The following is a 1,153,433-nucleotide window of genomic DNA, read 5'->3' on the forward strand; positions in this document are numbered from 1 at the left end:
ACTTGTGTGAGTAGAAAGTGTGAAGATTTCGCTTCTTAGATGGACAGGAGGTTTTGATTCCTGGAGGATATCTTAATGCAGGACTGGAGGGAAGGATTCCTGTATGTTTTCCCTGAACTCCTCATACCCCGTGGGTCCTCCAGATGGTCAGGGATAGCCAAGGTTGCCTAGTCATCTTTGACATTCTGGTACGGCTTTTCCCTAGTCTACTTCTTTGCTATACTCCAGGTACTTCGGAATGACCAAATCCGCCTCCCCTAGTGGACAGTAGGTTTGTCCCCTGGGTGCCAGACCTATTATCCCTGGAGGGGAGGGAGAGTCCTGCTCCTCTCCCTTACATTGCTTAGTTTTATAGTATGTTTCCTGAGGCTCTAGCATTTGAATACCTGGGCATCTCCGAGAGAAATAGCCGACTTTCTGGTAAAGGGCACTAGTGAAGAACATCACCTAGCTGAAAATGGAGGGCAGGTAGGCACGGTCAAGGCTGATCCTGCAGCAGTTTGAGCCTGCGGGAACAGGTCTGGCAAGATGTTCCAGTTATCGAGCCTTAAGAGTTCTTTTTGAAGCAATGCAAGGTTACACCAAACATTTCTATACAACCTGTTTGCTTAGATCTAGGCTGACATCTCTTTATTTTCTCAATCTCGCCTGCTGGAAATGTACTCACAGAGTGAGTTGAGTTAAGATTTAAGATTAGGTTAAAGTTACTTTTATGATGCCTACGCAACTGTCAGTCCACAGACTTTTTCCAATTATTAATGCCCTTTCACCGACTCCTCAACCTTTGGTCAGACACTTTTAGTGAAAGTGAAACCAGCGAGGGAGCACATGGGCTTGAGAATGGAGATATGCTGTGTATGACTACAGGCATGCAAAGCTCTGGATTGACTCCTATTGAATGAGCTGCTGATCTCATCACTAAACAACAGGCATACCCACAAGTTAAGAATGGAAGTAGCTTACTGAGTAGTAAAGGTAAAAGTTATAAGAAAGGTGACTTTATCCTTTTTGCACACCAAAGCTTAATATAAGTGTCCAAAAACATATTGTTCGATGGCATCTGTCGCTGTAGATACGCATGTTTTGCATAGCTCGCCATCTGGTGTTGGGTCGGAGTGTTACAAGTTGTTTTTCTTCAAAGAAGTCTTTCGAGTCACGGGACCGAGTGACTCCTCCTTTTGTCTCCATTGCGCATGGGCGTCGACTCCATCTTCGATTGTTTTTTTTCCGCCATCGGGTTCGGACGTGTTCCTGTCGCTCCGAGTTTCGGAACGGAAAAACAGCTAAATTTCGGAAGATATTCGTCGGTATTGTTGCGTTCGGGATCGGTGTAGTTAGAAGCAACACCGCATCGAAGATCGAAGAGCTCCGGAGCCCTTCGGGGTAGTTTTCGATCCCCCGTCGGGGCCTGCTCGGCCCGACCGCGTGTAGAAGAACGCCGATGGAACGGACCCCGTTCCGTTTCTGTCCCAAATGCCACAACAAATACCCCTATACAGACCAACACTTGGTCTGTAACCTGTGCCTGTCACCTGAGCACAGTGAAGACACTTGGGAGGCCTGTTGTGCGTTCCGGTCCCGAAAAACACTCCGAGACCGTCGAGCCAGAAGACTTCAAATGGCGTCCACGCCGACAGCCCACCGAGAGTTCGAGATACAAGAAGAGGAAGAAACCTTTTCGATACACGAATCGGACTCCGAGGAATTCGACGATCCACGAACCGTGAGTAAGACGTCGAAAACCACTCATAAGAAGATTGTCAAGGCCCAGGGGACGCCACTGCCACCAGGCCATGGCTCCACCCATAAATTCGGTGACCGACCGTCGGCACCGAAAAAGGCCCAAACAGTGCCAAGACCGTCCGACTCCGGTCGAGACACCGGCACGCAGCCTTCTCGGGACCGAGAAAGTGCTGGAGACATACATCGACACCGAGATAGCGGTGTAGACACGGCTCGACGCCGAGACAGCGGCACCGACGAAGATCGACGCCGAGATGTTTCGACTCCGAAAAAGAAAAAAGTCACCTCGGAGCCGAAAAAAGATGCAGACAGGGTTTCGGTGCCAAAACAACCTGCAACCGACCCAGTTTCAGGCTCTTATACAGAAGAGCAATCAATGACCTCACAAATGCGAAAGCATAGGTTTGAGGAAGACCTGCAATCCACCGATGTAGACCATACGCAGAAACATATTTTTATACAGCAGGGGACAGGAAAGATAAGCACCCTTCCCCCTATTAGGAGAAAGAGAATACTGGAATTTCAAACTGACCAAACACCACAAACAAAAATGGTGAAAAAGGTTACTCCGCCACCCTCTCCTCCACCTATAATTCATGTCTCACCAGCACAAACTCCATCACATTCCCCGGCTCACACCACCATGAGCCAAGGTGACCAGGATCAGGACGCATGGGACTTATACGACGCCCCTGTGTCAGATAACTATCCGGAGGCATACCCTACAAAGCCATCACCACGAGAAGACAGTACTGCATATTCTCAGGTGGTGGCTAGAGCAGCACAATTCCACAATGTAAGCCTCCACTCAGAACTAGTCGAGGATGACTTTCTATTCAACACCCTCTCCGCCACCCACAGCTCCTACCAAAGCCTGCCTATGCTCCCTGGTATGCTTCGGCACGCAAAAGACATCTTTAAGGAGCCGGTCAAAAGTAGGGCAATCACACCAAGGGTGGAAAAAAAGTATAAAGCGCCTCCTACAGACCCTATTTTCATCACTACACAGCTGCCACCAGATTCTGTCGTTGTAGGAGCAGCTAGGAAAAGGGCCAACTCCCACACATCTGGGGACGCACCACCCCCAGATAAGGAAAGCCGCAAGTTCGATGCAGCTGGAAAGAGAGTCGCAGCACAAGCTGCAAACCAGTGGCGCATCGCTAACTCTCAGGCACTACTTGCGCGCTATGACAGAGCCCATTGGGATGAGATGCAACATCTCATTGAACATCTACCCAAAGACCTACAAAAGAGGGCAAAGCAAGTGGTTGATGAAGGACAGAACATTTCAAACAACCAGATATGCTCCTCCATGGATGCAGCAGACACAGCTGCAAGAACAATAAATACATCTGTGACCATCAGAAGGCATGCATGGCTACGAACGTCTGGGTTTAAACCAGAGATTCAGCAGGCAGTTCTCAATATGCCATTCAACGAAAAAGAACTGTTCGGTCCAGAAGTGGACACGGCGATTGAGAAACTTAAAAAAGACACGGACACTGCTAAAGCCATGGGCGCACTCTACTCCCCGCAGAGCAGAAGAAATTACAGCACCTTCCGCAAAACACCCTTTAGAGGGGGGTTTCGGGGTCAAGCCACACAAGCCAGTACCTCACAGGCAACAACATCCAGTTACCAGGGACAGTACAGGGGAGGCTTTCGGGGCCAATATAGAGGAGGGCAATTCCCTAGGAATAGGGGAAAATTTCAAAGCCCCAAAACCCCTACGACTAAGCAGTGACTCACATGTCACTCACCCCCTCCACACAACACCAGTGGGGGGAAGAATAGGTCATTATTACAAAGCATGGGAGGAGATCACTACAGACACTTGGGTTCTAGCAATTATCAAAAATGGTTATTGCATAGAATTTCTACGATTCCCTCCAAACATACCACCGAGAGCACAAAATTTATCAAAACATCATTCCGAGCTCCTGGAGATAGAAGTTCAAGCACTATTGCAAAAGAATGCAATCGAGTTAGTACCAAACACACAAATAAACACAGGAGTTTATTCACTGTACTTCTTAATACCAAAGAAGGACAAAACGCTAAGACCAATCCTAGACCTAAGAATACTAAACACATACATCAAATCAGACCACTTTCCCATGGTCACACTACAAGAAGTGTTACCATTGCTGAAACTACACGACTACATGACAACATTAGACCTCAAAGACGCGTATTTCCATATACCAATACATCCATCGCACAGGAAATACCTAAGGTTTGTTTTCAAAGGAATACACTACCAATTCAAGGTACTGCCTTTCGGTTTAACAACCGCACCAAGAGTCTTTACCAAATGTCTAGCAGTAGTCGCTGCACACATCAGAAGGCAGCAAATACATGTATTCCCGTATCTAGACGACTGGCTAATCAAGACCCATTCGTTAATAACGTGCTCACACCACACAAATCAAATCATACAAACCCTCTACAAACTAGGGTTCACAGTCAACTTCGCAAAATCCAACATTCTGCCATGCAAGGTACAACAATACCTAGGAGCCATAATAAACACAACAATAGGAGTGGCCACTCCAAGTCCACAAAGAATTCAAAATTTCAACAACATCATACAACGCATGTATCCAACACAAAGAATACAAGCAAAGATGATATTACAACTCCTAGGCATGATGTATTCATGCATAGCCATTGTCCCAAACGCAAGACTGCACATGAGGCCCTTACAACAGTGCCTAGCATCACAGTGGTCACAAGCACAGGGTCACCTTACAGATCTGGTGTTAATAGACCGCCAAACTTACCTCTCGCTTCTATGGTGGAACAATATAAATTTAAACAAAGGGCGGCCTTTCCAAGACCCAGTGCCACAATACGTAATAACAACAGATGCTTCCATGACAGGGTGGGGAGCACACCTCGATCAACACAGCATACAAGGACAATGGAACGTACATCAAACAAAACTGCATATAAATCACCTAGAACTGCTAGCAGTTTTTCAAGCACTAAAGGCTTTTCAACCAATAATAGTTCACAAATACATTCTCGTCAAAACAGACAACATGACAACAATGTATTATCTAAACAAACAAGGGGGGACGCACTCAACGCAATTGAGCCTGCTGGCACAAAAGATATGGCGTTGGGCAATTCACAACCAAATTCGCCTAATAGCACAATTTATCCCAGGAATTAAGAATCAATTCGCAGACAATCTCTCTCGAGATCACCAACAGGTCCACGAATGGGAAATTCACCCCCAAATTCTGAACACTTACTTCACGCTCTGGGGAACACCTCAAATAGACTTGTTTGCGACAAAAGACAACGCAATATGCCAAAACTTCGCATCCAGATACCCACACAGGCAGTCCCACGGCAATGCCCTATGGATCAACTGGTCAGGGATATTTGCCTACGCTTTTCCTCCTCTCCCTCTCCTTCCTTATCTGGTAAACAAACTCAGTCAAAACAAACTCAAACTCATATTAATAGCACCAACTTGGGCAAGGCAACCCTGGTACACAACGCTGCTAGACCTATCAGTAGTACCCCACATCAAACTGCCCAATAGGCCGGATCTGTTAACACAACACAACCAAACGATCAGACACCCAGATCCAGCATCGCTGAATCTAGCAATCTGGCTCCTGAAATCCTAGAATTCGGACACTTACAACTTACCCAAGAATGTATGGAAGTCATAAAGCAAGCCAGAAGGCCATCCACCAGGCACTGCTATGCCAGTAAATGGAAGAGGTTTGTTTGCTACTGCCATATTAATCAAATCCAACCATTACACGCAACCCCAAAACATGTAGTGGGTTACTTGCTTCACTTACAAAAATCTAACCTAGCTTTCTCTTCCATTAAAATACACCTTGCAGCAATATCTGCATACCTGCAGCCTACCTATTCAACTTCCCTATATAGGATACCAGTCATTAAAGCATTCATGGAGGGCCTTAAAAGAATTATTCCACCAAGAACACCACCTGTTCCTTCATGGAACCTAAATGTTGTCTTAACTAGACTTATGGGTCCACCTTTTGAACCCATGCACTCCTGCGAAATACAGTTCCTAACATGGAAGGTTGCATTTCTCATCGCCATTACCTCTCTAAGAAGAGTAAGCGAGATTCAGGCGTTTACAATACAAGAACCTTTTATACAACTACACAAAAATAAGGTCGTCCTAAGGACTAATCCTAAATTTCTACCAAAAGTAATTTCACCGTTCCATCTAAATCAAACAGTGGAACTTCCAGTGTTCTTCCCACAGCCAGATTCCGTAGCTGAGAGGGCACTACATACTTTAGATGTCAAAAGAGCATTAATGTATTACATTGACAGAACAAAGAGCATCAGGAAAACTAAACAGCTATTTATTGCATTCCAAAAACCTCATGCAGGAAACCCAATATCAAAACAAGGTATAGCCAGATGGATAGTTAAATGCATCCAAATCTGCTACCTTAAAGCTAAACGACAACTGCCCATTACACCAAGGGCACACTCAACCAGAAAGAAAGGTGCTACCATGGCCTTTCTAGAAAACATCCCAATGCAAGAAATATGTAAGGCAGCCACATGGTCTACGCCTCACACATTCACCAAGCACTACTGTGTAGACGTGTTATCCGCACAACAAGCCACAGTAGGTCAAGCCGTATTAAGAACATTGTTTCAGACTACTCCCACTCCTACAGGCTGAGACACCGCTTTGGGGAGATAACTGCTTACTAGTCTTTGCAAAACATGCGTATCTACAGCGACAGATGCCATCGAACTGAAAATGTCACTTACCCAGTGTACATCTGTTCGTGGCATCAGTCGCTGTAGATTCGCATATGCCCACCCGCCTCCCCGGGAGCCTGTAGCAGTTCGGAGGGTACCTTCAACTATTTGTATATATATTATTTTTACCTTAAATAGGTACCTACTTAGACACTCCATTGCATGGGCACTATTACTACAATACAACTCCTACCTCACCCTCTGCGGGGAAAAACAATCGAAGATGGAGTCGACGCCCATGCGCAATGGAGACAAAAGGAGGAGTCACTCGGTCCCGTGACTCGAAAGACTTCTTCGAAGAAAAACAACTTGTAACACTCCGACCCAACACCAGATGGCGAGCTATGCAAAACATGCGAATCTACAGCGACTGATGCCACGAACAGATGTACACTGGGTAAGTGACATTTTCATTACAAGGGTAAATTCCCAACCCTTATTTGCTGAACTCGGATTGACAGTATTTTACTTTTGCATAGTAAATGTGGGAATTCTGCTATAATGATTGAATTTTGTCAGTCATTCATTTAGGATTAGGGATGAATTTGTTTGCTCCTCTGGTAGGGTCTACTTCTATAAGTGGGTGAAAATTCGTACTCATACGTTTGTGACTATTCACTTACCCCTTGCAGGTAGTTTAGTTCCTGAGTAACCAGAGGCGGTTTCTTCACGACTGTGGAGGAGTGTCGCTCCCCCTGCCTGGTGTGCAGGACCCTGCAGGAAGAAATAAAATGTCAATGAAAAGATTTCATTGCCATTTTATTTTTACCGATGTGCACTGCAGCAGCCCCGAGACATGCTGGGCATGTCTTCTGCTGCCGATTGGCAGCATGGAAGACTAAAGCAGGGCTGACTGGATGCTCCAAAGTGGCCATGTCACTTTGGCCTGCTGTCTTGCGCGGGCCAAAGTGACATGCAAACTTTGAAGCTCTCCACTCAGCTATATTAGACAGCTGGGTGGAGACTAAGTACAGGCCTCCAGGGCCTGAAGGAGCCTCCAGCCAGCCTGATGCATCCAATCCAAGCGCTTCTCTCATGCTGGTTAACAGCATGAGAGCAGTGTCTTGATTGGTTAGGGGAGCTCTTCGTGCAGCAGACAGCAAAAGAACACCTAGAAAGATGCCCAGGTCTGTGGGTAAGTACCATTTAAAAAAAATGTTATTTGAAATGTGTAATGCATGTAGGTGTAATGGTTGTGTTTTATTTTGTAGTTAGTGGTTATGTTTTTATTTGGGCTTTTTGAGGGAGGGGTGATTTCCTTTGGGGTTTTGGATGAAAGGGGGTGTTTTATTTTGGGTTTTTTTGTGAAGTGATGGGGCACTTTACTCAACCCACCACTTTCAAAGGGTACCCGCCACGCCCCTGTGAGTAAGACTTTCAAACTGTAACTGTGTTTCCAAGGTGGAAATTGGAGGGAACACCCCTATATGTTTGGATTGGGGTGTCCTTCACCAGGAAAAACGTTTTGTTTGTTTGGTAAAAAAATATAAATCTACAATTGAACGATTCCTTAAAATATACGCGTACATTCGTATACCACTGCATGTGTACATTTTATATTGTGAATCTCATGAAAGTCGGATTTGTAATGGGGGAAGTAGTACTACTGGAGCTAACTGTGTATCAGGATTTCAGGAGCTGTATACAATTCTGTAAACACATTAAAAAGGGAGTCACAGGTCGAATGGCCTTTTCGCAGCTACAAAGATTCTATTGGAATTGGGAAAATGCAGGGTGGACTAGCTTTGTTTACTGATTGAGACATTGCGGGCAGTGTGCGGCTAAATGTAAATCTTATTCAGAAACAGGCAAACACAACATGCCTTTCACTCACTAGCTTAGCTGCTTCTCGTTTCCCCTGAGGATATGGTTTGTATGCTTTTGGCATAATTCAGCTTTGGGAGTAACTTGTTACATCTTCATTTTGCGTGATTAGTACAGGGCATGAGAAAACTCCTTGTAGATAGGCAATGATTATGCATTACGGCAGTGGTTCCCAAACTTTTTCGACTTGTGACTCCCTTGACCTATTGGCCGTTGGCTGCGGCTCCCCCTTATGTCACTTTTTTTGACGGGTGGGGGAGATGTAAGCCAGGACTCAGAAGCACTTCAATTTTTCTCCCTGAAAACATTTGTGATGAAGCTGATAAAGGGCTTCTGCGATAGGGACTTGTTGTTAGTGACATGGAGTACGCACTGCCAGTAATCTGCTGCTGCAGGCCAGTGCACAACATTTTTGTCACGCTCTTTCTGCCTGCCATAGCGCTTTCTCCTTGCAGGTTAAAGAAAAAAAGCACATTACCATTTTTGATCTCAGATCCTGCAGCACCACACTTGGAATACAATAGACCTGATTCAGGCCTCAAGGGGAGAAATACATTCTCCCACTTTCCTCTTAAATGTTGACATGTTTGTAATTTCATGATTACCCACTTTTTCTGAGTAGCTTCAGAACACGGACAGAAATAACACTCCATCACTGTCCTGATTGTGCCTGTCCCCGCCTAAGTGGACACGCTCTTTATTAAGCAAGACGTCACACGCTGGTCCAAACCATTCCAGACACTGACAGCTGTGGCTTCCATAACTCCCCCACATGGCATTCCCACATGGGTTACTCCGGGCTGCCAATGCACATTACAAAACCCTAACAAGTTTGGTTTATTTGCACTGTGATTCTTTCTTTTTCATACTACTGAAAGGCTCCATTCAAAACTTTAGAATGGTGCCGTATGGTAGTATGAAAGAGAAAGAATCGCAGTGCAAACAGTGCTTAATTTGAGCAGCCAGTGGTTTCCGCAAAGCTTCATTTGAGCCGGTGGTTTCCGGTTTTCTGCATCAGACATTTAGTATGAGCAAAAGATACATATGGGAAATGTGGAGAAAAACTAAAAAGCATCACAAAGGGAGAAAGTAGAAAGCTGCCTGAGTGAGCGGAAGTAGTAGGGAGTGGCTGTAAATGGATTAAAGAGGCCATAGAAGGCTCGCACATTTAAATGCAGCATCTGTTTGTTTCAAAAGAGAGCTTTGAGCACCAGCACATTTTTATTTACAAATTAAGTATTGGTTTCGAGTGGGGGGGGCACCAGCACTTATTTTTAAGGACTGGCACTTAGTTTTCTGCATCAGACATTTACTTCGAGCAAAAGGCACATATGGGAAAGACGAAGGAAGAGAAGGACGGAAAAACTCCACATTGGGAGAAAGCTGCAAGAGTGAACTGAAGGGGCAGGAAGAAGCTGTAAATGGACTGAAGAGGCCTAAGATGGATTCAGAATTACCGCTGCCTCAATGTTCTGTGCAAGCATATTTAATTGCAGCAGCCGTGTGTTTGAGAGGAGAGCTTTCAGCACCAGTACGTTTTTATTTACTAATTAATAAACACTGAGTGGAAACAAATCAAACTTGATGGATTTTACAATTTACTACGTTACATTGCAAAACCCTAACAAGTTTGATTTAGTTCCACTGTGATTCTTTCTTTTTCATACTAACTACCTTATGAGAGAGGGCGAGGGAGAGAGAAAGGGAGGGAGGGAGGGAGAGAGAGAGAGAGAGATAGAGAGACAGACTCTCTATCTCTTTAAGCTACTACATACTGCACTTAACAATAATGGGTAATGTAAGAAATTGGGGTGTTAGTTGAAGGGATAGGTACCCCCTCCAATTATAACCACAATCCTTCACAGGCTGAACACGTGTTTCCCCTGGTAGCTCTGTCAGAGGGCAGATGTGCTTAACTTGGAGATAATGTGTAAAGTATTTATGCTGTACTAAAACAGTACTAATGTCGAAATGCAAATCTTTAAAAATTGCAAAAGCAATTAGAAAAATAGAGTATAATTAATAAACAAAATTTAAAAATCCAATAAGGACAACCAAATATATACATTTTTTAAGTTTTAAGTAAATTAAAATAGCGCAAAGAAGCATAAAGTGCCAATGATAGTCATTGCTGTGGTACAACAGGATCTAGATGCAATTTAAGGCTGACCGCGGTAGAGTGCCGGTTGGATACACTTCTAACTTTAGTTCTTTGAGTCCTATTCCACCATAGGAGTACATTTCTAAAGCCTCAGGGGAGGCACTAACAGACTTACAGGGCGGCTGACAAAACCCAACAGGAGAGGCCAGTCCAGGTCCAGGTCCAGTTGCCACTGGTCAGCGGGGCAGCTGCAGGAAAAGGCCTCTTGTAGCTTGTATCCCTGTGGCCTGAACATGAGGTCAGCCTTATGACCCTTGGAGTCCACTTCTTAGTCCTGGTTCAAGAGGGAGGACAGGTCTAGTCCTCTTGGCTGTTCTCAGGTCTCAGACAGCAGGTTCAGTCTTCCTAATACCTTCCACAGGTCCAGGAGTGTTCTGAAGAGAGTGCCTGGAAATGCCACATTTATGCTTGGCACAAGCTTTTAGGTGGGAATGACCCCTGGGGCCGCTCTAACCAATGGGGCTCTGTGGGAAGTGTACTATAGTAATCCTAGTGTCCTCCAACCTCTAAAACTAAAATCCAGTTTTATTCAGTCCTTGTACCCAAACAAAGACAGAAGTCTTGTAGGACAAAGGTTATGTTGTTTAAAACCTCAGCCAAACTGGCAAACAGCATGTGACATTCAAGCAAAATGTAAAACTCTAATATCGAAGAGGATGCTCACAGCCCTACCATGTTGGTCATTCTAATCCTTGACTGCTGTTCCACCCACCGGGCTTGGCACCTGGCTGACTAAAAGGACAGGCCCCTTTGAAGTGAACCAAAGGCCTGGGCACAGCCCCTAAACCACCCTGTTAGGGCAGAAGAACATCCCCACACCTAAGGCCATTGTCCATGCTCTGCGGGCAGGTCCCAGGTGACAGTTGAATATTTACAGAAAGACCTCCAGAGGCCGTAGGCAAGCAAAGGGTACCTTTTCCTGTAATAGACAAAATTCAACTTTACCATTAAATTGTATTTTCTTTAACTATTAACAAGGGTCCTTGAAATAGTTCTCAAACTGTTACCAATCCGAAATTAGCTTATAAAGTGTTATGAAGTAATCCAGCATTTCCTTATGGAAGCACCCAGCCTTGCTACAGTGAAAATAGATTTCATGCTTTCTGGCCATAATTATACATGAAATATTTTAACTTCTAAATTTCCTATTTTTAAATCCCATGCACCCTACTCTATGGGCAATGGGACTTACCTTAAGAGTCCTTGATTAATATTTAAAAGGAAGCCTGCACTGTCACGCTAGGGTGGTAGGCATGGGAGATATGCTTAACTCTGTCACTGTAGGGGTTGGCACAATGAGTACTGAAACCCACTGGTGAAATTTAACTTGCAGGGCCTGGGTACACTGTGGGTACCATATACTAGGGATTCTATATAAGTTTAATACAGCAATCAGGAGTATACCATTTTTACCACAATGAAACGAGGAGCACAAGCACTTGACAGTGGTTAGTAGGGGTAAAGAGTTCTGTATCCAGCAAAAATAGGGTTCCGCTAAATGGCACAAAACTTATTTTGTGTTATCCTGAAGAAATGGCAAATTACCAACAGGCGAGTACACTAACATTGCCACAATAATAAGAGGCAAGCTCTGACAAAGCCAATAGGCTTGCCATGAATATCCAGGTTGGGGATAAATTATTTGAAAATAGATTTCAGTTAAAAACAAAAATCAATTGCTTTTTTATACAGTGCATCTTTAGCTACAAATTGAATGTGTGATGATTCAGTGTACTTTTGATTAGTAAAACATACCCCCATACAGGAGGGGGTATACACTAAACAGCCAATAGCATGAGGTGAGGGAGAATTATCCTGTGGTTGGAAACAAAGCCTACTCTGCGTATAAATTAAAAAGTTGGTAACAGTACGTTTTGCCAGTAACTGCGCTCTCCAGCCAGACCTAAAAAAGCATGGTTGGATTATCTGTGCCAATACCTAGCAGCATCACCCAGCCTGTCATGACCATGCTTGTGCAGAACACAATCAAATTTATGGTTGTAGGTCCCCCCACCCTACAGTCCACCAAGTCTTGCTCATATTTCAATACGACCAACACAAAGCACATCCGCACCTATGATAAAACGAGCATTGGAAAAGCCAATAATTCCCTTGGGATCCATTGGCCTTGCTTGCTTTGCAGTATTGGCAAAAAAAGAAAACGTTTCGCACTATGTACTGTGCGTCACACTTACGATTAATTCCTACCAACCTGCCTCACCCCGGCTACTGTATCACTCTTATGACTGTAACTCCCACCAACCTGCCTTACTGGCCCCTCCCTCCACTGAAGCAAGGTTGGATAAAAGCAAATCGAGCCCAAAAAAATGCTTGCATCCAACAGCAATACTTCTTTGACCTTGATTCTGGTGCAAGGCCAGAGACTCAGATATGACTAATCTTTACTGAATTTCTGTAGCAGAAAAGTTAATTACACGTGACTTCAACATGGGTGACAGCAGTGCTTAATTTGAGCCGGTGGTTTCCGGTGCAGGCACCAGCACTTATTTTTCTCCCTCAAGCATTTACTGCGAGCAAAATACACATGGCAAAGATGGAAGAAGAGAAAAACGAAAAAGTGTCACAAAGGGAGAAAGGTGCAAAAGTGAGCTGAAGGAAAAGGGAGTGGCTCTAAATGGGTTAAAGATGCCCGACATCAGGGGCGGTTTCTCTTTTACGGATGTGGGGCTGCACACCTGAAATTCCTAGTCATTCATATATAGGCCAGTGATGCTTTTAGCGTCGTGATTTTGGGCGTCGGAGCCTTCATCCCTGTGTGAGGGCAGTCTTCCGCCATTCATAGCCATAGCCATTCTTTTCCCGTTTGTCATAGAAGTGTATGCAAGCACGTGATTTAGTGCCCTGTCTTCGGTAAGTGTTATAATGCTAATCTTGTTTTAGTTTATTGTACTGACAGCATTCATGCATGAACTCACAGCATTCATGCTGTACTTACTCCCATGCACTCATCCTTTTCTCCATTGAGGCACTTTACTGACTTCCAAAAGGCAGCTCATATTTTGCATCTTAGCAGTCCCTGACAGTTATCAAGTAGAGGGCGTGATGCGCAGCCACCACGGCATTGCTTGTGGCTGCCTGTCCTTCCCGAGACCTTCACTTTCTCATCCGAGACAACTTCCGTTTCACTGACATCAGTCGTGCCCCAAAGTCTAGCCTGCTAAGTGCCAATACGCTGGAGGCACGGGTGTGTGCGCGAGACCACAGTGCTGTCCACACTGTGTGTTAACCTGCTGCAGGGCAGTGGTTGATGTGAGCTGGTGAAATATGACCCTGTACTTAAAACTCCCAGATTCTATACTGAAGGAAAAACTTGGAACTGCGTTATTTTCAGAATACGAATAATGGTACATTTGTGGAAAATCTTTGTTTACGATAATAAATAACACAATAAAACTACCTTAAACGAGATCATCTTAATAATTGGTTATTCAAATATGAACAATCAACTGGTGTCCAGCTTTTATATATAGCAGAAGATCAAAAATCACAAAAAAATGCAGTAGCGCATTGTTAAAGCCGGAGAATCTTTTAAGATCAAGACCTACGTTTCCAGGAAAAGATGGTTTAGAGATAAACTACATTGTGTTTTGCGATTCTGACGTTTAATGGAAACCCTATTTTCGGTATTGAGTATTAACAAGACTTTTAACCTGGTGTGAGAGAGCTGATCTATTGCTTGAAATAATGCACCCTGAAAAGTAGACTAAAACATGAGCTGACGATTTAAACATAGACTATTTCAGCTGTTTAATATATCACTTTCGCGTGACATTAGATCAATGATACTAATAAAATGTGATGCTTGCTGCACTAAGAACTATCAGGAAATGCCCCAGTAACTTACTTTAACTCTCTCATTGCCACATTTTAACTTAGGCAATCTGACTATCACAAGCCCGATGTTTCCATTGGGCAGCGCCACATTAAAGTCCATGGCGGCAGGTCACAGAAAAGTATTTTACATATTCCCTTTTAGAGAGCCCCCACTTTTTTCGTCCCATTTAAAGATCTGACTGCATTTATTTCTGTATGATTTATTGCAGCCAGCAGCTATAGGTGCTTCTGATGCCTGGTTAGAGCATTTTCTTCCAAAGTTGATGTTCCATGCAGTGCAAGCACACGCTTTAAACGGCCTGAAGTTGCTGTGCTGTACAATTTGCACATTAAAGCAACTGTTAAACGTATTAATGCAGTAAGATATGGGCAGTTTTGAATGTGTTTAGTATTTCAAGTCTATACGTTCCCACTGCTTTATAAACCTTGCTTTCTCACCGTTTGTCAATCTTTTTTCATTTTGTTTCTCGGGAGAACTCACCTTGCACCACATTTGTTCATTAAGCTTGCTCGCTTCACTTTCTACATAAAAGTCATACCCAACTTTTACGCCTCACCACTTTTAAATGTCTCTAGCCACCACTGCCTAAGATGGCTTCAGGATTACGCTGCCTCAGTATTCTGTGCTCGCACAATAACTTGCAGCAGCCACATGTTTCAGAGGCGCGCTTTGGGCACCGGCACGTTTTTATTTACAAATTAAGCACTGGATGACAGTCATACAGTAAACACAAACATCCCCATTCTGTTGCACAAAATACGTCATCACATGTTACATGTCATCCCAGCCATGAGTAGTCCATTCAAGCCCCCTGTTCCGCTCTCTCTTCTTTGCAGCTCCAACAGGCGAGTATTTCACATGAACTCTAATGCTAAAAAACAAACATGCTTAAAGGGTTTAATTCCTCAATATGCTCACTGCCTATGTGTTTCGTTGGTAAGTCTTGTCACAGTTACAGAGATCCATAGGCAGGTTCTATACGGTGCGAGCAGCAGCGGGCATTCACTTCACCCTAGGTGTTCTTTGCTGCTTTTCCTGCAACGGTGTGCAAGATAGGCGCACGGCAGTGGAGTCCTGAAAGTGGCATTTCATCAAAGATTTTAGTTTGAAAAGAATTCATGCCCTTGGGGGAGCTGCTCTGTCTTTGGGTGTACGCCACTGTGATGCTCCCCCCACCACTGGTGACCTCTTGGTTCTTCCCGGTCACATCCTCCGAGTGTGACTTGGCAACTCGCTACGCACTCCTTTTCCACAGCAGCATCTCAGTCAGAGCTTTGTTTACACATTCTTGTAATGTGGTATACTGTGCAGAAAGTGGATGAATATGGAAGGCACACCTTTTGCAACCAGCTGCCCCTTAATTGTTCCTAAATTCTGAGGGCTTAGACACCTTAGAGGACTGCTCGCTTTTTATTTACCCAAGTTATTTTAAACAAGTTGTGGTGCTATAGTGATCACAGAAAATACTGTTTTGAGGAAGTTGGCCTTGGCAAGACCCAAAGTGGATTATGGTGTTTCATCCTCAGTTCCCTCACTAGAGGGGTAAAGGAACTCTTAAAGATTCAACGTCTACCTGATTGTAATGTTCAGACTACTCTGGTCCAGGCAGCCATAGATGCTATGATGCTTTCAACGAGTGATGCAGTTGGAAGCTCTATTCCAGCTTCTTGTGAGAAGCACATTTCATATTTATGTCCTTTGCCACACACGGGGCCTCTCCTTACAGAGGTCTTTCACTCTGCAGAAGAGTCAGATGGACATCCTTCTGTTGACCAAAGTGGATAGACATGTTTAATTAAAAGGGACCATTTAGCTGTGGATTCTTGGCGTTATGAGGCACATCTCTTAAGTTAAAGATGTATAGGAGGACACTCCTGCTGTTTGCTTCTGGAAGCCTGTCCATATAGACATGATGCCACTAGATACTACCAAGCATGGGAAAGTTTTCTATTTAGTAGGCCACATAGTTCCCCGGCTGTTGATAATACAGTGTCTCCAGCTTGAGAATCAGGATGTCTTAGATTTTGTCCCAGTGCCTCTTACTATGGGCAATGTCACCGTAGATAGTCCTGTGGCATATCCTTCGATCACAATACAGTCACGCATCCTAGGGTGCTGGATGTTGACCCGTCCTAACTCTTACAGATTCTGTGGCTCACTGGATTAGGACACCTCAGACACGGTTATTAGGGACAAATTAAGGTGTGAATCTTGTAGCTTAGTTCTCCTAAGCAAGTTTGCACACTTGCCAGATTTTGACAATGTATGACGCACTGTGCAAATTATGAATGGAGGAGAACCAGCTGTGCCAAGCAAGCCCTTGATCTACCACCGCTAAAAGGCTGGAGCTAGAGGGCTAACTGCCTTTTAGGGAATGTAGATTCTTCTCTGTCAGCAGAGCTACTGTAATCCCTCTTAATGAAGATAGACACTAATTGCCAGACCTGACATATAAGGAGCTGGGCCTAATGCAAGGGTTCATTTGGTGAAAAGTTCATAAAGAGAATATCTTATTTTGTTCATTCCTTCATGGCTCCAGACAAATCTCAGCAGAACCTCAAAAAGGCATGCAGCCAAAGGTTTTTTAAAAGGTTTGCCAAGATTGAGCTCTCTCCCCTGGCACTGTCCATCAAAGCTCCTAAAGGTCTACTACATACTCCATGGGAGCTGGACATTTCTCTTCCTATACTAACACTGGTGTAGGTGCCTTTCTAACCCCCCCACCCCCAGCTGATGGCCACTGGAGGAGTGGATTCCAGCATAGTATAATGCAAACTCACCCAATAATGGCAAGTTAAGTGCTATTTAGACATCAATTGAAAACGTGACTGTTTAACCAAGCCTTCATTGGTCCCCATAAAGATGCCTTAAGTACAGTGTGAGCCCTTTTGCCTTACTTTTTAAACTCCTATAAACTCATTAGGTAGCAGAGCACTGTATACATTTTATATAACATAAGTCTTTGTTCACGGGGAAGATAGGGTGGAACTTCTTTCCCCATCAAAGGAACGTAACAATATCAAATCCTTACATCAGTTATAATAATATTGTAAATAATGTACCTAGTGGGATGCTGGATGCCTCATATGTACCTAATAAATAACTATTTCTAAGCTCACTTCTTGTGTCTGAACATGTATGAGTCAGGGGTAGTTGTCATGCCACAATTCATTTTAGACAAGTTACATGTAGAGAGTGCTAACTTGGAGTTTCTGTGTAGATGTTTACATGCAGATCAATATGTCTCATCAACTCAGCCCACGACTTGTGGGAAATGTCCTGTTCTATAAAACTGTACCTTGATATTCTAAAGCTCTGCAGGGGTGTTGTGGAAGTCTAATGGGCTTTGATTAGAAAGAACACGGCATCCAGGAAGTTGTGGAATACCTGGAACAAGACACTACTGCACTCCACATGCTTCAGACAGAGGACCGGATTTACAAAATGATTGTGTTGCCCTTGCTTCACACAGGGTGTCTCAAGGGCAACACAAGCCTTAGGTGAGATTTACTATGCCATGCAGAGCAATCTTGAGTAAGCGAGATAGTAAATCTGGAGTAACGCAGTGCAAGCTGCTGCCTTCCGTTACTCTGCCCTGGGAAGGCGTTCCGTGGGTGGAGCGTGGGTGTTCTCACACATTCACCCATGGATTTTTGGTGCATTCACGTTTACTACCAGTACTAAACCTGGGAACGTGTCACAAAGGTGTGCTTTCCAGTGATGACAGATGCTATTAAAAAGTAGTGGGGTTGGTGGAGGGGGTGCCCAAGGGGGGAACATGTGGAGGGGTCATTTAATAAAAAAAACATACCTGGAGCTGCCAGCCGTCTTGCGCTCCTCTTCCTGGTCCCAGCAGCTTCAGAGACTCCCTGTGCAATCCCGCGCTGCTCTCATGCTATTACCAAGCATAAAAGCAGCGTGGGGATTGGCCTGAACGGGCTGGTTTACTGCTCGCTCAGGCACAGGGAGTCTGTACTGTTCATCCAACCCGGCTGTCAAATACAGCTGGGTTGTTGACACCTAAATGCGCATGTCTGTTTGTCTAAACTGACAAGCACACTTGAGTACTTTTAATACAATTGTATTTTGTAAGTTTGCGCCATTTTTGCGTAAAAAAATGACGCAAACGGCGCTAAAAAAGTATAAATATAGACCAAAGTGTTTGTAAATCTGGGCCTAAATGTTACAGCCAACAGACTTGATCTAGTGAGAGAGGACTTAATTCATATAGAAAGGAACCAGAATTAGACACAACTAAGCTGTCAGCACATGGTCAGAAGGACCTTTGTTTTGAAAACTGAAATTAATTGTTATAATTTTATCTACAAAGAAGGAGGCAATTTCATTGCAGAGTGCTTGTGAATGAGGTGTAGATTTAGTGGTCACCTGAAGATGTGTAAGGTCGCAATTGATAGAAAAAAGTTCCTGAGTAGAATTTTAGTTTTTTTCCTTCATTTTAGAGGTATAGTAGTCAGATTTAGCTAGTTTAATTAATTATTTATAGCCTCTGATCAAGTTCCTATATTCTAGTTTGGCAATAAGTTCATAGGAATGCCTTAATTTGGCTCTTAACTGTTTACAGTTGCGTTGAGCAGATATGATAGATTGAGAGGACCATGGGACCAGAGGCTTGCTTCTGTGCAAGATCTTGACTTGCTAAGGGTCAGTGGAGCCTAAAGCGGAAGTGACACATTTCTTAAAGATTTTGGTTAAGATTTCTATGTTATCTGCCATTTCAAGGCTATGTGCAATTAAGATGGCTTCCAGCTTAGCCTAACTGATTTTGTTTCAAGGATGGAATTGCATGCATTTGGGTGCAATACTCATTTTGATAGGCGTAGAAAGATCAGTAAGTTAAAAAAGAACTGCTGTATGGTCACATTTACTGACTCTAAGAGGTATGTTGAGAGTAATGTAGCTGTTATTAGTAAATATGGGTTGTAGGATGTGCCCTGCCTTGTGTGTGCTGTGGTGTACTAATTGCTTACTGCTGACAGACTTTGTGAATTCCTCCCAGGAAGTCTCACAATAGTGGGGTTAGCTGAGACTCAACTGGCAGATGGGGATGGGTGGAGCACAGCCTCACTTGCACCTGAATAGGCTGTAACCTCTCTCCTCACAATAGGCTTAGCGACCCTGTATTGGGCAGTGGAGCCAGGTGGGGCCAGGGCAGGAGAGGCAGGGAACTCCCAGAATGAATGTCAAAGGAACTTTCCAGAAATTTCTCCCACCTTGCAGGAGCAGGGCACCAGGATATAAAACTAGGACTCTCAGACATACTCTTCAGCTCACTACTGGACCTGCAGAAGGACTCTGAGGACTGCCTGCTGCTGTGACCTTCGGTGGACTCTGCCAGACTTCTTTGCTGCCTGAGCCTGCCTTGAATCCTGAGAGGCCAGCCCTGCTGTTCAGCCCTACATTCACACCTGCACCCAGGACTTCAAGGAATGACTCCAAGGGCTAGATTGCTGGCCTCCTGTACAGAGCTACAGGGACATAACAGGCTCCCACCATCTTGAACCTGCACCAAACCCACCAAGAGGTCTTCATCCACTCCTGGACCCTTGGTTGTGGTGCTAAATGTGCCCAGATGGGCATTTTCCAAAATTGACGACTTAAAATATGGCCAGAAACTGCTCTGAGAACCAGGAGGAGACCAGGACCAACCTGCTTGCCCATTCACCCGAGGTGCATCACTAATCTGATTGACTTTGCTGCTTCTCCTGCTACATTCTTCTCCGCAGCAGCAAATCTATTTCAGTGGTCCTTGGGCAAAGAGGTAACTGACCTGGTGGAACTGTCTTTGGTTACAGCCTTCTGCTTCATCCCGCTGCAGGCTGATCTTCGACTTCCATCTTGACGACTAAGTCTGAACATAAAAATTTTCAACACAGCTTTGACGACGAAGCCCCCTCCTCAGACACTCCTGCAGCCTTGCCCTGCTGAACTTCTACCTTCTCAGACATGGTCTCTTCAAATTTTTTCCAAGTTCAAAGGTAAGCGCTGACCAGGCCCAATCCACTTCTTGTGTCCGAACCGCGCTCCATCATGATCAGCCTTAACTTTTGCCTTAGCCCCAGGTCTAGCGTGACCAGATGTCCACGGTTGGCCCCTTTATCTTTTAGGTGCAATTTTAAAACACACTTTAAACATTCATAACTCCTGTTCTAATGATTACATTTTTGTTGTTTTGGTGTCAAATATGTTTTTGAATTTACTCTATTTTCTAAATTGGTTTGGCATTATTCTTGTGTTGTGTTTTCACTTTAGTACTGTTTATGTGCTCTATAGATATGTTACACATTATTCAAGTTAAGCCTGACTGCTTTTTTGTGCCAAGCTACCCAGGGTTGAGCACAGATTAATGTAGTGACTCTTTATGGTTCACCCTGCAAGGTAATGTGGCTGTTGCTTGATTAGGGCTCACACCCCAGACAACCAACAACCCAGTTTCTCACACATTGCAATTCTGGTTAAGCCAATTTTGAAATTGTTTGAGTGACTGAGACCCTTTACAAATCATGAAAATATGATCAACGTAACATTTCCAGAAGAAGATCTGGTGCCTAAAGAGGTTATAGAAGCTGTCAAAATGGCTGCAGGTTTGAGGTAATCCATGTATAAAATGGCAACATTTGGAGTAAAAATGGCCACAGAAGGAAAACACTCATTCCCAAACTGGAACACGTTTTTTCCTGATGTCAAATTAAGTAGTGAAATTATAAATGACACTGGCACTTGGTGGGGGTTTAGGTTTTGAGTTCAAAAGATCACTGATCACCTTTATACCACCTGTTTGTGGAGAATTGGTATAAAGGGTGCCAGTGTCTAGTGTGGGGCGTATACAATCCGAATGATCAAATTGGATATTTTCAATCATTGATAAAATGCATACTGTCTTGTATGTACACTGGGTCTGAGCACAGAAAGGTTCAATACAAACAAGTCTACGTATTGTCCTTTGGTTTCATGAATGGACCCACAGCGACATATGATTGGTATTACTGGTGTGGTATCCTGATTTTCGTGAATTTTGAGAATTGTGTTACTACTAGTTCTGGGATTCTTTACACTCAGATGTGTGTATTCATTTTTGCTAAGGTATCCCCCCCTCTTGGCTTCCAAACTAAGGCCCATATTTCTGTTTGTGTCGGATTTGCGTCATTTCTTTTGGCGCAAATTCGGCACATCTTAACCCCATATTTATACTTTGGCGAAAGTTATGGAGTGTGCGCCATTTTTTGTATGTGAAAACCTACCTTGCGCTAATGACATGCAAGGTATGCGTTCCCGTGCAAAAAATGACTAAGGCATGTGCGCCTTATTTATCCTCCGGCGTCAAAATGATGCACAGGAGGAGGCGGGCCTTAAAACATGGCAGCCAGCCGGATTTGCGCCGTTTTTAACGCCTGGATCAGGGCAGGCGTTAAGGGGCCTGTGGGCTCATTTCCATGGTGGGAGACCATGGAAGCAGTCCACAGGTGCCCTTCCCTGCACCCAGGGACACTCCTTGCCACCCTCGCCCCACTGGAGGACACCCATGGATGGGGGGGACCCATCCATGGTGAGTGCAGGTAAGTATAAGTATTTTTTTATTAAGTGGCATCCCCCTAGCTTGGGCCCCCCTACATGCCACTGTGCCCAATGGCCATGCCCAGGGGACAGAAGTCCCCTGGGCATGGCCATTGGGCAGGGGGGGCATAACTCTTGTCTTTGCTAAGACAGGAGTCATTTCCATGGGGGTTATGCTTCAAAAAATGGTGCTAGTCAGGTTAGAGCCAATATTTTTTACTCTAACCTGACTTGCACCATTCTTTGGTGCACAACCCCAAGACTTCCCTTTGCCTCTGCTGCCCGGTTACTGTCATTTATTTTGACGCTAACCAGGCCGCACAGCCGGCTAATGTAATTCCATAAATAAGGTGCCCGGCTGGTGCGTTGGAATGGCGTTAGCCGGTGCTAAACATTTTGACGCAAATCAGCGCTGGCGCTGATTTGCGTCAAAAGTATAAATATGGGCCTTAGTTTCCGAATTTCAACTTGAATCTCTTTGGTGGGATCCCTATTGGGTCTGGCATGATATGAGTTGTTGGACAATTGTGTTTCAATATCAGACATGTATTTGTCTATGTCTTGTAGCACTATTTCACCTCCCTTGTTGGTAGGTTTGATGATCAAAGTTTTGTTTCTTTGAGTTGGCCGAGGGTTTCTGTCAGGAGATGTTTTATGGTGTAAATATGATTTTCTGTTTGAGGGCAGCAATCTCTTTGAGGACTGTTTTTTTCGACAGTTAGGACTTCTGTAGAAATGCTGCTGGATGGTAGGAAAAAGTGGACCTCTGTACTGGGGACAGTATTGTGTCGTTCAAAAAAATACTCTTAGGTGGGCTTTACAAGAAAAACCTAAGAGTTCTGGGGCAGATTTACAAGCCCCTTTACCACCTTAGCGTCATTTTTATGATGCTAAGGCAGCGTTAGGGTGGCCATTCCCCTGTCCCATATTTACAAAGTGGCGCAATGCATGCATTGTGCCACTTTGCAATCCTTGTGCCACATTATGCAGGCGCCAGGCTTAATATATGCAAGGGGCGTGTTCCCATGCAGGGAGGACCGAAAAAAATGGCGCAGTGAAAATTACAAGATTTCACTGCACCATTTTTCCCGTCTTTTTTAACGCCTGCTCCGGGGAGGCATTGAAGTGACGCACTCCATAATAATCGATGGGCCTCCCTGCGCTTTGCTGCATTAGTACCAAGGTTTTTTTGTGCTAGTGCAGCAAAGCGTCACCACAGCATAAAAAATGTTGACACTGTTGTGATTCCGACCACGAAGGTGCGCTGTATTGTAAATACGGTACAACCATGGTGTCGGTAGGAGGGGCAAGGTGGACACAAGAAAAATGGCGCATCTGGATCAATGGGCCACTTTCTCGGAAATATGCCCCTTAGTGTGTAGCTCTAAAACCATTGGTTCTTTCCATGGGGACAAGGAAAGATCTATACTCAACATGGTAATCTCATCTGTATCTTTGTGACAACAGGTAAATATAGGGACAGTCCGTGCAAGTTTTATTCCTGTGGTGGCTCCCATTAATAATATTTGTTGTGTATTGGTCATTCCCCTGCGGTGTTGCTGTACCACCTCTGACCCTGTCTCCCTCTCAGTTTCTCCTGGGTAGGCTGGATAAATTCTAGATTGATGGGATGTTAAATTATGTTTTACAGTGACCACGCGTGACTTGCATGCTGGTGAGGCAGAATATACACACATATACACATGTTGTGGTCCCAGAGATAGTAGATTAAAATGCTTGAGTAAATGGCACTTGTTTTTGTTTATTTTCTGCAGATCCACAGATACTGGATTACGTGACTTCCTGACTCAGGGGGGTGCACCCTGGCGCTCTCTTTAATGGATTGTGGATAATATAGATCGGCATATCAAATCAGATGGAAGGTTACAATTAAATTATGCCCTGAAGAAAAGCTTACTCGCTTTACTCACTGACAAACACTCACTCAGTAGGGGGAGTGAAAAGATCTCCACCAAAGTGCCCCTGTTTGAGGGGCCCTGCTAGGCATTGCATCACTCACCTGGAGCGGAGCAGGACCCAATTATGATGCAAGCCACCTAGGTGGGTGAGGGTCCTTGCTTCCTTACTCCAAGTGGGCCCAGTAGAAAGAACATAGCAGTATTTTCTGTGTTTATTTCTCTACCTCTAAACCAGGATAAGGAACATTACTAATCATGGCAGAACTATAAAGTTTAAGTTTTAATGATGATATGGTGGCAGCTAAACTGTCAAATCAGTGTGTTCTTTGTCAGAATACGGGCCAAGTCCCCGCCCAAGTACAAGAAGATTGGGATACATTAACGTAGTTTAAAAAAACAAGTAAAGACTGCCCTACACGAGCTGATCCTAACTAGTCGCGTGTCAACACAGCCCTGAACAGGTTAACGGTAACCAATGCTCCACATCTTTTCTCAGAAGATTCACTATTCTCAATAGAATGCTCTCAAATTGTCTGAAAGTGCACAAAAGGTTAGCAGATTTTGGGAAAACATTTTATTAGGTTTTTCTCCATAATCAAGGTCACAAACACATAGCATTCTCAGATAAAGTAATCAACTGTACAGAAACCGTGCTAGAAAAGTACTTCTTTCCCACCCCCCTTCCCACTTAAGCTCCTAAGCCCATTTCCTGCATTGGGATCTAACAAAGGTTCAATTCTGCCATCTACAGACCCCAGTTGAGTTTTAGTGGGTTCCAGAAAGATTTCACTATATTGGGCCAATTCTCCATCCCTGATTCCCCCACCACTCCAAATCTTCAGATGTTTGTACCAGCAACCTCTGGCCACATAAACTGGGTCCCATAAACTCATGCAGGTGTCTAGACCTTTTTTCCCAGCCGTTCAAGGTGCTTTGTTTTTCCAGTGTTTTGGGATATCTCTTTTGGCAACCATTAGAGCAATCCAGAGCAGGGCCATCTTATATCTATTGCTGTCCAGGTCATCCTGTATATGGAGTAAATCTAACCTAGGGTCCCTCAGGATATGCCAAACCAGCAATTATCCAATTACAGAGAGCACCCTCTCCCAGAAGTAGGTCAGTGCCCAACATGACTACCCTGGATGTAGCAAGTCTCTTCCCGGCACTGCAAACATCTTGGAAAGGGCACCAGCTACTGCTTCTACAATGTACAATGGAGATAGTGCAACTGAATAAGCCTAAATTGTAATGCAATCGCCACTTTCTGCGGTGAAGAGAAGGAGTTTCTCTAGTCTTCTACTTCGAGTGGGCCCAGATCCACTTCCCAGACCTCCCTCAGTTTTAGGAATCTGTCAGGGGTGTTGAGTACTAGGGCCCTGTAGATCTGTGAAATCTTATGGGAACTTAGGGCCATATTTATACTTTTTGACGCACAACTGCACCAACGCAGTTGTGCGCCAAAAATTTTAATGCCGGCTAACGCCATTCCAAAGCGCCATGCGGGCACCTTATTTATTGAATGACGTTAGCCGGCGCAGCTGACTGGTGTGCGTCAAAAAAAATTACCCACACCAGGCTGTGCCGGCGTAGGGGACAATGGAGCTTGGGCGTCAAAAAAATGGGGCAAGTCAGGTCTGAGGCAAAATATTGGCCTCAACCCGATTTGCGCCATTTTTTTTGACTCCCAACCCCCATTGAAATGACTCCTGTCTTAACACAGACAGGAGTCATGCCCCCTTGCCCAATGGCCATGCCCTGGGGACTTATGTCCCCTGGGCATGGTCATTGTGGCATGTAGGGGGGCACAAATCAGGCCCCCCTATGCCACAAAAAATAAAAATAAAAAATACTTACCTGAACTTACCTTAAGTTCCCTGGGATGGGTCCCTCCATCCTTGGGCGTCCTCCTGGGGTGGGCAAGAGTGGCAGGGGGTGTCCCTGGGGGCATGGGAGGGCACCTCTGGGCTCCTTCCGAGCCCACAGGTCCCTTAACGCCTGCCCTGACCAGGCGTTAAAAAATGACGCAAAAACGTCTGGACGTCATTTTTTCAGGCCCGCCCACTCCTGTGCGTCATTTTTGCACGGGAGTTTAAATAAGGCGCACATGCCTTAGAATCATTTTTTAGAAGGGAACGCCTACCTTGCATATCATTAACGCAAGGTAGGTGTCCACGCTAAAAAATTACGCAAACTCCAAGATCTTTGGCGCTAGACGGGTCTAACGCCAAAGTATAAATATGGAGTTAGCTTTGCGTCGGATTTGCGTAAAAAAACCCGACGCAAATCCGGCGCAAACAGAGTATAAATATGCCCCTTAGTTCTTCCCTTCAGTAATTTATTCTCTGGCGGAGTAGTTGTCAATGCTTCGACAGTCCACCAGGTGAGGTGTCAGTGGATGGCGTAGTTGGAGGTACTGGAAGAACTGACTGCGATGGAGTTCAAATTAAGCATGGAATGTACTGAATGATTTCATAGTAGTCACGTCTCGCAACTTGGAGATTCTAATCATGTCTCATGAATGAAAGCCGTTCAGGCGGGTCTCCTGGGGGAGTTGGTTCCCCTCACACAAAGGAGTTCCCTCAGAGAGTCTGCTCTTCCAACCCAGTGATTTTTTTCATCTACTGTTGTGGCTTGAGGGAGATCTAGTATGTGTGTGCCTCCAAAGAGGAGGTGTAATAGTGACATGCCCTGCTTCATCATTCATGGAGAATTGTTCGCTGTGCAGTCCAAGATTGGCTGATTTTAATCATTGATACAACCAAAAGACTGTCTGGCTCACACTTGATTAAGATGCAAGTAGCAGAAACTGCACTTAAGGCTTCCATACAGATAACATCAACGCATAAGAAAAAACCTAGAAGAGGTGGACAAGGGGAACAAAGAGAATAAAGAATATTTGACCTAACAGTGATAGTTAACAAAGGTATAAAGAAGTTCAGCTGAGAAAAAAGCACCACAACAGGTAACAATAACTGTACAAAAAAAGAAGTCCAGACCACAGGGCTGGACCTCTAGTTTGGATGACTGGAACAGAGGAGATGAAATAGTAGGGCCATTAGATAGCTACGGACCAGAAAGAATGTGTTTTTTCCCCACATTTTTGGACACCACCAATAGGACCAATGTACCCGAATAATTACTTTCCTTTTTTTAGGACAAAGCCGGAGCAGAGGAAGAGGCAGGCAGCAAAGAAGAAATATACCAGTACGGTAGGAAGAGGAACCTCAAATGGTAAAAAGACAAGGAGGAAGTAGGCAATACAGAGCAGGATATAAAAATCAATGTGTCTGAGAAAATCTTAACAGAGGCTGAAAGAAAGGTATTGCACAAAGGTCTCCGGTGTTTACTCATACCCAAATTGGACCCTTTCAGACTACAGTGGGAATTACCAGAGTTCTTTTGCAAGATCAGGTTATATGTATTTTTCAAACACAAGCAGCAAGATGATGAAACTGACTTACGTACCACCTTCTGCACTCAATCTTTCAACAGCAACAACTCCAGCAGGAATACTAATGTTTGAACGAGCTGTTTCGCGAAAAATCGTCACTCAACCTCCAAACACACATTTACAATAACTTGAATATGAAGGAATACCAACCCCTCACCTCTTAATTAATTGTTGACAGAATAATCATAAAATCAGCAGCTAAGGGTCGAGGGAAAGTAATTATCACAACAAATGACTACAGAAGGGAATGCTTACTCCTTCTCGACGACCTCAAAAGTTACAAAGTCATGACAACTGATCCGGCAACAGAGACTGCAAAAGAAATAAGTAAATGAGGCTGAAGGTGGATTTTAAGAAAGATGTTTACATTTTGATGAAAGCAGATTTTGTGACACCCTATTTTACATCTTACCTAACGTACACAAAGGGAGGGTTCACAATAATGATTATAGCATTTGATGTAGAGGCACTCTATACCAATATTCCCTGGAACGAAACCCTAAAAGTTGTCTAAGAACACCTGACAAACACCACCTGGGAATACATCTCACCCATGAGCTTTGTGATTTCTTGTCGCCTTAACTTTGAAAATTGAACTTTTGCACATTTGAAGAAACATTCAAACTTCAAACACAAGGTTTGTCTGTGGGAAGTACCTTTGCTCCTACTATGGGAAGGCTATATATGCACTACCTTGAAACCAAGCGTATATATCCAGAAAACAACCCCTACAAAGAGTGAATCACACTTTGGCTGAAATACATCAACGACAACCTGATAGTATGGCAGGGATCAGCCGATCTGGCACACCCTTTTCTCACATGAATTATCCATCTGGAGATGTACCTAAAGTATGAATCCGTTTCATCACAGGAACATATCTCTTTCTTAGATCTAGGGATTAACATTGCAAATGGCAGTCGAGCACCAAAACTTACAATAAACCAACAGATCGAATAGTTTATTGCAGTTTGACAGCCATCATCCCCGAGCTTAACGGAAACACCTCCCAGATTTTGAATTTCTATGCTTGCTTAGGAACTGCAGTGAAATAGAGGATTCACAATGATCAAGCACGCAATATACCAAAAAAACTACAGCCAAGAAAGTATCCAGCTAGGATTATAGTAAGAGCCATGAAAAGAGCAGGAAATAATAACTGTGAATCCTTACTTGAGTCCACTCACCCAACTGTCTCAGTTTCTGGTGAGATCAAAAAGGACTAGCCTGAAAAATTGGCATATTTTAAACACGGGCAACCTGACCTTACTAAAAACACTATTTGCCTGTAAACAATCCCAGAACCTGAAAGACCAAATTATCAACATTAGACCGATGGAAAAGAAACAGCCAGAATGCCCTGCTATGAGATGGGGTTTACCACAAATCAAGGGACTTTTTTTAAGTAGCAACTGTAGCCTATGCCATTTGATGAAAACAACCAAAGAGTTCGATCTGGGCCTCAATACAAAGAATCACACAAACTGTAATACACAGAGTTGTGTGTATCAGATTATGTAGCAGTGTGGATAGAGGCATGTTGAGATGGCAACCAGACCAGTAAAAATTCCTGTTAACGAATATAGAAGTACAATTCCCTGTAAACAAACAACAATAAATCTTACCATGCATGCTTTGGAGGTCCATCACCTGCTAAGAGCTGGACTGTATTAGAAACTTCCAGTTCATTCCAAAGTAAAAACACAGCTCCTTCAGGAAAAACAAAGTTGGCTTTTGGGCTTGAAGTATCCACCGTTGCCTTAAATGGAGGGATACCATGGTACCAACTAAATAAATAGCTAATATATGGCATATATGACAAGGTCGTCATTTGCATGAGGTCTCGTAACATCTTACCTATGAGAAAACAGTAGTCACCATCAAAAGGGACCGCAGTTTCTCTATACTTTACGAGCAAGAGGTCATAGGTATAAACACCTTGTACATGCGCATCAAAATGTACACTACTTTAAATGACATCAGGTTGGTTTGTGACCCCCAGTGACCATAGTAAATGTGATTACAAACTCTCCCCTTCTATCAACAAATAATGACTGATATTACGAACTGTCATCATTCCGGAGAACTCAAGCACGTACAGCATCTGTTTACGATCAGATGGTAGTTGTCATCTACAGAACCCATGATTGTTTGTACTTATAACCAAGATAAATAGGGTATAAGCACATTACGAGAACACAACGAGTACAGCACTTTAGGATGGCGTCCAGGTGTATCGTATATCATTTGACCAGAATAAATTTGATTAGACACATCCCTCTCTAGTAAGAGAAATAACGGTGACATATAAACATGTCATAAATTTATGAGTTCTTAAGAGCCTACTTGATATTTAAAGCTAAGAGTAATTACAATTAGTTAATAGACCATACTTGCTAGTGTGGGATACTTAATAAGCACCCCCAGAACTCACTATCCCTTCCAATTGTAATTAATTCATAGGTCTGTGAACCACCTGGGGTTCCGAATTTTCCGTGTCCCAAAGGGGCCTTTTAGAATTGCTATAAGGATAAGACACTCCACATCCAAAAATCAATTATGTATGCATTTATAAGTTCTAGATTGACAGAAGTTAAATAATGCGTTGTTGTCACCACAAGTGACTTGCATGCTCGCTTTGCAGAGTATGCTTATGTGGTTCCACACAGGGGCGCAGCTACACTCAAACTTCGGAAGGGGGGTGTATCATTGGTCACTTATTTGGGGGGGATCCCTTCATTTGTTTTGTTGTAAACTGTATGTCCTTTGGATACATTTTTGGACAATGGCTAGTGAGTGGTGCATTTTTAAGCACGCTGGGCCAAAAAGTTAAGCATCAGGGAGCGTTCATAAATACACTGTGCAAACTGCATCAGTCTCAACCTCTTATACAGGTGAAGCATTTACATGATATTTGGGCATCCTTCTCCCAAAGTATGTTTAGGAATACTGATAGAAATGAGTGCAGGTCAGGAACATTTTTTAGTTAATATTCTGTTGCTACTGCATTTCCGAGTACATATGTTTAAATTATTTACACAACAGGACAACTCCATTCCTGTCTGGGGGATGGGTGCATCATGTCCAGGCTCTAAAGCACAGACTGTTGAAGCATTCATCCAGAGGTGGCTATTGGCATGGGCCTATTGGGCCAAGGCCCAGTGTGCCAGTCTTCAGAGGGGTGAAAATAACTGTCTGCATGAAGGTCCTGAAAACATCAATGCCCATGTACCTTGGCTCCTGTGATTTCATTTAAAGTGCTTCTAATCGTTAATAAAATTGCTGCAGCTGTTGTTTTTAGCACCCTATGAGCTCCCTGCCTTGCCTTCCCATCTACCTCTCACCCCCTGCAGCCACACATCAACACCCATCCCCTCCCCAACAAACAAGCTGTGGGTGATTCAGGTGAGCTGAAGGAGGTGCAGAGATGTGTGTTCAGAATCAAGTCCCTACCTTGATGTAGCCAGCAAGAGGCTGACCTGTGAATAGGGGCTGCTGCTTAATTTTATATACCAGTAGTGAGGGCAGTACATTTCTTTACGCACAGGCGTTTTTGAAGCAAGGGCCAGCTCTGCTTCCATCCATTGTATTACATGGTGATCTGGAGTTCCTGCTTCCAATAAATAGCGACAGTTTTAATATGATTAGGAGCTCCTGCAGCCTGAAGTGACACCCACTTTTGAAACGACTGTAGCACTAACAACATCTGAAGCACAGAAACTGGGAACAAAGAGTGATTATCCATGGTGTCCCCACAGTATAGACAGGCCACAAAGAGAGGTAAGAAAACAAGTTACTTACCTGTAACTACAGTTATCCAGTATTGGTATCTTTCATAAATTCACATGCTTGAATCATCCCCGTAGTCGAAGTGGGAGTCCCATGGTACATGAAAAGCAATAAGCACAAAAAGTTTTTCCCCATAGGCTATAATGCTAATCAAATGACTCATATAGCCTATCCTTGTCCTTTTGTGAAAAGACCCAAACGTGGCTCCTGGCCAATCAGGCACCAGCACCCTCTAGAATACTCTCCAGAGAGGCTCTTTCCCTCAGATTTTCTAGCACAAGATTGAAGACTATGTCCTGAGAAGGAAATGCGAGCATCTAAGGGGAGGAGGGTGGGTTGCATATGAATTTACAAAAGATACCAATACTGGATAACTGTAGTTACAGATAAGTAAATTGTTTTCTTATCCAGTATTGGATCTTTCATAAATTCACATGCTTGAATCTGAATAGCCAGCAGTACTCCTACTACACGTTATGCCCGCAGTGGATGGTGGGTGCGAGCATTGTAATCCTTTTAATTATAGTACTAAATAACATTTCTATAAATCTTGCTCTACACGTATAGTACAAACATATCAAACAAAATTGCATAGCAATTATAGACTATTGCATATAGAACAGGCATACACATTAAAGGAAAGATCTCACCTTAATGAAATAGATGACGTAGGACCCCTGTCCAACGAGGGAATCAGTTCTTTGTGACGAATGCAAACAGTAGTGCTGCACAAGAGTGTGTAATCTTCCACGTTGCAGCCTGACATATCTTATCCAAGGTAATCCCTCGAAACAAAGCAGCCGATGTGGAGACTGCTCGTGTAGAGTGCGCTCTCGGGCGCTTAGTCAATGGTTTTCCCGCTTTTGTGAGGCAAAACTGAATGGTGCATGCAATCCACCGAGCTATCGTAGCCTTAGTGACTCCTGTCCCTTGCTGTCCTTGAGCATATGAGACTAGCAGCTGGTCTGTTTTCCAGAGCTGCTTAGTACGCTGAAGGTAAAATTTCAAACATCTCTTGATGTCTAGTGAGTGAAGAGTTTTTATTGTTGACGGATTCAGGAAAAAGGTTCTTAATATTACTGGCTCGTTCAAGTGAAAGGAGGATGGCACCTTAGGAATGTATCTTGGGTTCGTTCTAAAAAGAACAAAGTCGTCTGAAAACATAAGGTAGGGTTCCTTAGTGGTAAATGCCTGTATATCGCTGACTCTTCTCATGGATGTAAGGTGGAGGACATGGACCACCTTCCATGTGATTTTTTCAGCTCCGACTGTGAATAGGTTTGAACAGGGCTTTCATTAATTGAGACAGAACTATATTTAGATGCCGCTGTGGCAAGGGTGGATGCACCGGAGGAAAAGTACGTAACAGGCCCTTCATGAACTGTTTGATAAGTCTGGTTGAGCCAAGTGAGGGCATATCCGCTGAGCGTTTATAAGAAGATAAAGCAGCCAAATGGATCTTAACAGATGCATGACATAGCGCAGCCTTCAAAAGGGTAAGAAGGTACGAGAGAATTTGCTCTGGCCCAATTTTTAACGGATGGAAATTGTTCTAATGGCACCAGACACAAAACCTCTTCCATTTGAGTCTGTAATGGAAGCTCGTGCCCTGGACAAAATCTGTTTGTATTCCTCGTCAATGTTCATACCCTGAAACTCATGGAACTCAGGAGCCATGCGTGCAATTGCAGAGATGCTGGATCTGGATGAAGAATCTGACCTTGACTTTTCGTGAGAAGGTTGTGCTTGCAGGGAAGACGTAAGGGATTGGTCACTGACAGGAGCAGGAGCTCCGTGTACCAAAACTGTCTGGGCCACTTGGGCGCTATGAGTATGATTTTGCAACCCTGTGACTTCATCTTCCTCAGAAGCCTGGGAATTAATGGGATGGGGGAAAAGCGTATGCAAAGATCCCGGACCATCTCATCGAAAGAGCATTCCCCCACGACCGGGGGGTGGGGGGCGGGGTTTTGTTATCGACTGGCGTGAAATTGGCATTTGGCATTCTGTATGGTGGCAAATAGATCCAGGGTCCGCCGTCTCCAGCATAGAAAGACGCTGTCCAGTTCCTTCTGGTTGAGTTCCCATTCGTGGCAGTTGTCCGTCCTGCTGAGAGAGTCCGCTAGGACGTTGTTGACACCAAGAAGGTGCTCCACTCTCAGGCAAATCTTGTGCAGCGGGAGCCAGTCACAGAGAGACTGAGCTTCTCTTGAAAGGGACAGAGATCTTGTTCCTCCCTGCTTGTTGATATAGAACATGCTTGTTGCGTTGTCTGTACGGACCAACACGGACGCACCTGCAATCCGTGGAAGGAACGCCTTGAGCATGAGAAAAATTGCTTTTAACTCCAACAGATTTATGTGCATTCTTCTCTGCGCATCCGACCATCTCCCTTGAATGTGCATGTCCTGTAGATGACTTCCCCAACCCTCCAATGAAGCGTCCGTTGTGATAATGAAGTCTGTCATTGGAGTGAGAAAGGTCAACCCTTGAGAAAGATGGTTGGTCTGAGACCACCATCGCAGTCTCTACTATTCTTGGTGTAATATTTATTAAATCCTCGAAGGATCCCTGGGATTGGGTCCATTGCAGCTGTAACTCCTCTTGCAACGGTCTCATTTTCAACCTTGCCAGGTGGACTAGGACGATAGATGAGGAGATCATGCCTAGAAGCGACTTGAACACTCGCACTGAAACTGACTTTCTTCTTGAGATCCTGATAGCCATGTTGGTTAGTTTCTGCTGCCGTGCCTTTGTGAGATAAGCTTTGTTCTTGATGGTGTCGAGTTCTGCACCCAAAAAGACTATCCTGCGCGTGGGAAGAGTGACTGATTTCTGGAAGTTTACTGTTAGACCTAGGTCGTCAAATAGTTCTAGGCAGACGTTGGTAGCCTTGGACGCCAGCTGCGATGTAGGGGCTTTTATCAGCCAGTCGTCCAGGTATGGGAAGACCTGAAAACCCCTGTTGCGGAGAAAGCCTGCTATTGGGGCAAGACATTTCATGAAAATTCGTGGCGCTGACTTCAAGCCGAAAGGGAGGACCTTGAATTGATAATGAGGACCGGCCACAGTAAGCGGAGATATTTGCGATGCTTTACATGTATCGTTATGTGGAAACAAGCATCCTGGAGATCCAGCGTTGTCCTGTAATCTCCAGGGTTCAAAAGGTGCAGGAGAATCGACAGTGTGATCATACGAAAGGACTGCTTCCTTAGAAACCTGTTCAACTTACTGAGGTCTAGGATTGGCCTCCATTCCCCTGACCTCTTCCTTATTAGAAAGAACTGGGAATAGAATCCGAGCCCTCTGTGTTGCACCGGAACTTCCTCTATCGCTCCCTTGGCGAGCATTAGGAAAACCTCCTGCTGAAGCAAGTGATGATGAAGTGGTTTGGATTTTCCTGGCGTATGGTGTGGTGGTTTTTGTATAAATTCCAGCGTATGACCTCGAGCCACTATATCCAGCACCCATTTGTCCGATGTTATGCCTTTCTAATTCTGAAGGTAATTGGAGATGTTCACTCCCACCTGATGGCCCTGCGAATACTGTGGAAGCGTAGCCGGTGCCAGACAAGAATCATTGCTTGCGAGGTTGATCCCGGGCTTGGGAACTGTTTTCTCCTCCCTCCTTGTCTAATGTAGGAAGCTGTGGATGGTTGCCTATAATGCTGCTCATAGGCCGGTCTATATTGAGGCTGTTGATACTGCCTATGGTAGGAGCCTCGAAATGTTGAAAAACCCCTACCTCTTTCTTGCTGCCCGAAAGGGCTGCTTTCGGTACTGCAAAGTACCCAGGGACCGAGCAGTGTCTGTGTCAGCCTTGATGGCCTATAATGCGTCATCTACATGCTTGCCGAAGAGAGAGACTCCGTCGTACGGCATGTCTAGAATTCTGGACTGTACCTCTGGTCTGAAAGAGGTCGCTTTTAACCAACCTTGGCGGCGTAATACAGCCGCTCCTGCCAGCTGACGAAAACCCGTGGAAGCTATATCCAGGGCACAGTCAATTATCTCCTCAGACGTACGCTCTCCTTCCTGCAGGATTTTCCATGCCTCCAACTGCTTGTTCTCAGGAATGAGATCTATGAAGGCATTCATATCAGACCACATCTGGCTATCATAGTGACCCAAAAACGCCAGGGAGTTGGCTGCACAAACAGTTACAGCCGACATGGACGAAAATCTCTTGCCCACATTATCCAGTCGTCTGCCTTCCTTATCAGGAGTAGATATAGGCGTTGACGGGGTCTTAGAATGCCTTTGCGCAGCTTGGGAGATGACAGAATCTGGTCTTGGATGCCCTGTCAAACACGCTGGAGAATCCTGTGTCACCTTATACTTCCTATCAAGCTTCTGTGGAACAGTCGCTGGGTTCTGCATGATCTTGATACCCTCACTCCAAATGAAGTCTATAATAGGAATTGCCCTCACAGACTTTCTTGCTTGTTCCTTGAAGTCATGGAGGAAGCATTCCGACTGTGAGACCGACGTTGGCAAGTGAAATCGTGTGGCTGCCCTATCCATCAAGTTGTGAAACCCTCCTATATCCTCCAGTGGAGAATCTGAAGGACGAGGAGGTGGTGGAGAAGGAGTAGGGGCTTAATAATCGTCTCATTCATCACTAGGATGTTCTGGTGTTGAAATCTCTCCTTCTCCTTCATCCCCAGAAACATAATCTCTGGGAGGTGCGGCTAATGTAGACTGGGGTGTCAGCCTGGGAGTTGCTGGAGGTGGAGGTATACTTCTTGGTGTAACCGGAGAGGTTGGAAGAGGCGGTGTTTCCTCCGCTGCAGCTGGGAACCTCCTCTTGTAATCCTGCAACATAGACTGCAAGTCCTGAATCAAGGAGGCAGGCATCTGCACAGTGTCTCTTGGCTGATGCTGAGGTTCGTAATAGCGTCTTTGATGAGAATAATAAGGTTGGTATTGATCGTACTCATCATCATCCTCATCCTCTTGATACTTAACATGCAACTGGGATGGGCTGTGTGCATCTCCAAATGGACCCACATCTGACTCTTCCCAGTCCAGAAGATGACTAGGCAGCAAGGTTGTTACTTACTTGGTGAAGTATCCTGTGGATACATTGTAGACCTGGACATCACTGTAATCTTAACTGTAGCGTGAAGATCAGGAGATCTAGGAAATAGGGATAACATCCTGGCTTACAGCGATCATTGGCATCGTCACTGGTATCAACGACGATGGTCCCATCTGCGGAATTGATGTGGTGGACGATTTCTCCATCAACGACGGTCTCGCCGACGGTGGTGTCGTAGACGGTATTCTCGTCGACGGTAATTTCGTAGATGGTGGTGCCGCCGATGGTACTCTCGCCGACGATGTCATCGTCGACGATGTCATCAACGACCATGTTCTCGTCGCCGATGTTGACGTTACCTTCAGAGACAAAGTCTTTTCTGGAAGAGCCTTCGTCCACGGTGGTCTAACTGAAGGAATAGTAGCTTTTACCACAGACGTCGACAACGGTCTTGCTGACTAGGCAGTGAAGACAGTAGATGTGAAAACCGTTATCGTCACTGTCATGGACGGTGGTGTTGTCGTCGACTTAAGTTTGAGAGATACCTTTTTAGAGGTGGAAGGCTCAGATGAACGAGAACGGTGTGATGCCTCCTTCTTTCAACGAGGAGAGGATGGCTCAGATGAAATTGAGCCTTGTATGCCCTTAGCACCTTCTTAATGGTGCATTTTGTGATGTTTCCTGGATCTCTCAGCCTGTCCCAGGTCCTCAGATCAGGACTTTTTATGCGGCCTTTCTGACTCACTCTCCTCACCTGAAGTACAGGATTTTGCCTGTAACCATGTCAACAGTCAACCCTCTCTGTCTCTGAGGGTCTTCGCAGAGAAAGTGCAGCATATCTTGCAGTCTTTCACCTGGTGCACTGGATATAAGCAGTCTTTATGTGGATCATCAACATGCAGCCTCTTCTTGCCACAGGTCTTACAAGGGCGGAAAAGGCCTTTACTGGAAGAATCCTACATTTTCAGAGTTTTCTGAGAAAAAATCTTCCTGTCAGAAAAAGAAAACTGAGCAGAGCTCAGGGAGACTCCCTTCACACGACGTACAGTAGAAAATCTGAGGGAAGGATCCTCTCTGGAGAGTATTCTAGAGGATGCTGGTGCCTGATTGGCCAGGAGCCAAGTTTGGGTCTTTTCACAAAAGGACAAGGATAGGCTATATGAGTCATTTGATTAGCATTATAGCCTATGGGAAAGCATTTTTTGTGCTTATTGCTTTTCATGTACTGTGGGACTCCCACTTCGACGACGGGGATGATTTAAGCATGTGAATTTATGAAAGATCCAATACTGGATTATCAGTGGTACCAGCTGCTCAATTAAGTTTAACATTAGGTATCCCTGCCCTTGCAACCCTGGACTCCAAGGACAATGAAGCAGAGGCATGAAAAGATAATAAATATTGGTCTAAGCATCATTTGCCTCTAGTTATATAGTGAGTAGTAATGAGGAAGGTGTTTAGAAGCTAGGGGTGAATCAAGGGCTCGACCATACCAAACTGTTGGTGGTCAAAGTGTGTGATGGCATTTTCACTGCCCTTGGCATTTTAGTGAATTGACAACCATCGCAGAACAGACCAGATACTCAAACATGTACACTACTATTGAATAATAGCAGCAGAATAATGTTCAAAGGGAATAGCCTTTATGAAAATATTTAGCAACTGAGAATGAAGTATTATGACATTTCTGAAATTTGCATGCAGTTTTTATTTGTAGTTTCTTGAGTATGTTTCAATGGAATTCCTGTTTGAGAAAAAGGGATCAAGTAAAAAGAATTCTTGGGGGAATGCTGCCTATTAGCATGACAAAGATGTTTGAAAAACAATGGTAAATGCATACAAACTGACTTGTTTCTAACAGGAATGACGGGCTAACTCAGAACACTTGAGAAAGGTTCTTGATAAGCAAGCCTAGGATGATAAAATGATGAGTTGTAGACACTCTGGGGCATATTTAAGAGCCCCTAGCGCCACCGGAGCGTCACTTTTCCTGATGCTCCGGTGGCACTATGCCCTGCACCATATTTACATGGTGGCGTTAAGCCACTTTTTGTTGCTTAACGCCACCTTGTAAATACGGCCCCTTCACACGCAGCACTTTGCGTGGAAGGGGCGTGCAATGGGTGTTTCTGTGAGCATGCCACAGCAACACCCATTGCATTATGACACTGTCCCAGATTTATGAGTTTTCGTAGACTTGAGGCAGTGCCAAAATCTAATGCCACCCCAGGGGTGACGTTAGCAGGGCGCAACAAGGAGAAATACTTTTATTTCTCCTTGTTTTTTGCTCCTTCTATGTGTGCTACATTCTGCAGCACACATAGAAAGAGCAAACGTTCTGTGTGCTGCATTTTGTAGCACACATATAAAGAGCAGATCACCTTTTAAGATTGTTTTTGTGTAGGAAGGTGTCCCTTCCTGCACAAAAACAATCTCCCCCTCAACGCAGCCATCTTGCACCATGGTGCAAGGGTGGCTGCGTTGGCGCTCTGCTGCAAATTTAGCACCGTCGCAGGGGACAACAGAGGAGTGCGCAGTATTCTATTACATACGGTGCATCCCTCCACTGTGAAAATGACAGAGCGCTGCACTGCCAATTTTGGCGCAGTGTCGTGCTCCGTCATTTTCTGTTAAATATGGGCCTCTATTGTCTGATGTGTTGCAGCAGGCTGAAACATGGGTTTGATATATGTGTTGCAAACCTAACACTGACCTTGTAGGACTTTCAAAGCTGGAGTAGTGTTGTTTCTGAGCAAGAACTTATTAGTCTAAGACAGTACATATCACTCGTTAACCTAGCCCTCTTTCCCACCACCTTAAACTGTTGTCAAAGCCCCTAACATGTGTAACTCTTATGGTCTCTTTCCTGCCATTAACCCAGTTCCCCTGCCCACCCTCCCTCTTTAGCAGTGGGCAACAGTTAAATGTAACTACTAAGAGTAGGCTCAAGGAGCAGCTGGGCAGTCTCCTACCTCAACAGGGCTGTCTGTTTTGTCTTACTATCTCATGTTCTGGTAACATTTCAAAACTCAAGGATGATGATGATGATGATTAGGTCTCGAGAACCTGTACTGGCACGGAGAGTTCAGTTAGACACAAGTATACAAGTTAGAAAATATTATAGTGGCATACTCACCTTTAAAATCATTGAGAGATAAAATGACTGTTTACAGATGTGAAGTTTAGCGAACATTGATGAAGGATTTAATCATTTAAATGTGTTCTTTTCATTCATTGTTTGAGCGCTACTATAATGTGGATGCCTTTGTAGAACTCATTAAAGCACAAATAGTTAAAAAATGTTTAATCAAACTTAAGCAAACTACATATGCACATATTTATCATTTTTGCTAGAGTACGTTTATGCACAACACGTTCCAAAATTAGATTAAGACAGTAGATACATAATTAGTGCAGAATTGATATACAACATGTCATAATCAAGGTCAAAGAAAGCAAAGGCAAGTGATATGATGGACAAATCCACAAACAGAAAACAAGTGTGATGAAACAGTTGAATATAAATAGGAAATACTCCCTCACAAAAATTAAGCTCACAAGGAATGATGCCTCCACTTCTTTTCAACAAATAAAAGGTATAGTAAAAGGCAAAACCTGACAGCTGGAAACATGGGAGGAATGGCAGCAGATTGCAAGGTTCACTTTCTAAATAAAAAGGCAGACAATGCTCAAAGATAGAAAGGCTTAGAGTCAGCAATAAGAAAGCACTAGACACACCCAAGTACTAGCAGGTGGTAAGTATGTTACAATCACCCCAAGTTCATCAACGTGTGAGAGGAATGGACCTAGATGTCATAAAATATCTGACAGCCAGAGAAATCATTGCAATTCCTTGTGCACAAGAGGCAAACTTGTGTGGAAACAATAGAATGAGCACCATGCAGTCAAAGAAGGGCTTTGATCTCAGTAAAATTCAGAAAGGGATTCAGTAGTGTCTTAGGAACAAGCTCAGAAGTACTGGACTTGAATGTCAGCAGGAAGACAGAGTAAATGATGGGTGTTGGAATAGGTATGTCTCCTGCATGACATGCAGGTGTATTCCCCTTTACTGAGTGCCCAACAGCTTGTGAATCCAATATTCTTTTATTTCGGCCCTGGAGGCACACTAATCTACCAAATACGGAGAGGCCCAGGCCTATCCCAACAATGAGAGATCTTGGACCTGCCTTGTGACCTGAAAGGATGCACCCAGCAAGTCCTCATAGAGAGAGTGGACTGATGCCCCCTTCAAGGGTTTAGCAGAGAAGATGGTGGTGGCAGTAGAGTGCGTATTGTAATTCATAGTGTGACTTGACCTTTGTATCTATGTCAGGGGAACATGGTCTACTGTCCACTCTGAAGTAAAGTTCCACTTTAATAATATGAGATTCAGAAACGTGTGCTTACATCCATTATGCATTTCAAGTGAATGTGTACAATCACCATATGGTTCATAAACAGCAGTAGCACGAAGTGGTGGGGGTTTGTGGCTGTCTGTCGGAGTACAAAAGAAGGTGGGATCCATTTTGGATGCCTCTCATTTGATATGGCACAAGATGAAAGAGGATGACAGCTCCCTCAGGCGGTGTAGTGCATTGCCTGCATTTCTATGGCTGCAGGGTGGACATCTAGACACTGAAGTGAGGAGGGTGGAGGAAAAGCTACCTATACTTTTTAAGTGAACGACTGAATACTTCTTCTTGAGCCCTGCCATTTCGGGACTGAATTTTCTGTTGTGCAAGATGGAGGAGTTTCTAGGTCAGGCCTGCCTTTTTGTCTACCCCCGACTAGTGGTCAGAAAATCTGGTGACAGACAAATGAGAAGCCTCACGTCTCTGTGTTCATGTTGTGGGTGCATCTGCTTAGAGACAGCACCATTGCCACCTGCTTTGAGAAGCATCACTTTACACAAATGATGTATCTTGTTCCAGTTCCAAGTTCTTTATGAAGGAGGAAGGCAACGCAGTGCAGGGTACTCAAAGGACTGCTATACGGCCAGGGCTGGTGTCTGCTTGATAGCGAGCATACCTGAGGTGTGGGTTATTACCTGATGTCTGCACTTTCTTCTGGAGGTGCTGGGAGTCTGCCTAGTAGCCTGCCTGCCTCCTGAGACAGGGGAGGAATGTCCCTGGCCCTGAAGGCAGAGCGACTGTCCAGAACAAGATGCCCAGCATGTTCTTGGCCTGTGCAACACCCAGAAACAGTGGTCTGCCTGAGAAAGCAAAGCCAGGAGTGACCCTTTCTGCAGTTGGACTCCTGGTCTGTCTCCAAGGTTTCCATTGAGAACTGCACCAAAAGACTACTGAAGCTTCCACTTCCACTGTTGCTGTGGGGCGCAATTTGGTACTATCACTGATGGCGTGAGAAGCTGCTATGCCGCCAATGGAGAGCCAATAGGTCTAGGAAGGCTGCAACTGCCAGTCACATACATTGGCTACACTGGCCTGGTAATGGGCTGCAACAACTTTGCCATGGGACCTACCTACACTGGCTTGGAAGTGGGCTGTGTAGGAAACTGGGTTACTGGTTGATGGGGTGAAACCCTACTTAAACAGCAACCACACTTCCTGTTAGGGTAAAACCACAAGCAAATCCCAAATGAACCTGTGCTCAATCCTCTGGTAGTTTGGCACCAAGCAGTTAGGCTTAACTTAGAGCAGGCTTCTCCAACGAGTAGCTCGTGAGCTACTGGGAGCTTTCCTGTGCGCAGCACAGCCTACCAGACTAGAAGCTTTTGTTTGATTGAATTAATATATGTATAGCTGAATTGAAAAAAAGTGTATCTGATCTAAAAAAGTTAATTTTTTTAGTCCATAATTTTCAAATAATATTTAAAGCCAATATTTGAATAATAATCTGTGCAGCATTGTGAGACATACCACCAAAATTATTACATGGGTGCCAGGGCAGTGCATCTGTGGCTGTTATGTATCACCGTTGTAGAGGCATTCCAAACAGACTAAGGACCTGATTTAGAGTTTGGTGAAGGGGTTACTCCGTCATAAGCGTAAGGGATATTCCATCTGCCGTATCACTATGGCCATAGGATATAATGGAATGGTAATGCAGTGGACAAGTTATCTGTCACATTTGTTATGGAGTAACCCCATCCGCCAAACTCTAAATCATGCCCGTAGTCTTTTTTTTTTACATTACTGCTGGCAATTTTGAACTGTTTTGACCATGGCTGGTAATCTTGCATATGGTGGCCACTAATATAATCTGATGTGAACAACATTGTTAATATGAGTAGCTCGTATATTTTTCGTTCAACATAAGTGGTTCGTTAGTGAAAAGGTTGGAGACCCCTGCCTTACAGGCAATGTATAAACTATTTATGCAGTACTTCAAAACACAAGACAAAAAAAAATCCCACCCCAATGTAGAAAAACAGAGTAAACTGAAATAAATAATTTGAGACCAAAATGACAAAAGTCCAATTAGTAAAATTGGAAATAGGTAATTTTAAAGATTTAAGTGAATATTTTGCCTAAAGGAACAAAGTGCCAGCTGTGGTTATCTGGTTGCGCTGCACCGAGACAAAGTCACAAGTTCAAGTTGACCGCGATGGAGCGCGAGTTGGGTATAGGGACAATAGGAAAGAGCCCTCTTCTTGGCATGGTTACCCCCATTTTCTGCCTGTTGTCAGTGTGTTTCACTGTGTCCACTGGGATTTTGCTAACCAGGACCCCAGTGGTTATGATCTCTCCTGTAAATTTAGCTAACTCTACCTTTTTCTTCCCACAATTGGCATACTGGTCCCCCCATGTAAGTCCCTAGTATATGGTACCAAGGTACCCAGGGCATTGGGGAACCAGGGGATCCCTATGGGCAGCAGTAGTTATTCTGCTACCCATAGGGAGCCCATGCAATTGGTTCTGCAGGCCTGCCATTGCAGTCTGCATGAAACGGGTGTATGCACCTGTTTTCACTACAGGTCACTGCACCAGGTCACTATAAGTCACCCCTCTGGTAGGCCCTCTCAGCCCAGAGGGCAGGGTGCAGGTACCTGTGTGTAAGGGCACCCATGCACTAGCAGAGTGACCCCACAAACTCTAGGTCCATTTTCCTGGACTTTGTGAGTGCAGGGACACCATTTTACACGTGTTCTGGACATAGGTCACTACCTATGTACAGCTACATAATGGTAACTCCGAACCTGGGCATGTTGGAAACATACCCCGATACTGTTGCAAGTATTGGAAGTATGATTCCATGAACTCAAGGTGCTCTTTAGAGGACCCCTCAGCATTGCTACCACCAGTCTTACAAGGATTTCCAGGCAGCCCAAGCTGCTGCCACCCCCTAAGACAGATTTATGCCCTCCTGCTGCTTGATCTGATCAAGCACAGGAAGGTAGAACAAAGGATTTCCTTTGGGAGAGGGAGGTAACACCCTCTCCCTTTGGAAACAGGTGTGACTGGCTTGGGAGGGGTAGCCTCCCCAAGTCACTGGTGTGCCTTGAAGGGCACATTTGGTGCCCTCTGTGCATAAACCAGTCCACACTGGTTCAGGGACACCCAGTCCCTGCTCTGGCACGAAACTAGACAATGGAAAGGGGAATGACCACCCCAGGGGTGGTACTCAGAGCTCCTCCAGAGAGTCCTTGGGTTGTGCCATCTTTCTTCCAAGGTTGACAGGGAACTCACTCTGGGAGCATCTGATGGCCAGGAGAGGCAGTGATGTCAAAGCCCCCTAGCTAGGTGACCAATCCCCCTTTTAGGGCTATTTAGGGTCTCTCTTTTGGGTGGGTCCTCAGATTCAGCTTGCAAGACTCCAGCAGGACTCATCTGCATTCCCCACTTCGTCATCTGGCCTCTGGAACTGCGACTGGAACCTCCAGGACCCGACAAGCTGCCTCCAAGAAGAATAACTCATCTGCAACATTGTTTCCAGGGCTCCTGCCAGCAACTGCAACATTTCTACCGGCTGTGCATCCACTGCAGGTGGCGTGTTTTTAGTCTGCACTAGAAGAAAGAAGGAATCTCCCTTGAAGTGAAGGAGTTACTCCCCTGCATCCGCAAGCACCTGCTGCAATGACGACCAGCTGCGTGGATCTCTCTCATCCTGAGCTGCGTGGATCCTGCATCACGGGTGGTGGTCTGCAGTAGTCCTCTTGGTCCTCTCTAGTGGCTTTTCAACTTTGGTGGAGGTAAGCCCTTGCGCCTTCCCATGCACGACAGTACCCCTGTGCACAGCATGTTTCGCAGCTGCCAAGGCTGTTGTGCATCTCCTCCAAGGATCTTCAGGTGACGTGTAGCTCCAGCCCCCAGCACTCCTTCCTGCGACGCAGAGTCCTCTGCGTGGTTCTCCTGTGGCACAGGATCATTTTCTGTAGCGCTGTGTGGGCTCCTTCTACTACTTCTGTGTACCCGTCCTGTGGGACTCCTGTGGATGCTGCCTTTGCTCCTGTGGACTCTCTGGGCCTGATTACAACTTTGGAGGAGGTGTTAATCCGCCCCAAATGTGACGGATATACCACCAGCCGTATTACGAGTTCCATAGGATATAATGGACTCGTAATACGGCTGGTGGTAAATCCGTCACTTTTGGGATGGATTAACACCTCCTCCAAAGTTGTAATCAGGCCCTCTGTGTCACTGAGGATGCCTTCCGACTCCCTCTCCTGGGTTGGGTACTCCTGGGCCTGCTGGTCCCGGCAGCACCACTTTTCCACTAACTGCGAATTTGCCTTTGCAAAGGCTTGTTGGTGGAATTCCTGCACCAACACCAGTCTGCAATCTTCACTCTAGCATGGGACATCTTCTGTATCCATCTGTCAACACCAGAACAGTACGCGCTCTATTGGCGTCAAAAAATGCAAAAAAACATCACTTTCAAAATAACATGATTCATGCATTTTGCTGATATGTTGTATTTTACCCTTTTGCATTGCAGAGTTCAATCCTAAACACTTATTCTTAATATGTTTACAAATACTGTTTCTTTGCAAGGTAGTGCTACAGGTTTTCAGAGTGGGTTAGGGTGTGGCCTCTTTCCAGGGCCTTCCAGAGACTTTCCCTGCAACATGCCTGGGCGTGGTTCTGGGCTGGGCCAATACTCTATATAAGGAGAGTCAGCCCAACTCCCAGTGCTCCCTATTCAGAGGTTCCAGTGCAGAAGAGCAGCTATTTCCAGAACTTCAGTTCCAGTGGCCTTTTTGATCTCCCAGTTCTGCTTTGAAATCTTCATTGGTGCATCTTGTTCCTGGGTGGTAAGACAGTAGTTGGGTTTATTCCCAATACCGTTTATTTTATCTAGAATTATCTCATTCTAAGATCTGATAATTTATTTATGTTAACAATTTTTTTTAAGGTCATAGTCATAAAAAGTGCCCTTGAGTATTTTTTTTAAATGTGTGTACATGGATGTTTATGAATCGGCAAGAAGCGCGATTCGTTTATAGTTTTGAAACTCATGTTACATTGCGCGCCAGCGTTTATTGACATACGCGTTGAGGTTTACAAATCGACAGGATGCGCGATTCGTTTGAAAAGCTTTAAAAAGAAAAAAACTGTGTTACATTGCGCGCCAGTGTTTATTGACATACACGTGGATATTTATGAATCAGCAGGAGGCGCGATTCGTTTGAAAAGCTTTTAAATCTGGAGTTGCATTGCGCGCTGGCATTTATTGACACATACATGATTGATCACGAATCGGCAAGAGGCGCGGTTCGTTTATGAAGCTTTAAAAGCTTGTGCATATTCTTGTTATTCTAATTCATGCTTGAATAAGAAAAGTTTTATTTCAATTAATCTTGATTCCATTACAGGTATCTGATCATCACAAAATCTGTTCATTTTTAAAACTGCAATTCAAGATTGCTCATATTTTCAGAAAGACTATGTTTATTAATATTTACTTCAGGTTATATTGTGTGTTCTAACCTTTTTTCCCATTAAAGGTCTCCTTCCCATCAGTACCCTTTCTATTCCCCTCTTGAACTCTCACAGGCTCTGTGAATTGTCTATCAGAGTCTTGGAGTTGTTCATTAGAGGACGTGTTGGGAACGTGCGCAAACCCCAAGGATCTGGTGACTCTGACAGAATAGTGAGCCCAAGAATTATTATCCTCCTGGTTTGTGTATGTTCTCAGCATGGCCACGCTAGACGAGTTAGTTAAGGCTATCACCCAGCTCCAAGCAGAGGTGGTATCATCCAAAGAATTGACAACCAGCTTAGCAGAGAGAGAGTGAGTCAGTTGCAAGATAAAGTAGAGAAGAAGGAGCAAAGTCCCACAGGGGTGTTTTGGCCAGGTACTTCTTCTCAGGCTTCTGGAAGTAGTCCAATTTCCCCAAATGTTCCTGCTGCTATTCCTTTAGCTCCCCCAGAACGTTTCTCAGGTGACCCATTGAAAGCGCATTCTTTCCTGGTTCAAGTGGAACTACACTTCACCTGCAGACCAAATACCTTTCCCGATGCCCAGTCCAAAGTAGCTTTCTTGTTATCATATCGGACTGGAGATGCAGCTACTTGGTCAATTCCTCTTGTGCGTAAAAATAGTCCCTTGTTGTATAATTGGAGAAATTTTGTTCGTGAATTTGAGAGAGTTTTTGATCGTAGAACTGTAACACAGTCAGCAGATCATGAATTATTAAACTTACGCCAAGGAAATCAAGACCTAGTGTCGTATTTAACCAACTTTAACTGGCTGGTTGCCGAGACTTCCTGGCCTGAAGAAAAACAAGCGGTCTTGTTTTACAAGGGACTCAAAGAGGAATTAAAAGATATCTTAGCGCAAATCGATCCACAACCTACAGACTGTCAAGAGTTAATAAATCTTGTCTTGAGACTTGACCATCGTTTAGCAGAACGTAAAGGAACGCACAAAAAGATTGAAAAATATTCACGGCGCGTTCATGATAAAAGAGATTCAAGAACTCCAAAAGAAAGAACGTCGGAACCGATGGAAATTGGAACCATCAGAAGACCTTTGACTAAAGATGAAAAGGACTTACGCAGAAAAAATGGACAATGTCTTTATTGTGGGCGAAAAGGTCATTTTGCCAAAGATTGTCCCATCAAACCAAAGAACAAGCAAGGTCCAGTTCAGAAGGTCGCAGCCAATGCACCAGTCGAGTTGGAAAACTAAAACACCCAAGATGCAGAGAAGGGTTGCTCTTGGGTGTCAGCGTGGACCCTTCACAATCTAGACATCTTAAACTGGAAATAAGAGTTCAGGTCAAGAAAGAGATCTATTTCAAAAAAGCTCTAGTCGATCTGGAGCTACTGGGAATTTTGTTGATGTCCAATTGGTTCGTGCATGGGGGATCCCATGTATTGAAAAGAAAAACCCAGAAATCATCCAGGCAGTCGATGGAAAACTCTTGACTGGTGGTCCGGTAACTCTTCAGACTATCCCCTTGTCAATGATTTGTGAAGATAAGATTCTAAGAAAGAAACATGAAGAGAAAATCATTCTAGATGTGATCCATGCTCCCCAATATGGGATTATCCTCGGCTTGCCATGGTTAACTCATCACAATCCAGAAATCAATTGGGCAGAACGACAAATCGTGTTCTCATCTGCGCTATGTAATGAACAATGTCTCCAAAAAAATCAAGTACCAACAGTTTGCAACTCTAACATAGCTACTGCTGCGGAGAAAGAAACTCAGTTGCCCAAACAGTATTCATCGTACAAAGATGTATTTGATGAGAAAGGAGCAGAGACTCTACCTCCTCATAGATCTTATGACTGTCAAATTGACCTAGCCCCAGGTGCGACACTTCCCAACTGTCGTGTATATGCTCTGTCAGAACATGAATACCAACATTTACGAAAATAACTAGATCAATTTTTGGAGAATGGCTTCATTCGCCCCTCTAAGTCTCCTGCAGCTTTGCCTTTATTTTTTGTTCCAAAAGCTAATGGAGAACTTCGAACTTGCATTGACTATAGAGGTTTAAACAAAGTCACCATCAAGAATAAATATCCTTTACCCCTAATTCCGGTTTTATTGGAACAAGTAAAGAGAGCAAAGATCTACACGAAGCTTGATCTTCGAGGTGCTTATCATTTGGTCAGAATGAGAGAGGGTGACGAATTGAAAACAGCGTTCAAGACAAGTTTATGGCCTTTTTGGATATACCGTCATGCCTTTTGGTCTGTGTAACGCTCCAGCAGCTTTTCAATTTTTCTTAAATGACGTTCTTAGAGAGTACCTCAACATATTTGCCATAGTCTACCTCGATGACATTTTGATCTACTCAGACAATGAAAACGAACATGTACAACATGTCAAGAAAATTCTTGCAGCCCTTCGAAAACACCATTTATATTGTAAACTAACCAAGTGTGAGTTTCATGTTACCACGGTTGAGTTTTTGGGGGTTATTCTTACCCCTCAAGGTATGGTGATGGCAGAAAAGAAAGTAAAAGCTGTATCTGAGTGGCCCATTCCAAAAACTGTTCGTGATGTACAGTGCTTCCTTGGGTTTGCAAATTTTTACCGGAGGTTCATAAGTCATTTCTCCCAGACAGTGGCTCCAATCACTAAGCTACTAAGAAAGAAAGAAAAGTTTGTATGGTCCCCAGAAGCTGATCAAGCCTTCTCGACTTTAAAGAAAGCTTTCTCCTCTGCCCCAGTTTTAACTCATCCTGATGCGAATCAACCTTTTATAGTGGAAGCTGATGCTTCAGATGTAGCAATAGGAGCCGTCTTATCACAACGAAATAAAGACACTGGTCAACTTCATCCTGTAGCTTATGTGTCTCGGAAGTTGAACGGAGCCGAACAAAACTGTCATTGCTGAAAAATAACTTCTGGCAATTCGGGACGCCTTTAAAGAATGGAGACATCATTTATTGGGTGCCAAATACACTGTTACAGTATATACTGATCATCGTAATCTTCAATTCATGAGTTCCGCCAGACTTTTGACCCCTAGGCAATTACGCTGGATGCTTTTTTTTTGCCGAATTTGATTTTGTAGTAACCTTCCGGCGTGGTAAAGATAATCGCAAGGCTGACACCTTGTCCCGTCAAGAGTCTACCACGTTGCCTGCATTTCAAGCCTCCAGAGCTATCATTGCTCCAGACAAGGTTCTATGTATCATAAAAACTGAAGATTTCTTTGAAGAAATTCGCAATTCCTTCACTGTTGAAAAATGGCAAACATGGGCCCAAGCTGATCCCAAAAGGTCAATCAAACAAGGTTTACCCTTTCATGACGCTCGTTTATTCATACCCACTATCAAACTTCGCAAGATAGTGTTTCATTGGTTACATGTTATACCTACGGCAGGTCATCCAGGTATTCCTAAAACTCTTGAACTGATCCAACGTTATTTTTGGTGGCCTACCCTAACAAAAGATGTAAAAGCAATGGTAAACAACTGTGAAGTTTGTGCTCGCATTAAAACAAGTCATTCTAAACCAAAAGGATTATTACATCCACTTCCAACTCCAAGTCGTCCATGGGAACACATTTCATTAGACTTTATTACAGGTCTGCCAGTGGTTCAACAGCATTCAGTAATTCTGGTGGTAGTAGATAGTCTCACAAAATATGGACATTTTATTGCCTGTAAAAAATTGCCCACTTCTAGTGAATTGGCAAACATTTTACTGAACAGAGTGGTTGGTTATCATGGACTACCAAAGGTTATCCTCTCCGATCGGGGGTCACAATTTTCCTCCAATTTCTGGAAGACATGGTGTAAAACACTCCAAGTGACATCTACACTATCTACTAGTCACCATCCTCAAACAGATGGTCAAACAGAAAGACTAAATCAGACTTTAAAACAATACCTACGTGCCTACACTGAAAAGGCACGTCATTCTTGGACATCTATGCTCTGGTTAGCTGAGTTAGCTTACAATAACTCATTCCACACTTCCATTGGCGTTACACCCTTTTTTGGTTTATTTGGTTATCATCCTGACACCTTGCCCATCACAATTCCTCAAGAAAGTTCTCTTACTCCAGCTGTGTCAGAAACCATTCAGCATTTACATTAAACCCAGAAGCTGATTCAACAGTATCTAGAAAAAGCCAAACAAAAATATAAAAGACATTATGATAAGAAACATTGTGAGGGACCGCAATATCAACCAGGTGACAAAGTGTGGCTTTCCACAAAACATATAGACTTCAAGAAGAAGCACATGTTTAACCCCAAATTCATAGGTCCTTATACTGTCCTTCAGCAAATCAATCCAGTGATTTATAAACTACAATTGCCCGGATCCTTACGGATTCATCCAGTGTTCCACACTTCCCTCTTGAAAAAGGCAGTCCAAAAGGTCCATCCTCATCCAGCTCCTGTTTTAGTACAAGGGGAAGAAGAATATGAAGTCAAGAAAGTGTTGGATTCTAAACTGAGAGGACGTAATCTTTGGTATTTAATCTCATGGAAAGGTTATGGTCCTGAAAGTAACTCATGGGTTTCCGCATCTGATGTTCATGCTCCAGTACTTGAGACACTTTCATCGTCTTAATCCAAGCAAACCAGGCCCTAGAGCGCGTCTGGGAGAGGGGAGTACTGTCAACACCAGAACAGTACGCGCTCTATTGGCGTAAAAAAATGCAAAAAACATCACTTTCAAAATAACATGATTCATGCATTGTGCTGATATGTTGTATTTTACCCTTTTGCATTGCAGAGTTCAATCCTAAACACTTATTCTTAATATGTTTACAAATACTGTTTCTTTGCAAGGTATTGCTACAGGTTTTCAGAGTGGGTTAGGGTGTGGCCTCTTTCCAGGGCCTTCCAGAGACTTTCCCTGCAACATGCCTGGGCGTGGTTCTGGGCTGGGCCAAGACTCTATATAAGGAGAGTCAGCCCAACTCACAGTGCTCACTATTCAGAGTTTCCAGTGCAGAAGAGCAGCTATTTCCAGAACTTTAGTTCCAGTGGCCTTTTTGATCTACCAGTTCTGCTTTGAAATCTTCATTGGTGCATCTTGTTCCTGGGTGGTAAGACAGTAGTTGGGTTTATTCCCAATACCGTTTATTTTATCTAGAATTATCTCATCCTAAGATCTGATAATTTATTTATGTTAACAATTTGTTTTAAGGTCATAGTCATAAAAAGTGCACTTGAGTATTTTTGTTAAAGTGTGTACATGGATGTTTATGAATTGGCAAGAAGCGCGATTCGTTTATAGTTTTGAAACTCATGTTACATTGCGCGCCAGCGTTTATTGACATATGCGTTGAGGTTTACAAATCGACAGGATGCGCGATTCTTTTGAAAAGCTTTAAAAAGAAAAAAACGGTGTTACATTGCGCGCCAGTGTTTATTGACATACACGTGGATATTTATGAATCAGCAGGAGGCGCGATTCGTTTGAAAAGCTTTTAAATCTTGAGTTGCATTGCGCGCTGGCATTTATTGACACATACATGATTGATCACGAATCGGCAAGAGGCGCGGTTCGTTTATGAAGCTTTAAAAGCTTGTGGTACATTGTGTGTTACTATTTATTGAAATTTAAAAGAAGGTTTTGAAGTGGCACGATGTATAATTCAATTTAAGATAATTTCAAAACCTGTCGCTATTTATTGTGCAACCATTTCTTGACTTTGCATGGTGGCATTCGAGTCAGCAGGACATGCAATTTTTTACTAGAGTTTATTTATGTTGTGAACTGCATATTACCATTCCAGGATAATTGCTTGGTACAATTCGAGTTGAAAAGTATGGGAAATATTTCTTGAACTATTGAACCCATTGAAAAATATTTCTTCTCTAGTGTTTTAAGAGTGTAATCTGTGTTGAAAACATTTCAAGGAAAATATATATAGGATCAGAAGTTCTAGATGCAATATTATATGCTCCTATTATGCATATTCTTGTTATTCTAATTCATGCTTGAATAAGAAAAGTTTTATTTCAATTAATCTTGATTCCATTACAGGTATCTGATCATCACAAAATCTGTTCATTTTTAAAACTGCAATTCAAGATTGCTCATATTTTCAGAAAGACTATGTTTATTAATATTTACTTCAGGTTATATTGTGTGTTCTAACCTTTTTTCCCATTAAAGGTCTCCTTCCCAGCAGTACCCTTCCTATTCCCCTCTTCCCCTCTTGGAGTTGTTCATTAGAGGACGTGTTGGGAACGTGCACAAACCCCGAGGATCTGTGACTCTGACACCATCAGGAACTCTTATCCAGCTCCAGGGCTGCAGTGCTGACCTGTTTTCCTCACCGTCGACCAACTCCTGCAAGTACAGCTGGATGGCTAGTAGCTCCTACTCCTCCTGGACTTCACTGTGACTCTTGGACTTGGTCCCCTCTCTCCACAGGTCTTCCTCTCCAGGAATCCACTGCTGGTTTCTTGCAGTCTTGTCTGGGTGTCTTCTTTTCTACTTTTTCCTCCTTTTGGGTGGTTTGGGGAAATTCCAGTGATTTACTCCTGCTTTATTGGTTGCTGGGGAGTACTGTGTTACTTACCTCTGTGGTTTTCTAGTACTCCCAGCACCCTTTTCTATGCCTATTACTGTTTACTAGTGTATATAATTAGTGTATTACTCACCTCCTATTGGAGGGTTGCCCTTCTAGTACTTTGTGGTATTGTGTTCCAAAAATAAAGTACCTTAATTTTTGTACAACTGAGTGTTTTTTTGCTGTGTGACTACAGTGGTTTTGCGTGAGCTTTGCATGTTTCCTAGATAAACCTTGGCTGCTCATCCACAGCTACTTCTAGAGGGGCTGGCTTCTAAAAACTGCCTCCACTTAACTAAGAGGGGATACCTGGACCTGGTATAAGTTGTAAGTAACTTGGGAACCCACCATACATCGGGCCAGCTTCCTACAGGGACCTAGTCAGGCGCGCTGAACAAAGTACCTTAATTTCTCTATGTGAGATCCAACCTCAACTATGGGGTTACGATGCGGAATGCTGCATCGTGGTCAAGTATGCCATTGATGAAGGGGTTGCAATGTGAAGGCCTGTGTTGGGGATGCATTACGCAGTGGCAGTTTTGAGGAAGCGGCAGGGCTGCAATGCGAGGTCCTGCGTTGGGGATGCATTGCACAGCAGTGGTTCCAATGTGGCTGCAAGGAGATGCGTCGCACTTGACCTGTTCTGCTCACAGGAGTACAGCTGGGCTCGAAGAGCACTTTCAGGTCCATTTCCAAGCGTCCAGGACTGAGATGGCACCATGTAGGGGGCAAGGCTCACAGCCAGGTGCTGGGTTCAGGGTAGTTGGAGCCTTTTCTATTCGTGAGACTCTGGTCAGGATGCCAGCAACTAGTCTTTGGAGTCCCCTCATGGTCCTGGGCTCAAGATACAGATCCTGTGCTTTTCACTCAGATAGCAGGACAGCAGAGTAGCACAGCACTGTTTATGATTCTTCCACAGGCCCAGAGTTGTACTCAAGAGTTAGGTCTGAGGGCCCAATATTTATACCTAGTGCCAGCTGTGAAGTAGACATTTCTGGAGTTTTTCACCCCTGGAGATGTCAGGGGTTTTCTGCCTTCCTGCCCTAGCATCAGCTTGTCTGAGGGCACAACAACTAGTGTCAAACTCTTTGTGAGTGTGCTCAAACAGGGTCTTTGTGATGTTTAAGTGTGGTAAGTGACACGCACCCCCCCCCCCACCCCCCCTCATCAAGTCAGAGATAGCCCATCATGCTAACACACTGCCAGCTACACCAAGTCATCCAAACAGGCTGCTGGCACCAAATGGCTAGGACACGAAAATGTCAACTTTCTGAAAGTTATAAGAAAAAGAACACCTACACTGACACCACTATGAACTATTTTCAATTGCAGGAGGCCACATCAAGTTTTATTGCAGCCAAACTTTTTTTAGTTTTGATAACTTAAATGTATCATTTTTTTCTACTGTTAGATAGTTAAAAAAAAAAAAAAAGAAGACATGTCATCCACTTCAGAGCGACAAGATTCCACACACAAATAATATAGATAACCACTGTGCTATAAGTGACTTAACCAACACAAATATGTTAGAACAACATTAAACCCTGACACGACAAATGGACGGTTGGCAAGACAACAAATGACCATCTTCCCACAAAAAAATACTCTCATAAAGACAGAGGGAATGGACGGCATATATCATTGCACATTTAAAGGGCCTATTTTAGAAAAGGGACCTAAATGACTTTTAAAATTCTTAACGGTTCCTTTCCATCCTGCCAAATTCCCAGTCAAAGCCGTGGATTGAGAACTGTTGAAGCGTTTTGAACCCTATAAATCAGGGTTCTCCTCAGGACCATGAACTGGATCAAGGCTACAACTTCTTGAGGTCCAAAAAAATAATTCAACCCAAATTAAACAATTCGAATGCTCACATTTTTCCAAAATAATTCCAGATTCCATCGAGTCAGAGAAAATCACTCATCAGCTTAAAATGAAACAGGGACTCACAAACCTGTTACAGAAACAACACCTTATAAGTCCGTCCTCATTTCAGTCCAACGGATCTTTCTGAAAGTGTTCTAACTAAACCAGCCTTTCCGGCACTCTCTCTCTCTCGTTTACCGATCGTATCAGTGATCAGATCTACCAGGACATGTAAAAGTTAATGGTACATGTCCAACTTTTTCCAATACACTGCTCTGCCCTATTAGCTGTTTAGGGCATATCTTAGGGGTGACATATGTATTAAAAAAGAATGTTTAGGCCCGACAAAGGATTTATTTTTCCAGGTTTAAATGGCAGTTTAGAACTGCACACATAGACTGCAATGGCAGGCATGAGACGTGTTAAAAAGGCTACTTAAGGGGATGGCACAATTAGTGCTGTACTGATGCAGATGCTTGCCGCTCAAGAGAATAGGAGTTAAGAGTCTGTTGAGTATAGACTAACACTAAAAATATTTCACAAACGTAATGTAATAATCAGTTAAGGTGTTTTTTTTTTTTAATAAGCCACGTTACTACACAAAACCTTTAATTCTGACCGGTCACCAGTAGTACTCTACTGCACTCTGTGCGTCTGCATTATTTAAGAAGAGTTATAATGCTTTAATTTTTTGTAATAAAATTATCTTAACTGATGTGCTTTTGTATTTTTAAGACTTATCTGCTGCAGTATTATATACTCGTTTTAACCTTGAACTTCCTGTGTACCTTTGATTTTCCAGTTAACAAATACATAATTTTGTTGTCTCTTGAGCACTTGCCATAGCAAAATTAGCAGTTTTACAAATCTGTAAATGGCAAGTGTTATCAACTCAGTGATATCTACTATGTTACTTTCAGAAGGATGAATGGCATAAATACGCTGCTTAGAATAAAAAATACAGCATGTTAAGAATGTTTGTAGGGGACGCAAACTGGCACATATAGGTACCTCAAAAAATGTGTATGGCATGCATTTAATAGAGCTATCAGTAGGGTATTCCATTTTACTTTAAACCCTATGTGAGAATTAACTATAGCTTCCGCTCTGCATCGTGCATTAGGAATTACATAAAATTTAAACAAATAAAACCAACCACATCTCTGCAGTGTGTTATGTTACATATGCAGTTTTGACTTCACATACTTTTCTTTTGGAAACAAAAAATTACTCTGCTTCCCATAGCACTAACTGTCTTTGGACTTTCAATGGGAGCTTTTTATTTGTCTGCTGTTGCAAAGGGGTATAGCAGGGAACCCTGGTTGTTTTTATGTAAATGGTGAGCTGTATCCCAGCAGCAGGTTTCGACGCCTGCTGTGATTAGACACTTGTACTCTGGACACTTTAATATATCCTATGTTACTCCTGGCTAGCCCAGAACAAAGGGAATTGAGCAGTGACAACATGTCACAAATTTCACGTAAAGTACTCAGAAGAAAATGACTTCAGGCTTGATTAAGCCTGTGGAACAAGTTACTTGTCTTTAGTAATGCCTTATCTGGTAGAGACTGTCTAGCTGTGGATTCCTTATCTTAGAATTATCCCATGCATCAGACTGGATCTGGAAGATGCTTTGCAAACAGTATCCCTGCCCGCCGGTAGGTGGCGTTGATCGGCTCCATGTGAGTCGTCCACATCAGAAATGACATATGTGGCACCTATACAGGTGTCACCCAGACTCACTGACATCTGTTAGTTTTCACAACTTTCCACGCCAGAAGCACAGAGCTATGAAGTACACTCACCACTGGTTAACTAGGACCCTTAAAGGAGATAGGCCTGTCCCTGGAAATCCGTTCGCAAAGCAGGGAGGATGGGTCAGTAAGGAATCTGCAGCTAGATATATTCTCTAGCAGATAAGGCGTTACTGAAGGTAAGTAACTTGTTCATTTGAAAGAGACTTCTAGCTGCAGATTCCTTACCTTAGAATAGATACACAAGCAATACAATCCCGAAAGGTGGGTCTGCAAACCAATTTCAGATAAGTAAGTCCTGCAGGAGCGAATGGGCAAAATGCCCGTCATGACAGACCTGACTGTCCAGGCAGTAGTGTTTGGTAAACATGTGCAATGATGCCCACGTTGCTGCCTGGCAGATGTCCAGGGCAAGAACTACGCATGCTAACTCTGTGGTAGCAGCAGTTGCTCTGGTTAAGTGAGCACACAAACCCTCTGGAGGTTGCTTCTTTGCCAAAGCATAGCATGTTTTGATGCAAAGAAGCACCCATTGTGAGATGGTATGCTTCGGCACCGCCTTCCCCTTCTTCGCACCCACATACCCAACAAAGAGTTTATCGTCCACCCGGAAGTCTTTAGTGCAATTAAGATATAACGCCAACGCTCTTTTTGGATCCAGACGGTGGAGTTTCTCTTCCTCATGAGAAGGATGTGGGGGTGCATAACAAGTAGGCAAAGTAATGGACTGGCCTACATGAAAAGGTGTGACAACCTTGGGAAGAAAGGAGGCCCATGTGCGTAGCACTACCTTGTTAGGATGTACAGACAAGAATGGAGGCTTGGAAGAGAGCCTGAAGCTCACTCACTCTGCAAGCAGAAGTGATGGCCACCAGGAAGACAGTCTTGAGGGTAAGGGGCCACAAGGGACAATTGTGTAACGGTTCAAAGGGAGCACACATCAAGTAAGTGAGGACAAGATTGAAATCTCACTGAAGCATGATAAATGGAGTGGGAGGATACAAGTGGGTTAGACCTTTAAGAAATCTATCTACAATAGGGGATTTGAAAAGAGAAAGTTGATCTGGCAATCCAAGAAAAGCTGAGATAGCTGATAAGTATCCTTTAAGAGTGCCCAAAGCAGAACCTTGACAGATTAGTGAAAGAATGAAGAAGAGAACCTCAGAAAGAGGAGCAGAGAGAGGATCAACTGACTTGTCCCTGCACTGTGCCATAAATTTGTGCTAACAGGATGCGTACACCGTTTTGGTGGAGGGACGTGTTTTGGTGGAGGAACACCTGGCTGGCAAGATAACATTGCAGACTTCGGGTGGAAGGTCCAAAGCCATCAACTGCTGCCGCTTAATCTCCACGCAAGAAGGTGGAGACTGGACAGGTTCGGGTGAAGAACCGTCCCCTGCTGCTGCGAACAGAAGATCCTCTCGAAGAGGCAGTCTGATTGGAGGATCTGTGGCCATGCTCAGTAGCTCTGGGTACCAAACTCTTCATGCCCAGGCGGAGCCACAAGAATTACTTGGGCCCAGTCATTCTTGATTTTCTTGAGAACTCTGGGCAGAAGTGGTATTGGCAGAAAGTCGTACAGGAGGCCTAAGCTCTACTCAAGACGAAAAGCGTCGCTGAGCGAGAACCACCCTGGAAACTCCAATGCACAAAACTGCAGACTTTACGTGTTCTCTGTGGAGACGAACAGATCTAACCAAGGCTCTTCCCACTGTTGAGAGACCTTGCGCCAGCTCCAGATGGAGATGCCATTCGTGATCGACTATGCATTGACGGCTGAGTTTGTCTGCTCTGGCGTTCAGAGAGCCCTCCAGATGCTGAACCACCAGGAAAATGCCCTGATGTTCCAGCCATGTCCACATGGCAGTGGTGTTGTCGGTGAACACGTTCACCACTTTCCCTTTGAGAGAGGGAAGGAATGATTTCAATCGCCCAGAGCTCCAAAAGATTGATGTGGAGCTCGGACTCCGAGGCCTCTGATCTCCGCCTCTCCCATGTGGCCGCCCCATCCCACAAGTGACACATCTTTCATGACTGTGAGATCTGGTTGGAAAAGGCAGAGGGATCTGCAGTTGACCCAATCCTGATTCGAAAGCCACCACTGCAGATCTTTCGCAGTCCCCTTTGAGATCTGGACCATGTTGACGAGATTCCCCTGGTGCTGCACCCACTGGAACTTTAGGTCCCACTGCAGAGCCCGCACATGCCATCTGGCATTTGGGACTAATAGGATGCAGGAGGCCATGTGGCCCAACAGCCTCGGAGTCATTCTCACCGAAACCCGGGATAGAGGCTGAAACATCGGAACAATATCCCGGACAGGACCTGACCCAAAGTGAGCATTTTGAACTCTCCTTCTTCAGCAAGAGACGGAGGGTTCTGAGGTCGAGGATAGGACGAAGGCCCTTGTCCTTAATGGGCACCAGAAAGTAGCGGGAACAGCAATCACAGCCTACTCCTGGCACCAGAACCCTCTCTGTGGCCTTCTTGGCCAAAAGAGCTCTATGTTCCTCACAGAGAAGTGCCAAATGAACCTCTGTTAGAGGGCTAAATGATGGAGGCATGACCGGAGGGGAAGTCTCAATGGGAAGGGAGTAGCCCCTTCGGACAATCTGCAAAACCCACCAGTCCGTCGTGATGGATTACCAGTGGGGCAGGTGATGGCTTACCCTGCCACCAACTGGTCTGATGTGGGGGGACGGACTAGGAAGGTTTGGAGGCTGCAGGCGGGGCAGGGGTGGACTGGGCAGACCTCTGGTTCCCTGTCCCACAAGCCAGTGGGATTCCATGTCCCCAGCCACACAGGGGCTGTACAGCATGTGTGGCATGGTGGCTCAGGAGGGGGCACGACAGGGAGCCCCTTCCGTGCCCACCAAAGGGGTGAAAGGCGGGGGCAAGGGGCAGTGGAAAGTCCAAGGGACTGAGCTGTAGCCCGGGAGTCCTTGAATCTCTCCAGTGCTGAGTCCGCCTTATCTCAGAAGAGATGAGAACCATCAAAGGGCATGTCCATGAGGGTCTGTTGAACATCCCCCAAAAAAACAGAAGTTCTTAACCAGGCATGGCATCGTAATGCCACTGTTGACGCAAACGATCTGCCCAGAGAGTCGGTCGTGTCATGCCCACATCTTATCGTGAACTTGGTTGCATCTCTCTCGTCGGCAACAGCCTAGGAGGCACTTGCACCGGCCTCCTTCGGGATCTGCGGCAAAACTTGTGCAACCCTGTCCCACAAAGAGTGGGTATAACTGCCCAAAAGGCATGTGGTGTTCACCGAACGCAACGCCAGACTGGAGGAAGAAAACATCTTCTTCCCAAGATTATTCAGTCTTTTTGATTCCCTAGCCGGGGGAGCGAAAGGGAATGCACCAGATGACGAGGATGCTTGAAGGACCAAGCTCTCAGGCATGGGATGCTGGGTCAGGAATTTAGGGTCGTTCAGGGCAGGTCGATTGCGGCGAGTGATTGTCCTATTCACAGGAGCCCCTGGGCTGGGTCTGGATCAGGTACCCAGTAGGACATCAGTGAGGGCTTTGTTAAATGGAAGGAGAGGCTCAAAAGCAGAGGAACCTGGCTGAAGCACCTCCGTCAGGAGATTAGTCGTGACCGCAACAGTAGGCAGCTCAAGGCCGAGGACCTCAGCCGCCCCACTGACCACCATGGAGTAAGAAGCTCCCTTCGTCATAGCCACGGTAGGAGGAAACAGCATGCCAGTGTCGGGAGGTATCAAGACTGCTGGAGTTGCCCAATTTCAGAGCCCAGTCCATGTTCTGCTCATTTTGCTGGTATTCATAAGGGTCCAGTGACCCCTCCAATCCTTCCTTATATTCATACCCAAAGTAAAAATGGTCTGAATCCAACCTTGGGTGGCTAGACCCCGTCGAAGTCCAGCTCCCGGTCGTCAGGAATTAGGATTGGGTCGAAGTCGATTGTGGGCCCAACTGACGTCAGGAGCGTCGACGACTTCGCCGGTGCCGTGGAAGGTCTCGATGGTACAACCAGCGCTGTCAGGGATCCGGACATGGATCCGGAGGGACCCTCGGTGGCTGGAGTCGGAGCTGCTAGTGCGGAACCCGAAGGGCCTACCCTCCGAATCCCCAGGCACCGTAGAGGGGTCGGACTACCCAAATATGAGGCACATGGCCTCATAAAATTCTTTTAGCTGGGCAGGGGTCGCTCTGGCTGCCGGAAATTCGGGGAGGTGTGGAGCAGACCCAGAAACAGGCTCAGCAGACGGAGGCCTAGAGTGTCGACACTGTTCCACCGTTGCGTCACCCGAGTGACAGGGTGAAGTTGAAGAATGCCTTGCCTTCTTAGACTTCTTCTTCCCCGAATGTCCTTATGATTTTGAGGACAACGAGTGGTGATGACTCCACAGTCAGTCTCGAGACCTTCCTCTCAAGCGAGACTGGGAATGATGCGGAGTTGAGCGCCTAGCCACCATGAGCTTTAGGGACCACTCCCTCAAAGCCTTCGGGTGCATGGCCCGGCACTTGGAGCACGACTTTGGGTCGTGGCTGCGCTCCAGCACCACAAACATACCCGATACAGATCCGTCGCCGACATCACTCGGTGACAATCCTCGCAAGGCTTGAACCTGGTCTTCGGGGACATCCTTGATGCACCAAAAGTCACCAGAAAATTCGACAAAAGTGTTGGGGCCGGTCAAAAAGTGACCAGGGTAGCTCTTTTCTGCATCAGCGTATAGCGCGGAAAGAAAAGAACTGACATCACTGAGCCGAAGCAGCGCCTATATTCGACCCCGCCGTCATCACAGTGGCCACGACGCCAACGATGGACGTGGAGTCAACCAACGCCACCTGACAGCGCACAAGGGTCTGACGCCTGGGGAAATTCTAAGGGAAATGATCTACAACTAGAAGTCTCTATCAGATAGTAATAACAGTCATTTGTACATAACATTTGTGATACCTTCTTTACTTACAGTGTTCATAATCAGTGTGATGTCAATGATAAAGTTGTGCTTGATTCCAATGCAGGTTGAAGCAGCTTGAATCAGTTCCAATGTAAACAACAAAAAGGGCTTAAAATAATCATTTGTTTTCTATTCTCTGGACCTATTAATGCTTTGTGGCACTCAGGGTTGGCTCAGGATACGGATGCCTATCACTTTATCATAAATGTAACACAAAGCTATTAAGTTGATGGAGTTATTATGGCTTTACTCTAGAATGGGAGGAAGGGCAAGGCTCACCGGCAAACATAGAAGCTGCAGCACAGAAGACCTACCTTCAAAGGATGCCTGGAGTGCTGCTGATAAGGTTATCCAACAATATGTGGGCTGGAGCCACAAATCGCACAGGTACAGTGTTTTCATACTGAGATGCTCAGCATATGGCATCCTTTCTGGAACCAATGCTTCAGATGTTCGTGCTCATAGTGCCACCTGCTTCTTTGGCCTTTCGATTTGCGTTGTGGACATCCACTCGGCTGCTGCGCTGAGCTCACCTTAGCCTGTAGGACAAGGCTCTTCCCATGATTGAGTTCAAAATGACGCCTTCAGTACCAGCCCTGGCACCAACTTGCTCAGATGCCTCTGTGGCCTCCACCCCCTCAGATTTGTGCAAAGTATCAGTTATGGTGCTCACTCTGGAGCAGGTAAGACGTGTCCTATTTGAATTGACAAGTAAACTGGAAGAGGTTAAAAGGGCTGTCTATGTCCACTAATTAGGGGTGTAGGGAAAACACTTCAAAACACAATGAGGTTAAAGACCAAGATGATGACACCTTCTTCCAATTAGCATGATAACTCTGAAGTAGACAAACCTAAGCTGCTAATTGGCACATATTCTGTGGGTCTCTGGGAAGAAATATCCATGAAAAGGTATTCTTCTGACTCCCCACTTCCCAGTCTACTACACCTCCCCAGCATAGAGGGCATGAGCATTGCCTCAGGCGGGTACGGCTATCTTTTCAGTTATGGGATGAGCTAGCCGCAAGGTATGATGGCTGGAAATAGACTTGACCCCTACCTCCGACCCACAAGGCAGCTAAGACCACGGCCCTGACGATGAGCTTTGCAGCTAAGGTCCTGCGCACCTTTTTTATTGCAAGCTAACCCATGTCAGCTGCCATTGAGGTAGCTAGCAAGGCAACAGTAAGGAAAGTAGTCCAAGAGCTCATGAGTACAGTGTACGACGAAGGGCCCAGATTGGTTGAGCCCAGCCATGAAAGTTACAGTTTGGAATAGATGATATTCACAAAGGAGCTGACTCCACCCTCCTTGGGCCAACAAAATGTTTCCCTATGGCAATTCCTGAAACCAGCCTTCACTAATTACTTAACTAAAGAATAGAGTAGACACATTATTGGCGGTCATGTATTTATTTTAAAAAAATTACGTTTTCACCAAGTGACTCCACTGAACAAAAAACTTAGGATTTTAAGTATTCAAATGAACACAAGCTCATTGGAAAACATACTGAAGCATAATACATTGACAAGATTATTTTATACAGAAACCCCAGAAGGTAACTGGAAATTTTTCACAAATGATAAAAAAAGATGACAAAATATGACAAACTGCAATAGTCTTAATTGCATTGTTTTGAAATGTCCAGTATGAAACAAATTTGTTTCTTCTAAAAGAAAAAATAATCCTTTCTGAAGCTTCCAGAAACCAGCAAATCTAAAATGGTCCATCAGTGCCTTATTTTTTAAATCTTCATATAATGTTCACATACACACATAGTTTTAACTTCATCTCGTGAAAGCGCGTACGTGACGCCCCCTTCCACCATTTCCACCCAGAAATTTCCCTCTCGAGTTGCCACCGCCGCCACCTCCACCACTGTTCGCATTTGCCCAGGAGGGCCCAATTCCACCACGACCTCTTGAAGCACGGTCACGAGGACTTGGTCGATATCCTAGTTAAAAACAACATAAACAAATACATAATTAGTATTGAAATGTTCAAACAGAGTAAAAAATACTCCATAATAGCGTCAAATTACCTTGAGTTGTGTAAGGATGGGTAGAAAGAGGATCGTCTGGCTAAACGGGGCTTCTGTGTATAAGTGAATTGCAAGTTGGGGTTCTCCAGGTGTCCACTTTCAAACTTAGTGGAGTTTAGCTTAGGTGTGGTCTTACTTGCTCTGCATACATTCTTTTCCCATGCACCTCAGCGAAACTACTTTCTCAGGCTCTACTGAGCATGCCCCTCGTTGGCCTATTAGACCTGCCACTACTGGCCCTACCTCAGGGATGATCTACTGAATCTGTCTGCCTTTTCCACTATCCATCTATTTCTATGGGAGAAGATCCCTGGTGTATGACTATTTGTTTTCTAGCTCTGGACATTCATTTAAAACGTCCCCTCTTACTCCAACAACCTCTTAACATCTAGCCTGCCTTTCGTAGTTCTCCCAGCCTGACTGGGCCTCAAGTCTTCCATGCATATGCCTTTAATTGCAAGTATTGCTCCCCACCTTGGTCTGCTGACGTTGCAGAGACCTTGAAGTAGTGTGCAAGGCTATCATTAGACACCCAATAACCTCCATCATTACATCTTTCCACGTGTGAAGAGACCAGTTACATACTGTTTACTTATATGATACAGACTGAATGTTTGGATCTGTGTTGAATTGGAATCAATGTAACCTTTCAGTTTGTAGCTAGTGCTACCTCTCCACATGCATTCTTCCAAAGGTTAGCCCAACACCCAAGAGAAATTAGTGGACATAACATTCCAACAATGAAGTGCACTTTACTGTTGTCTCTAGAACCTGTAGTTCTGATTGCTTTGCCACATTAAGAGCTCCACATTGTTGAGTCTAAAAAAATGCACTGTTCTGCACTGCCTGCCTGACACTCCCTGAAACATTTCAATTAGCTTTACTTGACATAAGAAAACAGGTAAATGTTATGAGGATAGTTACACCAGTAGACACCACCCAAACCCAATAGCACATTCCACTCACTCGCCAATACTCACTTCAGCTCCACCTGCAATTCACTTTTCTCAAACCGAATATGTTTAAAAAAAAAAAAAAAAAAAAGCCCCAACAATATTGTGTGCAAAGCGTGGCTCCAACGCCATACAGATGGCAGAGCATTGCCAACTCTAGTGTTTTCTCTCACCGTACCGACTGAAACCTTACGACCATTCAGTTAATGTACCATAAACATGCCATCCCTCAATGTCTCAATACAGCCACATAGCTATATACCTGGCTAGTGATGCCTTTGTGCAAAACTAACTGTAGAGGCTGGGCAATATAGAGAACTAACCACCCAGCTGAATGAATACAATGACCTACTCCACACACAACGTACCGCTGAGATCCTTATCTGGACCACTCATTTAACCTTTACCCAACACGAACTGCAGGTAAACAAAGTTTAACATGTCTCAGCACCATACATAGGTAAAGACACCCAGATCGAAGAAGCTATACAGTGCCACACTTTGGTATAAATGCTGGCAAACACATCGCAAGAACAACACTTGTTTTAGCATTGTCTTTCAGACATGCATAGGCATAGAAACACAAAATATGAACTCTGTAAGTTACCAAATTGACACAAAAGCTGGGTAGAAAAAAACCTGACAGGGAATTTTCAAAAATACCTTTATGGAATTCACAACTACGGTATGGCAGTAATTAAGCACTTGGACTTTCATTTTAAGTTAAAAGCTATACTCCTGTAGAGCATGAACGCTGACCACTTGAAGAAGCACGTTCTTCAACAAAGGCCTGTGCCAAATGAACTGACCTACTTCAATGCATTTATCTTCAAGACATACCATAGTCTTAAAAATATACTTCTAATTTATCCCACAAAGCTCTGTCGAACTGATTTATATGCTTCTAAATGGAGGGCCACCCAACACTACAATCTAGCTTCAGACAACTATTGCCACAACTAGTTAACGACGTGTGGTACCCAATTCATATACTGTAATAGCTGTTTGGTAGTCCATTGTTCCTACTAACAAATGCATTCATATGATCAAATACACAAATTCAAGAAAGGGAGGTAGAATGAGAATAATAGTTGGGATGAACTGACTATTGGCAGAAAAACTAGAAGGAGTAACCACAGAGAATACGATCCGTATGCTGTGACTGCCAAAGTTCCTTCCGATAAAGTACTCTATGTCATGTAGCTCCAGAATAAGGTTTACAACTGTACGTCTAGAAAAATGTTACAAATACGTAATTGTATTGTGACAAATGGGAAGGATTTTTCGGATCTCAGGAAAAATGATAATTTGCAGTTTTGTCCCCACCTCCATAGCAGCTGGTCTATAATTGAGCCCTTAGGTTGCAACCCTTATGGTCTCACTCTCTTAAGTGAACGACAGGTCTCACATTAATGTAGCATCGGCCTCATGTGTGAACCATGATACCCCTAACAGACATGTAATGTAAAGTAAGCAATGAATTACTTCTATTTGTTGGGTCTGGGAAGGTTTTCAAATGAATAATATATTTCTTTAGGGCGTCAACCAAAAGTGAAGCACTGCCTCCCTGAAGACGTTGCAGAAGTCCTCAGCCCTTTCGTACATGACTACTATCTATGTAATTTTCTATTCATCTTGTGAGAAACATACTTATCATGCTGTGAAACTACGTCTAATGCTGGATTACTCTATTTCATCAGAAGATGCAGAAGGCCACCCGTGAATCTAGACGTTTCAAGCTGCGAAAATATTGTTAGTTGGGTAGCTAGTTTCTTTTACGACATGATCCTGTTCTAGGTTCACATAATATACACTCATATACCAGTCAGCTTTAAGGCGGAGGGTGACAAGTCTGAGTAGTAGCAAACATGTTTTAATACAGTCGGTCAAACTTGTGTCTTCTTCCTTACCTGCACGTTTACACAGTACCATTTAGCAAATGTATGGAGAGAAGACCGCTGCGCTGCAGCACAAATGTCACAAATAGAGTTCTTCTAAAGAAGCACCTTAACAATGTGCTCTTGGTTTCTGTGCTATGTGTTCCTGCTCGCTAATGAACAACATAATTGGTTTGTTTCCACAATCTATCTTAGTACGATTCCTTTTGTGACTGATTTACCCTCTTTTTGGAAGTGAGCCACAAAGAACTGCTGTGCTTGTCAGTGACTGTACTTCTTCAGCACAATGCTCTTTCAGCTAATGAAGACAGATTTTGTGGAGGTCAAGCTATCCAAACTCAAAGTAGGCATGCTGTCAAAATTATATTCTTGGTACCTGGATAACATATTTGACCCGGCTGCATCACAAGAAAATGGGGTAGTAGTGGCATCTCTTATTGCCTCTTGAACATTTGTAGTAACTGATTTCCACTTATCACATGCCTATCAAGGCGATATTAGACTCAGGGTCACTTGTGATGTTCTGTATTTGTTGATGACATGTTGAACCAATGATATTGAGGGGAAAGCATCAACAAATGTGTTAATTAAGTCTTGCCTACACAGCGATTGTGGTGCAAGTTATTGTTTGAAATTACGTGGGCTTAGAACCCGGCCACAGCAAACCATTAGTTGTTTTCGATGTCCCCCTCATTTGCAATCTCTAAGTTGCTTTGCTCCTGTGGACTTCCTTTCATTTATTTTGTTAGCTCTTTCCTAGAGCAGTACATGTGTTCTTAGTCTTTGTTCTTCCACTTCTTTTTGAGACATACTATTTGCTTTTATTTTATGTTTTTTAGTATTCTTCTTGAACTTGCATTGTGCTTTCCTATTTTTAACACAGGCATACAGCTTATTTATGTTGCTTCCACATGGTCTGTTATCGCTATTAACGCTATAGTCACAATTCTGCTATTCTATGCCATTCCACTCAATTGAGCTCTACTCTATGCCACACCAATCCATTCAACTCTACGCCACTCCACTGTACACCACTCCATACCATTCCACTCTACATAATGCCACTCTACACTACTCCACCCCAATCTTTGCCACTCTCTCCTCTAGGCCGCTCCACTCCACACAATGCTACTTTGGCATAGTACGCTACTCCACCTCACTCCACTTTACGCTACCCCATTTTATGCCATTCCAATATATGCAACTCCACTTTACCCAAAGAAACTCTACGACACTCTACTCTATGCTAATCTACACTATGTCACTTCACTCCACACAATGGCATTCTGCGGCACTCCACTCTATTCTACTCTATGCCATTCTGCTTCACTCCATTCTACGCTACTCTACTCTATGCAAATCCATTCCACTTAACACCACTCTACTCCACACAATGGCACTCTACTCCACTCCACACAACGCAACTCTACGCCGCTCCAGGCTACTCTATTTTATGCCAAGCCATTCCACTCTATGCCTCTCAAATTGGATAACCAATTTTCACAGAAGCAGAATGGTGCGAAATCCCAATGCCTTTCCAGACACCTCCCAATCTCCAAAATGTAATCTAGAGACTCAAGAGTACTCTGGTGGGGGAGTTGGGGAGATAAAGAACTTTGGGGGTCATTACGACATTGCCGCCCGCCAAACGGTGACCGCCGTGCGGCCGCCAATGCGGCCACATTCCCCCCCATTCCCGCTGGGCGCAAACCAAGTTTGCGCCCGCCAGCCCAGCAGGGATGAGGCCGCAACATAGGAGCCTGCTCCTAATAGAGCCGGCGGTGTTGCGGCCGTGCGACGGGTGCAGTTGCACCCGTCGCGCTTTTCACTGTCTGCTATGCGGACAGTGAAAAGCTGGCCGGGGCCCCAGGACACCCCTTACCACCAGCCTCTTTCTGGCGGTGCAAACCGCCAGAAACAGGCTGGCGGTAGGGGTGTCATAATCCCCAGGGCAGCGCTGCTTGCAGCGCTGGCCTGGCGAATTATCACCGCCGGGGCTAAAACGGTGGGAAACCGCCGGCCCTGGCGGTGCGACCGCGGCGCTACCGCCGCGGTCAAAATACGCCGGGAGGCACCGCCAGCCAGTTGGTAACCGCCGTGCGGCCTCCAATGCACCCACACTCCCCCCCATTACGACATTCCCGCTGGGCCGGAGGGCGCAAACCAAGTTTGCGCCCGCCAGCCCAGCAGGGATGAGGCCGCAACATAGGAGCCAGCTCCTAATGGAGCCGGCGGTGTTGCGGCCGTGCGACGGGTGCAGTTGCACCCGTCGCGCTTTTCACTGTCTGCTATGCAGACAGTGAAAAGCTGGCCGGGGCCCTGTTAGGGGGCCCCTGCACTGCCCATGCCAGTGGCATGGGCAGTGCAGGGGCTCCCAGGGGCCCCAGGACACCCCTTACCGCCAGCCTCTTCCTGGCGGTGCAAACCGCCAGAAACAGGCTGGCGGTAGGGGTGTCATAATCCCCAGGGCAGCGCTGCTTGCAGCGCTGGCCTGGCGAATTATCACCGCCGGGGCTAAAATTATCACCGCCACGGTCAAAATACGCCGGGAGGCACCGCCAGCCAGTTGGCGGTGCTCCCGTCGCTTTGGTCCTGGCGTTGTAATACCGCCAGGGTCATAATGACCACCATAGTGCCTTGTTTATTCTTCTGGGTTAATTTTTCCTATTTGTCTTGTTCTCTCTTCTCTGATACAGAGATGACGTGGTGTTGCTTAAGAACTGTAAATAGAACACAATTATTAACCTTATCTCCTCTAACTTGCTACTGGCAAAAGTTTCAATGCAATTTATATATTTTTAATATAAATTCTTTTATCTAACATACCCCATAAGACAAAGACATTAGACACTCTTCTGTAGTATGGTAGATATGTTGTAAAGAGTTCTTAATGAACAATGATTTTTTCTAAAGGAATTCTCTATCTCAATTTGACAATTTCTAAATAAGTCTTTAAATACTCTTCAAGGAGTTCATTAACATTTTCACTCCACATAAATCGTATTTATAACTGTTATTAAACTTTTTTTCTCTCTCTATAGGATATGTGCGTAACCAGGAACTGTCTTAACAAATGAGCTTCACTCTTGGCTTCTCATCACATAGATAATTCTCATTAATTGAGGAGTAGTGGGTTTCTTTACTTAAACATCTTTTCTTACTCTTGTGTTTGCCACTGCTATATTCTTTTACATATGTCCCTGTAAAGAGCTCTTAAACTAGCTCTTGAAGGGAAACTGAGGAAACTGCTCTTTTAAATGAGGTGATGAGTAGCGTTCCAACATTCTTCTCTCAACCGACGGATATGAAGCGTCACTGAGACGCTATCCTCTAGAACTGAAGAGTAGCGTTCCAACATTCTTCTCTCAACCGACGGATATGAAGCGTCACTGAGACGCTATCCTCTAGAACTGAAGACACTATTGCGATGAAACAGCCCTAACTGACCTGATGTAACATACACCCACAGAGGCAGGACGCTACCCGACGGGAATCCTTCAGTGAAATGCGATGCTTAGAACGTAGCGCACATCTTAGAACCTCTTCACAAAAGCTATTGCACGAATCCAGAAAGAAGGCAAACTAATGCGAGTATGTTAGTACTCAGTGCAGCCATGTTGAGATTCCTTTTGTGTAGTATCGATCTACAGCTAAGTTATATGGTGTTCTTAGTAAGTTGGTTCAGTTTCACTAAACCTTCTAATCTTGTTTAACAAATAGCATGGGGTATGTTAATCTTGTTCTTTCTGTTAATCCTGACAATGCCACCCCATGCATTCTACTGTGCACCACTGTAGTCTATGCCACTCTGCTCCACTCTAAGCCCTCATTTCCACTCTATGACACGTCACACAATGGCACTCCACCCACTCTATGCCAATCCATTCCAATCTATCCCACTACATACAATGTCACTGTATCGCACTCCACTTTACATTACATCTATGCCATTCCACTCTATGCTACTTCACGCCACTATACTCTCCTTTACATCACATCAATAACTTTTATCCATGCTGAACAGCATCCATTCTGCTGTACAGCATGGCTAAAAGACATTGGCAAAGCAAACAGCTCTTAAATAGGCAAGACCTATTGGCTTTGCCAATGCTTACTTTCTATTGGTGTTCAGAGTGCACATACCACCAGTCCAGTGTCCAAGTTGTGTGTTGATCAGGATTGTGGAATGATCATACGTGAGCAAGTTGTTGATGTTTGTCAGTGGGCCGGGTGGTCGCCGCACCTCTGCTGCTGTTGTACTATTTGCTGCCTACTTGATAAACATACCTACCAGACCACGACGACTGCAGCATTGTGATTATTTGGCCACTAGAAAGTACCCTTCAGAAATTGACAGTGCATTTCCCACTGGCAAGCCTTTAACCATTCTTTTTGTGGTCTCGTGTAGATGAGAATATAGCACCAGATAAACGCTTGCTGCCATTATCCAAGTACCCTCATCTCTGTTCTCACTGTCAAAGATTATGACAAGTAGAATAGATGAGCTTGACTATGAAAGGCCAAAATCCATTTCTGATATGGCACTGCCTATGCCTTACTAATAAAACGCCTTTTTGATTGAAAAGGACTACGACTGACTTACAGTGAACCCTAACTGGTGTAGCAATGGAATCACTGTATTGAAACTGTTCTTCCATCGATGGAAGTAATTCCCATTTACCAGCCAGGGGGTAGGGCTACATGTGAATTCACTGATGTCCGAGATGCACTGCTACCGCCACCCAACTCCTTGTATTACCTTTGGGGCAGATTTTATGCCAAAGTGGAGATCTCTCAATGGACACATTTTATCCTGCTACAAACGTTACATAAAGCAGATGCCTGGGATACGGAAATATGCTTCTTGTATCTAGTGTTGCTAGGGTATCTTGATCCTTCAATGTAGAAATAATGTTTTGTAATGTTGACTTTTTAAACTTATGTGTCTTAATATACCAGTTCAAAAATCTTTGATTCCAATTATACTTCAAACCAGGTCTGCTTTTGGTATTAGCCAATATACAGAGAATACTCCATATCCATCTCATCTTAGTCCTCATCGTAACCTTTAATATCAGATATTGATCTATACTATAATTATGTTGTATTACTGAAACAACCATCCTGCTAAATTATCCTTGGCCTTTTCCAATGCTGCATGTGTTAAAATGCTGTATTTTGTGAATATTGTTGCCAATTTTGGGTTGCTGACTGTGGACCTCAGGGTGCAGCTGTCATAGCAAGAATTGCCCACAGTCTGTGGTAAAACTGGGAGGGTGGAGGAGTCTCTTTCTTCTTCCAGTGGAAGGCGATTATTAACTTGGCCGCTCCCAAGCACAGCAGGAACATGTGCCAGTGAGCGCTAAACATTGCCAGCATGAAAGGTTTCAGGCCAACTAACATCACTTCTGGCAAGACCAGTATTGGGTATCCCAAAAGTTTACTTTATCAGAACAGCTACCCACTCACATTGGGGGCGCACTCCAGGATATTACCACTAGATGTGCATATTTTCCTGCAGCGCCTCCAACAACTACGGTTTGCATTTGGGAACAGCTAGTACAGGTGGAGTGTATTTTAACACCATCCAAACCAGAACTTACAATGAACCCCAAATCCCCTCCAAGCGGACTTAGAGGGAGCATTTTTTTCCCTGCTTAGCCTATCCCATTGCTTCTGCGATATCTGTTTGTGAAGTACTTGCTCACATTCCTTATTGTGGGGCCAACTCAGAGAAGCTTCACTTGTTGTTTATTGCACCCACTAGTTCAGGGAGTAGGGATTCTAATGCTGTTTCTTCTCTGGCTGCACGTGCACAAATCACCAATTGGTAACCCAGTCACAGGTCTGTGCATATTATAGGTGGTCCTTCTGATAGAAGTAAGTCCCCTTTGCATTATATAAACGTCTTAGGTGTGTTAGCATATAATATGTCAGACAATATCCTGCATCCCCTTCGCCCTTTCCGTCCATGAAAAGCCATGCTCCCCAACGCAGGCGAAAAGTAGTTGTTATAAAGAACAGGACTGTACAAAGATGGGCAGGTCACTAGGCCTCAGGCTGCTATATAGGTGTCCCACATCTGAAGCATTGTAGTTACTTGTGTGCTAAGGTACGCATTTGGTGGCAGGAGTCTTTTGCCCAACCAGACAAGATCCCACTGAGGCCCGTGAACAATGGCATGATCCATAAGTTCCAATTGTTCTGTGATTCTGCTATTGACCATCCTACCACTATCTTCAGTTGAGAGGCTGCATAGTACAGTGAAATGTCAGTAAGACAGAATTCCCCCCTCTACTCTGCATCATCAACCTTTGGCAGACCTTGTTGGCCTTCCACTGCCATACAATGTGTATAATGTGTTGTATTTGTTTAAGGCAGCCCCTGTCGACCCAGACTAGAAAACCCAGGAACATGTGCAGTAAACTCAGAAGCACATTCATTTTAATAATGTTAGTTTTGCCCACCCAGGATATTAAGTGGCCCCATGAGTCTAGGTCACTGCGGATCACTGATAGCAACATAGGGTAGTTAGATTGAAATAGCGCCCTTGGACAACTGGTGATCGGCAACTCCAAATAGCCAAAAGATTTTGTGGTCCTAAACTACTGGAAGTCTCTCTGGTGGGCGGTCATGTCTTTAGGAGCCAGGGTAATATTCAATGCTTCGAACTTGTCATGATTAATCTTGCAGCCTGAGACTGCTTCAAATTGGTGCAGAAGGGCTATTATGACTGGGAGAAGCTGTTGAGGTGATCCCAGGATTAGCAACACCTCATCAGCATAGGGGTAAAGCTTGTGCTCCAGAGTACCAAAGTTAATTCCTACTACCTCTTTGGCTTTGGGTACCAGGCATGCCTGACGAGCTGTATGCACAAAGCCACTCTGCTATGGATGGACCAAAAAGGGGACTATCTAATTAAGCTGGGTGGCCAAAATTTTGGATAAGTTTAGTGTTTATATTCAACAGTGCGATGGGTGCAGAAAGAGCCACATTTGTGTACTTCCTTTCCCAGTTTAGATATAATTGAAATCAATATCTCTCCATCTGTAGCACTCTTAAACCCCAACCTCTGCACAGTGGCTGAACAGGGCCAACAGCTTGGGCACCAAGTTGCTCAAATAAAGTTTGGGCTGCAAACCTGTCAGGGTCTGGAGTTTTGTAAGTTTCCAACACTTTTACCGTGACTACTTCTTGTTGAATGGGACCTTCCAGGGCCCCTCTCAGAGTGTCAGTGAATCTGGACAGTTATATGTCTTCAAAGTAGGCAGATCGCTGGGATTCTGAACTATACTCCCCTGAGCATGCGTCTGTATAAAACTGGTGAAACTCTTCTAGCTTTGCTGTGTCTTCAGTTAACCTAGAACTAGTGGGAGTGAGGATTTCTTTCACACATTACTTTTCCTGTTTGCTACACAGCAGCCTGGCCAGCTGTGAGCTAACTGTATCCCCCATGACATAAGGTATTTTTTTTAAGTGCAAGAATGCATGTTCAGTCAAGTTACTGTAGTGTAGAAGAAGCTGCCATCTTGCAGCAACTAATTTCTGCATGTTCTAGAACAAGGTATTACTTACGCTTTTCTGTCCCTGTATCTCATCAGACTTCTAGTTTGTGAAGCCGCTGCCTAATAGCTGCAGCTGCAATAAGGTAGCTGCTTATAGTCTCTTTGTATGCATCCCAGACCCACCCTCCATGGGCACCCTGCTTCTCTCAATCAGTTCAAAATACTCATGGATATGGCGGCCTATTTCTTTGAGGGTTACTGGATCCCGAGCAAAGATGGTGCAAGCGCCAGTAGTGTCGGAGATCCTGAGGGCTAATACTGAGGCATGGTCGGAAACTGCAGTCATCCCTATTTCTGTGTCCCGGACCTCCAGGAGGATGGAGATGCTGACCACGATCTAGTCAATGAATGAGCCTGTCCTATGGACATGGGAGTAGTAGGTGTACTCAGATTTAGAGAGGTGTTGCTCCTACCAGGTGTCTCAGAGGCCCATTTCTATCAATTATTTTTAAGCATTCCTGAAAAGGCACCCATATGCTTCAGCCTGGAACCCTCCTTGTCTCTGTGAGGGTCCCATGCCTCACTGAAGTCCCCAGTAAATATTTAAAGAGGGACAGGCACTGCCACCTCACTGTTTGCCACCCTGGGGGGGGGGGGGGGGGGGGGAATGCTTGGTCTGCACCGTGTGTACCTGCTGTCTGTTGTAGATACCCCCATTTCACATTTGAGGGAAGTGCCACCTCCGCCACATGTCACAGCCAGGGCTTGATCAATTTCTTACTATTAGTGGGCCCTGGAGCCCATCTTCCTACCATTTGGGGAGGAGGGGAGGACACAGACACCGTTTTGCAATCCTATTATGGCCACTCAAGTATGTCTCCAAGGTGCCAGTGTGTCCTGTATCAGTTAAATGGTAGGATGGGGAGGAGGAAGCACTGCTTCCCCAATGTCACATACATGACCTGATGAGGTTCATGCACCAGCACTCTTCTTTTTCTTATGAAAGAGCCTCAGGCACCAATTTGTGATTTCCTCATGGCTGCTTGAGAGCCCATTCCTCTCACCCACACTTAGTGCACTGGACAACACAACTCTCTAGGTCTCAACAGGGCCTGGGACTGCTCATCACACTGGGGACTCTGAGTGCATTGTCCTCAGCACTGCGGGGACCAGCTCACCTCCATCTGGGCAGGAATCCCATCTCATGGCTGCTCAGCCTTGGCTTCTTATCCTCATGAGGGGCGGAAGTAGTGGTGGTGGTTGTATTTGAGGGAGGAGGGCAGACACCGGCATTGATTACCATGGGGGGGGGGGAGGCAAGGGGTGGGGAGGCGTCATTCTCCCTTGGTGAAGCGGCTGGATCTGTAATGAATGGGCTTGGCCTGGAGCAGAGACAGATAGTGTCCAGCTACTCAGCCATCATAGCCACTCCACCAAATCTTGACAATTTGTGTTTATACTTGTCTAGAACATTTGCAGTAAGAAGTCTCACCTACAACACAACATTTATATTCATGAAACACTCCTGCTTGATTGCAACCATATGACTGTCTAGACATCGTTAGATGGCTGCATAATGTAGAGGAAGTGAACGTGGAATAAGTTTAGGCTACAAAACCGGATTAGCAAAACCAACAACACAGAAAAACAAGCTTGATTATGAAGTGCAGTAGATTCATTGACTGACATGTGCTTCTAAATCCACAGATGGATAAAAATTATGAAAATTGATAAATCTACACCACCAGAGGAAATAAGGGTTGAACAAGTTTTTTCAGTTTTTTTAAAACTAAATATGGCAACAGGTCAGTGTGATGCTTTCACTACCGTCATAGTCATAAAATATTAAAACGCTTTAAAAAAAGATATTGTCCAACTTAACCATTTACATCTTGCCTATATGACTTCTAGCGACTTCAGGGTGCACACTGGACCTAGCACGTCCAGTGTGCACCCTGTTTCCTGGCAGAGGCTTTTTGTGCGAAGGTATGGGAGGAGCTCTACATGATTCTGGGTCACCGGACTGACCTTACCCTCAGGACTGCTCTGCTGGGTTCATTGGGAGAGACGGTGGGAGAAAGGATGGAACACTTGTGGCTAAACATGACATTGCTTGCAAATGGAAATTCCCAGAACACCCTTCGATGGCAGAATGGAGGAGGAGGAGGAGACTGGTGTGCCCAGCAGGGACACCCGATTTATGGGGCACAGGGCTGGCCCCAAAAACATGAGAAGATATGGGGCAAGTGGTGGGACTATCATGGTTTGGATGAGGGGGCTTAATACAAGTATGGTGGAATTGTGCCTACTGTGCAGAGTGTGGAACCAGTGATACTGTGTGTCATTAATGTTGTTAAAATCAATAACAAATGGTTATAAAAAAAAAAAAAGATAGGAAATATTTAGAGGGAAGCCAACAAGCTAAAGTTTGTATTACCTAAAAAGTGAAAAGACTAAACCCCTGTGCACACTTCTTTGTATGTATGTATACATATCATGTAAGTGGTATTTGTTTAGTGAAAACCTAGCTGAAAGGCAACCAAGCACCGTACAGAGTCAAAGATACAGCCAATAGGGTGGAGCTAATCACCAGTCAAGATGGCTGCTCTGTAGTGTGCTCCTGTTCCTGTGTTCCTAAATGTAGATTTTAAGTGGCTAAACAAATTGAACCCTATCTAAACCTATGGGTGAGTGGCAGGAATGATGTCGGAAGAAGCCTGAAGATTGCTGAAACAGCTGCAATACAAGGACTGGAACAGAGTGAAGAGACCACCCCAACTTGACTTAGCATATGATGTACATCTCTGGGTGGATTTCCCGGTTGCCTTGAACTGAGCTGTTATCACACTGGGGATTGCGGGAATGTATTCTATAAAGACTAAACATACTGCTCTAATACTAGTATTTTAACCCATCTACGGCACAAACAGCCTTCATGCATCCATGGAGTGGAGGCCTCCAGCCCTAACCATGAACTTTAACCTGTTGGTAGCAAGCACAATGGCCCCTACATGTACAAGGACTGTTATAATCACAGGGTCAGGAGGGGAGCCTTCATGGAGGACTACACCCATCTATGACTACAATAACGGCCGAAGCAGGAGTGACCGCCAGCTTCAGCAATCAACTGTTATAAGATAATGTAATGGTCAGATGTGTTGAAGCAAAGATGGCTGTGCACTAATCTAAACACAAGTGCAACACAGAGCACTGGTAGAAAGACTGGGTCTGAAATGAGACAGCTTCATTGTGGGTAAAACAGACACCAAGCAAGTTCTCTTTCGAGAACTAAAGATCAACAACTACCCACTTGTCCTGTCTCTCCATTGGGTCCTCCAGACAGAGGTGAATCCACAGCACAGCCAGACAAGGACATTAGAGCAATACTCGAAGTCCTGTTTGCAGGCTATATGCACTAAAATAGATCATCTGACTGCACGAATGGGCTTGATGACTGTCTGGATAAACACAGTGACCGACTGGACAAGCGGAGCGCTGTATCTCCAGATTGGAGGATAACAACCCTTACCTGCACACCTCACTTGCAACGGTTGGTGAAAGATCTGAACAGAGTAACTGAAGAATAGGAATCTTGAACCATGGTGACACTGGAATATTAAGATTCCTGGCCCTCCCAGAAAGAACCAATCTTGGAAAGCCAAAGTCCTTTGTCGAACAGCAGCTGGCTGAACTTCTGGGAAGATACCATTTCTCTGAGCTGCTGATTGTGAAATGGGAGCACAGGTCTATGGTCCCCAGAGGCACCCCCAGGTCACTGATTGCCAGGCTCCTAAATTACAGGAACGTGGTACATTAAAAGGTTCCCTTGCACTACCAGAGCGCAGGAGACACTCCAAGGGATTAACTTCAGACCAGAGGGTACACAGGAAGTCTTGAAAGGATTGCATTTGTCTTTGGCAACTGTAATTTTGCACATACTTGTCATTTTATAACAGTATTCAGTTTATGGGCCACCTTATAAGCACTTCAGCAGGTCTGTGTTGATTATGGTATGAAACTCATGGTAAATATTATACGATTATTGGTTTACTGGGAAAAGTTGTCTTTTGGTTCCATAGGTTTGAGCTGCTAATAAGAAACGTCATGACAAAGCCACAAGGCACACATTACTTATTGTTTTGTCAAATGTCATTTTGAATAACTTTTGTAATTTTATTACAGAATACCCAATAGTTGGTTTGTGAAAAATCTTAAGCCTAATACAATAGGTCTGAGTTTGTTATGGGTACAAGCCAATGATAAAGGCTATAGGCCTGAATGCTTTATTGGGAAAAGTTGTTTCAGATGCTATATTTTACATATAACTATTCTGAAATACATATGTTAAAGCCAATATGTTTTTAATTGTGAATTGCTTCTGCACCTTGTTAAAGCCTGCAAATTAACAAGTTACTTACCTTAGGTAATGCCCCACCTGGTACAGACTACCTACCCGCAGATTCCTTACCTTAGAATATTCCCCAGGCGTCAGACCGGATCTGGAAATTATTGAACAATACCCTTGCGCGCCAGTAGGTGGCGTCATGCACACTGTTAGTGATATACACAATGCCTACATAGCCTCAGTGAGCTGACCTCAGTTCTTTATTGTTTTTCCGCACCCGAAGGATGGAGCCAAGCTGAGGTGGAATGACTAGTGTGCCAAAGTGTGGTCCTGAAGGATCTCTTCTATTGTAAATGAAATCCAGTTCGCAGAACGTGGAGGAAAGGGGGGTCTGTAATGAATCTACGGCTAGATATAGTGCTAACCAGATAAGCATTACCGAAGGTAAGTAACTTGATCATCTGATAGAAACTTCCTGCCATAGAGTCCCTACCTTAGAATAGATACCAAAGTAGACTTTCCCGGAGGTGGGTCTGCGGAACTTGTTACACTAAGAAGGCCTGGAGGATCAAGCGGGCAAAATGCCCATCACGCCAGACCCAACTATCTAGACAGTAGTGTTTGGTAAACGTGTGCAGTGATGCCTACGTGGTTGCCTCACAAATTTCCTGAACTGGGACCCCTCTCAGCAGCGCAGCTGTTGCAGCTTTAGCTCTGGTAGAAAGAGCTCTTAAGCCCCCAGGGGCCTGCTTTTTAGCTATTGTATAGCAGATTTTAATCTCACGGATAGTCTATCAGGAGATGGTTATTTTGTGAACTGCTTTGTCTTTCTTCGCACCCATAAAACCAACAAAGAGTTGATTATCTACACAGAAATCTTTAGTGTGATCAATATAAAAAAAGACAGAGCTTGTTTTGGGTCCAGACTATGGAGTCTCACTTCTTCCTTGGTAGGACTGGGTGTGAAGAAAGTAGGCAGTGTGATAGTCTCCTCAACGTGAAAAGGAAGTTCGGGGTCTAACAACCAGCTTGTCTGGGAAGAAGGGTGTATATGAGGGATTAATGGAAAGTGCTTGCAATTTATTAACCTTTCTGGCAGATGTGATCACTACTAAGAAGACAGTTTTGATGGTCAGCAGTCTTAGAGGAGCACAAGAGGAAGGTGAGCACTACATTCAGGTCCTACAGGGGCATAATGAAAGGCGTAGGAGGAAACTTGTTGCAATCCTTTAAGGAAACCAGTCACAACAAATGACTTGTACAGGGAAGTTTGATTCGGCACCCGCAGGAGGCAGAAATGACAGAAAGTTGTTCAAAGGAAAGTGTTGCTGGGGTAGGGATACAACAAACAGCAGAGCTTCAGACAAAAGTTCAGACAAAGGATCAATAGATTTGGATGCACACCAAGCCACAAAACTGCCCAATCGATAGGCGTAAATCCCTTTTGTAGAGGGGTGTCTGGCTGCCAACATGACATCACACACTTCAGGAGTGAGGTCAAACACTCTCAACTGTCTCTGCTCAATCTTCACACAAGTAGGTGGACAGTGGGTAGGTTTGGGTGCAAATTTCGACCTAGCTGCTGCGACAGGAGATGCTCCCAAAGGGGCAGCCTGATCAGAGGACAGATGCTCATGCTCAGGAGTTCTAGATACCAGACTCTAGTTGCCCAACCCAGGGCCACCATGATGACATGGGCTAAGTTGTTCCTGAGAACTCTGGAAAGGCATGGTATTGGCAGACAAGTGTAGCTTCAGCATGCAGAAGTGCTGACATTGCACGTTCGAAGGTGGGGAATAAATCTGAAGAAAGTTCTCCCCAATCTCTGAACAGACCTTGCACCACCTCCAAATGTAAATACCATTAGTGATCTGTTAAGCATCGACAGCTGAATTGTGTCTGCTCTGGTGTTCAGAGAACCCACAACAATATGAATTTTGGTCCAGCCATGTCCAGAGGTGCCGGGCCTCTTGACACAGTCCATGACCCCACTCCACACTGCTTGTTGTAATACCACATGCGGTGTTTTCTGTGAACACCTTAATCAGCCTTGCCTTGATTGATGGTAGGAAGACTTTTAACGCAAATTGGATCGCTCTTAGCTTCAACTGATTTTTGTCAAGCAGAGCCTCTGCCTGAAAGCACAGTCCTCTGATCTCCACCTATCCCAGATGCCCGCCCCAACACAGAAGTGATGCATCTCTCTTGACTGTGAGATCTGAGTCAGGAAGAGAGAGGGGTCTGCCATTGATCAAATTGTGGTCTGTGAGGCACCACTGCAGAGCACAAGCTGTTTCCCCTGATATCTGAACAAGATAGGAAAGATTACCCTGATGATGTGCCCACTGGGTCTGCAAATCACCCTGCAGAGCTCGCATATGGCCAACGAGCATATTTCTTCTCCAGGTTGCAGGAAGCAATGAGCCCCAACAGCTTTAAAGTCACTTTCAGTGAAAACCAAGTAGTGAATGTAATCATAGCCTGAATATCCTGGACCCACTATCCCAGAGAATAAGCCTGAAACTGCACTGAATCCTGAACAGCTCCAACGAAAGGGAGTGTCTGAAAGGGAGTCAGGATTGATTTTGGCATGTTTATAGTGAACCACAGCGAGTGCAGGAGGTGAGAGATGACTGCCAGGGGGAGCCTGCTTCTAACTGCCACTCACTGAGTTAAGGGAAGACTGGAACCCCTGAACTCGGCAGACCTTGGCAACCACTGCCATAACCTTGGTGAACACAAAAGGGATGCTGGTAAGGCCAAGGAGGAGCACAGTAAACTGATCATGCTCTTGGCCCGCCATGAGCAACAGCCAATGCCTGTGGACAGGCAGGTCTAGGATATGGAAGTAAGCGTCCTGCAAGTCTAATGCTAACTTTCAGTCTCCAGGGTCGAGGTCAGCTAAGAACTGAGCCGATTAGAGCATCTTTCCCTTCTTCAAGAAGTAGTTGGGAGGGTTGGTCTAATACGGGACAGAGATCTCCATTCTTCTTCAACACCAGAAAGTAGTGGGAATAGCAACCACAACCTACTTCTGATGCTGGTACCCTCTCAAGGGCTCCTTTGGCCAGAAAAGCCAATAATGCCTGCTGCAAGAGTGAGAGTGAGGGGCCGATTTGAAGCACCCACTTGTCTAAGGTTATTTCCCGCACTGTTGAAGGATGTACTAAATCCTGCCACCACCCAGGTGCGCATGTTGTAACAAGGCCAAATTAACAAGGGGTTTGCGTTGTGATTGGCGGCAGAGAGGCAGCTTGGATCAACCTCTGGTTCCCACGAGGTCTGAGGGAGCCGCGTCCGCTCCTGGGAATGAATGTGGCTGACAGCCTCTACCATAGCCATGGAAGTGAAAGAAGGCAGAAGGGGGCTGTCGTGGAGCCACAGGGAGCCCCAATGGCCTAGTAGTGGCCATACTGTCCTTGAATCTTTTCAAAGCTAAATCTGCCTTGTTGCCGAAGAAGTGCGCCCTACCAAAGAGCATGTCCATAAGGGAGGCCTGACCCTGAAAAAACAGAATTTCTCAGCCAGGCATGGCATCGAAGCTCCACTGCTGAAGTAATGCCTCTGCCCAGAGTCAGTGGTATCCAATCTGCATTGTACTGTGAACATTGCTGCATCTCCCAATCAGTAATAGCTTGGGAGAGTATGGCCAAGCCTCATCTGAGACCACAGGCAGCACTTGCACAACCATTTCCCACACTGTGTGGGAATTACGGGCAAAGAACCATGCACTGTTCACGGACTGCAGTGCCAGGCTGGTGGAAGAGAAAATTCTCTTACTGAAGGTATCCAAGCTCTTGAATTGCCTATCTGGTGGTGTGGCAGGGAATGTGCCTGGATTTTGATGCCTGGACAACAAGCTTCTCAGGGGTGGGGTACTGGGAGAGGAAGGCATGACATCTGTGAGGGCTTTGTTAATGGGTAGCAAGGGTCCTGAAAAGGATACCCTAGGCTGAAGCGCCTCTGTCAAGATGCGAGTCTTGATCTCAACTGTGGGCAGCGTCACGTTCCGGACCCCAGCCACCCTCAGGACCACCACTGCGAAAGAAGCCCCTTCCTCCGTAGCCACTGTCGAGGAGAGAGGAGGCCAGTGTCTGGGAGCTGTACAGACCTCTGGCATCAGCCAAATCCTCGTACAAGTTGTCATTGCCCTTTGGTTCTGCTAGGGGGCGGAGTAACCTTAGGGATCCTCATATCGCCTCTATTATTGTTCCTCAGTGGGCCCTTCAAGGAAATAGGACTCCATGTCTAATGCAGTCTGTGAGAGCCTGGTCCACGCAGTACTGGCTCTATAATGGAGCCATCTGGATCCATAGTGATGGCACAGAAAAGAAGGAACTGAGCTCAGCGCACTGGAGTGGTGGCTTCATAAGTGAAGCGCAAGTCATTTCAGGCTCTGACGATGCCACATGGAGCTGAATGACACAACCTAACAGCACGCAAGGGGATTGCTCAAACATTTCTAGATCCAGTCTGATGCCAGAGAATTATTCTGAAGTAAGGAGTCTGCAGCTATAAGTCTCTATCAGATACGTATGTATGTGGTACTTCTTTAGTGTGACTCAAGCTAAAGGGCAGCGGAGAACTGTACATGATAAAAGACAAGCATAAAGTCTACGAGGCAGCTGGTTTGTGGATGGTTGATGCATTGTGATTTAGTGTTCTTTAAAGAGGTGAGTCTTTGGATTGGGGCACTCTTGATAGATGCAGGGATGTTATTCTAAATGCTTGGTGAATAGATGGAAAAGACCTGCTGCCCTGTCTTTTTCTTTTTTGAACATTTCTCATCCTGTAGTGCCATGGTGTCCTGGCTGCACGTGTGCAGAGAACCACCAGAAATGGAGAGCTTATATGCAAGATAAAGCAGGGTTCCATCAGTATGAGGATGTACCTTGATACATGAAATCTCACAAATTAGCTTTGTTGGGTAAGAATTATGGTGCGCATTAACCCCATTGACAAATCCTTGTGGTAGAAGATTTCCAGTGTAGTAAATTGTGCTAGAATCTCTTTAGCAGACCTGAGAACCTCAGCTGTCTGCCAGGATCCTGTAATCACACAAATTAAATAAAAATACAACCATACATTTATACATATACATACACAGAGGGCTTTGGGTCAGTCCTCTTGTGCCATTGGTCTGTAAGCATGCTTTTTATAATCTGCTTCTATTCATGACAGCATACAGCATTGGTTAATAGGTCAGCCCACATGGGATATCGTGCCCTGTGAGTGACGGCGTCTGATCACCTGTCCACATCAAAATGAAAATGAACGTGCCAGTGCTGGTGAGCGAGCCCTTTAGTTTTCCATTTTCTGCTTTTATAAATCCTGTTTTGCTTCTTTACTTCCCATTTTACATTTTATTTTTAAAGCACGCTACAATTCCCTAGACAATACTAACGAACTGCAAGCTTGAGGCTCATTTTATCTGCAGTGCACCACTTCACACATAGCCAATGTTGTTAAAGCAGGTGACCTTCATGGGATGATAGTAGCTATAGAGTATCATTGTTTCACCATTCCAAGATGGCCAACATGTTGGTTCTGTATGTTTCAGCCATGCTGGAACTTTGAAACAACGCTATACCGTGTACAATACCACTGCAAGACGGCCACCTCCTGCTTCGTTAAATTTTATTTGCTATTGCAAGCATATGCCCACCATGGTTACACAGCAGCAGGTTTTCTTTCTTCTATTTTAATTTGGGTACTGTATCCTACATATGTTGTAGAACCTGTGTGCTTTATTATGTGCGTGAAAGCAGGCCAATAAAAGAATGAGTTAATAGGTGGATGAATGGAGGCACGAGTGCAATGATGAGCAACAGGGTGCATGTATGATGACTTGCGGTTTGAGTAAACCCATCAATGACTGAAGAGACACTTTCATTAATAAGCCACACCTAATGGCATTGCCAAGCCTTATTAATTTTATTTTTGAAATTATGTAAGCCATGTCGCCCATTGGAGTGGCTTCTAGTCAGACCTCAAAATGAAACCAAACAGGGCTTATATTGATTACAACGTACTTCGAATTTACAGCTGTTCTATGAAAAGTGCATGAAGACAGAAAAGGGCCAGTGCTCAGCTACGTACGTTTACATGTAAACCATTCTAAAAGTTAAAACACACTAGGAAAGCACAACAAGAAATTTACAATGGGTGCAAAATCATGTTTAATGACTCAAAATGGGACAGGTGACTAGGGTCCCGTGCATTTCTTACACTCACCCGTAATCAATAGCGCAACAATGAGATGACAAACCAAACACAACAATAACAACCTTCCCCTTTTCCTGACTACGTTATCACCTGTTTATCTATCACCTGCCACACAGGTGAGTGTATAGTAAGAAGGCCCCTGAACATAAAGTACCTGAGCTCAACGGAGTTACTGTCATCAAGCAACCCGCTGGCTAGATTCCAATATTTATTTGTGGTTGCATACTACAAATTAAAAGTATCTGATACAATATGGATATTGTCTGTACAATTGGATAATATATTCTGTATGATTCGTAGCAAACCACATTTCAACCTATATCTTCCATATGCTAAACCTGCAAGTACGTTTTCATTCAACCGTTCACTGACTTCAACACGCAGAACATACCTGCTGAATTCTGTCTTAACTGTGGTGGGGGACCCCTGTTGAAATTACTCTGGCCACCTCGGTTCTCACTGTAATTTCCACGGGGTGTATTCTGAGCACTCCAGCTTAATCCGCGAACTCCTTCCCGACGGTTGTAGTTACCTACAGAAGTAATGCAACCGTTTTTTATTAACATTCAGTGGTTTCAAGTCACAAATATGTTCTTGTTTTGTAAAGGTAAAAAAATGATATGCAAACCATGCAATGAAACACAACACCGTAATTATAAACTTCTGTGACGGCTGAATGAGGGTAACAAGAGCAGTTGAGAAATGCAAGAAGTAATAATTAACAATACTCTGAAAAGAATATGTAACAAAACATTGGTCACCACACATTCATTACCTGCACCACGATACCCAGAAGAGACATGCAAGCTTCAATAAGCAAGTACATGCAAGCTTAAATAAACTGACTGGCCTCTACAGACAACCAGTACTACGGGTTTTTATATTATTATGCTTCAATATTTTTCATTCGGAAAATACAAGGCAGCGGAGAACATTATCGCCTATTATTAACTGGAGCATTGATTATAGATTTGGCACGCCACATGACATTAAAAAACAGAGAAGGAACGAAGATGGCGGCGGTGAAGAACGCTCATCGTGGAGCTCATCGCTCACACCAATCTCTCCCTCTGAAACTACAAGAAATCTGAGTCCCAACCAGAAATCGAGGCTGCTTCTAACTGCCAAAAACAGGAAGAGATGAGAAGCCATTTCTTGCGGAGTGGAGCTGGTGTAGAGGCACTGGTTTGGAGAGCCGGTGTGGCACGCCAGGTTAACAGGCTATGGCATCTGACTGACTGAACGCGCCTGTACAAGGCCACACAGACGAGGGGACACCCCGATGCTGGCCCACGGACCTCACCAGCTGAGGTAGAGATGCTGCACAGTGAGGAAGATGTACTACCGTAAAGGCGAGAGGGCGGGCCCCCGTGGACTGAGAGATCATGGCAGGGAGGCCCCACCAGCAAGATGGCGGCACGTGGTATAACCACCAGCACTATACCCAATATAATGAATATCACCCAAATTGGAGGCACTAACTTTCCTGAGAAAGGGTACTGAACACTTTCAAGCAATAAGCCAGCAACCACTAGAAAGACGCCGGACAGCACAAGATAACTGCTGTAAGTTATGGAAAAGAAGGATAAAAGACTTAATGAACATTCCTCGTGCATTAATCCATTTCACGGGCTCATAAAAAAACAGCAGACTGGCACCACTGAAGACTTTTAGGCCAACAAACCAGGGGCTGGGACTGATGCATCACAATCGTAGGAAATTGTGGTGAATGTTCCACAGCTTACAAAAGACAATCTTAAGGAGTGCCTACTAGAGATGAAAACGGACCTAGGATTGACTTTTCAGGTGAGCCTGAACACACTGAGAGCAAAACTCGGTAGAGATGTCGCTGACATTAAAAGTAAACTTCAGTTCACAGGACAAAGATTTGACCAAATGGAAGAGTTCATCCAAACCACTGCAGATAGAGAACAGGCTGTCCCGACAAATCAATATATGTCACCTAGAGGTGCAGACAAGTTGGCTCAGGGCCAAATGCAAACGACCTAGAGAATAGTATGTGCTGCAATAATATAGGAATTTGCTAATTAAAAGGAGGCACAGAGGGCGATGACATGGCCAAACGTGTGACAGAATTATTCTGAGCATTTCTACGCGAAGTCCCGATTCATGCGGATAGAGAGCGCTGACAGAGCAGACATGAAATCTACAGAAGCAAAAACAGGCAACATGACGGGGTGGTAAGATATCCTAGTGTCCACCAGAAAGAACACATTATAACAGAGTGCAAATGGAAGAAGATTCACTACTGCGACAGCAATGTGGCACACTATCGCGATTTCTCAGCAGCGACCAGAATATTTTTGGGAGATTTTGGCGCACCGAACTGGGGACAAATCTGTACAGGTGGCTCCTACCGGAAAGGAAACAGGTCGCCTACAAAAAAAACATGACAACACTGTCAAAACGCCAGAGGAAGCCCGAACCTTGTTGGGACTCAACAATTAAAGTAAAAAAAATGAAACTGAAACCACAATGAAGCACACTTACGCCCCAGAAGGACGGCAACCACAACTGATGGATTAACGCAGACTATGAAAGCCAAGATGACAGGGAAAAAAGATGAAATCACTGGTTTGCAAGACAAACGTGGGAGCAGCCACAGGCACGAAATTACTTTTTGCCCAGAAAGTCTTTTCTATTTGTCACATGTCACGAACACGACACAAGCTCCGAAATGCTTGAAAGGGGACAACTGATGAGCGTACGGAAAAACACACCAAGTGGGGAACTGGAAGAATGGCAGACTGAAACATTTTAGACAAACAGCTAAAGGTAACAAGGGGATGGGGAAAGAAGGGCAGAGCCCACAAAGGTAGACAGATGGTTCATTGCAGCTCTGCCGCCCCACTAAAGCATACACGTAGCCATCACTGTCTTAACTCGCCCAGGAAAAGGTGCAGAGGTATGGCGGTACTGGTGGCAACACGACGCTGACAATCTCTCTCCAAAAAAGGAATATTATATCAGCATCTTGTTATTGCCACTACCTCCACTGTCTTGTGAGAATAGATCAGTTTCTAATGAAACAAAGAATACCAAACAACTCTGAGCTTTAGGAAAGGGAAACACAGCTGGAGGGCCCACCCTCTCTAAATAAAAAAGACCTACCTCTACACATACATACAATTAAGCGTGCTACAGAAGGTAGAAGTTTGTCAATACAAGTCTCAATATGTGACTATCTATATACACTAATCAATACCCACGCACCCAATACACACACACCAGGAACACTTCCTGCAGAACATAATTCTCACATTGGTAGGTCGTGCATCTGGAAAAATTATATTCGGAAGAGGTTTTAATATGACATGGCAATGTCTTTGCAATAGGAAGCTAAATACCACACACGATGCAAAACGGCCTCTAAAAAACATAAAACACAGTCTACAGAAGTAGATCTGATATACTGCTAGAGATATTTCAATCCTGCGGCTACTTACTACTTATTTTTCCTGCAGGTACATAAAACCTATAGTCGCACAGACATCTTTGTGTCCAGTGACGCATCAGAAGGGATTCATTATGTAAAAATCAAAGGGGGCACCATATATGATCATAGTCAAATCAAACTCTTGGTGGCTCGACCCCTAACAACGGAGAGGGACGACCTAGAGGTTTCAGCCCCATTTACTTAGAGACAGGAGACAGACAAGAACAAGCCCAAAGCATAACCAGTTACTTCAAGGAAAATTACATTAAGGACACAACCCTGAACAACCACTGGATGCACACAAGGCGATAATTCAGGGGACTGCCATCTCTTCGATATCATCTAGCAGAAGAGAGGTGAGACTCAGAGAGCATAGAGGAGCTAGAGAAAATACAAACAAAATATACAATAGAGTCCTCTAGACAGATGAAAAGACAGAACGGCAGAAGAGCAGCATACAAAATCTCCACACAGGAAAAGCAGAAAATACCTTAATGAGACTAAAACAAACGATTATGCAAAAGGCCTTAACTCCAACAAACTATTAGGGAATAAATTACAAGTGCAAAGAATGAAGGACCATAAAGCTAAAATAAAAATGAAATAAGGCAAAGTGGTTCTAGATGAACAGGGTAAAAGGGAAATATTTTTAAACTTCTATAAAGACATGTATTTGACAGGAGGAGAGGACGGTGGGAAGATCTACTCCTTCCTTCATGAAAATCAACTCCCGACAATTCCTGTCGAGTGGCGAAAGGAAACTGACACTCCCATTTCATCATAGGCGGTACTGAACTCAATTAAGTCCCTCTAGCCAAACAAGGCTCCGGGCTCAGATTGTTTTATATGGGCTTTTAATAGAGAAATTGCACCACTATTACTGAGCCCTTTGACAATCCTTTTTATGTTATTTCGCGAAACAAAGAACATTACACCCACCATGAGAGAAGCCGAAATGATGGTGATCCCAAAGTCGGGAAAACCCATTGATAAATGCAAAGCATATTGGCCAATAGCACTACTGAATACAGACGTTTAGATCTTTGCCAATATTTTGACTAAATATCTGGGAAAGGTGTTTCCAGATCTAGAGGAATCTAATCAGGTGGGATTTGTCAGGATAATGTGAGAAAGAGTGCACATATAATTGAGAAATGTAAGAAAAAGTGACTCCGGGCTCTCCTAGTGGCTTTAGTCACATGAAAAAATGCTTGACTGAGTCAGCTGGTACTTCCTAAAGCCACTTTAAATGAAAGAGGGTTAGGCCAAAACATCCAGACCTGGATACTGCCAAACTATACCCATCCAGAGGCCATTATTAAAATACATGGGAGCACCAGCCTGTCATGCACAATTGTGTGACAGACACAGGTGTCTCTCAGAGGAGTGACTGGGATTCCATTCACCAGTAGGTGGTGGAAGTGTCTACTCCCCTCTGGAATCTCCAACTCACCTGTGGGGCCCTCTTTCCAGTTAAAGGCTATGAGGACCTCCACATCTGAGGAGTCCTCCCAAATGGCTATACTGGCTACCCCTGGGGGTTTGTTAGTGCGCTTATTTTTGGGACAAGAAGTGTCCTTGGTGTGGTGCCCTGTCTAGTCTACAGTTGTGGCACCATTCCTTAGTGACATCCCAGTTTTTACCCTGGTACCCACTTTTGTTTTGGGATGTGTCTTGGTGCCCACCCACCTGGACAGGTTTTTGGGAGCCTACAGAGGACTCTTTCTTTATTTCGAGGTGTGTCACCTACATTCTCCTGGGGAGGCTTTGTAACCCCTTTCTTTTGGTCACCCTCAGTGGAAGTCCTGGTCACCCTTGTTTTTACCCAGTGGTCTGCCATCTTTCCCAATTCTTGGGGAGAAATTTGACCTAGGTCTACCAGATATTGATGCAACTTTTCATCGAAGCAATTACTTAAAATGTGTGTTTCATAAACAAGTTATAAAGCCCATCATAGTCATGCACTTCATCTCCAGTTACCCAACCATCCCATCTTTTCACTGAGTAGTCTACAAAAACAACCTAGGACTGGCTCGAGATTTTGTGAGCCCCCCTAAACCTATTTCTATACTCCTCAGTGGTGAATCCAAAGCCCTCAATCAGGGTAGCCTTCATATGGTCATAGGATTCAGCAACTGCACCAGTGAGTGTGAGGAGCCTATCCCTACACTTACCAGTAAACAGTTCCCAAAGGAGAGCTCTCCAATGAGACTTTTGTAATGTTCGTGGTTCCAAAGGCCTTCTCAAAGGCTGTGAACCACTTGGTGATGTCATCACCAACCTCATATTTGGGGACAATACCTTTTAGGGGTGTAAGAATACTCTCATTCCCTAGTTCTTATGTTGCTGCCACCATTAGTGAGTGCTAACCCCATTTCTGTTCTCTCTCTCTCTAAAGCCAGGAGTTGTTTCTCCAAAGATAATCTTTTGTCCATCCTTGCTAAAAGGAGATTCTCTTCATTGAGGCTGCCCTCAATGTTCCCAGAAGAACTGGACTCCCCTTTGGGAAACCCAGATCCTATGAGTACTACCCTTGGAGACAGGGACCTTGGGGCCTGTCCTCCCCAGTTAGGGTAGGAGGGGAGGGGGTGGGAGTTCAACCTCCTGATCCCTAAATTCTGCAGAGAGAGGGTCACTTCAGCTCTAGACACCGTAGGGGTTGTCCCAGCTGAATGGTCACTCCTTCTTGTTTTTCCTAAGTTTCCCGTCAAACTTGCAGCCAAAAATGGGGCTTTGTCCAGGGGGTGGGCAGCTCCACTAGCTGGGGTGCCCTGGGGCACTGAAACGTGAGGCCTGAGCCTTTGAGACTCACTGCCAAGTTTTACAGTTCCTGAAGGGAGGGGTATGGGGGGGTGAAGCACCTCCACCCAAGTGCAGGCTTTGTTTCTTACCTATGCCACATACAGTGGTTTGTGGGCATAGCAGCCTTAGGGATATACCACGTCAACTTTACCTTTTTCTCCCCCATCAGCACACACAAGCTGCATTGGCAGTGTGCATGTTTTTGGTGAGTGGTCCCTTAGGGTGGCCCAATATATGCTGCAGCCCCTAGGGACCCTCCCTGGTTACAGGGCCCTTGGTACCACTAGTACTTTTTATGAGGGTCTTAGCTGTGGGCCGGGTGTGCCAATTGTGGAACAATGGTACAGTTTTAGGGAAAGAACACAGGTGCTGGGGCCTGGTTAGCAGGATCCCAGCACACCCTCACTTAAGTTGGTATCAGATATCAGGCAAACAAGGGGCCTGTTTCCTGCAGTCCCATTTGCAAAGCTACCTCACCTAAATACCATTGAGACATGAGCTTCCCTAAAATGCCTGGCAATTGGGGTTCTGCCAAACTGACTCACCTTGATATGTAGGTTTAAGATCTGTACCAGAACAATTGGTGGACTGAGAATGTGACATTAGGTAATGGGCGTGTAAGGTAACCTGATCTGGATTGGTTAGGAATGTGGAGAGTTGAGAGAAGAGGTTAGCTCATGAGGTTATTGCATCTTATTCTGTTTTAGGTTTCCGTATCAGAGCATGTATAAATCATGGAGTTCAAGAAAAGATAAAACTAACAAGTTGTATGTGAATTAAAACACAAAGATGTATGATGTGTATACAAAATGCCTTTAATTAAAACACAATGTAAATGTAAATGTAAATTAGCATTTGTATAGCGCACTACTCACCCGTTAGGGTCTCAAGGCGCTGTACTCATACCGCTATGGAACCCCTCCTGGCTTTTCCCTGTGAGGCGCCCACTCCTGAGCACCCCCAGGGTGAAGCCAGGCATCCAAGCGCTGTTGGGGCCGTTGTGGAGATTAAGCAAGCTATTGCCCAGAGTTGCAGAGTGGGACCCATGAATTAGATTAGGCACCAAGGCGAGAATTATCTGGTCAAGGGGAATTGAGCCCAAGACCTGCTGAAGCGGGACTTGAACCCTGGTCTTGAGCCAGATCTCTGCTTCAGGGTCTGCCGCTCTAACCATTGAGCCACACTTCTCCACTATACAAATGGAGTTCTCCACAATAAAATGTGTTACACAACAAAAGGAAAGACAATCAATAAAACGGCAAAGGAAAACAAACAGAGAGAAGGTGATGACTAGGGAAGGCCAGACAAACAAAAAATAAGGGGGCAGGTAAAACAACAGGACCACAGGAATGTGAGTGAGAGGATAACATGATAGAAACCTCAATTTTTAGTCACTACACAAGTCCTCCCAATCACAAAGACCCAAGTAGTCCATGAGAACATTCATGTAGTATCAAAGAACCAACATGTGTGACCACCCACTAGGGATATTACTCCTGAGTGCCTACATCATTGGATTCTCAACATCTAGATTCTGAACAAATATGTAGGTCTTGCTATCTATTGTAGTGCTTCACATTGCCAGATAACAGATGGTGGAAGGAAGCCCCAAATATACCAATCCTTGGCTTACACATTTCATATTCCTTCTCCTTGCCTGTCGTACATAGATCAGGAAAGAGAATCATACTTTTGGTGTCCAAATGCCAAGGAGTTTTCATGGCTGTAATCCCTTTCAATGTGTGGCCAGGAGAAACATGTATTCTTTAAAGTTCCGATAATGTAGACTGATCTCTGAGGTGAGAAGGCACAGAACAATTCAGATTGATTGATTATTCCAGAGTAGTGACAACTGCCATTCTGTCAACTGCCTTTGGATGGCCAACTGAAAAAAGGTTCTATCAGATCCAAAGTCCTTTAAAACTAACAAATCAAAGGGCCAAAATGACAGTCAGCAAATGGGCTAGAGAGTGGGTTTCAACTTGTTCTCTGAATCTCATTTATGAAAAAGGCGAGGTTGACCAATGAAGAAGTCATATGATGCAGGAAGAACAAAGAATCATGGGAATATGAGGCTTTCACCAAACACAGTGTGCAGACAGATTTAATAAACTTACACCTCAAGCGGTCTGCAATAGATATAAAGCCAGCAAGGATGTCCAGATGATGCTGAAAAGTTTCACCACTACAGCCTCAGGCTTCAAACATTAGGTATATCATTTGTTTTTGCCAGACTAAATGTCGAAATATGCATTAAAAATATATATATATTTGGTTTACAAACATTAATAACTGTTCACAGACTATGCTACACAGAGCAATTTATTCTACACCAACTGTCTCGGACATCAAGCCCATTGCAAGGTATACAAGTGTACATACTACACCACCCTCTGAGATGTGGCCTAGCTTCAAAATACGAATGGAATCCTTGCAAGGCGGCCATGTATCTGAACTAACTGCAAGCCCACAGCGCTGTTTTCTGAGAAGGGATCTGGTCAGTGGATCCACCTTAGTGACTGGTGCCAGCAGTAAAGGGATGCCCGGGTTGCTGGAGGAAGGAAAGCATGCCAGGAGGAAGTCTAGGACATTGTGCCGCTCCAGGGTCAGATGTTCAACAGCTACTGCTGAGTTCACCTGATCTCCGAGCATCCAGTCATCAATTAGGACAATGTGGCTGGCCCAGTCATATAGTTTAATGTCAGCCACTCTGAGACCTCTATCGTAGGCACACACACAACATATGGAAGGCTATGTGGGGTAGCCCCCCTTTCCAAAGGAACTTTATGAGTGCTGCTTGAAGTGTGCGGAAGTAAGTGAGTGGTATTTTGTGAGGATAGTTTTGCAGAGTGTATAGCATAATTTTGAACAGGGTCCCCCTGCCAGCTATCACCAATGGGAGGGTTCCACAGCCATCTATGTCTCAACGTACTTGGGCGACCAATGTGCTACGTTTTTATCCCAGGCCCTTTCTTTGGTGTGTGTAATGTCCACCCCAAGGTATTTAAAGTGGTGTTCAGCCATTTGGAGGGTGATGGTTGCTCAAATATTGTCGTGTATCCTAGTGAGACCGAAGTAAATGGCCTTGGTCTAGTTAGCTTACAGTTCAGAACCTTCTGCATAAACCCTCAGTATGTGCATTAAGCCTGGTAGAGATTTCTTGGGGGCACTGACGTAGACCAAGGTGTTATCGCTGTGTAGGAAGATTCTGTCTTCCAAGCCTTCAGACCATTGAAAGCCGCTAATTTGGGCATTCCTCCTAATCTATTCAGCCAGAGGTTCCATCATCAATGCGAAGAGCAGAAGTGGTCAGGGGCAACCCTGCCCTGTACCATGTCCAATGGGGAATTTCCAGGAGAGTGGCCCATTGACACTTTGTCTTGCGAGGGTTCAGAGTACAGTACTGCTACGAATCAGCATGCGGTTTAGCAGCCTGAATATGAACTACCACAGACAGAGCTGAAGGCCTTTTCAAAGTCTATCAACACCAGGGCCCGGCGCTCTCTGCTGGGTTCCATTAAAGCCATTGCATTATGCAGCTTTTGGAGGCAGTGGCGGGTGCTACGCTTTAGCATGAAGTTATTCTGGTCTGGGTGTATCACTAATCAGATCACTTTGAGTGCCCTGTTTGCCAAAACATTCGTGAGAAGTTTTGTCTCGAGGCTGATCAAGGAGCTTGGCCTGTACAACATGCATTCGTCCTTTGGCTTACCAGGCTTTAATATCACAGATATGGTGGCCCCTGCAAGTTGAGAGGTAAGTTGCTACATTCTAGTGCTTCAGAGTATAGTCCTATTAGCAACATGGTCAATCGGGAGGCATACTTTAAAAAATATTCTACTGCGCCCAGGGTTTTCCCTGCCAGTAGGTCTGGATGGCCGCCTGCGATTTTTCCTCTGCAAGAGGTACATCCAGTGCCATTCGGTAGAGGTTTGGCAGTCCAGGGACTGTAAGGTCCTCTACTACGGTGCTCATGTTCTGCTGCGGCCAGGGGGTATTCTACATAGAGTTTTGCATAGTAGGTGGCAAAATCATGCTCTTATCGCCTGGGGGTTGGTCACAAGTGGGTATCTAGATGACTGCTCATGTCACAGATCTTGTATTGGATGGCCGCATAAGAGAGGGTGACCGATTCTAAGAGCTGCTGTTGCAGGGTCAGGCACAACATGCCAAGTGTGTGCATCTGGTTGATCCCCCTCCCCCAACTTCTCAGAGATTGCTCCCTCAACCGCTCTCTATCTTTCAGTTTCTTTGCCTCTGTTTGAAATTATATGATCTGTCCCCTCAAGACCATTTTTAGCGCCTCCCAAAGCACAGAATGTGAAAGGACCTTGCCTTTGTTGGTATCAGTATAATCTTCGATCTGCTGCTCCAGAAAGTCACCAACGTGGGGCTCGTGGCCACTAGGCAGTCAATCTGCACAACCCAGGGCTTCTGGCAGTTGATCGCTTGGCCGATACCATGGTGTGGGTGTGGCCAGTTAGGGCCTTGGGAAGGAACTGGGCATCTGTGACATCACTGGCTTCCACAGATGGGAGGAAAATGTAGTTTATGAGTGTGGGGGAGCAGAGAGTCTGGGAGTAATGTGTGCATTCCCTAGAGGAGGAGGTGAAAAGACACCATGTATCAACCAGGGCCAAAGAGAGATCCCAGGCGGCCACGTGTATGGACTTATGTATTGTTGAGGCCATTTATATTGCACAAGAGGATTTGGAAGATGTTTTTGGAGTGTGCCATATGGGTTTCTGACATCCCTTTGGAGGGCTGGTGGAGACAATGTGATGTTGTGCTTGGTGTGAAATAACATATAAACAAGGGAATGTCCCAACTCCCCTCTCCCTATACTTCTAAACATGACGCATCCATTGCCCTTCCTCAAATGTGTTTGCATATTCTACAAGGTAGGCAGCTTTAGCCACTAGTACTGCACATAAAATTGTGCACAGCCGACCCAGCTAAATTCATATGATTCTCCATAACATACCATACACAGCCAATTCTGCCCAGCAAGTTGCTCACCTCCTATATCCAAAACACATGAGGCTCAAAATTTGTTGAAAAAAGGATATTGTAAAGTAGGTTGGTTATGTCATCTGGTAAGGCAATGATGGGGTGATCCCCCGCACTGGCATAGGCCTTCAAGTCACTATTGCCCCTTTGGCATGATTACAGCCTTCTCCTCTGTCTCGCCTCTATGACTTGGGGTGGTTCACTGGCTGTGAGTCACCCCTGTGTCCCTTACTGCCTCCCACTGGTGAGGGTTGTGGTCACTCCTGTCTTCCAGGTCTCCTGATATATAGCCAATCACACACTGCCTAGGGTGTTTCAAAGAAGTTTGTTTTGCTGTCATGTTTTACTTTCAGGCTGGTGGGAAACAGTAACTTGTACATCAGCTGCATCACCATTAGTTTCTGCTTCAATTTGGTGAAGGATTTCCTTTGTTGTTGCACTTGTAGAGTGTAATTTGAGTAGATGCTGACCCTCGCTGCGGCTGTCATTACATGGGCATGCAGGCAGGCTTGTCCTAGGATACATACTCTGTCCCCATAATTTAGAAACCATGCTATCACAGATCTTGGGGACGCTTTGGGTGTGGCCGAGCAGACAGGGATCTGTGTTCCTGTTCTTCACAAAGCACAAGGAAAGGACATCCACAATCGTAGCCATGTGCATAAAAAGGCCACGTAGGTTGCTTCCTCCGCCCATTCTGTTGAAGCGAAATCAGCTCAGCCCAATCTGTATATACAAACAATCACCAGCTTGCTCCTTAGATAAGTAAAGTAGTTTATTAAGTGCACACGGAGACTGAGCAGCCTAAGAGATCAAGCTTGAACAGTCGGAAGAAGGAAGTAATACATGATCTTTTATATCGTTAAACCAGAAGCAAATTCCTACATTTCATTGGTTCTACATATTGACATATGATCATTTCTGCAAGATTGCTAAAGTTGTTTAACATTCATTATTCATAACACACCATATATGGATAATAAACACAGGCAAGGAACTTGCATAATATGTCCTACATGTCTAATATCGGGTGATGCATCTATAAACTGAAATAAGAACAATAAGTGCACAGGATGCTACTTTCGAGAAGGAAGATTGCTTCAGCTAGCATGCGATGATATTTCATGATGGCCGTTCAAATAGCAAACCTTGAAATATAATGCGTTCCATGCAACATCAAAACATATCAAAAGCACATTTCATGATAAGTTATAAGTTGTTCAATAGAAACAGGCCAAGTTGTCATTGGGTATCTCAGGGCCCAACAGGCCTAGAATGAGTCTCGGGAAAATGCGATTCCACACTTCGATACACCAATAAGGGGCAGGTTGTTACTTCTCCATTGGCCCTCTGCGTCCTCCACTCTACGCTCAAGATCGCTCACTTTCTCCTGGAGCTTGGTGACATCCGCAGTCCATATGTGGATCATGTCTTCGGGTGGTGGAGTACTGGTGCTTGGTGTCTGTGACTCTTTCCGTGATGGACATCTTGACGGAGTGGCCAACCTCTGATCTGCTTCTCCATATCAGTGAGGAGGTCACAGATGGCCTATGGAATTTGTTCAGGATGACCTGCGGGTCAGCATCGTCTCCCTTGGTTCTGCTGGGGCCTCAGCCGTTGACCTGGTGTAATTTTCAATTGTGTTGTTTTGATTGGTGGAGGCCTTCTGCGGCTTCCCCTTTGTGTCCCCTCTTGCTATTCGTGTAAGGATGAATGTGCACAGGGTGTGGCGCCGGGCATGGGACTGGTCTGCAGCTCCATTTGGCATCGACCACAGGGCCAGGCTGCCCAAAACTGGTCATAAGGGTGGCCCCCCCGTACACGCACTCTAGAGAGGCTGGGCCATCGTTACCACAGCCCAATCACCTGGGGAGAGACACCAAATCCAGCGTAGCCCATTCCTTGCATCCAGATGCAGCGCCAGAGCAGTGTTGTCAGTGCAGGGGTCAGTGGGCACTCCTTCGCTGCAGCCCTCGGGCACTTTGCAGCACCATCTGGCTCTCCCCTGCTGGCAGGCAATGGTATTATGAGCAGGGAGGATGAAAGGGAGGGCAAGGAAATAAGGGCACGATAAGCCCAATCTGAAGGGATGCCCTGGTGTTTCCTCAGGGCCGTGCAGTCGGGGCGAGGAGCAGTCCACTTCAGGGGAGCAAGGCCCTAGTCCTCGTGCTGTTGGGTGCGATGGCCTGCACGTGGCATCTGCGACTCACCCCACATCTCCCTTCTGCTGCAGATGGTCAACAATTCTTCTGGAGAGCGGGTGAAGAAAGAAAAGAGGAGCGCCTGCCATGGGCAGGCTGGGCCTCCTTGCCGACCGCCTCTCTTTCGGGCCAGGTCCTGCACAGCCAGCCAGAGGTCTCGTCCTTGGAGATCCATCTCACTCTGGGTTGGCACCAGGCCTCAGCAGGCAGCCACTGTGCCACACGTAACAGGCCACAGGCATGGCGGCCTCCAGCAATGCGTCAGTGCAGCTAGGTTGGCTGTACTGTGGCAGGTATCTCGGAGGAGTTCGCCTTAGACATGTCCGCCATGATATGCGTTAAGTCTCACCTTTGGGCATCTTTGATTTATTTATTGATGATCTATTCTCACATGTAGACTTCAGACAAGATATGTGCTAAAGTTACCATACTGAAGCACTCCCTCGTCCACCATAATAAAAACAAGATTAGAAAACCAGAGTGAGTTCTGCTCATAGGTCCAAATGTTTCTGGATACTGAGCTGAGCTTGGGGTACGACCTGAGGAAGGCAAATACAAGAAGAATTATGAACAGGTGTGAGATACAAGAGAGTCTGAACTCAAAATACCTGCCTGACGTTGCTCCAAGTCTGAGTGAAGAAGATTTCCCTCCACCATTCCCTCTCCATTGAGGTGGGGCGTTTCCTGATCACTAGAATGGTGTAATCTGTCTGGCTAACTTTGCCCTGCAAAGATAGCACTGAAAAAAATTAATCCAGATGATAACTGTTCTTTGCATTCAGGTCAGTGGAGCATCATCAGTCCCATATGAAATAGTGACTTTTAAAAGCCACTGAAAGATGCGTAATCAGGAATATTAAAAAAGATCACCTGCTCTCATCATTTGGTGTCTTAGAAAGAAGCCTAATTAGATTGACTGAAGATGTTTATTGGCCATACTGGGAGATAACCTACTTCCCTTTACTATTATCGTTTGCATGATGGTGCCTTCCATAATTATTAAGTCACTGTGTTGGTGTCATGAAGCAAGGCCATAGCATGCCAAATGCCGAAGAGGATTTTTCATGTCTGCTTCAGCCCAAGGCAGGGGGGAATGATGCTGATGAAACAATATGTGCTCTGGTCCTTGATAGAAGCAGGCACAGAGGCCGAATGAAGGATAAAGAATCAGCTGCTGAAGAGGTACATTTTTAGAAACCATCTTGGCTGGCCTGTTTCCCTTCTGAAGTCAACGTTAGAAGAGTCTCAGAAATCCAATGTTAATTAACCAACGCAAGGAAATTGTCAGTATTTTAAAAATAAAAAAATAATTTTAAGTAGTTGTACCTTGTGCTGTGTAGCTGAACACTTTCACTGCCATGGTGTGTGCCTGTTACTTAATAGTCATCTGTATGTGCGGTAAAAACAAAAAAACAAGTTGCCTGCTGTATCGCTCTTTCTCGTGGATATTCCAACAAACTCCAAATTCCTTACCTCATGAATCTCTCTAGTTACCAACTGGTCACAACCCTGTTCCACTTCCAGACATGAAGACACTGAGCCACATATTGGTGCCACCCCCTATGCACTGACATCTATTATCTGTTACTCTTTTTCATGCCTTGGGTGCGAAGTGTGAATAATAAGACTGAGTTTACATTGGCAGTGTGCAAAAACGTAACTTGGTACCTAATTATTCTTACCAAAAGTCGAGTCCACAGAACAGGGAGGTAGATGGACAGTGAGGAATCTCCAGTGAGACAGAGTATTCAACAGAATGAGTGTTACCAGAGGTAAGCAATGTATTCTCTGATGGCTACCTCTAATCCCAGATTCCTCACTTTGTGAATTAGCACCAAAGCCATCCCCCCTTCCAGGAGCTCAGACTGAGAAATGTGCAGGACCAGGTCTGCAAAATGACCGTCATGAAGACTTTAGAACCAATGCAATTGTGTTTGGTAAAAGTATGGGTGGCTGCCCACTTCACAGCTTTACAGATGTCAACGAATGGAACAATCCAAGTTAGGGTTGTAGTAGTGGTTTTCAGTCTGGTAGAATGAGCCCTAGGGTAATCAGGAGGATGCTGTTAGGCAACGGTATAATGTTTAATACAGAGGGCAATCTATCACAAGGTCTGTTTTTAGAGCGTCTTTTCTTTCTTCCACTAGTAAATGCCACAAATGATTGATACTCAACACAGTACTCCTTAGTCCTATCAATACAGAAGCCAAGGGCATGTCGTGGATCCCAATGGGGGAGCATCTACTCCTCTTTATATGGAGGATGTGGAGAATGCAGGGATCACAATGGACTGCCCAAGTGAAAGTCTACACCCCTTCCGGAACCAAGGATACACATGTTCTAAGTACAAGCTTGTAAGCTTGTAAGAAAAAAATGTAATACAGAGAGGTTGGACTGACAGGGCCTGTATTTCACCGACGTGGCGCAAGGAAGTGATAGCAATGAGAAATACAGTTTTCAAAGTTAAGAGCTCCAAAGTACAGCTACAGAGAGGGTGGTCGGAAGCATATACCAAAAAGGGCAAGACCAAATGAAGGTCATAATAAGCATAATCAGGGGAGCAGGGTAAAAATATATGAAAGCCCTTCTAAACAACAAGTTATTTACCTTTGATAAAGCATTTTCTGGTAGAGCCCTTATCTAACCACAGACACCTCATCTTAGAATATTCCCCAGGCATCAGACTGAATCCAGAAAATCTTGAGAAGTACCTCTGCACAATGGTAGGTGGAGTTGAGCGGCTCCACGTTGACGGCCTTGGAAGTGATGTGTGTGGTGCCCATATAGGAGCCACCCCGGTGCAGTGACATCAGTTTCTTTCATGACTATTTCCAAACCAAATACAACGAGTCAGGACTGAATTATGTGTGACCAGTGTGCATAAATTAATAACCACACTTGTTTTTGGGTGAAGAGCCCATTTTGCAGTGTGTTGAGGATGAGAGAGTCAGTGAGGAATCTGCAGTTAGAGCCTCTACCTGAAGAAGCATTAACAAAGGTAAGTACCATGTTCTTCCGATAGAGACTCCTCAGATTCCTCACATTAGAATAGATAGCCAAGTAATACCTCAAAAGAGGTGGATCTGTGAACCAGCTTAAACCAAAAAGTCATAAAGAACTAAACAAGCAAAATGCCTGTCTTGACAGCCCTGACTGTCCAGGCAGCAATGTTTCGTAAACATGTGGAGTGACACCCACATCGCAGACTGACAGATGTCCAGGACAGGTACTCCATGCGCTAACCCAGTTGTGCCCGCTTGGCTCTGGTGGAATGAGCCAGCTAGTCTTCAGGAGGGTGCTTCATAGCCAATGGGTAGCAGCTTTGTAAGCAGAGTACAATCCAAAGGGAGGTGATCCATTTCTGCAAGGCCTTGCCCTTTTTCATTCCAGCAAACCCACTGTAGAGGTTATCATCCACTGCGTGTTCTTTGGTCCACCTGATTTAAAAGGAAAAGGCTCTTTTAGGGACCAGAAGATAAAGCCTCTCCTCCTTCGAGAGATGAGGTGGTGCAAAAAAAGTTGTTAGGGTTATGTTCTGGCCCACATGTAATGGGGTCATCACTTTTGGGAGGAAGGGGGCCGAATTCAATGAACTAATTTGAATGGTTAGATGCAGGGGTAAGTAGGGTTAACCGAAAGAACCTGAAATTCGCTTTCACTCATGGCTAATGTAATTGGCAGGGGTGGCCCCTCTTCTATGGCGGAGGAGCATCGCCCCGCTGCTGAAGGCAGAAAAATAAAGTGATAATAAAAGCACTTTATTATCACTTTATGTATCCCCTTAGTTAGGGCGGCGCCAGCATCCTCCGTGTCATCAGCAGCTGTGTTGCAGAGCCGGGTGGAGACCAAGCGCAGTCTCTCCCTCCCTCAGCGGCATTTCAGCCCACTCAGGCCAATCCCAACACTTCTCTCATGCTGGGTAATAGCATGAGAGATGCATCAGGATTGGGTGGGGGAGGAAGACGACAAGAAGAACCAAGGAGACATTAGCGGTGGAACACCAACGTGGCAGGTAAGTCTTTTTTTTTATTATTGCCTCCTGCCCCACCCTCTGCAATGCCACCCTCTCCTGGCAGCAGCTGCTAATGGTAATTGCCACTAAATGGCTGTCTTTAGCATCAGAAGCCTCAAAGGGGTAGCTGTGCATGGGTTCAAAAGGGGAACGGTTAGGATCAAATTAAGGTCCTAACCGGTCATGAAAAAAGGAGTAGGTTAGAAGAGATGCTTTAAGTCCTTAAGGTAATGTGCCACAATGGATGACTGAAATAAAGAGGACTGATCCAGCAGCCGCGAGAAGGCAGAGAGGTACCCTTTAACTGTGCCCAGGCTAGGGCCTTGCCAAGCTAAACATAACAAACAACAGAACCTCCGGACAGGGAGGCAGCAAGTGAGTGAACTTGTTGTGAGGCGCACCAACCCACAAACTTGTCCATGTCTGAGTCAGGAATAAGAATGGGATGGTGGGGTGCCAGAGGGTGCTGGAGGGGCTGAGAGCAGTGCCAGTGGGACCGGAGCTGGGGAAGTTCAAGGTGGCTTGAACAGCACTGATCTGGATCCATCTGTGGATCCAAGGGACCTAAATGGCGTTGAGGGTGGTCCTATTGGTGGGGAGCCAGTAGGGGCTCCTCCTGAACCTGCAGGGCTGAAAGGGGCTCCAGCAGGGATGGACCAATCAACTATGAGTGCTTGGCCTCATAAGAGTTTTGGAGTTTGGCAAGGGTTGCACCGGCTCCCGCAAGCTCTGAGAGGCGTACATACGGCTTAGGCACAGACTCACTGTGGCCAGGCCTCAAGTGACAAAGGTCCCTCGTCTCGTCAAATGACTCAGATGGATAGGGCGAACTTGAAAACCTCTTTGACTTTTTGCGCCTCTTCTTAAGGGACTTACCAGAATGGAATGACTTAAACTGCGACGGAGATGTATGGCTCCACGACCGATCCTGGGACCTTCTTCTCAACCAGGATCAAGACTGTTGTGGCATTGCACTTTGAGCAGCAAGGAGCATGAGGAATCACTCCCTCAAAGACTTGGGGAGTATGGTGTGACAATCGATGTAGGTCTTGGCGTCGTGATTGCACTCAAGACACCAGGAACAGACGAGGTGGGGGGCCCACCACTGACATTTGTTGGTGACAGATGCCGCAGGGCTTGAATCCAGCCTTCTTCATTCACATCCCTGCAACACCAGTCTCAAAAAACTTTGACAAAAAGTCGGAAAAAAAGAGTCAAAAAGTGACTGTGGGTAGCTCTCTCTGGATTTGCGATGACTGGTACAGAAAGAAAAGAACTGACATCAGTGTGTTGGGGTGGCACCTATATAATCACCGCGCACGATGCCACTTGGAGCAGAATGACACCACCTACCAGCACGCAGAGGTACTGCTCACAAACAATTTCCGGATCCAGATATTACAGATTTTGGGTGGAAGATTAAAGACATTTAACTGTCGTCGCACAAAAAACAGACATGGAGGTGGGGAGTGTGCAAGTTTGGGTGCAAGACCCTGCTCTCCTTCTGAAACAAGAAATTCTCACACCACCTCTGGATGCAAATGCCGTTTCTGGTCCGCAAGGCATTTACGGCTAAGTTTTTCTGCCCTGACATTCAGTGATCCCGCCAGGTGTTGTACGACCAGGAAGATGTCCTAACATTCCAGCAATGTCCAGGGGCGCAGGACTTCCCGGCACACTTCACCTTGTTTGTTGCAATACCCCATGGCGGGAGTGTTATCTGAAGCCAGCCTTCACCTGATGAATGAGAGAAAGGCTTTCAATGCAAAGGGGCTAGCCCTCAGCTACAGATGATTGATTTAGAGCTTAAAGTTCGCCGAAGACAACAGTCCTTTGATCTTCACCTCTCCAAAGTGGGCAACTCAAACTAGAAGTGATGCATCAGTCTCCAGTGTCTGCTCCAGGTGGGAAGGGGAGAGCAGTCTGCTGCTGATCGAACTGCAGTTATTCAACCACCACTCCAGACCTTTTCCCATTTCCCCCAAATTTGGATGTTCGGGGTCAGAGAGATTCCCCTGGCACTGTGCAGAGCCTACAAGGCCTAAACTGGGGTGGCATGGTGAGCAAAAGATCGATGGATTAAACACAGATCTATGACTGGGGGTGAGTGTTTGACAATGTTCAGCATTCCGTCCATCACTTGTTGTTTTTGCTTTGTCGCCCTAAGTGGGAAGGGTATGCCCAGACGTGGGTCCCGTGCTTCCCATGCCACTGGATTCAAGCTAGCCTGGCTGATGAGGGGTGAAACCCCGAAACCGGTCCCAGGATGCTTGTTTCCGGTCCAGTGAGGACCTGGCTTGGCAGTTCGGTCTGGACTGTTCCCATGAGGAACAGGGTCAAGACTGATTTGCACATGGCTGGGTCTAAACTGGGGTGGCATGGTGAGCAAAAGAACGATGGATTAAACCCAGATCTATGACTGGGGGTGAGTGTTTGACAATGTTCAGCATTCCGTCCATCACTTGTTGTTTTTGCTTTGTCGCCCTAAGTGGGAAGGGTATGCCCAGACGTGGGTCCCGTGCTTCCCATGCCACTGGATTCAAGCTAGCCTGGCTGATGAGGGGTGAAACCCCGAAACCGGTCCCAGGATGCTTGTTTCCGGTCCAGTGAGGACCTGGCTTGGCAGTTCGGTCTGGACTGTTCCCATGAGGAACAGGGTCAAGACTGATTTGCATATGGCTGGGTCTAAACTGGGGTGGCATGGTGAGCAAAAGAACGATGGATTAAACCCAGATCTATGACTGGGGGTGAGTGTTTGACAATGTTCAGCATTCCGTCCATCACTTGTTGTTTTTGCTTTGTCGCCCTAAGTGGGAAGGGTATGCCCAGACGTGGGTCCCGTGCTTCCCATGCCACTGGATTCAAGCTAGCCTGGCTGATGAGGGGTGAAACCCCGAAACCGGTCCCAGGATGCTTGTTTCCGGTCCAGTGAGGACCTGGCTTGGCAGTTCGGTCTGGACTGTTCCCATGAGGAACAGGGTCAAGACTGATTTGCATATGGCTGGGTCTAAACTGGGGTGGCATGGTGAGCAAAAGAACGATGGATTAAACCCAGATCTATGACTGGGGGTGAGTGTTTGACAATGTTCAGCATTTCGTCCATCACTTGTTGTTTTTGCTTTGTCGCCCTAAGTGGGAAGGGTATGCCCAGACGTGGGTCCCGTGCTTCCCATGCCACTGGATTCAAGCTAGCCTGGCTGATGAGGGGTGAAACCCCGAAACCGGTCCCAGGATGCTTGTTTCCGGTCCAGTGAGGACCTGGCTTGGCAGTTCGGTCTGGACTGTTCCCATGAGGAACAGGGTCAAGACTGATTTGCATATGGCTGGGTCTAAACTGGGGTGGCATGGTGAGCAAAAGAACGATGGATTAAACCCAGATCTATGACTGGGGGTGAGTGTTTGACAATGTTCAGCATTCCGTCCATCACTTGTTGTTTTTGCTTTGTCGCCCTAAGTGGGAAGGGTATGCCCAGACGTGGGTCCCGTGCTTCCCATGCCACTGGATTCAAGCTAGCCTGGCTGATGAGGGGTGAAACCCCGAAACCGGTCCCAGGATGCTTGTTTCCGGTCCAGTGAGGACCTGGCTTGGCAGTTCGGTCTGGACTGTTCCCATGAGGAACAGGGTCAAGACTGATTTGCATATGGCTGGGTCTAAACTGGGGTGGCATGGTGAGCAAAAGAACGATGGATTAAACCCAGATCTATGACTGGGGGTGAGTGTTTGACAATGTTCAGCATTCCGTCCATCACTTGTTGTTTTTGCAGAGCCTACAAGTGCCATCTGATTTGTTTCACCAAAAAGATGCAGGAGGCCATCAGACTCTAAGACTGAGGCTGAAACATCTGGACCATGGCCAGAATGTCCCAAAGAACTGCACAGTCCTGAATGGCTCTGATGAAAGGGATCATCTGAGAAAGATGCAGTTGTGACTTCAGCATGTTGATATTTAACCCACTAACCCTAATGAATGCGGAAGATGGGTGATGACTGCATCGGGCAAGACTGATTTCAGCAACCAGTCACTGAGGTAAGGGAAGACTGGAACCCTAACCTCTGCAGATGTGCGGCAACCACCACCATCACCTTTGTGTACGCCTGAGGGGCACTAGTGAGGGCAAACGGGAACACAGAGAACTGGAAATGCTTCTGTCCTAATGTGAACCACAGGTAAGTCCAGCGCTGCCGTCCAGTCTACAGGATCCAAGGCAGACAGGACCTGAGTCAAAAGTGAGCATCTTTAATTTCTCTTTCCATAGGAAGCCATTGAGAGGGTGAAGATCTAGAATCGGAAGGAGGTCTCTGTCCTTTTTCAGCACCAGAAAGTAGTGGGAATAACAACCACACTGTATTCTGATGCTAGCACTTGATGGTTCCTTTGAGCAACAGGGCATGCATTTCCTGATGAAGCAAGGAGAGATGGTCCTCCGTTAGCTGTTCAAAGGATGGTGGCAAGGTCGGCAGAGTTTTTAGGAATGGATGGGCATACCCCAACTGTATGATTTGTAACACCCACTTGTCAGAGGTTATTTGCCTGATCCTGCCGCCAGGGATGGGAGTGCTCTGTTGAGGGCCAATTAAAGAGGTTGTGGCAGCTGGAGGGGCAGGGACTAGATAGTATGCTGGGTGTGGGCTCCACCCCCTTTGGGGAGGTCCGGTTCCGCAACCACAAAAAGACTGGTGAGCCTGCGGGCCAGGGTGGTATGTTTAGATTTATGGGTGCACTTGGAAGCCCCGACAGGGGCCATGGACGGGGCGAAAGGAGAGGCCTAGAAATCTAGCAGTGACCCAACTCTCCTCAAAGCACTCGAGCGCTATGTCAGCCTTGTCACCGAATAGGCAGGAGTCAAAAAAGGCATTTACATCAGAGAAGATCAGACAACCCATGAAAACCCAGTCGATCTCAGTGAAGCGTGACGGCGGAGTGCCATGGCCCTGACTAGCAAGTCGGTGGTGTCCAGCCCACACCAGAATGTGAACTTTATTGTGTCCCCACCATCAAGCATTGTCTGGTTCAAGATGTCCGCCCTCTTTCGGGAGCATGGGCAGCAGCAGTGCAACAGAGTTCTACAAGGCGTGAGAGTATCAGCCCAAGGGGCATGCTGTGTTCATCATCCGCAATGCCAGCATGGTGGAAGAAAAGATCCTTTTCCCAAAGGTGTCTAGCCTCTTTGATTTCCTATGCAGTGGGGTACTAGGGAATGAGCTAAGGTTCTGTTTGGACATCGAGGCCTACACTACAAGGTTCCTGGGAGATGAAGGCTGGGTCTTCCAGGGGTTTCACGGTGGCAGTGGGCAATCATCCTGTTCATGTGAGCCTCTGTGCAATGTTTGGTCCAGGCACTCAGCAGAACGTCAGTGAGGACCTCATTAAAAAGTAGTAGGGGCTCTGTACAGCTTACTCTTGGTTGAATCACCTTAGTCAATGTGCTAGTCTTGACCTTGACAGACCGGAGAAACAGGCTCAGGGCCTCTGCTGCCCTACGCATCACCATAGCAAATGATGTTACTTACTCCGCAGTGGGGACTGGAGGGGTAACCAGCCCAAGTCTGAAGATGTGTCCAGACCACTTTTGTTGCCATATCAGTTTCTCCCCCTGGTAGAATTAATCCTCCAGGAGACAACAGCCCTCTGCATCTTCCCCCTCCCCTTTGGGTAGGTAGTACTGCCACGGGGTGGCAGGTCCAGGGTGAGTTTGTGCGGTCCGCCAATGTTGGCATCTATGCCAGGCACTATTTAGGAGGTGTCGACTCAGAGTCAGAGGGGGACAGATTCCTCATCATCAAGTGGCATTTGTGGTGCTGGAAATGACACTGAGGGTAGTGGAACTGGCGTAGGTGTAGGTGCCGGGGTCAGCGTCAGTCCAGATCAGGGGGCCAATCTAGAGGGCCCAGCTGGCGATGGGGGAGGACCAGTCAGCGGTAACACAGCAAAGAACCTCTTGGCTCTGTAGCGCTCAAAGGCACACCAATGGGAGCCATTAGCCCAAAGATGGAGTGTATGTCATTGTACAACTCCTTCAGATGGGGAGGGGTCACTCCAGCTCCAGGGAAGCGTGCAGTATATATGGCTGAAGGCTCTGTGGGTCAAGTATATTTATCTGCCCTAAAAGGGCAGATAAACATATCCTAAATGTGCCCACAGCGGACCAGAGACCTCTGCTCTTCATTTCGTCCAGGTGATCTCCTTCTCCATGAGACAACACATCTGTCACTAGCATGACTTTGAGTATGGCTATAGTGACAAGTCTGCAGCAGATACGATTGGTATCCAGCATCCACCACCTACTGTCTTCAGCTGCCTAAGAGATATAGGGCCTGATTTAGATCTTGGTGAAGGGTAATAGATATCCTGTCAGCCATAATACAATCCCATTATATTCTATGGAGATTGTAATATGACGGATGGGATATCCCTCAAGTTTCTGACTGAATGTTCAATCTGCTGAGATCTAAATCAGGCACATACTTCTTAGCCAGTGTTGGGCCCATTGCAGCCACAATTACCACTGGAGAGCATGCATTTGCAGACTATGAGGCACCAGCAAGATGGAAGATGCTGATGGCCTAAAAGCCTCAGAACCATTAGGGCTGGAACAGTAGCTCTCTCTAGAAACATGAGGACCACAGCCCGAACATCTCAGGCACACTGTGGAAGTGGAAAGGCAACAGTGTCCAAATTGGCCCCAATAAAAGACAGTCTCTTTAAAGGCTGAAGATGAGACTTGAGTTTACTGAAGGAAAATCGAAGGGTAGAAAATGACACCATTTCCAGCAGGTGGTCTGATAATAACTGAAGTGAGACCCCCTTCTACAGCCAGTTATCAAGGTATAGGAATACATGCATCCACGATCTGCAAAGTTTAGCAGTGACCACTAACCTGACCTTCATAAAGATCTGAAGGATCAATGTGAGGCTTAAAGAAAGGACTGCAAATTAAAAGAGGTCTGACCCAACCACAAAGTGAATATACCTCCAATGGGACTATTGGGCAGGCGTGTGAAACGACCCATCCTGCAGTACTAGGAACACCATCCAACCTTGTAGTCCAAGGCTGGCAGATCTTGTGGGAGGGTCATCATCTTGAAAATTACCTTCTTGAAGAATGTGTTCAGTAATCTAAAGTCTAGGATTGGTCTAAATCCCCTTCCTTCTTGAGGACCAGGATGTACGTGAGTAACAGCCCAAGCCACAGCTCTGCTTCAGCTACATCGACACATCTTTGTAAAGGATACTGGCATGGTTCACCAACACCTGTTTGTGGACAGGTGGAATGTGAGGAAGGGTGTTCAGAAGAGGGCAGGAATATCCAAACTGAAGAATATAGAGAACATATAGCTTTTAAAAAATTGATTTCCAGAAGCACAGACAGTGTTAAATTCAGACCCAGATACTGGTTCAATGACAAACTAGAGGCGTTTGAAAGCACTGCCTGGAGATGAATAGGAAAAGGATTGATGCTACTACTTTTGCTACCCTTAAGCTTTGGCACTGCCTCAGTCCTCAGAGCCATGAAATGTTTGTGCTGGTTGCTGGACTGGCTGACATGGCTGCTGTAGAGGGAAATCAAAGCACCTAACATCTCAACTTCATATACTGCTGATGAAACTGACGGACTGTTTTTAACTGCTCTGTAGGAAGTTGCTCTGTAGGAAGTTGGCTCTGTATATACTATCTCATAGAGAGCGAGAGTGTGCAAAGAGTCCATGGGTTCCTCTTAGAGGTCTTAGAGGTTGATAGTGGCAATAATAGATAATACTAATGCTCTATTTGTGGTCGTGTGGTCGAGCAGTTAGGCTTATCAGAGGGCAGTGTTAAGCATTTGTTGTACACACACAGCCAATAAATGAGAACACACACTCAAAGACGTAACTCCAGGCCAATAGGTTTTTATATAGAAAAATATTCTTTGCTTAATTTATTTTAGAACCACAAGATTCAGACTTTAGGTAAGTACATAAATTGTAAGGTACTTCACATAGGTAAGTATGCAACTTTGAATTAAAACAGTAATGTACACGGTTTTGGCAAAAATTGCAATAAGCTATTTTAAAAGTGGACACTGCAAAAATCAATAGTTCCTGGGGGAGGTAAGTATTGGTTAGTTTCTCAGGTAAGTAAAGCACTTACTAGCTCAGTCTCCTGGGAGTAGGCAGCCCACCGTTGGTGGTTCAAGTCAACCCCAAACACCCAGCACCAGCAACACAGGGCCGGTCAGGTGCAGAGGTCAAAGTAGGGCCCAAATAACATAGGTGCCTATGGAGAACAGGGGTGCTCCGGTTCCAATCTGCTAACAGGTAAGTACCTGCGTCCTTGGGGAGCAGAACAGAGGGGTTTTGTAGAGCACTGGGGGGGGGGGGTTCCCAAACAGGCACACAAAATACACCCTCAGCGGCCCAGGGGCGGCCAGGTACATTGTGTGAACAAGGCTTCTGGTTTTGTATTGAAGTCAGTGGAAGGACCCGGGGGTCACTCTGGCGATGCAGGCAGGGCACAGTGGGGCTTCTCGGGACAGCTACCGACGAGGCTAGGCTGAGGGCCACCTGCTGGTCACTCCTGCACTGCTGGTTGGTTCCTCTCGTGCTTCTTCCATGCATCGGGTTCCTTTGTTACCTAACAGTCACGGTCAGGGGGAGCCTCTGGATCCTCTCTGCAGGCATTGCTGTGGGGGTACAGGGAAGTCGACTCAGGATGTCCCTGTCAGTGGAGTCTCCTGGAGGTCCTCTCTGCGGTGTTGGTTTCTCTGAACTAGAGCCGGGGGCGTCGGGTGCAGAGGGTGAAGACTCACGCTTCCAGTGTGAGGCTGGAGTCTTCTTTAAAGATGGTTTCTTGGTTGTAGTTTTCGACAGAGCCGCTGTCCTCTGGAGTTTCTTGGTCCTTTAGGTGCAGGTCAGTCCTCTGAGTCGTCAGAGGTCGCTGGCCCACCTAGATGCGTCGCTGTGCAGGTTCTCCGAGTTGGGAGACAGGCCGGTAGGGCTGGGGCCAAGTCAGTTGTTGTCTCCGTCGTCTCTGCGGGGCTTTCAGGTCAGCAGTCCTCCTTTCTTCAGGTTGCAGGAATCTGATTTCCTGGGTTCAGGGTTGCCCCTAAATCCTACATTTTGGGGTGTGTTTAGGTCTGGGGTCAATGGCTACTATCCTTGAGGGTGGCTACACCCTCTTTGTGCCTCCTCCCTGTGGAGAGGGGGGCACATCCCTAATCCTATTGGGGGGAATCTTCCAAAACAAGATGGAGGATTTTCCAAGGCAGGGGTTTCCTCAGGGGCTGTCCTGACTGGTGGGTGACTCCTCCTTGTTTTTCTCATTATCTCCTCCGGACTTGCCGCCAAAAGTGGGGGCTGTGTCTGGAGGGGCGGGCATCTCCACTAGCTGGAGTGCCCTGGAGCGCTGTAACACCAGGCTTGACCCTTTGAGTCTCACCGCCAGGTGTTACAGTTCCTGCAGGGGGAGGTATGAGGCACCTCCACCCAATGGAGGCTATGTTCCTGGCCACAGAATGACAAAGGCACTCACCCCATGTGGCCAGAAACCCGTCTGGATGTGGCAGGCTGGCAGAAACTGGGCAGCCTCACACTAGTATTTGGACTGGTATATAGGGGCCATCTCTAAGATGCCCTCTATGTGCATTTTTCTATAAATCCCACACTGGCATCAGTGTGCATTTATTGTGCTGAGAAGTTTGATACCAAACTTCCTAGAATTCAGTGTAGCCATTATGGAACTGTGGAGTTCGTGTTTGACAAACTCCCAGACCTTATACTCTTTATGGCTACCCTGCACTTACAATGTCTAAGATTTGGCTTAGACACTGTAGGGTCATAGTGCTCATGCAACTATGCCCTCACCTGTGGTATAGTGCACCCTTCCTTAGGGCTATAAGGCCTGCCAGAGGTGTGACTTACATATGCCACAGGCTCTGAGGGGAGTGCCATGTCAACTTATTCATTTTCTCCTCACCAGCACACAAAAACTGTGAGGCAGTGTGCATGTACTGAGTGAGGGGTCCCCAGGGTGGCATAATACATGCTGCAGCCCCTAGATACCTTCCCTGGCCACAGGCCCTTGGTACCAGGGGTACCACTTACAGGGGACTTATCTGTGTGCCAGGGCTGTGCCAATTGTGGAGACAAAGGTACACTTTAGGGAAAGAACACTGGTGCTGGAGCCCGGTTATCAGGGTCCCAGAACACTTTCAATCATAACTAGCATGAACAAAAGGCAAATAGTTAGGAGGTAACCATGCCATGTGTGGCATTTTCTTACGTGCTCTAAAAGTGTATTCGCTTTTTCTCCAAAAATTCTAGCCCCACCTAGGAGCTGCCCATCAATAATGCCTGGACATCTCTGGAAAATCCAGTGGAGAGCACCCAGGTGTGTTGTTTGATAAACACTGGTACCAAATGCACAAGCAAAAACGTTAGTAGTGTCCACTTCAAAATGTAGAATCTGCTTATCTGCATCTTGTAGTTCTTTGACCATTTGTGTAAAGGCATTACGCAGGTCTCCAAGCAGCGCAGGAAGAACCTCACAAGCTTTATCTTCCAAGTTATGATGGGTTTGCCTTAAAAGGCAGAGATCATTCAACAGTGTAGTGCCAGACTGCAATAAGAAAATTTTTACCTGGCCATAGTATCAAGCTTCTTAGACTCTCCAGCCAGAGGGGGTGCTAGGAAAGGAGGTAGAATTTAATTTGCAAATGGAGGCCTCTAGAGTGGGATGTGTGTCAGGAACGTAGGGCCACAAAGTGGTGGTCTCTGGCACCTATAATGAGATGTTACCAATGGCACAGAAAATGGATCTGATCAAGCTGCTATAATGGGATAAGTCAGAGGCATGACAACAGAGGCTCTAAAGTAGAAGGTTTCTGTCACAAGGTTTTTGCCACCTTCCAAGCCACAACCGCAAAAGAGGAACTTTCTTGCGTTGGGAGTCACAAGAGGGAATCGGGGATAGTTTGTGGAAAGATATCTAGGTCACTGGAATTCTGTAAGTTGAGGTTAAAAACCAGCATCAGTATAATGAAGAGGTAACAAATTATCTGCCTCCTCATTATTACCCCTGTAATACTGGGTGTGTGGGAAATTGCCTCCATCCCTCTGAAGCACTGCGACAGAGGGAAAGAACCTGATAGTGCTTTAAATATGTCTCATAGTGATATTGGATGAACTCTATGGCAGATGGAGCAGAGTAAAGATATAGAACAGATGGCATTAGGAATGACTGGTGAGGCCTGCAGCACAGGAATAGATGCACAGCCAGGCGCTGGAGACTGCACAAGGTTATTTCGTTCAGGCCAGGATCCACCAGAGGAAGTGGAACTGGGGACTTCACTAGGTTTGTGAGGCCGAACAGCACACAGAAGGGAGCTGGGATAAATGGAGAGACCAGGAGCATGGACTGCTTGAACGCATCAACCTGATGGGGACTCAACACTGGTCTGGGAAACTCTGGATGCTTTGGCTCCAGATGTGAATCCAGCTGGCTGGCAGCTTGGGCTGAACAGTTCTCATTAGAGCAGGAACCTAGAATGGCACAGTAGGCGAAAAATGTCCTAGAATGCAGCCCACAGCGATCACCAATGGTGGAGATTAATCTAAGCAGTCCTTCCATCACCTTGTTGATTTCTGGGACACCCTGAGTGCATGACGAGTATGTCCAGACACGGGTACCGTGCTCACTGTACCATAGGGCTCAAGGTATACCTAAAAGACAAGACTCAAGTAGGTCAAAACCAATCTTGTGTTCCCATCTGGGAGGGCCTGGCAGTTTAGGCTGGTCTGTTCTTATTCCAGGATTAAGACTGATTTGCAAAAGGCTGGTCTCTGTATGGAATGGCACAGTGAGGGGAAAATTATGGTCTGGAATGATGTCCAAGCAATCGCTGGTAGCTGCGATTAATTCAAACATTCCTTCCGTCAGAGTGTGGGGGACCCTCATGGTCCCCAGTTCTCCTATTAGGAGTTTGTTTTATAGTTGAATAAAGTCAGGAACGTCTTCTAACCCTGTTATGCTGGGCGTAATTGCATGGCACAACTGAAGGCAGCGAAAAAATGTACTACAGTCCAGCTTATTTTGCACCTGAGGTCTTCCCTGCATCACATCTCCCAGGGACGAGATTCCAATAGCATCCCATATTTGGAATCCTTCTAATGTCGATACACCAGCATGTCTACCTTCTGGAGTGGTGTCTCCCCTGTCAGGCGTCCATCCCAGCCTAATGTCTTTATAGTTTTCTTCCAAATCTACAGCACTAATCTAATCGCTTTCAGAAGTGATGGGTTAACCCGTCCACCATACAATAAATGCTGCATGGATACCCTTACAGCCTCCATTTATCAGAAGCAAATGCTGGATCTCCCTTTGTATCATACCCCCATTTATTGATAATAAGAGGAAAGCTTTACAAAAGGACCCAATGTTTGCGGTTGCTATCCCACAGTCGTACGTGGACTTGAAATGTTTGGATAAGGCTATCACAGAAAACCCCTTAAATCCAAAGAAAGCTCAGAAGGATAAAATTAGTCTCAAAGCAATAGCATGCAGATCAAAGGTTTGCAATTGATACAAAAAATGTGGTAGATCAACCACGCAAAAAATTGCATATCTACCAGGCAAAGGCAATGGTGAACAGAACTTTGTATTTGCTAATAGTTTGAATCTTCTTTTCCTGGGTCAGAGTAAAGTCTGCCCCCAAATATCAGAAGCCACCATGAACCCAGGCAGATATATTTTGTTTTCTCTTTAAAGTGTAACAACGATCAACCAATGTTTTGTACCATGGCATTCAAAGTCTGTATGTCCATCCTATTAGAGTAATGGACAAAGCAGTTCCCTTAGGAGGCATAACACAGTTAAGTAGCAGGTTTAATTTTTACCCCTAAGATTTGCACTCACTCTTGGGAAGCAGCAAACAGCCAAATTCTAGGATTTCAGATGCCAAAGCACAAGACTTAGCAACTTAGGATCTAGATAAAGCAGCTACCCCATGTGTTGCCTGAACAGGTCTGCATGCAACTGCAGTTTCTCGTCAAGGTGAATGGACATATTGAGAACTAAGGAGAACCATGGCAGTCTCTCCAGGTGGAAGCAAGTATAGGCGCCATAGATGCTTTCCACATTTCTCTAAACACATATGGAATAAGTGCAATGAGAGAAAGGCACAGAGGGCCATCTGATCCACACAGCAGTGCTCAGGGACAACAGGTGAGGGTACCTGGTTGCAAAGGATGGGCATTTTGCAATCTGGTGTGTTGCAAACAGTTGATTTTTGGCCTGGCTCAAAGCTAGAGGTAGTGACTGAGCACCCATGAGAGGATCCCCTTTTCATGCATTTGCATCTGCTGAGAAATTCTGCAGTCGTTGTCCAGCCTGGTACATGTCCCACCAGTAGTGAGACTTCATTGCATATGGCTAAATACTAAATCTGTTGTGCGACCCGTGACGGTTGGAGCAAGATCCCCTCCTGTTTTCTTATGTAATACATTACCATAATTTTGTTTCGTGTTGATGGTGAATCCTAACTAATAAAGGAGGGAACTTATTTGCAGAGTGCCAGCAGGGCATTGTGCCGGACTGTTCCCCTCAACTAGCCAATCATTCAGGTACAGCAACACAGAGATGCTGTGCCAAGAAGTGACTGTGCAACAGACACTTAGTGAACGCCCCTGGGGCTGTTGTGACCTTGAAGGGTAGAACTTTAAATTAGTAATGAAATCCGCTTACCACAATCTTTATGCACTGGCAGGGTGCTTGTTGGACGGTGATGTGGAAGTATGCATCTAGAGATCAAGGATTGCCACATACTCCCATTAAAGGAGGAGAGGAATAATAACCTCTAGAGTTGCTATTTTGAACTGCCTGGATGTGATGGAGTGGGTGAGCCTTCTGAGGTTGAGGATGGGCTGCAGAGTTTTGCCTATCTCTGGAATTATGAGTACAGTGAGTACACTCCCATCGCTTTTTGATGTGTTGGTACTATATCGATGGCCCCCTTTCGAAGGGATGCCTGTACTTCCTCTAACAAGGGCTTGTGATGGTCTGCAGTCATGCATTATGGGCCTGGTGGTATACTGGGTAGGGTGGAGGGGATCTCAAGCAATATCCTTGAGCAAGAATGGAAAGCACAAACTAGTCTGAGGTTATACTCTGCCAGTCAGGCAAACATATCCTCAGTCATGTGTTAGATGGTCAAAGGGCTATTGTTTAATGGCAAAGGTGCTTTTACCCTGGGCATCTCTGACCTTACCGTGTCAGTTTTCACAGAAACTGAAAGGACTTCTGCTGTGCTTGATAATGTGTTTGAAAGGGGGGATCTATAGGGCTTCATCAAATGCTGTTCTGCATCCCACACAGACTTCCTGTTGTTAAAGCTTAGGTTCGGGCTGCTGGTGCTATAACACACCTATAGATTTCTCTGTGTCACTATCCTCCTTTATTTTTTCCATGTATGTCATCCACCTGAGGGTCAAAGAGATGCTCACCTTCAAAGAGGTGCGATGCACCTAAGGGTGAAAGCCAAATACACTCAACTATGAATAGTGGTCGCCAGGACACTGGTGGGGACTTGTATCCGCTGCATGAACAATGTATGCGTTAGAAACAATCTTGCCCACCTCAACAATTTTCCTAGCCCTTTTCTGGTAGGTGTCAGGAAGTGTTTCAGCAACTCCCTCATTTCATCACATTGATCCCTGCTCTACCTGGCTAGCTACATCAAGACATTGGCAATACCTCATTGTGTGCCAGTTACTAAAGAAACTAATTTCACTATTGTATCTATGTTTTCACTCTCCTTGTCTGGAGGATGAATGTCACCTGTGCCCTGGATAAGAGCTTCACTGAGTACAGTATGCACTAAGAGTGAGTCTGGTGGAACAAATAGAGAGAGCCCCGTGATGATGTTTTTGGGGAGTGTTAACAGCCTGCCCTTGTGGTGCATACCTGCTCTTGCTATGACAGAGTGCTATGCAGGTGTCATCTGACAGCCAAGTATGACAGGATATGGTTCGACCGATGTGTCATCCTGAGGATCCATCCCGTAACCATGCCAAGTTCCCTTCTGTTCATCAGTGGTCTCTGGTTACTGAAAAGGTGGTAATGGATCAAATGAAGGGTGCTGATCAAAATCTAAATGTGAACCATGTGGGAGTGGAGGCAAGACGTGTATCGGCTTCTTTTTTGGGAAGAAGTTAAGCCATCAGTTTTTATGTGGAACATGGGTGGGTAGTTTAAGGAATATGACCACTCTTGGGATCTATATATATGGAGCATTGTCTACTTTCAGGAAGTTCACCCTCTTTCCAAGGGTGGAGGTGCGGGAGGGGGGAATGGGAAATTAGGGTTTATATCATATTTCAGCACCAAAGGTAGATCAGCAACCTCTTGGACTTGAGCCCCTGGGTCTCAGCCTCAAGGATGTTCTGTCATCAAAAACAGTTTTGGTGCCGAATAGTCTTGAAATTTAGTTGGTGGTGCAGACTGGTGTGCATTTTTTAACGGCACTTGTTTGGTCATGGTATGTCGTGCTTGTGGCCATTCCTGTGTGTGGAGCAACGGCTTGAGTAAATGCTGAACCTCGGAAGGACGATCCTCAGTGGACAGCGGAACAGTGTTTATTCTAGGCCATAAGGAGTGTGTCTGGCTCTGGATCCTAATACTAGGTAAGGATTTTGTGGAGGGCTGTAGAGATTCTTTTCCTCACATCTTTGGTGACCATGGCAGACAGCTAGTCTGTAAAGTTTTTGGTGCAGAATCATGAGGTAATGTGCCTACCTACAACTGCAACAGTGACATATGGTTTTGTTTGACTGAAAGGCATTATAAGCCGAAAATGCACTTTTGTCATGCTACCTCAGCAAAGGTTACAGACCTGAAGCTGGATGAGTCCAGTAATTGAAAGGTATATACTTAATACGTTCCCAAACAAATAATTATCGTACATTCGGGCCCATCTGATGATGTAGTCCCAAATCCACCATTAAAAGGATCACCTGGTGGTTTTCCAGCAATGATGCCTCCATCCTTCAGTGTTAAAAGGTAGAGTTCAGTATTCAGTGGAATAAAGTACTCGAGAACACATTAAAACCCGATGGAGGAAACAACAATCTGTAATGTAACGGGTCTCTGGGCGAACTATCTCTGAAATCGAAACTCATCTAAGAAAACAAACTTGTGTTCCAAGTTCAACACTAGATGGCAGAAGTGTGCAAAGCATTTGTATCTACAGCCATATGAGCTTCAAACAGATTATTATAGAAAGTAACTATCTTCTGATGAATCTTTGTCCCTGCAAATTCCTCACCGTATGTCTGATTCCTCAGGCAGTACTCCTCCGGGGAATGGGACTGAGCGGCGAAAAATTAGCCGAGTAAGTTATGCAACACAGCTAGGGATAACATCAGTCACTGCAAACCTGAACTGTCTGACAGGACTGTTTGGAAAATTTATGCAAATAAGACCAAATGGCTGCTAGACAAATATCAGCCACTGGTATGCCGTGCAAGAACAGCAGCTGCTGCCCTTTTGGTATATAACACTACAGCTATTCTTCAACAGAAGCAACCATGGGTATATTGGAATGTACAATATCAATGGCTGATCTGTAGAATGACCCACTCACAAAAAACTGAATTAGCAATAAATTAAAAAATAAGTAGAATATGTAAAGAAAGATATACATATGTACTATAACAATTCATACAAACAGATAAAGTCACATCTCATAGCAAACTGGTGCTCATTAGTGTAATGCGAAAAAATAATATGCAACAGCAAGACATGCAGCAGCAGGAGGTAATGCAATTCAATAAAGCGAACAGCCCTCAAATGTTTTTTCAAGTAGGACCTTTCAAAGCTCTTTTTCCACTCCTAATATCTCGAAGCATTTACACTTTGTTCCTAAAAAGTCTGAATGAATGGATTCATACAGGGCATCTGCCAACAGAAGGTCCACTGAAGTGTCTCTAGTAGGCCCGTGAAGAGTGTGCATGAATGCCAGCTGAGAGTCTTCCTCCGGTAGGTACTAGCAGATCTTAAGACAAACGGTAATTCCGTGCGAAATGGTATGCTTTGTCTGAGCACCAGCAAAACCTACAAAGAGCTGATCATTCATGCAGTCTTGTCTTGAACAGTCTATTAACACGGAGACAGCACACCAAGGGTACTGCTGGTCTAATTCTCTTTCTTGGAAGGATGAGAACAGGTAAGTGTTACAGACAAACGGTTGTGAAACGCAGACAAAACTTTCAGTAGAAAGGATGGACAAGAACAAAAAACTTGCATGAGAAGAAAAGCGGTAAATGATGGCCTGGCCAACAGGGTCAGTAACTTGCCAATCAGGCAGGCTGAAGTGATTATCACCAGAAATACAGTCTTAAGGGGAAGTAGGAGAACAGAACAACTGAGGACTTACCAGAAGAAGTCAATGCTAATTTTAAGCTTTACTGTGGAACAATTAAGGGCGTCAAAGGAAACCAACACAGCAGACCTTTTAAGAATCGAGTCACTGAAGTCGACCTTACTAAGGAAGTTTGGTCAGGAAGGTACACAAAGGCAGTTAAATACCTTTTCACTGTAGAGACGGCCAACCAGGCCGAGCAAAAGAAAATGCATCATGAAACAAATCTGATCAGAGGCCCGCATAAACCAACTTGGACGCAGGCTTTTGGCAGCTATGATGACTTTTGCTACCTGTGGTGTGTACGTACATGAGGATTTGGGCATTCAGCTGCAAATGTAGATGTGATCTCTGGGGAAAGGGGGGGGGGGGGGGAGGACACTGGGTTCCAAAATATCAGTGCACCAAATCCTCCTTGCCCAATCGTGGGGGGATGAGAAACAGTTGAGTTTAATTCTCTTGCTCCTTTCACAGCGCCTTTGAAAGGAGAGAGAAAAGTGGGAAAGCACAGAAAAGGCCATATGATCACTTGAATCTAAAGGCTTTCCCTAAGGAACCATGTGGTTGTAAATGAAGCATTTCCTGTTCCGAGTCATGGCAAAAAGGTCAAGGCAAGGGCGTCCCATCAAGAAGAAGATAGTTCATCACTCCTGGGTGGAGCTTCAATTTGTGACCCTCTAGCGACAGGGAGCTCAAGCCAATTTCTTTCACATTCAGCATGTCGACGAAGTGCACCGCCACTGGGAAAATACTCAATTTCAGAGTTCACTGGTCCAGCACAGGGTCCATCCAAGAAGAGAGAATTTCCTGATGGCCCATGAACAAGTTACTTACCTTTGGTAATGCCTGATCTGGTAGAGACTATACCTAGCCACAGATTCCATAACTTAGAACTTCCCCAAGTGTCAGACTGGATCCAGGAGATTTTTTGTGAGCAGTACTCCTGCGCACCGGTAGGTGGCATCCTTCGGCTGTGCATGTGTCGTCAGCGCCAGAAATGTCTGTGGCACCTATATAGTCACCACCAAGGTGCGGCAACGTCAGTTTCTTTTCACGACTTTCTGTGAATACCGACCACCAGTGTGGAAACCAGGGCCCTGAAAGAGAAACGGTCCCATCCCTAGAAATCTATTTGCAGAGTGGGTGGGTCGGTAACGAACCTGCAGCTAGATATAGTCTCTACCAGATAAGGTGTTACCAAAGGTAGATAATTTGTTTATCTGATAGAGACTTCTAACTACAATTTCAAATGAGGAAGTCCTGCAGGACCTAAAGGGCAAAGTTCCCATCCCTACAGATCTGTCTGTCCAAGCAGCAGTGCTTTGTGAACGAGTGCAAAAAGGCCCACGTTGCTGCCTGGCAGATATCCAGGACCGCAACTCCAAATACTAGCGCAGTGGTCGCAGCTTTAGCTCTGGTAGAATGAGCTCGCAAGCCTGGAGGGTGTTGCTTTTGGTCAATGCATAGTGGATTTTAATGCAGAAGACAAACTATACGGAGATGGTCCGCTTCTGCACTGCCCATCCTTTCTTCACTCCAACATACCCCACGAAGAGTTGGTCATCCACCCCAAACTCTTCTGTTTGGTCAAGGTAGAATGACAATGCTCTTTTTGGGTTAGACTGTGGAGTCGCTCCTCCTCTTTAGAGGGATGTGGAGGATCATAAAAAATAGGCAAAATGATGGATTAGCCTACATAAAATGGAGTGGCCACTTTTGGAAGAAAGGTGGCTTTTCTGCAAAGCACTAGTTTGTCAGAATAGGTTGTGAGGTAATGCGACTTGTATGACCATGCCTGAAGCTCTATGACTCTTCGGGCAGATGTAATGGCAGAAGGGACCCTGAGGGGACAATTATGGAGAGGCTTGAAGAGAGCACACATCACAAATGTCAAAATAAAATTAAGGTCCCACTGAGGCATAATAAATGGTGAACGAGGAAGGAGATAAACAAGACCTTTCAGAACCTATTTACAACAGGGAATTTGAAGAGGGTTGCCTGGTCAGACAACAGCATAAAAGCGGAAATAGCAGAAAGGCAGTTCTTGAGAGTGGCCAGAGCAGAGCCCTGCTGAGCAAGAGAAAGTATGAAAAGGAGCACATGAGAAAGGGGACAGAAAGGGGATCAACTCATTTTTCTGCACACCATGCCACATTTGTTTCCCCAACAGTAGGCATATACCATCTTGGTGGTGGGATGCCTGGCTGCAAAGATGTTATCACAGACTTCGGAAGTTATGCTGCTGCTATGACAGAAGATCCTCCAGAATGGGTAGTCTGATCGGAGGATCAATGGCCATGCTCAATAACTTGGGATATCAGACTCTACGTGCCCAGTCAGGAGCTGCAAGGATTCTTAATCTTCTTTAGAACTCTGGGTAGGAGAAGTAAGGACTGAAAGGTGTACAGGAGGCTTCCGCTCCACTCAAGACCAATATTCTCGGGGCGAGAATGACCTTGGAAATTCCAGCGTGGAAACTGCTGACACTGCATGTTATCTGCAGAGGCGAACAGATCTAATCAAGGCTCTTCCCACTGCTGAAAGAGACCTTGCACTACCTCCGGCTGGAAATGCCATTTGTGATCCACCAGGCATCTTGAGATGAGTTCATCTGCATTCAGAGAATCCGCCATATGTTGAACCACCAGAGATATGCCCTGACATCCCAGCCATGCCCAGAGACGCAGGGCCTCTTGACAAAGGGTCCACAACTCCACCCTGCCCTGTTTGTTGCAGTACCACACGGCGGTGGTGTTGTCCGCGAACACCTGCACTACCCTTCCCTTGATGGAGGGTAGAAAGGATTTCCTTGGCAATTGGATTACAGGGAGCTCCAAAAGGTTGATGTGGAGTCTAGATTCCACTGGAGACCGGAGTCTTCTTATCTCCACATCTACTGCCCTGGCCGCCCCATCCCAGAAGTGACGCATCTGTCACTACTGTGAGATCCGGTTGGGGAAGGGAGAGGGGTCTGCCTCTGACCCAATCACAGTTTGTTCACTGCCACTGAAGATCATTCTCAGTTCCCTCAGCGATATGGACCACATTGGAGAGATTTTCCTGATGCTGTGCCCATTTGAACTTCTGGTCCCACTGCAGAGCCTGTATATGTCAACGCGCCTCTGTTACCAGCACAATGCAGGAGGCCATGAATTCCAACAGCCTGAAGGTCTGTTTCGGACGAAATCCAGGACAGAGGCTGAAACATCGGTCCCATAGCCTGAATATCTTGTACTTGCCGGTTGGGAGGACAGGCCAAAAACTGCACGGTGTCCGGAACAGCTTCAATGAAAGGGAGCACCTGAAAGGGAGTCAGGTGAGACTTCAGCACACTGATAGTGAACCCCAACGAATGCAGGAGGCCCATTGTAGTCTGGAGTTGGTAGACAACAACCTGTGGTGAGCCCGCCTTCAACAGCCAGTGGTCAAGATAGGGGAAGACTGTTACCCCTAAGCCTCTGTAGATGAGCTGCAACCACCGCCATCACCTTTGTGAACACTCAAGGGGCGCTGGTAAGGCCAAAAGGGAGCAAAGCAAACTGAAAATGCTAGTGGCTCACCGTGAATCGCAGATAACGCCAGTGAGCATCAGGATGGAGATGTGGAAATAAGCATCCTGCACGTCTAATGCTACCATCCAATCTCCTGAATCCAGACCAGACAGGACCTGCGATAACGTGAGCTATTCTGACTTCTTCTTGAGAAATTAGTTGGGGAGCCGTAAGTCTAAAATAGGGCAGAGACCTTCATCCTTTTTTGGCACCAGAAAGTAGCGGGAATAGCAACCACAACCCACTTCTGGCATCAGCACCCTCTTTATGGCTCCCTTGGTCAAGAGGGCTGTGACTTCGTGGCAGAGAAAATAAAGATGATCCTTTGTCAGCCTGTCATAAGATGGTGGCATGGGGGGGAAGGGTGGTCACAACAAAAGGGATGGAGTAGCCCCTTCGGATGATCTGCAAAACCCACCTGTCGGATGTTAAGGCCTGCCAGTGGGGCAGGTGATGGCGAACCCTGCCACCAACTGGATGGTCATGATGGTATGTGGGCAGATTAGGAGGGTTTGGTGGCTGCAGCTGCTGAGGAGGTGGTGGATTGACCTAACCACTGGCTGCCCGACCCATGAGGTCTGTGGGTACCGCGTCCTCGACCACGCAGAGGCTGTGCAGCATGGTGGCTGGGATGGAAATAGTGTCGCTGGAAGCCCCTTCCGTAGCCACAAAAGGAGCAAAGGGCATTTTGTGGGTGATGTGGGGCCATAGAAAGGCCCAAAGCCACAGGCCCACTGTCTATAAAGCGCTCCAGTGCCGAAAACGCCTTGTCACTGAAGAGACCAGAACCATCAAGGAGCATGTCCATCAGGGATGATTGGATATCACCTGAAAAGCCAGTCGTCCTCAACCACGTGTGGTGCTTCAAGGCCTCTGTCACCAAAACTGCTCTGCCCAGTGATTCAGTCATTTCAAGTCCACAACAGATACTGAACTTCGCTGCATCTTTCCCCTCTGCAGGACCATTGGCAGCACCTACACAACAGTGTTCTAGAGAATGTGGTAATGTGGCCAAAAAGGCATGTGATGTTCATGGACCTTAATGACAGGCTGGCGAAAGACAACACCTTCTTCCCCAAAATGTCCAACTGTTTGGACTTCCTGACCTGGGGTTTGGTAGGGAATGCGTCAGGATTTACATTGGACCACCAAGCTCTCTGTTGGGTGAAAAAGTTTGGGCCTCCTGGTGTGGGGCACTGCTGACGGGCAATAGTCCTATTAACAGGAGCCCCTGTGCTGGGTTTGGACCATGTCCCCAGAAGGACATGAGTGAGGGCTTCGTTAAACGTTGACTAGTGGTTCTGAGGGGGAGACTCCTGGTTGCAGCACCTTCGTCAAGATGTTAGTCTTGACTACCACCAAAGGCAATTGAGGGTCAAAGACCTGAGCTGTCGTTCGTACCACAATTGCAAATGAGACTCACTCCCCGGTAGCCATGGTAGGAGAAAACATACCAGTATCGGCAGAAATATCTAGGCCACTGGCTTCACTCAGTTATTCGTCCCGGGTTCATATTAGGGTCTTCATAGGGCTAGTATTTTTCAGTGCCCAGGAACCCCTCCCATTCTTCCCCGAGTCCAAGCCCACAGGAATAGGGCTCAGGCTCAGACCTGGAAAGGGTGGCTCCAGATGGCACGGAACAGTATTGAGCAATGCACCTCCAGCTCTGTATCGGAACTGGGGATCAAAATGGGGGCAGCCGTGCCACCATGAGTGTCAGCATCGGGACTGGTGCCGAGGAAGATCGAGATGGTACGACTGGCACCGGTCCAGATCCTCGGGCCTAACTAAAGTCGGGCTGGAGCTGCCAGTGCATAACTGGAAGGAGCCCCTGGTAACTCCTCTGGGCCCAAAGGGATGCCAGAGGAGTCACACTGCTAAATATGAGATGCACAGCCTCGTAGAATTCTTTCCGCTGGGTGGGGGTTGCTCTGGCGCCCGGAAATTCAGGGAGACACGGAATTGGCCCAGGTTCTACAGCAGAGCCAGACGTCAAATTCTGATGTTCAAGCACCTTGTTGGTAGATGGATGCATAGAAGTCGACTTTTTCTTCTTCTTCCTCTTCTTGTGGCGTGACTTACCAGAGTGGGCAGATGACTTAGAGTGCAACAAGTATCTATGAGTTTAAATCACCTCCTTGGATCTTACTCTCGACCTGGATCTCTAACATCGGGGGCGGCGCACACCGAGCCGCCAGGAGCTTGAGGGGTCTCTCCCTCAAGGTCTTCAGGTACATGGCATGGCAGTCAGAGCACAACTTGGGGTCGTGGTCGCGCTCAAGGCACAAAAGGCAAACAAGGACCAGGTCCATCACTGACACTGGTTGGGGACAGGCGCCGCAGGGCTTGAAGATGGCCTTCTTCAATCACATCCCTGCCACACCAAAAGGAAACCTCAAAACAGAAGTCGACAAAACACTGAAAATGTTCAGCCAAAAAGTGACTGAAAGTGTAACTCTTCACCGGATCTGTGCTGGCTGGTGCGGAATGAAAAGAACCAACGCCAGCGTACCATGGACAACACTAAAAATGCATATGGAGCCAAAGGAGACCACCTACCGGTGCATAGGGGTACTCCACCCAAAAAATGTTCTGGATCCAGTATGACACTTGGGAAAATTCTAAGGTAAGGAATCTGCAGCTAGAAGTCTCTATCAGATGTAATGGATAGAGCTGGTTGCGGTCTGAAAGATGATGCACAACAAACCCAGAGATGAAGGTAAGGATAGAGGACTAGGTGGGGGTCCCTCAATGTTACCACATGCGTGTGTAAGCACTGTTCTGACAGAGACTCTGGGGGTCATTCCGAGTTTGGCAGGCGGCGGTTGCCGCCCGCCAAACTTCCGCCGCCGAAAGACCGCGGGAGCCATTTTGACTTTCCCGCTGGGCCGGCGGGCGACCGCCAAAAGAGCGCCCGCCGGCCCAGCGGGAAAGGCCCTGCAACATTGAAGCCGGCTCCGAATGGAGCCGGCGGTGTTGCAGGGGTGCGACGGGTGCAGTTGCACCCGTCGCGATTTTCACTGTCTGCAAAGCAGACAGTGAAAATCCTGCTGGGGCCCCCAGGGGCCCCACGACACCCATTCCCGCCATCCTGTTTCTGGCGGTGAAAACCGCCAGAAACAGGCTGGCGGGAAGGGGGTCGGAATCCCCATGGCAGCGCTGCAAGCAGCGCCGCCATGGAGGATTCTCCCAGCCGGGGGAAATCCAGCGGGAAACCGCCGGACCCGGCTGGGCGACCGCGGCTTTACAGCCGCGGTCGGAATAGCAAAGGAAGCACCGCCAGCCTGTTGGCGGTGCTTCCGTGGTCGTCGACCGCCAGGGTCAGAATGACCCCCTAAATGCCTTGTTCTATTGTGTCCTCCAGATGGGTGGGTGCCAACCCAATGAGGAGGCACTTATAACAATGCTGGGCTGCCAAAGCAGGGCAGAAAGAGCGACCTGTTATGAGGCTGGAAGGAACGTCTGGGAGGGCTGACAGACGCCCTTGATTTTAGAGTCACTGTCTTCAGAGGAACTACTGCGGGGATCTCATATAGAGAGTGGCATCAACAAGATGAATGAGGCCAATAAAGGTCAACAGTTGAAAAACTGGGCTGAATTTGGCACCTGAAACATCAATATCATCGACTGAATTTCTGAAATCCACTGACATTTAAAATCTGAGCAAAGGTGAGACTTTTGTAGGTTGATGGTTAAGTGGTGAAGAAGAGGCACGGTAAACCACAGCCAGGCCTTGAATGCTGACACTGCAGCATCTGTGGCCAACACTGGGGCCTCCATCTTCATCCACCAGTCATCAAAGTTTGAAATTATGAAGACTCCTGACCTCCTTTAAGCTTACACTGGTACACTATGGTGACAACACCCAGTCCATCTTAAAACTGGCAGAACCTCTGAACTCAAGACCTGCAGATTTAGTGAATTCCTCTTAGCAGCAGTAGATACCAAATTACCATATTTACTGTATCTGTTCTAAAACTAAAGTATTCATTTGTGGATAGGGGCAAAATTATGACCTTAGCCTCTGGACGTAGAGCTGCCAGGTAAAAAAACATACCTTGGTGGGAAACATGGAATTTAACTCAAAACCTAAGTCAAGAAAGCCACCAAACATTAATTCAATGGAGTGGGAGCATAACAACGTTAGCTTTTGTCACTTATTCTTTTCACACAGGTTACATGCATCATTAGCCCTAGAGTTGTCATATCTTTATTACACTACGGGACTCTGCACATATTCTCTAGACACTTAATAAGAGACACGCTCGGAATGCTACATCCTGACAAGTGCTAAACTTCATCCCTTTACTTAAGACTATAACACTGGTTACAAAGCACGTTAAAAAACTCTTTCCCTCTCCATTGTTCAACAGGTGTTTCTTGAGGCAGGACCAGTCTTCTTACAATGCATACTAAAATTGTACAAAGGGGAAATCCCAAATCCAGAAAGACTCAACTGCAGATAATTCTCTTTTTCCAAAGAACCCACAAGGTGGATGAAGAAATTCTAAAAATATTTGTTCATGCATCATGCTCAAAAGACATGCTCTGCTTTAAGTGTACAAAATACAGTATGTTTCACAGAGATTTCAAGAATGTCCTAAGCAAGTGAAAGACTAAGGGCAAAAACAGACTGTTTGTTAAAAACTGAATCAACAGGATGGAACGTGCTAGCACATTACCAGTGAGAAGAATGAGGTGGGGGAAAGTAACCGCTCTACCAATGAATTTTTATGAAGGGATGTGAAAGACAAAAACAATCTTCACCTTGACTGCTGAGCCACTTTGTGGAAGTCTGTGTTCTGAATAAGGTTCTGAGAAATTGATTATGAAATATAACTAAAGTGTTTCCTACACAAACAAGATATTTATATACTCTTGATGAAAACCTTTAATGTTAAGCATGGCATGGTCTTCGGAGAGGCTCGATTCCTAAGAATTCATTTTTTTCGAATCAACTTGTTAAGTTGGAGCCTTGCACTGTTCTGTTAAAATAAGTCATTATACCAAGTGCCAAGATCTAGTACTGCACACATGAATATTGTATGGTAGCATAATTACCTTTGTAAAAGGTAGGGGCTCCTAGAGGGTCTCCAGGAGTCCTTCCGTTAAGTTGTCTCATACCTTGAGTACATATATACTCCATAAGCATTCGTCCCTTGTTTTCTGGTTCTGGATTGAATGAATAGGTAGCGTTAATTCAATTTACCATCAAATTCTTGAGTCCTTATTCCTAATCATTTTTGTTATTTTAATTCCAATTCTGAAGAAAAATCAGCACCTAGTCAAACAACTCACCAGCAAATAACACTTGTAAAGTTACTTTTCACCATATAGAGCTTTATGGATTTTGTTAAAAGCAAAACATGCATACGATTTTCTACTTTTTAAATGTCAACAACGGGGAACTCATCACTCCTAAGAATACCTCAGCATGATTTTAAAATGTTTAAGTTAGGTAACCAATCATCTTCATTTTCTGTGTGTAAACTACGAATTTGACAACTATAGAAATACAATTAGTAATCAACCCACATTTCTTAAAGCACAATTAATACATATTGAAAAAATTTATTAAACCAAATGGAGGCTTTTTCTTTGGATAACTGGGTCAGTTAGAGGTTAATGGGCAGAATACAGAGTGGATAAAGTTGTTTGCCTTTGGTGTCTCAGGTCTGCAAAATTAATGTACTTCAACTGAATTATTAGCTTCTCCTTTTCAGCACTTAACTCACTCAGAATACTCGGTTTGAGCAGTCACGGCTTAATCCAGGAGGTGAAAGAGTTAGAATTCATTGTAACACAGCATTTAGCAATTAATAGCCTAAATATCCAAGTCAGTACTTTACTTTTAGAAAAGGACTTTTATGAGTGGATAATTCAATAATACATTTAAAACTACAATCTGCAAGAAACCAGTGTCCTAGCAACTTCCAGGCTTGAGAACCAACCCCATATTCATATTTTATCCTATGAGACAATGTGTGTGCCTTTTCATTAGTGCATGGCTTTCTTAGAAAATATGGAGTGTGATTAGTGGGATACAGTTACATATTCTGGTAGACAGGCTCCTCCTTGATCTGTCTGTGTTATCTAAACATGCTGTAGCAATAAAGGTAACACCCTATAAAAATGAGATCGGAAATTTAAAGAATGGATACTTAAATGCTCACCCACAAAAATGTGTTAGGGAGCTCCAACTAATGTCCTAAGCTGCCAGTGCCTTGTTGAAAGATGTCAGTCAAGTTTACTCAAGTTCCAAGTCCAAGTGGACTTTGTTTGAGCGATAGTGGTTTACTAGTGATCCAGTTCTTACTAAATGTTCCTTTAGGTGGTGTGAGATGTGAGGGGTTCAGTATATCCAAAGAATGCTCTGCAAACACTGGGGACAAACCTCACCACTATTAACTGGGTAAGTTTATGGTAAGAATTGACTGTGTCTGTGACAGGGAACATTTCAGAAGTGTAACAACTAGAATAAGAAGCATCTTATTCAACCAACTGAATAGGATCCCATGCACAGGTTGAAGACCGGATGTCTTAAGGTTCAACTGGAGCTAAGTGGAGGTGAGTAGAGGAAACGTATAGGCTCATGTAAAGGCTGAGAACTGTGCAAGCTCACCCTTCTCGATTTGAAAAAGCAATGGATTAGCTCATTGATCCGGATGCTCCTAAGTACAGAAAGCAGTGGTTCACTGTGGCTTGTCTTAGTGAACAATAATTTTGTCAGAAGCAAGAATCATCCACAGTAGTGCCATTTCTTCCACTGGGCTTCTGAAAGGCAACTGAACTGTGGCGAATTTGTAGCTCCTGGGCAGTTTTAGTTCATTGACCAGATGTCTTCAGACCAGCTCCTGCAGACAGCTGGGCATAGGCACAGATAAAAAGGATCTGTTGAGGGACTAGATCACATCGCTATATATGTTTCGGCAGTGAGACCCACAGTGGCTGGGAAAGGTCCTGTTAACAGTGCTGCTGCTGGCGGATGGGAAGTCTCTAGGAATGCTGGCAATGTGCAGCACATTTCAACCTGGCCTTTGTGTTGGGGACAGGCTTGTCACTTCTGTAGGCTTGGCAGGGAAAAGTGTTAAAAGGCTGCTGCCAACCATTTGGGGTGGATCCAAGGCATAAAAGTGACACCACCCAAGACACAGTGCACACTTTGAAGGAAATCTGCAGCACAGGACTTTGAAGGATGCTGGGCCCAAGTTGCAGCCTCAAAGGACATTAAGGGGATTCACTGACTGGTCTTATGGTAAGGGCAAAGTACACCAAACATTGATCTGTTTTTTGGGCTAGTAAAAACAGCAGAAAAGAACAGCCAAAAGAATAAGTAACCTGTGGATCTTTCTAGAAGGTCGAAGTGTTTAGAAGGCACATTTTCCAAGGTCTAGTGGAATATTCTTCTTTCCTTTCACAAGAAGAAGGTATACCCTGTAGAGGAGCATACACAAATGCCTTGAAATATTAGAGAAGGGATATTTGTCAAGTCAGCAAGAGACTTTATGAGAAAGTACGGATCGCTGCCTAGTGAGACTTTGGTTTCTTCTTTATTAGGTAATTAAGAGGAACATATTATGAGACTGAATTACAGGAGGCAAACCGTGACTTTGGCTATAACAGCAAAACACAGAAGAAAGCTTGCATACATAATTGCACTATTGTCAAAGGGCTAATCCTTGTGAAAAGGTTCTTGTGGTTCCTTCTAACAGGGTATGGTGTGCGGTAAGCACTACTCTCAGTCAAGAGAGTGCACACCTGCAAGCGCTTTCCCAGTGAACTCTTGCCACTTGTGTGTGTGTTACATATGATGATGCAAATGTTGAAGGAATTATGTGTTAAGTATGATAGTAATGATATACTGTGATTTCACTGTGGAACTGAGCAAGCAGACAATACGTAAAACCGAAGGTCCTGAGTAGACTTGGTGACAACTAGTTCAAAGTAATTAAAGTTACTCAGGATGAAGTTAGTGAAAATATGTGTGACAACAATAGTCTTGTTTTTCTTTTCCAGGTTTCGCTCCCTACAGTCACCATCCCCCAAACCTTTTCCCTCGCCTACAATATTAATATTCTGTTCTATAACATTAGCATTAAAAATTAGAGCTGTTGGGAGGATGATCAATTTGATCATCCTACTGACCCAATCTACACCCCATGAACAGGATCATGTCCTCCACTTGTAGAACAACATCTCTTCCTTTTCTCCACAGTAAAAGCAGCACAGCCAATGTCCAATGCAGGCTTTCCAAGACTTAGACCCAGTCTGGAAGGAAAATGGCAACAAAGGAACCGTTCCACTACTAATTCTTTTTTGTGCACAGGTCTCCTAAGAGCTGAATCAATTACTGGCTGACAGGTCCAGCACTTTGTATTCCTTAGGTGGCCAAGGCAGCAAAACCTCAGCCAACCAGGGAGCCAATAGTTTTTCCCTGCTACCCATCTTGGTGGCCACCAAGAGACAAGTTTGTGCTATCTCAGTTGCAGATGAGCATTTGTCTCGCTGAAGGTTTTGGCTGCCAGGGTAGATGGCTGCAGTCACAGATGACAGGGAATGGGGTATGTTTCACTGTAGCATGGGAAACACCGACTACAACAAAGGATCTTGGCTGGTAACCTCCTGTACCACTAGGTCCACCTAGTTTTGTGGTGGGGGATAGTGGAGTGAGTCTGGCAGCGCAGTTGTCCATGAGGGACATGTCAGGTAAGCACAAAGGAGACAACTATATTGTGCAATGCATACTCATGTAGACCAATGGACCATTTCAGAGATGAAAAATTTAACACAAACGCACATTAGATACATAATTCATACATGTCCAAAACTACGGTGAAGGCCAAGGGCCACAGTTATGAAGACTGACTAGACCTTTATTGCAGGCAGCTGGTACACCATGCCTCACACCGGGTACAGATAAAATGGCCTGTGAACCTGACTGGAAAACACATTGCCAATATCATCAGTCCCCAAACAGCCAGGGTAGAGGGCAGTAGCTATATCTAGTAGTATGGGATAACACTGAGTGCTCCCTCCTGATATCAGAGCCCTATTGCAATATCTCTTAACAGTTAAACAGGGAGACCGCAAAGGGGCTCACATGTTCATCATGCTCACTGAGGAGGAAAACAAATTGAAGCACCCAGAAAACAGACAAGGGGAGCATGGCCTCACAAACCATACAGAGGACTTTTGCCAAATAGTAGCTTACACATCGGATTGGTTCATCAAACCGCTGCTTGTAAATAATATCTACATTAGGCATCTTATCCTCATGCACACAGTCACACAAAAATATAACCATCAATACCTTTTCTAACGTGCACATGGCTTCTCTGAAGAGGTAGATAGATGGCATAAACCTATTATTAGTCTTGGTGCATTTGTAATACAAATGCAACAAGGCTTCCACCGAACAGCATTTGGCGTGGGTAGACAGTTGCACATAGCTTCATAAATAAAAAAAGAATTGTAGTTACATAATGCAAATGTGTCAAATCCCTACTTGACGAAAGGCATCACTAATCATCTCACCCCAGTGATGTACAGCACTCTGTTACTACATAAACAACACATATTTGCTTACCTTATTTACTACAAAAAATTGTTCATCTGCTGTGCATCATGCCACAATGCGCACTGATGCAACAAAGTCAATTTGATTCTGATTCTTGAAAAACAATGACTAACAAGAAATTAAAACTTTGCTCCACCATTTTTGTAGATTAATCTTTCAAGCAAGATTGGCTACATTCCTCCCAAACAATAATCCATAAACAAAATGCATTCGTTAATGCATTTGTTAATTTAACATTGAAATATATACATATTGGCAGCAGCCTTCTGGCTTCTACTTGCCACACCTGCCTTCTTCCAATACACAATTATTTTTTAAAGGTACAGAATGGGCAAGTGAGTTTTTCCATTGGGACGTTCATTGAACCAGGTGATTTTTTAAAGGCACCTCTCGCAGATCAGAAGAACTGTACATACAATGTCATTAAGCAAGAGCAAATTAAAAAGCATTAATCTGATACTTTTGTTTAGTAACTGCCTAGTCCAGAGCATAGGGATAAAACTTTTAATTGCATTTGTCACAAACTAACAGCTTGAAAATAAATGTTCATGTGTTTATCTTTGGAGAATCTTGATTGCCTTCTATCTGCCCGCTCCAAAATATGAAGTAATACCATGTTTGTTATTTCTATTTATGACAGATATTTTTCCATGCACTTTGTATCGGCATCTGGCATTTGGTGGTAAGGGAAACAAAATCTTGAATAGAAAAGAGTGTAAAGTAGGAAGTATACATACACTGATATTACTGAAATTACTAAGAATTTGCAAGTGTGCAGCGCTTTCCTATGACAAGCGTACTGCATAGTCTTTTTAACATACGTACATAATCCTTTTACTAACTGTCAGCAACCAATATTAGATTCAGCATCCCCTGGCCATCACTGAGGACATGGATCAAGACCCTCTAGGTCTGACACCCATTCACTCCATCTCCTCCTCCCACGTGACCTAGCTTGACTGCATGTTAAGGATTAATGGAAATAGCCTTTGCTGTCCATTTTCTAGATTTTAAACCTCCCACAGAAAAAAATTTTTTTAGTACAATTTCATGATTTATTTTAGCTTCTTTATTAATCTGTGAAATTTAAAACCTAACTATTTAGCAAACATAAAATTTATGTCAGCTCTCCTGCCTCAAACCTTGTGTAAGTAAGCTTACATTTCACATGTTTTTGCCTTGCTGCTCCCCATAGCCTGTACTTGATTTGTATGCTAGTTATCCATTCGGGTCTGCCCTGTTTGTGAGGAAGGATGTAATGCTGCTGAATTTGAGAGTGTTTTGTGTGAAAAGCTTGCCCAGCTGCTGCACATGCTGTATTGCTTTTATGTGTATAGGTACACTTTCACTGCTACTGCTTGTGCTGAAACCGTCTCATGAGTATAATGAGGCTTGTCCTGCTGCTTGTTCTGTTTGTTCAAGTTTATGAGGACCTTGAGATTGTACCCCTTCTTTGAGAACATAGCTGAAAAAAGACCCAGTAAAGAAAAAGGGATGTTAATGGGCTTGAACAGTAAGAGCACCTTCATGGCACCCGTTAGTCAAAGTTTTGGATCCATTTGAAATTGTGAAGAAAGAATTTCAGCAGGCGTTTAATCTAGATTCTCAAAGTATTCTAACATGATTATCAATGTAAAGCACATTATAAGGATGTTTCCATATACATGAAATTAGCATCTAATCTTACAAAGAGATTTGCTAAATTATTACTGGACAATCTTGTAAAAGCTATGGCAACGGAGACAATCATGGAGGAAGACAAGAGGTATTTGGTCGAAAGTCATCCGAAAGTTCCTTATACCTACATGTTACAGAAGATCCACAAGGATTTACATAATCCTCCACTTAAACCCATTTTATCGACACATAACTCCATTCATGAACCTGTTGGAAAATATCTTGATCATCATTTTTTCAATTTCCTTTCTAGATGACGACAGCTCCATATTATGTACATTAGATGTGAAGTTGTTAGATACATCAATCCCACACAATTTAGGACTTGAGGCGGTTGAATCATTCTTGGTAAGTGCTGATATGAAAGAAGATCTGAAAGTTTTTTTACTTGAGCTATTGCACTTTATGTTATACCATAGCTACTTCATTTGGAAGGATTAATAACTATTTACAAAAGAATGGAACGTGTATAGGAAATTATGCAGCTCCCAGATACGCAAATTTGTTTATGTACAGGTTTGAACTAGATAACATCCTCAATAATCCTGAGTGGCAAGTCCACTTACACACGTACTGACGATACTTTGATGATTTTATTTTTTAATATGGACAGGTCCAGAAGCATTAACTGCTGCCATCAAAAAACTGAACTTGGTGGATAATCGTATCGGCTTCACCGAAACTATCAATTATCATCAGATTACCTTTTTAGATGTGAATATGATCAAAAGAGATGATCTTTTAGCCACGAGTATACATGTCAAAGCTACAGACCGAAACAATCTGTTACAATTCCAAAGTTTCCATCCAAATTCTTTAATACAACATTTGCCATACTCTCAACTATTACATGTCAAAAGAATTTTGTCGGAACCAGATGATTATAACCAATGCATAAACATGATGGCCGATAAATTCAAACAAATGGGGGGATCCGAACACTTTAGTTTCATTTAGTTTAGGAAATTTGTAAAGTGCGTGGCTTCTCGAAGGCCTCCCAGAGCTAGAGCGGAAGCAGAATGTGAAGAGGCAGCTTATGCTGTGAAGAAGGTTTTAAAATGTTTGCGAACCGAGGAATCATGTGAAACAGACTGCGATTGACAGGTTAACAGCAAGAACACAGCTCTTATTCTAACACCTTGTGGTAAAATCACAAAAAAAATCTGACAGAATGGTATTGTGTTAAAGTTTCCAACAAGAGTCAAACATTCAGGAAAGCTATATTGAAATATTGGGCAATGCTCCAGTCAGAGAGCGACATTCGTGGTATTTTCAATACCAGGAACATAAAAGAGTTGTTGGATAATAAAGACATTTCCAAAAAGGTCATTGTTTATAAAGGGGCCATGCCCCGTTTAAATTGCAGTTGTTGTAACAATATCATTAGGGGTACCATGATTATGCATCTTACCCTAGGTACTAACATTCTGTTGTACACCCCAGCCACATGTGACTCGAACATTATTTGTCATCTTAAATGCCCATATGGATCAGTATACGTGGGCAAGACCGAATTTAAGATTAAGGCTAGATTAATTGAACATAAAAGTAACATCAGGAATAAAAGTCCACTGTGGCTGTCCATTTCAATAACTCTGGCCACAACATCAACTAATTGAGGTTTCTGGTGTTAGAAAACGTAGCCATTAGAGAAGACTTTGATAACAGAAGAAATCTGCTGAGAAGGAAACTCTTTTGGATTAAACGATTCGATGCAGTTCACCCCGAAGGTTAAATGATCACATGGAGTTTAGCTGTTTATTGTAGCTATACAACTTATGTTTTATTGATTGTACACCATTAAACTTGTGTATCCCTTGTTCCAGTTTTTTTTCCAGTTTCATTTTCATTTTATTTATTCCGTTTTTTGAAAATGTGATATTATGTTTTCAGAGTTTAATTCAGTTATCTCGTTATTAATATTAGGTTTGTGTGCATTTGTTATTTTACTTTCCCAATTTCAACATGGTGACCAGTTATCCACTGTCTGGTCCGTTGTTAGTTTCATTCACTTTTTCTATTCAAGTATATGGCGTCCACTTTGAACGCCATAAAAGTTTTTGTTCACTATGAAATGCATGGAGATGTCTGGACATGAGCACCCAGTGAATGAGCTACAGCAGTGGTTTCCAACCTGTGGTCCAGGGAACCCTGGTGGTCCAAGAACGTTCCTCAGAGGGTGCGCAACTGCTTAGAAAATTAAATATTATTAACAGATTAGGTCCCCAGCTTTCAGTAATGATCCAGTGGGGCGGTCCCCGGATTCCAATAATGATTCAGTGGGGGTCCTCGGGTTTTAGTAATGATGAAGTGGGGGTCCACAGAAGTCCAAAGGTTGGGAAACACTGAGCTACAGGCTTTGTTGAGTATGTGTTGCACATCTTTTACTGGCTGCTATTTTTGTCGATACAAGCTTGACTCGCATCGTTTACTCACACGTATTCACTTGTTTTCTTATTTTGTTTACGTTTTGTTTAAGTTCATTTGATTTTCACATATTATTTGGTTTTACATTCAGTACTATTATTCATACATGTGGAGTATCTTATTGGATGTTTTTCCCTTCAGAGTGGTGACACTGGGCTATTGACCGCATGTTGATGTTTGTAACTCACTGTATTATTCATGTGCTTTTTCTTTACAGATTACCGATAGATACGTGCATGGTAATTGACACGATAGAGTGGCAACTCATATACATTGTCTTCAAATATTGCTGTCTGGTTCCACATTTTTTGCATTCTTATTCACGTTGGGGTTCTCATGGCTAGATTATTGAATTGAGTTATGGTCCCTGCTCTTTCCCCTAAAGCTTGGTCTTCTGTACATTTATTTCAGTAAATAATTCCCCCGTTGAAGGGCTTTGCCCGAAATGCATTGGGATTGGATATGAATTTTCATTAACAACATGATGAATAGGTTGGTTTTGCTTAAGCTCATTATGATATATAGTTGTTTTGAGAATCAATTTTGAAGGAACTTTGGAGACACCAAATGAACATTAAAGTGAAATGATAAACATTGTTTTGAATTGAGCAATCATTTGCAAACTTTATGAAAGCTCTCTATAGCATTTTCTGGGGAGTGCCCTAAAGGAACGTACACCAAACAGGACGAATGCTTTTGATTGAGCTGTCCACACTGTACCAGTAATGTGAGTGATGTGCCTATAATGAGTAGGGGGCATTTGAGCTCTTTGAACCTGCACAGAAAGTTTTCAAACAATTGTGGTCAGTAACAAACATACCATGGACTTGAGTAGAATGTAGTTTCCTGCTATTTGGTGCAAACAGGAAGAACATTATACAGCATTTGGAAGTGTAGGCAGCTGCTAGTCATACACGTCTTTACATGTTAATGGATGAAGCTTTGAAAACTTGACCTAGCATTGCACCTATTAACTTCCAAGTCTATTTAAGTGCCTGAAGATTTGACAACTCAATCTCTGGCTGTCCTCAAAGAGAAACAACAGATGAAAACAGCTAAACTACAGATGTCAACCTTTCCTTCAAGGAACTGAAATGAATGGGCACATGAAACACAGCAGTTCATTCTGATGGCAGTCATCATCTAATGGTTAAAAAAAAAAAAAAAGACATACCTTTAGGTGTAGGTGGCGTAAAGAATCTGTTTTGACTATGAAATGCCCCTCGTCCACCTCTATTTCCCAGGAAGCCACCACGAGAAGATATCTTTGGTGTTATTTTGGGTAATCTTTTGGGCATGGGTAAGCCAATAGGAGAGGGCACATCTTTGCACTCTGCAGCAACAAAGTCGTCCACGTGCATTGAGGGTGGCCTGCTTGTGTTCTGTTTCCTCTGACGAAACAAGTCGTGAGGCCGCATGCCCTGTCCAAACCCTCCACGACCTCTTCCTCTTGATGGTAGTCCCATGTGAGCTCTCTTTGCAGGTTCTATGTATTCAGATTTCCCACTAAAACACAAACAGGCCAAATATAAAAAATTAGAAGAGAAAAAAAAGGACATTTTGCTATGAAACATTACAGTCCAAATGCTTGTTCAAAGTAGCTCAATATCCACTTCTATGACATTCTGACAAAACACACTCAAGAAAGAACACCCATACAAACTATTCTATGGTTTCAATTACATGTCACAATTAAACAATATACACTAAATCATGTGACATAACTATATTTTTATTCAGAGTATGGGTCTGGAACACTTTGCTATGGAACATGGGAATAAATCTCAAATACTATGCATTCAAAACATCTGACCTCTTCATTATTTTAAAGTGTTGAATTGAAAAGAGGTTGCAAACCATAAATCATACTTAATAAAATACGTTTTTCAATTTTTGTTTTCTAAACTTCACAAACAAACATATCAACCCAGTGTGCTTAATACAACAGGTTGTCTATATACAGTCACATGATCTTTTATGTTTAAATTTACATCTCCAAGGCACATATGTCCATGATGTGATCTAATTAACCACACCCTTTTTTGTTCTCTTTCAGTTTCACTGTGGCCCTCCAACTCATGTCCGTCTATTGTGTCATCGCTCTTAGTTCTCTCTATAGCACTGGTCATTTTAATAAAGGTCGGCAGCAACTATCACCATGTACACAAATCCACCTTATTAGTTTGCACAAATGACGTTCTTCTTTCTTCAGCTAGTGCTCAATTATAATCAACACCCATCTCTCCATTAGAGGCATATTACATTGAAGTCAGTGTATCACGGCATATATGTATCATATGCAACAACAAACTCTACCAGTACGACAAATAGCCAATGGTTTTAGATCTAGTTAGTGACTGCCCACCATGGCATCCACCCAGAAGCCGTTCCTATTGGTTGTGATTTCATCCACCCAAGAAGGCGCAGCAGCTAGGCTGCCATACGGTAGCACTGCAAGTCCAGTAACACAAGGCCTCTCTTTTAGTATGTTAGCTTTATAGTCTCCAATGTAACTTTCAGCCTCTTGTTGATCCATATAAAGACATTGATCAGGCTGTTTCATTCCTTAAAGTACAAGTTACTTACCTTCGGTAATAAAATATATCTGGTAGAGACATATTCTAGTTGCAGATTCCTTACCTTAGAATTTTCCCCCAGGCCTCAGACTGGATATGGAGATTTGTTCTTTGAGCAATACCCTTGCGCGTTGGTAGGTGGCATCAGTCGACTCCATGGGCATCGTAGTCGCCGTGATGACATCGGGAGTAGTACATAGGTGTTGTCTCAGCGCAGTGATGTCAGTTTCTTTTAACGACTTTCCACGCCAAAGCGCAGAGCCACTATGAACACTGTGATTAGTGCGCCAGAGCTAAGGACCTCAATGGGGAATACCTGTCCCTAGAAATCAGTTCGCAAGCAGGGAGGATGGGTGGGCCGGTAAGGAATCTGCAACTAGAATTTGTCTCTACCAGATATTTCGTTACCAAAGGTAAGTAACTTGTACATCTGATAGAGAATTCTAGTTGCAGATTCCTTACCTTAGAATAGATACCCAAGCAATGCCATCCTCAGAGGTGGGCTGCAAACCACGATCATACTAGAAAGTCCTGCAGGACCGAACGACCAAAGCAGCTGTCCCGACGGACCTGACTGTCCAGGCTGTAATGTTTAGCAAACGTGTGCAGGGATGCCCACATAGCTGCCTGGCAGATATCAAGGACAAAAACTCTGCGCGCTAACGCGGTGGAAGCAGCTGCTGCTTTGGTGGAATGAGCAGGCAAGCCCTCGGGGGTTGCTTCTTGGCCAAAATGTAGCACATCTTGATACAATGAAGTACCCATCGAGAGATGGTACGTTTTTGCACCGCCTTCCCTTTCTTCGTACCCACATATCCAACAAAGAGTTGATCGTCCACCTGGAAATCTTTAGTACGATTTAGATAGAACGCCAACGCTCTTTTTGGGTCCAGATGGTGGGGTCTCTCCTCCTCATGAGAAGGTTGTGGGGGTGCGTAAAAAGTAGGCAAGATGATAGACTGGCCTACATGAAAAGGCGTAATAACCTTGGGAAGGAAGGAAGCCTCAGTGCGCAACACCACTTTGTCAGGGTAAACAGACAGGAATGGGGGCTTTGAAGAAAGAATTTGAAGCACACTTACTATGTGAGAAGTGATGGCAACAAGAAAGACAGCCTTGAAAGTGAGGAGCCGCAAAGGGCAATTGTGCATCGGCTCAAAGGGAGTACACATTGAGTAAGTAAGGACAAGATTGAGGTCTCACTGAGGCATGATAAATGGAGTGGGAGGAAATAAATGGGTGAGACCTTTAAGGAATCGATTGACAATAGGAGACTTAAAGAGTGAGAACTGATCAGGTAACCTAAGAAAGGCCGAAATAGCTGATAAGTACCTTTTAGGGGTCCCCAAAGCAGAGCGCTGCTGGGCTACAGAAAGAATGAACAAAAGAACCTCAGAAAGAGGAGCAGAGCGAGGATCAACAGATGTGTTGGTACATCATGCCACAAATTTCTGCCAACGATAGGCGTATACCGTTTTGGTGGAGGGATGCCTAGCTGCCAAGATAACGTCACATACTTCGGTTGGAAGGTCAAAACCCATCCACTGCCGCTGTTCAATCTCCACGCATGAAGGCAGAGATTGGACAGGTTTGGGTGGAGAACCGTCCAGTGCTGCTGCGACAGAAGATCCTCCTGAAGAGACAGTCTGAGTGGAGGATCGGTGGCCATGCTCAATAGCTCAGGATAACACTCTCCGTCCCCAGTCCGAAGCCACCAAGATGACTTGGGCCCGGTCGTTCCTGATCTTCTTGAGAACTCTGGGCAGAAGTGGTATAGGCGGAAAGGAAACCGGAGTTCCACTTGAGACGAAAAGCACCTCTGAGCAAGTGCTGCCTTGGAAACTCCAACGCGCAAAACAGCTGACATTGCGTATTCTCTGAGGAGGCGAACAGATCTAACCTAGGCTCTCCCCACTGCTCAAAGAGACCTTGCGCCACCTCCGGATGGAGACGCCATTCGTAATCGGCTATGCATCGAGTTCATTTGCTCTGGTGTTCAGAGAGCCCGCCAGATGTTGAACCACCAGGGTAATGCCCTGATGTTCCAGCTATGTTCAGAGGTCAGTGCCTCCTGACAAAGGATCCAAGACTCTACTCTGCCCTGTTTGTTGCAGTACCACATGGCGGAAGTGTTGTCCGTGAACACTTGCACTACTTTCCCTTTGCGAGAAGGAAGAAATGCTTTCAACGCAAGCCTGATCGCCCGGAGCTCCAGAAGACTGATATGGATCCCAGACTCTGCCGGAGACCAGAGGCCTCTGATCTCCACCTCTCCCATGTGGACACTCCAACCCAGAAGTGACGCATCTGCCACTATGGATAGATCTGGCTGGGGAAGAGAGAGGAATCTGCCATGCACCCAATGTGGATTCGAAAGCCACCACTGCAGGTCGTTCGCAGTCCCCTCCGAGATCTGGACTAGGTCTGAGAGAGATTCCCTGATGCTCCGCCCACTGAACTTCAAGTCCTACTGCAGAGCCCCCATATGCCATCTGGCATGTGTCAGTAGCAGGATACAGGAGGCCCAGCACCTCAGAATCAGTCTCACCGAAACTCAAGAGAGGCTGAAAGATCAGAATCATAGCCCAAATATCTTGGACTCGCTTTTCGGGAGGATAAGCCCAAAACTACAGTGTCCAGAACAGCTCCGATGAAAGAGAGCATCTGAGAAGGAGTCAGGAATTTGGCACGTTTATAGTGAACCCCAGCGTGTGCAGGAGGGCTCGCTGTAGTCTGAAGGTGGGAGATAGCCAGTCACCAAGGTAGGGGGAAGATTGAAACCCTTAACCTGTGTAGATGAGCTGCAAACACCGCCATCACTTTCGTGAACACCTGAGGGGCGCTGGTAAGGCCGAAGGGGAGCATGGTAAACTGAAAGTGCTTGTGACCTACCAAGAATCGTAGTTAACTTTCGTGGGCAGGCAGGATGGGAATTTGGAAATAAGCATCCTGCAAGTCCAACCGTACCACTCAGTCTCCTGGGTCCAAGGCAGACAGGACCTGAGCCAGGGTGAGCATTTTGAACTTCTCCATCTTGAGGAAGTAATTAAGGTCCCGAAAGTCTAGGATAGGACGTAGGAGCCTGGTCTTTTTTGGGCACCAGAAAGTAACAGGAATAACAACCACAACCTACTTCTGGTGCAGGGACCTTCTCTATGGCTCCCTTGGCCAAGAGAGCTGCGACTTCCTGGCGGAGAAGTGCCAAATGATCCTCTGGAAGATGGCTGATTGATGGAGGCACGGCTAGTGGGGCAGATTCGAAGAGGAGGGAGTAGCCCCTTTGAACTATCTGCAAAACCCACCTGTCCGTAGTGATGGATTCCCAGTGGGGGAGGTGATGGCGAATCCTGACGCCAACTGGATCAGAGTGAGGCGACTGACTAGGAGGGTCTGGAGGCTGCAGCGGGGGAAGGGGTGGACTGGGCAGACCTCTGGTTCCCTGTCTCACACCCCCAAGGGATTCTGCGTCCCCGGCCACGCAGCGGCTGAACAGCATGGGTGGCATGGTGGCTGGGATGGGGACGCGACAGGGAGCCCCTTCCTTGGCCATGAGAGGGGCGAAAGGCGGATTGTCGGGGGCGAGGGACAGTGGAAAGGCCAAGGGACTGAGCCGTAGCCTGGGAGTCCTTGAACCTTTCCAAAGTCGAGTCCACCCTGTCTCCAAAGAGACGGGAGCTATCAAAGGCATGTCCATATGAGTCTGTTGGCCAGCCCCCGAAAAACCAGAAGTACGCAACCAGGCGTAGCACCTCAAGGCCACTGTTGTCGCAACCAATCTGCCCAGAAAGTCGGTTGTGTACAGCCCACATCTGATTGTGAACTTCGCTGCATCTCTCCCATTGGGAGACAATAGCACAGGCCTCCTCCGGTATCTGTGGCAGAACTTGCGTGACAGTATCCCACAGAGAGTGAGTATAGCAGCCCAAAAGGCATGCAGTATTCAAGGACCACTTCACGAGACTGGAGGAAGAAAACATCTTATTCCCAAATTGTTCCAGCTTTTTTGATTCCCTATCCAGGGGGTGGAAGGGAATGTGCCTGAAGACGAGGAAGCCTGGATGACAAGACTCTCAGGCGTGGGGTGTTGGGACAGGAATTTAGGGTCGTTCGGGGTGGGCCAATAGCGGTGTGCGATAGCCCTTTTCACAGGAGCCCCTGTGTTGGGTCTGGACCAAGTACCCAAGAGGACATCGGTGACGGCTTCACTGAATGGTAGAAGAGGCTCAGATGTGGAAGCTCCTGGCTGAAGCATCTCCATCGGGAGATTTGACCTGACATGAACAGTAGACAACACAATGCCAAGGGCCTCAGCCGCCCAACTGACCACTATAGAATATGTCACTCCCTCCCCCGTAGCCACGGTTGGAGGAGACAGCATGCCAGAGTCTGGAGAAGTGTCCAGGCCACTGGCCTCACCCAACTCCTGTGCCCAGTCCAAATTAGGATCATCCTGGTATTCATAAGGGCCCAGGGACACCTCCAATCCTTCCCCAAATTCATACCCATAAGAAAAAGGGTCAGAATCCGACCTGGGATGAGTAGGCCCCATCGAAGAAAGAGATGGTGTCGGACAACGCTGTTCTGAGTCATCGGGAATGAGGACTGGGTTGACGTTGATGGTAGGCACCACCGATGTTGGGAGCATCGACAATCGAACTGACACCGGGGAATGTCTCAGTGGTACGACTGGTATCGGTGCAGATCCGGAGGGGACCTCAGTGCCCGGAGCGGAACCTGAAGGCCTCTCAGCCAAGCAACAGTGTGAAGTCGAAAGGTGACAGACTGCTTCGACTGCTTACCTTGGCCCGAAGATTTAGAGGAAGAATGGTGGTAGCTTCACGAGCGGTCTCGAGACCTTCCCCTTGAGCGAGACCAGGAACTACACAGAGTCAAGCGCTAGGCCACCATGAGCTTGAGGGACGGCTCCCTCAAAGCCTCTGGGTACATGGCCTGGCACTCGGAGCACGACTTCGGGTGTGGTCGCACTCCAGATACCGCAAACAGACCCGATGCGGATCTGTTACCGACATCATGCGGTGACAGTCCTCGCATGGCTTGAAACTAGTCTTCGGGGCATGTCGACGTAACAAATAAATCACCAAAAAACTCGACAAGAGGGTTAAAATTGATCAAAAAGAGACCAGGGTAGCTCTGTCTGGATCAGCACGTGGCACGAAAAGAAAAGAACTGACGTCACTGCACTGAGGCGACGTCTATGTACTACTCCTGACATCATCACGGCGACTATGATGCCAATGATGCCCATGGAGTCGACTGACGCCACCTCGACGTGCAAGGGTTTTGCTCGAAGATAAAATCTCCGGATACAGTCGGACGCCTGGAGGAAAATTCTAAGGTAAGGAATCTGCAACTAGAATTCTCTATCAGATAACCTCTTTAGGAACCATATACACATATGGGAGGGTCCTTCCAGTCCCCACTTGGTCAACAGGCTTGACAGAATATAGGCAAAGCCTAGGAATTGACATAAGAATGTCCAGAGCATTAAGAATACGAGGCAATTACATCTGGAGAATCTTAGAATATACTAAGGTGTCATCCAAATATAGTGTCACAACTTGCACAGTATTGCCTGTCTTTATTTCCCAGTCTTGTGTCCCCACACAGCAGCTCAATCAAAGACTCCACAGCAAGGGCTAGAAGAAGTGGACATCCCAGCATAGCACCCAGCTCCCAGATGTAATCCGTCCTGATGTAACTTCTGCTGTAGAGGCACTGTAAAGAAGTTAATCATCCATTTAATAAATTCTGTCCCAAAGCCAAACTTAGCCTGCACTGCAAACAGGTACTCCTAACCACCTGTATCTATTTCCTTCTTGAGGTCTTAGGCTACTGCCGAAAATTCTTGATTGCTTAGTTTTAATTAATAGTAGACATGTGCTAGAGTTTCAGGTTTCCCTTTGTATTTCTATGTGGCATGAACCCTGACTAACGAGGTTGAATAAGATGTGTCAGAATTCTGAGAGGGCAGTTGGACAAAACAGTCTTTAATATTTTAACTCCCACCATTACACTGAGAGTGCCCAATGTGATTGGCATCTGACAACTTGGGAACCAATACTATCAGACCTTTTCTCAAGGAGTCTGGGATCACACTCTTTTTAAGACCCTCAATACAGACCTGCTTTTGTCTGTCTAGCAGTAAGCCTGAGGCTGCCTTATATCATTTTAAAGGCATTATGTTCACTCCTCCAGACCAGGGGGTCTTTCCAAGGTTCATGGTCCTCAAGGGTCTCCCACAGCCATCACGTCTTTAAGGACACCCACAATTCCTGTATCAGTTTATGTGTTCAACAAGTGCTAAGGAACCCCTGATCATCTGGGAGTTCGGGACAATGGGGCTTTTTAGTATAATTGCTTAAGATGATCATGAAAGCCTTGTTAACAGAAAATTGGGTAAAGATCTTCGAACACAAGGGTATTTTCTCTGCTAGCATCCTTTTGCATCAGCCAAGAAAGCAACCTGACTGTTCTCCCAAACACAAGTGCCCATCTGCATTTCATATCAAGTACATATAACATTACCTCATTTTCCACTCGCACAACATCGTTTTCAGACATCGTTGTGTCTCGTTTTAGCTGCATTTGAACATCACAAATCCACCCAATACACACCTCCTGCCCCAGGAAAAAAAATATAATAGCCTCCAGTTGCATATCTGTCATTTTGCAATCGTACTGAAAAGACTGGACAAACCTTCACTGGCCTCTTGCCTAAGGTCAGGATCTGCCTGGGCTTCAGTTCAAAATCCTAAGATGGGCTTTCTATGGCAGTATAGCCTACAGTCCCAAGGAATCAAACCAATTTGAAGGTCAAGCCCATAAATGTCCCATTAAATAAATTGAGCTTCAAGGATACTTCCCACAGAAACAATCATGCCTGTTTCTTTTCCACCTGAAAATCTTGCAAAGAACTCATTCTTCACTTGAATGACATGAACATTTTAACAAAAAAAGCGAACACTTGGATACCGGGTCTCTCCCACTTGGCAGAGACAATCCAAAGTAGTGAGGAGCATCCCTTCTCACCAAGGATTCCATTAGGCAGGGAGCAACGGGGATAAATAGAGTCTGGGTCCACACCCCCATTGTATGTGTTGTCTCTCAGCACAACTGTCCTCTAAAGTTCAATTAAACATTTGCAAAATCAGACCACCCTAAATAACGACAATTTAATGTGCCATCATCATTAACTGTAATCTATTGCTCATGCTAGGGAGGAGCCCCTATCGGGGACCCCGAGGATTCCGCTCCTTGGGGTTACACCATCAGTCCTGTAGTCCTGTTTGCAATCTACGCATTCTCATCCAGCTATTTTTCCAGGCCCAGGCTGTCTCGGGAGGTAAAGTATTTCTGATTTCCACTCACGCATTATGCAGTTAGGCTGGAGAAGCACCTAGTTATTTTAATGTGTCAAAGTATTTTCTCAAGGTTTGCACTCACTTAGCATTACTGGTCACGATTTGAACCCTGAAGCATGAATAATTAAAGGGTAAGTCTGCAAGAAGTTGCTGAGTCTATCAGAACATAATACATATGGATAAATTACCTCCTAAAGTATGCAATTGCAGTACTGCAAGCTAGCATTAAATTTGATAATCATATAATGACACCACATCGCTAGCTAGGATCCATTATAAAATCATCCCTAAGGTGACTTCCAGTATGCTCATTATCCATACTTTGGGAATTTTATTTATTGCAATACGTAATCCCTCAATAACTGAGTACATAGAGAAAGATACATAATCAAAAATTTAGCGGGCTCTTAATATTTGTTCAGAGTTTATGAACCAGATTAAGTACAGCAGGGAAGACAACGGAAGAGCATTAATTATATGTATAGATAAGAGAACACTGTTGGAGTGTAAGACATTTGAACAGTTTCTGCTCTTAATTTGAAATCCAAAAAAACAGTGATGGGTCGAATGCTTGAGTTAATCTCAGCTACAGTTAATTTGTCTAGCCACATTTCAGTGCGTCTTTTTTCTCTACTAGGTCAAGCTACACAGAGATAAATCATAGACAAACCAGTATTGGTTCTAAAACTGCAAGGCCTTTTCCAGGTGGGAAAATAAGCAACCCATGCAAAGGTATTTACCATTTACAGTGTTCCCACGGAATACAGCATCATCTAATAGAACACAAACACATTATTTCACAAGCATCCTTACAGCACTGATATAATTACAGCTGCCCTGGCTCTCTATCATGTCACTACATACTTTCCAATGAGACATGCCACAAACCTTCAACAGGATATTCTAAACAGAACAATCATCATAAACCTACCATAGCACAGTTGCATCAGGGTAGGCCGGCACATCACTTCTAACAGTACATCATAACACATGCCACACCATCATACAATAGAATACGAGACTACTCTTCATACATCCAACACAGCACAAATTTGCTATATAGTTAGCTAATGAGGTGCTTCAACAGTATAAACCAAGGTGCATGATACAAAAACATCAGACAGAACACATTATACAGAATGTTTCACACCCATCAACAATAGCTCTTATATGCCACAAATTGGCTACCGGTAGAACAAGTTGCTAACCTTTGTGTAGGAAGTTGGCTCTATATGTACTATTTCAAAGTAAGAAATAGCATGCACAGAGTCCAAGGGTTACCCTTAGAGGTAAGATAGTGGCAAAAAGAGATAATACTAATGCTCTATTTTGTGGTAGTGTGGTCGAGCAGTAGGCTTATCAGAGGGTAGTGTTAAGCATTTGTTGTACACGCACAGGCAATAAATGAGGAACACACACTCAAAGACAATTCCAGGCCAATAGGTTTTTATATAGAAAAATATATTTTCTTAGTTTATTTTAAGAACCACAGGTTCAAGATTTACAAACAATACTTTAAATGAAAGGTATTTCACTTAGGAACTTTAGGAACTTTGAATTAGCAAAATAGCATATACAGTTTTCACATAAATGGCAATAAGCTATTTTAAAACTAGACAGTGCAATTTTCAACAGTTCCTGGGGGAGGTAAGTGTTTCTTAGTTTTGCAGGTAAGTAAACCACCTACAGGGTTCAAAGTTGGGTCCAAGGTAGCCCACCGTTGGGGGTTCAGGGCAACCCCAAAGTTACCACACCAGCAGCTCAGGGCCAGTCAGGTGCAGAGGTCAAAGTGGTGCCCAAAACCCATAGGCTTCAATGGAGAACGGGGTGCCCCGGTTCCAGTCTGCCAGCAGGTAAGTACCTGCGTCTTCGGAGGGCAGACCAGGGGGGTTTTGTAGGGCACCGGGGGGGACACAAGTCAGCACAAAAAGTACACCCTCAGCGGCACGGAGGCGGCCGGGTGCAGTGTGCAAACAGGCGTCGGGTTTGCAATAGGTTTCAATGGGAGACCAAGGGGTCTCTTCAGCGATGCAGGCAGGCGAGGGGGTGGGGGTGGGAGGGGGCTCCTCAGGGTAGCCACCACCTGGGCAAGGGAGAGGGCCACCTGGGGGTCGCTCCTGCACTGGAGGTCGGATCCTTCAGGTCCTGGGGGCTGCGGGTGCAGGGTCCTTACCAGGCATCGGGTCTTTGAAGCCGGCAGTCGAGGTCAGGGGGAGCCTCTGGATTCACTCTGCAGGCGTCGCTGTGGGGGCTCAGGGGGGTCAACTCTGGCTACTCACGGGCTCGCAGTCGCCGGGGAGTCCTCCCTGTAGTGTTTGTTCCCCACAAGTCGAGCCGGAGGCGTCGGGTGCAGAGTGCAAAGTCTCACGCTTCCGGCGGGAAACGTGTATTCTTTCAAAGTTGCTTCTTTGTAGCAAAGTTGCAGTCTTTGTGGAGCAGAGCCGCTGTCCTCTGGAGTTCTTGGTCCTTTTAGATGCAGGGTAGCCCTCTGAGGTTTCAGAGGTCGCTGGACCCTGTGGAACGCGTCGCTGGAGCAGTTCTTTAGAAGTGGGGGGACAGGCCGGTAGAGCTGGGGCCAAAGCAGTTGGTGTCTCCGTCTTTTCTGCAAGTTTTTCAGCTCAGCAGTCCTTCTTCGTCTTAGGTTGCAGGAATCTATCTTGCTGTGTTCTGGGAGCCCCTAAATACTCGATTTAGGGGTGTGTTTAGGTCTGGGGGGTTAGTAGCCAATGGCTACAGGCCCTAAGGGTGGCTACACCCTCTTTGTGCCTCCTCCCTGAGGGGAGGGGGGCACATCCCTACCCCTATTGGGGGAATCCTCCATCTGCAAGATGGAGGATTTCTAAAAGTCAGAGTCACCTCAGCTCAGGACACCTTAGGGGCTGTCCTGGCTGGCCAGTGACTCCTTCTTGTTTTTCTCATTATCTCCTCCGGCCTTGGCGCCAAAAGTGGGGCCGTGGCCGAAGGGGGCGGGCAACTCCACTAGCTGGAGTGCCCTGGGGTTCTGTAACAAAGGGGGTGAGCCTTTGAGGCTCACCGCCAGGTGTTACAGTTCCTGCAGGGGGAGGAGAGAAGCACCTCCACCCAGTACAGGCTTTGTTACTAGCCACAGAGTGACAAAGGCCCTCCCCCATGTGGCCAGCAACATGTCTGGTGTGTGGCAGGCTGCTAAAACTAGTCAGCCTACACTGGTAGTCGGTTAAGGTTTCAGGGGGCATCTCTAAGATCCCCTCTGGGGTGTATTTTACAATAAAATGTACACTGGCATCAGTGTGCATTTATTGTGCTGAGAAGTTTGATATCAAACTTCACAGTTTTCAGTGTAGCGATTATTGTGCTGTGGAGTTTGTGCATGACAGACTCCCAGACCATATGCTCTTATGGCTACCCTGCACTTACAATGTCTAAGGTTTTGCTTAGACACTGTGGTGGCATAGTGCTCATGCACTTATGCCCTCACCTATGGTATAGTGCACCCTGCCTTAGGGCTGTAAGGCCTGCTAGAGTAGTGACTTATCTATACCTATAGGCAGTGGGAGGTTAGCATGGCACCCTGAGGGGAGTGACATGTCGACTGTAGGAAGTTGGCTCTGTATGTGCTATTTCAAAGTGAGGAATAGCATGCACAGAGTCCAAGGGTTCCCCTTAGAGGTAAAATAGTGGTAAAAATAGATAATACTAATGCTCTATTTTGTGGTAGTGTGGTCGAGCAGTAGGCTTATCCAAGGAGTAGTGTTAAGCATTTGTTGTACATACACATAGACAATAAATGAGGTACACACACTCAGAGACAAATCCAGCCAATAGGTTTTTATATAGAAAAAATATCTTTTCTTAGTTTATTTTAAGAACCACAGGTTCAAATTCTACATGTAATATCTCATTCGAAAGGTATTGCAGGTAAGTACTTTAGGAACTTCAAATCATCAAAATTGCATGTATACTTTTCAAGTTATTCACAAATAGCTGTTTTAAAAGTGGACACTTAGTGCAATTTTCACAGTTCCTAGGGGAGGTAAGTTTTTGTTAGTTTTACCAGGTAAGTAAGACACTTACAGGGTTCAGTTCTTGGTCCAAGGTAGCCCACCGTTGGGGGTTCAGAGCAACCCCAAAGTCACCACACCAGCAGCTCAGGGCCGGTCAGGTGCAGAGTTCAAAGTGGTGCCCAAAACACATAGGCTAGAATGGAGAGAAGGGGGTGCCCCGGTTCCGGTCTGCTTGCAGGTAAGTACCCGCGTCTTCGGAGGGCAGACCAGGGGGGTTTTGTAGGGCACCGGGGGGGACACAAGCCCACACAGAAATTTCACCCTCAGCGGCGCGGGGGCGGCCGGGTGCAGTGTAGACACAAGCGTCGGGTTTTCAATGTTAGTCTATGAGAGATCTCGGGATCTCTTCAGCGCTGCAGGCAGGCAAGGGGGGGATTCCTCGGGGAAACCTCCACTTGGGCGAGGGAGAGGGACTCCTGGGGGTCACTCCTCCAGTGAAAGTCCGGTCCTTCAGGTCCTGGGGGCTGCGGGTGCAGGGTCTCTCCCAGGCGTCGGGACTTTAGGTTCAAAGAGTCGCGGTCAGGGGAAGCCTCGGGATTCCCTCTGCAGGCGGCGCTGTGGGGGCTCAGGGGGGACAGGTTTTGGTACTCACAGTATCAGAGTAGTCCTGGGGTCCCTCCTGAGGTGTTGGATCGCCACCAGCCGAGTCGGGGTCGCCGGGTGCAGTGTTGCAAGTCTCACGCTTCTTGCGGGGAGCTTGCAGGGTTCTTTGGAGCTGCTGGAAACAAAGTTGCAGCTTTTCTTGGAGCAGGTCCGCTGTCCTCGGGAGTTTCTTGTCTTTTCGAAGCAGGGGCAGTCCTCAGAGGATGTCGAGGTCGCTGGTCCCTTTGGAAGGCGTCGCTGGAGCAGGATCTTTGGAAGGCAGGAGACAGGCCGGTGAGTTTCTGGAGCCAAGGCAGTTGTCGTCTTCTGGTCTTCCGCTGCAGGGGTTTTCAGCTAGGCAGTCCTTCTTCTTGTAGTTGCAGGAATCTAATTTTCTAGGGTTCAGGGTAGCCCTTAAATACTAAATTTAAGGGCGTGTTTAGGTCTGGGGGGTTAGTAGCCAATGGCTACTAGCCCTGAGGGTGGGTACACCCTCTTTGTGCCTCCTCCCAAGGGGAGGGGGTCACAATCCTAACCCTATTGGGGGAATCCTCCATCTGCAAGATGGAGGATTTCTAAAAGTTAGAGTCACTTCAGCTCAGGACACCTTAGGGGCTGTCCTGACTGGCCAGTGACTCCTCCTTGTTTTTCTCATTATTTTCCCCGGCCTTGCCGCCAAAAGTGGGGCCTGGCCGGAGGGGGCGGGCAACTCCACTAGCTGGAGTGTCCTGCTGGGTTGGCACAAAGGAGGTGAGCCTTTGAGGCTCACCGCCAGGTGTGACAATTCCTGCCTGGGGGAGGTGTTAGCATCTCCACCCAGTGCAGGCTTTGTTACTGGCCTCAGAGTGACAAAGGCACTCTCCCCATGGGGCCAGCAACATGTCTCGGTTTGTGGCAGGCTGCTAAAACTAGTCAGCCTACACAGATAGTCGGTTAAGTTTCAGGGGGCACCTCTAAGGTGCCCTCTCTGGTGTATTTTACAATAAAATGTACACTGGCATCAGTGTGCATTTATTGTGCTGAGAAGTTTGATACCAAACTTCCCAGTTTTCAGTGTAGCCATTATGGTGCTGTGGAGTTCGTGTAAAACAGACTCCCAGACCATATACTCTTATGGCTACCCTGCACTTACAATGTCTAAGGTTTTGTTTAGACACTGTAGGGGCACAGTGCTCATGCACTGGTACCCTCACCTATGGTATAGTGCACCCTGCCTTAGGGCTGTAAGGCCTGCTAGAGGGGTGTCTTACCTATACTGCATAGGCAGTGAGAGGCTGGCATGGCACCCTGAGGGGAGTGCCATGTCGACTTACTCATTTTGTTCTCACTAGCACACACAGGCTTGTAAGCAGTGTGTCTGTGCTGAGTGAGGGGTCTCTAGGGTGGCATAAGACATGCTGCAGCCCTTAGAGACCTTCCTTGGCATCAGGGCCCTTGGTACTAGAAGTACCAGTTACAAGGGACTTATCTGAATGCCAGGGTGTGCCAATTGTGGATACAATGGTACATTTTAGGTGAAGGAACACTGGTGCTGGGGCCTGGTTAGCAGGGTCCCAGCACTCTTCTCAGTCAAGTCAGCATCAGTATCAGGCAAAAAGTGGGGGGTAACTGCAACAGGGAGCCATTTCTTTACACAAGCCCCCCCCAGCCCACAGGCCAGGAGACTCAGCCCAAGCTGGGAGAGTCTTCCTAGTCTGTCAGGCGAGGAAGAGTAGGAGAAATAGGCTGGTTAGTTGCAGGGCCTACTCTGCCTTACATCCTTCTGTTCAGGTCATTCCCTTTGGGGAACTGACCTACTTCCACAGTGATAGGACCTAGTCTGAATTGCCTCTTGTCTGCCTCTTCAATGTCTCCACCCATTCTTTCTATTTTGGTCTTAGAGGTATCCACCTCTGCTAACCTTATCTTGGCCAGGGTTACCCCTAGCTTACCCAGAGAGGTTACCCAGAGCTGGAGTAACCCCACCATGACCAATAGGGTCAGGGGGCCTAACTTGCTATTTGGCATGGGGTCAGACCACCATGCTAAGGATAGTGCAGCCATAAAGGCTAACACCCAGCAGAGGCCACTGACAGCTGTCAGTGCCCAGAACCACACCTTTAGCTCTTCACCTAAAAGGGAAGGGGCTAAGTTACAGGCTTCTTTGGGTTCAGGTTGCCTGTCTGCTGTATTAGAGTGGGGGGTTACCACATCTTGTAGTAAACACCCTTCTTCCACTCTTTCTTCTGTTAGCTGAGGAGCCACCCACTCAGGTTTAACAGTTGCCTGACTAGCCAGGACTTCTTGTGGGTCAGGTTGGACTTTATCAGGGCCATTTTTGGAGTTCTCCCCTACTGGAGCAAAATCTCCTTGGCTTGCTGTAACCTTGGCTAAAGGTTGTCCACCCTTCCTACTCTGTTTTCTTTTCTTCTTCTTCTGGGGCCTGCTTGTATTTACTGCAGAGGCAGGACTTCCAGAATCCTTGGGAGAGGACTGGCACTGGACCAGTTTCTCTCTTGGGCTCTGACTAACCTCTGGGTAGTCATTTCCAAGGAGACAATCAAGGGGGAGGTCTGTACTGACTACTACCCTTCTCCAGCTAAGAGTGCCACCCACTTCTATGGGCACTAAAGCCACAGGCCTCTTAGTGACCCTGTCTAGGCTAACTCTTACCCTGGCAGTCTCACCTGGGATGTACTGGTTTGAGAGCACCAGCCTGTCATGCACAATAGTGTGACTGGCACAAGTGTCTCTCAGGGCAGTGGTTGGGATTCCATTCACCAGTAGGTGGTGGAAGTGTCTACTTCCCTCTGGAATCTCCAACTCACCTGTTGGGCCCTGTTTCCAGTTGAAGGCTAGGAAGACCTCCTCATCTGAGGAGTCATCTCCCATGGCTACACTGGTTACCCCTGGAATTTTGTTCTGGGGTTTGTTTTTGGGACAAGAAGTGTCCTTGGTGTGGTGCCCAGACTGTTTACAGTTGTGGCACCATGCCTTAGTGGCATCCCAGTTCTTACCCTGGTACCCACCTTTGTTTTGGGTTGTGTCTTGGGGCCCACCCACCTGTTCTGGTTTTTGGGGGCCTACAGAGGACTCTTTTTCTTTGTTTCTAGTGTCACCCACTTTCTCCTGGGGAGTTTTTGTAACCCCTTTCTTTTGGTCACCCCCAGTGGAAGTTTTGGTTACCCTAGTCTTGACCCAGTGGTCTGCCTTCTTTCCCAATTCTTGGGGAGAAATTGGACCTAGGTCTACCAGATACTGATGCAACTTTTCATTGAAGCAGTTACTTAAAATGTGTTCTTTCATAAACAAATTATAAAGCCCAACATAGTCACACACTTCATTTCCAGTTAACCAACCATCTAGTGTTTTTACTGAGTAGTCTACAAAATCAACCCAGGTCTGGCTCGAGGATTTTTGAGCCCCCCTGAATCTAATTCTATACTCCTCAGTGGAGAATCCAAAGCCCTCAATCAGGGTACCCTTCATGAGGTCATAAGATTCTGCATCTTTTCCAGAGAGTGTGAGGAGTCTATCCCTACACTTTCCAGTGAACATTTCCCAAAGGAGAGCACCCCAGTGAGATCTGTTTACTTTTCTGGTTACACAAGCCCTCTCAAAAGCTGTGAACCATTTGGTGATGTCATCACCATCTTCATATTTTGTTACAATCCCTTTGGGGATTTTTAGGATGTCAGGAGAATCTCTGACCCTATTTAAGTTGCTGCCACCATCGATGGGACCTAGGCCCATCTCTTTTCTTTCCCTTTCTATGGCTAGGAGCTGCTTTTCCAAAGCCAATCTTTTGGCCATCCTGGCTAACTGGATGTCCTCTTCACTGGGGCTATCCTCAGTGATTTCAGAGGTGTTGGTCTCTCCTGTGAGGGAACCAGCATCTCTGACTATTATTTTTGGAGTCAGGGTTTGAGGGACCCTGTTCTCCCTAGATAGGACTGGTAGGGGGGAATTTTCCTCCAAGTCACTATCCTCTTCCTCTGAGTTGCCACCCTCAGAGGGGTTGGCCTTTTCAAACTCTGCCAAAAGCTCCTGGAGCTGTATTTTGGTAGGTTTGGGGCCCATTGTTATTTTCTTTATTTTACAGAGTGACCTTAGCTCCCTCATCTTAAGATGGAGGTAAGGTGTGGTGTCGAGTTCCACCACAGTCACATCTGTGCTAGACATTTTGCTTCTAAAAGTTGGAATACTTTTTAAGAATCTACAACTGGTTCTAGAATCTAATTCAAACTTTTACAAACTTTTAAACTCTAAAAGAAATGCTAAACAGGATCTAACACAAGGCCCTAGCAGGTCTTTTAAGAATTTAGAAAACTTTTCAAATTGCAAAAATCAATTTCTAATGACAATTTTGGAATTTGTCGTGTGATCAGGTATTGGCTGAGTAGTCCAGCAAATGCAAAGTCTTGTACCCCACCGCTGATCCACCAATGTAGGAAGTTGGCTCTGTATGTGCTATTTCAAAGTGAGGAATAGCATGCACAGAGTCCAAGGGTTCCCCTTAGAGGTAAAATAGTGGTAAAAATAGATAATACTAATGCTCTATTTTGTGGTAGTGTGGTCGAGCAGTAGGCTTATCCAAGGAGTAGTGTTAAGCATTTGTTGTACATACACATAGACAATAAATGAGGTACACACACTCAGAGACAAATCCAGCCAATAGGTTTTTATATAGAAAAAATATCTTTTCTTAGTTTATTTTAAGAACCACAGGTTCAAATTCTACATGTAATATCTCATTCGAAAGGTATTGCAGGTAAGTACTTTAGGAACTTCAAATCATCAAAATTGCATGTATACTTTTCAAGTTATTCACAAATAGCTGTTTTAAAAGTGGACACTTAGTGCAATTTTCACAGTTCCTAGGGGAGGTAAGTTTTTGTTAGTTTTACCAGGTAAGTAAGACACTTACAGGGTTCAGTTCTTGGTCCAAGGTAGCCCACCGTTGGGGGTTCAGAGCAACCCCAAAGTCACCACACCAGCAGCTCAGGGCCGGTCAGGTGCAGAGTTCAAAGTGGTGCCCAAAACACATAGGCTAGAATGGAGAGAAGGGGGTGCCCCGGTTCCGGTCTGCTTGCAGGTAAGTACCCGCGTCTTCGGAGGGCAGACCAGGGGGGTTTTGTAGGGCACCGGGGGGGACACAAGCCCACACAGAAATTTCACCCTCAGCGGCGCGGGGGCGGCCGGGTGCAGTGTAGACACAAGCGTCGGGTTTTCAATGTTAGTCTATGAGAGATCTCGGGATCTCTTCAGCGCTGCAGGCAGGCAAGGGGGGGATTCCTCGGGGAAACCTCCACTTGGGCGAGGGAGAGGGACTCCTGGGGGTCACTCCTCCAGTGAAAGTCCGGTCCTTCAGGTCCTGGGGGCTGCGGGTGCAGGGTCTCTCCCAGGCGTCGGGACTTTAGGTTCAAAGAGTCGCGGTCAGGGGAAGCCTCGGGATTCCCTCTGCAGGCGGCGCTGTGGGGGCTCAGGGGGGACAGGTTTTGGTACTCACAGTATCAGAGTAGTCCTGGGGTCCCTCCTGAGGTGTTGGATCGCCACCAGCCGAGTCGGGGTCGCCGGGTGCAGTGTTGCAAGTCTCACGCTTCTTGCGGGGAGCTTGCAGGGTTCTTTGGAGCTGCTGGAAACAAAGTTGCAGCTTTTCTTGGAGCAGGTCCGCTGTCCTCGGGAGTTTCTTGTCTTTTCGAAGCAGGGGCAGTCCTCAGAGGATGTCGAGGTCGCTGGTCCCTTTGGAAGGCGTCGCTGGAGCAGGATCTTTGGAAGGCAGGAGACAGGCCGGTGAGTTTCTGGAGCCAAGGCAGTTGTCGTCTTCTGGTCTTCCGCTGCAGGGGTTTTCAGCTAGGCAGTCCTTCTTCTTGTAGTTGCAGGAATCTAATTTTCTAGGGTTCAGGGTAGCCCTTAAATACTAAATTTAAGGGCGTGTTTAGGTCTGGGGGGTTAGTAGCCAATGGCTACTAGCCCTGAGGGTGGGTACACCCTCTTTGTGCCTCCTCCCAAGGGGAGGGGGTCACAATCCTAACCCTATTGGGGGAATCCTCCATCTGCAAGATGGAGGATTTCTAAAAGTTAGAGTCACTTCAGCTCAGGACACCTTAGGGGCTGTCCTGACTGGCCAGTGACTCCTCCTTGTTTTTCTCATTATTTTCCCCGGCCTTGCCGCCAAAAGTGGGGCCTGGCCGGAGGGGGCGGGCAACTCCACTAGCTGGAGTGTCCTGCTGGGTTGGCACAAAGGAGGTGAGCCTTTGAGGCTCACCGCCAGGTGTGACAATTCCTGCCTGGGGGAGGTGTTAGCATCTCCACCCAGTGCAGGCTTTGTTACTGGCCTCAGAGTGACAAAGGCACTCTCCCCATGGGGCCAGCAACATGTCTCGGTTTGTGGCAGGCTGCTAAAACTAGTCAGCCTACACAGATAGTCGGTTAAGTTTCAGGGGGCACCTCTAAGGTGCCCTCTCTGGTGTATTTTACAATAAAATGTACACTGGCATCAGTGTGCATTTATTGTGCTGAGAAGTTTGATACCAAACTTCCCAGTTTTCAGTGTAGCCATTATGGTGCTGTGGAGTTCGTGTAAAACAGACTCCCAGACCATATACTCTTATGGCTACCCTGCACTTACAATGTCTAAGGTTTTGTTTAGACACTGTAGGGGCACAGTGCTCATGCACTGGTACCCTCACCTATGGTATAGTGCACCCTGCCTTAGGGCTGTAAGGCCTGCTAGAGGGGTGTCTTACCTATACTGCATAGGCAGTGAGAGGCTGGCATGGCACCCTGAGGGGAGTGCCATGTCGACTTACTCATTTTGTTCTCACTAGCACACACAGGCTTGTAAGCAGTGTGTCTGTGCTGAGTGAGGGGTCTCTAGGGTGGCATAAGACATGCTGCAGCCCTTAGAGACCTTCCTTGGCATCAGGGCCCTTGGTACTAGAAGTACCAGTTACAAGGGACTTATCTGAATGCCAGGGTGTGCCAATTGTGGATACAATGGTACATTTTAGGTGAAGGAACACTGGTGCTGGGGCCTGGTTAGCAGGGTCCCAGCACTCTTCTCAGTCAAGTCAGCATCAGTATCAGGCAAAAAGTGGGGGGTAACTGCAACAGGGAGCCATTTCTTTACACAGACTTAGTCATTTTATCCCCACTAGCACACACAAGCTGGCAAGCAGTGTGTCTGTGCTGAGTGAGGGGTCCCCAGGGTGGCATAACACATGCTGCAGCCTTTAGAGACCTTCCCTGGCATCAGGGCCCTTGATACCAGGGGTACCAGTTACAAGGGACTTACCTGGATGCCAGGGTGTGCCAATTGTGGAAACAAAAGTACAGGTTAGGGAAAGAACACTAGTGCTGGGGCCTGATTAGCAGGCTCCACCACACTTTCAAATCATAACTTGGCATCAGCAAAGGCAAAAAGTCAGGGGGTAACCATGCCAAGGAGGCATTTCCTTACACTTTGGTAATCCTCTTTCTGGTACAGACTCTATCTAATCGCACATTACTCACCTTTTGAATACTCCCTAGGTGTCAGACTGGATCTGGAAAATCCAAGGCAGTACCCCCTGTGTGCCCACAGATGGTGCCAGTCGACTCTGAACCGACTGCGCCGCTCCAGAAGTGATGCATGGGGTCATATATAGTGCACTGACATCAGTTCCTTTCTTGACTGTCCGTGCCCGCAGAAGTAGAATCCATCGCCAGATTGGTAGTGACTAGTGTGCAGATTCAAATTGGAATATTTTCAAATGAGAAGAAACTGGTTCACACAACAGGGAGGACGTTAGGGTAAGTGAGGAATCTGCGGTCAGAGTCTCTACCAGAAAGAACGTTACCGAAGGCAAGTAACTTGCTCTTCTGATACAGACTTCTAACTTGAGATTCCTAATTTATTGAGTAGATACCAAAACCAAAGCAGTATCTCCTATGCTGAGGGTCTGTGAACTGACTTGGATCAAAAACTCCTGCAGGACTGAGCAGGCACACTGCCCTTCTCGACGTGATTATCCAGACAATAGTGCTTCATAAACGTATGGACGAACTCCAATGTCGCTGCCTGGCAAATGTCAACTACAGGTACTCCACGTGCCGACACAATGGTAGCAGCCTTGGCTCTGGTGGAAGGAGCCCATAAGCATTCCGGAGGTTGATTTTGGCTAGTCTGAGGCAGATCTTAATTCATAGTATGATCCAGAAAGAGATGGTGCTCTTCTGCATAGCCTTGCCTTTCTCTGCTCGAGCAAATCAGATATAAGAATCAGATACAGGGCTGATCATCCACATAGTGTTCTATGGTATAATTAATATAGAAACTACTGGCCCTTTTTAGATCTAATCAATTGATTCCCTCCTTCTCCTTGGAGGGGAGAGGTAGAGCAAAGAACGCCACAAGTGTGATGGTCTGCCCCACATGAAATGGAGTCACCACTTTAAGAAGGAAGGAGGCTGGGGTCTGTAGAACCACCTTATCGGGATACAAAGTGGTGTAAAATGGGTTGACAGAGGATTTGTAGCTCATTCATCCATTGTGCCAGTGTTAGGAGTATGAGACATACTGTTTTGAGGGTGAGCTGTTGAAGAGGACAGCTGTGGAGAGGTCCGAAGGGAGCATTCATGAGGAATGTAAGAACCAAGTTCAAATTCCTTTGGGGCACAACGAACGGCACAATGCGCGCAGAAAGAAGATACAGCAGACCCTTCTGAAGGGGCAGCCTGACTGGAGGACAGACGCTCAAGCCCAGGAGTTCCGGATACCACACTCTCCATGCCCAGTTCGAAGCAACCAGGATGAATTGGGCCTGGAAGGACTTCATCTTCTTGAGAACTCGAGGCAAGAGTGGTATCGACGTAGAGGTGTACAGGAGACCGGAGTTCCAGTCCAATTGGAACACGTTTTTGAGGAAGAGACCATTAAGAACTCCAACGTACAAAGGGCTGATATTGCACATTCTCTGTGGTGGCGAAAAGATCGAGCCAAAGTTTTACAAATTCACAAAAGGATCCCTGCACTACCTCTAGATGGCGCCAGTATTCTTGATTTATTAGGTACAAACGGTTGACTTTGTCCAGCCTAATGTTGAGAAATCCAACTAGGTGGCAAACCAGCAGGAAAATCTCCTGGCATTCCATCCATGTGAAGAGGTGCAGTGCCTCTTGCACAGGATCCACGACCCTACCCTGCGTGTTGCACTACCATATGGCGGTGGTGTTATCTGTGGGCACCTGTACATGGTTCACAGTCCAGCAGTCACCAAATACAGGTCTTCTGCAGTCTCCTTCAAAAAAATGGACCAAATCAGTGATTGTGCACCAGGGCCCACTACATGCCCCAGGGACCCCAGCCACTTTTTTTTTTTTTTTTTAATTAAGGGGAGAGGGTTACGTAAATTCCCTCCCTGAATCACTATGGGCCCCGGGGACTCCATGCCCTGGGGCCTTAGGTAGGCGCCCACCTGGGGCAATACACTGAGGGAAGCAGCCACAGGACCCCTGCAGCCCTGACAGCTCCAGCATGCACCCACACTGGGTGCGGCAGGAGCTGGCATTGCTCCCCCCCGGCACGAACAATCAGAGTTTCTGTGCTCACAAGGGCAAGGAAACAAATGTCTGCTCCCACATGCAGGAACATTTTGGGAATCAGACAAGTGTTCCCTGCCCATGCTCTTGCAGGCACGGAAACAGTGTCCAGAGAGTGGGCTCCCCACGACACCACAGAAAAACTGGCCCCGGGAATAGGTTTCCCCAGGGCCATAAGGGCTTTGCGGAGATGGGTCTCTGCTCTTTAATTTTAATGCTGGGCCCGAAGAGATGGGGTCCCCCAGGCCGTGATCGGCTTGGGGAGGTGGGCAGTGCACCCCTACCCTCTGATTATTATGTCAGGCTACGGGATATGGTATCCTCTGGCCGTGATGGACAGGAGGAAGGGGGCCACGTGTTCCTCTGCCCTTTGATTATTTTACTGGGCCCAGGGAATGGGGTCCTCCGGGCGGCATGACCCCTCTCCTATACTATTCATGTTGTGATCAGCTTGGGGAGGGGTGCTGCATGCCCTCCTCCCCTTTCATAAACATGTCAGGCCATAAGTTACAGGATTCCCAGGCCCCAATTGGCTCAGGGACAGGGCATCACACAAGTCTCCCCCCAATAATAAAATAATAAATACACTGACCCCCAGGTCTTGTTCCACCTTGGGGTCATATTTATTTAAAAAGATAAAATAGCTGCCATTTTTTTGCAATCCAGACAGAGTTCCGTGGGATCGGGGCAAAATAAATAAATGAATGAAAAGAAATTAATTAAAATAAAATAAAAAATAATAAAACATATATATAAATCATTTCACCAAATCGTCCCCTCCAGGTGCGCTCAAATCATTGGTGCTCGCGTCAGGGAAGTACCGATTCCCTGTATTAATTCTCCCACAAATTGACTCACAGTTAAATGCGGCACTCACAGGATTCTTGGAATTTCCCATTTAATCTGTAGATCAATTAACCCAACACCAATGCGTTTCAACCAACAATGTCTTGATCATTATAAACGAGTGATCCATTCTTAGCAATATACACTATCTCTCCCTCTTATGTCTTTATGTGGCATTATGGGATATGTAGTTCTAAGCTTACTATAAAAACACATCTTTAGGCTATGCGTTACTTTGGATGCAATGGTTACAAAAGAATTAAAAAAAACATTCTTGACTGCTTGTTTAGTAATAAAACATAGCACTAATCGGTGTTCAGTGGGTTTCCTAGAGCTTTAGGCTCCTACGCCACTGCACCTGCTGCACCATTCAAATAGTGATCCTTCCCCACCCTCCAGTGCCTGCAAGGTAGCTGTGCTTGTGAATGGTTGTTTAGTGGTAACATATAGTGTGGACCCTAATGCCTGCAAGGTACCTGCGCTTGTGACTGTTTGTTTAGTGGTAACATATAGCAATAATCGGTGTTCAGTGGGTTTCCTAGAGCTTCTGGCCTCTGTGCTCTGCATATGGTGCACCATTCAAATTGTGGCCTCCTAGTGTCTATAAGGTAACAGCGCTTGTGACTGCTTGTTTAGTGGTAACATATAGCTATAATAGGTGCTCGGCGGGATTCCTGGAGCTCTTGGCCCCTGTATCACTACACCTGCTGCACCATCCAAATCATGCGCTTGGAACTGCTTATCCAGTGGTAACATATAGCAATAATCAGTGCTCTAGGTTTCATAGAGCTTTTGGCCCCTGCGCCACTGCCCCTGGTGCACTATCCATATCATTGCCCTAGTGCCTGCAAGGTAACTGCACTTGTGACCGCTTGCCTAATGGTAACAGACAGCAATAATCGGTGGGTTTCCTGGAGTTGTTGGCCCCTGTGCCACTGCACCTGCTGCACCATCTCCACCATCCAAATCATGCCCTTGGGACTGCTTATTCAGTGGTAACATAGAGCAATAATCGGTGCTCTAGCTTTCCAAGAGCGTCTGGCCCCTGTAACACTGCACCATCTATATATCATAGCCCTAGTGCCTGCAAGGTAACTGCACTTGGGACTGACTGCTTCGTAATAACATATAGCAATAATCGGGGCTTGGTGGGTTTCCTAGAGTTGTTGGCCCCTGTGCCACAGCACCTGCTGCACCACCCAAATCACTGCCCTAGTGCCTACAAGGTAACTGCGCTTCCGACCGCTTGCCTAATGGAAACAGACAGCAATAACCGGTGCTCGATTGGGTTTCCTAGAGCTTTTGGTCCCTGTGCCACTGCACCTGCGGAACCATCCAAATCATTGCCCTAGTGCCTGCAAGGTAACTGCTCTTGTGACTGCTTGCCTAGCAGTAACAGATCTTGTGACTGCTTGCTAGCAGTAACTGCTCTTGTGACTGCTTGCCTAGCAGTAACTGCTCTTGTGACTGCTTGCTAGCAGTAACAGATCTTGTGACTGCTTGCCTAGCAGTAACTGCTCTTGTGACTGCTTGCCTAGCAGTAACTGCTCTTGTGACTGCTTGCCTAGCAGTAACTGCTCTTGTGACTGCTTGCCTAGCAGTAACTGCTCTTGTGACTGCTTGCCTAGCAGTAACAGATCTTGTGACTGCTTGCCTAGCAGTAACTGCTCTTGTGACTGCTTGCCCAGCAGTAACAGATCTTGTGACTGCTTGCTAGCAGTAACAGATCTTGTGACTGCTTGCCTAGCAGTAACAGATAGCAATAATCAGTGCTCTGTGGGTTTCCTAGAGCTTTTGGCCCCCAGCCCACTGCACCATCCAAATCATGGCTCTAGTGCCTGCAAGGCAACATGAGGAAATCGTTTATATCCACTAATGTATGTGTTCCGAAAAAGACACAGTTGCAGATGGAATATATAATTATTTTGTAGGTAAACACACACAAAACCCTTACTAAAAAGTGTCTTTAAACATATCCAGCTCTCTTAAATGAGTTGCCACACGTGTCCTAAATGAAGGATATGCTTTACACATCAAAGTGAACACCAAGCATTGTTAAACTGTGTTACAATGTGACTCGCACTTTTCTCTGAAAAGATCTTATCCTATGCTTGACAGTGAATGGGCTGTAAACGGTGTACATTGCCCAAGATCACCATATGTTAGGCTGACGCTGGGACTGCAATTCGGTTTTGTACTTTGTTCCTCAAAGGCAGTTTCACAAATTAAATGGACTCAAAGAAGAAGAATTTTGCAAAGGGATATTGTATCAAATGTGGCAGACAGATTGTATAGCAGAACAGCCACAAAATGACCCTTGTCTGTTGACATTCTTAGGTCACGAGAAACAGAGACTAGAGTGGTTTCAGTGCCGTGGGAAGGGCAAAACTAGACTGAACAGGTTTACGCAAGTTTTTGGTGGTGTTCAATATAGCTCGAGATCCGTCTGATAAAATATTTTTCCATATTTTTCATTGACAACTACAATACTGTCATAGGGTGAAAATTGCTCAAAACAGGCTTCATCAAAAATCGAATTACGAGTGTTCTCTTCCATTCCTTCAGCAATTAATCTTCTGACAAGGAGTTATAACAAACCTCTAAGCATGGAATGACCAAAAGAAGCAGATTTTTCACTCCAGATCCTAGGAGGAAGTGGATTCAGTGATAAGGCTGAAGACATGGAATTAGCTATTTTTTGCAACAATCCTGGATTCCACAGATCTAGTTCAGTCAAGGCAGGAACATCATTTTAGCTGTGCAATAATTCACTATGTTCCAAGATCTGAGCTGGGTCTTCGGCAGTTATTGGGAGAAAAGCAAATTGCACCCGACTGCCACAGATTTTGGAAATGTGTTCCTCAAAGTAATTTGACAAATCGCAAAGCTGTTAAGAGTGTTCTAAAGTCTGTCCCAAACAAAGAGGGCTAGCTATGGAGTGAACAATGAACATCATTCATGTCACAGAAAAAGAAGCAACACAGCACCATAGGAATCAAAAAGAGAAACTGGTCAAGTGCAGGCAGTACCTCTGTAAAACATCAGTCCCCCTCTTCACATGCCACAATTTACTTATCAGCACTATATACTAAATGTATATTTTACATGAAGCACAATGTTACAACTCAGATGAGCCTTTTCATTATTTCCATGTCTTCCAAAACAACAAAAGGCACAATTCTGTCATAGCCAACATGTCTTTTACGCGGCAAGCTACTGTCTAGACCTAAACTGCTAAGATTAATTATGCACTCATTTGCACCGGCAGACCCTCATACTCAAGGGCCTGGTCTTCACAATGGACAAATACCTCACATTAATAGACCTCTATCCTAATCTCAAAATAACTTGCAATTACATATATATGCTACATTCTGCTTATAGGTGAGTCTACCTTATCAGAGTGCACAATCTTAGCAAAACAGCTTTTTACTGGTAAGATTGTATGCTTGAAAATTGCTTCTGTACTCTATCTGTATGCTGGATAGTGAGTGACAAGTAGCAACTTGTCAAACCACGTGTGGGGTGCCAGATCACAGACCTGCACAGAGTACTTTGAATAACACTCAGTACTGTCGAACTGTACACTATTCATATGTATTGCGCTTTCATACCTCAATGGGTAAACACATTTGCGTACCATTCCTCTCACAAACGTAGTACCCAAAATTTGTGTTGTGGCCCGATTTTTTTTTTTCAGGTAATAGCTCACTCAAAGCCACTACTACACAGCAACAACTGGCTCACCAGCTTGTGTGTACTTGGCTTTGTTCCACAGCATAGCTGCTCAACACAGAGATGTATTCCCAGCTAAAGCTACCTGAGATGCAGAGGGGGCAGAAGGAACTACTACTTTCTAGCAATATGAGGCAGTGTTTGAGGCAAGAAAGGCTGAGAATCACTGGACATGGTCATGTTGGCTAAGCAGTCCCCTCACATGGTGAAGACCCCCCCCACCCCCACCAATACAAACCTAAATCATCTGCCAACTACCAGCCAAAGATCTTTGCAGCAGCAAATCTCACAATGCGTACTCTGCGGCATGATGGAGAAAAAAAGAAACATACAAGGATTCAAAGGCAACCCCACTTACGTAGTGAGGGGGTCACATTTGGCACTGGCAATGTTATTGCCATGGTGGCTATCACTGGAGACACTCAGACACCCCGTGGTAGCTAATCACACATTTCCAAATCCATTTTGCTTCTGGGGAGATATTTCTTAAGAAGAAGCATTTGATAGAAGAAGGTGTCCGTTCAACATGGAACGGTGGATACTATGCAAGTATGAACATCTACAGGTATTTGTTGTCCTATATAAAGAACCCTGCACTGACAGTGTGTTACTGATTATCTTACCTGGTTATAAAAGTCTCATGTTTATGTTTTCCAAGTTTGAAACCTTTCGTTGTCTTTGCTCTTCCAGGAGAGGTGGGCTCTAGCATGAACGATCTCTCCAATTCTGCCCTCAAGTCAAAGCCTCCACAACACTTTCCGGATAGCTCGATCAAGTCCACTTTTACCTACAAGCACAAAAAGAATATTTGCAAGTATTATACTCATTGTAGGAAATGGTTGAAAATGAATTGTTTGTATTTAAATCTTTTGTTCATGGTTTTACCAAAGGGGAATTTAAAAAATAATTTAAAAATCTTGAGAAATTATTCCATGTAACATATCAATAATAAAGATAGTATGTTCCAAGTAACCACAACCCAATTTAGGCAGGAGGGAGTGATAGGACCACTTGTCATATTGATTGGGTAGATGTCTCTAAAAGGAATTAGTACAGCTTGATCACTAATAGCCTAATTCTCTGGTTACATTAGGAGTAACCTAAATATAGAGGATTATTTGGTAAGCTTAAGCATATATTCATCCCAAAATTCACTTTCCTTCAACTTGGCCTGGGAATTTCACCATTGTCCCTTTTAGAGTGGATACAGAGTATATAGTTCATGTTGTTTCATTAGTTTCTATCACTTAAGTAATAGTGACTAAGCCGACTAAAGCTGACTATACTCACAATTTAAAATACATATTTTGGTGAAGTTGTAAGTTTGAAAATGCCACTTTTAGAAAGTGGGCATTTTCTTGCTTAACCATTCTGTGCCTCTGCCTGTCTGTGGAATACACGTCTGGGTCAGGATGACAGTTGGGCTGTTTGTGAATTCACTCTAGCCTGTCACACAAAGGGAACTGAGGTGTGCCATGCATATCCTTATGGGTCCGCATGGGCTAGAGTGGTGGGAGGAGCTGACACTTGTATTTTTTGTATTTTTTCACTATTCCTAGAGCACATTCAGACCACAAGGTATTGAGGCGCTAAGCGGTATGAGCGGATGCAGATACAGCCTAAGCCAGACTATTGTGTGAACATCCAGGTTTAGAGTTGCTTACGAAACCGTAAGAGAGGAGTAATTACTCTAATCTGGGCTGGTAAAGAATTCCAAAAGCTTTGCCCATTTTACTTTTTTACAGCAAGGCACCAGTGCTAACCTGAGGTCCGCAGACCTTAGAGAGCGACATGGAGAGTACCACTTAAGAACATCTTGCAAGAATGCTGAGCCCTGGGAAGGGAGGGCCTTATAAGTCATACACAGAACCTTAAAGGTGATTCGCTTCCTAACAGGCAACCAGTGCAGCTACCCAAGTCCCTCCTTAACTGACAAAAACTAAGGCAGACCGAGCACTAACCGGGCCTCCGCATTCTAAATAAGCTGAAGCTTATTCAGGGAAGAATGATTTATGTTTAAGTACAAAGCGTTGCAGTAGTCCAGCCTCTATATAATACGTGTCAGAACCATCTTCACCTTGAACTCCCGGGGTATAAAAGGCAAAACCTTTTTTAAGATTTTAACCAACCAGACACATGCACTCGCTACCCTGCTGACCTGCATGCCAAAGGCTAGGAAAGTATCGAGCATGACCCCCAGTTTCTTAGCTGCTTAAATGGGGATAGGTAAAGTCCCACAGGGCTCGGGCCACCAACGGTTGCCCCAAATAGAGGTACCTGTTTCGAAAGTCAAAATCTTTGTTTGATCCCCCTTAATTTTCAGCCTATTCTGACCCATCCAGCGACTAACTTCCCTCATGCAAGCTAGGAACCTGTCTGACACAGTTTCCCAGTCGTCTTTAATAGACACAATGTTTTGGGTCCGCGTACGAGGATACCTGAAGCCAAAAGAGCAAACCAGCTTTGCCAGGGGGGACCACATATTGATTAAAGAGGGTCGGGGTAAGAGATCATCCCTTAGGGACTCCACAGGGCAGCTGAACCGGGGCTGATCTAAAATCACAGCAGCTAACTGTGATAGTTCCACTATAGAGAAACGTTTCCAGTATCTCAAGCGCCTTATCCCTCAGACCTTCTTGACACAATCGTTGTACCATTAGCTGTTGCAAGATGGTATCAAAGGCTTGAGATAGGTCCAGTAAGACTAGAATAGCGGCAACCGACAATCAACATGCCTGCAAACTATATATGTAGTAGCAAGGAGTGCGGATTCCATGCTGTGGTTTTTTCAGAAACCATGCTGAGAAGGGTCAAGGCAACTATGTGCCGGCAGATAGCTGGCTAGCTCATGATTAATGTTTTTTTCCAGGGCCTAGGCAGGAGCAGACGGGAGGGCAATGGGACGTAGATTTTTTAGGTCACCCGGATCCCCTCCAGGTTTCTTTTCAAGGAAATGACAAATGTCTCTTTCCAAATTGGCAGATTCCAACATCTCGGCACACACTCTTTCTAGTGCCTCCATATTGTATTCAATCTCCATGTGTAGCACCCTTGGCAGACAGGTATCGTCTGGTGAGCCCAAAGTGATCCCTTTAAAAAGGGACTTGATCTTTTCGGCATCCAGAGAGGAAAATTCAGCCAAAGTCGGTCCTCCATCTGCCCCACCAGCTATCCCAACTTCTGGCCCAACCACCTCTGTACACATGGTGGGAAAATCTGAGTGAATTTTCAGAATTTTGTCTCTAAAGAACCCAGGAACCTTAACGCAAAAGAGTTGCAAATTTCAATAACCTGAGATATTGGGGGCTTGGAGGGGGAGGGGGGTCTACATTGACTGCACTCCTAATCTTCTGTGTATAGAACCTTAATTTAGCTTCTTTGATAGCCAGTTTGCATTTTTTTCCTTAATTCCCTTAGCTTCACTTTCTCTACTTTTTTCCGGATCCAGTTTCCATTTCCATTCCTGCCTTCTACCTACTCTCTGGGCCTCCTTAAGTTCCTTTGTATACCACTGTGCTGAAACTGTTTTATTTATCCTATTACTCACATTCACCAGTGGAGCCACTACTTCAACTGCCTCCCTGACCCAGTGATCAAAGTTCTCCACCAGTGGCCCTTGACCCCACAGTAACATATCCTGATGTTTATTAAGGGCTACCGTAGAACCTTCCCCTCTATTTTGCCTCAATTCCTGCTGTACTTGGGGTGTTCTGCTTAGGTTCCAACACCCTATCAGGCCTGACTTCAAAAGGGATCAGGCTATGATCAGTCCAGTCTAACTGCAGGCTTCCAGAAAGGGTAACCACCCCTTGTTTAGAAAAGATCCCATCCAGCACATGCCCTGCCATATGTGTAATGGCTTCAACCCCTTGACTCCAACCAAAAGAGGACAAAGTCCAGAAAGGTGTGGGTATCATTGTCCCTCTCCTCCTTCAAGCGAAAATTGAAATCCCCTAAAATTATACTCTAATCAAATACTGTCACAGGTTCAATAATCTGATGCCATGTATCCAAAAATGTCTTTTTGGATCAAGGTGGACGATAGACCAGGATACCTTCCAGCCATTGCATATTACCCTGTCTGACCTTAACATAGGCTCTGTCACATGTCTCTATGCTTGAATTGATGAAATCTAAGCAACAGTTGAAATCATTTTTAAACATCACCCCAACCCCCTCTCCTGCCTGATCTATGCACCCATCACCTCATATCCTGGGGAGTAGCTGAGACAATATCAGGATCGGAGACTTCCTTGGTCCATGTCTCAGTCATAAAAAGGCAGTCTAGCTCTAACTCCATAATGGTTTCCCTTATTTCCAGGGTATGTCTGATTAAGGAGCAGCTGTTTACCAACCCACACCTAAGAATGTTTTGTGTTGCCTTCCTCCTCTCACCTCCTGAGGCTCTCCGGGAGGGACTCAGAGGGATGGGTGACTTTCCTTTGGTAGCGGGGTTATCAAAAAGGTCCATGTGTAGAGCTTACAACTCCAGCCCGCCTCAGGAGGTAAAGAAACCGCCCACCTCCCATGCAACATTCCTTAGGTGCAAAGCTCCAGAGCTGATCCTTAGAGTAGTGTTGGCAAGTGTCCCCTAATTCTAAACTAGCAGCATCCCTAATTCCTTGTCTGGGTTGCGCGCAGATGGACTTGCCTTTGGCGTGCCAGAAGGGGGTCCGCTGGGCGCCTGTGGCCCGACTGGTTTAAATTCCGGTGGCCAGCACGAGAGACATGAGGGGGTGTGGCCAAGAAAGAAAGACTGGCCTGATACCTCCCTCCAACTAAAGGCACACTAAGTATGACCGACCAAAAACACCTCGGGCTCTAACAGGCCCTTTTCCCCCAGAGCGCAATTAAGAACAAAATAGCGAAGTGACCCACTTGGTCCGCTCTCCCTGTAATCTACGGTGCTGGTTATGTGACCCAGAAATTAAAAACAAACAATATATGGCCTACGAGAATTCCACAATTTTCAATAAAAGCATTAGTTTAAAAATAATCACCTCAATAGGGCTGTGCCTGTCCTTACACGAAGCAGTCTCCAAAGCCCCATGGAGTGTGTCTGGGACCAAGGCAGGAAATACAGGGTCTTGCGCACTACAAGGACTTTCCTTTTAAGTTTGCCTACTTCAAAGGCAGAAATGAGTAGAAGTACTGGGCTACTGAGACCACAACTTCAAAACTCTTCTGGACTGAGGACTTTCTGCCAGGAAGAAGAGCTGCATGCTGAAGGGGGAACTGCCACTCTGCCTGCTTTACAAGGTTCTCCAAGGGCTTGAACTGAGCTTGCCTCCTGTTAACAAGTCTCAAAGACATCAAAGACTTCATCTGTCAGTGTCGGAACTCTTCGGCTGAGTCCTGACTTGCCAAGTGGTGCCAAATCCAGCCCTTGGGCTCTTGGATGTAGAAACTGGTTTCCTGAGAAAGAAAATCCACACATCAGATCGGAGTGGCTGAAAATCGCCACATTGCTGGAATTGAGCCAGAGAATCGCTGCATCACCTGCCTTGTGGCTGCAGAATCGACGCAGTGCCCACCTTGGGTGGAAGGATAGACACAATTCCTGTAGGACTGACGCAGCACCTGTTCAACCACTGCTCTATCCTCACCGTGCGTCTAGATTTTCCCACACATCGTCCCTTGGAGTCATTTTTGCATCAACCAGCACCGCAAGGAACCAAGGCGGCGTGACTGGAAACCAATTTTTAAAAGTCATATATTTGTCGGGTATGTTGGATTTTTGATGTTTTGTTCTTGTTTTATTCAGATAAATATTGGCTATTTTTCTAAACTGGTGTGGAGTCCTTTTGTAGTGTTTTCACTGTGTTACCCTGCATGTGTGTGTACAAATACCTTACACATTACCTCTGAGATAAGCCTGACTGCTCCTGCTAAGCTACCAAAGGGGTGAGCAGGGGTTATCTTAGCTATGTGGCTCCTTTACCCTGACTAGAGCGAGAGCCCCTACTTGAACAGGATGCAAACCCCTGCCAACTAGAGACCCCATTTATAACATTTATAATGTTCTCTCATTTTTCTCTTTTTGCATTTCTGTAAACAGCACAACTCTGCATGGTTTCATGGAACATTTTTCACTAATGTTTTTAGTTTGCCAATATCTGCTATAACTGAAATTAAAACAATCTGTGTCTGATGTACAATGTTTTTTTCCACACCAAAGTTGGGCTTATGAAAATAAAATGTTTTCAGCTCCTTTAAAAAACAAAGTTGTGATTCACAAAACTAGATGTGCATGTGGGTATTTCATGAGCACATACAGATTTCCCTTGAGGTTGGTTAGAGAAATGCACTGTAAGTGAGACACACCCAAGAGTCAAAGGTTTTCGGTTACTTAAGTGCTTTGCAATGTCTTTTGCAGAGTTCTCTGCACTATTAAACCTAGACCAAGATGAGCCAGGCGTGCATAAAGCATAAAGTGTGTGAAGTGCACAGGACACTACAATTCTTCCTTGGTGGGAGAGAAAAAGCGTGGGAGCGAAATTCATATTGGCATTTCTTCAGTGTGAAATAAAACATAACTTTTTTGTGGGATTTCACAAATTACTTAACACACATTGATTTTTTGAGGGCGGGGGGTGCATGTGTGGGGAAGAAATAAAATCCAATGGACTTTTTAATGTGAATAAAAAGCTTAATGTTTTTGTGAGGATTAACAAACTTGATATTTTTACATGTGCTGATTATCAGCAAAGGCCTAAGTCCACTAACTGAGTAAAGTTAGGGAAAACAAGTAAGAAAGGTGTGAAAATTGTCAAATGTTCTCAAATATCCTCGGGTGTTTCAGAAGCTGTACATAGTCCCACTTTGCATCTGACTATTTATTACCATTTTTTTCATTTTGATTTATGTATTTTTTTTAAAACATTTTTTTAGGTTCAGGCCCAATAGCTGTAATTGCCACAGGCTTCTCATCAACCCCAGGGATGCTAAATATTAAAAAATAATCTATGATCACCAGCGACGTAGTTTCCTTTTCCTTCCAAGTTAATCCTTAACATACTTCCAGTAAGGGCAAATACATGAAAGCATGATAGAATAAATTTAAACAATGGGCGCCTATCTTAGTGGCAAAAATATGGGTCACAGTTGAAATAGGATTCTTACCATGTCCAATTCAGTGTCGATTTCATCAGCCTGGAACGGTGAGAATGACAAAGCCTTGAGCTGCTCATCCATGACATCTGCCAGCACATACACAGTTCTGAAAAGAAACACACATATTTGTCACTGCATTCCGCGAACACAGGCTATAGCTGTCACAATGAGGGCAATAAGTCTGGACTTTCTCACAAAATTTCCAAATGTTAGCACATGCTTGCCCAATCACAAAGTCACAAAACATAACAAGAGCACCTTAATTTATGTAAAGTTTAAAGTAAAGGCAGGTGGCATAAATATAAGGCAAACTACCCATTTCAACACCATCAATTTGAGATTGCTCAGGGGTATAGTCACTATTAGGGAGGTTTGCTTCAACAGCTTTTAGGACAGAATTAAGCGAATGATTTGTGCACTGGACACTCCAAAAAGACCATGTCATCTCAAAAGATAGGAAATAGACTTTAAAATACACCTATAGCATGTCTATGGCCCTCACTATGAGTTGGCTGCGATTTGATGTGTATATATCCGTGGAGGTGGTGGAGCTATATTAGGGACCTTGGCTTGGGGACAGAACAAAACGGTTACTTACCTGTAGCAGTAGTTTTGCAACTTGAAAGATTTTTTGGATTCAAATGTTGTGAATTATTCCACCATCTAGCAGCTGCGTATGGAATTGTCTTTCTCTTATTTTCTGTGGGGGCATCATTGATGTCGACCACCATATGCAGCCATGTCCATCTTCTAATTAAGTAAGACGCCTCGGTGCATGGTAGCTATCTTCAGATTCTTTTTTCCCCTGGCGACTTGCTAGTGTTGGTTGACTTCCAAGAGATTTCTCCATTTACATTCCAAAACAACTAATTTCTTGAGAAGGCAGAATGGTTGCATGAGAATTCAGAAACATCTTCAAGCTACAAAACTACTCCCTACGGGTAAGTAACCATTTCGTTTTGCAGCAAAAATCCATTCTGGATTCACATGCAGTGCAGAGATGTTTTAGTGATATTCTCTTCCTTTGGGAGGTTGGGTTCAATTGAGTGCAAATTTGTGGCAAGATGTTTAAGTACTTGTTGTCCTGCTTGGGCTTCTTTATTAGCTTGACACCCACACAATAGTGCCTGGTGAACGTGTGTAGGAAAGACTTTGCCGCTGCCCGGCAAATGTCAATAATAACACATAGGCAATGAAAGCTAGCATTGTCCTTTTCTTCCTGCACTTTTGGTTTTATACACTTTTGGTTTCTTTCCAAATGCCACTCTTGTAGCATATCTGGATTGTTTGAATTATCCACCAGACAATAATTCAGTCGGTTACCTGTGAATCTTTGCTAGCTGCTGCAAAGGAGACAAAGAAAGGGTTTCCCTTTCTATATTACAAATTAGTACATCACTGGCCTTCTAATATTCAACATATGAATGGCAAAATGCTGGTAGTTGTATAGCTTGGTTAGGATGGTAGTGTGAAATTACTTAGGGAAGAAATTTTGGTTTCATCCTCATGACTATGCTATCATTGTGTATCTATAAGTAAGGATCTTGTGTGGTAAGAGCTTGTAGTTTTCCTCACTCTTCATAACAATGGGAAAATATGTCTTCAGCATTAACTATTTCAGGCCCGTCTTGTGCATGGTTTCAAAGCATGGTAACATCAACTGTGCAAGTACCAGATTTAAATTCCATAAAGGAGTGGGTGCTGACCTTGGTGAGGCTATTCTTTTCACCACTTCAAGAACAGTTTGATTACAGGTGTACTGAAAATACTTCTTCCTGTAACCCTTCTTCAATATGCCAATAGGGCCGACAAAGGTTTTTTAAGAAAAGCAAAAGACCGTCCCTCATCTATAAGGTATGTGAGGTACATGCCAATGGTAGTCTCCTAAACCCAGCTGTCCTTGTGTTGTTTCTTTTGCACCAGTGAATGAAACTACTCCACTTGGCCACGTAACACCCTGTTGTAGCTCATCTGTCTTCATTTAAGGACTTCAATTGACCTTTGTGGCAAAACCTAGATGACCAAACTATGGGCCTGATTCTAACTTTGGAGGACGGTGTTAAACCGTCCCAAAAGTGGCGGATATACCACCTACCGTATTACGAGTTCCATAGGATATAATGGACTCGTAATACGGTAGGTGGTATATCCGCCACTTTTGGGACGGTTTAACACCGTCCTCCAAAGTTAGAATCAGGCCCTATATGTCTTGAGAAGGCATGCTGCTAGGCTGTGGGTAGCTGGTCCTGGGTGGTACACCTTACCCCTTTGTGTTCTGAGCAGGCCCTACTAGGCTGGTAGTCTCATTACACTGTCCTGTGCCATTTCTACTAGCTCTGTAAAACAGGTGTCTGGCCCACTGGGGGCTGTCAGAATTAGTGTCACCTTACTTTGTTTGTACCTGTTGACTACTAGTGGTACAAATGGAAATGGGGAAAGGTGCATGCAAATTTCCCTGATTAGCCTATTGACAAGGCATTCCCTAGTGACAGGTGGTGTGGGTACATGGATGTGAAGCTGTGGCATCTTGCATTCTCTGGGTTTGCAAAGACATCCACTAATGGGTTTGCCCCATAGCTTGATTTGTTTTTGTATCTGTTGATTTAGCTCCCACTCATGAGAGGTGCTTGCCTGCATGCTTAACCTGTCTGCCTGTGTCTTTTGTATCCTAGGCAGGTATATGGCCATTATGGTCATCTTTCTCTGTATGGTCCATTTCCACTTGGGAAAGTGAGTATGACTTTGTACCTCCTGTTCGTTGTGGTAAAACTCTGTGGTTGTATTGTCCGTTTGGATCTGTAATGTTTTGTCCCTTATGTGTGCTTGGAATGACTTAAGGTTAAACCGAATGTCTTCAGTTCCAACACATTTATAAACTGTATCGCATCTTTTGGGCTCCAAACCACCCCCGTCCCACCTCTCACCACTACCACCATCCACTTTTCCCATGCGGGCCCTCCACATTATGTTGGGTTGTGAAGGTTAGGTTACACAGGGAGTTGGGCACATAAGAAGCCTGCCTACAGTAATATAACATACTCCATCACCATATCTCCTCCTGTATTTTCTCTGTGACAACAACTAGCTCTTACCAACTCCTGAAAGTGTGTGTTCATTGATTGACTCCTGAAGTGACCTTGTGTGTAACTGTGTGGGCAATTAGTGGAATGCAAGACGTGTTTGTTTCCAGTAGTTCCCCAGTGTTATCACTGTCCGAGCTTTCCTCTGCTAGTAAAGGTACATGTGCTCTGTTATTCAACTGGGCAAGCGCCGGATTCTCTAGAATTTAGTCTCATCCCCAGAAAAGGTTTTTTCCTCTCTGGGGCTTGGGGATGATTTTTATGTTTAGGAAGAACCCTAGTCTTTGTACTTGTCTTCATCACTGTGTTTATGCTTTCTTAGTGCTGTCTGAATGAGCCCATTTTTACTACTCACTTGTCCAGATTAGGGCACACATGGATGCCCTGTTTCCTCAAGCATGCTGCTACTACTTAACTTAGTTTTCTTCCGTGATTTTAAATTCCCTTGTAGCTTGTTGACAGCTTGTTGATTTCTTTGACTACTCCAAGTTTTTCTTCAACATCTTGCTTAAAATTAATTTTTTCCTGCTTTCACAATGGAGTGCTCGATGGCGCATCCAGGCCCAACAAAGAAAAATCAGAACCTGAACATGGCAGCTATGCGCAATGGCTTTCAGGTCTGGATGATGGACAAAGCACAAAATAGAGTCAGACAGACAACCACATGAAAAGAAAGACAGAAATTTGTTTATCCAACCACTGGATGGCAGAATAATGCACAGCACGTGAATCCCAAAAAGATTTCAGCTGCAAAACTTATGTTACTAGCAATTACAAGTAGGCAGTTTTCACATATTTCTGCAAGAAAAATGCACTGACATTTCCTGCCTGCTCTGAGCAGGCAGAAAGTATCCTGAGGGGTCCTGGTTTTGGGGAGACGTTGTTTGGGGTGGGGTAGGGTGGAGGAGAGATGTGTGGAGGGGTGAGGTTGCAGGACATGCTTTTGTATGTCTAGGGGGGCATTGTCTGCTCAGACTGCTGCAGAAGGTTGCCAGTGGGGGGCCAACTGAGACTGGCTATGTATTACATAGTAAGAGGAGCAGTCTACAGAGTCACAGTCCAGTGAACGGCGGGCAGTGCACTGGAGGTCAGAGGTCTTGCTGGGGCAGAAAACTTAGTGTTTCTGCTCTGGAATCCTGTTCAGCAGAACATTCGCGTAGGGTGTGCCGCTTGTGGTGCTAGAAGTTGGCGACTCGCATCAGCGCCCCATCGCACATACTGCATCTCAGCAGTTGACGACCACTATTCCCACCTGGCCTCTGTTACCATCCATGTCGGTACTACACGGCAGGCACTTACCTTGATGATTTGAGGGCCTCGAAGCGCTGGTAGTGCATAGTCAAGCATCCGATATGATATGTGCTGAGTAGGCTGCCTGTTGTTGCTAAGAAGCAGAGGAAGAACTAAGCAACAATTTAACTTTTGGATAAGCATGATTTTAAGTCAAGCTTTGGACCAGGGACTGTAAAAAAGGAAGGGTGTGGCAGCGCCATTGGCCTCTTGCTTGCTAGTGCCTCCATCCCTGCCTGACCCTGCCCATTTTTGCTTGTTCGTGCCTCAACTGCGATTAGGATTACAGAACGAAATAAGTGAGGTGAAAAAGGTGAAGGGAGGGAGTACTGCGAATATTAAAGAGAAAATATTAAAATACTTAAGTATAGAAGTGAGCAGCAGTGAGGCATTGTGAGGCAGCGAGGAGGAGGAGGTGAGGCGGCACTTGAGGGGCTGTTTGCAAAACCTTGAGGTGGCTCATTAGGCATTGATTACCAGCTGCTTCTGCTACTCCTCCTTCTTTTTCCTGGCCTCCTGGACTTTCCTAAAAAATAAGCTGAGCTCAAATTAAATTGAACCAAATCGAGCCAATTAACAAAGGCTAATTGCCCCAAGTGTGCTAGCGCCCATCTTGGCCCTCTTTGTGTTCAAGTAACATCAAAAAAAGAACACGTAGAAGAACCACGACGACTGAGATCCTGGCCTAGCACATAGGTCAGCACACAGGCCCAGCACATAGGGATGGGAGGAGGGCTTGGTGGCCCCGAAAGGTAAACTGAAGTTCTTGGAGACCTGTGCTAGCACTGTAGGACTTTGCCCATCTGAAAACGGTGATTACATAACACCATCAACCCTGGCTACCTGCCATTAATATATCACTGAGATCTGAAATCACCAACATGATAAGATTCATCAAAATATAACCAATGTGACAGAAAAATATAATTAAAGCTAACATTACCTACTTGCCACTTAGCTGTTGATAATAAGATCTGGCCGGCAGAGGGGAAAGATGCTAGCCCCCAACAAGAGAAAGTGGGAGACAGCACTGGATGAAACAGCCCCAGAAAGAAGGCCCAGCAAGCATTTGCAATGCAATAGGTCTCTTATTTTCTTGAGTTAGAGCTATTGGCATTGTAAATTCATAAATGGACTTTTCTTGCCACATAAATTGGTCAACCCTGTCTCATAATTTTGTCTTTTCCTGACACGTTTTGGTGGTCACTGGCAGCTACTGACATCAGAAATCACAAGCTCTTGAGGAGAGACAATGGAAAATAAGGCTGGAAAAGTATTTTATTTTTATTTTAACAGAATAAAGTCTTGGAAGCATTCTTGCCTTGCATTTCCACAAAGCTCTAATGAAGTTAACAATAGCAGAGCAGACTGAGAAGATGTAAGGCTCCAGTAAAGGAGATAAGCAATGCCCTGTGTGCAATCTCCTGTGTGCTGGCAGGGAGGTGCACTGGAGGAGAGACTCCAGATGTGAGGTTTAGCAAGTTTTACATCATTGCTTCTGGGTTTAGTTACATTATACCAGAAAGGGCACAATGTGGCTTTTGTGAGCAGTGAGCTAAACAACAGGGTGTTTCTTTTGTAAAATAAGCTTATTTTAGGAGCCAGAGGTGAGGACAGCACTGGAATAAAGCCAAAACAAATGTCAGCAAAATGGGAGGAGGTGGAACAGAATGCTGCAATATAACCCAGTGGCTACCAGCCTAAAATACCGACAGTGAAAAGGGAGCACTAAAGAAATGCCAAAGTAGTCCATCACAGCAACAGATAAAGAAACCAAAGTGGAATAATACAGTAGTTGGTCTCTCTGAAACAGAAAAAGGAAGGAGAAAAAGGCAGAACTGACCACTAGCGAGCAAGAATTTTTAAAAGTCACTGCAACGAACAAATGAAATTGATTTAAGCAATAAGAAGTATGCTAAAAGTATAAATGAGGTTGAACGCTTCCGCTCAACCTAGAAATGCAAGGTCCAAGAGTGTATATTAGATAACAGCAACCTAGATATGGAGGGTGGATAAGAAGTAGAGGAAAACACAAAGGACACAAATTTGGCGGAAGATGGAATGGAAGATCGTAAAATTCAAGAGCAATTCAAGGAAGTGAACTCACTAAACAGGCCCCCTAAGACAACTGTTCTTATTTTCAAGCTCTAACAGGTTAAGTGTTCAGTTAAGGGTGATCATGATCTCTGAGAAGGACAAGGTGGGTTTTCTGCTCACACCCACAAGATTACCTCTTCAAGTGGTCTCTGATCTTGCAAGGGATGAGATTAATGGAACTATACGGCAGACTTCCATCTATGTTCCTCTACTGCCAACGATTGTGATCCAAAAAGGTCACCTACCTCAAAGCCAAATCATGGAGAATGACTTTCCTGACATCAGACGAGGCAAAGCTTGGCTGGCAGACCAGCTGGCAGACTGGATACCGTCAGCGCCACAATTGTCATGTGAGATCAATACTATACAAAAACAATGAACTGAAGACGACAGCTTAAACAATGCTCAGTATACATACCAACCTTTTCCTGAGTTGAGGACCAGCAGGTCAGGGGAGTAAGATACCCCAGATATACCAAGGTAAAGTAATGACTACAACAGAGGGAACCCACACTGCTGGCAATTATGAGAGGATGTCGGGACAACTCCCTTGGGACAGCAAATCACCCAAATAGATGGTGCAAGTGCAAAATAAGGACGGGGATACACAAACAACAGTGGGTTCAAATAATATGTGGGTGGCAATCCTGAATTCAATGCAAGCAACAGTTATGGCTCTCAAGCATCATGCAAATAAAATTTACATCTAGGTGCATCTTCTTAATACCATGGCAGTCTTTATTTCTGGAATCGATGATAAACTTGAAAAAATTAAACTCCTTAATCACAACAGTTAAAAAAAAAAACACCCTAATGATTTCACCATATGCTCATGTAAAGAGATGGGTATTAGACTGGCGCACCTCCCTGTGATCATAAAAGAAATCCTGGGGGAAGTTAAAACTGGCTTTGCTACAGGGAGTGCTCAAATCATGCCACCCTCAGTTACTTTGTTGGATGGAAGCAGTGACCGTATTCAATCATGCAAACAGGAGGAATGAGTGTGGAGAACAGAGTCCTGCTCGATTGTAGCTGAGGGAGAGGAGACTGGCCTAGGCCAGTGAGGAATTTATGCTGGCCAAGAAAGCATAGCCAGCACGTACCTGGGGCAGCACAGAGCCCTCCTCAAGAAGGAACCAACGCTCCAATCCATATGACAACAAGCATTTGCAATGCAATGGGTCTCCTGTTTGCTCGAGTTAGAGCTATTAGCATTGTAAGCTCCTAACCGGACTTTTCTTGCCACATAAACTGAAAATGAAAAGTAAAATAGTTTCACATAAGCAAGCCGACGGCCGCCATGACCGTGAAGCAGACAAACAAAAGGAAACAGAAGTTCACTTGCAATGAAACGTATCGGCAAAAGTGTAATTATCCCTGTAACCAGCAAAACTGCAATTATCCATGTAGCATGGTTGATGTAATGCAAAGCGCTCAACTACTGCCCAGTGAGAACGTGCTGCCTACGAAACAAAGAGAAAAAGTATTCCAGAAACCAAATGGAAAACAAGGAGCCTTGTATGTTTTCAGTAGATGGCCGGTGTGCTTGAGGAGGGCTAAACATCAGAAAAGGCAATATGTATCCATGCCTTTCACTAATGAAATCAAGCAAATTTTAAAAGGCAAGCCCACAAACCAACTAAACTGATGGGCGTAATATGAGCGTGGTTACAAGCCCATAGAAAGATTACAACAGGAACAGAGAGCTTTGTGCGCTCAACCCTAAAAAGCGAGCAGATACATGCAAGGAAGGGTAGAAATAAAGCCTTTCCGAGATGTGAAAGTCCCATAAAAGCACCCTCAACCACATGAAGATATAGGGCATGACAGAGAGGACCTTTCAGGTGCCAGGCCCCACTCACCTGATCCTAGTCCCATCACGAAAGCGCCGGATGTTGGTCCTGCCATAGTAGCAGGGCATCCACCGTAAGATAAGGTTACTATTGATTCTATCAAACAGGACCAAGTGAGAACAGGCAATCCTTTATTGGCGGAAGGGGTCCCTTGGCAAAATAAAGATGCTTATTCGGAAAACCGCAAGAAAGAAGTAACGCAAACCATAGTAACCTCGGATCTCCTACACCGGCGCTTGGGGGACCTGGGCGTCAGGGAAGCCATCAGGCGAGAAATCATAAAGAAGAAGCGTACCAAATCATAGACTCAATAAATCAGGATCCCGTGGAGACATTGTTACATCAGCCTGTGACTAAAACCCTGAAGAGGAAAGAGAGGGGCCCCGTGGGCAAGCAGAATCCTGGAGCCAAGTGGTAGGAAAGGACCACTGTGAAGTTGATGGCGGATATACTGGACCCAAAACTGTGCCCATTGATCACCTAAGATTGGCTGATTGCAAATATACACAAATGGAGTTCCCGCGCTTAAATCAAGGACATTTTAAATCGGTCAAGCATCTTAAAACTAATAAAGGCTCTTGCAGGCTTAGAGCATGAAGTTTCAGAGGATATCCTTGTCATTAATTTTTTTTATCAGCAAGAAGGAGGCAGCTTTCAGATCCCACCATTGTTACCTTCTCTAACATATATCCTCCTGCCCATATTCTAGAGAGGAACAAGTTGTTGAAAGCCTAGGGTATAGAAGCAAAAGCCTACCAGGCAGATAGATTTCCTTATCCATTTTTAGAGTAACAACAAATGGACAAGAACCTAGATACTACTGTGTCTGTAATAAGAGGAACGACTGAAGATACGCCACTATGGGCCATAACACCGGTGTCTCAGGCCAGCCAAACATCACAATTCAGTTAAGCAGAGGAGAGGGGCACCCTGAGCAGCAAGGATTAGAATAAAAGATGTATCTCAAAATGGCTGGAGTTGGTTACCTTCAGCTCTATCCCAGGCAGCAGTTTGTAAACATTTAACAGTAGCCCAGTATACAATCTCTGATTGGGACTACCTGTCCATCTGTTCTTGGAACATAGGGGGCCTTGAGACAAAAATTGAAGATCCTGCAGTCGTACAATATTTAGGCTCCTTCGACATATTTATGATTCAGGAGACCTGGGCTCGAGTCAATTTCCCTCTCATCGGATATGAGGGATTCAGGAAGTTGGCTGAAAAAAACAACTCTAAGAAGAGCAAAGGGTGGCTTGCCGATCTACATTAATACTAATTTATCAGCAGAGATCACAGAACTGCACACAGATGAGCCTGTTAGCCCCAAGAGAAGGACGATAATTGCAGAAAAGCTTGCGGCGCATATGTCTCTTCTAAAGAATGAGTATCACACATTATATTGGCTGGGTTCAGATGATTTTAACCTTTATCTAGTTTACAGTCTGAATGAGGAGCTTGCAGAAGTAGTGGGGCCATTACCAGAGCAAAAGATACCAGAAAACTTTGAGATAATAAAAATGGAGAAAAGCTAGTCAGGGCGTGTGAGTTAGTTGGCCTCTGGACCTTGACCTTGACCTTGAATAGCCAGAAGACACTCGTCCAGCATGGATGATGGCATCGGGTGCGTCGGTCTCTTTTTTAGACTACAAACTGGTGAACTTGCCACTATATAATCATGTGCAGGATTTTAAAATAGTTCATCGCCAGGAGAGCAATCACCACATACAAGTAATTATGATACCAACTCCCCTGTGTCAACACGAGGTGGTAACAGTTTTGCAAGGAGACATTGGCACAGAAAATTTTAAACGCTTAAAGTGGACCTCGCGTACAATCAAGGATCAGGCAGAGGAAGCTGTGGTCATCCTTTAGAATAAGGTTGCAGAAGGTTCTGACTCAATATCAGCATGAGGGGTATTCGTAGGGGTAGAAGCGCTCCTTGAGTGTGGAAAAAGAGCAGTCATGCCACAATCTATAAGTTTGAGAAGAACTTATGTAGACAGACTGCTCAAACAATTACAACAGGCTCCAGGTGATAAGAACATATTAAAAAGTCTGCGTATCGAGATGAGATTGCTAAAAAGATATATATGGGCATATCAAAAAATTAAACATGAAGTGCTCTGAGTCAAGTTGCTGCATGCCTTGAAGTCGAAAGACTCCAAAAAAGATTTCTGGAAATGTATTAATAACATCGAAAAGGTCCTACGGCAGCCCACAGTGCGGATATATGTTCGAGTGACTGGGTAGGACATCTGAAGTCCCATTTTTGAAAAAGCACCTACAACTTAACTGGCACAGAAAGATCCCAGAAGGACAGCTGGGTAAGTGACCCACTGACACCATTAGAATATACAAACAAGGAAATATGAAAGACCATTAAAAAAAATCTCAGCCTGACTGGACTCGAGGCCCCAACAGATTACCCCAAGCACTGTTTAAGCACTCAACTCCTGAGATGGGCAACCTTTTTGGCAGCAATGTTTAAATCCGTTTTAGAGAAATGTATTATTCTTGGAAGCTGGAATGGTTTGATCATTCATCCATCTTTAAAGTTGGGGGTCGCATCATCACCAAGCAACTATCACTTAATCGAGCTTATGGATGCAGAACGTAATTATTTTTCTACCTTAATAATACTTAATGATCTGGGAGCATGGGTTTCAGACACGAACAGGCTCCTAATTAATCAAACTGGATTTGCAAAGAGCCAAGGTACACAAAATAAATCTCTTGGCAGTAGGACTGACCCTTGGTAGACGTGAAGCAACAGGCAGCCACCTTTATATGTGCTTTGCTGATATTAAGGCAGCGTTTGATTGCATATCATGTGTTAGGCTATGGGCAAAACTCCAGCAGTGGTGAATTTCATCTAACATCTTAAATGCCATTATCCTGTTATACTTGTACACGTGGGTTAAGATCAAAATTGGGGATGGAGCCCACCTGTCAAGAGAAGTGAAAACGTCTTCCATATAAAACCATGGATGCGTTTTGGCACCCTTTCTCATATATTTCAGATCTCTCCACAGAATTGGACATAATAGCATCCCATGCTCTGAGCCTTGGTGGCCAGTCACTGCCAAATATTCTATATGCAGATGATCGGCTGCTGCTCAGTAATACAAGAATAGGCTTACAGAGATTATTAACTTGCCTTGGTTCATATGCAGAGGTTAATGGGCTCGAGATAAATCGTAAAAAGACAAAAGTTATTCCGTTTAACCGCCGTATCGTACTCAAATGCAAATGGCATGTAAATGGAGAAATGATTGATGAAACCCCAGAATGTGTGTATTTAGGAGTTAAAATAGATGTAAAAGCTACATTTGCCCATCATAGAGAAGCGATTAGAAATAAAGCTCAGCTTCCCAATCACACCTTTACCATGTTAGCAAAATCTATGCGGGGGCATAACCTCCAGCCACTGAGTGCAGTGATCAAAGCTAAACTGCTACCAGCCCTTTCATATGGAACAGAAATTATAGGTGCAGAGGCCAGCCTTCTAGATAAAATTATGGTGAGATCCTATAAGCATTCTATCTGTTTACCATCATCCGGATTGCCTGCCCAAGTTGAGTTGTAGTTTTCATTGATTCAGCAGACAATTGCCAGGCCCGCAGTAGCTGAGGGTACACTGGCCAATTTAGTCTGGTCTGAAATTAATCGTCGAAGAGGGAACGGTGAGTACAAATAGTACCTTGAAAAAAGTTGGTGCTGGGCGATTTATGGAATCTCAATATTACTGACCGTGCTTTTAGAAGAGCAGTAAATAAATCAATGCAATTACAAAACTGGCTGGATGATAAAAGTAGAGTGGCCAAGCCTTTGCATTGGGTGGCTGGTCTTGAGGTCCTATGGTGTTGAAAGAGACTCCCCTCTTCTGGGAGCTGCTTATCATTTGAAGATTTAACAGAAATTATTGGCTTTCAGGTTCGTGATATTCCAAAATTCGCATTTTTGCCAAAGTGGAGACAGGATAAACCAAGAGACGACTGGAAATGCCATTTATGTCATTAAGTGGATGAGTCATTGCAGCATATAGTTTGTATCTGTCCTGTTCTTGATCAGCAACGAAGAAGTCTGTTGAAAAAGGAATTTAATGAATTGGGGGTCAGATCCTGAGGATCAGCCATAACTGAGTCATTAGATACAAGAAATATAGTGCTTACTATTCGATTGATACAGTTTCTGAACATTTTTAAATTCTTGGTCAAAGTGGAATTACAAAAATACATGAGATCAGGTTGAACAGTGGGGAAAGCTCCAGATAAGAGTATTACTTTTCTGGAAAATGTATTAACTTATGGTAGGATGCTAGGGGCATTGTAGCTTGGTAGGTACCCGATCCCATCAGCTTTTACGTAGTTAGCCTGCCTATCTTAAATCAGTAACATAATGAAATATCAGAATACGTTGACTAACTTGTGCCTTTTTGCACACCATACAAGTTTAGCCAGTTTCTGTTCACTAAGAATATCAACATTGGCATTTTTGGGTATTTCTGCCTCTCATTTAGGCCTTTAATCAAGGCGGGCTGTTAGGGTCCGAGGAACGAGTTGGTTCCCTATCCCACCTTTGCAAACATTATATTGGACATGGTTTGTGACTTTTAATCTTAGATAGGATTTTTTGCCGGTATTTATCACATGTCTTGCATATCTGCACATCACATTGGTAGGCAGCACCCTTGTATATAGGATATTAAGACACCGGCACTATAGCACAATTGCACGTTGTATAACGATACCTCAATCATTCATTCATAGTGTCTGTACCCAGAATTAACAGGTATGGAGTTATCAAACTAGATATGTGCAGGCCCAGAGACTCTCAAATGCGACTTGTGGTGTTTCACCAAGAGTTATCACTCAGAGTAAAATAACCCAAATAGTAATGAGGGCCTGTGTTTCTATTAGTGTCATTGAATAGCTCTTTTAAGGGATACTACAGGTGCATTAATCAGCTTTCGATCAATTATCTCAAAGGCTCTTTGCTGAGGCTAAAGGCAGTGAGCACAATCCCTAAAACAACTGCTCTTAACTATATTGTAGTTAACTGGGACACAGCTGGGACAATAGGAGAGCCTGGGAGATGATGACTATAGCTGCAAAGAACAGCAGTGGTAGGTTTCAATACAAAACCGATTAAGTGAACCATGCCTGTAATAAATCCACCAATGTATTAACAACAAGGTCCAAAAAAAAAAAAAAAACACCCCACACAAAACAGGGAGGCACACAAATGAAACCTCAGACAAGCAAACAAATGACACAACCAGACCTCATTTGGAGTCTGGTGTGATTTGGGCATGTTGATGGCAATCCCAAAGTTGTCAGGAGGTTTGCTGTCATCTGGAGGTGGTCTACATCTGACTGTGGTAGGCTCATTTTAGCAGCCAATCATCAAGATAGGAGAAAAGTTGAATTCAAGAGATTTAAAGATGTTCTGCGACCACTGCCATCATGTTTGTGGACACCCAAGTGACTCTGGTGAAGCTGAACGAGAGCACAGTGAATTGGAAATACTCTTGACCCACCTTGAACTGCAAACAGTATCAGTGTGACTGCAGGAAGAATACATTAAAGTAGGCATCCCGCAGGTCCAACGCCACCATCCAGTCACCTGGATCCAAGGCAGACAGAGTGGGGCTAGCGTGAGCATCTTGAATGTGTCCTTCTACAAAAAGGTGCTTACAGGGCAGAGACCTCAGATCAGATGAAGACCTCTGTGCTTCGACCCGAGGAAAGAGCTGGAGTAACAGTCCCTATGTTTGAGGACCAGGACCCTCTCTAAGACTCCTTTGGTCAAAAGTGTCTGCACTTCTTTGCACAAGATGGACAGGTGCTCCTCTCAAAGATGCTCTGATGTGGGCAGGAGGTGCAGTAGGTCTAAAAGGAAAGGCAGGGCTTAAACTTGTTAAGCAGTCTGAAGGACTCACTTGATAGATATTATCTTTTGCCACCTTTGGAGCAAATGCCTGATCTTGCCTCCCACAGGTTGGCCGTGTGCCACTAAGAGCAAACTAAATCAGTTTGGAAGCTAATGTCGCAGGGGTGGGGGACTGGACGGTGATCTGCCTCTTATACCCTGGGTGTTGTCTGCTTGATACCTACCCCCAACCCTGAAAAGAATGGGTGTCAGCTGCAGGGGCAGTGCGCATTGGCATTATCAGTAAGTCAACCTTCTGAAGTAGCCACAAAAGGGATGAAACTGATGAAGATACAGCTTCACAGGGTGGAAAGGCCCAAGGAGCATACAGTGGGCACATCTTTCTTTAAAGTGTTTCAATGCAAATCAGCATTTGAGACTGAAATCCACAGGACAGCTTCATCACACAGCATGTCAATAAAGAGGTTTGCACGTCAACTGAGAAGATCATGGATCTCATCCAAGTGTTTTATTGAAGCGTCATGCTAGTTCCAACTGCTTTGCTCAAACAGTCAGTAGAGTCCAGACCAGACTGGATGATTTATTGTGAAGCATCCTGCCCATCCTTGATGGTTTGAGTCAGGTTGGTCCAAAATTAATTTGGAACTGCTCCAAAGATCTTGCCAACCATGTTTTATAAAGCAGGAGTATCTCTCCACAGCAACAGCAGATGTTGACCAGGGCGGCTAGAAAACGTCTGCTTCCCGAATGCTTTGATTTGTTTAGACGCTGTCTGGGGGGAGACGCAAGGAATAAATCGGAGTTCACTCTAGTGGTGACTGTCTGAACTACAAACATTTATGGTGTAGGGTGCTGTGTCAAAAAGTCAGGGTCATCTGACCTAGACCCGGTATCCATAAGAGTATCAATGAGGGCTTCATTAAATGGAAACTTGTCCAGGCTGCAAAACCACTGTCAATACGTTAACTCTGACTTCCATAGTTTAGCAGTTGTGAAATTAATACCTTCACTGCCCATCTCATTACAAAAGCAAATGAGGCCCCATTCATGGCTCAAGGAGAGAACACAACCCTGTGTCTGTGGAAGATTTCAACCAACTGTCCTCCTGCAAGTCTATTGTTAAACTGTCATCATCAAACTGTTGGGGTAAATAAGCCCCCTTATCTTCAATGTCATCTCTGAACTCTGATTGGCTCTGAACCTAAACATTGATGGAGCACTGGGATGTGGCACTGAGACAAAGGCAGGACTCTATATCTGAATCGGCTTGGACTATAGTTATGAGGGCCTTCCTCTTGTGCAGACGTCCATGTCAAAGGGATGTGCATGGATTTCTGTATCTGATTTAAAGACGACTCCAGTGTCGGAGGGGAACTCGAGGTGGGCTCAGGAGGCACAGACAGCCGTAACCTGACTGGAGGCCTCTGTGGGTCCTTGGGGCCCCAAAGAAGTGCCAAAGGGAGCCAGAAAAGTGCCAAATATTTGCAACATGGGCTCCCTAAAAGCCTCAATCTGCTGCAAGGTTGCTGATGGAGCAAGAGATTTGGAGTGTATCGGGATCAGTTGTGGGACCGGCTCCTGGGCGAGCGACTGGGAGTGAGACTATGAGGCACCCTGACGTCCGAGACTTCTCAGAGAAAGGTGGGAGTGGGACAAATGCCCTTTAGCCTTCTTGTGCTTTTGCTTTGACTTGCTGGAAGACTTGGCCCATGATAAGGACAAGCCACAGGAGTTGCCACAAGAGCAGGAACAAGTCCGTACCCTCAACTCTGCATGGGATTTTCAAGACTTATTTTGGTGTTCTGTGACATACAGCTTCACTTCACATTTCCAGATCACCTTCAGATTCATAAGAACACTGCTCGCAGGACTTGAAGTCCTGTCCTGAACTAAAAAAGCAGAGGCACACCTCGTGGGAAATCTGTCACAGACAAGGCATAAACCCTACAGAAATAGAAGGGGCATCATTCCCATTCACACTGACAAAAAGGATTTTCACAGGAAAAAACTCACCCACTGACGAGGTCAAATTTGGGAGTGGGCTTTGGACTTATATAGGTGGCACTAACATGCAGCTCCATCATCTCTTCTAGGACTGAATGAAATCAACTTAGAGCCGCACCGTGCCACCTACCAGCATATGGCAGCAATGCGGTTTAAAATTTTCAAGATCCAGCCTGGTGCCTAAGGATATTCCAAAAGTGAGGAATCTGTGGTTAGAAGTATCCATTAGAAAAATACAATTCCTGGGAGGGATGGGCAGAGAATAACAAATACGGCTAAGCTTTTGGAATTTGCCCAACAGTGTCCTGAGCTCAGTCGTGAAAATGGAAAGCAAACTTTCAAGGCTATGTCCATCAAGGTCACAATGTAGGATTTATTGGGACTCCTTGCATTATTGTTTGAGGAGAGGGACATGGAAAAGTGTTCAGTAAGACCTATATTAATGATAGGTGGTATGCTTTCCTCTGAACCCTCCTGGTAGGCTACTAAGAACAAACCAATGTCACAAGGCCAAACAGGAAAAGAAGGAAGAAAATAGCATCACCACAGTGTAATTACAAAATATTCAAAACACACAAGGAGTGCTTGGAAAAGCAGAACTAAAGAAAGTGTTACAGGTTGAGAGGTATTGCATATTATTTTTTGCCAATATTAGCCCAAAATGCTCAATAATCAGAGGGAGTTGCAAAATATGAACAGATAATTCTAAGCTCAGCCTCACTGCTGCATCCAGTCAGAATGCACATTTCTCACAACCAAAGGGTTTTCATGTTTTCACATACTAAGGCAGCTTGAAATTTAACAGTAACATTTAAAACTGAGGAAGCCCCTACCTGAATGTAGTAAGACCATAGAGAATAGAAACACCTGTCACTGCGTCCTCCCTCACCACCTGAATACACTAAAACGGATGAATTCTCACTCAGTGGCCACAATATACAAAAATCAATGCTGAGACCAGAGTTACTCATGAGGATACTGTGTAAATTGAAGGATCTTTGGATCTACCTCTACTACTAGTCACTCAAGGTTTTAGTGCTATTGTCTATGGAGTTTTTTACTGCATGAACAAAGTGAAGCTCATACATCTCAGCCCTCTTCCCAAAGCTGCTGCAAGAATAAAACACAAATCAATATAACTATGTTTTGTGCTAGTGAAGTAAGCAGGATTGTTAGGGAAATAATGTTGAACCTCTTACAAACAGACCAGCAGACTAAGGAGGCACCATTCATGGTCCAAGGGGAGAACCCAACCCTGTGTCTGAGAAAGATTTCAACCAACTGTTCTCCTGCAAGTACATTGTTAAACTGTCATCATCAAACTGTAGGGGAAAAGAGGTGAATATTGACCGATGAGAAGAATACTCGAGTAAGGCTTCACCAAGAACATTATCAAAATCACATAATGAAAAAAGTCAATGAGAGAGAATGAAGACCATCAGACTTATGTGATATAAAACAGAACAGTGCAATTACAAGAATCGTACCAATTAACAAAGCCTCAGGTGTAAAAGGGTAAGAAATATTAAAATAATGAGAAAATCAGTCTGTATCTTCCAAGTGGTATATGTTGCACAGAAATTTGCAGAAGGTCTGAGCTCCTGGAATTTGATATAATACGTAGCTCTAAGTTGTGACAGCCCAAATGAAGAGCTCCAATACAAAAACCAAAAGGAAAATGTTTCTTACAGTAGACATCTGTTTGGGCATACAGTGCGGTAGACTCACATGCTTTGCATTATCCTGCCATCTAGTGTTTTGTCTGGATTGTTACAAGTTGTTTTTCTTTAGGGAAGTTGGTTTTCGAGTCACAGGATAGAGTGACTACTCCCTATCGGTAATACTGCACATGGGCATCAAGTCCTTTGTTAGATTGATTTCCCACAGGCGGGTGAGTAAGAGTAAGGAGAAGAAAGTATAGAAAGAGAGATGTATATGCAATTGTATTTACATATGTACATAAATATATACAAGTCCAAATCAACTACAACGACCACAGGGGTCCGGCGAGGAGGGTACGCACAGGTGAATCTACAGCACTTCATGCCACAAACTGATGTCTACTGAGTAAGTATAATTTTTCATTTAATGGCATTTGTGGCTGTAGACACACATGCTTTGAATAGACTGTAAGGCAGCCCCTCCTAAAAGTGGTGGCTAGTTTGTGGGAGTTGTCTGAAAAAGTGATTTGAGGACAGCTTGTCCTACGACTGCTTGCTGTCGTGCTTGTATATCTACACAACAATGTTATGTGAACGTATGCCATGTAATCCAAGTAGATGCTCTGCAGATGTCAGCCAAAGGAATGTTCCCTAAAATTGCCACAGTAGCACTTTTTTCCTAGTGGAATGTGCCCTAGGAGTTTGTGGTAATTGTCTTTTTTCTTTCACATAACATGTTTGTATGTATCTAACAATCCATCTGCTATATCATTCTTTGAGACTGGTTTCCCTTTGAAAGGTAATGCAAAAGCTATAAAACATTCTGTTTTTCTAAAATCTGTAGTCCTGTCAATATAGTACATGAGTGCTCTCTTTGCATCTAAAGTGTGGAGTGCCCTCTCTGCTATTGAATCAAGTTTGGGAAGAACAATGGCAATTCAATGCTCTGATTGATATGAAATTGAGATATCACTTTTGGGAGAAACCTTGGATTTGTGCTTATTTTTATGTATTTGAAAGAAAGGTTCTTCTATGGTTAATGCCTGGAAATCACTGACACATCTAAGTGATGTGATTGCATCTAGAAATGCTACTGCCCAGGTGAACAAATGAAAAGGACAGGAGTGAAGTGGCTCAAATGAAGGGCCCATGAGTCTAGTGAGGACAATGTTGAGATTCCATTATGGAACAGATGGAAGTCGAGGTGGAATTACCCATTTGAGTCTTTACATGAAGCCTTTAATTACAGGTATTCAGAATAATTTGATATGTTCCTTGTTTTGTAAATATGCAGCTATAGCTGCAAGGTGTAATCTGATTGACGTTTAAGCCAATTTGGCTTGCTGTAAATGTAGCAAATAATTTCTTTAGTAGATGGTTTAACTGGATCAATATGTTTGGATTGGCAGTAATAAAACACTCCCATTTGGCAGCTTATCATGCTCTAGTTGTTGGTCTGCGTGCCTCTTTTAACATTTCCATACTTTCAGGAGGTAATTTAAGGTGTCCAAATTCTTGACTTCAGAAGCCATATCACTAAATTGAGCGATTTGGGATCTGAGTGTCTGATCTGTCCATGGTCCTGAGTGAAAAGATCCAGTCTGTTGGGGAGCTTCTTGTGAGGAACCTGGGAGAGGTCCAAAAGTGTTGTGAACCAAGGTTGACATGCCCCTGTGGGCGCTACTAGTATCATAGTTAGTGATGTTTGTTTGAGTTTGAGAATCAGAAATGGAACGGAATGGGTAAGGGAGGTGTAAAATCGTAAGCATTGCCCTTGGAAAGAGGGTGAGAGTACCGTAACACGAAGTTTGGGCATTTTGCGTTTTCAGCTGTTGCAAAAATCTAGCTGAGGTTTTCCCCACTTTTAGAAGTATGTTTCAAGGACTTGCGGGCGGAGTTCACATTTGTGGACTTGTTGATCCATCCTGATGAGCAAGTCAGCAAACTCGTTGCCCGCTCCTGGGAGATATTCTGCTAGTAGGTGAATGTAGTGGTGGTGAATCCATTTCCATATTATTTGTGCTAGTTGTGATAACGGGAACAACATGTCGCCTCGGTTTTTGCAAATAATATATCACTGTCATATTGTTATGTTTGTCCATTGTGTGTAGTAGTTTTGAAAATGTCCCCCAAATGGTGTGATATGGGGTTGTGGGATCCGTAAGTAGTCAATGTTTTACTGTTGAGGCTGAATCTCAGGAATTAAGGTTTTTGTCTCTGCCTCTGAAATTATTTCCTCTGAAAGACTTCCTAAATGTACCTCTGTTGTGAGAATGTGAGGTCTGTTTAATTTGGGAGGTTGAGGGCTCAGATGTTGAATCCAACTTTTCAATGCTCCTCTGAGAGATATTGGAGCAGATCCTATATTTTGTCCCAGTGGGCCTTGTTGTACCTAGAGAGCAAAGCTTGCGAATTGGCAATACGCCAATGGTTTGCAGCTTGTGCAGCTACTCTCTTCCCTACAACATCCAGGGTTTTACTATTCTTATCTATGGGAAGAGAATCTCCTGTGGCCTGGCTATTAGCTCTTTTCCTGGCTGTAGTAGCCACTATTGAGTCAGGTGGTACTTATAACTTGATAAAAAGTGGGTCTGAGGGTGCCAATTTATATTTTTTGTCTACCCTAGGTCTATTGATCCCGGAGCAGACAGGCTATTGAAAAATATCTGCCACATGGCGCATAATTCCAGAAAGCATAGGGAGATATTGTGTGTCTCTATGTGTGTTGGTCAGTGTGTCAAATAAGAAATCCTCTTCAATGGGTTCTTTATGCATTGTGGCGCTATGGTATGCAGCTGCCCTAGCAATAACCTGTAGGTAGCTGGTTGTACCTTCTGGCGGGAGGCCTAGCAAGATATAGATCTTTTCCGTATTAATGACTCTGTCTGGATCATAAGAATCCTAGGGTTCAGGATCTTGAAGTGTGACTCCTGGGTAGAGATCCACAAATATGGGTGAACTCTGTGGACTAAATTCTTCCAGAATTGGAGATGCAGGAGAAGAGACAGGCGAAGGTGAAGGGGGGAGGGGGAGGTGCAGGCTCAGTTATGGATCTTCTTTGGAGGCAGGGAGGTGTCCAATGCCGCCTGGAACGTTAGCTTCCATTTAAAAGTCACACAGTTGGTGGCGCTATTATGTGCCCTGTACCTTCTTGAATGTATAATCTGTACTGCTTAGTGTCCATAGTTTCAAGTATGGCTGAATAAGTGAGGGCGTGGAGGACAAATGTCCTGAGACCAGAAGTCCCGAAGTAACTATGTCTTTTTGTTTTGGAACCGTTGGTTTTGGACGATAGGCTTTTTTCGGATCCTCACCTGGATTCTGTAGACTCTTGGCTCGAATCTTGGTCCGAGGCAGGTGCAGTCAGTGCCGAAACCTTGCTCATACTTGGTTGGACCAAAGTGGCTATAGTCAATGCCGAAACCTGAGGTTGTTTCTTTGGTTTTGGTGAAGAGTCGGTAGGCAAGGCAGCCGAACCTTCTTTCCGAGACCAACCATGGCTTGTTTTCAGTGGTGGACCTGTGACCTCTGTAGGGGCTTTTTTCTGTGTTTTTGGGTGATGAGATGGGGCCCCAGTAATCAAGCCTTTTGCCAACGTTATAGTCTGACTCGATGTCGGATTCAATGTCAGAGTCTGAAACTTGAATGGAGGAGGCTTCTTCGTGAAGTGGCTGTTCTTGTGCATGTTCCTCCCCAAAAATATCTGGGGTGCCTTCTGGAGATCCACGTGCCATCTCTTACCTGCGAGCCCGCCAGTCCTGTCGAGTTTACTTTGATCAAAAAGATCAACACACCTTGCACGTAGCCTCTTGATGATCTGGAGAAAGGCACAGGTTACACATTCAAACGTGATCAGTGTAAGGAAACTTCAAGTGGCACTGAGAACAGAAATGAAAAAGTATCCATTCCATCAGGATTATGTTCTTTTTGAGCCCATTAGTATTTAAGCCCGAAGGCCGATTAGGCCACCTCAAAGGGCGTGCGGGCGAAAAACTTGTCCCTATGAGTCCAACAAATCGATGTGAAAAGTGAGAAATAAGATCGAAATTACAATACCGTAGAATATAGATAAGACGGAGAAAACGAGAACGAGTCGAAGACAGACCGAAAGATTACACGTCCGAAAACGACGGCAGAGAGAAAACAATCTATCAAAGGACTTGGTACCCATTCGCAGTATAAGAGAGAAAGAGAAAGAGAAAGAGAAAGAGAAAGAGAGAAAGAGAAAGAGAAAGAGAAAGAGAAAGAGAAAGAGAAAGAGAAAGAGAAAGAGAAAGAGAAAGAGAAAGAGAAAGAGAAAGAGAAAGAGAGAAAGAGAAAGAGAAAGAGAGAGAGAGAGAGAGAGAGAGAAAGAAGCCACTCGATTCGAAAAACAACTTGTAACACTCCAAATCCAACACTAGATGGCAGGATAATACAAAGCATGTGTGTCTACAGCCACACATGCCATAGAACTAGGTGTTTTTCAAGAACAAACATGATATAAAACGTAGTAACTAGGATGAGAGTGACTACACAACAAAAGAAAAGGTAGTATCTGGAGTTTGGAGTATTAATGAAGGTAAAAGCCATTAACCTGTTAGAAAAGATTATCTTGAGGGACAGCCTGACTGTCACAAAATTGCCTTTGATGTGAAAGGTTAACAGAAGAGATTTCCAACGACAGAATGTTTAAATATCAATAGTCCACCAACAAAATGTTTGAACTCTATGTCAGCATGGAGTTAGTTTTGGGCATCTGAATAAGAGTTTGGTAAGATGGTATGCTAGGGGCACATTTCTGAGCAAGGATGGCATCTGGCAATGAAGGGCCGTGGGTACACAACAGACAATCAGGCCTTTCGTTGCCACATAAATGAAATCAACGCAGGGGTAATGTGATCTCTGAGGTGCGAACCACAAAAATGAAGCAACGTGTATAGTACTATACTCTCTGGAAACTACAATAGTCTTGTCAAACACTTAAGTGATCCTGTGGGACAAGACCAACATGGGCTGAGCTGGTCAAACTCTTGTAGGTGGTAAAATGCTTTTTTTGCCTTGGACAATTTGACAGGGTACTAGGAGCAGGTGCATGGAAACAGGCCAGTCTAACAGTGGTTAGGAAAGGACTTCTGAATTGAGAAGCAAGGCTCATAGTGATGTATCCAGTTTGGATGCATTAAAAGCAATTAACTATTTGACAACAATCAACAAGTTTATTACAATCATGAGAAGCGAGATGTCATCAATATACATATATAACCCTAAGTTAAGGCTTTAAAAATATCTTCAAGTAGCATCATAGATGTTGTTGAAGGTAGGAGCAAGTGCAGACTTTGAGGATCACCAAAGGTGATGACAATGGAGGTGAAGACCACGTTCACCTTGTGAAATATACTGTCCAAAAAGGAGAAGAAGCCCAGGAGGGCAATCTGATAGTACAGTTGATAACAAGACCATCAAGGAGTATTTTTTTATTCAACCAGGTCAACAGAGGCTGAAAGATGAAGGACTATCAAAACAAGCCTGCTGCTGCTCCAGGGTAGCTGATGGTCTCACATGGACCTAATTGAGATCTCAGTCGCTAAATGGGATTGAAATCCAAATTCAAATCCAGAAGGTTGTTTTGTTCTAGGTGAGCATACATTTAAGAATTTACCACAGACTTAAGTACTTTGTCTCAGCAAGGGACAGTAGACAGTCTAAGTGCATATTAGGCTTTTTAAGCAGTGAGATACCTCCTTTAAAGCTGAACACGCACTGAAATTCACAAACCACCCAGTTAAGATCCGGACAATAAGGAGAATCTCAAGTTTGCCATCACTGAGCTCTGACCTCTAACCTTGGTCATAAAACGGCTACTAACAATTAGGCTGGCTAAATATGCCCATAGCAGCATCAAATAATGATCAGATAAAGAGTTATGGAACTGACTGAGGGATGAGTGCTTCAGGCTTGTCACAGAAGACAGTGCTATAATGACTCTTGAAAGTGGAACACGATTTTCACTAAAGGAAATGTTTCGCTTTAATTGATCCTTTGAAGAAAAACAGACATGGTAGGTTTGTGTCACACACATCATTTTACCAACAGGGGAAGAAGAATGATGTCAGAAATACAATGCTTTTCCCCTCAAAACCATGTATTTTTTCATTGCCACTTATTACAATGAAACATTAATGTTTATGAATTCAAAGACACCCATGAGAGACAACCATTACAAATATGTTATTTTTTCTTTCTGCATGTACTCCTTTATTAATGTTAAAATGTACAAATTACTCAAAAAAATCAGTTGAAGGAATGTTAAGATTACATTAGGCACTACACCTACACAGATTCAGAAGTCAGCATTTAAGACAAGGGAACTTATTTCTTATCTCTGACCCTCTTCTGTCACCCTCTTGTCAACTTTTTCATATCATATCATATACATGGTGATGATTTAATTTCCTCAGAATACCAGATTTCATAATGGGACTTACCTGTTATTAAATAGGTTTGAAAGAGAGTCTGGAGGGGAAAGTGCAGGCTCCACATCTTGGTCACTCAGAGGTGCCGGATTACCAGCTGCTTCAAGCATCTGCCTTAACCCAACCACATTGTCCATCAAAGACTCAAGACTGTCATCTTCTTTAGAGTGCTCCTGAACAAGAGATACAAACAGAAGTATGGGCATGGTAAACAGAGGGGACTATCATATGCAAAGTACTTTTGTGCAAAAGGGCAATAAAAATTATCTATTAAAAGTACTGGAAATAAAATATTCAATTGTGTGACTCAAGCTAGTATCCAGGTTAAACACTGACATTGTCAACTTGTTTTCTTTGACACTGGAATAAACAAGCAGATCACTTATCTATGCATCTGAAAGCTCCTGAGTTTTGATGCATTATTCCATGTTCGTTAAACTGACTTGGTAATCCACATATTAGACTGGCAGGTCCATATGAATTGAGAATGCACATGTACCAGCATGAACATAGCAGCCAGACTGACTGTTAAAAATAACTATGACACATTGTGGACAGTAGCTAGCAGGATTTATTTTCTCAGTGACAATAAGAATGACATGAGGATAATGTGCTCCTTATTATAGTAGCTACAGTATACATGAAAATTAGGCACTAGTTTTAATATTTTCTAAAGCAGTGGTTCCCAACCTTTTGACTTCTGTGGACCCCCACTTTATCAATAGTGGAACCCCCCACTGAACCATTATTGGAATCGAGGGACCCCCCCACTGGGTTATTACTGAAAGCTGGGGACCTAATTTGTTAAAGTTATTTAATTTTCTAAGCAGTCGCGGCCCCCCTAAGAAGGCCTTGTGGACTCCCAGGGGTCCCTGGACCACAGTTCGGAACCACTTTTCTAAAGAGCAGCACAAAATAGTATGTGTTTCTCAAGTTAGGAATACAGCTAGAGGTAGTTACTCTTTCATCCTTCCCTACTTGTCTACCGTGGGATTTGGGGAAAAACCTTTATACGGACTTTATTTTGTATCGAACATTGAGTATAGTGCTATATGTAGCGAATATATATTTTTACAAACACACTTTCAAGTTTACATTCCTTTATCTCAGCACTGAAACTCTCCTTAGTAACATCAAGGATCATATTAGGTGGGCATTTTGCAGAAGGCTGATGACCTCAATATTCTTGCTGCTAAAGTTTCAAAAACAAGAGGTAATACTGCATTTGATTTGGCATGAACCACAGCTCACATGTAGGTGAATTGCTCTTACGTGGAGGTGAGAGAGAATGGAAAAGTCATGAAACTGAACTCCTGGTGAACATGTGGAGTAGTATAAAGTGCGACTTTGGTGCATTTATGTAGCAATGTCTTTTATTATTCAGGCTGATTACTACAGAGAGACAGGATGAGAGATTCTTTGGAATACAGACAGAAGATGATGGGACCTCACGGGTTAAAGACAGACTGTCTTGATATAAAATATTGTTGATGCAGAGCTGTCTTCTGCTCTTCTCTGAATGTGGGAGATATTCCTCTATGTCCTAGATGTAGGCTCTTAATGATTTGCAAAGCCTGTGCCACGTACAGCAGTTGTCTTTCCACTTGTCCTAGCTTCATTTGTAATGGAGAACATAGGAGGTTTCACCTTGCTTGGCTAAAGGTGTAGGAAACTGGCTCTGTATATACTATACCAAACTGAGGTATAGTGTGTGCCCACAGTCCAGGTGTTCCTCAGAGGCTTAACAAAAACTAAAGTAGATAATACTAACGTTCTCTTTTGTGGTAGTGTGGTCAAGCAGTTAGGCTTATCAGACGGTAGTGCAACATTTGTTGTACACACTCAGGAAATGAGGTACAAACTCAATGACTAACTCTAGGCCAACTGTTTTTATATGGCAAAATGTATTTTGTTACTTTAATACTAGAACCAGAAGAACTTTGTTGCAGGAAAGTACAGTTGTTAATCGGTATTAAGCATATGTACCAAATGTACTTTAGTTGTTTTTTGTAAATAAAGCAGTTTATAAGTAAGTAGCAATTTCTATATCAACAGTTGACATTTAGTGCAATTTTCCCTAGGACTCAGAGTTCTGGGGTGGGGAGGTGGAGTGTTAGCACAGAAAACAGGTAAGTACACTGTAGGAAGCTGACTCTGTATATACTGTATCAAAATGAGATGTAGTGTGCACAGAGTCCAGGGGTTTCCCAGAGGCTAAAGTAGATAATAGTAATGCTCTCTTTTGTGGTAGTGTGGTCGAGTAATTAGGCTTATCAGAGGGTAGTGCAAAGCATTTGTTGTACACACACACAGACAATAGAAGAAGCACACACTCAATGACTTAACTCCAGACCAATGGTTTTTGTATAACAAAAATATATTTTCTTAATTTATTTTTAGAACCACAAGATTCAAGTTGCAGGTAAATACTTCAATAGATTCGTATTTAACACATGTACCAACAGGACTTTGTTTGAAATTGATAAGTTATACAGTTTTTGAAATATTGGCAATAATCTGTTTTAAAACTTGACAGTGCAATTTTCAGAAACAGTTTCTGGGGGAAAGAAAAGTTAGATCGTTTTACAGGTAAGTTCAACACCTACAGTTCCAGGATCCGGGGGTTATGAAGTCCACAGGTTGGGGTTCAAGATAACCCCAAACATCCACCACCAGCAACACAGGGCCGGCCGGGTGCAGAGATCAAAGTGTAGGCAAAATTAACATGGGCTCCCATGGAGACTGGAGGCACCCGGTTTCAGATCTGCAGGTAGGTAAGTACCCGCATCTTCAGAGGGCAAACTTGGGGTGTTTAGAGGAGCAAGGGAGGAGGGGGGTACAAGCAGGCACCAAACCTACACCCTCAACAGCGCTGGGGCGACCGGGTGCAGAGTGCAAACAAGGTGTCGGATCTACATTGATTCTCTATGAGGGGACCACTGGGGTCACTCAGGGGCTGCAGGCGAGCTCCAGGAGGTTGTCTCGGTAAAACCACAGGCTGGACAGGGCAGAGGGCCACCTGCTGAACGTTGCTGCACTGGGCGTCAGTTTTTCCAATGCCTGGGGGCTACGGGTGCAGTGGTCTTTAGGCGTCGGATCTCTTTGTCCGGAGCTTTCGCGGGCGGGGTGGGGGTGGGGGTGGGGGTCACTTGCTCGGCATCGCCTGGGAATCGTCTGTAGTTGGTTGGACCACTTGGACACGGCCGTGGGTGTTGGGTGCAAAGTGGTTAGGACTCACGCTTTTGGGGTGAGGTTGGAGTCCTTAGTTGTTGTTTCTTCTTGAACAGGGCCCCTGTCCACGGGAGTTCTTGGTCCTTTTGGGTGCAGGGCAGCCATCTAGAGCTTGTCCTGCTGGATGCGTCGCTGTTCTTTTGTAGGTTCTTTGAAGCAGGAGACAAGCCGGTAGGGCTGGGACCAAGTCAGTTGTCGTCTGCCTTCTTCTCTCCTGGGGTTTCAGCTTAGCAATCCTTTTTTCTTGTCAGGTCGCCAGGAATCAGACGACTTGGGTTCAAGGGAGCCCTTAAATCCTGGATTTAGGGGCTTTACACGAGTCAGAGGCAGTAGCCAATGGCTACTGCCCCTGAGGGTGACTACACCCTTCTTATTTCTACTCCCTCTGGGGAAGGGGACACAATCCTAACCCTATTGGTCCCTGCCCTCCAACTCAAGATGGAGGATTCTGCAGGGAGAGGGTTACCTCAGCTCTGGACGCCTTAGGGGTGGTCTTAGCTGGGGTGGTCACTCCTCCCTGTATTCCAGATGGACTTGCCACCAAAAGTGGGGCTTTGTCTGGGGGGCCAGCATCTCCACTAGATTGAGTACCCTGGGGCACTGTAACAGGAGGCCTGAGCCTTTGAGGCTCACTGCCAAATGGTACAGTTCCTGCAGGGGGAGGTGTGAAGCACCTCCACCCACAGCAGGCTTTGTTTCTGACCCCAGAGAGCACAAAGGCTCTCACCCCGTGGGATCAGAAAGTTGTCTGTTGGTGGCAGGCTGGCACAGACTGGTCAGCCCTGCACTAAAGGGTTAGGTCATCATCATCATAGCTTTAATTCGGTAATAAAAATACCATAAGAGCACATTTTACAATACACTTTAAGAAATATTACAAAGACAGTAATATAAAATCCTCTACCTAAACAGATTAAAATACAGAGGTAAAAGTGCAGTATGTGTGAGTTTAAAAATATAGTCAGGTGTTACAAGGAAGGCTCGAAAAGGGACAGAAGTCTAGTTCATACTTTGGCACTGGACATTCCAAAATTATCTGTAGAATGCTGCATTTGTGGTTATGTCTTCAGACTTGATTCAGCTTTAATGTAATGCATTATAAGTTGCTCCCCAAGCACTTTGCTCTTATATGCCAAATTGCATCTAAAAATGTTGCCAATGCACATGCCACAGTCCCATGGGGGTTTAATCTGCAAAACCTAAGAGCTAAGGGCCGATTACTGAAGCCCATGGATCTGCAGAGTAGTATAATCCATTGAGCCCTCTGTTTAGAATAAGCGGGACAATGGAATAAAACATGGGCAATACATTCAACAGTTCCACAACCCATTGGGCATGAATCTAAGTGACTGTCTTGTTGGGACTATCTACAAGCAAGAGCGCGTAGTGGTAGCGATCCTAACCTGAATCTAATGTAAAGTGCGAGTACTCGAGGAGATGAAATCAAATCCATGTATTTTTCAAATTCATAATGACAATTAACTGATATAAAACTATCTATCAGACTAAAATAGGGTACCTCTGCTAACTTTTCTACTTGTAGGTTTAGCCAATATGCATCCTTAACAGCCTGCACAGTGATTTTTGGGAGATGAAGAGGGTCTGACCAGAACACGCCCAGGCCTAGTTTGGTAAGAGTGTTTTCAACGTGATTGCACCACAGGATTTTTTTCATTGTATGTGTGCTCAGCAAGGAATTCAGCCATATTCTATATGGGCTAAAAATGTCCGCAGACCAGATCCTCATCCAGTACAATATTGGTCTTAGGGCAGCTATATGAGAGATGGAATATATGTTTAAATCTATCCGAATGGGCAGTGTAGGAGAGCTTACAGGTATTTTTAATAGTGCTTTTATGAAGAAAAAAAAATGTGGCTTGCTCTAGGTCCCTCAAGTTGCTGTGCCCCCATAACTCTGCTCCATACAGAGCCCCCCCCTCTAGTTTGGGCTTTATATATTTCTATCGCGGGAGAGTTGGCAAATCTCAGAACACCCCGAGTTGATATATGACTTTAATAAGTGGGCCTGCCATTTGTGTGAGTCCTCCAATATGACTCCCAGATAGTCAAAGTCAGTGACTCTTTCTAATGCTTCCCCATTCAAAAACATCAGCTTCCTCGCTCTGTGTTTTGTGTCACCAAAACCATATATTTGGTTTTGGAGGTATTAACTTTCAGGCCATGGTCTTTGCAGAAGCCCGTAAACATCTCAAGTAAATTGGTGAGTCCATGAGCAGTTTGCGATAATAACAAAGTATCATCCGCAAATAGCAAACACTGGGTCTTTATCCCACCTAATTTAGGTGCATCATTAACGCAATCCAGTAGGTAAGGAATACAAGCATTAATAAACAATAGAAAAGGTGTGGGGACCAACACACGCCCCTGCCTCACCACTCTGCGAATTGGGATCTCTCTCGTTACCTTCCCATTTGGTCCCCATTGGATTTTGGCATAACTCTCAGAGTACAATTCTTTGATCAAGTTTAATAGGGGTCTCAGAGTTCCAGCTCTGTCCAGTACCTCCCACAGTTTGCAGCGCTGGACCAGATCGAATTCAGACTTAAGGTCTACAAAAGCAACAAAAAGTTTACTTGCGTCAAGGTCCACCATCTTCCATTTGATTGTGAGAAACTGGAATATCTGGTCAACTGTGCTTATTCTCTGCCTAAAACCTACTTGGAGGTGGCTAAGGTCTTGGGTCTCTTCTATCCACTCTTTTAGCCTGGTCAGAACCTGATGGCAAAATATTTTTTGAAGGTTATCCAAAAGGCTAATTGGTCTATAATTCTCCGGGGCAAACCTATCCCCTTTTTTATAGATGGGTACAATAATTGCTCCCTTCCAGGAGCAGGGATAATTGCCACTAGCCAAAACAGCATTTGATACCTTATTAACATAGGGGCCCCAAATATCAAGATCAGATCTAAACAAATCAGCGGGTATACCATCTAACCCGGGTGCTTTTCCTGGTTTTCGGGCCTTAAAGGCCATCTTAGTTTCCTTGAGAGTGAAGGGAGTCAAGCTACCTACAGAGGAGGAGACATGTGCAGGTTCAATATTATTAGTAGTTGAAACATCGGACTCAGTAAAATGTCCGGCCCAATTTTCGGGGGGAATATGACAGTCAGGTCTGAGGTTTCATTTCGTACGTTTAGAGCCACCAGGGACCAGAAGTTTTTCAAGTTTTTCTCCTTAGCTGCTAACAACAATTCCTGCCACAACGACTTTCCCCAGTTGTTTTTACAGGTCTTCATTACAGATGCATACTCACGCCTAGCATGAGTTATCATGTGTCTATCTTTGGATTTTATTGCTTTTAAAAGGCTGCTCTTAGCCTCTCTACATGCCTTACCAAACCACCCACCTGTGATGGGATCCTACTTTTGGATAATTGTTCTCCCTAACAGTTCTAAAAAATAGCTCTTTCAGAGCAGAGAAAAGGCCTACATGCATGGCCATAACCTCGTTCGGGGAATTTAGGCAAGAGCCATCCATTAGTTGATGGGTTAATACTAGGTGTAAGGAAATGCCTCCTTGGCATGGTTACCCCCTGACTTTTTGCCTTTGCTGATACTATGTTTTGAATTGAAAGTGTGCTGAGGCCTGCTAACCAGGCCCCAGAACCAGTGTTCTTTCCCTAACCTGTACTTTTGATTCCACAATTGGCACACCCTGGCATCCAGATAAGTCCCTTGTAAGTGGTATCCCTGGTACCAAGGGCCCTGATGCCAAGGAAGGTCTCTAAGGGCTGCAGTATGTCTTATGCCACCCTGGAGACCCCTCACTCAGCACAGACACACTGCTTGCCAGCTTGTGTGTGCTGGTGAGAACAAAACGAGTAAGTCGACATGGCACTCCCCTCAGGGTGCCATGCCAGCCTCTCACTGCCTATGCAGGTATAGATAAGTCACCCCTCTAGTAGGCCTTACAGCCCTAAGGCAGGGTGCACTATACCATAGGTGAGGGCATCAGTGCATGAGCACTGTGCCCCTACAGTGTCTAAGCAATACCTTAGACATTGTAAGTGCAGGGTAGCCATAAGAGTATATGGTCTGGGAGTCTGTTTTACAAGAACTCCACAGCACCATAATGGCTACACTGAAAACTGGGAAGTTTGGTATCAAACTTCTCAGCACAATAAATGCACACTGATGCCAGTGTACATTTTATTGTAACATACACCCCAGAGGGCACCTTAGAGGTGCCCCCTGAAACCTTAACCGACTATCTGTGTAGGCTGACTGGTTCCAGCAGCCTGCCACAACCGAGATATGTTGCTGGCCCCATGGGGAGAGTGCCTTTGTCACTCTGAGGCCAGTAACAAAGCCTGCACTGGGTGGAGATGCTAACACCTCCCCCAGGCAGGAGCTGTCACACCTGGCGGTGAGCCTCAGAGGCTCACCCCTTTGTGCCAGCACCGCAGGACACTCCAGCTAGTGGAGTTGCCCGCCCCCTCCGGCCACGGCCCCCACTTTTGGCGGCAAGGCCGAAGAAAATAATGAGAATAACAAGGAGGAGTCACTGGCCAGTCAGGACAGCCCCTAAGGTGTCCTGAGCTGAAGTGACTCTAACTTTTAGAAATCCTCCATCTTGCAGATGGAGGATTCCCCAATAGGATTAGGGATGTAGCCCCCTCCCCTTGGGAGGAGGCACAAAGAGGGTGTACTCACCCTCAGGGCTAGTAGCCAATGGCTACTAACCCCCCAGACCTAAACGCGCCCTTAAATTTAGTATTTAAGGGCTTCCCTGAACCTAAGAATTTAGATTCCTGAAACTACAAGAAGAAGAGGACTGCTGAGCTGAAAAACCCCTGCAGAGGAAGAACAGAAGACACCAACTGCTTTGGCCCCAGACTTACCGGCCTGTCTCCTGGCTTCCAAAGAAACCTGCTCCAGCGACGCTTTCCAAGGGACCAGCGACCTCTGAATCCTCTGAGGACTGCCCTGCTTCAAGAAAGACAAGAAACTCCCGAGGACAGCGGCACTGCTCCACAAGAACTGCAACTTTGTTTCAAGGAGCAGATTGAAAGACCCCTGCAACTCCCCGCAAGAAGCGTGAGACTTGCAACACTGCACCCGGCGACCCCGGCTCGACTGGTGGAGAACCAACACCTCAGGGAGGACCCTCCGGCGACTCCAAGACTGTGAGTAACCAAAGTTGTCCCCCCTGAGCCCCCACAGCGACGCCTGCAGAGGGAATCCCGAGGCTCCCCCTGACTGCGACTGCCTGAACTCCATTTCCCGACGGCTGGAAAAGACCCTGCACCCGCAGCCCCCAGCACCTAAAGGAACGGAACTCCTGTGCATGAGTGACCCCCAGGAGGCCCTCTCCCTTGCCCAGGTGGTGGCTACCCCGAGGAGCCCCCCCCTTGCCTGCCTGCATCGCTGAAGAGACCCCTTGGTCTCCCATAGGAAACTATTGGAAACCAGACGCGTGTTCCCACACTGCACCCGGCTGCCCCCGCGCTGCTGAGGGTGTATTTTTTGTGTGGACTCGTGTCCCCCCCGGTGCCCTACAAAACCCCCCTGGTCTGCCCTCCGAAGACGCGGGTACTTACCTGCTGGCAGACTGGAACCGGGGCACCCCCTTCTCTCCATTATAGCCTATGTGTTTTGGGCACCTCTTTGACCTCTGCACCTGACCGGCCCTGAGCTGCTGGTGTAGTGACTTTGGGGTTGCTCTGAACCCCCAACGGTGGGCTACCTTGGACCAAGAACTGAAACTTGTAAGTGACTTACTTACCTGTGAAACCTAACAAAACTTTACCTCCCCCAGGAACTGTGAAAATTGCACTATGTCCACTTTTAAAACAGCTTATTGTGTTTTATGTAAAAAGTATACATGCTAATGTAATGATTCAAAGTTCCTAAAGTACTTATCTGCAATACCTTTCAAATGAGATATTACATGTAGAATTTGAACCTGTGGTTCTTAAAATAAACTAAGAAAATTTATTTTTCTATAACAAAACCTATTGGCTGGATTTGTCTCTGAGTGTGTGTTCCTCATTTATTGCCTGTGTGTATGTACAACAAATGCTTAACACTACTCCTTTGATAAGCCTACTGCTCGACCACACTACCACAAAATAGAGCATTAGTATTATCTCTTTTTGCCACTATCTTACCTCTAAGGGGAACCCTTCGACTCTGTGCATGCTATTCCTTACTTTGAAATAGCACATACAGAGCCAACTTCCTACACTAGGGCACGCATTTTTTACCCACAATTTATTGGTGCTTCTGAAAGAGTCGCATTTCAGGACGCGCTTATTGGAGGACACTCCGTAGGAGGAGGTGGACTTGTGATTATTTTGTGCGTCTGTTTTGGCAAAAAGCTGCCCATCATATGTTACCAAGATGGGGGCATGGTCGCTGTTGTATTGGTTGCCCACCCTAATATCTTTGATGGCGTGCCATATCCTCACATCAATGAGAAAAAAATCTAGTTTACTGATATAAGACCCTCTAAAAAACAAGGGTTTCGCAGGAGTGTCTGAGGGAAAACGCCCACTTCCTGGGTGAAGGCCATGTGTTATCATAAAATCTATGACCTGAAGAGCCCTGTTACTGGATTTAAGCTGTTTTTTAAGGGACAAGAATGGAGGGATGTTCCATGATAAATATTCTAACTGCGAGATCTCAGAGAAAGCAGAATTCGGCTCCAGGGACACATTAAAATCTCCAGCTCCAATAATAAAGTGCGAACTATAATATCCGACACAAGGGCATTCAGCATCTTGATGGTTTTAGACAATTGGTTAGGGGGGGCCTGGCGTAAACATTAACACACAATAACAAAGAACCTTGCTTTTGCTGTATTGATTAAGCCAATATGTCAGCCGAGTCCACATACATTTCCCTGATATTGCCCATCTCAGAATTTATTATCCACGTAATAAGACCCCCCGCGGCTCTCCCCGCAGGGGACGGATTAGCTTCTTTACAAAAGGAGTTCAAACCTTTTCTAAAGGCATTGGAAGTATCCCAGGTTTCCTGAAACAGGCAAATGTTAAATTTGTCAATGAACTCCCCCCAATCAACATCATCTAGTTTGCTACGAATTCCAGCCAGATTCCATGTCATAGACTCTGGAGTTGGGAAATCCTGGCCTATAGGGACCTTCTTGGGGGGGGCGGGGGGTACCCGTTCTGACATAAATCTCCCCAGCCGTGTTTGCATCGAACCCCAGAGCCAGACTCCTGGGGGGAGAAAGCTCTGGATCTGGATCACCGACCAGCTGCAGATTAGCGATGGGGGGGAGGGGTTTTTGGGGGGATGGGTGGGGCGGGGGGTGCACTGTTATCCTGAGTAGCTGGAGGAAAAATCAGTGAATCAATGTCTGAAACAGCATCTATTTGGACTATCTCCCCTAGGCTGGTTCTCTCAGTCGGGCAGACGTATTCCTTTTTGTGGGCCAAGGGAGGCATCTCTTCAGATGAAGCTGGATGTCCGGCTCTCTCAATTTGAGGTCTAGCATTCAGAGTGCCGTATCCAATGAGTAACCTTGTTTATTATTGAAGCTCTATCTTCATGCGGTAATGGAGGTACCTTGCACATAAGAATTGGGTAGCCACTACTTAAAGATTTGAGAGAAGTTTGCGCGGTAGTAGAGTCCCATGCACAGGGTCGAGAAGCGGGTGGAACTTGTGGGTGACTCTTTGTACCAAGTAGTCTAATAAGACTAGTCTGCGATCCTCTGTCACCCTGATCAGGCCTGCCAGTAGGGCATACGTAGCCCTCCTTCCTTGCACTGACTTGTTTTACGGAGATAGGAATGGTATTGATGGGCTCTTCCTTATGCATAGGTGCAATGTCCCTTGCCGAGCTGATGGGGCGTAAAATAGTTAAAGCTTCCGTCATTATTGACTTCAACTCCCTTACTTCTTCTTTTAGGCCAATGATAAGGGTGACAACTTCCTCCTGGGAGTGGGCTACAATAGGATGTTGACTTATAGGTCGTGGGCTTAGGGTGGGACTTCCCCGTTCATGGGCTTGGTCCTGTGATTTCAGCGGGAGAAAGCGATTAGTGCAGGGAATATCATGCACAATCACACTGCCTAATAAAGGGTTCTCTGGGCTTAAATGTGATGAGCTAGATCCCATGGGTTTTGTATTTGGTCCATCAACCTGAGCTGCCAATGTCCTCAAAGTAACATCACTAACGGAAGGGTTTTCTTTGCTCGGGAGTCTAGCCGACAGAAAAGGGGCGAGAGAGACGTTTTTCAGCCTTTTCTGTGGATCCTTCTCCTTTTTGCACAACAAATATTCTACCTCTTTGATCAAAGTGTCTATTTCATTAGTTACGCAATCAGAGAGGGTATGCAGCGTTTGATGGAACTTGGGAATTTTAGTTTGAACTGTGCCCACCGGTGGACTTCCTTTTGCCTTGCGCTTCCCCATTTTAGCAAACTTGCGCTGTATAAGTATCTGCTGCACGGGTCTAGAAGCGCCAAGCAACATCGTAATACAGGGATAGTTCCTACCTTAAAACTAAGAGGGGTTGCCCAGCCTGGCCTCAGACGGGCTCGGATGGGCCCGCCCTTGGCTTGGGCTTTGCCGGGCGCAGCCCGCGCTTGTCACGTGTTGTGGGGCGGCGCAATGCGCTTTTGGCGCTCGCGTTCCTGACTCCGCCCTCACACAGCAGCAACAGGATCCTGGGACAGGGAGTCATTAAGCAGCACAGCAGTATTTATCCCCCCAGGTTAGGTAAAATACAGGGGACATCTTTAAGATACCCTCTGGGTACATTTGACAATAAATCCAGCACTGTGTGGGTTTATTGTGCTGAGAAGTTTGATACCAAACTTCCCAGTCTTCAGTGAAGCCATGACTCTACCACAGACCAGAGTCCTCTGATCTCCATCTCTCCCAAATGGCCCCCCCAACCCAGGATTGACTACAGTCAGCTCTGAGTGGGGAAGTGAAAGGGGTCTGCAGCTGACCCAATCTGTGTTCTTCGGACACCACTGCAGTTCTTCTTTTGCAGCTCACAGGTAGGAGAGATTGCCCTTATGCTGCGACCACTGGGACATAAGGTCCCACTGCCAAGCCTGCATATGCCAACAGGCATGCAACTACCAGCAGTATGCAGGAGGCCATGAGGCCAAGCCGCCTCAGAGTGAGTCTCACTGAATTCCAGAATAGAGGCTGAAACAATGAAACCATAACCCAAATACCATGGACTCTCTGCTCTGAGGATAGGCATGAAACTGCACTGTATCCAGAACAGCTTCAATGAAAGCAAGCGTCTTAGAGGGAGTCAGGTGTGACTTTGACATATTTATAGTGAACCCTAGCAAATGCAGGAGGTCCGCTGTAGCCTAATGGTGGGAGATGACTTTCTTGAGCCAGAACACCTGCAACAGTCAATTGTCAAGGTGGAGGAACAATGGAACTCCTGACCTTCTCAGGTGTGCTGCAACCACTATCATCACCTTGGTGAACAACCGAGGGGCATGACCAAGGCCAAAAGGGAGCACAGTGAACTCGAAATGCTTGTGGCCCATCGCGGACTGCATGAAGGGTTTGTGGGCAGGCAGGACAGGAATGGGGAAGTAGGCATCCAGCAAGTCCAACTTTACCATACAGTTTCTAAGGTTTAGGGCAGACAGAACCTGGGCTAGCTTAGCCTGTACTTTCTGACGGAGAAGGGAGAGCAGTTGGTCCGTCAGCCGGTCTGAGGATGGTGGCATGGAAGGCAGGGTAACCCCGCTTAACGATCCAAAGTACTCACTTGTCCTCTGTCATGATATGCCAGTATTGAAGGTGATGTCAAATCCTGACACCAACTGGATACCAGTGATTGTATGAGGGCAAACTAGAGTGGTTGGGAGGCTGCAGGGGGCGGAGAGACGAAATCAGATTGAGTCTACCTCTGGCTCAATGACCCACAAGGCTTGTGGGAACCATGTCTGTGGTCAGGAAAGGACCGGGGAGTCTGTTGGCCATGGTAGCTGGGAGAGAATGGACATGGTTAGTAGCTCCTATCGTGGGCGCGGGAAGGGGCACAAGGAAGAATGGTGTTGGCATGAGGCCTTGATGATGTTCACAGACCTGGCTTTGGCTTGGCTGTCCTTACAGCACTCCAGTGCTTAATCTGTTTACATAGAGACAGGTGCCAGTGGAGGGCATGACTATAAGGGAGACCTGGACATTCTCCAAAAAGCCAGTTGATCTCAGCCAGATGTGCATCTAAGTGTCACTAACGATGCAATCACTCTGCCTAGTGAAGTGTGACCATGCATCCCTATTTTAGCGGGACAGTCCCGGGTTTTCACCAGCAGTATCAGCAGATTTCAAGAAATTTAGCTCATGTCCTGGTTTTTAGAGGGGGTTGACTGAAAACAGTGGGAGATACTTTTTTTATGTTTTCCTAAAGCAGGAATAGTTAGCAGCTATTATCAGAAAGCAATTCAACTAACAGGCATGATACTGGCTTTAAGAATTTCATTTTATGTTCTTAGTGCCTCTCCTGAAACTGTATGCTGATGAGCGATGTCATTTTGTGTACTCGGTTGAAGAAAATTGAAGTCCTTCTTCTGTTTTTACGAAATGTCCCTGTTTTTTCTTTAAAAATCTGGTCACCCTAGCCTAGTGAACCTTTCTTTGCAGTCTGCAGTAAACTTTGTGTGTCTCTGCCATCTGCATTAGTCTACGACAGAATGGCTTGGGCTACTGACATCTGCTAGTTCCTCATACCAGTTTGCGTTGGTCTCTTTCTGGGGCTTGTAGCCATAATGGTTCTCAGATACTTCCCAATCATACTCTTCTCCACACCTGACAAAAAAAGAAGGCCCCTGCTCTGACTCGGAAGGTCAAGTTCCGATGGGTGCCAGATTCAGCATTGGGCAACGTATTGGAATCTGGTATGATGATGGGGTGGCCCCAGGAACGCTGTCACTTGAACAGGTGCTGTGGAAGGTCAAGGTCTCGCAATTGGATTCACTCCAAACTTGCACTGGATCCAGGGGGCCGGATTGATGCAGAGGGCGGACCCCCCAGCAGAAATCCACTGGGGGCACCTGCCAAACTCATGGGGCCTGAAGGCCCTCCAGAGGGGTCAGCCCGCCCAAAAATGAAATGCATGGCCTTGGAGAACTCACAGAGTTGAGTGGGGGTTGCTCTGGCTCCAGGAAACTCAGGAATGTGCGGAGCGGACCCAGAGGAAGGCTCCACATTGGAGCGGGGACTAGAGTACCATTGTTTTTGCACGTCATTCTAAGATTTGGACAAGTGCTGTGAAGTCAAAGAGCACTTTGACTTCTTACATTTTTTTGACTTTTTGTGAGACTTACCCAACAACTTTGAGCTCAAGGACAAGCATCTGGAATGGGCCTGGGAACTTCTTTGTGATCTGGACCTGGAGTAACGTGGGGTCGGTCCGGGTCAGGTGACTAGGAGCTTCAAGGAGCACTCCCTCAGTGCTTTGGGATTCAAGGCGCAGCAGTCCTCATGAGTAAGTCGTGGCCTGATTCCAAACACCAAAGGCAAAAAAGATGGGGGTCTGTCACAAGAACTACAGGGCTTAAACCCCAAAGATTTCTTGGGGGAAATCCCCATCACACTAGGCTCGGAACCGAAAGGATGCGACTACCAGCACACAGAGGTACTTGCTTCATAAGTTTTCAGATCCACTTGGATGTATAGGGATTGTTCTAAGGTAAGGGATCTGCAGCCAAAAGTATCGACCAGATAGTACATGGAAATATCATTGATGGGAGGTGGTGGGGGGACTACAGGACTAAGTCAAGGCTTTGTCTTTTGTGAGTTATGCCCCTCTTCCCCACTCAACAAAGGTAATAAACAGCATATTACACTCTGTGCATCTGGGTATATTTTATTACTCAGTGGTTGTTGTCACTCTGTGGTTATATTTAAGTCAGATTTTTCATAGGAAGTGTATTTTTTGTTTTCCTATTAACTCTGGCACCATTTGACAAATCTTTGCAAACCTTTCCAAAAAAATAAATGAATCTACCTCAGCTTCTTCCTGTAAATTTCGGGAAGGTCCGTCGAGCAGAGTAGAGGGAAAAAAAAGAGGGCAGGGGTCCTAAAATGCATTTTCACCATAAAAATTCCCAAAGGGATTTTAGACATGACTACAGCCTGAACCGCTGAACAGAATTATACCATGTTTGGAAAGTTTGGCAGAAAGCTAGATCTTTGTCCAGAATTTTTTTGTAATTTGATGTAAATCTCTTGAGTAGTTTTGGAGGTATTAAAGTAAAAAGATGTATATACATTTAGAGACGCTGATTTGCGGATCTTCGTGCCAACAGCAATGCCATGATTGGCTGGCTGCAACTTGAGACGAAAGACGTAGCCACCATTTTGCTCATCGGGACTCGGTTCCCAGCAGGTAATTTGAAAGTGATAGAAGTAGTCAAGCTAGAGGTACCCTGACCCTATGGGACTGATGGAGAGGTCTGCGAGAGACCCTTCATGGGCAAAAAATTGCACAAAAAAGATTTTCTTTTTGGAGTGCAAAAGGGTCTGTAGATCCACTTGGATTTTCCTGGATTCGGGAGACAGATCCGAACACACCCAAAAAAAAACAAAAAAAAAAAAACACCCACTCACAGACCCACACACCTGCGCACACACACACATACAGTCTCACACCCATTTACACACTAATACAGCCATTCATGCACTGACTTACAGACCCACAAAAACTACTCACACCCCTAGTCACAGATCCACAACCCAGTCACTCACCCACACAACAACTCACACACCTATGCAGCCATTCACACAGCCACTCACAGACCCACAAAACCACTCACACACATACCGAGCCACCCTCACACACACACACACACCCAGCCACTCCCAGACCCACACAGCCATTCACACGTCCACTCACACACCCATACAGCCACTGACACACCTACTCACAGACCCACAAAGCCACTCACACACACCCACCCACTCACCCCCACACATAGTCAGTCCCTTACGCACTTGCACCCGCAACAAAGACATAAACACTGACACCCCTAAACTTACACAGCCACACAACTACTCACACGCCCACAAACACACCCAGGTAACAGGGACATTAACATTAGGAAACAGCATCAAAAAAAACATAGAACTTCACTGAAAAAATCAAAGGTTACAGGGCCGTTATAGTTAGGTTTACATACACAAAACCATAGAAATTCAGCAGTTATAGTTATCACAAGTAACTATAACTCGTGCCTTAAGGTACCTATATCTCGAACCCTTGCCATGCACTGCTAATTGCCCCACATATTACATCACTTATGACATTTTCTATGGCATCATTGATATTATCACAGCAACATTTGCAGTGACGTTATTGATGAGAAAACTGTGCAAAGCAGGGGCACAAGTTATAGTTACCTTATAACTCAGTCAAGATGAGCAGACCTATATTTCTCCATTCAGTCAACTGACAGTTGTATCAGATCCTCGTTTGTCCAATGTCAGTACAACTACAACTGACACAGCAATCTGTGCTATTAAGTTGCTTATAAGACCCTGCCTTACACATGTCCATTGGCCACAGAACAATGTTGCCCTATTTGTCTGAACTAGTAATGACCACTTCATTTTGACCTTATAGTTAGGTGCAATAAATCTATTACGTGCTGCTCAGTCATCCTGCAAGATAGCAGAGAACACTACAAAATACTCAACATCTTTTCACAACAAGCTATATAAAATCAAAGGATCATACAATTGCAAGACCGAATTTGCAGTCTACATCCTATCCAGTTGTGATTTGAAATATGCAGGCCGTACATAGCTACAAGTGCATAAATAAGTGTTGCAGCACACGAAGGCCATTAAGAATAATGATCACACATATCCAGTGGATGGACACTTTGCACAGAAGCACAATCAAGATGTGAATCAACTGAGGTATTTTGTGATTAATGGAGTTCACACCCCACAAGGGGAGGAGACCGAGTGAGAACCCTGAGACAGTTAGAGACCAAATTAATTCTTATGCTTCATTGTAAAACACATAACGGCTTGAACATGGATGAGGCATTACAAGAGTATTTGTAATCATGTTAGTCTTGAGGTCCCTCATCCTTTGTGCAATTGATGTGAATGCTAACTCCAGACGAGCTCCATTTCCCTCTCAGCCTTCCTGAATTTATAATTTTTACTGTTTAGATGTTATAACAATTGTTTCTTTTTTCTTAATTGTGGTACATGCAACTTCAAATATGATTTCTCATGGGAGGCGTGGCCAAGCAAGATGGACGTAGGGATGCCCGCCTTAGAGGCTCTCAACCAATCACAGTTAGACCTGACCTCACCGTATATATCCCCAATAACACCCCGATGTAAGGGGCCCCCAGAGCCAGCAGTGATCCTCGTGTAAGGTTCAGAACCTCTCCTAGGCTTCAAAGCCTGTGACGCCACGACTGAGGCCTGGTGGGCTGGTGCGCCGCGGTCTCAACTGAGACAGTACGGGTGTGCCTGTGGTCCCGGGCCTCCCCCCCACCACCCCCCACCTCTGCTGGAATGCTGGAATGTCTCGTCTGCAGCAATGGACCAGCACCAACTGCTCTGCGGCCCGTATGCCCCATCGGGGAAGGGCTCTTCATCCTGCAAGAAGAACTGGCCGGATTGGAGGTGGCGCCCTGGAGGCCTGCAGGGGGGTGGAGGCCCTGAAGCTGCACAAAAACGTCTGGTCCTGATACTGTAGAGCCTGTGAAATGAAAGGCTGGAGATCCAGGTGATGGCACAATGGCGGTGGCGCGGCGAGACCCGAAGGCGGGTGGGGCCTCAGATCATTGTATTGAAGCTTTGGAATAGGTTGATCCTGGACGTTTCCCGGATACCCTGGACAGTTGGCTTGATGAGCCAGCTTATGATCTGGTTATGTACTTGTTGTAAGAATGTTGAATGCTTAACAGTGCTGTGGGGTAATTAACTTCATATTCCTCAGCAGGGGCGGGGTTCATTCAACAGAGTTGGCACTTAACATCAAGTTTATGGTTCATTAATGTTTAAACAGCGCAGTCTCAGAGTGGGGAATTCTAGGAATGCCGTGAGTCGAGGGGGGGTGGGGGCTGAAAAGTGGGGTGGTGGAGGGGGAAGGGTGAGGTAGGGGAGGGGGTGTTCAATCTGGACTGGGTGCACAAGTTGCACTTTTATGATGTGCTAGGGCTACAGAGGAGTGGTCCTCATTATTCTTCTGCAAACTGGAGATAGACAACAGTTGGGCTGCTTCTACACACTAGGGGTAGGCTATGGTTGGGAAAAGGGAAGTTAGGCTGTGGGTCCTGGCAGCAACTGACATATGGGATTTGCAGTTTAGAGTGTTGTTAGGCTGTATGTCCAGGGTGTGAGGTTTAGTTTGTACATTTAGCCCCTGCTGGGGGACCTTTTGTTTGATGTTCTTTATAGTGCTGAATGCTCGAGGGTACACAGCTCTCAATGTTGGACGGTTCAATGTAAAGCTGCAGGTGGGAAGGTGCTTAAGGGGTGGGGCACAGTATTTACACTTTGGCGTCTATGGCAGAACACATTAATATGGTAACGTGGAACGTCAAGGGACTTTGTGGATGTGCCAAGAAATACAGAGTTAATTCGTTCCTCAAGAGACACAAAACTCAAATCGCCTCTCTCCAGGAGACATATTTTATGACAGACTAAACTCAAAGGCTCAGTAAGAAATGGGGAGGGGGTGGGGGGTCAATTGTAGGCATCCTTCTGTGCCAGGGGGTTGTCAATCTGGGTGGCCCTCGGAGTTCCTTTTAAACATACACACACACACACACACACACACACACACACACACAGTGAAGCAGACAGGGAGGGATGCTGCATACTTCTGCAGGGCACGCTAGACGGCAGGGAACTCACAATATTGAACTCATACGCCCCTAACACTGATGAGCACCACTTTTTTACGTGGATGTAGGACTTGCTGTAGGATAGCGTGGACACCCCCATACTTTCGGCTGAAGACTTCAATTTTACACTAGTTATGGCCCCAGATTGCTATCCACCCAAGAAGTGCACTAAACTGCTGATGTCGGCCTTGCTGCAGAGGGTGATGCTTAACTTAAGGCTGTTTGATGGATGCCTCTCATTGCACTCAGAAGGCAAGAAATATACTTGTCATTCTTGGACCCACAACACTTATAGCCGACAGGACCGCTTCTTATTAGGAGGTCTAGATCTCCCGGAGTGGCCGCAGTGATGCATATGGGGATGTTCTTGTCAAATCATGCCCTAGCACTTCTGTCTTTGTCATGGCGAGAGAAGCTGGGAGGCATTAGATCCTAGTGCATGCTGTCTGATCTTCTCACGGATACGGTGTGCTTAGAGGACGTGGGAAGAGCCCTGGAGAATCACCTAGAAGAGAACTGGGGGTCCACAATTAGCAGGGCGGTTGAGTGGGAAGCATTTAAGGCAGTATTCCGGGGGACTTGTATTGGAACTGTGGGCTGTGTCTGTCGGCGCATTACAGCGGAACTCAAGGATTTGGAAGGGCGGTTGGCAGACATTCAGAGGAGGGAGATTTTCTCAGAGGAAAGATGCGTGTAGAGGCTCTCAAGGTACACAAAGAAATGCATGGCCTCTGGGATTAACTAGATAGAACCACACTGAAGTCATATCGCCAGTTGCTACACAGGGAGGATGACAAATCTGGTAAGCTTTTAGCGTGGATTCTGCGAAGAGAAAATTAGATCCCCCCTCCCCCATCTTGCACATTTGCAATTTAAGGGGTTGACTACAGACCAGGCGTAAAGATATTCTTGTGGCCTTATTGGGGCATTCTAAATTTGTTTATCGCGCAGACCAACTGCATTCTGATGTTGAGTCCGATAGGGTACTGGCCAAAGTGGGACTGCCAAAGCTGTGGATTGAACTCAGAAGAATTGGAAATGAACCTGTCCATGGAGAGGTGGGTGAAGCTGTGAAAGCACTCAATAAGTCCAAGGCCCTGGGCAGTGATGGGCTCCTGGTTGAATCTTATCATACCTACTCTGCTATTCTCAAGGAGAAACTATTATATGTCTTCCGGGAGGCCAAGGGGAGTGGGCTCCTACCACGGTCCATGCGGGAGGGAATAGTATGCCTGATGCTCAAACACGGAGGCAACCTGGTGGATGCCTCTTCATATAGATCCCTCACCATGCTGAACACAGACCTTAAAATATAATGTAAAATCCTGGTGACCAGGTTTCAGGGGGCAGTTCAGGAGTTGGTTCATGAGGACAAATGCAGCAGACTGACACATTTTGCATGGTGCCCTGGATGCAGACTGGGAGATGGCTCTGACCGCCCTGGTGTCGCGTAGGCTCTCATTATTCTAGTAAAACTACTGGATTACAGCGGCAGAATTGCCTGCGGTGTGGAGGACTGAGTCTAACCCACTACATGTGACACCTGTCGGCCTAATCCGGGTTTTGCTCTGGCTAACTAGCAGTGCCTCATCTCTACCCAAGAGCAGGGATGATTGGGCAGCCAAGCGCATGACACAATTGACTCTTCAGGGAAATCGTGGTCACTCAGATCTCATCCGTTTCTCTCAGTTACATTAGTCTCACAAATACAAGGGCAAGCAGAGGCAGTGTATGTTTCAATACGGTTTTTAATGAAGCAACTGCATCTTAGATAATAAAGCATGAACTGCAATAACCAGGACTATAAAGCTTGACAGGAATAAAATTGGGACAAGGAGAGTGATGCATAGAAATAACGCTACCATATTGTCAGTAGTTAATAGACTAATTCCTACCTTGGCTATATTAGAGCACAGCATGTTAAGCTCTGGTTCTGCCCTTTCGCTTCCCCTGGGAAGATAGAGAGCAATTAAAAAAAAACGCAAATGTAGCTGTTGTTAAAATAATAACCGAAGCTGAATAAAATATATCTAGGTTAAAGTGCACAGCGGCAGGCCTAGTGTAAAATAATGTGCAAGGAGCTATAACTAAAATTGCTACACAACACTGGATCTTGAAAACGCATTCAACACTGTGGATAGCTAGAGTCAGTGATGTGGGGTATGGGGTTTGGTCCAACATATTGTTCCTGGATTCGACTCCTTTACACTGATCCCACTATTTGCATCAGAGTGGGTGGGAGCTCCCTTCACCCTGGAGGGTGGGTAGAGGAACATGCCAAGGTTGCCCCCTCTTCTATTCGTGTTAGCCATAGAGCCTCTTGTACTGCTGCTGCGCAAAGAGATGGAACCCTGGGGGACCAGAGTTGGAGCTGTCACTCATGGAGTCTTGATGGATTGGTATATGTTAATTTCCCCAGAGAATCGGTTCCATTGTTTTTAAGGCTGTTGAACTCATTCAGTGATGCCTTGGGACTGTGGGTCAATACTCCCTCTTGGGGGACTGATCGGGCAGAGCCTGGATCGCCTACTGAATTTGGGACTCAGGTGGGAGCTGGGGGGTTCCGATAATTTGGGATTTGAGTCACACATTTGATGCTTAAGAATGTGGACAGGGTGTTGACTTCCTCTCTCCCTGATCGTTCGAGCCGCTATTGCAAAGATGGTCTTTCTTCCATGGTCTCTGTATTTGGTCCATAATTCCCTTTACCGACTGAGAGAGGAGTTTTTTTTTTAGGAAGCTGGATAGGCAACCGCGTTCTTTAATATGGGCTGCAAAAAGCAGCAGAGTGTTGTTTGCGATGCTCACGAAAGACATTGTGGACGGTGGACTAGCTACTCCGGATGTGAAGTGTTATTTATGCCACTTGCCTACAACATGCTGCCAAATGCCTCACAGACTCAAGCAACTGGGAGAAGCATCGACTGGGGGCTGAGGAGGCTGGCCTGTCTCTACCACAGTTATTGATGTGATGGAGCAGGTCCGGCAGTCCAGTCCCATACCTTATAACGACCATAACTGGGATTTGGGAACAGGTAGTGCAGAGGGTTCTTTGGCGTGCACCCCCCCCCATACAGAAGGGAAATGCAATTGTGGGACCTGATACCCTTTAGGAATATAGATAGGGACTTATCCATGGAATGTTGAAGAGCGAGAGGATGCTAGGTTGCAGGGGATTTATCACCAGGGGAAACGTCTATTTAGTTTCAGGACACAGTTGAGGTTGGTCCAGCACATTTTTTGCACTATGCTAAATTAGAAAGGGTTGCAAGGGAAGTCTAGCTGGATTGTTCTGCAGAACCTATGCCCACTGGAGTACTGGATGGGCTGCTTAGTTGGGGAGATGGGCGACACCTTATCGGGTTGTTTTACAGAGCACTCACGGGTGACATGACTCAAACAATTTGTGGCTCGGGCCGCTAGGGACCAGGAATTGGACATGCCCTTTACCAACTCAGTTTGGACAAGAGCTGCGGGGTTGGTGCGCACAGTTTGATGCAACGTTAGATTTAAATTGCTCCACTTCCTACACCACACGTCGCGCCATATACAATCAATAAAATAGAGTACACGAGAGGAGCAAAATGTGAGCGCTGTGGGGAGGTTGGTGCATCCTTTATGCACTTGGCCTAGGAGTGTAGGCAGGTGCAGGAGTTTTGTAGTTTGTTGCTATCCCGCACAGAACGGGGTACCAGTCTCCCAATCACAAGGGTTGTAAAATGCAGCCTAAGCTTGCACAGCTGGCCCTACTGTTGGTGAAATGACATGTAGTCAGAAGGGCACATGTACCTGGTTGAAGGGCACCGTCTTTTGACCTGTGGGTGAGGAATTGCAGGAGTGGGGAGTAGCAGAGGAACATCAAATGAAACAAGCATGCACGGACAAAAAAGCGGCTGGAGAGATTTCACAGTGGGCCCAATTGTTGACTAAATTCCTGGAGGCTGGTCAGCATTATAGTCAGGATGTCTTCGAGACAACCGTTTGGGTATGTTATTAGCATTGGAGTGGTTAATACTGTGGTTCTCGATTTCTGGCCCGGCCTCATTTGATATCCTACAGACCATTTTTTCCTATCAGTTCCTAAAATATGCACACAGCTGCTCCCTTCCGACATATCTCGTTCAGAGTGTTACTGTGAGCAAAATGTAATTCAGGAAAATATATGTATGGTACAGGAATCTAGCACCGAATATTTAATTTCTTGCACTAATTAAAAACTAATAAAATACAGTATTAAAAAATTAGATTTATCGTATTATGAATACATGTCTATTCATAACAGTCTGCTGCATAATAATTTTTCCAGCATGTGACTGCATATGAGATCTCTGAACACTGAAATGAGCCCACTTGTTCACAATTGTGATGGTTCAATAATACAATATATTTGCTGAAAAAGATTCAATAGATGAACCACGTCTCACATCTAGGCATAACTGTGATTGGCCAACTGTATTTGTTATGACTTAATGAACTAAACATGACTCAGGTTCTTCAAAAGTGAAACTGGGTGAAGTATGTATGAACCCACTGAGATTTCAGTGAAATCGATGACTTATTATGCAGTTTGTAACTTTGATTTACATTTTAATGGCATGGATTTTATTTACCAGGTGATTTATGTTATAATATATAATGGGCCAAATTAAGACTACAAAAATAACTATCACTATTGAGAATGCCTAAGTTGCAATGTGTGGTTCGGCCGAAACGTGTCATGGCAGAATGAACAATTTGTAGCAAATAAATGAAATATAGGCATTTAATTTACAAGCTTCTGGATCCAATCCTTTGCCGAGGAGAGCGCCAATAAGTGGATTGGCTTCATTGTTGATATACATCACTAGCAATCTGGCACTAGCAATCTTCGGTTAACCCTTCCACCTCACTTTACACCCACTCTTGCATGTATGCATGATGTCAGCAGCTTTGTTCAATTTGAGAAAAGAGCCAATGAGGTTGTGAGTTCTGAGCAATGGCAGAGAGGCCAGGAAAAGTGCTCTGATAATTGGAGAGAGCTAACACAGTAATGGCAAGAGAATGACAACACCACCGTCATAGCAGAGGTGGACTGTGCCTTTGCATGGGATGGAGGTTGTGATCCATGTATAGTGCAGCTAAGAGCTATGTCTCTTGTTATCTAAATAGCAATGGTGGCTTTAGTGGCAGCCTTGCTGGCATTGTCGCCCCCAAAGATCACAAAAGGCTGGTCTGGCAAATGCAGATTCTCTTTTAATAAAGATAAAAGCATAATTTGCACTTGTCATCCAAACTGTGCATGACCACAGCGGAGAAGAGGTATGCTGTGGTAAGAAGGCCTTAAGAACCTAGCTAAAGTCACGTCAACTGAGAAGGCAGTATTCCAAATGTCACTGACTCAAAAGCCTTGTGCTCTAGCGTGATTAGAACCAAATTCTTTCTACTCTCCATTCCACTCTTCCCTTTAAACCAGGTGCCCATCATGTTATGAGTATATTCCCTTCTGTCCATGCCCTGTTTACATCCAGTAACAGGTAGCAGCATACCATGTTTTGTCAATCCATAGTGTAACCAGACTTTTAAATCTGTGTCCGGGTGAGTATGGTCTACTTACCTCTCTCTGGGAATGTTTCGCTGTTATGAGGAACATACAACCTTGCTCTGACATTTTTGCTCTGGCATGCTGAGTGTGTATGTAGCATGTAAGGAAATGCCTCCTTGGCATGGTTGCCCCCTGACTTTTTGCCTTTGCTGATGCTATGTTTACAATTGAAAGTGTGCTGAGGCCTGCTAACCAGGCCCCAGCACCAGTGTTCTTTCCCTAACCTGTACTTTTGTATCCACAATTGGCAGACCCTGGCATCCAGATAAGTCCCTTGTAACTGGTACTTCTAGTACCAAGGGCCCTGATGCCAAGGAAGGTCTCTAAGGGCTGCAGCATGTCTTATGCCACCCTGGAGACCTCTCACTCAGCACAGACACACTGCTTGCCAGCTTGTGTGTGCTAGTGAGGACAAAACGAGTAAGTCGACATGGCACTCCCCTCAGGGTGCCATGCCAGCCTCTCACTGCCTATGCAGTATAGGTAAGACACCCCTCTAGCAGGCCTTACAGCCCTAAGGCAGGGTGCACTATACCATAGGTGAGGGTACCAGTGCATGAGCATGGTACCCCTACAGTGTCTAAACAAAACCTTAGACATTGTAAGTGCAGGGTAGCCATAAGAGTATATGGTCTGGGAGTCTGTCAAACACGAACTCCACAGCACCATAATGGCTACACTGAAAACTGACAAGTTTGGTATCAAACTTCTCAGCACAATAAATGCACACTGATGCCAGTGTACATTTTATTATAAAATGCACCCCAGAGGGCACCTTAGAGGTGCCCCCTGAAACTTAACCGACTATCTGTGTAGGCTGACTAGTTTTAGCAGCCTGCCACAAACCGAGACATGTTGCTGGCCCCATGGGGAGAGTGCCTTTGTCACTCTGAGGCCAGTAACAAAGCCTGCACTGGGTGGAGATGCTAACACCTCCCCCAGGCAGGAATTGTCACACCTGGCGGTGAGCCTCAAAGGCTCACCTCCTTTGTGCCAACCCAGCAGGACACTCCAGCTAGTGGAGTTGCCCGCCCCCTCCGGCCAGGCCCCACTTTTGGCGGCAAGGCCGGAGAAAATAATGAGAAAAACAAGGAGGAGTCACTGGCCAGTCAGGACAGCCCCTAAGGTGTCCTGAGCTGAAGTGACTCTAACTTTTAGAAATCCTCCATCTTGCAGATGGAGGATTCCCCCAATAGGGTTAGGATTGTGACCCCCTCCCCTTGGGAGGAGGCACAAAGAGGGTGTACCCACCCTCAGGGCTAGTAGCCATTGGCTACTAACCCCCCAGACCTAAACACGCCCTTAAATTTAGTATTTAAGGGCTACCCTGAACCCTAGAAAATTAGATTCCTGCAACTACAAGAAGAAGGACTGCCTAGCTGAAAACCCCTGCAGCGGAAGACCAGAAGACGACAACTGCCTTGGCTCCAGAAACTCACCGGCCTGTCTCCTGCCTTCCAAAGATCCTGCTCCAGCGACGCCTTCCAAAGGGACCAGCGACCTCGACATCCTCTGAGGACTGCCCCTGCTTCGAAAAGACAAGAAACTCCCGAGGACAGCGGACCTGCTCCAAGAAAAGCTGCAACTTTGTTTCCAGCAGCTCCAAAGAACCCTGCAAGCTCCCCGCAAGAAGCGTGAGACTTGCAACACTGCACCCGGCGACCCCGACTCGGCTGGTGGCGATCCAACACCTCAGGAGGGACCCCAGGACTACTCTAAGACTGTGAGTACAAAAACCTGTCCCCCCTGAGCCCCCACAGCGCCGCCTGCAGAGGGAATCCCGAGGCTTCCCCTGACCGCGACTCTTTGAACCTAAAGTCCCGACGCCTGGGAGAGACCCTGCACCCGCAGCCCCCAGGACCTGAAGGACCGGACTTTCACTGGAGAAGTGACCCCCAGGAGTCCCTCTCCCTTGCCCAAGCGGAGGTTTCCCCAAGGAACCCCCCCCTTGCCTGCCTGCAGCGCTGAAGAGATCCCGAGATCTCTCATAGACTAACATTGCGAACCCGACGCTGGTTTCTACACTGCACCCGGCCGCCCCCGCGCTGCTGAGGGTGAAATTTCTGTGTGGACTTGTGTCCCCCCCGGTGCCCTACAAAACCCCCCTGGTCTGCCCTCCGAAGACGCGGGTACTTACCTGCAAGCAGACCGGAACCGGGGCACCCCCTTCTCTCCATTCTAGCCTATGCGTTTTGGGCACCACTTTGAACTCTGCACCTGACCGGCCCTGAGCTGCTGGTGTGGTGACTTTGGGGTTGCTCTGAACCCCCAACGGTGGGCTACCTTGGACCAAGAACTAAGCCCTGTAAGTGTCTTACTTACCTGGTTAACCTAACAAATACTTACCTCCCCTAGGAACTGTGAAAATTGCACTAAGTGTCCACTTTTAAAACAGCTATTTGTGAATAACTTGAAAAGTATACATGCAATTTTGATGATTTGAAGTTCCTAAAGTACTTACCTGCAATACCTTTCGAATGAGATATTACATGTAGAATTTGAACCTGTGGTTCTTAAAATAAACTAAGAAAAGATATTTTTCTATACAAAAACCTATTGGCTGGATTTGTCTCTGAGTGTGTGTACCTCATTTATTGTCTATGTGTATGTACAACAAATGCTTAACACTACTCCTTGGATAAGCCTACTGCTCGACCACACTACCACAAAATAGAGCATTAGTATTATCTATTTTTACCACTATTTTACCTCTAAGGGGAACCCTTGGACTCTGTGCATGCTATTCCTTACTTTGAAATAGCACATACAGAGCCAACTTCCTACATTGGTGGATCAGCGGTGGGGTACAAGACTTTGCATTTGCTGGACTACTCAGCCAATACCTGATCACACGACAAATTCCAAAATTGTCATTAGAAATTCATTTTTGCAATTTGAAATTTTTCTAAATTCTTAAAAGTCCTGCTAGGGCCTTGTGTGTTAAGTCCCTGTTTAGCATTGTCTTTTAGAGTTTAAAAGTTTGTTAAAAGTTTGAAATTAGATTCTAGAAACAGTTTTAGATTCTTTAAAAAGTATTCCAACTCTTAGCAGAATAATGTCTGATACAGAGATGCAGGTGGTGGAACTCGACACCACACCTTACCTCCATCTTAAGATGAGGGAGCTAAGGTCTCTCTGTAATATAAAGAAAATAACCATTGGCTCCAGACCTACCAAAATTCAGCTCCAGGAGCTGTTGGCAGAGTTTGAAAAAGCCAACCCCTCTGATGATGACCTCACAGAGGAAGAAATTAGTGACTTGGAGGCCAATGTCCCTCCTCCAGTCCTAAATAGGGAGAACAGGACCCCTCAAGTCCTGTCTCCAACTGTGTTAGTCAGAAATAGTGAGTCCCTCACAGGAGGGTCCCACATTTCTGAAATCACTGAGGATGCTCTCAGTGAAGATGACCTCCTGTTAGCCAGGATGGCCAAAAGATTGGCTTTAGAGAGACAGCTCCTAGCCATAGAAAGGGAAAGACAAGAGATGGGCCTAGGACCCATCAATGGTGGCAGCAATATAAATAGGGTCAGAGATTCTCCTGACATGTTAAAAATCCCCAAAGGGATTGTGACAAAATTTGAAGATGGTGATGACATCACCAAGTGGTTCACAGCTTTTGAGAGGGCTTGTGTAACCAGAAAAGTGAACAGATCTCACTGGGGTGCTCTCCTTTGGGAAATGTTCACTGGAAAGTGTAGGGATAGACTCCTCACACTCTCTGGAAAAGATGCAGAATCTTATGACCTCATGAAGGGTACCCTGATTGAGGGCTTTGGATTCTCCACTGAGGAGTACAGGATTAGGTTCAGGGGGGCGCAAAAATCCTCGAGCCAGACCTGGGTTGACTTTGTTGACTACTCAGTGAAAACACTAGATGGTTGGATTCAAGGCAGTGGTGTAAGTAATTATGATGGGCTGTACAATTTATTTGTGAAACAACACCTATTGAGTAATTGTTTCAATGATAAACTGCATCAGCATCTGGTAGACCTAGGACCAATTTCTCCCCAAGAATTGGGAAAGAAGGCGGACCATTGGGTCAAGACAAGGGTGTCCAAGACTTCAACAGGGGGTGACCAAAAGAAAGGGGTCACAAAGACTCCCCAGGGGAAGGGTGATGAGACAACCAAAACTAAAAATAGTAAAGAGTCTTCTACAGGCCCCCAAAAACCTGCACAGGAGGGTGGGCCCAGAGCCTCTTCACAAAACAATGGGTACAAGGGTAAAAACTTTGATCCCAAAAAGGCCTGGTGTCATAGCTGTAAACAGCATGGACACCAAACTGGAGACAAGGCCTGTCCCAAGAAAGGTTCCACTCCAAACTCCCATCCAGGTAACACTGGTATGGCTAGTCTCCAAGTGGGATCAACAGTGTGCCCAGAGCAAATCAGGGTCCACACTGAAGCTATTCTAGTTTCTGAGGGTGGGGTGGATTTAGCCACACTAGCTGTCTGGCCGCCTAACATGCAAGAATACAGACAGCAACTCTTAATTAATGGGACTAGAATAGAGGGCCTGAGGGATACAGGTGCCAGTGTCACCATGGTGACAGAGAAACTGGTTTCCCCTGGCCAATACCTGACTGGAAAAACTTACACAGTCACCAACGCTGACAATCAGAGAAAAGTACATCCCATGGCAATGGTTACTTTAGAATGGGGAGGGGTCAATGGCCTGAAACAGGTGGTGGTCTCCTCAAATATCCCAGTGGACTGTCTGCTTGGAAATGACCTGGAGTCCTCAGCATGGGCTGAGGTAGAACTAAAAACCCATGCAGCAATGCTGGGTATCCCTGAACTGGTGTGTGTGAAAACAAGAGCACAATGCAAGGCACAGGGTGAACAAGTAGAGCTGGAGTCTGGAAGAATGGCCCAGCCTACCAAGAGAACAGGAAAGCCAGTTGGGAAACCAACTACAACACAGCAAAAGAAAGGGAACCTCTCTTCTCAGGAAGAAGTTCTGCCCTCTGAGGGAACTGAGCCTTTGGAGCTTGAACCTTATCAGGTTGAGCTCTTAGGCCCAGGGGGACCCTCAAGGGAGGAGCTGTGTAAGGGACAAGAAACCTGTCCCTCTCTTGAAGGCCTTAGGCAGCAAGCTGCTGAAGAGTCCAAAGGCAAGAAAAAAGGAACGCATAGGGTCTATTGGGAAGATGGGCTCCTGTACACTGAGGCCAGAGACCCCAAACCTGGTGCCACTAGGAGAGTGGTAGTGCCTCAGCTGTTCAGGAAGTTCATCCTAACATTGGCCCATGACATTCCCCTTGCTGGACATTTGGGACAAACCAAGACGTGGGAGAGGTTAGTCAACCACTTCTACTGGCCCAATATGTCCAACATGGTTAAGGAGTTTTGCCTCTCCTGCCCCACCTGTCAAGCCAGTGGTAAGACAGGTGGGCATCCAAAGGCCCCCCTCATTCCACTTCCAGTGGTGGGGGTTCCCTTTGAAAGAGTGGGTGTGGACATAGTTGGTCCACTAGAACCTCCCACAGCCTCAGGAAATATGTATATCCTGGTAGTAGTGGATCATGCTACCAGGTATCCTGAAGCTATTCCCGTTAGGTCGACTACTGCCCCTGCAGTAGCCAAGGCCCTCATTGGTATCTTTACCAGAGTGGGTTTCCCTAAGGAGGTGGTGTCTGACAGAGGTACCAACTTCATGTCAGCATACCTAAAGCACATGTGGAATGAGTGTGGAGTGACTTATAAATTCACTACACCATACCATCCACAAACTAATGGCTTGGTTGAGAGATTCAACAAGACATTAAAAGGCATGATCATGGGGCTCCCAGAAAAACTCAAAAGGAGATGGGATGTCCTCTTGCCATGTCTGCTTTTCGCTTACAGAGAGGTGCCACAGAAGGGAGTAGGATTCTCACCCTTTGAACTTCTGTTTGGTCATCCTGTAAGGGGACCACTTGCCCTTGTTAAAGAAGGCTGGGAGAGACCTCTCCATGAGCCTAAACAGGACATAGTGGACTATGTACTTGGCCTTCGCTCTAGAATGGCAGAGTACATGGAAAAGGCAACCAAAAACCTTGAGGCCAGCCAACAGCTCCAGAAGTTTTGGTATGACCAAAAGGCTGCACTGGTTGAGTTCCAACCAGGGCAGAAAGTCTGGGTTCTGGAGCCTGTGGCTCCCAGGGCACTCCAGGACAAATGGAGTGGCCCTTACCCAGTACTAGAAAGGAAGAGTCAGGTCACCTACCTGGTGGACCTGGGCACAAGCAGGAGCCCCAAGAGGGTGATCCATGTGAACCGCCTTAAGCTCTTCCATGACAGGGCTGATGTGAATCTGTTGATGGTAACAGATGAGGATCAGGAGGCAGAGAGTGAACCTCTACCTGATCTTCTGTCATCAGACCCAAAAGATGGCACAGTAGATGGAGTGATCTACTCAGACACCCTCTCTGGCCAACAGCAAGCTGATTGTAGGAGAGTCCTACAACAGTTTCCTGAACTCTTCTCCTTAACCCCTGGTCAGACACACCTGTGTACCCATGATGTGGACACAGGAGACAGCAGGCCTGTCAAGAACAAAATTTTTAGACAGTCTGACCATGTTAAGGAAAGCATCAAGGTGGAAGTCCACAAGATGCTGGAATTGGGAGTGATTGAGCGCTCTGACAGCCCCTGGGCTAGCCCAGTGGTCTTAGTCCCCAAACCTCACACCAAAGAGGGAAAGAAAGAGATGAGGTTTTGTGTGGACTACAGAGGGCTCAATTCTGTCACCAAGACAGATGCTCATCCAATTCCAAGAGCTGATGAGCTCATAGACAAATTAGGTGCTGCCAAATTCCTAAGTACCTTTGACTTGACAGCAGGGTACTGGCAAATAAAACTGGCACCTGGAGAAAAAGAGAAAACAGCATTCTCCACACCTGATGGGCATTATCAGTTTACTGTTATGCCCTTTGGTTTAAAGAATGCCCCTGCCACCTTCCAAAGGTTGGTGAATCAAGTCCTTGCTGGCTTGGAGTCCTTTAGCACAGCTTATCTTGATGATATTGCTGTCTTTAGCTCCACCTGGCAGGATCACCTGGTCCACCTGAGGAAGGTTTTGAAGGCTCTGCAATCTGCAGGCCTCTCTATCAAGGCATCCAAATGCCAGATAGGGCAGGGAACTGTGGTTTACTTGGGACACCTTGTAGGTGGAGGCCAAGTTCAGCCACTCCAACCCAAGATCCAGACTATTCTGGACTGGGTAGCTCCAAAAACCCAGACTCAAGTCAGGGCATTCCTTGGCTTGACTGGGTATTACAGGAGGTTTGTGAAGGGATATGGATCCATTGTGACAGCCCTCACTGAACTCACCTCCAAGAAAATGCCCAAGAAAGTGAACTGGACTGTGGAATGCCAACAGGCCTTTGACACCCTGAAACAAGCAATGTGCTCAGCACCAGTTCTCAAAGCTCCAGATTATTCTAAGCAGTTCATTGTGCAGACTGATGCCCTCTGAACATGGGATAGGGGCAGTTTTGTCCCAAACAAATGATGATGGCCTTGACCAGCCTGTTGCTTTCATTAGCAGGAGGTTACTCCCCAGGGAGCAGCGTTGGAGTGCCATTGAGAGGGAGGCCTTTGCTGTGGTTTGGTCCCTGAAGAAGCTGAGACCATACCTCTTTGGGACTCACTTCCTAGTTCAAACTGACCACAGACCTCTCAAATGGCTGATGCAAATGAAAGGTGAAAATCCTAAACTGTTGAGGTGGTCCATCTCCCTACAGGGAATGGACTTTATAGTGGAACACAGACCTGGGACTGCCCATGCCAATGCAGATGGCCTTTCCAGGTTCTTCCACTTAGAAAATGAAGACTCTCTTGGGAAAGGTTAGTCTCATCCTCTTTCGTTTGGGGGGGGGTTGTGTAAGGAAATGCCTCCTTGGCATGGTTGCCCCCTGACTTTTTGCCTTTGCTGATGCTATGTTTACAATTGAAAGTGTGCTGAGGCCTGCTAACCAGGCCCCAGCACCAGTGTTCTTTCCCTAACCTGTACTTTTGTATCCACAATTGGCAGACCCTGGCATCCAGATAAGTCCCTTGTAACTGGTACTTCTAGTACCAAGGGCCCTGATGCCAAGGAAGATCTCTAAGGGCTGCAGCATGTCTTATGCCACCCTGGAGACCTCTCACTCAGCAAAGACACACTGCTTGCCAGCTTGTGTGTGCTAGTGAGGACAAAACGAGTAAGTCGACATGGCACTCCCCTCAGGGTGCCATGCCAGCCTCTCACTGCCTATGCAGTATAGGTAAGACACCCCTCTAGCAGGCCTTACAGCCCTAAGGCAGGGTGCACTATACCATAGGTGAGGGTACCAGTGCATGAGCATGGTACCCCTACAGTGTCTAAACAAAACCTTAGACATTGTAAGTGCAGGGTAGCCATAAGAGTATATGGTCTGGGAGTCTGTCAAACACGAACTCCACAGCACCATAATGGCTACACTGAAAACTGGGAAGTTTGGTATCAAACTTCTCAGCACAATAAATGCACACTGATGCCAGTGTACATTTTATTATAAAATGCACCCCAGAGGGCACCTTAGAGGTGCCCCCTGAAACTTAACCGACTATCTGTGTAGGCTGACTAGTTTTAGCAGCCTGCCACAAACCGAGACATGTTGCTGGCCCCATGGGGAGAGTGCCTTTGTCACTCTGAGGCCAGTAACAAAGCCTGCACTGGGTGGAGATGCTAACACCTCCCCCAGGCAGGAATTGTCACACCTGGCGGTGAGCCTCAAAGGCTCACCTCCTTTGTGCCAACCCAGCAGGACACTCCAGCTAGTGGAGTTGCCCGCCCCCTCCGGCCAGGCCCCACTTTTGGCGGCAAGGCCGGAGAAAATAATGAGAAAAACAAGGAGGAGTCACTGGCCAGTCAGGACAGCCCCTAAGGTGTCCTGAGCTGAAGTGACTCTAACTTTTAGAAATCCTCCATCTTGCAGATGGAGGATTCCCCCAATAGGGTTAGGATTGTGACCCCCTCCCCTTGGGAGGAGGCACAAAGAGGGTGTACCCACCCTCAGGGCTAGTAGCCATTGGCTACTAACCCCCCAGACCTAAACACGCCCTTAAATTTAGTATTTAAGGGCTACCCTGAACCCTAGAAAATTAGATTCCTGCAACTACAAGAAGAAGGACTGCCTAGCTGAAAACCCCTGCAGCGGAAGACCAGAAGACGACAACTGCCTTGGCTCCAGAAACTCACCGGCCTGTCTCCTGCCTTCCAAAGATCCTGCTCCAGCGACGCCTTCCAAAGGGACCAGCGACCTCGACATCCTCTGAGGACTGCCCCTGCTTCGAAAAGACAAGAAACTCCCGAGGACAGCGGACCTGCTCCAAGAAAAGCTGCAACTTTGTTTCCAGCAGCTCCAAAGAACCCTGCAAGCTCCCCGCAAGAAGCGTGAGACTTGCAACACTGCACCCGGCGACCCCGACTCGGCTGGTGGCGATCCAACACCTCAGGAGGGACCCCAGGACTACTCTAAGACTGTGAGTACAAAAACCTGTCCCCCCTGAGCCCCCACAGCGCCGCCTGCAGAGGGAATCCCGAGGCTTCCCCTGACCGCGACTCTTTGAACCTAAAGTCCCGACGCCTGGGAGAGACCCTGCACCCGCAGCCCCCAGGACCTGAAGGACCGGACTTTCACTGGAGAAGTGACCCCCAGGAGTCCCTCTCCCTTGCCCAAGCGGAGGTTTCCCCGAGGAACCCCCCCCTTGCCTGCCTGCAGCGCTGAAGAGATCCCGAGATCTCTCATAGACTAACATTGCGAACCCGAAGCTGGTTTCTACACTGCACCCGGCCGCCCCCGCGCTGCTGAGGGTGAAATTTCTGTGTGGACTTGTGTCCCCCCCGGTGCCCTACAAAACCCCCCTGGTCTGCCCTCCGAAGACGCGGGTACTTACCTGCAAGCAGACCGGAACCGGGGCACCCCCTTCTCTCCATTCTAGCCTATGCGTTTTGGGCACCACTTTGAACTCTGCACCTGACCGGCCCTGAGCTGCTGGTGTGGTGACTTTGGGGTTGCTCTGAACCCCCAACGGTGGGCTACCTTGGACCAAGAACTAAGCCCTGTAAGTGTCTTACTTACCTGGTTAACCTAACAAATACTTACCTCCCCTAGGAACTGTGAAAATTGCACTAAGTGTCCACTTTTAAAACAGCTATTTGTGAATAACTTGAAAAGTATACATGCAATTTTGATGATTTGAAGTTCCTAAAGTACTTACCTGCAATACCTTTCGAATGAGATATTACATGTAGAATTTGAACCTGTGGTTCTTAAAATAAACTAAGAAAAGATATTTTTCTATACAAAAACCTATTGGCTGGATTTGTCTCTGAGTGTGTGTACCTCATTTATTGTCTATGTGTATGTACAACAAATGCTTAACACTACTCCTTGGATAAGCCTACTGCTCGACCACACTACCACAAAATAGAGCATTAGTATTATCTATTTTTACCACTATTTTACCTCTAAGGGGAACCCTTGGACTCTGTGCATGCTATTCCTTACTTTGAAATAGCACATACAGAGCCAACTTCCTACATAGCACATATATAATAGCAGGGCACTGTGTGTTTTAAGACCAGTGGGCTAGTGCTGTGAAGAGGTTCCCCCTGCTCAGTTTACCCATAAAGTGCATTTAAGCCTGAAACAGAAAAAAGCGTTCTGAGCCTGTCTGACTGATGTGGGCTCATAGACTAGTGCTGCGATAATAAAGTAGTGCACTACCGCTGAACTAGATGCCCTAATTGGACCACATGCCACAACTGACAGAGGGCAGCTTTGCAAGAAGATCAGGCTGAATGCTGCAACTATTACCCCAAGATGCTGCCATAGCCAATCAGGAGAATCGCTGCTGCTGAGATCTGTCATTGTTGCACAGGCCCACCCTACTGATTAACTCAGAGGCCACAATACACAGTGGTGAAAGCCTACATCTTAGAAGAGACGACTGCGAGGACAGGAGCAGGATGCTGACAGAGCTGTAGAAGAAGCCAGTAGGTAAAATGTCAGGAACAATCCTACACAAGGGATTAAATACTGCAAACGTACGGATGGGTCCACAAGCTCATTTAGGCGTTTTGCCAAGAATGGATAAAGAGACACTGAACTGAAATTGTGCCACTCACTTGTGAGAGAAATGAAGCTATTTGCATCCGTACCTAATGGTTGCCTAAAATTTGTAGTGTACTGGGAACTCGAACATTCCAGGAGGAAAAGGGAGATACTGGAAAGACAAGGGGAAGTACGGAATGTAGTGCCTCACTGTCAATAGCAACAGAGTGTATGTCTCTTTCATTAACTGTGTAAATTTTGTTATGTGGTTTGATTACATTATTTTTTGCATAAAAGATTAACACTTGGCTGGATAATATGTTATTGTTTCTGTTGGTTGACTTTTGAGTTATGAGCTCTTCTACTCCACAGTACCTCCCTGAAAAGCCTGTGACTGCCCTCAAAACTAGTCAAGTGAAAAACTGAAAAACCCCAAGTCATTTTTCTGTCGAAGTCTATTTAAAAATAAAATCTGAATCTTATTTGGAATCTATAGAATAGAGAAAAGACATCAGATCTAACCAAAGCTCAACTCATGGGTTGGCATTTGAACGTCTTAAAACAACACTCTAAGTCCAGGGGGCGATGTGCTCGGAGGAGGTTCTCCAGGAGACCAGAGTCAGATGACTCATTAGAATAGCAACCATGGTGGGCTTCGCATTCCACAGACAGACACTATCCTGAAGCCAGCTGTGGCACTCCTCTCTGTTGGGCTTGAGATATCACTATGAGATCAGAATCTTTTGGCATAAGAGTTGGATTTTCTCAACCATCCAGAAATGTCCTTAGCTATCTATCAAAAGTCATTGGCTGTCCAAGTGTGCAGTCTCCCAAGCAGGCCCAGCTAAATATATTCAAAGACCTAGATGCAAACTGCTACTTGAAATGTTAGTACAGTGGGACACTGACCGCAGTGGTAAGCGAATAACCCATCCTTCCTTAATGGATGGCTCTGTGGCTACAGGTTTAAGGCCATTGGGAAACTCATCTATAAAACACAGGGTTGCAGTCGATAGCATTGCAAGACATGGGAGTCGTGGCAGGTACATTTCCAGTTGGAATAGTTTTTTCCTGGCAAGGGTCCTTCAAGACTAACTCAGTCCCACTTTCAAGAGCAGGTCTTCATGGCAACGGTTGTAGAAACCTTCTTGGTGCGTATAAAAGACTTACTATGTCCAGAAACAAACCCAGATGTCTGAATTAAATCCAGAGAGTGAGCAATTAAATAAGCATACTGCAATGCAATTGGACCCAAAATGGACGTCCCTCTTATAGTGCCAAACAGCAGGCAAGGTGTTCCTGGAAGAGGTTCGACCACCTTGGATTCGGAACACAAGATTGTAACATATTCAAACTATCAGTGATTGTCACAATACTTTTCAGAATTAAAATAAGAAAATGATATTAAGAAAGTATGTCCATATTATCATGGTGTAAAATTGCTGAAACTCCAATTGCTCTCCAACAAGCAGTATAACAGAGTAGCCTGCATGCAGGAGGAGAATGCCCCACTATGTCCTGTGCTGGCCCTATTGAGCCAAGATGCATACGGGTAATACAAGATGGCCACTGGGACAAGACGACATCCCCGGGCTAAGGAAAGCGGTTGCATGGGAGAAAGCTCGTAGAGGTGAGGCACTGTTGTGACCCAGTCTGCCCACAGATAACCAAGTAAGGGAAAACCCATTAACACACTTCATTATTATGCTTTCTGTTGTGCATTGCCTTTGCGACTTTTGTGTTTTATTTGTTTCCAAATATGCCTCAATGTTTGCCAAGTATGCCTGCCTCTTATTGCCTGATGTTTGTTTTCTGTGTTAGTTATGAAAATGGCAACAATTCTTTACTGAGAGAAACATAACCTAATTTGGAGAGGGGCAAAGGCTGCCAAAACTAACACTAGTTACAACCAATACCTGTCACAAAGGAAGTAGTACAGAAACAGACTTGCACAGTTCTGTCCCATAAATTGAAGTTGTTACGGACATGGAGTGAACAGCACCCAGTTCCCAGATGTTTAAATGATGAAAAACACGGAACGCCAATGTGACTAAGGTGGCATCTTTTTTTTGCACAGGGAACAAATACAAAGTAAAGGGAACAAAACTATGTACAAGCATAACAGATACATTTGTCGCCTTAAGTGGGTTGGGTATGCCCAGACATGGGCCCTGTGCTCCCCATGCCACTGGAGCCAAGCTAGCCTGGCTGATGAGGGGTGGTACCCGAAACCGGTCGCAAGATGCTTGTTTCAAGTACAGGGAGGACCTGGCCTGGCAGTTCGGACTGGACTGTTCCCATGAGAAGCAAGGTCAAAACTGATTTGCATATGGCTGGATCCAAACTGTGATAACATGTGTAGTAAAAATAACTATATGGATTTAGGCACAGATCTCTGCACTGGGGTGTGTCTGACATTGTTCAGCATTCCGTCCTTCAGTTCTTTCTACAAGCATAACAGATGGCCACATCAGTTTCCTGTAGGTCAGCTCCAAAGGCAAACTGACAGGATTTCCTGGGTGGGGGAATTAGCTGTAAATAATCCCATTCAAGACTAGCTGTGGCATATATTTTTGCAGTTATTAGTGGAAACACAGTTTTTCAGGGAGATGGTCATACTTACTGCAGGCACAGTCATTTTCTAGCTTCAATTACAAGCTTAGTTTGTGCATTTCCAAGACATGAACAAACCTTCATGTTGTGAGGATTCTGACAATGGATATTTGAAAAACAAACTATAATGTTACATTCAAATACAACTGGGGAAAAGTCTGAAGTTTACTCTAGGTAGAAAGGGTGGCGACAAGAAGGAAAGAATGACTCCTTATGATTATTTAATGAACAAGGAAAGGATAATTGGCAGATATGAGCTAGATATAGATGACCCAGTTGACAGTGGGTGCTTTCTCCTCTGGGGACTGGGAAGCTGCCCATTTTATGAGGTGGAGAGAAAAACTGTAGGTTATGGCACTGCATCTCGGTACAACAGGCAGAGGAAGTTAGAGCATTTGCTTCGCTCTTGCTCCTTTACCGTGAAACGACGAGGCAAACAAAAAGAAAAACAAGAGAAGGCATGTGAAAGATCATTTAAAAAAAAAAATGAAGGGTTTCTGATACAGGGGAATTTTGTGAATTTTCTTCTGTGAATGAAAACTATATTTTCTATATATAAAAAATATCAGTAGCTGACAAAATGCTAAAAACTGCTCTTAGGCACCAGTTTCATCTGCACACAATACACAGACCTATTATAAGAACAAAAAGGGAAAGTCTACAACCAAAGACGGACTTTGGGCTACATTCTTACCAATACATGTTTTTCCAGGTCCTGAAGCAAGTTATCATGGGTTTCCTCTTTTCTCAGAAGCAGTTGTTTGAGCTCTGCAGTAGTAAGACCAAGTGTCCTGGATGGGTGGGAACCCTCTACCTCCATTAGACTGGTTTCATCGCCACAGCATCCCTGCATAGATCAACACAGCTTTGTTACACAAAACTCACAAACATCAAGGGATGGCTCTCTGAAAACCTACAAAAGGCCATTTAGATGTGTTATGCTAAGAGTTCTCAAACCTCATTCAACTGTAAAGAAGGCCATGAGAACATGCACTAGCCAAAAAATAAAACATACTCGGAATAATAATTATTCATGAGATTTATACTGCAATCAGTAAAAGTAGCTGTACAAAATATGAGGCTGAATGTAAATCAACATAATGTTTCGATGACATACATACAATTACTATTCAAAAAAGGAATCTTTATTTGTAATATCACAATAATTCTCTTCTACAATATGCATATTGTATTCAGCATGAATACTGCTCTCATATTCGGTACAGCTCTTTTAATTAAGTGCAACCAAACAGAAATAATGACTCATTGGTATTCTTTTCATTTATTCCTGTGAATAACTGGATGTTGGGATTTCTTTTGCACTTGGATTACTTCTGATTGTTGCACCAATTAACACCAGAAAACGTGCTCTGTTGTGCTGGGATCTGCCACAGCTTCAGTTTGTAAACTGGTCATGGAACGTGTAGCTAGATTAACTAAAGTACATGTGTAATGTTATGGAGAATGTCACTTACCTAGAGTACATCTGTTCGTGGCATGTAGTGCTGCAGATTCACATGCTATGCATTATTCCGCCATCTAGTATTGGGCTCGGAGTGTTACAAGTTCTTTTTCTTCTAAGAAGTCTTTTTGGAGTCACTGGATCGACTGACTCCTCCTCTCGGTCATACTGTGAATGGGCATCGACTCCATTGTTAGATTTGTTTCCCGCAAAAGGGTGTAGGAAGGAGTGATGGAGTATAATAATATAAATGTTGTATAGAAATAGAAATAAGAATAGATGTTCATGCAAATGTAAATGTATCTACATATGTACAAAAAATAAAAAACTGCAACAACTATAGGCTTCCGGGGAGGAGAGAGGTGCATGAGAATCTACAGCACTACATGCCACGAACAGATGTACACTGGGTAAGTGACATTTTCCATTCAATGGCATGTGTAGCTGCAGATACACATGCTATGCATAGACTACAAAGCAGTTACTCTCCCCAAGAAATGCGGTGGCTAGCCTGTAGGGAGAGGGAGTAGGAGTTGTTTGAAATAATGTTCTTAAGACAGCTTGACCAGCATTGGCCTGTTGCTCTGAAAGGAAAATGTCACTTACCCAGTGTACATCTGTTCGTGGCATTAGTCGCTGCAGATTCACATGTTGTGCATAGTCCGCCGTCTGGTGTTGGGTCGGAGTGTTACAAGTTGTTTTTCTTCGAAGAAGTCTTTTCGAGTCCCGAGACCGAGGGACTCCTCCTCCTTTGTTCCATTGCGCATGGGCGTCGACTCCATGTTAGATTGTTTTCCCCGCAGAGGGTGAGGTAGGAGTTGTGTATGTTAGTAATAGTGCCCATGCAATGGAATGAATAAGTATGTACCAACTAAGGTTTAAGTAATATATTTACAAATGTACAAATGTTGAAGATAACTTCCAAACGGCTACAGGCTCCCGGGGAGGCGGGTGGGCACATGTGAATCTACAGCGACTAATGTCACGAACAGATGTACACTGGGTAAGTGACATTTTCCGTTCGGTGGCATGTGTAGCTGCAGATACACATGTTGGGCATAGACTAGTAAGCAGTTATCTCCCCAAAAGCGGTGGCTCAGCCTGTAGGAGTGGAAGTAGTCTGAAATAAAGTTCTTAGTACGGCTTGACCTACTGTGGCTTGTTGTGCGGATAGCACGTCTACCCAGTAGTGCTTAGTAAATGTGTGAGGCGTAGACCATGTGGCTGCCTTACATATTTCGTTCATTGGAATGTTTCCTAGAAAGGCCATGGTAGCGCCTTTCTTTCTGGGTGAATGTGCCCTTGGTGTAATGGGCAGCTCTCTCTTTGCTTTAAGGTAGCAGGTTTGGATGCACTTAACTATCCATCTGGCTATACCCTGTTTTGATATTGGGTTTCCTGTATGAGGTTTTTGAAATGCAATAAACAGTTGTTTTGTTTTCCTAATCTCTTTTGTTCTGTCAATGTAGTACATTAATGCTCTTCTGATGTCTAATGTATGTAGTGCCCTTTCAGCTACTGAGTCTGGCTGTGGGAAGAACACTGGTAGTTCTACCGTTTGATTTAAGTGGAACGGTGAAATAACTTTTGGTAAAAATTTAGGGTTGGTTCTTAGGACTACCTTATTTTTGTGTATTTGAATAAAAGGTTCTTGTATAGTAAACGCCTGAATTTCACTTACTCTTCTTAGAGATGTGATGGCAATGAGAAATGCAACCTTCCACGTTAAGAATTGCATTTCGCAAGAGTGCATGGGTTCAAAAGGTGGGCCCATGAGTCTTGTTAAGACGATGTTGAGGTTCCATGAAGGAACAGGTGGTGTTCTTGGTGGTATAATTCTTTTTAGGCCTTCCATAAACGCTTTAATGACAGGTATCCTAAATAGTGAAGTTGAATGGGTAATCTGCAGGTATGCAGATATTGCTGCGAGGTGTATCTTTATGGAAGAGAAGGCTAGATTTGATTTCTGTAAATGTAGTAAGTATCCCACTACATCCTTTGGAGATGCATGTAATGGTTGAACTTGATTATTATGGCAGTAGCAAACAAATCTTTTCCATTTGCTTGCGTAGCAGTGTCTAGTGGATGGTCTTCTAGCTTGTTTTATGACTTCCATACATTCTTGGGTGAGGTTTAAATGTCAGAATTCTAGGATCTCAGGAGCCAGATTGCTAGATTCAGCGATGCTGGGTTTGGATGCCTGATCTGTTGTTTGTGTTGTGTTAACAGATCTGGTCTGTTGGGTAACTGGACATGGGGTACTACTGACAGGTCTAGTAGTGTTGTGTACCAAGGTTGTCTTGCCCATGTTGGTGCTATTAGTATGAGTTTGAGTTTGTTTTGACTCAATTTGTTTACTAGATATGGAAGGAGAGGGAGAGGGGGAAAAGCGTACGCAAATATCCCTGACCAGTTCATCCATAGAGCATTGACTTGAGACTGCCTGTGTGGGAACCTGGATGCGAAGTTTTGGCATTTTGCGTTCTCTTTTGTTGCAAATAGGTCTATTTGAGGTGTTCCCCAAATTCTGAAGTAAGTGTTTAGAATTTGGGGGTGAATCTCCCATTCGTGGACTTGTTGGTGATCTCGAGAGAGATTGTCTGCTAGTTGATTTTGGATCCCTGGAATGAATTGTGCTATTAGGCGAATGTGGTTGTGAATTGCCCATTGCCATATCTTTTGTGCCAGGAGGCACAGCTGTGTCGAGTGTGTTCCCCCTTGTTTGTTTAGATAATACATTGTTGTCATGTTGTCTGTTTTGACAAGAATGTATTTGTGGGTTATGATGGGTTGAAATGCTTTCAACGCTAGGAATACTGCTAACAATTCGAGGTGATTTATATGCAGCTTTGTTTGATGTACGTCCCATCGTCCTTGGATGCTGTGTTGACTGAGGTGTGCTCCCCACCCTGTCATGGAAGCATCTATTGTTATCACGTATTGTGGCACTGGGTCTTGGAAAGGCCGCCCTTTGTTTAAATTTATACTGTTCCACCATAGAAGCGAGATGTATGTTTGGCGGTCTATCAACACCAGATCTAGAAGGTGACCCTGTGCATGTGACCATTGTGATGCTAGGCACTGTTGTAAGGGCCTCATGTGCAGTCTTGCGTTTGGGACAATGGCTATGCATGAGGACATCATGCCTAGGAGTTTTAATACCATCTTTGCCTGTATCTTTTGTGTTGGATACATGGCTTGTATAACCTTGTGAAAATGTTGAACCCTTTGTGGACTTGGAGTGGCTATTCCCTTTGTTGTGATGATTGTTGCTCCTAAGTATTGCTGTGTTTTGCACGGCAGAATGTGAGATTTTGTATAGTTGATGGAGAAACAGAGTTTGTAGAGGGTTTGTATGACATAATCCGTGTGGTGTGAACACTTTGTTAGGGAGTTGGTCTTGATTAGCCAATCGTCTGGGTACGGGAATACGTGTACTTGCTGCCTTCTGATGTGTGCAGCTACTACTGCTAGGCATTTTGTAAATACTCTTGGTGCGGTTGTTATACCGAACGGCAACACTTTGAATTGGTAATGTATTCCCTTGAATACGAACCTTAGGTATTTCCTGTGCGAGGGATGTATCGGTATGTGGAAATACGCGTCCTTTAGATCTAAGGTTGTCATGTAGTTTTGTTGCTTTAGCAGTGGTAACACGTCTTGTAGCGTGACCATGTGAAAGTGTTCTGATTTGATGTAGGTGTTTAGTGTTCTGAGATCTAGGATTGGTCTCAGTGTTTTGTCCTTTTTTGGTATTAGAAAGTACAGTGAGTAAACTCCTGTGTTTACTTGTGTACATGGTACCAATTCTATTGCGTCCTTTTGTAGTAATGCTTGAACTTCTAGTTCTAGAAGGTCTAAATGTTGTTTTGACATATTCTGTGTTTTTGGTGGGACATTTGGAGGGAGTTGGAGAAATTCTATGCAATAACCATGTCGGATAATTGCTAAGACCCAAGTGTCTGTTGTTATCTCCTCCCAGGATTTGTAAAACTGACTTAGTCTTCCCCCCACTGGTGTTGTGTGAAGGGGTTGAGTGACTTGTGAGTCACTGTTTGGTTGTAGGGGTTTTTGGACTTTGAAATTTTCCCCGGTTTCTAGGGAATTGTCCTCCTCTGTACTGGCCCCGAAAGCCTCCCCTTTGGTACTGTCCCTGGTAGGTAGACGGTGTTGATTGTGAGGTGCTGGCTTGTGTGGCTTGACCCCGAAATCCCCCCTCTGAAAGTTGTTTTGCGGAAGGTGCCGAAAGTGCCTCTGCCCTGCGGGGAATAGAGTGCACCCATGGCCTTGGCTGTGTCAGTGTCCTTTTTCAATTTCTCAATTGCCGTGTCCACTTCGGGTCCAAACAATTGTTGTTCATTGAACGGCATATTGAGCACCGCTTGCTGTATTTCCGGTTTAAAGCCAGATGTGCGCAACCATGCGTGCCTTCTTATGGTTACTGCGGTATTTATTGTTCTTGCAGCTGTGTCCGCTGCGTCCATAGAGGAGCGTATTTGGTTATTGGAGATGTTTTGTCCCTCCTCAACCACTTGTTTTGCCCGTTTTTGAAATTCTTTGGGCAGATGCTCGATGAGATGCTGCATCTCGTCCCAATGGGCTCTATCATATCGCGCTAGGAGCGCCTGAGAGTTCGCGATGCGCCACTGGTTTGCAGCTTGTACTGCGACCCTTTTCCCAGCTGCGTCGAACTTGCGGCTCTCTTTATCCGGAGGTGGTGCCTCGCCTGATGTGTGCGAGTTGGCTCTCTTGCGAGCTGCCCCTACCACAACTGAATCTGGTGGCAGTCGTGAGGTGATAAAAGCAGGGTCCGTGGGCGGTGCTTTATATTTTTTCTCCACCCTTGGAGTAATCGCTCTACTTTTGACAGGTTCTTTGAAGATCTGCTTTGCGTGCCTTAGCATTCCTGGAAGCATAGGTAGGCTTTGGTAGGAGCTATGGGTGGAGGAGAGGGTGTTGAAAAGGAAGTCATCCTCGACAGGTTCTGCGTGTAACGACACGTTATGGAATTCTGCTGCCCTAGCTACCACCTGTGCATACGCTGTGCTGTCCTCAGGTGGTGAGGGCTTGGTAGGGTACGACTCAGGACTATTGTCTGATACTGGGGCGTCGTATAGGTCCCAAGCGTCCTGGTCGTCTTGGCTCATGGTGGTATGAGCCGGTGAATGTGACGGAGTCTGTGCCAGTGATGTGTGAGTTACAGGTGGAGGAGAGGGTGGCGGAGTTACCTTCTTCACCATTTTTTGTGGTGTTTGTTCTTGTGTTTGGAACTCGAGTCTCCTTTTTCTCCTGATTGGGGGAAGAGTGCTGATCTTCCCTGTCCCACTTTGTATGAAGATCCGCTTTTGTGTGTGGTCTACATCAGTGGTCTGTAACTCTTCTTCAAATCCGTGTTTGCGCATTTGAGAGGACAGTGATTGTTCCTCTGTATATGAGCTGGCAGTTGGTTCGGTTGCTGGTCGTTTTGGCACCAAAACTGTGTCTCTGCTTGTTTTCGGCTCCGAGGAGAATTATTTCTTTTTCGGCGTCGAGCTTTCTCGGCGTCGATCTTCCTCGGTGCCGCTGTCTCTGCGTCGAGCAGCTTCGGTTCCGCTGTCTCGGCGTCGATCTTTTTCGGCAGCACTTTCTCGGTCCCGAGATTGCTGCGTGCCTGTGTCTTGACCCGAGTCGGACGATCTCGGCACCAGTTCGGCCTTTTTCGGTGCCGATGGACGGTCACCTACTTTATGGGTTGAGCCATGGCCTGTTGGCAGTGGCGTCCCCTGGGCCTTGTCTGTTTTCTTGTGTGGTGCTTGCTTCGACGTCTTACTCACGGTTTCTTCGACGTCGAATTCCTCCGAGTCCGATTCATGGATGGAGAAGGCTTCCTCTTCTTCTCCTTGTCCCTCGAACTCTCGGTGTCCTGTCGGCGTGGACGCCATCTGCAATCTTCTGGCTCGCCGGTCACGGAGCGTTTTTCGGGACTGAAACGCACGACAGGCCTCACACGTTTCTTCCTTGTGCTCGGGCGACAGGCACAAGTTACAGACCAAATGTTGGTCTGTATATGGATATTTATTGTGGCATTTAGGACAGAATCGGAACGGGGTCCGTTCCATCAGTGTCGATGTTACACGCGGTCGGGCCGACCAGGCCCCGACGGGGGATCGAAATTACCCCGAAGGGCTACCGGAGCTCTTCACGATTCGGTGTCGATTCTATCCTTACCCGATACCGAGCGAAACAATACCGACGTAGTTTTCCGAAGTTAAGACTATCTTTCCGTCCCGAAACCCGGAGCGAAAAGGAACACGTCCGAACCCGATGGCGGAAAAAAAACAATCTAACATGGAGTCGACGCCCATGCGCAATGGAACAAAGGAGGAGGAGTCCCTCGGTCTCGGGACTTGAAAAGACTTCTTCGAAGAAAAACAACTTGTAACACTCCGACCCAACACCAGACGGCGGACTATGCACAACATGTGTATCTGCAGCTACACATGCCACCGAACATAAATATACACAGTAATGTTCTGTAAATGTATGTGGTGTAGACCATGTGGCAGCTTTGCATATGTCTGCCATTGGTCTGTTTCCTAAAAATGCCATAGATGCTCCTTTTTTTCCTAGTGGAATGTGCTTTAGGTGTGAATAAAAGTTGTCTTTTTGCTTTGATGTAACATGTTTGTATACATCTAACAATCCATCTTGCTAATCCTTGTTTAGAGATAGGATTCCCTTTATGTGGTTGTTGAAAAGCAACGAAAAGCTGCTTTGTTTTTCTGAATTCTTTTGATCTATCCACATAGTACATAAGAGCTCTTTTAAGATCAAGAGTGTGAAGGGCTCTTTCTGAAACTGAATCGGGCTGTGGGAAGAAGACTGGCAATTCCACTGTTTGGTTTATGTGAAAAGGTGATACCACCTTTGGCAGAAAATTTTGATTGGTTCCAAGTACACATTTATGTTTGTGTACTTGGAAAAAAGGTTCTTCAAGAGTGAATGCTTGTATTTCACTAACTCTACGTAATGAAGTAATAGCTACTAGGAAAGCAACTTTTCAGGTTAAGAATTGAATCTCACATGAATGCATGGGTTCAAAAGGTGGGCCCATTAATCTGGTGAGTACAATATTAAAATTCCAACCAGGAACAGGTAGTGTTCTGGGTGGAATAATATGTTTTAGTCCTTCCATGAAGGCTTTTATAACTGGGACTCTAAAGAGTGAGGTATGTTGTACAGTCTGCAAATATGTTGATATGGCAGTAAGATGAATTTTAACAGATGAGAATGCTACATTTGATTTCTGTAAATGAAGTAGATAGCATACAATATCCCATGAAATGAGAAGGTCAGTATTTTTAGACTGACAGTAATAAACAAATCTTTTCCATTTATTAGCATAGCATTGCTTAGTTGTAGGCTTGCATGCTTGTTTGAGTACTTCCATGCATTGTAATGGAGGTTGTAAGTATCCAAATTCTATGACTTCAGAAGCCAAACCGCTAAGTTGAGAGCACTGGGATTTGGATGTCTGATTTGTCCTTTGTTTTGTGATAACAAATCAGGCCTGTTTGGAAGTTTGTAGTTAGGTACTACTGACAGGTCTAGGAGTGTTGTGTACCAATGTCGTGCCCACGTTGAGGCTATGAGTATCATGGTGAGAGAAGTCTGACACAGTTTGTTGACCAGAAATGGAAGTAGTGGGAGAGGGGGAAAAGCATAAGCTAATATCCTTGACCAGTTGATCTACAGAGCATTGCCTTTGGACAGACGGTGTTGGTGTCTGGATGCGAATATTTGGCATTTTGTGTTTTCGCTTGCTGCAAATATGTCTATTTCTCGTGTCCCCCACTTTTGAAAGTACTGATGAAGTACTTGAGAGTGAATTTCCCATTTGTGTATCTGTTGGTGTGTTCTGCTTAGGAGATCCGCTAGCTGATTGTGTATTCCTGGGATGTATATTCTGCTAGTAGGTGAATTTGATTGTGAATTGCCCATTTCCATTTTGTTTGGGCTAGAAGGGACAGTTGAGATGAATGTGTCCAGCCTTGTTTCTTTACGTAACATATGGTCGTCATATTGTCTGTTTTTATCAAGACAGTCTTGTGTTTGAGAAGCAGCTGAAATGCTTTTAGGGCAAGGAACGCAGCTAATAATTCTAAATGGTTTATATGATAATTTAGTTGTTTTTAATCCCATTCCCCTTGAATGGTAAGTTTGTTGAGATGAGCTCCCCAACCTGTCATTGATGCATCTGTTGCTACTGTGGTCTGAGGCACGGACCCCCCCCCCCCCCTTCATTAAACTGCTGAGATTCCACCATTTGTGCATTTGGCGGTCTAACAACACTAGATCTTGCAATTGACCCTGTGCTTGAGACCAGTGCTGTGAGAGGCACTGTTGTAGTGTCCTCATGTTTAGTCTTGCATGCAGTACTATTGCTATGCTAGATGCCATTAGTCCTAATACCTTCATGATAAATCGTACAGTGTATTGTTGATTTGGCTGCATTTGTGGTCTGAGATTTTGAAAAGCTTGTATCCTTTGTATATTTGGATAGGCTATGGATTTTTAGGTATTCAGAATAGCACCTAGGTAAGGCTGAACCTGTGCTGGCTGGGATTTTTGGTAGTTGAGAGTGAACCCTAGTGTATGTAGGGTCTCTATTGTGTACGGAGTGTGTTTTTGATATTGTATAAAATTGCTTGATTTTATTAGCCAATCGTCTAGATATGGAAAGATATGTATGTGTTGCCTTCTTAGGTACACTGCTACTACCGCTAGATATTTTGTGAATACCCTTGGAGCTGGTTGTATGCCGAATGGTAGAGCTTTGAATTGATAATGGTTTCCTGCTATCACAAACCTTAGGTATTTTCTGTGAGCTGGATGGATGGATATATGGAAATATGCATCTTTGATGTCTAATGCAGTCATTTAATCTTGTTTTGTAGTAGTGGAATGACATCCTGCAGAGTTACCATGTGAAGGTATTCTGACAGGATATATAGATTTAGTGATCTGAGATCTAGGATGGGCCGGAGAGTGCCATCCTTTTTGGGGATGAGGAAGTATAGTGAGTATACTCTTGTTCCTTGTAGAGAATGTGGGACCATTTCTATTGCCTGTTTTAGTAGTAGCGATTGTACTTCTTGTTGTAACAGCACATTGTGTTTTGGGGACAGTTTGTGATAACGTGGAGGAATGTTTGGGGGTGGTAGAAATCAATTCTAGGCAATAACCATTGCAGATAATTGACAATACTCATTGATCTGTGGTGATATTTTGCCATTGGGAATGGAATTGTTGCAGTCTGTCCCCCCAAAGGAGATGTGTGGGGTTGAGGGATGGTAAATAAGACATTGTTTAGATGGGGTAGTGGCTTGTTTTGAAGTCTGGAACTTGCCTCTAGTTCTGAAGTATTGGCCTCTATAAGACCCTCTAAATCCCAATCTCTGGTACTGCTGTTGCTGTTGCCCTTGTTTTGCCTGGGAGGTAGAAGCCTCTGTGGCTTGAATCCTCCTGTAAATTGTTGTCTGCGAAAGGAGACTCTATAGGGTGTTGTGAATAAGGCTTCCATTGCTTTGGCAGTGTCTGAGTCTTTCTTCATTTTTTCTATGGCTGTGTCGACTTCAGGGCCAAACAGGTGCTTTTTATTAAAAGGCATATTCAGCACTGCCTGCTGTATTTTTGGTTTGATACCAGAGTAACGAAGCCATGCGTGTCTATGTATAGCGATGGCAGTATTTACACTTCTAGCTGCTGTATCTGCAGCATCAAGGGCAGACCATTTTTGATTATTGCTTATGGCCTGGCCCTCTTCCACAATCTGTTGTGCCATTTTCTGGTGTTCCTTTGGAAGGTGTTGTAGGGGTTCATCCATCTCATCCCAGTGGGCTCTATCGTACCTTGCTAGCAAGGCTTGCAAGTTTGCAATTCGTCATTGGTTGGCAGCCTGTGTGGCTACCCTCTTGCCAGCAGCATCAAATTTCTACTCTACTTGTCAGGGGGGGGAGCATCCCCTGATGACTGGCTATTAGCCCTCCTTCTAGTCGCACTTACTACCACTGAGTCTGGAGGAACTTGTTGGGTAATATAAACAGGGTCTCTAGGGGCTGGTTTATATTTTCTATCAATAAGTGGCGTTATCACCCAGCTTTGACTGGCTCACTAAATATTTGTTCTGCATGTTTAATCATGCCAGGTAGCACTGAGAGGCATTGATATTTTGAGTGCGTGGAGGATAGTGTGTTAAAGAGAAAATCCTCTTCTAGGGGTTCAGTGTGCATAAGCACCCCAAGGTACGCTGCTGCCCTGGAAATAACCTGTGCGTATGCAGTAGTGTCCTCTGGCGGAGAAGGCTTAGACGAGTATAAATCCGGGTCATTGTCAGGAATAGGACCTGGATCGTAGAGATCCCAAGGATCAACCGTATCACCATGTGAATATTGGGAATGAGTTGGTGTAAGGAAATGCCTCCTTGGCATGGTTACCCCCTGACTTTTTGCCTTTGCTGATGCTATGTTTTGAATTGAAAGTGTGCTGAGGCCTGCTAACCAGGCCCCAGCACCAGTGTTCTTTCCCTAACCTGTACTTTTGTATCCACAATTGGCACACCCTGGCATTCAGGTAAGTCCCTTGTAACTGGTACCCCTGGTACCAAGGGCCCTGATGCCAGGGAAGGTCTCCAAGGGCTGCAGCATATCTTATGCCACCCTGGGGACCCCTCACTCAGCACAGACACACTGCTTGCCAGCTTGTGTGTGCTGGTGAGGACAAAACGAGTAAGTCGACATGGCACTCCCCTCAGGGTGCCATGCCAACCTCACACTGCCTATGCAGTATAGATAAGTCACCCCTATAGCAGGCCTTACAGCCCTAAGGCAGGGTGCACTATACCATAGGTGAGGGCACCAGTGCATGAGCACTATGCCCCTACAGTGTCTAAGCCAAACCTCAGACATTGTAAGTGCAGGGTAGCCATAAGAGTATATGGTCTGGGAGTCTGTCAAACACGAACTCCACAGCACCATAATGGCTACACTGAAAAATTGGAAGTTTGGTATCAAACTTCTCAGCACAATAAATGCACACTGATGCCAGTGTACATTTTATTGTGAAATACACCCCAGGGGGCACCTCACTTAGAGGTGCCATCTGAAACCTTAACCATCTACCTGTGTAGGCTGACTGGTTTTAGCAGCCTGCCACACTCGAGACATGTTGCTGGCCCCATGGGGAGAGTGCCTTTGTCACTCTGAGGCCAGTAACAAAGCCTGCACTGGGTGGAGATGCTAACACCTCCCCCAGGCAGGAGCTGTAACACCTGGCGGTGAGCCTCAAAGGCTCACCCCCTTTGTTCCAGCACCACAGGGCACTCCAGCTAGTGGAGTTGCCCACTTTGGGCGGCAAGGCCGGAGGAAATAATGAGAATAACAAGGAGGAGTCACTGGCCAGTCAGGACAGCCTCTAAGGTGTCCTGAGCTGAAGTGACTCTAACTTTTAGAAATCCTCCATCTTGCAGATGGAGGATTCCCCCAATAGGGATAGGAATGTGACCCCCTCCCCTTGGGAGGAGGCACAAAGAGGGTGTACCCACCCTCAGGGCTAGTAGCCATTGGCTACTAACCCCCCAGACCTAAACACGCCCTTAAATTTAGTATTTAAGGGCTTCCCTGAACCTAAGAATTTAGATTCCTGCAACTTACGAAGAAGAGGACTGCTGAGCTGAAAAACCCCTGCAGAGAAGAAGAAGATACCAACTGCTTTGGCCCCAGCCCTACCGGCCTGTCTCCCTCCTTCAGAAGAAAACTGCTCCAGCGACGCTTTCCCCAGGACCAACGACCTCTGAATCCTCAGAGGACTGCCCTGCTTCCAAAAGACCAAGAAACTCCCGAGAACAGCGGCCCTGTTCAACAAAGACAGCAACTTTGTTTCCAGAGGAGCAGATTTAAAGACCCCTGCAATCCCCGCAAGAAGCGTGAGACTTGCAACACTGCACCCGGCGACCCCGACTCGACTGGTGGAGAACCAACGCTACAGGGAGGACCCCCAGGCGACTCCAAGACTGTGAGTAACCCAAGTTGTCCCCCCCTGAGCCCCCACAGCGACGCCTGCAGAGGGAATCCCGAGGCTCCCCCTGACCGCGACTGCCCGACTGAAATCCCGACGCCTGGAAAAGACCCTGCACCCGCAGCCCCCAGGACCTGAAGGATCGGAACTCCAGTGCAGGAGTGACCCCCAGGAGGCCCTCTCCCTTGCCCAGGTGGTGGCTACCCCGAGGAGCCCCCCCCTTGCCTGCCTGCAACGCTGAAGAGACCCCTTGGTCTCCCATTGAAACCTATTGAAAACCCGACGCGTGTTTGCACACTGCACCCGGCCGCCCCCGCGCTGCTGAGGGTGTACTTTTTGTGCTGACTTGTGTGCCCCCCCGGTGCCCTGCAAAACCCCCCTGGTCTGCCCTCCGAAGACGCGGGTACTTACCTGCTGGCAGACTGGAACCAGGGCACCCCCTTACCTCCATTGAAGCCTATGTGTTTTGGGCACCTCTTTGACCTCTGCACCTGACTGGCCCTGAGCTGCTGGTGTGGTGACTTTGGGGTTGCTCTGAACCCCCAACAGTGGGTTACCTTGGACCCCAATTTAAACCCTGTAGGTGGTTTACTTACCTGCAAGAACTAACAATAATTTACCTCCCCCAGGAACTGTGAAAATTGCACTGTGTCCACTTTTAAAATAGCTATATGTGTTTTATGTAAAAAGTATATATGCTATTGTGATTATTCAAAGTTCCTAAAGTACTTACCTGCAATACCTTTCAAATGAGATATTACATGTAGAATTTGAACCTGTGGTTCTTAAAATAAACTAAGAAAATATATTTTTCTATACAAAAACCTATTGGCCTGGAATTGTCTCTGAGTGTGTGTTCCTCATTTATTGCCTGTGTGTATGTAGAACAAATGCTTAACACTACTCCTTTGATAAGCCTACTGCTCGACCACACTACCACAAAATAGAGCATTAGTATTATCTCTTTTTGCCACTATCTTACCTCTAAGGGGAACCCTTGAACTCTGTGCATGTTATTTCTTACTTTGAAATAACACATACAGAGCCAACTTCCTACAGTTGGTGAAGGCAAAGGTGGTGGGGAAAAAGAAAAGTTGTGGTGAATGAGGGAGAGAAGTATGAATATGTAATGGCTTCTTTTGTTTATAAATTTTGTTTGGCTGGTAGTGGAGCAGTTCTGTAAAGCCAATTTCCTCTTGGTCTGTAGAGGAGGTGCAGTCTCTTTATGGATGTGAATCCTTGATCGTCTCTCATCCATAACCTCAAGGATAGGTTGGAGCTCAGTGTCCTCAGAAAGTCTATAAGACTGTTCTTCCAGTGATTTGGTGCTCTGTTTAAGATGGCTCGAAAGTCCTTGCTCTTCTGTATAAGAAGACTTTTTCGGCTCCGAAGATAGTAGTTTTTTCGGGCCCGAAAACAGCGGTTGTTTCAGCTCCAAAGCAGGACGTCAAGGCTTCAACGCCGTGGAGTGAGGACGCCTGCTCGAGTCGGAAGTAAAACTCTCTGATGGAAACCGCTGTCTGCACCTGTTCTTCCTCCATGGTGTAAAGATGTTCCGTAATCTTCATTGCCATTCCTAATCTTCTGGCTCTCCGATCACGCAGGGTCTTCTTGGATCGAAACGATCGACAGGCCCCGCAGTCTTCTTCTTTGTGATCGGGAAAAAGACACAGATTACATACGAGGTGTTGGTCTGTGTAGGGAAATTTTGCATGGCATCGAGGAAAAAATTTGAAATGAAGTCCGATCCATCAGGCTTCAACGTGGTAGGCCCGAGTCGGGCGCAAGCGCCCAGAAGGGCAAAATTTAGTTTCCGACTGTACTATTGGTTCGAGGCTAGGTGAAAACGCGATCGAAACAATACCGACAATTAAGGGAGTTTTCTAAAGTTTTCCGATTCGAAATCTCGGCGCAAGAGGAAACACGTCCAAACCAGACAACGGAAAGAAAACAATCTAACAATGGAGTCGATGCCCATGCGTGGTATGACCAAGAGGAGGAGTCACTCGAGCCCGGACTCCGAAAAGACGTCTTAGAAGAAAAACAACTTGTAACACTCCGAGCCCAACACTAGATGGTTGAATAATGCATAGCATGTGTATGTATATATATGTGTGAGAATATATATATATATATATATATATATATATATATATATATATATATATGGAAAATGTCACTTACCCAGTGTACATCTGTTCGTGGCATGTTCCGCTGCAGAGTCACATGCTGTGCATATACTTCTGCCATCTAGTGTTGGGCTTGGAGTGCTACAAGTTGTTTTTCTTCGAAGAAGTGTTTTCGAGTCACAGGATTGAATGACTCCTCCTCTTCTGCTCCATTGCACATGGGCATCGACTCCATGTTAGATTGTTTTCCCGCAGAGGGTAAGGCAGGAGTGATAGAGTATAAAGAAAAGAGGTGTCCATGCTATGAATTGTTAAATATATATATATCTACATATATACAAATGTTGATAACTTAAATGACTATAGGCCGCCGGAGAGGTGGGAGGGTGCACGTGAATCTGCAGCGGAACATGCCACGAACAGATGTACACTGGGTAAGTGACATTTTCCGTTCAATGGCATGTGTAGCTGCAGATACACATGCTGTGCATAGACTACAAAGCAGTAATCCTTCCCAAAGCGGTGGTCAGCCTGTAGGAGTTGAAGCTGTCTGAAATAATGTTCTTAGTACAGCTTGACCTACTGTGGCTTGCTGTGCTGCTATAACATCTACACAATAATGTTTAGTAAATGTATGTGGTGTTGACCAAGTAGCTGCTTTACATATTTCAGCCATTGGTATATTTCCTACGAAGGCCACTGTAGCACCTTTCTTCCTTGTGGAATGTGCTTTAGGAGCAACTAAGAGTTGTCTTTTAGCTTTAAGGTAACATGTTTGGATGCATTTTACTATCCATCTTGCTATGTCTATCTTGCTATGTCTCGATTTAATGATTTCTTCCTGAGACCTTCAGTCCTTAAAATGCCATCTTATCTTCAGGACAATAAACATGTCCGCAAGGTTCTTAAGGATGTCACATTTGAACAGAAAGAATCTGCTGATAAGTTTGGCTGCATAGTCTCTCTGTACCTGCATCTCATAAGCTGACACAAGGCCTGTAGAGAACTTGATGGGAGAAAATCAATCAGTTTCCTGTACTCCCATCTCATTCATTATAAACTGTGCATATTTAGCCATAAAAGAAAAACGTTTTCAGATCCAGGACCAACTATACCTTGAAGTATGGAGACGTCCATGAGCAGGACATTTGCCCCAAGCATGGCTAATTTTGAATATGGACCACTTTATATATATTTTAAGTCAGACAATTCTTACCAAGGACATTTGAATCTCTGAAAATGTTATATCGGTAACATAGTCGTCATTTGGACTGAAGCATGGAAGAGATTTCTACCTTCTTGCAGTGGCTCAACGGTAGAAATACTTTCCTCGAATTCACATGAATACAGCAGAGTACAGTTACTTGTTTTAGACCTCCTGTTATGGCCTAAGGATCGCCAAGTACAGTGAGTTATACAGAAAAACAATTGCACAGATCTCCCTGTTATGCTATGATAGGTATCATCCCAGGTCCTTGTGTGACAATTTACCAGTGGGTCAGTTCCACAGGATAAGACTGAATTGTTCTGAAATAGTAAATTACAAGAAACATGCTGCGGCCCTAAGCAAACACTAGGCAGATCGGAAATATCTCACACACTTGAGATGAAGAGCATCAAGCCCACAAGAATAACCAGGATGGCCTACTAGAAGATCATTAATGGCTGGTCAATGAATGCTTGTTCTGTGTTGGCACTTTTTGCAGTCTCTCCACTTCGGTTAAAAAATCAATCTGGCAGAATAGGAAGATACTGAACAAGAGATCCATAGAGTTATCATACCCCATGTTTGCGCTCCAGCCTGGCCTCAAGGACCATTTGGTGCACACTAGACCACCTGTTATGAAACGAAGCAGTCAAGGCACGCTGTGGTCTCTTCTTAAAGTGATAGGACACTTTCCTTGTGGTGTCTGTTCTGTGTGCCAAGTCACTAAACAGATCATAGAGGTAGACCCTGAAATGATTAACCCATGGAAGTTAGGGCAAAATAGTAATATTAAAAGCAGTTGCCTGATATATATGATCATCTGCCCCTGTGGACTTTGCTATACTGGTCTCCCCTTCGGGAAGAATAAAATCAGGGTTTAAGAACATACTACTATGGAGGTGCAAACCTAATACTAAGCTTACCCAACAATACCTTGAGACAGGCCAGAGGAACCAAGAGATCTGGATTGTGACTGACAAACCTCATTTGAATTTCAAAGGTATTCCCCAGTTTTTAAGTCACATCTTGCGGGTCCTGTTTCTTTGACTTTTCTCTTCATAACTTTAAGAATTTTGTTTAAAAGCCTTAGATACGTGGCCACTGCATCCTTTTAGTGTGGCCCTGCCCTATCAGACTCACAAAAAGATGTGGCTGATTTGTCCTTCTGTGTGGAAATTCGGGGTCTTCACAGTCTCGACTTGGACAAGTAATTATTCATTTCATTCTCTTCGTCTTGATTTGAATTTCTGAATACTATTTTCAGCCCTGTCTGTGTCTATCGAAGTTGAGACTATCATATGTGGATCTTGTGTGCAAGCATTTTTTTCAATTAGACATCACTGTTGGGTGTCTGTTCTTATTATTTATATTAATACGTTCCCCTTTATTGGGGCTTGTGCTAGATCACATTGAGCATGGTAGCACACTTATAATAAGAGGTACTGGAACTAAGAGATTGTGCGGCTGCAGTGATTTCTGCATAATTATAGATTTGCCACATTTGTCAAATACACCATTGTCTGCCGCATAATCTGCAGATTTTAACCCCCAAAAAATGTTTCTATCTTAAGTGCTTCAAACGTTAGTAAAAATGAGGCAACGTGTTGTCGCGCAGTGAAAGGCCCTTTGCAAAACTGGACTTGTCACCTTTTAGTTGCTTATTGCTATATTTGGGTATTAAAATGGTACTAATGAGATGCAACCAATGCCAGACAGTGATACCCATTTTAAACACAATGAAATAATAATGTAATACTATTACAAAATGTGCTGCGTTATGTTGCCACATAATTTACTCAACCCTGCTGCATAATTTGGCCTTCTTCTGCCACCTAATTCCTACGGCCCTGGTTATAATGTTTATAGGTAGATATGGATGAATGTGTGAGGTGTGATGATTATTTTTTGCCTCTGTACTAATGTTTCTTAAACTTTTTCTGGTCTCTTGATTTAATTGTTTTACGGATGCTGAGCCAGAATGAGAGTGAACCAGCGTTTGTACCATTGAATTTATGTTTTGTTAATTTTTTTATTTTTTTTTAACACACACTTCACCTGGATACTGATAAGGTTCAGAGAATAGGAACTGAGGAATGCCATACACCTTTTTGTAGGGTCAATAGGATTGGCAGAAATACACTGACACCACTGCACCTCTGGGACAAGTCATTAAAACTACATCTAGGTCCATGTAGAGGCATTTTTAATCACTCCCTCACGTTTTTCTGTATTACAATATGTCTGCCCTCACCAATACAATACAGTTCACGTTGGCATAACCCCGTATATATAACACACAAGTGCTCCTCTCTAACTTTGGAAGAGCTGTAGCCCACACCACTGCCATTTATGTTAGGGTTGTGAGGAGGAACACGAGGATGAAGCATGCCTCCCAAGCGTCAGTGAGGAGTTTTCCTTCATATTTTTACTTCTGTGACAGAGACCTGCACACTGTAAGCATGAATAATTTGTTGGTTGCCCCTACTTGACCCCGTATCTCAATTTTGTGCTGCGGAAGTGACCTCTGAACAGACAAAGCTTCCTGCTGAAGGGTACTTATTTGGGGAAACATTTAGTTATGGGCCTGCACAAATATGTAATCAGAATAACTTGATGTTGCAGGAGCTGTTGTGATTTTGAAAAAAGAAAAAAAAAACTAGGTGGAGCTTTGCATCTCCACAATGGCTCTGTGCCGCCCTGGAAGTGATGGAGTAGAGCTGCATAAAAGAACCACCCCTGTAATCTGACTTTAGCATATTGCTTGTCTCTATTCATGCCCTCAGAAGTGCAGATACTTGTCTTACCAGCATGCAGAATCCTAAATTCTGAACTTTTTAGATGGTGAATGAGGCTATTCCATAGAACGGGGAGTTGGGAGGGCAGTGATAAATCTACAGTTGGCTACAGTATTCACCAGAAACAGCATTACTGAAGGTAGGTAACTTGTCCTCCTGACTGACATTTCTAACTGCAGGCTCTTGCCCTTAGAACAGACACCAAAGTAGTATCCCCTGGTTCTCTTGAGTTGAATCTGTACACAAGACTTGCAGGATTGAGTCACCAAAGGGCTTTTCCACTAGACCTGGCTATCAAGGCAGTAGTGCTTTGAGAAAGTATGCACAGACACCCACGTCAAGGCCTGGCAGATGTCATGGGCATGTATTCTGCTTGCAAATGCAGTGGTCGCTGCCGTAGCCTTGACAGGATGGGCTCTCAGACTGTCCAGCAGCCAAATCTTGGCCAGAGCATAGCCGATCTTAATGCAGAGGACTGCGCATCAATATGGTCCTCTTTTGCACAGCTTTCCTTTTTTTGCCCCAGAGAATCCCACAAAAATCTGATCGGTCCACAGTCTTCCTTAGTATGATCAATATAAAAAGTTAAACCCCATTTGTGGTCCAGTCAATGAAGTCTCTCTTCCTCTATCGAGGCATGAGAACGGACAAAGATAGCAGGCAGGATGATAGCTTGCCCAATGTGGAGAGAAGCCATACCTTTAGGCAAGAAGGCTGTCTGAATTGTAAACAACAGTTTGTCTGGAAAAAAGTTGGTGAAAGGTGGTTGGACCAACAGTATCTGAAACTCAATGCAATGGTGTAGGAAGCTGGCTCTGTATATACTATATCAAAATGAGACATAGTGTACAGAGTCCAGGGGTTCCCCAAGAGACTTGACAGAGGCAATAATAGATAAGTCTAATGCTCTATTTGTGGTAGTGTGGTCGAGCAGTTAGGCTTATCAGAGGGTAATGTTAAGCATTTGTTGTACACACACAAGCAATAAGTGAAAACACAAACTCAATGTCATAACTCCAGATCAATCGTTTTTTAAATAGAAAAATATTATTTTGTTAATTTATTTCTAGAACCACAAGATTCATTTAGCAGGTAAGTACATTAAATGAAAGGTACTTTGTAAAGTAATACTTAGAACTTTGAATGGAATCAACAATGTACACAGTTTTCTTTAAAATGGCAAAAGGCTATTTTGAAAGTGGACACTGCAATTTTCAACAGTTACTGGGGGAGGTAAGTAACAAACTTACAGGTTCAGTCTCCGGGGCATGGGTAGCCCACTGTTGGGGGGTTCAAGATAACCTCAAACACCCAGCACCAGCAACACAGGGTCGGTTAGGTGCAGAGGTCAAACGGGAGTCAAAATTAACTGGGCTCCTATGGAGACAGGAGGTACTCGGGTTCCGGGCTGCTTGTAGGTAAGTACCCGCGTTGTCGGAGGGCAGACCTGGGGGGTTTGAAGTGCACCGGAGGAGCCCCAAGTAGGCACAAAAACCACACCCTCAGCGGCACAGGGGTGGCCGGGTGCAGTGTGCACAGAGGGAGCTGGGTTCTCAACAGAACTCTATGGAAGGACCCGGGGGTCACTTAGCGCTGCAGGCGGGCACAGGGGGGCTTCTCGGGCAAGCCACCGACTGGGCAAGGGTGAGGGCTGCCTGCTGGTCATTGCCGCACCGGTGGTTGGCTTCTCTCAGGCCTGGGGGCTGCGGACGCAGTGCTTCTCCAGGCAACGGATATCTTTGTCCCAGGCAGTGGCGGTCAAGGGAGGTCCTCTGGATTCCCTCTGCAGGTGTTGTCGTAGGGGTCTGGAGAGGTCAGCCCAGGGTGGACACAGTCAGAATCGCCTGGGGATCCTCTCTGGCTAGTTGGTTTCTCTGGACACAGGCCGGGGGCGTAGGGTGCAGAGTAGGATGGACTCACACTTCTGGAGTGAGGTGAGAGTTGCTTTAAAGATGGTTACTTTGTCTTCTTGTTGGACAGGTCCGCTGGAGTGTCTTGGTCCTCAGTGATGCAGGCAGTCCCCTGGAGGCTTTTCAGGGGTCGCATGTCCTGTAGAACGCGTTGCTTCTTCTTTTGCAGCTTTTTGAAGCAGGAGACTGGCCGGTAGGGCTAGGGCCGAGTCAGTTGTTGTCTCCTTCTCTTCTCTGACGGGTTTTCAGCTCAGCAGTCCTTCTTTCTTGAGGTTGTCATCTGACTAGCTTGGTTCAGGGAGCTCCTAAATACAAGATTTAAGGGTCTTTTCGGGGTCAAAGGGCAGTAGCCAATGGCTACTGTCCCTGTGGGTGGCTACACCTTCCTTGTGCTCACTCCCTTTGGGGAGGGTGGCCCATTCCTGTCTCTATTAGCCCTGATCCTCCAAACCAAGATGGAGGATTCTGCAAGGAGGCGGTCACTTCAGCTCTGGACACCTTAAGGATGGTCCTGGCTGAGGGTGGTGGTGACTCCTTGTTTTTCAAAATCATCCCTCCGGACATGCCACCAAAAATGGGGCTTTGTCTGGGTGCTGGGCATCTCCACTAGCTGAAGTGCCCTGGGACATTATAACACGAAGCCTGAGCCTTTGAGGCTCACCGCTAGGTCTTACAGTTCTTTGTTTATGGCCCCAGAGAGCACAAAGGCTCTCACCCCATGGGGTCAGAAACTTGTCTCTCAGTGGCAGACTGGCACAGTCCAGTCCTGCACTGAAGGACTGGGTAAAATACAGGTGGCATCTCTAACATTTTTTAATAAATCCAACACTGGCATCAGTGTGGGCTTATTATTCTGATAAGTTTGATACCAAACTTCCCAGTATTCAGTGTAGTCATTATGGAACTGTGGAGTTCGTTTTGACAGACTCCCAGACCATATACTTAATATGGCTACACTGTACTTACAATGTCTAAGAATGGACTTAGACACTGTAGGGGCATATCGCTCATGCAGCTATGCCCTCACGTGTGGTATAGAGCACCCTGCCTTAGGGCCTGGTAGGGGGGTGACTTACCTATGCTACAGGCAGTGTTTTGTGTGCATGGCACCCTGAGGGGGATGCCATGGTAAATTTGCCTTTTTCTCCCCATCAACACACACAATCTGCAATGGCAGTGTGCATGTGTTAGGTGAAGGGTCACTTAGAGTGGCACAACACATGCTGCAGCCCTTAGGGGCCTTTCCTGGTCACAAGGCCTTTGGAACCACTGGTACCTTTTAAAAGGGACTTATCTGTGTGCCAGGGGTGTGCCAATTGTGGAAACAATGGTACAGTTTTAGTGAAAGAACACTGGTGCTGGGGCCTGGTTAGCAGGTCCCAGCACACTCTCAGTCAAGTCAGCATCAATATCAGGCAAAAAGGAGGGGGGTAACTGCAGCAAGGGCCATTTTCCTACAAATGGTCTGAAGTAGCTGCAATGAAGAGGATAGTCTTCAACGTCCGAAGACTCAGCAAGCAGCTATGCATTGGTTCAAAGTGTGTGACCATGAGAAAAATTAAGACCAAATAAAGGTCTCATGTGGAAGTACAAATAGCTTAGGTGGACACGTATGTCAAACCTTTCATACACCTCATCACAATAGACGATTTACACAAGGACAGTTAAACTGGTAAATGTAAACAGGACGAAAGGGCCAAGAAATAACGTTTAATAGTGCCCACTGCGAGCTCTGGGTTGGCCAAAGACAACATGAACATCAGACAGTTGGGCCTGTAAAGTGTTAGTACTGCAGCTACCACACTAAGCCACAAATATGGGCCCGAGTCTGGCATAAATAGACTTTGCTGAAGGGTGTCAAGCAGCTAGGATGACATTCACCACTTCAGGCAGTAGAGCAGACGCTGTCAATTGCTGGTGCTCAATCTCCATACATTGAAGGGTAGACTGAAAAGTTTTGGGTGGAGGATCCTGTCCTGTTCCTGAGACAGGATGTCCGAGCAAAGGAGCAGTCTGATAGGAACAGATGCTCAAGCCCAGAGTTCTTATTACCACATGCTCCTGGCCCAATTAAGAGGTATCCAGATGAACTTGGCTCAGTTGTCCATGATCATTTTCAAAAATGGCGGCAGGAGGACATGGAGGCATACAGGAGTGCTGCATTCCTTTCTAGCCGGAATGTATCTCCTAGTCAGCGTAACAACAGTAGAAACCTTCTCCTTTTTCAGAGCCTGAAACCTTCTCGGAGGCACCATTGAAGAGAAACACTTGTACCTCCGGTAACACAATAGAGAGGTGCTCCTCTGAATGTGGGGGGGGGGGGGAAATGAAGTGTAGCACAAAGAAATGGTAGAGCATAGTCATGCTGAATGATCTGCATACCCCATTTGTCGAAGTGACAGAATGACATTCTGGGAGGAAATACTGCATCAGCCTCACCATGGAGGGTTATCCACGGCTAAGGGCAAATGAAAGTGGCTTAGTAGCTGTAGCCGGAGGGGAAGAGGACTGGGGTGACTGTCGCTATCTATATACCAGCCCCCTGGAGAAGCCCAAGAATATTCTGAACTGATATGGGAACTGCTTTACAGAGGTCAAGACACAGGGACCATGCAATGGCTGTGTTCCAGGGCAGAATCAGCTTTTTCACCAAAAAAGATGTAAGTCATCAAAGGGCACATCCACAAGGGAGGCTTGTATACCTCTAGAAAATTCTGTGTAACGCATCCACATGAGGCGGCAGAGGACATCGCTGTTGCTGAGCTCCCTTCTCAGGCAATTAGTTGTATTAAGGCCAGCATGAATCACATATTTGGCTGCGTACTAACCATCATGAAGTTTTGAGCAAGACAGACCCTAAGCTCCTTCAGGATAGTAAGATTTTGCTGGCCATGGTACAGCAACCCATCAAACAGACTACACAGACTGATCTCAATGCTAGGATGGCAGAGAAGAACATTTTCCAAATACCGCAGTCCTCTTGGTCTTCATAACCTGAGGAGTCATGAGGAGTGAATGGGGTTACCCCTTCTGACTGAAGCCTGAACTACCAGGCTCTGGGCAGGGTGTTTAGTGAGAGAATCGGGGTTGCAAGTTGCGGGTCTGTGTTGCCTGGCCACCTGCCTATTTATCAGAAGGCAAAAACAAGGACAGGGCTTTGACTAACTGCCAGTTACTGTCTCGCTGAATGGGAGTAACGACTCAAGAAAACAACGATCTTCTGGTGGACACTCTAACCGCCGATATCCCCGGGTGCCAGAATGGATAAGGAAGATTTAACATCAGTGGTCCAGCGTGTGCTGCTAGCTGGCATTTTGTGGTTCTGTGTTTAGCATCATTCTGCCACGAACGTGACAGAGTGGAGCTGCATGTAATCGCCACCCCTGCATGCTTACACTGTGTTCGTTCCCAAGACTGTTTATGCTTTCAGAAGAGAAGCCCAACAATAATCAGATGTGCCAGTGTGGAGATCCATTATTTGCAACCTTTTTACATGGAATGGAAAAAGGGACAATTCAACCAAGTAGGGAGAGTCTGTAGTTAGAGTATTCACAAGAAAAAGAGTTACCAAAGTAGAGTATTTTATTCTTCGGATAGATAGTTATAACCGCAGATTTCTTACATTTAGAACAAATACCAAAGCAGTACCTCCCCATATTGTGGGTCTGTGGAATGGCTAAGTTCCAGAAGACCTTCAGGACCGCACACTGGCATTGGCCCTGGTGGAGAGGATCCTTAATCCTTTTGGATGATGCTTGTGGGACAATACGTAGCAGATCGTAATGGAGAGGATTATCCACCATGACAAAGTCCTCTTCTGCCCTTCCTTGTCTTGCTTTGCTTTGCCACAGAGAAATCAACAAGGACCTGATCATCCAACCGATTGTCTTTGGTGCAACTGATGCAACAACTCTTCTAGTGCCCAACAGGTGGAACCTCTGTCTCTTCCTTCAAGGGTAAAAGAAGCAAAGCATGTTGGAAAAGTATGAATTTCCCAAAGTGAAAAGCAGTCACAGCCTTTGGCAAAAAAAGGCTGCCATGCACCTCAATGTCACTTATTCTGGAAAAAGCTGCTGTCTGAAGGCATGCTGTGACCACAGCCATCACTTTTATGAACAACGGATGGGCACTGGCCTAACCTGAACTGCAAGTAGCGCCTGTGGGACTTGAGGACAGGCAGATGAAATTAAATGTCCTGCAGGTCCAAAGCCACCATCCAGTTGCCTGGATCCTGGGCGGACAGAACAAGGGCCAGCATGAGCCTCCTGAATTTGTCTTTATGCAAGAAAGCATTCAGAAGAAAGGTATATAAAATAGGAATAAGGCCTACATTCTTCATTGACATGAGCCAACCACTATTTCTGGGACTAGGACTTGCTCTATGGCTCCTCTACTAAAAAGAGCCTGCACTTCTTGGAGCAAGATGGACATATTCTGATGTGGATGAAGAATGAGGTGGGTTGAAAAGGACTGCCAGGGCATAGCCTTGTTGGACTATCTTTAGGAATAATTTGCAAGAAGTTATACTTTGCCACCCTTGGAGGAAAAATCTTATCCTCCTTGGCGGTCATGTGCCACTAACACCAAAAGCAGTTTGTTGGTCGTTTCTGTAGGGGTGGGACACTAGGACTTTTGTTGACCCTTTGTTGACCTTGGTAGTCTGAACACTGCTTGATCCCCATCCCTGACTAGAAAGGACTGGGGTGCCTGTTGTGAGGACTGTGGGCCCTGGCGGTACACCAACCCCCTGAAGAAGCCTTGAAAGGTACACAACTTTGAGGTGTACTGTCTCACAGGACTAGAAAGGCAGAGGGGCACCATGGCCTATCTTTCTTTAAAGCGTGCCAACGCCAAATCAGCTTTCTCCCCAAACAGGCGTGACCCATCACATGGTAAGTCCATTAGAGAGGCTTGTGTGTTCCCAGAGAAACCTGTGGATCTCATCTACATATATCACCAAAGCAACAAGCAAGTGCCAAATGCTGTGCCCTTGCAGTCAGAAGTGTCCAAACCAGAGCGTATAATGAATTTGCAGCATGCGGACCATCCTGGATGGTTTGAACCAGATTGGCCCATAATTCCTTGGGGACTGCTAGCAAGATCTCGGCAACCATGTCCCATAAAGCCAAGGTATATCTCCCCAGCAAACTGCTTGCAAGAGACTAATAAAGGCTAGATTGGCTGAGGAAAACATCAGCTTCCAGAATGCTTCAATTTGTTTGGACTCCCTGACTTGAGGAACGAATTGGGGTTCCCACTACTGATGGAAGACTGAACTAGCAAACCTTCTGGCATAGGATGCTGAGCAAAAACGTCAGGGTCGCCTGGTGCCTTCTCCTGGAGTGAGGCAACCTACTTGTTCACAAGTGGACAGGGACAAGGCTTACACCGGGTGCACTTAAGCACATCAGCCAGGGGCTCAGTAAATGGAAGCAAGGGTTTGGATAAAGTTTTCCAGCTTGCAACTTTTGTCTTTCATAGTTGGCAGCTGTAAATCAACTACCTCCGCTATTCAACGCATTACCACAGCGCAGGAGGCACTCTCTTCCGTTGATGGTTGAGGACACAGTCAAGTGTCTGGAGATGTGCTCACCCACTGGGCCTCCTGCACGTCCACAAATAAATTGTCATTATCATAGTTTTGCGGAAATAATCGCCCTCATCACTACAGGATGGATGGCTCTGATCAGGCTGCGAACCGAAAAAGTTTTGGAGTGCATAGGTGCAACTCCTAGGCAAAGGTATGGCCCTGAGTCGGACTGAACTGGGACTGAGTGTGTCAGTATGGCTTTGTGACGTGTCCTTGGTTGGGCCGAGATGGATTCAGCTTGGAGTTGAATAGGATTATAGGTACAGGGTCGTCCTCTAAAGGTGCTGGGCCAGTGACAATGCCAAAGGCACCCATGTGGGTTATGATGCTGGATTTGAAGTCGGTTCGGGCATCAGAGGAGGATTCACAAGATACAGAGTTCTCAAAGTTCAGACCCAACGCAGTAACCTGACTGGAGGCCTCTGCAGATCATTGAGGCCCAGAAGTACACCAGAGAGAGACGAACAGTGCCAGAAATTTGCAACATGGCTTCTCTAAAGTCCTCGACCTGTTGTGATGTCGCCAATGAACAAGGAAACTAATGTGCATTGGGATCACTTGCGAAAGCTAGCCCTCAGTGGGGACTAGGAATGAGACTAAGAGAAACCCTGACATCCTTGTAATTTCTCAGATAGAGTGGCATGACTACCTAGCCTGATCAAGAAGTCACTGGCCTTCCATGTGCTACAGACCTGGAAGGATGGCCTGGGGAGATAGTGTGAAATTTACAGAATAGTAAGGAGAGACACTGGCTCTGGATAATATATATGTCCCACCGGGACTACGAGTAGACATCTTACAGAAACTGGAACAGGTTCTTATGGATCTACCTAAAGCCAATTTTGGGGAGAACTTAATATGGCCCTTCACATACACTTAGGCAGAACACCCCTTTGGCAGACACACCACACATTAGCTGGGAAACTGGAGAGGTGTGTCGGGCGATGGGAATGAAGGATATCTGAAGGACACTGAATGGGACTTGCAAAGGTTATTCCTATCACTCAGCAGCGCATAACGTACAGCCATGCATAGATTACTTTTTTCCCCACTTACAACATAGGATAGATTCACAGAAGCTGAATACAAGGCAAGAGGTATAACAGACCATGCCTCACTCCCAATTAGGGTTACATACGGGGAAAATACAACAAAGCCTTTACTTGGAAAGGGAGATCGTTCACTTAGAGATGGACTATACATTTCCCCTCCTCAGGGATACACAAACAGGCATAACTCTTAAAACGGAGTAGCACAGGATGCTCACCACTGAGAACATTAAAGCAACTTATATGGAGAAGCAGAAACAGATGTATGAAGCATGGGACAAGGCCTGGAATCTCCTGGTGTGGTAAGTGGGAGAGAAAAGAAAAGGATCCATATTAGGGAGATTGTTGACCCGAACAGTACCAGAATTATAGGGAGTGAGGAAATAGCTGCATTATTTGCAGATTATTTCAGGAATTCTACTAGACGCCCACAAGACCGCCCACAAACGAACTTCAGGCTTTCATCCAAGACTGTCTCTGTAAGTTTAGAGAGAAAGAAAGGGCCCTAGCACTGCCTGAATATAATATACAAGAAGTGCAAACTACACGAGCACAGCTTCAATCAGGGAATACGCCAAGCCCGAATGGGCTCATGGTATAAGTAGCTACACAGATGCTATACTGAGGCATACTGTAAAGGAGAACTCCCTCAAGAATAGCGAACTGCAACCATAGTGCTGAATCCCCACATAGGCAAACCAACAGATAGGTGGGACTCCCATTGACTAATACCCCTTCTCAATGTAGACACCAAAGTAATGGCTAGGGTGTTGGGAAACAAACTATGAGGGGTAATCTCAGACCTGATACATACGGACCAAAATGGATTTATATTGACAGGGGTCTACCAAACTGAACTTCTGATGCCTCTACAATATCAGAACAGCAGAGGGGCTAGAGATACAATTAGTGTGTAAGGAAATGCCTCCTTGGCATGGTTACCCCCTAACTGTTTGCCTTTGCTGATGCTAAGTTATGATTTGAAAGTGTGTTGGGATCCTGCTAACCAGGCCCCAGCACCAGTGTTCTTTCCCTAAACTGTACGTTTGTCTCCACAACTGGCACAATCCTGGCACTCAGGTAAGTCCCTTGTAACTGGTATCCCTGGTACCAAGGGCCCTGATGCCAGGGAAGGTCTCTAAGGGCTGCAGCATGTTTTATGCCACCCTGGGGACCCCTCACTCAGCACATGCACACTGCCTCAGCTTGTGTGTGCTGGTGGGGAGAAAATGATTAAGTGGACATGGTACTCCCCTCAGAGTGCCATGCCAACCTCACACTGCCTGTGGCATAGGTAAGTCACCCCTCTAGCAGGCCTTACAGCCTAAGACAGGGTGCACTATACCACAGGTGAGGGCATATGTGCATGAGCACTATGCCCCTACAGTGTCTAAGCAAAACCTTAGACATTGGAAGTGCAGGGTAGCCATAAGAGTATGTGGTCTGGGAGTTTGTCAAACACAAACTCCACAGTTCCATAATGGCTACACTGAAAACTGGGAAAGTTTGGTATCAAACGTCTCAGCACAATAAATACACACTGATGCCAGAGTACAATTTATTGTAACATACACCCAGAGGGCATCTTAGAGATGCCCCCTGAATACCTACCCGACTTCTTGTGTATGCTGACCAGTTTCTTCCAGCCTGCCACACACCAGGCATGTTGCTGGCCACATGGAGAGAGTGTCTTTGTCACTCTGTGGCCAGGAACAAAGCCTGTACAGAGGAATAGCTCTTTAACACCACCCACATTCTTCTGTGACCGTGGTTATCCCCAAACATTGCAACTACTCAACAGAGAGATTGTAGAGGTCTGTAGCCTCACCCCCTAACTACTATTGCAACAACCTGTAACTTAGTTCAATGTGGTTGCGGCCAAACACCACCCAAAAGCAGTGGCCCAGTCGCTGTTGCAGCAGAAGTTTGTTCTGGTTCAGCCCATTGAGCCAGTACCGCTGGGTGGGGCGTGTCAAAGCAGCTTTGCCCCTGGATTGTAAATAATTTGGTGATCTATAGTGTCTCAATCTAGTCGGTTGCAGTGTTGTTGGGAGGCAGAGCCTCAGGCTCCATGGATTTTCACTCCAGGTTATCTATGGCCACCTCCAGTGGGTGCATAAAGTCATGGTAACGTCAACTTGGTGGTCACTTTACTTTTCTTTGTGTTGACTGACCTTCAAACACTACCAAAATCACCTCCCTCCTCTGTTTTCAGCTTGTTTCCAGTACTGTAAGTTCAGTGGTCATCAGCAGTGATAACCGCCAGGTACACATCAGATCTACTAGCACTGGTATATAAATCCAGTGTCAACTAGAGCAGCAGCAAACGACCCTTAGTTCCATTGAGATGTTAGGCTGCGAGATGAAAGCTGCAGCCCTCATTCTAGTGTCTCCAAGCCCTGGCCAGCAGCACACAGGTGGCCCTGCACCCCCCCCCCCCCCCACTCCCCCATCTCCCTGACCACCCATGATGAATGTGGTGGACTGTCAAGTTACACATCCTGGTACCCAGAGGGATGCGCTGCACCCAGGTGTTTCTGGTCAACACATTATGTTATCCGCCATCTTGGGAAGAGGCTGCCCAGACAGAGTCACAACTCCTCTTTCAATTCACAAGTGCTCCTCTGCTGTTGCAGAGCTCGTTCTGCACCTTGGACCATTCTGCCAGCTCCATCAATAGCACTGGGTGCCTTTATACCATTTCCAAGGAGGAAGATCACCAGGAGTACCAGAAGCAAACAAGAGTGAGGTGAGGCGTGTCTGCTCAAGCTGCTAGCACGGCAATATCCCCAGACTGATTTAAAAGGTGCAAGAGGAAGATGAGCTAGTAAGCACAGCACTCACTTAAAAAAAAAAAAAAAAAAATGTTTTCTAAGAGTGGAGGAGTGGGTTGGTACTTTGTAAGGCCCTGGAGGTGGCAAGAAGGAAAATAAGTTACATACCTGTAAGTGTAGTTCTCCAGCATTGGTATCTTTCATAGATTCACACGCTTGAATCATTCCCTGTCATCAAAGTGGGAGTATCAAGGTACCATAGAAAGCAAGAAGAAAAATTAGAATTTAAAGTTAATGTTAAAGACACTCACATTAATAGTTTATTAGTGTCATTAAAAAAGACGCAATTTCCAGCCAATGAAGCGACAGCACCCTTTATAACCCTCACCACAGAGGCTCCAGTCTCTCAGAATTTCGAGCACAAGTGAGATGTATATAACCTGTAAAGAAGGTTAGCCTATATGGGGAGGAGGGTGGGTCGCATGTGAATCTAGATGCCAATACTGGAGAACTACAGTTACATGTAAGTACCTTATTTTCATCGCCAGGATTGGATTGTTTATAGATTCACATGCTTGAATCAAAAAAGTCAGCAGAAAGCATTTGTAAATGCAACATATTATAATTACATTGCAGACAATGGGAAAATAGAACTGCTTTTCTACTTCCGCATTGCGTTTGTCAGTCGCATCCAGGCAGTAATGCTGGGTAAAGGTGTGCCTGATGGACAATGTTGCTGGCCGGCATATCTGATGAATGGGCACACCAGCAAAGAGAGCAGTGGTCGTTGAGACGGCTCTAACGCAATGAGCCTTAACTTTGCGTGTAAACGGTTTTCCTGCTCATCTGTGGCAGAATTGAATGGTGGAGGCAATCCCTCTTGCTATAGGCTGTTTTGATACTGTAGGACAGTGACCCTTTTTGCCTGGGATCTGATGCAATTCTGATTGAAAGTGCGCAGGGTTCCTGCTAACCAGGTCCCCAGTACCAGACCTCTTTCCTGAAAACTGTGCAACTGTTCCCCAATTGATCATACCTTTGACCCTGTGTAAGTCCCTAGTAAATGGTACCACTGGTACCTAGAGCATGGGTAACAAAGAGGGTCCCCAAGGGCTGCAGCATGTATTGGGCCACTCTCAGGGAACCCTCACTTAGCACATGCAGACTGCCATTGCAGGCTGCTTGTCTTGGTTCAGCTAAAAGTGAAAACCCAACATGGCACATAGTCTGTGTGCCATGTGTCCTAACACTGTATGGAATACATATAAAGTTACCCCTACAGCAGGGAAGCATATGTGCTGGACACTGGTCATTACGAGTTCCCCAGCTACATGATGGCTTCACTGAAACTAGGGATGTTTGGCATCAAACATCTCATATTAATAAACCCTCACTGATGCCAGTGATGGATTTATTAATACATGCACCCAGAGGGCACCTTAGAGGTGTCACCTGAAAAAACCTACCACTACCCGTGTGCTGGCTGGCTAGTTCTAACTGGCCTGCCTCCACTAGTCTTGCTTCCAAACCTCAGGAGTCAAAGTCTTTTGCTCTCGGGCAGACAGAAGCAAACCCTCACCTGGCAGGGGTATTTGCACACCCCTTCCAAATAGGATGACTTGCAAATGTGCATTCCAAGGCAGGGGGCTTCAAAGAAGCTCACTGTTCTTAATATGTAGATCAGACTTCCCTCAAAGGAGAGGATGCCGACCTCCTACCTCAGGGCTCATTTGACACCTGGACAGGTGGGAAAATTAGTATTCAGAAAGATGTGTCCACCTCTCAGGTCAGTCCTACCTTTAAGGTGAGCTGCCTGGTGTGAACACAACTTTGAAAGTCTGCCATATTGGTGATGGCAGAACTAGGAACTCTGGGACAGGGCTATGCCAACTATCCAAAGGAAGTGGTCATATAAGGGGTCTAGTGATCCCAGGGGTAAGTAGCCCATTAGATACTACCCTACAGTTCCTGAAACATCCCTACATGCAGTGTTTAGGGAAGAACCTGGCAGCTGGAAATCAGATTCTTGCTGACGTACAAAGAAGGACACTGAAGAGCCGCAAAAGCAAAGGAAGAAGCAGCTGACCTGTACCCAGGCCTGCAGGCTTGTCAGCTGCTCCTGACAAATTGCACCAAAGTTGTCTCGTCCTGCAGCTACTGAGCCCCCTAAGCCCGGGAGGGCTGCCTGCCTTCTAAAAGGATCCAGGAACTCCTGTGGAGCAGCAGAGTGGCTTCCCTGCATTTGCAGGCACCCCAACCTCAACCGCGGGCGCCCCTGTGGAGAAGACCCAACGTCTCAGGACACCTCTGCACCCGTCGCCCCAGACCCATGGAGAAGTGGACTGAAGGTGTTCCAACGTCCTCGGACACCCCAAGATTGAAACCCATTCAATGGTTCCCCCGTACTGGACTCCAAGTCCTCACCTGCAGCATCTTTTTGACCGAACCAAACCCTATAGAATAACATTGGGCACCCAACGCTGAACTGAACCTCTGGGACATGGCTGGCCCAGTGCCGCATGGTATGACCTGTTGGTGTGGTCCTTACTGTTGCCCAGTACTTACCCAAAGTCCAGGAGATTGGCCATGTAAGTCGCTGTACTGTACCTGATTTGCCGTCTTGGATTTCCTCCAAAGGAGTGCATTACAGGTTTCAGAAACTGCATTGTGTCAACATTTCAATACAGTAAAGATGTTTCTTACAAAATGTACTTACCTGAATGAACCGATTCTGGTGCTAAAATATATATAAAGATACTTGTTTTTTATGTAAATTGGTATGGTTCTCCTCCTTGAGTCGTGTGTCTAATTTATTAACTGTGTATTTGCAAGTGTCTCACACTCCTCTGTGTTAACCTTGAGGCTGCTCGCCCACACTATCCCCAAATAGAGCACTTGCTTAGAAAGTCCTGCCACTGGAAAGGGAACACCTGGACTTTTTGCACAATATATCTCACTTTGATATATCATATAAAGAGCCAGCTTCCTACAGTCGTCCAGGGTGACCATGCAGAAGGACTGTTTTTTCAGGTACTTGTTGAGCTTCCTTAGATGGGGCACCAGTTTCCTGTTTTTTTTCTCATGAGAAAGAAACAGGAGTAGAAACCTACTCCCTTCTGAGACTTCAGGACGTGTTCTATTGCACCCTTTGTTAGCAGGATAGAAATTTCCTTCAAAAGCTGTTTTAGATGGGGATGTGGGGTTCCTTTTGGGGTTCCTTTTGGTGGTTTATTGATGAATTTGACTGTATGGCCTGAGCTATGACGTCCAGCACCCACTTGTCTGTAGTGATGAGGGACTATTGACAAAGGTAATTGGATATTCAGCCCCCAAGCTGTTTTGAGTGGTAGTGGGAAGCAACCCGCACCAAGGAGTGGTCACTGTTTTCTAGTTGTATCCCACTTTCTAGGGGGCTGCTTGCATCTTACTGGTTGCGTGTACAAAACGCAGATGGAAGTTGGTGGTATTGCTGTGCATATTGGGAATGATACCGAGTCTGAAACGGTTGAAATTGTTGCTTGTAGCCACTCTCTGCCACTAGCTCCTCAAAAGAGACGTCTTTTCATCTGCAGCGTCCCCAAAAACTTTGCTTTGTCTGCGTCGGCTTTAAAAGTGTGCAAAGCATCATCAATATGTTTGCCGAACAAGTCCACTCCATAATATGGCATGTCCAGGATCTTACTTTAGACCTCTAGCCTTAAGGACATGGCTTTCAGCCAACCTTGTCTCTGAAGTACTGCGGCCTCAGCTAATTGCCTGATCCCCGTTGAGGAAATATGTATGGCACAGTCAATAATTTCAGCTGAGGCTTTTTTTCCTTCCCGGAGATTCTTCTTGGGTTCCACTCTCGTATTTTTTGGTAAGAGGTCTATAAATTGCCCATATCAGACCACATCTGTCTGTCGAATCTCCCAGGATTGCTAAAAATGTGGCTGCTCTAACTGTGATGGCTGCCATACTATAGAAACATTTGCCTATATTATCTAGGCAGCACCCATCACTGTCCAGTGGGGCACTGACAAGGGTAGATGGATTTTAAGAACGTCTATGGGCAGCTTGAGTAATCACAGAATTCAGCTTAGGATGGCTCACAAGATATGCTGGAGAGTCATCCAGAGCTTTGTATTTGTTGTCTATTGTCTATTCTGGGCATTACTGCTGAGACAGTGGCTGGGCTTTTCACTGTTTTTAGACCCTCTTGCCAAATAAAGGCAACAATAGTGATGGCCCTTACTGATTTTTTTCATTAACTCTTGAAAGTCATAGAGAAACAGACTGTTTGGAGGTAATAGGAATCTGAAACCTCTTTGCCAGTCTTTCAATTAATTAGGTTATGGAAACCATCAATGTTCTCAGGTGGTGAGTGTATTGGTTATGGTACAGGAGGATAAGGGGCTTGGATTAGGTAGTCATCTCACTTGCTGTGGATTGATGCAGAGCCTCTTATCTCCCCTTCCTTTGCATCATCAGAGGTAACTGGATCATCTGCTGGTGGGTCCCCCATAGTGTGTGGTACTGGCGATGAAGGAGCTTCCTGCAACTCTAAATTGAGTGGGTGAGGGATTGTTATTTGACCTCCTGGAGCTCTTAATGGGGTCTGTGGTTGTAAAACAGAGACACCTGTTGCTAGATCAGGAAACCTTCTATAATAATCCTGTAGCATATGCTGCAGAATAGAGATTCGTTCTTGTGGCATTTGAACTAAGTTTTCCTGTTGTTCGTGGTGTTCAGTGGGAGAACACTGCTCCTCAAAGCCTTCTGGATGTTCACCTGAGTGACAGTCATCCTCATAGTATTGCTCGTCATTAACATCCTGACATTTCACGTTTAATTCATAGGGGTTTTGAGCCACCCCAAAAAGACATTCCTCATCCTCATAATCTTGACCAAGCAAATGTGCTGGTGAGAATAGCAAAGCTTTGCTAGAAGATGTATGAGCGGAACGAATAACATCCTTATCTTCTGGTTCAACACACTGCAATACAGAAGCAGGCATTAATGGATTTAAAGGTTCTTCTGTGGGTTGTGATTTCCTGGGTAGTGTCGCTATCGGTGGTGTTTTTACTAAGGTGGTGTTCGTAGACGGCGTCTTCATCAATGGTATTCTCGTCATCGATGGTGTCATCAAAGATCGTCCTTTAAAAGGTGAATGCAGAAGCATAGCTGAAGATTGTAATGATTGAGGTACCCTTTTTGAAGATGGTGCCCTCGTTGACGATCATGTGGAAGAAATTATGTTCATTGACACTTCTCGAAATGAAAACAATATTATTGGAGACAGTGCTGAGGGGTAAATGTCATCCAATACGGTGTCGTCGGCGGTGAGAATGTTGTAAAAAATAGAATTTTGGTGTAGAAATTGTTTCTGAAGTTGCTGGGAGAGATTTTGAAGGTCTTCTGATAGAAACTTACCTGACAGATGGGGTTGAAGGTTCAGAAGGGACCTTACAGGGAAATGTAGCTGTTTTCGCCAGTGGTAATTCCTCAAATTTGTATATGGTGCTTAGAAGACTCATGAGGAGTTTACTTTGAAGCTTTTTAGGTGGTTCTGAAATCTTTCTCGTAAGGTCAACCCTCTTGCTGGATTTTATTGTTGTAGAAGAATAATCACTATCTTTCTCAGAAAGAGGATCTTCCTTGGATTTTAGTTTCTACAACAATAACAGCAATCTCCTCTCTCTGTCCTTGACAGCTATGTGAGAGAAAGTGCAGCAAATTTTACAGTCTTTGCACAGTAAATGCATTCTTTATGAGGGTTATCTGAGTACAATCTCTTTTTGCCACAAAGTACCACATGGCCTAAATAAGTTCTTCTTAGGTTTATCTGACATGGCCAGGAAATTTAAAGATGTATGAGATATATATGTAGATAGCTCTGACCTGAGGAGCAACCTCCCTAAAGGAGCTGTTCTGCAGAGAAAGCTAAGCAGAGCTCAGGGAGGCTCTCATCACACAACACGCAGTAGAAACTCTGGGAGACTGAGGCCTCATGGTGAGGATTCTAAAGGGTGCAGTTACCTGACTGCCTGGAATTTGGGACTTTTAAAATTACACTAATAAGTTATTAAAGTGAATGTCTTTAACATTAACTCTTGTATAGAGTTTTCTCTACTGCTTTCTATGGTGCTGTGGGACTCCCACTTCGAGGATGGGGAATGATTCAATTATGTGAATCTATGAAAAATCCAATACTGGAGGGGGGTTAATTTTCAAACTGTATTCCAGTGAGAAAGAGAACTGTGCTTTTATCAGAATCAAGTTACTTTGGAAAAGAGTAGAGCTGTGATCACAGCACAAGAGGCTACTGTAGGGTAAGAATAAGCAGCATCTGCTGTCACACAGCATTGTTAAGAATGCTGTAGAACATACTGTTTCAAGAGGAACTACGTACATTAGCTGTCCACTGGATGTAAACCCAGACTTTGCAGAAGCCACATGTGACCTGTTAGCTCTTCTTATCTGAAGCAGGATCACTAGTCTGTGACAATGCATTTTTGACCCACATTTACAGCAAGTATACAAAGAAAAGGATTAATAAATAGTTAATGCTTTGACTTTGATCCGCTGTATGATGAGATGGTCAACAGGGGGAGCACTGCAAGTTCTGGATTTCTACTTTGACTTGCTACCACATCTCCATCTATTAATTACACCTGTAGGTCTAGGCTGCTCAACTACATTGCACAAGGAGGGAAGAGTCATGTCAGATTTTTATTATAATCATGGCAAATTTTTATTGTAATCATGTCTTTTATACATTATTCTGCTTTAGAATATTGATATGTTAATTTATTTCACAGGAGCATACAGAAAAACATTTTATGGGCCAATTCTGGATAAACCTGCTAAAGAGTACTTTTGAAATGCCCCTATATTACTGTCCATAAATCAGACTTGGAAGAAAACTGAGGGGGTACTCAATGTGAGCACAGAGAAGACTGAGAATGCAAGATCTGTTTTTTAAATCAACTTTGCTGGGGTATGTTGACACGTTTCAGACACATGAGTTACGCTAGGTCACTGTCAAGGCAGAAGGATGTTAAGTAACAAAGCAATTGCTGAAGCTGTGGCAGTGATAAGTGAGCTAATACTGAAGACACATGCACGTAGTGAGCACTCTTAATGAGAACTGTCCTCAAAAGACACTACAAATAGAGACAGGATTAATTACGGCCCTAACGGAATACAGTTAGCTTAAATACCAAGTAATCAGTAGGATCTGGAAAGCAGATGAGAAAGAGTAATTAACTTAAAATGTCCCACAGCCTTTCACCAAGATCAGTGGGCTCACCTTAAACAAAGCAAAATAAAAGTACATCTTCTCATATTACATTGTTACAAATCTAGGAAACAAAATATTTTGGCTCACCATGGTATCAGAGTTCAGAATCTGTCTCATAAAATCAAGGAAAGAAGAGGCCAGTTCCCCACTGTCCTTGCTAAAGCCACGAACCACTCGCTTCAGTAAGCTATGCAGAGCACTGTTGTGTCTCCTCACAGAGCTATATATGAAAATAAAAAACAAAAGTCACACATTCCATATATATGTATCATCTTCTAAAATATATCTGTCTTTTAAGTATGTGATCATTATAAAAATTTCTGATCTTGGTCTTCTTTCATTGAAGTCAACTTTCATTTATCAGAAGATTTATGGAAAATGTTAGGAAATGGTAAGAAAATGTTACTTACCCAGAATGCATCTGTAGTGCTCTAAATTCACATGCTCTGCATACTCCTGTCATCCAGTATTGGATCCGGAGTGGTGCAAGTTGTTTTTCTTCAAAGAAGCTTTTCGAGTCACAGGATGGAGTGACTCCTCTCGGTGATACTGTGCATGGGCATCGACTCCTTTGTTAGATTGTATTCCCACAGGCAGGTGAGAAAAGGATTGTAGGAGAAGTACAGAGAAAGAGATGTCTATGCAAATGTACTACATATGTACAAACATAATGTAACTAGAATGGCCACAGGTGTCCGGGAAGGGAGCATGTGAATGTACAGCACTACATGCCACAAACAGATGCTTACTGTGTAAGTAACATTTTCCGTTCAATGGCATGTGTGGCTGTAGATACACATGCTCTGCATAGACTATAAAGCAGTCCCTCTGTAAAAGCAGTGGCTAGCCTGTGGGAGTTGCAGTTGACTGAAAAAGAGCTTGTAGCACCACTTGACCTACGTTGGCTTGCTGGCGTGCTAGTACACCCACACAGTAATGTTTTGTTAGTGTGTGTGTGGTGTAGCCGATGTAGCTGTCTTACAAATGTCAGCTATAGGGATCTTTCCAAGGACAGCCATTGTGACACCTGTTTTCTTATTAGAATGTGCTCTAGGAGTAACAGGTAACGGTCTCTTTGCTTTAGCATAGCAAGGCTGTACAGACTTAACTATCCATCTAGCTATGCCGTTTTTGGGTATTCAACTGCCTTTGTGAGGTAGTGAAAAGGCTACAAAGAGCGGTTTCTTTTTCGAATCTCTTTGGGTCTGTCAATGTAAAACATGAATGCTCTTTTAACATCAAGAGTGTGGAGAGCTCTAACCACAGCAGAGTCAGGATGCAGAAAGAAGAGTGGTAGCTCAATGGTTTGGTTTATATGGAATTGTAAAACCACTTTTAGAAGGAACTTCGGGTTTGTACCAAGGACATCTTTGCCTCTATGAATTTGGAAGAAAGGTTCTTCCAAGGTTTGGGCCTGACACCTGATGTGATGGCAACTAAGAAAGCTACCTTCCAAGAAAGGCAGTGAAGAGGACATCAATGAAGTGGCTCAAAAGAAGAGCCCATGAGCCTGGTAAGCACAATATTGAGGTTCCAGGATAGTGCAGGAGATACCCTGGGTGGAATGACCCTTTTAGGGCATTCCATGTAAGCTTTAATGACTGAGATTCTGAACAAATTACTATGTTGTCTGTTCTGTAGATATGCAGCTATAGCTGCAAGATGAAGGGGAATGGAAGTATAAGCTACATTTTATTTTTGTAAATGGAGCTGATAACAAATGATGTCCTGAACAGTAGCTTTAATGGGGTCAATATGTCTGGGTTGGCAGTAGAAAAAAAATGGTTTCCATTTTGCAGCATAACATGCTCTAGTTGTGGGTCTGCGAGCATCCCTGAGAATGTCTAGATGCTCCATTGGCAATCCTAAGTAACCAAACTTTATGACTTCAGGAGCCATTTCAAAAGGTTGAGTCACTTGGGGTCTGGATGTCTGATATGTCCTTGGTTTTGAGTGAGAAGACCCAGCTTGTTCGTAAGCTTCTCATGGGGAACTACTCATAGGTCCAGGAATGTGGTGAACCATGGCTGACACACACAAGTGGCAATTACAAAGTTCATGGTGACAAGTTTTTCTGATTCTCCGAACCAGAAAAGGAATGAGAGGGAGAGGTGAAAAAGTGTAAACAAATATCCCTGACCAGGATGTATTGGTTTAGTGGTCTGAGGTCCAGATTAGGCATGAGAGAGCCATCCTTTTTAGGAATGAGGAAGTATAGGGAGTATACTCCTGATCCCTGGGGCTGTAAGGGAACAAGCTTGACGGCCCCTTTGAGAAAAAGGGATTGAACCTCTTGTTTGAAAATGGTGAGGTGTTCATGGGATAGCCTGTGAGTGTGATGGTGAATATTTGGAGGAGTGGTAATGCGCTCCAGACAATTATCATGTTGAATAATGGGAAAGACACATTAGTCTGTAGTGATGTTGACCCATCCTGAATGCGTTTTGGAGCCATCCCCTAACAGGTGTGAAGTGAGCGGAGGGAAGACAGAGGTAGTCACTGCTCTGCAGTGGAGGAGGACGTGTTCTTACCTTGTTGCATATTGTTGTTACCTCTGTAGAAACCCTTGTAGAAACCTCTAGAACAGGAGGCTTGAGGCTGTCTGGATTGTGAAGTGGATGCCTCAAAGGATGTGGATTTATCCTTTGAAACTAAGGCGACAAAAAGTGCCCCTCTGTGTTGGGGATTGGAGGTCCCCTGTGGCCTTTGCCGTATCAGCGTTCTTCTTTAGCTTCTCAATGGTAGTATCCACTTGAAGCCCAAAAAGATGTTCCTTGTTAAAGAGCATGTGAAGGGCTGCTTGCTGAACTTCTGGTTTGAAGCTAGAGCAGCAGAGCCATGCATGCCTTCTAAGGAGCACACTTGTGTTAATGTTGCGTGCAGCTGTATCCAGCGTCTAGGGCACAGAGAATGGAATTACTATAAACGGTTTGCCTTTCTGCACCTATTTGTTGCCCTCTCTTCCAGTGCTCTTCTGGTAAAAACTGGGGGAGCTCTTCCATTTCATCTCAGTGAGCCCGGTCGTATCTGGCCAGCAATGCCCGGGAGTTGACGATACACCAATGGATGGCTGCTTGTGCAGCAACTCTTGCTAGCAGCATTCATTTTCTTGCTCTCCTTCTCAGGAGGAGAGTCCCCAGTGGCCTGGCTATTGGCACGGTTACGTGCTGTGATGGGGACAATGGAGTAAGGAAGAACCTGAGACCTAATAATATATTGGGTCAGAGGGAGCCGGTTCATATTTTTTGTCAACTCTAGGCGATGATAAACCTAGGGCAGACGGACTCCTTAAAGATTTCATCAGCATGACACAGCATGTTAGTGAGCATTGGGAGGAATTAAATATCCTGTGTAAGGAAGTCCTGTACAAGAGGGGGCCCTCTGAAGCTCTACATTGTAAAATGCAGCTGCTCTTGCCACTACTTGTTAGTAGGAAGTAGTGTCCTCTGGTGGTGAGGGGCATGTGAGGTACAGGTCAGGATCATTGGAAAGGATGGGGTCAGGATCATAAGTGTCCCAGGGATCTGGGCCCTGATGTGGCCCACCCAAATCTTCCCCAACAAATAAAAGAGATCCTTAAAGGGTGTAATCTCCTGGTATAGGTGAGGCAGGAGAATGAGGAGGGGAGGTAGAAGAGAAGAAGAGGTGGAGAAGGGGGTGTTGGTCTAGCAAATGGTGGCCTTGTATTTGATTCTTCTCTTCTGAGGTGGAGGAGTGTCCAAGGCTTCCAGAAAGGACAGCTTTCTCTTTAACAGTGCAGGAGGAGAAGCAACAATGCATCTTGCACCCTCTTGAATATGGAGGCGACGCTGACGAGCGTCCATAGTCTCCACCATAGGCTCCAAAGAAGAAGGAGCAGCATAGAGTCTCAGTGTTGTGGCCCACCCAAATCCTCCCCAGCAAATAAAGATCTTTGAGGATTATAATCTTCTGGTGTCGGTGAGACAGAAGAATGAGGCGGGGAGGTAGATGGAGGTGGAGGAGGGTGTTGGTGGAGGAGGTGGAGAAGGCCTGCGAAATGGACTGGTGGCCTTGCCCTTAGTTCTTCTCTTTTGAGGTGGAGGAGTGTCCAAGGCCTCCTGAAAGGACAGCTTCCTCTTTAACAGGACAGGAGAAGCAACCATGCATTCTGTACCCTCTTGAATATGGAGGCGACGCTGACGAGCTTCCATAGTCTCCAGTATAGGCTCCACAGGAGAATGAGTAGCAGAAAACTGGCTTGTGTATCTGTTATCTGAAGTTTTCAGTTCCGTGGATTTCGGCACCAAAGGTTTTGGTCAGTGTGATCACGTCTGCACCGATGTGAAGGCTGTGGGCGGTTGGCTCGGAGCTGAGGTTTGGACCCAAATGGAGACGATGTCTCGGTCCAAAGTGCACAAGGTCGAAGCCAAAGACGATGGCTTAGTCTTGGCTGTTTTCGGAGCTGGGCCAGACGGCGGGCAGCCGAAATTGATTTTCAGTTTCAACCATGGCCTTATGGCAGCTGCGGTCCGAAGACCTCTAGAAGTGGCCTCTTTAGAGTCTTGGGGTGAGTAGAAGGGTCCACGGTACTCGCAGGTTGTGCCAATGTTATCTTGTGACCTTCAATGTCAGACTGCACGTAAGAGTCAGAAAAGTCCTGGATAGAAAGGGCCTCTTCTTCTTGTGCAGGTTCCTCCTGAGTGTGTTCCTCCCCAAAGATGTCCAGGGTGTCGTCTGGAGTTTTGTGCCTCATTTCCAGTTGACATGCCCTTCAGTCTTGTTTCATCAGGTTGGCATACCGTTTGGTACCGTGTGGTAAGGTAGGCCCAAGATGGGTGATGACACCCAGAAAGGCATGTGGTCGGTGCCCAGACCAACTAAATGAGGTAAGCGCTTAGATGGAACGACGTGAGTGGAAATAATACCGTTGAAGAAGGTAAGATGGAAAGAAAGATTTTGAACCAGAACGAGATGAAAGACTGAGTGAAGACACACACGTCCAAACCTGACAGTGGAAAGAAAACAATCTAACAAAGGAGTAGATGCCCACATGCACTATTGTGGAGAGGAGGAGTCAGTTGATCCCAGGACTCGAAACGCTTAGTCGAAGAAAAACAACTTATACGACTCCGGACCCAACACTAGACGGCACGAGTATGCAGAGCATGCGTATCTACTGCCACACATGCCATTGTACAGTTACCTACCTCCATGAATTATCTTTCTGAAGGATACTCTACCTGCAGACTCCTCACCTGAAGAATAATACCATGCATCAGCCTGGGAGTTACTGTAAACATATGTTTCAGTCTCTTCAGATACCTCAACATGATGGGTGATCGGAAAGAGAATGGCTGGTCTGGAAGGCAGAGAAATCCCAAGAAGGTAGCACTGTATCCCTAGACAGTGCCCACTAAAAAGCACTGCTGGGCTAAGGATAGAGCAAACCTGATTACCTCACCCAGCTGCGCCTTCCTAGTGTTTACAATCTGTGCACAAAGCAAAAAATCTATTCCACCTCCCAGAGTAGACAGATTTTATGAAGGGGGATAAGCTGACAAAATAACATTGGCCAAGTCTGGAAACAGCTGCAAAGAGCTGAAGTGCCTTGCTTAATCTCCATGCATGGAGGTGGGGGATCTGAATATTGAGATGCAGAAACTCCCCCTCTGATTGGGAGAGGAGGTCTGGCCTGATATGTATATTATTTGGGGGGGGGACACAGGGACTGACTCAGGAGAGCTACATAACACACCTTTCATGGCACGTCCAGGGCAATAAGAATGACCGGGGTCCGGTCTTGGTGAATCTCCAGTAGACCTTGAGAAATCAAGAGTATGGGAAGAAATGTTTAGTGAACTGGAAAATTCCAACTCAACCAAAACGCGTTCCCCAAGACTCTTTGCGATGAATAGTGGAAGACACAGAACTGTGTGTAATGAGTGTTCCTACAGTGACAAAAATATCCACCTGAAGAGTGCTTGAGGACAAAGATGTTCTGGGACCACCTCTTCCTGGAGACGTGAGCAAGAAGTCACTGAGACCGTTGCCCCTGGTGTGAGCTGGTCAGATGGTTGACTACTAGTCATATCCACTGCTGGTATGTCCAGAGTCTCAAACAGAGAAAGAGAGACCCCTTTCCTGCCTGCTTGCTGGCATACCAACTAGCAGCCATATTGTATGGACAGACCGACCATGAATGGAAGAGGGGAATGCCTTCACAGCTGGGTGAATTGCCTGTGGTCTGAGCAGGTTGATGAAGCACTTGCTCCTCTGGTGGCCAGAGTCCTCATCTCCAGTTTCACCAGGTGCACACCCCATCCCAGGAGTGATGATCACTGCTGTAGAAGGGAAATAAGACATTCCTTGAGACCACCAGCACAGATCCATCAGTGTCATGTGAGCTGATGATGGTGTCCAACAAATCTCCCTTGTTTTAGAACCACTGACAACAAAGGCACCATTGGAAAGTCCTCAATGTGCCAGCATGCCGCTGTGACCAAAAGGATGCAGGAGGCCACCAGTCCTAGAAGCAAAGAAAAGCCTGGAGCTTGAGGTCCCTCCCAAAACATCAGACTAATACCCTGATGTCACGGATCCTCTGAGACGGATGGAAGGCTTGCTTTGATATTGTGTCCAATACTGCTCCATACTGCCTGCATGAAAAGAAGGCACTGAGAGGTTTCTAGTTGGGCTCTAAGCATGTTGATGGAAACCCAAAGCTGAATAGAAAGGCTGCAGATGCTTGTAGGTGATGCAACATTATTTGTGGTGAACTGGCTTTAAGTAGCCAGTCATCTAGGTACAGGAATACAGAGATCCCCGATCTCCTCAAATAAGCTGCCATCACAGTGTTGAAGACCCGTGGTGCTTATGTCAGTCCATACAGAAGGTACATTAACTGGGAGTGAGCAGAGCCTACAATGAAATGCAGGTACTACTTGTGCGACTGCCAGATGGGTAGCCTCCTACAACTTGAACACCATGCAGTCTTCCATCTCCAGTGCCAGAAGTACAAGAGCAGGGGGCATCATCTTGAACTTTTCCTTATGGAAGTAAAAGGTCAAGGACCAGAGGCCTTGGATGAGATGAAGACCGTTGTCCTTCTTGGGAACCAGGGAGTATCATTAGTAGCACCACGGCCCAACTCACTCCTCTGGGAACAACTGCATTGCTCCATTCTGCAATAGGGCTACCATCTCTTGCTGCTGGATTCGCAGATGTCCCTTTGACTGAAGAGACGGAGGGGCACAAACTGAATAGCAGCTTGTATGTATGGTAGGGAATAACCCCTGCTCCAATTTGTTAAACTCACTGTTCTGAAGCAACGGTTTTTCAGGTCTGCAGAAAGAAGGAGATTTATCGTCCAACTAGCTGCACTTGCTTCTTCTTGTGGACGCTAAAGTGATGCGGGGAGAACAAGGCTGCTGAGATTGACTACCCCTTTTTTTGCCTCTGGTCGCTATACTGACAAAGCAGATGGTTTTGTTGCCAGACTGGTTAGGTGGTCTGATGCATGCAGAAACTGAATACTCTTGAGAAGCCCAGATACTTCAGAAACTGACTGTAGTGTCGGGTAGGTGACTGCAGACCCAAAGAGTGGGCAGTCACCCTTAACACCATGAATTTCTCTTAGGCAGTTTAAGCCTTAAATCCAAAGAGAAGCATCCCATTAAAGGAAATATATTCATTCTGGACTTGCATCGGCATAAAACTCAGTTGCCTATGCTGCACGTGCCTTTGCATGGTCACCAACAAGCACAGAATTCATGGTTTCAAGGCCTACCATTATGATGTTCCTGGAGGCGACTTGTCCACCTTTGACTATTTCTGCAAAAGGGTCTTTGAGATGGTTTGGCAAGCTCACTACCACCATTGTATCCATGCCTAACGTGTCTCTGGTGGAGATCTAAAGAAAGTGCCATGATCCTACTTCGCGTAGGAAGAAGCTGCACCACTAAAGCTTTCTGATCAGGAGTGTAAAGAAAGACAGGATGGGTCTCCAGGCTTTGGCCTGTACCTTCTGTTGGTCAGGCAATACCCTGCTGGGGCAGTAGTAGACTTTTCCCATACAGTTATTACCAGATCCAATATTGCCTTGGTGATGGTCAACTAGGGCTCCAATGAAGTTGCAGTTGTTTGCATAACTTCTGGCAAGATGTTAGCTCTGGATTTCACAGCTGGCAGAGGCAATTATAGTATATTGGCTGCATTTCTCAGGACAGCTGTGTGAAATGCTTCCAACTCTGGGGGTTACTGGTCCTAAGGAACACTACATAGTAGTTTCAGGAGAAGCGGCTATACCCAAGAGATAGCCCACAGTATCAGAAGAAGGGTGTAGCAGCAAGGTGGTTATCTCACTTCTGTCACCCATATCGTGAGGTATTGTCTCCGGTATTTGTATGAGAGCCCAAAACAGTCTACAGTCTCTGCAGTTGGCAAGAAGAGATGTCCTGCTGGAGTTCCTGCCTATATCGGACATCTACCACTATCCTCTGGGCCTACCTCTTAGACCTCATTCAGAGAAGGTTCAACTTTGAAGGATCTCGGTCAGCAAGTGGTGCCGAAGTGTGTGTCACTGGTATTGGCACCATTGGAGGGGACACCGGTGAGGTTCTTGATTCTAGAATGGCTCCAGAGGTGTTCCCTGAAGAACAGTGGTGTCAAATGGAACCAGGGAAGGGCCCGCCTGTGGGAACCACACCGGATCCTTGAAATGGTCCTATAGTGCTGAGGTGCACCAGGAAGGACTGTAGCTTGTCGGAACATCTCCATCATCGCATAGAGGAAGAGGGCCAAATCAGCCCCCTTGCACAAAAGTCCAGGTAAAATGGACTTGGCGCTGTGTATGGTCGGGGCAAAGGTGGTGCTGGAAGAAGCCCTGTGGCAGGTGCCAGACTCTGTAGCACTGCAGGAGGGGTCTTACTGTACTGGATGATATCAACCAACTCCAGCTCAGAGGAGTACTCCTCTGGAGGCAGTGTGTGGAGGTGGCTTACCTCTCAACCTCAAATGGCTCCAAGGAAAGTTGTTGCCTAACTTCATCTTCTTTTTGTGCTTTCTCCTTTCTCCTTTTCCCCTTCAAGGACTTTGATGGAGAAGAGTAATTTCAATGGAGTCCTTGTGTTAAAGCGTGATCGGCATAGAGGGAAACGTTTGGTGCGGACCACAAATACCTTGGCTAGCGCTCTTTTATGCCTCTGGGGTGCATGACACCGCAGTTGTTGCACTATTTATAATTATACTTCTAAATAAGGTAGCATAGACAGACCTCAACAAACATTATTTCTTCAGTGGTGAAATCACTACTTGCTGCACTGGATAAAGGGCACTGGAAAAAGGGAACTGACGTCAATGTGCTGGGATGGTTCTAGTGACTTGGTCCCAGCCTTGGTTTCAGTGCCAAGATGGAGTCTACGGGCATAGGAAAGCTATGGAAAGTATCCGGATTCAGTCTGGCACCAGAGGATATTCAACAAATGACGAATCTGCAAATAGACATATCCTGCAGAAATATATGGAAAATGTCACTTACCCAGTGTACATCTGTTCGTGGCATGAGACGCTGCAGATTCACATGCTGTGCATTATCCTGCCATCTAGTGTTGGGCTCGGAGTGTTACAAGTTGTTTTTCTTCGAAGAAGTCTTTTCGAGTCACGAGACCGAGGGACTCCTCCCCTTTCGGCTCCATTGCGCATGGGCGTTGACTCCATCTTAGATTGTTTTTTCCCCGCAGAGGGTGAGGTAGGAGTTGTGTATATAGTAAAGGTGCCCATGCAATGGAGTAAGTATGTATGTACATAATGTGTCTAAAGTGATGGAAAATGTCACTTACACCCAGTGTACATCTGTTCGTGGCATGAGTCGCTGCAGATTCACATGCTGTGCACAGTCTGCCATCTGGTGTTGGGCTCGGAGTGTTACAAGTTGTTTTTCTTCGAAGAAGTCTTTTCGAGTCACGAGACCGAGGGACTCCTCCCCTTTCGGTTCCATTGCGCATGGGCGTCGACTCCATCTTAGATTGTTTTCCCCGCAGAGGGTGAGGTAGGAGTTGTGTATGTTAGTCATAGTGCCCATGCAATGGAATGAATACGTATGAACATAATAAAGGTTAAAGTAATATATTTACAAATGTACAATTGTTTAAGATCTACTTCTAAACGGCTACAGGCTCCCGGGGAGGCGGGTGGGCGCATGTGAATCTGCAGCGACTCATGCCACGAACAGATGTACACTGGGTAAGTGACATTTTCCGTTCGATGGCATGTGTAGCTGCAGATACACATGCTGTGCATAGACTAGTAAGCAGTTATCTCCCCAAAAGCGGTGGTTCAGCCTGTAGGAGTTGAAGTAGTTTGAAATAATGTTCTTAGTACAGCCTGACCTACTGTGGCTTGTTGTGCAGTTAACACATCTACACAGTAGTGCTTGGTAAATGTATGAGACGTAGACCATGTTGCTGCCTTACATATTTCGTTCATTGGAATATTTCCTAGAAAGGCCATGGTAGCCCCTTTCTTTCTGGTTGAGTGTGCCTTTGGTGTAATAGGCAGCTCTCTCTTTGCTTTAAGATAGCAGGTTTGAATACACTTAACTATCCACCTGGCAATGCCTTGTTTTGAAATTGGATTTCCTGTATGAGGTTTTTGAAAGGCAATAAATAGTTGTTTTGTCTTCCTAATTTGTTTTGTTCTGTCAATGTAGTACATTAGTGCTCTCTTGATGTCTAATGTATGTAGTGCTCTTTCAGCTACCGAATCTGGCTGTGGGAAGAACACTGGACATTCTACTGTTTGATTTAAGTGGAACGGTGAGATAACCTTTGGTAAGAATTTTGGATTTGTTCTTAGAACTACCTTATTCTTGTGTATTTGAATACATGGTTCTTGTATGGTAAATGCCTGAATCTCACTCACTCTTCTTAGAGATGTGATGGCAATGAGAAATGCAACTTTCCACGTTAAGTATTGCATTTCACAAGGATGCATGGGTTCGAAAGGTGGACCCATGAGCCTTGTTAAGACAATGTTGAGGTTCCATGAAGGAACAGGTGGTGTCCTTGGTGGTACAATTCTCTTTAGGCCTTCCATAAACACTTTAATGACAGGTATTCTAAATAGGGAAGTTGAATGAGTAATCTGCAGGTAAGCAGATATTGCGGTGAGATGTATCTTTATGGAAGAGAAAGCTAGATTTGATTTTTGCAAATGTAGTAAATATCCTACTACATCTTTTGGAGATGCGTGCAATGGTTGAATTTGATTATTATGGCAGTAACAAACAAATCTTTTCCATTTATTTGCATAGCAGTGTCTAGTGGAAGGTTTTCTAGCTTGTTTTATGACCTCCATACACTCTTGTGTGAGGTCTAAGTGTCCAAATTCTAGGATTTCAGGAGCCAAATTGCTAGATTCAGCGATGCTGGGTTTGGATGCCTGATCTGTTGTTTGTGTTGTGTTAACAGATCTGGTCTGTTGGGTAGCTTGACATGAGGTACTACTGACAGGTCTAGTAGTGTTGTATACCAAGGTTGTCTTGCCCATGTTGGTGCTATTAGTATGAGTTTGAGTTTGTTTTGACTCAATCTGTTTACTAAATATGGAAGGAGAGGGAGAGGGGGAAAAGCGTACGCAAATATCCCTGACCAATTCATCCATAGAGCATTGCCTTGGGATTGATGGTGTGGGAACCTGGATGCGAAGTTTTGGCATTTTGCGTTTTCTTTTGTTGCAAATAGATCTATTTGAGGTGTTCCCCAAATTTCAAAGTAAGTGTTCAGTATTTGGGGGTGAATTTCCCATTCGTGGACTTGTTGGTGATCCCGAGAGAGATTGTCTGCTAGCTGGTTCTGGATCCCTGGAATAAATTGTGCTATTAGGCGAATGTGGTTGTGAATTGCCCAATGCCATATTTTTTGTGTTAGGAGACACAACTGTGTCGAGTGTGTGTCCCCCTGTTTGTTTAAATAATACATTGTTGTCATGTTGTCTGTTTTGACAAGAATGTATTTGTGGGTTATCATGGGTTGAAATGCTTTCAACGCTAGAAATACTGCTAACAGTTCTAAGTGATTTATGTGAAACTTCCTTTGATGTATGTCCCATTGTCCTTGGATGCTGTGTTGATTGAGGTGTGCTCCCCACCCTGTCATGGAAGCATCCGTTGTTATGACGTATTGTGGCACTGGGTCTTGGAAAGGCCGCCCTTTGTTTAAATTTGTACTGTTCCACCATAGAAGCGAGATGTATGTTTGGCGGTCTATCAACACCAGATCTAGAAGTTGACCCTGTGCATGTGACCATTGTGATGCTAGGCATTGTTGTAAGGGCCGCATGTGCAATCTTGCGTTTGGGACAATGGCTATGCATGAAGACATCATGCCTAGGAGTTTTAATATCATTTTTGCTTGTATCTTTTGTGTTGGATACATGGCCCGTATCACCTTGTGAAATGTTTGAACCCTTTGTGGACTTGGAGTGGCTATCCCTTCTGTTGTGTTGATTGTCGCTCCTAAGTATTGCTGTGTTTGACACGGCAAAAGGTGTGACTTTGCATAGTTGATGGAGAAACCCAGCTTGTGAAGGGTCTGTATGACATACTTTGTGTGACGTGAACACCTCGTTAGCGTGTTGGTCTTGATTAACCAGTCGTCTAAGTAAGGGAACACGTGTATCTGCTGCCTTCTGATATGTGCAGCTACTACTGCCAGGCATTTTGTAAAGACTCTTGGCGCAGTTGTTATTCCGAATGGCAACACTTTGAATTGGTAATGTATTCCTTTGAATACGAACCTTAGGTATTTCCTGTGGGAAGGATGTATCGGTATGTGGAAATACGCATCCTTTAGGTCTAATGTTGTCATGTAGTCTTGCTGTTTGAGCAGTGGGATAACGTCTTGTAATGTGACCATGTGAAAGTGGTCTGATTTGATGTAGGTATTTAGTGTTCTGAGATCTAGTATTGGTCTCAGAGTTTTGTCCTTCTTTGGTATTAGAAAATACAGTGAGTAAACTCCTGTGTTTTTCTGTCGGCTTGGTACTAATTCTATTGCGTCCTTTTGTAGTAATGCTTGAACTTCTAGTCCTAGAAGATCTATATGCTGTTTTGATATATTGTGTGTTTTCGGTGGGACGTTTGGAGGGAATTTGTGAAATTCTATGCAATAGCCATGTTGGATAATTGCTAAGACCCAAGTGTCTGTTGTTATTTCTTCCCAAGATTCGTAGAATTGGCTTAGTCTTCCCCCCACTGGTGTTGTGTGATGGGGTTGTGTGACTTGTGAGTCACTGTTTATTTTGAGGGGTTTTGGGACCTTGAAATTTTCCCAGACTTCTTGGGAATTGGCCTCCTCTATATTGTCCCCGAAAACCTCCCCTTTGATATTGACCCTGGTAGGTAGGTGGTCTTGACTGTGAGGTGTTGGTTTCTGTGGGTTGACCCCGAAACCCTCCCCTAAAAGGTGTCTTCCGAAATGTGCCTCTGCTCTGCGGGGAGTAGAGTGCGCCCATGGCTTTGGCTGTATTGGTGTCCTTTTTTAGTTTTTCAATGGCAGTGTCTACCTCCGGCCCAAACAATTGCTGTTCATTAAACGGCATATTGAGCACAGCCTGTTGGATTTCGGGTTTGAACCCAGAAGTGCGCAGCCAAGCGTGCCTCCGTATTGTGACTGCAGGGTTTATTGTCCTTGCAGCTGTATCGGCTGCATCCATGGAAGACCGTATCTGATTGTTCGAGATACTTTGTCCCTCTTCCACCACTTGTTGCGCTCTTTTTTGGAACTCCTTGGGAAGGTGTTCGATGAGATGTTGCATTTCATCCCAATGAGCCCTGTCGTATCTTGCCAAGAGTGCTTGCGAGTTGGCGATACGCCACTGATTTGCTGCTTGTGCTGCAACTCTTTTTCCCGCTGCATCAAATTTGCGGCTCTCCTTGTCTGGAGGTGGTGCGTCGCCTGATGTCTGAGAGTTGTCTCTTTTACGAGCTGCCCCCACAACTACTGAGTCCGTTGTTAGTTGTGTTGTAATAAATATTGGGTCTGTGGGAGGTGCCTTATATTTTTTCTCCACCCTTGGAGTTATGGCTCTGCCTTTAACTGGCTCCTGAAATATTTGTTTTGAGTGCCTTAGCATTCCTGGGAGCATGGGAAGGCTTTGATACTGGCTATGGGTGGAGGACAGGGTGTTAAAGAGAAAGTCATCCTCAATAGGTTCCGAGTGTAGTGAGACATTGTGAAATTCGGCTGCCCTTGCGACCACCTGTGCATATGATGTACTGTCCTCAGGTGGTGACGGTTTAGATGGATATGAGTCTGGACTATTGTCGGACACTGGGGGGTCGTAGAGGTCCCATGCATCGGGATCATCCTGGCTCATTGTGGTATGAGCTGGTGAGTGCGTTAGTGGTGGAGTTTGCGCCGGTGATGCATGTGTTGAATGTGGTGGAGAAGGTGGTGGTGTTACTTTCTTTACCACCATTGCTTGTGGTTGCTTGTCCCCTTGTTGGAAAACAAGTTTCCTTTTCATCCTGATTGGGGGAAGAGTGGTTATCTTCCCTGTGTCTTCCTGGATGTGAAGCCTCCTTTGAGTGTAGTCAGTTTCTACAGTTTGAAGCTCTTCACCAAATCTATGCAATTGGGTGTTTAGTCCTTGTTCCTCTGTATAGGAACTAATTTTCGGTTCCGAGGCTTTTTTCGGTACCGAAACCTTTTCGGTAGGCTTTTTAGGCTCCGAAGAAGATTTCTTTGATTTCGGCGTGGTATCTCGGTGCCGAACATCTTCGGTGCCGCTGTCTCTGCGCTGAATTGTCTCGGAGCCGGTGTCTCGGCTCCGAGTTTGCTGTGTGGCGGTATCACGACCGGAGTCGGATGACTTCGACACCAGCATGCCCTTTTTCGGTGCCTTGGCTCGGTCACCTAGTTTTTGGGTTAAGCCATGGCCTGTTGGCAGTGGCGTCCCCTGGGCTTTTGTGGACTTTTCATGAGTCCTAATTTTCGACGTCTTACTCACGGTTGTTAGGTCTTCGGCGTCGGATTCCCCCGAATCCGACTCGTGGATGGAGAACGCTTCCTCTTCGTCCTCGAACCGATGTTGTCCTGTCGGCGTGAACGCCATTTGCAATCTTCTGGCTCTTCGGTCTCTGAGCGTCTTCCTCGACCGAAACGCTCGACAGGCTTCACACGTATCCTCCTTGTGCTCCGGGGACAGGCACAAGTTACAGACCAGATGCTGATCCGTATACGGATATTTGTGATGGCATTTAGGACAGAAGCGGAACGGGGTCCGTTCCATCAGTCTTGAAGTTTCACGCGGTCGGGTCGACCAGGCCCCGACGGGGGATCGAAATTACCCCGAAGGGCCACCGGAGCTCTTCAAGATTCGGTGTCGATTTGTTCTAACTAACCCGATACCGAACTAAACAATACCGACGATTTTTTCCGAGATTCTAACTAACTTTCCGACCCGAAACACGGAGCGAAAAGGAACACGTCCGAACCCGATGGCGGAAAAAAAACAATCTAAGATGGAGTCGACGCCCATGCGCAATGGAACCGAAAGGGGAGGAGTCCCTCGGTCTCGTGACTCGAAAAGACTTCTTCGAAGAAAAACAACTTGTAACACTCCGAGCCCAACACCAGACGGCGGACTGTGCACAGCATGTGTATCTGCAGCTACACATGCCATCGAACATATATTTACAAATTAACAAATGTACAAGTTTTATTAACATATAATATACAATTTTCATCAACTTATAATGGCTACAGGCTCCCGGGGAGGTGGGAGGGCGCATGTGAATCTGCAGCGTCTCATGCCATGAACAGATGTACACTGGGTAAGTGACATTTTCCGTTCAATGGCATGTGTAGCTGCAGATACACATGCTGTGCATAGACTAGTAAGCAAAAGCGGTGGCTTAGCCTGTAGGAGTTGAGGTTGTTTGAAATATTGTTTGTAATACTGTCTGTCCTACCGTGGCTTGTTGTGTTGTTAACACATCTACATAGTAATGTATTGTGTATGTATGAGACGTAGACCATGTGGCTGCCTTACAGATTTCTGTCATAAGTATATTTCCTAGAAAGGCCATTGTGGCGCCTTTCTATCTAGTGGAGTGTGCCTTTGGCGTAATAGGCAGGTCTCTCTTTGCTTTAACATAGCAAGTTTGAATATATTTCACTATCCATCTGGCAATGCCCTGTTTGGATATTGGATTTCCTGCATGAGGTTTTTGGAAGGCTACAAACAATTGTTTTGCCTTGCAAAATTGTTTTGTTCTATCAATGTAATACTTTAGTGCCCTTTTGATGTCTAATGTATGTAAGGCTCTTTTGGCTACCGAGTCTGGTTGTGGAAAAAAGACTGGGAGTTCTACGGTTTGGTTTAGGTGGAACGGTGATATAACTTTTGGTAAAAATTATGGATTTGTGCGTAGAACCACTTTATGTTTGTGTATTTGTATAAAGGGTTCTTGTATAGTAAATGCTTGTATTTCACTTACTCTTCTAAGAGATGTGATAGCTATTAGGAAGGCTACTTTCCAGGTTAAGTATTGCATCTCACAAGAGTGCATGGGTTCAAATGGTGGACCCATGAGTCGTGTTAATACAATATTGAGGTTCCATGAGGGAAATGGTGATGTTCTCGGGGGTATGATTCTCTTTAGACCCTCCATAAATGCTTTGATGACTGGGATTCTAAAGAGTGATGTTGAATGTGTAATCTGCAGATAGGCAGATATTGCTGTGAGATGTATTTTAATGAAGGAAAAAGCTAGCTTTGATTTTTGTAAATGTAATAAGTAGCTTACAATGTTTTTTGCGGACACATGTAGTGGTTGAATTTGATTATTATGGCAGTAATAAACTAATCTTTTCCATTTATTTGCGTTACAATGCCTTGTAATAGGTTTCCTAGCTTGTTTAATGACCTCCATACATTCTTGTGTAAGGTCTAAATGTCCAAATTCTAAGACTTCAGGAGCCAGATTGCTAGATTGAGCCATGCTGGATTTGGGTGTCTGATCTGTTGTTTGTGTTGAGTTAACAGATCTGGTCTGTTTGGTAGTTTGATATGAGGTACTACTGACAGATCTAGTAGTGTTGTGTACCATGGTTGGCGAGCCCAAGTTGGTGCTATTAGTATTAGTTTGAGTTTGTTTTGACTCAATTTGTTTACTAGATACGGAAGGAGTGGGAGAGGGGGAAAAGCGTAAGCAAATATCCCTGACAAACTCATCCATAAGGCATTGCCCTTGGAGTGAGGGTGTGGATACCTGCACGCAAAGTTTTGGCATTTTGCATTTTCTTTTGTTGCAAATAGGTCTATTTGTGGTGTTTCCCAGCTTCGAAAGTAAGTTTGTAGTATCTGGGGATGAATTTCCCATTCGTGGGTTTGTTGGTGATCTCGACTGAGATTGTCGGCTAACTGGTTTTGAATTCCTGGGATGTACTGTGCTATTAGGTGAATGTGATTGTGAATCGCCCAATGCCAAATCTTTTGTGCTAAGAGACACAGCTGTGATGAGTGTGTCCCTCCCTGTTTGTTTAGGTAATACATTGTCGTCATGTTGTCTGTTTTGACAAGAATGTGTTTGTGGGCTATTAACGGTTGAAATGCTTTCAATGCTAGAAACACTGCTAGCAGTTCTAGATGATATATATGAAGTTGGCTTTGTTGAACGTCCCATTGTCCCTGTATGATGTGTTGGTTGAGGTGTGCTCCCCACCCTACCATGAATGCATCTGTTGTGATCACGGATTGAGGCACAGGGTCTTGGAATGGCGGCCCTTGGTTTAAATTTATAGGATTCCACCATTGAAGCGAGGAGTGTGTTTGGCAGTCTATCAACACTAGATCTTGAAGTTGACCCTGTGCTTGTGCCCATTGTGTTGCTAGGCACTGTTGTAAGGGTCGCATGTGTAGTCTTGCGTTTGGGACAATGGCTATGCATGAAGACATCATGCCTAGAAGTTTCATCACAAACCTCACTTGATAGCGTTGGTCTGGGTGCATGTTTAGTATGACATTTTGAAATGCTTGTACCCTTTGTGGACTTGAAGTGGCAATCCCTTTCTGTGAGTTGATTGTTGCTCCTAAGTATGGTTTTATTTGACACGGTTGTAGATGTGATTTTTGGTATTTATAGAGAACCCTAACTTGTGAAGGGTTTGTATGACGTATTTTGTGTGTAGAAGACACTGTTGCTGAGTACTGGTTTTTATTAACCAATCGTCTAAGCAAGGGAATACGTGTATGTGCTGTCTCCTGATATGAGCAGCTACTACCACAAGGCATTTTGTGAATACTCTTGGTGCTGTTATCCCGAACGGTAACACTTTGAATTGGTAATGCACGCCTCGGATTACAAACCTTAAGTATTTTCTTTGGGAAGAATGTATGGGTATGTGGAAGTAAGCATCCTTGAGATCTAATGTTGACATGTAGTCTTGTTTTTTGAGCAAGGGAATCACGTCTTGAAGTATCACCATGTGAAAGTGATCTGATTTGATGTAAAGATTCAGTGTTCTGAGGTCTAATATGGGTCTCAGAGTTTTGTCTTTCTTTGGAATTAGGAAATACAGGGAGTAGACACCTGTTCCTTTTTGATGGTTGGGTACTAGTTCTATTGCTTCTTTTTGTAACAATGCTTGGACTTCTACTTGTAACAGATCCAAGTGCTTTTTGTACATGCTGTGTGCTCTTGGAGGCACATTTGGTGGTAACTGTAGAAATTCTATGCAATAACCATGTTGGATAATGGCTAGGACCCACGAGTCTGTAGTTATGTCTTGCCAATTTTGGTAATAATGTGTGTCTCCCCCCCACAGGTGTTGTGTGTTTGGGGTTTGTGACTTCGGAGTCACTGTTTAGTTTGTGGGGTTTTTGAGCTTTGGAATTTCCCTCTTGGTTTAGGGAACTGTCCACCCCTATACTGTCCTCTAAAACCTCCTCTTTGATATTGGCTCTGGTATGTGGGGCTGGCCTGTGAGGTGGAAGTTTCTGTGGTTTGGGCCCGAAACCCCCCTCTAAAGTGTGGCTTCCTAAAAGTGCCTCTGCTTTGTGGGGAGTAGAGCGCGCCCATGGCTTTGGCCCTGTCAGTGTCTTTCTTTAGTTTTTCTATAGCTGTATCCACCTCCGGCCCAAACAACTGTTGTCCGTTGAAAGGCATATTCAGCACAGCCTGCGGGATCTCTGGCTTAAATCCGGAGGTGCGTAGCCACGCGTTTCTCCGAATGGTGACCGCTGTGTTTACTGTTCTGGCGGCTGTGTCTGCTGAGTCCATAGCCGATCTTATTTGGTTGTTAGAGATACTTTGGCCCTCCTCTACAACCTGTTGGACACGCTTCTGGAACTCTTTGGGAAGGTGTTCAATGAAATGTTGCATTTCGTCCCAATGTGCCCTGTCGTATCTTGCCAGTAGAGCTTGCGAATTGGCAATTCGCCATTGATTGGCTGCCTGTGCTGCCACCCTTTTGCCTGCTGCATCGAATTTCCGACTTTCTTTGTCGGGTGGTGGTGCGTCCCCAGAGGTTTGTGAGTTTGCTCTTTTCCGGGCCGCTCCTACTACCACTGAATCAGGAGTTAGTTGTTGCGTAATGTAAACAGGGTCCGTAGGGGGAGGTTTATATTTCTTCTCCACCCTAGGTGTGATGGCTCTGCTCTTGACCGGGTCTTGAAACACCTGTTTGGCGTGTTTTAACATGCCTGGTAACATTGGCAAACATTGGTATTGGCTATGTGTTGATGACAGAGTATTGAACAAAAAGTCATCTTCTATAGGTTCCGAATGTAATGCTACGTTATGGAAATTAGCTTCCCTGGAAACCACCTGCATAAAAGCAGTACTGTCCTCTGGCAGTGATGGTCTTGCCGGGTAGCAGTCTGGACTATTATCAGGCTGGTGCATCGTACAGATCCCATGCATCTGGGTCATCTCGGCTCATCCCTGTGTGCGTTGGTGACTGCATCATTGGGGGTGTTGCTATTGGGGACAGATGTGGTGAGGGTGGTGGTGATGGCTGTGGAGAAAACTGTGGTGGTGTTTTTTCTTTAGCCACCTTTGCTTTGGGCTGCATTTCTGTTTCATGGAATGCGAGCTTCCGCTTCATTTTAATTGGGGGAAGAGTTTTTATTTTCCCCGTGTCTTTTTGTATATGGAGCCTCCTCTGGGTATGGTCTGGCTCTCCCATCTCTAGTTCTTGTCCAAACTTGTGGCCTTGTAGTTGTGAGGAAAGGCCCTGTTCCTCCGTATAGGAGCTTTGTTTCGGCTCCGAGGCTGGGTGTTTCGGCACCGAAACCTTTTCAGCAGTCTTTTTCGGCTCTGAAGAAACCTTTTTAGATTTTGGGGTGCCGATTTCTAGGTGCAGAGTTTGGTCGGAGCCGGTATCTCGGTGCCGAGTATATTCTGAGCCGGTATCTCGACCGGAGTCGGATGTCTTCGGCTGCTGTGAGCCCTTTGTCGGTGCCGATGCTTGGTCACCGTGCTTTCGGGTAAAGCCATGGCCTGTCGGCAGTGGCGTCCCCTGGGTCTTGATGATTTTCGAGTGAGTTTTTGACGGGGCTGTTTTACGCACGGTTTGTTGCCTCGTCGGCTGCTCACTCTGGGGCTCGTCCGAGTCCGAATCTGGGATGGAGAATGTCTCCTTTTCTTCGACATCGGGGTGTCCGGCCGGTGTCGACGCCATTTGAAGCCTTCGAGCTCTCCGGTCGCGCAGCGTCTTCTTGGACCGAAATGCCCGACAGGCCTCGCACATATCCTCTTTGTGTTCGGGGGACAAACACAGATTACAGACCAAACGTTGGTCTGTATAAGGATACTTCGCATGCCATCTGGGGCAGAAGCGGAATGGGGTCCGTTCCATGAGCTTTGAAGATGCAAGCGGTCGGGCCGACCAGGCCCCGTCAAGGAGTGGAAGCCCCGAAGGGCTACCGGAGCTCTTTTTTTCTTCGGTGTCGATGTGCTATCACTAACCCGATACCGATCGCAAACAATACAGACTAATTTTCCGATTGATAACTATCTTTTCCAAACCGAAACACGGAACGAAGAGGAACACGTCCGAACCCGATGGCGGAAAGAAAACAATCTAAGATGGAGTTGACGCCCATGCGCAATGGAGCCGAAAGGGGAGGAGTCCCTAGGTCTCGTGACTCGAAAAGACTTCTTTGAAGAAAAACAACTTGTAACACTCTGAGCCCAACACTAGATGGCAGGATAATGCACAGCATATGTATCTGCAGCTACACATGTGCACAGTCCGCCATCTGGTGTTGGGCTCGGAGTGTTACAAGTTGTTTTTCTTTGAAGAAGTCTTTTCGAGTCATGAGACCGAGGGACTCCTCCCATTTCGACTCCATTGCGCATGGGCGTCGACTCCATCTTAGATTGTTTTCCCCGCAGAGGGTGAGGTAGGAGTTGTGTATGCTAGTAATAGTGCCCATGCAATGGAGTGAATACGTATGTATATAATAAAGCTTAAAGTAATATTTTTACAAATGTACAAATGTTCAAGATCTACTTCTAAACGGCTACAGGCTGCCGGGGAGGCGGGTGGGCGCATGTGAATCTGCAGCGACTAATGCCACGAACAGATGTACACTGGGTAAGTGACATTTTCCGTTCGATGGCATGTGTAGCTGCAGATACACATGCTGTGCATAGACTAGTAAGCAGTTATCTCCACAAAAGCGGTGGTTCAGCCTGTAGGAGTTGAAGTAGTTTGAAATAACGTTCTTAGTACAGCTTGACCTACTGTGGCCTGTTGTGCAGTTAACACATCCACACAGTAGTGCTTGGTAAATGTATGAGGCGTAGACCATGTTGCTGCCTTACATATTTCGTTCATTGGAATATTTCCTAGAAAGGCCATGGTAGCACCTTTCTTTCTGGTTGAGTGTGCCTTAGGTGTAATAGGCAGCTCTCTCTTTGCTTTAATATAGCAGGTTTGAATGCACTTAACTATCCATCTAGCAATGCCTTGTTTAGAAATTGGGTTTCCTGTATGAGGTTTTTGAAAAGCAATAAATAGTTGTTTTGTTTTTCGAATTAGTTTTGTTCTGTCAATGTAGTACATTAGCGCTCTTTTGATGTCTAATGTATGTAGTGTTCTTTCAGCTACAGAATCTGGCTGTGGGAAGAACACTGGTAATTCTACCGTTTGATTCAAGTGGAACGGTGAGATTACCTTTGGTAAAAATTTTGGATTTGTTCGTAGGACTATTTTATTTTTGTGTATTTGAATAAATGGTTCTTGTATGGTAAAAGCTTGAATTTCACTCACTCTTCTTAGAGATGTGATGGCAATTAAAAACGCAACTTTCCACGTTAAGTATTGCATTTCACAAGAATGCATGGGTTCAAATGGTGGACCCATGAGTCGTGTTAAGACAATGTTGAGGTTCCATGAAGGAACAGGTGGTGTTCTTGGTGGTATAATTCTTTTTAGGCCTTCCATAAACGCTTTTATGACTGGTATTCTAAATAATGAAGTTGAAAGAGTAATTTGCAGGTAAGCTGATATTGCGGTAAGATGTATCTTTATGGAAGAGAAAGCTAGATTTGACTTTTGTAAATGTAGTAAATATCCTACTATATCTTTTGGAGATGCATGTAATGGCTGGATTTGATTATTATGGCAGTAATAAACAAATCTTTTCCACTTATTTGCATAGCAGTGTCTAGTGGTAGGTCTCCTAGCTTGTCTTATGACCTCCATACATTCTTGTGTGAGGTCTAAGTGTCCGAATTCTAGGATTTCAGGAGCCAAATTGCTAGATTCAGAGATGCTGGATTTGGATGTCTGATCTGTTGTTTGTGTTGTGTTAACAGATCTGGTCTGTTGGGTAGTTTGACATGAGGTACTACTGAAAGATCTAGTAGTGTTGTGTACCAAGGTTGCCTCGCCCATGTTGGTGCTATTAGTATGAGTTTTTGTTTGTTTTGACTCAACCTGTTTACTAGATATGGAAGGAGCGGGAGAGGGGGAAAGCGTACGCAAATATCCCTGACCAGTTCATCCATAGAGCATTGCCTTAGGATTGATCCTGTGGGTACCTGGATGCGAAGTTTTGGCATTTTGAGTTTTCCTTTGTTGCAAATAGATCTATTTGAGGTGTTCCCCAAATTTGAAAGTAAGTGTTTAGTATTTGGGGGTGAATCTCCCATTCGTGGATTTGTTGGTGATCCCGAGAGAGATTGTCTGCTAACTGGTTCTGAATCCCTGGAATAAATTGTGCTATTAGGCAAATGTGGTTGTGAATCGCCCAATGCCATATTTTTTGTGTAAGGAGACACAACTGTGTTGAGTGCGTCCCTCCCTGTTTGTTTAAGTAATACATTGTTGTCATGTTGTCTGTTTTGACCAGAATGTATCTGTGGGTTATTATGGGCTGAAATGCTTTCAGCGCTAGAAATACCGCTAACAGCTCTAAGTGATTTATGTGAAACTGTCTTTGATGTATGTCCCATTGTCCTTGGATGCTGTGTTGATTGAGGTGTGCTCCCCACCCTGTCATGGAAGCATCTGTCGTTATGACGTATTGTGGCACTGGGTCTTGGAAAGGCCGCCCTTGGTTTAAATTTATACTGTTCCACCATAGAAGCGAGATGTATGTTTGGCGGTCTATCAACACCAGATCTAGAAGCTGACCCTGTGCTTGTGACCATTGTGATGCTAGGCACTGTTGTAAGGGCCGCATGTGCAACCTTGCGTTTGGGACAATGGCTATGCATGAAGACATCATGCCTAGCAGTTTCATTACCATTTTGACTTGTATCCTTTGTTTTGGATACATGGCCTGTATTACATTGTGAAATGTTTGAACCCTTTGTGGACTTGGAGTGGCAATCCCCTTTGCTGTGTTGATTGTCGCTCCTAAGTATTGCTGTGTTTGACACGGCATAAGGTGTGACTTTGAGTAGTTGATTGAGAAACCTATTTTGTGGAGGATTTGTATGACATATTTTGTGTGCTGTGAACACTGTTTTAGCGTGTTGGTTTTGATTAACCAGTCGTCTAAGTACGGGAACACATGTATTTGTTGCCTTCTGATATGTGCAGCTACTACTGCCAGGCATTTTGTAAAAACTCTTGGCGCAGTTGTTATTCCGAATGGCAACACTTTGAATTGGTAATGTATTCCTTGGAATACGAACCTTAGGTATTTTCTGTGTGAAGGATGTATTGGTATATGGAAATACGCATCCTTTAGGTCTAGTGTTGTCATGTAGTCTTGTTGTTTGAGCAGTGGGATTACGTCTTGTAATGTAACCATGTGAAAGTGGTCTGATTTGATGTAGGTATTTAGTGTTCTGAGATCTAGTATTGGTCTCAGACTGCCGTCCTTTTTGGGTATCAGAAAGTACAGTGAGTAAACTCCTGTGTTTCTCTGTAGTTTTGGTACTAATTCTATTGCTTCTTTTTGTAGCAATGCTTGAACTTCTAGTCCTAGAAGGTCTATATGTTGTTTTGACATACTGTGTGTTTTCGGTGGGACGTTTGGAGGGAATTTGAGAAATTCTATGCAATAACCATGCTAGATAATTGCCAAGACCCAAGTGTCTGTTGTTATTTCCTCCCAATGTTTGTAAAATTGGCTTAGTCTCCCCCCCACAGGTGTTATGTGATGGGGTTGTGTGACTTGTAAGTCACTGTTTATTTTGAGGAGTTTTGGGGCTTTGGAACTTTCCCCTATTCTTCTGGAATTGGCCCCCTCTATATTGCCCCCGAAAACCTCCCCGCTGATATTGGCTCTGGTAAGTGGGCCTTGCTTGTGATGTTGTGGTTTCTGTTGGTTGACCTCGAAACCCTCCCCTAAAAGGTGTTTTGCAAAAAGTGCCTCTGCTCTGCGGGGAGTAGAGTGCGCCCATGGCTTTGGCTGTATCAGTGTCTTTCTTGAGTTTCTCAATAGCAGTGTCGACTTCCGGCCCAAACAACTGCTGTTCATTAAAGGGCATATTTAGCACGGCTTGTTGAATTTCCGGCTTGAACCCCGAAGTACGCAGCCATGCGTGCCTTCTTATTGTTATTGCAGTGTTTACTGTCCTTGCAGCCGTATCTGCTGCATCCATTGAAGACCGTATCTGATTATTTGAGATACTTTGTCCTTCTTCCACCACCTGTTGCGCCCTTTTCTGGAACTCTTTGGGTAAGTGTTCTATGAAATGCTGCATCTCATCCCAATGAGCTCTATCATATCTTGCCAAAAGTGCTTGTGAATTGCCAATGCGCCATTGATTTGCTGCTTGTGCTGCCACCCTTTTGCCCGCAGCATCAAACTTGCGACTTTCCTTGTCTGGAGGTGGTGCGTCCCCTGAGGTTTGAGAGTTCGCTCTCTTACGAGCTGCCCCGACAACTACTGAGTCCGGTGTCAATTGCGTTGTAATATTAACTGGATCTGTTGGCGGTGGCTTGTATTTTTTCTCCACCCTTGGAGTTATGGCTCTGCCTTTAACTGGATCTTGAAAGATTTGTTTGGAATGTTTTAGCATTCCTGGGAGCATAGGTAGGCTTTGGTACTGGCTATGGGTGGAGGATAGGGTGTTAAACAAAAAGCCATCCTCAATTGGTTCGGAATGTAAGGTGACGTTGTGAAAAGCAGCTGCCCTTGCGACCACCTGTGTGTAAGATGTACTGTCCTCAGGTGGCGACGGCCTTGCAGGGTACGAGTCTGGGCTGTTGTCTGATACTGGAGCGTCGTAAAGGTCCCATGCATCGGGATCATCCTGACGCATTGTAGTGTGAGCTGGGGAGTGCATCAGTGGTGGAGTTGTTACTGGTGATGCGTGTATTGATGGTGGTGGAGACGGTGGTGGAGTTGTTTTCCTTGCCACTTTTGCCTGTGGCTGCTTGTCCTTTTGTTGAAAGGCAAGTTTTCTTTTTATTTTAATTGGGGGAAGAGTGGTCCCTGTGTCCTCATGAATGTGGAGCCTTCTTTGTGTATAGTCTGGCTCTACAGCTTCAAGTTCCTCTCCGAATTTATGCTTTTGCATTTGGGAGGTTAATCCTTGTTCCTCTGTGTAGGAACCTGTTTTCGATCCGAGGTTGGATGTTTCGGAACCGAAACTTTTTCGGATGTCTTTTTAGGCTCTGAAGAAACCTTTTTTATTTTCGGCGTGGTCTCTCGGTGCCGAACTTCTTCGGTGCCGCTGTCTCAGTGCCGAATTTTTTCGGAGCCGCTGTCTCGGGTCCAAGGTTGCTGGGTGGCGGTATCTCGACCTGAGTCGGGTGACTTCGCCACAAGCGTGCCCTTTTTCGGTGCCGATGATCGGTCACCTATTTTTCGGGTTAAGCCATGACCTGTTGGCGGTGGCGTCCCCTGGGCTTTTGTTGACTTCTCGTGAGTCTTATGTTTCGACGTCTTACTGACGGTTTTTGGCGTTTCTTCGGCCTCGAGCTCTTCCGAGTCCGACTCGTGGATGGAGAAAGCTTCTTCTTCCTCCTCGAAACGCTCTTGTCCTGTCGGCGTCGACGCCATTTGCAGTCTTCTGGCTCTTCGGTCTCTTAATGCCTTTCTCGACCGAAACGCTCGACAGGCTTCACAAGTATCTTCCTTGTGCTCGGGAGACAATCACAAGTTACAGACCAGATGCTGATCCGTATACGGATACTTGTTATGGCATTTTGGGCAGAAGCGGAATGGGGTCCGTTCCATCAGCCTTGTAGTCACGTGTGGCCGGGCCGACCAGGCCCCGACGGGGGATCGAAAAAACCCCGAAGGGCCACCGGAGCTCTTCTGAATTCGGTGTTGATTTGTTCTAACTAACCCGATACCGAACGCAAACAATACCAACGTTTTTTTCCGAGATTCTAACTAACTTTCCGACCCGAAACACGGAGCGAAAAGGAACAGGTCCGAACCCGATGGCGGAAAAAAAACAATCTAAGATGGAGTAGACGCCCATGCGCAATGGAGTCGAAATGGGAGGAGTCCCTCGGTCTCGTGACTCGAAAAGACTTCTTCGAAGAAAAACAACTTGTAACACTCCGAGCCCAACACCAGATGGCGGACTGTGCACAGCATGTGTATCTGCAGCTACACATGCCATCGAACATAAATATATATAATTTATTTTATCCAAAAGAAATGACTACTTCCGTGTGAGCTGCTGAATTTCAATGTTTAATACTTATTCATTGCATGCGAGGCACGGAAGCATTAAAACTCAACAGATCGAGAGCGATAGAGAAAGAGATATCCAGTGACTTGCTTAATTATGGACCTTGGATGCTTATTTGACTGCCCATCAATTAAGGTGCATAGTCCCCCCTTGTTGAAATGTTTTCGGTTTTCAGCTTCTCCATGAAGGAGCGGGCGCTGCTAACTGTAGCAAATGCTGCAAGTGGTGGAAGGCAAGGCAGCAAAAGTGAGTGGGCAGTGTTTTTTTTTTCTTTATATCATGCTGGTCTTTGTTCTACCATAAGTGCTTGTGCATTGTGGTAGTTGAAGTAACTTTTATAGTTTTCCATGGGGGAAATGCAAACTGAAAGTCTCCAGGATCCTGTGTGCGGGTGGGACAATTCAGTGCTTATGATTATAAATAAATGGAGAGCCTCTGAAAGATAACGTATATTACACAACTGAGAAATGTACTGAAAAAAATTAAAGGACATTATTTTAACATGAAAAACTACTGAAATTGTAGATGAAAATTTCGGTCAGAAGCTCCATCTCCCCGATTCTTACCTCACAGATGACATCATAGGCAAAGCAGGCCAGAACCTATTACTCCATGTCTCTCACACATAGCTTGAACAGGACATGCTCTGAATTCTTAACTATGCAGCAGACACAAAAAATGAATCATGGTAATATCATATGTGTAATTCATACAGGACGGGCAGCAGGCCATTACATATATGCCATATGTCTCTGTATTTAGGGGGCACGAAGCGCTGTTGAAGTTCTTGTCCTGTTTTCCCCTTATAGAAGTGTGCCTTTTTACAAATATGTAGCAGTAAAGGAAAAATAAACAAAAGCTAAATCTTCAACATTAGGCTTCGCCAAAAAGCTACTCTACAAACTATGAGAATCCCTAAATGCTACATCCAATGGATTAAATGGAAGGATTTGGACATGCACTCATGACGCACTCAGACAACACCTTTCAATACTTTTTTTTTGACAGGATGAGTGATGCTCATAGATTCTTTATCGGTGTAAATCTTTTCCATGGGAAGAGACAACATAAAAAAAAAAAAACCTGAAGAAGGAGCTGGACCAAACAGAATGGGGCTTTTGGTCACTATTTTTGGGAGTTTATAAAATGACATTTATTTGTGTTCTTTCCCTAACCTGTACTTTTGCTTACACAATTGGCACACCCTGGCATCCAGGTAAATCCCTTGTAACTGGTACCCCTGGTACCAAGGGCCATGATGCCAGGGAAGGTCTCTAAGGACTGCAGCATATCTTATGCCACCCTGGGGACCCCTCACTCAGCACAGACACACTGCTTGCCAGCTTGTGTGTGCTGGTGAGGACAAAACGAGTAAGTCGACATGGCACTCCCCTCAGGGTGCCATGCCAACCTCACACTGCCTATGCAGTATAGATAAGTCACCCCTCTAGCAGGCCTTACAGCCCTAAGGCAGGGTGCACTATACCATAGGTGAGGGCACCAGTGCATGACCACTGTGCCCCTACAGTGTCTAAGCAAAACCTTAGACATTGTAAGTGCAGGGTAGCCATACGAGTATATGGTCTGGGAGTCTGTCAAACACGAACTCCACAGCACTATAATGGCTACACTGAAAACTGGGAAGTTTGGTATCAAACTTCTCAGCACAATAAATGCACACTGATGCCAGTGTACATTTTATTGTAACATACACCCCAGAGGGCACCTTAGATGTGCCCCCTGAAACCTTAACCAACTACCCGTGTAGGCTGACTGGTTTTAGCAGCCTGCCACACTCGAGACATGTTGCTGGCCACATGGGGAGTGCCTTTGTCACTCTGTGGCTAGTAACAAAGCCTGCACTGGGTGGAGATGCTTATCACCTCCCCCTTGCAGGAGCTGTAACACCTGGCGGTGAGCCTCAAAGGCTCACCACCTTTGTTACAGAACCACAGGGCATTCCAGCTAGTGGAGTTGCCCGCCCCCTCCGGCCACGGCCCCACTTTTGGCGGCAAGGCCAGAGGAGATAATGAGAAAAACAAGGAGGAGTCATTGACCAGTCAGGACAGCCCCTAAGGCAACCTGAGCTGAAGTGACTGACTTTTAGGAATCCTCCATCTTGCAGATGGAGGATCCCCCCCAATAGGGGTAGGAATGTGACCCCATCCCCCTGGGAGGAGGCACAAAGAGGGTGTAGCCACCCTCAGGGCTAGTAGCCATTGGCTACTGCCCTCCCTGACCTAAACACACCCCTAAACTCTGTATTTAGGGGCTCCCCTGAACCTAGGAACTCAGATTCCTGCAACCTAAGAAGAAGAGGACTGCTAAGCTGAAAAACCCTCAGAGAAGACGGGGACACCAACTGCTTTGGCCCCAGCTCCACCGGCCTGTCTTCCCCCTTCTAAAGAAACTGCTCCAGCGACGCTCTCCCCAGGACCAGCGACCCCTGAATCCTCAGAGGACTGCCCTGCTCTAGAAGGACCAAGAAACTCCCAAGGACAGGGGCTCTGTTCACCCAAGACTGCAACTTTGTTTCCAAAGAAGCAACTTCAAGACAACTGCATTTCCCGCCGGAAGCGTGAGACTTGCTACTCTGCACCCGATGCCCCCGGCTCGACTTGTGGAGAAACAACACTTCAGGGAGGACTCCCCGGCGACTACGAGACTGTGAGTAGCCAGAGTTGCCCCCCTTGAGCCCCCACAGCGACGCCTGCAGAGGGAATCCCGAGGCTCCCCCTGACCGCGACTGCCTGACTCCCAGATCCCGACGCCTGGTAAAGACTCTGCACCCGCAGCCCCCAGGACCTGAAAGATCGGAACTCCAGTGCAGGAGTGACCCCCAAGAGGCCCTCTCCCTTGCCCAGGTGGTGGCTACCCTGAGGAACCCCCCCCCCTTGCCTGCATCGCTGAAGAGACCCCTTGGTCTCCCATTGATTTCCATTGGAAACCCGACGTGTGTTTGCACACTGCACCCAGCTGCCCCCGTGCTGCTGAGGGTGTACTTTCTGTGCTAGCTTGTGTCCCCCCCCCGGTGCCCTACAAAACCCCCCTGGTCTGCCCTCCGAAGACGGGGGTACTTACCTGCTGGCAGACTGGAACCGGGGCACCCCCTTACCTCCATTGAAGCTTATGCGTTTTGGGCACCACTTTGAACTCTGCACCTGACCGGCCCTGAGCTGCTGGTGTGGTAACTTTGGGGTTGCTCTGAACCCCCAACGGTGGGCTACCTTGGACCCAAACTTGAACCCCGTAGGTGGTTTACTTACCTGCAAGAACTAACAAACTCTTACTCCCCCTAGGAACTGTCAAAATTGCACTGTCTAGTTTTAAAATAGATATATGTGATTTATTTGAAAAGTATATATGCTATTGTGATTATTCAAAGTTCTTAAAGTACTTACCTGCAATACCTTTCATTTGAAGTATTACATGTAAAATTTGAACCTGTGGTTCTTAAAATAAACTAAGAAAAGATATTTTTCTATACAAAAACCTGTTGGCCTGGAATTGTCTCTGAGTGTGTGTTCCTCATTTATTGCTTGTGTATGTACAATAAATGCTTAACACTACTCCTTTGATAAGCCTACTGCTCGACCACACTATCACAAAAATAGAGCATTAGTATTATCTCTTTTTGCCACTATCTTACCTCTAAGGGGAACCCTTGGACTCTGTGCATACTATTCCTTACTTTGAAATAGTGCATACAGAGCCAACTTCCTACATGACACATATAATAAACTATAAAGGCCTAACCATTTTCCAAGAACAGTTAATAATAGCTCTAATCTAATACAATGCATTGAAAATGCACACATTTTCAAAATCCGTACCTTTTTATATGGTAGAAGCCATAGTCATGTTCAGATAAGAACATCATTGTTCGAATGCACGTGAGCAAAGCGGAAAAGCTGCTCTCGCTGTTAGACACTGTCTCCATCAGGGAGTCACAGATGGAAGGCATCAGTTCCCGACTTGGTAGAGAGTTTGACAGCTGGTCCTGTTCTGAAATTGGCCCATCAAGAGAACCTGGCAAAATCAGAGCAATGTCCTGTAATGAAAGTATAACACCATTAAGGATATTTTACAAAACAAACATGAAAAGGTTTTTTTTTTTTTAATTTCACTTTACACAGTTTTAAACCTTTGACTACCATAGATGTGCCCTTTCTTTCTACATTTAAGTTCCCTTCTTCCAAATTGATAACTGTCCCAAGAAAGAAAGCAGCTATTTACCTGTATTAAAAGTTGTGCAGCTTGCACATCTTTTAGATTTGCAAGTGATGCATTATTCAACCATCTAGTTGTTGTATTCAGAACAGAATCCTTAACTTTAAAGTTTTAACTTTGACTGTCGACCATAGGAGGAGTCACTATGATTTACTGTGATACTGACCTTAAGACAAAAATGTCAATACATCCCTTCCACTATCACTCTATTTTTGATATCTCAAGAAACCTATGCTTCCAAATCAGCAATAACACCTCTCTTTCGCCAGGAAGTGTGGCCACATAAGAATCTCAAAGAGGTGAAAGCTGCAACAATATTGTGATAGGTAAGCAACCAGCTTCTTTTGCCGGGTGTACTTATTCAACTATAACACAATGCATAGATAATATGGCGCTGACTCCCATCAGGGGAGGTGGGTCTGATCAGTAGAGCAAAACAAACATTTAATAGCCATCCAATCAACTAAAACCTCATTTTGTGACTGGAAAGCTACACAACACTGCAATGTGAAAAAGTAAGTGGATGAGCTTGTAACCAGAGCACAGATGGCATTAATAGAAACATTTGGCGTAAAAGCCAATATAGCAAGGGGATGGGAGCCAGGTCTGAGACCAAGAAAGTTGTTCAACAGAACAACCCAGAGCTGCCGTCATGCCAAAGCTATTCCTGCACACACAGACTCTGGAACAGTGGACTCTGGTAGGGGAAGGACCTCTACCAAGATCGGGCTCCTCTGCAGACTGCTGGAGCCCCAGTGTGGCACAACTACAAGGTTGCAACGACGGACCGTGTTGGCTACAACAGCTGGGACCCTAGGCAAAGAAAAGGACAGCGGTAGCAATTGTAGCTACTGCGACAACCCATAGTGGTGCTCCCAAAGAACAGTGGAGGGCCAACTGCAACTACAGATGCAGAGGCCCAAATCTCCAGCTAACTGTGGCGCCCAGAGACCTTTTCCTCTGTGCTGCTGGTCATGTCACATGAGGTACGCCACATTCCCTCCAGCCAGTGCTTTAAATGGTCCGTTACTTAACGGTACTCAGTATGGTCTCAGTTTTCTCGAAGTACCAGAGCTTCTCCTTGTGTAAAGAAAGTACTGATACTCCTGTTGGCAAGCGGTGGTCTGCCTCTGGGGTATGGGTACCTGCAGAACAGGTGATGCTGAATAAGACACTTTCAAATGGAGCATGCCTGTGAGGTGCTCTAACAGTCAATGGTGGGTGTATTCCAGCGCTAGGATGCCGCTGCAGCCTTACACTCCAACGCGACGGGAATAAGATGAGGCCTGACGGCTAGAGTTTGTGTCATTGCAGCTGTTGCACGGTGTAAGCCTGCATCACTGGAAAACCCTCGCCAATGGCTGCCAGAGCACCTAATGCCCTTTGGCTAAATTCGGCTCATGTGTGTTGAGTGCAACTGGTACATTTTTTTCAGTTATTTGTAGCGCAAGCTGGGCACAAGGGCAATAAAGTGCTTTACATGAGAAGCTCAAGTTCTACATGAAGTAATACTTTTTGTTTTTATGGCACAGGGATGTTGAATCCCAGCTTCAGCTCAGCATTCTGTGATTCTCGGCAAATCAGTTAATCTCCCTGTGCCATAAAAAATTTATGCTTTAACATAAAATGTCTGCTTCTCATGTAAAATGCTTTCGGGTCAAATTCAGCTATCTAAAACTGCAACAAATACCAACTGCGTCCTGTACATATGACCTGAATTTGGCTGAAGGGCACTAAGCCACACCCCCAAACACGCCCCTACCAGACCCTCAAGACCCACCCATCCATTCAGTGAGTACCAGCACTTCTTTTTCCACTACCGCCAACTAAAGAGCTGCACTGTCCACAGACGGTTCCACTCAGCCGTGATCGATCTATGCGTGTATTTATTTCTCTGTGCTGCAGCAGAGGTTGAAGGGGTGTGATGAATGTGTTGATCACCGATCTTTCTACAGTACCATTTCTCAAAAGATAAAATCAGGGTTTCAGCAGAAAGTCCGCTCCGTTCGTCCATCTGTTAAAAGATGGCGACTGAGGGCAAATAAAAACGGTGACCTCAAAAAACACAATATGATGTAGAATGTACCACCCTGCCGTCTCCTACAACTGCGACATAGAAAACCGAAACCGAGACGTTGCTGAAAAAATACCCTTTTTAGACAAATGAAGCTGGTCTTTGAAAATGAGGCATTCCTGCAAGAAATACAAAGGCAACTAGAAAACTACAGTGATTTGACAAGGCGATTAAGAGTTTTGTGTGTAAATGTCACCTTTTACACCAATGTACTTCATGAAACAATTACACCTCAAAGCTTTGTAGCTTTGTAAGAAGCATATTTTACTGAACTTAACAGTACTCATTTTAGGAAGCAAGGAAGGAACAAACAATAAGTTAACAATCGATCCTCCGGGACCGCAGCAGGAACACTAGGTAAAGAAATTCAAGCCAAGGAAGGGCGGGAGCCAGGCAACCGAAAGGGTGAAGAGAGCCCACAAAGACCAAATGTGACCAAGATAACAGCCTGATTTATAGCCTTGTTTTCAGCTAAGCTAAACGCAGAGCAAAAATGCTCTGCTAATGAAAAGGGAAGCTTCCCTGGACACGAGCAAGAAACAAAGTAAAGCAAAAAAGTCCCCTACAGATCAGATGAACAGGACAAAGTGTAATTGTACAGTAGTTGTTCCCTGCTTCCACACAGAAGTAGGAGGGACAAAGAGGCATGACTGACCACTATCAAGCAGGGATTTTTAAATGACCCTGAAACTAACACATGAAGGAGCTGGAAGCTCACAGAAGAAGTAAACTTAAAAGTATACAAGAGGTGGTACACTTACGCTCACCCTAAAAAACAGGCTTTGGGCCAGCGGATAAATCACTTTTAATCGACCTATACATAAATCCATCACCTAAAGAGAAAAATATATCACCACAATCACCACTACTCTGACAGGTTTAAAACTTCACTATAAGGATTGCCAACCAAAATGAAGCAATGATTAAAGGAGCTCAAAACCACATGAGAAATGTCAACTGGGCTCACGTTCTGTCACATCTTTGTTTTATGCAGATAACATTGTGTTAACAAGTCAAACAGAGGAGGGGATACAGAACCTCCTTAAGGTACTTTTCCTCTATTGCCAAAAGCACCATATGCAGATAAACTATAACAAAACTAAAATTGTTGTTTTAACAGGTGGATCGACTAAAAGGGAACACAGCATATCAAAAATACACTGATAGCAAACACCACAAACTATAATATCTAGGAGTGCTGTTCGAAGGAGGTGGTTGGAGACTACAACAACAAACACTGAAACCAAGGGTCTTGTGTTTCTCATTCAATTCCATGTTAAAAAGACACAAAAAAACACTGCTAATTCCAATTAAGAGTTATTAAAGCCAAATTAATCTCTACTCTGACATATAGTGCTGAAACCTCCCACAGAAAGCTTAGTCAAACATGCAATATCTTACAATGCAACGCCTACAGACAATTATTTCAACTTCCAAAGAATTCCTACTGAGCACAAATAAGGCTGGAATTTCGCATCACAGATCAACAATTAGCTTTGAAGGCATATTTTTGAAGTACTGCTATAAACTAAAGAGAGTTGAAAGTCGCAATCTGAAAGCATATTTTCGGAACGAAAAGGCTACAGACCACGACACACCAAATAATCTATTGTGCATTTATTTAAACTCTAAACACTTCGTGCCCAAGACCTATGGGGTAAAAGCTTCCAAATGCTGGTTTTAAACAAGTCGTAAATAAAAACACAAACTAGCTTGCGCTGCAAAAAGACCAACAGGCACTCCAAAGAAGAAGTCATGCTTGGCTTGTCAACATTAGTTAAAAACAACTCCGCCTACAAAACTAGCTAGGAGAGACAAACCCAGCTTCTTAACATTTACATCTGTTGTACAGGGCCCATACCTACTACTCTTGAAAAGTGTCTGTAACCACTGCATGGCAATGCTACTCCCTTTCTCAGTAAGATGAAAGTAAGCTACATGACAACACTCCCACTCCAATGTACGCAACTGATGTAACTCCTCTATATCTCATATATCAGCTACATGAACATCCCCTTTTCATGTTTAAACTGACCTATGGGTCAGTGTTGCAACCTTACATTAGACTAGAGACACTGCATTTTTTTTGGGTGTGGCTGCCATTCACTAGGAAGCAGTACCTGACACACACAGAGTTAAGCTTGATGTTGGTCATCTGCGCTCACTGGAATACTATATCTCTTACCTTACTCCATCTCCTTTGATCTGATCCTTTGTGCCAGCACGCACAAGTGCGTGCACAAATACACAGTAACCCTACACTTTAAAAATACTTAAAAATACAGGAAGAGAAATAGTTTGATTTACATGAAAGGGTGCTACAACATTGAGCTGAAAAGATGGATGTGTCCTTAAAACTACCCTGCTGTGATAAAACGTACGGCTCAGTAAACGACAAAGCCTGTAGGTCACTCATTCTCTATGCTGATGCAATGGCAACTGAGAAAGCCTTACGAATAAGCTTGAAAGGCAGAGCCATGAGTTTAGAAAGAGCTAGATTTAGCAGCTATGGGAGGCAGGCATTCTTATTGGAGGATAGGTCCTTTTTAAGATGAGCCTAGGCAGCGCTTGCACTGTCACTTCGAGACATGTTGTGTACACATTGTGGTGTTACAGCCAGCCCACTGCCTTTTTATATGTCCCTTCGACTGTCCTCTAAAAATGCTTACTTGCTAGGGGTGAATCCTTCCTCTCTGTATCTCTTTTTTAAGTCAAACCTAGGCAGCGTGCATTCGCTGTCTCTGGACATGTTGTAATCTACTTCTGTGGGCTTTCACCACACCCAACATTTTAATTTGTTCCTTGGCCTGCCTTTAAAAATTCCCTTGATTTCGTAGGTAAATGCTTCACATTTGACCCGCCTTGTGGCTGCTTTGTTCCCATCTTGGAGACGGACCCTGCTGCGTGGATTATTGCATGATTAGACATATACGTTAGTGTGGTGCACTACTTTTTTCTTTTGCCTCTCTGCTTTGCGCTCTGTATATTGTTTCTTCCTCTTCCTTGTTTTTGGGCATGCCGCAGGTTCTTTTTTAACATTTTTATTTACTGGAACTTTCATATAGCAGAAATTCGATCGGAGGTTACGTACGTGAAGTTTCATATAGCACAAACTCGACAGAGGAGCGCTTTACATGAGTACCACTTACGTACAAGTTTAGCAGTTGAAAAATATACCAACTGTTGCGTTTTAAACAGAAAAAACACAGAAATCCTCAATGCGATACTACAATATTCACTGCAGTCGGGAAACTCGCACCATAATCCTTTGCGGGCCGTTCTTTTACAAAACATTTTGGGCCATAACTCAACCTGTGGTGGTCCTATGGCAATAGGTTCACCACCAAACCTTTCAGCACAATGCACCCTTTCTATCTAGGTTACCCCTGGGTCCTCACACAAGGTTGTGAGGGGGGAGGGGGGGGAGAGGAGCACCAAAATAGTAACTTCTCTTACCATTTAGTGTCTTTTTAGGCTCTCATGGCTGGAACTTTTGTTTTATGGCTCGGAGTAGTTTGTGTTTTCAAGGGCCTTGTTTCTAATATCATTGCAGTAGGCCTGAAAATGTGTAAGGCACTATAGTAGCTAAATATATGGTTACACTACATTACTTTCTGCCATTCTCTTTTGATGTGGTTATGCCCTCTTGCGACTGACTATATGGTTACATGACCAGGTTTCTTCCAAATGCTTTTTTTTTAATTGTGCTGTCCTCTATGGGCTGTTCTGAGCATTACAGTCAAGATTTTACAATATTTGATGCACTCTGAAACTCGCCCCAGAATGCTTTGCGGGGCATTCCATTCACAAAATATTTTGCCCATATCTCACTGTGTAGTGGTCTTAGGACAATGGGACCACCATCAAACCATTCAGCACAACACACTCTTTCTGTCTAGGTCTTTGGGTACCCAGACTAGGTTGAAGGGACCCCAAAAAAATAACCACTACTTCTATTCAGTGTCTTTTTAAGCTTTCTCATGGCTGGAAGTTTTGTTTTACAGCTGGGAATAGTTTGAGTTTTAAGGGCCTTTTTTTGTAATATTATTCTAGTAGGCCTGAAAATGTGTAATGCACTACGCCGTCTAGAGGCTAAATATATGGTTACAGTGCATTATGTTCTGCCATTCTTTTTTCATGTGGTTATACTCTCTAGGGGCTGACTATATGGTTACATGATCATGTTTCTTACAAATGCTATTTTTATTGTGGTGCCCTATAGGGGGTGTTCTGAGCATTACAGTCAAGATACTACAATATTCGCTGCACTTGGAAACTCGCCCCATAATGCGTTATAGAGCATTTCTTATATAAAACATTTTTGCCCATAACTCACCGTGTAGTGGTCTTAGGATAATGGGACCACCATCAAAGTGGTAAGCACGATGTGCTCTTTTTGCCTAGGCCATCTCTGGGTACCCACACTAGGTTGGAGGAGAACCCAAAATAATATTATAAATAAATATAATAAATAATGGCTTTTTTTTTTTTGCTGCATATAGAGGAAGAATGTAAATGGAAGTGCTTTAGTTATATGTAGGGCCACTGGAATTATGCGGCAGAGAGGACCAAATTATGCGACAGGGTTGAGCAATTTATGTGGCAAGAAAAGTCCTGTTATGCATTTACAACCCCAATAGCTTTAACTCAAGCAAATGCAAGACCTATTGCATTGGAAATGCTTGTTGTGTTTTGTTTGCTCCCACGGAGGGCTGCCCAAGTACTGGTATCTTTACACTTCTGTGTTTATACTTTTGTTTTGTAGGATTCTTTTTTCTTTGTTTCCTGCTTGTATTACACGTTTTGCCTGTCTTCAGTAGGCGCGCGTTCAGCTTCAGTGCCGCTTCCATTTTATTGCATCTTCTTTTCAGTTAATCTCCCCATGCCGTCCCCCCCACCACCACTTCCTGCCTGTCTCAGCTTGGTATTTGTTTTGTAGGCACTTAAAGAGGCGACGCCAAGACTCAAACCTGGTTCCCCAGTTCCAAAGTCGGCAGCTCTGGATGTTACGCCTTATTCTCTTGCCCAGCTGGTCCAGAGAAAGCACTGCATCCACGCTGAAGAATTGATCATTTACATCAGTACCCGCAGGACTAAGAGACAGGTAGACAGAAAAACATTAGCCAGGATTTCACCCTGTCAGCATTTCTTTTTGTTCTGTAAGTAGTTTACAAACAGCATTTTTTTGGCTTTTGCCACGGTTTCATTTACATTTTTCAGATCAGCATGTCTATATTTTTTTGTAGGATCGGTGTGAGCTGACGCCGAGACTCGAACCCAAAGTCGGCAGCTCTGGATGTTATGCCAAATCCTCTCACCAAAACAAACAGCATTTTTTAGGTTTAACCAGTGTTCCTAGGTTCCTTGTGCCAGCTTTAAAGTGTTGTGATTCTCCTTTGTATTTTTTATTTTGTTATGGTGTAATGTGAGTGTGCGTGTTTGCAAAAGCTTTCGGATAGATAGCCATTTACGTGCAGCTGGCTTTTCCCTTCGCCTCCCCTAACTGCCCCCTCCACAGTCTTTGTTTCATTTCCCACCCTGTTCCTGTTCCACTTGCCCTGGTGTGTGGTTTTTCTAGATCCCTCCCCCCCCACCTGCTCACTAACTGGGGTTTTACTCGAGACATTTGAAAGCATTAATTTGCCGATTTCCTTTATTATCTTGCTTGGCTGGTCTAGAGGATGCGCTGCTTCCAGGCTGAAGAATTTATAATTTGCATCAATAACTGCAGGACTGAGGTACAGGTAGAGAGCAGAAAGTAAACCTAGATTACCCCCTGTTGTTGCTGATGTTAAACCCCTCTCTGTTGTCCCTCATGGGCGAGATGACACCGAGGATATATTTCATTCATGAAAAAATGTCCCAATGCAGCTAGCAAGTTTACGGAGGCATAGCTGGGAGATATATGAAATACTGGTGTTTTATTTTTGTTCTTTGGATCCGTGCCGGGTTCTGGGGAAGCACACAGGCTGTTTTTAAGGATCTCTTGCCAGTTCACATGGGCCCCACATATATAAATTCAACTTCCTTACGAGAAGCGGCCATAGCGCCACAAATAATTGCATGCTGTTTATTCACTTGGTCACATCCCACTTTTCCATAGACTGTGCTACATTGCATCAACTCTCCCTCGTTAAATACACTTGTTTTCATCTGCATGGTTTAAATTTTTCTGTAGACATTTTGCACCCGAAATATATTCCAATTGCAAACCGCTACTATGCTGTTTTCACAAGTACTGATGGAATATAAACAGCCTGTGGGAAGACATATTTTATACATTTTGTGGGCTTACAGCCCATCCATTGCCTTGATTGTCCTTTAAAAGGTCTTGCTTCCTAGCGGTTAATCCTTTATCTTTGTCCCTCCTTTTTGTGTTTTGTTTCCTCCCACGGAGCACCACCCAAGTACAGCTATCTTTAAGATTTGGTGTTTATGTGTTCATTTAAGTATAGCATGCAAAAAGAATGGACTACTTCCATCAGTTGGTGACAACAGGTCCAAAGAAAAATGGCTGTGTTATGCTAATGATAGCGGACTACACTAATTATACACCTACACTACTGTAGAACAAGCCCAAAAACAAATACCACAATGCTTGTTTAGTCCTTCCAGGAAGTCTAGGTTTACTGGAATTGTGAAAAAAGATCTTTGGTTTGGGCATTTGTGATAAGCTGTTATTGCGGCTAGGAGCAGTTCTGGTATTTGCCTAGGGCAAGGATACTCAAAGTACGGCCCGCGGGCCTCATGCGGCCCCTCCGACCTTTACATGCAGCCCCTGGGGCAATAGGAGCACTGGGCTGCTGTTTGCTCGACTCCCACTAACAAATATTAAATACACACACAATCATTTATTTCAAACTTAATTGGTGTTAAAGGAAGTTACTAGGGACTCCTGCCCTTGACTTTAGAAACGCCTTCATGTTTAAAGACATCTTGCATCATAAGTGTAAAACTAAGACAGTCTCTTCAATATTAAGTGTATTTAGATAACATGCAGAACGTTTTCGCCTTAGTACAATTCATTTTATCAGTGCATTGAGATGTATTCCTTTTAAAGCGATAGTTTTCAAACATAAATTTGGAAACATTAATTATTTCCCTTACCCTGAGAACAACAATAGTAAATTAAAGAGGCAAGTCACTTGGTATGTGCACTTTATGTATGATAGGAACCCAGGCCACCCATAAACATTATAGTTATTTAAATCAAACATAGAAGCAGGTTTTTTACAGCACACACCATGAATCATGTATTTCAAGGTCATCTTAAATGTGATAATGCAGAAAAAGGAGGGTAAGTGACACTAAACAATTGCCTAGGATCACACAATTTGGGAAAGTGGGTAAGCCGGGATTCATTCACAGGTTTTCTGGTTTCTCATTGTTTATTTCAGCCACTAGATGTATATCCTTTGCTTCCCCCTACACCTACCTTGCCACCAATCCCCCTAGTCACCCCACCTGACTGGCCACCTCTCTGGCCTCAATGCGGCCCCCAGGCAGGTCACAGACCAAACTTTTTGGCCCCTGGGAAAATGTTTGCGAGTACCCCTGGCCTAGGGCAACACATAAGGAAGAATAAAATTTTCCTGGCAGGAAAGGGCATCATGACTTCTGTCAAGGCACCAAGACAGATATCTTTTTCATTTAAATGCACAAAGGTTTCTGATAGATGGTCTTTTTGCTTTCTTAAGAATTCTTATACATTCTAGTTGTAAATGTAAGCGTCCAAATTGTATTGACCTCAGGAGCCATGCTGCCAAATTCAAAAATTTCACGTTGGAATGGAGGATCTCTCCCCAACCATTCTGAATAATAGACTGTGGTTGCATGGTATCTGGTTTTGAGGTTTGAGCAATAGGCTAAGTAGCTCTGGAAACCACAATTACACTGGTCATTCTGGAGTGATCAGGATCATGGTAGAGGAAGACAGCTTGAACCTGATGATCACTGATGGTATCAGTGGTATTGGAAGAAAGAGGTGCAAAAATGTTAATGACCAGGTCATCAAAGAGCATTGCCCACTAACTGCGGGTCCACATTTGGGATCTGCAGTTTTGGCACTTTGTGTTTTGTTTGGTGGCAAATACGTTTCTTATTGGGAAACCTCAGATTTGGAAAACAGAATTCAAAACTTCATTGTCAAGCTACCATTTCTGGTTTACTTAAAATTGTCGGCTAAGTAGGTATGCTTGGTGCTTCTGGAGACCTGGCAGATATAATGCTTGAAGAGATAGATTTCTCACCAGGAACCAATGCCACATTATAAGCACAGAATGATACTGGAACACACATCAAACAGTCCATACAATAAATATCAATTGTTGTGTCAGAAATAATGATTCATGTGTCCTTCATGGTTTTATTGTCCCTTACTTAAGTGTTCAGGCAGATCTTGAGTGAAAGTCTATAAACCCATCAGACAGCTGACAAGTTTGGTCTTTTATAGATGTTTTCTAGGTTCAAGCTACACGTTTTGCAGAAAAACAAAATAACCAGGATTAAGTTTATACAAGTGGAAATAGACTATAGTTGTACTGACATCTCTTTATAGTATCTATTGTTGTATATTATCACTATAGAAAATGTCAATGTGTTTTGGACAAGGTCACTGAGTCAATGGTAAGAATTAATAGGTCATATCTAGGAATGCCAAAGCAAAAGCAAAACAAGTTTTTTAGTATTCTCCAGGACCAGGTCGGTAGTTACCAAGATATTATATAGCATGTAAAGGTGATGACAATCAAACTATACCTGTAAGTCTGCTAGAGAAATGGTGTTCTCTCCTGAGTTACAATCAATTGCACACCCTAATGATGGCAGGGTGTAAAATACTGTGGGAGCACCAGTGTGCTTATAGTAGATGCAATATGACACAGGACCCTGATGCTCCTGTTATTTTGGATGTGTGATTATATGTCAACACGGCTACCAAATATATTTTCCGTGTGAACCGATGCCAGATTGCCTATGCCTCTAACAACACTGTTTTCATTATTGTTCTTCCCCGTTTGTTGAAATAGTACATTGTTGTGGCACTGGCACTCTGCACTAGAACTCTGTGGATAGTGCTGGTAGGAAAGCATTGAGGGCGAGGTGGACTGCCTTCAGCTCAAGAACGTTGATGTTGTAAAGTCGTTGTTGCTGAGATTGTCTAAATGTTCTCCCCATCTACAGAACGAATCACAGGTGACTATGGTATGAGTTGGAAACTCCTGATGAAATGGGACTCTTCTGAGAAGATGTTTCTCTGATGAGCCAACTCTGGGAAAAAAAACTGTTTTGTCGATTAATTTTAGATTCTATCTTCCCAATTGCTTTAAATTTTCTTCCACACATTTTTTTTTAGATGTTTCATATGGAGGCATGCTTTGGATACCAAAAAAGTGGAAGATGCCATGAATCCCAGCAGGGAAGTGATTCTCCCCATTTTTGTTTTTGTAACATGCCACGAATAGTGACATTTTTTAAAACTTGGCAATGCTGTTCTCTGATGGTATTGACAGACGCGCCTAGATAAGTCAGGATTTGAACCGGGGATGAGGGTGATTTTTTAAATTTCACACAAACCCCGAAACGGTCTAACAAAACCCAGTGTAGAGAAATTCTTTTTGTGCTTGAGAAGTTGGGTGAGCCTTTATCCTCCAATTATCTAAATATGCAAAGAAAAGTTGCCACTGCTGCCCTGCATTTTGAGAACATTCTCGGCACTGACTTCAGGCAAAAGGCAGTACTTTATATTGGTATTGGATTCTGTCAACAAGAAATCTGAAAAATATTCTGTGTTTCACTGAAATGGAATGTGGAAATAAGCATCCCAAAGATCCACACTGAGCACATCCAGTCTCCGTTAATGAGATGTGGATAAATATGGTACAGTGCTAACATCTTGAATATGGGGCAAAATCCTTTCCAGAGCCTTTCTTGGGTATCAAAATGATGAAACCAGTGCTATTTTTTTTTTTTTTTTAAGACGTAATGATATTTTTCTTGAAGCTGGTGTAGGGGGGTGGTGGTGTGCTCCTTTTGGTGGAATCAAGGATGTTTGAGACTTGAACTGGATATTTTAAATGCTCTGAACATTTTGTAAGACCCAGCTGTCTGTTGTGATTTTCCTCCACTCTTCCAGATGTTCTGATACACTAACTCTCACTAAAGTAGTGAGCAGATTAAGTCTTGGAACCAATGTTTATCTTTTTTGCAGGAAGACCAAAGTGGAGGGTCTAAAAGAGTGTTGTGGCTGTTGATGTCTGTAAAGAGTTGCACTCCAAGAATACTGCTGTTGACTGTGTTTGATGGCTCTGTAACTGTGGGTAGAAGGGCTATTGAGGGGGTAGATCTCTGTCAGTGAAATTGCCTGGTGTCTGCGGCAAAACTGAGAACGATAAAAATGTTTCCTTTGTCCAGGTCTACTGCTTTAAGTGTCTCTGGCTGCTTTTTCATTCTCTCCATTTCCTCATCTTCATTAGGACCACAGGGGACGGAGTCTGAAAAAATTAAGGTTCGGATTAAGGAGAGAAAGAAAGAGAGAGAGAGAGAGAGAGAGAGAGAGAGAGAGAGAGAAAGAGAGAAAGAGAGAAAGAGAGAGAAAGAGAGAGAAAGAGAAAGAGAGAGAGAGAGAGAGAGAGAGAAAGAGAGAGAAAGAGAGAGAGAGAGAGAGAGAGAGAGAGAGAGAGAGAGAGAGAGAGAGAGAGAGAGAGAGAGAGAGAGAGAGAGAGAGAGAGAGAGAGAGATTTTTTTTTCTTCTGGGAACTATTCTACATTTATGAACATCAGTGAGATTCCGAGTTTAAAGTTATTTTATGCATCAGTTGAGAGGATGGCTTTGTTAACTCATCCAATTTGAAATGTAAAATCTATTTTGGTACCGGTGCCACATGTGAAGGATGCAATCGTTTAGCTCCTTCCAGGAATTTTTAAACTACAGGTAAATGACCGTCTGCCCCCGATTCTTACACTTTATTTAACTAACAGCAGCTATCAAATAGACTCTTGAGAGTGCAGATCTTAACCTACAGGCAAATAAAAACAGAAGGCATTGGATAAGAACTGTCTTAAGTGAGTTGTTCATTTAAATTTGTTTTTGAACTCAGAGTAATCTATTTCATTTGGTAAGATACCACCGTCCAGCTCAAGGTTTTCTGGTTTTCCTTATGACATTTATGCAAATTTTTGGTAAATTCAGGTGGTGAAATTCCAAAAACTTAGAAGCCATGCAACTAGCTGCACACTCCTACGAACTGGGTGGTGGACTGATTCCCTTGTCGTCAACATGCCCGACGGTGCCTGGTGTTTGACAACTTTACCAGATGTGATTATCAAGGCCAACATGTCTGTTGTGGTGTGATCAGAATCAACAGTCATGTTGGACATGTTGAATTTTTTCAACACTATCAGTGTGAGTGGAAATGGTGGAAAAGCAGAAGTAAATGTTCTGCAGCAACTTTTCAAAAGTGCATTCTACAGAGACAGATATTGTTGATGCAAAGTTTGGGCATTTTTCCATTTTCTCTTAACACAAACACATCTATAACTGGTGTACTGAGAGATTGAATATCCTGGTAACCAGTTTGCTTTAGGCACTAGTTGTATGACACACTGGCCAGCCTGCTTAATATCGTGGTGTATATATTTTCGTCATTTGGGAGATAATGTGCTACAGCCATCCCATTTCTTTGAATGATCCAATATCAAATGTTTGTTTCAGTCTTGAGAGTGGGTATGGTATTCTTCCTCAGTCCATGTTCAGATGGAACTTTGCTGGTGTGTTGTTTGTCATTATCTGTCAAATCTTGCCCTGACTCGGACTTTGAAATGTTTCACTGCTAAAAACACAAAACAGTGACTTTAACTCCAGGTAACTTATGTTTTTTTGTTGCTCGCTTGACAAATACTGACCCTTCCTCCTTAATGTCCCCAAAATGTGTTTGCCATTCTGAATACGATGCATCTGTGATGGGGACATCTGTTGGGTGAAGATGGATGTTGGGGCTCGTGGTTTGAAATGTCTTTCTTTTCTAATATTGCTCTGTCCATCTTTTAAAGTCTTAACTGCAATTTCTTTGTGACAACCAACAGGTTTACCCACTCCACTTTCATCTGTGGCCACCGGTTGTTCTGCCACTCCTGTACTGGTCTCATGTGAAGTCTAACATTCGTAATTAAATCAACACATGATGCAATTATCATTGCAATTTCAAAAAAGTCCTCAGTGTCAAAGTCTGAGACATTTGCTGAAGATGAATCTGTTGTTGTAATGCCAGTACCTTCTTGGGAGCTAGAGCTATCATTGCTAACTTCTGTCTTCAATTCTGCAACAGAAACATATTCAGTTTTTGGGTAGGGGCAATGATCGGATTTCTTCATACTGGCCATACATCTCAACGGGTATGGTAAAATCAGTACTTTCTGAATGCAGGTTTGGTACACTTGGAATGAACTAGACTTTATGAGACAATCACCCACATATGGACAAATGTGAATGCCACTGTGCATCATGTGTGCCATAAATATAAATACTAATTGTCAAACACCATAGGAGACAAGTTCAATCAAATGGTAACACTGCATTCCAAACAAGAGATATGTTTTGTGTGCTGGATGCATAGGAATATATACAGAAGGCATCATTCAAATTTATTGTAGTCATTAAATTGTTTTCCGCCAGGATAGTAGGGAATCATGAAGAGTGACCGTATATGATTAGGATACATAGGTCTGGATTCAGTCTCAAAGTAAAATCATGTTTCACGATGAGAAAATACACTGAGTACACTCCTGTATTTTCCTCTTGAAGTAGCACTTTTTCTATAGCCTTCTTCAAAAGGCGTTCTGTTAGTTTTTGCTGAAGCTGCTGTAAGTTACCTTTGTTATACCGTTCTCCCTTTGATTATACTGTGAAAATTGTTCAGTGGATCTTTATACACTACTTGTGTTTGGTTAAGATTAAAGCCAAATTTTCTGTTGCTATGGATTGCCCCTAATGTAGTTAGTCTTTTATTCTTTCCCCCACCAGAGTTTGATGTTGCGTGGAGCAGGGTGAGGAAGGCATTTGTGAAATGTGCCAGAGCATTGAGTGCCCTCTTTTCGTGTTCCAGATTGAAGCTAGGGTGGCTTTGCAGATTTGCTGGGTGTCTAACACTTCTCTTTAGTTTTTCAGAGTTGATGATCCCTCTGCCCCTTAATCTTCCTTTAAAAGTAAATTGATGCCTTTCAGCATCTCTGCGCTGCTTATCTTTGTCTTGGACCAACATAAACAGTTTTTTTTTGCAGTTTTATTACTGACTTGAATGTTTTCAACATCAAATAATTCAGCAACTGACTTGGGTGCTGTTTTCTTTAACTCCTTCCAGTATGTATTTTTGAGGCACTCAAGTATTGGAGTCCTTTATCTTGTTAATAAGAATCTTTTCTGGGACTGAATCCTAATGAGTATGAAAGGATACCTTCCAAGTTTAAAACTCAGTATGTTGTTCCATAAAACTCTTCAGATGCCCCAATGTTATCCTCTTCACAGAAATCCATCTCCTGCTTAGATGGTCCTTACGTTTTCTATTTACAGGTGTATATTTCCTCAGCAGGCCTATTTTGTCCATTGTGCTAAGTTTTAAAGTTTTTAGCTAGATAAAGAAAACACACTAACAGTCCTCCGAGTTATGGTCCTTGGGCAGGCATAGCAACATATCCATGCATCCCGGACACTCTTCACATAAGACAACTTTTCAGTTGCAATAGAATCAAATTTAGAATAATGGGGTCTGCATATTGTATCTCTAAATAGAGCGGAAGAAGCACCAAAATCAATCTTCCCAGCTACTATTATTCAACCTGGTCGAAGACCGATGTAAACACCTAATTTCCTTGACTTAATTCAGTTCTCTTCAAGCACATGCTGGCAACTTCTCTGACTCCACCTGTAGCCCGATCAATTCAATGTCATAATAACATTTTCCTCATCTGAAGAGGAAGTGATGTACTAAGGCATTGCAAATTTACAGTTAAGATCACAATGAGTCACAGTGTCTTCACCTATGATTGATGCCCAAAGTTAAAAATGTAAAGTTAGAGACACTTAAGCAATTAACTTCTAGATGGCAGACCAATGCACATCATGAGAAACTAGAACAGATTCATGCTACAAAAATCATCTATAACCTCCTGCCTTCCAACAAGCATTTCAAGGGGGGCAGAGCTAGCCAGCCAGCAAGATGGCCGGCACTTTGTGAGGCTCTGCTTCGGCTGGGGCCCACTACGCACATTTCTCCAATCAGGACGGAGCTGGCTGGGTAGCGAGGCAGCGGGGGCGCCTAGAGTTGGCGTCGTCCCTCGCTGCCGCTGAGGTGGCTGATTTGCAGCGGCACCTAGCTTAAAGGTGGCGGGCCGGCTGCCTTGTGGTGCGGCGTCCTCCTGGCCACCGCGCTCGCTGCGGGGCCGTCTAGCGCCGACCCAAAGGAGATTTGGAGACTCCGGAGGTCGCGCTCACCGGAGTGCGGCGGGGGGTCAGATTGGCGGTGGATTCGGACCGCGACCCCTCCTGCGCTTAGTTGTTTTTTTCCCCGCCACGCCTGGGGATCACATACGCACTTTGGGGGCCTGTACTCGCGGGACCTGGATACTGGGTGGCCGCGTGGACGGCTCCAGGCGTTGCCAGCCTGAGGGCCCCCTTTTCCTGGGGTAGAAGCCGGTCATTTTTGTGTCCACTTTCGCAACGTATAATTCTTGGTGCTTGCGAGTGCTGGTGGGCCGTTCGGCTGTCGGGTCGGACCGCGGCCCCTGGTGAGCAACGGAGAGGACGAGATTGTGGCGGGGGCCTGGGAGCACGCTGCTGCAGATAGGCCGGCTGACGGTGGTGGTGGAGGAGAGGACCGGATCGGAGGATGGCGCAGTAGTGCTCTGACCATTTACCTTTGGTGAGGTGGCCTGGCCTGGTGTTGGGCATTTGAAAGGTTGACAGAGCCGCTGGTGCCGGATCGAGCTGATTAGTGGAGATTGTGGTGAATTTTGTGACAGTGGACGGAATAGCTGGTTCCCTTTCCTGGATACTTACGGATATTGGTTGTGTGTGTCCGGCGACGGCCTGCTGACTGAGTGATGGGGAAGGCGGAGCAGACACAAGCAAAACTCTCATTTGAGGGGGGCCGGCAGAAGGGGGGGGGGGGGACACCTACTGCTCAATCTGAGGAGCTAGTGATGGAAGAGGGGCCTTCGGATGGGTCGGTCAAGGCTATGTTTCTGGACTTGAAGACCAGTCTGGCTGGCATAGATGGGAAGCGTGGATCATGTGACGGAGCAGCTTGATCGAATTAAGACTCGGGTGGATGATCATGACTCCCGCCTTGATCAGCTAGAGGCGCGCACCTTGGGCTGGAGGATACGCAGCGAGGTGAGCGTGAACAGTTGCTGCGCATGGAGAGGGTGCTGGAGGTCATCCGGGCTAAAAATGAAGATTTGGAGGCCCGGTCGTGCCGGAATAATCTTAGGCTGATTGGGCTTCCCGAGTCCACTGATATGGGCAGAATGGAGGATTTTGTGGAGGGAATGTTATCTGATCTCTTTCCCGGCCAGCTGTCCCATCTGCTGGTGGTGGAGAGAGCACATAGATCGCTGAGACCGCGGACCCTCTACACCCCCGGAACTGCCCCACGCCCCATCATTATTCGACTCCTGAATTATCGAGATACGATTCTGCGACTGGCCAGGGAGCGCCGCCCGGTGATCTATAAAAATACTGAACTGAGTTTTTTTCCGGACAACACCCCGGCATGCAGGCTGTGCGTAGGGCGTTTTTGCCGGTGAAGCGCTCTCTGGCCCAACGGCTGCTAGGTTCTCTCTCATATACCCGGCGAAGCTAAAGGTGCAACATGGCGGGATTCTTCAATTTCTGACGGATCCAAAGCTGGCAGCGAGATATGCCAAGTCTCTTCCTCGAAAGTCTGAGGCGGCGCCTGTGTAGGATCGTGTTGCAGAGCGGGAGTCGCTGAGTGATAATGACTGACTGGCATAGACATCATCTGGCAGAGGATGAGCCGCTGCATTTGGCTGTGGGCCTTTTTTGTGCCTCTCGTCCTGAAGACACTACTTTTTGCTGGGCCCCTGTCCTGTCACTGGACGGGTTGGGTGGTTAGCTCTCCGCCCTCTGGATGAGTCCCTCTTCTTTGCATATTTGGGTAACTGTGTTTTCTGGTGGGAGGGCTTTGGATTTGACCCGATTGGGGGGTCTGTGTGGATGAGGGTTGGGGGGGGGGATTTTGGAGCTGTTGTACTATGTTCCTTTATGTTTTCCTCTCTGTGTTCTATGGTTGCGAGGGGTTGGCCAGGATGGAGGAGTGACAGTACTGTGCTGTCGGTCTGCTGGGGGGCAGGGATGACACCGGTGGGAGCGGCTCTGATTTGCTGTTTAACATGGAATGTGCGAGGCTTGAATGACAGACGGAAAGTGCGTCTTATGTCGGCGTATCTCAAGAGGCAGAATATATATATATGCATGTTACAGGAGACACACCTAGTGGAGAATACTCTGCATTATTTAAAGGCGGGATGGACTGGGGAATGTCACAGTTCTGTATATTCGCGCTATGCTAGAGGCGTAGCGATTTTGATACGCAAGGGATTACCGTGGCGTACTAGTAGGGGAATTGTTGATTCTTTGGGGCGGTATGTTCTGCTTAGCGGATTGTTGTTGGACAGGCCGTGTCGCCTTGTGTCGGTGTATGGACCTAATTCGGATGATCCTGAGTTTTTTGGTGAGGTCTGGCGATTGACTGAGTCTCTGGGGGAGGGGGGACTGTGCTTTGGGGAGGGGACTTCAATGTGACTCTTGGCCCCATTCTGGATAGAGAAAGTGCGGCCCGGGTGCAGCGTTCTGCTGCAGCTCGTGTTTTGTCTTCGATTATGGAGGATGCATCGTTGGTGGACCTGTGGCAGATGAGGCACCCTGCGGTTCAGGAGGGTACCTGTGTTAATTATGTGCATAATAGTTGGTCTCGCCTTGACCGCTGGATAGGCTCGCGCAATGTGGCTTTATGGACCCGATCGGCTGATCATTTGGCTTGCACGCTGTCCGATCACTCCCCAGTGCGAGTAGAGGTACCTGGTGGGCCTGCTCAGACTTATATGTGGAGGTTGCCGCTCGGGGCACTTAGAGATGAGTTGTTCCGTGAGGAGTTGCGCCGCAAAATTGGTCTATATTTTGAACAGAATGCGGGCATGGTGGAATCTGCTGGTACGCTGTGGGAGGCCTTTAAGGTGGTTGCATGAGGGATATGTATTTCAAAGCAACACAGGGTGTTGCGTGCGCTGCGCTGTGAGTTGGCTGAGCTGGAGGCTCGGATAGCAGACCTGGAGGCTCGGCTAGTGCTGGACTGGTCCGGTGATACATTGGCGGCCTTGAGGGCTGCAGTCTCCGCGTATGAAGAGGCGTCTCTGAGAGAATTACATTTTTTAGGGAAATTTGCACGGGCTAGGCGTTACGGAGAGGGTGACAGAGCTGGACACACCTTTGCGAATTTGCTCCGCAGGCCGTGGGCTAGTAGTTACGTGACTGAAATGGAAAATCTGGGTGGGGAGCGAGTAACGGGTACGACTGAGGTTCTGATGGTTTTCACTACATTTTTTCAGGATCTTTACTCTGCTCCTTCTGCGGTGCCTGAGGAGGTGATTCAGGGATATTTTTCTGAAATTAGTCTCCTCTGGTTTGACGGAGCGCATAGGGAATATTTTGATGCCCCTTTTACTGAAGAAGAGGTGAAAGCTGCGATTCGAAGCCTTCCGGGAGATAAGGCCCCTGGTCTGGATGGTCTGACCCCCGCGTTTTATAAAGAATATGCTGACATTTTGGCACCCTATTTGTTAGAGGTGTATGATGAGGCTCTACAGAAACGAGTCTTTCCGGCTTCCCTGCGCGAGGCGCTCATTGTTACGGTCCTTAAGACTGGAAAGGCTGCAGTTAGCTGCGATTCGTACCAGCCTCTCTCAATAATTAACATCGACAACAAAATATTGGCTAAAATGATTGCGGCACGGTTGCAGCCGCTCAAGACGAAACTGGTGCTGCCGGATCAGTCAGGGTTTATTCCGGGACGGTCTACAGCGCATAATCTGCACACATTCTTTGCCGTTGCTGGTTCAGTCGCTGTCGACGATGTGGCTGTGGCAATGTTCCTAGATGCTACTAAGGCGTTTGATTCATTGCTGTAGCAATATCTGTTCGCGCTTCTTGAGAGAGTGGGAATGAGCAGGCGCTTTGTGAACTGGATACGTTTGCTATACTCGCAGTCAGTGGCTCGCTTACGTGTGAACGGGTGTGTGTCGGAGCCCTTTGCGGTGGTGCGTGGAACTAGGCAGGGGTGTCCACTGTCGCCGTTGCTTTTTGCGATTGCGATGGAGCCGCTGGCGGCCTATTTGCAACAGCACCATGGCGTGCGGGGGTTGCCGTTTCGTCAGAGATCGATTCTGATATCCATGCATGCTGATGACGTTGCGCTGTATGTATGTGATCCTGCGCGCAACTTGGACGTGTTATTAGATGAGATTGTCAGGTTTGGGGGTATCTCTGGGGTGGCGATAAATTGGTCTAAGTCCGTAGTGCTGCCTCTCTGGTCAGGAATGGCAGTATGCCGGTCCCGTTATCCTATTATATGGGCGGATGGGCCTGTTAAATATTTAGGACTTTGGCTGAGCTGCGATGTTGAGACGCTCTGGCTTGCCAATTATGGTAAAGCTATGACTTGGTTAGAGGATAGAATTGCAGCATGGCGCTCTTTGCGCTTGTCTCTGACCGGGCGGATTGCGGTGGCCAAGATGCTTGTATTGCCTAAATTTCTGTACTTGTTCATTAATCTCCCGCTGGTGCTTACGGCTGGTTTTTTGCAGCGACTCCGTTTCGCACTGATTTGACTGGTATGGGCGGGGGGTCAGCCTTGCTTAGCTTGGAGATCATTAGTGTTACCATTTGAGTTAGGAGGACTTGCGGCCCCTGATTTGGAGCTTTCTTATCACTGTGTGCAAGCCCTGTTTGCGTACTATTGGATCCGACCGATTTGTTATTTGCCACACCTGGCTCCTGAGAGTGATGCGGTGTTGCCGGACGGCCTTGAGCGAGTGTTGGGAAATCTGGCCAGGGCTCGGCCTTGTGGTATAGATACAGTGGCCTCTATGGTCCGGGCCTGGTCGATCTTACTGAAGCGCTCTGGGACGAATGTGCCGTTTGCGACATCTATGCATGTGGCAGCTGCCGGAGACGAGGCGATGTTTCAGGACTCGCAGCTGCGGAATTTCCTTCGGGCCTTCGATTTGATATCCCTTGACGATTGATTTGTCGATGGTAGATTGATATCCCCGGGGGAGCTCCTGGGGGATAGACCTGCCACTGTGCTTCACCGTTTTTATGTGTTGCGGATATGTGCTATGCTGCGTGCTCGTTACCCCAGCCTGCCTGCGCCTCCGACGACTTGCCGCTCACTGGAGGTGCTGTGGAGTGCGCAGTAGCCGGGGAAGCTTATCACAAAGCTGTATGGCTGTGTGCAGGAGTTGGGGAGGGGAGGGACAGGGCTGCCTGTAAGGATGAAGTGGGCGAAAGATGTGGGGGAGGACATTGCAGACGATGTTTGGAGGGCGTGCTGTGCGCAATTGAAGGAGTTGTCACCCAACTACAGGCTGTACCTTGTACACTTTAAGTTTCTGCACCGTTTGTATCATACTCCTCGAAGTTTATGCGTTATGGGGCTGCGAGCGGATGATACCTGTGTAAGATTCCGGACCCCTGCCGCTGACTTTATACACTTGGCGTGGAATTGTCCGGAAGTGTATGCCATTTGGAGGGAGGTTTTTTGTGTGCTTTCTGAGATGATTGGGCTGGAGATTTCTCAGTCTCCCTTGATGGCGTTGCTGGGTGGGGTGAGCGGAGTACAGACTATAGTGCGACGCTTGGTTGGCATAATGTTGCTGTTGGCTAAGCGCAGGTGGCAATTTGTTGGGCCGGGCCCGGTCTCCTCAAGTCTCAGATTGGCTGTGGGATGCTGCGTTCTGCCAGGAGCTGACACCGGTTGGCTCCAGGCCACATGATATCTGGCCGCCCCTTCGATCCTATCTTGAATCTGCGTCTGTCTGAAGAGTCTGTTCTGTGGGTGTGTATCTTGACATATTGAGTGCTGTCCTCGCTTCTATGGACTGCAGTGGCATGGGATGACTGATGAGAGTTCTGATTGCTCCTCCAGGCCTTTTCTTTCCTTCTTTCTTTTGGGTTTTTTGTTTCGTCCTCTCTGCCACATGTGTTTAGTGGCCTACCCTTGGACTCGACGGCCTGCTGAGACTGTTCGGTGGTAGGCTGCATGTACATGGACATTTGGTATTGTTATCGGACTCCACCTGTTTGAAGCTCGAGAACCTTTAGAGACATGTGATATGGCTGGTGCTCTGGAGATCCTGTGATCCAATGTAGCGGTAACTGCCTTGATCTACTGCTGTGCGGGCAGAAGAGGTGCTTTCGTTTGTATGTTGTTCACATAAATTCATAAATAAATTAAAAAAAAAAAAAAAAGCATTTCAATGTATACCCCATTAAATTCAGCATTTCTGTGAGAACTGGCAAATGCAATAACTCCCTGAGAGCTTAGCAAATACAGACCATGAAAGCCGGAGTGTCAAGCTGTGCTGTGTGAACTTAATCCCTGTACAACCTTCTATCCCAACCACAAATTTAAAATTCCTTATTCTGTTAAGAATTCTCACTCCCAGAATGCTTAGAGCTTAGAAGCAGTCTGACCCGATGTGTTAAGCTATATTGTATGAACATATTCACTGTGCAAACCAACACTCCACTAGGAAATTTAAAAGAACATATCTTAGTTAAGTGCATTCCCTATTTTAATTTCTTACATTACTCATTGCTTCAGTGCAATCTATCTACTGTTTCCACCACGATCATCAATGCTGATATTTCTCTTCTGAGCGGTTTGTGGAGCATACTAAGTGAGTGCTAGATTTATCTAAGGGGGTCCGGTGTCTGCTTACCTAAAAAGATTTATTTGAAAGGCTAATGCTCATACATATCAACATGAAATACGATGTTTAATGTATGCTTAAATGGTGGAAGTTTCTACAAATTAATATTTTCAAGGGCAGCAATGCATTACATTCACCTATGATCACTTTCTATACACTTTACATTCCAGCTTGTTTACGGCACCTTGAACTGTTTCCTAACTTTGGAAAAGAAAATGAGTGACATTGCTAAAAACGATTTTTAAGTGCAGCAGAAAGCCATCACACCCCCATCATGTACCTATAAATTTAATAACAGTATCTGAACCTCAATGATTCTTAAATGTACTAATTATGAATGTACATATTTGAAAAAAAGTACAAATATTTGTGGAGTGGACACTAATAGCAAGTGGTACTCAGTAGACTGTGGTTACCATAGTTTCTTTACATTTCTTCTTTGTGCCTCTTCTCGGTTGCAGATCAGAACAGGATCTTGTGTCAGGGGAGCCCATTAAATCCTAGATTTAGGGGGTATTAAGGGTGTGAGGGACAGTGATCAACGAGCTACTGGTCCCTGTGGTTAGTCTGCCCCTGCAGTGATGACTTAATGGGGTAGTACGTCACTTTTCTATCTTAAACCTACTATTCCAAATGTTTGCTAGGATGGCAGAACCTTCCCTTGGCTGTACACACCTCCTGGACCACCCTAAAGGTGTGGCTAGCCTTTTGGAGGTGTAGGCCTTCTGCATTGCTAATTTTCCCACCTGTCAACCTGGTCAGGATGGGAAGGGCTTTGTTCTCGAGTGGGGGGCAGGGATATGCACATCAAGGGTGGTTAATGCCTTTGAGGCTCATCGCTTTGATTACTATCACACTAGCCACCCTGGAAGGGAGAAGGTGTGAAGTCCTTCCTGCTTAGGCCTTTTCTACCCGTCCTGTGGAATTGCAAGCACAACCAGCATGAGGACAGACTTGTGTCTGTGGTGGCAGGTGGCTCAGGAGAGCCAGTCAAAGCAAGAGAGTGCTGGTAACTTGGTGGGAATCCTCTACGGATGCCACCAGTGTTCGTGCTAGTTAATCCTGGGCACGAGAATCATGCTCAGGGTTACAAAGCACAATGTTTGATACCAAACACAGGGGGAATGACCGGGCCATCATGGAGCTGGACATCTGGGTTTTTCCTGTGTGCCGGGCCATGTTTTTAGGCATACATAAACCTTCAACAACCTAACGGACAGGATCTACATTAGATGTTTTCCCAGTATTTGCTTAAGAATCCCTCCCCCCAACTCAGATTAGAAAAAAATGAAACGTGGTGGATATTAAACATTTTGCATTAATATGACTCAAGTCTTTGTGTCTTGTGTTCGAGACAGTGGAAACTACAACTAACTGCAGTGAATCTGTAGGGACAACTATATGTAGCAAACCAATCTGGAAAAAGGCACATTTTCAATGTTGGACCCCCGAATGTGCCAACGAAGATAATCCTGTTAAACAGTGCTCCGAACACCTGGATGTCCTGTGAAGCAACCAAGTGGGAATTACTTTCAGATGACTGAACGTTCTAGATGTTGACCACCACATGAATTCTTCACAATACAGTAGGAAGTCATACATGTATTCACACGCAGTTACCTTCATTCCTCCAAATACTCATTCAGGGACATGATGTTTATTTGTAGTAACTGCAAAAAGGCTTCCTTTCTTCATCTAGAACACAATAAAGTCTGACACTTTAGGGCAATGGCTTTCAAACTTGTAAATGCCGCGTCCCCCCCAGTGGGAAAAAAATACATTGGGGGGGGGGTGCCGCCTCAGAATTTGTCATAACTATTCTATTAAGTTGGCAATGTTTAAATAAGTCTGGATTTATTTAAACATTGCAGTTAAGTTCTGTTACCTTTTTACAAATGCAATAAACATTTTTCTGCTTAAAACAAAGCACTATTATCTGCATTTTCCCTCTTTTTAGCCAGAGCCTGGCGCCAGGGAGATGGGATGCAAGAAAGCAATCTTCAGGAGCTGAACCATGAAAGAAAATTAATGAAGGTAAGCAACTTGTTCTTCTAATGGATATGTGATCCCACAGGTTCTTTACAAGAATCAAAGTCACACCGAAAACTAGAATGGGGACAGCTTTACCAGAGTGAGGAGACTCTTGTGTCCAAGTTCAAGCAATATTAATAGAACAAAGGCCCATGTGGCTGCTTAACAGGCTTTCTGAATCGGGCCATCCAGTGATAAAGATGAAGTTGCTGCTCCCCCTTATGTAGAATGGGTATTAAAATTAGGAGGAGGGATTTTGTTAGTCAGTTCATAAAAGTGGTTATCACCTAAGGATATCCCTCGATATAACCAGTTTATGCAAACTTTTCCCCACTGTACTGCCTTCAAAACCCACAAAAAGCACCCAAAATAAGCTTCTTCTGTGGAAGTAGTGAATGGAAGTCCCTTCTTGGGTTAGCCATATGAAGAGTCACACCTAAGTGTGTTTATACAGCATGAGACAGTATTTCTTTTTTTTTTTCCAATAAAAAACCCAGCTCATGCAAAAGCACGATTGCACTGCAAAGATGGTTCACTTGAACCTTTAGTGAGGAGGCTGTCAAGAGCCAAACATCCAAATATGGGAAAGGAAGTGATCCACCTGGTGATAATAGACCAGAAGCACTGCCACATTCTCCGTAAACATCCTTGGTGCCGAAAACTAGCTGGTACGTTTGGAAATGAACACATTGAAGTAACCAACCAGTCCTGCTCCTGGCAGGCCTGCATCTTGTAAGTCTGAGGTCAGATGGTGACCTCCATCTTTCTTTGGGATAAATAAGTACTAGAAAAGACAACACTGACTTCTTTGATTCAGGAACAACTCTGATAATCGCAAGAAGGACAGCTCCATCAACATGTTTGGCAAAATATACCTGATGCTTGTTTTTTTGCCAAGAGTTATGTGAATAGGTATAACTGGCTAGTAAGTGTAAAGGGGAATGGCAAACATCTGTAACTGAACAGATATGTAATGGGTTTGTTCTACTAAATGTGAGGTGCAGAAGGTGTAACTGTGTCTCAGGAGATACATGTGAACAACTTGCATTCTGCAAGGCCATGAGCATGCAACTATCAGTATACTCATTAGGAAGCTAAGCTCTTGCCTTTTGTGTCAACACCATCAGCTAGATCCCCTGGAGAAAGATGGGGGAATAAATTGCTATCAAAGTCAGATCCAAATAGAAAGCTGTAAGGAAATGCCTCCTTGGCATGGTTGCCCCCTGACTTTTTGCCTTTGCTGATGCTATGTTTACAATTGAAAGTGTGCTGAGGCCTGCTAACCAGACCCCAGCACCAGTGTTCTTTCCCTAACCTGTACTTTTGTATCCACAATTGGCAGACCCTGGTATCCAGATAAGTCCCTTGTAACTGGTACCTCTAGTACCAAGGGCCCTGATGCCAAGGAAGGTCTCTAAGGGCTGCAGCATGTCTTATGCCACCCTGGAGACCTCTCACTCAGCACAGACACACTGCTTGCCAGCTTGTGTGTGCTAGTGAGGACAAAACGAGTAAGTCGACATGGCACTCCCCTCAGGGTGCCATGCCAGCCTCTCACTGCCTATGCAGTATAGGTAAGACACCCCTCTAGCAGGCCTTACAGCCCTAAGGCAGGGTGCACTATACCATAGGTGAGGGTACCAGTGCATGAGCATGGTACCCCTACAGTGTCTAAACAAAACCTTAGACATTGTAAGTGCAGGGTAGCCATAAGAGTATATGGTCTGGGAGTCTGTCAAACACGAACTCCACAGCACCATAATGGCTACACTGAAAACTGGGAAGTTTGGTATCAAACTTCTCAGCACAATAAATGCACACTGATGCCAGTGTACATTTTATTGCAAAATACACCCCAGAGGGCACCTTAGAGGTGCCCCCTGAAACTTAACCGACTGTCTGTGTAGGCTGACTAGTTCCAGCAGCCTGCCACACTAGAGACATGTTGCTGGCCCCATGGGGAGAGTGCCTTTGTCACTCTGAGGCCAGTAACAAAGCCTGCACTGGGTGGAGATGCTAACACCTCCCCCAGGCAGGAGCTGTAACACCTGGCGGTGAGCCTCAAAGGCTCACCCCTTTGTCACAGCCCAGCAGGGCACTCCAGCTTAGTGGAGTTGCCCGCCCCCTCCGGCCACGGCCCCCACTTTTGGCGGCAAGGCTGGAGGGAACAAAGAAAGCAACAAGGAGGAGTCACTGGCCAGTCAGGACAGCCCCTAAGGTGTCCTGAGCTGAGGTGACTCTAACTTTTAGAAATCCTCCATCTTGCAGATGGAGGATTCCCCCAATAGGGTTAGGATTGTGACCCCCTCCCCTTGGGAGGAGGCACAAAGAGGGTGTACCCACCCTCAGGGCTAGTAGCCATTGGCTACTAACCCCCCAGACCTAAACACGCCCTTAAATTTAGTATTTAAGGGCTACCCTGAACCCTAGAAAATTAGATTCCTGCAACTACAAGAAGAAGGACTGCCTAGCTGAAAACCCCTGCAGAGGAAGACCAGAGGACAACAACTGCCTTGGCTCCAGAAACTCACCGGCCTGTCTCCTGCCTTCCAAAGAACTCTGCTCCAGCGACGCCTTCCAAGGGACCAGCGACCTCTGAATCCTCTGAGGACTGCCCTGCTTCGAAAAAAGACAAGAAACTCCCGAGGACAGCGGACCTGCTCCAAAAAGACTGCAACTTTGTTTCAAGGAGCAGCTTTAAAGACCCCTGCAATCTCCCCGCAAGAAGCGTGAGACTTGCAACACTGCACCCGGCGACCCCGACTCGGCTGGTGGAGAACCAACACCCCAGGGAGGACCCCCGGACTACTCTACGACTGTGAGTACCAAAACCTGTCCCCCCTGAGCCCCCACAGCGCCGCCTGCAGAGGGAATCCCGAGGCTTCCCCTGACCGCGACTCTCTGAAACCTAAGTCCCGACGCCTGGAAAAGACCCTGCACCCGCAGCCCCCAGGACCTGAAGGACCGGACTTTCACTGCAGAAGTGACCCCCAGGAGTCCCTCTCCCTTGCCCAAGTGGAGGTTTCCCCGAGGAAGCCCCCCCTTGCCTGCCTGCAGCGCTGAAGAGATCCCTTGATCTCTCATAGACTAACATTGCAAACCCGACGCTTGTTTCTACACTGCACCCGGCCGCCCCCGCGCTGCTGAGGGTGAAATTTCTGTGTGGGCTTGTGTCCCCCCCGGTGCCCTACAAAACCCCCCTGGTCTGCCCTCCGAAGACGCGGGTACTTACCTGCAAGCAGACCGGAACCGGGGCACCCCCTTCTCTCCATTCTAGCCTATGCGTTTTGGGCACCACTTTGAACTCTGCACCTGACCGGCCCTGAGCTGCTGGTGTGGTGACTTTGGGGTTGCTCTGAACCCCCAACGGTGGGCTACCTTGGACCAAGAACTGAACCCTGTAAGTGTCTTACTTACCTGGTAAAACTAACAAAAACTTACCTCCCCCAGGAACTGTGAAAATTGCACTAAGTGTCCACTTTTAAAACAGCTATTTGTGAATAACTTGAAAAGTATACATGCAATTGAAATGATTCAAAGTTCCTAATGTACTTACCTGCAATACCTTTCAAACAAGATATTACATGTTAAATTTGAACCTGTGGTTCTTAAAATAAACTAAGAAAAGATATTTTTCTATAACAAAACCTATTGGCTGGATTTGTCTCTGAGTGTGTGTACCTCATTTATTGTCTATGTGTATGTACAACAAATGCTTAACACTACTCCTTGGATAAGCCTACTGCTCGACCACACTACCACAAAATAGAGCATTAGTATTATCTATTTTTACCACTATTTTACCTCTAAGGGGAACCCTTGGACTCTGTGCATGCTATTCCTTACTTTGAAATAGCACATACAGAGCCAACTTCCTACATTGGTGGATCAGCGGTGGGGTACAAGACTTTGCATTTGCTGGACTACTCAGCCAATACCTGATCACACGACAAATTCCAAAATTGTCATTAGAAATTGATTTTTGCAATTTGAAAAGTTTCCTAAATTCTTAAAAGACCTGCTAGGGCCTTGTGTTAGATCCTGTTTAGCATTTCTTTTAGATTTTAAAAGTTTGTAAAAGTTTGAATTAGATTCTAGAACCAGTTGTAGATTCTTAAAAAGTATTCCAACTTTTAGAAGCAAAATGTCTAGCACAGATGTGACTGTGGTGGAACTCGACACCACACCTTACCTCCATCTTAAGATGAGGGAGCTAAGGTCACTCTGTAAAATAAAGAAAATAACAATGGGCCCCAAACCTACCAAAATACAGCTCCAGGAGCTTTTGGCAGAGTTTGAAAAGGCCAACCCCTCTGAGGGTGGCAACTCAGAGGAAGAGGATAGTGACTTGGAGGAAAATTCCCCCCTACCAGTCCTATCTAGGGAGAACAGGGTCTCTCAAACCCTGACTCCAAAAATAATAGTCAGAGATGCTGGTTCCCTCACAGGAGAGACCAACACCTCTGAAATCACTGAGGATAACTCCAGTGAAGAGGACATCCAGTTAGCCAGGATGGCCAAAAGATTGGCTTTGGAAAGACAGATCCTAGCCATAGAGAGGGAAAGACAAGAGATGGGCCTAGGACCCATCAATGGTGGCAGCAACATAAATAGGGTCAGAGATTCTCCTGACATGTTGAAAATCCCTAAAGGGATTGTAACTAAATATGAAGATGGTGATGACATCACCAAATGGTTCACAGCTTTTGAGAGGGCTTGTGTAACCAGAAAAGTGAACAGATCTCACTGGGGTGCTCTCCTTTGGGAAATGTTCACAGGAAAGTGTAGGGATAGACTCCTCACACTCTCTGGGAAAGATGCAGAATCTTATGACCTCATGAAGGGTACCCTGATTGAGGGCTTTGGATTCTCCACTGAAGAGTATAGGATTAGATTCAGGGGGGCTCAAAAATCCTCGAGCCAGACCTGGGTTGACTTTGTAGACTACTCAGTAAAAACACTAGATGGTTGGATTCAAGGCAGTGGTGTAAGTAATTATGATGGGCTGTACAATTTATTTGTGAAAGAACACCTGTTAAGTAATTGTTTCAATGATAAACTGCATCAGCATCTGATAGACCTAGGACCAATTTCTCCCCAAGAATTGGGAAAGAAGGCGGACCATTGGGTCAAGACAAGGGTGTCCAAAACTTCCACAGGGGGTGACCAAAAGAAAGGGGTCACAAAACCTCCCCAGGGGAAAGGTGGTGAGACAGCCAAAAATAAAAATAGTAAAGAGTCTTCTACAGGCCCCCAAAAACCTGCACAGGAGGGTGGGCCCAGAGCCTCTTCACAAAACAATCCTGGGTACAAGGGTAAAAACTTTGATCCCAAATAGGCCTGGTGTCAAAACTGTAGTCAGTCTGGACACCAAACTGGAGACAAGGCCTGTCCCAAGAAAAGTTCCACTCCAAACTCCAATCCAGGTAACACTGGAATGGCTAGTCTCCAAGTGGGATCAACAGTGTGCCCAGAGCAAATCAGGGTCCACACTGAAGCTACTCTAGTCTCTGAGGGTGGGGTGGATTTAGCCACACTAGCTGCCTGGCCTCCTAACATGCAAAAATACAGGCAGCAGCTCTTTATTAATGGGACAAGTGTAGAGGGCCTGAGGGATACATGTGCCAGTGTCACCATGGTGACAGAGAAACTGGTTTCCCCTGGCCAATACCTGACTGGAAAAACTTATACAGTCACCAATGCTGACAATCAAACTAAAGCACATCCCATGGCAATGGTAACTTTAGAATGGGGAGGGGTCAATGGCCTGAAACAGGTGGTGGTCTCCTCAAACATCCCAGTAGACTGTCTGCTTGGAAATGACCTGGAGTCCTCAGCATGGGCTGAGGTAGAGCTAAAAACCCATGCAGCCATGCTGGGCATCCCTGAACTGGTGTGTGTAAAAACAAGAGCACAATGCAAGGCACAGGGTGAAAAAGTAGAGCTGGAGTCTGGAAAAATGGCCCAGCCTACCAAGAGAAAAGGAAAGTCAGTTGGGAAACCAACTGCAACACAGTCAGAAAAAGGGAACCTCTCTTCTCAGGAAGAAGTTCTGCCCTCTGAGGGAACTGAGCCTTTGGAACTTGAACCTTATCAGGTTGAGCTCTTAGGCCCAGGGGGACCCTCAAGGGAGGAGCTGTGTAGGGGACAAGAAACCTGTCCCTCTCTTGAAGGCCTTAGGCAGCAAGCTGCTGAAGAGTCCAAGGGCAAGAAAAATGGAACACATAGGGTCTATTGGGAAGATGGACTCCTGTACACTGAGGCCAGAGACCCCAAACCTGGTGCCACTAGGAGAGTGGTAGTGCCTCAGTCGTTCAGAGAGTTTATTCTGACCTTAGCCCATGATATTCCCCTTGCTGGGCATTTGGGACAAACCAAGACGTGGGAGAGGTTAGTCAACCACTTCTACTGGCCCAATATGTCCCAGAAGGTTAAGGAGTTTTGCCTCTCCTGCCCCACCTGTCAATCCAGTGGTAAGACAGGTGGGCACCCAAAGGCCCCCCTCATTCCACTTCCAGTGGTGGGGGTCCCCTTTGAAAGAGTGGGTGTGGACATAGTTGGTCCACTGGAACCTCCCACAGCCTCAGGAAATATGTACATCCTAGTAGTAGTGGATCATGCTACTAGGTATCCTGAAGCTATTCCCCTTAGGTCGACTACTGCCCCTGCAGTAGCCAAGGCCCTCATTGGTATCTTTACCAGAGTGGGTTTCCCTAAGGAGGTGGTGTCTGACAGAGGTACCAACTTCATGTCAGCATACCTAAAACACATGTGGAATGAGTGTGGAGTGACTTATAAATTCACTACACCATACCATCCACAAACTAATGGCTTGGTTGAGAGATTCAACAAGACATTAAAAGGCATGATCATGGGGCTCCCAGAAAAACTCAAAAGGAGATGGGATGTCCTCTTGCCATGTCTGCTTTTTGCTTACAGAGAGGTGCCACAGAAGGGAGTAGGATTCTCACCCTTTGAACTTCTGTTTGGCCACCCTGTAAGGGGACCACTTGCTCTTGTTAAAGAAGGCTGGGAGAGACCTCTTCATGAGCCTAAACAAGACATAGTGGACTATGTACTTGGCCTTCGCTCTAGAATGGCAGAGTACATGGAAAAGGCAACCAAAAACCTTGAGGCCAGCCAACAGCTCCAGAAGTTTTGGTATGACCAAAAGGCTGCACTGGTTGAGTTCCAACCAGGGCAGAAAGTCTGGGTTCTGGAGCCTGTGGCTCCCAGGGCACTCCAGGACAAATGGAGTGGCCCTTACCCAGTGCTAGAAAGGAAGAGTCAGGTCACCTACCTGGTGGACCTGGGCACAAGCAGGAGCCCCAAGAGGGTGATCCATGTGAACCGCCTTAAGCTCTTCCATGACAGGGCTGATGTGAATCTGTTGATGGTAACAGATGAGGATCAGGAGGCAGAGAGTGAACCTCTCCCTGATCTTCTGTCATCAGACCCAAAAGATGGCACAGTAGATGGAGTGATCTACTCAGACACCCTCTCTGGCCAACAGCAAGCTGATTGTAGGAGAGTCCTACAACAGTTTCCTGAACTCTTCTCCTTAACCCCTGGTCACACACACCTGTGTACCCATGATGTGGACACAGGAGACAGCATGCCTGTCAAAAACAAAATCTTTAGACAGTCTGACCATGTTAAGGAAAGCATCAAGGTGGAAGTCCACAAGATGCTGGAATTGGGAGTAATTGAGCGCTCTGAAAGCCCCTGGGCTAGCCCAGTGGTCTTAGTCCCCAAACCTCACACCAAAGATGGAAAGAAAGAGATGAGGTTTTGTGTGGACTACAGAGGGCTCAATTCTGTCACCAAGACAGATGCTCATCCAATTCCTAGAGCTGATGAGCTCATAGATAAATTAGGTGCTGCCAAATTCCTAAGTACCTTTGACTTGACAGCAGGGTACTGGCAAATAAAAATGGCACCTGGAGCAAAAGAGAAAACAGCATTCTCCACACCTGATGGGCATTATCAGTTTACTGTTATGCCCTTTGGTTTAAAGAATGCCCCTGCCACCTTCCAAAGGTTGGTGAATCAAGTCCTTGCTGGCTTGGAGACCTTTAGCACAGCTTATCTTGATGATATTGCTGTCTTTAGCTCCACCTGGCAGGATCACCTGGTCCACCTGAAGAAGGTTTTGAAGGCTCTGCAATCTGCAGGCCTCTCTATCAAGGCATCCAAATGCCAGATAGGGCAGGGAACTGTGGTTTACTTGGGCCACCTGGTAGGTGGAGGCCAAGTTCAGCCACTCCAACCCAAGATCCAGACTATTCTGGACTGGGTAGCTCCAAAAACCCAGACTCAAGTCAGGGCATTCCTTGGCTTGACTGGGTATTACAGGAGGTTTGTGAAGGGATATGGATCCATTGTGACAGCCCTCACTGAACTCACCTCCAAGAAAATGCCCAAAAAAGTGAACTGGACTGTGGAATGCCAACAGGCCTTTGACACCCTGAAACAAGCAATGTGCTCAGCGCCAGTTCTAAAAGCTCCAGATTATTCTAAGCAGTTCATTGTGCAGACAGATGCCTCTGAACATGGGATAGGGGCAGTTTTGTCCCAAACAAATGATGATGGCCTTGACCAGCCTGTTGCTTTCATTAGCAGGAGGTTACTCCCCAGGGAGCAGCGTTGGAGTGCCATTGAGAGGGAGGCCTTTGCTGTGGTTTGGTCCCTGAAGAAGCTGAGACCATACCTCTTTGGGACTCACTTCCTAGTTCAAACTGACCACAGACCTCTCAAATGGCTGATGCAAATGAAAGGTGAAAATCCTAAACTGTTGAGGTGGTCCATCTCCCTACAGGGAATGGACTTTATAGTGGAACACAGACCTGGGACTGCCCATGCCAATGCAGATGGCCTTTCCAGGTTCTTCCACTTAGAAAATGAAGACTCTCTTGGGAAAGGTTAGTCTCATCCTCTTTCGTTTGGGGGGGGGGGTTGTGTAAGGAAATGCCTCCTTGGCATGGTTGCCCCCTGACTTTTTGCCTTTGCTGATGCTATGTTTACAATTGAGTGTGCTGAGGCCTGCTAACCAGACCCCAGCACCAGTGTTCTTTCCCTAACCTGTACTTTTGTATCCACAATTGGCAGACCCTGGCATCCAGATAAGTCCCTTGTAACTGGTACTTCTAGTACCAAGGGCCCTGATGCCAAGGAAGGTCTCTAAGGGCTGCAGCATGTCTTATGCCACCCTGGAGACCTCTCACTCAGCACAGACACACTGCTTGCCAGCTTGTGTGTGCTAGTGAGGACAAAACGAGTAAGTCGACATGGCACTCCCCTCAGGGTGCCATGCCAGCCTCTCACTGCCTATGCAGTATAGGTAAGACACCCCTCTAGCAGGCCTTACAGCCCTAAGGCAGGGTGCACTATACCATAGGTGAGGGTACCAGTGCATGAGCATGGTACCCCTACAGTGTCTAAACAAAACCTTAGACATTGTAAGTGCAGGGTAGCCATAAGAGTATATGGTCTGGGAGTCTGTCAAACACGAACTCCACAGCACCATAATGGCTACACTGAAAACTGGGAAGTTTGGTATCAAACTTCTCAGCACAATAAATGCACACTGATGCCAGTGTACATTTTATTGCAAAATACACCCCAGAGGGCACCTTAGAGGTGCCCCCTGAAACTTAACCGACTGTCTGTGTAGGCTGACTAGTTCCAGCAGCCTGCCACACTAGAGACATGTTGCTGGCCCCATGGGGAGAGTGCCTTTGTCACTCTGAGGCCAGTAACAAAGCCTGCACTGGGTGGAGATGCTAACACCTCCCCCAGGCAGGAGCTGTAACACCTGGCGGTGAGCCTCAAAGGCTCACCCCTTTGTCACAGCCCAGCAGGGCACTCCAGCTTAGTGGAGTTGCCCGCCCCCTCCGGCCACGGCCCCCACTTTTGGCGGCAAGGCTGGAGGGAACAAAGAAAGCAACAAGGAGGAGTCACTGGCCAGTCAGGACAGCCCCTAAGGTGTCCTGAGCTGAGGTGACTCTAACTTTTAGAAATCCTCCATCTTGCAGATGGAGGATTCCCCCAATAGGGTTAGGATTGTGACCCCCTCCCCTTGGGAGGAGGCACAAAGAGGGTGTACCCACCCTCAGGGCTAGTAGCCATTGGCTACTAACCCCCCAGACCTAAACACGCCCTTAAATTTAGTATTTAAGGGCTACCCTGAACCCTAGAAAATTAGATTCCTGCAACTACAAGAAGAAGGACTGCCTAGCTGAAAACCCCTGCAGAGGAAGACCAGAGGACAACAACTGCCTTGGCTCCAGAAACTCACCGGCCTGTCTCCTGCCTTCCAAAGAACTCTGCTCCAGCGACGCCTTCCAAGGGACCAGCGACCTCTGAATCCTCTGAGGACTGCCCTGCTTCAAAAAAGACAAGAAACTCCCGAGGACAGCGGACCTGCTCCAAAAAGACTGCAACTTTGTTTCAAGGAGCAGCTTTAAAGACCCCTGCAATCTCCCCGCAAGAAGCGTGAGACTTGCAACACTGCACCCGGCGACCCCGACTCGGCTGGTGGAGAACCAACACCTCAGGGAGGACCCCCGGACTACTCTACGACTGTGAGTACCAAAACCTGTCCCCCCTGAGCCCCCACAGCGCCGCCTGCAGAGGGAATCCCGAGGCTTCCCCTGACCGCGACTCTCTGAAACCTAAGTCCCGACGCCTGGAAAAGACCCTGCACCCGCAGCCCCCAGGACCTGAAGGACCGGACTTTCACTGCAGAAGTGACCCCCAGGAGTCCCTCTCCCTTGCCCAAGTGGAGGTTTCCCCGAGGAAGCCCCCCCTTGCCTGCCTGCAGCGCTGAAGAGATCCCTTGATCTCTCATAGACTAACATTGCAAACCCGACGCTTGTTTCTACACTGCACCCGGCCGCCCCCGCGCTGCTGAGGGTGAAATTTCTGTGTGGGCTTGTGTCCCCCCCGGTGCCCTACAAAACCCCCCTGGTCTGCCCTCCGAAGACGCGGGTACTTACCTGCAAGCAGACCGGAACCGGGGCACCCCCTTCTCTCCATTCTAGCCTATGCGTTTTGGGCACCACTTTGAACTCTGCACCTGACCGGCCCTGAGCTGCTGGTGTGGTGACTTTGGGGTTGCTCTGAACCCCCAACGGTGGGCTACCTTGGACCAAGAACTGAACCCTGTAAGTGTCTTACTTACCTGGTAAAACTAACAAAAACTTACCTCCCCTAGGAACTGTGAAAATTGCACTAAGTGTCCACTTTTAAAGTAGCTATTTGTCAATAACTTGAAAAGTATACATGCAATTGAAATGATTCAAAGTTCCTAATGTACTTACCTGCAATACCTTTCAAACAAGATATTACATGTTAAATTTGAACCTGTGGTTCTTAAAATAAACTAAGAAAAGATATTTTTCTATAACAAAACCTATTGGCTGGATTTGTCTCTGAGTGTGTGTACCTCATTTATTGTCTATGTGTATGTACAACAAATGCTTAACACTACTCCTTGGATAAGCCTACTGCTCGACCACACTACCACAAAATAGAGCATTAGTATTATCTATTTTTACCACTATTTTACCTCTAAGGGGAACCCTTGGACTCTGTGCATGCTATTCCTTACTTTGAAATAGCACATACAGAGCCAACTTCCTACAAAAGCCATTTTCTGGAATGGGTCTTGTCTGGAAGAATAAAACTAGGAAAATATAGGCTCTTTCAGATAAGACAGTCTTCATTCTAGACAATTTTAGAAAGCATTCATCAGAGCTGGGACTGAACCGGGAAAAAATAACACTGGTACTCCCTTCAGTGCAATTGAGCTGGAAGAATGCGTACTACAGGGTGGGTGCACTGGACTTAGCAAGCTGTCGAAGCCAGCTGCTTAACAGCAGTAACAGTAATTAAGCTGGGGTGAAGCCAACAAATTAGAAATGGAGTCTGCTGAGGGTCTGCAGTCACTTTGTCAGATTTCAAGAGTGTGTCTGAATGTAGAGTGGCCAACATATCCTTCTGGAAAAGTAGAATTTGCTCCACAGGCGTTCCCTTCAGAGGAAAACCTACAAGGAGTTAGAATGGGTTCAGAAGAAAATGAAGTCTTGTGTGCTTTTTTGGGAAAGGACTTGGAAGAAGAGTGGTGTTCTTTTCTTGTACTTCTAGGGGCAGCTCATAAAGAAAATACAAGAGTGCTCACGCCATCTAGAAGGAGATTTAGATTTTGCTTGTTTCTTGAAGGAAGCAGTTAGGGGTTTTATTCTCTCTCCCCGTGGGACTTTGAATTCATTTGAATATATACGTCACATGATGAAGAAATATTAGACCTGCCTAAATACAAATAACAAAAGTAAAGACTATACTTAAAGTCTGAGGATTTATAAGTTGGTGTATCTCAAAAACACAAACTATTACAAGCAAAATCTTTCAACTGAAGAAACTGAAATAACAGTTCAGCTCTGAATCCCAAGTCGATGGAGGCACGTAAAGAAAGGCCCACAGATCACTAGCACCTTATATGGTTAGCTGATGTCACATCAGGTGAACATGTGAGCACTTATAAGACACCAATCAGCGCCACATGGCGCCTGTGTTAGCCTGCAATACCACATTTCAATAACTAAACATCTTCACAGAAATCACACACAAGAAAGGCAATTTTTCCAATACTTAGGCAATGCCTTTCTCTTTCACACTTATTGTACTTTTTGCATTGTATAACAAACATTAAATGATATTTAAGGGAAGCAAATCAGTAAGGTCTTTGAAGAGGGTATATCCCTCTTTTCCATCAGATTCTTTGCAATGTTTGTTTATATATTAATCTGGCAAGTGCATGCACAATGTACTAATTTGCATTAGACCGCCACACATAGACACTGTAATCATGCTTAATAGTATATTATTATGTACCTGGTCACAGAGGCACTGCAAGATCGAAGCCACATATTCAGCACACTGCAAATGAATAACATTGTCTCCAGCAGTTCGCATTAGAGTCAGGAGTTCCAAGAAAACTTCAGTGTATCTTTCATCTCCTTTACAGGTTCCGTTTATAAGGTATAACATCAGCACTTTACATGCTCTGTGGGAAGCGAGAGCATCAAGCAGACCAAGTAGGCGAGCAGTTTGCCCGGTGTACTGTTTTGCTTTCACCTCTGTACCACTAGAAATGCAAGACCAGAGTGTGGTTTTAACACAAAATGCTGCAGAAGCATAATACATGGACAGCAATATTCATCTGATAAAGCAATCCTACAAACTGATCCCGAAATTACATGACCAATCGCCCCCCCCCCCACCCAAAGCGATACTTTCCGTTTTACCTGGCTACAAGCACAACATTTAAAAATAAAGTAGGAGTTGTTCTGATAGCGCTATTTGATTGGTGCTGCCTTCAGCTTCTGCTGTAAACAGAACCTTCACATCTGTCCGCTTTCCCCAGCATCTACAGGCACAACATATTTTTCTAAAGGATTTTAAATAGTGCGAACCAGGCCACAAGTCCAGTAAAGCACTTCATAGGAAACATATAGCAAGGACATTAACAATAACCACTGAAGGAGGTCAGCTATTCTAAAATAGTTACAAGTATGCAGTATCTAGTTTGGTAGGTGCAACCTGAACACAACGTGCTCTTTCCTCATTAACATTTCAAACGATGAATATAATGCAATATAAAAAATACCTCTGTAAATCTTCAACAATGAGATCCAGTACCGTCCTCATGATAAGAAGCGCTGTTGGGGAGGCAAGATCGCACAGCTGGATACATATACGCCTCACCATGTGCTGGAGAGGCTGGCACGAAGACCCTGAGAAAGACCGCACTATGTCCTGCAGCAGTTTGGCTTGCACATGAAGATGCACGCTCCACAGCTTTCTGGTGTTCAGGGCCACAGCTATATCCGTAGGTTCAATAGCCTGGTGGAAAAAGGGAACCAAGGTACACTGCATTAGATTATCTCTATGGCTTGTACATTCCTCAAAGCAGATAAATAAAAAATGTCAAAGACCTGCGTAAGAAAATTGTTGTTCCTACTATACTATCACTTTATGATAAATGTTACTACAGAACTGGTTGAACATAATAGGTGTCATGATTTGTCTGCACCCAGGCAACATCTTGCATCCCTTATCGCCACTTTCAGAGTGCCTCACATATCTATGGTGGCTTACACCTCACTACGGAGGAGAGAAACCATAAAGAAGCACATCATGAGCAAGTGCTTAACAATGAAAGCTAAACTAAAAATTATCTTTCTAGAGCCTTTTTCCAATTCTAAGAGTCAGTTCTTTACAATTCAGACCCAGCAGCACATAATTTAAATAGTGCAGAGCATTCACAAGGAAGACATGAGCCTCTCTATGATAGATCAGGACAGCTGCTGAAAGAGAATGTATACATGGGCTGGTGGTAGCACCCAGTCGCTGCCAGTCAATAGAGGCATGTAAAGCAGGACTGTGCCACCTTCTCCATTTTCCCTTCATGGCGCCATTTGATATCACACAACTGAGTTTTTACCAAATAACTCCTGATTATTTACTTGTCTTATCATTACAATGGCTTTGTTAACATTTACCATCTAGGCTTGAGGACTACAGTTATTTCATAAGCCTAAACTTACTGAAAAAATATACTTTGCCGAAAAACGTAACAAACACTATACGCCGCAAAGTAAGTTATGTTTTCATCATTACTCCACTTTCTCATAAAGCAATATAAATATTCTGGTGAAGAATGTATTAGGGGTGAACGGAATGAGCCTTACTATCAAGTTTCATTTCTTTACAGATCATAGATATTTTAGTCACTGGAGATACTGAAGATTGTATTTTCTAAATTAATTGTTCAACAGGATTATCACAAAAGCATACTGACATTTTTTAGCCCCATCGACAATAAAAGTGAAGGCATTAACACCGGTCATAAGGTCTGATGTGGTCATCAATTTAATGACAAGGTCTATCAATATATTAAATAATTAGGGATAGAATAGATAACTTCCAAGTTTGGTTCTTTGCTACACTGATTGTTAAGCATGCATGTATTGTGAAAAGAGCTGTCAATAGTGGCCTCCGATCTAACACAGTACTGAACGTATAGGAGAAGAGAAAATAGCCAGAACGGAAAACACCTCACCGGATGCACTGCAGAACAGAAAATGACCAGAAGAGAAAAGAAATGTTGACGTCTATCTCAGTGAGGACACTCCATGCAATTGGTGGGCAGGCTCACAATCACAATGTTACGGTTATGGCATGTTTAATAATTGTTCAGTGTTCTTGGGCCCATAGGGCTCACTTTTTGTCATGGATGACTCAATCACACCCATTTTCTGATACTTCTTCACTAGAGCCCCTGGCTTCCCTCCTAATGTTGTCATACAGGAAGGGTCTCCTATTTGAGCACATCTGTGAGCGAATGGATACACGATATGAAACGACAGGGTGCTATTTTTTTCTTAAAAGGTATGATGTGAACAGTATGGACTGCACAAGACACGATTTTTCCGATATTTGCAAACGTGACACACTTTGGGGGCCCATATTCCTTAAGATACTCATCTCTCTGAATATAGCCCGCTAGAGGGTAAACTACTAACCGCGAAACTGAGGAAGAAAACAGTATCCCAAATTTATAAGTTACTACTCACGTATGCCCCAGATGGTTTTGTCCACCTGCAACAGAAATGGGCACAATGGGTTGGGGAACTACATAACGACGACTGGCGGGAGGCATTCCTATCCCCCAGGGAACTAGCCGTCTCAGCTAGGCTGCGGCTGATACACATTTTTTATTGTCTCCATGCAACTTACAAAACCCCAGCAAGACTATCAAGAATGTCATCTAGGATGCTTTCAACCTATGCCAGGTGTGGCCTCCCGGGGGGGTTGGGGGGGGGGGGGGGGGGGAGAGACTTTATACGTGATTTGGAGTTGTCCTCGGCTAAGGCCCTTCTGGGAGGGGGTCAGTAAAGAACTAGCAGAGGTACTAGACACCCTATAGACTTGCGTCCTAGGCTGGCAGTGCTGGGGCTACTGGAAGAATTGGGGGACCTCCAGAGCAGAATGGACATTCGTGGGGTGGCATGCCTTGTAGATAAAAGGGACATAGTCCGTATGTGGAAGCAACCCAGAAGTCCATCGTTGGCGTGATGGAGGGTGGGGGCGGATTGGTGTGCACACCAAGAAAAGCCAATCTATGCAGCCCAGAAAAACACAACAGAATATGGGGGAAATGGTGGACCCACCATGGAGTATTATTCTAATGTAAAAAATTAATGCTGGTGGTCCGGCAATGCAATGCGAGACTCGCTATGTAACCTCACTGTTGCTAATGTTGGAGCACCCTGTGTACACGCTTTTTCCAAATTTCAATAAAAATTTGATTATTAAAAAAAAGTTATGATGTGGCGTAGTCTAGTTACAGGAAAAGACACCTCACTTATGTGGAGGACACTAAAATCAGAAAGAAGTGGAGCGGCCAGTTACATTTGTAGACCTTTCCTATAAGTGAATGGTATTTCCCCTATGGCTTAGTCAGAAATTATACTGGAAAGATCAACGATCCTAAAACCTAAGTAGATCCATTAATTAAATGGCCGCAACCCCAACAATTGGTTCTACAGCAGCTTCAGATGACTACTAATCTTCTTCAGGAACTAGAGCTTATTATCAACAAGAGCAAATTGATTCTTTGTCCATCTCGAATCAAAGAGTTCTTGGGGTTTGTAATCAAGTCAGACACGTCTCAGCTGTTGCTCCCCAAGACCAAGCTACCGAACATCAAAAAGGAACTGAAACCAGTTCTGTCTCGCACCTCAGTGTCCCAGAGAATGATCGCTTGCATAGTGTTTAAGTAGTAAAGAAAAAGAAGTATAATCTTCGTGTCCTTAATAGAAATGAAAATTCTTGGCCCAAATGCTAGCAAGTTTTTTGTTCACATAAATCCTGTGGATTTGAAGCACACCCATACACGGGCACCCTTCATCTCTTTCGATAAGGGCACATCGGCCAGGGTTCAGCATGTACTTGCCGCACATGTCAATCTGATTGCAGATCTGTTCCAGGAAATAAAAAACATCATTCTAGAAGTTCTGGTTGTACCACAAGCCGGGTACAAGCAGACTACATACAATAAGTATGGGTAGGGACCCTTGACGGAGTGAGTACAAATTGGGACCTTTGAGTCCGCTTTGGCTATGTATATTTGTTCTCATTTACAGCAATGTATGCAGTTTCCCCGGCAGTGTAACTTTCAACGTCATCCAATTGGTGTTTTGTTTTTTGTCCGTTTTGGCCAAGTGGATATTGCAGCAAAAACAGACTATAGTTTCTCACCTCATGGGTGTCAGAGTTTGACTACAGGGTCATTCTCCCTCCTCTCCCCGTAGGGGCTTGAAAATACCAGGTAAGTTGATGTGCCCACACATGTCACATCAGTAGGATGTCACTCATGGCTCCCATCATCTACACATGATTTTAAAAGCATGTTCTCACACACCATTGATAAATGAGATGTATGTGTGTGTCTGTGAGTGATCTCATAATCATGACACTATTGTACCAATTATTGCATGTGCCAATTAGGCATGACACGCTTGAAAGATACCTGCACTATAAATTTGGAGGTAGGGATCTGGAAATTGAAGTAAGAGTTGAAATACACTGGAGGTTGTGTTTATGCGTATCACACAAGTTTATTTTTACATCATTTTAAAAAGGTTTTTCATTCATATCTCCATATCTGTAGGTACCACTAAATTGGCAAGTATTCGGCCTGGGCATGCCTAATAAAAATTTTTAATGTGCATGCCTCGTATGGCCAACAGTGTATGACAGAAATATGTTGGCACTGTAAGGGTCATATATAAAGAGCTCCTTGTAACATGGTTGAGCTCACCTTAACCTTTAGGACGCAGTGTGAACCTGATTATGAAGCGTGTCACTACTAGAGGGGGTGTAGGTTATATAAAACAAGCATTCGCAATGCAATAAGTCTCACATTTGCTTGAGCTAGAGCTACTGGCATTGCACTTTCATACCTGGACTTTTCTTGCAACATAAACTGTCAACCCTGCCTCATAATTTCATCTTTTCCTGCCATATAATTCCAGTGGCCCTGCATTTAACTAAAGCACTTCCATGTACCTTCTTCCTATATCTGCCGCAAAAAAATTAAAATGTTGCCATTTAGCATCCTAATTTAAATCTGCCATAATAATTCCAATGCTAATTCCAATAGAATACCACTTTCACCACCCCACCATCAGAGTTGCTGGCTGGCTAACACAATTCCCCAAAAAAGACACAAGACAGCCACAGAGAAGAAACAAACTAGAAGGGACACCCAAACATATCAAGAGTGTTCAAACAGTCAGTGAAATAACGATGTTAAGTTGGCCTAAATCATGATCATATTTGCAATAGGGAGAGAATGTTAAAACATATACAATTATCATATAAACCTTTATCATAAATAAACTTTTGGCATTAGACTGTAATGCTCAAAATAGCCCCTAGAGGGCACCATAACAAAAATATAACTTGTAATAAACATGGTCACGCCACCATACTGTTAGCCCCTACAGGCCAAAACCCATAAAAAGAACACAGGAGAAATGATTACAGTGTAACCATATACTTAGCCCCTATAGGGCATTTTTACGGTTAGCAGGCCTACTGCAATGATATTACAAACAATGCATTCAAAACAAAACTGCTACCAACTGTAAAACAAAAGTTCCAGCCATGAGAATGCCTTAAAAGACAATGGATGGTGGGAGGGGTTATTATTTTCGGGTCCCCACTAACCTAGTGTGGGGACCCAGAGATGACCTAGATAGAAAGTGTGCATCACGGGTGGTGGTCCCATTGTCCTAAGACAACGACAGGCTGAGTTATGAGGAAAGCAAAAATATTTTGTAAAAGTAATGACCTGCAAAGCATTTTGGGGTGATTATCCAGAGTGCCGTGAATATTGTAGTATAGGCTGTCCCGCTATGCCGGGAGAGCCGCTTTCGTTTGAGGATTTCTGTTTTAGGTAAAGCATTTACCAATTCCAAGTTTTTTAAAGAGAGAGCCACAAGAAATGACTCTGATAAAGTAACTGTGAACAAAGTGACCCTGTTGTGCCTGTTGGCGCTTTGAAGGGGAGAGACAAAAGAAGAAAAATAGTTTGCCCACGCTGAACTATATCGGCAATTGTGCAATAATCCATAAAACAGTCTCAAGGCAGGACAAACGTAAAGCATTTACCAATGAGATCAAGTGATTTTTGAAAGGCGAATGAAAGTGATGGGCATGAGATGGGTGGGGTTAAAAGCCCACAATACTTTTTAAAAAAAGGTCAACGCACTTGCACACTCGACCTACAAAGGATTCATTTTCCTTTTTCCTACTTCTCACTGAAGTATTATTTAGTCATGGAGCTCACACACCGCAATTTTCCTTATCAGGCAGAGGAATACTCATTTGTTCATTATATGTTTTTTTTGAGTATGTATTCCCCTGATTCCCTTCCTGTGCAAGATCTTCCTACTCTTCTGCTTATAAGTACTTCGGACCTCCAACCCCGTAGTTTGAGGATTTGTTTGAAACAAGCCTTAAACCACAGTAATATTGGGGTACTATAGTGAGGATACTATGGAGGTAATTGGAATGTGATATTCCTTTGATGCCACAGTTCATCTTGTTGGGAATCCCATGATGTTGATCTACCAAGAAAAAGAAAAAAAACGTACATTTGTACAGCTTGCATTTGTCATAGCAAACCGGGACTTAGCAAAGAATTGGGGTCCTTAAAACTACCAACCGAAAGGACCGGCTGGATGCTAAAGAACGCCTAAGGAAATTCTACATAGTATGGAGGGGGTGAAAACTATTTTACGGGTTAGGGCAGGGTATGCACCTAAAGCAAGATCCCAAAACACTGAAGAGACAAAAACAGAAGCAAGGATGGAGACTGCAGTGTGACAGGAATATCACGATTGGTAAATGGAAATTAAAATCTTCTTCATGCTATGGATGCATTGCTTCCCGTTATACAATGAGGATATGATGAAATGTAGGAATTGAGAAAGTACTGGTGATTAGAAACTGATGTGTATGTACACAACGAGTGAGACAGTAAAAGATACATTTTTAGTGCGAGAGAGATTTGAAATGAGAAAGCAAATAAATATTTGTGTAAAAGTAAATAATACAGAGAGTACAGATGAGGAGGGCTGCTTCAGGGAATGGAGAGAAGAGAGAGGAAGCTCCTGCATGTAGTTGAGGGGGAGAGGGATGGGAGTTATGCTGCAAGGAGCAGAGAGCAGTGTGGGGGGTCCTGCAGAATGGAGAGTGTAGCTGGGACAGTGGGTGAAAAGACAGACACCTTCAAAGAGCGGGGGTGGGGAGAGGACCTGCTGCTGTGGGAGACATGGCCGTAATGGGAAGCAGAGGCAGTGACTTAAGAAAATCAGAGAAGCTCTGTGCAAAATCCGTCAATATTTCAACCACAGTTCTATAAATGCAATCACCTTTTGTACTTAATTGAGTAATGTTTGTCTGCAAACTATTAGAAGGGCAATGAAGCCAATTGTCATATGCAGTTCCCCATTGACCAATGTAACATCTTTATAATACCAAACTTTCTCTTAAAACAACGAAACTACAGGCCTTCCGGTAACTCTTACACATGTGTACTTTTACTCAGCAAAGAGGTTCACATTTATCAAGCTGGTATATAGGTTCATAGTGAGCTGTCCATTACAGCAAGCCGCATTGCTCTTTTAGTGAACTGTCAGCAAACCATACTAGAATACATACAAAGGGAGGTTGTCTATTTACAGCTGCGGTTAAAGTACTGGTGGATTCTGCACAAAGCTTCTATGTTGTCCAGATTGAATTATTTTAATGTTCCTAAACAGTGGGCAGAAGTAACTAACCATATCCCAAACTATCAGCCCTGCAAAAAAGAAATTTTTACATCACAAACTAAACAGCAATATTATTTCGTTTTAGTAAATGTTATATTTGCTTTGGTATTAAAACGTGCTTACCTAATTACCAAGTAAAGTGACTGATTTAGTCTCAACAGTACCAGCCCTTTGATTTTACACACATTCATAGTAAGGATTTCTGGTTGTTTTACCTTACACTTAGTTACATTGCACTTGTAGTTGTCTGCCGCTAATGTTTATTCAAACAAATACACGTCGGTTAGATGTTTTTGAAAGTCAAAGAAAATGTACAATGGCAATCATATGGAGTTAACAAAAGTTAAGACTATCTTAGGTGCAATCTTTCTTTTCAATGTTTCCCAGTGAAATTGCAGTAATTACTGGACCAAATTGGTGTGAACAATTTACTTTAAAGTAAGGTGAGACTAAATACCAACACAGCTTTCGGCCACATAAAGCTAATGTTGATCTTGTTAAAAATAGAAATGGCTAGAGGCTGTGACCAAGGTAAATCATTTTCAAATAGGCAACCATGTTTTAATAAAAACTGAAATATGTAATTTTCAAATTCCAGCTTGTAATGGGCTACTGTCTACATTACGGGCAAAGATGAGTTCTGAAAGACTAGTGGGGTTGGCACCTAGTAAGTTACTTTGTACATCTAAAAAATGAAACAGAAATAATGTGCCCTATACTAACAGAGCTCCAGCTATTCCAGCCTTTTAGAAACAAAAACGTAGTATCTACTCCTTTTGCTAAACCAATGTGTAACAAAATGTAAAGACTAAAATGTGAAGCCATTTATTAAAAGGAAGAGATACCACGTTCCTATCACAGCTGAGACACCGTCTGAAAACCGCAAGATCTGCTTCTATGTGCAGCTCACTGCCACACTGAACATTTGGTACAAATCATTTACTATGTCCCAACTCTATCAGCCCTTCACAAACACCTTGCTTGTTTCTTCATGGACTCTTCACCAATATTTTTCAAATTTAGTCAGTTATTAAAATTGCTTTCTTGTTAAAGCGCTCTTCCCTAATTAATAAGTAACTAAGTACCAGACAAACCAGTCTTTTCTATTTAAAACATGATCAGAGCACAGATTATGGGGAGCTTTAAATTACGTTTAAAGTACTGCACTTATAGTTGTTTGCAGCACAACGTAATAAAAAAAAAAAATGTTGAATTTTTATACTTGCGGATGAGGTGTTATTGGGATATAACAAACAATTTAAGTATTTGTGCAAAAAACAATCATGTAAGGCTTTAACGTTGTGATAGATGGCATACAGTATTGTTTTTGCACAAATATTTTAACGTGCACTAAATGGTAAAAGCACCTTAATAGCTACTGTATACATCCAGCACACATCAGTAGTGTTTTAAATAAATATATTCCCCAATCAATTAAAAGTGCAATACGGCCAAATGTAATACAAATCCCCACATAAACTAACCAAGCACGTTCTGAATCGTAAGAGCTGTTATGGCTGGGAAAAAGCCAGTTACTTAGCAAATAGTTAAGTTTGAATGAAAAAGTAAATAAATGTTTGTGGAAAAGTAATTAATATAAGAAGTACAGTTGGGGGGGATTCTTCAGGGAGCAGAGAGAAGAGGGAGGAGGCTCCTGCATGAAGCATATCGAGGAGAGGGAAGGGGATTGGGGGTTATTCTGCAGCTGGGGCACTGGGTGACGAGATGGACGCTTCTGAAGCAACGTTACAATGAAGATAAGCTGAAAGCAAAAAACAAGCTCTCCAAAGACAAAAAGGCAGCTTTGGCAAACACAAGCAGGAAATCAAGAAAAAAAAATTCCACAAAGACCAAACAAACACAACAAAGCGTAATTATACCGTACTAGGTCACTGCTCCCAAACATAAAAAGAAGGGATAGAAAAGCACAACTGACCACTGTAGGAGGCTGGCCTGGTTTGTTGTGGGTACCTAAGGTACTTACACCTTATACCAGGTCCAGTTATCCCTTGTTAGTGAAATGTAGTCCGTGTCTAGAAGCCAGGCTCTCTAGAGGTAGCTGTGGCTGAACTAGGAGACATGCAAAGCTCTTGCAATACCACTGTAGTCACACAGTACTTACACACATGAAAGATAATACTCGGTGTTTCAAAAATAAAGGTACTTTATTTTAGTCACACAATACCAAAATACTTTGCAGACTATACTCCCTTAGGAGATAAGTAAATCCCATAATATATACCCTAGTAACCAAAAACAGGTAATTAAATAGTCATAAAATAGTGCAAACAGTGAAAATCACAATAGGTTGAAATGGGCCTATGGGGAACACAAACCATATAATAAAATAGTGGAATGTGAACGTCGGTTTCCCATCTAGGCAAGTGTAGTGTGCAGAGGGGCTCTGGGAGTGTAAGAAAACACCAAAGGTAAGTAAAATACCCCACCCCAATGCCCAGGAAAGCAGCAGTATAGTACAGCAAGTTTCCTAAAATACACTTGAAGTCGTGATAGAAGATAATGCAAGAACCTGAAGAGACCGCAAGACACCAACAATGGATTCCTGGACCTGAAGACCTGTGGAAGAATGGGACCAAATCCAAGAAGCACTGAAGAGTCCAGGGAGAACAGGAGTCCCTGTAACCCAGATGAAGGTGCAAAAGTGGAACCACCGGTGAGAAGACAGTATTGCACCAAAGAAGACAGACGCGGGTTCCTGGTTGGTGCAGAAGATGTCCCAAGCCGGATGGATGAATGCAGTCTGGTTTGCGTCATTGGATTCTGCCAACAAGCCTTGGCACCCGTAGAGCTCACGGTTAGCAGAAAATGGCGCTGCTCGGGACCAGGAGGGACCTGGTGGCCTCTACCCAGGAGCAGGAGACAGAGGGGGCTCTCAGCAACTCAGAGAGCCCTCAGAAGACCAGGCAGCACACACAGGAGTCCCACAGCACAGGGACAAAGGAGGTGTAAATGGAGGCCCATGCAGCACGAAACAAAGGAGTCCCACGCCGCAGAAGAACCACTCAGGAAGCTGTGCAGGATGGAGTACTGGGGACCTAAGCTGTGCTGTGCACGAGGAACTTCTTGGAAGGTTGCACACATGCCTTAGCAACTGTTAGTCACACAGTACACGGGGGTACTGTCGTGCGAGGGGAGGCAAGCTCTTACCTCCACCAAAGTTGGATAGCTGGACTGCCTGAGTCACTTTAGTCCAACACCCGTGTTGCTGGATCCATGCCTGTCGTCTGGAAAGGGGACCCAAGTCACTGGTTATCGCTGCAGAGAGGTGCCTGCTGAAGCAGGGAAGTTACTCTGTCACTTCACAGGAGATTCCTTCTGTTCTTCTGGTGCAGGCTGAAGATAGGCAGTCCTTGGAGGATGCACAACCTAGAAACTGTTGCAGTTGCTGGCAGGAGCTGGAGTTACAATGTTGCAGAAGTCATCTTTGCTTCTTTGTTGCAGTTTTGTAGAATTCCTGGATCAGTCAGCGGTTGATCCGTCGGCAGAAGAGGAAGTAAAGGATGCAGAGGAGTACTGCTGGAGTCTTGCAATCCAAATCTGAAGACACACCCAGAGGAGAGACCCTAAATAGCCCTGAGAGGGGGATTGGTCACCTAATCAAGTAAGCACATATCAGGAGGGGTCTCGGACATCACCTGCTGGCACTGGCCACTCAGATGCTCCCAAAGTGCCCCACCAACTTGGAATCCAAGATGGCAAAACTCAGGGACCCTCTGGAGGAGCTCTGGCCACCACCCCTGGGGTGGTGATAGACAGGGGAGTGGTCACTCCCCGTTTCTTTGTCCAGTTTCGTGCCAGAGCAGGGACCAGGGGTCCCTGAACCGGTGCAGACTAGATTATGCAAGGAGGGAATCATCTGTGCCCTCCAAAGCACTTCCAGATGCTATGGGAGAATACCCCTCCAATGCCTGTAACACATTTCCAAAGGGAGAGGGTGTAAAACCACTCTCCTAAAGGAAACGGATTGTTCTGCCTTCCTGGGCTTGAGCTGCTCTAGCCCCAGGAGGGCAGAAGCCTGTCTGTGAGGTGGCAGAAGCTGGGGCTGCCTAGAAAAGCTCAGAAGGCTGGTATGGCAGTACTAGGGGTACATAGTGGAGCCCCCAGAGCGCATGGGATTGTGCAACCAATACTGGAATCAGTATTTGGGTACAATTCCCAGTTGTTAGACACCTTATATGGCCATATTCGGAGTTACCATTGTGAAGCTGCACATAGGTATTGACCTATGTACAGTGCACACTTATAATGGCGTCCTCGCACTCACGAAGTCTGTGAAAATGGGCATGGACGACGTGGGGGCACCTCTGCTAGTGCAGGAGTGGCCTCACACACAGGTACTTTGCACCCAGCTTTCAGGTTTGGAAGACCTGACATACAGGTGACTTATAAGTGACCTGGTGTAGTGAAAATGGCTGTGAAATAGTGCATGCACTATTTTACACAGGCTGCAATGGCAGTCCTGTAGGACCATTCGTATGGGTTCCTTATGGGTGGCAAAAGAAAAGCTGCAGCCCATAAGGATGCCCTGGAACCCCAATGCCCTGGGTACCTAGGTATCATATACTAGGGACTTATAAGGGGGGTCTAGTATGCCAATTTGGATTGGAATACTGGGTTACCAGTATGTAAGTACAAATTTGGAACCAGAGAGAGCATAAACACTGGAGTTCTGATTAGCAGGACTCCAGTAACACAGTCAAGCATACTGACGAGAACAGTGAAACATACTGACTAATAGGGCACAAACCATAAGCACTGGGGTCCTGACTAGCAGTATCCCAGTGACACAGTCAAAACACACAGACAAACAGGCCAAAAGTGGTGGTAGCCATGCTAGAAAGAGGCTACTTTCTCACAATCACTAGCAAGCAACATTTTTTGAATGACACAAACTAACAAAAGAAATGGAAGCCCCCAGAAGTATACTTAAGAATACAAGAGGTCGAACGCATACACTCGACCTAAAAAAACGAATGCAGTGTCATTAAGTTATTGCAGCAAGGAAGGCTATCATGCAGGTGGGGGACTGAAGTGGGCAAGAATGTATCAACTCAAAAGAAGGACCTATGGGCCTGGTAATGACAAAATATTAAGTACGGTCCCACACTAACGCTGGCAGAATCCTGGGCAGAATGATTGAGACATTCTATGAATGCCTTGATTACAGGTATGTGGTAGAGGGAGGAATGCTATCAGTTTTGCATGTGTGGCTATAGCTGTGAAATTAAGCCATATGGTGGTGGAGGCTAAGCCTCACTTCTGGAGGTGGAGCAGCTAGCCAGTAATATATTTCACTACAGGTTTTAAAGGTGTAGCTTCACAGTGATGCAGTAGTGGACACACCTTTTCCGCTGCTACTTATCAGACCCGTGTGGTAGGTCTACTGGACTCCCCCAGGATGTCCATGCATTTACGGGGGAGGCCCAGGTTATCAAATTCTAAGACCTCACGTGTCAGATCGCTAGACTGCGTTGATTGGGATCTGGGTGTCTGATCTGCCCTTTATTCCTGGTGAGTAGGTCCAGTCTATTAGGAAGTATCTCATGAGGTCTGATGAACATCTCTAGTAGAGTTAAGTACCGTGTCTACCTGGTCCCGGTGGGGGGTCTAGGAGGAGCGTTTGCAAAGTTTGCTGCATATTCCGCACCACCAATGGAAGGAGCGGGAGAGGTGGAAAAGCGTAAGAAAAGATCCTTGATCCATAGGTCAATGCCCAAGGACCGTGGGTGTAGGTAACTTAAGGGAACGTTTTGAAATTTTGCATTCTTGTGGGTGGCGAACAAGTCTACATTCGGGACTGCCGAGGCCTGGAAGTACTGATGTAGGACCTGCAGGTGCAGTTCACACTCGTGGACTTGTTTATAAAATGAGTCCTGGTTAGTAGGGCAGCCACATCAATGCGATCAAGTGAATATAGTGCTGGAGCGCCCTTTGCCAGATTGTCTGAGTCAGCAGGGAAAGAGAGAGTGAGTGGATGCCTGCATTAGTAAGTATTACATTGTGGTCACTTTGTCTCTCCTGAACAGGACTACTTTGACTCGAATTAATAGAAGGAAAACTTTGAAGCTTGAGGTAACTGATGTGGTAGCTCTGCTGCTGGAGAGTCCACACACCCAACATTGAGTACTTATTGAGATGAACTCCCTACCCAGCTTGAGAGGCTTCCATAGTAATGGTGATTTATGGAATGGGGTCTGTAATGCCTGTACAGAAGCAAACCTGGCTTTCACCAGTGTTAGATCTTCCATCTGACCCTCCGTTTGTGATCGTTATTCTGACATGCAAAGCTGCAAAGGATGCGTGTGTACCTGGGCTGAGGGTACGATACAGATGCACGAGGCCATTATACCCAACAGCCGCATTTTCGTTTTTTATTTCAAAAGGAATTTATTGAATTTATAACAGTTAGGGTACATAATTTAACATAAGAAAAGGATATATTGAAACAAATAACATATAGGCTTCACATGTCACATAAGTATACATTATGTTGGAAGAACAATTTAGATACCGATTCGAGAAAAGAGGAAGGAAGGAGAAGGTAAGGAAGGAAGATAATTGAGGTCAGCACTGTTGGTGGTTATATTTTGACATACATAACAGGACAGGTGCGGGATATCCCTATCAGCTTGGTGTTTCAGTCCAGAATTACAGTTTATGGTGGTTTGTTGGAAGCAAATTAGTTAACTAACATTTTCCAGATGAGCGTGCGTTGTGGGTTCCGGGGTTATGTTGGAGGGGGATGTCATCAGCACCCCTAATGTGAGAGTTTAACCATGTATGGAATGAGACTATGGACCTGATTATAACCATGGCGGAGGGGGTTAATCCATCCCAAATGTGACGGATATCCCACCCCCCGTATTACGAGTTCCATAGGATATAATGGACTCATAATACAGCGGGCGGGATATCTGTCACATTTGGGACAGATTAACCCCCTCCGCCAAAGTTGTAATCAGACCCTTTATGTGTTTTCTTCAAATTAGTGATACTTATTTCAACCTGCGAAGGTAGTAGGAGATCAAGTAGGAGGCTATCTTCAGAGTTCTTAATCTTAGGATCTAGGAAGCCTTTGATTAAGTCCGACAATTCCTTCATGGGGTGTATGTCAAAAAGCTTTGAGGTGAATTCAAAGACATCATCCCAGAACGTGTTTACTGATTTGCAGTGGAGGATTAAGTGGGACAAGTCTCCATTTCTTTTGCTTCAGTTCCAGCAAGAGGGGCTATAGAGTATCTTCAGTGTGTAGTTGTGCAGGTGTCTAGTAGGTTTTGTGCAACAGCCAGAATTTGGCTTTGGTAGAGTACTGGTGTTACTGTATGTGTGGTGGCCGATTTTCAGATTGCATTCCAGTCTGTCTCTGATGTGGGCTTAGAGGACTGGATATTCCAAAATGATTTAATTTTGTTGATTAGTTTTGTTGATTTCATAGGAAGTGATAGCATTTGGATATTTGGTGACCTAGTGAGTCAAATTTGTGGATGAGTGACAGTTCTTTGTAGTGATGAATAGATTTGGTGGTAGCCGTCTCAATTTTAATAAAGTTGTTGAATTCTCGATCATCTAGATGGTATTCGGATTGTAGATTCAAGAATTTCAAGGAGAACATTTGGAGCCTAATTGTTTTGGGAAAATGACACCTTTGGAAGTCCATGACTCCCAGTAGAGAGTAAGTCCTTCATATGCGATGTTTGGATTGTGCCAGATAGAGGCTAAAAAAATTAGAAAGTTTCATTCGGATAGTTAACCTTTTCAATAGTTAGCAGTGCGGTGATGGTATTATTGAATATGTACTTGGAGGTGGTGAGGTATTTGTCGTTTGTGGTAAGCAAGGTTATTGGGTCTAGATTGTTCAATAGAGCCCCTTCAACATCTAGCTAAGTGGGAGTATATTGGTCAGATATATGGGGCCAGTATGATCCTTGTTTGACAAGAAACGCTGTCCAGTAGTGTCTGAAATTGGCGAGGCTGGCTCATGGTATCTATCAAGTAAGATCTGAATTTGATGCCTACATATTTAATATAATTGGGTTGCCAAGACAAATCAGAGTTTCCTAGTAAGTCCTTGGATCCACAGAGATTGCGGGATTTAACTTTTGACTTGTCTCTGTTAAACTTGTAACCAGAGACGTACGAATATTGTTCAATGGTTTCCATGAGAGCGAGGATAGAGGACTTAGGTTTTTCGGTAAGGATAAGAATATCGTTTGCATATGAGGACAATTTCACCACTTTCCCTTGGAAGTTGATCCCTACTATATTTGAGTTATTTTTATGTCTGTGATCAGTAGTTCCAGGGCCAGTAAAAAGAGGAACGGGGAGAGTGGACACCCCTGTCTGGTACATCTCTCGAGCTTGAAAGGTTGGGAAAGGGATCCAACCGCTAAATATTCCGGTGCTTGGATTAGTGTATAGGGCCATAATCAGTTTCATGAGTACAGTTCCTAAGTTAAATATTTTAAGGAATTGTTCGGGAGAAGTCCATGATACTCTGTTGAACACTTTTTCTCAGTATATCTAGTGTGATTGTGACAGATACTGAGGAGGATGTTTTCACTTTTTCCAGGGAACAGCATAGTTGCCGGGTATTGTCGTTGGACATGCGGTTTTTTAAAAACCCTACTTGTGTGTTGCTTAGTAGTTTTTGTAAGAAGGGGTTAAGACGTTTGGCTACAATGTATGTATATAATTTGCAGTCTCAATTTATTAGAGAGATGGGTCTGTAATTTTTGAATAGTAATTGATCTTTCCCTTCTTTGGGAATTGTTACGATGTTGGCCTCCACCGTGGTACCACTAACAGAGCCAAATGTTGCATAGTGTTTAAAGAGATCTAGCAAGGTCGTTTTGAGTGAATGTGCAAATGTTGTATAAAATTTGGTTGTTTAACCATCTGGGCCGGGAGCTTTGTTTTCTTTAAGAGAATCAATTGCGTTGGTGATTTCGTTTAGTGTAAACAGTTTGGACAGGGACTTCTTGTCTTCTTCAGCTAGACAAGATAGCTGTAAAAAATGTTTAAGTAATCGGAACACTGATCAAGGGTGCATTTTTGATAATTAGCAAACAATGCTTCATAAAGTTGTCTGAAAGTGTCTAAAATCCGTTGGGCGTTAGTGTGGGTTACATTTTTATCATCTTGGATTGCAGTTATCCTTTTCTAATTTTGTCCATGTTTAAGGTATGAGGCTAACATTTTCCAGGCTTTGTTACTTTCGCATACTTTAAGACCTTTAAACCTGTTAATCCACACACCCGCATTTTTTGCTTACAATCATCTTGTGTTCTTATTTTTAAGTGTGAGCCTTGAAAGAGTATTTCTGTTCAAGGTTTTAATATGTAAAGTCTCAAGTTATTTAATTTCTTCTTCAAGTGGTAGTAATGATTTATTATTCTTTTTCTTAATTTTAGCCTTCATGTCAATATTTCTTTGGGCATGTCCCAGAATGTTTGTATATTTATACCAGGTGAAGAGTTATCAGTAATGTAGGGTGATAGAGTTTCATTGATTTTGGTTATGTTATCTGGATTATTTAAGACATCATTGTTGAAACGTCAGATTTTTTTGTGGGGGCTTTGGAGTCTGTACCGACTTTAACTGTATTTATCCAGCAGTGGTCAGAGAGTAGTCTTGGTGAAATATTTGTCTGGTCTATCAAATATATACGTGTCGCAAATGAGTATGTAATCATTTCTTGTATACAAGCTGTGTGGAATAGAATAGAAGTTATATTTTCTTGAATCAGGGCATTGTAGGCACCAAGAGTCTTTGAGATCATATTTGGGGCACATGTTATTTAAAATTCTGTGTGATTTAGGCGGGTGGTATTTATAAGCGGATTGGGGATCTAGGGTTGTATCAAGCGGAAGACTGAAATACCAGCCTACAATAATACGTTTTTTGGGAGTAAGGCGACTTATCTGATAGTTTTGTCCAAAAGGAGGTGTCATCTTTATTAGGGCCATATACAATGATTACATGGAGTATTGAATCTTCTCTGCGTAGGGTAGTGATGATCCATCTGCCTGCCTTGTCTGTAAAGGTTGATTCAAAATGTGATGTTGGAATATTTGGAAATTAAAGTGATAACTCCGTTCTTTTTTGCACAGAAGGGAAGCAGTAAGCCTCTGTGATCCAATTATTTTTTAGAAGACTGGCTTCTTTATTTTTCTTTCTTGAAGGAGAATGAAGTCTCCTTCGGTTTTGTAAAGGTAGTCAATTATTTTATGTCTTTTGACCGGGTGGTTTAACCCTTTTACATTCATAGAAATAATGTTGAGGTTATGTGTTGTAAGCGGATCAGGCATTACATTAGGTTTAATGGTACTGAATTTGAGACCTAAGTAGGAGTCTATAACGTGTTAAAAATAAGCTTAGAAAAAGGGTTGTTTCATGTAGCATGGACCTTAGTTTTGTTGATAAGTCAAATAGAGTGTAATTCTCCCCAGCAGGTTTAAGTCCCTGTTTGTGTATCACTTAGGGAATGGTCATCTTAGGTGGTGTAGTCAGGGAAATTCTAAAACTTTCCAGTAAGATTTTGATTCGGTGTAGTACAAGAAGTAATTGGTAATGTGTTCATTTTTTGTGTAAGTGACATGAGAAAATGTTTGTGTAGGAGTTTCACAGAGGAAAAAACAAAAAAGTGAAAGAAAATGAAGAAGAAAAGGAAGATAAACCTCATCCCACCCCCTGTAGCTCACCCCCACCCTTCTCCCAAAAACAATCGAACCCAGAGGAAGTGACAATGAAGAGCGCCCATCCTCCAGCGGGAAACACTGGATTGTATCAGTACTTGTACAACATTACACTATATAGGAGAACTCAGTAAACCAAATAGTTCTAAGGCACTAGCAAGGTTAAAGACTGTGCTCAGCTAGCTATAACAAGTGAGTTATTTACCCAACACAACCTTATAATCTATCAGAGGTGGTTTGTGACCGAATCTTAGACGTAGTCAATTCACAGTGCATGGCCTCAGACATGGTCAGAAGGTGAACAAGTCAGGGTTTTACTACAGAAGGCAAAGGATTCAACTGCCTGGGTGCCTGCACCATAGAGACTAAGCCAGGAGAAAAGTTGTGTCTAGGCTTCATGGTGACTGGGTTGGTGTGCATAATCTCAAATCCCTTAATCTATCAAGGTGTTGACATCAAGAGCCTCCCCTAGGTCAAGTTATGATTTGATTCCTCATGTACAGTCATTAAACATATTGAAACGTGGTACGGCATATATATAGGGAACAGGTACCTAGACAAAAATAAAGTGGAGATGAGTCACTCATGATTTCCTTTTATTGGATGACGATCTGGAGGTTTCCATCTCTTGTTCTGTGAGTTCGTCCAGGAAGGTGGACAGATCTTCAAAAGTATGAAATTTGCCTTTGATCAGGATTTTGAATCTTGGCAGGTCCTGCAAAGGAAGACTGAAGGTTAATTTTTCTCAGTCTGTCTCGTAAGGCCAGGATCCAGAAGCCAGGAGCTTCCACCATTGTTTCAGAGTAGTCCTGCAAGATGGGGATTTTGTGTCCACTCCAGGTGATGTGGTTGTTTTTACGCATATAGGATAGTATAGATTCGGTATGCTGGAAGCATAGATGCTTGCAGACTATCGGTCTTGTTGTGTTTATATTTGCTGGTTTGAAGGTCGGGACTCCGTGAGCTCTTTCGAGATAAAATTATTTGGTGAATTTGATACCAGTAGTTTGTATAAGCCAGCTCTCAAGGAAGGATAAGCAGGACTTAGAAGCCTCCTCAGACCCCTCAGGGATACCAAAGATTCTCAGGATTCCTCTTCTGTTTCGATGTTCAAGTTCAGAAATATATCTTTTCATGAGTTTTGTAGATAGGTGAAGTGATTGTAGGTCTTTAATTGTTTGATGTGCAGAGTCTTATACAGTACTGATCCTTTGTTCTGCATCTATTATTTTGATATTCAAGGTGATGATATCTGCCCTTATCGCTGTCAGTTCTAGTTGCATAGAATCAGTGTTTTGTTTTGTATATATATCACCAAGTGGTGTATTTCAGCCAGTTTTTTTAGTATTGATTCTATTGTGGTACTGATGTCAGTGTTGTTCTTACCTGGATACTCAGGGGAAGGTGGATCCGTCTTTGACCATTTGAAGTGGGGTTCGGGTTCTTTGTCTGCCATTTTGCTCTTTGCTGGACTGATTCGTTGGGCAAATATAGAAGTTATAGATCTGGTCTGTAAGACTAACCTTTAAGTCTTGGGTCGCCCTGGTTTTCCTTAAATATGAGTTTGTAAGGTATAAAAAGCAAAAATGTGATTACTTAAATTTGCCGCCCTTTGCTGTAGCTTGCTATAGTTTCCTGGGTAACCGCTTCATGTCTTCCTGAGGTCTGGCTGTAGGACTTCTCATTCTGTTTATAAACACAGGCCCGACTGTGGGTGTTTTTTAAGATGTTTTAATATCTTAAACCCAAATAGCTGAACATCTTAAGTCACAGAAGACACACAGTTTGTTTAAGTATTCTTCAGTTATCGTTAGTTCAAATCAGTGCACACTCTCAGAACCATCGGGTACAGCCATCAATTTATGATTTTGTGTTGGCTCACGACAAGCGGATGAGGTTCATAAAGGGGCTTCTGAGAGTCCTTTTCTGAATACACTTGTTGAGTCAGAGAGACATCATGGCGTCTTCATGGTATCATTGCGGTTGTTTCTGCGTGGTATTCAAAGAGACCGGTGTTTCAGGGGTTTCAAAAGTTACCCTATGGGCCAGGTTCTTTGGGTGCCATGTTAGAGTCAAGCAGTCTGACTTCCTTGCAGTCCGACTTCCAGTCAGGTCGGGGTGACCAGTTGTTTATTATTATCTTAAAATTATTACTCACTTTAAGTAGTGGGCAGTTCCATCTAATTCCTTTGGTGTATTGTGGTTGAGTATCAGTCCCCGATTTAGAGGCTGAGTCTCTTAGATGAGTTTTAGGATCAGGCTCTGCTATGGCGCCTGAAAGTGATCAGAGCTTGAGGCTTACAAGTCTACAAGCTTAAGTTATGGAAGGTACACAGTTCTCACAAATACCCTCAGCCCTCGTAGAGGTTAACGCTAAGCTGCACCATCATTGCGGACGCTGCCATTGGTGCGATCACCATTTTGTTGGAAGTCTAGAGGGGAGCTTTCTTAATGTGCTTTCTGAGTGGTTATGTTGGGTCAGTGTGTCATCGTAGTACCATAGGGCAACAACACAGCACTGCAGCGTTTTCCGATGCCGGGAGTGCTTAGTCTTATTGCGCGGTGAGATACAATGCTTTAAGGGTCTCTAAAGATACTTTACGGGCCAGGACTGTGGTTGCCATCCTAGGTTCAGGCAGGGTCAGGCATTGCCGACAATCAGTCAGATCAGGGTGAAATGTGGTTCATTTAGGTTTATATGTTAGTTATGATGGGTCATATCTTTAGTTTCTTGGTGTATGGGCGTCCGGAAGATACTTTTTGTTGCGCTACTCGTCAGAACTTAAATGTATTATTCAGCGCATCTGCCACCATTTTCTGACTGTGGCCACAAGAAGGAATGTGAAGCCTCTGGTTTACTGTCATTCAGGAGGATTTCAACATGTTTGGAAGCTTGTTTCTTTATTGGTCACCTTTCCAATGCCTAAAACTTTCTTTGTGCTTCACAAGAGCATGTCTGGATGGTGACGAAATAACTGCTTTTAATTCCCCGAACAGGAATAACTTTAGCTAGGCCGCCATGCACTCCTCCATCCAAGCCACGCTCCCAGGCACATTTCAGTTTTGACTGCAGTGACGTTGTGAGTGAAAAAGAGATACAAGCTGGCTGAAAGCTAAAACCCTTTAAGGGCTTAGATAGGCTTTGCGTAGGAAGGGTTGGACCTGAAAGGGTTGCAAGTGGGACTTGGCCACATTTATGGTGAACCAAAGATGGTGGAGAAGTGAGATGGTCGCCTGTAAATACTTTAGACACAGCTGGCTACTTGCAGTCTTGATCGGCCTAATCATTGAGATTGTGGAAAATGTTAATGCCCTCTCCTTAAGTGAGTAGCGGTGACTGCCATCGACTTGGTAAAGACCCTTGGTGCAGTGGTGACACTGGAAAAGATGAAGGGAAGGGCTTTGAACTGATAATGCTGGTCATTAACCACAAAATACAAGTAGTATTTGTAGACAGGATTGGATGGGGATGTGGAAGTAGGCATCCATGAGTTCCAGTGACTCCGTGTAGTTGACTCCGTGTAGTTGCCTTGCTGAAGCAGAGGTATCACATCCTGCAGCGTAACCATGTCTAAATGTTCTGAGAGAACATACCTGCTGAGGGGGTCAGCGGTCCAGAATGGGTCTAAAGATTGGGAAGATAGGTAGATTGAGTACACCCGTTTCCCCTATTGGTGTATGGGCAACAGCTCAAAGGTGTACTTTTGAAGGTGCCTGTAGGGAGGAATGTTGGGTGTGGGAGAGAGAAGTTCTAAGCAATAGCTGTGCTGACCTATTGCCAAGACCCATTTGTCTGATTTATTTTCCTGGAAGCTGGGGGAGGAAATTATGAAGCCTTCCCCCTACAGGTCTTGTGTGATCATTTTGCAGGTGGAGGGTGGGGAGGGGGGGAGGGGTAGGGTCACTATTTGGAGATGGGAGGCCCCTTTGATTGAGCCTTCTTTGCCTGTCCTGAGTTATTGTTGCCCTTCTAGGCTCCCCTACACTAACCTTGTGGTGACTGCTGGGCGTAGGCCTCCCGCTGTCTCTGAGAGGAGGAAGGAGGGTTGCGGAGGTGGTTTTGTTACATGCCCTGCATTTGTGCCTACAAAAGAACCGCCAAGGAAAAGATGTCTGAAAGGCATCCATGACCTTTCTGTGTCCTTTTTAAGGTTATTCCAATATCTGGTCAACCTGCATGCCAAAGAGGTCCTTACCATTGAAGGACAGGTTGAGCAAATGCTGTTTTAAACAGGAGCCACTGAGCCACATGTTACGTATTACTAGGATACTGGTGTTAACCCCTCATGCTGCGGTGTCGACAGCATCCAGGGCACATCTGATTGTGGCGATCGAGATGCTTTTTCCTTCTGTAGGAAAGTACCCTTTTCGGCATGGTTAGCCCCTCATGTTTTGCCTGGTACCTGAGGTAATTTCAAATGTTAGTGCTCTGGGTCCATGCTAACCAGTTCCCCAGTGCCAGAACTCTTTTCCAAAACTGCACAGTAGCACAATTGGCACACTGTTTAGCATCCCAGTGCGAGTCCCTCATAATGGTAGCTAGGGCCTGGGGTACAAAGGAGGGTTCCTCAGGGCTGCAGCACCAGTTGTGCTACCCCAAGGAACCCCTCACCAAAAACACACAGTGCCTTCATTGCAGACTGCATGTATTGGTGAAGGTCGAAACTGAAAACACGTCCTGTCACACACCCCTGTGTACCAGGTCCCCTACCACTGCATGTGCCAAGTGTAAGTCACCCCTAAGTCAGGGTGCATCCTGACACATGTGAGGGCATATGTGCATGAGCACATATGCCCCTTTTAAGTCTCTGTTAATTGTTAGACATAGTAAGTGAACATGAAAGCCATTTCAGATTAATAAACCCTCACTGACTCCAGTGAGGGATCTATTAATAACTCCACCCAGAGAGCACCTTAGAGGTGCCCTCTGAAAACCTACAAACTACTAGTGTGTTGACTGACTAGACCTGACCAGTTCAGCCACCTTAGACATGTTTCTGACCCTCCCCCTCCCAAGGTAAGAGCCAGTACTCTTGAGGGCCAGAGACAAAAGTCTGTACTGGGCGGGGATTAGCAACTCACCCAGGCAGGATGGACATTCCATGGCGGGGAGCTTCACAGGCCCAGCTGCCTCTGTAATACGGTGTAGTCCCCCTAAAGGTGGTCAGCCCATTGGCTACCACCTGGCACTCACTGTAACGTCCCTAAATTGAGTATTTATGTGGCACCTCTGAACTCTAGAACTCAGATTGTGATGACCTACAAAGAAAAGGACACAGAGGATAAGAAGAAGTAGCTGACCTGGTGCCAGCCCCATTGGCCTGCCTACTGACCTCGATGGACTCTGCCCAAAAAGATTAAGCTAAGCCTTCAACACACCCAGGAGGAATGCTTGCCTTCCACAAAGACTCAGACTCTCGTGATCAGCAGATCTGCACTGCAACAAAGTCTCAAGAAAGGACTCTGCAGCCTTCAGAACAGCAAAGATCTGATCACTCTAAGTGACCAGTGCACCCGACATCCATGACCCAAAGTAGAGCAAACCAACGGTGCCAGCAAGGATCTCCAGCTGTCGAAAGTCTGAGTAAATCCTCTTGGACTCCCCCGAATTTCCTGCAGCCCTGCATGCAGGCCCCGTGGCCTTGTTGTGAGAGAAAAATGACTTTTTCAGCACCCGTCGCCCATGACCCAATCTGAGGTGGGTCACTGGTGCCAATGATGTCCCTCGGTTCCCCTGAGCTCAAGCCCACCCTGGGTCTCCTTCCCCAGCCCTTCCACCACCACCACTGCTGGACTCCCTGAAGATGTCAGCAGCAACAACACACTGGATCCCCTGACTGCGAGTGCTTCTGGACAGAGACACCAGACGCCTAAGGACAGCCTAGCGTTCATCCCCCCTGGGCACTGGAGAAAAGGACTAAAGGTGCACCTATGTCCCCGAGCACCCCACGTCTACAACCTACCTGTTTGTTTTACCTGAATGGCTTCCTGGCCAGACCCAGCAGTCTGTTTTCACAAGGGAAAATTCCCATTGAAAACCATTTGGCATGCAATGCCTTGTTGCGCCCCTGCACCCGGCCGCCCCAGTGCTGCCCAGAGTGACCTGCTGGTGTGGTTCTGATCAGTGCCCAGTAGTTACCTGAACTATCTAGATTGACCTTGTAAGTTGTTGTTAACTGTGTGTTTGCTGAACATTGTGTTCCTCCATTGGTTAAGACTGAAGAAATCTGAAATTGCACTGTCGATTTTTTAAACTAAAAAGTATTTATGCCTGAAAACGTACTTTCCTTATAACAAAGTTCTTGGGTTTAAAGTATTTATCTAAATTGGTCCCGGATCTATTCTTTGAGTGTGTGTCATTTATGGCTGCTTTGAGTACAACAAATGCTTAGCACTACCCTCTGATAAGCCTAACGGCTCACCCACACTACCACAAATTAGAGCATTAGTCCTTTCTACTTTTGCCTCTGCAAACTTATTGGGGATCCCATGGACTCTCTGCACGCTGTACTTCTTTTTAGTGCACCATATAGAAAGTTAGCTTCCTACACCTTCCACCACTATTTCCTCTCCCCTTTGTACATGCTCCTCTCGGAGGTGCTTAAGGAGGTAGTGCATCTCGTTCCAGTGCACTTTGTCATATCAGGAAAGCAGGCCAAGAAACTTGGCGATTCTCCAGTGAGTGGCTGCCTGCTCTGCTACTATTTTTTCTGCTGCATTATTTCTTGCTCTCTGTTAGATCGGACTGTGGTGAATCCTAGTTTGTTTTAGCGGGATAACAGGAGTTAGCTTAGCCGTAGGCTTTTAAACTCGTGCCCCTGTCACCCAGTGACTTTTAACCTACTTAGCTTGCTCTGTCTTAGATCATTTAATTATTTATTTCCTTTAAAATGGCGGGCTTGTTTATAGTTAGGCCACTTGTTATGGGTTCTATTATCAGTGTCACTGCGCCAAGGCGTCAAGATCAAGCACAAAAGACAAACATACAGTAGGCATTCACACTTAGGGATTTTCCCTCTCTATACTTTCGAGGGATTGTTGATATTAATTGCCGTCCCAAGCATGCCTGTTATCTATTGTTATGAATAACACTTATGTCAGGGGACCTTGTAAATCTGTATAAATACAACACACTTTTAGACAGATAATCAGAGGGATTCCGACCAGAGGGCATCGCCACCATCGCTGATACCGATGCTAAAGTCATCTTGACGCTGACCCAGTCTTCGTGTCCCTGCGGAGTCTGAGATAGAGACCTCATTCCGAGGTAACGAGGGTTGGGGGCTCCTCTCATGGACACGGCTTTGGCAGATTAGGTTTAAAGAACCCAGCTCTCCTTTTATAGGTAGGAGGTTAGACTTACTCTCCTTAGGGTATTAGGGCTTATTCCATTTCTTTTACATATACATATTTTTCTTTCATATATTGCATAATGGTGGGGGTCTTTATAACAATGACTCTCCTCTTCACAATACTGTTGCTGGGTATATTCATTATCCTAATCATTGCAGTTCATGCAACTTATCGCAAATTGCAGTTATGTTGAATAAAAACTATTATAACTTCACTGCATCTGTGTTATTGCCTTTGTTTGTATGAGACATAATAAATCTGTGAGAAAAGGGTAATTTCTGTTTAACCACGACAACCCTGAGAGATCTTACTTTGAGTCCATGCGTAAGCGACTGCTACAAATCACCTTTTACTATTGTGTTTCTGGTGAGGTACTGCTAGTAAGCCGGTAAGGTTTGGACAACAGTTACAACTAGTTGTAGGAAGGAACTTAGTCACCTACAAACGAAAGTACTGTCATCCTGAGACCAGCAGTCTTGCTCAGAGCAAGAGTCCAAACTACGACATGGCGCCACCAACGATGGTGTTTAGGCACTAATTTACGGATACCCTAACTATCACTGTCTCACAGACAACAGGTACCCTCAGTACCATTATACGGAGACGTCCGTGGTCTTTGGGAGAATCCTCCTCAGCCGAACGGGTAACCCCTAATTAGGCTGTAGGTTGTTCGAGCTCGAACTCACAAAAGGAAAAACTTCCCCTATTTTGGTGTTCCGTTTCTCTAAACAACTATGGTTAATACCATAGACATTCCTGCAAATGCTAGACATGCACTTACACAACATTTATTAGCGCATGGCCTTACAGAAGAGGGCGGGGAGGTTACTTTGATTATAGAAGCAACTGAAGCATACCAAACTGAAACATTTTACTGTTGGGTTGCCTTTCCTGGGGCTGACCAACGAACGCACACATTTCACACATATGACATTGCGGACGTTCCAGTACGATATGAAGCATACCAGTATCATGAAATATCGCTCACATATCAAGAGCATCAAAACTGGTTTGAAGGCACCCTACCACATGTACTACGACGAGTGAGGCTAGGTCCTTTAAGTAATGAAGGGCCTACATGGCCCATGTTTGCCACATATACACCTCACCCGGGCATACAGAATATGCCGGTTGTAGATTTAAGAATATTATATAAGGAATTAGTGACATTATACAGACGACTAATTCAGTTCGTAATGCGAACATTGAACACTACACCAGCGCGTCCAGCACCGCCAGTCGCTGGGGGATATCAATTGGCTACTGGGATTAATCCACAAACAGTACATACCATCATGGGTAAAGTGCCCTCGGAACGGGAAAAAATACCGTTCTGGATTTCTCAGAAAACAAATCAGCTAGAAGCTGTGTTCCCCCATACGGGGCCACAGGAAAAACATAGATTGCTCACTATGTGCTTGCCATTTGGGATGGTTCCCTCAGTGGATGATTGTGCCACTTGGGGTACAGTCTTCGCTGCCGTTTATACTACCACACATGGGACCCCTACACTTGCCAATTTACCGGAAGTGTTAAAACAAATACAAAATGAGCATGGGGCTGCACCGGCCCTGGATCTGGGGATGAAATTAATGCGTAACTTTGACGCTGTCTCCTCGATAATATTAAGTAATATTAAAGGGGAAGCAGTAGCACTGGCAATACGCCAACGTCTCCGAGAAACTCCACATGTGGAACAGGAGAGGCAGCTAACGAAAATAATATCAGATACCTATACTAGTATAGGACGGGATGGATTGGGGGCCAAGCCTAAAAAATTGGACATACCAAGTACTACCCATAAGGAAGGTACAAAGCAAGCACAAGAGGGCTCTAAGAAGTGCTGGGACAAACAAAAAGATTTCAAAGACAGGAGAAATAAAAGAGCTGATTCTCCACATTCGGAGTACTCCGAAAGGAGGTATAATCTCAGAAATAGGGATAACATTAGAACTCCAGACAGATATACTGATTCACGTCCTTCTCGTTCCTTTCAGGACGCACCGGATAGACGTAGCGAGAGAGGGGGCCGTCAAGATCGACGTCCGGAATACGTGAAAGAAAAGAAAGACTCACCGCAGTCTACCATTAAAAAAGAAGAAAAGCCTGCTCAACAAAAGCCACAATTTAAAAAGAAGAAAGTGGCAGCACTGACTATTAAAAATGCCAGTAATATTGAGAACGCTGTTGAGGAACAAGAGGTGGGCAGTGAGTCTGTTGGACAGCACGGCAGAGGTCACAATATGTCGCCAGAGTCTGAAAGATCATCTGGATGCGACAGCAACTAGCGATTACATCGCAGTTGAAACGGCGGATGGCCGCGTTCTCCCGCCCGATCGGGTTTATGATTTAACAATTCAGATAGAGGGAGACGTGGAACGAATTATTAGTGTAATATTCTGGGATGAACTAACAAGTGATATCCTGTTGGCCGAGAGAGATTGGCCACCTGAACATGTCCGCAAGCTCCCGCATGGGGAAGATGTCATTTTGCCTTCTTTCTCCGATCTTGTTCCAGAGGCTGACAAAAAAGTTTATGCTGCTGAATGGGCTTTAGCGCAGGCACCTGCATTATACCGTAATCATGAAGGTTGGGATAAGGACTCTCCATGTCATGTTATTCCCGTCCGATCTACACCTCACCCGCAGCCGCAATACCTTGTTGAACATGAAGCGAAAGCTCCGGTGACGGAGATACTGTCACAACTTGAATACCAGGGAGTAATAGAGCCCTGTACATCAGCAATGAATAATCCGCTATCTCCCGTTGCGAAACCTGATCATTCATATAGAATAGTGGTGGATTACAGACACTTGAATAGTCATACACGTACATTTGCTATACAAAATTCGCACAGCACAGCGCTGATTAATAATATAGTGCGTAAAAAATACAAAACTACTTTGGATATCTCGAATGGATTTTTCTGCCAGAATTTAGCACATGAAAGTAGGGACTTAAGTGCATTCTCCTTAGGCTCTCAGAAACGCTTTTGTCGTTTACCACAAGGCTATAAAAACAGCCCAGGGCTGTTTTCGGCCCGTGTAACATCAATATTGCAGGAGCTAGATCCCGAGGCATTGTCGTATGTAGACGATATCTATCTCAAAGATGATACCCTTGACATTCATCTTGCAAGGGTCGATCGGATAATTGTGGGATTTGCTGCCTTCGGATATAAATTTAATTTTAGGAAAAGCAAGATAGCTTATCTTAGTGTATTGTTCCTGGGATATGAACTATCAAATGAGGGAAAGAGCCTGGCCCCGCACTTTCTAGAAAAATGTGCTCAGCTACAGCCTCCAAACACGCTTAAGAAATTACAGTCATTACTGGGTTTCTTTAATTTTGACAGAACCTACATTCCAGATTATGCTGAATGCATCAAACCACTATATGATCTAATACAACCAAATTTTTCTAGCAGGCGATGGACAATTGAACACACACACATCCTTAGGGATATTCAACGTGACATGCTGGAAGCTAGACACTTATACACACGTGATAACAAAACAAACTTGGTCATCAGAGTAATAGCTGGTGCCTTTGGATTTACATATGTCACCTTTAATGAGGGTGACACAGTGCCTATTTCATACAAATCTCATTTATACTCCAATGCAGGGAAACGTTTTGCTCCTACTGAAAAAATTCTGACAGCAGTTCAGATGGCCGTCATAAAGGAGAGACCGCTTGCCCAGGGGAAACGCATAATTGTTGTCTCCCCAGTGCCGGCCTTAGAGGCTGTCACTAAAGCAAGCGTTCCAAACGCTAAAGCATTACATCCACGCTGGATTCAATGGGCAACGTCTCTGACCGCCACTGATGTTGATTATGTGTTTGATCCAAGACTTCAGACACAAGAATTTCTCCAGTATGAAGAGGAGTACCCCGCTCCCATACACATATTGCCAATTGACAGTTATGATACGATCATTTATACTGACGGTTCGGCACAACCGGCTGTGGGTACTAAACATCAATACTCAGCAGCTTGCGCAGCCGTGTGTGGGGTAATGGAAGACGGAGTTTTCCATCCTCATAATACCTACACTCAGACCTTAGGGGACTGCACAGCCCAGTTGGCCGAGCTTTAGGCTCTTCTTCTAGCGCTCGAACATTCAGAGCCAGGAACACTGACATTAATTGTCTGTGATTCATATTACTGCGTCCAGTCGTACAATGAATACCTCAATCATTGGAAACTGAACGAGTTTAGAGATTCTAAAGGGAACACCATTAAACACAAAATGTTGTGGGGAAGGGTGGCTGATCTTAAGGATAAGCTGCCATGTGTCCATATAGTTCATACATTGGGGCACCAGCGTGTAGGAATACATGTTGCCGGTAATACATTGGCTGATGAGGCGGCCAAAGCAACAGTAGCTACGGCTTCTGTAGCTGCAGTGACTCGTTCTCGGACGAGGTTGGATAATGAAATATTGCTTGCCGTTAAAGCATCGGCTGCAGGCAAGACCCTTCCGAAAGGATACCCTACGAACTATACCTATCATATCAGTGCACAGAATGTTGCTTTTGCAACAATTCCTGATGTTGGTGATCGAGTGATCCCAAATGAAGACCAAAGATTGGAGCTGATTACAGCTGCACATGCTGGTATACAGGCCACTATCACCATTTTACAACAACGATACTGGTGGCCTGGTCTATGCAGACGGACTAAACAGTATGTCCTTTGCTGTGACATTTGTCAGCAAATTAAGGGTTCTAATATCAAACGCCCTCCGCAGACATCTCTCTTAGTGTCAGACAAGCCACTTCATTGTGTGTACCTGGATCATTGTGGTCCCTTACAACCTGATGGTGCATACAAATACATTTAGTAGCTGTTGATTCCTGTTCTAGATTCCTGTGGGTATGGCCACAGCGGTCGGCTGACGCCCGGACTGTTATAAAAGATTTGCTGATCTTTATCGGTACATATGCGGTTGCAGCATTCCATTCGGACCAGGGCCCTGCATTTGCCTCTAAGGCTTTCAGGGACACCATGAGGACGATGGGTGTTGAACTCCATTACTCACCATACCATCCCGAGGGAAATTCGGTCGTGGAGAGGCGGAATCGTAATCTAAAGCAGTCCTTAACAGCTCGAGTTTTAGGTTCAGGCCGCAGTTGGTTACATCACCTATATGAGGTCCAGAGAGCACTGAATAATCTGCCAAGACGGTCCTTGGGGGGTAAGTCTCCATACGAGGTTCTCTTTGGGACACCTATGTATGTACCGGATCTTGATGCCCCTGGTATGGTGGCAGCAGAAACACCATTTGACATAAAAGAACATCTCGCTGTTTTACAGGAGCTTCAACAATTCCGTGATGATAAATCATCTGCAAGTGCTGCCACCTTGGGAATAAGGGACTTGGCGAAAACTTCGACTGGCTGGATTCCTAACATTGGGGATCTGGTTCGTGAGAAGATCGCTGTGAAAAAAGAGTTTGGTCCGTCATACAGAGCACCTGTACCGGTCTTGGGAATAAAAGGCACCAGGACTGTCATCCTTCCACCATTGTCTGGTTCTAAATCAAACAGGTTCATCTCCATTGATGACATCAAATTACACCATATGGCCAATTCTTCACAGTAGACCAGGAGGTCCCTTGGGTAGTTCCCGATCCCCTCTCACTACCCAACAGGACATCCCTCTACATAGTAGGATGACTATCGCTACTACTGATTATGCAACTATGTCAGCTGCTGTTCCGGACACTTCCTCGACCATGGGGAGGGCAGAAAATGAACTTTTGTTGGTTCCAGTAACAACTTCAGAGAACCCCCCGATTCAGGATTTGGCTGTATTTTACACGAACACTTCCACCACTAATAACGTTGTCTATCAAGAACTTCCAACAACAGTGGATGGGAATTCGATGGGTCCTGTATTTGCGGAGACTTCCTCTGGCTATTTTGTAGACATTGATGATTTTTCTTCAGATTCATCCTCAACTGTGACTGACACACTTTCGAGAGGTAGCAAATTCTATTGATGGCTTCAAAAGAACTATTTGATATATCCTTGGAACTATCTCTTGTTCTGTTTGACATTTATTGGATTATTTTTTTGGATTGGTTTTGTGACTGTTTTCTTTTTACTTATTAATGGTCACTATATCGCTGACCGCTCCTCTGTAGAGCCTGTTGATGTAATTTTGACACCACACCATTCATCACATAAGGTCCGACGTGATTTGTCCCCTGTCAATATTACAGCTATTCCGATTCCTGATGGAATTGTATGGGACAAAGTTCCGTTCGATATATATGGGCCCACAGAGATAATTCAAATACCATACATGTTCAAGATTTCTATGTCTGATGTTATTACACCTAATGTTGTTTCTGATGATTGGGATGTCCAAACAGTTGATTCGATGCTGACTGAAATGAAGGACTACTCCGCTTTTGGAAGTGATGATGTATATGATTACTCAATGAATTATGGGGAAATGTTCTGCTATAACAATTGGGGACATCATTACCTACACCGTGCAACTAGATATAGGACTCTCTTTAACTACACCCAATGGGAACACTGTTCTACGCCGCAGGTGGGGAGTCGAAAGTTTTACAGTGACAAATTCACATACTTTTCTGGGCATGATACAAAGAATGCTGAATCGTATTATTTTAAATTACCTCCAGCGCAATTTAGGAAACTTTTGCTAACAGATACAAAATTGATTTATTCAGATCCCTTTGTTTCCCAACTATCGATTGAGGGTTACGAATATTGGAAGAACACTGTCGATTTGAAGAGTGTATGGGGAACACAAGATTGGCAAATACAGGGTAGGGAGGCTTTGTTTCGCGCTTGCTTAATTCCTGTGCAAATGTTTTTTTTAAATGATACTGTAGAGCAGACATCATGTCTGGGGTTAGCAAAAATTAAAGATCTAAACACGCCCAATATCTCTACTCCGACAAAATTTAGAGATTGGCAACACTTTCTTAATATTTCAGAGGATAGGCTAGATGCATTGGTTAAGGCTGGTGCTTATAATTCTTCACTTTCCCGTCCCGGGGGATGGTTGGTATGGCCCACCGACACTGATGAATGTCAGAAGCGTTTTTTGAACTCGTCAGGGTTTTTTTCCATTCATAGGCCAGACCCTCGCTTTCTATCGGGTCAACATAGTGATATAATAACAACATACAGTGTGGGTAAGCTGTGCCAGCAATGGGTGCAGACAAATACTTTAACAGCGGTGAAACAACACTTGAACACTCTTTCTGACAGCATAGATCTACAAGATTTCCTATTAGGTCCTAAGAAACAACGTTCAAAACGGTTTTTATATGCTATGTATAATGAAATTTTGAAGCTTTCTCAAATTGAGGCTGCTGCACGTTTAAGGCAACTTGATAAGGAAAATTTGGAAAAAACATTGGCTGTTGTCGACAATGGCATGAACACGCTATCGAATCGGATTTATTCACTGTCGAATATAGTGTCATCTGCTATTGATATCACTCAGACTGATTTATCTCGGTTATATCATGGGCAAACACAGCTGCGTTCCATCATGCAGCTGGGTTGGACATTACAGACACTGAGAAGTGGCCACATTCCATGGAAATATATTAATTGGAAGTGAACTGTTCGCTGCTTTTAATTTTTCCAGGGAACAAGAGACAATGGTTAAAAGGGAGGCTCGTTTCACCTTGCTTCAAGTAGAGAAATTAGATAAGTTGCCCTTCACGGTTGCAGAAAGTCCTTCAACTATTTGGCTCTTACACGGCATAATTAATTTACTGTTTTCGACCTTTCGTTTCACAAGCTGCCTAAAACATCTTGCAGTGGGACGATATGAACGGCTAGGAGATGGCTTTATTAAGGAAGAGTGGGAGTTGCCCTTTGAATATCGATGTCTGAACGGTGAACAGGAGGTCTTTCTTAGCAGAAGTGAATGTGAGACTACTGTTCGTCATTCCATGATATGCAAACAGGTGTCTCTTCACGGTCTTTGCAATGCGGGGGTCGCGAATTTGGCCTGTTTTCTGAAGGGTACTCCCGTCCCCTTGATTCGTTCAGTGTTTCATGTACTTTCCAATGGAAGTTCTGTTCTACTGAGCGATGACAGCTGTTGCGGCTTACGACCTGGAATTGCCTACGCAATCTCAGTCACGAAGGTCGTTACGCGTTGTGGCCATGTTTTGTTTCCCCCCACACAAGAGATACAAGTATCAGAAATGTGGCCCCACATTGATACTATTAATGTGAACTATGACAAGTTGAGCAGACTGAAGGCGCTATTGTTTCAAAAACAGGTCGCCTTGACATCCGCAAAAGAGACGTATGCTCTCCAGATTGCGAGATCGTCAGCTGAGATACAATCCCTTTTAAATACCGATTTCCCCAAACACTTTGGAGAGTTGGTATCCAGAATATTCAATGCTTCGAGCACTACTGGGATTGTTCATTTCTTTAAGGCTGTCGGTCTGGTTTTGTGTCCATCTTCCAGACTGTCTTCGGAGTCATCCCATCAGCCATCCATGCTCTCTTTTCCAGTGTGTTTGGTGGCTTTCCAATTATTTTGGCTTTAATTGGCGGACTACTACTGCTATTTTTTCTGATTCGCAGTGGTTGTTTTTTTCCAGCGAGACAGAGCAATGGAGCCACTCCCGTCAACACCGCTGTGCCGTGAACGCATGGTTCGGATCTTCGGTACACCTTTGCTGGTGGAACTAGAATTTGACTGGTCATTGTCATTCCGGCCTCTACTATGGTGTGTACAACCAGTGTTCCGCTGCATATGGTGTCTCTTTGAACATCTGCCTATGGTCTGTCTTGCTGTAGCACCTACATCTCCTGTGGACTGAGAACTGCTGATGTCCCCGATGAGGGTTCATACACGGTCATGCCCCTTGAGACTACGGTTGCTCCGCGAGGCCACCTATGAGCCATCTGTTATACAATCTAACATGGATGAGGACGCTGCAGCAAGTGTCGATACACCGATGAATATGGCTCACTTTTGCTCTGTGGATCCGTTTGTCCGTCCAGCTCTCAATTTCACATCAGACGATGTTGACTCTTTTTTAAGATCGTTGAATGGTGACTTCGATGACATTCTTCAAGATCCTGCGTATAGCACATAATTTGATCAAATTTGCTTACCAGTTCCCGGTTCCAAAATTTGCAATTATATTAAACGTTTGATTTACTTGTCATGGTTGATATTAAAATATCTATTTGTTAAATTGGCTTTTTTAGTTCAGTAGCAGCTTTTTTAGCATTTTGGATTTCTTTCCCTTCATCATACCTGTTACGGCAATGGGGAGGGTGTGGTGAATCCTAGTTTGTTTTAGCGGGATAACAGGAGTTAGCTTAGCCGTAGGCTTGTAAACTCGTGCCCCCGTCACCCAGTGACTTTTAACCTACTTAGCTTGCTCTGTCTTAGATCATTTAATTATTTATTTCCTTTAAAATGGCGGGCTTGTTTATAGTTAGGCCACTTGTTATGGGTTCTATTATCAGTGTCACTGCGCCAAGGCGTCAAGATCAAGCACAAAAGACAAACATACAGTAGGCATTCACACTTAGGGATTTTCCCTCTCTATACTTTCGAGGGATTGTTGATATTAATTGCCGTCCCAAGCATGCCTGTTATTTATTGTTATGAATAACACTTATGTCAGGGGACCTTGTAAATCTGTATAAATACAACACACTTTTAGACAGATAATCAGAGGGATTCCGACCAGAGGGCATCGCCACCATCGCTGATACCGATGCTAAAGTCATCTTGACGCTGACCCAGTCTTCATGTCCCTGCGGAGTCTGAGATAGAGACCTCATTCCAAGGTAACGAGGGTTGGGGGCTCTTCTCATGGACACGGCTTTGGCAGATTAGGTTTAAAGAACCCAGCTCTCCTTTTATAGGTAGGAGGTTAGACTTACTCTCCTTAGGGTATTAGGGCTTATTCCATTTCTTTTACATATACATATATTTCTTTCATATATTGCATAATGGTGGGGGTCTTTATAACAATGACTCTCCTCTTCACAATACTGTTGCTTGGTATATTCATTATCCTAATCATTGCAGTTCATGCAACTTATCGCAAATTGCAGTTATGTTGAATAAAAACTATTATAACTTCACTGCATCTGTGTTATTGCCTTTGTTTGTATGAGACATAATAAATCTGTGAGAAAAGGGTAATTTCCGTTTAACCACGACAACCCTGAGAGATCTTACTTTGAGTCCATGCGTAAGCGACTGCTACAAATCACCTTTTACTATTGTGTTTCTGGTGAGGTACTGCTAGTAAGCCGGTAAGGTTTGGACAACAGTTACAACTAGTTGTAGGAAGGAACTTAGTCACCTACAAACGAAAGTATTGTCATCCTGAGACCAGCAGTCTTGCTCAGAGCAAGAGTCCAAACTACGACATAGCGGGCGTGGTGTTCTTCCAAACTTTTGACCTTCACTCCCTGATTTTGCTAAGCTTGATTTTGATTGCCTTGGGACTCTGAGCACTTAACCCTCGCTAACCACTGCTAAAGTGCTCTATTCTTCAAACATGGTCAAATTGGACTACATCTAATTGGCGTGCATTATATTTGCTAGTAAAACCCTAGTAAATTGTATTATCTATAACAACAGCCTGTAAATTAAATGCTACCAGTGGGTATGGAGCACTCATTGTGCCACCCACTAAAGTATCACTGTAAAATGTCCTCAGGCCTGCCACTGCAGTTTTACACTATTAATTCAACCTGCTAATATAAACCTTTTGCCAGGCCTAACCCTTCCTTTTTAATACTTATAAGTTACCTCTAAGCAAGGCCCTAAAGGCTCCTGGGGCAGGGTGCATTGGATTTAAAAAGTAGGACACATGTACTTATGTTTTACATGTCTGGACACTGAAAACTCCTAAAGTTGTTTTACACTGTTGTAAGACCTATCTCACCTATTTACTAACACTGGGTTACCTTATTATGTTTAATATGTGCTAACTTTAGATTGGGAACAGATAGAGATATGCTGTTTACACTCAATTTAATTGTAATTTTAAATCCTCTTTAACAGTGAAGTCAGATTTTAAGTTGCATTTTTTAAAATGGCACTTTTAGAAAGTTGGTATTTTCTTGTCCCTATCAACTTTCTGCCAGTGTCCTGGGTCACATGAATATGAATGGTACTGGTGTTGGGGTTTGTGTATTACTTCCAGACATTGATACAAAAGGGACTTAGGTTTGGACAGGCTAGCACATCCTAAAGGGATGGTCTGGGAGGGGCTGTAGCCAGCCCTACTTATAGTTCCAAAGGGCATTGCCCACAACACACAATAAGCAACCTGATACCAGGCCTGCCCTGCCTTTTATCACCCCATACAGTCTGAAGCCTTACCCAGGAGAAAGGGAAGAACGTTCCAAAACTAGTGTTGGGGTAAGACAGGGAGTTTCCCCACTCCCTACCACTCCCCTGCCTCCCGCACAAAGGCTGTCACCAAGTATAAATATGGGACACCCAGAGTCACTTAACAGAACACTCCTGGACCTGTGGGAGATTCAGAACAAGAACTGCTCTGCTGCGTGGACTGGCACCCTGTCTGAAGAAGGAAGACTGGACCTGCCTGCTTTCATGCCAGGCTACCCAGAGTAATTCCAAGAGCCAGCTGGCAGACCTCTTGTGCGACCTACAGAGTCACAACAAGCTTCAGAGACTTTGCTACAACTGCCCAGCTGACCAGCTGCAACTTGGCCTGCCCGAGCCTTTCTGCTGGATTAAGTCATAATCCCTAAGAGGTGCCCCAGGTTCTAGACCCTTCACCTGCATCAGTGGAAGCCCCTCCAAGAAGAAAAGGTAAATATCCTTAAGCTTGGGCTCCTCCCGACCATGAAACAGCTTGTTCGCGCTAAAACTCTCCCATGCGCAATGACCACAAAAGCGAAGCCCCTGTGATACCTGCTCTTCGCTGCAACAACGACCATCTGTGAGGTCTGGCAATGGGAGACCTGCAATTTGCACAATAGCAACAACAGCACATGACGACTGCCAACAAGAAATTTCAGAAACGACCAGATCTTTGCATCTACAGCAACGATAATCCATTACACTCAACCTGCTCACTGCGACAAAAGCCTCCTCCTCACAGCCTCCTCCAACACAGACAGAACTCTACACACTGGACTTGAGAAGAAAACTTTTCAGCAGGGCTAACCTGGTCTCTGTATCATACCTGAGCTCCATCGCAATCAACCTAAACTTCTGACTTTCCAGCGGTCTAACATGGCCAGATGACCGTGAGTGGTACTTTGCCCTTTTAGACACTATTCGCAGTAAAAACTTTAAAATGAAAAGTTTCTGGTTCTACTGATTGGGGTCTTGTTGTCCTGCTATCATTCCATTTATTAAAATGTACTCTATTGTTCTACACCACTTTGGGGGTTTCACCTTATTACGGTCTGCATGCTGCATAAATACGTTACACATTGCCTCTAAGTTAAGAGCAACTGTTTTGAGCACAGCTACCAGAGGGTTATGCATGGGTTAAATTAGTGACTTTTGTGGTTCACCCTGACAAGAACTGTGGTTTTGCCTGAGAGGAGCTTCCACACCCTAAACAAATAACCCAATTTCTTACAAACTCCTTGTGCGGACGGGGAGCATCTCCTGTTGCCTGGATGTCTGCACACTTAAGTGCAGTGTGGGCCATGAAGGGGTCAGGAGGTACATGGCCACGTATGTAGGATGGGTTATTGTGAGAGGGCTTGTATTTTTTTTCATCACCTGGGATGACACTATTCTTGCCTTCACAGGAGTGTGTTGTACATTTTAGCATATTGTAGAGCATAGGGTATAAATGTACTGCAAGTTTGGTCTTAGACAGTGTCTCAACCAGGAAGTCATCAACCTCCTAGAGGATGTGCATATCAGACTTTTGATATGTGGCCACCCTCTGAAGCACATCATCATATGCTGTGGTATCATAAAAAGTTAGCGTAGCAGGCTACAGATGTGGGTCTGTGTCATCTAGATTATTGACAGACCACATTGGTCATCAGTAGACATTGGGTCATACGGTGCATTGTAGGGGTTGGCAGGGTTAAGTGGCATACTTTCCCCATAAGAAGAGTGGGGTGATCCCTCTGTTGATTAGGGGAACAGGAGCGATCAGTAGTGATGAAGGTTGTCACCCACAACCACTCTCAATTCTATATCTGAAGGGTGCCTAGGAGGCTGACAAAAAAATCCAGTGCTCTAGTGTCCTCACTTCAGAGCCCAGAGGTGCTCAATAAATTATACATACAAAGTAGCTACGTAATCAACAATTGAGAAATCTAATTAGGACTCACAAGGTTTAAGGAAAGCCTTATATAAATGTAAATACCATACATATTTTACCAGCTACATTGCTGATGTTACCTTGGAAATGCTCACTTTTATTTGCAAACAGTAAATCAAAATAAACACTTATTTTGTTAAGACGTTACTTCGCTGCCAGGCCTTTTCCCCCTCAGGTGCCACGCCTTTTTTTGGCTATTTGGGGCACTTTATGCTTGGGCCCTCATAACTTTCTGTCCACATAAGCTACCCACGCCAAATTTGTGTCTTTTTTCCCAACATCCTAGGGATTCTAGAGGTACTCAGAGTTTCCCTGGGAGAGACCAAGAAATTAGCTAAAATACAGCAAAAATGGCATTAAGAAAAAATAAATAAAATTGGGAATAAAATCGCTGCAGAAGAAGGTTTGTGTTTTTTTGCCTGAAAATGCCATCAACAAAGGGTTGCAGTACAAAAATCACCATCTTCCCAGCTTTCAGGGCCAGGCAGACTTGAATCAGAAAATCACATTTTTCAACAAAAGTTTGGTATTTTACTGGGACATACCCCATTTTTTCTATTTTTGGTGCTTTTAGCCTCCTTCCAGTTAGTGACAGAAATGGGTGTGAAACCAATTCTGGATCCCGGACAGCTAAACATTTCTGAAAAGCAGACAAATTCTAAATTCAGCAAGAGGTCATTTGTGTAGATCCTACAAGGTTTTCCTACAGAAAATAACAGCTGAAATAAAAAATATTGAAACTGAGGTGAAAAAAAACCAGCCATTTCTCTCCACGTTTTACTCTGTAACTTTTTCCTGTCATGTCAGGTTTTCAGAAGCAATATACTCTTACGTCTGCTGGACTGTTCCGGTTGCGGGGATATATAGAGTTTGTAGGTTCATCAAGAACCCTAGGTACCCAGAGCCAATAAAGGAGTTGCACCTTGCAATGGGTTTTCATTGTATACCGGGTATGCGGCAAATCATTTGGTGAAATATAGAATGAAAAATAGGTATCAAGGAAACCTTTGTATTTCCAGAATGGACACAAGATAAGATGTCGAGAAGCAGTGATTACTTACAAATCTCTGAATTCCGGGGTCCCCATACTAGCATGTGAATGTTTTACACACTGTCTTACATTTGGAAGGAAAAAATGTAGAGAAAGACAAGGGGCAATAACACTTGTTTGTCTATTCTGTGTTCCCCCCAAGTCTCCGGATAAAAACGGTACCACACTTGTGTGGGTAGGCCCAATGCCCACGTCAGGAAACGAAACATGGACACAACATTTTTTCCATTGAAATCTGACGTGTTTTTTGGAAAGTGCCTAGCTGTGGATTTTGGCCTCTAGCTCAGCCGGCACCTAGTGAAACCTACTAAACCTGTGCATTTTTTAAAAACAGACACATAGGGGAATCCAGGACGGGGTGACTTGTGGGGCTCGCACCAGGTTCTGTTACCCAGAATCCTTTGCAAAACCTCAAAATTTGGCCAAATAAAACACATTTTCCTCAAATTTCAGTGATAGAAAGTTATGGAATCTGAGGGGAGCCACAAACTTCCTTCTACCCTGGGGTCCAAACAAGTATTTCCTCAATTCCTCTCCCCGCCAGTTACTGCCTGCCAGAGGTTGCAGAACGTCCACAACGGTCTTTCATTCCTGGAATGCCTTGCCACTCTAGTTAATGATGGGAAACCACATTTCTAAACGAAAAATAAATAAATCATTCCTTATTAATTACAGTGATGATGAAAACAAAAGGCTGTTCCACTCTTAGTAAAAAACAGCATAATGGGCACTCACTCAATGTTATTAAATTTCATTTTATTTATAAAACATATGCACTATTTAACAAATAGAACGTAAAGTTTTTGTTCAAATGGACAATATTTTCCAATGCACTTAATGTTTACCTTATTTACATACTGGTCCTTATTCTAAGTAGGACAAAACTCCTCTAGCAGAATTTTTTGCAATTGAAGTTATTTATACTTCAGGGATTGTCAACTCTGGGATGAAAAAATAATCAGGTATTTCCAATTTTCCTCTATCAATAATTTAACTATTGTGGAAAGTCGTGCCATTGTCCACAGGTAATTCCCGAATTTCAGGCCACTTACCTGAGGCATATTCTTCGAAGTAACATCTGCCAAACATGAACCCCTCTAAATCCTGAGGAATTGAGGCATGGTGAATCTGGTTTGGTTTGTAATGCTCAGTTAACCACAAAAAACAGCATTCAACATTTGCCATTATTACAGCCAGAGTTCCCAGTATCATTCCAATACATTATATACATAAGATGTATCAAGTCTGATATTATACATTCTCATTATGCAATATTTTCCCCAGTGTGTCACCGCTGTCGTCCAAGAACCCCTTGGCCAATAGCGTCAGGAGATATGCCGTCAGTGGTGCCCAACAGTGTTTGGACCGGATGTCTGGGTGAGTTCTTCTGCATATATCTCTAGCTGATCTCCACAGTAGGCGACATTTCGCAACAACTGTGTTACTGGTAGACATGTTTTCTTCCCCCAATGAATGGCAACCCTTCTCTTGGCCAATAAAAAGTCTATAGCTACCAACTTGCGATTTGCCAGTTGCAGAAGTTGCACATATCTCAATAAACATGTACTGGGGTCACAGCACACCAGTTCAGAGACAACCCCATTGAGCGTCTGTGTAACCAATTACCAATATTTATGTATCTTGCAACATCCCCAAGCTAGGTGTAAGAAATACGCCCCCACATCTGTCACAAATGTCCTCTTGCCGGAGCCAATAGCGGGAAAACTGCGCAAGTGTATAGTATACCTGATGCAAGAACCTGAAGTGTATGATATGTATATTCCCATTCACAGTCAGTTAGTGTACAGCAGAATTCCCACTCCTCTCTCGTAAGTGGGGTCTCAAGTACCCCATTTCACCCATCTACCACAGCAGTATCAGCCCTGTTCTCCTCTGGCTGTACCATATTATAGAGGTTCACGATCAACCCTCTAGGTGATGTAATGTACAGAGTACCAGTTGTAAAGTTCTAGAAATAGGAGGATTGCATTGTGTTCCCTCAAGGCTGCCTGCAGTCGCATGTATGTGAAATGGATGAGCGGGGAATCACGACTCAGCTGCGGCAATGTTGCAATGTTGCAATTTGAACAAAACGGTCCCCTGGAAACAGATCTCCCATCATCTTAAGACCTGCGCCTTTGTGTAGGCTCAGGGCCTTTGGCTCCTGTGTGACAGACAACTTGGGATGAGATGCTATCTGAAATGCAGGGGCATATACCGGCTGCCTAACTGTCCTGGCTACAATGGACAAGGTACAGTTGATTGTGCTAATACTGCCTCAAACCACATCCACTTGTCTATGCAATAGCAATGAAATCAGTGATATGGGGTGTGCTGCATCTCATTCCACTGCTAAGTGTGGTATATATTGTTCGGGGTGCACCCAATAGTGTGTGTGTATTGTGCCTTTGCATATATATTAAAGATAAAAGTCCCGGGAATGAAAGCCACGCCGTTTAAAAGGAAGTACCAGCTGCTTCCCAGACCAGGCCAATGTTAATAACAAGGACTGGAGCGCCTTAAAAAAGGTCTGCATGAGATGAAGTGGTATATTCACAAATATGTAGGACAATATCAACATTTTGATAACTGCAATGCGGTCAGTCAATGACAGCATGAGTCAAGACCTCCGGTACACTCGATCCTTCAAGTTGGTCACAGCCCTGCCATAATGCCAGCCAATCACCAGTTCGGGGTCTCTGTGCACCCAAACCCCAAATATTTTCCTGGGTCCTCACACCCTGCAAGGGATACTCAGTATGGAACACTACAGTTCCAACCATTAGCTGTAACACATATAAACTTCTTCCAGTTAATGTTCAGTCCTGACTACCATTCGAACTGAACATACTCCTGTATCATAGCAAGTAAATGGGTCTTGGAGTCCTGCACATAGAGTACCATATCATCCGTATAGAGTGATATGGCCAGCGGGGGTGTTGGAATCTTAACGGCGGCGCCGCCGCATGTCGCTGCCTACTGATGCAGGCTGGCGGCTCCAAGGCTAGAGCAAACAATATAAGAGATAGTGGGCATCCTGACAGGCCCCCAAACAGGGCCAATATCACTCCATCCACACGAATCATAGCTACCGGTTTCAAGTATAACAGTCGGTTAGAATGTAGCAGCTGCACAGGAATTCCCATCCTCTGTAGAATAGTGAACAGGTAAGGCCTGGCAAAAGAATCAAATACCTTAGCAGCTTCTACTGGTACCGCTGCCACCTTCATTGAGGGATCTAAATAGTGCAGCAGAGCAAATAGCGTGTATAGATTTTAGGTGGTGCAGCGGGAGGGCACAAACCCGGCCCGATTTGCCAGAACCATGCTAGTTATCAAAGGGAGAAACCGTGCCGCTATGAGTTTGGCCAGAATTTTAGTGTCTGTGTTAATAAGGGATAACGCTCTATATGATTCACAATGCTCCGGCAGCTCATCAGGCTTTAGAAGGATGATTATGACTGGCTCTCTCAGTGTTGCAGGAAGGCGCCATGTCTCATAAGCTTCCTCAAACATCTGTAGGAGATACAGGGCCACGAAATCAATATACTCTTTGGAAAACTCTCCCAGCAGGCCATCCAGCCCAGGGGATTTACCATTTGGTAATCCTTTACAAGCCTCCTTTACTTCCTCAATTGTAAATGGTTGGCCAAGAAATTCCCTTTGCCCTGCCGAAAGCCATACTAATGCGACATCATCCAAATAGCTATTCACATCAGCCAGCGGTACTGTCTCCCTGGGCCAATATAATGCAGAATAAAAGGCCACAAACTTTCCCAGGATTGCCTCAGCATCATAGCACAGATCACAGATCACAGATGTGATTTCCTATCGCCCGATGAGCGGGACATATTGTTTGGGGTCAAGGGCAACACGTTTCAATGTTTATTTTGCCCTTGAGACAAGCAGGCCGAGCCCCCTGCAGTATAAAGCCTTTGGCTGCCAGTTTACAGAGAAGGGCACTGTCTGCAGTTGAGGTAATATTGTATGTCCATAGGTTAATGCTGTTCGAACTTGTACTTATGGTTCATTAATAAAAAGCCTTCATTATTAGGGTGAGCGCTGTAAATAAACGTTTTAAGGTTAAACTGCACTACCGACAGTGGTTCTAGTAAAATAAAATAAAATAAAAAAGTTTACAAACATGTTTGAAAAGTTTGACAATATGAGGCTAAGTATAATGCTCCCAGAATGCTCTCTGATTAAAAGCAAATATTTGCAGAAGCTTGTAAGCAAGAGTGATGATTCTTTGCTTTCAAAATAAAATGTTCAGAAAAAAGTAGGAAACAAAAAATTGACATTTTAGGTGCTATTTCTTTGAAGAATCATTTTTTGAAATGTGTTGATGCATGTTAGTATTTCCAAAAAATATTCCTATTGGAAAATCAGTGTAACCAGTTTCAACACTATTATGGGAAGCATGAAAATAAACAAGCACTGGCAAAGCCAACCAATCCGACATTTTTTGTGCGAGTCCCTTGGTTTTCTCAATGCATGTTTTGACATGTCTTTTGTAACTTTTATTGTTGTGGAAGTTGCCAGGCCTTCACTATTGTAACAAACACTGTGGGCACCTGCCCTGTGTGAGTCTGAGGGAGTGGGGTACTCCATGTTCTTTGCAGGGGGCCCCCCTCCAGTTTCATTACACCACTGGTTGATATATTAGTTCTTGGCACTGAACAAAACTACTTTGTGTGCCAAAATGCTCTTTGTGGAAGAGCAGAATGTGATCACTCACATTAAAGCCAGCTGATAGCTAGAGAGAGAAATAGAAGTTTAATAAAAACAAAATGTCTTTGTTAACGCCAGACCTAATTGGGGACCCAATTCTTAAAGAAAGTCACAAAAGTGCACCAATGGTAAATGTCTTTGAATTAGTGGCTCACATGAATTCACAAGAGCTTACAGCAGTAGACCTGGAATCGTACTCCTAGAACATATGTGTAAACTGTATTTTAGCACGAGCAAATATGCATGCGTAGATTCGCTCATGTGAAAATCTACTGAGCATTTACAAGTTCAGTTACCCTCCAACCGCTTTTTTTCCCATCCCTGAAAGAACATTTACTTCTGCCATTGTCAGAAGTACATTTCCAACCTTTCTCATTATGAGAAAAGATTAGAGCTGGTGAAAATCCTTAAAACATACAAGTTAATAGGTTTGCAGACTCAAAGGCAATGCCTGCATCCCTGGAACTATTGCTTACTGCATCCTCCAGCCCCAGTATATAGATTGGTAGAAAGGTGGCAAAAGAAGGAAACCGCTATAGTAGGGATTGAAATTGCAAGTTTTCAAGCCCTACTATCGTAGTAGCCTGAGAGGCTATTCACTACATGGCAACAAAGGGACAAGTAGATTTATTTTACAAGAAGATCTAAGAAGCAACCTGTCCCATGGACAAGTAGCTATTTTAAATAAATTCCACACACCTGCCAAGGTTCATCTCCTGTCGCAAATAGCCGTTGTACATGAGTTGGGGTTCTAGAGCCCTTTAGTTTATGGGCGAATGTACTCCCTGGCCGGCATCCTCACCATAAGCAAGGGCAACCTGCTTCCTTGAGAGATGTCAAACCTCACTTTCAGCAGTCTCATTATATTCAGTTAGCTGTTCCTGTATATGTGCCAGGTATCAGGTGAAGGACTGCCGATATAGTCCCACTCCAGCTCCTGCAGTTTGTCTTTAATCCTTCTCAGCCTAGTCTGAATGTCTCCAAGGATACCTACTTGGGTGCCAATACAGACCCCCGGATATTTGTCAGATTTTGGGCAACTGTTGGCAGTCGCACTACAGTGTGACCATCTAGGTTCGGGCCCTCTAGCGTACATATTAGATGACAAGCGTTTATGAAATAAGAGAAATATTTGACTGTAAAATGGGCAACGTAGAGAATATGTTAATACCACTGTAACCATCTGTTCGGAGCATGGATTATTGAGATTAGACATTTAAAACTTGTTTTTCTTCAAAGAAGTCTTTCAAGACACAAGCTAGGGTGACTCCTTAGTTGGCAATGTTTATGGCCATTGGCTCCATTGGTGGACTGTTTTGCGCATAGTGTATGAGCATAAAGATGAAGCGTTAAAACAGGATGAAGTAATGACCATGCGGGAAGGTATATAGATAGAAGTTATGTAAAGAATGTAAATTGGCAACAACCATGCTTCTGGTGAGGTGGGTAGGTCCATGTGAATCTACAGGACCACATGCCATGGGCAGATGTCTACAGGACAAGTAACATATTCAGTTTGTGGCACGTGTGACTGTTGATACACATACCCTAGATAAACTGAAAAGCAGTACTCCCTTCAGTGGCGGGTAGTCTGAGTATGTTGCAGAGGACTGAAAGAGTTTTTAGGATGGATTGCCCAACTCTACATTGTTGACATGCCAACATATCCACACATTAGTGTCTCAGGAATGAATGTGGAGTGGACCATGCAGCTGCCTTACAGATATATATATGTTGCAGAAGAAAGCCACAGTGGCTCAGTTTCTTCAAGTGGGATGAGGCCTGGCAGAAGAAGCAAATTCCTTTTCGCCTTAATGTAGCAGGTTGAAATACATTTAACAGTCCATCTAGCCATGCCTACCTTTAAAAGAGTGTGTCCTTTGTATGGCTTGGCGAAAGTAACAAAAGTTTCTGAGTTTTACGAAAGGGCTTGGTCCTATTAATGTAAAACATGAGGACACGATTTAACGTCAAGGATGTGAAGGGCACCTTCTGCCACATAATCTGGCTTTGGGAAGAAAAAAGGCAACTCAACTCTCACCGTGGGGGAAAAGGGATACCACATTGGAAGGAATTCGGGGTTAGTTCTAATGAATACTGAAAGAAAGGCTCTTCAAGGGTGAGAGCCTGCAATTTGCTAACATGTTCTAGAGATGTGATAGTGACAAGGAAGCAAACTTCCAAGAAAGACAAGAAGGACATTTTATTGGGTACAAATGTAGGGGTTCAAAAAGAGGGCCCATGAGTCTGGTAAGAACAAAGTTAAGGTTACAGGCAGGGGGCATCCTGGGTAGAATAACCTGCCTGAGTCCTTCCATGAAAGCCTTAATGACAGGTATTTTGAAAACAGAAGAGGGTTTTCCCTGTTCTGCATTTAAGCTGCAATACCAGTTAAAGGAATGCATATGGGTATAGGCCTGGCCAGATTTCTGTATATGAAGGAGGTAGCAAACAATGTCCTGAACTGCAGGCTGAAGCGTATCTATTTGTTTAGAAATGCAGTAGTGAACAAATCTTTTCCTTTAGTGGCATACCAGGCTTAAGAAGTGGACTTGTGTGCTTCTTTGAGGATAGACATGTACATTTGAGGGAGGGTAAGTTGCCAAGCTCTAGGACCTTAAATGCCAAATCGCTAGATTGAGATGCCTGGTGTTAGAGTGTCTGATTGTGCTGTGGTTCTGCTTGAGGTGGTCTGGCTGCTGGGAAGCTTCTCTTGTGGAACCTCTGATATTTCCAGAAAGGTTAAGAACCATGGTTGTCTGGCCAATGTGGGAGCCACTGAGATAAGAGTGAAGGGTGTCTGCCAAAGTTTCCTACCACGTATGGAAAGAGTGGGAGAGGAGGAAGAGACATCAAATATCCCTGACCAAATTATCCACAGTGGATGCACTTTGGACTGTGGGTATGGGAAACTGGAGGTGAAGCTTTGGCCTTTAGTGTTTTGGACAGGTGTTGAGAAGTCGATTTCTGGGACCCCCTAGGGCGGAAGTACGAGAGTAGGACTCATGGGTGGAGTTCCCATTTGTGGATTTGTGCTGCATCCTACTGAGGGGGTCTGCAAAATCATTGCCCACTCCATGAAGTGACACCACCAGTAGGAGTACCCAAAAATAAAGTGCCAAATGCTTTGTGCCAATTTGGATAGCTGTGGTGTGTGCTGTCTTGCTTTAAGATAGCACATGGAGGTCATGTTGTCTGTTTTTATCCATAGAAATTGGTGCTGAACCTGGTGAAAGAAAGCACTGAGTGCTAGCTGGATAGCCAGGAGATCTGGGTAACTGATGTTTAGGAGAGTTTGGTCGGGTGACCACAAGCCCGGAATACTAAGCTGCTGAGGATGCACTTCCCACACGAAAGCAAGGTGCCTGTCGTGATAGTCACCCGCGGAACTGGGTCTGTGAAGGGTTGGTCCTAACAGAAGTTGCTGCTGTCCTACCTCTGCAGAGTGTGATGGGTGCTGGTCTTTATCAACACTAGATCCTCCCAGTGAACCTCTGCTTGTGATCACTGCGTTGACAATGCATGCATACAAAGTTTGCTGTGGGAAACTATAGATATACACTGTAGGAAGTTGGCTCTGTATGTGCTATTTCAAAGTAAGGAATAGCATGCACAGAGTCCAAGGGTTCCCCTTAGAGGTAAGATAGTGGCAAAAAGAGATAATACTAATGCTCTATTTTGTGGTAGTGTGGTCGAGCAGTAGGCTTATCCAAGGAGTAGTGTTAAGCATTTGTTGTACATACACATAGACAATAAATGAGGTACACACACTCAGAGACAAATCCAGCCAATAGGTTTTTGTATAGAAAAATATCTTTTCTTAGTTTATTTTAGGAACCACAGGTTCAAATTCTACATGTAATATCTCATTCGTAAGTACTCTAGGAACTTCAAATCATCAAAATTGCATGTATACTTTTCAAGTTATTCACAAATAGCTGTTTTAAAAGTGGACACTTAGTGCAATTTTCACAGTTCCTAGGGGAGGTAAGTATTTGTTAGGTTAACCAGGTAAGTAAGACACTTACAGGGCTTAGTTCTTGGTCCAAGGTAGCCCACCGTTGGGGGTTCAGAGCAACCCCAAAGTCACCACACCAGCAGCTCAGGGCCGGTCAGGTGCAGAGTTCAAAGTGGTGCCCAAAACACATAGGCTAGAATGGAGAGAAGGGGGTGCCCCGGTTCCGGTCTGCTTGCAGGTAAGTACCCGCGTCTTCGGAGGGCAGACCAGGGGGGTTTTGTAGGGCACCGGGGGGGACACAAGTCCACACAGAAATTTCACCCTCAGCGGCGCGGGGGCGGCCGGGTGCAGTGTAGAAACAAGCGTCGGGTTCGCAATGTTAGTCTATGAGAGATCTCGGGATCTCTTCAGCGCTGCAGGCAGGCAAGGGGGGAATTCCTCGGGGAAACCTCCACTTGGGCAAGGGAGAGGGACTCCTGGGGGTCACTTCTCCAGTGAAAGTCCGGTCCTTCAGGTCCTGGGGGCTGCGGGTGCAGGGTCTCTCCCAGGCGTCGGGACTTTAGGTTCAAAGAGTCGCGGTCAGGGGAAGCCTCGGGATTCCCTCTGCAGGCGGCGCTGTGGGGGCTCAGGGGGGACAGGTTTTTGTACTCACAGTCTCAGAGTAGTCCGGGGGTCCCTCCTGAGGTGTTGGATCGCCACCAGCCGAGTCGGGGTCGCCGGGTGCAGTGTTGCAAGTCTCACGCTTCTTGCGGGGAGCTTGCAGGGTTCTTTCAAAGCTGCTGGAAACAAAGTTGCAGCCTTTCTTGGAGCAGGTCCGCTGTCCTCGGGAGTTTCTTGTCTTTTCGAAGCAGGGGCAGTCCTCAGAGGATGTCGAGGTCGCTGGTCCCTTTGGAAGGCGTCGCTGGAGCAGGATCTTTGGAAGGCAGGAGACAGGCCGGTGAGTTTCTGGAGCCAAGGCAGTTGTCGTCTTCTGGTCTTCCGCTGCAGGGGTTTTCAGCTGGGCAGTCCTTCTTCTTGTAGTTGCAGGAATCTAATTTTCTAGGGTTCAGGGTAGCCCTTAAATACTAAATTTAAGGGCGTGTTTAGGTCTGGGGGGTTAGTGGCCAATGGCTACTAGCCCTGAGGGTGGGTACACCCTCTTTGTGCCTCCTCCCAAGGGGAGGGGGTCACAATCCTAACCCTATTGGGGGAATCCTCCATCTGCAAGATGGAGGATTTCTAAAAGTTAGAGTCACCTCAGCTCAGGACACCTTAGGGGCTGTCCTGACTGGTCAGTGACTCCTCCTTGTTTTTCTCATTATCTTCTCCGGCCTTTGCCCCAAAAGTGGGGCCTGGCCGGAGGGGGCGGGCAACTCCACTAGCTGGAGTGTCCTGCTGGGTTGGCACAAAGGAGGTGAGCCTTTGAGGCTCACCGCCAGGTGTGACAATTCCTGCCTGGGGGAGGTGTTAGCATCTCCACCCAGTGCAGGCTTTGTTACTGGCCTCAGAGTGACAAAGGCACTCTCCCCATGGGGCCAGCAACATGTCTCGGTTTGTGGCAGGCTGCTAAAACTAGTCAGCCTACACAGATAGTCGGTTAAGTTTCAGGGGGCACCTCTAAGGTGCCCTCTGTGGTGTATTTTACAATAAAATGTACACTGGCATCAGTGTGCATTTATTGTGCTGAGAAGTTTGATACCAAACTTCCCAGTTTTCAGTGTAGCCATTATGGTGCTGTGGAGTTCGTGTTTGACAAACTCCCAGACCATATACTCTTATGGCTACCCTGCACTTACAATGTCTAAGGTTTTGTTTAGACACTGTAGGGGTACCATGCTCATGCACTGGTACCCTCACCTATGGTATAGTGCACCCTGCCTTAGGGCTGTAAGGCCTGCTAGAGGGGTGTCTTACCTATACTGCATAGGCAGTGAGAGGCTGGCATGGCACCCTGAGGGGAGTGCCATGTCGACTTACTCGTTTTGTCCTCACTAGCACACACAAGCTGGTAAGCAGTGTGTCTGTGCTGAGTGAGAGGTCTCCAGGGTGGCATAAGACATGCTGCAGCCCTTAGAGACCTTCCTTGGCATCAGGGCCCTTGGTACTAGAAGTACCAGTTACAAGGGACTTATCTGGATGCCAGGGTCTGCCAATTGTGGATACAAAAGTACAGGTTAGGGAAAGAACACTGGTGCTGGGGCCTGGTTAGCAGGCCTCAGCACACTTTCAATTGTAAACATAGCATCAGCAAAGGCAAAAAGTCAGGGGGCAACCATGCCAAGGAGGCATTTCCTTACACAACCCCCCCCCCAAACGAAAGAGGATGAGACTAACCTTTCCCAAGAGAGTCTTCATTTTCTAAGTGGAAGAACCTGGAAAGGCCATCTGCATTGGCATGGGCAGTCCCAGGTCTGTGTTCCACTATAAAGTCCATTCCCTGTAGGGAGATGGACCACCTCAACAGTTTAGGATTTTCACCTTTCATTTGCATCAGCCATTTGAGAGGTCTGTGGTCAGTTTGAACTAGGAAGTGAGTCCCAAAGAGGTATGGTCTCAGCTTCTTCAGGGACCAAACCACAGCAAAGGCCTCCCTCTCAATGGCACTCCAACGCTGCTCCCTGGGGAGTAACCTCCTGCTAATGAAAGCAACAGGCTGGTCAAGGCCATCATCATTTGTTTGGGACAAAACTGCCCCTATCCCATGTTCAGAGGCATCAGTCTGCACAATGAACTGCTTAGAATAATCTGGAGCTTTTAGAACTGGTGCTGAGCACATTGCCTGTTTCAGGGTGTCAAAGGCCTGTTGGCATTCCACAGTCCAGTTCACTTTCTTGGGCATTTTCTTGGAGGTGAGTTCAGTGAGGGCTGTCACAATGGATCCATATCCCTTCACAAACCTCCTGTAATACCCAGTCAAGCCAAGGAATGCCCTGACTTGAGTCTGGGTTTTTGGAGCTACCCAGTCCAGAATAGTCTGGATCTTGGGTTGGAGTGGCTGAACTTGGCCTCCACCTACAAGGTGGCCCAAGTAAACCACAGTTCCCTGCCCTATCTGGCATTTGGATGCCTTGATAGAGAGGCCTGCAGATTGCAGAGCCTTCAAAACCTTCTTTAGGTGGACCAGGTGATCCTGCCAGGTGGAGCTAAAGACAGCAATATCATCAAGATAAGCTGTGCTAAAGGACTCCAAGCCAGCAAGGACTTGATTCACCAACCTTTGGAAGGTGGCAGGGGCATTCTTTAAACCAAAGGGCATAACAGTAAACTGATAATGCCCATCAGGTGTGGAGAATGCTGTCTTTTCTTTTGCTCCAGGTGCCATTTTTATTTGCCAGTACCCTGCTGTCAAGTCAAAGGTACTTAGAAATTTGGCAGCACCTAATTTATCAATGAGCTCATCAGCTCTTGGAATTGGATGGGCATCTGTCTTGGTGACAGAATTGAGCCCTCTGTAGTCCACACAAAACCTCATCTCTTTCTTTCCATCTTTGGTGTGAGGTTTGGGGACTAAGACCACTGGGCTAGCCCAGGGGCTGTCAGAGCGCTCAATTACTCCCAATTCCAGCATCTTGTGGACTTCCACCTTGATGCTTTCTTTAACATGGTCAGATTGTCTAAAGATTTTGTTCTTGACAGGCATGCTGTCTCCTGTGTCCACATCATGGGTACACAGGTGTGTCTGACCAGGGGTTAAGGAGAAGAGTTCAGGAAACTGTTGTAGGACTCTCCTACAATCAGCTTGCTGTTGGCCAGAGAGGGTGTCTGAGTAGATCACTCCATCTACTGTGCCATCTTTTGGGTCTGATGACAGAAGATCAGGGAGAGGTTCACTCTCTGCCTCCTGATCCTCATCTGTTACCATCAACAGATTCACATCAGCCCTGTCATGGAAGAGCTTAAGGCGGTTCACATGGATCACCCTCTTGGGGCTCCTGCTTGTGCCCAGGTCCACCAGGTAGGTGACCTGACTCTTCCTTTCTAGTACTGGGTAAGGGCCACTCCATTTGTCCTGGAGTGCCCTGGGAGCCACAGGCTCCAGAACCCAGACTTTCTGCTCTGGTTGGAACTCCACCAGTGCAGCCTTTTGGTCATACCAAAACTTCTGGAGCTGTTGGCTGGCCTCAAGGTTTTTGGTTGCCTTTTCCATGTACTCTGCCATTCTAGAGCGAAGGCCAAGTACATAGTCCACTATGTCTTGCTTAGGCTCATGGAGAGGTCTCTCCCAGCCTTCTTTAACAAGAGCAAGTGGTCCTCTTACAGGATGACCAAACAGAAGTTCAAAGGGTGAGAATCCTACTCCCTTCTGTGGCACCTCTCTGTAAGCGAAAAGCAGACATGGCAAGAGGACATCCCATCTCCTTTTGAGTTTTTCTGGGAGCCCCATGATCATGCCTTTTAATGTCTTGTTGAATCTCTCAACCAAGCCATTAGTTTGTGGATGGTATGGTGTAGTGAATTTATAAGTCACCCCACACTCATTCCACATGTGCTTTAGGTATGCTGACATGAAGTTGGTACCTCTGTCAGACACCACCTCCTTAGGGAAACCCACTCTGGTAAAGATACCAATGAGGGCCTTGGCTACTGCAGGGGCAGTAGTCGACCTAAGGGGAATAGCTTCAGGATACCTGGTAGCATGATCCACTACTACCAGGATATACATATTTCCTGAGGCTGTGGGAGGTTCCAGTGGACCAACTATGTCCACACCCACTCTTTCAAAGGGCACCCCCACCACTGGAAGTGGAATGAGGGGGGCCTTTGGATGCCCACCTGTCTTACCACTGGCTTGACAGGTGGGGCAGGAGAGGCAAAACTCCTTAACCATGTTGGACATATTGGGCCAGTAGAAGTGGTTGACTAACCTCTCCCACGTCTTGGTTTGTCCCAAATGTCCAGCAAGGGGAATGTCATGGGCCAATGTTAGGATGAACTTCCTGAACAGCTGAGGCACTACCACTCTCCTAGTGGCACCAGGTTTGGGGTCTCTGGCCTCAGTGTACAGGAGTCCATCTTCCCAATAGACCCTATGCGTTCCATTTTTCTTGCCTTTGGACTCTTCAGCAGCTTGCTGCCTAAGGCCTTCAAGAGAGGGACAGGTTTCTTGTCCCTTACACAGCTCCTCCCTTGAGGGTCCCCCTGGGCCTAAGAGCTCAACCTGATAAGGTTCAAGCTCCAAAGGCTCAGTTCCCTCAGAGGGCAGAACTTCTTCCTGAGAAGAGAGGTTCCCTTTCTTTTGCTGTGTTGCAGTTGGTTTCCCAACCGACTTTCCTTTCCTCTTGGTAGGCTGGGCCATTCTTCCAGACTCCAGCTCTACTTGTTCACCCTGTGCCTTGCATTGTGCTCTTGTTTTCACACACACCAGTTCAGGGATACCCAGCATTGCTGCGTGGGTTTTTAGTTCTACCACAGCCCATGGTGAGGACTCCAGGTCATTTCCAAGCAGACAGTCCACTGGGATATTTGAGGAGACCACCACCTGTTTCAGGCCATTGACCCCTCCCCATTCTAAAGTAACCATTGCCATGGGATGTACTTTTCTCTGATTGTCAGCGTTGGTGACTGTGTAAGTTTTTCCAGTCAGGTATTGGCCAGGGGAAACCAGTTTCTCTGTCACCATGGTGACACTGGCACCTGTATCCCTCAGGCCCTCTATTCTAGTCCCATTAATTAAGAGTTGCTGTCTGTATTTTTGCATGTTAGGCGGCCAGACAGCTAGTGTGGCTAAATCCACCCCACCCTCAGAAACTAGAGTAGCTTCAGTGTGGACCCTGAGTTGCTCTGGGCACACTGTTGATCCCACTTGGAGACTAGCCATACCAGTGTTACCTGGATGGGAGTTTGGAGTGGAACCTTTCTTGGGACAGGCCTTGTCTCCAGTTTGGTGTCCATGCTGTTTACAGCTATGACACCAGGCCTTTTTGGGATCAAAGTTTTTACCCTTGTACCCATTGTTTTGTGAAGAGGCTCTGGGCCCACCCTCCTGTGCAGGTTTTTGGGGGCCTGTAGAAGACTCTTTACTATTTTTAGCTTTGGCTGTCTCATCACCCTTCCCCTGGGGAGTCTTTGTGACCCCTTTCTTTTGGTCACCCCCTGTTGAAGTCTTGGACACCCTTGTCTTGACCCAATGGTCCGCCTTCTTTCCCAATTCTTGGGGAGAAATTGGTCCTAGGTCTACCAGATGCTGATGCAGTTTATCATTGAAACAATTACTTAACAGGTGTTCTTTCACAAATAAATTGCACAGCCCATCATAATTACTTACACCACTGCCTTGAATCCAACCATCTAGTGTTTTCACTGAGTAGTCAACAAAGTCAACCCAGGTCTGGCTCGAGGATTTTTGAGCCCCCCTGAACCTAATCCTGTACTCCTCAGTGGAGAATCCAAAGCCCTCAATCAGGGTACCCTTCATGAGGTCATAAGATTCTGCTTCTTTTCCAGAGAGTGTGAGGAGTCTATCCCTACACTTTCCAGTGAACATTTCCCAAAGGAGAGCACCCCAGTGAGATCTGTTCACTTTTCTGGTTACACAAGCCCTCTCAAAAGCTGTGAACCACTTGGTGATGTCATCACCATCTTCATATTTTGTCACAATCCCTTTGGGGATTTTTAACATGTCAGGAGAATCTCTGACCCTATTTATATTGCTGCCACCATTGATGGGTCCTAGGCCCATCTCTTGTCTTTCCCTTTCTATGGCTAGGAGCTGTCTCTCTAAAGCCAATCTTTTGGCCATCCTGGCTAACAGGAGGTCATCTTCACTGAGAGCATCCTCAGTGATTTCAGAAATGTGGGACCCTCCTGTGAGGGACTCACTATTTCTGACTAACACAGTTGGAGACAGGACTTGAGGGGTCCTGTTCTCCCTATTTAGGACTGGAGGAGGGACATTGGCCTCCAAGTCACTAATTTCTTCCTCTGTGATGTCATCATCAGAGGGGTTGGCTTTCTCAAACTCTGCCAACAGCTCCTGGAGCTGAATTTTGGTAGGTCTGGAGCCAATGGTTATTTTTTTGATATTACAGAGAGACCTTAGCTCCCTCATCTTAAGATGGAGGTAAGGTGTGGTGTCGAGTTCCACCACATTCATCTCTGTATCAGACATTATTTTGCTAAAAGTTGGAAGACTTTTTAAAGAATCTAAAACTGTTTCTAGAATCTAATTTCAAACCTTTAACAAACTTTTAAACTCTAAAAGACAATGCTAAACAGGGACTTAACACACAAGGCCCTAGCAGGACTTTTAAGAATTTAGAAAAATTTCAAATTGCAAAAAATCAATTTCTAATGACAATTTTGGAATTTGTCGTGTGATCAGGTATTGGCTGAGTAGTCCAGCAAATGCAAAGTCTTGTACCCCACCGCTGATCCACCAATGTAGGAAGTTGGCTCTGTATGTGCTATTTCAAAGTAAGGAATAGCATGCACAGAGTCCAAGGGTTCCCCTTAGAGGTAAGATAGTGGCAAAAAGAGATAATACTAATGCTCTATTTTGAGTAGTGTGGTCGAGCAGTAGGCTTATCCAAGGAGTAGTGTTAAGCATTTGTTGTACATACACATAGACAATAAATGAGGTACACACACTCAGAGACAAATCCAGCCAATAGGTTTTTGTATAGAAAAATATCTTTTCTTAGTTTATTTTAGGAACCACAGGTTCAAATTCTACATGTAATATCTCATTCGTAAGTACTCTAGGAACTTCAAATCATCAAAATTGCATGTATACTTTTCAAGTTATTCACAAATAGCTGTTTTAAAAGCGGACACTTAGTGCAATTTTCACAGTTCCTAGGGGAGGTAAGTATTTGTTAGGTTAACCAGGTAAGTAAGACACTTACAGGGCTTAGTTCTTGGTCCAAGGTAGCCCACCGTTGGGGGTTCAGAGCAACCCCAAAGTCACCACACCAGCAGCTCAGGGCCGGTCAGGTGCAGAGTTCAAAGTGGTGCCCAAAACACATAGGCTAGAATGGAGAGAAGGGGGTGCCCCGGTTCCGGTCTGCTTGCAGGTAAGTACCCGCGTCTTCGGAGGGCAGACCAGGGGGGTTTTGTAGGGCACCGGGGGGGACACAAGTCCACACAGAAATTTCACCCTCAGCGGCGCGGGGGCGGCCGGGTGCAGTGTAGAAACAAGCGTCGGGTTCGCAATGTTAGTCTATGAGAGATCTCGGGATCTCTTCAGCGCTGCAGGCAGGCAAGGGGGGAATTCCTCGGGGAAACCTCCACTTGGGCAAGGGAGAGGGACTCCTGGGGGTCACTTCTCCAGTGAAAGTCCGGTCCTTCAGGTCCTGGGGGCTGCGGGTGCAGGGTCTCTCCCAGGCGTCGGGACTTTAGGTTCAAAGAGTCGCGGTCAGGGGAAGCCTCGGGATTCCCTCTGCAGGCGGCGCTGTGGGGGCTCAGGGGGGACAGGTTTTTGTACTCACAGTCTCAGAGTAGTCCGGGGGTCCCTCCTGAGGTGTTGGATCGCCACCAGCCGAGTCGGGGTCGCCGGGTGCAGTGTTGCAAGTCTCACGCTTCTTGCGGGGAGCTTGCAGGGTTCTTTCAAAGCTGCTGGAAACAAAGTTGCAGCCTTTCTTGGAGCAGGTCCGCTGTCCTCGGGAGTTTCTTGTCTTTTCGAAGCAGGGGCAGTCCTCAGAGGATGTCGAGGTCGCTGGTCCCTTTGGAAGGCGTCGCTGGAGCAGGATCTTTGGAAGGCAGGAGACAGGCCGGTGAGTTTCTGGAGCCAAGGCAGTTGTCGTCTTCTGGTCTTCCGCTGCAGGGGTTTTCAGCTGGGCAGTCCTTCTTCTTGTAGTTGCAGGAATCTAATTTTCTAGGGTTCAGGGTAGCCCTTAAATACTAAATTTAAGGGCGTGTTTAGGTCTGGGGGGTTAGTGGCCAATGGCTACTAGCCCTGAGGGTGGGTACACCCTCTTTGTGCCTCCTCCCAAGGGGAGGGGGTCACAATCCTAACCCTATTGGGGGAATCCTCCATCTGCAAGATGGAGGATTTCTAAAAGTTAGAGTCACCTCAGCTCAGGACACCTTAGGGGCTGTCCTGACTGGTCAGTGACTCCTCCTTGTTTTTCTCATTATCTTCTCCGGCCTTGCCGCCAAAAGTGGGGCCTGGCCGGAGGGGGCGGGCAACTCCACTAGCTGGAGTGTCCTGCTGGGTTGGCACAAAGGAGGTGAGCCTTTGAGGCTCACCGCCAGGTGTGACAATTCCTGCCTGGGGGAGGTGTTAGCATCTCCACCCAGTGCAGGCTTTGTTACTGGCCTCAGAGTGACAAAGGCACTCTCCCCATGGGGCCAGCAACATGTCTCGGTTTGTGGCAGGCTGCTAAAACTAGTCAGCCTACACAGATAGTCGGTTAAGTTTCAGGGGGCACCTCTAAGGTGCCCTCTGTGGTGTATTTTACAATAAAATGTACACTGGCATCAGTGTGCATTTATTGTGCTGAGAAGTTTGATACCAAACTTCCCAGTTTTCAGTGTAGCCATTATGGTGCTGTGGAGTTCGTGTTTGACAAACTCCCAGACCATATACTCTTATGGCTACCCTGCACTTACAATGTCTAAGGTTTTGTTTAGACACTGTAGGGGTACCATGCTCATGCACTGGTACCCTCACCTATGGTATAGTGCACCCTGCCTTAGGGCTGTAAGGCCTGCTAGAGGGGTGTCTTACCTATACTGCATAGGCAGTGAGAGGCTGGCATGGCACCCTGAGGGGAGTGCCATGTCGACTTACTCGTTTTGTCCTCACTAGCACACACAAGCTGGTAAGCAGTGTGTCTGTGCTGAGTGAGAGGTCTCCAGGGTGGCATAAGACATGCTGCAGCCCTTAGAGACCTTCCTTGGCATCAGGGCCCTTGGTACTAGAAGTACCAGTTACAAGGGACTTATCTGGATGCCAGGGTCTGCCAATTGTGGATACAAAAGTACAGGTTAGGGAAAGAACACTGGTGCTGGGGCCTGGTTAGCAGGCCTCAGCACACTTTCAATTGTAAACATAGCATCAGCAAAGGCAAAAAGTCAGGGGGCAACCATGCCAAGGAGGCATTTCCTTACATACACGAGGTCATCATTCAAAGAAGTTGCATAGCAGCTCTCACTGCCAAGTGACAAGTTGGCTGAAAAAGAGGCAGCAGCTGGGAAATGTCTGAACTTTAGCCTGGTTGGGGTAAGCTTTGGCTTTGAACACAGCTCAGAGAAAGGGCTGAACCTGAAGTGGCTGCTGGTGGGATTTCACACTATTTACTGTGAGGCAGAGTGTGATGGAGGCACTGCTGCAAGAACTGCAGTTTGCAAGAACTGCCCCGGATTCGCAAGTCCTACCCACTCTGCATCAGACGCCCCAACCAGTATCCAGGTTACCCACTGGTCCAGAGCAGGTCCCTAGGTGATTCTGCCCTGGGTTGACCCCTCCTCACCAACACAATCACACCTGCAGCCTAAATCCGGAATAATCCTCCCCTCATCCTGACCGCGGGAGATCTGGAAGAAGATTCCCGATGCCTAAAGGTACCCCTGCACCCGCAGCCCCCTGGCCTTGGGGAATCCGACCACCGGTCCAGCTACATTCAGCAGGCAGCCCTCCTCCTTGTCCAGCCTGTGGTTTTCCTGAACTGACCCATGGACCTACCCTGCAGCATCTTTGTGACCCCTGGGGTCCCCCTACTGAAAAGCATTGGGAAGCCCGACGCTGTGTTTGCACCCTGCACCAGGCTGCCCCTGCCCTACTGAGGGTGTGTGTTTTGTGCTGACCTGACCCCCCCCGCCCCCAAGTGCTCACCAAGACCTCCCAGGTTTGCCCTCCAAAGATGCGAGTACTTACCCGCAAGCAGCCCTGATTCCGAGTGCCCCAATAGGAGACCATTTTAAATCTTGTATCATGTTTGATCTCTGCACCCGGCCGGCCCCGTGTTGCTGGTGGTGGGTTTTTGGGGTTAACTTGAACCCCAACCTGTAGACATCCTAACCCCCTGGAGACTGGAACTGTAAGTCTTGTACTTACCACAGAACTGTACTAAGTTTTCTTCCCCCTAGAACTGTCTCTGAAAATTGCACTGTCAACCTTTAAAATAGATATTTGCTATTTTTTTGAAAATCGTTTAATTTGCCAAATTGAAACAAAGTGGTGTTGATACATATGATTGATACTTACTTGCAAATGTACTTAACTACAAACTGAATCTCTTGGTTCTTGAAATAAAGTAACAAAATATATTTTAGCTATATAAAAACAATTGGTATGGAATTAGTCATTGAGTGTGTGCTTCACTTATTGCATGTGTGTGTACAACAAATGCTTTGCACTATCCTCTGATAAGCCTAACTGCTCGACCACACTATCACAAAAGAGAGCATTAGTATTATCTACTTTAGCCTCTGTTAAGCTGTAGGAAAGTACTCTTTTTTTTAGTAAGGTTACCCCCACTTTTTGCCTATTGGAAAGGGGAGTGACCAATCCCCTGTTCATCACTTGCTTCGTCCACCGTCGACCTGGTCCTGCATCCACAGAAGGGTGGGTAGTGGCTTCTGACACAACCGGACACGCCATCACGAACTGGACTTGGTCTCCTTCCTTTGCAGGTCCTCCTCTGTCAGGATCCCCCTTTGGGTTCTTCCAGTTTTGTCTGGGTCTTGCACAATCTTTTCCAAAGTACTCCTCTTGGTTTTGGGGAAATCCAGGTAGTTACCACTGCTCTCCTGGTCACTGGGGGTCACTCTGGTACTCACCTCTTGGGGTTCTTAGTTCCTCCAGCTCCCTTCTACTGATTCCACTTCCTTGGGTGGGGGATTTTCACATTCAGTTTGGCCCTCCCCTAGTGCCCTCGCTGTTTGCTATTGCTTTTACCATTGTCTATTGCTTTCTATGCTATTTACTGATTGCTAATTTGTATATATTAGTGCCTTTACTTACCTCCAGTTAGGGTATTGCCTGTACAGTATTTTAGTATTTGTGTTACTATAATAAAGTACCTTTATTTTAGCAACACTGTGTGGTTCTTTCATGTGTGTAAGTGCTGTGTTACTGTAGTGGCACTGCATACGCTTTGCACGTCTCCTAGCTAAGTCTTGGCTGCTCATCCACAGCAACCTCTGAAGAGCCCTGGATTCCTAGACACTGACTACACTTCACTAATAGGGGATACCTGGACCTGGTATAAGGTGATAACACCATAGGTGCTCACCACACACCAGGCCAGCTACCTACATAAGCCTCTGGGGAACTTCTGTACTCTGTGCACACTATATCTCCTTTTGATATGTATATATAGAGCCAGCTTTCCTACAGTATTCCAAAGGGTCCAGCAACGCCTCCCATTTCTCTCCGTACCCTAGCCCACAAGAAACAGGCTCAGGATCCGACATAGGATGCACTGCTCTTGTCGGCATCAAAGGACGCCCATCCGGCTCGGCGTAAGGAGCGACACCAGGGAACGTCAAGATGGTACGAGTGGCGCCATCCTGGATACAAGCATGGATTTCTGGGTGCCCCTCGGAGCAGAGGTTGAAGCTGCCAGCAAGGAACCCAAAAGGGCCCCTTCTGACTTTGTGGAGCCCAAAGGTGCTCAATCGGTGCCTGACTGCCCAAAAATGAGGTGCATGGCCTCATAAAACTCTTAACTGGGCAGTGGTGGCACCGGTTCCCAGAAACTCAGAGAGGTGCATAGTTGGACCAGATGCAGGCTCCGCAGATAGGGGCATAGAACTATGTTGCTCCCTCATCTCATCGGCCAACAGACTTACCCAATCGTCCAAAGGACTTGGAGTAGGATGACGAAGGAGGACTTCACAAACGCTTCCTGGACCTCCTTCTTGACCAGGTCCTTGACTTGCTGAGTCGAGCGTCAGGCCACCATCAGCTTCAGGGACCACTCCCACAAAGCGTTCAGATGAATGGCCTGACACTCTGAATAAGACTTCGGCCCTGGTTGCACTCTAAACACCAAAGGCACACGAGGTGCGGATTAGTCATAGACATCGCCAAATGACAGGATCCACAGGGCTTGAAACTGGTCTTCCTAGATGACATCCTCAATGCACCAGGAGTTAACGGTTCAAAAAAAAACTTTGACGAAAAGTTGCAAAAGGCCAATCAAAAAATGACTGAGGGGTATCTCTCTTCGGATCAGCACTGGCTGGTGCAGAAATAAAGGAATTGACGTCAGCATGTCAGGGTGGAACCTAAATAGGACCACTGACATTATACCTGACGAGAACGACACCAACAATGGACGTGGAGCAGATCGGCACCACTTAACGGTGTGCAGGGGTACTGATTGACAAAAATCTCAAGATCCAGACTGATGCTTGAGGGAAATTCTAAGGTACAGAATCTGCTTCTAGATGTCTCTATCAGATGAGGATTCTTCTTTCTCACCAAACAGCCTAGCCGCACCAAAGACCATGTCAACAAGTAAGTTTAGCTCTCTTACTCACTTTGAAAACAGCCTTTCTCGTGGCCATTACGTCTGCCCGCAAGGTGAGTGAGCTGCAGGAAATGTCATCTAAGCTACCCTATCTTTTTCTCTAGCCTGATATAGTGGTTCATATTTTTACGAAATTTAGTCAAAATCTTTTTTGTCTTGTTGCAGAAGGTGTGACTGTGTAGCGGCCCAAGAGAGACACAGCACTGAAGGAACGAAGCACAGCTGGCTAGAGAGAGAACTCTCTTGTTCATAGCATCTATTTTCTTTGACTCCCTATCCAGTGGTGCTATGGGAAAATAATTCAGAATGGCTACTCTTAAAAGGTCCGAAAGATAAGTCTCTTAGGGGTAAAGGTACTGAGTCATGAAGACTCTGTGACCTTGCATGGGGTCTGGGTCTTCACACAATAGAAGACTTGCTGGTGGGGTTAAACAAGGCTTGGACTAAGTTGGCAGGTGACAATCAGTAAGGACTCCAACGTCGATGGCCCAGGCTATACAATCTTGGTTAAAATTTTAGCCTTAGTCACCACTGTAGGCAGCTATAAATCGAACACTGCTGGGGGGCCAAGAGCGAATTAATCTACCTCTTCGTCATGTTAATTATGGGATTAAAAGGAACATCATCAAGGCCCTGAAGAGCACTGGAATGAGAGCCAGAAAGGAGCTCCACCTTCCTGAAATACTGCCTCTGAGGTACCTTCAATCTAGGTTTTCCTCCTTGGTCATAGAATAGAGAGTTCTGAGGCATCCCCTAGCTGAGACTGGGTCCCGAGCCGCAATCCAAGTCTATAGTGCCAGGGGCAGGGTTGTTACTGGAACAATTCACACAGCCTACAGCAAGGGAGTCCAAGTGTGGCGCCGGAACAGGCTGAGGTCAAACGGATTTGTTGGTGAAGGACATGTTAGAAGACGTCTGGCTGGAGGTCCTGAAAGATCTGTGGAGCCCAAAGGCACACCAAAGGGCTCCAGAACTATCTTAAAAATTATCAACAAAGTTTCCTTGAAGGCTGCAATCTGCTGCACAGCCGACAACAACCTAGGAACTCTGGGCACATAGGCCCCTAGAGCACGGATCAAGAATGTATGTATATATGCTTTCGTACTTCTAAAGCGCAAACCTATCTTGCTAGCACCGAACATGGGCAAGCCCCAGTGGGGATACACAGATCCTTTAGAGCATGGGTACTCGCAAACATTTTCCCAAGGGCCCCAAAGTATGGTCTGTAGTGTGCCCGTGGCCACATTAATGCCAAGATGGTGGGAGTGGGGAGTTGTAGGGGAAAGGGGTCTACGTGGTCATAGCGGAAGTGAATCATGGTATGGTTAGGGGGTCATGGTGTTATTTTGAGCGTTGCATTCCATACAGTCCTCTAAATGAAGCCCCTAATAGGATATAGATTTGACAGTACTGTGTTATGCTGTCTTTGAATGCTGTGCCTCTAACGCACTTTCGGGTAAGCCTTCTCTGCTTGCTATCATTACCTTGAGAGCCAAGTGTTATTGTTTGGAAATTAAATAGAATTGCACAATGTGAAACCAGAAAAACTAGTATCAATCCTGGCTTCCCCTCTTGATTAAACTATCTGATCTTTGAAATATAGGAGTTCAGGATATACACTGCACAAAACCTTCACTTGTGATTGATTTAATAAACTATAATGTTATCCATGTAATAACAACCCAGGCTACCCAGAGGGTTCTATGTGACAAATGACCTGACCCCTAGTTCACTATTTACAATGTTGTGCGGGTTGTAGGCGGCATGAATGTTTCTGCATTAATTTTTGTAAACTATCAGTTTTAAAAAATACTTCAGAATGCACTGTTATAATCTGATGTACTAATGTGAAACATATCTGCATGTTCATAAAATAAATTCTTTGAATTCTGAAGAAACTACATCATATTCTTACGCTTTTGTTTTAAGACTGCTTAAAAAAGGAATATGTTCATAAAGTTAAGTGGTGAAGGGCACTTTACTTGCTTCTTCTCTTTTACTTTGGTTAACATGGAAATACACACTTGGCCATTTAATATTTTTCTGAATGTTAATGCTGTCTCAAGTAAACAGCAATAGTTCAGCTGGTGGCCACATGTAGCCCACAGGCTGTACTTTGATTATCACTGCTTTAGAGCAAGGGTGATATAGTTGAATTTGTTCTGCCCTTTGATGACCCATGCTTGTTGCATGAAAGATGTCTTTTAGGGCCCAAGGGTGTTATGTTATACTATATGTTATGCTATTTGTTAACTTATATGTCATAGGGATTTATAATGTGCATAGTTGCCCCAGTACGGCGCTTCCCAGTGGCTGGTCACTGATACAAAAATATGCCAAGAAATGTGCCAAAGCACCTCAAAGGAAAGCAGGCAGAGACGCCTTAAACTGAAAACAACCAAGCCTTTATATGCTTTCGAAAACTTAGATGATTGAGTCTTCCTTAACTGTGGCAACAGAGTATTCCACGAGTCCAGAGCCCAAGCTCCGGTTTTATAGCATAAGTCTCTGGGATGATGTTGGGCAGAGCTTTGTCTCCCTCTAGGTGGGAGATGACTAGGTTTTGAGGCTTTTAGGGCAAAACTGGTCTTCTGTAGCTCTTTGTTTCAGTCTACAGAGGCCCTGGCCAGGTTGGACTGTTCCTACTGCAGCATGACAAAGGCTATGTATATGGCTTGTGTAGAAAAGTGCCTCTTTTTGACATGGTTAATCACCATTTTTGCCTGGTACATGATGTGATTTCGACTGAAAGTGCACTGGGTTCCTGTTAACCAGGTCTCCGGTGGCAGAGCTCTTTCCCACAACTGCACAGTTGTTTCCCCAATTGGCAAAACCTTTAGCACCCTCTGTAAGTTCCTAGTAAATGGAACCCCTGGTACTTAGGGCCTGGAGTATAAAAACGGCTCTTAAGGGCTGCAGCACGAATTGTGCCACCCTAAGGGACCATTCACCAAGCACATGACAGGCTGCCACTGCAGGCTGTGTGTCTTGGTGAAGACAAAAGTGAAAACACAAAATGGCACACAGCCTGTGTGCCATGACCCCTAACACTGCAAGCAATATATGTAAGTCACCCCTCTAGCAGGGCTTATAGCTCGAAGACAGGGTGCATTATATTACAATATGAGGGCACAACGGCACAAGCAGATATGACCCTGCTATGTCTTTGTCAATACTCAAACATAGTAAGTGACCAGGGAAGCCATTTTAAAAGTATGTGCTGGACACTGGCTAATAAGAGTTCCCCAGCTACAAGATGGCTTCACTGAAGATAGGGATGTTTGGTATTGAACATCTTGTATTGGTGAACCCACACTGATGCCAGTGTTGGATTTACCAATACATGCACCCAGAAGGCACCTTAGAGGTGCTCTCTGAAATCCTACCAGCCTCTGGTGTGCTCACTGACTGATTTCTTCCAGTTTGCCACTCTAGACACCGTTCTGACTCCCTAGGGTGACAGCCTTTTGCTCTCAGGAGGCCCAGAACAAAAGCCTGTTCAGGAATAGGGTGTAAGAACCCCTCGCACAGGTTAACCTGCTGATTAGCCTTCCTGAGGCGGCAAACCTCAAAGAGCTGCAGCCTTTGAAATGCGAACTGGCTCCCCTCACAGGAGAGAAAGCCCCTTTCAAGAGCCCATTTGGCACATGGACTGGCGGAAAAATTAGCTAGTCTGGTAGGCATGGCACCTCCAGGCAGTACCACCCCTAAGGTGGTCTACTGCAAGGGGGACAGGATTTTTCAGAGATAGCCATCTTTAAGATAGCATATCTAAGAATTCTGGGACAGGGTTATGCCTACTTCCCACAGGAAGTGGTCATGTAGGGGGCATAGTGACCCCAAGGATCAACAGCCCATTGGCTACCCTACACACCCCTAATGCCCCTAGGGGTACTAAATTTAGTATTTAGGGGAGACCCTGGCACCAGGGACCAGATTCCTGCTGACCTACAAAAATGGACACTGAGGAGCAGCAAAAGAAGAAGCAGCTGACCTGGACCCAGCCCTGCTGGCCTGTCTGCTGCTCCTGCCAAATTGCGCCAAAGTCCCAAAGTGGTCACGTCCTGCAGCTACTGTGCCCCCCAAGCCTAGGAGGACTGCCTGCTTTCTAAAAAGATCCGGAAACTCCAGTGGAGCAGCACAGCTGTTTCCCTGCATCTGCAGGCATCCCAAGACAACCTGTGAGGACTCAAGACCACCAAAAACCCAGCACATGGAAGCACCACCGCACCCGTGCCACACAGCTAGAGCTGAAGTGGACCAACGGTGCCAGCATGGTTCCCCAGCCTTCCAGAGACAAAGTCTACCCCAGACATGACCACTGAGGATCCACAGATGATGCCTGCAGCCTCTGCACGCACACCACCTCAACCGTGGGTGCCCGGGTGGAGAAAACCAGATGCGTCAGGACACCTCTGCACCTGTCGTCCCTAATCCGTGGAGAAGCAGACTGAAGGTGTTCCCACGTCCTCGGATATCCCAAGATTAAAACCCATTCAGCTGTTCCGCCCAACTAGACCCCCCAGTCCTCACCTGCAGCATGTTTTTGGCCGGACCAACCCCTACAGAGTAACGCTGGGCCCCCCAACGCTTAACTGCACCTCTGGGACCTGGTCCAAAGAAGGCCAAGGACACAGAAGAGCAGCAAAAGCAGAAGAGGAGAAAAGCAGCTGACCTGGTACCAACCTTGCCAGCCTGTCTGCATCACTCATCGATATCTGCACCAAAGTCGACTCGTCCTGCAGCTGTGACTCCAGAAACCCGGGAGGACTGCCTACCTTCGAAAAAGCTCAATATCTCCTGTGAACAGCGGACTTCAAACCCTCTGGAACCATCAAAACCTGACGCCGGAAGTCACCACTGCACCCGCCGTCTAGGACCAAAGTTGAAGTGGACCAGCAGTGCCAACAACGTTCCCCAGCCCTCCAAAGTCTGAATCCATTGTGGTTTCACACCTCCCTTGACTCCCTGATGAAGCCTGCAGCCTCTGCACGCAGCCCCCATATACTACGACCACTGTGGTCAGAAAAACCTGACACCTAAGGACACCTCTGCACCCGTCACCCCTTAACCAAGCAGAAGTGGACCAAAGGTGCCTACCTGTGCACAGCATCGTGAGGCCTGAGCCTCTCGGTTGGTTCTGCCAGACTGGCCTCCTGGCCAGAGCCTGTAGCCTCTTTTCGCACAGTCGATCCCCATAAGAATGCATCCAACGCTATTTTGCATTTGGCACCCAGCCGCTCCTTGCTGCTGGGGTGTACCATTGGTGCTGCCTTGGACCTTGCTCAGTACTCACCTTCACTCCTGGAAATTGGTCTTGTAAGTCGCTGTACTCTTCCTGTTTGCAGAGCTTGTTTTTCCTCCCATATAAATAACATTTTAGAACTCAGAAATTGCACTGTGTTCACTTCTTAAAGTGAAAAGAATTCCTATTTAAACATGTACTAACCTGAACAATTTTTCTATGATGCCTAAACATATATAAAGATACTTGCTATTTTTATGAACTGGTGTGGATCACTTTTTTGAGTTGTGTGTCTTATTTATTGACTACTGTATGTATTTGTAGATGTCTTGCACTTCTCTGTGTTAAGCCTAAGGCTGCTCGACTACAATACCCCTAAATAGAGCACTTTGGGATTGCATAGCAAGCCCTGTCCATTTACTGGGGAACTCCTGGTCCCTTTACATGGTATTCACGTACCACATAAAGGGACAGCTTCCTACAGCTTGTCTCCGTCTACAGTACCATCCTAAGCAAAAACAATATGGACTGGAATGTAGCCCCGAGTAACTTCAGGGGACTGAGATTAATTCAAGCACTCCAACCACCACCTTTTTGTTTTCCATAGGTTAATGGATATTGAATTCAGTCCAGCTATCGATAGAAGTTTCCTTGGAAATTGTTTTCTGGTCTTATTCTACTCTTCAGAGGTAACCCTCAATTGCACTGCATTCTTTCACTTTAAATGCACAAACCTATGGCACCTTCCTCTTAATGTGCATTCTCAGAGTGCCTGGTAAGCTCTGTACACCCTTACATAACTGCCCCAATTCTTTTAAGTGCCTTCCTCCTGAACATACTTTTGACATTACTCCCAACCCATGCTAGTGCACGAGTTTCTGAAATGGTCTGTAATCTATTTATGCATAGAATAGCAATTCAATTTTGAATTTGTTATAAAGAAACGTCTTAGGAGTGTACTCATATGAAATTGTAAGCAACACCTATCAGGTGTATTTCTTTCCATTTTCCACCACACTTTTATCAGGGACACTATTTAGTTTTAAATGAGTGCTTGCCATTATATGTTACAAATATTGCATTGCTTTGCTTGTGACATTTCCCTACTGTATGCCAAAAAACACAGTGAACACTGCAAAAAAACACATTTTGCATTGACAGAAGCAAGCGGTGGAACATCATCAAACAATACCACTGCATTTTACATAACCTGGAAATGTGGGTGCACAAATATTTGATTGCGCCCCCGAACTACACAGGCAATGGACATAGTCAGTCTGTTTGGCTTTTATGTGATAAAGCTTGCACAAGCTGGCATATAGAAATCTTTGAGTCATCTCTCTTTGCAATTTTCCTCTTTTTGTGCCTCCTATGTCTGTGCTGCAGGATTGGGGACACAGGAGGCCAAACGGAAAAAGATACAAACAGACAAGTCATAAATAGTTTAGCATATTTGTGCATGTGTGTATTAGCACAGTAAAGCCAGACCAAATAGCATTGCAAATGCTCCTTGAATAACTGTGTGGACAGTTTACTGCAGACAATCACTGGTTATAGACTAGCTAGAAACCTGGGAGTAAATTTCTCATTTTCAATAATGCTTGGGATTATACAAACTGAACATTTAACAGTAAGCAATAATTATAATGTGAGTACATTACCTCAGTGGTTTGTAAAGGCAGTGGAAAAGGCAACAGCTCTGATAGCAACACAAGTCCAGAGAAAAATCCTTCAGGAATTTTCAAAACAGAAGACAGAACCTCCTTCAACATTAGAGACCATGTGTTGTTGGCTAAGGTCTCTTCTGACATTGTCACTTGTTCATTCACACCCTGAGTGAATGTGAGAAGAATATCAACAATATCACTCTGGATTTTCTGTTCCTCTCCATCGAGACGGCCTGAGATTGGGATGGAACACAGCAGCATGTGTAGAGCAACAAGAGAAGAAGGGATGCGTGTGTCTTTAAACTCAAAAGAGCCACCTTTCAGAAGTTCCGTCAACATGGTTTTCAGTAGAGTGAGTGTACACCGTGCCACCGAGATGGTGGTAACCCTGTGAAGGGTGGTTCCCATGTTGACATGCAGCCTCCATGGCTGAATAAGAATGCTGTTCAGTTTTTGTAAGATGCGGATGAAGGTGTCCATTCCATCTGCAGAGAAAAGCTGAATGACAGCCAGGTTCCATTTCAGGTCTTTCTGTTGACCTTAACAGGAGACATGAGAACACAAGGACTATTAAACCATCATTTCACTTAATTTACTTACCAACACGACAAGCAGCATAAAAACATCTTTTAAATACAGTACTAAAACCAGTTTATTGATTATTTTGCACTGATATTGAGGTTTTTACATGTGCATGTTTTTTCTAAGAAGGGTCTAATTAGAGTCATTAAAAAGCTGTTTTTGTTTCCCTGAAAACACAATACACTACTTTGTAACAAAATCTATATGCTTTTAAGGAATGTTTCAACCAATTTGCATGTGTGCTGTTATAGTAAAACAGTTTTTGCAAGCAAAATTGTCTTTTTATAGCAGAATCCTTTTCACTTGAATGTTTCAACGACTCTAGACTTCTGTATATCAGTTACAAAAAAGGCCACTGGACCAGTGATTCTGTACCCCAAAGTCTGACAGTCATAAGGGAAATAACTCTTAAATTTCAGTAAGTATGCTTCTAGATAGATAAGGAGCATTCCTAATGAACTGCCATTCGATAATGTGATGCAGGATGGGTGCAACAATACTTGCAGTTCCAAAAACGACAAGCAGATAAGAGCAATAGTATTGTTTTTTGTATAGTAAAACATTTGCTTCCATTCATCTGTACTGGGATGAGGGAAGGTGAAAATGAGGTGCTTTCTAGAGAGGGGAAGGACCTGTGAGGAAGAGGGGGTACAAAGCAGATGAAAGTCCTACGAAAACCTAGAAATTGTTCAATGCTTGTTCTTTGGGAAGTTTTATAAGTGCAATCTTTTATTCTCGAAGAAAGTTTACAACAGCTAAGAGTGATGTATGTCATGGTTGATTTCAGGAAATCCTAAGAGATCAATAAGAGCCCCAGACTTTCTGGGAATTCTTGTTATTTGTTAAAAAAGTGTTTGTACTGCTACCTTTGCCTGTTCACTACAGGCTCCCTTAGTTTTAGCCAGTTTGGTCTTTTTAAACTGCTGTTTTTTACCTGTGACTGTTTGAAATTTCCCTCCCAGTTTGTGGCAAAAGACAGCATAAAGTCAAACGCCACAACGTCCCTCCCCCCCTATTTAAAAATAAAAAATAAAATAAAAAGCTACATACACCTCAGTGGCTAACCAGAGTGTGTTTAGGAGACTGCTTAATCTGCTTTAGTGATTTAAACTGTGTTTAGAAAGTGTCTGCACCACTTGTTTTTACCTTAAAAAAGACAAATATATAAGTGCGCGACAAGCAGTATTTCAGTGCTTTTCAATCTGTCCTTTACATGGAAAGTAGACTCTGCCAGCTTGGAAGTGTGGATTCTGCCTGTCTGTATCTAAGGAGATTCTGAATAGAGCAGCACCTCCCTCCTCCCTTCCACAGGGGCCTGGGCTTGGTGATTGGCTCTCTAGCTCCCAGGCAACATGAGCCCCCCACTAACACCTGTACTGGGCCTTTACGTTTGTGGCGGGAACCCCAAGACAGCCACCTCCATTTTCTGAGCCCAGCTTTCCCTGCACCCTAATACAGCCAAGTGATCAAGAAATCCTAGGAGACTGGTAAGAGCCCCGGACTATCTGGGAATTCTTGTTATTTGTTAAAAGGTGTTTGTACTGCTATCCATGCCTGTTTACTGTAGGGTCCATGTGTTTCACCCAGCTCGGTCTTATTAAACTGCTGTTTTTTTACCCAGGACCGTTTAAAATTTCCCTCCTAGTTTGTGGTAAAAGACTGCATAAAGCCAACCGCCAAGCCCCTCCTTTTTTTTTTTTTTTTTTTTTTTTTTTAAAGGCTACATACACCTCAGTGGATAACCACAGTGTGTTTAGGAGACTGCTTTTGTGATTTAAACTGTGTTTAGAAAGTGTCTGCACCAACTGTTTTTGCCTTGAAAACGCCAAATATCTGAGTGCGCAACAAACAGTATTTCAGTGCTTTTCAATCTGTCACTTACCTCGAAAGTAGACTCTGTTAGCTTGGAAGTATGGAATCTGTCTGTTGGTAACAAAGGTGATTCTGAATAGAGCAGCACCTCCCTCCTCCCTGCCACAAGGGCTTAAGTTAACTTGGCCCTTATATACGTTTCCATTGGTTGCTGCATATGTTGTTGTGATTGGTTGCTGAGTATTTCTATTGGCTTAGGGTTTGCGTTTTGATTGGTACTAGGGTTGGTATTTCTACTGGTACATGGTTTTAGGGCTTCTATTTTTAGTTGTACTAGAGTTGGGATTCCTATTGGTCCGTGGTTTTTGGGCTTCTATTTTGATTGGTAGTGGGGTTGGGATTCCTATTGGTCTGTGGTTTTAGGGTTTCTATTTTAATTGGTACTAGGGTTGGGATTCCTATTAGTCAGTGATTTTAGGGCTTCTATTGTGATTGATACTAGGGTTGGGATTCCTATTGGTCCGTGCTTTTAGAGCTTCTACTGTGATTGGTACTAGGGATGGGGTTCCTATTGGACTGAGGTTTTAGGGTTACTGTTGTGATTGGTAGTCAGGATTAGGGGTGTGATTAGTTAATAGGGCTAGGTGTCCCATTGGCTTTAGGGTTACAAATCTGATTGGTTAGGACTAGGTTACTATTGGCCAATAAGGCTATTTAAGCCTACGGCTCAGGGCAGCCCAGGTGTTGAGGCTAAGAGGGACAAGGGCAGTTGCCTGTTTCGGCTGGGTTGGGCCTAGGGCCAGAAATGCTGCCCTATTTTCCATTTATTAAAAAGAACCTTATTCCCTAAAAATTCTCCAACATCAAAACACAATATCAGCAAAGACATCCAACTCATGCACCACAAACAGACCTCAAACAGATTGCAATGTCTCATCAACCTGCACAAAAGCCCAAATCCCACACCTGTACGCATATCCACCACAACTACAACATTAAGACACCTTTATTTTCACACCAAACACAACTCTGTCTATTCCCACTAACACATCCTGCCGTCGCCCACACAACACAAAACCACATTATACATTACTTTCAGCCATCCAGGCACATACTCACTGTTCATGCAAACCAACAGCGCTATCCTCTATTTGCTCTTGCCACACCCCCTTTCATCATGACAATTCCTAAACCCAGCCTTCCATTACACCATTCACAAACACCCTCCCCCTCTCTTCACCAATTACACACAACCATACAATCCTTACCCTCCAACACACATATTACCTCTTCCAGTAATCAAAACTAACACAAACACCTCAACCCTCGCCAATCCCTTCTTACACACCTCATACACTAGTCTCCAAAACACATCAACACCCACTGTAATATTCTAATACCACTCACCAGCACTAACTCACATACAAATCCTTCACAGACAACCACTACAATATCTCCTCACTATTCCACAAAAACAAAATTAACCACACACACACACATCAGCACATCAAAATAACACAAACTTTCATACTTTCCATCCCACCCTCATGACTACACAAATAATACAAATCATGACCAATCTTTACTCCTACATTCTCACTCTTCATAAACATCTACCACAAGAACCCCAACTCAGCAACATTCATTCACCTGCCTCTCATCCATTGCACAATTTTGAGCCTTACATTACGATTAACATGCTCCTCCACCACCCCTACCCCATTCTCCTTCCACACTAAACAGACACAAACAAAATAAACAACATGCCACTCTTAACAACTGTGCATCCTCTTGCCTATTACACAATAAGGCTACTCTACAAAAAACAAACTACTCACGATGTCCACCACCAAAACACAGAGACACAAAAAATGCCTCCTAAGCCTTCTGAACGAGGGTCACTATTTAGAAAAATAGCACTATTGTGAACCTCATACAGTTATCACAACGAACAACACACCTGCTACAAGCTCACAATATACTGCTCACCCTTCTCCAAAACAAAATGACACTGCCACAAACACGCATTTTCTAAACTCCCTACTCATAAATGCTCGATCACACTCAAAAAACAAGCACCACGTCTATGAGCTGCTCATTAAGAAACAACCTGACTTACTATTAGTAACGGAATTATGGTTGGTAGAGGACATGGCTCCAGTGTTGCATGAAGCCGTTCCTCCAGGCTTCCAAACCATCAGAAAAAAATGTATAGGCAAAATAGGAGGTGGACTAGCTATTATATTCAAACAAGCAATACATTTCATTACAACAGACATTTCCTTACAAGGGTGTGAGGCCCTCCTCACCAGATGCAACCCTGCCCCAACTTCCTCCTGTTACTTTCTCCTCTTTTACCGACCTCCACCTAACAATTCAACATTCCCAGACACTTTTCTGGACAGTCTCAAACATCATAACATTATACTCAAACCTATGCATTCTTGGGGACCTAAACAGTGACAGTAAACCTATATCGGATTGTACACAATCCCACACACCTCGCTGGACACATCCTAGATGTCATTTTTGCAAACCCTGAACTAGTTAACGTTCACGCCAAACACATGGTCAGAACACCATTTGGTAACTTTCCGACATTATACACCACAAATCAACACAATCTATAGCACTTTACATACACACATATATCGACCATGGAGCAAAATCAATTGAAGACTTAGGGCCAGATGTATGAAGAATCCACTTTGCGATTCTCTAAAAGTGATTTTTAAGAAATCGCTATTTCTGATTCGTAAAATGGCATGTATCATATTTGCGATTCGGAGCCCATTCGCACCTATGGGCCTGTAGGCCCATATATGCGATTTTTTTGCATTCCCCAAATTGCGAATTCCTAACTGGAATTCGCAATTGAGGAAATGCAAAACCCCAGGGTGCTGGGGGCCTAAGGCCCCCTCTGCTGCACCCCAAAAAAATATTTCAGGACATGTAAGGCACACACATGCCAATGGGACATGTGTGCGTTACATGTTAATTTAAAAAATGCATTTATAATGCATTTTTAAAATTTGCACATGGTTACCTATTGCGATTTGTTAATGCCCATTTCGCATTAAGGAAAAGCTTGATACATGTGCATAAGAAATCGCAAATAAGGATTCCTTATTTGCGATTTCTTATTTAGAGAATCGCAATTTGCTATTCTCTAAACGGGGTCGCAATTTTAAGGAATCGCTATTCTAGCGATTCCTCAAAATTGCATAGCGAATGCCTTTCATACACAATTTTTGCCGGCCATTCGCACCGTTTGCAAATGCAAAATCGCTTAATACATGTGGCCCTTAGAAACACAACTAACAGCTAACACAGACATAGACACAATAAATTCTGTTCCAAAACTTTATGAGTGGCTACAGGAAGCTTTCGATATCCTAATACCACTCAGAAAAATTAAACAGGACAGAAAAAAAACAACACCTTGGAGAAATACAGAGCTTAAAAAGATAAAGCAACAAATCAGAAGGTTGCAACAGACCTGGCACAAAACAAACAACATTCAAGACACAGAATTTAAAATGCTAAATCCACAACTAAAGAATTTTATAAAATTCTAAATGAATTTCAAAAACCTAAATGTATGGAAGGAAGTCATCCCACTACTCAAGATTTCACAAACAAACAATTCCAACAATTCAAAGAAATTCATTAAACAACCAAGGCAGACAAACTGGACTCCTATTTAAAACAGAAAAAAACATCAGCACCAACCTGTTTCCTAAAATCCCCTCTAAGAGTAAACCAACCAAGCCTTGCACTCTTTCAAACAAATATCACAAGGTGAATTTATGAATCTGGTCAAAACAAGCAGGCCTTCCGGCTGCCCTTCTGACCCTTGTCCACCATACATCTTCAAGAACATTATTTTATCTACTTCTGCTGGCATGTCTGTAAGAAGAATCATCAAAAAGTCTTTAACTACAGGAACATTTCCTGAAGACCTGAAAAAGGCATACATTCGTCCGTTATAGAAGAAAAGAAACTTAGACCCGCATGACCCCGATAACTACAGACCGATTACAAATGGACCTTTCCTGGGAAAACTGATAGAAAGTGCAGCATTCACCCAGCTGTCACAATTAATTGAAGACCACTCCATATTTTCAGACTACCAAACTGGATTCCGCCCAGGAAGAGGCACTGAATCTGCAATCATAGCAATCGGGGATGATCTTAAAAACACAGTCGACCTGCTATGGAGTTGCTGCATTGCTTCTCTTAGATCTCTCAGCAGCCTTTGATACTGTTGATCATGACATTCTAATTCAAACACTCCACAAAGCCGGCATAGAGGGACTGCTTTCGACTGGATTACATCCTACCCTCAAAATAGAACTAATGTACAAGTTACTTATCTTCGGTAACAATAAATCTGGTAGAGACATTTTCTAGTTGCAGATTCCTTACCTTAGAATTTCCCCACAGGCGTCAGACTGGATCCGGAGATGTTTTCTTCGAGCAATACCCTTGAGCGTCCACGGGTATCGTTGCCGTTGTAGTCGCCGTGATGACGTCAGGAGCAGTACATAGACGCCACCCCAGCACAGTGATGTCAGTTTCTTTTCATGACTTTCCACCGCAAAGCGCAGACCCGCAAAGAATACGTAAAAATTGGTGCACCAGAGCTAAGGACATGCAAGGGAAGTCCTGTCCCTAAAAATCAGTTTGCAAGTGGGGAGGATGGGTGGGTCAGTAAGGAATCTTCAACTAGAATATGTCTCTACCAGATATATCATTACCAAAGGTAAGTAACTTGTACGTCTGATAGAGACTTCTAGTTGCAGATTTCTTGCCTTAGAATAGATACCCAAGCAATGCCAACCTCGGAGGTGGGCTGCGAACCAAGATCATATTAGAAAATCCTACAGGACCGAATGACGAAAGTAGCCCTCCCTACGGACCTGACTGTCCAGGTCGTAATGTTTAGTAAACGTGTGCAGGGATGCCCATGCGGTTGCCTCACAGATATCCTGGACAGGAACTACGCGTGCTAAAGCTGTGTAAGCAGCAGTTGCTCTAGTTGAATGAGTGCGCAAGCCCTCACGAGATTGCTTCTTTGCCAAAGCGTAGCACATTTTGATGCAAAGAAGTACCCATCGTGAGATGATACGTTTTTGCACTGCCTTCACTTTCTTCGCACCTACATATCCAACAAAGAGTTGATCGTCCACTCGGAATTATTTAGTACGATTAAGATAGAACGCCAACTCTCTTTTTTGGATCCAGGCAGTGGAGTCTTTCCTCCTCATGAGAAGGATGTGGAGGTGCACAAAAAGTCGGCTGGCCTACATGAAAAGGTGTAACGACTTCAGGAAGGAAGCCTTACTGCGTAACACCACTTTGTCAGGGTGCACAGACAAAAATGGGGACTTAGAAGATAGAGCATGAAGCTCACTCACACTGCGAGCAGAAGTGATGGCAACAAGAAAAACAGTTTTGAAAGTAAGGAGCCGTAAGGGACAAATGTGCATTGGCTCAAAAGGAGCACACATTAAGTAAGGACAAGATTGAGGTCCCACCGAGGCATGATAAACTGAGTGGGAGGAAACAAATGGGTGAGAGCCTTAAGGAATCTACTAACAATAGGAGACTTAAAGAGTAAAGGCTGATCAGGCAACCTAAGAAAGGCTGAGATAGCCGATAAATAGCTGTTAAGGGTGCCCAAAGCAGAGCCCTGCTGGGCCAAAGAAAGAATGAACAAAAGAACCTCAGAAAAAAGAGCAGAGATGAGATCAACAGATTTGTTGGTACACCATGCCACAAATGTATGCTAATAACAGGCATATACCGTTTTGGTGGAGGGATGCCAAGATTACATCACAGACTTCGGTTGGAAAGTCAAAAGCCGCTAACTGTCACCGCTCAATCTCCACGCATGAAGGTGGAGATTGGACAGGTTCGGGTGAAGAACCGTCCCTTGCTGCTGCGACAGAAGAGCCTCCTGAAGAGGCAGTCTGAGTAGAGGATCAGTGGCCATGCTCAATAGCTCTGGATACTATACACTCTGGGCCCAGTCCGGAGCCACCAAGATAACTTGGGCCCGTTTGTTCTTGATCTTCTTGAGAACTCTGGACAGAAGTGGTATAGGCGGAAAGGAGGCCAGAGTTTCACTCAAGATGAAAAGCGTCTCCAAGCGAGTTCCACCTTGGAAACTCCAACACGCAAAACAACTGACATTGCACATTCTCTGCGGAGGTGAACAGATCTAACCAAGGCGCTCTCCACTGCTGAAAGACCTTACGCCACCTCTATGCATCGACGGCTGAGTTTGTCTGCTCTGGCGTTCATAGAGTCTGCCAGATGTTCAACCACAAGGGTGATATCCTGATGTGCCAGCCATGTCCAGAGGCATAACACCGGCTGCTGAGAAAGCATCCAGGACCCTACTCTGCCCTGTTTGTTGCAGTACCGCATGGTGGTATTGTTGTCCATGAACACTTGCACAACTTTCCCTTTGTGAGAGGGAAGAAATGCTTTCAACGCAAACCTGATCGCCCGGAGCTCCTGAAATGGCACCGTATCCAGAACAGCTCCAATGAAAGGGAGCATCTGAGAGGGACTCAGGTGTGACTTCGTAACGTTTATAGTGAACCCCAGGGTGTGCAGGTGGTTCGCCATAGGCTGAAGGTGGGAGATGGCTTTCTGGGGCGAGTCCGCCTTCAACAGCCAGTCGTCGAGGTAGGAGAAGACTGAAACCCCCAACCTGCACAGATGAGTTGCAACCACCACCATCACTTTCGTGAACACCCGAGGGGCGCTGGTAAGGCCGAAGGGGAGCACAGTAAATTGCAAGTGCTTATGGCCTACCACAAATCGTAGGTAACATATGTGGGCAGGCAGGATCGGAATATGGAATAAGTCCAACGTTACCATCCAGTCTTCTGGGACCAAGGCAGACAGGACCTGAGCCAGGTTGAGCATTCTGAATTTCTCCTTCTTGGGGAAGAGATTGAGGGCCCAAAGGTCTAGGATAGAACGTAAGCCCTTGTCTTTTTTGGGCACGAGAAAGTAGCGAGAATAACAACCACAACCTACTTATGAGCAGGGACCCTCTCTATGGCTCCTTGGCCAAGAGGGCCGCGACTTCCTGGCGGAGAAGTGCCAAATGATCCTCCGGTAAACGGCTGAATGATGAGGCATGGCTTGTGGGGCATATTCGAACGTTCCGCAAAACCCACCTGTCCGTAGTGATGGATTCCCAGTGGGACAGGTAATAATGAATCATGCTGCCAATTGGACCAGAGTGAGGGGACACACTAGGAGGGTTTGGAGGCTGCAGCAGGGGCACGGGTGGACTGGGCAGACCTCTGGTTCCCTATCCCACGACCACGTGGGACAATAGCATGGGCCTCCGGCGGTATCTGCAGCAGAACCTGCATGACCATATCCCACAGAGAGTATAACGGCCCAAAAGGCATGCAGTGTTCACTGACCACAGGGCAAGACTAGAGGAAGAAACATCATCTTCCCAAATTATTCTAGCCTTTTTGATTCCTGATCTGGAGGTGTTAAGGGAATGCGCCCGAAGATGAGGATGCCTGGATGACAAGGCTCTCAGGCGTGGGGTGTTGGGACGGGAATTTAGGGTCGTTCGGGGTGGGCCGAAGCGGCGTGCGATTGTCCTGTTCACAGTAGGTCCTGTGTTGGGTCTGGACCACGTACCCAAAAGGATATCGGTGAGGGCTTCATTGAATGGAAGGGGCTCAGATGTGGAGGCCCCTGCTTGAAGCACCTCCACCAGGAGACCGGACCTTAACAGTAGGCAGCTCAAGGCCAAGGACCTCAGCCACCCTCTACTAACCACCATGGAATAAGCTGCTCCCTCCGCCGTAACCACGGTAGGAGGAGTCAGTATGGAGAGGTATCCAGACCACAGGCTTTGCCCAACTCCTGTGCCTAGTCCAAGTTAGGGTCATCCTGGTATTCATAAGGGTCAAGGGACCCCTCCAATCCTTTCCCGAATTAGAACCCATAAGAATAAGGGTCAGAATCCAACCTGGGGGGACTAGGCCCCATCGAAGAAGGAAGCGGCATCGGCCAAAGCCGGTCCGACTCAGAGTCAGGGATTAGGATCAGGTCTACGTTGATGGTAAGCACCACGATGACGGTAGCATCGACAATCAAACTGGCGCGGGGGCAAGGTCTCGATGGTACGACCAGCGTCGGTGCATATCCAGGAGCGGATCCAGAGGGGACTTCGGTGGCCAGAGCCGCCGGCGCAGATCCCGGAGGCCCCCCAACGGAACCCCTTGGGCCTGAAGGCACTGTAGCAGGGTCGGAGTGCACAAAATGAGGCGCATGGACTCATAAAATTCATTTAATTGGGCAGGGGTTGCCTAGGCTCCCAGAAACTCAGAGGTGCTGAGTGGACTTAAAAGCAGGCTCCAAAGATGGAGGCCTCGAGCTTCGACACTCCTCCCACGTCGCATCAGCCGAGCAACGGGGTGAAGTCAAAGGATGACAGGATTTCTTTGACTTCTTCTTACCTGGACCCGAAGACTTAGAAGACGATGAGTGGTGGGTGGCTCTGCGACCGGTCTCGAGACCTTCCCCTTGAGTGAGGCCGGGACTTAAGCGAAGTCGAGCGCCAGGCCGCCATAAGCTTGAGGGGCTCCTCCCTCAGGCCCTTCGGGTGTATGGCCCGGCACTTGGAGCACAACTTCAGGTTGTGGTCGCGCTTCAGGGACCACAAATAGACCTGATGCAGATCTGTCACCGACATCATGCAGTGACAGTCCTGGCACAGTTTGAAACCGGTCTTCGAGGACATCACTCGACGCACCAAAAACCTCACAAAAAGTCGACAAAAGAGTTGAAGCCATCAGTGACCAAGGAAAGCTCTCTCCAGATCAGTGTGTGGCACTTAAAGAAAAGAACTGACATCACTGCGCTGAGGCGGCGTCTATGTGCTGCTCCTGATGTCATCACAACGACTACGACGCCAACGACACTCACGGAGTCGACCGACGCCACCTATCGACACGCAAGGGTATTGCTTGAAGAAAAAAATCTCAGGATCCAATTTGACACCTGGGGGAAAAATCTAAGGTAAGGAATATGCAACTACAAGTCTCTATCAGATATAATTTCTATCCTCTCCCCTTCTCGTCCTAACCCTACCTCACAAAAGCAGGGGTCCCCCAAGGATCAACTATCTCACCTGTGCTTTTCAACATCTACATGATGTCATTACCAGAATTGATCAATGATTTTCAACTCACATGCCACAACTATGCAAATGACACACAAATACTACTTAGATTGGAATGCCCCAAAGACATTGAAAACTCACAAATCTTCAGTTGCCTCAGAGACGTTGATCAGTGGATGAGCCATCTCAAACTGAATGCTTCCAAAACAGAAATACTCACATGTGGCAAATGGAAAAATTATGACCCACTGTGTGCCTGGCCTTACAATATGGGACCACCTCCTCAAGTATCCAAGGAAGTTAAGAACCTTGGAATTACCATGGACTCCCAAGTTAACAAGGAATGCCCAAGTGGAAAATGTAGCACAATCAACCATCATCACCTTAAAGACTCTGCAACGCATCTTTCCCACCTCAGATTTCCACACAAGGTGCAGGCTATTATCTCTCTTGTACTATCTAATCTGGATTATGCCAATGGCCTCTACCATGGAACATCTCTATCTATTGTGAAAAAACTACAAAGTATTCAGAACTCAGCTGCCAAGTTCCTATTATATGTAAAGCCACAAGCCCACATCTCCCCCGCCTTGAGAGCACTACACTGGTTACCAGTTGCCAAAAGATCCACCTTCAAGCTGCTTTGTATCACCCACAAAGCTATACATGGAACAGGACCGCTTTCCATCAGAAATCATCCTTCTCTGTTCAAGCAGCCAAATTATGGAATTCATTACCCCCAAATATAAGCTCCATGGATAACTATCTTGTCTTCAGAAGACTACTCAAGGGTTGGCTCTTTCCTTCATAACCATCATGTCCAAACAACTATGGACTGCATATGCCTGTTCTGATAAATATTTATAATCTGATTATGTATATATTCTAGATATGACCCCTTCGCTGCCAGGCCTTTTTTTGGCTATTTGGGGCAGGGCGCGCTTAGGCCCTCATAACTTTTTGTCCACTTAAGCTAACCATGCCAAATTTGTGTCCTTTTTTTCCAACATCCAATGGATTCTAGAGGTACCCAGACTTTTTCCTCAAATTTCGGTTACAGAAAGTTCTGGAATCTGAGAGGAGCCACAAATTTCCTTCCACCCAGCGTTCCCCCAAGTCTCCCGACAAAAATGGTACCTCACTTGTGCAGGTAGGCCTAGTGCCCGTGACAGGAAATGCCCCAAAACACAAAGTGGGCCCATCACATTTTCTCAAAAAAAAACAGAGGTGTTTTTTGCCAAGTGCCTACCAGAGGATTTTGGCCTCTAGCTCAGCGGGCACCTAGGGAAACCTACCAAACCTGTGCATTTTTGAAAACTAGAGACCTAGGGGAATCCAAGATCAGGTGACTTGTGGGGCTCTCACCATGTTATGTTTCCCAGAATCGTTTGCAAACCTCAAAATTTGGCTAAAAAAACAAACACTTTTTCCTCACATTTCGGTGACAGAAAGTTCTGGAATCTGAGAGGAGCCCCAAAGTTCCTCCCACCCAGTGTTCCCCCAATTCTCCCGATAAAAATGGTAACTGACGTGTGGGTAGGCCGTGTGCTGGCAACAGGAAATGCCCCAAAACACTATCTGGACACATCAAAATTATCAAATAGAAAACTACCTGTTTATGCAAAGGGGGCGGGGGCACCTGCGTTTTCGGTCCTGGGATCAGCAGCCATCTAGGGAAACCTACCAAACCCAGACATTTCTGAAAACTAGACACCCGAAGGAGTCAAGGGAGGTGTGACTTGCGTGGATCCCCCAATGTTTTCTTACCCAGACCCCTCAGCAAACCTCAAATTTAGCTAAAAAAAAAACAAAACATTTTTCCCTACATTTCTGTGTGGGATCACCACACCGGGACAAATTTCCTACCACCCAACATTCCCCTCAGTCTCCCGGTAAAAATGATACCTCACTTGAGTAGGTGGGCCAAGTGTTTGTGACTAGGGAGGAGCCAAAAACACGTCGAAACTAAGGGGGAACCAAAGAGGGTCCAAAAGGGCAGTTTGAAAAAAAACATTTCTAGACTGACAATCAATCAATCAATCAATCAATCAATCAATCAATACATTTATAAAGCGCACTACATATACCCATGAGGGTCTAAAGGTGCTGGGGAAAAAAAAAAGGGGGGGGGGGTGCTGCTACTGCTCGAAGAGCCAGGTCTTGAGGTGTCTTCTGAAGGTAAGCAGGTCCGGGATCTGTCTTAGGTCGGATGGGAGGGTATTCCAGGTCTTGACGGCGAGGTAGGAAAAAGATCTGCCGCCGGAGGATTAGCGTCGGATGCAGGGGATGGAGGCGAGGGCGACGTTTGAAGAGCGGAGTTGTCGGGTGGGAGTGTAGAAGCTGAGTCTGTTGTTAAGGTAGGCTGGTCCCGTGTTGTGGAGTGTTTTGTGTGCATGGGTGAGGAGTTTGAAGGTGATCCTCTTGTCGACGGGGAACCAGTGCAGGTCTCTCAGGTGGGGGGTGATGTGGCTCCGGCGGGGAATGTTAAGGATGAGTCGGGCGGATGCGTTGGAGGCATTGCAGCTGTTTGGACAGGATGCCTGCGTAGAGTACGTTGCCGTAGTCAAGCCTGCTGCTGACGATGGCCTGTGTTACTGTTTTTCTTGTTTCGGTTGGGATCCATTTGTAGATCCTGCGAAGCATGCGCAGGGTGTTGTAGCAGGAGGAGGAGATGGCATTGACCTGCTTTGACATGGAGAGGGATGAGTCGAGGATGAAGCCAAGGTTGCGTGCGTGGTCAGTTGGTGTTGGTGGGGTTCCCAGCTAGGTTGGCCACCAAGAGTCGTCCCAGGCGGAGGGGGTGGGCCCAAGGATGAGGACCTCCGTTTTGTCCGAGTTCAGTATCAGCCAGCTGCCTCTCATCCAGTCGGCGACGGCCTTCATGCCCTCGTGGAGGTTGGTTTTGGCGGTGTGTGGGTCCTTGGTGAGGGAGAGGATGAGTTGGGCGTCGTCGGCGTAGGAGATGATGCTGAGGTTGTGTTGGCGGGCCACTTGTGCGAGGGGGGCCATGTAGATATTGAACAGCGTCGGGCTGAGGGATGAGCCCTGGGGCACGCCGCAGATGATGTTGGTGGCTTTGGATTGGAAAGGGGGGAGGCGGACTCTCTGGGTTCTGCAGGAGAGGAAGGATGTGGTCCAGTCGAGGGCTTTCTCTTGGATCCCTGCTTTGATGAGGCGTATTTTCAGAGTGTGGTGGCAGACTGTGTCGAAGGTGGCTGACAGGTTTAGGAGGATTAGGAGTGATGTTTCTCCATTGTCAAGTAGGCTTCTGATGTCGTCTGTGGCGGCGAGGAGAGCAGTCTCGGTGCTGTGGTTCCGTCTGAATCCGGACTGGGAGGGGTCGAGGATGTTGTTGTCTTCGAGGTATCGGGTAAGTTGTGTGTTGACAATTTTCTCAATGACCTTCGCCGGGAATGGGAGCAGGGAGATGGGCCGGAAGTTCTTAAGGTCTTTGGGGTCCGCCTTTGGTTTTTTGAGTAGAGCGTTGATTTTGGCATGTTTCCAGCTCTCCGGGAATCTTGCTGTTTCGAAGGAGATGTTGATGACCTTCCGTAGGTGTGGTGCGATGGCTGTGTCTGTTTTGTTGTATATGTGGTGTGGGCACAGGTCTGACGGTGATCCGGAGTGGATGGAATTCATGGTCTTGCAAGTCTCGTCTTCATTGATGCTGGCCCAGGAGGTCAGGCGGTTGGCGCGGGTGGAGTTCGTGGAGGGGGAAACTGGCTTGTTTGAGGTAGTAGGGGTGTTGAAGCTGTCGTGGATGTCAGCGATCTTTCGGTGGAAAGTGGTGGCTAGGGTGCGCACAGTTCTTGGGAGGGAGGGATGTCGTTGACGGTGGCGCTGGGGTTGGAGAGCTCCTTCACAATGTTGAAGAGTTTGTTTGCAGACATGAGCGTTGTTTTCCAGGCGGGTTTTGAAGGAGGATCTCTTTGCTAGCCTGAGGAGTTGGTGATGACTGCGTTTGGCGTTCTTGAGTGCTGTGTGGCTGTCGGGCGTGCGTTCGTGGAGCCACTTCTTCTTGAGGTTACGGCAGTTGCGTTTTGAGGCTTGGAGGTCGTTGGTGAACCAGGTGGCTTTCTTGTTGGTTTGGTTGTTGGAGGGCTTTTTGAGTGGTGCGAGGCGTTTGGAGCAGTCGTTGATCCATAGCCTGAGGTTGTGGGCGGCGATGTCAGGGTCGGTGGGCGGTTTCTGGGCTAGGGCATTGGTCAACTGATCTTCGGTGACTTTGCTCCAGCATCGACGGGGTGGTCGCTCGGTATGGTGGTGTTTGGTTTGTTTCTTGAAGGTGAATTGGATGCAGTGGTGGTCAGTCCAGTAGAGAGCGGTGGTGCGGTTGAAGGTGATGACAAGTGCATCAGAAATGTTATCGGTATAGATGAGAGAATGCTGGGTCGTAGGAATTTTGTGGATTCTTGCAGATTCCGGAAGGTTCCATCACAAAAATGTGGGAAAAATGTGTGCTTTCCAGCAAAGTTGCAGGTTGCAGGTTTGCAGGGCATTGTGGGTAAATGTGGGTAAGGAAATGGTGCGGGTGCATGTGAAGCACCCCACCCTGGAATCAACTAGATGTTTAGCTTTCAGATGCGTCTAGGTCTTGTGGATTTTTCTACATGCCAGCGTCCCAAAGTAAAAAAAAGAAGTGCAGCCCTCACCATTCCAAGTGGGATGATATTGAGAGTTACCAAGCTCTCATGGCCCAAATGTAAAACAAAAAACAAAGATAATCAAATGTCCTCATGCTTGCCATGGGATGAGATGTTTTAGTGTGCGGGGGAGAGCTGAAAGACTGTTAGCCCCTTCAGTTCGGGTGGGGGCATAACCAGGCTCATACTGGTTGGTAACCACCACCCCACTATTTTCTTTTATTTTTTTTATTCCCTGGCATCTAGTAGACTTTCTGTCCCCCCCGGGGTGTGGATCGGGGGTAATTGCCCAATCTGCCCACTGGTGGGCAGAACAACTTTGGCCCCATTTATTTGGAGTGGGGGTATGGCCATACCCCCAACCTCTTATTTTGAAAAAAAAAATCTTCCCTGGTCTCTGGTGGGCTTTCTGCCCCTCTTGGGGGCAGATGGGCCTTCCAAAAATAGGCCAATCTGCCCCCAAGGGGGGCAGTTATGGCCAACAGTAATGTGCCCCCATGGGGCGCGACCCTTGCCCAAGTGGCTGCCCCCCCAAACAAAACACACACGCCAATCCATGGTGTCTGGAGGTTTCTGCCCCCTTTGGGGGCAGACTGGCCTAACAAAAATGGCCTAAATACAATTTGTCCCCCCCAGGGGAGTGACCCTTGTCTAAGGGATCGCTCCCCATGCATGAAAACATAGTAAATAAAAAATATATATATATATATCCCTGCTGTCTAGAGGTTTACGCCCTAATTATATCAGACCGATCTGCCTCCGGGGGGCAGAAAAGGCCTAAAAATATTTTGCCGTTCCCCTTATGAGTTAGTATGAAAAAAATCAATAATCCCTGGTGTCTAGTGGTTTCTGCCCCCCCTGGGGGCATATCGTAAAGCCGATCTGCCCTCAGGGGGGGCATAAATGGCCTAATAATAATTTGCAACCCTACTATATTCTCCCTCATTCATAACACCTTTGACTCATCCAAAACCCCTTCTGTTACTATGATCTCCCTAATTGCTTTCCACAGTCTCCTCCATCTCTCCTTTACTCATCCCAAGCTTCATCCTAGTACTATAAACCCCCAATTAACACTTCTGGATTCTTCCCTCCTCTATCTTTCTATTACTTTAGTCAATCCAACTAACTCACATATCCTCCGCTCAAATTAACTTATACTAATACTGTACTCATATTTCCCTATACTAAATCACCACTAATTCCTCTTGGGTTCTGGAGTAGCGCTATATATATACAATTACAATTTGCCACTGGTGCCTGTCCTACTAGGCTCTGCAAACTGAGCCAAGTAGGCTCATTCAGCAGTTGACTCTCAGGGAAGTTAGAGCAAGCAATCAGAGGCTTCCTAAGGAGTACAGAGATCAGGATTCAACAAACAACATACAAAATGAACAAGTTACTTACCTTCTGTAACTCCTTATCTGGTATTGAGACATATTCTAGTTGAATGTGCTAACACAGTGGTTGCAGTTGTTGCTCTGGTAGAGTACGTGCCCAAACCCTCCAAGGGTTGCTTTTCAGCCAATTCATAGCACATTTTAATGCAGAGAACGAGCCATCTAGAGATGGTGCTCTTCTACACTGCCCGACTGTAGAAAACTGGCTCTCTATATAGTGCACTAAAATGAAGTACACTGTGCAGAGAGTCCAGTGGATTCCCAATTGGTACTGCAAAGTCAAAAGTAGATAATACTAATGCTCTATTTTTGGTAGTGTGGGCAAGCAGTAAGGCTCATCAAGGAGTCGTGTTAAGCATTTGTTGTACTCAGAGGCAATAAATGAGAAACACCCAAAGATTAAATCAGAGACCAATTTAGAAAAATTACGCTTTTATATAAACTTTGAACCAGAGAACTTCGCTTTAAGGTAAGTACATTTTTCAAGAAAAAATCTTTACAGTTTCAGAAGTCGACAGTGCAATTTTTAGAGTTATCAATGCTAACCTATGGAGAAAAACAAAGTTCAGCAAACACAGAGTTAACAACGACTTACAAAGCCATTCTCAGGTAGTTAAGATAAGTACTGGCACCGACCAGAACCACACCAACAGGTCACACAGGGCAGATGGGTGCAGAGGTGCAGTAAGGCATCAGGTGCCCAATGTTTTCCTGTGGGAGGTTGGTCCTCATGAAGACAGGCTGCAGGCTCTGGCTAGGAAGCCAGTCAGGGACGACAGGCAGGTAGGTCGATGACTTGAGATGTCCTGGAAGGTAGGTGCACAGTTGGTCCTCGTCTTTAGGGCCAACAGATGCAGAGGTGTCCTTTAGCATCAGGTTTCACAGTCAGGGAATATTCGCGCTCAGGGGTTTACTCAGTGTTGAGGCTGCCGTCGTTGTCAGGGAGTCCAGCAGGTGGTCAACCAAGGTGGACTCGAACTCAGGGGAGCCAGGGGACGTAGTTAGCACTGGTGGCTCTCCTCATTTGGCTTTATGGACGACGGGTGCAGTGGTTTTTCTAAGAGTCGAGTTTTCTCTCACCACCAGGCTGTGGGAGAGGGGTCCTCTGTGCAGGGGGTGCAGGCCACTTGAATGAGTCCAGGAGAGGTGACACTTGGGTGGACTCGGGCTCAGGACAGCTGAGGAGCCCTGCTGGCACAGTTGGTGGGCTTCTCACCAGGTCAAGGTTGTTGGGTGCGGAGGGCACTTCAGGTGTTGAGTCGCCAGGCTACAGAGTCCTTGTTGGATACTTTGCTGCTGAGCAGGTATGCTGCTCACGGGAGTCTTTTTAGAAGGCAGGCAGGATTCTTGGGTTCTGCAGCTGCAGGATGAGTCTTTTGGTGCAGAGTCTGTTGAGGTCAGAAGGCAGGCAGGAAGGGTTGGTACTGGTCTGCTGCTTCTACTTCCTCTTCTTCTGCAGGGGTGACTAATCTTTGTCCTTCTTCTACTTAGTCAGGATCTGAGTTCTAGGGTTCAGGGCTGTCACCTAAATACTCAATTTAGGGGCATTGCAGGGAGTGCCAGGAGGTAGCGAATGGACTGACCACCTTTAGGGTGACTACGCCCTTCTTATGACCACTTCCGCTGGGAAGTGAGCATAACCCTAACCCTAGTGGCCTTATTCCTTCCAAGCAAGATGGAGGAATTTGAAAAGTAGTGTCCACTTCAGCTTGTCCACCTTAGGGGTGGGACTGGCAAGAAGCAGGCAAACCTCCTACTCAGCCTAATTTTGCAGCCTGTGCTGCCACCAAAAGTGGCAACAGGACAGTGGGGCTCATGATCGCTACCATTTGGAGAGAGCTGGGTTGCATTACAAAGGCTGCAAGGCCTTTGAAGCTCCTCGTCCTGCAGATGGGGGCTGGAGGGGGGTGACCATGTCAAAAGGGCACTTTCCTACACCAACCTTTCTTAGCACCCACATACCCAACAAAGAGTTGATCATCCACCCAGAACTTATTTGTGCGATCAAGGTAGAATGGCAATGCTCTTTTTTGGGGGCAATCAGTAGAGTCTTTCCTCTTTCTTAGAAGGATGCAGGGTGCGTAGAAAGTAGGCAAGGTGATGGATTGGCCTACATGAAAGGACATGACCACTTTTGGCAAAAAGGAAGCCCAGGTGTGAAACACCACTGTGTCAGGATAGATGGAAAGGCAGGGTGGCTTAGATGACAATGCCTGCAGCTCGCTCACCTTGCACACAGATGTAATGGCCACAAGGAAGGCTAAAAGCCTGAGAGGACAGTTGAGAAGAGGCTCAAAAGGAGCACACATGAGAAATATCAGAACCAAATTCAAATCTCATTGGGGCATGATGAATGGTGATGGAGAAAACATGAGGGTAAGACCCTTAAGCAATCTACCAATTTTTAAGAGACTTAAACAAAGAGGGCTAGTCAGGTAATCTAAAAAAATGTAAATCCAATGATATCATGTAATCTCAGCTGTTTAGAAGATCGTAGATGTCTGACAAAGTAATCATACTGAAAGACTGCGCAGAAATGTGTTCAATTTTCCAGTATGGGCCCCCTTTCCCGTCTTCTTTCTCACCAGGAAAAAACAGGAGTAAAATCCTAATCCTCGTTGATGAGCGTGTACCTTCTATATCACACCCTTGGGCAGCATAATTAATGTCTCCTTCTTTAGCAAGCGAAGACGGGGGGGTGCTCCTTTCTGAGGGTGGTTTGGTAGGGTCTGCACAACCTCCAAGATATGACCGTAGTTTACTAAATCCAACACTGTAGGAGAGTGCCAATTTTGACATGGTCACCCACCTACTTTTTGCCTGGTTTCTTGTGTGATTTCGACTGAAAGTGCACTGGGTCCCTGCTAAACTGGTCCCCACCCTATCATGGAGGCATCCATTGTTATTACGTATTGAGGCAATGGGTCTTGAAAAGGCCGCCCTTTGTTTAAATTTATAGTGTTCCATCATTGAAGCGAGGTGTATGTTTGGCGGTCTATCAACACTAGATCTTGAAGTTGACCCTGTGCCTGTGACCATTGTGATGCTAGGCACTGTTGTAAGGGCTGCATGTGCAATCTTGCGTTTGGGACAATGGCTATGCATGAGGACATCATGCCTAGTAGTTTCATCACTAATTTTACCTGTATTTTTTGTTTTGGGTGCATGGCTTGTATTACGTTTTGAAATGCCTGTACCCTTTGTGGACTTGGAGTGGCAATCCCTTTTGTTGTGTTGATTGTTGCTCCTAAGTATTGTTGTATTTGACACGGTTGTAGGCGTGACTTGTTGTAGCTGAGTGTGAACCCTAGTTTGTGAAGGGTTTCTATGACATACTTTGTGTGTTGTGAACACCGTTGTTGCGTATTGGTTTTGATTAACCAATCGTCTAGGTACAGGAACACATGTATTTGCTGCCTTCTGATATGAGCAGCCACTACTGCCAGGCATTTTGTAAAAACTCTTGGCGCTGCTGTTATCCCGAATGGCAACACTTTGAATTGGTAATGTACTCTTTGGAATACAAACCTTAAGTACTTTCTGTGGGAAGGATGTATAGGTATATGGAAATATGCATCCTTTAGCTCTAGTGTTGTCATGTAGTCTTGTTGTTTGAGCAGTGGGATCACGTCTTGCAGTGTCACCATGTGAAAGTGATCTGATTTGATGTAGATGTTTAGTGTTCTAAGTTTTAGGTCTTAGAGTTTTGTCTTTTTTGGGTATGAGAAAGTACAGGGAGTAAACTCCTGTTCCTCTTTGATGAATTGGTACTATCTCTATAGCATCTTTTTGCAACAACGCTTGGACCTCCAGTTGTAAGAGTTCCATGTGTTGTTTGGACATGTTGTGTGTTTTCGGTGGGACATTTGGAGGGAATTGTAGAAATTCTATGCAATGACCATGCTGGATAATGGCTAGGACCAACGTGTCTGTTGTTATTTCTTCCCAGTGTTGATAGAACTTGCTTAGTCTCCCCCCCACTGGTGTTATGTGTTGGGGGTTAGTGACATTGAAGTCACTGTTAATTTTGTGGAGTTTTGGGACTCTGGAACTTCCCTCTACTCTTTGTTAACTGTCCTCCTCTATATTGTCCCCGAAAACTTCCCCGATGATATAGACTCTGATAAGTGGGCCTTGTTTGTGAGGTTGAGGGTTCTGTGCTCTGTCCCCGAAACCCCCCTCGAAACTGTGATTTCCGAAAAGTGCCTCTGCTCTGTGGGGAGTAGAGTGCGCCCATGGCTTTGGCCGTATCTGTGTCTTTTTTGAGTTTTTCGATAGCAGTGTCCACCTCCGGCCCAAACAACTGCTGTCCTTTAAATGGCATATTCAGCACAGCTTGTTGTATTTCCGGCTTGAACCCTGATGTACGCAGCCATGCGTGTCTCCTTATGGTCACTGCCGTATTTACAGTCCTAGCAGCTGTGTCTGCTGCATCCATTGCTGAGCGTATCTGATTGTTCGAGATACTTTGTCCTTCCTCCACCACTTGTTGTGCTCTCTTTTGGAACTCTTTGGGCAAGTGTTCTATGAAATGTTGCATTTCGTCCCAATGAGCCCGATCATATCTAGCCAGCAAGGCCTGTGAGTTAGCAATGCGCCATTGGTTGGCTGCTTGTGCCGCAACCCTATTCCCCGCAGCGTCGAACTTGCGACTCTCCTTGTCTGGAGATGGTGCGTCTCCTGAGGTGTGTGAGTTTGCTCTCTTGCGAGCTGCCCCTACTACCACTGAGTCTGGTGTTAGTTGCTGCGTGATGTACACAGGGTCTGTTGGTGGCGGTTTGTACTTCTTCTCCACCCTTGGAGTAATGGCCCTGCCCTTCACAGGCTCCTGAAACACCTGTTTGGAGTGTTTCAGCATTCCCGGTAGCATAGGGAGACTCTGGTACTGGCTATGTGTGGACGATAGTGTGTTAAATAAAAAAAGTCACCCTCGAGAGGTTCTGCATGCAGGGTGACATTATGAAATGCCGCTGCTCTTGACACCACCTGTGTGTAGGCTGTACTGTCCTCCGGTGGTGACGGTCTCGCTGGATAACAGTCGGGACTGTTATCTGATACTGGTGCATCATAAAGATCCCATGCGTCGGGATCATCCTGACTCATTGCAGTATGGGTTGGGGACTGCATCATTGGTGGAGTGGCTACCGGTGATGGTTGTGGTGAGCGTTGTGGAGATGGTGGCAGGGTTACTTGTCTTGCCACCTTTGCCTGTGGCTGCTTGTCTTTTTCTTGGAAGGCAAGTTTTCTTTTCATTCGAATTGGGGGAAGAGTACTGATCTTCCCTGTGTCTTTTTGAATGTGGAGCCTTCTTTGAGTGTAATCTGGCTCTATTGTCTCTAGTTCCTGTCCGAATTTGTGCCCTTGCATGTGTGAGGACAGGCCCTGTTCCTCTGTGTAGGAACTTGATTTCGGTTCCGAGGCCGGATGTTTCGGTATGGAAACTTTTTCGGCTATCTTTTTCGGTTCCGATTACACTTTTTTAAAAATCTTTGGCGTACTGATCTCTCGGTGCCGACTCATTTCGGTGCCGCCCTCTTGGTGCCGAGATTGCTCTGACCCGGTGTCTCGGGTCGAGTCTGCTCTGTGCCGGTATCTTGACCGGAGTCGGATGACTTCGACACATGCGTGCCCTTTTTCGGTGCTGATGTTCGGTCACCTATTTTCCGGGTTAAGCCATGGCCTGCTGGCGGTGGCGCCCCCTGGGCTTTAGTGGTTTTCCCGTGAGTTTTGTGTATCGACGTCTTACTCACGGTTTTCGGCGTCTGTTCGGGATCGAGCTCGTCCGAGTCTGAATCCTCGATGGAGAAGGTTTCTTCTTCCTCCTCCAAGTGTTTTTGTCCTGTCGGCGCCGACGCCATCTGTAGTCTTCTTGCTCTTCGGTCTCTTAACGTCTTCCTCGACCGAAACGCTCGACAGGCCTCACAAGTATCCTCTTTGTATTCTGGGGACAAACACAAATTACAGACCAGATGATGATCTGTATAAGGATACTTGTTGTGACATTCGGGGCAGAAGCGGAATGGGGTCCGTTCCATTAGCCTTGAAGATGCACGTGGTCGGGCCGACCAGGCCCCGCCGGGGAATCGAAAACCCCGAAGGGCCACCGGAGCTCTTCAAAATTCAGCATCGATCTATTGTAACTAACCCGATACCGAACGCAAACAATACCGTCGAATTTTCCGAGATTCTAACTAACTTTCCGAACCGAAACGCGGAGAGAAAAGGAACACGTCCGAACCCGATGGCGGAAAGAAAACAATCTAAGATGGAGTCGACGCCCATGCGCAATGGAGCCGAAAGGAGAGGAGTCCCTCGATCTCGTTACTCGAAAAAGACTTCTTCGAAGAAAAACAACTTGTAACACTCCGAGCCCAACACTAGATTGCGGGATGTGCACAGCATGTGTATCTACAGCTACACATGCCATCGAACATATAGATATATGTAGATATGGAAAATGTCACTTACCCAGTGCACATCCGTTTGCGGCATGTTCCACTGCAGGTTCACATGCTATGCATATTCTGCCATCTAGTGTTGGGCTCGGAGTGTTACAAGTTGTTTTTCTTCGAAGAAGTGTTTTCGAGTCACGGGACCGAGTGACTCCTCCTTTTCGGCTCCATTGCGCATGGGCGTCGACTCCATCTTAGATTGTTTTCCCCGGAAAGGGTGAGGTAGGACTTGGTGAAGTAAGGATACTAGAGGTGCCCATGCAATGGAGTAGATATGTATGTACACAGTGTGTAGTAAAGGAATATTTATTTACAATTTATATGCAACTAAAACGGCTACAGGCTCCCGGGGAGGTGGGAGGGCGCATGTGAATCTGCAGCGCAACATGCCACGAACAGATGTACACTAGGTAAGTGACATTTTCCGTTCGATGGCATGTGTAGCTGCAGATACACATGCTGTGCATAGACTACAAAGCAGTAATCTCCCCAAAATCGGTGGTTAGCCTGTAGGAGTTGAAGTTGTCTGAAATAATGTTCTTAGTACAGCCTGTCCTACTGTGGCTTGTTGTGTAGCTAACACATCTACACAGTAATGCTTAGTAAATGTATGGGGCATAGACCAGGTGGCTGCCTTACAAATCTCTGTCATTGGTATATTACCAAGAAAAGCCATTGTGGCGCCTTTCTTTCTAGTGGAGTGTGCCCTTGGAGTAATGGGTAAATCTCTTTTAGCTTTATGGTAACAGGTCTGAATGCATTTGACTATCCATCTGGCAATGCCCTTTTTGGATATAGGGTTACCTGCATGGGGTTTTTGGAGAGCTACAAACAATTGTTTTGTTTTTCGAAATTGTTTTGTTCTGTCAATGTAATACATTAGCGCTCTTTCTATGTCTAACATATGCAAAGCCCTTTCTGCTTCTGAGTCTGGCTGTGGAAAGAAGACTGGAAGTTCCACAGTTTGGTTTAGATCAAACGGTGATATGACTTTTGGTAAGAATTGTGGATTTGTACTGAGAACCATCTTATGTTTATGTATTTGTATAAAGGGTTCTTGAATAGTAAACGCCTATATTTCGCTAACTCTTCAAAGTGAAGTGATGCTATTAGAAAGCCTACTTGCCAAGTCAAAAATTGGATTTGACAAGAATGCATGGGTTCAAATAGTGGGCCCATGAGTCATGTTAATACAATATTAAGATTCCACGAAGGTACTGGTGGTGTCCTTGGGGGTATGATTCTTTTTAGTCCTTCCATAAAGGCTTTAATAACCGGGATTCTAAAAAGAGATTTTGTATGTTTAATCTGAAGATAAGCAGTAATTGCAGTGAGATGGACTTTAATGGAAGAGAAGGCTAGATTGGACTTTTGTAAGTGTAGTAAATAACTTACAATGTTTTGTGTGGAGGCAGATAATGGCATAATCTGATTAGCCTGGCAGTAACAAACAGATCTTTTCCATTTGTTAGCGTAGCAATGTCTTGTTGTGGGTTTTCTTGCTTGTTTAATGACCTCCATACACTCTTTGGAAAGGTTTAGATATCCAAATTCTAAGACTTCAGGAGCCAGATTGCTAGGTTGAGCGATGCTGGATTCGGGTGTCTGATCTGTTGTTTGTGTTGTGTTAACAGATCTGGTCTGTTTGGTAGTTTGATGCGGGGTACCACCGATAGGTCCAACAGTGTGGTGTACTACGGTTGGCGAGCCCACGTTGGTGCTATAAGTATTAGTTTGAGTTTCTTTTGACTCAGTTTGTTGACCAGATAAGGAATGAGCGGGAGAGGGGGAAAAGCGTAAGCAAATATCCCTGACCAGCTGATCCATAGAGCATTGCCCTGGGACGGAGGGTGTGGGTATCTGGACGCGAACTTTTGGCATATTGCGTTTTCTTTTATTGCAAACAGATCTATGTTTGGTGTCCTCCAGCGGTAGAAGTGATCTTGTAGAATCTGGGGATGTATTTCCCATTCGTGAGTTTGTTGTTGATCTCGACTGAGATTGTCGGCTAACTGATTTTGAATGCCTGGTATATATTGTGCTATCAGGCATATGTTGTTGTGAATTGCCCAATGCCAATTTTTTTGTGCTAAGAGACACAGCTGTGACGAGTGTGTGTCCCCCTGTTTGTTTAGATAATACATTGTTGTCATATTGTCTGTCTTGACAAGAATGTGTTTGTGGGCTAGAAGGGGCTGAAACGCTTTTAATGCTAGAAATACTACTAGCAGTTATAAGTGATTTATGTGAAGTAGTTTTTGTTGATTGTCCCATTGACCTTGTATGCTGTGATTGATGAGGTGTGCTCCTCACCCAATCATGGAGTGCGTGAGGCACTGGGTCTTGAAAAGGCCCCCCTTGTTTAAATTTACAGGGTTACACCATTGAAGCGAAGAGTGTGTTTGGCGGTCTTTCAACACTAGATCTTGGAGTTGACCCTGTGCTTGCGTCCATTGTGTTGCTAGGCACTGCTGTAAGGGACGCATGTGTAGCCTTGCGTTTGGGACAATAGCTATGCATGAGGACATCATGCCTAGTAGTTTCATCACAAACCTGACCATGTATTGTTGGTTTGGTTGCACGCTTGATCTTAAATTTTGAAACGACTGAACTCTTTGTGGACTTTGAGTGGCAATTGCTCTTTGTGTGTTGAGTGTTGCTCCCAAGTATTGCTGTATTTGGGATGGTTGTAAATGTGATTTTTGGTAATTTATAGAAAACCCTAGTTTGTGTAGAGTATCTTTTACGTATTGCGTGTGAACGTGACATTGTCGCTGAGTGTTGGCTTTTATTAGCCAATCGTCTAGATATGGGAATACGTGCATGTGATGTCTCCTTCTATGAGCTGCTACTACGGCTAGGCATTTTGTAAATACCCTGGGGGCTGTCGTTATTCCGAACGGTAGCACCTTGAATTGGTAATGTTTGCCTTGTATTGCAAACCTGAGGTATTTCCTGTGAGATGGATGGATGGGTATGTGAAAATACGCATCTTTGAGATCCAGTGTTGCCATGTATTCTCCTTGTTTTAGTAAGGGGACTACGTCCTGAAGTGTTACCATGTGGAAATTATCCGATTTGATGAAGAGATTCAGTGTTCTGAGATCTAAGATAGGCCTTAACGTTTTGTCATTTTTCGGGATAAGGAAATACAGGGAGTAAACTCCTGTTCCTTTCTGGTGATAGGGTACTAGCTCTATTGCTTCTTTTGCTAGCAGTGCTTGGACCTCTATTTGTAATAGGTTTAAATGTTGTATAGACATTTTGTGCGTTCTTGGGGGAACATCTGGAAGGAATCTTGTGAACTCTATGCAGTAACCATGTTGGATAATTGATGGGACCCACGTGTCTGTGGTAATGTGTGTCCAATTGTGGTGATATTTGGTTAATCTCCCCCCACCAGAGATATGTGTTGGGGAAGTGTGACATTGAAGTCACTGCTTGCTAAGGGTTGGCTTGGCACGCTGGAATTTCCCTCTTCCTTTTGGAAACTGTCCTCTGTAGGAACCACAAATCCCCCCTCTCTGGTACTGAGATTGGTAGGTGGGTTTTGTTTGGGAGGTGGATGGTTCTGATGGTTGCTGTCTAAACCCTCCCCTAAACTGTGGTTTCCTAAATGTTCCCCTATATTGCGAGGAGTAGAGCGCGCCCATGGCTTTGGCCGTGTCCGTGTCCTTTTTCATTTTTTCTATTGCGGTTTCCACTTCCGGCCCTAATAGTTGATGTTGATTAAACGGCATGTTCAATATCGCCTGTTGTATTTTTGGTTTAAACCCAGAACTTCGCAGCCATGCATGTCTTCTAATTGTTACTGCTGTATTGACAGTCCGTGCCGCTGAATCAGCAGTGTCTAGTACAGAGCGGATTTGGTTGTTTGATTTGGCTTGTCCTTCTTCAACCACTTGTTGGGCACGTTTTTGGTGTTCTTTGGGCAAATGCTGGATGATGTCTTGCACCTCGTCCCAATGCGCCCTGTCGTAGCGGGCAAGTAGGGCTTGTGAGTTGGCAATTCGCCACTGATTGGCTGCTTGTGATGACACTCTTTTCCCTGCTGTGTCGAATTTACGACTTTCCTTATCAGGGGGTGGCGGTCCCGTGACTCGAAAAGACGTCTTCGAAGAAAAACAACTTGTAACACTCCGAGCCCAGCACTAGATGGCAGGAACAGTGCACAGCATGTGTATCTGCAGCTACACATGCCATAGAACATATATATACATATGTACAAATGAATGTTCAACTTAAACGGCTACAGGCTCCTAGGGAGGCGGGAGGGTGCATGTGAATCTGCAGCGGAACATGCCACGAACAAATGTACACTGGGTAAGTGACATTTTCTGTTCGATGGCATGTGTAGCTGCAGATACACATGCTATGTATAGTTTACAAAGCAGTTTTGCCTCCCATAAGCAGTGGTCAGACTGTAGGAGTTGAAGTTGTTTGAAATAGTGTTCTTAGTACAGCCTGTCCTACTGTGGCCTGTTGTGTTGCTAACACATCTACACAGTAATGCTTGGTAAATGTATGGGGTGTTGACCAAGTGGTTGCTTTACAGATTTCTGCCATTGGTATGTTCCCTAAGAAAGCCATTGTAGCCCCCTTTTTCCTGGTGGAATGTGCTTTAGGTGTTACTAATAGCTGCCTGTTAACTTTTAGGTAACATGTTTGGATGCATTTTACTATCCATCTAGCTAGTCCTTGCTTTGAGATGGAGGTACCAGTATGTGGTTTCTGAAACGCCACAAATAACTGTTTGGTTTTCCTAAATGATTTAGCTCTATCAATGTAATACATAATAGCTCTTTTAATGTCCAATGTATGCAGGGCTCTTTCTGCTACAGAGTCTGGCTGTGGAAAGAAGACTGGCAGTTCCACTGTTTGATTGATATGAAACGGTGATATCACCTTTGGTAGAAATTTTGGGTTTGTTCGAAGTACAACTTTATGTTTGTGTACTTGTCTGAACGGTTCTTGAATAGTAAAAGCTTGGATTTTACTAACTTCTTAATGAAGTAATTGCAACTAAGAATGCAACTTTCCATGTTAGGTATTGAATCTGACATGAATGCATAGGTTCAAATGGTGGACTCATGAGTTGTGTGAGTACTATGTTTAGATTCCACAAAGGCACTGGAGGTGTTCTTGGTCGAATGATGCGTTTTAATCCTTCCATGAAGGCTTTGATAACACGGACCCTAAATAGAGAGGTGTGTTGTATATTTTTCAAATATGCAGAAATTGCAGTGAGATGTAATTTGATGGATGAGAAAGCTAAATTTGCTTTTTGCAGATGAAGCAAGTAACTTACAATGTCTTGTATTGATGCTGAAAGAGGAGCAATCTGTTTAGATTGACAGTAAAACACAAACCTTTTCCATTTGTTTGCATAGCACTGCCTGATAGTGGGTTTTCTTGCTAGTTTAATAACTTCCATACATTCTGTTGGAAGGTGTGGATATCCAAACTCTAAGACTTCAGGAGTCAAATCGCTAGATTGAATATTTTGGAATCTGGATGCCTGATCAGTTGCTTGTTTTGCGTTAACAGATCTGGTCTGTTGGGGAGTTTGATGTGTGGTACCACTGACCTAACAGTGTTGTGTACCAGAGTTGACATGCCCACGTTGGTGCTATAAGTATGAGTTTGAGTTTGTTTTGACGCAGTTTGTTGACTAGAAATGGAATGAGCGGGAGAGGGGGAAAAGCGTAAGCAAATATCCCTGACCAGTTGATCCACAGAGCATTGCCCTTGGACAGATGGTGTGGGTACCTGGATGCGAAGTTTTGGCATTTTGCGTTTTCGCTGGTGGCGAATAGGTCTATGTCTGGCGTTCCCCAGTGATGAAAGTATGTATGAAGCACTTGGGGATGAATTTCCCACTTGTGTGTTTGTTGATGATCTTGGCTGAGAACATCTGCCAATTGGTTGTGTATCCCTGGAATGTATTGTGCTACCAGGTGAATCTTGTTGTGTATTACCCAATGTCAAATCTTTTGTGCTAGAAGGGACAGTCGCGATAAGTGGGTCCCTCCTTGTTTGTTTAGGTAATACATTGTAGCCATATTGTCTGTTATGATAAGAATGATTTTGTGAATGAGAAGAGGCTGAATAGATCTGAGTGCTAGGAATACGGCTAGCAATTCTAGTCGATTTATGTGAAGTTGTTTGTGTTTGGTGTCCCATTGTCCTTCAATGTTGTGATTGTTGAGGTGTGCCCCCCATCCAATCACTGATGCATCTGTTGTAAGTATGGTCTGAGGTACAGGGTCTTGAAATGGCTGCACTTTGTTTAGATTTGTGGAATTCCACCACTGAAGTGATATGCATGTTTGGCGGTCTATCAACACTAGATCTTGAAGTTGACCCTGTGCCTGCAACCATTGCTTTGCAAGGCACTGTTGTAAAGGCCGCATGTTTAATCTTGCATTTGGGACAGTGGCGATGCATGATGCCATCATGCCCAACAGTTTCATTACAAATTTGACTGTGCACTGTTGGTTTGACTGAATTTGTGCTTATCCATTGTGGAATGCTTGCACTCTTTGTGGACTTGGGCTTGTAAGTGCTGTTTGTGTATTTAGTGTGGCTCCTAAATATTGTTGAATTTGGGCAGGTTGCAGGTGGGATTTTTGGTAGTTTATGGAAAACCCTAGGGTGTGTAGGGTTTGTATTACATAATGTGTATGGTTTTGACACTGTGTATGACTGTTAGATCTTATAAGCCAATCATCGAGATATGGGAAGACATGAATGTGTTGTCTTCTTAGCTAGGTAGATACTACTGCTAGGCATTTTGTAAATACTCTGGGAGCTGTTGTTATCCTGAAGGGTAACACTTTGAACTGGTAATGTTGTCCCTGAATTACAAACCTGAGATATTTTCTGTGCGCTGGATGGATGGGTATGTGAAAATACGCATCCTTGAGGTCTAATGCTGCCATGAAATCTTGATGTTGTAGCAGTGGGACTGTAAGGAAATGCCTCCTTGGCATGGTTACCCCCTGACTTTTTGCCTTTGCTGATGCTATGTTTTGAATTGAAAGTGTGCTGAGGCCTGCTAACCAGGCCCCAGCACCAGTGTTCTTTCCCTAACCTGTACTTTTGTATCCACAATTGGCACACCCTGGCATCCAGATAAGTCCCTTGTAAGTGGTACCCCTGGTACCAAGGGCCCTGATGCCAAGGAAGGTCTCTAAGGGCTGCAGCATGTCTTATGCCACCCTGGAGACCCCTCACTCAGCACAGACACACTGCTTGCCAGCTTGTGTGTGCTGGTGAGAACAAAACGAGTAAGTCGACATGGCACTCCCCTCAGGGTGCCATGCCAGCCTCTCACTGCCTATGCAGGTATAGATAAGTCACCCCTCTAGTAGGCCTTACAGCCCTAAGGCAGGGTGCACTATACCATAGGTGAGGGCACCAGTGCATGAGCACTGTGCCCCTACAGTGTCTAAGCAATACCTTAGATATTGTAAGTGCAGGGTAGCCATAAGAGTATATGGTCTGGGAGTCTGTTTTACACGAACTCCACAGCACCATAATGGCTACACTGAAAACTGGGAAGTTTGGTATCAAACTTCTCAGCACAATAAATGCACACTGATGCCAGTGTACATTTTATTGTAAACTACACCCCAGAGGGCACCTTAGAGGTGCCCCCTGAAACCTTAACCGACTATCTGTGTAGGCTGACTGGTTCCATCAGCCTGCCACAACCGAGACATGTTGCTGGCCCCATGGGGAGAGTGCCTTTTGTCATTCTGAGGCCAGTAACAAAGCCTGCACTGGGTGGAGATGCTAACACCTCCCCCAGGCAGGAGCTGTCACACCTGGCGGTGAGCCTCAAAGGCTCACCCCTTTGTGCCAGCACCGCAGGACACTCCAGCTAGTGGAGTTGCCCGCCCCCTCCGGCCACAGCCCCCACTTTTGGCGGCAAGGTCTGAGGAAATAATGAGAATAACAAGGAGGAGTCACTGACCAGTCAGGACAGCCCCTAAGGTGTCCTGAGCTGAAGTGACACTAACTTTTAGAAATCCTCCATCTTGCAGATGGAGGATTCCCCAATAGGATTAGGGATGTGACCCCCTCCCCTTGGGAGGAGGCACAAAGAGGGTGTACCCACCCTCAGGGCTAGTAGCCATTGGCTACTAACCCCCCAGACCTAAACACGCCCTTAAATTTAGTATTTAAGGGCTTCCCTGAACCTAAAACTTTAAATTCCTGCAACGAACAAGAAGAAGAGGACTGCTGAGCTGAAAAACCCCTGCAGAGGAAGAACAGAAGACACCAACTGCTTTGGCCCCAGACTTACCGGCCTGTCTCCTGCCTTCCAAAGAAACCTGCTCCAGCTACGCTTTCCAAGGGACCAGCGACCTCTGAATCCTCTGAGGACTGCCCTGCTTCAAGAAAGACAAGAAACTCCCGAGGACAACGGCACTGCTCCAAAAGAACTGCAACTTTGTTTCAAGGAGCAGATTTAAAGACCCCCTGCAAATCCCCGCAAGAAGCGTGAGGCTTGCAACACTGCACCCGGCGACCCCGACTCGACTGGTGGAGAACCAACACCTCAGGGAGGACCCTCCGGCGACTCCGAGACCGTGAGTAACCAAAGTTGTCCCCCCTGAGCCCCCACAGCGACGCCTGCAGAGGGAATCCCGAGGCTCCCCCTGACCGCGACTGCCTGAAATCCATTTCCCGACGGCTGGAAAAGACCCTGCACCCGCAGACCCCAGCACCTAAAGGAACGGAACTCCTGTGCAGGAGTGACCCCCAGGAGGCCCTCTCCCTTGCCCAGGTGGTGGCTACCCAGAGGAGCCCCCCCATTGCCTGCCTGCAACGCTGAAGAGATCCCTTGGTCTCTCATTGAAAACCATTGTAAACCCGACGTGTGTTTGCACACTGCACCCGGCCGGCCCCGCGCTGCTGAGGGTGTACTTTTTGTGCTGACTTGTGTCCCCCCCGGTGCCCTACAAAACCCCCCTGGTCTGCCCTCCGAAGACGCGGGTACTTACCTGCTGGCAGACTGGAACCGGGGCACCCCCTTCTCTCCATTGAAGCCTATGTGTTTAGGGCACCTCTTTGACCTCTGCACCTGACCGGCCCTGAGCTGCTGGTGTGGTGACTTTGGGGTTGCTCTGAACCCCCAACGGTGGGCTACCTTGGACCAAGAACTGAAACCTGTAAGTGACTTACTTACCTGTGAAACCTAACAATACTTTACCTCCCCAAAGAACTGTGAAAATTGCACTGTGTCCACTTTTAAAACAGCTTATTGTGTTTTATGTAAAAAGTATACATGCTAATGTAATGATACAAAGTTCCTAAAGTACTTACCTGCAATACCTTTCAAATGAGATATTACATGTAGAATTTGAACCTGTGGTTCTTAAAATAAACTAAGAAAATATATTTTTCTATAACAAAACCTATTGGCTGGATTTGTCTCGGAGTGTGTGTTCCTCATTTATTGCCTGTGTGTATGTACAACAAATGCTTAACACTACTCCTTTGATAAGCCTACTGCTCGACCACACTACCACAAAATAGAGCATTAGTATTATCTCTTTTTGCCACTATCTTACCTCTAAGGGGAACCCTTGGACTCTGTGCATGCTATTCCTTACTTTGAAATAGCACATACAGAGCCAACTTCCTACATTGGTGGATCAGCGGTGGGGTACAAGACTTTGCATTTGCTGGACTACTCAGCCAATACCTGATCACACGACAAATTCCAAAAATTGTCATTAGAAATTGATTTTTTGCAATTTGAAATTTTTCTAAATTCTTTAAAGTCCTGCTAGGGCCTTGTGTTAGTCCCTGTTAGCATTTCTTTTAGAGTTTAAAAGTTTGGTAAAAGTTTGAATTAGATTCTAGGACTAGTTTTTAGATTCTTAAAAAGTATTCCAACTTTTAGAAGCATAATGTCTAATACAGATGTGAATGTGGTGGAACTCGACACCACACCTTACCTCCATCTACAGATGAGAGAGCTAAGGTCACTCTGTAAACTAAAGAAAATAGCAATGGGCTCCAGACCTTCCAAACTACAGCTCCAGGAGCTGTTGGCAGAGTTTGAAAGAGCCAACCCCTCTGAGGATGGCAACACAGAGGATGAGTATAGTGACTTGGAGGGTGATTCCCCCCCACCAGTCCTATTTAGGGAGAAAAGGGCCTCTCAAGCCCTGACTCCACAAATCATAGTCAGAGATGCTGGTTCCCTCACAGGAGGGACCAACCTCTCTGAAATCACTGAGGATAACTCCAGTGAAGAGGACATCCAGTTAGCCAGGATGGCCAAAAGATTGGCTTTGGAAAGACAGATCCTAGCCATAGAAAGGGAAAGACAAGAGATGGGCCTAGGACCCATCAATGGTGGCAGCAACATAAATAGGGTCAGAGATTCTCCTGACATGTTGAAAATCCCTAAAGGGATTGTAACTAAATATGAAGATGGTGATGACATCACCAAATGGTTCACAGCTTTTGAGAGGGCTTGTGTAACCAGAAAAGTGAACAAATCTCACTGGGGTCCTCTCCTTTGGGAAATGTTCACAGGAAAGTGTAGGGATAGACTCCTCACACTCTCTGGAAAAGATGCAGAATCTTATGACCTCATGAAGGGTACCCTGATTGAGGGCTTTGGATTCTCCACTGAGGAGTATAGGATTAGATTCAGGGGGGCTCAAAAATCCTCCAGCCAGACCTGGGTTGACTTTGTAGACTACTCAGTAAAAACACTAGATGGTTGGATTCAAGGCAGTGGTGTAAGTAATTATGATGGGCTGTACAATTTATTTGTGAAAGAACACCTATTAAGTAATTGTTTCAATGACAAACTGCATCAGCATCTGGTAGACCTAGGACCAATTTCTCCCCAAGAATTGGGAAAGAAGGCGGACCATTGGGTCAAGACTAGGGTGTCCAAAACTTCCACAGGGGGTGACCAAAAGAAAGGGGTCACAAAACCTCCCCAGGGGAAAGGTGGTGAGACAGCCAAAAACAAAAATAGTAGAGAGTTTTCTACAGGCCCCCAAAAACCTGCACAGGAGGGTGAGCCCAGAGCCTCTTCACAAAACAATTCTGGGTACAAGGGTAAAAACTTTGATCCCAAAAAGGCCTGGTGTCGTAGCTCTAGTCAGTCTGGACACCAAACTGGAGACAAGGCCTGTCCCAAGCAAAATACCACTTCAAACTCCACTCCAGCTAACACTGGAATGGCTAGTCTCCAAGTGGGATCAACAGTGTGCCCAGAGCAAATCAGGTGTCACACTGAAGCTACATTAGTCTCTGAGGGTGGGGTGGATTCAGCCACACTGGCTGCCTGGCCCCCTAACATGCAAAAATACAGGCAGCAGCTCTTAATCAATGGGACAAGTGTAGAGGGCCTGAGGGATACCGGTGCCAGTGTCACTATGGTGACAGAGAAACTGGTTTCCCCTGGCCAATACCTGACTGGACAAACTTATCCAGTCACCAACGCTGACAATCAGACTAAAGTACATCCCATGGCTATGGTAACTTTAGAGTGGGGAGGGGTCAATGGCCTGAAACAGGTGGTGGTCTCCTCAAATATCCCAGTAGACTGTTTGCTTGGAAATGACCTGGAGTCCTCAGCATGGGCTGAGATAGAACTGAAAACCCATGCAGCCATGCTGGGTATCCCTGAACTGGTGTGTGTCAAGACAAGGGCACAGTGCAAGGCACAGGGTGAAAAAGTAGAGCTGGAGTCTGGAAGAAAGGCCCAGCCTACCAAGAGAAAAGGAAAGTCAGCTGGGAAACCAGCTGCAACACAACAAGAAAAAGAGAACCTCTCTTCTCAGGAAGAAGTTCTGCCCTCTGAGGGAACTGAGCCTATGGAGCTGGAACCTTATCAGGTTGAGCTCTTGGGCCCAGGGGGACCCTCAAGGGAAGAGTTGTGTAAGGGACAAGAAACCTGTCCCTCTCTTGAAGGCCTTAGGCAGCAAGCTGCTGAAGAGTCCAAAGGCAAGAAAAATGGAACACATAGGGTCTATTGGGAAGATGGGCTCCTGTACACTGAGGCAAGAGATCCCAAACCTGGTGCCACTAGGAGAGTGGTAGTGCCTCAGGGTTTCAGAGAGTTTATTCTGACCTTAGCCCATGATATTCCCCTTGCTGGGCATTTGGGACAAACCAAGACGTGGGAGAGGTTAGTCAACCACTTCTACTGGCCCAACATGTCCCAGAAGGTTAAGGAGTTTTGCATCTCCTGTCCCACCTGTCAAGCCAGTGGTAAGACAGGTGGACATCCAAAGGCCCCCCTCATTCCACTTCCAGTGGTGGGGGTCCCCTTTGAAAGAGTGGGTGTGGACATAGTTGGTCCACTGGAACCTCCCACAGCCTCAGGAAATATGTACATCCTAGTAGTAGTGGATCATGCTACTAGGTATCCTGAAGCTATTCCCCTTAGGTCGACTACTGCCCCTGCAGTAGCCAAGGCCCTCATTGGTATCTTTACCAGAGTGGGCTTCCCTAAGGAGGTGGTGTCTGACAGAGGTACCAACTTCATGTCAGCATACCTAAAACACATGTGGAATGAGTGTGGAGTGACTTATAAGTTCACTACACCATATCATCCACAAACTAATGGCCTTGTTGAGAGATTCAACAAGACATTAAAGGGCATGATCATGGGGCTCCCAGAAAAACTCAAAAGGAGATGGGATGTCCTCCTGCCATGTCTGCTTTTCGCTTACAGAGAGGTGCCTCAGAAGGGAGTAGGGTTCTCACCCTTTGAACTTCTGTTTGGCCACCCTGTAAGGGGACCACTTGCTCTTGTTAAAGAAGGCTGGGAGAGACATCTTCATGAGCCTAAACAAGACATAGTGGACTATGTACTTGGCCTTCGCTCAAGGATGGCAGAGTACATGGAAAAGGCAAGTAAAAACCTTGAGGCCAGCCAACAACTCCAGAAGTTGTGGTATGACCAAAAGGCTGCACTGGTTGAATTTCAACCAGGGCAGAAAGTCTGGGTTCTGGAGCCTGTGGCTCCCAGGGCACTTCAGGACAAATGGAGTGGCCCTTACCCAGTGCTAGAGAGGAAGAGTCAGGTCACCTACCGTGGTGGACCTGGGCACAAGCAGGAGCCCCAAGAGGGTGATCCATGTGAACCGCCTGAAGCTCTTCCATGACAGGGCTGATGTAAATCTGTTGATGGTAACAGATGAGGACCAGGAAGCTGAGAGTGAGCCTCTCCCTGATCTCCTCTCATCAGACCCTAAAGATGGCTCAGTGGATGGAGTGATCTACTCAGACACCCTCTCTAGCCAACAGCAATCTGACTGTAGGAAGGTCCTGCAGCAGTTTGCTAAACTCTTTTCCCTAACCCCTGGTCAGACACACCTGTGTACCCATGATGTGGACACAGGAGACAGCATGCCTGTCAAAAACAAAATCTTCAGACAGTCTGATCAAGTTAAGGAAAGCATCAAGGTGGAAGTCCACAAGATGCTGGAATTGGGAGTAATTGAGCACTCTGACAGCCCCTGGGCTAGCCCAGTGGTCTTAGTCCCCAAACCTCACACCAAAGAAGGAAAGAGAGAGATGAGGTTTTGTGTGGACTACAGAGGTCTTAATTCTGTCACCAAGACAGATGCCCATCCCATTCCTAGAGCTGACGAGCTGATTGACAAATTAGGTGCTGCCAAATTCTTAAGTACCTTTGACTTAACAGCAGGGTACTGGCAAATCAAAATGCCACCTGGAGCAAAAGAGAAAACAGCATTCTCCACACCTGATGGGCATTATCAGTTTACTGTTATGCCCTTTGGTTTAAAGAATGCCCCTGCCACCTTCCAAAGGTTGGTGAATCAAGTCCTTGCTGGCTTGGAGTCCTTTAGTGCAGCTTATCTTGATGATATTGCTGTCTTTAGCTCCAACTGGCAGGATCACCTGGTCCACCTGAAGAATGTTTTGAAGGCTCTGCAATCAGCAGGCCTCTTTATCAAGGCATCCAAATGCCAGATAGGGCAGGGAACTGTGGTTTACTTGGGACACCTTGTAGGTGGAGGCCAAGTTCAGCCACTCCAGCCTAAGATCCAGACTATTCTGGACTGGGCAGCTCCAAAAACCCAGACTCAAGTCAGGGCATTCCTTGGCTTGGCTGGGTACTATAGGAGGTTTGTGAAGGGATATGGATCCATTGTGACAGCCCTCACAGAACTCACCTCCAAGAAAATGCCCAAGAAAGTAAACTGGACTGTAGAATGCCAACAGGCCTTTGACACCCTGAAGCAAGCTATGTGCACAGCACCAGTTCTAAAAGCTCCAGATTACTCCAAGCAATTCATTGTGCAAACAGATGCCTCTGAACATGGGATAGGGGCAGTTTTGTCCCAAGAAAATGATGATGGCCTTGACCAGCCTGTTGCTTTCATTAGCAGGAGGTTACTCCCCAGGGAGCAGCGTTCGAGTGCCATTGAGAGGGAGGCCTTTGCTGTGGTTTGGTCCCTGAAGAAGCGGAGACCATACCTCTTTGGTACTCACTTCCTAGTGCAAACTGACCACAGACCTCTCAGATGGCTGATGCAAATGAAAGGTGAAAATCCAAAACTGTTGAGGTGGTCCATCTCCCTACAGGGAATTGACTTTATAGTGGAACACAGACCTGGGACTGCCCATGCCAATGCAGATGGCCTTTCCAGGTTCTTCCACTTAGAAAATGAAGACTCTCTTGGGAAAGGTTAGTCTCATCCTCTTTCGTTTGGGGAGTGGGGGGGTTGTGTGGGGGGGGGGGGGGGTTGTGTAAGGAAATGCCTCCTTGGCATGGTTACCCCCTGACTTTTTGCCTTTGCTGATGCTATGTTTTGAATTGAAAGTGTGCGGAGGCCTGCTAACCAGGCCCCAGCACCAGTGTTCTTTCCCTAACCTGTACTTTTGTATCCACAATTGGCACACCCTGGCATCCAGATAAGTCCCTTGTAAGTGGTACCCCTGGTCCCAAGGGCCCTGATGCCAAGGAAGGTCTCTAAGGGCTGCAGCATGTCTTATGCCACCCTGGAGACCCCTCACTCAGCACAGACACACTGCTTGCCAGCTTGTGTGTGCTGGTGAGAACAATAAGTCGACATGGCACTCCCCTCAGGGTGCCATGCCAGCCTCTCACTGCCTATGCAGGTATATATAAGTCACCCCTCTAGTAGGCCTTACAGCCCTAAGGCAGGGTGCACTATTGTAAGGAAATGCCTCCTTGGCATGGTTGCCCCCTGACTTTTTGCCTTTGCTGATGCTATGTTTACAATTGAAAGTGTGCTGAGGCCTGCTAACCAGGCCCCAGCACCAGTGTTCTTTCCCTAACCTGTACTTTTGTATCCACAATTGGCAGACCCTGGCATCCAGATAAGTCCCTTGTAACTGGTACTTCTAGTACCAAGGGCCCTGATGCCAAGGAAGGTCTCTAAGGGCTGCAGCATGTCTTATGCCACCCTGGAGACCTCTCACTCAGCACAGACACACTGCTTGCCAGCTTGTGTGTGCTAGTGAGGACAAAACGAGTAAGTCGACATGGCACTCCCCTCAGGGTGCCATGCCAGCCTCTCACTGCCTATGCAGTATAGGTAAGACACCCCTCTAGCAGGCCTTACAGCCCTAAGGCAGGGTGCACTATACCATAGGTGAGGGTACCAGTGCATGAGCATGGTACCCCTACAGTGTCTAAATAAAACCTTAGACATTGTAAGTGCAGGGTAGCCATAAGAGTATATGGTCTGGGAGTCTGTCAAACACGAACTCCACAGCACCATAATGGCTACACTGAAAACTGGGAAGTTTGGTATCAAACTTCTCAGCACAATAAATGCACACGGATGCCAGTGTACATTTTATTGTAAAATACACCACAGAGGGCACCTTAGAGGTGCCCCCTGAAACTTAACCGACTATCTGTGTAGGCTGACTAGTTTTAGCAGCCTGCCACAAGCCGAGACATGTTGCTGGCCCCATGGGGAGAGTGCCTTTGTCACTCTGAGGCCAGTAACAAAGCCTGCACTGGGTGGAGATGCTAACACCTCTCCCAGGCAGGAATTGTCACACCTGGCGGTGAGCCTCAAAGGCTCACCTCCTTTGTGCCAACCCAGCAGGACACTCCAGCTAGTGGAGTTGCCCGCCCCCTCCGGCCAGGCCCCACTTTTGGCGGCAAGGCCGGAGAAAATAATGAGAATAACAAGGAGGAGTCACTGGCCAGTCAGGACAGCCCCTAAGGTGTCCTGAGCTGAGGTGACTCTAACTTTTAGAAATCCTCCATCTTGCAGATGGAGGATTCCCCCAATAGGGTTAGGATTGTGACCCCCTCCCCTTGGGAGGAGGCACAAAGAGGGTGTACCCACCCTCAGGGCTAGTAGCCATTGGCTACTAACCCCCCAGACCTAAACACGCCCTTAAATTTAGTATTTAAGGGCTACCCTGAACCCTAGAAAATTAGATTCCTGCAACTACAAGAAGAAGGACTGCCCAGCTGAAAACCCCTGCAGCGGAAGACCAGAAGACGACAACTGCCTTGGCTCCAGAAACTCACCGGCCTGTCTCCTGCCTTCCAAAGATCCTGCTCCAGCGACGCCTTCCAAAGGGACCAGCGACCTCGACATCCTCTGAGGACTGCCCCTGCTTCGAAAAGACAAGAAACTCCAGAGGACAGCGGACCTGCTCCAAGAAAAGCTGCAACTTTGTTTCCAGCAGCTTTAAAGAACCCTGCAAGCTCCCCGCAAGAAGCGTGAGACTTGCCACACTGCACCCGGCGACCCCGACTCGGCTGGTGGCGATCCAACACCTCAGGAGGGACCCCAGGACTACTCTGATACTGTGAGTACCAAAACCTGTCCCCCCTGAGCCCCCACAGCGCCGCCTGCAGAGGGAATCCCGAGGCTTCCCCTGACCGCGACTCTTTGAACCTAAAGTCCCGACGCCTGGGAGAGACCCTGCACCCGCAGCCCCCAGGACCTGAAGGACCGGACTTTCACTGGAGGAGTGACCCCCAGGAGTCCCTCTCCCTCGCCCAAGTGGAGGTTTCCCCGAGGAATCCCCCCCTTGCCTGCCTGCAGCGCTGAAGAGATCCCGAGATCTCTCATAGACTAACATTGAAAACCCGACGCTTGTTTCTACACTGCACCCGGCCGCCCCCGCGCTGCTGAGGGTGAAATCTCGGTGTGGACTTGTGTCCCCCCCGGTGCCCTACAAAACCCCCCTGGTCTGCCCTCCGAAGACGCGGGTACTTACCTGCAAGCAGACCGGAACCGGGGCACCCCCTTCTCTCCATTCTAGCCTATGTGTTTTGGGCACCACTTTGAACTCTGCACCTGACCGGCCCTGAGCTGCTGGTGTGGTGACTTTGGGGTTGCTCTGAACCCCCAACGGTGGGCTACCTTGGACCAAGAACTAAGCCCTGTAAGTGTCTTACTTACCTGGTTAACCTAACAAATACTTACCTCCCCTAGGAACTGTGAAAAATTGCACTAAGTGTCCACTTTTAAAACAGCTATTTGTCAATAACTTGTAAAGTATACATGCAATTTTTATGCTTTAAAGTTCCTAAAGTACTTACCTGCAATACCTTTCGAATGAGATATTACATGTAGAATTTGAACCTGTGGTTCTTAAAATAAACTAAGGAAAGATATTTATTTCTATATAAAAACCTATTGGCTGGATTTGTCTCTGAGTGTGTGTACCTCATTTATTGTCTATGTGTATGTACAACAAATGCTTAACACTACTCCTTGGATAAGCCTACTGCTCGACCACACTACCACAAAATAGAGCATTAGTATTATCTCTTTTTACCACTATTTTACCTCTAAGGGGAACCCTTGGACTCTGTGCATGCTATTCCTTACTTTGAAATAGCACATACAGAGCCAACTTCCTACATTGGTGGATCAGCGGTGGGGTACAAGACTTTGCATTTGCTGGACTACTCAGCCAATACCTGATCACACGACAAATTCCAAAATTGTCATTAGAAATTGATTTTTGCAATTTGAAAAGTTTTCTAAATTCTTAAAAGACCTGCTAGGGCCTTGTGTTAGATCCTGTTTAGCATTTCTTTTAGAGTTTAAAAGTTTGTAAAAGTTTGAATTAGATTCTAGAACCAGTTGTAGATTCTTAAAAAGTATTCCAACTTTTAGAAGCAAAATGTCTAGCACAGATGTGACTGTGGTGGAACTCGACACCACACCTTACCTCCATCTTAAGATGAGGGAGCTAAGGTCACTCTGTAAAATAAAGAAAATAACAATGGGCCCCAAACCTACCAAAATACAGCTCCAGGAGCTTTTGGCAGAGTTTGAAAAGGCCAACCCCTCTGAGGGTGGCAACTCAGAGGAAGAGGATAGTGACTTGGAGGACAATTCCCCCCTACCAGTCCTATCTAGGGAGAACAGGGTCCCTCAAACCCTGACTCCAAAAATAATAGTCAGAGATGCTGGTTCCCTCACAGGAGAGACCAACACCTCTGAAATCACTGAGGATAACCCCAGTGAAGAGGACATCCAGTTAGCCAGGATGGCCAAAAGATTGGCTTTGGAAAGACAGATCCTAGCCATAGAGAGGGAAAGACAAGAGATGGGCCTAGGACCCATCAATGGTGGCAGCAACATAAATAGGGTCAGAGATTCTCCTGACATGTTGAAAATCCCTAAAGGGATTGTAACTAAATATGAAGATGGTGATGACATCACCAAATGGTTCACAGCTTTTGAGAGGGCTTGTGTAACCAGAAAAGTGAACAGATCTCACTGGGGTGCTCTCCTTTGGGAAATGTTCACAGGAAAGTGTAGGGATAGACTCCTCACACTCTCTGGACAAGATGCAGAATCTTATGACCTCATGAAGGGTACCCTGATTGAGGGCTTTGGATTCTCCACTGAGGAGTACAGGATTAGGTTCAGGGGGGCTCAAAAATCCTCGAGCCAGACCTGGGTTGACTTTGTTGACTACTCAGTGAAAACACTAGATGGTTGGATTCAAGGCAGTGGTGTAAGTAATTATGATGGGCTGTACAATTTATTTGTGAAAGAACACCTGTTAAGTAATTGTTTCAATGATAAACTGCATCAGCATCTGGTAGACCTAGAACCAATTTCTCCCCAAGAATTGGGAAAGAAGGCGGACCATTGGGTCAAGACAAGGGTGTCCAAGACTTCAACAGGGGGTGACCAAAAGAAAGGGGTCACAAAGACTCCCCAGGGGAAGGGTGATGAGACAACCAAAACTAAAAATAGTAAAGAGTCTTCTACAGGCCCCCAAAAACCTGCACAGGAGGGTGGGCCCAGAGCCTCTTCACAAAACAATGGGTACAAGGGTAAAAACTTTGATCCCAAAAAGGCCTGGTGTCATAGCTGTAAACAGCATGGACACCAAACTGGAGACAAGGCCTGTCCCAAGAAAGGTTCCACTCCAAACTCCCATCCAGGTAACACTGGTATGGCTAGTCTCCAAGTGGGATCAACAGTGTGCCCAGAGCAAATCAGGGTCCACACTGAAGCTACTCTAGTTTCTGAGGGTGGGGTGGATTTAGCCACACTAGCTGTCTGGCCGCCTAACATGCAAAAATACAGACAGCAACTCTTAATTAATGGGACTAGAATAGAGGGCCTGAGGGATACAGGTGCCAGTGTCACCATGGTGACAGAGAAACTGGTTTCCCCTGGCCAATACCTGACTGGAAAAACTTACACAGTCACCAACGCTGACAATCAGAGAAAAGTACATCCCATGGCAATGGTTACTTTAGAATGGGGAGGGGTCAATGGCCTGAAACAGGTGGTGGTCTCCTCAAATATCCCAGTGGACTGTCTGCTTGGAAATGACCTGGAGTCCTCAGCATGGGCTGAGGTAGAACTAAAAACCCATGCAGCAATGCTGGGTATCCCTGAACTGGTGTGTGTGAAAACAAGAGCACAATGCAAGGCACAGGGTGAAAAAGTAGAGCTGGAGTCTGGAAAAATGGCCCAGCCTACCAAGAGAACAGGAAAGTCAGTTGGGAAACCAACTGCAACACAGCAAAAGAAAGGGAACCTCTCTTCTCAGGAAGAAGTTCTGCCCTCTGAGGGAACTGAGCCTTTGGAGCTTGAACCTTACCAGGTTGAGCTCTTAGGCCCAGGGGGACCCTCCAGGGAGGAGCTGTGTAAGGGACAAGAAACCTGTCCCTCTCTTGAAGGCCTTAGGCAGCAAGCTGCTGAAGAGTCCAAAGGCAAGAAAAATGGAACGCATAGGGTCTATTGGGAAGATGGACTCCTGTACACTGAGGCCAGAGACCCCAAACCTGGTGCCACTAGGAGAGTGGTAGTGCCTCAGCTGTTCAGAGAGTTCATCCTAACATTGGCCCATGACATTCCCCTTGCTGGACATTTGGGACAAACCAAGACGTGGGAGAGGTTAGTCAACCACTTCTACTGGCCCAATATGTCCAACATGGTTAAGGAGTTTTGCCTCTCCTGCCCCACCTGTCAAGCCAGTGGTAAGACAGGTGGGCATCCAAAGGCCCCCCTCATTCCACTTCCAGTGGTGGGGGTTCCCTTTGAAAGAGTGGGTGTGGACATAGTTGGTCCACTGGAACCTCCCACAGCCTCAGGAAATATGTATATCCTGGTAGTAGTGGATCATGCTACCAGGTATCCTGAAGCTATTCCCCTTAGGTCGACTACTGCCCCTGCAGTAGCCAAGGCCCTCATTGGTATCTTTACCAGAGTGGGTTTCCCTAAGGAGGTGGTGTCTGACAGAGGTACCAACTTCATGTCAGCATACCTAAAGCACATGTGGAATGAGTGTGGAGTGACTTATAAATTCACTACACCATACCATCCACAAACTAATGGCTTGGTTGAGAGATTCAACAAGACATTAAAAGGCATGATCATGGGGCTCCCAGAAAAGCTCAAAAGGAGATGGGATGTCCTCTTGCCATGTCTGCTTTTCGCTTACAGAGAGGTGCCACAGAAGGGAGTAGGATTCTCACCCTTTGAACTTCTGTTTGGTCATCCTGTAAGGGGACCACTTGCCCTTGTTAAAGAAGGCTGGGAGAGACCTCTCCATGAGCCTAAACAGGACATAGTGGACTATGTACTTGGCCTTCGCTCTAGAATGGCAGAGTACATGGAAAAGGCAACCAAAAACCTTGAGGCCAGCCAACAGCTCCAGAAGTTTTGGTATGACCAAAAGGCTGCACTGGTTGAGTTCCAACCAGGGCAGAAAGTCTGGGTTCTGGAGCCTGTGGCTCCCAGGGCACTCCAGGACAAATGGAGTGGCCCTTACCCAGTACTAGAGAGGAAGAGTCAGGTCACCTACTTGGTGGACCTGGGCACAAGCAGGAGCCCCAAGAGGGTGATCCATGTAAACCGCCTTAAGCTCTTCCACGACAGGGCTGATGTCAATCTGTTGATGGTAACAGATGAGGATCAGGAGGCAGAGAGTGAACCTCTCCCTGATCTTCTGTCATCAGACCCAAAAGATGGTACAGTAGATGGAGTGATCTACTCAGACACCCTCTCTGGCCAACAGCAAGCTGATTGTAGGAGAGTCCTACAACAGTTTCCTGAACTCTTCTCCTTAACCCCTGGTCAGACACACCTGTGTACCCATGATGTGGACACAGGAGACAGCATGCCTGTCAAGAACAAAATCTTTAGACAGTCTGACCATGTTAAGGAAAGCATCAAGGTGGAAGTCCACAAGATGCTGGAATTGGGAGTAATTGAGCGCTCTGACAGCCCCTGGGCTAGCCCAGTGGTCTTAGTCCCCAAACCTCACACCAAAGATGGAAAGAAAGAGATGAGGTTTTGTGTGGACTACAGAGGGCTCAATTCTGTCACCAAGACAGATGCCCATCCAATTCCAAGAGCTGATGAGCTCATTGATAAATTAGGTGCTGCCAAATTTCTAAGTACCTTTGACTTGACAGCAGGGTACTGGCAAATAAAAATGGCACCTGGAGCAAAAGAAAAGACAGCATTCTCCACACCTGATGGGCATTATCAGTTTACTGTTATGCCCTTTGGTTTAAAGAATGCCCCTGCCACCTTCCAAAGGTTGGTGAATCAAGTCCTTGCTGGCTTGGAGTCCTTTAGCACAGCTTATCTTGATGATATTGCTGTCTTTAGCTCCACCTGGCAGGATCACCTGGTCCACCTGAGGAAGGTTTTGAAGGCTCTGCAATCTGCAGGCCTCTCTATCAAGGCATCCAAATGCCAGATAGGGCAGGGAACTGTGGTTTACTTGGGACACCTTGTAGGTGGAGGCCAAGTTCAGCCACTCCAACCCAAGATCCAGACTATTCTGGACTGGGTAGCTCCAAAAACCCAGACTCAAGTCAGGGCATTCCTTGGCTTGACTGGGTATTACAGGAGGTTTGTGAAGGGATATGGATCCATTGTGACAGCCCTCACTGAACTCACCTCCAAGAAAATGCCCAAGAAAGTAAACTGGACTGTGGAATGCCAACAGGCCTTTGACACCCTGAAACAGGCAATGTGCTCAGCACCAGTTCTAAAAGCTCCAGATTATTCTAAGCAGTTCATTGTGCAGACTGATGCCTCTGAACATGGGATAGGGGCAGTTTTGTCCCAAACAAATGATGATGGCCTTGACCAGCCTGTTGCTTTCATTAGCAGGAGGTTACTCCCCAGGGAGCAGCGTTGGAGTGCCATTGAGAGGGAGGCCTTTGCTGTGGTTTGGTCCCTGAAGAAGCTGAGACCATACCTCTTTGGGACTCACTTCCTAGTTCAAACTGACCACAGACCTCTCAAATGGCTGATGCAAATGAAAGGTGAAAATCCTAAACTGTTGAGGTGGTCCATCTCCCTACAGGGAATGGACTTTATAGTGGAACACAGACCTGGGACTGCCCATGCCAATGCAGATGGCCTTTCCAGGTTCTTCCACTTAGAAAATGAAGACTCTCTTGGGAAAGGTTAGTCTCATCCTCTTTCGTTTGGGGGGGGGTTGTGTAAGGAAATGCCTCCTTGGCATGGTTGCCCCCTGACTTTTTGCCTTTGCTGATGCTATGTTTACAATTGAAAGTGTGCTGAGGCCTGCTAACCAGGCCCCAGCACCAGTGTTCTTTCCCTAACCTGTACTTTTGTATCCACAATTGGCAGACCCTGGCATCCAGATAAGTCCCTTGTAACTGGTACTTCTAGTACCAAGGGCCCTGATGCCAAGGAAGGTCTCTAAGGGCTGCAGCATGTCTTATGCCACCCTGGAGACCTCTCACTCAGCACAGACACACTGCTTGCCAGCTTGTGTGTGCTAGTGAGGACAAAACGAGTAAGTCGACATGGCACTCCCCTCAGGGTGCCATGCCAGCCTCTCACTGCCTATGCAGTATAGGTAAGACACCCCTCTAGCAGGCCTTACAGCCCTAAGGCAGGGTGCACTACACAATAGGTGAGGGTACCAGTGCATGAGCATGGTACCCCTACAGTGTCTAAATAAAACCTTAGACATTGTAAGTGCAGGGTAGCCATAAGAGTATATGGTCTGGGAGTCTGTTTTACACGAACTCCACAGCACCATAATGGCTACACTGAAAACTGGGAAGTTTGGTATCAAACTTCTCAGCACAATAAATGCACACTGATGCCAGTGTACATTTTATTGTAAACTACACCCCAGAGGGCACCTTAGAGGTGCCCCCTGAAACCTTAACCGACTATCTGTGTAGGCTGACTGGTTCCAGCAGCCTGCCACAACCGAGACATGTTGCTGGCCCCATGGGGAGAGTGCCTTTGTCACTCTGAGGCCAGTAACAAAGCCTGCACTGGGTGGAGATGCTAACACCTCTCCCAGGCAGGAGCTGTCACACCTGGCAGTGAGCCTCAAAGGCTCACCCCTTTGTGCCAGCACCGCAGGACGCTCCAGCTAGTGGAGTTGCCCGCTCCCTCCGGCCACGGCCCCCACTTTTGGCGGCAAGGCCGGAGAAAATAATGAGAATAACAAGGAGGAGTCACTGGCCAGTCAGGACAGCCCCTAAGGTGTCCTGAGCTGAAGTGACTCTAACTTTTCGAAATCCTCCATCTTGCAGATGGAGGATTCCCCAATAGGATTAGGGATGTGACCCCCTCCCCTTGGGAGGAGGCACAAAGAGGGTGTACCCACCCTCAGGGCTAGTAGCCATTGGCTACTAACCCCCCAGACCTAAACACGCCCTTAAATTTAGTATTTAAGGGCTCCCCTGAACCTAAAACTTTAGATTCATGCAACTAACAGGAAGAAGAGGACTGCTAAGCTGAAAAACCCCTGCAGAGGAAGAACAGAAGACACCAACTGCTTTGGCCCCAGACTTACCGGCCTGTCTCCTGCCTTCCAAAGAAACCTGCTCCAGCGACACTTTCCAAGGGACCAGCGACCTCTGAATCCTCTGAGGACTGCCCTGCTTCAAGAAAGACAAGAAACTCCCGAGGACAGCGGCACTGCTCCAAAAGAACTGCAACTTTGTTACAGAGGAGCAGATTTAAAGACCCCTGCAACTCCCCGCAAGAAGCGTGAGACTTGCAACACTGCACCCGGCGACCCCGACTCGACTGGTGGAGAACCAACACCTCAGGGAGGACCCTCCGGCGACTCCAAGACTGTGAGTAACCAAAGTTGTCCACCCTGAGCCCCCACAGCAACGCCTGCAGAGGGAATCCCGAGGCTCCCCCTGACCGCGACTGCCTGAACTCCATTTCCCGACGGCTGGAAAAGACCCTGCACCCGCAGCCCCCAGTACCTAAAGGAACGGAACTCCTGTGCAGGAGTGACCCCCAGGAGGCCCTCTCCCTTGCCCAGGTGGTGGCTACCCCGAGGAGTCCCCCCCTTGCCTGCCTGCAACGCTGAAGAGATCCCTTGATCTCTCATTGAAAACCATTGAAAACCCGACGTGTGTTTGCACACTGCACCCGGCAGCCCCCGCGCTGCTGAGGGTGTACTTTTTGTGCTGACTTGTGTCCCCCCCGGTGCCCTACAAAACCCCCCTGGTCTGCCCTCCGAAGACGCGGGTACTTACCTGCTGGCAGACTGGAACCGGGGCACCCCCTTCTGTCCATTGAAGCCTATGTGTTTTGGGCACCTCTTTGACCTCTGCACCTGACCGGCCCTGAGCTGCTGGTGTGGTAACTTTGGGGTTGCTCTGAACCCCCAACAGTGGGCTACCTTGGACCAAGAACTGAAACCTGTAAGTGACTTACTTACCTGTGAAACCTAACAATACTTTACCTCCCCCAGGAACTGTGAAAATTGCACTAAGTGTCCACTTTTAAAACAGCTTATTGTGTTTTATGTAAAAGGTATACATGCTAATGTAATGATTCAAAGTTCCTAAAGTACTTACCTGCAATACCTTTCAAATGAGATATTACATGTAGAATTTGAACCTGTGGTTCTTAAAATAAACTAAGAAAATATATTTTTCTATAACAAAACCTATTGGCTGGATTTGTCTCGGAGTGTGTGTTCCTCATTTATTGCCTGTGTGTATGTACAACAAATGCTTAACACTACTCCTTTGATAAGCCTACTGCTCGAACACTCTACCACAAAATAGAGCATTAGTATTATCTCTTTTTGACACTATCTTACCTCTAAGGGAAACCCTTGGACTCTGTGCATACTATTCCTTACTTTGAAATAGTGCATACAGAGCCAACTTCCTACAGTCAAGTAATGGGAGGGGAAGCGGAGTTGTAGACTTCATTGTGATGTAGTGTTCTTTAAAGTTGTGAGTCTTCAACTCTCTCCTGAATTGCCACAGTGTTGGGGTGGGCCTAATGGATATGCAGATGTTGTTTCAGAATCGAGATGGAAAAGCAGTGTGGCCTTATTTTTTGTTCAAAATGTTTTAGTCTACAGTCTGATGGTGTTGTCTGATGATGTCCTGGTTGAGGGTGTACCACAAACCATTAGAGATAGAGAGCTTGTCTGCAAGATAAGCAGCAATGCTGGTCGTGATACCACTATGAATTATTCAGCTGGGTTTGAGGCCGGCAAGGAGTTCCATCTTTGGTGATGTGATCATATTTCTTTGGGCCCTGGATGAGACATAGTGCTGTATGCAAGATGCCCCTAAGTGTGCCAGTGTGGAGACTGGGGCCCATGAAGTAGGACATTTCCACCACCTAGATGCCAAAGTATGAGGGCTTGACCAGTAGTTCTGAAGTCACTTTTTGTAACAAATAGTTTCAGTTTCTTTAGAAGAGAGAGCTGGTCCCAAGGTATTTTCCTTTGGCAATGTGTTTTTTGAGGGTGAGGTTTGCGTCCACGTTAATCCATGTGACTTGGCATTTGGCACAAGTTGGGGTTTGCATTGTCTACAATATGTAAGGTAGCGGTCTCAAAGCTGCAACGTGATATGAAACCACACTGGTAGTCACGCAGGACATGGCTAGCATTAATGTCAACTTGGAGTTGGGCGCAGACTGCTTTTTAAATGATCAATGGTCATGAACGGCAGGGTGAGTGATGCCACAGTAGTTGATGAGGTCATCAGGATATGGTGTAGATTTCCTTAGGAGAGAGAAGATCTGACCTGTCTGGAGAGCTTCTGGGAAGATGCATTGAACGAGTGAGGGATTGACAGGGGTTAGCAAGGATAAGAGAGCATCCCCAGAGAGATTTGATGAAAGAAAATGGTAAGACATCATCTTTATAAGAAGTAGTTTTGAGGGCATTGCCTTTATGAGTGAGATTTGGGAGACATGGGGATTCGAAGGCTGACCACTGCAGGATTCTAGAGGGAGGGGTGGTTGTACAAATTGAAGAAACCTCAGGGTTGGACCTTCAGTATTTGATCACTGAAGAAGAGTTTGATGGCATTGCACTTTTTCTGTGCAGTAAAGAATTGGTGTGACCCGCAGGGAGTTGATGTAGTGCTTGTTTACCTTGAACAGCATTTTGCTTCTGATGGCAGCTTCATTGTTGGTGTTGGTATAGTACTTTGCTTTGGATTTGATAAGCTCTCTGTGTGTTGTACAGAGGGATTGCAGCATGAAGAAATCCTCAGAAGTTTTGTTTTTCTTTCCTATCTGCACATGGATCATTTATTGTCAGCAAGGTCTTCAAAGTACCTGGGTGCTGAAGGCTTTGGCATTTTGTAACTGGGGTGTGGGTGTTCACATAAATTTCCAAATAGGGTTTCATTTGTTAAAAAAAGTGCGGACATCAGACACAGAGCTGATAGATGAGAGATGAGTTCAAGCATTAGGTTGTCTATTGAGAAGTCATTGAAGGGTCTGAAGGTTTGGCCTTGATTTTTTAGTAGGACGTTGAAAAGGGAGATAGCAATAGCAAAGTGGTCAGTCCAGTGGCATGGATGGTTTGCTCTGGATGGTTGATGATGCTAAGAAGACAACGTCAAGGATGTGGCCTTTGGAGTGTATTGGTCGAGTGACATGTTGTACCAGGTTGAGTGTTTCAAGGAGTGTACCTTCAGCAGTGCACAGCATGCTTTGAGCAATTTTGCAAACTGTGTGCTGCCTTCAATAAGGAGTAGTTGGCTCTGGAAGCAGTGACTAGCCTCAATCCAGGCATGCACCATCCATTCCCCTTTGCCAGTGTGACAGATAATAAAACATGATATTCACTGAAAAAACAAAGTAAGAAATTGAGTTGTTGTTGTGACTCGAACACCCACAACCAATGAAATTCGCCAGCTATGTTTAGTAACACACATAACACACACCCTGACTTGCATTGTCTGCTATGTTGTTGTCTTGTTAACACTCTTCTTGTTTCTGCGTGATCAGCAAATTGTTCTGCGTATGCTGAACAGCACAAGTAATAGTGCATGATACTAAACATAACTGGTGAATTGCAGTGGTTTTGAACATTTAAGCCAGTAACATGACTCAGTTTTTAAATGTGTTTTCTTGAGTAAATCTCATGTTATTTTTTAAGATGTACTTACTTTCCAGTAAATGCCTCAGCGTTGGGCAGGGGTTGGCGGCAAGGCTTGGCTCTGTCCAGCCCCTCACCCCCCAACCTGCGGAGGGTGGGTAACCCCGGCTGCATATGAACACACTGTACCCACTTGCAGCAGGTGGTTACCCTCTGCTGTGCATAGTCTCATCTGCTGTGCGAAGCATCTTTTTTTCAGTTTTCTTCTTCTTTTATCGTTCCCATATTCTCCAATTTTTATTTTTTTTTAAACCGAGATTTGAATGAAATGTAGATTTTCAGCACAAAATGGTGCTTTTTTGCAGATCACAAAACGGCAGACCAAGACTGTGATTTTCACTAAAATCACATTGTTCATACTTTGAACCTGCATGTGTGTGTGTAAAATAACGGTCAACATATCTACACTTCTTAACTATCCCAAACCCACCCAATACAGTTTTGTTACACTAGTTTCTGAAGAACTATGTAAAAGATTTACACCAAACACAGGCATTGTTCCAAGTAAAGTCCTAGTTTCATGCAAAGTTTGGTATAATTTTGTTCACTGGTTTGTGCTATGAAGGAGAGCAAAGCATCCTATGGGAGTTAAAATGAGAACACCTCCCATTTTGTCCCACCAACTCACCCCTGGATGGATCTGTACTAAAATATGTCATGGTCAACGCAATGAGGACTTTAGTGGATACCATCAATACTTTATTTAAGATTAGTCAACAGGGTTTTCAGTTTTACTTTCTTGAAGATGGATACAAAACAGTTTGGAATAATTCAGAAATGTATATTAACATATATGGTATCGAAAAAAGAAACGGTTCACAATAGCACCTCTGTAGCATTACTAATAGGTACAGTAAAACACAGTCTGAACATCAGTAATGAACTGAAAAACTGAAAATTACTATACCTTCAACAGGAGGTGGTGGACATCCTACATGACAGAGTACACGCAGTGCAGTAAGAAGGCCAACTCCCTCTGGCGCCATGACATTATCAATATTCTTTCATAAAACAAAAGTAAGAGAATGAAAATTTAAGTTAAATGGCAGACAACATAGCAGACTATAGTTCAGCAAACCAAATCAGCTCTGCGACCTCAAACAACAACTTACTCATAGAAGAACTCCGCAAAGAAAGAGTAAAGCACAACAAGCATAATGGTTACTCCTGATAAAAAACATTCTGAACTGCATCACTTGACAATCATAAATAGTGGAGTTGCACTGCCAGAGAAATAAAATGTGAAGTCAGCTGTATACAGAGAAACCACTAGAAGGCCGGACAAGAATCTAATGCAACATCAGTCTACAATCTTGTTATAAAATAACCACAGTTGGTGCAATGTAATTACTACTTCCTATAGAAGACCACCACTAAAAAAAACACTTAAGTTCAATATTCTTTTGCGATTCCAAAGCCAGTGAATGACACAAATATGCCTTGAGACCGCAAAAGGGTATTTTGCTACATACAAAACTCTTTTCAGGAGTCTGAAACGTGGTATTCCCTTCCCATCTGGGAGTCACATTGAAATGCATAAGTGGTTTGCAACCACAACTGTGGTTGATCAGAAATAGACACCACAAATGAAGTAGTATCTATTTCTGAGACAATGGGACAGCTTCACTTTAGGAATCATGTTAGGCAGTGTTGAGGGGGTGGGGGGAAGACAGTGGTCAAAGGAACCAAAGCCAACTCCCCAATGTCTTCCTATACACAATATTTTTTTAAGCAGCGTGTGTCTCTTTAATGGACATGGGCTGCTTTGCCATAGATTTACATGCTATGATTAATCCTGCATAATCCTGCATAATCCTGCTATCTGGTGTCTGGCTCGGATGAGTGAAACTTGTTTTACTTCAAAGAAGTATTTACAGTCATGAAGTATAGTAACTCTACCTATTAGTGACAATGCTCCTGGGCATCGGCCCCATTGCTAGATTGTATTTATGCATGGAGGGTGAGGAAAGAATAGTCCATGCAAGACTAAAGGTAAGAAGATAGAAAAAAGGCAGGTCGACCACAGGCTTCTGGAGAGGAGGGTGGGTGCATGTGAATCTACAGGACTACATGCCACAAGCAGATGCTTACAGGGTAACATTTTCTGTTCGTAGCATGTGTAGCTGCAGAGACACATGCTACGCATAGAAAGTAAAGCAGTTCTCCTCTAAGCGGTGGGTAGGCACAGGATGTTACTGAGGAATGGAAAATTGTACAGTGTACAGCCTGGCCAACGTCGGCTTGTTGGGATATGAAGACGTCCACACTGTAACGTTTAGTGAAAGTGTGTGGAGTAAACCTTGTAGCTGCTTTGCGGATACCAGATATAGAGATGTTACCCAAAAACACCACTGAGGCCCCTTTTCCTATAGGTAGAGTGGGGTCTGGAAGAGGCAAGCACACATCGTTTGGATTTGGTATTGCAGGTTTGAATACATTTGACTAACCAGTGTGCTATCAAAGCCTTGGAGAAAGCACAGCATTTGTGTGGCTTTTAAAAGGAGGCAAAGAGCTGTTCGGTCTTACGGAAGGTTTTTTTTTGTCCCATCTACATAGCACTTGAGGGCTCTTTTGACATCAATCAAGCATATGAACAGCGTTCTCTGCTACAGAGCCTGGAGAAGGGAAACATACTGAAAGGTCTATAGTCTGGTCAAGGTTGAAGGAGAAGACCACCTTACACAGGAAGAGAACTGAGAGGTACACCCTCCACACCTTCTCCCAAAGACAAACCAATATACACAAATAGTTTGGCGGGAATAAGATACACAATTTGTGTTTCTATGGTTATTTGCTGTTCCCACTGTTGTATTGGAACCTGCGTATGGAATTCCTCCTTATTGAAAAGGTGGTCTCACAAACTTAATAGTGTCATGCTTCATCAAAGACCACCTATCCCCATCCTAGTAGGAGAATGCGACCAGGGCAGACTCAACCTCCCGGTGAACACACCCCCAGAGGGGGTTCTTAGATAAAGTGTTCTGGATAGTGAAGGGATCCAGTTCTATTCCCAAAAGATAATTTCTTGTATCATACACCCGGAAGTTCTGGTGTAAATCAGGACTAATGTTCTCACATCCACCTGGCTGTACCAAACCACCTTACACAGAAAGAGAGAGCTGAGAGGTACACCCTGCACATGTCCTCCCAAAGACGTACCAATATACACAAATAGTGTGGAGGGAATAAGATACACAATTTGTGTTTTTATATTTATTTACTGTTCTGACTGTTGTATTGGAACCGGTGTATGGAATTCCTCCTTATGGAAAATGTGGTCTCACACACTTAATAGTGTAATGCTTCATCACAGACCACCTATCCACACCCTAGTAGGACATCATACACCCGAAGGGTCTGGAAGAAATCAGGACTAATGCTCTCACAGTTCCTTCATTAAGGCTTTAATGATGGGGACCCTGATGAGCGACATTGTTCCCTGTTGTGAAGGTAGGCGGCCACAGAAGCCAAGTGAAGCCCAGTGGTAGTGTAGGTGAGGTCTGCAGTCAGCAGGTGGAGCAGATAGCAGACGATATCTTGAAAGTCTGCATGTAAGGGGTCAATGTGTATGGGGGAGACAGGACAAACCATTGTGCCTGCCTGATGATGGCCGTGCACTCAGGAGAAAGGTTGAGGTAACTATACTTAAAGACCTTGGGAGCAAAATTGCAAGACTGAGCTGCCTGGGGTTCGGATGCTTCACAGTCCTGTGGTTCTGAGTGTGCTATAACCAGTCAGTTGAGCAGCCTTCTCTTGAGGACATTGAAGCAGTGATCAGACTGCTTGGCCTAAATGGGAGCCACCAAGATGAGGGGCAGATGTCTGCAACTTCCACACTACGAACTGAAAAAGTGGTAAAAAAGAAAGAGTGTAGGCAAATATCCGTGACCAGTTGATCCATAGTGCATTGCCGAGGGACTGCAGGTGGGGGTACCAAGATGCGAAGTTTGGGCATTCTGTGTTTTCAGCAATGATTAAGAGGTCTGCGTTGGAACCACCCACCCTCCACTCCCAACGGTGGAATTATGAGAGTAGGACTTGTGGGTGGAGTTCCCACTTGTGGACTACTTGTTGCATCCTGCTAAGTAGGTCTGCAAAGTCACTGTCCATTACCGGAAGGTACTCCCCCAGATGAACTTCATGGTGGGGTGCGCACCGCCAAATGTGCTGAGCCAATGACAACTGTGGAGAATGCATTTGCCTTGTTTCTGGAGACAGCACGGGTGGTCATGTTGGTAGTGCAAATCCCAACTACTTTGTTGCAAATGTGAGGAAGGCCTTGACCGCTAGCTGGATAGCTCAGAACTTGAGGCAGCTGATATGTCGATCCTTGTGATGGGGTGCCCACAGACCATGGTCAGTGAGCTCGTGCAAGTGCATCTCCCCACCAGTGAGGAGTGTCCGTTGTGATGGTCAACTGCAGAAGGATTGAGAAAGGGCCATCCCTGCAACAGGTTGTTGGTGTTTCACTGCAGAAAGTAATGAGTGCAACATCTCAAAATCAACACTAGACCTTGTCAGTGACTCTCCGGTTATTATGATTGTGGACAAAGACACTATTGCAATGGGCTTCTATGTAACCTGGCATGGAGGACTATGGCCATCATGTTAATGAGGCACATGACTGTCCTGTCTATTACCTGGCGATCTGGCTGAAAAAGAGGGAGCAAGGCCTGGAAGGCCTGGACCCTTGCTGGATTGGGGAAGGCTTTCCCTACCACTGAGTTGAGGACCTCTCCATTAAAACGGAGGGGAGTTTGTAGGAGGTGTGCAGAAAGCTAGACATGTATGTGGTATGTGAATATCGTGTAGAGGGTCCAGGGTTTCTCCAGTGAGTGGATAGGGCTTGCTAGGCAATTCCAAAGTGCTAAATTTAGGGGTAGAGTGATCAAGCAGACTTAGGTTTAACACAGAGGAGTGAAAGACATCTACAAATACAGGTAAGTACGTTTTTAAATAGGAATTCTTTTCACTTTAAAAAGTGGACATAGTGCAATTTCTGAGTTCTGCAACGTTATCCTATGGGAGGAAAAACAAGTACAGCGACTTCCAAGACCAATCTCCAGGAGTTAAGGTGAGTAGTGGGCAAGGTCCAAGGAAGCACCCGCAGTACACCCTCAGCAGCACAGGGGCAGCCGGGTGCAGAATGCAGAACAGGGTCGTGTGTCCAATGTGTTCCTATGGAGATCGGCCACTGTGAAAAGAGGTTGCAGGCTCGATGCTCGGGCACAGGAAGGAACCTTTGGTACTCCTCTCCACAGCTCAGGGGTTACAGGTGCAGAGGTGTCGGGTTTTCTTTACCGGAGTGGTCGCGGTGGAGTGGGGCTGAGTGCACAGACTGCAGGTGTAGCCGGGGAGTCTAGGGGAGCTGAAACCACAATGGACTCGGACTCTAGAGGGCTGGGGAAGCTTGTTGGCACCAGTAGTCCATTTCAACTTCGGTCGGAGAAGGTAGGTGTAGTGGTGACTTCAGGTGTTGGATGTTGGTAGTTCCAGAGGCTTCAGGGCCCCTTCTTTGGAGTTTGTTGGAGATCAGCTTCGCTGTCCATGGGAGGTCTTGAGACTTTTTCGAAGGTAGGCAGTCCTCCTGCGTTTCTGGAGTCACAGCTGCAGGACGAGTTGACTTTGGCACATATTTCTACAATGGATGCAGACAGGCTGGCGGGGTTGGTACCAGGTCAGCTGCTTCTTTTCTCCTCTTCTGCTGTCACAGCTCTTCGGTGTCCTTGGTCTTCTTAGGTTGACAGGATCTGCTTTCTCTGGTGCCTGCCCCTCCCAGAAATACTGAATTTAGATGCATTAGAGCTGTGTACAGTAGTAGGCAATGGGCTACTAACCCTTGGTGTCACTTTGCCCCTATATGGGCATTTCCTGGCATAACCCTGTCCCAGAAGTCCTAGGTATGCCATCTCAAAGATGCCTACTTCTGAAAAATCGTATCCACCTCACAGTATCCCACTTTAGGGGCGGTACTAGGCTGGGGGTGGCACGACTATTTGACTAGCTAATTGTCCCGCCTGTCCAGATGCCAAATGGACTTAGGACGGGGGTGGGGGGTAGCTTCCTCTCATGTGAGTGGAGCCAGGTTCACATTTCAAAGGCGGCAGCCCTTTGAGGCTAGCTGACTTAGGAAGGTTAATCAGCAAGTCATCCTGTAGGAGGGGGTGTTACACCCTCTTTCCTGACATGCTTTTGTTCTGAGCCTCCGGAGAGCAGAAGTCTCTCACCCTAGGGGGCCAGAACGGTGTCTCAGGTGGCAGGCTAGTAGAAACCAGTCAGTCACACCAGAGGCTGCTTCAGGGGCACTTCTAAGGTTCCCTTTGGGTGCTTGTATTGGCAAATCCAACACAGGCATCAGTGTGGGTTCAAAAATACAAGATGTTTGATACCAAACATCCCTATCTTCAGTGAAGCCATCACGTAGCTGGGGAACTTGTATTGACCAGTGTCCAGCACATGCATTTAAAATGGCTTTCTTGGTCACTTACTATGTCTGAGAATCGACAAAAGACATAGTAGGGGCATATCTGCTCCTGTAGATATACCTTCACATGTAATACAACCAAACCCTGCCTTAGGGCTGTAAGGCCTGCTAGAGGGCTAACTTACATATATTGCATGCAGTGTTAGGGGACGTGGTACACAGGCTGTGTGCCATGTTGTGTGTTGACTTTTGTCTGCACCAAGACACGCAATCTGCAATGGCAGCCTGTCATGTGCTTGGTGAGGGGCACAATTCGTGCTGCAGCCCTTAGGGACCCTCTTTAGCACCTCAGACCCTAGGTACCAGAGGTACCATTTACTAGGAACTTACAGAGGGTGCTAAAGGATTTGTCAATTGGTGAAACAATTGTACAGTATAGGGAAAGAGATCTGGCACTGGGGACCTGGTTAGCAGGAACCCAGTGCACTTTCAGTCAAAATCACTCCAGACACTAGGCAAAAAGTGGGGGTTAACCATGTCTAAAAAAAAAAATAATAATAATTCCTACAAGCTGGAAGTGGGGTTTTGTGGCATAGATGGTGTAGGAAAGTGCCCCTTTTTGACAAGGTCACCCCAACTTTTTGCCTGGTATCTGATGCAATTTTGACTAAAAGTGCACTGAGTTCCTGCAAACCAGGTCCCCAGTGCCAGATCTCTTTCACTAAAACTGTGCAACTGTTCCCCAATTGACCATACCTATGGCACCCCTGTAAGTCCCTAGTAAATTGGTACCTCTGGTACCTACGGCATCGGTACGAAACAGGGTCGCCAAGGACTGCAGCATGTACTGTGCCACCCTAGGGATCTAACACAGGCAGACTGTCATTTCCCCTAACACTGCAAGCAATATAGCAATATATGCAAGTCACCGCTACAGCTTGCCTTACAGCCCAAAGGCTGGGTGTATTATATTATATGTGAGGACATATCTGCAAAGGCATGCCCCTGCTATGCCTCTGTTGATTATCAGACATAGTGAGTGAACAGGGAAGCCATTTTAAGTATATGTGCTGGACACTGATTAGTACGAGTTTACCAGCTACATGGTGGCTTCAATGAAAATAGGGATGTTTGGTACCAAACATCTCATTTTAATAAACCCTCACTGATTCCAGTGATGGACTTATTAATACATGCACCAGAGGTCACCTTAGAGGTGCTCCCCGAAAACCTACAATCTACCTGTATGCCGGCTGACTAGTTCTAATTAGCCTGCCACCACCAGACACGTTTCAGACCCACAGGGGTAAGAGTCCTTGTTTTTGGGTGGACAGAAACAAAGCCTGCTCTGGCAGGTATGTTAGTACATCCCACCCAACAGAATGACCTGCAATTCCGCATTCCAAGGCAGGGGGCTTCAAAGAAGCCCACCACACTTGATATGTATAGCTTGCTTCCGTCACAGGGAAAGGTGCTGTCCTCCTGCCCCAGGGCCCATTTGGCACCTGGAAAGGCAGGTAAATTAGTAGTCAGTGAAGCGTGCCCACCTTTCAGGTCAGTCCCATCCTTAAGCTGCGCTGCCTGTTGTGGTCATAACTTTTGAAAGTCTGCCATCTTGGTAATGGCAGAACTAGGAACTCTGGGAAAAGGTTATGCCCACTGTCCACAGGAAGTGGTCATATTGCGGTGAGGGGAGGGGTTAGGGGAGTGTGACCCCAGCAGTAAGTAGCCCATTGGCTACTACCCTACACATCCGAAACACCCCTAAATTCAGTATTTAGGGAAGTCCTTGGCACCAGGAAATCTGATCTCGCTGACCTGAAGGAGGACACTCCAGAGATGCAAAAGCAAGAACTGAAGTCCAGTGACTGAATCAGCGCCTACTCTGCCTGCCAGAGAACTTTGACAATCGAGCCAAAGCTGCCTCGTCCTCCAGCTTCTGAAACTTCCAGAAACCCAGGAAGACTGTCAGCCTTCCCCCTGTGCAAGTGAACGACCGTGGAGAAGTGGAGCTGCTCCCCTGCACCCTTGCAAGCACCCATGAACCACTGAAGAGGATTCCGGACCACCAAAACCTGCCACTGCACCTGCGCCTCCCAGCCTGTGTTGAAGTGGGCTAACGGTGCCAGCATGGTCCCCAGCCTTTCCATCGTGGGTTTCCCCACTGCACCCATCATATCGAAGCCTGCAGGCTCCCCTCAACCGCGACTGCCTCCAGTGACAGCAACCCCACGGTCCACTGCACTTCTGCATCGGGATGCCCCAGACCGAGGAGAAGAGGAATACTTTTGTCTCTGCGTTCCTCAGGCTCGTAATACTTGAGCCCACTTGTTGGTTCACCCGGACTGATCCCCCAGTCCAAACCTGCAGCCTGTTTCTGTGGGCCCCGCGACTGCGACCACCAGTGGTGACGGACACCTGAGAGTCCAAGAACCCTCTCTGCACCGGGGTGCCCGGGACCGAGGAGTGCCTCCATCCCTCAGCATCGCAAGACAGGAGCCCACTCGTTGGCTCACCCTGACTTGGCTCCCAGTCCTAACCTGCAGCCTCTTTTTAACTGGACTGATCCCCTTTGACTTACATTGGGCACCTGATGCTGTACTACACCTCTGCACCCGGCTGCTCCAGTGCCGCCCGGTGTGACCTTCTGGTGTGGCCCTTTTCCAATACTTCCCTTAAGTGCAAGAGATTGGTCCCATAAGTCCCTGTACTCAACCTGTTAGTCGGATATGCCGTTTCTCCATAGGATAAGATTGGAGCTTTCAAGAATTGCACTCTCTGCTTTTCTCTACTGTAAAGATTTCTCTTGCAAAACGTACATACCTGATCATCTTGTTTCTGGTGCCTAAGCATAAATAAAGATACTTGTTATTTTTGTAAATTGGTGTGTATCTCCTTAATGAGTCGTGTGTCTCATTTATTGTCGGTGTGTGTATATTTGTAGATGTCCAACACTCCTCTATGATAAGCGTAAGGCTGCTCAACTACTCTACCCCCTAAGAGAGCACCTTGGTATTGCTAGAGTGTGATGCTCTTAATTGTATTTGACCAATGACTTTGTGTTTCACCACTGCACATTTAGTTGCTCAATGTTCACCAGTAGCACATTACATGTATTCAGTTTAGCTGCATATTGGCTCTGACATGGCATTAGACATTACATTTGATATTTAGGTCAGCTGCCTATTGGCTTTGACATGGCATTAGACGTTACATTTGGTATTCAGTTTAGCTTCCTATTGGCTTTGACATGACATTAGACATTACATTTGGTATTTAGGTTAGCTGCCTATTGGCTTTAACGTGGAGTTAGACATTGCAGTTGAGACATTGCAGATGAGCTGTGTTTTTCCACATGGTAGACCAAGCTGATAAGAGCACGTAGATTTTGTGTTTACCTCTCAATCCAGTCTGAGAACGAGTGAGGCTCGGAGAATTGGCCACTCTCCAAGTTTCTTCGGTTCTCACACTGAGTTTGCTTTTAAGGATGACTCTGGACTACAGCAGAGTTAGATTGAATCTATCTTGACTTCAGACAGGAACTAGACATCAGTTGGCTGTCTCCCATTTGGGTAGAAAATCTCTTTCTCGCAGTTGAACTGGAGTCATCAACTTGAAGCCCCAGAAAGATGAAGTTGAGTTATAGGCCCTACGGTGATGCAATTTTGGATTTTATGCTTTGCTTTGAAGTTATGCTATAATATAATCACATGTATTTGCTGTGTACATTGTAACTGAGAAGTACTTTGATATATTTTGCTTTCATTGCGGCGACTACTTTTGAACTTGTGCTGCCAATCTACTAATTTCGTCTCTCCGGAACCTCGTGGTGAAGTAATAATAATAATAAATGTCTTCTTTAAACTCAGAAGTGCATTCCAGAGAGGTTCTGTAAGCTTGGTTATGAGATAAGAGCAGGAAAGCAGAACATAGAGCAAGCCCTGTTAACTAGCAAGGGAACTCCTAGACTCCTTGCATGGTACATCTCATTTTGATATACCATATAAAGAGCCAGCATCCTACAGAGGTTGGACTATAGGCCATGAACTAGGTCTACTGTGTCCTGTGTGTGAGTCAAGTACTGCTGATGGGTTGCGTTCTTGAGGAGTCAGGTGTCCAGGTAAGGAAAGATGTGGACCCCTGTGCGTCGGAGGTGTGCGGCCGTGACTGCAGGAAACTTGATGAACACTGTAGGAAGTTGGCTCTGTATGTACTATTTCAAAGTAAGAAATAGCATGCACAGAGTCCAAGGGTTCCCCTTAAAGGTAAGATAGTGGCAAAAAGAGATAATTCTAATGCTCTATTTTGTGGTAGTGTGGTCGAGCAGTAGGCTTATAAGAGGGTAGTGTTAAGCATTTGTTATACACACACACAGGCAATAAATGAGAAACACACACTCAGACAATTCCAGGCCAATAGGTTTTTATATAGAAAAATATGTTTTCTTAGTTTATTTTTAAGAACCATAGGTTCAAGATTTACAAACAATACTTTAAATGGAAGGTATTTCACTTAGGAACTTTGAATTAGCAAAATAGCATATACAGTTTTCACACAAATGGCAATAAGCTATTTTAAAACTGGAGACTTAGTGCAATTTTCAACAGTTCCTGGGGAGAGGTAAGTGTTTGTTAGTTTTGCAGGTAAGTAAACCACCTACAGGGCTATTTTAAAACTAGACACAATGCAATTTTCAACAGTTCCTAGGGGGAGTAAGAGTTTGTTAGTTTTTGCAGGTAAGTAAACCACCTACGGGATTCAAGTTTGGGTCCAAGGTAGCCCACCGTTGGGGGTTCAGGGCAACCCCAAAGTTACCACACCAGCAGCTCAGGGCCGGTCAGGTGCAGAGGTCAAAGTGGTGCCCAAAACACATAGGCTTCAATGGAGAAGGGGGTGCCCCGGTTCCAGTCTGCCAGCAGGTAAGTACCTGCGTCTCGGAGGGCAGACCAGGGGGGTTTTGTAGGGCACCGGGGGGGGAGGGGGCACAAGTCAGCACAAAAAGTACACCCTCAGCGGCACGGGTTGCGGACGGGTGCAGAGTGCAAACAGGCGTCGGGTTTGCAATAGGTTTCAATAGGAGACCCAGGGGTCTCTTCAGCAAAGCAGGCAGGCAAGAGGGGGGCTCCTCGGGGTAGCCACCACCTGGGCAAGGGAGAGGGCCACCTGGGGGTCGCTTCTGCACTGGAGGTCGGATCCTTCAGGTCCTGGGGGCTGCGGGTGCATTGTGCTTACCAGGCGTTGAGTTCTTTGAAGCAGGCAGTCGCGGTCAGGGGGAGCCTCTGGATTCCCTCTGCAGGTGTCGCTGGGGTGGGTCAGGGGGGTCAACTCTGGCTATTCACAGGGTCGCAGTCACCGGGGAGTCCTCCCTGTAGTGTTGTTTCTCCGCAGGTCGAGCCGGGGGCGTTGGGTGCAGAGTGCAAAGTCTCACGCTTCCGGCGGGAAACGTGTTGTCTTTAAAAGTTGCTTCTTTGTTGCAAAGATGTTTCTTCTTTGGAGCAGAGCCGCTGTCCTCGGGAGTTCTTGGTCCTTTTAGATGCAGGGTAGTCCTCTGAGGCTTCAGAGGTCGCTGGACCCTGTGGAACGCGTCGCTGTTGCAGTTTTTCTTGAAGTGGGGAGACAGGCCGGTAGAGCTGGGGCCAAAGCAGTTGGTGTCTCCGTCTTCTCTGCAGGGCTTTCAGGTCAGCAGTCCTTCTCCGTCTTAGGTTGCAGGAATCTCTCTTGCTAGGTTCTGGGAGCCCCTAAATACTCAATTTAGGGGTGTGTTTAGGTCTGGGGGGTTAGTAGCCAATGGCTACTAGCCCTGAGGGTGGCTACACCCTCTTTGTGCCTCCTCCCTGAGGGGAGGGGGGCACATCCCTAATCCTATTGGGGGAATCATCCATCTGCAAGATGGAGGATTTCTAAAAGTCAGAGTCACCTCAGCTCAGGACACCTTAGGGGCTTTCCTGACTGGCCAGTGATTCGTCCTTGTTTTTCTCATTATCTCCTCCGGCCTTGCCGCCAAAAGTGGGGCCGTGGCCGGAGGGGGCGGGCAACTCCACTAGCTGGAGTGCCCTGGGGTGCTGTAACAAAGGGGGTGAGCCTTTGAGGCTCACCGCCAGCTGTTACAGTTCCTGCAGGGGGAAGCACCTCCACCCAGTACAGGCTTTGTTACTAGCCAAAGAGTGACAAAGGCACTCTCCCCATGTGGCCAGCAACATGTCTGGTGTGTGGCAGGCTGCTAAAACTAGTCAGCCCACACTGTAAGTCGGGTATGGTTTCAGGGGGCATCTCTAAGATGCCCCCTGGGGTGTATTTTACAATAAAATGTACACTGGCATCAGTGTGCATTTATTGTGCTGAGAAGTTTGATACCAAACTTCCCAGTTTTCAGTGTAGCCATTATGGTGCTGTGGAGTTCGTGTTTGACAGACTCCCAGGCCATATACTTTTATGGCTACCCTGCACTTACAATGTCTAAGGTTTTGCTTAGACACTGTAGGGGCATAGTGCTCATGCACCTATGCCCTCGCCTATGGTATAGTGCACCCTGCCATAGGGCTGTAAGGCCTGCTAGAGGGGTGACTTATCTATGCCATAAGCAGTGTGAGGTTGGAATGGCACCCTGAGGGGAGTGCCATGTCGACTTAGTCATTTTCTCCCCACCAGCACACACAAGCTGGCAAGCAGTGTGTCTGTGCTGAGTGAGGGGTCTCCAGGGTGGCATAAGCCATGCTGCAGCCCTTAGAGACCTTCCCTGGCATCAGGGCCCTTGGTACCAGGGGTACCAGTTACAAGGGACTTACCTGGATGCCAGGGTGTGCCAATTGTGGAAACAAAAGTACAGGTTAGGGAAAGAACACTGGTGCTGGGGCCTGGTTAGCAGGCCTTAGCAGACTTTCAAATCATAACTTGGCATCAGCAAAGGCAAAAAGTCAGGGGGTAACCATGCCAAGGAGGCATTTCCTTACAAACACGCTCAAGCGGTGGCAACCCCAAAGGACAGCTCCTTGAACTGATAATACTGACTCCTTACCATGAACCACAGCAACCGGCGGAGCAGTAGAATGATATCCTGGAGTGTGACCATGTGTGATGGGTGGGGCAGGGTACATGTCCGGATCAGTGTCCCCTGGGAGTACGAAGGCAGTCATCCCAGGTGTCATTTTGTGGATGGAGCTCAAAGGCCTAGTCGTAAGGGTCGCGAGGAGAGCCTGGACTATGTTCCCAAACCCAGAATGTGGTGAACTTGTGGAGAGAGAGGAAAAGGGTGAAGAGGTGGTAACTGTGGGAGAGAGGGAGGAGGCAGTTCTGGTGAAGGAGGAAGAGGAGGAGAATGTAGTCGAAGTCAAGGTAATGAAGGTGGACTTGTTGTGTCTCTTCCGGGTCTTCGGCACCGGCTGAGGTGCAACATCTATGGCTTTCGTGAAGACAGGCATGCACTTCAGAGAGAGAGAGTCCTTCAGCAGGAGCTGCACAAAAATTTGACTGGCTATGGGTGAATATGCATTCATTCTTGTTTGAGTGTCTAGTTCCTGCAGCTACTGGTGGATGGGCTGTTCCTGGTCTTCTGAACCAACGGAACAAGGGGACCGATGGCTTGAGTGTTTCGGCTCTGAGGGGATCTTGTTTGCTGTCGATGCAGAAGGCTTCGAAGCTGAAGCACTTGTCGACATTGGTGCTAAAGGCTTCGGGTCTGCCGTCAGTGTAGCCTATGACCTTAAGGCAGTGGTGGACCTGAGGCCTGATGTGTGCCCTCAAGGCTCAGGGTCGGTGAGTAACCTCTGTTCGATGTCGATGTGGCAGATGAGGAAGGCTACTCACGGCAGCCATCTTTGATCTTTGACCCAGAGGAGGCGGCTCTACATCAGAGCAGAAGTCTCGGTGGAGGTTCCCAACTGGGGGTTGCTTTCGACATTTTGTTCACCATACATGGATCTGGAGTTTTGTCGCTTTGCCTGTGCGCCACTGATGTAGATGCGAGGTGAGGTGTCAATCTAGTTGATACCCGGCAGTTTTCTTGCTGCAAGGGGCGAGGCAAGCTTTGCCGGAGGTGTCATTGTGGTCGGAAACAGATTACACACCTCGTGTATGTCCTTCCATGGAAACATTGCAAGACACTTTGGGCAGTTTCAAAATGAAGTTCCTTGCATCACTTCCAAGTTCATTCAAATGCCTGGAAACTGCCCCAGAGAGGCAATGGCCCAATCTGGGAGTCAAAGGAGTCTTACAAGCTAAACTGGACAGAGTAGGACAATTCAAGATCAGAGAGGAAACACACCAGATACATGATAGCGAAGAGAGGATAGGATCAAAATGGACCCAAAAAGAAACACCACAAGGCATCAATCTGGAGCTCGCTGAAGTGCGTCCGATCCTTACGGTGGAAAAAAACAACCTAACAATGGAGCCGATGCCAATGCACATTGTCACTAATAGGTGGAGTCAATATACTTGTGACTTGAAAGACTTGTTTGAAGAAAAACAAGTTGCACATGTTGCCCACCACTAGATGGCAGGAGTATGCACAGCATTGGTATGTACAGCTACACATATCGCAAACAACATTTTTCCCAACAAGGAGGTATGGTGGACTCCTATCCCTAGCAGGCCACCTCTTCACATTTGAAGATATTCACTGGGTATGGTACATTACAACCATTACAATCCTGTAAAAGCACACTTTGAGAGAAAATCTGTTAGTGTTTAGGCCACACCACTGTGTTGCAAGTTTCATATCCATTTGAAACTCTGCTGCACAAATCGCACATCCTGCGTTAACAGATGGGTTCTTGTACTTTGGGCCTTCAGTTGCTGAAGACAGATTTACTGTGTGATACGCATAATGACTTAAGTCTTGCCAAAGGGGACACGTTTAGGTATTTTGGACTACTCTACACTTTTTGGGAAGGTAAAATGGATATGAGTATGGTAATTTCCCACACAATGGCATGGATGGGCTTTGCAAAATCCAGATACATGTTTAGTGGTGTAATAGTAATTTTTATTTTAAATAGATGGTTTTAATTTTAACTCAATTTTGCTACAAAATGAATAAATGCTTCACTTTTGCATCTCTATCCTCATAGTTCTCACTGCCACCCTCCAACTTACCTTTTGTTTAGGGATTGATATGAGCCATTTTCCATTAAAAAGGTAATTGCTGAACATAGGCCTCCAACATTTTCTTTAATGGCAACATAACAGATAGAACCTGTAGCTTCAGTGACTAGGCAACGAGTTGTCAGTTGATGCTGAATTGTCAGGGAACATGAAAAACATTCTTTCTTCCCCCTGTCTCTTTCAATTCACAAAGCTCTGTCTATCACAAGACTTTCAGTCTCTACATATATATTTAAAGATTCATCCCTTTTCTTCCTATTTTCCCTTTCTAAATCCACTCTTAAGAGGTAACAAAGTATCAAGCAGATGTTCAGACACAGCCACAATTTAGATGTTAGGAAATACAAATTTTCAACCAACCTGTTTTATGTACTCGATGAGACTTGAGATGCAACCGATTTCAAATTTAATATTCCTCAGGGGCTCAAGCCACTTGCCAAGCTCTAGAAGAAATATATTAACATTCTTTGATATAAAACAACTGGCAGGAGTAAATAAATACAATTTATCCTGAGACCATTTCTTACCATTTACACATGTTGGAGTGTGCAGTCAAGAAGGGCATTCCAGGAAAGAATCTCAACCATAAAGAAATGTTTACAAAGCAGGCCTCGAAAAATCATAAAATTGTTACTAGACCTGCAGATTGAGTAACTCAAATTGTGTGATCCTAAGCAAATATTTTATTTTACAGAGTTGCCTTTTCGTTCATTCCCACATATGAGTGCGCCTTCCAATACGTGAGCTCAGCATTTCTGCTATACAAAAAAACTCTTTTATTTGGTTAAATAGTCTAAGGCCTAGATTTATAAGCGGCCTGTGCCACCAATGCGGCACTTTTTATTGATGCACGGGTGGCGCAGGATGCTGACCCATACATACAAGACCACGCAAAGTCACTTTGCATGGCTTTACATGGCCTTGTAGATATGAAGTAAGGCAATGCAGCCAAGTTACTGCACTGCCTTACTTTGAGTTGGGGAGGCGTTTCAATAGGTGTTGCGTGGAAGCACCCAAGCAACACCCATGCATTTTAACGCATTCCCAGATTTACAAGGTTTTGTAAACCTAGCAATGCATCAAAGCCTTACGCCACTCCAGGGGTGGCTAAGAAGTGACGTACCGAGGAGAAACATCTTTATTTCTCCCCATTTTTTCATCTTTTTATGTGCACTGCACTTTGCAGCACACATGGAAAGAGGAAAACTCCTCTTGGGATTGTTTTTGTGCTATAAATGGTGCAAGGGTGCCTGCATTGGCGCATGGCAGCAATTTGTGTGCCAGCGCAGGGGAAAAGGACAGGAATGTGCCATATCTTCTACATACGGCGCATTCCTGCCCTTTTGTTTTGATGCAGGGCAGTGCAGCAAGAAAGCTGCGGTGCTGTCCTGCACCAACACATCGTAAATCTGGCCCTACATGTTTGCTCCATGTATAATAAGAATCTAGCCCACATGATCCATCACTTGCCTTAGTTTACTAATAGCATTGCCTTCAGGGCAGAAGTATTTCCCAGTTTATGTTTAAACACTCACTTTCAATAAATATTTTACTAAAGCATGATGTGGTAGCACACTTTCATTCAGAGACAGTAAATGTCCAAGTAATGTCCACAAACCTTCCCATTAACTTGCAGCTTGACTGATAAAACTATGTAGTGTATTAATAATCCATGAAAACTGGATTTCATATTTATCATTTGTACATCACCAAGCAAAGCGTCTTATTTGTTTTCATCTTATTAAAATATTTTTTTTATCAAACTGAAGAAAAAAAAAATTTCTTTCATAGCTAGTGACATGTATTTTGGAATGTCTGTACAGTTGATTTAGGGATTTAAATGCTGTGTGTTAGGAAAAACCCACCTAGTCTTTCATTTCACAGTTTTTTTTACAACAGGTCAGAGAGGTCACCCTAGACAATCCTGGAACTCTGCAGTCAGAATGGAAAAAAAAAAATACTTTTGACCTCAGTCTCTGAACACAGAGCAAATGTAACAAGAACATGATTTAAAAGGCATCTTCTTAACTTTCTGACCGAACAGAACATCTGTTCTTTGTCAATTCGCCAGAAGGGGCGAGTAGATCCTAAAAATAGCTCGACCTAATAAAAAAATGACTCGCTATAGCAAGTAGTTGAGTAGATTTTTCGAGCACTGCAAAGAGTAATCCTATTTTCACTGAAACTTCCAAGAAATTATGAACTTAAATGTTGGATTGTCAGTCAATCAGTAAATCTACAGTACTGTTTAAATAAATGAGAGACATAGAGGGAGAGCTACAGGCTACATTAATTTATGGTTGGATTTTGTAGTGTAAATCTGATTTAGCTTAATTGAATGGCTTGTGATTTCTATAGACTAGATATAGAATAATGCCATGTCAGTCTTACAGCTGCTAGGAAGTTTGTTTGTCCTCTCACTGACAAGTGTGAACAGATACATTTGCAGGGGAGAAGGTGAGAGGCACAGTGCATAATGCAAATCTTTATAAAATATTACAGATATATTACTACATTCACAAAGTACCAGTGGCTGTTAATGCTCAGTGGATGAGTCAGAGATGTGAACATTTGCTAATTGCTTACTAGAACTGGATTCTCCAGAGACCTTTTCAATGTTTGGAAGCAGGTGGGGAATTCCAGTCAAAGGAGGACTATGTTCCAGCACATGAGAGGCATGAAGGCTAAAATGCCAATTCCAGAAGCTGCACGTGGAAGGTGGATAGGGTGACAGCTCAGTGTGGGGTAAGGTGACTAAGAGTATAGATAATGGCATTGACACTGACAGAAACCACCTAGGCACCAAGGATTGGTGTATGTGTGTGTTTTGTTTGGGGGGTGGGGGGTTAAGCCGCGTGGGCAAGGGTCGCTCCCCATGGGGGCACATTACTGTTGGCTCCAAGGGGGGGGCAGAAAGCCCACCAGAGACCAGGGAAATATTTTTTTCAAAATAAGACGGTGGGGGTATGGCCATAGCCCCACCCCAAATAAATGGGGCCAAAGTTGTTCTGCCCAACAGTGGGCAGATGGGGCAATTACCCCTGAACCACACCTGGGGGAGGAGGGGGGGGGGGAGGTAAGGGGGCAGAAAGTCTACTAGATGGCAGGGAATAAATAAAAAAATAGTGTGGTGGTGGGTACCAACCAGTATGGGCATGGTTTTGCCTCCACCCCAATTGAAGGGGGTAACAGTCTTTCAGCTCTCCCCCGCACACTTAAACATCTTATCCCATGGTAAGTAAGAGGACATTTGATTATATGGGGTTTTGATTTTACATTTGGGCCATGAGAGCTTGGCCAACTCTCAAAATAGTCCCACTTGGAATGGTGAGGGCTGCACTTTTTGGACTTTGGGACGCTGCCATGTAGAATAATCCACAAAACCTAGACACATTTGAAAACTAAACATCTGGGTGAGTCCAGGGTGGTGTGCTTCACATGCACCTAGCACTATTTTCTTACCCACAATGCCCTGCAAACGTCCAACTTTGCTGGAAATCACAGATTTTTTCCAACATTTTTGTGATGGAACCTTCCTGAATCTGCAGGAATCCACAAAATTCCTACCACCCAGGATTGTCTCATCTTTAATGATACAAATTCTGCCCCACTTGTCAGCCTAAATTTTTTTTTTCTCAAACTGCCCTTTTGGACCCTGTAGGAAGTTGGCTCTGTCTGCGCTATTTCAAAGTAAGGAATAGGTAAGATAGTGGCAAAAAGAGATAATACTAATGCTCTATTTTGTGGTAGTGTGGTTGAGCAGTAGGCTTATCAAAGGAGTAGTGTTAAGCATTTGTTGTACACACACAGGCAATAAATTAGGAACACACACTCAGAGACAATTCCAGGCCAATAGGTTTTTGTATAGAAAAATATATTTTCTTAGTTTATTTTAAGAACCACTGGTTCAAGAGTTACTTGTAATACTTCAAATGAAAGGTATTGCAGGTAGGTACTTTAGGAACTTTCAATAATCAAAATAGCATACACAGTTTTCATATAAATCACATATAGCTATTTTAAAACTAGACACAATGCAATTTTCAACAGTTCCTAGGGGGAGTAAGAGTTTGTTAGTTTTTGCAGGTAAGTAAACCACCTACGGGATTCAAGTTTGGGTCCAAGGTAGCCCACCGTTGGGGGTTCAGAGCAACCCTAAAGTTACCACACCAGCAGCTCAGGGCCGGTCAGGTGCAGAGGTCAAACTGGTGCCCAAAACGCATAGGCTTCAGTGGAGAAGGGGGTGCCCCGGTTCCAGTCTGCCAGCAGGTAAGTACCCGCGTCTTCGGAGGGCAGACCAGGGGGGTTTTGTAGGGCACCGGGGGGGACACAAGTCAGCACAGAAAGTACACCCTCAGCAGCCCGGGGGCGGCCGGGTGCAGTGTGCAAACACGCGTCGGGTTTCCAATAGGTTTCAATGGGAGACCAAGGGGTCTCTTCAGCGATGCAGGAAGGCAAGGGGGGGCTCCTCGGGGTAGCCACCTCCTGGGCAAGGGAGATGGCCTCCTGGGGGTCACTCCTGCACTGGAGTTCGGATCCTTCAGGTCCTGGGGGCTGCGGGTGCAGAGTCTTTACCAGGCGTCAGGATCTGAGGAACAGGCAGTCGCAGTCAGGGGGAGCCTCGAGATTCCCTCTGCAGGCGTCGCTGTGGGGGCTCAGGGGGGGGGCAACTCTGGCTACTCACGGTCTCGCAGTCGCCAGGGAGTCCTCCCTGAAGTGATTGTTCTCCACAAGTCGAGCCGGGGGCGTCTGGTGCAGAGTAGCAAGTCTCACGCTTCTGGCAGGAAACACAAGTTGTTTTAAAGTTGCTCCTTCGTTACAAAGTTGCAGTCTTGGGTGAACAGAGCCGCTGTCCTCTGGAGTTTCTTGGTCCTTCTAGAGCAGGGCAGTCCTCTGAGGATTCAGAGGTCGTTGGTCCCTGGGGAAAGCGTCGCTGGAGCAGTGTCTTTAGAAGTGGGGAGACAGGCCGGTAGAGCTGGGGCCAAAGCAGTTGGTGTCTCCGTCTTCTCTGCAGGGTTTTTCAGCTTAGCAGTCCTCTTCTTCTTAGGTTGCAGGAATCTGAGTTCCTAGGTTCTGGGGAGCCCTTAAATACTAAATTTAAGGGTGTCTTTAGGTCTGGGGGGTTAGTAGCCAATTGCTATTAGCCCTGAGGGTGGGTACAACCTCTTTGTGCCTCCTCCCAAGGGGAGGGGGTCACATTCCGATCCCTATTGGGGGAATCCTCCATCTGCAAGATGGAGGATTTCTAAAAGTCAGAGTCACCTCAGCTCAGGACACCTTAGGGGCTGTCCTGACTGGCCAGAGACTCCTCCTTGTTTTTCTCATTATCTCCTCTGGCCTTGCCACCAAAAGTGGGGCCGTGGCCGGAGGGGGCGGGCAACTCCACTAGCTGGAGTGCCCTGTGGTGCTGTAACAAAGGGGGTGAGCCTTTGAGGCTCACCGCCAAGTGTTACAGTTCCTGCAGGGGGAGGTGTGAAGCACCTCCACCCAGTACAGGCTTTGTTACTAGCCACAGAGTGACAAAGGCACTCTCCCCATGTGGCCAGCAACATGTCTCTAGTGTGGCAGGCTGCTAAAACCAGTCAGCCTACATGGGTAGTTGGTTAAGGTTTCAGGGGGCACCTCTAAGGTGCCCTCTGGGGTTTATGTTACAATACAGTGTACACTGGCATCAGTGTGCATTTATTGTGCTGAGAAGTTTGATACCAAACTTCACAGTTTTCAGTGTAGCCATTATGGTGCTGTGGAGTTCGTGCATGACAGACTCCCAGACCATATACTCTTATGGCTACCCTGCATTTACAATGTCTAAGGTTTTGCTTAGACACTGTAGGGGTACAGTGCTCATGCACTGGTGCCCTCGCCTATGGTATAGTGCACCCTGCCTTGGGGCTGTAAGGCCTGCTAGAGGGGTGACTTATCTATGCTGCATAGGCAGTGTGAGGTTGGCATGGCACCCTGAGGGGAGTGCCATGTCGACTTACTTGTTTTGTCCTCACCAGCACACACTATCTGGGGTCCCCAGGGTGGCATAAGACATGCTGCATCCCTTAGAGACCTTCCCTGGCATCAGGGCCCTTGGTACCAGGGGTACCAGTTACAAGAGACTTACCTGGATGCCAGGGTGTGCCAATTGTGGAAACAAAAGTACAGGTTAGGGAAAGAACACTGGTGCTGGGGCCTGGTTAGCAGACCTCAGCACACTTTCAAATCAAAACTGAGCATCAGCAAAGGCAAAAAGTCAGGGGGTAACCATGCAAGGGAGGCATTTCCTTACAGACCCACTATGATTCCCCCTCAAATTCAACATGTTTTTGGCTCTTCCCTGTCACAGGCACTTGGCCCACCTACACAAGTGAGGTATCATTTTTACTGGGAGACTGACGGGAACGTTGGGTGGTAGGAAATTGGTCCCAGTGCGGTGATCCCACACAGAAATGTGGGAAATATGTGATTGCTTAGCTAAATTTGAGGTTTGCTGAGGATTCTGGTAAGAAAACACTGGGGGATCCATGCAAGTCACACCTCCCTGGACTCCCTCGGATGTCTAGTTTTCAGAAATGTCTGGGTTTGGTAGGTTTTCCCCCGCAACAACAGGTAGTTTTGTATTTGATCATTTTGATGTGCCCAGAGAGTGTTTTGGGGCATTTCCTTTCACGGGCACTAGGCCTACCCACACAAGTGAGGTACCATTTTTATCGGGAGACTTGGGGGACCGCTGGGTGGAAGGAAATTTGTGCCTCCTCTCAGACTCCAGAACTTTCTGTCACCAAAATGGGAGGGAAAAGTGTTTTTTTGGCCAAATATTGAGGTTTGCAAAGGATTCTGGCTAACAGAACCTGGTGAGAGCCCCACAAGTCACCTCATCCTGGATTCCCCTAGGTGTCTAGTTTTCAAAAACGCACAGGTTTGGTAGGTTTCCCCAGGTGCCGGCTGAGCTAGAGGCCAAAATCTACAGCTAGGGACTTTGCAAAAAAACAAGTCAGATTTCAATGTAAAAATGTGATGTGTCCATGTTGCGTTTCCTGTCGCGAGTGTTAAGCCTACCCATGAAGTGAGGTTCCATTAGTATCGGGAGACTTGGGATAACACAGAATAGCAAAACAAGTGTTATTGCCCCTTGTCTTTCTCTACATTTCTTCCTTCCAAATGTAAGACAGTGTGTAAAAAAGATGTCTATTTGAGAAATGCCCTGTAATTCACATGCTAGTATGGGCACCCCAGAATTCAGAGATGTGAAAATAACCACTGCTTCACAACACCTTATCTTGTGCCCATTTTGGAAATACAAAGGTTTTCTTGATACCTATTTTTCACTCTTGATATTTCAGCAAATGAATTGCTGTATACCTGGTATACAATGAAAACCCATTGCAAGGTGCGGCTCATTTATGAGCTCTAGGTAGCTAGTTATATATCCCCGCAACCAGAGGAGTCCAGCAGACGTAAAGATAGATTGCTTTCAAAAATCTGACATTGCAGGAAAAAGTTACAGAACACAACATTAAGAAAAATGGCTGTTTTTTTTTCACCTCAATTTCAATATTGTTTTTATTTCAACTGTTATTTTCTATAGGAAAACCTCGTAGGATCTACACAAATTACCCCTTGCTTAATTCGGAATGTTGTCTATTTTTCAGAAATGTTTAGCTTTCTGGTATCCAGCATTGGTTCCACACCCATTTCGGTCAGTAACTGGAAGGAGGCTGAAAGCACAAAAAATAGTAAAAATGGGGTATGTCCCGGTAAAATGCCAAAATTGTGTTGAACAATAGGGGGTTCTGATTCAAGTGTAACTGTTCCTGAAAGCTGGGAAGATGGTGATTTTAGCACCACAAACCCTTTATTGGTGCCATTTTCAGGGAAAATACCACAAGCCTTCATCTGCAGCCCTTTTTTCCAATTTTCTTTTTAAAAAAACGAAATCATTTGCTGTATTTTGGCTAATTTCTTGGGCTCCTTCAGGGGAACCCACAAAATCTGAGGTCCTCTAGAATCCCTAGGATGTTGGAAAAAAAGGACGCAAATTTGGCACGGGTAGCTTATGTGGACAAAAAGTTACGAGGGCCTAGGTGTGAACTGCCCCAAACATTCAAAAAAAGGCTTGGCACCTGAGGGGAGGAAAGGGTCTGGCAGCGAAGTGGTTAAAGCGGCATTTTCAATTAGAGTAAAAAACCTTTGCTCCTTTTTCTTTCTTTTTTTTTTTTTATAAAGCATAATTTGTTCCTTCATAAGTATCTCTGAAGTGAGCACTCAGGCCCTGCAAAGAGACATCTGTCACAATATTAACCAGCAGTCATACTGGTCTGAAGGTTTACACAACCAGGAGGTTATCTGCATATAATTTTTTTTTTTTAAAAGGAACGGTTTGTGTTCCGGGTGACTTCTATGAGAAACACAGGCCAACGTATGGGCAACCTGCAAGATCTTTGTCCTTCCTAAGCAGTCTGTTTTTTTGTTGTGTTGTAATGACAGTTGATGTGCAGGATGCTCTGACGTCACTGCAGTAAAAGTTAAAGTATAATTAGCTTATGGGCTCTGAATCAGTGCTCGGGGGCATATCTCAGCCCTCCGAGCACTGATTCTTTTGAAGGAGGTATCGTTGGAAAGGGGAGAATCTCTACTTTCATTGGTATCCCTGCCCAGTGGATCCATGCTTGGAGATCGCCACACTAGAGTGATCCTCAAGCAGGGATCCACCCACTATGCACCAGGGATAGGCAGCCCCTTAGACAAGGGCTTGTGACCCCCTCCAAATATTACCCTCCCCCCAATATTTCCCACCTGCAGTGCAGAAAGCACCAGAGGGGCTTTTACATACCTCCTCAGTGTCAACCAATGGCTGACAGACGCACTGGGGAGATAGTGCGGGTGTCGGCCATTGGCTGACAACTGCACTCAAAGGGTTAATGGTAATAAAAGCAGGGAACTCTTCATCCCACCCTTCGTATGTTGTAAACAATTCCTCTACTTTTGTGAAAAGATTTCCAAAAGATTTACAGCATTAACTAATTTTACATACCATATGGAGGACTATTAAACCACTGGACTTCTATTTTATTCCCTTCTTTCTCAGTCTTTCACAATTCACAAAGCAATCTACCTGACTGCTAACTAAGCATACCTCAAATCCATGCCAAGATGGCTCCTGCAGTTGGAGAATTTTACGTTCAGTTCATAGCCGGGGCCTAAAGGTGCAACAAAGTCTCTTTGTTGATATTCATGTCAAGACCTTCTTGGAAGAGTAAGGGCCTGGGACCTTCACCTCAACAAACTCATGGTCCCAGGCTCTGTTCTCTGGATACACCACACTCTCTTGCATCACGTGCTCACTTTCTTTCTCTTTGTATTGAGTCAGAGGACTCCAAACAGTAGCTAAACGGGAGCCTCTACTTCATCATCCTTCTGCCTGCTCTACCCAACGTCTTAATCATCCTGTGAAACCAAAGAGTTAGCATTTTTATAAGGGAGTCTCAAACCAAGATAAACTATATTTTAGATTGGTGCTTTGTAATACATATATGTAGTTAGATGTTAGGTGGGGCAAGTGAAGGGAATCAGCAAGGGCACTGTTCCTTGAAAGGGAGAGTTGTAAATTTCTTCCTAAATTGCAGGAATCTTGGTGTTGCATGATGTGGGTTGGGGTGTTGTTCCGGGTCCTGGTGCATAGGCTTCTTTCTGCTGCGTTTGTCTCTAATCTAGCGATGTCAGAGCGCCTTGTCTGGTGCTGACCTCCAGATATTGTTAGTTTATGAGCTAAGTAGATCAGAGTTGAGGATCTTGTATCATGAAGATGATCCAGGCTTGAGGGGGAACCAGTATAGATCTTTCAGTAGAAGCGTGATATGATTGATTTCTTCAGCCCCTTGGTGAGCCATGCCATTCCATAATAGATGTATGTCAGAGGACCAAGGCTGGTCTTGGGAATGACACTGAGCAGGGTGTTGCCGCCATTTATGTGGTAGAGGCCCAGGGCTTTACCTGCCAATCTGAAGTATTTTCCTCGGGAGAAAAGTTGTTTTATGCAGGAGGGAGAGTTCAACCATGCTGTTTTGGTGTTCTTCACAATGTGTTTTTGGAGTGAGAAGTATGAATCAAGACTGAATTTGAGGGAATTGGCAGCAGGGCCGGCTTTTGGGCGGTGCGACTGCACCAGGCGCTGACCTCATGGGGGAGCTGTGTTTAGCAATTACTTACGAAACTTGCGATTTAAAAGCACCTGCTGAAAAGTTCCTTGTGCGTTTAGCCTTCAAAAAACAATTAAAATGTCAAGATACCTCTTGTGATTAATGTTCCTGCTAGAGAGAGAGATGGGAGTTTTGCTTAGTGGCAGCTTTGACTCAACATTAAGTAGAATAGAGGGTTAATATGCCTGCTGTAAAAAACAGAACTATAGGGCATATTTAAGAAAAGTGGCGCTGGCTGCAGTGCAGCGCCACTTTTCTTGCACCCCTTAATGCCCCCCTAATGCCACCATGTGTGCGTCATATTTAAAATACGGCTTACCATGGTGGTAGTTAAGAGAGTAGCGCCAGAATATTTTACGCTAGTACGCCGCCTTGTAGGATTAGCGTAAAAATGTTTGAAGTTAATCTTGCAAAGCACCCAGAGGCCCACTGTAACCAATGGAAGCCTCCTTTTAATGCCTGCTCTGAGCAGGCGTTAAAAGTGCAGGAAACAAATTATGCAAAGAAATCTGTAATTCTTTTTGCCCCCCTAATGGGGGGATGCCCCCTTTGCATACATTATGCCTGACGCAGGCATAATATAGCGTAAAGGGCTACAAAGTGGCGCAATGCATGCATTGCACCTCTTTGTAAATATGACACATCGTTTTTGGCCTTCTAATGCCACATTAGTGTAAAAAAGTGACAATAATGTGGCGTTAGAATGGCACTAGGGGCTCTTATATATGTCCCTATGGCAGTGCTTAATTTGTGCATGTTGTTTTCCGTGAGGAGCACCAGCACTTAATTTTGAGGGCCTGTGCTGATATTTCTGCCTCAAGCATTTACTGCGAGAAAATGCCACATATAGGAAAGATGGAGGAAGAGAAAAACAAAAAAAAGAGTCATTATGGGGGAAAAGCAGAAATCCGCGAGAGTGAGCTGAAGGGGCAGGGAGTGCCTGTAACTGGACTGAAGAGGCCAGAGATGGCTTCAGGATTATGCTACTTCTGTATTACATGTTCACACATTTCATTTCAGCAGCCACGTGTTTAAGAGGAGGGCTTTGGGCACCGGCACCTTTTTATTTACAAATTAAGCACTGCCCTATGGGGCATATTTGAAAAAAGTGGTGCTGCACACACTGCTCCGCCACTTTTCTTGTTCCCCTTAGGGCGCCCCGAACACCACCACATGTGCGTCATATTTAAAATACGGCACACCATGGCAGTAGTTAGGGGATTAGCTTCAGAATTTTATATGCTAGTCCGGCGCTTTGCAAGATTAGCATTAAAAAAGTTGACGCTAATCCTGCAAAGAACCCAGTGGCCCATTGTAACCAATGGAAGCTTCCTATTAATGCCTGCTCTGAGCAGGTGTTAAAAGTGCCGGAAAAAAATGACGCAAAGAAATCTGTCAGATTTCATTGTGCCATTTTTTGTGTCCCACCTAATAGGGGGATGGCCACTTTGCATACATTATGCCTGGCGCAGGCATAATGTAGCGCAAAAGTTTACAAAGTGGCACAACTGCGCCACTTTGTAAATATGGCGCAGCGTTTTGGGACGTCTAATGTCACATTAACTTTAAAAAAATTACACTAATGTGGCATTAAAATGGCACTAGGGGATCTTAAATAAGTCCCTATGGGGCATATTTGAAAAAAGTGGTCCTGCACAAAGTGCTGCACCACCTTTTTTACACCCCTTAGCGCTCCCCTCGCCACCATGTGTGCGCTGTATTTAAAATACGGTGCAACATGGCGGTTGTTAAGGGACTAGTGTCAGAATTTTTGGCGCTAGTCCGGCGCTATGCAGGATTAGCGTAACAATTGTTGATGCTAATCCTGAAAAGCACCCAGAGGCCCATTGTAACCAACAGACGCCTCCTTTTAACGCCTGCTGTGAGCAGGCATTAAAAGTGCCGGAAAAAAAGATGCAAAGAAATCTGCCATGACGGAATCACAGACTTAGTGCTATTGGTAAACAAGAGGAATACGGTCTTTGTGTTGTTTAGCATTAGGTAGTTGGTTGACTTCTAGATTTGGAGGAGTCTGAGGCACGCTTTGAGTCTCTGCATGTTGTTATTTGAGGAGGTTGTGAGATAAAGGGCCATATGTACGAACACATTTTCCCATTGACACAGAATGGGAAAAACCCTTTGCTACATCTGGCCCATAGTTGGGTATTATCAGCATACTGCTGGATCTAGATGTTGCTCTCTGCAAGGATGGCTCCTAAGGGTTCCTTGTCAAGGTTGAAACTGATAAGTGACAGTATGAAGCCCTGTGGTATTCTGCAGGTGATAGAGAGGGTCAAGAAGGTGATAGTTCCTAACTGAACAAGTTACTGCCAGGTGGTGAGGAAGGATGTGAACCACTGTAGGATTGTGCCAATGAAGCCAAATGCAAGATTCAGGGTGTGGATCAACACTAGATAGCCAATAGTATTAAAAGCTGTGAAGAGGTCAATGAGTACAAAGAGGCAAGGGTCATTTATGTCATTGAGGAAGAAGGGGATAGTTGACAAATTCAGTTGGTGGCTATTTAAATACAGTAGCGTGGTCTGACACCCTTTTGATAGTTTTAAAGTAGGTTATTCTTGATGTGTTCCTGCCTTCTAAATGATTCTTGCAAAAATATGGCAAGTGGGTAATATGAAAGAAATCAGCAAAGTTGACTGGATCTAGTGTAGGTTTTTCAGCAGGGCAGGCATCTATTCGGTCCTTAGGCTGTACAGGATGTTGCAGTGGGTTAGTGTGGCACTGCCATTGTGGTGAAGGGATTATATGGCTTCTCCTTGCAGCAACTTGATGATGGAGGAAAGAAGCACATCATATTTCTTGGAGGTGGATTTGAGGTAGTTCAGAATGTTGGAAAGGTGTGTGTGGGAAATAAGTGTATAGGTGATAGTGTGGACTACATCAATGAATGGGTGATACTAGATCTGATTTTGTTGGCTATTGGTTGGCTAGTTTTGCCTCTTCACAATGAAAGAGATCAGCCCAGAAACAGTGTATCTCATGTAGCTTGTTATACAAAGGTCAAAAATGTATCAGACGAAACCCCCCACAGATTAAAAGTAGGAAAAAAATAAATCTATTAGAGGCTGGAGAACTAGAGAGTGTTTGTAGAAAAACTGTGCTTGCCATGGGATAAAAACAATTAAAGAGGATAAAAATAATAAACCTATATAAACTATAAAGACAACTGCCAAAAACATAAATAAATACAGAGGATCCACAAACTGAAATAAATCTGTACATTTGTATCCCCTGATATCCTGGTTTTAATTGTAATACTGTATTTGATGTCAAGAATCCACAATACAGATGAAGTTTGGAATCATCTTACTGTAGACTATTCAAATTAAGTAAACCTAAAGAGGAGGATGCATTTCACATGAATCAAATGCTTCTGTCCTCATGCCTCAGTTTTGTCAAGGTAGTATAGGTGGCAGATGGGATTATACTACTTAAAGGAGCCTGTCTTGTGCTGCTGTGAACATGAACTGAGAGAGATCAAGTTGTATGAACCAAGACATCAGACAGGCAAGACTTGCAAAAATAAACACTGATATGCACTGTATCTTACAAGAGATTCTATCCCCGCCCATAGAGACATAAAATTATGTGAAGGCATAATCGCCAAGTATTTAACTGAACACTGCAAGAATCACTGATATAAAGGTATAAACCCAGTAAAACAGTGGTGTAGTTCACTTAACATACCTTGTAGTTTGGTGTTATTTTCATCTGCTTTACAAAGCTTCAGCAGAGGAGCAGAGTGATGTTCCAACATCTGGACATCACTTGAGGACTGAACAACCAGCAACACAAGCATGCAGGCATAGTTATAGGCCACTGACTTCTTCGACTTTGTGTCCCTGTAAAAAGAAGATCATCTCACAAGTCTAGATTCAGAAGTGACAAATCAATTTTCTTTCAATAATAAAGGTGATGATTACATAGCAAGTCTACGGAAGTTACACCTCTAACTACTTTATACACATGTTCTTGAATATACTTCAGAAGAACTGGCTACAGGTGAAAATAAAGCCTGTACACAGTTTCTATTACTAGCATGACATCTGCTAGTTCAAAGATAGCAAAAATGTAATGCACTATATGAAACATGGGCTTAAATTACTTCTCTCTTCTATGTACTCTTGTGTGTGTGAGACAGTGTGGAGAACGTACAATGACAGAGTTGACTAATAAAAATAAAAAACAAGGGCAAAAGTAATTTTGTTGATGTGGCCACTTCCAGATCAAGTAAACAACTTTCTTTCATTTTGCTAAGATTTAAACTCACTCAAAAAAACACACAGAAAGCCTGCTTCAGGGTGCAGGTGATCCAGGTTGATTTTGTTAATAATGTTACTGTACAAATAAGATGCAATGCGGACAGAGGGGAAAATATCTCTGAGATAAATACAGTGCATTCTCCTTGACTGAGGAGAGATGCATTTTTGATTTGCCAGTTTTATTCCAATGCCTAAATTAGACAACTGCTAAATGATGTATGATAAGGGAACCAAAGTTCTTTAACATCACAGTTCTAATGTAAGCATATGCATGACCGAACAGAATAAGTTTCAACAAGCTTCTTTTGAAGAAGTTACTGGCAAATGAGGACAAATCAAGGACAGGGAGGAAAGAGTGAAAAGATGTTGTCTGACATCTATTGTATCTCAGTGACCACAAATACATTTTCAACAAGCAACAAAGAGGAATTCCTACCCTAAAGCATCTTTGGAATAAAACTCCATTAGAGTGATCAGACTTTGGAGGTTCTTGTCAAGACTGAACACATGGGCAACAGCTGATCTTCCAATAGGGTTGAAACTTATGAGGTACAGGCTGTGAAGGATACCCAAGAGATCAGCATGATCGGTTTCTTCGCTTGCTGCACCTTCCTGAAAATACTGGAACAGCTCAGAAGTGTACTGCAATGTCTGTGTTGCATGCAAGAGCCACAAGGCAAACGAGTCCTCATTGACAGCATCAGCCTGCAGAATCTCCTCCTGATCAGGGTCTGAAGCCTGGCAGAGTGCCCGTGCCAGAAGGTTTGTGCCCTCATGCTCTGCTAGCAGGAAGAGGAGTCCTTTCTGGGACTGGGCAAGGAATTTCAGTATATCTCTTGTCGCCTGTAATACACCAGGGTGTGTGTTCACTACTGGGATTGACAGAAGCAATGTTACAGACTCCTGGAAGTGCTGACTGTGAAGGTATCTGCACAGAGAGAGAAACAGATGTAATTGTAGCAGTACCAAAAACAAACATTACCATTTAGAATGATACATATCCAACACTGACCAAGAAATCAGGAGAGAATACATTAAAGGTACCTATTACAATTAATACTTCATTAACATGTTTAAATAGTAGATAATTGCTGTGCTATAGTGTAAACACCCTTTTTGTGCTATAGAGAAACCTCCCCCTTTCAGGAAGGCAGACTAATCTACAGCAACCCATTAGTGAGAGAAACATGCACTCTTTCCTTGGGTTAGTTATGAGATTGCTTACCCAAACTGTATATCGGTCCATATGCATCATAATATCAACACAGATAAAGGTCTCAAAAAGAAAGACCACTCCAAGTGCTTCCTATTGTTTCAGAAACCTTATATTTTGGAGCTGGGGACATAAGATGCTACCATATGTAATCCTTAGGACTGACTTAACGGTGCCAAATGTTTCAAATTTGAGGATTTAATACAAACCGGAATATACCAAACACTAGTACATAAGTACTCTTTGGAGTGGAACTTTGGCTTTTCAGGGCTGAAGGGTAGTGGGAATAAAGATGGCAACACTGACCTTTTCCATCCTGGAAAGAAGACTTTGCAAAACAAATCATTCAATATATAGTAAAGATTTCCAATTTCAAGTGTGAAAAGAAATATATTTCTCTGCCTGAACCAGTGTAAGGGCTTTCAGTGCCAATGCCTCGATCTCCTTTTTTGAAGATGACGGGAAGTCTGTTTAGCTTTATTTACTTTTGCCTATCTGATAATGTTTCACACCTATGGAATTCAGGCTCAGCACATTTCAAGAATATCAACCATCTACTGAATGGCCAGATAAAACAATACAGTTGGTGCAACTTAGCCCAGAGTCATAGACTTGAAATGTGATCTATCATGGTTAAACAAATCATTTCTGCACTAAAATCTTTTGATATAATTAGGTTTAATGTAAAATGATTAATAATAGTTGCTCAAATGATTGTTATCGGAGTTTCTAACAGTCCAAACATGAGTTAGTCAACCTCTTCCACAAAGCACTTGTGTGGTTGCTCCTCTGCCTTAGATCTTTGTAAATAAAACTCAAATTCATACAATTCCTTTTGATGCATATTCAATCAGTTTTCATTTCCACTTCTTATATCTAAATCTTTCATGACTTGCATGTAAGCAAACAAATCTTCGTATTACTTTACACAGTAAATGTTCTAATGCATTTCACACTAAAACAAAATAGATTTATGTAGGAAGTTGGCTCTGTATGTGCTATTTCAAAGTAAGGAATAGCATGCACAGAGTCCAAGGGTTCCCCTTAGAGGTAAAATAGTGGTAAAAAGAGATAATACTAATGCTCTATTTTGTGGTAGTGTGGTCGAGCAGTAGGCTTATCCAAGGAGTAGTGTTAAGCATTTGTTGTACATACACATAGACAATAAATGAGGTACACACACACTCAGAGACAAATCCAGCCAATAGGTTTTTGTATAGAAAAATATCTTTTCTTAGTTTATTTTAAGAACCACAGGTTCAAATTCTACATGTAATATCTCATTCGAAAGGTATTGCAGGTAAGTACTTTAGGAACTTTAAATCATAAAAATTGCATGTATACTTTTCAAGTTATTGACAAATAGCTGTTTTAAAAGTGGACACTTAGTGCAATTTTCACAGTTCCTAGGGGAGGTAAGTATTTGTTAGGTTAACCAGGTAAGTAAGACACTTACAGGGTCCAGTTCTTGGTCCAAGGTAGCCCACCGTTGGGGGTTCAGAGCAACCCCAAAGTCACCACACCAGCAGCTCAGGGCCGGTCAGGTGCAGAGTTCAAAGTGGTGCCCAAAACGCATAGGCTTCAATGGAGAAGGGGGTGCCCCGGTTCCAGTCTGCCAGCAGGTAAGTACCCGCGTCTTCGGAGGGCAGACCAGGGGGGTTTTGTAGGGCACCGGGGGGGACACAAGCCCACACAGGAATTTCACCCTCAGCAGCGCGGGGGCGGCCGGGTGCAGTGTAGAAACAAGCGTCGGGTTTGTAGTGTTAGTCTACGGGAGATCTAGGGATCTCTTCAGCGCTGCAGGCAGGCAGGGGGGGGGTTCCTCGGGGAAACCTCCACTTGGGCAAGGGAGAGGGACTCCTGGGGGTCACTTCTCCAGTGAAAGTCCGGTCCTTCAGGTCCTGGGGGCTGCGGGTGCAGGGTCTCTCCCAGGCGTCGGGTTTTGGATTCAAGGAGTCGCGGTCAGGGGAAGCCTCGGGATTCCCTCTGCAGGCGGCGCTGTGGGGGCTCAGGGGGGACAGGTTTTTGTACTCACAGTATCAGAGTAGTCCTGGGGTCCCTCCTGAGGTGTTGGATCTCCACCAGCCGAGTCGGGGTCGCCGGGTGCAGTGTTGCAAGTCTCACGCTTCTTGCGGGGAGCTTGCAGGGTTCTTTCAAGGCTGCTGGAAACAAAGTTGCAGCCTTTCTTGGAGCAGGTCCGCTGTCCTCGGGAGTTTCTTGTCTTTTCGAAGCAGGGGCAGTCCTCAGAGGATGTCGAGGTCGCTGGTCCCTTTGGAAGGCGTCGCTGGAGCAGGGTCTTTGGAAGGCAGGAGACAGGCCGGTGAGTTTCTGGAGCCAAGGCAGTTGTCGTCTTCTGGTCTTCCTCTGCAGGGGTTTTCAGCTAGGCAGTCCTTCTTCTTGTAGTTGCAGGAATCTAATTTTCTAGGGTTCAGGGTAGCCCTTAAATACTAAATTTAAGGGCGTGTTTTAGGTCTGGGGGGTTAGTAGCCAATGGCTACTAGCCCTGAGGGTGGGTACACCCTCTTTGTGCCTCCTCCCAAGGGGAGGGGGTCACAATCCTAACCCTATTGGGGGAATCCTCCATCTGCAAGATGGAGGATTTCTAAAAGTCAGAGTCACCTCAGCTCAGGACACCTTAGGGGCTGTCCTGACTGGCCAGTGACTCCTCTTTGTTGCTTTCTTTGTTCCCTCCAGCCTTGCCGCCAAAAGTGGGGGCCGTGGCCGGAGGGGGCGGGCAACTCCACTAAGCTGGAGTGCCCTGCTGGGCTGTGACAAAGGGGTGAGCCTTTGAGGCTCACCGCCAGGTGTCACAGCTCCTGCCTGGGGGAGGTGTTAGCATCTCCACCCAGTGCAGGCTTTGTTACTGGCCTCAGAGTGACAAAGGCACTCTCCCCATGGGGCCAGCAACATGTCTCTGGTGTGGCAGGCTGCTGGAACTAGTCAGCCTACACAGACAGTCGGTTAAGTTTCAGGGGGCACCTCTAAGGTGCCCTCTGGGGTGTATTTTGCAATAAAATGTACACTGGCATCAGTGTGCATTTATTGTGCTGAGAAGTTTGATACCAAACTTCCCAGTTTTCAGTGTAGCCATTATGGTGCTGTGGAGTTCGTGTTTGACAGACTCCCAGACCATATACTCTTATGGCTACCCTGCACTTACAATGTCTAAGGTTTTGTTTCGACACTGTAGGGGTACCATGCTCATGCACTGGTACCCTCACCTATGGTATAGTGCACCCTGCCTTAGGGCTGTAAGGCCTGCTAGAGGGGTGTCTTACCTATACTGCATAGGCAGTGAGAGGCTGGCATGGCACCCTGAGGGGAGTGCCATGTCGACTTACTTGTTTTGTCCTCACTAGCACACACAAGCTGGCAAGCAGTGTGTCTGTGCTGAGTGAGAGGTCTCCAGAGTGGCATAAGACATGCTGCAGCCCTTAGAGACCTTCCTTGGCATCAGGGCCCTTGGTACCAGAAGTACCAGTTACAAGGGACTTATCTGGATGCCAGGGTCTGCCAATTGTGGATACAAAAGTACAGGTTAGGGAAAGAACACTGGTGCTGGGGCCTGGTTAGCAGGCCTCAGCACACTTTCAATTGTAAACATAGCATCAGCAAAGGCAAAAAGTCAGGGGGCAACCATGCCAAGGAGGCATTTCCTTACACAACCACCCCCCCCAAACGAAAGAGGATGAGACTAACCTTTCCCAAGAGAGTCTTCATTTTCTAAGTGGAAGAACCTGGAAAGGCCATCTGCATTGGCATGGGCAGTCCCAGGTCTGTGTTCCACTATAAAGTCCATTCCCTGTAGGGAGATGGACCACCTCAACAGTTTAGGATTTTCACCTTTCATTTGCATCAGCCATTTGAGAGGTCTGTGGTCAGTTTGAACTAGGAAGTGAGTCCCAAAGAGGTATGGTCTCAGCTTCTTCAGGGACCAAACCACAGCAAAGGCCTCCCTCTCAATGGCACTCCAACGCTGCTCCCTGGGGAGTAACCTCCTGCTAATGAAAGCAACAGGCTGGTCAAGGCCATCATCATTTGTTTGGGACAAAACTGCCCCTATCCCATGTTCAGAGGCATCTGTCTGCACAATGAACTGCTTAGAATAATCTGGAGCTTTTAGAACTGGTGCTGAGCACATTGCTTGTTTCAGGGTGTCAAAGGCCTGTTGGCATTCCACAGTCCAGTTCACTTTCTTGGGCATTTTCTTGGAGGTGAGTTCAGTGAGGGCTGTCACAATGGATCCATATCCCTTCACAAACCTCCTGTAGTACCCAGTCAAGCCAAGGAATGCCCTGACTTGAGTCTGGGTTTTTGGAGCTACCCAGTCCAGAATAGTCTGGATCTTGGGTTGGCGTGGCTGAACTTGGCCTCCACCTACAAGGTGTCCCAAGTAAACCACAGTTCCCTGCCCTATCTGGCATTTGGATGCCTTGATAGAGAGGCCTGCAGATTGCAGAGCCTTCAAAACCTTCTTCAGGTGGACCAGGTGATCCTGCCAGGTGGAGCTAAAGACAGCAATATCATCAAGATAAGCTGTGCTAAAGGACTCCAAGCCAGCAAGGACTTGATTCACCAACCTTTGGAAGGTGGCAGGGGCATTCTTTAAACCAAAGGGCATAACAGTAAACTGATAATGCCCATCAGGTGTGGAGAATGCTGTTTTCTCTTTTGCTCCAGGTGCCATTTTTATTTGCCAGTACCCTGCTGTCAAGTCAAAGGTACTTAAGAATTTGACAGCACCTAATTTATCTATGAGCTCATCAGCTCTAGGGATTGGATGAGCATCTGTCTTGGTGACAGAATTGAGCCCTCTGTAGTCCACACAAAACCTCATCTCTTTCTTTCCATCTTTGGTGTGAGGTTTGGGGACTAAGACCACTGGGCTAGCCCAGGGGCTGTCAGAGCGCTCAATTACTCCCAATTCCAGCATCTTGTGGACTTCCACCTTGATGCTTTCCTTAACATGGTCAGACTGTCTAAAGATTTTGTTTTTGACAGGCATGCTGTCTCTTGTGTCCACATCATGGGTACACAGGTGTGTCTGACCAGGGGTTAAGGAGAAGAGTTCAGGAAACTGTTGTAGGACTCTCCTACAATCAGCTTGCTGTTGGCCAGAGAGGGTGTCTGAGTAGATCACTCCATCTACTGAGCCATCTTTTGGGTCTGATGACAGAAGATCAGGGAGAGGTTCACTCTCTGCCTCTTGATCCTCATCTGTTACCATTAACAGATTTACATCAGCCCTGTCATGGAAGAGCTTAAGGCGGTTCACATGGATCACCCTCTTGGGGCTCCTGCTTGTGCCCAGGTCCACCAGGTAGGTGACCTGACTCTTCCTTTCTAGCACTGGGTAAGGGCCACTCCATTTGTCCTGGAGTGCCCTGGGAGCCACAGGCTCCAGAACCCAGACTTTCTGCCCTGGTTGGAACTCAACCAGTGCAGCCTTTTGGTCATACCAAAACTTCTGGAGCTGTTGGCTGGCCTCAAGGTTTTTGGTTGCCTTTTCCATGTACTCTGCCATTCTAGAGCGAAGGCCAAGTACATAGTCCACTATGTCCTGTTTAGGCTCATGGAGAGGTCTCTCCCAACCTTCTTTAACAAGGGCAAGTGGTCCCCTTACAGGATGACCAAACAGAAGTTCAAAGGGTGAGAACCCTACTCCCTTCTGTGGTACCTCCCTGTAAGCGAAAAGCAGACATGGCAGGAGGACATCCCATCTCCTTTTGAGTTTTTCTGGGAGCCCCATGATCATGCCCTTTAATGTCTTGTTGAATCTCTCAACTAAGCCATTAGTTTGTGGATGGTAAGGTGTAGTGAATTTATAAGTCACTCCACACTCATTCCACATATGTTTCAGGTATGCTGACATGAAGTTGGTACCTCTGTCAGACACCACCTCCTTAGGGAAACCCACTCTGGTAAAGATACCAATGAGGGCCTTGGCTACTGCAGGGGCAGTAGTCGACCTAAGGGGAATAGCTTCAGGATACCTGGTAGCATGATCCACTACTACCAGGATATACATATTTCCTGAGGCTGTGGGAGGTTCTAGTGGACCAACTATGTCCACACCCACTCTTTCAAAGGGAACCCCCACCACTGGAAGTGGAATGAGGGGGGCCTTTGGATGCCCACCTGTCTTACCACTGGCTTGACAGGTGGGGCAGGAGAGGCAAAACTCCTTAACCATGTTGGACATATTGGGCCAGTAGAAGTGGTTGACTAGCCTCTCCCACGTCTTGGTTTGTCCCAAATGTCCAGCAAGGGGAATGTCATGGGCCAATGTTAGGATGAACTTCCTGAACAGCTGAGGCACTACCACTCTCCTAGTGGCACCAGGTTTGGGGTCTCTGGCCTCAGTGTACAGGAGTCCATCTTCCCAATAGACCCTATGTGTTCCATTTTTCTTGCCCTTGGACTCTTCAGCAGCTTGCTGCCTAAGGCCTTCAAGAGAGGGACAGGTTTCTTGTCCCTTACACAGCTCCTCCCTTGAGGGTCCCCCTGGGCCTAAGAGCTCAACCTGATAAGGTTCAAGCTCCAAAGGCTCAGTTCCCTCAGAGGGCAGAACTTCTTCCTGAGAAGAGAGGTTCCCTTTCTTTTGCTGTGTTGCAGTTGGTTTCCCAACTGACTTTCCTTTCCTCTTGGTAGGCTGGGCCATTCTTCCAGACTCCAGCTCTACTTGTTCACCCTGTGCCTTGCATTGTGCTCTTGTTTTCACACACACCAGTTCAGGGATACCCAGCATTGCTGCATGGGTTTTTAGTTCTACCTCAGCCCATGCTGAGGACTCCAGGTCATTTCCAAGCAGACAGTCCACTGGGATATTGGAGGAGACCACCACCTGTTTCAGGCCATTGACCCCTCCCCATTCTAAAGTAACCATTGCCATGGGATGTACTTTTCTCTGATTGTCAGCGTTGGTGACTGTGTAGGTTTTTCCAGTCAGGTATTGGCCAGGGGAAACCAGTTTCTCTGTCACCATGGTGACACTGGCACCTGTATCCCTCAGGCCCTCTATTGTAGTCCCATTAATTAAGAGTTGCTGTCTGTATTTTTGCATGTTAGGCGGCCAGACAGCTAGTGTGGCTAAATCCACCCCACCCTCAGAAACTAGAGTAGCTTCAGTGTGGACCCTGATTTGCTCTGGGCACACTGTTGATCCCACTTGGAGACTAGCCATACCAGTGTTACCTGGATGGGAGTTTGGAGTGGAACCTTTCTTGGGACAGGCCTTGTCTCCAGTTTGGTGTCCATGCTGTTTACAGCTATGACACCAGGCCTTTTTGGGATCAAAGTTTTTACCCTTGTACCCATTGTTTTGTAAAGAGGCTCTGGGCCCACCCTCCTGTGCAGGTTTTTGGGGGCCTGTAGAAGACTCTTTACTATTTTTAGTTTTGGTTGTCTCATCACCCTTCCCCTGGGGAGTCTTTGTGACCCCTTTCTTTTGGTCACCCCCTGTTGAAGTCTTGGACACCCTTGTCTTGACCCAATGGTCCGCCTTCTTTCCCAATTCTTGGGGAGAAATTGGTCCTAGGTCTACCAGATGCTGATGCAGTTTATCATTGAAACAATTACTCAATAGGTGTTCTTTCACAAATAAATTGTACAGCCCATCATAATTACTTACACCACTGCCTTGAATCCAACCATCTAGTGTTTTCACTGAGTAGTCTACAAAGTCAACCCAGGTCTGGCTCGAGGATTTTTGAGCCCCCCTGAATCTAATCCTATACTCCTCAGTGGAGAATCCAAAGCCCTCAATCAGGGTACCCTTCATGAGGTCATAAGATTCTGCATCTTGTCCAGAGAGTGTGAGGAGTCTATCCCTACACTTTCCTGTGAACATTTCCCAAAGGAGAGCACCCCAGTGAGATCTGTTCACTTTTCTGGTTACACAAGCCCTCTCAAAAGCTGTGAACCATTTGGTGATGTCATCACCATCTTCATATTTAGTTACAATCCCTTTAGGGATTTTCAACATGTCAGGAGAATCTCTGACCCTGTTTATGTTGCTGCCACCATTGATGGGTCCTAGGCCCATCTCTTGTCTTTCCCTCTCTATGGCTAGGATCTGTCTTTCCAAAGCCAATCTTTTGGCCATCCTGGCTAACTGGATGTCCTCTTCACTGGAGTTATCCTCAGTGATTTCAGAGGTGTTGGTCTCTCCTGTGAGGGAACCAGCATCTCTGACTATTATTTTTGGAGTCAGGGTTTGAGCGACCCTGTTCTCCCTAGATAGGACTGGTAGGGGGGAATTTTCCTCCAAGTCACTATCCTCTTCCTCTGAGTTGCAACCCTCAGAGGGGTTGGCCTTTTCAAACTCTGCCAAAAGCTCCTGGAGCTGTATTTTGGTAGGTTTGGGGCCCATTGTTATTTTCTTTATTTTACAGAGTGACCTTAGCTCCCTCATCTTAAGATGGAGGTAAGGTGTGGTGTCGAGTTCCACCACAGTCACATCTGTGCTAGACATTTTGCTTCTAAAAGTTGGAATACTTTTTAAGAATCTACAACTGGTTCTAGAATCTAATTCAAACTTTTACAAACTTTTAAACTCTAAAAGAAATGCTAAACAGGATCTAACACAAGGCCCTAGCAGGTCTTTTAAGAATTTAGAAAACTTTTCAAATTGCAAAAATCAATTTCTAATGACAATTTTGGAATTTGTCGTTGTAGGAAGTTGGCTCTGTATGTGCTATTTCAAAGTAAGGAATAGCATGCACAGAGTCCAAGGGTTCCCCTTAGAGGTAAAATAGTGGTAAAAATAGATAATACTAATGCTCTATTTTGTGGTAGTGTGGTCGAGCAGTAGGCTTATCCAAGGAGTAGTGTTAAGCATTTGTTGTACATACACATAGACAATAAATGAGGTACACACACTCAGAGACAAATTCAGCCAATAGGGTTTGTTATATAAAAATATATTTTCTTAGTTTATTTTAAGAACCACAGGTTCAAATTTAACATGTAATATCTTGTTTGAAAGGTATTGCAGGTAAGTACATTAGGAACTTTGAATCATTTCAATTGCATGTATACTTTTCAAGTTATTGACAAATAGCTACTTTAAAAGTGGACACTTAGTGCAATTTTCACAGTTCCTGGGGGAGGTAAGTTTTTGTTAGTTTTACCAGGTAAGTAAGACACTTACAGGGTTCAGTTCTTGGTCCAAGGTAGCCCACCGTTGGGGGTTCAGAGCAACCCCAAAGTCACCACACCAGCAGCTCAGGGCCGGTCAGGTGCAGAGTTCAAAGTGGTGCCCAAAACGCATAGGCTAGAATGGAGAGAAGGGGGTGCCCCGGTTCCGGTCTGCTTGCAGGTAAGTACCCGCGTCTTCGGAGGGCAGACCAGGGGGGTTTTGTAGGGCACCGGGGGGGACACAAGCCCACACAGAAATTTCACCCTCAGCAGCGCGGGGGCGGCCGGGTGCAGTGTAGAAACAAGCGTCGGGTTTGCAATGTTAGTCTATGAGAGATCTAGGGATCTCTTCAGCGCTGCAGGCAGGCAAGGGGGGGGTTCCTCGGGGAAACCTCCACTTGGGCAAGGGAGAGGGACTCCTGGGGGTCACTTCTCCAGTGAAAGTCCGGTCCTTCAGGTCCTGGGGGCTGCGGGTGCAGGGTCTCTTCCAGGCGTCGGGACTTAGGTTTCAGAGAGTCGCGGTCAGGGGAAGCCTCGGGATTCCCTCTGCAGGCGGCGCTGTAGGGGCTCAGGGGGGACAGGTTTTGGTACTCACAGTCGTAGAGTAGTCCTGGGGTCCCTCCTGAGGTGTTGGATCTCCACCAGCCGAGTCGGGGTCGCCAGGTGCAGTGTTGCAAGTCTCACGCTTCTTGCGGGGAGCTTGCAGGGTTCTTTCAAGGCTGCTGGAAACAAAGTTGCAGCCTTTCTTGGAGCAGGTCCGCTGTCCTCGGGAGTTTCTTGTCTTTTCGAAGCAGGGGCAGTCCTCAGAGGAGGTCGAGGTCGCTGGTCCCTTTGGAAGGCGTCGCTGGAGCAGGATCTTTGGAAGGCAGGAGACAGGCCGGTGAGTTTCTGGAGCCAAGGCAGTTGTCGTCTTCTGGTCTTCCTCTGCAGGGGTTTTCAGCTAGGCAGTCCTTCTTCTTGTAGTTGCAGGAATCTAAATTCTTAGGTTCAGGGAAGCCCTTAAATACTAAATTTAAGGGCGTGTTTAGGTCTGGGGGGTTAGTAGCCAATGGCTACTAGCCCTGAGGGTGGGTACACCCTCTTTGTGCCTCCTCCCAAGGGGAGGGGGTCACATCCCTAATCCTATTGGGGGAATCCTCCATCTGCAAGATGGAGGATTTCTAAAAGTCAGAGTCACCTCAGCTCAGGACACCTTAGGGGCTGTCCTGACTGGCCAGTGACTCCTCCTTGTTTTTCTCATTATCTCTCCTGGACTTGCCGCCAAAAGTGGGGGCTGGGTCCAGGAGGCGGGCAACTCCACTAGCTGGAGTGCCCTGGGGCATTGTAACACGAAGCTTGAGCCTTTGAAGCTCACTGCTAGGTGTTACAGTTCCTGCAGGGGGGAGGTGTGAAGCACCTCCACCCAGAGCAGGCTTTGTTTCTGTCCTCAGAGAGCACAAAGGCTCTCACCGCATGAGGTCAGACACTCGTCTCTCAGCAGCAGGCTGGCACAGACCAGTCAGTCCTGCACTGAACAATTGGGTAAAATACAGGGGTATCTCTAAGATGCCCTCTGTGTGCATTTTTTAATAAATCCAACACTGGCATCAGTGTGGGATTATTATTCTGAGAAGTTTGATACTAAACTTACCAGTATTCAGTGTAGCCATTATGGAGCTGTGGAGTTCGTTTTTGACAGACTCCCAGCCCATATACTCTTATGGCTACCCTGCACTTACAATGTCTAAGGTTTTGCTTAGACACTGTAGGGGCATAGTGCTCATGCACATATGCCCTCACCTGTGGTATAGTGCACCCTGCCTTAGGGCTGTAAGGCCTACTAGAGGGGTGACTTACCTATGCCACAGGCAGTGGGAGGTTGGCATGGCACCCTGAGGGGAGTGCCATGTCGACTTAGTCATTTTCTCCCCATCAGCACACACAAGCTGGCAAGCAGTGTGTCTGTGCTGAGTGAGGGGTCCCTAGGGTGGCATAAGACATGCTGCAGCCCTTAGAGACCTTCCCTGGCATCAGGGCCCTTGGTACCAGGGGTACCAGTTACAAGGGACTTACCTAGGTGCCAGGGTTGTGCCAATTGTGGAAACAATGGTACATTTTAGCTGAAAGAACACTGGTGCTGGGGCCTGGTTAGCAGGGTCCCAGCACACTTCTCAGTCAAGTCAGCATCAGTATCAGGCAAAAAGTGGGGGGTAACTGCAACAGGGAGCCATTTCTTTACAGTCGTGTGATCAGGTATTGGCTGAGTAGTCCAGCAAATGCAAAGTCTAGTACCCCACCGCTGATCCACCAATGTAGGAAGTTGGCTCTGTATGTGCTATTTCAAAGTAAGGAATAGCATGCACAGAGTCCAAGGGTTCCCCATAGAGGTAAAATAGTGGTAAAAAGAGATAATACTAATGCTCTATTTTGTGGTAGTGTGGTCGAGCAGTAGGCTTATCCAAGGAGTAGTGTTAAGCATTTGTTGTACATACACATAGACAATAAATGAGGTACACACACTCAGAGACAAATCCAGCCAATAGGTTTTTGTATAGAAAAATATCTTTTCTTAGTTTATTTTAATAACCACAGGTTCAAATTCTACATGTAATATCTCATTCGAAAGGTATTGCAGGTAAGTACTTTAGGAACTTTAAATCATAAAAATTGCATGTATACTTTTCAAGTTATTGACAAATAGCTGTTTTAAAAGTGGACACAGTGCAATTTTCACAGTTCCTAGGGGAGGTAAGTATTTGTTAGGTTAACCAGGTAAGTAAGACACTTACAGGGTCCAGTTCTTGGTCCAAGGTAGCCCACCGTTGGGGGTTCAGAGCAACCCCAAAGTCACCACACCAGCAGCTCAGGGCCGGTCAGGTGCAGAGTTCAAAGTGGTGCCCAAAACGCATAGGCTTCAATGGAGAAGGGGGTGCCCCGGTTCCAGTCTGCCAGCAGGTAAGTACCCGCGTCTTCGGAGGGCAGACCAGGGGGGTTTTGTAGGGCACCGGGGGGGACACAAGCCCACACAGGAATTTCACCCTCAGCAGCGCGGGGGCGGCCGGGTGCAGTGTAGAAACAAGCGTCGGGTTTGTAGTGTTAGTCTACGGGAGATCTAGGGATCTCTTCAGCGCTGCAGGCAGGCAGGGGGGGGGGTTCCTCGGGGAAACCTCCACTTGGGCAAGGGAGAGGGACTCCTGGGGGTCACTTCTCCAGTGAAAGTCCGGTCCTTCAGGTCCTGGGGGCTGCGGGTGCAGGGTCTCTCCCAGGCGTCGGGTTTTGGATTCAAGGAGTCGCGGTCAGGGGAAGCCTCGGGATTCCCTCTGCAGGCGGCGCTGTGGGGGCTCAGGGGGGACAGGTTTTTGTACTCACAGTATCAGAGTAGTCCTGGGGTCCCTCCTGAGGTGTTGGATCTCCACCAGCCGAGTCGGGGTCGCCGGGTGCAGTGTTGCAAGTCTCACGCTTCTTGCGGGGAGCTTGCAGGGTTCTTTCAAGGCTGCTGGAAACAAAGTTGCAGCCTTTCTTGGAGCAGGTCCGCTGTCCTCGGGAGTTTCTTGTCTTTTCGAAGCAGGGGCAGTCCTCAGAGGATGTCGAGGTCGCTGGTCCCTTTGGAAGGCGTCGCTGGAGCAGGGTCTTTGGAAGGCAGGAGACAGGCCGGTGAGTTTCTGGAGCCAAGGCAGTTGTCGTCTTCTGGTCTTCCTCTGCAGGGGTTTTCAGCTAGGCAGTCCTTCTTCTTGTAGTTGCAGGAATCTAATTTTCTAGGGTTCAGGGTAGCCCTTAAATACTAAATTTAAGGGCGTGTTTTAGGTCTGGGGGGTTAGTAGCCAATGGCTACTAGCCCTGAGGGTGGGTACACCCTCTTTGTGCCTCCTCCCAAGGGGAGGGGGTCACAATCCTAACCCTATTGGGGGAATCCTCCATCTGCAAGATGGAGGATTTCTAAAAGTCAGAGTCACCTCAGCTCAGGACACCTTAGGGGCTGTCCTGACTGGCCAGTGACTCCTCTTTGTTGCTTTCTTTGTTCCCTCCAGCCTTGCCGCCAAAAGTGGGGGCCGTGGCCGGAGGGGGCGGGCAACTCCACTAAGCTGGAGTGCCCTGCTGGGCTGTGACAAAGGGGTGAGCCTTTGAGGCTCACCGCCAGGTGTCACAGCTCCTGCCTGGGGGAGGTGTTAGCATCTCCACCCAGTGCAGGCTTTGTTACTGGCCTCAGAGTGACAAAGGCACTCTCCCCATGGGGCCAGCAACATGTCTCTGGTGTGGCAGGCTGCTGGAACTAGTCAGCCTACACAGACAGTCGGTTAAGTTTCAGGGGGCACCTCTAAGGTGCCCTCTGGGGTGTATTTTGCAATAAAATGTACACTGGCATCAGTGTGCATTTATTGTGCTGAGAAGTTTGATACCAAACTTCCCAGTTTTCAGTGTAGCCATTATGGTGCTGTGGAGTTCGTGTTTGACAGACTCCCAGACCATATACTCTTATGGCTACCCTGCACTTACAATGTCTAAGGTTTTGTTTCGACACTGTAGGGGTACCATGCTCATGCACTGGTACCCTCACCTATGGTATAGTGCACCCTGCCTTAGGGCTGTAAGGCCTGCTAGAGGGGTGTCTTACCTATACTGCATAGGCAGTGAGAGGCTGGCATGGCACCCTGAGGGGAGTGCCATGTCGACTTACTCATTTTGTCCTCACTAGCACACACAAGCTGGCAAGCAGTGTGTCTGTGCTGAGTGAGAGGTCTCCAGGGTGGCATAAGACATGCTGCAGCCCTTAGAGACCTTCCTTGGCATCAGGGCCCTTGGTACCAGAAGTACCAGTTACAAGGGACTTATCTGGATTCCAGGGTCTGCCAATTGTGGATACAAAAGTACAGGTTAGGGAAAGAACACTGGTGCTGGGGCCTGGTTAGCAGGCCTCAGCACACTTTCAATTGTAAACATAGCATCAGCAAAGGCAAAAAGTCAGGGGGCAACCATGCCAAGGAGGCATTTCCTTACAATTTATTTTACAATCATCTCACACTACATTAAAATGCTATTTTATATCAAAGTGTAATCAGAAATAAATTCATACTTTTCCAACCTCTTCTTCAGCTTTAACAGACTTTCAATGTTCATATAATGTATTCAACCTATACCATTATAAGAAACATTTGTGCCAATTATGAAGTTGTCTTATTTCCTTTACCTTCTCCATCAATAATATTTACAGTCTGATCATCATCTAAAGTCCCACAACTTGTTTATGTGGTCTGTTTGTATATAATTATTCACATTGTTTATGCTCATTCACTTTACACTGATCCAGCGAGAAAACCTATCCACTTTCACTATTAACGTGATATAATTAAAAACAGTGATAAGCCATCGTATTTGCTTTTCCATTTGCGTACTGCCCTCCTTTTTCAGAGTCTTAATCAATAATGATTGATCTGTTTGCCTCATTTTCAACAGTCTGAATACCAAAATATAATAATATCTGCATCTTATCGCACAAGTTCATAAAGAACATATTATGTTTCCTACTTAACACAATCCTGTGAGGGCAATTACATCTAATTGATTTATCCAAACAGACCCTCATTCACATAAATGTTGGTTCTCTCTCCTCTCAATAATTAAAGTGTTCTGTCAATGATTTACAAAACCAACTGATTGTGTTGATTAAAATGTCTTACAACTGATGACTGTGTTTTGAAATCAAATGTTTTATTGTGCCATCTTGTCCTTGTTGCTATTTGCTTGTACACTCCACACAGACAAATTAGAAAACTCACAACACTGTTCCAGATATAAAAGCCTCTTACTTCAATCATCTCTCCTATTAATATGTATTTGAACTGGCCAAATGACAGACACAGGATGGTTACCTTCTGTTGTTAAAAGCCTCTGTGCTTATTTTCCCACCACTTGTTTCAATATCATTCACCGTTTTACCATACTAAGAATAAATAGTCCTTTTTCAATTGTGGATCACTTTGTATTCATTTCCAATTATTTTGCATTAATTTCTTGATTTTCAGAATACAGTGGTGTATTTACTGATGTATGTATATCTTTATAAGGCATTTTAGGTTTAGAGTTACCAATTTACTGAAGGCTATATGTTGCACTTTGTATTTCTCCATTAAGTTATCATCCCTTGGAGGTCGATAAAACAAGTACAACTGAATTGGGAGAAGAAAAGGAATTCCGTCTTGGGACTGTCCATCACTAATAATATTTAATATAAGTACATAATTAAAAACCTTGAAAAATAGTAGAACCTACTAAAAAAAAACAAAAAAAGATAACACCCACCGTGTCCATAGACCCGCCTTGCGGCAACAAAGTTTATTCATCCTCCTGTGATCAAACTATAAAGTTGGATTTATGGTGGCACATGTACTCCTAATCACAGGCTTTCGTCTATTGTCAAGCAATAAGATTTCAAATCAATGGGTGGCCACCTGAAATCAACTTCTCAAGTCTTTCGAAAAACCACAGCAGTGCACATGCACATTAGTTCTCTGCTTCAAAATGGATCAGCTGAATGAAGTTAGTACACAAGAGAGGCAGAGGTTTTATATGCTGGTACAACAAGCATTGACCACTAATAAAGACATCAACATAAAACGTATTTATTTTACTCCTATACTAAACTCTCTCTTATGACCAACTATTGGAACAAATAGCCAAATACAGCAAGTAAAGAAAGACATACTATTAGTCCTCAATTTCCTTCCTTTACAACTGAGTTATGAAGGCCTTTTTCTGCAGGTGACTGAAAAGGTTTCTACAAAACAAGCTGCTACTTTAACCCTCTGTGTGCCCAGGATGAACCGGTGCCTTGGACGAGATCACCTAGTCTTGCTAGGGGCCCCCGGGGGGAGCGCTACCGCTCCCCCGATGGCCTGGCACACCCCTCCCCTAGGCAGGGATGGAAGGGGAATCACTTCCCCTTCCACCTCCGCAACCCTGCTGGAAGCTCAGCATTTCTCCTCCGATCATGTGGAGGGGGTCAGAGAAGCCTGAAAGGAGAGGAAAGGCCTTCTCTTAGCATTTCTGCTGCCCAGAAATGCCACTAGACACCAGGGATTTTTTTATTTTATTTTATTTACTAAATAAGGAGAGCGGCCCTTTGGGCAAGGGCCGCTCTCCAGGGGGGCAATTTGTTTTTGGGCTGTTTCTGCCCCCCCTGGGGCGCAAATCATTATTAGGCCATTTCTGCACCCTCTGGGGGCAGATCAGCCTTGCGATCACCACTAGACACCAGGGAATATTTTTTTTTGTGGGCTATTTCAAGTAAGGGGAGCGGCCCCATTGGGCAAGGGCTGCTCATCGGGGGCAAATTATTTATAGGCCATTATTAGGCCGATCTGCCCCCAGTGGGGGGGGGGGGGGGGCGGACCACTAGACACCAGGGATACATTTTTTTTGTTTACTTTTTATTTTTTCATGTTTATGTCGCTTGGGGGGTGGGGGGATGCAAATCCTTATTAGGCCATTTCTGCACCCCCTGGGGGCAGATCGGCCTTGCGAGGGGGGGCAGAAACCACTAGACACCAGGGAATATATATATTTTTTTTTATACTAACGCAAGGGCCACTCCCGGGTATTTTTAGGCCTTTTCTGCAAACACCCCCCCCGAGGCAGACCGGCCTAATATAATTAGGAGGAATGGCCCCCGGGGGGCAGAGACCTCTAGACACGAGGGATATATATATTTGTTTGTTTTTATGTATGGGGAGCGACCCCTTAGACAAGGGTCGCTCCCCTGGCGGCAAATTGTATTTAGGCCATTTCTGCCCCTTATTTTGTAAGGCCAATCTGCCCCCTTTGGGGCAGAAACCTCTAGACGCCATGGATTGGTGTGTGTGTGTATGTGTGTGTTTTGTTTGGAGGGGGCAGCCCCTTGGGCAAGGGTCTCTCCCCATGGGGGCACATTAAAGGTGGCCATAACTGCCCTATTTTGGAAGGCCCATCTGCCCCCGGGGGGGGGGGTAGAAAGCCTACTAGAGACCAGGGAAGATTTTCTTTTTCAAAATAAGAGGTTGGGGGTATGGCCATACCCCCACCCCAAATAAATGGGGCCAAAGTTGTTCTGCTCTGGGCAATTACCCCCGATCCACACCCCGGGGGACAGAAAGTCTACTAGATGCCAGGGAATAAAAAAAAAAAAAAAAAGAAAATAGAGGGGTGGTGGCTACCAACCAGTATGGGCCTGGTTATGCCCCCACCCGAACTGAAGGGGCAAACAGTCTTTCAGCTCTCCCCCGCACACTAAAACACCTTATCCCATGGCAAGCAAGAGGACATTTGATTATTTTTGGCTTTAGTTTTACATTTGGGCCATGAGAGCTTGGTAACTCGTCCCACTTGGAATGGTGAGGGCTGCACTTTTTTTTTTTTACTTTGGGACGCTGCCATGTAGAAAAATCCACAAGACCTAGACACATCTGAAAACTAAACATCTAGTTGATTCCAGGGTGGTGTGCTTCACATGCACCCTGCACCGTTTCCTTACCCACAATGCCCAGCAAACCTGCAACTTTGCTGGAAAGCACACATTTTTCCCACATTTTTGTGATGGAACCTTCCGGAATCTGCAGGAATCCACAAAATTCCTACCACTCAGCATTGTCTCATCTATACCGATAAAACTTCGGCTGCACTTGTCAGACCAAAAATGTTTTTTTTCAAACTGCCCTTTTGGACCCACTTTGGTTCCCCCTCAATTTTGACGTGTTTTTGGCTCTTCCCTGTCACCAACACTTGGCCCACCTACTACAAGTGAGGTATCATTTTTACCGGGAGACTGAGGGGAACGTTGGGTGGTAGGAAATTTGTCCCGGTGCAGAGATCCCAGACAGAAATGTGTTTTTTTAGCTAGATTTGCGGTTTGTTGAGGATTCTGGGTAAGAAAATATTGGGGGATCCACGCAAGTCACACCTCCCTTGACTCCCTTGGGTGTCTAGTTTTCAGAAATGTCTGAGTTTGGTAGGTTTCCCTTGGATGGCTGCTGAGCCCAGAACCAAAAACGCAGGTGCCCCCCACAAAAACAGGTAGTTTTCTATTTGATAATTTTGATGTGTCCAGATAGTATTTTGGGGCACTTCCTGTTGCGAGCACAAGGCCTACCCACACAAGTGAGGTACCATTCTTATCTAGGGACTTGGGGGAACGCTGGGTGGAAGGAAATTTGAGGCTCCTCTCAGATTCCAGAACTTTCTGTCACCGAAATGTGAGGGAAAAGTGTTTTGTTAGCCACATTTTCAGGTTTGCAAAGGATTCTGGTTAACAGAACCTGGTGAGAGCTCGACAAGTCACCCCATCTTGGATTCCCCTAGGTCTCTAGTTTTCAAAAAGGCACAGGTTTAGTAGGTTTCCCTAGGTGGCGGCTGAGCTAGAGGCCGAAATCCAAAGGTAGGCACTTTGCAAAAAACACCTCTGTTTTCTTTGAGAAAATGTGATGTGTCCACTTTGTGTTTTGGGGCATTTCCTGTCGCGGGCACTAGGCCTACCCACACAAGTGAGGTACCATTTTTATCGGGAGACTTGGGGGAACGCTTTGTGGAAAGAAATTTGTGGCTCCTCTCTGATTCCAGAACTTTCTGTCACCAAAATGGAGGGAAAAGTGTTTTTTTGGCCAAATATTGAGGTTTGCAAAGGATTCTGGCTAACAGAACCTGGTGAGAGCCCCACAAATCACCTCATCCTTGATTCCCCTAGGTGTCTAGTTTTAAAAAATGCACAGGTTTGGTAGGTTCCCCTAGGTGCGGCTGAGCTAGAGGCCAAAATCTACAGGTAGGCACTTTGCAAAAAACACCTCTGTTTTCTTTGAGAAAATGTGCTGTGTCCACTTTGTGTTTTGGGGCATTACCTGTCGCAGGCACTAGGCCTACCCACACAAGTGAGGTATCATTTTTATCGGGAGACTTGGGGGAACATAGAAAAGCAAAACAAGTGTTATTGCCCCTTGTCTTTCTCTACATTTTTTCCTTCCAAATATAAGACAGTGTGTAAAAAAAGACGTCTATTTGAGAAATCCCCTGTAATTCACATGCTAGTATAGGCACCCCAGAATTCAGAGATGTACAAATAACCACTGCTCCTCAACACCTTATTTTGTGCCCATTTTGGAAATACAAAGGTTTTCTTGATACCTATGTTTGACTCTTTATATTTCAGCAAATTAATTGCTGTACACCCGGTATAGAATGAAAACCCACTGCAAGGTGCAGCTCATTTATTGGCTCTGGGTACCTAGGATTCTTGATGAACATACAAGCCCTATATATCCTTGCAGCCAGAAGAGTACAGCAGACGTAACAGTATATTACTTTTAAAAAATCTGACATCGCAGGAAAAAGTTACAGAGTAAAACGCAGAGAAAGATTGCTGGGTTTTTTTCACCTCAATTTCAATCGTTTTTAAATTCAGTTGTTATTTTCTGTAGGAAACCCTTGTAGGATCTACACAAATTACCCATTGCTAAATTCAGAATTTTGTCTACTTTTCAGAAATGTTTAGGTTTCTGGGATCCAGCATTGGTTTCACACCCATTTCTGTCACTGACTGGAAGAAGGCTGAAAGCACACAAAATCGTAGAAATGAGGTATGTCCCAGAAAAATGCCAAAATTGTGTTGAAAAATTTTCTGATTCAAGTCTGCCTGTTCCTGAAAGCTGGGAAGCTAGTGATTTTAGCACCGCAAACCCTTTGTTGATGCCATTTTCAGGGGAAAAAACACATGCCTTCTTCTGCAGCCCTTTTTTCCAATTTTAAAAAATATAAATAATTATTGATCTCCTTCAGAGGAACCCACAAAGTCTGGGTACCTCTAGAATCCCTAGGATGTTGGAAAAAAAGGACGCGAATCTGGCGTGGGTAGCTTACGTGGACAAAAAGTTATGAGGCCCTAAGCGAGAACTATTCCAAATAGGCATAAAAAGGCCTGGCACCGCCGGAGGGGGAAAAGGCCTGGCAGCGAAGGGGTTAAAAGTATAACAGAGTGACCAGCTGAGCATCCGTCCACACTCCCAGAGCTCACCCCCATTAGTATGTTATCACAGCATCACCCAATTTTACATCTTTTTCAGAAATGAACCTTTGAGGCACAGAATATGCGTCAAGGGGACTCGGGTGAAGGATGGAGAGCAAGGACAAAATTCATTGGAGTTTACAAGAAGATAATTTTCCTATATCGTGTTGCTCCGATCTTCCTCATTCCTAAGCAGCTAGCCGAAGGAAGCAGCAAGTCATCCAGGGCACAAGTATCAGAGGGAGGAATACAGAGCTAGTCTTGGGGGATTTCAAACTTGTACCTGCAGGTCACATCTAGTGTCAGCAGTGAGAGCTTACTCATTCAGTGATACCGGTACCTACTCAATCTTCAATCTCCGACTGGGTATCTTATGAGCTTTGCTTCAACGAGTATCCATTTTAGCAATTCAAAATCTTAAACACCAAATATAAATTTTTGCTCACTTCTTAGGAATTAACAATGTTGTTAATTCATGTTAATGGTTATATCCTATGAAAGGCTGTCACCCATGATTATTTTTGTTAGTGTTTGAAGTTTAATGAAGTGCACTGTGGCCTAAACCAAAGTATCCTGTCACAAAAGCAATGCAAAAATAATGACACAGAGAAAGGAAAAGTACAGATTAATTAATGTTAATCCTAGTTTTTAAGGTTTTCTTAAAGGAAAGTTTGTGTTTCAGTTTATGCAGTAAAAGCGGAAGATAGTTCCAAAGTCAAGTAGCTCTGGTTAAAAAAAAAAAAAAGGATCTGCCTCCCAGACACTTCCTAACTTCTAACAGAACGTATCAAGGTCTGTCAGATTGTGTTTATTTGCCTGATGCAGCAACTAATAGACAGGCTTTAACCTGGGAATGATAGCTTTAACCCAGCTCCACATAAATCTCTTCTCAGACTACAGACATGTGGGGTCAAATGGGAGCTAGCCTTGATGACCTATAGAAACTTCAAACTCTAAGGGATAGTGGGAACCCTGAGTTCTGGTAGACACCAATAGTGCCCATCAATGAAGGAGACTGTTGTAGCTTTCAGCTTTGATAAACAAGGATAACAGCTCCTCACCTTACATTGATGGAGACAGAGCTCGACATAGATACATGGACCCCTGGACTTGAAGGACACCATGGAAACCTATTGTAAAGAAATGGCTCCCTGTTGCAGTTACCCCCCACTTTTTGCCTGACACTGATGCTGACTTGACTGAGAAGTGTGCTGGGACCCTGCTAACCAGGCCCCAGCACCAGTGTTCTTTCACCTAAAATGTACCATTGTCTCCACAATTGGCACAACCCTGGCACCCAGGTAAGTCCCTTGTAACTGGTACAGCTAGTACCAAGGACCCTGATGCCAGGGAAGGTCTCTAAGGGCTGCAGCATGTCTTATGCCACCCTAGGGACCCCTCACCCAGCATAGACACACTGCTTGCCAGCTTGTGTGTGCTGGTGGGGAGAAAATGACTAAGTCGACATGGCACTCCCCTCAGGGACACTTCTTGTCCCAAAAACAAACCCCCTAGCAAAATCCCAGGGGTGACCAGTGTAGCCATTGGGGATGACTCCTCAGATGAGGAGGTCTTCATAGCCTTCAACTGGAAAAAGGGCCCAACAGGTGAGATTCCAGAGGGAAGTAGACACTTCCACCACCTACAGGTGAATGGAATCCCAGCCACTGCCCTGAGAGACACTTGTGCCAGTCACACTATTGTGCATGACAGGCTGGTGTTCTCAAACCAGTACATCCCAGGTGAGATGGCCAGAGTAAAAGTTAGCCCAGACAGGGTCACTGATAGGCCTGTGGCTTTTGTGCCCATAGAAGTGGGTGGGACTTTTAGCTGGAGAAGGGTGGTAGTCAGTACAGACCTCCCCTTTGATTGTCTCCTTGGAAATGACTACCCAGAGGTCAGTCAGAGCCCAAGAGAGGAACTGGTCCAGTGCCAGTCCTCTCCCAAGGACTCTGGAGGTGCTACCCCTGCAGTAACTGCAAGTAGGCCCCAGAAGAAAAAGAAAAGAAAACAGAGTAGGAAAGGTGGACAACCTTTAGCCAAGGTTCCAGAAAGCCAAGGAGATTCTGCTCCAGTAGGGGAGAACTCCAAAAGTGGCACTGGTACAGTCCAACTTGACCCACAAAAAGTCCTGGCTAGTCAGGCAACTGTTAAGCCTGAGTGGGTGGCTCCTCAGCTAACAGAAGAAAGAGTGGAAGAAGGGTGTTTACTACAAGATGTGGTAACCCCCCCACTCTAATACAGCAGACAGGCACCCTGAACCCAAAGAAGCCTGCAACTTAGCCCCTTCCCTTGTAGGTGAAGAGCTAAAGGTGTGGTTCTGGGCACTGACAGCTGTCAGTGGCATATGCTGGGTGTTAGCCTTTATGGCTGCACTATCCTTGGCATGGTGGTCTGACCCCATGCCAAATAGCAAGTTAGGCCCCCTGACCCTGTTGTTCATGGTGGGGTTACTCCAGCTCTGGGTAACCTCTTTGGGTATGCTAGGGGTAACCCTGGCTAAGATAAGATTAGCAGAGGTGGATACCTCTAACCTCAAAATAGAGAGAATGGGTGAAGACATTAAAAGCACAGACAAGAGGCAGTTCAGATTAGGTCCTATCACTGTGGAAGTGGGTCAGTTCCCCAGAGGAAATGACCTGAGCAGGAGGATGTAAGGCAGAGTAGGCCCTGCAACAAACCAGCCTATTTCCTCTATTCTTCCTTGTCTGACAGACTAGGAAGACTCTCCCAGCTTTGGCTGAGTCTCCTGGCCTGTGGGCTGGGGGGGGGGGGGGGCTTGTGTAAAGAAATGGCTCCCTGTTGCAGTTACCCCCCACCTTTTTGCCTGATACTGATGCTGACTTGACTGAGAAGTGTGCTGGGACCCTGCTAACCAGGCCCCAGCACCAGTGTTCTTTCACCTAAAATGTACCATTGTCTCCACAATTGGCACAACCCTGGCACCCAGGTAACTACCTTGTAACTGGTACAGCTGGTACCAAGGGCCCTGATGCCAGAGAAGGTCTCTAAGGGCTGCAGCATGTCTTATGCCACCCTAGGGACCCCTCACCCAGCATAGACACACTGCTTGCCAGCTTGTGTGTGCTGGTGGGGAGTAAATGACTAAGTCGACATGGCACTCCCCTCAGGGTGCCATGCCAACCTCACACTGCCTGTGGCATAGGTAAGTCACCCCTCTAGCAGGCCTTACAGCCCTAAGGCAGGGTGCACTATACCACAGGTGAGGGCATAGGTGCATGACCACTATGCCCCTACAGTGTCTAAGCAAAACATTAGACATTGTAAGTGCAGGGTAGCCATAAGAATATATGGTCTGGGAGTCTGTCAAAAACGAACTCCACAGCTCCATAATGGCTACACTGAATACTGGGAAGTTTAGTATCAAACTTCTCAGAATAATAAACCCACACTGATGCCAGTGTTGGATTTATTAAAAAATGCACACAGAGGGCATCTTAGAGACACCCCCTGTATTTTACCCAATTGTTCAGTGCAGGACTGACTGGTCTCTGCCAGCCTGCTGCTGAGGGACGAGTTTCTGACCTCATGCAGTGAGAGCCTTTGTGCTCTCTGAGGACAGAAACAAAGCCTGCTCTGGGTGGAGGTGCTTCACACCTCCCCCCTGCAGGAACTGTAACACCTAGCAGTGAGCTTCAAAGGCCCAAGCTTCGGGTTACAATGCCCCAGGGCACTCCAGCTAGTGGAGATGCCCGCCCCCTGGAGCCAGCCCCCACTTTTGGCGGCAAGTCCAGGAGAAATAATGAGAATAACAAGGAGGAGTCACTGGCCAGTCAGGACAGCCCCTAAGGTGTCCTGAGCTGAGGTGACTCTGACTTTTAGAAATCCTCCATCTTGTAGAAGGAGGATTCCCCCAATAGGGATAGGAATGTGACCCCCTCCCCTTGGGAGGGGGCACAAAGAGGGTGTACCCACCCTCAGGGCTAGTAGCCATTGGCTACTAACCCCCCAGACCTACACACGCCCTTAAATTTAGTATTTAAGGGCTTCCCTGAACCTAAAGATTTAGATTCCTGAAACTACAAGAAGAGGACTGCTGAGCTGAAAAACCCCTGCAGAGGAAGAACAGAAGACACCAACTGCTTTGGCCCCAGACTTACAGGCCTGTCTCCTGCCTTCCAAAGAAACCTGCTCCAGCGACGCTTTCCAAGGGACCAGCGACCTCTGAATCCTCTGAGGACTGCCCTGCTTCAAGAAAGACAAGAAACTCCCGAGGACAGCGGCACTGCTCCAAAAGAACTGCAACTTTGTTTCAAGGAGCAGATTTAAAGACCCCTGCAACTCCCCGCAAGAAGTGTGAGACTTGCAACACTGCACCCGGCGACCCCGACTCGACTGGTGGAGAACCAACACCTCAGGGAGGACCCTCCGGCGACTCCAAGACTGTGAGTAACCAAAGTTGTCCCCCCCTGAGCCCCCACAGCGACGCCTGCAGAGGGTATTCCGAGGCTCCCCCTGACCGCGACTGCCTGAACTCTATTTCCCGACGTCTGGAAAAGACCCTGCACCCGCAGCCCCCAGCACCTGAAGGAACGGAACTCCAGTGCAGGAGTGACCCCCAGGAGGCCCTCTCCCTTGCCCAGGTGGTGGCTACCCCGAGGAGCCCCCCCCTTGCCTGCCTGCAACGCTGAAGAGATCCCTTGATCTCTCATAGGAAACCATTGAAAACCCGACGCGTGTTTGCACACTGCACCCGGCCGCCCCCGCGCTGCTGAGGATGTACTTTTTGTGCTGACTTGTGTCCCCCCCGGTGCCCTACAAAACCCCCCTGGTCTGCCCTCCGAAGACGCGGGTACTTACCTGCTGGCAGACTGGAACCGGGGCACCCCCTTCTCTCCATTGAAGCCTATGTGTTTTGGGCACCTCTTTGACCTTTGCACCTGACCGGCCCTGAGCTGCTGGTGTGATAACTTTGGGGTTGCTCTGAACCCCCAACGGTGGGCTACCTTGGACCAAAAACTGAAACCTGTAAGTGACTTACTTACCTGTTAAAACTAACATTACTTTACCTCCCCCAGGAACTGTGAAAATTGCACTGTGTCCACTTTTAAAACAGCTTATTGTGTTTTATGCAAAAAGTATACATGCTAATGTAATGATTCAAAGTTCCTAAAGTACTTACCTGCAATACCTTTCAAATGAGATATTACATGTAGAATTTGAACCTGTGGTTCTTAAAATAAACTAAGAAAAGATATTTTTCTATAACAAAACCTATTGGCTGGATTTGTCTCTGAGTGTGTGTTCCTCATTTATTGCCTGTGTGTATGTACAACAAATGCTTAACACTACTCCTTTGATAAGCCTACTGCTCGACCACACTACCACAAAATAGAGCATTAGTATTATCTCTTTTTGCCACTATCTTACCTCTAAGGGGAACCCTTGGACTCTGTGCATACTATTCCTTACTTTGAAATAGTGCATACAGAGCCAACTTCCTACACCTATACTAAGGGGAACAGAGAAATTGAACACTAATGGACACTGGAGAGCAGGATACAAATGCACATAGGCAACAACAGCAATTATGGGTGCTGGGAAACAGAGTACTATTGACCACTGAGAACAACTGGATCTATGGGACACTGGAGATTGGATCTCTAAACTAAAAGGCACTGGGGATCCTAGCAAAAATGGGTACTACACAATCAGAAGCAATGGGCAGCTGGCAACAATTACCAATGGGCACTTAAAGAGCACTGACAAACTCAATGCAATCAAGCATTAGGCAATAACATGTGGTTAAGTGTCAACAAACGCTGGGAGCCCTGACACTAAGCTTTGTGAACCATATTAATGGGCATACGCTACTAATAGGCACAGAAAATGCTAGAACTGGGGATCATGGCTTGAATGGACCGTACAGACCTATCACTTACATTATTGGGTACTAGATGCCATTTCAGTAATGTGAAATATGGACCACGAAGTTAATGACAACATTGAAACAGAGCACTAAAGGGAGCTGGGAACAGTAGCCTTTACTTAGTCTATTTATTTTTTGGGGGAATTTGTAAAGCACATAGCTTACCTGGACATATGTTGCAAAATAAATGTTTTCAGTATCTCGTTGATTCTAAAAAAGTTAGTTTCTTTTCATAAAACAAAAGCCAGATTATTCCAATATTTTGCAGGTGCAGAAGAGAACGCTCAGCCTTCAAAGTTGACTCATTTAAACTATGCATTAGTTAAAAGAACAGCCTTTCTAACTTCAAAGACTGTCCGGGTTTATAGAATTTAAATGTTCCGGCTAAAGGTGTGGACCAAGAGTCATGAAGGGCTTTCTGCACAAGTACAAGGTGTGAAATTTAAATCTTTTAGCTATTGGAAGACAGTGCAGATTTCTCAGCGTAGATCCCAGTGTGACAAACTTTAACTTCAATACCATTCTGTCTCCAGCATTCTGCATTAGTTGATGTTTCGGTACAGTTTTGGCAGGAATTGTAAGAATGCATTACAATGGTAATAGCTTTGATGACACAAATGCACTTAAGATCTGAATTCTCAGATTTGCAGTGAACAGATATAATATTGTTTTTAGGACTCACATCTGAAAAAATACATGAGCTAACAGAATTGACATGATCTTCCATTGTAGGGTGTTGCTCTATGCAAATACCTAAGCTATTCACCGAGTGCAGTGGTTCTGGTTCTTGGAATAGTGACAATGGCCAGAAAGGATGGCTGCAGATTGTAGTTTGCCAGAAAGATGCCAAGATATATGTTTTAAACCCACTTAGCTTAAGTTTATGTTGGGTCATCCATCTTTGCACATTGACTAGGCAGTCATAATTTTCTCGCCCTTTGGTTTGGGAGTACCATCAACTGCAAGCATAGATAAACAATGAAAAGCCGAATTGCTTGAATTAAATGTGCCACTGGAACCATATAAAGGTTAAAAGGTAAGGATGATCAAACTATTTATTGTATTGCACCATACTATTGTGCAATACCCATGAGAGCATTGGTAGATGCACGCAACCATAACTATGCAAATGTTATGCACGTTTGATGAAAACTGGAGGCAACACACTGATAGGCACTAGAAGCTGGATGACTGGAAACAGGGACTTTTGAAAAATAGACATTGCGCAACTGTCATCAATAGGCACAGCGAAAGGAGCCCCATCAGGCAACGGGTATCAAAGCACAAACTGGTCCCAGGATGCTTGTTTCCAGTCCAGGGAGTACCTGGCATTGCAGTTCGGGCTGGACTGTTCTCATGGGGAGCAGGGTCAAGACTGATTTGCATATGGCTGGGTCCAAACTGGAATGGCATGGGTAGCAAACAAACCATGCATTTAGGTCCATATCTCTGTACTGGGGGGTGAATGTTTGATATTGTTCAGCATCCTGTCCATCACATGGTCTTTTTGCATTGAAAGCACTCATGGGCACTCATAACAATGGTGCAAATAGGCATTGTGGGCCCCTGGCATTAATAAGTACTGTGGGACCGCAGCATCTTTTGGCACATACGGCCACGGAACCAATAGGCACTGGGGACACAAGCCCTAGCTGCACTATGGGCCAGTCGGTCAAACAGGCATTGTGAACCCCTAGCAGTACTGGGCAGGGAGGATCCTGGCAACAATGGGGACCCCAGCACGGATTGCACTGCAAGCTTCAACATTTTTATGATAAAGGGTGCTAGAGGAAACTGGCAACACGAAATTAATGAACACTGGTAACCATGACTACTTTAGTAAATGGAGAATTCTGTATCAATGGGAGCAGGCAGCCATGTCAATGAGTACTGGGGACCTATCACGGACTAGTAGTCAGGATACACTAAACCAACATACTAGAGAAAATGGGCAAAGGAGTCCCACCACTAAAATGCTTTGAGAATTAATGTGGAGCTTGGGCCATAATAGCTGGGGCACTAAGTCTTTGATGGACACTGGAAATACAACACTAAAGGTCGTATGGACCTCATTAAAAAGGACAATATTGAGTATTGAGCTATGGCACATTGTAGGAAACCATCCAGAAAAAAGTTACTACAAATGTAGCTCCATCAGTCTCAAGCTGTGGTTTTGGCAGTGAATCAGTGATCTGCTGCTAAAGCAACACATAGTCAAATCAGAAAAAAATGATGTAGAAATATTGGTGTACTCTTTCTGATCAAAGAATGGTCGCTCCAAGAGCAGATATTTAACTGGTACAATCATCACTCACTAAAATTTACAGCCCTGTGCTTTTCCTATCCACACCCAAGACCCCCAAAATAGAGGACTCTTTTTCTCAGCTTTCAATGTATGCCTATCAGGCTGCATTTCTTCCAACAAACTGTACACTCCTTTTATGCACCTCACATGACGCAACGCAGATTTAAAATTAGTTCTTTAACGTCTGAGATGGTATACCCAGAAAAAACATTTAATCTCATAAAGGATACTGCTCGGTCATATGGACACTGGTCTTCTGTATTTATAAGTCAATGGACAATATATCTATGAAAAGTACTCCTGGGTTCCCATGTGTAGCAAGGAATTATTCTAGCCTACAGCCTCTTCCTGGCAAGTAATTCAGCATGTGATTGGACTGAGGTTTCTCTACACACATCACATACAAAATCTATTCCATTAGAAGGCACAGTCCTTCCTGGATGAAGGTGCATTGAAACTTGAACCAAGCTTATTTGGTATTTTAATGTAGGTGGTGGTGTTCTGAAGCGCCTACTCAACCATTTGCAGACTATTAAGCAATCTTCAGTGTGGTTACCCTTGTCATGCTACAAGATACTTCCTAAACATCCGGCCCTCAGTGTAATGCTGGCTTTAATGACAAACAAAAAAAGCCCTATGTTTAAAAATAGCATGCAAAATGAGCAGGACAAATGTGCCTGGGAAGATCAGACCTGTGTAGTCACATACAGAGTGGTATGATGTTAACACAAATAGACATTTTCACCATTGCTTTATATTGTGCTGTTTATCTCGGTATCAACTATTATTGTTTCATTACAGAAGATGGAGATAAAGATGGATAAAGACGGACAGATTTGAATCTACAATTTAACCATTCTCTCATAAGCAAAAGCCCCAGCAAGGTCACTTAGCTATGACAACAGCAGAGATTAAGGTTATTAAAAAAACAAATGACTTCAAAAATTTTACAGCGCCCAAAAGCACATTGTTTCTCTTTTTCATACAGAGAATATGGTTAACTAACTCCAAATAGCATGGGGTGTCTTCTTCTGACTTTCACATTGTGTCTAGAATCACTTGTCTTTTCTCCAGTCTCCATCTTGCCATCCTTTCCACATAGTTTTTCTTTTTTTTAAGACAAAGAAATCTAAACACCGGCAGGTACTCTGATCTATGGGGATGAAGACAACAGTTACTAGTTTTCACATATTAAAGACTTACCTGTAAAGGACAGGGTATGGATCATCCCTCTCGGGTGGTCCTGTGATGCGGGCACATGTAGGAAAGGACTTAACTGGAGGCTGAATCATTGTGTAAGGTGCTACTTCTAGCAGATGCAAAACCTCATCCAAGAGGCTGACTAGTTTCTCCACCTCCACATCACCAATAAGAGAGGTTTCCAGGAGCTGGTCCATATCCATAGGAGCCTCCAAATCAGTTTCATACTCACGACTTGCCTTCTCATTCCCCGGGGCTGTGTCCATCTCTATTAAAGTTTGGCTGGTTATAGGAGGGGTGCTATCTGCCAATTGATCACCAAGTTTTTTGATTTCTGATAAAATTTCATAAAAATGGCATTTCTGCAAGACTGCAGAACCAGCGGTGACGACTCGAACTGTCTGATCTGACAATATTAGTTCCAATAGTTTCTGGTAACCACTTTTTTCAAGAGTTTCAGGTCTGTTTTTGAGGAACACTTCCATCCCTTTTGTCATACTGATGACACTGTCCAAAGCTCGGAAGGCATTCAGTTTGAGAGAAGATGACACATGTTCAGCAAAGAGCAACTCAAATAACTTGTCAATAACACCAGCCTGCAAAAGTGCTACAACTCCTTGGTTCCCACATTCTACTAAGGAAGAAACCAATTTTGTCCCAGCTTTGAGTTGTCTGACATTCAAAGCAATAGGCTGCCCAAGAGCCACCTGTAAACTTAAAGCTTGTATGGTCCAATCTACCAGCTGATTCAAATAGTCTTTGTTTGGTTCCTTAAGAAGAAGGTAACTTAACCCTTTTACAATCAAACCAGGGACTTCTTCTAACGCAGTCACCCACTTTGCACCCCGATCATCCTGATATAATTCCAACAGCTCTGTTAATTTTACTGAAAGCTCAGTCGCCACACTGTTTTCTTTATCCGGGTCATCTCTCAACCTGCACATTTCATTCTCAAATGCAGTTTTGTAGGGACAGTTAAAATACAACATGGGCCCAAGTTCTCTGTCATAAGGGTCATATGACATGGCAGGAACAGATGCAAGGTCCTCAACAGTATAGTCAATGTCGAAAGTTGGAAACTTAAATGATTCACGCTCCAAATCTGCAATTCCATCTTCATCACTTGAAATCTGCTCGTAGCCATCATCACCTGAAATGAGGATTCAAGGTTAAAGACTGCAAATGAGGTTTCAAGGTTAAAGACTGCATATGTGCAATCAATGACATCAACATATTCATAGCATACAAATGTTCCAATTATTTTTAAAACAATTGACAAACATTTGAAAAACTAAAATGAGGGCTATAAAGGACTTCAATGCATTTCATTATTCTTTATAATAATAATAATAATCCGATATTGGGATAGAAGCGAGAGAGAGAGTGTTATTGCAATTGTCTCTCCATACAAATACTACAAAGACTCAGACTAGCAAGATCTTCCATTGGAGTGTTACAGATACGTTTTGATGAAGTGCAGAACAGAGTGACTTCTGCCTTACTGGTAAAGCTCTTGGACTGTGCCTCACAAGGTGGAAGGTTTAAATCCTATTACGTCATTGCAGTGTGTCTCTTTATTTCCTTTTCTTTTGACTGTTAAACCTTTGTAGTGATTAAACATTCACGTCTCTATCATCATGAGGGTTCGATTGCAGTTGTGCTTGTAGACATTCTCCTCCTTCAATTTATTTTCAACTCCAAATGTTTAAGGGTCATACTGAAAGCAAATCTCACTTGTTTAATTAACAAACGCTGTTCTTTCTTTTCATTTTGTTCTAAAGTATCTCATTCTACGTATATCATTCATCAAAGCCTAAAAAAAACACTCACTCCCTCTCTTCCCCTCCCTCTCGCTCAAGCGCTCTGGTAATATATTTCCCATAATTTCTCTCCCTCTCTCTCAATCTGTCACTTTCTGTCTCTCGCTCCTTCTTCCATCCCATACGCCCCCTATATTACCACATCCTGTGGCAAGTGGGCAGGATCCTGTCCCAGAGTTCCTCATTCTGCCAACACCAAAGTGGCAGATTATTAAATGTGGTCTCCACATCAAGCACCTCACCTTAGGGGTGGGAATGACCTGAGGGGCAGGCATACTTTCCTGAATACTAAATTTCCAGCCTGTCCTGGTGCCAAATGGGCCCTGGTACAGGGGTTTAGGGGTAGTTGGTTTGCATCTCTCCTTTGAGTAAACCCATATCTGCATATGGAGGTGGGCTTCTTTGAAGACCCCTGCCTTGGAATGGAGATTCGCAGGTCTTCCTGTTGGGTGGGAAGTGTTAACACCTCTCCCAGAGCAGGTTTTGTTTCTGGCATCCAAGACCAAAAGCTCTCACCCTAAGGGGTCAGAATCATGTCTGGTCATGGCAGGCTGGCTAGAACTAGTCAGTCCACACACTGGTTAGTGGGTAGGTTTTCAGGGGGCACCTCAAGGGTGCCCTCTGGGTCCATGTATTAATAAATCCATCACTGACATCAGTATAATACCAGATGTTTGAAACCAAACATCTCTATTTTCAGTGACGCCATCATGTAGCTGGGGAACTTGTTTTGACCAATGTCCAGCATATGTACTTAAACTGGCTTCCCTGTTCACAGATATGCTGTCACATGTAATATAGTACAACTTGCTTTAGTGCTGTAAGGCCTGCCGTAGGAGTGAGTTACATATATTTCACGCAGTGTTAGGGGACAGGGCACACAGGCTGTGGGCCATGTTGTGTTTATGCTTTTAGCTGCACCAAGACACGCAGCATGCAATGGTAGTCTGCATGTGCTAGGTGAGGGGTCCCTGAGGGTGGCACAATACATGCTGAAGCCCTTGGGGTCCCTCTTTGGTACCCAGGCCCTAGGTACCATGGTTACTATTTACGAGGGGCTTACAGGGGGCAAAGGATTTGCCAACTGAGACCAATTACATAGTTTTAGGCAAAGAGGTCTGGCACTGAGGACCTGTTTAGCAGCAACCCAGTGCACTTTAAGTCAAAATTGCATCATGTACCAGCCAAAAAGTGGGGATGACCGTGTCAAAAAGAGGCACTTTCCCACAATGGGTACATGAATGGTTACCATATTTAAGTGGGATTACCTAATTTGGGGACAAGACTAAAAAGGAGGTGAAGTGAGCGTGGTCCTTTGTGTAGCTGTGCGTGCTGTGAGCTTCAGACTTACTGAAGGGCGGCACTACTCTGCACTACTCAATCCTGTCACAGTCTCCACAACCCGAGAGGCGGCTTGCACCTTGGACACATGTTTCTCATGACTAGCGGACACATAGAGCTCAGAGTGTATACATTTCTTACATAAAATGTACAGGGGATAGCTATGACTACTAAACAATACAAGGTGTAGTCATATGCTTGGCGCAGAAAGTTGCAAGCGGCTATGCTTCACAGGACAGCTGGCACACAGCGAGGAACTGAGGCTAAACATGGAGAGGACGAGTGATTTGCACAGGATAATCAACATTTGATCATATATGTAGGAAGCTGGCCCCTTATGATGTGGGTACCTAAGTTACTTACACCTTATACCACCTTATACTATTAGTGTAGTGTAGGCAGTGTCTAAAAGCCAGACTCTCTAGAGTTAGCTGTGGATGAGCAGCCAAGGCGTATCTAGTAGACAAGCACAGCTCATGCAATACCACTGTAGTCACACAACACTTACACACATGAAAGAAAGCACTCAGTGTTACAAAAATAATGTTTTAGTGACACAATTACCAAAAAGTACTTGAGAGGCAACCCTCCAATAGGAGGTGAGTAACACACTAAATATGTACACTAGTAATCAGTAATAGGCATAAAAAGTGGTAGAAAACAGTGCAATAGCAAATAGACAATAGCGACCCTAGTGGGAGCCCAATGCATATACTAAAAAAAAATGGAATGTGAATGCAGGACCCCCACTTATGTAAGTAGAAAGTGAAGAGGGGAGCTTGGGGAACTAGGAAACCCCAAAGGTAAGTACTACAGTGCTCCCCCCCGCCACCAGCGACCGGGAAGAAAGGAGTAAGTTGCTGGATTTTCCCCATACCACCCAAAAGGACAAAAAAGAAGAAAATGCTACATCCAGACAAGACTGCAAGAAACCAGCGAGGGATTCCTGAAGAGGAAGACCCGTGGAAGAAGGGAACCAAGTCCGGAAGTCACAGAAGTGTCCAGTGGTGGCAGGAGCCACTACCCACAAGCCTGCAGTTGCAGGAGTTGGTAGACGAAAGGACGATGACGGTCAGCACTGCAGCCCTGAGGTCGGTGAAGAGTTCCTGGAAGATGCAGTTGACAACCCACACCGGATGGAGGATTGCAGTCGGTTAGTGGTGTGGAAAGGCCACCAACAAACCTTGGCAAAGGCAGAAGTCGCGATGAAGCAAAAATGGAGCTGCCGGGGACCAATAAGGTGCAGAAGGACTCAACCTATGGGGCGATTCCTTAGGGGACCCTGAGCAAGGCGGAGAGTCCACAGAAGAAAAGGCAGCCCTCCACAGGAGACCCACTGGATGATGAACAAAGAGTCGCAGAGGAGCCCAAACAGCACAACTGGAGAAGGGTCCCACGCAGCAAGAGAAGCATGCAGAGGGCTGTGCATTGCAGGAAGGAGTGCTAGGGGCTGGAGCTACACGGAGCAGGAAGATCCCTTGGAGAAGATGCCAACAAGTCTTGGTAGCTGCAAGAGACGCGATGCACGGGGGGCACTGCCCTGCATGGGAAGGCAAGGACTTACCTTCACCAAAGTTGGACAGCTGGTAAGAAGTACAGAAGGGATCACTCCAGACCACAATCCGTGATGCAGGATCCATGTAGCTCAGGATGAGAGGATATCCACGCACTGGTATTTGTTGCAGTTGGTTCCTGTGGATGCAGGGGAGTGACTCCTTCACTCCAAGGGATATTCCTTCTTCCTTCTTATGCAGGCTGAAGACTTGCTGTCCTCAGAGGATGCACAGCCGAGGAAATGTTTCAGAAGCTGGAAGGAGCCATGAAAACAATGTTGCAAGCAGAGTCTTTGTTGTGGATGCAGACTGTCTGTTCCTGGAGGAATCCACAAAATTCCTACCATCCAGCATTGTCGCATCTATACCGATAAAAATTCTGCCACACTTGTCAGCCTAAAAACTTTTTTTCCCCCCAAACTGCCCTTTTGAATCCGCTTTGGCTCCCCCTCATTTCAGCATGTTTTTGGCTCTTCCCTGTCACTGGCACTTGGCCCACCTACACAAGTGTGGTATCATTTTTACCGGGAGATTGTGGGGAACATTGGATGGTATGAATTTGTGCCAGTGTGGTGATCCCACACAGAAATGTGGGACAAATGTGATTTTTTTAGCAAAATTTTAGGATTGCTGAGGATTCTGGGGAAGAAAACACTGGGGGATCAACGCAAGTCACACCTCCCTAGTTTTCAGAAATGTTTGGGTTTGGTAAGTTTCGCTAGAGGGCTGCTGAACCCAAGACCAAAAACGTAGGTCCCACCTCCCCGCAAAAACAGGTAGTTTTGTAATTGATAATTTCGATGTGTCCACATACGGTTTTGGGGCATTTCCTATTGCGGGCACGAGGCCTACCCACACAAGTGATGTACCATTTTTATCTGTAGACTTGGGGGAATGCTGGGTGGAAGGAAATTTGTGGCTCCTCTCAGATTCCAGAATTTTCTATCATCGAAATGTGAGGAAAAGGGGTTTTGTTTGCCAAATTTTGAGGTTTGCAAAGGATTCTGGATAACAGAACCTGGTGAGAGCCCAACAAGCCACGCCATCCTGTATTGCCATAGGTGTCTAGTTTTGAAAAATGCACAGGTTTGGTAGGTTTCCCTAAGTGCCGGCTGAGCTAGAGGCCAAAATCCACAGATAGGCACTTTCGATTTCAATGTAAAAATGTGATGGGTCCATGTTGCGTTTCCTGTCGCGGGCATTAGGCCTACTCACACAAGTGAGGTACCATTTTTATCCTGAGACTTGGGGGAACACAGAATAGCAGAACAAGTGCTATGGACCCTTGCCTTTCTCTACATGTTTTCCTTCTGAATGTAAGACAGTGTCTAAAAAAGACATCTATTTGAGAAATGCCCTGTAATTCACATGGGGACCCTGGAATTCAGAGATGTGCAAATAACCACTGCTTCTCAACACCATGGGCCAGATGTATCATCACAGCCCATTGCGATTCGGTAATTGCGATTTTTAAGAAATCCCTATTACCGACTCGCAAAGGGCCATGTATCACATTTGCAAATCGGTAATAGCGATTTCTTAAAAATCGCAAAATGCTATTACCGAATCACAAATTGCGATACCGGCCCCATTCACAGCTATGGGCCTGTTGGACCATAGCTGCTAATATTTAGCATTTCCAAAATTGCGATTTCTGAACCAGAAATCGCAATTTTGGAAATGCAAAAGGCCAGGGTGCTGGGGGCCTAAGGCCCCCTCTCCTGCACCCCAAAAACTTTTTTTTCAACATTCAAGGTACACACATGCCAAAAGGGCATGTGTGCTTTACATGTTTAATTTAAAAATGCAGTTTAACTGCATTTTAAAATTTTGCACCAGGTTACCACCTGGTTGCAAAGCATGGTATTTTGCAAGTGCAAAATGCAATTTTTGGAAAAATCGCAATTTTAGATTTTTTCTAGCATAGCCTTGCGACCTGGAAATTGCGAATCGCAAATTGCGACTCGCAATTTCCAGGTCGCAACGCAAGAAATCGCTATTTTGGGATTTCTTATTTGTGGTCTGCGAATGCATTTCATGCATCGCAGACCACGGTTTTGCAATCGCAAGCGGCCGAATTTACCGATTCGCACCGTTTGCGAGTGCAAAACTTTTGAATACATCTGGCCCCATATCTTGTGTCCATTTTGGAAATACAAAGGTTTCCTTGATACCTATTTTTCACTCTTTGTATTTCAGCAAATGAATTGCTGTATACCTGGTATACAATGAAAACCCATTGCAAGGTGCAGCTCCTTTATTGGCTCTGGGTACCTAGACTTCTTGATGAACCTACAAGCCCTAAACATCCCGCAACCAGAAGAGTCCAGCAGATGTAATGGTATATTGCTTTCGAAAATCTGATATTGCACGAAAAAGTTACAGAGTAAAACGTGGAGAAAAAATGCAGTTTTTTTTTTTTTTTACCTCAATTTCAATATTTATTTATTTTAGCTGTTACTTTCTGTGGGAAAACCTTGCAGGATCTACACAAATGACCCCTTGCTGAATTCAGAATTTTGTCTACTCTTCAGAAATGTCTAGCTGTCTGAGATCCAGCACTGGTTTCACACACATTTCTGTCACTAACTGGAAGGAGGCTGAAAGCACAAAAATAGTAAAAATGAGGTATGTCCCAGTAAAATGCAAAAACTGTGTTGAAAATTTTGGCTTTCTGATTCAAGTCTGCCTGTTCCTGAAAGCTGGGAAGATGGTGATTTTAGAAATGCAAACCCTTTGTTGGTGCCATTTTCAGGGAAATAACCACAGGCCTTCTTCTGCAACCCTTTTTCCCATTTTTGCTTTAATATTTTTTTTTAATAAAATGTTTGCTTTATTTTGGCAAATTTCTTGGTCTCCTCCAGGGGAACCACAAACTCTGGGTACCTCTAGAATCCCTAGGATGTTGGGGGGAAAAAAGAACGCAAATTTGGCATGGGTAGCTTATGTGGACAAAAGGTTATGAGGGCCTAAGCGCGAACTGCCCCAAATAGCCCCAAAAAAAAGGCCTGGCACCTTAGTGGGAAAACGCCCGGAAGCAGAGGGGTTAAAGAATCCCACAAATAACCTTTAATTTAGATCCTTGTTACATGTATTTAATAGCAGTTATGCCCCTTTTTGAAGATGAGACCTCTACATATTGCAGTTAACAAAAAGGCAACACTCAATGCATCTGAAAAGAGCGTCAACCACACCCATCTTTAGCCATAAGGGAAATGTATCTGTTACTTGGTTATTTATTATCTTGCTATAAATGAATTACACAGATTACTAAACACACGTGAGAGGACCACACCGACACAGTTCTCCTGCCATCTGGACTATCCATGAGCGCAAACAATAGGCTACACTTCATATTGTGTACACAAACCACGTATCTGTAAAGAGGACTTGAAGACTGTAAACTGTATTCATTAACACAAATGTACTAGAAATGTGTGCACAGAACTATTTAATTGTATGTAACAAATTTAATAAACACAGATTAGTAAAAAATATAGAGCATTAAGTAGCGCTGTAGGAAGCTGACTCTTTATATAGTAGACCAAAAAGAGGTACACTGTGTAAAAAGACCAAGCGAACCCCAAAGCAATTACCTAGGCACAAATCACACCCCAAAAGCTCTCTTTTGTTGTAGAGTGGGCAAGGAGTTAGGCATATGAGAGGTTAGTGCTACTCATGTATTGTACACACAAAGGCAGTGAAACACACTCAGAGATCCAACACCAATTTATAAAAATAATATGTACTTTTATAAAAATTTTGATACCAAGATCATTGGAATCAGGTGCGTACTTTTCGTATTCTGAATTGCTTTTACAGTTTTCAAAAGTTGACAGAGCAATTTTTGGAGCTGTAATGTTATCCTAGGGGACAGAAGGGGGCATATACAGCGTACTGGCACTTTGCAGAGACTGACAGGACCAATCTTCTGGAGTTAAGGTAAGTTTGGGGCAAGGTCCAAGGCACCACCAACTGGTCACTTCGTGAAGAACTGGGACATCCGGGTGCAGGGGTGCTTTCCAGCGTCGGGTGCCCAATGTTATCCTGTGGGAAAGAAACAGACACTGTGTACAGGCACTTAGCAGTGACTTGAGGTAAGTATGGGGTGGGTCCAAGGACCCACCAACTTTTCACCTCGGAGGCCTCTGGGGCATCCCGGTGCAGAGGTGTGCTAAGGCGTCTTGCGTCCCATTAACTTCAATAGGAAATGGTCCAGTCACAAATTTGCTGCAAGCTGAGCCTGGGAAGTCAGCTCAGGGGAACTCACACAGGGGCTCGATCCTTGAGGTACTCTGGCAAGTGGGACACTATTGGTCCACTCCTCCTCGGGCTGAGGGCCTCGGTGCAGTGGTGTCTTTTGGCGTCGGGTCAGGTGCTGGGGTTACTTGCAGTTGGAGGGGAGTCTGCAGAAACAGGCTAAAGATGCCACTGAGAAGTCCACAGTTGGCAAGCACAAGGTGGGCTTTGTCTCTAGAGGACCTGGGAACCAAGCTGGCATGGTTCGGCCACTTCAGCTCAGGCTAGGCTGCTCGGGTGCAGTGGTGATGTACGGTGTCAGGTTTTTTGGCACTCCCAGTCGTCATAGTTCGTTCCTGGGTTGCCTGCGGATGCAGGGAAGCAGCCCCTCTGCTACAAAGGAGTTCTTCTTGATGATTTGCAAAGCAATGGCAGCTCTTCTGGTTTCTTGGAGGCTGCAGCAGCAGGACAGGTCAGTTGCTCCTCAAGGGCCGGGTGCAGCATGCAGGCTGGAATGGTTGGCGCCAAGTCAGTCATGCTCCTCTGTTCTCGAGTTCAGCGGGTTTCTTGTGCACTCCTTTTTTGTGTCCAGCAAAGATCTGAGGTCCTCGTATCAGGGGGTCCCCTATTTACTCAATTTATGGGGTGTGAAGGGTAGTAGTCAATGGGCTACTTACCCTTGGGGTCACTACACCCTCTAGAATGCCCACTTCCTTTGGGGAGTGGGCTTCACCCTGTCCTAGAATACCTCATTCCACCGCACTCAAGATGGCAGAATTCCTGAGGCTGTGTTCATTTCAGGCTGGTCACCCTAGGGATGTGCTGCATTTCTGACCTCCAGACAGCAAAGGCTCTCACCCTAGGGAGTCAGATTTTCATCTGTTGGTGGCAGACTGGTTAGAACTAGTCAGTGAGATCACCAGCAGTTGGTAGGTTTTCAAGGGGCACCTCTGGGCGCATGTATTAATAAATCCATCACTGGCCTCAGTGAGGGTTTATTAATACCAGATGTTTGTTACCAAACATCCCTATTTTCAGTGAAGTCATCATGTAGCTGGGGAACCACTGTCCAGCATATGTCTTTCAAATGGCTTCTCTGTTCACTTTCTATGTCTAAGAATCGACAAAGACATAGTAGGGGCATATCTGCTCTTGCAGATACGTCAACACATGTGATATGGTAAACCCTGCTTTAGAGTTGTAAGGCCTGCTGTGGGGCTGACTTTGACTTACAAATATTACATGCAGTATTTAGGAGACAAGGCAGACAGGCTGTGAGCCATGTAGTATTTTCGCTTTTAGGAAGCACCTTGTCATGCAGCCTTTAAAGCCAGTCTGCATGAGGTTGGTGCTGGGTCCCTTAGAGTGACACAAATTCTGCTGCAGCTCCTAGGGCCCTAGTTACTAGGGATAACATTTACTGGTTACTTACAGAGGTGCTAAAGGGCCTTGACACTTGGGGATCAAGTGACCAGGTGTCTTGTTTTGGGGGCAGGAACACTGGCACTGGGGACCTGGTTAGCAAGAACCGAGAGCACTTCAGTCAAAGTTGCATCAAAGACCAGGCAAAGGTGTGTTTGGGGGGGCTGCAACCACAACCCAGCTTCCTACAAGGGTGCAATTAAGTCCTCAAAAGGGATATGTGGCAGGGTGAGATAACTATGAATTTAGACCTGTGGGATTCTGACGGTGGTAGGGGGTAAACTGACAGTCAAATGGATAAAGGCATAGTCCAAGGGACACACAAAGAATGAGAGTAGTTATGCAGTTAAATGTGTATTACAAGTTATAAGGCCTGCTGGGGTTTTTATGTGAGGGCATAATGGAATTGCAAGAATACAGTGTTTGAGTTTAATACTTAAGGCTGAGGGTTATGTCACTAAATTTCTTACTGTGGAGATGGGAAGCATTTGGTCGATTTGGAGTTTTAATAGTACCAATATGCTCCAAAATGAGTAATTCAGAGGTTTGAAAGAATTATTCAATAAAATGTGAGATTTCACTGTTGGTAAGAAGGGCATGAAGCCATATACAACTCGCCTGCCTGCTGCGTCATTCTAAAAGCTTTGTAAAATGGTACTGGGTTCGGTTTCGTGTCTAATATGAGTTTTTATACATGCATTAGGATATAACGTGTTGAAACATTCTTGACATCAATTTCTCCCAATATTACATGGCGAAAATCGAGCATACAAAAAAACTGGAAAATAGCATTTTGTGAGAACCCCATTTATAAAAAATTGCACTTAGATAGCACGTGTGCTACTCGTGATGAGACTGTTAGTCCCTAGCTTAAGCCTGCTTCCACTCTAATAACTCTTACTGCCGTTTGATATTTGAATGCTTTTGCAAAGATGCACTTTCCATTTAGTGCAAGTTCTTTTTCACGGACTGTCAGGCCAATACTTCAAGGAAAATTAGTGTGCATTGGAGCACTTTTTTTTATTTTCTGTAAATTTACAGCTCCAAAACAGGTGCCTGCCACCTAGACTGGTAAACTTGAAGAGCTGCCACTATGCATGTGTATGTTACTGTGCTAGAGCCACCTTAGATTTACAACGTGTTCGGGTACAGACTATTTTTTTTTTTTAATTTCTGCTGATGCTATTCATCATTGGCAATAACCATTTTTTCCCCAATTACCAAACGTTTAACACGAATGGCAAAAAGTGCTGTCAAAGCCAACAGGTATACCATGGCAAAACCTAGAGGCAAAACCCATTGGCTTGGTCAGTGCTTGATGTACATCAAGCGATCTGCTTTAGTGCATCAAGTGTTCTAGTTTATTATGTTGCAAGACGTGTGCTACTGTACATTTCAAACACAGCAGACAACTGCATTCAGCAGCTGCATTATGGGGATGCCAGAAAAGGCTTTACAGCCACGTTGCGGCAAATGGCTGAAACATAGCCTTATTCCTAAGGAAGGGTGAGTGACAAATGGGAAGCAGTTACATTTACCTAGAGCACCTAAACGTCATGCATGCATTAAAATGTATATAGTACAAATCCAGCTAGGTGGAAAACAGACAACTGTACATTAGTCACTCATTTAAATACACAATAAAATTTCATATATTTACATTTGAATTTCACACAGGGGGGAGGATGTGGCATAAAAGCCTGAGTTGGCAACTTCGGAGCTGGGGGAACCAGGTTCGATTCTCGGCTCAACATCCTGTGATTCTGGGCACATCACTTAATATCCCCATGCCTGAGCAGCACCTTGAGACCCTCTCACAGGCGATTTGCCACACTTTCTAATTTCTGGATTTATTTATAGTTAGATTTTAGGCACAGGAAGATTAAATGATTTGTCACGAATCACACAAATTTAGATCAAGTACCAAGGTGGAATTCAGAGTCAGATTCCCAGGTTCAAAGTTGGCAAGTTAACCACTAGACCACATCTCGTCCGGAGCTGTTATGATGCTAGGTAATGAGACATTTTGGAAGGATGTTCCATGCATTGTGGCAATTGCAGCGTAAGTGACATTCTTTTCCCCTAGTCTCAATATGTTATTAAAGGAGACATACCTTCAACCTCCTCCTCCTCGTCACCTTCTTCTTCATCCTCATCGTCCTCCTCGGGAATACTTTCTACAGTATTTCCATCATCCTCTTCCTCTTCATCATCATCTTCCTCATCCTCTTCCTCTTCTTCTGCATCAACATCCACATCCTCTTCTTCATCACCTTCTTCTGCAGGCTCCTCTGGTGGCTCTCCTTCATCCGAGAATGTCTCTTCTTGATGAACAGAAGTTCGGTCTGGGGAAATGGGTTCAAAGAAATCTTCTCTGGGATCAACTTCTTCTTGCTTTTCACCAACAACTGAAGGAAGTGCTGGAACTAAAAGAATAATGAAAATCTTGAGGGGAAAAAGCAAACTACTGCTAGCAATTCCAAACAATACAAATGTATTTTTTATGAAAAAAGCAGAATAACTATAAAAATAATATTCTTTATTGGAGCAAGAAAGCATCAGTGCATTCATATTCAAACCCACCATTGCTGTAAAGGCAAAATCACCAAGAGTTCTGAGCTTTTGAATGTTAACTTTGAAACAAACAGAGGTAGCCAGTGTAAAATGAATATCTCACAATGTATGTTAATATGGAGGAAAAAATAAGTTTGGATGGCAGGAAATAAGTACAATACTGTACTTTCCTCAACATCTTCTGGTAATGCTTGTGATTTTTTCCCGAGTTGACCCAACAGTCTCTGCTGGAGAGGCTCCACATTTTCTTGATGTTCCCTAAAGCTGCAAATGGTTCTGCTAGTCAACAGGTGAACGCAGAGTGGGCCGCCATAAGCCTACTTTACTGCTCCCTCATACCGGGCTCTGAGACACTGACAGTATCAGCTGTTTATAAGTGCTGTGGGGCATAGGCCCTGTAAAAATCTGTTACGTTCTCCATGACATGCTTTTTTCCATCCCACGAGTACTGTGGGTGAATTACGTTACACATGTTGTGAAGCTGCCAACTTTGACATATTCAGGCGTCTGGGTAAATCTGTAGAGTTGTCAAGCTTTCCATAGAGGGCCAATGACAAATCATGGCATAATGGCAGACACATCTCAGCCAACTAGATACTCTACAGCATTCTCTCTGCTACCTTTGTCACTGACTAGAACTAAACATAGCCAGTACCAAAAGACTTGATATTCAAACACTACTGAAGTAAAGCAAAATAGTCCCAACCTTTTCCTTTATGATTATCCTGGCCAGTGAATGTCAGGCTTTCTATTATAATACTTACAACATGTGTTCTAATTGTGTCTGGAGTTGTATGTCAGTCCAAGACGATGTTACATCCTTCTACTTTTGTTATTCACAACTATAATGGCCACCACTTTAAGAGGAGTGATTAAAGGCATATTTCTTTCAATGAAATAGCTCTTGCTGAACATAGGGTATACTTGGACAGAGAGTACCTGAGTTCCAAACTCCTCTTATGCCTCCTTACTGCTCAACCCACTATCCTTTGAGTCAAGGGTAGAAAAGGAGTAACTGGGTTCTCCGACTGGAGTGCCTAATATCAAATGCTCTGTGACATCAGTAGTAGATAATAGAACCCACAAAAGACACTGACCAATAGCCATTAAGTACTAAGGACGGGAAACAAAGCTGCCCTGAATGTAAAGAAATGAGTTACTTACCTGAACATCCAGTTCACCAGTGTTGGTAGCTTTCGTATATTCACATGCTTGAATCATTCCTCTTCTTCATGCTTGGAATCCACTGTAACTTTACATAGCACTAAACAGTGCTAAAAATGGTACAGGACACCACAACTGTGAATGTTTGGTTGTATATCCACTGAAATTCAACCAACGAGGAAGAAGTGTTGAGCTCGTTGTAGGAAGTTGTCTCTGTATGTGCTATTTCAAAGTAAGGAATAGCATGCACAGAGTCCAAGGGTTCCCCTTAGAGGTAAGATAGTGGCAAAAAGAGATAATACTAATGCTCTATTTTGTGGTAGTGTGGTCGAGCAGTAGGCTTATCAAAGGAGTAGTGTTAAGCATTTGTTGTACATACACACAGGCAATACATGAGGAACACACACTCAGAGACAAATCCAGCCAATAGGTTTTGTTATTGAAAAATATCTTTTCTTAGTTTATTTTAAGAACCACAGGTTCAAATTCTACATGTAATATCTCATTCGAAAGGTATTGCAGGTAAGTACTTTAGGAACTTTGAATCATTACATTAGCATGTATACTTTTTACATAAAACACAATAAGCTGTTTTAAAAGTGGACACAGTGCAATTTTCACAGTTCCTGGGGGAGGTAAAGTATTGTTAGGTTTCACAGGTAAGTAAGTCACTTACAGGTTTCAGTTCTTGGTCCAAGGTAGCCCACCGTTGGGGGTTCAGAGCAACCCCAAAGTTACCACACCAGCAGCTTAGGGCCGGTCAGGTGCAGAGGTCAAAGAGGTGCCCAAAACACATAGGCTTCAATGGAGAGAAGGGGGTGCCCCGGTTCCAGTCTGCCAGCAGGTAAGTACCCGCGTCTTTGGAGGGCAGACCAGGGGGGTTTTGTAGGGCACCGGGGGGGGACACAAGTCAGCACAGAAAGTACACCCTCAGCAGCGCGGGGGCGGCCGGGTGCAGTGTGCAAATACGCGTCGGGTTTTCAATGGTTTTCAATGAGAGATCAAGGGATCTCTTCAGCGTTGCAGGCAGGCAAGGGGGGGGCTCCTCGGGGTAGCCACCACCTGGGCAAGGGAGAGGGCCTCCTGGGGGTCACTCCTGCACAGGAGTTCCGTTCCTTTAGGTGCTGGGGGCTCCGGGTGCAGGGTCTTTTCCAGCCGTCGGGAAATGGAGTTCAGGCAGTCGCGGTCAGGGGGAGCCTCGGGATTCCCTCTGCAGGCGTCGCTGTGGGGGCTCGGGGGGGACAACTTTGGTTACTCACGGTCTCGGAGTCGCCGGAGGGTCCTCCCTGAGGTGTTGGTTCTACACCAGTCGAGTCGGGGTCGCCGGCTGCAGTGTTGCAAGTCTCACGCTTCTTGCGGGGAGTTGCAGGGGTCTTTAAATCTGCTCCTTGAAACAAAGTTGCAGTTCTTTTGGAGCAGTGCCGCTGTCCTCAGGAGTTTCTTGTCTTTCTTGAAGCAGGGCAGTCCTCAGAGGATTCCGAGGTCGCTGGTCCCTTGGAAAGCGTCGCTGGAGCAGGTTTCTTTGGAAGGCAGGAGACAGGCCGGTAAGTCTGGGGCCAAAGCAGTTGGTGTCTTCTGTTCTTCCTCTGCAGGGGTTCTTCAGCTCAGCAGTCCTCTTCTTCTTGTAGTTTCAGGAATCTAAAGTTTTAGGTTCAGGGAAGCCCTTAAATACTAAATTTAAGGGCGTGTTTAGGTCTGGGGGGTTAGTAGCCAATGGCTACTAGCCCTGAGGGTGGGTACACCCTCTTTGTGCCTCCTCCCAAGGGGAGGGGGTCACATCCCTAATCCTATTGGGGAATCCTCCATCTGCAAGATGGAGGATTTCTAAAAGTTAGAGTCACTTCAGCTCAGGACACCTTAGGGGCTGTCCTGACTGGCCAGTGACTCCTCCTTGTTATTCTCATTATTTTCTCCGGCCTTGCCGCCAAAAGTGGGGGCTGTGGCCGGAGGGGGCGGGCAACTCCACTAGCTGGAGTGTCCTGCGGTGCTGGCACAAAGGGGTGAGCCTTTGAGGCTCACCGCCAGGTGTGACAGCTCCTGCCTGGGGGAGGTGTTAGCATCTCCACCCAGTGCAGGCTTTGTTACTGGCCTCAGAGTGACAAAGGCACTCTCCCCATGGGGCCAGCAACATGTCTCGGTTGTGGCAGGCTGCTGGAACCAGTCAGCCTACACAGATAGTCGGTTAAGGTTTCAGGGGGCACCTCTAAAGTGCCCTCTGGGGTGTAGTTTACAATAAAATGTACACTGGCATCAGTGGGCATTTATTGTGCTGAGAAGTTTGATACCAAACTTCCCAGTTTTCAGTGTAGCCATTATGGTGCTGTGGAGTTCGTGTAAAACAGACTCCCAGACCATATACTCTTATGGCTACCCTGCACTTACAATGTCTAAGGTATTGCTTAGACACTGTAGGGGCACAGTGCTCATGCACTGGTGCCCTCACCTATGGTATAGTGCACCCTGCCTTAGGGCTGTAAGGCCTACTAGAGGGGTGACTTATCTACACCTGCATAGGCAGTGAGAGGCTGGCATGGCACCCTGAGGGGAGTGCCATGTCGACTTACTCGTTTTGTTCTCACCAGCACACACAAGCTGTCAAGCAGTGTGTCTGTGCTGAGTGTGGGGTCTCCAGGGTGGCATAAGACATGATGCAGCCCTTAGAGACCTTCCTTGGCATCAGGGCCTTTGGCACCAGGGGTACCACTTACAAGGGACTTATCTGGATGCCAGGGTGTGCCAATTGTGGATACAAAAGTACAGGTTAGGGAAAGAACACTGGTGCTGGGGCCTGGTTAGAAGGCCTCAGCACACTTTCAATTCAAAACATAGCATCAGCAAAGGCAAAAAGTCAGGGGGTAACCATGCCAAGGAGGCATTTCCTTACACTCGTCCACTCCCCTTACAGGCTACTATAGATCATAATTCGCAGCACACGTGTGAGGAGTACTCATCATAACATTGAGCCTATAACTGGGGAGGATAACTTACGTATATAGGAAAAATACTAAGGCTAGATAACTGTAGTTACAGGTAAGAAACTAGCATTCAGTTGTTTATATACTCACCTTCATGGATCAGATTAGCAAGCAGGATATAATGCTGTACAGAGGGAAGCAGTTTCACCTTATTGAAACAGGTTGCCTAGAACTGCTGGTCTCCCTGCTGAGTCAGCTAAAGTATTCACATAGAGACAGTAACGTCTGGTAACGGTACACCTGCTTTTCCACATGGCTGCATGACAAATGTGCTGTAAAGACACTACAGCATACAGTACTGCACTTGTTGCCATGCTTCTGGCAGAGGGTGCCCTCATCCTGCCCTGGAGTGATGATATGCCTTGCGACAGAATGTGATGCAGACAGACAGCTAACGTTGAACACCTTGTTCGGACATCATTATAAACACAAGAAAAGCCCTACCAGGTATCATTAAAGATCGAACAAGAGTTTAATTTTAGAATGAACGCTGAATACTATCTGTTAGAAATGGGGTCCTTGGTTGACAGTCAGGTTACCCCCTGTTCAAGCAAAGACCCTCACTCTAGTCAGGGTAAAAGAGAATCACCCTCAGCTAACCCCTGCTTACCCCCTTGGTAGCTTGGCAGAGCAGTAGGCTTAACCTCAGAGTGCTAGGCGTAAAGTATTTGTACCAACACACACAGTAACTCAATGAAAACACTACAAAATGACACAACACAGGTTTAGAAAAATAGGAAATATTTATCTAAACAAAACAAGACCAAAACGACAAAAATCCACCATACACAAGTCAAGTTATTAATTAAAAATCAAAAAGAGTCTTTAAGTAGTTTTAAAAACACACTAGCGCTGCTAGAGTGAAAATGTACCTGGTGTGCGTCAAAAATAACCCCGCACGGGCGGGCGTGCATCGAAAATAACTCCGCACGGCGGTACTCGAGTCAAAAATCCAGCCGCACGATGAGTTGACGATCCAGCCGCGCAGGTTGCGATCTCCCAGCCTCCGTCAGCGATGCTGCGCGTCGTTTCTCCTGCTCCGTGCGTCGATTCTTCGGTCGCGTTTCCTGCGAGCGTCGTTTCTCAGCCGCGGAGCTGGCGGCGCGTAGTTTTTCAGCCGCCGATCGGATTCGCGTCAATCTTTTCCCCGCACGGCGCTCTGTGCGTGGATTTTCTTGTCTTTAGGCTGCCAGCTTCTCCTTTCAGGGTCCCAGGACTGGATGGGCACCACAGGGCAGAGTAGGAGTCTCTCCAGAGGCTCCAGGTGCTGGCGGAGAGAAGTCTTTGCTGTCCCTGAGACTTCAAACAGGAGGCAAGCTCTAGATCAAGCCCTTGGAGATTTCTTCTCAAGATGGAAGGCACACAAAGTCCAGTCTTTGCCCTCTTACTCTGGCAGAAGCAGCACTGCAGGAAAGCTCCACAAAGCACAGTCACAGGCAGGGCAGCACTTCCTCCTCAGCTAACAGCTCTTCTCCAGGCAGAGGTTCCTCTTGATTCCAGAAGTGTTTCTAAAGTCTGTAGATTTGGGTGCCCTTCTTATACCCATTTTAGTCTTTGAAGTCACCTTTCTTCAAAGGGGACTCACACCTACTTGTGAAATCCTGCCTTGCCCAGGCAAGGCCTCAGACACACACCAGGGGGTTGGAGCCGGCATTGTTAGAGGCAGGCACAGTCCTTTCAGATGAGAGTGACCACTCCACCCCTCCCTCCTAGCAGAGATGGCTAATCAGGAAATGCAGGTTACACCCCAGCTCCCTTTGTGTCACTGTCTGGTGTGAGGTGAAAAACAACCCAACTGTCAAACTGACCCAGACAGGGAATCCACAAACAAGGCAGAGTCACAGAATGGTTTAAGCAAGAAAATGCTCAATTTCTAAAAGTGGCATTTTCAAACGCACAATCTTAAAATCAACTTTACTAAAAGATGTATTTTTAAATTGTGAGCTCAGGGACCCCAAACTCCACATGTCCATCTACTCTCTAGGGGAATCTACGCTTTAATCATATTTAAAGGTAGCCCCCATATTATCCTATGAGAGAGACAGTCCTTGCAACAGTGAAAAACGAATTTAGCAGTATTTCACGGTCAGGACATATAAACCACATTACTATATGTCCTACCTTATCCATACACTGCACCCTGCCCTTGGGGCTTCCTAGGGCCTACCTTAGGGGTGCCTTACATGTAAGAAAAGGGAAGGTTTAGGCCTGGCAAGTGGGTACACTTGCCAAGTCGAATTTACAGTGTAAAAATACACACACAGACACTGCAGTGGCAGGTCTGAGACATGATTACAGAGCTACTTATGTGGGTGGCACAACCAGTGCTGCAGGCCCACTAGTAGCATTTGATTTACAGGCCCTGGGCACCTCTAGTGCACTTTACTAGGGACTTAACAGTAAAACAAATATGCCAATCATGGAGAACCAATTACGTACACATTTTAAACAGGAGCACTTGCTCTTTAGCACTGGTTAGCAGTGGTAAAGTGCCCAGAGTAACAATAACAATAAAATCAGAGTCCAGCCCACATCAACAACCTGGGGAACAGAGGCAAAAAGTTAAGGGAGACCACGCCAAGGATGAAAAGTCTAACACGGGTCCCCCCCAGCTAAAAGTGGGGAGCAACTACCCAACCTCATGGGAGTTCTCATCACTATGGCGGAAGAACCTGGACAGACCATCAGCATTGGCGTGCTCTGTACCAGGACGATGTTCCACCGTAAAGTCCATCCCCTGTAGGGAAATGGACCACCTCAACTGTTTTGGATTCTCACCCCTCATCTGCATTAACCATCTGAGGGGCCTGTGGTCGGTCTGAACTCGGAAGTGAGTCCCAAACAAGTAGGGTCTTAGCTTCTTCAGTGCCCAGACCACAGCAAACGCTTCGCGTTCTATAGCACTCCACCTACGTTCCCAGGGTAGTAACCTCCTGCTAATGAAGGCTACGGGTTGATCTAGGCCCTCTTCATTAAGCTGTGAGAGCACTGCTCCAATACCATGCTCTGAGGCGTCTGTTTGCACAACAAACTCCTTGGAGTAGTCAGGTGCCTTCAGCACAGGTGCTGTGCACATGGCAGCCTTCAGGACATCAAAAGCGTTCTGGCAAGCCTCTGTCCAGATCACTTTCTTGGGTTGCTTCTTGGAAGTCAACTCAGTTAAGGGGGTAACAATGGTACCATATCCCTTAACAAACCTCCGGTAATATCCTGTGAGACCTAAAACGGCTCTCACTTCAGTCTGGGTCTTGGGAGGCTCCCAAGCCAGAATTGTATCAATCTTAGGCTGTAGGGGTGCCACCTGGCCACTCCCCACCTGGTGTCCTAAGTACACTACAGAACCCTGCCCTATTTGGCACTTGCTCGCCTTAATAGTGAGGCCTGCCTTCTGCAGGGCCTCTAACACTCTCCAGAGGTGTTGCAGGTATTCCTCCCATGTGGAACTAAACACAGCAATGTCATCCAGGTAGGCGGCACTGAACTCATCCAGTCCTGCCAACACCTGGTTGACCAACCTCTGAAAGGTGGCAGGAGCGTTCTTCATCCCAAAGGGCATCACATTGAAGTGGAAGTGCCCATCTGGGGTAGAGAATGCTGACCTCTCCTTTGCCCCCTCAGTTAAGGCAATCTGCCAGTACCCAGATGTTAAATCAAACGTACTGAGGTACTTGGCAGCTCCTAACCGATCAATGAGCTCATCGGCTCGGGGGATGGGGTGTGCGTCAGTCTTGCTGACCGCATTGAGACCCCGGTAGTCCACACAGAACCTAAGTTCTGGAGTGGCACCAGGAGCAGCAGCCTTTGGGACCAAGACCACTGGGCTGGCCCAAGGACTGCTGGAGCGCTCAATAACCCCTAGGGTTAACATTTTGGAGACTTCCTCCTTAATGCAAGCCCTGACCCTGTCAGTCACCCTGTAAACCTTATGTTTAACAGGTGTACTGTCCCCAGTGTCCACATCATGTGTGCACAGGTGTGTGACTCCTGGGATCAGGGAAAACAGCGAGGCGAACTGTCCCAGCACGTGGCGACAGTCCCTCTGCTGTTCCTCAGTCAGGGAGGGGGAGAGGATCACTCCCTCCACAGACCCATCTTTCTCTCCTGCAGACAGGAGGTCAGGAAGAGGCTCACTCTCTTCCTCCACCCCGTCATCTGTCGCTAGGAGCATGGATAGCTCAGTTCGCTCAAAGTGTGGTTTGAGGCGGTTGACATGTAGGACCCTCAAAGGGTTCCTGGGGGATTGCAAGTCTACCAGATAGGTGACCTCGCTCTTTCTTTCCACCACCTCAAAAGGCCCAGTCCTCTTATCTTGGCGAGCCCTAGGCTCCACTGGTGCCATGACCCACACTTTTTGTCCAGGCTGAAACTCAACCAGAGTGGCATTCTGGTCGTACCACCGTTTCATATCCTCCTGGCTTGCTTCCAGGTTCTCCTGAGCGAGACTCCTGAAGCGGGCAGTCTGGTTTCTTAGTGCCAGCATGTAGCTAAATACATCATGGGGTGGTTTACTAGGAGCTTTCTCCCAAGCCTCCTTCACCAGACTGAGCGGTCCCCTCACAGGGTGGCCATAGATGAGCTCAAAGGGGCTAAAGCCAAGTCCCTTTTGAGGCACCTCCCTGTAAGCGAACAGAAGGCATGGCAAGAGGACGTCCCACTTACGCCTCAAGGGCTCTGACAGGCCCTGAATCATGCCTTTCAAGGTGCGGTTGAATCTCTCAACCAGACCATTACTTTGGGGGTGGTAAGGGGTGGTGAACTTGTAGGTTACCCCACACACCTTCCACAGAGACTTCATATAAGTGGATATGAAGTTTGTACCCCTATCAGATACCACCTCCTTGGGGAACCCCATGCGGGTAAAAACTCCCATCAAGGCACGTCCCACCACGGGGGCAGTGATCGTCCTTAGAGGAATGGCTTCTGGGTACCGCGTGGCATGGTCCACCAAGACCAGGATGAACCTGTTGCCCATGGCTGTCTTGGGATCCAGAGGCCCCACAATGTCAATTCCTACCCTTTCAAAGGGAGTACTGACTACAGGTAAAGGTTTGAGGGGAGCTTTGCATTTCCCCCCACTCTTGCCACTTGCCTGACAAGTCTGACAAGACCTACAATAAGCAGCTGACTGCTTGTGCATTAAGGGCCAGTAAAAGTGGGAGACAAGCCTCTTATAGGTCTTGTCCTGCCCTAGATGTCCTGCCAAAGGCACATCATGAGCCAAACCCAGTAGGAAGGCCCTGAAGCACTGGGGTACCACCAGCATACGAGCTGACCCAGGCTCAGGAACCTTAGGCTCACTATACAGGAGGCCATCCTCCCAGTAAATCAGGTGAGTACCTGGCGCCTCGCCAGCCGCCTGGGCTGCAGCCTGCTGCCGCAGCCCCTCAAAAGTAGGGCACTCCTTCTGCGCTGTGCAGAATGCTTCCCTGGTGGGTCCCCCTTCCTGCTGCCACTGTGACAGCTCAGGGACCTCCCCCAGTTCAGCCACCTGTTCCCCTGTAGGCTCCGGGGCATCACCCTCAGGCTCTGCCTCCTCCCGGACCGTGGGAACTTCTGGGGCCGGTTTCCCGCGCCCCCTGCCCTTCCTCTTCTTGGCGGTCCCCTGGGCCACTGTTTCAGGCTCCAGGGGCTCTTGACTACCCTGATTGGCTGCCATAGACCGGGTGGATACGCATACCCACCCAGGCAGACCCAACATCTCCAAGTGAGACCTGTGTTCCACCTCCTTCCAAGGGGAATCCTCCAGGTCGTTACCTAGCAAACAATCAACAGGCATGGTTGGACTCACAGCTACTTTCCAGGAACCCGAGACCCCCCCCATTCAAAGGGAACCTGCGCCACTCTGCAGAGGCGCTCAGAGTTGTCTACCGCAACTACTTGGTGAAGTACCCGGGGATCAATCTGCTCTTCAGACACCAGGTGACTCCTCACTGTAGTCACACTGGCTCCTGTGTCTCTCAGAGCCTCTACCCTCTGTCCATTGATGGTCACCCATTGCCTGTACTTCTTAGTGTTATCAGGCACTAGGTTTCTCTGGACCATCTCACTGTCCCCTAGTGAGACAAGGGTCATTTCTGCTGGTTCCCACCCACCTGAAACCAACTCCTCCCCAAGCGCTACACTGGCCAAACCCTGGGACGGTGCACCAGTGGGTGCCGGTGTACTTCTGGGGCATTTGGGGTCCCCCCTCACATGACCCACCTGGTCACATGCATAGCACTTACGTGGGGGACCACCTGCCACTGGCTTCCCTTTGGACAACCATGGCTTCTTTTCACTGGGGGGTTGGGAATCCTTACCCTGGGAATCAGTTTGGGGCCCTTTAGAGAACTCCCCCTGTTTGCCCTTACCCCCCCTTTCTTCTGAGAGGGACCCTGCCCATCCTTGGCGTGGTCTCCCCCATACCTCTTTTGGACCCTGGTGCTCTCCCAGCGGTCCGCTTCCTGTGCAAGCTTCCTGGGGTCAGTCAGCTTGCTGTCAATGAGGTGCTGGCGCAGCTCTGGAAAACATAAACTGTACAAGTGCTCCCAAGCAATTAAATTGTAAAGCTCCTCATACGTGTTTACCTTACTGCCCTTCACCCAACCATCCAGTGACCTGCAAAAAGAATCAACACATTCCAACCATGTTTGGGATTCCTTCCTCTTGTAGGATCTAAACTTCTCCTTGTACTGCTCAGGGGTGAGACCATACCTGGTAAGTAAGGCCTCCTTCATGACAGGGTAGGTGAGATCCTGAGCATCCCCTAAGGCTGTCAGTGTGTCCCTCCCCTCTGCCTCAAAATGCTTCCACAGGGCTGCCCCCCAATGAGCTTCAGGGACCAGGTTCATGTGGAGAGCTGACTCATAACCCTTGAACCACAAGCAGATATCATCATCCCTCTTATAATCCCTCACAAGGTCTTTTGGGATGTGTACCCTTCTCTCAGGCTGCACTGTAGGATTGCTGCCACCATCTCTACTGGACTGACTCCTCTGATCTATCTCTTTTAAACTGAGCTCATGAGCCATGGCTAACTTCGTTTCCTCAATGGCCAGCTTTCTCTGTTCCACCTCTAGACTGAGCTTTTTCAACTCCAATTGGTACTCCCTCTCTGCCTGTCTGCCCTGTAACTCTTCAGGTGTCAGACCCTTGGAGGATACACTGCTACTTGCCCTAGATACTCCTTCCCTGGGAATAACAGCCCCCCCCCAATATACCATTCTGTACTGATTGCTCTCTCTCCTCATCCTCATCCTCCTCATCCTCAGTGTGCCCTCCAGTGCTTCTGGTTGTCACCCAGGCCCTCAGCGCCTTTTTCAGCTCATCCTTCTTGGAAGAGCTCTTAATGGGACAACCAACATTTTTACAAAACTGCTTTAGCTGAGCCTTGTTATAACTATCCAATTGCTTCAGGTCAAAAACAGCTTCAACTGGTGCATCTCCAAGTAGAGACATGATAAAAGGTTAAAAGAGTGCAAAGTTCCAAATGCAGAAAAGCAAGTTCTCAAATGAAGTTCCAGAAAAGTCAATCACCGGATCAGCGAAAAAAGAAACTGAATGCAGAGCAAAAACAGTCCAAATAGAAAAAAACAAAAATCACAAGACTAGTAGTATGTGGTCACGTAGTGGTCTGAACTCAAACAGTAGTGTACACTTAATCACTGTATGTCAGGCACAAATACAAGTCCAAATCCCGACCGCTGATCACCAATGTTAGAAATGGGGTCCTTGGTTGACAGTCAGGTTACCCCCTGTTCAAGCAAAGACCCTCACTCTAGTCAGGGTAAAAGAGAATCACCCTCAGCTAACCCCTGCTTACCCCCTTGGTAGCTTGGCAGAGCAGTAGGCTTAACCTCAGAGTGCTAGGCGTAAAGTATTTGTACCAACACACACAGTAACTCAATGAAAACACTACAAAATGACAACACAGGTTTAGAAAAATAGGAAATATTTATCTAAACAAAACAAGACCAAAACGACAAAAATCCACCATACACAAGTCAAGTTATTAATTAAAAATCAAAAAGAGTCTTTAAGTAGTTTTAAAAACACTAGCGCTGCTAGAGTGAAAATGTACCTGGTGTGCGTCAAAAATAACCCCGCACGGGCGGGCGTGCGTTGAAAATAACTCCGCACGGCGGTACTCGAGTCAAAAATCCAGCCGCACGATGAGTTGACGATCCAGCCGCGCAGGTTGCGATCTCCCAGCCTCCGTCAGCGATGCTGCGCGTCGTTTCTCCTGCTCCGTGCGTCGATTCTTCGGTCGCGTTTCCTGCGAGCGTCGTTTCTCAGCCGCGGAGCTGGCGGCGTGTCGTTTTTCAGCCGCCGATCGGATTTGCGTCGATCTTTTCCCCGCACGGCGCTCTGTGCGTGGATTTTCTTGTCTTTAGGCTGCCAGCTTCTCCTTTCAGGGTCCCAGGACTGGATGGGCACCACAGGGCAGAGTAGGAGTCTCTCCAGAGGCTCCAGGTGCTGGCGGAGGGAAGTCTTTGCTGTCCCTGAGACTTCAAACAACAGGAGGCAAGCTCTAGATCAAGCCCTTGGAGATTTCTTCTCAAGATGGAAGGCACACAAAGTCCAGTCTTTGCCCTCTTACTCTGGCAGAAGCAGCACTGCAGGAAAGCTCCACAAAGCACAGTCACAGGCAGGGCAGCACTTCCTCCTCAGCTAACAGCTCTTCTCCAGGCAGAGGTTCCTCTTGATTCCAGAAGTGTTTCTAAAGTCTGTAGATTTGGGTGCCCTTCTTATACCCATTTTAGTCTTTGAAGTCACCTTTCTTCAAAGGGGACTCACACCTACTTGTGAAATCCTGCCTTGCCCAGGCAAGGCCTCAGACACACACCAGGGGGTTGGAGCCGGCATTGTTAGAGGCAGGCACAGTCCTTTCAGATGAGAGTGACCACTCCACCCCTCCCTCCTAGCAGAGATGGCTAATCAGGAAATGCAGGTTACACCCCAGCTCCCTTTGTGTCACTGTCTGGTGTGAGGTGAAAAACAACCCAACTGTCAAACTGACCCAGACAGGGAATCCACAAACAAGGCAGAGTCACAGAATGGTTTAAGCAAGAAAATGCTCACTTTCTAAAAGTGGCATTTTCAAACGCACAATCTTAAAATCAACTTTACTAAAAGATGTATTTTTAAATTGTGAGCTCAGGGACCCCAAACTCCACATGTCCATCTACTCTCTAGGGGAATCTACGCTTTAATCATATTTAAAGGTAGCCCCCATATTATCCTATGAGAGAGACAGTCCTTGCAACAGTGAAAAACGAATTTAGCAGTATTTCACTGTCAGGACATATAAACCACATTACTATATGTCCTACCTTATCCATACACTGCACTCTGCCCTTGGGGCTTCCTAGGGCCTACCTTAGGGGTGCCTTACATGTAAGAAAAGGGAAGGTTTAGGCCTGGCAAGTGGGTACACTTGCCAAGTCGAATTTACAGTGTAAAAATACACACACAGACACTGCAGTGGCAGGTCTGAGACATGATTACAGAGCTACTTATGTGGGTGGCACAACCAGTGCTGCAGGCCCACTAGTAGCATTTGATTTACAGGCCCTGGGCACCTCTAGTGCACTTTACTAGGGACTTAACAGTAAAACAAATATGCCAATCATGGAGAACCAATTACGTACACATTTTAAACAGGAGCACTTGCACTTTAGCACTGGTTAGCAGTGGTAAAGTGCCCAGAGTAACAATAACAATAAAATCAGAGTCCAGCACACATCAACAACCTGGGGAACAGAGGCAAAAAGTTAAGGGAGACCACGCCAAGGATGAAAAGTCTAACACTATCTAATAGCAAAAACTGCTCTTATGCATCTTTTTTAAGGAGACTTTGTTGCAAATATTGTTATGGAAATAATTCAAGATTAGGATCAAGGTCTAAATGAAATAATAGAACTCATTGAACGAGGTGATCACACAGTGCAAGTGAGAAAGATAACAACTGTTATCAACTAATTATACTTATACATGCTCTGCGGACGCATTATTAATTACACTTGGTTGGTCATTTTTGTCTATTTTTTGTTTCTGATCATGTTACCAGGCTTGCTTGGTTTGTTGTCTTTGTCACTTGCAGTGTGTGGTCACCTCATTTACAGATTACTATTGTTTCATGTAGACCTTATGCATATACTTTAGGATTGCAATTTTCCATTGTTTCTATAAAATTATTTGCAAAAAACATGGTCTCTTTAAAAGAGTTGCATATGAGCATTTGTTTTCAATTAGATAGTATTCTACACTATCTCTTAAATATAGCAAACTCTTGTTCGATCTTTAATGATACCAGGTAGGCCTTTTGTTGTATGTATAACATACCAGTCCTTCTTAGGTTTAAGAGTAGCTCCTACTGTTCATACTGAACATTGTTTGGAACACAGACAGACTCTTCCTAGAAGCCAGTATGAGAAAAATAATTGATCTGAAGAACATAAGTCTTTGGTTTTGTTCATGCAGAACCTGATGCATCTAAAGAAATTTGCACAGTGCACGGCTCTCTCCAGAGAAGATCATGGATGGGAAAGAGATCATGGGACAGGTTGATTGACATTAAAATGTGTAGGTACTTTGTCATGAATCTTGATTTGTTCCTTATAATCACCTTGTCTTTGGTTAAGTGGAGATATGGCTCCTTCGCAGTGAATGACTAATTCTCCAAAGCTCATTGTATAGGTGAAAGCAAGCATAACTGTAACCGTGGCTTTTCATGAAAGCAATTTCAGGTGCCCTGTATGGATAGGTACAAAAGAAGGCAGCACAAGAGAACTAAAAGACATATTGCTGGAGAAACAAGCCCTGAAGAGTCCTTTCATGATTTGTTTTTTAAATTCTCTGTGAGAATCAGGATGAGGAAGTGTCTTCTGTCCTTTGGAATCTGGAAACTGCAATCAAATTAAACCTGCCCAATGAATACATAAGACCAATATTGGCTAGTTCTAGCACATTTAGTGCCACCTGCCTTCCAGAATGATGTTTGGTTAATATCGTCATGACCTTGTATTCTCCTCTTCTTTGCAAATTCGCAGGAGACAGGTCCTGGATAAGGTGATCTCACTGATACAGAAGGTCATCTTTTTCAATTTGCCTTCCACCACCATAGTTTTTTTCTTTCTGAGGTTAAGGAGACAGCTTATCACCTATACCCATGGTTTTGTCCTTATTCTCCACTGCATAATATCCAATTCTGTGGGTTCTTTTAATGTCTTGGTGTAATAAAACACTTCCTTCTGAATGATTCTGAAAAATTCTGTGACATCTGTAAATGCTTACCCTTTTCTCAGGTTTGTGATACAGATATTTTCCAGTCTGGACCTATTTTCCAGGTCTCTGCATTTTGTCATTAGCCACCTGGTCTGTGCTTCCAGATGGCAGGTTGTTAGTAAGTGTATGTTCTGAGGCAGCTTCATTTTAGGAAAATGCTTCCACACGGTCTAGCCTTAGCCCCTTATCTGACAGGTCCTTCCCAAGATCAATGCTTAGTTTTGTCAGTCCATTTTGGAGGTTTTTTCCAGATAAGTTTTCATTTTCAAAATAAATAATTTCAGGTGATCTTGTGAATTTAACCGTTTTTATCGCCATGGAGCTTGACCCAAACTGGGCTTGGTCTCCGCTACCTAATGTGTTGTGGAAGTATTCTGTGATTGTATTAAATGTTTTTCTATTATCCGCCTGGCAGTTTTGGAGGATGCCCTCCTTTGACCCCTTGCAGTCAGCTTACCTTTCTATTCCGCCCCAGTTTTGCTTGCTTCATTTTCCACATATATGGCTGATCTCCCGATTTGGGATTGTGTCTTTATGGACTATACACTGTTAAGGCCAAAGCTAAGGTGCAGTTAAGGCCACCACCAGGTCAGCCAGTCTTGCAACCACAATTATACTATCAGGAAATTGCACATTTCTGCTACAGTGTGTAATACTGGCTGATAAGAGAATGATAAGTTGGTTCACATTTTGGTGGCTCTCCCCACCCCGGTCTGTAACCTTCTTTGCGTATCTTGTCTCCATTGTGCTTGCCTCCATCTTGTATCTACCATGGACACCGTTGAATACCGTCGACTCGAGGCTCTTGACGTCCTTCCTCTTGGTTCCAGTGCCAATGCTTGGGCCTCTCTCGCTGTCTCCAATCATGAGGGTGTCTTCTTCAGCAGAGTTGGAGTGGCCTGTCCTTTAAGTTTAGGCTCCACCAAAGTCTTCCATCTGGGAGAGCCAGCTGCTTGCTGCCCTCCCTGGTGGTTCATTACATCTCTCTGGCCCTTCTGGTTGTAGTCAGGGAGTGGGTTTGCTCCCGAGGATGCATGTGTGTTTCCGGGGCACCCCACGGTGTGTCCTAAGTAAATGCCATCTTAACTTGCAGTTCCAAAATGGCTTTTTGATCTTTGTTGAGCTGTCACTACCAGAGACTGGCTACTCGTGGCCATTCAAGCATCCTGGTACAGATTCTGGGGCCCTGTAAACCTTTTCCAAGTAGGATATGACTGCTAGAACTGTGGCTGGTGTACGCATTAGTTTGAAACCCTCTGACCAGATGAAATCCAGGATCAGCATGGATACTGTGGTTTTCTGAGGTTGTTCCTTGAACTCAATTGAAAACCATCTTGCTTTGCATGAACATGGGAATTTCAAACTTTTTTGCTGCTCAATCAGGCCAGGAAAGCAGGTGATGTCTGCTGGAGGTAAATCGGTTTGATGCCATCTTCAAAAGGAACATAGAATGTAGTCATTCCACTTATCATGTTCATCACAATTATCATCTTCTGGCCCTTTCCCAAACCATTTGATGCCTTCTTCCATATCTTACGTATGGTCAGAGTCAGATGTGCTCTATTCCTTCACGCTCATAAGTGTTGGAGGGAGATTGCAAGGAAATGAGCTGTTAGAGAAGGCAGGGGTGAGGAGATAAGTAACTCAATTTGCAAAGGGGGCCGCGGCAAAGGTGTTGGCATCACAGAACAAGCAGGTGACACTGGTACTGTTAATGGTTAAGGTTGCTGTGGAAGTAACCTCAGGATTGTGTCTATTGTTCAATGCAATGTAGTCATGAATTCCAGAGAGACTGCATCATGATTGGGTCCCTGTATGTATGCCGTGGGTAAGGATGCTCATAAACGCTCTGCGGTGCTGTGGCTTGCACTAGATCACTTGGCTACAATGCAGTGACAATCACTTTGAGGTCACAGCATTCCAGGAAGTGTCAAGCTTCTGAGGGATATTTCAATGTGGTCAGTTACGATTGATTTGTTGCCTGAGGAGGTTGGATAAACATTCTACGAATCTAGTAAAGGTTTATGAAGAACGTTTGAAGTGAAAAGGGTATTCTTAACACTGGTGACAAGGGAGAAACTGTTGCCAACCTCCTAGATGAATTAGAACCCACGCCACCCATATTAAGCGTCTTTTGAAATGATATTGTGGACATTGAGGTGAGAGGGGAGCTGCCAAGAGAGTGGAATACTGACCCGAGGAATGGGCGGAGCTTTGGTGCATTTTGCAACCAGTTGAAGGCAGTGAACCGAGCCGAGATATGAGCGGAAACTTTGCACGTGTGCAACTGGTTAAAGGCACCGAGTCAGGAGTGCACTTTTTGCTGTCTGCGAGCACAATGATGGCGTCATGAGCACCAACCATGAACGTTCCATCCAGCGTGACTGACGTTATGAGCATGTGACGTTCCGTCCAGCGTGATTAGATAAAGCTGGGGAACATGAGTACTGGAGAACAGGCAGTTTTGTTGCAACGAGGTTTCTTCAAGAGAAAACTTGATCATAAATGGCTACACCCATTTTTGATGAATCCTTCTTACGTGGGTCACTCTACGACAAGTGATGATCTGCACACAATTAATTTTTAACTATTTATTGACACGCGGATCACTCTGAAACAAACAGTGATCTGCAAACCATTGATATTATTTGCCGACAATAAATGATGCAGAACTTTATATGGTATATATATATATATATATATATATATATATATATATATATATATAGATAATGTCACTTACCCAGTGTACATCTGTTCGTGGCATGAGACGCTACAGATTCACATGCTTTGCACATCCCGCCATCTAGTGTTGGGCTCGGAGTGTTACAAGTTGTTTTACTTCGAAGAAGTCTTTTTGAGTCACGAGATCGAGGGACTCCTCCCCTTTCGGCTCCATTGCGCATGGGCGTCGACTCCATCTTAGATTGTTTTCCCCGCAGAGGGTGAGGTAGGAGTTGTGCATTATAGCAATAGTGCCCATGCAATGGAGTAAATATGTATGTACATAATGTGGTTAAAGCGATAAATTTACAAATTTACAAATGTTCAAGATCAACTTCAAACGGCTACAGACTCCCGGCGAGGCGGGTGGGCGCATGTGAATCTGCAGCGTCTCATTGCACGAACAGATGTACACTGGGTAAGTGACATTTTCCGTTCGATGGCATGTGTAGCTGCAGATACACATGCTTTGCACAGACTAGTAAGCAGTTATCTCCCCAAAAGCGGTGTTTCAGCCTGTAGGAGTTGTAGTTGTTTGAAACAAAGTTCGTAGTACTGCTTGTCCTACTGTGGCTTGTTGTGCTGTTAACACATCCACGCAGTAGTGCTTGGTAAACGTATGAGGCGTAGACCATGTGGCTGCCTTACATATTTCAGTCATTGGAATGTTTCCTAGAAAGGCCATGGTAGCACTTCTCTTTCTAGTTGAGTGTGCTTTTGTTATAGGCAGTTCTCTTTTTGCTTTGAGATAACAGGTTTGAATGCATTTAATTATCCATCTGGCAATGCCTTGTTTGGATATTGAATTTCCTGTATGAGGTTTTTGGAAAGTAACGAACAATTGTTTTGTTTTTCAAATTTGTTTTGTTCTGTCAAAGTAGTACAATAACGCTCTTTTTATGTCTAATGTATGTAGTGCCCTTTCAGCTACAGAATCTGGTTCTGGAAAGAACACTGGCAGTTCTACTGTTTGATTCAAGTGGAATGGTGAGATGACTTTTGGTAAGAACTTAGGATTAGTTCGTAAAACTACTTTATGCTTGTGTATCTGAATAAAGGGTTCTTGTATGGTAAATGCTTTTATTTCACTCTTCTTAGAGATGTGATGTGTAAGGAACTGCCTCCTTGGCATGGTTACCCCCTGACTTTTTGCCTTTGCTGATGCTATGTTTTGAATTGAAAGTGTGCGGAGGCCCGCTAACCAGGCCCCAGCACCAGTGTTCTTTCCCTAACCTGTACTTTTGTATCCACAATTGGCACACCCTGGCATCCAGGTAAGTCCCTTGTAACTGGTACCTCTGGTACCAAGGGCCCTGATGCCAGGGAAGGTCTCTAAGGGCTGCAGCATGTCTTATGCCACCCTGGAGACCCCTCACTCAGCACAGACACACTGCTTGCCAGCTTGTGTGTGCTGGTGAGAACAAAATGAGTAAGTCAACATGGCACTCCCCTCAGGGTGCCATGCCAGCCTCTCACTGCCTATGCAAGTATAGATAAGTCACCCCTCTAGCAGGCCTTACAGCCCTAAGGCAGGGTGCACTATACCATAGGTGAGGGCACCAGTGCATGAGCACTGTGCCCCTACAGTGTCTAAGCCAAACCTTAGACATTTTAAGTGCAGGGTAGCCATAAGAGTATATGGTCTAGGAATCTGTCAAACACGAACTCCACAGCACCATAATGGCTACACTGAAAACTGGGAAGTTTGGTATCAAACTTCTCAGCACAATAAATGCACACTGATGCCAGTGTACATTTTATTGTGAAATACACCTCAGAGGGCACCTTAGAGGTGCCCCCTGAAACCTTAACCGACTATCTGTGTAGGCTGACTGGTTCCAGCAGCCTGCCACAACCGAGACATGTTGCTGGCCCCATGGGGAGAGTGCCTTTGTCACTCTGAGGCCAGTAACAAAGCCTGCACTGGGTGGAGATGCTAACACCTCCCCCAGGCAGGAGCTGTAACACCTGGCGGTGAGCCTCAAAGGCTCACCCCCTTTGTTCCAGCACCACAGGGCACTCCAGCTAGTGGAGTTGCCCGCCCCCTCCGGCCACGGCCCCACTTTTGGCAGCAAGGCCGGGGGAAATAATGAGAATAACAAGGAGTCGTCACTGGCCAGTCAGGACAGCCCCTAAGGTGTCCTGAGCTGAAGTGACTCTAACTTTTAGAAATCCTCCATCTTGCAGATGGAGGATTCCCCCAATAGGGATAGGATTGTGACCCCCTCCCCTTGGGAGGAGGCACAAAGAGGGTGTACCCACCCTCAGGGCTAGTAGCCATTGGCTACTAACCCCCCAGACCTAAACACACCCTTATATTTAGTATTTAAGGGCTTCCCTGAACCTAAAGATTTAGATTCCTGCAACTTACAAGAAGAAGAGGACTGCTGAGCTGAAAACCCCTGCAGAAGAAGAAAGAAGACACCAACTGCTTTGGCCCCAGTCCTACCGGCCTGTCTCCTGCCTTCTAAAGAAACCTGCTCCAGCGACGCTTTCCCCAGGACCAGCGACCTCTGAATCCTCAGAGGACTGCCCTGCTTCAAGAAAGACAAGAAACTCCTGAGGACAGCGGCACTGCTCCAAAAAGACTGCAACTTTGTTACAGAGGAGCAGATTTAAAGACCCCTGCAAATCCCCGCAAGAAGCGTGAGACTTGCAACACTGCACCCTTTGAACCCGACTCGACTGGTGGAGAACCAACACCTCAGGGAGGACCCTCCGGCGACTTCGAGACCGTGAGTAACCAAAGTTGTCCCCCCTGAGCTCCCACAGCAACGCCTGCAGAGGGAATCCCGAGGCTCCCCCTGACCGCGACTGCCTGAAATCCATTTCCCGACGGCTGGAAAAGACCCTGCACCCGCAGACCCCAGCACCTAAAGGAACGGAACTCCTGTGCAGGAGTGACCCCCAGGAGGCCCTCTCCCTTGCCCAGGTGGTGGCTACCCCGAGGAGCCCCCCCCCCTTGCCTGCCTGCACCGCTGAAGAGACCCCTTGGTCTCCCATTGACTCCCATTGGAAACCCGATGCTTGTTTGCACACTGCACCCGGCCGCCCCCGCGCTGCTGAGGGTGTACTTTTTGTGTGGACTTGTGTGTCCCCCGGTGCCCTACAAAACCCCCCTGGTCTGCCCTCCGAAGACGCGGGTACTTACCTGCTGGCAGACTGGAACCGGGGCACCCCCTTCTCTCCATTGAAGCCTATGTGTTTTGGGCACCTCTTTGACCTCTGCACCTGACCGGCACTGAGCTGCTGGTGTGGTAACTTTGGGGTTGCTCTGAACCCCCAACAGTGGGCTACCTTGGACCCAAAACTGAACCCTGTAGGTAGGTTACTTACCTGCAAAAACTAACAATACTTTACCTCCCCCAGGAACTGTGAAAATTGCACTGTGTCCACTTTTAAAACAGCTATTTGTGTTTTATGTGAAAAGTATATATGCTACTGTAATTATTCAAAGTTCCTAAAGTACTTACCTGCAATACCTTTCAAATGAGATATTACATGTAGAATTTGAACCTGTGGTTCTTAAAATAAACTAAGAAAATATATTTTTCTATACAAAAACCTATTGGCTGGAATTGTCTCTGAGTGTGTGTTCCTCATTTATTGCCTGTGTGTATGTACAACAAATGCTTAACACTACTCCTTTGATAAGCCTACTGCTCGACCACACTACCACAAAATAGAGCATTGGTATTATCTCTTTTTGTCACTATCTTACCTCTAAGGGAAACCCTTGGACTCTGTGCATACTATTCCTTACTTTGAAATAGTGCATACAGAGCCAACTTCCTACATGATGGCAATTAGAAATGCTACTTTCCATGTTAAGTGTTGTATCTCACATGAGTGCATGGGTTCAAACGGTGGACCCATGAGCCGTGTTAAGACAATGTAAAGGTTCCACGAAGGAACTGGTGGTGTCCTTGGTGGGATAATTCTTTTCAGACCCTCCATAAAAGCCTTTATGACTGGGATCCTAAAAAGTGATGTTGAGTGCGTAATTTGCAGATAAGCTGAAATTGCGGTGAGATGTATTTTAATGGAAGAAAAAGCTAGCTTTGACTTTTGTAAGTGCAGTAGGTAGCTGACGATGTCTTTAGCAGATGCGTGTAAGGGTTGTATTTGTTTATTATGGCAATAATACACACATCTTTTCCACTTATTTGCATAGCAATGCCTTGTGGTTGGTTTCCTAGCTTGTCTTATGACCTCCATACATTCTTGTGTGAGGTCTAGATGTCCGAATTCTAAAACTTCAGGAGCCAAATTGCTTGATTCAGCAATGCTGGATTTGGGTGTCTGATCTGTTGTTTGTGTTGAGTTAACAGATCTGGCCTGTTTGGTAGTTTGACATGAGGTACTACTGATAGGTCTAGTAGTGTTGTGTACCAAGGTTGCTTTGCCCAAGTTGGTGCTATTAGTATGATTTTGAGTTTGTTTTGACTCAATTTGTTTACCAGATATGGAAGGAGTGGGAGAGGGGGAAAAGCGTATGCAAATATCCCTGACCAACTCATCCATAACGCATTGCCTTGAGACTGATCCTGTGGGTATCTGGATGCGAAGTTTTGGCATTTTGTGTTTTCTTTTGTTGCAAATAGGTCTATTTGTGGTGTTCCCCATCTTTGGAAGTAAGTGTTTAGTATTTGGGGGTGAATCTCCCATTCGTGGATCTGTTGGTGATCCCGAGAGAGATTGTCTGCTAACTGATTCTGAATCCCTGGAATAAACTGCGCTATTAGGTAAATGTGGTTGTGAATCGCCCAATGCCATATTTTCTGTGCCAGGAGACACAACTGTGTCGCGTGTGTTCCTCCCTGTTTGTTCAGATAATACATCGTTGTCATGTTGTCTGTTCTGACAAGAATGTGTTTGTGGCTCATAATAGGTTGAAATGCTTTCAACGCTAGAAATACTGCCAGTAGTTCTAAGTGATTTATGTGAAACTGTCTCTGCTGAGTGTCCCATTGTCCTTGGATGCTGTGTTGATTGAGGTGTGCTCCCCACCCTATCATGGAGGCATCTGTCGTTATTACATATTGAGGCACTGGGTCTTGGAAAGGCCGCCCTTGGTTTAAATTTATATTGCTCCACCATTGAAGCGAGGTGTATGTTTGGCGGTCTATCAACACTAGATCTTGAAGTTGACCCTGTGCCTGTGACCATTGTGATGCTAGGCACTGTTGTAAGGGCCGCATGTGTAATCTTGCGTTTGGGACAATGGCTATGCATGAGGACATCATGTCTAGTAGTTTCATCGCCATTTTCACTTGTATCTTTTGTTTTGGGTACATGGCCTGTATTACATTGTGAAATGCTTGTACCCTTTGTGGACTTGGAGTGGCAATCCCTTTTGTTGTGTTGACTGTCGCCCCTAAGTATTGCTGTTTGACACGGTTGAAGGTGTGACTTGTTGTAGTTGAGTGAGAAACCTAGTTGTGGAGGGTTTCTATGACATACTTTGTGTGTTGTGAACACCGTTTTTGCGTGTTGGTTTTGATTAACCAATCGTCTAGGTATGGGAACACATGTATTTGCTGCCTTCTGATATGAGCAACCACTACTGCCAGGCATTTGGTAAAAACTCTTGGCGCAGTTGTTATCCCGAATGGCAACAATTTGAATTGGTAATGTACCCCTTGGAATACAAACCTTAAGTACTTTCTGTGTGAAGGATGTATTGGTATATGGAAGTATGCATCCTTTAGGTCTAGTGTTGTCATGTAGTCTTGTTGTTTGAGCAATGGGATTACGTCCTGCAGTGTCACCATGTGAAAGTGATCTGATTTGATGTAGATATTTAATTTTCTGAGATCTAATATAGGTCTTAGAGTTTTGTCTTTTTTGGGTATGAGAAAGTACAGTGAGTAAACTCCTGTTCCTCTCTGATGAATTGGTACGAGTTCTATTGCATCTTTTTGTAACAACGCTTGGACCTCCAGTTGTAGAAGATCCATGTGTTGTTTTGACATATTGTGTGTTTTCGGTGGGACATTTGGAGGGAATTTTAGAAATTCTATGCAATAACCATGCTGGATAATTGCTAAGACCCAAGTGTCTGTTGTTAATTCTTCGATTGTTTGTAGAACTTGGTTAATCTCCCCCCCCACTGGTGTTATGTGTTGGGGATTTGTGACGTTGAAGTCACTGCTTGTTTTGTGGAGTTTTGGAAGTTTGGAATTTCCCTCTACTTTTTGGGAACTGCCCCCCTCTGTATTGTCCCAGAAAACTTCCCAGCTGATACTGGCTCTGATAAGTGGGCCTTGTTTGTGAAGTTGTGGGTTCCGTGCTTTGTCCTCGAAACCCCCCTCAAAACTGTGTTTTCCGAAAAGTGCCTCTGTTCTGTGGGGAGTAGAGGGCACCCATGGCTTTGGCCGTATCAGTGTCCTTTTTAAGTTTTTCGATCGAAGTGTCCACCTCCAGCCCAAACAACTGCTGTCCGTTAAATGGCATATTCAGCACGGCTTGTTGTATTTCCGGCTTGAATCCTGATGTACGCAGCCATGCATGTCTCCGTATTGTCACTGCTGTGTTAACAGTCCTAGCAGCTATGTCTGCCGCATCCATTGCTGACCGTATCTGATTGTTTGAGATACTCTGTCCTTCTTCCACTACATGCTGTGCTCTTTTTTGGAACTCCTTGGGCAAATGTTCTATAAAGTGTTGCATTTCGTCCCAATGAGCCCTATCATATCTGGCCAACAAAGCCTGTGAGTTGGCAATACGCCACTGGTTTGCTGCCTGTGCCGCCACTCTTTTCCCTGCCGCGTCGAACTTACGACTCTCTTTGTCTGGAGGTGGTGCATCTCCTGAAGTGTGTGAGTTCGCCCTCTTGCGAGCTGCCCCTACTACCACTGAGTCTGGTGTCAACTGTTGTGTGATGTACACGGGGTCTGTTGGTGGCGGTTTATATTTCTTCTCCACCCTTGGAGTAATGGCCCTTCCTTTCACAGGCTCTTCAAACATTCGTTTGGAGTGTTTTAGCATTCCAGGTAGCATGGGGAGGCTCTGGTACTGGCTGTGTGTGGACGACAATGTATTAAATAGAAAGTCATCTTCAATTGGCTGAGCATGCAGGCTGACACTATGAAACGCCGCTGCCCTTGACACCACCTGTGCGTAGGCTGTACTATCCTCTGGTGGTGACGGTCTAGCTGGATAACACTCGGGACTGTTATCTGACACTGGCGCATCATAAAGATCCCACGCGTCTGGATCGTCCTGACTCATCCCTGTATGAGTTGGGGATTGCATCATTGGTGGAGAGGCTACCAGTGATGGTTGTGAAGAGCGTTGTGGAGATGGTGGCGGGGTTACTTGTTTATCCACCTTCGCCTGTGGCTGCTTGTCTTTCTCTTGGAAGGTAAGTTTACGTTTCATTCGAATTGGAGGGAAGAGTACTTATTTTCCCTGTATCTTTTTGGATGTGGAGCCTTCTTTGGGTGTAGTCTGGCTCCATGGTCTCCAGTTCCTGTCCAAATCTATGTGTTTGCATTTGTGAGGACAGGCCTTGTTCCTCTGTGTAGGAACTTGATTTCGGTTCCGAGGCCGGAATGTTTCGGTATCGAAACCTTTTCGGCTGCCTTTTTCGTTTCCGACTACACTTTTTTGCTTTTCGGCGTACTGATTTCTCTGTGCCGACTTGGTTCGGTGCCGTTCTCTCGGTGCCGAGATTGCTCTGACTCCGGTGTGTCAGGGGTCGAGTCTGCTCTGACCCGGTGTCTCGGGGTCGAGTGTGCTCTGTGCCGGTATCTCGACCGGAGTCGGATGACTTCGACACATGCATGCCCTTTTTCGGTGCCGATGCCCGGTCACCTATTTTTCGGGTTAAGCCATGGCCTGTTGGCGGTGGCATCCCCTGGGCTTTACTGGTCTTTACGTGAGTCTTGTGCATCGACGTCTTACTCACGGTTTTCGGCGTCTGTTCAGGATCGACCTTTTCCGAGTCTGAATCCTCGATGGAGAAGGCTTCCTCTTCTTCCTCCATGTGTTTTTGTCCTGTCGGCAACGACGCCATCTGTAGTCTTCTTGCTCTTCGGTCCCTTAAGGTCTTTCTGGACCAAAATGCCTGACAGGCCTCACAGGTATCCTCTTTGTGTTCTGGCGACAAACACAAATTACAGACCAAATGCTGATCTGTATAAGGATACTTATTGTGACATTCTGGGCAGAAGCGGAATGGGGTCCGTTCCATTAGCTTTGAAGACGCATGCGGTCGGGCCGACCAGGCCCCGCTGGGAAATCGAAAACCCCGAAGGGCCGCCGGAGCTCTTCAAATTTCGGTGTCGATCTGTTGTAACTAACCCGATACCGAACGCAAACAATACCGTCAAATTTTCCCGATATCTAATTTTCCGAACCGAAACAAGGAGCGTAGAGGAACATGTCCGAACCCGATGGAGGAAAGAAAACAATCTAAGATGGAGTCGACGCCCATGCGCAATGGAGCCGAAAGGGGAGGAGTCCCTCGATCTCGTGACTCGAAAAGACTTCTTCGAAGAAAAACAACTTGTAACACTCCGAGCCCAACACTAGATGGCGGGATGTGCAAAGCATGTGTATCTGCAGCTACACATGCCATCGAACATATATATATATATATATATATATATATATATATATATATATATATTCTGTAGTCCTTTTGAACAACTGAGAAGTAGGTTGTAGCCCAAAGTACTTCTAGTGTTACTAACAATTCAAACATTCAGACATTTTGGCAGGTGCTAATATGTCTGAATCTCCTCATTTCCTTTCAGATAAGGGCGATCCTATTCTGCCAAGGAAAAGATGGAGGCATCTTGATTCATACATACTTGTGAATGCAGAAGAAAAATGTTCATCTGTTTGTAAACAAGCTGTATTATTACATAATTTAGGAATAAAAGGAAGAAATGTGTATAAGAGTTTGGAGGAAATCATCATTGGTCATGGGGAGGATGAACCAGATAATGTTTTTGACATGTCTGTAATGATGTTGAAGAACCATTTTGGTGCACAGATTAATGGGGCACTAGAAAGGCACAAATTTTTCATGAGAGTGCAGGGGAAACAGGAAAAAATCGGCACATATGATGCAGCCTTGAAAACGTTAGCTCATACATGCAAATTTGAACAACTGGCTGATTTACATTGTTCTTGCACCTGACAATCTGATCTCTGACAAGTGAAAGTACAAGAAAAATTATTAGCAAAAGATCTCATTTTGAAAGATGATAGTTATTGTTGAAGGCAAGGAGAATACTAGTATGTGGGAGCATAAAATGCGTGATGAAAAAGAAAAAGGCAACAAGCTTGTGGATGAGTCAGTGAATGACTTAAGAGGAGTTGGTAGAAATGTAGAGAAGGAAAACATGAGAGAATGAAGAGCAAGGATGGAGATAGAAAGTTTGAGAAGAAATGTTCTCAAAATGATACTCTAACAAACAAAAAGTGGAGGTGTGAGATGTTTCAGATGTGGGCGCAAAGGACATCTTTTCAATAGTCCTGGATGTTTCGCAAGGTTAGCAGTCTGCAAGAGATGTGGTAAGAAAGAGCACTATGCCAGATGTGTGTAGATGGAATAAACAACAGGCAGTGAGTTGTATTGAAGAACAAAAAATATTTGAAGAAAAAATTATTTTCAGTATAAGGGTTGCTGGCTGTGTGGATGCAGATCCAATAGAAATGCCGGCATGTGAAACTGTGGTGGAAGGAAAAAAAAAAAAGTTGTTGTACTTGCTGATTCGGGATCACAAACCGCAATGATAGGTGGCAAGAACTGGAACTCAGTACTTGAGAATGGAGAAATTGAATTACTACCACCAGATATAAATCCTGTTGAGTACGGAGGCAAGAAAAAATATACTTTGGGTTATTCAGTGATGAGAATTCAATTTGATAAGCGGGAAACCACTGTCAAAGTGTATGTAGCGAAAAAGGGTGATAACCTTTTCGGTTAGACATCAAAGGGACATATGGATAATATCAAATCCAAATTTTAAACAGAAACTGTTAATAATAGAGAATGACGGATTCTCAGATAAGATAGTTTCTAGGTTCCCTAAAGTGTTTGGAGATGATTTAGGGTTACGAAAGAATTTTAAATATAGAATTGTTCTCAAGAATGGTGCAATACCATGTGTGTCTAAAATTAGGAAAGTTCCTTGTGTGACATTAGTACAACTCGAACAAGAATTAAAAAAGTTAAAAGAAAGAGGAGTAATTGAAGAAATTGGGTGCTCAGAGTGGTTTGGCCCCCATAGTTCTAGCACCAAAGGATGGGGTAAAGAGATGTGTATATGTGTTGACTTGAGAGGATTAAATAAAAAACATCTGGGTTGATCGTCAACCATTAGTAAATATTTCCGAAAACAATGGCTTTAATCAAAGATGCTAAGTTATTCAGTGTGATGGATTTGTCCTCTGCTTACCACCAGGTCATTCTCCATCCAGATTCTAGGCCATTAACATCATTTGTAAACCCTCTGGGAACATTGACTGGCTTCTGCAGCAGCAAACTTTCAGAGGGTCATGAAGAAAGTGTTAGAAAGGATGGACAAAGTTTTGTTTTTCCAGGATATTGTTATCTATGGACAAAACCAATGTGAACATGATGAAATATTGTTGTTTTTGGAGCAAAAGTGTAAGTTCAGAGTATCCACTGTAACTTATCTGGGACACACTATCTCAAGTGAAGGTATAAATCCAAAAATTGATATGGCAAACAGTACCATGGAAGCTCCCAAACCAGAAAACTAAGACCAAGTATGCTCATTTCTTGGTTTGGAAGAATTTTGTTCAAAATGTATCGACAGTTTTGCTAGTGTTTCTCAACCACTGAGGTTGCTGCTAAAGAAGTGTGCCCTGTTCAACTGGACTGAAGAATGTGATCAGTCTTTCAACAGTATTAAATGCAGCATTGGAAAATTGCCAACATTGGGACATTCTGATGTTCACAGGAAAACAATTTTATTGACCGATACCTGTGTGAAGGGTTTGGGTGCAGTTTTAGCCCAAATGGAGACTGGTGAAATGAAGGTGATAGGTTTTGCTTCCCGCTCGTTAAAAGGTGCTGAAGAGTGTTTTTCAGTTATTGAATGAGAGACCTTAGCTGTATATTGGACAATTATCCACCTTATGTTTTTTTAATGGGGAATACCATTTGTGGTCAGATAAGATCATCAACAACTTACTCTTAGGAAAGGAAATTGAGAATGTACCCCCTATGATCAGGAGGTGGTCAGATGGATTGACCAGTTATAATTTTACAGTTGAGTATATACCTGGAGCAGGGAGTACAATGGCAGATTGCCTCTCTAGACTGTTGATCAGCCAGAATGTAGAAGTGTGTGAAGAAGTAGCTGTAGATTGGGTATGTGAATCAGCCCTGGAAGAAAGTAAGTGGGGAAAATGCTATTTCAAATGACTTAGAATGTCACAATTTTAGACTCAGGGGATGTCCGGAGTATATCTAGATTAACAAAACTAAATGGGGTTGGTTCAGAAACCATGCTAAAAGAGAGCCATGGGGTGGAGGATTTGAATGATGATATAAAGTTTTAGTTAAGAAGAGAGACATATAAACCTGTTTGGCACAAGGACTCCGTAATGAGGAATGTTGCAAATTACAGACTTAAGTCATGAAATTGAAGAATTATTTTTAAATAAGGGAACCTTCTACTGTTAAACATAAAGTGAATGTATGTATATGTATATAATATGTTTCATTTTCTTTTTGTACACATATGATTTCCATGATGTAATTTGTTTCATTAGAAGCTTACTATTTTGATATTGATTTTTAAATGTTGTGTTCTGATATGGCATTATAAGGGAGTGGGATGTGTTGTGGTTTGCAATAGATCACAACTGGAATGCGGTGACAATCACTTTGAGGTCACAGCCTTCCAGGGAGTGTCAAGGTTCTGGGGGAGGTTTAAATGTGGTCAGTTACAATCTGTTCACCGCCTGAGGAGGTTGGATAAACATGCTACAAATCTAATAATGGGTTATTGTAAGGAAATGCCTCCTTGGCATGGTTGCCCCCTGACTTTTTGCCTTTGCTGATGCTATGTTTACAATTGAAAGTGTGCTGAGGCCTGCTAACCAGGCCCCAGCACCAGTGTTCTTTCCCTAACCTGTACTTTTGTATCCACAATTGGCAGACCCTGGCATCCAGATAAGTCCCTTGTAACTGGTACTTCTAGTACCAAGGGCCCTGATGCCAAGGAAGGTCTCTAAGGGCTGCAGCATGTCTTATGCCACCCTGGAGACCTCTCACTCAGCACAGACACACTGCTTGCCAGCTTGTGTGTGCTAGTGAGGACAAAACGAGTAATTCGACATGGCACTCCCCTCAGGGTGCCATGCCAGCCTCTCACTGCCTATGCAGTATAGGTAAGACACCCCTCTAGCAGGCCTTACAGCCCTAAGGCAGGGTGCACTATACCATAGGTGAGGGTACCAGTGCATGAGCATGGTACCCCTACAGTGTCTAAACAAAACCTTAGACATTGTAAGTGCAGGGTAGCCATAAGAGTATATGGTCTGGGAGTCTGTCAAACACGAACTCCACAGCACCATAATGGCTACACTGAAAACTGGGAAGTTTGGTATCAAACTTCTCAGCACAATAAATGCACACTGATGCCAGTGTACATTTTATTGCAAAATACACCCCAGAGGGCACCTTAGAGGTGCCCCCTGAAACTTAACCGACTGTCTGTGTAGGCTGACTAGTTCCAGCAGCCTGCCACACTAGAGACATGTTGCTGGCCCCATGGGGAGAGTGCCTTTGTCACTCTGAGGCCAGCAACAAAGCCTGCACTGGGTGGAGATGCTAACACCTCCCCCAGGCAGGAGCTGTGACACCTGGCGGTGAGCCTCAAAGGCTCACCCCTTTGTCACAGCCCAGCAGGGCACTCCAGCTTAGTGGAGTTGCCCGCCCCCTCCGGCCACGGCCCCCACTTTTGGCGGCAAGGCTGGAGGGAACAAAGAAAGCAACAAGGAGGAGTCACTGGCCAGTCAGGACAGCCCCTAAGGTGTCCTGAGCTGAGGTGACTCTAACTTTTAGAAATCCTCCATCTTGCAGATGGAGGATTCCCCCAATAGGGTTAGGATTGTGACCCCCTCCCCTTGGGAGGAGGCACAAAGAGGGTGTACCCACCCTCAGGGCTAGTAGCCATTGGCTACTAACCCCCCAGACCTAAACACGCCCTTAAATTTAGTATTTAAGGGCTACCCTGAACCCTAGAAAAGGAGATTCCTGCAAACTACAAGAAGAAGGACTGCCTAGCTGAAAACCCCTGCAGAGGAAGACCAGAAGACGACAACTGCCTTGGCTCCAGAAACTCACCGGCCTGTCTCCTGCCTTCCAAAGAACTCTGCTCCAGCGACGCCTTCCAAGGGACCAGCGACCTCTGAATCCTCTGAGGACTGCCCTGCTTCGAAAAAGACAAGAAACTCCCGAGGACAGCGGACCTGCTCCAAAAAGACTGCAACTTTGTTTCCAGAAGCAGCTTTAAAGAACCCTGCAACTCCCCGCAAGAAGCGTGAGACTTGCAACACTGCACCCGGCGACCCCGACTCGGCTGGTGGAGAACCAACACCTCAGGGAGGACCCCCGGACTACTCTACGACTGTGAGTACCAAAACCTGTCCCCCCTGAGCCCCCACAGCGCCACCTGCAGAGGGAATCCCGAGGCTTCCCCTGACCGCGACTCTCTGAAACCTAAGTCCCGACGCCTGGAAAAGACCCTGCACCCGCAGCCCCCAGGACCTGAAGGACCGGACTTTCACTGGAGAAGTGACCCCCAGGAGTCCCTCTCCCTTGCCCAAGTGGAGGTTTCCCCGAGGAAGCCCCCCCTTGCCTGCCTGCAGCGCTGAAGAGATCCCTTGATCTCTCATAGACTAACATTGCAAACCCGACGCTTGTTTCTACACTGCACCCGGCCGCCCCCGCGCTGCTGAGGGTGAAATTTCTGTGTGGGCTTGTGTCCCCCCCGGTGCCCTACAAAACCCCCCTGGTCTGCCCTCCGAAGACGCGGGTACTTACCTGCAAGCAGACCGGAACCGGGGCACCCCCTTCTCTCCATTCTAGCCTATGCGTTTTGGGCACCACTTTGAACTCTGCACCTGACCGGCCCTGAGCTGCTGGTGTGGTGACTTTGGGGTTGCTCTGAACCCCCAACGGTGGGCTACCTTGGACCAAGAACTGAACCCTGTAAGTGTCTTACTTACCTGGTAAAACTAACAAAAACTTACCTCCCCTAGGAACTGTGAAAATTGCACTAAATGTCCACTTTTAAAACAGCTATTTGTGAATAACTTGAAAAGTATACATGCAATTGAAATGATTCAAAGTTCCTAATGTACTTACCTGCAATACCTTTCAAACAAGATATTACATGTTAAATTTGAACCTGTGGTTCTTAAAATAAACTAAGAAAATATATTTTTCTATAACAAAACCTATTGGCTGGATTTGTCTCTGAGTGTGTGTACCTCATTTATTGTCTATGTGTATGTACAACAAATGCTTAACACTACTCCTTGGATAAGCCTACTGCTCGACCACACTACCACAAAATAGAGCATTAGTATTATCTCTTTTTACCACTATTTTACCTCTAAGGGGAACCCTTGGACTCTGTGCATGCTATTCCTTACTTTGAAATAGCACATACAGAGCCAACTTCCTACAGTTATCCATAACCTTTGAAGTGAAAAGCATATTCTTAACATGCGGCCTGCGAAGGTCAGAGGTTGGTAGCCAGATACTCCTGTTGATATTTACCCTTCTCAGAGTTCATCTTCAAATTCAGGAACATGAAATATGTCCAGCTGGGCAGGACTTGGTCAGATGCCAGTTCTTGGTTGACATTATCGGCTTCCAGTTTGGAGTCAAGAATGTGCACCTATCGGTGTGTAGAAATCTCCAGCAGCAAGAAAGTTAATCGAAGGAAGGGAATTCCTGTGATCCACAGGGTCATCTACTTCAAGGAGGGCACCACCGTCAATGGTAGATACATGTCGAATTCAAAGTTGTCATCATCGAGGGCCTTGCCATCAATGGGGTCTTCTTGCTCGTTGACGTCATGGCACTTGCCTAGTCTTAAGACTGGTGAGGTGCCCTTCAATGGATTGGTTGTCGGTGACAGGTCTCATCTCAACAAAGGTATATCTTTGATATTGAAGAGCTTGGCTGGCTTGTCTAACTGGATGTCAGAAGCACTAGATTTTTGCACAATATTTGTGCAGGCTGTTCTTTGCTCTTTTTTTTAGCATTTTGTGCAGGAAAATACTTTTTCTGATGGTTAAAAGAGGAACCCATGGACACCTTTGAAGGAAACGCCAGTTGGGAATGCTCCACATTCTTCTTTTTTGTCACCTTCATAGAAGTGCTTGGTGGGGCACTGTACATGGGGTGGGCATCCTCTCTAAAAGGGGGGTTAGGGAGCTGTCCCTTTACAGGAAGTAAAGTGCCAATCTTCTTTCCAGTCCTTAAGTGAATTCCAACGGACTCGCATAGATGTCACAGCAAGACGGTTTATGATTGGGTACAGGCAACACTTATGAGAATCAACACTATAAATTTACCACTGACCGCAGTCCATGCCGGAGTTGAAAGCAGATCTTTTTGCCTTTGTCACTCATAATAGCAGTTAGTGACCATGCCAGGCCCCATGGACAGGACTGAGGTAAAAATTCCATAAATCCCTGAAAAACCATTCACAGTCTAATGAAAGTTGAAGATGGGGCTAGCTGAAGTTCAGAGATGACCAAGCCAAGGCTCAAAAAGTAATCAAACTAAGGTCAAACACAGGTTAGAGCAGAGTTCTTTTCAGGCACTCCCTACCTTACAACATGAGGAGGAAATATGAGCTATGGTGGCCTCTAGGTGAAGCAATAGAACTTACCACTTCTGCATCATTGTTTACGTTCGGATTATTTCAGATGAGGTGGGTGCACTAACAAAGGCAGATGGACATTTTAACACTGTTTACCGCTTTATAGAGTTACCAGTGAATCCCAGACTGACAACAGGAAATTATTCATACATGTGAAAGATACGGTTCTGGAGAACATCAAATTCTACACCCTCAAGCCAAAGGGAGTTTGTATATCCCCAAAGGATTCACTGAAAGAATCTGTGTCCTAAAGCGTAAAAAGTTACAAAAATAGCAATATCCAACTTCTGAAACACAGAGTCATGCTTCTTCAAATTACCTAGCGTATTACTTGCTAACTGAAGAGCAATTATTTGAACTTGATATAGTAAAACATTGTTTTTGACAGTATAGCTTGAACACTCTCAACATGACTGGTGAGCAAATGTAGAGAAGAGTGTAGAAAGAACAATAATTACTTACTTGTAATCCTAGTTTTCCAGGCTGTGTGTTTTCTTTGAATTCATAAAAACAAGAACATCTCTGTTCTTTGTGTTTGATGCCACAACACATTAAACACTCAGACTTCAATTTTTGGAAATGTTTTTTGCAAGGACAAAACATGTATACGGGGCAACATTTTCTGTAATTTTTGATATGGCAAATTAATTCAATACAGCCATTTATGAAGTTCATTTCAAGGAAATTAACACTCCAAAAAAGCTCTAAGAATATGAACAATGCAGCAAGAAATTGGGCTCCTATTGACAACCTCCACACACAAAGTGCCTGGAAAATTGTATTCCATTGGCCTCACTGACCTACTGGCTCGCCTCACCTCTGAAGGTACCCTTTGGATTGTCAGTTTTCTACATATAGATAAATCCCATTCTTTCCTCCATTGTAAATCAGAAACAAAGTACGATTTTGGTATTCGTACATTGTTTATTTCCAGGTCCTCAAAAAGGAGTGCTAGTCTGAGCCTGCGATCCATTATAGGACAGAGAAGCTCCGAGAATCCTTATTGGGCAGTGTCAAAAATTCACACATGGGAAGTCCTTACAAATCATCCATTATGTTTCCATTTTAGGTGTCACATAGAGACAGTGGGCTTACAGCACACCCTCTGCTTGTCATTGGTTGGCTTCCATGTCACTCATTTGCTTGCTTTTTTTTTTTTATTCAATGCCATGCTATCCACTTCTTTTGTCTATCCTTCTCACTGGAGAAAAGCCTCTTTGCCATCCTTATGATTGGCTGACATATCCTTTCACTGTTCACAATGACTGAACTACTTTGTTTTCATTAAGCACTCCATGAAATGGAAGATGCTTTCATGGCCCCTTTCGTTTGCTGTGTAAGCCCTCTCAAATATTCATCTCCCTGTTGCTTGCCCTTGAACTGCCCACCACTTCACACCCACTCCTTTATTAGGCCTGCACCCCTGGCAGTACTCAAAATAAAGGTTTTACCTTGACTTTATTTGAAGGGCATTGCAGCTGCCATTTGCTGCCAGGCCACATTCCAAAAACCACTTTAGCGCTTAAGTTCCTTCCTCACCAGCCCAACCCACTTCACACTGTCCCCTCCCTATCCACCCACTCCTCTTTTGCTCCCTATCTCCATTTGCAGTCATGTGTATATATATATATATATATATATATATATTTTTTTTTTTTTTTTTTTTTTTTGTGAGGGCACAGCACCTGCTATATGTTGCTAAACCACTCCGCTGCCCAGGAAGTGTTTACCCAAATAAAATGTAAATTTTATTTACCAATCTAGATGATGTCTGTCATTTTGATTTCGTAAATAAAAAAAATAAAAAAAAGAGGAAGAAAATGGCACCTGCGTTCCATGGGCACACTCATGGCTGGTGATGAATGCACTACAGAATAATGTGGCCACATCAGAGCCCTTTGTTTAATCTCCTTTTTTGCCTATGCTGCACATCATTCCCATTCTGCACATCAGCAAGGTGATATTCATTGGCCTAGCCAATGCTCATTCTTAAAATGTAATTGTCATGCTGACGCAACCAAATGCATTTTAGTGGTGAGTGAAGTGCTTTCAATTTGCATATAAGAAACGACAGACAAATGTTGCAGATCTCGGACATATACTTAAAACCATTTTTGAAAATGTGCTAATTTCAAATTTCCCGACACGCTTTTGCCCAGACATACTGTTTAAAAATATCAGAGAAAACATTGTGACAGAGAAACATCAATGCTTGTAAATGAGGAACCATGGTAAGTACGAAATGAGTAGAAAAAAAACAAACTACTTTATGGGAAAATGCAAAGGGCCACTGCATTAAAATAAAAAAATATAAAAAAATGAAAAATGAAAGCTGAAAATAAAAAAAATGGCAATTAGGCTAGGAGTTGGGGTTTGCATAAGGGCCAGGTCCATGCTTAGATTTAGAGTTTGAGTTGGAGGAAAGACTATTCTTAGGTTTATATTTAAGGTTAAAGTTACAGATCTGGCGATTCTTGATTGACTTTCATGTTTTAGGGTTAGAGTTCGGGTTACTGCATTGTTTTACCTTTGATGTAATAATTATAGCATAAGCCCACAGGTAACATATTGAATGCATGCTGTGGAAAGGTGGATTAAGAATGAACATTTAACTAAAGCAGCTTCATAAAAAAAATGTTTACCTTGTGCTTAAACTATTTCTTATTCAGTAATAACAGAATTCATTCACTGCCTTCTTTTAATTTGTGGTGCTACATGACATTGCCTGCAGCAACCAGGAAGATGACAGAGCTCCAACGCGAAGGCTAACGAAACAGTTACAATGTAAAGCCTCTCATGTCTCACCCTCAACTGGCATAGGCTCCTCTTCATCATCGTCAGGCGGGGGTGGTCCTGGAGGAGTTCTCGGTCCTCTGGGTTGTGGTCTTGGTGGGCTTCCACTATAAGGCTCTTCTTTCACTGCTTCAGCTGGATGTTTCATTTAGAAAAAAGGACACCGTTAATAGCTTCATACCTTTATTTCCCTGAATTAAAATATATATATTGGTATACATCACTTCATCATTTCACATAGAGATGGATTCTATCACATGGCTTCTACTTTCAAACCAACATACACAATTGTATTTCCTGAGAACAGAATTTATAAATCAAAAGAATAAAAGGCAAAACATATAAAAAGAAACATTAGAATTAGTACTACAATGAAGCCTACAAATAGGTTGTTCATATCACTGTTTTGAACTATTCAAATGTATAAAGGTACTGCTGTGTATGTAATCCCCTCCCTAACACTCAACCCTCAACATGGCTTGCAAAAATCACAGAAAATTGAAGAAAAAAGAAAAACATTTCAATAAAATTATATGAAATGTAAAGGCAAGCTTAGAAGGGCTTTTATGTGGTGCTGACACTTATGAGTAATACTTAATTGTTTAGTTAATTAAAACCTTCACAAAGTTAAAATCAGCTCTTATTAAAGTATAATAAAATGCTTATAAAGTGCTAAGTGCAATCCAAAGAGAGCTTTTGAAACAAAAGTTAATGTAATGCGTAACTATTACTAAAAATGAGTGCTAACAGGCCAAAGTCTGTATACTGGAGTGTGCAATCAGTGCATTATAGGGCAGTTACAAAGACACAGTCAGCAGACATAACTCTGTGAGCAGAAAAGGTGCAATGGCGGCGCAAGTTCCATGTTACCCAATGTTACGTCACTGGTCCTATGCACTTTATGTATGATGTTATTAGATCTTGCAAGTGATCAATTGCTTTTGGGGGGGGGGGGGGGCAGGGGTGTGTGTTGCCTCAGTATGCTGACAAATTTGGCACACCTCGCCAAAGTCCAAGGGGCAATACTGTCAAAGCAGATAGAAGATGCACCCAGGCAGGATTAGGGTGCAAGTTCTATGTTACCCAGTGTTAAGTCACTGCTTCCATGCACTTTATACATGATGTTATTAGATCATGCACTTGCAAACAATCAATTGATTTTTTTTGTGGGGGACAAAGCCAAAGGGGCAACACTCTCAAAACAGATAGAAGATGCATCCCAGGCAGTATCGTACCAAAGGCCCAGGAAGACAGGTCTAATAAATATTCTCCTCTCCTGAGCTAGCACAGGATAATAGCATAGCAGATGTAACCATGATACGTATCGATAGGAACACAGCCTGCACTCCTTTTTTACTCCAATTCTGGCCCAGGCAGGATTAAAGTTTATTATTGTCAGTAATAACAGTCTCATGTACAGTATTTGCTGAATGATCTCTCCATTTATTGTGTCATGAGGCCTGTGCATGGACTCACTATAGTTATGCCTAATTTTTTGGCAATCTGGAAATCACAGTGTCTTTGCCTAACATAGTTGTAGATTGCACATTTTTTCTTTCGTGCCATTGTTTTGAAATACACTGTAATTTCACTTGCTGTGCCACCACTTTCTGTCTGCACATTCTCCGCCTGTGTCAGGTGTTGTTTTCTGTTCATCCAGCAATCGCTCTCAGGCTTTTATAGACATAAAACAGTAGCTTTTCACTGTCTCAAGCTAGTTGTTATAAATTAGGTCCCGAAGTTTTATTTTTTTAGAGAGGAGGATTCCAGCAGAGCTGACACGTCTGAGGAACAGATGCTCTCCAGGGCATACAGCCTGTGTAAAATGGGTTTACACTTCCCTATGAGGACCACTTGACAACGCAAACAGAGATATGGAGTTCTCCACGCCCAGAGATCATAAATAATAATAAGCCTTCCTTTGCATACACATACAGGGCAGGCTCAGGCCACTAGATTTGCATTATGGTGGCACTGTTTGGTTAGTACAGTTTTCTAACTGTTATTCTGATTATCATCATTATTGCCAGTATTGTAATCCCATCTAATTTGCTTCATAGTAGACTATGTTAGTTGCAATAAATGTATTGTGTACTTTCATTGTGTCTTTTGTTTCTATTGTTATGGATATGTATGACTGGGATAATGTAAGAAAAATAATTGACCTGTTTTCCACTGTTCCCTGAGAAAGGAGGCTAGAGTGTCCTGTCTTTTGGGCTTCCACAATTACTTGTCACACTGTAATGTTAGGAGGACAAGTAAGGCACTGTGACCTAGTCAGGTAATTTGGTTTGTCAGTACTGATTTAGCAGAAATGTTGCAGCCTCTGCATTCTGACAGTCTGCAAATCCAGACTTCCTGCGACATTGCTTCCAGAAAGTACAGTTGTGATCTTCCTAGGAAGCCGGACAAGTGAAGAAATGTCTACGGATGATAAATCTTGCTCCGTTGAGGGCTCTTAATTGCTGGTTAATGGCTTTCCTCCAGATGTTGAATGGGGCATCCCCTGTTTGAAGCCAGATTTCATTATCTTAAGGGATGTTATTGCTTCTCTTACGTGGGTATGCCAAGGGTTTCCTGGTGTTTCAAGGATAAATTTAAGGTGAGCTTTTAATGAGTTAGACTGTGCCCTCCTGGTTCTGATATACTATTTTAACAAGCAGGCTTGACAATCTAATGATTGAATCTACAGTCCCAGTTCCAACCTTAACCTGGACCAACATGCTTGTTACGGCTGTTGAATAAAAATTCTGCATGCTCTTCAGTAGATTTATTCCATTGTTGATTCCAGGCCCCCTGGATAGGCATGATGGCCGTACTGTAATGCTGGTTGGAGAGTCATCTTCATTACCCTTAGTATAGGCACCGTCGAGGCGCTACATAGTGCCGATAAAGTTGGCCGATCCTGTAATTGGTAGCAGCTCCCTTTTTCTTTAAAAGCATTTATCTGTGTGGCTGGAGAGGTATTTTCACTGAACCACATGCCCAGGCAATTATACTTTCTAGTGGTGCTGATTGTTTTGCTACCCAGCAACCAAAAGGCAATCCTTTTGTTCCTGTACCTTCCAAATATTAGGATCTTTGTTTAATCCTGATTTACCTGCAGATGGTTCAACAAATTAAAGGTGTTCAGGACATTCAGTGCTTGTTTCAGACCAGCTTCCATGCAGTCCATAATCACTATATCATACCACATACTGAATTATTTTTATTTTGAGGTTTCCTAATTTAGGTGGGACCAGGCCGCTGGACTGCAAAGCTTTTCCCAAGTCAGCTGTATACAGGTTTAAGAGCAAAGGAACCAAGACACATCCCCGCTTTACGCTGCAATTTGTTTGGATTTTCTGGGTAACTGTACACTGGCCCGTTTGCACTTGAACCCATGTACCAGTATACATCAAAATTACAGCTCTTAGCAATGTAGATATGTTTACCCCATGCATCAAGCTTGCGCCATAGGTTTGGCCTTTCTACCCCGTTGAATGCCGCACTATAATCGATGAAGCAGCAAAAAAGTGACATGCTGTTGTTCTGTACCACTTGTTGCATTAGGAAAGATACTGCAAGGATGTTATCCATGGTAGACCCTTCTGCCCGAAAGCCTGATTGAAAGAATAGTAAGATTTCTTGCTGGTGAACCCATAACTTTAACTGGAGAGTAGGCTTTTGCTTCTACATCAAGAAGTGCAATTAGACGGTGTTGTCCGGTGTAGGAAGTTGGCTCTGTATGTGCTATTTCAAAGTAAGGAATAGCATGCACAGAGTCCAAGGGTTCCCCTTAGAGGTAAAATAGTGGTAAAAAGAGATAATACTAATGCTCTATTTTGTGGTAGTGTGGTCGAGCAATAGGCTTATCCAAGGAGTAGTGTTAAGCATTTGTTGTACATACACATAGACAATAAATGAGGTACACACACTCAGAGACAAATCCAGCCAATAGGTTTTTATATAGAAAAATATATTTTCTTAGTTTATTTTAAGAACCACAGGTTCAAATTCTACATGTAATATCTCATTCGAAAGGTATTGCAGGTAAGTACTTTAGGAACTTCAAATCATCAAACTTGCATGTATACTTTTCAAGTTATTCACAAATAGCTGTTTTAAAAGTGGACACTTAGTGCAATTTTCACAGTTCCTAGGGGAGGTAAGTGTTTGTTAGGTTAACCAGGTAAGTAAGACACTTGCAGGGCTTAGTTCTTGGTCCAAGGTAGCCCACCGTTGGGGGTTCAGAGCAACCCCAAAGTCACCACACCAGCAGCTCAGGGCCAGTCAGGTGCAGAGTTCAACGTGGTGCCCAAAACACACAGGCTAGAATGGAGAGAAGGGGGTGCCCCGGTTCCGGTCTGCTTGTAGGTAAGTACCCGCGTCTTCGGAGGGCAGACCAGGGGGGTTTTGTAGGGCACCGGGGGGGACACAAGCCCACACAGAAATTTCACCCTCAGCGGCGCGGGGGCGGCCGGGTGCAGTGTAGAAACAAGCGTCGGGTTTTCAATGTTAGTCTATGAGAGATCTCGGGATCTCTTCAGCGCTGCAAGCAGGCAAGGGGGGGATTCCTCGGGGAAACCTCCACTTGGGCAAGGGAGAGGGACTCCTGGGGGTCACTTCTCCAGTGAAAGTCCGGTCCTTCAGGTCCTGGGGGCTGCGGGTGCAGGGTCTCTCCCAGGCGTCGGGACTTTAGGTTCAAAGAGTCGCGGTCAGGGGAAGCCTCGGGATTCCCTCTGCAGGCGGCGCTGTGGGGGCTCAGGGGGGACAGGTTTTGGTACTCACAGTATCAGAGTAGTCCTGGGGTCCCTCCTGAGGTGTTGGATCGCCACCAGCCGAGTCGGGGTCGCCGGGTGCAGTGTTGCAAGTCTCACGCTTCTTGCGGGGAGCTTGCAGGGTTCTTTAAAGCTGCTGGAAACAAAGTTGCAGCTTTTCTTGGAGCAGGTCCGCTGTCCTCGGGAGTTTCTTGTCTTTTCGAAGCAGGGGCAGTCCTCAGAGGATGTCGAGGTCGCTGGTCCCTTTGGAAGGCGTCGCTGGAGCAGGATCTTTGGAAGGCAGGAGACAGGCCGGTGAGTTTCAGGAGCCAAGGCAGTTGTCGTCTTCTGGTCTTCCTCTGCAGGGGTTTTCAGCTAGGCAGTCCTTCTTCTTGTAGTTGCAGGAATCTAATTTTCTAGGGTTCAGGGTAGCCCTTAAATACTAAATTTAAGGGCGTGTTTAGGTCTGGGGGGTTAGTAGCCAATGGCTACTAGCCCTGAGGGTGGGTACACCCTCTTTGTGCCTCCTCCCAAGGGGAGGGGGTCACAATCCTAACCCTATTGGGGGAATCCTCCATCTGCAAGATGGAGGATTTCTAAAAGTTAGAGTCACCTCAGCTCAGGACACCTTAGGGGCTGTCCTGACTGGCCAGTGACTCCTCCTTGTTATTCTCATTATTTTCTCCGGCCTTGCCGCCAAAAGTGGGGCCTGGCCGGAGGGGGCGGGCAACTCCACTAGCTGGAGTGTCCTGCTGGGTTGGCACAAAGGAGGTGAGCCTTTGAGGCTCACCGCCAGGTGTGACAATTCCTGCCTGGGAGAGGTGTTAGCATCTCCACCCAGTGCAGGCTTTGTTACTGGCCTCAGAGTGACAAAGGCACTCTCCCCATGGGGCCAGCAACATGTCTCGGTTTGTGGCAGGCTGCTAAAACTAGTCAGCCTACACAGATAGTCGGTTAAGTTTCAGGGGGCACCTCTAAGGTGCCCTCTGTGGTGTATTTTACAATAAAATGTACACTGGCATCAGTGTGCATTTATTGTGCTGAGAAGTTTGATACCAAACTTCCCAGTTTTCAGTGTAGCCATTATGGTGCTGTGGAGTTCGTGTTTGACAGACTCCCAGACCATATACTCTTATGGCTACCCTGCACTTACAATGTCTAAGGTTTTGTTTAGACACTGTAGGGGTACCATGCTCATGCACTGGTACCCTCACCTATGGTATAGTGCACCCTGCCTTAGGGCTGTAAGGCCTGCTAGAGGGGTGTCTTACCTATACTGCATAGGCAGTGAGAGGCTGGCATGGCACCCTGAGGGGAGTGCCATGTCGACTTACTCGTCTTGTCCTCACTAGCACACACAAGCTGGCAAGCAGTGTGTCTGTGCTGAGTGAGAGGTCTCCAGGGTGGCATAAGACATGCTGCAGCCCTTAGAGACCTTCCTTGGCATCAGGGCCCTTGGTACTAGAAGTACCAGTTACAAGGGACTTATCTGGATGCCAGGGTCTGCCAATTGTGGATACAAAAGTACAGGTTAGGGAAAGAACACTGGTGCTGGGGCCTGGTTAGCAGGCCTCAGCACACTTTCAATTGTAAACATAGCATCAGCAAAGGCAAAAAGTCAGGGGGCAACCATGCCAAGGAGGCATTTCCTTACACAACCCCCCCCCAAACGAAAGAGGATGAGACTAACCTTTCCCAAGAGAGTCTTCATTTTCTAAGTGGAAGAACCTGGAAAGGCCATCTGCATTGGCATGGGCAGTCCCAGGTCTGTGTTCCACTATAAAGTCCATTCCCTGTAGGGAGATGGACCACCTCAACAGTTTAGGATTTTCACCTTTCATTTGCATCAGCCATTTGAGAGGTCTGTGGTCAGTTGAACTAGGAAGTGAGTCCCAAAGAGGTATGGTCTCAGCTTCTTCAGGGACCAAACCACAGCAAAGGCCTCCCTCTCAATGGCACTCCAACGCTGCTCCCTGGGGAGTAACCTCCTGCTAATGAAAGCAACAGGCTGGTCAAGGCCATCATCATTTGTTTGGGACAAAACTGCCCCTATCCCATGTTCAGAGGCATCAGTCTGCACAATGAACTGCTTAGAATAATCTGGAGCTTTTAGAACTGGTGCTGAGCACATTGCCTGTTTCAGGGTGTCAAAGGCCTGTTGGCATTCCACAGTCCAGTTCACTTTCTTGGGCATTTTCTTGGAGGTGAGTTCAGTGAGGGCTGTCACAATGGATCCATATCCCTTCACAAACCTCCTGTAATACCCAGTCAAGCCAAGGAATGCCCTGACTTGAGTCTGGGTTTTTGGAGCTACCCAGTCCAGAATAGTCTGGATCTTGGGTTGGAGTGGCTGAACTTGGCCTACACCTACAAGGTGTCCCAAGTAAACCACAGTTCCCTGCCCTATCTGGCATTTGGATGCCTTGATAGAGAGGCCTGCAGATTGCAGAGCCTTCAAAACCTTCTTCAGGTGGACCAGGTGATCCTGCCAGGTGGAGCTAAAGACAGCAATATCATCAAGATAAGCTGTGCTAAAGGACTCCAAGCCAGCAAGGACTTGATTCACCAACCTTTGGAAGGTGGCAGGGGCATTCTTTAAACCAAAGGGCATAACAGTAAACTGATAATGCCCATCAGGTGTGGAGAATGCTGTCTTTTCTTTTGCTCCAGGTGCCATTTTTATTTGCCAGTACCCTGCTGTCAAGTCAAAGGTACTTAGAAATTTGGCAGCACCTAATTTATCAATGAGCTCATCAGCTCTTGGAATTGGATGGGCATCTGTCTTGGTGACAGAATTGAGCCCTCTGTAGTCCACACAAAACCTCATCTCTTTCTTTCCATCTTTGGTGTGAGGTTTGGGGACTAAGACCACTGGGCTAGCCCAGGGGCTGTCAGAGCGCTCAATTACTCCCAATTCCAGCATCTTGTGGACTTCCACCTTGATGCTTTCCTTAACATGGTCAGATTGTCTAAAGATTTTGTTCTTGACAGGCATGCTGTCTCCTGTGTCCACATCATGGGTACACAGGTGTGTCTGACCAGGGGTTAAGGAGAAGAGTTCAGGAAACTGTTGTAGGACTCTTCTACAATCAGCTTGCTGTTGGCCAGAGAGGGTGTCTGAGTAGATCACTCCATCTACTGTGCCATCTTTTGGGTCTGATGACAGAAGATCAGGGAGAGGTTCACTCTCTGCCTCCTGATCCTCATCTGTTACCATCAACAGATTGACATCAGCTCTGTCGTGGAAGAGCTTAAGGCGGTTTACATGGATCACCCTCTTGGGGCTCCTGCTTGTGCCCAGGTCCACCAGGTAGGTGACCTGACTCTTCCTTTCTAGTACTGGGTAAGGGCCACTCCATTTGTCCTGGAGTGCCCTGGGAGCCACAGGCTCCAGAACCCAGACTTTCTGCCCTGGTTGGAACTCAACCAGTGCAGCCTTTTGGTCATACCAAAACTTCTGGAGCTGTTGGCTGGCCTCAAGGTTTTTGGTTGCCTTTTCCATGTACTCTGCCATTCTAGAGCGAAGGCCAAGTACATAGTCCACTATGTCCTGTTTAGGCTCATGGAGAGGTCTCTCCCAGCCTTCTTTAACAAGGGCAAGTGGTCCCCTTACAGGATGACCAAACAGAAGTTCAAAGGGTGAGAATCCTACTCCCTTCTGTGGCACCTCTCTGTAAGCGAAAAGCAGACATGGCAAGAGGACATCCCATCTCCTTTTGAGCTTTTCTGGGAGCCCCATGATCATGCCTTTTAATGTCTTGTTGAATCTCTCAACCAAGCCATTAGTTTGGGGATGGTATGGTGTAGTGAATTTATAAGTCACTCCACACTCATTCCACATGTGCTTTAGGTATGCTGACATGAAGTTGGTACCTCTGTCAGACACCACCTCCTTAGGGAAACCCACTCTGGTAAAGATACCAATGAGGGCCTTGGCTACTGCAGGGGCAGTAGTCGACCTAAGGGGAATAGCTTCAGGATACCTGGTAGCATGATCCACTACTACCAGGATATACATATTTCCTGAGGCTGTGGGAGGTTCTAGTGGACCAACTATGTCCACACCCACTCTTTCAAAGGGAACCCCCACCACTGGAAGTGGAATGAGGGGGGCCTTTGGATGCCCACCTGTCTTACCACTGGCTTGACAGGTGGGGCAGGAGAGGCAAAACTCCTTAACCATGTTGGACATATTGGGCCAGTAGAAGTGGTTGACTAACCTCTCCCACGTCTTGGTTTGTCCCAAATGTCCAGCAAGGGGAATGTCATGGGCCAATGTTAGGATGAACTTCCTGAACAGCTGAGGCACTACCACTCTCCTAGTGGCACCAGGTTTGGGGTCTCTGGCCTCAGTGTACAGGAGTCCATCTTCCCAATAGACCCTATGCATTCCTTTTTCTTGCCTTTGGACTCTTCAGCAGCTTGCTGCCTAAGGCCTTCAAGAGAGGGACAGGTTTCTTGTCCCTTACACAGCTCCTCCCTTGAGGGTCCCCCTGGGCCTAAGAGCTCAACCTGATAAGGTTCAAGCTCCAAAGGCTCAGTTCCCTCAGAGGGCAGAACTTCTTCCTGAGAAGAGAGGTTCCCTTTCTTTTGCTGTGCTGCAGTTGGTTTCCCAACTGACTTTCCTGTTCTCTTGGTAGGCTGGGCCATTCTTCCAGACTCCAGCTCTACTTGTTCACCCTGTGCCTTGCACTGTGCTCTTGTTTTCACACACACCAGTTCAGGGATACCCAGCATTGCTGCATGGGTTTTTAGTTCTACCTCAGCCCATGCTGAGGACTCCAGGTCATTTCCAAGCAGACAGTCCACTGGGATATTTGAGGAGACCACCACCTGTTTCAGGCCATTGACCCCTCCCCATTCTAAAGTAACCATTGCCATGGGATGTACTTTTCTCTGATTGTCAGCGTTGGTGACTGTGTAAGTTTTTCCAGTCAGGTATTGGCCAGGGGAAACCAGTTTCTCTGTCACCATGGTGACACTGGCACCTGTATCCCTCAGGCCCTCTATTCTAGTCCCATTAATTAAGAGTTGCTGTCTGTATTTTTGCATGTTAGGCGGCCAGACAGCTAGTGTGGCTAAATCCACCCCACCCTCAGAAACTAGAGTAGCTTCAGTGTGGACCCTGATTTGCTCTGGGCACACTGTTGATCCCACTTGGAGACTAGCCATACCAGTGTTACCTGGATGGGAGTTTGGAGTGGAACCTTTCTTGGGACAGGCCTTGTCTCCAGTTTGGTGTCCATGCTGTTTACAGCTATGACACCAGGCCTTTTTGGGATCAAAGTTTTTACCCTTGTACCCATTGTTTTGTGAAGAGGCTCTGGGCCCACCCTCCTGTGCAGGTTTTTGGGGGCCTGTAGAAGACTCTTTACTATTTTTAGTTTTGGTTGTCTCATCACCCTTCCCCTGGGGAGTCTTTGTGACCCCTTTCTTTTGGTCACCCCCTGTTGAAGTCTTGGACACCCTTGTCTTGACCCAATGGTCCGCCTTCTTTCCCAATTCTTGGGGAGAAATTGGTCCTAGGTCTACCAGATGCTGATGCAGTTTATCATTGAAACAATTACTTAACAGGTGTTCTTTCACAAATAAATTGTACAGCCCATCATAATTACTTACACCACTGCCTTGAATCCAACCATCTAGTGTTTTCACTGAGTAGTCAACAAAGTCAACCCAGGTCTGGCTCGAGGATTTTTGAGCCCCCCTGAACCTAATCCTGTACTCCTCAGTGGAGAATCCAAAGCCCTCAATCAGGGTACCCTTCATGAGGTCATAAGATTCTGCATCTTTTCCAGAGAGTGTGAGGAGTCTATCCCTACACTTTCCAGTGAACATTTCCCAAAGGAGAGCACCCCAGTGAGATCTGTTCACTTTTCTGGTTACACAAGCCCTCTCAAAAGCTGTGAACCACTTGGTGATGTCATCACCATCTTCAAATTTTGTCACAATCCCTTTGGGGATTTTTAACATGTCAGGAGAATCTCTGACCCTATTTATATTGCTGCCACCATTGATGGGTCCTAGGCCCATCTCTTGTCTTTCCCTTTCTATGGCTAGGATCTGTCTTTCCAAAGCCAATCTTTTGGCCATCCTGGCTAACTGGATGTCCTCTTCACTGGGGCTATCCTCAGTGATTTCAGAGGTGTTGGTCTCTCCTGTGAGGGAACCAGCATCTCTGACTATTATTTTTGGAGTCAGGGTTTGAGGGACCCTGTTCTCCCTAGATAGGATTGGTAGGGGGGAATTTTCCTCCAAGTCACTATCCTCTTCCTCTGAGTTGCCACCCTCAGAGGGGTTGGCCTTTTCAAACTCTGCCAAAAGCTCCTGGAGCTGTATTTTGGTAGGTTTGGGGCCCATTGTTATTTTCTTTATTTTACAGTGACCTTAGCTCCCTCATCTTAAGATGGAGGTAAGGTGTGGTGTCGAGTTCCACCACAGTCACATCTGTGCTAGACATTTTGCTTCTAAAAGTTGGAATACTTTTTAAGAATCTACAACTGGTTCTAGAATCTAATTCAAACTTTTACAAACTTTTAAACTCTAAAAGAAATGCTAAACAGGATCTAACACAAGGCCCTAGCAGGTCTTTTAAGAATTTAGAAAACTTTTCAAATTGCAAAAATCAATTTCTAATGACAATTTTGGAATTTGTCGTGTGATCAGGTATTGGCTGAGTAGTCCAGCAAATGCAAAGTCTTGTACCCCACCGCTGATCCACCAATGTAGGAAGTTGGCTCTGTATGTGCTATTTCAAAGTAAGGAATAGCATGCACAGAGTCCAAGGGTTCCCCTTAGAGGTAAAATAGTGGTAAAAAGAGATAATACTAATGCTCTATTTTGTGGTAGTGTGGTCGAGCAATAGGCTTATCCAAGGAGTAGTGTTAAGCATTTGTTGTACATACACATAGACAATAAATGAGGTACACACACTCAGAGACAAATCCAGCCAATAGGTTTTTATATAGAAAAATATATTTTCTTAGTTTATTTTAAGAACCACAGGTTCAAATTCTACATGTAATATCTCATTCGAAAGGTATTGCAGGTAAGTACTTTAGGAACTTCAAATCATCAAACTTGCATGTATACTTTTCAAGTTATTCACAAATAGCTGTTTTAAAAGTGGACACTTAGTGCAATTTTCACAGTTCCTAGGGGAGGTAAGTGTTTGTTAGGTTAACCAGGTAAGTAAGACACTTGCAGGGCTTAGTTCTTGGTCCAAGGTAGCCCACCGTTGGGGGTTCAGAGCAACCCCAAAGTCACCACACCAGCAGCTCAGGGCCAGTCAGGTGCAGAGTTCAACGTGGTGCCCAAAACACACAGGCTAGAATGGAGAGAAGGGGGTGCCCCGGTTCCGGTCTGCTTGTAGGTAAGTACCCGCGTCTTCGGAGGGCAGACCAGGGGGGTTTTGTAGGGCACCGGGGGGGACACAAGCCCACACAGAAATTTCACCCTCAGCGGCGCGGGGGCGGCCGGGTGCAGTGTAGAAACAAGCATCGGGTTTTCAATGTTAGTCTATGAGAGATCTCGGGATCTCTTCAGCGCTGCAAGCAGGCAAGGGGGGGGATTCCTCGGGGAAACCTCCACTTGGGCAAGGGAGAGGGACTCCTGGGGGTCACTTCTCCAGTGAAAGTCCGGTCCTTCAGGTCCTGGGGGCTGCGGGTGCAGGGTCTCTCCCAGGCGTCGGGACTTTAGGTTCAAAGAGTCGCGGTCAGGGGAAGCCTCGGGATTCCCTCTGCAGGCGGCGCTGTGGGGGCTCAGGGGGGACAGGTTTTGGTACTCACAGTATCAGAGTAGTCCTGGGGTCCCTCCTGAGGTGTTGGATCGCCACCAGCCGAGTCGGGGTCGCCGGGTGCAGTGTTGCAAGTCTCACGCTTCTTGCGGGGAGCTTGCAGGGTTCTTTAAAGCTGCTGGAAACAAAGTTGCAGCTTTTCTTGGAGCAGGTCCGCTGTCCTCGGGAGTTTCTTGTCTTTTCGAAGCAGGGGCAGTCCTCAGAGGATGTCGAGGTCGCTGGTCCCTTTGGAAGGCGTCGCTGGAGCAGGATCTTTGGAAGGCAGCGACAGGCCGGTGAGTTTCTGGAGCCAAGGCAGTTGTCGTCTTCTGGTCTTCCTCTGCAGGGGTTTTCAGCTAGGCAGTCCTTCTTCTTGTAGTTGCAGGAATCTAATTTTCTAGGGTTCAGGGTAGCCCTTAAATACTAAATTTAAGGGCGTGTTTAGGTCTGGGGGGTTAGTAGCCAATGGCTACTAGCCCTGAGGGTGGGTACACCCTCTTTGTGCCTCCTCCCAAGGGGAGGGGGTCACAATCCTAACCCTATTGGGGGAATCCTCCATCTGCAAGATGGAGGATTTCTAAAAGTTAGAGTCACCTCAGCTCAGGACACCTTAGGGGCTGTCCTGACTGGCCAGTGACTCCTCCTTGTTATTCTCATTATTTTCTCCGGCCTTGCCGCCAAAAGTGGGGCCTGGCCGGAGGGGGCGGGCAACTCCACTAGCTGGAGTGTCCTGCTGGGTTGGCACAAAGGAGGTGAGCCTTTGAGGCTCACCGCCAGGTGTGACAATTCCTGCCTGGGAGAGGTGTTAGCATCTCCACCCAGTGCAGGCTTTGTTACTGGCCTCAGAGTGACAAAGGCACTCTCCCCATGGGGCCAGCAACATGTCTCGGTTTGTGGCAGGCTGCTAAAACTAGTCAGCCTACACAGATAGTCGGTTAAGTTTCAGGGGGCACCTCTAAGGTGCCCTCTGTGGTGTATTTTACAATAAAATGTACACTGGCATCAGTGTGCATTTATTGTGCTGAGAAGTTTGATACCAAACTTCCCAGTTTTCAGTGTAGCCATTATGGTGCTGTGGAGTTCGTGTTTGACAGACTCCCAGACCATATACTCTTATGGCTACCCTGCACTTACAATGTCTAAGGTTTTGTTTAGGCACTGTAGGGGTACCATGCTCATGCACTGGTACCCTCACCTATGGTATAGTGCACCCTGCCTTAGGGCTGTAAGGCCTGCTAGAGGGGTGTCTTACCTATACTGCATAGGCAGTGAGAGGCTGGCATGGCACCCTGAGGGGAGTGCCATGTCGACTTACTCGTCTTGTCCTCACTAGCACACACAAGCTGGCAAGCAGTGTGTCTGTGCTGAGTGAGAGGTCTCCAGGGTGGCATAAGACATGCTGCAGCCCTTAGAGACCTTCCTTGGCATCAGGGCCCTTGGTACTAGAAGTACCAGTTACAAGGGACTTATCTGGATGCCAGGGTCTGCCAATTGTGGATACAAAAGTACAGGTTAGGGAAAGAACACTGGTGCTGGGGCCTGGTTAGCAGGCCTCAGCACACTTTCAATTGTAAACATAGCATCAGCAAAGGCAAAAAGTCAGGGGGCAACCATGCCAAGGAGGCATTTCCTTACATCCGGTCTCCCTTTTTAGGCCGAGCATAGCAGTGCACCAGAGCTGCTCTCTCGACCTGTTGTAATCTATTCTGAGGGCTTTACCATGCCAATCTCACACCCATCACTTTTATTCGTTCCTGACCCTTCCTTTCAAAAATCCCCGGATGTTGTTGGTAAATGCTTTATGTTTGCCCCACCCTGAAGCAGTTTTGTTACCACCTTAGAAACTGACCCTGTTACACGGATTATTGTATGATCGGGAAGGTACCTAACTGTGGAACACTATTTTTTCTTTTGTCTTGCGGCTTTGCTCATGCCGGTATGTTGTTTCTTCATCTTCCTTGGTTTCAGGCATCTTGCTACTTCTTTGCGATGTCTGCGGGGGCTTTTTAATGAATTAATTTTTTTGCATTTTTATATAGCGTCAACTCAGCGCAAAGGTATTGGAATGTTTAATTTATTTTTTGGGCAGTTTTATATAGCACCAACTCGCTACAAAGGCATTAAAGTGCTTTACATGAGCACTGGGTACATTATACAAGAGCATATTCCTTTTTGATAGCAGGGGGAGATTAAGTGATATGCCCAGAATCACAGGATGTTGAGCCAGCGCCGAGACTCGAACCGTGTTCCCCAGCTCCAAAGTATGCAGCTCAAGCCCCTACGCTAGATCCTCTCCCCTAGGGTTCTTTGTCTGGTGCATGCTTGGGCAGTCTGGGAATAACTTTTTTTTTTTTTAATATAGCGCTTAGTAATACAGGTTTTGCCATTTCATAGCGCTGCAGAGCAGGAGCCATTCTTAAGAAAATCACTATCATTCTTATGCATTGACCTTGCAGAGATGAAAAGGTGAAAAAGCTATGTCAGAATTGTAATCTGTGACATTCTCTTCTGTCAAGACCTCTGCAGTGCATTAACCATCGGACTTAAGTAGAGCTGAACACTAGGCAAAAGCACTTCCTCTTGATAACCTCCGGAGGGTCTCCAACTAAGCACATAAGTAAGTTCTAGGCAAGAAGATGGCAAAAGATGTTGTCTACAAAATGGTGGAAAAGGACTTGTGACTCCAGACCCCAGAAATTCACGGCATCAAGCTTGATAGCAAAAACATCTAGCCTTTGGATGTAAATTGGGCCTCTTCAAATAGAGTTCAGTTAGGGCGAAATCAATACAAAGGTATTACAGGGCTTTACATGAGTACCGGTTACAGTACACATTCATTTTTGGGAGCAAGGGGAGATTAAGTGATTTGCCAAGAATCACAGGATGTTGAGCTGGTACAGAGACTCAAACCATGTTCCCCAGCTCCAAGGTCGGCAGGTCTGGCCCTTACGCCACATCCTCTCCCCTAGGGTTCTTTATCTGGGGCGTGTTGAGGCAGTCTGAGAATAACTCGTTTATTTTTCCAATATAGCGCTTGGTAATACAGGTTCTGCCATTTTATATCACTGCAAAGCAGGTGCTATTCTTAACAAAATTGCTACAATTCATTTGCAGCCAACCTGCCTCTTCTGTTAATTTCTTTGCATACAATCAATGTTTTTAAAAATAAGGCTGGTATTGTGAATGTAGAGGAATAATTCCTTTAAAAGTTTAACTTACACAAATATATGGTGGCCCCCATTTTCTTTGCTCATAACTCTTTTGAGCCCCCTCATTCACTGGGTTAAATGCCACGAAGGTGCTTCTTTGTGGCTTGTTTGGCGCTACAAAGGTTTAGGTAAACAAACTAGAAAGGGTTGTATCTCTAGGGTATCACAGCCAGTCTGAAGGAATGAGGCAAAAACACTCTGACGATAGCCGCCTTGTTGTGTCCTCTCTCCTGCAGCAACAGGCCTGGGAGGGTTGCTGCGGCACCTGGCATATATCCACTACACTCCAAAGCAAAACACATAGGTAAAAGACACTGTAATTTATAACCACCAATAGCTGTCTCACAAATGCGAGAACTGGTGCACTGCAAATGATTGTTATATATTGGGCAAAGAATTGATTCTCTTCAGGTATCAGGGACTGTCGCTGTTTGTAGTGCGCAACTGAAAAGAGGAGTTAGCAACTTAGCCCAGTTTCGGGGGCACATTTGAATAGGCTTGCCAGAAGGCCATTCGGGTCGGGCACCCATCCTTTCATTTACCTGATGACGTTTTCAACATTCTTGGTACTTATTTCTGCCGTTACTGTCCTCTGGACGTTTTCTGATTGACTTGCTATGTCTTGCCTTTTGATGACGCTACCCACGCCCCAGTGGCCATGGCCCCAGTGGAAGCTAGCTGGCGGACCCTCCTAGTGCTGGTTTCCATGAGGGATGAGCCCCAGTGAGGGCTTGTTTGTGGCCAAATACTACTGGGTGGCTAAGTACTGGTAAGGCTGCCTGATTGTTCCAGTATAGGTCTAATAAGTGGATTATCCACGCTGCTTCCTAAACTCCATTCTTTTGTTTCCATACTGTTCTTCAATTTGTTGACATACTCCCAGAAGTGCGCTTGGTTCTGATCTTTTAGCAAATTAAATATAGTAGCCCATTCCTTTTGTTTTCTTGCCTCCTTATAATCCCAAACTGTTTTCTTATTAATAGAAAGCATTCTTTTTACAGTTACCACAGTAGTTGCTGATGGTTTTTGTTTAAAAGCCCAGTGGGCTCAGCAGAAGTCTATACTTGTAGGAATTATGTATTTGTCGAACTTAATTTGTGCTGTTCTTCCCCAACCCCCTTCTCCCCCGAGCTGTTTTGTAATAAGCCTGTTTTCATCTTGTATCAGAAGAGATATAAGATTTTCAACACAGATCGCCCACCACTGGATTGCTGAGTCCTGATGTGTTGTTGCTGCCAGGTCTTGCTCGCTTATCCAAGTGATAACTGCAGGTCTATACTTTAATCTTCTAACTAGTTTTGCTTTTTCTTCCCCCATCGATCTACCCACAAGATTGCATTCCATGGGGGATTGAACTAACAGGTTCAAGACAAACTTTAAGGGGTTATGATTTCTCTCTGGCCTTCTTCGCTGTTGAAATTTACTAGCTGCGAGGCAAGGCCTTCAGAGAGAAAAACATAATCAATTGTTGATTGACCTTTAGAGGCAGAAGAAGCAGACATTCTTTCTCTACTATCACTGGCACTCGCTGAGCCAATGCCAGGCTATAAATTGACCATAAATTCTGAATAGTGTACCCCACTCTCCCATGATTGGCACTGTGTGGCATTACCCCCAGGCCACAGATGTTAAAGTCCCCCACAATTATAAACTCATGGTCAGGCTAGTCCAAGATGAGTGATCCCAGGCTTTCAAGCAGCTCTCGGACTAAGATCAGCTTTGATTTCTTTGCAAAGTAGCAATTCACTAATATTAAGTTGGTGGCTTTCTGTTTAAATGTCAAGCCTTTGATGGAGATAGCTTGGGCAACAGTGGTAGTAAAATCTTGTGGCAACCCTTAAGTTTCTTGAGTATTTAATGAAAGTTGATAGCACCCCCTGACGGGCGGACAAACATGTGCAACCGAACTGCAGGTTAGAGGATTTTGCAGAAGCCTGGCAAGATTGTGGGCAAGTGCCCAGGTCTCCTGAAGGCGCAGTATGTCACTTTTTCCAAACAATTAATTGCTTCTTTACTCATTCTAATACTTTTAAAGCCAGCTATGATCCATGAGACAACTGTTAGCGAGGACTTTTATCCAGGGGTTGTGAAGGTCAATGCCCCAGTCATCACAAGTGGCCATTTCTACCGACGTAGCATCCCATTGGGCCTCTCTTTTTCATACTGCCAGGGTCACCTCCCCTGTCGAATTTAAGATGGGTGGGCCAAATTTAACCCAGCCCAAGTCCTCCAAAGGTATATTTTTTAATGTGAGTTTATGAACAAACAGACGGAGAAGGTTTCCTCTACTACGAGTGTCCATGGTACCTTTAGGTGTGTATCGAGGGATAATGAGCAATTCTCAATTTGAAGGCCTGTCCTCCTCATTTGTGGGCTTAACGTTGGGTAGCGGCCCATCTAGATGACCAATGGGGTGATCTTTACTAAAGTAGCCAGACTCAGCTAAACGGTAGTTGATTACTGGACTTTTAACACATGATCCCTGTTCTGGACAGCATAAGGCATCCAGACAGGAAAATTCCAAATGTGGCCAGGTCTTTACTGTGCTCATTAGTTGTTCCTCACTTCTGCCCACTGTAAGTTCGATTGCACTCCTTCGTCTTGGAGGGATCCTGGGTAATCCCACTTGATTATATCCTGGAATTGCCTCGGTTTCTCCATCAACTTGGGTGGCCTGATCTGACCTTTCTCTATGAAAGCTGGAGGACCCCGCCATTCTAGTCCCTCCTCTGCCTTGTGTTGAGGGGAGGGCCCCAAGTCTGGCCCCTACAGCCTCAGAGCAGACCACATTGCAAGGGAGCATCTGTCTGGCAGCCTCCAGTATTCCCTTAGTCGGGAGCTCCTCTGCTCCATTGTAGGGTACTAAGAAGGTTCAGTCAAAGAATATATCCCCGATGATCAGGGTCTGAGATTTTGTCTGTGGCGATGAAGTGAAGATTGGAAAAAGTTTGCCAGACTTCATGTCTTCTTGTACTTTAATATTTTTGGGTACTTAATGCAACAGTGCTGATCTTTTTAACAAACTTTTCTTCTCTGTTTTTTTTGTTCTCCTTCCTGATAGACTGGTTGTAGAGAGAGGCCCAGGAACCGTCCCATTATTGAGGGGCCTTGTGTCTTCCACCACGATACATGCCTGCAAGCACCTCTCATTAGGCTCCCTTAGCCAGTCAATTGTCTTTATATCTGGTGAGCTGCAGGTTAGCTGCTCGATTAGGCCTGTTAGTTGCACCAAGAGTGTCAAGGGTGTGTTAGCTGAGTGATGCAGTGATTGGTTTGACTCACTTCCTCTGCTGTAGCAACTCAAGTACCTTGGCCTGTGGGGCTTTGCTTTTTGCATACTCCTTATCTGTGCCCACTAATGCCCCCAACGTCTCAGACAGGGAGCTTAACTTGGCTAGATTGGCAGGGTCTTCCAGCTTTCAAATAATTGGGGCGCATAGGTAAGGTTTGTCCTTTACAAGGGACTTTATTCCAAAAGGATTAGTTTGGACCCAATTTCAGCCAGATGTGTTGCCAATGATTGGATTCGGTCTAGTTGGAGTTCCATTTTATTTGATTGCCAGAGGAGAGCCTTGGCTATAGTGTTCTGTGAAGCTTTTATTGCCACCAACTCTTGTTTAAGGGAAATAGCCAGCTCGAAGGTTGCCTGGTGATCCCGCCCCACTAACAGGGTTTCCCCGAGTGTTTCATTTATTTGTCTCTCTATATTGTAAAGGAAGCAACAAAATCTCTCTTCTGGGCCGTGACCAAGTTTTGTTTAAGTTTGAGGGATTTTTGTTTATTTGGGGTGTCAAAGCCAGGGGACCCACCGGTTCAGGAGACAATTACATAGCTTGAGGCACTTTAGCAGCAATCAAAATACTATTTGTATTAGATTCTGTGCTTAAGTCCATGGTGTTGATAAATTTGGAGGGAGGTCTAGTGCAAGTGGTAATCAGCACCCTGTTCGTTATATCAAGCCCATTATCTGGTGCATTCATTGGCTCATATGGTTGTAATTGTGGCTCCCCCATTAGATCCATTACTGGTCGGTCTGACTGTGATCTAAGCAACCTGGAGACGTCCACAGTCAGTGCATCACTGCTTGCCTTTAATGTGGCATTCTGAGAGCTGCTACTTGGCTACTGACTGAGAGACCTGAAGTGTTTATGGCATTGTCTGTAAAGGTCCTGTCCAAAGATAGATTTTGTGCAGTTTCTGTTGCTTTTTGTAGATATTGCTTAATAGTGTTCTTTTTAGAGGGCAGCTCCATAGGCCAAGGAGGAATAAAGCAAAATGAAACACCTTGGCACAAACTGAGGCATTGCGCATGGAAATGGAGCTGACGAGCATCCTTGAAAGAGGGTTGGCATCCTTAGTACGTTGGGGCTTTCACCTCATGCACTCAGAAGGTAACTCCCTGAGGAAACTCATAAGCACTGAATGTTTTCCCTTGTTAAGAGATTACACCTACTGCATGCACTTGAGCACGTTAGCTTTAAGTTGATAGACCTGCAAGATATGACTTACAGCACCCTTAAATGCTACTTAAAAAGTTCCACTAAAGATAGATCAATGGAACTAGACAGTCGCCATTGCAGGAGTCTGAAAAGGCTTGAGGAAAAAACTAAGACTACTAGAGTCTCAGCTCCTCTCTCTGATGGAACCTGGATCATGTGGTCTGTCACTGTATGCTGATGTTCGGACTAAATTGTCTCCCCTTGAGTAGTGTTGTGGATGCGTGGCACCAGATAAAGTGTGATGATAGAAGGTGTACTCTGTGCATGTGTGCAGTGCAGACGATCAACCATGTACTCTTTGCTTGCCCTGTTTTAAAGCTAGTTATATCGTCGTTTTTTAAAACCCTTGTTTTTGAAGCATGGTATTAACACAGCTAAAGCAGCAGCTCAGTTCCTTTACATCACGGTCAATAAGTTGATGTGTTATAAAATATTCAAAATTGTTAAGAGTTTTTTAAACAGGTATTAATAAACTTTTAACCATGTAACTCAATTGAATATTGATGGAATGGAATAGTCCCACATGGTATTAAGCCAAATTGATGTACTGTGATTTCTTTTATCAAATCAACATTTTTTACCAATGGCATTACTGCGGAACTTGCTGTTGTACAGTAGATCTCTTTGTAGATCTAAAAACTTTAAATAAAAACCTTTAATAAAACGCCTACCAAGGTCCGCGTTGGGTGTTGCTTTAGACGAAGCGGCCGAGTCCAAATGCGACCACATGTCTGCTATGTTACGCCCCCCCCAGCCCTCTTTTGCATATAGGGGGCTTTCGTTTCACCATCACCAAGGTTATTGTGCTGACTGTTGTACAGGACCAATGATCTCTGGCTTATGGTTTCTTGCCTGTCTTCACAGGGAGTCATGCTGTAGCCGCACTATCTTAAATGATTTGTCTTAAGGGCCCCAGCTGCGCCGCCACACCTCCTCAGAATACTGAAGCAAGGGTGGGGCACGAGCACACAGACAGGAAGCTTTTGTCTGTTCTTCTGACTTTCGTTGTTGCCGTGCACCTTTTGCAGATGTGGTCCAAAGCCTGGCACAGGGGTGGAGGGCACACCCTGGCCACAAGCCGCACCCACTTAAGACGGCCCCTTCTGCAGGCCACGGTGCTCAACCATGACCGTGAGACCTAGCCCAATGAACCTGCAGATAGGCTAGAAAGGCTGCTACGGAGTTAATGACAATGTTGACAACACGTCAGCCGTTTGCCGTTCGCTTGAAATGTCACTCTAGCATACTCACTCATCCCTATGCCTCTGACCGCAGTACAAGTCACTTATAACAAAGTGAGAATGTGCTGGCCTAGCACCTACACTAATCTGACTTCAATTCAAACGGTCTTTTATTTGTTCAAACAGGATTCCTTGCCTACAGTCCTATTCATGCCCCCGAGACATGGAAAATCTCATGTCCAAACAGCCCTCAACTGATTTCCTTTGCATGCCATAGGTAACATGACACCCTGCAAATGCTAGGTAATATTACAAATTGGAAGCCTTTGGAGATCAGTTTGTAAACCCCCATAGAGAATTGTTACAATGAAGATATAGTGTAAAGTGTTACATTTAAACTGCTTTAAGCACAGGGACTTAGTTACAAAGACAGGTGATTTTAGATTACACACTTGGCGAGCAGCACTTATACAGAGAAAACCTTCCTTTAACAAGCACTAGTGAAAAACAAGGGGTCCAAAAAAAGAAGTTTGTTCAACTCGAACTCTGACAAAAAGTGAGGAAAAACTTAGTGATTTGAAGTTTGCAAGCAAAGGAGTGTTCAATCAAGCACACCCGTGGCCACTTAGTTCAGGCTCCCATCAAAATTATTGGTTCACTCTTCTGACCTGGGAAAATATAGGGAATAAGTCTTCACTTTCAGGAAATTAGGTATGCACATTTACTGTCTTTGCGATTTCCAGTGTGCCATAAAATTTTACCAGCAAGCATAAATAATGCAAATTGTTAGAATGCGAACAGATGTTGCTCGTGCCGCTAGTGTTTTTGTGCAATTTATTTTTCACCATGAAAGGCACCCTTATGTCAAATCGAGGCAAGAACATATTTCAAAATAGGGTGCTAAATGACAGATTTGCATTTTGCATAATGCTGTGCAATTTTCCCAAAACTTCACATATGTATGTATATGTTATTTCTACTGAGCGAACCAAAAAAAAAATGTCAGTGGAGCACTGTACAAGGTCCAAGGCAAACAAATTCAGCTAGTAATGGGAGAAAAAGCAGAGAAGTGGATGATTAATGCATTGTGATAAAATGTTCTTTAAAGAGGTGAGACTTCAACTGTTTCCTAAATTGGAGTAACGTTGAGTTGGGCCTGATGGATATGTGGATGTTGTTTCAGGTACTGAGGACACGCATAAATAAGGCCTCTTGTCTTGTTATTTCTTTTTTAAACTCCTTTGCCTTCACTCTGATGGTGTTGTGGCTGCCTGTGGCAAGAGCCACCAGAAATGGGGAGCTTGTCTGCCAGTTAGGCGAGGGTGTTGGTTGTGATGACTTACTATTGATGCTGCTAGTTTTTAAGATGGTGCGAGCAAGAGGAGCAAATGGAGTTCTATCAAGATGGGAGCAATGTGATCATATTTCTTCAGTCCCTAAGTCAGACATGCTGTGGTGAGTCTGATGCCCATAAGGGGTGCTAGTGTTTTAAGTCTGGGAGGCCATGGAGTAGGGTATTACCACCATTCAGATGCAAGAGAACAAAGGCTTGAACAGCAATTCTGAAGTTACTCTCTGGAAGAAACTGTTTGATTTTCTTTCTAAGAGAAAGCTGGTACAAGACGGTCTTTTTTTTGGGGCAATGTGTTCCTTGGAAGAGAGGTTGGTGTCCAGGGCGAATCCAGTGATTTGACATTCAGCAAGAGATGGGGTTGGAAATTGTCAAGTTTCATGTAATTGAGCCATATCTTGTTTGTTGTCCTTGGCAAATAACAGGAATTCTGTCTTGATTGGGATGAACTTAAGGTAGGCACCGGACATCAAGGTCTGGATGATGTGCAAGAAGTATATGAGGCACTGAATGCCTGAACCATAGGATACTTTTAAGGAGAGTTGTGTATCATCAGTATACTGATTAATCTTGATGCTGTTATCTGTGAGTAGAGCACTAACCAGCTCCATGTCAAGGATGAAGATGACAGGATACCTGTGATAGGATCGTTTGTGGCTCTAGGTGCCCATGTGAATAAACCAGTGTCGGTTGGAAAGGTAGGAGGTAAAAAACAAGTCAAGGACATTGCTGGTAAATTCGATTTGAGACACAAGTGTGTGCCTGAGGGTGGAACAAGAGATTGTGTCAAAGGCCGCTAAAAAAGCCCAGCAGTATTAGGAGGTGGAGATCATCTTAATCTATGGAGAAGAGGGATTTGCTTACGATGTGTAAGGTGGTGGTCTAGGGGCTTCAGTGTGATCTGAAGCCATACTGATAGTCGTACAGGAGCTAAATATTTTATAATCTCGGAGTTGAACATATACTGCTTTTTCCAATGATCATACTAATAAATGGTAGGTGAGTGTTGGACAATTAGTTGGTGAGGTCATCAGGGTCTAGCATAGGTGTTTTAGGAGTTGAGGATGTGGCAAGCCTCAGGGAGTATGCCTTAAAGGAGGAAGGCAGTGATAATTATAAGTAGTGATAAGCAAGGTTCCCCAGAGAGGACTTTGATGAAGGACGATGGGAAGACAACATCTTCATAAAAAGTTGCATTAAAGGAGTTGAGTATGTCCCCCAGATCTGGCAGAGATAGGAATTTAAAGGTTGACCATTGCGAAGTACTACAGGAAGGGTTGGGTGTGAGAGATTAAGTAGGATTGGTATTATGGATGTTCTGTTGAAGCTTCTTTATTTTCCCACTGAAGAAGGGATCGATGGCATTGCACATTTCTATGGAGTGAGGTACAAGTGGGCCTGGCACAGCGTTGATGCAGTGCTCGATTGTCTTGAACAGCATTCTGTTTCTGGTGGTGGCTTCATTTATGGTGATAGTATAGTCCTTTGCTTGGCTAATGTGATGAGCTGTCTGTGTGTTGAGTGGAAGATTTTAAGTATCAAGAGGCTCTACTGTTTTTCTTCCATTTTTTCCTGTCTGCAGAAGGATCATTTGTTGCCACCAAAGTCGTTAAAATACAAGTGTGCTTAAGGCTTTGGCTTGCACTTGTATGTTGTAACTGGGGCATGGGTGTGCACACAGCTTTACAAAAAATAATTGAAATTGTTTAGAAGAGTGTTGGCAAAAGATGTGGAGTTGATGGAGTAACAGATGTGTTCACGCATTAGGTTGTCTACGGACAAGTCTTAGAAGGATCTGAAGACCTAGTCTTCCTTTTGTGTTGACCCCGATTTGTTGGTAGTACGATCCACAGGGAGATAGGGATAGCAAAGTGGTCAGTCTAGTGGTATGAGAGGATTGCACTGGATTGTTGGTTATGTTGAGAAGACAAGATGAAGTTTGTGGCTTTTGGAGTGTGTTTTTTTTAGTGACATGCTAAACCACATTGAGTGTATCGTTGTACTTTCTTATGTACATGGCCTACAGGATGGTAAATGTAGCCAGTGGGAAGAAAGAAGCCTAGGATGTGTGAAGATGTGGGGGTGAACCGTATTGCTATGATGAAGAACGCAATAAGCTTATGATAGGTGATGAGGTCTATGATACCAGAAGTACAGTAGAGAGAGAGAATTAATGAGCTTGAGTTGGAATGTAGTAGTTAATGGGATGTTTATGAGGTTGGGTATGTATGAGGTGTGAATGCTATGCAGTGTTTGGGCTGTCTACATCTGAGTGTGATTGTGCGAAATGGCATTATGTGGTGCTGGGTGAACCACAAAATGCCAATCTGTCCCAGTAGGTTTCACTGGAACAGGGCTCCTGGCTGAAGGCCTTTCCAGGCCAGAACAGGCAATGATCTTGTCTGTGTCTGCTGTTTGCTGGGGACGCCTAGGCATAATTATATGAAAGCAAATTAAACAAATTTCACACATCCCTAATTACAACAAGCTCTCAGAGTATTTTATCAGTTGGATCAACCTCACATCAGTTTGCATGTCACATAAAAAAGTAATGGGACCTAAAAAGGTGTTATGCTGAAAGAAGCCTGAAAATGACTCTTGAAGAGTGAATGTCAAATAAGATAACATATATACATTTTCACTGATCTATTAAGAATATTTGAGCCTGGAGTGGCTGCATTAACCCAGGATAAGGAAATCTTCTCTAAGAACAAGCATGGGGATAAGTCACCTCGCCTCTAATCTAAAAAACCATTTAGTTAGAAAAAAATGAGTAATCAGAGTACAAAAGTTCACATCTAACATTTCAACACACTCAATTTATAGAATTCGAGAAACAGGCAATCAAAGAGGCTGAATGATTTCCTTTGGTAAATTATGTCTCAAGGCTGCCTTGCCAGCTTATAGTTCTTGTAATGCTCTGTCTTGACAGATTATTTCACCATAAATCCCATGACTCAATTCCTTTCAACATTTTTGACCTTCAAACATGCATGTCTTATTTTGAGGACATTTTTCAGCACACTTCAGATAACAGCTCTCATGATGCCAGGAGTTGCCACACATCAAACTTTTCCAGAAGTAGAGGACTATTAGAGGGATGACATCAAGTGTTATCCTGCCTGAGGTGGAGGACTAGTTGGACAAGCCCCTTGTACACATACATATGTTGGTGGTCTGGTGTAATATGGAGCGTTGCACTGCCATGGTGAGTCCAGCTAGGAAAGTCAGAAGAGCAAGTAAAGAGCAGGGAAGTCTCTGATCCAGGTGGGGCTTGATATTACCTAAAGCTTTTATTTTCAACCTGACGAGATTCCTTATTATCCTAATAAAGTGCCTACAAAGAGAACTTGCAGAATAGAGTCTTTTTATGTCATTTCTACACTTTTCTTGTTGTAATAGGAGCTGTTTATGAGGTAGTATTTTGTTTCCAAGAAAAAGGCTCATAAAGAACAGGCAGAATAGCCTTGTGATGAACATTACTTACCACTGTAATGCCTTTTCTGGTAGAGAGTGTATCTGACCACAGATTCATCAACTTACAATATTCCAAAGACATAACATTTGATCAGGAAAATCTTGAGTAGTACCACTGCATGCCAGTATACAGTACTGATCGCCTCCATGACGTAAATGGTGCTGCAGTGCACAGATAGGTGCCATCCCAGCACTTTTGTGAGTGCTTCCTGCCAAAAATGCAGAGTACAATAATAAATACAAAAACCAGTGTGCAGTACCTAATGGGATCATTAGGATAAAGAGCCCAGGTCCTAGAGTGGGGAGGACTGGAGGGTGGGTGAGGAATCTGCAGTTAGATATAGTCTCTACCATACAAGGTTTTATTGAAGGTAAGTGACTTTCCCTTCTGCTGAAGAATTCTAAATGCATATGCCTCACCTTAGAATAAATATCCAAGCAATACCTCCCAGGAGGTGGGTCTGTGAACTTGCTCAAACCAGAAGGTCCTGAAAAAGCAAAATGCCCGTCTTGACAGACCCGACTGTCCAAGCAATAATGCTTCGTGAATGTGTGGAGGGACACCCACGTAGCAGCTTGGCAGATGTTCACCATTCAGCAGCTGAGGTGAATAGATCACGCCAAGATTCTCCCCAGATGCAGAAACTACTGTGTGCCACCTTTAGTGTAGTTTCCACTTGGGATCTGCAAGGCATCAATAACTGAGTTTGTTTGTGTTGGTGTTCAGTAAGCCTGCCAGGCACTGCACAACCAGGAAGACGCCCTGGTGTTCCAACCAAGTCCAGAGGCGAACAGTCTCCTGCTACGCGGTACACGACCCCCAACCTGCCCTGTTTGTTGCAATATTACATGGCAGTAGTATTGTCCATGAACACCTGAACCAGCCTTTCTTTTATTGATGGATCAAAGGCTTTCAATGCCAACCAAATCACCCACAGCGCCAGAAGGTCGATGTGGAGCTCTGATCTCCACCGCTCCTAGGTGGCTGCCCCAAACCAGAAGTGATGCACTGGTCACCACTTTCAACTCCTTGTAGGAAAGGGAGAGGGGTTGGTCGCTCGGCCAATTGATGCTAGTCAGCCCCCACCGCAGATCTCATGCAGTCCCTCCGATATCTGGACCAGGTCAGAGAGATTTCCCAGATGCTGCTCCCGCTGGGACTTCAGGTCCCACTGCAGAGCTTGCATGTGACATCCGGCATGCTTTACTAGCAAAAAGCAAGAGGCCATGGGACACATCTGCCTTGTTGTCAATCTCACCGTAGACAAGGATACAGGCTGAAATGTCAGAATCATACCCTGAATATCCTTGACTTGCCGCTCCGGAGGATAGATATGGAATTGCAGTGTGTCCAGAATGGCTCAGATGCAAGGAAGCATCTGAGAGGGAGTCAGGTGTGACTTCAGCACATTGATAGTGAACCCCAGAGAATGCAGGAGATCCACCTTAGTCTAGAGGTGGAGGACTACTGCCTGGGGAGAGCTTGCTTTCAACAGCCTGCTGTCAAGGTAGAGGAACACTAAAAAAAAACCTGACCAACACAGATGGGCTGCAACCACCGCCATCTTCTTGGTGAAAGGGCACTGGTAAGGCCGAAAGGTAGCACAGTGAACTGGAAATGCTTGTGGCCCACTGTGAACTGCAGGTAATGCCTGAGGGAACGGCAGGATGGGTATGTGCGAATACACGTCCTGCAGGTCCAGTGCTACCATCCAGCCTCCAAGGTTAAGAGCAGACAGAACTTGAGGCAATGTGAGCTTCTTTTACTTTTTCTTTTCTCAAAGTAGTTGCAAGGGTGCATGTCTAATTTGGGATGCAGGCCTCCAATCTTTTTGAGCACCAGAAACAAACAACCATGCTCCACTTCTGGTGCAGGCACCCTCTCAATGGCGCCTTTAGCAAGAAAAGACTGTACTTTCAGACAGAGTAAAGAGAGGTTCATATGTCAGCCAGTCTTGGGATGGTGGTAAAGGGGGAAGGGCTTCCACGAATGGGAGGGCATTTAAAATGGCTTCCCCAGTCACTTATTATGTCTGAGAATCGACAAAGACATAGGCGGGGCATATCTGCTCATGCAGATATGTCTGCACGTGTAATATAATGCTTCCGGCCTTAGGGCTGTAAGGCCTGCTCTAGGGGTGACTTGCAAATAATACAGGCAGTGTTTAGGGGACATGGTAATATCTAGTAATAGAACTAGACAGCACAGGGGAATATCTGCTCATGCAGACATACCCTCACATACATTATAATGCACCCTGCTTTGGGGCTCTAAAGGCCTGCTTGTAGGGGTGACTTACATATAATGCAATGACTTTGGCATGGCACACAATGAGTGTGCCATGTTGTGTTTTCACTCAAGGCTCACACCCTGACATGCAGTCTGCCATGGCAGGCTGTGTTCAGTTTGTGTGTGGGCCCCTTAGGGTGGCCTAAGATATGATGCAGCCCTTGGGGACCCTCTTTAGTAACCATGCCCTGGGCACCAGGGGTACTATTTACTAGGGAATTACAGGGGTAATAAAGTCCTGGGCCAATTGAAAACAATTAGACATACCTTGTTTTTAATAGAGACTTACCGGGGTAATAAAGTCCTGTGCCAATTGTAAACAATTAGACATACCTTGTTTTTAAGGAAAGTGCACTGGCACTGAGGTCTATTTAGCAGACCTCAGTGCAATGTCAGTCGACACCAGCATCTAGTAGTTCTAAATGGGGGGAGGAGGCAAAAAGCAGGGGGAAAGAAGCCAGCTTTCTACAGTATAGATGCGTGAAATATTTAGAGGGGCTTTATTTGTGCACCTAAGCAATCTGAGGGGCTGATAGTGACAGCCTAGAACAGGGGTCTCCAACCTTTTATGTAGAAAGAGCTACTTTTGATAATGGAAAATCATTGTGCACTACTGAAGTCTAAGTAATGTGTGCACTGTCACAGGCACTCCCACGCTCAGCTTCATTGACTTCAAACCTAACGTCCACAGAGCCAGACACTATAGTTTGAACAAAATACTTTGACTAGGGGCAATCGGACAGTGCTGCCATGTGTGTCAGTGAGAACATGGTCTTCAGGGATGAATGAAAGTGTGGGCATATGAATAGGATATATGTGTGTGGGTGACTGAAAGCCTGTGTAGTATGTACTTGTGGCACAGGACATACTTTTCACCTCATGTAGCACTGTTACATGTACAACACAAACATACAACCATTTTCTTTACATGGGAGAAACAAAGTGCAAACATTTTCATAACATGAAACATGTTTCTGCACTTCAAATTTCTCCCATTTAATCAATTTCTGTATTTTTCAGTTAGAATTATGGCACAGTGTTCAACTGGCCATTATGAAAAGTTAACGTAATCATTAAGGTAACTCAATTTTAATTCTCTGTTGATTTAAAAGCACTGAGAAACATTTTTTTTCACCTCTGATACTGAGGTGAGAAAGACTTATTTGAGAGTTAAATAACTTAGTGCTTCAATTCTTCACCTCTGTTTCTCACCATGTGTCGTAAATCTGACTCCAGCACTGCTGATTATCAGGCCCTTTTATCTACAGACTGATGATAATAATGTAAAATAAAAACAGTTTAACCTTAAAGGTAAAAGGAAAATGTGACCCTGTGCGTATTTAAAAATGAACTCAAGGCTGTGAGCTACTCTGAAGGTGTCTGGGAGCTACTGGTAGCTTGCTATCGACTGGTTGGAGACACTTGGCCTAGAATGTAAAGAGGCAGAAAAAGACTTGTTTAAAGCTTTATGGGTCAGACAGCATAGCTTACAAATTGTCAGCTTCCTAATGGGAAGCCAATGTAAGGTTTTGAAAATAGGTGCAGAAGAAGAATGTGGTTGAAGGTTACAAATTAGCTCCACAGCCATATTCAGCACAACTTGCAGTTTGGACAGCGGAGTGACATTAGCTACTATTAACACTGCATTCCGGTAGTCTAAGTGTCTCATGATTACATCCTGGACTAAATATTCTCATAAGGTGGATGGAAGCCATGGGAAAACAAATTCTTAGGAAGCACATTATGGCAAAGCAGAAACCACAGATTGTGTGGACTTGATCTTTCATGGATAATGTTTAGTCAAATTTCATACCAAGATTGTTGACAACCTGTTTTGGGGAAGAGGCTGGACCAAATTTTGCTGGCCACCAATCAGTCAACCAGAGCTCCTGTTCTTTGCCGAACAGCACAACCTCAGTTTTTTCATCATTTAGTTGGAGGCAGTTTTTAGTCATCCAATCAGCGATTTCCCTCATGCAGCTTTCAAACTGAGATTTCACTTTCACTGGATCAGACCCGAAAGAGATGAGAAGTTGGGAGTCGTCAGCATATGATACGATCGCAAAACCACATAATCTCACAATTCGTGCTGGAGGTGCTGCGCAGATGTTAAAATGTGTTGGGCTCAGACATGAACCCTGGGGGACTCCTTGTTGATCAACACCGTTCTCGATTTAAAGGAGCCAAGACAGATGGTTTGGTTTCAACTGTCAAGAAAATCCATGAGCCAATGTAGTGCTCTGCTGTATACTCCTGCAGTCTGCACATAAAAACTGAGTGAGAGACCATACCAAAAGTCGTGGATAAGTCCAGTAGTAGCAACATGACCAGCGTGCCTGCATCAAGTGACAGTCTGATAGTATTAATGACTGCCACTAGTGTGGTCTCTGTGCTATTTGGCGCTTTGAAACCAGCTTGTGAAGGGTCTAGGATCTTGTGTTCTTCTAGGAAGGTTGCCAGTTGTTTATTGATGTGACTTTCTAGAATTTTTCCTATCAGAGGGAGCAGCAAGATCAGTCAGTAGGGCGAAGGGATCTTAGGATTGGCAGAGGGCTTTTTGTGAACAGGACCTACTTGGGCGCACTTCCACTAGGTCAGACATGTGGCTGAAGCTATAGAGAGGCTGTGGAATGCCACTACTGAATGAAGAAATGGGATTGGCTAAGCAGGACGTTATCCTAGGGGGCACAGATCCAGAGGGGAGCCTGATTTAGCAATGGCCCAACATCTCCTGCCCCTGCTCCAAGAGCATCGCTCAGGTTTATCCAGGACATTGATGGCATCGGGGTGACCGGCTAAAATCAGGTTCTATCCCCTGCAGTTCCTGGTTGAATGGAAAATTCCTATAAATGATGTTATTTTTTTCTATAAAAAAAGTCAGATAGGTAGTTGCACATTTTGTGAGGCCGGATTAGTACGAATACTGACTCGAAGGTTTACAAAATTGCTCAGAGCTTTGTAAAGATCCTTTGAGGAATTTCCAGCCAGGTCATTTGTTGTGGTTATTTAAGACTTGCGAGCTGCTTTAATCTTATACTAACTGTACAGCAGCGACCTGCAGGCTTCTTCATCAACAGTGGATTTAGTTGAGCGCCACCTTCATTTGAGCAGTTTGCATTTAGATGTTTCCAAGCGAAAGTTATCTGTGTACCAGGAAACTTGGCTTCTAGATGAAGTGGAAGAAATGTTTTTTGAAAGGAATGATTTGGTCAAATGCTAGCTCAAGGGAGTCATGTTAGGCAACTAAAGCAGCTTTAATATCAGTATCTGAGGTGGTTATGATACACATTAAGATTTGGAAAAAGAAGTGGGTTAAACAGTCTTCCGTTGATGTCTTGGTCTGCTAAGCCTCTTTACTGGGCTTGGTAGGCGCTTTATTACGTGGGATATTAAATTTAATTACATAATGGTCTGACCGTATGATAGGAAATGGGGATTCACTTGTTATTTCCATAGATTTAGTAAAAATAAAGTTGAGGGTGTGCCCTGCCTCGTGTGGGTCCTGTCGCTACTTGTTTAAGCCCCAGCATCTCCATGTCTGCTAGGAGTTGGGCCACACTTGAGTTCTCAGTGTTCTCTCATGGAAATTGAAATCACCCAGGAATAGAAACTTAATAGCAGACAGGATATGAGGTGCAATATAGTCAATTAATGCATTGCTAAAAAATGTTGCTGCTCTAGTTGGGCGGTATACCAGGGCCTCCCTCCCCAGCAGTCAGTAGGGGAAATTGAAATTTTAAAATATACAGATCTAAACCCAATCAGTGAGCAAGGTGTCTACATTTGGAGAAACATGAAAGGCGATGCCCACACCACCTACAGGTCTCTCCTCTCTATCTAGTTTAACCAGATAATAGTTTTCTTGTATGGCATTGGAATACAGCGGAGTGCTACAGCATTTAGCCAGGTCTTAGTGAAAAAGTATATCTTGGGGTAAAGAATTGTAATAAGGTCACATATTGCTGTTGAATGTTGGACTATGGACCTGACATTACAATAAAGTCCATCAATCTCCTGGACAAAAACTGCTATAGGTGGAGGAAGTGGTCTCTGTATCCTGTTTCAAAAACCTCAGAAGGTATTACCTTTGCTGAGTCACAGGAGACGGGAGAGAAAGCGAACATATCACTAGCCCCTAGTATAGAATGGGTGAATCTACATTTCTTGCAGGCAGTCGGACCCTACAGAGTGGGAAACACTGCCTACAGCACCAAAATGAACTGTTAGAAGTGATGAGGTTCACCTGTATTTGATATATCTCTGAAAAAAAAAGAGTAATACCTTGCCGTATGGCTTGCCATGATAGTGAGATCTCTGGTAAAAAAAAAAGGGAAGGGTATATGCAACAGGTGTCATCCTGGCAGTGGCTCGCCCGCTGCATGACTGCGCTCTGCTTCAGTTTTTATAAGTGTTTTAGAATAAAGCTAAATGCCTAGACCGTCGACCTAACCAAGGTGGCAGTGGACTAATTGCCCCAAAGGTAGTGCTGCCTTGCACAACAAGCTCTCTCTGCATCAAACAGCAGAGTGCTGCAACAGACCGGAGAGCAGTAAGCTAAGTGTCTATTCAGTATTCTCCCAAAACTTTATAAGAATCAGCGCAAAAGGTTAAAACAATTTTAGTGAGAGTGCCAACAACAGAATGGCTGTGCTGGTCAGAGTGTGCACTAAAAAGGACTCGAGGCTGCAACAGCTGGAGGTGTGGGGGGACTGGACAGCATGCTAGGTTTGGCTCCTGCATTCGGTTTGGGACACGCAACCCCACCCACGTAAGGACGGAGCTGGTGGGGACAGATGATACCACGGACGCCCATTTGTGCCCTAGCAATGGACTACTGCTGCTACCAGCAGATAAGGAAGGTCCGAGAGTACCGGCAGTGACCGGCTCTCCCGAAATTGCTTGAGCGCCATGCCAGCTTTGTCGTCAAAAAGGCAGGAGCTACTGGAGGACATGCCGATCAGGAACACTTGGACACCCCACAAGAACCAAGCCGATGGCAACCAAACAAAGTGATGCAGCGCCACCATTGAAGCCATGGCTCTGCCTATGGAGTCTGTGGTATTCAGCCCACACCATATGGGAACTTCACTCCATCCCAACCATCCAGTAAGTCCCATAACAGATAAGAATATCAGCCAAACCAAAAGAGATAGCACAGGCCTGGGGAGCATCTAGGTCACAGGACGTTTCCGCCTGTAAGGAAAACATGGATTGATGCCATCATGTAGAACGGATTATCTATCAGAGTAGGGGGTGCCCACTGAAATTCAACAAGATATGGTCACACTGGAGTACATATAGAGGCGAGGGAATACTAGATGATGGGTGTTGGGGGCTGGATTGGTTGGGTATAAGTCTTTTATTGGGGTTTCGCTGAGGGAGCGTTAGAAATGCATAATTTTTAATAGGGTCCATTTGCAGGATTTGGTTTTCTACAATGACACAGTTTCGACTCTGCAAGCTCTCACTTCTGACCTAGGTTCATATTCTGTGAATGTATTTGTTTCCAATGTATTGCACAGAACAACAAGTTTAATAAAAATAATAAACATTAAAAACAAAACAAAAACTATCAGAGGGCATGTGGTGTTCACAAGCTAGCCTGGTGGAAGAGAAAATACACTTTGCAAATGTGTCCAGCCTCTTGGATTCCCTGTCCGGTGGGGTGGAAGGGAACAAAGTTGGGTTGATCTTTGATGATGAAGCCTGCACAACCTGAGGGAATTTCTCAGGGGAGGAGTGTTGGGAGAGGAATACTCGATCTCCTGGTCCAATCTGATGGCGTTGGGCAAACATGCAATGCACCGGAGCCCCTATACTAGGTTTGGTCTAGGCCCCCAGGAGAATTTCAGCAAGAGCTTTGTTAAAGAGCAGCAGTAGTTCAGCGTAACCAGCTCCTGGGTGAAGCACCACATCAAGACACTGGTCTTGATTTCAACAACAAGCAGCTGAAGGTCAAGGACCACTGCTGCCTTGCGCATTATGGTTGATAAGACTGTGCATTCCTCAGACAGGGGGCTTGGAAAAAAAAGAATAACCGAGTCCGGTGAGGTGCCCAGCCCACTGGCATCACCCAGTGCCTCATACCAGTTTTCCGCTGGCTCAAGGTCCTCCCCTAGAGGACCAACCCCTTCCTCCACATCTCTCCCTTCAGGAAGGAAGAGTTGAATCAGGAGTGGTAAGTCGAGTAGGTTAGGCCAGGACAGGGGCCCGCATCAATGCCGGACAGCGTTCGGTCAGCACAGGGTCAGAGTTGGGAACAGCGATGGGCTCATTGCAAGCAGTGCCACAGGCATCAGAAATGGAGCAGGCATGGAAGGCGCTGGGGTGGAAGGAGGCACCTGTGATGGCATCAGTCCAGATACAGGGATGGATCCAGAGTAAATGGCTGGCATTGGGGGCAAACCCGCCAGCAGTAATGTAGCAGGGGCACCTCTCGGCCCCATGGAGCCTGATGGCATTCCTAAGGGAGTGGCTGGCTCAAAGATGGAGCGCATGGCATCATAAAATGCTTCAAGTTTGGCTGGCATTGCTCCGGTTCCAGTGTACTTGGGGTAGCTTGGAGTGAGATCAGATACTGGTTCCGCAAGTGGAGTGCGGGGCGTAGAAGCACAGTGTTTGGACAGTAAAACTGAAAAACACTTTGACTTCTGCTTCTTGGGCTTACCTTGTCTTGGACAGAGGAGGCGATCATCCGCGGGAACGGCCTTGCAATCTCCCACAGGAGAGAGACTGGGATCAGTGCACAACCGCCTTCTGTCATGCCTCGAGGACCTCCAAGGCCCCCTGGAGAATAGCTTTCAAATTCCTTGGCTTGCACTTAGAGCAGGTTTTTGGGGCCGTGGCTCAACCTCAGGTAAATCAAGTGTGGGTCAGAGAAATACATAGTTCGGTGATATCCTCCACATGGTTTTCAAACTCCATGGGTTGTTTGGGAGATATGTCCCTAGCATACTGGGAGCAAAGTTCAACAAAAGATAGGCCAAAATGTCAAAAAGAGTTGCCAAAAATGACTGTGGTAGTCCTCCAGATCCTCGCTGGTGGTGGAAAAAGAAAGGAACAGGAGTCAGTGTCACCTCAATGGGCACTGAGACGTCACTTCCGACGTCAACATGGGGCCGACCGATACCACCTACTGGAGCAACCAGTGCTGCTCAAGATTTTCCAGTCGGACACCTGGAGAACATTCCAAGGTGATGAATCTATGGTTAGAAGCCTCTAGCAGAAGTTAAGGTTCTTTGTGACTTTTCCAGCTTTTATGAGGTCATGCGCTGTCATTTCTATATTGTGAGCTTCTAGCATCTAAGTCATCTAGCATCATGGCAGCACTCTGGAATCCTTACCTCCCTTGACATGCCTTTTGACGCAATGATTTCCGATGCAATGGTCCATGCTGATGTTCCTTTTGACATCACGACCCCTTGATGTTCATAGTCTAGTTACTTCATAATCTCTTAATGTCTTTGTTTGTCTCATCTGATGTGATGTCTTGAGAACGAGAGTTGTTTTCATAGGTGTAGGAAGTTGGCTCTGTATGCACTATTTCAAAGTAAAGAATAGTATGCACAGAGTCCAAGGGTTCCCCTTAGAGGTAAGATAGTGGCAAAAAGAGATAATACTAATGCTCTATTTTGTGGTAGTGTGGTCGAGCAGTAGGCTTATCAAAGGATTAGTGTTAAGCATTTGTTGTACATACACACAGGCAATAAATGAGGAACACACACTCAGAGACAATTCCAGGCCAATAGGTTTTGTATAGAAAAATATCTTTTCTTAGTTTATTTTAAGAACCACAGGTTCACATTTCACATGTAATATCTCATTTGAAAGGTATTGCAGGTAAGTACTTTAGGAACTTTGAATAATCACAGTAGCATATATACTTTTCACATAAAACACATATAGCTATTTTTAAACTAGACACTTAGTGCAATTTTCACAGTTCCTGGGGGAGGTAAGTTAATGTTAGTTCTTGTAGGTAAGTAAACCACCTACGGGGTTCAAATTGGGGTCCAAGGTAGCCCACCGTTGGGGGTTCAGAGCAACCCCAAAGTTACCACACCAGCAGCTCAGGGCCGGTCAAGTGCAGAGTTCAAAGTGGTGCCCAAAACACATAGGCTTCAATGGAGAAGGGGGTGCCCCGGTTCCAGTCTGCCAGCAGGTAAGTACCCGCGTCTTCGGAGGGCAGACCAGGGGGGTTTTGTAGGGCACCGGGGGGGACACAAGCCAGCACAGAAAGTACACATTCAGCAGCGCGGGGGCGGCCGGGTGCAGTGTGCAAACAAGCGTCGGGTTTGTAATAGGAATCAATGGGAGACCAAGGGGTCTCTTCAGCGGTGCAGGCAGGCAAGGGGGGGCTCCTCGGGGTAGCCACCACCTGGGCAAGGGAGAGGGCCTCCTGGGGGGCACTCCCGCACTGGGGTTCCGATCCTTCAGGTCCTGGGGGCTGCGGGTGCAGGGTCTTTTCCAGGCGTCGGGATCTTAGAGTAAGGCAGTCGCGGTCAGGGGGAGCCTCGGGATTCCCTCTGCAGGAGTCGCTGTGGGGGTTCATTGGGGACAACTTTGGTTACTCACAGTCTTGGAGTCGCCGGGGGGTCCTCCCTGAGGTGTTGGTTCTTCACCAGTCGAGTCGGGGTCGCCAGGTGTAGTGTTGCAAGTCTCACGCTTCTGGCGGGGATTGCAGGGGTCTTTAAAGTTGCTCCTCTGGAAACAAAGTTGCAGTCTTTGTTGAACAGGGCCGCTGTTCTCGGGAGTTTCTTGGTCCTTTTAGAGCAGGGCAGTCCTCTGAGGATTCAGAGGTCACTGGTCCCGGGGAACGCGTCGCTGGAGCAGTTTTCTTCCGAAAGGGGGAGACAGGCCGGTAGGGCTGGGGCCAAAGCAGTTGGTGTCTCCGCCTTCTCTGCAGGGTTTTTCAGCTCAGCAGTCCTCTTCTTCTTAGGTTGCAGGAATCGGAGTTCCTAGGTTCTGGGGAGCCCCTAAATACAGAATTTAGGGGTGTGTTTAGGTCTGGGAGGGCAGTAGCCAATGGCTACTGTCCTTCAGGGTGGCTACACCCTCTTTGTGCCTCCTCCTAAGGGGAGGGGATCACATTCCTATCCCTATTGGGAGAATCCTCCATCTGCAAGATGGAGGATTTCTAAAAGTCAGAGTCACCTCAGCTCAGGACACCTTAGGGGCTTTCCTGAGCGGCCAGTGACTCCTCCTTGTTTTTCTCATTATCTCTCCTGGACTTGCTGCCAAAAGTGGGGGCTGTGTCCAGGGGGTGGGCATCTCCACTAGCTGGAGTGCCCTGGGGCATTGTAACACGAAGCTTGAGCCTTTGAAGCTCACTGCTAGGTGTTACAGTTCCTGCAGGGGGGGAGGTGTGAAGCACCTCCACCCAGAGCAGGCTTTGTTTCTGTCCTCAGAGAGCACAAAGGCTCTCACCGCATGGGGTCAGAGACTCGTCTCTCAGCAGCAGGCTGGCACAGACCAGTCAGTCCTGCACTGAACAATTGGGTAAAATACAGGTGGCATCTCTATGATGCCCTCTGTGTGCATTTTTTAATAAATCCAACACTGGCATCAGTGCGGGTTTATTATTCTGAGAAGTTTGGTACCAAACTTCCCAGTATTCAGTGTAGCCATTATGGGGCTGTGGAGTTCATTTTTGACAGACTCCCAGACCATATACTCTTATGGCTACCCTGCACTTACAATGTCTAAGGTTTTGCTTAGACACTGTAGGGGCATAGTGCTCATGCACCTATGCCCTCACCTGTGGTATAGTGCACCCTGCCTTAGGGCTTTAAGGCCTGCTAGAGGGGTGACTTACCTATGCCACAAGCAGTGTGAGGTTGGCATGGCACCCTGAGGGGAGTGCCATGTTGACTTAGTCATTTTCTCCCCACCAGCACACACAAGCTGGCAAGCAGTGTGTCTGTGCTGAGTGAGGTGTCCCCAGGGTGGCATACGACATGCTGCAGCCCTTAGAGACCTTCCCTGGCATCAGGGCCATTGGTACCAGGGGTACCAGTTACAAGGGACTTACCTAGGTGCCAGGGTTGTGCCAATTGTGGAAACAATGGTACATTTTAGGTGAAAAAACACTGGTGCTGGGGCCTGGTTAGCAGGGTCCCAGCACACTTCTCAGTCAAGTCAGCATCAGTATCAGGCAAAAAGTGGGGGGTAACTGCAACAGGGAGCCATTTCTTTACAATAGGTTTTCTTCCAAAGCTGTAGTCTTCATTTACTTCCCTTGCTAGCACCAGTACCATAAGAAACATTGCTACACATGAAAATCATGGGCCTCCCTCAAAATAATTTACTTCACCTATTAACTCCAGTACCATAAAGTAAAAACACCTCCTCTAAGCAAAAAAAAACTGTAATTAAACTGACTTGGGTTTCTGTCAGAAATAGGGTGTCTATGGGAGTGAAAAGTGATGAAAAACTAACTAAACCAGTCAAAAACGCTTTAAAAAAATGGGAATGTAAAGTATGATGTGTGTAGTAACAGGTTTTTAAGTATCTACTGTTTGTCAAATGAACAGACACTAGATGAAAATCATCTGCAGTCAGTGCTACATTTATTGTCCTAAGCACTAAACCTTTTTCCACTGCAGATGAAATCATTGGTCTACCTTTTATCACAGTTTTTTGAAAGGCGTTTGTTGTCGCTGCTGCAGGTGCTCCTGGAGCTCTTCCACTTTCTTCCTGCACAGCACTCTGACCTGCAGAAAAAGTGAAAAAAGTATTTAGGTCACTGCAATCATGAAATAATATTCTCCGTTTTTTTGCACAATATAAAAAGTATACCAACATATTAGATCATTTTCAGAGTCCTGAGACTACCACACACTGTTTTCATCAGCTAACAAACATCACAGAGTAAATCAGAAAACACACATCTTGCTCACTTGAAAATGTTGGGATGGCCCAGCACATTCCAACCCTTGTTTCCACTCAGTCTCAGATTCAAACAGCTTTTTAAACAGTACTTTTTACTTTCAACTTCAAATGAAAAATCTAGAATCCCATTTAGGTAAACTCCTTAACCTTAAATCTGACCAGAGAGGTTGACTAAGAACAAAGATTAGAATTAATTGAGGATATCCGACTCAGAGATATGGAGTCACTTAGAAAATGCTTAAGGATTTCACACTAAGTGAGAGCTTGTCCATTTCCCAGTCAAAACCTGCAATGACTGGCTAGACAATCCATACCCCGGAATTGACAAACCCTGAAACACCCAAGTAAAGTACCAGTGTACCAACCCTGAAATGCATACTCCCAAAACTGCTGTCATTCACATGGCCCTAGACTCAGCTGATACTACTAAAGGACATGTTGGCCATTTACAAAACTCAACCAGATTAAGATAAATGCTCTTGCAAAGATGTGACAAACTTTATTACAAGGCATTTCAAGAAAAGACAAACTACATGTTGATGAACCCAATGCCAAAGTACCCTCCAGGAAGTCTCCAAATAGTTTTATGGCACTTACGTAGAAAGATGTGATGATTAAAATATTTCATATTCTGTTGCTAATATTATCCTATTTGGACACATGAAGAATCTAGCAGTGAGATTTTCACTGTGGAGAATGTTTTCCAATGACTCTAGGCGGGCCAGTCAAAATATTTGTCAAGTGAGCTATGATATGTTGGTCTTTTATCATAGTTTATAAACACACCTGCATTCAAGGGAGGCAACTCCTATTTGCCTCAGCCCAGGTAGATGAGAACCTCCCTAAAATAAATACATAAATAAATCCACTACCTAATTGTGAACTACGATTCTCAACTGATCAAAAATGATAATGATGGCACCTGCTCAAAAATAATCGCGCGAACATCAAATTACCAGTTCTTAGATAACAGACAAGCAGGAATCTGATATTCTTTAATAGGGGCAATCCACAGGTTAGTGGTACTACTTATAGCTCTAGTGAGTCCAACATCTCATTGTTCCCACAGCATTACAGAATGGCGCTTGGAAGGGACTCTGCACACAAAGTAGGGCTCCAGTGGTAGCAAAGCACATGTACAGTCATACAGTGAATGTCGGGTCTGGGTTGACGCTTTCAGTGGCAAAGTCAATGATATAACTTACACCCACTGGATAATGTGGGTCCCAGATTTAGTGTCTAAATACTGGTAAGAGTTAGGACCCCACCCCAGCCCTTACCTTTAAAATCACCAGCACCCTACATCATATATGGATGGTCTCCTGAATCAGGTTCATCAACCTTGCCCAAAGGGGACACACAATGTTCTAGAATCCAAGCAAGAAACATTTGTTCCCTCTGAGGGGGGAGGGAAGCGTGATAAAGACATCATAAAGACAGGTGGGTCAATAAGCAATGCAGATTCGCAGACAGGCACAGTTCTTTGGAAGTCCCAGCCGGCTCTCGGGCTTTGTGTCATGCAATTGGCCACTGAGGCTTACTAGATTCAGAGGACAGGCTCTTCCACTTAAATATTGATCCATGCAGATCTAATTTCTGTTTAGTTGCGTCTTGCTTTAGATTACCATATCAGGGCTGATCATCATCTCCACAGCAAGTCAGTTCACAATCTTAAACAAAACAAAAAGGCTCCTCGGGCTTCTACACATCTCTGTATGAGTGGGATTCTCAGACTTCTTCCAAGTACCATGGAACAGGAGTACAGGGCAACACTACAAAGTTCTGGACACACAGATGTTCTCAGACAGGATGCAGAGCTCCTTTTATGACAAAGCAAATAAATGGAACTGGATCTGTAGTGCCGGTTCGTACCCCAGGAAGGTAGGAAGCTGTGGCCCTCCAGGTGAGCTACTTTCACATGATATTTTCAAGGCATCCACTTCAGTACGGGTGGATCAAAGGTACACTTTATTCCCCTTTCCAGGGTCACTCATGTTACCAGACAGCTCACTACAAAATGGGATGACTCAGAGGCATGTAATTAAGGAGGCACAGTGCAGCCATCCTGAGTAGGGTAAGCTGTCTCCGGGCATATAGAAACAAGAGTTGCAGAGTGTAAGGAAATGCCTCCTTGGCATGGTTGCCCCCTGACTTTTTGCCTTTGCTGATGCTATGTTTACAATTGAAAGTGTGCTGAGGCCTGCTAACCAGGCCCCAGCACCAGTGTTCTTTCCCTAACCTGTACTTTTGTATCCACAATTGGCAGACCCTGGCATCCAGATAAGTCCCTTGTAACTGGTACTTCTAGTACCAAGGGCCCTGATGCCAAGGAAGGTCTCTAAGGGCTGCAGCATGTCTTATGCCACCCTGGAGACCTCTCACTCAGCACAGACACACTGCTTGCCAGCTTGTGTGTGCTAGTGAGGACAAAACGAGTAAGTCGACATGGCACTCCCCTCAGGGTGCCATGCCAGCCTCTCACTGCCTATGCAGTATAGGTAAGACACCCCTCTAGCAGGCCTTACAGCCCTAAGGCAGGGTGCACTATACCATAGGTGAGGGTACCAGTGCATGAGCATGGTACCCCTACAGTGTCTAAACAAAACCTTAGACATTGTAAGTGCAGGGTAGCCATAAGAGTATATGGTCTGGGAGTCTGTCAAACACGAACTCCACAGCACCATAATGGCTACACTGAAAACTGGGAAGTTTGGTATCAAACTTCTCAGCACAATAAATGCACACTGATGCCAGTGTACATTTTATTGTAAAATACACCACAGAGGGCACCTTAGAGGTGCCCCCTGAAACTTAACCGACTGTCTGTGTAGGCTGACTAGTTCCAGCAGCCTGCCACACCAGAGACATGTTGCTGGCCCCATGGGGAGAGTGCCTTTGTCACTCTGAGGCCAGTAACAAAGCCTGCACTGGGTGGAGATGCAAACACCTCCCCCAGGCAGGAGCTGTGACACCTGGCGGTGAGCCTCAAAGGCTCACCCCTTTGTCACAGCCCAGCAGGGCACTCCAGCTTAGTGGAGTTGCCCGCCCCCTCCGGCCACGGCCCCCACTTTTGGCGGCAAGGCTGGAGGGAACAAAGAAAGCAACAAGGAGGAGTCACTGGCCAGTCAGGACAGCCCCTAAGGTGTCCTGAGCTGAAGTGACTCTAACTTTTAGAAATCCTCCATCTTGCAGATGGAGGATTCCCCCAATAGGGTTAGGATTGTGACCCCCTCCCCTTGATAGGAGGCACAAAGAGGGTGTACCCACCCTCAGGGCTAGTAGCCATTGGCTACTAACCCCCCAGACCTAAACACGCCCTTAAATTTAGTATTTAAGGGCTACCCTGAACCCTAGAAAATTAGATTCCTGCAACTACAAGAAGAAGGACTGCCTAGCTGAAAACCCCTGCAGAGGAAGACCAGAAGACAACAACTGCCTTGGCTCCAGAAACTCACCGGCCTGTCTCCTGCCTTCCAAAGAACTCTGCTCCAGCGACGCCTTCCAAAGGGACCAGCGACCTCTGCATCCTCTGAGGACTGCCCTGCTTCGACGACGACAAGAAACTCCCGAGGACAGCGGACCTGCTCCAAAAAGACTGCAACTTTGTTTCAAGAAGCAGCTTTAAAGAACCCTGCAACTCCCCGCAAGAAGCGTGAGACTTGCAACACTGCACCCGGCGACCCCGACTCGGCTGGTGGAGAACCAACACCTCAGGGAGGACCCCCGGACTACTCTACGACTGTGAGTACCAAAACCTGTCCCCCCTGAGCCCCCACAGCGCCGCCTGCAGAGGGAATCCCGAGGCTTCCCCTGACCGCGACTCTCTGAAACCTAAGTCCCGACGCCTGGAAAAGACCCTGCACCCGCAGCCCCCAGGACCTGAAGGACCGGACTTTCACTGCAGAAGTGACCCCCAGGAGTCCCTCTCCCTTGCCCAAGTGGAGGTTTCCCCGAGGAAGCCCCCCCTTGCCTGCCTGCAGCGCTGAAGAGATCCCTTGATCTCTCATTGACTTACATTGCGAACCCGACGCTTGTTCTAACACTGCACCCGGCCGCCCCCACGCCGCTGAGGGTGAAATTTCTGTGTGGGCTTGTGTCCCCCCCGGTGCCCTACAAAACCCCCCTGGTCTGCCCTCCGAAGACGCGGGTACTTACCTGCAAGCAGACCGGAACCGGGGCACCCCCTTCTCTCCATTATAGCCTATGCGTTTTGGGCACCACTTTGAACTCTGCACCTGACCGGCCCTGAGCTGCTGGTGTGGTGACTTTGGGGTTGCTCTGAACCCCCAACGGTGGGCTACCTTGGACCAAGAACTGAACCCTGTAAGTGTCTTACTTACCTGGTAAAACTAACAAAAACTTACCTCCCCCAGGAACTGTGAAAATTGCACTGTGTCCACTTTTAAAGTAGCTATTTGTGAATAACTTGAAAAGTATACATGCAATTGAAATGATTCAAAGTTCCTAATGTACTTACCTGCAATACCTTTCAAACAAGATATTACATGTTAAATTTGAACCTGTGGTTCTTAAAATAAACTAAGAAAAGATATTTTTCTATAACAAAACCTATTGGCTGGATTTGTCTCTGAGTGTGTGTACCTCATTTATTGTCTATGAGTATGTACAACAAATGCTTAACACTACTCCTTGGATAAGCCTACTGCTCGACCACACTACCACAAAATAGAGCATTAGTATTATCTATTTTTACCACTATTTTACCTCTAAGGGGAACCCTTGGACTCTGTGCATGCTATTCCTTACTTTGAAATAGCACATACAGAGCCAACTTCCTACACAGAGGAAGCCAAACTGATCTGTATCACTCCTTTCCTTCAAGCAGAGCACTGGTATGGCAAAAAAGTAATATGAATTCTCCCAACAATCCCAGACAGGCTACAGAGCTTGAAGAGGAAAAGCATTATGCAGGTAGTCCAATAAACAAAAGTCAGCCTGAAGGGCTACCTCAGTCTTGTGCTCCAACTAGTGTGGCTGCAAAGGACACCAAACACTTAACACACAAAGCAAACATGCCACACACATTGTAAACAACATATATGCAAGGGTAATGAGCACGCCTAGTGCTGGGGAGAATACATACGTTATCAAACAGTTAAAAAGTGGCTGTGTCCTGCAGCTCAGCTGCCTCCAGCCACTCACTTACACACTTAAATATCAATGAGAAAATTTAGACCGCCATCCATTTAGAAGACTAGAGATGGTCATCTACAAAAAAATCAAGTCTAGGACATTCTGTTCTCCTATTATGTTACAGTTAATAAGAATCAAATGATCAAAACTGATTACTTAGGGCGCTACAGTGAATGAAGTGGCTCTGAATGTATGTTTTTTCACTAAATTATTGCTGCTACATGATCCACCTCAACCAGGTAGTCTTATTTTTCAAACAAACTAGTAACATTTTCAACTAAGCCACACAAGCCAATTTTTCCATTGTTGCATGTCCTTTTACGCAAGAGCAACCAAGCAATATGGTAGAGGTAAAACATTTGTAATGTCATGACTAAAGATCTTCCACAAAATATAAAATATTACCATTTTTCAAGGTTCTTTTTAAGACATTTTGCTGCTGTTGAGGGGGTGGTGGTGGAGGCGGAGGCGGCGGGGATTCTCTCTCATGCTTTACCACACGGTCTACAGACCCGTAAACAGCCAGAGTCAGGCAGTTGTACCAGCCTTTCAACACCAGCCCATCTGTGTTGACCTTGAATAAAAAAAGAGAGGACATATAGAGGACAATGAATAGTGAATCTGCAAGTGAGAGAAAACAAATAGCTTCAATGTACCCTCACACATGATTCCCATCATACGTACCATGACGACTGAAGCATAAGTGTATATATTTTAACAAGCCTCCCAGACTACAGTTCTAAAGTGACACTGTTAATGTATCTATGGGTCTAACACATAATATTACACTATAGGCAGTAAGAAAAAAGTACTTACCTATACCTAATTGAATTATTTCATTATTCTCCATTATCATGAGAGGAATCCTAGTACAATGTTAAACAAAGCAGTAGGAAGAAACACATTAATAAATTGGTGCTTTTGAGCTCATCTACCTGATTAGAAGATTTGCCCTGTAGGCAATGATATGAATAACCTCTGAACTCTTCTTCTCCGAGAGGCTACAACACTCTTGAATTTCCATAGTGGAAGTATGCAATTAATGCAACATGGACTCTTAGGCAGAGGAGGGAGGATTGCATATCCATGTACGATAGATATCGGGAATGAACTAAAGTTATAGATAAGTAACATTTTCATCTGCAGTACTGAATCTTAGATTCATAAGCATTCATTATTATTAAGCAGTACCAACAAAAATCGGGATGGGAGAAGGGAGGGTTGCTTTACTGAAGAAGATTCCTCAGCTGTTTCTCTCGGGAATCAGTAATGAATTGAAAGTTCAAGAATCTTCACAAAGCAACAGGATACAGTTGGAGCCAAACCTTTATCAGCACATTAAGATCAAAGTTGTGCTTGGAGACAGCAAGAGACTGTGATGGAATTAGTGCATTTACCACTATAAAAATGGTAAATTAAAATGACCTATTGTTTGCAGGAAGGAGACTCCAAATAAGAAGTCCCAAAATGTCAAAAACTAGTCTAAAATGGACCTATGAATAAGATGCCGTGCTGGACTTTTGGAGAGGACTTCAGGTTCCAGGAAGCAGTTCTGACACAGAGGAAAGGGTGGAGGAGGTGGATACCTTCCACCTAGTATCTACTACTTAGCGCGTCTGCTTCACTCATCCTACAGCTCTCCCCCCCCTCTTGGGAGTCATGACCCACCCCAGGTACAGTCTTCTTCTTGAAGTGGTTCTATTTGCCTCTTTTTTTTCTTTCACACCATTCCTAACCTTGGGTTGAGAGTCGTTGCCCAATTACTCTCCTATTATGAAGTGCTACTTAAGCCCCTGACCATGCCCTTATCTGTGGTGCTCAAACAGGATGTTGGTATCCCCTCAAAACTGCAACTTGATATTAACTGTCAACGATCAACAATAAGAAGAGGCTGGGTAGGTTCCTCCTTTCTTCGACTTTAATATTGTGACAATGAGAAAACAAAATGTGGGAACCTATAAGCCCAACACTACCAAAAATCGTACAATAGATGGCTTCTTTGAGGGAGCTATGGGTTGTCATCTCCAAGAAAATCGAGTTTGCAGAGAGCCGTCCTTCTGTCTCAAAAAATACACTGGAGTTATTGATTGCGCCAACTCTGCAACACCCACTTACAGTTGAGGCACCTGTTCATTAACGTGTTCATTTCACTGGCAATGACCCTTTAGGAGGGCCCTGTGAACTTTGTTTCCTTCAAATGCTGCTACCACAATCGTTGTACCATCTGTAGAGCCTGCTTTCGTGGGCACAGGCCCAGCAGTAAAGCATCAAGGATGTTTGCCAAAGTACAAGGACATAGAGGAACGGCCTGAACCGGCACACCCATAACATATACTAGAGCCTCATGTGGCGGGGATTACAACACCCTCATTGAGACACTAGGTGTCAAGTTTAATTCCCTTTTGGAAACAGCCTTCATCCCCTCTTTGAAAACCTGAGGAATTATGAAAACCATATGGCCAAATTAGAGATGGGAATTTCGGCTGAAGGGCCCCACACCCTGACCACACCTACCCCTAATATGGCGTCAAACCAGACTTTACTGAGTAAGAGCACAGACACTTATGGGTAAAGGGAAGCTTTAATTTTTAATAATTCTACCTATGAGCACCTGACAGATCAGCACAGAACTGGGGGACAGGGTCGGCTCAACAAGCATTTTGTTAGTGACTGTGTTACTGTTAATTTTAGATACTCCCATATCGCATACAGTCCTTGCTCACCAATCCCGTTTATGGTCACTAAATTCAGAACTGGTGAAGCTTTTGCTCTGGGGAGGCTTCTTTAGACACCTCAAACTAACTATGTAGGCTTCAGTTCCTCATCACCCATTTAATCTCTCATTGGCTAATTCTGCTTCCCAGCCTCCAGCTGCCAATCGTTTCTCAGTACTTTTTGATCTAAGTGAGAATGACTGACAGTTAGAGCCTGAGCCCCGCATCACATTTTTTATTTCTCAGACTTTGGACTGGGTCACCAACCATAACCCTTCTACACCTAATAATCAGATGCCTGAGCCTTTGCCGTAACTTATTAAGGTGGAGCCTTTCGAAACGCTTGCCGACTCAATAGACTCCAGCCCTATATCATCTATTGTCCATGATTTAACATTTTTAAGTAGAACACAGCGTGTGTAACCTCCAAATTAAGCATGGAAAACTGGGCATACTGTATTAATTTGTTTGATACTGTCTTGTTACAAGAAACGTGGCCATTATTGATCTATGTTGTGATGGATTTATTTGCCATATGGTCCAAGCATTTCCTTCTGCCTCCAGCCGTGCAAAGGCAAGTTTAACAACTTGGTTGAAGGTAGCCACAGTAATCTCCATTTCACCGATTGCTGCTAAAAGCGTGATGATTCAGCTTTTCTTCTTAAAGTGGTTACATAACTTTGGTCTGATTTTAATTCACTTTTATAATGATATTTCTGTTGGGGGCAATAATAACTATTGTCTTTTGTTTGACCTTATCGATGAGTTGGATAATAGATATACAAGGGTGGGCAAGAATTTAAATTTGTTACTGGTAGGACATTTTAATGCTATGTTAGGGGGCACAAATACAACTGTATTAACATTACTTAGTCCTTTTAATCTTGAAGATTCTGTGGCAAATGCTTAGATCTAGGACCTTGAGAAAAATGTTTTGTACAAACCTTTGCTAGCTTGTGATCTATGAAATGCTTTAGATCTGAGAAGCACCTCTGATTCCAATGTAACAACATTCACTGGGAAGGAGATGTAGCTCTATAACTGATTACATCTTTGTTTCAAGGAATCTAACAAACTATATTTGTGAGGAGGTAGTCAACCTACTATTTACAGCAAAAAGCCCCCTTGTCATTACCCTTGCAGCCGTTATGGGAAGACCGAAAGAAGTGGCAGACAACTGCACTAAAATCTCAACAAAATATAACAAGTGCGGACAGGAATGGAAATGTACTAACAGGGGCCATATTCTGCACACCTTGACTGCAAGCAACCAGGATTTGGTATTTTGTTGCCTCTCTTTAGACCTTATGTCATTGCTGGTTATGGAGACCTTTGTAAGGCTGGAGAAAAATACAAGAGAATATTTTTTAAACCTATGGGTACCTTAAAAGATAGCCAGGACATCTGTTTTGACACAGTGTGCAGTAGCAGGAACAGGATGTAAAGAGAGACTCTGAAATCCACCCCAAGAACTAGGGAAGAAATTGCAGTTTGTACAAGGAAATATAAAACGGTAATGGAGAAGGAAAGACTGACCTCCAACTAGATATGTGGGAGAGGTTGGTGGACTCCTGTAAGACCAAAGACACCCAGATCTTCTAGAAAATAGCACATTCAAATACATTTTCAAAAACCTCAAAGAAGGCCTTGGGCTGGAATACTGGTACGGATCAGTGGACAGTACATTCAAAAAATATCTACTGCCCTTTAGCCAGTAATAGTGACACCTTTGGATCGGAGTCACTTCTTTTCCGTATAAAATACAGTATTTTTATTGGAGCAGGGTAACACCACAACTAATAAAGGTCCTTCTAAAAAATTACATTGCCCGAATAGGGTCACAATGGACCTATAATTCCTTGCAAACTGTATAAATGCCACTTGAACATCAAGACTTCCTCAGGCTGGGTGATCATCGTTCCAGTCCTTAAAGAGGGGAATGGTCAGAACCCACAACGTTACCATCCTATTTCTCTTTTTAACTGTATGGTTAAAATCATTAGTAGAGTCATTCTTGAAAGGCTAATGCTCTTTACCTCCGAATCTAACAATGTATCCGAGGTTCAGTATGGATCCAGGATTGGGATCTAGAGCAATGCCTTGACTTATATCTGTTGCATGCAAAAAAGCAGTTCATTACACCTAGCCTTTCTGGATCTCTTGTGCACCTTCAATAGTGTCAATAAATCAAAGTTGTGGGCCGGTCTGTAGTCCAACGGCCTGGAAGGGGACTGGTGAATTTTCTGTTTGCCCTTCATTTTAAACTTTTTGCCTCCATTAAATATGGCGAGACTGACAAATGTACTAATTTCTTCTGTCTGGCCCTTGGTGTGTAGCAGGGTGTTCGCTACAATTCTGTTTTTGTTATATATTCATCAATCGTCTTGAGGAAACCGTAGCAAAGAAAGAAAGGGATATGCCAGTCATAAAAATAAGCAGGTACACGTTCTAATGTACGAAGGCGATGCAGTCCTTATAGCAAGAGGCTTTAATGGCCTTAAAACATTTATTGACGCCTTTACATATTTCACGGATCTACTGAGTTTAGAAACCATTCATTAACTGTAGTGGCTGAAAAAAACCTTAAGTTCTGCTGTCTATCGATCAAGGAACCCTTAGAAAATATCAAGCAGTTCCCTTAGTTGTGGGTAACTTTTGGCCATTCGGGCTCATGGGTCCCTTGTCTTTTAATCAGGAAAGAGCAATTCACTCAATCTGTTGGGTTTATTATTAATGTGGCCTCCAACATAAACAGAAAGCCACATGCTCCTCTAATGGAGACCTAGAAAAGGAAATGTATTCCAGTCTTGACCTATGGCACCGGTATAGTGACTTAGCAGCATGCAGGTATAGGAAAATCAGGTTTGTAAGCAGATTTGGGGTGTCTCTACAAGTATTCCACATTGTGCCGCACACCAAGAGTTTGGGCTTGGAATTTGTGGAAAAGCAAATCGTATTAGGCTTCTTTTTACTATGGTCTTCTATCTGGTGAAATTATCATGCCTTGTTAAATAAAAATATGATAGGAGGATTGTTTATTATGTGATTTGGGAGCCCTGATTTCTTGACTTTGATACATTATGACTACTACTCATAAATTGGGCAGACCATCTTTCACAAGCCCCTGGATCTAAGGAAATCATATAGACATTGGATTACGAATTTGCTTTCAAAGAAAGGCTTAATGACAGAGAAAGGGTGAAGCTGCCAAACCATTCTGTAGAAGATTATGGGGGTCATTCTAACATTGGCGGGCGGCGGAGGCCGCCCGCCAATGTTCCCCCGTCAAAATACCGCTCCGCGGTCACAAGACCGCTGAGGGTATTTTGAGATTTGCCCTGGGCTGGCGGGCGGCCGCCAAAAGGCCGCCCGCCAGCCCAGGGCAAATCTACCTTCCCACGAGGGCGCCGGCTCTGAATGGAGCCGGCGTAGTGGGAAGGTGCGACGGGTGCAGTTGCACCCGTCGCGTATTTCAGAGTCTGCTTTGCAGACACTGAAATACACAGTGGGGCCCTCTTACGGGGGCCCCTGCAGTGCCATGGGCATGGGCACTGCAGGGGCCCCCAGGGGCCCCGCGGCACCCCCTACCGCCATCCTGTTCCTGGCGGGAGACCTGCCAGGAACAGGATGGCGGTAGGGGGTGTCAGAATCCCCATGGCTGCGGAGCGCGCTCCGCAGCCATGGAGGATTCACCCGAGCAGCGGAAAGTCGGCGGGAGACCGCCGACTTTCCGTTTCTGACCGCGGCTGAACCGCCGCGGTCAGAATGCTCGAGGGAGCACCGCCAGCCTGTTGGCGGTGCTCCCGTGGTCGGTGACCCTGGCGGTCACCGGCCGCCAGGGTCAGAATGACCTCCTATGTCATGATCCAGACTTTCCCAGGGTTGGAGCCCTACTTACTTTCATCTTTTGAGTATAGGTGGTTGATATTATTAGTATATTTGACTGTGACAACATGATGATGTTTTTAATGCTGCACCATCGGTAAAACTACAGTCTTTTTTGTCTTATCTTATATAAACATTTCCTTTCATGCTTCTTAATGTTTGTAATCTTTTTGTTTTAACTAGACTATACTTTTGTATTCATTTTACATGCATGAACTTAAAGGAAGGAAGGAAGTGAGGGAGGAAGGAAGTGAGGGAGGAAGGGAGCGAGGGAGGGAAGAGGATTTCTGTGGGACAGAGACACTGAGTTACCAGTTCTGGATTTGATCTAGTAACGAATAACACAGGTGGCTATCCTTGTTAAGAGACTGGGTGCTCTTTGTTGGATCATTAGAAGAGATGAAGAGCTGTCTTCATTTAGACCTTCCAGTGTGGATCGCCACCCAGTCAAGTAAACCATATCATGAGAAACAAGCCTGTTTGGAAGGTATCTCTCTGCCTCTTTTCCATCTGCAGGTGCTGCAGTTCCAAAAAGGCAGATAAGTATGCTGTGTAGGTGCCATGTTATTTTATTCCTTATCAGTATTTTTCTTTTGTTGCTTGGGTTTGTTTCTGATAAACAAAACAAAAGTGACCATTTCTCCCAGGACACACAATTTACTGGTATTGTTACCTGTTGTTTAAAGCCAGACCCATTTACGTACATGGGTTTATGCTCTAAAATTAATATTATAGGTCTTTGCTTATTATCAGAACAAGTTTAATCTTCATCTATACTAATTCAGATTGTATATATGGTTCATTATATGAAATATAATGTGGATAGGGTTGCCAACCTAATGGGTAGTAGCTGGCAAGGACATTGGTGGAGGGCAGCCTTTCACTCCCAATTCTTCTAATGATCCCTAAATTTGGTCCATGTCTGTGGGTGTGTCAAAGATAAAGGAGAAGTCCATCCATCAAATATTTCTGTCATTCGCTTTGCTGTTGTCTGGAAAAAAGTCAAGAAATGTAGGATTCTTGTGAAATCTTTGCCTCTCTCTCCTGGGCATTTCAGCTATTGAATCAGATTATTTACTGCTGTCATGTATATTTTCTTCCCAATGTTCCTTCTCATACTAATCTATGTAACATGTGTTGCACAGTGATGGGAGAGGTTGGATTTCTTGATCTCCTCCATGCAGCAGCTGATATCACTGAATGTGGTTTTGTCTGCACAGTAAGATATGCAGGTAACCAGTGATTTTGTCTATAGTGAGACATTCAGGCAAGATGTTCTGAAAAGACTCTCCTGAACAACTGAAGAAGGTGAAAGCAAGGCACAGCAGTGGATTCCACTTGTTGGACGACAAATATCAGAAATGATTATCATATCTAGATTCCTAAGGCAAATAAGAGGAGGAAGGCAAATTTGGAGTGAAGACAGCCACAATTTGCAGTCTCAACAATTTAGGCAAATAGGAATTACCTCATTTTCAGGTTTTACTGTATTCAGTTTGAGAAAATTCAGGGACATCCACAAGAGGACTCACATTTTGCTAAGTATGGATCCTTTCCTTGAAGCTTAAGAAGGTTTAGGTATCATCACAATACACATAACAGGTAAGTTTTAAATGTTGTAACAAGTTGGACAGGTGGTGCATACATAAATTAAAAAGAGGGACAGGACATCCCTGAGGAACTCCAAGCATGACTGTTTTAGGATGAAAAGTAGAAAACGTAAGGAAGACTGACTGTGACCGGTCACTTAAAGAACACTCAAGCCACTTCAGTTACACAGATTATACAAAATATATAGTCATAAGAGGAGCGGATGGTCAGCTGGTCTACCAAAATCAGTGCCATTGACAATCATCCTCAGATCATCTATCGCAGAAGTGACCACTGACCCCGTAAGTGGTCTAATATTGAGATTGTTTCTAATGACTTTCTGGATTTTTCATTAGCATAACAAAGGGAGCATTTATTTGACTTTGAGGTCTTAGGTAGAAATATTTTCCCCTGAGGAAGTGTAATTTCACATCTTTATCTGGTGGGGACTACACTAGTTCAGTCTTCTGTGAGAGCCAGAAGGAACCATGTGGTTGCCTCTGAAGCAACACCACCTATGAAATAGTGTCCATCCGCTAGGCCAGGACACAATTATCTTAAAAAATGTTCTCTAGGTCAGGTTCTCCAACCTTTCCTGTAGGGAGAGCTACTTCTGATCACTGAAAACAGTAATAAACTGGTATAAAAGATAGGGATTTGATAAATGTAAACAGTGGCCAAATAACTTCTAACAGTAAACCTAGATTACTCCAGTCCTGCTAAAGGGAGCATACAGCATTAACGGCACAGGTGCTGTATCAGAAAAAGTTCACATTTAATGTCCTTAAGGATAAGTTTTGTCCTTTGCTCTTGAAACAGGGAATGGCAGAAAAAAAAAAAAAAAAGAGCGTGAAATAGAAACAGAAGAAGAAAGAAAATGGAGAGGAAGAAACAAAAGAGAGGAAAGAATGACATTATAAGGGAACGAGCATTGGCAAACTCAATAGGTCTCATCTATATGAGATCTACTGGTTTTGTTAGGAGTGGCGTGGCGCAGCACTGAGTGGAATGGAGTGGCACTGTAAATGTGATGAAAAGAAGGCTGTCATTCACGAGTTCTCTTTGGCAACAGCATCATTGATGAGTGTCTCATCAATTAAAATGATAATCAAACATAATATGCCCAATGCATAATTAACCCGTGAACAATAATGTGTTCACAGGCTGTGCACCCACCTTACAGGACTCAGTGACTACATTCCATGGTGCCAGATCAACTCTGCATATTAGGAGTATAAAGATACACATTCTGGATGACCAGTTTGACTCTGATCTTCTTTTTAGTATTGCTTACCAAATCCTTGATATTGAGTTTTTGGTACTAAGGATACATATGAACTGCCCCTAACACAGTCTAATAGGGAATTTGTTATTTTCCCTGGGGTATTTTTTGTCATTTTGGGCTGTACTACCAGCACAATCGGTTTCTAAAGAAAACGTCTTTTAAAAATATACCATTTTGAATAAGGAATACAATAAACACAAACCCATGCAATCAATAAGTATGAAGGGGACGATATAAATTAGACAGATAGGGCTCTATTGCTTATTAATATATTCAAACACCTATACTGACAAGATCAGTTAAATTGACAAAGAAATACTTAGCGACTCGCCGGCCATTTGTACCACATTTCCCATTAGGCTCAGCAACGTGTACTGAACTCTGAGTGCTTTGACGTCATTACACCTTGACAAGACCTTGCAGGATAAGAACAAGCTTGCAAATACCACCTTGCAATGGTGGGGAAGTGAAACTCGGACCAAGTCGTTGAATAGGAGACATGTTACCCTTGACAAAGTAAGTAAATTACGGCATACTGGGGAGACAATGACTTTCAATGGATGGCATTAATGCTCACTCTAATTGTAATGTGCGTTTCTTTTTTCCCCCCTCATTTTACGTCTTGTTTGCCTCACACCCATGTTTTCGAAAACACACTGGAATAGTGCATGTGAAGCAAGTCCCAACAAAATCCTATTAAAAAAATGAGGGTTGTTTTTTATCTTTTCTTTCACAGGACCCCAAAATAGAGGCACTGAGCAAAAACAAAAGCACTATTGTCCTTGACGCAGGTCAGATATATGTTGCTTGTTGTCCTGACTAAATATGTTAGGGTTGACTGAAAAACAAAATATGACATTATCAGGCATATTTTCAAGACCTGACAAAAACCTTGGACCTTTTGACCTCTCTGACATAGGGCTTAAACATGTTGATGCTTAAAGATAGAGTGAAGGACCATTACCCCCAAAGACGCCTCCATATATCTTTTAATCACAGCCGGAACAACACAAATAAAATAAATACTTTGGTGTTGCAAGGTATTTTTAATTCAAGACCCCGGCATGAATAATTATCCAAAGTGCTCCGTGGAACATGGTCAAGCGCATCCTGGTTTTTAGGGACCAGGATAAGACCCGATGATGAAGCATGACACCAACAGGGTGTGCTAGGGTCGACCTAACAATACAATGTGATGTCCTGATCACTGGTATAGCTCCACTTTACATACTTTAAGAATCATCCATTATCTACAGAAGGCAAACCAGCACATGTAGCATACCTTGTATGGTTTCTTGGGTTTACTAAAACAACTTATTAACATGTCAGTGCAATATGAAACTAACATTTAAAAGAACATTGGAATTCTCTGCAATGGAGTTGATCTTTAATAAAAGTCATCAGCTTGGAGACAGGAGGATTAAAACCTTTAACTGTCACAATGAAAGGCGTATACATTATCCTGTAGGGCACCAGTGACTCATCTTTGAGATTTGTGAAAACAGGGCTATGACAGTTAGGGCCTGATTACAACTTTGGAGGAGGTGTTAATCCGTCCCAAAAGTGACGGTAAAGTGACGGATATACCACCAGCCGTATTACGAGTTCCATAGGATATAATGGACTCGTAATACGGCTGGTGGTATATCCGTCATTTTACCTTCACTTTTGGGACAGATTAACACCTCCTCCAAAGTTGTAATCAGGCCCTTAATCTTATATGTCACGACAATTAGGTTTCATGAATCACTGTTAACATCATTGACAGAACAGGGAACGTCGTTCAGCGAACTGAGTGCCTAGATGTTTTGTAAATCCTAGCCTGGCATATTTATTAAAAAAAAAAAAACCTTTATAAGCATGGTAGCGGAGCAAGAACATAATTAATATTTAAAAGAATGCTGAAACTATTTGCAATGGCGCTGACCTTCACTGAACAGCATGAGCTTAAAATACAGGAATATTAGACCTTTTGTCCTTCAGATTGAAAAATCTGGATCTTAACCACTTGGCCACTAGTGACTTTCTATTGAGATTAGTGAAAACATAGCTTTGACATTCAACCTCTCATCTCAAGGTCAATAAACATCCTTACAGCACTGCACAAACCCTATGTGTAAATTTGCCATGTATGGGTACAGAGTAATGACGATATAGTGGCCCTTAAAGCACATGTAAATTACAATAGTTTGGCTTTGTAATATCTCTTTTAGAAGCTTTACTTGAACAATAGTGGGATAGCATTGACACCTCTACAACCACAAGTTAGAAAGGTTTAACATACTGGATCTTATCACTCAGGAACAAGGCTCCACAGCTCCTGTGGTAAGGCCCCAAAGACAATCAAACTAAAATCTACTTGAAATCCAATTAAATAAGGATCGCTAGACCATCCATGACCAAGAAGTAAACGTTCTTCTGTGCAGTCCATGTGATGAGTCAAAAATCAAATCGATTGAAGAAGTGACACTAGCTGGTTGGTAACAATCTCTACCTAAGCACTCTAAAAGCAAGCAGAGTGGCATGAAATATACAGACAATTGTTACCTTATTGGCTGCAGGTCTAAGCAGCGGGAGATACATTAGAATGTAGATTTAAACAGCCAGAGAGAAATCAATGTGTGCGTACTCTCACTTACGGCCTCCTAAGTGCTTTACAAATCAATAATGTAAAATGTGAAGATCTTCAATTTCCTAAGTCTTGTAACAGTAAGGAGTTGTAAATAAGAGATGTTAACACCATAATCTAATAATATGTTTGTTATCCACCACAGAAAAGAGAGATCGATCCATCTGTAAGTCAAAGCTATTTGATATGTTAAAAATGATTTGTAGAGTGCACTACTACCCGAAGGTCTCTTGACACTACTGGTTAAAAATACATAATGAATGAAACAGTAAGTAGTAATTTATTCTCATCTGGATGTGCATTGAAAAACAACAAGTAAATAATAATGTGCACACAATTCTTAAAGCATGTTCTAAAAACTGGATCCTTTCCAGACCTTACCTTTGAATTGGGCCTAAAAATAATTGAGTTGTTCTCATCGTAGTCCAGGCTGTAAAAAAACAGAAAACAAAATGAAATAATCATTTTTGCACAAATGCAAAATAACAGAGTACTACAGTATTTTTTTTTTTTTATAGAACAGGAGAAGTTACTTATTTCCAATCCTTGATATCCATCTTGGTTCCTCAATTAATTAAAAGAAACTACCATACTCCAACTTTGTAAGGGGTCCCAAAACACCTTCTATAAATACACGTCTTCCAAAAATAATCTTCAATGAAATTCCTGATTCTTTTTTTATTTTACCTTAATATTTAGAATTAAAGATGGCTTGAAAAATAGCTGGACAGTTTAAGCCCCGTTTACCTTCACTTCAAGAAAAAGAGAAGGAAAGAAAATGGGTGCTACAGAGTGACAGTAACATCACAGAGTAGTCTTTGACAATTAAGAGGAAGGTATTCTACTTCGCAGTTCCGCTTTGCATTGCAGTGTAAGAGAGTCCTCAGTTCATTATGACTGCTAATGGTCTTAGAATTAATGTTCATATGCCCTTTGTGTGACTTTCCCGGGGAAATGGGTGGATAGTTTATGAATACAATGACAAAACCCACAATGGTGAATGAGGATCAGTAAATAACTTTTCATTCGCCATCGTGGGTTCTTCACTACGTTTAAAAAACACCACAATAACATAAGAAATTAATTAGCTCTGAATGGAAGTAATCAGGAAATTGGAGTAAAGACAACATCAGAAGATGCCAATTAAGCAGATTCCAAGGTGTGGCCTAATCCATCTGCATATCTGCTCTTGAGTAAGACTCTGAACAACATAAAGGTAGAAAAAGATTTCCATAGGTTAGTCTACCAAAAGTCGTTAACGACAGCATTTCGAAGAAAAAAAAAAAGGGAAACATAATTGGATTTACATGAACATCGAATATTACATTCAAAAGGATAGAAGCACAAGTTCTCAGAGACACTTTACCTTTAAATAATGTTTAAAATTCATGAGAACAGAAAGATTATAGCTAGCAAACTGTCCACACACTTGCAACAAACTTAACATTTAAGGAACATCTATAGTCAGGGTCTCTTTTACACAAGATATTGCATCATCAAATTATTCAAACAACATAAAGCACATGAAGGCATAAAAGCAAAAAAGTAGTATGTGGTCGGAAATGTGGCTTCTCTCAAAGTGTTTATGCAGTCCAGAAGATAAGTCCAATGCTTGTACTGTAGGTGCTCAGGAACCAGGTTGACTAATTCAGTGAGGAAAGATTGTGATTGAGAATCCTGCTCTTTACCCAGCACAGTAGATCCCATCTTCAAGGCAATATTTACTGTGTACATGACAGGAGGAGGTCTGGAATTTACCAGAGTTGTGGCCAATCTGGAATAGAAATGGATCACACTTACCTTCCATTTCTTGAGCAGATGAATGCCCTTTGGCAGAAGAGAAATAAGGCAAATGACTAATGAGTTAATCAAAAGGCATAGTCCTAGGATTTGGAGGTAGGGATATTTGGATACCAAGCCACTGCATTCTGCTTTCTTGGTATGGCAAAGAAATCCTGGATCTTATTGCTTTATGATTCTTGAGACAGTAAATGGTTATTGTGTTGCCTATTTGCTGAAATATACTTTCTGGTGTACTTGAGGGAAAAGATGACTGCAGAACCTTGTAGACAGCCTTCAGCTATACCATGTTTATAAGGTAGGACTTCTCTGCCACCACACTCCTTGAATTGGCATATCATTAGCCTGTGCTCCCCAACTTACCACGGGAGCATCTGTTATACATGTCAATGGGGAGGGAACAAGCTGGGAGGGTTTGCTCTTCAAACTGTTCTTTCTATGACACCACCAAAAAACAGATTGAAGATCTGTAAGTTTTAGATTCAAATATGCCTCCCTCCCCTCTGACCTTGGGGACCACTGATTCTCTATACATTGCCAAAGGGGTCGCATAGAGAAGCTAGTTTAGTGTACAAATAAGTTGCAGGAAGCAACAAGTCCCATAATGGGCAAGATCTGTATGACTGAAGGAAGAGGACTATTTTGAAGAAAGGGACATTTCTGGTGGCAAGATTACAATCTCTCTTTCAGCTGCAATCCCTGAATTAAAGACAGCCTTTTGTTTCAGATCTTCTGAAGTGGCATGGAAGTTGATTGTTATGGTTTATGGTGATGTCCCAGATTCTGAAAAAATGTAGAGGTCACTAAAAATCTTGCAGAAAACTGACATAACAATTTGCTTTCAAGTTATCTCAGTCTCCTTATTGGTAGAGAATTCAGTTTTCCTTAGATGGAACCCTACCACTACCATGCATGTGGAGAAAGAATGAGGCACTAATTTCAGGCATTTAAAGTCTCCTCAACACATCTAGTCTTTTTATTACAAGTGTGGATAGAACCAATGCATTTCTACCATCATTAACCTTTTCTTATACACCCATCTGTCTGTGGTCTAGAATGTTTCACATAATTGTTGTGGACATTTTTTCACTAAGAAGTAAATAATTTTGCAGATTTCAGCACCCTTTTTCCACACATTTCTCTAAAGGAATATTTTGAAATAGTGCTCCAGGTGTAAGGGTCTGCATGACATGGGAAGTGGGCGAGTTTGAACAAGTTTTCCATTAAACTTTAGTGCACATTCATTTTGAGCAACTCTGGTCACCTAAAATGCATTTGATTATGTTCTGCCACTCTAGAAGATGGTTCATCATGTCCAGAGCTTCATCAGTAAAAACTTCCTAAACATTTTTATTTGAATTACATGCTGATCTAAAATGTTCACTTTGGGGTCGGTCTTCTAGGCAGCCACATCATAAATAGGTTTAGTCAGTGACCTCTGCACGACTTACCAGTGAATTGCACAGGCTGAAGACCAAGTTATCTTTGCTAGTACATGTGGCACAAAAATGCACCACATGTACTAGCAAAGTTATATAGCTGGGAACACTCCGAGAGGTATCTTGAACTCTAAATCATGTCTCTCGTTGCCAGGAAGTGGAAATAAAATAGTGCATAAACTTTGGAGTAGATATACTAATATGCCAACAGGATTAGTAGACATGTGGGCTTTAGCTGTATCTATCCACCAGATAGCTGGGGTCATCTTTAAACATATGATAAGTATCTACTATGGAGTAGTGCATAGGGTGAGCCAAAATACTGGTCTGCTTCAGGAAGAGCTTTTTGAGTAATCTGTGATTATCTTTGATAAATGTGAGTTCTGCAATTTAAAAAAAAAAAAAAACCTTAATGAAAAAGAAAGGTACAGCGGTGCAAAGGAACACATGTAAATAATTTTTAATCAATTACAGTTCAAGCAAGCTCAGAGAAAAAAGGAGCAAGTGCAACGTAACAAATGTTAGGTACAATAGTGTTCATGCTTAGCCAAACCTTCTCTCCAAACCCAGAACAGATATGTCGATTCCTTTGCTAATTTCCAAGTTATTAACGAAGGATCAGGTAAGGTGAAACCGAATACATTTGTAAATGCTTGTTTTTTTTATTCTTGTTCTGCCATTGTGCTACCGGTTCATCCCTATTCTGTTTTGTTTTATGCGCACACAACGCACCTGACAAGTCCACAGCATCGCTTTTACTCCACCATGGACACTTACAAATCTTCCAAAAAAATCAAACATGTTAATGATTTAGCATTCAGTTAATTCAGCAATGACTCACCTTCCCAACCTATCGAAAACAGTGGCAGTTGGTTTACTGACATTGTTGAAAAACAGGTCCAGCTGAAAATTATGGGGTGAGGTCTCCCTAAGAAGAAAAAAGGCAAAAGGAAAAAGGGCAAATGTTAATCTATACTATCAAATTCAGTTTCAAAAGAAAGGCCAAAATACTTTCCTGATCCCACAGTAAAAACGACAAAAATGTTTAACAAAAAAAATATATGGGTGTTTTCACTGGTCTTATTCGAAACAACGAATGACAACTATTATAATTTTACAGTGCTGTACCCCGGGCTTCCATTTTTCTCTTAGTAGTGGCAACCTCAAATGCATTTCTCATGAATGGATGGATGGGGCCCTGTGTGGTATGTTAAACTAAAGAAAGAACACTGTGCTCCAGTCCATGCTAGACTGATCCCACAATAAGAAATCAAAAACATCAATGTAATCAGAATTGTTTCCACATACCCATCAAGCAGCTGTCATTTTATAGGTCATCCTAGGCAACAAAGAATGAATTGAGAACTTATGTATGTTGAAGTTTTCAGATCTAGCTTGACAGCACAGCTGTTGCCAGACATTACATGATCACTAGGAAAAGAAGTTAAAGAAGCACTACTGATAGGGAAGCTTATGCTCCAGCCACTGATCTTCCTTTCTACAAGATTGTGGATTATTACACTCCATTAAAGCCTACAGTTTAGATACGTCGACTAACACGATTATCGTAGTAAGCAAGCGTTTTGGAGTTGGTTATCTACTCTGACAAACCCTCAGGGGAGATTTGCTGTGATAATCCGTGATAGGCTCTATTAGTAGGTCATGTATATTGTTTTGTCACATTTGCACATATTTGTAATTTTATGACTGCATGCCTTGTGGAAAAGCTTACACATAATACACAATACAGTATGCCTGATTGGACTGTGACAAGTCAATGATGAAGGCTATGGGTCTCACTGGCTGACTAGGACAAGTTATGTCAGATGCCACAGCTCTGATCTGTTATTATGAAAAGGTACAACAAAGGCAGTAGGCCTGCATATTTATTTTGAAAAACATGCAAAGTCAACAGGCCTTCCAGAGGGGATTACTGTTACGCTGTGTTAAAGCCTGTGGATAGGAGTTTTGTTGCATGGAGTCTCACACATCACCGTTGTAGGCAGGGTTTTAGTGCTGGACAAGCCACAATACCAGCTAACAAACTAGTAGTGTATAAGACCACAAACTAGTTATCCAAGACACTTTGATAGCATTACACTGCTATGTGTGTGCCCCTGAAAGTTCAAGCTTAGGCAGCTGAATAAATAGAGTGATCACAGCTGTGTGGAGGAAGCACTTTTTTGTGGAAGCATACTACTTCTGTCCAATCCTGGCTCCAAACATGTGGACAATTAGTAAACCAATCAGCAATTCGCTGTATTAATATCTGCCTGAAAATGAGTGTGCTTCAGAGCCAGTGCTTGTGGCCCAGTCCTTCAGGTTTTTATTGTCTCCTTTTATTGGTCTCTGTAATTGCTTTACTTTTCTTTTTTAATTTTGCTTAATCATTTATTTATTTTAAGAGGGCCCAGCAATTCCTCAGGCAGTTCCAAAAGTTACCCTTTCTTGCCACTCATTTAATCTGTGATGCACCTCATCTGATATGTCTACTGCTTCTACACCACCAGTTAGCTATCATAGCATGGTATTATTCATAGTCTATCACTGCTTTACCGTTTCCAGATGGATGCCACTTGTAAAATCAACATATCAGCCATCTTGGATTGGTACAACGCTAATATACAAGTTACTTACCTTCGGTAAGGAAATATCTGGTAGAGACATATGCTAGTTGCATATTCCTTACCTTAGAATACTGTTGATTCCTTACCTTAGAATTTCCCCCAGGCGTCAGACTGAACCCGGAGATTTTTCTTCAAGCAATACCTTTACGAGTCGGTAGGTGGCGTCGGTTGACTCCGTGGGCGTAGTTGGCATCGTAGTCGCCGTGATGACGTCGGGAGTAGTATATAGATGCCGCCCACGCGCAGTGACGTCAGTTTCTTTTAACGACATCCACGCCAAGGCACAGAGCCGCTAAGAACACTGAGAATGGTGCGCCAGAGCTAAAGACCTGAAAGGGAGAATCCCTGTCCCTAGAAATCAGTTCGCAAGCGGGGAGGATGGGTGGGCCGGTAAGGAATCTGCAACTAGAATAAGCCTCTACCAGATATTTTGTTACCGAAGGTAAGTAACTTGCACATCTGATAGAGACTTCTAGTTGCAGATTCCTTAGCTTAGAATAGATACCCAAGCAATGCCAAGCTCGGTGCTGGGCTGCGAATCAAGATCATACTAGGAAGTCCTGCAGGACCGAATGACCAAAGTAGCTGTACCGACGGACCTGACTGTCCAGACAGTAGTGCTTAGCAAACGTGTGCAGGGACGCCCACGTAGCTGCCTGGCAGATATCCAGGACAGGAACTCCACGTGCTAACGCAGTGGAAGCAGCAGTTGCTCTGGTGGAATGAGCACACAAGCCCTCAGGAGGTTGCTTCTTGGCTAAAGAATAGCACATTTTGATGCAAGGAAGCACCCATCGAGAGATGGTTCGCTTTTGCACCGCCTTCCCTTTTTCCACACCCACGTACCCAACGAAGAGTTGATCGTCTACCCGGAAATCTTTAGTACGATTGAGGTAGAACACCAATGCTCTTTTTGGGTCCAGACAGTTGAGTCTCTCCTCCTCATGGGAAGGATGTGGGAGTGCGTAGAAAGTAGGCAGGGTGATGGACTGGCCTACATGAAAAGGCGTGACTACCTTAGGAAGGAAGGAAGCCTTAGTGCGCAACACTACTTTGTCAGGGTGCACAGACAAGTATGGAGGTTTTGAGGAAAGGGCCTGAAGCTCACTCACCCTGCGAGCAGAGGTGATAGCAACAAGAAAGACAGTTTTGAAGGTGAGGAGCTGCGAGGGACAATTATGCATCGGCTCAAAGGGCGTGCACATCAAATAAGTAAGTACAAGATTGAGGTCCCACTGAGGCATGATAAATGGAGTGGGAGGAAATAAATGGGTGAGTCCCTTTAGGAATTTACTCACAGTAGGAGATTTAAAGAGTGATGGCTGATCAGGTAACCTATGGGAGGCCGAAATGCCAGACAAATACCCTTTAAGGGTGCCCAAAGCAGAGAGCTGCTGGGCCAACAAAAGAATTAATAAAAGAACTTTGGCTAGAGGGGCAGAAAGGGGATAAACAGATTTGTTTGTACACCATGCCACAAATTTATTCCAACGACAGGCGTATACACTTTTGGTTGATGGACGCCTGGCTGCCAAGACAACATCGCAGACTTCGGGCAGAAGTGCAAAAGCCTTCAAATGTCACCACTCAATCTCCACGCATGAAGGCGGAGGTTGGACAAGTTCGAGTGAAGAACTGTCCCCTGTTGCTGCGACAGAAGATCCGCCCGAAGAGGCAGTCTGAATGGAGGATCGAACCAAGGCTCTCCCCACTGCTGAAAGAAACCTTGCGCCACCTCCGGATGAAAACGCTATTCGTGATAAGCGGTGCATCGACGGCTGAGTTCGTCCGCTCTGGCGTGGAGGGATCCCACCAGATGTTGAACCATCAGGGTAATGCCCTGATGTTCCAGCCATATCCAGAGGTGTAGTGCCTCCTGACAAAGGGTCACTATAGAGAGATCTGGTTGGGGAAGGGAGAGGGGTCTGCCGTGGACCCGATGCGGATTCGAAAGCCACCACTGCAGGTCTTTCACAGTCCCCTCTGAGATCTGAACCATGTCGGAGAGATTCCCCTGATGCTGCACCCACTGGAACTTCAGGTCCCACTGCAGAGCCCGCATATGCCATCTGATTTGTGTTACTAGCAGGATGCATTAGGCCATGAGGCCCAGCAGCCTCAGAGTCTGTCTCACTGAAACCCAAGACTCAGGCTGAAAGATCGGAATCATAGCCTGAATGTCTTGGACTCGCTTTTTGGGAGGATAAGCCAGAAACTGCACTGTGTCCAGAACAGCTCTGATGAAAGGGAGCATCTGAGAGGGAGTCAGGTGTAACTTTGGCATGTTCACGTTTATAGTGAACCCCAGCATGTGCAGGGGTTCACTATAAACAGGAATTTAGGGTCCTTCAGAGCAGGCCAATGGTGTGATAGCCCTATTCACAAGAGCCCCTCTGTTGGGATTGGACCAGGTACCCAAAAGGACATCGATGAGGGCTCCATTAAACAGCAAAAGGGGTTCTGAAGTAGATGCCCCAGGCTGAAGCACCTCAGTCAGGAGACTGGACTTGACCTCAACAGTGGGAAGCTCAAGACCAAGGACCTCAGCTTCCCTACTGACCACCATACTATAAGTCGCTCCCTTCGCCGTAGCCACAGTAGGAGGAGACAGCATGCCAGCTTCAAGAGAAGTATCCAGACCACTGGCGTCACCCAATTCCTGAGCCCAGTCCAGAGAAGGGTAATCCTGGTATTCATAAGGGTCCAGGGGCCCCTCCAATTCCTTCCCATATTCGTACCCATAAGAAAAAGGGTCCATATCTGACCTGGGACGAATAGGCCCCATAGAGGTCAAAGGCTCTGACTTAGAGTCATCGGGGTTAAGAACTGGGTTGACGTCGATAGTGGGTACTACAGACATCAGGAGTGTCGACAATCGACCCTGCGTCGGGGGAAGGTCTCAAGGGTGTGACCAACGCCGGTGCGGATCTGCGTGCGGATCCAGACGTAACCTCAGTGGCCGGAGCCGAAGCCACTGGCACGGAACCTGAGGGCCCCTCATCCGAACCCCTTTGGCCCGAAGGCGCCGTATCGGGGTCGGATCGCCCAAAGATGAGGTGCATGGCCTCATAAAACTCCTTAAGCTGGGCAGGGGTCGCTCTGGGTAACTCGGGGAAGCGCAGAGTCAACCCAGACGCATGGACACTCCTCCCTCGTCACATCAGCCGAGCGATGGGGCAAAGTCGGAGAGCAATGGGATCTCTTCGGCTTCTTATTCTCCTTACTTTGACCCGATGATTTGGAAAAAGACGAATGGTGATGGCTCTGCGACCGGTCTCGAGACGTTCCCCTCGAGAGAGACCGGGACCTACGCGGAGTTGAGTGACGGGCCGCCATGAGCTTTAGTGACTGCTCCCTCAAAGCCTTCGGGTCCATGGCCCCGCACTCGGAGCACGACTTCGGGTCGTGGTCGCGCTTGAGACAGACAAACCCGATGAGGATCCGTCACCAACATCGTAAGCTGACACTCCTCGCACGGCTTGAAACCGGTCTTCGGGGACATCCTCGACGCACCAAAGTTCTCACAAAAAAACTCAACAAAACGGTCGAATTCAGTCAAAAAAAGGGGCGAGGGTAGCTCTTCTCCGGATCAGCGCGTGGCGGGGAAAGAAAAGAAATGCCGTCACTGTGCGAGGGTGGCGCCTAAATACTACTCCTGACATCATCACGGCAACTACGACGCCTGCAGATTTGACAGACGCCACCTACCGACATACAAGGGTATTGCTCGAAGAAAAATCTCCGGATCCAGTATGATGCCTAGGGGAAATTCTAAGGTAAGGAATCTGCAGTATTCCAAGGTAATGAATCTGAGGTAAGGAATCTGCAACTAGAAGTCTCTATCAGATATACCTTGCACAACATCATTCTAAGACGGCAGCCAATGATGGTGTTTAGTGAGTGACCATCTTGGAACAGTACTGCATGTAGTACATGATTATTTTACCATTAGAGGATGGTCGACAAGTTGCTTCTAAACGGCCACCATGATGGAACTTTTAAACAATTAAACGCCATGAAAATACATTCCAAGAAGGCTGTCCTAGTATATGTTTAATTTTTACTTATTTTTGCTATGGCAAGCACATGCATAACACTTTTAGGCAGCAACATTTTTCCATTCTGAATCAGTGAATAGATGAATGGACGAGTACAGTTATGACTGACAGATTGCATGCATGCTAAGTTCCTAAACGCAACAGTGACTGAAGAGTCACTTTCAGTTACAATCCAGACCTATTGTCACTGCAAAGTGTATTCACAGTCAAGTCTTGCTTCCATCTCAGAACTGTTTCCTTTCATTTGAGTTCCAGGCCTCAAGTTTCCCTTAAGCACTCTGTGATTGCATTTGATTTCTTCTACTTCTCAGCCCCTCATGTCCACTTTCCCACTTGTTTACCCACTCCCCTTCGTGTTCATGCCCCTTTACCCACTTCTGTACCTTTACTTCCACCATGCTCTAACTCATGTCCTTGGTCAGGTATCTGTAACTGCTCCAGGAAAATATTCCACAAATACCTCCTATATTGACTACTGCTTGTCTCCTTCAGGCTCACCTAATGACATCTCCATATTTCTATTCCTGGTGCCCTCGTGAAGTGCTAACTCAAAGTTTGTTGTACAACCTGAACATGCTAACAAGGTAATCCAACAAAGAGCAGCCTATGGATTTCCAATCCATTACTGCACCTATTCACTTAATGTCAGGAGGTTCAGAAGGTCTGAAAAGGCATGCTGTTTTGTAATCACTGCTTGTCACTGAGGTGGGCTGGTATGAATCTCTAGTAGCTCTTGTGGGTTGTTTTGCACTACATGACCTTACATCCCTGGCCTTTCTCCCTCCACTCTCCTGCATAGTTCCAAGCTTAACTGTGCATCTGTGGGCAGAACCAAAATGGATGAAAGAGGAGTGGCAAAGAAGGTGAAGGGTGAGGCAAGAGTACAGGGCAATCATTGGGGTAAAGCATGTCAAGAAGAACGAGTTACTTACCTTCGGTAACGACTTTTCTGGTGGATACATTAGCTACCTGTGGATTCCTCACCTCATGAATACTCCCATGGCGCCAGCATTCGACGGAAATCTTCTTACTAGTCTCTGCACGTCGACGAGGACGTCACTGTCTCGCACGCGACGCCGTCTGACGTCATACAGGCAATAAGAGGTCCTCGACGACGTGCGGACGTCAGTACCAATCATTTTTTACGTGCATGAGAACAACCAGGCAATGCAATGAAAGAACAAAGCAACATCCATTATATTGTAAAAATACACCACATTGTATGAATAACTGTAAATCTTTTTTATGTACATATATATATATATATAAAACTCTTTCTTTTAAAAATATATACACACACCAAGTATATACATAAAGATATATACACATATACCCATATATATATAAATATATTATATATATACATCTATTGCACCCTCAAAGATCAAGAGGAGCGCACTCAAGGATTACTTGGCAAGACCATAAAGGCAACGGGGAGGCGGGTGGGACCGTGAGGAATCCACAGGTAGCTAATGTATCCACCAGAAAAGTCGTTACCGAAGGTAAGTAACTCGTTCTTCTGATGGATACAACTACCTGTGGATTCCTCACCTCATGAATAGAGTCCCAAAGCAGTACCACGCCCGGCGGTGGGTGCCTAAATGGTCAAACCAAGAAATCCTGCAGCACTTACCGTGCAAAATGGCCGTCCCTTCTAACCTCAGAATCTAAACAGTAATGTTTTGCAAAAGTGTGAAGGGACGACCAAGTTGCGGCCTTGCAGATGTCGACCACAGGAACACCTCTGGCTAAGGCCGAAGTGGCCGACTTAGCTCTGGTGGAATGAGCTCTAATGCCCTCAGGAGGATCCTTCTTTGCCAAAGAGTAACATATTTTAATGCAAAGAACAACCCACCTGGATAGTGTTCTCTTGTGGACTGCCTTTCCTCTCCTCTTGCCCACGTATCCAATAAACAGCTGATCCTCCAGCCTGAAATCCTTTGTTCTATCGATAAAGAAGCTCAACGCTCTCTTTGGATCCAGACGGTGCAGTCTTTCTTCCTCTTTGGAAGGATGAGGCGGAGGATAGAACGTGGACAAAGTAATTGCCTGAGCCAAATGGAAGGGTGAAACAACCTTCGGGAGGAAAGCAGCCTTGGTCCTCAACACCACCTTATCCCCATAAAAAGTTGTATAAGGGGGTTTTACTGATAAGGCCTGCAACTCACTCACTCTCCTTGCTGATGTTATAGCTATCAGGAAGACTGTTTTTAAAAACAAATACCTCAAGGGGCAAGAATGCATAGGTTCAAAAGGGGACCCCATAAGGAAAGTCAGGACTAAGGACAAATCCCATTGCGGCATAACGAATGGCTTTGGAGGATATTGATTTAGAAGACCTTTCAAGAATCTGATAACAATAGGGGATTTAAATAAAGATGGTTGGTCTGGAAGACATATGAAGGCTGACAAGGCCGATAAATAACCTTTAATGGTAGCCACTGCACAACCTTTCTGCGCCAGAGATAGAGCAAAAGACAAAACGTCCGATAGATGAGCTTGTAAAGGATCAATCTGCCTCTCTCCACACCACGCAACAAATTTAGACCACCTATTAGCGTAGATAGATTTAGTGGAGTGTCGCCTGGCCGCTAATATAACATCCACTACCTCAGGCGGGAGAGAGAAGGAACTCAGGTTGCCCCGTTCAATCTCCAGGCATGTAGGTGCAGACTCTGGAGGTTGGGGTGTAGAACCTGCCCCTGCGACTGCGAGAGGAGGTCTGCCCTGAAAGGGAGACGGAGCGGCGGGCACGTTGAGAGTTGGAGAAGGTCGGAGTACCACACCCTCCTTGGCCAATCCGGAGCTATTACGATTACTAGAGCCCGGTCTTGGCGAATCTTCCTCAATACTCGAGGAATCAAGGGTATGGGAGGAAACGCGTAAAGCAACTGGCCGCACCAGGTCATTTGAAACGCGTCCCCCAACGCTTCCTGCATCGGATACTGAAGGCTGCAGAACAACAGACAATGCGCGTTCTCTCGAGTGGCGAACAGATCTACCCGAGGAAACCCCCACTTCTGGAAGATTAAACGGACTTGATCTGGATGGAGACGCCACTCGTGGTCTGCCGAGAAGTGGCGACTGAGACTGTCCGCACGCACGTTCAAGACTCCGGCCAGATGGTTTGCTATCAAGCAAATCCGATGGTCCTTTGCCCAGGACCATAGTCGAAGAGCTTCTCTGCAGAGAAGGTACGACCCCACTCCTCCCTGCTTGTTTATGTACCACATCGTGGTAGTATTGTCCGTTAGGACCTGTACCGACTGACCACGAAGGGAAGGGAGGAAGGCCTTGAGAGCCAGACGTACAGCCCGTAACTCTAACAGATTGATGTGAAAAATCTGTTCCTCTGGAGACCAAAGACCTTTGATCTCCAGATCCCCCAGATGAGCTCCCCACCCTAGAGTGGAAGCATCCGTTATGACTGTGGCCACTGGTGGCGACTGCTGGAACGGTTTTCCTTGTGAAAGATTGTTGCTTGCAATCCACCACTTCAAATCCACAGCAGCATCTCTGGAGATCTTGACAGTACCCTCTAGATCCCCTCTGTGTTGAGACCACTGCCTTCGGAGGCACCACTGAAGAGCCCTCATGTGCCAGCGAGCATGCGTGACCAACAGAATGCAGGAGGCAAAAAGACCGAGCAGACGAAGGACCTTGAGGACTGGAACTACCGCTCCGTTTCGAAACATTGGAACCAAATCCTGAATATCTTGAATCCGCTGAGGCGGAGGAAAGGCCCGACCCAATGTCGTATCCAGTACTGCCCCTATGAACAGGAGGCGCTGAGAGGGCTCCAGGTGAGATTTGGGCTCGTTCACCGAAAAGCCCAGGTCGAACAACAACTGGGTTGTTGACTGCAGATGACGCAACACAAGCTCCGGGGACTTGGCTTTGATCAACCAATCGTCCAAGTAAGGGAATACTGCTATCCCCTTCCTTCTGAGCTCTGCCGCAACCACCGACATCACCTTCGTGAAGACTCGAGGTGCTGAAGTAAGACCAAACGGAAGGACCGCAAACTGGTAGTGTTGCGATCCCACCACAAACCGGAGATACTTCCTGTGTGACTTGAGTATCGGGATATGAAAGTAAGCATCCTGCAAGTCGACAGACACCATCCAGTCTTCCATGTTCAACGCCAAAAGCACCTGTGCTAGGGTCAGCATCTTGAACTTTTCCTGCTTGAGGAACCAATTCAAGATCCTCAGGTCCAGAATTGGTCTCAAACGACCATCCTTCTTGGGAATCAGGAAATACCTTGAGTAAACTCCTTGACCCCTTTCCTGCTCCGGGACCAACTCCACCGCGCCCTTTAAAAGGAGGACTTCTACCTCCTGTTCTAGCAACAGGAGGTGTTCTTGTGAACAATACGAAGGGCGGGGCGGGATGAGGGGCGGAAACTCCCGAAAGGGAAGGGTGTAGCCTTTTCCCACAACACTGAGAACCCAAGTGTCCGACGTAACAGTCTCCCATTTGGTGAGAAAATGCTGTAATCTTCCCCCTACAGGAGAGGAGTGAGTGGGAAATGGTGGAAGCCTAAGGCTGCTTCCCCTGCTGCACCCCGCCAGAGGATGAGGAAGAGGCAGAGTGCTGCTGAGAGGCTCCCCTGGTGCGGACCCTACCCCTCCCCCTAAAAGATCTATAGGGGTGGGAAGAGGCAGGTTGCTGATATCTTCCCCGAAAGGAAGAGGAGGAAGAGCCACGCCCAAATCCACGAAACCTCCTGAAGAATCTGGAAGAGGCCGTGGAAGAAGGAGCTTGGAGTCCCAACGACTTAGCCGTGGCCCTGCTCTCCTTAAAACGTTCCAAGGCCGAATCAGCCTTAGCCCCAAACAGTTTGTCCCCATCAAACGGGAGATCCAACAATGTGGACTGTACATCTGCCGAAAAGCCCGAGTTACGTAGCCAGGCCTGTCTCCTTTCCACCACAGTTGTGCCCATTGCTCTGGCTTCCGAGTCGGTGGTATCCAGTCCCGTCTGGATAATTTGGGTCGCAGCAGCCTGGGCATCAGAGACAAGATCCAAAAGACCCTGGGGAAGCTCTGTAAACGAAGAGGAGATGTCATCCATCAGAGCATGAATATACCTCCCCAGGATACAGGTCGCATTAGTGGCTTTTAACGCCAGACTGCAGGACGAAAAAATCTTCTTCGACTGCGCCTCTAGCTTTTTTGAGTCTCTGTCCCCAGGCACCGTCGGGAAAGAACCAGGCGCTGATTTGGACGAACAGGAGGCCTGCACAACCAAGCTCTCCGGCGTATGGTGCCTAGATAGGAAACCAGGATCAGTTGGAGCCGTCCGATACCTCCTGGCCACGGCTCTGTGAACTGCTGGGGAAGATGCCGGCTTCTTCCACACCTCTAAAACCGGATCCAGCAGAGCGTCATTAAAAGGTAATAGAGGCTCCGCCGCGGCTGAGGCCGGATGCAACACCTCTGTCAAAAGGTTTTGTTTCGCCTCCACCACCGGCAAAGGCAGGTCCAAAAAACTAGCTGCCTTCCGTACCACTGTATGAAAGGAAGCAGCTTCCTCGGTATATTCCCCCGGGGACGAAAGGTCCCACTCAGGGGAAGTGTCCAGCCCACTGGCCGACTCCAGTCCACGCAGCCCATCACCCGAGTCCTCTAGCTCTCCTTCCTCTAGGGCTCGTTGGTACTCCTGCTCCTCTAGTACCCGGAGAGCACGCCTCCTTGAATGCAGTCGTTGCTCAATCCGCGGAGTCGACAACACCTCCGCCGAAGTCGGAGATCGGCGCCGATCTTCCGAAGCCACCGACGCCGCATCCGGCGCCACAGGTAACTTCGGCGCCGACTGAAGAGCAGATGAAACGGATGGACCCACCGGAGTCACAGGCCGAAATCTCGACGTCGACGGGATGGAAATCCCTGGGGCCAATCCCTCCGAAGCCATCGGAGCGGCCACCGGCGCCGACACTGGCGCCGAGCCCACGTTCCCAAACGGGAGAAAGGGCATAAAGGGTGCCGGCCGAAGAGGCGCAGGATCACCCAAAGAAAAGGCCAAAGGCCCAGCCGGAGCACCCCCTGGAGCCATCTGTTGGAAGATGGCATACATCGCATTCAAGAATGCGGAACTATCGGCTCCAGGGGTGGGAAAAGCCGGATACTGGGGTGCCTGACTCGGAGGCGACCCTGACGCCGGCCTCGGCGTCTGCGCCGGAGAAAACACCTGAGGCTCCAATACCTCAATCACCGACGCTTGTCCAGGCGAAGTTGGAGACGTCGGAGAGAGCAACGGCGTCGAAGGATGCGGCGTCACCGTGGGGCTGACCTCCCATGTCCTCCGGCGCCGATCCGGAGACCTGGAACGAGCCTCCCTTGAATGACGCCGAGATTCTCTACGGCGCCGGGAGTCTCGATGACGCCGATGTCTTGGAGAAGACTTTTTCTTGTGATGCTTCTCCTTTGACTTGGCCATAAACAGCTTCGCCTCGCGTTCTTTAATGGCCTTCGGATTCATGTGCTGACACGAATCACAAGTCGAGACGTCGTGGTCGGAGCTCAAACACCAAAGGCAATCGGAATGAGGATCCGTCACCGACATCTTGCCTCCACACTCACGACAAGGCTTAAATCCAGACTTTCTCTGCGACATTATTTCCACAGAGAAGAAGTACGCAGCAAGATATACACTGTAACCGCAAGAGTAACAGTTGCTCCCTCGAAGATAACCATTTCGAATGCACGGAAAAAAGGGAACTGACGTCCGCACGTCGTCGAGGACCTCTTATTGCCTGTATGACGTCAGACGGCGTCGCGTGCGAGACAGTGACGTCCTCGTCGACGTGCAGAGACTAGTAAGAAGATTTCCGTCGAATGCTGGCGCCATGGGAGTATTCATGAGGTGAGGAATCCACAGGTAGTTGTATCCATCAGAATGTGAGATTACTCAGAAAGGGGCTTTCCACATTGATAAGGAGTTGAGGAAAAGTGTCCCACTGTTGGTTGGTTGCCCAGTGTCAGAGAATAACATTAATGTGGTTATAGGAAGTGAGGGCCGAGGTGTGGCAGAGCTAGTAGAAGGGATCCCAAGAGTTTAGTTAATTAGCTAGTGTGTGTTCTGTTGTGCCCTTTATTTGTTATAATGTATGTTTTTTGGGTTAACATCTGGAATTATTTTAAGGAAGTGGAAGTGTTGGGCTTTCTCTGATTTCAGTCACATCATGGTCAGTGTAATCTTGTACATGCACAAGACCATGTACCAAATTGTGGAATTCGATTTGCTAGTGTATTTATTAGCCAGCTATCAGAAAGAAACATGCATTGTTCTTGTGGCAGTATTTTTCCAAATAGTTTATTATTTTCCAAAAAAGCACAACACCATTTAAATGAGTAAAGTATTGGCTATGTAAGTTATCATTATGAAAGTATTTACATCAGCAGAAGCTACGATAGCAAACTCAAATAATAACGCTTTTGCCTTCACTTATTTTGGGAAAGCATTGGCAAGGCCTCTACCATAGGGTGGCTATAATGAAATTCTATTTTTCTATTGTTTATTTTGTGGTGCAAGCATTGACAAGGACATTACCACTTTGCAGCTTTATTGAAATGTAATTTTTCTATTGCTTGTTATATTAATACCATTCTAAGATGACCGCCATCTTAGGTCACATTGGGTCTTGATGCAATGTGGTGGCCATCCTGGAATGGATCACTACAAATATACAATTATCCAATCAAGAAATGTGATAACCAAGAAATAGTTCAAGGGCAAGGCAAACAGAAAAATAGAGAGACAAGCCACCCAATAAGAAGCACATAGTGAAGATGCACAAGAAAGCATGTGAATCAGAAGTAAAGGACAGACCATAAATCCACTCTAAGTATACATTAAAGTATTGAATACAATACCATCTGCACAACTAACAGCTAAATATGTCTGTACTGAGAATGAAAAAAAACATTTCCACCACCCCACCATAAACAAAACAGGCACACCCACCACAACATCAGGCTGCTACAATCAGACAGTGACATACATGGGGGTGAATGTCTGAAAAAGACAACCTTCACATTCAGTCATTATTAGATGTCTAGGTCCCCAGATAGTTGCTAACAATATTGTAACCCCTGCCTTTGCAACTGGGACAGTTCCTCATCATCAATTCAAGCAAGTCTGTAATCCAAGTCCCTTATTCTGTGTTGTGCCTGTAACTGCATCGTCCGTTATGCTGCAGATGACACACAGGTATTGAGTCAGCCAACAGCCATCTTCAAAGAAGCATGCTTCCCATTCATACCAGCAGATGTCAAGTCCAGCTCCAAATACTCGGGCAGAGTGAAGACTTCTAAGCAATTGAGATTCTGCATCTTGCCATCAATGCCAGCTCTACAACGTTGCAACATTATGCTAGGATACACAGTAAGCAATCTTTCCAGCAGAAAATATTTTCCCTCCTGTCAGGTACACAAAATGGATGAATCAGCAGACATGACTAAACCATGTGCACGTAAGCTCCTCCCCTAAGTTGGGCACCAGTCCTGTGTGTTGTTGTATATTTGATTACATTTTGCTACCGTCAAGAATACGAAGGTAAATAAATTGTTTTAGAATACAGTGGGCACTGTAGGAAACCTTTGTGGGATAAGCTTCTATCCTAGCCCACGTGACATATTTTAAGTCACTACCTATGTTCACAGCTCATTTGTTTTGCACAGCGGTCTCCAACATTTTTTGTAATAGAGCTTACTTATGTTCAGTGCCTACCATCACAAGCTGCTAATATTATTAGTGTTGCAATAGGGTCCAAATCACACAAGATTAAGTTGTTGACAACCTTATTCAAGATTGCCTGATGCACTGAGGTGATTAGTGCAAGTAGAGTTGGCAGAAGTAATGTAAACAAGCTATGGCAATGCCAATAGGGCTGACTTCAAAAGGAATGTTGTATGGTAATGTGAAGCATTTCAAGTAAATACCATGGAAATGGATAGGTATTTGTGTGGAAGCAAAGAACTTTAGAGTAATATTAGTGTAGGTTATAAGGTCAGGTGACAGGCCTAATCATCATTTAGGTAATGACTGCCCTCCTCCCATCTGTGCTGCTGCCAGAGGCTAACACCATAAACTATCTAGTTATCAAATACACTTTAATAGCATTACACTGTCATGTGTGTGGCCCTGAGGCAGCTGGGTAAATACAATGATCACACCTGTGTGGAGGGTAAGCACTTTTTTGTGGAAGCCCACAACCTCTTTCCAATTCTGGCTCCAAATACGTGGGTGGGGCTAATGCACCTCTCTAATGATATTCACATAACTGTGTGGCAACAGCTGCACTGTCATAACAGACCATAAAAATACTGTGACAATTTGGAATGCCTTTAGATGAGTAATAGATAACAGCCATAGATGAAATGCCATTTCCACCAAGGTAATAATATTGCCTAGTCCCTCCAATGCCACATGATTTATCAATCACATATCAGTTTTAAATACATTTTGGACATGTAACAATTTTTTCCAAACATCACCTATGAATTCTGAAAATACATGCATTTTTGTCTCCGATACACACTTTTCATTGTTGGTATACATATATTAATTCAGCCAAGCGAAGATTTTAATTTAGTAGGCTGGGCTGCAAATAGGTGAGCGTCTTGTAAGTAGGTGGAGCACTACCAGCAGCTCACAAGCTACTCGTGGGAGAAGTCTGGTCTAGCAAATACTAAAGTTTGTGGCTCACAACAGACCCCAGTACAGGAATGTGACTGTATTATAATGTGCTATTTTTGAGCTAGTGCCTGTTTAATATTGAGGACAAGTTCCTGTCCAGATTAGATGGCCAGATAGCCGTAAAGTACAATCAAACCACTGGGATCCCGAAGGCTATCTTCATTGTGGAGAACACGAGTCACTGATTAACATAAAACCAGTCCATTACCATAATGACACGTCTGTACCATGGGCTACTCTAGAAAAAGAGCAAAATCCCAAAGTAAAACTACTGAAGATTATAGAGTCCTCCTTACTACTCAAATACACCAACACAGCATCTCAACCAATTTCAAGAAGCCTACTCTTTGGCTGCAGAGCAGCGGCTATATGACTGATATCACCTATAAACCTTTTATTAGTGGTAACTTCTGCTGGGATGTGACACTGGACTGCCACTTACCTGGAATTGATGCAAATGTTCTAACACTGTTCTATTACACTCAGATAAAACACCTAAAAATAAGAAGCACAACTCAATCACAATCGCCATTTCTAAGCAACTCCATGAGGAAACATTTCTATTCCTTAAAAGAAGAGCAGTGTTAGGGAGGACCAGGACATTTTGGAGCAAACTGGGAAGTATTACCTTCTTTGAAATGATCACAGAGACCAAAATCCTCTTTCAGAACATCACCAAGCATGGAAAGTTCTTAATGTTAAGGTGAAGTTCCCTTTGAGGAGGTGCTTGCCAGGGTGATTAATATACACCCATTTTTGCAGAACCAGTACTGGAGCGGGAACCAGTGAGATTTCATCCCATGCTCATCCTTGGGGAGATGATGGGGCTCCTGTAGGAGGCATATGTCACAGCCAGACTGTTCAAGGAAAAATAGAACAGCAGCCCACTTAGCCAGGTTACTAAGACCTCGAACATGGAGGAAGATCAATGTAACCTCCAGGGGATCAGGAAAGGATTGAAGCCAAGCACCCACCCCCTAGGGTAACACCTGTGGTACTGGAGAGGTGAAGCCGAACCGAGGGAGGACAGCTGGGCCCCAGCGCATGTGTGAAGATGTGATCAGGCAGTGATGTGTGAAGGAGTAAAAAATAAACCCCCAACAACATCAGAGACAAATCTGTAAAATACTGAGTCCATTAATAATGGAAAACTGTAAGCTGAGCATTGTCCGGTCCAGAAGGTAACACACGTTCTTCACTGGGTGCAGGAGTGTTGCAATCCTTCCACCACCTCAGGAAATGGCAAGAAGGAGTGACCTCTAGGTGCATATACGTGTTTTAGTCAGTAAAGGCAGATGGTGTTGGCAATCAAGCAGGTATCTTGCCGGTTCCATAAGCCAAACTGCTGAGTACTGCTTGACACTCCCAAGCGCACTCTTTCGGACCAGGGCAAGAGTGTTTTTGCGTGTTTACCAGCCTTTTGCCAGAACTGTGTATGGATGGGGATGGGGGTGTGGGATGGTGGCCCGGGCTGACCAATTGATCGAACAGGCAGGATAGTCTCCAGGCACATCTAAAGTGTGGTGGGCTTCCCCCATTGTCTTAGGTTGATACAGTTGGCCCTCCCAGCGAAAGAGTAGTACAAAGGGATGACTCCATCTGTAGGACACCTCTTTGGAGAGCAAGAACTCAGTGATCAGCTTAAAGTATCTGCTGCACTGTGGCGGTGAGCACCGATATGTTGATTTGATGCCCATGGAAGTGCAGAGGCTGTGAGGTCGTGGTCTTCTTCACAATATCTTCTTTGGTCTAGAAATCATATACACAAGCCAGGATGTCCGGGGGCTTGGCGCTGGAGCTGCCAAGGCAGCCAACTCGAGGCACCCTGCCGATTCACATCACAGTGTCCTCAGCCCAACCCAGGACAGAGTGGAACAGCGCTTGGACTTAGTCTTGGATGTCGGAGCCCTTGGAGTCCAGTAGTATGCCTCGGAGGCAGACTTTTCTGCGGCAGGATCAGTCCTCAAGATCCTCCACCTGGGCCCGAAGCCCGTCATGTTGTTCGTACAGATGGATGACCTCTTGCCTCGGCATCTCCATCTCCTCCTCAGCTTGTGTGTCCTCCAAGGAGGATACCCGCTCATCCACAGAGTTCAAGTCCTGCCACACGTCACGCAGTTCTTGATAGTGGTTCCTCCTGAGGTCCTGAATATCTGCCTGGAGGGAATTGAACAGGGATGCCAGAAAGGCTGGGTCACCGGGGCATGTTCCTGGTTGGATCTCCCTCTGCATCCATCGTGGGGGTCGTTGCGAGCCCGATACAGGGTCCTTGGAGGTAGCTGGGGTGGAGCTGGTGAGCATGTCCCTCACGTAGTGCTTGCGTTTGCCTTTTGTTGCTGCCATGAGGAGTTATGGTGGGTACAGACTATGGATCTATGGCCACACTGCTGCAGAGCCCTGCCCGAATCTCCTCTGAACAGGCCTCCTTCTGTTTTAAATGTGCCAATTAGTGGTCGCCGCAAAGGGCGGGAGGCACCAAGCATACGCCCCTGCCACCAATGGGCTGTCTGGCCAAGGAACGGGGTTGGGGGAGGCTGGCATGGGCCTGGGTGTGGCCGGGCCCACAGAAGACCCACTAGGTTTGCCTGATCTGTATCTGAGAAATGCAGCCCGAGGGAACTGCACCGTTCAAACGATCCCTGTACTCACTGCACCTTGTGTATCAAGCAGAGGTCTACCAGGGAGGGAAGAAGAGGGACCGCGGTGTCAGTTCCAATGTCGCTGGAGTTATTACTTCACCGAGAGAGGGGTCCTCAGCCATGGTTGCAAAGCAGCAAGCAGGCCCACCAGCATAGGGGATCCGATGAGCAATGGCCACTCCAAATGTCTGGACCTGCACTGGAACTCCACTCTGAGCCCAGGGCACTTGCAGGTTCAGGGGGCGTATCGGGCCAACCAGGTCTCAGGAGGGCAGGAGGGCCCACTCCGATTCATCGGTCGAGCTGGGGCCACAACAATCAGAGCAGGGTTATCCTGGGCCTCGAGCTCCTCTGCGTTGCCCCTCTGACCTCCCTCTGCCCACCTCTCAGTGAGCCATTGCCGCAATGGGGAGCTGAGTAGCAAGGTCAAACAACCTTAAGCACCGGTAGCCACCATTTTGTCTCTCCAGGGCCGTTGCAAATAACCAACAAGTGCCAGTGGGAGGCCTCTCCACATTGGTGCAAGCCCCTGGAAGAACTCAGGGGGCAATATTATGCCTGCATGTCAGCAGGCCGTAGAGACATAGAAGGCGGTGATGTGGTGTGGGTAGCGGTCATCAGGCATGGGCAGGCACCATCTTGCCTCAATTGTGGCTGGTCACGAACGTCGCAGAACCGTTGCGGTGACACCTCCAGGCCTGAATAAGCCCTCTGCTGAAACCTGGCACTCACTGCAGCATGGGGGTAAGTTTAACAGCGGCAGCTTGCCCCGAGAAACCGCTGAATGCAGTGATTTATGGTCCGGGCAATGGAGTGGCTATCGGCACGTCTTACACTGCCGCCATCTTAAAAATCAATTACTTCTGAACCAAACTAATTTATTGAATTTAATTTAAAATCAAATATTCTAATACAAACCAGAAGTTTATATCCAAAGTACTCCCTTACTTTTCCACCACCTGTATCCTTGCCTTTATCAATCTACATTTCTAGTATGCAAAAACCCCAGAAACATCTATCCGCTTACCCCTTTAATTGATTGGGGCTTCAAAACACCATATACTCATAAGTCACAGTTGTGTTAGTTCATCAGAGATCCTCACCAACAAAGCTTCCTACCTCATATTGTTAGGCTTATGTTTCCGTATATCATCTTGGACGAACCGTGGGGGTGAGGCCCCCTGGTCCCATCTTTTCTATAGTATGTGGGTCTATCCTTGAAGGCGCTCCTTTTAACAGATATTTCAGTAGTGAACCTCAAGTTTCCTCAAAGCCAAAGGCACTCCCAGACATGACGCAAGCGTGTTTTCCAATGGTCCTACTGTTCCAGAGGCAGGAGTACCAATGTGTAATAATTAGGGGTTCTGATCTTTTTCCAGAGTGCTGCTACAGTGTTTTTCTCTTCTCCCAAGCAATTCCATTGTAGCAGTATATCCCCTTTGGTCTGATACTGTAGATTATGCGTCCTAGTCCCCAGGACGGTTCAGCGGAGAGTACCTCTGGGATGGGACACCCCGTATGCACATGAGACAAGCTACAACTTCACCCCAGTAGTGCTTGATTTTGGGACATTCCCACAGATATGGACAATATATACCCCATCAGTTCACAGTCTCGTCAACACATAGGTTTGGCTGAGGGGTGAACTTTCTACAGCTTGCCAGGATACAGATACCTACCTAACAGTAGATTGTAAAGAGCTTCTCTCCCCAGTATGCCAAGTGTGGCCTTGTTTAGGTCTTTACATATCAGTGTCCACTGCCTTCCCATAAGCTTCTTTGCTGTGAGTTTCCCCACTTGTCTGTACATGGATGGTGCACATTTATGGATACTTCCACGAGGAGCTCATATAGTGTTCAAATCATACCTTTTCTCCCAATGGATTGGCAAAAATATTTCTCAGTTAGAGTGAGTCCCCTCAGCACTGCTTCTTTGACTAAAGGATGGGAGACCTAATGCCTTATTTGTGCATACAAGGCTTCTCTCTATGCCCTCTATTTGGCATTCTCTTTTACAGACACAGAGCCCTGAGACCCTATGGGTGATTGGCCACGCTATATAAATCCTGGATTGATTGAGTCAATGAATGTTTGAATTCTCCCACTGTTGTACATGTCGGCCACCATGAGACAACCTCTCTTACGCCAGGTGTCAAAAGATACTAGGACAGGGGTGAAAGAGGGGATGAAATGAGTTGGTATTTCTAGGGATGGGTTGGTCATCAGGTTTAGTCACCTGTTAACTCGAGTGGTGAGATGCACTTTAACATGTCTGTCTTGTTTAGGTTTCCAGATTAGGTCCTACAGTGCAGGTCCCACTATGGCTCTGTCCATGTATACCCATATAGTCTATGAAACTTGTGCACTCCATCTGCCAACATAGACAACAGAGTAGCCCTACAACACACATCCATGATAAGCAGGGCCAATCCTCAATTTCCCCTGGATGTTGCAATACTTTATTGAGATCCTCTGTCTCTCTTCCTCCCAATACATACTCCAAAACTATATACTCTTTAGAGTAGGAGAAACCTCTTTCTAGTATTGCTACAGGAAGGTCTCAAACAAGTAGAGCACCACTCCTTGCAGCACATTCAGTTTGTAACATTGATCGTGCTGATCCTGCCCACCCGCGAGACAGGTAAGGTCATCCATTTTTTGGGAGTTCCTTGTGAACCACTGATAAAAGGGGAATCATGTTAAAAATATGTAATTCTGATACAAGCTTGGAAGATGTAACAAACTCGGTTTTTGATTGAGGTGGGTTAAGCCCCTTCTCAAGCAACAAACAAGGGCCCTGTCAGGGTGAACCTAAAAAGTATCTAAATTAAGCTGTACTTTACCCTCTGGTAGCTTAGTGCAAGTGCAGTCCAACTTAACTTGGAGGCAATGTGTCAAATAATTTTGCAGCACTCAGACAGTAATAAGATGAAAACACAACAAAGAAAATCACACACCTATTTAGAAAAATAGATAACATTTTAATAAATCAAATTACTCTAAAACAGATGAAATCCTATCAGCAGAACCAGAGTTACAAATTTTTCAAGTTTTTAGTGAAAAATAGCATATGAAAGGTCAAAAGAGAGCAGCATCTAGTCACATGAGACCGGGGCAAAGTAGAGGGTTATGGCCGACCATGATGAAGCGTGGTTCACATACACATGGTGGATTGGGTCAAGTCTCGGCTTACCTTCAGACTTAGAAAAAAAATCTGAAGTGCAATATCTGAGAAGGTAAAGTTCAGCTTGGAAGGCAACCAGCAGTGTCCAAGGAGGTGGCACAGTCGTCAAGAAGCCAATGGATGGAGTGGACAGGAAGATTTCTATGTTCGGACGTTGTCACTTTTTGGAAGTCAAAAATCTCCAGCACAATGAAGCAGCAGGCCATAGCTAACATGGGCCCAATAAGGCCAGATACCCCTTCCAAGAGGAGCCACTGAACAGGTGTTGCTGCTGCAGGGAAGAACATAGCGGAGCTACCACAAAGTCAGGTTGGCCAGCCATGCACCTTGGGCTAATCGGCGAGCATGTAGGTCCCAGTCTCCTGTCGGCTCTTAAACTACTTTCTGGTGGAAACATTTTTAAGTCTCAGGTTTCTGCTTTAGGCACTTACAGCACCACTTCCAGGGACCCAGGACTAGATGGTCACCAATTGTGGGGAAGGACACACTTCAGACTGGGTCCAAGTGCAGGGTTACAGCTCACACATGAGGGCCGCAAACTAGCCCTTGGAGTCACTCTGATATTCCTGGGATTAAGCATCAGGGTAACCACTCTGGTGGCAACAGGGCAGACCTATGAGGTACAAAGTTGGCATCAAGCAACTGGGCTGTTCTCTGAAGTACAAGGCAGTCCTTCTAGGGGTCCTCCGCAGGTCCAGGAGTGAACTGAAGAGTTCATCAGAGAGCTCAATATTTATACCTGGTACCAACCTTTGGAGTGGGAGAAACTTCTAGACTTCACCCACATCTAGGAAGACAAAAGACTGGTGTCAAGTTCTTTATTAGTGCTAGAGACAGCCCCTTTGAAATTCGGGTAGCTCCACCCCTCCCATCCTGGAAGGATGCCCATCCTTCCATCTGAGAGGAATGCGCACAGGCCATCTGCCACAGTCTCTTCTTTGGCTCATTGTGTCTGGCAGCAATTCACAGAGACCAGCTGCTAACTACACCTAGTCATGTGACCAAGGACAATGGCTGCAGGCTCGAAATGGTTAGGACAAAAAAATGTCAACATTCTAAAAGTGGTAGTTAGAATGGACAAACCAATATGTCCTTGTGAGCTTGGGTATCAATGAGATACGGTAAAGGTGCCAACAAGGGACTTATTTAGACCAAATACATGTTAATTAAATCATGAATAATTTCAAGATGTTCAAATCCTAGTAACATCTATCCGGAATTAAGCGAAGAACCATTTACTGTGACCCAATCACAAAAGAATGAAGCCACAGGTGTATAGCTACAGAAAGTTTTTGTATTTCGTGCAATGAGACAATGTGGCAATCACTGAACAAAAACTCATGGCAACTTTCTAAAAGTGGCATTTTCAGAACTGCAACATTAAATCTGACTTTACCACTTAAGAGGATTTGAAGTTACAACTTGAAACCAAACATGACATTCTTACCTGTTGCAAATCAAATGTTAGTGCCTATTAAATGTAATAAGGTAACCAAATATTATATTATGGGAGAGGTAGGCCTCAAAATAATGAAAACCAAATTTGGGAGATTTTCACTACCGGGACATATAAACCTTAAAAGTACATATCCTACTTTTTAAGAATACTGCACTCTGCCCTGTGCGCTGTTTAGGGCCTACCTTAGGAGTGATATATGAATTAAAAAAGGAGGTTTAGACCGGGCTAAAGGATTATTTTGCAAGGTTGAATTGGCAGTTTCAAAATGCACATAGGCTACAATGGCAGGCCTGAGACATGTTTCAAAGGGATAATTGTGTGGTTGGCACAATAAGTGCGGCTGATCCCCTAGTAGCATTTCAATTATAGGCCCTCGGTAAATGTAGTGCTGATTTTCTAGGGACTTACAAGTAAACTCAATGTGCCAATTCGGTATAAGCCAATTTTACCATTTTTAAAGGAGTGAGCACAAGCAATTTTGCACTGGTTAGCAGCAGCAAAGTGCACAGAGTGCTTTAGCCAACAAAAACAAATTTCAGCAAACAAGAGATGACAAGGCAAAAGGCTGGGAGGGGGCGGGGGACACCACATCAAAGGATGTTGGGTATAACAATAGAGAACTCCTCTCTCTCCCAAAAAAAAAGCAGAAATACAAATCACACGCTGGGCTGGAATCTAAACTTCTCCACCCATCAACATAAACAAACAGCTATGAGTTTTCACATTACATTTTGTAATCGCAACTGGATGAGGAGCGATAAGTGACCTTATCCATCAGTGGTAAGTCAGAGACACCTGCACCAGAGGCAAAGCAGTGCAGGTCTGCCGCTCAGGTGGAAGAGGTGCTCACAGGGTCCTCTACAGGTCTGGACGAGACTGTAGATTCAGGAGACCTGTGCCGGATTGTGCTAGATAGTTTTCAAGATTATTTTGGGAATATGCATGACTACCAATGGAACAGTTAGGGTTTCCAAAAATATTTCACTTAAAGCCCCCAGGTGGTGCTCTAAAAACACAAGTCTATTTGTTGTCCATTTATTAATAGCCAGATAGGCCAGACCCGTAGTTATCCTCTGGAGTAGTGCTGAAACCAAGTAAAATGTAATGTTGAATTGGTAACTTTTGCCTAAATTAGGGTCAAAAAGTGAGCTGACATGAAGTTGTTTGCATGAATATTTCAGCTTTTTTTTTTTTCATATCAGTTTATTAAGATTATTACATCCATATAAACTGATAAAATATATTAAATTTATCACAGCCAGGCATTACACCAGTTACAATAAAAAGAGCATACAATAAAAAATGAAATTTAAAAACAACTATTACACTACTTGCATTAAAAAAAGCCAACTGCCAAGCATGCTGCAGCCTAACGCATCGAAAATAAAAAAACTTAACAGGGGTACACCAGGGGTCCCCCATGGGCTGCAGCATTTTATTATGCCACCCATGACAGCCCATGAAAACTGTGTCTGCAGGCCTGCCATTAAAGCCAGCGTGAAAAGGTGCAAGACACTTTCACTGCTGGTCACTGCGCCAGGTCACTGTAAGTCACTCCTATGGTAGGCCATCCTAACACAGAGGGCAGGGTGCAGGTCCCTGTGTGTGAGAGCACACCTGCATGAGTAGAGGTGCCCCTACGAACTCCAGTTCCAATGCACTGGACTTCGTAAGTGCGGGTAAGCCATGTTAACCATGTACCCATCAGACAGGTTTCAGCCCTCCTGCTGCTTGACCAGCTCAAGCAGGGGAAGGCAGAACAAAGGATTTCCTGTGGGACAAGGGGGCAACACCCTCTCCCTTGGAAATAGGTGTTACAAGGCTGGGGAGGGGTAGCCTACCCACGCCACAGCTTGCTTGGAAGGGCACATTTGGTGTTCCCCTTGCATGTTCCAGTTTGCATCTGTCCAGGGACTCCCGGTCCCTGCTCTCGCACAAAACCACACAAAGGAAAGGCGAGTGACCACTCCCCTGTCCATCACCACCCCAGGGGTGGTGCCCAGAGTTCCTCCAGATGGCCATTTGATTCTGCCATCTTGGAAACATGATGTGCAGAGGCCACTTGGTGCATCTGGTTGGTCAGGACGTGTGACTGCCGTCAGTGACCCCCTCGGATAGGTGGTCACCCTGCAGAGTGGCCAAGCCCCCTGTTTGGGCTAGTTAGGGACTCCCTTGCAAGCGGGTCCCCAGATTTGGTGTGCAAGATTCTACCAGGACTCCTCTGCATTGACTTCTTCTGCTCCTGGCCACCGGAACCGCTGCTGGACTTCACAGGAACCAAACAAGCCTGCAACTCCTGAGACAACCTCACCTTGCAACATAGTTTCTTCGGCTCCTTCCAGTATTTGCAAAATTTCTATGGCTGTGCATCCTCTGTGGTCGGCAAGACTTCATCTGCACCAAAGAAGCAAGAAGGAATCTCCCTTGGAGTAAAGGAGTCACTCTCTTTCATCTGCAGGCACCTAAGGAAACAATGTCCGGCTGTTGGGATCTGTTCTCAACAGGGACTGCATGGGTCCTCCAACACAGGTGGTGGTTCTGAGTGGTCCTCTCTGCCCACCTTTGGAGATGGTGAACTCTTGTCTCTCCTTGCAGGACAGTACCCCTGTGCACCACAACTCTTGCACCAACCAAGGCTTGTTGACTCCTGCTCCAAGGGATCTTCAGGCTCCAAGTGGCCCAGTCCTCTGGCACTTCATCCTTGCAAGGACAGTCTTTCCTCTGCTGCTCCAGTGACGTGGGACTCCTCTCCAGGTGCACTGACTGGGCCTCACTGCAACTTACTGTGGCTGCTGCCAGTGGGTTGCCTGTGGGGGTTACGACTGCCTCTGCTGGCTCTCCCTACTTCTGAGGGTCACCCCAGACTCCCCTCTAAGGTTTGAGTCCCCTGGACCTTGCTGTTCCTCTTCTTCAAATCCTCTATTGCCTGGATTTGCATTTGCCAAGGCTTGTTGGTGGTTCTCCTGACCACTGGGCATCTGCTACCGGATGACCAGCGTAGGACATCATCTAAATGGCTCCTAGGACCTCTCTGCAGCTCCTAGGCTCCACAGATGATCTTCATCTTCCCTCGTGGACCAGGATATTCATCCACAGAAGGGTGAGTAGTGGCTCCTGCCACACCTGTACACTCCTGAGTGGACTGGACTCTGTCCCCTTCTCTTGCAAGTCCTCTTCTTCCAGAATCCACCATTGGGTTCCACTGGACTGGTTCTGGTCTTGCAATCTTCATTTTCCAAGTCCCCTTGTTAGTCTTTAGGAAGACCAGGTAACTTACCTCTGCTCTCCTGGTTGCTGGGGGTCACCTAGGTACTTGCCTTTTTGGGTCCCGTGTTTTCCCTGCTGCCTTCTAACTACTCCACATCCTTGGGTGGGGGGGGCCTTACTTCGCATTCCACTATTTTAGTATATGGTTTTGGCCCCCTATAGGGCCCTGGTTATTTTCTGCTATTTCTTGACAATGCTTGTTGTTTTTCTATCCAATTCCTAATACTTACAGTGTATATATAGTGTGTACTTACCTTCTTTTGGGGAACTGCCTGTAAGTAATCTAGTTCAGCGTTACTTTAATAAAGTACCTTTGTTTTTGCAACACTGTGTGGTTCCTTTCATGTGTGATCATTCCTCCTAGATAGGTCTTGGCTGCTCACCACAGCTACCACTAGAGAGCCCTGGCTTCCTAGACACTACCTCACTAATTAATAGGAGCTACTGGGCCTGGTATAAGGTGCAAACACCATAGGTGTCCACCACACACCAGGCTAGCTTCCTACATTTGCCATCTATATTATTCTGAAAAGCCCCTTGCTCATGAGCAAAAGCTGATGCCTAATTCCTGGTGCTGCCATTAAATGGAATTCATATTTTAAACATAATCTAGTCAAGTTATAATTATAAGAGTGTGTTCAAGAACTCACAAAAAAACATTTTTAAAACAAAGGTCAGCTATCAGTCGGGTGCTTTCTCTCACTAGTCTAGACATAAATTTGTTCATCAAGGTCTTGGGCTCATAATTAAATTAATACAATTCAGGTTCAAGCTGCAAGGCTTACATTTTCACAGTATGTGGCATTGAAAACACCCTTTTCACATACTTCCTTCAATCGGGTTAATATGCAAGGGTGTTTTCAATATGAAGGCTACAATTCCATATAATGTACTGGGGGAGACCTTATAAAAATATGTTTTCAATAGTGGTCTCACAGACACTCAACCGAACAAATAGTAACGCAAAACATTCATAGATATGAAAGCATTAGCAAATTTATGTGCTTTACAATTTACATTTACACAGAAGGTAACACCCAAACATCTGTAGGAGTCAACCCAGGTATCCTCTGTGCCCCTTAGATGCCAGCTGACACTCAAGCACCTATTTTATAGTGCTTCTTCTTGATAAAAAGGATAAGACAAGAACTTAATCAAAAAGGAAGTTAACTCTGTGCAGTGCATTTTTTCTAACATTCACCCTAAAGCTTGATGTATGTACTCAGTATTGCACCAGAAATAACTGTCAAAATTTAGTGAACAAATCAGTGACTTGTGGTCGATTTATACTTGTTTAGAAATCAGTTATTTTAGGATTTAAGATTATGCCAATGCTGATCACCTGTTGAAATGGTGCCTTCCTTTATTCAAACAGAGGAAAAACGGTTGTGTTCAGCAAAGAAACATCGCTCAAATGATTAACAGTCAAAGGTTTGTTCCACTCCATTAAGGGCATGTCAACATGAGGTAGTTTCAATTTTGAGGGAAGTCAGGGTTATGTAGTGGGCGATAAATACCTATCTCAAAGTCTTATTATGCATGAAAAACAATCATGAAAAAATCCATCTTTGTGATCATCTGCACCTACTGAAGTGATGAGAAGTAAAATGCTAGAAGTGTACTTATACGCTCAGTGACAGTATAGTACCCGGGTGGGGGAGTAGGGAGCCAATGCAACAAGCAGCCAGATGGGAAATGCATCAAGTGCACCCAAACTGTTGCATGTATTAACATTTCGGAAAATGTAGTTTCCAAAATAAAGATTGCAAAAAAAACTCTTTAATCACTGAAACTTACCACAGATCCTAAAAGAATGACTAATTTAGAACACAATTATTCCTAATCTAATTTCTTATCTATAAGTTTACTAAATTTGAAGGGGAGGGAAGTCGAAACCCTGAACTGTCACCTTTTTTTCCTCCACACAATCCCTCCAAAGTTCTCTTTTGTCGAACCATTACTGCTCTTTGGGTATCAACGGATCGCTGACTTGCAGTCTTTCTTCCAATATGGTTGAATGTGAGAGCTGACCACACTGCTCCAAGTTCAGCTGCCACACCTATGGAGGATCTTCTGTCCACTTCCTGAGTGGGGGCCAAAGATGTCAGTACTGCTTCTCCTCACTGCCATTACATAGATGCATTACTGTATGCTGGCTTGTCATTCAATGTGTGTTCTACTAAAGAGAGGCCATAAAGAGGATGACAGACTGGGGCTTAAAAGGAACCTGCTTCTTCATTCAGTGGTCTTGCCCTAACATTACTTCCCCGTGGTCCATCTTTACCACCTCTGCACTGAATCCTGCAACCCTGCAAGGGTACCTGTCATAAGATCTCAGCATTTTACAAAATGTCCTTAAATTAACACATACTGTTTAACATTTTAACCTTATATATTTATTTATAAATTGTCACTTGTCGAAATCATTCTTAAAACCATTAAGTAAGCTTGCCAGGTAAGCTGAAGGAAAGGAGTATTAGTGATATTTCACTCATAAGATGACAGAAAGATACAGACATTAGAAGCCGTACACAAAACACAAACGTCATCTCAAGATGAAAAGGACTGCAACATAACATAGGACTTATTGCAAACATACACAAAAGGACTCCCCATAAAAAAGTACTTTGTACTTGGCACTCACCCATAAGCCCTATTTTCAGGTAGACTTGTATGGGCTCGAACTCCTGGAGGAATAACTCGAACTTCACTTATGTAAACCACGCAAGGAAAACGCACAACATCAACATTGGTGCCTTTCTGTGGGGAAATAAATGTACACACTTGGTTAGGAACCACATTTTCTTTACTAAAGCAGCAGCAGACACTTCTTACTCACCCCAGCAAACACAAGTTCTCAGCTGGAGATGTCTACTTACAATAGGAACTCTACCCTAACAACTATTCTTTCCCACCCAAACATGTTAAAACTGAATCAAACTACAGATTCCTGGCAAAACAATGAAGTGCAACAATTTTTAAGCATTCTGTTGTAAACATACTGGGGTCTTTTTCTTTTAAGCCCTCTTACCATATCATTATCATAGCCTACAGAAATGTGCAGACACATTCTCACAAAAAACAAAACTGTATTTGCACCATTCAGAAACCTCTATAGAATAAATACAGAAACTGAAGAATAAGGTACTTAACAGGAAATTTTAAATTCTTTATTCTGTGAAATAAAGACTGTGAAAACATCATACTTCCATTAAATTACTGATTAGCCCCATTCAATGGAAAAGTTTGCTTTGATTTAAATAACATCTTCGGAAAAACCTGGTTTATGCGTTTTTTCAGTAAGCCAGCGGGTGCCACCAACACTAACATTCCTATATTGAAAGGATGAGCCACTCACTACTTATCTCGATTTAACACACCAATAGTACAAGTCAACAAAGTTATGTGGACCAGGTCCTGCTTTTGCCAGAGGAGCAATATTATTCCTTTGTAAGTTTCGAATCTCATACTTAGGTCCCTGGTGTCAATAAGTGCAAAAAAGGTATCCATTGGTTGCTGTGAAGAGCTTTCAATACTACAATTTAAGTCAGAAGCAGACACATTACATAAAGATGGTGTAAGCAAGAACAAACTACCATGTGTAACCGGTTTACAAGGAAAAAATACATTGAAAAGAGCCTAGGTTCACCAAACTAAATCTTATTATACCTAAATGTACTTCTGCATTCTTTCCCAAAATGCCAGAGAATGCGTACTTAGTAAAGGTTAGGTGATGAGGCAGTTAAACTAACACTGTGACAACTTAAAACCCAGTTACACGGTCCCACTACAAGATTTATTACATTTGAATGGATTGACATCCAATAGAGTTAGAAGTTGCAACAATAAAAGACACAGCTTGGACTGATGACAAGACTTACTGCTACTGTACTCCATAAATTCAGTACTACCAAAGCCCATCAAAGCCCCACGAAAACAATGTAACTTCTGCCACCGGAGAAAACACTGCCTTCAAGGCTAACTACAAATGGAAAACTAGCATAGGGAAATTGATAAGAGGCATAAATACCCACTGGGTGAGTAGCACATGTGTCAAAGATGTCAACCAGAGAACGGAGGAATGCAGGGAATATGCATTAGAGAGCATCCGCCCTCACAGAAGCCGGAAGAGCTGTGTTGAAACCAGTGACCAACGATAATAAGTGTGTGCGATTCCTATCAGGTGTTTCAAATCAAGAACAATGTTTATTTTGTTGAACAGACGAGTAGACCTACCCCCTCCACCACATAACATTTGAATAACAGTTTACAATACCACAGTATAGATGTGTGAAAGAGGATTGTCTACCACAAAGACAAGATTTATATCAATAGTTAAGCTGTGCAAGCATGTGTATATATAGGTGTGTGTATATATATATATATATATATATATATATATATATATATATATCACTTGTTAATGGAAATTCTTTACTATTAGGATGAGTGCTCTAAGTAAATGCACGAAGCTGTGAATTCAGTTTGCCTTATTCACAGTGGCTCCCACTATAGCCTATACATGTTTGCACAATTTAACATTTTGAGACAATTATAATTCTCCTAGAATGCTCCCCTATTCCATACAATTACATGCAGGAGCCTGAAAGGCAGACTGATGATAGTTTGATTTAAAAATAAAATGTTTACAAAAAAAGTTGCAACTTTAAAAAAAAAAAAAAAAAAAGTTTTTTAAAACTTGTGTACTTTAAACGCAATTTCCAGGAGACGTAATTTAGTAAAGCGTGTTTGATGCATGCCAATACTTAGAAAAATGATTATTTTCATTAGTAATCAGTATAAAACAATTATAGGCAACATGAAAACAAATTAAGGGCCCACGTCCTTGCACGTGTGGAAATTTACGACTTTGAGAATTCACAGGTTTACAGAAATAGGCTTGGGAGGAGAACTCCTAGTTAATTTTTGTGAATCTCATTTCCACATGAACAAATATATGTATATATAATATAAATCCGCTTATTGACTCCCAATTCACTTTCTGTACACTACCCCACTCCCACCCAGGAAAAAGGTTTTACTCCTGCCATTGCCAGGAGTAAATGTCTAATCTTTCAAGTGTGGTAAAGGATTGGAAAAGGGCATTCAAGTTTGAGAATATACACAGGTATACAAGGCATTCCAGAGGTGGAACTACCACGTGCCGCTTACTCTTAGTCTCTGTATGTAGATTTTCAGAAAGTTGACAAAATCAGAGCCTTGCTTTAATCAGACTGACTGTTATCAGAGCCAAGGTATAATAAGAACACTGCCATAATTTGTTATCTCACTGCATGGCGCCAAAAGGAATGAAATGGATATTTCTTTACTGAAGAAGTACATTTCTGAAGCAATCCATCCTTTGGACAAATAGATATTTTCTAAGATTCAAAGCCACTGGTATTGTATGCTGCTTCACCATTGAAATACTAAAGGCTAATAGGTTTTTCCAGTGGCTTCTTGTGCTGCCCTCTTATAAACTAGTTCAAGTGAACGCAGTTACTGTTAAGAAAGGTTTACGTGGCACGCACATCTGGTGAAAAGTCATAGTACTTCGCAAGTTAACTGGACATTCTCCATCTGGGGGTCCAGGTGCTCTTAGGATCTGGACGTTTTCAACTCCATGCACCTCAGACACCTAGAAGCATGTTATCTAGAAGGAGAATTGAAGCAGATCAGGCTCTTGTGATCTCGGAAGTGTAGTGAGCATTGCCTTCCACAACCCTGTGGCACATTCTTGGAAGTAGAAATTCAAGCCAGCAGTTTGGCAGCTTGCCCAATTTTCCACCAGTAAGCAGAACATGAATTCTCCTTTGACGAAAGCAGGATGTCTCCTTCCCCAATTTTGTCCTAGAAAACTTTGGGCTGTGCATGAATCTTAAATGACACATATAGACTAAATTATGTGGCATGCATATTCCTACAGGACTCTTAACTGTCACTAATGTGTGCCCCACTTCCCCTTTTCTAAATATCCTATTTTGAGAGAGTGCTCTATACAGTTTACCTTATGTTGAAAAATGAATAAGTGGGAAGGCTCTTGTGAAAAGAGACATCTCCTATATTTCCATTTCCACTAAGTTGCAATCAAACCAACAACTTTACACAACAATGAAAGTCCATCCTTTCACAAACAAGACCTCCAGCCAAGTGAGAGAGGTGGGGCTAGAAGAAGCACACACCTGAAGAGAGATAGATTATAGAAAGCTATCCTCACTTGTAAGAAAGTGAATTAACAACTGGGGTAGATGGTAGTCCAACACAAGTAATAAAGTGACTAACCTGTAAAGTCTAGACAAAGATTTCAGTAAATTTATACCAGACCTGGTACCTTTGGCACAGAGCAGACAGGCTTAACTTACTGAAAACATGTAAAGCGTTAAAAAATATTACAACACTTAAAAAAAAATAACACTTCCATTTTTTTTAAATTGAGAATACATTAATAGACAAAAGAGACCAAAAGGACAAAAATCCAGAAAAATGTGTTATAAGATTGAATGGAAAAGCACAAAAAAAAAAAAGTAAGCAATGAGAAAAGCCAAATTTTGTATGCAGGAAAGTTCTCTCCTTGATTCCTATCTTTTAACTGCATCTCTTTTTTGGAGCTCAAATTCCTCCATGAGAGCAGATACAGGGCTGTATCTGGGAAGGTTACACCAAAGTCAAAGACTTGCCATGAGGGTCCACTTAACTAAATTTAAGGTGGCATAAAACTCTGAGAAGGAGTAACCCGATGTTCTTGCTCAGCAGCGTCACAGGTTGGGTGGACTGGCTTAGGTAGTTGTTCCCAGTCCTTCACAGTCCAAGTCCACATTTTCTGGAGATTTCAGAAAAAGTCCTTCTGGTCACCAGTAAGGCTCCCTGGACCTCAGGGACTGCATTTAGAAGTCAAGTCTGAACTCACTCCAGCAAAGGCCACTTTGCTGGGTCCTGTCCTTTTCCAGTTGCAGTTGGTCACCCCAGGCAAAAAAGTCCTCTTGCACCATGTGTTTGTTGTGTCCCTGTAGCCATACAGGGCCACCAAATGACCACCGCAGTCCATTTTGTATTCCTGGGAGCAAATCCAGCGCATCAGGTCTCCTCACAGACCTCAAACAGCAGATTTAGTCTTTTTTCTGTTTTTCCATCAGTCCAGAGAGTGTTCTGAGGAGCTGGTGGTGAGGTACATTTTTCCATAGTTCAGTAATCAGTGGATGGTGGTGACTTTTCCCAAGCTGCACCCAAGTGGTTCTGGGACTAGCTTTCCCTTCCGCTGGGCTGATGCCCATATAAATACCTTAGGCCTAAACAACAAAGGCTTCTTCTCCCTCAGGTCTCCTCTTACAATAAACAATGAATGGGCAGGCTTCACCTCTGTCCCTTACAAGTTAATGAAGTTCTTGGAACCTTCCTAGCTGCTCTTCTTGAGCTGACGTGTATCACACTCTCCATGCCCAGCCCATCCTATTACCAAGGGTAAGCAATTATCTCTGCTCTGGGAGCAGTTCACACCTTGTTAAGGTCAATAAGGTCAAGCACTGTCAGGGCAACTGCTGTCAAGCTATGTAAATGAGCCCCCAAGAGATTTAGACAGGGAAAAGTTAACTTTCTAAAAGTTACTTTTCCTAAATATGTATTCAAAAGATGAACTAGATTTTTACTATTAAAAACAGTGCTAGACCATTTCTCTAGCCTGTCCAAAACGAGAGATAGCAAAATTAGTATATTAACCTGCACTTTTGTTTTCCACACTGGACAGCTGGTGCCTTCCACAGTGAAAAATATTTTAGGGAATTGTCACAGTAGGGACAAGAGAATTATTACATTTATAAATGTCCCACTTTTAAATACAATGCTTCCTACCTCATGGGCTACAAGGACTACATAGGGATGACATATTCATATGTAAGAAGATTTTTCCATTGTCATATGAGTTATTTGGACATGTAGGGCTGCAGGTTAAAAATGCAGCAGTCAGGCTACACTGGTAGGCCTGATGCCACGTTTTCCTTGCAACACTAGTGGGTTGCACAATAAGTGCTGCAGTCCATAGATAACATTTAACCTTCCATGCCAAGGTAGTACAGTCTCTTTGGGTGGAAGAGTACTGAACACTGCATCTCTCATTATCTCATGCATTACAGGTGAGAACTAAATAGTGTTTTTAGATTTTAGCATTTCAGGTCAAGTTAGAAAAGTGTTGCAAATATGTACGTTGAGGCAGCCACCAGGCCTACTTTAGTAATCTTAAATGTCCTAGAAGCCAAATATTTTGCATTTATGTATTTTACCTGGAGAAATCTACCCAAAATTAGATAAAATCACATAAAGTTGGCTATGATCGACCTGGTGTATTTTATTAATACTATTGTGGTGTTGGGCTTTTACGTTATTCAGGCAAGACAAAACAGCATGTTGGTGCAGATTTATGAGGGGCTTGTAAAGTGGAGTAGGCAAGACCCTGATGCTTGCTTTCGATACTGCTTTGATTCCATATGAATCCTAGACTGTCAGACTATAGTTTGAAGAGTGTAACATTTTGAATGTTTGCTGAGGTGTTAAAACAGGCCACCCATGCAGTGTCCAGGAACGCTGACCACAGAGCACAATAAGTGGGTTTACATATTGTACTTTAATTTTGCTGCTAGTGACAATTTCTCCATACATCTTGAAGTGGTAAATAATCTGACGCCCAGAAGATAATATCTGGTGCTAAAGAGTAGGTCAGCATTTTTCTTCATTTCCTCTCTAGTATGGTAACTTCAAAATAGCAGGTAATGCTGAATTTGCAAAATGTGTGCAAAGAAAAAGAAAAACAACTTAAGTTGCCTAACATATGTATTCATTCTTTTTTTTTTTTTAGGTGCAGCGTTGCACTGGCATTAAGAGGACTTTAGGCACTTTATAAAATCTAACCACTCGTTATGAAATCTTAACCCAGGAAATTAAAGGTTTTGAAATTATTCCTGAATGCCAGCAAAATCGCCTTGTGCAAAGAGGGCATGAATTTTCAGCCCTTAGGGATCTGACTCAAAAGACACTACCTCCTTGTAGCTGAAGATGTAATCTACATAGAAGGGATCACACAACTGAGATCAAGTGGGAAAACCAGGATTAGACACCAGCTTTTCTCATTTGAAGTGAACAAGTGTTATTTTGTGAGTTTACCGATAAGTTATGCACTTGCTTGCTGTTTATGTTGTACTCCTGGCAACCAATGATGAACATTCTATCAGCTTCCATCGCTGGAAACTTGGTGGGTGAGGAATGGAGAAGTGAGAGCTGGGGAACAGGTGAGGTTGGTAAAACAGAGATGAGGAAAGTTACTTGTACAAGTGAAGAGATATTAACCTTGTTTATAAATCACATTTAAAACACCAGGTCTGGCTTTGAATGCTAGAAATTAGCAACATGGATAGAAATGAGAATGATATAGGAAGTGGACTCAAAATAATTAAATAAAAAGCACTGTTAATGGAAGATATGCAAGTCATTACAATGATGTTCCTAGTGACACGAATTGTGATTGTTTCCAGTATTCCCCAGATCATGTGACCCAATAAGCTGTTGGAGGTCGGCATGAAGAGAATATCCTCATTGCTGAGAGGAGGAAAAATTAAACTTAGATCAAGAAATCTTCATGAAAATTGACACAAAAATGACATTCTTACACAGACTATTTTCAAAATTCTGACTGTATATATATTTTCAGTGTATATAGCAGGGCCACAGAAATTATGCAATTGTGCAGCCGCAGTGTTTTCCACAAAGCTATGTATTTGCCAATTAATCCATCAAATGCTGCATAATCTGCAGAATTTAACCAAAGAAAAATGTTTATAGCTCAACTGATTCAAAGGTAACTAAAAATGTAGCAGCAGGTTTCCCACGCAGAGGAAGGTCTTTTCAGTTGAGGTAAAATCTTTGTCCAGTGTTACCATGTGTAAAAAAACACAAAATAATGAAGCAATACTATCACACAATGTACTGCATTAAACTGCATAATTTGCCTTTCCATGATGCCATAATTTAATCAAGCATGCCACATAATTTGGTCCTTTATATATATATATATATATATATATATAATTCTAGTAGCTCTGGTATACTATTAAGTTGTCCTTGGAATACTTTATATTTTGATTTTAGCTGCTTGATTATTCATTTATGCATTTGCATGCTATTTATGTGTGCTGCTGTCCACCAATGCTAAATGTTCTACCTATTTACAGTATTGGAAATTTGGTCAGTGAGAATTTCAGAAATTAAAGTAAAGGAACTGTGAAGTTATGACGACGGTGATGAGGAAGGATGCTTACATATGAAGAGATATTAACCTTACCTAAAAAAAAAATCATTTTTAAAGCAACATGTCTGGCTTTGAATAGCACAGCAGTTTCACAACTATCCCTAATTCTCCTCTATTGTTTCCCTGCCACTCCATAACACTATGTTTCTAGTCCTTGACTTTTATGGTACAAATTATGGTGATCAAGTATGTTATTTTATTGATAGCAAACGAAGACTTCACACCCAGAAACAATAGGTTTTCAAATGAAAGCCCGGAACGTAACCATGGTGTGACATAGATATAAGTGGCACCCCAACTAGCCTCTATTTTTCCCTTTCATGTCATCCCCTCATGCAATGATTTTTATGGTCAGAACATACTTTCTAAATTCTTTCTCTTTCTCCCCTTCTATTGATTTTTGCTGTTTCTGACGCTCTACGTCCTTCCTAGCATCATATCTCAATTGCCTTTTTTCCACTACTTTACCCCTTTCTTTCCCTTTTGCTTTCCTTTTTTAATGTTGAAATGTTTTCTTTTTCCAGAGACAACAAAGAAGACAATTATGACTTTGCAGGACCATTCTCTTTAAACAAGCTGTGCTAGCAGCGAGAATTATCACATGTATATCCTACAATCAGAGTTTGCCACCAACTCAATTTCTGATGAGACCAACAAGCGTTTTATTCTTCTGAGGTTGATAAATAACCATTATTTACTTGGCTTGGCGGTCACGCTCAATCAGTATTTAAGGTGCGCCATACAAACTTCCACAATTACCTGGAGTAGTTTTAAAACCACTTAAGCCACAAACTGCCAAATAATATTTTCTCAAATACACTGTGCTGGAGCTTTTATTAATGGTATGTTTCCAAATAAAATTAGCATCTTCACAATAAACATTTGTTTGCTGACAACAAAAATGCCCTGTTCAAAGGTACTAGTAGCACCGTGTGTGTACTAGGAGTTTCAAACCAAACAACCGCAATACCCCTATCAGCCTCTTCTTTTTTATTCTATGTAACAGCAAGGACAGCCAGTCCGCCACCATCCTAATCCTTAATGTTGCTCATGCTACACCAGACCGAGCAGGCATGATATGTCTGTGTATACAACAGCTAACTGGGAATGCTATAGAACGGTAGTTCCCAACCTGTGGTCCAGGGACACTGGGGGATCTACAAAGCCACCTCACGGGGTCAATGACTGCTTAGAAAATTAAAAAATATTAACAGATTAATAAAGTGTATACAAATAAAGTGGCTAAATGTGCAGCAGAAAATTCGAAAATGTACTGTAAATGTCAAGGAATTTGAACGTGGGGGCTAAAAATTAAATTAGTATCCTCAGATTGATTTGTGGGAGCAGTGCAGGTGCATCAAACAGAAAACAGTATGGTCGATGTGTGGCTTGAATTGAACTTAAAAAAGCTCCAACCTTCCCATTTACTTTTTTATTTATATTTGTCTGCTAATTAAATAAGATGTGTTATGATTTGGGTATGTTTTTGATTTAATTCTTCTTCCTGTATTTTTTGTGTATTGTTTTGCAGTCAAATCATCCACAATGTTTAGGCCAGAGTCCCCGGCTTCCAGTAATGAGTCAGTGATGATAAAGTGGGGGTCACAGAAGTCAAAAGGTTAAGAACCACAGCTGTAGAATGTTGAGTGTGTACGCTGTGGGAATGTGAGGATGCATGGAATGTTGGCATCTGTGCTCTGTGGGGAAGCCTGGGAGTTGATTATAGTTGGAGGGAAGATGAAGGCTTAACAGAAGCCAAATGACTGTGTCTGTAAACTAAAGGCTTAAAAAGAAATAAACAACTTATGTCCTACCAGAATGGCTCCAGACTGCTCTGCGAGAACCCTGCCATCCAACTAGAACATGTTGGAGGTGAGTTACTAAAAATAACCTGTGTGGAGATGCAGCAGGCCACTGGTAGTGGCTGGGAGCTGGTCCTGACAGAGGAGAAAACCATCTAAAGATGAAGAGAGGCCATGTGACATTACAGGGATACGTCTGGGACCGCCCACCCTCAAATTTAGTAGCCAGTGGGGTCAGCATGGCTGCTGTGTAAGGGGAGTCCACAGAGGAGGGTGGGAATGGACCAGGTCGAGAGGGCAAGAAGACAGCTCTGTGGTGATAGAACGGTGGTGTTGCATGTCACTGAAGACTCTAAAGAAGGTGGTCTGAACTATGAGGTAGTAAGAAGAAGTGGCATGTGTGTCACAAAAGTTATCAGTCAACAAAAGCATTGTACTTTTTGTGATAGGAATGCCTTGAGAACTGAACATTAGCCATACAGTGCTGGTGGAAGGCATTTTCACTGGAAAAATGCAGTGCTTCTACACATAATAGGAACAACAGTGATAGCTTTAAATATGGACTGCTGCTTGGAGTGGCTGCCTGTTTGAGATCTGCTTTGTGAGCCCATGAGCTCCCTCACCACCTTGTGGTGGGAAGCGCACAATCTCCCTTCGTCGCCATTTCGATAAGCACAGAAGATACAGAGTCCTAGTATGTCAGCATGCTGCCCTTAGAATGCCAAAGTATGGTGTTCATTTGTCTTGTGAGTCATTGGTGACCGGTTCCAGAGAGTCACAGCTGTTGATGGGGCCAACCTACTTAGCCAATACAGAGGGGCTGTGTTCCCAAATTCTTCAGCACCCAGTGTAAGTGAAGTAGAGAAAAGATCATGCATGTCTACATTGGCCATCTGCACAGTGAAACATGAGGAGTTAGTTATCTGGGTTGTCAGTTTGGCTTCTAGGAGCACTGCCATGGAGGCATTTGAAAATGATGAATAGGAATGTTGTCATCTGTGTGCTGGGGGAAGCGTGGGTGGTGACTACAGTTACAATGAAGATGAGGCCGTAACAGGAGCTGTAAGGTTGTGTTTGTACTATAAGGGCCTACCAGGAGATATAGAACGTATTCCCTACCTGAGCGGCTCCAGACTCTTCAAAAGAATGTAATATTATGAATTAGCAATATCAATAGTTAAGTGAATTTTGACATATTGCTAACCAAGGGACCCCCAAATGTTGTTTTACTAATAATGGGTCCATCAAACGCAAATAATATGTCAAAATTAAACCATTCGAGATGAGTGGGACTTTTGAAAAAAGGTAACTGAGATGCCAGAGTACAGTGGAATTGATGAACAGTTGATAAGCAAAGACAAAAACAAAGTACACCCAGGCATTATAAATCAACAATGCCAATTAAATGTTTAGAGTAGAAAATCATTGAGATGAGAACCAACATTGGTGCAACAGTGGAAGAGAGACAAAAATAGGCAGTTATTGCTTCAAATGCAGAACAAAAACAATAATTCTACTGACTTACTGAGAATCTGCGATTTCTTTGGCTACAATACCAAGAAGCAACTGGCATGGGACCTTCACGTTACAACAAACTCTTAGTTTGTTGCAGAGCAGCACAGCTCAATAACAAACCAAAATGGATCCAAGTAAAAACACAAGTTGTACACTTATTTTTCTACCTGGACACATTTATGCAATAGCACTACCATTCAGAACAGGGCTTTTAAACACACCCGCTGCACGCCCATCACTATCACTCATTCATGGGCTTGCCTTTCAAAAATCCTTTGTTATCATTGGTAAATGCTTTATGTTTGCCCCTCCTTGGTAGAGTTTTGTTACCGACTTGGCCATCAACCCGGTTACACGTTTGCCCATACGTTTTACTGCGAGTAAACTTCTTTTTCCTTTTGTGTCTATCCTTCGCACTCATGCGCATGGCAGCCATGGCGCTTTGAATCGGTTTGGTTATGTCAACTGTTTAACTTTTCATTTTCAATTTATGTGGCAAGAAAAGTCAATTTAGGAATTTACAATGCTTATAGCTCTAACTCGAGCAAACACGAGACCCCTTGCCTTGCAAATGCTTGTTTTCAGACTGTTTCAGCAATCTGTGTGTAATCTGAACGTCACAGGTTTGAATGCTGGGTAGTTCAAAGAAGGAAGGCATGCAGCAGTGTTAGTGATAGGGCACTGTTGACAAAAGTGTGCATTCTGGGAGTTGTAGTCGGTCTGCTTTCGTAGACATAATTAGATTAGTATTATAACACGACGGGAAAAATCGTGTCCTCCTGACCTGGAAGTGAACTAGTGCCCAAGCCTATGTTTCCGCTGCAGACTTCTATCTGTAACATGAATATTGCAGATTTGAATCCTATGGAAAAAAACAAACTGTATTTTTTGATACAAGCACTAAAAGTTTTGCAAAGTTTGTAAGTTTCTACCTTTAAAAAACTTTCCAAGCTTGCTGGTTTGTGCTTGCCGGAGCCTGTGCTAAGTATTATGAGTTAACTTTCATTATCATCAAACCCAGCCAAAAAGAAAAATGTCTACAGTTCTCCACCAGCTTTTGTTGGGCTTTCCAATGCACGATTGCAAATGCATGCAGACTTTGTGTCTGAAAGCTCAGCCCCTACTTCTGCGAAATGGGGACTGAAGGCCAGTAAACGGAGGGCTGAATAAACAGAAAGTGCTGTGCAGCAGAGGCGCACACTGGAGATACAGCACAGTGGAACGCTGCCCTTTGTAGGCAACTAGAGGTGAGCTGCCTCGACAGTAGTACCGTCTGCTTTATGGAACAATATGGAGTCTGCGTTCTATTCACACAGAAGCCCAGAGATAATTTGAGGCCAATCTGAAATGTGTGCCGCATTAAATTCTCCACTGTACGCACTTGCTATTTGCACAAACAACTCAAAACGTGCAACTCCTAATACTTTTAATAACCGTTACAGTAGGAATAGTACTAATCAAACACGTTTGCTCGCAAATAAAAGAGAGTGGGAGGGTGGCAGGAGTGCAGATGGAGTGCTCATGTGTAAATAAATATTTTTTTTTTTTTTTAAAGAGTACTTTCAAGGTGAAGTAGCAAGTGGAAGGAGACTGGCCATTAGCGAATGGCAGTGACCGGAAGGAATACTTGGTCCAGAATCCACCTGAGGGCATGAACGACAGGAAAGCAGAGCAGCAGAGAAAAGGAAGTGAAAGCAGACAACATTCTGGCCATTCAGAAGCACGTAAATTAGAGTGACGCAGACTAAGCCAATAATAAGTTCAGGTAAGTAAAGGACGGGTTAGAAGCCCCTTTTAAGATTTGTTTTTATTCACTAAAGATTTTGCAAGCACACCACGCAAGCGCGCATGTGCAGACAAAGCATAAAAATTGATAACTATATGAAGGCTTTTGTATACTGCCATTGTACCTAATCTCTCACACGCATACAAAGATTTCTAAAAAGGCCAGTGGCATACATCTTCCCAACACCATCCACAAGTATGGTATTAGACAGAACTACAGACTGCAGACAGGGAGAGCCAATCAACCACAGGACAAAACAACCGTCAGTTCTAAGGTAAATTCTCATATACAGAATCCCGAACTTGACTGAGACAAAAATAGGGCACAAATCGCAGTGACAAAAATAGCAACAGAGTGGCGAAAATCCAGCAAGCAAAAGAAACCAGAAACATTAGGACTCACAGTTATCAGATCATAGTGCCTGTTTATACTGAAGAAAAAAGCCATAAAAAGATACTATCTTGTATTGGGACAGTGGCCAGAAGTTCCACTTCCAAGATGGCATAACTTTGTAACCAAGAGATATGCCACATGGGGGTTCTCCTCAGTATTTGTCACCAAAAAGCAGCACGAAGGCAGCACAGACCCACCTTCTTTTCTAGTGTAGCATAAATGGGATTGCTGGCATACATCAGGGAGAAGTGACCCGAAACCGGTGCTCCGCTACAGCCATACAAGAACTCACTTCTGTGTTAGTCATCACCTGGATCCACAACCCTCCCCTGTGTAAATACAAATTCCTGAGACCAACCCCCATCTGGTAATTTGGTGGCTAGGAAGGAGCTGAAGCTTGAGGGAGAGTCCCTGATTTGGGCCCTGGGGCTCTTAAAACTGCAGGAAACTCAGTGTTAATCATACTCATTCTTTGCAAAATTACTTCTCAGCACACGTAACAGTACTACTCCAATACTCCTTCTTCATAATATGCTTCTGCTTTTTCGCCTGATGTGGCCCTTTGTTCACTTCAGTAAATTGTGGCTACTCTGCAAGCATTCTGCAAACAAACATTATTTTGTATTTTCCCCCACTTTGTGCTCAGCTGTGGATCCATGCCGAACACTCATTTCTCTGCAAATTTCTAGTGGTGTTGCTTCTGAATAAAAATCTCTTGAGTTTCAAAAACGTGTTGTACCTGAAAATAAAACTTTTATTTTCATCCTGCCTAAAGAGCCAGTAGAAGCTTCTGGGACACACCACCACATTCCAATTCTGTGCTATGAGGAGTGAGCTTGCACTGTCTTTATTCAGCAGCAAGTGGACTAACCATATTATCAACAAGCATTGGCAAATCAACAGTTTTCACCTTTCGGACCTATTCACTTTGGCAATGGTTCTTAGATGTGAAGCAAGGCAGCAAATAATGCAAAAAAAAGAAAGGAGATACGATGTGGCTGTTGTGTCATTTTGCAGACACACGCCAGCACAGTTGCGAATGCCGACAAAATTAGGTAATTCACAGTTTATGATGAATTCAATAAGAACTCGATCATCTTCTTGGATCTTACCATTAAAATAACTTCGGCATTTTGTATACGTCTTTTTCACGAAGCAACAGCAAGGAATATACTTTTTAAATATAACAGCCACCACCCCAGAAGCCTCAAATACAACTCAACCTTTGGAAAATGTTTGTACATAAGGCAGAATTGTACTAAAAAGGATGATTGTGTTAAAGAAGTCAAAATGTTGGCATCTAAATTGGTTGCTAGGGTATAAGGGGGCTAACCCTACCGTCACGTAAAGGTATCCATGAAACGAGCATGGTATTAGGAAGGGAATTCACTTCTGAAAGTATAAAAAAAAGTGTAAATGATTCCAGTCTGGCATGTGAAACTACGCTTGGGATTGAATCCAATAAGCTAAAAAAAAATCGTATTAAAAAAACTGGCACCTTTTCAACTCATAAAATTTCACTTTAGAAAATACCATGTCTTCTTTGAAGAAGGCCATAAACCTGAGAGATTTTTAAAGGCATATATTGAACCACAAGCAACTACCATGACTTAGCCATGGGGAATTGGACAGTTACTGGACACCATCCTTGTGGAAATTGTACAGCATGTGCTACTATGAGTATAAAACGTGATTTGAATGGAATAATATGGCAACCTAAGCAGTTAGTGCCTCAAAGAATGTAATGTTCTGTACTGAATGTCCTTGCAGCCTCATGTATATTGGCAAAGCGACTCAGGAGTTTGTCGTGGCATTCTACAACACCAATCTAGAGTTCAAAGTAATGTTCAGAATGCTACTTTAGTTGACCACTACAGAACATTCAGACAAGTTGTCAATTACATGGAATGGTTTGTACTGGAAGTAACTAGCAACTTCAAGAGAAAACATGATGTGGATTGGTTGCTCACATTAAAGGAGAATAGATGGATTTTGCAAGTGAATGCTGTTAAAAAAAGGTCTCCACCAACAAGTGGAGTGGGATTCTTTATCCACCCTCTGATTTTTATGTTTTGTCTTGTTTGATATGGATAGGCACCCTTTTTCTATGATGCCAGAAGTAAGCTTTGGTTTACTCCCTAGGTGTACTGATGAACTGGCCCCTTTCCAAGATGGCAGCTGTTCTGGTTTGTGACGTTGTCTTTGAATAATAACTAGAAGACATGCAGGTTTTATCAACGTCATGGGTCCTACTTTATGGATAATTTTTGATAATTGTTTTGAGACTATGTTGCAGTTTATAGCCTTTATAGCGTTCTGGTACCAGAGTCTGCAAAGACTCTTTCATTTACGGAGATTAGAGACAGACAGATTCTTCGTGACCACATTTTTAAGTAAGTGGTGATTTTGCTAAGCTGGAGCTTTATTTATTTATGGTGTATTTTTAGCTTGAATTTTGTACATTTACCGTATATATGTTTTTCAGATTTTTCAAAAGATTGCCGAACTTTGTGCTCCTAGCTTTTCATACGAACTTTGTGGTAAGCACGGACTATCTCTTGGAACAAAGGTCTGATATTGGACTTTTGTATATGCTTTTCTAGAGAGAATGACTTTCCAAAAGTAGCAAATGATGAATTTATTCGGTATAGTTTGTGTTGATGCATTAGGGTTTTTGTGCACTTTTGATATGTAGGCACATTTGTGGTGTGGTTTGATCGCATATCTATGGTGACTTATCCACATCTACAATTTTCATTTTGGCGTACTGATTATTTCTTTCTAGTTTTAATGATGTTTGTTAACATTTAAGTATTTTGTTAGGTTCATCAGGAGCGTGTTCTTTTGGCTTTGTTTCACCACTCAGTTCTCAAGATGATCTCACAGAATCGTTAGCCATCTGAGACTGAAATGTCAACACTATATCCTGTCTGACTTATTATTCGACTTTGATCATCTGCAACTAAAATCTCAATCTTTGATGGACTTTGGTTAGAAAGTCTGATGTGTTAAGTGAATATACAGATCCTCATTAATCACCAGTAATTATATTACAAATTGATTTTTTAGATTACTGTGGGTCGGCTTATTTTAGACCCTTATTGAACATGTATTTAATAGACTATGTATAAGCATTAATACTTTTGGCTGTAATCTTATACACACGATACAGGTTATTTTTGGAACGACTTACATTATTATTATATATTTGTCTTTTGTGTTTAATTCAACATAGAGTGGATTTTTATACGCACTCAACTCAAAGTATTTGTAAGTGACTCCTTCAGGAGCCTTTTGTTTTATGACCACAAATGAGCTGAGTTTTTTTTTCTATTTAAGGTGGATTAATAAATAAAACAATTGTGCTTTTTGAAATAGCGCTAATGTACTGGAACGGATGATGGTGGGAAGATTGCGGGGGGATGAGGCAACAAGGAGGGCGAGCAGGAGAGAAAAATATGTGTGGGTGAAAAGGACAAGCGATAGACAATGGGGGAACACTGACAAGTAGGGTGGGCAGGGAAGCACACTTAAAAAATAGAGCAGGTGGGGATGTGAAAGCACGTGGACTACGAGGAGAAGGGATGGGGAAGCACAAGAAAAACAGATGGTGGGACTGAGAAGGACACGATGACGGAGGGTTGGCATAGCGAAGGGGAAGTAAATTGACAAAGCAAGGTGGGTGAGGAAGCAATAATGGCAACAGAAGATGGGTGGGTGGGGAGTAAGCAAGAATGGTAACTAAGGGAGGGAGAGTGGGGAAACACACTTGCAAGAAATAAACACAAATTGCAGGAGGGATACATCAGGAAAACTAACCAAACAGGAAAAGGTAGCGGCTGAAAAGGGAGTTATGGAAGTACATAAGTAATGGGCCCATGCGCGAGGAGAGGGAAAAAAAAAAAATCAGCAAAGGAAGGAACGTGCAAGGAAGCTGATGAATCAGAAGTTCAAAAACAAACGCCAATAAAGCCAAACAATGGTAAGCAATGGGCGGGCTCTAGGCCGACAATGAGCCAAAAATGTCTTGGAACAGATACTGCAAGCACTCTCTTATGCAAAACCTAACACAGACAGCACATGCTTTGTCTTAGGCAAGACCTAAAAATGTCCCATAGTACACTGCAGGGAGCAGGGGACACTATCAACTACTTTCTACAGTTAGAATGTGAAACCAAAGAATATATGTCACAGAAAAATGAGAACTGTGCTCATGTCCGTACTGGTGTGGGGCTGAATACAGCCTGTATGAATTTCAAGAGGAAGCTGTTTTACAGCACCAGGAACCAGACCTTGTTTTCCTTCCCTGCAATATCAAAACATGTGGCTGCACAGTAATGTTAATTCAAACATTCTACAATACTTACTAGCTTTATCTCTGTAGCATTCCAACACGATTTTGCACATTTTTACCTAAATAAATGTAAATTGTTCTGGTTTTGGTGAAGACCGTTTTGAGACCAGTCTTTAAAAACTTCAACACAATTTGCAGTTCAACAATAAAGATAAAGGATTTCCAATCATAATTAGGGCTCTTGGTTTCATGGCAGTTATTTAACATTTCTGTCTGTATTTATCCATTTTTATTTTAGGTTTTCTGAAAAAAATGAAGCTAAAACTGGTATATTTCCATACTGATTTAACTGAAAAATGTACATTCTTATCTCAATGTCAAACAATTTTCAATTATATTAAGACCCGTAAATGATAAATCAATACACTTTTAAGAAATTATGAAACTTTTAATATCAATCTTAGGCATGTATACTGCTCTTTAAGCATCATTATAAAAATCTCTATTTTGTTCTACCTTATCTGTCATACCACACAGCTATTGGCCTGACACTCATGACTGACAGCCTTTACAATTGTTACGAAAAGATCCTAGTTTCCATTTTTATCCACATTTAAAAATAAATACAGGCAGGAAAATAAATGGTTTTTGGTCTGTTTTTATGCATAAATAAAATATGTAAAAACTGAAAATATGGAGCCTTAATCATAATTAACATATGTTGACAAACCTAATGAGTCTTACAGCTTTGTGGTGAGGGAAAATAAGCCTATAATGATGAAACACTGTGTTGTGTTAACTTAACTGTCAAGAACTCATTGATTAAGCAGCTGGGAGATGTTTTGGATTTAAGATCATATTGTTATCTTTGCGTCACCCAGGATGGTAAAATTAAGTCAGTAAGATAGCTAAGTGGGTTGCATTCTCGCTTTACGGATGTTTTATTAGTAACCTTTATGTTAAGGTTTGAATCGCTACAGTGCCAATTATCTATTTTTAAACATCAATAAAATAGGACCAGCTGGTCTAGATAACAGAATGTTGCAGTCTGTGATGTTCCCTGTATAAGCCTGTATAAACCACGGTAATTAGCAAATAGCAGCTTATTGCCTTTTCCATCTCAATGGGACTCCAGGTATTGATTAGAAAGCTGTTCGCTAGCTACAATCTGCCCTCCTATTAAGGAATCTGTGGGGACTGCCTAAAGAGAGCACTAACAATCATAATGCATTCAAATACATCATAATTGTAATGGGATTCTCCTGCTCTGTCTCCAAAGGCGTTATATGTCAGACAGGCAGTCTTGTACAAATCCACTTGCTAACGCAGATTTAAAACAGAAATATACACAGAAAGAAGAGAGTTAAAACTACAATTGCCTAATCCTACAGACAAATACATTTTTAATCTGTAGGGGGAAAAAATCTTGACCTAATGTAAAATTGCATTTGAAACATAAGGTAGTGTGCCCCTGCTGATGTTGCACTAGCAGCAGTACATCTTGGGTGAGCAACATTATGTATCAGTGTCTTTTTTTATGTCCCTGTGGGTATCAATCAAAGTCACATCCTGTTCTCATTACAGAACTAAAACAAGAGGGAGGAGGTATAGAGGTTAGGGACAGACCCAAGATTGACAAGCTGGGACACAAATAAGAAGAAGGCAAACAAGAGTTACAAGAAAAGTCAACCAATGATAAGCAATGGGCGGCCTCTAAGCCCCTCAATATACTTGGTAAGCCACAATATGCCTCACAACAGACAGCACATGAGCTATCTAGTATGTCTGACCTAAAAAAGGAGCAATGAATAAAGAGGTTGAAAAGCCTGCCTAATAGAGTTGATTGCTGGTGATTGATTTAAAAGCTACAGGGATGTATGGTCACATAATGAAGATGTTTCTTCTGGCACTCAAAGACCTCATGCAAGGTTCAAAGTTTATTAGGAGAAAAACAAAAAAGATAAAGATGACTCACTTCAAGATCAAATAAATGGGTCACTGGAAAAGAAAAACCTAATAGCGCACCATATGCACTGGTTCAACCCCTACCTACTCAGTACAGAAATGCAAATTTGGAGGTTTGCCAACTAGTACCCAAAATAAGGGCATGCTACTAAAGAATTAGTGAGTTATACTGTAGTGAATGCAGAGGCATTAGTGACCGCTTTTCTAAAGAAAATGTACAACTAAAAAATATAAAAAGCTTAATTTAGTAAGAACGTCAGTGAAGCACTGAATTGGAAAACTCAGGAGAGCAACAAAAAACATTTGGAGCATGACACTCTAAAGCATAATCTACAGATGCATGTTTCAAAATAAAGCAGGCTTTGAAAAAATCATAAAAACGTTACTAGACCTGCAGGTCCAGTAGCTTGAATAATCTACTTGACCTAATTGTAATGTACTTGAACGGAAACAGGTTTCAAATTCTGTGGTCCTAGGTAAATATTGTATTTTACAGTCGCCTTTTTCTTCATTCTCACATATGAGTGAACCCTCAAATATGTGAATTCAGCATTTCTGCTGAAAAAAAAAAAAAAACTCTTGTTTGGTTAAATACACTAAATGTTTGCTCCATGTATAATAAATCTAACCCACATATGGAGTACTCAAGATTCTGCATGACTTGCCTCTTAGTTTAATAACAGCTTTGGCATCAGGGCAGGAGTGTTTCTCAGTTTATGTTTAAACACTCACTTCTAATAAATATATTACTAAAGCATGATGTGGTAGTGCACTGTTATTTACAAACAGTAAATTTCCGGGAAATGTCCAAAAACCTTCACACTATCTAGCAGCTTTACTGATAAAACTATATAATATATATTAACAATAATCTGTGAAAACTGTGTTTCAGAAAACATGTATTATTTGCACATCACCAAGTAAAGTGTTCTGACTTTTTTTTCATCCTAATAAAATATTTTTTTCATCACAAAGTACACAAAATTGTCTTTCACAGCTTCTGAAATATATTTTGAAATGTTTGTAAAGTTGACTTAGTTATATTTAGGAAAAACCTGATACGAAAAGCCTTTCATTTCACATAGGTCTGAGAGTTCACCTTACAAAATCCTGGAACTCTGAAGTCACAAGGAAAAGTATTTGCATTGTAAGAAGACAAACTGACTTTTGACCTCTGTCTCTGAACACAGAGCAAATGTGACAAGAATGAGATTTAAAGGCCTCTTAATTGCTAATTTAGTTTCTGACTGAACAGAACACCTGTTCTTTGTCCACTCAGGGTCCAGTGGAATCGAAAATTAGCTCAACCTCACAAGATAAAACTCGCCACTGCGAGTAGATCTTTCAAGTCCTGTAAAGGACATAATACACTCATGATAGTAAAAATAGAAAGTGATAAAAAGGAACAAGAATTGCAACACATTAAACAATAAAAAAGGAAACCAAATGTGATTATGCAATGCAAGCATGTTCAAGACAAGCAATGAAAAAGCCAGCTGTCCAGACTTGCATTTTGAGTTCTTACTAAAACATTTTAAAACGCTTGCCCTAGTGAAAAAGAAAATGCATTTACAAAGCCACTAGATCTAGCTTTGTATGCACAAGCAACGTTAAAGCCAATCAGACATGAATCTATGTTGTAGCACTTGTAGTACCTTGCGCCATTATGAGAGGTACCCGAAGTTATACACAATTTTTAAGGTTGAAGCCTACCAGACAGCACAGCTGTCTGGTTGTTAAAGACTTCTTGGTGACATTTTGAAAATGTTCCTGGGAATGCATTCTGTCCATTGCTTATCACTAGCTTTTTAGTTTGTAACTCACATTAGCTTGCTTTCTATTTGCTGGATTTATTTGTTTCAGGCCGTCAGACATTCCATTGTCCCACTCGTGGAGCATAACCTGTTTACCGCCACTCTGATTGCCTGCCTGCATGCTGCCACAAATCCTCGCTTTCTGAAAACCCTTTTTTGTGAGGCACTCCACAAGAGCAGATGTGTTTTCAGTTATCTCCCTTATATGCTAGTTCAGAAAGCAGTAAAGTGCTGTATTCTTTGAAAACGTTTCTTGCCTCTTTCGTTTCTCCTTGACTGGTTCTACTTACCATTGCCAGTACCACTTCATCAATCTCACATGCAAGCGAGGAACAATGTTCTGTTGACGAGTTTGTTTATTTTGGTCAGTACTCTTTACTGATAGCATAACTTACACAATACTCTTCCTCAATTTCCCACTCATGCCATAGGCATTGGAAGTAGAGGACCGGGGGTGCTGCAAACACCCACATAAGTAACCATGATGGAGTACAGAAGTGAATGAGCAATAAACAGTTTTTTATCTTGTCACATTTGCTGTGCATTCAAAGACAACGATCAAATGTTAAGCTGTCTTCCAAGGAGCTTGGTGTTTACTTTTCTTTCTCTGAGAGGATTTATGTGACAATCTTTCTGGCTACGGGAATGTGAAAAGGCATCAGGATGTTCGTTTTTTCTAACACAACAAAATGTAAATGCCTGCAAATGAACTGTACAAATATTTCTGAATATATTGGAATTAGAAAAGCACAAATGAAGCACACTTTTTGTAATTCCGGAGTGTGGTGGAAACAAATACATTTTTAGGATTAAACCAAATCAATACACTGGGTGATGCCGATTTCCACACATTATCGTCTGTGTGCTGTATGGTTGTAATAGTAGATCTGTGCAAATGTAATGGTCATTTCAACTGAAAATGTGTTCACTATAATGCCAGTGTTCTACCACACTATGCATACTCCCCTCTAAAACACTCCACTTAAAGAGGTGGCCATAATGGCAGGTTTCCACCTGGTTCAATTGAAGGTCCTCCATCGCTCATACTATGTCCCAACAACGATGGTAAAGATGGGGAAGATGGCGGATGGGCGTTGTTTGCGGGGTGTGGGCTGACTGGGCCGTTTTTCCACATCCTCTGGAGTACTCTAGGATACAAGGATACTAGAAAGAGGTGGGGGCTGTGAGTGGCGGACCTATGGCTTTCTCAGCCAGGTGTCTGGAGAGAAACAGAGTAGACCGCATGCAACAAATTTGGCCGACATTGGGTTTAGCCACGGTTAATAGAAATGTAGCGCGACTATTGGGAGACGACCTGGTGCTTGAGGAGAGATATGGACTGGTGCATGCTGGCGGAGAAGGTGGTTTGCAAGGGCAGAGGATGTCCCTAAAAATGGGGTAAAATTTGAAATCAACAGAATGCCTACAGGGGTAATAAATATAGTGAACCTAGCATACACAATGTTGATGAGACTTTACCAGAAACTATCACCCATACAGTCCATGTATGGAGGGCAGGGAAGGGTAATGAGGGGAGGATTGTAACATGATGAACAATCAAGATGTGCAACAGTGCAAAGCTACAAAATGTGGTATCTAAAATGCCAATAAAAAGATATAAAAAAGTGATATGTAAGGTGCAGTGTGTATTTACACCACCCACATATATGACACAACTATTTTTCTGCCAAGAGTACTGCTGTGCTCCGGTTAGTTTGCAGTTTAAAACCACAGCAATGACACATGGCAGGAAAAACTGCCTGTGCAATGTAGAAAAGGTATATTTTTACATATTCATAAGACTCCATATGTGCGTTGTAAGCCAACAGGTCAGGGTGCTAATATATAGAAATAGGGCACACTACACAATGTAGTTAGTGTACACTCACAGTGAAATAAATGCCACCTCAATGTGCCTTATAAGCCCACAGGGCGGGGCGCTAATATATAAAAATTGGGCACACTACATTTTGGGATTTGTGTGCCTTCACAGTGACATAAATGCAAAAGCTATTTCATTTGGTAGACCTGCTACATCTTTCTATTAAGGTGCTTGGTGGTATAAAAATGTTTATTTATCACCTCCACTAATACAATGGCTAGAAAAATGCTTCAAGAAGTTATTTCCTGCTTAGCTTTCAAAATATGACTCAATGGTGAAATGAGATACCTTAAGCAGAAAAGTAACTTTGCAAAAATGTACTTTAGGCTGCCTGATCCAGAACTGGTATATACATCCTTGGTTGGGAGGCTTAAAGACCCTAAGTCAGAGGACAGTGGCTTTCTTCTATGCCCAGGACAGACCAGTGGATGTTAACTGCTAACCACTTAGCAGTGTATTAGCTATCTGAGAGTGGACAGGAACACTTAGCGGAACAAACAGCAGCTTTTGATGCATCTCTATACTTGGAGTTACCAAAGGGGAGTTCTTATATTCACCCCAATGATCCTCCTAGAGCCACAGTAGGAGGGAAGATCAGTTTTGGCCCTCTCAAGTATGGGAGTGACCAAAAATCTGAAGGAAGACCTGTCAGGTGCTAGCTGGGTTTTGCCATCCTGATACAGGGGCTTCTGGGAAATTATACAGTAAGGCAAAGAGGAAGTGCTGCAAAAAGGGGTGCACGACTGTAAAAATTGTAAAATTGTGCAGTAGAATTCCTCCAATCACTGGCTAGTGCACAGGCTAAATCTGGTACCTCCTCAGAACATTCCCAGACCTGGGGAGACTCAACCTGAAGAAGGTGGCCCAGCTGGATGAAGAATTCTGATTTCTGACTCCACCTGATGGAGAGGACGCATAGGAGGATCCCCAATCCTACAGGATACCCAGCTGGAGACATACCTGGTGCCCAGACACCTGCATGAGGAGCTAACAGCTGCAAGACTGTCCAGAAAAAGATTTCCCAGCAGTTGGAGACGACGTCTGAAGCTAAAACCTTTGACCAGGACAATCTGCTTGATATAGCCGACCTCTGCTTTATTTCGGTCAACCTGAAATTTAACCTAGGTCCTGACCTCATCACATCCAGGATTAATGCCTCAAAATAGTAGTCTTCTAGCCAACTGAGAAATACTGAAGAAACAAACGACGAACCTGAAGGTTGTGGGTAACAAATGGCCGGCCCACCACCAAACTAGCATACACCAGCAAGATCTCGCTAAGGGATTTAACAAGAGAGCTTCAAGCTTATGACAGACAAAATCATGTGTTAGGACAATACCCTGCATTCAAGTCTGCAAAGGGCACCAAATCCTCTCTTGCTAATATGAGAGACCTCTGTGTTTCTTTGGACAGGAACATGCAATCAATTTTCTTAAAGCTTGATGTCTCGGCATCCTGTAACACTGTGTACAACAACATGTCACTTACAGGGCTTGGTGGTCTGGACTGTCTGCATTCACCCTGCAGTGGATTCAATCCTTCCTTTCTACTATGGAAACAAGTCTGGATTGTGTGATTAGAACTATCATCACCTGGTGAAATATATAATGGCACTGGTGTCATTTGTTTCCTGTCTGTTCTTCTTTATCTAAAATGTAAACTTTGACAACTCCTACAGGAGTACCAGATGCACCTCAAAATGTATGTGACAAATCTATATCCAATCCGAAAACAATCCAACAACACAAGCCAGCAGCTACTTGTCTGGTAGCTCCAGTTGATGAAAGAGGGCTTCCTATGCATGAATTAAGCCAAGACAGGAGCCTTGGTCCTAGAAGGACCAGACTTTGACCTGCTACCCTTTAATAGCTTTATAATGAAGCATATCCCAAGCTCCTCTGGTGTAAGCCAGTGGTGTAACAAAGCTCCATGGTGTCCTTTCAGCACAATACACTGTGCATGTGCAGCAGGCCTCTGACTGGGTCCGGGTGGGGAGGGTATGGGGGTCACGTTTTGTTACGCCTCTGCAGTAAGCAAGAAGCAAGGAAGTCCATTTTTACCATAAGCTCTCTCTCAGTCACCAAATCAATGCAGTGACCAAGGACACAAAGCTCCCAAACCTCGATGCCTACTATGAGATGAGGCTGAAAAAAGCTCTAAGCCAACCTAGCTCACAGACACTAGAATCTGGTTATTTTGATTTGTGTAAGCACAGGCATATAAAAACGGTCTGAAAACTCTCTGATGCCCCCTGCTAGACGCAAAAGTCTAGATTTAAGATCACTCTACCATAGAAAGCACCTACTAGTACTGGGGAAATGGGAATGGGCACCTTGACCTCTAACAGGTACCTGCGCTCTGCAACTGCACTCCCCTTAAATTGAGTAAGAAGATGAAGTATAAATGCCCAATTCCGGGGAGTAGATGGTCCCAGGAAATTGAATGAATCGAAGACTAAAGTGATAGCCAAGTCAATCTACAAGCTCTCAAGAAAAATAAAAAAACCGGCTCAACAACTGAACTCTATGTAAAAATTAGCCGTGATACGTGATTTTGAACATTCCTTTCCCGCCTCCAAAACATTAAAACTCTAGTATCGCTCTAAACTGGCGAAAAGCAAGAGGCAGTCCTCTTCTTTAAGCAATGTAATTAATACTGTGCATACAGCAGTGGAATCCTGCGAACTGAGATACAGTTATTTCGCGTGAGACACTCCATCCAGTTCCAGCAGTCTTTTCCTACAGCCAAGGTACGGCCGTCTGTGGATCATGTGTTCAATTCCTCTACGCTACAAATTGAACACACAGACTGTCACTCTGGACCGGAGAAACAGCATATCCAGGTGAGCTGCAAATCACAATGGGCCCGAACAATTCTAAAAACTGCTATGCCTTCTCTGCCACAGCCTGTAATCGCCTGCCCAGCATCTTCGCCGTCCCCGGTCAATGATCTCTCTGTGCTTACCTCGCTGTTCTGGTGTTTAAATGTTTCCAGGAAGAGTAACTCCACAGCAGCATCCGCCGCCATGTTCTTCAGTACAGCACTCTGGTTGTTGTCAATACTGGGTCACAGGGTTGTACATCCGGAGCACCCAGTGCTCTAGATTCTTGGGAAAGGGAATGTGATAGACATAGAAAAGGGGCAACGTTAGAAGTTATGTTTATCCGAAACGGCGGCCATCTTGAAGATGCAACGTTTCAGCCAATCGGTGAATATTCTTCTTTGTAACTCGTATCAAATTAACTTTTGTTTCATAAAAAAGACACCGTATATATGATAGCCTCTTTACTTCCTTTTTGAAGTAACTTCTTAAGTCTGGCTTGTCAGCACTTGACCTGTAGGAAGAGAGCTTTAAGGAGGAACATTGATCGGGAGAGTTTTCTCTACTCATACCTTAAATATATTGAAATATACCATTTGGGCAGAAGTTGTGTGTTTCCAATGAAAAACGTGCTTGAATTTCATTTTTAACTCGTGAGAAAACCTACGCTCAATACAGCAGGACTAAATTAGTTATGATGACAAGCCAATGGCTGTACTTTTTTATCTGCTTGCTATGAAAAGGTGACAAAGGCAAGAATCCTAATGTACTTATTGTGAAACCATACATGCTAGATGGGAAACTCCAGATTTTTTAAATCTGAAATTGCTACATTTTGTCTTTCCCTGCCTAAAATTTTATGACAAGACCGGAGGCTCCTATTATGCTTTCTTTTCTTGCTTTATTTTCAATAGCAGCTGCAGTCAATAAAAAACAACCAATCCCATAAGGTTTGCAGAACGAGCAACCAATGGGAAACAAAGGAGAAGATATGACCAATCAGGACACAATACACTTGAAGATATACCAATCTTGACTGCAAGCGGCCCTCTTTTCTTGCTACTCGCAGTCAAGATAAGTATATCTTTTTGGTGCTCTGAATATGTTTATTGCTTAATATTTATATAATGTTTCTGAATTAATGTTATGTTTTTTCATGTGTAAGCTTTGAACGCGCGATCGGGCGTTTGCCTAGTTTCATTCCATTATTTATTTTTCCCTGCTTATGCCACTCGGAAAACCCGACCGCCTCCCTCGCGCTGAGATTTCGTTCTCAGCATTCTATTGTGGATGCCTTTCACACTCGTCTCACCGGCTTCGTGCGCGCTTCTCTCTTAACACGCAAACGTTTTCAACTAAAATGAGACTTTTTATTGACTTCAAACTGACGCTTATCAGCTGTTTTCATTCTCACCGGCTGTTTCCTTGCGTCATTCAGAATTCAACTTGCCTTCACTGCTCTTTCCTCACTGAAGCGTGGCTTCATAATTTCTGCCTTCTGGTTGGCAGACAGTTCGTCAGTCACTGAAATCTTGTTTTAATCCTTCCCCTTACAAAACTTAACCCTGTGTTTACCAGTTTTCCTTGTTTCTTTCAGTAATATGGATTTTTTGGCATTTTTCACTGAAAATTATGACTCTGAAGAGGTTTTTTCAAATAATCTAAATAACTTCATTCTATCCTCTGTAGCAAAGGCAGTTTCTGGCTCTATGTCAAAATTTTCAAAGCAAATTGAAAATACTGACTCATCTTGTCTTTTTCAATCACAATTGGCCCATTCTGCGGGGGAAAGCAGAATGCACAAAGCCACGGAGGCTTCTATTTCCAAACAGCCCAACACCTCTTCTGCGCTAATGAACAGTGAGTCAAACTCACACAGGATGGAGGACGAAGTTCCTCACAGGCCTCCTACTGTGGACAGGAAAAATACCATGGGTTTAAAAAGTAAAACAAAAACAAAACATATACCCACAACCCATAAGATTGTGATAGAAGATATTAAAGACACAGATGATGACATGGACGATATTGAGTCCGATAAAGATATTGATGAAATCAGTACTTCTGATTTTTGGATTGGGCCTCCCCCTAAAAGAGCAAAATCAGCGTCATCCGATCAGCTTCCTTCACCCCACTTAGACGCTGAAGGCAATCCTATGTTTGATCCCAAATTAATCCACCACCCTAATTCCATGGGAGGGCTGCCCTCTGAGCACGTAGCAAATTACATGACTGCTAAATGAAGGCTCCCTCTAGACAAACAAGTACGTTCCAAACTCCGCTCTGAGTGCCCTAGGCCCTCGCTTCCTCTATATATCATGTCCACACCATCAATCGACTCATCGATGATAACCTTCTTCTCTAAATTCGGAAAAGATCCTCGCAAGGGAGTAGACAGAGCCTGGTCAGTCTGCCATGACAAAGTCCTCGACATTGTTGATCCACTAGCCCGTATTTTTGATATGGCTGAATCCGCCAGGCTCAATGATGATTCTATAGATCCCGAAGAACTATCTCTCTGGATTCAGCAAGCCTTCTGTCTTCTCGGCAACGCAAACCCCGCCATGATGCACGAACGTCGTAAAGGGCTACTGCTGAAATTGGATCCTAAACTTGCAAATCTGGCCGCTATGGATCCAGGTCCTAAAGCTGATGGACTTCTTTTTGAAGATTCTTTTATTAAAGAATTAGGGGCCAGATGTACCAAAGGATTTTACCCATTCTGTGTCTATGGGAAAAAGCTTTCGTACATATGGCCCTAATTAGATACGTTACAACTTTTGCCTCTTTAGACAAGGCCCAGCAATCTCTTAAAAAAGTGTTCAACATGCAGGTTTTTGCCAGGGCCGGTAGAGGAAGGGGTCGCTTTACCGGCCAGTTCGCCAGAAATGAAGGCTTCAGAGGCTCCTATAATTCAAAGCAACAAGACTTCCGTCTGCAATTCTATCCCCAACGATCCAGAGGATTCAGAGGCAGGAATCAGTATAGCTCCAAAGCATATAATAACACAGGTAAACCAACTTTCTGGCCATCTTTCTATAGTGGGTCATCCTAAAACTTTTCTCCACAGGTAGAAAGAGATCATCTTAGATCCTTGGGTTCTCAACACCATCAAGGGTTATCTAATAGAACTTTACGACACACCTTTTCAAATGTCTCGTCCCCCCTCTCAACTTCTCATCAGAAACGTCAAATCTTATCTCCTTTGAAATACAAGAACTTCTTCGAAAACGTGCCATTCAATGCGCCCAACCTCATCAATCAAGCTTTATAAGTTAAATTTTTCTAGTCGTAAGGAAAAAAAAAAATCAGACCAGTCATCAATCTCAAACAGTTCAATCAATTTGTCATTTATCGCCATTTCAAGATGGAAACAATTCTACATCTCAGAGATTCACTTCTTTTGAACAACTGGATGGTCCGTCTGGACCTTCAAGATGAGTATCTAACAGTACCCATTCACTACTCTCACAGAAAATGTCTTCAGTTTCAATGACTCCATCAAACCTATCAGTTTACTTGCCTACCCTTCGGTCTTTCTTCAGCCCCTTGGTGCTTCATCAAGCTAATGAAACCAATTGTAGCTCATCTCAGAGCTCAAGGTTTCAGACTAATAATTTACCTAGACGATATTCTCCTTATGCACCAAGACATCACCATTCTTCATTCTCAATTATCCTACACCATTTCTCTCCTCTCAGATCTAGGGTTCATAACCAACAACGAGAAATCGTTTTTCATTCCATCACAAGTCATGGAATTCCTAGGTTTTCTAGTCAATTCTACTCAAGGCACTCTTCAACTCCCAGAATCAAAAATAAAATCCATCAAATCAGAAATAACCCTCTCCTTACGGCAGACTTTTCTCTCCCTAAGGTCTCTTGCAAGAATTGTAGGTCTTCTTTCTTCCTTGATTCAAGCAATCTTTCCAGGTCCCCTCCACTACCGAGCTCTACAGAGACTAAAGATTTGTCATCTGTGCAAGGGTCTTGCTTATTCAGATTCCATCCCCCTTGATCACGAATCCCGTACAGAACTTCAGTGGTGGCTAGATCATCTAAAAGCCTGGAACGGCAGGACCATCTTTGCATCAGCCCCAGATCTTGTCTTAGAATCCAATGCAAGCCTGACAGGTTGGGGCGCAACGTGTGGTCAAATATCAACTGGAGGCACATGGCCGTCTCAGGAGTCTTCATTGCACATCAATTGTTTAGAGATGCTTGCAGGCTCCTTTGCAATCAGAAGCTTTACCAAAAACAAAGTTCACTGTTCAGTCCTTCTCTGTATGGACAATCTCTCTGCGGTCAAATACATCAATCATCTCGGCGGTACCAAATCCAAGCCTCTAGCCGAACTAGCCAAAAACTTCTGGGAATTCTGCCTTCACCGAAAAATCTCAGTTCAAGCAGATTACTTGCCAGGTTCTCTCAATTCAGTGGCAGACTGGTACTCGCATCATCTCTCCGACTCCAGCGACTGGAAACTTAATTCTTCTGTTTTCAAGTTGCTACATCACAAATGGGGTCTCTTTCAAATAGACCTCTTTGCATCTCGCCTCAACTCCGTCTGTCTTCAGTTGGAGACCAGATCCTCAAGCTCTAGCTACTGATGCCTTTCTTCAAGAGTGGTCTCAATCAATAAATTATGCTTTTCCTCCTTTCATCATGATCCACAGAGTCCTTGCTCATCTTCGGCACCAGAAAGCCACTGTAGTTCTGGTAGTTCCGTTCTGGCAATCCCAAGTTTGGTATCCTCCACTTCTCGAACTATCTATCGACTTCCCTGTACTTCTCCCTTCCTTCCCATCCCTCCTTCTCAACCCCAAGGTCTTCCTCACAATCTGATCCTCAACAAATCCCTTCTTCTGTCAGCCTGGAAAGTGTCAGGTCTTCCTCATCTTATCCAGGAATTTCACTCGAAGCTTCAACTTATATCAACAACTCCTGGGCCCCAGGTACATCCAAGGCATACAAATCAGCTTGGTCTATCTGGTCTAGCTGGTGTCTGGGAAAAGCTAGTGATCCCTTTTCAGCAGATCTAAGCCTAATAGCTAATTTCCTTGCTTCTCAAGCTAGTTCAGGCAAATCCTATAGGACTATCAATATGTATAGGTCAGCTATTTCTCTCCACCACCCTTTCATAAACGATGAACCTCCTATTATCTGTCAGCTCTTGAAGGCAGTAAAATTCTCCAATCCTCCTCTTCCCAAGTATACCGCCTTAAGGGACTTTAATCTTGTTTTACAAATGTTTTTATCTGGCAAGATAATGACTTGTTGTCTTTAAAAATGTTTGCTGCTAAGTTAACCGTGTTACTTTGTCTCGTCTCTATTAAACGTCTTTCTGATGTCAAAGCTCTAGATATTTCTGCTCGTCATTTTACTCCTACAGGCATACTTTTCAATGTTTCTAGATGTACTAAAACTAATATCTCTTCTGTTTTCTATCCTTTTTTCCCCAATTACCCAAAGTTATATGTTGGAAACTGTTTAAAAGTATATGAGCAAAAGACTGCTGATCTCAGAACGTCTTCAGCCTCCCAACTTTTAATTTATTTTAGGAAACCCTATAAATCTGTCTCTTCCCCTACTTTAGCTCGTTGGGTCAAATGGATAATGTCACTCGCAGGCATTAATACCTCACAATTTGGAGCTCACTCTTCTAGAGGAGCTATGGTGTCCAAAGCCTTCTGGGCCGGTTCCCGTTTGGAAGACATTCTGAGATCGGCAGATTGGTCAAATGATTTAACTTTTCGTACCTTTTATTGTAAACCGGTTAATACTGCAACTTCTCTAGTAATTAATATGCTCCACTTTTTGAAGCCAAAGATGGCTTTATTTTGTCTGTCTCCTGCCTGAAATTGCCTCTTTTCCAATAGAACTCAATAAGGGAAGTACATTTTCCAGGTTATTTTCTTTTAAATCTTCCACTTTCCCCTCTTGAAATGTTCGCATATATGGAAACGCATACTATTCAAATGCTGCTTGCCGCACCAGTCCAACTGTCGCAGGGTCAAAGGCAATTATCCCTCACAGTAAGGCAATTATTTAAATTATATGTCCACAGGCTTGCTGTAAAAAGGCCCATAATCAATCTGATTTAGTGAGGTTCAGCCGCAGCCCGTCCTTTAGGGCGGAGGGGCCACGCCCCCCCATCCTTTTGCCCCTCATGAGAGTGCCTGTCAGGCCAAGCAAAGTTCAGCCTGACAGACACTCTTCATGTTCAGATCAGGCAGCCAGGAGTGAGACATGCGCGATTTGCGCAGACTCCTGGCTGCCTGAGCTAAACATTGCTGGGCTGAAGGGGTCACAGCTCCTGTGGGCGTGACCTCCTCAGCTCAGCAAAGGTGCCTTGAGGCCCTTCCCCTCGGTGACGAGGGGAAGCGTCACCCACTGACTTTGACCTGGGCACTTCAGGTTTAAGCCCTGAAGCACCCAGGGAGAGTGTCAATCAGTGACATCTAGTCACAGAGTGGGGTGGAGTCAGAAGTCTCACTGACGCCCATCCCACTCTGTGATGAAGTTGGGACTGCTGCCTTCCCTCACTGGCTGGTCATAGGTCAGCCAGTGAGGGAAGGCAGCAGTCCCAACCCTCATGGGATCTCCAAGCCTGACGGTAAGTGTGTGTGTGTGAAGGTAAGTTTTTTTTTTTTAAATGAATGTTTGGTGCGTGCGGGTATGTTTGAATGTTGATGAGTGTTGTCAATGGATGTGCGTGCGTGTGTGAATGCATGAGTGTGAGAGTGCTGCCCGCCCCCCTCCCTCCTAAAATTACCGTCCGCCACTGGTAAGGTTGTTGGATGGAAATGTTATTAGCTGAATATATTTTGCTTAGTTGAGTTACTCTCGAGTGGTACCACGGACAATCTACCTTCACCACGTAGGTCTGTCAGGTGTTTTGATAACTCATCGCCAATTGTAATGACTTGCTTTCTAACTATAGCTACTGTGCCTTTAAAAGAAGCTGGTCAAGAAGCTTTGGATGGGGGCTGAGCCAAGATGGCGATGGAGACGAACGCTCCTTGAGCGAGCTTCCTACCAGCTTCTTCTTAAATCCTGTTGGCACATCCTTGCACCTTCCGGTCTGGGCCCGTGGCCGGAAGAAATGCCTCTGGGCTGATCGGCCAGGGTGAGCTGCTGATTGCGGCCTGTGGAGGGGCCACAGCGTCGTTGGAGTGCTCCTGGGCGCTCGCACGGCATCCCGGCCAGCGACGCCCTCGAAGTTGGCCTCAGCGAAGGAAACAACTTGGCTGGTATAGTGGAAGCCTGCAAACTATGGGCAGCTCAGCTTGTGGCGGCAGCAGCTAGAATGTTCAGACAGAACTGAACAGCCGGATGATGCATAGAATCTGAGCTCGGGGGAGCTGGCGGGAGCTTAAGAGGTAAACTGTCATCACGCAGTAACGAAAATAGAGGACACTGAGACCCGAGAGTCGGGCTGGGTTCCCCAGCTCAGAAGGATTGTGTGGGCTCCCGCTGACTGGTGTGTGGGCACTGGAGGCTGCCTGGAGTCAACAGTGCTCCACACGAAGAGGGAGTGGAGCACGATCAGTAAGGACCAGTTTCACCGGTGGGATCGTGCTGGGAGGGGAAGGAAAGCTGAAGGGGTTGCTGAAGTGGGGGTATTCCTCCTCCTCCCTGAGGAGGGAGATGGAGAGGGAGTTGTGCTCCCCACAGCAATCCATACCAATTTGTGCCCTGTAGAACTGAGGTGCTGGTGGTCGAGAAAGACAGAGCTGACGTGGATGAGGCACCCCATGGGGGTCAAGTAAGCCATCTGGAGACCCCACCTCTGCCCTGATAGAGACTGAAACATACTGCCTGAGAGGCGCGTCGCTGTGCGGACAGACAGGGTTTTAAATACTGTCCATTTCTAGAGATGAGGAGACCAAGCCGCCCCGGCAAGGCAAAATGGATCGCTACACGAAAGTTAAGATCCCCCGCTGCCAGCCTCGGACTCCCAGCAGCCCCCAACAATGCTGCCCTCCTCTCTGCGATAAAAGCCGCTAGAGAGGCCCTGGAGGGGTGCATGGGGGAGGTACATTCGGAGGTCTCCCTTCTGCGACAGGACCTGCGGAATGTGGAGTAGCAAGTTAAGATAGCGAAGACAAGGATCTTGGATCTTGAAGACACTGTCCGAGACCCGCACAAGGAGTTGTCGGCGACCAGGGTCCTCAACAAAAATATACTGTGTGGCAGCTGAAAGACGTGGAAAATCAGGCTCAAAGGAACAATCTGCGGAATGAGTCAAAGGGACAAACATGAACCGGTTTCTAGACACATGGCTCCAGAGAGTCCTCCCACCTGAGAAATTCTCTCCTTGTTTTGTGATACAGTGGAGCCATAGGTCACTGGGGGGTAGGCCCCATCCAAGGCCCTCCCCCCTGAGACCTGTGATTGCCGCTTTCTAAATTTTCAAGACTGAGACACGATTCTGACAGAGGTACGCAAAGTGGGGGAAGTCCGGAATAAAAACTCTAAGATCCTAGTTTTTCCGGATTATACCAGAGAAGTTCAGCGACAGAGTCGCACCTTTGACTCAGTGAAAGCCAAGCTCCGCAGTCTTCAGTTGCAGTACATGCTCCTTTTTCCAGCTAAACTGAAGGTCCTGTTCCAGGGAAAAGCGTCATTCTTTGAGTCCCCGGAGGAGGCATTCTGTTCAGGGGGGCTCAGTTTTTTTCTTGTTCATGGCTCACAAAGTTAACCCACAGACACATGCAGCCAATAGGTCTATCCATTGTAAAGCTGGTTTCCAGTCTTCCCCTTCTCATTCCTGGGTGCCTTGGATGCCAGGGAACTCCTCCGCTCTTGCTATTTCTCCCTTTAGCTTACAATGGCCCCCATAATTGGTGGAATAGGGCCTCCTTTGGTGGAAACGCAGGGCCTCATGGTTCTATCTTGGAATGTGAAAGGACTGGGCGATAAGGTCAAGCGTGGCTTGGTGTCCCGGTATATAAAGAATCTGCGAATGGATGTCGTACTCTTACAGGAGACACACCTCAGGGGCACGAAGTGTACGTTTCTAGGCAGAGGGCCTTATGTCACGTTAACACATGCAGGTTTTACCTCTGGCTCCAGAAGGGTGGAAATCTTGATTCGTAGGTCCCCCCTCTTCCGCATCACCTGACAATGGCTAGATCCAAATGGTAGATATGTGGAAGGGAAAGGGTTCTACGGGCGGAGAGGGGTCCTGTTGATGAGCGCGTACGCGCTGCCCAGGCTCCAGGCCCCCCGTTGGAGATATTGGCAAAGATCTTGCTAGAGGTAAATTTCCCACTTCATGTCCTGGGGGAGACTTCAATGATGTGAAGGTGTCGAACATAGACCGATCCGGAATGCTGGGACAGTCGTGCCCTTCCACTCCAATTTACGAGTTTGCTACAGCCCTGGGGTTGTCGGACCTGTGGAGATGGGCCCATTCCGTCCTACTTATCTGGGGCCCATAAGATTTTTTCTAAATTATATATTTACCCCTGCAGGAGAGGTGGGAACTACATATCAGGCGGAATACCTGGTGGGAGGTTTGTCTGACCACTCCCCTCTGGTGGTGCGTATAGGGAGTCGAGGGTGGAGGGATCAGAGGAAGAGATTGGGGACCTACAGGACCGAGAAGTGGCACATGGGCTCTGGGTAGACACTGAACCATATGGCTGGGAAAATGTGGGGTCAGTCAGGTCTGCAGTGGTGATATGGGAGGCATACAAGACAGTGCTTTGGGATTGTGCCCAGAATTTAGTAGCCCAGAAGTGAAGGAAGGAGAGGGAAACCTTGATTAAGTTGGAACAAAAGTTGCTGGCACTCGAGGAGGCTTTGGGACAGGAGCCGCCCCTCCCTGCACTCTGCCAACGGGAGTTAGTGAGGGCTGAGTACCAGGAAACTGCAGCGAGAGAGGCTAAAAGTCAATTGCATGCTGCCCAACATAGGCTCTATGAGGCAGGGGACAAGGCCGGGAAACTCTTTGTTTGGTTGGGGAGAGGGGAGATGGAAGTAAGGTGGATACAGGAGATAGAGACTCAGGAGGGGGTAAGAGTGTCCTCAGATAAAGGCATTGCGGAGACCTTTGCCTGCTATTATAGTGACTTATATGAGGCAAGGCCACTGGAAGACGCTTGTCGGTTTTCTGAATATTTGCAGAATATAGTTTTCCCTGTCCTGGATGCAGAGACCCAAGCAGATTTAAAAGGGGATATCACCTTGGAGGAGGTTACAGCCGCTTTGACACGGATTCGCCCGGGCAGAGTCCCTGGACCCAACGGGTTTCCGGCTGAGCTATTTAAGACCCTACGCGATATCCTAGCGCCACATCTTCTAAATATGTTCCTGGAGGCCAGAGGACAAGGAGTTCTCCCATCGGATTTGAAAAGGGCTGAGATAGTTGTTATATAAAAGGAAGAGAGGGCCAAATTGTCTTGTGCATCCTACAGACCAATCTCCCTCCTTAATGTGGAGGTGAAAGTTCTAGCCATGATATTAGCAACCTGCCTTCAAAGTGTTATTTCCCCTCTAGTTCATAAAGGCCAATCTGGCTTTATGCTGGGACGCTCTACATGGCACAATCTGAGGCAAGCACACAACTGGTTGAATACCATACTGGGCCGCCCAGATCTACACATGTTTTTGGCCCTTGATGCTGAGAAAGCATTTGACCCGGGTCACTGGCCATTCTTGGAAGCCACACTTGAGCGATTCGTATTTGGCCCTTGATATAGGGAACGGGTGAGGCTGCTTTACTGTAATCCAGTAGCAGCAGTGGGAGTGAATCGGGTCCTTTCTTCTGAATTCCCCACTGCACGGGGTACTAGACAGGGATGTCCCCTATCCCCTCTGTTGTTTGCCCTCACTATAGAGTCCTAGGCGTGTAGGATCCGTACACATCCCGGGATGCATGGCTTCAAGCTTAGAGAGGAGGAGACTGATGGGGAACGCATTTCCCTGTATGCGGATGAGATACTCTTATATGTCGCGCAGCCCAAGGTATCCCTACCGATACTCTTTAATTTGTTTGAGGAATATGGGAGATACTCGGGGTATCAAATTAATTGGGGCAAATCAATACTATATGCCCCGCAGAGAGAACAAGCGATTCTTTCTTTTCCAGTTTACCTGCAAAGCTCAATTGAGGGATTCAAATACCTCGGTATTTATATGACACATAGGGCAGACCTCTGTCAGGCAAATCATTTGGGGAGGGTGATGAGAGAATGCCGAGCTGATCTGGAGCACTGGAGACGTCTTCCTCTCACGTTAATGGGGTGGGTGGCTATGTTTAAGATGATCCCTCTTCCGAAACTCCTTTATGCTGTGCAAAACACATATTACCAAATCCCTCCGGGATTCTTCATGACTATAAAGCAAGACATGGGGCTCTTCTTGTGGGAGGGGAAACACCTGAGAATAGCCCTCAAGACGCTGCAGAGCAATCAATATGCGGGAGCTTGTCTCTCCCAGATCTGGTGGCGTATTATTGGGCAGTGCATCTGATTAACATAAATGACTGGTTATTTGCCCCTGAGAACCATCCCACCTTCCTCTTAGAGAGACTGCAGTGGGAAAGGAAATCCTGTATACACTACCCATATGGAGGAGGGAGGAGTCAACATCCCCTGTTGGCCACTCAGGTGTCCCTCAGGGCACGGACTAGGGCTACCACGGTACTGGGATAGCACCGCCGTCCCATGAGAGAGACCCCCCTCTAGGAGGGGTGCTGGATGCCGGGAATCGGTAAGTTGACAGTTCTTGAGAGCTAGGACTGCATTGGTATCTCCAAGGCGGGAGACGTGATAGAATGGGGTGACATTATGCCTTTTGCATCCCTCCAGGCCAAGTATGAGCTTAGTAAGATACGATTCCTCCGATATTCATTCCTGCGACACGCGTGGAAAGCAGAGGGCCTCCCGGGAGAGGGAATACCTGACTACTCCCCATTAGAAGGTAGACTATTGATAGAAGGTTTAGACACAAAAGGAACATCTATGACGTATAAGACTATCAATAATAATAGTATGCCAAACTCACTTCTAAAACTGCTTAGGCAGTGGGAGGCCGAGCTAGGGGAACTAGAGGACATAGACTGGGAGGCAGCACTGATGTTTCCAAGAGAAGTGGCTATCCGGTTGAGACTCAGATTAATCCAATTTAAAATCCTTCACAGGATATATTATGATAGACAACGTTTACATATGATGGTAAGGGCGCAGCAACCAAATTGTCTTCGATTTCGTGGGAATATTGGAACCTTCCTACATACACTTTGGGACTGCCCTGTGATCTAGGAGTATTGGAACAGGATTGTGGGGGAGTTGAGTGGGGTGGTTTCGGAGCAGATCCCTCTTGATCCCAAATTTATTCTATTGAGAATTCCCAACGATAGTGATCTGCCCAGAAGGAAGCTTTTATTCTGCGGCCTCAGGCTAGTGGTGGCCAAGAGGGATACTGCCTGCCTCTGAGGCTCTGAGATGTGTCCCACTGTGGATGTGTGGATAAGAGGAATCAATGGGTTTATGATGGGAGAGAAGGTGACCTATACGAATAGAGGCTGCCCATGGAAGTTCGGGAAAGTGTGGGGGGACTGGATGACATATTATTCCCTGGATGTATAAACCCTCGCCGAGTATTGACCCGTGGGCCATATTGAGGGCTATATGCTACCGAATACTGAATGGCCTCTGGATTATGAGGTGGATAGATGAGGAATGGGACTGAGGATTGCTTGGATTAACTGTGGGTTCATGTGTCTGGGGATGATGGAGGGTGGGGATTGTTTGTTATCTCTTTCTATTTCTGGTGCTTTGACGATATACCACTATGTAAAGCTTATTTGGGTATACTATGCACCTGTTGAAAACCAAATAAAAATATTTATAAAAAAAAGAAGCTTTGGATGATGTGAAAAGAAGGAGAGTAGAGGGAGAACAATGTGTGGATGAAGAGGACAAACGGGTGGTACATTTTGGAGATGAAGTGTCTGAGGTCAATATGAATGAGGTAGAAGAGGAAGGCGCTGCTAGCAGCAGTAGTCCTGAAGTGAATGATGGTGTACTAGCAGCAATAGTTCTGAAATTAATAGTTCAGATGGCTTTATTAGCTTCGATGGTCCATGAGTAAATAGCAACACAAGAATACAGAAAAGACCAAAGTGATTGGCAGGTTATGTGTGTGAGGAAGAAGAGAAGGCTGAGCGAATGGCAAGAAATTAATATTGTTGTACATGGTTATAGATTCTTTGTGTGAATTTTGGTTATAGTTTTAGGTATAGTTTCTAGGGGTGAACATTTGTTATACTTATTTATAATTAATTTGTTGTGTATTTTATTAGCATTGTCATTAGCATTATTCAGAGGGGAAGATGTGTTGTGTTATGTTGCTTTAAGCTAGCCTGTAAGCATCTGCTTCTGATTCCAGAATGATAAATGACCTGGAATTATTTCTCATCTCTCCCACCATTCCTCAGAAGTCACACCATCAGCTTTCAGCCCGTGGCCTCGACCCCACCCAGGGCACTCCACCCCACAATCACCCAACCCCGACCCAAGGCTCTCCATCCCACCATCACCCTACCCTCACTCAAGGACCTCCACTCCACCATCACACCACCCCACCTAAGACAATACATTCAACCATTACCCCACCCCGCCCAAGGCACCAGTGCCCCTACACTCCACAGCTCCTCAAACATAATTTGGGCCCGCAGAAGGCCCAGTCATCACTCCCCCACCCAAGGCACTGCAGCCCACCATCTCCCACTCCATGTCACTCCATCCCACCATCACCTCAGCCCCACCCAAGGCACTTCATCCCCATCACCCTTCCCCCACCCAAGGTATTCTGCCCTACCTTCACTCCACCCAAGGTATTCTGCCCCACCATCACTCCTGCCAAGGCACCAGTGCCCCTCCCACCCACACAACCCCTCAAACTTAAGTTGGGTCTGCAGCGGGCCCCAGTCACCACTCACCAAGCCAAGGTACTCCACCCCACCATGACTTCACCCCGGCTAAGGCACTCCACCTCACCCTCACCCAAAGCACTCACCCCACAATCAGCCCACCCCCACCCAAGGCACTCACTCCACTGTGGTATCCTGGTTGTCAGATTACCCAATGATGTCCTGGAATGTCTGGGGTATGATGGTTATCTGATGGACGGTTGAGCCACACAGATCATGGCGGAGCATCTAACTACATCTGCTCATGGTGGGTAATTTATGTATCCGTTCTTACAATAACCCTCTCTTTTTCTACTGCCATTGTCTTCTTATTTCTACATGCCAACGTACATCATAACAATGGTAACAAGATTTAAAGGACCCAGCGATGTGTAAAACAAATTTATTCTACATAGATTTGAAGTGTAAGAGACAAGGACGTACTCTTCATAACTTAAAAAAGGGCTGCTTTCCTAAGTATGAACCCACCAGTGCCTTTCCAACTTGCAGCCTTGTGATAGATATATAAGCAGCCCTGCGAAAAGAGAAAAACTGATTTTGCAAGTGACATTTCCGTTACGGTCTTTGGTTGCCAGGAGGTTAGAATACTGTCGCCGCAAAACCCTGGAAGGTTATGTTATTGCTAAGATGTGTTGAATTGGAAACTACTCCTGTGAGAGCCTTTCTGTGATCAAATTCAAAATCACAGGGGTATTTGAGGATACATGAAAGTTACCTTCCTGTCCAGTGGGAAGTGGTTTTCAATGAAAGCTTTCCACTTGGAGAAACTATGCCCAAGATAACACCGCTGTGTGCCAGTTAACAAATACGTTTTTTAACCAGGAGGAAATCTGCTTCTGCTGTGTGATACCAATTCAGAACACTATGTGATAAGATCTATGAAAATGGTTAAAGATTGTTTATTTTAGCAGTGATTAATGTGTGCAACAGCTATATTCCACTTCTAACAATAACATTTCTTATTGACTTTGTTCTCGAAGAGCGCCTTGCAGTACCGCTGCTTTGGGCAGTCTTTAGTGCGTCATTTCAAATATATCAAGGTTCTAGTTAACTCTGAAAGATGCTCCGTGTTTTCAGGTGTACGCTTACCCTATTTTCAGTGCATCATCTCTCCTCTTTCCACGGCAAGTGCTGGCTGCAGGTTTGTTTCTCTGACGAGTTGCAAAAAATAAGTGTTCTCAAGACCAATACGTCTTCCTCGTGCACAAATCCTCATGTCGTATTCATGGTCTATGGAGGTATTGTGGGCTGTGGCTACGGTTGCTCATGCAGCCAGTTTGGCACAACAAAAAATATAAAAGAAAAAATACTGTGATTTGCTTTCACTTTCACTTAGTGGGAACCTTCATCGCCCGGAGATAAGTTGTTGGATAGCGAATTCTTTCCCCACTGATGGTGTTTGACTTCAACCAAGCTGCTTTAGAACTTATAGGATTACACACTACATTAATTGGATGAGTTGAGTACTACTGACTTCTCTGTGCTACTAATGAAATTAATGGCAAGTCAGTCCAAATATATCAGCGCATCGCCATTGTTAGGAAGAAGCTGCCTGCAAACACTTTTTGTATTTATGTCTTCTTATTAATGATTTGAATGTATAAGATGATTCAGAAGTATGGGGGTCATTATGACCCCAGCGGACGGCGGAACTATGGCCAACAGGCTGGGGGTGTCCAGCAGTGTATTATGACCGTGGCGCATTCGCCACGGTCATACCGCCAGTCTCGCCAGTCACCAGGCTGCAGCCGGGCGGTCGTAATCCGCCAGGGCAGCGCTGCCCTGGGGATTATGCGTCCCCAACCGCCAGACTGTCCATGGCGGTAAACACCGCCATGGAAAGGCTGGCGGTAAGGGGGACTCAGGGTGCTCCTGGGGGGCCCTGTACTGCCCATGCACATGGCATGGGCAGTTCAGGGGCCCCCAGGCACAGCCCCATCGCGCATTTCACTGCTCGAATTACACGCAGGGAAATGCGCAACGGGTGCTACTGCACCCGCTGCACATCAACATTGCCGCCGGCTCTATTACGAGCCAGCTTCAATGTTGATGTGACTTTTCCGCTGGGCCAGCGGGCGGAACCACTATTTCCGTCCGCTGTCCCAGCAGAAAAGTCATAATAGGGTGCCACAAATACTGCCAGCACTGGCGGTATTGTGGCGCCTGCGGCTTCGATGGTCTTTAGCAAAGACCGCCAAAGTCATAATGAGGGCCAATGTATTTTAGCGTGTGTTCTTTGTACTATTGCACCAGGTAATGTCCAATGCTTTCTTTCAGATGGACTTTCATTGGCAAACAATATGATTTTCAAGCAAGTTTTCATTTCTTTTTCATCTGATTGAAATTCAAGCATTTAATAATTGTTCCTATGGCAACAGTTTACTATGTTCTAGAGTTTTTTATACACATCTTCTAATGTTGTGCATTTGGCTAGCATATACTGCAGCTTTTGTCCCCGGTTTTGTCTTCTATTGAATTCTCACCCAAATTATACATCATGTAGCTTTTTGCAGTATTTTCATTTTCCTGTTTTTTGTCCAGTTTTAGACTGAATATTATTTCCTTATGGTATTGGTATGGCTGAGTGTACTATTACATGATTAGAAGTGCCAGTATTAGGGTCGTTTGCAACCTATTTCATGTGAAACATGCTTGCTATGTGTTGCAACATATTTATTTCATTCTCCCTCACTGGTTGGCAAGTTGCTTCCGTTGTGTTGAACCCTATTCCATTTGATTCTCCCTCAGTGGTTGATAAGTTGTTCGGGTTGTATTGAACTCCTTCCATGGGTTATGTTGAACCCGGTTCAGTGGATTTCACCTCAGTGGATAAGAAGTTACTTGGGTTGTGTTCAACCCTGTTCCATGTGATTCTTCTCAGTGGTTGAGAAGTCCTTGGGTAATGCTGAACCCTGTTCCATATTTATAATGTGTACCCTGTTCCATGAAAACATGCAAAAATCCTTCCTCTGTTATTAAGGATATGTTTTTCATGTTGAGTAATAGTCCTTGGGAACAGCGGGTAAGTGTGTGGGTTGAAATATACCTGTTGCTAAACAACAAGAATCTCTTACCAGGGATGAGTGTGTGTGGTGAAAGATACCCTTTGTTAAATCACAAGATGCCCTTATAGGGCATGAGGTTGTGGGTTGAAAGAGTCCCACTGCTAAAACATAAGATGCCCTTTCGTGGGATGAGTGTGTTGGTTGAAACATATCACATGCCTGTTTCTATGTTTTTGTTGTTTCTTTGGTTGGGTAAATGGTTTTGTCAGTGTTTGTTGGTCTGTTATGGTACTCAGGTTTTGGTATTCTCTGTTCTACCACTAACTTATGCTTGTCTGGCCAACTGGTGCAGTTTGGTGGTGGTCATAATAGCATCACATTTTTGTGGTGTCCTTTTTCCATGCATCATTGATGAAGACAGAGATGTGTGGTATCTTGCTTGTCAGATTAACCAATGATGTAATGGAATGTCAGAGTTGTGAGGGTTCTCTGATGAGCAGTTAAGCTAGATAGATCAGGGCAGCGCATCTAACTACATCTGCTCATGGTGGGGTCATTTATGTATCCATTCAATTTACAATACCTTTCTCTTAATCTACTGGTGTTGTGCTTATTTATACATACCAACCTACATCACAACATCCACCCCACCATCACCTCACCCCAAACCAAGTCATTCCACCTCACTCCCACCCAAGGTACTCCACCCCACCATCACCCCACGCAAGACATCTGTGCCACTCCCACCTCACAACCCCTCAAATGTAAGTTGGGCCTGCAGCAGGCCCCATTCACACTCCCCCACCAAAGGCACTCCCCCCCACCATCACCTCCACCCAAAGCACTCCATCCCTCCATCCCCATGGCACCTCAAAGGTAAGTTGGGTCTGCAGCGGGCCCCAGTCCCCTCTCCTCAACCGAAGGTAGGGCACCCCACCATCTCACTATCCCCACCCAAGGCACCAGTGCCCCCCCACTCCACAGCCCCTCAAACCTAAGTTGGGTCTGTAGCAGACGCCAGACTTGGCTCCCCCACTCAAGGCACTCCACCACCCCATCACGCCCTCCCCACCAAAGGCACTCCACCCCACTATCATCTGATGCCCATCCAAAGCACTCCACATCAACATCACCCTACTTCCACCCAAGACACTCCACCCCGCCCCCACCTAAAGAACTTCATCTCACCATCACCACTCCCTCACCCAAAGCACTCCACCCCACCATCACCCTACCCCACCCCCACCCAAGGCACCAGCGCCTCTCTCCACTTCATAACCCCTCAAATATAGGTTTGGCCCGCATCTGTGCCCATTCACCAGTCCCCCACCCAAAGCACTACACCCCACCATTACCTCACTATCACACCAACCCCCTCAAGAAACTCCACCCCACCATAACCCCACCCTACCCAAGGCACCAGTGCCTTTCCCACCACACAATGCCTCAAACATAAGTTGAGCCTGCAGGAGGCACAAGTCTCCAGTCCCCCAGCCAGGGTACTCAACCTCACCATCACTCCACGCAAAACACCAGTGCCACCCCCACTCGACAACCCTTCAAATGTAAGTTGGGCCTGCAGCGGGCCCCAGTCATACTCCCCCACCCAAGGCACTCAACCCCACTATCACCCTACACCCACCCAAGGAAACCGAGCCTCTCCTGCCCCACAACACCTCAAACATAAGTTGGGTCCACAGCAGGCCCCAGTCACCACTCCCAAACCCAAGGTACCCCACCCCACCACCATCACCACCCAACCCCCACCCAAGGCACTCCACCTCACTCCCACCCAAGGCACCTGTGGCCCTCCTATCTTAGAACCCCTCAAACATAGGTTGAACCAGCAGCGGATGCCAGACTCATCTCCCTCACCCAAGGCACTCCACCACACCCTCACCCCCTCCCCACCCAAGCACTCTACCTCATTATCATCCGACCCCCATCCAAGGCAGTCCACATCACCCCACTTCCACCTAAGACACCTTACCCTACCCCCACCTAAAGCACTCTACCCCACAATCACCACTCCCTCACTCAAGGCACACCACCCCCACCATTCATCACCCTACCCCACCACCACCCCCTCCCAAGTCACAGCGTCCCGCCCCACCCCATCCCACAATCCCTCATTCATAAGTTGGGCTCACAGCTGCCCCCAGTCACCAGTCTCCCACCCAAGGCACTACATCCCCATTACCTTACTATCACACCACTCCCACTCAAGAAACTCCACCCACCATCATCCCAACTCTACCCAAGGCACCAGTGGGTCTCCTACCCCACAACTCCTCAAACATAAGTTGAGCCTGTAGCATGCCTAAGTCACCAGCCCCCCACCCAAAGTATTCCACCCCACGCAAGACACCAGTGCCACTCTCATCCCACAATCCCTCAAATGTAACTTGGGCCTGCAGTGCGCCCCAGTCACACTCTCCCATCCAAGGTACTCTACCCAAGGCACTCCACCCCACCACCCCACTACCCCCACCCAAGGCACCCGTGCCCCTCTCATCCCATAACACCTCAAACGTAAGTTGGGTCTACAACCACTCCCCAACCCAAGGTACCCCGCCCCACCATCACCGAACCCCCACCCAAGGCACTCCACCTCACTCCCACCCAAGGCACCAGTGCTCTTCGTACCCCACAACCCCCCAAAAATAAGTTGGATCTGCAGCAGACGCCAGTCTTGGCTCCCCCACCCAAGCCACTCCACCGCACCGTCACCCCATCCCCACCTAAGACACTCCACCCCACTATCATCAGACCCCCATCCAAGGCACTCCATATCACCATGACCCCACCCAAGACGCTCCACCCCACCCACACTTAAAGCAATCCATCCCACCATCACCACTCCCTCACCCAAGGCACTCCACCCCACCATCACACTAACCCACCCCCACCCAAGGCACCAGTGTCTCCCCTACCCTACAACCCCTCAGACATAAATTGGGCCTGCAGCAGGCCCATGTCACTAGTCCTCCACCCAAAGCTCTCCACCCCACCATCACCTCACCCCCACCCAAGGCACTCCACCCCATCCAAGGTACTCCACCCTACCATCACTCCACTCAAGGCACCAGTGCCATCACATCTCACAAATCTTCAAATGTATGCTGGGACCACACCGGGCCCCAGTCACAACTTCCACACCCAAGGTACTCCACCCAACTGGCCCTCTACACCTACACAAGGCACACCACCCCACCCTACCCACCATCACCAAACCCTCACCCAAGGCGCCAGTGTCCCTCCCACCCCACAGCCCCTCAAATATACATTGGGCCTACAGCGCACTAAGCCCCACCATCACCCAATCCCCACCTAATGCACTCCACCCTGCACTCACCCCACTCTCACCCAAGGTGCAAGATCCCCACCCACCCCACAACCCCTCAAACATAAGTTGGGCTTGCAGTGGGCTCCAGTCACCACTCCTCCACCCAAAGTACTCCACCCCATAATTTTCCTACCCAAGACACTCCTCCCAACCATCACCCCACCCAAAGCACTCCTCCCCTCAAGGCACTCCACCCCACCACCATCCCACCCCCACACAGACTACTCCTCCCTTAAGGCACTCCACCCAAGGCACCAGTGCCCCTCCCACCCCACAAGTCCTCAAACGTACGTTTGGCACACAACAGGCCCCAGTCACAACTCCCCCACCCAAGGTACTACATCCCACTATCTGCCCACTTCCACCCAAAGCATGTCACCCCACAGGGCTCTCCACTGCACCATCATCCCACCCCCATCCAAGCACCGGTGTCCTGCCACCTCACAACCCCTCAAACATATTAAAGTGGAAATGCAGAACAAAAAAAATTCCAGACCACATTTGAAAACTGGAATACAATTTCATAAACAGGGCACCAAACTGACAGAAAACAATAACAGGAATCAGAGATATGAACCATTAACAGATTAAATAGAAATAGAGCCAAAAAACTAAGTGGCAATAATAGAGAATGGTCAGGGTAGACTAGGACCTAGATGCAATTTGAAGTTGACCCGGTTCAAGCGTGTGTACACCCAACAAGGTTTGTCCTGGTGAAAAGATTTTACCAAGGTAAAATCTTCACCAGTAATTTTCAATCCATCATAGGAGTACAATTCTAAAGCCCCACAGGACATCACAGACTCACGGGGTGCCAGGCAGAAGCAAATAACCCAGTCCAGATCCAGTTGGCACTGGTCAGCTGGGTATGTTCAGGAAAAGGCACCTTGCAGCTTGTTGGCTCCCTGTAGCCACACAGGAGGTCAGCCACCTGACCCTTTATTTCACTTCTATTTCTTGGCTATAAGAGGGAGCAGTTCCACTATTTCAGGGCTCCTTTCACGTCACTGAGAGCAGGTCAAGCTCTTTTCTGTTCTTCCTCAGGGCCAGAGATGTTCTAAAGTTGTAGCTTGGAGGTGCAACATTTCTCACTGGTACCAGCTACTGGATGGAAATGACTCCTGGGCATGCCCTAACCAATGTGGTAGAGGTTCCCAGGGCCAACACTACCCATGTTGGACATTTTCAAGATGGTGAAAGTCTTTGGACACTACACTTGGCCTCAGAGGGATAGGGGTGTGTGTGGGGAGTGCTAGTGCCCGTCCACATTCAACACTAAAATCTGATTTGGGGCAGGCACTTTACCCACAACAAACCCAGAGACAGGTTTGGTAGGATAAAATCAGAGTTTGACAGCAAATAGACAGTGTATACACACAAATTGTCTTGCCACTTTAGTGCCTGTTCCCTTCCCTACCACTCTCCCTTGGCCTGGTATCCTACAACTGAAGCTCTGCCTCCTACCCTGGCATCCTCCTCAAAACACTGCCACCTATCACAAAGCACTGCCCACTACAGTGCCCTGCGGGAGAAAGGGGTGGAAATATGGGTTTGGGAGGCTTGGTAGACCGGTGAATATTGTCTTCTTATTTAACTTTAGTACATAATAAGCGAATGAGGGAAGTTCAGGGTTAGGTGAACAAATAAAGGGTGTATATAGACTTCCAACAATCTTAAGATTGTTCCAAGTTTCTTGCTCTTCCCGTCTAATTAGGTGTGGTGTTTTTGTTCTTCTCTTCTCCCTCTCCTTGCAGGTCATTGGATGAAGGTTTGCCGCCAAAGCTCTCCGGGAAAAATAACAAAAAAACAATTCAGAGTATTCCAGGTCCTATTTATCTCCCGTCACCGTTTCACTGACTGAAAGCTGCCCCAAGATTCTATGAGCATCCTTTTTGTGTCTATTTGCCAGATTGAGTAATTGAGAAAAGAGACCTCAGGTTGAAGTATAGAAGGTATCTTTCTGTGGTCAATGTGATCGAAAGGGAAGAACCAATTATGTGATAGAGAGAAGGTGAGTCAGCAATGAGCCATTTGGAATAATAATTTAATCACGCCCGCCTCATGCCCATCAATTTTAAAGTGTTCAGTGGCCATTTGGTTAGTAGCCCCCTTCTGTGTCTAGAACAATTCCCTCCCCTCCGTCTTGTTGTGACCCAAATAACTCCTCCTCGGCCTCTTGCATTCACCACACAAGCCATAGTCTTCCTAGACTGTGGCGGGATGCAGCGGCGTTTCCAGTGGCCTGCCCTCTTCCTCGTAGAACCATACGCCGGTGTTGACCTCCTTGTTTCCTGGGATGCTGGGTGGTTGTATCTCCTAAGTTCCCATCTATATTTGGCAGGCGTTGTCCCACTTTGCTCCTTCTTGATGCTCCTGCCAGCCGGGCTCCGTGTCACGCTCTCTTCCATCTTTCTCCTCCGGCGCTCTCACCTGCCTCCTCTCTTAGCCAATCAGTGGGCCTTTTGTGAGGGTTGAACCCACCCCTTTGATTCTGTGAAGAGAAGTCCTCTGTTACTGTTGGTGGCATTTTTCCTCCGCCCACCATGCGTTCGTTTAATGGGTTTCCCTGGGTTCCTTTTGCCATGCGTGATTGTGTTTGACACTAGGAGGATGGCGAGCTTCCATTTCAGGTAAGGAGACTGCTGGGGAGAGTGTCTGATCATATGCCCCCTTCCATTGTACCTCAAAGCTGGTCCCTACCCCTTACCTTGCCACCCCACTGCAAAGAATTCTGAAGGGAGCACTAGAGTCTTGGTGAGCTAATAGTGACTGGGGTCAGCTGTTGCCCCAACTTACTTCTAGATTATTGTGGGGGTACATTGGAAGCTCAGGTGACTGGGATCTATGTTTAGGTGGTGGCGTGAAGAAGGCACTGGTACTTTGCTTGGGTCCAGGGTGACTGGGGCCCACTGCAGTCCATCTAATACTTTGGGTGGCGGTGGCCTGGGATGGTAGTATTTTTGGGGAGAGTGAAATGGTACAAGGCAGTATTTTCAGGGAAGGAGCAGTGTTTCAGCAGCGGGTGGCAGAGTATTGGGGATGTGTGGTAGGTAAAGGGATTAGCCTGTTCTAAATTGTTTGTTCTATTGAAGAGTCCTACAGGGAAGAATCTGCTGGTTCTGGAGCTGTTGGGCATTCTGGTAACTGCGCAACACACTTCCTGCTAGGCTGACAGCATGCTTTTAGGGAGCTGGTGCACATATGAAAACCCAGAACATTTTATGGTCTGTGTCCAGATTATTGAAGTGTCACTTTGAGAGCAGCCAAGGTGCCCTACAACGTTTGTCCTGTTGTGATCCTGGGTTTTCTTAGCACGGGTTAAACGGGACCGCAATCTAACTTCAACTCACGTATCCATATTTTTTCTTGTCTTTGCAAAATAATTTACATATTTTCGGCTCTAAATTGAATCAAGATTGATTTTGTAATAGTGTGCTACAAAGCCAATTTGAGTAGAAACAATTTGTTTCTTGATCCTGTTACAATTATAGGTCCAGGCATTCCTGTTTCATCCTTTTACTGCTTCTGTTTTGGTGATGTCGGCATTCAATTAAAAAAAAAAAAAAAACTGCCTCCTTATAACGTAGATTGTAAGGTTTCTATTTTGTTTCTTTTCAATTGACTTTTGTTTTTGACCTGTGCCAAACAGTTCCATGCTTCATATTTTTTGGCGTTACCAATGTTCATTGCTGCAGTACTTCAATTTTACTCGTCCTTTTGGTTGTGTTTACTTTGAGACATACTTTGGAACATGTTAATTTGAATTAACCTTAAACGTTTTCACTTTGATGGTTTTTCCCTTAATAAAGTTCAGTTATTTTGGAGCAGACTTTAAATTGTGAGCTCTGTTTCCCATAAACTTTTTTATCTGACCATATTTTCAGGGTATGTGAAGTGACACAGAGTATATTATTTACAGACGAGTCCAACAACAGTGTATCAACTCCCAAAAGAGGGCTCTAATTTGTCCAGAGGTACCAATCAAGGGTGCCACCTGACTGCAAGGGACGTCTTTCCTCTGTTTGAAATCTACAACCTCAACTTTAGTATGAAAGTTTACACGTTTTCCATTTTTACCCCCGCAGACTTGTTCTTAAACTACATTTGCTCAATTCCATCTGGATTGCCTTTTATTTTCCATTGCAATTTTTGAAGCTTTTTTCGTAGTTTTTTTTTTAATTTGGATGTGCTTTAGATAGACATTTGTTTGTTTTCAAATCGCCTGTTCCTCAACAATTTTGACTTAGCTTTTTTAGGTCGAGCGTTAGCGTTCGACCTGGTGTATACTTAAGTATACTTACACTGTGGGTTTAAGCAATTTAATTTGTTGGTTGCCATGTCCTTTAAAAATTCTTGCTTGCTAGTAGTCAGCTCTGCCTTTTTATCCCTCCTTTTTCTGTTTCAGAGCAGTGACCTACTACTGTATTGTTCCACTTTGGTTTCTTTATCTGTTGCTGTGATGGACTATTTTTGACATTTCTTTGGTGCTCCCTTTTAGGCTGGTAGCTGCCTGCATTTTATTGCAGCATTCAGTTCCTCCCACCTCCTCCCATGTCTCTGACATTTGTTTTGGCTTTATTCCAGTGCTGTCCTCTACCCTGCTCCTAAAATAAGCTTATTTTACTAAAGCCCCTAAAGTAAGGTTATTTTACTAAATAAAAACACCATGTACCCTCGCATCACATCGCAGAGAGTTGCTCTCTCCAGGCCCCTCTCTGCAGGCACTCACCACATCGCACACAGGGCATTGCTTATCTCGTTTATGGGGCCATAAATCTTCTCAGGCTACCCTGCTAACTTCATAAGAGCTTTTTGTTTGTTTTTGCTCATGGGCGCTGTTGCCAAAAGATGACAATTAAACTGTTTTTGTTTTGGGAGGATTTAAATGACTATAGTGAGTATAAACGATCAGCACGCTGCCATGTCAACAAGATGACTCCACATCTCTGACATCACATGTTTTCTATACGTAGCAAATCTCAACAATGTATACAAATCTATAAATCGAAGAGTATTTTTAATTTATGACTGCCACGGGCTTCCCTTTCATATACTATAATATACATCAAATGATGACTCTTGTTGAGAGCAGTCGCTGTTTGCTAAAAACTAATATGATTATTACAATGTAGGAAAACCACAGAGAATAACAGGGAAATTAAGTAGTTGTTCAGTCTATGACTAGACAAAGGACGAATGGGGTAATGAAGGAGCAGATTCATTTTCAGAGAGGGTTGCCAGTTATGCTGTTTTTGTGTACAGTGTGTGCACAGTGCAGGCCACAGCAGAATAACACTGCACCGCGCATGCGCGAGGTGGCACCGATAATTTCCTTGATGGCTGTTAATAATCTGCATCCTTTTGCTGCTGTTTTGCTTCCTCTACCGAAGTGGCCTGTGAAGAGTTAACGTCTTCAACTCTCTGGGGGCCTCCTGTGTTTAAAGTTAGTTCTGCTTTCATTATTCAGCAGGTTTCTCTCAAACCTGACAGTCTGCTGACAGAGTCCCACAGTCACTGTCTGTGAGGGGCTTGGCAGTGTTTGCAGTCTGCTGAGGCAATGTGCAGCGGCAGCTGCTGCACCCCTGAGCAGCCGTGTGACCTTAAGCATTAATTTACCCGGTAGCACTGATGCTGGGCCGGCTGTTCTGAAACATGTGCATTAATGCACTGATTAAAAATGCATCCTCCCAGGGGAAGAGGAACTTAAAGCAACAGTACGTACAACAAATACATGAAAAAAGTTGTTTTTTGCTGCACTATTAGTTACTGAATGTTTCCTCCTAGGTGTTTCTCCTCTCTTCCTTACTCCGCTCTTATCTCCACACAAGAGATACTTACTTTATCCGTCATTCAATTTCTTTGTTCTCCCCCACAATCTCTGTCCATTCCCTGGGACCGGAAGTGGTGTCCAGGCCCTGGCTGTGAACCTTGGAGGGCACTGTCCTGTAGAGTCACCACCTGGCAAAAAGACAAATTCTGGGCAGTCACTGTAAAAATTCAGGCCAAAAAATCAAGATAAAAGTTCAATTTTATGGAAGCAACTCATGAGGTTGTGCAGTGCTAAAACAGTGGCTGACAGAAGTGCTAGTCAAAGTAGGCTTATGGTCTTTCAGTTCTGTAACACATAGGAATATTCAGCAAGCATGCACATTTAGCCAGACTTGGTTAAAGATGAAAAAACTAACAAACAGATACACTCCAGGCATCAGGGACGGTAATCAGGACTTTGCCCCCCTACCACTAATGATAGAGCCTGATGCAGTGCTCTGTTGCTGAACCTGGACTTAGGCTTCATAGGCAGTAGTGCCACTATTTTTCATTTTGAGGGAGAGCGCGCAAGCGCTTTGACCTGTTGTAAGTATTGTGGGCTTTTAATCACGCCCGCCTCATGCCCATCACTTTCACTCATTCATGGGCTTGCCTTTTCAAAAATCCTTTGTTATCATTGGTAAATGCTTTACGTTTGTCCCTCCTTTGAGTGGTTTTGTTACCGCCTTGGCCATCAACCCTGTTACATTGCACGTTTGCCAATTCGTTTGACTTCGAGCTAACTTCTTTTTCCTTTTGTGTCTCTCCTTTGTGCTCATGCTCATGGTGGCCATGGCGCTTTGAATCAGCTCGCTTATGTCAACTAATGTTTTACTTTTCATTTTTTGGTTGAGAAAGTCATGCAAGCGTTAAGTCCACCATATGCCTCACTAGTGTGGTACTTGGTGGAAAGCATACTTGTCATGTCTTCTACTGATTCTTACTGCAAAAAAAAACCCACGCTGCTATGTTCAAGTGTGTTGCATATTGGTAACAATCCCTCCTCTCTTAGGTGTTTTTCATCCAGCTAGACACTACCGTGTTCAATTTATGCAACAAGAAAAGTCCAGGTAGGAATTTACAATACCAATAGCTCTAACTGGAGCAAATGCAAGACCCATTGCATTGCAAATGCTTGTTCTCCAGTTGTTATGACTTTTTTCCTCTTTGAGTACGTGAAATAATACATTTTATTACATGGAGGCCCATTAATAGTGCACCACTTCCCCAACATAGTACCCTAACCTGCAGCGAGGAATCCAACAAGTGCAGCACTTAACTGCAAATAACGTCTTTCCTCTATTTCAACTCTACAAGCACAATTTCAGCTCATAAGGTATCAGGTTTTCCTTTTTTTTCTTTATCTTATGTTTTTAAACAACATTTGCTAAATCCAATTTAAATTAAATGACATTATTCCATTGCAATTATGTTTCTTCTTTATGTATGCATTCATGTATTTATTTATTTATTTATAGCAAGTGGTTTAGGCAAAAATGTATTATTTGAAATAGGACTTTATTTCAACATTTGGACTCTGCTATTTTCTCCATCCGTGGCGGGTTTCTTTTTCTTTGGAGTATGTGAAGTAACACTTGATATATTTGCAGAATAGTCAAGTGATAGTGACCCATACCTCCATAGAGGACTCAAACTTGACGAGAAGAATCTAACAAGTTCTCCTCCTAACTGCAAAGGATTTCTTTGTTCTGTTCCTGTTTTTTGTTTTGCAATTCTTTATTGGATACGTCATCATAACTCAGTACATTACATGGGGGGAGGAACAGTTGTGCAAGAGTGAAGGGCAACAACATTACATGTTCAGAGCCCATACATGGCTATAAGGCACAGTACTCATTGTAGATGGAGGAGATATGGTCCTGTACACCAAGTATGACAATGATTTAAGGCATAACCAGGAGTGTAGATTCCGTGGTGAGGAGAAGGGTCGTGGCACAGTTAGTCAATGCCCATGGAAGGATCGCTTCGGGCCATGTTGAGATGTGTGGGGGCCTACTCACAGCAACAGTGGGGGCTATCATTGGACCGTTACAGGCGTTCACTCGAGTCATCATGGGGGTGATAGGGGGAGGAGGGAAAAGGGACGAAGTGACAAAGTGAAAAACGTGAAATAACAAAGCTAACACGGGACAAAGCGACAGAGTGACACGGTGACAAAGTGACAGAGTAAATGGAGGAGGAGTTGTGAGTGGGGGAGGGTACAGGAGGCGGGGAGTGGAAGGTTGGTGTACATCTGCCTGGAGGAAAGGCACCCAAGTTTGATGAAAGGCCTCAGCCCTATCATGTAGGTTGTAGATAATGCGTTCATGTGAGGCTGTCTGATACATTCCCATGAGCCATTTGTTGTGATAGGGAGGTGTGGGGGAGTGACAATGAAAGTATTCAGAGCTTGGCCATGGTGAGCGCTGTGTGGAGGAGGCAGGCCTGTGGACGAGTTAGGTCCGGGGTCCCCTCTGTATCATGTAAAAAGATCATGGGATGGGGAAGGGGGGTTCAGGAGTGGCAAGGTCTCTTGCAGCGTATTACCCACCACAGCCCAGTAGGATTGGAGGGACGGGCAGTCACATATAATGTGTAGGAGATCGCAATGGTCATGGGGGCAGCCCTTGCAGTTCCCGTGGGGCAGCAGGCCTGCAGCCCTCAGTTTCACAGGTTTCCAGTATCATTCATGGAGCGATTTGAAACGGCAGAATTTCAACCGTGCCTCTCCCGTGCTGCAGTCATGCGCTTCCAGCAGATCTGCCCAGTCTTCCATTTCATATGCAACCTGTAGCTTTGTCTGCCATATGGTGCAAAGGTTGTTTAAAAGAGGTGGGGAAAGGAGCTGACAGATCCAGAGATTGTTAAGGCCAGACATCACTCCATGGAAGTGGCCCCAGGCACTAAGATAGAAGACCACAGGAGAGGTCTGCAGGGTTCAAGGGCAGGCTCCCATAATGTGAAGAAGACAGTGTTGGAGTTGTAAGTGTCTCCAGACCTGTTGCAGGGGAAGTCTGAACTCATTTCAGAGTGTTGTGAAAGGTTTAAGAGCACCGTCAGCCAGGATCTGGCCCAGGTGAGTGATCCACACGAAGTGCCAATTTTCGCAATACAGCGCCTTACCACCGATCCGCAGCCTGATATTGCCCCAGAGCGGTGCATGCTCATGGAGGTGGGGGTCCACCCCGAAAAGGCGATGAACTTGTTGCCAAGATTTCACCATGGCCTGCATCATTGAGTTGACAGGGCGTGGCATGGAGCCCCCCATCCCCATAAAGTGGGCTCAGTCCTTGAGGGCACTGCAGTAGCATTTGTTCCAGCTGAACCCACAGCAGGGGGTCTTGTGTCTCAGAGAGCATGTAGGCAAGTTGGGAAAAGTGTAGAGACAGTGCATAGTGTTCTACGGAGGGCAGGCCCAGGCTGCCGCAAGAGCGATGGGCCATCAGTTTGGTGTAAGCTATACAGGGACGAGAAGACCCCCAGATGAAGGAGCAGATACTCTTATTGACAGAGCATAGCACAGAGAGGTGGGCCAACAGGGGTAGCATGCCAATGGCATAGTATACAGTGGGAGCATCACCATGTGTACTGCCTGTACTCTTCCCCATAGAGAGAGACCCAGTTGTGATCATTTCTCAAAGTCTTGCTTCGTGCGTGCAAGCAAGGGTTCAAGATTGTCTGCAAGCATGTGACCCAGGCCTCTATTAATGTAAATCCCCAGGTATTTGAGTTGCAATGGTGTCCACTGTATGGGGCAATCCACTACAGCTGCGCACATGGTCATACGGGAAAGGGGTAATGCTTTACTCTTGTCCCAGTTCACCTTATAGTCCGACAGTGCTGCAAAGTCATCTAGGATGTCGCGTAATGTCGGGAGTGAGCATGGAAAGTCTGTGAAGGTAAGGAGGACATCATATGCATAAAGATAAATTGTGGACTCTCCACCTGGTATGGGGATTCCTGATATGAGTGGAGCGTGTCAGATGGAGGCTGCCAGCAGATCCATAGCTAGAAGGAGCAGCAGTGGGGACATCGGACAACCCTTGCGACTCTCACGCCTAATGGGGAACAGCTCGGATAGGAAGCCTCCACAGTTCACCTGTGCCCACATATAAAGCCAGCAGACCTTGGCTCTGAAATCATCGTCCAGGCCAAAGTGTTGCAGAATCGTGAAGAGGTACAATCATTCAATCCTGTCAAACGCCTTTTCGGCATCCAGGGAGAGAGCAAAGGCTTTGTCCTGTAAGTCTCCGGCCGACCTCAGGGTGTGTAAAAGGGTATGGAGATGGTTCCTGGATGTGTGACTGAGCACAAATCCCACATGAGTGTGGTGTATGAGGGTTGGGATCACTTTCTGTAGGCATGCCGCTAGGACCCCCACCAGAATCTTGATGACCCTATTCAGTAGGGAGATGGGCCCATAGCTCCCACAGAGCAGATGGTCTATTCCCTGCTTGGGGAGGATTGCTATAATTGTCTTGCTGGAGATGGAGCCTAAGGAGCCTATGCATGCTGTTTCTCAAAAGTCCTCATACAGGGAGTCAACCACATCCTCCACTGCCCACTTATAGATTTCCATAGGGAATCCATCTTCCCCTGGTGCCTGTGATAGGGAGGCCTATCACAAGGCCTGGGCAATCTCCGCTTTACTCATTTTGCTCTCTAATAGGCTCCTGCCATCATCGTTGAGTCTGGGTATGGGTATGCCATCAAGGAACGTGGCAAGTAGGGCGGGATCCTCAACCATCTCCGGAGTGTAAAGAGTCCAGTAAAAGTCTTCGAATTTGCAGGCTAAGTCTTGGGATCGGGTGAGGGTAGCACCATCAGAGGCTTTGATAGCTGGTATGGCCAGCGCTTCCTCTTGTTGTCGCAGCTGTGCCACCAAGAGGCGGACTGCTTTTTCTCCCTGCTCATAATGGCGTCCCTTCATCCGTTGAAGAGCGTATTCTGTCTTAGAAGTGTAGAGGGCATTCAGATCCATTTTGATCCATTCTAGACGAAGGTGGGTGAGAGAGGAGAGGTCCGTGGTGTAGTGGCAGGTGAGTGTCGTAATCTTACCCTCCAGATCCTTCTGTTAGGAGCGCCGCTGGGCATTGGCAAGGGCTGCGTCCCTCAAGAAATGGCCACATATGGTCGCCTTCACAGCTGTCCACTCTGTGTGAAGAGAACAAGCCCTTGTTATTTTCTAAGTAGGTAAAAACATGGGAGCGTAATTGGGCTTTTCCCTGGGATGTGAGGTACTATGAGATGTTCAGGCACCATGGTTTGCATCCTGGGGTGGTCTGAAGCAAGGAGAACAAGGAATGGTCCAAGAGCACAGCCTCTATGTTCCGGGATATCCTGACTAGGGGTACTATACTCTGGGAAGTCAGAAAAAAGTCTAGCCTAGATTGAGTACCGTGAACCAATGACAAGAAGGTATATTCCCTGCCTACATGGTGGGAAAGATGCCAATGGTCCACCAGTCCATGATTCATCAGAGCATCATCAAGGAGGGCCCTGTTGGCATTATTGCAATGATATAGGCAGCTGGTGTGGTCAAACACTGTGTCACGGGCCAGGTCCCTTCCAGAAGGAAATGGGTGGCTCCAATCTCAGTCAGGAGGCAATTGATTTGAAGGAAAAAAGATTATTTAGTGCCAATGGGGGCTTATATGGAGCCGATGCACAAGGTGCGTTCACCAAGTTTTACTTTGGCAAGGATGTAGCGGCAATCTGGATCTGACCAGGTCTTGAGGATGGTGAACGGTAGTGATCTGCAGAGAAGGATCGCAATGCCGCGTTTTCTGGATGGTTCGGGGTTCAATGTTGAGTTCGCCGGGCAGCTGCTGTATAGTGCCCCCCCACTCAGTCATGACACAGTTTCTCAGATTCTACGTGGAAAAAGTGGGTTTCCTGCAGAACGGCAACATCCACACGCTTAGATTACAAGTAGGACAATACTTCTTCCGTTTGATATAATGCGTCAGGCCGTTAACATTCCAGGAGATGGCTTGCAGTGCAGAGGCGGCTTTGGGCCCTGGGAAAGAAATCCCGTTGATGGATGGGGCAGCTCCAGCGGGAGTGAGTCATAGGCTAGGGAACGAGGGTGGAAGTGGGGGTAGAAAGCAAGGGGGAGGTGTGGTGTGGTACGAGACCCTCAGTCACAGTGGCAAGCTAGATATCCACTGTGAGTGACGTGGACAAAAGCGAGGAGAATGGGAGTGAGGAAGGAATGAAATAATAAGGGAGAAGTGAGGAAGGAAGGAGGATGGGAAAGGAAGGAGAGGAAAGTGAGTCGACCCTAAGACAAGGAGTAGGTCTTAGCAAAGGCTGGGAACTATGAACCACAGGTCTAAACTTGCCCGACTTGCGTGATGGGGGCCCCGGGGTGGGCCAGTCAGAGGGAGGTGGGCAGTGCAGGACTAAGTCAGCGATGGAGCTCATGGGGAGGAAAGGGGGGAAGGAGAAAAAGAGGGCGGGACTAGGGACACTATAGCGCAAATCAAGTGTACGCAAATGCACCATAACTTAGGCGAGGGTAACTCAGTGGTCAATCTGTATGTTGGGGGTGTTGAAGCCCTCAGGTGAACCAAGATGGTAGGCTGGTGGAGACGGCAATGACGCAAAGGGCAGCCGATAATTGGGCCTGGCTCTCCCCTTCGTGGGGTGGGAGTGAGGAGAGTTTAGATAGTGGCTGGGGCCAACCGATCTAATCTGTGCAACAAGTAACACAAGGTAATGCAACAACGGCAAGTGGCCTGCCCAGCACTGGTTATCGCACAGGTATAAGATGCCTTATTATCAGGCCCCACAACGAAACAGAGACAATGTGGCAGAGGATTGAGAATAGCAGCATATCCATGAGACATGCAAGTAGGACCTGCGGCATATTATCACAAACAATCAATGTTAAACAGAACAGCAGGCACTGCAAACTACAATGGGACAACACTGTATGGGAGTCTAGGGGCTAGCCCCAGTTGGTGTGTTAAGGCACATAAAGATGCAGTCCAACTATGTAACAGGGTGGAGAGGCAGGTCTGTCCGTGTCCGCCATAGGCTCCCTAGTATGGATTGCAACTATATAGGCACGCTGGATGGATTTATCCGTCCGTCAAGCAGGCATCAGAAGGTCTAAATGGCAGCAACAATTACAGTAGGACAGTGCACCTTGGTCGCTCCAGGGACCTGTCTTGTTTTCGGTCCCCACCAGTACCTCAGCAGCCACCGGAGGCAGAGGGAGGAGAGGATGCACCTGATGAGGGAGGAACAGTTGAAATGTTCTATTGGCTAGACTAGTAGGTCTTCCACGAAAAGACGCAGTGCTTCTGGGTTGAAAACGTCTCTGGACCTGCCGTCCTTCGTTATCCACATTCGAGCAGGTTCAAACAGGCCAAATTTCATGCCTAGTTTTCGCAGTTGCGGTTGAAGGGCCAGGAATGCCTACCTTTTGTCATTGGTGTCACAGAAGAAGCCGGCAGTGATGTGGAGTTCACGTCCCTCAAAGTCGTATGGGCCATGGGCGTGGGCAGTGGTCAGTAGCTCTCACACCTGTTTATGTAGTAGGAAGCAGGCTATTATCGGGTGCGCTCTCCCGGATGCATCATTGTATGGGGGACCCATCCTGTGTGCCTGTTGGAACTCTAGGGAGGGGAAAATGTGAGGCTGGTGAGGGTAGGAAGGATAGCCTTGAGGAAGGCCCTGGCATCTGTGCCCTCCACCCATTCCAGGAATCCCAAAAAACTGACCTCGAGGTCTGTCAGCTTGTTCCAGAGGAACCTGTCCTCCACTGTCATGAGGCATTGTTCCATCCCTGTCACCCTATCCTGGACTTCATCAATGTCAGTTCGGATGGATCGGGATTCCGCAGCAAGATCCAAGATTTTGGAGTCCATGCCCTCTAACCGTCTGCCAACAGCTGTGATTTCCTGCAGAATATGCTCCATAGTGATTTCTTGACGTGGACCTGCAGAGGCATCTGGAGGGCCTGAGGTGGGTGGTGCCTGTTGGTAGGACATGGAGTGTTGTTGAGAAAGGGCCTCTGAGAAAAGCAGCTGGCATGCAGGTTTTCAGGCAGGCTTGCCTGTGAGCATAACTGATCCAAGTTCCCATGTCCAGCAGGGGTGTATCCATTATAGAGGGGGGGGGGAGGGTGAGGGTGGTGTGGTGGGCAGTGCACTTCGTGGTAGTGGTTAGCAGTAGGAGCAGTCCGGTCAAGCGCAGAGAAGTTCCCCACTGGCGTTGGTCACACAATGACACAAGAACCAGGTACCAGGGACGGTCACCCTCTAGATGTGTAATCCTGATGCACAAGGCGAGTCTCCCAGTTTTAAGGGTGGCAGAAGCAAGAAGAAAACAGTGAGGCCGAGCGCGTTGCTGTCTGCCCTATACAGAACTCCTGGGTCCAGCAACATGGGAGCAGGCAGAGGATAGTCGACCCCCTGCGGTGGTCGTGCGTGGTGGGGCCCGTGCCTTTGCCACCTATCGAGGGGGGCTACTCGCGTTGCAGAAAAGCCCACCTCAGGATCCATTGTGAATTGCACAGGGGGGTAGCACACACAGGAGTAGAGAAAGTCAAATCCTACCTCCTCAGCAGTGTTCAGTTCGCTATGGGTGGGTGCAGGGAGGGGCTTCGTCCTCAGGTTCAGTTGCCTAGGAACAGTGATAAGGCGTGTGCCAGATATGAATCAGGCATGCTGGCGTAGTGCACATGAGTGGGCCCAGGCTGGCTGAGGGCCAATCTGTCAGCAGGGTTTCCGATCATGGTTGGGCAGGCCCTTGTAGTCAATATGCAGACATGGGGCCTCCCGTCAGGGCCAGCGATAGTCCACAGTTCACCCCAGCGCATAGTCCACGCAGGCTGCAGAGGCGGCTTTTCCCCCTGTGGCACGACGACGTGTGCTGAGGGTCGGAGAGACGTGGTGAGTCCCCAGTGCCCCCCCGGCATCCATTGCGAAGGAGAGGGTCAAGGTTCTTTGTGGCCACCTACTCTAGGCGTTGGCCATGGGCAGACAGTAGGTGTCATGAGGCAGCGCAAAAATAGAGGCTGTGGCTTTCCTCACTGCCGCAGGCCCATTTCTGAAGAGCTGTCTAGGACGCTTGCGGTGGGTGCCACAGGGCAACAGTGGGTCAGAGCCTGCTGGTGCCTCAGGGGTCATAGGTGTGGCGGGTAGGAGTGCCCCCACAGCTCCTTGGGTGCCGCCGTCGTCCCTTGGTGCACACCGGCAAGCAGAGCTCGATCAGCAAGTGGCCATTATTGCTCATGGCCAGACCACACCCGCCTCTTTCCTCTATTCCAACTATGCAACCACAGCTTCAGTTTGAAAGGTTTCAGGTTTTCCCTTTTTTGCATTAGACTTCTGTTTTTGAACTACATTTGCTCATCTACATCTAGATTGACTTCTGTTTTACATCTCAATTTTATTTTAAGTGTTTTTTTTTTTTTTTTTTTTTGCAAGGGCTTTAGACAGACGTTCATGCATTTTCTATAAACATTTTTCTTTTGTTTGGAGTATGTGAAGAAAGACTCAATGTATCTACAGGCTAATCAAAGTAGCAGTACACCACACCTCCACAGGGGACTCAGACTTGGTGACAGGAATCTGACAAGTGCTCCACGTCACTGCAGAGCTTCAGGCTTTCCAGGGAGCAGCAAGTCGCTACACCTAAGGCAAGATGGAGAAGTTTGTGCAGTCTGCGAAGATTGTAAAGAATCAATCGTATTTGCTCACCGATATAACAAAAGCAGACCGGGACAGAGAGTACAGTGGCATGATGCTTGCAGATTGCAGAGTCATATTTTCCTCTTTATGCAACGCGACATTGGTCCATGTTCAGAAGTATACAGTGGATATGCATTTATGATCCTAAAATCATATGAAGAGCTGCACTGATTCTGCAGAGCCTCACTCTTTCCTGAAACATGTCCATCAAACAACCCTGAACTCACTTTTTACAGAGTACAGCTGCTGGTGCATCAAACCACAAACGTTGGTCAACTTCTGTACTGCACTAGACATTCCACTAAACAATAATGACCACCCTGTGTTGCACAGCTTCTTTCAGGACAGAGTCCGAAATGGTGGAAGAAATCCTAAGAAGTCACCAGCTTCAATAACATTATCTCCCCAAAATATATTTAGGAGTTGAAGATGACTTACAAAAAGCAACTGCAAGATCAAGAGATCAGCATCATATTTGATGAGACATCTCATGTTTAGAAACACTGTGACTGACTGTTTTATTTGCTCACAGACTGTCCATTAAACCCAGAGCCATATAGTAGACTCAGTGTTCTTACCCCAATGTAACAATGGAACTATACAGCAGGCAGTTGTGAGGGTCCTCACAGATTACAACATTGCCTTCCACAGTGCTATTTCCTTTAAAACAGACAATGCTGTGTAAATGCTGAAGACATAACACGCACACCCGCCATTCACAGTTTTTTTGTCAAAAGTTTTACTGCAAATATTACATTGATATTATCAATGAGGTTTTGAAAGATGGCATGATTACCGTAATTTGTGGTGTAATTGGCAGTGCATGGTGAGGGCTCCAGTTATGGTTACTCCAGGGCACAAGTTATAGTTACTTGAGGTAACTCTAACTATAACTGGTGAATTTCCATGGTTTGGTATGGTTAAAATCTGAGCCTGACTATAATGTCCCTGTAACCTTAGTTTTTTTAAGTGAATTTGTATTGTTTTTTAACTCTATTTCCTAACTATAACATCCCTGTAACCTCTATTTTTTTCAGAAAATTTCTATAGTTTTTTTAACATATAGTAATTTTTATTATAATACGTTAAAGCACGGCCGAAGGTTATGCGCGGTAGCGGTTGCCCTTCCAAAGAGGAGGTTGCCCACAAAACCTGGCTTGCAGCAAGACCCTGCGGCCAACACCCTCTAACCACTCAACACCACGATGTGCACAGCGCTTTGGCTGTGCACGGTGGGAGTTCACCACAGCTTCTCAGGGTGTGAGAATAGGTCTGAAAGGGTTATCCAGTGTGAGAGTGGCTTTCAGATTGTCTGTCTGGGTGTGAGTGTGTGTACATCAGTGTTTTTTTTTTTTTGTGATCAATTTTATTGGTTCTGAGAAAAGGAAACAGTGAACAAAATCATAAAATATATAAGCACAACAAGCAGGTCGGACAGAGCGATCATAAAACATTATGGGGGTCATTACGACCCTGGCGGCCGGCGGTAAGGTGGCGGTAACACCACCAACAGGCTGGCGGAGTACCACCAGCAATTATGACCGTGGCGGAATTGCCACGGCCATACCGCCGGCCCCTCCAATATCCCGCCAGGATTCCGCCTGGCGGTCATAATCCCCAGGGCAGTAGTGCAAGCACCGCTGCCCTGGGGAGTAGGAGTCCCCCGACTGCCAGCCTGTCCGTGGAGGTACACACCGCCATTGAAAGGCTGACGGTAAGGGGACTTGGGGTGCCCCTGGGGGCCCCTGCACTGCCCATGCAATTGGCATGGGCAGTGCAGAGGCCCCCAGGCATAGCCCCGTCGCGCATTTCACTGCCCGAATTTCAGGCAGTGAAATGCGCGACGGGTGCTACTGCACCCGCTGCACATCAGCATTGCCGCCAGCTCTATTACGAGACGGGAGCAATGTTCATGTGACATTTCCGCTGGGCCAGCGGACAGTAACACTGTTACCGTCCGCTGGCCCAGCGGAAATGTCATAATAGGGAGCCAGGAATACCGCCGGCAATGGCGGTATTCTGTCTCCCGTGGCCTCGGCGGTCTTTTTACAAGACCGCCGAGGTCGTAATGACCCCCTATGACATTACAACGAGTGTTGGGGTCTATAGTAGCAATATTGATCACAATTGCCTTTATGGTTGAAGTCGTGTTCCCCAGGTAACAATGGCAGTGGGGTGAAGGTTTGAGCCAGAGGGTGGAGTCTAGTATACGTTTCAGTACTACTATATTATAGTGTAAGGCCCGTCCCCATTACCATCTACTACATCATGTCTATCCATTTCCCCCATATCTTTTCAAATTTTCGGGGGCAACCTAGATTCATAAACCACTCTTTCTTGACTCGCACACCAGTCAACTCCCCTTCTCCATTTTCGTAGTGATGGGCCTTCGGGAGAGCTCCATGCCGCGGCTATGTCTCTTTTGGCAATCAACAGGGCTGTGGCCACTAAAGCCCGATGTGCCCATGGTCCACCCATTTCATCCATTACTCCCAGCAAACCCATTTTTGCAGAGCTCTGTATCGTCTTCCCCAGGACTGCACCTAATTCCCGGAGCACCCCATCCCAGAAGGGTCGTATCACTTGACAGGACCAGACCATGTGGAAAAAATCTGCAGGCCCATCCGGGCATCTTGGGCATGGGGATGAGGGGCGCAAGCCCGCTCGGTGCAGCCTATTCAGTGTTAGGTAGGCATTGTGTAAATAATAGAATTGCACTGTGCGGAGTCTGGCTGATATTGCCAGTGACCTCAGTGTCATCATGGCTTCTCTCCATTCCGTCTCATCCAGGGGGCCGACCCAGGACTCCCATTTAGTTCTAGTAGCCCCCAGGTCCCTGGCGTGTTATTTATCAGTGTTTTATAGCCTTTCCCACCCAAGTTCCCCATAATTAATTTAGCCTCTATTGGGTTGAATTCCGGGAGGGGGCCCGTTATTGGTAGGTGAACTTTTAGGGCGTGTCTAAGTTGAAGGTATTTAAAAAATTGTGTTGAGGGTGAGTTGGAACTCCCTTTGCAAGTACATCAGTGTTTTACTTGGTGCGACAGTGTGTGGGTGGGTCCGGAGTGGGTGCATGAGGGTGTCAGTGGGTCTGTGAGTGGGTGTGCGAGTGTTTGAGTGGGTCTGTGAGTGGGTGCATGAGTGGATCTGTGAGTAGGTGCATACATGTCTAAGTGGGAGAAATTGATTGAAAGAGAGAAAAAGAAAGTGAGATGGAAATAGAGTTTTTAAGGCTTTAATATCTCATACTTCGAATGAGATATTTGTGTTCAATTTAAAATAATAAATGTATTTATTATTTTTAATAAAATTATGTTTTTATTTTAAAAAATGGTAATGAATCCAGCTGGACTGAAACCCCCAAAGCTCAGTGTGAATGTCTGTGACCTTCACACTGAGTCACGGGGTTTTTCTTTTTTGTAACTTTTTTTTAGCCCGTTATTGGCTCTCTGGGACTGGTCTCTACATATTTTTTATCTATTTTATTTATTTGTTGAAATAAAATGCCCTTTACGGGCTACCTGACACTGGCCTTAAAGCTTCCCCTGCAGTGCCATTGCTTCAGCAAGCACAGAGCAGCACCGTGCCCTGCCCACTGCCCTGGGGACTGCCACCTCCCCAGGACTTTCATGTAATATGTGTGGGGGTGCGACTGGCCTCCTTCCGCTGCCCCGGGAACCACCAACTCCCCGGGGTGTTGAGCTACCCCGGACCCTGAGGACCACTACCCCCCAGGGCAAAATGCATTGTATGGAAAATGTAACATTTTTTTAGCCCCCTTTTCTCGGCCCCCGTTCAATGGATTACCCCAAAACGTTCCACGTGCAACAGTAATAAACGCAACACTTTTTTTAGGAACATTTTGTGAAGATTCATCAAACGGTGCCAACGATATAGACAAGTCAAAAACTATTTTTTTATGGAAATATGGTCCTAACTACAACTACCTAGTGAACCGCCACTAGGTAATATATATATATATATATATATATATATATATATATATATATATATTACCTAATGGCGGTCAGTGTCACAGTAATTCCTGTTCACATGGGAAGATTTGGGGTGATCTGTCAAGCGGGGCCGAGAAAAAGGGGCCTACATTTTTTTTACATTTCCCATGTTAATTCCCATAGGATTCTTTAGACACGATTACAGGACGAACCATTGGACAGAATTACACCAAATTTGGCAAAAAGCTAGCTGTTGGTACGCAGATTACGCTTTCGATTATTTGCTGTGAATCTGTTCAGTAGGCTTTCTGATGTTAAATGAAAAATAAATTTGTAAATCTCTGCCCGCAAATAATTCACGAAATTCGCAACCTTTTCATGCATACTCGTACAAAAAGAAGCGTTGCAATTGGCTGACTATTATGGCTGCCATTTTAATTTATGGGATACATTCCCCAGGGGGTGAAAATCCAAACTGAAAGTGGCATAAGGGGTCCGGGTGAAGGAACCCTGACCCATAGGGTGTGATATAGGTGTGTTTTAGGTGCAAATTATGTGTTTAAAATAATTTTGCATCACCATGTGCAATATTTGCACAAATTTATGAATTTTTGTGAATATGGAAAACTTTTAAAGAAAAACCACAGACTCATTCATACACTAATTAATTCACTCATACATGCACTCAGAGACTCATGCATCCACTCACACACCCATTCAGACACTCATGCATCCACTCACACCCACTCAGACTCACACACCCACTTTCAGGCCCACTCAAACACTCACGCACCCACTCACAGATCCACTGACAGGTCCTGTGGCCAACCTGCGCTGCCCACAACCAAGGGAGGTGTGTGGCATTGTGTGGTTATAAGGGCTTGGCCTTGCGACCAACCCTCGTGCGCACTGCCAAAGGGTGTGCGCAGCAGTAGTTGGAATAACGCATAGTAATTAAAATTGCTTTACGTTAAAAATCAATTGAAATTCACTGAAAAAATAAAGGTTGCAGGGACGTTATAGTTAGGTTCTGAATTCACTCGTACAGACCCATAGAAATTCAGCAGTTATAGTTAGAGTTATTTTAAGTAACTATAACTTGCACCCTAAGGTAACTATAACTCACGCCTTTGCCATGCACAGCTAATTACTCCACATTTTATATCATTGATGAGATCTTTTATGGTATTTTTGACATTATCACTGCAACATTTGCAATAACATTATTGATAAGAAAACTGTGCATGGCAAGGGCGCCAGTTATAATTACCTTAGGGTGTGAGTTCTTGTGAGTTCTTGTTTTGATTGAACACTTAGATTAGCGCTCTGCCCCCTCCGCTGTCAGCCTGTCAGTGTGTGGCGGACAGAGATACTTACACATCAATGACCCTTTACCTGCCCCTAAACTGCAACCCTGGGGGAAGAACTCATTTTCTGGGTGACTGGAGAAGATAAGTCCCTCCTGAAATCAGAATGACAGGTATGTCTGCCTGCTTCATCATATGTGTCTACAGGTCAAAGCTTACATTTGCACATGTGCTGGTGTTTAACCTGGAATGAGAGGGACACCTGCAAATTCCAAGTGACTGGACAGATTTGCCACCCTTACCCATTTCTTTGTCCTTTCTGTGATGTTGCATGATGCTAACACACAAATCATTATGTCCTTCATTGATTGCTAGAAATGGGGTCCCTACTTGGCAGTTGGTTTGCACCCTGTCCAAGTAGGGACCCTCACTCTAGTAAGGATAAGGGAGATACCCAACTCATATAAACCCTGTTCACCCCCTTGGTAGCCTGGCACGAGCAGTCAGGCTTATCTCAGAAGAAATGTGTAAAGCATTTGCACATAACACACAATAATACAGTGAACACGCTACAAAAGGACACCATACCAGTTTTAGAAAAATAACCAATATTTATCTTTGTAAAACAAGACCAAAACGATAAAAATCCAACATACAGTAATAAAGATATGAATTTTGCAAGAATTTACCTAAAAATACAGTTCCTTGAAGTCAATAGCTCCATCTGGGGCTATCACGGCGTCGTGAATAACAAATCGAACAGTTCAGGCCGGTTGCAGCATCTAGAGCCAGCTACGGTGTCGGGAAGACCGCAAACAGTACCATGGAAATGCAGGGAGTTGTGATCCTTGCCATGAGATCTGGTGTGCGGCGTCTCTGGCGTCGGTTCCAGAGGTCGGTTCGGGGGTCGTCGAGCCCTTGAAGTCACACGTGTTGCAGATCAAACTCCGGGCTGATGACGAAGTCAGGAGCCCTGGCATGGAGGGCGTCAGGGGTGCGGTGCAAAGTGGGATGATGCGACATGCGGTGCCCACAGGTCACAGTACAGGCAGCGGTTCGGTGATGGCGTCCTGAGGTGTCGGTGAGACCAGAGCTATGGTGTGAAGTGGGGTGGTGCGAGGTCCGGTATCTCAAGGTCACGGTGCAGGCAGCGGCATCAGCATGGCTGAAGCTCTGTCATCGGTAGGCCCAAGGCGGCAGTGCAGTGCAGTACAGGCTCCGTGCGGCGCCCATGGATCGCTGTGCAGACAGGGGCGTCTTTTGTCGACACTGGAGTAGATGATGCTGGCATCGGTGGATTGGGCTGCAGTGTGGGACAGGACAGTGCTTTGTGTACCTCACGAGTTGTGTCCACAGGCCATAGTGCAGGCAGCGGCGGCGGTATCAGCGTGGAGCTGCGACGTTGGAGATGCCAAGACTGCGATGTAAGCAAGGCAATGCAGAGTGTGGGGCCCACAGGTCACGGTGCAAGCAGCAGCTCGGTGATGGCATCAGGTGGCGGCAGCGATGAGATCAGGGTTGTAGAGTGACATGGGCATGGCTCCGTGTGGCGTCGTCAGGTCATGGAGCAGTCAGCGGCTTCGCAGTGGTTTTTCTTCTGTTGCAGCACAAAACACACAGCTCCCAGTGCTGTGGGCAAATTAAGCTGAAGTCTTTGATATTCCTGAGACTTCCAACAGGAGGCAAGCTCTACTCCAAGCCCTTGAAGAAACTTCAGAATCAGGATATACAGCAAAGCTCAGTCTTTGTCCTCTTTAAGGCAGAAGCAGCAACTGCAGGCCAACCCACAAAGCACATACAGCAAAGGGGCAGTACACCTCCTCTAGCTCTTCAGCTCTTCTCCTTCGCATAGGCTCCTCTTGATCCAGAAGTGTTCTAAAAGTCTGGGGTTTTGGGTCCACTACTTATACCCAGTTCTGCCTTTGAAGTAGGCAAACTTCAAAGGAAAGTCTGTGTTGTTGACAAGATCCTGCCTTGCCCAGGCCTGGCCCCAAACACACACCAGGGGGTTGGAGACTGCATTGTGTGAGGACAGGAACATCCCTTTCAGGTGTAAGTGTTGGCTCCTCCCTCCCAACTCTAGCCCAGGAGACTCATCAGGATATGCAGGCTACACCCCAGCTCCCTTTGTGTCACTGTCTAGAGGGAATTCACAACAGACAAACTGTCAGTCTGACCCAGATGTGGAATACACAAGTAAGCAGAGGCACAGAATGGTTTAAGCAAGAAAATGCCCACTTTCTAAAAGGTGGCATTTTCAAACCGACAATTTAAAAACCAACTTTACAAGATGTATTTTTAAATTGGGAGTTCAGAGACCCCAAACTCCTAATCTCTATCTGCTCCCAATGGGAAACTACACTTAAAAGATAGTTAAAGGCAGTCCCCATGTTAACCTATGAGAGAGATAGGCCTTGCAATAGCGAAAACTGAATTTGCCAGTATTTCACTATCAGGATATGTAAAACACAGCACTACTTGTCCTACCTTCTACATATACTGCACCATCCCAAGGGGCTAACTAGGGCCTACCTTAGGTGTGCCTTACATGTAGTAAAAGGTAAGGTTTTGGTCTGGCAAGTGGGTACACTTGCAAGGTCGAATTGGCAGTGCAAGACTGCACATACAGACACTGCAGTGGCAGGTTTGAGACATGTTTGCGGGGCTACTCATGTGGGTGGCACAATCAGTGCTGCAGGCCCACTAGTAGCATTCGATTTACAGGCCCTGGGCACACATAGTGCACTTTACTAGGGACTTTTTAGTAAATCAAATATGCCAATCATAAATAAACCAATCACCGGTACAATTTACATAGGGAGCACTTGCACTTTAGCACTGATCGGCAGTAGTAAAGTGTGCAGAGACAATAAACTAGCAAAAACAAATAAAAAATATGTTCTGAAATTGCGGAGAGATGAAGAATCATTCTTACCCGATTTGTGTCATAATCTTGAAACCATATTAAAGCATGTTCCTGGAGAGTGGACACAAATGAGTGTTGTGTAGCCATTTTAGTTATAGCTTCATGCACGTTATTTTAGCGAACTAGGCCTGCCGCTGTGCACTTTTACCTAGACATATTTTATTCAGCGTTGTCCATTATTTTAACAATAGCCACATTTGCGGTCTTGTTTTTATTTTCCCTATCTAGCTATTCTTTGCCTAGGCCAGCACTGCATTCTTTAACAAGACATTTCTTTCACTCTATGCTTTTCTCAAGGCTGCAGTAGGATAGGTTGCCAGCAAACGTAGTAACGCTTTATCTCTAGTGTTCATAGAAACATACACACTCTTACTTAGGGACCCTTTCTTGGAACATCAGCTGTTTTATTATAAAAACACTACTTTGACCCATGTACGTTAGAGAGTGATTACAGCCAGATGACCATGAATGTATGCTGATTGCTGACGGCTTCGCTACAGCTGCTTATGTAGACTACAGGCCTCTTCCTCAGAAATTAGGGATGATGTCTTCCCAGAGGAACCTGAAGGGCAGAACTAGAGCTTAACATGCTGTGCTCTAAACATAGCCTAGGTAGGAGCTATTTTAATGAATCTAGTGACAATATGATAGCGTTATTTTTATGCTTCACTCTCCTTGTCACAATTTTAATCCTGTCATGCTTTATCTCCCTAGTTATTGCAGTACATGCTTTATAATCTGAGATGCAGTTGCTTCAATAAAACCCTATTGAAATATATTCTGCCTCTGATTGTTCTTATATATGTGAGACTAATGTAACTGAGAGAAACGGATGTGATCTGAGTGACCACGAGTTCCCTGAGGAATCAATTGTGTCATGGGCTCGGCTGCCCAATCATCCCTGCTCTTGGGTGGAGTTGAGGAACTGCTAGTTAGCTGGAGCAAAACCCGGATTAGGCCGACAGGTGTCACCTGTAGTGGGTTCTGACTCAGTCCCCCACAGTGCAAGTGATTCTGCTGCCCGAATCCAGTAGTCTTATTAGGATAATGAGAGCCTACGCGACAGGAGAAGTGATAAGAAATTAGGTTAGCAGTTGTCACAAGATCTGCAAAATCTAATCAAGATACTAGGTACTCTCGTACTTTGATACAACAATCATTAATTATTTAATTTTAGAGCTGCTCAGTAATGGAATCTCACTAACTCTGAATCTTATGAATGGGTTCTCTGGAAGGCTTCAGGAATAATGAATAAAGGGTCTTTCCTCAAAGAGTTAAGGCATTCATTACAACCCTGGCGGTCGGTGATAAAGCTGCAAAAGGGAGGGGGGGTGGAAGAGAGTGACACACACACGCAACACACAACACCCACAACACCATACACACAAACAGATGCAAAAACATCATATATCTACCCTGTACCCCTCAGGAATAATGCAAGGACAAAACAAATTGATCACAGTGAGTGTAATAAGAGAAAATAGTAGACATTTGTGCTTCAAAAAAATCAAAACAGTACATACATATATACAAATGGAGGGACACTGCCCAGTCCTCAGTGTCCATGGTCCACAGGGCCACATCACATAGGTCAAGGCCCCACCTTACTCCTGCGACAACACAGAGAGAACACTGCAGGGGCATCAGGTAGAAAATACACAGGCACCTCAGGGGGACGGGGAAAGTGGGGGCACCTCAGCCGGGAGATGGGACAACACCACTGGTGCTGGAGGGGGCTACATGCCCTGTGCGATGTCCTGGGAAGTGCAAGGCCACAGTCTTTCAAGTGGGTGGTTTGCCCACTGCTTGGTCCTGGGGAGTGCAAGGCCACAGTGTGTCAAGTGGGTGGTTTGCCCACTGCTTGGCCCTGGGGAGTGCAAAGCCACAGTCTCTGAAGTGGATGGCTTCTCCACTGGTTCTGGGGGGCCTTGTGCCCAGTCTGCTTCATCCTGGCAAGGAGGGGGTGAGTGGATGGCTTCTTCCACTGGTTCTGGAGGGGGCCTTGTGCCCAGTCTGCTTCATCCTGGCAAAAATGGGGTGAGTGGATGGCTTCTTCCACTGGTTCTGGAGGGGTCTTTTGCCCAGTGTGCTTCATCCTAGCATGGATGGGGTGAGTGGATGGCATCTCCACTGGTTCTGGAGAGGGCCTTGTGCCCAGTCTGCTTCATCCTGGCAAGGAGGGGGTGAGTGGATAGCTTCTTCCACTGGTTCTGGAGGGGGCCTTGTGCCCTGAGATGCAGATCATGGGGATTGCAAGGTCACAGTCTCTCACCTGGGTGTCAGACCTACAGGATTTGCAGGGGCCAGGACGCACTACAGCCCATGGAGGAAGGACTACACACTGTCCGCCAGCGGTGACGGCTGCTCAGTGGTGGCAGTGACAGGGCTGGTGTCGGGGCTGGCAGTGGTGGGGGAGGCTCCAGCCCACCCCGCAGCCTCAGATGGCTGCCCACTGGGGCTGCTGCTGCTGGCGGTGGTGCTGATGTTGGTGCCCGCAGTGGTGGGGGGAGGCTCCAGCCCATCCCCTGCAACCTCAGATGGCTGCCCACTGGGGCTGCTGCTGCTGGTGGCGGAGCTGGCAGTGGTGGGGGGAGGCTCCAGCCCATCCCCTGCAGCCTCCGACAGCTGCCCACTGGGGCTGCTGCTTCTAGTGGCGGTGCTGGTGTTGGGGATGCCAGTGGTGGGGGGAGGCTCCAGCCCATCCCCAGCCGCTTTGGATGGCTGAACCACCATGGTTGGGGCTCAGAATCAGTCCCAGCAGCAGGCCTCCTGTCCTTCCTGCGTCAGGCCCCTTGCCCTTCCCCATTGCAGCTGGTGGTGCCTTCTTGCCCTTCCCCTTGGCAGCTGGTGGTGCCTCCTTGCCCTTCCCCTTGGCAGCTGGTGGTGCATCCTTGCCCTTCCCTTTGGCAGCTGGTGCAGGCACACTGTCAGTGCTGGTGGCTAGTTCCCTGGAGCCTCTCCCACCTGCAGTAACTGCCAACACTACTGTCGCTGTGGACTGGGTGGCTGAGTTGCTCGCCTGGGTTCTGACCACCCTGGCCCAACGTGAGGGACAGGGGGAGAGGGATAGTGAAGAGGTCAAGGGTGGAGAGGAAAAACCTCTTAGGGACACTGGGGAAGGAAGAGGGTGAAGGTATGGGAGTGGAGGAAGAGGGAGTGGTTGTAGGAGGTGTCTGTCTGCTGATTTTGGGTGCAGGTGCATGGGCTGCATGCTGTTGTGAGGTGGATTGCTGTTGGGTGTCTGAGTGCTTGCGTTTGTGTACTTTGGGAGGAGGGGGCACAGACACAGTGGGAGTGGACACAGGGGACGTGTGCAGGGATGTAGGGGTGGTGACAGCCAGTGAGGGGTATGCAGTGAAAGGAGTGATGGTGATGGGGGTAAGGGATGAGGATGTAGTGCATGCAGGTTTGAGTGGAGATGCTACTGGGAGGGTGGTGGACGAGGAGGAGGTAGGGGACACAGTGGAGGCAGTGAAAGTTGGTATGTCTGCATCTGGATGGTGCTTGTGTTTGCCTGAGCCACTCCTGTGTGTTGTCTTGGGTGCATACTGGTCTGAATGTGTGCTTGGGATAGGTTGGGGTTGAGGGGAATGGGACTGGGTAGAGGAAGTTGGAGGGGGGAGGCTAGAGACAGGGACAATGGCGGCCATCAGGGAGGAGGAGGCCAGAGCCTGGATTGATCTCTGTTGGGCCGCCACGCCAGAGTGAATGCCCTCCAGGAATGCATTTGTTTGTTGCAAATGGGCTGCCAGACCCTGGATGGCATTCACTATGGTTGACTGCCCAACAGAGATGAATCGCAGGAGGTCAATAGCCTCCTCACTCAGGGCAGCAGGGCTAACTGGGCAGGGCCTGAGGTGAAGGAGATGTCCACCCTCCTGCGTGAACGGGCACGGGAAACTCACTGAGGGGCTGCTGGGAGGGCGGTGCTGGTACCGGGGGTGACGGTTGTACCTGTAGTTGGGGTGGCCACAGAGGTGTCCGCCACCACCAGGGAGCTTTCCATCGGAGGAGGTATCACTGTCCGAACTGTCCCCTTCTGTCTCCACTATGGTGCTCCCCTCACCCTCCGTCCTCCTGGTGTCCTCACCGTCTGTGGATTCGGCCTCCTGGGCCATGTGAGATGCAGCTCCCTCTGTCGCCGTACAGTTGCATTGCAGTGTTTAAACCTTGTTAAACAAATACATACTTGAATCATTTGACCTACTCCATACCTGTTTTTTTTCCAAAGGGTGCTTATTGAAGTGCTAATAAGTACAGGGGTATGTGCAATGGGTTGGGATGATGGTGGAGTAAAGTCCAGGATAGAGTCCAGTCTATTTGTATCACAGGTGAATTGTCCAAGGGGGCATAGGAAGTGGAGCAATGGCAGTTCAAGGTGGACAGGGTGACAGAGTGGGACACAATGGTGACATTCAGGAGAGCCTTATTTCCTGGTGGGGGTCTTGGCAATAGTCTCTGGCTTGTGCCTGGATCTCAGGGACCGTTTGCGTGGTGGTTCTCCTTCTGCAGGGGGAGAGCTGCTTGTGGCCTGTTGTTCCTGTGGTGGGGCATCCTGTCTACTAGTAGCAGCGGAGGTGGAGGGTTGTTCATCAGTGTGGCTAGTGTCAGGGGCCCATTGGTGTGCCACTGCCTCCCTCATGCTTTTGGCCATGTCTGCCAGCACCCCTGCAATGGTGACCAGGGTGGTGTGGATGTCCTTCAGGTCCTCCCTGATCCCCAAGTACTGTCCCTTCTGCATCCGCTGGATCTCCTGCAACATGTCCAGTATCTGCCCCATCGTCTCCTGGGAATGGTGGTATGCTACCAGGATGCTGGTGAGTGTCTCCTGGAGAGTCGGTTCCCTGGGCCTGTCCTCCCCCTGTCGAAAAGCAGTCCTCCTAGCTTCCCTGTTGTCCTGTGCCTCTGCCCCCTGAACAGTGTGCACTGCCACTGACGCCAGGTACCTGATCGTCCTATGTTTGTTGGGTTGCCTGGGGTCCCTGTAGTGGTGGACACTGCTGATTGACGTGTCCTGGGGACAGAGGTTTGGGCCCGCTGGGCAGGTGCTATGGTGGTGTTTCCTGAGGGGGGAGGCTCTGTGGTGGTATGGGACTGGGCCTGGGTAACCGACTGTCCGGAGATCCCTGATGGGCCAGGTTGGTCATCCAGATCCAGGTGTCCAGAGCTTCTGTCATCACTGTAGGCTTCTTCTGTGGGGGGGACTGGATGTTGCTGGCACCTTCTCTCCGGTGACGTTGTGTGGGGGACCTGTGGGGATGTAAATGCAGTGTTATTGTTTCTGCATGTGACATCTTGTGCATGGGTGTGTTGCCGTGTATGGTTGTTATTGCCCTGTCACCTTTGCCTTGTGTGAGTAGTGATTTTGTGGGCTAGGTGATTCTCTCTAGTGTGCATGCTTTAGTGATGGGTGTCCATGCAGGGCTGTGATTATTTCCATGCATTGGTGTTGCATGCAGGGCTTGGTATTTGGATGAGTGGGTTGTGATGGTGGGGTATGTGGGAGGTAGTGATGTGATGGGAGTGAGGGTAATGGTGAGGGTATGTGATGGAATGCAGGTAGGGGGTGATGGTAATAGAGAGTTGACTTACCAGAGTCCAGTCCTCCTCCTACTCTTGCCAGGCCCTTAGGATGCATGATTGCCAAGACTTGCTCCTCCCATGTTGTTAGTTGTGGATGAGGAGGTGGAGGTCCACCGCCAGTCCTCTGTACAGCTATCTGGTGTCTTGCAACCACGGAACGTACCTTCCCCCGTAGGTCGTTCCACCTCTTCCTGATGTCATCCCTTGTTCTGGGGTACTGTCCCACAGCGTTGACCCTGTCCACGATTCTCCGCCATAGCTCACTCTTCCTAGCGATGGATGTCTGCTGCACCTGTGACCGGAATATCTTTGGCTCTACCCAGATGATTTCCTCCACCATGGCCCTTAGCTCCTCCTCTGAGAATCTGGGGTGTCTTTGTGGTGCCATGGGTGTGGTGTGTGTGAGGGTGTGTGGGGTGATGCGTTGGGGTGTGTGCTGTAAGGTGCCATGATGGTGTATGGGTGATGGTGTTCTGTGGCTCTGGTTCTGTGGGGGCTCTTGGTGTCTCTCTCTCTCTCTGTTGTCAATTTCTTTGAGTCGTAAAGGGTTGTGGGTAGTGTGTGTGTGTGTTTTATAGTGGTATGGGTGTGGCGTGTGTATGTGTGTCAGGTGTGTGTAGTTTGAATTGTCCATTGTGGTGTTGTTTTGTTTGTGTGTGTCAATTTTGAGTGCGGCGGTATGTACCGCCAATGGTTTACTGCAGTTGAATGTCCGCTGCGGTGATTCATGGGTCATAATGCTGTGGTTGTAGTTCTGTTGGCGTAACGGTTTGGGTTTTGCTACCGCCAGTTTATCACTGACCTTTGGGCTAGCGGACTTTTGTGTGTGGCTGTATAGTGACAGATTGCTATGTGTGGGTCATAATATGGGTGGCGGTAAACCGCTGCTGCGGCAGGGTACTGGCAACAGTCAGCATGGCGGTAAGTGGGCCTTACCGCCATTGTCATAATGAGGGCCTAAATGCCTTGCAATAGACAGGCAGACTGAAAATCATGATGACTTAAAGCCAGTCATCTAACACATTCTGAGCTACCATAGCCAAGTAGTACTTTGCAGCAGAAGGTGCCTACACCAACCTACTCTTTCAAAAGCTCCCACTCTATCAACATTATTTATACAATAAAAATTATCGAACACTACCATCCAAAAATACCTCACAACAGAAGGTGATTCCTGGCCAGAACCAAACATAGGGTCAGATTTCCAAGGCCTTAGCGCCTGTTAGCCCCACACTAGCTTAATTTATTTCACGCTAATGTGGCATTAAGGAGCCCATTCCCCTTCACTGTATTTACAAATGGTGCAATGCTAGCATTGTGCCACTTTGTAACCCTTTGTGCCACATTGTGTGCAAGGGGGCATTCCCACACAGGGAGGCTGCAAGAAATGGCGCAGTCTACAGGATTTCACTGCAACATATTTTCCTTCATTTTTAATGACTGCTTGGGGCAGGCATTAAAGTGGCAGGCCCATAGTAGGCTATGGGCCTCCCTAGTGCTTTGCTGCACTAGCTCCATAATTTATGGCGCTTCTCCAGCAAAGTGCCACAGTACCATCATAAATTATGATGCTATTGTGGAAACAAGTACCATGGTGTGCTATATTATAAATCCCGCACACACGTGGTGTTGTTAGGTGGCGGTGGGGGGGGTGCAAGAAATTTGGCGCATCAGTACTAATGCGCCAGATCCTTGTAAATCTAGGTCTTAGTTGACTACAATCAATACAACAGGAAACTGCTTTAACCCACTCAACACTCAGATCTAGATGCCTTAAAAAACATAGGGCAACCAGAGTTGCTGACCAATAAGGTCACCGAATACCGTAGAAGCTGCAACATGTGGTACTAATCGCAGAATACACTGGAGGCCTGTCACACAGTTTTCCCAAACAAACGCTGGCCAAAAACAATAATGTATTGGTGGAGATATACATATGATGTGCCCGGAATAGCGTTCAGGATACGTTTGCCGAGTCCAGCTCTAAAAACACACACATGTATGCAACAATACGGCAAGGACACAAAAAGACAACGGCCACACCTACCCTCCATGAAAAATAAATATCCTCGAACCCCCATGCTGCTTTCTTCAGATTGTCATGCACCGTAAAACAGGAAGTTCCGTCCTGTCATGGAATATTAAACTGGCAACCACAACATCATGTTTCCGTTTGGAAAGCCAGAATTTACCAGAACACACTACACATGTGAAGGCACACCCGACAACCCTTCTCAGAACTGTTCAAATCCCTGGTGTCCTGCTCATTATTATTAAAGAAGCAGTATGATTGCAGGCATGAAGAATAAAAGAAGACTCTGTACTGCAAGCTTAAACACACTGAAAAGTATATAGCAATTTGTTGCAACAAAGATACTAGAATCAATTTAATATAAGTCAGATTAAAAAATGCTGTTTCTCATAATGTGTAGAAACTCATCTCAACAAAATCATACCAAATTTGCATCATGGTTCACTCCGGAACTCAAGGAAGTAAAAACTATGGCGGTCATTATGAACATGGCGGGAAAGACCGCCGACCGCCATGTTGGCGGTGAACAGAATCCCGCCGGCGGCGAATGGAAACCCACCATATAATGATAGAAAAACCCAACACCGCCAAAAGTTCCCAGACCACCACTCCCGCCAGGACCCTGTCGGCAGGAGTCCTGGCCCACCCCGCCACCGCCAAGCACACCCACATCCCGCCCTCCAAATAATGATGCATAAATCACCTCGGCGGACAGCGGAGGCCGGATGACCATTGGCGGCTGCGACCGCCACGGGCGGCAAGTGGGCCCAACAGCAACAAGTGCACACATTGGCTAGGCCTATCACCCACACACCTGACACACATCCAGAACACCATAAAACACCCCCAGACTCACTCCACAATCCCTTGCAACGAAACCAGGACCAGACGATGGACAGCACCAGAGCCAGACAGAGAACGACAGCAGATAGGACACGCATATTGACCCACACAGGAGCACCCATACCCCGTCCCCAGTCCCAACGCCATCCACCACCCTCACCATGTCCCCCCCAAAACTCCATGCTTCACCGAAAGGGAGCTAAGGACCATGGTGGCCGAGATCCTGAAGTTGGAGCCACAAATATTCGGGTCTGAGGTGCAGCACACACCAATTGCGCGGAAATTGGAGCTGTGGCAGACCATTGTCAACAGGGTGAATGCAGTGGGACACCATCCACGCACCAGGGACGACATCCACAAGAGATGGAACGACGTGCGGGGGAAGGTCAGGGCCATGGCATCCAGGCACCACATCGCAGTGCAGAAGACTGAGGGAGGACCGCCACCAACACCACCCGAATACACCGACTGGGAGGAGAAGATACTCACCATCCTGCACCCAGAGGGACTCAATGGATTCACTGGAGGAATGGACTCGGGTAAGTAATCTACAATTACCCCATATACAACACATCTGCTATGCATGCAGCACACCACCACACCCACACCCACCTAGACACACACCCCACCCAGCCATTTTCCACCACATCCACCACCCTGCATTACCCACAACTCACTACCAGGCCCACATCACTCCAGCTGTGCACAGCCACCCACCCCTGCACGTACCCACAATGGAATAATAACCCCCACCACAATGTAACCCCACCACTGCCACTAAATGCAATGTCCACCTCACAAAGGCACCCTGGTAGCCCACTGAAAGCCACACCAGCACAAAATTGCACAGTTCTGTACACCTCAAACCCTCATGCATATGTAACAGACATGTCTATGTCCCCCAACAGGCACCACCACCCATGCAAACCTAATAGAGGGGACAAGGAGTGCCACAGCACTCCAGGGAGACAGAGGCACATTACAAGACCTTGGCGAAGGATCCCTGGACACTGATGAGCAGGCAGGCCCCTCACACAGCCCTGGATGCTCACCATGCAGCAGCCCCACCTAGGAAGACACTGTCACCCCTAACACCCAGTCAAGACCAGCAGGCCAGCGTACCTACACCAGTGGAGCCTAGGGCACAGACAGGTGAAACATAGCTACAGAGGCCACAGTCTCCCACTCCCAACATGCAGGAAGGCGATGGCCCAAGTACAAGTGGCACATCAAGACCTGCGCAGGGGACACAGGCACAAGGGGCCAGGGCAAGTTCAAGTGCCCCAGTGGGTCAGGGGGTAGGGCACCGGATGGATGCAGCAGCCCAGGACATCATTGCAGAGGTATTGGGGGCCTACCAACATACCCAAGACAGGTTGGCACAGATTGTGTCCACCCTGGAACAAAGTCAGAGGATGCAGCTGGAACAACACCAACAGGCCATGGAGCAGTGGAAAGAACACAATGCCACAATGGCCACCATTGCTGGAGCACTGCTGCAGTTGGTCAACAAACAGTCAGACACCCACACCGGACAAGAGGCCCCCACAACAGCCCTGGACAACCTGCAACAGATGACCCAAGCAGCAGAAACAGCACAGGAAATACCCTCCCAGGAATCACAAGGACCAACCATGCCACCCCAAGAAGCTCCACAGCAGGCGCCCAAACGTAGTCTCAGGCCAAGATATGCCACTGGAAACCTAGCTAAGAACAAGCCCCAGCCAAACAATTGACACTGCTATTACTGCAAAGCAATCATCCCACGCATTCACCAACTACACTTAGCTGAGGGCTAAATAAAGTACTATACTACAGATAGGACCCACCTATGACATCCAACAGGGCTGCCACCGAGTCGTTTTGAGGACACCCAACCCTTACGACTTCCATCACTGTACATAGCACATTTCATTTATTCGACCAATAAACAACATTTCTCACCTGTAACACTGTCCCCTGTCTTCAATGTTGAACAAAGTGGAGTATGGATGCAACTGGCAGGGAACAACTTTATTGTCAATTTGTGCTTGGTGGTGGTAATGTCTGTTCAAAATTATGCAAGGAAAGAATGCATATATTGTCCGTCAGTAACATGCTGCAGAGGTCCACGCCTGGCCTATCATGACCAATCCCCCCTATATGACATAGCACACTTACAGTATCAGTCACTAACCACAATTGCAGGCTTAAGTCCCAGACAGTTATTGAAAGTAGAGTTGTATCAGTTGGTTCCTGGAATTGACATCTTCCCCTTCCTCATTCTCACCATCACTCTACTCACTTCTCTGAGGTAACTGATCAGGACCTATAGAAGCCTCCACCTTCAAAAGGGGGATAGAATGTCTCACAACCACGTTGTGCAGCATGCAGCAGGCCACCACTATTCTACACACCTTATCAGGCTCATAAGCCAGGGAAACCTCAGAGGTATGTAGACACCGGAATCTAGCCTTCAGGAGACCTATAGTACGCTCTATCACCCTCCTAGTACGTCCATGGGCCTCATTGTATTTCCTCTCTGCATCCGTCCTGTGATTCCTCACTGGTGTCAGGAGCCAACGCAAGTTTGGATAGCCAGAATCACCTAGAGAAATGGTCAGTACAGAGTCGTCATTGTAATGTCCCTTAGTCAGACAGGCTGGTTTTCTGCAATGTGTCAGTTAGTAACAGGCAAACTTACCTATGATCCACCCTCTGCCCTCTTGTAGTTGTTCCATCTTCTGTGGCACACTACTGTTCCTCAAAACAAATGAATCATGGACTGAACCCGGAAACATGGCATTCACACAGCAAATGTACTAGTCTGCAGTACATAACAATTGGATGTTCATGGAGTGAAAGTTCTTCCTGTTTCTGTACACCTGTTCACTCACTCTTGGGGGGATGATAGCTATGTGGGTGCCCTCGATGGCACCTATGACATGGGGAATGTTTGCAAAGGCATAGAAGTCAGACTTGATGACAGGGAGGTCATCACTTTGGGGGAATTGCACATAGGACTGCAGATGTTGTACAAATGCATTCAGAAACCTTGCCAGTACCTGGCTGAATATACTGTGAGAAACCAGCAACCATGCCCACTGTCACTTGAAATGAGCCTGTGGCCAGGAAAGGGAGTGCGGAGAGCACCTGCACCTCAGTTGGAATGGCATGCTGATTACGATTTTGGGGAGTCAGTGCAGGTTCCAGTAATGCACATAGGTCCTGAATAGTTGCACGTGTGAGTCTGTAAGTGATAATGATATGACGCTCCACCCTGGTCCCCATATCAACATGTGGTCTGTACACCGATGGTGCCCTTCCTCGCCACAAGGGTTGGTACCTATGAGGGGTAAGAAAAAGGAGTGATGTGCACACATATATTTGCATATTTGCTAAAAACATGCAGTGCATTGTTCATAGTAGTGCCTATACAATAACTGCAACCTGACAGATCTACATGTGCATCACTAGGAGGGAACAGAGTAAATCATGTGTGATCATATACTCAGTGGATAGAGGCCTAGGTGCTTCATATGGCTAGTAGGCCCAGCATTGTGAGTATAATGAATTTCAAGATGAGTAGGTGATGGCAAAATGTCTGCCCACTGTAGTTCTGCCCCTTCGTTGTGGAAGTGACCTTATACCGGTAGCGGTTGACGTCACAGTGTACGGCGGTGTTGACCGCTATTCGCACCCTCATTGGCTAACATGGATGCCAATGGGGAATCCTGGCGTATCATGATCCCCACCGGCGGTGACGGTGCATACCGCCACGGAACGTACGCGCGTTTGGCATCGTTTGATCACTTGACTCCCTGATCTTGTGCGGACAGGTACTCCACTCTGTGTACTGCTGTGGCCTGCCTCTGGCTATGGATGTTCCACGTGGTGCAGGGGAAAGGGCCCTGGCCTTCACCCAGGAAGAACTGGAAAAACTTGTGGAAGGGGTTCTGCCCCTGTACGACAGACTCTACGGCCGGCCAGAGGTACAGGTGAGTCAGGGTTTGGGGGGCACTGTGTGAGTAATGGATAGAGTGGATTGCACAGATGTGTGCTCATGTGAGCCAGGATGGGCCTTGGTGCACGGAATGCTGCGTACCACTGTCCTGCATGTCTGGAAGTATTGTCTATCCTATGTTTGACAATCTGCCAGCTGTTCCCATCGTGCAGGTGCCTGACCTCTGTGTTCCATTTCTGTGTCACCCTACTAGGTCAGCGCCCACCAGAAGAGGGCACATTGGTATGCCATCGCCAAAGAGGTACGGATGCTGGGGGTCTACAACTGGCGGAGCACCCACTGTCGAAAGAGGTGGGAGGACCTGCGGTGCTGGGCGTGGAAGATCACTGAGGCCCAGCTGGGAAAGTCCTCCCAACGTGGAAGGGGTGCCCGTCGGGCACTGACCCCCTCATGCGAAGGATCCTGGCGGTGGCGTACCCAGACCTGGATGGGCGCTTGAAGGCTGCACAGCAGTCACAAGGGGGTGAGTACTCACAGGCCATACTTCAGCCTGGAAGGAAGAGTGTGTGTGCGATAGGGCTCATGGTGCTTAGAGCAGGGAATTTGACTGGTGTCCATCTACTGTATGTTCCCCAAAGGGTGTAGGGGGGTCCCTGTCAGGGTTCACCTACCTCAGCTCCAATACAATTTCAGGGGATGGGTGTAGGTCAGTATACTGCTTTGTAGTCAGGGCCATGGCCATGGGCATAGTGCACTGTGCTGCCTGTTGGGTGTGTCTGCTGGGTAGATGTATGTCTGGCCATTGTGTATCACCATTCAGCTATTTACAAGTGTCTCTCCTGTTTTGTCTCCCTATCCCTGTTCTCTTGTGTTTGTTTGGTACAGCATCAACATCAGGCGAGGGAGCTGAGGCACTGGCAAGTGGGGAGGCAGCGGCCCACAGATCCTCCGAGGCAGAGACAACGGACGCCCCGGGGACCAGTGGGTGGGAGGGCGAGGGGACTTCCACGGGAGAGGCTAATACTACAGGAGGTAGTGACTCAGAGACCTCCTACGATGGGGGTCCTCCAGCGATGGCGGACCCTAGTGGACACACCACTACCGTGAGATCTTCCGCCACCACCTATACCATCAGCGCCCTCCCTTCTGCTCCCCAACGAGTTGCCTCTGCCCGCCCACCCAGAAAGGTGGGCGTCTCCTTCGCCCCAGGCACCTCCTCCCCTGCCCCAGTCAGCCCTACTGCCCTCACACAGGAGGCTATTGACCTCCTGAGAACCATCTCTGTAGGGCAGACAACCATCCCCAATGCCATCCAGGGTCTGGCTTCTGAGGTGCAGCAGACCAATGCCTATCTGGATGGCATTCATGGTGCCGTGTCTGCCCTACAGAGATCTTTTCAGGCTCTGGCCTCCTCTCGGACGGCAGCCAGTTTCCCTGGCCATTCCGTCCCCCCTCCAACCTCCTCTAGCCCTTCCAGCACCCTCTCCCTTTACCCGTCCAAAGCACACAATCAGACCCGCTTACAGGCACATCAACACACAAGAAGCACACTTCCAAACACAAGCATCACACCTCCCACCACAAGCATTCACACAGCCAAAAGACACCTGTACACACAACAACGTCCACTTCCCCCAGTGTTCCCGCCTCTTCCGCTTCCCTGTCTGTCCCCTCTACATCCACACCCTCATGCACTGCACCTTCACTCACTGTTACTGCTCCTCTTCCTGCACTCACCACAATAGCAGACAGCCATACATGCACCCCTTGCACTCACCACCTCTACTGTAGTTGACACATGCAGCACACTCACCAGACTTGCAGACACCCACTCAACATACATCCACACTAGCTGGCTGTCTTCTCCCACTGTGTCCACCCCCACCTTCCAAAACACTCGAACGCACCAAGACACCCACCCATCAGACATCCACCACACCACAGCTTACTGAGCAGTCTCCTGCCCCCTTACACGCACACCTACACCCCATACATCAACTCCCTCTGCCTCCACTCCCTCGCCCTCATCCACACCCACCCCAATTGCTCCCAAGGAACTTTTCCTCTCCCGTGTAGACTGTGATGGGCTGGTGACACCAGTCCCATCCAATGTGGCAGCCCATGCTGACACTGACACTTCTAACCCGGAAGGGGATGGATCGGTAGCCAATCCCCTTCAACTTCCGGGGCCAGATGAGGACCGGCAGCAATGGCGCGCTTTCCAGCCATTTAAACAATGGAGAGCACGGCATCAGGGGAAGGAGGCGAAAGCAGAGCTGGTGAGAAGAGTGTTGTCGACGGAGGACGCGAGGAACAACAGCTGAAAGAATAGGAGACAAACGGAGTTGAGGAGCGAACTGAAAGCAGCCCGGAGAGGAGTCCCAGGTGGTGCCGGCGGCGTGGGAGGCGCCCTGCGAACTTCCAAGCCACGCTTCAGGGGAAGTCTGGCCATTCCAGGTGCGTCCTCTTTGCTGGGGCGGGAAAGGCAAAGGGGGCTGGGAGGAGGGTGCAGGGCAGGACTGAAGGGAGGAAAAGAGGGAGGAGGAGGGGGGAAAGCAAGAAGGGAGAAACGCAGTACACCCAAGCCACAGAAGGGGTAGTACCCAGATCAAGGAACACAAACAAACAAAAAGACAGGCAGAGACCACTAAAAAGAAGGCGGATAAAAAAAAAAAGGCGAACCAGAGAAATGTAACTACGAAGATCACCCAGGGCAGTACAGGAAAAGACATAACAGAAGCAAAGGAAGGTTGGAAAAATGAGAGAGGTTATAGAAGGGTAGACTGGAAAATAGGCAACAAGAAAAGAAGAAAGGAAAACAGGGAAAGAAGGGCGGGAAGGAGACAAAAATAAATCCCCATGAAAGCAGGGATAGGAAAAGGAAGAGAAAAGAGGCAGACAGACCAAAAAGGGACAAAGGAAGACAGAAAGAGGGAGAAACGAGGTAAATAGGATAAGCAACTTACCGGTGCTTGATCTTGTGTTTCCTCCCATGCGCCTCCCGGGTGCCCTGGAAGACAAGAGAGACGGAAAGGAGAACTGAAGCATAGCGGTTACCAAGAACAGGATATCATTCAATACTCACCTTGCGCACCAAGAGCAAAAAAATAAAACTCACCTGAACCAGCAATCCTCTGTCTGCGTGTCCTCATTGAACCACCCGGTCACACAGACCTGTTCCAACCCACTGGCCCACCCCGTCTTGTCCTGAAACGTGCCCACCTCCTTGCCCTTTCTGCTCCTTCCAACTCACAGCCCATCCCGGTCCGGCCTTCCCATTCCTGTGCCCCTTCTCCGGTGAAGAAGAAGGCCCGCTTAGAGCCTAAGGCATCCAGCTTCGCCCAAGCCAAACAGCCCTCACCCCCTTCAAAGGAGAAGCCCACCACCCCTCCAACCTCCACACGCAAGTCTAAGACCCACCCCTTGTGTCGCAGGTTGCGGTACTTACCATCGTCATCTTCGTCTGCGGTCTTGGTCGTGTAGATGTATGGCAAGGAGCAAGGCTGGCATGATCAGCAGCTCTCTGTCCATGGCTGCCGCTGGACATTTTGTCGAACTCCGGTGAGTCTTTCCTTCTATTTGTTTCTTTTCCACCTGGCTTTGTGTGGCAGTGGTTCCCGCCCCAGAACTGGCGGCGGAATGGTGGTTCATAATTTGATGGGTGGGTTGGGCCTTTCCGACGGCCCATGGGCGGACTCTGCCGTCGTCAGCGGGACTCCTTTCCTGGTGGTGGGTGGTGCGCGGGATGCATGTGTTTCGTTTGGTTAATGTTATGGCAGTCCAGCCCGCTCCTCTGTTGGCGGTTCCTACCGCAACCGCCGGCGGGGCGGAACGGACCGCCATGTTCATAATGAGGGCCTATGTTTTGATGCTTAGAATTGAGACTAAGGGCCTCATTACGAGGCTGGCGGTCTCATAACTGCTAGCCTCGCCGTGGCAGTCCTTCCGCCTCAGACCCAGCGTTAAGGACCTCTACATCACGAGTTGTGGGGGCTTGGCAGACGTCAAGCCTCCACAACTCCACCTGGCCCACCGGTGCGGTCACACAGCTGCGGCGGGCGGTGATCACCTCCAACTTGGCGGCAGGCCTCAGTCTGCCGGCCGAATTACATGGCTGAAAACCACCAGGCTTTCTGTGGCGGTGAACCCCGCCACGAAAACCCTGGCGGTCACGCACCCGGTGACAGGAATCTCTATTCTTGTTGCCAGTACACACATGCACACCTGTCCCCACAAATGCACACGTCCACCCACTCACAAACACCCTTAACTCCTTCATGCACGCATGCATTCACATACATACCCCTCAGCATACGCATACATCCACACAGACACCCCCACTCACTTGCAAACATGCACACAGACACCCTCATACATGCACACATGCATCCACACACACAGGCATCCCCCACCCTTTCGAACACCCACTTATCTTCTCCGTCGAGGAGGATGTCCAGGAGTGCATGGGTCCTGGCGATCTTCCACTTGTAATATGGCGGGCAGAGTCCTGCTGCTGTGGCGGTGCTGTTGATGCACCTGCCACTATGGAATCGAACTTCCACCCAGAATTGGGCGGAAGTCCTCCAAGGACTCCTAATATGGCAAATTGGCAGGATATTGCCTGCAGCAGTTTCAGCAGTCCTGGAAAGTCGTAATGAGGCCCTGATTGAGAGTAATGATGCAAAAAGATAAGAGAAACTACAGTCAATTTTTTCAGACCAAACAGATGTACTTCTATGATAAAATCACTAGCCCTAGCAATAACCAATAAACAATTTGTTAAATCAGATAGTGCAACCTAGCCCTCTTTTTATTTTCATGGACGTATAAGATGTCATCAATGTAAATAAATCTGGCTTGACACTTGACCCTTGCCCGGTTGCCATCTTCAAAAAACTCAGCCATGTCATCAGTCCTGCTCTCTTTTCCCGTCTCAATTCATCATTGAGTTATGTAAGCAAACTGTCTGCATTTAAGTGCACAACAATTATTCCATTACTGAAGAAAGCTGGAACGTATCCGTCAGTCTTAAAAAAATATCATCCTATATCACTTCTACAATTTGCTGCTAAGATGTTGGAAGGACTTGTAATGGAACAACTGTATAACTACTGGAAAATTAATAAACTACTTGCTAACTCACAAGCAGCCATTGTCCAGCTCACAGTACTAAATTAGTAATACACTATGCATGACACATAGTTACATAGCAGGGGATGTACCTCTACTGATCAAAAAGTGATTACAAATCTACAGCCATAAAAGGACCTTGCATTCTTCAGAAGCCAACTAAATGATTGTGTCTAGATTGCCTAAATTCAAAACTGGTAACCACTGCTTCTCAATCTGTGCTACCACATTATGGTATACACTCCTGGTTAAGTTGTGGTTGCAAATTTCCATTCTAATCTTTAAGGGGCATCCAAAAACCTGGCATTTTCAGCAGGTATTTATCACATGTTCCTACATTGTCATGAACCTAGAGACCTCCTGTGCTAGTCAAATAAATATTAACATAACATAAAGGAGATTCTATCTTTCCTGTAAATGACATTTATCATGAAAAAAGAACATGTTGCAGTGAACATTTCCTTTCTGCTGGTCACATTTTATTGTTTAGAAAAATAGATAACTAGATCATAAGGACAAAGAGACAGTTCTTGTTTTAGTTGTTTAAATTGCAGGTGCAATTATGCTCCATGGCCTGCCTTTCACCTTGGCTGATGGCTGTGGTAGGAAGCACTATGATGTCACAAATCAACCGTAATGACATGTTACAATTCAGCAGCTATGTCATTTTGGTCTTGCAGGTGACTAGAGATGTTACACCTGTCATGAGAAAATCAGAGATTGGACTTTATACAGGAATTTCAGGCTCCCATGTAGCTTATATATATACATATTATATGTACAAGGTATTAGTGTTTTAAAGTTCAAGTATATACGTACATTCATTAGGTGTTAAGAAAAAAAGGACATTAACGGAATTGAATAATTTGTGCTTCTGGAGAAGGGGCACCTATAGAAGTAAATGATGAGTACGCCTCTGTCATCAAAACACTGGACAAGAGATGTAGGAGAGTCTCACATTTTAACAAAGAATGCAACAAGAAAGAAAGTCAACTGAAGATTTTGTATCTGCATTGAGGAAACTAGCTCTTACCTGTAACTATTGTGAGTTCAAATACGAGATCATATAGGATCAACTGATCAATAAAACCAACAATAGAAGATTACAAGAATGATTATTTACCAAAGACCCAGATCTTGAATCTGTGGTAACTGTCACAAATTAAAGTAAGAATCTGTGCTCAACCAGAGGAGTATGATGGACTGCTGTACAATAATTCAGTCCACATCCATCGTAGACTCCCACCTAATGCTAACCTTGATTTAAGGAGGCACACTACCCAGTTTTTCACTGTAGCACTAGACAATGGTTCATTACCCAAGGAAACAGAAATACACTGATTACTACAACTATCACAGTTGATGTGAATTTTACACACACAAAGACTCTCACTACTAACCTTAGTGCTATCTGAACATTATTGACTGTCTGTACTCCGTTGACATTTATATATTATTTCCAGTAAACACTAAGGGCCTCATTACGAGTTTGGGGCTCCTGTGACCGCCATGTTGGCGGTCCGACGGCCAACAGGCTGGTGGAGAAGACCGCCAAATTATAAGTGTGGCAGTGGTGCACACAGAAAACTTCCAAAGCACCACCTGCACTGCCAGGCAGGACAGACCACCGTGGTCAAATGGAGGCACCAACGGTCCGGCAGAGACCATGGTTCCGAGGGACCCATTATGAGGTTGCACACCGCCAAAAAGGCTGCCGCGGTCGAACCACCAGGGAGCACCATGTGAAAATGAACAGTATAAAAGGAGACACTCACTTCCAGGAAGCCATACATGTCCAGAGCCGTCAAGGAACCACAACTAGACGTCATCCTTCTGCTCATGCTCGCAGAAAGACAACGGAATCATTGCTAACGAAGACGACAACAACCGTAAGTACACGCACTGACCTGTTACATTTGTAAATTGTAATCATTTATACAGTTACATAACATACCATTTGGAGAGAGGTGCGAAGGGCTGCACTCACATGTAACAGTACAGTGACATACACACTCACAGGTTGTATGTTGGAACACCGCATGCCGGAACAACGAGTGCCTGAACAACGAGGTTGGAACAACAACCTCGTTGTTACCACTAATGCCTTTACAACGAATCCATTAACAACGATATTTAGTTGTAAAGGCATTGGTAATAGGCATCTGTAAGGAAATGCCTCCTTGGCATGGTTACCCCCTGACTTTTTGCCTTTGCTGATGCTATGTTTTGAATTGAAAGTGTGCTGAGGCCTGCTAACCAGGACCCAGCACCAGTGTTCTTTCCCTAACCTGTACTTTTGTATCCACAATTGGCACCCCCTGGCATCCAGATAAGTCCCTTGTAAGTGGTACCCCTGGTACCAAGGGCCCTGATGCCAAGGAAGGTCTCTAAGGGCTGCAGCATGTCTTATGCCACCCTAGAGACCCCTCACTCAGCACAGACACACTGCTTGCCAGCTTGTGTGTGTTGGTGAGAACAAAACGAGTAAGTCGACATGGCACTCCCCTCAGGGTGCCATGCCAGCCTCTCACTGCCTATGCAGGTATAGATAAGTCACCCCTTTAGTAGGCCTTACAGCCCTAAGGCAGGGTGCACTATACCATAGGTGAGGGCACCAGTGCATGAGCACTGTGCCCCTACAGTGTCTAAGCCAAACCTTAGACATTGTAAGTGCAGGGTAGCCATAAGAGTATATGGTCTGGGAGTCTGTTTTACACGAACTCCACAGCACCATAATGGCTACACTGAAAACTGGGAAGTTTGGTATCCAACTTCTCAGCACAATAAATGCACACTGATGCCAGTGTACATTTTATTGTAAACTACACCCCAGAGGGCACCTTAGAGGTGCCCCCTGAAACCTTAACCGACTATCTGTGTAGGCTGACTGGTTCCAGCAGCCTGCCACAACCGAGACATGTTGCTGGCCCCATGGGGAGAGTGCCTTTGTCACTCTGAGGCCAGTAACAAAGCCTGCACTGGGTGGAGATGCTAACACCTCCCCCAGGCAGGAGCTGTCACACCTGGCGGTGAGCCTCAAAGGCTCACCCCTTTGTGCCAGCACTGCAGGACACTCCAGCTAGTGGAGTTGCCCACCCCCTCCGGCCACGGCCCCCACTTTTGGCGGCAAGGCCGGAGAAAATAATGAGAACAACATGGCTACTAACCCCCCAGACCTAAACACGCCCTTAAATTTAGTATTTAAGGGCTACCCTGAACCTAAAACTTGAGATTCCTGCAACTAACAAGAAGAAGAGGACTGCTGAGCTGAAAAACCCCTGCAGAGGAAGAACAGAAGACACCAACTGCTTTGGTCCCAGACTTACCGGCCTGTCTCCTGCCTTCCAAAGAAACCTGCTCCAGCGACGCTTTCCAAGGGACCAGCGACCTCTGAATCCTCTGAGGACTGCCCTGCTTCAAGAAAGACAAGAAACTCCAGAGGACAGCGGCACTGCTCCAAAAGAACTGCAACTTTGTTTCAAGGAGCAGATTTAAAGACCCCTGCAAATCCCCGCAAGAAGCGTGAGACTTGCAACACTGCACCCTGCGACCCAGACTCGACTGGTGGAGAACCAACACCTCAGGAGGACCCTCCGGCGACTCCGAGACCGTGAGTAACCAAAGTTGTCCCCCCTGAGCCCCCACAGCGACGCCTGCAGAGGGAATCCCGAGGCTCCCCCTGACCGCGACTGCCTGAACTCCATTTCCCGACGGCTGGAAAAGACCCTGCACCCGCAGCCCCCAGCACCTAAAGGAACGGAACTCCTGTGCAGGAGTGACCCCCAGGAGGCCCTCTCCCTTGCCCAGGTGGTGGCTACCCCGAGGAGCCCCCCCCTTGCCTGCCTGCAACGCTGAAGAGATCCCTTGGTCTCTCATTGAAAACCATTGTAAACCCGACGCGTGTTTGCACACTGCACCCGCCCGCCCCGGCGCTGCTGAGGGTGTACTTTTTGTGCTGACTTGTGTCCCCCCCGGCACCCTACAAAACCCCCCTGGTCTGCCCTCCGAAGACGCGGGTACTTACCTGCTGGCAGACTGGAACCGGGGCACCCCCTTCTCTCCATTGAAGCCTATGTGTTTTGGGCACCTCTTTGACCTCTGCACCTGACCGGCCCTGAGCTGCTGGTGTGGTGACTTTGGGGTTGCTCTGAACTCCCAACGGTGGGCTACCTTGGACCAAGAACTGAAACCTGTAAGTGACTTACTTACCTGTGAAACCTAACGATACTTTACCTCCCCAGGAACTGTGAAAATTGCACTGTGTCCATTTTTAAAACAGCTTATTGTGTTTTATGTAAAAAGTATACATGCTAATGTAATGATACAAAGTTCCTAAAGTACTTACCTGCAATACCTTTCAAATGAGATATTACATGTAGAATTTGAACCTGTGGTTCTTAAAATAAACTAAGAAAAGATATTTTTCTATAACAAAACCTATTGGCTGGATTTGTCTCTGAGTGTGTGTTCCTCATTTATTGCCTGTGTGTATGTACAACAAATGCTTAACACTACTCCTTTGATAAGCCTACTGCTCGACCACACTACCACAAAATAGAGCATTAGTATTATCTCTTTTTGCCACTATCTTACCTCTAAGGGGAACCCTTGGACTCTGTGCATGCTATTCCTTACTTTGAAATAGCACATACAGAGCCAACTTCCTACAGCATCCATCGATCCTGCATGCGTCACCCCGACCCCCCACCCCGCCCCAAAACCTAAAACCTGATGCCGCCCAACCCCCACCCCCACCCCAAAACCTAAAACCCCCAACCCCCCACCCCAAAACCTAAAACCCTCCAACCCCCCACCCAAGCCCCAAAACCTAAAACCCCATGACCCCCAACCCCACCTCAAAACCTAAAAACCCCAACCCCTGCCCCAAAAACTAAAACTCCCGACCCCCCACCCCACCCCAAAACCTAAAACCCTCCGACCCCCCACCCTGCCCCAAAACCTAAAACCCCGACCCCCCGCCTCAAAACCTAAAACCCCTGACCCCCCGCCTCAAAACCTAAAACCCCCCACCCCGCCCCAAAACCTAAAAGCCTCTGACCCCCCACCCCGCCCGCCCCAAAACCTAAAACCCCACGACCCCCCACCCCACCTCAAAATCTAAAAACCCCAACCCCCCACCCCACCCCAAAAACTAAAACCCCCACCCCCCACCCCAAAACCTAAAACCCTCCGACCCCCCACCCCGCCCCAAAACCTAAAACCCCCAGACCCCCTGCCCCAAAACCTAAAATCCCCCGCCCCCCACCCCGCCCCAAAACCTAAAACCCTATGACCCCCCACCCCCTCCCCAAAACCTAAAACCCCAACCCCCGCCCCAAAAACTAAAACCCCCGACCCCCCACCCCACCCCAAAACCTAAAACCCTCCGACCCCCCACCCCGCCCCAAAACTTAAAACCCCCGGACCCCCCGCCCCAAAACCTAAAACCCCGACCCCCCCCGCCTCAAAACCTAAAACCCCTGAACCCCCGCCTCAAAACCTAAAACCCCCCACCCCGCCCCAAAACCTAAAACCCTCTGACCCCCCACCCCGCCCCGCCCCAAAACCTAAAACCCCACGACCCCCCACCCCACCTCAAAATCTAAAAACCACAACCCCCCACCCCGCCCCAAAAACTAAAACCCCCGACCCCCACCCCAAAACCTAAAACCCTCCGACCCCCCACCCCGCCCCAAAACCTAAAACCCCTAGACCCCCGCCCCAAAACCTAAAACCCCCCCACCCCTGCCCCAAAACCTGAAACCCTACGACCCCCCAACCCCTCCCCAAAACCTAAAACCCCCGACCCCCGCCTCAAAACCTAAAACCCCCCACCCCACCCCAAAACCTAAAACCCCCTGACCCCCCACCCTGCAACAAAACCTAAAACCTCCCGCCCCCCCACTTACCTGAGTCGTCGCCTCGTCATCCGCGCCATCCTCCTCAGCCGACTCACTTGTTTGTGCCTTAACCACGCATGTTCGTTGTTCAGGACATGTGTGGTTAAGGCACAAAACAACAAAGTCGTGGTTAAGGAAAGCGTTGTTCCACTTTCGTTAACCAGGACTTCGTTGTTACAGAGTCGGTGTAGAGGACGTTTCCCACTCTCACATACTGCATCAAGGACAACCACACATACACAGCACGCACAATGCAGCCATCACGCACACGCCACATGTCAATACCACACAGTTACGCACAGCAACACAGTACAGGCCCAGCCTCACAGATTCCCATACAACAGACAAACTTGTGACAACAACACAACAACTGCACAAATACAAACACATGTCACACACTCACAACTAACTCTGGCAAGGGACTCGACACACATACACCACAATGCACAACCATCTGTGGTGGAACACACACAGCAACACCATCAGGCAACCTAGCAATCGACACATACATCACACACACACAGCACATCAAACCTATTATGCCATGCACAATACACACAGAATTAAACAGTCAAAACACACAAAGCGACACAGCACAACAACAAACACATATCACCACAAACACAACACAAAACCATAACAACAACATTTCTGCTACATACACATACCCATCACACAGTACACACCCTATCCCTGGGGAACAACAGCACTGCACACAACCTCACATACTGCTCAAACAATACATGAAGCTTCAAGCAGCACATACACACAAATACTGGTATACAACCAATGTTAGCCAGGAACAACTCAAATCTAGGAAAGGAAATGGAGGACAAAGATGGAACCAAAAACACAAACAACTGGTTGGCTTTAATTGGGGGAAATTATGCAATAAGTATGAATGTACAAGGCATAGGCCAGTCCACAGTCCTCAATATAAGCACCAAAGCCACAAAATGGTGCCCCTACTTTACTCCTGACTGCCATGTAACATCCACAGGTAGGGGCATCAAGGCGGCAAGCTTGCACCTCAGGAATTCTTGCAGGGTGGCGAAGGAGAGGGGGATTGGGCTTTGGAGGGGGGGTTTAGGCTTTGGTTTGGGAGGGGGTTGGACTTTTTTGGAAGGGGTGGACTTCTTTTTGGTGGGGGGAGGGGCATGGGTGCTGGCAAGGGGGTAGGGGAGACCTTGGAGGTGAAAGGGATGGCCTTGGGGAGGAAAACAGATCTTTTGGGGGTGTCACTGGGGAAAGAGTAGGGAAAGGGACAGGGTTACAAAGAATTGTCTTAGATACACAGGGACAGTCATCAGAAGGGGATATGGGTGTGGAGGGTGAGGTGGTGGTTGTTTGACGTTTATGTGTGGATGTCTTCTGTGCATGTTTGTGGCAGGTGTGCTTGTGGGTGGTGGGTGACTGTTGGGCGGGTGAGTGAGGGCATTTATGTGTCGGGCTGAGGGTGGTGGAGGTGCTAGGGGATGCCTTGGTGGTGACTGCAGGCATGGTGGATGCGCTGCATGTTGGTGTGTCAGTGGTTGTGGTGTCTGTGGGAGTGGTGACTGGGGTAGATGTATGAGGGTCTGCAGGGGTGCTGTCTGTGGGTAGGATAGGTGTGGTGGCTGGATCAGTGAATGTTGGTGTGGTCTCTACAGGTGTGTCGGGTGTTGTGTCTGTAATGCTGCGGGTGGTGGGGTTGTCAGGGCAGGTCGTGACTGTTGCTGTGTCTGCAGGTGGATGTTGTTTGTTTGCATACCAGTGGTGTGCCTTGTGATGCTTATGTTTGTGTGCACTTCCCTTGTTAGTTGAGGTGGATGCATGCAAGTCTGTTTGTGTGCTTTGGCTGGGTCGAGGAAGGGGGGATTTGGACTGGGAAGAGGAAGGTAGAGGGGGGATGGTAGACAAGGGGTAACTGGCTGTCATCAGTGTGGAGGCCAGAGCCTGAAAAGATGTCTGTAATCCAAGCCTAAGAAGAAGGGATTTTTGATAAGCAGACAGGGAGGTTTGTACCCCAGTGTACTGAGTGCTACAAGTAAGGGATCTCCAAGGGTGACTCCAAATGTCCCAAGAGGGCACAGCTCCCACCAGTGGAAAGACATCTGGGTTGGCGAGTGTAGCACTCGGAGAAGGGGGAGGTGGTCCCAGTTAACTTGGGGGGACAGACAGAGGTGACCCTAGTTTCCCTGGGGGATAGAGAAATGGTGTCAAAAGCCCACATGCCTGTAGATACTTCAAAGTATAGATAGTGAGTCACCATTAATGGGCAAAATGTAGAGGTTCTGCAAGACCCAGGAGCCAGCATGACAACTGTCAAATGCCAGCTGGTGTCTGCAAAGCAGGTCCTACCAAACACATTCCATCAAGTTGTAGTGCTGACACTTGTGAGAGCCATCTACCAGAGGCTCTGGGTTCCTTTTGAGTTGAGGGGGGTCTCAGGTTCTCTGAAACTTGCTGTAAGCCCTGCCATGACCGTTGTTTGTCTGTTAGGCAACGACTTTGAGCATGCTGCCTGAAAGATGGTAGAGCTCAGGCCTCACTTGGAGATGATGGGATTGCCTGAGTGGGTCTGTATGACTATATGGCCCATAGCTCCCCAGGAATAGAGTTAAGGGCATCTGTAGCTTGGAACAAAGGCCCAGACAGCTGATAAGGAGAGGGGAAAGAGGTGTGGGAAAGGAGTCCCTGGAGTTCCGTGATGGAGGTTGACAGGATCCCTGAGGAGGAGGCCCTAGAGCCATCGGGGAGGACATTGCTCCCTAGGTTACATAACTGAGCTTGCCAGCTGGCAGGTTGAGAGTGGGCACACCAGGGAGGAATTCTGCCAATTGCAGAGACAATGTCCCACTCTTGAGGGCATGAGGCAACAGGCCTCAGCCCATGAAGCAGGTGAAGCCGTTGGGGATCACTTAATCTACTGGGAGTATGGTTGACTTTATAGCGAACCTAAGGTTCCTAGTACTGGGCCAGCCCAGGTGCTGGTAGTCCACCAGTGTTACAGGACCTTCTTACTGGGTTTGGCTCATGACATAGCTCTGGCAGGACATTTGGGGCAAGAAAAGACCTTAGCCAGGCTTGTTTCCCACTTTTATTGGCCCAGAATGAGGACAGTCTCAGGTGCGTAATGTAGGTCCTGTCCTACCTGCAAAGGCAGTCATAAGTCAGGGAAAATGACAAAGCTCCTCTGACCTCACTAGCAGTCATTGGCACTTTGGACCCCAATGCAGACCTACGCAACAAGTTTGTCCTGGTCTTGGTGGACCATGCTACACACTACCCAGAAGCAATCCCTTTGAGGTCGGTGACTGCACCCATGGTGGCTAGAGCTCTATTGGTGATCTTTACCCACGTGGGGTTCCCAAAGGAGGTAGTGTCTGACAGAGGCACAAACTTCATGTCTGCATACATGAAGTCCATGTGAGATAAGAATGGTGTAACCTACAAGTTCACCACACCATATCACACCCAAACCAATGGGCTTGTGGAAAGGTTCACCAAGACCTTGAAAGGCATGAATATGTTCTACCTGAACCCATGAGGTGTAAGTGGGACATCCTCTTGCCATGCCTTCTCTTTGCCTACAGGGAGGTACCACAGAAAGGAATAGGGTTCAGTCCCATCAAACTCTTCTATGGCCATCCGGTTAGAGGAACTCGGAGCCTTGTTAAGGAGGGGTGGGAGAATGCTTCCAAGAAGCTTCCTCCCCCAGGATGTGGACAGCTACATGCTGACCCACCACAACCAGATGCATCGCTTCCGAAAAAAGCTGATGTCAGCCAAGATGTAATGAAGCTCTGGTATGACCAGAAGGCCACTCTGGTGGAGTTTCAACCTGCCCAGAAGGTATGGGTCTTAGAACCAGTACAGCCACTGGCTCTCCAGGACCCCTGAACTGGCTCATACCAGATCAAGGAGCACAAGGGGGATACCACCTACCTGGTGGATCTCCAAAGCCCTAAAAAGCCCCTAAGGTTGCTCCATGTGAACAGTCTCAAGTCTCACTTTGAGAGGTCCGAAGTGAGCATGCTCCTTGTTACAGATGAGGGGGTGGAAGAGGAGAGTGAACCTCTCCTGGGCCTCCTCACTGCACAAGAACACGACATGTCAGTGGAGGGTGTCAAACTCACTACCACCCTGAACCGAGAACAGCGGGGTGACTGCTACCAGTTGCTGGGGCAGTCTGCCTCCCTGTTCTCAGTCACCCCTGGACTCACACTTCTGTTCGTCCACGATATTGATATGGGAGACAGGGGGTAAAGAACAAAATTTACAGGTTGTCAAACAGGGTGAGAACCAGCATCAAGGAGGAAGACTCTAAGATGCTGGCCTTAAAGGTGATTGCGTCCTCTAATAGACCCTGATCCAGCCCTGTGGTGATGGTACAAAAAGCAGCCCCATTGAGCACTACACCAGAACTCCAGTTCTGGGTGGACTACTGAGGACTCAACTCAGTCCCAAAGTGATGAAGCTGTTAGTGATCCCACCCTGATTACAGGGGGATCCAGCTATGGTTCCTGGGAATAGCCTGTAGCTGGAACAAGTGCCCTCGCTCACCAATAGGTGACATGCTTCATCATTGAGCTTTGCTCCTCGTCAGATGGCACTGCAATATCTGACGGGCCCCACGAAGAGGCTCTTTAAAGGAGATCTTTTTATAGAAGAAATTGCCGAAGATAAATGTAAGTAATGTGGGGCTAGTGAATATCAACTGCTTAAAATTGGCTAGCGCGACCATGTGGTAGATTGTTTAATGAAGATATGGGCCTCTATCAAGGTTAAAAACAATTACTCAGGGGGAAAAAAAGAACAATGTCTATCTCACCCTTGCACAAAAGAGAATGAAATCCTAGTAAACCCTATAGTCTAGGGGTCAACTGTTTAATTAGAAAAAGGTCAACATGTTTCTCGCTCCAAAAATGTCCAAAAGGATCTGGTTGCGATTCGTCAGGTCCTTAAATAGAAACTACCTAATCCTCACTACTTTAGTCCGTGTATGTTGATGGCCAGGAACCTAAAATTAAAAAACACAGAAACAAAGAGAAACTATAAAGAAAGATAAGTACAGATCCCAAATTTCGGTATCTTGCCAAATCAGAAAGAACGTGTCAATGAACACTCAAGTGAAAAACTCTAGTAGTGCTCAAGTGACCTGTGAATTATCACTTCTAAATCACACCAAAACTAAGGGGGTCATTACAACATTGGCGGTAAAAGCTGCTTACCGCCGTGCAGAAGACTGCCAGCACACCGCCGCGGCAGCGGAAATCCACCACAGCTATTACGACCCACATCTCGAAATCCGACAAAATTCAGACACCCACACAAGTCCGCCACACCAAAGGTCAGTGATAAACTGGCGAAAACAAAACCTCCACCGTCACGCCAACAGAAAAACGCCCATGCTATCACGACCCACGAATCCACGCGGCGGTCTTTCAACCGCGGTATTCCATTGGCGGTACACACCACTGCGCTCAAAATACACACACACATACAAAACACAGCCACATTGGACAATTCGAAATACACACACATGATACACATACACACACCATACCCACACACCCAATACAATATAAAACACACACCCACATCACCCACAAACCCCTACGACAACATTTTTTCCGAAAGAAGGCCAGAGACAGACACCACCATCCACAAACTGGCAGCAACAGGCACTCAACACCATCACCCACACAACTTCCACGCACAAAACACCACACACCACTACATATCACCACACTTATGACCACACACACCACCCCACACATCACCTACACCACCCCATGGCACAGCAAAGACACCCCAGGTTCTCGGAGGAGGAGATCAGGGTCATGGTGGAGGAAATCGTCCGGGTAGAGCCACAGCTATTTGGATCACAGGTGCAGCACACCTCAATTGCAAGGAAGATGGAGCTATGGCAAAGAATAGTTGACAGGGTCAATGCAGTGGGACAGCACCCAAGAAATCGGGATGACATCAGGAAGAGGTGGAACGACCTACGGGGGAAGGTGCGTTCCGTGGTCTTAAGACACCACATCACGGTTCAGCGGACTGGCGGCGGACCCCCACCTCCTCACCCACAACTAACAACATGGGAGGAGCAGGTCTTGGCGATTCTGCATCCGGAGGGCCTCGCAGGAGTAGGTGGAGGAATGGAGTCTGGTAAGTCAAACCTTTAACTATTATATCCCCCACCCTACCTGCATGCTATCACAGACCCCCACCTTTGCCCCCTCCCCTATCACTCCAACTCCTCACAAATGTACTAATAACACAAACCACACATCCCAACACCAAGCCCTGCATGCAACAACAAAGCATGGACACCCATCACTAAAGCATGCCCATTGCACATACCCGTAACACCCCCCTCAACCATCATCAAACAAGCCCCCACACAGGAATGCTAGCACTGGGGTACACGGTCACCCACCCATTGCACACCATGACACACACAGATGCAATAATCATGTTTTTACACCCCTGCAGGACCCCTACCCAACGTCACCAGACAGGAGGGTCCAGACATCTCCACCCCACCCACAGAAGAGGCCCATAGTGATGACAGCAGATATGTCCAACTGGATCCAGATGACCAGCCCGGACCATCGTGGGCCTCGGGACAATCGGTTCCCCTCACACAGGCACAGCCCACCACAGACATTCCACCCTCTGGTAACACCAGCACAGCACCCACCCAGCGGGCCCATACCTCCGTCCCCAGGACACGTCAATCAGCTGTGTATCCACCACTACAGGGAACCCATGATAACCCACCACCCCAACAACAACAGGGACCTGGGGGCAGTGGCAGTGGGCACACGGTCCAGGGGACGGAGGCACAGGAACACGGGGGAACTGGGAAGGCTGCCGTGCGACAGAGGGCGGACAGGCCAAGGGAACCCACTCTCCACGAGGCCCTCTCCTCCATCATGGGAGCATACCACCACTCCCAGGAGACGATGGCAACGGTCCTGGCCAAGTTTCAGGAGACCCAGCGCATGCAGGAGGAACAGTATTTGGGGTTCAGGGAGGAACTCAGAACCATCAGCTCCGCCCTGGGCACCATCGTAGGGGTGCTGAATGAAATACTTAACACCAGGAGGGACACTGTGGCACTACCAGGGGCCCCTGACACGATGAACTGCCCACCACCTCCGCCGGTGCTAGTGGACAGGAGGCACCGCCACAGGACCACCACACCAGCACCCCACCCCCTGCAGACGGAGAACCACCCCGCAAGTGGTCCATGAGATCCAGGAACAAGACAGAGCATGATGCCAAGACCCCTGCCAAGAAATGAGACCACCCTGATTGTCAAACCTTGTCCATATTGGAACTGCCCCAGCTCCACTTCCTATGCCCAAATGGGCAATACACTTGTGAGACTAATAGACTGGACTCTGCCATGGACATTCCTCCACCATCCCCTCTCACCATTTTACAACCCCCTTCCAATATTGAGCACTTCAATAAACACCCTTGAAGCACAAAACAATCTGGAGTCAGTCTTTGATTTCGAAAATGTGTATTAGCAATGACAGTGACAAAATGCTGTTTCAAATGTAATGTCAACATACCTATGTCACACATCTCAAGTCCATGAGGAATCTAAGCAGATGACACATGTTGGAAACCACACCTGTGAAACCGTAAGGGAAATGTACAACTCAGTGACCATATACTGGTTGAAATCGACAGACAGGATAGAGGTAGAAGTGTGAAAGTATTTGTAGTAGGCAGGAATGTTTTCTCAACTGTGTGTCACTGGAAATATTGCTGGATAACTGAGTCCCTGTTGTCAATGTCTTCTTCCTCTGCTTCCTCCTCATCACTGTCCACAGGCTCCACAGCGGCCACAACACCGCCATCTGGACCATCCTCCTGCAGAAAAGGCACCTGTCGTCGCAAAGCCAGGTTGTGAAGCATACAGCAGGCCACGATGATCTGGCACACCTTCTTTGGTGAGTAGAATAGGGAACCACCTGTCATATGGAGGCACCTGAACCTGACCTTCAGGAGGCCGAAGGTGCGTTCGATCACCCTCCTAGTCCTCCCATGGGCCTCATTGTAGCACTCCTCTGCCCTGGTCCTGGGATTCCTCACTGGGGTCAGTAGCCATGACAGGTTGGGGTAACCAGAGTCCCCTAATAGCCACACCCTGTGCCTCTGGAGTTGACCCATCACATAAGGGATGCTGCTATTCCGCAGGATGTAGGCGTCATGCACAGAGTCAGGGAACATAGCATTTACCTGGGAGATGTACTGGTCTGCCAAACACACCATCTGTACATTCATGGAATGATAACTCTTCCGGTTCCTGTACACCAGTTCACTCCTGTGGGGGGGGGACCAGAGCTACATGGGTCCCATCAATGGCACCTATGATGTTGGGGATATGTCCAAGGGCATAGAAGTCACCTTTAACTGTAGGCAAGTCCTCCACCTGGGGGAAAACGATGTAGCTCCGCATGTGTTTCAGAAGGGCAGACAACACTCTGGACAACACGTTGGAAAACATAGGCTGGGACAACCCTGATGCCATGGCCACTGTTGTTTGAAACGACCCACTTGCCAGAAAATGGAGCACTGATAGCACCTGCACTTGAGGGGGGATTCTGGTGGGATGGCGGATTGCTTACATCAGGTCTGGCTCCAACTGGGCACACAGTTCCTGGATTGTGGCACGGTCAAACCTGTAGGTGATGATCAAACTTCTTTCCTCCATTGCCGACAGGTCCACCAGCGGTCGGTACACCGGAAGATTCTGCCATCTCCTCACATGTCCCAGCGGACGGTGCCTAGGAAGGACAACAGCGACCACAGAGTCAAACAACTCAGAGGTATGTACCCACAGTCTACACAGAACACCATTCATACACAAAATGTGGCCTGTATTTGTGTTGTGAGACTAGGCCTAGGTATGTGTGACGCAGTTGGTAATTAGGCCATGTGGGCCCCTGAAATGGTGGCTGCCTGACCTCTAAACTGGGACAATGGGATGTGAGGTAACTGTGCTGGCGTTGTACACCGTCGCGGTAGGCGGTCAAAGACCGCGGCGCAATGCTGCATTGGTTAACATTGGACCCTATGGTTCCCAGGAGCCAATGACGATGTACGCCGGCGGTGATGGTACGCACCGCCGCGAACGTGACTGCCGCGGACGTGACTGCCATTTTCTAGCTGTTTAATCACTCAATACCTGATCTTCGACAGGAGAGGACCTACACTGCAAGTGCTTCTGTGACCTCGGTCTGGAAGAGACAATGGCTCGTGCGTCTGGGGAAAGGGCCCCTGCCTTCACTGTAGAGGAGTTGGAGAAGCTCGTGGACGGGGTCCTCCCCCAGTACACGCTACTCTACGGTCCTCAAGACCAACAGGTAAGTACACAGGGAGCACGTTGTATGGGCTTTGCCTGTGTGGAGAGGGCTGGTTGTAAGAATGAAGGGGGCACAGTTCTGCGTGCATGAAGGACTGTGAATGCATGTGCCACATGGCAAGGGTAGGGATGTGGGCCACTCACTTAGACGGTGCAGTTGTTAATGACTACTCTTCTTCCCCTGTACATGTCATGTAGGTCAGCGCCCACCAGAAGAAGGATATTTGGCGTGCCATCGCCAAGGACGTCTGGACCCTGGGGGTCCACCACAGATGGAGCACCCACTGCCGGAAAAGATGGGAGGACATTCGCCGCTGGAGCAAGAAAACGGCAGAGGCTCAGCTGGGGATGGCCTCCCAACGTGGGAGGGGTGCCCGTCGGAACATGACCCCCCTGATGTTCCGGATCCTGCCGTTGGCCTACCCTGAGATGGATGGGCGCTTGAGGGCATCACAGCAGACACAAGGGGGTGAGTACAACATCATTCAGCTGACTTTTCGTGCAGTCAAGGTGTCTGGGTGGGGGAGGAGGGCTGTGGGTTTCCCTAGGCTAGGCTCCTCCGTAATGCAGGCCATGTGGCACCCCACCCCACCTCTGTAGAGTGCCAAGTACAGATATTCATGCCCCTGTGTCATCTATGTGTGCAGATGTCGTCCATAGCCTTGTAGGCCATTTCCCAGGAATTGCATCTGTAGAGCCCAACTGCGCGACGTAGTGCAGGGGGCTGCTGTTTCAGTATTGTCCGCCAAAGGTAGCGGTAAGCCATGGACTCAACCTGTCTTTCTTCTGTTGTCCCCCCCTTTTTGTGGTCTCCCTATTCTTGTGTGCATCAGCATCATCAGGCGGAGGCACAGTGGCACCGGAGCACGAAGGAGCTGCATCCCACATGGTCATGGAGGGCCACACCACGGACTCAGAATACACCAGTGGGGCGGAGGGTGAGGGGAGCACCACGGCGGTCACAGGATCTGCAACCAGCGACACAGACTCATCCTCCGATGGGAGCTCCCTTGTGGTGGCGGCAACATCTGTGCCCCCCACTTCTACAGGTACAGCCGCCACCCCCCCTACCAGCACCGCCCTCCCAGCAGCCCCTCAGCGTTCGCCTGTGCCCACTCACCCAGGAGGGTGGGCATCACCTTCGCTTCAGGCACCTCAGCCCCTGCCCCTGTCACCTCTGCTGCCCTCAGAGAGGAGGCCATTGACCTCCTCAGGTCCCTCACTGTAGGGCAGTCTACCATTTTGAATGCCATCCAGGGTGTAGAAAGGGAATTGCAACACACAAATGCATTCTTAGAGGGCATTCATTCTGGTCAGGCTGCCCATCATCGAACCCTGCAAACTCTGGCCTCAGCACTGATGGCAGCTATTGTCCCTGTGTCTAGCCTCCCCCTCCAACTTCCTCCACCCAGACCCAATCCCCTGTACCCCAGCCTATCCCAAGCACACCATCAGAACAGCCTGCACACACCTCACCACACAAGGGAAGCTCAGGCAAACATAAGCACCACACATCCCACAGGCACTCACGCAAGCATCACACACATACAGACACACCAACATCCACTGCCTCCACTGTGTCCCCCTCCTCCTCGTCTCCCTCCTCCCTCCCAGTCTCGTTTACACTCACACCTGCATGCACTACCAACTACAGCCACTACGTCCCGCACCAGCACACCCACCACCACACCCCGCTCACGTGCACTCACCACCCTCACTACCATTTCCACGTCCCCTGTGTCCTCTCCCAGTGTGTCTGTGACGCCCCCTCCCAAGATACACAAACGCAGGCACACACCCATCCAACAGCCATCCACCTAACGACAGCTTCCAGCCCATGCACCTGCACCCAAATCCACAAAAGTTACACCTCCTACAAACACCACCTCTTCCTCCACTCCCAAAACCCCTCCAGCTACCCGTCCCAGTGTGTCCAAACAACTTTTCCTGTCCCCCCTTAACCTATTTCCAACCACCCTCCCCCTCCAACTCATAGGTCCCGTACTAGCACCTCAGCCAAAAAATCTCCGGGACCAGTGGTGCCTGTTGTTACAGGTATGTGGAGTGCACCGGCCACCAGGCCAGCCAGTGTGGCACGGAGCCAGAGCACAGCCAGTCCCCCCCCGTGAAGCACCAGAAGTTGGACAGTGCCCGGCGGGAGAGGGGGAAGACTCCAGCCAGCAAAGCCGCTCACAAGGGTCCCGGAGCGAGTGTTGACTCAGCTGTGACTCCTCCCAAGGTGGGGAAGGGCCAGAAGAAATCTCCAAAGTCTGGGAGGAGCAGCACAGCGGAGAAGACCGCCATCATCCCCGCTGCCCACGAGGCCACCGCCAGCCCCATCGTCACTGGCCAGGAGGCCACCACCAGAGTCACTGCCCAGGAGGCCAGCCCCATCGCCAGGAAGCCACCGCCAGAGTCACTGCCCAGGAGGCCAGCCCCATCGTCACTGGCCAGGAGGCCACCGCCAGCCACAGCCCAACTGGCCAGGAGGGCCCCGCAAGCCACAGCCCAGCTGACCCATGAAGGACCGCCAGCCACAGCCCTGCTGGGCAATGAAGGACCGCCCTGGCAAGGACCGCAGAACAGGACAAGGTCCGCTGAACAGGGCAAAGACCGCCATGGAATGCACCGCTGAACAGGTCTGACACTGGCAACTCAAGCACCACTGAACAGGCCAGGGACTGCTGAACAGGGCAAAGACCGCCATGGAATGCACTGCTAGCCCATTTGCGGCAGGGGCAGTGACGCAACTGGGAACGTCACGGGGTATGTGCTGCACTCTGGGCACCAGTCCCCTCCAGAACCAGTGGAGACTGTTATCCACTCCGTCTGTCCTGCACAGAATGAAGCACTCTGGGCACAAAGCCCCCTCCAGAACCAGTAGAGTATCACATCCACTACCTCAGTCCTTGGCAGGATGAAGCACTCTGGGCACCATGCCCCCTCCAGAACTAGTGGAGACTTGCATCCACTCCGTCTGTCCTCCACAGGATGAAGCACTCTGGGCACCATGTCCCCTCCAGAACCAGTGGAGAAAGGCATCCACTACCTCAGTCCTTGGCAGGATGAAGCACTCTGGGCACAAAGCCCCCTCCAGAACCAGTGGGGAAAGGCATCCACTACCTCAGTCCTGCACAGGATGAAGCACTCTGGGCACCATGCCCCCTCCAGAACCAGTGGAGAAAGGCATCCACTACCTCAGTCCTTGGCAGGATGAAGCACTCTGGGCACAAAGCCCCCTCCAGAAACAGTGGAGAAAGGCATACACTACCTCAGTCCTGCACAGGATGAAGCACTCTGGGCACCATGCCCCCTCCAGAACCAGTGGAGACTGTTATCCACTCCGTCTGTCCTGCACAGGATGAAGCACTTTGGGCACAAAGCCCCCTCCAGAACCAGTGGAGTATCACATCCACTACCTCAGTCCTTGACAGGATGAAGCACTCTGGGCACCATGCCCCCTCCAGAACCAGTGGAGACGTGCATCCACTCCTTCTGTCCTGCACAGGATGAAGCACTCTGGGCACCATGCCCCCTCCAGAACCAGTGGAGAAAGGCATCCACTACCTCAGTCCTGCACAGGAGGAAGCACTCTGGGCACCATGCCCCCTCCAGAACCAGTGGAGACTGTTATCCACTTGAGAGACTGTGGCTTTGCACTCCCCAGGATGGTACAGTGGGCAACCCACCCACTGTAGAGACTTGAGAGACTGTGGCTTTGCACTCCCCAGGATGGTACAGTGGCAAGCCACCCACTGTAGACACTTGAGAGACTGTGGCTTTGCCCTCCCCAGGATGGTACAGTGGGCAAGCCACCCACTGTAGAGACTTGAGAGACTGTGGCTTTGCACTCCCCAGGATGGTACAGTGGGCAAGCCACCCACTGTAGAGACTTGAGAGACTGTGGCTTTGCACTCCCCAGGATACATCAATGGGCATGGAACCCCCTTGTGCATCTGGCGTGGTGCACTCATCTGGCTGAGGTGGCTACCCCTTCCTTTCCCCCTGAGGTGCCTGTTGTATTTCAATCTGATGCCCCTGCAGTGTTCTCTCCGTTTTGATCGGGTATCTTGTGTGGGCCTCGCCCATGCATTTTGGGCCCAGTGGTCCACGGACTATGAATGGTGCAATACCTGCACTACTAATCGTGGTGTATATTTTGTTTATTGTGTATGTATATGTAGATATTTACTTACTGTATTTTGATATATTACAATGGTTCAACTCATTTCCTTTTGTCTTTGCATTCTTCTGGGGGGATTGGTGGGTGTTACTGTAATGTATAGATAAGCATTGGTGTGTGTGTTGTAGTGGGTGAGGGTCGGGGTGGGGGTTGGGATGTTGGTTGTGTGTGTCCCTGTGTTTTTGCCTCCCTCCTCCCCTATGTCGTAGGTGCAGTACTCACCGTGGTCTTCGCCGCCGGCGTTGATGATCCTCGTATAGGAGCAGGAAGACTGTCGCAGGGAGAATATGGAGTTCTGGGTCCATGGTGCCCTCCTTCCTCGTGGAGTGTGTAGAGGTGAGCGTTTTCCCTTCTAAATTCCTGTTTCCGTTGTGTTTTTATCCACGGTGAATCCGCCCCGGAAAAGGTGGCGGATTGGTAGGTTGTGATACTGTGGGCGATACATTGTCCTCCGCCTGACTGTTGGCGGTGACCGCCGCGCTGTCTGTCTGTACCGCTGTGGCAGTCGGAGTGTTAAAGTGGCTGTCTTTGTTTTGGCGGTTTCCGCCACGGTCGTAATTGCTATTTTTTTACCGCCGGCCTGTTGGCGGTCTTACCGCCGCTTTAACACCGTCCGCCAGGGTTGTAATGACCACCTAAGTTTCTTACCCTCCTCCTATTAGAGAATGGGCTCCAACGGAAAAATGCAGAGAACTTACGTACTCACGCCAATATATTCATCAGCAAATCTGGAGTATTAGGAAGACCAAATGGTTACTACAAGTGAAAACAAGAATACACGATAAGACTGAAAATACCTCTATTACATGTGAGACCACTGTCTCAGAAAACAAAATATGATATTGTTCAAAAACTTCAATGGTCACCTAGCTTATGGCAGAACCCTTTATCTGCGTGATTAGTCCGAAACAGCCAAAAACTGGGACTATACCAAGGCAAACTGTTGTAATAAATGAAGAATTTAGGAGAATGCTTTCACCATAAGCTAACAAAACCAGTTGAAGAAAAATAACGTCAACCGGCTTCAACATAATATAAATATCACGTAAACTACTCGTTATTGTCTCATATCATAGACACACACCATAAATAGATACATCACTGCGCACAGCGTGCCATTGTGCGAGATAGTCATGAATATCCATGTACGTAAGCAGTGAAGCGCGTGGGTGCCAACATTCATTGGGAGGAAAAACTCTCTGTGGCTTTTATCCCCCCCATTAAGGTTCAAGTCGGAAAGGTGATGTAGCAATAACTACCTCTGGCCAGCTCATAAGAAATACAGTTAATCCAACAGGGCTCGATAAAAAGGTGGAGAAGGAGGGGGTTTACTTACTCGTTACGTGAACCGTAGCTGCCATCCGCAACTACTCCTGCTCCACGCCTCCGGAAACATACTCCGGTGCGCGACGCCCAATTACTTATAGGTAGGTAGAGCTAGTTAGGCACACATAGAAGTCAAAACCGGACTCAGTTAGTAATACAAAGATCGTGGTAGCCATCTTAGAAAAGTGACTCCGGATTAGGGTTTAAGAGGCATAGATAGAGGACAGGGCCAATATTGTGCTCATTTGGGGAAGCGGTCACCATCTTGAAAAGTAAAAAAAATATATAGTCACATATTAATTCAAAAGACATGGCTAACAACGTAAAAATTGTTGCAGGGGGAACAGTATCTTATCCTGATATTAAAGTTTAAGAATACTGAGTCCCCAGTGTGTAGAAGGCTATTCTGAGCCCCAACATGAGTGAACAGATAGATAAACATTTCACGGATCTATCAAGATAAAAATAGTTCACAAATCTATCAATGAAGAAGTAGTTCCAGGAGGAACAGAATCTACACCATGATTTTTAAGTTAAGAATACTGAGTCCTCAATGCCTAGTAGGCTTATTCTGAGCCCCAACATGAGTAAACCAATAGATTGACATTTCACAAATCTATCATTAGTTAATAACTGATTACAAGAGAAGAAAACCTTGGCCATATCTTCATTGAACCAATACCAACATGTTGAATCAGTATTATATTAATTCACACCAAGGTACATCATCATTGAGGCCCCTGATATGGGTTCCCAATCTGTACACCCAACGTTGTTCTTTCTCAAAAAGTCTCTTGGTACATTCCCTATTGTCTAATACACACTCCAAGATGACCTATCTCATATCATCCGGTGAGTGTTTTTGTTCAATGTAGTGTGTTTTAAGCTTTGTGGAGGCTCGTTGGCATCGGATGGTACTCTGATGTTCATTGATTCTTATTTTTACCATTCTTGTAGTCATACCTATGTAACGAAGGTCACAGGGGCATTGAATCATGTAAATACTATTTTTAGTGTGACAGTTTGTGTGCCTAATCAATTGCCACTTAGATCTCCCTCCCAGCTCTTATTCTGTGGTACTCATAGATAATGGACAGATATTACAATGCTCACATGGGTGATGTCTTTGGACCTTCAGCCAAGATTGTGGTAAATTGGTGTCAAAAGATCTTTTTGATCTGGGTCTGGTGTGAATGATAAGGCCCCTGATGTTCTGTCTCCTCTTGAAAGCACACAAAGGGTTTTTTAAAGATTCCCCTGTGCTGGTCAAAATAGACCATTTCTGGTAAATGATCTTCTTTACCCGATTGCTCAGGGGAGTGAATGAAGCCACACAAGTCAGTCTTGTATTTCATGTTTTCATAGGATCAGCCAACAAGGTTACCATCGGAATATTATGAGCTTGTTTTCTAGCTTGTGCAATAAGCTTGTGATGGGTAGTGTCGGTCCTTCAGTTTCTGACTGAGCATAGCAGTTTGTGTGTGAAAATCATGACTGTCACTACAATTACGTCTCAGTCTGAGGAATTGTCCAAAAGGTAGATTAGTGCTCAAAGATTTTGAATGATGGCTGTCAAACAGTAAAAGACTGTTTTTGATAGTCTGTTTGTGAAAGATGGATGAGGGTATAAGTCCATCCTTAAGTATAATCCGTAAGTCCAAAAAAGGTACTTCCTTATCGGAAGTGGTAGCACTAAAGCGTAAGTGTTGGTCTAGAGTATTAACCCATTTCACAAAAAGACTAGCCTCTTCTGTAGTCCCTTTCCATACAATAAGGATGTCATTGATGTATCTACGCCATAATTGAATATTTGAAAAAAGGGTTGTGTAGGTTCTAGAATATAATGCTTCTCAAAGGAGTACATACACAGACAGGCTAGACTAGGAGCAAAGGTGCTACCCATAGACGTGCCTTGGATCTGATGATATAAGTAATCCTCAAATTGAAAAAAGTTCTCTTTTAAGGCTAATGTAGCACATGCTAGAACAAAGCTAATAGAGGTATTATGAGACCAAGTGTCATTAGTGAGAATCTCCTCTACTGCTTCTAAAGTGGCATCTTGCGGTATGTTGGTATACAGCACCTCAACATCAAGGCATATCAGCATATCTGTTGTTCCACTGCTGTTGATAAAGTCCAACAATGTTAAGGTGTCTTTAGTGTCTTTTAGAAAAGTGGGAGTTTTCTGGACAATAGGTTGGAGAAAGAAATCACAGAATTTAGATAGGGGCTCCAAAATAGGTCCAATCTCTGAAACAATAGGGCAACTTGGGGGTGGAGATCCATTATGTATCTTAGGGAGACAGTAAAATTAAGGTACTCTTGGTTCCTCAGTATACAAGAATTGTGCTTCTTGATGTATAATCCAGCCTACACCGGCTGCTTCCTCTATCATGTTACGAATAAGTTGTTTTTGTGGGGTCAGCCTTATTGAGTTCATAATATGCACTATCACTCAGAAGTCTCCAACATTCTTGAGTATAAAAGGCGTTGTCTAAAACCACAATGGCTCCTCCCTTATCTGCTGGTTTTATAGTAATGTTGGGATCTTGAGATAGGGAACGGATAGCCTGTCTCGTCATTAGATACATTTTGAAATGGTTGTGTAGGCTGTAATAAACCAATTTCATGTTGGACTGCCTTTCCAAATGTCAAGACTTCGATAGGTACAAGATTATGAGGAGGCATCAAAGTAGAAGGTTTTCTCAAATGTGTTGTCACCCATCAAGGTAGTCACAGGATGGTCCTTGAAGAAAAAATGCAAACGTATCTTCCGAAACAGGGCAGTGATCTCACAGTTCAATCGGAAATAATCTTCTTTTGGGGTAGGAACAAAACCTAAACCTTGTTTAGAACCCTAAGTTATATAGGTGATAACACTTTGTCAGATAGATTGACAACTAGGACTTCTTTGCCACTACTCCACTCCGGCTCCTGGTAATCATCTGCAGTTCCTCTGTTGCCCAATGTACATTTTTGCCTCTCCCTGTTTCGTCCTCTGCCCCTGGCCCGGCCTCTTCCTAAAAAAGGAAGAAAAGGTGCCTGAGGGTGGGATTAGAAGTAGGGGTATGGAGGTTGGTCCACATTGGAAACTGTGGGTAAGCGAATATGGGTACAACGTTCATTTGAGGAAACTGCTGATTTGGATTTCTCTTCCGTTCACCATCACTACTCCAATCATCTGAGCTGGAACTGTGTTGGTAGGAGTGTGGTTTTCGAGGAAGATCCCCAGATTCATCTGACGATACTGATCCAGCGTCATACTGATAATCCTCTTTCGTGTAGGGATATATTTTCTCTGTGCTAAATCTCTTAATATCCTTCTGTAGTTTGGTTATTTTCTGTCGAGTCAGGTGTTCCTTCGTATCATTCAGTTCCGAATGAATCTCTGCTAAACGGGCTTTAAACTGGGCAAGTTGTATAGTCGCCTTGATGGACGTCTCTATCAGGGAAATCTGGATAGTAATTGAGACGGTCAGTCTTTCTGAGGTGTTAATAATCAGTACCAACCAATCGCGCGTACATTTCCAAAATATCTGTGACCAATCGTTCCTAAATTATAAATCTTGTAAGAATATACGCGGTACATTGGTAACGATTAGCTCATTAGGGGCAATGTTAGCCCTGAGGTATTCTGTCATTATGGTGCCATGTAACAACGTCTTGATCAGTTCCTTTTTCAAAGAAGTTAAATAGTCCCAGTCTTCCTTGGAACAACCAGAGGGGCCACTATTATACTTCCCCAAAATCGAGGAAGTCTGAAGAATTGCTTGATCCATGTCATCATTAAAATTCAGCCCCTGAAGGTCTGACATGGTTGCAAAAAAGGTTCTAATAAACCAGATATAATAGAAGAAATGCCCTACAGCTAGCTGCCGTGCTCAAACATCAACAACATATATTGAAGGGCTCAAAAAAGTGGGAGATTTTAAAAGAAATTGGTCCTGTGCATATACTCCCATATATATTGCGAAAACCAATGAAAGCACAGTTCCAAAGTAATGAAGCTGTTAGTGATCCCACCCTGATTACAGGGGGATCCAGCTATGGTTCCTGGGAATAGCCTGTAGCTGGAACAAGTGTCCTCACTCACCAATAGGTGACATGCTTCATCATTGAGCTTTGCTCCTCGTCAGATGGCACTGCAATATCTGACGGGCCCCACGAAGGGGCTCTTTACCGGAGATCTTTTTATAGAAGAAATTGCTGAAGAAAAATGTAAGTAATGTGGGCACTTGTTCCAGCTACAGGCTATTCTCAGGAACCATAGCTGGATCCCCCTTTAATCAGGGTGGAATCACTAACAGCTTCATCACTTTGGAACTGTGCTTTTATTGGTTTTCGCAATACATATGGGAGTATAATCACAGGCCCAATTTCTTTTAAAACCTCCCACTTTTTTTAGCCCTTCCATATATGTTTTTGACTCAACTCGGTCTCCAGGGCTGATGTGCACCCTATCCCTCGAGCTGATGAGCTTATTGACAGGGTTGTGGCTGATAAGGTGGCCTTTTGTGCCACATACCTAGATGACATTGCTGTGTGTAGTTCCAGCTGGGAAGAATTCCTGCACCACCTCCATGAGGTGCTTCAGGCCTTGCAACAGGCAGGCCTGACCATCACGACTAGTAAGAGGACAGATTGGGCAGGGTTCCATGATGTATTTGGGATACTTGGTAAGTGGGGGCAGGGTGCAGCATCTCCAGGCCTAACAGGCTCCTACAGAAGATCGGTTAAGGGTTATGGCATTGTTGTTACCCCCTTAACTGAGCTGACTTCAAAGAAGCAGCCGAGATTCATGATCTGGATAGAGGCTTGTCAAAAAGCCTTTGAAGCCTCAATGAAGCCATGTGCACAGCACCTGTACTCAAGGAACCGGACTTCTCAAAACAATTCATCTTGCAAATGGACGCTTCAGAGAATGGCACAGGAGCAATCTTAGCAGAGCTAAATGATGAGGGCTTAGACCAATTAGAAGCCTTCATTAGTAGGAGGTTACTTCCACAGGAACAGACTGTAATACTATGTGTATTTAACTACCGACTCCATCTTGACCATTGACTACATTTCGTGCCCTGCTTCGGTTGACATCACGGCAGCACAGGGTTTTTCCACACAAAACTTGTTTTCCATACAAAACTTGTTTTTGCCTCCTTTCTCACCAGAACAAGGTCATACCATGCTGAAACATATTATGTGGGATGCGGACGAGATATGAGTGCACAATGTTTTCATCAGAGGAAGGTACAGCGCTGTCTCCGGAAAGCGCATTAGGGCCTGGCCAGTTCTTTTGTGTATTTTCGAAACAGACCAAGTACAGCCAGTGTTTGATTTCAGAACAGGGGGAGGGTGTTTTAGAATGCTCTTCTAGTTTGTTTAAGGTATAAGGAACTTACCTGTGGAGCGGACGCGCTGTCTGGTAAATTTTTATCCCATGTGTGGTCTCCTGCCTTGGCTGTTTGAGGGTTCCCCGGTCGGTTGTGCTGGCGAGGATGGTGGATTTAACCACCATGGTGATGCATTTTAACTTTTGATTATTTAGCATATATATATATATATATATATATATATATATATATATATATATATATATATATATACACCACACACACATATATGTATATATATATATATTCTCTGTTGATGCATTGCACATTTCTGTCTGTGATTGTTTAACTGCTATGATCATTCTTGTATATACAGATGTTTTACTTAATTTGTCCTAAAAGCTTATTTTCTGAGTTAAATGCATATTTTCATATATTCATGTTCTTTTATTTGATATCTGGAAAGAGCCTTAACCCCTTCACTGCCAGGCCTTTTCCCTCTCTTGCGCCAAGCCATTTTTTGGCTATTTGGGTAGTTTGCAGTTAGGCCCTCTTAACCTTTTGTACATATGCGCTATCTATGCCACTTCTGCATCCTTTCTTTTCAACATTCTGGGGATTCTGAAGGTGCCCAGAGTTTGTGGGTTCCTCTGGAGGAGACCAAAAATTAGCCAAAATACAGCTAGAATTTGGGCTTTTGGGGAGAAATTGGGAAAAGGTGTTGCAGAAGAAAGCATGTGTTTTTTTCCCTGTAAATTGCACCAACAAAGGGTTTGCAGTGCTAAAATCATCATCTTCCCAGCTTTCAGGAACAAGCAGACTTGAATCAGAAAACCACATTTTTCCACACAGTTTTGGCATTTTACTGGGACATATCCATTTTTACTAGTTTTTGTGCTTGCAGCCTCCGTCCAGGTAGTGACAGAAATGGGTGTGAAACCAATGGTGGATCCTGCACAGCTAAACATGTCTGAAAAATAGACAACATTCTAAATTAAGCACGGGGTCATTTGTTTAGAACCTTCAAGGTTTTCCTATAGAAAGTAACAGTTGAAATAAAAAATATTGAAATTTAGTTAAAAAAACAGCCATTTCTGTCTACGTTTTCTCTGTAACTTTTTCCATCTATGGCAGATTTTTGAACACAATATACTGTTATGTCTGCTGGACCCTAATGGTTGTGGGTATATATAGGACTTTTATTGGTACCCAGAGCCAATAAATGAGCTGCACCTTGCAATGGATTTTCATCGTATACCAGGTGTACAGCAATTCATTTGGCAAAATATAAAGAGTGAAAAATAGGTATCAAGGAAACCTTTTTACTTCCGAAATAGGCACAAGATAAGGAGTTTAGAAGCAGTGGTTATTTGCACATCTCTGAATTTGGGGTCCCCCATACTAGCATGTCCATTACAGGGCATTTCTCAAAATGTCTTACATTTGGAAGGAAAAATGTAGGAAAATACAATTGGCAATAATACTTGTTCTTCTATTCTGTTTTCCCCCAAGTCTCCCGATACAAATGGTGTGGGTAGGCCCAGTGCCCACGACAGGAAACACCCCAAAACGCAACATGGACACATCACATTTTTACTTTACAAACTGATGTGTTTTTTGGAAAGTGCCTAGCTGTGGATTTTGGGCTGCAGCTTAGCCGGCACTTAGGGAAACCTACCAAACCTGTACGTTTTTGAAAACTAGACACCTAGAGGAATCCAGGATGGGGTGACTTGTGGGGGCTCACCTGGACCTGTAGCCCAGAATCCTTTGGAAACCTCAAAATTTGGGAAACAAACACTTTTTCCTCAAATTTTAATGCTGCAAAGTTCTGAAATCTGAGAGGAGCCACAAACTTCCTTCCACCCAGCATTCCCCCAAGTCTCATAATAAAAATGGTACCTCACTAGTGTGGGTATGCCTAGTACCCACGACAGGAAATGCCCCAAAACACAACGTGGACACATCAAATTTTTCCAATGAAAACGGATGTATTTTTTGCAAAGAACCTAGCTGTGGATATTGGCCTCTAGCCCAGCTGGCACCTAGAGAAACCTACTAAACCTGTGCATTTGTGAAAACTAGACACCTAGGGGAATCCAGGATGGGGTGACTTGTGGGGCTCTCACTGTGCTCTGTTACCCAGAATCATTTGCAAACATCAAAATACGGCTAACAAAAAAAACCTTTTTCCTCACATTTTGGTGCTGCAAAGTTCTGGAATCTGAGGGAATCCAAAAACGTCCTTCCACCCAGCATTCCCCCACATCTCCGGATAAAAATGGTAACTCACTTGTGTGGGTAGGCCTGGTGCCTGCGACGGGGAAGGGTCCAAAACGCAGCATGGACACATCAAAATGATCTATTACAAAACGACCTGTTCTTGCAAGGGGGGCTCCTGCATTTTTGGTTCTGGACTCTAGGGAAACCTACCAAACCTAGACATGTCTGAAAACTAGACACCAGATGGAGCCCAGGGAGGTCTGACTTGCATGGATCCCCCAGTGTTTTGGTACCTAGAAACCCCTGCAAACCTCAACGTTAGCTCAAAAAAATCACATTTTCCTCACATTTCAGTGTGGGATCACCGCACCAGCACAAATTTCCTACCACCCAACGTTCCTCTTGGTCTCCCGAAAAAAATGATACCTCACTTGTGTAGGTGGGCCAAGTGTCTGTGGCAGGGCAGGGCCAAAAACATGTTGAAATTGAGGGGGAACCAAAGCGGGTCCAAAAGGGCATTTTGATCAAAAACATTTGTAGGCTGACAAGTGGGGTAGAATTTTTATCGGTGTAGATGCTACAATGCTGGGTGGTAGACATTTTGTGGACTCCTGCTGATTCCAGAAGGTTCCATCACAAAAATGTAGGGAAAATGCATGATTTAAAGCAAAGTTGGAGGTTTGCAGGGCTTTGTGGGTAAGAAAAGAGTGTGGGTGCATGTGATTCACACCATCCAGGACTCACCCATATGGTTAGTTTTCAGATGTGTCTAGGTCAGGTAGGTTTTTCCAGGTGGCAGCGTACCAAAGTCCAAAAAGTGCAGCCGCTCACCATTCCAAGTGGGACGATATTTGGAGTTAGCCAAGCTCTCTTGGCCCCCAATATAACATCAAAACCCAGAAGAACCAAATGTCCACTTGCTTGCCATTGGGATAAGATGCTTTAGGTTACGGGGGGCTGAAAGACTGATACCCCCTTCAGTTGGGGTGGGGAGCATAACCATACCCATGGTGGTTGGCAGCCCATACCCCTCTATTTGTTTTGAATTCCCTGGTATCTAGTGGGCTTTCTTCCCACACTGGGGGGGGGGGGTGGACCATGGGTAATTACCCCATCTGCCCCTGGTGGGCAGAACTATTTTGTCCCATTTATATGGGGTGGGGGGATTTAAAAAAAAAAATCTTTCCTGGTGCCTAGTGGGCTTTCTGCCCCCACAGGGGGCAGATAGGCCCTACAACAATAGGCTGATCTGCCCCCAGGGGAGAAAATATGGCCATCAGTAATGTGCCCCCATGGGGAGTGACTCTTGCCAAGGGGCCACTCCCCAAACAAAACAAACACACACAATGATCTCTGGTGCCTAAGTGGTTTCTTCCCCCCTTGGGGGCAGACGGGCCTAATAAAAATAGGTTGAGCTGCTCCCTAGGGGGGCAGAAACAGCCATCAGCAATATGCCTCCATGAAAAGCGACCCTTACCCAAGGGCCGCCCGCTCAAACAATACACACACACACGACAACCCCTGGTGTCTAAGTGGTTTCTGCCCCCTTGGGGGCAGATAAGCCTAATAAAAATAGGGTGGTCTGCTCCCAAGGGGGACTGATGTCGCCTAAAATATTATGCTCCCATGGGGAACAGCCCTTTCCTAAGGGGCCGCTCCTCTTATGTAAAACTTTTTTTAAAATCCTTTGTGTCTAGTGGTTTCTGCCCCCACCCCTGGGGGCATAATAGCCTAATAAAAATAGGCTGATGGGGGCAGAAATTACCTAATATAATATGCCCCCCTTGCCTAGGAGCCGCACCCCTTATGTAAATTATTTTTAAAAGATCCCTGGTGCCTAGTGGATTGGCCTAACAAAAATAGGCCGATCTGCCCCCCAAGTGGGCAGAAATGGCCTAAAAAAATATACCCCCCTGGGGAGCGACCCTTGACTAAGGGGCTGCTCCCCTTATGTAAAAAAATAAAATAAAAATAATCCCTGGTGTCTAGCAGTTTCTGCCCTCCTTGGGGGCAGATGGGCCTAACTAAAATAGAGCTATCTGCACCCAGAGGGGGGCATAAATGGCCTAAATTATAACGCCCCCCCCCCGGGGAGCAACATTTGCCTAAGGGACCGCTCCTCTTATGTGAAATGTAAAAAATAAACACTCTCTGGTGTCTAGTGGGCATTCCTACAGCACGATCGCTATGTTTCCAGCTCATCAGGGGTGACCGCCGACGAAGTCAGAGCGGGATGCTTGCTGATGTCATCAGATGTCACCGGGAGGGTCAGGAGTGGCAGCGGAAGTGCTTCAGCTGCCTTCCCTGCCCGGGGTGAGTGGGTTGCTGGGCCACGGAGGAGCTCTAGCGCTCCCCGTGGCTCACATCCAGGACGTAATGGTTATGTCCATGGCACAGCAGCTCTGTGCCACCAGATGTAACGGTACGTCCGTGGCATAGAAGAGGTTAATAAATTCATTACTCAGACTAGGAGTGCTGCATTCTTTGGCATCATTCACTCTTAGTTTAAGCAAGAGAAGTACACAGACGTGGAGTGCCATTGAGCAAGAAGCTTTTGCTGTGGTCTGGATACTGAAGCAGCTGGGACCATAACTGTTTGGGACTGACTTTGTGCTTCAGACAGACCACAGGCCCCTCAGGTGGCTCATGCAGACGAGGGGTGAAAATCCCACACTGTTAAGATAGTCCATCTCCCTATAAGAATTGTCTTTACGGTGGAACACCGTCCGGGGTCAGGCCACGCCAATGATGATGGTCTCTCTAGGTTTTACCACCTTAGTGAAGAGAACTCTCAAGGGGTTGGGTAGCTCTCCTCACTTTCAGCTGGGGAGACATGTGTTAGACCTGGCAGTCTTAGGGTGGTCTTCCCTCCCAACTTTTTTGCCCACCTCCCTCCATTTTCTGACCTTGTTTTTGCTGGTTTTAGGATTCTGTGCACTCAACCACTACTAACCAGTGCTAAAGTGCTTGTGCTCTCTCCCCTAAATCATGGTAACACTGGCCTAACCCCAATTGTCATTTTTAATTGACTTGGAAGTTCTTAGGAGAAGTGCACTACATGTGTCCAGGGCCTGTAAATTAAAAAACGCCTCTCTTCCACAGAGTTTTGGCATTTTACTGGGACATATACATTTTTACTAGTTTTTGTGCTTTTATCCTCCTTCCAGGTAGTAACAGAAATGGGTGTGAAACCAATGGTGGATCCTGGACAGCTAAACATTTCTGAAAAGTGTACAACATTCTAAATTCAGCAAGGGGTCATTTGTGTAGATCCTTCAAGGTTTTCCTACAGAAAGTAGCAGTTGAAATAAAAAATATTGAAATTGAGTTAAAAAAACAGCCATTTCTGTCTACGTTTTCTTCTGTAACTTTTTCCAGCTATGGCAGATTTTTGAACACAATATACTGTTATGTCTGCTGGGCCCTTCTGATTGTGGGTATATATACGTTTTTCATTGGTACCCAGAGCCAATAAATGAGCTGCACCTTGCAATGGATTTCCATCGTATAAAAGGTGTACAGCAATTCATTTGGTCAAATATAAATAGTGAAAAATAGGTATCAAGGAAACCTTTGTATTTTCCAAATGGGCACAAGATAAGGAGTTTAGAAGCAGTGGTTATTTGCACATCTCTGAATTTGGGGGTCCCCATACTAGCATGTGACTTACAGGGCATTTCTCAAAATGACCTCTTTCTTACACACTGTCTTACATTTGGAAGGAAAAATGTAGGAAAAGACAATTGACAATAATACGTGTTCTTTTTGTCATTGTCATTTTTAATTGACTTGTAAGTTCTTAGTAGAACTGCACCACATGTGTCTAGGGCCTGTAAATTAAATGTTACAAATGGCCCAGCAGCACTCATTGTGCCACCCTCTCCAGAAGCCCCTTAACCATGGCTCAAGCTTCCAATTGCAGAGTCTATGTCTGCAGTTTTACTGCCACCTCGACTTGACATTTAAAACCCTGTGCCAAGCCTTAAACTCCCCTTTTATTGTACATACATCAATGCTAAGGTGGGCTGTAGGTAACCAAGAGGGCAGGGTGTTATGCAAGTAAAAGGTAGGACATGGACTTTTAAGTTTTGCATTTTTGCATGTCCTGATAGTGAAAAACATCTACATTTGTTTTTCACTACTGTGAGGCTTACTTTTCTCATAGGTTAACAATGGAAATTCCTCAATACACTTTTAAGCTGTAATTCCTGATTAGAAAGGGATGACTGTGTCATGTTTCATCTCTTTAGAATGTTTGGAATGGTAAAGCTAAATCCTCCTTACTGGTAGATTTGGGCTTGCTGGCTTGCCTCCTGTTTTCTGAAGTCTCAGGGACACAAAAGACTTCCAACAACCCTGCTACAGCCTGTGGACTCTGCCAGCTGTGAGTCCTGCCCTGCCAAGTGGTGCCAACCCAGTCCTGGGCCCCTGAAAGTGGGCTTTTCTGGCTGCTCCTGCAAAGGAACCATGCATCGACCTTGTTGCGCCAATCAGAACTGATGCATCCCTTCCCTGCTTCACTACTGTATCGCTGCTGCTGCAAGGGTCGAGGACACCGCATCATGGTCAACAGTGTGCAGCTGCTACGAGGATTGGAGCACTGCATTGCTTACTGTGTGATGCATCGCCACATCTGCGCAGCCAGGAATCGACGCATTGCCTTCATTCTCCTGATCACTGACTATGCATTGCTTCACTGCTTTCCTTAACGTGGACCCAGAACCGATGCATCAACATCGTTGCGCCGATCGGAACCGATGCATTTCAAGGACCAAGGTACTTTTGCTCAGCGGTCCCTGCGTGGGTCTTGTAGCTGGCGTGTGCTCCATCATGATCAGCCTGAGCTTTTGACTTTATCCCAGTCTAGTGCGACCAGATAACTTAGTTTGGCGCTTTCTGCTTCTAAGCACTACAGTTTCATTTATTCTTTAAAAATTCATATCTCAACTTCTACTTATTGGATTTTTTTATTTTGGTCTGGTTCTGTTCATTACATTAAACTCTATTTTTCTAACCTGGTGTAGATTATTTTTGTGTGGTGCCCTCACTGTGTTACTGTTTGAAGTGTTGCACAAATGCTTTACATATTGCTTCTTATGTTTAGCCTAATTGCTCTGTGCCAAGCTACCAGAGGGTGAGCACAGGTTAACTTCTAGTGTGTATCTGACTTACCCTGCCTAGGACTGTGCTTCCTGCTTAGACAGTGTGTATACATCTGCCAACCAGAAACCCAATTTATAACACGTATCACCAATTTTGTGGTCAGCTTTTGTAGTGTTTTAAATACCATGTATTACTGCTCCTTCCATATACACTTTTACAGAGTTTTACCAAATTCAGGTGAACAGAAAGTTAAGTCTGCCCCATTGATATTTGAACCTCTGGCTTTCTAATTATATTGGTGGTCATTACGACTTTGGTGGTCTTTTTCCAAGACAGCCGAAGCCGCTGCTGCCCACAGACCGCCAGTGCTGGAGTTCCGAAGACCATCATATTTCGACTTAGGAAGGATTTCAGCCTGTTTACGGGCGTAACTCTGACCTTGTCAGCCTGGCCGACAGAGGAAGAGAGGCGGTTCCGGCACCAGCCCCGCCGAGCCAACAATACTCTGCCTGCCATATTATGATACATAATACAGAGTGGCGGAGTACTGTTGGCGGTGCAGTGCTGGTGGTGGAAAATGCCAGGACCTGTCCCCTCCCGGACGACCACCTCACCAGAAATGGTAAGTTGATCGTCCGAAAGAGGGGGGTTGTTGGGTGCACGGGGTGTGTGCGTGTATGTGTGCGAATGGAGGTGTCTAGGTGCATGACTGGATGGGGTGTCTGGGTATGTGCATGAATGCAGAGAGGGGGAGTGTGTGAATGGATGCGGTGGGGGTGGGGATGTGCATGATTGCGGGGGTGCACATGTGTGAGTGCGAGTGGGGGTGAATGCATGTGCGGGGAAGTGGAGGGAGGGTGTTCGCATGTGCGTTGAAGTGGGGGGAGGGTGCGTGCATGTCTGTGGAAGTGATAGTGAAAGTGAGGGGGTTGTCGGCGACAAGAATGGAGATTCCTGTCAGCTGGTGTGTTACTGCCAGGGTTTTTGTGGCAGTGTGACCACCGGCGTTCTCACGGCTGTCGCCAGTACCGTACTGGAAGTACTGGCGATGATGTGGCTGTGCTTGGGTCGGTTCTCCGCCGCAGTCGTAATATGGCGGTCTTCACCGCCGGCCTGGCGGCAGACCGACCACCACCACCGGCATGGCGGTCAGGTGACCACCAAAAGCATAATGACCACCATTGTCTTTTGAAGATGCCGCAAAAACCAAATCTACTTTTTTGTCAAAAGACTACTTCATGTAGACATGTGGATGACATTAACATATCATCAAAGACTTTGATGGTACACAAAAACAGCCTTCTGTCTTTCCCTTTTCTTGCATTTTTCTAACAAAGGGCACCACAAAGTCTCCAGATTGACCAGTGTTCTCTGCATTGCACCCCTGCCCACCTGCTTATGTGTCAAACTATCTCTTTAACTTACTGCTCTGCTGCAAGAATTCCTGTTTCCAGATTTTACAAACACTATCCTGCAATCCACTAAAAGTCAGATTTCTATGAGGCCACCGTTGGGTGGTTAGTGGCACTTTACACAAATACTAAATAAATAAAATACAAATAAATGTGTTCAATTCCCTTTCTGGTGTTATTTATTTTTTAACAACGTTATTGCCATGCTTTAATGCAGAAACAGCTACATTGAATAACCAGCAATTATTTTTTTTGCGCTGCTCAGGATCCCCATGCAAACTGTAAAATCCTCCTTCACTGCAAACCACTTCCTTTTTTGTATGTTTCTTCCTTTGATGGCTCTGACATAATTACAATAAATCATTAAAATCTTGGCAGGCTTAAAAGGTGGAAAGTAGGGGAATTGTGCCAGATCCTGGTTCCAGCAGCTATTTCTGGGACAGATCTGTGATTCAGTCGACCCAGGGAAATATGCTAAATTTACCTTAATGTAATTTTCTGACACCAAGACATAATTCAGCAGTGCCTGCATGTGGTCTGTATTCCATTTGAAGCAGCAACCTGCAGGCAGCAAGGTGGGGGGCTTTCTTATTTTCACTTCCAACCTCGCACAAAGGCCTACTTTAAAGGACCATCAGCCCTTTTTTTTTCAAGTATCATCCTGGATGGGAGTCATCTGCAGACCAATACCTAGATGCCAATGCAATGGAAGGAAACAATGATGCACAATTTATCATTTAATATACTATGAGTTGGAGGCAGGTTTTTTAATTTGTTCAGCCCCCCATGTAAGTGATGTGCATTCAATATAGGAATGTAAGATTTGTCTGTGTGTATGAGTAATTACACTAATAATGATTAAAATGGCACTATCTAATTTATTTTTATTTAGTTATTTTATAGCACTACTCATCCAAGAGTAGGGTGTTAGAGGACTTTACATAACTTACAGAGACACAATAAGTCATTCAAGTGTGTAAATCAATGTACAAGAAATGTTGCTTTTGATAATGATAGTTATAATGTGTAGGAATCACATATCATAGGTACTTGCAGACATTATGGCCCTCATTACAACCCTGGTGGTAAATCCTGCTTACCGCCGTGCAGAAGACCGCCAACACACCGCTGCGTCGGCGGAATTCCGCTACAGCTATTTCGACCCACAGCTCGGAATCTGCCATAATCCAGACACCCACACAAGTCTGCCACACCAAAGGTCAGTGATAAACTGGCGATAAGAAAACCTCCACCATCACGCCAACAGAAATAGGCCCACACTATCACGACACACAAATCCACGCGGCAGTCTTTCAACCGCGGTATTCCATTGGCGGTACACACTGCTGCGCTCAAAATACACACACATTTACAAAACACAACCACATTAGACAATTTGAAATACACACACCTGATACACATACACACACGACTCCCACACACCCAATCCAATATAAAACACACACCCACATCACCCACAAACCCTTACGACCAGAATTGCGATAGAAGGCCAGAGAGAGACACAACCAGAAACAACACTAGCATCCACAGGCATACATCATCACTCACACAACATCCACGCGCCTCAGACAACACACACAAACACATCCCCTCACACATCACAACCGACACCACCTCACACATCACCCACACCACATCATGGCACCTCAACGACACCCCAGGTTCTCTGAGGAGGAGCTCAGGGTCATGGTGGAGGAAATTGTCTAGGTAGAGCCACAGCTATTCGTATCACAGGTGAAGCACACCTCCATTGCTAGGAAGATGGAGCTATGGCGCAGAATTGTCGACAGGGTCAACGCAGTGGGACAGCACCCCAGAACACGGGATGACATCAGGAAGAGATGGAACGACCTACGGGGGGAAGGTGCGTTCCGTGGTCTCAGGACACCAGATTGCTGTACAGAGGACTGACGGTGGACCCCCACCTCCTCCCCCACAACTAACAACATGGGAGGAGCAAGTCTTGGCAAGACTGCATCCTGAGGGCCTCGCAGGAGTGGCAGGAGTAATGGACTCTGGTCACGCAACTCTTAACTATAATATCCCCCACCCTACCTGCATGCCATCACATACCCCCACCCTCACCCCCATCACTCCAACACCTCACATATGTCCCACTATCACAACCCACACATCCCAACACCAAGCCCTGCATGCAACACCAAAGCATGGACACCCATCACCAAAGCATGTCCACAACAGATACCCACACAGACCCCAAACCAAATATCACTCAAGGACCTAGACAAGAATGCAAGCACTGGAGTACAGGGTCACTCACCCATTGCACACAATGGCACACACAGATGCAATAATCATGCCATTACACCCCTGCAGGACCCCTACCCAACATCACCGGACAGGAGGTTCCAGACATGTCCAGTCCCCCCACAGAAGTGGCCCACAGTGATGACAGCATTTCTGCACAACTGGATCAAGATGACCAGCCCGGCCCATCAGGGACCTCGGGACAGTTGGTTCCCCTGACACTGGCACAAGCCACCACAGAGCCTCCCCCCTCAGGAAACACCAGCACAGCACCCACCCAGCAGGCCCATCCCTCTGTCCCCAGGACACGTCAAGCAGCAGTGTGTCCACCACTACAGGGAACCCAGGCAAACCCACCACCCCAAGAAAATCATGGACCTGGGGGCAGTGGCAGTGGGCACACGGTTCACGGGACAGAGGAACAAGAAAACAGGGGAACTGGGAGGACTGCTGTATGACAGGGGAGGACAGGCCCAGCGAACCCACTCTCCACGAGGCCCTCTCCAAAATCATGGGAGCGTACCATCATTCCCAGGAGATGATGGCAATGGTACTGGCCAACTTTCAGGAGACCCAGCGGCTGCAGGAAGAACACTATCTGGGGATCAGGGAGGAACTCAAGTCCATCAACACCACCCTGGTCACCATTGTAGGGGTGCTGCAGGACCTTGTCAACACCAGGAGGGACACTGTGGCACAACAAGGGGCCCCTGACACTAGCCTGGACAATGAACAGCCCTCCACCTCCGCCGACGATAGTGGACAGGAGGCACCGCCAGAGGACCACGACACCAGCACCCCACCCCCTGCAGATAAAGATCCACCCCGCAAACGGTCTCTGAGATCCAGGAACAAGACAGAGAACATTAACAAGACCCCCGCTAGGAAATGAGACCCCCCCTGAATGTCATCCTTCTGTCCCACTTTGTCACCCTGTCCATCCTTCAACTGCACTTGCTCCACTTCCTATGCCCCTTTGGACAATGCACCTGTGAAACAAATAGACTGGACTCTGCCATGGACATTCCTCCAAGATCACCCCTGACCATTTTACAACTCCCTCCACTTATTTGCACAAAAATAAACACACTTCAATCACAAAAAATTCTGGAGTCAGTCTGTGCTTTCACAAATGTGTAATTGCAATAACTATGGAATATAGCAATGTCAATTTAAATGTCAACATACCGATGTAACACAGCTCTAGTCCATGAGGAAATATAGCAGAGGTCACAAAGTGGGACCCACATCTGTTAAATGGAAAGGCAAAGTGACAAGTCAGGGTCCATACACTGGGTGAAAATGGCAGACTAATGATAGGTCAAACAATAGTATGAGATGTGGGAGACAGTGTCTTACCTGTGTCTCACTGGAAGTATTGCTGGATAACGTTGTTTCTGTTGTCGATATCCTCTTCTTCTGCCTCCTCTTCTTCACTGTCCACAGGCTCCACAGCTGCCACAAGACCTCCAGCTGGACCATCCTCCTCCAGAAAAGGCACCTGTCGTCGTAAAGCCAGGTTGTGCAGCATACAGCATGCCACGATGATCTGGCACACCTTCTTTGGTGAATAGTAGAGAGAACCACCTGTCATATGGAGGCACCGGAACCTGGCCTTCAGGAGGCCGAAGGTTCTTTCTATAATCCTCCTAGTTCACCCATGTGCCTCATTGTAGCATTCCTCTGCCCTTCTCCTGGGATTTCTCACTGGGGTCAGTAGCCATGACAGGTTTGGGTAACCAGAGTCACCTGAAAATATTGAGGGACAACTGTTAGACACACACTAACCCGTAGGGACAACCCCAGACCCAGACAACTATTCACAGGGTATAGGGTCCTTGTCCTCACCTATTAGCCATACACAGTGCCTCTGGAGTTGCCCAATCACATAAGGGATGCTGCTATTCCTCAGAATGTAAGCGTCATGCGCTGAGCCAGGAAACTTGGCATTCACATGGGAGATGTACTGGTCGGCCAAACACACCATCTGCACATTCATCGAATGGTAGCTCTTCCGGTTTCTGTACACCTGTTCACTCCTGCGGGGGGTACCAAGGCCACATGTGTCCCATCAATGGCACCTATGATGTTGGGGATATGTCCCAGGGCATAGAAGTCACCTTTCACTGTAGGCAAATCCTCCACCTGAGGGAAAACGATGTAGCTGTGCATGTGTTTCAGCAGGGCAGACAAAACACTCTTGACAACACGTTAGAGAACATTGGCTGGGACATCTCTGATGCAATGGCCGTTGTTGTTTGAAAAGACCCACTTGCCAGGAAATGGAGTACTGACAGGACCTGCACTAGAGGGGGGATCCCCGTGGGATGGTGGATAGCTGATATCAGGTCTGGTTCCAACTGGGCACACAGTTAATGTATTGTAGCACCATCAAGTCTGTAGGTGACTATTAAGTGTCTCTCTTTCATTATTGACAGGTCCACCAGCGTTGTGTACACCGGAGGATGCCGCCATCGCATCACCTGCCCCAGCGTACGTGCTCTATGGATGAGAACAGCGAGCAGAGAGTAAGCCAACAATGAGGTATTACAAAATGTCATTTGCACACATTTATTAATCTGCAATGTGCCTGTTACTGTGTCTATGCAAGGCCTAGATAGGTGTGACACAGTTATTATTAATGCCATGTGGCACCCTGAAATGGCAGCTGTCTGACCTGTAAGGTGGGACAAGGGGATATGAGGTAACTGCGCTGGCGTTCAACACCATCGCAGTAGGCGGTCGAAGACCGCTGCTCAATCCTGCATTGGTTAACATTGGACCCTATAGGTGCCGGGAGCCAATGACGATGTACTCTGGTGGTGACGGTATGCACCGCTGCGGATGTGACATCCATTTTCTGTCTGTTCACTTACTTGAGACCTGACCTTCGACAGGAGAGGACCTACACTGCAAGGGTCTGGAAGCGACGATGGCTCATGTGTCTGGAAAGGGGCCCTGCCTTCACTTAGGAGGAGTTGGAGAAGTTAGTGGATTGGGTCCTCCCCCAGTACACGCTACTCTATGGTCCTCCAGACAAAGAGGTGAGTACACTGTGAGCATGCTGCATGGGCAATGCCTGTTTTGAGTGGTGTGGATGGAAGATACATGGGGGGGAGGACTGGGGACTGAGGCCTGCATGAGCGGACGGTGAGTGTATGTGCGTCAGGGCAATGGTGGGAACGTGGGCCAATGAGTAAGATGGTCGGACGGGTAAAGATTATTCTTTTCCCCTGTACTATTCCTCTAGGTCAGCACCCACCAGAAGGCGGCTATTTGGCGTGCCATCGCCAAGGACGTCCGGACCCTGGGGGTCAACCACAGACGGAGCACCCACTGCCAGAAAAGATGGGAGGACATTCGCCGCTGGAGCAAGAAGACGGCGGAGGCCCAGCTTGGGATGGCCTCCCAACGTGGGAGGGTGCCCGCCGCATCACCCCCCTGATGTCCCGGATCCTGGTGGTGGCGTATCCGGAGTTGTATGGGCACTTGAGGGCATCACAGCAGCCAAAAGGGGGTGAGTACAGTCACAATCATCTGACTCTGCGCGCATTACGAGGTGTCTGGGTAGGGGAGGCGGGCAGTGGGTTCCCCTAGGCCAGGGCGAGCTTGGTAGGCAAGGTCCCTTGTGAGGCAGGCTCAGTGGCACCCCAACCCCACTAGTGGTTAGTGCCATCTACACCTAGTCAGGATCCTGTGACTTCCATGTGTGCATCAAGTGGGCATAGGCCTTGTACCCCATGGCCCTGTGAATAATCTAGGAACTATAAGTGCATGGTGTAGTGCAGAGGGCTGCTGTGTCTGTAGTGTCCGCCAACGGTAGTGGTGTTGCATGCACTGAACATGTCTTTCTTCTGTCTTTCCCCCCCTTTTTGTGGTCTCTCTGTTCTTGTGTGCAATAGCATCATCAGGCCGAGGAGCAGTGGCACAGGAGCAGGAGGGAGCTGCATCCCATTTGGCCCTGGAGGCCTAAACAACTGAGTCTGAAGCCACCAGTGGGACAGAGGGCGAGGGGAGCTCCACGGCAGGGACAGGAGGTGACAGCAGTGACAGCGACTCCTCCTCTGATGGGAGCTCCCTTGCGATGGCGGGCCCCTCTGTGCCCCCCGCATCAACAGTATAGCCGCCACCCCCCCCTACCAGCACCACCCTCCCAGCATCCCCTCAGCGTGTGTCCCGTGCCGGCTCACCCAGGAGGGTGGGCATCTCTTTCGCCCCAGGCACCTCAGGCCCTGCCCTAGTCAGCCCTGCTGCCCTCAGTGAGGAGGCTATTGACCTCCTGAGATCCCTCACTGTTGGGCAGTCTCCCATTCTGAATGCCATCCAGGGTGTTGAGAGGCATTTGCAACAAACAAATGCATACCTGGAGGGCATTCATTCTGGCCAGGCAGCCCAACAGAGAGCATTTCAGGCTCTGGCCTCAGCACTGATGGCAGCCATTGTCCCTGTGTCCAGCCTCCCCCCCCCCCAACTTCCTCCACCCAGAACCAATCCCCTGTACCTCAGCCTATCCCAAGCACACCATCAGACCAGCATGCATACACCTCAACACGCAAGAGTGTCCCAGGCAAACATAAGCAACACACATCCCACAGGCAGTCACACAAGCACCATACCCATGCACACATACCAGCATCCACTGCCTCCACTGTGTCCCCCTCCTCCATGTCTCCCTCCTCCCTCCCAGTCTCATCTCCACTCACACCTGCATGCACTACATCTTCAGTCACTACCTCCATCACCAGCACGGCCATCACCACACACCGCTCACGTGCACTCACCACCACCACTACCATTCACACATCCCCTGTGTCCTCTCCCAGTGTATCTGTGAACCCTCCTCCCAAAGTACACAAACGCAGGCACACACCCACCCAACAGCCATCCACCTCACAACAGCCTTCAGCCCAGGCACCTTCACCCAAATTCAGCAGATGTACACCTCCTACAACCACTACCTCTTCCTCCACTCCCAAACCCCCTCCATCTTCCCGTCCCACTGTGTCTAAAAAACTTTTCCTGGCTAATATTGATCTCTTCCCTACCCCTCCCCGCCCCTCAGTCCGTCCCCTAGGGCCAGGCTTTCCAGGTCCCAACCCAACAACTCAGCCACCACATCCCCCGGCACAGTGGTACCAGCAACTTTGGGCTATTAGAGTGCGCCAACCATCAGGGCTGCCAGTGTGACATGGAGCGAGGACAAGGACATTCTGCCACCTGCAAAACTAAAAAAGTTGCCCACATCCCGGAGGGAGAAGCAGAAAACACCTGCCACCAAGGGTTCAGGGAAAAAAAAGGCGATAGTGGCAAGACAGCTGAGCCACCATCCAGGGTGGGGAAGGGCCAGAAACTAAATGGCAGGTCAGGAGAGGGCATGGTGGCACCGACTGAGGGACCAGTGTCACACCTTCTGTCCATGTCGACGCCAACCTGTACAGCGGAGAAGACCGCCACCTGCACCGCCACAGAGCCCGCAACCAGCACCCCCGCCACAGAGCCCGCAGCCAGCACCGCTGCCACAGAGCCCGCAGCCAGCACTGCCACCACAGAGCCCGCAGCCAGCACCGCCGCCACAGAGCCCGCCGCCAGCACCACTGTCATTGAGCCTGCCACCAGCACCGCTGCCACAGAGCCCGCAGCTAGCACCGCTGCCACAGAGCCCGCTGCTGCCACAGAGCCCGCAGCCAGCACCGCCGCGACTGACACCGCCACAAGCACCTCCAGCGGCCCGTGACATCCTGAGCCAGTGGCACCACCGCAGACATGGCTGCCATCCCCAGTGGTCATTCGTCTGATGAGGCACTCTGGGCACCAAGCCCCCTCCAGAACCAGTGGAGAGATACATCCACTACCTCTGTCGTTGGCAGGATGAAGCACTCTGGGCACCAAGCCCCCTCCAGAACCAGTGGAGATACGCATCCACTACCTCTGTCCTTGGCAGGATGAAGCACTCTGGGCACAAAGCCCCCTCCAGAACCAGTGGAGAAACACATCCACTACCTCTGTCCTTGGCAGGATGAAGCACTCTGGGAACAAAGCCCCCTCCAAAACCAGTGGAGAAACACATCCACTACCTCTGTCCTTGGCAGGAAGAAGCACTCTGGGCACAAAGCCCCCTCCAGAACCAGTGAAGAAACTCATCCACTACCTCTGTCTTGGCAGGATAAAGCACTCTGGGCACAAAAATCCACTCCAGAACCAGTGGAGAAAGGCATCCACTTGTGATACTGTGGCTTTGCACTCCCCAGGATAAAGCAGTGGGCAACCCACCCACTGAAAAGACTTGAGAGACTGTGGCTTTGCACTCCCCAGGATAAAGCAGTGGGTAGCCCACCCAATTGAGACACTTGAGAGACTGTGGCTTTGCACACCCCAGTATAAAGCAGTGGGCAACCCACCCACTGAAAAGACTTGAGAGACTGTGGCTTTGCACCCCACAGGATAAAGCAGTGGGCAATCCACCCACTTGAGACACTTGAGAGACTGTGGCTTTGCACTCCCCAGGATAAAGCAGTGGGCAACCCACCCACTGCAAAAGACTTGAGAGACTGTGGCTTTGCACTCCCCAGGATACATCAATGGGCATGGAGCCCCCTCGTGGAGCAGTGGCGTTGTGCATTCATCAGGCTGAGGTGCCCCCCTACCGCTCCCTCTGAGGTGCCTGTTTATTTTCAATCTGATGCCACTCCAGTGTTCTCTCCGTTTGGAGTCAGGTATCTGGTGTGAGCCTCACTCATGCATTTTTGGCCCAGTGGTCCACGGACAATGATTGTTGCACTATCCTGACTTGTGTAGTTGGTGTACATAATTGTATATACTGTATTTAGAGTTTTGAATACTGGATTTTTATTGATTACAATCGTTCAAGTCAATGCCCTTTGTCCTTGCGTTATTCAAGAGGGGGGTGTGGGGTGTATGTGTAATGTTGCAGCATGTATTTGTGTGTATGGTGTTGTGGGTGACGGTGGGGGTGTTGCGTGTTGCATGTGTGTGTCACTCTCTTTTCCCTCCCCCCTGTGTTGTAGGTGCAGTACTCACCGTTGTCGTCACTGCCGTCTCTGGAGCTCCTGATAGAGGAGCAGGAAGACCATCGGCGGCAGGATGTGAAGTTCTGGCTCCATGGCGTCCTGGTTCCTCATGGGGTGTGGAGAGGTGAGTGATTTCCCCTTCTGTGTACTGTACTCAGCCGTCTTTTTGTTTGCGTTGGTTTCACCCCGGAAAAGGTGGTGATTGGCATCTTGTGATAGGGCGGGTGGTACATTGTCTTCCGCCTGTCTGTTGGCGGTTGCCGCCGTGCTGTTTGTTTGTACCGCCATGGCGGTCGGAGTGTTAAAGTGGCTGTCTATGTTGGCGGTTTCCGCTGTGGTCGTAATCCCATTTTTTTTTTCGCCGCCCTGTTGGCTGTATTACCGCCGCTTTATCACCGACCGCCAGGGTTGTAATGAGGGCCTATATATTGAAAGTGAGCGGTCTGGGGGGGGCGTGGCTTCAACGGCGAACATGGCGGATGCTCTCTAATTGAGCTCTGCCGAGATTCCCCCGTTAATCCTACTTAATCTGTCCACATCAGCACTCCCTTGAACCAACTTTGTGTCGGTCGTAACCTGCGAGACAGGGAGGCACGGAAAAGCTGACCAGTTTGCCCTGCCCATATCAGCTGCTGCAGAAAAAAAGCCCCTGACGTTGTGTAGCAGAAGACGGGTCCGAAGGGGATCACACACGAGGGCCACCTGATATGGAGCGAGGAGAGAGGGCGCATGAATCTGCTGAGGCCGCCCTCCTGGTGATGAACCTGCCCCGAAGGGATGGTGAGCTGGCGGTGAACTGGTGTATGGCGTGCTGAGGAGCTGGGAGACAAACTGGCCTCCAGGGCCCTGCGGGGTGGAGCCAACGATTAGCGGGGGCCCGCAGCAACTGATGGCCTGCAGGTGGGTAAGGGCACCCCTGTGATCTGAGGAGGAGAAAAGCCGGACCTGTGAGGTAGGGGCTCTCCACCTCAACCCCCACTGACTGCTTGCTGGGGCATGTGGGGAAGAGGCAGACTGGAGATCCCCGTGCTGCTGTGTCCCTGAACGACGGAGGCCTGCGGCTGGAGGGCTGTTGCTGGAGGTGGGCCTTGCTTGGGCTGTGGCCGTCCGGTCATCAGGCCTGAGCAGGGCCCAGGCTCCCCCTCTCGCCTCGTTTTGCCCCCCTTTGTTGCAGGAGGCCCTTCTCAGGTGCTCTCCTGGGTGGCTGCTGATGGTGGGGGGAGCAGCGAGCGGACGGCAACCCCGGTACCAAGCGATGGGGGTACTGGAGGGACATGCCCTGCCCTGGTGATTCGAACCCCCCTCAGCCCTGCCTCGAACACTCAATCAATCAATCAATCAGATATTTGTAGAGCGTGCTACTCACCCGCTAGGGTCTCAAGGCGCTGAAGGGGAGGACGGGGAGGAGCTACTGCTCGAATAGCCAGGTCTTGAGGCATTTCCTGAAGGTCAGCAGGTCCTGGGTCTGTCGCAGGTGGACGGGGAGGGAGTTCCAGGTCTTGGCGGCGAGGTAAGAGAACGATCAGAGTTGGCGGTTGGGAGCGTAGAAGGTGAGACGCTCATTGAGGTAAGCAGGGCCAGTGTTGTGGAGCGTTTTGTGAGCGTGGGTGAGGAGCTTGAAGGTGATCCTCTTGTTGATGGGGAGCCAGTGTAGATCCCTCAGGTGGGCTGAGATGTGGTTACGGCGTGGGAACTCTAGCACCGGAGAACCCCGCAGAACAGCACTACAACATGCGTCCCCCCGCAACAAGTCCCCTTAAAGGCGGCGACACCTGGGAGTGGCACAGAACAGAAGCTCTTCCTCCTGCGGCCTATAATTCAACCCAACTAAGGCCAAGAACAGAGAGATTAAACACCCTAAACAGGGCAAAATAGACAAACATGCAACCATCTCCAACGCCTCGTCAGAACCCTTGGGCTCCAGCATGCTGCATAACACGGCATTACTACAGGCTATAGAGGCCTCCAGAGAGGCACTTGAAGGTGGAATCGGGGAGGTGCAATCAGAGGTGTCCCTGCTTTGCTACGACTTCCGCAGGGTCTCAGAGACGGTCAAACACAGCCGAAACAAGGATAACATAGGTGGAGGACTCTACTGTTGGCCTACGCCAAGAGGTCTCAAAACTCCAGATGCTGACCAAAGATCTACATTGGAGGGTGAAAGATGCAGAAAATCGTGCCAGGAGGAACAATCTCCATTTTGTGGGATTCCCAGAGGGTGCCGAGGTATCAGATGCGAGGACCTTCCTGGCGAAGTGGCTGCAGACCACTCTCTCGGAGATACAATTCTCCACATGCTTCATAATCAAACGGGCACACAGAGCATTGCTGGGTAGGCCCATGTCTGGCGCTGCCCTGTGACCCCTGATAGCACGCATTCTCAACTTTACGGACAAGGACCTAATCCTTAAAGAGATACGCCGCAAAGGGGAGGTACATCATGAAAACGTCAAAATCAGACTATTCACGTGAAGTTCAGGCCCAGCGCCCAACCTTTGACTCAGTCAAGACCAAATTGAGAGCCCTTCACATGGATTACATGCTATTGTTTCAAGCCAAATTGAAGGTCATCTTTGAGGGTAAAACGCATTTCTTTTTAACACTGGAAGAGGCATGGGGTGGCTAGATGAACACCTCCCCCACCCATGAGGCACCTATATGGGACCTCTTCGCAGGCTGGCTCCAAGCCACGAGGGGAGACTGGTCTGCGAACCCCCGCTCCACTCTCTGAAAGCGGGGGCAGAGGGGTGGGTATGGGTACCAGATGGACATCCCACCATATTGCACCACTGACGACAAATCCCCCTCTGGCCCACTGTTCTGAAATGTCGACCGAGCCTAAAATAGAGAAGAAATAGTCCAGATCGGGTGGACGACAATCATTCTACAGACTCTGACATATCCCACCCTCTACTCCAGGAGCTCTTATGGCTGGAAAGTACTGCGCCAGATGAAACCCTCACCCCCAGCACTAAAGATATAAGAACCCCTGATGAACCCTGAGACTAACAGCTGATGTGGACCACAGACACCGGACGGAGGGGGAATCAGGGAATAAGTACTTAGTTCAGTCTACACCTTAGTCTTTCCCCCTCTCCACACTCGCTGCCACGCCATCTGCCTCTTTTTCTCTCCCTTCTTTTCCTCTTTCATCCTTCCCCCCTTCTCTTCCCTTCCCCTCCGTCTGCTTTGAGGTGGACAGTTTGTTAATCATTATTGTTGAAGTTTAAACTTGTTTGTAGGGGGGGTGGGCTATAGACCTCTCGTACACTTTCCCTACCATGACACAGTCACCTACAATGCACTGTTGCACAGGAAGTTCCATGGGGTGGTGGGGTGATGGGATTGGAATACCAGTTGGGGCTAGTTTTGTTCTTGAATACCAGTTTGCTAGTTCATGTTTATGCAAGGTTAAAGCCGAATCACAAGGTTGACATGTGGGGATACATCAACAGTTGTACATCACTGGCCCCGTCATGGACTCAAGGGCTACAGCAGAAGAACCCCCCTGGAACGTGAATGGTCTAGGTAATAAGATCAAGCAAGGGCTAGTGATCTAATACCTTAAGCGCGCTCACCCTGATATTGTTTTCCTCAGGAAATGCATATGATAGGATCTCACTACAGATTCTTGGGCCACGGCATATACATTACCTTAGCACATGCAGGATTCTCCCAGGCACAAGGGGGGTGGCTATATTGATTAGAAAACACATTCCATTTCAACTCTCCTGCATATGGACGGATGCGGGAGGCCGATATGCCTGGGTTCAAGGGTGCAAGAGCCACACTGATATGACGCTAATTTTCATATATGCCCCTCCTTAATTGCAAGCCCCTACACTGACAGGAGTAGCAGATACACTGTTAGAATCCACTGCCAAAGTTCATATAATAGGTGGGGACTTTAACAACATGATGAATCCCACTCTAGATAGATTGGGAACACATGAAGGGTAGCCACACGCAATGGACCTGGTGCAGTTTGCCACAGGCCGGGGGCTGATGGATCTCTGGAGAGAAGCACACCCAGGTGTTGGTAAATACTCCTACTACTCCGGAGCCCACCAAGCCTATTCAAGGTTAGACTACATCTTTTTGCCAAGAGGGGCGATGTGAACTGTGAGAGAGGCCGAATTTCTGGCCAGGGGTTTATCCAACCACTCCCTTCTTTTGCTCAAATTAGGGCACACTCAGGTCTGGAAAACCTCTGTATGGAGACTCCCCACTTGAGAACTGCAAGATCAAAGTGTAGGCAAAGGCCTTGGATCTGACATACAGCCCTACTTTCAAGCAAGAAAACCAAGATACGGTAGAGTCCAAGGTGATCCTATGGGAGGCCTTCAAAACAGTGCTCCGAGACAGGGCGCAAAACAGGGTAGCTTATAAGAAGAAGGCAGAGACAACAGAAATTGAAAAACTGGGAACGATCATCTTAGAACTAGAGGGCACCCCTGGTACAGAGCGAGATCAGCTGCTTCTCCACTGCATTGTGGTATTCCAAACTGAATATAGAGACCTGGCCCAATAGAAGGCCAAGAAACAGATGCTAGCAACCCTACACCACTTGTATGAGGTGGGGGACAAAGCTGGGAAACTACTGGCCTGGCTGAATAAGCGGAAGAGGAAGGCATTATGGATGGCATCTCTACAGGGACCAGAGGGAGATACTTTCACTGACGATACCCTCATTGCGAGATAATTTGCATGATACTATAAAGAACTCCACAGGGCCCAAAAGCTCTGCAATACCGCGGCCATTGCACACTACTTGGATGACATTCCCACACCCATCTTAGATGAGGCAGCTCAGGAACTCATAGAGGAGGAGCTGACCCTCAACAAAATAACTGCAGCAATAGCTAAACAACACCCCAGGAAAACCCGAGGGCCCAACTGGCTCCCAGCCAATTTTTTAAGCGCTATGCTAACCTACTGGGCCCTCACCTTTTTGGCTTTTACACACAAACTTTGGCAAATGGGGAACTTCTCCCAGACCTCCGAAAAGCAACCATAGTGGTTATCTCTAAAGATTGCAAACCCAAAGACAAATGCAGCTCATACCGCCCAATATCATTGATTAATGTGCAGACCAAGATATTGGCGCTTGCCCTAACTGCCAGACTCATACAGGTGATCTCCCCACTGATTCACTGGGACCAGATAGTCTTCATACCCTGCAGGTTGACACACCTTAATCTCAGACTATGTCACTTGTTATCGACCCACCCCCCCATCATTTCCTTTCCTTGGACACTGAAAAGGCATTTGAAATGGTCCATTGGCCCTTTCTTGAACAGGTACTCGTCAAACTGGGTTTGGCCCATGTCTTTTGAAGTGGATAGCTCTACTTTACAAAAACCCCATGACTGCAGTCAGAGTGAACGGAACAACTTCGACCATGTTCCCGATAGGCAGAGGCATGAGACATGGCTGTCCCCCCTCCTCTTTGCCCTAGCAATAGAACCCCGGGCATGTGCCATTAGACACCACCAGGAGATAACCAGCTTCTGCATTTCAGAAGTGGACGAAGCAGATGAAAGAATCTTGCTAAATGCAGATGACATTTTGCTTTTTATCACCAGCTCTGAGAGCACAGTCCCAACTCTCCTCCGGATGCTGGGGGAATACGGCACTGTAGACGGGTCTCCTCGACCACGCCTACAGCTGCCGCGGCCTGGCACCTCGCGCACGCCGCACCGGAAGGACTCACGCGTTCCCATGGCAACATGGGGACGCCGCCTGACGCGCGCGAGGCCGATTTCCGGAGCCCTGCGTTGAAAGGGATGACGGACTCGGGAAGAGGGGGAGAGGAATCCTCCTTCAAGACGCCGAAGAAGGAAGACGCAAGAGAGACGCCGTGAACAGAGAGGGAAGACCGGCAAGCCCTGGAGAGACGCGAAGGAGGGGGAAGTCGAACCCCCGAGACAAGCACTTGCCGCCGCGACACCGGAGGGTCGTGGCTTACTAAGGTACGGTCCTTGTTACAAGGACAGGGTAAAAACTGTATGAGATCTAAAATGCGAGGGGGAGGAGGAGAAGGAAAGGAGGGGTGGGAGGAAAAAGGGCATGTCTGAAAGCAGACCCAGAGGGGAAAATACATACAGAAAGAAAACTCTATGGGCCAGCACTAGCAAGGAAATATTTATCACTAGTTTTTTCCCTGCCCTGCACAACCTCACTACTGGGCTATCTTTAACCACACCTACCCCTTTCTTCCACAAATCCCACCCCCCCCCTGCATGACTGCACATAAACAACCCCAGAAATACCAAAAGACTTACCTTTGTTTCCTGCTGTATTTTGTGTTTCCGGTCCCCTTCTGAGGTCCCAGGAACTGCCACCATCAGAAGACCTTGGGAACGCAGGAGAGAGACAAGAGAAGAAGAAGAGGAAATTAACCGAGCGGACCATCATCATTCACTGCTAGATATTCACTATTTAATAAACCCTTACTTTTACACCCTACGTACGTCTCCGACCCTCAGTACTGCCGACCCCCAACCACAGTGGTGTCAGAAGTGGGATCATGGATTAGCCCAGGCGGTACAACGAGGTGCACAGGATGGGGGAGAAACCTACGCTGGAGGATATGATCAAACAGTTGGCAGAAGGCCAACAACACCTCCAATTGGTATGGGAGGCACAGCAAAGGGAAGCAAAAGTGGACTGGGAGGCTCTTTAGAACGGCTTAAAAAGTCAAGCCACCATTATGGCGAACAATCAGCTGGTGCATGAGACTGCAATCCAGAAATTAACAGACACCATCGCTGCAAGTAAGGTACACCCTAATGTCCCGAGCTCAGTCCTACAAAAATTTCAAGAAGGAGAGGACCCTGATTCCTTCTTCACAAATTTTGAACGGGTGGCCTCCTCAGCCCAATGGCCGGAAGAACGCTGAGGACAATATGTTGCCCCACTCTTGACAAGTATCCTTCAACCTGCATACCAGGCAGCGAATCCAAGGGGCACCACACCCTACAAAGACATTAAGAGTAGTATTTTGGAAAGAGTGGGTCACAATACTGAATACTATAGGATGAAATTCCGAAAAGTGAAATGGGGACAGAGTGAGGACCCCCGCACATTCTATTTTAGAGTAAAAGACTTGGGTCTAAAATGGCTGGGTCCATTAGGAACCGACCGAGAGGATGTCATTAAAGCAGTTATCCTTGAACAATATCTAGATTCCCTCCCAGGCAGTACTAGGAACTGGATAAGACAACACCCCAAGATAGGCACGGAATTGGCCATAGACCTCGCCTGTGCGTATCACAGATCCACGGACGTTAAGGCCTTAGGACCCCGAAATAGTGTCAAACCTCCCGTGGGTGTTTTTAAATATCCACCTCGACGAACACTGGAAGAACCAGGAACATCCAGACCCGGAGAAACAAACCCCATACAACAGCCACAATGTTTTAGCTGTGGGGAATGGGGACACATTGCAAGAGTGTGTCCCAGAAAAGGTGACAGGGTGGAACCTATGGAAATAGGAGTCACCCGGGGCCGGGTACTCTGCACTGGAAGAGGGCATCATCAGTTCAAACAGGTCATCAGAATAAATTGAACTGCAGTAGAAGCCCTAATTGATTTGAGCTGTAGCCAGTCCGTAGTCCGTAGCAACCTTGTAAACCACCCTGAACCGACCACGAGTCAGTGGGTTACTATCTGTTGCATTCATGGGGACAAGGAGAATTATCCACTAGCTTTGATTAGGATAGAATGGGGAGGATTTCATGATTTCCTCCCGGTAGGAATTATGAACAGATTAGTTGAAGACTGTGTCATTGGTACAGATTACGTCCACTTCAATGCTCTTTTGGAAAAAGTCAAAAATCAGGGACCATCTTCTGATTGGTGGGCGGAAGCACCCTTTTCCAACCGTCCCATTGAGAGTTCCCCAGTGCGCACTAAACTGTCGAGGAGGGAGAGAAGACAGGAGAAGCACAAGTACCAGACTTCAAGGACCGAATCATTGCCTGAGAAAATAATAGCCAACAACGACAAAATGACCCTCTTCTTTAGAGCTAGCCAACATGAGGACCCTACTCTATCTCATGCGTGGAAAAACGCCAAAATGGAGCCCGTAGAAGAGGTGGGTCCTTATTTTCTAGTACATAAGAACCTGTTGTATAGAATCACTTCATCCGCCCAAGGAGAAAAGAGACAACTAGAGGTACCAGAACCCTATAGACAACAAGTCCTCTTTTGGGCCCATAATCAACCGGGCGTGGACATTACGGTCGAGAAAAGACTGAGGAATACTTGTTAAGAAGATTCTTTTGGCCAGGGGTATATGCTCACATTAGAAAATATTGTACACAGTGCACAAGATGCCAATTAATAGAACCCGGAGCCCTGAGGAAGGCCCCTTTACAGCCCTTGCCCATCATCGAGATCCCCTTCAGTCGCGTGCGTATGGATCTGGTAAGGCCCTTATTACCCTCCTCCAAGGGTCACACCTACATACTTGTTTTGGTAGATTATGCTACTAGATACCCTGAGGCAATCCCTTTATCCAGCATGACCCCTAAGGTAGTGGCACAAGCCATGATAAACTTATTTTCCAGAGTCAGGTTTCCACAGGAGATCCTGACAGACCAAGGTACTCCCTTCATGTCCTTCCTCATGAAACAAATTTGCAAAATACTAGGGATCACCCAGATAAAAACCTCTGTATACCATCCTCAAACTGATGGGCTAGTAGAACGCTATAATCGCACTATTAAAAATCTGCTGAGGAAAACAGTGGAAGACTGGGATTAGAAACTCCCTCTGGTTCTCTATGCCATCCGGACTCATGAACAGTCCTCCACCGGTCACAGTCCTTTCGAGTTAGTTTTCGGGAGGCAGCCCCGTAATTTGCTTGATATGGCAGCAGAAAGGTGGGAAGAAGAGAATGAGGAGGAAAAACCGTTGTTAGACTATGTCAACACCTTAAAAAATCACCTACACACGGTCTGGGAGGATGTCCGGAAACACCTTGAAAAAGCACAGACTAAACAAAGCTTATTACGATCAGGGGACTAAGTTACGGTTCTTTGACCCTCGGGTAGGTCGCTCCCCTGCTCACGCAGCGCCTTCAGTCCCTGACTGCCTTCCTCTCCTGTGAGTGTGCTCCCCCCTTCTTGCCCGTGTACCCCGAGTGCTTGAGCTTGTGCTGGTGCTGACTGAAATCCCTTTTCTCTCCTTGTATCCCATGCGTGTGCCCCCGAGTGACTGAAATTCCCCTTTTCTCTCCTTGTATCCCGTGCGTGTGCCCCCGAGTGCCGTGCGCCGTCCTCCCCTCTCAGCCCCTCCTTTTTAGTAGATTTTAGTAGGCTCTTGTTCCCTTTTCGCCGTCTTGCCGCTTTTCCCGCCGCTCCTACCGCGCTTTTCCCGCCGTTTTTTGCCGCTCTTTTTTGCCGCTCTTTTTTGCCGCTCTTTTTTGCCGCTTCCAGCTCCCCTGCCCGCCCACCTCCCGCCTCCCAGCTGACCCCGCCTCCCCACCTACCCCTTAAATGGCAGCCGCTGCGAGGCAGAGGTAGCGACCACTGACCCTCGGGTAGGTCGCTCCCCTGCTCACGCAGCGCCTCCAGTCCCTGACTGCCTTCCTCTCCTGTGAGTGTGCTCCCCCCTTCTTGCCCGTGTACCCCGAGTGCTTGAGCTTGTGCTGGTGCTGACTGAAATCCCTTTTCTCTCCTTGTATCCCATGCGTGTGCCCCCGAGTGACTGAAATTCCCCTTTTCTCTCCTTGTATCCCGTGCGTGTGCCCCCGAGTGCCGTGCGCCGTCCTCCCCTCTCAGCCCCTCCTTTTTAGTAGATTTTAGTAGGCTCTTGTTCCCTTTTCGCCGTCTTGCCGCTTTTCCCGCCGCTCCTACCGCGCTTTTCCCGCCGTTTTTTGCCGCTCTTTTTTGCCGCTCTTTTTTGCCGCTTCCAGCTCCCCTGCCCGCCCACCTCCCGCCTCCCAGCTGACCCCGCCTCCCCACCTACCCCTTAAATGGCGGCCGCTGCGAGGCAGAGGTAGCGACCACTGACCCTCGGGTAGGTCGCTCCCCTGCTCACGCAGCGCCTCCAGTCCCGGACTGCCTTCCTCTCCTGTGAGTGTGCTCCCCCCTTCTTGCCCGTGTACCCCGAGTGCTTGAGCTTGTGCTGGTGCTGACTGAAATCCCTTTTCTCTCCTTGTATCCCATGCGTGTGCCCCCGAGTGACTGAAATTCCCCTTTTCTCTCCTTGTATCCCGTGCGTGTGCCCCCGAGTGCCGTGCGCCGTCCTCCCCTCTCAGCCCCTCCTTTTTAGTAGATTTTAGTAGGCTCTTGTTCCCTTTTCGCCGTCTTGCCGCTTTTCCCGCCGCTCCTACCGCGCTTTTCCCGCCGTTTTTTGCCGCTCTTTTTTGCCGCTCTTTTTTGCCGCTTCCAGCTCCCCTGCCCGCCCACCTCCCGCCTCCCAGCTGACCCCGCCTCCCCACCTACCCCTTAAATGGCGGCCGCTGCGAGGCAGAGGTAGCGACCACTGACCCTCGGGTAGGTCGCTCCCCTGCTCACGCAGCGCCTCCAGTCCCTGACTGCCTTCCTCTCCTGTGAGTGTGCTCCCCCCTTCTTGCCCGTGTACCCCGAGTGCTTGAGCTTGTGCTGGTGCTGACTGAAATCCCTTTTCTCTCCTTGTATCCCATGCGTGTGCCCCCGAGTGACTGAAATTCCCCTTTTCTCTCCTTGTATCCCGTGCGTGTGCCCCCGAGTGCCGTGCGCCGTCCTCCCCTTTCAGCCCCTCCTTTTTAGTAGATTTTAGTAGGCTCTTGCTCCCTTTTCGCCGTCTTGCCGCTTTTCCCGCCGCTCCTACCGTGCTTTTCCCGCCGTTTTTTGCCGCTCTTTTTTGCCGCTTCCAGCTCCCCTGCCCGCCCACCTCCCGCCTCCCAGCTGACCCCGCCTCCCCACCTACCCCTTAAATGGCGGCCGCTGCGAGGCAGAGGTAGCGACCACTGACCCTCGGGTAGGTCGCTCCCCTGCTCACGCAGCGCCTCCAGTCCCTGACTGCCTTCCTCTCCTGTGAGTGTGCTCCCCCCTTCTTGCCCGTGTACCCCGAGTGCTTGAGCTTGTGCTGGTGCTGACTGAAATCCCTTTTCTCTCCTTGTATCCCATGCGTGTGCCCCCGAGTGACTGAAATTCCCCTTTTCTCTCCTTGTATCCCGTGCGTGTGCCCCCGAGTGCCGTGCGCCGTCCTCCCCTCTCAGCCCCTCCTTTTTAGTAGATTTTAGTAGGCTCTTGCTCCCTTTTCGCCGTCTTGCCGCTTTTCCCGCCGCTCCTACCGCGCTTTTCCCGCCGTTTTTTGCCGCTCTTTTTTGCCGCTCTTTTTTGCCGCTTCCAGCTCCCCTGCCCGCCCACCTCCCGCCTCCCAGCTGACCCCGCCTCCCCACCTACCCCTTAAATGGCGGCCGCTGCGAGGCAGAGGTAGCGACCACTGACCCTCGGGTAGGTCGCTCCCCTGCTCACGCAGCGCCTCCAGTCCCTGACTGCCTTCCTCTCCTGTGAGTGTGCTCCCCCCTTCTTGCCCGTGTACCCCGAGTGCTTGAGCTTGTGCTAGTGCTGACTGAAATCCCTTTTCTCTCCTTGTATCCCATGCGTGTGCCCCCGAGTGACTGAAATTCCCCTTTTCTCTCCTTGTATCCCGTGCGTGTGCCCCCGAGTGCCGTGCGCCGTCCTCCCCTCTCAGCCCCTCCTTTTTAGTAGATTTTAGTAGGCTCTTGCTCCCTTTTCGCCGTCTTGCCGCTTTTCCCGCCGCTCCTACCGCGCTTTTCCCGCCGTTTTTTGCCGCTCTTTTTTGCCGCTCTTTTTTGCCGCTTCCAGCTCCCCTGCCCGCCCACCTCCCGCCTCCCAGCTGACCCCGCCTCCCCACCTACCCCTTAAATGGCGGCCGCGCGCAGCGGGCGCGCCGCTGGCGTGCCGAAGGCGCGCCTAAGGCAAGCCCGTCTGCGCCCGTCTGCGCCTGGACCGCGCCTAGTGCCCGAACCCCTGGCCCCCGCACCCCCCGCTTGACCTATGACTCCGCCACCCTCGCCAACCTCAACCCCGGCCGCGCGCCGGGCTGCTACCGCGCCACCCCCAAACGTACCCACGGACCCTTCACCTGCAGCAACTGCCGCTTCACCTGCCTACGGACCCACACCGCCACCACCAAGAACGACGCCCCCGGAAGCAACCTCGAATGCATCCTGGTCAACACCCGCTCCGTCCACAGGCACGCCATCGAACTGTGGAACCTCATCAACTCAACGAACCCAGACATCGCCTTCCTCACTGAGACCTGGATGAACCCCTCCTCGGCACCCGACATCGCCATAGCCATCCCCGACGGCTACAAAATCATCCGGAGAGACCGCTTCAACCGCACCGGAGGAGGCATCGCCATCGCACACAAAAGCTCCATCAGCATCACGACCCACACCGACAACTCACTTCCCGACGCCGAACACCTCCACTTCGCGATCCACATCGACCCCAAGACAACCCTAAGAGGCACCCTCATGTACAGACCACCAGGACCCCGCACCAAGTTCAGCGAAGACATCGCAGACTTCGTCAACCCCCACGCACTCTCATCCACCGACTACATCCTCCTAGGAGACCTCAACTTTCACCTGGAGAACCACACCGACAACAACACCACCGCCGTTCTAGACAACCTCGCCAACCTGGGACTGAAACAACTGGTCAACACCCCCACCCACTACGCCGGACACACGCTCGACCCCATCTTCTCCTCAAGCAAACACATCACCTTCAGCCACACCACCGAACTCACATGGTCGGACCACAGCTGCGTCCACTTCAGCTTCAAGAAAACCACCGTGCATCACCACACCCGGCAACCACCAAAAAGATACTGGAACCGAATCACCACAGAACAACTCGCAGCAATGCTCTCCCTGAACCAACCCACCAGCACCAGCAACCCCAACGAGGCCGCCAACAACCTCACCAACTGGATCTCCGACTGCGCCAACCTCCTGGCCCCTCTGAAGACCCAAACCAACACCAACAACCACAAGAAAAACTCCTGGTTCACCACCGAACTCAAAAACTCCAAGAAAGAATGCCGCCTCCGCGAGAAGACATGGCGCCTCAACCCAACAGAGGAAAACCTGACAGCTCTCAAGGACACCACCCGCCAACACCACCAACGCCTCCGCACCGCACGAAAAACAGCCTACCAGAACAGACTTGACAACAACGCCCACAACAGCAAGGAACTATTTGGCATCGTCAAAGAGCTCTCCAACCCGGACGCAGAAACCAACCCCATCCCTCCCTCACAGGACCTCTGCGACTCCCTCGCGACCTTCTTCCACCGTAAGATTGCCGACATCTACAACAGCTTCACGACCACCAACATGAACCCGCCCCCGGAAGCCGCAAACGACATCTCCACCATCCTCGCCTGGAACCCTACCACCACCGAGGAAACCACCCGCGTCATGAACTCGATCCACTCGGGATCACCCTCCGACCCCTGTCCTCACCACATTTACAACAAGGCCGACAACATCATCGCACCCCACCTCCGAGACGTCATCAACGCCTCCCTCACCACTGCTACCTTCCCTGAAAGCTGGAAACACGCAGAACTCAACGCCCTCTTAAAGAAACCTACAGCAGACCCCACCGAACTCAAAAACTTCCGGCCTATCTCCCTCCTACCGTTCCCCGCCAAAGTGATTGAGAAAATCGTCAACGCTCAACTCACCGCCGCCCTGGAAACCTCCGACTCCCTCGACTCCACTCAGTTCGGATTCAGGGCCAACCACAGCACCGAAACCGCCCTCATCGCAGCCACGGACGACATCCGAGCCCTGACCGACAAGGGTGAAACCGTGGCCCTCATTCTCCTGGATCTCTCTGCAGCCTTCGACACGGTCTGCCACCGCACCCTGATAGACCGCCTCTGCAGCGCCGGCATCAGAGGCAAGGCCCTGGAATGGGTCATCTCCTTCCTCTCCGGAAGGACCCAGAGAGTCCGCCTCCCCCCCTTCAGATCCGCAGCCACGGAGATCATCTGCCGCGTACCCCAAGGATCCTCCCTCAGCCCCACCCTATTCAACGTCTACATGACCCCCCTGGCAAACATCGCACGCAAACACGGACTCGACATCATATCCTACGCCGACGACACCCAGCTCATCTTATCCCTCACCAACAACCCCACATCAGCAAGGACCAGACTGCACGACGGCATGAAGGAAGTAGCGACATGGATGACAGACAGCCGACTGAAACTGAACACAGATAAAACGGAGGTCCTCATCCTCGGCCCTACCCCCTCCGCATGGGACGACTCCTGGTGGCCCCCCGCCCTAGGCAGCACTCCCCAACCGACCAACCACGCACGCAACCTCGGCTTCATCCTGGACTCCTCCCTCTCGATGACCAGACAGGTCAACTCGGTGACCTCAGCGTGCTTCAACACCCTCCGCATGCTCCGCAAGATCTTCCGCTGGATCCCCATCGACACCAGGAAGACCGTCACCCACGCCCTCGTCACCAGCCGCCTGGACTACGGGAACACTCTGTACGCCGGCATCACCACCAAGCTGCAGAGGAAACTTCAACGGATCCAGAACGCCGCAGCACGACTCATCCTGGACATACCTCGCCACCACCACATCTCCGGACACCTGAGAAAACTCCACTGGCTCCCGGTCAACAAGAGGATCACCTTCAGACTCCTCACCCACGCACACAAAGCCCTCTACAACCTCGGACCCAAACTCATCAACTCCCGCGTCTCCTTCTACACCCCTCCGCGCACTCTGCGCTCCACCGGTCAGGCCTTGGCAGCCGTTCCCCGCATCCGCAAAACCACCGCCGGAGGAAAATCCTTCTCTTTTCTGGCAGCGAAGACCTGGAACTCCCTGCCCAGTCACCTTCGCGCCATACCCGAACACCTCCCCTTCAGAAGGCAGCTCAAGACCTGGCCCCCTCCCCCCCAGCGCCTTGAGACCCTTATGGGTGAGTAGCGCGCTTTATAAATGTGATTGATTGATTGATTGATTGATTGATCCGAATGATCAGGTCCTGATAATGCGACCTACTTCCGATAACAAATTATTAGCTAAATGGCAAGGACCCTACAGAGTAATAAAAGCAGTTTCCCCTGTCACATATCTTATTGAACTTAATCAACACCCAAAAAGGACACAGATATACCATGTCAATTTACAAAAAAATTGGGAAGCAACGGAAGATGACAATAATGTTTCTGCTTCCGGCTTCTTAATTACCCCAACCCCTGGGGAAGAGATGGATCTATACCCCCACGAGACCGAAGAACTATGGGAAAGACCATGTATAAATGAGTCCCTTACTGAGTTCGAGAAAAACCAACTAGACGCCCTGTTACAACACATTCCCTATTGTTCTCTGGGAAACCAGGGAGAACCACATTAATCCAACACTGTATCAGAACCCCAGAAGGCAAAACCGTCCGCCTACGACCCTACAGAATTCCAGAAGCCCGAAAACACCTTATTGAAGAAGAAGTAAAGAAAATGCTAGCCTTAAAGGTTATCGAACCCTCCACAAGCCCGTGGTGCTCCCCGGTGGTTTTGGTTCCTAAACCAGATGGGTCGGTCTGTTTTTGTATTGATTTACGTAAGTTAAATGACTTGTCCCTCTTTGATACATACCCTATTCCTCGAGTAGACGATGTATTAGAGAAATTAGGGAGGGCCGCTACATGTCGACCCTAGACTTAACGAAGGGCTACTGGCAAATTCCCCTTGCCGCAACAGACAAGGAAAAAACAGCCTTTGCAACCCAGTCAGGTCTGTACCAGTTTACTGTCCTTCCCTTCGGGCTCCACGGGGCACCCGCCACCTTCCAACGCCTAATGGATTGGCTTTTAAAACCGTTCCAAACGTATGCAGCAGCTTACCTGGATGATATTGTGATTTTTAGTGACTCTTGGTCTGAACACCTTCACCATCTAGAAACTGTGTTCCACACCTTAGAAAATGCTGGCCTTACCACCAACCCAAAAAAATGTATTTTAGGGAATACCCAAATCGCTTATCTCGGTTACCTTATTGGTAACGGGACTCTACGACCACAAAAAGATAAAGTTGAGGCCATTATGACGGTACCAGTGCCCACAACAAAGAAGGAACTATGGTCATTCTTAGGTTTAGTGGGATACTACCGGAGGTTCATTCCCCAGTACTCTACGATTGCCTCCCCTCTCACCGACCTCTTAAAAAAACAGTATCCCTCTAAACTACCCTTATTCAACAAGGCACAGTTACTCAGCTTTGAGCATTTGAAACGGTCCCTCACAACCAAACCTGTCCTTAAATGTCCAGACTTTTCCAAGTCCTTCCACTTGTACACGTACGCCTCCAACGTTAGTTTAGGGGCGGTTCTCACACAACCCGATAGTGAGCAATATGAGCATCCCGTTGTCTTTATAAGCAGGAAACTACTTCCTAGAGAATGTCACTACCCCGCTATTGAGAAGGAATGCCTGGCGATTAAGTGGGCCGTGGAAAGTTTGAGGTATTATCTCCTGGGACGTCCTTTCTTCCTTTATACTGATCATGCCCCATTGACCTGGTTGGCCTCCCATAAAGACACGAATTCCAGGGTGTTACAATGGTTTCTGGAGCTCCAACTTTTTACCTTTCAGGTCCGCCACATTCCTGGCTCCCAACAGGGCCCTGCTTACTATCTATCTCGGCTTCCCAACTCTTCGGTCCTCTACCAGTCCCGATCATGGGATGGGGAGTGTAGACGGGTCTCCTCGACCACGCCTACAGCTGCAGTGGCCTGGCGCACGCCACACTGGATGGACTCACGCGTTCCCATGGCAACATGGGGACACCGCCTGACGCGCGCGAGGCCGATTTCTGGAGCCCCGCGTTGATAGGGACGACGGACTCGGGAAGAGGGGGAGAGGAATCCTCCTTCAAGACGCCGAAGAAGGAAGAGGTGAGAGAGACGCCACGAACAGAGAGGGAAGACCGGCAAGCCCTGGAGAGACGCAAAGGAGGGGGAAGTTGAACCCCCGAGACGAGCACTTGCCGCCACGACCCCAGAGGGTCGTGGCTTACTAAGGTACGGTCCTTGTTACAAGGACAGGGTAAAAACTGTATGAGATCTAAAACGCGAGGGGGAGGAGGAGAAGGAAAGGAGGGGTGGGAGGAAAAAGGGCATGTCTGAAAGCAGACCCAGAGGGGAAAATACATACAGAAAGAAAACTCTATGGGCCAGCACTAGCAAGGAAGTGTTTATCACTAGTTTGTTCCCTGCCCTGCACAACCTCACTACTGGGCTATCTTTAACCACACCTACCCCTTTCTTCCACAAATTCCCCCCCCCCGGCATGACTGCACATAAACAACCCCAGAAATACCAAAAGACGTTTCCTGCTGTATTTTGTGTTTCCGGTCCCCCTGGGAGGTCCCAAGAACTGCCACCATCAGAAGACCTGGGGAACGCAGGAGAGAGACAAGAGAAGAAGAGGAAATTAACTGAGCGGACCATCATCATTCACTGCTAGATATTCACTATTTAATAAACCCTTACTTTTACACCCTACGTACGTCTCCGACCCTCAGTACCGCCGACCCCCTACCACAGGCACATTCTCAGGATATACCATAAACTGGGACAAGACATGGCTATATGCCCGACAGACCTGACAGACCCACCCACACTTACACTGGGACTGAGGGTGGTGACAGAATGGTTTAGATACCTAGGGATATTTATCACTATCTTGCCTGAGCTATGTATGTGCCATAAGGCCAGGCGAGTCCTCCAAGACTTCAAAGATGACACGGACAGGTGAAGAACCCTACCCTTGACACTGATGGGTAGGTCAGCCATGGTTAAAATGATCACACTTCCAAAATTCCTATATGTGCTCCAAAACATATACCACCTATTTTGTCAGACTAAACAAGGTCCCTTGGACCCTACTATGCGGCGGCACCCGAGAATATCCCTAAGAGCACTTCAATGTAACCCATAAAATGGGGGCCTGGCCCTCCCAGACGCTGAAGGATATTGCTGGGCATCCCACCTAATTGCCATTAATGAATGGATTCACCCATCCCAAGACCACCCCACATATCGCCTGAAAAGGGCCCAATTCTCACCCAGCTCATATATACACTACCGGTATGGGCTTAAGGGTACCCATTCCTCCTGCCAGCTAATAATGCAGCTTTGGAGGCCTGGCATAAAACGGTGAAAGCTACTGGTGGCACCACAAAGTCACTAGAGAGAAACCCCTCTGGGAAGGCAGCTGGCTTTGACAGATTACTGAATTCACTGTTTTTGAGCAGTGGGATGCCATAGATATCCTCAAGCTCGCTGATATCCTGCAGCGGGGTGAATTAATGTAATTTACATCCATGCAGTCAGAATGCCACCTTTATCACACAAAGTTTCTTTAATACACTCGCCTGAAACATGCCTGGCAGGCGGAGGGAATACAAGGGGGAGATGTACCGGACTATGCTACCCTGGAAGGTAGTGTCCTCATGGAGGAACTGGGGCGGTGGGCGGTCTCCGCCATATACCGCACAATCAATAACAACATGCCAGACTCCCAAGGCCCTTTAAGGGACAAATGGCATTGAGATCTTGGTGGCATAGAGGACATACAGTGGGAGGCTGCTTTGATGCACCCGCGAGAAGTAGCCATCAAGTCGAGGCTCAAGCTGATACAATGCAAAATACTACATAGGGTATACTAGGACCGCTACAAATTACACAAAATGGGTTGGGCACCAACACCATACTGCTTATGCTGCTGTGCGGCAATTGTAACATTTATACACACACTCTGGGAGTGCCCTCCCATAAGACAGTACTGAGATGCCATTATTACCGAACTCTCAAGCATCATTGGGACTCCACTGTCCACTGACCTGAGGTTTATCTTACTGGGGATCCCAAGCGAAGTTGGCCTGCCATGCTTTCAGCTTCTATTTTGCTCCCTTGCCTTGGTGGTGGCCAAGAGAGATGAGGCCAGACACTTGGGTGCCAAAGACCTACTCACGAAACAAGAATGGCAAAGGGGGCTGGACTGATATATAGCCGCCAAAAAAGGCAACTTACTGCAGCAGGGGATGCCCCTGGAAATTTTATAAACTGCGGGGTTGGTGGTGAGAATACTACTATGACTTGGAGTTCATATGCAGCTCCTTGACCCAGGTAAATAGAGCACTGTGCTATATTAAGAGGACTGTAACTTATGAACTGCAAGTAACAAAATGATCTCAGTGTCAAAAGCAGTAGCCCACTTATCTATCTACATAAAATACAAATTTGTGATATGAATGTTACACCACGTACTTTGCAGGAGGCACGTTAATCCTCTATGCTACTTTCTGAGTCAAAACTGCTATTGGACAAAAACAGCCCTGCCAAGTTTCCAAGGTACACATGTGATGTTCTGCTCCACTCCAAGTTTTTTTCTTTGGATTCTGGAACTTGTAATATTGTTTATGTCATTTAAAAATGTGACTACAAGTCCCAGAATTCAAAGAAAAAAACCTTGACTGGAGCAGCACATCACGCATGGACCTGGGAAACTTGGAAACTATGCAAAACACAGGACTCTCCAAGAACTGCATTAACCACCGGATCTTCGTTTCTGCTATTATAAACCCCTCATAATTGCAGGGCACAAAGAAATCTCTGCAGCAGGTGTCTCAAACCTGTCAGATATTTTAAAATGCAGCCTCTTTGTAACCAATAATGTAAGCTAGAACAAATTTGCAGTCTCGTTAGTCCTTTTTGCCAATGTCTTTGCAGCAAGTTTTTTTTTAATACATATATAAGCTGATTGACATACTCTGCTTTTGAGCCTCTGCCCCTGGTTACTCCGTCCCCTTCACTTTGCCACACATTGACCCACATTTTTAGATTTCCTGAGTAATGTTTTCCAATTTCAGCACTGAATCCCGGCCCGCTGATATACCTCCATAAAAAAACTGTTGTCCACAGATTTCCATTTTTGGTTTCTGTTTTTGGATCATTAGAGAATTAATGTAGCTTGGGTAGACATTGCTGATCCAGGCAAAAAATTTCTGGACAATATTTTAAAAAAATGGCAGATGTGTTGCAGTGATAATGTAATATTTTAGGATTCATGAGAACTTTATACTTCATTTTGGTGTTGAAACATAGGTTTAGGGGGTCAAGTAGTCTTATAGAGACAGAAAATAACTCCTCAGGGCAACCCTTCCACCATTTTCCAAAATGACAGCTATAATAGAGGAAGTAGAGACATATATAGAAATGAAACAAATAATAATGTTTTTAATCCTTTTATGCATACATTAAACAATGTTTATGTTCTAAATATGAAAAAATATAATGTTTAGCACTCCTGTCTGTTTTAGACACATTTTTATAGTTTGTTTTATTTATTTATTTCGGCAATCGCTTGTAGTACATTTGCAGAATGTTGAACATTTGAGAAGAGCATATCGACAGGGACATCTTTTTGTAGCACAGGTTTTGTAAGTACATGTTCATGTAAGTTCTGTGGGTAGAGGCTTTAGAAATGTCATAGGTTTTAGCAACCCATCAATATCTTCCCAACCAAATTCACATGGATCTTTCTATACATATGCATGATCCAAAACATTTACACATCTTATGATCAAGTAGAACGCTCTTTTAAGGTGTCCACGCACAGAATATGATGTTGGTGGAAGGTCGCTTAGTGGGACTGATATCTTGAACTCACTTTACCGAAGATCTTCAAATGTGTGAAAATTGGAACTTGTTTTCCACACATGCACACAGTATTTTTCTACGTCTTTAAAGTCACATTCTTCTTCTGTGTCAACAAATCCTTTTTAGAAACTTCACAAGTTCAGCAGTTAGAGCTCCAAGCTTTGTTCCACTTTTGCTCATAGTGTCATCACCTGTAAGAATATGTGACTTGATAAGAACACTGGGCATCTCTGGGTCAGGTTTCTTGTACAGAATATGAAGCGGGATTAAGCGTCTTTTCTCGCCTGTTCCATAATGTATCTATAACTCTGACAATCTTTGATTTATGAACATTGCAACAAATTTAAGTAGCACTGTAATAACATCCGTGTCATTTGACAGTACAATGACTCGATTGGAACCATTTCAAACAGCCCACCCATCATGTGGAACAACACGAAGGTCAGCTTTCCCCAATTTGCTGTTAAGTTCTTGAACAATATGACCCGTACCTTTCAAATGTATCCCTACAGGCACCAACTCCTCATTGACAACCATTCCACTTCCAATAATTGGAAATTCAGTGTTCACTGAAGCATCAGCAATGTTTTGGTGAGTTAATATCTCCAAGTTCATCTTGTTCGATGTTGATGACCAGAATTTCTCAAATTGCACAGGTATAGGTGTCGAAATGTTGATGCAGGCAAGGTCAATTGTTCTACTTGTAGACATTCATCTGATTCTCTCACAGTCTTTGACAGATAGTTCAAGATAACTGTCAAAGACAAAGTCTGGATGACCTCTCTGAAGTTTTGCATGGATGAAATCTTGACCATTCGCAATTGTGACCAGGGGCGGCTCCTTCTCAATGGCGAAGGAGCGTCGGCCCCCTGGCTAAGCCAGCAGCTGAAAAATAAAACAATAGTTTGCTATTGTTTTATTTTTCATCTGCTGGCTCAGCTAGCAGCACATGCAAGGAGTGGCGGGCTGGGTCATGGAAGGGGAGAGGGAGAGTGGAGTGCACTTAAGTGTGCATGTGTGTTTCGCCGGTCCTCTTAGGCTGGCCAAACACACATGCACACTTAGGTTTCTCCAATCAGGCTGTGTTACACAGCCAGATTGGAGAAACTGCACAGACTCCCATGCAGTGTCTGAGTAGCGGACCAAGCCACACAGACCAATCGCATGAGAGCAGCACCAGGATTGCATGGGGAGTCTGTGCTGGTGTCCCAGGGACTGCTGGGACACCAGCACCATTAAGAGGCAATAAGAATGAGGTGCCCGGCGTCAGAAAGGTGAGGTTTTAATTTTATTTATATTTTTAATTTTTTCACACACATCCCCATTCCCTCCCCTCCCCCACCTACACCTCCCCTTGAGATTTGTGGCAGCTGCAGCTGATTGTGACATATAGCCCACAACAACAGCAGTTTTCAATGAGGACACCTTTTCGATTTGAAATTCTTCAGGTGAAAGGCTTTTTTCGTGCTTTTGTACAAGTTTGAGCTTCACTGGTTTGACTGCAGCATCTCCATCAAAAAATGTGTTTGTTGGAAGAAGATCATGCAACAGAATGTCCTTGATAAATTCACCCCTTTCTTTTGCTATTTGCTACATTAATCTCTGTATGTGCTTGCGAAAGTTGTTTTTTTGTAACCCGTTTTGTAGTGGCTAGTTGGACGAAACTCTTACAATGGCAATTAAACCTTGGAAGTTTAGCTCTAGTGATTATGTCAAACAGTTGTTTTCTCTTTCAATACAAATCTCTCCTGCTTCAATCCTGCGTACAGTTTCGATCCATGTTCCAGGACATCTAGTAGACGTGTCTTTATATCGTTATCCACGTATTGTTTGGTCACGAAGTTGAGTAGTTGCACATACCCAGTCATTTCAAAGGGGTTCCCTGCTGCTGCATGAAATGAAGAAGGCTGACAACATGTTCATTAAAATGTCTCCTCTCTTTCACACAAGTTTGTGGTGAGGAATAGTTTTACAATGGTCCATTCATTTTGAATTTGTAATTTCTCTGAAAACATTGCAAATAGAAAGGACTTCATAGTAAACTAGCTGCCGTTGAGCAACATATTCACTGTTATGTGTCTGACCAACAATTCCTTTGGAGCTTTTCTGTGATCACTAAATCGTCTGTTCCAGTTTCATATATGGAGCCACAGCATTGGACCTTCCCTCTCTGCCTTTCATCACAAAATATATTTGGATTAATTTTCTGTAGAGGTATGTTTTTTCTACCTCTGGCTTCTTCACTCTTTCCAAATACCAGGACCCATATCTCAGGTAGTTTATGCAATCAAATTCACGAAACACCGTAATCAGTGACTCCACAGTCTTCATATGCAGCTCCCAATTACCTTCCCAATCAGCATTACAAAGTTTTCACTAGAGCTATCATGTGTAAAACATTTCCCCAGTACTTGCAAAGTTCAGATTTTTTTCTTCACATTCTTTGACCACCTCTATGAACTTGGTTTTCAGGTTTTCTGAGTTTGGACTGAGTGTATTGAACACTGCCTGGCTTTGCATTATGTCTTTTGAATGAAGAGTACCCTTTGCCTTGTTCACTTGGGATAAGGTATGCAAAATCTAATGTGTCATTCTTGTTCCAGAAAGCACTCCAACACAATGTTTCTATAGCTTCAGATGTGATGAGCATGCCTTGTAACGAACAAACATAATGAGTTCCACTCAATACTGACTACTGTTTTGCTTCCAAAGATTTCAACCGCAATAAGTGCTTCGTCTAGGCCACATCCTCTGAGATAAATTCCTGCACAGTGCAACACAACTTTTGTCACATGGAAAACACCCATCATTGGTTAAAGATCATCAAATTCTACTGGACTGCTCATAAAAATGTCAGCTACAATACGGAAAACACCTTCATCGTAGAAAATTGGTTAAGACACCATCAGGCATTCTTATGGATTCCCTTGATTTGCAGAGCTCTGTGGCATCACAAATTTCTCATTAAATCCAAAATCTAAATCTTTCAGGACGTTTCTTAAAATGGTTCCTGCTGGCTTTACTGCATCCTGTGATCCTATTTTGGCAGCAAGAACTCCAGGAGTCAAATTAATTGAGAACACCAGAAGTGGCTCCCTCTTTTTGTTAGACTGACAAAAATGGATTCTGTCATTGTACATTCTCACAAGGTAAAAATCTTAGTTTCATTATAGATCAGTACAGTTTCATTAGTGTTGGCCATTATTTCTCTGATCTCACTGAGTGTGAACCTGTAGCCAGGGCTCAAGAGTGGCATTAAAACTTATTTGCTTTTCCAAAGAGTGCAAACTTAACTGAGCACCTGAGGCCAAAATGCTGCTGGGAGCTCATTGTGCATTCCTATTTTCTAATGTATGCACGATTGCAGTTCGGGAGGGGCATATAAATCAGCTGCAGATACATTCACTTCGCTGTTTAGATCTGCTACAGAGCTGAAAACTTCATCTTGGAAGAAACTAGCTGCAGATAAAAACATGTTTGCCCTTTGAGACTCATATACTCTGTACTTTATTCTTTCATCAATCTCTTTGGCCAGTGTTCTGGCTAAACCACAGATAACACATTGAAGATCCTCTGCTTTCTCATTAGTTGTTAGAGATGGAAGAGGGATAGCCATCCATCTATTAAGTGGATGGGCATTGGGTTTGGTTGTTGTCACTTTCTCAGGAGACTCAGATTCTTGTTGTGATTCACTGGTTTCTGCTATATTTTGACAATTTTTTCCAGGATTTTTCCATTGTATCTGAATTGAGGCGCTTGTTGTTACAATGATAAAATATTTGATCCTCTTCACCTATCAGTTTCAATCTTTTGTGAATGTTATCTTGCCGTATTTCTGCAGCATCTCCAACTTTCTTCTGTCCAGCTGCAGTTGATGTTAGCATTTCTTTCGGATTATTTTGGCATGAAACATTTTTGTTTGTTGGAGTCTTCAGATTTTGTAGTTAGAAACCTCTGTCAATCAGAAGGTAATGTTCCTCTGCTACCACCTGTTTCACTCATGTTTACTGTTAGAAATGGGGTCTCTAGTTGGCAGTCGGTTTGCACCCTGTCCAAGTAGGGACCCTCACTCTAGTCAGGACAAATGAGATACCCGCTCAGATAACCCCTGCTCACCCCCTTTGTAGCTTGGCACGAGCAGTCAGGCTTATCTCAGAAGCAATGTGTAACGCATTTGCACATAATACACAGTAATAGGTGAAAACACCACACCAGTTTTAGAAAAATAGCCAATTTTTATCTATATAAAACAAGACCAAATATGATAAAAATCCAACATACAGTAATAAAAATATGAATTCTGCAAGATTTACTCAAAAATGCAGTTTCCTTAAAGTCGATAACTCCACCTGGGGCTATCACGGCATCGTGATCAACAAAACCAACAGTTCAGTCCTGCACCGCAGCCCCGGTCCACCGACGCCAGCACCATCGACTCCTGTGTTGTCACCAGGCATCCTGCCTGCACTGTGGCCTGTGGCCAACGCTCGTGAGGATCACGAAGCACCGTCCTGTCCCGCACCGCTGGCTTTGGCCTGCCGACGACAGCAAAAACAATATTAAAATAAATTACCAATGTGATGGCTAAAACACTTCATTAAAGAGCAGCCATTTTGAAAAATGGTGGAAGGATTGCTCTGGGGAGTTATTTTCTGTCTCTATAACACTACTTGACCCCGAAAACCTATGTTTTGATACCAAAATGAAGTATATTGGTCTCCCTATTTCTGATATAATACATCATCTTTGCAACACATCTGCCACTTTTAAAAATGTCGTCCAGAAAAAAAAAAAAAATCTGCCCGGTTTAGTAATGTCTACCCAAGCTAAATTACTTATCTAATGATACAAAAACACAAACCAAAAATGAAAATTTCTGGATAACAATTTTTTTAGTGAGGTATATCCAGGGCCAAGACTAACTGGGCATAAACAACAACAACCCATTTTTGTAGGAGAGTACAAAAAGCCAGCTGATATGAGCTGAGAAAGGTTAGGTTTCCTGCTAAAATATGTGAAGTTGGTAGTTAGGTGGATAGACGGCGCCAGCTTGCCTCACATCCGTCAAAAGATAAAACATTTCACTAAATCCATAAGGAAGTAGCCTCTAGATGAATCAGAAGAGGGTGCGGCATCTTTCTGGCTGGGCAGGTACAACAGGAATGGTGCAAGAGATCTTCGCAGGAGGAGGAGGCGTGCTCAACGCGAGCTGACAGAAGAAGACACCACGCGGCTTCCAAATCCGCCTGTGCTTTACTCTACTCTTTTTGTTCGCGTATTCTCGGCCGTTTCCGGCACGGGTTCGTAGGTGGAAGCCACTTTCACCGGTACGTATAGCATCCTGCAGGCGGAAATAGCCGAAAGATGCCGAAGTTCCCAGACCAGGTATTCTGCTACCTGCAGTACCACGTGGGATGGGCTGGGCTTGGAGAGGTGGGTTTGGGCAGTTACGGGATCCTTAGACAAGTCACCAGCCATTACCACCGGGCTTCCAGGGGTGCAGCTTTTTAAACATTAGATACCACACACTCAGCAAAAAAGTTCGAGCCTGCCGCCGCCCTGGCTTGTGTGCAGGTGTGCCTGTATGCTGGGCGAGGACAGACTGGCACGTCTGCTGGAGGCCAGGTACCTGTCTGTGCCCAGGTCTGCGCGCCGAGACGGATGCGGCGATTCTTACACTGATTTGTTTCGAGTTTCGGAGACTTTGACGCTTCCCTCATCATGACGACGACCTGTCCTGACTACCTGGTGGTGCTCTTGTGTGGCACGGCGGGCGCCAGCGGCAGCAGTCTGGGGTCCGATGAGAAAGAGGTGACCCTGCTGCTGTGGAAGGTGGTGGACCTGGCCGGCAGGAAGGTAGGTGCCAGCTGCCTTCATTATAATTACAATAATGAGATTGGGCCCACTGTGCCCGGGGAGAGAGTTAGTCCACACTTTTGTTCTGTGTTCTTTAACGCTTCGCTTTACCAGCTTAGTGGCTCAGTGTCATGACTATTTCAACAATCCTGCTTTTTAGTCAGCAGTTCGCATCCTGCTTTTATATTCAGCGTTACGTGTTTTTGCGAAAGCGAAACTACAAGACCCAGAATGCAAAGCGCTGATGGCTAATGCGCCAAGGCCGCCTTTATATGTCACACTTCACACACAAGTACTTGGCAGATGTGCACGAAGAACGTTACTGACCGACATCAATCACAGTGCTCGCTCTATTATACAGAGATGTGCAGGCCACAAGAAAACGCACGTGTTGAAAGTAACTGAGGCGCGAGTGGCCAATCAGTTTATGTCGGAGACTACAATCTGGGTACTTCTGGTAATTCTCGCAATTTCGTTTTTTTTTTTATTTTTTTAAGGTAATTAAGAAGTTGTGTGAATTTTCATATGCTTAACATTGCTAGCCCTTTAATTGCTGGAACAGGTTACAACTGACTAACTCGACCCCCACCCTACACGCACACACTTAGGAGAAAGACGCCCACTTCTTAATTGGAGATGTTTGTGAAGCCGTCGCGCCCTGTGTAACCTTGCAGGCTTCGCCCTCGCCCGGCGAGGTCAGGGTCACGCCAGAGTCACGCCAGAGACACGCCGAAGCAGGGACAGAAGCCAGACACTGTGTGGACGAGTGCCTGGGAGTGAGTGAGGCCTACACGTGCCTTCCCCGGGTCAGCCCCACCGCGCAGCAGCTCCTGGGCCGACCCGCCCTTTAAAGGGTGTGATGTCCTGCAGACTGTCAGTGCGCAAAGGTGGCTGCGCTTTGTGCTGGAGCACAATTTAATTGAATTGTTGTCTGCACCGCACGGCGAGGTGGGCAGTATTTATCCATTGCTGACAAGTTTCCAGACTGCTCATGTGTTACACTTTCTCTGTTTCATTGCGTGTATGCGTGACAATTCTTTGCGAAATATGTGACACTTGGAGTGACACTTTCTTGCAAATAAAACCAGTCAATCTAGTCCATATAAAGAGCTAAGTCTCAGAATGTCAATCATGAGAGGCTCTCGAAAAGGCCTTGTAATTGCCACACCTGCGTGTAAAGCCTTTCTGACCTTTCATGCTTGGGCACTTGGGTTACACAGTGCGGCAGAGAGCTTTGTACAGGCCAGACATAACCGGCCATCCTCTGACGCTAAGGAGCGCCCCTGCGGTCGGGGCCTTCACTTAAGGGGTAGACAGTTGTTATGCAGATTTTTAGAGCATATCACCCGGCAGAGTATCCTGGCACTAAGTAGTTGTGAGATTAGATACACCCAAGACCTAGCGTGACCACTCGAAAAGCCAGGTGTTAAGCTTCTTGCGGATTTCAAGAAGTGAGGCTCTTACCTGTAGAGGAAGGTTTTTAGGAGCGATGTAGGAAAAGGCTTGACTGCTAGATCAGTTTTTTTTTTTTTTTTTTGTATGCATGGGATTTGTGCAAGTCGGAGTCCGGACGAGCAGAGGTGTCTGGAAGTTAGTGAAAGCAGATGAGATTGTTGTGGTAGATTGGGCTAGTGTTATGTAGTGCCTTGAAAGGATGGGTGAGGAGTTCGAGTTGTGCTCCTTGTGAATGGGGGGCCAGTGGATTTCCTTCAAGTGTGGTGTGAGTGCACAGTGGAAGGTTGGGAGGGATTCTGGCTCCCAAGTTCTCAATGGTCTGCATCCTTCTGGTGAGACAGACACAGTTTGATACTAAATTCTGTCCCTGCATCTGAGAAAGTGAAGCAGAGCAGCCTCAACCCCAAGGCAGCCTGCACCCTGGAGTGTTAGTTGAGGCAGCAGAGATGGGGTATCCGCAGTCTGTGCAGGACTTTCACACTGAGCTTTTCACCGAAGCAGCCGAAAGTTGGTGTTAGCAGCGCACCAGCCTTACACAATTCTTCTCAGCCTTACACAATACTTCTCAGCCTTACACAATACTTCTCAGCCTCACACAATACTTCTCAGCCATGTCTTCTCCAGGAGCAGAAAAGGGGCCCAGGCTGAATACCTGCCAGACTGAGGATTTCACTCTGATGAGCGAGATTCGTTTCACTGAGTGACAATGACGGTTGTGCGTCGCAGAGCTGATGGGGTCAATGATGGTAATCCGTGAAAGCTCCCGAGTGGGGTCTGCATTTCAGGAGCCCCCCATTTACAGGATGGGCAGTCAGGCCTGGGCCGGCGGCATCGCGTGTTTCCCGGTGGATGGCAGGTGGGAGGTTGGGTTACTGCTGATGCAGGCCCGTTTTGTTACCGGGCACCGCGCCTGCTGCGTCTCTTCTGTGTAGTGCTTCAGCACTTGGCAAACAATAATGAAAAGTACATGATTTTAACGTGTGTCCAATCAGACCACACTCACTTCAAAAGCATTTGTTTTTGCGTCTGGTCGGTTCCTGCCTCCTGCGCTGGGCTTCAGGGGGAGGAGTGCGGAGTCTGCTGTTGCTTGGCTGAGAGAATACAGCACAAGCTCTTCTAAACAGTGTGTTTAGTTATAACGTGACAGTTTCAACACATTTCATTTGTCTATTAAATGGTACCAAATCATTGAGTGACAACTGTTAGAAGTGATTCTAATCATGAACATAGAAACATTCAAGAGCCTCTGCTCCAAAAACTCTGCTATTTAGTGAACCAAGAGGAAAGTTAATTTTCTCTTGCTCTCGTATGTGGCTTTGCCTGTTACTACGGATGGAGTAACATTATAGCCTTTTGAGTTTAGCAGCGTACACCCTGAACTGCTGTATTTCAAGGAACTCGTGATGATAAAGGAAAAAGAGACACCTGGAAAAAAAGTATTACACAGTGTGGTCACACTGAAGCTAGGACTGATCCAAGGTGTCCTGGTTTCACATTTTGGCCACTATGTGGCTATCTGTTTCTCTTTTCCTTTTTAGATCAAATATTAATGCTTTGTGTCTAATAATTTGAAGCACTAAAAACTGCACTGTGTTAAATAAATCCGGGCCATGCGTGTTTCAAAATAATTGGTGATCGTAGTGATCGGAGAGGGTGATGATTTACTGTAGAATCTAAAATGAAAACCAAAGCATCCATCTTTAGTCAGTCCATTGAGATAATTTGCTCCATGTAGCTAAAAGTCTTCATTCATTGTCATTCTTTCTTGGAGTTTATCCTCCAACTCCTTACTTATGCGATTCATTGTGCCATGCATCCATGTCTTCAATCTCTACCAATTATTTCAATGACTGGACTACGTTTTAAAATCAAAAATGTGTTTTACAACAAACCACATTTGCATTTTTTTTCAAAATTTCTTGGGGGAGAGCCGTGAGAAAACCACCCTTACGTTGATTAGGCTTGCGCACTGCACTCACTACGTGCAGTATGAAAGTTGGTCTGACAATTTGCCAGGGCTTTTTTGGTTCCCAATTCAATCCTGTGGGCAGTCATTTACAATGCCACTATCTTTTCATTTTAAGAAAAGTTCTGCTTCAGTTTAGTTTAGGGAATATCACAATGGAAAAGTAACAGCTGAAGTTATTCTAGATGTGCTGTGCTGGGCTGGGCAGATTCTCACAGACTGAACTGTAAACTTACTGGTTATCCATGGTCGACCTGACCTAGGGAGCAATCAGGCAGTGTCTGACGGGCTGGTCTGACAGGTCACTATGTGGTTTGTTTGCGGGCTTATTTTATGGTCCGTTGGACCAGATTTTAATGTAAATTTCTCTGAGATCAAAACAAACATTGCCTGCAGCAAGCTTAAATCCTTGCAGTCTTCCATACCTTGCAAAACACTTGTAAAACTTGTCTTTACAAGTTCAAAACTGCCCCAGTTTGCAAACATGGGCCACTTTTTAAGCTATGTAATTCTCTAATGGGGGCTGCTTTCTTCTTGGTGCCCGGGCCTATTTAATGACCTAGTCCAAACCTGTTGGTACATACTTACTTTAGTAGCAGGCAGGCTGTCTTTGTTAGTGACAGGTTTACTCTCTCCTGGATTTGCGGATCTCTGCTGGGCTGATGGGGGTGTGTGATGGAGGTGTGTGGCTAGAGGTGGCTACTCTGCTATGGCAGAGCTTTGCCAACCCCCCCCCCCCCCCAGTTAGCAGCCCCAATAGTTGAAAAATGAAACCATAATAAAACAGGTTTATTATAGTTTTATTTTTCAAGTTCTAAGGGGTGGGCAGAGTCTTGAGGGTGGGGCCACCACAGGGGGTGTGCCCTGCTATCAGTGTGTCTGGCCGCCATCTCAGGAGGGCCAAACCGACATGCTCACTGAGCTATCGTCAACCCGAGCTGCGTTGCCGGATTCGAGACAGCAGGCACAGGCTCCCAGTCTCTCTGGGAGTGCAAAGCCAGGGTGCTCAAGCCAATCCTGATGCTGCTCTCATGCTGCCAGCAGCATGAGAGCAGTGTGGGTTGGCCATAGGGAAGTCTGGGAGCCTGTGCTGCACTGGAGAAGAACGTCGATGCGGCAGGTAAGTTATTTTATGTTTTTTGTTTGTCCGTTTGGTGTTTTTTTTGTTTGTGTGTTCATGTTGTGTGTCCATAATCACTTCCCCCCCCCCCCCCCGCCTTTCCACACACACACACACACACCCCCGCCCGGCTACTCTGCCCTGACACCAGCCCTGCTGTGTGTGGCTCATGATGATCAAAACAAGCTGGGACTACATCGATGGAATCATCTCACCTCCCTTTGACCCCAGCTCCCTGACTGCCTCAGGTCATTGCAGCGGAGGTCACACTGGATGTAACCTACTGTGCGCTATCAAGCGCCTCGAGAAATGAGTGCCGAAGCAGAGAGGCATTGGAAATGTGTGACACTGCATTTCAGAGCGGTGGTGCTGGGACCGGCACTGAAATGCGTAAATCTAACCTGTGAGGCATGGCACTTCTCAGAGCTGTCTGTCTGTGCATGGAGCGCTTTATCCCTGTGTAACGGGGGACTGGTGGCGCCTAGAGCTGTAGGAGGCTAGCTAATGAAGACCTAAGGCCGCTGGCACTTCTGCCATTTTCTCGTTTAGTTGCAGGAGGCAGAGTAGGAACTATTTTTGGGAGTGGAGAGATGAAAGTGGATAGGTGCAGGAATGAGCGAGACAGGATGGATAGACCGAGGAGGAAGGGGATTGGGCTGGTTTGAGCATTTCTTGCCAGGGTTTCCTTTGGTCTTCAGCCTAGCCGTAGTAGGTGGGGTCTATGTGAGCGCCTGCGAGTTGAATAAAGCCTGTATTTATGCCAGCAATGGGCGCTTTATGTATGCGAGTAGGGTTTAAGAAGAAGTGTATTTGTGCAGAGGAGGCCTGTACGGGTGATGGACTGAAGGAATGCACTTGTACAGGCGAGGAGCAGAGATGGGAGGTTTTTAGGGAAGTGGTGCAGACGGGAGCTGTATTTAAGTAGGCGAAGGAAAGCGGAGGCCGGCTGTACTTATGATAGAGAGATGCAGGGGAGATGTGTGTATGCTGGACGGGAGCTGTATGCAGCAGGTGCGGGGCTCTGCGAGAGTAGTTTATGCAGTCAAGGGTTTGTGTGGACTGTATTAAGCAATGAAGGAGCTGCTGCGCGAGGGGGGCTGTTTGAAGCTGCATTTATGCAGATGAAGGGCAGACGTAACTTTTCTTATTTTTTTTTTAAATATAAACTTTACTCATATTCGAGACTCGGAATACGTATTTTAGGGTTCGCCACGTGCTTTATAAATCCTGTAAATAGAAAGAATAGACGGGAGGTGTATTTATGTAGGTTTGGGAAAAACATGTAATGAATGACCTCTTGAAGCAGCTTTTCGTGTATCTTCGAACAGCTCTTCAAAGAGGAATGATGTATTTTCAAGCACAGGTTGACGTTTCACGCATTTTCTGAGAGGGGTGGGGGGGGGGGAGATAAACCTATGGGAATATGTAGAATACTGTTAATGTTTTTGGGGGTGCCGGAGACTATCGAACAAGCAATTGAGGTAAGCAGGGGCTGGGGAGTCAATCAAAAAGTACATGGTAGAATGAGCAAATAAAAAGGGCGTTTTGAAATAAATTAGAATATTGTAAGTTGGGCAGTTGAAAAATTGCGAACTTGAAAAAATACAGAGTTTTTCGCCGTGGGTGTTGGCTGAGTATGAACAATGTAATGGTTCTCGGAATTTGTGGCACGTGGTAACTAATAACGATGTCACATTTTGTGCAATCACAGCCAGATTTTAATATAAGATTAGGTAAATTGTCAGAAATAATACTACAATATCACTCGCGAGCCTTTGCAGAAAGGGGCTTTGAGGATACGAGACGACGTGATTGGAAGAGTTTATTTCTTTGAGCAATATAAAGTTTACCAGAGAAGCCATTGAGGATATCCAGGCTTTGTTATTAAATATATGTCCCACAGATGCCATTACTGGAATGATGCTGCAATAGAAGAACAAACTCTGTGGCAAAGCTTGTTTGGAAACGTTTTATTATTATTTTTTTGTTAATATCATAATCATTGAAAATAACTGTTTCATAAGAATGGATTTTCAGAATGTGAGAACAGAAGAATGTAAATAGAGTAAAACGAAACAAGTTAAATATCCTAACTGCGTTATGGACAGGGTAACCTTTTGATTCCGGGTGACTACGAGTGGCCATTATCATGGCATACAGGGCCACCATTCTGAAAAGTAGACATGACACTCCCCACATTGACAGTTGACAATTCACTGTGTCCAACAATCTCACTCACCAATTCATTGCAAAGCCGTGGTGGTTTATATATCCTCCCCATATCTTGTCAGACCGATTGGGGGTGGGGGCAACAGTGTCTCAGGTGGTGCTCTTCTCGGCCATCGTCAAACAATCCACATTTGCACATCATGTTCCAAAGTCTGGGATTATTTGACTGCCCCGCAGATCGATGCTAGAAACCATCAACCCAAATCTGCAAAGACAAGGAGGTCATTTGGATGGACCCTCATCATCTAAAGCAGGCTTCTCTAGCAAATAGCTTCTGAGCTACTGGTATCTCTGCAGCTACCCATAAGAAGCTCCTCTGTGCACAACCCAACCTAATAAATTGGAAGATTTTGCTTGGATGAATAAATAACTGATGGATATCTTGAATATGGTGGGCACTAATGTAATCTTTTCTGATGTGGTCATTTTTAAAACTCTAAAAATATTAATAGCTCAGAGATGGAATGAATAATCAAGCAGGTTACGGCAGCATGGGAATGACTGGCAGTTTCGGTGGAATGTATGGAAATCCCGATGGCTTGGGTGGATACGGTAAGCATTTACAAACTTTCACTAGTCGGAGTAGTCATTAGACCTCAAGTCTAGGCTTGCAGGGCAACTGTCTGCATAGTTATTAACACATATTTAAAATGACTTTCTCAAAGTTTAGGTTATTTTATGTTCTATGGTGTGCTTGCATGGTAATGCATGGAGTACATCTCAAAGTATAGTCAGCACCAATTAAATTATGATAGATACTTTTTGATTGATACTTAGCTGCAAATTTTGCAGTGTGATCTTTTCTGAATTCACATGCTGTGAATTATTCTACCATCTAGGTTGGATACCGAATCCTCCTCTTAGAGTAGTTTCCAACTGACATGGAGAACACACCTGTAGGAAGTTGGCTCTGTATATACTATGTCAAAGTGAGAGATAGTGTGCACAGAGTCCAAGCGTTCCCCTTAGAGGTTGATAGTGGCAAAATTAGATAATTCTAATGCTCTATTTTGTGGTAGTGTGGTCGAGCAGTAGGCTTATCAGATGGTAGTGTTAAGCATTTGTTGTACACACACAGCCAATAAATGAGGAACACACACTCAGACTTAAATCCAGGCCAATAGTTTTTATATAGAAAAATATATTTTCTTAATTTATTTTAGAACCACAAGATTCAAGATTTGAAGTAAATACATAAAATGCAAGGTACTCCACACAGGTAAGTAAGGAACTTTGAATTAAAGCAGTAGTACACACAGTATAGGTTAAAATGGCAATAAGCTATTTTAAAAGTGGGCCAAGTCAGTTGTCGTCTCTGCAGGGCTTTCAGGTCAGCAGTTCTTCTTCTTTGTTTAGGTTGCAGGAATCTGATTTCCTGGGTTCTGGGTCACCCCTAAATACTAAGTTTAGGGGTGTGTTGAGGACAGTAGACAATGCCTACTATCCTGGAGGGTGGCTAACCCCTCTCTGTGCCTCCTCCCTGAGGGGAGGGGGGCACATCCCTAATCCTATTGGGGGAATCCTCCAATCTCAAGATGGAGGATTTCTAAAGGCAGGGGTCGCCTCAGCTCAGGGCACCTTAGGGGCAGTCCTGACTGGTGGGTGACTCCTCCTTGTTTTTCTCATTATCTCCTCCAGCCTTGCCACCAAAAGTAGGGACAGTGGCCAGAGAGGTGGGCATCTCCACTAGCTGGGATGCCCTGGGGTTCTATAACAAAAGGCATGAGCCTTTGAGGCTCACCACCAGGTGTTACAGTTCCCTCAGGGGGAGGTGAGAAGCACCTCCACCCAGTACAGGCTTTGTTCCTGGCCACAGAGTGACAAAGGCACTCTCCCCATGTGGCCAGAAACTCGTCTGGTTGTGGCAGGCTGGCAGAAACCGGTCAGCCTAGCACTAGGAGTCGGACTGGTATTCAGGGGGCATCTCTAAGATGCCCTCTCGGTGAATTTTACAATGAATTCCACACTGGCATCAGTGCGCATTTATTGTGCTGAGAAGTTTGATACCAAACTTCCCAGATTTGAATGTAGCCATTATGGAACTGTGGAGTTCGTGTTTGACAAACTCCCAGACCATATACTCTTTATGGGTACCCTGCACTTACAATGTCTAAGGTTTTGCTTAGACACTGTAGGGGTATAGTGCTCATTCACATATGCCCTCACCTGTGGTATAGTGCACCCTGCCTTAGAGCTGTAAGGCCTGCTAGAGGGGTGACTTATGCCACAGGCAGTGTGAGGTGGGCATGGCACTCTGAGGGGAGTGCCATGTCGACTTAGTCATTTGCTCCCACCCGCACACACAAGCTGTGAGGCAGTGTGCATATGCTGAGTGAGGGGTCTCCAGGGTGGCATAAGACATGCTGCAGTCCTTAGAGACCTTCCCTGTCATCAGGGCCCTTGGTACCAGGGGTACCATTTACAAGGGACTTATCTGGGTGCCAAGGCTGTGCCAATTGTGGGAACAAAGGTACAGTTTACGGAAAGAACACTGGTGCTGGGCCCTGGTTAGCAGGGTCCCAGCACACGTTCAGTCATAACTGGCATCAACAAAAGGCAAAAAGTCAGGGGGTAACGATGCCAAGGAGGCATTTCCTTACAACACCCTTCCGTTTCTGCTTGGAGTTCCACAACAATTGTGTTCAGGATAGCCACCAGGTAGGTAATCTGTGTATCGCGCGGTGACAGTACAGAGCGCTGTGAGACTTGTGCAGCGTTCAAGCCCAAAATGCTGAACAAGGGGTAAGCAGACAGGCACCCTGCAGGAATATAAGGAAACTCCATCGCTAAGGGTCCTCAGATTGTCCAGTTAGAAGTAAAAAAAAAAATGCAGAGAGACGGGTCTTGGACATCGAAAAGGAATTAATCAATATCCAGTAGAAGCATTCACTCCATACCTGCAGCAGCTTTTCTAACATTAGACTCTAGAATCTAAAAGGCTGCCTAGTCACTGTTTTGCTGACCGAAGGCAAGCCAAGATCAAAAGAATCCCTCGGGTCCTATGAGAAGAACTCCGCAGATGGACGAGACTCAGAAAATACCCCATTCTTGAAAGATGACCGATGTTGAGAGACCTCCGAAGGGTACCTTGATGCAGAAAAAGAACAGCGCAAGATTGAGTTAAAAAAGAAAAAAAGACAGCTTGAGGCAAAAATGGCTGCATCCTTAAGAAAAAAGATTTAGATGCAGCCTTGTGAGATCTCTATCCAATCAAGACCTCCTAAGCGTGTCTCCTTCAAGAAGAGTGACACTGGAATTGAGACCTCTATATCCTCAGGTGGAAGAGTAACAGATTTTCTGAGAGAGGACCTAGAGCTTTTTCAGGGTCTGTTTTGTAGCATGAATCATCCCTCCAAAAAGGGCACCAGCCCCAATGTGGAGCTTCAACAGTGTTGTCACAACTGATGACAAAACCATTTGAATCCATACATAAAGTTGAACTGCAATTTACCACTTTTACTTTGAAAACTGCCTTTCTGATAGCTCAAATCGCTGCAAAGAGTAAGCGAGATTCAAGAGCTAATACAAGAACCATACATGCAAATCTACAAGGGCTAGGTAGATCTCAGAACAAACCCCCAATTCCTACCTAAAGTTGGGAGCAAACTCCACGTCAACCAGACCAGTATTCTTTAAGAACCCACAAACTGAATTTGAAAGAAAATTGCATACCCTGGACGTAAGAAGGGCACTTCTATACTACTTGGAGGAGACCAAGCAATTCCGTAAAGTGAAAAAACTGTTTGTTTCATATACCAGATCAGTAAGGGAATCCCACGTCACAAAGGGTAATATTTGTGGATCATGGAGACAATCCAAACATGCTGCGCATCAGCTGGCAAACACCTTCCTCACTGACCAAAAGTACACTTAACGAGGAAAAAGTGCGCAATACTAGCATTCATGGCAAATGTGCCCATATACACTATCTGCGCAGCAGCAACATGGGCATCACCACACACATTCACAAAACATTGTGTGGACATCCAGATGCATAAGGAAGCCCAAGTAGGACAGAAGGTACTACGGCACCTGTTTGCGAGATCATCATTTCACCCCAACCAATCCAAATAAAGGGGAAACCACTACACACACTAATGCATAGCATGTGAATCCAGAAAAGGATTCATGCTGCTAAACAAAATGGTTGCTATGGAGTGGTCTTGCATCCTGAAGAGTTTTCTGGATTCACATGCAACCCTCCCACCTCCTGAGAAATTAGATCAGGACGAGCGGGGGAAGGGGGAGGAAGTGGTCTCATGTACATAAAAGAAGAAAAAAAGGGAGAAAGAAAAAAGGACATAACGAAAAAAGAATCTGAAGATGGCTACTTTGCACAGGAACATCCGGGGCGCTGTCTGGCGTCATGCAGGGGAAGAACCAAACAAAATGGTGGTCAACGCCCCAAAAGACCATTGCAGATCCAACCACTAGATGGCGGAATAATGCACAGCATGTGAATCAAGAGGACTCATCGGGCTGCAGGGCTGCTCCTGTTGGTAAGTAACCATTTCGTTTTGAGGTACACTTGGCAGGCTCTTGATGCTGAATCTCCAGCGAAGGGATTCAATATTTCTCCAGTATTGGGTCTTTCATAGATTCACATGCTTGAATCCTTCCCTGTTGTCGAAGTGGGAGTCCCAGGGTAGCAGTAATTTAAAGATTTTACATTGAAGTTAATGCAAAAGACATTCACTCTAATAGCTTATCCGTGTTAGACATGACCCAAAGTCCAGCCAACCTGGCGACAGCATCCTTTAGAACCTTCACCACAGAGGCTTCAGTCTCTCAGATTTTCTAGCACAAGTGAGATAAAGAATGAGAATACATTAGGGGAGCCTCTATGGGGAGAAAGGTAGGTTGCATGTGAATGAATCTATGAAAGATACCAATACTGGAGAACCACATTTAAATGTAAGTAACTTATTTTCTTCTCCAGAATTGGATCTTTCATAGATTCACATGCTTGAATCAGAATAGTTAGCAGTAAGCGTCATAGCATGAAAATACCATGTTATACGAAATGGTGGAAGGTGGGAAGAATAGTCTCAACTTACTGAAATAGATTTTGCAGAACTGCTTGTCCCACTGCTGCATCTGTTCTTTCTGTGGCATCGAGGCAGTGGTGCTGAGAAAAAGTGTCCCTGCTAGAGCAAGTTGCCGCTCTTCATATCTTTTGTAAAGGCACACCTGCAAAAAGAGCAGTGCAGATAGCTCTGGTGGAGTGGGCCTTGACTTTTCGTCAATGGTTTTCCCTGCTTGCTGATGACAGAACTGTCTGATGGAGGCAATCCACCTTGCTAAAGTCTGTTTAGCTACAGGAAATCCCTTTCTGAGGTCCCCATAGGCCACAACTGATATGCTTTGCGGAAGTTATTCCTGTGTATGTATAATTTGAGATCATTTGATATCTAATGTTTGCAATGACCTTTCTATTGGAGTTTGAGGCCTCTGGAAAAATTCTCAATATGACTGGTTCATTTAAGTGAAAGTCTGATGGGACCTTACGGATAAATTTAAGATTAGTCGTGAGAGTGACACTGTCAGCCTTGAACTGGAGAAAAGCATGTTTGACTGTAAACACCTGGATGTCGCTGACCCGCTTTGCTGAAGCGCTATTTCAACTCTGCCTTATGAATTAGCTCAAATGGGTGTTATATCATTTGCGATAGCACAACGTTGAGCTGCCGAGGAGGATGGATTTTCACTGGAAGAAACAACCTGAAAAGTTCCCTAAGGGATAGTTTTCTTATTCTTGAGGACCATAATGATGGAGAGTTACCGGTACAACGAAATCTAGAAATGGCTGCCAGATGTACTTTGATGGACGAGTGAGAAAGACCAGATTTTGCTAGATGAAGATGCGGAAGTGTCTGTTTTGGTGAAGATGAGAACGGAAGGACCTTGGAAAACCTACATCAGATAGAAAATGTCTTCCAGTTAAGTTATTTGTGGTTTGAGCTCTAGCATTGGTGAGCACATCTTGACAATCAGAGGGAATATTTAGGTCTGCGAATTCATGGAACTCAGGAGCCAGGCCGAAAACTATTCTGTTTGGGGTGATGGACCTGCCCTTGGTTCCGTATTGGTTGCAACAGAATGTAAGGCTGTTCCGAGAGGAGCAGGAGCTATGTAAACCAAAACTGGTGAGGCCACTTGGGAGCTATGAGCAGCACTCAACAATGCTCTCCATCTTCTTTTGAACTCTTGGGATCAGCAGAAAATGTGGGGGGAGACGGGCGTGGTCTTGGTTAAGAAAGATTTGAGTGACCCGAAGATGGCCTTTACTTCTAGGAAGTTGATGTGGAGCACTGTTTCTTGGGTGGTCTGTTTTCCTCTCATTGTCAGGTCTTGAGATGAGCTCCCCAGCCCTTGAGGAATGAGTCTGTGGTCATGACATATTCCGGAATCTGTCAGGAAAGAGACCCTTGGAGAAATTGGATGTTCTGTGACCACCATTTTATGACCTGTCTCATTGTGGGCATTATCTGAACGACATTGTCGAAAGATCCGTTGACTTGGAGTCATTGACCGTCCAACTTCTCTTGAAGTGATCTCATGTGGAGGCTGCAGTTTGGTGCAAGGGGAATGCAAGAGGAAAGCATCCCCAGGAAAGACTTGTAGGTCCGGACTGAAGTGTACCTTCTTTTGGCAAGGTGTAGTGCCAGGTTGCGAATCTTTACTTTTCTCTCTTGGGAGGCAAATGCTTTTGCTTGCTCTGTATCCAGTAGCGCTCCCACAAAGGTGATGCCAGCTGTAGAAGTTAGATGTGACTTTTGGTAGTTGACTGACTGGGGGAAGTTACGAAAAGAGGCATGTTTCTGTGTCCTTGGTTGCTTGGTGTGCTGCATTTGCCTTTATGAGCCAATCTTCCAGGTGCGGAAGTACTCAGACTCCTCTTTGTCTGAGATATGCTGCTATTGGAGCTAAGACCGTGGTGAATACTTGAGGTGCTGATCTCCGGCCAAATGGTAACACCCTGAATTGGTAGTGGGTACCGGTTACCCTGAAACGAAAATTTCATGTGTCTGGGGTGTATTGGGGTATGAAAATAGGAGCCTTGGCGATTCAAGGCCATCTTATGATCCCCTTGATTCCGCAGGTGTATCGGTGGCCGGCACTTGCTTGGGGGGGGGAGGGGAGTCAATGTTTTTTGGAAGAGTCTTTGCCTCTGTAGGAAGACTTTCTTCTGGAAGGGTGTCTGTAGGTTGCTGATGGTGGTTGCCTATAGGGCTGCTGGCATTGTTGGCTAGTGGTTTGACTGTATTGGCCCTGATAGGGTTGGTACTGTCAGTACTGATGATAACCTTCTATAGGGGAATACTCCAACCCCTGGCTGCTTGAAAGGGCTGTTTTCTATAGTGGAAGGTGCCCAAAGATTTAGCTGTTTGTGTCAGTCTTTATAGACTGGAGTGCTTCTTCAAAATGCTTACCAAATAGCAATTCACCATCGTATGGCATGTCTATTATCTTCGTTTGACCTTCCAGGCGGAAAGAGGTAGTTTTTAGCCATCCTTGGTGTCCTAGTACTGTGGCTCTGGCTAGCTGTCTAGCTGTCAAAAGCCTGTGGATGACACGCCTATAGCACCATCTATGATTTATGCAGAAATCTTTTCTCCCTCCTGTGGAATTTTCTGTGCTTCAGACTTCACATCGTTGGGAAGGAGATCAATGTATTGTGATATGTCTGACCACATTTGGCAGTCGTTTTGCCAAGGAGTTCACCGCTCGGCCGGTTGTACCCACGGTTGTAAATAATTTCCAGATAGTGTTGAGGCGTTTTCCCTTCCTTATCCAGATGTGGAGAAGATGGATTTCTCAACCTGTGTTGGGTCTCTTTAACCAGAATTAAATACATTGTCCTCGAGCAATGCCTACTAGGCATCTGAGACTCCCAGAGGAAGCAATGTTAGCCCTCGGAACAACAAGACTGACAACACGGACAGGTTAAACAGCCAAATAGGCAAGATACTCAAGGTGGTTTCAGAGATCTGTCCAAGATTATTAGTCCTCGGAGATCTTGATCATCTGTAAGACAACCTAACCTAAGTCTCTAAAGACGTTTATTGTATGGAGAAAACAGTTCTTTGTATCATTCAGATACTAAGGGAAACAAGCCACCAAGAATACATCTCAAGGTGGATAACTCACAGTCCAAATGTGTTGCAAAAGAACTGGCATGCAGCTAGAAACCAAACCAAGAGCACACAACAAAGACGTGAGCTACAGTAGCCTTCCTGGCAAACGTTCAGCTGAGTGACATACGTATGGCAGCCACATGCTTGACAGTATACACATTTAGAAAACACTGCTGCATCTACGTCCAAGTGAACATAGGAGCACAGAACTGAAGCATTTGCTTACAAGCTCAATTTAATCTCCTGCCCGCGCCCTCAGTGAAGAAACTGCTACAAAATTGATGCACAGCATGGGAATCCAAAAAAGATGCACACTGCAAAACAAAATGGTACTTACATGTAGGAGTAGTTTTGGAGCTTGAGAAATGTTCTGGATTCGCATGTGACCCACCCGCTTTCCTAGGTACTGAGGTGAAACTAAGTGAGCAAAGACCAAGTACAATCCAGAGGAACATTAAATGGACAGACCATTTCCAGGAATTATACAGCTAATACCAGAATTGATGTAGTTGCGTGATTTCAACATGTTTGATACCAAACATGCCTAGGTTTGGAGAAGCCATTGTGTAATTAAACCACCTGTGTTGACCTGTGTCCACTACATACTCAAGGTGGCTTCCCCTCACTTGGAGTCCAAGGAATGGCCTGCGGTCTGTAGGGGTATCCTGCTCATGCAGGGATCCCCTCACACGTGGAGACGTGCACCTTGCCCTTAGACACTAAGTCACCCCTCTGGTAGGCCCTTCAGCCCAAGTGCAGTGACCAGGTTTGGTGGTGAAAGGGTGCATGCACTATTAAAAGCAGACTGCAATGTCAAGCCTGCAGACCCAGTTTACATGTGCTCCTATGGGTGATGCAATATATGCTGCAGCTCATGGGAGGCCACTGGTGTACCAGTGTCCTGGTTACCAGAGTTCCATATACTAGGAAATTACATCGGTGCACCAGTATGCCAGCTGTGGGTGTAAAGTTTACCAGCAACCAAATTTAGCGGAGTGACCACAGTCACTGGGGGTTCTGATTAGCAGCATCCAAGTGAACAACATTCTGTCTAAACACAGACAGGCAAAAAGTGTGGGGGGGGAGGGTAACTATGGTAGAAAGATGGCACTTTCCTACAAAATAAATCATATTTAGGGAAATAGCACTGGTACTGGGGCCTGGCTACTTGGCTGCAGCGCACTTTCAGAGTCCTAACCATCAGCATTGGGGCAAGACGTGGGGGGTGGCCTTACAAAAACTGCTCTTTGCTACAACCTCTCATGGTCGGAACCAAACATCTGTGTTGAACAAGGCACCCAGCCACCGCTCTATGCAGAAGAAAGTTCTGAAGCCTATTCGTTCAGTGCTAAACACCCCCCACCCCAGTGTAGAAACACCCTTTGGATTTAAAGCTCTCGGGATAGAAGCACCACTCTGTGCTGACGACCCATGCCCTGGTTCAGAACTCCTCAGCGCAGAAACCTACGTCTTTTGTCGGCTCTGCAAAACCGGTCTTCCAGAAGCTGAAGGATGAATTTGAAGCATGCCAGCAGTACATTATGATCCTCAATCAAACAGGGCAGATCCTTCCCCAGCCAGTGTTGTCCACGTGGGCATGGAGGAGGCAGTTTGGCTTCAAGGAAGCTCTCTAGCTTATGCTACCACCGAAGAAGCAGCAGGGCAAGGCTACCAGCCCTCTACCACCTTTCCTGTGTGTGTGTGTGTGTGTGTGTGTGTGTATATATATATATATATATATCAAACCAAGGCCCTTTCAGGGTTAGAGTGACGCATAAATTATGCAAAAAACAAAGGAAAACTCTGGGAAGTTCCCAATTTTAGGTGGAGAGCTGCTGCTCTGCAACACTAGCGACACTCTAAATTTGCTCACCTCAAATGTCTGCTTATCTAGCAACGTTTTTAAGCATAGGATTAGCACAGTGCTATCCACGCCGAGCTAGATAGTGACAAAGTCTTTTGCCATTTGTACAGCAAAATCTTTAAGCATAGGATTGACATAGTGTCATCCTCGCCGAGCTGTAAAATGACAAAAGCCATTTACCACTCCAGGCACAGTATTACAGCTTTGGACTGGTCAAATACCGTCCAAGCCAACCTGGAATGAGTAAAGCAACCCCTGACACCTGTTTCGCTCTCATTAGAGCTCTTCAGAGGGGTATAGCTTTGTCCAGACACAAGGGAGCACCCAGTATAAGTCAAACCAAGGCCCTTTCAGGGTTAGAGTGACGCATAAATTATACAAAAAACAAAGGAGAACTCTGGGAAGTTCCCAATTTTAGGTGGAGAGCTGCTCTAGTAAGGAGCACCCTGCAACACCAGTGACACTCTAAATTTGCTCACCTCAAATGTCTGCTTATCTAGCAAAATCTTTAAGCATAGGAGTGGTAAATGGCTTTTGTCATTTTACAGCTCGGCGAGGATGACACTATGTCAATCCTATGCTTAAAGATTTTGCTGTACAAATGGCAAAAGACTTTGTCACTATCTAGCTCGGCGTGGATGGCACTGTACTGATCCAATGCTTAAAAACTTTGCTAGATAAGCAGACATTTGAGGTGAGCAAATTTACATTTTGCAGCAGTTACCACCTGACTCTACTGTGGTCAGTGCAGCCAGGAAGCACACCAATAGTCCGTCCTCTGGGGATACCTCCCCCCCCCCCGACAAGGAAAGCCGTAAAATTGATGCAGCAGGGAAAAGGGTAGCAACACAAGCAGCCAATCAATGGCTCATTGCGAATTCCCAGGCCCTGTTAACAAGATACAACAGGGCACATTGAAATGAGATGGAAGAATTCTTGCAATATCTTCCCCAAAGAATACCAAAAAAGGGCACAGCAAATTGTAGAGGAAGGTCAGGCTATACCAAACAATCAAATTAGGTCTGCTCTAGATGCAGCTACAGGAATCAATACCAGCAATACCATTAAGTGACATGCTTAGTTGAGGTCCTCCAACCTGAGATACAGCAGGCAGTCCTTAATATGCCATTTAACAAACAACAGCTTTTTGGACGAGAGGTGGACAGAACTATAGAAAAACTTAAAGATTCAGACACAGCAAAAGCCATGGGAGCCCTTTATACCGCACCATTTTGGGGTTCCTTTAGAAAACCACAATCTAGAGAAGGATGTAAAACCCAAACTACAGAGGCTTCCACCTCCCACTCAAAACAAGAACCGCAGTATTACACATGAGGGTCTTTAAGGGGCTCTTGCAGATCACAAAATTTCAGGTCAAGAGGTAAATTCCCTGCCTCAACGGGTGCTTCTAAATCCACAAAACAATAACTTCCCAGACATTCCACAGCAACATACATCTCTTGTGGGAGGAAGACTGCAACAATTCCATTCTCACTGGCAACCGATTACTACAGATCAATGGGTACTCTCAATTATCCGCAGTGGTTATTGCCTAGCGCTCATCCCTACTCCAACAAACATTCCACCCTGTTCTCACAGGCTCTCTCTAGAACACACAACTCAGCTCAAACAAGAGGTACAATCTCTACTACTAAAGGAGGCAATGGAAATAGTTCCCATCACTCAGCAAGGAACAGTAGTATATTCCCAATACTTCCTTATGCCAAAAATGGATGTTACTCTCAGACCCATTCTCGATCTCTGTCCTCTAACTCTTTATATCCTGCCAGAGCATTTTCACACGGTCACTCTGCAGGATGTCATTCCCTTGCTACAAAAACAAGATTATATGACAGTGTTAGACCTAAAGGACGCTTACTTCAACATTTCAATACATCCCGCTCACGGCAAGTATTTAAGGTTTGTGATAGAAGGCAAGCACTATTTTATTCAAACTACTACCCTTTGGAGTAACAGCAGCACTAAGAGTGTTCACAAAATGTCTTGCTATAGTTGCAGCATACCTCAGAAGACAGCACATACATGTCTTCCCTTATCTAAACGACTGGTTAATCAAAGCCAGCCCCATTTGAAATTGTCAACAGCACACACAATACACAATAAATACCCTACACAAATTAGGGTGCACAATCAGTTACCAGAAATCTCACCTTCAGCCAGCACAAATTCAACCTTATCTAGGAGCAGTTTCTGAACACTCAGTCAGCATTAGCCTACCCAAAACCACAATGTAAACAAGCGTTTCAGACTCGCATATCCCAAATGCAGGCCAATCAAACTTACACAGTAAGGTTTGTCATGAGACTATTGGGAATGATGGAATCACGCGTAGCAATAGTGCCCAATGCATGTCTAAACATGAGGCCACTGCAACAGTGTCTCTCGCAGCAATGGTCTCAGGCACAGGTCAGCTGCAGGATCTAGTGTTGTACCGCCAAACTTACAAATCTCTGCAGTTGTGGAATCACACCAACTTATCAAAAGCACAGCCATTTCAGGACCCTGTACCACAGACCATAATCGCAACAGATGCATCACTAACAGGTTGGGGGGGCCTCATCTCACCAATCTTACAATACAAGGGGAATGTAACTCGATACAGCAAACCTACCACATAAACCACTTGGAATTACTGGCAGTCTTAATAAGGACAGAAAACATGACAACAATGTGTAATCTGCAAAAACGGGGGAGGGGACTCTCATCCCAATTGTCCCTTCTGGCACAGACAATATTGAAATGGGCAATTCACAATCACAGTCGGCTACTAGTGGAATACATCCCAGGGATACACAACCAGCTAGCGGACCTGTTAAGCAGGACGCAGCAACAAATACACGAATGGGAAATTCACACACAAGTAATTAAATATTACTTTCAAATGTGGGGAACAACAAACATAGACCTTCTCGCAAAAAAGCCAGAACTTCACATCCAGATACACACACCCTCAATCCAAGGGCAATGCTCTGTGGATCAATTGGTCAGGGATATTTGCTTACGCTTTTCCCCCTCTCCTGCTAATTCTGTTTCTGGTCAAGAAAATGCGTTGCACGTCCCTCACTATGATACTCATAGCTCCTACGAGGGCACGTCAAAACTGGTATGCAATACTGTTGGATCTCAGTACTACCACATCACAAGCTTCCAAACAGACCAGATCTGTTGATTCAAAACAAAGGTCAAATCAGGTATCCCAATCCCAGTATGCTCAACCGGACGATTTGGCTCCTGAGGTCATAGAATTTGGATACCTACAGCTTCCATCAGAATGTATGGACATTCTAAAACAAGCATGTAAACCTACAACCAGGTAGTGCTACGCTAATAAATGGAAGCGTTTTGTATATTACTGCCAGCCTAAAAACATTGATCCACTTAAAGCATCAGTACAGGATATTGTGTGTTATTTGCTTCATTTACAAAAAGCAAATCTTGCATATTCATCTATTAAAATTCATTTAACAGCAATATCAGCCTACCTCCAAAACAGACAGCATACCTCTCAGTTTAGAATTCCTGTCATAAAAGCATTTATGGAAGGGCTTAAATGAGTTCTTCTACCTAGAGTACCACCATCTCCTCCCTGGAATCTTAACAATGTGCTCACAAGACTTATAGGTCCACCATTTGAACCTGTGACTCTTGCGCTATTCAGTTTCTCTCATGGAAGGTTGCTTTCTTGGTAGCAATTACTTCCTTAAGAAGAGTAAGTGAAATTCCTTTAGAAGAACCCTTCTTCCAACTGCACAAACACAAAGTAGTATTTCGGTCAAATCCAGAATTTTTTACCTAAAGTGGTTTCACACTTTCACATTAATCAGTCAGTCGAGTTGCCAGTCTTCTTTCCACAGCCAGATTCTGTTGCTGAAAGAGCTCTCCACACTCTTGTTCTCAAACGAGCTCTAATGTATTATGTAGACTGGACTAAAGACTTTAGAACAACTTAACAACTTTTTGTTGCTTTCCAACAGCCTCATAAAGGTAATCCTATTTCCAAACAAGGATTAGCTAGATGGATTGTTCAGTGTATTCAAACTTGCTATCTCAAAGCTAAAAGGCATCTATTAGTAATTCCAAAAGAACATCCCACTAGAAAAAAGGGTGCCTCAATGGCATTCTTAGGAAATCTACCAATGGCAGACATATGCAAAGCAGCCACATGGTCCACACCACACACATTTACTACACACTACTGTGTGGATGTGTTAGCTTGACAACAAGCAAATGTTGGTCAAGCAGCACTTAAAACACTATTTCAAACTACTTCAACTCCTACGGGCTAACCACCTCTTATTCAGGAGGGGAACGGCTTTATCTGCAGCTAAACATGCCATTGAACGGAAAATGTCACTTACCCAGTGTACATCTGTTTGTGGCATGTAGTGCTGCGATTCACATGCGCCCTCCCTCCTCCCCAGAAGCCTGTAGTTGTTGTAGTACTTAATTATGTAAATACATTGCATGGACATCTTTACTTTCTATATATTTTTCTTCATTCACAATTCTTCACGCCTTACTTCAACCTCCTGCGGGAAAGCAGACTAGCAGGGGAGTCTGTGCCCATGCGCACACTGTTGCAGAGGTGGGAGGAGGGGAGGGGGAGAGTTGCTCAGTCCCATGACTCGAGAATTGGGGAGGGGCTTCTTCAAGGGGGGGAGGCAGGGGGCGCTTGTTGCACTCCGGGCCCAGCGCTGGATGGCGGTGTGTGGGTCTGCTGCACTACATGCCATGAGCAGATGTACACTGGGAGAGTTACATTTTACACACACACCCTCCCCCTTCTGAGACCGCCACTTGCAGCATCCATTCCAACATGCTTGTACGTAGACATGCTTGACTGTCTTCAAGCCGTACATTCGATTGCATCTCCTCAACATGTCCTTTTGATGGGGGGGAAACACCTACTCAGGCCCTAGGTTGAGATGTGAAAAAGATTTTATTAGAAGAAAAGAGATGGAGACCACAAAAGCCATGGGTGCCCCCACCTTGTGGATCCTTTGACAGGTAAGCCTACCATGGCAGCTCCAAAGCCACCTCTCCTGACGTCTATATTTCCTTCCAGCATTAGCTGTCTCAGTAACACTCCACAAGGGACTACTTCCAAGTGGTATAGTGGGGCAGCAGCTCTAGAGGCAAAGGTAGCTCTCCCAAAAGAATCGCCCCTGCCAAGCAGTGACTTGCTACAGCAAATCAACTTCATGGTGGCCTTCTACCTCAAAGACTTAACCGGACTGTTGCACAATGGGCTCTACATAACTTGGACGTTGAGCAAGCCCTAATGTGGTATGTAGATGAAACAAAACCCTTTTGAAAAACCCAACCGCTGTTGCCTTTTCTAAAACCATAAAAGGTGGGGTAAGGAAATTAGGTGTATTATATGGTGTGGTTGTGAAACCTTAGTGTGTAATACACTTATCATTTCATAGGCTTCGATGTTTAATCTTACGTTGTCCTTGTGGTGGGATGGGGATTCCTGTTGCTGCTGCCACCATGGGGTGTCGACTCCAAATGTTAGGCCTCCCTATCTAGAACTAACTCTTGCATTTTTTGCACTTTTGCTTTGATGGGTTCTGACATGGTCAGACTGCCTATAGATCTTACTTTTTACAGGCCGACTGTCACCTGTGTCAATATCATGTTTGCACCTGGTAGTTTGACCACTGGGTCAAAGAAAAGAGTTCAGAGAGCAGTCAGCTTGTTGCTGGTCAGAGGCAGTCAGCAAGAACTACTCCCTCCACTGAACCATCAACTGGGTTGTGGGGGGAAGAGGGTCCCTTTTTTTTTTTTTTTCCTGACCTTCATCAGTGGCCATGAGCAAAGTCATGTCAACTCTATCATAATAAGATTGTAGGCGATTCACATGAAGCACCCTGTGGGTCAACCAAATAGGTGACCTCACCTTTCTTTTCCACAGTGGTGTGGGGGCCACTTCACTTGTCTGAGTGCCCTGGGAGCCATACACTCTAAGACCCACACTTTCTGTCCTGGCTGACAAACAATCAAAACAGACTTTTTGTCATGCCACTGCTTTGCAGTTCTTTGCTTTCCTTAAGGTTCTTGGATGCCCTCTTCGTGTACTTAGGCCTAGTACATAATCCACTATGTCTTGTTTAGGGTGTTTGAGAGGTTGCTCCCAATCCTCCCTTAAAAGGGCAAGTGGACCCAAAACTGAATGGCCCAAGAGAAGTTCAAATGGACTGTAGCCCACTCCTTTCTGAGGAACTTCCCTGTAGACGAAGAGGAGGAGGCAATAGGACATCCCATCTCCTTCTGAGCTTTTATGCGAGTCCCATAATCATGCCTTTTAAGGTTTAGTTGAACCTTTCAACTAAACCACTTCCCTGTGTGCAGTGAGGGGTGGTGAATATATAGGTTACACCACACTCCTTCCACATAGCTTTGTTGACAAATATTTTAATCTGATATGCATAGTTCTTTAGGAACTATATTTTGCTACTATGTCATAACAATAAATTGCACACATACTCTTTAAACCTGTTTAACAATGTATATTTACTCACGATTAAATATGTATATGAATGGGTACACACATATATCTATATATATATATATATATGTATATATATAGATAGATAGATATATATATAGATATGTGTGTGTGTGTGTGCATATACATATATGTGTATGTTATTTCTATGCTTAACATGTTCACAGATAATTGCATAGCTCCTAGATAAGTTATTATATTAGATACTTATCCCTGCTCTCGTTTTTATGTCACACTAATCAAATGTTTTATTATCATAAGCATTTCACTATTCAAAAATTGAGGAAAGAAATAAATATTAGAAAAGAACACTTCTTAATTAACTTCAAATATTACAAATCTTGAAAGTCTGTGTTTATACAATACTAATTTTCTTTTCATATTATTATACCCATTATTATATTCCTTGAACACATATTCCCATACTATGTATTTACATATCTATTTATTTATTACTCTAGTCCTACTGTACTAGAGAAAAATGTAATACAAAAACAAAAAAATGCAAATTATAAATAAGTAAATTAAAGTAAGAAAATAATACTAATTGAATAAATAAAAATAATGATTAGAAAAGTTAGAAAGTGTGTGTGTGTGTGTGTGTGTGTATGTATATATATATATATATAATTATAAATACAAATAATATAAATGTAATCTCTTGTAAGCTTTACTTTGTCTACCTATCAGCATGTCATGTCTCTATCAATCTATCCTCCATCCCTACTCTGACTCATCCCAAACCCATTCTACTACTTTCATCTCCAAACTGACCCTGCCTAAGCTCTTCCCTCCTCTTCCACATCTAGCTCACCCAAACCTCAGCTCCCAAACAACCCTACTAAATTCTCATTTATCTCACTTTTGACTCATCCAAAACCCCTCCTGCTACTATGATCTCTCTAACCCTTTCCACAGACTCTTCCCTCCTCCATTTCTCCTTTACTCCTACCAAGCCTCATCCTATTACTATTAACTCCCAATTAACACTTCTGGATTCTTCCCTCCTCTATCACTCCATTACTCTAGTCCATCCAACTAACAAACGCACGTATCCTCTGCTCAAATTAACTCATAATAATACTAAAACTGTACTCCTATTTCCTTATACTAATCCACCACTAATTCCTCTTGGGTTCCAGAGTAGCGCGCTACTCCCCGAAAAGTGCTTTGACTTGTCAGGGATAGTAAGCGCTATATAAATAATATTACAATACAATACAATTTTCACCCAGAATGAGTAGCTCCTACTCCAGAAAAGGTTGGCGACCCCTGATGTAAAGGGATTTTTACCAGCTAGTGTTGAGATGCTGCAATGTTGACAAAATCATGAAGCAAACGAAATAATTCACGCTTCCTGTTATGCTGCACATCCTGTGGCATTATTATCTAACCATTTTGATATTTTAACACTTCTTGCTACAAAGGGATTTCAGTCCAATGGACATTATATGTGTTTCTTACGAAGTGAAAACGAGGCGCACTTAGAAAATCCTATTTGGATTATTATTCAGCAAGAGTTAGATTTTGTTGTGAATTACAGTAAAGGGGTGCCATTGTATTAACGCTGCCCCTCCCAGAAAATAAAATAGTTCACGTGAAATATGTCCTTTGCGTGCAGTAGAAAGCAAGCACCTGTGTACATGGTGTGGTATTAAAGTGTGGCTATTTTATCTGGTGTATCCCAGTTATGTTCAACACTAGTTATGTTTCCAGTTTACTTGTGGTTACCCTGCATGTCCTCTGGTGTCCCCTTTCTCCATTAATAAACAGCCTGGCCGGAGACATTGTACATTTAATATTTATTCTTTAAGTGCAACATAAAGAGGCACTTTAGCAGGGGCGGCTGGTGTTCAAGGGCTAAGGGGCTGCGCCCCTAGCCTTTTCTGGCCTCTCTAGTGAAGCATATATTTAATTACATGATGAAAGTAAAACATTTTCTGCACAACATTTTCCGAGTGAATGTTGTGCACTTTGAAAAGCCCCATTGCGCCTGCGTCGGTATGTGGCTGAAAGCTGCACAGTAGGGCCCACGCAAAGCCCTTACGTTTTCTCAGAACGCAGTGACGTCCCTGGCTTATCTCCTCCTCCACCAGAAGCACTGATAGTAAACAGCCTGGAGCATTTATTGTTCAGCCCAGGTTTCTGAAAACTTCATGTCACTCCGATATTATTATCCACCATTTCCTATTTACTCCACTGGTGGGGTGTGATCAGAAGGGGCTACATGCCAGAGGTCACATTTTATTAAAAGAATGTGGCATTGTGCAAAGAAAATCCCCTTTTCCTGCATTACAAGCAGTCTGTGGCAGAGAAATTGAATAAATACAATAAATAACTCCATCCAGGGCTCTCTGGGAGACAGGAGTGTGACCTGAAGACCTCAAGTCATAAATATGCCAAAAACAACCCTGCACACAAGTAAGTTGGAGCTCTATCTTTTTTTACAGACAATAAGAAAAAAATCTGCTCTCTCAGCTCTCCCTTCACTGCCTCTGTAGGTGATTTCGTCTCTCAAAGGCAGTAATGGTTCCAGTAATTTATCATGGCTAGTTATGCTCGTTTTATTTCTTCTGCAGATTAATGACGTGATATGTCATATTAAACATGTAATCTGCAGCTCAAATAAACGTGTACCTTTTATCACTGAAACTGCTGGATACTGGATGGGTGAGGCAATGTGTGTTTGTTTGAATAAGTGTTTGCAGGGCTTGACTGAGTGGCTGAGAAAATGTGGGTGTCTGTGTATAAGAGTTGTGTGAATGGCAGTGGATGACAATGTGGATGAGTAAATGGGTAGGTGACTAAAGGCAGTGGGTGAGTAGGTGAATGGAAATACGTGGGTAGTGAGGCTCACTCACAAGGTGCAATTCCGTCTTGTATTTGTGCCCCACCACTGCTTTCAGTCACCAGCCACCACTGCAATTTAGGCTACGAGATATCAGGCATTAAAAAGAAACTCTGCGTTCGGAAGTCCTGAAATACACCCTCTTTTTAATGTGTGCATCAATTTGCATGAGTAGTGAAGGAAAGTATTTTCATGACAAAGAATCCCCCTTTCTACTTGATTTTAATTCCATGTTAAGCTTATCTTTCCTGTTGCTGACAGAACGTTCGACACCTCCACTCCATCATATGGAAATGTTGACATGACCTAGGCCTCATTGTCACCTAATTAGATGGCTGAGTAACTTAATCAACGTGACCAATTTACCTTTGCAAACCGTTTGGCATTGAGTGGCCTCAGTTAGGCTGTCTCTCAATAATTTCTGCTGTCTTTGCGCTAGGAACAGTTTTCTGTGTTTAAAAACAAAAATAAAAAAATTAAAAAAATTAAAATCTTTCAGCACAGATCTGGGCCATGAATGGCAGGTGTACCGCACCCCACTTGGCTTTTGTATATTTGTCAATCAACAAGTAAAAGTTGAGACATTGTTCAGTAGTCCCCACCCCTTGGCAGAAACTCCACTGAACATCCGAGACAATTGAATTCTATGTGTCCCAGGTTCCCAGTCTTCCTAGTATCATTATCCCTATGATCTTGATTGTTGACTCAAGCTGGGAGACTGGCTGATGACAGGGTTTTTCTCTTTTTAAAAATTGGGACAATTAAGGCCTCCGACCAGGAGGGAGGAATTTTACTGACCATGGCAGCTCTGACTAAGTTTGTTAGTATCGGGGCCCACAATGGAGTATTAACTGGGACACAGTTTGGGGTCGGAGCTTTACCACTGAGGCTTTCTTTTATTCCACGAATGATATCAGTGATCTCATTGGAAGGTTTACGACGCAAGCCTAGTTTGGTCAGTTGTGCCACCTCGAAACCCCTTGAACTTATCTTTGTGGGATACAGAGTAAAACTTTCTAAAATGATCTACCTACTTTTCTGCTGTGATTACACATACTACTTTTGGTCTCTGAGATTCCTTAAAGAAAGGAAAATCAACTCTGTTTCAAAGGTGCTGCTATCCCTGTTTTTGCTTGCAGTCATTAGATCCTTCCAAGCTTTTTAGCTGATCTTTCTTTCTATGATCCAGGATCACCTTATAGGTTGTTCTACACCCCATTACTTCATAGCCCATACATGGCTTATTTTTTAGAGTTCCCTTTAAGGTCTTGTGGGCTAATGAACAAGCCCAATTAAACTACCTAATTTTTTTTGTCCCAAGTAGGGTCCTGGTGGATGTCATCAAATCTTTTTAAAGAGCTGCATACTGATACAAAGGTATTTAGTATCATTTCAGGTTCTGCCCCTTGTCTGAACATGCCTCACAAGTTTTAGAATTAGAACTAAATAGATCCAGAATTAGGCGGGTTGGATCAACTTTACTCCACTTCACTGGTGAACTGTTGTTCTTTTGTATAAATGTTTTTTAGCCCTTTAGCTTTTTTTTTTTTATTCTCACCCAGCACCTATAAATGATGCAAGGAGGTTGTGATCACTTTGGCAATGGGATATAAACTTAAAATCTGCTATCTACGGAGATAGTTCCTTGGAAGAAAGTATGACGTTGATAGTATTTCCCTCTCCATGACCTGTACAGGTTGGTCACAGTGGGCTGTTAGGACAGATCTCGGATGTGAAAACCAAATTGTATTTTGACAATAAATCATTTAGGGCCTCGCCATGGGAGTTGCATATGAAGTGAATTTTCCATTCCCTTCTTATATCCAAGACACCACATGAAGAAGGTAACCAGTTACAGTTATGAACCTAGACAATTTTAATTGTGCTTGTAACTTCAATAGAAGTTACTAAACCACTGTTGGCCTTCCCTGCTACAGGGAGGAGAGCAGGATTTGGAAAGGTGCTATAACCTTTGTGAAAAGAATCTAGAGCCCATGTCTCCTGGCAACCGATTATATCAAATTCATTTTGAATTTCAGCCAGTCATGGTTGCTTAGCTTGGACCCTAAACCAGCAGTGTTCCAAGAGTAGGTATGGACTACATTGCCATGCCTCCTCTTAAACACAACCTGGTTAATATGCGTTTTTGGTTACACTTGGTGCATCAGAGTTCTTTCTAGTAGGGTCTTTATCACGTCTTGTATGGGGAAGGAATCAGTCATTTTCACCTAGCGCCCTGAGTGGTGCAAAAAAAAAATTCTGGTTTCAATGTTGTAGTCAGTCAGTATTATGCTGGGTGCCCCACTGCACGTCAGCGGGCATTAATACCTCCTTGGAGTCTAAAACGCTTCCATGTAGATATCTTTTGCCCATTCTCTATCTAAGGCAGTCTTCTTCTCGCAATTAATATTTTGTTAAACGGGTGCTCCCTCCCATGCTTCGACAGCCAATGGATGACTTTGTTTTGCAGATCCCATCACTCTTTTCTTTGTATTGTATGTAACATGGGGACATTCTCAAGTAATGTTACATATAATGTGGTGGCAGAAGGCAATTGAAGATAAGTTTTGTGGCACCTTGTGCGACTTAGGGAAGATGTTGGGCAGGCAAGCTAGTGTCATTTTGACTAGTGGGATCTCCAGACAGACCAATCTTCTCCATATCCAGGGTGAACGCACTATGTATACCCTAATATTCCATTGTCGTCCTACCCTCAGAGCTGGTGTGAGCTGTTGCACTCGACTTAGATTCTACATCTTGACTGCAGAATCTTATATTCTGGTCAGCTCTGACACTTACAGTCCCTTTCAATCCAGCCTGTATCTTCTTTGTCAGGTTTTCCTTGAAATTTGAGTTCACCCTGTACTATACCACAAAAATCTATAAGCTTACTTTTGAAACTTTTTTTTTTAACAATGTTGCATATGGAATCTTTCAACTCTGCCATCCTCAAAGGAGCTGCAAGTTGCTCAAACTCATTTACCCCATGCTGCAATGATTGGGGTGAACCACCCAAAAAAGCAGAGTCCACAGGTTTTGTTACCCCATTTTTGGGTTGCAACCGATAGAGCGACTTACATCTTTTTTTCTTTTTTACTAAAGGGGTACTGGATGGCTGTGGAGATTAATCTGAAACAACAGCCAAGGAATGTGGCTGTGGCTACTAAGCTCATTAGGCCCACTACCACCTAGGGGACCCACTGATGATGGTAGGTACACAACTGGTTGCATATTTGCAGTCCGTTGGGGTAAGTACTGATTAGATTTGCCGGATGGTGATGTACTGCATCCAGCCTTCCTCAACAAGACTACTCTCCTCATTGATAGCCCCCACTTGTAAGTTGCCTGGTGATGAATACTGAAACTTTAGACAGGCCTTTTCTTTCCAATGGGTGCCGGTAGATTTCCGCGTACCCGTTCCTTTGTCCGGTTAAAAACCACTATGGACATTCTATGGATAGAGCAGTTGTTCTATAACATTCTGGCCCAAAGGGAGGTGGCCCAGCCGGTTCCAGGCTCTTACAGGCCAATCTTAGTCTGGTCTTGTCCAATGCACAGTGCTGCGGGAGTGATGACCTTGCTTTACGTGCACTTCACCCTCCTCCTTGGGAGCAGAGGGGTGTCCTGGGCAATGTAGTCATGTCCCAGCAGGCTCCTTATCTCTAATTGAGTGAATCTCTTCACATACCAACCACTGTGAGGCTGTTAAGAAGGAAGTGTGTGTCCTCTTGTGCTACCAAATGTGCGCAGGAAGAGGGCTAATGGAGACCAATGGAGACCATCAGGATAGAAATAGCACAGCCATAGTGCTGGCAGCAAATTTCCCACTGGATCCAGTTTGTGTGGGGGGGGGGGATCCAATAGAACCAGTCACCTCTGAGAGGCTGTATGCTGCATCGTCAGTGGGGATGAATGTTTGCCTTTTAATTGCAGTGGGCTTACACCTGAGCCAAACCCACCCAGCACAGAGCCTGCAAGAGTGTGCACAGGTAAGTCTGCCTCAGCGGGTGGGAACCACAGCCTCTAGGTCTGTGTGGCTTCAACTCCTGGCAGGGCAGCCCTATTGGGTCTGTTCAAACTGCTCCCAGCTACAACGATCTGTCCACCAATGTTTATGCATTGAGGCTTCCAAGACATCATCAGTGCGTAAATTCCATGCCTAATCAGATCTCTGGATGAACAGCTAGACTATTCTGTTTTATCCATCATGCATTGTAAGATTCTTTCCTGCTAAGACAACCACTTGGGCCGCCTTTTTATTATCAAGGTATTCCGTTATTAGCATGAACCAATAAAACAGCCTATGTATATTTTCAGAGGCCTGTGCTCCATCATAGGGCGGGCACAGTGAGGATTTGCTAATGCAGACAGTACTTGATTGAGAATCTTTGCTAAGCCTAAGCACTGTCCTGCAGCAGTTATTGCAGAGGAGTGCCAGAAGCTAGGCGGGAGCAAGCAGGGATGGTGTCATGATGAGACTTAAAGCTGGGAATGGTCTCTACTAGGTATGAGTGGTCCAAGTAGCTCCAAGCAGATTTACTGGGTCCAAACACATATATGCATATGACATATATCTGAAAGGGGGCAGGCAGCCAGTTCTTAGTGTGTATGCCCCTCCTGCCCCCCAGGTTTCTTTCACCTTGTTTGTGAAGTATGAGGAAGGCACCTTTTAGAAAGTATTGATCTGCTTACAGTGGCTTTAGTGTCCACTTTTAGTTTTACGGATTGTTACCTGAAACTAAATTTGACACCTTATCAAGTAAACATGATAGGCAAAAGGTAGAAACTGTGAAAGGCCAGGTCCTACGAGGACCCTTGTATTTATGCAGTTTATGCATTTATAAGTTGCACTTATGTGGGTGAGGGCCGAGGTCAAAGTGCATTAAAACAAAAAGGTAATGGAACTGTGATGCTGCAAACGGGTTGTGGTGAGAGAGTGGGGGTGGGGCAAAGGTGTGGCTAAAAAAAGTTATTCTGTACGTTTTTTAAATTTTTTTTTTAGTCTTTCGCTTCAGGTAGCTACATATAAAATAACATCCAGCTTAAACGAAAAAGAAATTATAAAAAGAAAGTTGCTACTTATTGGGAAATGCACTATTGTACATTATGAAACCTATGTTAGTTAATGCAAATGCAGAGGTCTGTGTGTAATCGGAGAGCCACAGAATTAAGTCTTGGTTACTGCAGTGGAGAAAAGTGCCTTGTGTATTTTCAGTGCTATGAGGTCACAGCCTGTGACAGAAATCACTGTGAATATGTAATTCATTATTTTAAACTTGCATTACACACAGTATAAGAGAGACTGCTACAAAATGCTCAAAATGTTTAAGATAAAATGATGCTTCCAAAATAGAGATTTTAGTAATACCCAGAGTGTACTTCGTGTAATTGTTTTACATTACTGTCCCATCAATACCTCCAGGTGTAGTAAGCGAGATATAAAAATACAATTAAAAGCACACACTTCACAGCCCAGTTGTTAACTCTTAGCACGACCACTCAGAATGAAAAAATGTTTGGCATCACAAGGCTTCCAGTGATTAGGTCAATTAAAGCTAGTACCAGCTCCAAAGTATGCTTTTCATTTGCAGATTAACTGGTAGCGCTCATTTGCATTTCCTTCATTCGAGTAGCCACCCTGGCAGGAAGGCTTGTTTAGCTGTCCGCCTGGCTTCGGTTTCACTGCACAGGGGACTCCCTGAATGACACTTCAGCTGAGGCATTTAAACTGCAACTAACCATCCCAGGACTGTTTGTTTTTATATACAAAAGTTACAGTGTATCATAAAAGTAAGCACGTCGTGCCCTTCTGATCCCACCCACTTTGACCACTGGGTGAGGGGGGGATGTCAAAGCTGTTTATGCTTGGGGCAGGTGCATTTGTGCAGGTGAGATGAGCTGGGTTTGTGCTGGTGAAGAGCACAGGCTGTTTGAAAGTGGGTGAGGGGGTATAAGGGAGTTTTATTTATGGGCCTGAGAGGAGTGACGGAGTTGCATGTATGCAGACGAGGGTGGAGTGGAGTTAAAAGTATGCAGGGCATGGCCTTTTTTAAAGCAGGTGAGCAGCAAAGGGAGCTGCAACTGTAGGTGGAGGGGAACTTTATTTAGGTAAGAAACAGAGGCAGGTGTGCCAATGTATTATGCATAGCATGGATCAGTGGAGCTCTATTTTTGTAGGCGACAGAGTTGTTTTAAACAGATGAGGGTCAGAAGTGGAGCTACATTTACGGAGGTCGGTGCCCGAATAAGGCTCTGCTAGTGCAGGCCACAAGTGAGCGGTATAAGAAAGCTGCAGCTATGCAGGTAAATAGAACTGGCTTCTGCAGGCAAGGGGGTTATGGGCTTGGGGTGCCAGGCGTTGTAGTTGTTCAAGTAAGAGTCGCCCTAGTCATGTTTCTTGTGTGTGTTTGCAGGTGGGAGAGCTGCACGAAATCGTCATCCGCCCGGAGGAGCCGGAAGGGGCCGAGGAGAGCTCGGAGGAGGGCTCCGAAGAGGACCGGCTCACCTGCGTCCCTCAGCTGGAGCAAGCCCTGCAGCAGGTGAGCGCCTTGCTGCGCCGTTTCATCCCCTGCGCGTGCGCAGATTCATCGCCTCGCGCCCGGGATCTTGCCCGGTCCAGCAGCGGCAGCTGTGGAGGCGCGCGCCGGGGCGGGTTCAGTACTGCCCCGGGCACCTCCCGGTCTGTGGGGCTCCTCAAGAATGAAGGGGAGGGTCATTGGGGAATGGGCGGGCCGTCTGGGGCTGCACATTAAGTGCTGGTTTCGCTTTCTTGTATTCCTTTATATTAAAACCGGACAGTTTCACACTGCAGTGCATTTTGCAAACACTGCCACATGTCAGCTCTGCGGCTTGTAACCCCCTTAAAATGCTTCTTACATAACTTGGGCGGCGGCCTGCCCGAGACTCTGCAGTCACCCTAAATGTTATTTAAAACCTGTTCCTCATGTTTTCTAAAACATTCTATAACTTTTCTCCTTGGCATAAAGATACAGAACACCCGATTGCGAGACTGTAGGCTGTTCGGTTAACGCTGCGCTGCATCCCTACCCTGACTACAAACAATTCGTTCACAAAGGGGATGCTCTTGCGAGATGCTCAGGTGGTTGGTGTTCCCTAAATCAAGATGTCACGTAACACATATTTGTAAAGCGCACCGTCACCCCACCAGCATCTTGGCTCTGAATGAACTGATACTTATTGTTACCTGGATCAGTGGTGTCTGCTTGCTTATATTCTCGTTCTATACCTCATGGGGACAGATGACGTCACAGGGACATGCTATTTTGTCTCCGAACCGTTCGGGAAGGGCACTAAAAAATGGATGGAGCTCAACTGCGCCAACCTATCGGTGACGATGGTTTATGACAGACTCAAGCTATAGTTGTAAACCCCGCCCTTTCCGGCACGAACTATAATTGGTGAGGCAACGGTTGGTTTAGATAGTTTTTATACCCATATATACACACACACACACACATATATATATACATTTATGGGCATTTCACTTCCTATTGAAACAATCCTATTCCAGATGCTGTGTCTGCGTAATCCTTAGTGATGCCAGCTGTTTATGGGTGGTCGTAATAAAATTCAGCCAAGGTGTATTGAAAGCACTGTCCAAGTACAACAAATCTTTGGTGAGAAGTCTAGTAAATCCCCTTTTCCTTATTGAGACATGTGCGGGGCCACAACATCATCGGGCACGTCCTCCTGAGATCTTCTGAAATAGGAAGTCCCAGTTCCGTATGGCAAATAAATCGAGAGGTAGTACTAGGGACTGCAAGCAGTCTTCTAGGGAAAGAATTCTCTGCGGATTGCAACTGTTTACATGGGATGTGACCTCCACATTCTGCACCATAGATGGCAGTAGGCACACACTTACTGTTATACATTCTCAACACTTCCTTGACTGGTTGCTAGCCCAATTGGGTGACAAATCCAAACACTGCCTCTGTGGTTTTATTATATTTTTGTCATCACCAGATGATTGCACTTACCAAAAATGTATTCCTAGATCCGAGAAGGAAATAACCTTGGTTAAAAGTTCACCCTTCATTATAAAGGGTCGCAACTTTGGTGAACCTTTACCACATGTCATTGTGAAAGATTTGTTAGTATAAGAATTCAACTTTTCGGTTAAGTTCTACTTTATAAAATAATCCAGCAGCCTTTGTAGACCGTTTGCTGTTAAGGCCATGAGAACGCCGTCGTTGGCATACAATAGGGCGGGGACTGGGCTGGTACCTATTCTGGACAGATCCAAACCATCCTTGGCCAGTGCTTGCTCAAGACCATTTATGTATAATTGGAACAGGAAAGGGGCTAGAACCCCTGTCTTACTCCACTTTTGACTCTGGAGGGCTTGGAACATTCTCTATTAGGGCCATATCAAATTCTAGCAGGAGCACTCTGATATATGTACTTAGAAAATGGATGCTGACCTCATCAGCTTCAAGCGATTTCATGATTTGCCAAAATTTAGCATGATCAACACAATGGAATACATTGCTAAGGTTCACAAACCCCCAAAATAAAACTTCTTTGCCATTTTGTATTTCCCAATGAAGAGCTCAAGACAGAATGGAATTGTCCTCTTCCAACATTCCAGTTTCTGCAAAATATCTTTATCTAATATCTTAATGGAAGAATCAAGTAATGCTAATGAGCAGTAGCACTTAGAGTCCATCTTATTCCCCTTTTAAAAGCTGGGTATGATCATTGATTTAAACCACTTTTGTGGTAAAGCTCCCTTCCCTGCTTCTTAAAAAAGGTTAATTAACGGGGGCCAGAGATTCAAATTAGCCTTACACATAACTTTAGTGACCCCGACTGCCTTCCTTGAACATCTCTTATTCATAACCATTTCGACCTCCTTATCTGGAATCTGGAGTTGGCCACCTGTATATATCCTGTTCTGTCTTTCAGAGTTAGCGTAATAAGAATATCTTTTGAGGCTAAGAGGGACACAGCTAAACTCTGAAATTCCTCTGGTGCTTCATCCATTAAGCCCTGGAAGAGAGGTATGGATTGGTGTGCGAAACTGGAGGATACTATATTTACTGCGCATGGGTGTTCCCGCAAGTATGGCAGGGTCTGGAACACGTAGTGGGCTTTTTACAGATTGGAGGGGACAGGAGGATCCAGGTAGTGGAGGATGCTCTGCTTTTTAAACCTTTGAGATTGAACTAGGAAGTGGGTAGCCATGTGATATTCTGTTTACAGTGTGCCTGTTTTGTGAGAGCCATCATTGTTGTATTGAAAATCATTTTAAAAAATGTTCTTATTAAAAACAGTCTCTTTTGTCAAACTGAAAAAAGCCATAAAATGGTAAGTTCACATCGACTCTGGTACCCTGATTTCTATTGTAGGTGGCTGAATCTTATGCGAAGGCGTAGTTAATGATTCATCAGAAGAGTATTGTGTCTTTAGCTTCACTTGCCCCAACCAGATTCTCCCACACACCTTCCCTCATTTTCTGCCTCATGTCTTGGAGGCCATTGTTGTTTCTCGCTTTACAATGTGATATCAGATTTTTGTCTCAAGGCACAGTAAGCATGGCGTCTCAACTTATTGTGCGCCTGCTTACAGCAAGTGTCAGTCCACCCTTTAATTAGACGAATACTAGTTTTCAAAACAAATATTAGTAATTATTGAATTCATTGAGGCACATATGACTTGAAAGTAAGATCTGATTTCAGGAGAACTCATTCATATATGCCAGAGGCCGCTCCAACTATATGGGGTATTTGTTATACAAGTTGTATTGACTCCATTGGATGAGTCAAAGAGAGTAGTTTGTCTCATGTGAAAATGGGAAATTTTGTGTTCCTGATCCACTAATTTCATAGTGTCGACTTAAGCAGTTTTTCTTCTCTGTGGAACCCCTTATGATGTGGATATCTTCCGCTTACTTATGCAGCTTTCTCCCTTTGTGACCTTTTTCAGTCTCTCTTCCTCCATATTTCCCATTAGTGTCTTTTGCTCGCAGTAAATGGTGGATGCAAAAAAATAAGTGCCAGCCCCCCAAAATAAATGCCAGTGCCACCACCGGCTCAAATTTAGCACTGCATCAAAGGTACGTTATATTTTTAAAACTTGTCGTTGTATATTCATTTGTGATGTAAAAGACACCTAGTTGGTGCTCTTTCCACAGTTTAGCGCATACCGCCTCATCAGCTTCTTTCAGCTATGCAGTCACTGCGCTGGGTCTCATGAAGTATTGTATCAGTGTAGTTATTTGGGGTACCAAATTCTGGTTGAACATTTTATAGAACTCCCGGTAGACTTGTTAGATGTGGGGGTTTTGTGGGATTGATATTCTCTAATAGCTGAGTATATTGCTTACTCTGAAAAGTGGGAGATAACCATAGTGACACAGAATAAATGTTAATCTTTAAAGGGCAGGGTGTCCAAAACCTCCTTTTGGGTATGGACTGCTTCATTTCTGTATGAACATAAAGAATTGTTGAAATTCCTAAATAATGACTTTTTTTCCCTCTGAATTTGGTGCTGCCACCTGGCTTCTAGACTTGAACTGCTTTCATGAATTCACCTTGTTTTCAGGGCATTTGCCAGCACCCGTTGAACCTGATTTCCAATTAGATATCACTTAATCTGGGATCACGGTCTCATGAGAGCCTTGTTTCATTCACCACTAGGACTTTTAGCAGCCCCCTAATGTTCATGACTCCGATCGCTTTAAACCCTGATTGCACTCTGCACTCTGACTACCTAATTGTTCCTCCAGTTTAAGTTGTGCAGGATCTGCTTCTCTTAGCTAAGATTACCGGTAACTGCCCCCCCCCCCCCTTCTCACTGTTTTGAGTGTGTCCCATAACAGTGCCTGGGGTGTGTCAAGGGTATAATTAATTTCTGGGCAATTATTAATGCCTTGTTTCCCTTCCCTTGAGCCCTATTAACCGTGTCATGCCATATAATACCAAATTCGTTTATATGTCTTGTGTATGGGTTTCATGCTCGTCACTTTAAGCACAGCTTTCAGTCGGAGTGGTCAGGTATTGTCAGACTGTGTAAATGTTCTGTGTGAAATCCTTGGAGACAAAAAGTATGTCTATCCTCTAGCATGAGCAGTGTGAAAAGACCTATTGGCTTTGCCAGTGCTTGTTTTATTTTTGCTGTTAAGCAGCTCTCCAGTTTGGTCTTGAATGTATTGTAACTTCAAGGTATTCAGTTGGTTTAATGTTAGAAAATGCTCAGTTTTTTTGACTTGCAAGAAGCAGCAGGCTTGAGTGAAATGAAGGCGGTCGATTTGTTTGATGTATCATGTTATGTTTCGCACTTTAGGTCATTTTGTACGTATAGTTCACGTTTTAAGGCCAAGTTAGGCCACTTTTTTGTTTTCTATATTTCTGCTTCAGCTCACCCGCCTGTATGTCTTGTCAGGCTTCTTTTCCATCCACCATCCACACTGATAGGCCTCAGCAACCCGCGCTCTGCTTTCACATCCCAACACTGCACTCCTGCCAGGCCATGTGCCAGACACTAAGTGCTGCTGACCTTTGCCCCACCCCAAACACTATCCACCCTCCGCCACAATCCCCAACTCAAAATAATATAATATACATATATAAAAGATCATGCTTTTAGCACTCCTCCCTTTATTGTTGTTTTTAAAATGGTCAGCTAGTTCCATTGTTCAGTTAGTTCCATTGTTCAGTAAGCAGTCGTTGAAAAACTCTGTTTGTATATTTTTTTTAACGTTTTGTGTGAATACATTTGTTGATTTTCCTCTAGATCAGTGGTTCCCAACCTTTTGACTTCTGTGGCCCCCCATCTTTATCATTACTGGATACCGGAGACCCCCGCTTAATCCTTATTGTAATCTGGGGACCTCCCAGTGAGTCATTACTGAAAGCTGGGGACCTAATCTGTTAATATTATATAATTTTCTAAGCAGTCACAGACCCCCTGAGGAGGGTTAGCGGACCCCCATGGGAACTTGGACCACAGGTTGGGAACCACTGCTCTAGATGGATAGTCTGTAGCAAACTTGCATCAGCAACGACGGCTTAAACATTTTTGATGATTTGAACCTCAAAACAAAGACCAGGCTGAGGTGACCTGAGAGTTTGGAGATGCAGGTGTCCATCAGCAGAGTGGACCCTAAAGTATTTCTGACTATCCCTCCTGACAGGGAGTCACAATTGCCATTGCCATTCAATGAAGCCCTCACCGATGTCCTCTTGGGTACTTGGCCCAAACCCAACAAAGGGGCTCCTGTGAACAGGACTATCGCACGCTGCCATCGGCCCGTCCCAAACGACCCTAAATTCCTGTCCCAACACCCCACGCATGAGAGTCTTGTCATCTAGGCTTCCTCTTTCTCAGGTGCATTCCCTTCCGCACACCTGGATAGGGAATTTAAAAAGGCTGGAACAATTTGGGAAGAAGATGTTTTCTTCCTCCAGTCTCGCGCTGTGGTCCGTGAACATCGCATGTTTTTTGGGCCGCTCTACCCACTCTCTGTGGGATACGGTCGCACAAGTTCTGCCACCGAGACCGGAGGAGGACTGTGCTATCGTCTCCCAAGCTGTCACCGATGGGAGAGATGTGGCGAAGTTCACGATCCGATGTGGGCTGGACACGACCGACTCTCTGGGCAGATCAGTTGCTACAACGGTGACCTTGAGGCGCCATGCCTGGTTGCGTACTTATGGTTTTTTTGGGAATGTCCAATAGTCTATTATGGACATGCCCTTTGATGGCTCCCGTCTCTTTGAAGACAAGGGGGACCTGGCCTTAGAGAGATTCAAGGACTCCCGGGCTACGGCTCAGTCCCTTGGCGTTTCCACTGCCCCTCGCCTCCAACACTCCACCTTTTGCCCCTTGCCTCCCTGTTGTGTCCTCAACCCAGCCACCGTGTCACCCATGCTGTTCAGCTGCTGCATGGCCGGGGATGCGGAATCTCACGTGGGTATGGGACAGGGAACCAGAGGTCTGCCCAGTCCCCCGCTGCATCCTCCAAACCCTCCAAACTGTCTTTCTGGGTGCCATCACTCCAGCTCGCAGAGTAAGTGAGCTTCAAGCTCTTTCTTCAAAGCCTCCATTCTTGTCTGTGCACCCTGACTAAGTGGTGTTACACACTTTAACTTCAGGAACTTTTCCTGCAGACCTGAAAAAGGCATACATATGACCATTATTAAAGAAAACAAACCTAGACCCGCAAGACCCCAACAACTACAGACCAATCACAAATGGACCTTTCCTGGGCAAATTGATAGAAAGAGCAGCATTCGCTCAGATGTCGCAATTCATTGAAGACAATTCTATACTTTCAGACTTCCAAACTGGATTCCGCCCAGGAAGAAGCACTGAATCTGCACTCATGGCAATCTGGGACGATCTTAAAAACACAGTCGACCAAAATGGAGTTGCTGCACTACTTCTCTTGGACCTCTCAGCTGCCTTTGATACGGTTGACCATGACACCCTAACTCAAAGACTCCACGAAGCAGGCATACAAGGGATTGCTCTCGACTGGATTACTTCCTATCTTCAAAAAAGAGCAAATATCATCCACTCACCCCCCTTCTCGTCCGAACCCTACTTCACAAAAGCAGGGGTCCCTCAAGGGTCAATCATCTCACCTTTGCTTTTCAACATCTACATGATATCTTTACCAGAACTGATCAATGATTTCCATCTCACATGCTACAACTATGCAGATGACACACAGATACTACTTAAATTAGAAGACCCCAATTATGACCCTCTGTGCGTCTGGCCTGACGATCTTGGACCACCTCCTCAATTATCCAAGGAAGTTAAAAACCTAGGAATCACCATGGATTCCAAGTTAACTATGAATGCCCAAGTAGACAAATTAGCATGCACAAGCTTCATCACCTTAAAGACTTTACGACGCATCTTCCCCCACCTCGGATTTCCACACAAGGTGCAAGCTACTATCTCGCTTGTACTATCCAAACTGGATTATGCCAATAGCCTCTACCATGGATCATCTCTATCTGTTATGAAAAAACTACAACGTATCCAGAATTCCGCAGCCAGGCTACTACTACATATAAAGCAGCAAGCCCACATCTCCCCTGCCGTTGCCAGAAGATGCACTTTCAAGCTGCTTTGTATCACCCACAAAGCTATACATGGAACAGGACTGCTTTTTATCAGAAAGAAAATTACCAAATACATCCAACAAAGAACCCTCCGCTCAAGATTGGCACCCCGCCTTAGAACACCACCATACAAGAAAAAGACTATAGGTGGTACATCCATCTCCGTCCAAGCAGCCAAACTATGGAATTCATTACCCCCAACTATAAGAGCCACAGATAACTTTCTTGTCTTCAGAAAACTACTCAAGAGTTGGCTCTTTCCTTCATAACCACCTTTTTCAAACAACTATGAACTGCATATGCCTATGTGGATAAATATTTTTTTCAGATTATATGTATATTTCTATTTATTTATAGTTTCTTTGGAAAATATGTATTGCTACTATGTCATAACAATAAAATACACACACACTCTTTAAACCTGTCTGACTAAGTATTTTTTACCCATGATTCTAATTATGTATTGTATGTGCATATGTGTGTGTATTCGTGTGTGTGTGTGTGTGTATATATATATATGTATGTGTATATGTTGTTTCTGTGCTTGGCATGTTCGTGGATCATTGCATGGCTCCTGGTTCTTTGGGTTGTTATACTAGATATCTATGAATTCCTGCTCTCATCTTATCACACTTTTCTACTCATCACTCTTATGTCATGTCTCTATCAAACTATCCTCCATTCTCACTCTGACTCATCCCAAATCCCTTCTACCACTTTCATCTCCTAAATATCTCTGCCTAAGCTCTTCCCTCCACCTCCACATCTAACTCACCAAACCTCACTCTACCTCTGTGACCTCCCACACAACCCTACTAAATTCTCCTGCATTCATCTCACCCTGCTACTATGCTCTCCCTAACCCTTCCACATACTCTTCCCTCTCCGCCCCCCTTTACTCATCCCAAGCCTTTGGGTTGAGTAAATGAAGGATATACTCCTAATTAACACTTCTGGATTTCTTTCCTCCTCCACCCCTCCATTACTCCAGTCAATCTAACTAACAAACTCTCATATCCGCGGCTCAAATTAACTCATAATAATACTAAAACTGTACTCATTATTTAATGATACTAATCCATCACTAATTCTTGTTGGGTTCCAGAGTAGCGTGCTACTCATCGAAAAGCGCTTCGACGCCTCGTCAGGGGTAGTAAGCGCTATATAAATACGATTACAATACAATTACAATGTGGCAGCAGCACAACCCAGGCCCCTGACCTACGTCGTCATACAGCACAGATGAACAATGACCATGCTTTTAAGGAAGGTGCTTACTGTTTGTTGCCTCTTTAAAAGCAGTCTGGCGTGCACTCCTTCGGTATGGAGTGCAACACGTGGTTTTACGTAACCCTATTTCAAGATAATTTCAGTAAACTTCTATATCCTCGAAGGAGGTGAGGATATGCAAAGCCAGTAAGTTCGCCTTTCTGACCTAGGAGCTTTGCTGATGCTAAGCATCATCTGCAACTAAAGAAAATAAGTGCAATGACGCAGCTACCCCTGGTAGCCATGTCGTTCAGGTGGTGCTTGTATGTATGATGTATGGGGGTGGATGAGATATGATGCGGGCACCATTTTATATTTTTAATTTTCAGATCCAAGAAGGTGCACACCACTTGGATCGGTAAATATAAAAAAAGAAAAATGTTAATTGTGGAAGTCCTTTTTTCAGTGCAGAGTAGGCAATGCAGCAAATGGGCCCTCAAAACATAATAGAGTAGAAAACGAAATATTTGATAGACTGCATGGGTGGGAGAGCAACAGAGAAGTGGGAAGGGCGTGCGAGGGAGCAGCAGAGGCATGCAAAAAGAATCTGTGGATTGTGGAGTGGTCCAACAGCAAATGGCACCTGCTGAGCCCTCCAAAAACATTTAAATTAAAGCATATGATTTTACTGCAAAGGGTAGGGGAGCAACATAGGAGAGTGTGGGGGCAGATAAAGAGGATGCAACGTGGGGGAAGGGAATGCAGCACTCGAAACAGCAAGAAAATGCATGCACGCTCACAGAGTCCTTAATGAACAAGAAAAAGAAAAATAGTTGACTAAATATGACCCCTTGAAGGATCCAAGTCTACTAATCGGATCCATGGTGAAGAGGCTATACTCCCGGGGAGGGACCAACACAAGAAAAGAAAGGCAAGCCATCGATTAAGAAGCAAGCAAATGAGAGTAATGAAGTCCAGCACTGGTAAGAGGTGGACGAGCTCTCAGCCCACTTTGAGTTCTTGGTATGGTCTTCAAGAAGCTTCCTCAGACAGCTAAAAGCGGCCTGTAGGCGACACCTTAAAGACCTTCGGGTAACCTTATGGAGACTTTGATGAACTGTTTACTGCCAAGGGCACTCTTTGTGACCTTTGAGCACAATATGTTCAACTGTTACTTGAAACAATCCCAAGGACAGCCCTCCTACATAGATATTTTGAAACTATCCTCTACACTATTGATCATTAAGCAAAAGAAGCTCCTCAGTTGCTCTAGTATGGAACTGGTCTGCGTATATTGTGTGGTTTCAGTTCATTCATTGATGTTGATTTGTACAGTGGTATATGCGACCACATGTTTTTCTGTGCCTTTGTCGTGCTATGGTAGTATTAGTTAGTGTTATTTAGGTATAAGTGCATAGTTTCAAGAGGTGCCATGATGGCACATGCCTGTATTTCTTCCTAGCAGAACTCCAGTCTTCTGGTGGATCACGTGCTGGAGGGATAAAGTGGATAAAACTGCAATAGGTGTAAATGGCTCGGTACATTCAGCTTAACAGTGGTTGAGTCCTGTTTTTTTTTTTTTTTTTGCAATAGTAGCCAACATTTTCAATGAAGAAAAAGGTTTGCATGTGCTCTTTGAACAAGTGATGACACTCGAATTGTTGTTGCATATGAAACCAGCAATATCAAAACCAGTATGTCTCACGTTTTTGAGCTATAGGCTTTGTTAATGCTTTATGGTGAAAATGTTCAGTATCGATTTAAAAAAAAAAAAAAAAAAAAAAAGCTATGATTATATTGCTGATGCTGAATAGCACCAGCAAAAAAACAAAAAAAACAAAAAAAAAACATGACTACGCATATGCGTGCATGTGCCGTTATGCACATGTGTGCATCATAATTCTGTTGTGGCTCCAGGGTCAATATAAATGCACACACATCATGATGTTGTGCACATGGCTGCTTAATGTTGTGACAGCCATTTTATTATTTGCTTAGTTAACTGTTCCAAAATGTCAGATGCATATCTTACAGCTGTAAATTTTGAAAATCCTTAAAAAGCTGAAGCACATTTTTTTATTGTTTAAAATGTATTTAGTAAGGACCAGCTTCGCAGACATCTCAGCTACAGGACACTTCAAGTAAGACGTATGAAGAACATGATGGTAGGGGTTGGAGGTTGTAATTGTGTGGAGGGGGTGGGCAAAGGGGAAGGGAAATAGAGTAATTAAAGATGTGTTGTGAGAATCCAGGCGTCAGGTGGGAAAGCAACAGAGGAACATTAAAAAAACAAAAAAGGGCCTGGAAGAGGCAGGGACCCAACAAATGAGCTGGGAAGGGGATGAAAAAGAGCAACATGGAGAGGGCAGGGACTGGGGTTGAGGATTTCTGCCGGAAAGTAGCGCATATGAAGGAGCGAGCACAAAAATGCATGGACTCACAGTAGGTGCAGTAAGGAAAAGAACAAAGTAGTTTCCTGAATGTAAATAGTGGAAGGATACAAGTAATCCAGTCAAAAGGATGGTAAAGAAGTTGGGCTTCGGGGTGAGACAAACATAAAAAAAACTGATCTTTTAAACTCTGTTTGCGAAGGTACGGCCATACTGTCCACCTTTAAGGTGTCTGTAATAGTTAGCTTTTTGAAGAAAGGGAAGCCCCCTCTCAATGTGAATTCTTATCTCCTGAATAGTCTGTTAAATACAGATTATAAACTATTTGCAAAGGTTGGGCATCGTGCATCAATGATGTGGGGCAAACAGTGGTCCACAAAAACCAGAATGTTTTTCCGCCGAATAGATTGATGGCAGCAAATACACACTTTCTGATCCAGGCCATTGATTTATTTTTTTCTAATCACCAAGATCCTGTTTCTATTATAATGTTCGACACCGAAAAAGTGTTCAGCCTAGTAAATTAGGCCTCCTTGTTCTTCACGTTGACCAAGTTTGGGTTCTCGGATACTGTGGTAAACATGATCCGTAACTTGTACCAGGGCGTGGAGGCGCGAGTAATGATTAACACCAAGGAAACTGGGGCAGTTAAGGTTAATAGACATCCGTCGGGGGTTGCCCGATGTCGCCATCTTTTTGCTCTTATTATTGAACCCTTGGTGACAAGAATCCGTAGCTTTACCTCCATTAAACCCCAGTCGAAGGCATGCCCAAGGTAAAGCTCTTTGCTGACGAGATGGTTCTTTATCTAAAAGCTGACAGGAAAAATATTGAGTGTGCAATTGAGTTAATTCAAGAATATACAAAGGTAGGAGGTTACGAGATCAACCCTGGGAAAACCGTCTCTATTATTTAATGCCTTGTCAACAGTGTTGCCTTTAAGTTTACAGGACAGATACAGCAGACACCATCTGGTCCGGTATCTAGGGGTGCATTTACAAATCAGTATTCGGACCTGTTTTTTTCGTAATTATAAAGCTATGCTAGATGATTTAAAAACCCTGTTGACAAGATGGACCATTCTCCCACGGACATTAATTAGGAGAGTGTTATAATTAAGGTGTCTATCTTGCCTTTATTTCTTTTTTCAAATCTCCTTATGAAAATTAATAAGAGTTTCTTTAAGGAGTTAGACACCCTCATTAACATGTTTGTGTGGAATGGTTGGGCCTCACAAGTAAAATATTCATTTATGCAATTAGATAAAGATCAGGGAGGACTGGGCCTGCCTGATTTTTTTAATCTTATTACGAGGCGGCATGGCTAGACAATATAATTTGTAAAAGGAAGGACTCTTGTGGGATAGACAATTTCCTACTATCTAGAATGGCCCATGACTTAGAAATCGACCTTCATGTGTTCTTCAAGATGGCCAGGTTGTCGAAACGGACAAGATAGAAGGTGCTAGTCGACAAAGATTCAGTGCTGAAACATTTCCTTCAAGAAAGAAAAGTGCCGTCCTGTCATAAGTTTGTTTGACTATAGGACTGTGATTGTTTAGGCTTGGTTATCTTCAAGCCTTCGCACAGATTTTGGAGCTTTCGCTGTTATGTAGCATTCTGTGACTTTCTTATTAGAAATCAGCCATTAATCTGGGAAGATATGCAACTACGTTTGGGACCTGAGTGCCTTCGATTCTGGCATAGTTTTCTTTTTGCAGATTACACAATGTCTTATTAGTAGTCAAGAGATGAATGAATCCACCCAGGGCCTTGTTCACTTGTTAGTTCGAACCAAATTGTTGGGGATTATTAATTTGGTACAGGACTCTAAGGAAATCTTCTGATTCACCTTTGATTAGAGATCATCTGAATAAACTTTTAGCGGTCAGGTGCCAGGTGTTCTCTGGTGAATGGGAGCACATTTCTTTGGTTGAGTATAAATCCCTTAGAGCTGCAAATTCCAATGAATGGGATTCCTCTTGACATGGATGGCCTATTTATACCCCATTTGCTATCCATAATATGTTTCTGAACATCTTGAGCCAGTGTTTTAGGTGTTTACAGCAGGATAAAGGGGACTGGCTCCATACCTATTTTTTTGTGCCTTAACTGGCTGGCTTTTCGCAGGATGTATTTCGCCTCCTTAGTGAATGTTTACTGATTACGAATATGCCTGAGGTCTTGAAGGTTTTATTCGGCGTATCCCCTGCTACTGGGAAACTTAATGTGTATGTACAATATTTTCTGTCCGCTGCCTTATCCATTGCTTGGTCATTGAGTCTTCAGTGCTGGAGGTCCACTAAGGTTCCTGCGGTTAAAGGCTGGCTTAAGAGAACCCCATACTTTGAGGAGGCACATGCTAGGCAGATCGGTGCCTTAACAAGGTATACATCTGTCTGGGAACCTTTAGTAGTGTATGTCATTAGCAAGGGTATATGATGGCCTTTAGGTCTGGTAATGCAGTGATTGTAATGTTTTGTAAATATGTTTAGGCAAACTGATATAAAATTATGCACTTTATTCCTTTAAATGCTGCCTTTTTTTTATTATCTGGGTTGGGTTAAGGAATACTAGTGTAAAACATTTTATGGCCAGCCCCACATACAGTCTGAAATGGTGTTTATCTGCTGTACTCCTGACTAGGCCTTGCATGACGGATCATCTGGTGTTGCCTGGGAGCCATTTGAAGATCTTACGGAACATGTGAAGAGTGAGGAAGCAGGCAGAGGAGACATCGTTAATTTTTTATTTTTTTTGTGGTGAGCTTGCTGTCCAGGATGATGCCAAGGTTGCCAGCTTGGTCTGTCAGAGTGAGTGCTGGTCCTAGTTCGGTAGGCTACCAGGAGTGGTTCTACACGGAGGTGTTGTTTCCTAAGCTCAGCACTTCCGTTTTGTCTGCGTTGAGTTTTTGGTAGTTGTTAGTCATCCAGTATGCGAAGCCCGTTGTGCACCCACGAAAGTTGGCCTTTCTGGTGGATGGGGGCTTCTGATAGTGAGAGGATGAGCTGGGTGTTGTCTGCATAGGACATGTTTATTCCGTGGGTTCTAATGATGTTCTCCAAGGGGGGGTCATGTAGTTGTTGTAGAGTGTATGGCTGAGGGACACTGTAGCTGATGTTCATGGGTTCCGAGGCGAAAAGTGGTAGGCAGATTCTCTGGGTTCTTCTGAGGAGGAAAATATGATCCTTTTGAGTGCATCTCTTTGGATTCCAATGTGATGAAGCCTCTTGATAAGGGTGCGATGGGATACAGTGTTGGATACTGATGAGAGGTTGAGGAGGACCAGTGCTGCTGTTTCTCCCCGGTCAAGGAGGGTTCTGATGTCGTCAGTGGTGGCGAGCAGGGCAGTTTCGCTGCTGCGGTAGGTGCAGAATCCAGATTGGGAGGGGTCCAGAAGATTGTTGATCTTCGGGTTTTCTGTGAGTTGGCTTTTAAGGCCTTTTCAAGGTCGTTTGTTGGGAAAGGGTGGCAGAGAAATGGTACAGGATGGGAAGCCTTTGAATAAGAAGCAAGGAAATGAGACTGACACGAAAACCAGCCAGTGGTAATCACAGGGCTGGCCCAAAGTTTTCCACAGTAGGTCTTGAACAAATGAGGGCTTAATTGTTTCTTGGAGTGACATTAAAATACCACTAGATTTAATATTTTAATATCATAATGAATCCTATATCATTAAGAGCAACTTCTTATACTACACTATGTGAAAAAATAGAACTGGTTCAGTGGCCATAGCATAGTAAAATAAGCGAGGCTGAGGTTTGACCAGGCCTCCATCTGACCGCATTTCAGGGGCAGGAAAGGAATGGTGCGGATGCAGACTTCTGTGCAGTTGTTGCTGAATGTGAGCACACTTGTAGGGAGTCTTGGCCCCTAACCCGTTTGGGGAATACACTGTATTAATTTTTCACCCGTGCCTCTCGTAATCCAAAAATGTTTCAGTGAAGTGTTTGTAAGTGCAGTGTTCCTTGGCCCTTACCGACTTCCTGCCTCCCTTACACCCAGGGGGTGCGGGTAGGGTTGGCGGGGTTCCTTGGGGACAGGGCGGAGGTGGGCTGCCTGACAGTGAGGTGTCATTGTTTATTGTTTGGAGCTGTTGGGCTCTGCCCTTTACTGTTAACTATGGAATACAGGAAGCCACTGTGCTTCAGAGTAAATCCGGAATTTGAAAACTGCTGCCTAAAAACGTTTAACTTGTTTACAAAACACACTTGTAAATTAGGGAGCACTAGTGACCGTGTACGGTGAAAACAGGTCACTGGTCACTGTGTATCTTCCAACTTCAAGCGGGTGTTCGGTTCTGAGACTTTTGTGTTTTGTTTATTTTTTAACTATTTGTTTTGGGGAGCTGAATGATAAATGTAGCAGACGAAATATTTGATATCAGTTTGTCAGGAAAAGCAAAGGTAACTATTTTACCTCATATGTACCGGCACCTATGACCCATCTTTTTACATTCTTGACTTTATGAACAGCCTTGCATGTAGAGTAACACGTTGTGCACAAATGGGCGGGCAGTTGTGTGTTGTTGTAGGGGTCTGAAGTTGTACCGTGTCGGGTGTGAGTGGCACACACCGCTTACTCTGTCTTTATTTCTGGAGCCTGGCACGTGTAACTTTGAGGTTTTAATGACGGAAATCAAACGTTGCAAGTACCAGAACTCGGTGGAATTTGTGGTGTGAGCAATTTGGGGACGCTGACTGATGCACCACTGTCACATAACAACTTGCATCAGTGAACACTGCGACTCTTCTGCGGTCTTGCATCTTTAAATTGAATGCTCCCCCCTCCCCCCCCACTATGGCATGGCCCACTGAAATTATGCGATTCTGCGGCCAAAATATTTTCCGCATAACTATGGATCTACTGTATTTGTCACACAATTCATCATCTGCTGCATAATCTGCAGATTTTAAGAAAGAAAATTTGTGTTTTTTGCACAAACAGATCAAAAGTTACTAAAATCACTGGACTCGTGCTGCCGGGCAGTGGAATGCCCTATGCAAAAGTTGGCGGGTCATATTTTAGTTGCTTATTACTATATTTGGATGCTAAACTGGAATTTACTTCCTTCTTCCCATCTATCTTCTGCAAACCTTCTCTCTGAGCAGAACATAGTCTGCCAGACGCATGATTGCCATAATCTCCATTAGTATATTTTTGCAAACTTCCCGTAACTCATTCACAAGAGGACAGCCTCTCCTCTGAAATTAATTCCCCTGCAGTCTAACCATACCATAATAATTCCACCAGACCACCCCTTAATGATCACAGGTAACTTCGGTTAGGGCCACCACAAGGAAACCTGAGTGAATACATGGGATGGTTTGCTTGGGCAAGCTATAACCGATATTACTCGACTAACCACTAACCTTTGGTTTCTGGGGTATCATGCTACACTGTAAAGTGCTTCAATGCCCCATCAGGGTGCGATAGAGCAATACAAATGCAATTATAATTACGATATTCTTGTACATTCGACACCAACAGAAACTAGAAGCTAGCCTCAGACTTACGATTGCTAACCTTGGGTATGTCAGTTACCTCTACCTTGGCATCCCCTATTTAATCATACTCGAAATCCAACAATGCTGAGCCACGGCAGCAATCCTTCTCCAGTGTCTTCACCCGAGCAAACACATGATGCCAATGCTGCAAACACTCCAGTAGCTATCTGTGGCTAGATGATCAAGGTTCAAGGCACTTTGCATCGTTCATCGATCCTCAGAAGAAAAGGACCACCGTGCTTACAAATTAAATTTAAGTAGTGCAAAATAGGACACTGCACTCCAAGCTAGCACGGTCTACTGTCATTTCATCTTAGTCTAAGAAATCCATAGGAGGCTCTGCCTTCTTGAGAGAAGCTGCCAGACTCTTTACCAGCCAAGATTTAAAGCATCAAGGGGCATTTAAAGCTAAAAAATCTGGCTGTTCTCGAGATGATTAAGTCAACCTCTGACCTGGGATCGAACCTAGAACAATGATCCCGTCTATCTCTACAAGTATGGTCTAGACATATGAAAATGCCTAGCCGACACACCATGCTAAGAAGACTGATAAAGGCATGCTACCCAAACTGGGGAACTCTGTACAACATACCTCCCAGCGACCTCAACATACATATGGGATAGAATACCTACGCCATCCTACCCATAAGATATGCTTTTCAACTGAATATTATGAGTACCTTCTTCTACTCAACACCTGAAGACCCGCATCCTGTCTAATGAGATGGAGGACTCTAACCACCCCCTCCCCAACACACACACATATCACCCCAATGTGGAAACTAGTGTCTGCCCTACCTCATATCACAATATGGAGGACAGTAGCTCTAGTATTTTTGACCTCCTAGCTTCAATTCTATATAATCCATGTCACCATACGATAACCTATACCAATTCCCTACCTGATGCCTCATTCGTCAACGGGGCAGGCATATAATGTATGAAAAGGCCCATGGAACTCTATTGAAAACAAGCATTGGCAAAGCCAATAGGACTCGCCTATGCAAGAGCTATTGGATTCGACAATGTATTTAGCCATGTTGTACACCAGAATGGCTGCTGTTCAGCATGACTTAGTTAGTGGCTTAGGGGAAAGTGACATGGAGTGAAGTGGTATAGAGTGAAGCAGAGTATCATGGAGTGATGTGAAGGGGTGGAGAGTGGAGAGGCATGGAGTAGCCTGTTATGTAGTAGAGTAGAGTGTGGTAGAATGTCACAGAGTATAGTGTCATAAAGTAAACTGAAGAGTGAAGTAGAGTTGTGTCGTAGTGCAGGGTGAAGTAAAGTGCGGTAGAGTGGAGTAAAGTGTTTTAAATTAGAGTGGAGTGTCGTAGAGTGGCATAGGGTTTACTAGAGTGGAGTGTCATAGAGTGACCTACTGTGAAGGGTTATATAGTGAATGCCGCAGAGTAGAGTGTTGTAAAGTGGAATGGAGTAGTGTTTTGGAGTGAAATGACATGGAGTAGAGTGGCATAGAGTGCCGTGAAGTAGAGCACAGTGGTGTAGAGTAGTGTGGAAAGGCATATAGCGGCGTGACATAGCATAGAGGAGAGTACAGTGTTGTAGAGTCATACAGATAACACATTTCCAATTGAAATCACCATTAAATTTGCACAGATGCACGGTTTATTGCTAAAAATATACAGCGCACAAACAATAATGTGTGGAAATGGCATCACCCAGTGTAGTGATTTGTTTTGATCATATTAATATATTTGTTTCCACCACCCTCTAAATTACAAAAAAATTTACTTGGGGAATCGAGCCATCTTTTCTTAGACTTGTAATAGAATTAAGTAAAGATGTGTGGATACAAATTAAGCTTTGTGACGGAATAGGTTCAACCCACAGAATTAAAACTAATAGCTGACTTAAGCAAGGTTGCAGCCTATTTCTACTTTTCTACTCTCTATATACCCTAGACCAAAAAGAAGAAAATGCACCAGAACCTGGCTATGCTACAGTAACCCATCTAGCCTGCGCAAATGTTTTGTTTATCTTATCGACAATTGAAAATGGCCACAAAAGCGAACTATTTTGGCTTGAAAATGATAATACTCAAAAGCAATTAAAAATCAGTTTCAATTAAAAAAACAAAAATCTTATGCTGCGGAAAATCTGCAACCAATGATATTCACTTATTAAAAGAAGAAAGGCTTGATATTGTAGATAGCTATCCATGTCTTCAAGTGGAAATTCACAAGCAGCTCAACTAGTTCATACATTTAACCAATTTCACAAACAATAGCTACAGCATCGCAGGCACAGTCAAACACTTCTCTAAGAAATATTGTGGTGAGGCTATCGGTCTAACCTGCACAGCTATCCACACACATTTCCTGTCTCCACCCATATGCTATAGGGTGATAGGGATGAAGAACCAAGTTGTTTACAAATCCAATGGTCTGTTTTATAAGCTGTATTCAAAGTGTCCTCGATTTAAAATCTTCACTGCACACTCTAGAGTAAGGTTCGAGGCAAATGCTCTGTTGCTGGTGGCAATGAATATCATATACCTTCTAAACTACTTCTGTAATTATTTTACATCTGGAGAGAATACATTGAAATTCCTAATCAATAAGGACATTTTGACCTGTTCAAGAAATAAACATCATTTGTAAATCTTATTGAGATGTCTAAAACAAAACACCAGAAGCTAATAAAATATACTGTCAAATTAATCAATTTAAGTCTGATATAGATCAAATGTTGAAGCAGAAAAGTATAAGCTATCTATTGTCATCTCACACTATGAAATGCCAAAGATACATTGGCTTCAATGTAAACATGTTAACTAATAAGATGTTTCCCAGAATTAAACTTTGCTACATACCTTTGTTGCGTTTTGAAGGATACCAGCACAAAAATAGTGAAAAAGAAAGTCTGTGCTGCCTCTGCCATTCACATAATGAACCAATTGAACATATACTATGTGCTGTTCTGAATAATTGAAGGCTTGTAAGAAATACCTTAAACCTTTTGTTAAGGTAAATGAAATTAGGACAATGCATAGTTGTACTGCTCTATGTTTTAAAGGATAGACTGGAAAAATCATCGGGTGCACTGAAATTCATGTCTGTCACTGAGAGTTCATTAAAATCACCAAAGTGTTATGTTACAGTAACTTTTTCCAATACTGCAACAGAAGACTTCAGAAAACCTTGTGCTAGCTGTCCCATTTACAACAGGAGTTTTATCCTCTAAAATGTTACTCTCATCAAATGAAATGGATCTTATAGGTATGATTAGTATTATAGTTGTTTTTTATAGTAATTTCATATTTTTATTATGTTTATTATTATTTAAAGTTTAAAAAAAACACCACATATATATATTCTGCTAATACTTTAGTGGATATCATTACCATTACCACTATTAACTATTTGTTTCTAAGCTCCCTTAATATTTTTATGTAATGGGGGGAAACAATACATTGAGACCTTTTTGTTGGGTTGTGGGGCAGTAGGTGGTTACTTTGCAACATCCATGGTGGATACTGCTGTTATGATGGGTGTTTCAGAGTTACAAGCTCCCCCTTTTTCAATGTTATGGCCTACATGTTTGAATGCTGAAAGGTCAGGAGATCCCTGTGGCTTATTAACCCTATGCCTGATACCAAGACTACTCTTTCTACCTGGCGATGCAGTTGGACAGGCTTCTCTTTCAGGAAATACTGAGGATGACATTGTGGCTTTTTTTTTCTTACACCATCCTCACAACTTGATGGGGCGGAATGTATGTTGTTGTCAACTAACTCAAGGACTATTTTAAAGCAGTTGGTTTCTCCACTACACAAATGAGAAGAACCATCACAACTACTTGGGTAGAGTTTTCCTTAAGTTGATTCTCTGTGGTCGCCCCTGTCACCATCATGGTGCATTTCCTGCCAAGCTCCAGCTGGGGATTTGTCATTTAACCTCGTGACTGAGATTTTGCCCCATATTGTTTAAGTTTTCTTATGCTTTGATACATTGATAATCAAATTGCAAATCTTTAAAAAAAATAATTGAACAGTTAACATTTTTTGTCATATGTCCGATCATTAATCATGGGCTGTGGTTTTCTGATGACTTGATGCAATAAAATGACAAACTGTGATGTGTACTTTTTCAAGCAGTTGCAAAGAAAACTAGAGATTTTCTTCCAACAGAAACACAATTTACAGAATTGGTAGTATTTGAGATTTTCAAAATAGATTTATTAAGCAGATAACGACTTTTGTGATGCAGTAATTTCCAATTTTTTACAGTTTTATACATGCCTGCTTTACAGTAATGAAGAATAGGAAAATGTATGGACTACTAAAAGACCTTTTGTCCTGGGGTGTTAATGATCAGTGATTGTGCTAGTGAGAAGTACAAGCGTTGTAGGTGAATATGCAAAAATAACTGGTTTAGTCCAATATTTATTTAGGTATTGTGAAAACATTTTCAGCATGTAGTCTTGGTAATTGGAAAACGCCTACACACCCTCTGTAAAATAATTTAGCACATTTCACTTACATTTTAACCATAAGTACAATTCACATTTTCTCATAAAAAAGAGGAGCTGCATATCACAGCAGACAGACTGTTCAGCCAGGAAAGTAATATGGTTTCTAATAACTGAGTTACTTTGTGTTACCAGTTTACATCTCGTGTGCAAGATGTGAATTATTCAACAACATCTTCTTGTGCTACATTCAGTAAAACATATTTGTCATAGGCTGACACCTAGAAGGGGACAGACCAGGCAGGTTTCAGGGTGGCTACCATGTTGCAATTGCGTTTGGAGGGCCAGTTTGTAAAGGAGACAATCAGGAGGGGCGAACCAGGGGCTTTGTGCTTAGGGCTGTTTCTGCTGTTGTCGTGTGCCACAAATGAGGCATCTGTTGTGTGCTATCTCTCCACTCCCTGAACCTCTCCCCCCCCCCCCCCCCCAAGTTTTGGTCTGAACCCCTCCTTGGTGTTCTGTTGGCAGCCAGTCCACAAGTGTTGCAACTTTACTGTACCCTCATAATGCATAATATCTCTCTAGCCTTCTACTGCCCTGCCATTGTCATCAGGCCCCATGTTGAATTGGTACATGACAATAATAATGTGTAGAAAAAAAAACAATCATTTCACACAAGTATTGTCAAAAATAGTGTGATGACAAGAAAAACCTAGGACAGAATATTGCAGATCAGAATATCATGTTTTAAGTGTTTAAACATTTTAAATATAGTTCAATATAACATTGATTACATTCTTTACATGTTTTTTTACTATGATGTTAACATCTTATGTTGTATTTTCTTTTAACGTTTTATATATATATGATTTTCCAACACTTTCCCTACTACTGCTTTGGTTGGATTGGGAATAATAAATCTAACTCCTCCAACATGCAAGACTTTCTCTGCTCTTGCTTCTAATTTGTAATTGGGAGGAAAACAATTTACTATTCTCACACCAACTTTTGATTAAAAAATAAATGTTGAAGATGGAAAGTTAATTTTGTTTTATGCATTTATTTGGCTTATTATTTAAATGGAGTTTAATAGTTTTCACTGTTGTATGTTAATTTGCATGTAGAATTTTAAATATTTCCCTTTTTTGATTTAAACTTGTATCTATCATATTTTGCAGATTTTGTTATGATAACTTTGGTTAGTTTTTTTTTTATTCTGATATACTTTTGTCATTTTATTTTGAAGAATGTTTTATTATGTTTCATTTTTTTAAAAAACATTTTTGAATAACACAAACATTATTCATCCATTTTAATGTTTTAATAAGTTTATTGTATATTTCAATTTTTTGTAATATTTTTTATTATAAATAATTATCTATATTTTGGGAAAGGTGGGAAATTCAGAAGTTTAACCCCTGTCCATGATAGTAGTGGTGACGAAATTAACTCAATTGAAGACCCTGGGAAGCACTTCAATAAGAACGAAAGAATATATGCGGGAGCTTTTCTTTATATGACGGCCTGTATTCGCCACTATTTCTGATTAATCTCTTGCAATGTAAGTTGTAGTAAGCGTATGTCAGGAGCTGTCTGGTGTGAGATAGACACCTGGCTATCTTTATTTGGCTCCATCTACCCATCCACCCTCCACCACTTGCCAATTGGAATTTTTACTGTGACAGTTTCTATATCACACTTTTTGTTATTTAAGTCTTACTGTGTTGTGCATAGGACGTTTGGTAAAAGTCCACAAAAATCAAGTTTTTAATATCTCCTTCTATGCATGTGGCAATATGTAGGAAGCGCAAACCTAAGTGGAGAGCAAAATTGTAAATCATTGTATTTGGTAAGACCAGCTAGCACACTGTATAACCTGAAAAAGGATGCACATTTTGCTTTAATACATTTTCCATAATTGTTTGGCCATTATGCCCTATAGCTTATGATCAACCATTTGACATCCCTTTCATATCTCCTTTTTCTATTTAGTTCAACCAGTCTGTGAGCAATGAGCTCAACATCGGGGTCGGTACGTCATTCAGCCTTTGCACTGATGGGCAGCTTCACATCCGGCAGGTTCTACACCCAGAAGCTTCAAAAAAGGTAAGGCTTCTGGTACCTTTCGGATTCTAAAGAGGAGTTGTTTTGAGACCTAATATGGGTGGTTATCATCTGATATAAAATACTGACATTGGTTCAGCTAATGTGACTTTTCCAAGATTTAAAGACGGAATGTCCTTATTGTATTAAAGGCACTGTGACACATATTATACTTCTTCCATACTATTTATTTTAACATCAGCATTTCTGGGAAAAAATACGAGCATTTGAACCAATCTATTAAAATGTCTTGCTGATTGTTGTAAGACCTTTGTGATGATAATATAGTATTAACTTTTAAATATGTAACAGAACCAGGAGGAAACACAGGATGCATAGACTATAGCAAGAAGGATGACAGTCCTTGAGGGACAGATACTCTTATTCATTAACCAGTGGCGGTATTAGTGTAGATGGGACTGTACAGCAGTGATATGTGTATATATAACTAGATAAATAAAGGGGTAGTATCTGTGAAAGGATCAGATAGGTTAACACTTTCCTTGATGCCGTTAATAAAATCATGACCTTCCCTCATTAAATCTAGGAAAATCAAGATGGGGCTCATCTTACGCTTGCTTAAAGCATGAGGTACAGACTTGTAATATGAATGTTTAAAAGTTGAAGCTCAAGAGCAATTGGCAACTTTAAGAGTATCCTTCAGTCTTCTTCCAGGCCAATAAACATTTTAGGTCACAGCCCCACAAGCAATGAAAGACAGATGCTGATCAATTGCATGACTGATTTGACACACCTAGCTATGGGACAGGAAGAGATGAGAACAGGTAGACTTTGGAAAGAGATGAGTAACTGAGAAAACACCAGTCTCAAAATTACTGTTGTAGATTCATATTCCTTTAAACAGTGAATAGCACACAGTTTTGATTGGGAAGGAAACAGAGATATTCTACTGACCTGATTTAAAGGTTTAGTTCTGATGGTGTAAAATACCTACCTGTTATATCGAGGCCTTGGATTTCATAAACTCTTTTGAAAGAGATAAGGGAAGTAAAGTAATCAGCCTGGTGAAGAGATGTTTTAAGGAAAGTATCATTAGCTCTCCAGATCAGAAATGAATTGATAATCCAGAAAGTAGTCTTTATTTTAAAAAAAGACTCTCACCCACACAGATATGTGGCACGCTTCATTATTGAATCTTGTGTCCAGCACTACTACTGTTGCCGGGCGGGTTCAATACTACTCTTGGAGGAAGCACTTTAATGGTAGCCCTAAGGACCTGAAAAGGGCCTGGCTTTGAGAGGTTAAAATAGCCTATGGTTGTACCCATAATACCTTCACTAATAGGGCACCTTTGGCAGGTTAAAAACAGGGCAGAATATTGGAGGAGACTTTAATTGGCCAGATAGATGTAGCCCTGAAGGTCGACTGGCTTTCATCAGGACCAAACAGATACCCTACGTTTTACAATGATTTATCTCCGTTATAATTTTGTTACTGTTGTGGGTGTGTGCCATTCACCCACCCCATGCTCATTTTCACACTCACTACTTCACCATCCTTTCCTGGCTTGGTTTGTCACCTACAAGTCTGGATATTACCAGTTACTATAGGTACCACATGTTATGAGAAAGTATTAATTTTGAAATGCATTGAATGTTGTTGTGTGCTCTAAATAGGCAGCATTCTCAGAGTTCAGCCCCCACCATGTCTTTAACATGACGCATTCACTTGGGGAAAACTCTGCGCTCTAACTACAACTATTGTTGATTGTGTTGACATTCATTTGCATCCAGTGGGAGATAAGTGACTACCACAATTATATTTTGCTAGTACTTAAAGTTGAGCAAACCAAAGGGATATCCCACACCCTAGCAGAAGAAGACTGATCGCTGAGGAGACGACAGTTCCTTCATAAAAATAGATCTGGCAACAAAGGGCAGCTTGGACATCAAATCCTATTATGTGAAGTCCAGGGAGTCAGGGTGACGGCGGGCCCAGGTACCACTAAACAGAACAATGACCAGAGATGTAGTACAGGCTCAGGGAAGTCTATCTTTGCTCATTGAAGACCTAAAAGAAATATTAAAAGGCTTGAGGCAAGAGTTTAAGGTGGACCTCAAACAAGAAATGGTAGAAATTATCTGACAAGGCTTAAAAGAAACCCTGACAGACCTAATAAGAGACAGTGGATCACCTTGGACACTAAGTAAAAGCAGTGGATGAGAATACGTCTTTGTTAGGACATGATAGAAAAAAGACATTGGGCCATATATGACCATATACCCTCTGTGTCTGAAAGATATGATGACCTCGAGGACAGAGCTAGAAATTACACAAAGTTGCCACATTTTAAAGAGGGAGCGGAAGAGGCAGATTTTTTAAGCTATGCCAAACCACTTTTCACCCATGTTCTAGGCCTCGAGGGAGGGGAAGAAGTGACCCTTGAACGGGTGCTCCAAGTGAGACTCAGAATAGCTCAGTCAGACAGGAAACTTAAAGACGTCCTGGTCATGCTTACTTCATAAAGTTAGGAGGAAATAATCATCAGAGAAGCCAGGTGGAAACATCTAATGATCTTCAATGGGGGCACTGTACTTCTACTTCAGGGCATAGCTCAGGATTCCTTCCTGAGGAGGAAATGATTCTGACTATTGATGGAGGCTCCAACCAAGAATGGCATAATGTTCATAATGACATTCCCTTGTCGGGTTCTCTTTCAGTTTGAGGACCCCATCCTCCTCGTTAAGGAGGTCCACAAGGGCTTTGGGTGCTACGGATGGAACTTCCGAACGTACCAAACATGAACTAGAGAGAGAATTCCAAACAGAATCAAAAGAGGAGCACCAGAACGGCAAACTTGATGAATAGACTTGAGGATAATGCAAGCAAAAAAAGAGGAACCTGGAAAAGGGTGAGTGGAGCAATCCGCTCCTCTCCCAAAGATAATGAACAACAGTGAGAAGATGACCAAACACTAACAGATAAAGACATTTCTCTTGGACATGATAGAACAAATGCAGACATTTCAGAGGCTGCTCCACACCAGGGCAAATCAAAACGGGTTTTATGAAGCCCTAGAGGTGAGCAGTTGAAACCATTGATTCATTGGTTACTGAAGCTCAAGTCTAGAGCTTGATTGAAGGTAACAAAATTTGCAACTTTATTTTAATGTGTCGAAATGCTGAAATTACAAATGAGGGGAAAGATGGAGGATTAAGATGAAAGGATTCCGAGTAATAGGTTGAAGGACTCTTGGCAAAAACAAAGACCAAGAGCATAAATGACAGCGTAACAATAATAGCCAATATAAGCAATTTGAGTGGTATTAAATGTTGGGAGACTAAGTGCAGCAATAAAAAGGGTAAGAGTATTAGCATTACTAAGCGAAAAGGAAAAAAAACAATGAACTCATTTGATACATGCCAACATGCTGATAAAAACATACAGAGTTGCGATACTGTTGAGGCAGTAGTTGGGAATTGCTAAATCAGAGCCACTTGCGGACAGGCAAAGCTGATCTGCTTTCATGAATGGAAAGGTGGGGAGAATGATATTCACTAAAGAGATGCTATATGCTCCTAATTAAGATTAGAAATGGTTTATACAAAAAGCACTTCGTAAGTTTAATAGGTTTGCTGAGGGGGTGATTTTCCTTTACAAGTGGCTTCAATCAAATAATGACCAGCAGCTTAGACATATGAGGCCCAAACATGGATATCACCAGTAAACTTGCACAGGAAATGGGACCTTTTATGGCTAGCCAAAGATCCAGGCATGACAGGCTTTATTACAGTGAAATAAGTAGCACGTTACTGGACACATGGGACACAAGTTCTCTATCCAAGGGTCTCGGCTCGTACCGTCACATTACAACCTTTTAATTGTAATTCTGGCCTTTCAGGCAGGGGTGTGTGCCAGATGGTGGGAGGGAGACTTCTGTGTATGCTAGAAGACCTGTTTGTGAAAAGATAGATAAGGTTGTCTGAGAACTGCAAGAAAACGTATTGCCTTCCAGAATAGGAACCTGAAGCTACCTCTCACCCCAAGCAGAGAAGAGGCAAAAGGGCAGAAAATGCCTTTGACAACAGATCCAGAGAACTGCTCACAGCTAAGGGGATAATTCCCATCCATTCATGTCTGGTGGGTGTGCCCCAGAATTACAAAATATGCCAACAAATCAAGAGACAATTATAATGGAGTGTATCTGGAGAGATGATCTTGCTTGCCACTGGGAGACAGAAGAGTGACATCCCTACTGCTAATTGTGGTACAAATGGCTTTGTCACCCTTTCAAAAGACCAGTGGTATTGGAAAAGGAGGATTCAATAATGATGGCAAAAATGTTATTTAATAGAAGCTGAAGACAGCTTTTCACAAAATTTTACTTTCATTTATTTCACTAACAGTAGGTGCAGGTTAATACCAATAAGACATGCCACACTCAGCAAGTAGGCAGCAGCTAAGGTTGAAGGCTATAGCCTTTTGGGACTCTGGGGAAGGGATTCAGTTAGTTAACAAGTGGCTTGATTGTGTACTATTACCCTGAGAATGTAAAATGAAAGTACATCTCTTGTAGCCAACAGCATGAATATATACAAAATGTGACTAAGAGAAGGAATGCAAATCAAAATGTGAAATACCCTATCATTATGTATACTGTTATTAAAACACAATCCAAATGACTTGGGTTATGATTATGACCTAATGAGGCTTTTCAGTAAAAGTGGGTTTTCAATTTTAGATTTAAAAGGACTTCAAGATTTTTGACCAGGTACTTTGTAAAGGAAGGAAAGGGAGAAATGAGGGGAGTGGCCACTACACCCTTGGGGGTGGGGGGATGTAATGATTCAAGGCATGTGGAGAGGTAGGATGAAGAGGCAGATGCATTTTTTATATTTGCCCTGAGTATGAAAGGCAAAGTTAAGAAATCCATAGGATACATGTAGAAGAACTATTTGAATCGGGTAGAACAGCTTAAATCTTTTCGTCCTATAAGAAAACCATTTAAGTATTTACATCGCACAAATAAGTGCAAGATGTGGCATTACGTTTTAGAAATAATATGATTTTTTACAATAAACGAATAGTGAAATGGCTTCCCCCTTTTGCTTTGTAACATGTACCATATTGTCTGTCTTCCAACAGAACATTTTGTTGCCAGAATGTTTCTACTCTTTTTTTGATCTTCGAAAAGAATTCAAGAAATGTTGCCCTGGGTCTCCAGATGTCAGTGAACTGGATGTGAAGGCAATGGTGAACTGTATCCTTTATCCTAATTGTATATGTGTGAAGAACGAGCTCCTAGAACAGGAAAGCCCATCTCCTTGTTAGTCTGCATTTGATGAGTAAAACTGTAAGCAACAATCATTAAGAAACCATCCATTGTAGTGGAACAGGAAGGCAACAGTGGGTGGGGATTGCTCCCTGTTATTGCTTCTGTTTTTTCTTTGCTTATTCTTAAGTTGTGCTTCAAACACAGGGAAACATTTACTTGGTTTAGCTTACTTAGCTTCTCTTACCTTCTTAGTTTGTGTCTTGCACATTTTGGAATCTGGAAATGACTGAAGTCTATGACACAAAGTTATGATAAAGGCATGAAAAGTCATAATTGCATGCAACTCACACCAATAATTGTTGATTATATAACAGGTTGACAGCCTAAGAGAGTAATTGTGCAGGGCTGGGCAAGGTGGATGGGAAGCGCTAAATTACAAGGCTTGTCTGTTGTTTTTGCTTCCTTTCATTTAGAGAGTGGAAGCGTACCCAAAGGAGAGTGATCAAACATTTTGGAGATTGTGGGTCTGTTCCTTCAGTGATGCTCTTTGCTTAATTGGAGTTGCTGTTAAGTAATTTCAGTTGTTGTAGGGACTGGTTACAATCACCCATTCTTTTAATTGACTCATAAATTAGAGTTTGTGAAAGAATATGAATGTTCTGAATATATTCTTTGAAAAGGTCATACAGACTTCATAGTCTATATAGAAACATTCATGTGTTGTACATGGGTAGGGACCCTTAAGAATTATGCCTACTTGAGGTGTGACGACAATCACACATATACAGCAATGCTCTAGACTGTGCAGGCCCCTTCACTCCCTAAACCTCCTGCATAGTGGAAACCCCCTCAGCCACAGGTACTAACTTTATGCCCCAGTGCCACATCCATATTGTGGACTTACTTTGGCAATCACAGCACAGTTATAGGCTTCACCCTGAACTGTTGATGATTTGCCTGCAGTACAAGATTAACCATGCACAGACAGCAGATAGATATTCGACAGATCTCAGATTTAATTTATTTTTTTATTTCAAGAGTAACAATAGGCTGACAAAGTGGTGTGCTTGAGTGGGGTCACCTGAAGTGGAAATATAAGGCATTTAAAATGATCAAAACCAGTCAAACTCTAAAAAAGTTTTTTCAGTACAATTTGTCCCTTTAACAATGCAGTGTCATCATTTGTAGTTAATTATGAGACGACTACCGTCGAGATTGATTGTCACTCCTGGAATATTTCAAGGATTTTTCTTGTTTACTGACATCTACGCATAAAAGGATGTATGTTTCTTCTTGTGTTCTTTAGTTGCCCTGATGATCCGAAAATGTCAAGTTGTGTTTTTTGTTCTGTTGAAGAGGTGACAGCAAGCTTGAGAGACAAAAAGTATTTTATTAAGCATTTAAGAAAAATATTAACATTCTCATCAATTGAGATTACTTAGTGAGCTAGGAGTGGCGAGGAACCAGGGTTTAACGCTGTGGTCTTTACGGTCTCTCTAGTCCATCCTTCTGCTGGACATTAGTGCCTGTTGAGTGTCTGAGTTTGTGCAGCCTTCTGTACCTAATTTTTCTGGGAGTTTCCTCTTTTTAAATCTGCAATTGGGAAAATAGCTTATGCAAAGTAGGCAGGTTTCAAAATTGCGCCTCCATAATGCACAAGCTAGGTTCCCCCCTTAGGCTAATTTCTGAAAATGTTTAAAATCTTTGTACAGTCCATATAAAGCTCTTAGCTTGACTAGAGACATATTTTAGCCACACTTGGCTCAAGTGGCAAACAAGCTGTTGTGGGTGTACTGATGGTCCACCCCTTAGGTGGCCCACAGTTAGTAGAGAGCCTTTTTGGAGTGACCATGGCGGTCTGATGATCACCAAGCCCTTGCTACCACCTACATTCCTGGGGGGTGCCATTTCCCCAGTTAAGATACAGCTGGTCATCCACCTGCACTGTCATGTGGGGAGTGTAATTGAAAGTGCTGCTACATATGTCACTTAAGTACTGTCCCTTGCACAGGTGAGTTTAATTTTTTTTTTGTCATCTGGTGCAGTGTTTACACTGTGTGCACACAGTAAAGGTGTATTGTGGCAGTGCCTGGGGTAGTGTATCCGATTACATAATATTGGTCTATCAATCTGGATTCATAGAGCTTGGATAATCCCCCAATAGGGTATCCAGGTGCTTGCAGGTCTCTGCAGCTCATTCAAATAGCAAGGTCTTTAGGGTTCTTCGGAATTCCGGGAGTGAGGTGATGGTCTGGATGGTGAGGATGTCTTTGCTGCGATGTGGGAGAAGAAGTGTTCTCCACTTCAGCTACGGTAAATGCAGGGAGTATGGGCAAGAGACAGGAAAGTGGAGCATAGTCTTCTTGATGGTTGGTGGAAGTTCAGGCGCTGGTTAATGTGGACATGTCCTTGGTTCTCTAGAGCCTTGTGTGCATAGATTAGCAGTTTGTTGGCATCTCTTCTGTACGGGGAGCCAGTGGAATAGCCTGAGGTGGGGTTTGATGTGGGTTCATTGGATGAGGTCGACGATGAGTCTGGCTGCAATGTTCTATATTGTCTGAAGTTTCTGTAGGAGGTGTATAGTGATTCCCACGCTGTCGTAGTCCAGTAGGCTGGTGGTGAGGGCCTGTGTCACATTGCGTCTAGTGTGCAGGGGTAGCCATTTGAAGATCTTACGTAGCATGCACATGGTGAGGAAGCAGGCAGATGGCAAGGCATTGATCTTTGATTTCAAGTTGCTTGTTAATGATGATTCCAAAATTTCTGGCATGGGTGTGGGTCGTAGGTACAGGAGTCATTCCATGGGTTTCTGTTGTTTCCGAAGATCAGTACTTCCATCTTGTCCGTGTTCACCTGCAGGAAGTTGTTCTTCATCCAGTCCCGACGCTAGTCATGCATCTGTAGAAGTTGATACTGGTGGTGGTGGTGTTGTGGTTGAGTGAGAGTTGGGAGATTATGTTGAGGCAGGCTGGCAATCGGGGTCATGTATGTGTTGAAGAGTGGAGGGCTGAGGGATGAGCCCTGCGGGGCTCAGCAGGCGATCTCCTTAGGTTCAGAGGTGAAAGATGGGAGGTGGTTCCTCTGTGTTCTACCGATGAGGAAGGAGGTGATCCATCTGAGCGGGTCTCCTTGGATGTCGATGAGCATGTTGTGGTATACAGTGTCGAAGGCTGCTGAGAGGTTGAAGAGGATCAGAGCTGCTCTTTCTCCCCTGCAGTCTAGAAGGGTTTGGATGTCGTCTGGGGCTGTGATCATGGCAGTCTTGGTGCTGTGATTGCTGTGGAAGCCGGACTGGGAGGCGTTGAGTAGCTGGTTCTGTTCCAAGTGCCGTTAGTTGCATGTTGATAAACGTTTCCAGTACCGTGGCTGAAAATAGGAGCAGGAAGATTAGCCAGTAGTTTTTGTATTTGTTTCGGTTGGCAACCGGTTCTCTGAGTAGTGGTCTAACTTCAGAATGTTTCCAGACATCTGGTAATGTTGTGGTGAGATTGAGGTGTTGAGCATGATGTTGAGTTTCTGGATGATTCTTTAGTTTCCGAGTTGGAAGATGTGGTGAGGGCATGGGTCTGTGGAAGCTCCAGAATGAATGGATTTCATGATGATTATGATGGTGGTGATGCCTTCGGCAGAGAGGAGGTTCCAGGTGGTGAGTCAGTGGTTCACGTTGTTTGCAGCTGTAGTGAATCTGTTGTTTGGGTTGGAAGTTTCTGTACATAGTTGCGATCTTGTCATGGAAGAAGTCAACGAGGTTGCCGCATAGCTCTTGTGAGGCTGTGATGTTTTCGCTGGCAGCAGATTTGGAAAATCCCTTTACAATGTTGAAAAGTACCTCTGTGGTGTTGGTGCTGGTTTTGATGCGTGTGACTAATGCGGTTTACTTTTTGGCTCTCAGCATGTAATGGTAGAGCTTGAGGGAGGCCTTGAATGCTGCCCTGTTGGAGGTGTCCTTGCTGGCATGCCATTTCCTCTCCAGCTGCTTGCTGTTCTGAGTTCTTGGGAGTACCAGGTGGTCCTTTTGTAGTATTTTGGCCGGTTGTTGCTCTTGATGGTGGCAATGCTATTGGCACAGTAGGTGTTCCAGGTGTTGAAGTCCTTAATTCCCTGTTTGAGTTTGGTGGTGGTAGTGGGGTTGGAAGTGTTGAGGGTACCTTCCAGGTTGCCTCAGAAATTTTGATCCATCTGCAGTGGGGGAGGGTGGGGTGTGCTGTAGATGCTGGACGATGGAGTGATTGGTTCATGTGAGTTCTGTGACATGTCTGTAACTGATGTGGTTGCTGGAGGTGAAGATAGGGTCCAGCGTGTGTCCTGCGGTGTCCGTGGGATAGTGGATGATCTGGGTCAGTCTGAGGCTGCTCATACTGTCAAGAAGATGTGTGATTTTGTCGTTGGGGTTGTTGTGGAAATTTCAGTTGCTGAGGATGATGTAGTCCATGGAGTCTAAGGCGAGGAGCTCAGTGAAGTCTGTGATGGTGTTGCAGAAGCTTGTCATGGGGTCGGTATGTGAAGGTGCCTCTAATGATTGTCTTGTCATTGGTGTGAATTTGAGATGTTCCAAGAGGGTCGTGGTTTTATCGGTGACGGTGCTGCAACGTATGATCTCTTTGTGTATGGTGGTTATTCCTCCTCCCGGTTTGTTGGTGCACTCTTGGTGAGTGATTTTGTATCCATTCGAGATCTCTGTGGCAATGTCTGGGGCAGATGTGGGATTGAGTCGGGTCTCGCTGAGGAATATGTCGGTGCAAGGGTGGTGATGAGGTCCCATAGTTCAGTGGAATGCTTGCACATAAAGCACTTGTTGAGGAGTAGGGAGTGGAGTTGGGTTTTCGTTTCTGATGTGGTGTGGCAAAAGGTCAGCGTGGTGTTTTTGTAGTTTAATGGTGGACTCACTTGTACAGGAGAAGGTGCATCTGGTGCAGGAGAATGGTCCTACTAAAGAGTGCAGTGCAGTGTGGAAGCAGTGTTCGCTGGACCATCTAGTGTTCAGGGCACGGAGGATGGTGGCGTTGTACATGTGGGTGGGCTGGAGACCAGGGGTTCTGGAGCTGGGTGCAGTCCAGGCATGGATGAGCACAAATGGACTTTCCTTTGGTGGGCTGGCAACGCATCCGCTGCACGGTTGCGCTGCAGCCTTCAATAAGTAAGTCCTGTGGCGAAGGAGGGGTGCTGAGAAGCAGTGGGTAGGGCTAAGTGGGAGGTGGGATAAACTGGCAGTAGGTGGTGGTAATGGATGAAAAAGCAGATAAGCAAGACTAAACCTAGACAAAAGCAGAAAAGCAAGGTAAAATAAAGACAAAAGCAGAAAAGCAAGGTAAAATACAGTCAAAAGCAGAAAACGAGCAAAGAAACACGGGAACAGGCAATTAGGAAGAGCAGGTTAGGGACCTTGTCCCTGGTTTTGTTCTGTGACCAGGGCAAAACCTTTTCCTTTGCAGTATTCCATTATTTTCAGGCTACACTTCTGGTAGGAATGTTGGTCCATATGCTTGTTGTTTGACTAGTACTCCTACAAGGTCATGTTGACATTCTTACACTCCCAAATGATTATCAACAACTCTGAGGTACTCCTCGTCAGATAATATTATCTGTCTGGCAGTATGTTGAGCATATTACCATTAACCTTGGCTGCTTTGACAAACTTGTAAAATCTAGTGAAGTATCTGGATAACCATTAGACCTATGTATTATCTGAGTTTAGGAAAGGTGTTTGTAAATTGCTCAGAAATTATCTGGTTACTCAGTATAACAGTTTCTAACTGCTCTTCACAGTGTGGAGGACACTGTCAAGAGGATCTCTGAGAAGATGTATTTGGGTTGTAGGGTGGAAAATCTGCATTGCAATTGTATTGTAATATTAACTGATCATTGTGGGAAAATTGGTGGGGAGGGGTATAACATAACACATGATGGAAGAAATGCACATATATTGGGACAATAGGCATGCCAGCGGGACCCCAGAAATTAATGATAAAGGGAATCATGAATGAAATCTATTTTACGGTCATTATTGTATGTCCCTGATCCAATACAAGAGGCTTTGCTTAATTTAACTCGTAAAATAAATTGATAGTCTGTTGGAGTTGGAGGTAATATCAAGAGATAACCTAAATGTTTCCATAGAAGGCAACAAGTCTGGAGTCCAAATAACATCAAAAATGCCTCATCACATGTTTTTTTTAGAGAATTTCCATTTGTAATACTGCTGGACATATTTTATAATCAAGGCTACTAAATCTTTTATCATGTCCAAGGAAGGATCTTCTTTTCTAAATTGACAGAAGCAATGATTAACAAATATCACTATATAATACTGTGTCCTCATCAACATTCACCTAGACTAGAGGCAAGCACCACTTGACATGAAGCATGGGTGGTTATTAAAGACTCAGTCCATAATTTGTAAGTTTAAAGCAGTTACCAAATGTTTCAAAGATAATTCTGGAGAGACTTTGATATCCACTAAGGGGTACAATTATAGGACTGTTATCAACTAGGAATTAAATTGACCTGGAAGCTAACTTGGAGAGAAAATGGAATAATGTCTCAAGTAGTTTTAAAAGAACTACACAAGGTGGAGGTCTTGCAGTCTGAGGCTGAATGTGCACAGTGTACATTGAGAAACATTAACAGAGAGAATAATGAGGTGTTTGAGGACAAGATGAAAACATTTTCAGAAATATTGAATAAAGCAGACACTCACCTATAGAATAAAGTTAGAATGAAAATAGACTGGATTGGCGAACAGTAAAATCAGTGAGGGGCATGTTGCAACTGTTACTAATGTTTTACCAATCCCCCTTAAACTGATAGACTGTGAACTGTAGTGGACAGGGGCATACCTGGCCTCACATAAGTAACTTGCAATATCCACAACCCAGAAATAACTTTAATTGCCTTTACAAAATAAGAGAAAACCTGGGTGTTAGCCCCTACTTTGAGATGGGTTTATGGGTGAATTCTGCAATTCATTTTATCACTTTATTTTTAACCCCTGGCTGACCTTCTCAGTTTGTTTCCTTTTTAGACATGTCAAAAGCCATGTTTTCAGTAGAGACAGTCTACAAGCATGTGGTTAAAGTTTATAAGTAATTTTGATACAAGTATACACCTTAAATATTAGCTTCTGCTGCTTTTTCTTCTTCCCTTATGATATGGAGGCAGACATTTGTCAAAATAAGAGTAAAAGCTATTGTCATGACAACTGATAGAGGAGAATCAAACATGCCCATCAGCTTTCTCTCACATCAGAGTAAGACTTTGGTAGGACTGTTTGGAATTAATGTTGCCATGAAGTTCACTGGTTGGCTGAAACTGTACAGATTTGCCAGTTTCTGACAATGGTGTGCTTGCAATAAACACACATTTGACAGTTTGGAATATCTAATAACCCACCTCGAACTTCACCATCTGCTAGACAACACTCAATCAGGATTCAGAAAGAACCGCAGCACTGAAACACCACTCATTGCGGCCACCGATGACACTTGAATCATCCTCAACTGAGGAGAATTGGCAGCCCCATCCTGCTCTTCCTCTCTGCAGCCTTCAACACTATCTCCCTTAAAACCCTCTTTGGAAGACTCCACAAAATTGGCATATAAGCATCCTCTATCAATTTGATCTGTTTCTTCCTCCCAGGAAGAACCCAAAAGGTCAGGCTGCCACCCTTTCACATCAGAGACCAAGAAATTGATATGTGGAGTCCCAGAGGGATCCTCCCTCAGCCCCACCCTTTTCAACATATACATGACACCCCTCGTCAACATCATCTGATCGCAAGACATCACCTCTATCTTCTATGCCGATGACACCCAAGTCATCCTCTCCCTGACGAACAACACTGCCGGAACCAACTTCACCAACTGCATGACCACGGCAGCAGAATGGGTGTGAATCAGCTGCGTGCAGCTCATCTCTGACAAGACGGAAGCACTGGTCTTCACCAGCAAGATCTCCTTGTTGGACTGTAGACGGAGGTGTTGAAGCTAGGACCAACATCCACGCAAGAAATCTAGGGATCAACCTGGATGACAAGCTCAACATGATGGCTCAAGTAAATGCAGGGTGCACCTCCTGCTTCCACAACCTACACATGCTGTGAAAGATCTTCAAATGGTTGCCTAGGAGCACCAGACCAGAGGCATAACAAAACGTGAAAGCCCCTCTTCAAGATGGGCCTAAGGGACCCCCACACTCACTTCAGTTGGAGTTAAGGGGGCCACCTCTTAGATGGGTAAGCTTAGGCCACTCCCTTCCCACCCCCCCAAAGCACCTCGGGAAGCTTCACTGGCTCCATTCACAAGCACAGCCAATTCAGACTTTTCACACACATACAAAGCCCTACACAACACAAGGCCAGAATACCTGAACAGACACATACTTTCACCAACCCACTAGACAGCTATGCTGTGCCTCACACACTCCCCACATCCGCAAAAGCAAAACTGGAGGTCGCTTATTCTTCTACATCGCACCCAAGAAATGGAAGGACCTCCTTCAAGATATCAGAGCCTCCTCCTCACTTCTTGAGTTCGGCAAGAAGCCGAAGACATGGTTCTACGTATAAGCACATTGGGGACCACAAAATTACACACATACCCAAGTGCCTGGATATTCTCTCAGGTGATTAGTGCGCTATACACATAAATATAACATAACATAATATTTCTGCCATTCTGTGAGCACCATTTAACATCATTTTACCCCCTGCTTTTCTGCTTAATTACTGTGATGAGATAACTGTTGGTATAAATATCTGATGACAATAGCACTGCTGCCTAATGACATGTCCATGATTAAGGTAGGCCAACTCCCTTTATAAACTCTTAATTTCCATCAAAGCTAACGCAGTGTGAATGCTATTGCTTAGATTCTCTGTGATATTTTGCTGCATGATAACATCAGTGTGTTCTACAAAGCTGCACAGTTGAGGTCTGTAAGATACATGGACCGGGCCTATGCGTGTGTATCATGTGTATGTGAATGAATTAGAGTACACTCCTAGCTACTAGATTACAGAACACTGCACATGATTGTGTATTAATGGGTTGTGGTGAAGCTGGGGGATAGGAATACAGAAATGTAGTGTTAAAATGTGATTTCTTTACATCTCTTGTATTTTCTTTACTTGCTGATGCACAATGAAAAATATTCGTTAAATCACGATGGCTACATATTATTTGTGTGTAATGCAATTTTATCTATAAAACTTATATCTGTGCAAATTTAGTGGACATTTTAATGAAAAATATGCTGTCATTTGTGCATCTCCAAGTAAAGTGTCTTGATTTGTTTTGATCCTATTAGAATCTTTGTAGCCATCACATTTCAGAATTACAAAAAATGTGGAAGCCTGTAGGTGTCCTGCATTCACATCCCTTTTCAACTTTAAACATAATCGTGTTACTATAAAGATAGATTGGTGTTGCCGTCCATTCTTCTGACACTCTCTTTTTGAGGTAACAACACAGTGAAAGGGAATACATACATCTTATTTGTGTTCCCATTTGAGTCCTGATTTGAAGGTTTAAACTCACTATTTGCCTTGCTTAGAATATTACAGTATGGAGTTTTTTTTATTTTTTATTTATTTTTTTAAGTTTTCAGCACTGTGATCGAAGTGCTGCAGTCAAGTGCAAAGAGCACAATTTATTTTGGTAAAGTGCATGACTTCATGCCCAAGTCTTCAAACTGATGACTGAGTTTGTTTTGCATGCCTGTACTTAAAATGTTATGTTCAATCATCACATGTGAGGCTAGATTCCTAGCAAAATATACAGTCTGGACTGAGTGTGCGCTCCAAATAGTCTAGTTGAACTTGGTTCAAATTCTCTTTAAATGGTGACTGTGGACTAGGTGTGGTCACTCCAAAATGGGGAGGATGGAAGCTAGTGGTGCATACATCCAAAAGTAGTGACTTTGATCTGGACAGAAGAGCTGTGTCAGCGTGTCATCCACTTTGGAAAGTGGGACAACACCTTTAGGAAGTGTGCCATCCATCAAACTGTTGTGACGTCGTTGAGTGAAGATGTCTGTTTCTTTCACTGTTATGTTTCTTTTGTAAATTTGCAACATCTCTATTATGTTGTTTGTTATTAAGCATTTGTCTATATGCGTTACTTACCTCTCTGCTTGTTTGTTACGTGCACTGTTCCACTCTGGTGATAATTGACAAGGCAGCAGAAAAGTGTTCCCACTGTTAGACCTCATGGCTCCCTCGAACAGTTGTCAGGCAAACCCTGGCAAACTCACCTGTGATACACTGCGTGGATCCTACTTTACTGTTTTTAATTTCCAGTTTAACCTTGCCCCCGGGCTCCCCTCCCCAAACCCTTTACCTCAGATTTTGATCTGCCGTTTGAATTCTGTGCAGATGACACAACAAACATGATTGGCTTTTAGCGTATTTGTGGCCAACATATGTATGCAATCCTTGTTTCTATGAAATTAATAGATAAATGGCAGGAAGCTGGTTTCTTCACGATAACAGTTGAATAGCAACTCTTGCTTTTTCTGTCTCCCAATGACCCTGAGTCACCCTAATGGATCCTAAACATGGTAGTGAGTTGAGAGAATGGTGACACCAACCCCACGGATTAACACTGCAGTGAAAATATCTGTATTGGGGAGTGCAGAGCTTTATGCTGCGGAAAAGGGCGGCGTTTTGTGAGAGCTCCGAGGATGGAGGCGAGGCCGTGGACCATTTCCTATATTCCCGTTTGCCTCACTTCACTGTTGGGTTCCACTATCAGAAATGTTGGTACACCTTTACCAACCTGAATACCCGACCACGGCTGCATGGATCGCCATGGACCTTGCTTGCTTGCTAAGGGAGGCGTCTAACGTCACAGAAGATGGTGGCTTGTTGTTTGATCTGCACAAATGAAAACTGGACCGCAGAATGTTTATTCTTTTCCTGTTTGACACTTTTGATCATATGACCAGTGTTCCTTTAATGATCTGACAGAATATCCATTGCCACAGTTATTGTGATTTTAACTATGCCAGAGTCAAATGGACAGGGAAACTCTGGGAAATGGCCGGAGAATGGAACTGGATATTGCACAAAATGGTAGTTCTTTATTAGGACCCAGCGGATGGAGATGAAACCGAGAAATATTTACCCCCTTCACGCTTGCCTCATCTCAAAATAATATTGGACTGGGCCTACTTTTAAGAGCTGAATTTACACCCAAGGCCAGCTCCTTCATCATGGATTGGGGCCATTAGAGTAACAGGGCGTTTAATATCGTGAAAGATGGTGAGCTAAAGCTGGATTCTTGTAATCAAGGATGACTGTGGATTATTTTTCTCTACGCTTTGCCTCATCATATGCCGTAAAAGAATCTTTCCAACATTGGTAACTGTACTTTTACAATGATCTGCGTACTCATTCATTCTCATGATTACCATATTTTTCAACTATTTGTGTCTGTATGGGCTGTTAGGCCCTAGAAAATAGCAATTAATCATTGTAATTTTGGGAGAGAAGACTAAATTGCGGATTCCTTTCATTATCCTTAACATTATCTGAATCCTTTTTTTTGGTGGGGGGGTTATAGTTGAATAGACGTATCGTAAATAAGGATACAAAAAATAAAAGGAAGTTCAACTGTTTGATTAAGATATATTTTGTGAACTATTGTTATTCTGTCACTCTGGACATTTTATATGGGACAAATTGCCATTTTCCTCCAAGAACTACTTCAGTATTGTTCGTCGCACTAACTATATTTATGGTCCCAATAACTTTGATCTGCTGAATATTATGTTACTGAAAAACTTTTTTCCCATTTCATAAATAAAATAAGGATTGTTTCCACTGATCATTTGGCTCAGGAATATCATTTAACTTGCTTTATACCTTGATCAGACACATACTCCAGGTTTTTCTTGTTTCTTGTCTGCTGCTGTTTTCTTGCCTCAATTTAGACACACTAGGCAATTATCATACTGTGAGACTTTAATGTCTACTCCTATAAATAATAATTTAGAGGATCGCAACAGAAGAGATGATATTAGAATTATTGGCCCTCCCGAGCAAGTAGAGAAAGACGAGATCTTATAATTTTTGACTAACTTAATTCCCACTCTAATGAATATATTACCCTTGCAACTCAGCTTGAATTCCAACATGCATGTTCCAGAAGCTCAGATCATACTACGCAAACTTGTCATATCTTCGCCTGTTGTCTAATACATCAGCACGCTCATCAGAGTATTCCAGAAGCCAGAAAATATGGTCCTTTCAGATACAACAATTCTCAAATTAGAATTACAGAGGACTTGTTGGCACCTGGTAATCTCAAAAGGAAGCAATTTTTAGCACTTCTTCCCAGGCTGAAGAAAAGCGACATTAAATACGGACTACTAGAACCAGCATTCATGATTATTAATTTCAAGGGAAAACTAAAGAATACACTGACACTCATGACTTAGAATCCTTTCTGAACTATGTAGATGAAAATGAATCAGAAATGGAACATAAAACTTCTTCATCTCTACCTGCATGAGATCCGCCAAGTATTTCTGCCTCAGAATCAGATGATCAAAGGAGATGGGAAATTGTTATACGCAATTGGTCTCATGGCGGTAAACGTTCTCAATCTAGAGATAAATCTAGATCGCCATTGAAAACTTGAATCTTACTGATCATGATTCTTAATGAAACAAACACTATTATTTTGACAGATTGTGTTATATATTATGTTTCCTTTTTATTCAGCATATAAATTGCTCACATATATTTTTTTTCATTATTTTCTTTTTAGTGATGCTGGGGTATCTGAATTTATGAGTACTCTTTTTCTCTTTTGTTATGGTACCGATGTCCTCACTTCCCCCCTCACTCTGTGACGTCTGTTACTTAATCCCTCAGTCTAAAGTTTTTTTTTTTAAGTGTACATTGTTGTCTTATATTGTGTTGGACATATTATTATTGTTTGCTAATATTCAATACACTTGTTGTTCGTATATTTGATTAGCTAGCTATATTCTGATACTTTTGTCTTTTTTCCTTTTTTATTTATACTGCACTATATTAATAGTTCGCTTTCTACATATATAGCTCCCCTATTGTCCGAAATAGAATCAATCTTAGATTGTATCTCTGAATGTTCATGGTCTTACGAACTTTATCAAGAGGAAAATAATACTTACCTTGGTCAGAACAAACCTGACATAGCATTGCTACAATAAACCCAAACCCATCCTACTGCAATAGAAAGTGATGAATTGATAAGAAATTGCATTGATCATGTCATACAGGCATGCATTGCTTCTAATAATATATCTACACACTCTACCCCTTCACGAAAATATGGTGTTACTATCCTTTTTAACAAAAATCTACCTTGCAAGGATTTACAAACCTGGGGAGATTTGGAGTGACTGAAACTTTTTGTTAAAATATGTATCTATAATACTTTTTGATTGTAGGATCTATATATGCCCCCCACTGATTCAAAAACGACCTCCATTTCCCACCTTAGTAGACTTTTACCATCCTTTTGATCTACTTGTGTATTAATAGGGCAGACTGGAATTTTACCATTGACTCATTTATTGACAGATCAGGGAAACCTGATTCTCACCATACTAGTGTCAGATATATTCTCCATGATTTTATCAAAGATTATGCACTTCAAGAACTATGGGGACTATTAGATCCAAATGATAGGGATTATACTTTCACATCTTGTTCACGTTCAGTCCAGACAAGATTTTTTTATTTTTACTTCTCCTTCAATACTACTCAATTAGTAACAAGCTCAAATATAATCCCTTGCAGTATCTCCGATCATGATCTGATAGATATTTAATTAGATTTAGGTCTGTCACAACCTCCGGAATCCACATGACGATTTAGTCTTTCTCCTTATAAAACAACTCAGGAAAAAGTCAAATTGTGCCTAATCTGTCTCTAGTGCAGTTTCATTTTTGGGTGCAGGTAAATGTCATAAGAGGGTTGATAATGAAAGATTCTGCACTTCTTTAGAAACAATTAAACACTGTCAGATTAGGCCTTGAAAAAAGAAATGTTAACTCTTACAGCCAAATACTCAAACAGAATCCCAAGTTTTATTGAAAATCACATCATATGCTGTGAAATGTCTATTCCATATCCACCAGCACCATTTTAAACAGCAGAAAAGCTGGGAGACTTTTAGCTTACCAGCTGCATCAACGAGGATCTTAGACCAATACCCTCTATTACAAATTCTAGAAGATAACTACTTACTTTCCCTTATGAAATATTATCAAAGTTCCAAAATTATTATGAATGACTTTATATATCCTTAAACTGTGTAGACCAAAAGTATGAAGATGCATTTTTTTCAAAACTCGTATCTTCCTAAATTATCCCTAGAATAAAGAGATAGTCTAGAGGGGGGAATCACAGCAGAGGAGATGATTAAGGCTATTGACTGTTCGGCTGTGAGTAAGGCTCCTGGGTAAGATGGATTTCCCATTGAATTCTATAAAACTAAAAAAAAATACACAGTCCCAATTTTGAGATCTGTCTTCAATAAAGCATTAAAATTGGGACATTTATCTTCTGATTTTCTACGTGCACGTATTACTGTAATTCCCAAACCTGGTAGAAATCCTTTAGAATGGTACAGTTATTGACCAATCTCACAAATAAATTCAGATGTCAAAATATTGGCCAAAATTTTAGCTACCCATCTTAGTTTGGTTATTACTTCTCTCATCCATCCTTGTCAAGTTGGTTTTGTCTCAGGCCACTCATCCACTAATCACCTCCAACCTATTTTACATTTATTATGGCAAGTACGTAATAATACATAGGAGAAGATCCTCCTTTCCTTAGATGCGGAAAAAGCTTTTGATAGGGTGGAATGGGGAAATTTGTTTCACACCGTGGAAAGGATGGGACTTGGAAAATATTTTTATCACATTAACTAAAGGTGTGTATTAGTCACCTACTGTTGCTATTGGGTGCAATGGTTTTACACCCCCATACTTCAATATTTATCATGGTATAAGACAAGGTTGTCTGTTATCTCCGTTGCTATTCCTCATAGTCCTTGAACAATTAGTAATTGCTATACGACAAGATAAGGATATAAAAGGTATTAAACTTCGGCTGGTGAAATTAAAGCAGATGATATTCTTTTGACTCTATCTTATCCAAAATCTTTAGCTAGTTATTTGATTTCACTATTAACTACTTTCTTATCTTTCTCATGGTACATAACTAACTTGTGTAAATACAAAGCTCTACCAATGACCACTATTGCTTCCAATGGTGACCTTTTTAAATGGTTCTACTCCAAACTAAAATACTTAGGGATATTTTTTAACCCTGACCTAAATAATAAGATGATAGATCATCTCAGTTACACTCGTCTTCAATGAAAGGTGGTTTACTCCTTCCACATTTGGAATATCATTGGATAGCATATCAATTGACTCATTCTATGCTTTCAACTCATAGGAACATTCTGTTCTGGATTACACTTGAACAGTCTCTACTTAAAAACAATACACTACTTGCCAGTTATTGTACTAAATGTTCACTTTTACAAAATCTTTCAATCCCATAATTTACTCCTCTCAACCTGGCAAAACACTTGTAATATTACAAAAACTCATGTTTGATTACATTCACAGGTTCCATTGTTGAATAATGCAGACATCAAGTTTAAGGGGGAAATTATTTAAATGGCATATCTGGATCAAACATAAAATAAATACAGTGTCTGATATTTTTACACAACAAAACTCTTTAAAGTCTTTGACGACTCTGCAAGACGAGTTTAATCTTCAATCATCTAATAATTATACCCAATTAATTTCTGCCCTTAATTCTAACTTGTCCGAATTTCAGGAAAAGATATCTCACTTGCCAATTGTACAATATATTCATAGTTGCAAGAATTTCAAAGATACGGTTTCAGGTATATAAACCATCCTAATTGAACATTCTTTTTCTATTGAAACATCCAATAGTTTGAGATCTTGGTGGTCCTCCCATTTAAACACAACTTTTTCAGACAAAGAATAGGTGACATTACTGGAAAATTATTACAAACTTCTTAGAGACTCATGCCTTAAATTTAACTACTTTAAAATATTACATTATTGGCACTAGTCTCCTGCCAAACTTCACACAGCAAACCCCAGTCCTAACTCCCAATGGTGGAGATGCCCAGCATCTGATTCTGAAATAGTACATATATTATGCGACTGATCGAAAATGTGTCCTTTTTGGTCACAAGATGAAAGCTATTTGCGGAAATACCTGTTCAGCTCTCTTTTACACCTCGGTTATCATTGTTACATAAAATATCAGGTTTGACATCCATTCCTGCTCATACTTTTAAGTGGCGTTTTACAACTCTCAGTTTAGCGAAATTAATATTTTAAGTTTGTAGAAGGGTGACACAATCCTGACAATTCATGGTTGAAAGACATGTTTGATGTGGCACAATTTGAGAAGCTGATTTATAAGTTAAATGATAATTTTCAATATTTTTATTATATATATGGGGCCTTTATCATAAACCTAATTTTACATATTTTTACATGTTATATTGTCAGATTTTCTTCTTAGGATACTTATATGAACTAATATTGACAACTATTGTAATATATTTAACTATGTTGACGAAATATTTTATAATCTTGTATGCAGAAGCAACTCCTCAGTCAATTGTTAATGTTTTTCTTCTTTCCTTCTCTTGATACATGCTTATGACTACTGCTATGTATTTTTTATTACTTTTCTTTTTTATCTTATGTATAATATGTACACTTTACGTTTTGTGTATTAGTATACGTAAATGACTTTTTTTTCGCTCTGTGAAAATGTAAATAAGAATTGACATGAAAAAGGTAATATAAGAAAAATATGAGTCTTCAGATAGACTAGATGCATCATCACGTTCCCACTGGTCTTGGAAGAACTGTGAAATGATCTGCCATCACATCTAGAAGACAACCACTATATTTAGACGTGATCGGTAGTTCAGAATGTGGATGTGTGAGATAACTGCTGACTTTGAATCAAAGATTTTCTTAATTGTAAGTGCTAGTAAAATTCTCAAATGGGGCTCTAACATCTGTTCTGCATGGCTCACTTGCTGAACACACGTTCTTCATACTCAGATATTGGCTTCCAGTCAAAAACGGGAATCTAATCACCAAACATCTCAGTATGCCATTGGAAGGCTGGGTTCACAGCAGTGTCTAATTCTCTGTCCACGTCACCTCTTTCTTGGTGTCTGTTGGAGTAGGTGCAGGTCAGGGAAAGACGGGAATACCCTCACTGCAAAGTATGTGGATGATCACCTCCAACCCTGCACCCAGGCAGTCTTCAGAGCAAAGGTGACTGGTGGGACCCATCAAGACACTGTTCTACCTCACCTAGCGGAATACGTAGGTTTGTGTTACTCCCTTGTGTCAGAGCAGGATGAGGACAGTGGCTGGAAGTGGCTAGATCTGTCTACCTGACTGTCTGTCTGATTATCAGTCTGACTGTCGTATGCAGGTGTGCAGAGAGTAATATGCTATTTATCTTCATTATTGAGAGTGGGGAAGGGCCTGGAATCCAGAGAGGCAAAGCCTCAAATCGGTCATGATGGCCTTCCCTCTGCTGTGGTAATCAATAGCGTAATTATGTTCCACATCTCCCAATGTAGATTATGCAATTGCATTTTTCCATTTGTATTTGCTTTTCTTTTATTGAAAAATGGTTTAAACAACACTGGGGCCTGCACAGGAAAGTAAAATCACATTGAGGGGCCTCTATAATTGGAGAGTTGTTTCCATGTGTAAATCATCACATTAAGCAGTCTGTGAGGCAGTAAACGTTATTTGCTCATGCCAGTTTTGCTGTATTGTTTTCATAGCATTTACGTTGACCTCTGCACAAGTGTAATAAATAAATTAGTGAAAGTACATTAGTGCAGTTGTTCTTAAGAACGTGTCATTGGACCACATTGATTTTCAACTGCCTTAGCATAAGTGTGTGTGTTCTGATTCTTTTTAGAGGTGTTCTGCTGTATGCTGGTGTTTATATTCCTAATGGTCTATTAACTGGTTCATCACCATGAAGTATTTGTTTGCCTTCTCAAGTAGCAATAGTAATAATGTTCATTACAGCCAATTGAAGTGCCTCTGGCTCACAGGAGAGTTTCCACCAAGTCAGCAAATATTGTCCATTATTTGCAGAAAGCTCGTAAGTGTTTATATTGTATCTTTCAAACTCATCTGCACTACTAATCACTTGAAACACTTGCTCAACCAGCTTTTACAATTCATAAGAATGCCTGGAAGCGAAGGCTTGGCTCACTTGTTCTGATTCAATAAGTCTGTATGACTTGACACTTATTTCTCCTTTGAATAAGGTTTCATTGAATGCTTGATTTCATCCTTGTTGCATGAGGTGTACAGTCATTGATGCTGGAGAGTGATTGTTATTTGACGTTATCCTTATGTGGGAGTAAACATAATGCTTTTTGATAGTGTAAAATAGTGGGGTTTCTGTGATCATCGCTTTAGTGATTCCCCCCTCCCCCAAACTCCCCTAGCCCTAAAGTATGTTTAAGAATGTTTATTTAGCTTAAATGAAAAGGCAGATATCTAGGTTTAATATACAAGCTTAAATTCAATATTGGACATTCTAGTCTGTATCAATGATTGACGAGAGCAGTGAATGAATTTCCTCCAAACAATAAATATAGGACCAGCTGTAGTATGGCTTTTGTGGTCACAAAGGGTTTGATTTGCAAAATCTGATATTTTGCAACCTCAAAATGTCCTCCTTGTATGTACAAAACCTAAATTGCATTTCAGTAAGGCTTTATATATTCACAATTTGGGTTTGTGACTACATTACCCATCTGTATTTGGAAGGGGATCCTTTATAGCATCCCTTCCAAATAGCAACTCCAGATAGGATAAATAAATGTTTTGCAACTGAAATCCGATCTCGAACCATTACTATTTTACAGACTACTCAAATGTAATGGTAACCCATTTGCAAACAGAATGGGGTCCCTAAGAAACCCCTTCCCATTTGTGGAGGTTGATAAAAAACATTTTAAGAGTAGGCATTGGTCCCTTGGCATCATGTGATCACATGCAGACACTTGTGCGGGCTGAGGGAGTGGGACTGCTTTTTAACTCTGCCTGAGTATCTGTGCACCGGTAACCTGCTACAGAGGAGACCTTTAATACCTTGTTTATGGCCTGTGCAGGCCTTACGATTTAATTGGCCATTCAAAAACAAATGTCCACATTTCTTTTTAACTTTAGTGTGAGACTGTAGTGCTTTACTGTAAGTGTTTTACTATATTCACACCGAAAGTGGAAGCTTCACCAAAATAACAATTTCACATTGCCTTGACCCATCAAGAAGTTTATTGGGTGCCTCCCTATGTAAACAACGGTTTCATGTGCAAATATAATGTACAATTGGCCACATTTGTCTTCTTTCAAGTACTTTGAGCTTTCGGCATATTTCTCAGTCAGCTGTTCATTAGGTTCAAGCTTTGAACTACCCTGCTGGGCCAAGTTAATTACTCTGCTGGCCGACAGGTAGATCAAATCCTTTGCCACCCATCTGGAGGGATTAAGCCTTTTTGTGGGAGTGGAAGATGGTGGGGAGGAATCTGCATAGACTAATAGCATTTAAACTTCTCGAGAAGCCTGGGCATGCCTTTCACAGAGAAATAGTAAGGAAGCAGTCAGACGTCTGGCTGCCTTTTTCGAGGTTTTGGTGGGATGTGGCAGCTGGGAAAAGCTTTCAGGCTGTCAGTGAGCTGTGACCATTGACACCACTTTAAGGCACCAATTGAAAGTCCCAAGATGCTGTGGAGAATGGGATGGAAAGAATGGAACAGGATGGAATGGTGATGTGTGATCTTTGGGACTGGGCAGAAGTGCCCACCTCCTGGAACTTTCCACCCCACTTAAAAACCCTTCCATGGTTCTTCACAGAAACCTTTGGTTGCCCAACGACCTCCTGCTAGACACTCTTTATCCAGATGTGTTAGTTGTAGGGCTAAAGACTTGCTGTCCAAGTCTCCAACAAATTGAACAAGATAACTACATAAGAGCTGTCCTTACTTTCCTGTCGTTCAGATGTTGGCTGCCATGCTAACACATGACAGTAAGTTCTGCCATTTTATTAATGATGAGCTGTCAAAAGTTTAAATAGTAGTGTGCTTCTTACAGGTTACATTATTGAAATATGCTGAGCGCCCTTTAGGCAAAAGCATCCGAGTGCTTTGCTGTAAAGACTTATAAAGCTGCGACTGAAAATACTACAGTAAAACATCGCTATATAACAAATATATCAGGATTATCCTTAAATAACCAAACATGTGAGACTCTCCTCAGTCACTGTAGGTAAGAACTAAAGGAGAAATATATTAATGCCCATTTTGAGTGAAGTAAAAAATTGTTTTTCAGAAATCGAAGTCGCAGAAAATTGCATAGCACCTGCAAGTGAGAGTAAATCCTTCCGGGGGTAGCACCTCACAGCCTGGAATTACTGCTGCATAGAGATTTGTTTCCCAAATAAAGACATGTTAAGCCTTAAAATGACTGCTTCTTGATCGCAAGTTTCACAATGCTCTGTTTTATTTGTTGAACATGTTACATACGGGGCCTCAATATGGTCATCCGTGTACATTGAACCAGTTAGAAGTGTGGTTTTACAACTAATGGTAGCCTCAGCACAGGGGTGGTGTGTTCAGATGTTCAATTCTTTGCTGCCTGGAACTACTCAAGCCACAACAGAAATAGCAACCTTGAAGCCAAATTTGATTGTAGAGATCACGTTACCTGGCTGCATGCTAGAGATAAGAGCCTTGGCAACATTTTGAGAGTCCTGTGCGGTTTTAAACTCCTAGGTTTCCCTTACATTATACTGGTAGTTGAAATTCTTATCAGTCGCTTATACCAGAGCAGTACATCACCTCTACTAATTCTACAGAAAGATCACTTTTTTCTGTTGAGACCAATCAGTACTAAAAAACCCTTACTATTATTTAACATAATTTTATATCAATCTAGTTCAACCAGGCTTGTAACGCCTCAGCTGAACCCCTTCTTGATTATTCATAATGAAAGCTCATATATGAATACCATTAAATCCCTGCAGATCATATGTGGATATTTTTGTTTCAACCAAAGAGGTGGGAGAAAACCTCTGATGTAGCTGCCTTTATAGATATAATGATCATCGTTGTTAATATCTGTGTCTTCAAGAGCCACGCAAAGCAATTCTGGAGGATAATATTTGAGCCAGGATTATTATTCACAATATTAGTTTACTGTATACATTCATGAGGATAAACAGAAATATAATAGCAGTTTGTTTTCCAGTTTTCTATTAAAAATTGCAAACTCATGAAGTATACAGTCCAGCCATTAAGTTAGTCATCATTTGGTGAATTTACCTCTACCCAGTTTGGGTGATTCTGGTGCTACTACAGTCTCTAGGTTATTAGTGACTGCCTTGCTATTGTGTATTTTGCTGGGTTCAGTGGCCCATGGCTTGCTCATCATGTCTCTGCTGGCCTAAATCATTGGCCAGAACCAATGGAACAGATGGATGTTAATAGTCTCATTAGCAGTGATCCTAGAAAAGTAACCTGTATCCAAGCCAGACTCAAAAACGTTCTGTGTGTTTATGGTGACTGAAAAAGGTATATTTCCATCCTGCTTGTATTATTACATATATTAGATAGATAAGCAATTTAGAAACAAGGACTCACCAAACTAATTTTAGAATTCAGACTTTCATGCACCAGGATTTAAGTATTCTTGTATTTTGCAACTGCATATTGTGAGATCCTAATATTAATGTATTAAGAGGTTTGTTAGCAGTGAAGCCTGTAAGTGGCAGGTCTTGTGTGAGCAAAGACCAGTAATCAGTCAGACAAACAAAAGAATGATTATATCGCATTTTCTTCAGTATCACAATTGTGGCGTTTAGGGGGTCCCCATGGCACAATTTGGTCACACTTGTTTATACCAGAGTGTAGGGTGCTGGGGTGAAATGGAGTGAAAGGCACAATTATATCATAAATGATATCTATGTATAGCTTCTTTTAACCCCTTCCCCCAACATCATGGACCCTTTAAATAAACTTGGCTCTTAACAATGCTGAAATATTTTTTATACAAGTATTTAATAAACATTTTCACTTCCTTCTTGCAACTGCTGTCACTTACCTGGGTAAACCTCTGCTTAATCACTATTAAACCTGTCGGTGCATTCAATTTTGCATCTGTGTAGCTGCTTTGATGTGGGACCTTCTAACACGTACAGAACTTGTAATTCAAGCAGTCCTGTCATTGTTTTTGAGACGTAGTTTGGCAGACAATTTTTAAAAAAAGCTTGAGACATAGATTACCCTCCTTGGCACCAAAGGTTAAGATACCAAAGAGGAATTTCTCTGGATGCTTCTGATGGAGAAGAGGGCTGTGTACATAGATATGTAAAGAGTGAGAACATATTTGATCTAATGCAGAGTTATAAGGCACCTGAAGTTAAGCAGTTCACCAATATTGCAATATGTACAAAAGTTACTTTAAGCGTTATTGCTCCTAATTTAATCTTATCTCTTTCAAGACTAGGTGAAGCTGCAAATTCTCTCAATTGGACAGAGTACTTCATGGTGACCAAAGCGAATGGAAAGTCTGGATACCTGCTTTCTTTATAGGTTTTAGACCCTTACTCTGCAGGAAACCTAAGATATCTTACCCATAGGCAATTGGGATGGAGGATTTAGGCCATAGGGAGCTACATAAACAATTTCCTGACTTCGGATTGGGTACATGAGAAGAGTCTACTCTAAAATACTTTTTCAGGAATGGTTTCCTAAATTATTTAATCTATGGCCTTGTGTTTTGCCAGACCACAAAAACTGAACTTCAGAAAGTAGAATTTTATGGTAATTGACTACCTGAGGGTACTAATACTGAAGTATACACCTTAAAGGGGAAGTGTTCTGTGAAGTAATGCTCATTTCCCTTCCTGTTCTTTGCCACTGTCCCCTCCCCGTGTTACTGTTCTCGGAATACTCTTTAGATCTAGCCAAGGCAGCAAAATGTGTTCTATGTTTGTCTTTCGAATTTTGCTATTCTTATAAAATATTTAAATATATTACTTACGATAGAGATATATATCTCTATATATATATACACATACGCACACACACGTTTCAAATTGAATTAGGAGGTGAAAATGAATTAGATGTTAGCCATGAAAGAAACGAATAAAGTGGCCTGGAGGGAGGACAACCCACGCACAGCAGTTGAGGTAGAAGCACCAGGTGTATGTTTCATGACAGGATATTGATTAATCATTTTACTGACTATTTGCTTTAGAGGTAAATATACATTCACACCCTGCAAGCATGGGTTATGTATACCATGTTCTTCAATGTACATGAATTACACTGATGGAGCATCCTCTGGTGTACCTAGATGTGGATAAAAGGATATCCTTCATGTCTTATGCAATGATTCTTGTGCATTCTTGCTTGTAACTAATGTTTCCTATTGAACTTTACGTTTGTCCTTAACTGAGGTACACAGATTTAAATCTGGAAGAACATAGTTCAGTGGATCAATTTGGGGCTTCAGAAGTTGAAGATATGGGATATATTATCCTAAAACTGATTTCTGAGTCTTATAGTAAGTTGTATTTATGTTCTACTCTTCTACTGAAATGCTTGCTTTTATTTGATGTTTATTATGATCAAAGCTTTGCAGAGAACCTTTAGTGTGTACCAGTGCTAGTCTAGAAGATTAATCATTGTAAACCACCTATGTGCATCGCCTGCATTGTAGCAGTACAGCAAACAAATGTTCAGCCCCCCTGCAGTCCAGACCCTTCATATCCCATGTGCTTTATCCACTCCACCATGTTTCTTGATGACATGTTGGTCAAATGCAAAGTACCTGCACGTGTTATCATAAAATAACTATCTTAGGTTCTCTGGTCTGACAATGCTAACAAAATTAAGAGCATCTTTTTGGAAGTTTAGAGCCCCAAAAAGAACGTAACCTGTAATACTTGTGACGTGATAGAATTTAAATCACTCTGATGGCTGAAAAGTCATTGTTTTTTCAGACACAATCCACCCCAGTGCTAATTGAATACTTGTTCAACTTTCTCTCCAGCTAAGTTTAAAACATGATGGATGCTCTGAGCAAGCATACTTCTGTACCTGCGCAGGTATCGAGAGCTCGTAAAACCTGATAAACTGCTCTTACTGTAACAGCAGGCCCCACTCACACTTCGTTTCGTTTATAGTTTAGTACACCTGACCTCTCCCTTACTACATGCATCAAACTTTACTTCTGTGTTCTGTTACTACAATATCCCTACACCTTTGTATACAGTGCATTTCTGCATTGCACTATATAGTCTTTCACACTGAGCTTCCAACAATACAGTGTGTCCTCCTAAATATATACCCACTTCCAGACAGTATTATCAGTACAAACACTAATTTCCTCTCATGTGCTGTTGTTAACAAATTGTACTTCTGTGATACTCTTTTTTTTATACAAAATGCCTATCTGACCCAGTGGCGTAACAAAACTAGTGCCCCCCGCATAGTACATGGAGGGCCCCCCTCCCTGGACTCACTCAGGAGGTCTCAGGCCACTGTACTGTGCTGAAGGTGCCCCAAGGAGCTTGAGGGCCCCCCGCACCGCAGGTGCTGTGGGGGACTTTGTTATGCCACTGACCGTACCCTTCATATACTAGACATTGTGCTGTTACTACAATACACCACATTACTGTCACACCTGCTGTGCTTGTAAGCACAGAATGCCCTGAATTGCTTACTCTTTATGCTCTTGAGAGTGCTCGCCATTCTGGTCCCTTTTGCCCAACTCTATGCAAAATGAACTGTAGTGACAATGGACAACATCACCTCCATTGTGCACTCGTATTGCAAGGAGCGTGGTTGTTTAGGTTTAAGAGGCTGTAGAGGCTACTCCAGAGCAGTTAGTTTGAGCAGTGTCACAGTATGCGTCATGAAGGGCCTCATTCCTGCACTTGTGTTCTAATGCACATCTCCCTTACTGCCTTTTAAGCAACAGTTGACACCACCAGTAAACTAGGCCCATACATCTGCTGTTATTGTAGAAAGGGATTGTTGACTTACACTGGGGAATAAGAAGCTACTTAGATAAGATAAATCAGTGATCAGAAGTATGAGGGGCACATAAGACAAGCATAAAGATCTAAAAATGAATGCAATGGTTCTATTGTTACATTCTGAGGAGTTATTCTTTAGTCTTAGGTTCATGTGATGGGAACATGGACTTCCAGGCTGTTGCTTGGTGGGGAAGTCTAGAAGAAAGCCAACTGTGCCTTCCGCATCTCAGGTGCTGATTGGGGATCTCTGAGCCACATCATACCAGTCCCTGCTACACCCTATCATATGGTATGTAAGGAGTGAGAAAAGAAACTGAGGGATAGTAGAACTCTCCTGCAGGGTCTTTTGTCCTTGAACCCTGCATGTCATTTTTCTTCCCCTCCCAAAAATGCCTTCTTTAGAAATGTGAGCAACATATATTGTAACCCATAAAAGGTCTTAATTCCAGTTATTGGACCAGTTGCTCACTGTCAAGCCTTGACTTTGTGGGTGTGCTTATCAAAAGAGTGGGACAATCGTTTGTGAAATGCTTCTCTCCTGAGTCCCAACACGAGTACACACGAGGAGGTTTTTGTTACCCATGGGCTGGGGTGGCAGGGTTTGTCATGCAAATCCTTTATGTGCCATACAAAATTAGTTCTTATCTAAATAAGGCATTGTTTGCATTACAAAGGCAAGGAAAATGAAAGAAAATGAACAAGACATGGGAGGGAGTTTAAGAGAAATAAGCAGCCTTGAGAAACAAACCAGATTGATAGATAATGTTGACTTTCTGCATCACCGAAGGACTGGAATTAGATCTGCCACCCTAGTTCACATAACAGCATATTGCAAAGGACTAAGCCAGATGTTGACTGAAGAATTTACCCCAGAGAAACTGATGTTGGATTGAATGGGATTTTGCAAGGAAAGCCTGTCCTGAAAGCAAAAAGGCAATTGACCAGCCATGACCTACAAAATAAAACACAAATCGAATGTGATCAGAACATGATTGGTGACCCCCCCCCCCACTGGACCACAACTGGAAGGTGGAGACCCTGCCTAACCGATTTTTACGATTTCAGGTTCAAAGCAATGCACAAAAATACACACAAGTACACATGATGAAATATTTTTAAATTCACTTAAAAGAATATGACAAATCTAAATTTTAATGGGATTTGTGAAACTTTCCAACATTTGCTTTTATTTCTAAAAGACGAAGAGATGTTGCAGAGTGTTGCACATCACTTTATCCCTTTTCCTTCTATGCATGCTTTCTTTTTTCAGCGCATACCAGTGCTTCAGTTGAGTCTCAGACAGCCATACCAGTTTCTGTTTGCTGTAGACTTACTGCTCTATCGAATCAAACTAAGAATACCAACATCATTTTTAACCTCAATTTCAAATTTCTCACATGTACAGAATGCTTATAAAGCTTATCTTTTACTTTGTTATGTATATTTTATTATTATTTAATTTTCTAAAGTGCCGCAGACTCTGGGGTAGGCGTTGTCGACCCCCAGTGGTCCTCGATGGTCCTGATTAGCGTAAACAAGTGGCAGAAAGTCTCTTGAGGGTATTTCTGAGGTGATAACGCATTGATGCTCATTTTTCATAATTGTCAATGTGTTATTTTTTTCTAGCTAGCACATACAGCTTTTTGGATTGCTCATATTTGTGTGTGCTAGCTGAGCTGTCGGTGGAACTGCATTCGTAGGTTGCATGCTTACGAAACAAGAACCGTCATCCGGTTTTATTGAGAAATATGAAATCAATCATTACCTGCCAAGCATTAAGTGAGGGTGAGAACCTGCCAGTTACATAACTCAGCATCAAGGTGTATTATTAGCCATGGCTTTGCTTCAGCCATTCACTGTGACATAAGGGTGTGTATAACACTGCCTACTTCTACTAAACACAGCCTTCTTTCCAGCCTCTGCTCAGAATGTCCATGCTGCACTGCCTGGGGATTTAGAGGAAATGTCACAATGAAATTACGGGTTATTCTGACATTTTCGTGCTTGCATGAACTATGTTTGTTTTTTTGAAGACATTAACTTATGTGTGTTTTAGATCACAGGTTTTCCGATCCGGAAAGAGTGAACTACAAATTTGAAACGGGTACTTGGTAAGTTAAGATATTGGTTTAATGTGTGTCTGTGAAAGTTCCAAAGATGTTTGAAAATAATGTTGCCTTGTAGTTTTTTCAGACTGTGCCACTGAAGACCCAAAGCTTTGCAAGTCTGTTGGACTGGTAAAGACTAAGAAGTTGATCATTTGTGATGTGCTTGTTTAGAAAATTAATGGTATAAGAAGACAGCACCAATTATGAATAGGCAGCTAAATTGTTTGGCAAGGAATCCAGTCCATTACAAAACTGGTTCAACTATACAGAGCGTTTACTGACCCAGAGGGCATCTCAGGAACTTCTATCACAGCCATCAACAGTGTCCAAATAGCAGAATAAACCTTCTGTTTCTCAAATGTGTGGATGTTCTGAGCCCAGATGTCTGATAGGAAAAAACTGTTTGTCAAATACAAACTCAAAAGTTAGAATTGTAAAAATACAAAACGATGTATTAATTTAAACAAGTTTCAAATTAATATGAACAGTATACCCAATTCATAACATACCTCCAAAACATAGAACAAAACACTAATCATTTACACCCATTTCTTTCATGTTTCACCTTCAGCCCAAAAGATTCACTATTAAAAAAAAAAAAAAAATGCATACATGTTTTGTTCTTGCTGTACCGCTTCTTCAGGGCTAACCTCATCTGATCAAAAATAATAAGTATTCAATGATTCCAGTCATATTTTGTTTTTCAAAACATGGTATTAGGTTTTCTTGTTTCAAGGGTGCAAAAAGAAAAAGAAGGGGAGATAAAGATGGGTATTGAATACAATACACAAAGGAATTTGAGAACAGATCTTACAATCGGGAGTAAGATAATGTAAAATCAAGTGGAAAAGGATCCACATTACTAATATTTACACATTAGATCTTGTAAACCCCGAAAAGGGGTGGGAGAAAGATAGAGAGTAGGGGAGAGGGAGAAAACATATGTGTGTCCCGGGGGGAAACGGAAGTGTAGAAATCAAAGGGAGGGAAAGAGATAGATAAGGTTGAAGTTAAGTCAATGTGTTGCTAGTGTCAAACATTATTGTTGCAGGGTCTGAGAAGTGGATTAGTTAAGGCATTTAACTCTTATACTCTTATTCAGTCATAGATTAACAGTAAATCATCAGTTAGCTCATACTTGGCCATAAGGGTTTGCTGGGTGTGAAGTATTAAAAGTGGGAGGCTTGATTTTTTTTTTTTTTCAATATATGTATGATTTGTTCCATAGTTTCTGTGATATCTGGCAATTGAAATTGCTATTGGATATTGTTTTGTTAGCACTTTTTGTAAAACTGAGCCATGCCCACCAGGTGGGATGTGATAACTTTTGAAAAGTTTTCATTCACGTAAAATGTTTTTATTCCTATTCTTAGAAGGAGGTCCAAGAGACACATGTCAGTGGGGTTTAGTCTCAGGAATGGGGCCTAGAGTGACTAAATGGAAGTATAAAATGTATTGTAGTTCTAAATATATCATTTATTACTTTTTGATTCTCATTACAGAATTGCTGAAGTTTTTTGCAATTAAATATCATGTGGCTAAATGTGCCAGTTGACTCTTGACAATTCCAGCATTTTCCCGAGTCTAGAAGTCCTAGTTTAGATAGTTTCTCCTGGGTCCAGTAGGTGTTATGTAGTTGGCAGTACTTGCATTGTGATAAAGTGGGAGATATTTTGCTCTTGAGGGCAAATACCCAGATGTTTTTCCAGATGCCATGATTTATAGCTAATGTAATCAGGTTAGGAGCACTTTCAATCTATTTAGATTGAATTTCGAAAAAATATCATTATTGATGTTGGAGGAATTTAATGTTTTATATATTGAAAATGCAGTATGTGGTAATTTGGAGAGTTTTAATAACAGGGGTATTTGATGACTTATGTGGGGTAGGAGCCCCTTTTATCAGAACCTTTAGTTTAAGAAAGTTATAGAATTCAATGTTGTTTAAGTTATGCAGATTCTCTAATTCTGCCATTGTTTTAGGATAAGGCTAAGACCTAAGGTCTTTGAGAAACAGGAATCTTTTCGAGGACCAACGGATCCATGAAGGGGTTGTGCCTTCTATTTTTCTTGGAGTTGCTCCAAAGGGAGGTATATTCTGAGTTTTGGTTTTTATTGGGAAGCGTTTTGTTCTGAGGGTGAAAACAGAATCTTTAAGGATGCTGAGTGAATGAGGTAATGGGAGACTTTCCATGGTTAATAAAGATATTAGTGAGTATGGTTTGGCTAAAGATTTTTTGATATGCAGACATAATGGTGCACCCTGAGGATGAGGATCGTTCCAACAGGTGGCCTGTTTGTTTAGGGAAGCAAGTTGATATTTATAGATACTAGTGACGGTTAGTCAAAAGATCAATAAAATGACCAGATTAGTGAAAAAATCAACATCCCAAGGTTGCATCCAGATTCAGAAATCTCTTACCCTAGGAATTTCAATAGTCCTGCTAACAATACCGTTGTTATGGAACACAGTGTGTGTCCCCCATGGTATAACATTAAGCAGGATTTCTAATGCATCCACTGCTACTCCATGCAATGTCATCGCTGCCAAACAAGATGAGGATGGTTCTGTAACCTTTTCAGGAAATCTATTGACTGATGTTTTTCACCCATCATTAAATTGCTAATCATGCACACAAGAAGAAGTTGGCACTTCCTTTTCCAGTATATTGCTCTTGTGAGACCTCAAGGATTTTTTCTCGCAAATGTCACCATCTACTTAACTATAGTGATGACTACATTTTGGAGTACCAAGATTTTTCAAAAATGCAACTAACACAATTTCCCTGTGGCCACATTACCTGTAAATGCTGGGAAATGTATGTTTTCCTAACCTGTGGATCTAGCAGCCCACATTTCGGTGTCTCTCCCACTGAAGTTAGAGATAATAAAAACTGGCCTACTGGTATTTGATATGACTGTCTTAGGTCAGTAAACAGTTGCAAGATGCCTTCTTTGAATAACTTCCCTATTTCATGAATCCCTGCCTCTGACCATGCTATGATTTTAATGAGAGAATTCCACAATGGTAATTTTGGGGAGTACGTACCCTTTGCTTTGATTTGTGTTAGGCTGTGCATCCAGCAGTAATTGTTTATGTTAAAACTTGTTTGTGCTTTCAACTCTCACTTGATTGTCTTTTGAAAAACTCATGTTTTTAAAATTTTTAACTCAGTTGTCAATTTGCTACCTATAGTTGTACAGATGAATACTACAATTCATACTTTGGAGTGCCTCATCCTCCTGCTGTCCCAGACAGTTAAAGATTTCTGATGGCCACCATATGCTTATTCGTAACACATATCAGATGTGGTTTAAGTGATCTAAGGGCCATAAAATATATAGTGAGGTAGAATCCAGGGTATATTTCTAAAGAAATATAAAACCTGTGGTGAGATAACAATTCCTGACCTGTCAGATGACTGCAGGGTACTTTATTGAGCAGGGCATCTTGTGTACCCATGTGCATCGATCATAATTGGTTGTTTTCCTCTCCCCCCCCCCTTATTTAGATTGTTTAAGTTTGTAACCTGTTAGCGAATCTACTTTGTTAAATTCTGTTTATACCATATTATCATCTACAGTCGTCAGACTAACTATATTTATTCATAGAAGTATTTCTGACAGACCAGCTCTATGTTCTCACATGATTGAGTAGTACATTTTAATAACTCTACATAGGATCACATAGAAACAAAACACCTGTTCTTGACATACCCATGCCTGTGGTTGACATTTGAAGAGTATGAAAGTTTGGCAAGCTAAAGTACCTTGTGCATTGAAGTACCACCTTCACCAATGATCACAACATCCTTGAGGTGTTCAACTTGAAGTTTATTGCACATAACAACCTGGCATCAATCTGCTTCTCCCACTCGGATTATCTCTTCGCCCTAACTGCCTTTTTCCTCTCCCGTATTCTTGAATCTCCCCATGAGATCACCTGCATTCTACACATCACATTGTAACACATCTCCTTCCCTTCATAGTTATAATATCAGTGAAACACAAAGAAATATACAATTTGACATAAACGAAAACTATAAAAACCTAACTACTGAGCACCCAAAAAATGAGGGGGGAAAAAACTATAATGCAAATAAGGAGAATCATGTGAGTTTCCCCAACAATACAATAATAGATGTTAAACATGAAAAAAAAATCCAAGTACGTTATGATCTCAGTTTTCCATGCAATACAATAATAAATGTTAAAAATGTAAGGACAATTTTAAAACATTATGATCTCATGTAGTCCTTACGATAAGTAGGCGGTTTGCGAAAACTCTGGCATTAGAATCATCCGCTCCTACACTTGTCTCAGATACCCTTCATACCTCCCTGTCACTCCTCACTCTCAATTCTTCATCACTCATGAACATCATACCTGAAGAACTCATTTAAACCCTTTCCACATCACACTCACCCCTTTCTGATAAAAAGCCACTTTCCTCAAATTCCACCTATCACCCCCTTCAGGAATAACAGAATATCTACTTACTTTATGAACCCTCAATGGACCCATACATGTAGTTAATCCACCTCTCACTCGCCAGACTTGATTTTTACCCAGTCACATTTCTCTATTTTGTGAATTGGTTTATCAACCCCTCTTCCAGACTTCTACCTGATGAGTTTACCCACTCCTTCAACCATGTAGGTACTAGTTTGGTTCCTGGGACTCTCCCTCATCTCCTGAAAGGGACATTTTTGAGAAACACTGTGAAATCATATCATTGACCAATTCCCTGACATCAGTGTTGCCTGCCAATGCCAGTTGAATAGTACCCTTTATCAAACGATTAGCTCTCTACCATTCCATTCCCCTGTGGATTATATAGAGAAGTGCGAGAGTACTTAACTCCACACCGCTCAAGAAATTTCACCATTTCAGTAGACGTCAACTGCGTACCATTATCAGTGATCAATGTTGCTGGAATTCCTTCTTCCTGAAAAATATTCTCTAACTCTTTTATGGTTGTTTTAGTGGTAACACCCCTAATGAACCTCAAAATAAGCCATTTGGAGTACACATCCACTTCAACTAGGGCATAATGCATTTCACCCGATAACTCATGCATAGGACCTATAAGATCTAGACAAATGGTGTGCCATGGTTTACCCATATCGACCATATGACTCTCAACAGACTCACTCCCAACAGTCAGTCTCTTCTCCCTTTCCTTATAAACTGCACACTTCTCCACCCACTCAACCACTTGATTGATCCAAAACCAGGCCACCAGAATTCGCGCTTCAATCTTTTCTTCGTTAAAATTTGTCCCAAATTACCTTCATGACACATTTTAATCAATTTGTTTCTTAGTCCCATAGGTGGCACAAACAGATCTCCTCTCATAACCACATAGATTCCAAACACACTGAGTTCATCCAAAAATTTTAAGTATGGTCTTGCAGCTAACGGAATTACGCTCTCCCATGTGGCTCCCTCACATATCATTTTCATTACAACTGATAATACTACATCTCTTTCCCTTTCTTCTTCCCAATCACACCTAGTAAAGGCACCCAAACCTGAATGTACAGCATCCTGTACCCATGCTACAGCCCCATCGCTCTCATCTTCACCCATGATGCATGCATCCTTATACGAATCCATAGGCATCCTTGACATTTCTCCAGCCTTGAATGAATGCCCCAATATACATATACTCTTGCAACCTAGCAGCCAACCTTGCCAATCCAGCTGAGCCTTTTCCTGCCCCTCCAGGTAATAATACTTTTAACAAAGGTTTATGATCTGTCCTTAAAACAAACTTCAAACCCCACAAATACAGTCGAAAATATTCAACACCCCAGTCAGCAGCTAGGGCTTCCCTTTCAATCACCGAATAATTAGATTCAGATTGTGTGAGTGAGTGAGCGAGAGGCAAACGCAACAATCTTTTTTGTCTTCCCATGAACTTGTGACAAAACTGCTCTTTTACCAGAAGCGCTCGCATCAACTGTGACAATAGATTTCAGCCATGTGTCTAATGTTGTTAAGATGTTTGCTTCACAAATTTCTTTCTTAATGCACTCAAAACATATCTGTTGATCTTCATTGCACACGTATTTGTTCCCTTTTCTTAACAGAATTTTGAGATCTTCAGTCCTAACAGCAGACTTTTCAACGAACTTTGCGTAATATTCTATCAAACCTAAAAATGATCTTAATTGATCTTTATCTCTAGGGCATGGCGACAATCTGATGGAATCAAGTAAATGCTGTTTAGGTTTGATTCTCCCTTCGGTGACTGAGTAACCTAAGTTGTCTATGCTTATGGTCATGAACAAACACTTTTCTTTACTCTGCGTTAAACTTGCCCCCTCCAATCATTTCAAAACTTTCATCAGAGCATTATAATGTTGACACACCGTATCCCCAAAAACCAAACTATTGTCTTGAAAGTAGACAACATTCTCCATTCCAGAAAAGTGTTTTGCCATCATGTGTTGAAATACACTTGCTACAGATAACCAAATGGCATATGAGTGAATTGTAAAGTACCTTCTATAGTGATAAAGGCAGTAAGACGTTTTGAGCTTTCATGTAACTGAACCTGATGATAGGCATTTTTTAAATCTAGTTTAGAAAAATATTTTCCCCCTTTTATAGTCCTCATTAGTTTGTTAATATTAGGTAGTGGGAACGCACCAGCCAGTGCTTAATTTGTGCTTGTTGTTTTTCTTATGCTGAGCACCAGCACTTATTTTTGAGGGCCGGCGCTTATTCTTCTGCCTCAAGCATTTGCTGCGAGCAAAAGACACATATGGGAAAGACGGAGGAAGAGAAAAACAAAAAAGCGTCACAATGGGAGAAAGGAGAAGGCTGCAAGAGTGAGCTGAAGGGGCAGAGAGAGGCTGTAAATGGATTGAAGAGGCCCGGGGTGACTTCAGGATTACGCTGCCTCAGTATTCCGTGTTCCCACATTTAATTGCAGCAGCCACATGTTTAAGAGGCAGGCCTGAGCACCGGCACGTTTTTATTTACAAATTAAGCACTGGCATCAGCTACTACATTATGATTCAAGGATCTTTAGTCCACACAAAACCTCAAACGTCCATCTGATTTCTGCATGATTACCACAGGAGAAATCCAGGGAGATGCTTCTATGGTTTCGATCACTCCTAATTTAAGAATGTCCGCCAGCAGTTCTTTGACACTTCCTCGCACTGCCATAGGCACACGCCTCACTTTATGCTGAACAGTAACAGCTTTAAAAAAAAATCTAATTAAGTTATGCACATAACCTTTTAAGCATCCCAAACCGTTCCTAAATAGCCCTTGTGTACTTCTCAGCACGTCATCCAAAGAGATTTCCTCTAGTACTGTTACCTGGGTGGAAGCTCTTGGATTAACAATAATATTTAAGTCACACCGATGTACCCATCCTAAAATGGCTGGACCATCAGTTGATACATAAACGTTTCCTTTGACTTCACGTGAGCCAAACTTAATGATCCGTTCCATATATCTCAAAATGTCAATGGTTTCTCCTTGGTAGCCGCCTGGATTTATGTCTTTAGGGATTAGATTAATGCCACTCCATAGTGTTTTGAAAGGATTCTCTGAAATTATGGTGTACATTGACCCCGAATCTGTCATCAGTTTAACTTGACTCCTACAAATTTCAAAATCAGCCATCGGTCTCACTAAACGCCTCTTGTTACTGTGACTATCATAATCTACCATGAACTGCACAACCGTCACTCCCTAATAATATCCTGTCTACATCCATATTTGAGACTGACATATCTACATCTCCTCCTCTAGACTTAAAACTCCCTTTGTGTTCTTTACTACCCTCCTTGCACATCCTAGCAAAATGGCCTCTGCACCTGCATCTTCTGTACTCTTTGTTTAATGCATAGCACTTTTTAAAGTCAGCGTTATGATAAATGCTTCCACACCAACTACACTCTTTATCTTTACTTTGTACATGACTCTTGCTGTCTGAGGTATTTCTTTTAAAGCCATTTTTCGTGACAACGTGTATATCCCTCTCAATACTATAACTCTTGCTCCTCAGTCACAACATCTGCAGTGACTTTCCCTCTACTCTTGAGTTCTTTCATACACCGTTGTGACTCTTCTATCACTTTGGCTATTTCAACTGCATCTTTTAATGAAAGATCTTTAGCTGCCCATAATCTTTCCAATATTGTTTTATCTTTACATTGCACTGTAAGCTGATCACAAATTAATTTGTCTGTCGTAACCCCAAAGCGACATTTGACTGACAATTCTCTAAGTCTGGACACAAATTCCTCAATATTCTCATGTTCTGCTTGTGGATGCATATAAAATTTGTACTGAGCCAGAACTAAATTAGTTTCCTTAGCAAATATAGGGCCTGATTACAACCTTGGAGGATGGTGTTAATCCGTCCCAAATGTGACGGATATACCACCTACCGTATTACGAGTTCCATAGGATGTAATGGACTCGTAATACGGTAGGTGGCATATCCGTCACATTTGGGACAGATTAACACCGTCCTCCAAAGTTGTAATCAGGCCCATAGTTTCTAATCTTTTCAAAGCATCTTTTTATGCATTATCCTTAAGTTAACCGTTCGGTCCTAAAGTTACTGGAAGATATTTAAATATCCGCTGACCTTCACTGCCTAGGGTATTCAATAAATGTTTCTGGTCGGCGAATACTCCTGATAATCAAGTGCAAGAATATAATTTTAGAACATTTCTGTCCAGTCCTCCCAATTTATTGCAGGAACCCCTGGTTGATTAAGAAAAGATGGAGGTGGACTAATTGCATTATGTGTGGCCATGACACCTAAAAAATTAGAGCAAACAGATAATACCAATTCTCCCCTTTTTTCCCTCTTATAATATATTTTTTTAAAGCGTATAAGTTAATATTAGATGGACAATATAGTTGAGTTTGAGTTAATGACAGTTAGTGTACTTTGGGTCTACTAATCACTGTAAATCAGCACAAGAAACAGCACCAAAAACACATCAGTAGGTGTGCCGTTCACCAAAAAACCATGAGCTAATACCCACAATATGGCTGTAACTATCATCAGCCCTTTTCAGGCGTGCCAATCTCCGAAAACACTTATACAAGGAACAATATGGCTCCCATGTTTTCCCATGTAGAGTGACTTAAGTCCCAAACTAAAATGGCTCCCACATACGTCATACATCCACTGTAATGGGTAGTACATCACAGACTAAATTGATGCCTTGCGATGTTGTGCCCACAAGGAACAGCTTGAGATACTTTTGACAAACTGCCTCCACCCAGCGGATTACCATTGCCCTGAGCTTGATACCCGATGCCCGGTAAGGCAGACTTTAAGTATAGTACCTTGAGTTGTCACGCACAAGACTTGACCCTTGTTGTGCTGCGATAATCGATTACGGTGATCTCACGTAGATATCAGGATTGCCAAGGTTGGTAAAAGCGATAGTCCTTATAACGCAGGTCGTTTATATCAGTAGCCCTTTGCCAAATTGAAGTACCACCTTCATCAATGAGCACAACATCCTTGAGGTGTTCAACTTGACATTTATAGCACATAACAACCTGGCATCAATCCACTTCCCCAGCCTACTCCCACTCGCATTGTCTCTTCCCTGTAACTGCTTTTTTCCTCCCCCGCATTCTTGAATCCCCCCATGAGATTACCGGCATTCTACACATCACATCATAACACTCATTAATTGTTTCAGTCATAAGCTCGCTTCTAGACTAGACGTCCCATCAGTCAAGTTTTATGGCCCCTTGGACACAGACATTGAAACATGTTGACTTTAATCATTGTGTGAAGGCTCTGACACTAATCCACACATCACCATGCTTCCTTGGGTCATCACTAACCACAAACTGTTTTTAAAAGCAAACACTTCCATTTTCAGTATCTAAATGTAAAATTTCCCTTCAATTACTCTACATCATTGCCTAAAAATAGAACCTGTCCGCCCTAATGACACCAGGACTCTTGTTTTCAGCGTTTTAAATATTCCTGGAGGCTTATTAGGAGATGAGTTTCATTCTGTTGTTGCATGACAAAAAAGGGGAAATTATGCTTTCTTGTAGTAAGGCTCATGAGTAGCAGTTCTGTGTATTTACTCCTACTATTGATACTTCCACATTACTTCCCCTCCCCCATATTTCCCTCATCCAACTTTGTCATTAGATATTGATAGCAATGAAACTGCTTTACTTTGCCATCTTTATTTTGACCTCATTCCTAAACCATGTCTTAATGCTAGTTATTTCCTTAATCTAACTACATTGCATTTCATTAATATTATCCCTTACACTGCATAAGTTATTTAAAATAATCAGTTACCTTATTCCAACACATCTCTAAATAAATTACTTTTATTAGAATGCATTAATAATAATTCTAACTGTAAACCTATTTACTTTTTTTATAGTTACACATGTTGCAATTGTAACGCTAAATCACACCTAAAATTAACTAAATCGAAATAACGTACTTTAGACTAAATAAATGTAAATTAATTCATATCCTTGTCCTTCGTTAAATTACATTGGAATCATTTTAAATCTATACTAAGACTAGCCCTGATCCTAACTGTAAACATCATTGATGTAGTTTAACGTAATACACTTAAATCCTGTTAGTCAAACATTTAGCATTGATGTTTGTTAAATGTTTTGGTTAAACAATTTTTAAATACATTAATATTATCCCTAAGTTACAAGTTCATTGCATTACAGACCAATAACCTTGCTACAAACATAGGGCCGTATGTACGAACACATTTTCCCATTAGGACAGAATGGGTAAAACCCTTTGCTACATCTGGCCCTTAGATACTTTCGAAGTATCATTCCTGTTGTATTGGGCAAAGTGAATGTTTAACTGTATAAATGAAGACAAAATGAAAGTGAAGTGAATAGCGGGCAAAAAAAAGGCTAAAAGTCAATGCTAGAAATCAAAGTGGCTAACAGTTCGATCATGATTATGTTAAGACAAGAGCAGGTCTTGTCTTCAATTATCTTTTGATGTATACCCTATATTGTGGTGCAGCATGTATCAATAAGAACCTAAATTAGATGATGTAATTAAGCATGGAAATCTGATCTCCATGTTGTACATGAAGCATTTTCCCTTGAGTTGAAACTCAGTTAATGAACACATGATTTTCCATGACTTTGTGCATCAAAATATTTGAATGGCACTATACATATTAAATTTTTAGTTCCATCTGTGCCTAACACAGTTTTGCATGGGCCCCAGTAAGCCAATGAATTTCACCTCCTTCCTCAGTCCATTTGTTTTAATTTTTTGAGTTGCATAGACTACTTTATGTTCTGGGCATGAGAGCATATAAATATCAGAAATTCAGTTGTTTGGAGAATGCCATGGCTTTCTTACAGACCAGAATCTCGGTAGCAATATCTGTGTAATGATGGGTTGTGCTTAGTGTAATGCATAATGATGTTTCCTAATGATTGTATGTAAAATTGCTGTTGGACTTTGTGTTTTTTTGTGTTCTTTAGGTTTAGATGATTGAGTCATGAGGCTTTGCGTATATCTCATTCCTTGAGAATGAAAGGTTATGTATTGCCTGGTGGGTTATATTGTTGTCTGGAGCACTTGGTCCGTATAACTAGGGAAAAAGACTAGAATTCCCTATTTATTACTTTTTGATTAGTCTCCATGTCCGTGTAAGATTGTACATGCTCTTGGACCATAATCACAGCTGCATTTCTTTACTAAGACCTGATGCAAAAATCGAAGCAAAATGACTTTGTAACTGAAAACAACCAAGTAACAAATCAAACAAGGGAATGTTCATAATAGTCAAATAAATGACTGCCCTGGAGAGTGTAGAAGGTACCTATCACTTCACACCATCACTGGAAGTCTGAATGTGTTCTTTGGAAATACGGTCCTCAAGATCCAAGCTGATATACTAGAATAGATGAGGAATTGACGAGCACACCAATTGAACCATCTAATATGCCTATTATTCCCATCATTGCTGTGAGTCTTGCAAATTTACAAAGCAACCGGCAAATTGAAAGCTTCAAATACTTATGCCACATTTTATTTAGTGTTCAAAATGTGGGTGGGGATCTGAGTGAGTGTGTGACTGTTATGTGTGCTTAGGACTAAATTTAATGCTTTGGGATGTTTTATTCTGTTTGTTTATTTTGACTTGCATTTCTTTTTTTTTGTGGCTTGGAGCATGCTGGGTAGGTTAAGTGTTGTGCCAATTTTAGGGGCAGATAGTATTTCCCCCATTTTCACTGTAGTTGCTACCCTGGGTAAAGTGTTCTGGTCCCGGGGGACTTAGTAAACATCTTTCCTTAGTTATGTGACAGGCAGTCTTGGTCCACATAACTGGATGCAGTATGGCCGTCTTGGACTACGGAGTAATTGTCTTTGTTGAACTCGAGGGGTTGAAGGGAGAAGTGTGAGTGAGTGTGTGATAGCTTCTGGTTATGGTCAGCTGTCTCGTCAGTGTATTTGGACTTTGGCCTTGATTTGTGGTTTTGGGTTCTATTGTGCTACAGTGTTTTTATTTGTTTAGGGGTTATGATGTTACAGCATAATGTCCTCCTCTATCAGCAGGTGAATGCTAGATGCAATGTGAAATCATGTCATCTATCTACCCCCAATACCTCAAATATCTTGCTTTGTTTGGTAATAATATTCCTTTCTTTGGTAATAAGACAAAGGGTCTTACTATGAGTTTGGCGGTCTGATTGCTGGCTGAACTCCAATACAGCTGTGGGGAGGCAGTCGTCAAGCCGGTGGCTTCCCCACTGTCATATTGCGATGTTTCCACTGGGCTGACTGGTGGAAACTGTGGAGCTGAGGCCAATGCTGTTTCACACAGCACCCTCGGAATGCACACTCAGAGAGTGCTGACAGGAGACCCCTGCACTTCCCATGGCAGGGGCATGGGTGGTGCCGAGGCCTCCCTTTGGCCCCAACTCTGGATTTCTGTTGTCCTTTTCATGGCGGGATCCTGCCATGAAAAGGCTGTCGGAAAGGAAAGTCGTGATCAGCACGGCGGTGCCGACTTCGGCACTGCTGTGACTGACCACAGCTTTCACAGCCACCAACCTGTCGGGATCGCTGATCCCATCGGAGGTGGCGGTCTCCTGGCGTTCTGACCACCAGGGTCGTAATCTGGCGGTCAGACCACCACTGCAAGTTTGGCATTCTTAGGACCGTCAAACTCGTAATCAGGCCCATAGTCTTTCAAGAAGTTAAAGATCCTAAAAAAGGACAGAAAATTAATATAATGCAACTAAAGTTACTCAAAATTCTAAGCAATCTTTTTCATATCCATTGTAATTCTTAAGTAAGTCTTACCTCCGTGGCAACTAGACCCTAGAAAAGTAATCACCCATTACAATACACAATTGCATATCTTATTATGAAAGAAACAAATTTGACAGACATGTTATGCAAATATAGCACACAATAGTACGTGCCAAATACTTTGAAAGTATTAACCTGTGATGTACAGAATTATATAGGTTCCCAAATAAACATTAAAGTATATATCTCAAATAGTTTTATAAAGAGGTCTATGGGAACATCAATATTTAGGGCTGTACACAAATACTCAAAATCTATAGATTAATCCAATAGTATGCATATACACAGAATAAATATATTCTGCATCCAGTGTCAAAATGATTCACACAAAATGTTCTCTAGTGTTCCTCATTTACACCCTGACAGTGAACTGAGTCAAGTTTTTCAAACTAACATCATTCAGATTGTAAAATCATATTTCCGAAACACTCCTTCCTTTCTTGGAGAATATATGTTTTGTAGAGCTACAAACCGTATTTAGTGAATGCTATGTCCTATAATAAAAAAACAGCTCAATGGGCGATTTAGAGTTTTTCAGACGAGCGTGGGATCAATATTCACTGTATTTCTGTTAACTATACATTCTATCATACTGACATAGTATTATGTACAGGGGCATCTATAGTTCTAGGGAATCTATATAGTTGATGCAGTATGTAGCCACACTTTAAAATGTGTTGGCAACAATTGCCACAATGTAGGCATGGATAAGCACCTTTCTTAAAGGTCTGTATTACACACTGTATGTTTGAATCCTTAGATGGCCATTTCATTCTTTAAAGAAAAATATCCCTTTTAAATGATCATCTTGAATATTGTACCAATTCTTCAAAATGATAGATTGTATTTTTCTTAATGTCAAATGTTATTGTTTTTTAAAACCAGGACAAAACAATACACATAGTACCATCACAACAAAAGATGTTGTGCTTACGTATTCTACACAGCCTATAGAAAGCAAGACAACCTGATACAGGCCATAATACGCACACCATTCCCTCACCCCAATTTTTCCATGTTTTGGGGGAAATCCCTTTGCCACATAGATTGGTACCTCATGTTTTGCACACTAGTCCATGCCACAATGCCATTTGAATATGGGGGGCTGCAGATTTCTAGGGCTTGGCAGTGCTTTTTTGGTGATCATCGCTCCTACCCCACCAAGGTGCGGTGTCCGCGGTCGCCTCTGCATCCTCGAGAATAGTTAGATGTGAAAATCATGGTGAGGGCCTCTATCAATCTCCCAAAGACCCCAGTATATGTGGTAAATATTATTTCCAAATTCCTTGTTACAACTGGGCAGACCCGTACACATACCCATACCACATAGAAAAAAATCCAGATTGATGTTGGGGCAAGAAATGCATTTGGGTTCCAGGAGATTGTTGTCCCATCACAGTCTCTTTAGCATGAAATGGATGTGATGGAGATAGCTGGATGAGTCACAGTCATGCTAGAATGACAAGAGTACGTGATGCCATACAAGAATCGCACCAGTTGCTGTCATCCAAGGGGCCCCACCACCATTCCCAGCATGCCGTCAGTTCCCTGTCAAATCAGGGGAATTGATGACCATTGTTTTGTAAATCTAGTATACCCCCCTTTCCCCAAAGGCCCCATAAGAATTTTGGCTATGAACAGGCTGAATTTATATATTGATGAGAGACATCTGATGGTATGTAAGCTCAATTGTAGGTAGCGGTAGAAATGGAACTTGTGAAAGTTGAACTTTGTACATTTTAGAAGGGCTTCATCAGTGCCTCATCCCACACGTCCCAACCCTCGAGATCCTGTTAAGGTCCCACCCATGGAACCCATCAAGGTAGGCAGAGTGTAGCAGATTTGCATTTCAAAAGGCACCTCTCCAGTGTCACCTTATAATTCCAACCAACCCACATTAGCACCCATCTCAATGCAAGTAGAGCCACTCTGGTGACCCCCGACAGAGCCTTGGGGATAGGGCCACCATAAAGGAGCCCCAGGATATTTCCATGTCCCATCAAGGTCAAGGGGTATGGCTCCGTCCAACACCACAGTAGTTGGCAACAGGCCGGATCAGAGATGGGGAAGTTTTCCACACAGGCTAGGGAGGAGCAATTAGCACCCCTCAGCCCGAGCATGGTGGCCTCTGCCAGTCCACCATCGATCCAGGTCCTGCATAGGCCCCTCCACCTCAGCTGGCCACACACACCAGCAGGGTGGCCCGCCACTGGACCTAGAGCTGGACAAGACAGCACCGCTGAGCAGGCACACTAAATCACAGGTGCCATCTGGCCTCGTCCCACAGCAGCTCTGTCTCCTTGTCTACCCAGGGGGGTGTACAGCATGGCTCCAAAATGCAGCTGATGAGCCTGGGGCCCCAGGGAGAAGCGCAGGGATAGGAAGATTAGTATGAGAGTGCAAAGGAGGATGATTGATAAAACAGGCTACCGGGAGCTTAGCTACGACTATCAGTCATCTTGGCCACACCCCTGATTGTATTTTAAAGCTTGATGTTGAATATTTAATTACACGTTAGTATGCCTTTGTTGCTTTTAGGTTGGTATTGTGAAAATCTGATTTTGGTCAGAGTATCAATTCTCTTTCTGCTCATATGCAAACTCTAATTATTATAACACCATGTAGAATCATATTTACACGTGACTTTATTATTATTTTGGATGCAAACGTCAAGTATTTGATTGGATAGCAGAGGAAACCTACTATTTGAAATACTTATTTACATTTTTCTAGTTCTATTTCATTAAAACAATTTAAAAGTCTTCCACAGAGTAAGGATTCAATTAAAGTGTATAATATCCAAGCAGGATAATTTGAAAGTTGAACATTAAAGAGCATAACTTCTAATGAAAGGTTGAGAGTAATGGGCAATTCCTTTGTTCAACAATCAGGAATGATATACCAACATCTCTGTATGTTCTAGAAAATCATCTCCATTTGTTGTGGTATTTAATGTTAGGGGTTTACTACATTTGTAGGTTTTCTTCTGCTGTTTTTCTCTTTTTATGGTTATGCTAGTTTCATAAAGCCTTTTTAGTATCACAAATCATAAATATGTGTTTACTACAAGCTTCAGTGCCTAGGAAATTAGCCCCCCCCCCCCACCCCCCCAACTCCACTATGTGAAAGAAACTTGTGGCCACTTTGCTCAATCCAGAGAAATACATGCCAGTATCTAGTCTCCCCTTTATTAGCAAAATCACGACCGAGGTAAATTGTGAAGTTCATGTGTTTTTAGAATCCAACAACTTGGTTCACAAGAGACAGTTAGCCTTCTGATCTGTTGCTCTCCTTGATCTACTCCACTGTAGATCACTTTCAGAAAGTCTGGACATATGGTCTGTTATAACTGGGGTGGATCTCTAAGGCCATAACCAATAGAGACAGTTCCTCCAATTAAAGGGTATGCAAAGTAGTCTATCAAAAACTGTATTCTAGTTGTCGGAAAATGAAGTAAATTTGGAGAATTTGCAGAAGAGTTCTAAACCTCTATTTTCCCCAGAAGCATCTCTGGAATGGGTAGAATGCTTTAAGCTAGCATGAATAAATAACTAAACAATGTTTTAACACACATGTATTTTGTTTTTACTCTACAGCAGCAAGACGGAGATTGTGGATGACAACACAGTAATCCGGGCACGGGGATTGCCATGGCAGTCATCTGACCAAGACATTGCAAGGTTCTTCAAAGGCCTGAACATTGCAAAGTTAGTCAACTGAAGCTTTTGTTTTTAATTTCACTTTGAAACATTCCCTACCACTGTAATTATCTCAGGGTAAGTGGTTTAACATTAATATATTTGAACTCTTCAACAAAAGGATTAACAGGGAACTTTCTTGGAGACCACCAACCACAATAAGAAATATAAAATCATACAGACTATGGAAGACTAACGGCCAGCTCCTAATGAAGAATAAGATCATTGATTGAAAGTTCTGAAAATAGTCGGAATTAGGTGTGATAATGTGAATGACTTGCAAAGACTCATTGGACATACCTAACCCAAAGTGAAAAGAGGGTGTTAAAGGTTAACAAGAGTTTCCAAAACCATAGCATGACCATTTCAAATGGCTGCATACAAACATTAAAAATAAGGTGCAACATTATAAGTTGAAAAACTAAAGCAAGCCATTCAAAGTATGTTTGTAAAAAATAAAATAAAATAAAAAGAAATACTAATGCAATTCAGAGGTGAAACTGGGTCCAGACACACCACAACAACCAAAATCAGTTTCTTAAATTACAGTAGTGTCAAACCTACTAGTGAACTGATATGAATAAAGAAAATGTTAACTGTACTAATTTTGTTGATTGCTACTCCTTGCTGAATAGTTTTAAAACTTTCCAGAAATTCAATTATTTATTTCACATTTTAATAAAGCACGCCACAACTGAAAGGCTGTCAGCGTGCTGTATATAAAGACAACATGGGGGGACATATAAAGACCAAATGGTGGCATACTGAAACCCATTATAGAGCACATCCAGATAAGATAAGTAAAATGTTAAATAATAACAGATAAATATGCAATAACTGTCTCTGCTGAAAGTAAAGAATGAAAGCCATCACAAACGAATATGCCAACACACTGGGTTATGAAGAATGAAGCAGTGATATGAGAGGCAATGTGTTGCTTATTTCTGGCCATGAGAAACCACAGATTTCAGGGTAGTGAAATGAGGTCTTTTCAGCCACCATCCATTCTCTATTGTCCTTCCTCCACAATGGAATTTAAGGGTCTGTATGCTGCAGCCAATGTATAATAATCTGCCTCTTCGCTGACATCAAGGCGAAGCCTAGGCTACAAATTTAAACCAGGTGTTTCCCATTTACGTGTAGGGTGAAGACATAACAAAGAATGTGAATGTGGGGCCATCTGTTGTCTTTAAAAGGTATAAGGCTCCAAGCCAGTACAGCTTCTGAACTGGGCACATCCATAACATTTGCAGCAGGTCAGCAGTGCTGTGTCTGCATCTCGGGCAATGACTAGTGCCGGTTTTTCTAGATTTTGCTCAATGCTGATTTATGGTATGTTCTGCAAAGTAATTTAAAATGTATTAGGAGAAGTCTTGCATTACTTCAGGGTCTTTTAGAACAAAATTTGTTATATCCATGGGCAATTAATTGCAAGGCAGTCCTTTCATCACTCCATAGCACAGACAGATACTCATGTTTTTTAATCAATTAGAGTCTTAAGTAAAGCTGAAACCAGTCTACCACCTTGCATTAACATTTCCAGTGTAGGCAGCATCAGTAAGTCAGGTTGCCTCCCAGGAAAGTCCACCCATGTCAGTTACGCAGCTTTCGGTATTCTATCATTGACAAGAAATTTGGCATTCTCAATGCCAAATCTAGTTATAGCCTCTTCAAAGGTCACAAAGGCATAATCTGAGCCTTCCATTTTATAGTATCCACACTCAATCCAACTCACGCATTCAGCCTCCCTTATTAAAAGGAGTTTGGACAACCCCAAATGTTGATGCTGGTTGTAATGGGACACATCTCAACATCCTCTGTTATCCATTTCCAGATCTCATTACTCAAGAGAATCAAACATCAAACTCTAAGCTTCATTTTCCATGAGGACATGAGCAAGTGGTGTAGTGGACTACCTTTGTGGCATCTGTCCCACAACTCCTCCAGGTTAGGCACTGCCTCCACCACATGGGAAAATGCTGAAGTTGCAAGGCTGAGTAATAACATTCCAATTCAGGAAGGGCCAGCCCTCCCCCTACAATAAGGTATCTTAAAAGTATTCAGTTTTCCATGGAACAAGTAACCATCCATAACACGTCAGTCAGCATTGCATCTATTCTTTTAAAGACCAACCCAAGAAACACTTGTTTTATGCCCTGGAAAACATATAGACACCTGGCCAGAATCCACATCACTGAGGCAACATGACTAATCAGTGAGAGGTGAAGTTTCTTTCAGAATGGAATTAACCATCCAGTTCTGTCCATTACTTGACCTACATTCATGGCCATGTCATCATCACTATTATGAGTAAATGTCATTTTCAATTATTTCAAATGTTTCAGTTGCCATTGTAAACTCAACTGTGGGAGTAGGCTCTCATCACAGTAGGCCATTGTTCCAAGTGCGAACAAGTGTGACTTGGATCACTTTGTTTTTAAACTGTATAACCCTCTGCAACCATCTAGAAATTTAGGCATATTAGGACAGCCCTTTCAGGGTCCCTCAAAAAGAGCAAAGAATTGTCGTCATCTAAACATACTACATATTTACAGTGCCAAGTTTCAATTCCTCAGTCTTCTAGGGTTTTTCTTGTCATTAGTGCAAGCAGCTTCATTATCAGGGCGAACGAGTGGTGACAGAGATTATCATCACTGTCTTGTCCCTCTGCCTAGCTCCCAACTGTCAGAAACCACACTTCCTGTTTGGACTCTTACGTTCAGGAAATAATATAATATCCATTTTATAGTATAAGGGCCTATAGTCCCAGCCTACCATGTGGAATTTATTTTCTGTATAACGGTATTTCCCACTGTCTTCTAGTGAATACTTGACCGGTATTTCCAGTCTGCGTAGGTTCACCACCTTGTTCCTGTAAGGTATAAAGCCTGTTTGGTCATGATGGGCCAACAAAATGACAGCATTTGCCAATCTGGTCAGTGTTGCCTTGCTGATCCTTTTTAACATCATTATTTATGATAGACAAAAATGTATATCATTTAAAGCCAGTATGGACTTTTTCTGGCATGGTAATGACTACTATTCTTACCGAAGCCAGTAAGCAGATGATCTGTAAGGCTTCATTCACTTTATACAAAAGCTTCTTCAAGGTTAAGACCAGAGAAGGGCCCATTTGCTATTGTCATTTGTACACTGCCAGCTCTTTTCCATATTCACTGTTGTGCCATATGTTAGGCACACGAGGCATCATTGTTTAATTTGTAGGGATCACACACAATTTGGCATTGTTGGCATGTTGCTGACACTGTAGATCAAACCCTCAGTGAAGTGGTATTATTGGAGCATATGTGTTTAAAATATGGTAAACACAGGCAACCACTGGTGAAGACTGGAGGACACAGAAGGAAAAGGTAAAAAAAAAAAATAATAACTGGCTAGAAAAAATTGCTGACCTCTGTCTCAGACTCCAGATTTAAAATCTGGGAACAGTGTAATCTTTTCTAGGTATAATTGGAACTGGAAGTAACCTTGGATTCCACAATACTTGCAATAAAGAGCAGAGTAGTAATTTCCTGGAAACTGGTAGGGTTTGTCAGGTCCACGTTTTCTTTCAAGCTACAATAGAGTAGACTGAGGCCAGCTGAGTAAATTCTTTTTGCATAGAGGTGTTGATTATCTTGATGAGGTTAGAGACCCATAGGCTGTTTGACTTCTTCTTGATGTATAATATTTCCTCAAGATTGTACAGCAGAGTTATTGAGATGACAATGAGGACATGACATTTGATCTATTTGCGCATATCTTGCTGAGAAGCCACTTAGCTCATAGGTGGGAATGACTACATCAGTTTGGTATAGCTGATAATTCTCTAGCGATTCAGCATTGTCTTGACTACTATTTCATGCATCTTGAATTTTAGTAGCCTAACTGACTTTTTATTTCATAACTCCCTTCTCTTGAAATTTACATGTAGAGCTTTTACAGAAAAAATATGCTCAAGAATTAGACTTGGTGCATAGATTTGAGCTCCCTTAATGTTGCATAAACTCAATTCTTCTCTGTCCCTCCACACCCCCTAAATCCCTTCCCAAAATAAAAAATATTATAATAACTAACATCATGTTAGGAATTCATGACTATGGGTGCCTGGTTTGTTGGTCTAATGTATGAACCCATCATAGTATTTACCTTTCAAACTCCACACAAGAATATTAGGTAGATCCGTTATTACTAAGCGTCCTTGAGCACTTTAATTCTGACCAGTCAACCTTACAATAGTCAAGTGCTGATTAACCATATATTGTTTATTTTCATCCCAACCAGCTCCCTCCCCCAACCACATTAGCCATCAGTACTGGGAAACATACATTTCAGTTTCTTGTGAGTCATGTACTAGTTAGTCATACACTTAAAATATATTTTGTTGTGTGGCACTAATCTTGAGGCTTTAGGCAAATCCACCCATAGCTACTCTCACTGTTCTCACTGCCGTATCATCATAGCCATTTGTAGTACCCTAGTACACCTCAACCCTAAGCGCCACTCCCACCATATAACTCTCAAATAAGACCCCTAGAAGTCTAGTCGTTTCTGAAGAGCTTTTCAAACTGGGTATATACACACACCATATAGCAGCTTCTTTTTTTCCTCCACCATCAGTAAATGACAATCCTCTTCTTGTAATCACTTGTACACCAATCAAATGGTTGCTACAAACATATCTGTTATACCTCTATAGTCCCACTTCTTCATTTCTCAAATGCATTAATTTTTAGTCATTGCTTTCATTATATGTTGATTATAGTGAATTTGGGTAAATGATAACAGCAAGTTGTTGGTGACAAAGTAGTTGTCAGTCTATCCCAGCTGTCATTAAAGGCTGCACAATGTTGCTTAAACAAAGCTTTGCGTCTACCATTTTTATGTAGCCAAATCACATTCCACAATGAGGACCCTGCCATCTCTTGATCAATATGTGTCCATAGTGTATCTGATTAAATCAGTGACCATTCTGAGACCAGTCAGAGCTGCTTAGTATCATATATCACAGACATCTCATACATGCCCAAGTCACAAAGAGGCAACTGTAGGCCCACAAAATGTTTCCTCCCCAGATAAAACATGCACAGAATTTCTTTATTAAACCATGTCATACAGGGTGAGCTTCATTTACTAGGTCTAGAACAAAAGAAGAGCAGCTATTCATCCCAGACATGTAGTTTGTGGCCACTGTTGTAATGCCTGGCAGACACATAGGGGTTCATTATGACTTTGGCGAACGGTTTATACCATCCGCCGAAGTCCCGACAGGCATGCTGCCGCCAGTGCGGCCGCCTCCCCCTGGGCCCATTATGAGTTTCCTGCTGGGTCAGCGGGCGAAAACAGAGTTTCTGTCGGCTGGCCCAGTGGGAAACTGCCTACAGCATTGTCTCCGGCTCGTAATCGAGCCAGCAGCATTGCTGTACTGTGTAGAGTGTGCCAGTACCCATCAGAAAGTTCACTGTCTGCAAAGCAGACAGTGAACTTTGCAACAGGGCTGGCCAGGGGGCCCCTGCACTGCCCATGCCAAGTGCACCATCCACCCCGTCACTTCCAGCCTTTACCTGGTGGTGCTACAGCAATGTAACCGCTGGCGGAGGGGGGGGGGTCGTAATCTACAGGGTGGCGTGGCTTGCAGTGCTGCCCTGGCGGATTAGGACCGCCAGCCTGTTAGGATGTGGTGTCCTGGCAGAGCTGGTGGTCCGACCGTGGCACGACCGCCGCATTAATAATGTGCTGGTCAGACCACCACCAAACCGGTCAGACCACCGCTTTGGCAGTGGTCAGACCACCACCGGTCATAATCGGGCGCATAATGAAGGGAGACTGTATCGCTAGAAGTCTCTTCTCAGTTTAAGTAGCACTTGGTAGCTGACTCATAAGAATTTTCCTATATCACATCTTCTCAAGAAAGAAAATGGGCGACAAGGCTTCCATTAGGATGAGACAACTGAAGATGCCTTTCCTCTTGAAAAGGCCTTCAGTAAAACCCCAGTATTATAACATCCAGATCTCACAACGAAATTTATCATGGAAATCAATACTTTTGATAATGCGTGGGTGCTGTCTTCCAATAAGAGCAACCAGATGATGGTCTTGAACATCCTGTATTTTATCTATTGAATGTTGTGACTTGAACAAACATTCAGTTATAAAGTTTCTGGCAATGACATATGCCAGTGAAGAGTGGAAGCATATTTTGATGGCATTGTGATAACCTTTTGAAGGAAGAACTGTTCGTGGAAATTTAACATTTTACAGAATACGCAATGTTAAGCCATCAATAAGCTTTATGGGCATATATATTTATTTTGTAACACTTATTACAGGGTCTGAAAATGTGGTAGCCAATGCACCTTTCTGTCTCCATTTCACAAGCACCAATCTTACTAATTACCTAATTGAATCATAGGTGTGGTGCAACTTTTTTTTTAACAATTGTGTCTATGCTCAAATCAACTGAGACTTTAAATGACATTCAAAAACCCTTATGTATTGCAACTAAAGAATTGCATAAAGAGGTCCTCGACACGTCATGATTCAGCTGTATGTGGTCATAGGGTAGTTAGATCAGTTCTGGAGTTATCTGTTGATTTTGGTGGCCCTCTGGAAGTCCAGATACACAACATTATGTTCACACTTGTCCAGTCTGCACCCAGGCTAAGGCTGATCATGAGGCCCTTCGGATAGCTACGACTGCCACTCACTCCTTATCATTGACGTACTTATTCAGTTCAGTTTATTGTTTATTTACTGCTTTCTAAGAGTTAACATATAATTTTAGTGATGATTGAGTCCTTGTAGGAAAGTAGCCTCTTTTTAGCATGGTTACCCCTACTTTTTGCCTGTTTGTCAGTGTGCTTGACTGTGTTCACTAGAATCCTGCTAACCAAGACCCCCGTGATTGTGCTCTCTCCCTTTAAACTTGGTTACTTAAACCACATACACCCCACATTTGGCATATTGGTGCGCCCATGTAAGTCCCTAGTATATGGTACCCAGGGCATTGGGGTACCAGGGGATCCCCATGGGCTGCAGCATGTATTAAGCCACCCATGGGGAGCCCATGCAAAGCGTCTGCAGGTCTTCCATTGCAGCCTGCGTGAAAGGGTGCATACGCTACAGGTCACTGCACCAGGTCACTGTAAGTCACCACGGGCAGGGCGCAAGTGCCTGTGTGTGAGGGCACCCCTGCACTAGCCGAGATGCCCCCACAAACTCCAGTTCCATTTTCCTGGACTTCGTGAGAGACTGAACGCCATTTTATGTGTGTACTGGACATAGGTTACTACCTATGTCCAGCTACATAATGGTAACTCCGAACCTAGGCATGAATGGTATCAAACATTTCGGAACCATACCCCAATACTGTTGCCAGTATTGGAAGTATGATTCTATGCATTCGGAGCTCCTTAGAGGACCCTCAGCACTGTTCCTACCAGCCTTCTGGGGTTTTCAGGGCTGCTGCCACCTCCTCAGACAGTTTTTTGCCCTCCTGCTGCTTGAACAGCTCAAGCCCAGGAAGCCAAAACAAAGGATTTCCTTTGGGAAAGGGTGGGGTAAAACCCTCTCCCTACAGAAATAGGTGTTAGATGGCTTGGGAGGGGTAGCCTCCCCAAGCCACTGGTATGCTTTGAAGGGCACATTTGGTTCCCTCCGTGCCTAAACCAGTCTACACCAGTTCAGGGACCTCCAGTACCTCCTCTGGTGTGAAACGGGACAATGGAAAGGGGAGTGACCACTCCCCTGTCCCTCACCACCTCAGGGGTGGTGCCCAGCGCTCCCCAGAAGGGTCCCTGGGTTCTACCATCTTGAATCCAAGGTTGGCAGGGACCTCTGGGAGCATCTGAGTGGCCAGTTCAGGCAGGTGAGGTCAGAGCCCCCTCCTGATAGGTGGTCACCTGACTAGGTGACCAATCCCACTTTCAGGGCTATTTAGGGTCTCTCTTTTGGGTGGGTATTGAGATTCGGCTTCCAAGATTCCAACAGGACTCCTCTGCAACCTCTACTTCGACTTCTAGCCACTGGAACCGTGACTGGATCCTCCAGGAACCGAAAATCTGCATCCACAACGAAGAGTCTGCTTGCAACATTGTTTCCACGGCTCCTTCCAGCTTCTGCAACATTTCCTCGGCTGTGCATCATCTGATGGTGGCAAGTTCTCAGTCTGCACGAGAAGGAATTTTCCTTGGAGTGAAGGAGTCACTCCCTTCAACCGCAGGCAGCAACTGCAGCGACAACTGGCTGCTTGGATCTCCTCTCATCCTGAGCTGCGTGGATCCTGCCTCATGGGTGGTGGTCCAGAGTAGTTCTCTTGGTCCTCTCTGCCAGCTTGTCCAAGTTTGGTGGAGGTAAGCCTTTGCCTTCCACCGCAGGACAGTATTCCTGTTCACTGTGTCTCTTGCAGCTACCAAGGATTGTTTGCATCTCCGCCAAGGGATCTTCAGGTTCCGTGTAGCCCCAGCGCCAAGCACTCCTTCCTGTGATGCAAAGCCCTCTGCGTGCTTCTCCTGCGGCATGAGACCCTTCTTCCAGGTGTGCTGCGTGGGCTCATATGTGACTCCTGGTTCCTTGTCCAGTGGGTCGCCTGTGGGGGCTGCCTCTTCTTCTTTGGATTCTGTCTTGCTGGACCCTGGCAGCTTCACTTTATGCTTCACCGCGACTTCTGCCTTTGCCAAGGCTTGTTGGTGGCTTTTCATGCCACTGCCGACTGCAATCATCCGTCCAGCGTGGAACGTCGACTGCATCCTCCAGGAACTCTTCACCTGCTCCAGGGCTGCATTCCTGACTGTCTTCATCCTACCGTCGACCAATTCCTACAACCACAGCTCGGTGGGTAGTAGCTCCTGCTCCCCCTGGACTCTTTTGTGTCTTCTGGACTTGGTCCCCTTCTTCAGGATGCCGCCACTGGTTTCTTGCAGTCTTGTCTGAGTGTTGCATTTTCTTTTCCTTCCTTTTGGGTGGTTTGGGGAAAATCCAGAAATGTACTCCTTTCTTCCTGGTCGTTGGGGGGCACTGTGGTACTCACCTTTAGGGTTTTCTAGTACCCCAAGTTCCCTTTTACACATCCCACTTACCTAGGTGGGGGTCCTGTGTTCGTATTACATTTTTTTTAGTATATGGTTTGGGCTCCCTCTAGGGTCACTATTGTCTGTTTGCATTTGTACTGTTTTCTATTTCTTTTTATGCCTATTACTGATTACTAGTGTACATATTTAGTGTGTTTACTTACATTCTATTGTAGTATTGCCTATCTAGTGTTTTGGCACTGTGTTAATATAATAAAGAGCCTTTATTTTTGTAAGTGTTTTGTTGCATGTGTGTAAGTGCTGTGTGACTACAGTGGTATTGCATGAGCTTAACATGTCTCCTAGGTAAACCTTGGCTGCTCATCCACAGCTACCTCTAGAGAGCCTGGCTTTTAGACACTGCATACACTACACTAATAGGGGATATCTGGATCTTCTGTAAGCTGTAAGTACCTCAGGTACCCACCACACACAAGGCCAGCCTCCTACAGTTCTTCTCCAAAGTGGCCCATTTCTCACTTCTTAAAGAGAGATTCTTTTAGCTGAGGAAATGGACAAATAAAGTCTTCATTTCCATGTTTCTGTTTACTTGGACTATCAGAAAATATTATTTCTGACAGAGAATTCAAATTTCTCTCTTGATTTTGGGCGACAGGAGTTTCAGTATTGGGTGTTCAGAAATCCCTGTATTCCAGCTGTCATTCACATTTCAGTGTTCTAACTAAAACAACTAATCAGATTTTGGAACAATATGATGTTACAGTAATGTCACTCAGGAATATTGGATTGAGGACCTGCCTCTAACACATAAAACTTTATTCGTTCTGAAACCACGGCTTCTGTTTTTCTGCTTTTAAGAGTTTCATCCATGTAGACTTTCCATTGCTACCCAGCTAATTCCTTTGGTGCGCGCAGCAGAACATTTCTTTGGTCATTCAAACAAACCAAGAGAATTGACAGTCAAGAAACTACAACTTTCCAAGGAAAAAGATCAGTCATTGTAATAACTGAATTCCATCCTGGTGCTAAAGTTTGGTTGTCATCCCGATTTTTTTTTTTTTTTTTTTTTCCTTAATTACTATTTTCGAATCCGGTTTAGACCAAGGTACTTTAGACCCTACTACTTCCAAGCCGATAAATCCGGTAGCCTACCATTTGAAGCTACTGTCTTCCTGAAAGAATTAGCCAACTTTTCATCTTTCGTAATTTTAGCCATATCATGTTGATAATTATCACACTTCTCCACTTTTGCCATATCATCTAACTGATGGAAACACAGAAATCAATGATAATCGTGATTCTCACCTTTCCAGATGTAAAATACAATACCGGACACAGTGGTTAGGATACCTTGTCAGTGAAAGATCATGGGTTTCTGCTTCTTGCCCTCATCCTGATTTGTCATTTTTATCGCAGTAAGCCAGATTCTCCAATAAGGGGAAGTACTGTTATGACCACGCTGTTTCTGAGTGGTTTTTCCCAGCCTGACATGATGTTACCTGATCATCAAATCCATTTGTAGTCCCTGCGTCTCCGGCTGCCTCACACAAATGGAGAGCCTTCTATAGTTTTCTGGCCTCTAGAGTCATAGTCCTTCCCTTGGGCAGCAGCCGGTGGTAGTGTGCCACTGAGTGGGTGTTCTCTTTGGCCTTGGTGTCATATGTCTTGGTTGGTGGTCACCACGTCTCAGTAGGCTGTCCTGGAAAGTTCTGCACAACAGCCAGAGTCATGGTGGTATGCCAAAAGGCACTGCTTGCCTCCAGAGTATTCCTACTGAGGTTTTCTCATTTTCAAAGAAAGCCAGTCCAAGGTGATTCTCCAGTCATTTATTATAAGACATTACCTATCTAGCATGAAGTCTAATTATTTCATGTTCCTGAGGGTCATTTCTCATCTATTCTGGTATTTAAGGCTGCAAAACGATTCATGCATTGTGTAGCCATGCAGTTGGATAATCTTCATCATTTCCTGCCAACTTCTAGCTCCATTCAATCCTGTACTTCAGCCCTATGTCAGCCTGTCTTTCTTGAACTAGTAATGTACATTTCTTTATTCTTTAATCAACAGCTATGGAGGATGTTTTTATGCGTTGTGGCTATTTCCTCCAATCTTCTGATTCCACCATTATTACCCGAGCCTTCTCTTATTTCATGAAGGAGCAAAGTGGCTACTGGGGGATATTTCCCTACCTCAAATTCACCTAAACAAGGATCAGCACTTGACATAGGCACTACTTAAGATAAAGTGAGCAGTGTTTGTTAATGGCCTTAGTAACTAGGACGTGGAGCTTGATGCAGATCGTGCTGACTAGGGAGGTCAGTGAGATCATAAGGAATAGGTGTCATGCGGTTATATGTTTCTGCATATTGCACCAGTCTGACTACCAAATGAAAGACCAGTTTGATTGGGATGGGGATGATTGGGGAACCCTTGCTAGCATGGTGTTTCCAAAGTTTGTGCTTCATATTAGAAGTGCCTGTACATAACTGGATCACCCAGTCGCTGAATACTCCAGAACATAACTGACCTTCTTTGTCATGTGATGATTAGTTCCAGAAAGGGAGACAAAGATGGGACTATCTGAAAAGAGAACTGGTCCTGGAGGGAAGGGAGATTGAAGTCCTTGTAAGGTATTGACTCTGTAGAGGAATGAACCCAGTGAACAAACCGTTATCCGTTTTCTTTTAATGTTTCTATTGTTTTAGTCATTGTTAAAATTCTGTATTGGTGGAATGCAATGTTTAAAAGCATACTGTGGATGTGATGCAATGTATGGAACGCTGATTAACACTCAAACATATTTAAAGATAACAGTGCCTGTACATATGTCTGAGTAAGGTGTTGTTTTTTTTAAACAATTGTAGATGTTAATGTGCTGTTTTATTTATCTTTTTAATATGTGGGATGATTGGGTGGGCAGGATCATGGTGAATCCCACAGATCTGGCTGAAGGTTGAGGAGCAATTCAGAATGTGCCAAGGCAATGATTCCCAACCTTTTGACTTCTGTGGACCCCTACATTATCAGAACAGGAACCCGGGGACCACAACTTAATCATTATTGGAATCTGGGGACCCCCCAACGAGTCATTACTTAAAGCTGGGGACCTAATCTGTTAAAATTTTTAAGCAGCTGCGGCCCCCCTGAGGAGGCTTTGCGGACCCCCAGGGTTCCCCGGACCACAGGTTGGGAACCACTGTGCTAAGGTTTAATAGGTTCAGGAGAGACGGATCCAACTTTTTTGCTGAGACAGAAAAGATATATATATTTTATTTTTTTCTGTATTTTTGCGGACTTCTTTATTAATTTAGGAATACATTGTGGAAAGACACACTGTTGGGGTGGTTAAATATTAGATGCTTTTGGATACAGTTGTGTATATTAAATGATATCAAATCGGAACAAATCCCCCTTACCCAAAATTATGTAGAACAAACCCATAGTATATTCAATGGTATTTCCTCACTCTTAACCCTACATCATGTCTCACTTGTATAAGTTTCCCTCTAGGGCAGATTTACAGGTCATCAGGTTTTTTTGGGAGGTCCATTAGGTTTTCAGAGATTAAATTAAGCCCCTTTCTTGTATCTCCCATTTCTACACCTCAGTTTGAGAAACCATGTTCTGTAGTCCATATCCTGTTGCTGCAATGCTTGACCTGATTAGAAACATTTGTGAAAGATCTTGTCATTTAATCTACTGTTTTTCTCATGGGCGCCACCTTACAGTGCCAAGGCTGTCCATCACTGCTGTGAGTTGCTGTCCCAGTGCCCTCAACAGGCCAAGGCCCTTGTACCTACAACCATTATCATCACTTCAGGTCCTATTCCTTCATCACATCACCAGCTCAGTGCTGCCTTCAGTGAGTCAGCCCTCACCTCCATCACAGTCAGGGCACCTACATTCCATGCTGCACACCCACATGTGTCCAGTTCCAGTGTTATGCTCTCATTAGTGTTCAGGGGTGGGCACCATGGGGGTGAGGGGCACCATGGGTGGGGCTCTCTAGCAAAGGCTGGTGGACCTTGGAACAAAGCAGCCACCCACCTTTGGTACTCACACCACATCCTGTCACCCACTTTCAAGCACAGACCAACAGTGTCTCACACGCAAGGCGCCTGACATGTTCAAATGGAAGCTTCAGTTCCAAACTGCTTCGTTATGGTCTCACACCTTTATTATCCTGCATCAGATTTCAGATCCCCGCCACTCTTCCAGTGGCATCCCAATCAAGGCTTACAGGAAAGAGGAGCAGCTCTCCTTGCTTGGGGATCCACTCCACAAATGTGACTTTCACATTGATTCTCCGGTGCACCAGCAATACTACGCGCACTACACAATACCAGCAGTTCATTTTTTATCGCTTTTGAGCTTCATGCACTTCTATGGCTGTTTGAGTAAGGAGATCATGCTTACACCTCAATATGGCTCTAGCACCACCTGCTCTACCCGATTATGGAAAATAAATTTTCTGCAAAACGTCTAATGATTTTTAATCACCTTTGGTAGGTTTATGCAAGATTTCCACCCCTTCTGTACTTCAGCAACATCCCTTTTTTAACTAATGCAGATATAACACAGCCTTTAATCCCCAATTAAACTGGCCAGGAATAACTAAGATGTTTTGAGATAATGAACTGTAATCTAGAAATAATAATAATAGAAAACACTCCAATGTATTATAACTGATCCATGCCTTGGTCTATTGAACTGTCACTGTTCTTTCTAATTAGTAGTGTGGACCATAACACCATTCTACTATGACCCTGGTGGCATGGCCATATGTCAAAGACAAATGCATTAAAATCAAAAAAATATTGGAGGCCTCCCCCGTGGCTAAGACCATCTAAGCATTGTCTAATGATTAACATTTATAACTGGTTTGGAAAACAATTGACATAAATTAACTGCACAGGCACATCAATTCTAAAGTCTCCCATGATAGATACATTCTTTCGTATAGACTATTTTTTCACAGAAATATTCTTTTATGAACAATTGTAGTAAGATGGAGAATAATTTACACAATTACGTAAAAGATTCCAATCTGGCTTTTAGTTCACTTCTGCATGTTGAAAACTAGTGAAAAAAAATTGTTAGAATCTCAATGCAGGTGAACAAGGTAGAATAAAAGGAGTGTGCCAGTATCCACGTTTTTGTGGATAATTTCAATATAATGTTCATGTCTGGGCAGCTTAACCAAATTAAGGACATCACCTGCAAACTTTCCTCTAGAAATGTCTCATTTATTTTTTACAGGATTTTCACTTCAGATTCCATGTTCAGCAGCACTCCAGCACCTTTGACTTAATTGGATTCTTTCTGGGTCATTGGAAGAAGTCCAATCTATAATAATATTTCGAACTTATAGAATTAATAGTCATTCATGCATAATTGAAATTTGTGTGTCTTTTTAACCCTTTTTAAAAAAAAAATATTCCTTACTCTCCCATTATTAGACAGTTTTATCTTCTTTTGGAAGAAAAACTTTAAGGCCCTCATTCCGACTTTGGCAGTCTTCTGGTGAGACCGCCGAAGTCGCGGCCGCCAGAGGACCGCCATATTCAGAGTACTGAAGGACTTCCGTCTCAATTTGGGCGGAAATCCTCCGGTATTCGTGGTGGTGGTAGGCGGTACAGAGGCGGTCCCACCGCTGGCCCGTGCCACCAAAAGGATTCCGGCAGCCGTATTACGACCTGTAATACGGCCTGGCGGTGCGGGGCCGTCGGTGGGAGAGCCAGGTCCCGTCCCCTCATCTACCGGCAACAGGAATGCAAATTCCTGTTGCCGGTAGCCTTTCCGCCAAGGATTTTGCTGCGGTGCTCCAGCCACGGGATCTGAATTACATTACATTTCTTTACTTTAATTTAAGCTCTTCAACTTGTTTCTTCTTTTCTTGTATATATTTTCTTCTATTTTAGTCACTGTGATACTGTGTATTTATTGAATCTGTGCCTTAATGATGTCTTGTGAAAACTAATGAGTTGAAATATTATTGACTTATACTACAGCAAAAACAGGGAATTGACTAGTTCAGATGTCACAAACCTGAGAAACCTCAGACCAGCTTCCTACTTATTGGTCTTATTTCATTTTTTTATACAAATACACATTGAGCTTTACTACACTTAAATCACTGTATGATTACTATGAGCACAAAACACTGCATTAGGGTCTATCTGTGCAAGCACTTCTAATTAAAGATACACTTTGCTATATACATTGGTAGTTGCTCATTAATCAATTGACGCTGTTTTTACAAAAATTATGCATCCTGAAAAAATGTTATTATGCTTCCTAAGTGAACCATTATTTAATATGCCCATCATTCCTGTTTGAGTGAAAGAGTAGCTGCTGTTCCCATTACTACTTTAGAGAGTTGGCACATAGCGGAACACAAGCTTTGGCATTCAGACCTAGCCTATCTGAACATTGAGGATGGTTTTGTTTCAAAGAATATCAGTTGGTATAGCTCTTAAAACTGGAATTAATGCCGTTATAAGCAATTGAATGCTTTATTGTTATGTAGATAGGTTTGTATTGTATATACTACATATATACATATATGTTTGGTGTTGCTGTGGAGCACTGGCTGGTATATTGATGATTTAAGTATCAACTGTTTTCTCTCCCTGTATAAACTCTCTCTGTAAGGACGTGTATGAAGTAGGCCTGATAGTTTGCGGAGTTCTGCTATGCAGAAATTCGCGAAGTGCTGAAAAAACTCAGCTGCACTATAAGGAGTTCCGCAAGTGGTGGAGTTTGGATAAGTCGTGCTGGTCGCACTGATCTTCAGTGCCAGGAATTTCTTCGGTGCTGTAAAATCGTCACAAACTGCATCATGTGGAACGCCAGAGGGCGCTAACATCTTTCTGCCACTCGATTAGATTTTCTGCTCCAGAGCCAGCTTCCTCATTGTGAGCAGCAGGTTTCTCAATGCAAACGGTAGCGACCTGCCACGACTGCCCGCATTTAGAAATCTCGCTCACCAACTTTGTGATTTCTCTTTGTCACCAACTTAACTTTGGCGAGCGCCGTTCAAGAGAGAACCCTGCGTCACTTCACAGAGTTTTTCGAAACTCCGAACAGAGTGGGGAAAATTCTGCGAACTCTGCTGTCAGAGCAGAATTCTTCGCCAGCCCCTAGTATGAACAACAGTTTTATTGTTTTCATATGTTGGTCACCAAGGAAGGTATTTCTGTGACATTATAGTGTTTTACATCACCTGTAGTGCAACTGTTTACTACTGTAATATTAACAAAAGGATTAGTGTTATTAAATCCATAATAGATTGATGAAACTTCAATTGTCCCCCTATTACTAATGTTGCTGGGATTGAAAATAGTTATTTACTACTTTGACAGACCGGTTTATTTTTATTTTTTAGTGAGACTTTGGTCTCTTATTATCTAGGTCAGTTTTGTCTATTTAAGATAGGGTCACTTTAAATCCACCCTTTCCCTACTTCATTGATAGTCCTACGGATGTTGTTCTTTTAAAATCGAGAGAATGCTTTGCTAAATTTCCTCTGAAGAGATTTTCTTTACTTATTATGCTGACCTGTTCTATTTTTACTCCTGGATTGTTTTGATTTTCTGGCCTTTGCTTCTTAATGAAAAGTAGTTGAGAAAGATTTGAAATAGATGCCCCCTCTTTTTCATTTGGTAGTTCTAGTTTGGTTGAAGTTGTTGCATCCAAAAAGCTAGGTCCATCCCTTCTGGATGGCTACACGTGAGAAATTGGCCTTATTTAGGCCATATTGTGTGGCCTACAGTCTTGCTAGGGAGAAAGAGGATGTCCATCACTGTGCCCCTGCTTCCTATGTCAGACTGACTGCTGGGTCAAGAGTTACAGACAGCAGAACCAGACAAGTTTGTCTGTAATCTAGTGGTTTTCCAGACTCTAAATATAGCAAGGAAAGGGCTGGTTTGGAGAGCTGGACAGTAAATCGGCTTAAATCATTTACCTCCTCCACCATACCAGAAATAATACCCCTACATTATTTAACTGGAAAGTAGATTTTAATGTTTCATTGGTCAAAGGGAGATTAATCATCATCAATCCGTTGATGAGACATTTGTGTTTTGTCACAGGGATGAGGTCTGTAATTTTAAACACCTGTGGTTCTTTCCCACACTTATCTGACTATAATTTTTCCCAATCCCATTTAATCCAAAGCACAAGCACACTGAGGATGCAAAGAGGGCATCACAATAGAAAAATGATCTTGCATATAATTTGGGGTCTGTTCATGTTATTTCCTGTTGCTTGTACACTATTCTCCAGTAAGATACTTTGACATGTGCCTGACCGTCTATTCGTAGCTCTCCTGGCATCCACTGTCAGGGCAGGTTGTCCTGTGGGTCAGGCTCATTTCAGGTAGGACCTCCATTGCTAATTTTTGGGTGCTACTAGATACTCAACACAAACGTCTCAATTTAGAGAAAATCCGCTCCTCAAAAAAGTTATCCCATTTGATATGTTATTTTATGGAATCATCTATATTCGCTGAGACATTATGATTAGAGGTGCCCTGTCTGTCTCCTACTTAACTGAATCCAAGACGTTGAAACAAAAATTTAAGCCATTTCAACATCATGCTGGCACCTTTCAATCTCTTTATCCTAACTTTTAAAGTTTACAGAGGAACATACAACATTTTCATGAGAACTTTGTGTACGAAGTATGAATGATTGCTGGAAGTTCTTAAAACGCAGACGATGTCAAATTATGATCTGCAAGATTAACATAATACCTTTTTAAATGAAGGCTTTCACAGTCTAGACCTCCTGTTCAAGGGGCTTTCTCCTTTTTGTCTTGCAGTGAGTGAATCTAAGGATTCACGTGGTAACTTAAAATGTTTCGGGAAAAAAAGGTTTAAACAGCTACCCTTATGCCAAATGGATTCTTCCAAAATCAGTTGATTTAATTTACTTTTTTCTTTGTTTTGCACTTTAGGGGAGGTGCTGCATTGTGCCTCAATGCTCAGGGAAGAAGAAATGGGGAAGCACTTGTTAGATTTGTAAGCGAAGAGCATAGAGAACTGGCACTGCAGCGGCACAAGCACCACATGGGCACCCGCTACATCGAGGTATAGCCTTCACATGTAACCACTGCTGTTTGAACAGAGGTGCTCACGGCTGTTTTGAATTTTAAATGTAATTTCCTTTTCAGGTATACAAAGCAACTGGAGAAGATTTCCTCAAAGTAGCAGGAGGTAAGTCTTATGCTGATTTGTACCAAGAATCGTCAGTGATTGGACTGCGGAATAGATTTACTGTTTCTGCAATGGTAGAGTATGTCTGTCTCATGACCTTTGTTTGGGTCATCAGCAGTTAGCTCAATGTCCATCTTTGTGTGTCTTAATTTGTTGCTAGTGATTTTTTCACAGGTGGTCACAAATGAACTCATATGGTGTCAAAATAGTTGGATTTGTTGTTTGCATTAAACACACACTTGGTCCAACTCTAAAGCAGGCTAGATGTATGAGGTTTATTTAGAAGTAATCCGGTCTCGGTGACCTTTCACAGTAGAGAGGCAGACCAAATGTAGGTATAAACGTTTATACGTCCGTACTCCTAGTTTTTCTAAACTCTAGAAACATCCTGAAGAGTCAAGTTTAAGTGATAAAGGACTTTGTGTATCCTGAACTTTTCAACCTAAACACATATTTCACCAATATCTATTGCGCCACTTTTCTTGGTCAACTCTCTGAAGCACCTTGGATTCCCTACTCGTATCTCCCCTTGGTTCTCCTCCTCTATAGTGGGCAATTTGATTGTAGCAGCTTGAACCAGGAAGCTCCCCTGCTGACTGCTACCACTTTATCTGAAGTTCTACTTCAAGATTCCCTCCTGTTTTCTTTTCTTGCACTACCTCCTAAAGATTTACTCGTATTTAATTATTTAAAATTATGTATAGCTTGAACCTGGCTGAATATGCTCCCTGTCCTTTTAGAAGTACACATTACTAAACCCATAACAACTTAGTAACTAACACATTACATCAAAGTAATTACTTGTATATGCATTTATAGGAAAGTAGTATACTTTCAATACTCACATATTCTGAAGGGCTCAACTTTTTCTGACCTGGTATTAATCACAGTAACTGAAAGAAACTGATTTGGTCTGCAGCGAGTAGTAACGATATGTTTTAAGCAACTTCCACAATCTGAAATAGTCAAGATTTTGTCTTGGGCAAGGAGGGAGAGTGTTCCAAAGTTTGTTGGCTGGGACTCTAAAAGAGCAGCAGCCACCACATTACCACTTTAGAATAAAATGCTTATGCTAAGGAGGATGATCACAATGTTCTGTGGGGTTGGTAGGTAAAAAAGAATTCAGACTGGAAATAACTGGGTCAAAACACTGAAAGGCCAGTGAACAAGGCAGAGAGATGTAAAAAGAATTCTGTGCTCAATGGACAGCAAGTATAATTGGCGTCTGTATCAAGACTTATTTACCCTTCTGTCCAAGATGAAAAGGTAGCCTGTAACTCAATTCTCATTCAGTTGGATTCTGTGGATCAGTTTCTTAGGGCACACCAAAGGAAATGCCATTACAGAAAACAAGTCTTAGCGTAGTTGTGGCCTGGTAAACAATTTTTTGAGTGTTTTAGAGGCAGTATAGCATAATTCCATGGTCAATGGGGGTGATCTTATCCTTACCTGAATGTAAAATTTGAGCAGGACATGCTTCATAGAGAGAACTGAATTAAACAAGAGTACATGTTTCTTGACTATTTCTGGGGTTAGAGGATCAAACTCAGAGTGAACATATGAGGGATGTACACCTGTAGAACATCTGCATCCATGTACCAAATAATCATCAAAACTAGCAGCATTGAAAAATGCTGAGCAAATAATAATCATTTAATCAGTGAAGAAATTGGCTGAAGATTTACATATTTTTTAGGCTAGAGGCGATACTGGAGGAGTTCCAGCTATGAAATAAAAATGAATCAACAATTTCGAATATATTTGTTATGTGGAATTAGCAGAGGTAGCAATTTATTTTCGCAGATAGGTGACTTTAGTTTTACTTGTTTGTATTTTATAGCTTGTGAAGGCAGCTGAGGAAGCAAATTTCTCATCAGAATCATAGTCTCCCCTCCAAACCGGCTCCAGTTTTTTTATATTCAATTACAGCTTTGGGCGATCGAGGGAGATCTAGGATTCTGATAGCCTGGACCTACTATTAGGAAATTGTTTATTAGGAACATGTGGGTCCAAAAAGTAACGGATCCAGGATACCAGATAGTCATTCAAAGAATGCTAATATTTCTTATAAGTTTTTGGTGTGAAAAAGTCAAGACCTGAATTAAGGCATCCTGACTAATTTTGCTCTGTGTTCTGCCTGTGGACTCCTGCTTACAGCCACTATTGTCATTTTTTTATCCGGTAGTCACCATTAAATATGTATATGATAGTGGCTTGTCTAGGACAAGGGAAAAGTGTTAGTCACCTAACAATTATTAGACGAGGTGTTGATAAGTCCATTGTGTAACGTTTGACAAATTATGGGAAGCCTACAATTGTACAGTCATTGATAATGTTGGAGTTATTAGGGCAGTCAGCCCACTCATTGAAATCATGTACAATTATTAAGTTGGTGGTTGAGAGTGATATAGGGGCAAGAAACTCTTAATAGTTGAGAAATGAAACATAAATTAGGCAATGGGGGTGGATATAATAATATACCAGAGTAGGTTGACAAGGTAGAAACCACTAACGCAGATCCTTAGCAGCATTGAAAGCATCAAAGGTGAAGTTATGTAGGGGTACTCTTTAAATACTAGTGAGCCCCCTCCCTCTTATAGCCTTACAATCTGCATGGAGAACTCTGTAGGCAGCAGTAACAGCGATGGTCAGGGTTAAAGGCCTCATGCAGTCACGTTTTTGTGAGTAAAAGGATGTCAGAGGTGTAAGGTATATCATGTATCCCCTTGCTTGGTTTGGGTATGATTGACAGTTTAGCAACGCACAGTGCATCTGCAAGGTACACTGTTTAGATTTTAAGTGCTGACCTGTCATATCCAAGTGATGGTGGGATCTTTGTGTTGTTTAATCCGAAGCATAGATGAATACTGATTGAGTTCCAGGAGTAGTTGGTTTGTGATTTAGATGCAGAGAGTCTCTGGGATGAAACCAGGAACATGGCTGCTGCTAAGCATGTTCTATGTGCAGACTGGAGCAGACCTGCTTTCCTTTGGTGTGTAGCAGGTACCCCCTATATGTTGGGCAGCAGTTCCTTCAGTATACCTCACAGTTCCTTCACACATGTGCTGAGCTGAACAAAAAAACTAGATTGTGGTCCATAATACAGTCAAAAAGTGTCCACTGCTATAATAAAAAATAAAAAACAGGCAGAAACAACAACAATGTACAAGAAAAACATAGAAGGGCTTCTAAGATAATTACTGTTCCTTTTTGGTTAAGGAAATTGTCCTTAATGTAGATCCAGATCCCCAAATGGCTGTGTCTGTAATACATTGTTTTAATAGATATAAATACAGTGGAAACGTTATGAAACAATCAATTTCCTTAAGGCATGATTCAATGAATAAACAAATGTCTACAATCAAAAATAATGTTCTGTGAGTGGTCACATTTTTATAAATATCTGTTTAACATGTTTAATTTAAATGTACTATTAACTCACATTTTTACATATATAGTTTGAAAACATACCAAAAAGTGATAAGGCTGATAAATGAACACTGCATTTCCCAGGGATAGAGTCAAGCTAATCTGAGGTACAAAATATTTGTCATAGATTTCTCTGTCTCCAATAGGAGTGATTAGCTACATGTTTAGTTTTAAACACATGTAGATTAGAGTTGTAAAAACTATGATAGGGTTATTAGTAACTCCTTGCATATCCAAAAAGTAGAGATTTACTACATGATAGTAGAAATGAATAGCATATCTAAACAGAATACATCTAATATTTGGATATGTAATGGACATTTCTTATGAACTGTGGGGTATATTTACCTTGTTTTGCTGTCTTTATATATGGTGCCCCTAAGAATTCTGTTATATGAAAGTGTGTCTTCGTGTTGCACCAAAATGCGATAGGCCCAATTTGTATTGAAGCCTAAAGTGTTGTGTGGACAGTTTTATGACTAAATGAACCCACCAATATTGCTGAACATTAAAACCAGACCCTGGCAAGCCAATATGCACACCCTTGACTATGCTTCTGTTGAAACTCTCAGCCAGTCGACCCATAGTCGGCAATACCACAGTCTTGTTTGAAACTCATGAAGTAAGCCCCATTCTCAGAAATGATCAAGGTAGGAATTCTTCCTTTCAGAAAATATTCATCATAGTATTTGTTATAAAACTTTCAATACCACATCAGTATTGGGATTCCTGATGCAGTTAAGCTCTGTCTGATGGCACAGTAATCAATGAGAACAATGTCATAAATCATCCAAAGACACAAGCCTTATCCTTTTAGCTTGAATGCCTGATCCTTCCATCTACTATCTGGGAAGTCAGTTTGATGTGAACTGCAAATACAATCCTATACACATTTGCCATAATTCCTGCACTGTGCACGTCCTTGGACAAATCCTGAAATCTGACTCGGGCCTTTCTCTTAGTGGCAGTTTCTCCAACTTGCCCTATATGTGCCAACTCGATCATTTGTTTCTGAACTATATTGGGTGACACAACACTGTTCCCCTTCATAATAACATTACCTTATTGATTGATACAGTTTATGACTTTACAGAAAACTTGCAATTGTGGGAATAGTGTTTTTCTATTTGCCAACTTCTTTGTATTTATTTCTTGATTGTCTCCGTCACATAACCATGTTTCATGGTTTCTAGCTATGACTTAACACCCATAACTTGGCTCACATAATTTAGGGCATCCTTGAAACTGTATGAGAGTGGAGTATTATGCAGTGAGGCTGATTAGGTCTCACTACTCAGTACTCTCACAATACCCCAAACTAGGTTTTTTGGATTCACACAAATAAATCCCTATCTCAGTCCTGGTAGTGTGGCAGAGATAGAGATGCATGTTCAGTAGTATGTTTAATAGTCCTTCTTTCAGTAAAGTAACTTTCTCAGGATTTTTAAATCCTAATTATTCAGCCATACGGACCAAAACATCAGCTTTTACCAACTGTAAGGCCATTCCTTTTACAAGCACAATAAAACAAATCTCAAGTCTTTGATTGTGCGTTTCAACAGAATCACTGGAGACCAAAAGATCTGCCTGAAAAGCCACCATATGCTCAATATCCCTAATTACACATGCATAGGCTTTTGGACTACTGAAGCAGTGAAGGCCAATTAAGTGGGTATCCTGGATTATCTAAACACCCCGTCTGGAAAGATACAACTAGTAATCTGGTAGTAAATTCCGTCTGGTAATATGTGACCTTTATATAGAGAGTACTAAATACTTTAGAAGTCTCTAACAATACCAACATCTCTTGCATGCAGTGTAATGGATGGCAATGTATAGAAAATTGCTTAACAAAACAAAGATCTGCACACATTCTCCGGTTTCGGGATGTTTTCAATACCAGCGAAATAAGAGACACACATTCTGCAGCATACACCGCTTCAGTCTCATCTTCTGAACGCATTTCTTTCATCAATTTCAAAAGTTCCTTCCTTGCACTAATAGGATAAGTCTTCAATTTGTGTCTAATGGAATTATTGTTTTTCTTGTGAACTGAATGATATGTGAAAATCCCTGAACCTTCTCTTTAAAGTTGTCCACAGCCATCAACTGCAGAAACGCACGCTTTAGCATTAGGGTAGGGAGCAATGCCTAAATTGCCCTGGGGAGCCAGCCCAGTGCTTATCCCTTAATGGCAACGTACACCTTTCCCAGTATTAACCCTTGTAAACAAATAGTCATAAAAGTAACCAATCATATCAGTTTTTGACCTTTCATACACTTGAGCTCTAACATCGTTAGGTTGTAATTTTCTGTCTTTTCTGTGCTCGAAAAATAAACCTCCAATAAGATGGTGAAATGGGAGCCCCAGTCGGCCATTACTATCCGTTTCAGATGTGATATTTATCTACTCTTACTTTCCGTTTATAGGAGACTTGTGAGTTTGTGCCACAGCGTACCCAGCTGCCTTCATTCTTTTTGTTTCTTGAACAGCAACAGCTTGGTTATTAAGACCCCGACCACCATTTATTTGAAAATTCTAAGTGTTGTGAAGGATTAAGCTAACCTTTGACTCTTCTTAAATAAGTTTCTACACAAGAATCGTTTGGTACCACTTCTCAGACATGCTGATGGAAAATTGCCAGTTTTCCCTCCTCTCAAACCTTCTTTTCCCACAGCAGGATATGACTAAAATAGGATGAATAATTTTTCGAACCACATTGAAAACAGATGCTCAAAAACACCTTGACCCCCGATTCCCAGTAAATTAGGAAGTAGCCTAATGATGAAAATGATTTAATACATTTTTGGCTGAAAAAAGTAAATTAAACTGCAGTGCATATAGGGTGAATCAAACAACTAAAATATTAATTGAATGCAAGTGCTAAATACCATTATTTGCTGCTTATATTGCTCAAAGTAAATATAGCAACATAAGACCCCCTAAATGTATACCATATGGCGCACTTTCAAATCATGCCTTAAGACCTAGTCACAAGCTCTCGTCGCCACCCTAAGATGGCCACTGTGCATTTCTCCTGTGGCTGCATGTGTAAAACATCTGCTGTGTGGCTCGTGGCCAGAAAATACTTTAAGATTTGGGTCCAAACATCTCTCAGCTTCAGATGTCTGCTATGCTTCTGAATGCAGTGTGGCTTCCCGACACCTGTTGCGCTCGCCCCGGGTGGAACACTTGGCCAGGAGCAGTGAATCAGATGGTGCTGGATATGTAGAAGATGCATCAGGAGGTGCAGCTTTCTGTAAGGTCCGGAAGAAACTACTGCTGACGAAGGCTGGGTAGTGATGGTGGGTGTGACCAGCGAGCTGCACCAAGCAGCGGTACTTGTAGGTTCTTGGCACTGATATGTGAAGAATGAACGTTGAAGACTCATGTAAGTAAAGATAGAACAGTTGTTCTCTTACAGCAGAACCCACACAACAACCCAACCACCAGTAAGACATCAAGTTAAACATTAACAAATGCAGGGTGTGAGTTAAACATAAGCCAAGCCCACACCTTACGCACGTTTCTACTCATATTCTGAAGGAAATGGAATACGTCTACAAATGATTCTGCTACAGTACACAACTTCGTGGCTGATGTCTATCTGGAAAGTGCTCATTCACTGTGGAGCGGTATCTTGTTGCTGATAGATAATGTGTATTGTTAATCAGCTGAATGGTTATCATTTGATTGACCTTGGAAGTATGAAAGTTGAGAGAACACACCAGGATTCAAATCTGTGATCAGATGGTTAACGACAGGCCCCTGCGCTGGAAGTCTGCTGACTGGCATTATGCTTATAAATAGTTTTACATATTGGAATCATCAGCATGTTGACAAACCACTCTTAGAGATGCTCACAGGTGTCATAAATGATTGTCTGCTGCCTGTCTGCTACAAAGGAGGCTGAAATAATGTAACAACTTCAGTTATGTTGGAAGAACATTTATAGCTGTAAAATGACAGACACGTCGAGTGCGACTGGGGAGGGGAAGAGCCCCTGCCTAGCAGCGGCATAATACAGAATTACGTCCCCACCCCGCTTACCCTCACCCTGTATGTAGAATATGATGAGGGACCCTCATTCACCCATATCTTACAGATACTCATTCACTTTGGGCCGAATGGGGCCCCTGGAAGAGTTGGGGTCCACCTGAAGGCATCCCCCCCCTTTCCCCACAGCGTCTGGAGGCACCTGTGTTACGCCCCTGCTGCCTAGTAGATTGTGCAGAAGACAGGGACGTTGCTTGGCCAGTAAGATTTGGGGGGTGGGTGGAGTGTCAGATTATTCATCAATCATGCTGGCATATCATTCTAAAATACTTTACACGACAATCAGGCTGCTTGAGGGGGAATTAAGGGGCAGTGGAAAGGAAGAGAAACACGGACTGGTACGGATAGTAAGGGAGAGAAACCCCTCATTGTGGGCCGCTCTTTCCTAGCAGTCATTCATGCACGAGACACGTTACCAGTGCAGCTTGCAGGTGTTACAGGGGGCGGGGTGGCGTGCAGGTGGGGGAGTATGGAGAAGGGTCGGTGGGAGGGGAGAATATTAATAAAATTTAAAAGTAAATAAACTTACCTGCACACCGTGCTCGCTGCCGCTCCTCCATCTCCTCAGCAGGCTGCAGTCACAGAATCCCAGCCTGCCCTGCGCCCAATCCTGACGCTCCTGAGAGCAGCGTCAGGATTGGCTGGGAGCACCCAGCTGGGGTGCTCCCAGGCAGACTGGTAACCTGGGCCTGCTCTCTCTAGCCTGGCAGCACAGTGCGCATGTGTGTTTGGCCTGCCTGAGACAGCCGGCCAAACAAACATGCACACAGGAGAGTGCACACTGCATTCCCCTCACGGCTCGTCACCCCCAGCTCCTGGCCCCCTAAACCTAGTTTATTATCCTTTCATTGTGAAAGGATTTGCAGCGGTTGCTGCTGGTGGGGCTGGGGGCAGAGGGGTGATGCTCCTCCGCCATAGCAGAGGAGCCGCCCCTGCACATTACTTTTGTAAGACCGTCCTGAACCCTTCAATGTGGGCTCAGGATAGAGCAGGTCGGGCAGGCTGCATGAACCTCCCACAGCTGCCTCAGGGGCACCTTGTGCTTGCTAGATTAATATTCATGCCTTGTTTGTTGAAGGTTGCACACAATATAATAAACGACCACCACCCTTAATCCTCTGCCCCAACTACCCTCTGATTCAGTAAAAAGTGCACGGCCACCTAATGCGTTTGTGCTACAAGAATATATCACTTGAGTTGGGCTAATAAATTATATTCAGTGTTTCAAAGTCTGTTTTTGTTTATTATTTCTCTGGCGTGGATCAGTATAACAATAAAATATGCTTTTCTAATGTTTTATTGTGCGTAGCATCGCTATAGTTTTCCAAACATGCATTCGCCATTCGTTTTCACTATGTAATGTTTTTTTTTCTTTTGGTGGGAAGTGTCACGTTTACAGAATAATTCTTGGTTTATTTTGTTTGCAATGGATAACTGTCCCAAGCACAGCTTTAACTGATGGAAATATTGTTAAATTTCGGAATCTCAGTGTAACTCACTGCACATGCTTTCTGTCGATAAAGAGATCATTGGGTTCATGCAGTCAGTTGTCCATCTGTAGTCCGTTATGACTGGGGTTACTTGGGCCTCCCAGCAAGTTGTCAGCACAATAAATGTTAACCGAGATGGGTTTGCCTCATTGACATTTAGGAACTAGTCTTCGAGGAGTACCCGTCTTGTTGAAATTGCTAAGCCATGGCCTGGTTGGCCTCAGAAATAATTTATGGGAAAGCTCCATTAAGGGGGCATCTCAATTCCATTTTTTTATTTGTAGTAAAAAATGTCCAGTTTTGTTGTAAACCTTGAGCCAGAGTACAGTCGGGCGTAGCTAAGTAAATGAGATATGGGGGAACGGGGTTGTTTATAGCAAATTTCCGAACTAAAAACAGTAAACCGTATGGTGGAGGGCTGAGCTGACCATGGTTTGGGATGGATTGTTCTCACGAGGAAGAGGGTCCGTTTTGATTTGCACTAGGTGGGCCTCTGTCTAGAGTGGCACCATGGGTGAAAAACGACAGATTGGAATGCTTCCCTGAGTGATTGACAGTTGTTAGACTGTAAACATTTATCCCATCGCCTTTTGGGTTTGATTGCTACTAGTATGCCTGGAAACATGAGACTGGCACAGCTTTCCAGCAATACTACTGCCAATATGTGTGAATTCTATAAAGTAGTACATTTGCACCCACTCAAGAAGTACTTCTGTTATTGCAGATTTACGGTTTCTTTGGTAAAACGGTCACTATATACATTAAAGTTTTCACTCCAAAAAATAAACAAGTTAAAAGCTCTTAGCAAAATGAGAACAATAAGAAAAACCGACACAGGCAGAGCAGACCCTTCTCAGGGCCACAAGACCTAACTTTCAAGCCAAGAATGCATTTAGGGAGTGCCGCACCCCAAAACCCCTTGATGCTACGCCCTTGCCAATCCTAATTGGGCCTGGTAGTTCTCCTTGGAAACTCATGGCTACAATCACCTACAACACAACAGCCTGGAGTCTCTGTCCTGGTATGACTTACTTTAAATGTATTTTAACTGCACACATGCTTCTTCATCTCTGCTACGAGAAACCTTGATAGTAGAGTTGTCCAATTGGTGCATGTTGGCTGTGCTTCAAGTTTTAGTCCTTGCGGTTTACAAATCACTTTATGATGTGACTGACGGCACCACAAACTAAGCCCGAGTTGTAAATAGAGGTGGCTGCACCAGCAAATTAATAGGGCAGGCAGCGTTGAGCTAAGGTTTCATGCAAGCTAGCCATGAATATGTTTGGCATGTATATTTTGCAACAAATATAATGTAAAAATAAGATCATCTCTTCCTAATTCATAAAAAGTGGATTTCTTTAACATGCAGAAACGTTTTGCCTTAGTGCATCAGATTATATACATGTATAGACAGGCATTTATTAAAAGTGATGGTTTTTAAACATGAATTTAGAAACATTAATCCTCTCCCACCTCCGAGGACAATGCCATAAGTGAACTTAGAGACAAATCAGTATCCCTGTAAACCCTAAACGTGGACTTGATTCTTATTATAGATAGAGCAGCATTATAGTCTATTTAATCAAACATAGGAGGTGCTTGTACAACTCACACTGGAACTCGAGAAGTGTTCTCATGCGTGATAATAAAGAAAAAGGAGGATCTGGGAAATAAATATTTGCCTTGGATCACATAATTTGGGCAAGCAGGGAGGCAGGTTTTGATTCCAGGGTATCTGGTTTCATACCAGATTATATCTATGCATATCTCTCTCACTTTCTCCAGTATTACATCCAGGGTCACTGTTTTGTCTTTTATTCTTGTCAGAAAAACAAAAGTGACACAGATAGCAGACTGACTCAGAGCCCCCAGATCCAACTACCAAGCTAGGAAAGCATTTGTTTGTGGTATGCCACACTCCAAACACCCCCTGATGCTACATTCTTGAATACACTTCATTATGTGTTGAAAAATCAGATGTTCAATTTCTGCTTGTGGTGCTTGCACTCTGGGTTTTCAGTTCAGCGATAGGACCCAGGAGAGTTCATTTGAAATAGAACATCCGACAACTCCTAATGTGTACGTTGCCATGTGACCCATAGTGTAGTATTCATGATGTCGTATTTGGATTAGCTGAAATCTTGATCGGAGGGACACCTAACTTGGATATAGAAGAACCTTGTCCCAGACACTGTAGTCTGTTTCTTCCAAATATTTCACCATTCGATCCCTCAGATTGTCTAGATGTTTCTTAGTATTCACCTTAATGGTAATGCATGTACAGAAATTGCTCTCTTGGTTAGTTTAGGTTCCATCTATTTCTATTCCAGCGGAGAGTCCTCTAGGATTTTCCCTATTTACTTTATACTCAAATTAGGTGGACTTCTAAGTAGAATATATTTATATCTTTGTGAGTTGCATATGGAATATTCTGCTTGTTTGAATGACAGTATGCCCTACAAATTCCACACATTTCCCAGCGTGGACACACCAATGGTGTCCTCATAGAATGTCAGAGGCGTAATCAACATCCAAATCCCCGGATATTTAATATTTGTATGTCCAACCCTTTGAGGCATCTGTGAGGGGAGTTATATGCAACAGAAGAAAAACCGAGATTTCAACTATTTAATAAGGAATCCAGTGCCCTGATTCAACTCTTCAAGGCAATAGTCTCGGTATTCGTGTAAATTAAGATTGATTCCGGCAACAAGGTACCAATGCATTTTCCTACAAATGGAGGTCTAACTGATGTGTGTCTTGGCCCCTCTGCTGTTTTCCTTACGCCACAAACTTCAGATAATGACAAGCACTCAGTGAGGCCGGTTATTAGGCTCTGAAGTTGGGAAATAGAACTCTACAGACCCTCTTGTAAACTGACAGTACATTATTGTTAGACAGGACCCCTACTGATTTACAGTATTTTTAGATGCCCTTATATATTAAGGTGAAAACGATAACTGGATTATTTCTATAAGGACAAAATTGTGTTTTTTAGCTGTAAAAAGAGCTAATTTCGATAGTCAGTGAGGCAAAAACATATTTAGGTTGTCTGTCTCTGTGTACATGGGAATTAGCCTATACTGGATGGCTAGTCATAAATCTAATGAAAAGTATTTAAACTCTAAGCCACTTGCCTAACTAGTGTTATTGCTCACCCAGTATTATCCTATTTTAGAATGTATTCACAAAAAGTTGTCTCCAAGATTTTTCATGGAGCTTATATAACTATGGATGGTCTGGCTAAATTCATCGACTAAAGTACCTGCTCTCTTCTGCTGCTGTTTCATTTACCTCAAGCGACTGCTCAAACGCAGCTCCGTTCAAAGTTTTACTTGGTTCCTGCTGCTTTTATTTTGGAAAAATGCAGTTCTTAAGACATATGTTTTGGCTGAGGTCTGCTCTTACATGTTCCCTGAAGGCCCTCTTCTAGGCAACCCTGGCAACGCATCATAAGGATATTGCAGGTCACAAAGTAGTTCCATCACCATATAGAGGAATGAGGCCAAAGGCTGAGTTACTTTATAGGGTCATGTAACTCAAAGGTGACTTGCAATAGCCTTTTAACATTTGGCAGAAAGGAGTTTACTCCTTATAAAACATGGTTACACTATCAAGTTTCCCACAAACCTCTTAAATCTTTGTTGTCATGCTATCTATGAATGAGATAGTATGTTTGCTGACATAAAGACTAAAAGTAGAATCTGTTGTACGCAATTAAACATACCAAAGAGCAGTTAGTAACTCCTGCGAAAGGATATTAGAATTAGTTTGATGTAAATCATATTGAAAGAGGGCTGCAGCTCAGAATGAACAGTGACAAGCACACAGCTTCTTTCTCTCATGTAATGAACTATGTGCAAACAATTATCATAAATCTCTTCTTTCTGCTGTTCACTGCTCCTTTCAGAAGAAATAAATCATGAGACTGAAAAGACATTTGCCATTTCCCTAATTCATTATTTTTGTATTTGTATATAGAGTAAACTTGGCCTAAGGGCTTCAAAATGTTTTACATGAGGACTAGACAATTACATGAAAGCCAGACGTTCAAATTGTTGTTTTTTTAGTCCCGAGGACGTTAAGTGATTTGCTCAGATTCCCAGGATGTTGAGCCAAGGCCACGATTTAAACCTGGTTTGCCAGTGCAAAATTTAGCAGCTCTAGTCATTTGGCCATATCTCCTACAGTCGCAGCTACAATGAAGTTCCCTAACTTGCCTTTCATCTTGGCTGCTGGCTCTGCCATGGGGTTTTATAACATGACAACTCAACTTTAATAGGTTATTGTAGTTGAGCAGCTATGTTTCTTATTGCAGGGGACAAGATACTGTAATTAGGAAAACAGAAACAGGTTTTTATTCTGGGATTGCAGACTCCTGTGTATCCTAATTACTTCATTGAGTTTTAATTTCTGTCAGGCCATTTTGGCCTGGACCACTGCCTGCTCTTAAAAAATGAAAACAAATCATTTCCTTTTTTTCATTGAAACTCATAACATTTTCCTTTAAGGAAAACTGGTTGCATTTCAACAACAAAAAATAAACCTTTTATTCAAAGGTGCTCACAGACATGGTGGTATGCTGACCTCAGCAGGCCACTATCCCTGTGATGGCAGGCATTCCTAATTGGTCGCAAACTGCGACCTACCTCATTCATTTTCATGAGATAGGTTGATTTGCGATCCACTAGTATGAATCAAAAACTTTCATACAGAAGGAATAGCGATTTCCAAATAGTGATTCGGATACAATCGCTATTTGGTAAAAGCTATTCCTACTCTTTGCACATCTTGGCCACAGGTTACTCGAACGTCCTTTAAAAGTATTTTGGCAGCTATGGAAATATTCAGCTTTCAACTCTTTGTTGTCGTAGTATAGTTTTCTCGCAAAGACATTTTTCATCGCTTGTCTTTTTCCAGGACTAAAATGAGCAAAACACGCTGTTGAGGACAATTTTTCTGCTTTTAGGAATTAGAACTATTAATGAATGCACTGATGGTTTCCATAGTGGTTAGATTTCCAACTTAGCTATACCATCTTTTTGCAAAGTTGTAATAAAGTGTTAAAATCCAGCCACAAAATAATGTTTAGGGTTGTCCTCACACATGATACTGTCTAGGTAAACCTTTACATTTTAGTTAATGAACTAATGGCCGGGAGCTACCTGGAAAGGATTTTATATTTCTAATATTGTTTTCATCCTTTTAATACGTTAACCTAGCCATTATCACTATAATTGTATCTTTTATATATATGAAAAAACTCCACAAAGATTCGCTTATTGAGGAAATATAGAATGGTAATTTATTTTATTGTATAATTTGTATTAATCAAATAATAACCTAATCCTAATGAAAAGTATGATTTGTTTTTTTGCAGGTACTTCAAATGAAGCAGCTCAGTTTTTATCCAAAGAAAATCAAGTGATAATCCGTATGCGCGGTTTGCCTTTCACCGTAACTCCTGAAGAAGTGGTGGCTTTCTTCGGTCAACAATGCCCAGTTACAATGGGAAAGGACGGGATCCTCTTTGTTACTTACCCCAACAGCAGGCCAACTGGAGATGCTTTTGTATTATTTGCCTGTGAGGAGTATGCACAAAATGCACTGAAGAAACACAAAGCTTTGCTTGGCAAAAGATACATTGAACTCTTCAGGAGCACAGCAGCAGAGGTTCAGCAGGTGAGCGGGCAAGAGCATCTCAGGTCAGAGTTCCATACTATCCCTAGACTCCTAGAGCTGCCCAGGTTCGCTGTAAAAGGGTAATTGCTCTGTGGCCATTGGTGGGTGTGAAGGAGCAGAATCTGCCACACCTATAAACATTGGCATATCTGGAGCCCCTTTAGGGAATAATCATCCTGTAGGCAGCCCAGATGTTTCTCTGCTGACCTTGCAGTGTTGTGCTGTTTATAACTGAGAGTATCAATGTAACAAAGGCAGCACTGGCCTGTGTGTTATGCAATTCACTACCTGCTGACCCAGGCACTGAGTATTTGTGCATAAATTCTCTATTACAGTGCTCATCTGGATGCATATTTAAGATCTCTCGAATGTAAACATCGATTCGGACTACTACTGAAGGGTTGTGTAAAGGAGTCGTGCTGCATTCGTTTACCTTCTGTCCATCCTTTGCTTCTTCTGCAGGTTCTGAACAGATTCTCTTCTGTGCCCCTTGTGTCGCTCCCGACCCCTCCTCCCATCATTTCCACACTACCTCAGCCATTTCTGCCCCCCGTCAGTGTGCGAGACTGCATCCGGCTACGAGGACTTCCATACGCTGCTGCCATTGATGACATCTTGGAATTCCTGGGAGAGTTTTCCACTGACATTCGGAATCAAGGAGTCCACTTAGTGTTGAATCATCAGGTAGGTTGACAACCCAAACTGCAGCTGAATCTTGCTCTTATTTGCACATATTTTCATTCCCCTGAGTAATAATGAGATTATGAAAATGTCAAAGATGGAAAATTGGATGGGGATGTTCATGTACAAAGAAAAAGCATGATTGCTGTTCTGAACTCAGTGGCACAGCGGGGGGCACTTCATGGGGGCAGTGGGGTGCGCTAAGGATAATATTCTCCCAGCTCTCTTAGCATCTATTAATTGTCCCTTTTGGTTATGACTGAAGAATAAATTGGATGATTGAAGACATGACTGTTCATCATTCTACACGTCTCTGGTTCCGAGACCTGTACAGACATCAACACAAATATAGACCATCACCTGAATTGAAAGGCCTATTTGTCAGCTGACCAATAAGAGGACGTCAATAATTTATTTTAAATGTGAAAAGGGGGTACAAGTAAAAATTGTCCATTTTTGGAGTTACTAAAGAAGTGACAAACTGGTCAGCTAGCAGCAATTGAGGAGAACAACCCATGATGGTCGTTTCATGCTTCTTTACATTATGGGTCTTAAAGTGGGAAGTAGATCACATGACCCCTGATCCCTGTCTTGATTGGCTCTGCCCACCACAGCCGTCTAGCACACATCATCCTTCGTTGTCTGTCTGCATTCTTTGATGCAGTGACTCCCGACATTCTATTGATGGCTCTGGCCACGGCATTATTGGTGCTGCACTCTCCTTGCTCCTTGGTGCTTCACTCTTCTTACTCCTTGGTGCTTCACTCTTCTTACTCCTTGGTGCTTCACTCTTCTCACCCTTGTCCTCCCTCACTTGTTGGCTAGCCTTAACTTAAAAAAAATATATATATATATTAGAAACCTGAAATCCTTTCTGGGTACCTCTTGGCTCTTGGTGCACAAACTAAAAAGACAGGACAATACTTAGGGCTAACTCTAAGAAACATCCAGCTTCCAAAATAAACGTTAACCTGTGGCTGAATTGCAACACTTTGTTACAGTCTTTCAGTGAGATGTTAGTTGATATAATTGCACCAGTAAAGCAGCTGTCAGTACATTCATTAATGGTTTAGACCCCTAGAGCCAGAAAAATTGACCTGCAGAGGTTTGTTCTGCTCATCTCTTAGTCCTGGACAAAGACACTAGCAATAGAAAATATACGCCTGTATGATCCTCTCTCTTTGCTCCTGAAATTTAAATGGTTTCTCCCAAAGTGCAGACTGCATCCAGGTCTTCTTCTCCTTCCCCACCCAATACACGTACTTTATACTTGGGTTGCTGAATGTCCCAATGGCATCTGAAAGAGAATAGCCAAATGCTGCCTAAAAATTGACCCAAAGCAACCAAGACCAAGTTCCACTTTGCCACATCCACAGGAATCGGAACCATCTTTTAACTCATGAAACCATATCCTCCCCTCTCTGTGCAAAACATTTATCACAACGGTTCATTCAACAACATAATTTTATTCTGTGCTTTTATTACCTCAACCGCCACTGCTGTCTAAACAAGTACATGATTTTTTTCCGCCACCCCTTCCACTCTGCCAGTACCACGGTTAAGGTCAAAGACCTCAGCGGGTAAATATAAAACTCACATTGTGGATCTTCCTCAGTATTCCTTACAATACCAGGAAAACAGTCATCAACTTTGCCAAACGTCCCACACTTTACCGCACCCACATTCTCATATGGGCAGGCTGGGTTAAATTGTGTCTGAGTTTCTCCTAGTGTTCAAATCCATCAAACCTTTGCCTATCCTTACTTTAATTAGTCCTTCTCACTGTATACATTTACAAAGCACCTGCACACCCAAAACTGCTGTAATCTGTGTGCGCAGCCCTGCTACTCAGATGTCTCATGAGCCGTCCCTATTGTACCACTTCCAGCACATCTGACATGTACTGATTCACCTCAGACGCCCATAGCTTAGAAACCTTTCCTCCTACTCTTGTGAAGACTTCATTTAGTGCCATTAAGTGAATTTGAGTCAACATAATGATTACATCAAAGTCCCAAGGAAGCGTTCCATACATATAGCTTTAAGATAGACTGAATCGCCCCTTGCTCAGAAAACGTGTCCTAGAAATATGATACATGTTGTTAATGCTGGTTCAACTTAAGGCATTAGTAGTTCAGCAAAGTCTGAGCGAATGGACATTACCATACTATCTAGGAAGAGGATCCTTATAACTACAGAAAGTACTAAGTCACGGCGCATGGCTAATTTTGGACGTGGGAATCATAATTACATTTCTAAGGTGCTCACACCACTTTATCAGGCATTGGGATCTGGTATATTTTAAATAGCATATGGCCATCAGTAGATAGGTTTAAAAGCACCTTCCTCACAAAGCCTGCATTTAGATCCAAGCCACCCAATGGGATATGCCAGCATTTCTCTGTTGCTCATACCTCAGTAGGCATGAACACTGAGTGCTGAAATAGTTTTATACCATGATCATAATGATCCGGGTCAAGAGATGGTATGTCACTCTATACCTATGTGATTTATAAGTGCATCTTGTCACTCACTTGGTGAGATAGGAAAAGAAACCTGGAGGTGTGATTAGGGATGCATGTTTAGAACTGTGCATAAGCCCATTTCTGGACGCTAAATGGCAGCATGCAAGAACCAAAATTCTTCGCCCAAGGTGAATGTGAAAGGTTAGCACTATTTTACTTAAACACCACGGCAAATCCGCAGCACTGAATAACACTGTAGTATGATGTAACAAGAATAAAAAATTCACGAAGATCTCCGTCCACTGTGGTCTTTATTGATTGACGAATGCTAAAGTCTTCCTGCAAAGTTTCTCGATATCAACATTATTGAATCAGATGAATCAGTCTTTGCTTTGTCAAATCATAAATGAACAGCAAACACGTGTTTTGTCACTACATGTGACTTTCTCAAGGCTGCAAAGTACAGGATATGTATTAGATGTATGTTGAAACTAGTATCATATAAGAAATGACATCCTATTGGACAGCCTATTCCATCACCATATATGTGAAAGTTCTGTAGAAAATCCAAAGTTACAGAGGTTCACCACAAAGCATGCACCACCAAGTGACTTATAAAACAAAACCACAAACCACCACAAAAGAGTGTGAACTTAGAAGTGGAAATAAAGAGTACCATGCACTTTACAGCCTTGAGAAAGTCACATATAGTGACGAAACATATATTGGCTGTTCATTTATGATTTGACAAAGCAAGGATTGATTCATCTGATTCAATAGTGTTGATATCAAGCAACTTTGCAGGAAGACTTTGGCATTTGTCAGTCAACAAAGACGACAGTGGACTGAGTTCTTGAGGACTTTTTCATTCTGGTTACACCATACTAGAGTGTTATTGTGTGCTGTGGTTCCGCCGTGGTGTTTTGCATCGTATGTGCTCTGCGGAGTACATTTTCATGCCCTGGGATAGTAGGGCATAGGTACCCATCCAGCACTTACTTTGATCGTATAGAAATGTACAAACGCCAATATCACTGTCTGACACTCTTGGATGTGCAGTTGAATATACCACTACTACCCTTTGTTTCATTTTGTTTGCACTATTTTACTTACAAACGGAATTCTCTAGCATTCTGTGAGCTCCCAGGCACAAATAACCCCTCACAGAATGACAGGCCTCATATTACGTTTTATGTATTCTGTGATACCAGTGTTGCTGGGAGCTTCACTCAGCATATCCTTTTATTGACGGCAGAACCAATGTCCCTTGAGCCTGTATCATCAGCGTTTTCTTCTTGAGTCGAATGATAGTTTGAGTAATCTGGGTCTAACCGGACACCTTGATATGACTCCCCAGCATAAACAGCCACAGTAAAATAGTTCGTAAGCAGGTGCCTCAAAGGCCTGTGAAATGACAGTGTATGTGTTATTTGGACTCCCCTGATCTTCAGGAGCAAACATATAATAGTCGGTAGCGTTGCTCAATGGGTTGAATGCCAGTGTGAGATCTCGAGTGCTTAAGTCTGCAGGTTACTGGAAGTAAAATGCATAAATGTATAATTGCTGTTGGTTTTCTTACTTGTTTGTTTGTTAAGCATTTTTAGACAGGAGTTCAACAGAGGCGCAACAATGGATCTCATAAGTGCAAACTTTTCCATGATATAGTAATTATCTCACTCCTATCGTGTTTTATTGTTAATAACAGTATTATGAATATCTTTGACATACTATTTAATTTATACACGTAGTTTTTTTTAGCTCAAATCCCTCTGAGAACAGCACTACCTTCGCTTTGAAGATTCTTGAAGCTGGCATGTGAACGGTGCCCCAGCACTTTGGGGAATGACTGATAAATGCTAAGTGGGAAACCTCTTTCCCCGGTACCCAGACTTTTCTTTCTATGATCATGGGGTCTTTCCCCCCCTCTGTGGCCCTTACCAAAACCTTCTATCAAAAAATGTAATATGTATCGACCTTTGAGTGTGAGACCCTTATAATTGCTTCTCTGTGGCATTCCATCTGTCTGATTACGATATAATTCGACATTGTGATGTCACACATACCGCCCATTACTCATGTAGAGGACATGCGGCATCGAGACGCAACCACACACCTGTTTCAATTATGTATTGTGCACGTTTTACAACTGTTCCTCACAACTTCCCATAAAAAAGCCTTCCTCCACATAAATGCCACCTCATCTCAACATTCTCCAGTGCTGCTCAGTCTTTTTAACTGGGTGTATTTTTTTTAAATAATCAACCCAAAAATTCCATGGTATTTATTAACTCACAGAAAGCTGTATTTAAGAAAAACAAATCGTCCCACTATTTACTATTGTCTTCATTTCAACGCAGCTATTGAGGACTTCGAAGCCGGCTAGTGTTGTCGTTTTGGTTTCCCACAGAATAATGTTGCACCCCATCAAATTAGTAATAAGCATATTAGTTGCGTTTGAGTTTTGTGGCTGCAGGACAGGACACAGAAGTTCTTAGTGGCTCGTTGTGCTTCGTGTTGTTGAAGCTAGTAGAACTATAGAAAGAATTGGAGTTAAGAGACCTTCGTGGATGATACAATACACATATTTCTTCATGTTATTCTTTCATCTAATCCAAAATAAACTGAGGGTTTGTCAGAGCACTTTAAAAAGGAGGGATGTTGGTTTGTATTCAGCATTACTATAAAATATATCTGATAAAGGAATAAGTACATAAAGTTTCAAAAGAGTTGCACCTGCAGGGTGAAGTAAGAATGAGTAAGGCAGTCCATTCGTCGTGTTGTTCGGTAAGTACTGCATCTTAGTACAGGAAGTGTGGCTGGACTAGAATGACCATTTTTGAAAGTGTCAAACAAGAGGGCTGCACCCATCCAAGGAGGAATACAAGAACTGCTTAACTCGCTTGCACTCTTGGAGAAAGACTGAAAGAACACGAGTCTCTCAAGGAGCAGGTTGACAAAACGTCCAAGCATGTGTGCCACCAGAAATGACGATTTCTTTTCTAGCAGTGCACTTTGGGGCCCTTGAGTTTAAGGCGAAATGCTCTGTACCGGCCTACTGTAGAGCCACCTGGCTTCAAATAGTGGAATTATGGCCACAGCAGCCACGAAGGAAGTGGTGTCGGTGTTGGAAAAGTAGTCATTATAATCTGTTGCAAAAGAGCTATCCAGGCAAGCTACGCCAGCCCACATTTTAAAGCAAAGCTGTTTTGTGAGTAATTTCCATTTACAGCTAAATATGGTAAAAGTATCTGTTTTTCTAGCGTTGTCACTGTTTCCAGAGCACTTTGGATTCTAGTAGATTGCAGACGCTTGGAGGACATTGGCTTTAAATGCCTCAGTGACGAGCTTTGCTGTACTGGAAACAACTTTGAAAGAAACTGCTGCTAACCAGCTTCTAATGTAAGCTCGGGTGTGCCATGCCTTACACCCACTCACTTAAATCACCTCAGCTAAGAGCTTCCCTTTAGTAGGTATAAGTGACAGTCTTGAAGTTTCCTAAGTATGGATTCCTATTAGTTATGACATTTTATCTGAAATTGTCATGCTCTTGATGGTGCACTGCTTTTGAAATAGTTGTCACTTTTGCAACTATTTCCCTTTTTAACCCACCTGCAAAATCAGCATTTGTTTCTGTGGGTGACCTGTTTCATAGTGTGAACGTGAAAGCAGGTTAAGAAAGGCCTTGTTCAATATTTTCAATTTTCCATCTCTGTTCATTCTACTTTCAATTACCGCATCAAAACTGTGTTGAGCATCTCATGATGGTGCCTAATATTCACTTAAAAGAAGTAAATTGAAATCTGGATGCTGTAATAGTAACAGGTGCTCGCTTAATCCTTGGAACATGAGCAGTCCAGAAACAGGGGGAAAAGTTCAAGCCACCTTCCGACAAGCCTTTGTTAAACCACAGCTCAGGAAAATCGCCCTTAACCCAACCAAAACAGCCAATGGAAGGACCCCAAATAAATCTTGCAAAAAATACAAGAGGTAATGTGACGTTCATCAGATAAAAAAAAAAAAAAAAAACATAAATCTGATTACACCAAACCTGTTGTTGCTCAAAAGGAGGCAGAAATGTTGCAGTTGGAGGACTGCACATGCGGAGCATGCTTATAAGGCCCATTTACACTCAATTTAACTATGCAACCTTTAGAAAAAAACTCCTTTTCTCAGTCCTGCACGCCCACTTGCTTATTCATACCAGCAAGTGCCTTAGAGCATTTACTTTTCCATCGCGGTACTTTAAACATGTAGTCATATATTAATTTGTGACATTTCAGGGTGGAAAGAACTGTTTGGTCTCCATGTTTTTAAAAACAGCGTTTCAGATTACAGTAATGTTCCTACTACATCATACTGATCATCCATAGTTAATGGAACAGTTGCTGCCAATCGGTGAAGGCTGACCTCCTTGGGTCTAGTGTTTTAAAACTAAAAGTATGGGTTTCCTACAGAGTCTGAAAAGTCCAGGGAGCATTTCTACAGGCCTGGTGGCAGCCGCCATTACAGAGCTCAGCAGGAACATTGCATCTCTTGTGGCCTGAATGCTGGTGTAATAGTGTGTGTCTCTGTGTCCAGAGTGGACCGCAGGGCCTGCAGTTCAGAGCAGTTGATTTCTGTGGATAGTGTGCACGGTTTGTATCAGAGAGAGGCTCGGTCTTGTTCATGAGAGAGGAAGCCTCAATGACAAACGGCCTGCTCGTATCCCTGTAACCCCTTGGCCCGTCTGCTCTGGTATGATGGGTTAGGTGAGGGAAGAGGTATCCATTTGGAGGGCCATGAGGCAGTAGGCCCCCCCCATGTAGGGTAAATAGGACCCTCAGGAACACAAGGCGTGGACTGGAAGTTTGAGTCACCAGCAGGCAGTGTAGAAGACCGATGGGAGTCAGCAGAACGGAGCAGGATTTCTGGTCAGATATTTAGTGGGTGAAGAGCTGCAGGTCACCACTGTTCGGCTGTCAACTCACATAGGTGACTGTTGAGACGCCGCATGTGTCTCAGTCTGGGACTCTTGCCAGTGTCACCTACCTGGTGGACCATACTCCAGCTCATAGGTTCGCGTGCCACCTTGCATAGGTGAAGGGCACATCAGGATCGGTTCAGTCAGGAAGATGGGAGAATTCCTTGCCAGTAGTGAGAAAGTAAAAGGTCATGCCCGTACCTCATGTTTGTGTGCAACGCTAAGACCAGGCCATAAGAGAGATTTGTGCGTTTGTCGAATTAGGGTCATTGTGTCAGTGGTAGAGTTGTAAATAAGCTCCAATAGCTTATGCATTTGGTGTGGTTGTATGGAAATGCCCTTCAGAGAATGATGGCCAGTCTTCCAAGTACCAGTTGTTCTTGGACCTAAGAATAGCTCATAAATAGGAGAATACCAAGAATGAGGTGGAGGCACTGATTGTATATGATGTAGGAAGATGGTTCATTTTCACGCACACACTTTAAATAGCGGGTCATGGATGTCTGCCCGCTCCTGTACAGGTAACTGCCTGGTACAGACATGTCACCCTCAGGGGTCGACGTAGAAATGTAATATAAGAAAACTAAAAATACACCCATATTTGAATGTAGTAGAAGTAAAGCAGCACTTTTTGGAAACGTTTGTCTGAAAAATGTTTGTAAATTGCAGTCTGAACTCTAACTTTAAGGGAATTTGCCTTAATGTTGCACCACATGACGTCATCTCCTTGTTTCCTTTGTCTGCAGGGACGTCCTTCGGGGGATGCTTTTATTGAGATGAAGTCTCCGGAGCGGGCTTTTCTGGCTGCGCAAAAGTGCCACAAGAGAACGATGAAGGACCGATACATTGAGGTCTTTCAGTGCTCTGCAGAGGAGATGAACTTTGTGTTAATGGGGGGAACATTAAATCGCAATGGCTTGTCCCCACCGCCATGTAAGTTACCATGTAAGTGTTGCTTGGGGCTTGGTGCTCTTGGCTTGGTGCTGGTAGGTGCTGGAGCTTCTTTCTACGCAGTTTGTGCTCCTGGTTCTCTCTTACGTTGTGATGGTTTCTGAAGCCTTTGCCAACCTCTAATCATTAGTGATGTTCTACCACAAAAATGTTGATTTTCATTACATACTTTGGGTATGATCAAGTGGATTTAAGATAAAGTAATAGCTTCCTAGGCTATATTTTCTTTTTCCTAGTAACTTGACGTGTCTTCTGAAGCTTACTACGCCCAGCGTGAGCACTGCTACACATAGACAAATTGACGGTTGTAGCACAAAAGCGCACACGATTCGCAGGAACGTTGGGTTTGTTAACTCTGAGGGTGGGAGTGTGTTCTAAGCTTTTTTTTCTCACTGGTGGCTTTTGCCACACATGAACGGGGGCTGCACTGGCTGTTTGGGACACCCGTAGATCTACTGCTAGGTGTAAGGTAATGGGCTGGTTGTAATGCCGGGTAGACGCAGGGAGCCTAGGCCCCTGCCGCCCCGAATGCATACCTAAGGGTGCAGCACGCACCTTTTTAAATTGGGACATGTATGGTTTGCTGGGGAGAAATCATGCTTTTTGTTTTGTGCCACATTTCGAGTTTCTCATGACAATTGTAAGTAAAAAGTGGGTAGAGAATACCACCAACCCCAAATGTAGAGGGCCTGGCTTTGTTTGCTTGGTCAGTCTACATAGGTCTGGTACTAAAATGTTTCCCTGGCTGCCACCAGCTCACAGGGCAGCCCCGATAAACACTATTGAGGTCGGGTAGGCAGTGGCGGAGAGAACCTCATTAAAAACTGTTCCCCCACAAGGACTGCACCACATGTATTGTAGCATGATGACTAGTTTGACTGAATGTCTGTGTAATGGAGCAGCTGTGGGAAAATATCTCTTCAAAACCATTGTTGTTATTTCTTGTAAATTAACATTATTTTCGTTTCCACAATAGCGTTGGCATAAACCTCCTTCTGAGCCACCGATCTTCCAAGTGCATCTTCAAGATGATTGTTCACTTTTAGTAACGACTAACATTTTTATGAAATTGTGAGGTGACTCGAGCTCCGCGCGTTGGTTCAGCTCTGAGACGTGCCATACAGAGTGGACAAGCACATCAAATGCCTGGCCCACACTGCGTACTCATAACTCAACACATCTAAGGTGTAATCTCCTCCCCCTGCCAATTCATCTCTGAACCCCGAGTTTGAAATGGCTGCTCGAGACATGACACCATAGCACCCCACATCTGCTCTTGGTGCCCTGTACGGTACATACAGTTCCACAAATTCAAACGTGAGGAATGTGCTTTTGTGTCATTGCAGACCTAGTTACGTTTTTAGTAAATGTACACTTTTTTGGGGACAGCATGCCACATGTCACCCCAGTGTTAAATTAACAGCTCGGATTTCTTTCTGCCACCATCTTGGTGTTCTCTGCCATAAGCAACTGTGATGCAGGAAACCGATTCAAATCCACAGCACTTTACATTCTGTAACAAGGACTTTAAACTTGTGTTTCTTTGGAAACCTAGGACTATTAGTGTGAAGCTTTCTGGAGGCGAGGAAATTATTGCAAATTTTGCACTCATGATGCAACTTGTTTTTTTCAGACCTTTACCTAGTACATTTCCAATGTTGTGTATTTGCCCCGCTGAGATCTCCCATTTAGCTCCCAATTCCTGCATAAACGTCTACTGCCTTGAGGCGCCCAGTACCTAGGCAAGACAAAATAATGTTCTTTATATCCGTTCAATAATTGTGTTGTGTCTCACTTAAGAAACATAACTTGCTTGTGCAAATCATTTCATAATCTCGCCATTGCCTTCAGTCAATTTCTGTAGTTTCCTGTTTTCTGCAGTCGAGCACTCACTGTACTCTCCCACATTAGCACACTTGGTATCTGGCTTCTCTTCCTCAGAATGCAACGTGTTGTCTTGCTAAAACCAGGGACAGACAGATTGTAAGTCCTGGTTTCTCGGTATCTGTCCATAATGCAAATGTGTTTTTTTTTTTTTCCCTGGTGAAAGCCACCGGTTTCCCAATTACATCTGCCAAGAAAGAATGTTGGATGCCAAGGCCATCTGGATATAGTTCTGCCTGCACCAATACTTCTTGTGTTCTAAGACTTCACGTGTGAAATATCCCATGTATGGAAATTTAAAAAAGATCCATTGATGTTTCACATTTCACAATGCTTTTTGGTAAAGTGGAAATAGTACCCCTTTGAGACTCAATCAACCTAAATGTGTCTGTTTCACGTTTTCTCACGTTGTCAAATACAGGTTTATTTCTCAGTGCCTGACTTGTGTTATAGACAATTTGTTCATCTCAATAGTGACTGTCTTCGCAATGATTTTTCAAGGATTGTGAAGTGGGTGACTAGGCAATAGTTGGCAGGGTGATCTAGGCCGAGGCTGACATTTTTTTTTTTTTGTTTTTTTTTTTTAAAGTGGATTGTCTGGCGGATATTGAAGGTGCAAAGTGCAAGAATTGAGTAAGGAAGACACTGACTGTTTTTTTATGACAGGCCTGATTGCTTTGCTGGAAATTGACATCACTATTGAGATATGTACATCATCTTAGGATAAGGGTTTGGGAGCAATAAGAAGGCTTGCTAGGTCATTAAGGTTCAGATACAGTTTAGTTTAAGCCAGAAACCCAGGTGAAGTGCATCTGTTTGTGTGATCATTGAGATAGTCATTCTTTCAGCATTCTTAATGTGCCTCCTGATATTGCCAATTTCCTCTTTAAAGGTTTTATTCATTTTGGTTGCAGTTTTCAATAGAATGAACTACTGATACTGTCGTGTAGAGTTGTTGCGTGCTTATTTCATGCTGGATGTCATGAAGAACACTTGCCTTCTGTTGATCATGTTGTTAATTGAGGGGTAAAGTGTTTTCACTCTGTCAAGGGTGCCTGGAGTTGGAGTATACCCTATCTCTTCTCTACCTTATGGTGCATGTGGGATTGTTGAGCTCCTGGGAGTACCAGGGGGAGGATGTCTGTGTTTTAAAGAGCATATTTTCGTGATTCTCTCCAGCGCTGGCTGAAAAGTGTTAGTTCGGTGCACTGAGTAGGAGATAAACGTCTGTTTTGGGATTTAAAGTAATAGTAAGTGAGGCCTGGTCTTAATAGTGGAGAATCTGTAGGGTAACCCTTGAAAGAGCAGACTTGTTGGTGGGCAAGTATAATCTGTCTGGAATTATATAGTTTGGCATGCCCGGGGATATGGTCAATGTTACCAAAAGGTTTTAATGTAGTTTGAGTACCAGGTCTGAAGCATTGTGTGCTGTGCATGGTGGCGAGTGGGATCCAGTTGACAAGGTATTGCAGGAACAAAGATGTAATGCAAAAGAGAGATTTGAGCATGCAGTTGGAAGCAAAGAAAGGACTTTGCACAGTACCAGACAGCTCACTATAAAGAAAGGTATTTAGATTACACAGATTTAGAGATTTCTTCACTGTCCACAATTATATATTACATTTTTAGGCACTGGAGACAGGTGACCGTGAACATGTTGGGCCTGAGCACTGTCCACAAGTCTTACTCCCCCTGAGGAATGCCAGGGAAGCTGGTCCGGCAGTAGGGTGCTCTGGCGTTTGTAAAATGCCTTCTCTGCACCACCCTGGCTGTTTCATATAGTGCAACATGTTTCCTTCCTCCCTCCGATATCCCTCACGTGCCCTTCTTCTAACCTTCATCACCAAACAGTAGACTGCAGTACCCACCCTCCCCCAAGTCTTGACACTCAAACAGCAAACTGGTCACTTAAAAGCCCTTGTTTCCTTTCCTTTTCTGGCATTGACCGTGTGAGCTCTGAGATAGAAAATAGTGAACACCCTCTAGTGCTGGGGGACACCCATTGTCCCAGGGTCTTTTCTGTTTTTGTTGTTTTCTAAAGTTCTCATTGATGACAGGTGACAGGAGGCGGCCTCTAAGTTCAGTCTATTCAGTGTGCGACCCTTCACTGACAGGGTCTAAAAATGGTCATTCTAGCACTTTTAGGTTTTTGATGTATACCACCTCTACCAGGACAGCATTATGGCACTGCTCCGGTAAATAAGAGTACACCACTTTAAATCAGAGGTTTACGCTCCCACTGCCCAGAACCATGTGCAGCCTGCAGGTCACACGTTTGACTCTTCGTTTTCATGTGTGTATGAGTCCTCAAAGCCTTGCTGAAGTGCTGTCCATGGTGTATTCTGCCGGATATGATGTGGGGTGCCTGATGCTAACCCGGAAGCCGTCCTGTCAGAGCAGCTGCAGGTTACTCCCAGAATGACAAGACCTGCGAGGTCTATCCTGAGCTGTAAAGGTGGTTCCAGCCTTTCGGGGGGCGGAGACCTAAGTGCTGACATTGAACATCCGCCCCGTCTAATACAGATATTGCCCCTGTAGGGTTACAGCGTCTCTAAGCGCTGTGCTACGTCAGCTGACTTTAATACGCAGAAGGCAATGACATCGGAATGAAGATGGGTAAAGAATGAAAAGTGAAACGGCCATTTCCAAGAGAAAGAAAATACCTTGGAAGTAAGAAGGTTAATGATAATTATCTTACCCCTGTTTGGTTGATACAATAGTGCAGAATCGCGTATTCTTTCGCGTGAAGCCAACTGAAAACTACTCTAAGTGAGCTAATTAGTTCAAAAGTAAAAAAAAAATACCTGCCTGAGCGCAGCAAACCATGAGATGTAACACCTGCTGCCTATAGATACCCAGAGCCCTTCACATCCTTGATACCAGGGGGCAACATGTGATTACTCTGCACACTTCTTTCTTCTGTACTTTTCTTGGATTGATCATGTTCCCTGTGCACTTTTAAGAGACTATGGCCAGTAAGTGTGCTTTTCTTTTCAAAGTTGCTGAGGTACTTGAGTAGTGCTATATGTGGTCCGTAGAGTTTCTTCAGTGTAGCGTATGCTATGTTGTGCTGTTCTTCATTGGTTCGCATTGTCCCACTGCTTATCCGTAGTTTACTTGGACAGAAGTGTCTTCATCTCCATCTAATTGGACTGCATGGACTACGTCACTCGCTGTTGACTGCTGTTTGGGACTTTTACCTGTTTTGTGCACAAACCTCATCCAAGCGCTTAAGACAGCGTTTGGAGAAGTAGAGGATGAGAAGAGACCAATCACAAGAGAGCAAAACTATCAGCAGATAGAACTGATGAGCATCATAAACTCAAAACGTGACCGAGCTAAGCAAGTTGGGAAATATTTCCATAACATCATTGCCAACGCCAATAGGTTTGGCATATAACTAAGTGACTCTTCAGTCACTGGTGCGTTTAGGTACTCATCACGCAAGCACTATGCCACTCATCCATTCATTCAGTCAATGACTCATTCTTGCAGTCACCCACTGGCCAATCCAAACCAATAACAGACAAGTTCTACAAATATATGCAAGATAAATTAAAGCGGTGAAAGTAGGAACTAGACAAATTGCTAACTAAACGTTGCAGGCATATGTTTGTAATAAAAAAAAAGTAAAGCGTTAAAGATAGCGATCTTGGAGTGGTTTTGTGCACAGTCTGTACACAGCATGATACTAATCTAGCCATATAGCCCTACTGGCATTAAGATATCATTTTCTCAATAAATTTGTCACCGTCATTGCCCTTGTTGTGACATTTTCTAATAAACAGATCAGACCGAAGGCTTTTGACATAGCTTCCCCCAGTGAAACAGTCATACCTGTAGCTTCTATCCTTGGGTTGTCGCCATAAACAACTTCAGAGAAGCTTTCCTGTAATGCAGCCAGCATGCACACTGTCATAAAAATATCAATATGTCCAAAATTGTTGTTGATAAAACAATAGACAACCCCTCCTACGAGGGCCTAAGGAGGATTCTCACTTTGGAATTTTTCTTTCATGTGGGTTTCTCAGAAACATGCCCTTATGGTAATCTGTGAGTGTCCATGCTTTGAAATATTGCTCCACAGGCTTAAGCGTGGTGTAACTTTGCTGGATTTTAAAAGCTTATTTTCTAACGTATGCTTTCCACAATGAGGCAGACCTACTTTCTTTCTTTCATAATAAACAGTTGTACCATGATAACTGGCTTGTCACCATAACCTACTCAGGCCTACTTCATGTATATGCGTGGTATTTCTATAGCGTGAACTTAGCCGAAAGGCAACCAAACGCTGTACAGGGTCAAAGACACACACAAGTCAACAAGTGATTGGAGAGGTACCTGAGTTACCGACAGTCAATGCATGGTGATGCAGTTCTCTTTAATGAGGTGGGTCTTGAACTCTTTCCTAAACTGGAGCAGTCCTGATGGATACAGGGATGTATTTCTAGATCCTTGGTGTATAGATTGAAAAGGCCTGATGCCTTGTTTTTACTTATTTTACACTTCTCAGTCTCGAGTGTTATGCTGTTCTGGTTACGGGTGTACAGAGAACCACCGGAGATGGTGAGCTTGTCTGCAAGATAAGCAGAGGTGCTGTCGTTGATGGCTTTGTAAGTGATGCAGATGGTTTTGAAGATGGTCCGGTCCAGCCAGGAGAGCCGATGGAGTTCCCGCAGGATGGGAGTAATGTAATCATGTTTCTTCGGGCTTTGGGTGAGTTGTGCCATGGTGTGTAGAATGGTGTACAGGGGTGCCAGTGTAGAATCTGGAAGGCATTGGAGCAGGGGGTTACCACCATCACAATGAGATTATACAGGCTTGAATATTGGCTCTGAAGTCACTTCCTTGAAGAAGTGGATGTTGTTCCTCCAGAAGACAGAGCTGGTCATTATTGTTTTTTGGTAATGTCTTCCTTAAGGTTGAGATTAGTGTCCAGGGTGAATCCAAGTGACTTTGTGTTCCGTGAAAGTTGGGGTTTGAAGCGAGCAAGAATAATTTAATTGAGCCAGGTTTGTAGTATTTCTTGTTTGTTGTTCTTGACTGATAGTAGGAATTCTTCTTTTATTGGGTTGAGTTTCACATTGGCTCTGCACATCCACATCTGGGTGAGGTGCAGACAGTGTTTGAGGCATTGGATGCCTGAAACAGAGGAGATGTTCAAGTACAGTTATGCATCATTGGCATACTGGTGAATCTTGATGATGTAATGTTCACCCCATTAGTTAAGATGTACCCAGGCATCATTCCCATTGACTAGCTTGTGCCTGGCATAAATGTGCAATTTCCAAACTTTCATCTCCGAACACTTCTGGAGCTGGAGAAGATCAGAAGAGGAGTTAACCTGCTGCCTGAATCCTAAGTTGGGCCTAAAAGACTGTCCCCCCCCCCCCCTATTGCAACCAGGACAAAGATGTGGACTCCAAGGGTCACAAGGCTGGCCTCCTGTTAAAGCTACAAGGACATAAGAAGATACAAGAAGCCTTTTCCTGCAACTGCCCAGCTGACCTGTGTCAACTGGACCTGGTTTGGACCCTGCTGCTTGCCCCTTTTCTGACACCCAGAGAGTCTATAAGTTACTTCCCTGATGCCATGGGAACTTTATAAGTGTATTCCTGCTGTGGATTGGGTACTTGAAGGACTAAAGTCAGAAGGTAAAATCTTTAACCAGGATGAACCTGGTAAGTTTATCTGACCCATGCTCCATCAAGTTCAGTGTTAAATTGAGCCTAGGACCACTCTACCATGGCCATTGGCTGTCATTGTGCTTCTTGGCACTATTGTTAGTTAAAACTTTATAACTTTAAAAACTCTTATCTCCAGCTCCCCTTATTGGATTTTTGTTATTTTGATTTACTTTGTTTATCAATTGTTTCTCTTTATTTTTAATCCACTTTTGGTACTGCACATATACTTTACACATTGCCCTAAGAAAAGCCTGTGTGCTCCGTGCCATAGATGCCAGGGGATGTGCTCAGGTTTACTTAGTGACTTGGTGGGTTCACCATGATGGAGGTTGTGAATTGTTCCTTGAGGCGGGTTTTTACCTGCCCCAAATAATAATCCAATACCTCAGAGACATTTTAAGACCTGGGCAGAGAGGGCAACTGATTGGTGCCCTCGCCTTCCAAGAGACCACCTTAGAAAGTGAATTGTTCTCTCTGTTTGACCTCTGCCTATCCTGTTTCTCTGTCTATAACTCTCTTGCACTCTGCTTACCTGAACCTCTGACTCTGTCTCACTACCCAGTTTCACTTTAAGGTTTTTTATGGTCCCAAGCAAGACCTAATCCAGTTTTTTTTGTGGTAATCATATGATTAAGTATTGGTTGGAGGTAGCTGGAAATGAGTAACAAAATTATAATTTTAAATTATAATTTGTTCTGTACAGGGGCCCCCAAATATGTTTTGCCCGGGGCCGCCAAAATGCTTAGGATGACACTGCAATCTCCTAAATGAACAAACTAATGTTGGTGAAAATGTATACCTGGAGTATAAACCTACCCACACGACAAAAACTAAGTACAGGCACTCCTTTTCAGTGGAAACGCTAACCTTCTGCCCAATCAAAGAAGAAGGTGAATACATGGGTGGAGCCCAGGCCCCTCTCTCAGTACTGCTTCATAAATTTGTCTTCTGGTGATCACATAAGGACTGGTGACAGAGTTGTTCTTTATTTGTTTAAATCCAAGAGCTCTCCTTTCCGTAAGTTCTTTTTTATAGCTCTGGGGATATTTAAACAGCACTTTAAAAGTAACCTAGTGTGGGAGTTTCTGAAATTGTGCGGCGCTCACCCTGCCTATTCTGTTATCAGGATTAGGGGTGGAAGAATTGTATTCATGTTAGGATCCACGGTTCATCAAGTCTAAAAGTAACAGTGCATGTAAAACACTCACACTGAAGAATTCTCAAAGACGTTTTTCTACTTTTTAAACTTCAGTATTACTGATAAAGCTAGATGTTTCCAAATTGAGAAAAAATATGCTTGGGGTTCTGTTTAAATTTCATTTTCCACATAGTAAATAGTGCATGATCATCAAATTTAGTATTATATTGCAGTTGTAAAAGGCAATTTCTAGCAGCCTAGGAGGCAAGACTCCTCGGATTAGTAGACCAGTCCTCTCAGACAAGGAGTGTGGTCTTGTCAGACTAGGATACAAGCCCTTCAAAAGAGAACTTCAGGATACCCGGGACCCTTCCTGCACTTGGGACTAAAGCAGTAATTCTAACTTAAACAACTTCCAAAAATGACAAGGCTTATAAATAGATTCCGTTTGGCGTTAAGGCCTTGGCTCAATGGCTTTCTTGGTTCGGGCTAATAAGACCCACTGCTAGGGAGAGGCTGGTCAGCGTTAGACACTGAGTGATAGGGCGACAATGCTCAATGACTGAAAATTCTTATCTGAAGATAAATAAGTTCAATGATTAGTATCTCTGTAAAAGGTCAGTTCATTGGCTGAATAGCTTACATGGCACCTGGTTACAATATATTATCTATTGGTTTAACTGATTTCCCAATGTGAGGTTCTGGTCTCCTATATGCCAGAAGCAATTGGTTTCGGGTGGTGTGTTTTAGCCGTACCAAGAAATTATACTTTTTTTTTTATTTTATTTGATTATAGCAAAGTATAACACACTGAAATAACGTCCATGCGGATGCACAAGTATATGCTCATTGTACAGCAGAGTAACTCTGGACACGATAGGTGACCATGTATCCCTCAATCAACAAATGGTCTGCAGTAGAAAGAAACATTTAGTTAGCGTGGACTGTTCCATTGCTCAGGAAAAGAAACATATTGAACCCTGTGGGGTATGTGCAGTAGCGTAGTGAATCATTCCTGATTTTCATTTCCTCAACTGCAGGCATTTCAGACCGGGCATCAGAGCTATCTGGGTCAAATCTTGCAATATATGACCTTAAGGGCCCCCAGATAACTTTGGGTCAACATGTGATAGGCTGAAGGGATGTATATATATTTTAGATTGATCATTGCAAGTAATCAAGATTCCGTACCCACTCGTCCTTACTTCGGGCTGTCACTGCACCAGTACGTGGCTACTGTCTGCTTGACCCACACGAGTGCCATAGCTACTTATTGAATGGTGTGATACCCAACTATACTCAAGGGGCAGTCAAGATAGGAAGACACCGATGGGCAAGTGATGCTCCTGGGCTGCCAAGTGATGCTGTTAGCTAAATAGCTTAGTGCAATGGTAGACAAAGGCTTCAAGACAATATGAACTAAACACAATTCATGGTGATCCTGGAACGAAGTGTGAATTAGATAGAACCTTCTTTTAAGTATTAATGTACTTAGATGGGCCTGGAAAGAGGTTTTCTGCAGTTGTGTGGCAATGCAATGGTGTGGACCCATCGCTGTTGTGAAGTTAACCTATTTCTTGTTGTCTGTGTTTTGTAGGCCTCTCGCCATCCTCGTATGCCTTATCAGCACAGCCAGTAATTATGCCCTCTGAGACAACAGGACTGTATCAGCCCTCTATGCTTCTGAACCCCCGAACTCTACAGCCCACTACAGCATACTACCCAGGGGGCACCCAGCTCTTCATGAACTACACTGCCTACTACCCCAGGTAAGGCCCGGGGTCTACAGGAAGCATACTAGGTGCACACAATGACCAGTGGATGCTAGTGGCAGCCTTTGTTGGGTCAAGACATTTTCGATTGTGGTTCATATTCTTTTGCCTTCTCCTGGTTTGTAGCAGCTCAACTTTCTCCTCCCCTCAACTCTTATATCCCAGCTGCACCTGTCAAGTTTTACGTTTCGTAATGTAACAGTCGATGGTGATAGAGCACTAAATATGCCACAATATGTAACAAACTATCAGTATAGAAGTAAACAGCATACACCTAAAATGAGCCAGCTCTTGGCCTGTCCAGCAGTGGGATTACGAAACATGAGGGGGCCGCCATGCAAAGTCCATGGAGGGCTCCCCAGCTCCCCGACCCAGTCAGGAACCCAGTCAGTGTACTGTGCTTAGGGGGGTCCCCTGGAGCTCGTCTCCCCTGCACTGCGGGACTGGTTTTACACCACTGCTATCCACACTGATGTTTACGGCTTTTTGTCTTTCTTGCGTTCAGATGTACCTTTGGTTTTTGCGTGAGAGTTGTGAAAAGGCTGCCAGGTGTTTGGGGTGAACTCCAGACTCTATTTTCACTTACTATTATTGCTTGCATCATTTGTTTTTATTTTATTACCACACACATCCTTGGTTACAACAATAGTATGCCTTTCACAGAAGATGTTCAGCCACCCATGTACTAGTTTATGGTTTCTACCTGCTGGGTCTGGCCTGATAAGGCAATGTAGGGCTGTATCTGCAGGCTAGCCATTCATGTGTAACAGCGGCTTCTTGTACCATTACCGATTACACATTGTCACAGTTTGTTCATCAAATACCATTGTGTAGGGGCCTATAGGAGTAGACAGTCAATTCCATTAAATAATATATATATCCATATCCCTATCCCAGTGGTGGTTGCCACTGGGTAGTTGTAGCTAGGATCACATTTCCAAAGGAAATGGATATTGATTTTTTTGTTTGCTAATAACTGTGCTACGTTTGACATATTTACACAAAACTTGATTTAAAAAAAAGGCTCATCCACCCCACTTCCTTCCTGGAAATCTTCAGGGTGATGTGTCAAGCAGGGCTGAGAAAGAATGGGGGTCCCAAAAGGTGTTTTCTCCATTCAATTTTCCATAGGAAAATTGAACAGCAATACTGCAAAAACAACTGAATGGAATTAGATCAAATTTGAAATGAAGCTAGATATTGATGCAGGAAGTATGCTTTTTTGTGATTTGGTGTAAATCCTTACGGTAGTCTTTAAGAAATGGAGGTTCAAAATGTATGTATATATAATGCTGCGGACCGGACAGATTTAAAAATAAGATCTATTTGGCTGCCACCACATCAACAAATATGTAGAGGTAGCCATTTTAGGGCATGGGGAATCCTTCCCCTGTCTTTACGGAAAAAAAAAAAAAAAAAAAAAAACATATAGGGGCAGAGTAGGTATGCCTCCTAGGGCTGGTGGGGGTCCCCATTGGGCCAAAAACAGTATTTTGTTCCTGAGACGGTGGAGGATCTGCCAAACTGCAACCCTGCCCCACCCTTTTCAGTTTTAATCCCCATGGGTGGGGGGGGGGGGTAAGGGGACATGTGGCCTACCCTCATCTAGCCATTACAAGGCCCTGGGAAACCCATGCTGTGGGATTGCATCTTATCCTTAAAGGGGGAAGGGCGCCAGGCTCCCCTCCCCAAGCCATGACCAGATCCTGGGGTCCTCATCCCCTGGGTCCGCAGCAAATAGAAAACTGAAGAGGATGCCCTAGTCCCACCCAGGACACCCACAGCAAATGCAGGTCTTGGGGCTGCAGGAGAGCCTGCAGGGGCGCCCACCGCCTCCCCTGCCTACACCCATCCTGGGTGTGGCAGGAGCTGGCTATGTTGATTTGCTCTCATCTGGGGGAGCACCTTTTCTTTCTTCTCCTGCTTGGTGGGAGCAAATCAGTGTTCCCTGGCTATAAACAAGGAGTTGAAGTTTCCCCTACTTGTGCCCTTGCAGGCATTTAACAGCAGTGCCCCTGGAGCCAATTGATTGCTCCGTAAGGGAACCCCACTCCCCAACCCCTCACCCTCCACCCCCGACCAAAAAAATAGTTTGTCCTCTCGAGATTGTGTCCCTGAGGCCCATGCGAACCAAGAGGTGGGGGATCCCATGCCCTCCAACCCCCCCCAAAAAAAGCCATTGGTGCCCCGGGGGCCATTTCGTGGCTCAGGGAAGGGGAACACATACTCCTCCATCCCACTAAAAAAGATATTGGCTCCAGAGGATGGGGTCCCTGGGGTCTTGAAAAGGGTGAAAGGGAGCCACATGCCCCTCCCCCTTCCCGTTAAAAGATTGACCCCGGGGGAAGGGATCCCCAGGGCCCCGACGAGGCTTGGTGGAAGGGGGCTGCATGTCCTATCCCCAAATAATAATAATAAAAAAGCAGAAATGTGACATGGGTGGAATAGCCCCTCATTTTGCCTTCACTGCTCCATCTCCAGAATATTTTTTGATGTTCATGGTGCCCCTAGAAGGCGCAGGGACAGCATCAAGCTTTTTTATAATGTTATGGGGAGGCTTCAGGGAGCATATCACTCCAGGAGAGTTTACCATTATTTTCAAAGCACTCTAACCTGTAGCTGTATGACCTTCAGCTGGAGTGCAGGGCCAGTTGCATGGTTGCGGTTTGTGACTTGAACAATGTTTAAAAAAAGGAAAAAAAAAGACTCAGACATGTTAATGATAGTTTTAAATGCTTTATTGAAACTATTTTGGACAATCACTACTATTAAACATTGCATTGTGTGAGTTTATTAAATCTGCAATTGATTTTAGGTATTGGTGACTTTTTGACAAAGCCTATAGGTCTGCTTTATATATGTTGATGTGCTTACCCCTTGATGAAGCTACTAGGTTCTCCTTACTTAAAATGACACACTTTATTTTTTACATGACCTAGTCAGCCACATACAATGAAGTGGTGGTTTATTTTTAACTGAAAATGCAACTGCAGAGTTCATGGTGTAATATGAAGCAGTGCAAGGTTTGGTGGCTTTATATTGGGCTTTTCATGGTATGCACTATAGATATATGTAATGTCAAACATAAGGTACCGATCTGACACAAAGTTTTTATTCTCATGTTTGGAATGGATTCCTCATGGGCTTTAACATGGTGGAGAAACACATTATAATGTTTTGACGGGTACCAATGACAGGCTCCCAGAGGTGGTTAGGGGATGTTATTAATCTGAGCCCAAGGCCCCCCATATGAGGAAGAATGGGACTATGCAGCGTTTAGTTTAAGGAACCAGGGACACAAATCAAATCAAGTTTATTTGCGTAGGTAATTAAAACTGTTGTATATCAATAAATAGACACTTAAAAACCATAAAAAAAGTTGCAGGTATGTTGCATCATGAGCTGCAGTGGGCTAAGATCATTGTTTATGTTGCCACCCAAACTCCATCCATGGGATAAAAGCAAGAACTTTACACCGATCTGCAGCGCTATCACCTTGCCCTCTTTCTCCTGTAAATGTTTTGGGCTCTTTGCGCAAGGTCCACCCCCTGCCGTTCATTCCCCATCTGTAAAGGTCCTAATGCCGTTGGTGAGGTGCAAGTGCACTATCTGAACCGCTCACCCCCTACCCCATTCCTTGACGGAAAAGTGCTTGTGCCCTTAATAAAAATGAGTGTGCCTTATTTAGTTGGCATCCTCACCAGCAGTCCATCTATGCATTATAAACGCCCCTCTCCTGTTGCACAGTGAGCACACCCCCTGTCCTAGCATTGTAAAGTGCATGTGTATTATTTGATCCGTTAACCCCCTACGCCCCCATTCCTCAACAAAAAAGAGATTATGCCACTGGTGGCATGCATGTGCATTGTTTAGTCAGTGTTCTCCTTAGCAGTCCATCTATGCATTTTAAACGCCCATCTCCTGTTGCGCAGCGAGCACCCCGCCCTCAGATCCAGCACTGAGAGGTACTGTCCTGGGTGCTCATATGCCATTGCTGGTTGCTTGGTTTGCCTTCTTCTAGGTCTACACTGACGCTAGTTGGAACTTATTCTAGCTACTGATCTCTTCAGATGGCTGGGTGAGCTCTATTTCACTGAGGGAGGAGCTTCACAATTGCTTCATGGTGGGGTCCATCATTCTTTTTTCCAATTTCTTACAGACCAAAGGGATCGAATTGGCACTTAACCATCTTATTAGAGCTTGTCTGCAAGTGCAAATCTGCATGAGATTAAAAGATGATTTCAATAACTTTTTCCTTTCTGCCACCAGTGCTGAACAAGTGCAAAAGATATGGGTTAATGATTCATTCTTATATCCACATAATCTGCACCTTTGGTTTGTGTGTTGACTTTTCCAAGTTGGGCACAAGTCTTTGGGCTCAATGAATCTGAACCGAAATAGCATAAACTTGTGCTTTATGTGCATAAAAAAATGCTCTCCCAAATAATCTTGCTGTCTCGGTCTGGAGTACGAGCCTATTACTGCCCATGCATGCCTTCTACATGCCAGGGTGCCTTTGTCCATGGCAAAGGATGTAGTACGAACCAAGACATTTGTTAATTTGTTAAAGGCTTGTTTCCTCATGCTTGACACCCAGTCTTCTTTCTTGTCTATGTCCAGAATAAACTGATCTAAGTACTTTCCCCATGTGCCTGCTGTGTTGTTGATTTGTTGGTCTTCCAGCCGGCATAGGTTGTTAATGGTCCCACTCTCTGCCGCCTGGAGCCTCCAGCAAAGTTTGATGAAGGTGCCTTTACGCTGGAAAGAGTTTTTCTTTTTCTTTTTTTGCCAAACTCCAGCCGCACCTGGGCCGGGGAAGCACTTTTTGGGATATGAAAAACAGCTTTTTTATGGTTTTTATTTGAATTTTATTTAACATGTCTATTTCCCGGACCTGCATGATAATACAAATGCTCTAATTGTGGTAGTGTGGTCGAGCAGTTAAGCTTATCAGAGGTTAGTGTTAAGCATTTGTTGTTCACACACAAGCAATAGAAGAAACACACATTCAATGATTTAACTCCAGACCAATAGGATTTTATATAGAAAAATATGTTTTGTTTATTTATAGAACCACAAGATTCAGTTTGCAGGTAAGTACATAAAATGTAAGGTACTTTGCATAGTTATAATCAGAACTTTGAATGGAATCAACAATGTACACAGTTTTCTTTAAAATGGCAAAAAGGCATTTTAAAAGTGGACACAGTGCAATTTTCAACAGTTCCCGTGGGAAGAAAAGATTGTACAGTTTTGCAGGTAAGTATTCAACTTACAGTTCCTATCTCTGGGTTTTAGGTAGTTGGTCGTTGGGGGTTCAAGTTAACCCCAAACACCCACCACCAGCAACACGGGGCCGGTCGGGTGCAAAGGTCAAAGGAGAGCCAAGTTAACGTGGGCTCCTATGGAGATAGGGGTACTCGGAATCCGGTCAGCCAGTAGGTAAGTACCCACGACTCGGATGGCAGATCCGAGGGTGTTAGAGGCGCACTGGAGGGGCCACAGGTAGGCATCAGACACACACCCTCAGCGGCCCAGGGGCGGCTGGGTGCAGGGTGCAAACAGGATGTTGGGTTTCCAATGCAGGTTTATGGGGAGATCCTGGGGGTCACTTAAAGGTTGTAGGCAAGTTCTTGGGGGGGTGGTCTCGGGCACACCACTGGTCGGACAGATAAGAGGGCCGCTGTAGGAGGCTGGCCTGCCTTGTAGTGGGTACCAGCGGTACTTCCACCTTGTGCCAGGTCCAGTTATCCCTTATTAGTGTAGAAGAGGTGTTTCTAGCAGCTTAGGCTGATAGAAGGTAGCTATGGCAAAGCAGCTTAGGCTGAACTAGGAGACATGTAAAACTCCTACTATACCACTGGTGTCATATGCACAATATCATAAGAAAACACAATACACAGAAGTACTAAAAATAAAGGTACTTTATTTTTATGACAATATGCCAAAAGTATCTCAGTGAGTACCCTCAGTATGAGGATAAGATATATACACAAGATATATGTACACAAACGAAAATTATGCAGGTAATAGCAAGAAAAGTAATGCAAGCAGTGTAAAGTTCCAGTAGATTGCAATAGGAGCACATAGGTATAGGGGCAACACAAACCATATACTCCAAAAGTGGAATGCAAACCACGAATGGACCCCAAACCTATGTGAGCTTGTAAAGGGTCACTGGGACTGTAAAACAAACAGTGAGGTTTAGAAAAATAGCCCACCCCAAGACACTGAAAGGTAGGTGTAAAGTGCACCTACTACCCCCAGAGAGCACAGAAGTCGTGATAGGGGGATTCTGCAGGAAGAACAAACACCAGCAATGCAACAACAGTGGATTTCTGGACCTGAGTACCTGTAAGACAAGGAGACCAAGTCCAATAGTCGCGACTGTGTCGAGAGTGGGCAGGAGCCCAGGAAATGCCAGCTGAGGGTGCAAGGAAGCTGCCACCTGTTGGAAGAAGATTGGAGTTCTGCAAGAAAGAAGAGGACTAGGAACTTCCCCTTTGGAGGATGGATGTCCCACGTTGCGATGAAGCTTGCAGAGGTGTTCCCACGCAGAAAGACCGCAAACAAGCCTTGCTAGCTGCAAGGGTTGCGGTAGAGGTTTTTGGGTGCTGCTGTGGTCCAGGAGGGACCAGGATGTCGCCACTTGGAGGAGGAGACAGAGGGGGCGCCCAGCAACGTAGGGAGTCCTCACAGAAGCAGGCAGCACCCGCAGAAGTACCTGAACAGGCACTTAGAAGAAAAGTGAACCGGAGTCCACCCGAAGTCACAAAAGGGAGTCCCACGACGCCGGAGGACAACTCAGAAGGTTGTGCACTGCAGGAAGGAGTGTCGGTGACCCAGGCTTGGCTGTGCACTAAGGAAATCCTGGAAGAGTGCACAGGAGCCGGAGCAGTTGCAAATCACTTGGTACCCAGCAATGCAGTCTAGCGTGGGGAGGCAAGGACTTACCTCCACCAAACTTGGACTGAAGAGTCACTGGACTGTGGGAGTCACTTGGACAGAGTTGCTGAGTTCCAGGGACCATGCTCGTCGTGCTGAGAGGGGACCCAGAGGACCAGTGATGCAGTCTTTTGGTGCCTGCGGTTGCAGGGGGAAGATTCCGTCGACCCACGGGAGATTTCTTCAGAGCTCCTGGTGCAGAGAGGAGGCAGGCTACCCCCAGAGCATGCACCACCTGGAAACAGTCGAGAAAGCCGGCAGGATGAAGCGATACAAGGTTGCTAGTAGTCGTCTTGCTACTTTGTTGCGGTTTTGCTGGCGTCCTGAGCAGTCAGCGGTCGATCCTTTGGCAGAAGGTGAAGAGGGAGATGCAGAGGAACTCTGGTGAGCTCTTGCATTCGTTATCTGAAGAATTCCCCAAAGCAGAGACCCTAAATAGCCAGAAAAGGAGGTTTGGCTACCCAGGAGGGAGGATTGGCTACCAAGAGAGGTAAGAGCCTATCAGAAGGAGCCTCTGACGTCACCTGCTGGCACTGGCCACTCAGAGCAGTCCAGTGTGCCACAGACACCTCTGTTTCCAAGATGGCAGAGGTCTGGGACACACTGGAGGAGCTCTGGGCACCTCCCCTGGGAGGTGCAGGTCAGGGGAGTGGTCACTCCCCTTTCCTTTTTCCAGTTTCGCGCCAGAGCAGGGCTGGGGGATCCCTAAACCGGTGTAGACTGGCTTATGCAGAGATGGGCACCATCTGTGCCCATCAAAGCATTTCCAGAGGCTGGGGGAGGCTACTCCTCCCCAGCCTTCACACCTATTTCCAAAGGGAGAGGGTGTTACACCCTCTCTCAGAGGAAATCCTTTGTTCTGCCTTCCTGGGCCAGGGCTGCCTGGACCCCAGGGGGGCAGAAACCTGTCTGAGGAGTTGGCAGCAGCTGCAGTGCAAACCCTGAAAAGACAGTTTGGCAATACCCGGGTTCTGTGCTAGAGACCCGGGGGATCATGGAATTGTCCCCCCAATGCCAGAATGGCATTGGGGGACAATTCCATGATCTTAGACATGTTACATGGCCATGTTCGGAGTTACCATTGTGACGCTGTACATAGGTAGTGACCTATGTACAGTGCATACGTGTAATGGTGTCCCCGCACTCACAAAGTCCGGGGAATTTGCCCTGAACGATGTGGGGGCACCTTGGCTAGTGCCAGGGTGCCCACACACTAAGTAACTTTGCACCCAACCTTCACCAGGTGAAGGTTAGACATATAGGTTACTTTCTAAGTTACTTAAGTGCAGTGGTAAATGGCTGTGAAATAACGTGGACATTATTTTACTCAGGCTGCAGTGGCAGGCCTGTGCAAGAATTGTCAGAGCTCCCTATGGGTGGCAAAAGAAATACTGCAGCCCATAGGGATCTCCTGGAACCCCAATACCCTGGGTACCTCAGTACCATATACTAGGGAATTATATGGGTGTACCAGTATGCCAATGTGAATTGGTAAATTTAGTCACTAGCCTGTTAGTGACAAATTTGGAAAGCAGAGAGAGCATAACCACTGCGGTTCTGGTTAGCAGAGCCTCAGTGAGACAGGCATCACACAAGGAACACATACATATAGGCTACAAACTTATGAGCACTGGGGTCCTGGCTAGCAGGATCCCAGTGACACATAACAACCACACTTACAACATAGGGTTTTCACTATGAGCACTGGGCCCTGGCTAGCAGGATCCCAGTGAGACAGTGAAAACACCCTGACATATACTCACAAACAGGCCAAAAGTGGGGGTAACAAGGCTAGAAAGAGGCTACTTTCTCACAATGCCGCCTGCTGGGGTTCAGTTTCTCCAAGGCCAGTGGCTGTGGGTGCAGTGGGTCTTTTAGGCGTTCAATATCTTAGTCTGGAGCTCGCGGTCAGGGTGGTCCTCTAGATTCTCTCTGCAGGCATAGTCGTGGAGGTTTGGAGGGGTCAACCCAGGGTGGGCTCTTGCTTCCAATCACCCGGTGACCCTTTCTTGCCAGGTGGACCACCTGGACACGGGCCATGGGCACAGGAGTCAGGACTCACGCATCTGGAATGAGGTGGGAGTCCTTAGCTGTTGGTTTCTTTTGGACAGAGCCGCTGTCCTCTGGAGTTCTTGGTCCTTTTGGGTGTAGGGCAGTCCTCTGGAGTTGTCAGAGGTCGCTGGATGCGTCGCTGTTCTTGTTTCAGGTTCTTTGAAGCAGGAGACAGGCCGGTAGGGCTGGGCCCAAAGCAGTTGTCGTCTTCCTTTGTCTTTGCTGGGGTTGTCAGCTTAGCAGTCCTTCTTCTTCTTGTAGGTCGCCAGGAATCTGGTGAGCTGTGTTCAGGGAGGTCCTTAAATCCTAGATTTAGGGGCGTGTTAGGGGTCAGAGGGCAGTAGCCAATGGCTACTGTCCCTGAGGGTGGCTACACCCTCCTTGTGCCCACTCCCTTTGGGGAGGGGTGACACATTCCTATCCCTATTGGTCCCTGTGCTCCAAACTAAGATGGAGGATTCTGCAGGGAGGGGGTCACCTCAGCTCTGGACACCTTAGGGGTGGTCCTGGCTGAGGTGGTCACTCCTTCCTGTTTTCCCTAATTTTCCTGCCGGACTTGCTGCCACAAGTGGGGCTTTTTCTAGGGGGCGGGCACCTCCACTAGCTGGAGTGACCTGGGACACTGTAATCCGAGGCTTGAGCCTTTGAGGCTCTCATCCTATGTGGTCAGAAACTCATCTGAAAGTGGCAGGCTGGCACAGAACAGTCAGTCCTACACTAGCAGTTAGCCAACATGCAGGGGGCATCTCTAAGATGCCCTGTGTGCATTTTTCAATAAATCCCACACTGGCATCAGTGTGGGTTTATTGTGCTGAGAAGTTTGATACCAGACTTCCCAGTATTCAGTGAAGCCATTATGGTGCTGTGGAGTTCGTAATGACAAACTCCCAGACCACATTCTCAATATGGCTACACTGCACTTACAATGTCTAAGAATGGACTTAGACACTATAGGGGCATATTGCTCCTGCAGCTATGCCCTCGCCTTAGGGCTGTAAGGCCTGCTAGAGGGGTGACTTACCTATTCCACAGGCAGTGGTTTGTGGGCATGGCACCCTGAGAGGGGTGCCATGTTGACTTGGCCTTTTTCTCCCCATCAGCACACACAAGCTGCCAGGCAGTGTGCATGTGCTGAGTGAGGGGTCCCGTAGAGTGGGCATAGAGCATATATAATATATGATGAAGCCCTTAGAAACCTTACCTGGCCACAGGCCCATTGGTACCATGGGTACCTTTTACAAGGGACTTAACTGTGTGCCAGGGCTGTGCCAATTGTGGAAGCAAAGGTACAGTTTTAGGGAAAGAACACTGGTGCTGGGGCCTGGTAGCAGGGTCCCAGCACACTTTCAAAGTTGGCATCAACACTAGGCAAAAAGTGTGGGGGGAAAGGGGAGTGGTAACCATGCCAACAATGGCACTTTGCTGCAATTATGTTTTTGTGCTCTCTGAATTAGGTCGTTGAGGGCTTGCAGCATTGAGTCTATGCACATGATAGATTCTGTCATTATGTTTAAAAGGTTCCACTTGAAGCTCCTGTTTATTGGACTGATGGTTGATTGCTGATGATATTGCATCCAAAGTTGACAGGAGCACTCCTCGTGTGCTGGCAGGAAACTCTGCTTTTGACATTCCTGTTGTTAGTTCCTGCTTGTTACTTTGACTTTGGTCCGGAGACACCTGGCCTGGTTCATTCAAGCTAGAGTCTGAGTGCTGAGGGCACTTCCTTGAACTTAAGAGGGTTCGTCATACGTTGCAGGCTTTTCCTTTTTTGGTGGCCTGCATGTGCGCTATAGAAACAGGCTTAGACTAACTGGGTATTTGACCCCCAACCTCTTGCTGTTGCCCAGTCAGGGGTACAAATGGGTTCTTGATTTGCGGAGCGCTTGCTTCATGCATGATTAAGTCTGTTTCTAAAAGTTAGAGGCTGGTCGTGCGGTCTCGCCACTTCCTGGAGCCCTGAGTAATTGACAGATTCTGCCTTTGGGCTTAAATACCCCCAGTTGCTGAAGTTTAGTGTTGAAAACGAGTCAGTCAAGCCTGCCTTGTCATCAGACGTCTTCCTAACGCCTGGTGTTGATGTAGATTTAGTTTGTCTCTTTGGACTAAACTCTGGCGTCCCATGGATGCTCGCCTCAGCTGTGAAGACGCAGCCCCTCCCCCTCCAACAGCACCTGACGTGTTGTTGTTCGTGGCCTCATCTGGCTCTGAATGCCATGTTACGAGTAAGACTGTTATTTTGTACCCCTGTTTTGTTTGCAGGGGCTACAGATTTGCCTTTCTTTGGTGCCTGATGTACAGCGGTGGGGGGGTTCCTCCTTGATTCGGTCATCACAGCATACCACTGAAGCATTGTCCATGCAGTTCTGCCTTGCTCTCTTTGTTGGCCTTTTCCTGCCCCCACTTGGGGCCGCTCGTGATTTTCCAGATCGCATTTGCCCTTGCCTATACACCCGCCTTTCTTTAAGGAGTGAGACCCTAAGCACCCCAAGCTGAGTTTTAGTAGGATGGAGTTTTATTGGATTAGTCTTGGTTTGGGCTGCAGGAGGTACTGCTGTGCTGTTGACTCCTTTGCAGGGCTCTTTGGCTGGGCTGCGGTGCTTTTGCTGTGATTTTAGGGTGATTGTTTTCAATGTGTTTGCACCATGGGAGACTCTCTTGGGTTGCTCCTTGGCTTTCCCTTAAAACAGGCTTCCGTTTGCATGGTTTTCTGGGGCCTCCTACCGACCGAGGCAGGGTGGCACGAGCACCACCCACCGGTAACCCCTTTCTCCAAGAGTCAGCTTCTCCAGGTGCAGATAAGAGAAGTCGGTGCTCTGTACTCAGCGATTTTTGCATTTGCAGGGAGGAACCATGCTCTGCAGAGGAGTAAGAAACCCCCTCACATGCACAAGCTGCACTGGGCCTAATGCCGGCCACTTCCACGCTGTGCGACAGTTCTGCAGCCTATTGCCCAAACTCCACCCCGCACTGGGCGCCAGCTGCCGCTCCAACCTGCCTTCCACCAATGACAACTGCAGTGAGGAAGCTACAGAGACGCTGTAGCTCAAGAGCCGGAGAGTACTTGAGATGCAGAGGTGCTGGGAGGGGGGGTGGCTATGTCTTTGATACGCTAATTCGATGCACTTGGGTGGAGTTGTGGGTGGTGGTGGGGGGCTTTCGTCTGGCAGGCTGGCGGGCTGAAGGTGAGACAGGGTATATGGGAGGAAGGGTGGACAGGAAGCCGACGAGTGGCTGGTGAGATTACAGCCTGCAGCGGAGGTGAAAGAGCTGTGGCGGCCCACCTCTACTCCACTCTCCTGCTCACTCGCTCTCTCCTGTTCCCCACCGCACCCCACACCACTGCCCCGAGCCACATCACCTCCTCCTGCCTCTCACTTGCTCTCTCTCAACCGAGCTCTCTGGGCCCAACGCCCCGACTCCACTCCAGGTCCAGCATGCGCTCCTCGACTCCTCCAACTCAGTCCTCTCTGGTTCCTTCAGTCAGGAGCCTCTGCCAGGGAGAGTCCATTCATCAGAGAGAGGTGAGGAACTCCCGGAGCAGCACCCTGGGGGAACTTTCATAGGGCGCTTAAGAAGTTATCAATAACTTAAATAAGTGGGCTTAGGCTTTCCCCGTCGATTTTTCAATAGAGTGCGGGGGTGATTAAGTCAGTGCGATGTCAGCAGTTTGTGGTAAAATGCAGTCTGTATTCTTCAAAGTGAGATATATTCTTTATGTGTGTAATAAAGCACAGTGCCCAGCTCCTAGGTGCACTGAGGCACTTTACAGTGTGCGGTTTAAATGTGTCAGTACCATGTAATGCCTAAAGTGTTGGACACAGAACGTTATGGCATTCATCAAGACTGGATTCCAGAAACAAGACTATTTGCAACTGTACTAGGCGGCACATTGTGTAGGTGGTTTTTACGTTGTGCATATTTAAAATGCATGACACTGACACACAAGGCTGTTCTTGCACATTTGTTTTATAAAGTGACAAAGATGGGCCTAGAACACAGCTCCACAGCTCAAGAGCCTTCAGACCACATAACTGAGTCCCAGGGTGTGAGCTCTAAATAAGGGGGTAACCACAAAGTGTCCTGGGGGAGTCCATTTGAGATTTAAGGTTCACTGTCCAGGGAAAGATTGTTTTGTTTGTTGTTTCCACAGTCTCGACATTTCCATGCAAAGCAAAAATTTGCCATGCAGTGTTCTTGGCCGTCCCTAGGTTGAGAATGATGAGCAGAACATCTGATTCTATGTGGAGCGATTGCAGCAATCTGTCTGCTCACGTGGTGTGGCCTAACCTTGATTTGCAACTGTGCTTTGATTATACAGAGATTCAGATTGGTATTGGGGAGACAACTTGCATTGCAGGCATGCTCGACGACTTCTGCATGGGAAACTTTACTAGGATGAATATGGGAGCATAAACTGTTTTCTTTTCGGAGAGAGACTCCTAGCGTGAAAGTGCAACTGTATCTATTTATGAATCGTGTCCAGGTTTCCTGTAAACATAGGTGATGTCCTGCTGATTTGTGACTATAAAGTGCAGATGGTTCTGCAAAATTTAAAATCATGGGGAGAGCATTCAGCTTGGGGTGTAGGGCTATTTTACAGCATTTGCGAAGATGATGGTTTTGACTCATGACTGTTCCATTCCATTATCCCCCTGTGACCGCCAGAATCAGTTCAGAAGGCCATGCTTACTTATAGGTGCCTCTCAGGCATTACACCCCCTACTTCCAAATCCAACAAACTCCTCTGCCCTGTCAAGGACCGAAAATTATTTACAAGACTGAAGACACCTAGCGACACATTGCTTTTGGCCTAGGACAATCCTGGCTTATAAGAGCCCCCCTTTGTCATCTCTTTCATTAATACACTCAAATGTGTTTTGCACCCATTCCAGAGCAACACTGCCCTGTCTCATTTCTCCCCAGGCTACAGTAGAATGTTTATGCTGCATACTGGACCTCAACCACGTTTGAGGTTTTATGTGGGAGCTGCTTTATCTGTGAATTTAAGAACTGTGATGAATAATGCCTTCAAAAAAGTTTTGGGAGTACCCATGCTAGGAATGATATAACAAAAGAGTCACTTTTGTGATCCTAATGAGGTGGAGACCGGGGTCCATCCTTAGCCCATCTGTTAGTTCAGTATTTACATAAACTTGGTAGAAAGCGACAGTCCTGCTAATTATGAACTAGATTTCTGCGATAAATGCGTCCCAGTTCTTCCCATTGAAAACATTTCAACTAAAATACTTAAAACCTGCATTGGGTGTGAACCTCATTCACAGGGAGTGGATAGTAATAAAGACTACACATAAAAAGATCTAAAAAAGATTACACCAGAGTCGACCTTAAATGGATCTAGAACAATTGCCATCATGCACCACACGTCAGTGGAAAGTACTGTTTATGAAGGAAGCTGTGTCTTAAAAGAAAGGCAACAAGTGATGAGATGTGTAATGAATCGCGAGGCAATCCTTCGTTTGCTGCACGTTGACTGAGAGCTCATGTTTGTGGATGTGGGGTGGGGGTAGCAGCTTCTACTCCCGGCTTGCTCTTTGGTATATCTGGGAGCACCCTTGATAATCTTGGCCCCAAAGCCGAGTAAGAAGAGATACGTGCACCTCACTTTTATAGCCAGTCGTCTGGTCGCTATTCCGCCAGGCATGGCTATTCGGACCCAGAGGTCTGCACATCTGCAATCTGTTCACCTTTCTGTTTTCTTAAACCTCATAGTATTGACAGTTTACAACAATTGCTACTGTGAATTTAGGTGGCTCATTTTGCATCTTGGAACATATGGAAAATATGCATCGATTAACTTAGCTCGTCAGATATTGGTTAAGGGCGTTGCTATTTTTGTTACAAATAGAAGGGATTGTCGACTACATTCTGCATTTCTACCATGAACCAGAGGAGCTTGTCTAAGGAAACTGCTGTGCAAGCCTTCTGATTCCTGCTGTCTGCCTGTGGTCTGCATGTGGTCTGCCTGTGCCCAGATACAGGGAGTGCAGAATTATTAGGCAAGTTGTATTTTTGAGGATTAATTTTATTATTGAACAACAACCATGTTCTCAATGAACCCAAAAAACTCATTAATATCAAAACTGAATATTTTTGGAAGTAGTTTTTAGTTTGTTTTTAGTTTTAGCTATGTTAGGGGGATATCTGTGTGTGCAGGTGACTATCACTGTGCATAATTATTAGGCAACTTAACAAAAAAAAATATACACCCATTTCAATATTTTTCATTACCAGTGAAACCAATATAACATCTCAACATTCACAAATATACATTTCTGACATTCAAAAACAAAACAAAAACAAATCAGTGACCAATATAGCCACCTTTCTTTGCAAGGACACTCAAAAGCCTGCCATCCATGGATTCTGTCAGTGTTTTGATCTGTTCACCATCAACATTGCGTGCAGCAGCAACCACAACCTCCCAGACACTGTTCAGAGAGGTGTACTGTTTTCCCTCCTTGTAAATCTCACATTTGATGATGGACCACAGGTTCTCAATGGGGTTCAGATCAGGTGAACAAGGAGACTATGTCATTAGATTTCCTTCTTTTATACCCTTTCTTGCCAGCCACGCTGTGGAGTACTTGGACGCGTGTGATGGAGCATTGTCCTGCATGAAAATCATGTTTTTCTTGAAGGATGTAGACTTCTTCCTGTACCACTGCTTGAAGAAGGTGTCTTCCAGGAACTGGCAGTAGGACTGGGAGTTGAGCTTGACTCCATCCTCAACCCGAAAAGGCCCCACAAGCTCATCTTTGATGATACCAGCCCAAACCAGTACTCCACCTCCACCTTGCTGGCGTCTGAGTCGGACTGGAGCTCTCTGCCCTTTACCAATCCAGCCACGGGCCCATCCATCTGGCCCATCAAGACTCACTCTCATTTCATCAGTCCATAAAACCTTAGAAAAATCAGTCTTGAGATATTTCTTGGCCCAGTCTTGACGTTTCAGCTTGTGTGTCTTGTTCAGTGGTGGTCGTCTTTCAGCCTTTCTTACCTTGGCCATGTCTCTGAGTATTGCACACCTTGTGCTTTTGGGCACTCCAGTGATGTTGCAGCTCTGAAATATGGCCAAACTGGTGGCAAGTGGCATCGTGGCAGCTGCACGCTTGACTTTTCTCAGTTCATGGGCAGTTATTTTGCGCCTTGGTTTTTCCACACGCTTCTTGCGACCCTGTTGACTATTTTGAATGAAACGCTTGATTGTTCGATGATCACGCTTCAGAAGCTTTGCAATTTTAAGAGTGCTTCATCCCTCTGCAAGATATCTCACTATTTTTGACTTTTCTGAGCCTGTCAAGTCCTTCTTTTGACCCATTTTGCCAAAGGAAAGGAAGTTGCCTAATAATTATGCACACCTGATATAGGGTGTTGATGTCATTAGACCACACCCCTTCTCATTACAGAGATGCACATCACCTAATATGCTTAATTGGTAGTAGGCTTTCGAGCCTATACAGCTTGGAGTAAGACAACATGCATAAAGAGGATGATGTGGTCAAAATACTCATTTGCCTAATAATTCTGCACTCCCTGTAGATATGTAGATGTTGGAGTCGAGCCACAGTTCTACATCCGCATGAAAGGAAACAAGCTCCTTTTTAGGCCCCACTGTGTGAGCTGGTTAAATAGGGCAGTTTCCGTAGTCACTTTCATCTGGTGATCAAGGTGAAGGTTCCTCTGTGACATGAAACCTATCATTGTCTCCTGGGCCCAGTTCTTTCCAGGCTGTTCATTTGCAAGGCTTCAGTCCTTCGCAGTTGTCTAGGCGCCGCAAGAGCGCAGTAACCAGCAAAAATCTAGATTTTATTGCGCAGCCGTCCTTCACCTGGGCTCCACAGATCCTAGCGGCCTCCGTGAGGCCTACCCAGAGGGTCTGCGACTGTTCAGAAAACTGAAAAATTCTAGCAGACTAATAAATATATATACACGTAAAAAAGCATAATTGAAAACATAAAGCACTCTGTAAATGAGTAGGAACTTGAAACTGAAGGCTAGAAACTAAGTTGGTATCCTTCTCTTGATTCGTGGGAGAAGTGAAAGTACAGAAAGCTATCAAATCTAGTGTGGACAATTGGTGACCTCAATCAGGGCCGGCTTTAGGTGGGTGCGACCAGTGCAGCTGCACCTAGTACCGACTTTGGTGGGGGGCGCTGTGTCCATATATAGCTATTGGTTTAAAAGCACGTCGTCTTCCTTGTGTGCCCAGCAATTTTCAGGCAACAATAAAAGTGTCAAGATAGCTGTGGTGATTATTGCTCCTACTGGTGAGAGATCCAGTTTTGTTTAGGGCCAGTTTTGACTCATCATGAAGTAGCGCGGATGGTTAATGTACCTGCTGCAAAGAACGTGCACCTTTCAGATCACAGAACTGAGTGTGAATGAACTATGAGTAGGACTATAAAAAAATGAAACGTATACCTGGGAGGAGCGATGGAGAGATGAGAGGCCCTGTTGGAGGGTGGTAGTGGGGGTGTTCATGGAAAAGGAGGTCATGGGAGACGATAAAAAGACATTTGCACCAGGCGCCACAAGCGCTAAAACCTGCCCTGACTTCAGTTGAAACAGTGGTATGTATGTGCCAGAGAAATTGAAAGCAAAAAAAGCCTCTGTGATATGCTAATCTCGCGTATATTGCGTCACCTTTTTAAAAAAATGTTTGAGATGATTTTATTATTAACACTACAGTGGTTTGCTCAAGCAATTACATGTCATTCGTAGTGCCTTATCAACTTTTTGTCCCTTGTTTCCATTTAGTCGTAAGCAGGTTTGATTTGTCAACGATTTGAATCCCTGACTCTGCCATGTTGCTTTGTTTTGTGGAATAGGCGGGTCCGCGGCTTCCAGCGCTGCTTCCGAGGGGGCGGGGTTGAGAAGGTGGCTCCAGGGGGCGGGGTTGAGAAGGTGGCTCCACTGCGCTGGTGAGTGACGGCAGCATGGCTCCGGCCACATCAAGAGAAGTATCTGGTGAAGCCTGGAGCCGTGAGCATGGGCCGACCTCTGAATATAGAGCGGTCACCGGGCGTGGATGAATGCATTCAAAGGGAAAGCCAGCCAGTTGTACGCAGTCTTACAACCCCTGCCATAGTGAGCATGGTTAGGACTGTAGGGGTCATGAGGCCCGGGTACAGGGGTCAGCGGCAGCAACAATAAGGAAAGATCCCACCACTCAGGTGGTGAAGGAGCTCAATCCGAAGGCCATGTCCGTGCCACGCTTGGACTCAATCAACCCTCCAAACTAACAATGGTGACGTTTTAAGAGGACGCCATGATGAAAATAACCCTGGCAGCAAAACAAAGCAACACTGCGCACACACTGAAGCTGGAACTCTTACGACACAATGGCCGGCTGGCGGATGGGCTTCGTGGGATACCATGGTGCGATGCAGCTAATGTATGCAGCTGCACTTTGGTACTCTCTGAGCAAGAAATATGCACTGATGTAAGTCTTACTCAGTGTTAAGGGGCTTATCAAGAACTCCCACAGTGGTCAGTTTGGTCCCGTCCCACAGCGAGCGAGTTAACATTTTACTTTTTTGGATCGATTATTTTCGCTGTGTTTCTTTTCCCACTTTGTAAAGTAAATTTTGTTGGTGCTGTGCAACTTGCTAGTTTTTGAAGGTAAATTGCTTATTTAATGAAACCGGGAGAAAGATATGTGGATCTGCTCCAGCCAAACCTAGCCCACAGCGGATAAGATGACTATAGTGATGTATTGGTTTGTATGTAAAAGAAGAATGCTATGACATCAGGGGCAGTGGAATGTTGGGGCAGTGGAATGTTGGGGCAGGCTGTGACTGGGGATTGGAATGTTTTCATATGAAAGGTCAGAGTTGTGCCGGTTTGGGGATGGCAAGCTCATGTATCTCTGTCTGTACATTATAACTGGAAATAAACTTTTAAGGAAAGAACAAGAAGAGCCAGTGTACTTACTTCACATGGCGACGATCAGGATCGTAAAGCAGCAAGCATTGGACTGAGAAAACTGCAATTATTGGAAGGCAACGCTACAGACATCAGACTGAGGATTGGAGAGCAGCTATTTTCGGACCTGCTTTGTTAAAGGCAACTTATTTTAAGCAAGTGAGGGAAGTTTTTTTATTTTTTATTATTTATTTATTTTTCTCTTTCTCTAATACAGTTGCCGTTTGTTTACTTTGTTTGAGGCGCGTGTGTACTGCTCAAACGTTAGATTTTTCATCGCCTCGGTCCTCGCGTGCACCCCCGCTTGGTTACTGGTTGCCTGGACAACATAATGCTTAATAACAATGTCTTGTGAACGTGCTGGTTCTTGCGCTGGAAGTTACATGGGAGCAGGAACAGCGCCCTTTTAATGTTAATTAGTACCAAGTACATGGTATTATTTTTACTATTCTTAATTTTTTAGCAACTTCATTGCTGAAGTTTATCCGGCACAAAGGAAAACTAACAGAAATTATTATAACAGAGATACATGTCTTCCTGAAGAAGTAAGCTAAAGAGTTATATTTTACAGCTATAATTTTTAGTACACCATGTCTTCAAGTGGAGATTCTTCTGGTACAGGGACGTCGCTTTCTTTGCAGTTGAGTACACCAAAGGAATTTTTAGCGTCTCCTGGTGAACCAGCTGCACAATAGAAGGAGTGGAAGGAATATTTTTTGAATTACATCGCAAACTTAGAAGATTGCAATGGTTTAATCTCTGCTGAAAGAAAAAAAAGGATCTTAATGCACTGTTTAGGCCCTGAAGGTCTTTGTATTTACAATCAACTACAAAAACACGATAGAGGCGATGAAGATGTGTTTCAAAGTGCTATTTTGGATTTAAATTATCATTTTTCTCCTGCTGTTTAAATTGCGGTTACTCGTCACGCATTTTTCCACAGGAAACAAGAGAAACACGAGGACATAGAGAGCTACGTTTCTGCTTTAAAACATTTAGCTAGCTCATGTAGGTTTGCTGGTCTACATGATGAACTGGTACGGGACCAGATTGTAATGTATACTAAAAACAAATCTATTCAAGAGAGGTTGTGGATTGAAGGCGAATCCAGTCTAAAGGATATTATTGCTTTAGTAAAGAAAGCAGAATTATCCAAAAGATGTGCGAAAATCACTTTGGCACAGGATAAGAACTTTGAAGAAGTTGTTGCCAAAGTTAGTGATCGCAAGCACAACAAATGGTCCGTGGATAAGCGGGATAATGACTTTAAAAAAGAGAAAAATCAAACTTTTGCAAAAAATCTAAAATCTAACAAGCCTGATCGATCCAGAAATGAGTGTTTCCGTTGCAGGAGTTCCTTTCATTCTGCAAAATTTGATGGGTGTCCAGCTAAAAATGCTAAGTGTTTGGAATGTGGAATTGTAGGCCATTTTGCTAGGTTGTGCAGGAAGAAACAACTGAAGAAGGTGAACAGTAAAGTGGCCTGCATTAAGGAAGTGGTGGAAGACTGTTCTGATGACAGTGATGAAGACGTAAATTATAAACTGAGGGGTCACAAAACTGTGGTTTTGAACATTTCAGGACAAACGTCAAACAAACCCTTGTGTTGGATATCATTTGGGGGAGTTATGTTGCAGGTGGCAGCAGACTCTGGTTCCCCATACAGTATTGTTTCAGAATGCACATGGCAAAAGCATTTTGTACATAGTTTAGGGGAACATTTAGAAATCTCTGACATTTCGCCTGAAAGTTACACTGGTGATAGAATAGATATTATTGGTTTTAGATTGCTGGTATTCAAATTTAAGCAAAGACAAGCCGTATGTAAATTATATGTGGCTAAGGATGGTCCGTCGGTATTAGGCTGGAAAGACCAAAAGAAACTGCATATTGTGCTTGATCCTAACAGTGTAGAGCAAGTCTTAGTAATGTGTGATGAAGAAGACACAAAGAAATGGGTCACACAAGAGTTTCCAGGAGTGTTCAATGGGCAAGTAGGTCAACTGAAAGGCTTTATACATCAGATTAGACTCAAAAAGGATGCCAAACCAAAAATTCATAAGGTACGGAATATTCCGTTTATTGTCAGGGAAGAGGTAAAAAAAGAGTTGGACAGGTTACAAAATTCGCAGATTATAGAACCAGTTGAAGCTTCTGAGCGGGTTTCACCTTTGGTTGTTGCGCGTAAAGCTAATGGCAAAGTGCGTTTGTGTGTGGATTTGAGAGGTTTGAACAATAATATCATAGTAGATCAGTTTCCTTTGCCTCGTATTGATGAGATGTTGTCTGCCACGAGAGATGCTAAATGGTTTTCCACTTTGGACTTGTCGTCTGCTTACCACCAGGTTAGGTTGGACTATCATAGCAGACATCTTACAACTTTTTGTACACCTTGGGGTTGTTTTCGTTTCAAACGTATGCCATTTGGTTTGGCGTCGGCGGCTGCCGTCTTTCAAAGGTTGATGGCGCAGTTATTTGGACATTTGCCTAATGTTACATTCTTTCAGGATGATATTTTAGTTATGGGAAGTAGCAAGAAACATCATGATAAGGAATTGAGGAATGTTTTGAACATCTTACAAGAAAAAGGTTTGACCGCAGAGATCAGTAAATGTAGATTTGCACAGAGAAAAGTAACGTATTAAGGACATGAGATTGATCATGAAGGCATAAGACCTAAAAAAAAAAGTTGGTGGAAGCTATTAAGAATGCCCCATGCCCCACATCTAAAGATGATTTGAGATCCTTTTTAGGTCTAGCCGAGTTTTATTCAAAATTTGTAGAAACATTTTCAGCTAAAACCTACCAAATGAGACTGTTACTAAAAAACAAAGTGAAATTTGAATGGAATGTAAGTTGTCAGAAGGCTTTTCAGGAAATTAAGAATGCAATTGTGAGTGCTCCAATGTTGCATGGGTACGATCCAAAAGCTTGTTCTATTATCACTACGGATGCGAGTGGTAAGGGCCTTGGTAGTGTATTAACACAAAGTGACAATGGGGGTAAAGAATATGTGGTTGCATTTGCATCCCGTTCTTTGTCTCCCACAGAGGAAAAATACTCTGTAATAGAGAGAGAAACTTTGCCATGTGTATGGGCATTAGAACACTTTCGGAAATTTGTTTGGGGGCAAAAATGCATCATACGGACTGACCATAAGCCTCTTACTAAATTAACTACAGAAGGTTTATGTAGAGCATCTGCGAGAATAGCTAGACTATCTATGAGACTACAAGATTTCTTATATGAAGTGCAGTATGTTCCTGGGGTAAAAAATGTTACTGCAGATTTTTTAAGTAGAATGTCCTTACCTTTAAGAGAGTTGGATCAACATCCATGGAATGACTGGTGTGTAGCTGGTGTGTTTGATGAGAATACTTTAAGCTCATTGCAAAAAGAAGAATGGATCATGGAGTATGAGAAAGACGAAGTGTTGAAAGAAGTTAAAAACAAAGTGATGTTCGGTTGGTATAATGACAAGAAAGTCAAAAGCAGTGATATGTTAAGAGCTTTTTGGGAAGTGAGAGATGAATTGAGCATTGAAGGTGATTTTGTGTGTAGAGGTGGGAAGATTATTCCCCCCTGTGGTATTAGAAATAAACTTATTGCTATTGGACATGAAGGTCATTCAGGAATATCTCGCACCAAAAGAGGAATTAAAGTACTTTATTGGTGGCCAAAAATTGATGTAGAAATTGAGAGATATGTACGTGACTGCATGGAGTGTGAGAATAGTGACAAATCTCAAAAGACACTTAACCCGCCAATTTCTTCTTCAAGTTGTCCTAATATACCATGGGAAGAAGTTGCTTTAGACATTATGGGTCCTATTACGTGGCATGATGGGACTTCAAAGTTTATTGTGGTTTTAGTTGATTTGTTTTCAAGGTGGATTGAATTTTCTGTGTTACAAAAAATTGATACCAAGGCAGTGATTAATTTTTTGGAGGAAATATTTTTGAGGGAAGGATTTCCCAGAATTTTATTGACGGACAATGGTGTTCAATTTAAATCTGAGGAAATGAAAACTTTTGCTAAAATGACTGGTATTGAACAAAGGTTTACAGCTTTATATCATCCCAGGGGGAATGCTGTAGTGGAACGTATAAATAGGATTTTCAAGGGCATCATTCAAATTGCAAAGCATGGAAACAAAAGTAATATAGATTCTGAGTTAAGGAAAATGTTATGGGCTTATAGAGTGACACCTCATGAGACAATAGGTCAAAGTCCGTTTGATATAATGCGAGGTAGAATTCAATTTTCGAAGATTAACCCTGGTTGGATGCAAAGAAGCAGACAAGTACTTTGGAGCAAGGAACATGTAAGAAAGTGCATAAAGAATTCACAAGAAAAGAACAAGGAATATTTTAATAATAAATATGGCACTAAAGAAGCACATTTGAATGTGGGAGATTGGGTGAGAGTGAAATCCGTAAGGAAAGTGGCTAAAGGTGAGAGCAAGTTTGGCGAGCCTATAAGAATTAAGAAAGTGATGAGAAATACTGTCATTTTGGATGATGGCAGTGTATGTCACATGAGTCGCGTTGCTATTGCTAAGCCTTGCAAACAACAATTTGTGCAGTATGATTTGCTGGAAGGTAATAATAACAAATATTGGTGGTTGGAGTGTGATATTGATGGTAACAAAGATTCTAGAGTTATTGGGGAATTGGGAGCTAGGGGCTGTCAGGAAGGTGTCCAGACTCGTATTAATATGGGAGAATTTGAATGTAATGTGAATGAGCGTGAACAGAATAAAAATGTAGTTTGTGGTGAAGTGAAGAAAAGTTGTTTCGGCAGGGTTTTGAGAAAACCTAAGGTATTAGAAAATTTTGTCTGTGATTAAATAAAAATATATATATTTATTTATATACATATTATTATTTTATTTTTGTCTTGTTTTTTGGTGTTTTTTTTTAAGGGAAGGGGATGTGTAGTGATGTATTGGTTTGTATGTAAAAGAAGAATGCTATGACATCAGGGGCAGTGGAATGTTGGGGCAGTGGAATGTTGGGGCAGGCTGTGACTGGGGATTGGAATGTTTTCATATGAAAGGTCAGAGTTGTGCCGGTTTGGGGATGGCAAGCTCATGTATCTCTGTCTGTACATTATAACTGGAAATAAACTTTTAAGGAAAGAACAAGAAGAGCCAGTGTACTTACTTCACGGAGAAAGATATGTGGATCTGCTCCAGCCAAACCTAGCCCACAGCGGATAAGATGACCTTTGCAAGTCCAGCCTGCCAGGGATTTGTCTTCCAGTGATGTTGGTTGATAGTGTGATTAAGGTACTTCTTGAGTACTCGAGAGCAGGATACCCAGGCTTCCCCAGAAGCACTTGAGAGTGGGGAAGAGAATGCTTAAGAGTGCCTGGGAATGCTGTGTTACAGGGAAGAGTACATCTGCCATTGTTGTTGTGTTTGCGTTAGTGAGTGGATTTGTTGTTGATTGGGTTTAGGTGGTAGTGTGTCTGGATGGGCTGAATCAACAGACAAGCTGACTTAGAGGCAACGTGCACTTAGACTTTTCCATGTACCACTGGCTTGTCTAAGCTCACACTTGTTTTTTTTTTGTCATTTTAAAGTGGCTTATGTGGTTCGTCATACCTGCTGCAATGGGCTCTAAGCAGTGGCGTAGCGTGGGTTGTCAGCACCCGGGGCAAGGCAAGTAATTTGCGCCCCCTAACCCGTGGATTTTAGCACTTGCGAGTGCGAGCGCGCTCCCCCCCCCCAGATGTTGCGCCCGGTGCGGTCGGCCCCCCCTGCACCCCCCACGCTACGCCACTGGCTCTAAGCACCTGTTTTTAAACCCCAGACATGCTTGCGGTGACAGAACATCCTCCCCCCCCCCCCCCCCCCCCCCCAAGGAAATGTCTGGTGCTGCAGGGAGAAAAGGGGGAGGGGGGCGCTAGACCTGATTTTAACTCTGATACATGTAGCAGGACACTGGGCATTTGGGAAAGGAACGAGAAGAAGACACGGAGCAAAACAAGAATATATATTTTATGGATGCTTTACTTGAAGTATAGTGCCCATTGGAGCCCCAGGAGGAAGAGGTTGGAAGGGGTGCCTGCACGGACCAGTGCTTTCACAGCTTGGCAGATTTCACTTGAATAATTCTTACTTTCCTCTATCCTTTAGGAACCTGAGGGACCATTTCATGTTAACTGTTGAGATGAGTTTATAGCTGATTTTATCAGCCTCTGCTTTAGTGTGACGAAGTCTTTTCAGGCGTTTGCTCTCACCTTTCGCTAATCCCAGCTCAGAGGTGCACCAGTTAGCTGTGTCGGAGCGTCTTGTCTGATTGCTAGATTTCAGAGGCGCTATTATATATTATATCAATGGCCTTCACCTAACTTTGAAGCGCGTGTGTAGCATCGATTTTCACAATTTGTTGCCCCTCCCCCCCCCCCCCCCCCCCCTGTTTACGGAAGCAAGCATTAGCAAAGCCAACAGCATGCAGGACAAATGTCAAACCTATTTTTTTTGCCAGTGCTGGTATTATTGTGTCTTTGTAGCTCCAGCTACCACGTGCCCTTCTTCGTCTCCTCCCTCCCTCGCCAAGCTGTACCAGTCTCTTTAGAATAGGGGTGCCGCCTTTAAGTGTTACGCAGCACTGGTGTCCATGCATGCTGCGCGAGGGGCCTGCTTTGAAGAACAGGAAATGGAGGCGTCGGTGGGAAACACTGCGCTGCTCCCAGACTTCTGCGCGCTAGAGGCGCGCGTGGGAATAAAAAAAAAAGTGCACGATCTCCTTATTAGTGAAAGTAGTAAATTATTGCAAGTGAGCAGGCGCGTCACTTTCCCCGATAGGCATCACGTGGCCACAGGGCAGACATTTGCCTAGAAACAAAGGGGTTAGTCCGCCACGAGTTTGTGTTATGACATAAGGTAAGCGTAAAGGCCCGGCGTTGTTTGCCATTCATCCGCAGGTTTCCACTTTGCGAGCTCTCGGCCCTAAAGCACGTTTACATCCACATTCCCTGAAGTGAGTTACACCCGCTTTGTTTGTGCGCCGTGCGGACAGAATTATGAATAAGTCACCATGGTAATGAGGCGTAAGAAATAAATAAATAAACACACTCACACTCACACTCACTCTCTCTCACACACTCACTCTCTCTCTCTCTCACACACACACACACACTTTCTCTCTCTCTCACACACACACTCACTCACTCTCTCTCTCTCACACACACACACTCACTCACACACACACACACACACACACACACACACACACACTCACTCACTCACTCTCTCTCTCTCTAAGAAATATACAAAGTGTTGTGCTCACATGCGCGGTTTTGGACAAGGAATAGGCTTCTTTAAAACGCCAGTCGCTGTGCAGTCGTCTTCACAGCTCCGAGCAGGGTAACGAACTATGGGGTAGGTTGCAGTCTAATGCTAAACGTGAATACAAATGCAGGGGCATAGAAACGCAAAAAAGTTAAACGCATGGTTTCGCAGTTGCTCATAAATCTTGCTTCAAGCCGCTGTGGAAATCAGGGGTACCTCTGCGACCTCCCCTGCCCTGGGAGAGGTCGCAGGGCAGGGTGTGTGAGGGGCCGGGGGATGCCTGTGATCCCGAGAGGCCTGCAGGCTCGAGATGGCCAATGAGTGGAAAAACGTGTTTCTCGTTTCAGTTCTAACGCGGTTCTCGCTGGAAGTTTCTTTTGTCCGTGCGTTTGTTTTATGGACTTTTTCTGCGCTCAGCTTCCGTGTGCCGTAGCTATTTTCAGAGCTAAGGCACACCTCGTAAGTGTTAAAGTCCAAGGCGCAGTTATGAGCCTATGAATGAATGCATCCTTTCATTTTCTTTTGTGTGGCATTCATCTTACGCCCTGCTGTTAAGTCACAGTGACAAACATGTTGTTTTATTGGGTCCCTCCTATGGAACGCGAGAAAGCGGGGAGAGAAAACCTTTTTACCAAAGCACTGAGGAATCCATTTTTTGTCCATCTGCCATAGCAGAAAGGAACAGCTGGGACCCAGAAACGGAATAGTGAGCTGTAGGACTGAATTCCAGGAACACCGTGGCCCGTAGACCCACTACTCTACCCACAGAGTGGCATGCACTTCAGAGGGCAATGCTGAGGTCCAAAGACAGGTGGTTTAAAGGGAGGAAGAGAATGGCTCCTGTACAAGCGGCACACCCTGTCACTCCAGATTCTTTGCAGGGGACAGGGCCACAGGACAGACTGCCCCTCATGTAGTGGGAGCTCCTGGCAGCTTCGTGGCCAGGCCACCCCCTGGAGACACAGGGTGGACCACAAGATGGGAAGGGGAGTAGAATCGCCAGGGCCATCTAAGTCCTCATGGTCTGGCGAGCACCGTGTGTCAGGGGGAGAGGACAACATACCATTGCAGGGAGGAAGAAGTGCGTTTATTTTATATTTTAATTTTCTCTATACCACAAACATCACTAACAAGTGTCAGAGCTCTTTACAATAGAGCAAGGAACATTACGTGAGAAATTCAAAGTAACATGGTAGTAGGTGAAAAAAAGTACAACTTGTAAGGTTATTCATGATTACGTATTTATACGTTAAATAATCCCACACATTACATATTTTGTAAAGTTAAAGCGTTTAGGGTTCCAGAAAAGCATATTACATATTTCCAAAGTTGAAGCAGAGGAGTCACTATGAATCTTGAGAGTGTCATGTAATAGTTAGGGGCACACCATAAAATGTGAAGACATAAGCGTGGTAGGGACCTTGGCGGGGAGAGTTATTGAGAAAAATGTCTTTGGAATAGAAGAGTTTTAAGGTCTGTTTTGAAGATCCGGAAAGAGGTAGTGGTGAGAAGATTTTGGGGGTAGCAAGTTTTAAATTGTAGTTGCATTACCTGAGAAACATTGTGTAGGAGGCTGGACTGGCTTGTAGTGAGTACCAAGGGGTACTTGCACCTTGCACCAGGCCCAGTTATCCCTTATTAGTGTATAGGGTGTCTAGCAGCTTAGGCTGATAGATAATGGTAGCTTAGCAGAGCAGCTTAGGCTGAACTAGGAGACGTGTGAAGCTACTACAGTACCACTTAGTGTCATATGCACAATATCATAAGAAAACACAATACACAGTTATACTAAAAATAAAGGTACTTTATTTTTATGACAATATGCCAAAGTATCTTAGAGTGTACCCTCAGTGAGAGGATAGGAAATATACACAAGATATATATACACAATAGCAAAAATATGCAGTATAGTCTTAGAAAACAGTGCAAACAATGTATAGTTACAATAGGATGCAATGGGGAAACATAGGGATAGGGGCAACACAAACCATATACTCCAGAAGTGGAATGCGAACCACGAATGGACCCCAAACCTATGTGACCTTGTAGAGGGTCGCTGGGACTATTAGAAAATAGTGAGAGTTAGAAAAATAACCCTCCCCAAGACCCTGAAAAGTGAGTGCAAAGTGCACCAAAGTTCCCCTAAGGACAAAATAGTCGTGTTGGAGGGAAAATGCAAGGAAAACACAAATCAGCAATGCAACAACGATGGATTCCTGACTGAGGGTACCTGTGGAACAAGGGGACCAAGTCCAAAAGTCACAAGCAACTCGGAGATGGGCAGATGCCCAAGAAATGCCAGCGGTTGGTGCAAAGAAGCTCTTACTAGGCTGAAGAACTGTGAATACTGCAGGAACAACAAGGGCTAGAGACTTCCCCTTTGGAGGATGGATCCCCCACGCCTTGGAGAGTCGTGCAGAAGTGTTTTCCCGCCGGATGGACGCCAACAAGCCTTGCTACACGCAAATCGTGCGTTTGGCGTTTTTGGACGCTGCTGGGGCCCAGGAGGGACCAGGAGGTCGCAAATTGGACCTGCAGAGAGAGGGGACGTCGAGCAAGACAAAGAGCCCTCACTGAAGCAGGTAGCACCCGGAGAAGTGCCAGAAACAGGCACTACGAGGATGCGTGAAACGGTGCTCGCCGAAGTTGCACAAAGGAGTCCCACGTCGCCGGAGACCAACTTAGAAAGTCGTGCAATGCAGGTTAGAGTGCCGTGGACCCAGGCTTGGCTGTGCACAAAGGATTTCCGCCGGAAGTGCACAGGGGCCGGAGTAGCTGCAAAGTCGCGGTCCCCAGCAATGCAGCCCAGCGAGGTGAGGCAAGGACTTACCTCCACCAAACTTGGGCTGAAGAGTCACTGGACTGTGGGGGTCACTTGGACGGTGTCGCTGGATTCGAGGGACCTCGCTCGTCGTGCTGAGAGGAGACCCAAGGGACCGGTAATGCAGCTTTTTGGTGCCTGCGGTTGCAGGGGGAAGATTCCGTCGACCCACGGGAGATTTCTTCGGAGCTTCTGGTGCAGAGAGGAGGCAGGCTACCCCCACAGCATGCACAAGCAGGAAAACAGTCGAGAAGGCGGCAGGATCAGCGTTACAGAGTTGCAGTAGTCGTCTTTGCTACTATGTTGCAGGTTTGCAGGCTTCCAGCGCGGTCAGCGGTCGTTTCCTTATCAGAAGGTGAAGAGGGAGATGCAGAGGAACTCGGCTGAGCTCATGCATTCGTTATCTAAAGTTTCCCCAGAGACAGAGACCCTAAATAGCCAGAAAAGAGGGTTTGGCTACCTAGGAGAGAGGAAAGGCTACTAACACCTGAAGGAGCCTATCACAAGGAGTCTCTGACGTTACCTGGTGGCACTGGCCACTCAGAGCAGTCCAGTGTGCCAGCAGCACCTCTGTTTCCAAGATGGCAGAGGTCTGGAGCACACTGGAGGAGCTCTGGACACCTCCCAGGGGAGGTGCAGGTCAGGGGAGTGGTCACTCCCCTTTCCTTTGTCCAGTTTCGCGCCAGAGCAGGGGCTAAGGGATCCCTGAACCGGTGTAGACTGGCTTGTGCCCAATTCTGCATATCTGTGCCCAACAAAGCATTTCCAGAGGCTGGGGGAGGCTACTCCTCCCCTGCCTTCACACCATTTTCCAAAGGGAGAGGGTGTCACACCCTCTCTCAGAGGAAGTTCTTTGTTCTGCCATCCTGGGCCAGGCCTGGCTGGACCCCAGGAGGGCAGCTGCCTGTCTGAGGGGTTGGCAGCAGCAGCAGCTGCAGTGAAACCCCAGGAAGGGCAGTCTGGCAGTACCAGGGTCTGTGCTACAGACCACTGGGATCATGGAATTGTACCAACAATGCCAGGATGGCATAGAGGGGGCAATTCCATGATCATAGACATGTTACATGGCCATATTCGGAGTTACCATGGTGAAGCTACATATAGGTAGTGACCTATATGTAGTGCACGCGTGTAATGGTGTCCCCGCACTCACAAAGTTCAGTGAATTGGCTCTGAACAATGTGGGGGCACCTTGGCTAGTGCCAGGGTGCCCTCACACTAAGTAACTTTGCACCTAACCTTTACCAGGTAAAGGTTAGACATATAGGTGACTTATAAGTTACTTAAGTGCAGTGTAAAATGGCTGTGAAATAACGTGGACGTTATTTCACTCAGGCTGCAGTGGCAGGCCTGTGTAAGAATTGTCAGAGCTCCCTATGGGTGGCAAAAGAAATGCTGCAGCCCATAGGGATCTCCTGGAACCCCAATACCCTGGGTACCTCAGTACCATATACTAGGGAATTATAAGGGTGTTCCAGTAAGCCAATGTAAATTGGTAAAATTGGTCACTAGCCTGTTAGTGACAATTTAGAAAGAAATGAGAGAGCATAACCACTGAGGTTCTGATTAGCAGAGCCTCAGTGAGACAGTTAGTCACTACACAGGTAACACATTCAGGCACACTTATGAGCACTGGGGCCCTGGGTTACCAGGGTCCCAGTGACACATACAACTAAAACAACATATATACAGTGAAAAATGGGGGTAACATGCCAGGCAAGATGGTACTTTCCTACACATTGCACCATAAGTCTTTCCCTTTTAAAAGTTGGAGGTTCGTCCAGCAGGTTTTTCAGCATTTCGTGAAGGTCTAGAGCTACCTGATATTTTGAGTTTTCTTGCTAGGTAGTGAGGGGTGGAAGTGTGGATAGCTTTGTGGGTGATACAAGCAGTCTTGTATATGGTCCTAGCTTCAATAGAAAGCTAGCTAAGAGTTATCAACATAGGTCTGATATGGTCAATTCTTTTATCCCCATAGATTAAATGTGCAGCCAAATGGAGGATGGATTTTACTGGAGATAGTTTGGACTTGGGGAGGCCTGTAATGAGAGAACTGCAGTAGTCTAGCCTGGAGAGTATCAAAGATTAGACAATAATTTTCAGGTCTTGCTCAGGAATGTAACATCGGATCCCCCAGAGAAGGCGCAGTTTGAAGTGTGCATTTTTGGCCATGGTGTTTAGTTGGGATTGGAGGATAAGTCTTTTGTCCAGGATGTCCCCTACGGATGTGTCAGTGTCAATGTTGGTAGGTTTACTGTTAAGAACTTTTGATTTTCCATGTATGATTGAACAGGAGGTGGAGAGTTTGATGTGAAGATGAGAAGTTCGGCTTTAGAAGGATTCAATTTTAGGTGATGAGACGTCATTCAATTTTGGATGGAATTGAGAGTGGTGGTGAGGAGTGAGATGCTGTGTGAAGAGGACTCCTTGAGTTGTGTACCATCTGTATTGAGCTCTGACCTCGCAAAGCTTCAGTGCAGGTGGCAAAGCAGGAAAAGAGAGGATCGTGGTGGGAGGAAATGCTGGGGCACAAGCAGAGCCACAGACTACCTCAGCAGCGAGGGACCACACTAATCCAAGCAAGCACCACCCAAGTTCACGCCACAGCAGAGGGCCCACCAGGGAAAACCTCCATCCAAGACGATGGGTGGGTGGGGAAGGAATGGGGGCCTCAATCGCCACACCAGTGAAATGAAGCAATGAGAGACCCTAGAAAGCAGTGGCATCACAGGATCTGTGCAATGGACTCAGTACATGGTTAACAAGAGGGCAATCAGGTTGGCGGTGACTGTAGAAAGACAGGCGCCCCAGGTGCACAGAGGCCAGATTCTCAGATAGTGTCTCAAGATTGAACTTCTCCAGGATTCTTTTTCAGAGTTCCTTGATAATGTCGAGGCTGACTGAGCTGCAGGGGTTTGTGGTGCTGTCTATGGGGGATTCTCAAGAGGCAGCTCTTGGCTGACATTATCGACCAATGCCATTGCAAAAGAGTGCACGTGACCTCCACTTCTGCAAACATTGTCTTGTCTGTGTCTGCAATTAGAGAATTTTTTGGACATAGGACGATGTGTAAAGTGCTAGTTCTCTTACATGACCCACTTTTCTGTGTTTGAGTCTGGCCAGTGAGGCCAGAGAGTTTAAAACCCATCTCTACAGCCTCCTTGAGAAGAGGGGGTCTCCCACCCCTCACCCGTAGATGAACAGGCCTGTTTGATATGCCTGCTCTCACCCAGCGTCTCTCCAGCAGGCTCATTGTTTCTTCTTTTTCAGCTGGTTACCTTTGCTAGACGCATGACGGTTCCTGTAAAGTCTGACGTTTGCTTTAGTAGTTGTGTTGCTTGATATGTTCAGTCACCCATCCCCAGCCAGTACAGTAAAAGCTAATATATATATTCTGTGTTATAGAACTATAGCAGTCTGAAGGTACAGAAAGGGACTAAGGGCCAGATGTAGCAAAGGGTTTTTCCCATTCTGTGTCAATGGGAAAATGTGTTCGTACATATGGCCCTAAGTTACATAAAATGCGCATTGAAAATATTGCTTCCTCCCCTCTAGAGTTGTTCTGAACAAATTGTAACCGTGTGTGGCCAGCAGGTGGCAGCCGCGCGCTTTAGAAGTGCTGTGTGCACTTCCGTTGCAGGCGGTGGTTAAGTGATTCAGTGAAGTCTTTTGGTAAACATCGAGTTGTAGCGTTTTTTTTTTTACCACCCTTACTTTCTGTTATTCTTCGGTGCATTATTTCTGCTCTCTGTTGTGTGCCCCTTCTTCCTCTATTTCCCGTCTTCTGCTTCACTCTTTCTCAGTCCCTTGCAGCAGTGCGCAACGCAGCATGATGCCCCCTTCTGCCCCCAAAATGTGATGAGGGGAACCCGAGTCTCCCATATCTCACAGATATTCCTTGGACTAAATGGGCTCCCCTGGCGGTTTGGGGGAACCCCCTGAGGTTGTGCGGGCTGCAGGGGCCTGCGTTGCAACCCTGAACACAAGGCAGATATAGAAGCCAGCCCAGGTCTCGAAAAGTTAAGATTCAGGCGGGTGTTCCGGACAAAACAATTGAGGACTGACTTCTGAAGCATTTTCTCAGAGTAGAAAAATAATGACAGAAAAAGTACTTTATAAGCACGGTTGCAGCACTAATTGTAGACAAATGCCAACATAGTGAATATTGCATCAACTGAAATCAAAACAAAGGATGTCAAATAGTTAACATTTATAAAAAAGCGAATGTATTTTGTTCAGGTTTCATCCAACCTCAAATTCATCTGTGTATGCACCTGCCCCATTTAAGTATTTATTCATCCATGTATGCATCCACACTCATTGACCTATTGATTGACCCGTCAGCCTACTTCTCCATGTACACCTGTATGTCTGTTACATGTCATCTGTGCTTGCATGTGTGTTAATGTGTATGTGAGCGTCTACGTGTCAGTTGGTAAGTGTGACCGGCCGCCTACAATTATAGTGATTTACGTACGTGTGTCGGTCTGCGTGCACATATTCCTTTGTGTATGCACGTGCGCGCATGTCCCTGATTGATCATTGCTTGTGTGTGGTTGGATTATATCATGTAGGCCTTAATCATGTTCCTCGTTGTGGATAAAACTGCCGCATGCTGAAAAGAGGTTTGTTTTTTAAAGGGGGTCGGTTTCTTCTTGGATTAACGATGCTCGGTGGTTATTTAAAATGACACTCCACATGTGCCCTGCATGTTGCTTCCCTCTGCATTGCGCGTGCGCCTCGAGCACTGCTTTATCAGGGCAGTAGCACACAGCTCCTTGACTCTACCACTGACAGCCAGTGTAGTGTCCTGCTGGACACGTTCTAGTGTTTTGGCCAGCCTCTCTGCTGAGGGCTGGCCTCCCACATACACCCCACACCCACCCAGCACAGGCGTCACCGGTCAGGTGACCCTGGCAATAAAAGGGGCCGGGCGCACGTGCCCAGGGCCAGTTACACCCACTAAGAAACAGTGTCCGCGTCGTCTCTTACAGTAGCATGGGGGCCTAGGGCCCCAACACTACATTGGCGACGAGTGGGTACAGCAACCCACGTGGCCGCAGACAGCTACTTCTCCATTGTTTGTGGAGGGAAGTAGAGCGTCTGTAGAAGGCACCCTCCACGTCTGCGGCGAGCATGAAGATCACCGGTGTGCCAGGACAGTGACCCGGTGCAGAGACAGGCGCCCGCCGTGAGCCCAGAAAGGACGAGGGGAATGGGAGCACTAGTGCCGGCACTCCACCAGGCATGAGGTGAGCCCGGGGGTACGAAGATTGCCTCCCCTGCACCCAAGCAAGATCATTGGTATGGCCTTGGAAGGCCGTGACACGACCCGCAGCGTGAATGAAGGCTGCTGCGGCCGCGTTTTAATGAAATGGTGCGAGCGTGCACCAAGACATAAGGAAAAAGGACACAGGGCCGTTTTCCCCTCTCTCTCCTTTTCTTAAAAAAAAAAAAACGGTGCCGAAAGAAAACGTGCCGAAAGAAGAAATGCGCACCAGAAAATAGTGGTGCCGCGAGGTGAGGTGCCTCCAGGCACCAGAAAGAGATAAGGCGGTCCGCAGCGTGTGCCCTGCTGCTGTGGCCGCGCAGGAAGAGAAAATGGTGCTACCACGCACCACACAAAAAAATAAATAAATAAAGGAAAATGCCCCGGGGCCGCTTTCCCCTTTTCTTTCCGAGCAGTAATGCTAAAACGTGCCTGCAGCGTGAGGAAATGCTGCTGCCGCCGCGTACTGAAAATGGTGCAGGCCAGCACCAAACTTGAAGAAGAAAATGCCCAGAGCCGCCCCCCAGCTGCCGTGTGAACCAACTTGAAATACATGGTGCTCACACGCACCAAGCACAACACAATTGCCAAGGGCCGCCCCCCCCCCCCTTATGAAAAAAACAAGGAAAACGCGTAGAATGAAGCATCGGTGCAGACACGCACCGAAAACAATTTGAAATGCAGGTGCAGACACGCACCGAAAACAATTTGAAATGCAGGTGCAGGCACGCACCGAAACAAGTTGAAGTACATGGTCCATACATGCACCAAAGCAGAGAAATGGTGGTGCACAGCCTCCCCCACAAATTTCAAAATTCGTGGAAGGAAGAGGAGAGGTGCTGACACGCACCTGGAATATAATCCAACTGCCCGGAGCCCCCAACCCACCTCACTCAATTTAATGCCATCTGCCTGCTACTTGCCTCTTCAAACGAGGCTGAGCAGGAAAATTGACATTTTAGAAGGAAAAAAGAAGACAGAAAAGTGGTGGAAAAAGAAAAGACACTTACCTGCAGCTTCTGCAGCCCCCTCCAGCCTGGATCCTCTCCGGTGTCTGTCTCCAACAAACGAGGCACAAGAGGAAGAAAGAGTGTCTTTCAAGCATGAAAGAAGTGCACTTCTGACATCCAGTGGCCAAAGGTGGCACTGCACCTTATTTTCTATTTTAAAGGAAAACAAAATTGGATGAAGGCAAGTCTACAGCAGCACTTTCAGAAAGTGACTGCTCCAGACTAAGAGTGCGCCCCTGGACGGAAGTGGCGCAGAAGACGGAAACGGCGAGGAAGAAGGATGCGACGCGGACGACGCTGCACAGGGAAGGAGAAGACTGCAGCTGTCTCAGCCAATCTGCAACGGTGAGAAATGGACGCAAGTGCCACGTGAGGCACGAGGAGAGCGCGCATGGACTGCGAAGCCCCTGGCAGCCATCCACCACCATCGCCGAAAGAACGCCACATGTCCAAACAGTGATGGACATCACGGCAGGACAAGAAAGGGACATGCCAGGCGTTACCATAGGACGCCCAGAAAAGAGACTATGTCACATGTGCAGAGAGCTGCGCCAGAGAACGTGATGACTAATGCAACGCCCGCGAAATTGGAGAGAGCACCCGAGAGCGTGACGTAACGCACGGGACAAGAGGCCATGCCAGCCGGCATTTCAGCAACACAAGATGGCCACCGTTGGCCCATCACACAGAAGGTCATCAGAAGCGACCAACCCTGCAAAGCACACGCAGGTTCAAGCAAGACCCAGTGCCAAGAAAGCACTGCCTTGAGGCGCAAGCACTGCGCCCTCAAGTGAAGAGGAAGCGGAAAAGAAAGTGACCCTATGTCACTGCCCTGCAACGGGCCAGTGACTCAGCAAGGAGTGTCCTCCCCCACACTGCCTCAAGGCGGAGTCGGCAGAGACTCGCAAGAGGAGAGTCGCACAAGGAGTGTCCTCCCCCACACTGCCTCAAGACTGAGTCGGCAGTGACTCACAACAGGCAAGAGGAGAGTTGCACACCCTGAGTGGCACGACGCCACCACTGCAACACGGGGATGAGCCCCTAGTCCTTCGGCAGGACAGGACCTTCGAAAGGTCCACACGAAAGGAAGACAAGTGGCCAGACGCCACAACAAAGGAGAAGAAAGCGTGGCGTAGCACCACGCTATGAAGGAGGAAGAAAGGAGACTGTGTGACATCACCTGTCACACTGCAACACCTGACGACCACAGAAGAACAAGAACGGAAGATCAACAGGGTGGAGAGATGGAGGACTCCCACAACAAAAGAAGAGTGCACACACAGACAAGACAGCCACCGGGGTGCGATGACGTCACTGGAGACAGCTCGGCGGGAGTGCCAAATGTAAGATGCCATGCGCGAACCGTGTACTTACCCAACACGTCAAAGGTGACCATCCAAGCCACCTGTCATCGGCTGCTTGAAGCAGATGGCACCACTGCTAGCTAGCATCTGCACATGAGCAAAAGAAAGACTGCACTCGCTGTGACGAAGTTACTCCAATCACCCTTACTCCAGCAACATCACTTGTCGTCCAGGTCTCCCAACGGCAAATGTCATCATTGCCATGTGCATCACGGTATCCATCAAAGGAGCAGTTAAACAACCAGAATGGAGTCCTACACCTCTGCTTTAATGCTCTGAAGAACTAGTCAACCAATGATCAACTGCTCACCCTATCGGTATCCTGCTCTCGGTGACAAGAGCAAGTCGTGACCCAGATCCATCTACCCCTGTAATTGCACGAGCGACTAGGCAGTGGCTCCTAGGAGGTCTTGCAGCTGTCCTATGTGGCACACAAGCAGCCCCTGCGCAGATCACAAGCAGTCCCGTGACAACCCAGACAAGGGTCCTCTCAAGCTTGAGAGAGGACTGGACATTGCCCCACCGATGACGTCAAAGAGACAAACAGGGCTGTGCATTGGAGACTCCCAACAGGTCACAGCACACCAAGACTGTCTTCAGTGAATTAACATGACACCAACTAGACACCCTCCTGGCAACGTGATAGACAATTGCCCTGAGTCCGTCTGAGAGCCCGCATGCACCTGATCCATGTCGGCAAGCGCCTTGACCACGGAACATCCACCCTTGTGGTTGCACGAATGATTTGACCATGGCTCCTGTCGGAGAGCCTGCAGCGGCCGGCAGATGGCCCACACGCAGCCCAGCACAGTCCATGCCAATCCCGTGGCAAACCCATTGAAAAGGCCTCGAGGAAGTTCCATAGTGAAGAATCCAAAACCGAGAGGTGGCCTGGAAGCAACTCTGCCATCAGAGGGTCAGAACATACAAGGGCTTCAGAGGAGGACCTCACAACATCCAAGATGTCATCCGTCTTCAAGGGATTGGCCTTTGTGAAGCTAGGATGTCTTGGCAAGCAGATTCACAGTGGACTCTACCAACGCTCGTGATGCACCCAATTCGAATGATACGCCCTATTTGAACAAACTGAACTGTAAACACCACCAGCCTCCCCACGAGTGCCCACAGGGCTGAAGCACAGTGCATCAGTGGACATTTGTCCAACCATCTGACTGTCAGAGTCCGGATTTCTTCCACACTGTGTTCGTGCCCGGCTGTGACTGGTTAAATCATGAACTCGTGCAGAAGGATCCGGGTGCTCCCAGCTGCACCTGCCCACGGCAATCCTGCGGCCTGCCTTCTCGAGGCCGAGAGACTGATGGTGGTGTGTTTTGTTACTGTGTTTTTCTCTTGCAGGTTGGACTTTGTTTTTGTTCCTCAAAGTTTTGGAGGAATGTAGTGTCCTGCTGGACACGTTCTAGTGTTTTGGCCAGCCTCTCTGCTGAGGGCTGGCCTCCCACATACACCCCACACCCACCCAGCACAGGCGTCACCGGTCAGGTGACCCTGGCAATAAAAGGGGCCGGGCGCACGTGCCCAGGGCCAGTTACACCCACTAAGAAACAGTGTCCGCGTTGTCTCTTACAGTAGCATGGGGGCCTAGGGCCCCAACACCACAGCCAGCTGCAGGTTCTGCTGTGAAATGCACCATAAACAATCCATCTCCTTATGAATAACCAGTGCGAGCCGTGTCAGCACGACAGAGTAAACTAACTAGTCGAGAGTTAGACCCAGTCAGGGTAATGTGCTGAGGGGGGCCCCTGGAACTTATGGCTAGGGTGACCAGATTTTCAATGCCAAATACCAGGAATCTTCAGAAAAATAAAAGGTCTACAAGTTGACATCAACCAAGTGGCAGAGAATGACAGCGCTCATCAACCTAGAATCACAGTAGAGCCACTAAGAAAATAAATAAAAAGCACATTTTAAACTCGGTAAGATACATTTTAATTAAATCGCTTTCTTATAACCGCTGCTAACTAGCTCTGCTTTGTGTAGCAAAAAACATGACTCCCTCTGTTTTCAGTCGACTCCGAGACCTGAGGCAAAACTGCCTAAATTGGATAGGACATCTAGGAAAAACTGGGACTGGCCTGGCAAATCCCGAATGTCTGGTCACGTATGCCCCCCCCTTGCACCGCGGGGGCTGCGGGAGCTAATGTTACACTACTGCCTCGGGGTCTCTGGATTCATTTTCAGTGACAAGATTCAGATTTTGAAGAGGTGCAGCACCGAGGCGGAGATTACACAGTAACACTGCACGCGCTCATTCAAATCCTTGCCAAGGAGGTTGGCACCTGTCTAAAGCGTAATCGCCTAGGCTGTGGATGCCTACTTGAGAAAACAAATATGCCACAACTTCTTCTCAAAACGTGGAAAACCAAACAGGCAACCAGACGGCATGTCTCCAACTAACAGCAGCAGGGCTTTCATGTTGCAGTCGTGTAATATAAACTAATTGAGAATGGTGTCAGAGCTTGCATATTCACACATTCATCCATTTACGCTCTCCGATCTGTGACTTAACCCCGGCTCCAGAGATCCGTCCCTAATCTCCATGTCACATGCCTTAAATGTACACATTCTGTGAGCAATGAAAGCTTGTACTAGTCTGTCCTGCTGGATTTGTTCTGCATGGAACGGAAGATCGCACTGGCTGCCTTCTGTGAGAGAGGGAAGCTTGCTTTGCTACTGCTGTACCTTTTCTCTCAGGAAACAAAGCTTGTACTGCTGTTGCCTGATTCCTTCCTGCCCTGTGATGGGGAAGCTTGTGCTGCTGCCCTAGCCATACCGGTCCTCAGAAGGATGGAAGCTTGACCTATTTTTGCCCAATGTGTACCTCTTCCTTAAAGTAGGGGCGATTCCAATGCCGTTGTCCCCTGCTATGCAAACAAACGAGATATTAAATGCACCAGGGACTGTTTCACAACATTTTATATGAAAATAGTTAATATCACGAGGAAGGCACCTGAATGCATGGGGGGTGGAGACAGAAAATTGAAGCAGAGTCCTTTCACCCAACGGCCCTTTCACTCCTCATGCACCCTCTTTAGTGCGTTAGCTACCTGTGTTGTACCTGCCCTGTGTGTGTGAGAATTATGTGATGCTCTTTCTGCTACTGACACCTGCCATTTACCTATCCTTAATGCTCTAGGAGGTTGTGCTAGTGCTACTCATGTTGTAGCTCTGTTGTGAAGCTGGCATATCCCATTCCAGTACACAAAAGACAAAACTATTTGCATTGCCAATGTAGATTTTAATTCATGATGCAAAAGAGAGAATCCTTATAAAATTTGTAAACCACGTTTACTTTGGTTTTACTGGTGAAAACAATCGCGTATTGGACATCATCTAGACAACTAAAATTATAAAGCATAGCGGAGTAGTGGCTCCATATCATGTATAACACATTCGGGCAATTCTCAAATTTTAGCTAACGTGATTTTGCATTCTGGGGTTTTGAACCCATAATGAAATTAAAGTGTAAAGCAAAACTAAACAGTCTAGCGGAATGGCCAAGCCAGGACCTTCCTGAACTGGAATACAAGCAACCTAGGACCGGTTCAACTGCCCAGCCAAAAGGCTCAACTGCCCAGTATAGCTTTATTCCAGTGGCACAGTGAGCAAGGCACCCACGTCTGGGTATACCTCTCGCTCTTACTGCATCAGCTGCAACAAATATAAGGTGATGGATGGAATGCTTGAATGAATATTGGCCACCAGCAGTCTCTCGGGCCACATCCTAGTCCACTATTTGTTTTTTGCCCACCATGGCATCTCAGTTTGGACGCAACCATATGCAAATCAGTCTTGATCCTGCTTGTCATGGAACAGATTGTTAGGTCGAGTGCACAAGCACTCTGACCTGCTGTATTCTCTTTGTGGGCTTTTAAACACGCCCACTGCACACCCATCACTCGTTCATGAGCTTGCCTTTCAAAAATACTTTGTTGTCACTGGTAAATGCTTTACCTTTTCCCCTCCTCTGGGCAGTTTAGTTACCGCCTTGGACATCGACCCTGTTACATGGATAATTGCACGATTGCCAATACATTTGACTGTGAGCAAACTTATTTCCTTTTGTGTCTCTCCTTCGCGCTCATGCTTATGGCAGCCATAGTGCTTTGAATTGGCTCACTTATGTTAGCTGTTCTACTTTTCATTTTCAATTTAAGTGTTAAGTAAAGTCCAGTTAGGAATTTTCAACGTTAACAGCTCTAACTTGAGCAGACGCAAGACCCATTGCATTGCAAATGCTTGTATCATATGTCATAGTGGCAGTCAGCAGGCTGGTGAACCGCAGACTGCAATTTAGTTCCTGCCCTTCTTCATGTGAGAATCAAGGGTTAAACAGCCCGGTGGGTGAGACACAATCTTTCAAATACCAATGCCAGCACTTAACTGCTAATATTAACACTACACTGCTAAAGAAGATGGTAATAAATACAAGCATGCACCCCCACCCCGTATAATTTTAGTTGTATTTCGGGTTTCTTTGATTTGCCGAGAGTTATGCTCTCAAACGCAGTGTATCTTCAAGCAGTGTTTCGGAGATGACATTGGCAGCCTCTGGGACACCACTGGACACAGCACCTAATCAAAGTGGCAAACCTTAAAACTGACCACAGCACTCTGGCCTGATGTGAAAACATGACCGCAGCATTTTCAACACTGACCCCCATGGCCAGCCTCTTTGTAAATATGGCGCAGCATTTTTGGCCTTCTAACGCCACATTAGTGTAAAAAAAAAAAAATGACACTGTGGTGTTAGAATGGGATTAGGGGCTCTTAAATATGCCCCTATGGCAGTGCTTAATTTGTGTTTGTTGTTTCCGGTGCGGAGCACCGGCACTTATTTTTGAGGGCCGGCGCTTATTTTTCTGACTCAAGAATTTACTGCATGACAAAGACACATATGGCAAAGACGGAGGAAGAGAAAAACGAAAAGCGTCACAATGGGAAAAAGCAGAAATCCGCAAGAGTGAGCTGAAGGGGCAGGGAGCGTCTGTAAATGGATTGAAGAGGCCCGAGATGGCTTCAGGATTACGCTGCCTCTGTATTCCGTGTTCATACATTTAATTGCTGCAGCCGCATATTTAAGACGAGTGCTTTGGGCAGCTGCACCTTTTTATTTACAAATTAGGCACTGCTCTATGGGGCATAAGTGAAAAATCTTTTCCTGCGCCCCTTAGCACCTCCCCTAACGCCACCATGTGTGCGTCTTATTTAAAATATGGCTCACCGTTGTAAATATGGCGCTGCATTTTTGGCCTTCTAATGCCACATTAGCTTAAAACAAAATACACTGATGTGGCATTAGAATGGCACTAGGGGCTCTTACAAATGCCCCCATGGGGCATATTTGAAAAAAGTGGCACTGCACACAGTGCTGCACCACTTTTCTTGCGCCCCTTAGCGCTCCCCTAACGCCACCATGTATGCGCTGTATTTAAAACATGGCGGTACTTAGGGGACTAGTGTCAGAATTTTGACCGCGCTTTGTAGGATTAGCGTACAAAATGTTGATGCTAATCCTGCAAAGCACCCAGAGGCCCATTGTAACCAACAGAAGCCTCCTTTTGATGCCTGCTCTGAGCAGGCATTAAAAGTCCCATAAAAAATGATGCAGAGAAATCTGTCGGATTTCTTTGCACCATTTTTTGTTTATGCCACCTTGCATACATAATGCAAGCATAACGTAGCCAGTGCTTAACTTGTAAATAAAAAGGTGCCGGTGCCCATAGGCCTCCTCTTAAACACGCGGCTGCTGCAATTAACTGTGCGAACACAGAATACTGAGGTAGCCTAACCCTGAAACCATCTCGGGCCTCTTCAATCCATGTACAAACACTCCCTGCCCCTTCTGCTCACTCTGCAGCATTCTACCTTCTCCCTTTGTGACGCTTTTTCGTTTTTCTCTTCCTCCGTCTTTCCCAAGGGCGTCTTTTGGTCGCAGCAAATGATTAGTAACGCCGGCCCTTACAAGTGCTTTAAAACACATGAATGTACATGACAGGGGAGCGATGGAGAGATGAGGGGCACATTTGCCGTGTGGTAGAGAGTGAGACCGAGGAGGTGGTCGTGGGGTGGGGGGAGCCACCAGTCCTAAAGCCGGCCCTGCTGACCACTATATTAGAATAACCGTTGTGGGAGTCACGACTGTTGCGCCAGAGTTTTTTTGCAGGAGGGATGCAGGAAACCAGAAAGCCACGTGTTGCTGTGAAGTGCAAGCATTTCCCTTCCATTTGCTGATACACCACGCCATGGGCGTAACAAAGGCCCCAGCAGTGTAGGGGAAGGGGGGGGCCCTCATCACAGCACCCGGCCTGAGTGAATCCGGAGGGGGCCTCCCCACTATTTTCTGTGCAGGGGAGCCCCTTCCAGTTTCATTGCGTCACTGCACCACGCACAGGTTCGCCGACGGGGCTTTCTTAGCGCTGGACAAACACCATGGCACTCTCACCCTCGTTATCAGCCTTGGCGGCTTTTTCGTTTTCTCTCAGCGTCTGTTGCTGCACTCGCGGATTCCGAGAAGAGGAAAGTGAACTGGGCGCCCCCATCGCCGCCCGCTTCTCCCCTCGCTTTCAGTTGGTGTCGGAAGGCGGACAGGAGCATTGCGAAATACAGTCTTCGCAATAAAAACACTGGAGCTGACTTGTAATGAAGTCACTTTCTCACTGCAGGCGAGTAATAAGAAATCTAGTGACTGGACTCTTGGAGATTACACTCGCCTGCATACCGTACGCTATAGTGTCCTTTGCCTTGAAGTAGGTTAACCCACTACACAAGAACTTGTAAATCAAATACAATAGCGTTTCCAGGCACCTGGCCTTCGGCTGCTTCTGGGCCCCTCGTAAGGTAGTTTGCAGCGCTACCTTCAATACGTGAGCTTGTAATTTCTTTTGTAAACAAAAACCGAATAAGTACTTCTTTCGTGTAAGGTGTGCTTCTATAACTTATTAGTCATTTATGTCCCTCATCTAACCAATCAGAAGAACCTGGAGGACGTGTGCTCAGACGGGCCACATTTAACATACGTGACAACATTCGGTAACCAAAAAAGGTAGAATTTTTCAAGTTTCAAAAATATGATTTACCATGATGAAGACCGGCCTGAACGTGACGTTTTTTATGGGCGAGGACAAAGTGCTCCGTCCATTCTGTTATCTCTCTTTGGGCTTGAAACCACGCCCATGCCACATCAGTCACTTACCTTGGTTCGTGGGCTTGCCTTTTAAAATCCGCTTGCTTGCATTTACGAAAGATGCATACGTCGTGCCTTTTCCGGTGTTAGCCCATCTACACAGCACCAGTAAAATACCAAAAACATACCAGGCTCGATGTTTTCAGCCTGGAGTCCGGACTACTTTATCTGTTTATTTTCCACGCAGCACGATCGCGCAGCATTTTACATAGCACGATTGCGCTGCGTTTTTTACGAGACCCGTTGCATTGAAAATGCTTTTTTTTTTTTTTCACTTTAGTCCCAGTGATGTCATCGCAAGAAATTACATCACATGATACTTGACTCTGATTAGAAGAAATCACATTGAAACTTTAGTGCCAGATTACATCCTGTGAAATAAATGTTGTGACATAAATGAGTGAGGTTTTTGCACTGTGGCAAGCTTTAAACTAACTGTAACTCACTACCTCTCAGAAACCGACTTTAAAACAGCACTTGAAGCCCTAGGGCCTGTTTTAGATATTGGCGGACAAGTTACTCCCGTGCAACGGTGATGAATATCCTGTCCGCCAAAACCTAAATCCCATTATATTTTATGGGATTTAGATTTCGGCAGACGATCTGTCACCGCTGTGACGGAGTAACTCATCTGTCAATGTATATAGCCTCTGGAATCTAGGAGGAGGATGAGCCCCACCCTGCAGTTTCCCCGACACAGCACTGGCTCCCCTGAAAGAACATCCTACATGTGTCATCAAAGGCAAAAATAAGTTCAACGGTATCACTTCAGCTCTGATGGAAATACGCTCGCCCCCAGCAAAGCCCACATTACCTTCAAGATAAGCTGCATCGCATACAAGGCCATCAAAACCAGCACCCGGCCAAACAAGATACAGAAATGAACTCTACCTCTAGTAGAGAGGACATCACCAGAGTAGAAACCGAAAACTTTGAAAGAGTATAGCAGAATACAAGCCTTCTCCATCTATGCTCCCAGGATCTGAAACAACATTCCCATGAAAATCTGAGCCCTTGCCAGCGCAGTTCAGAAGTGTTAGGTCCACCTCAGAGCACTGCATCTCCACACAATAGGATTCACCAACCACAGGCATCCCGTCTCATGGTAAATTATTCTGAATCATAACTCTCACATTCAGCGCTCTCTTGTTAGGGTCATGCCTTAAAATACCTATTTTAAAATACCTATACATGTAGAGGTACAATAATAAAACATATCTTGATCAGCAAACGTATTAGTGCAGTGTGCCAAGCCAGTAACTCTGAAACTTGCTGGAAGATATGCATTTTAAGGTCCAAGGGGGGTTTCAAAATGTTGTTCGTAATTCTCTTTGTACCCAGTGAGCTGACTTTCAACCCCCTAACAGTTGCAATTTACTCATTTCCCAAAAGCAGTAGATCTACATGCTTCAGGCCTCTATTTTACTATATTGTTATTTGGACCTTTACTCGTCAGAATGGAGTCTCTCAAATCCACAACTCATAAACTGGCCAAAATGACCTGCAAATCTGTACTGTCTCACCAGAGTGCCCTTCAGTGCTTTTTTTTTATCATTCAACACCCTCTCTCCAGAGTCTTGTATTTCCTCCCTTGGCTGAGTATATCAGCTGTTGAATGCATCGAGGTGTTCTAGGACACGTCCGTGTTGCCATGCATCCAGAGTGCCCACCCTCACCCAAGACTCAAAGATCCCTGGGACCCTAGACCTTGATCACAACATTACATATCTCACCAGCAAGTCTGTCAGAAGCTCTGAAAAGGGCATGGATAAAGGCACAGTGCGCTGCCAAGATACAGCACTGGATGTTGTTCTCCCTTACTAAGCCCCAGAGCTAGTGGAATCATCCTATTTGACCAGACTCCCTTCGATCTTGGGGGTTGAGTGTGCTTAACAGAAGGTCGGGTTCCGGGTATTCCCTTTCAGAATGAAGTGTAGATGGTTAAGTTCGGCACTGAAGTGACTTGAAATATTGTATAATTTGCAGGGCCGGCTTTAGGACTGGTGGTGCCCTGTGCGACAGTTTATTGTGCCCCCCCCCATACCACCCCCCCACCCCATGACCACCTCCTCAGTTTCACTCACTACCACCCGGCAAATGTGCCCTCATCTCTCCCCTTTCACATACATTCATGTGTTTTAAAGCACTTGTAAAGGCTGGCTTTACTAATACACTCAGCTACCCACTTAAAACATAGGGGCACATTTAAGAGCCCCTGGCACCATTCGAACGCCACATTAGCATCATTTTTTTTTACACTAACATGTTACAAGGCCAAAAATGCCGTGCCATATTTACAAAGTGGTGCAATGCATGCATTGCGCCACTTTGTATGCCTATGCGCTACATTATGCCTGCGCCAGGCATAATGTATGCAAAGGTGTCATTCCCCCGTTGGGGGGAAGGGGGTAAAAAAATGGCGCAAAAAAATTGTACAGATTTCTTAGCATCGTTTTTTTGCAGCACTTTTAACGCCTGCTCAGAGCAGGCATTAAAAGGAGACTTCTGTTTGTTACAATGGGCCTTTGAGTGCTTTGCAGGATTAGCATCAACATTTTTACGCTAATCCTGCAAAGCACCTTACTAGTGTAAAAAATTCTGACACTAGTCCCCTAACTACCGCCATGTTGCACCGTATTTGAAATACAGCGCACACATGGTGGCGTTAGGGGAGCGCTAAGGGGTGCAGGAAAAGTGGTGGAGCACTGTGTGCAGTGCCACTTTTTTCAAATATGCCCCACAGGGGCATATTTAAGAGCACCTAGTGCCATTCTAACGCAACATTAGTGTATTTTTTTTAAGCTAATGTGGCGTTAGAAGGCCAAAAAATGCTGCGCCATATTTACAGAGTGGCGCAATGCATGCATTACGCCACTTTGTAAGCCTTTGCAGTACATTATGCCTGCGTCAGGCATAATGTATGCAAAGGAGCCAACCCCCTGTTAGGGGGGCCCAAAAAATGGAGCAAAGAAATCTGAGAGATTTCTTTGCGTCACTTCTTTCCGGCACTTTTAACGCCTGCTCAGAACAGTAATTAAAAGGAGGCTTGGAGTATTGGTTACAATGGGCCTCAGGGTGCTTTGCAGGATTAGCGTCAACATTTTTGATGCTACTCCTGCAAAGTGCCGGACTAGCATAAAAAATTCTAATGCTAGTCCCCTAACTACCTCCATGGTGCACCATATTTTAAATATGACGCACACATGGTGGCATTAGAGAGGGTGCTAAGGGGCACAAGAAAAGTGGCACAGCCCTGTGTGCAGCGCCACTTTTTTAAGTATGCCACATACGGCAGTGCTTAATTTGTAAATAAAAAGGTGCTGGTGCCCAAAGCCCTCCTCTTAAACACACAGCTGCTGCAATTAAATGTGTGAACACGGAATACAGAGGCAGCGTAATCCTGAAGCCACCTTGGTCCTCTTTAATCCATTTACAGGCGCTCCTTGCCCCTTCAGCTCACTCTTGCTGATTGCTGCTTTTTCCCATTGTGACGCTTTTTCGTTTTTCTCTTCCTCCATCTTTCCCATATGTGTCTTTTTCTCACAGTAAATGCTTGAGGCAGAAAAATAATCACCGTCCCTCAAAAATAAGTGCTGGGGTTCCGCACCGGAAACAAGAAGCACAAATTAGGCACTGCCATAGGGGCATATTTAAGAACCTCTAGTGCCATTCTAACGCCACATTCGTGTCTGTTTTTTTATTTTTTTTTTACACTAATGTGGCATTAGAAGACCAAAAACGCTGCGCTATATTTACAAAGAGGCGCAAGGCATGCATTGTTCCACTTTGTAACTCTTTGTGCTACATTATGCCTGCACCAGACATAATGTATGCAATGGGGGCATCCCCCCGTAAGGAAGGCCAAAAAAAATATGCAATGAAATCTGTCAGATTTCCTTGCATCATTTTTTTCAGGCACTTTAAACACCTGCTCAGAGCAGGCATTAAAAGGAGGCTTCCATTGGTTACAATGTGCCTCTGGATGCTTTGCAAGATTAGCGTCAACATTTTTTTACGCTAATCCTGCAAAGCGTCGGACTAGCGTAAACAATCTGACGCTAGTCCCCTAACTACCGCCATGGTGAACCGTATTTTAAATATGATGCGCACATGGTGGTGTTAGGGGGTGCAAGAAAAGGAGCGCTGCCACTTTTCTTAATTATGTCCCATAGTTCTGTTTTTTGCAGCAGGCATATTAACTCTCTATGCTACTTTATGTTGAGTCAAAGCTGCCACTAGGCAAAACTCACATCTCTCTCCCCAGCAGGAACATTAATCACAAGAGGTATCTTGACATTTCAACTGTTTTTTGAAGGCTAAACGCACAAGGAACTTTTCAGCAGGTGCTTTGAAATCGCAAGTTTCGGAAGTTATTGCTAAACACAGCGCCCCCAGAGATCAGCACCCGGTGCGGTCGCACCACTCGCACCGCCCAAAAGCCGGCCCTCATAATTTGGGACTTTATACATTGAGCTATGTTCCACTACATTTTAACAACATAAACCCTTTAAATGGATCAAATTGTAGTTTATTAATTAGAGGTCTCTCACAGTGGTTTAATGAGGTGCCAAATTAGGTCGCTGGCCTGGACCTTTTCTGAGTCAGCCTTATCAAAATTGCGTTTGACACGGAGTTTATTTCTTGATTCTTCCTGGAACTAGTGGTTTCACTGCCAGTTTCATCTCGTATTAGTTTCTGAGATTAGGACAGAGGCAGTGGAGTGACGTCAGCATCGGTTTCACATGGTATTATTTCCTGAGATTAAGACAAGGTCTTGCAGCCTGGTTTTGGACTATCTTTAGTAGGTCTGTAAGTTTCTTGCGATCATATTAACACCTTGGTGTTGGATCAGAAGGAGAGGGCGATACCTCGGCTAGCTGGAGGATGACACCTTTGAACACTGCACTGATCTGGGGTGCAAATGAGAGTACATCATCAATGATGGCCGCTGCTAATTTTTACTTTCATGGCAGTATTTGAGGGTGTTGTAAGTCAGATAGGCCCCTCAAAGGGGCAGGAATTTCTGGGGTGGCGGGGGATTACCTACCATTATGGCTTTCATTTTTTTAAACTGACGAGGTAGGGGGAGCTTTCTTTCATCCATTGGTATGAGTCGAAGGCATTTAATTCTTCGTGATTGACTACCCAAATTGTCCTTCCAGATTGATAGGTGTACATATGTGTTGGTATTTGTAGAGTGCAAACCTAGCTCAGGAGCAGTGAAACCCTAAACACGGATCATGGCCCCTGAGAAAATGTAATCGTTGGGGTCGGTCAAGAGTGGGCTGTTGGGTCCTTGAAGAGTTGGGTCTTCAGATTTTTTCGGATTTGTCGGGGAGTCAGTGATGATCTCATGTCGATGAAGATGCTGCTCAAGATCAGGGGTGCGTGAATAACAAAATGCGTGCTGTCTTTTTCTTCTTGCGTTGTCTTTCTCCAGTCAGAGTATACATAGTCTGCTGGCCTGGCGTTGACTATTTTGTGTGTTTGAAAACAGGACCCCGTAGTTCTTCAGCACTTGCTTCACAGGAACCATGTACACAGTGAACAGTGGTGGTGAGAGAGCTCAATCTTGTGCTCCTCACCTTGTGTGTTGATGAAACTACAGATCCAATATATACCTGTTAACTTCGATCTGAAAGGAAGAAGTGAGTCCAATTTAAGGCTGTAATGGTCACACTTGTCCGACCTTTGTCTTTTGAGATAAATGGCTCTAGTCCACTGTATTGTACACTTATGAGCATCCTAGAATTATGAAGGCAGCTTGTTTGCGTAAACCCAGGATGGATGTGAGCTAATCTGACGGCAAGGTCGTCAGAATACAGTTTGTTGCTCATGAGGGATGTTCTCCTCAAGGTGTTTCTTTGGATGTCTTTTTACCTCTGTGTAGTAGATGTGAAAATGCATAGTAGTGTGACAGTTTCTTCTGAACTGAGTTGATGACTTCACTCTCCTGTGAGCTTGGAATCATACCAGATTACAAGGATTTGTTGACTGAGTTGTCACATTGGCAACTAGCCATAGGAGCATTTGCTACAGACCGAATGCACTACAACATTCAGGTTCAGTGTTGGATGCTTTGATTTTTTGATTCATACTCAAGACGTTGCCCACTTTCATTGGCTTGAAGGATGAGAGCTTGTTTATTGGCTTGGCAGGGTAACAGGCAGGTAATAAGGAAGATAATGGTTCTGTCATGAAGGAGATGTAAATGTAGGAGCTGAACCCCAATAATCATCTGAATCCCAATATTTAATTACCCTGATATTTTAGGCTGCAGAGTCTCCAGGTGTTCTAGTGCTTAGAGACTGTACTCCTCATCAAGTAAACACAACTTAGCAACGTTAAGAAGAAAATGTTGAAAGCATAAAGAACTGAATTCTAGATCAACAATAAGGCAAAAAGTGAATTTATTATAGAATAGTCAAAATGAAGTACAGAGAAAAATGCTTAAATTGTCATGAAGGCCCAATTACAGAAGTACAGATAAATGCAAAATCATAAGACATATTAATCCCTAGTTAGACAGAATCTTAGCAAAAACCTATAAGTGTCAAACTCATAAAGAATGTAAAAGAGAAGCATGGCAAGTCACCCACGGAAATTGAGGAAAACCCCTCGGAAGACAAAAACCTGATGTTTTATAGACAAATAACACAAGCTGTTAATAGATTCTGCAAATTCAGCATGGCATGATTAGGGTTGTGTTGCATTGGCAAATCAGAAACAACATAATTTTCTAAATCATTTGCAGTAACCCATTTCTTAAGGTAAAATAAGTCTTCCTCTTGTTCTCTCACCAACTGCACTCTGGAGTTACACTGCGCAAATGAAACATTTTTAAACAGTTGCTCTTAGAATTAAAACGACTACACTAACTCCAGCAGAAGCCCTTGAAAAGGATACTTTGAGCACACAATGGAAGCTCCATTCACAATAGACATTTTCAAACCATGTTGTACCTCACTATAACTTTTACATTATTCACTAGATGTTCTGCAGAAACAAGAGGAGAGATGATTTTGCAGCTAGACACTGATTGGGAGGGGAATGAGCAGGAGAAAGTTTAGTAGAATAGCAGAAGATGCATCCGTTTTAAGAATAATGGCACATTACAAGAAAATGTGGCATAACTATTCATAGAATTATGTTTTTAAGTGACCCTAGGTAATTGTCGCAAGCGCAACAGCATTAGTTCATCGGTTACAACTCTATGTAGCATTCAAAACACTAATTATCAGAAATAATTTTCACATGATATCTGCACATTTTGCTTATTTTCAAAATGCTACAACATAGGTTTATGATATCTTATATTGAAACAATAGGTGATGGCCCTCACAGTATTTGGAACAGTTGGTTAATCCCAGTGGATTTCTTTGGAAATATTAAATATTTTATTTTCTGGTTCGATGCTTTGTTAAAGCCAGGGGCACCTATTCCACCAACACGGGCAGGGGCCGAGATAATTCCAGTTTACAAAAAAGTGTCCCCTTTAGACCCATGCAACTATCAGCCAATACGTTTGAATGACAGCGCACAAAAAGTGTTCAGTAGAATCCTTCTTGACCGGTTACTTGCCTGGATGGGTGAGAAAGAAATACTACCCCCTTTGCAGGTGGGATTTTGGAAATGTAGAAGCACTCTGGACCAAGTCATTAGATTACAGCTTATTTTTGGGAAAATGGTGGTCCTGGGTGGAGGACTTCTCTGTTGGATTTCTCGACTTGTGGTCAGCTTTTGACCTGGTCCCAAAGTCAACTCTAGCAATAACTATGCTCAAGTTCTTTGTGGCCAAAAGGGCAAGATGCCTGGAACCATTCCCTGTCAACAGATGAGTTAAGCAGGGTTACATCCTAGCCCCCACCCTTTTTATGCTATATGTCAGTGATCTAATATCTTTTTTTACCCAGTGCTATGGTGCTGCCCCTTGTCTGGCCAACACAAGTGCTTCAGCCGTAATGAACGCAGATGACACTCTATTATTATCTAGATCATCTATAGGGTTGGAGAAAATCCTACATTACTTCAAGAATTTTTGCAGTCAGTAGGGTCTGGAAATAAATGTAGATATGACCAAGTATGTGGTTCAAAACCCCTGCCCACCCTACAAGACCTAATCCTAAGCTCCTAGCGGTCCCCTTAAAACGTGTGCAGATATTTGGGTACGTCTGGCTGACACTTACTGAGCAGCTAGACTGGCGGTGCCATATTGACAAGTGCAGGCTTAAATTGTTGCAAAATACTGGGACCCTGACTAAAGCATTACATAGGTCATTTAATTGTCTCTTATCCCCAGTGATGCAAATTCACAAACAGCAGGCACTAGGTTCAGCTCGATATGGAGTGCAGTTATGGGGGTCATAAGGACCTAGACAACTTCTTTGTTGTGGAGAACTGCTTCATACATTAAACTGACAGGCCTTCCTAGCACAGGTGAATGTCTTGCGGGGTAGTCTTCGACTCGTTTCTACTGTTAAAGGAGGACGTCACATTTGAACAGAACCTGGATGAGCTTGAACTCCCTCAAGCTAGGGCGCTGTATTTATGGTATAGGCTCAGTACTCCACCTCTTGCTTCCTTCGCTGCTAAATGGGGTAGCATCCTTGAGTCGGCCACTCCAGCCTACCCCACTTCTGGGGCTAGAGAGGAAACTGCAGGGACCTTCACACTTCTGCCCTACTTATCAAACAGGCAGAAGAAAATGACTTGCGGTATGTGGAACCTCGGGGTAAGGGGATATGGCGAGGCCCTGCGTATCAGATTAGTCATTGCCCGTAGCCTGCTATTTATTATCCATTTGGATAATTAGGCAAAAGATGAGTCTGATGCCACTTATCGTGGATGCCTCTGATGTCTGAGATCTTAAGCCTCTCATTTATGTGATAACAGTTGTCAGCCCACTAGAGGATGTCCACTCAGGATGGTTGTGTGACCCGACCCCTAATTGTGATTTTATTTACACCAAAGAATGTAATTTATAATTGCTTTATATTTATTCTTTTTTATGGTTTTTATATATGTACTATATTTATGCTTTTATGGCAAACTGCTGAAATAAAGTACTTTGATGATGGTTAAAGCATTTTGCAGACATGGCTTTTTTGCCTGGTGGTGTCATACAATACACCAACCTAAAACTGCAAAATAGTGCACAAATACACCACGAAAATACAAATCGCAGCAACACAACAGTAAAGCAAAATAATAAGTAAGTGGTGGTTATGTTCTGTTGTTTTGCGGTTGTGTTTCCAGTGCAGTGTTTGTAGATTGTGTGGGTGAAAGCGCACTTGGTGCTGCTGCTATTCGAATCTTTGAGAGCCACCACAGTGTTGAGCAGAAGAATGAAGTGGCCAATGAACGAGTATAGCACTGCTATAAAACAAAACGCTGTTTATCCATTTACTAATTAAACACATAGATTAAGTAAACACTGTGGTGATCACGTGGATGGGAAAGGCAGAGTTAAATCTTACTCTGGAGAGTGTATTTCCACAACCTGTAGCAAGATTTTGTAGGTTGTCCAAATTGTGTTATGTGCTTCATTGCCTCAGGCCCAGTATATGAGCCAAATGCTATATATAGGTTCAAAGAATGCTTAGGAGTTTGTTTCAAATGCTAGTTGTAACAAAAAAAATTGATCTCCTGTTCTGTTGAACAGTTCAATTTGGGCCCTATATATATCTATCCTAGTGGTGGTCACCACTTAGTAGTTATAGTAAGGACCTAGTTTCTATATAAAAAGCGTTTTTTTACATGCCTATATCTTTGACGCCGCTTGACGAATCTTCACAACACTTTCCAAAAACATTTGCCAGTCCCGTCAGCTGCTGCCTGGAAAGTTTTGGGGTGATCCGTCCGGGGAAGCAGAGAAAAAAGGGGGGTCACAAAACATGTTTTCCCTGTTCATTTTTCCATAGGGATTTGAAACAGCGATAGCGCAAAAACTACTGGACCAAATTACACCAAATTTGGCAGGAAGGTAGGTCCTGGTCCATAAAGAATGCTCTCATGTCTGTCTCCAGCACGTGTGCAGAGGACAGGGATGAAATGCTTCAGCAAGCACGGAGCTGCTGTCAAAGCAGATCCGTGCTTGCTGAAGCAATGGTACTGCAGGGGAAGCCTTAAGGTAGCCCGTAAAGAGGGCATTTTATTAGAAAACTAATAAGAACAATAACAAGGAAACAAATGAGGAGGGACCGCGGGGGAGACCTTAAGGGCTCCCTCGCAGTCCCAGATAGCCCATAAAGGGCTAAAAACAAATGCAATAAAAACATTTTTTTTTTTTTTTTTTAAACACAGCAGCTCAGTATGACGGTCGCCTACCTTCACACTGAGCTTTAGGGGTTCGAGTTCAGCCGGACTCATTTCATTTATTTTTTATACAACATTTTTTTTTTTTTAATTACATTTTTGATTTTAAATTGGAAACAAATAATTCTTTCTAATTATATCAGACATCAAACTAAAAACTATATCTCTCTCCCGTTCACTTTGTTGCTCTCTCTCTCTTTTTCATGGAATTCGCCCACTCACAAACCCACTCGGACACTTAGAACACACACACACAGTCCCACTCAGACCCTCATGCACCCACTCAGACCCTCATGCACCCACTCAGTTACGCACCCACTCAGATCATCACACACCCACTCACACACACTGACACACTGATGCACCTACTCAGACCCCCACACACTGACACACCCAGTAAAACACTGATGTACGCACTCTCACACCCAGACAATCTGACATCCACTCACCCCCAGATACACCCTCTCACACCTAGAGAAGCAGCAGCCAACTCCCGCTGCGCACAACCAAAGTGCTGTGCACACTGTGGTTTTGGTTTATGAGGTGTTGGCCACAGTGTCTGTCTGCATGCCAGGTCTTGCGGGCAACCTCCCCTGCGCACAGGTGAAGGCTGTGCATGGTGCAAGGTTGGGTGCTTGTAGGGGTTGGCCTCAGGGCCTGGCCTGTGCACGCCCGAAGGCCACGCATGGCGGTGTTTGGTTTAACGTATAGTAATTTAAATTACCATATGTTAAAAAAATCCATAGAAATTCACTGAAAAAACAAAGGTTACAGGGAGATCATAGTTAGGAAATAGAATTAAAAAAACATAGAAATTCACTTGCGTGTGTGTATGTATGTTCATATATATATACACACACACACCCCAGATCGCTCTACAGGTTTAGGCATTGCTGCTGTGCGCATGAACTGCGCACATACAAACAGAACAATAGGCACAAAATAACTTAGACGATATTGACACTAATATCACGCCATAGGAGTGCTCGGGAATATGCCTTTGAGGCGATTACTGGAACCAATTGGGATGGACACGTGAAAGCTCATCTTTTGGTGTAGATAGAAGACATGCCGCCTAATGATGACACGTGGGATAGTGGGCTTTCTGAAATAACACACTGTTTGTCAGTATGACCTTTTCTTGGCCTCGGTGTCCAGGGAGCACGCATCACACGCACACATGAAGGAGGCGTTCAAGGCCTGTCACGTACACACATTTTTGTGCCTGCTCACAACGCCTGTTACCCAAAAATGTCCTTCGAGGAGACCGCTTCTTCCCTCCCGGCTTGCAGGGCAGACTCCGCCACGACAGGCGAACTTAAACATTTCAATCTGCCTCGCTGGAGAACTATCTGTCTTGTCTCCGTGTCTGGTTCTGTTTAGAGGGGGCTGAGCTCAACACCCCCTTGTTTAGTGTGTCGAGCCAAGTGTAGTGTATTCCTTGCAGCATTGAGATGTGGCGTCTAAACACGCCAGTGGGTTCGTGCTGTCCAAGCCCAATCGAAAGACAACCGATGGCAAGTGTTTAACAAGCTTTGACAAAGCCAGTAAGTCTCGTCTTCTTGACCACTTGAGGCCAGTTCGAAACTGGTGCCCATCAACCTGAGCTCGTGTTTTGACATGAGCAGCGCGGCATGTATAGATGGCAAAGTTTAGCTGATTTTTGATTTCAATGAAAAGCAAGTTACCCCTAAGCGCATCATGTGCGCTAGAAGGGGTTGTCCCTGGCCCTAAATGAACGCACAGCATTATAGTGTGCTGCGTAGAGCATGGGTATTTACTCAGATTTTCTCAGGGGCCAAAAAGTACAGTTTGGGTAGTGCCTGAGGGCCGCATCTATGCGGTGGCACCCCCAACTCGTTCCCCCGTTTGCTTATTTATTATTTTTTTTGAAAAGGCATAAGACTCTGTTTCAAGAAAGCACACTAGTGCAATACCAAAAAGTGCATTTCATGCAACTTTTATATACTAATCCGTTTGGGGTTGTTAAGCTTAAAGATAAAAATGCTCACCTCATTTTGTAGGTGCAAGCATTCATTTTAGTTTGTGCCCAAAAAAAGGCACGACTGCTGTCATGGTACCTTTTTTACATTATTTTCAGCCATGCTTCATATACACCACGGCTAAAAGTCTTTGCCAATGTTTGTCAATGGCTGTTCGGGTAAGGTGTCTGTATTAATTTTATACACCATTACATGTAAGTTAAAGACCCCCATTTTAGCTACAGACCCCCATTTTAGCTACAGATGTTGTTCTTTTTAACTACCTGAGTGACTCCCTCTCTCCCCACACTCACTGACTCTGGCCCACCTTACTTACAATCAAAAATCGAATACATTCGTTTTCTCTTTTCAGGCATAAGCAGGACTGCCTTGCAGAAACTACAAACTAGACAGGCTATAAAAACAAAGCTCATTAGCAAAATAGCACAAACATGCCTTTACAACAACGTACTTTTTGTCTCATAGCTTTGTTTCTACAGTCATTTCAGCTTGTTGTATGAGCAAGTCAGCCCCGCCCATAAAACAAGCTTCACTAACTAACGGAACAAGCCCAGAAACGCAAAATTATATTGCTTGGTTCATACCAGCAACAAGGAAAACGGCACTCGGGCAGCTTTCTCTCGGCTTTCCAGTGGACTCGAAGGAAGATCTGCGGGCCGCAAGAGAAGGGTGCCGGGCAGCCCGCGGGCCGTACTTCGAGAACCTCCGGCAGCTCAGTGCTGTCTGCACCGCGTGATGCGGGATCCGTACAACGTTACCACTCCTGGGCTCTGCCAGCAACAAATGATGAAGTCCAAAGCGCATTTCAAAATTAGAAATCTCCTGGTCAGATTTTTTCATTGGATATAATACCTTACATGAGCCACATGAAGACCGTGTTAAACAGTAATACGGGCCTAAAGGCTGTATGAAAACATTTCATTTGTAAAATCTTAAAATTCTAATCAGTTTCATTCGCCTCCATTGGTCTAAATGACATGTATCTGGCTTAGAGATCCCTCATGCAGCTCTATTCGAAATTCTTCAATTTAAGACTTTCACCAGCACAAAGCATTCTCATTGACATATTTTAAAACAATGTGAACACTTCATAAGAAACTGGTACAATAGTATATTCTCATCGCTCTCTAAGGTCACGCCTCCAGGGAGAGCCATTCATAAGAGTTACTCAAAGCATAGTTGTAGGAGGCTGGCCTGGCTTGTAGTGCGTACCAGAGGTACTTACACCTTGTGCCAGGTCCAGTTATCCTTTATTAGTAGAATAGAGGTGTTTCTAGCAGCTTAGGCTGATACAAGGTAGCCATGGCAAAGCAGCTTAGGCTGAACTAGGAGACATGCAAAGCTCCTACTATACCACTTATATCATATAGCACAATATCATAAGAAAACACCATACACAGTTACTAAAAATAAAGGTACTTTGACAATATGCCACAAGTATCTCAGTGAGTACCCTCAGTAAGAAGGTAAGTAATATACACAAGTTATATGTACACAAACCACAAATAGGTAAGTAAGAGTCAGAAAAGTAATGCAACCAGTGTAGAATTACAGTAGGTTGCAATAGGCAAGCATAGGTATAGGGGCAACACAAACCATATACTCCATAAGTGGAATGCGAATCACGAATGGACCCCAGACCTATGGGAGCTTGTAGAGGGTCGCTGGGACTGTAAGAAAGCGGTCAGGGTGTCCAAGATACCCCACCCCAAGACCCTGAAAAGTAGGAGTAAAGTACACCTACTACCCCAAAAGAGCACAATAGTCGTGATAGGGGGGATTCTGCATGAACAACAAACACCAGCAGTGCACGGACAATGGATTTCCGGACCTGAGGACCTGCAAGGCAAGGGGACCAAGTCCAATAGTCGCAACAGTGTCCAGGGGGGGCAGGAGCCCAAGAAACCCCGGATGAAGGTGCAAGGAAGCTGCCTCCGGATGGAAAAAGCTTGGAATTCTGCAAGAACAAAGAGGACTAGGAACTTCTCCTTTGGAAGGAAGATGTCCCATGTCGCGATGAAGGTTGCAGAAGTGTTCCCACGCAGAAATACTGCAAACAGGCCTTGCTAGCTGCAAGGGTCGCGGTAGAGGTTTTTGGGTGCTGCTGAGAACCAGGAAGGACCAGGATGTCGCCCCTTGGAGGAGGAGACAGAGGGGACGCTCAGCAACTCAGAGAGGCCTCACAGAAGCAGGCAGCACCCGCAGAAGTACCTGAACAGGCACTTGGAAGATTCCCGAGAACTGGAGTCCACGCAGAGTTACAAAAGAGGGTCACACGATGTCAGAGGCCAACTCAGCGGGTTGAGCACTGCAGGACGGAGTGCTGGGGACCCAGGCTAGGCTGTGCACGAAGGAAATCCTGGAAGAGTACACAGAAGCCGGAGCAGCTGCAAATCACGCAGTACACAGGTTTGCAGTCTAGCGTGGGGAGGCAAGGACTTACCTCCACCAAACTTGGACTGAAGGGCCACTGGACTGTGGGAGTCACTTGGGTAGAGTTCCTGTGTTCCAGGAACCACGCTCGTCAGGATGAGAGGGGACCCAGAGGACCAGTGATGCAGTTTTTGGTGCCTGCGTTAGCAGGGGGAAGATTCCGTCGACCCACAGGAGATTTCTTCTGTGCTTCTGGTGCAGGGTGAAGGCAGGCGACCCCCAGAGCATGCACCACCAGGAAACAGTTGAGAAAGCCGGCAGGATGAGGCGCTACAATGTTGCTGGTAGTCGTCTTGCTACTTTGTTGCGGTTTTGCAGGCATCCTGGAGCAGTCAGCGGTCGATCCTTGGTAGAAGAGGGAGATGCAGAGGAACTCTGGTGAGCTCTTGCATTCGTTATCTGAAGAATTCCCCAAAGCAGAGACCCTAAATAGCCAGAAAAGGAGGTTTGGCTACCAAGAAAGGATGATTGGCTACCAAGAAAGGTAAGAGCCTATCAGAGGGGGTCTCTGACGTCACCTGCTGGCACTGGCCACTCAGAGCAGTCCAGTGTTGCCCCCAACACCTCTGTTTCCAAGATGGCAGAGGTCTGGGACACACTGGAGGAGCTCTGGGCACCTCCCCTGGGAGGTACTGGTCAGAGGAGTGGTCACTCCCCTTTCCTTTGTCCAGTTGCGCGCCAGAGCAGGGCTGGGGGATCCCTGAACCGGTGTAGACTGGCTTATGCAGAAATGGGCACCATCTGTGCCCATCAAAGCATTTCCAGAGGCTGGGGGAGGCCACTCCTCCCCAGCCCTTCATTTCCAAAGGGAGAGGGTGTAACACCCTCTCTCAGAGGAAATCCTTTGTTCTGCCTTCCTGGGCCAGGGCTGCCTGGACCCCAGGAGGGCAGAAACCTGTCTGAGGGGTTGGCAGCAGCTGCAGTGGAAACCCCGGAAAGGCAGTTTGGAAGTACCCGGGTTCTGTGCTAGAGACCCGGGGGATCATGGAATTGTCACCCCAATACCAGAATGGTATTGGAGTGACAATTCCATGATCTTAGACATGCTACATGGCCAAGTTCGGAGTTACCATTGTGACGCTATTACATAGGTAGTGACCTATGTATAGTGCACGCGTGTAGTGGTGTCCCCGCACTCACAAAGTCCGGGAAATTTGCCCTGAACGATGTGGGGGCACCTTGGCTAGTGCCAGGGTGCCCACACACTAAGTAACTTGGCACCCAACCTTCACCAGGTGAAGGTTATACATATAGGTGAATTATAAGTTACTTATGTGCAGTGGAAAATGGCTGTGAAATAACGTGGACGTTATTTCACTCAGGCTGCAGTGGCAGGCCTGTGTAAGAATTGTCAGAGCTCCCTGTGGGTGGCAAAAGAAATGCTGCAGCCCATAGGGATCTCCTGGAACCCCAATACCCTGGGTACCTAAGTACCATATACAAGGGAATTATATGGGTGTACCAGTATGCCAATGTGAATTGGTAAATTTAGTCACTAGCCTGTTAGTGACAAATTTGTAAAGCAGAGAGAGCATAACCACTGAGGTTCTGGTTAGCAGAGCCTCAATGAGACAGTTAGGCACCACACAGGGAACACATACAGGGCACATACTATGAGCACTGGGGCCCTGCCTGGCAGGACCCCAGTGACACAAGGGCTGAAACAACATACATACAGTGAAATATGGGGGTAACATGCCAGGCAAGATGGTACTTTCCTACAATAGTTCTTTTTCCTCCTTAGGATAAAACTCCTATAAAATAGGTAAGCCGGTCTGAATAAAAGTTTTTTCTATTTTTATAATGCAGACATAGCGCCACTGGTGGTTCTGACCTGTGCACTTAAGATGAAAATGTGACTATTGTGCCAGTGAGGAATCGCACGGCCCTATATGCCGCGTTGAATCCAGGAATCCCACACTTTTTTCAAAAGAAGGCTCCTCCTGATGCAATAGGATATGAAAGGTCCAATCTACGTTTTCTTCCTTCTAAGACTAGAAACCCCTCTACATGCAAGACCGTATCTAAGCCTGAATATCGCTCTGTGCAGGTGACGTTCTCCTTTGCATTCTTGATCTCTGGTTCAGGATCCCCACGTGGCTATACGTGGTTTGTGAATTCAAACCTCGCTGCAGGTTCTGCTCTAAGTTGCTGTGCGCCACCCTGCTGTTGGAGTTGCATTGGCTAATTGGCCTTTTTGCTCAGAACCACCTCAACATAAATGAAAACTAGCTGTAATATTTAGGTACTGAAGTTAAAACAAAATTGAAACATTTCAGAGAAAAAGATCTTTCTCAGGGGTTGCCCTGCATAGGGACAACCTCTTCCTTATCCCATTTGGGAAGGGCATCTCTATTCAATATGATATCCCTTCCAGGATTTTTATATGCTCTGGACAACACCCCATATTTGGCCCAGAGGCCTACTTTAAATGAATTGATTCTGTACTTAGAACTCTACTTTGAGATTCAAAGACTCAGCACATATAACTTTTCAGAATGTATTGGTATATGAAGAAGCATATCTTTACCCTCTGTATGGGCTAAATATGAGCTTTTACTTTTGGCTTTTGTGAATAATTAGGCACACTCCTCCTAAAAGCATACTCCTCCTAAAAGAAACGCTCACATGAATGGCCACGGCACACATGGTCCACATCTCTACAGAGGGAAGAGAATTGATGCTTTACTGCAACCAAAGGCTGCATGATTAAGTCATGTAAAATCTAGTGGGATGACGGGGTACGACTGCATAAGACTAGTTTATGGGTGAGGGTCATGCTCTGTGAAGTCTCTACTGAAACTGTGCCAGGTGTATGTTAAGATTGTTTTTCCCCAACTGGATGATATCCTTTACCCAAGCGCAGAGTTTGACCTAATGCTAGCAGAACTGTTCATTATCTTTATGTCCGATGTACTCAGTATGTGTATATCTTTGTCTGGTGCACTATACAAGATCACGCACCAGTTGAAGCCCAGGTAGTAATAGATCAAGTAGGGTATACGATTTATCGCAGTGTCCTTTGTAGTATTCTGAACTCTCCGCAAGACTGGAATGAAAGATGGAGAATTGACCTCCCAGCTGGGGAACTGGGTCCTCCTGTAATGGAAACAGCAATGAGGTAGCCAGCAAATCAAGCTTGAGACTGATATAACTGAAACTTCTACACAGTGGATAATTTAATAAATTTAAACTGTTTACCCTAGGTCAAAGTGAATGTTCTACTTGCGTACATTTTATTGCTTTTTGGGGATAAGATGAACACTGAATGAACAGTCCTAGCGGTGGTTATATCATTACCTAAGAGACTACTCTGCGAATATGGGATGGGCTATACCTACCCAAGTACATGAAGTCTAATTTAGCTTTATGACTGATCCTGGAATTGTATCGATCTTGGATGCAGCAGCATCAAGGACCCAGAAGGAGAACGATGGACGAGGGGAATGCATTGGTGCCTAACCCCCAAAATATACATATACAAAGGTTGTTTGCCCTCTACTGCGTAGGAAAATGTCTGGGTCACATGGCGCAATGCAGGATTGTGATAGGAGACGATCAGTGATTTGGGTAAATGCAAACAAAATACACTGAGTGTAAATTAACTAAAACATGTTTGACACCACTGATATATAATCAAGCCTGAAGCCATGTGACATGTATGCTTATTCCCATGTACAGCTATGGACATTCTTTTGTTTTTACTGAACCCACTTGAATGGTTACCCGTGTCGTTTTCTAACTGCTTGGTGGATTATTTTGTAATAGTAATGCTATTTGGACTTATTTTTCACATGCTAATGAAAGACTCCTTCTATGTTTCCACATTGGAAAAAGCATGCATACAAATTTTTGTCAATTATATTTCATGAAAACAATGTACAAGGTAAAGATGTCCCCATGAAAAAAAAAAATGCACCAGTTTCCTGCAAGACAGATATTCCCATTGCTTACATGTCTATCAAGTTGTACCAAATCCGAAATTGAGTAAATCTTTTTTGGCATGTATAATAAAACACTTCATCTGGAAACTACCCTGGAATAAGCTAATAACCAAACGAAAATACTCAATATTCAGTGCATTTTACAAATGCAAACTGTATAACATATGTAACACACTCACTGCCCTGCAGTCTCAACCCCCCCAGTTCTTATTATCCGTTACATCAAAGGAGTAATATTTACTTTTAAAACTATACATACCTAATTCAGTATAAACATGCAATTCATTAGTGAGCTAACCGCATTTCTTCATATTTTTCTAAACACTTTCACCTCTAACTTTGCAAGTATTCAATATTTTTTTTTTTTATAAAGATATTTTTTATTGATATCAAACAGATACAAAACATAAATATGCATACACACCAAACTAAAATAACAGAAATTGAAACGTACACTTGATAAAAGCACTGTGATTTAAACTCCTTCCTTGACAATAAATGATAAAACATAAAGTAAAGCAATAAATAATGAAAAATTGTCAAGTGTAAAATGTAGAATGTAAGGAATATAAGGTATAATAGTGATTGGGACAACCTGATAGGGACCTGGGACCTGATTCTTTCAGTTTTTAGTTTTGTGGATACATAGTATGTGTGGGCCAATGTACCATGTGGTGTCAAGTTTGGAAAGCTCCGCCCTTACCTGTGGACTATCATTAAGTGAGGTGGATGGGGTCGGAGGGAGCCCCTGTCAGGAGGTCGCCCCCTCTGTGTGAGCTTATCTGAGGTGGACCCTCCTCTGCAGTAGTCTCCACCTCCCACGTGCCCTCCCACTTCCCCCATATCTTGTTATATTTGTTTGGGCATCCTCTGGCCTCATATACAGGTTTCTCACACATCGCACACCAATCAACCCCTCTCTTCCATTTGGACAGTGTGGGAGCTACTCCCGCCTTCCAGTCCGTCATGATGTCCCTCTTTGCCACTAGACATGCCACTCCCACAAAGTCCAGATCCCCCATAGCCCCCAGAATGAGTGGAAGTGGGGCGGCCTCCACCTCCGTTTGCAGAACCCCGGAGATCTGTCTCGTTATTGTCCTCCAGTATGTCGATATGACGGGACAGTCTTAAACCATGTGGAAGAAGTCAGCATCGGGCTAGAGCATCGGGGACAGGCGGAGGTATGCCGTAGACCCGCCCTGAAGAGCCTCACAGGCGAGAGGTAGGCTGTGTGTAGGAAGAGTGTCTGGAGTACTCAAAATCGGGACGACATAGCTAAGGTCCTAGGGGCCATCAATGCGTTTGTCCAGTCTGAATCTTCAATCAGGCCAACCCACTCCTCCCATTTCCGCCGGAGACCTGTAAGGGGGGGGGCAGTGTTAGTGAGTAAGGCACGATAAAGCTGGGAGATCCCTCCCCTACCCAGGTCTCCCATCAGGGTTCTCGCCTCCATAGGGCTATGTTCTGGGATGGTATCCCATGGTTTAATATGTACCAAGAGCACGTGTCTAAGCTGTAGGTATTTGTGGAATTGAGTGTTATTTAGGGAGTATGGTTCCCGGAGTTCCGCGAAGGATCTCATGTGTGATTCCCCCCAGATGTCCCCCAGGGTAGATATCCCTATAATGTGCCACTTTCGGAATCCCTCTAACTTTGAGACCTCCCGTAGGTGGGTCCCCCGCCACAGGGGAGTCTGTTGGGTAAGGCGTCCCCACCAGCCCGTCACTCTCTGGGCCGTGCGCCAGCCCAGCAGTACTATCTTCGTGACATTAGGGGTGTCGCGGGGAACACAACCCCTGTATAGGGCGTCAAAGACACCAGAGTGACCGAATGACTGAAGTTCGCATCTGTAGGCAGGGTCAGACCAGCCTCCTCCCAGCCAGTCATTGATCACTAGGAGGTGCGTGGCTAGGTAGTAGAAGTATATATTTGACATGCTTAGCCCTCCTTCATAGGTGTCTCTTTGGCATGTGGCTAGGGCTAGTCTAGGTCGGGAGCTGTGCCACAAAAATCGACGAGCCACTGTGTCTGCCTCTTTCGGGGGATTGGGTGCGGAAAGTTCTGCAGGAGGTATAGGAGTCTGGGGACTATCATCATTTTGTAAAGAGCTATTCTTCCCAATAGGTTGAGGGGTAGGCTCGTCCATCTCTGGAGATCCGCTCTAACTTTTTTGGTGAGCGGCGTGATGTCTAGTTCCCATGCCTGCTCGGGCAGTAAGGCTATGTGTATGCCTAAGTATTTGAAGTTATTTCTACGGATCGGGATATCACTTTGCCAGTCGATGCACTCTCTAGAAGGGTGTAGGGGAATCAGGAGGGACTTACTGGGGTTCAAGGTCAGACCCGAAGCCTGAGAGAAAAGGCCCAAGAGTTCCAGGATCCGAGGACCGCTTGTGGCCGGGTTTGAGACGTAGATGAGCACGTCATCCGCGTATAGTGCCACTCTGTCTTCAGGGCCTTCGGGCCATGCCCAACCCTCCATCAGGGGATCTTCTCGTAACAGCTTCGCCAGGGGTTCTATCACAAGGGCAAAGAGCAACGGGGACAGGGGACAACCCTGACGAGTACCGCAACGAATGGGGAGTAAATCGGAGGCCACCCCGTTCACCTGGACACGGGCCGTCGGGTTGGAGTACAGTAATTTGACAAGACCTCGGAACTTTGGTCCAATCCCGTTGTGTCGGAGGACTTGTTCCAGGTAACACCAGTCCACTGTATCAAAGGCCTTTTGAAAATCTAGGAGAAGGGCCAGCGGTGATCGAGACAGGACTCCACGGTGCACCAGAGCTGAGTGCAGTCGCCTAATGCAGTGTCTCGTGCTGCTGGAGGGCATGAACCCGCATTGGTCAGAGTGTATTAACGAGGAGAGAACGGGCTTCAGTCTAGTGGCAACTACTACTACTACTACTACTACTATTGCCAGCACTTTGATTTCAGAGTTAAGTAAGGAAATGGGCTGGTATGCCGAGCAGTTGCGAGTCGGAGGTTGAGTCTTTGGAATTACCACAATAGTGGCTTGGTCAATCTCGGGTGGGAAGTGGCCCACCCTCTCAGCCTCCTCATACATGTTGAGGAGGTGGGGGCTTAGTATGTCGCTACAGCGACGGTAAAGTTCTGACGGAAAGCCGTCTGGGCCAGGTGTTTTGCCCGAGGATAATTTGGTTGTTGCCTCAGCTATCTCTGCAAGGGTTAAGTCCGCGTCTAAGACCTCTTTAGTCCCCTGAGAGGTCCGAGGAAGCATGACGTCCATCAGAAGGGGAGATTCTCTCTCTGCCAAGGGTCTGGGGCGTTCCGCATACAACTGCGCATAATATGCAGCAAATGCCTGTGCGATGTCGTCTGGGGATCTGACAAGTGTCCCTGACTCGTCCAGGATTTCCGGGATGACCCTGTCGGCTAGGGGTCTTGTGGCCAGCCAGTGTAGGAGCTTCCTATTCTTATCTCCCCAGCCATATATATGGGCTGCCTTCACTCTCCAGATATGTTTTGCGGAGTCAAGTGCTAGATGTTTGAGTTCTTCCCTGGTCTTAGTGAGTTGTCTCAGTGTGGAGGCGTGCAAAACTCCTGAGCCTTGGCGCTCTAGTCGTAATGCCTTGGCCTCCAAGGCCGATAGTTGTTCGTCACGGGCGTGTTCCCGGATACGAACAAGGTGTTTGGCATATCCCCGGAGGGTGGCCTTGCCTGCCGCCCATATTGTGCCCGGGGATTCCACAGAACCCAAGTTGTGTTCATAATATTGGGGGAGGTGCTCTCTGATTTCTTGGGTGTATTCGTCCTCTTGTAGGTGCCAGGCATTCAGGCGCCATGTTGGGCGTTAGGTCGGGTCCAACCCTCCCAGTCTAACATGGACAGGTGAGTGGTCGGAGACCCCTCAGGGCAGAATCTCTGTGCCCGTGACGCTAAGTACATCTTGGGCCGGCATAAATATAAGGTCTATTCTAGCCTGTGAATGGTGGGCCGCCGAGGTGTGCGTATACTGCTTCGTTCTTGGGTGCCAAGTTCTCCACACGTCGCACATACTATGGCCATCTACCCATCCACGCTTTTATCCATTCTGTCAACGCATCAGGAAATTGGGAACCTGTTAATGGGTCCGAGTTCGGTTGTCCCAGGCAAAGAATAATAAGAAAAACAATAACAACAACATGCAAAAGGAAACTTAATAAAATAATCTCTCTAAGTCTCTTTGTTAACTTCACACAACCCAACACCCCACCTCCCCATACTTCAACCCTGGAAGCATCTGTTGCCCAACTACCCAACCTGGGTAACGCAGCCAGTTGGAATGTTACTATATCGAAGTGATGGACCCCATCATTCAGACGGATTATTCGTTCATTAGACAGTAAAAGTTAGTTGTGGCCCATTGGCCCGAGAGCAGGGCGGCGGCCGGCCACTGCTTGTATGTTTCAATATTTGCCTGGTGGCCCCACGTGAAGCCATGCCCCATCAGCCGGACCCCGCGAGGGGACGTTGATGATTGTCCATGTATGGGGGATTGGCTCAGGTTGTCGCCGGCCGATGTCTGCACCGGGGAACGAGAGCCTGGAGTCTCGGCACCATTCGCATCTGACCGTGGGCCCGTCTCCAACCCAGGGTCCTGTCCGGCTGGGCCCCCAGAACCCTTCTTCTCCCCCGTCTGGACCTGGTGCGCTTGCGACCTCTCCGCGGGGCCAGCCGGGGACCAGGGTTCTCCCGGGCAGCGGCGCCCTACCCCGGCGGGCCCCGCCGGCTCCCATCCCCTTCCTCCGTCAGCCAGTCCAATGCCTCCTCAGGCGAGTCGAAGAAGAATGTTTTCCTGGCCATGATGACTTTTAGGCATGCAGGAAAGAGGAGCATGTATGAAAGTTGCATCGCCCGTAGTTTCTGCTTGACTTGCTCAAAGGACCGGCGCAGGGCCTGGACCTCTCTGGTGTAGTTGGGAAATACTAAGATCTTGTCATTGTTCCAGCAGAGGTTGGTAACCCGTCTGGTCTCTCTCAGGATGTTGTCCCGGTCTTTAAAGTAAAAAAACGTGTGATAACGGGTCTTCTGGGGCCTCCAGGAGGAGGTCACGGGCCAGGGCCCTAAGGGCCCGCTCGATAGCGAACCATGGCGAAAGTACATGCTCCGGCATCCAGGTTTTGATCCATTGTTCCAAGAACTCGGTGTTTTGTTTTCTTCTGCGCCTTCTGGAAATCCTATGAATCGAAGGTTATTGAGGCGGGAGCGATTCTCCGAGTCTTCGGCACGTCGGTGCAGTTCTCCAGTGCGGGACAGCAGCTGGGTTACTTTGGTCCGGAGGTCAGCCAGGTCGTCTTCAGTCTGCGAAACGCGGGCCTCCACAGTGAGGATACGACCCACCGCGTTCCTGAGGTCCTGTCTAATGAGGCCGATGTCTTCTCTGACCTCGCCAATTTTAGTCTCGACGGCGAGCTGCAAGGTCTGAATCGCTTGTAGGATGGCGTTTACCCCGTCTGGCGAGGCGGGATCCCCGACGGGGGCATCTCCGGCGCTCTGCGTAGCGGCCGGCGCTGTGAACTGGTCAATCTTTGGTTGGGAGGTTGATGGGTGTTTTGATGCTTTGTCTTTGCCCATGGTTCCGCGGGGGGGCCATGACGCCGCCGCAGCGCCTCGCGCGGTTCCGCTTTTAAAGTTATTTCTCCACTGGTTTCCCGGGGCTCAGTTTGGCCAGAAGAGCAAATGTTCAGACCACCAGAGCAGGGGGCGCCAAACAGGGCAACGAGACGCACCGCTCCGCTGTCGCCAGGGAGGACCGGTGGGCCCCAGGGACCTCCAGTCCCCTAGAGGTAAGATCAGGGTGTGTAACAGGCCTCACATTTAGCCCCAGAAGTCTACCCCAGTCCGTCTCGGGCCAAAACCCCCGACTCGACAGGGGCGATCAGACCCTTCCACTCTGAGACTGGACCCGGCCAAGGATCCAGGCCAACAATCCACAAGTACGACCCACAGGCTCAGGCAAATGTCTCTGCTCCCCCCGCAGCGCCAAGGCAGGTCGCCCCGTTATCACCCACCTCTGCAGCCTTGTTCTGCCCTCCTAGTCCAAGGGGGGTTGGAAATCCCCAGTCGTCTTCCACAGGGCGGCCCCAGCAGGAAGAAACTGCCGCTCCAGGGGCCTCCCAGCCTGAGCCTCCCGAGCCGGGCTCCAATCCAGGAGAAAGGTGCCACCCCCCTGGGCGCCCACTTGCAAGGAGCCTCCGCTGTTGTTTCTGGGGGGTGGCCGAATGCCCCCCCTTCCTCCAGTGTCCCACAGGGTCTGCCTGGTTGCCGCTCCCTCTCGCGCGCCGGGTCTCCCCCTCCAGGCCGACGCCCCAGGGGCACTCTGTGCGGGTCCGCGCACCCCTTCCGACGGGGCCGTCCGATGGAGACGCGCCGTGGGCCCCAGATAGGCCAGAGAAGCCTTCGCGGATCGGGCAGCTTTCAAAGCGGACGCGCCGCCATCCGCACCGAGCCGTCAGGCACCTGCCCCGCACTCCGGGGACCGGTCCGGGGATCCCTCCGTCCGGGTCTTTTCTTGATGGAGTCTGTTGGAGCGCGCCAGCAGAGAAGCCGCACGCTCCCCTCGCTTTCTGCACTGCTCTTTCCTCAACGTCCCCGGCAGGGGAGCGCCCCTCATCCACCAAGGGCTCCTCCTGCCGCCATGCTGGATGCCGCGGCCGGGACCGCTCCACGGGACCACAAGCACTCTGCGGCTGCTACAAACGCAGCATATTGTTCAGCGCCAGTCGGGGCACCGCTGGGGGAATCGCGGCCACCGAGGGTTATCCAAGTACGGCGATTATTTCGGCCGGATAACGGAGGGGTCCAGAGCACTTTCATAGTGCGGCAGCCATCTTGACGCCCGAAGCCACGCCTGCAAGTATTCAATATTAAACAGTACTACCAAGTCCTTGAAGACACTTCACCTGTTTTATGGCATCCATTCCACAGTGACCAGTGGAGGTGAGGCTGCTCCTACTACATATGTAGTCAAGGAAATGTACGGAGGTCTTCTGACCATGTGCAGGATCAGGTAAATGGGGACTTTCCTCTCCAGCGCAATCTGTTTGATGCTGGAAGAAGAGGGTCTGGTGTTTAGGGCATAGCAGTGCAACTTGCTCATGAGTGAGACTCACCAATGTCTTCATTTCCTGATCTGGGTGCCGGAGTGGAGGCACTGGCTATGTAGACTTTACCAATAAGGAGGAGAGTATTAAGGTGATGTTTGATTGGGACAGGTTCAGGAGACACTGAAGAAAGACTTCAGGCGGCCTGTTTAATTTACAAAGAGAAGTAGGACTATCTCCATGGACATTGCAGATAGAGATGAGACTGGTGTTTGAAGGTATGCCGTGTCCTGAAGTAATGGGAAGTGAATACATTTGCTGCCATTTGTCTAGTTGCAATGTTAAAATATGACATTCAGCTAATTAGTCAGTGGGGTATTTTTCATTCATGGAGTTTGTATTATTCTATGTGCTTCAGTTTAAAAAAAAATGTGTGACCCCAACCCCCCTTGCAGGTGAGGCTCATAGGACTGGTGAACAGTTTGCTGGTGATTCTTGTGTATTGACTTGTCCCATATATATTTTAATTCATGTGTTGGCTTAGTAAGTTTCCTTGTAAGTTGACTTCTGTTATTTGGCACCTGCAATTTATATTAATTGTCGTAGTGTGCTGAAAGCTGAGTACTGTACGACAGGCTGAGAAGTTTAAGGGTTCCGCCTTTAGGTTGTTTTTGTTGTATAGTGCGAATATTTACTTTTGACTCCAACTATTTTGGTATGATGAAGCCTGGGGCGCAGTGTGGGGAAGAGGGTCTATTACCCACCTGCGTGTTGCTTTGTAGATATGTGCTGGTTGTGCATGATCAAGTGTTGTGGATGTGGTGAAGCGTAGTACCCTATCACAAGAGATTCAAGTGTAGAACACTAGTGTGTGTTAGTGTGACTTGGGGAAAGAGCAGTACCCTGTTGCTAGAGGTAGTGTGTGTGTGTGTAGTACCCTGTAGTATCTGCAGTTGGTCACAAATAGTACTTTGTCATAAGAACTTGTATGGTGGAGTACCACATGGAGTGCTAAATTGGGGAATAGTAGTAACTTGTTATGAGAGATTTCAATGGGAAGTACCCCTAAATGTGAAGAAATGTAGCACCTCCTGGTGTGAGTGGGAGACACGTTTCCCCTGAGTGTACTCTGGGACCAATGAAGATGTAACAGGTGTGTGGTGTAGGAGGCAGGGTACGTTTGTGTTTGATGTAGCTGTAGTTTGTTGTAGATGAGTTTACCTGCTGACAAGGTCTGGTGTTAATGGTTATATTGCTGGACTGCTCTACCATTTGATTCTTAAGTTGTGTCAACAATTGCTCAGTATGCTTCTACTGCAGACTGTCATCATTGTATTTCGAAGACGTCCAGACTTTTTCCTGGGGCAGTTTCCAGAGCGCACAGTACTGGCTGCAGATCAAGTGCTTTCTTCAGTCTGACACGTGGTCGTGTTGGTTTGGCCAGCTAGTGTAACTGGGTGTGAGGCTTGTTGGGGTGCCGGGATACACTTTTGCTTGCATGTGTGGAGTAATAATGTGTCCTTGTACTAATATGTGAGTAGCTTGTGAAGAATGGAGAAGGTGTAAAGGTTTGTTGTGCTGTGCAGTTTAATAACTGAAGTGGATGTCAGGGCATATTGTGTATGAGTGTTGTTGTCCTGACAGTTTTTGTGTTGGAGTCTGGTCAAGTTTTATGGTAAGGTGATGCAAGATTAAACGTTCTTTTTTTTTTTTGCCTTGAATGTGTAGACTTGGTGATGATGGGGGTACCCTTTGTCGAAGGAAGCTGGTGGGTTCCATGCCCTGGCTGTTGCATGACTGAGTGTTTGAGACAACCTGTCCTACATGCATAAATGTTATATGATGCAATTGTGAGCGTGTAGACATATGGTGGTAGGGACTCATGGATTTGCACATTTTAGACTGTTGTGCATTGACAGTCATGAGCTAGTTAATGCCTCGTTTCTTTGTTTGACATGAGGTGTGGGAAGCTCATGTTATGACTTATTGCAGGGCTTCTGTGACTGCTGTCTGTTGAAACGTGCATTTGCGTGGGTACTGGAGAGTTTAACAGGTTGTTGTTGGGTGAATGCGTTACCTAGACATTTTGAAGACTGAGTGATTGTGAATGATTTCCTTTGTACTTAAATGGAAGGGCATGGCTGTTCTTTGTTTTGCTGTTTGTAAGAAAGGCAAGTGTGTAGTATCCCACATGTCCTCATTTCATGTATGTCAAGGCTGGGATCTGGAATGCTGAGAGTGAGTTATGCAATGGAATGTTGGTGTATGGTCTGTAGTGGATGCTAGGAGATAGGGACAGTGGGACGGAGGGATGAAGCCCTGCCTGGACCTACTTGCTGTTGCAGTAACCTACGGGCCTACCATGAAATAAAGAACTTACCTGCTCCTCCCTGAATGGCTCCAGAGTCTTGTCTGAAGATCCTGCTCTCTAACTGCAACCCCTGAGTAAGTGTTGACTGTGATGTGTTCCATTTCTGTGTAGCTAAATAAGAATTTGATTTTTTTTTTTCGTTGTTGCTTCACTTTTTTTTGTTGATCATAATTTGTGCTTTTTTAGGTCATATGTCTTTTTCCAGGAGATATAAAATGCAGCAGTGTCATTCTTTGGCAAATGCTAGTAAGAATATGTATCTGCAACCAACTAGTTTTATTTTCTGAGTTATTCAGCCTGGGACCTTGGATTCCTCAAGGAGTTTTGACAATTTGCAGCTTGAACAGAATTGGAATAAGGCTGCATTATCCCACAAGTGCAACCATGACATTTGTGCAGCAAATTATATTTATCAATGTAGTCTTTTATCTTCCTAGAATACAGACTCCATAAACGTTGAATTTAAATGGACAGGATATTAGTGGATTGTGGGTCAAGGCCCTGTTGTTTTTTCCAGACCTGTAACTATGGCTTGTTTCAGAGGATTGGGCACCACTGCAGACATGGTTGCAATGTGAAGTCCTGCCAGTGATTTAGACACAAGGTCAGTGATATTTGCCGTGAAGGCGCAAAGAGGAGTTCACCGAGAATCCAGACAGAGTGACCCTCCTCTCTCTGAATGTGATCAGGCAAAAACTTCTATATGGTAAAAATAGACACAATTAAACACACATCAGTTGTAATTTTAACAAAATGGATCATACTTTTTGAAACACAAATGGTGCACCTGTTCCCTCAGATGAAAATAATTATCAAATGTAAATTTGAGCGACTGTGACCACAATCACAATTGGTCAGCTCTGTTTGGGAGAAGGTCCTAGAGCAACTGTCTTTCCTCATACCTGAACCCAGGCTCACCCCAGCCCCTCCCTAAGGATCGATGCTGGAGAGTAGCCAACAATTGATCTGCTCCCCTTAAATCCCAAAAAGGCCTCCCTCCCTTTTTGGTGCAGACAGCGGAAAACAATTGGTCAGTGCATATATTAATTTACTAAAAGTGAACTAATAAAATGTGTGAATATATATGAAATAAAGTATCAAGCATATAATGTTCCAAACAGTGAATTGCAATTAAATAAAGATTGCATATCTTTTTGCAAAGGATGCTCAAAAATGTGGTCCACCTTTAACCACTGGCATTCAAAAGGACCATTTTTTTCATGATGTTACCAGACTTTTTGCTTTGCCAGTGATCTTTGCTGATGCTATGATATTTTGCTTTTCTTTGATAATGTATGCAATTGTGTAGATCAGTGGTTCCCAACCTGTGGGCCAGGGACCCCTAGGGATCCATGAAGCCTCCTCAGGGAGTCCACGACTCCTTCGAAAATTAAGTAATATTAACAGATTAGGTCCCCAGCTTTCAGTAATGAATCAATGGGGGTCCCCAGATTCCGGTAATGATTCGGTGGGAGTCCCCAGGTTCCAGGTATGATAAAGTGGGGTCCACAGGAGTCAAAAGGTTGGAAACCACTGGTAAAGATGCTCTCACTAGTAACCATGCTGCACTCCGTTGAGAAGCCAAAGGATAATGAACAACGTGCTGCCATAGTTATGAGATTATTGTATTTTTTTTAAACACTTTCTATTGTGCTTTTGCAGCACTAATTCTATGATTAACTTGATCAGTGCCATAAAACTGGTTCCAGCAAACTGATATCCGATTGCAGCATCCACTTGCTTTGCGCTTGCAAAGTGCTTTGACACAGTTTGCCATTAAAAGGGCAATACCAAAAAAACTGTAAATAAGTAAATAGAAGCACCAGCCACTAGCAGAAACCTCTGCACACTGCATCTCCCTAGGAAGAGCCTATTTAATTAAGAGGTGCCTCCCCTTAATAAGGGCACATGTGTTAATGGGAGTTTCACACCTAGCACAATGTACACACTTGACTATAGGTGTCACTCAGTCACAACGTATGCATTCTAATAACAGGTATATTCCATTTATAGCATATAAACTCTGATCAGTCGCCCCTTGCCAATAACGTTTATAGCTGTCCTTTTGGGCTGTGTTTCCATGCTCACCAAGATGGCTGCCTGTATTGTTCTAGTGGTAAAAGAGCAGAAAGTATTCTGATAGCCCCAGAATTCTTTAGTGGCGTAGCAAGTGTCTCAATCAGCTGACAGATTCCGTTTGCTGAGTATTTTTAGCTTGAGCTTACTCCATAGTGCATGTGCTGTTTGCTGCAAGACATACTGTGGACTTACTAAGATGATGGGGGGGGGGGGCTTGGAGCCTTCCCATTGCTTACGATTGGTTGGCTTTCCTGTCGCTCTCATTTTCTTACTTCTTATTCATGCCCCAGCTTGTCAATTTTGTGTTTTCCCCTCATTGTAGCATTTCCTCTTTACCATCTATTTTGATTGACGGACTTCTATGCTTCCACTACTTGGTTTTCAAGCACTACATTTTACTTTTTGTTTAAGCTTTCCGTGGGAATGCATGTGTTTCCCAGGGGTGCAGCCTGGTCAGTAATATTTGGGGGGGGGGGAGGAGAACTTCAGATTTTCCAACAATCAGACATGCATGTAATGTTAAAATGAATTATATGACAAGCAGGGCTCATGAGAGGACCTAACGAGGCAGGGAAAAGCGAGAGGAATGCGGATTGGTAGGGGTTTCCAAACAGGCGGAGAAAGTGTGGGCGCCTTTTTGTCTTTTTATATATATAAACATTCCTGGTGAAATCGGACAGACACCTCACCATAATTTACTGAAAGCACCTGTACCCAGCTATTTACCAGAAAATAGATTAATTAGGGGGTTGTAACATCCCAAATACCCCCCTGCGACTGTGTTGTCGGTTACCCAGAGCTTCTCCCCTCCCCCCCCCATGTTGTGTTCGTCCTCATGTACTTCCCCTGTTCCTTTCTTGTCCCCACCCGACCTCCTTGTTTCTCGTCTGTTACTTCTCCCTACCACCTCACCCCATGTTGCTTCACCCCATCCGGGCCCTCTGAGTTAGTTCCCCCGCCCCCCCTTTCCCCACCCCCCAAAAAATGACGTTATTTCCTCTCAACTACATTACAATAAGAAAATGCGTTTGTGCTACTTAATTTTTTTTTTAATTTACCGATCCAAATACGTGCCTACAAAATGAAGCTACCGCCGCATCACAGCGCTTTTTTTTTATGTAGCCTTATTGCACAGGATCGGGGATGGTGTACTGCCAAGCCAGTAGGTCCCAAAGGTGAGGCCTATTGGCTTTGCCAATGCTTGTTAAAGAAAGCGGCTTCCCTGGATAAGGAGGTGCTCTTCACGGCGCCTCCTGTGACCGCTCGGCCGGCGGTAATGACTGCTTCGCCCTTTGGGTGGTAACGTGCGCGAGCCTCGTGCTTGCTGGTTTTCCTTCCTCAGAGGCGCGTGACGGGGATCCTTATCTGAGAGCGGTTTCCTCGAAGCGCGGCTGAAACATAGGCTTTTTTTTTTTTTTTTTTTTTTTTTAATCGGCTCCTGCAATTACATATAAGGGCACTTTCCTTCCGAAGGCGCTGCAGTCATTACCCGGCTACGTGCTCAGTTCACCCATTGACCCTCTCACCTCTGAACTGTGGAGCCTTCCCGGCCAGCTGGCATTCCTGGAGTTAACGATTCTCTTTAAGACATCCTTGTTCAACTATTTTCGGAAAGTAGCCGCGTTTGTGTAAGAAGCACCGGCTCCCGGGTCATGCGGCGCCCTTGTTCGGCACTCACGAGCCCGGAGGCCTCCGGGACAAGAGCCGCACTAGCGCCTGGAACTGTTCAACGGCACGTGATGCTGTAAAAAAATCTAAACAATACACCGTCCTTGTATACGAGTGAGTGCATTGTTATCCGTTTGAGCTAACCCAGAAGAAGCTCGACAGTAGAAGACTGTCCGGGGCATTCTGGGAGGTGCCGAGTTTGCCTGTGAGATGAACACACCCTGCACAGCCTCCGTCACAGCGTCCAGGAGACACTGGGCCGACAAACCTCTCACCCATGCCTCGACTGCACATCACTGTCATTCCAAGTGCCTCTCACAGCAGAGGTGTGCATGAACTGCTGCAGAAAAAGAGATGTGTGGATGACACCAGGCCAAGTTTATTAATCACCTTTGGAGCTTTGCAATATTAACTCGCCGCACACTTTTTAAAATACATGTACAGCCAGTTGGCAATATCAGTGAGTTGATATCGGGCTCACATAGGCAGACATTCCGCAGTTCGCCTTCTGCGTTACCTGATTCACAAGCAGAGGTGGTCCCTTTTCCATCACTCCCGGGGCGCGAGTCAGTATTACATGAACCCTCTGTGCTGCCGGATGAAGCTGCCATCTTTACGTGGCCGAGGTCACCAAAGCGTCACCCTACCCAGGGCCAAGCAGAAGCCCCTCTGGGGATAGTGAGACATCCCCGAAGACGCTTCCGTCACACAGCACTTTATCAGGGCTGGTCTCAACCAGGATAGCTCCTACCTAACAAGGAAAACTGAGATCCATAAATTCTAAAGAGTTTATTGCATCAGCTTGCCAGAGAGTGGTACCTAACGCATTTCCATTTCTCTTCCAGCGATGTATATGTGAAGGAGTGTACTCATGTAATCACGCAGTTCAACACATAAGGATAAAAACCGGTACCATAACTAACTTGCGCTGCTCGTACAGACAGTGCTGAATGGCTTCCTTCTAAAGGGCACGAAGCAATGTGAGTTTAGATCCACTGTACTTCCAGGGCTCGGACGGATTGTATGGAGCTGCCATTGTGTGTCCAGACCAGAAAGGCCATATGGATGAGATATCTTTGGAACTGCAGAAAGCCCTCTCTTGGGGAACGACTCTCCATGTGTTGTATCCAACGAGGCAGAATTAAAAAAAAAGAGGGATGAGGGAGCGAAATGTAAATTACCAGTTACAAGAAGGGTGATAGGCGACGTGAGGATCAAGCACGCTTCTAAGAATCCTAACTGCACAACAGATTAGCAGTCTCGTCAGACACCACAGCAAGACTTTGCCAATGATTTTACAGCATAGAGAAGTCCCCTAGCAAAGAGAAACCTTCAAAACGTGTTGTCTTGGCTCTATCCTCATGCTCTCTCGTTGTCTTTAGTTATGAATGTGATGTTTCTGGAGCTCAGGTAGGCCAGTTTTTATGTCTCGTTGCTGTGGGATCATGAAACACTTTTTCCTTTTCTGAATGTTCCCTTACTTTGCTGGTGGGTTAGTCCGCCTGTTTCTAGATCTCTGGAATGTGATGCATGTAGGTCCTGCATATGTGTAGCCATTCGCTGCGGGTGCCTTGTATGCATGGCCTGGTGCTGCAGCTTTCACCTCTGATGCTGAGGTCAGCTAGGGGAAAAGGACAGGCCGGGGCAGCAGACAGGTCTTGTTTCTATGTTAAAAGAACAAGTGATGGACGGAATGCTGAACAATGTCAAACACTCACCCCAGTACAGAGATCTGGGCCTAAATCCATTGTTTTTTTGCCACCCAAGCCTTTCCAGTTTGGACCCAGCCATATGCAAATCATTCTTGACCCTGTTCCCCATGGGAGCAGTCCAGCCCGAACTGCCAAGCCAGGACCTCCCTGCACTGGAGACGAGCATCCTAGGACCGGTTTCAGGGTATCACCCTTCATCAGCCAGGCTACCTTGACTCCAATGGCATGGGGAGCATGGAGTTTCTATGTTCCCACTCAATGTGTCTCCACTCATTGTGGTTAAGAGCATAAGTTTTAATCTGTATAATTTAAGTGGTGTTGGCGGGGGAGGGGCGGGGGACAGATATTCTGCTTCCATGGTATCTGCCCAGTAAGTGCCCTTTATATTGAGTAATAGCTGCAGTTTTCAGCTTTGGCACACGTTCTAGGACGTCGGGGAGAGAGTGGACCATATCCTGTTTCTATATTACTGCCCAGTAGGTTTCAGCATGATTCAGTCATGTAATCAGCAAGGTTTATTTTTCCAATATTTCTCTGTCTGTGGGCTGTCCCTGCATCCCGTGGTGAGGTGAGTCTGTGGGGAGGAGCCCTTTAGAAGTCTGTTAAACTTTAACCTACTTGTAATTACCCTATGGTGGATTTGGAGGAATTACTGGCTGTAGGGCATTTGTCACCACTTTAAGGCACATACACTGTACGTCTATCTTATATTGTTTATCTACTGCGTACATAGCACACGTTCCCTGGTGCTCTTATACTGCTTCAGTTTATGGCCTCCTTCAACACCCATGGCTCTTCACTTTTGTCCCTCCCTTTTTAAGAGTGAAAGAAGACTTGCACGAAGCTGGTATTTTTATACGTTTGAATGGATAAAAACACCCCGAGGCGGCTCTTGCAGTCGTTTACTGATTGTAATAATTTCATTTAAACATTTTAAAAGTATTTTCATGTCCCCTGTTAAGATATCATCAAAATACAGTAAAGAAAAACAAACTTTTTTCTGGTCGAACCTCAGTTATTGTCGTATTGCAGAAGATGGGCGCAGTCGCTGACATCCGTGAGATGACATGATGTTTGCAAGAAATGCCTGGTGCCCTCCTCCTGCCAGCCTTCTGATCTGCCTTGCTAAATGAACTGAGCCCTTTGTAGCTGGGTGAGGGCAGGCTCCTCGCTTGGCTTTTCAGAAACAAGAGTCCACCTTCAGTTCTTTAGAATTATTACGCTACTGCTCTACATTGTGCTACATGCAAATCACAGCTATAAACTACCTACGTGCCATATTCCCAAATTTACATCACTTACTGTTGCATTTTTTGGATGCTGCTGTTTACTGATAAGCAGGGTTCATAAAACCGTTCTTTGTACCTCCATATATGTTCAAATATTCCAATGTAGAAAGCATGTCAGTGCATACGTTCCATTCTAAAATCCATCCACATCATATATTGATTTAAGTGCCTCCTCAGGGATCATAACCACTGTATAGATACATCACATACATTGTCTGTTTCCGCGTGATCTGGTGGCGGCTGCTCTTTGCGATCATTGATGCTCTGTGCTTAGCATGTTTCTTGGCGACATGCTACATGTTCATATTCTGCGCTGATCCTAGGGGTCATGATGATAACAGGGCAGCAAGTGTTTGCAGCTCGCTTTCTGCCTGCATACATTCTCTGAAAGTGGAGATGTTTGGTTTAGGAAAACTTGGACTGTAGTAATTCTGAAACCCATCACATTACATGACTTAAGTAGAAGTAAAGCAGGACACCATACATGTGATGACACGTGTACACCTCAGGGAATGGACGTGCCGGGCTGACCTGCAGGTCTCCTCTGCAGTCTAGTTGTTACACCTCCCAACATTTACAAGTTGAAAGGAGTGACAACTATCCACGGAAAGGCAGCAAGGACTAGGTACATTCAAACGGGACAAAGTTCATTCCAGATCCCGTTCCAGACCTTAAACTCCTGGCGGGGCTGCCCTGATGCACGTACTGTGCGTGTTCTGTATCGGAGACTCGCAAATATACAGCAAACCAGCTGGGCGAGACGAGCCCCGTCTATAGAGCGCGTACAAAATACATTCCACCATCAATCTCCACATGTGAGTAGATTACGTATGTTTCTGGGAACCAGTCCATCTAGACACTGGTGGCCACCAAAGTGAAAAGACACCTAACAAATAGTACATGATAAACTAATATCAGTTAAATTGTTCATTATTATTACTGTTGTAAATGTAGTTATTAATATCACATAATATGCTGCAAACTATTATCAATTAACTTATTTGTTGTTTTTGTTATTACTATTATTGTAGTTAGTATTAATATTATTACCCAATTACTACATAGCAATCTGATACCAGTTAAATTATTAGTTATTATTACTAATATTATTACCACATGATATAAGGCATACCACTGTCAGTGAAATTATTGGTTATTATTGTGATTAATATGATCATTGTTGTTTTTTTATTGTTGGGGGTGTTACAAAAAACTGTCAGTATCCGTTGTGCTCTACATTCCCAAGCTCTGTTCGTCTGTTTGATGAACGACCATAAAAATCCTCAAAGGTATGTTTACAGCAATGCCTTACTTAGGGCTTGGAAGGCACTTAATTTGTGCAATAAAAAACCTGCAGACTCACTCTTAGCTAGAAACATGCGAGAGCAGCAAAGGTATGACAGGCGAAAGATCATCAGCAAATGTCTGTATTGTGCCCTTGGAGCGGGAAGTTATTAGGCTGTCTGCGGTGGTTTAGAAGGCCGGAAACTGAGTGAGGACGAAGCTCTGAGGGGTATATCCGCTGTCTCCTTCCCCCATATAGTTCGGATAAACACAGGGCTTGGCAGGTGAAGTTGTTTATCTTCAGCTGGCCTTCTGGGGATGCCATGTGAACACTGCTGCCCGTGTTGAATTCTATCCCAAGGGGCTCTCTTGCTATTTTTAGAGTGTATTCATATCAATGCTCTGAAACTTGGAACTGTAAATCATGCAGGGAAAAAATATCTCCGAGCCCTGAAGCATAAGACGATTGGAAACAACAAAGAAACACCAAAACAGTCTGATGAAATATATGTAGGGACACATTGCCAATGAATGCTTGACGCACATATGTTTATATTTACTTAAGTTTTCCCGTTTTCTGTTCTTGCTGATTTTTACAGATGAAAACATACAGAAAACAATAATTCCTGTCTGTATTTATTTTTACATTTAAAAGCGGAAAAATACAGAAAATTGTGCATTTTAGGAGTGACACTCCTTGTTGTCCTTCATGAATTCCAGACCAACTGCTAAGCAGACAAACACCACGGAGGAAATAAAAACAGGATGAGATCCCCCTAAATACAGGCATATGTTAACGTATATATGTATAATGCTAATAATGTCCTGCTTAATTTGCTAAAAACCTGACAGGCATCAAAGAATGAATGCATTTTTAATAGTTAAATGTGGAAATATTCAATTTCAGTACTCCTTTTATTCCCAAAACATAAAATAAATATGGATAAATACAAATAAAATAGACAAAAAAATAAATATGGATAAATATAGACGTAAATGTTTAAAAAAAATAAAAAACATAAAGCCAGGAGCCCTACTTTTACTGTGCAATCTAATTCAATCCTCGGTGCAGTCCTGTCCATCAGTACTTGCATCCGGTCGTCTTCCTTCCCCACTCCCAACCTTAGAAATGAAGTTCTGAAATGAGTTCAGTGGCTAATGACCCTTCTATCCGCCTCTTTGGGCTCCATGTGGTGTCACGTTCCCCTAGATATGTCCAGTTCCAGCTCTGACGTGTGGCACCTCCTGTCCACTCAGTGTGATGGCATGTGGTAAGGGGTGGCCTCCACTGTTCTTTTCATACAATGTTGTTCTGTTACTTCAGTGATCAGGGCCTGCGGTCCCTCCCTGCATGTGCTTCCTGCAGCTGTCTGACGGGAGTACCTACAGTATAGTACCACACGTGCAACCATGACGACCTGCACCATACATCTCACACTTCACCATGGGAAGGTTCTCTTCACCTTGAGACAAAAGGATCACCTTTAAGATCCTCATCCTCGCACACAAATCGCTCCACAACACCGGCCCTGCCTACCTTAACGAAAAAGTGACCTTCCACACGCCACTTCCGCTCCGCCGACCTCTCTCTCGCCACTGTCCCTCGCATCAAACACACCACCACCGGAGGCAGATCCTTCTCCTACCTAGCCCCCAGGGCCTGGAACTCCCTCCCCACCCACCTCCGCAAGACCCAGGACCTCCTACTCTTCAGGAAGAGCCTCAAGACTTGGCTTTTCGAACAGTGATCTCCCCTCCCTCTCCCTCCCCCCCATCCTTTCTCCACCCCCAGCGCCTTGAGACCCTCACGGGTGAGTAGCGCGCTCTATAAATCTCTTTGATTGATTGATTGATTGAGACTGGGCGGGCCCAATAAGGCAAGGTGCTTTCCGAAAAAGGAGCAGAGGGGTGGGGTAAGAAGGCACATTTTCAAAAAGAACTTCAGAAGGGGATTGCTGGGGGGTTTTCTTCTCCCAGGAAAAATAAAACAAAAACTAAGTTGAGAGGCGGGAATGCGGAGGAGTAGTTGAGGAGCTGGGAGCATCTGGGAAAATAGCGATGTGAAGAGGAGGAGGGGTCAGTGGTCTGCTTAAAGTGTACAAACAACGCCAGGAGGAGAAACACAGGTCGGAAGAGGCGAGGCTTTGGCAAAAACAAGAGGGAAAAGGGTCAAATTTATGCTTCGACGAAAACAAACTGAGTAAAATTGAAAAACAAATTGCAAATGTCATTAATCATGAAAAGTTCGAGAAAACTGGTTCGACGGATTGGGTTTGGAAAATATCTGTTTCTGAAAGTTGATTTTTCTTTATTTTTATTTCAAAGATCTTGTACAACTCGGTGGGATTGGAGACCGATGGGAGCAAGACAGGTGTCAGTAAAAGAAGTGGGAAAGGAAGTTTTTTTTTGGACAGATTAGGGTTTAGAGTGAGGCAGTATTCACACCTGGAAGAGAGACAGAAAAGTCTCAAAGTGAAATCCTAGCAGGAAAAGAGAAACCACTCTCAGTCGCACAGACCCACAGGGCAAAATGAACAAGACCTAATCGAGGCTAAAAAGTGGCAGCATCAGGAAGAGGACCAGATAGTTACAAATTACCATGAAAGGAGACAATGGCTCTCAAAAATTAAAACCAGGGAAGAGCAGTCTCTGGCTCCCCGGTTTAGAGAGTGGAAGAGACAACAGAATGATCAACAGCAGCAGAGAGATTAAAGAGAATAAGAAGGGAGGATTGTCTAGTATAAAGCGCACACGGTAGAGACTTTGTCAAAGAAAGAAGAGCTCTTTCCATAGAGTGGTCCAACAGAAACACAGGACAGGAAGAAGGGAGAAAAGCTTGTGTCAAGAGAAGATGATGACAGATGATGAGAGACTCAAGGAGCTTCCAGACAAAAGGACGGAGCGTGGTAGGGCAGAGGTCGGAGGGAGGCAACGTGTTGAGTGAAGAGATCTTCCAGACCTCCAGAATGGTAGCTGATTAAACATACTGGACGCGAATGATTAGATTAAAGAATGAGCCTAGGTAGATTAAGGTGGGAAATAAATAAAGGAAGGAAAGTAAGAACAGCAAAACTAAAACCAGGGGCTCCACCTGTAACATTATTTCCACTGAGTGGCATGTTTCAGTTTGTGGGTGCGCGCACACGGATTCCTTGCTCACTTGCCACAAAATCTCCTACCTGGACTGCTTGATCCTTGCTAGTGTTTTGGGTTTGCCTCCTAAAGTGCGCTTTATTTTCTAGCACCATAAGAGACAAGTGCTGAAGCTCAGTAGAGGTATTTCAGAAAATGCCTTGTTGTGCTAATGTTAGTGGCAAGGCTTGGGAATTGGTGGGCCAGTATTTGATGGGATTGCCTCTATACTTCTGTGTCCTGTTACTGCAATTGCTGTAAAGCACATTATTAAAAAAAAAAAAAACTGATTTAGTACCAAAATGCACATACTCTGATGAGTGTGCGCTGGTAGAATTGCATGATTAACTCTCTCTTTTGTACATATCATTCACACCTTCCTGTTTCACCAAATTTTAATGTAGGATTAGGATAAGGCTTCGTGTCTCTAGTTAGTTGGTTCAGCTCTAAGATTTCACTTCACACGTCAGTGCATTCTGCAACTAGTCTTTGGCTAGAACAGCCGAATCCTTTGGGTGGTCTCTGCGGACTACAGTGATCGGTATGTGCATGGCTAGAGAAGTGGGGTCCGTCATATGGAGGTATATCATAAACCTAACTAGACAACTCATGAATGCTGCGCTCATGTTCTTTGGGTGTGCTCTGGCCAGTGGTCTGGGCCATGTTTGCTTTGACCTATGGTTCACTTGTGGATGTTTGAAACCCCCATCTTGTTCCATTTACTACCCCCTAAAATCATCTGTCAAATGGCATCGCCCAGAGTCCCCTCGTTATCACATCCGGGTGACTGTGCTGTAAGTGGCAGGGCCGGCAGCATTAGTCACAGCTGGCAGTTGCCTTTGTTGTTTTACTTTGGGTCGTGTTTTCTGAAGTGAATCTAGTTTGTTTGAGAGCCAGGTAATCGTCACCCACTGTCGCAATGCCAACTAGAAAAGGATCCGGGAAGTTTATGTTCCCGTAAAGCGCCTCGTGACTAGCTGTGACCTGCACCAGCCTCTGTTTGCCTAAGGCCTTTCAAGCGGTGACTTCCGGCTGCATCTCGCAGGGGCCGGTGCCCTCATGGGAGCGCGCCTCCTTGCCACACAGCCTCTCTGCCGACAGCAGATAAGGCATCCCTCCGCAGACCGAGGTCTTACTCAACTCCCTACGGTCGCCTGGCGGGCAGGGGGTGCTTTCAAACACCAAAGGGTCTGTAGCCTCTGCACCCTTTCACTTGGATGCCTAGCATGGTGTCTGCTCTGAAAAGTGCACGAGCTCTACAAGGTGCGCTGCAGAGGGTGGCTGGCGCAGCCTGGCGGAACCGGCTCTCAGATTTAGCATTCTCGTTGTCTTTCCAAGCACGGCCTCTTCCCGAGAGGGGCCACATATGCATCCCGTCTCCTGCCCGTGCAGGCACTCTATAAAATACCCCCACTTTCAGCCGAACGTCCAATGCCACTGAATGAGGGGGGCAAGTGAGCCCACTCGCTAGAATGTTCTGTTCACTTGGACCGCCGCCTGTCAGTTTTTCCTCCCACCCGTCCATTCCTTTCCCCTTCACCGCATCGTTTCATTATTCCGACAATCCGTTCACATTCTATCCATCAATCAGTCAACTCATTCATCCATCGTTGTATTCATTTGTTCACTTTCAACTAGTCTGTCGATCTAACCTTTCACCGTTCCATCCATCCAGTGACCAATTTGTTCACACATCCATCCATCCATCCATTCTTTTATTCTTCCATCCATGTATCCCTACACCCTTTGTCCAAACTTTTATCCACCCCTTCACTCCCCTTTCCTTTTTCCAACCTTTCACACATCGACTCGATTCAGCCTTTCTTCCCTTCACCCTTTCCTTCACGTTTTCAGTGTTCCGTCTTTTCACTTTTCTTTTCTGGGTTCTAACATCATTTTTTCTTACCTCATATTATTTTTCTTCCCCCACTCACTCCATTTGGTACTTTGTTATTTTTACATATTTTGTATCATTTATTTTTCTCTCTCCTTCCCTGACCTTTGCCCACTTAGCAGCTCTCGTCCCTCGCTCTTCCCTTCGACCGTTTTAGGAGCCTTTGTCTGCGAGGAGATGTTAAACTAATCAGTTCTCAGTGGAACCCAGATCACAAGAGCATGGGCGCGTGGCTACCCCCACTTAACCTGCTAAAGCGGGGGTTTCCCTCGCCACTGCTCCAGCATTTTAGCATATCCAAATTTTATACTTGCAAACTCACCCCCAACTCATTTTGGCAGATTCAGGGACCCTTGAAATGTTATTAATAATTTTTAATAAAACTAATATATGCACCATTTTTGCGTTGTGGCCCCTTGATCACTAAGTAGTCCGAGAGACACCCCCCTCAGTCTGTTTAGTGATGCCCAGGTGTGGGGGCAGTTATGAGGGAAGCTTGTCGCCCACACTGCACCTCCTCTGTATGCCAGTGAAGCTTGGTTTGCTACTCTCCTCGCAGCTCTGGTTCCCCTCCTGACTCTAATCGGGATCTGTTCATGTGGCTGCCTCTCCGAAAAGGCAGGCACAAAACCTTACTGAAAGAAACTAAAAAATGAGGATTGGTAAAGCCAGTAGATCTGGCTTTAGCACGCTGGTGTGATGATTGTTTTTATTGCAGCACGTCCCCAAGACAAAACAAGGCAGCATGCCATCACCGAACCCTGATGGCCATATGCATGAAATAAAAAATAATTGACCATTGCATCTGATTTTAATGGAAGGGTTTGAGGGCTTCCCAGCAAGCAGGTGTGCCTAGTACACTCAGAGAAACTCCCTTTTCGTTTTAATTCACATTAAAGGAAAATTATTTTCAATGGCACAAATAAAATGTACTATTGACATCGAATTACTGTAACCTGAAAGCAGGTTAAATACACAACCATGACTAAAAATGGTTTACAAACTAAAGAATGGGAATACAAATGTGCTGAAGTGCACTTATGTGTAGGCGCATGTGCACACGTGGACAGATAAATGCCATCACTCAATGCAAGAGACAGTAGCTAAACTGGGCTGAAACATTGTAGCATATAGTGTGCTGCCACGGGCGGAATCAAACCTGAGTGACGTTTGAACAGATGAGTTGATGACGAAAACCGATCTAAAGCCCTTCCATTTACGATGTAAGTTTTTGATTACACGAGGCTCGTATTGTCTGTCTCTGGGTCAGACCTAATAAAAAAAATGCGTTTATACTGGTGAATAGCATTACGGTGGATCCTTTTAAAGAACTCGACATGAACGTTATCATCAAGTTTTTATATCTATTTCCCTTTTTTGAAACGGGGGAAAGCTTGTCATACATTTTTACAGTCTGTTATCCAATTTTCTTTTCCATTCATTTTATTTTGTTAGCGACCTTTGTCGATTTCGGTCTGTCACTCTCTGTGTTTCTAATTTGCTTTACCACTTAGATGGGCTTGCTCCTGGAGCTCTGTTAGTCTTTCTTTCAGGGCGGGGCCTAATTGGATCAAGAAATTCGAAAACAACAGGTCTCAGGAGGGCGATGTCCGCCACCGCTGCCGGGCCCCCGACAGACAGTACTTGGTGCTAGAAAAGCACGTGGCCCAGCTCGGGTGATGGGGCAGCTGGTGTGTGGGAGGAAGTGCTTCCTGCGGCACGAGGTCAGTGCAGCCGGAGCCACACCTTAATTTGTAGAAAATAACAAGGACCATGCTCCAGGCCTTCCATTAAATGTCTGCCTTTGTCTGTCGCCACAGCCTTCAGAGCCACCCTTGTCGACCAGGGTTGCATGAAGCTTCGTGGTGTACTCCAGGGAGCATTGGCATCTGGCGAGCGACGGCAGGATGAGTGGTGGCAAATATAAAAAAAAAAACCTACATCTTAGAGCACACTGAGCTAGTGATAAGTTTCGGACCTCCTTAGAATTGCAGGGTATTTTACGTGGGGGTACTGGGTGTACTTATTTTGAAAAGGTCATGGTGAGTAATGCCTTTTTAAGTACATTAACCAGTAATATTGATATTTGGTACTTGGTATAATTTAAGGCTTACCTTTTTAGGTCTGGCCTGACAGTACAGCTGTCAGTAACCCTTGTGATCGACAGAAAAAGAGCATTCGCAAGCACTAATGAGAGAGGGGCTTTGGCTTCATCCACATATTTTTGTCTTGAGTACAGTATTTCATTGGACGGGAGTAGTGTGTGTCCACTAAAGAGTGCATGTATTTCACTTTGTCTTGTGGGAAAGCTTTTGCTCAGTAAAATAGGACTGAGTTGGTTAATGTGTAATACAGTGTTCAAGGCTACAGGCCTGATCAGCTTATTATTTAAATATAAAACAAAGGCAGGGGCCTGGTATATTTTGTGAAAATCATAAGTTAAACCAACAGGCAATTGAGTGATTGTTTTTGTGCGGTGTTAGAGCCCGTAGAGAAGAATTTTGTTAAATGAAATGTCACAGATTACCGTACTAGCAAAGATTTTGATGTCAGCAACCCATTCTGAGAAAGTCTAATATTCTATGGTAACTCATTTAAAATGTTGTTTTGCCTACTCTAATATTACATATATTTGTAATTTTATAACTCATAGTTGCTGTATGGGAAATCATATGCTCAGTACAGTTGGCTGTGGTGACAAGGCAATGGTAATGCTGCAGGATCTTATTACACCCTCTAAAGCCAGTAGATAGATATTTTGTTGCATGAAATCTCATTAATTACCTTTGTAAGCAAGTCGTTTGCTATTGATAACCCTCTTTGGCCAAACTTAGGTGTGCAAGATTTGCTGTGTGTTAATTTTTGCAAGATCCTCTTAGGAGAGCCTGAAAGATATAGCTGGCTGCTAGGCTCTTGTAATAAAAACAAATGAATAAAAATAAAATACAAACCTACATATACATACATAGAGGGTCTTTCAATCAGCCCTTCTCTGCCATTGGTATGTTGGAATGTAATTTACTCGTAAGTGGTGCTGGGCCCCTCACTTTCAGCTCATTTCTTATGCAGTGTGATTACTTCAATATAGCCATAACGTTTAAACATGGCAGCCATCTTAGAATTATATTGGCCATGGACTACAGCTGTTTATCATTCTAGGGTGGTCAAAATGTAGCTTTATAAGTATAACTCCACTTTACTCTGCACCACTCACTGCCACTCTACTCAACTGTTCTCTTTGCCACTCTGTACCACTCTACTCCAGTGTACGCCACCACACTCTAATGTATGCCACTTTGGCACACCACTCCACACAATATGACTCTGTGCCACTCCACTATGTCACTCTACTCTGACTCCACTCTGTATCATTCCACTCAGTGCCACACCACTACACTCCAAGCTACTCGACTCCACGCCACTCTACTCCACCCCACTCTATTCTGCTTTCTGCCCCCATGCCTCTACACATCTCTGCTCTCCGCTCTGTGCCACTCCGCTCTATGCCACTCTTTTCTACACCACTACACCCTAGTTCACTCCACCCCACTCTGTGCCATTCTGCTCTATGCCATATTATTCCATGCTGCTCTACTCCTTGCCAATCTGCTGCGTCACTCTACTTCTTGCAAATCCACTCCATGGCATTCTACACTACACCACACCACTCCACTCCAAATCACTGCACACAGTGCCACTCCATACCACTCCACTCTGCACCAAACTAGGCCACTCCGCCACTCTATTTTATGCCACTCTTCTCTGTGCCACTCTGCCTCTCTACTCTGCCATGCCACTCTACTTTACACTACTCTATACCACTCCACTGCACTCCACCCTACTCTGTGCATTATACTGTACACCACTATACTCTATACCACTCTACACCAGTGTAATGTATGGCACTCTGTGCCACTCCACTCCATTCCACACAACTCTGATCCGTTACTCTATGCCACTCCATTCTATTCTACACAATTTTACTCTATACCACTATACTTTACGCCACTCTACACATGCTTTGTGCCACTCCACGCCAATCAACTCCATGCCATTCCATGTCCTCTGTCACTCTCCTCCATGCCACTCCACTCTACTCCACTACCTCTCTATGCCATTCTACTGTACTGTGCCACGCTACTCTGCACCACACGCGCCACTCTATTCCACTGTACTCCACTCCATTTTATGCCATTCTAATCTATGCCACTTTCCTCTATGCCACTCAACTCCATTCTGCTCTACGCCACTCCAATCTACATCACACTCCTCTATGCCACTGTACTCTGTTCCACTCTGCTCTGCAACACTCTCCTCTACACCATTCCACTTCATTCCATCCCACTCTGCAACTCTATACCACTCTGCGCTACATTACACCTATCCACTTGACTCTACGCTATCGCATTCTAGGCCACTCTTCTCCACGCCACCCCACTCTATGCCACTTTACGCCACTCCACTCTACGCCATTCCACTTTACTTTACACCACTTTTCTATACACCATAATACTAAGTGCCACTCTGCACCACTCGACTATGCCACTCCACTACACCATACCACTCTATGCCACGCCACTCTACACCCCTCTGTTCAGTGCCACTCCACACAGTGCCACTCTACTCTATGCCACTCCTCTACACAACTCCACTTTATGCCAGTCCACTCTGCCACTCCAATCCACCTGTGCACCCATGTTGCACCCACCCCGTGTTGCTTCACCCTAGTCTCTAGTAGATTCCCTACCCTGCTCTTTGTAATTCCAACCTTCTTCTGTGTTGCTTCCCTCCCACCCGTGACCCTCACCTCCACCTGCTTGCACTTTCTTTCTCTCTCTTTTTTTTTTACTGTTTCACTTTCGATGGGTAAGCAAAAAGAAAAAAAGTGCTTGCATCATTTTGTTGGCATGCACATGCTTGGTGCACGCGCCACCAAAGATGCGTTTTTTTTCCCTCTTTATGTAACCATGCTGTATAGCATGGGTAAAACCAATTGGTCCCAAAGGCCAGACCGACTGGATTTGACAGTGCTTGTTCTAAATAACCTGTATTCAGTGGTGCAGGACTGTGGTAGTAGAGCATTTCACAGATAAGCCACTTGAAAAGAGTATAAATTATGTGCAGCCAACCTGGCTTATTTTTCTGGTTACTAGAAACTGACAGAAGGTGAGCTATACAAAAGTTAAGAGTGGGTATGAATATATTGAGCAAATTACCTATATATTAATAAGGGACTTTCGCCTTGCACGACCTCAACATCCTATTAAAGATCAACCATTTATGGACAGGTATCCTATGCAATATTCTTAAGTGACTCGAAATAGAACTAATGCTACTATTACCAATTTATTGGCGTTCAGGAGTTTGTTGCGAATGTTAGTGAAATTTGGAGACCAGTTCTGGATCAATATGATGCTATCCTGAAAATGCAAAGCATGTCTAACAGCGAGCTTCTGTCACTGATCATCCACATGTGTCTAAGAGTCTGTGCTCTAAAGTGCTATGACTGGCTGCAGTGCCCTGACAGCCAGCGCTGTGCATTCCATCGACAGCGCAGTTTGATGTGACTGCATTCGACCTGCACTGCTCTCAGGTGCTCTCTCCAACGAGAATAAGCACTCTTAGGTGAGAGTACTCACTTGACTACAACAGCACAGTGATCAGTGGTTGGTCTCAGTGCTCACTTTGCTGACGACACCCATTCTGCACTAGTGCCAGGACACTTGTGTATTTATCAGTGCAAACGTATAGCCTTCAGAAGATAACAAGCATTTGCAATGCAGTGGTTCTCCTGTTTGCTTGAGTTAGAGCTATTGGCATTGTAAATCCATAACTGGACTTTTCTTCCACACAAATTGGTTAACCCTGCCTCATGATTTGGTCTTTTTCTGCTGCATAATTCCAGTGGCCCTGCATATAACTAAAGCACTTCGCTTTACCTTCTTCCTCTATCTGCAGTCAGAAATGAAAATGTTGCCATTCAGCATCCTAATCAAAATCTGCCATTCTAATTTCAATAGAATACCACTTTCACCACCCCACCATCAGAGCTGCTGGCTGGCTAACACAATTCCCCCCCAAAAAGACACAAGACAGCCACAGAGCAATGAGATAAACTAGAATGGTCACCCAAATATATCAAGAGTGTTCAAACAGTCATAGTGTACTATGGATGTTAAGGTGGCCTGGATCATGGTCATAATTACAATAAGGAGAGATTAAACATATACAATTATCATATAAACCCAATAAAAACCTTTATCAGAAATAAACTTTTGGCATTAGACTGTATTGCTTAGAACAGCCCGTAGAGGACAGCTCAATGAAAATAACATTTGTAAGAAACCTGGTCATATTACCATATAGTTAGTTCTTAGAGAACATAACCAAGTGAAAAGAGAATGACCAAAAGTAATGCAGTATATAGTACAGGGCATAGTACATTACGCATTTTCAGGGCTAGCAGGCCTACAGCAATGCCATTACAAATAAGGCTCTTAAAACACAAACTACTCATCTGTAAAACAAAAGCTCTAGTCATAAGAGAGCTTAAACAGACATTGAATAGTGGGAGGTGTTATTATTTTGGGATTTCCCACTAAACTACTGTGGGGACCCAGGGATGATTTAGGAGAGAAAGAGCAGGTTGTGGTGAACGTTTTGAAGGTGGTCTCATTTTCCTAGGACTACCACAGGCTTAGTTATGAGCAAAAATATTTTGTAAAAGAATGCCCTGTAAAGCATCATGGGACGACAGAGCACAGCAAATATTCTGCTGTTGACTGTAATGCTAAGAACAGTCCCTAGAGGACACCAAAATAAAAATATTATTTGTAAGAAACATGGTCATGTAACCATACAACATGGTCATGTAACTATACAGTTAGCCCTTAGAGACCATAAGCACATGAAAACGGAATGGCAGATATTAATGCAATGCAACCATTTATTTAGCCCTTAGAGGGCATAGTGCATTACATATTTTCAGGACTAGTAGGCTTACTGCAATACTGATACCCTTAGAACACAAACTTTTTTTTGTTTCAAGAACTCATGCTTTGGTACAGATACATACAATTGTCACCGTACACAAATACCTATTTGATCGTAAGTCGTAGGTAACAAGCTTGACAACATGTGTACAAGCTATCCCTTTGACCTTTTACCTGTTAAAGAAAAAGGTCACGTTAGTCAAAACAATACATTACATTACATCATTTTACATTTACTACACCTGTCTTCATCTGAGTCCTCTCTGTTCGCCTTTCGGGTCCTGAAGAGAAAAAAGAGACAACCGGTTAGTGGTCCTTCCGGGGTCCCTGTGGGGGGGGCGGGGCCCCTTCAGGTTTCGTCGTCGCTGTCGTCGTCCGATCCGTCCAGTGCTGTGTAGTCACGCAGGAGGCTGTGGATCATCTTCCGGCAGCCCAAGCTCGATGTCTCTTTCTTCCCTACTACCAGGCGGTTTCTGGAAAATAGAAGAACATCTTTAAAGCAGCACATGAGCCTCCAGCAGCCTGGAGGTCTCTGAGGGCGTGGGAACCGGGTGTAGGAAGTTGGCTCTGTATATACTATTTCAAAGTGAGAATAGTGTGCACAGAGTCCAAGGGTTCCCCTTAGAGGTAAGATAGTGGCAAAAAGAGATAATTCTAATGCTCTGTTTTGTGGTAGTGTGGTCGACCAATAGGCTTATCAGAGGGTAGTGTTAAGCATTTGTTGTACACACACAGGCAATAAATGAGGAACACACACTCAGACTTACCCCAGGCCAATAGGTTTTTATATTGAAAAATATATTTTCTTATTTTATTTTAAGAACCACAGGTTCAAGTAATACTTCAAATGAAAGGTATTTCACTTAGGTACTCTAGGAACGTTGAATAAGCACAATATCATGTACAGTCTTTGTAAAAATGGCAATAAGCTATTTTAAAAGTGGACGCAGTGCAAAAATCAACAGTTCCTGGGGGAGGTAAGTAAAGGTTAGTTTTGCAGGTAAGTAAAACACTTACAAGTCTCAAAGTTGGGTCCAAGGTAGCCCACCGTTGGGGGTTCAAGGCGACCCCAAAGTTACCACACCAGCAGCTCAGGGCCGGTCAGGTGCAGAGGTCAAAGAGGTGCCCAAAACACATAGGCTTCAATGGAGAACAGGTAAGTACCCGCTTCCTCGGGGGGCAGACCAGGGGGGTTTTGTAGGGCACCGGGGGGGGGACACAAGCAGGCACAGAAAGTACACCCTCAGCGGCACAGGGGCGGCCGTGTGCAGAGTGCAAACAGGCATCGGGTTTCAGATAGGAACTAATGGGGAGACCCGGATGTCTCTTCAACGATGCAGGCAGGCACAGGGGAGGCTCCTCGGGGTAGCCACCACCTGGGCTAGGCAGAGGGTCAACTGGGGGTCGTTCCTGCACTGGAGGTCAGTTCCTTCAGGTCCTGGGGGCTGCGGGTGCAGTGTTGGTTCCAGGTGTTGGGTCCCTTGTTACAGGCAGTTGCGGTCAGGGGGAGCCTCTGGATTTCCTCTGCAGGCGTCGCTGTGGGGGCTCAGGGGGGTCGTCTCTGGTTACTCACGGGCTCGCAGTCGCCGGGGAGTCCTCCCTGTAGTGTTGGTTTTCCGCAGGTCGAGCCAGGGGCGTCGGGTGCAGAGTGGAAAGTCTCACGCTTCTGTCAGGAAACGTGAAGTCTTTAAAGTTGTTTCTTTGTTGCAAGAAAGTTGCAGGTTGTTGAACAGGGCCGCTGTTCACGGGAGTTTCTTGGTCCTTGGTTGCAGGACAGTCCTCTGAGGCTTCAGAAGTCGCTGGTCCCTGTTGGATGCAGTCCTTCTTCTTGTTAAGGTTGCAGGATGATTTCCTGGGTACTGGGGTGCCCCTAAATACTGAATTTAGGGGTGTGTTTAGGTCTGGGAGGGCAGTAGCCAATGGCTACTGTCCTTGAGAGTGGCTACACCCTCTTTGTGCCTCCTCCCTGAGGGGAGGGGGGCACTTCCCTGTTCCTATTGGGGGAATCCTCCAAAACCAAGAGGGAGGATTTCTAAAGGCAGGGGTCACCTCAGCTCAGGGCACCTTAGGGGATGTCCTGACTGGTGAGTGACTCTTCCTTGTTTTTCTCATTATCTCCCCTGGACTTGTGGCCAAAAGTGGGGGCTGTGCCCAGGGGGCGGGCATCTCCACTAGCTGGAGTGCCCTGGGGCATTGTAACACGAAGCCTGAGCCTTTGAGGCTCACTGCTAGGTGTTACAGTTCCTGCAGGGGAGGAGGTGTTAAGCATCTCCACCCAGTGCAGGCTTTTGTTTCTGGCCTCAGAGAGCACAAAGGCTCTCACCCCAGGGGGTCAGAAACTCATCTCTCAGCAGCAGGCTGGCACAGACCAGTCAGTCCTACACTGAAGGATTGGGTAAAATACAGGGGGCATCTTAGAAATGCCCTCTGTGTGCATTTTTTTAAAATAAAACCAACACTGGCATCAGTGTGGGTTCATTATTCTGATACGAAACTTCCCAGTATTCAGTGTAGCCATTATGGAGCTGTGGAGTTTGTTTTTGACAAACTCCCAGACCTTATACTTAATATGCTTAATATGGCCACACTGTACTTACAATGTCTAAGAACAGACTCAGACACTGTAGGGGCATATTGCTCATGCAGCTATGCCCTCACCTGTGGTATAGTGCGCCCTGCCTTTGGGCTGTAAGGCCTGCTAGAGGGGTGACTTACCTATGCCACAGGCAGTATTTTGTGTGCATGGCACCCTGAGGGGGATGCCATGTCGACTTTGCCTTTTTCTCCCCACTAACACACACAATCTGCAATGGCAGTGTGCATGTGTTAGGTGAGGGGTCCCTTAGGGTGGCACAACATATGCTGCAGCCCTTAGGGACCTTTCCTGGTCACAGGGCCCTTGGTACCACTGGTACCTTTTACAAGGGACTTATCTGTGTACCAGGGGTATGCCAATTGTGGAAACAATGGTACATTTTAGGTGAAAGAACACTGGTGCTGGGGCCTGGTTAGCAGGGTCCCAGCACACTTCTCAGTCAAGTCAGCATCAGTATCAGGCAAAAAGTGGGGGGTAACTGCAACAGGGAGCCATTTCCTTACACCGGGGAACAAACCAGTCTGCAGTGATGCATGGTGTTGGTATTCAGGCCCCAAGCATTGTGCTTAGGGCCTTCAGAAGGTCCTTGGAGTAGGCGCATTCCCAGAAGAGATGGTAGGTCGTCTCATCTGCGGTACATCCTCTTGGGCAGGACTTGTATCGGTTGAGCCCTCTTGTGTGCATGAAGGCTCTCACTGGCAGGCCTCCTGGGATGGCCATCCACGCAATGTCTTTGTGTTGGTTGGTCAGGCGTTTGGAGGCTACGTTTCCGCAGAGGGGAGGGCACCAATTGGCTCGCTTACGTCCCTCGCACGGATCTGTCGTTAGACGATCTTTGGCGTCCACTGCGTCGGGGCGGTAGCCACCAGACCATGCTCCTTAATGAACTTCTCCACTTCTTTGTAAAACCATGAGGTTTCCCAGTTGTAGGGGACGGCACTCTCCCACTCTGCCTATCCAAGTCGCCTCTACGTTGGCAGCAGGAAAAAACGTGCCATCAGGAAGCCAACATGGCTTTCGTCTTCTGACCTCAGGGTGTTCCTCACGCAGTGGCATACGAAGGTTCCCCTCAGGATGGAGGCAATGTCTGCCACTCCTTTGCCTCCCCTGTCGTGGGTTTTGAACATCACCTCCCTCTTCACTCTATCCATCTTGGAGTTCCAGATGAAATAGAAGATCATTCTCGTGATGGCCTTGACCGTTCGAGGCTGCTCTGGCCGCACTTGTTCGACGTACTGGAGCACTGTTAGGGTCTCGATCCGCAGGACCAAAGACTTCCCTTCGATCGTCAGCTTCCGGAGGCTCCAGAGTCCCAGCTTCTTTTTCGTCTTCGCCAGTCTTTCTTCCCATGATTTCTCCACCGCGCCTTCTCCGCCGAACCAGACTACAAGGATCTTCAGGAAGTCCTGCTTGATGGGAAATGGCAGTGGGTCTTTGGTGGGGGTCCAGTGGCCGAGGAGTAGGGTTTCTGACTTGGCGCTGTTTATCTTTGCTCCTGACACCTTCCCAAACTCAATACAAGTCTTCTCCAGTTCTTGTATGGAGCGCCTGTCCGCGCAGAAAACTGAGACGACTTGCATGTAGAGGGAGCACTTTACTTCGCCTCTGATGTCCCTGTTCTGTCTGATGCGTTTGGCGAGGTGCTCTATAACACAAATGAACAGAAGGGGTAAGATTGGACAGCCCTGCCTAACACCTTACAGGATGGGGAAGGGGTTGGTTTTTCATCCATTGACCAATGCTGTGCTAGAGGTGTCTCTATACACTACGGTCACCACGTCACAGAAGAAGTCGCCCAGTCCCAGCGCTCTGAGTGTCCGGTCCATGAACTCATGGGAGAAGCGGTCAAAGGCCTTTTCCTGGTCCAGACTGACCAAAGCCGTCAGAACCTTTCGGCTCTTGACGTACTCGATCGTGTCTCGAACCAGGGCCAGGCTGTCCGCGATCTGTCGACTCAGTATCCCACAGGTCTGGTCAGGGTGGACTATCTTCTCTATTACTTTCTTTAGGCGGTTAGCCATTGCATTCGCTAGGAGTTTGTAGTCCACATTGAGGAGAGAGATGGGCCTCCAGTTCTTAAGGTCCTCCTTCTCTCCCTTCTGTTTGTACAAAAGCTTTATCATGCCTTCATGCAGGGATTGCGGCATACTGCCCTTGCTCACCACGTCCTCGTAGAGGTCCAGCAAGTCCGGCCCGCCGATCAGATCCCACAGTTCAACATAAAGTTCCACTGGGAGACCATCACTTCTAGGGGTCTTGCCTCTCTTGGAGGTCGTGGCAGCCAAGTGCAGCTCTTCCAGGGTGAAGGGCGCGTTCAGGCCCTCTCTCTCTTCTGTACTCAGTGTCTTTGAGATGCCATTTAGGAAACTGTCCCCCTGGGATCTCTCTGACGACTTCGGTGAGTAAAGCTTGCCATAAAAGTCGGTGACAACTCTCATGATGTGCTCTTTCCCACTCTGGAGGTTGCCCTCCGAGTCCTGAAGCTCTACCAGCGGGGTGTGGGCAGAGTGAAGTTTCTTGAAGAAGAACGACTTGCATTTCTCGTCCTTCTCGAGGTTCTCGGTTCTCGTCCGGAAGATGATTTTCCTGGATTCCTCCCTGAAGTGCTCTGCAAGCCCTTTTTGGGTTTCCTCCAGCTCGTCATCCACGTCCCATCACCTGAGCTCGAGTTCAAACAGGCGCTGCGGTTTGCTTTGCAGCTGCCTGAAAACACTCTTCTTTTCCCATGCAGCAGCTCTGCTTGCATCCTGGAAGAAGCTCCGGAACCTGTCCTTCACCCATTGCCACCACTCGCCGGCAGAGTGAAAGAGGTCCCTCATGTCCCTCCACTCTACATACGCGACTCTGAGGTTCGCCACTAACTCCTCGTTTTCCAGCAGTGAGCAGTTCCGTTTCCACAATCCGGGGCCAGCGGGGAACTTCACTGTAAGTTCCCCCTCGAAACTGACTGCTCTGTGGTCCGACAAGTGGACAGCGATCATGGAGCTCCGCCCAGGCTTTACCTTTGGGGAGGTGAAGAGGAAGTCGATCCGTGAACGCGCTGACCTGTCTGGCTTACTTCAGGAATAATTCCTGGCGTTCGGCCCCATACTTCCCACGACATCCCGCAGGGATGCCTCACCTGTCATCTCCACAAACAGCCTGGACGCCACGTCCATCCCTGCAGAGTCTGACCCAATGCGTCCATCCTACTCTACTGTGCAGTTGAAATCACCACCCATCAGGATGGTCCTGGAGGTCACGAGCTGCATCCTGAGCACCCTGAACATCTCGAGCCATTCATTCTTCTCCGGGGGGTGGGGCATAGACATTGATGAGCCTAACAGGCTCACCAGACCACGAGCCGTCCACGACCAGCACTCTGCCGTTGACCTGCTCGGTGACCCTGTCAGTGGTGAAATGCCCCCCTTTGATCAGAACGGCGACTCCAGATGATTTGCAGTTGTTCCTTCCGGACCACTGCCGTTCAAGCTGGCTGTATGACTGGGCGTACGGAATCCCGCAATTTGCCTAACCTGGTCCTTCATGCTTCTGACGTTTAGGGTGAACAGTGATATGGACATTGTCTCAGCGCTAGCTGTCAATGTCTGAGTAAGGGAGAACTGCTACTGGGTTCCGGGGCCCTAAGCTGCTCTATTGGGGGTGCTGGGACTCCTGTTGGGCCTCCTTTCCCTTGCTCGTTTCCTCATCGTTGTCCGAAATTACTATTTCGGCTCCTGCCTCTGGGACTTTCGTCAACTGGGTCTGTTCCCTTGGGGCCCCGGTGGTGTCTATCAGGGCTAGCTGCTGGAGTACCATTTGTATGCACTGGTTTTGTTCACCCGGGGTGCCTCCCATGTCTTCTATGTTTTCTTCATCGGTGTCGATGTTGGTATAGCCATTGTTTTGGTCCTCGGCTCGGGAAGTGATGTGCTGCTTCTTTGTGGTGTAGAAGTCTTCCTTCCTTTGCCGTTGTCTTTTTCTTCCTAGCTTTTGGGGAGTTTGGGTCACGTCCTCGTCCCTCTCCATCTCCTCGTCTTCTTGCAGGGGTTCAGGCTGTGGTTCTTCTCGTCGGGGTGCCTGTTTTCCTTTGGTCGGGTCCGCCTCCTTTCCTCCTCTTTTTCCTTCCTGCACTTATCTCACAGCCACTGGGACTTTACCTGTTTCCAGGCCTTCTCTATCTTCTCGTCCTTGCTGCTGTTGTCCACCTTCTTCTTTGAGTGCTTGCTCTTCTTTGATTTTGCTGGGGCTTGGGTTGGGGTCGGGTTGGGGTCCCGGCGGTAGCCATGGACTCCTTTCCCTCTTCGTCCCCAGTTGCTTGCGTTTGTTCTGGCTCCCCTTGGGCCTCCGGTGGTGGTGCGTGGGTTGGCGCTCCCTTCTCGGGGGGTTCCTTCTGGGTGGGTGGTTTCTAATGAGGCTGCTGCCTCCAGTGGGGTTGCAGGATTTGCTTTGTCCTACTGTGGGTATCTGTATTTTCTCCTCTGGGTCGGGTCCTGGGGATTTTTGGCCCTGTGGGGCCGGTTCCTTCGGGTTGCTTCTCTTGGTTGGCTCTGGTTTGTTCTGGGCTTCTTCCCTAGAAGCCTTCAGGAGGGCATTCACTTTGGCATTGGCAGTGGGGTCTAGCTTTGGTCTGGTGGTCTTTTGGGCTGGGTTCCTGCAGCTGTGGCTGCGTAGGTTCTTGGTCTGTCTGACTTTGGGCACTGGTAGTAGGTGTGGCCTTCTCCTCCACAGAGGTTGCACACCTTTTTTCCTGTGCATCCACTCGCCTCGTGTCCGGTTTGTCTGCAGATCCTGCAGTACTTCTCGGGGCAGTCTATTCCTTTGTGTCCCACGGCTTGACACTTCCTGCAGGTAAAAGGTTGGCCCGTGTACCGGATCCTGCCCTCGTCTGCTCCCAAGTAGAAGCTTCCCAGGGCGTGCCTCAGTCTGTCTCTTCCTGCTGGGTCCTTGTGGAGGTTGATGATGGCCTCCCAAGTTGTGTTCCATATGCCTCGTTTGTCTTTGACCTTGGTGGGTCCTTTTGCAATGGTGCCGTATCTCTGGAGTAGCGATGCGATGTCCCTGTCTGGGATGTGGGGGTTCATCATCTCCACCTTGATCCTCTTCTCCGTCGATGCTGGCTCCCATCCTGTCGATATGTTAAAGGAGTTAAATGACTTCTCCCCTTTCTTCCCTTGGAAGAACTCCCAATACTTCCTGTATAAGGTGCGAGTGATGAAACTCAAGAGGAAAATCCACCCAGATGCTGATGCTTGGCAGCTCGGCACCTCCTCCCCTGGGATCCCTGCTAGCTATAAAACTAAAGTTCCAGCTGTAAGAGAGCTTTTAAAGGACTGAATGGTGGGAGGGGTTATTATTTTGGGGGCCCCTCTAACCTGCTGCGGAGACCCATAGCTGACCTAAACAGAGTGTGTTGCGCTGAACGTTTTGGTGGTGGTCCTGTTGTCCCAGGACCACCACAGGCTGATTTATGGGCAAAAATGTTATGAAAAAAGAATGCTTGCAAAGCATTATGGGTTGAGTTTTCCCAAGTGCAGTGAATATTGTAGTATCGGCTCTCCCGCTGTGCCAGGAGAGCTGCTTTCGCTTTGAGGATTTATGTTTTACATTAAGCATTTACCAATTTCAACTGTTTTAACGGGTGAGAACCACAAATAATGACTCTGATTAGGTAACTGTGAACAATGTGACCAGCGCTCCAGTACAGCCAGTCGAGTTCACGCTGTTGTGCCTGTTCACGCTGTGAGTGCCACAGCAGTTGTGCAATAATCCATGTAACTGGCAGTCTGCAAGCCGTGACAAAAACAGCCTCAAGGCAGGACAAACATGAAGCATTTACTAATGACATCAAGTGATTTTTGAAAGGCAAGCCCAGTAACGAATGAAAGTGATGGGTGTGAGATGGGCATGGTTAAAAGCCCACAGCACTCACAAGTGGTCAAATCGCTTGCGCGCTCGACCTAATAAAAAGGGTAAAGAAAATCAGTGTCTGCTCTGTCAACAAATCACAAGATATAAAACTCCATGCATTAATAGAACATTTAGGAGCAATTAATGAAAGAACTGTTAGTCACAGTTAACGAACCTGTGTAAATTTAAAAGACAAACACACCCGAGACCCTGCTCAAAATTAAGTATGGGTGCATTTTAAAATAATTAATAATGCAACAATGCTTGCAGCCTGGGGCCTGTACTAGTCCTTGGGGTAGCCAGCGCAGTGTTTGCTCACTTCCGTGTGAAACTTCTATATGGTTGAACACAGCGCCACCACTAAAATTGTTGAAAGCAATTTCTAAGATTCACAAAATCTGGTTGTTTGACCAATAATTTCTTGTTGTCCTGCCAGTTGTGTGCCATCTTTTTTGGTTTTATTTTCATTTATTTTCTTGCATATGCAGTGTTGTATTATTGCTGTATAGTTACCATGAAGCTCTTCATGTGCACCATTTCTTTAAAAAAAAAAATATATATATATATATATATATATATATATATATATTACAAAAAAGTGTGTGTGTGTATGTGTGTGGGAAGTTGGCTCTGTATATACTATCTCAAAGTGAGAGATAGTGTGCAGAGTCCAAGGGTTCCCCTTAGAGGCTGATAGTGGCAAAATTAGATAATACTAATGCTCTATTTTGTGGTAGTGTGGGTGAGCAGTAGGCTTATCGGAGGGTAGTGTTAAGCATTTGTTGTACACACACAGGCCATAAATGGGGAACACACACTCAGACTTAACTCCAAGCCAATAGGTTTTTATATAGAAAAATATATTTTCATAAATAATTTTTAGAACCACAAGATTCAAATTTTAGGTAAGTACATAAATTGCAAAGTGCTTCACACAGGTAAGTATAGAACTTTGATTTAAAACCGTAGTACACACAGTTTTGGTTGTAATGGCAAATAGCTATTTTAGAAGTGGACACTGCAAAAATGAACTGTAGATAAGTAATAGTTTTTCAGGTAAGTAAAGCACTTACACAGTCAGTCTCTTGGACATAGGCAGCCCACCGTTGGGGGTTCAAGGCAACCCCAAAGCCACCGCACCAGCAACACAGGGCCGGTCAGGTGCAGAGGTCAAAGGAGGGCCCAAAACACATAAGCGGCTATAGAGAACAGGGGTGCTCTGGTTACAGTCTGCTAGCAGGTAAGGACCTGCGTCCTCGGAGAGCAGACCAGGGGAGTTTTGTAGAGCACTGAGGGGGAGACACTCAAGCACACAAAACACACCCTCAAGGGCACAGGGGCGGCTGGATGCAGTGTGCAAACTAGGTGTCAGGTTTTGTATTGAAAACAATGGAGGGACCCGAGGATCACTCTGGTGATGCAGGCAGGGCACGGGGGGCTTCTCGGGCCAGCCACCGACTGGGCAAGGATGAGTTCCACCTGCTGGACACTCCTGCACTGGTAGGTGGTTCCTCTCAGTCCTGGGGGCTGCGGGTGCAGTGCTTGGTCCAGGCATCGGGTTCCTTTGTTACCAGGCAGTCGCGTTCAGGGGGAGCCTCTGGATCCTCTATGCAGGCATCGCTGTGGGGGTGCAGGGAGGTTGACTCAGTGTGTCCATGTTGTTGGAGTCGCCTGGGAGCCCTCTCTGCAGTGTTGGTTTCTCCAAACTCGAGCCTGGGGCGTCAGTTGCAGAGTGTGAAGACTCACGCTTCTGGCGGCAAGTGAGAGTCTCTTTTAAGTTGGTTTCTTGTTGCTGTTTTGTAGTTGTTTCTGGACAGAGCCGATGTCCTCGGGAGGTTCTTGGTCCTTTAGGTGCAGGTCAGTCCTCTGAGTCCTCAGAGGTCGCTGGTCCCGCTGGATGCTTCGCTGTGCAGGTTCTTTGAGTCTGGTGACAAGTCGGTAGGGCTGGGGCCAAGTCAGCTGTCGTCTGCGTCATCTCTGCGGGGCTTTCAGCTCAGCAGTCCTTCTTCCTGACCTTAGGGGCTGTCCTGACTGGTGAGTGACTCCTCCTTGTTTTTCTCTTTATCCCCTCCAGACTTGCTGCCAAAAGGGGGGGCTGTGTCCGGAGGGGAGGGCATCTCCACTAGCTGGGATGCCCTGGGGCACTGTAACAGGCATGAGCCTTTGAGGCTTACCGCCAGGTGTTACAGTTCCTGCAGGGGGGGGGGGGGGCCAGTGAGAAGCACCTCCACCCAGTGCAGGCTTTGTTCCTGGCCTCAGAGTGACAAAGGCACTCACCCCATGTGGCCAGAAACTCATCTGGTTGTGGCAGGCTGGCAGGAACTGGTCAGGCCTAACACTAGTAATTGGACTGGTATACAGGGGACATCTCTAAAGTGCCCTCTGTGTGCATTTTTCAATAAATCCCACACTGGCATCAGTGTGGATTTATTGTGCTGAGACGTTTGATACCAAACTTCCCAAATATCAGTGAGCCATTATGGAACTGTGGAGTTCGTAATTGACAGACTCCAAGACCATATACTCTTTATGGCTACCCTGCACTTATGATGTCTGTTTGGCTTAGACACTGTAGGGGCATAGTGCTCATGCAACTATGCCCTCACCTGTAGTATAGTGCACCCTGCCTTAGGGCTGTAAGGCCTGCTAGAGGGGTGACTTACCTATGCCACAGGCAGTGGGTTGAGGGCATGGCACTCTGAGGGGAGTGCCATGTTGACTTAGTCATTTTCTCCCCACCAGCACATACATGCTGTGAGGCAGTGTGCATGTGCTGAGTGAGGGGTCCCCAGGGTGGCATAATACATGCTACAGCAAGGTCTTTGCCAATTGTGGGAACAAAGGTACAGTTTACGGAAAGGACACTGGTGCTGGGGCCTGGTTAGCAGGATCCCAGCACACTTTCAATCATAACTGGCATCAACAAAAGTCAAAACGTTAGGGGGTAACCATGCCAAGGGAGGCATTTCCCTACAATATATATACACACACACATATATATACACACACACCAGATCATACCATACCATAGTAGGCTGCGGTACTGCACACCAAGTGACCAGACTTGTAGAATTGATTAGGAAACCTTCCAACGCTCCTACTTGACTTTCGCAGCCGAGCACCAGCAAACACTGGCACAAATGAATTCCTGTTGCAGAGAGTTGGGTGTCAGGGCTGTTTAGCTGGGTGTGCTGCTTATGAGTGGAGGGCACTGCTAATAAAGACTCTGTTTGCACATGGCATGCAATCTGCATTTTATTGAATGAAGTTCAAACTTAGAACATTTTGTCTTCCTCAGCCCTGCAGGGTGCCCGGGTAGCTTTGGTTTCCTACCTGCTTCTTTGAACAGTGGTTTCGCACCTCAAGGAGGAGCTACAGTGGTTCGAATGCAAGGCCTGGCGTACAATTCTGGCGTTAAGGAGATTCTTAACATGTTCCAAGGCTATCAGGTCAGTGCCACTTGACTGTTGTCATATTTATCATTACAAACCGAGCAATGAGTGGAGACTGCTCTACATCACACACATGATTGTTAAGGCTCCCAGTTTTCAGTTTTTTACTGATTTTACGGATAAACAAAGACAAAAGACATTATGGGCCTGATTACAACTTTGGAGGAGGTGTTAATCCGTCCCAAAAGTGACGGTAAAGTGACGGATATACCACCAGCCGTATTACGAGTCCATTATATCCTATGGAACTCGTAATACGGCTGGTGGTATATCCGTCACTTTTGGGACGGATTAACACCTCCTCCAAAGTTGTAATCAGGCCCAATGTTTCTTGTCTCTGTTTAGAGGCAGAAAAATACAGGGAACTGGGCTTCTTGTGAGTGTCTCTCTGTGCTGTCTTTAATACATTACAGGCCAGTGGGTGAGTAGACAGACAACATTGGGTGTTAAGAAAACAGGATGAGGTGTCGTTAATTACAGGAATATGTAAAAAATATTAGTATAGTGCTAATACTTAACTGTGGCTGCTTAATTTGCTAAAACATGAGTCATCAAAGTAGAAGTACATGTTTAGTAGTTAAATGTGAAAAAATAAGATTTTATGAGTTCATTTGCAGTCAAAACAAATAATAAAGCACGGATAAATACAAATAAGATGGCCAAAAGAAATAACTATGAGGGAGCTCCAAACACATCTCACTGGCCTTTTGGCCCGAGCCGTTTGGCAGATACTGAGAGTTCTTGGCAAGCATTCATAATGGTTTGACGGTCTAGTTCGGTTTTTCTAATGGTGTTTGAATTACAAGAGGTTTTTCCACCTTTGATCCTAGTAGGTGGGTGTTATCAACCTGGTGTTTTTCATCTTGATCTGTCCTTGGGTGGTTCCCCCAGTGTTGGCATCACCTGCTGTCTGAATGTATGCCCTAATTAAACAGCAGCCGCTTATTGCAATCCATTAACATGCAATTGTCATGAATACATCCAAAAGTCTGGTTTAAAATTTGAGAATCTATTTTTATTTGTGTGGTATTCAGATGAAACTGTCACCGCATTGTGCCCAAAGCAACATCAGCGTGGTCAAGTTACAAATACATTTATGCAGTATTTATTTCTTATAGGCATTATATAGCATACATTGCATTTTTAGTTAATGGATTACCCGTGCCTATCCAAGGTGCTCCTGAAATAGGAAGGTGCTCTTCCGGGGCAGCATCTCTATAATAACTAATTGCTCTACTGACATGATTTTTTACCACTATGGGAAGTCAGCATTGCAAGTCAGTTCATCAGTGTTCACTCTAAACTTTGTGGTGCATCGTCACCTCTGTACTTGGCAGTGACAGTACCAGCACCACCCCCTCTCTCCCTATTACAGATGAGGCATTTCTGTCTCCTTTCCATGGAGAGTCCTCACTTACCTAAAATGTTTCCCCATATCATCAGCTTAGCGCTCTGTAAACATTCAGCTAATGGTTCAGCTTGCCTCATAAGAAGTACTTTTGCCCTTTGGTGTTCTGGTAACTACACTGGGAACACCCTCTTTGGCCCAATTGTAATTTACCTTATGTTTTTCCTGTTACCTCACCTGGACAGATGTAGTTTCCAGAGGCCTCGTCATGCAACAGTTCACAGGGCATCCATACAGCCATAATGAACTTCAGGGACATGCTTCTGTGGTTTGTTATTGTCAACTAATGTACAGATGGTTGCCAGCCCATGACAAGTTTCAGTTGTCTTCCCCTCTAACTCATAGTCTGCATTTTCCCGTCATAGGGTGCTGGCCTCTTTTCATTGGTTTGTGTGCTGAGCACAGCACAGATGGTGTCTAGCATTGTGCATCTCTGCTTGACTTACAGTACATAACCAAATGTACGTGTTGGGGAGGAAACATCCCCACGTTTCATTTCCAATCAGGACTTGTTTCTAGGTGAACAAACATCCCGAAAAAAGATAATAATTAGGTAATAAATAATGTAATAATAATTTAAGTGGAGGCAATGGATCCAGCTGCCTTCCTGCTTCATAGGCTAATAAAAGGCATGCAGGTAGAGATGCTGCCTGACCTTGCTTCCTCTTTGACGTTAACAATGCTTATTTTCTTTTCTTTTGTTACTAGCTCAAAATCCATAACCCACTAGAAAGATTTTCAGCTCTCCCGAGGAGTCCCACAGTCCTTTCCTCACACTTTTGCCTGTGACTGCCAGGGAAAATCAGGCCCCACCCCCGGTAAACCCAGAAATCGTCATGGAAGCCTCGTTCCCGTTCCGTGGTAAATTGCAAACGAGCATCTGCGCCCAGGCTCGCTTCCTCGTCCTCTTTATACATCTGTCTGAAGGTCTCCCCAACACCAGTGTCTTCAAGGTGCCCGCTGCGTCTTTCAGTACCTTCTTCTTTAATGTTGAATGTCTTACTGCAGGTTCACCAGGCCAAGCTAAGAATGAGGGGGTGGCCCAACCACATCGTGGGAGCGGTGGGAGCTGACTCATAGGCCACATGTAGGCAAGATTCATGAAAGGAAATAAGATGCACGTAGAGACAACTACACAACGACGTTACCTTGGACTACACCCCCAGCGTACGGAGGAGAATGTATGCATGTGTGCATTGTGGTAAGGTAACTCCAGCACAGAGCACAACCGATGAATGTTCGTAGTGCAGCGGTGCACATGACCTCTTGGGCTTTGTCTGGGCTCTGAGTGATGGATGGCGAAACAATGTAGTGGTCAGAAATGGACTTGGATATGCCCTATAGGTGAGGGAGCGTATCCTCTGCATCACAGGATTACTTGGGGGACAGTTAATGACGTAGCAAACGGTGTCAAGAGATGGCGGCCTGCTGCATCTTGTCACCATCGTGCCCCACAGCTCACTTCAGCATCATCCGTTCCGATGTCTCTGAAGCCGCTGTAGTACCGATTACCGGATAACACACAGCTTGTGGTGCGTGATGGAAATGACTGTCTAGGAGATGGTTTTCACTTCCTACCAAGCCAGACCAGTGACGCAGATAGCCCTCGGTTAGGCGTCTGCTATTTTGTTCAGTTGCTCGCTAGGGTCGCCGAGTCTTCAAAAAGCTTTGTGGGCTATGACTGATCTTACTATTTCAGTAGTGGAATTGCAATAAGCCGTCTTCTCCAAGTAAACCCCAAGTTACGGCCACCAGGACCCCGTGAACGCACTTTGCTCAGGTATCACACAGATCACAGTCTCAGAAGGCACACACTGCCAACATTTCGTGAACACCTGGATAGCTGCTTTGCTTAAGAAGAGTGAGTTGAATTTTGGAAGGCAAAACCAAGAAAGGCCAATTTCTTTTTTTTTTTTTTACCTCACTGAAGTTGAAGAGGGACTGCTTCGAGTCCATTCAGAACTTTTTATAGGTGGCTGCAATGTCCAGGGTTGCAGGAATATAGTTCACAACTTCTGCTTGTCTCAGAAAAATGCTTGGATGGAGGACTCGGTTGGAAGGGTCGGTCCTGAAGGAGTTGTGCGAGGTGGTAGGAAGCAATGCGAAAGGGACTATTTAACTTTGAAAAACATTTTCAGTGTTTCTGCCTCCACTGTTTCCTTTTGTGGTCGCAATAATAATGTAATTTCCTTAAGGGATTAAAAATCCATTATCCGGCAGGAACCTGAATCTAGTTCTGAATTAATGTTACTAAATTATTCATAGAGATGAAGCGGGTAAAGCATTTCTCACTCTGCTTCGGCCCTTTGCTGTAGCGACTATTCCACGAATCCATCATTATCAGAAACCTAGAATTCTGTCCTTTTGATCTGAATTACTTGGCTCGTTACTCAGTGATAAATCGGCGATCTATCGTGAGTTAACTGGTGTCTCCTACATCGTAGACCAAATGCAACAGAGCTCATTCACAAAAACGTATTAAAATGTCAGATGTCTTCTCCTTATATATCTCCAATCTTTATCGGATTCCTAAACATTCTATGTTGTACTCATTTAAATATTTAATATTTTTTTATTTCCAAGAGTACTCCTGCAGCACACATAGGCATACATTACATGAGCAAGTAAAGCATAATTCTGATGTGACATTGGTGAATGCAAATCCATAGTATGCAAAAAATGTAGTAATCGGGCAAATAATAATAATAATAATAAAAAATATATATATATATATATATATATATATATATATTAGAGAGAGATATGAAAGATATTCATCTCACTACAGTGGGCTGTTGTCATATAATTTTTTATCTCCCTCATTCTTTCTCTCATTATACCCCCCCCCCCCTTTTAACTCTACCTCTAGACCTTCTTCATCAGCTTTGCTGCCGCACCAGCCTGAGCTGCAAACTGAGCAATCTCCAGACCAATCACTTGAACTATCAACCACCTCACGCCCAGCTAAGGGAAAGAAAAACAAATGAACAACTCCTCTACATCCACAATAGCTGCTCACTACTCAGAAGCAACAGAATGAACAAGAGCAACCTACAAATGATAAACCTAGAAACCCTTCTAGAAATACTGCATCAAAATTGACCAATAGCAGGGACCCACCAATATCTTTCTGCTGTCCAGACCAGAGGGAGAACACTCAAATTCAGATCCTTGTGCATGCTTGATTGTTGAGTAAGTGGCTACTCTGTGGGTATCCTCCAGTATTACCTTTGTGGGTAAGTGGAGGTATTCTGGGGTCATCTAAATACAGACGGAACAAAAATGTCAACACGTCAAGGAGGGTCATGTCAGTGGTGGAGGCGGGTAAGCCAACAGATTAATAGGCCGATCCAAGCTGGAGCTTAACCAGAGGTCGGACTTGGCATAAATTTATAGCACATATCCCGACATGAATTACTTACAGGCACTGTCAGATGTGTCAATCATGGAATATGTACCACAGAGATGTAAAATGGTTTGCTTAGGATCACACAAGTTTGTGAAGTGGGCACGCTCAGCATTGTTGCGCCCATTGTTTCCTGGTCCCACACTGAACAGTTCAGCTATTGATATCACTTTTCCATTAAAGACTAAAGCAGTTATATTATTACACTGACGTCAATAAATACCTGTGTCACTAGTTAAAGCAATCTGACCCAAGAAGTCTAAGTACAAAGATCCGTATGACGGAAGCCAGGGAATATTTTATTTTAGTATCACTCCATTCCCGTGACTTATCATACCTAACAATTTCAAAAGGGGTACTGTACAGCAATGAAGACGATTACAAAAATTAGCAAATTAAAGAAATCTGACCGTCCCCAGAGTTTGTGGAACTCAGTTGCAGATAGAGGAAGCAACTTTCATGTACACATTCTGTTTTTAAACTCAAGAAAAAGTTCTGGCAGTCCTGACCGTACAGTGAAAAGTATGGAGATGTACTGGGCAATTGTTTTGTACTGTAACCAAATTCTTCCAACGATAAGAAGCATTTCTAAAACCAAAAGCTTGATTTACATTATTCTGTTGCTGTGCTCTTTTGTTTGCTTTTGTGTCTTTTCTCTACTTATCACTAAGAGCTCGCTTGCTGCAAAGCAGGAGAACCCCCCCCCCCCGTGACGCATGCTCCCGATGGGTCAGATGCTCCCCCTGCAAAGAACTTGGAGGGGGGGCCCTCTGAACTCTCTAAGGCCAAGTGCTGTGCGGAGGTGACCCCCTGGAGCTCAGGCCCCGCACCGCTGCGGCTGTGGGGCCCTTTGTTACAGCACTACGATGGGTCTCCACACAGAACCATCGCTGCCTGACTGGCCATCCCAGTACACCCCTTAAAGGGGACAGGACTCCTAACCATAACCGGCTACGCAGGATACCAAACCTGAACTCAGCCAAAGGACTAAACTTGGCAGGCTGCCGTGAGCCCCCCAACCCTCTAAATATGTTCAGGCCCATCCCCCCAGAAACCTCCACTACCATTCCAGAAATAGAGATCACCAACACCTTCCTGTCAGCAGGGAAATTCTCTGGTGAATTAAAACCATCCTCCTTTAAACTAAAAGCAGCGGTCTCCAACCTTTTGTGTAAAGAGAACTACTTGTGATCAGTGAAAATCATTGTGAGCTACTAAAAGCTGAGCAACTCGTGCATCGCCTCGTGCTACATTTTTTTCGGCGCTATGCGTGCAGAGGATTCTGGGCACTTTAAAAGTCAGTGCTGGAGCTCCGTATGAAACGCTACTGTTTGAAAGCTGTTGGCCACACTGCGTTTGGTACTGTGATGTAGGCAGGTCGGGCTGTTGGTGAATAAACCCTGCACCTCCCGCGGCCTCTCCTACACTTCATCTGCTCCGCTGTCCCTCCGCACCAGGCGCATGGTTACCATCGGTGCAGCAGGTGCAGTGGCACAGGACCTGGGTGTCCCGAGGGCCCCCCCGGACCCCGATTGTTGCTTGATTTTATAATTCAGCAGCAGCCCTCAGTTAGAGGGGGTATTTCCTTACTTGCACTGGGGCGCATGACCCACTGACTACGCTACTGCTTAGCACTCAGTCACTTACTAACCCAGCAGTTGTGCGGTCCCAAAACACTGATTTGGCAGCATCTGAATAATCCCTGCCATCGAGGATTACCGAAAACACCAGGGGCGTGCAAATTCTCCTCAGAACCGGAATGATAATCGGAGATAGACATTCGGAGAAAAGAAAAGGGGGCTCAAGAAAGAGAAGTGCTGGCGAGAGAGTCCTGACTGAAGCGCAACAGACGGAAACTAGGTCCGGGGGTTGGAAAAGTAACGTTTTATTATGGTAGCAGAGAACATACAGTGCGTGGCAACTTTTAAAACCTACACCAGGAGCTGCAGGATACCTGGGCGACCTCCTGCAGTCATGCCACTTGGACCACTTTAGACTCGGATGTACAACTTGCAACTTATGCAAATGTGACATTTTTCTCGCAAAAATATTTTGTTCCAATGTATTTTATTTTTGCCACAGGCCAATCATTCTTCTCCCAAATTCGCCCCTTTTCTGCTTTCTAAAGTTATTTAGCACTGCGTTTCAGCCATAATTTATAGTACGTTGCCACTGTCCAGTGCGTTTACCACAGAGGAGGAGGATGACGCAGTCCCTTATTTCATACTCAAGACACCCTTGTGTGAGTTTCCAGAAAACCATGCCCATTTCCAGGCCAGACTCACTGCAGACAAGTTGTGCTCTTAAATCTGAGTTTTTCAGGCATCCCGACCGCAGCAGCTGCAGCAGCACACCAGAAAGCCCCTTTCCAAGAAGAGCCGCTGCGTGTTCTGGCCTCTGTTGTGGATTTGGGCTCACTTACATGTACTTTCAGTTTCCAGGCGGTTACTCTTCCGTGAAATTGTACGTGTTTGTTTCTGAACAATAATTTTGTTTCTCTCTCATTATTGTGCCAATTGACCATTCGCGGAGGTCTTCTGCCGTGACACTCATAGTACTGGAAACCAATACAATAATTACCAGGGCCTTGCGTTGTGCCGAAATGTGCAACGTGGATCGATATCATTTGGTGCTTAAATTCTCACCCCCTTTCCCGCTTATCTCAGCCAGCAGATTATACGGAATCGCATTTTACCCCCGTGAAGCGAGTCTTCCAAATATCAGAGCCTCACCCTGCGGCACAAAGCGGAGCCAGGCACTCCCAGGCACCGGTGACAGGCCTCTCCCCAGTGCCCTGCGGTTCGCTTCAGCCCGATGACTGGGCAGTGTGCTGGGCGCCGCCAGCACCCACAGTCCAGGCCTGTTTCAGTACTCCAGTGCTGTGCAACTTGTGCAAGCCCTACCCCAGCCTGAGCTTGAAGGTATCAGGCCTGGTTGCAGAGTTTCCCCGAGTGAGGGTTTCAGGCAGCGCAAGGTAGGAGGCGCTGCGCGCCAGGACGATGGGATTTTGAAATGCATACCCGCTCTCCCTCAGCTGAGCCGTCAGCAGCTGGAATGGGTGGAGGGAGCAGCGCTAATTTTACACAGTAATGACAGTGTAGGTAAAATATACAATACAAATATGCAAAATATAAACTGCAGTGTTATTTTATCGAAGGCACGACACAGCTTTATTAGTGAAGCTACAAGGTCACGAGCTTCTCCGAGGGTGTTGGCGAGCTACCAGTGGCTCAGAATCAACCTGTTGGAGACACTTGAACTGAAGAAACAGGGACGTGAACAAGTGACCCACCAAACTACAGACCAGTATCAAATTGACTCTTCTTTGATAAGTCCAACATTCTCCCAGATTCAGTGGCGTAGCGTGGGGGGTGCAGGGGGGGCTGGCCGCACCGGGCGCAACATCTTGGGGGGGGGGGCGCTCTCGCACTCGCTAAAATCCACGGGTTAGGGGGCGCAAATTACTTGCCTTGCCCCGGGTGCTGACAACCCACGCTACGCCACTGCCCCAGATTTCATCTTTCCTCAAACATGTGTGTCTTCTATCAGATAGAATGGGTTCAGGCCTAGAAGGAGGAGTGAATTAGAACTAACCTCCATCTGGGACAACCTGAGGAAATGCATCAATGCAAACGGAGTGGCTGCTGTGCTCCCACGCAACCTATCATTGGCATTAACACCGAATACTAGCTGACAGGCTTTAAAAACCACAGGTATGCATGGCTGCGTGCCAAGAAATGGATAAAGCCCTACTTTAAGAATATATCCCAAATTGTCTCACTGGCCCCGTTCAAGATCCACTTTACAAATTGGGGTCCCACAAGAATCGCCAATCTCACCCTCTTCCCTACATCAGGAAGTCATTCAGCCTCACATGCTGCTATTATGCACATGATAGTCAGATCATCTTAAAACCGAAACGCCCTTCCGAGGTCAAGACGTCTGGTTTTGGCAAATTTGAACAATGGAAGGAAGAGAATCACTTCAAACAAATCTCCCCAAAAACAGAAATACTCATCTGTGGATCCAGAAAAATCATAACCTTCTACCCTTCCCACTATTAGAAAAGGGACAGCTGCGGCTAATGTCAAATGAATTTAAAAGACATTGAGTGATATGGCCTCAAACTCTTGCTTGAATCCCAAATCAGTAATGTGATGAGGTACTTTCTATACAATGAGGACACTATGAAGTTCCTCCCATCTCTGGTGCTAGTGATATTCCGTCTGGGGTATGCAAGTAGACTTTACCTTATACTCTTGAAAAACATTTTTTTGTAAAACTACAAAGAGTAGAGCTGCGAGACAAGTTCTTAACTGAAAACAGATGGGACCACATTATTCCTTTTCTCGAAGCACTCCAGTGGTTATCAGTGACTAGAAGAATATCCTTCAAGTCATTCGACAGAACAAAATGTCTTACAATGGAAACTCACGTCAAACAAACAAAGGGGAAACTTGGATCAAGTATTGCCTTACACCTGATAATCCCCATATAACCAAAAACTTGCCTAGATGGAGCTATCAATCAAAACAGTAATTTAAGCTGTGGAATACACTGCCAAAGGTCCTCAACATCCACCAAGAATTCAGAAGAGAAATAAAGACCTGGCTTTGCCCTAATGCTGCATCCGATTGATCTGATGCTGCAGCCAGAGAGTGGTTTGTATATGCTGCTTGTGATGTTATCCTCACACTCTACTCTGTACAACTACAAGCGTAAGCTGCACACTCATGCTGGTGCTCAAAGTCTGGAGCACACACTCCAGACCTCACACACAACTCCAGAACCCAAGACTAATAGATGTGGCCGCTATCAACACCCTTGTCCCATCTATACGCTACAGATGTGGTAATTACACATGTGACTGCTAGAAGGTGCTTTGGGGTTTACACAAGTGGTAGAAAAGTGCCAGAGAAATGCTACAATACAGTCCATATCTGGCTCAATTTTCCTGGTTTCTTGCACACATGCATATTTTGGGCAATTTCTCAATTTGCATTCATGGATTTATGAGACTGTAACAATAACATGCTCAATAAGGTAAACTATTTATGTGGACGAAATCCGATTCTCTGCCATCACGTGCAGTTTTGAAAAGTTGTTGATTGTCTCTTGCCTTGAAAAATTTCAAGTTTTCTTTATGAAGGCAAATTTGAGATTCTACCACAATATAGTTTTCATTTCTATCTCCATCCCAAACCCTGCTTTAGTTTAGCTGTGTTTAAAATAACAGGATAGCGTTTTGTGGAGGCTGAGCATGCAAGACCATTGCTGACTCATTCCAAATAATATCTTTGTATTTAATGCTGCAGTGCTTAGGTGTCCTATGAATAGAAGATCAAAGTGAACACATGGTTATGTTTAGAAAGACAAGGTCTATCTCTGCTGTCTAGAGAAGCTATTTCCACTATAGAGATGTTTGCTTTATGCCCTCAGAAAGCAGGCAATTCAGCCACCCCTGCACAAGTGCATTTAGAAAGCCGAGATGTTTACCAAACCTAATGTAATTCACCCGATGTTTCCAGTTTTCTAAATCACTTTGTTTATACACAGCATATATATAATCATTATATTGCTGCACTACCCACAGCTACTAATAATATTTACTTTTAGAAACGTTTACATTATATTAATAACCTTTAACAATTCATAATAGATGTGCCTCATTCTGGTAAACTCCATTGACCATGCCACCAGAACCACTATTCTTACCCTTTTTCACCTCAAATCTCTATTTTTCATACACTAAGGTTGAATTAAGTAAAAGGGTCATCATGCACATGACCACAGACCCCTCTTTTAAATAGAGTAATCTGAAAAGCAATCGTCCTTCCCTGGAAAATTAGCATATCTTATCCCCCTTGGTGTTTCCCTATCCCAGACTTTCCCACTGTCATTCCCTACATTAACCTAGAATGCCACAGCCCCTCCCTGCTGTTCTGCTATTCTTTTTTCCCGGTAAATGAATTCTTTGTGAATTAGTTTAGTTTTAGTGATAAGTTTAGATCTTGAAGACACAAATAGGCCTAATATGAGTAATTGGGCCCTTCCTACAATTGCTTTAAAAACGTGGTGCATTGTCTCCCTTACATGGTTTTTAGTTTTCATGTTTGGTATCTGACGCTTATTAGTAAGAAGCCAATGTATAAGTAAATCATAGGTGACCACTTTACCATGTTCCCCTAACCATGAATGAACTCTTGGTTCCTCTAGCTCAAAAAAAGTCAAGACGTTCCATATAATTGATTATCTTAACATCAAAGTCCCTTAGGTCCAAAGTTAATTATTTTCCTTGCCAGAACAGTGGTTCCTCCAACTAGCTCAGCCCCATTAGTACAGTATTTCTCATTAGCTGGCAGGAGGCTCACTCTCTCTGGAAAATGACACTAAAGGTTACAAAGTCAAACGTCCTGGTTTATCTAATGTAGTGAATGTAATACGTTGCATTAAGCTCATTCTGCATTTGAGCATGAATGTATCTCTTATACCACACAGCAGTTCCCACAGCACTCATCCCGAAATCTTGAAATAGGGGCTGACGCCTCCTCTGCCAAAGCTTTCTTGATGGCTATGTTGCCTTGCGGGAGAAAAAAGGCATTAATAAGGTCCAAGTTAGCAAAAATATATTTCCTGTTAATGTTACGCACCTGAATATTTTGAGACTTCTAGATAAATAACCCCTCCACACCAGAAGGAGTTTTATGAGTTATTGCCTTGTGTTCCTAAGTACAACCTCCTTGGCTACAAATCAGACTTGCTATGTTACTCCAAATAAATCACTACAAGCCCATGTTTTTTTGTCCCAAGATAATGTAAAAATGAATCAGATCCTGGGCCCTTTCTTAAACCCCCATTATGTGCTATCCCGTGAAAGAACATTATTATTTCTGGGGACATTTTTGATATCTTCATATTTGTCTTTTCTGCTGTTGTGTTTATCTTGAAGAAGTTGGCAATACCAATCAATGAGTGATCAAGTGCTCATCTTGAGTTGAAAACCCTGATAGATGTGAGGGCAACGGGCCCCTGAATATTTTTAACACTTTATTGGCATTTGCTTCTATTGTTTTACAATGTTACACATTTTGTTTGCATCAGTACCATTCATGTAAGTCTTTCGTGCAATTCGACAGTACATTTAGTCAGCCTTAAGTTATTACAGTTGTTGTCAGTTCTTAACATGCCTTATTCTTCTTTTTTCTTCTTTCTGTGGATGCCTTAAAGAAACGGTCTATGTATGTCCTTATGCTCAAAATATGTATCTTGGGGTATTATCTATTTTATATTCTGCAACTACTTATGAACCTTATTGAACTGTTAACTGAACTTCTGACTGAGCCTGTGTTTGACTGAATCTGTGCTGTTGAAGTTTTCTGGTTGTCTGCTGTGTATGTATCTCGTCTTACCTGTCTTAAAGGTTGTTCAAATAGAAATTACATACAATAATAACATGTGCACTTGACCCTCCTTGCTTGGATTATCCGTTACATGACTTTAGGACTCACCAACTGCCTCATCGGTCAATGAAGCCTCCAAAGGGGTGTCCTCCATTTGAAGTGCATCCAGTTTAGCTGGGAGGTGTGGGGGAGCATAAGGAATGTCTGGATGCTGATCCCCTGTTCTAAGAATGGAATTTCTGCATATTAGACTACGAAAGTTACCTGGTGATAATAAAGACTATTCAGGTGGGAAAGAGAGCCCTAATGAAATGTGTAGGTTATGTAATAAGGGGAAGAGGAGTATGATTCACCTTTTATGTCTGTGCCCTGCCTTAGAGCAAGAGAGAAAATGCCTGCTAAAATTGCTTTTTAATCAACGTGGTAAAAGGACATGCAGGCAAGCAGTAATAGCATGCCTAAAACCAGGTGACCCAATCCTGAACTCACATATGGTGAAAATTTTAAAGAAGGCTGAGAAGAAAATTTTAGGGAAATGAGTAGAACGATGAGACTAGAGGGGGACCAAAAAAGACCAAGGTTATGGACAATTTTCCCTTTCAAGCTGTTTTTTGTTTAAGTGTAATATTTATGCATTTTATATGAAAATGAAATTAGATTTTACGCTGGCAACATATGGTGCACCATTGTAAAGGTTTTTATTAACTGTACAATAAAGATTATTCATTCATTCACTTGTCCACGAAGCCCACACCAATTGCTGGCTCCTGGCTATGTCATGTTGCTGTCAACTGTTGAGCACAAACCATGTAAGACAAGTCACAATGTAGCAACAACAGTGAGGCAATAACGTATGTTAGATCTAAAATACAAATCAGTAGGAATAAAAGTTCAGCATGCAAGAAGTCACTAAGCTGCTCTTTTTCATGTTGTGGGGCAACACTTACACTTCTCAAGCAGATCACATGTGGGTTGAAAGTGATTTTTATATCTACCAGCCTAGCAGATATACCTTTTCCAGTGCCCGCTGATCTCAACCGCAGAACTGTAGAGTTTTGGTAAAGCCCAGATCATAGGAACTGCATTGGGATCAACAGGTATCAAAGACTATGGACCTGATTTAGAGTTTGGCAGATTGGGTTACTCTGTCATAAACGTGACGGATATTGCATCTTCTGTATTACGATTCCATTATATTCTATGGACAATATAATAGAGCTGACGGGACATCCGTCTCATTTGTGACTGAGTTACCCATCTGCCAACCTCTAAATCAAGCCCTATGTTCAAACTTGCTATAAATCCTGCCCTGTTGATGATACCCTCAAGTAACTCCAAAGTCATGATCTGGGCCTCTGCTTGTAGCAACAACGTTTGGAGGAACTACACCTTATAATTTAGATTCTTGCCAGGCCCTGCGTTTCTACCTTCTGATTATGTGGATTTTGGGCCAGAGATGCTCAGAGCAAGTTCATGGAGAATCCAGCCATGTGAGTTGCCATGTGATTTTGTGGCTTACCAATGTTGGTGATCATCTAAGTTAGGGCGAGTGGGCTATTTACAGTCAATAAATGACAGTGATCTGAATTTAATAGTCACAAGCATCACAGACAACATATTGATTACTTGGAGGGCAGAATCCATATATAGAATTATAGATGGGTATTGGTGAATTATGGGGATGTTTTTTACTTAGGAGTTCCTAGTGACATCAAATCGACAACACGTGTATGGCCCCCAAAATCACTTGCTTTCAACTATGCAGGAGCAGAAGAGTAATGGTGGAGGCATACATAACATAGCCTATCCTCTCCTCTGTGTCCTAAATGTAAAATAACATAAAAATGACTTGGCCTTCTGCCACCCACACCCCACCACTGTCTGTGCCCTCTCCCCTGGATCTCTGCTACCTGGTTTCCACTGCTGCTCAGACAGGCTCTTAATAGAGTCCAGTCAGAGCAGTCTGGAATTCCTTCATGATGTAGCAACTGTAGGTGAAAGTTTTTGTTAACAAATGTTGCTCCGACATTGCAGAGAGTTACTGGATTTCAATCTAGATATTCACGCTAGTGACTCGCTACCAGAGGCATAAACAACACAAAGGATAACTGACTTTAAACAGTCTGATGAAAGAGAAAACAGCCTTATGACTACTACTTAAAGGCACAAGCTCATACCTGGTGGATTAGACTATGCAAATTTTGTACTGAGAAATACTGCAAGCCAGGGGATGCAGTTATTCTATTGACAAAGCTAAAAATGTGAAGACTGGATTTCTTGTTAGAAGCTAGATTCTGTATTAGCAGCTGAATCTGACGTATGTTTTGACTAGTTATAAACAAGAGGATTATCTGCATGTTTGGTGGATAGTGAACAGGCAAGATCGCTTTTCTGAGACTCACTACTGACATTTGAAATCTTATGATTGTGTAATGGCATCTTTTATATTGGCTCAAGTTGTCATTGAGTAGGTACCTGGTCACCAAGCTTCCCATGTGCCTGTCTCCTTCAGTTGCTGCTTGGACCAGCCTGATCCAGTTGCTGCTGTTTGACCAAGTGACACCGCTACTGCCTGGGTTTTCCTGCTCACTGTTCTTTCTGCCAACAGAAGCCCCGCCCACCCCAGGACCAACTTAATGTAGGCTGCAGCATGACTGCACAGCGGATGCAAGCAGTGAGCATGCTACTTGCACACCGAAGGCGTGCCAAAGGCAAGCCCATGTGGACCCATCCATCCCTGGACCACGGCCAGTGCCAGGAACCTTGGCCCCATGTCCATCCAACACAACACCACTGCCATAGCTGCCACTGGAGCCAACGAATGCCGCCACTCCGCCTCCGCCTCCCTCTGCGACCTCAACACACACCGGAAAACTCGCAGATGCTGTGAACCCACAACACCAGAGTAGGACCTTTCTCCTGCACCCAGTGCAATTTCACCTGCAACATCTTAGACGCTGACACAACTACCTCCAAACAGCCAATGCACAACACCACCCCACACCAACTGTCTGCCATACTCCTCAATGTTTGATCTCTCCGGAAACATTCCACGGAAGTCTGGGACCTCCTCAATAGCATTACACCCAACTTTCTCTTCCTGACTGAAACATGGCTCAACCCAGCCTCCAACCTACACATCGCCACAGCCATCCGGACCCTCTAAAAAAAAATCATACACCAGGACTGAACCCACAAACCCCAGGCTTAGGACTCGCGATTATCTACAAAAACAGGATTGACTGCACCAGCGCCACGGACTTGAAAACCAACCTCATGGAGCACCTTCACTTAAAAAATATGAACGGATTACACTACCACCCTGAAGGGAACCCTCGCCTACTGTTCCCTGGACACCCAAGCGGAATTCTGCAACCAGATCGCAGACTTCATCTCTCACCTCTCCATCACATCAACCATCAACATCTTCCTTCTGGGAACTCAATTTCTACCTACAAGATACTCCAGGCCCCAGCTACATGGCTCTCCTTGACAGCCACAGCTCGTCAAAGGACTAACCCACACAGCAGGCCACATCCTTGACCCTGTTTTCTCTTCCAACAACAGGATCACCACCACCCACACAACCCTTCTCACATGGTCTGACCACTACATCATACATTTTAAGGTGCCATCCCACCAAGCCATCCCAAAGCACCATAAAGACACTGGGGCAAAACCCAAAGCACCATGGAGACACTAGGCCATAATATCAGAGGACAACTGTACCAAAACCCTACAGGACCGTCCACCCAACTAAACCGGGAACCTCAGTGTCAACACCCGGCTCGACAGTAAATGGCTCACCACCTGCACCGCACCACTCCCATTGGAAACAAGACCTCCAAAAACAACAAACGACCCAGCTGGCACACAGACGGCCTCAGGGAGTCTAAGCGCCAGTGCAAACAACTTGATAAAGAATGGAGACTTGACAAAAACACCACCAAGATTAACATACAAAGCCACCCTCAACCTCTATCACCTACAACTACGATACACAAAGAAAAAGGCCCCAACTCTCAGACTCAAAGCCAGCCTCAACAATGCCAAAGAACTCTTCAACATCCTCAAGGAGTTCTTTAACCCCACAGCTGCCAACAATGACATAATCCCACCCCAAGCACTCTGCAGTGACCTCTCAAACATCTTCAAACAGAAGATTGCCAAAATCTACCACACATTTGACCCACAACATACCGATACAAATGCCCAGCAGGACATCTCCCTCATCGTCAAACAGGAGCTAAGCAATTGCAAGCCCCTCTCGAATGAAGAACCACCGCCCGTGATGAATACCATCCCCCCAGGAGTCCCCTCAGACCCATGCCCGCACTCTATATACAACCTTGGAAGAACCATCATCCCACTGCTATCATGCACCTTCCCATCTTGCTGGAAAGATCAGAAGTTGATCCCCTATTGAAGTAACCAACAGCAGACCTCCGCACCCTCATTAGCTACAGATCCATCTCACTCCTGCCTTTTCAAGCTAAAGTCATGGAGAAAGCCATCAATACCCAACCCTCAGACCACATAGAACTACAACTCCTTGACGGTACTTAATCTGGCTTTCACACCAACCACAGAAACAGCTCTCATTGCGGCCACTGATGACACCAATACCATCCTCGACTGAGGAAAAATGGCCACACCTATCCTCCTTGACCTCTCCGCAGCTTTCGATAGGGTCTCTCACAACTCAGAACACTTCAACACTTGGGTATCTGTGGACTTGCCCTCAAGTGGATATCCTCCTCCCTCATGGACAGAATTCAACAAGTTAGACTACCCCCACCCACACACACACACACACACCTCAGAACCAAAGACACTCATCTGTGTAGTCTCTCAAGCATCGTCGCACAGCCCACCTCTCTTCAAAGTCCGACACCCCTCGCCAACATCATCAGAGCCCACGGCATCAACCTAGTATCCTACTCCGACAACACAACTCATCCTCTCCTGTACCAACTCAACCAGCACCACCAAACAAAACTTTGCCAACTGCATGAGCAATATTGCTGCTTGGATAAAAAACAACTGCCTCCAGCTCAACAAAAACAAACCAAAGTCCTTATCTTCTGCAACAATCACTCCCCCTGGAACGCATCTTGGTGGCCCACCGAGCTTTGCTCCTACCCAACCCTTGCTGACCATGCAAAGAACCTCAAGATCATGCTGGACAACAACCTCTCCATGAGCATGCAGATGACATCAGTTGTCTCATCATGCTTCTACATCTTGCAAATACTATGCAAGATTTTAAAGTGCATCTGACTTACCACCAAACGAACAGTTACCTAGGCTGTTATAACAAGCAGTCTTGAGTATGGAAACACCCTCTACTTTGGAATCCTAGCCCATGTTCTACACTGACTCCAAATCATCCAAAACACCACTGCTAGACTCATCCTGAATGTCCTGCGAAATAACCACATCTGTCCACAATTCAACAATCTCCACTGGCTCCCAGTCCAGGAAAGATGTAAGTTCAAGCTATTTATCCATACCTACAAAGCTGTACTTCAACCACCTCCTCAACTTATACCAACACAGCATACAGTTTTGATCTGTCCCAGGCAAGAGCACACCTCTCTTGCATTAAGAAGACCAGAAGCTAAGGGATGCTCCTCTCATACCTCGCAGCCAGGACCTGGAACAACCTCCTGCAACAACTCAGAACCTCCATCTCTCTCATATACTTCTGAAAGAACCTCAAGACATGGCTCTTCCAGACATAACAGGCATGATCTTCTCCTGAGGCCTGCCCATCTCAGCACCTGGATACTGTCACAGGTGACTATCCATGCTCTACAAATCCACATAATAAAGCATTAGCTTTCTTTAGTTTTTAGAGCTAGCTACAGATCGTTTCAGTTGCTAACTTCATGAAAACAAAAACAATATAGTGAGAGGGGACTTTCAGTCAGCTGCCCCCTTCAGGTATTGGTTACTTTATGTTCGCTATCTTCATCCATTATTCATCTTGAAGGGTCCCTTGCTTTTTGGATCAGTCTAAAGCATTTTTCAGTTCTTTACATTTTGCAAAAAGAGTCTATTTCCACCATTTACACAGCCACTGATGAGCTCATGGTTTGGAGCAGCAGGGTGCCACAGAGAGGATGCTTGCTGAAGCTGATTGTACCCAGGGGCTGGTGGATGGGAGCTGTAGGAAGTTGGCTCTGTATATACTATCGCAAAGTGAGAGATAGCATGCACAGACTCAAGGGTTCCCCTTAGAGGTTGATAGTGGCAAAATTAGATAACACTAATGCTCTATTTTGAGGTAGTGTGGTCGAGTAGTAGGCTTATCAGAGGGTAGTGTTAAGCATTTGTTGTACACACACAGGGAATAAATGAGGAACACACACTCAAATACTTAACTCCAGGCCAATAGTTTTTATATAGAAAAATATATTTTCTTTGTTTATTTTAGAACCACAAGATTCAAGATTTGAGTTAAGTACATAAAATGCAAGGTACTTCACACAGGTAAGTAGAGAACTTTGATTTAAAACAGTAGTACACACAGTTTAGGTTAAAATGGCAATAAGTTGTTTTAAAAGTGAACACTGCAAAAATCAGCAGTTCCTTGGGAGGTAAGTTTGTTTACGTTTCTCAGGTAAGTAAAGCACTTACACAGTCAGTCTCCTGGGCATAGGCAGCCCACCGTTGGGGGTTCAAGGCAACCCCAAAGTCACCTCACCAGCAACACAGGGACGGTCAGGTGCAGAGGTCAAAGGAGGGCCCAAAACATATAGGTGCCTATGGAGAACAGGGGTGCTCTGGTTCCGGTCTGCTGGCAGGTAAGAACCTGCGTCCTCGGGGAGCAGACCAGGGGGTTTTGTAGAGCACTGGGGGGGGACACAAACAGGCACACAAAACACACCCTCAGCGGTACAGGGGCGGCCTGGTGCAGTATGCTAAGTAGGCGTCGCTATTGAAAGCAATGGATGGACCAGGGGGTCACTTAGGCGATGCAGGCAGGGCACAGGGGGGGCTTCTCGGGCCAGCTACTGACTGGGCTAGGAAGAGGGCCGCCTGCTGGTCAATCCTGCACTGGAAGGTGGTTCCTCTCGGTCCAGAGGGGTGCAGGTGCACTGCTTGGTCCAGGCGTCGGGTTCCTTGTTACCAGGCAGTTGCGGTCAGGGGGAGTCTCTGGATCCTCTCTGCAGGCGTCGCTGTGGTGGTGCAGGGGGGTCGACTCAAGTTACCCACGTCGTCGTAGTCACCTGGGAGTCCTCTCTGCGGTGTTAGTTCTCTGGAGCTTGAGCCGGGGGCGTCGGGTGCCGAGTGAGAAGTGTCACGCTTCCGGCGGGAAGAGAGAGTTCTTTGGAAGTTGCAAAAAAGTTGCAAAGTTGTTGCTGTTTTTGAACAGTGTCGCTTTTCTCTGGAGTTTCTTGGTCCTTCAGGTTCAGGGCAGTCCTCTGAGTCCTCAGAGGTCGTTGGTCCCTGTCGGATGTGTCGCTATGCAGGTTCTTTGAGTCTGGAGACAGGCCGGTAGGGCTGGGGCCAAGTCAGTTGTCATCTGTGTTGTCTCTGCGGGGCTTTCAGGTCAGCAGTCCTTCTTCTTTCTTCAGGTTGCAGGAATCTGATTTCCTGTGTTCAGGGTCGCCCCTAAATACTAAATTTAGTGGTGTGTTTAGATCTGGGGGCCAATAGCCAATGGCTACTGTCCTTGAGGGTGGCTACACCCTCTTTGTGCCTCCTCCCTCCCTGAGGGGGGTCACATCCCTATTCCTATTGGGGGAATCCTCCAAAACCAAAATGGAGGATTTCTAAAGGCAGGGGTCACCTCAGCTCAGAACACCTTAGGGGCTGTCCTGACTGGTGGGTGACTCCCTGTTTTTCTCATTATCTCCTCTGGACTTGCTGCCAAAAGTGGGGGCGGTGTCCAGGGGGTGGGCATCTCCACTAGCTGGAGTGCCCTGGGGCATTGTAACACAAAGCTTGAGCCTTTGAGGCTCACTGCTAGGTGTTACAGTTCCTGCAGGGGGAAGGTGTGAAGCATCTCCACCCACCGCAGGCTTTGTTTCTGGCCTCAGAGAGCACAAAGGCTCTCACCCCATGGGGTCAGAAACTCGTCTCTCAGCAGCAGGCTGGCACAGACCAGTCAGTCCTGCACTGAAGGATAGGGTAAAATACAGCACTGGCATCAGTGTGGGTTTATTATTCTGAGAAGTTTGATACTAAAACTTCCCAGTATTCAGTGTAGCCATTATGGAGCTGTGGGGTTCGTTTGACAAACTCCCAGACCATATACTTAATATGGCCACACTGTACTTACAATGTCTAAGAATAGACTTAGACACTGTAGGGGCATATTGCTCATGCAGCTATGCCCTCACCTGTGGTATAGTGCACCCTGCCTTAGGGCCTGGTAGAGGGGTGACTTACCCCACAGGCAGCATTTTGTGTGAATGGCATCCTGAGGGGGATGCCATGTCGACTTTGCATTTTTCCCGTCACCAACACACACAATCTGCAATGACAGTGTGCATGTGTTAGGTGAGGGGTCCCTTAGGGTGGCACAACATATGCTTGCAGCCCTTAGGAACCTTCCTTGGTCACAGGGCCCTTGGTACCACTGGTACCTTTTACAAGGCACTTATCTGTGTGCCAGGGATGTGCCAATTGTGGAACAATGGTACATTTTTAAGTGAAAGAACACTGGTGCTGGGGCCTGGTTAGCAGGGTCCCAGCACACTTCTCAGTCAAGTCAGCATCAATATCAGGCAAAAGGTGGGGGGGCGGGGGTAACTGCAACAGGGAGCCATTTTCCTACAGGAGCTTTACCAGTAGCTTTGTTTCTCGCCTGCATAACACCATCCTGTAATCGCTCAGGGCTATATGTGCTCCTACATGCATTCAGTGTAGATGGCATGCCGGCGCTTCATCATACAGTATGTGGAAGGTGGCCTGTCACACTGACAGTACAGGTTTTCCCAGCGGAGATAGCTGGTCAGGGGCACCCCAAGAATGGTGAAAGAGGATACCTTGTCACTGTCAAACAAGAATACATCTTTGCCACCATGAAGACTCAAATGACTCCATCAATTAAAGTAATATACTGGCTACCAGGCACCCTCTACGTTTGCTGCTGAACAAATTGCACACTTACATTTCTATCATGCAGCAGACACTCTGGAGAGAAAGCTTGTTTCTTGTGTAGCTGTCCGCCCCTCCCTCGACTTCACAGTACAGGAGACCCTCTTCTTTCCATTTCAGACAAGACATCTCAGCTCTCGGAATTAACCATTTGCACCTATTGTTTTGAAAGAAAAAGTAGAGGAACTGTTTTGTGAATCTAAAAAAAAGTATGGATACTATGTTCCCAATAGATCCTGCCCACTTCGACTTCTGGGTCGAGTTTAAACTCTCACTAAGAAGTTAGATGTCCATGCTTTCTGTGGGGAGGTGGGGTGGAAAGGATTTGTGGTATGTTAGTTTGTGCAAATGATTGGTGGCATGAACAGTTGGTGCAGATGAGCTTTGAAGATTGACTGCAAGCGATTACCAGTTTGTGGCAAGGAAGGGCAATTCACACAAGAACATTTGGAAAAGTAAGGCTGAGGGCGTGCATCTTTGTGTATGAGTCAAATTAGGACATTCCCTTTGAAATGGGAGTTGATGGCATTTTGAGGCAGCAATAGCATAGGAGCCTATGCGGTTTATTACCTTTACTGTAATCGGGTACAGTGATCTGCTATGCCTCCAACTCAAGTTGTGCTTGTGAAATAAAAAAGTGTGTATTAAAACACACTAAAAGTCCTGCAAGAATCCCTTTGTTGGACAAGTCAAAATTTTTGCTACTGGCTCTCAGGATCAGGAGTCTCTTCCTTATACAACCAAATCAAATGTTGATTAGTTTGCTACAGTAGAACCCCCCCCCCCCCAATCACTCCTTTGTTGTACCACCCATTTTGGAACATTTGGGTGACCGTCAAAACTTCATGTTCTGTTTTTTGTCATTGAGTAACACTCAGCTGTTATATGCACAGAGCTCTGATGCTCATGTAGTCAGGGCTTCTCTGTCAGTATCTGAATAAATGAATGAAACATGTTACCCTAATAATAAAAGCAATTACAAATGTATTTTCCGTGGAGAATAAATTGTGTTCTCGCCTGCATAACATTGTGCTCCTCTACTCAGTGATACAGAAACAGTTTTCAACAAGCCTAGGTCTGGCTTTAATGTGCTAATCCAGGCCAACATTGATACGTGCCTGTATTTACTTCTGTTAGCACATTAAATCAGTCTTATTTGATTTGCCAGTTTTTTTAATTATGTCAGTAAACTTTATTTTTAGTAATTAAATTTTGCTGCTGACTCTCTTGTGCAACTGACATTTCCTTGACCTGGTGTCGGGGTCTGCGCCTTCTAGCGACTAGGTCTTCTAGCCGCTGCGTCTTGTAGCGCCAGCATCTCGTAGCTGCTGCGTCTTCTGGTGGAACCATCATCTGTTTGATTGACTGTTCTGTAGTGGCTGTAGCCTCATAGAAAAGGTTGACTGTAAAAATTTGACACAGTAGTTGGCCCTGACAATGCTCATTTCTGCTATGACTGTCTTTAGTTGCCTCACTTTGCATACACAATAGATTGGAATAGTAACAAAAAAACAGAATTATTTGCTAATGACACCACATTAAAAACATGAGTTCAAGAAATGGTATGGTACGCTGAATTCTTTCGTATCTTTCACCAGGTACTTCCGGATCATTGACACTAATGAATAACCCTGCGCGCCACCTGCGGATAGGGGCGTCACGTATCCAGCACTACCATCAGCCAAGCCAGAGAAGCCTCGCCAGTGGCCTGGGGAGCGGAGTCTATAGCACTGCGCATACCGGGCACTTAACCATCCTTGCTAATGAGCTGCCTCCATTGGTTGGACATTTTTCGTATTTTCACTAATTTAATAGGCACAACTTTTAAGAAAGCTCAAATATCATTTTTATTGTCTGGAATGTACAAATGCCAAGATTGAATGTTACGTTTTGAAAAAATTGCCAAAGCGACATGTTTGTTTTGTCAAGTATGCCCAAGGCATCACTAGTTTTATGTTTATACACAGTGTTTGTGTACTTTTCTGTATATATCTCAGCAGAGAGAGTGAGAATTAACTGTGCAAGCTATAACTGCACAAATAATTGATCCTGTTTCTCATGTCGTCTTATAAGTGTGTGCTGTCACAGACGTCACCCATGGCTCTTTTGCATATGTTTAATTCATGGAAACTCTGTTGCATATGTGGAATAGGCCGTTCTCCGTACATGCACAGAAGCTCTCCTTGGCATCATGTACTCAAATGCCTGAGAACCTGGAAGACTGCGTTCTGGCGCATGTAACACGTAACAGTACACACATGCACCCAAGTAAAGCGCTGCAGTCCGGGGAACCAGAAATTGTCATTCTCACTGTACCCTCAGAGCCTGACCCTCTGTACTTAAAGGGCCGTCAGGCCGAAGAATTTGGAAGATGTTTTTTTCGTTCTTGCTTAGAGATTTCCTTCCTTCACTCTACATGTCACCGTAAGAAACTCTACCAAGCCAAGCTGTCACGCTGGTCCCTTTGCTTAGTATTGCCAACTAGAATATTATGTTTTTGTTTTGCCTTTCACTTTTTGATTATAGAAAGCCCCGTCCTCGTCATGCTCCTCATCGGTCCTTACTTGTGTCCAATCAGCAGAACCATCCTTCATCTTTTCTTTGGATTTCACATTCGCTGGAGCCTCCTTATCATCCTTGCATCATTTCCGTTAGTCTGTTTTCCTTTTCTCCATCTTGGTTCACCCGCTATTTGATTGATAAATGAATTTCATCACTAATGAGATTATAAAATGCTCCAACTGAAAGTGTGAAAGAAATCTGCTCCGTCGGGCCCCTGACCTGCTCCCTGGTGTTCTGACACCTGGTATTCTAGGGCGCTGGACCCCCTGGCCTGGTACTACCGGCGGGAAACGCTGACTAGTAGAACCACATGTGGATTGTGAAGGGGCTGCAGGCCCAATCCGAGCCCCGCCCCTGCCTGACACCCTCCCGTGGCACAGGGGACGCTCGGCCCTCCCCGCTGCCTCACTGTTCGTGAAAGCAGGGGGTAAATGGGAACGGGATTGTCAAGAGCCAAGAGCCCTTGTGCTGCCAAGGACCTGGTAATCCTGGGTCTCCACGGTTATTCCCCATCCCAAGCGCAGTAACCCTCTCACATGCTGCAGACAGGCAATACATGTCTGGAATATTTTATTCAAGGCCCATTAATTATGGCACTGCGCCGCTTGTAGCGCGGCCCATGGTGCCAGTGGTGTGATGCAGAATAATGGCCACCTCCCCACTCCTGCTTCCCCCACAGAATGCAATGAGGGGCCTCACATATGTTATTTAGCATAATAATTGTATACTGTAAACTGTTGATTTATCAACATTTTGGAGAAAAAAAATCAAAATGTTATGGAAAATATTTGTTTAAAATCAGGGCTGAAACTGTTTGGCCTGGAGGAATGAAACCGCCGTGTTGCTCTTGCTGTGAGGTGCACTCAGGTCCAGCGCACAGCCATTGCCAACAGCGACCAGTAAGTGGAGAGAGGAAGATATTTCTTGGTTTAGTGAGTGTGCACCGTCGCATTCCTCAAGAAACCTGGACTTGCTGGGTTTACCGGGAGTCTCAATGGGTGCTCTGCTTGTGTCAGCCCTTGTCCACTGTGGTAAAGTAGCTTTGTGTAGAGTGATGAAATGCCTAAAATAATGAATATGCCCATCGTACCTGGGCTTGCTCCACGATCTCAGCTGTAGCCCGTTCCTGGCTAATGTCCCCTTAGATGGGCGCCACATGGGTTTCCTGTGATTGCTGAATGTACCTTTACCAGCGATCCAGTGCGATAGGGAGCTTGTTTGCTATAGAACTATTTAGGTAGAAATAGTGTTTCTAAATGATGTTCTTCATTTGCAACTCTTTACTTACCATTTACAAGACCAATGCACTCCAGTCTCAGCAATTTCTAGGTTTCCAGGCAAAAGTTGGAATTTTATTTGTTGTGTGTTTCTTATAGCTAATTAAACATCAAGGCTGGACTGTGGGCACCCTGTAGTTATCATATGTACGGAAAATACTGACCAGGAGAGGAGAAAAAATGGGAGGGGATGAGGTCGGATCATTCATAATGGATTGATCTTCTCCAAAATGCTGATAAGTCACTGGGGAGGGCAGCAGTGAATTGTGGGTAGCTGGAACAAAGGGACTGGGTGCTGGGTAACGGTTAAAGATGAAAGGCCTAACGAGATCCGTGGCACCAATAAGAGGCTGGTGGAAGGTGATGTTGATAGAGGAATCAGGACATGTCTGAATTAAGTTACAGTTTGAGTGAAACCAAGGCAAGCCTAGGACATTCTTAGGGAGGCAGAATTCTGCCTCCTCCATTTCCTCAATATATAGAGTTTGACCTCTTTTTCAACCCTTTCTCTGCTGGACATTAGTCGTTGGGCCTACAGCTGGAGATGAGACGGTAGAGCTACGAGGGACCCTTGCTGCATGCTCGAGCAGCTAGGGAAGACAGAGGCATCACTAGTCCTTTTCGGGGTCCTGAAGGCTTGCCCCTAGCAGTTGCCTTGTCTAGTGTGGTCTGCATTTGGTTTTCGTTACTCACACTTTAACACAAAGGTGACCTGCCCGTAGGATGTATGTAGGCTGCTTGTATAGCATTATATCAGAGTGCTCCATGGATCAACAGGTGCTGGCTAGAGAGATAAGGAAGGTATGAAAACAATACATTTAAGACAAATAACTGAGGAAGTTAAGTTAAAATGTTATTTCTTGTACAATACTGATGTAGTGCATAACACTGTTGGTTCACCTCAAAGCTTTACTCCGAAGAGGAAAGGGAAGAAGGGGAGAGAGAGGAAAGGGAGAGGACAGGTGATAAACTCCTCGTTCACCTGAGTACATTTTTATCTTCATCAGAATAATGAAGTTCGTCTTGTCCTACCTCAGAGCAGGGAGCTCCAGGTCTTACTTAAATCTCCACAGCAGATCCTCAAAGAACTCAGCTGTCTTTGGAGACCAGAAAGCAAGACCAGTGCCTGGCACTCCCTGTGGTTTATGCCCTCCCCTGTGACCCAGCCTTAGCTATATAGCCTGCATGCGGCCCGAGTTCTGGGAGACAATGTTGTCCACACAGTGGGGCTTGGGGGTCAGGAATGGTCCATGGGTGCTGACTGGACAGGCATCATGCAGCCAGTGCATATCTGCTCTATGGCCTTTGTTTAACTCCCAGCGCCGGCTTCGCTTTGGAGATCCTGACCAGTTTGCATGAACCCAGCACCTTTTCTTGCCTGTCCAGCTGTGAGGCCCTATCCTGCAATTCTTACGAGGGATGCTGCTGCTACGTCCTAAAGGTGGAGAAGTCTCTCAGTGCACTTGAAGGTCATGTTTGCCTTCCTTTTGTCTGCTTACAAAGCATGGTTTCAGCACCACTTTGTGAAGTTCAGCTGCACATTGTTGGATATGACTGGCCTCCCTGAGGACCCACCCTTAAGAGCCCAGTTCTCACCGACTCCATATATGACCTGGTTCCTGTCTTGGCCTGTTGAGGTTCTAAAATTTAGTAGTCAAGGGCAAGAAACACATTCCTTTCTCGGATCTTCCACTGTCGGGTGTTTACGACCAGATGGATCCATTGGTACTAGCCGCATCTTAATTTTAAATCCTTCTACCCCTTCTAATTCACTCCCCCTCGCAGCATTTAGATATCACTGCCGGTTTAATGAAAGCCTTGGGCGCCCCTGTCCGCTTCCTGGCACTGTCCCCAGCCTCGAGCTTGTGCTTCCTGTCCTTTGCCCCATTGAGGTTTGCATCTGCCCCCGTCACCCCCATTAGTTAGTCGACCAGTTCTGTCCATGACTCGGTGAGGACTCCCGTTCAATCAGCATTACCCATCTAAGGTCCCAAAGGCATCTATTAGAAGCGCTTCAGTGCATTGCTCCAATAGAGTGTCCATATTGCAGGTTTATGCTCAAGCCAGCTGTCTTATTTTTTTTTTACTGCTTTTTCAGTCATTCGTGTAAGTGACTGCCGACAAAGGCCGGATCCTTAAGTACTGTGTATTATTTGTAAATAAAAAAAAATAGAGGTTGTCCTTTGTACATTGCATGTTCACAACAATCTTTTCTACTCTTAGCGATGTCAGTATGATGTTGACTGTCATTAACATTAAAAGTATATAAAAAGTGTATTTCAAGATCAAAGTATTTTACTTTGCATTTATATTCTTATTCGTGTTATTTTTCCACTCCCAGTACTGTAAGTCTTGCATGTGCAATTTGCTGTGTTTAAAGTCACGAATATATACCTATATAAATTGATCAAAACAACATGAGTTCTCATTTTGTTAAAACCTTTGTTTATTTTTTTAAGATACAGAAATCGGCAACCCTTGTCCAGGGGCATTTAGCAATCCCACACTACTGCTGTCAGGTGTGCGGCAGGCTCTGGATTGCAGTGGCAAAAACAATACAGATGCGCTGCAGTGAACCCTGCAGAGCAAATCAATGTAAAGGACGGTGACGCACCTTTAACATGCTGCACGTCCTGCTGGGCCCAGTTGAGAGAAAATGGGGACTGCAACCTCCCTTCCCGGACCCTGGCCCGCAGTGCATAGCATTGCAATAGAGCAAGCACACCGCAGAGGCAGTCGGTTCACCACATCTGGAGTACGAGCATCAAGGCACAAGTGTCACTCGCCAACCACCAAATGCTAGCCCTCCCAAGCCCTGTGAAGTGGACTCAATCTGTCCCTGGGCCTCACCGTGTGAGGCAGTAGCGAGGATTGTGTGTCAGCTGCATCATTGCAGAAGACTACCTTATTTAATCCTGTCCCGTGGTGTTGGAACACAGCCCTGGCCCCAGTGCATAGCTACATGCATGTGCAATAGAAATGCCAAGGCTGCAAAGCCATGAACGGGGTCTGGACAAGTCTGGTCCTCCGCACACCCAAGCAGGGATGAGGGAGCTAGTTGAAAACCAGCCATATCCGAGTTTAGAGACTGTCTCTTCCAATAAGATAACATTGTTCAGGTTCAGGCCAAGTGCAGAAAACTGCCTTTAGGGTGTCTTCAACTAACACCGCTGGGATCTGTCACCTGGCCAAAAACGTGGCGTGTGGTGCATGCTGTGGAGAAACCTAGAGTGTAGGAATGTAGATCGGAATCCCCGCTAAATCCATACGCTCCTAACTTGGATACGGACAGATTTTTAAGAAATCCATCTTTAAGTAGCTCCAATATTTTTAAGGTAGCATCACGTGTATACAGTCTCATGCCTTTCTCTGAATGCCATGAATCAACGTTTTTCCAATGTCTATCGTAACATTTTAATGTAATTTACCCTGCTGTTACTCTACCAACACTTCCTCTGAACAGCCTAAACTTTGTAGATTAACCCGCACAATCTCCAAACCCCCAACCTTTATCTCTGGAACTGTACCCACTGTTAGTTGGGGAAGTACAGTAGGGATGGAACTATTGGGAATTTCCAACAAGGTCCTGTCATCGGAGACAGAAGGGGATAACACACACTCCAACACTACTCAAGTGCTACTACAACTACCTCGCGACTGGAATTGGATGAAATGCTCACAAGGGGCATGTGGTCACTCTATTGAAAAAGCATCCACTGCCCAGCCTTCCACAATGGAACTGCTGAATAGAAGAGAGGTAAAGAAGCATCTTCTGGAGAGGCAAATAGATCTTTCTTTCATAGGAGTCCTCTTCCACCTACAAATCATTTGAAATATTCTGCAATATAGGAGCAAATGGATTGACGATGGAAAATGCTGAGTGAGGGAATAAGCATTTCCTTCCCAGGCAGATACATGGCTTCCAGGAAAGGAAGATGAACCTCCACACAGGTGAGTATCTCCTGTGCAAGAAGATTCAGGGATAAAGATACGCAGTTTATGTATGACCTGGGCACCTGGTTACCTGTCCTTACTATTACTGACATTCCCTACAGCTTCTGAGTATATGACCTCGGGCATTCAGAATAGCTCCCAACTCTTTCCAATTTGAGGAATGTTGAGACTCCTCTTGAGACCAACAGCCGTGAAACAAAGTCTTGCCCCAGCACTGCACCCAACCTCTGGAGCTTTGCATGTGTCGTCACAACTATCAAAACCTATTTGTTTAATGAACCTCTGCTGAGCAAGTTGTTTCGATTTAACAACCATACTAAAGCTTCTGTTATTGAAAGGTTCAATCTCAGGATCACGTTGTAATCTAATGATCCTACATCCCAGTGATCCAAAGAAGACCTCCTTCAGATGGAACCGAGCTCAGGGAACTGCAATAAGTTTTGATGCCAACAGCCCTTGTTGTTTGAGCCACAGTCTTTCTTACTGGAGCTGAGTTCTCATTTACTAACCTGGTTATCAAATTCTGAATTTTTCCGCTCTGTTCTGAGGTGAGGCGACCTTTGATAATAAGTTTGAGAATGGGCTTCTAGAGAAGTAAAATCTGATGATTTACTCTGTGAGGAAACTGCGCACACCATTTTTCATTCCAGCTTGGATGATTCTTTCACATGCTGCATTGGCTATTGGTGGTGAGGGATTCAGTGTCTCTTTGAAGAAAGTAAAAACAAAGATATAATAGCAATCAACCACCTTGGAAAGTGCAAGGTCCTGTTGCATTGCATGCCCTTATCAGATGCTCATATGCAGGGCCGCTGGAATTATGCAATTGTGCGGCCGCCGCCAATTTTGCATAATTATAGAATTGCCGCGTTTGGCACATAATCCATCATCTGTCACATAATTGCAGATTTGAAAAAATACATAAATTAAAAAAAAAAAAATGTTCTGGCTCAAACAGTTAAAAGGTTACTTGAAACGCAATGTCATGTTGCAGTGCAGTGGAAGGCCCTTTTCAAAGTCTGTCGCTTACTGCTATATTTTGGTGTTAAACTGTCACTAATAAGGTGCAACCAATGTCCTGAGAGTGTTAGCAAGTTTAAAAATGCTGAAATAGTAATATTATTACAAAATGTGCTATATCATGCCACATAATTTGCCTTTTGCTGCTGCATAATTTAGTCAACTCTGCTGCATAATATTGCCCTCTTACCGCATTATTCCAGTGGCCTTTCTCATACGTCATGTGAGTTTGCACAGCGCGACACTCAGACGCTAGAGTGCGCTCTCGAGTGCATGCAGAGCTGGCGCTTACGCACAAGTGCCAGAGGCACAAGGTATTCCCGCGAGATCTCCACAGACCATAGTGCCAACTGCCAGGGAGCAGCAGAAGCTCAACATAGACTTACACACTGGCATAAAACCCTGGCCTCCGCACACGTGTGCCAAGTAGGGTCCCGCCTTACAGTATGCTGTTAGCAGCTGCGGCGACATATCCATTAGCAATCCTGCATGTGGGAGGGTCTACTCTCTCCACAGGTTCTTCCTCCCCGACCGATCACAAATGCCATCCTGGTCACCAAATTTGGGCTTCAAAGCACTCACAAATTTGTAGTACAAAACCCTTTATTATAACCAGCGGCAGCGCAGCCAACAGCACCAACTGCATCGCACACCAGCTGCTTCTTTCTCTGTCATGACATTCTGCATGTCATAACATCACTACGAGCATAGAACACTTACACAATAAGAGTCTAAAACTCTACACAAGCCTTCGTTCAAAAAGGGGTTTACAAGTTGGACTCCACAAGGTATTCAGCATTTGATAAGTTTGACCATTGAGGTCACATGATTCATATCGGTATTGATGCTTTAAAGAACAGCCGCAAAGCAAAACCATGAGTTGTATGCATATATACATCTATGCATACAGTATGAATCACTTCTAAAGAGCTTTAAAAAACTAATATATATTCAATAATCTAACCTTGGGGGTCTATAAAAATGAGTGGTGGACTGTGCAAAACATAGACCATCATGAATTTAGAGTATAAGACATTGATAGAAAATAACATATATAAGCCTTAAACAGCACATGCCTATTGGACAATATGAGGTCACTGATAGAATTGTTGTGAATTAAGTTAAAGGGATACTGAAAATTAGGAAATAATTCATGTAACGTGATTCACTGAGCTGTTGTTTTGGTTTATTTTTTGTTGTTGTTCAATTTCCTCATTGTTCAAAATTAATTTGACCAGAATGCCTCATTAAAGGCAGGAGATATATATATAAAATGATAAATGAAACACAAGAAATCACCGCACTCCAGAATCTCCTTGTTCCAACAATAAGGGCAAACACCAACGTGTTTCGACTCACTTGCTGACAGTCAGAGAGTCCTACGTCTATGTCAACATTTATACACAAAATCCTTCCTACAAACAAAGAGGCATTCTGGGATATGTAGTTACATGTGAAAGGTTAATTTAAAAACGTAATTCAAAGACAATGGCAGTATATGGAAAAAGTACAGCAAATGGTTATATACTGTGCGTATTAATAGTGACCATTATGATATTGTGACGCATGTATTATCAGGCATTCCATCAAGGTCATAGTGAATATGTAGTCCTACAGAATGGCAGAGGGGGCAGTGCATAATGTATCTTAACGATTATTATGCAGACGCATCCTTACCGACCTAATGGCGGAGTGCCAGGACGTGACTAGAAAAGATGGTTACCAGATATGCAATAGTTACATATCAATTTCAAGTAATGTGCATCTGCTGTTAGTCTTAGGACTAAGTGCCTCAAGAAGTCTCTGTGAAAGAATTGCCAAAAATGTGGTATGTCACTCGGTTGTTTTACTACCACTACCTTGGGAACCTATAAGCTAAGTGCCAGGAGGGGTCTAAAATGGATGATTAACCAATTGTGTAAAACTTTAATAACAATTGAAAGCTGGGTACGGAACGCATGATAATACATGCTTTAAAATATCACAGTGACCGTGAGCAAGGCTGTGAGTGAGTCGAAACGCGTTGGTGTTTGCCCTTCTTATTGTTGGAATAAAAAGCCTATCAAGAAGATTCTGGAGTGCAGTGATTTCTTCTGTTTTGTTTGGTAGATTTTCAGAGGGCCGGTCTCCCTCTATTGCGTGCACCGGCATTTGGAGTGCACTGTTGATCCAGTGACCACTTTGTTCAAGTGGGAGCACCAGATACATTGTTTCTAACGACCAGCTACAGATGGAACCCGCTGGTCACTGCAACTTGTGTATTTGGATTAGTTCATTAATTCAGCAGGCTTGATTCCGCAAGCAAGTATCTACTATGGTGATACCATCATTGTTACCGGGAAAACATGTACCATTGGGTGCGCTAAGAGGATGACACTGCAACTAGAGATCAGGAGGAGCCCATCTGTTAAGAAGGGTTGGGCGCTGAATGCACAGTGTCGGAGGACACCTCTCACACGGGAGTCTCCCCAGGTAAAGAATGGGCTTTTTCTCTGTCATATTCATGCAGAACCAATCATGAGTTAATTTGTATCAATGCAGCCTGAGCATTTGTGGCGAGTAATCTCTCTGTAATCAACAGAACTTTGTAAAAGTACATGGCAAATTTGTGAGTTTGCACGTTTTCATTTCTTTGACAATGAAAGCCAGTGCTGGCAAATGGGCCTTAAAAGCAGAGACTTTGTTTTCCACTAATCAATCACAAAGAATGACTAAAGAAACCACAAACACTGATATAAATTTACCTAATCTGCAATCATTGTCCTTTCAGTTGGAGAGACTGAACCATAAAGAAATCACTATAAGTTGGGAAAATATTAACACTTGAGAAATATATATAGAAGTAGAGAGAGTTCCGAGAGGATTATGAATCTTTACCAATGCCGAATCATCCTGAAATTAAACCTGAAAAGTTAGTAGAATGGGGTGAAAACAATGACCTGTTCAAGAAACATGATGCTCATACTCATCAAGTATGCAAAGATGGAGGTAGACGAGTTGGTCAAATCAATAAAAGAATAAGAGGCAGAAATATTGAGAGTGGCTGACAAGGAAAAAGTGATAAACCAAGAAAGAAGATGGAAAATAAACTTGACAAACATGAGTCGGAGATTGAAGCTCGCAAATAGAGGAAATGTATTAGGGAAGAACAAGACTACATGAATGGAACTATGTATACCTTTGCAAAGTAGTTTGAGGCAATTTAAAAGTAATACACATTGGATTCAAAACTCAAACTACCAGCAGTACCTGAAGAAATAAGCAAATCTGAAACAGACCTTAGTGAAGGTGAAGGAACCTCAGAGATAAGGACAAAAGCAACCTTTTTGGAAGAAATGTAACTTGTGTATTTGGATCAGCAGACAGCAAAAAGGGAGGGGCCGACGACCCAGCCAAAACAAGGTCCAGTCAAGAAACCGCTCACAGAAAGATCAAAAGCGGACGTGGGAAAAAGAAACTATCTTCTATTGAACAGACAGAAAAAATTAACAAAATGGAAGAAAACCTAATGGTAATGTTGTCAAGCTACTAACTAACAAAGGAGGAACGAAAGCCACTTAACAAAGGCTTGTCCTTTTGCCCTGAGCAACATTTCAACATGGTGAAAACAAAACTAGACTCCTACAAATTTGTAAGAAAAATCAAACTTGAAAAATATTTGCCAAACAGGCATCAAAACTGGAACGTACCTCTTAACACTGATCAAATATCTAACGTCCAATTACTCTTCGATCTCGTGCATGGTCTTGATGATAATGAACTAGCAGCTATATTAACCAAAGACCATAATCACAGCTGCTTCAAAGCAAAATCAAAATTTTGTCCGATTTTGGCACCTGGTAACACAATTGACATTTTCTATGAATTACTGATCACCGAGTTGGATACGCTGACCAATAAACATGAATCACAGATGAAAGAAAATGTAACGCTTGCAGAGAGGAAAGCACTAGAATATCCAACCACCAATGATTCCATAGCTTTTAAGCTAGCTGACAAATGGTGCAGCACTGTTTTGGACAAACAAGACTACAAGAAGGAGGCATAGTGATCACTGCAAGACAACAGCAGTCATAAGAAGATATAGGCCAACCCCACTGACAATATGGTCTGCACACTCAATAGCAAATTAAAGAAATGGTACGAGGAAGCATTAATCGACGAGGAAGAGTATCAGTGCTTACTAGTGAACAATCCTATTATGACAATGATTCACTTCCTGACTAAAATCCATAAAACAGTAACTAACCCACCTGGTAGGCCTATCATATCAGCATGTTGATCAACATGTTGATCAGTTGATGAAAATGTTTCATGATATGCTGATTACACAGCACCCCAGTAGTCATTACTCTTACGTCATAAATTAAAGACACCAGTGATTTTTTTAGAGCGATATCCAATATTAACTGGCAAGAAAACAGTTTCCTCGTCACTATAGATGTAGTATCACAATACACGTCAATCCGACACAACATAGAGCTCCAAGCAGTGGGTTACTTTTTACGGTAAAGGTAAATTAAGGAAACCAGAGACACTGCAATGCTCTTGGAAATGATAAAACTGTGTCTGAACAACAATGCCTTCCTATTTAACTACCAAATCTACCAGCAAATGTGGCACTGTGATGGGGGTTTCCTTCCCTCCCAGCTATGCCACTCTCACTATGGGCTGGTGGGAGAAGTAGCTTGCCTGGCATGATAACTTTGAACAGAACATTTCCAAAATTGTGATTTGGTTGTGGTACATTGATGATCTATTCCTGATCTGGGATGGGATTCAAGAAGAATTCATCACCACGTAGAAACCACAATGTACAGAAATCCAACCTCCACTAAGAGTGTGTTGCATGAAACCAGTTTTCACCCAAATACCCTGCTTAAGAACATGCTGTTGAAGAAATATTTACAGACTAGACACAACTGTTCCAATGATAGGGATATAGAGGCCTAATTTGAGGACGTGAAGAGGAGATTTTATCAAAGAGGTTATCTAGTGGCTCACGTTGAGGAAGGAGCTAGAAGGGGCAAATCTAGGACCTAAGCCAAAACTTTGATTAAGAATTCTCCTAAAGAAGGAGAAAGTGAGGGAAAGCTTCGCTGATTCTCACATATAGTAAGGAGAGCAGAGAAATTGTTCCAATATTTACTGAAGGTCTTCACATCTTAAGCAGTGATGATGACATTGCACCTCTGGTTGGCCCCAGTCGCCTAGTGACGTACAGGAAAGTGCGCTCCCTGAAAGACAGATTTGTAAAAAGCCACTTTGCAGCCAGTCAGACTCAAAATTGGCTGGAGAAAGGCAGTAAATGGTTTATGAAATGCAGCAACTGCAAAGCTTTCAGGGTTGGTAAGAATGAAAAGAGCTTCTCTGAACACAAAGGCAGAGAGGTCAACATTGAGCAGAGGATTATGTGCAACAGCTAGTATGGAGTATACATCATAAATATCAAGTGTGGGCTACGTTATGTAGGGGGCACAACATGTCCACTCAAAAAAGAACACATAAGAGGTATAAATCATTGTGATATAAGCTATGCACTTGCCAAGCATTATGCACCAACACACTTCAATGGCTGGAAAACTATGAGGTAGTTTAGAATCGCACAGATGAAGGGGAGGTGACGGAACTCTCAAATAACGTTGCTTGGAGAGTAGGTACATAATCGGACTACGAACCAAGGTACTTTAGGGGCTTAATGTGGATGAAGAACTGTATGTACACCTGTGACATTGAATCATGAATTAACCTGTCTTCATGTGCTATATTCACTGATTATATGTGTTGTTTTAATCCTTATATTTCTTTGATATTTTCCGATATTTTTTGCTTTTCTTATATGTTCGTTGTAAGGTTCAGAATAGGTTGGCCACTGGTTGTAGTCAAGCTTTTATCTTACTATGCAAATAGATCATTATGAGCAAACATATTGAGGTTCCAATAGTATGTTACATCAATTTACCAACCATAGTAGTCAGAGGGTGACACCAGCGGTGTACCAAAGGCCCATGAAGCCCCCGCTGAGCAGGGGGCCAGAGCTCCAGGGGGCCTCCTCAGCACAGTATTCTGGCCTGAGAGCTTGTGCGTGAATCCAAAGGGGGCCCTACCTGTACTGCGCAGGGTGACCCCTACAAACTTTGTTACGCTACTGGGTGACACCAGCACAGTATATGGGTAGAACTTGCACTATTTAGGTAATCTCATAATTGGAATTTCTAGGGGGCACGTAGCCTTATGTTTAACAATAGCTATATATCACATTCAATTGTTGTTGAACTTTTACATACTTGCATTCAGCCTATAGGTTTCGAAGGTAGTGGTAGTATAACAGTTGACGTGACATGCCCCATTTTTTATGTTTCTTTCACAGAGACTTCCTGGGGTACTTAGCCTTATCACTAATAACAGTTACATGCCGTTTGAAATTGTTATATATCTGGTAACCATCCTTTCTACTCACACATTAGAGGGAGGAACAGGGTTAAATCTACCAATCTAGAATTCACAACATTGATTCGAGTCTGGGAACCCTCAGGGTTTCAAAAATTGCCCCCACCCACTAATCAGTGGCATGCTTTATCACTGGGCTCGCTACTACGTCCAGATGCAGACCAACATCCTGGACGGGCGGTTTTTGTCCACCAAAGCTTGTGTCAAAGTGGATACCACTTTCATTCCATAGGGATCTGCTATGTAAATCCTAATAAACTTAAAACAGTCTAGGAGGATACCCTCTGGATTCTTTATTCAACAGGTCCCCCAACAGGGTTAAAACCAAACATGGGGTAAACTGCGGATCTTAATGTCCTAGACTGCTTTGCACTCATTTACACCAAAATGTTTTGGCCCTATTCACAGCCACTTAGGGTCTACAGGCCTTCATCAGGGTATCATATCCCTTCACTCAATTACCCTTCTGCTCATTACCTCTGCATTGCCAATTCAGAGGTATTGAGGTTATCAGTTTGGTTCCCACTATAACACCTGGAAATTACTGAGTTTCTTTAAATCATTCTCTAAAACCTGGGATGGAGTGGGGGCACTGGCCTATTGTCACACTTACTCCAAGGAGTCGGTGCTGCCACACAAAGCCACTTGCTGTCCCTCCATTGATCCTTTCTAGTCACGTCCTGGCACTTAGCCATCAGGTTGTTAAGGATGCAGCAGCATAGTAAGTGATGGGATACACCCTGCAATCCCTCCTCTGCCATTTTGTAGGACTACACGTTCACCATGACCTTGCTGAAACGCTTGGTATGGAATGCGTGATAATACATGATTTAGAATATCATAATGGTCACTATTATTATGCTTGTATGTGACTGCTTGATGTACTTTTTCCATGTACTGCTGCGGTTTTTTAATTTAATTTTTAAATTAACCTTTCACATGTAACTACATATCCCAGAATGCCTCCTTGTGGGTAGGACGGATGTTGTGTACAAATGTTGACAAAGACTTAGGACTCGGTGACTGTGAGCAAGACTCTGAGTGAGTTGAAACGCATTGGTGTTTGCCCTTCTTATTGTTGGAATTAAACGCTTATCAAGGAGATTCTGGAGTGCGGCAATTTCTTCTGTTTCATTTGTGAGATTTTCAAAAGGCCGGTCTCCCTCTATCGCCTGCATCTGCATTCAGAGTGCACCACTGATCCAATGACCGGTTTGTTAATTATTTATATGTGTGTGTATATGTATGTGTGTGATATTTATATATATATATATATATATATATATATATATATATATATTTATATATATATATAGATATATATATATATATATATATATATACACATACACACACACATATATATTCACTGAAAAAAACAAAGGTTACATGGACGTTCTAGTTAGGTTCTCAATTTAATCATACAAAACCATAGAATTCAGCAGCTATAGTTAGTTTCAAGTAAATATAACATGCGCCCTATGGTAACTATAACTCGAGCCCTCACCATGCACAGTTTTCTTATCAATAATTTTATTGCAAATGTTGCAGTGATAATATCAAACATACCATAGAAGATGTCATCAATGATATAATATGTGGAGCAATTAGCTGTGCATGGTGAAGAGCCTGAGACCAACCCTCATAACCACCCAACCCTTCGGCTGTGTGCAGCAGGAGTTGGCCACAAGGCCTGGTCTGCGGCCAGGCCCTGCAGCCAATCTTTATAACCACTGAGCTGTGTGCAGCAGGGGTTGACCACAGGGTCTGGCCTGCGGCCAAGCTCTGCAGCCAACCCCTATAACCAACAACCTCATGCTGCCCATGACTTTCGGCCGTGTGGAGCAGGGTTTGTCCGGATGGCTTGGCAGCTGCGGCCAACCCCTATAGCCACCCAAACTCTTGTTTCACATGGCCTCCGGCCATATGCAGCCGGGGTTGGCCGCAAGGCCTGGCCTGCTGCCAGGCCCTGCAACCAACCTCTATAACCACCTGGCCATGCACAGTGGGGGTTGACTACATAGCCACCCAACCTTGTGCTGCCCAGGGCCTTCTGCTGTGCACAGCGGTGGGCCTGTGTCCAGTTTCTGCGGTCAACACCATGCTGCACACAGCCTTTGCTACGCAAAGCAGTAATTAGCCACAGGTCCCAATGCCCTCCTCCGCCAGCCCTGGGGACCACATCCACTGGGGCCCAGTCTTCTAAAATTTATTTTTTGGGGGGAAGGGGGCACGTGCAGCCCCCTCTCCAGGCCGATCTCAGCCCCAGGGACCCCATACCCTGGGGCCAGGCCTAAATATTTTATTTTGTTATCGGGGATGGGACCCCGGGTCCCCCTACCAAGGCCAATCTTGGCTCCGGGGACCCCAACCCCTGGGTCCCAACCTAAATATTTTAATTATTTTTTTGGGGAGGGGGATGCGTGACCCTCCTCCCCAGGCTGGTATTAGCCCCGGGGACTCCATCCCCCTGGGCCCAGCCTAATTATTCAAATATTTTGAAAGGGGGCGAGGGGCCACGTGGCCTCCCTCCCCAGGGCTGATCTTGGACCCAGGGCCCTAGCCGGCTCCCTACCTCTTGTGGGAGCCAGCATTGCTGTAACAAAGAGGTGTTTGCTCTGTTTCCCTGATTGCATTTTCGCGGACACGGAAACAGAGGAATCCTCCACTCTCATGAAGTGAGAGCTGTTTTACAGCTATCGTTTCATCCGAGCGGAATGTTTGCTGTCACAGCAAACAGCTATGTCCCAGGATGGGCACCCCTGGACACAGCAGGAGCCAGCCCTGGGGGCATCTATGTAGCCCCAGGGAGATGGTGGGGTCCGCAATGGACCACCTATCTCTTTTTAAATTAGCCACGGGGAGGTGGTGGTCACCTGTGGCTGGGGGGGGGGGGGGGGTGGGGCCGCTTGCATTGATTGTAATATATGTGCCCCAGGGAGGTGGTGGTTCCTGGGGCTACGAGGGTGACAAGCGCCCCCCACATTCAATATTACTTTTGTGCCCCGGGGAGATGGCAGTCGTGGGGGTGCAGGCAGCCCCTCGCATTACATTTTCACAAGTGCCCTGGGGAGGTGGCGGTCCCTACGGTTGTGGGGGGTGGTCATGCACCCCCCACACACATAAAAAATGTGAATGCCCCCAGGTCCTGGCTCACCCGGGTTTAAAAAAAAAAAAAAAAAAAAAAGCGCAGCAGCCTGTGATTGTTTTTTATTTTATTTTTTCTCGAATTTGCAACATTGTCACAACGTCACAAGAAATGTTTTTTAATACACATATGTATATATTTATGTGTGTGTGTGTGTGTGTATATATATATACATATATATGTGTGTGTGTTTATATAATATGTTTATGAATAAAGAGGTTGGCACTCCGGCTGTTGCTTCAAAATGTAATTTGATCTATTTGGCTAAAGTGCAATCAACGCGTTTCGACTCACCATGAGCCTTGTTCACGGCAGCAACACCATATTAATTCATCATTTAAATACCTTGCCATTTGTCAAATCGTAATCATTCATATGAATGAAGGACAGCAAATGACTAAAAATAGGATGCACCATCTTGGAATAAGCAAATGACCAACTGAAATGCTCACAATAATCTGAGTGCTTCGTATCGAAAACCATTCTATATACACAAGAAATCAGCAAGTAACGAGGTGCTTTTACAATTATACCTCACACTCAATTTAATCCTACATATTTTACATTCTGCATGGTCGCAACCTTTCAAAATCACAAGTGGAATTTCATTGAAGCACCGAAATGTTATTTATCATTATCAATGCAATTACCCCTCCAGTGGGTTGGATACTATCCTGATTCATGTACGCCTTATCTCCCCAATGGGTAACTTAATCGGTTATGAGATGTCTTTATTTGTGCACACATCTTAAAAAAAAAAAAATCCAAATAAACCTAATATATGCCAAAATCCAGAATTGGATGCGGCTGATATCATAAACTGTAAAGTTCCTTATCCTTATTTAACCCATTGGGCTCCTAGCTGTCAATTTCACCAATGAGCCTGGCGTCCAATCTTCTTAGTCCCTGTTCTCTATTGCCACCTCTCTGGCATTTAGGTACATGCACTAAGCTGCTATAGTGGAGTGTGACGTGTCCATGTTCCTAATAGCCTACAAATGTTGTAATATCTTCTTGAGCATAGGTGAAGTGGTACTCCCTATGCACGTCTTGGAGCAGGGCAAATCAACATGTACAGAACAAAATGTGTCCTCCACGTGATTCTCTCCTTAATCGTAAGAAATTAGATTAATCTTATGTCTGCAAGCCTTGCATCGTTTACACTTCACCAAATCGTCCTTATTCTTCAATCATGTTTCTCTAGTTTTCACTGATTCCACATCACATTTTACCAGTTGATCTCACATAAACACTGCTCTTCTATAGCTATTATTATAGTTAATCAAGGGACGTCTGTTAGCCTTATGACCACTGGTCACTTTTAACCAAGTGCCAGTGCCTACAGAGAGCTTCTCTGATTTGCAAATGTTGTCGGCTGTAAGTCAGAATGAATCTGTGTTGTGTCCCACCTTGTTCCACGGCTTTCCTATGGAACATAGCTTCTTCTCTCTTAATCTTTCTAGTTCTGATGGAGGCTTCTTTCAAAATGTCCTTCGAATACCCCTCTGTTTAAGCTTAGATAGCATTTCTTTCTTTGTTCTCTCAGTAGAAGATGTGTAGCTGAAATGTGTCGGCTGTTACTAGCAGATTTTTCCTTGCACCCATGGGTGCGTTTTTGTATTTGCACACAATTTTGTAATAAATTTGAATTCTTTTGCATGCATAATTGACTCCTGATCCCCCTTTCTTTGTGGTTGCCGCCATGACCACTAGATTAAGGAAATTGCAGCAGGAAGTGGAAAATATATATATATATATATATATATATATATATATATATATATATATATATATATATATATATATATATATATATATATATATTATAGTCATTCCCCTGCTTAAAAATATGTAAAAAAAGATCTCTGTCCCAGATAAAGCAAGCAAAGATTTTAAGGTCCTTTGAAGGAAAAAAAAATAAGCAATTGACAAATAACAGCGCTCCCATAAAAGAAGCATAGGCAAAGATTTTTCTGATAGTTCCAATCAATCAGGATTTTATAAAGCATTTCTAAACTCCCAATAGGGTATCCAGGAGCTTGCAGGTCCCTGAGGCTTATTCGAACAGCCAGGCCTTGAGGGCCATTCAGAATTCCAGAAGTGAAGTGATGGTACGGAGGTGGATGATGAGACTGTTCCAGGTTTTTGCTGCAATGTGAGAGGAATGTCCTCCACTTCGGTTTCGGCAGATGTGGGGAATATGGGGCAAGTGAAAAGGAGGCTGACCTTAGTCTTCTTGATGGTTCCTGGAAGGTCAGACGGTGGTTAATGTACATGGGTCCTTGGTTGTGTGGAGCCTTGTGTGTGTGGGTCAGCAGCTTGAATTGGCATCTCTTCTATATGAGGAGCAAATGGAGGTGCCTGTGGTGGGGTGTGATGTGGGTTCGTCGAAGAAGGCCAAGGATGAGTCTGGCTGCGACGTTCTGTATGTTCTGAAGTCTCTATAGGTGGTGTGCGGCCATTCCTACATAGAGGGTGTTGCTGGTGATGAGGGCCTGTTTCACAGTGTGTCTCGAGTGTAGGGGTAGCCACCTGAAGATCTTACGTACCATGTGCAATGTGAGGAAGCAGGCTGAGGAGACGGCGTTGATCTATGATTTTATGGTGAGCTTGTTGTCAGTAATGATTCTTGGGTTTCTTGCATGGTCACAGGGAGGGGTGCAGGTTCTAGGTTTGATGGCCACAGGAGTCATTCCATGTGTTGCTCCTGTTGCCAAAGATTAGTCCTATGGAACAGCTTACGATAGGTGTTGGAATGGAGGATTCCCTTTGATTAAATCTTTGGATAGATATTGAGATAGTTATAACTTGGATGCTTATTTACCACACTGGTACCCTATCGACCAGCAGATGATTTATCTAGATCTCCCTACTCCGGCGGAGCCATCTCTCCCCTGGAGTTATGGTTGAGACCGCCGGGTTAGTCTCATCTGAACCCGGCAGGTTGGACTAGCCAATGATTAAGCATCCCACGATTATGTGGATGAGGCTTTTCCATCCATAATCCTGACCCCCACCCTTTTTGTGAACTTGTTATGAATTGGGAGTGAGTGGGGCATGTTTGTTTCTCCGACCTCTCCATAGTGAGATTTGTTTTCAGTACTGTCATCTTGTCTGTGTTCAGCTGCAGGCAGTTGTTCTTTATCCAGTCAGCGACACTTGTCATGCATCTGTGGAAGTTGGTTCTGATGGTGGAGAGGTCGTTGGTGAGTGAGAGGATGAGTTGGGTGTCATCTGTGTAACAAAATTATTTTGAGACCGTGGGATCTGACAATGTTGGCTAATGAGGTCATGCATGGGTTGAAGAGCGTGGGGATGAGGGATCAGCCCTGGGGGACACTGCAGGTGATCTCATTGGGTTCGAAGGTGGGAGGTGGATCCTCTGGGTTCTTCCAGTGAGGAAGGAGGTGATCCATCTGAGTGTGTCCCCTTGGATGCCAATGTGGTGGAGTCTTCCAATCAGCATTTGGTGGGATACAGTGTTGAAGGATGCAGAGAGGTCGAGGAGGATCAAAGCTCCTATTTCTCCTCAGTCAAGAAGGGTTTGGATGTTGTCGGTGGCTGCGATCAGGGCAGGTGCTGTGATTGCTTGGAAGCCGGATTGGGAGGCGTAGACAAGCTGGTGCTGCTCCAGGTATGTCATGAGTTGCTTGTTGATCTTTTCCAGTACCTTCACTGGGAATGGGAGCAGGTAGATTGGCCAGTAGTTTATTGGTTCGCCGGGGCAAGCGGAAGGTTATTTGAGTAGTGGTTTGACTTCAGTGTGTTTCTAAGCATATGGAAATATTGCAGTGGTGATGGAGGTGGTGAGCAGGGTAGTGAGTTCTTGGACGATCCTTTGGTTTCCAAGGTTGAAGATGTGGTGTGGGCATGGGTCTGTGGGAGCTCCAGAGTGGATTGATTTCATGGTGTAGGTGATTTCCTGGGTGGAGAGGATGTTTCAGGTGGTCAGTATGAGGTTTGTATCAGTTACGGTGGTGGCGTATCTGCCGAGGAGGTCCGGAGGTGTGGGTTGGGGTTCTAAGTTTCTGTATATCATTGCAATTTTGTCAGGAAGAAGTAGGCGAGTTTGTCACTCAGCTCCTGTGAGGGTGTGATGTTGTTTTCGCTAGCAGCCAGGTTGGAGAATTCCTTAACGATGTTCAAAAGTTCCTTGGTGGTGTTGGCACTGGTTTCGATGTGTGCGGCAAGGGCTGTCTTCTTTGTTGCCCTCAACAGATGGTGGTAGAGGTTGAGGGAGGTCTTGGAGGCTGCTCTGTCAGAGGTGTCCTTGCTGGCGTGCCATCTCCTCTCCAGCTCTTTGCTGTCTCGTTTTGCTGTTCTGAGTTCTGGGTGTACCATCTGGCCTTTTTGGAGGATTTTCTCTGGTAATTGCTCTTGATGGGGACAATGCTGTCGGCACAATTGGTGATCCAGGCGTTGAAGTTTTTTACTCCGTGTTCAAGGTTGGTGGTGTTAGAAGGGTTAGAGGTTGAGGGTGTCCGTCCAGCTGGTCTCTGAGATTTCGTTCCACCTCCGGCGGGGGGCGCTGGCCATCTTTGGGGTGGAGGTGCAGAGGCTGGAGATGCTGAAGTAGGCGATGAAGTGATCGGTCCATGAGAGTCCTGTGACATGGATGTATTTTACGCGGTTGTTGGAGGTGAAAATGGGGTCCAGCGTGTGTCTGAGGGTGTGTGTGTAGGGTCATGGACAATCTGGGTCAATCCGAGGCTGTTCACACTGTCGAGGAGATGTGCAGTGTTGTTTTCATTGTGGTTGTTGATGTGAAAATGTAGGTCACTGAGGAAGATGTAGTCTTTGGAGTCTAAGACTAGGGGTGCAATGGAGTCTGCAATGGTGTTGCAGAAGTTGGAGCACCGGCTTGGGGGTCGCTATATGAGGGTGCCTCTGATGGTTATTTTGTCCGTGTGGAGCTTTAAGCTCAGATGCTCCATGGGGTTGAATGTTGTTGGTGGTGCACTGTATGGTCGCTGTGGATGATGGCTGTTCCTTTTCCTAGCTTGTTGGTGTGATCGTGGTGAGTAGATTGCTGTGGCAATGTCTGGGGCGGATGTGGGGTTGAGACAGGTCTTGGTGAGGAAGACGATGTCAGGTGCGAGGGTGGCAATGAGGTCCCATAACTTGGTGGAATGCTTGCATAGTGAGTGTGTGTTGAAAGGGTTGCATTCGAGTTGGTGTTTTTGTTCAGGTGGTGTATGTGGTATGCTCGGGGTGGGGCTGGTCGGTGGGCTGGTGGGTGTGCTGTGGCAGTGGGTGCAGGTGAAATGTCCTAAAGTGGAGCGTGGTTCAGCGTTGTGGCAGTGTTTTTTTTGCAGAATCCGGGGAGAAGGGTGTAGAGTTTGGTGATGTGTATCTTCGGGTGGGATGTAGGGCCAGGGGTTTTGGCGCTGGGTGAGGTCTAGGCGCAGATGAGTTTGCTTTTAGTGTGCCTTTGGCGCACCAGTGGTGCACCCGGTGCGCAGTCACACTGCAGCCTGTATTATTAAGTCTTTGGGTGGGAAGGAAGAATGGTGAGTGGGGAAACCCAGCCAGGAAAACCCAGGCAGCTGCGGTGTCACTGGATCAGTCTGGAACAAGCAGGAGCTGGAAGCCACAGGCAAGTGGCAGACTAGGTAGCTAGGTGCCTACTGATGTGGTTGTGCTGCAGTCTGCAATAAATAGGACCTGATGTGGGCGAGGCTACTGTTGGTGGGAAGAAAGATAAGTGTGAAAACCTGGTTCAGAATACCCGATGGGAAAAACCAGGTAACCGGTGTCTCTGGATCTGTCTGGAACAAGCAGGTACTGGAAGCAACAGGCAAGTGGGAGTGTCAAGTGTCAGGCTAGGTGTCCAGGTGCCTAATTGTCACCAAACACAAAGAAAATCCATTAATTCAAAATAGTTATTCCACTTAGGAAACTACTCAGACTATTACTGTGAAGGACTCTTCAGCTAAGCCAGATACGTCCATTTCACATTTGACTCACAGGTCAGGTGCTGGCAATGGAACAAATCTACTAGTTCCTCACAGTAAGGTGACTACACAAAACGGTGAGCTTTGACTGGACCCTGAAGCCAAATCACATAGTCCTCCTTCAATTGACAGGTTGCAAACTGATAAAAACAAAGCTCATACTTTGAAACAAACTAATGCCAGACAGGAGCTGGTAAATCTTCGCAATTTAATTTGCTTTGATAGGCAACTGCCTGTTAACTCATGCAACAATGCAGAGAGACTAGAAGTGCGGGACATATTAGTATTTCTGGGCATAAGTCATGTAACTTTACCCTCCAGTTTAACAGTACAAAGAGGTAACTTTTTGGCTAAGTTACTCCATATGTATCTAGTTGAACAAAATTAAGAATTTTAGTTGCTTAACTTGCTTCATTCAACTGTAGGAGATATCCACTCATAATGAGGCCCAGTGATTAAAAAGGAAACTTGGATTCTGTGCCTTAAAAAAAGACACAAACAAGATTTTTGCAATCAAAATTGATCTGGATTTGACTGTTGATGGGACCCAGAATCATAGCTTTTGTATTAGATAAACAAATCCTCCTGGAAAAGGGGCTGGAAACTTTAGAAAATAAGTTAGCTTTTACACCTGGATACAGGGCCAGCTTTAGCACTGGTGGCGCTCTGTGCAACAGTATTTTTTGCCCTACCCCCACCCCATGACCACTTCCTTGGATTCACTCACTACCACTCAGCAAATGTGCCTCTCATTTCTCCATAGCCCCCCTTTCTCATACATTAATTTGCTTTAAAGCACTTGTAAAGGTTGGCTTTACTAATCCACTCAGTTAGCCACATAAAATATAGGGCCAGATTTAATAGAAAATGATGGTGAGCGGCCCTGCACCAAATTTGGCAGCGTCACGCACTGTCATTTTCAAAACGCAGGGATGCGCTGTATTTACTAGAATACAGAGCACCACTGTATTTCCCCCTGCGCCAGTGCTAAATTTGCTGCTATGTGTCAATGCAGCAACCTTTGCACCATAGTGCAAGGATGGCTGCGTTGAGGGGGAGATTGATTTTGTGCAGGAAGGTGTTCTTTCCTGCACAAAAACAATCTTAAATGGCAATTTGCTCTTTCTATGTGTCTGCAGAATGCAGCACACATAGAGCAAAAAATGAGGAGAAATAAAAGGATTTCACCTCGTTGCGCCATGCTAATGCCACCCCTGGGGTGGCATTAGATTTTGGTGCTGCGTCAGGTTTATGAAAACTCGTAAATCTGGGCCAGCACCAAAATGCAATGGGTGTTGCTGTGGCACGCCCACAGCAACATCCATTGCATGCCCCTTCCACGCAAAGGGCTGTATGTGAAGGGGCTGTATTTACAAGGTGGTGTTAAGCCACAAAATGTGGCTTAACACCACCTTGTAAATATGGCGCAGGGCATAGCGCCACTGGAGCGTCACAAAAAGTGACGCTCCGGTGCCGATAGGGGCTCTTAAATATGCCCCATAGTTTTGTTCTTTGCAGCAGGCATAATAACCCTCTCTGCTACTTTATGGGAGTCAAAGCTGCCACTAGACAGAACTCCCATCTCTCTCCCTAGCAGGAACATTAATCATAAAAGGTATCTTGACATTTTAATTGTTTTCTGAAGGCTGGAAGCACAAGGAACTTTTCAGCAGGTGCTTTTAAATCTCAAGTTTCCAGAGTAATTGTAAACACAGCCCCCTTCCCCCCCCCCCCCCCCCCCCCCGCCGAGGTCAGCATCCGGTGTGACCGCACCGCTTGCACCGCCCTAAAGCCGGCCCTGCCTGGATATTTATATTGAAAGCAGAGAAGCTATTTGAAATAGGAGTACTATTTTATGATTAATAACATATGTACTAAGCTTAAATTGACCTCAGGTTTGATATTGAGGAGCCATATTTATCAAAGTTTTGCACATGAGCATCGTCACAAAAAGTGGCTCACACCAGTCAAAAGCTAGAACTGGGATTTGCTTCCAGTACTTTGTATCAAGAGGGCATTCATGGATGGGAAAAGGGTGTTCTATGCAGTCACCTGTGGTTTTTGATGCAAACTCCTATGTACTAAAAAGGGTAGTCAGGGTTTGCTTAAAAAATTTACATTGCTTTGACTGTAAGTAAATCTGACCCACAGTGTGTATAAAATCTATTGCACCCGAGGAATCCAAAAACAAAGGACACACTCCAGTAACTTGAAGGAACAGTGAGATTGCCGACCTGGTGTTCAGCTCAAGAGAGCTATTTTTCTAATGGGGTATTAAAATATATATTTTTCAAAAAGACTGAAATGAAACCTACTAGTCTTTCCATTCTCATGCAAAAAAAACCTCAAGAGAGATTTCAATTCACACGTAAGTGACTAAATTTACATTTCTAAAGGAAGTCTATGGAGAATCCGAGCCTTTTTCAAGTCTCAGGAGTCCTCTTCAGGTATCCTTAGAGGCTGACAGCAGAAGATGCTATTGTAGCCCTGCTTCATTACAGCCTGCGTAGACAAGGGCTTACAACTAGTTCGCCTCTCCTCTTACGCAGCATTAAATCTTAGTACCTGACAATGTTTATAACACACAAGCTCCCCATTTGCAGCCAACCACATTCATTTAGCTACCCTCCACATTATCGTCTTGGAATGCTGCAGTTTAAAAAAAAAAAACATTTTCAAAGGATACTATTGATTTTCGTGCAAAATGCGATCTGCTATGTTTGGAAGAAACGTGGGGGCGATTTATTAACGCTTTGTGCTGGGTTTGCATCACAAACGTGCTGCAACCTGGCACAAAGTGTTGTTTTGGTATTCACTTTTCGTTGGAAAGTAGCATTAAACTTATGCAAATTCGAGCTTTGTGCTACTTTACGTTACTTTGTGCCAAAGAGCATCACAAAGTCTGTCCATGGGAGTTCCCATGCAACTACCTATGGATTTTGGTGCAAAGCCCTTACTACTAAAACCGGCAAACAAGACTTTGCTCCAAATATTAACACCTGCATGAGCCAGGCGTAAAGTTTGAAAAAATATTTTTTTTGCTTTCTTTCTTTCTATTAAAACCTCTCCAACTTTGATGTGTGCCATACTGTAGCGCACACATACTAAGCATAGTATTTTTACTCGAAGGGTACACTTCCAGTATGAGCGTATGCTTGACATCATGCAAACGTCCTGGCACTATAATGCAGCTTGTGTGCATTGGTGTAAGGCAGCCTAACCTGCACCAACCAGCTCAGGTAGAGAAAGAAACAATGCCATATCTTGGTAGATGGGGCGCTATGTTTTTCTCTCCCTGACATAAAATGCAAAGCAGAAAATTGTGTTTCTCCATTGTGCGAAACCTAGTAAATATGCCCCTCTGTGCTTTTTCCCATTGGCTATGAGTGTGTATCGGGCATGTTTCACTCCTGTGATTAAGGTTCATAATCGTAGTAGACCTTCTGGTTGAGAGGTACCCAAGTATTAATCTTATTAATGTCTTTCTGAGTACTCACTCACGGAATCAAAAGACAATGATTGAAAGACTTTGTAATGAAGTAAAAAGGGCAATGTATACCCTACTGTAATGCAGCTGTGAGCATCACATGTGGCTTCAATTCAAACATTATGGATCATAGTCGGGCCAATGATTCAATGAGCACAAGAAACTGTCACTTTGGTATTGATAGTTTACGCCCTATTGATCAGAGACAGTTCAGCTGGAGATTCTGTAGTAGAATGGTCTATGCTCTACGTCTTAGATCGCTGAGGAAGTAAACTAATTCAGATTTGTCTCGTTGTTACACACACTTCTCCTCTGGGAGATGGCCTGTATTGGACTATATGTTTCTCTCACTCCCTTTGTTCACATTGAACCCTGATCTTAAAATAATTTTATGAAGAGAAAGTCACTACGTTTCTATGGTGATGTGTTTTAATTGTTATCATATACTCCAATGAGCCTACTGGGCACATTGAAGGCTTCCTATAACCTAAGAGGATCAAATGGGGCAACCACCCACTAAATAGACTAAAAGAATGGTAGTCCTTTAAATATATTACAGAAGCTGCGGGCGCGACTGATAACAATCTACAGCCTTCTAGCTCGTACTATGTCCCAACTACATTCATTAGTTAAATCATCCTTTAGTACAAGGCGAAAGACTGAGAATGACCAATAAGCAATGCCATTCCAGAACTTATTTACAAAAGAATTGGTTTCCACCCCATTTAAAAAGAATGAGACCTACCCCTACAATCCTTCACAAACAAAAAACAACAGACATAGAAACAGCATGTATATTGTTGTATACTTGAACATTTAAATATAACATGGATTAAGAAGAGGAAATATTTTTTTTATGAAGCCAAGTGGCAATTTGCTTATAAATTATCATGTTTAAGATACCAGGGTTGGTTTAGAAATGTATCAATTGCTTGGATGAGATCAATGGACCAACCTCTGAGAATTGTGTAGGGGTCTTCGAATGGGAGATGTACATTATTAAACTTTATTTTATTCTTGTTTAAAACTCAAATATTTGTCTCTTGGCTCGAATGACAATTTGAGCCTAAAGGACAAACCGAGAGGTACTTTTTTACTTTAAGCATACTGTTTGGGCGCGACTGTTCCTGTTGGAGCAGGGTCAAGACTGATTTGCATATGGCTGGGTCCTGAGGATGGACTAGGATACGGCCTGAATGGTTACCAGTGGCTGAGATTAATTTAAGCGTTCAATTCATCACTTTTTTGGTTTATCTTAGTGTGGCACTTTAAGTAGCATGGGTATGCCCAGGTGTGGGTGCCGTACACATTGTGTTCCTGGAACCAAGCTATACCTGACTGATGAGTCCTAACTAGGGTAAAACTGTTTTCGTGGGCTGCTTGTGTTCCGGTTCAAGGAGGATTTGCATGGCAGTTCAGGCTGGGCAGTCCCCTTTGGAGCAAGATCGACACTGATTTGCATATGCCTGGTACAAACTGAGGTGGAAAGGTGTGCAAAATAACGGGCTGGGATGTGGCCCGAATGATTACCAGTGGATGAGAATAATTCAAGCACCCTAACGGACTACCAGGCATATTTTTCAAACCAGATCTAGAGTACTGGGAAAGTAGGCCTATTCCGTTAGTTACAGCCTCATTTCAGATTAATGAGGTTCCTGTTTCCTGGAGAGGCTCTTTACTTCATCCCCTTCATAGGGTGATAGGGCTGACCTTGCCGTTTATCGATTAATTGTCCTTTGAGACATTCATGCAAAAGCCTACACAAGTATCCTTTTGGGGGGGATTTAAAAAATGGGTTGATTCTAAGCAGTTATTACTTTTCTATCAAAGGGGTTTGGGCCAAAGAGTAGCACAGAGGACAGTGCCGTAGCCTTGCCGTTTATGTCTTTTCACGCATCTCAACATCAGAGGTGTTTGCAACATAGATTATACTGCTGCCTTTGATAGTAAGGACCATCCTCGTTTGTGGAGAAACTTGCTGCTTAGGGTATTCCAGAATGCTTTGTTAAGAGGTATCACCTCCTGCTACTCAGACACTTGAATCAGGGTAAAAGTTGGTAATGGTATATGAGAAAATAGGGTGCATTATATGGTGTGGTTATGTGACATCACCATGTAATACACTTACCAACCCCTTTAGGCCAGTAGGTTTCATTTGTTAGAACCTCTAGCTCATCACTGAACAGCAAGGCTTCAACAAAGGAACAAGTGTAAAGCATTTAAACAGCACCAAAACAATTGAACAAATAACTGAGATACTCAAGAAATCAGACACAAATGTATACAAATAAAGCAGATGTTTAGATATTTTTAGATATGAAAAAGAGAAATACAGAATTTGAAAGGTACAGTCACAGCTTTTTATTCAACTGCAAACAAGCATTGGTGAATTCACCAAATTTGACACTTAGAAACTTTCTGAGCAAAAACTTTGGCAAATTGTACTGCAGTAAGTTAGAGTTATTTTGGGTGACCAACTCCAGCAAGGAGCCAGTCAGGTGGACCAGCAAGGTCCTCAGACACAGTGACCTCCAAAGAAGTAGTCTTCAGTCAGTTTCAGGCACTTGTATATCCTTGTCCTAGATTCCCATGGAAGTGTCCCTGATGGAAGGGATATATGGTGCTGATGATCCCCAAGGATACTGTGGATGGAATGCAGCTAACAGGGGTCTTCCTGCGGCTACTCTTCAGTCCACATGCTAGCTGAGGCAGACGTCCCTCAAGGTCCTCTTGAGCCTGGCAGAAGTCCAAACACTACTGGGCTGCCAGTCATCAGTTGATGCGTCACTGTAAACTTTTTCCTTGGGCTGGAACTTGCCTTCTAGGCAACCCAGCTGCACTCCAACGACTCTCCTGGGTTGACCAGACCCAGATGCAACTTTTGACCTAGTCACTGGGGCTGCACGGTGATGAGGAGCTCCAGTGATCTGGGCTATCACTTGCCGCAGAAGGCTTCCTCAGCTGTTGTGGCCATGTGCTGCAAATAGGTCAGTCAACTAACCCTTGCAGCCTATTGCTTTGACTGGGCTCGGGAAATGACTTCTCCAAGAGCAGGGCACAGCAGGCATAGTCCCATCTCTTTTGCTAGCCACAAGCTGCAGCAGGTACAGTCTGTGCCAGTGCAGCTCTCTTTTCTAGGACCCTGGTACAGCATGAGAGTCCTTTGTTAATTCTGGCAGTCTAGCCTACACCTGAGTTCTGGGTGTCATCTTTACTCCTTTTCTGATCAGGAAATGCCCCCAGGGTAGAATGCAGTTGGTACCCAGCAGTCTACCAGGCTCCCTCTCTCCTGATGACCACTTCCTGTAAAAAGTGGCATTTGGCTATCCCAGGATGCAACATTCTGCCCACTTCCAACATGGAAGAACATTCTCATGGCATCCAGAACTCCATAGCCCAACCAAGAGTTGTGGAGAGCAAGGCGGGAAACCAGTTTTATACTTTGCTTCCCCCACCCTGTCCCTTGTGCCAGTCTGTCTATCTAAAGAATAGAGTAGCCCCTCTCCAAAGGTTTGGCCATTTGCCCTTCAAAGGCTGCATCTCATTTGAAGATCACCTTTTGGGCTAATACCCACATGGCTTCCTGCAAAAGAGAGGTAACACCTCTCTCCCATACAGGCATTTATTGTGTCCTTTCGTGGGAGTCATTAGCACATCTCCCCATGAGGGCAGATTGCTGACAGAACCCATGTGCAACTGTTAAGGGCACAGGAGACTTTATAAAAGTTGCACAACATAATAAGTTAAATTAATTTCGACTTGAGTATCAAGTCAGGCTTAATGTAAAAAGTTGTTTTATACCGTGAAGTATCCACTTTGGTTGCACCATCCCAGATTTAGCACAGCTGAGGGGGTTATCATGTAACTCTGTACTCGCCGATTGGGCGACCAAGTCCTTCCACAGTAAAAACAACAGCTTTGCTTTTTTTAATGCCATAACATGTAAAATACATGTTCTGCCCTTGAAATATGCTGCACCCTGCCTTAGGGCTAATTAAGCTTACACGTTACAGAAGGAGGTTTGGCTTTGCCATGGCTTTAAATGGCAAAGTCAAGCTAGCAGTTTAAAACTGCCCTTCCAGTCTGCAATGGTGGACTGGAAAACATGTCTTTTTTTGCATCATACCCAAGGTAGCTTAACCAGTCCTGCAGTCCCTAGGGTGACCTTATAACCTACATGTCATAGGTACCCTGGGCACCATATACTAGGGACTTACAGGTAAGTTAGCTTATGTAAATTGGGTGAATGACAATTCAACATACACATTTTAGGTCAAGGGCACTGGCACCGAGGTCTGGTTATCAGGCCTCGGTGTCCTCTCAGAGTTGAAAAACCAGCAGCATCAATCCAAAACCTTGGGGGTGACCATACAAAAAAAGGCATTTCCTGACATGGTACCAGAGTCTCAAGATGCATTTATGCCAATACAGACCTGAAGCAGGGTGCGACTGTGGGTTTGCCCTAGAAAAGTCAAGGTTATCACCCCCCACCAAAAATAAGTTAACATAATCTTCATTAAGCAGATGATCTACTACTTGTTTTGAATCAACCTAGCATTGATCTTCAGCAGCAGTTGAGTGAATTACATGCATATAATATACCAATAAACTGGTTCCTAATAATTCCAAAACAGAAAACATGGGCCCTCATTACAACAATGGCGGTAAAAGCCGCTTACCGCTGTGCAGAAGACCGCCAACACACCGCCGCGGCAGCGGAATTCCACCACGGTCATTATGACCCACTGCTCGGAATCCGCCAAAATTCAGACACCACAGAAGTCTGCCACACCAAAGGTCAGTGATAAACTGGCGAAAACAAAACCTCCACCTTCACGCCAACAGAAATACGCCCACACTATCACAACACACGAATCCACACAGCGGTCTTTCAACCGCGGTATTCCATTGGCGGTACACACTGCTGCGTTCAAAATACACACACATCTACAAAACACAGCCACATTGGACAATTCGAAATACACACACCTGATACACATACACACACCACTCCCACACACCCATTACAATATAAAACTCACACCCACAAACCCCTACGACAAAATTACCGAGAGCAGGCCAGAGAGAGACACTACAAACAACTACCAAGCATCCACAGGCACACAATACCATCACCCACATAACTTCCACGCACCTCACACAACACACCACTAAATATCACCCCACTTATCACTACACACACCACCCCACACATCACCCACACCACCACATGGCACTGCAAAGACACCCCAGGTTCTCTGAGGAGGAGCTCAGGGTCATGGTGGAGGAAATCGTCCGGGTAGAGCCACAGCTATTCGGATCACAGGTGCAGCACACCTCCATAGCTAGGAAGATGGAGCTATGGCGCAGAATAGTGGACAGGGTCAACGCAGTGGGACAGCACCCAAGAAATAGGGATGACATCAGGAAGAGGTGGAACGACCTACGGGGAAGGTGCGTTCCATGGTCTCAAGACACCACCTTGCGGTTCAGCGGACTGGCGGTGGACCCCCACCTCCTCCCCCACAACTAACAACATGGGAGGAGCAGGTCTTGGCGATTCTGCATCCTGAGGGCCTCGCAGGAGTATATGGAGGAATGGACTCTGGTAAGTCAAATCTCAACTATTACATCCCCCACCCTACTTGCATGCTATCACATACCCCCACCCTCACCCTCACCCCCATCACTCCAACTCCTCACAAATGTCCCAACATCTCAAACCACACATCCCAAACCCAAGCCCTGCATGCAACAACAAAGCATGGACACCCATCACCTAAGCATAGCCACTGCACATACCCATACACCCCCCTAAACCACCATCACACAAGGACCCACACAAGAATGCAAGCACTGGGGTACACGGTCACCCACCCATTGCACACCATGCCACACACAGATGTAATAAACATCCTTTTATACCCCTGCAGGACCCCTACCCAACGTCACCGGACAGGAGGGTGCACACATGTCCACACCACCAACATAATAGGCCCACAGTGATGACAGCAGCTCTGTCCAACTGGATTTAGATGACCAGCCCGGCCCATCGGGAACCTCTGGACAGTCGGTTCACCTGACACAGTCACAGGCCACCACAGAGCTTCCCCACTCTGGAAACACCAGCACAGCACCCACCCAGCGGGCCCATACCTCTGTCCCCAGGACACATCAATCAGCATTGTGTCCACCGCTACAGGGAACCCAGGCTAACCCACCACCCCAACAACAACAGGGACCTGGGGGCAGTGGCAGTGGGCACACGGTTCAGGGGACGGAGGCCCAGGAACACAGGGGGACCTGGGAGGGCTGCTGTGCGACAGGGGGAGGACAGGCCAAGGGAACCCACTCTCCACGAGGCCCTCTCCAACATCATGGGAGCCTACCACCATTCCCAGGAGACGATGGCAACGGTACTGGCCAAGTTTCAGGAGACCCAGCGCCTGCAGGAGGAACAGTATTTGGGCTTCAGGGAGGAACTCGGATCCATCAATTCCACCCTGGGCACCATCGTAGGGGTGCTGAAGGAAGTCCTCAACATCAGGAGGGACACTGTGGCACAACAAGGGGCCCCTGACACTAGCTTCGACGATGAACTGCCCACCACCTCCGCCGGCGCTAGTGGACAGGAGGCATCGCCACAGGACCACCACACCAGCACCCCACCCCCTGCAGTGGGTGAACCACCCCACAAACGGACCCTATGATCCAGGACAAAGACAGAGAACGATGCCAAGACCCCCGCCAAGAAATGAGACCACCCTGAATGTCATCCTTCTGTCCCACTTTGACACCCTGCCCATCCTGAAACTGCCCCAGCTCCACTTCCTATGCCCATTTGGGCAATGCACCTGTGAGACTAATAGACTGGACTCTGCCATGGACATTCCTCCACCATCACCCCTCACCATTTTACAACCCCCTCCAATATTGAGCACTTAAATAAACACCCTTGAAGCACAAAACAATCTGGAGTCAGTCTGTGATTTCGAAATAGTGTATTAGCAATTACAGTGTCAAAATGCTCTTTCAAATGTAATGTCAACATACTTATGTCACACAGCTCTAGTCCATGAGGAAACAAAGCAGATGTCACACAGTGGGACCCACATCTGTGAAATCGTAAGGGAAAGTGACAACTCAGTGACCATACACTGGGTGAAAACGACAGACAGTTGAGAGGTAGTAGTGTTAAAGTACATGTAGTAAGCAGGTTTGTATTCTTACCTGTGTCTCACTGGAAATATTGCAGGATCACCGAGTTCCTGTTGTCGATGTCCTCTTCTTCTGCTTCCTCGTCTTCACTGTCCACAGGCTCCACAGCTGCAACAACACCGCCATCTGGACCATCCTCCTGCAGAAAAGGCACCTGTCGTCGCAAAGCTAAGTTGTGAAGCATACAGCGGGCCACGATGATCTGGCACACCTTCTTTGGTGAGTAGAATAGGGATCCACCTGTCATATGGAGGCACCTGAACCTTACCTTCAGGAGGCCGAAGGTCCGCTCTATAATCCGCCGAGTTCGCCCATGGGCCTCATTGTAGCGTTCCTCTGCCCTTGTCCTGGGATTCCTCACTGGGGTCAGTAGCCATGACAGGTTGGGATAACCAGAGTCACCTGCAAATGGCGAGGGACAACTGTTAGACACACACTAACCTGTAGGGATATCCCCAGACCCAGACAACCATTCCCACTGACTTGCTTCCAGGTGCTCACCTAATAGCCACACACGAGCCTCTGGAGTTGACCCATCACATAAGGGATGCTGCTATTCCGCAGGGTGTAAGTGTCATGCACTGAGCCGGGGAATTTGGCATTAACATGGGAGAAGTACTGGTCTACTAAACACACCATCTGCACATTCATGGAATGATAACTCTTCTGGTTTCTGTACACCTGTTCACTCCTGCGGGGGGGGTACCAAAGCCACATGTGTCCCATCAATGGCACCTATGATGTTGGGGATATGTCCCAGGGCATAGAAGTCACCTTTCACTGTAGGCAAATCCTCCACCTGAGGGAAAACAATGTAGCTCTGCATGTATTTCAACAGGGCAGACAACACTCTGGATAACACGTTGGAAAACATAGGCTGGGACATCCCTGATGCTATGCCAACTGTTGTTTGAAATGACCCACTTGCAAGGAAATGGAGTACTGATAGCACCTGCACTTGAGGGGGGATTCCTGTGGGATGGCGGATAGCTGACATCAGGTCTGGCTCCAGCCTGGCACACAGTTCCAGGATTGTGGCTCGATCAAGCCTGTAGGTGATGATCACGTCTTTCCTCCATTGTCGACAGGTCCACCAGCGGTCTGTACACCGGAGGATGCCGCCATCTCCTCACATGTCCCAGCGGACGGTGCCTATGAAGGACAACAGAGAGCACAGAGTCAACCAACTCAGAGGTACGTACCCACAGCTTACACAGAACACAAATCATAATCCGAAATTTGGCCTGTATGAGTGTTGAGGCAAGGCCTAGGTATGTGTGACGGAGTTAAAAATTAAGCCATGTGGTCCCCTGAAATGGCGGCTGCCTGACCTGTAAAGTGGGACAATGGGATGTGAGGTAACTGCGCTGGCAATTTACACCGTCGCGGTATGCGGTCGAAGACCGCGGCGCAATTCTGCATTGGTTAACATTGGACCCTATGGGTCCCAGGAGCCAATGACGATGTACTCCGGCGGTGACGGTACGCACCGCCGCAGACGTGACCACCATTTTCTATCTGTTCAATCACTCGATACCTGATCTTCGACAGGAGAGGACCTACACTGCAAGTGCTGCTGTGACCTCGGTCTGGAAGAGACAATGGCTCGTGCGTCTGGGGAAAGGGCCCCTGCCTTCACATCGGAGGAGTTGGAGAAACTCATGGATGGGGTCCTCCAGACAAACAGGTAAGTACACCGTTACCATGCTGTATGGGCAATGCCTGTGTGGAGTGGGGTGGATGAAAGATGGGGGAGGGGGGGGGGATATTGAGGCGTGCATGAAACGACGGTGAGTGCATGTGCCACATGGCAAGGGTAGGGATGGGGACCAATGACTGTGACGGTGTAGTTGGTAATAACTTTTCTTTTCCCTATGTACAATTCATGTAGGTCAGCGCCCACCAGAAAAAGGATATTAGGCGTGCCATCGCCAAGGACGTTCGGACCCTGGGGGTCTACCACAGATGGAGCACCCACTGCCGTAAGAGGGGGAGGACATTCGTCGCTGGAGCAAGAAGACGGCGGAGGCCCAGCTGGGGATGGCCTCCCAATGTCGGAGGGGTGCCTGTCGCACCATGACCCCCCTGATGTTCAGGATGCTGGCAGTGGCGTACCTGGAGTTGGATGGGCGCTTGAGGGCATCACAGCAGCCACAAGGGGGTGAGTACACTCTTATTCTGCTGATTTTGCGTGCAGTGGAGGTGTCTGGGTGGGGGAGGTGGGCTGTGGGTTTCCCTGGGCCAGGGCGAGTGTGCTAGTTAGGTCCCCTTGTTCTGGCAGACCCTGTGGCACCCCACCCCACCTGTGTACAGTGCCAAGTACACCTAATCAGGCGCCTGTGTCATCCATGTGTGTAGATGTCGGCCATAGCCTTGTAGGCCATGTCCCAGGGATTGAACAGTGGAGCCCAAGTGCGCAGTGTAGTGCAGGGGGCTTCTGTGTCTGTTGTGTCTGCAAACGGTAGCGGTAATGCATGCAATCAACATGTCTTTCTTTGGTCGTCATCCCCCTTTTTGTGGTCTCCCTGTTCTTGTGTGAATTAGAATCATCATTAGGCGGAGGAGCAGTGGCACCGGAGCAGGAGGGAGCTGCATCCCACATGGCCCTGGAGGGCGACACTACGGACTCGGAGTTCACCAGTGGGACAGAGGGCGAGGGGAGCTCCACGGCGGGGACAGGAGCTGAGACCAGTGATGTGGACTCGTCCTCTGATGGGAGCTCCCTTGTGGTGGCGGCAACATCTGTGCCCCCGCATCTACAGGTACAGCCGCCACCCTTCCTACCAGCACCGCCCTCCCAGCAGCCCCTCAGCCTTTGCCCCGTGCCCGCTCACCCAGGAGGGTGGGCATCACCTTCGCCCCAGGCACCTCAGCCCCTTCCCCAGTCACCCCTGCTGCCCTCAGTGAGGAGGCCATTGACCTCCTCAGGTCCCTCACTGTTGGGCAGTCTACCATTTTGAATGCCATCCAGGGTGCAGAAAGGCAGTTGCAACAAACAAATGCATTCCTGGAGGGCATTCATTCTGGTCAGGCAGCCCTTCAGCGAGCTTTTCAGACTCTGACCTCAGCACTGATGGCAGCCATTGTCCCTGTCTCTTGCCTCCCCCCTCCAACATCCTCCACCCAGACCCAATCCCCTCTACCTCAGCCTATCCCAAGCACACCTTCAGACCAGCATGCACACACGTCAACACACAAGGGAAGCTCTGGCAAACATAAGCACCACACATCCCACAGGCACTCACGCAAGCATCACACACTTGCAGACACACCAACATCCACTGCCTCCACTGTGTCCCCCTCCTCCTCGTCTCCCTCCTCCCTCCCAGTCTCGTCTACACTCACACCTGCATGCACTACATCTACAGCCACTACTTCCATCACCAGCACACACACCACTCACGTGCAGTCACCACCCCCACTGCCATTCACACGTCCCCTGTGTCCTCTCCCAGTGTGTCTGTGACGCCACCTCCCAAGATACACAAACGCAGGCACACACCCACCCAACAGCCATCCACCTCACGAGAGCCTACAGCGCATGCACCTTCACCCAAAGTCACCAAACGAACACCTCCTACAACCACAACCTCTTCCGCCACTCCCAAACCCCCTCCAGCTACCCGTCCCAGTGTTCCCAAGAAACTTTTCCTGTCCAACCTTGACCTCTTTCCCTCACCTCCCCCACCCCATCAGTCTCCTAGGGCCCAACTCTCCAGGTCCCAACCTAGCACCTCAGCCACAACATCTCCGGGACCAGTGGTGCCTGTAGTCACCAGAATCTGGAGTGCACCAGCCACCAGGGCAGCCAGTGTGGCACGGAGCCACAGTACAGACAGTCCCCCACCTGTCTAGCATCAAAAGTTGGCCATTGCCCGGCGGGAGAGGGGGATGACTCCAGCCACCAAAGCCGCTCCCAGGGGTACAGGTGGGAGTGTGGAGTCAGCTGCGACACCTTCCAAGGTGGGGAAGGGCCACAAGAAAGTCAGCAAGTCTGGGAAGAGCAGCACGGCAGCGAAGACCGCCATCATCCCTGCTGCCCAGGAGGCCACCGCCATCATCCCCGCTGCCCAGGAGGCCACCGCCAGCACCAGCCCAGCTGCCCAGGAGGCCACTGCCAGCACCAGCCCAGCTGCCCAGGAGGCCACTGCCAGCACCAGCCCAGCTGCCCAGGAGGCCACCGCCAGTACCAGCCCCGCTGGGCCGGACAGGACCGCCAGCACCAGCCCCGCTGGGCCAGACAGGACCGCCATCATCCCATCTGCCCAGGAGGTCACCGCCAGCACCAGCCCAGCTGCCCAGGAGGCTACCGCCAGCACCAGCCCAGCTGCCCAGGAGGCTACCGCCAGCACCTGCCCAGGAGGCCACCGCCAGCACCAGCCCAGCTGCCCAGGAGGCCACCGCCAGCACCAGCCCCGCTGGACCAGACAGGACCGCCAGCACCAGCCCCGCTGGGCCAGACAGGACCGCCAGCACCAGCCCCGCTGGGCCAGACAGGACCGCCAGCACCAGTCCCGCTGGGCCAGACAGGACCGCAAGCACCAGCCCCGCTGGGCCATGAAGGACCGCCAGCACCAGCCCCGCTGGGCCATGAAGGACCGCCAGCAGCTGAGTCACTGGGCCAGACAGGGCCGCCAGCAGCTGAGTCACTGCCAAGGACCCCGCCGCCACAAGCACCGCTGAACAGGACACCGCCTCCACAAGCACCGCTGAACAGGGCACCGCTGCCACAAGCACCGCTGAACAGGACACCGCCGCCACAAGCACCGCTGAACAGCACACCGCCGCAACAAGCACCACTGCCAAGGACACCGCCGCAACAAGCACCGCTGGCCCATGAGCGCCAAGGGCACTGACGCTACTGAGTCCGTCACGAGCAGGATGAAGCACTCTGGGCACAAGGCCCCCTCCAGAACCAGTGGAGAGATACATCCACTACCTCTGTCCTTGGCAGGATGAAGCACTCTGGGCACAAGGCCCCCTCCAGAACCAGTGGAGAGATACATCCACTACCTCTGTCCTTGGCAGGAAGAAGCACTCTGGGCACAAGGCCCCCTCCAGAACCAGTGGAGAAAGTCATCAACCTGAGAGACCGTGGTTTTGCACTCCCCAGGATGAAGCAGTGGGCAACCCACCCACTGTAGAGACTTGAGAGACTGTGGCTTTGCACTCCCCAGGATAATGAAGTGGGCAACCTAGCCACTGGAGAGACTTGAGAGACTGTGGCTTTGCACTCCCCAGGATGGAACAGTGGGCAACCCACCCACTGTAGAGACTTGAGAGACTGTGGCTTTGCACTCCCCAGGATAAAGCAGTGGGCAACCCACCCACTGTAGAGACTTGTGAGACTGTGGCTTTGCACTCCCCAGGATAATTCAGTGGGCAACCCACCCACTGGAGAGACTTGAAAGACTGTGGCTTTGCACTCCCCAGGATGGAACAGTGGGCAACCCACCCACTGGAGAGACTTGAGAGACTGTGGCTTTCCACTCCCCAGGATTGAACAGTGGGCTTGTGGCCCCCTCGTGGATTTGGCGTCGTGCACTCAACCGGCTGAGGTGCCCCCCCTTTCCCTTCCCCCTGAGGTGCCTGTTTTATTGCTATCTGATGCCCCTGCAGTGCTCTCTCCGTCATGTTCGGGGATTGAGTGTGGGCCTCGCCCATGCCGTGTGAGCCCAGTGTTCCACGGACTTCAATGGAACACTACCTGGACTACTATTCTTGGTGTATATATTTGTTAATAGTGTATATATATTTTTGCGTTCTGGATTTTAATATATTACAATGGTTACACTCATTTGCTTTTGTCTTTGCATTCATCTGGGGGTTTGGGGGGTGTAACTGTGATGTATCATGCTGTATTAGTGTGTGTTGTAGTGGGTGAGGGTGGGGGTGTTGCGTGTGTGTGTCCTTGTTTTTTCCCTCCCCCCTCCCCTGTCTCGTAGGTGCAGTACTCACCGTTGTCTTCGCCGCCGGCGTTCGTGCTCCTGGTAGAGGAGCAAGAAGATGAGGGCTGGTAGAATCTGGAGCTTGGGTTCCATGGCGTCCGGATTCCTCGTGGGGTGTGTAGAGGTGAGCGTTTTCCCTTCGAAGTCCTGTTTCCGCCGTGTTTTTGTCCGTGGTGAATCCGCCCCGGAAAAGGTGGCAGATTGGTAGGTTGTGATACTGTGGGCGGTACATTGTCCTCCGCCTGTCTGTTGGCGGTGACCGCCAAGCTGTTTGTACCGCTGTGGCGGTCGGAGTGTTAAAGTGGCTGTCTTTGTTGGCCGTTTCTGCCACGTCGTAATTGCACATTTTTTACCGCCGTCCTGTTGCCGGTCTTACCGCCGCTTTAACACCTACCGCAAGGGTTATAATGACCACCATGGTGTTAGGTAGACAAAGATAGAAATGGTCCCTACGTCCTTCTAGATTAAGTGATGTCCCAGTTTACAATTATCTAGATGTCTGGATGACAGACATGGACTCCACCAGATACCATCTGTTTTCCTTAAAGAAGAAGGGTGCTACAATAAGTTTCTATTTATGGAGACTGTTTATGAAACTATACAGTCCTGAAAAATCTGTAGTTATTGTCAAAAAGGTCACATTAATGCAAGCTATGACTTATGATCAGGAGGCTTTCCTTTTTAAAGCGGCGCACTATTTGGATCTAATACAATTTAACGACTTCAGGAAACATTTTCGTTGCCAAATGGCCTAAACACAGGTATTATATATGATTCTGTATACATATTGTGCTTCCAATTTTGTTTTACATTTAATATCCAACACTTTACTTCAAGTGATACTTTTATTGTTAATGAGGGAATAAACAAGCTTTGGTCAAGCCAATGGGTCTTGGGAATATCAGAGCTATTGGCTTAGTGAATGGCAATGCCTTTCAGCCATATTGTATAGCAGAGTACTAGCGCTTTTTTCCCTTATTTTCAGCCATGTCGAACAGCAGCCGTGCCACTATACAACCTGGCTAAAACTCAAAGCCAATAGCCCTTACTTTGGCAAGATCTATTGGCTTTTCCTAATGGTTGTTTGGTTTACTTTCATCCATGGTACACATCAACCATGCTGCTGTACAACATATAAAAGAACATTGACAAAGCCAATAGTCCGTGCAGAGGCAACATTTATTGGCTTTGCCAATGCTTGTTTTCTAAATCAGGTCTGATAGTGGGAGGACTGAGGCCTTCTTTGCCACAGCTACTAACAATGCAGCAGGCACACCTGGTAAGCAAGAAAATCAGCAGAACACAGCAACCTTCTCCAGCACGAACTGCCATCCTGTATGATGAGAGAGTAACATCCTTTTGTATGCTGCAAAGGATTTTGGTCAAATACAACTGGCAGAATATTGGGTGGTTTATCTGCACATCCGAAAGGTGTCTGAAACAAATAAAGAGATGTGACCAGGAATAGAAAAGAAAATGAGATAATTCTTGACAGGGAGGTGACACCAAAAGACGGGAGGATGACACTATGTGTGGACGAAGTAGTCACATGTGGGGGTGCATTTTTCATTCTTCACAAGAATCAAATGCACAACGAGGTTGACGGACTTTGAACCCAGAAAGAAGTGTGGTGAACCATCAACAATAATCAACACATTTCAACAATGAACTTCTTACAAAAGGACTTCGCTTCTCATGGGAATGAAATCTGAAAGAAGACTTCATGCTATGAAAAAATAATTCAACACTTTTACATGACTGCAAAATGCAAGCTCTGGAGGCCACACTTATGTTAATACAAGGACAAAATATATAAAATGCATTTAATTATTACATATTAGGAAAAGACATAATATGCAAAATTATAAATTCATGGATAATAATACTTAATCAGTAAAAGTAATACATTTCATATAAATGGAGAAACCTGTTACTGCATTTCATTAAGTGTAACAGTGAAGTGCATTTCCCTCATTGCACACACATTTTCAAAATCTTTAATCTTCCATTAATCACAAGAAATTCAATATTTTTTCTATTTGCACTGTTAGTTTATACTCTAAATTACATTTTAACATCAGTTTTATCCTCCTAACATGATTTAATTCAAAAGGCACCTAAGTCGAATTTTGAAATACAAGCAATTGCATATTAAAAATGTGTCAGTGCAGCTTTCTACATTATTTTTTTATGGGTGAGCGCAAAGCGCTCAGTTCCATGTTATCTCCTCTCTTTGGGCTTCAGACCATGCCCATGTCATGTCAGTGTCTTTCACTGGTTCGTGGGCTTGCCTTTTAAAATCTGCTTGCTTTCATTAGTGGAAGGCATGCATACGTCATGCCTTTTCCGGTGGTTAGCCTTCCTTGAGCTGAGCGACCAAGTACTGAAAACATACAAGGCTCGCTGTTTTCCATCCGGTTAGTGGACTACTTTTTCTCTTTTTTCGCAACGTGATCTCGTTTGGCAGAAGTCGAGCGCTTTGCATGACATCGACCCTGTTACATAGTTAATTGCACTTTTGCCGGTTACATAGATAATTGCACTTTTGTCGATAGGTTTCACTACGAGTGAACTGTTATTTCCGTTTGTGTGTCTGCTTTGCACTGACGGCAGCCGTCAGCTCGCTTATGTGAAACTTTTACTTTTCAGTTTATATGGCAAGAAAAGTCCAGTTAGTTATGTGAAAGTGTTTTATTTTCATTTTCAATTTATGTGGCAAGAAAAGTCTGGCTAGGAGTTTACAATGATAATTGCTCGAGCTCAAGCAAACGCGAGAACGTTTGCATTGCAAATGCTTGTCTCCGTTTACTTTCAAGAACTTAAACTTATCACATTCTGATTACTTTTGTGAAAGGAGGGACAGCACTAACATTTAAGCTCTATCAGTTCCTCCTTGGATGGCGATCACCCCAGAAGGTGAAATGTCAGCAGGCCCTTGGGCCTCTCCCTCAGCATAGCCTCTCTCCACACCAAGGTCATATTTTACTGTTTGTCTTTGTTTTCTGCTGCATTCCACGTCACCCAGTGATGCTGTGCCTGTGATTCAAGAACGGCTCTGGCACAGAAAGTGCATCTTACTGCAAGCAATAAATACAGGTTTATGTTTATACAAACAACCAAGACACCCATCAAAGGCAACAACAATACCATTCCAGAGGCGTTGTGGTTATAATTACCACATCATTTGCCCGAGTAGGAAAGCAATTTGCCCATTCGTGTCATACACAGATATATCAATATAGTGCAACAAAAGATGTTCTGGCACATCCGTTGACTACACGCATAGAGAAAAACAAGAAAGTTAATAGCGCACATTAACTGCACAAACCATTCAGCCACATCCTCCGTGCATGAATGCTATCAGTATGGGGGCAGCTGGGAGAAGGAATGAAGCAACAGGCATGTGGGGCGGGTGGGATAAGGAACGAAGCAGCACAAATAGAGGTGGGGTGTGCGGGGACAGAGGGCATGAAAACAAAAGCACTCATATGGAGTGCCTAACACAGCTAAAAAGTAGTTCCAAAAACGGGAGCAGTGGATGGACACAAGTTCTTGGCCCATGCTCAAGGGGAGGGCCAAACACAGGAAGAGGCATGACACATGAATGCCAGGGACAAACGAAAAAATGAAGGATTACTGAGTGACATTGAAGCAAACAAACCATAAGCCTGTGGTTGGGCTTTAGCTCACTGAATTGAAAACATGTATCTTTGCGACAGTGCATGCGCTGTCTAGCCGAGACCTCACAGTTAAATGACCCATTCAGTACAACCAACGTAACAGATTTATGGAACACCTGAACACTTGCATAATTAGCTTCCAGTTCAATGTTTATGTACTTTTTCGCACCCCAGTGTTGCAGCTTAATAATTAGTTTTTACTTTTTTTACAGTAAGGATAAGGTATAAAATGTAAATATGTAATAATCGGATAATGCTGCTGTGCTTTTAAGCAATGTGTACTTTTGTTTATTTTTTTGTAATGATTTTCACTAATAATACACAATAAAATGTTCAATTCAATTGTAACATCATCGAAACTTTTGAAATAGAAACTAAATTATAAGAGATATTTGAAAACAAAACAGCCAGTTGGTTGGTGTTTGAGTTGAGAGCACTCTGGGAAGGTTGGAATTGGTGCCACAAAGGATGGGACATTCTCCGTGGGACAATGAAGCAAATATATGTGTCATAATCTGTATAGGGTGAAGAAACAGTGTGGATCGCCCCATAGATGCATCCACTGCTGTGAGTTCACTCTGGTTTGACCTACCTTGGCTGTAGGGGGTGGGAGGAGCAGTAGACAGTAACGATGGACTGCCAGTAGGCCATTATACCAAGCATGCTGGGTGTAGCACCAGAGGCATGGCCTTGATTACAGGGGGCAGCCCACAAATAAAGCTGACCTGAGTAGAAGGGCAGCCCAAGTGAACCAAGTGTGGGCCCTGGGAAAATAGATCATCCAAGAACGAGGGGCATCCAGACCATGGTAACGCCAAAGGCAGTGTCAGCGACGAAACGGGGCTTGATGCAGAATGCAACGAGGCAGAGATGAAGGGATGACCGAGAATCCTACAGAAATTGAGCACATTGCTATGGAAACAAGGAGCAGGTGAGCCACAGCTAGGGTGGATCCAGTAATGCAAAGATGAGGCAAATCGTAAAATGTGCCAGTGACCGTCAAGTGGCTGGGAGCCTGTGCACAGGAGATGAGCACATTTTCTGGCAAAGGGTGCATTTTTCATCATATCACATCAGTAACATTGCTCAAAACCTTGAAGGTTATAAAGACCGTCCCATGACCTCATCTAATGGTCGTTATAAAAGATGTACTTCAAGGTGGTGCTTTAAATGCATATTTGACTAGTGCATTTATAGAATCTATTTTATTAATATAGTTTATTCAGGGTGAACAAATCAACCATATAAACGCATCAATAGTTTTCAAACGAGAGAAAAGTCATGGTTTGTCGTCACAGTTGATTTTAAAAGTTCGTGGAATTTAAATACTGTTTTACAATCCAGACAAAAAACATGCTTGCTGACGTAAATAGCACAAGGTTACTTTGGTGCCTGCTAGAGACCAAGCCCTGAGAGCATACAGTAACATTACCCTGTCGCTTCCGCAGCATTCCTTAAGTGATGTATGTTTGGGCAGCTGAAGCATAATTACATGTCTATTTTGCAGACGGGCCTGAAAGTGACCCGCTCCCTTGTTGTTGGCTGCCCTCGTTCTCCTGACAGCTGTGCCACTGTCCGTGAGGCCATGGGAGCAGGCTGGGGCAAGGATGTGGCCAGAAAGAGGAGATGTGGGACAGGTGAAGTACAAATGTGGGGTCACGAGGCTCTTGGCCCTGGGGCATGGTGAAGGGACAGGAGATGTCTTGTGACCACAATGAGAGCAGCACCACGACATTGTCATCGAAAGGATACCGTGGGCCCTGATGCGAGCAAGGAAAATAGCTCCGCTGCGGGGTGTAACCGCAACAATAATTGGGCTGCACCGGACGCCTGCCCGGCAGGAATGATAGCTAGGTCCCTGCACCAGGGTTATAGGTAGAACCACCGGAATCCGTCTACCTGGGCTCCCCGGGGAGTGAGCGCGGCTACTCCGTTTACGGGGCCCTGGCTGAAGGAGAGCTGAGAGTGAGGAACAGAGGCCTGCAAGTGCCAGGACAATGCTAATTAACAAGTTCCCTCAGCGACCTCGAAATCCCAGCTATTTAACCTCAGAAAACTGAGCCAAAAAGAAGCGCGTGAGAGTAGAGTTTCGACATTACATATTGTCAATCTGCAACGAAGACTCCCCAATTACTAACCCTTGGGCCGATTAAAGAAAACATGAACAAGCCCAGGAAGCTCTACCAGGGTTCTCTTCACGCACTCTTACGTGTCCGTGAGGCGCCCGTAATGCCCAACTCCCTTTTAGTAAAAGCGCATTGGTGCAGAGGGCGCTGCATTTGTGCTACCAGCATGGGAATGTCCTCTGAAGGTTACACTGCCTTCAGATGTAAAAGTACCCGAGAGAGTACCGCAGGAGTGCTCCTTTCATACGAATACCCCCTTCGGTACCGTCCATGATGGTTGCTCACCGCCTACGTGCAAACCAGGGGGCGCAGGTCCGCCGAGCACAGGCCTCGCATTCCAGACGGAGGTGGTTTCCATAGACATAAGCGCAGCAAAATACTCTCACATTACAGCCGTCACCAGGGGGCCGCGTGTACGTTTTGGGTGACAGACACAACCTCATTACGGGGGTTTTGTGCAAGCTGTGATAATTAGTGCTTGAAATGGAAAAATTTAATTTCTGAGAAGTGCCGGTACTCTCCAATTGTAAGTATTATGTTTTTCTTGAGAAGTGTAGGTACGCTCCCTCTAAAAATATAAAAGTGCCGGTACTCCGTACCGGACAGTAACGGCCCACTTAAAGCACTGGTGATAATTAGTTTTAAGTGTTTGAACCAGTATACGTTGGAACAAGGCTTAGATACGGTATTTCTTTTGGTGCACAGGTAGGTTAGAAAGCAAGACGCGTACGTTCTGCGTATACACATCGGAGTAAAGAGTTTGTTGGCGAAGATAAATACTACGTTTCATATCTAGCCTGGGTAATTAAAATCACGGGCGTCAAGTCACCAGAATGACAAGGGTAGCGGAAGTGACATCACACGCCATTTGATCTTTCACACACTGTCTGCCACACACTCTCAACCGCACTTACGCATATAACATACATCTAAAATCACTTTTTACTTATCTAGGCTGCTGGACAAGGTCATATTCCATTTAACTGTATTCTACCATTTACTACGCTATTACTGATTAATATAATTTACTATTTGCGTAATAAAAATTTCACAGAAAAGCAGTAAAGTGGAGCCCCAACCGAAAACATTAGGAGGAGCTGCACTTCACTTTCATGCACTGATCTTGCCACCTGTGAGGCCAAGGGTCGCACAGGCAGTGCCAGGGGTGGCAAGGGGCAAGCCAGGGGTCGCAGCTGCGACTCCTAAATGAGAAAAGAGGTCCATGGAAAAATCCTGCAGCTGTTCCTTCTGCTTCTTTCTATCCCGTGGATAGATGTCATGTATCCTGTTCAGCCAGCTTCAGTGAGTATGTTTGGCCAATATCTCTGATCCTTCGATGGGAGGGAATAGGCTGCAGCGGGAGGCAAACTTCGACCCAGTTCACCAAAATGTGAGTGGTAGTAGAAGGGACACCACACTCCCTGCCAGCACTAATTACATCACTGGCTGACCAGATTTTTAAAACCAAAAAGCACTGGCAAAGCCTATAGGTCTCACCTTTAAGACCTATTGGCTTGGCTAATGTTTTTAGGGTCGAGACTGCGTCGCATGTGCTTGCACATGCATTTTGCTAGCAAGACGCTTTAGGGATTAATAAGGGCTCGGAGCCCTGTCCAC

At 45.4% G+C, this 1,153,433-nt stretch overlaps 2 protein-coding genes and 2 long non-coding RNA genes across 6 annotated transcripts; 1 reads left to right on the top strand and 3 right to left on the bottom strand.

The window, feature by feature from the left end:
• Nucleotides 1–62,487: 62,487 nt before the first annotated feature.
• On the bottom strand, nt 62,488–689,805 carry VIRMA (vir like m6A methyltransferase associated). 2 transcript variants are annotated; one of them, XM_069220484.1, is made up of 26 exons: nt 689,668–689,804; nt 663,606–663,721; nt 634,868–634,954; nt 631,169–631,217; nt 619,090–619,258; nt 613,263–613,352; nt 574,133–574,255; nt 536,847–537,158; nt 524,361–525,507; nt 494,049–494,540; nt 493,038–493,192; nt 479,503–479,585; nt 464,524–464,617; nt 411,671–412,215; nt 343,006–343,241; nt 342,231–342,483; nt 303,832–304,049; nt 273,007–273,139; nt 235,362–235,514; nt 196,345–196,505; nt 172,010–172,106; nt 165,511–165,674; nt 137,337–137,668; nt 127,543–127,653; nt 84,449–84,589; nt 62,488–63,044 (listed from the first exon to the last, which is right to left on the bottom strand). In XM_069220484.1, the coding sequence occupies exons 1-26, from the start codon at nt 689,728–689,730 to the stop codon at nt 62,878–62,880; spliced, it is 5,691 nt and encodes a 1,896-aa protein (XP_069076585.1). In that variant the 5' UTR covers nt 689,731–689,804; the 3' UTR covers nt 62,488–62,877. The 2 variants fall into 2 exon arrangements, with proteins under 2 accessions (XP_069076585.1, XP_069076586.1); XM_069220485.1 differs by lacking the exon at nt 127,543–127,653 and having other exon boundaries at nt 62,489–63,044; nt 689,668–689,805.
• Nucleotides 689,806–715,663: 25,858 nt separating this feature from the next.
• On the bottom strand, nt 715,664–828,770 carry LOC138282677 (uncharacterized). The gene is made up of 4 exons (XR_011200984.1): nt 828,578–828,770; nt 812,598–812,672; nt 801,500–801,570; nt 715,664–715,777 (listed from the first exon to the last, which is right to left on the bottom strand). It is a non-coding gene; the product is annotated as an uncharacterized lncRNA (long non-coding RNA).
• ESRP1 (epithelial splicing regulatory protein 1) lies at nt 821,358–1,111,247 on the top strand. 2 transcript variants are annotated; one of them, XM_069220486.1, is made up of 15 exons: nt 821,358–821,797; nt 854,363–854,488; nt 877,574–877,687; nt 882,791–882,905; nt 906,498–906,596; nt 910,130–910,184; nt 927,117–927,227; nt 945,206–945,338; nt 945,422–945,464; nt 959,821–960,122; nt 960,585–960,806; nt 968,975–969,173; nt 979,486–979,657; nt 1,083,514–1,083,664; nt 1,106,591–1,111,247. In XM_069220486.1, exons 1-15 carry the CDS (start codon nt 821,663–821,665, stop codon nt 1,106,606–1,106,608), a joined length of 1,995 nt encoding a protein of 664 aa, XP_069076587.1. In that variant the 5' UTR covers nt 821,358–821,662; the 3' UTR covers nt 1,106,609–1,111,247. The 2 variants fall into 2 exon arrangements, with proteins under 2 accessions (XP_069076587.1, XP_069076588.1); XM_069220487.1 differs by having other exon boundaries at nt 968,975–969,161.
• Nucleotides 948,718–1,015,132, bottom strand: LOC138282676 (uncharacterized). The gene is made up of 2 exons (XR_011200983.1): nt 1,015,003–1,015,132; nt 948,718–952,252 (listed from the first exon to the last, which is right to left on the bottom strand). It is a non-coding gene; the product is annotated as an uncharacterized lncRNA (long non-coding RNA).
• Nucleotides 1,111,248–1,153,433: the final 42,186 nt, after the last annotated feature.

This window comes from Pleurodeles waltl, chromosome 2_2 (assembly GCF_031143425.1).
Source record: "Pleurodeles waltl isolate 20211129_DDA chromosome 2_2, aPleWal1.hap1.20221129, whole genome shotgun sequence".
Classification (NCBI taxonomy): Eukaryota; Metazoa; Chordata; class Amphibia; order Caudata; family Salamandridae; genus Pleurodeles; species Pleurodeles waltl.

Bases quoted from the DNA above. Each gene is read 5' to 3' on its own strand.
- VIRMA (XM_069220484.1), bottom strand. From the start codon at position 689,730: ATGGCGGCGGATGCTGCTGTGGAGTTACTCTTCCTGGAAACATTTAAA. The intron at 634,955-663,605 runs GTGAGTGCCAAG...TTTTCTTCTTAG, and splicing joins CCTGAAAATAGGGCTTATGG to GGAGACCTCACCCCATAATT. The intron at 525,508-536,846 runs GTATGTCTCCTT...TCCTCATTTCAG, and splicing joins CGAGGAGGAGGAGGTTGAAG to GTGATGATGGCTACGAGCAG.
- ESRP1 (XM_069220486.1), top strand. From the start codon at position 821,663: ATGACGACGACCTGTCCTGACTACCTGGTGGTGCTCTTGTGTGGCACG. The intron at 910,185-927,116 runs GTAAGTTAAGAT...TTTACTCTACAG, and splicing joins AAATTTGAAACGGGTACTTG to CAGCAAGACGGAGATTGTGG. The intron at 960,807-968,974 runs GTAGGTTGACAA...CTTTGTCTGCAG, and splicing joins ACTTAGTGTTGAATCATCAG to GGACGTCCTTCGGGGGATGC.